At 43.6% G+C, this 1153433-nt stretch overlaps 2 protein-coding genes across 9 annotated transcripts in view; both read right to left on the bottom strand.

Annotated features, from left to right (window-relative positions):
• LOC122937794 (growth factor receptor-bound protein 10-like) overlaps window positions 1–56902 on the bottom strand; it is a 341748-nt gene extending 284846 nt beyond the window's left edge. For 2 of the 3 annotated variants that reach the window (XM_044292839.1, XM_044292838.1), the window contains exons 1-2: window positions 56652–56902; window positions 5059–5136 (exon numbers count right to left, since the gene is read on the bottom strand). Coding sequence is in view for 2 of the 3 variants with exons in the window: in XM_044292838.1 (XP_044148773.1) it covers window positions 5059–5077 (19 nt within the window). In the remaining variant the exon portion in view is untranslated. The remainder of the gene's footprint in view (window positions 1–5058; window positions 5137–56651) is intronic. The other variant, XM_044292837.1, reaches the window with a different exon arrangement.
• A 353940-nt stretch (window positions 56903–410842) lies between these two features.
• Window positions 410843–914637, bottom strand: LOC122938416 (protein cordon-bleu-like). Of its 6 annotated transcripts, none has more exons than XM_044293907.1 (16): window positions 914439–914637; window positions 910098–910241; window positions 720151–720351; window positions 674627–674837; window positions 661168–661396; window positions 620639–620721; window positions 608342–608428; window positions 565069–565263; window positions 535383–535500; window positions 518865–519038; window positions 474911–475178; window positions 457980–458089; window positions 451316–453426; window positions 447345–447452; window positions 442980–443225; window positions 410843–411343 (listed from the first exon to the last, which is right to left on the bottom strand). In XM_044293907.1, the coding sequence occupies exons 2-16, from the start codon at window positions 910118–910120 to the stop codon at window positions 411317–411319; spliced, it is 4191 nt and encodes a 1396-aa protein (XP_044149842.1). In that variant the 5' UTR covers window positions 910121–910241; window positions 914439–914637; the 3' UTR covers window positions 410843–411316. The 6 variants fall into 6 exon arrangements, with proteins under 6 accessions (XP_044149842.1, XP_044149841.1, XP_044149840.1 ...); XM_044293906.1 differs by lacking the exon at window positions 914439–914637 and adding an exon at window positions 877013–877082 and having other exon boundaries at window positions 910098–910215; XM_044293905.1 differs by lacking the exon at window positions 914439–914637 and adding an exon at window positions 784160–784390 and having other exon boundaries at window positions 910098–910209.
• Window positions 914638–1153433: the final 238796 nt, after the last annotated feature.

Raw genomic sequence — 1153433 nt, 5'->3', positions numbered from 1 at the left:
CTGTGGCTAATTACCGCGACTGGCAATAATGCCGATCTCTAATTAAAGGCTTTAGATGCTGTAATCAAGCGAGATCATGGCATCTAAATGCACAAAAACCCGGAAGCTCTTGATTTCGGGCTTCCTACCGACACCCCCTGCAGCCAATGAGGGCAGCTGTAGTTGCGCTAAACACTGAGCCTCGCTGACGAGGCTGTGTTCATGCTGCAATTCCTTTTTTGGCCACCAGATGGCAGGCCAGGATAAGAAATGAGCATTTTTCAGTCCAAACCCCCATTTTAAAAATTCCCGATATTTAAAAGGAAAACAATTCTATAAAATGTTTTTTGTTTACATCACCCCCCTTTCTATATAATTAAAAAAGAAATTCCTAAAACAATATAATGGGCATCAACATGACCAAAAATGCACATGCTATTAAAATATTAAAAACATTTCCAATATGGCAAATGGTGTAATTGCTTCTCTTACCCCCAAAAAATAAAAAAAACTTAAATAAAATTCAGGGACCAGAAGATTCCCTACACAGTTATGGGGGTCTGAATATGGTGATTTTTTTTATTTATTTTTTCACACCATTTAGACATAAAAACCTATACATATGGGGTATCGTTGTAATCGTACTGACCTACAGAGAATGAAGGACATGGGTCAGTTTGGCCGCAAACAAAACACTTTGGGAACAAAACACGTAAAACTGGAGGAATTGCTTTTTTTCCCCCCAATTTCACCCCATTTGGAATTTTACTGTTCCCCACTATATTTTATGCCATAATTAATGGTGGCATTAAAAAGTACAACTTGTCCCTCAAAAAATAAAAGGTATTACTACCGTTAATCCGGTTTCCACTAATCCTTCATAACAGCACCACAATGGAGGTTGCTCCCCTTGTCACTCTAGGGACAGGAAACGGAGGGCTAAAAAGGGCCACTCCCCTTACAAACCCTAGTACTTTTTCAAATTACTACCAGGATGTGAGATAACAAAACAAACACCAAAACTATAGGGTGGGAGTTATGGTGATGCAGTCATGAAGGATTAGTGGAAACCGAATTAGGAGGAATAATTCCTTTTTCCACGGCATCTCCCTTCATAACGGCACCAAAATGGAGCCATACCAGGCAAGTAGCTCTAGGGAGGGACCACGGCCTGAAGGACCTTGCATCCAAAAGGAACAGTCTTTGTTGGCCAACACGTCAAGTCTGTATTGACAGGTGAATGTGTGACCATGTAGCCGCCCTGCAGATTCGATGTGGAGATGCCTCTGCTCTCGGCCCAGGAAGAAGAGACTGCTCTTGTGGAGTGTCCTTTTATTGCAAGAGGACAATCCTTCCCTTCTGCCTTGAAAGCCTTTATGATTGCTGACTTAATCCACCTACCAACCGTGTCCTTTGAGGCCTTCTTGCCTCTATTCCTACCCCCATACTGAACAAAAAGGTTCTCATCTAACCTCCACTCAGCCGTAGCTTCTAGGTACCCGAGAACTGTTTTAAGTGTGTGAAACGCCTGTTCTCTCATTTTTGGGGTTCAACTTCGACAAAAAGGTGGTAATGGCACTTTCCATGAAAGAAATTTGCTTTCTGCCACCGGAAGAGGCTCAAAAGGGACTTCTTGTTAGTCCTGACAGCACTAAGTTGAGATCCCAACTGTGCACAGAGGGCCTAGACCTAGGTTTAATAACACTGACACCTTTGACAAACCTCTTCACTAGCTTATCCTCTGCTAGACACCCCAAGGAAGCTTGACGGAGCCGACACCTGTACATTGATGGTGTTCTAACTAAGGCCCTTCCACAGACCTTCTGCAAGAAGTCCAAGATAAGGGGGATACAAGGGTTGTCTGTCAAAGGGTCTATCCAGCAGCCAGGAATTAAACTTACGCCAGGTCCTAGCAGAGGGAAACTGTAGCAGGTCTTCTCCCTGATCGTAACTGCGTCTGACAGACTCCTCCGCTTTAGGATCCACCACTCATGATCCATGCTGCGAGATGGCATCTCCCTACCTCAGGAAACCAAAGGGGACCAAGCTAGGAGCTGCCAGAATAACTTTCCCTTTCCTTATCTTCTTGAGAACTTCTGGGATAATGGGAGAGGGGGGAAAGGCATAAGCCAGGTTCCAATGCCAGTTCTGCCCGAGGGCGTCCAGACCTGTGGGGAAATCTCCCTGCTCAGGGAAAAGAACAAGGGGACCTTTCTGTTTTCCCTGGTAGCAAACAGGTCCACCCGAGGATGACCCCAGTTCTGGGCTATCATCTCGAACGCAGCCTTGTGGAGCTCCCACTCTCCTGGATCTACTCCTTCTGCTCAATAAATCTGCCTGGACATTGTTCACTCCTCAGGTGTACAGCTTTGATGGAAAGGACTGTCTTTTCTGCTCAGCAAAATATCTCCTTGGAGAGATTCTGAAGATGAGGGTGAGACGTCCCACCCTGATGCCTTAATACAACAGCAGTCTCCTTTATGTCAGAGTAAATCCTGAGATGTTTCCTGACTAGCTTAGCACTTGCCAAACAGCCCTGAGTTCCCTGTAATTGGAGGACCTCCAACCTATCCCTGATGTTTAGACACCCTGAACTGAGCCCCATTGGGACACTGCTCCCCAACCTGTCCCGCTTTCATCTGTAGTTACTGTCACTACAGAAAAAATGGGACCAGAAGATTCCTACAGAGATTGCTCTTGTCCTACCACCAATTCAGGGATCTTTTGGTGACTGAGGAAATGGGAATCTTTTTGTCTATGGATGACTGACTTCAGTCACAGTGGGAGAGAATATTGGGCTGGAGGGGTCTGGGGTGGGCCTGACTACAGACTACTGCTTGTATGCAGGAGGTCATGAGGCCCAGAACCCGCATGAAATCCCAAATAGAAGCCAGAGACTTCTTCTGTAGGGATGACACCTTGAGGACAAGATTCTTTTTTTGTGTCTGGAAGAAAGGACATCTCCCAAATTCTTGTCACTCTGGCCCGAACACCAGGGACCCCCCCCCCCCGAGGAGGTGTCCCCTCGACCAAGGCTTAGGCCAGAGTGCATGGCGGATAGAGTTAGACAAGGATGAGGATCTGGCGGTAAACCTCACAGATTCTGCGGGCGCATCAGCCAGAAAACCTATGGCCATTTTAAGGAGGGGAAAGGACTCTAAGATCTTATCCCTAGGAGTACCCTTCCCAAGATGTTCCTCAACTCTGTTAAGCCAAACAATGACCTTGCAAAAGTGGCTACCACATTAGTTTTAATGGAAATGCCCCCGTTCTCCCATAGTATCTTAAGTAACCCCTCCGATCTATGGTCCATGGGGTCCTTAAGTTGGAGGCATGCTCAAAGGGAATGGATACAAGTTTGCCTACTTTAGCAACCTGTACACCTATTTTAGGGATTTCATTGCAGATCTTTGCATCTTAAGGACTGGAAGTCTATTCCTGAATTCTCTAAGGACCAAGAACCTTCCATTAACGTCCACCCACTCATCCATGATTAGTTCCTTCAGATTTGGATTAACAGGAAAAACTTTACGCTTCCTGGCTCTCAAACAACCAAACATCTGGTCCTGAATTGTGAGGTTGTACCTCTTCAAAGTCTATGGTATTACAGACAGCGGATAAAAGGTAGTCTATATTAACAGAATCAAAATAGTATTTCACTACCGATTCTGAGTCCGTCCTCCCTTCCCCCTTCCTCACATACTATGTCCTCACATACTATGTCATCAGCATCAGAGGAGGATTCAGCGGAGATTCTAGGGCGCTTAGAGGGAGCAGCGCTAGGGCACGGTTCAGCAAGGGAATTTTTTTCAGCCATAGAAGAGCAAATCTCTTCCCTAATCATGGACCTAATGTCCTGCATCATAGCTGACCGTTCCCAACTAGTCCCTATACAGGTGTTACAGATAGGGCACCTATATGAGTTAGGTAAGGGAATACAGCACATAGAACAAAACCTGGGCTGCCTCCTATATCATTCCTCCCCCAAAGGCTCCTTAAACCCCCCCCCCAAAATCAGGCTACAAGGGAGCAGCCACTGGCACTCTGGAGAGTGAACATTCCTGCTGTGACACTGCGTTACAGTGGCTGACCAGGGACAGAATGTAGAGAACAGTGGCAACTAAAGGAGCATCACAATGGTAGCAGTTGGAAATTTGTGAGGTGTGAGTAGCCATTCCTTTGTTTTTAAGGAATGAGTGCACGGTAACCAATTTTTCACTTAGAAAAGTTCAAGTTTTATATAGTGTCATATTAGCAACAATAAGAAAGAAATGCAAAAAAGGCAACAGTTTCCCCCTCGTTTTATTTAGAAGAGGAATACTTGTTTGACAGAACTGCACAGCACAATGTACAGTGGTTGCAGCATTTTTTTAAATATAGACACTTCATTTTATCAAAAAGGCATTGTCCAGAGACTAACAATAAGCTGGTCACATGATGATCCCCTGCAGGATCCCCCAACAATTAGCTGTAATTGTGTGGGAACCTGGCCCTGGCAGCGAGGGTTAAATTCTCTGCAGCACTACTTCCTCCACTGCAGACATGGTAGGCTTCTAGATAAGGGTCCAGAATGAGGTAACTAGAAAATGGGTTCTAACCAATGAAATATTACCTTCTCGGTAGGCAAGAAAGGATAGTCTCTGAAGTGTAAGAGTAAGGGCTCATGCACACAACAATTACCCGGCCGTTGCCGTATTGCAGCCTGCGTGCAGTGGGTCCGCAATACACAGGCACCGGCCCATGTGCACCCCGCATCACGGATGCTGACCTATTCACTTGAAAGGGTCCGCAAGCCGGTAGATGCGGAACAGTGTTTCTGTCCATGCCTCCGCACCGCAAAAATAATAATAATAATAATAATAATTTGAACATCAAGTTGAATGGGTCTCGATCCGTCCCCACCCGCCGCACGGATGATGCCCATGCATTGGGGACCGCAAATTTCAGTCCCCAATGCACGGAACGGCAGCACAACGGCCGTGTACATGAGCCCTAAGAATAGGGTTTATTCAAAATTAAAATCATTCCTTCCATTCAACATATGAAAAACCAGAAACAAGTGATTGGGATAAGACTCACTATGTGGCTTGCAGTTCATTAATACCTAGTTGCTTCAGTATCCAACACTGACCCATCAGAACAGGAAACAGCGAGTACCTGCAAAACAACAGTGTTAATTATTATACCAGAAGAAATGATTATACAAACATACATAGCACATACACATTTTACAGCACATGAAGGGCCCTGGTAAATAAGACTAAGACCTCATACAGATGACCAGATGTGTTTTGTGGTCCGCAAAACACAGATACCAGCCATGTGCTTTCTGCATGTGGCAGGCAAGAATAGGACACGTTCTATCTTTTTACGGCACTGTGGAACGGAAGTACAGATGCAGCCCACACACAGTGCTTTTGCTGCCCCATTGATCCGAATGGATCTGCATCCGTTCCGTACACAGTTGTCTGAACGACCCCTTTGTGTGTAATACTGAAATTCAAACCCTGAACATAAACGTCTAATAAGGCTACTTTCACACTAGCGTTCGGGCGGATCCGTTCTGAACGGATCCGCTCATAATAATGCAGACGGAGGCTCCGTTCAGAACGGATCCGTCTGCATTATATTAGCAAAAAAAAGCTAAGTGTGAAAATAGCCTGGGACGGATCCGTCCAGACTTTCAATGTAAAGTCAATGGGGGACGGATCCGCTTGAAGATTGAGCCACATTGTGGCATCTTCAAACGGATCCGTCCCCATTGACTTACATTGAAAGTCTGGACGGATCCGCACGGATCCGCACGCCTCCGAACGGCCAGGCGGACACCCGAACGCTGCAAGCAGCGTTCAGCTGTCCGCCTGTCCGTGCGGAGGCGAGCGGAGCGGAGGCTGAACGCCGCAGACTGATGCAGTCTGAGCGGATCCGCCTCCATTCAGACTGCATCAGGGCTGGACGGCTGCGTTCGGGTCCGCTCGTGAGCTCCTTCAAACGGAGCTCACGAACGGAAACCCGAACGCTAGTGTGAAAGTAGCCTTAGGCTGCTGTAGCAGGTGTTGTGATTTAATCTGATTTCTCACTGCAACGTACAGAATATTTAAACTATTCCCCAATATAATGCCCTTTAACAGAAGTACTAAGATGGTAGACCTGGGACCATTTTTAGCACCCCCCCCCCCCCCCCGCATATGCCCATATGACCACCCATTCTAAGGGGTTAAACTTCTGGCATCAGCAGACCAGTACCCTCGTGGGTCCAGCGACAGTAGCCACAAGTTCACTTTGATTTATATAAATCATCAGAGGATTATGTAGTATCAAGGGGTTAATAACCATCAGATGGTGAATAATCCCTTACTCCTTATATACATATACAAGTCATGTAGAGTGATGGCTTTAATACAAGACCAACACCTCTGGACAGTTGTGGCACTTATTTTGGGGGGGGGGGGGGGGGAGGGTTAAAAATCCTGTACCACCTCTAAGCCCTTGGCATCACTGGTGATAGCACTGGGTAACTAGGCACATGATCAGTGTCCGCATCATCTGCAGCTGATAGCTCTAATCCCAGCCTCTTAACCCCTTAGATGCCACAATCCAGTGACCTCAGCATAGAGCAAAGTAGACCGAAGAGGGAGGTGGTCAATTTTGCTGAGAATTTCATGTACCTTGTTCACAAAGCTCTGCTAATGAAAAAAAAAAAAAAAAAGGCATGGATCTCAATACGAGGACACAAGGGTTCAAGGCCTAGAACTGCTGCATCTTTAAGTGATTAAGCAGGTTTTCCAAGTCTATTGGCACTGGAGAAAACCTCAAATAAATACTCCTATTACAAATGTAAATGTGTACACAGTACCATTATGTAAAGAACCATAAATGTAGTCATTTTCTAATACATCATTGAAGACTCCTATTGTTCGATGAAATGGGTGTGTATAGCGCACAGCTGCCGTGTCCCGGCCAGTACGTGGAAACTGCAGCAGGTACGTCCATATCTTGCCCATTTATTAGGGCCAAGACGCAGTTTGCAGAGCTCCTGTTTAATATATACTCCAGGAAAACTTCCCAGTGCGTACATTAAATCTATTCAGTGTGCACAATCTAAGGTAAGAGGCCACAATCTGCGAGAGGGAGGAACACACAAGGAGGAACCCAAGAAGGTCACAAATTTACGGGACATGGCAAAAAAGCGGTCATATTTACTGACCAACAATGAGCCATTACCTCAGATGCAAAGATCTGAAAATGGCACAGATGATAGTGGACCATCCACTGGTAATGTCTACAGTTCTTAGTCATGTACATTACATACAGAATTTTCATTATGTAGTAAGGGACTTTAGAAAGACTTGAAAGAACCCCCTTCCCCTCCAGTGCCCGCCTTCCCCCATTAGAACTTCACTATGAATACCACACGGATTCTTGCTACACTGTCAGTAGCACACTGCATTGTACTAATTTTGAGCTAAAAAGCCTTTTTTCAAAAAAAAATTTTTTATTAAAACTGCCAAGAGATGCTCTAGTAGCAGGATCTGAATTTTCTTAGCCCAGTCAGCCAGCTCACCTGAACCCTCCAGTGAAACACTGCCCCCAACTGCTGGTGTGATAACTAGGGGAGCCAAACAAGACAGTCTGTCACCCCTAGTAGTGGATGTGAACGGCATCCTGTGAAAAAAAAGCTGTTGCTTCTTATGGCATGGATTCACACTGGCATTTTTCAGCAAAAAAATAAAATGCTTGTCTAAACACCAAGGGCCAGATTTATCATTACTCCGACAGCTCACTCCACTTTCACATATGGCTAAAGTCAGTTTTAGCCAAGTCAGATTTATGAACGGCCCTTTAAGACTGTAATAAATGTGGTTTGATGGTAGCAGTTTATCCATCAGTAAGCAGCTTTACAAAAGTCGCACATCTTTACGAAAGTCGCACGTTTTTATGAAAAAGTCACATGTTCTATTAAGAAGTCTCATAAGATAAGCATGGTCCTCACTGGATTAAAATTGTGACTTTTTAAATAGTCCCAATAGTAAATCTGTCTAGAGATTCATTTACATAAGAAAACACGCCCACTTTAAAAAAAACTGGCGAGCAAAGTGCAGAGCAGAAAAAAGTCGCAAATTTGTGCGCAGTTTTAGCGTTTGGGACTTTTTCACTCCATTATTCTGACCTGAGCCAATGATAAATCTGGCCCCAAGTGTTTCCTAGTAATGCCTCCGCCAGATTGTGACACTTCCTTGGACTACCCGATCGTCTGATTTATTGCCAGTCAAGAATTTATGGGACCCACTGTATAAAGCTGTATAAAATCTTGTATTCAGCATTTGATGCCATCTTCCTGGAAAACCAAACCACTTCCTGGACCATGGGAAACCAAAAAGTCACAGACAAAAGGCCAAACTGTGCCGCTTTCCAGGTAACGTAGGCGGTGCTAATGGAATTAATACATGCCACAGACTGTACCTCTCCACTACCCAATCTTGGTGATTAGACCTGTATATAGCCATAGACCAGAAGACAAACTTTAAAAGCAGCTTTGTCATAATCATAATGTAGTAATAAAATTCTTATGATCAGGGAACTTGGGGCCTCCTTTCAGTTGTAAACTTATCCTTTCACTTTAGTATTGCAATTACATATTATATTCCCATATACAAGTTCCAGCCAATTCAGACAACTTTTTGCTGCATTATTTTTTGTCAATGACTGTAGTATAAAGAGAAGCGGTCACCAAGAAATGCGCTGTAATCTGAAACCCGGAGTACAAGGAGCTGAGCAGACTGTTCTGGTTTAAAGGGAACCTGTCACCAGTTTTATGGTGTCCTAAGGGCAACATAAATAAGTGACTGATTCGCTTAGCAAAATGCTGGGTCACTTTAATTGACCCAGTCAATCTGCCAACATCTTGTATTGAAAGCTCCAGCTGATAATGACGAGTCCTGAATATTCATGAGCTCCTGACTCTCCCTGCCCACCTGCTGCTGAATGACAGTTATTTTCCATATGAATCAGCAGCAGGTGGGCAGGGGAGTGGCTATAGCTCTGAATTAAATATACGCTGGACTTACCGACATCATGCTGGACTCAAATCAGCCCATTAGCATGCAGCATCTTTGTGTGTATATTATGAGGTAACCATCTGTCACACCAGTAAGTGAATACATCTAAGGCACTTTTTAGTAGTTAATGATTGTATATAATTAGATTATAGATCAAATATCCACATGACCGGTTCCCTTTAAAAGGGTTCTCCAGGAATTAAAGGGATTCTGTCATCAGATTTAACCCCTCTAACCTAAACATATGCTCATGTCCAGACTAAGAAGAATCCTAAGCTGGCCTTATTAAACCTCACTGTGGCTCTATTTGCCCAAAAAACAGGTTTTTATAGCCTGTCAATCACTAACTTAAGGTGCCCAAGGGGAGGTCCGTTAATACAGGGTGCCCGGCGCCGTCTCCTACAGCTCAACGCCACCTCCACAATCCTCCCCATCCCTCTGCCAGATGCAGCGTCTGCGCACTAGGCAAACCCTGATGCTCCCTTGGGGACTCTTGGCAGCTGCTTCGTTGAGCGAAGTGCGCATGTGCCGGCCTGATGTGCACTTTGCTCAACCCCGATATGACTGAGCCTAGTGCGCAGGCGCGGGATCTGGCAGAGGGACGGGAAGGATTGCGGAGGCGGCGCTGAAGACAGCGCTGGGCACAGGACAGCGAAGGGTATTAACGGACCACCCCTTGGGCACCTTAAGTTAGTGATTGACAGGTTATAAAAACCTGTTTTTTGGGCAAATCGAGCAACAGTGAGGTTTAATAAGGCCAGCTTAGGATTCTTCTTATTAGTCTGGACATGAGCATATGTTTAGATTAGAAGGGTTAAATCTGATGACAGAATCCCTTTAATAAAAAAAGTTACTGAAAATAAAATGGCCACTGCTCTATTAGCACACACAAAACCTGTCCTAATGACACAGCAGGACATGTTTCTTCTAAGGAGTTAGCCGTCTCAGCTCACTTCACTCTTGCCGTCATGGATTACGATCTTATATGCAGTTGATCTCATATGTGTGTATTAATGGAGTAAAGGGAACGTACAGAGAAGACGGTTCGGATGTAGTAATGTAGCAGACAAGTGCTGCTGCCCATTAGCAGAATCCCTCACCCATCCCCCTCTGTACCTTCAGTTTGCTCCGTTACTACACACCGTTGATATCTTAGCTGTATGAAAGATTGCAATTCATGACAAGAGTAGCGAGTAGAGCAGAGACAGCTCTTTAGGCCTCATGTACACATCCATATTTTTTGCACATCAAATGTGTATCCGTTCATTTCTATGGTGCGGCAAGAGAGACAGCTTTGTTATAGTCTAGATTTTTGTCTAGAAATCTGCATAAGGGTTCCTTTTTTACATTGCCTTCCCAAAAATAGAATACAAAATGATCAAAGTGACCAAAAAAAAAAAAAGCCAATTTGCATTTTTTTCCCCCCTGTTATGTCATTAACCATATGGGATAAATACTTATACCAGTTTATTTTTATTCATCTATAAAATTACATGCCATGCAACGGCTGTAAAATGACACCACACGTGGATACAACAAATATTTATAATGCACCTTTCTCACAAAACGGACTCAACGCAGAGTCCAGGAGTAAACTGATCAATTTGTTACCATGTCAAAAATTCAGGTTAACGCACAAGGTACAAAGTAAAAATTATTTTTTTTTTATATATATATTTGTGGTCGTGGCCACCAGGTACGTACCTGACCCTACCTGGTATACCTTACCCTAAGCGGTCAGAGTTGTGCCGCAACCGCGTCGTGGAGGGACGCCTGAAAGAGGGCAAAAAGACATACTGATAGGTAGAAGTAATTTATTGCGACGTTATTACAAAGCTAGGTTCTGAAAAGCTGCTGACATTTCAGTATCGGGGTGAGGTATATAACGGGTGAAACATGCCGAGTGCCAACGCCCCAATTTCTGAATAACGTGTGCTGGTACTTGATTTTTGGACGCTGTGGACGCAGCGCCTATGCGGAATGAATGTCCTGAAATAGTGGAGGGGTCACAGACCAGGCTGGCCACCAGTGACCTGACGTGGGATACGAACTGGTGGGTGGTGAGTGGAACCACCCCGAAGGGTAACAGTGGACTGTTAGGCCCAGACCCGGGCAAGGCGGACCGTAGCTGACGGAGCACCGTGACGGGGCACCATTGGTGTGACGTGGGAAAGAAGGACACCGGGACAGGGGGGCCCACCTGGGAGGTCTTGGACGTCTTGAGCAGTAGTGTGAACCCTTCGGTGTTCTGGACCAGCTGGCTGACCGTGAGGAACTTGCTACTGCCGGAAGAGCAAGTGAACTCCCCGGGCCTCAGAAAGCCGTAAAAGGCTAAATAGATGGCGGATTTGAGTACCAAGCTGGGCAAAACCCCGAAAGGATTACTGTCCAGGACGTCGGATAGACTGCGGAAAAGGGGGCTGGTGACCGCTTGCCTACGCACTAGGCCTTGAGGTCCGCATTTGCTCAAACCCTTGAGTGCGGCTTTAACAGCATGCATGGCGAACACTGATGGTCGTTCGGGATGACTAACAGAGAGGAAATGTTGCACACCCGCTAGGTATGACTTCACCGTACTGTAGGAGAGCTTGTGCACTGAGTGGCAGTAGCCAATGAACGCCAGGATATGCTCTGGAAAACTGGATTCCCCCTGAGGACATTCCCCTTGGAACCTGCAGAACATCTTCCACCCGGTGTGGTATGCTCTGGTTGTGTTGGGCGAGAGAGAATTGCGAATCAAAGCGTGGGCCGTCTCAAGGTGGTCGGTTACGCTAACATTAAGGACTCGTGAGGAGGAACGGTGGCGCCTGTCGGATCTGCCTCTGGCATGATCTGTAAGAAACGGGAAAAGTTAGCCCTCGATAAGGCGTCGGCAGCCAAGTTCCGCTCACCTGGCACATGCGCGCTATGAACATGGAAATGATGGTGTAGGGAGAGCTGTACTAACCGTCTGAGGAAACACATGACGTGGCTTGATTTCGACAACCCACTGTTTATGATGTCTACCACGGCTGCATTGTCCGTCAAACAGGACAGACTGATTCGCCCAAAGACTGCCCCATATGTGAGCGGCTACCACAATGGGGTACAGCTCGAACAGTGCCGAGGTTTGGAGGAACCGAGGAACCCCGGGATTAGTTCCGCCTCGGCAGGCCATCCATCTGCAACCCAGTGGGTGCCAAATATTGTGGCAAACCCTGTGCCGGCCACCGCGTCTGAAAAGACTAAGGGGGACTGACACGACAGCTCGGGAACGAATAGGGACACCCCGTTCCACCGGTCCAGAAAAAAGGTCCCACATACGGAGATCCGCTAAGGCCTGACTGTCCAGACGCACTGGGCTGTCCTGCTCTGGGGCGGTGCTTAAGAGCGCCAGCAGGCGGGATATGAACGTTCTGCCTTGCGGAATGATGCACATGGCAAAATTTAACATGCCCAGTAGCGACTGAAGATCAGTCTTAGTGACCACTGACGTGACTGAAAACCTGTGGATCACTTCTCTGATTCTCGTTAGCTTGTCCGCAGGTAACCTAGCTAACATGTGCTGGGAGTCTAACTCGATGCCCAGAAAGGTGATCACGGTGGACGGGCCCTCTACTTTCTTGGGGGAAACTGGTACCCCCAACTGGGAAAAACACCTTAGCAGCTTCCCCAACCCCAGGGGAGTTGCCCCTGGCTTCTCAATCAGTAGGAAGTCATCTAAGTAATGGATGACGAATTCACAGCAAACCTTGTGTACTAGAACCCAGTGAAGGGCCTGAGCCAACTGATCGAAGAGCCACGGGCTGCTCTTGGAACCGAAGGTGAGTTTTGTGGCGAAATACAGGCCTCTCCATCTGATACCGTGCCATTGCCACAGTGCTGGCATGATGGGGAGCAATTTGAAGGCATCTGATATATCGGCTTTGGACAACACGGACCCGGGACCTGTTTTCATAATGATGGCGATAGCCTGGTCTATAGAAAAATACCTCATGCCAACTTCTTCCGAAGGAATGAGGGAGTTGAGGCTGGGGACCTGGGAGCCATGTGGGGCAGACAAGTCAATGATGAGTCTCTCCTTACTGAACTTGCCTGTGACAACCCCCACGGGACTGACTCTCCACCGTTGAAAGGGGGGCACTTCGAAAGGACCGATTAAGAACCCTTTGTCTAACTCGGACTCTATGAGTGTGTCTATTGAGCCAGGATTCCTTTTGGCTGACTGAAGGTTCCTACACTCGTATGTGACCTCTGGAGTCGTGATTAACCCCGTATGGAAACCCTCATGGAACCCTGATACCAGGAACTGCACAAACCCTGGATTGTGATGACCTCGCAATTGTTCCTGTAGACAACTAGTATTGACCACGCTCATGTAATTCTTCACCGATTTTATTGAGCAAGCTACTCGGGGGTGGGCCCTGAAACAGTTGGTACAGATACGTAACAAACGGCATTGCCCGAAATTACAAGACGCTTAATTAAAATTGTTACATATCTGTGCCCTACCTAACTGGACAATGGGTCGTCCTAGTTTATCTACCGAACTGGGGGGTCTGAAGATGTCGAGTGGTCCCGCTGAAGAGCCGGAGGGGTATGATGCCGTGCTGACAGCTGACTTATGGCACCACTCTACGGAGTGGAAGATAGACTGACAGGCAGAACAGGAGGGAGCTTTCAGGCCTGCAAAGTGTCTGCAGAATAACTCGGTGTCCAAGACGGACCAATCTGTGACATGTTGGAATTGGGACAGGGCCGCAGCTGCTTTGGCTGAAAACTAACAGTGGTAATCATAGAATGCGTTGCCACCATACCTATGACCCAATTCTGTGACCCGAAAGAGGTACAGGTCTAGTTCCTCCCTCCTGTCCGGCCTGGCAGTACAAATGACGTCCCTGAAAAGGCTGAAAGCCATGACAAACTCCGGAATGTTCAACTTGCGATTGAGCCGGTGGTCGCGGCTTCTCAGCACCACCGAGACTTCCCCGCAAGCTATGATCTTGTTGTTGGACAGGTCCCTAGAGGCTATTAGTAGTGAAGCGAGATTGACATCCCTACCCTCTAGGATGTCTTTTCTGATGCTGATGGGAACAAAATGAGACGGAGTCACGTTAGGGACTGGCTGGGCAGTGCGAATGTCTGCTGCGGCAGAGGTGGAGGCGACCGGAAGCTCGGGGGAAGAAATCAATACTACTGAGTTGTGAGCCTCGACTGACTCCAGTCTAGCCTGCATGGACGTGACGGCCGACGTCAGATTGTTCAGCATGAGGTGTAATTGGGCCAGCGATGTTTGTATCGTGGTTGCGGGGGGGGGGGGGATCCGGTATAACTCCGCTTTTCTGGCAGATGCCGGGAAAGGAACGCCCCGCCTTGTTAGCTCCGCCATCAGCTTGGGAATAGTCCAAGCACGCAGGGATAGTGTACTGCCCCCTTCGGACGTCCCTGCAGTGTTTTCATCCACTGACGCTTCAACAATGTCAGACGCGTGCGACATCACAGCTGTGGAAACAGTAACGTAAGGTGACCGACTACCCTAGGCGACCACCAGTATCCGTGAAACTGTTTGACAATGTGGTAGAAAAAAGGTGCACTGTCCCTATGAAGCCCGCACACTAACCAGAAAAGCCGTGAAAGAGTGGCCAGGAACCGCCACCCGGAAGTACACGCAAGGAGACCTGACTTACTTACCAACTGAAGAACTCTGCACTCTGAACCCCGCGGATGTATTAAATTGGAAAAAGGAACAACCTGGGAGGTAAAACAGTGCATGAGACAACCCCCTTGCTAACGATCAATACCTCCCGTCCACTGATGTGAACCCCCACTACCTTGTTCGAAGGTAAACTCGAGTGAGATCCTAGACTGACTTCTCTTTTATTTATTTTTATTTTTTTCCTTTCCTTTCAGACCTGGGAAACAAACAACACAAAGAACCAGTCAATGCACGAGGTTCAACTGATGGAGCATGAGCTGTGAGCTGTGGGTTTGATCAATGGATGGGAGCGGCATTGATAGACGTTGTCCACCCCCTGTCTCCGTCTGTTGTTTGTGATGAACCCCTACCTGTCTAGGCGGCACGTGCCAGACTTTAGGTGTGTGCGAGGAGCGGGCCATTGCGTCCCCCACCGTGCTCCACTGCAACCGCGTGGGGAGCGCGGAGCTCCCTGGCACCGAGGACCAAGTGGGGGGGATACCTTTGAGCAACGGCTCGCGCCTCACGCAACACGATTAGGGTGCCACGTGGAGAGCTAACGCGTGTCCCTGCTAGGGTGCGCAGTGCGGGGGGGCCCCTTCCGTCCGAGGGCTGGCCCGTCCGCCGGCTGAGCACTCCTGCCGCGTGGGGAGCTGCGCAGCCCTCAGGCATAAACCGGCACGGGGAGGGCCCCCAGAGGTGAGGGCCTATCCCTGCCGATAACGAAATGCCGCGTGGGGGGCCTCATTGGTCCCTGGTGGAGTGCTCAGTGCAAGGGTGCCCTCCTGCCGTCTGAGGGCCGACCCTCCGCCGGCTGAGCGCCTCCACCGCGTGGGGAAACGGCGCTGCCCCCTGGCATAATTTGGGATAGGGGGAAGCTTCATATAACACAGCCTTCCCCCTTACCAATTGACGACGTGCCGCGTGGGAGGCCCACCGCTCCCTGGTGGAGTGCCCAGTGCGGTGGTGCCCCCCTTTGTTAGAGGGGCCGACCCACCGCCGGCTGGGCATCTCCACCGCGTGGGGACACGGTGGTGCCCCCTGGCATGGACAGAGACGGGGGGGGGGGGGGAGCCTGTGTGGCCCTGCCCAATCCCAATTGTGGCAAGGAGGGGCCACATGGTGCCGCCCCCGCTCCCCGACCAAGCATTCGTGGCAGGGGCGCCTCCCCTCAACTGGGGGCCGGCCCGCCGCTGAAGGGCACGCCCACCACGTGAGGGAGCGGGGCCGTACTGGCTGGACATGGGGCGTAGGAGACGGTCTGAAGAGGTGGGCGGGGGGCCTCTCCCGGCCGTGGACCCCGCCCCCCGCCGGCGAGCAAGCACCATGCCTGACCTAGGCGGTGGAGGAGGGGAGCGCAGTCCCCGTCGGCTCCACCACCTCCGCCGGACAACGAAGTGCCGCCGCCCACTGCCGGGAGGGAACCGACCTCCGTCGAGGCCCCGCCTCCCGTTGCCAACTCATGCAAAGTGGTCCGGAGCATGGGGCCCGCTTACCAACGGGGCCGACCGCACCACCGGACGTCGACTCACCTCGCCCGTTAGGCAGGAATGCCAGGTACAACGCACACACCCGGAACTCTGTACGTCGTACACGTGTGGGAGGGCGCAGGCCGCTGATGTAGGCAGCCAAGCCCCTCCCACAAATACAGGCCAATGAATCGGCCTTACACTTATACAGATATGCCACTTCAGTGCCAGGGCAAAATTATCATTGGTACAGTTAGCACTATACCTTTCTGGGGGTAGGGCCCCTGCACTCAGTTGTGTCTGTGCCCATACACAAGAGGAGCTATACACTGTCTCTTGATTTACTTGGACCAGACTAAGCTAATTTGCTAGTGACCAGTCTGAGAGCCCACAACCCAACACAAGACGGATTTTCTAGGGATTTGTGTCCAGCTGCCTATTAGACAAGCACTTTCATGCACAGAGGGGTATGCAGTGCGAGGTCATGGAGGACTTTGAAGAAACCAGACATAACCCATTTCCTTATTGGTTGATGACATCCCAAGCCCAAACATTAAGAGCTAGGGTTGGACTACAACTTGGATAAGTTTTAGCTCAAACACCAAATAATTTGTAACCCCTTAGTGACCAAGCTATTTATTTTCCCCATCGTCACCTTCCAAGAGCTACAACTTTATTTTTCTGTCCATGTAGCTGTATGAGAACTTGTTTTTTGGAGGGGAAAAATGCAAGACACCCGTGTGACATCCATTTTTCTGCAGATCCATTGTAACGATGCCTGTCCTTGTCTGAAAAACAGATGAAAAAAAACACAGACAAGAATACAGGACTAAAAATATGTTCATGTGCATGAGCCCTGAGAACTGTGTGTGTGTGTGGGGGGGGGGGGGGGGGGGGAGTCATCTGTAATCCATGGATGTTGTTCATCTGAAAATTAGTTTCCAGATTATCTCCCAACAGTCTTCAGTGAAAAACTGACGCACCACAGATGCCATCTGTGTTGTGACTGATTTTCACCAACCCATCCACTTAAATGTTTGATCCGCATCATGGACCAAAGCAGTGCACGCCTTTGTGACTTTTGTTCTGACCCATGGTCAGTGAAAAAACTAAGATTTAGTTTTACCGGTAAATGGTTTTCCAGGAGTCCGACATGACAGCACCCACTGGAGGATGTTCTATTGGATCTCTGTAGGGACAGGAAGAGTAAGGTTAAAAAGGCCCCACCCGTGTTTTTTTTTTTAAATTACTACACCAGATAGGATCCAAACTTTTTATTTTAACTTCCATGTTAACATCACATTGGAATTTTATATATGGATCCAAAGCAATAACCGCAAAGGAAGGGGGGGGTATTACCGGGTGCTGTCATGTCAGACTCCTGGAAAACCATTTACCGGTAAAGACTAGATCTTAGTTTCCAGGACGTCCCTCCATGACAGAATCCACTGGAGAACTACCAGCTTAATGCTTTGGGGGGGGGGGGGGGGGGGGACCACTGCCTGGAGGACCTTACGACCAAACCCTAGGGTCCTGGTTGGCAAGAGAATCTAGTCTATAATGTCTAACAAAGGTAGAAAAACTGGACCACGTAGCGGCCCTGCATATTTGTTCAATTGAAGCCTCCGCTTTTTCTGCCCATGAAGTCACCCTGGTGGAGTGGGCTTTTATGGATAAAGGGCAAGGAAGCCCTTTCAGCACTTAAGACTCCCGAAGCGTGTCTCTGATCCAAACAGGCTAAAGTCTGTTTTGAGGCCTTGTTGCCTCTGTTCTTTCCTCCAAAGATAAAGAGGTTTGACGATCTTCTCCAAGAATCGTTAATTTCTAACGATAATTTGTTTTCCCTTAGTCCTAACAGCAGCACAGATGGGGGGTTAACTGCCCCTGTGGACTGGTAGGACCGGCGGAATTTTAATGAGCCCAAGAACCAATAAACGATCTTCAGCTCCCTGAAAGGGAGGAGATCACCCCCCAGCCCACCGTGTTTTTAACAAGCATAATGTATTTAGGGTGGGATATTTGTGTGCTGCTGTTAGGACTAAGGGAAAACAAATTATCGTTAGAAATTAACGATTCCCTTACGTCCTCAACAGCAGCACAGATGGGGAGATAGCAAGAAGAATCCCCTAGGGAGGGTCCTCATGCCTGGCAGAACTAAGAACAGTCTGCCCAAAAGCCGAAAACTCTGCCATCCTAGCATCTATCCTATAATGGGAGATGAAGGTTGACTCAGAGCTCCAGGAGGCCGCCTTACAGATCAACTCTAAGGGGAGGAGTCTTCTCTCCGCAACCGAGGTGGAGACCGCCCTAGTAGAATGGGCCCTCACAAACTCGGGAGGATCTAAGGATTGGGAGACGAAAGCTTCCAAAATGGCCTCCTTGATCCAGCGACTAATGGTGGCTTTAGACGCTTTACGGCCTTTAGACTTACCGGCAAACAGGATAAGAAGATTCTCATCTTTCCTGAACTCACTAGATCTATCCACATAGATCTGGAGGCATCTTGAAATATCCAGCGGGTCTCTAGCTGGAGTATCAGAGGAGGAGGCTGTAAACAAAACTGGTAAAGATATTACCTGATTGATGTTCTGGAAAGTAGGCACCTTAGGCCTGAAGTAAGGTAAAAACTTCAGGAGTACTCTATCCTGTAGAAAAATAATGTACGGGTGATTTGCGGAAAAAGCCTGCAATTCAGAAACTCTTTTGGCTGAAGCTATAGCCAGAAGAAAGACCATCTTTAAAGTCAGAAATTTAAAATTTACCTCCTCCAAGGGCTCGAAGGGGGGAGATGCTAGCCCCCTGAGCACTACTGAAAGATCCCACTGGGGGATAGGTTTCAGTATAGTAGGCTTTAGTCTTTCAGCTCCCTTCAGGAAGCGTTTGATGAGTGGGTCCCGAGAATGTGGCCTGTTGAGACAGGCCGAGATGGCATAAACCTGTACCTTCAAGGTAGCTGGAGATAGGCCTCTATCTAATCCATCCTGAAGAAATTGAAGTATCGCAGGAAGGGGCGGATCTGCAGACGCCACCTGTCTGGAATCACACCATGCCTCGAAGATTCTCATGATCCTGGAGTAGGCCTTCTTTGTAGACTCTGCTCGGGAATGCGACAAAGTTCTCAGGACCGACTCGGAAAGCCCTTCTATGTTGGGAAGGGACTGATCAACCTCCAGGCTGTCAGGTTGAACCTGTGCAGATCTGGGCAGAGGTGAGTGTCCCACGACACCAGGGTCTGCTCCGGGGGGAGTCTCCAGTATTGTCCCCGACTCATCTGAATGAGCTGGGTAAACCAGGATCTTCTGGGCCAAAACGGTATGATGGCTATTACCGAGGCCTGATCCTGACGGATTTTCATCAATACCCTCGGTATCATGGAAAAGGGAGGGAAGATGTAAGCCAGCCTGAACCTCCACGGTATTGACAGAGCATCTATCGCCAGGGGGTTGTCTTCCCTGTAGAGGGAACAGAACCTCATCACCTTGGCGTTGAACCTGGTTGCCATGAGATCCACTTCTGGCATACCCCATCTGTGAACTAGCTGCCTGAAGATCTCCGGATGCAGAGACCACTCCATGGTCGGTAATCCTCGACTTAAGCGGTCCGCTATCATATTGAGGGAGCCTCGAATATGAACGGCAGATAGATGGGAAAGGTTCAGCTCTGCCCACCGAAGAATTACCCCGATCTCTGACAGAAGGGGCAATGATCTTGTGCCTCCCTGTTTGTTTATATAGAGGACAGCAGTCATATTGTCTGACTGGACTTTCACTGCTTTGCCCCGGATCTGAGGCGCAAAGTGAAGGAGGGCTAGCCGGATAGCTCGCATCTCGCGAAGATTGGAGGAAAGATGCCGCTCCAGAGGAGACCAAGATCCCTGAATTGGGGATCCGTCCAGGTGAGCGCCCCAGCCTACAAGGGACGCGTCTGTAGTCAATATGACCCAAGCTGGTTGGGTCATAGACTTCCCTGCTGGTAGCTGAAACCACCATCTGAGGGAATTTCGGGTTTGACCGGACAGGGAGCACAGGGAATCTAGCCCCGCAGGGCTGCCGTTCCATAGGTGTAAGACCTCCGACTGAAGAGGACGGAGGTGCCATAACGCCCAAGGGACCGCATCCGCAGCCGCTGACATGAGCCCCAGCATCTTCATGAGAGTCCGGATAGAGACTCGACGAGGGACATAAAGGACCTTTGCCAGGTCCTGAATCCGCGCTCTCCTTTCTGGAGTCAACCGGAGGGACATCTCCACAGAGTCGACCACGAATCCTAAGTAATGGATTGAAGTCGATGGGCTCACATTCGACTTCTGCCAGTTGATAATCCAGCCTAGGCGGAAGAGAAAGGAGACTGCGACCTGAAGATGGTGGGTAAGGATCGGAACTGAAGAGGCTATGAAAAGCCAATCGTCCAGATAAGGAATAATAGTCAGTCCTTGGAGTCTCAAAGCTGCCACCACCGAAACCACCACCTTGGTGAAGATGAGGGGGGCAGAAGAGATTCCGAAGGGAAGCACGGCGAACTGAAAGTGCCTGCAAACCCCTGAGATCTGGACCGCGATCCTGAGGAGTTTCCGGGAAGCGGAATGGATCGGAATGTGAAGGTACGCATCCTTGAGGTCCAGAGTAGCCATGACGTCCCCAGAATTGAGGATATGGCTGACTGACCTTATGGTTTCCATGCGAAACCTTGTTTTCCTTATAAATCGATTGAGGAATCTCAAATCGATGATCATCCGGAGATCTCCTGTCTTCTTGGGAACCAGGAACACTGGTGAATAAATCCCTAGGCCCCTCTCCCCTGCCGGTACCTCCTCCAGGGCTCCGTTGGAAATATAGTCCTGAATGTAAGATTCTAGGACCACCTGTTTGGCAGACCCGAAGCTTCGTGTGGCGATGAATCTCTCTGGGGGGAGAGAGATAAGATCTACCCGGTACCCGGCGGAAACTATGTCCTGGACCCAGGGGTCTGCAATCAACCGGCTCCAAGAGTCCTTGAAATGGGTAAGACGGCCCCCCACGGGAATCTGGGGGAGGGGTACGGGAAAATCTAGAGGAGACACTGCAGGGGCAGCAGGGCTTATCCAAGAGCCTCGAGGAGGCCCATAGTCAGGAGGGTTTTGCCTCCCTGGTGGGTTTGCGGGGGCGTCTCGGATATTTACGAGATGGCCCCCCCCAATCTCTGCGCCTAGACTGCTGCCCAGAACGACCTCCACCCTTCTTTTCCTGTCTGGGGCGTCCCCGAAAGGGCTGCTGGGGGAGGCTCTTCCCTTTTTTATCGGAGAGCCCCTCCATTATTTTGTCCAATTCGGACCCGAATAACCTATCTGGTTCGAAGGGGAGCCCACAAAGGTTAAACTTGGATGCGTTATCCGCAATCCACGGTTTCAGCCAGAGTGGTCTGCGGGCAGCTGAAACTAGGGCCATAGTTTTGGCGGCCAGCTTTAGCTGCATCTGGGAGGAATCAACTAAAAAGTCCATAGCCAGGTTGGCTGACTTGAAGGCTGCCAGGATGTCGTCTCTTGATACGCTCTGGTCCACATCCGTCTGGATTTGATTAAGCCTAGAGCGTAGATAGGTGGCTACCTCAGTGGCCGCAATGGAAGTAGATGCGGAGGCGGCGGCCGCCGCGTAACCCCTCCTAAGGGTGCACTCTGCCCTCCGGTCTAGGGGGTCCTGCAGGCTAGACCCATCGTCTGCAGGGACTAGAGTGCGCCGGGACAACTTGGCTATAGCCATGTCCACCTTGGGAACGGAACCCCACGATTCCACCAAGGGTTTAGCCATCGGGTACATGAGTCTGAATTTTCTGGTAAGCACTGGACCCTTCTCAGGCTTCTTCCACTCTGTGCGCATCACAGAGAGGAGGGTCTCATCCGCTCTAAAGACACGCTGTGTCCGACCGGCGGGATCGGAGGACTCCCCCATGTCAACATCCTGGTCCCCCGACCTGATGGACTTGAGTAACTTCTGCGTCTTTTCTGGAGGAAAAAAGCAAGAAGTAGATTCTTCTTCCTCAGAAGAAGAAGACCCCACTGAACAGGGGGTAGGTCTTTCGACCGGTGCGACCACCTCCATGGGAGTCTGAGAGGGACCTGGTAGCCTCTCATTAAGTAGCTGAACTACTCCCTTGATGGAATCATCCACGTATGTCTTGGTCCATTGGAACATCTCCTGCATCGTGGGTTCCGTGGATGCCGTGCGACAACTCTTACATCTGGAGTAAGGACAGCTGTCAACTAGGGGTGTGTTACATTCGTAACATGCCAAATGCTTCCTCTTGGCCCCAGCCTTCCGCTGATCCTCCTTAGGGGAAGCCATAGTCTGTAATGGAAGAAACAAAACAGGTCATAACACCTACAACATCAGGAGGTGGAGAAAACCAGACCTTAAGGGGGCCCACCAGCACTAGAAGAAATAGAGCTGAAAGAAGAGGAAGTACAAAACCCAAGCAAAGCAATACTGCAGGAATATCACAAAGCACAGGAGAGCTCTGGAGCTAACTTGTGAAAGCAACGCAACCAGAGCACTGACTGATGGGCTCTGGGCGCTTAAAAGGAGGAAACCCCGCCCAATGGGCGGGTTCCTGAAACGAGATCAGCACCACTCCCTTTTTTTTTTTTTTTTTTGTATATGTGCTGCCAAAGCAAGCACTCAGAAAAACCAGAGCCTATACTGGCTCTACCTAAACGAAAAATTGTCTCCCCAGACTAATCCTAAGTCCAGGATGTCATTCTAGGGAGCCAGTTTAAGAAAAGGTGAGTTTTATACATCACCGCATCGCTTCGGAAAACCGGAAGTGACGTAGCGCACCTAAGGCGCGTCACTTCCGGGAAATGGCAGCGCCCATAGCGCCGCACACATGCGGTAACAGAGGAACGGAGCACCGTCTACAGATGATGAAAGAAGAGGGGAGGGGACGCCCCCCTCCCCAACGGTACCCCAGACCGAAATCGCCATGATCAGGCCTAAAATAAAGGCACTGAGATGCATAGAAAGCGAGCTAAGCTTTAAGGAGGGAAAAAAGAACCCCTAAGCAATCTTCAGCTCCCAAAGAGGGAGCGACACGCCAGTCCACCTGTCCAGAGGACAGAAAAAAACACGGTGGGCTGGGGGGTGATCTCCTCCCTTTCAGGGAGCTGAAGATCGTTTATTGGTTCTTGGGCTCATTAAAATTCCGCCGGTCCTACCAGTCCACAGGGGCAGTTAACCCCCCATCTGTGCTGCTGTTGAGGACGTAAGGGAACCTGTTCTTTGTAAGTAGGCCAGCATTGATCTTGCATCCAAACAGTGAAATTTTTCTTCCTGCACATTTTTGGGGAGGCACAAAAAGGAAGGAAGAATTATTTCTTGATTTTTATGGAACGGAGAGACCACTTTTGGTAAAAAGGATGGGTCCAACTTTATTATGACCCGATCATCCAAAATCTTTAAAGTATGGTTCCCTGATGGAGAGGGCCTGAATTTCTCCTATTCTGCGTGCTGTGGTTATCGCTAGAAGAAAGATTGTTTTATGAGAAGAGAAAGCAACTTATCTGATAACTGCTCATTTGGTTCAAACGGGGAATTACATAGACCTTCTAAAACTATATTTAGGTCCCAAGGTGGTACTGTCTGCCTAATAGTGGGTCTCATTCTGGAAATAGATTTAAAAAAAACTCTTAAATCCATCTGTGGTCTGCTAAAGAGGTGTCTAAAAAACTCAAAAGCTGAAATTTGGACCTTAAGAGTACTGGGTTTTAGGCCCAAGTCAAACTCAGTCTGTAAAAAGTCCAGAATGCAGCCTATAGATGGGACTGGGACCTCTGGATGTGAATCTGACAGCCATGCAGTAAATTTCTTCCATATTTTTAAATATATGGCCGAGGTTACGGGCTTGCGGCTTTGTTGTAAGGTTGAAATTACTTTATCCGACAGACCCTTTCTTTTTAGGATCTGCCTTTCAGAATCCAAGCTGGTAACCTCAGCTTCGAGGTTCAGATGTTCCAGGGGTCCCTGCAAGAGAAGGTCCTTCCTTCCTTCCCTCCTGGAAGGGTTATTGGATCCCTTATAAGAAATGCCTTCAGAGGGAACCAGGCTCCCTTTGGCCAGACAGGAGCTATAAGAATAAGGGTCATTGAGCATGTTCTTAGCTTCTTCAGGACCAATGGGATCAGGGGAAATAGAGGAAAAGTGTACGCCAAGTCCATGTCCCAGTCCTGGGACAAGGAGTCTACTCCTAGCAGGTTGTCTCAGATTTAGAGAGAAAAAACAATTCAACTGGGTGTTCTCTCTTGACCCAAATAGGTCTACTTACGGGAACCCCCACTGGTGGAAGATCTGTAGAAAGACTTCCCGGTTTGAGTCGAGACTGTCTGCGCTTAGGAAGTCTGCAGTGGAGTTTTCTGCTCCTCTCTGCCCAGCAAAATCTCTGGTTTGTCAAAGCCTGTAGATGAGGGTAACAAACCGTTTTCACATTGTCCGACCGGATTCTGATATGGTGGTTGGAGAGAATCTGCTCTGCCTTCTTCAGAGTCTCCCATACCGCCTTCAGTTCTCTGAAGTTTGAGGATCTGCGATTGTCCAGGTTGGACCATCTGCCCTGAAAGTAATTATCTTTCAGATGGGCTCCCCAACCCCACTGGCTTGCGTCCGTGGTATGGACGGTGGTATGGACGGTGAAGGATTCCAGACGACTCCTTTCCTTAAATTTCCTGGGTTGGTCCACCAGGATAGAGAAACTAGACTCTGCCTTGATAGGATTATCTTTGAATTCAAGGAATGATGATCCCTGTCCCATATCGCCAGGACTGCGTTCTGTAAGATCCTGGAATGGAACTGAGCCCAAAGAACGACCGAGATACAGGATGTCGTCATTAGGCCCAGAACCTGCATAGCCTCCCTCAGTGTATGGACCCTTCTTTTTTGAAAGGTTTCTATCTTTTTCTGCTTTATCTCTGGAAGAAAAGGAATATTGTTTCTTTACATCTTTCCTGGTACTTGGTACTAGGTCCGATTTGGCATAGTTATATTGTTTCTTTACATCTTTCCTGGTACTTGGTACTAGGTCCGATTTGGCATAGTTTATTATCCAGCCCAGATCTTTGAAAAGGGCGATGGTCTGTTGGACATTGCTTTCTAGACTCTGCTTTGTCTCTGCAATAAGGAAATCGTCTAGGGACGGGACAATTCATATTTGCTGCTGCCTTAGGTAAGCCACCACTTCTGTGATTACCTTAGTGAAAAATGTGAGGTGCCGAGGATATCCCAAAGGGAAGACACTGGAACTGGTAGTGAAGAATTGTTCCCTCCTGGATGATCGCAAACCTGAGATATTGTTGGTATAGTGGATGAATTGGGATGTGATAGTAGGCATCCTTTAAGTCCATGGTACACAAGAGATCCCCTACCGAAATTAGTGGGATTGATGACTTTATGGATTCCATCTTGAACCTGTGGTATACCAACGACCTGTTCAGGGATTTCAAGTTGATAGTCGTCCTGAAGGTTCTATCTGGTTTCTTTATTAGGAAAAGCCTTGAATAATGGCCCAAGCATTTCTGATACTCTGGGACCTGAACTATAGCATTTAGTTTTATTAGCTTCTGTAAGTCCAGACACTTGGATTTTGTTGACCCGCTGATTGAAATTTTGTAATCAGGAATCTTTGCGGGGGGCACCGCAAAATTCTATTTTCACTCCTTCCCGGATGGTGTTGAGGAGTCACCAATTCTGGGTGACCCGGGTCCAGGATTCCCAGAATAAGCGGAGCCTGCCCCCGACCGGTCTGATGTCATTGTTTGCTTGTGCTAGAATTTGGGTTGAAGAGGAAACCCCTACCTCTTCCTCCTTTGGGGTAACTCCATCTTCCTGTCTTACCTTTTCCCCTCTCTGAGGTTGTGAACTGTTTTGAGGGCTTACGAAAGGGCTGCAATTTTGTTTTACTTTTTACTCTGGGAAGCCTTTCTTTTTATCAGCCGCACTTTCTAGAAAGGAGTCAAGGACTTGACCAAAAAGATACGCTCCAGTAAAGGGGATTGCACAGAGTTTATTCTTAGAAGCAATGTCCCCTGTCCAAGATTTGAGCCAGAGGGCTCGTCTTGCCGTGTTTGTGAGTGCATCATTCTTTGCTGCAAACCAAATTGATTCTGCAGAGGCATCTGCCATAAATGACGCCACCATCTTCAATAGAGGTAAGGATTCCAAAATTTGTCAGTAGCAAATCCAAATGTTCTGCTGAAAACAGATCTCTTCTTGGTTCTACCGCCAAGGAAGGGGGATGGTCTTCCTCCAACTCGTCCAAAAGGTATGCCGGTTCTTCCTTGGAATCTGAGTCTAACTGTACTCTGGATCGTTTGGAAGGTGGGGAAAAGGGGACCGGAAGGGAAGGGGGCTGGCTCATTCCTGCCGCCTGTACTTCTTCCCTCACTATAGCCCTTAGTTCCACCAGAAAGAAAAGTTGTTCCTCTTTAGGATTTTCGCTAAACAATCTGTGCATAAGGATTTCTTATATGACTCTGCAAGCTTTCTAGTGCAGGTTCCGCACTTTAGTTTTTTTCTTGGAGTCACCATGCGGTCTGTGTCCAGTCTCCTTCTCCACCTTAAAGACAAGGGGGAGATGGAGATATATAAACGGGCAAGCGGGAGCTAATCCTACAAAAGAGGACACTACTTACAATACCCTGGACGAGGGGGTCTGCAGAAGCAGCCAACACCTGGGCCTCCATGCAGCTTAAACATCATTTTTTTTTTAAAGAGGACTTACCACCTTGGCCCTGCCCTCGTCGCCGCCTCCTCTTTCTGGGGACTCAGGAGTCGACCCCTCATGCGAGGCCTCAGAAACCCGAGGCCTCCAGCATGGATGCGCGCCGCCATCTTCTCCGTGTCACTTCTGGTCGCATGGGAAGTGACGCGGTCCGCATCAGAGGAGCGCCGGAGCAGTCACTGTGCCCAGAGCTCCCAACACCGGAGACGCGGCGACAGCGTCCCGATACCGCAGCTTGGATTCCCAGGAAGGAAAGGTACCGGGACTGCTAGGGGACCCCTTCCCAGAGGGGTGCTAGCTTTAGGCCGTGTCTGAGGCTGAAGAGGAGAGGCATAAGCCCCCCAACCAGCCTCGGCCTAGTGTTCCTCCCTACTTACTACAGCAGGGATCCTCCTCACTGCTCCCATCTCTGTAGGGACAGGAAGAACACTGGTAGGAGGGGTGGGGAGGGGCCTTTTAACCTCTCACGCTTCCTGTCCCTACAGAGATCCAATAGGACATCCTGCAGTGGGTGCTGTCATGGAGGGACGTCCTGGAAATACTGATGTGTAAACAGACAATCGGTTACGGGTGCTGTCCGCACAAATTTGGTAGATACATTTTGGCAAAATTATATCCACATGATGAAAGCAGACCCAACCTGATGGGAACTGACATTTCACATATTCTTCTAGCCAAACTGACACCAGAAACTGGGGCTATGGGTTCACATAGGGCTACAGAGTGAGTAGCAAAGCACAATTTGGCTTTAAAAAAGGAGAATTCCAACTCAAGAAAGGACCAAATGCATTTTGCGGTCCGCAAAACAGATACACAAAAAAAAAAACACGGATGATACCTGGATCTTTTCATTGGCGTCAATGGGTCTGTAGTCACATTTATGACCAAGAATAGGACATGTTCTAGGTTTCACAGAATGGAAATACACAAATGCAGACCATGGTCCCACTGAAGCCAAATTTAATTAAAAAAATAAATAAAGCAACACCGTAAAATATATATGGTCATGAGAATGTACACAAAACCATTTTGACTGAATCTTGAATTCATTAACAGGGGAGTTGCAAATACTTTCAAGGCTTTGTTTCAGTTCCTTCTCTAGGCCATCCTGCAAAAATAAAATTCTGTGCCTTAGGAATGTTAGCAATGGCAACTCTGAGAACATTTACACAGTAAAAGGTTTTCTACAAGTTTAAGGCCAAAAAGGGGAATTCAGTTTAATGTACAGTTTAGCATCACTGACTAGTTTCTTCAGGGCCATCTGAATTCGTTTTATTGTAGCATAATTTATTATTAACAGGTTTACTGGATAGGTCATCAGCATCGGATCAGTGGGGGGGGGGGGGGTTTCAACACCTGGGACCCCTGCCGATCAGCTGTTTGAGATGAGAAGGCACCGGCACTCGCAGTAGCACCACGGCGTTCCCTCAGCTTATCAAGCACAGTGCTGTACATTGTACTGCAGCTGTGCTTGGTATAGCAGCTCAGTCCTATTAATTTCAATGCGCATAGGCGATTTGACAGTTGAACGCTACATTGCCTAGACAAAGCTGTGAGAAGTCCGCGGCACTACTGCGAGCAACGGTGCCTTCTCAAACAGCTGATCAGACCACCATCGATCAGACCCCGATGACCTATCCAGAGAATAAGTCAATTAAAATATCTTGAAAAGCTCCTATCATCATCATCATCATCATCTCCAAAATAAAATAAAAATTTACGAGTAATACCTGGAACACACTGTTATACACTTAAATTTAAGAAATTATGAATTTGTCCTAGAAAAGCTTCATATGCAAGTCCTGAAATGCAAGGGATGAAGTGCAAGTCTAAGGGTCCATTCACACGTCCGTAAGTGTTTTGCGGATCTGCAAAACACAGACACCAGCAACGTGCATTCTGCAATTTGCGGAACGCACATAGTCGGCACTATAATAGAAAATGCCTAATCTTGTCCGCAATAGGACATGTTCTATTTTTTTTTTTGGAAACTGAAGCACGGTTGTGGATAGCACATTCCAGCCCCATTGAAAATGAAGGGTCTGCACCTGTTCCGCAAAATTGCGGAACGGATGAGGACCCATTTTGCGGACATGTGAATGGACCCTTAATGAGAATAAAAGAAAACAGACCCGTGGCAGCTGCACTTTTTAAACTATAGGCATGGCACTTGCTATTGGGCCCAGAGGCTGGGGCCCCCAATCCAATGCAAAAACATTGTACCTTTTTGTGGGGAGCAACAACGTAGTGGCTTTTCTGATACGCGGTGCTATTACACATACCTTTAAATACTTACACTGCAGTTTTAGTTTTCTAACACTAGGTGGTGGGAGCCCCATCTTATTTTACAACGGGGCCCTATGAATTATGCACTAGTATCGGCTATATTCGGCGCTTGCCTCAAAGGGTTGTCTGGGAATAAACATTTCACAGGAGCCCGCTTCTGCTATGGGAAGATTCATACTTACCTGCAGCTTTGGTCCTGCGCACTCCCATGTGTATCTTCTGGTCCTTAGTGTGTTTACTTCCCCTCTGGCACAGGCATGATAGTCTGCTCTGGTGCAGTCAATGACTGGATTCAATGGTGACCTGTCCACAAGAGACATCACACATGCTGAGGATGAATTAAACAAGCCGAAGACCGGAAGATGGCAAGCAGGGAGTCCATAAGTTTGTCATAGAAGAGGCAGGCTGCAGGCACCTGTGAAAAGTAACTTGTTACCAGACAACACCTTTAACCCCTTAAGGACTCTGCTCTATTTCACCTTAGACATTTTTTGCAAATCTGACCAGTGTCACTAAGTGCTGATAACATTAAAACGCTTTGACTTATCCAGGCCATTCTGAGATTTTTATTTATAAAGAAAAAAATGTTGTTGTTTTTTTACTTCGTTTTACCAGTGTCATGAAGTACAATATGTGACGAAAAAACCACCAGATTTACCAAAAATTTGTAAAACAAAATTGCAAATTTCCAAGTTTCAATTTCTCTACTTCTATAATACATAGTAATACCTCCAAAAAAAAAAAATAGTTATTACTTTACATTCCCCATATGACTACTTCATGTCTGGATCATTTTGGGAATGATTTTATTTTTGGGGGCTGTTACAAGGCTTAGAAGCAAATCTTGAAATTAAGACATTCAAAAACCCAATTTTTAGGGACCAGTTCAGGTCTGAAGTCACTTTGCGAGGCTTACATAATAGAAACCACCCATAAAATGACCCCATTCTATAAAACTACCCCCCTCAAGGTATTCAAAACTGATTTTACAAACTTTGTTAACCCTTTAGGTGTTCCACAAGAATTAATGGAATATCGAGATAGAATTTCAAAATTTCACTTTTTTGGCAGATTTTCCACTTTAATAATTTTTTTTCCAGTTACAAAGCAAGGGTTAACAGCCAAACCAAACTCAATATTTATGGCCCCGGTTCTGTAGTTTACAGAAACACCCCATATGTGGTCGTAAACAGCTGTACCGGCACACGGCAGGGTGCAGAAGGAAAGGAATGCCATACGGTTTTTGGAAGGCAGATTATGCTGTACTGTTTTTTTTTTTGTTTTTTTTTTACACCAAGTCCCATTTGAAGCCCCCCTGATGCACCCCTAGAGTAGAAACTCCCAAAAAGTGGCCCCATTTTAAAGTCATTTTTTGGGGGGGCTAAATTCCTTATACTGCGATATATGAATATATAATGCTCTTACTTTCTTTCAGCAGTTTCCTCAAAAAACGGACTTTTGTAATATGTAAATGAGCTATCTATCAGCAAGTAGGGAGTCTACTTGCTGGTAGCTGCCGCAAAAAAAAAAAAAAAAACCCTCTTGTTGATTGACAGTGCCAGCAGCAATCTCCTCCGGCTGGCCCAGTCTGCATTTCAAAAATCGCGCACCTATCTTGATTCGGCGCAGGCGCTCTGAGATAAGGAGGCTCGTCTCCTCAGCACTCCCTCAGTGCGCCTGCGCCAATGACGTCACCACAAGAGAAGACGTCATCGGCCCGGGCGCACTGAGGGAGTGCTGAGGAGGCGAGTCTCCTTATCTCAGACACCGAATCAAGACAGACACGTGATTTTTGAAATGCAGACAGGGCCAGCCGGAGGAGGAGATCGCTGCTGGCCCTGTCAATCAACAAGAAGAGGGGGCGTTTTTTTGCGGCGGCTACGTGGGGAGTAGTCACCCAACTAGCACTTTGCCTACTCCCAGTAAGAGCCGTCCTGGATCAGCTATTACAGTCATGCTAAGTACCAAGGTGTCAACAGCAACTGCTGCTGACACAAAAACCAGCTCTTACTCCACCGACGCGAGGAACCTCGGTGACATGTACCCATCATCCACGATGATTCCTTGTACCTTCTTCCATACCTCCCCCTTTGTTCAACCCCAAGAGGGTACACATGTCAAAGTATACTCGGGACAGGACATCTGCGTTTCCCTGCAACCGGCCTGCCCTGTGTTCTACAGAGAACCGAAAGTTAAGGACAGAAACCACCTAGTGACTCAGGCATTTCCCTCTTTTGACTGGCTCATCCACTTGAGGGGAGTGGTCAGTCCCCAGGCGGACAGTTCTCCCCAACAAATAGTGAAAATACTTGAGTGCCCACTTGATAGCCAGGCACTCTCCCCCCTATACTATACCGGGTCTCAGCTGGAGTGAGCTCAAGCCTGTGGAAGACAATGGGATGCTTCTCCCCATTGACTTCCTGAGACAGTACAGCAGAGAGGCCTACTTTGGAGGCATTGGTGTGCACTATAAACTCCCTTTTATAGCCGGGCGTCACCAAAACCGGGGACTCGCACAGGGCCGACTTCAAAGTGGAGAAAGCCTCTTCAGCCCAATCATCCCAGCGAACCATCACCTACTAGTGTCCCTTCAAGAGGCCCATCAATGGCGCAGCCACCATAGCAAAGTGGGGGGACAAACCTCATGTAATAGCCCACCATTCCCAGAAATAACTTTACTTGCCTAGTGGTGACAAGTCGGGCCAATTTCGATTTTGCCTCTATTTTGGTCACTTCAGGTTAGAGGAGACCAAGTATCTGGGGTATGTTATGGGGTGCGGAGTCAAACCCCACACTTTTTGGGTTAGCGGTTAGTCCCCCCTTCCAAAGGGAGTCCACTACAGCCTGCACTTTGGGTACTTTCCTAGTCGGTACTGTGTATGACAATATCGTTCAGGTAAGCTGAAACTTACAGATGTGGACTCAGCACAATGTTCATAAGCTGTTGAAAAGTGGCGGGGGCACCATGCATACCAAAGGGTAGCACCTTGTACTGATACAGCCCTTCAGGTGTGAAGGCAGTTTTCCCTTTGTCAGTCTGTTAAGCGCATCTGCCAGTACCCTTTCATCATCAGGTGTAAAAAAAAAAAAAGCTGAATACCGGGCTTGTCCTAACCTCTCGATAAGCTCATCCACCCAGGGCATGGGATACGCAGCGAATTTGGACATTTTGTTCAGTTTTTATGAAAATCGTTACAGAACTGTAACATCCGTTCTGGCTTGGGTATTAAGACTATAGGACTACTGGCCCACTCACTTTTAGACTCCTCAATGACATCTAGTTGCAGCATTGACTGCACTTCCTCCGAGATGGCTTGTCGCCGAGCCTCGGGTACCCAGTATGGTTTTAACCGGACTTTGGCCTGAGGTTCTGAGACAATGTCATGCTGGATTGTGGAAGTGCACCCAGGAAGGTCCGAGAACACATTTGTGTACCGACTAACGAACTCCCTGGCCTCCTGAGCCTGTTCAGAGGAGAGGCTGTCAACTTTTATGGCAGCAACTGCTTCCCTTGCGTCAGGCAAAGGGGCCGGAACCTCTTTCCCTAAAAAACCCGGAGGCGGGCTCTCTTCCGCAGAGGTCTCCCTATCCTTCCACGGCTTGAGTAAATTAACATGGTAGATCTGCTCCAGCTTTTGCCAGCCTGGCTGGTGTACCTTGTAGTTCACATCTCCAACTTTCTCGAATACCTCGTAGGGCCCCTGCCACCTAGCCAGGAACTTAATGTCCATGGTCAGTACCAGAACTAAAACCCGATCACCTGAGTTAAAGATCCAGACCCGAGCCTGCTGATTATAGACCCAACTCTGGGCTCGATGAGCTGCCTCCATATGCTCCCTAACAAGAGGCAACACTGTCTAACCGTTCATGCATCTGGGTAATGTACTCAATAACACTTTTATACGGAGTGGACTGTTCCCATGACTGGCTACATCCAAGAGACCACGAGGGTGTCTGCCATATAGCAGTTTGAAGGGCAAGAAACTAGTACCCTGGGGTACCCCTTGCACTGCAAATATGAGATGGACAGAAAAAGGCCCATTCCTTCCCATCTTTAGCCACCACCCTTTTCAACATGTGTTTGGTTAAACCTTTCTACTTTACTTGCGGATGGTAAAAGGACATCTGTAGCTGTTATGTGCAGCAACTTAGAGTTCCCTCATCACCTTGGACATAAAAAGGGGTCCCCTGATCAGTCAGAACCTCTTTAGGTAGCCCCACTCTGGAGAAAATTTCCATTAGCTCCTTAGCTATTAGTATAGCCGATGTATGTCGCAGTGGCACCGCCTCCGGGTACCGAGCGGCTTAGTCTAGGATGACCAAGATGTGTTAGTGTCCTCTTGCGGACTTCGGTACTGGGCCTATGAGGTCCATAGCGATACACTCAAATGGTACCATTATGATCAGGAGAGGTACCAAGGGAATATGGAAAAAGGTGCTGAGGGCTAGTTGCCTGGCAGGTCGGGCAAGACTTAAAGAATCCGCACCTCCCTAAACACACTGGGCCAGTAAACCAGTTGTAGAATCCAGTCCTGCGTTCTCTGCATTCCCAGATGACCCCCGAGAACATGTTGGTGGGCTAACTCACACGAGTTTGCAATAAGCCTGGGGTACGACCAACTGTTCAATGGGTTTCACCCCACAGCTGGCTTACTCGATACAACATATCCTGCTGAACCACAAAACGTGGGAACACCGACTCTGCCCCAGCTTGTTGTGGTTCACCATCTACTATTAATACATTTTCCCAGGATCGGAATAGGGTGGGGTCGGAGTGTTGTGCAGTACCAAAATTATCTCCACAGACCTTGGTCTGCCAGCTCAGGCCCCGGCGGCAAGTTCTCTACGTCTCCCACTATTACACTCAGTGGGGTTGTCTCCCCCTCTTCCACCAAAGTGGCGGTCACCCCGACAGCTGGACATTTGGCCTCAGGTTCCCAGGGTTCTGGCCTCCCCCCGGAGCAAGGCCACTCTGCTGGGGTTATACCTGTATCATGGGTATCAGTCACTTTCGTAGCAGGCCACAGTGGTGGGAAACCAGGCAAGTCTCTCCCTATTTTAAGTTCATAGTGTAAGTTCGTGGCAACTGCCACTTTGCTAGTCCACCTGCCGACCCCCGTGGTTAGAGACACCAGGGAGGTGGGAAAGTCTTTTAAGTCCCCATGAATGCACATAACCCCGACTTGCCGGTCAGTATGCTCAGCGGACCGTACCAGGGAAGCCCTTACTAGGGACACCAGACTCCTAGAGTCCAGCAGGGGCTCCGCTGGAGTGTCTCTAAATCACTTGTGCCAGGTGAAGTGGGAGTTTCTGGGGTTCCGGCAGCACACAGCTTCCTGGCATATAACGAATGGCAAAGGCCATAGTTCGTGTCCATGGGTTCCACCTGATGTGGACATTTACAGGAGTTGAAGTGAAAAGATAGATAAAGGATGGGCCGTGAACGCCTGAAACGTTAAAGAGGACGTCTCAAGGCGGCCCTTCCATCATCTAAAAACAAATAGACAAACAAACAGCGCCACTCATCAATAAATAGGCAAATAGTGGCCCATGAACGAGCTTTAGGGTAAATAATTAACACCCAAGTGAATATCAATAAAACTAGCGTAGTCTTTATGCTATGTATTAACGGTATTTTAGGAGAAGAGATAGCGCGAGAAAGTCAAATTTACCCTGAATAACGTGTTGAAATAAAATATACACTAAATAAGTGTTAAATTAAAAATCAAGGCAGGGAGACACCCTGATGCACTTACTTCACGGGGGGGGGGGGTTGCCACGAGGATAAAGCTCAAGATACCTGGAGAAGAACTCCCCAACCCCCCTCCCAAAAGAACCCCCTGTAGATTCTGCGTTCCACCAGGTCAACCATCTAAAGGGCATTACCTGGAGAGACCTGGCCGATCCATTGCTGGAGAGGGGGTGGCAAAGCCCTCCAGAACATATCAGCCAATAGTCTATCCAGCATAGCCATGGGACTCAGCAGCTCCGGCTGTAGCCACTTTTGCAAACGGTGGAGCAAGTCATAATACTGGGGTCTCCCAGGCTCAGCCATCTTAAACCCCCACTGATGTACCCGCTGGGCCCAGACCAACTCATTCACACCCAGTCTTGCCAAAATCTCACCCTTCACTTTTTGGTAGTAAGCTGCTTGATCGTGCAGTAAATCGAAATACAATATGATCCAAGAAAGAAAAAATGAATACCGAGATAAGAGCCACACATCTAAAAGTATTAAATTTATTCAAGAGACACAAAAACAGCTTAAAATCATTGTATACAATAAATCATGGCTATGTGGACCAGATATGTACCACGCGCCACCCTGACTACCACAAAACCATGAACATCCTCCCACATGAATAAGTAAAATTCAATTAAAGTGCATAAAATCCATCAACATGAATGATATAGGTGGAATACTTATCATTGAAGTAACATGGTGGGAGTATGCGTGGTGGTCAGGGAGAGAAAAGCCCAACACGCATCGCCAGGCTCTGCTGGCTTCCTCAGGGGTAAGTCGAAATACACTCGCTGGGAATTGGATGCCAGGAACGAAGCGACAACCTCAGACCACTGGTTTTGGGGTAGCTTGTCCCTTGTGGCCACTTTCTCGTACATCGCCAGGTAGGTTTCAATGTAGTCTGCGGGTGTTCTCTTGAATCACCGCACTGTCTGCCTTCCGGGTATAGTGGATGATCGGGGTTGCTCCTGCTGTCTGCAAAGCAATTACGTGTTGTAGCAACAACTGGCTAGTCTCTTGCTGCTGCTTGTTAGCCTCTCGTTGTTGCAGGTCTGTCTCTTGCTCCTGCAGATTAGCCTCCATGAGGGCCTTCACAACAGCCTCCATTTTGTTGTGGGACACGGGTTGCAATACCGCTGGTTTGATGTATGACATACAACCGTGCCCCAAAAAAATATTTCGGCGTTCACACCAGCCTCACTGCTCATGCCCGCGTTCGCCACCATTTGTGGGGATTCACTTGTGGTAGTTAGGATAAGCATGCGCAGTACAGAGGCAAAATACAAGTTTGTAATTCAAACTTTAGTGTTTATTCACATATGATGCCAAAAACAAAACGTCACTTTTGCAGCGTTGGTGTTACTTCACACCTAATGGCAAGTTTATATAACAAAAGTCACCTTGATGGCAGTTCTGCCTCAGAAAGTTCAAATACAGGCTTTAGACAGCCTGTTCCCCTGACACACGGGTCTCCACTCTCCAGCCCAGCACAGGCCTCAGATCCCAGCACACAGACCTCCTGAGCTCCATTGTCAGATGGAGGTAATCCTCTCCACCTGGCTGGTTTTATGCCTGAAAAAACCTGGCCTGGAACGTGGGGAGTAGTCACCCACCCAGCACTGACTACTCCCAGTAAGAGCCATCCCGGATCAGCTATTACAGCCATGCCAAGTACCAATTTGTCAAACAGCAACTGCTGCCGACACAAAAACAGTCTTACTCCACCGAGGCCAGGAACCTCGGTGACACGTACCCATCATCCACGATGATCCCTTATACCTTCTTACAACACACAGAGAATGCCATCACTGATTACACCTCCCCTGTATCCAGTGACTGACAGATATGTATACACACACTCACAAAGAATACCAGTCACTGATAACTACTTCCTGTGTACAACTGAAGTCACAAAAAGGAGAGATAAATATACAAAATTGCAAGTAACAATCTTTTCCCATAAGACTAAAGTACATATGAATCCACTCAGCTCATCCTGCGCTATACCATACTATGTGCAGCTTGTACTGCATTTTACAGTGACCTCTCCTCTTTAAGGAAATCCCAGAAAACCCCTTTAAGACAATATTTTAAGGTTATCTGCAATTTGCAACAGTTGTAATAAAATTAGGCCGTTTATATCATGTTTTTGCCCTACACGTCGCATACCTTGAGTCCAGGAAAAACACATTTATTTTATGGTGACTCTGTATGGCATCGGTCAGAGGCATCTGTTTAACATCAAAATTTTTGTATATGTTAAATGTAAGGAGGAAAAAAAAAAAAAAAAAGTGACGTGAACCTAGCTTTATTTAACTCTGAAAATAGTTGCGAATGAAAACCTACACAGCTTTGTCCTTTCCGTTACACTATATGGCCAAAACTAGGTGGACATTGGACCATTACACCAACAAACCATGAAAGTTAAGGAGTTGGGCTAACTTCTACAGCCACAACTTCTCTCTTCTGGGAAGGCTTCTGGAGTGTGTCTATTTGCATACATTAAGCCAAAAGAGCACTTTTGACATCAAGGATTGATGTCAAAGTTTTTTCATTTTTTACAATTCATTCCAAAAAGGTGTTTAAAGGGCTTCTGTCACCCCACTAAAGTGATTTTTTTTTTTTTGGCTAGTTACATTCGTTATAGTGCGATATATGAGAATATAATGTTGTTACTTTCATGCGGCCGTTTCTTGAGAAACAAAGTTTTATAATATGCAAATCCGGTCTCTACCAGCAAGTAGGGCGTCTACTTGCTGGTAGCCGCCGCAAAAAACCGCCCCCTCGTCATGTTGATTGACAGGGCCAGCCGTGATCTCCTCCTCCAGCCGGCCCTGTCAGTATTTCAAAAATCACGCGCCTCTGTTCATTCGGCGCAGGCACTCTGAGATGAGGAGGCTCGTCTCCTCAGAACTCCCTCAGTGCGCCTGCGCCGATGACGTCTTCTCTTTCGGTGATGTCATCGGCGCAGGCGCACTGAGGGAGTTCTGAGGAGACAAGCCTCCTCATCTCAGAGCGCCTGTGCCGAATGAACAGAGGCGCGAGATTTTTAAAATGCTGACAGGGCCGGCCGGAGGAGATCACGGCTGACCCTGTCAATCAACACGACGAGGGGGAGGTTTTTTGTGGCGGCTACCAGCAAGTAGACGTCCTACTTGCTGGTAGAGACCTGATTTGCATATAATAAAACTTAGTTTTCTTAAGAAACGGCCGCATGAAAGCAAGTAACATTATATTCTCATATATCGCACTATAACGAATGTAACTAGCAAAAAAAATAAAAATAATCACTTTAGTGGGGTGACAGAAGCCCTTTAACTCAACCCAATCCAATGAGTTGTCAACTTAAGATCTTCTTATAGCAAAGTGCTGCAGGACTGTTAAAAAAATAAAAAAATTGAACTCATTCTTCAGCTACTTCCAACATAGCACCACCACTGCTTTCTCTCCTCTGGGTTGCAGCAGTGACATCCCAAATATAGCTACAGCCTATCAATCACCTTAGTGTGCAGCAATAGAACATCAATACATTACAGCTTCAGTCCAGAGGAGAGGAAGTGGCGGTGCTGGATCGGAGGAGGATGTTTGTGAGCTTTATTAGATTTTACCAGACACATAGCAGTTTGCCTTCAGAAACAAACAAAAAAAATAAATAAATAAAAAGTTCCAGAACATCAAGTTTTACACATCCAGGAACCGTTTTTGATATGTTGGTGTGTATATGAATGGTTAACCCTACACAGTGGCTGCTCATTTCTATTGAATCACTGGGCAGAACACTACCTACGTACTATCCATCACAGGGACATGTACATGTCTGTACAGTTATTTTTATGCCTGTTTTCATTGCATCTCATCTTTTAATTTGCTTACTTGAGAGATATGTAGCATGCTAGTGTTTATCAATTTGAAGGAAGAGTGTCTAACAAGTCCAGCAAGATGTGGCAAATCTATCAAAGTGTCTGCCAATGTAATACATTTGGCACAGGTTATGTTGGTCTACTTTCACATAGGATTGATGAATCCCTTCTCTTCCTGTATACTCATGATCTGGGATACTCTGCGGCAGTGAGAAGCGATGTCTATCTGCAGGCATGTTCTAGAGCTGGAGGAGCCACACATACTGAGATAGTTTGAGAAGCGTAGGACACGCAACGGGACTCTTAAACCTAGGTACACGGAAAGCAGGTCAAGTGGAGTCCACAGATGAATCCTTTTACCCATTAAACTTAACCATCTCCCATCCGCACATTGACTATAAACGTCCGGGGAGGTGGTTCCCCCTCTGAATGGTTGTTTCTAAACGTCCATTCAGAGATCGCAGCTGCACACTAATCGCGCAGCTGCAGATCAGGTTGCCTGCTGTCAGTGACAGCAGGGCAACCCTTAGAGAAGGCAGGGACAGTTCCCAGGTGTCTCTGCCTTCTAGATCGCTGTATACACAGCACTCCCTATGCACTTCCTGTTCCGGCCTGGCGGTCATGCGACTGCCGGGTCGGGAGAATGCAGGAGCTGTTGGGTCTTTCAGACCTCGAAGTGAAGAGAGCGAGAGCGAACAATTAAAAAAATATTCCCCAAGTAAGGAATTTAAAAAGTTAATGGGAAAAAAAAATAAAAAAAATTGGTATTGCCGCGTCTGACAGTCGGCTCTATAAATATATCACATGATCCTCCCAGTCCGATAAACACCATAAAAATAATAAATTAAAATATATAAAAACTGACAAAAATGTATACTCTTATTTAAGTTTTACACAATAATAGCATTTTTGAATCTGTCCATGTCCTGAGATACAGTATAGTTTATATTATTTGAGCGATTTTCTTAATTAGGGGCTCATTTTGAGGAATGAGTTTGAGTGATTTTCTTAACCAGCTCAGCCCCCCTAGCCTAAACACCCTTAAAGGGGTTGTCCCACTTCATAAAATAGGTTTTATCTAATCTATTTACCCCCACACAACATATCTTCCTATCCATGTTATTATCCAAAAGCTACCTTTCATTCAAAAAATCATGTAAAGCGATTCCTTTGTTGTTTTCTGTATCCCATGGATACGGCCTCTTTCGTCCGGCCGCATCGCTGTGCCGCGCCTGCGCACAACAGCTGAACCAGTACTCGGGCCGCCTCTCCATTCTTACAAGTACGCGCACGCCCGCGCATGCGCAAATACAGCAGGCGGGTGCCGGAATCAAATAGCCGGCACCCGACCTCTATGACAGGGAGCGGGACCTTAGGGGTTAACTGCCGCTGATCGCAGCCCCCTATCATAGAGGTCGGGTGCCGGCTATTTCACTCCGGCACCCACCTCCTGCATTTGTATTAACATTGGTGGCGCAGTGCGCCCCCCCCCCCCCCCAGTATAATATACATTCAGTGCTGCGGCCACCCCCCCCCAGTATAATATACATTCAGTGCGGCCACCCCCCCCCAGTATAATATACATTCAGTGCGGCCACCCCCCCCCAGTATAATATACATTCAGTGCGGCCACCCCCCCCCAGTATAATATACATTCAGTGCGGCCACCCCCCCCCAGTATAATATACATTCAGTGCGGCCACCCCCCCCCAGTATAATATACATTCAGTGCGGCCACCCCCCCCCAGTATAATATACATTCAGTGCGGCCACCCCCCCCCAGTATAATATACATTGGTGGCGCAGTGGGAAGTGCCAATGAGGGTTAAAAAAATAAATAAAAAATTAACTCACCTCCACCAATTGATCGCACAGCTGCCGGTCTCCTGTTCTATCTTCAGGACCTGTGGTGACGTCACTGAGCTAATCACATGGTCCATTACCATGGTGATGGATCATATGATGTACCATGTGATGACCACAGTGATGTCACCAAAGGTCCTTTCACAGGTCCTAAAGATAGAACAGGAGACCGGCAGCTGCGCAATCAATTGGAGGAGGTGAGTTAATTTTGTATTTATTTTTTTAACCCTCATTGGCACTTCCCACTGCGCCACCAATGTTTATTATACTGGGGGGGTCCGCACTGAATGTATATTATACTGGGGGGGGGGGGGGTGGCCGCACTGAATGTATATTATACTGGGGGGGGGGGTGGCCGCACTGAATGTATATTATACTGGGGGGGGGGGGGTGGCCGCACTGAATGTATATTATACTGGGGGGGCGCACTAAATGTATATTATACTGGGGGGGGCCGCACTCAATGTTTATTATACTGGGGGGGCGGGACCTCACATACGGCTCCATGTGGATGACTCATACACATGAACGAGCACGCAGGGTGAGTCATGAGGAGGCGTGGCCTTCACTCAACTGCCTGAGAACCAGGAAGTTATCAGGACATCTACTGCTGATAAGATTAAAAAAGCAAAGTGGGACAACCCCTTTAATGACCAGACGACTTTTTACAATTCTGCACTACACTACTTTCACCGTTTATTGCTCGGTCATACAACTTACCACCCAAATGAATTTTACCTCCTTTTCTTCTCACTAATAGAGCTTTCATTTGGTGGTATTTCATTGCTGCTGACATTTTTACTTTATTAATCAAATTTTTTTTTATTTTTTTTTACAACAGAAAAATACATTTCTATATACATTTCTCTAAATTTATTGTTCTACATGTCTTTGATTAAAAAAAATATAAAAAAAATAAGTGTATATTTATTGGTTTGGATAAAAGTTATAGCGTTTACAAACTATGGTACAAAAATGTGAATTTCCGCATTTTGAAGCAGCTCTGACTTTCTGAGCACCTGTCATGTTTCCTGAGGTTCTACAATGCCAGGACAGTATAGAAAAACCCACCAATGACCCCATTTCTGAAAGTTGACACCCTAAAGGTATTCACTGATGGGCATAGTGAGTTCATAGAACTTTTTATTTTTTGTCACAAGTTAGTGGAAAATAGATTTTTTTTTCTTACAAAGTCTCATATTCCACTAACTTGTGACAAAAAATAAAAAAACTTCCATGAACTTACTATGCCCATCACAAAATACCTTGGGGTGTCTTTCCAAGACAGGGTCACTTGTGGGGTAGTTATACTGCCCTAGCATTTTAGGGGCCCTAATGCGTGAGAAGTAGTTTGAAATTCAAATGTGTAAAAAATGTCCTGTGAAATCCTAAAGGTGCTCTTATAGAATTTGGGCCCCTTTGCCCACCTAGGCTGCAAAAAAGTGTCAGACATGTGGTATCGCCGTACTCAGGAGAAGTTGGGCAATGCGTTTTGGGGTGTCTTTACATTTCGAGATAAAGAGATATATTAGTGCGGCACGATATGGGAATTTTGGAAAGAAGACACCAAGGTATTCCTTGAGGGGCATGGCGAGTTCCTAGAATATTTTTTTTGCACAAGTTAGCGGAAATTGTTTTTTTTTTTTTTTCTCACAAAGTCTCCATTTCCGCTAACTTGTGACAAAAAGTTCAATCTTTCAATATGCCCCTCAGCGAATACCTTCTTTCCGAAATGGAGTCGCATGTGGGGTATTTATACTGCCCTGGCATTTTAGGGGCCCTAAAGCGTGAGAAGAAGTCTAGAATACAAATGTCTAAAAGATTTTACGCATTTGGATTCCGTGAGGGGTATGGTGCGTTCATGTGAGAGATTTTATTTTCTGTCACAAGTTAGTGGGGAAAAAAAAAAAATATTAAAAATTTTCTTGCCATGCCCCTCAAAAGTGATCTTTTTATAGCGCCACAGCGATTTTACTGTGTTTTTGGAGTGATCAGAAAAAAAGATATTTCTGTCACTGTGGTGGGGCGGACTGAACGCAAGTGTGCGCACAAGGGCAAACACTGCGTTTTTTGTAGAGTCTATAGAACATGTCCTATTCTTGTCTGCAATTGCTGACAAGAAAGGCATTTTCTATATAGTTATGGCAAAATGCGGAAAGCACATTGCCGGTGTCAGCGTTTTGCGGATCCGCAGTGTCAGTGTTTTGCAGATCCACAAAACACATCCGGACCTCTGAATGGAGCCTTACAGGGGGGTGATCAATGACAGGGGGGTAATCACCCATATACACTCCCTGATCACCCCCTGTCAGGCTCCATTCAGACGTTCGTATGATTTTTACGGATCCATGGATCGGATCCGCAAAACACATGCGGACGCCTGAATGGAGCCTTACAGGGGGGTGATCAATGACAGGGGGGTGATCAGGAAGTCTATATGGGGTGATCACCCCCCTGTAAGGCTCCATTCAGACGTCCGTAGGCATTTTGCGGATCCACAAAACACAGACACCGCGGATCTGCAAGACACATACGGACATCTGAATGGAGCCTTCCAGGGGGGGTAATCAATGACAGGGGGTGATCAGGGAGTCTATATGGGGTGATCAGGGGGTTAATAAGCAACGGGGGGGGGGTGTAGTGTTGTTTGGTGCTACTTTACAGAGCTGCCTGTGTCAATCCAAGCAAAAGGGACCACCAGAGGACCAGGTAGCAGGTATATTTGACGCTGTTATCAAAACAGCGTCTAATATACCTTTTAGGGGTATATATTAAAAAGCGCATCTACAGACTGCCAGCGTAGCCTGCAATGTGTCACAACGTTCCGGCGTGTCCAGGAGGAATAACAGGGCCGTCGCAAAGATGCAATCCTGCGTTTGGCAGTCCTGTACTGGTTAATTAGGGGCTCATTTTTTGCAGAATGAGGCGATTGTTTTATTGGTACCATTTTGTGAGACAAGCCTTTTTGATCACTTGGTGTTGCACTTTTTGTGATGTAAGGTGACAAAAATGGCTTGATTAGGCATCACCATGTCCGTAACCATCTGCTCTATAAAAATGTCACATGACCTAACCCCTCAGGTGAACACTGTAAAAATAAATAAAAACTGTGCTAAAACCACCATTTTTTGGTCACCTTGTTCATAAAGTGTTATAATGAATGATCAAAAAAGTACCCAAAAATAGCACCAATAAAACTGGCACCTTATCCCATAGTTTCCAAAATGGCACCACTTTTTGGGAGTTTCTACTCTATGGGTGCATTGGGGGGCTTCAAATGGGACATGGCATCTAAAAACCAGTTCAGCAAAATCTGCCTTCCAAAAACCATGTGGCGCTCCTTTTCTTCTGCACCCTGCCATGGGCGCATACAGCAGTTTATAACCACGTGTGGGGTGATTCTGTAAACCACAGAATCTGGGTAATAAATATAACATTTTGTTTGGCCGTTAACCCTCGATGTGTTAAAGAAAAGAATTGGATTAAAATGTAAAATCTACCATCAGAATGAAATTTAAAAATTTGATTTACATTTTTCTTTAATTCTTGTGGAACACCTAAAGGGTTAACAAAGTTTGTAAAACCCAATGGGGTCATTTATGGGGGTATCCACTATGTAAGCCCCACAAAGTGACTTCAGACCTGAACTGGTCCCTAAAAAGTGGGTTTTGGCAATTTTCTTAAATGTTAGGAATTGCTTCTAAATTTCTAAGCCTTCTAACGTCCTAAAAATTAAAATGACATTTCCAAAATGACGACAACATAAAGTAGACATATGGGGAATGTTAAGTAATAAATATTTTATGAGGCATCACTTTCAAATTTTTTCATAAATAAAAGTGACATATATTGACTCAAATTTATGACTATCATTAAGTACAATGTGTCACGAGAAAACAATCTTTGAATGGCTTGGATAAGTAAAAGTTTTCCAAAGTTATTACCACAAAGTGAGATGTCAGATTTGCAAAATTAGTCCTGGTCAGGAATGGGGCAAATAGCCCAGATGTGAAGTGGTTAAAGGGGTTCTACCATCTCAGGCATTGGGGGCATATCGTAGGATATGCCCCCAATGTCAAATAGGTGTGGGTCCCAGAGATTGCAAAGCCCCGCAGGGCGCACCACACATGCGCTGCCCCCCCTCCATTCATTCCTATGAGAGCGCCGAAAATGATGATTACACTTACCGGTAATCGGATTTTCCTGACCCCACGACAGCACCTTAGAGAAATGGCTCCGCACCAGGACAGGAAACCTGCAGTATAAAAAGGTGGAGCCGCTCTCCCACCTCAGCGAGTTTCCAGAGCACGAGAGGGACTCCCCTTACGTTAGTTTAGTTTTTACACTTTTTTTGCAACACCCGTGAACACACAGCCTTACACCAACAGGGAGGGAATAAAGAGGTGCTGTCATGGGGTCAGGAAAATCCGATTACCGGCAAGTGTAATCATCATTTTTCCCCTCCCCTCCCCCATGACAGCACCTTAGAGAGAGATTTCAGAGATCATCCTCAGGGTGGGTGACAGTACTCAAGACCTTTGTGCCAAAGAGAAGGTCAGAAATAGAGTCAAGCTGAAGCCTATAGTGCTTATAGAAAGTGGACGGAGAAGACCATATTTATTACTTAACATTCCCCATATGTCTACTTTATGTTGGCATCATTTTGGAAATGTCATTTTAATTTTTAGGACGTTAGAAGGCTGACTGAGGGAAGAGCGAGCATCGGACGTCACTGGGCTCGGCGCATGCCCAGTGACGAGGATGAAGCTCCTGCCCTCAGTCTCCTGCAGATCGCACTGGCGCAGCCCTCAGTGGGTACTGCGTCTGTGCGAGAGTTCGTTCGGCCGTGAGGGAGGGGGAGGAGAGGAATGAGAGGCTGTGGGAGGTTAGTCGGAAGGAAGGTGGGCTGGGCACTGTAAGAGGGGCGTTACTGGGCACACTAAGGGGAACAAAACGCCCCTCTGGGCACCTTCAGGGCTAATTTGCATAATCATAAAAGTTGATTTTCTTATAAACTACTGGACGGATTACAAGATAGAAGAGCACAGCCTATTCAAGGTAAGCTGTGCTGCATGACTGCTTTAAAATCCGATTTTGGGTTAGGGGAGGTGACCGAATAAGTTAAAGGTCCCAGGGAGGAAATCTAGGGCCTGTTACTGGCGTAATCCTATCTACTGCCTTAAAAAAACCTAACGACCCAAGGGTCCATGGCTAAACTCCTTCTCCCTAATACCGACAAAGCTGACACCTGCACTTTTAGTGTACTTTTTGCCAACCCTAGGGACAATCCCCTCTGAAAAATCCAACACCTGAACCACTGAAAATTCTAACGGACAGGAACTTTCTCCATACCCGCACATAAATAAAATTAGTCACCTCCTTCCTACTTTTCATCAGAGTGGAAATGACCTCCTTAGAGAATCCCTGACTAGCTAAAAATGACCTCTCAAATTCCATGCCGAAAGATGTAGAGACTCTACTTCCGGGTGGAACACTGGACCCTGTGACAATAGGTCCAGAATTCCTGGCAGGATCCAAGGATCCGAAACCGACATGGCTCTCAACAGGGAAAACCATGCCCTCTTCAGCCAAAAGGGAGCTATCAGAATTACTCTTGCCCCTTCGTATCTGATCTTCCTTATCACTAGCGGAATCAACTGTAGCGGAGGAAAGGCATAACCTAGAGGAAAGTCCCATCTCTGGAGGAAGGCATCCACCCCAGATGGGCACTCCTTTGGACTGAGGTAGGGTTGGGCGATATACCGGTATCACGATATACCGCGGTATTAAAAAAACGGCGATATGGCGATATCGCCGTTTCCTAAATATCGCTGTATTTCGTGACATCATAGAAGCGGTCATGTTCGCTGACCGCTTCTAAATCCGCGGCCGCACGCCCCAGCGTGAAGTACCGTACGGCACATTTACAGAGTACTTGTACGCTTGCGGCGGCGCTCTTATCCAGTCGGCCGGCGTGAGGGAGGGAAGGAATACTGTGACTCGCATTCCCGGCACCCGACCTCTGAGAGGACTCTGATCCGCGCAATTAATCCCAGCGCGGTGATCACAGCGTCCTCTCAGAGGTCGGGTGCCGGGAATGTTCTTAAGTCCCTGCATTGGTGGCAGCAGTGGGCAGTTCCGATCGGAGCCCCAGCAGTGTAATGCTGGGGCTCCGATCGGTTACCATGACAGCCAGGAAGCTACTGAAGCCCTGGCTGCTATGGTATGTTAGTGAGCGTCATTATACTCACGTGCGCAGTGGCCGCCGGGCGCTCCTTTTTCTCATAGGTCTGTGCGACGCATTGCTAATGCTATAAGCATTAGCAATGCGCCGCACAGACAGAAGAAGGAGCGCCCGGCGGCCACGGCGCACGTGAGTATAATGCTGCTTACTAACATACCATAGCAGCCAGGGCTTCAGTAGCTTCCTGGCTGCCATGGTAACCGATCGGAGCCCCAGCATTACACTGCTGGGACTCCGATCAGAACTACCCACTGCCACCAATGATGGGGGGACGACCCTGTGGCCTCCAATGATTAATACTGGGGAGGGAGGGGGGCCCACTGCCACCAATGATGGGAGGGGGACCCTGTGGCCACTGCCACCAATGATTAATACAATTAACGTCTCCTTGTGGCTGCCTGGCTGCCCCCATACAGTGTAACGTCTCCTTGTGGCCCCAAGTGTTTTTTTCTTCTAAATGGGCATTTATCGCGATATATATCGTTATCGCGATAAATTTCTTAATATCGTTATCGTGGGTATATTTTTGATATCGTCCAACCCTAGACTGAGGGAGAAGAATTTCTGTACCTTTCTGTTCTCCCTTGTGGCGAACATGTCTACTGAAGGCAGACCCCATAAATCTACCATCTGGGAGAAAATCTCTGGATTCAGTGACCACTCCCCCTGACGTAACCTGTGGCGACTCAGGAAGTCCGCTTGAGAATTCTCGACCTCTCTGATATGAATGGCGGAGAGATGAAGCACTCTCCCCTCTATCTCCTCGAAAATCCATTTAGTCTCTTTTTGTAAGGAATCTGACCTGGTGCCTCCCTGATGATTGAGATACGAGACCACTGTCCGATTGTTGGACATCACTCTCACGTGTCTGTTCTGGATCATAGGAAGAACTGCTCTCAAGGCCAGCAAAACAGCTCTCAGCTCCTTTCGATTTGACGAGAACAGTCTGACCTTGGGACCACTCTCCCTGAAAGATCTGATCCTCCACATGAGCCCCCCATCCCCAGGGGCTGGCGTCCGTAGTCACAACTACTGGTTCCGGAAAGGACCAGGGAAGTCCCCGAGTCAGATTCTCTACTTCCACCAATTTAGGGATGAAAGAGTTACGTCTGATAATTTTATAACTGACTCCAGGGACGTCCCTGCCCGTCTCGTGGCAGCAAAGATCTCTCCCTGTAACTGGCGAGAGTGTCGCTGCGCCCACTGGACCGCTTGCATGCAGGATGTTAAAACTCCTAACAGGGACATAGCTTTTCTTATAGATAGGGCTTCTCCTGACTGAACCCTCTGAACTACTCCCTGAACCCCGGCTACCTTCTCCTCTGTGAGGAACGTTTTTTCCAGCCTGGAATTTAAAACTAGACCCAAGAAAACCTGGCTTGTTGACGGCTCCATCCTGGACTTCTGGATATTCAACAGCCACCCCAGGGACTGAAGTACCTCCATCACCCGATTCAGAGCCCTTACACACTCCTCTTGAGATTGGGCCACCACCAGAAAGTCGTCCAGGTAAGGCAAAAACGTGATGTTCTCCCTTCTGATGAAGGAAGCCATCTCCGCCACTACCTTGGTAAAGATCCAAGGCGCCATGGAAAGGCCAAAAAGGGAAGTGCCTGGAACTGATAGTGAAGAAGACCCACCTCGGTTCTTACAGCCACCCAGAGGAATCTCTGGTGATCTGGATGAATCGGAATATGATGGTAAGCATCTTTTAAATCCAGAACTGCTATATGACAGCCTGGAGATAAAAGATATATCGCTGACCTGATGGTTTCCATTTTGAATTTTCTGGCTTTCAGGAACTTGTTCAGGTATCTGAGGTTTATTATAGTCCGGTATGACCCATCTGGTTTCTTCACTAGAAACAGGGTGGAATAGAAACCTTTCCCTAGCTCCGACTCTGGGACAGGAATTAACACTTTTTTGCTTATCAGTTTTATTTTATTTCTTGCAACATAATGAGAAAATCTTGAAATCACAAATCTTTCCGCAGGGGTATCTCAAGAACTCAAATCTTAGACCCTCCCGCAGAAGACTCAACCATTTCCCTGCCATCTTTTCCCAAGCAGGAAGAAAGAATTTTAATCTTCCTCCTAATGGGATCATGGCGTCATTGCTTTCCTTGTTTTCCCGCACGAGCTGTGGCTGATCTAAACAAAAAACCTTTACTTCCTGATCTAGGCCTTGCTCCCTGCTCTCTGTCCCCCGTCTGCTTCTTATTCTGAAATCTTGACGGGTTCCGAAAGGGCCATTTATACTGCTTGAACTGAGTAAAAGAATCCTGGGGAAACTTTCTATCTGCCGCTTTTTCAAGTAAAGAGTCAAGTTCAGACGCGAAAAGAAACTGGCCATCACAGGGGATGCTACATAACCTCAGCTTGGACGGCATATCTCCCCCTTTCCAATTTTTAAGCCACAAAGCACGTTGCGTAGACTTGGAAAGGGATGCGGCTCTTGCTTCCAGCCTCACCACGTCATCCGCAATAAAGTCCGCGGCCTTCTGGAAAGTGGGTATAGATGCTAACAACTGCTCTCTAGGGCATTTATCCCTAATCTGCCCCTCTAGCCTAACCACAGTGACAGACCTCGCAACAGTGGCAGCTATACTAGGCCTGAAAGCAGCCGCAGAAGATTCCCACAAATTTTTAAGGGAAGAATCTATTCTCTCATCTAAGGGGTCCCTTAAAAATCCCATGTCCTCAAAGGGCAGTGAGGATCTTTTAGACATCTTAGAAATGGCTACATCCAGTTTCGGGGCCTTGTCCCAAGATGTAGAAGCCTCTTCCTCAAAGGGGTACTTCCGTTTAAAGGACTTAGAAATAAATTGTTTCAGTTTTTTTTCCCCACTCTATCACTGCTGAAATAGATCTATTGACAGGGAAACACCTACGCTTCCTTTCCCCAAGCCCCTCAAACATGACATCCTCTACAGATCTATCCTCTCTGGTATCTTCCAACTCCAGGGTAGATCGGATAACTTTACAATTTGTCCGTATCTTCTGCTGGAAATAGGAACTTCCCTTCTCTTGCGTTATCTTCAGAAGAGTAGGAATCATTAGAGTCCTCATCCCCGGAGAGAGATTCACTATCTTCAGATTCCACGTCAGACTCCTGCCTCACCGCTCTTCTCTTCCTACCGGCTTTCAGGGAATTTTTAATTTCTGAAAGACCTAAAGTCTATTATGTCCGAAGACTCGGAGTCTCCTCAGCCACCGTCTTCTCAATGCACTGCTGACAGAGCTTTTTAGTGTAAGAAGAAGACAGCGAGCACTTGCAGATATGGCATTCCTTGTTCTTTTTCTTGGCCACCACCTTCTTAGGCACCGTCTAAGAAATAAGGAACATACCCAAATCTAAGGAACAGCCTAAACCCTCTAAGGACCGAGAATAGGACTCAATACCGGCGGCAGGATTTCAATATCTGCACTGTCATCCATAATGAAACATTGCACTGATGAAACATTGTCAAAGTTACCTTCTGCCACCAAGTATTCCTCTCACCTGAGAGATGCACAGCTTCTTGCAGACCCACCACGCCACAGATAGCACTGGAACAGAACCTGGTCCACTTTCTGGCACTCTGAATTCAGACACCGGCGTCCAATAACCCAAGCACACTCATACCTGTATGGAGCTTGTTTAAAACTGACAGGATGCCGAACTTCCGGTCACCTGACCGGAAGCGCACGGCCGTCGAACGCTTGGCACTTCCTGCCCGGACGCCACCAACCAGCGTCTACATCCGGTGGCGTCCTGGCTGATCTGCAGCAACCTGGGGCCTTCTGGCCACCCTCAATCCGTTGGTGCGGGCCTCCTCGTCTGAGGGACCGGCACCTTCTGCCCCTGCGGCCCGGGCTCTCCGTTACCGGCATCCTGCCCCCCCCCCCCCCCCCCGACGCCTGTGGGTAAGGAATGATCGGGCAGGTACAATGCGCCGCCGCTGACCCTGCGGCATCTACCGGGACTTCCAGGTCAGGACGACAACTGCAGGCTCCCGTACCAGGACAGGAAACCTCACTGAGGTGGGAGAGCGGCTCCACCTTTTTATGCTGCAGGTTTCCTGTCCTGGGGTGGAGCCATCTCTCCAAGGTGCTGTCGTGGGGGGAGGGGAAAAATAGCCACGCAGCACGTCCCATTGAAATTAATGGGAGGCACACCACTATTCATTTCAATGGAGCAGACAGAAACGGCTGAGCCAGTGCTCCCATAAGAATGAATTGAGGGAACCCCCACCTCTGGGACTTTGACGGCTCCATTCTAAGTATAGGTGCAGGTCCCAGAGGTGGGACCTGCACCTATAAGACATTGGGGGCATATCCTACAGCCCCTTTAATGTACCCATTACAGTATATGTTTGAATACTGTTTTTGGGTATTCAGACTTACCAACTGAAAGCCCTGCAGAGAGCTAAAACAATCTAAACCCATCCACACACAGATTTTAATTCTATGTTTATACCTATATAACAACAAACATGGGTATCACCACGACCGAAAACACCCGTACTATTAAATATAAAACAAATATTTCCAATACGGCAAATGGAGGAATGGAAAAAAGGTTCAAAATGGTCGATTTGCCATTTTTTCATTGCTCTCTTACCCCAAAAAATGTAATAAAAGGTGATTAAAAAAGTCACACTCCAAAATGGTATCAATAAAATTGATTGTCCCGCAAAAAAAGTTAGCTCCTATATAGCTCAGTAAACAAGTATAATTTTTTTTTTTTTAAGTTATGGGGGGGGGGGGGGGTGGTTGGAAAGAAAAATGAACACAAAACAAAATAATGTAAAACTGTAGAAAAGGTATATCAGTGGCACTACACCAGCCTATGTGCTATATGAAATGGATACCGAGGAGTGATGCCTTGCGGTGGTGCTGCAACCCACTTCAATGGTGGAAAGCCAGAAGAAGCGCACATACGCGCGAAACGGATTGTCCATTTTTCGATATTGTCAACCCATCCTTAGGATAGGTCATGAATATGCGCAACTTCCCAGCACCCAGCAGACAAGCAGGTGTAATTACAACTTTGTAGTATTCACTTGAACAGGAAGAAGCTGTCCCAATAAAGTACATGGGGAAGTCAAACTTTTAATTACACTGCTCACTGCTGCGGTTGCGATGGCGAGCAGGTAAACAATGAAGGGAAAACGGCGCACTAATACAAATGCTGCTCTTTAAACAGTTCAACGGTGAGGGTGCCAGGAGTCAGCCCCCCCCCCCCCCCCCCCCCTTCCCAAGCTGATATTGATGACCCATCCTGATGATAGGTCATCAATATAAGCAGACAACCCCTTTAATTTTATTTTTTTCAGACCATTTTATTTATTGCACCCATCATGCCATACACATCTATCTGGCCAACCACAACAAATTTTCCAGCTGGATGGATGGATGGATGGATGGATCTCATTTTTGGCAGACAAGGCCACAGTCACTTGATTTAAAATTTCATATAATGATCAGCCAAGATTTCCAAAATCAGTTAACTTCTCAAGTACAAGGCCACCGGGCAAAATATTAGGAATCCCCTAGACAAAAAATAAACAAAACACACTGCATCATTTGGCTATGGTTGCAGCTTTATAAAGGCACTTTCAAAAGAAGCTTGTTTTGTTGCCGTGATCTGGGGAAGCGCTGATCAGCACTTAAAGGGAACCTGTCACATTGAACATGGTAGATACACTGCAGGCAGTATGTTATAGAGCAGGAGGAGCGGAGCAGATCGATATATAGTTTTATGAGAAAAGAGTCAGTATAAATTACAAGTTCTACATTTATATTCTTGCTTATTCTGGGCTCTGAAGTCAGGGAGGCGGTCCTATCAGTGATTGACAGCCATCTCTATATACACAGAGATAGAGGGAAGGCTGTCAATCACTGATAGGACCGCCTCCCTGACTTCAGAGCCCAGAATGAGCAGGAATATAAATGTATAAACTACAGGTTATACGGAATCTTTCCTCAAACCATATATATCAATCTGTTCAGCTCCTCCTGTTCTCCTTTAAAGGGAACCTGTCACCGGGATTTTGTGTATAGAGCTGAGGACATGGGTTGCTAGATGGCCGCTAGCACAACCGCAATACCCAGTCCCCATAGCTCTGTGTGCTTTTATTGTGTAAAAAAAAAACGATTTCATACATATTCAAATTAACCTGAGATGAGTCCTGTCCATGACTCATCTCAGGAACAGGACTCATCTCAGGTTAATTTGCATATGTATCAAATCAGATTTTATACACAATAAAAGCACACAGAGCTATGGGGACTGGATATTGCGGATGTGCTAGCGGCCATCTAGCAGCTCATGTCCTCAGCTCTATACACAAAATCCTGGTGACAGGTTCCCTTTAAAGGGGCTGTTCAGGTTTTGGGCAATGTTTGACCTGTAGGGAACACACACACCTGGTCCCAGTCACTCTCCAGCGGTCTTCCACTCCCAGAGACTGGGGTCGAGCAGGAGTGTATGTTTTTTTATTAGCAGGAGCACACAAGAAAGGCCAAAAGCTGGACAATCCCATAAGAACCCCAGGGGTACTGAGAAGCCTGGTTGTGAAGCACTGAGCTAAGGTTTAGCTCATGGTCTCATTTATCAAGGGAGGATTTTGTGATCATCCACTTCTACAGCAGTCTTGGCCTCTGGGGGCCACAGAGCTCACCAGTACAATCCTCATTCACACAAACGTGGGTATGTGCCTGCACTGCAGACTGCAAACAGCGGGCACCGGCTGTGTGCACTCCATATCACACTTCCATGGGATTTCGGGGTAGAACGTATCTTGTGGATCGCGGACCCGTTCAAGTGGATGGGTCCACAGCACAGGGCACACGAACCCTAAGGCCTCTTTCACACGGGCGTCATGTTTTTTGCCCGGATAAGAGGCGGGTGCGTTGCGGGAAAATGCGCGATTTTTCCGCGCGAGTGCAAAACATTGTCATGCGTTTTGCACTCGCGTGAGAAAAATCACGCATGTTTGGTACCCAGACCCGAACTTCTTCACAGAAGTTCGGGCTTGGGATTGATGTTCTGAAGATTGTATTATTTTCCCTTATAACATGGTTATAAGGGAAAATAATAGCATTCTGAATACAGAATGCTTAGTATAATAGTGCTGGAAGGGTTAAAAATAATAAAAAAAGTTAACTCACCTTCTCCTCTTGTTAGCGTAGATCCCGGTCTGTTCTTTAGCTGTGGACTGAATGACCTGAGGTGACGTCAGATCACATGCTCCAATCACATGGTCCATCACCATGGTGATGGAGCATGTGATCTGACGTCATCAAAGGTCCTTCAGCCACAGCTAAAGAACAGACCGGCCTCTACGCGAACAGGAGGAGAAGGTGAGTTAACTTTTTTATTATTTTTAACCCTTCCAGCACTATTATACTAAGCATTCTGTATTCAGAATGCTATTATTTTCCCTTATAACCATGTTATAAGGGAAAATAATACAGTGAATAGACTGTCACCTAGAACCCATGCGTGAAAATCGCACCGCATCCGCACTTGCTTGCGGATGCATGCGATTTTCACGCAACCCCATTGATTTCTATAGGGCCTGCATTACGTGAAAAACGCACAAAGAGGAGCATGCTGCGATTTTCACGCAACGCATAAGTGATGCGTGAAAATCACCGCTCGTGTGCACAGCCCCATAGAAATGAATGGGTCAGGATTCAGTGCGGGTGCAATGCGTTCACCGCACGCATCGCACCCGCACGGAAAACTCGCCCGTGTGAAAGGGGCCTAAGAGTATCAGGCTATTACTTGTGTTTTACTATGGCTTCCTTCACTTCCATTGACCTCTCTCCGGACAGCATATTGAGTGTTCCCAGCTACTGAATGCAAACTCAGCACTTAGAACCCATTCCAGACCTGTTATCTCCTCAATTTGTCAGGGCAGGACAAGGGAACAGGGCACACCTGGCCAGAAACATCTGTTTATGCAACCAGTCTGCCAAGAAGTTGCCAGCTGCCTTTAATCTGGTGTAAAAGTGTCAGTTCTTTCCAAAAACCTCATTCACTGCTCGGTTTTCAAGTGGTCTATGTTCTGGCCAAAACCTTGGCCACCGCTTAACCCCAGTGAAATATAGAAATTGGCTGCAGAGTACAATGCAAGTTAATGATCGGTTGAGGGCTCAGCAATAAGACCCCCACTAATCAAAACTTTTGCCTCTGTCATAGAAAAAAATTCTACCAAAACTCAGCAACACTTTAATCTAAAACATGAAGGTGCTCTGTTTTCCATCTGTCAGAGCCCACACGTTGTCCCTATCCTGACTGACTGCTCCTTCGATAAGCTGGATCTGAGAAAGTACACTGCAAAACTGCACTGTGTGAACACGCGTTAGAACTGCAATAGCAGGCTGTGGACCCAATCCAATGAGGTAACCGAGGACACACCAGATGCTCCGCTTGTGGAGTTTCCTTATGGACACTACTCTCCGATTCTCTCATTTGTGGTACTTCCAGACATTCCCATCTGTGTTCACTACATAGTTATTTCTGCCAGCTGCCCTCGCCTTTTGTGGTACTGCCACACATGCCTATATTTCTCTGTCAGCTGCCCCATACAGCCACTGCCATCACCATTTGTGGAACTGCCACAAATGCCTATATTTCTCTGTACGCAGCCCCATACAGCCACTGCCATCACCATTTGTGGTACTGCCACACATGCCTATATTTCTCTGTACGCAGCCCCATACAGCCACTGCCATCACCATTTGTGGTACTGCCACACATGCCTATATTTCTCCGTCAGCCCTCCTATACAGCCACTGCCGTCACCATTTGTAGTACTGCCACACATGCCTATATTTCTGTCAGCTACCCTATACAGCCACTGCCGTCACCATTTGTGGTACTGCCACACATGCCTATATTTGTCTGTAAGCAGCCCCATACAGCCACTGCCGTCACCATTTGTGGTACTGCCACACATGCCTATATTTCTGTCAGCTGCCCTATACAGCCACTGCCATCACCATTTGTTGAACTGCCACACATTCCCATATTACTCTGCCACCGGTCACCCTCACCAAGCATTTGTTTTGAGCCTCACCTCACGTGCTTCTTGTGTATTTCATAGCACCAGGTCCTGCAGCCAGTGCCCTCCCCTCACCCCTCCCCTGTACTGAAGACTTGGCGGCTGGGACAACCATTGAATTTACTTCTACCATTCCAGCTGAGGAGACTCCCACTAATCTGCCTTTCCTCTATAAAAGTAATGACAAAATCCTACTACCTCAGCCCACTGGTGAGTCAGGAGGGGAGGAGAGAGGGGCTGCGGGGTCAGACTCAACCAAAGGAAAAAGTGTAAACAAGTGAAGTTCATTCTCCCCTCCACCCCAAACTCCAGTGACACAGCCAGCGCTCCCGCCTCCCCATTCCTCAGCTCACATTGCAGGGGGGCAGTGCGGCTCCCAGGAAGCTCCCCCAGCCCTGCTGCCACTGCAGCTATTCCAACTGGCACCGACGCCACACGGTACCGCACACGTGGACAGGGCAGCGCCGCTAGCAGCTGCTACACGGACCTTTTCTAAGGAGCTGACTGCATCCGCCTTACCACCGCAGGAAGAAATGCCACCAAGGACAGCACCCGTCCTAAGCATGAGGCGCTGTGTGAACGGGGCCAGAGCTGCTGTGAGGAGAGCAGCACGTCCACACTGACCGGCCTACAGCCCGGTGCCCTCAGCAGCCCACACAAACTTCAGCACGTACAGTACCTGCTGCGGGGCTGGTGTCCCCGGTGTCTTGGGGGAGTCCTCACCCCCCAAGCTCTTCCAGCACTTTACACTCCTTGTGCCCAACTCCAGCTAGTGCAATAGTCCCTGCAGTGCCTCCCTGCCAGTGCCCACAATCCGTCCGGCGGGAGCTCGTGTGTATATATTATCCCATGGAATCCGCGCTGCGGAATGCTCTCCTCTGGCGCTGCGCTCAGCTGACTCCCGTACTCAGGATACGAGCTGCCACCTCCCTCGCTCAGCCCCGGGCCTTATAAACCCTCCCCTCCTGGCTCACTACTAAATCGGGAGCGAGCAAGGGGTGGGAAGTTCCGTGCACAAGACAGGGCAAGGAGGGCAGAGCGGCTGCCAGCTCCGAGGACAGGACGCCTTGTGAAGCCGGGGGATGTTGTGTACGGGAGGGACAGAAAGTTCAGCAGACTTCCAGAAACCAGGGCAGAACAAGAACACAATGAGGCCACATCCATATACCTTCCATGTGTGGACCCCGGACATGCTTGTGGGGCCTCCTGTACACCACCCTATCCATTTTGTGGTCTGGGGACGCTGGCTGGGTGCATTTGTCTACTGTCTATTCTTGTCCACAAAACGGACAATATTATTTGTAGTGCGGACGTCCCGTGTGCTGTCAGCATTGTTTGCGGACCCATAGAAATGAATGGGTCCACGTGCAAGCTGAGAAAAAAAGGCGGCCCAAAACTACAGTTGTGTGCGTGATGCTTAATGTGTGTTTTATCATATGTAATATGTAGCCATAACCTATTATAATATTTAAAGGGAACTTGTGGTCATGGCTACGGCCAAGAGATATCCGAAGAACCCTAAGGAGAGAAACAACCTAACCCAGTTAGGCGTGTCTTAGCTAACCTGACTAAATGGCTTGTTGTGTGCCCTAAGCCATGATCGTGGGTAGGCCTGTTAGTGGGCATACCCTGTGGAAATGAGAAGATAAGGGAGGGAAGGTGGGGCACCTGAGAACACCCGCCTGTGAGTGAGGCTGTGGCTCGTATTTGAAGAGCCTCCGCCCCTCCCACAAATGCAGGCTGACTAATCAGCCTTACCAACTTGTGGTCATGGCTACGGCCAAGAGATATCCGAAGAACCCTAAGGAGAGAAACAACGGGAACAACCTAACCCAGCTAGGCGTGTCTTAGCTAACCTGACTAAATGGCTTGTTGTGTGCCCTAAGCCATGATCGTGGGTAGGCCTGTAAGTGGGCATACCCTGTGGAAATGAGAAGATAAGGGAGGGAAGGTGGGGCACCTGAGAACACCCGCCTGTGAGTGAGGCTGTGGCTCGTATTTGAAGAGCCTCCACCCCTCCCACAAATGCAGGCTGACTAATCAGCCTTACCAACTTGTGGTCATGGCTACGGCCAAGAGATATCCGAAGAACCCTAAGGAGAGAAACAACCTAACCCAGTTAGGCGTGTCTTAGCTAACCTGACTAAATGGCTTGTTGTGTGCCCTAAGCCATGATCGTGGGTAGGCCTGTAAGTGGGCAAAAACCAAGCCAAGTAGGGTAGAAAAGGAACTCTAATGGCATGTGCAAACTAATCCCCAAGCCAACTGCAAGGTGTCAGGGATCTCGAACGAAAAATTCGGGGTGTATGAGGCAAGGCCAGAAGGAGACCTACAACCCATCTTGTGGATGACAAGGCCAGAGACATGATGCTCAATATTGCGGATACTGCCCCAAAGCGGAATGGAGGACCGGGAATACGTTGTGAAATGGATCATGAAAACCAACTGAACCTTGTAAAGTTTTGGTTCTAGGGAGTACTGGCAATACCCTAGCCTCAGGAGATCGTGGGACTGAAACCTAACTGCCTAGACTATGCAGGAATGAGGGCCAAAAAGAACTATGTAGATAGGAAGAGAATCCTTGAATAGTTCCCCAGACAACAGCTATCTGCTAGCCGTGGTCCGTGCGTTGTTCTACTGTGTGCCCCTGAGAATTGTTTTAACGCTTGAGACGTGAAGACCGACTTACTATCTGAATCTTCTACCGTGAGTAATTGCTGAACCTTGTCCAAAACCCGATTTAACGTGGTTGTAGGGAGTCTGAGGTTAGTGCGACAAAAAGCTATGAGGCCATAATATACAAGATTCTGTCTATGCCCCCCCATGAGTGAGGGAATGCAATTGCAATGAAGCTACTGGCGAAAATGAATTCCTGGTCGTGGTAAAAAGGCACAGACAACCATTGGTCGGACCCCTGAAGCCATGGGGCCGAAGCAACCACCAGGGGCCCATGGGGCCGGGCAGCCGCCGGGGTGCGAACCTTAGAATTGAGGACGGCAATTGTGAAATCCTCTAAGCCAAGAGCCACTCCAGCGAGTCCCTTATGGCGGGAGCCATGCGTGCGAGACCCTTATGGCGGGAGCCATGCGTGCGAGTCCCTTATGGCGGGAGCCATGCGTGCGCGTCCCTTATGGCGGGAGCCATGCGTGCGTGTCCCTTACGGCGGGAGCCATGCGTGCGAGACTCTTATGGCGGAAAAAAGTATCAGGTGGCCGTGCAAACTACAAGTGTCAGTGCCAATCGTGAGGTCCTATAAGCGAACAGCCACTCGGGCGAGCCTCTTATGTTTTTTTTAAACCACTTATGCAGCACCAGAATGCCTTGGGGACTCTCTTTTTTTTTTTTTTCGAAACAGATGGGAGAAAAACAAGAGCCTGAGGCATTGCAAGTTCGCCAAGAGAAGTCTCTTATTGTGACAAACAAATGAACAGCTTGTGAAAACATAGCAGGAAACTTACTCCTATTGGCCCACTGACCTCCGCTGAGGAGCCGTTTGGTGAACTGGGGCAGGAGACCAATCTGAGTGAATACGAACCAGAAGTAAAAGGAGACCCGTCTGAGTGAATATGAACCAGGATTAAAGAACCAGAGCGGTGGGTGCAGACTTCCCCGGTGAGACTATTGAGTAAAACCATGACGTAGCAATGAACAGGAGAATGCAGCTTTGAGTGGACGCAGAGTACAACACATGATGTAACAACAAATGGGTGAATGGAGCTTTGGATGTGAGTGGTACCTAAAACATGGTATAGGCGCAGCTCTGAGTATGGGTAGCGCATGAAAAGCATGGTATAAAGCAGATGTATGAATGCAATTTGACAGTGAGCAGAGTATTGACGTGATGCGAAAGCAGACACGTGAACGCAGCTCTAGTAGTGAATGGAGTATAGGACAAGATGTAACAGCAGACATGCGGACGCAGCTTTGGATGTGAACGGAATATTAACTTGATGTGACAGCAGACATGGAAAGCGGCTTTGGGGAGTGGGGTATACGAACTGGTGTAGCAGGAGAAGTGTGAACACAACTCTGGGTATAAGCAGAGCATGAAATTTGGTATAACAACAGCTCTGGTTGTGAACGGAGCATAACATAGATGTAACAGCTACATGAATGCAGTTCTTGAAATGGGCCTGGAAAGAACCTGTAGTAGTAAAGGACGTGTGAACGCAGCTCTGGGTGCGAGTAGAGTAAACCCGATATACCGATAGAATAAGTCTCTGCCATACCCCACTCTAACAACAAAACATGACATCTAGCGTAGTATCAGCAGCGGCTGAACCTGACGGTCCAGTTGTCACCCAACATTTAGCTTATCCTGGGCGATCCAGGTAACAAGACAAATGACATAGCCGGTATCTGCAGTAGCTGAACCTGGGCGATCCAGGTGACATACAACATTTAACGTGGCCTGGGCGATCCAGGTGACATACAACATTTAATGTGGCCTGGGCGATCCAGGTGACATACAACATTTAATGTGGCCTGGGCGATCCAGGTGACATACAACATTTAACGTGGCCTGGGCGATCCAGGTGACATACAACATTTAATGTGGCCTGGGCGATCCAGGTGACATACAACATTTAATGTGGCCTGGGCGATCCAGGTGACATACAACATTTAATGTGGCCTGGGCGATCCAGGTGACATACAACATTTAACGTGGCCTGGGCGATCCAGGTGACATACAACATTTAATGTGGCCTGGGCGATCCAGGTGACATACAACATTTAATGTGGCCTGGGCGATCCAGGTGACATACAATATTTAACGTGGCCTGGGCGATCCAGGTGACATACAACATGTAACTCGGCCTGGGCGATCCAGGTGACATACAACATTTAATGTGGCCTGGGCGATCCAGGTGACATACAACATTTAACGTGGCCTGGGCGATCCATGTGACATACAACATGTAACTCGGCCTGGGCGATCCAGGTGACATACAATATTTAACGTGGCCTGCGCGATCCAGGTAACACACAACATTTAACGTGGCCTGGGCGATGCAGGTGACATACAACATTTAACGTGGCCTGGGCGATCCAAGTATCACACAACATTTAACGTGGCCTGGGCGATCCAGGTGACACACAACATTTAACGTGGCCTGGGCGATCCAGGTGACATACATGTAACTCGGCCTGGACAATCCAGGTAACACACAACATGTAACTCAGCCTGGATGATCCAGGTAACACACAACATTTAACGTGGCCTGGGCGATCCAGGTGACACACAACATTTAACGTGGCCTGGGCGATCCAGGTAACACACAACATGTAATTCGGCCTGGACGATCCAGGTGACATACAACATGTAACTCGGCCCGGACGATCCAGGTAACACACAACATGTAACTCGGCCCGGACGATCCAGGTAACACACAACATGTAACTCGGCCCGGACGATCCAGGTAACACACAACATTTAACGTGGCCTGGGCGATCCAGGTGACATACAACATGTAACTCGGCCTGGGCGATCCAGGTGACACACAACATTTAACGTGGCCTGGGCGATCCAGGTGACATACAACATGTAACTCAGCCTGGACGATCCAGGTAACACACAACATGTAACTCAGCCTGGACGATCCAGGTAACACACAACATGTAACTCAGCCTGGACGATCCAGGTAACACACAACATTTAACGTGGCCTGGGCGATCCAGGTAACACACAACATGTAATTCGGCCTGGACGATCCAGGTGACATACAACATGTAACTTGGCCTGGACGATCCAGGTAACACACAACATGTAACTCGGCCCGGACGATCCAGGTAACACACAACATGTAACTCGGCCTGGACGATCCAGGTAACACACAACATGTAACTCGGCCTGGGCGATCCAGGTGACACACAACATGTAACTCGGCCTGGGCGATCCAGGTGACACACAACATGTAACTCGGCCTGGGCGATCCAGGTAACATACAACATTTAACGTGGCCTGGGCGATCCAGGTGACATACAACATGTAATTCGGCCTGGACGATCCAGGTGACATACAACATGTAACTCGGCCTGGACGATCCAGGTAACACACAACATGTAACTCGGCCTGGACGATCCAGGTAACACACAACATGTAACTCGGCCTGGACGATCCAGGTGACACACAACATGTAACTCGGCCTGGACGATCCAGGTAACACACAACATGTAATTCGGCCCGGACGATCCAGGTAACACACAACATGTAACTCGGCCTGGACGATCCAGGTGACACACAACATGTAATTCGGCCTGGACGATCCAGGTAACACACAACATGTAACTCGGCCTGGACGATCCAGGTAACACACATCATGTAACTCGGCCTGGACGATCCAGGTAACACACAACATGTAACTCGGCCTGGACAATCCAGGTAACACACAACATGTAACTCGGCCCAGGCGATCCAGGTAGCAAGACAAAAAACATACAGTATAGTATCAGCCGTGGCTGAACCTGGACAGACAAGGTAACATGCGGGGCTGTGAGTGAGAACCTGAGAACACACGCCTGTGAGTGAGGGTGTGGCTTGTATTTGAAGAGCCTCCGCCCCTCCCACAAATGCAGGCTGACTAATCAGCCTTACCAACTTGTCATCAACTTTGTGCTGCCCATACGGACGGCAGAATAAAGTAGAGACCGGTGAGTTGGTTTCAGCGTTCTGTCACTTAAAAGTTAAAAGAGGTTGCTGAGAACCAACATCACAATCATTGCAGACTGGGCCTGGAAAAGAGTCCCGGCCACCTGAGAAGAGTCCTGGTTATTCATGGATTCCTGCTCTCCTGCTCTCCTGCTGATGACTGACCGTCTTCTACCTAGTTTTCTCCCTTTCTCTCTAGGAGAGAACTGCCAATCATCAGCAGGGATAGCAGGAGATTATGAATAACCAGGACTCTTCTCAGGTAGATTTGACTCTATTCCAGGCCTGGGCTGCAATGATTATGATGCTGGTTATCAGCAACCACTTAGGTTACTTTCACATCTGCGTTCAGTGCGGAACGGTCTTGTATCTGCACAGACGGAGCTGCACTGATAATGCAAACGCTTGTATCCGTTCACAATGGATCCGTTTGCATAATTTTTAAAAAAATATGAAGTCCAAGTCAAAACGGATCCGTCCTGACTTACATTGAAAGTCAATGGGAGGCGGATCCGTTTTCAATGGCACCATATTGTGTCAGTGAAAACGTATCCATCCCGATTGGCTTACATTGTAAGTCAGGAGCGATCCGTTTGGCTCCGCATCATCAGGCTGAAAGCAGCGTTTTGGTGTCCGCCTCCAGAGCGGAATAGAGGCGCAACAGAGCCAAACTGATGCATTCTGAACGGATCCTCATCCATTCAGAATGCATTGGGGCTGAACTGAAGCGGACCCAGAAATGTCAGTGTGAAAGTAGCCTTACTTTTAGCCCATGATTGACACACTGCTGAAATTAGCATTTCTGTCACTATTTTATACTGCTGTCAGTGAGGTCAGCATAAAGTTGATGACAGGTTCCCTTTAAAGGGGTTTTCTGAGAATTTTATATTGACAAACTATCCTCTGGATAGGTCATCAATATCTGATCAGTGGGGGTCAAAAACCCGGGACCCCCACCAATCAGCTGTTTTGAGAAGGAAGCTGTGCGCCTGTGAGCGCCGCAGACTTCTCACAGAGCACAGTGCTGTACGTTGTGTAGCGGCTATGCTTAAAGGGGTATTCTCATCACACAGTTTTATACTTACCTGCTCCCGGCGCGCTGTCCACTTCCTGGTTTCGGCAGGGGGTGGGCTCCATCTTGATTAAAGTCTTCTCCCCGGCCGGGCCGCGTGCTGGACTGAACACGCATGCCGCCGCGCATGCGTCCTGGTGACTTCTTCCTGGCAAGTATACTATACTGGCCAGGAAGAAATCACCATAGCGCATGCGCGGCCAGCCGGGAGAAGAGAAGAAGTCGTCTGCGCAAGCGTGGCCAACGCGATTCCTGATAAGACAACAGTCAGGTAAGTATATGTTCATTTTCTTCTAAGGGGTGGGAATTAGTTAATTAAATATATTTAGAAAAATGATCACTGTTAAATCATTAACAGATTTAACAGTGATCATTAAGATGGGAATGCCCCTTTAATATTGCGCTCCAACCCATTGAAGTTCATTGTGCTGAGCACGATACCAAGCATAGCCGCTATACAACATACGGCACTATGCTTGGTAAGCTGAAATGCTGTGGGTCACCCTCGTCACAAGGCAGGGTCGATATGGGTGTGATGTGTCTGAATGAGCCTTGTGTGCCCATAAGCTAGTCACTTGTTCACCGACTGGCCTTCCGACAGATATTAGAGATCTTGCGCTCCTCCACCTTCTGTTTGAGGATGATCAATAGAGTTTAGATCTGGAGACATGCTTGGCGAGTCCAGTACCTTTACCCTCAGTTTCTTTAGCAAGGCAGTGGTGGTCTTGGAGGTGTTTGGGGTCATTATCATGTTGGAATACTGCCCTGCGGCCCGGTTTCTGAAAGTATGGGATCATGCTCTGTTTCAGTATGCCAATGAATTGTAGCTCCTCACAGCCGATGTTCTAACAAAAATGCATACTTCGTGAAAATACCAACTGAAACATCGGGCACTGGCTGGAAATATTTACCCCCAACCAGGCCCGAGTTCAGCTATTCAAGGGCAAAGTCAGGCAGGTTTTTCCCAGCCTTTAAGTCAAGAAAGGCCTTATGGGCGTCTAGTTGTTTTGGGGCACCGTCCTTCTTTTGGCCCACAAGGGGAAATGGGTGCGCCTCCAAGGCATGGACAAAGCCCTTTTGCAAGGGAGCTGTTTGATTCATAATTTTATTTCATTTGTGTTTTACACTGCCTGTCCAAAAAAAGTCGCCACCTGGATTTAACTAAGCAAATGGTTATGAGCCTCCTATTGGCTAATTACTGCATGGGCGATTCTCTTTCAGCTGGCAATAAGTTATTTAACCCCAACTGGTGCATTGAGTGGCTTCCCATTTCTTAAACAAACATGTCGAAAGACACATCTCGTGGTCGTGGAAAAGATGTTAGTCTGTTTGAGAAGGGTCAAATCATTGGCAGGCATCAAGCAGAGAACACATCTAAGGAGATTGCAGAAACTACTAAAATTGTGTTAAGAATTGTCCAATGGATTATTAAAAACTGGAAGGATATTGAGGACCCATCGTATTCGAGGAAAAAATGTGGCGGGAAAAAAATCCTGAATGATCGTGATCGGCGATCACTTAAACGTTTGGTGAAATCAAATCGAAGAAAATCAACAGTAGAACTCAGGGCTATGTTTAATAGTGAAAGTAAGAGCATTTCCACACACACAATGCGAAGGGAACTCAGTGAATTGGAACTGAACAGCTGTGTAGCCATAAGAAAACTGCTAATCAGTGAGGCAAACCAGAAAAAAAGGCTTTAATTTGCTAGGGAGCATAAAGATTGGACTCTGGAGCAATGGAAGAAGGTCATGTGGTCTAATGAGTCCAGATTTGCCCTGTCCCAGAGTGATGGGCGCATCAGGGTAAGAAGAGAGGCAGATGAAGTGATGCACCCATCATGCCTAGTGCCTACTGTACAAGCCTGTGGGGGCAGTGCTATGATCTGGGGTTGCTGCAGTTGGTCAGGTCTAGGTTCAGCAACAGTATGTGCTCCAAGAATGAGGTCAGCTGACTACCTGAACATACTGAATGACCAGGTTATTCCATCAATGGATTTTTTCTTCCCTAATGGCACGGGCATATTCCAAGATGACAATGCCAGGATTCATCAGGCTCAAATTGTGAAAGGATGGTTCAGGAGCATGAGACATCATTTTCACACATGGATTGGCCACCACAGAGTCCAGACCTTAACCCCATTGAGAATCTTTGGGATGTGCTGGAGAAGGCTTTGTGCAGCAGTCAGACTCTACCATCATCAATGCAAGATCTTGGTGAAAAATTAATGCAACACTGGATGGGAATATATCTTGTGAGATTGCAGAAGCTGATCGAAACAATGCCACAGCGAATGCGTGCCGTAATCAAAGCTAAAGGCGGTCCAACAAAATATTTTTGGTGGCGACTTTTCTTTTTTGATGGGCAGTGTATATTGTAATATATTTGTCTGTTGAAAAGGTTGGAGTAAAAGCCATAATTATTTCATTTTTATTATATTATAAACTCTGTTCTTTAGGGTACTTTCACACTTGCAGCAGAGAATTCCAGCAGGCAGTTCCATCGCCGGAACTGCCTGCTGGATCTGGCATTTGTCAGAAGGATCAGGACTGATCTGTATGACAAATGCATTGAAATGCTGGATCCGTCTCTCCCTTGTCATCCGGAAAAACAGATCCGGCATTTATTAATTTTTTCAAATTTTTTGCGGTCTGAGCATGTGCATCCATTTTGCCAAAACACTCCTCGGGGCCGGATCCAGCATTAATGCATTTCACTGGGAAAAAAATGCTGGATCTGGCAATTTTGGACATAGATAAAATTGCAGCGTGCTGCGGTATTATCTCCGTCCTGAAAAGTCTAAAAGACTGAACTGAAGACATCCTGATGCATCCTGAACGGATTGCTCTCCATTCAGAATGCATTAGGATAAAACTGATCAGTTATTTTCCTGTATTGAGCCCCTAGGACGGAACTCAATGCCAGAAAAGAATAATGCTAGTGTGAAAGTACCCTTAGACTAAGGCCTCTTTCACACTTGCGTTGTCCGGATCCGGCGTGTACTCCACTTGCTGGAATTACACGCCGGATCCGGAAAAACGCAAGTGAACTGAAAGCATTTGAAGACGGATCCATCTTCAAAATGCTTTCAGTGTTACTATGGCACCCAGGACACTATTAAAGTCCTGGTTGCCATAGTAGGAGCGGGGAGCGGGGGACCGGGCGCTCCAGAGTGACGTCAGAGCGCCCCATGCGCATGGATGAGGTGCCATGCGATCACGTCATCCATGCACCTGGGGCGCCCTGACGTCACTCTGGAGCGCCCCGGGAGCCGCACGGATGGTAAGTATGCTGCTCCCCGCTACACTTTACCATGGCTGCCAGGACTTTAGCGTCCCGGCAGCCATGGTAACCACTCTAAAAATGCTAAACGTCGGATCCGGCAATGCGCCGAAACGACATTTAGCTTAAGGCCGGATCCGGATCAATGCCTTTCAATGGGCATTCATTCCGGATCCGGCCTTGCGGCAAGTCTTCAGTTTTTTGGGCTGGAGCAAAAAGCGCAGCATGCTGCGGTATTTTCTCCGGCCAAAAAACGTTCAGTTCCGGAACTGAAGACATCCTGATGCATCCTGAACGGATTTCACTCCATTCAGAATGCATTAGGATAAAACTGATCAGGATTCTTCCGGCATAGAGCCCCGACGACGGAACTCTATGCCGGAAGACAATAACGCAGGTGTGAAAGAGCCCTAAATCCTTTATTGCCTACTGTATTTATTTAAAATAGTTGTGTCATAACAGAACATAAACACATCATTTGTATTAGCACATACACTTGTACATTTTAAACATTATAATATTTTGAGCCATTTCCAGGATTTCAAGGACATCCATGGTTTGCTACGTACACTTCTCATCCTGACAATAGGACCTGAAAAAGAACAAAAATGAGAAATTAGTAATACATAAGCACACTTTTCTAAATAAAGGGGCTGGATAACCTATACAATTTAAAATTCCTACATGATAAAGTTAATACAAGCAGATTACTAAGAGACTGTTAGTAGCTCTATTGCTTCCTATGCTGTTTGGTTATTATAAACCATTATACATTGCTCATTTCCAAGGTATAAGCAACACTCTGCTATCCATCAGTGCTGGTAGTGACTTAACACTAGATGCTAAAGCGCAGGCGTCTTTAGTGGCTGGGACCATGGGAGCGCACATGAGCCATCGTTCTTTCATCTAGTGTTCAAGCACTACCACTACTGATGGATTGGTGACTGGTCGTTAGCAATGGAAACAAGCATATAATATGTAGAAAATAAGACTGCCATCAAAGGAAACAATATGGTTAATAACATATTATTATTACCAGTTAGTAACGGGCTTATGTGTTATTTGCAGAAGTCAAACAACCCTTTTAATTTAAACATGTAATGTGGTGTTAGAGGGTATATATATTCAAATATATGGTCATTTTACTGTCAAATGTTCTTATGGCCAATATACTGGCACGCGAGATGAAATGATTACATTGACCATGTTATTTGCCTACTATATACCCCAGCCCGCAAGCCCACCTCAAGGGTCCTCATTGTCTTGCGAGTCCCTACACTATCTAGCAAAAAAAAAAAGAAAAGGAGCTGACTAAAAATTAAACAATACTAAGATGCCCAGAGTCCAGCATTCATTAATGTCTGCCACAAACTGCATCCATTTGCCATTGCAATGCCCAGAGGCGTACATAGGAATCACTGGGCCCCATAGCAAAAATCTGAATTGGGCCCCTTAACCCCGCCCACTACCCACCATGGCCCCTCCCACTTCCCGACTTTGCTCCTCCCATGCCACACCCCCATTAAATAAATTTATACATGACCTACAGAAACTGTTAGGGGTTTCCTGGGGGTGACCTGTCACATGGGATATCTGCTGCAGCCTGCAGGTCTCCTTATTTGGGGTGCCATGTTAGGCTACTTTCACACTTGCGTTCGGGTCTCCGCTTGTGAGTTCTGTTTGAAGGCTCTCACAAGCGGCACCGAACGGATCCGTCCAGCCCTAATGCATTCTGAGTGGATGCGGATCCGCTCAGAATGCATCAGTATGGCTCCGTCTGTCCTCCGCTCAGCAGGCGGACACTTGAACGCTGCTTGCAGCCTGGCCGTGCGGAGGCAAACGGATCCGTCCAGACTTACAATCTAAGTCAATGGGGACGGATCCGTTTGAAGTTGACACAGTGTGGCTCAATTTTCAAACGGATCCGTCCCCCATTGACTTTCAATGTAAAGTCAAAACGGATCCGTTTGCACTATCATGAACAAAAAAAAAAATGTTGTTTTTTTTTTTGTTCATGTTAATGCAAACGGATCCGTTCTGAACGGATCTAAGCGTTTGCATTATAGGTGCGGATCCGTCTGTGCAGACACCAGACGGATCCGCTCTGAACGCAAGTGTGAAAGTAGCCTTAAAGGGAATCTGTCACTAGCAATTTACCCCCAATTTTTTTTTCATGAATCCATGTTTAACAGAGTACCTGTTTTCCATCTGTCTTGTTCTTTTGATTGTGAGTCTTGTCATGTCTTCAAAAAATCGATTCTTATGATATGTAAATGACGCTGTTATTCTTTCTCCACGGTGCCCAGGAACGCCCCTCTGAAGTGCCGTGCCCGGCTAAGTTTGAAAACTAATAACGCCTCCAAGTTCATCTAAATCGCCTCCCAGAGGCACGGCTAAGTGCTCAACACCCCCCTCCTCAGTGCCGCGCTCTGCGGCAAACACCCCGATCCTCCTCTCGCCGGCATCCCAAATCCCGCGCAGGCGCAGTGCCGTCAGTCATCTTATCATAGCGCAGGCAATCGCCGGCACTGCGCCTGCGCGGGATTTGGGATGCCAGCGAGAGGAGGATCGGATTTGGGAGGCGATTTAGATGAACTTGGAGGCGTTATTAGTTTTCAAATTTAGCCGGGCACGGCACTTCAGAGGGGCGTTCCTGGGCACAGTGGAGAAAGAATAACGCCCCTCTGGGCTCCTTACAGCGTCATTTACATATCATAAGAATCGATTTTTTGAAGAAATGACAAGACTCACAATCCAAAGAACAAGACAGATGGAAAAAAGGTACTCATGGATCCATGTTTAATAAAGTACCTTTTTTCCATCTGTGTTCTTCTTTTCCATGTCAGTCTTGTCCTTTCTTCTAAAAATCGATTCTTGCTGTAAGGACTGGAGCCCAGAGGGGCGTTTTTCTTTCTCCACGGTGCCCCTCTGATTAGTGCCGTGCCCGCCTAAATATGAAAACTCTAACGCCTCCATCATTTAGCTGAATCGCCTCCCAGAGGCGCGGCTAAGTCCTAGACACCCGCCCCCCTCCTCAGCGCTGCGCTCTGAAACACCCGATCCTCCTCTCGTCGGCGTCCCAAATCCCGCGCAGGCGCAGTGCCGGCGATTGCCTGCGCCTGCGCTCTGATAATACGGCTGAGGGCAACAGCTTCAACATCGTCACTGGGCATCGGCGCATGCCCAGTGACGATGTTGAAGCTGTTGCCCTCAGCCGTATTATCAGAGCGCAGGCGCAGGCAATCGCCGGCACTGCGCCTGCGCGGGATTTGGGACGCCGACGAGAGGAGGATCGGGTGTTTCAGAGCGCAGCGCTGAGGAGGGGGGCGGGTGTCTAGGACTTAGCCGCGCCTCTGGGAGGCGATTCAGCTAAACATGGGGGGGGCCCTGGGGAGAAAAGCAGCCGCATAGCCGGCTGCTGGTCATCAGTGGGCGGGGCCTTATCTGCGCTACGGGCCCCCCAGTGCCGCGGGCCCCATAGCAGTGGCGTGGTCTGCCTCTATGGGCGGTACGCCACTGGCAATGCCCCCTAAGGGCTGGAGAAATAGTTGGCATACATTTCCTGATTAGCCATTCTAGCTGTTCCAGGTCATCTATGTCGGCTAAGATCATATCCAACAGATGTAGCTGTCAGTGGTCCACTCCAGGATCTGAAGGAGCATCATGAAGCCTGACGAAGTTGTGCAGGATCACACATGCTTAAATAACCAGGGTGGCATTGTCCGGTGACATCTGTAAGGATGACAGGAATACTCTCCATTTATTGGTAGGTATTCCAAACGCATACTCAACATACTGACGGGCTCTTGTCAGCCGTTAGTTGAATATATGTCTGCTGTCATCCATGTCACGTCTGGGGAAGAGTCGAATGACATGCGGTGTCAAAGCAAACCCTTCATCAGCCACTATTACAAACGGAGCCGGTGGTCCTGCAGATCCTGGCAGCCATCTCTGCTGTCGGAGGGCAAGTTGGTTGGCTTGAAGCCGATCACCCATTCTAGAAGCCCTGAAAATGCGGGCATCTACTGTGCATCCATAGGCCCTGATATCTACAAAGCTAAAAGCACTACAGAAAAATATTGTTTATAATTGTAGAACCACGATCCTGAGTGAGACATCTTCTTCACGCGAATGTGTTTGCCATCCATTGCCCCAATGAAGTTTGGGAACTGCGCATCACTTTCAAAGCCTTCAGCGATTCTCAGCCAATCATCTACCTTGGGCTCTGGCATCACTCTGTCCTGGAGTTGCTGCCAAATGACTTGACACAATTGACAAACAATCCGAGAAATGGTTGAGACGCCCAGCAGGAACTCAAAATGTAGTGAAACTAATGAATTGCCGGTTGCCAGGAATCTAAAAGTGTAAAAATAAAAATTATATTACAATAACATTTCACTATTTATGTTATGATTAAGGACTGAAATTTTAATGTCCGGAACGCGTAGACTATTGGTGTCTTGAATATGTTTTTACTACTGAAGAAATAAAGAAATCATTTTGTATGGGAAGCTGGATTTCTTCTCTTTTTTTCACAATAACATTTGACTATATCATTGCCATCAGGAAATATATTGAAAATGACCCTATAAAAGTTAATAGAAATGTAATACATAAACTAATGTAGGAAACCTACCTCAACGTCACAAAGAGCCGTTCCTCTGGTGAAATGCAGTGCCTCATATTTGTGTCCTGGTATGTGAGGCCAGGACGCAGAACCCTAACAAAATGTCAAAGCTGCTCACAGACATATGATAAAACCCATTAAATGTCTCAGGATGCTGTCACAGATCCATGTACAGCGTGTGGAAGTGGCCCTTCCTGCGCCGCTGAGAGACAATTGAGTGAAACCTTCTCTTTGGTTCCTCATTCCGCATAGATGGCGGCCAGCACAGGAGAACCTCTTCCTCCAAATCGTCAGACATGATCCAACAGATAGCAGTATCCAGAAAACTATGCCAGCCAAGCACGGTATTCCAACAAAGCTCTCAATGCTGAAACAAGCTGAAGATCTGCTCTCAAGGCAATAGCATGACCATCTTATATAGAAGGTGTGAAAAACGGGAAGTGGCTAAAATTTGTAACTCTTTATTGGCTCATTCTTTTGTTCGTATACGATCCGCTAAAAACTGAACACACAGAAACCATACGGATATGTTTGGTGGCATAACTAAATGGATGTGGGAACAAAAGGGGGAAAAAAACTCAGATACGGAACAACAGATCGCAAAACAACAACGGTCGTGTGCATGAACCCTTATTCGGATCCTCAGAGAGTTCTTTGCCATGAGGTGCCATGTTGAACTTCCAGTGAACAGTACAAGAGAGATAAAACAGCAAATTTAACACACATGCTCGCCATTCACACCTGAGACCTTGTAACACTAATGAGTCACATGACACCGGGGAGGCAAAATGGCTAACTGGGCAAAATTTGGCCATTTTCACTTAAGGGTGTGCTCACGTTTGTTACCAGCGGTTTAGACATTAAAGGGGTTATCCAGCTCCTATAATGCCCCCTCTAATGCCTGGGCCTCTCACATAGGTTGTACTTACAGTACCTAGCTCCCTAGCACCCACGTCGCTTCTGATGCCTGCACGGCTGCCGCTACATCTCCCCATTGTGGGTGATGCTAGGATGGCACATCCTCGTTGCGGCCTGCTATTGGCTGCCCCCCCTGTCGCTGGTTGTTTACTGCATGAGTATTGTTGATTGATGGGGATCTGACTCCCAGAACCCCCGCCGATTAGCTGTTTGAAGAGGCTGCAGCTCTCTAGTTGGCATTGCAGCCTCTTCCTAGGCCAGTGATGTCATGTTCATCAGTCACATGGCCTATGTGCTACTCAGTCCCATTCAAGTGAATGGGCCTGAACTGCAATACCAAGCACAGCCATTATACAATATATGGCGCTGTGTCTAGCATGCTGTGAGGAGGCTACATCACTACAGCTGATTGGTGCCAGGTGTCAGACCCCCACCTATCTCTAATATTTGTTTCTGAAGAATACAGTCACAGATTAAGGTCTCATTCACACGACCGTATTATGTGTCCGCATCCGTTCCAAAATTTTGTGGAATGGATACAGACCCATTCATTTCAATGAGGCTGCAAAAGATGTGGACAGCTTTCCGTGGCACCGCAAAAAAGATAGAGCAATTGCAGACAAGAATAGGCATGTCTATCATAGGGCTGGCCGTGTGCGTTCTGCAGAAAGCATATGGATTGCGGACCGTGGAAACGAATGGGTCTGCACCATGATGCTGGGTGTACACGGCCAGTGTCTGTGGTTTGCGGACCGTAAAATGGACACAGCAGTGTGAATGCATCCTAATGTTGTAAGTTCTCCTTCATGCTATTGTCTGTAAGCTAAGAGCATTGCTTAGTCTGGATGCAATCATATCCTCTTCTGAGCCCAGAGCAGGACCAGCAACCTCTCCATGTAAAGAACACTCTTCTCATTTGCTGACAGCAAAAAAGTATGTAGCTTGAAATGGGGACTAATTGATACACCAAGCTTATTAGAAAGTTGTAGAATGTTTACACCAATAAATACTTTTGAAACATAGAACTACTGCTCACCCCACAAAAACAAGCCCTCACACAAGTCTGTAGATGAAAATATAAAAATACGTTATGGGTGTCAGCATTATAGGTCTTGGATGACCCATCCAAGACCTATAATGCCCCCCCAAATGCCCAGGCTCCTCGCTCCCTGGAACCAACGTCACTTCTGATGCAGCACGGCCGCCGTGGCATCTCCCTGTCACGCGTATGAAACCGTTCGTCGTCATCGGGATTGGGGGGGCTTCTTTGCCAATAGCAGGGAAATGCAGTGGTGGTCATGCCTGCATCAGGAGTGACTCGGGTGCTGGAGAGCGAGGTAAGTACAATCTGTGTGAGGATCCCGGGCATATGGGGGGGGGGGGGCATTATAAGTCTTGGATAACCCCTTTAATGATTATGCTGTTTAAGCCTTATATGAAAACAGAAACCCCTTAAGGACCAAACCATTATTTGGTTTTACATATTTTCTTTTTGACATGACAACCTTATTCTGTGGGTCAGTATGATTCTGGCGATTCTGTATCTATGTAGTTTTACTACTTAAAAAAAAAAAACTTTGAATAAATGCATTTTCTTTGCATTGCAAAGTTCTGACACCCATAACGTATTTTTATATTTTCATCTACAGACTTGTGTGAGGGCTTGTTTTTGTGGGAGCGAGCAGTAGTTCTATGTTTCAAAAGTATTTATTGGTGTAATTGTAAGAAATTACAAAGTACTGGTAAGCATAAAAGGACTTTTTTCTTTTTTAAACAAAATAGAAGAGAAAAAGATCACAAGCAAAAAAAGAAGTGTTCTGCAATGCTAAATTATAAGCCAATTATAGTTCAATATAACAAGAGAACTATTACGCAACAGATGTAACAGAGAACAAGGAAAGTCATTGGCAGCAAGGGGGCTCTCCCACAGATCTCCCAGCCAAGTATATACAGTACAGATCAAAAGTTTGGACACACCTTCTCATTCAAAGAGTTTTCTTTATTTTCATGACTATGAAAATTGTAGAACCACACTGAAGGCATCAAAACTATGAATTAACACACGTGGAATTCTATACATAACAAAAAAGTGTGAAACAACTGAAAATATGTCATATTCTAGGTTCTTCAAAGTAGCCACCTTTTGCTTTGATTACTGCTTTGCACACTCTTGGCAGTCTCTTGATGAGCTTCAAGAGGTAGTCACCTGAAATGGTCTTCCAACAGTCTTGAAGGAGTTCCCAGAGATGCTTAGCACTTGTTGGCCCTTTTACCTTCACTCTGCGGTGCAGCTCACCCCAAACCATCTCGATTGGGTTCAGGTCCGGTGACTGTGGAGGCCAGGTCATCTGGCGCAGCACCCAATCATTCTCCTTCATGGTCAAATAGCCCTTACACAGCCTGGAGGTGTGTTTGGGGTCATTGTCCTGTTGAGAAATAAATGATGGTCCAACTAAACGCAAACCGGATGGAATAGCTTGCCGCTGCAAGATGCTGTGGTAGCCATGCTGGTTCAGTATCCCTTCAATTTTGAATAAATCCCCAACAGTGTCACCAGCAAAGCACCCCCCACACCATCACACCTCCTCCTCCATGCTTCACGGTGGGAACCAGGCATGTAGAGTCCATCCGTTCACCTTTTCTGCCTCGCACAAAGACATGGTGGTTGGAACCAAAGATCTCAAATTTGGACTCATCAGACCAAAGCACAGATTTCCACTGGTCTAATGTCCATTCCTTGTGTTCTTTAGCCCAAACAAGTCTCTTCTGCTTGTTGCCTGTCCTTAGCAGTGGTTTCCTAGCAGATATTCTACCATGAAGGCCTGATTCACACAGTCTCCTCTTAAAAGTTGTTCTAGAGATGTGTCTGCTGCTAGAACTCTGTGTGGCATTGACCTGGTCTCTAATCTGAGCTGCTGTTAACCTGCGATTTCTGAGGCTGGTGACTCGGAAGAACTTATCCTCCGCAGCAGAGGCGACTCTTGGTCTTCCTTTCCTGGGGCGGTCCGCATGTGAGCCAGTTTCGTTGTAGCGCTTGATGGTTTTTGTGACTGCACTTGGGGACACTTTCAAAGTTTTCCCAATTTTTCGGACTGACTGACCTTCATTTCTTAAAGTAATGATGGCCACTAGTTCTTCTTAGCTGCTTTTTTCTTGCCATAGTACAAATTCTAACAGTCTATTCAGTAGGACTATCAGCTGTGTATCCACCTGACTTCTCCACAATGCAACTGATGGTCCCAACCACATTTATAAGGCAAGAAATTGCACTTATTAAACCTGACAGGGCACACCTGTGAAGTGAAAACCATTTCAGGTGACTACCTCTTGAAGCTCATCAAGAGACTGCCAAGAGTGTGCAAAGCAGTAATCAAAGCAAAAGGTGGCTACTTTGAAGAACCTAGAATATGACATATTTTCAGTTGTTTCACACTTTTTTGTTATGTATATAATTCCACATGTGTTAATTCATAGTTTTGATGCCTTCACTGTGAATCTACAATTTTCATAGCCATGAAAATAAAGAAAACTCTTTGAATGAGAAGGTGCGTCCAAACTTATGGTCTGTACTGTATATAGGAAAAAATGGGATAGAAAGAAGTAGAGCCCAGTCTTCATATAATGTCCTTACATGATCACAAAGACAAGAAATACGTCAGGTTAGGGGAAGTAGCACAGTTCATTCATGGATTCCATATCTTAGAGAAAATATATATTCTACAGTCTTATCCTTTGGCATTAGGGTTAGTGAGCTGTAGTTCTAATTGGTACGATTTTGGCCGAGATAATCCATTGCACCTCACAGGTGTGGCATATCAAGGTGCTGATTAGACAGCATGAATATTACACAGGTGTGCCTTAGACTGTCCACAATAAAAGGCCACTCTGAAATGTGCAGTTTGATCACACAGCACAATGCCACAGATGTCGCAATGTTTGAGGGAGCGTGCAATTGACATGCTGACTGCAGGAATGTCTACCAGAGCTGGGCAATGAATGTTCATTTTTCTACCATAAGCCACTCCAAAGGTATTTCAGAGAATTTGGCAGTACATCCAACCGGCCTCGCAACCCCAGTCCAGGACCTCCACATCCAGCATGTTCAACTCCATGATCGTCTGAGACCAGCCACCCGGACAGCTGCAGCAACAATCGGTTTGCATAACCAAAGAATTTCTGCACAAACTGTCAGAAACCATCTCAGGGAAGCTCATCTGCATGCTCGTCGTCCTCATCGGGGTCTGGACCTGAGTACAGTTCGTCCTCGTAACCGACTTGTGTGCACAAATGCTCACATTCTATGGCATCAGTTCAAGGATGAGTCCTCATTTTCACTGTTCAGGGCAGATGGCAGACAGCGTGTGTGGCGTTGTGTGGGTGAGCGGTTTGCTGACGTCGACGTTGTGTATCGAGTGGCCCATGGTGGTGGTGGGGTTATGGTATAGGCATGCATTTGTTATGGACAACGAACACAGGTGCATTTTATTGATGGCATTTTGAATGCACAGAGATACCGTGACGAGATCCTGAGGCCCATTGTTGTGCCATTCATCCACAACCATCACCTCATGTTGTAGCATGATAATGCACGGCCCCGTATTGCAAGGATCTGTACACAATTACTGGAAGCTGAAAATATCCCAGTTCTTGCATAGCCAGCATACTCACCGGACATGTCACCCATTGAGCATGTTTGGGATGTTCTGGATCGGCGTATACGACAGCGTGTTCCAGTTCCTGCCAATATTCTGCAACTTCACACAGCTATTAAAGAGGAGTGGACAAACATTCCACAGGCCACAATCAACAACCTGATCAACTCTATGCGATGTGTTGCACTGCATGAGGCAAATAGTGGCCACACCAGATACTGGCTGATTTTCTGACCCTCTTCCCTAAGTAAGGCAAAACTGCACATTTCAGAGTGGTCTTTTATTGTGGGCAGTCTAAGGCACACCTGTACACTGTCATCACTCTTATTTAGGTGTAGGTTTAGTTTTCTTTACAAGCATCAAGCAATGTATTTAGATATAAACTACCCAACACTGCCTAGAACAACATTGTGTGAGTGTTTTTAACTATAGGAATATACAAATGGAGAAACAAAGAATGACATATTATGTTTTGTTTATGCTTGTCTGTAGTTATTCAGTCTGCCACCAGGGGGAGTAAAATTAGGAACAGAGAATCCAATACTTTTGTGCCATCTAGTCAAATCAAAATCTGTCTATCTGCGCTAGCAGCAAGAAGCATGAAATCACTAAAATGGCTTTGTTTCTGTTTCTATTCAAATAGATTTCAATTTTGTAAACCAGAAATTATTGCCAATCTATTGAAAATGTCATAATGTATTATTTTAATTTCATATAATTGTGCTATTCATGTGATAACTTTTCTTTATTAAGCACAAATGCAGCATTATACTATTAAATATCTGCTATTATCCTTGACACAAACCTGTATTTGATTATGAATACTCTGAGCAGTCATAACATTATAACCACTGACAAGTGACGTGAATAACATTACACTGTCACTGACAGCTATCAAGGGGTTGGATATATTAGGTAGCCAAAATGTACAGACAGAAAAACTGGGCAAGCATCTTTAGTTCCAAGTGACTTTGACAAGGGCTGGAAAATTGTAATAACTAGATGAGTGGGTCAGAGTAATTCTAGAATGGAAGTGTCACGAGGGTGTCAAGAGCCACGTCTGACTCCGTTATACCCGGGGTCAGGAAGTCGCAGCGGGTGGCTGCGCGCTCTATGTCTAAAGATCACGGTGTTTCTTAGTGTTTGTTTTCTGTGTTTGCCTTGCTATCCTTTTTGTCTCACTCAGGGATCCGTAGCTTCTCCTCCTCAGCTGTTTCTTGTCTACCACTCCCAAACTCCTTATATTCTCCTCTCACACTTCTCTTGTTGCCAGTTATAGAGCTTCCTGCCTGGACATCTATGCTGACCCACTGGAGCTGAGAATCTGGTTGTTGTTCCAGAGTGCTACCCTCCGGATCCCTGTTGGGCTTTTGTTGTCTCCTGTTGTTGCCCTCCTGGGATTATATGTTTAGTTTGTATTGTCTGTCCTCCCCTTGGTGTTTTCCTTTAGAGCTAATGGTGCGGACTAGTGTTCCCACCGCCCTGTTCACTATCTAGGGCTCATCCTAGGGAAAGCCAGGGTTTTAGGCACGTGATCGGCGTACGGGTGAGGAACCCGTCTAGGGACGACAGGGCAGCCAGGCGCCAGTCGCAAGGTGAGTCAGGGGTCACCACCTTCCCTCTCACTAGGGCAGGGCCTCCCTCTTTTCCTCCCTCCGTGTCACGTATGTGACAGTTACGCCGATCGTGATATTATAACTGGCCCTTATTTTTTTTGAGAAAAAAAAAAAAATATATATATATATATATTTTTTTTTTTTTCTCTACTTAGAATCCAATATGGATCCTATTGCTGCTTTGGCAAAACAGCTTCAAGGCCTGTCTTTGGAGGTGGCAGGATTGAAGGCGTCTGTCCTCCAACAGCAGCAGCAAATGCAGCAGACCGTAAGCCCAGCGGTTGCTATGGGTAACCAGGTTGTTACAGAACCCAAGGTTGTTCTTCCTGACAGATTCTCTGGGGGAAGGGACAAATTTGTGTTGTTCCGTGAGGCCTGCAAATTATATTTTAAGCTGCGCCCTTACTCCTCAGGTAATGAAGAACAGCGGGTGGGGATTGTTATTTCCCTGCTTCAGGGGGACCCGCAATCCTGGGCGTTCTCGTTACCCCCTGGTTCCCAGGCTCTCCGGTCAGTGGAGGGATTTTTTGGGGCTTTGGGTCTCATATATGATGACCCTGACCGTGTCGCCCTGGCTGAGTCGAAGTTACGGAGACTCCTACAGGGAGATCGGCCAGCAGAGGAATATTGCTCAGAGTTCCGCAGGTGGGCTACGGATACTCAGTGGAACGACCCGGCTCTCAGGAGTCAGTTCTGCTCTGGGTTATCTGAAAGGGTTAAGGATGCGCTGGCGCTGTATGAGACCCCCCTTTCCCTTGATGCTGTTATGTCCCTCTCTATCAGGATAGATAGACGTCTTAGGGAGAGATCGAAAATTCCTGAGCAATCGGTAACCTCTCCCAAGCAGCAGTTAGTCTGTACTGACTTGGATGAGCCTATGCAGCTAGGAGGAACTTCTCGTCAGGTCCGTCCTCCTGAGGTTCGCCGTAGGTGGGGGGCTTGTTTTTTCTGTGGGGGGAAGGGTCATTTCATTAATGTCTGTCCCTCCTTTTCCCAAAAACAAAAGACCGTCGGAAAACTACTAACCCCAGGCTGTGCGGAGGATGTCAGCCGGGGGGTATACGTTTCCTCCATACGAACATCTCAATTTGTGTTGCCAGCGGTTATTGTTTTTGGTGTTAAGACGGAGTCTATTTCTTTTTTTCTAGACAGTGGTGCAGGGGTAAATTTGATAGATGCCCATTTTGCCCGCACTATGGGTTTGTCTCTCTGTACGCTGCAGAGACCCATTCCCATATTCGCTATTGACTCTGCTCCTCTGTCTCAGAGAAACCTCACTCACGTTGTCCATAACTTACATCTTCGGGTAGGGGACCACCATAAGGAGCGTCTTTCATGTTACGTTCTGGAGGGCCTTCCCTCTCATGTGGTATTGGGTCTTCCCTGGTTGGTAGCGCACAATCCAGTGGTGGATTGGCAGGCCAGGGAGATATTGGAGTGGAGTGAGCATTGCAGAGAGAATTGCTTAAATAACAATTGCTTAATCGCCTCCATAGCTTCCCTACCTACATTTATTTCGGACTTTGAGGACGTTTTTTCTGAAAAGGGTTGTCAGAAGCTACCACCTCATCGTCCTTATGATTGCCCGGTTAACCTGATTCCCGGTGCAAAATTACCCAAGTCCAGGTTGTATAATCTTTCGGGTCCCGAGAGACAAGCCATGAAAGATTATATCTCCGAGAGTCTGGCCAAGGGACACATCAGACCCTCTTCTTCACCCGTGGCTGCAGGGTTTTTCTTTGTTAAAAAGAAAGATGGGGGCCTGCGTCCTTGCCTAGATTTCCGTGAGCTAAACCGGATAACCGTCCGAGACCCATACCCTCTTCCTCTCATTCCTGACCTTTTTAATCAGATTGCGGGTGCTAGGTGGTTCTCCAAACTTGATCTTAGGGGGGCCTACAATCTGATTCGTATCAAGGAAGGGGATGAGTGGAAGACAGCTTTTAACACCCCTGAGGGGCATTACGAAAATTTAGTCATGCCTTTCGGTCTGACCAATGCCCCTGCTGTCTTCCAACATTTCGTTAATGATATTTTTAGTCATCTCATCGGCAGGTTTGTAGTCATATACCTAGATGATATCTTAATTTATTCGGCTGATCTGAAAACACATGAAGTACATGTCAGGCAAGTACTGCAGGTCCTACGGACGAATAAATTATATGCGAAAATGGAAAAATGTGTCTTCGCCGTTCAGGAAATATAATTCCTGGGATATCTATTATCTGCTTCAGGTTTCCGTATGGATCCTGGGAAGGTCCAGGCAATTTTAGATTGGGATCTTCCTGAGAACCTTAAAGCTCTACAACGGTTTTTGGGTTTCGCAAATTTCTACAGAAAGTTTATTAAAAATTATTCAGTGATCGTTAAACCCCTTACTGACATGACTAGGAAGGGGACTGATTTTTCTAAATGGTCTGACGCCGCTAAAATTGCATTTTCCTCTTTTAGAGATTTACCTCGGCACCTGTCCTAATTCAACCTGATGTCTCCCAGCCTTTTATTGTTGAAGTTGATGCGTCGGAGGTGGGAGTGGGGGCTGTATTGTCTCAGGGTCCGTCTCCTGGCAAATGGCGTCCTTGCGCTTTCTTTTCCAAAAAATTATCTGCAGCAGAAAAGAACTATGATATTGGAAATAGGGAACTGTTGGCGATTAAACTGGCGTTTGAAGAGTGGCGTCACTTCTTAGAGGGAGCAATCCACCCCGTCACGGTAATTACGGATCACAAAAACCTTCTGTACCTAGAATCGGCTAAGCGTCTCACCCCTAGACAAGCTAGGTGGTCGCTATTCTTTACCAGATTTAACTTTGTAATCACCTATCGTCCTGGGGCAAAAAATACCAAGGCAGACGCATTGTCTCGTAGTTTCCCTGGAGGGGGTAATGTTAGTGATCCGGTACCTATTTTACAAAGAGGAGTGGTTGTCTCTGCTGTACACTCTGTTCTAGAGGGAAAGGTGTTAGAGGCCCAGGGGGACGCCCCGGCCTCTTGCCCCTCAGAGAAATTGTTTGTACCGTTAAACCTGCGTCTTGAGTTATTGAAGGAACATCATAATTCGGCACTTGCTGGGCACCCGGGTAGTAAAGCAACCTTGGAGCTATTGTCTCGTCGTTTTTGGTGGCCAAGGTTGCGTCAGGATGTAATAGATTTCGTGTCTACTTGTTCTACTTGTGCACGCGCGAAAGTCTCTCATACACGTCCAGCAGGGTCTTTATTGCCACTTTTCATCCCCAATAGACCATGGACACATCTATCAATGGATTTCATCACTGACTTACCTTTGTCTGCGGGTAAAACAGTTATCTTGGTAGTAGTAGACAGGTTTAGCAAAATGGTACACTTTATTGCGCTACCCGCACTTCCTAATGCTAAGACTCTTGCTCAGGTGTTTATCAGTGAAATCGTGAAGCTTCACGGGGTCCCTTCCGATGTGGTTTCGGATCGGGGAACCCAGTTTATTTCTAAGTTTTGGAAAGCTTTTTGTACCCGTTTAGGGGTACACTTATCCTTTTCCTCAGCTTTCCATCCTCAGTCGAATGGACAGACTGAGCGTACCAACCAAAACCTAGAAACATATTTAAGGTGTTTTGCGTCTTAAAACCAAGAGGTGTGGTCATCATATTTACCGTTAGCCGAGTTTGCCATAAATAATCGCCGTCAGGAATCCACTGGCAAGTCACCATTTCTTGGTGCATACGGTTTTCATCCCCAATTTTGTACTTTCAAAGAGGGGGGGTCTTCTGGGGTTCCCGAAGAGGAACGGTTTTCTTCATCTCTTTCATCGGTATGGCAGAAGGTGCAAGCTAACTTGAAAAATATGAGTGGTAAATACAAATGCATGGCCGATAAGAAACGGTCGCCAGGTCCGGACCTAGGAGTGAATGACTATGTGTGGTTGTCTACTAGGAATATTAAGTTGAAGGTTCCCTCTTGGAAACTGGGTCCTAGGTTCATTGGTCCTTATAAAATTGTAGCCGTCATTAACCCTGTGGCTTTTCGCCTGGAGCTACCTCAGACTTTTAAGATCCATAACGTCTTCCATAAGTCGCTGCTCAAGAAGTATGTTCCACCTCTAGAACCATCACCGCTGCCACCTCCTCCTGTTGTTGTGGATGGTAATCTGGAGTTTCAAATATCCAGAATTGTTGATTCTCGTCGGGTCCGCCGCTCTCTTCAGTATCTGGTGCATTGGAGGGGTTACGGTCCCGAGGAAAGAATGTGGGTTCCAGCGTCAGAGGTAAACGCCAACAGGTTGATTCAGGCTTTCCATGTCTCTCATCCGGAGAGACCTGGTCCTGAGTGTCCGGAGGCCCCTCGTGAAAGGGGGGGTACTGTCACGAGGGTGTCAAGAGCCACGTCTGACTCCGTTATACCCGGGGTCAGGAAGTCGCAGCGGGTGGCTGCGCGCTCTATGTCTAAAGATCACAGTGTTTCTTAGTGTTTGTTTTCTGTGTTTGCCTTGCTATCCTTTTTGTCTCACTCAGGGATCCGTAGCTTCTCCTCCTCAGCTGTTTCTTGTCTGCCACTCCCAAACTCCTTATATTCTCCTCTCACACTTCTCTTGTTGCCAGTTATAGAGCTTCCTGCCTGGACATCTATGCTGACCCACTGGAGCTGAGAATCTGGTTGTTGTTCCAGAGTGCTATCCTCCGGATCCCTGTTGGGCTTTTGTTGTCTCCTGTTGTTGCCCTCCTGGGATTATATGTTTAGTTTGTATTGTCTGTCCTCCCCTTGGTGTTTTCCTTTAGAGCTAATGGTGCGGACTAGTGTTCCCACCGCCCTGTTCACTATCTAGGGCTCATCCTAGGGAAAGCCAGGGTTTTAGGCACGTGATCGGCGTACGGGTGAGGAACCCGTCTAGGGACGACAGGGCAGCCAGGCGCCAGTCGCAAGGTTAGTCAGGGGTCACCACCTTCCCTCTCACTAGGGCAGGGCCTCCCTCTTTTCCTCCCTCCGTGTCACGTATGTGACAGTTACGCCGATCGTGATAGGAAGGTCTTGTGGGTTGTTCCCAGTATGCCGTGGTTAGTATCTTCCCATGGTTCATGGAAGGAAAAAGGTGAAACGATTACAGGATCAAGGGTGCACAAGGCTCATTGATACTCGTGGGGAGTAAAAACTAGCTCTTCTGGTCTAATCCAACAGAAGAGCAATTATAACATAAATTGCTCAAATATTTAATGCTAGATATTATAGAAACAGACACACAGTGCATAACAGCTTGCTGCATGTAGCAGCACCCAGTGCCCAACTGACGTCTATTCTCCACCAAAATGGACACACAAGCATCAGAACTGGACCATGAAAGAGCTGGTCTGATGAATCACCATGTGAACAGCCATGTGGGTATGCATAGCTTAGGAAGGAGACTGCACAAGGATACACTTTCAATATTATCCTGTAACACAGAATTGAAAAAAAAAAAAGCAGTGATGTGAACATAGCCGTAAGTCTTTGTGTCAGATACCACAGGATAACTTCAGAGACACCTATGAGGGAGGTGATTTGTTGCTGCTGATCAGTGTATAATGGCTGGCACTCAGCCTGGTTAGTGGTACACAACAGAACAGTTTGTAATACACTCCTCAATATGAAGATTACAACACCAATAAGGAAATCACTGGATCAATAGACATGTAAATGATAAAAAAAGGGAAACACAGGCCTGGCTGGCAAGATTTCAGTCTTCTATGCCAGAAAATTGGTATTAAGAAGATAAATGTGGCAGTGCTCCCTGCCCTCGCCATGCCCCTTTTCTGGAAAGTGTTGAATGTGGTGGATAAATGCCACTTGTGCAAAAATCTTTATGCATATGGTGTTTAGAAAGTCACAAAAGAAACACTGTTGATTACTTTTTCATGCCAGAAAACTGGTGAAAAATAATGATAAATCAGGCCCAAAATATTGAAAACATTTATTCAGCATGAGGTATGAGTGCCACTTGCAGAAATACGCATGCTTAACACACCTTGTCATGTTATTATTGAGGTTAATAATATTCTGCAACACTGAATGCAATTGGGTACGCAACTCCTCAAGATCCACTGCTGGCAGCTCCCTATGCAATTGCTGAACAATAACATCCCATGTGCACGATGGAAGACAAGTCCGGAGACTCTGCAGGCCATGGTATCATGTTTAGACCACTTTGACTGCTCACAGTAGCACGAGCAACATGTGGCTTGGCATTGTCCTATTAAAAGGCGGCTCCTGGGACACTTTGGAAAAATGGCTGTACCACTGGTTTCACTACCAAGCCAAGTTGTTAGTGTATCTAAAATGAAAACTAGAGGGGCCTGGCTACTGTACATTATGCTACCAACTACCATAATCCCAGGAGTAGGACGGGTGTGACGTTCCCTTATGAAAGTCTCTTCATACCATTGCCCACGTGGTTTCCGGACCAATGTCTTGGTATTATTGTATCGGAGACAAAAGCAGGACTCCACATTACTGTGTATAAGTATATACTTAATGTGTATGTGTGTGTGTATATATATACACATATATATATATACAGGTCCTTCTCAAAAAATTAGCATATTGTGATAAAGTTCATTATTTTCTGCAATGTACTGATAAACATTAGACTTTCATATATTTTAGATTCATTACACACCAACTGAAGTAGTTCAAGCCTTTTACTGTTTTAATATTGATGATTTTGGCATACAGCTCATGAAAACCCAAAATTCCTATCTCAAAAAATTAGCATATCATGAAAAGGTTCTCTAAACGAGCTATTAACCTAATCATCTGAATCAACTAATTAACTCTAAACACCTGCAAAAGATTCCTGAGGCTTTTAAAAACTCCCAGCCTGGTTCATTACTCAAAACGGCAATCATGGGTAAGACTGCCGACCTGACTGCTGTCCAGAAGGCCATCATTGACACCCTCAAGCAAGAGGGTAAGACACAGAAAGAAATTTCTGAACGAATAGGCTGTTCCCAGAGTGCTGTATCAAGGCACCTCAGTGGGAAGTCTGTGGGAAGGAAAAAGTGTGGCAGAAAGCGCTGCACAACGAGAAGAGGTGACCGGACCCTGAGGAAGATTGTGGAGAAGGACCGATTCCAGACCTTGGGGGACCTGCGGAAGCAGTGGACTGAGTCTGGAGTAGAAACATCCAGAGCCACCGTGTACAGGCGTGTGCAGGAAATGGGCTACAGGTGCCGCATTCCCCAGGTCAAGCCACTTTTGAACCAGAAACAGCGGCAGAAGCGCCTGACCTGGGCTACAGAGAAGCAGCACTGGACTGTTGCATGTCATTCGGAAATCAAGGTGCCAGAGTCTGGAGGAAGACTAGGGAGAGGGAAATGCCAAAATGCCTGAAGTCCAGTGTCAAGTACCCACAGTCAGTGATGGTCTGGGGTGCCATGTCAGCTGCTGGTGTTGGTCCACTGTGTTTTATCAAGGGCAGGGTCAATGCAGCTAGCTATCAGGAGATTTTGGAGCACTTCATGCTTCCATCTGATGAAAAGCTTTATGGAGATAAAGATTTCATTTTTCAGCACGACCTGGCACCTGCTCACAGTGCCAAAACCACTGGTAAATGGTTTACTGACCATGGTATTACTGTGCTCAATTGGCCTGCCAACTCTCCTGACCTGAACCCCATAGAGAATCTGTGGGATATTGGGAAGAGAAAGTTGAGAGACGCAAGACCCAACACTCTGGATGAGCTTAAGGCCGCTATCGAAGCATCCTGGGCCTCCATAACACCTCAGCAGTGCCACAGGCTGATTGCCTCCATGCCACGCCGCATTGAAGCAGTGATTTCTGCAAAAGGATTCCCGACCAAGTATTGAGTGCATAACTGAACATAATTATTTGAAGGTTGACTTTTTTTGTATTAAAAACACTTTTCTTTTATTGGTCGGATGAAATATGCTAATTTTTTGAGATAGGAAATTTGGGTTTTCATGAGCTGTATGCCAAAATCATCAATATTAAAACAATAAAAGGCTTGAACTACTTCAGTTGGTGTGTAATGAATCTAAAATATATGAAAGTCTAATGTTTATCAGTACATTACAGAAAATAATGAACTTTATCACAATATGCTAATTTTTTGAGAAGGACCTGTATATATATAGTGACACAGTAAAGGGAATTGTATGTGGAGGCAGGTGTTTTCCTCCCAGTGTGTGCTGCTGGACTAATTAGCAGTCAGGTAAGGTCAAAAACCGGACTGGATCGCAGGTGGCGGTCCGGGTTTTTGTTAACACCTAGCTGCCTTTAAAAGACAGGTGGGTTCATGCAGAGGGGATCTCTGTATTGGGATCTGAGGCTTGTGCCGGAGTGGAGGGCTGAGACCCATGTGAGGGGAAACAGGCCGACTAAAGCCTGCTCATATACTCTTGTTGGCAGAACAGGCCACATGGTGTGAACTGACACACCAATACTGCAAGGTCACTTTTTTGCTTGAAAGTGTTTTTTTGTTCTGTTAACTTTCTAACGTGTGAATAAACACTGAACCTTTGGTTTACAAACTGGTTGGTGCCTCTATACTGCGTCCACTTATCCTGTTCACCCAAGCGAATTTCCACAATTGGTGGAGGATGAGTGCAATCGCAGTGAGGCTGGCTTAAAGACGAAATATTTTTGTTACATTTTTTTCGGGCTCTGTTGTATGTCCTGTATTAAGCCTGCTAAGTTGCAAACAGCATCATAGGACAAGATGGAGGAGATGATGAAGCAGCTGATGCAGGCCAACCTAAGGCAACAACAGGCAATGGAGCAGCAGCAGGAGACTAACAGACAACTGCTAGAGGCTAATCAGCGACAGCAAGAAACGAACCAGCAGCTGCTGCAACACGTGATGGCCTTAAAGAAGACAGGAGCATCTCAGGGAGTCCACGATGACAAAAGAAGGTCCGCACGGTGATCCCCAAGATGGCATCGATGGATGACGTTGAAACCTACCTGGTGGTGTTCAAGAAGGTGGCCGTGAGACCAGTGGGCTGAGGTCATCACTCCGTTCCTGGCATCAGGAAACAGGTTTACTTTGATTTACCGGACGAGCAAACGGCAGACTACTATAACGTCAAGGGTGAGATCCTGGCGAGACTGGGGGTGAATGTGTTAGTCCGGGCCCAGCGTGTGCATCAGTGGGAATTTAACCTGGCTGAGCCAGCGAGACCCCAGTATTATAATTTGCTGCATTTCTTGTAAAAATGGCTACCGCCTGATGTACTGAGTCCCACTGCTATGCTGGACCGTATTGTAGCTGACAAATTCTGGAGGGCATTGCCACCACCCCTCCAGCGCTGGGTTGGCCAGACGTCTCCTACTAGTGCCCTGTAGATGGTGGACCTGGTGGAACGGCTACTGAGGAACTCCAGGGGGGAACTCTGGGGAAGGATGTAACAAAATCCAGAAAATCACAGCCCCATACCTGGTGGCCTGAGCTGAGAAAGACCGCACGGGATGTGCTCTTTGGGGATCGGAACCTGATAATCTGCTGGCGGTGTCATGAGCCCGGCCATGTACGGGCCAACTGTCCCCACCTGGTCGAGCCCATGAACTTAAACTTTGGGTATCGACAGTCATGGTATGCCAGAAGGGTCGGTCGGTGCATCAAACACTCCAGAAACTCTCAATAACAAACCTTTGTGTCAGGTGGAGGTGGGAGTCACTCCCATGGTGGCTCTGCTGGACTCAGGAAGTCGGGTGACCCTTGTGAAGACTTCCCTGGTGCAACCCACCGAGTTTACGGGCTGGAAAGTCGGGGTGCTCAGCATACATGGAGATTTAAAAGAGTACCACACTGCTCTGGTGTCCCGAAGCACGTGTGCTGGCAGGTGAATTCATGAGGTGGCCGTAACCACCAGCATGCACTATAAAGTGATACTAGGAAGAGACTTTCTGTTCCCAGCCCTGTGGCCGGCCGTTGTACATACTGATCCCCGGGAGAAAGGGAAAGCTCCAGTAGGGAGGCCTGGCCCAGTTGAGGTATTAGAACACCAGAGACCCAAGGCGGAGGGGCCTGAGGTAGGTCCGGTGGGTGAGGGAGAGACAATTCCACTGAATAGGATAGGTAGGGAGCATAGGAAGATAGCTCAGACAGCCCAGAATAAGGCCTATAATCGAGTATCTGGGGTCCGTAACTGTAGCCGGGGAGATCTTGTTTTGTTTTTTGGCCCTCCTGTTGACAGTAAGTTCCTCGCTAGGTGGAAGGGGCCCTACAAAACATGAAGCTGGAGACACAAATTACAAGGTACAGGTATATATATTGTAAGAAGGTACAAGGAATCATCGTGGATGATAGGTACGTGTCACTGAGGTTCCTGGCCTTGGTGGACTAAGATCCGGTTTTTATGTGTCAGCAGCAGTTGCTGTTTGACACCTTGGTACTTAGCATGGCTGTATAGCTGATCCTCGATGGTTCTTACTGGGAGTAGTCAAAGTGCTGGGTGGATTACTACTCCCCACGTTCCAGCCCAGGTTTTGCCAGGCATAAAACTAGCCAGCGCTGCCAGGTGGAGAGGATTACCTCCATCTGACAATGGAGCTCAGGAGGTCTGTGTGCTGGGATCTGAGGCCTGTGCTGGGCTGGAGAGCGGAGACCCGTGTGTCAGGGGAACAGGCAGTATAAAGCTTGTGTTTGAACTTTCTGAGGCAGAACTGCCACCAAGGTGACTTTTGTTATGTTAACTTGCCATTGGGTGTGAAGTAACACCAACACTGCAAAAGTAATGTATTTTCTTTTTGCATCAGGTGTAAATAAACACTGAAGTTTGAATAACGAACTTGTATTTTGCCTCTGTACTGCTTATCCGAACTACCAGAGTGAATCTCCACAATATATATACACTCTACTCACAAAAAGTTAGGGCTATTTGGGTTTCAGGTGAAATTTTATGGAAAATGTAAAAAGTTAACGCTGATATTATATCATGAAAGTAGGGCATTTGAGTAGAAGTATGCAGTGTTTATTTCCTCATCTCAAACAATTTATTGAAACAAAAGCCGTGATGAGTATACCCCCACAAAAAATGTCAATGTCTCTGGTAGAGATGAGCGAATTTCATGTTCTGAAATTTGTTCACCCTTCCTTTGTTGGCAAAAGCAGAATTGCGTTATGGATTCCGTTACCACAGACCATAACGCAATTCTATGACGGAATGTATAACGGAATGCCTTTAGAGGCATTCCATTATTCATTTCTTCATAATAGAAGTCTATGGCCTGCATAACGCAAACGGGACGGATCCGTTTTGCAGCCCATAGACTTCTATTATGACGGAATGAATAACGTAATGCCTCTATAGGTATTCCGTTATACATTCCGTCATAGAATTGCGTTATAGTCCGTGGTAACGGAATCAATAACGCAATTCTGTTTTTACCACCAAACGAAGCGTGAACGAATTTCTAAATATGAAATTCGCTCATCTCTAGTCTCTGGAGCATTGTCGTCCAAGAAGATGAAATTCGGCCTGTGTTGTTCATGCAGACGCACAATGACTGGATGATTGATGTTATTCAAGTAGTATGGGCTTGTCACTGTACTATTCACAAAGTGTGGGGAAGTTCTGTATTGACTAGACACACCTGCCCACACTGTAACACCACTACCACCAAAGGCTTGTCTGGTGTCAGCAATGGCTGATGTGTGGTGCTCTCCTTGACTTCTCCAACATCGTTGGCGGCCATTATTTCTGTTCAACGTAAATCAACTTTCATTAGTGAACAGCACTGAGGCCCACTGGTCCCTTGTCCAGCGTAGATGCTCCCTGGCCCATGCAAGACAATGACGCCTGTGGTCAGGTACTCCTGCAGGTCATCTAGCACGCAGACCACGCTGATGTAAACGGTTTTGAATGGTTAGATATGACACTTGAGTGCCTCTGACCTCCCTTAAATGTTCCTGGAGTTGTATGGCATTCATCATCTGGTTCCGCGGGGCATTGTTCACAATGAAACGGTCATCAGTGTGGGATGTGGCCAAAAGACGTCCACTTCTATGCCTTTCTGTGACTGTTCCAGTCTCTCTGTATCTGTGTGCAACCTGCTGATGACACTCTGTGACACTCTAAGCTCAGTGGCCACTTCCGTCTAAGAACATCCTGCTTGAAGCCACGCAATGGTGAGGTACTGTTGATCAATTGATAGGTGTCATCTTGGTCTTATGATGTCAAAATGTGAACAGCATGATGAGAAGGACAGTTTAAATACAAATTCTAATTGAACCCAGAAATTTATTGGGCGATTTATGGATGAGCTCAGGGAAATTTGGGCTATTCGCTTTCAACAGGGCTCCCATTCTGAGGAAGAAGCAGCCTGCACCAATGCCCTCTGATCACATGTGTGATTTCCACTTTTGTTTTGTTTTGGGGAACTTGGTGGTAGCCCCAGGTCCTGCTAGTGAGGATAGCTACTGTGTAGTTAGTGGCCAGACGGCTGAGGATTTTGTTTGTTATTCTGTTATTGACAGTACACTGACTTCTGAGAAAGAGATAATAAAGCTTTGCACCCAAATCTATGGTGTTGGGGTGGCTTCTTGAAGTGTTCCAACGTCTAAGCTGAGAAGCCAGTGATCCCAGAGAACTAAGTGGCCCTGAGTTGTTACAGTATATAATAGCTGAAGAGGACAGACCTCTATTCCAGCCTCCAATTCTGTCATTGTGTATATACCATATTTTTTAGCCCTTAGCACACATTTTAGCAAGAAAAATATTGCTAAAAAGTCCCTGTATCTTATAGTCCAAAGTCGTGGAAGCCCAGCAGTGTCAGACCTCCTTGACCGCTCCTTTAATGATCCAGCAGAGCAGTTAATATAACCCTGTTTCTGATAGTTGAATTTGCTTCTCATTTGCTTCTCTTTCTTGGCTATGACGATTGCTCAGCTCAACCTCCTAAAGCCGGGCAACCGAGTTGCTCTCTCCATGTATGCTTTTACTTATAGCCATTTGTCCTCTCGATCTGACAGACAGGAGCACTTTCACTTGAATTCTGCCGACAACCATGATATATTGTAGCTGTACGCAGTATATTCAGATGCACATCACCAAGATCACTCAGCCCTAACTCAAGCTGTTGAGGTCAGGGGGATGGGGCCCATCTCTGTTTTGCTTTTAACTCTTTTGAGGGCAATTACTGGTGTGGGAGGAAGGTGCAGCTGGTGAATGACCTGAGGTCAAGAGAACTTGCTCACTGCTAGCTGAAAACATCCTGTTACCACACTGTACAGTAGGTACATGTGGTTTATATCCAGAAACATAGTGACATCCATTTTACTTGATGGTCTCTTTTACTAAGAGAGAAACCTCCCGTTACACTTCAGGGTGACAGTCAGTGCTAGTTTCAGCTCTCTAAAGAATTGTACAGTGCTTGTATATAACTAATTAAAGGTCCTGCTGATTTTTAAGTGGTACAGACTGCAGTTGTAGGTTACATTTTATAGCCGCACACTGAAAAAAATACATTATGTGATTGAGGAAAAAGGATGGAAGCATAGAAAAGAGCACTCATGCATTGTAGCTGCTGTGTTTTATTCCCCTGCTCTCTGATCTGCAGTCTGCATTTATTTTTTACATTTAAAAAGTTCTGATGCAAGTGACTATTCACTTCTATTTTAACATTCAGGTCAATTTTGATGGATATACAGTTTAAATCTAACATAAGGGAAACTGTTATTTCTAGGGATGAGCGAATCAACTTCGATGAAACATCTGAAGTTGATTTGCATAAAACTTTGTTTCAATACTGTACGGAGCAAGAGCTCCGTACAGTATTAGAATGTATTGGCTCCAATGAGCTGAAGTTATTACTTTGCAAGTCTTTTGAGACTTCGCATAACTTCAGAAATTGATTTATACTGTAAAAAAAACATTTCCCGAACTCGGGTTCAGTTCCAAAGTACCACTTGGAACTGAACCTGAGTTCGGGAAATGTTTTTCTTACAGTAGAAATTAATTTATGAAGTTATTGTGCGAAGTCTTTCAAGACTTCGCAAAGCAATAACTTCTGCTCATCGGAGGCAATACATTCTAATACTGTATGGAGCTTCTGCTCCGTACAGTATTAGAACGATGTTTTATGCGAATCGACTTCAGATGTTTCATCCGAAGGCAATTCGCTAATCCCTAATTTTGATATGTAGACACCTTTCTTTCTCCTCCCTATTAATTTTTTGTTACTAGAAGATAAGACAATATAAGTTACATCAATATATGCCTGTGTTTCATCTGTATCAACACATTAATATCACCCAGTACATAAACTAGAACAGGGCAAACCTCAGTTTACCATATCCATGGTCACTCTAAAATCAATATTAAAGCCATGTGCATTCAGGGAATCTCCACCATTTCTGGGGAGAGTTACATGATCAAAAATCATGAAACATAAGTCATGTACAGTGTGACTAATTGTTTTGAAATGGTTGGACACAGGTAAGTCTGCTGTTGGCAAACAAAAACTACGCAAAGAGGAGTTCAAGCAAGTTCCATGCAAAAAGCAAAATCACCTACCACAACTACCACTATTTTAAGAATACAGTCACACCCATCAACCGGAGAAGTCTCACTAAGAGGGGAGGCCATCAATATCGCCGAACACGCAAGAACCAGGTTGCAGAGGGTGACCAAATCACAGACAGTGAAACCTTGACAAACAAGAAGCAATAAATATGGACCACAGTGTCGGACTGGTATGCACTATACAGATACATTTAAATATTACCTGCTCACACAGCAGCAAGATGCTACCAGATGATTGAATATGGGGATTCCTGCAGCAACTTTAAGAAGGTAGGTCCTGGGGAAAAGAGGATACTGCCTAGTTTTCCTCTATGCCTAGAAGTCATCTCAGGTATCTGATTGTGTCTATAATAATAAACTGAGGAGTTTCTTTAATAATCTCTCAAGTTTTTATATGAACATAGGCTGGTTCAGGTGCTGTACTCTGAATATATGTATGTAGTGCAGTAAGTCTACTGCCACTTGTGCAGGGGGTGGGGGACTAGGGCCCACCGGGGCATTCACCTGTACTCCTGTGGGCCAGTCTAAGTTTGACTATGATCAGTGATTGCTGCTTAGCTGCATTGTGTATAGGAGGTCCTGTCTCCATACAAACATGGTCTGCTGTTCTGTATCTCCCTCATGCTTTGAAGCACTGCCTGTCCAAGTGGTACCTTGGAACCGAACCAGAGTTCGGGAAATGTTTTTTTATAGTAACAATTAATTTATGAGTAGAGTTGAGCGAACACCTGGATGTTCGGGTTCGAGAAGTTCGGCCGAACATCCCGGAAATGTTCGGGTTCGGGATCCGAACCCGATCCGAACTTCGTCCCGAACCCGAACCCCATTGAAGTCAATGGGGACCCGAACTTTTCGGCACTAAAACGGCTGTAAAACAGCCCAGGAAAGGGCTAGAGGGCTGCAAAAGGCAGCAACATGTAGGTAAATCCCCTGCAAACAAATGTGGATAGGGAAATTAATTAAAATAAAAATTAAATAAATAAAAATTAACCAAAATCAATTGGAGAGAGGTTCCATAGCAGAGAATCTGGCTTCCCGTCACCCACCACTGGAACAGTCCATTCTCAGATATTTAGGCCCCGGCACCCAGGCAGAGGAGAGAGGTCCCGTAACAGACAATCTGGCTTCATGTCAGCAGAGAATCAGTCTTCATGTCATAGCAGAGAATCAGGCTTCACGTCACCCACCACTGTAAGAGTCCATTTTCATAAATTTAGGCCCAGCACCCAGGCAGAGGAGAGAGGTCCCGTAACAGACAATCTGGCTTCATGTCAGCAGAGAATCAGTCTTCATATCATAGCAGAGAATCTGGCTTCCCGTTACCCACCACTGGAACAGTCCATTCTCAGATATTTAGGCCCCGGCACCCAGGCAGAGGAGAGAGGTCCCGTAACAGACAATCTGGCTTCATGTCAGCAGAGAATCAGTCTTCATATCATAGCAGAGAATCAGGCTTCACGTCAGCCACCACTGCAACAGTCCATTGTCATAAATTCAGGCCCAGCACCCAGGCAGAGGAGAGAGGTCCCGTAACAGACAATCTGGCTTCATGTCAGCAGAGAATCAGTCTGCATGTCATAGCAGAGAATGAGGCTTCACGTCACCCACCACTGCAACAGTCCATTTTCATAAATTTAGGCCCAGCACCCAGGCAGAGGAGAGAGGTCCCGTAACAGAGGATCTGGCTTCATGTCACCAGAGAATCAGTCTGCATGTCATAGCAGAGAATCAGGCTTCACGTCACCCACCACTGCAACAGTCCATTTTCATAAATTTAGGCCCAGCACCCAGGCAGAGGAGAGAGGTCCCGTAACAGAGGATCTGGCTTCATGTCACCAGAGAATCAGTCTGCATGTCATAGCAGAGAATCAGGCTTCACGTCAGCCACCACTGCAACAATCCATTGGCATATATTTAGGCCTAGCACACAGGCAGAGGAGAGAGGTCCCGTAACAGACAATCTGGCTTCATGTCAGCAGAGAATCAGTCTTCATATCATAGCAGAGAATCAGGCTTCACGTCAGCCACCAATGCAACAGTCCATTGTCAGATATTTAGGCCCAGCACCCAGGCAGAGGAGAGAGGTCCCGTAACAGAGGATCTGGCTTCATGTCAGCAGAGAATCAGTCTTCATGTCATAGCAGAGAATCAGGCTTCACGTCACCCACCACTGTAAGAGTCCATTTTCATAAATTTAGGCCCAGCACCCAGGCAGAGGAGAGAGGTCCCGTAACAGACGATCTGGCTTCATGTCAGCAGAGAATCAGTCTGCATGTCATAGCAGAGAATGAGGCTTCACGTCACCCACCACTGCAACAGTCCATTTTCATAAATTTAGGCCCAGCACCCAGGCAGAGGAGAGAGGTCCCGTAACAGAGGATCTGGCTTCATGTCACCAGAGAATCAGTCTGCATGTCATAGCAGAGAATCAGGCTTCACGTCACCCACCACTGCAACAGTCCATTTTCATAAATTTAGGCCCAGCACCCAGGCAGAGGAGAGAGGTCCCGTAACAGAGGATCTGGCTTCATGTCACCAGAGAATCAGTCTGCATGTCATAGCAGAGAATCAGGCTTCACGTCAGCCACCACTGCAACAATCCATTGGCATATATTTAGGCCTAGCACACAGGCAGAGGAGAGAGGTCCCGTAACAGACAATCTGGCTTCATGTCAGCAGAGAATCAGTCTTCATATCATAGCAGAGAATCAGGCTTCACGTCAGCCACCAATGCAACAGTCCATTGTCAGATATTTAGGCCCAGCACCCAGGCAGAGGAGAGAGGTCCCGTAACAGACAATCTGGCTTCATGTCAGCAGAGAATCAGTCTGCATGTCATAGCAGAGAATGAGGCTTCACGTCACCCACCACTGCAACAGTCCATTTTCATAAATTTAGGCCCAGCACCCAGGCAGAGGAGAGAGGTCCCGTAACAGAGGATCTGGCTTCATGTCAGCAGAGAATCAGTCTGCATGTCATAGCAGAGAATCAGGCTTCACGTCAGCCACCACTGCAACAGTCCATTGTCATAAATTCAGGCCCAGCACCCAGGCAGAGGAGAGAGGTCCCGTAACAGACAATCTGGCTTCATGTCACCAGAGAATCAGTCTGCATGTCATAGCAGAGAATGAGGCTTCACGTCAGCCACCACTGCAACAATCCATTGGCATATATTTAGGCCTAGCACACAGGCAGAGGAGAGGTTCATTCAACTTTGGGTAGCCTTGCAATATAATGGTAAAATGAAAATAAAAATAGGATTGAATGAGGAAGTGCCCTGGAGTCCAATAATATATGGTTATGGGGAGGTAGTTAATGTCTAATCTGGACAAGGGACGGACAGGTCCTGTGGGATCCATGCCTGGTTCATTTTTATGAACGTCAGCTTGTCCACATTGGCTGTAGACAGGCGGCTGCGTTTGTCTGTAATGACGCCCCCTGCCGTGCTGAATACACGTTCAGACAAAACGCTGGCTGCCGGGCAGGCCAGCACCTCCAAGGCATAAAAGGCTAGCTCTGGCCACGTGGACAATTTAGAGACCCAGAAGTTGAATGGGGCCGAACCATCAGTCAGTACGTGGAGGGGTGTGCACACGTACTGTTCCACCATGTTAGTGAAATGTTGCCTCCTGCTAACACGTTGCGTATCAGGTGGTGGTGCAGTTAGCTGTGGCGTGTTGACAAAAGTTTTCCACATCTCTGCCATGCTAACCCTGCCCTCAGAGGAGCTGGCCGTGACACAGCTGCCTTGGCGACCTCTTGCTCCTCCTCTGCCTTGGCCTTGGGCTTCCACTTGTTCCCCTGTGACATTTGGGAATGCTCTCAGTAGCGCGTCTACCAACGTGCGCTTGTACTCGCGCATCTTCCTATCACGCTCCAGTGCAGGAAGTAAGGTGGGCACATTGTCTTTGTAGCGTGGATCCAGCAGGGTGGCAACCCAGTAGTCCGCACAGGTTAAAATGTGGGCAACTCTGCTGTCGTTGCGCAGGCACTGCAGCATGTAGTCGCTCATGTGTGCCAGGCTGCCCAGGGGTAAGGACAAGCTGTCCTCTGTGGGAGGCGTATCGTCATCGTCCTGCCTTTCCCCCCAGCCACGCACCAGTGATGGACCCGAGCTGCGTTGGGTGCCACCCCGCTGTGACCATGCTTCATCCTCATCCTCCTCCACCTCCTCCTCATCCTCGTCCTCCTCGTCCTCCAGTAGTGGGCCCTGGCTGGCCACATTTGTACCTGGCCTCTGCTGTTGCCAAAAACCTCCCTCTGAGTCACTTCGAAGAGACTGGCCTGAAAGTGCTAAAAATGACCCCTCTTCCTCCTCCTCCTCCTCCTCCTCCTGGGCCACCTCCTCTTCCATCATCGCCCTAAGTGTTTTCTCAAGGAGACATAGAAGTGGTATTGTAACGCTGATAACGGTGTCATCGCCACTGGCCATGTTGGTGGAGTACTCGAAACAGCGCAACAGGGCACACAGGTCTCGCATGGAGGCCCAGTCATTGGTGGTGAAGTGGTGCTGTTCTGTAGTGCGACTGACCCGTGCGTGCTGCAGCTGAAACTCCACTATGGCCTGCTGCTGCTCGCACAGTCTGTCCAGCATGTGCAAGGTGGAGTTCCACCTGGTGGGCACGTCGCATATGAGGCGGTGAGCGGGAAGGCCGAAGTTACGCTGTAGCGCAGACAGGCGAGCAGCGGCAGGATGTGAACGCCGGAAGCGCGAACAGACGGCCCGCACTTTATGCAGCAGCTCTGACATGTCGGGGTAGTTGTGAATGAACTTCTGCACCACCAAATTCAGCACATGCGCCAAGCAAGGGATGTGCGTCAAATTGGCTAGTCCCAGAGCTGCAACGAGATTTCGCCCATTATCACACACCACCAGGCCGGGCTTGAGGCTCACCGGCAGCAACCACTCGTCGGTCTGTTGTTCAATACCCCGCCACAACTCCTGTGCGGTGTGGGGCCTGTCCCCCAAACATATGAGTTTCAGAATGGCCTGCTGACGTTTACCCCGGGCTGTGCTGAAGTTGGTGGTGAAGGTGTGTGGCTGACTGGATGAGCAGGTGGAAGAAGAGGAGGAGGAAGCCGAGAAGGAGGAGGTGGCAACAGGAGGCAAAGAATGTTGCCCTGCGATCCTTGGCGGCGGAAGGACGTGCGCCAAACAGCTCTCCGCCTGGGGCCCAGCTGCCACTACATTTACCCAGTGTGCAGTTAGGGAGATATAGCGTCCCTGGCCGTGCTTACTGGTCCACGTATCTGTGGTTAGGTGGACCTTGCTACAGATGGCGTTGCGCAGTGCACACTTGATTTTATCGGATACTTGGTTGTGCAGGGAAGGCACGGCTCTCTTGGAGAAGTAGTGCCGGCTGGGAACAACATACTGTGGGACAGCAAGCGACATGAGCTGTTTGAAGCTGTCTGTGTCCACCAGCCTAAATGACAGCATTTCATAGGCCAGTAGTTTAGAAATGCTGGCATTCAGGGCCAGGGATCGAGGGTGGCTAGGTGGGAATTTACGCTTTCTATCAAATGTTTGTGAGATGGAGAGCTGAACGCTGGCGTGTGACATGGTTGAGACGCTTGGTGACGGAGGTGGTGGTGGTGGTGTTGGTGGTACATCCCCTGTTTGCTGGGCGGCAGGTGCCAACGTTCCTCCAGAGGCGGAGGAAGAGGCCGAGGCGGCAGCAGCAGAATAGGCCGAGGCGGCAGCAGCAGAAGAGGTAGCAGGGGGAGCCTGAGTGACTTCCTTGGTTTTAAGGTGTTTACTCCACTGCAGTTCATGCTTTGCATGCAGGTGCCTGGTCATGCAGGTTGTGCTCAGGTTCAGAACGTTAATGCCTCGCTTCAGGCTCTGATGGCACAGCGTGCAAACCACTCGGGTCTTGTCGTCAGCACATTGTTTGAAGAAGTGCCATGCCAGGGAACTCCTTGAAGCTGCCTTTGGGGTGCTCGGTCCCAGATGGCGGCGGTCAGTAGCAGGCGGAGTCTCTTGGCGGCGGGTGTTCTGCCTTTGCCCACTGCTCCCTCTTTTGCTACGCTGTTGGCTCGGTCTCACCACTGCCTCTTCCTCCGAACTGTGAAAGTCAGTGGCACGACCTTCATTCCATGTGGGGTCTAGGACCTCATCGTCCCCTGCATCGTCTTCCACCCAGTCTTGATCCCTGACCTCCTGTTCAGTCTGCACACTGCAGAAAGACGCAGCAGTTGGCACCTGTGTTTCGTCATCATCAGAGACATGCTGAGGTGGTATTCCCATGTCCTCATCATCAGGAAACATAAGTGGTTGTGCGTCAGTGCATTCTATGTCTTTCACCGCTGGGGAAGGGCTAGGTGGATGCCCTTGGGAAACCCTGCCAGCGGAGTCTTCAAACAGCATAAGAGACTGCTGCATAACTTGAGGCTGAGACAGTTTCCCTGGTATGCATGGGGGTGATGTGACAGACTGATGGGGTTGGTTTTCAGGCGCCATCTGTGCGCTTTCTGCAGAAGACTGGGTGGGAGATAATGTGAACGTGCTGGATCCACTGTCGGCCACCCAATTGACTAATGCCTGTACCTGCTCAGGCCTTACCATCCTTAGAACGGCATTGGGCCCCACCATATATCGCTGTAAATTCTGGCGGCTACTGGGACCTGAGGTAGTTGGTACACTAGGACGTGTGGATGTGGCAGAACGGCCACGTCCTCTCCCAGCACCAGAGGGTCCACTAACACCACCACGACCATGTCCACGTCCGCGTCCCTTACTAGATGTTTTTCTCATTGTTATGGTTCACCACAACAACAAATATATTATTTGGCCCAATGTATTGTATTCAAATTCAGCGGGATATAAATTTGAGGCCTAGTATTTAGGCGCTGGGTGACCGGTATGGATTTAGTGACAGAATTAGACTTGGAAATGCACAGAAGCGTGTGTGTGAAGTTATTCTGAATGACCCTATGTGCACCTTGAATATTATATACCCTTTTTGGGATAGATTTCAAATAGCTCTGATATAGCAGGAACCACTAAATTATGAAATTGCTAAATTGGGAATTGTATTTCAACCCAGAACAAAAAATGTGCTTTGACGGACACTAAATATCTTGCCCAGCAACAACAGTACAGCGGTAACGAGAGATTTAGCAGGATATAAATTTGAGGCCTAGTATTTAGGCGCTGGGTGACAGGTATGGGTTTAGTGACAGAATTAGACTTGGAAATACACAGTAGCGGGTGTGTGTGAAGTTATTCTGAATGACCCAATGTGCACCTTGAATATTATATACCCTTTTAGGGATAGATTTCAAATAGCTCTGATATAGCAGAAACCACTAAATTATGAAATTGCTAAATTGGGAATTGTATTTCAACCCAGAACAAAAAATGTGCTTTGACGGACACTAAATATCTTGCCCAGCAACAACAGTACAGCGGTAACGAGAGATTTAGCAGGATATAAATTTGAGGCCTAGTATTTAGGCGCTGGGTGACAGGTATGGGTTTAGTGACAGAATTAGACTTGGAAATACACAGTAGCGGGTGTGTGTGAAGTTATTCTGAATGACCCAATGTGCACCTTGAATATTATATACCCTTTTAGGGATAGATTTCAAATAGCTCTGATATAGCAGAAACCACTAAATTATGAAATTGCTAAATTGGGAATTGTATTTCAACCCAGAACAAAAAATGTGCTTTGACGGACACTAAATATCTTGCCCAGCAACAACAGTACAGCGGTAACGAGAGATTTAGCAGGATATAAATTTGAGGCCTAGTATTTAGGCGCTGGGTGACAGGTATGGGTTTAGTGACAGAATTAGACTTGGAAATACACAGTAGCGGGTGTGTGTGAAGTTATTCTGAATGACCCAATGTGCACCTTGAATATTATATACCCTTTTAGGGATAGATTTCAAATAGCTCTGATATAGCAGAAACCACTAAATTATGAAATTGCTAAATTGGGAATTGTATTTCAACCCAGAACAAAAAATGTGCTTTGACGGACACTAAATATCTTGCCCAGCAACAACAGTACAGCGGTAACGAGAGATTTAGCAGGATATAAATTTGAGGCCTAGTATTTAGGCGCTGGGTGACAGGTATGGGTTTAGTGACAGAATTAGACTTGGAAATACACAGTAGCGGGTGTGTGTGAAGTTATTCTGAATGACCCAATGTGCACCTTGAATATTATATACCCTTTTAGGGATAGATTTCAAATAGCTCTGATATAGCAGAAACCACTAAATTATGAAATTGCTAAATTGGGAATTGTACTTCAACCCAGAACAAAAAATGTGCTTTGACGGACACTAAATAACTTTCCCAGCTACAACAGGACAGCGGTAACGAGAGATTTAGCGGGATATAAATTTGAGGCCTAGTATTTAGGCGCTGGGTGACAGGTATGGGTTTAGTGACAGAATTAGACTTGGAAATACACAGTAGCGGGTGTGTGTGAAGTTATTCTGAATGACCCTATGTGCACCTTCAATATGATCTACCCTTTTAGGGATAGATTTCAAATAGCTCTGATATAGCAGAAACCACTAAATTATGAAATTGCTAAATTGGGAATTGTATTTCAACCCAGAAGAAAAAATGTGCTTTGACGGACACTAAATAACTTTCCCAGCTACAACAGGACAGCGGTAACGAGAGATTTAGCAGGATATAAATTTGAGGCCTAGTATTTAGGCGCTGGGTGACAGGTATGGGTTTAGTGACAGAATTAGACTTGAAAATACACAGTAGCGGGTGTGTGTGAAGTTATTCTGAATGACCCAATGTGCACCTTGAATATTATATACCCTTTTAGGGATAGATTTCAAATAGCTCTGATATAGCAGAAACCACTAAATTATGAAATTGCTAAATTGGGAATTGTACTTCAACCCAGAACAAAAAATGTGCTTTGACGGACACTAAATAACTTTCCCAGCTACAACAGGACAGCGGTAACGAGAGATTTAGCGGGATATAAATTTGAGGCCTAGTATTTAGGCGCTGGGTGACCGGTATGGATTTAGTGACAGAATTAGACTGGGATATGGCCAAAAAATAACCACACTATTGCTGGTTAAATGCACTTGGTGACGGGCGCAGCTTGCCCCTGATGTAGTATATGGCCAAAAAATGAACAGACTATTGCTGGTTAAATGCACTTGGTGTCACAGCTTGACCAACCACACTACTGAGGGTTAAATGCACTTGGTGACGGGCGCAGCTTGCCCCTGATGTAGTATATGGCCAAAAAATAAACAGACTATTGCTGGTTAAATGCACTTGGTGTGACAGCTTCACCCTGATGTAGGCTTTAGCCAGAAAACAACCACACCATTGAGGGTTAAATGCACTTGGTGACAGGCGCAGCTTGCCCCTGATTTTGTATATGGCCAAAAAATGAACAGACTATTGCTGGTTAAATGCACTTGGTGTGACAGCTTCACCCTGATGTAGGCTTTAGCCAAAAAACAACCACACCATTGAGGGTTAAATGCACTTGGTGACAGGCGCAGCTTGCCCCTGATTTTGTATATGGCCAAAAAATGAACAGACTATTGCTGGTTAAATGCACTTGGTGTGACAGCTTCACCCTGATGTAGGCTTTAGCCAAAAAACAACCACACCATTGAGGGTTAAATGCACTTGGTGACAGGCGCAGCTTGCCCCTGATTTTGTATATGGCCAAAAAATGAACAGACTATTGCTGGTTAAATGCACTTGGTGTGACAGCTTCACCCTGATGTAGGCTTTAGCCAAAAAACAACCACACCATTGAGGGTTAAATGCACTTGGTGACAGGCGCAGCTTGCCCCTGATTTTGTATATGGCCAAAAAATGAACAGACTATTGCTGGTTAAATGCACTTGGTGTGACAGCTTCACCCTGATGTAGGCTTTAGCCAAAAAACAACCACACCATTGAGGGTTAAATGCACTTGGTCGCAGCTTGTGCTGGCGCACCACAAGACACAAAATGGCCGCCGATCACCCCAGAAAAATGTGACTGACAAACGGTCTGGGCAGCCTAAAAACAGTGAGCAATTGAGGATCAGCAGCTCAATGATCCACAGCTGCAGATCGATCAGTTAATCAAGTCCTTTGGAGGAGTTAATCTGCCTAATCTCGCCCTACTGTCGCAGCCGCAACCTCTCCCTACGCTAATCAGAGCAGAGTGACGGGCGGCGCTATGTGACTCCAGCTTAAATAGAGGCTGGGTCACATGGTGCTCTGGCCAATCACAGCCATGCCAATAGTAGGCATGGCTGTGATGGCCTCTTGGGGCAAGTAGTATGACGCTTGTTGATTGGCTGCTTTGCAGCCTTTCAAAAAGCGCCAAGAAAGCGTCACAAAAGCGCCAAGAAAGCGACGAACACCGAACCCGAACCCGGACTTTTACGAAAATGTCCGGGTTCGGGTCCGTGTCACGGACACCCCAAAATTCGGTACGAACCCGAACTATACAGTTCGAGTTCGCTCATCCCTATTTATGAGTTATTGCGCAAAGTCTCGTGAGACTTCACAAAGCAATAACTTTGGCTCATCGGAGCCAATACATTCTAATACTGTATGGAGCTCCTGCTCCATACAGTATTAGAACAAAGTTGTATGCGAATCGACTTTGAATGTTTCATCTGAAGTTGAGTCGCTCATCCCTACTTAAGACGTAAAAACCATGTCATTCTCCATGACACAGCTGAGAAGACACCAATTGTATTGCTGATCCAAAAGTTGCACATGAGGGGCCCCTAATACCACAAGACATGTCCTTGTGAGAAAAAACAGAAAGTGGGGAACCCCCACAATTAAAAGACCCTGGGACACTGATGCTGTGGAGCCATTACTTATCCACAAGGCACCACCTGCTAAAAAAAACACCAAAGAGCTGTAAGCGAGGGTGTAATACAGGCATCCTCAAACTGCGGCCCTCCAGCTGTTGCAAAACTACAACTCCCAGCATGCCTGAACAGCCTACAGCAGGGCATTGTGGGAGTTGTAGTTTTACAACAGCTGTAGGGCCGCAGTTTGAGGATGCCTGGTGTAATAGAAAGACTCGTCATAAACAAGACACCGCAGTAAAAGATGTCTTTTTCGATTTTGAGATCCTTAAAAAATTGGACTAGAAAATGGGAGAGTCTCTTGAAGACCTTTTGAAGGCATCTCGTGAAGCCAGTCTTTAAAGGAAAGCACCAACCTCCAATGACAGTCAGTCCAGGACATTTCCACCATCCAAAAGAGTTGTGGCAAAAATCACATCCAATCCATCTACCAAAGATGTAGGAAGCCCGGAGCTGGGAACACCACAAGTGGAGATGGCCTATACCTGGAGAGCACAGAACAAATTGTCTCCAGAGCACTTAGCCATCCTGAAGAGCAGCGGCAAGGAATTCATGCTGGGTGATGACATCATTAACAAGGCCCAGGATCTCCTGCAGAATCAGTTTGGGGACTTTGATGGCCTGCAGCCCACTGCTTCTATTCTCTTTCCAGGGTACAGTGTGCCAAAGAAGGCTGCAAAAATCCACTACAATGAGGACAGGGTGCACTGGCTGACCACCTGCTTAAAAAATGGCGACATCCTAGTGATCGACAGCATCAAGACCAGCAATTTGCCTCTATCTGTTTATGAGCAGATTAATAACATCTACAGTGCAGTGGTCCATGAGCCCCTGAAACATCTAACATTTCTCAACGTGGATCAGCAGAGAAACACCTATGACTGTGAGGTGTTCGGCATAGCATTTGCCTTTAAGTTTCTGGCAGATGATGGTGAACTCATGGCAATCTTCCAGCACAACATGATGAAAGACCATCTAATATCCTGCCTGCAGAATGGCAGGATCACAGGCTTTCCCAAAAAGGTCAATTAGCGACTCCATGTCTTTCAGGACATGTCGAGTAAAGAATGGCCAAGAGATCGCCCTGACCAGAAGCCTGCTATTGCCGAAACAGACCTGGATCCTCTATGTCAGTGGCCAACCAACCTTTTTGCATCAAGGACCAGTTTCATGCAAGACAATTTTCCCAGGGACCGGGTTGGGAAAGAGGCTTATGGGGTGGGAGGGGCTTATGGGTGCTAGTCGGCGCTGACTGATTCATGCGCATAACAAAACACAAGGTGCATATTAAAATATATAACACTATATAACGACTATATAAACTGACTAGGGTCTCTGCTGCACTGGTCTCTGCTGTACTGTACCACATTTTTCGCCCTATAAGATGCACCTAGGTTTAAGAGTAGAACAATAAGAAAAAAATATTTTTCATTACCTCATTACACCTCAGGTCAGACCAACAATCAGACCCCCAATGTTAATCAGACCTCAGATCAGACCCCCAATGCCTCAGATCAACCCCCCAACCTTCAGCCATCTATCAACCCCCATGTCAGCCATAATAATAATAATCTTTATTTATATAGCACCAACATATTCCGCAGCACCTTACAATTCAGGGGTTCATGTACAAACAGTCATAAATAACATAGCAACAGACAAGTCGATTATTACAAGAGGAATGAGGGCCCTGCTCGCAAGAGCTTACAATCTATGAGCCATCAGCCCTCATCAGTCCTCATGTCAGCCATCAGCTCCCCATGTCAGTCACCAGCCCTTATATCAGCCATCAGCCCTTATATCAGCCATCAGCCCCCAAGTCAGCCATCAGCCCCCAAGTCAGCCATCAGCCCCATATGTCAGCCCCTAGCCCTTATGTCAGCCATAACCCCCCCATGTCAGCCCCCAGCCCTTATGTCAGTCATGAGCCCCCATGTCAGCCATAAGCCCCTTATGTCAGCTATCAGCCATATGTTAGCCCCCAGCCCTTATGTCAGCCATAAGCCCCTATGTCAGCCCCCAGAGCCCTCTTCATCCTGCTGTCGGCTGTGTATTGCGGCGCACAGTGTAAGGTCACAGAGTGACCTCACGCTGTGCGCAGCCCTGCACAGCCGATAGCCGAGCCAAGTACAGATCCTTCACCGCTTCCTGGTCCTTCTGTACTAATGAAGCGCTTCCATAATGGAAGACGGCCCGATCGCCACGGCCCAGCAAACAATCTTTCAGGGCCCGGCCCTGGGCCGCAGCCCGGCGGTTGGTGACCGCTGCTCTATGTCACCAAAGCTGCAGTCTCTACCCAACCCCAGATTACAAACGCTGACCCATGGTACAGGTCTAGAACCCACAGACTTGTTGGCGTCAGTAAGTAACCAGTGACTTTTCGTACTGATTGTAATAATGTCTTCTCGTGATAATATATTTATGTGAAGTAAGTACTTCTACAACCACCAAAGGTTCGAGATATCACACCCCATAAACACTGGCCTTTTAGTCTATGGGCCACATAACTTTGCTTTGTCTATAGTCATACCTATTAATGAGGGAGTTATCCTAATTTTTTTTTTGTACTGAGTCCTAGAGACCTGATTATCAGGCAGGGACCACATCCATGGCAAGACCTTGTATCTTCATTGGGTATATTGATGATTTGTGATTTTTCTGCTTCTTCATATTTATGGTGTTTTCTGTATAACTGTTTATGTTGGATATAGCAGTGGGTCCCAGAACAAGAATAACAGCTATAACAGTCAATGACATTGCTAAGCGTTGGGATCCCTGTTTGACACATGGGCCCAAGTTTAATACAACTCCTACAATAAACAGATGTATACCCAGACCATTTGGAGTCCAAACAATCATAAATTATCAAATCCTTTATTAAATACCAGAGTTAAAACATACATAAGAGTCCACATTACAAGGCGAAGATACATAAGAGTCCACATTACAAGGTGAAGTTACATAAATAAGGGAACACTGGAAAAGGCTAGCTATAGGGCTCTATCAATCAAGGCAATTTAGTGCCATAGTAACGCATTAGTACATCATAGTTCACAAAAAACAGATGCTTTGTTAGTAAATGAATATAGACCTAAATCTACTAATAAAAATAAATTATAAACCATGTACTCCCCAAAAATATCCCTGTCATACCAGTGTCCCTCACTTCCCTTCACGAAGCCATCTGGCAAAACGCATTTGTGAGGGATACTGGTATGGCAGGGATATTTTAGGGCGGTACATGGTTCATAATTTATTTGTAGGGACTTCTGTGGAAATTATGATTTTAGGTGAGAAGTGACTGTGCTTTCAGTAATATGTGTTTTGGGTGTGAAGTGAACCTCCAGTTCTGATGCAGAGTTTTACTCTCTCAGCTCTGCAGATGAACCTGAATCTTCACCCTCTCATTCACTGACACAGTGTAACGCCACCATGCCCTGCTCTGTGCACTCAGGTACAGTAATTGTCTCTGTGTGAGCTTCATGCACTGATGTAGAGACACATTCTTTGTCCTGCTTTGCACTGCAGCTTAGCTCTGTAATGCCATTACTATGGTGGTAAATACACTACTCACAAAAAGTTTGGGATATTTGGCTTATGGGTGAAATTTCAGGATGAACCTAAAATGAACTCTAACCTTTACAGGTGAACTTAATGTGACCTTCTCTAAACTTTTGTATGCACATGTCCAACTGTTCAATGTTTCAGTACTTTTTGCACAACTTGCTGTTCTCTAACAAGGAGCTTAACATCAAAATTCGCAACAGCTGTTTGATCCATAAATTGCCCAATAAATTTCTGGTCCAATTAGAATTGGTATTTGGTGTTGGTATATAGTTCACATTTTGATATCCTGAGACCAAGATGACACCTAACAATTGACCAACAGTACCTCGCTATTGGGAGGCTTCAAGCAGGATGTTCTCAGACGGAAGTGGCCACAAAACCTAAAGTGCCACAGAGTGTTATCAGTAGGTTGCAACAGAGGTACAGAGAGCCTGCAAGAGTCACAGAAAGGCATAGAAGTGGACAACTTTTGGCCACATCCCACACTGATTACTGTTTTATTGTGAATAATGCCCTGTGGAACTGGATGATGAAAGCCACACAACTCCAGGCACATTTAAGGGAGGTGAGAGGCACCCAAGTGTTACACCAGACCATTGAAAACCATTTATATCAGCGTGGTCTGGGTGTTAGATGATCTTCAATGATACTTGGGCCTCAGTGCTGTTTACTGATGAAAGTCGATTCATGCTGAGCAGAAATGATGGCCGCCAACGATGTTGGAGATGTCAAAGAGAGTGCTATGCATCAGCCACTGTTGACACCTGACGAGCCTTTGGTGGTGGTGGTGTTACAGTGTGGGCAGGTGTGTCTAGTCAATACAGAACTGCCCTACACTTTGTGAACGTACTTTGGCAAGCCCATACTACTTGAATAACATCATTAATCCAGTCATTGTGTCTCTGCATGAACAACACAGGCCTAATTTCATCTTCATGGACGACAATGCGCAAGCTCATAAAGGTTGCATCATTAGGAAACTGCTGCTGGATACTGGGGTACCTCAAATGGAGTGGCCTGCACTTTCTCCAGAAAAGAACCCCATTGAAAATCTTTGGGATTAGCTGAGTCACTGTATAGAGACTCGTAACTCTGTACCCCAGAACCTTAATGACCTGAGTGGGATGCCATGCCTCAGCAGACAATAAGTCGATTTGTCAACAGCATGAGACGGAGTTGTCAAGCTGTAATTGATGCTCAATGCCACATGACTGATTGGCTTTTGTTTCAATACATTGTTTGGGATGAGAAAATCATGCATGCTTCTACTTAAATTGCATGCTTCTACTTAAATGCTCTACTTTAATGATATAATATCACTTTAGCATGAACTTCTTATGTTTCCCATAAATTTCACCCGAAAGCCAAATATCCCTAACTCTTTGTGAGTAGTGTATATCTTCTTACACTCTTACTAGTACTGAAATACAGTACAAGTCCTTTTGTTTAGAATCTTGGATGGTCTGGTTTCAGCTTGAGTTGGAGTTTAACTGCCTCTTCAGTATGGTTGAGCGAACCTGAACTGTAAAGTTTGGGTTCGTACCGAACTTTAGGATTTTAGGACCCCGGACCCGAACATTTCCGTAAAAGTTCGGGTTCTGTATTCGCCGCTTTCTTGGTGCTTTTTGAAAGGCTGCACAGCAGCCAATCAACAAGCGTCATACTACTTGCCCCAAGACGCCATCACAGCCATGCCTACTAATGGCATGGCTGTGATTGGCCAGTGCAGCATGTGACCCAGCCTCTATATAAGCTGGAGTCACATAGCGCTGCACGTCACTCTGCTGTTACTAGTGTAGGGAGAGGATGCTGCTGGACTTGTGATTTCAGGGAGATAATAGGAGAGAATCTAACTCAGCGATCTACAGACAAATAGTTGTGTGGGTGCAGGGCACTATCGTTTTACCCTGCCCTGAGCTCATTGACCAAAAAATACAAACTTTTAGAATTCTGTTAGTTAGGTGGGTGGTGGCGGCAACCATTTTATGCATGCTCAGTGCACCAGCACTGCATCTAAGCTTTTGGGACATTGCAAATCATCATTTTTTTTTATTTTTTTTTGGCAAACTACAACATCTGGATTAGTCAGTGTGCAATTTAAGGTAGACATACACCCATCATTTTCTGGGGTTTGAAAAACACACAATTTTTTTTCTCCAAAAAACGGTATTTTCCAGATCTGCAAGTGTTAAATTCAAGTTTAATATATACAGCTTTCATATTCTGTTAGCAAAAAAAGACTTTTTTGGCAATCTACAACATCTGGATTAGTAAGTGTGCAATTTAAGCTATAAATACACCCATCATTTTCTGGGTTTTGAAAAACACACTTTTTTCCCCAAAAAACTGTATTTTCCAGATCTGCAAGTGTTAAATTCAAGTTTAATATATACAGCTTTCATATTCTGTTACCAAAAAAAGACTTTTTGGGCAATCTACAACATCTGAATTAGTCAGTGTGCAATTTAAGCTAGAAATATACCCATCATTTTCTGGGTTTTGAAAAACACACTTTTTCCCCCAAAACAGTATTTTCCAGATCTGCAAATGTTAAATTCAAGTTTAATATATACAGCCTTCATATTCTGTTACCAAAAAATAGTCTTTGGGCAATCTACAACATCTGGATTAGTCAGTGTGCAATTTAAGCTAGAAATACACCCATTATTTTCTGGGGTTTGAAAAACACACTCTTTTGACAAAAAACACTATTTTCAGGCCTTGCAGCATCAGCATGTGTGAAATTACAGGCTTATATACTGCTGTCAAATTCAGTTTTTAAACAAACACTCATATGGGCACAAAAAAGTTAGTTGGCAGCCTTTGATGCAGATGCCATTGTGAGATACACCCTTAATACATTTGGGTTACATTCAGAGATTTTAAATACTGCCATTTGGTGCACCAATATTGAATTCAGGCCTACAGAGGTTCAGGCCCTCTGAGATACTACTTCTACATACAGGGGTTTGAATTAGGCATTTGAAATACAGCCGGTTGAAATACAACCATTTTGTGCAAAGATATATTTACTGCAGGCCTACACTGGTTCAGGGCCTGTGAGGTACTACCTCTACATACAGGGGTTTGAATTAGGCATTTGAAATACAGCCATTTTGGGCAAATTTTTTTTTATTGAGGCCTAGTCTGGTTCAGGCCATGTGAGATACACCCTTTACATACTGTTGTTCTATTATACTATTAATTAAACACCCATTTAGGGCAAGATCCTAAATTAAAAAAATATGAGGAGAGTGTCAAATAAGGGACGTGGACCAGGTCTTGGTGCTGCTGGTGGAGCTCCTGTTGCAGGGAGAGGACGTGTTCGATCTGTGCCAGCTACATGCACAAGTGAAACCCCTTCCTAAGGTGCGAGTAGGCGACAAAAACTACAGCTGTATTTGGTCGGGCCTAATGCTGCTTTACGAAAGGTGAGGCCAGAACAAGTACAGGCGATAGTAGATTGGGTTGCTGACCGTGGATTCAGTTCCCTAACATTGTCTCCCACCCAGTCTCCTGCTGAAAGACCACAGTTGGCACCTGCAGCCCATGTCCATCAGTCTTTCACCTTACCCCCTTGCAAATCAGCCAAGCAGTCTGAGCCCCAAGTCATGCAGCAGTCTCTTCTGCTTTTTGATGACTCTGTTAGCAGGGTTTCCCAGGGACATCCACCTAGCCCTGCCCCAGAAGTGGAAGAGATTGAGTGCACCGATGCCCAACCACTTATCTTTCAAGATGAGTACATGGGAGGACCATCACAGCACGTCTTGGATGATGATGAAACACAGGTGCCAACTGCTGGGGCTTTCGAAAGTGTGTAGACCGACAAGGAAGGCAGGGGTGAAGACTGGGTGGAAGATGATGCGGTCCTCGACCCCACATGGAATCAAGGTCATGCGAGTGACCTATGTAGTTTGGAGAAAGAGGCGGTGGTCGCACCGAGCCACCAGCACAGCAGAAGCGGGGTGGGGAGAGGAAGAGGGAGCAGGGTGCAAAAGCGGAGCGGCCATCCTCTAGACAGTACGCCTCCTACTGCCCACTGCAGCAAGACACCGAGCACACCAAAGCCAGCTCCAAGGAGTTCCCTGGCGTGGCAGTTCTACAGACAATGTGCTGATGACAAGACACGAGTGGTTTGCATGCTGTGCAATCAGAGCCTGAAGCGAGGCATTAACGTTCTCAACCTGAGCACAACCTGCATGACCAGGCATTTAAGTGCAAAGCGCGAGCTGCAGTGGAGTAGACACCTCAAAAACCAAGAAAGCTCTGCTGCAGTCACAGCCTCTTCATCCACCTCTGGAGTGACAGTGCCACCTGGCACCCCACAAACAGAGGATCTGCCAGCAACACCAACACCTGGGTCAACAAGCATCTCCACAATGTCCCATGCAAGCGTTCAGCTCTCCATATCCCAAACGCTGGAGAGGAAGTACCCCCCTACCCACCCGCGATCCCTTGCTCTGAATGCCAGCATTTCTAAATTACTGGCATTTGAAATGCTGTCATTCCGCCACTACTTTTCAAGGCGAGCCATCCATTCCCTGCACAACCAAGTAGGGGACAAAATCAGGTGTGCACTGCGCAACACCATCTGTGGCAAGGTGCACCTGACTACGGATATGTGGACCAGTAAGCACGGTCAGGGCCCTTATATCTCCATAACAGCACACTGGGTAAATGCAGTAGCGGCTGGGCCTGAGGCGGATAGCAGTTTGGCGCATGTCCTTCCACCACAGAGGATTGCAGGGCGCTTCAGTTTGCCTCCTGTTGCTTCCTCCTCCTACTCTGCTTCCTCATCCTCTACCAGCTCCTCATCCGGTCAGCGTAACACCTTCACGACCAACTTCAGCACAGCCAGGGGTAAGTGCGGGCCGTCTGTGCAAGCTTTTGGCGTTCTCACCCTGCTGCTGCTCGCCTGTCAGCACTGCAGCGTAACTTCGACCTTCCCGCTCACTGCCTCATATGCAACGTACCCACAAGGTTGAAATCCACCTTGCACATGCTGGCCACACTGTGCGAGCAGCAGCAGGCGATAGTGGAGTTTCAGCTGTAGCACACACGGGTGAGTCGCTCGGCGGAACAGCACCACTTCACCACCAATGACTGGGCCTCCATGCGAGATCTGTGTTCCTTGTTGCGCTGTTTCGAGTACTCCACCAACATGGCCAGTGCCGCTAACGCCGTTCTCAGTGTTACTATCCCACTTCTATGCCTCCTTGAAAAAACGCTCCTGGCGATGATGGAAGAGGATGTGGCACAGGAGGAGGAGGAAGAGGGATAATTTCGTAGGGTTTCCAGCCAGTCATTCCCAAGTGGCTCCGAGGGTGGGTTCTTGCACCCACAAACCCAAGGTACACAGTTGTCCAGCCAGGGCACAGTTCTGGAGGATGAGGAGGTGGAGGAGGAGGAGATGGAGGAGGAGGAGGAACCATGTTTACAGCAGGGTGGCACCCAGACCAGCTCATGGCCATCACTGGTGCGTGGATGGGGGGATACAGAGGACACAGACGATACACCTCCCACAGAGGACAGCTCTTCGTTGCCTCTGGGCAGCCTGGCACACATGAGCGATTACATGCTGCAGTGTCTCCGCAACGACCGCCAAGTTGCCCACATTCTAACTTGTGCTGATTACTGGGTGACCACGCTGCTGGATCCCCGTTACAAGGACAACGTACCGCCCTTAATTCCGTCACTGGAGCGTGATGGTAAGATGCGCGAGTACAAGAGCACGCCGGTAGACGCACTGCAGGTGGCATTCCCACCTGACAGCAGGGGCACAGTGGAAGCACAAGGCGAAGGCAGAGGAAGAGGTCGCCAACGCAGCTGGGGCACCTCCAGCACCTCAAAAGGCAGGGTTAGCATAGCCGACATGTGGAAAAGCTTTGTCAACACACCACAACAACCAGCACCACCAGCTGATATGGAATGTCTTAGCAGGAGGCAGCATTTCACCAACATGGTGGAGCAGTATGTGTGCACACGCCTACACATACTGAATGACGGGTCTGCCCCCTTCAACTTCTGGGTCTCCAAATTGGGCACATGGCCTGAGCTTGCCCTTTGCGCCTTGGAGGTGCTGGCCTGCCCTGCAGCCAGTGTATTATCTGAACGTGTGTTTAGCATAGCAGGGGGCGTCATCACAGACAAGCGCAGCCGCCTGTCCACAGCCAATGTGGACAACCTCACATTCATTAAAATGAACCAGGCATGGATTCCTCAGGACTTGTCCGTACCTTGTGCAGAATAGACATGTATACCGGCACTAAGCAGCCATTGTTATACTGCAGCACAATTGCTCATGTTTGTATTTTGGACATTTCACACTCTTTTGCAGTGTACCTTAATTTTACAAAATTAAATTAAAACCAAAAACCTGTGTTGACTATCTCGTCCTCCTCCACTGCCACTTCCACCTACTCCGCTACGTCCACCGCCTCCTCAAACTCCTACTCCATATGGAACTCCACCTCATAAATCCATATTTTTTTTTTTTACGTGTTTTATTTTATATTATTTCACTACTTTGTCATTTACATTTTCTGGTAAAATTAACCAATTTTTGGGTGTATAGTACCACTGCTATACCTAGTAGGCCGGTTAACAAAAAAAATATATTTGTCAGTTACATTTGCAGTTGAAATTCAACAATTTTTGGGTGTGAAGTGCCAAAAATTAGTAGACAGGTTAAACAATAAAAAAATTGGTCTCTTACATTTTTATGGTGAAATTCATAAATTTTATGGTGTGATGTACTGCTCTACCTTGTAGGCCGGTTAAAAAATAAAAATAAAATTATCATTAACATTTTCTGGTGAAATTCACCAATTTTTGGGTGCATAGTACCACTGCTATACCTAGTATGACGGTTAAAAAATAAAATTGTCATTAACATTTTCTGGTAAAATTCACCAATTTTTGGGTGTATAGTACCACAGCTATACCTTGTATGACGGTAAAAAAAAAAATTGTCATTAACATTTTTGGGTGAAATTAAAGGGCTTCTGTCACCCCACTAAACGCATTTTTTTTTTGTCTACTTATAGTCCCTATCCTGCCATATTGCCATACATTATGTTATTAATAATTTTCGTTCAGTAGATTTAGCCAAAAACGTACTTTTATGATATGCTAATTACCGAAAGAGAAGACGTCATCGGCGCAGGCGCACTGAGGGAGTGCTGAGGAGGCGAGCCTACTTATCTCAGAGCGCCTGCGCTGAATCAACACAGGCACACGATTTTTTAAATGCTGACAGGGCTGGCCGGAGGAGGAGATCGCGGCTGGCCCTGTCAATCAACACAAGGAGGGGGCTGTTTTCTGCGGCTGCTACCAGCAAGTAGACGCCCTACTTGCTGGTAGAAAGGTAATTAGCATATCATAAAAGTACGTTTTTGGCTAACTCTACTGAACGAAAATTATTAATAACATAATGTATGGCAATATGGCAGGATAGGGATTATAAGTAGACAAAAAAATAATAATGCGTTTAGTGGAGTGACAGAAGCCCTTTAACAAATTTTGGGGTGTATAGTACCACTGCTATACTAGTAGGCCGGTTAAAAAATAAAAATAAATTTTCATTAAAATTTTCGGGTGAAATTCACCAATTTTGGGGTGTATAGTACCACTGCTATACCAAGTAGGCCGGTTGACAAAAAAAATATATTTGTCAGTTACATTTTCAGTTGAAATTCAACTATTTTGGGGTGTGAAGTACCACTGCTATACCTAGTAGATGGGTTAAACAATAAAAAATTGTCCCTTACGTTTTATGGTGAAATTCACTAATTTATGGGTGTGATGTACCACTGCTATACCTAGTAGGCCAGTTAACAAAAAAAAAAAATTGTCAGTTAAATTTTCTGCTGAAACTCAGCATTTTTTTTGGTGTGAAGTACCACTGCTATATCTAGTAGACCGGTAAAAAAATAACATTTTAGGGTCAAATTCACAATTTTTTGGGTGTAATATATCCCTCCTCTACCTAGTTGACAGCTTCATAAATTTCAATAATTTTTATTTTACTTTTTCGGGTGACAATAAACAATTGCTTTCTGTCATAAACCCCTGCTCTACCAAGTAGACAGGTTAATTAATTTCTGTAATTTTTCTGTTACATTCTTGGGTTGACATTATACAATTTTAGAGGTGAATAAACCCCTGCTCTGCATAGGTGACAGGGAATAAAATTTCTGAAATGTTTCTTTAATTGATGCGCGATTCAATGCTTAAACTTAAGCAAGTTGTACCACATTTAAGCTTCAATACTTTGTCCCACATTTCCACTATACTCTTTTGGCCAACATTTGCGCCTCAAAAGCTTTTTCCACAATTCCTCTTGACTCTTTTGGCCCACATTTTGGCTTCTGTAATTTGTCCCACATTTGCACCTCAATAACTTTTCCCACATTTCTTCTTGATCCCAAATTTTTAAAATAAATTTATCTCCCTTAAATTTGGTATCTTTTTCTCACGCTCCCTCTCCGGCCTGGAACCCTGATTCCCCACCACCCATAATCACCATGGTAGGCGCATAAAAGAACATCGAAAGTTGATAGAGCAGATATCAAATTGGATAGTGAACATCACTGGGATGTGCGACATGGTGGGTGGGGCAGTAAGTATGCACACGCCTACATGAACTAACTGACAGGGGTCAGCCCCTGCAACTTCTGGGTTTCCAAATTGGGCACATGGCCTAAGCTTGCCCTTTACACCTTGGAGGTGCTGGCCTGCCCTGCAGCCGGTGTATTGTCTGAACGTGTGTTTAGCACGACTGGAGGGTTATATTTCCCAATGTTTTGGGGTGTACCCTAATTTAAAAAAATAGAAATAAATTTAATACCAAAAAGTAGTGTAGGCTACCTCCTCCTCCACCGCCAATTCCACCTACACCGCCACATCCACCGCCTCCTCAACCTCCTTCTCCATATGAACCTGGACCTCCTATTTTTTATTTTTACGTATTTGATGTTATTTAAGTCATTTCCCTATCCACATTTGTTTGCAGAGCACTTGCCATGCTCTTAACCACATTTTGACGCTATTTGCAACCCTCTAGCCCTTTCCATGACATTTTTTTAGCCATTTTAGTGCTCAAAAGTTCGGGTCCCCATTCACTCCAATGGGGTTCGGGTTCAGGGTCAAGTTCGGGTCAAACCCGAACATCCAGGTGTCCGCTCAACTCTACTCTTCAGGAATATTAAACTAAAGATTTGGTTTGACTCCGGGTTGGGCGGGACCAGTCAGGCTGTAGTACCAGAGGTGCCAAGGACTGATTTAAGTTTGAAACAGTTTGATCTATATAACAGAAGTAATTTTTTCCCCCCCATTGTGTGTTTGAAGTAAACATGGTTGCAGTAAAGAGGGATGTGTCAAATTTAAGGTTACAATCGATCAACACTGATTTTAAACATCCCAACATAACCACTGACGAGATTAAGGCATTGGATCAGTTATCACATAACCATGACCTCACCATCAAACCCGCTGATGGGGTGGGGTCGTGGTTATGGACACTGATAAATATATTGCTGAGGTACAGACAATTAAATGATATATACACAAAAAGTAGGAGGAGGCCCCAGATTTGATATCTCCAACAAAATCTCTACCCTGTTAATCTGGGCACACAAGGATGGCATTATCGACATATATTTAAAGGAGTACCTGACTGTGCACTCCATAGTGACTCCTTTATTGTCTTGCCAAAGATACACAAAAACTTGATAAAGTTCGATAAAGGGGTTTTATCTTAAGCAATATTGCTACATTTTTGGACAAAGTGCTGAAGGAGTTTGCAGTAGGTGCCTCCTCATATATGAGAGATACATCTGACTTTTGGGTGAAATTACAAACTATTAAATTACTCAGGGGAGCCATATTGGCCTCCTTTGACATTGTAAGTGTATATGTCCATACAGCATCAAAATGAAATACTATCAGTTAAGAGGGCCTATCAAAATCAAGGCATTCTAGGAGAACACACGATTTTTTTGATTTGTTTGGGTCAGTTAACATTGGACAATAATTATTTTTCTTTTTTGATGGATCATTTTATTTACATTATTTATTTTTCTGAAATGTTGCACTAACCTATGCTAACATTTTTGTCCGTGACCTTGAGGAGCACCTTGTCTTTTTATCTCCCCACTTTCAGCATGTTTTGAAGTAGCGGAGATACATAAATGACGTGTTCTTAGTATGAACAGACTCGACTGATGCGTTGATAAGGTTCCATGCTTTCCTCAACACAATTGATGAGGGAATCAAATTTACCTTAGTGTATTCTGACACATCGTTATAATTTTTGGATACACATGTTTACATTGACAACGATAGGTTGCATACAAATGTGCATGTTAAACCAAAGGACAAATACACCACTCCAATATCATAGTTGCCATCCAAGAAGGATGGTCAACTCGTTGCCTTATAGTCAATTATTACGGGTTCGATGCATAGTGGACACTGACACGGAATCGGAAGTAGCTTTGAATAACATGTAAATCAGAGGAGGCTATCCAAAAAGTTTGGTATACAAACACAAAAGTCGGGTACAGCAGTGTAGGAGAGATGCTCTCCTTGATTCCGATACCTCTAAATCTAATAACTCAGAGAGGATTCCTTTTGTTACTATGTTTAATGAGTCAGGACTAGGTATTGGGGGTACTTAAGAGTGAGCATCCTCTGATTTCACGCTTTGAGAGACCACCATAATGTCCTACAGAAAAGGGCACAAGTATCAAAGATAGTGTAGTCAGTACTGACGTAACCAGAACAAAGTCAAATAAGCAGACTTTCCTGGGTTCCAGGTCACATGGCTCTTTTCCATGCCTTGGATGTGTTAATTGGAAACTAATGAGAAAGGGGTCTGTTTTCACTCATCCCACCATGGGGAAGACATTCCACATCAGATATTATCTCACTTGTGATTCATCATGGGTGGTATATGTCCTCTGGTGCCGTTGTGGATGTCTCTATGTAGGGGAAACCACCACTTATCTGAAATTAAGATTGAATAATCATTGTTCGCCCATCCGAAGTAAACGTACAAACCTGTGTCCAATCATTTCAATACAATGGGTCACACTGAACATGACTTATGTTTCTTGATTTTAGATCATGTAACTCTCTCCAAAAGGGGTGCAGATAGGTTACCAATGCCTAAAAAAAGAGAGCTATTTTGGATATTTAATTCCCTGAAACCACATGGCCTTAATGTTGATTTTAGAGTGACCATGGATATGGTAAACTGAAGTTTGCCCTGTCCAACCTAAATTCCTGTAGACACTGTACAGCTAGTTTATGTACTGGGTGATATGAACGTATTGATACAGATGAAAAACAGGCGTATATTGATGCAACTTATATATGGAGTCTTCTTATCATCCACAGTAACAGTGTATACAAAGCAGCAGTACAAAGTAGTTTGAACAAAAAACCCTAGTCTTGTCCAGGCGCTAGCTAGCTGAACATTATTATGTCCCTCGCTATCAATCTCTGAGCATATTACCGAAAACCTCTAAACTCTGACACAGTTCATGGTCATTTATAACATACATTTACTTTTAAAGAGGACCTTTCATCAGTTTTACCAAAGGCTAATAATGTTGCTACCTTAAAGGGCGGCCTCCACTGATGCCATGTTTTTTTATATTTCAAAATACCACCACGTTCGTCCGCTGTGGCCCCCCATTAATTTGGCGCCTTCCATTCTAATGGGTAGTATTTGAGCAATGGGGCAGAGACGGAGTCTTTCTGACTGGGTGTCACCTTTCTCCCTGGCAGTGAGCGCGATCCAATCAGAGCGGACTGCTCACAGCTAGGGAGAAAGAGCTCAAGTTCTCGCGAAAACAGCAGCAGCGTGTAGGTAATTATAAATCTCACCCGTAGAAAACGAGCAAGTAGGGCAATGTGCAGGAATACTCCCCCTAGACAACGAGCATGCTGGGGGTTATAATACCTGGCACCACAACCCCCTAGTACAACGAGCATGCTGAGGGTTATAATACTTGGCACCACAACCCCCTAGTACAACGAGCATGCTGAGGGTTATAATACCTGGCACCACAACCCCCTAGTACAACGAGCATGCTGAGGGTTATAATACTTGCCACCACAACCCCCTAGTACAACAAGCATGCTGGGGGTTATTATTCTTGGCACCACAACTCTCTAATATAACAAGCATGCTGGGGGTTATGATACTTGGCATCACAACCCCCTAGTACAAAGAGCATGCTAGGGGGTTATAATACTTGGCACCACAGACAACGAGCGTGCTGGGGGTTATGATACTTGGCACCACAACCCCCTAGTACAACGAACATGCTGGGGGTTGTGATACTTGCCTCCACAACCCCCTATTACAACGAGCATACTGCGGGTTATAATACTTGGCACCACAGTCCACTAGTACAAAGAGCATGATGGGGGTTATAATACTTGCCACCACAACCCCCTAGTACAACAAGCATGCCGGGGGTAATGATACTTGGCACCACAACCCCCATAGACAACGAGCATACTGGGGGTTATAATTCTTGGCAGCACAACATCCTAGTACGAGCATGCTGGGGGTTATGATACTTGGCACCACAACCCCCACAGACAATGAGCATGCTTGGGGTTATAATAGTTGGCACTAAAACCCCCAAATAGAACAATGAATGCGGAGGGTTATAATACTGGTCACCACAACCCCCTAGGACAACAAGCATGATATGGGTTATGATACCTGGCACCACAACCCCCAGTACAACAAGCATGCTGGAGGTTATAATACTTGGCACCACAACCCCCTAGTGCAACGAGCATGCTGGGGGTTATAATACTTGGTACCACAACCCCCTAGTACAACGAGCATGCTGGGGGTTATAATACTTAGCACCACAACCCCCTAGTATAACGAGCATGCTGGGGGTTATAATATTTGGAACCACAACACCCTAGTACAATGAGCATGCTGGGGGTTATAATACTTGGCACCACAAAACCCCTGGTACAGCGAACATGCTGGGGGTTGTAACACTTGGCACCACAACCCCCTAGTACAACGAGCATGCTTGGGTTTATAATACTTGGCACCACAGCACCCACAAACAATGAGCATGCTGAGGGTTATGATACTTTGCCCCATAACCCCCTAGTACAACCAGCATGATGGGGGTTATACTTTGTAATTTTTGTATAGTAATGGAATATATCGAATGTTCAATGTTCCTTTTTTCTTAGGTCGTATCTTGGACTACATGAGAATCGCGGAAGAACATAAAAGAGTAAAGTTGAATTTAATTATTAAAATGGTTAACGAGGGCAGTAGTTGGGGAGAAATTTCCAACATGGCTTTTTATTTTGTGGACTTCATTTCTTGCAGTGGTAGTAATGGGTGAATCTTTACAGACGCTCCCATAACTATGACTGGGTCTTATTGTCAGCCAGCGGTTGTTTATTTTTTACCACAGTGTTGACAGTAAACCCCCCACTATTATCCTGGTACCCAAAACCCCAGGGGTGCCAGGAAGAGCCGGGTTGCCCTCAAGTGTGAAACCATTTTATTTAATGGTTCTGCTCTTGGGGCGGCTGTGGGCTGTTATTACTAGGCTGAAAATGCAGGCCACAGCTGTTGGTTAAACCTTGGCTTATTATGGAAAAAGGGGGGAGGGGACCCCACGTTGTTTTTTTTCTTCACATTTTGGTGGAAATGAAGGACTGGGGCCCCCGTTTTATCATAACCTGCCATGGATTATCCAAGTGATGCAAACCCAGCTTTTTAAGTGCAAACCCGGATGGTTTGGTCACCGGGGTAACGGAGGTTGGGTTTATTTCTGCACTTGTTTGGATCTACCCCGGCCTGCTGACTATTACAACTTTTATACTTCATGGTTGCGTCTGTTACATCTAGATGCCTCCATTGCTACCACTGCAAGAAATTGTACCAAACAAGTCATTTTTGGGGAAAAAACATTATTGAAATCAACACTTCACAACAACAGCCCTTTCTTTTACTAATGTGTTTAATCCACCCCTACGCAACTGTAGAGGGAAGTCAGGTGGGCGTATGTATATAAATATATATATATATATATGTATCTGCCCCTTCATTGATATGTGTAGGTATGTATGTATATGGGCCCCCTTATATGGCCAATAGGGATATATATTCCCTATATGGCCGTGTATGTATTCCCTCTTATGTATATATACACTCACCTAAAGAATTATTAGGAACACCTGTTCTATTTCTCATTAATGCGATTATCTAGTCAACCAATCACATGGCAGTTGCTTCAATGCATGTAGGGTTGTGGTCCTGGTCAAGAAAATCTCCTGAACTCCAAACTGAATGTCAGAATGGGAAAGAAAGGTGATTTAAGCAATTTTGAGCGTGGCATGGTTGTTGGTGCCAGACGGGCCGGTCTGAGTATTTCACAATCTGCTCAGTTACTTGGATTTTCACACACAACCATTTCTAGGGTTTACAAAGAATGGTTTGAAAAGGGAAAAACATCCAGTATGCGGCAGTCCTGTGGGCGAAAATGCCTTGTTGATGCTAGAGGTCAGAGGAGAATGGGCCGACTGATTCAAGCTGATAGAAGAGCAACATTGACTGAAATAACCACTCGTTACAACCGAGGTATGCAGCAAAGCATTTGTAAAGCCACAACACGCACAACCTTGAGACGGGTGGGCTACAACAGCAGAAGACCCCACCGGGTACCACTCATCTCCACTACAAATAGGAAAAAGAGGCTACAATTTGCACGAGCTCACAAAATTGGACTGTTAAAGACTGGAAAAATGTTGCCTGGTCTGATGAGTCTTGATTTCTGTTGAGACATTCAAATGGTAGAGTCCAAATTTGGCGTAAACAGAATGAGAATATGTATCCATCATGCCTTGCTACCACTGTGCAGGCTGGTAGTGGTGGTGTAATGGTGTGGGGGATGTTTTCTGGGCACACTTTAGGCCCCTTAGTGCCAATTGGCCAACGTTTAAATGCCACGGGCTATCTGAGCATTGTTTCTGACCATGTCCATCCCTTCATGACCACCATGTACCCATCCTCTGATGGCTACTTCCAGCAGGATAATGCACCATGTCACAAAGCTCGAATCATTTCAAATTGGTTTCTTGAACATGACAATGAGTTCACTGTACTAAAATGGCCCCCACAGTAACCAGATCTCAACCCAATAGAGCATCTTTGGGATGTGGTGGAACGGGAGCTTCGTGCCCTGGATGTGCATCCCTCAAATCTCCATCAACTGCAAGATGCTATCCTATCAATATGGATCAACATTTCTAAAGAATGCTATCAGCACCTTGTTGAATCAATGCCACATAGAATTAAGGCAGTTCTGAAGGCAAAAGGGGGTCCAACACCGTATTAGTATGGTGTTCCTAATAATTCTTTAGGTGAGTGTATATATGAGGATGTGTGTATGCAGTGCATACATCTGTATATGTGTATCTGACATGGCTCTCCCCCAGGTATATACAGTACAGACCAAAAGTTTGGACACACCGTCTCATTCAAAGAGTTTTCTTTATTTTCATGACTATGAAAATTGTAGATTCACATTGAAGGCATCAAAACTATGAATTAACACATGTGGAATTATATACATAACAAAAAAGTGTGAAACAACTGAAAATATGTCATATTCTAGGTTCTTCAAAGTAGCCACCTTTTGCTTTGATTACTGCTTTGCACACTCTTGGCATTCTCTTGATGAGCTTCAAGAGGTAGTCACCTGAAATGGTCTTCCAACAGTCTTGAAGGAGTTCCCAGAGATGCTTAGCACTTTTTGGCCCTTTTGCCTTCACTCTGCGGTCCAGCTCACCCCAAACCATCTCGATTGGGTTCAGGTCCGGTGACTGTGGAGGCCAGGTCATCTGGTGCAGCACCCCATCACTCTCCTTCATGGTCAAATAGCCCTTACAGAGCCTGGAGGTGTGTTTGGGGTCATTGTCCTGTTGAAAAATAAATGATGGTCCAACTAAACGCAAACCGGATGGAATAGCATGCCGCTGCAAGATGCTGTGGTAGCCATGCTGGTTCAGTATGCCTTCAATTTTGAATAAATCCCCAACAGTGTCACCAGCAAAGCACCCCCACACCATCACACCTCCTCCTCCATGCTTCACGGTGGGAACCAGGCATGTAGAGTCCATCCGTTCACCTTTTCTGCGTCGCACAAAGACTGTGGTTGGAACCAAAGATCTCAATTTTGGACTCATCAGACCAAAGCACAGATTTCCACTGGTCTAATGTCCATTCCTTGTGTTCTTTAGCCCAAACAAGTTTCTTCTGCTTGTTGCCTGTCCTTAGTAGTGGTTTCCTAGCAGATATTCTACCATGAAGGCCTGATTCACACAGTCATCTCTTAACAGTTGTTCTAGAGATGTGTCTGCTACTAGAACTCTGTGTGCCATTGACCTGGTCTCTAATCTGAGCTGCTGTTAACCTGAGGCTGGTGACTTGGATTAAAGGGGTTGTCCCACTTCATTAAATAGGGTTACATTAAATCATTGCCCCCCACTGAACATTTCTTCTAATACATGTCATTAAAATAAAACATAGCATTCAGCCTAAAAACGCTCCTTTCACTCCCCTTTGTTTGTGCTGGTATCCCATGGATACGGCCGCATCCATGCCGCACCTGCGCACTGGTAACTATTGCGATCCTACAGCCGGCCTCTCACTCACACTGTGAGCGCGCACGTCGCATAGTTCTGCGCATGCGTGGGCGCCCGATCATATCAATGTATTACTGTTTTCTTGTAGCAGGAGGGAGCGCACGGCGTCATAGCAACCGAGGACGCCGTGCGCTCCCTCCTGCCGCCAGAATACAGTGATACTCTCTTATAGATCATAGCAGTGTATTACTGTTTTCCGGCAGCAGGAGGGAGCGCACGTCGTCATAGCAACCGAGGACGCCGTGCGCTCCCTCCTGCCGCCGGAATACAGTGATACACTACTATGATCTATAAGAGACGATGACATGATGTGCTGCTAATAAACATTGAGTGAGGCCCCCCAGTATAATAAACATTGAGTGAGCCCCCCCCAGTATAATAAACATTGAGTGCGCCCCCCCAGTATAATAAACATTGAGTGCGGCCCCCCCCCAGTATAATATACATTGAGTGCGGCCCCCCCAGTATAATAAACATTGAGTGCGGCCCCCCCCAGTATAATAAACATTGAGTGCGGCCCCCCCAGTATAATAAACATTGAGTGCGGCCCCCCCAGTATAATAAACATTGAGTGCGCCCCCCCCCCAGTATAATAAACATTGGTGGCGCAGTGGGAAGTGCCAATGAGGGTTAAAAAAATAAATAAAAAATGAACTAAAAAATAAAAAATGGATCATATGATGTACCATGTGATGACCACAGTGATGTCACCACAGGTCCTTTGACAGGTCCTAAAGAAAGAACAGGAGACCGGCTGCTGCGCGATCAATTCGTGGAGGTGAGTTAATTTTTTATTTATTTTTTTAACCCTCATTGGCACTGCCCACTGTGCCACCAATGTTTATTATACTGGGGGGCGCACTCAATGTTTATTATACTGGGGGGGGGCCGCACTTTTTGGCTGCTCAACATTGGCAATGTTGGGTGGAAGATCAGGTGTTCAGCTCTTCCACTATGCTGTGATCTCTCCTAAGGCAATTTTCAGACAGTCAACAATTTTTTTTTCCACATGTTCAACGCTCATTGGTTTGTAAACATTCTTCACCATCCACCGTTTTTCCCCTTTGGAAGTATTAATTTGGTTCTTCTGGTACCAATGGGTGCTGACACAGTGGTTGGTACTTGAACAACTGCGTACTGTTTTCCAATATTAGAATTATGAGCTAAAATTGCAAGTTTAGTTCTAGCTTCCATGCCATCTATTCCAAAGTGCATCCTTTTGGTACGAAACTTCAAGACCAAGACAATTACGGATCAAGTATGGAACATCGCTGATGATCTGTGGATTTTTGATGATCTCCTCCAATCTACGAAAAAGCTGTGCTGTCCTTTTTTAGCCATAAAACAGATGTATTTTCATTTCTCAATTCTTCATTGGAACATTTTTTGTAGTGTTCTCTATCTTCCCACTGATGCATGTCGACTATGTAATAGAGGACAGAATTCTAATGTTCCATGAAGAAAAGGTCATTGTGGTCGCATATTTTCACACTCCACCCGAAATGGTTCACTATCTTGTCAATCCAGGGTCTCAGTTCCTGTCCAGCTCTTCTGTTACTTGCCTTTATCAATATTTTTTTTATTGACTTAGCGTAATGTCAAATGTCGAACTGATGGTCAATGTCAGTTAACAACTCGCGCATCAACTTTTGTATACTGACATGACGATCAGAGACAAAGACACATACATCAAAGCCGTTGTTAATTACTCTTTCCATTACAGTTTTTAAACCAAACTTCTCCATTTCAACCAAAGAACTGCACTGGCTTCGATGAACGACTTAAAAATCAATAATTTTTTTTGTGTACAGATCTATAACGGTGCATGTACAATATTTAGCAGAGTGGCCAGGGCTATCACATTGACCATCTCCAGCTAAACAAATCGGAACTTCAGGCATTTCTCCTTGAAGTTTTCTCTTTTCTTGCTGCCAGGCAATATCTATTGCAAGGAAAATGAAGCTAGTCTGGTAGCGGTAAAAAGTTGTCTCTGAAAATATATTCAAACCAAAAATGGACAACTCGTGCACCTTTTGAAAGTTGAGTCCACTGCATAAGATAGATGCTGCCAAAATGACATTTCCACTCCAAATCGTCCTATTTGGGCTGGGTAATCCATACTAAAAAAAGTTCCCTTTGTTTTGTAATGGAAAATATGGTTAGGTAGCAATCATCGCCATCCTCACACTTCACCTGACGTAGAAGTACATCCAGGCAACTTTCGTTAACTATGAATTTTTGATCATTGGCCATGTCTTCAACATTTAGCTCTGTAAAAGAATAATCACGGTTAGTTTCCGAAATTGACTGTAATTCAATCTGATCAGATAAGCAGTGGCTTACCATCAACGGCTTGTATGAGTTGTCTCTAGAATCCAGAATTTCCCCGTCGTCAACATCAGCATGAGTGACTGCCAATATTGCCAAAATCCTCCATTTCACCTTCATACAGTAGTGTAATATGTGAGGTACAAGGTATAATGGATGCAGTTTGTACAGATATATTGTATATACAGCCTGTACTGACATGTGAGGCACAAGGTACTGTATAATGGATGCAATGTGCACAGGTATATAGTAAATACAGCAGTGTATTGACAGCTCGTACCTCACATATCGTTAATTTCTAACGATAATTTGTTTTCCCTTAGTCCTAACAGCAGCACACAAATTTCCCGCCCTAAAGTACTTTTTTTTTCTTGTAACATACACGGTGGGCTGGGGGATGAACCCCTCCCTTTAAGGGAGCTGGAGTTCTTTTATTGGTTTAATCTTTAGGCTCATTAAAATTCCGCCGGTCCTACCAGTCCACGGGGGGCAGTTAACCCCATCTGTGCTGCTGTTAGGACTAAGGGAAAACAAATTATCGTTAGAAATTAACGATTCCCTTACGTCCTACCAGCAGCACAGATGGGGAGATAGCAAGAAGAATCCCCTAGGGAGGGTCCTCATGCTCGGCAGAAGTAAGGACTGTCTGCCCAAAGGCCGAGAACTCCGATATCCTAGCATCGATCCTATAATGGGAGATGAAGGTAGACTCAGAGCTCCAGGAGGCTGCCTTACAGATCAACTCTAGGGGGAGAAGATTTCTTTCCGCAACAGAGGTAGCTACGGCCCTTGTAGAATGGGCCCTCACAAACTCCGGAGGATCTAAGGCTTGGGAAATAAAGGCTTCCCTAATGGCCTCCTTAACCCAGCGACTAATAGTCGTTTTAGACGCTTTACGGCCTTTTGACTTACCGGCAAACAGGATAAAGAGATTTTCATCCATCCTGAACTCTTTAGATCTATCCACATAGATCTGAAGGCATCTAGCTATGTCCAGTGGATGTCGAACTGGAGCATCAGAGGAGGAGGCAGAGAGCAATACAGGTAGAGAGACTACCTGATTAATATTTTGGAAGGTAGAAACCTTAGGTCTAAAGTAAGGTAGAAATTTCAGAAGGACCCTGTCTTGTAGAAACATGGTATAAGGGTAAGATGCGGAGAAAGCTTGAAGCTCCGAAACTCTTTTGGCCGAAGTTATGGCCAGAAGAAAAACCATCTTAAGAGTTAAAAGTTTAAAACTTGCCTCCTCCAAGGGTTCAAAGGGGGGAGATGCTAGCCCCTTAAGAACAACTGACAAATCCCATTGAGGAACGGGTCTCAGTATTGTAGGCTTCAATCTTTCTGCTCCTTTAAGGAAGCGCTTGATGAGCGGGTCCCGAGAATATGGTCTGTTAAGACAGGCCGAGATGGCAAAAACTTGGACCTTCAGGGTAGAAGGGGAGAGACCTCTGTCTATCCCATCCTGGAGGAACTGTAAGATCGCTGCGAGGGGCTGATCTGCAGACGCCACCTGGTTGGAGCTACACCAAGAGGCGAAGATCCTCATAATCCGAGAGTAGGCCTTTCTGGTAGACTCTGCTCTGGAATGCGATAAAGTTCTCAGGACCGACTCAGAGAGCCCTTCAACTCTGGGAAGGGACTGGTCAACCTCCAGGCTGTCAGGTTGAATCTGTGCAGATCTGGGCAGAGATGCGTGTCCCACGACACCAGGGTCTGCTCCGGGGGGAGTCTCCAATATTGTCCCCGACTCATCTGAATGAGCTGGGTAAACCAGGATCTCCTGGGCCAGAACGGTATGATGGCTATTACCGAGGCCTGATCCTGACGGATTTTCATCAATACCCTCGGGATCATGGAAAAAGGAGGGAAGATGTACGCCAGCCTGAACCTCCACGGTATTGTCAGAGCATCTATCGCCAGGGGGTTGTCCTCCCTGTAAAGGGAACAGAACCTCTGTACCTTGGCGTTGAACTTGGTTGCCATGAGATCCACCTCTGGCATCCCCCACCTGAGGACTAATTGTTTGAAGATCTCCGGATGTAATGACCATTCCATGGTCGGTAGGCCGCGACTTAGGCGGTCCGCGATGACATTGAGGGAGCCTTTGATGTGAGTGGCGGATAGATGGGATAGGTTCAGCTCTGCCCACCGAAGAATTACCCCAATCTCTAAAAGAAGGGGTACGGATCTTGTGCCCCCCTGCTTGTTTATATAAAGCACGGCAGTCATGTTGTCTGACTGGACTTTCACTGCTTTGCCCCGAATCTGAGGGGCGAAGTGAAGGAGGGCTAGCCGGATAGCACGCATCTCGCGGAGATTTGAGGAAAGATGCCGCTCCTGAGGAGACCAGGACCCCCGAACTGGGGACCCGTCTAGATGAGCGCCCCAGCCTACAAGGGACGCGTCCGTGGTCAATATGAGCCAAGCTGGTTGGGTCATAGACCTCCCTTCTGGTAGATGAAACCACCATCTGAGGGAATTCCGGGATTGATTGGATAGGGAGCACAGGGAATCTAGCCCCCTGGGGCTGCCGTTCCACTTGCTTAAGACCTCCGATTGAAGAGGTCGGAGGTGCCATAAAGCCCAAGGGACTGCATCCGCAGCCGCTGACATGAGCCCCACCATCTTCATGAGGGTCCGTATGGAGACTCGTCGTGGTACGTAAAGGAACCTTGCTAGGTCCTGAATCCGCATTCTTCTTTCTGGTGTCAACCGGAGGGACATCTGTAAAGAGTCGACTATGAATCCTAGATAGTGGATAGAAGTCGAAGGGCTCACGTTCGACTTCGACCAGTTGACCATCCAGCCTAGGCGGAGCAGAAAGGATATTGCGACATGAAGTTGGTGGGAAAGTAGAGGGACTGAAGAGGCTAGAAGAAGCCAGTCGTCCAGGTAAGGGACAATGGTCAGACCTTGGAGTCTCAATGCTGCCACTACCGATACTACCACCTTGGTGAAGATCAGGGGGGCAGACGAGATTCCGAAGGGAAGGGCGGCAAACTGGAAATGTTTGCACACACCTGATATCTGGACCGCGATCCTGAGAAACTTCCGGGAGGAAGGATGGATCGGGATGTGGAGGTAAGCGTCTTTGAGGTCCAGAGTAGCCATCACATCCCCAGGGTTGAGGAGGTGGCTGACTGACCTTATGGTTTCCATGCGGAACCTGTTCCTCTTTATGAAACGATTGAGAAATCTCAGATCTATAATCATCCGAAGATCTCCCGTCTTTTTGGGTACCAGAAATACCGGGGAATAAATCCCTAAACCCCTCTCCCCTGCCGGTACCTCCTCCAGGGCTCCCTTGGAAAGGTAGTCTTGGATATAGGCTTCCAAGACCCTCTGCCTGGTTGGCAAAAAACTGCGTGTAGCAATGAATCTTCCTGGGGGGGGGAGAAATAAGGTCTATTAGATAGCCGGCGGTTACTATATTTTGGACCCAGGGGTCTCGAATTTCCTGGGCCCACACGTGACTGAAAAAGAAAAGACGCCCCCCCACAGGGAGGTGGGGGAGGGGTACGGGATAATCGAGAGGCGTAACGGTAGGGACAGCAGGGTTTATCCAAGAGCCTCTGAGAGGCCCATAGTCAGGAGGGCTTTGCATCCCTGGGTTTGCGGGAACGCCTGGAAAATTTTCTAGGCGGTCCCCCCCAATCCTTACGTCCCTGCTGTCCTGGTCGACCTCCGCGGGCTTGTCTTCCCCTGCCTCGAAAGGGCTGCTGGGGAAGGCTCTTCCCCTTTTTGTCTGATAGACCCTCCATAATAGTGTCTAGCTCAGAACCGAAAAGACGGCTTGGTTCAAAGGGGAGCCCACAGAGGTTATATTTGGATGCGTTATCCGCATTCCAAGGCTTGAGCCACAGAGGTCTCCTGGCGGCAGACACCAAAGCCATAGTCTTGGCCGCCAATTTTAATTGGAGTTGGGCTGTGTCACAGAGGAAATCCACCGCTAAGTTGACGGACTTGAAGGCAGCAAGAATATCGTCCCGAGAGACACTCTGGTCAACATCAGTCTGAATTTGGTTCAGCTTGGTTCTGAGGAAGGAGGAGACCTCTGTGGCAGCAATAGAAGTCGAGGCCGAGGCTGCGGCCGCTGAGTAACCTCTCCTGAGGGTGCACTCTGCCCTCCTATCTAGAGGGTCCTGCAGGCTAGACCCATCGTCTGCAGGAACCAGAGTGCGCCTGGACAACTTGGCAATCGCCATGTCCACCTTAGGAATGGAACCCCATGATTCCACTAAGGGTATAGCCATAGGAAACATAAGCTTAAACTTCCTAGTAAGGACTGGGCCTTTCTCAGGCTTTTTCCACTCCGTGCGCATCACGGAGAGAAGGGTCTCATCTGCCTTAAAGACCCGCTGGGTCCGGCAGGCGGGATCGGAAGACTCCCCTACGTCAACATCATGGTCCCCCGACCTGATGGACCTTAGAAGCTTCTGGGTCTTTTCCGGTGGAAAGAAACCAGAAGACGTCTCTTCCTCATCCGAGGAAGATGACCCCACAGAAAGGGGCATAGGCCTATCGGTGGGGGCGGGCACCTCCATTGGTGTTTGGGAGGGAACAGGTAGTCTCTCATTAAGGAGACTTACGACCCCTTTAATGGAGTCGTCGACATAAGTCTTAGCCCACTGGTACATATCCTGCATGGAAGGCTCGGTAGCAGTGGCGGAACGACAGCTGTTGCATCTAGAAAATGGGCAGCTGTCCTCAAGAGGCGTATTGCAGTCATAGCAAGCCAGGTGTCTCCTCTTGGTGGCTGATTTCCGAAGCTGATCGGGCTCTCTGGGAGAGGCCATAGCTAAAAAAAGGGAACAAAAAGGAGAGGAATTTAAAGCATCATTAAATGGAAATAAGAAAAACCCCTCCAGTGTTTTAAGCACGAACCAGAGGAGAGAACAAGATAGCTGAGCAAAAGAGAAAGAGCAGTCTGAAGGCAATGTCTCACAAATCAGGAGACTCTGGAGCTAGCTTGTTAAAGCAGCGCAACCAGAGACCGACTGAGGGAATCAGGGAGCTTAAATAGGATAGCTCCGCCCAGGGGAGTGGCAAAGTCCAAGCTAAAAACCTCCCCCTAAGCACAGCTACAAAACAAACTCCCTTTGGAAAAAAAGGGGGAAGAAAAGGCCTAAGCCTATAAGGAAATGTCCCCACATATCACTCATCCCTGCTGCGCAAGAAAAAGAAAAAGAACGGCCGGAATAACCCCGGCCGGCCGACGCCGAGGAAACCGGAAGTGACGCCGAGGCAAGGGCCGCGTCACTTCCGGTCATGGCGGCGCCCAGCAACAGGAGCGCTGCCGGCTATCGCAGGGGAGTGGGAGGACCTGCGAGCACGGAAAAAACATGCTACAAGAGCGCAATATAAGCGCACGCAGATAAGTAAAAGAGGGACTGAGAAAACTAAGTCAGCATGATAGCGTCCCAAAACCCCTGTCTAAAAAATAAACCAGGGGAAAAAAACTCGCCAGTCCACCTGTCCGGAGGACAGAAAAAAACACGGTGGGCTGGGGGATGAACCCCTCCCTTTAAGGGAGCTGGAGTTCTTTTATTGGTTTAATCTTTGGGCTCATTAAAATTCCGCCGGTCCTACCAGTCCACGGGGGGCAGTTAACCCCATCTGTGCTGCTGGTAGGACGTAAGGGAATCAGTACACTGCTGTATATACAATATATCTGTACACACTTCATCTATTATACCTCATACGTAACATATCAGTACACTGCTGTTTATACTATATATCTGTACACGCTGCATATATTATACCTCGTACCTCACATATCAGTACACTGCTGTATATACTATATATCTGTACATATTGCATCTATAATACTGTGCAATATTTGCAGTTTGTGTGTGTGTGTGTATATACAGTACCACTCCATTCCAGTCCAGTCTGTATGGATCAATGCAGAGCTGATTGTTAACTTCTAATACTTGCTGTTAGTGGTTGAAGGACCTGTGATGATGTCATCACAGGTCTTGGCAGATGTACCTTTTAAACCTATCAACTACACAATTTTTGGTGTAGTTCCTTTGCTATATTCTGCAGGACCTGTGATGTTGAAGAGGATGTCATCACAAGTCCTGGCAGATGCACTGTTCTAACCTGGGAACTACACTTTACACTATGCAGTTCCCTTACAGGACCTGTGATTACATCATCAAAGGTCCTTTATCTTTAGAAAGATAGATAGGAGCAATTAGGGGGCGGGGCCTCTCCTCCACTTCGGGCCCCTCTTCCTCACGGGCCCCATAGCAGCCTGCCTATATGGTAGGTACGCCACTGGTGCCAACCCCCGAATCTCAAGAGGTGGATCCTAATGGTCAGTTATTTCATTTCCATCAGTTATTGTGAGCCAAAACCAGGTGCTTGTCAAAAACACAGAACAGAAAGAAATCTTTACATTATACCCTATCTCTGAGTAGGCTTTGCTACTGATGGAAATAACTGACCAAATAACTCGTGTGAACTCGGCCTTAGAAAACTACTCTTCTCTCCCCCAAAACTGCCCCAATCATGCCATTTTCTTGGTTTTGTACTAAACAGTAGAGAAAAGCTTATTTCTGTACTTCAGGGAACTCCATGGTTGCCTGCAATGTCACTATGACTATGTCATTTTAATGGCATAAGAAGCCCATTCCAGCAGCCCCAATCCATTAAGCATTAATGTAGATTTTGCATTTATTTTATGTCACTAACACTCTGTCCCACCTTCTTAGGGTATAACCATATTGTGCTGAGTTCAAGTACTGGACTGCCGCAGCAGGCTCTAATTATGTGATTGAAGGCTTCACTATTTAGGCTACTTTCACACTAGCGTTATTGTCTTCTGGCACTGAGTTCCGTCCTAGGGGCTCAATATTGTAAAAGAACTGATCAGTTTTATCCTAATGCATTCTCAACGCAGAGCAATCCGCTCAGGATTCATCAGGATGTCTTTAGTTCAGTCTTTTTGACTTTTCAGGACGGAGATAAGACCGCTCGCTTCATGCTATGGTTTTATCTCCGTCCAAAATTCCAGAACACTTGCCGGAATGCCGGATGCATTAAGGCATTTTCCCCATTGAAATGCATTAATGCCGAGGGTTCCGGCAAAACGGATCCGGCCTTGCGGTCTGCGCATGCTCAGAACGAAAAAAAAAGTAAAAAAAATAAAGGCCGGATCCGTTTTTCCAGATGACACCGGAGAGACGGATCCGACATTTCAATGCATTTGTCATACAGATCAGATCCTGATCCGTCTGACAAATGCCATTAGTTTACGTCTGTATTGCCGTATCCAGCGGGCAGTTCCGGCGATGGAACTGCCTGCCAGAATCCTCTGCCACAAGTGTAAAAGTACACTTTCAATATTGCGCGGATATTAACAATGCAGACTGACTAAACAGTTTCATCAAACAGTTTAATTAATAATAGCCCACTGCAATCCATTTGTCTGCGTGGTATTTGACTGCACACAGCCACTCAACAACAGCAACACGAATGCACCATGTGGTTGTGCAATGAGCCTGACCATGTGTGCAGTTACACGGACACCAATTATGCAGTGGGTCAGGATATGGGTATGATAGTCTATGGTTTTTGTTCGTGACGCCAATTGCAGCGTGCGCAGGGTACTAACACAGGGCCCTTTAAGATGTTGTAACTCACGTACCAGGTTAGGAATGCCAGAGTGGTGTAATCTCTCTGTGTGGTAATATCAATGGTGTTAACGGTGTCTCCTACCTTGGTACGGCTGGACTCCTGGATCCTGTTTCACTTGCAATAAAATGAGTGTTGCTAGTAGGAGTAATTGAGGAACTTGGTAGCAGTGAATGAGATCCAGACTTGGGATATAATTCAAACTGGTCTTTACTTGATGCAGCAGTAATCCATGTGAGATACAGCAATAGTCTTGGGTCCCAGCAGGCATTGGCAATATGTGGCAGGGATTACTATTAGAGTTGAGCGAACACCTGGATGTTCGGGTTCGAGAAGTTCGGCCGAACATCCCGGAAATGTTCGGGTTCGGGATCCGAACCCGATCCGAACTTCGTCCCGAACCCGAACCCCATTGAAGTCAATGGGGACCCGAACTTTTCGGCACTAAAAAGGCTGTAAAACAGCCCAGGAAAGAGCTAGAGGGCTGCAAAAGGCAGCAACATGTAGGTAAATCCCCTGCAAACAAATGTGGATAGGGAAATTAATTAAAATAAAAATTAAATAAATAAAAATTAACCAAAATCAATTGGAGAGAGGTTCCATAGCAGAGAATCTGGCTTCCCGTCACCCACCACTGGAACAGTCCATTCTCAGATATTTAGGCCCCGGCACCCAGGCAGAGGAGAGAGGTCCCGTAACAGACAATCTGGCTTCATGTCAGCAGAGAATCAGTCTTCATGTCATAGCAGAGAATCAGGCTTCACGTCACCCACCACTGTAAGAGTCCATTTTCATAAATTTAGGCCCAGCACCCAGGCAGAGGAGAGAGGTCCCGTAACAGAGGATCTGGCTTCATGTCAGCAGAGAATCAGTCTGCATGTCATAGCAGAGAATCAGGCTTCACGTCAGCCACCACTGCAACAGTCCATTGTCATAAATTTAGGCCCAGCACCCAGGCAGAGGAGAGAGGTCCCGTAACAGACGATCTGGCTTCATGTCAGCAGAGAATCAGTCTGCATGTCATAGCAGAGAATGAGGCTTCACGTCACCCACCACTGCAACAGTCCATTGGCATATATTTAGGCCTAGCACACAGGCAGAGCAGAGAGGTCCCGTAACAGACAATCTGGCTTCATGACAGCAGAGAATCAGTCTGCATGTCATAGCAGAGAATGAGGCTTCACGTCACCCACCACTGCAACAGTCCATTGGCATATATTTAGGCCCAGCACACAGGCAGAGCAGAGAGGTCCCGTAACAGACGATCTGGCTTCATGTCAGCAGAGAATCAGTCTGCATGTCATAGCAGAGAATGAGGCTTCACGTCACCCACCACTGCAACAGTCCATTGGCATATATTTAGGCCTAGCACACAGGCAGAGCAGAGGGGTCCCGTAACAGACAATCTGGCTTCATGACAGCAGAGAATCAGTCTGCATGTCATAGCAGAGAATGAGGCTTCACGTCACCCACCACTGCAACAGTCCATTGGCATATATTTAGGCCTAGCACACAGGCAGAGCAGAGAGGTCCCGTAACAGACAATCTGGCTTCATGACAGCAGAGAATCAGTCTGCATGTCATAGCAGAGAATGAGGCTTCACGTCACCCACCACTGCAACAGTCCATTGGCATATATTTAGGCCTAGCACACAGGCAGAGCAGAGAGGTCCCGTAACAGACGATCTGGCTTCATGTCAGCAGAGAATCAGTCTGCATGTCATAGCAGAGAATGAGGCTTCACGTCACCCACCACTGCAACAGTCCATTGGCATATATTTAGGCCTAGCACACAGGCAGAGCAGAGAGGTCCCGTAACAGACAATCTGGCTTCATGACAGCAGAGAATCAGTCTGCATGTCATAGCAGAGAATGAGGCTTCACGTCACCCACCATGTCCGACCATGTCCACGACCATGTCCACGTCCGCGTCCCTTACTAGATGTTTTTCTCATTGTTATGGTTCACCACAACAACAAATATATTATTTGGCCCAATGTATTGTATTCAAATTCAGCGGGATATAAATTTGAGGCCTAGTATTTAGGCGCTGGGTGACCGGTATGGATTTAGTGACAGAATTAGACTTGGAAATGCACAGAAGCGTGTGTGTGTGAAGTTATTCTGAATGACCCAATGTGCACCTTGAATATTATATACCCTTTTAGGGATATATTTCAAATAGCTCTGATATAGCAGAAACCACTAAATTATGAAATTGCTAAATTGGGAATTGTATTTCAACCCAGAACAAAAAATGTGCTTTGACGGACACTAAATAACTTTCCCAGCCACAACAGGACAGCGTTAACGAGAGATTTAGCAGGATATAAATTTGAGGCCTAGTATTTAGGCGCTGGGTGACAGGTATGGGTTTAGTGACAGAATTAGACTTAGAAATACACAGTAGCGGGTGTGTGTGAAGTTATTCTGAATGACCCAATGTGCACCTTGAATATTATATACCCTTTTAGGGATAGATTTCAAATAGCTCTGATATAGCAGAAACCACTAAATTATGAAATTGCTAAATTGGGAATTGTACTTCAACCCAGAACAAAAAATGTGCTTTGACGGACACTAAATAACTTTCCCAGCCACAACAGGACAGCGTTAACGAGAGATTTAGCAGGATATAAATTTGAGGCCTAGTATTTAGGCGCTGGGTGACAGGTATGGGTTTAGTGACAGAATTAGACTTAGAAATACACAGTAGCGGGTGTGTGTGAAGTTATTCTGAATGACCCAATGTGCACCTTGAATATTATATACCCTTTTAGGGATAGATTTCAAATAGCTCTGATATAGCAGAAACCACTAAATTATGAAATTGCTAAATTGGGAATTGTATTTCAACCCAGAACAAAAAATGTGCTTTGACGGACACTAAATAACTTTCCCAGCCACAACAGGACAGCGTTAACGAGAGATTTAGCAGGATATAAATTTGAGGCCTAGTATTTAGGCGCTGGGTGACAGGTATGGGTTTAGTGACAGAATTAGACTTGGAAATACACAGTAGCGGGTGTGTGTGAAGTTATTCTGAATGACCCAATGTGCACCTTGAATATTATATACCCTTTTAGGGATAGATTTCAAATAGCTCTGATATAGCAGAAACCACTAAATTATGAAATTGCTAAATTGGGAATTGTATTTCAACCCAGAACAAGAAATGTGCTTGAACGGACACTAAATAACTCGCCCAGCTACAGCACTAAGGACAGATTTAGCTGGATATAAATTTGAGGCCTAGTATTTAGGCGCTGGGTGACAGGTATGGGTTTAGTGACAGAATTAGACTTGGAAATGCACAGTAGCGGGTGTGTGAAGTTATTCTGAATGTCCCTATGTGCACCTTCAATATGATCTACCCTTTTAGGGATAGATTTCAAATAGCTCTGATATAGCAGAAACCACTAAATTATGAAATTGCTAAATTGGGAATTGTATTTCAACCCAGAACAAGAAATGTGCTTGAACGGACACTAAATAACTCGCCCAGCTACAGCACTAAGGACAGATTTAGCTGGATATAAATTTGAGGCCTAGTATTTAGGCGCTGGGTGACAGGTATGGGTTTAGTGACAGAATTAGACTTGGAAATGCACAGTAGCGGGTGTGTGAAGTTATTCTGAATGTCCCTATGTGCACCTTCAATATGATCTACCCTTTTAGGGATAGATTTCAAATAGCTCTGATATAGCAGAAACCACTAAATTATGAAATTGCTAAATTGGGAATTGTATTTCAACCCAGAACAAGAAATGTGCTTGAACGGACACTAAATAACTCGCCCAGCTACAGCACTAACGACAGATTTAGCTGGATATGAATTTGAGGCCTAGTATTTAGGCGCTGGGTGACAGGTATGGGTTTAGTGACAGAATTAGACTTGGAAATGCACAGTAGCGGGTGTGTGAAGTTATTCTGAATGACCCTATGTGCACCTTGAATATTATATACCCTTTTAGGGATAGATTTCAAATAGCTCTGATACAGCAGAAACCACTAAATTTTTAAATTGCTAAATTGGGAATTGTATTTCAACCCAGAACAAAAAATGTGCTTTGACGGACACTAAATAACTTTCCCAGCCACAACAGGACAGCGGTAACGAGAGATTTAGCGGGATATAAATTTGAGGCCTAGTATTTAGGCGCTGGGTGACCGGTATGGATTTAGTGACAGAATTAGACTGGGATATGGCCAAAAAATAACCACACTATTGCTGGTTAAATGCACTTGGTGATGGGCGCAGCTTGCCCCTGATGTAGTATATGGCCAAAAAATGAACAGACTATTGCTGGTTAAATGCACTTGGTGTCACAGCTTGACCAACCACACTACTGAGGGTTAAATGCACTTGGTGACGGGCGCAGCTTGCCCCTGATGTAGTATATGGCCAAAAAATGAACAGACTATTGCTGGTTAAATGCACTTGGTGACGGGCGCAGCTTGCCCCTGATTTAGTATATGGCCAAAAAATGAACAGACTATTGCTGGTTAAATGCACTTGGTGTGATAGCTTGACCAACCACACTACTGAGGGTTAAATGCACTTGGTGACGGGCGCAGCTTGCCCCTGATGTAGTATATGGCCAAAAAATAAACAGACTATTGCTGGTTAAATGCACTTGGTGTGACAGCTTCACCCTGATGTAGGCTTTAGCCAAAAAACAAACGCACCATTGAGGGTTAAATGCACTTGGTGACAGGCGCAGCTTGCCCCTGATGTAGTATATGGCCAAAAAATAAACAGACTATTGCTGGTTAAATGCACTTGGTGTGACAGCTTCACCCTGATGTAGGCTTTAGCCAAAAAACAACCACACCATTGAGGGTTAAATGCACTTGGTCGCAGCTTGTGCTGGCGCACCACAAGACACAAAATGGCCGCCGATCACCCCAGAAAAATGTGACTGACAAACGGTCTGGGCAGCCTAAAAACAGTGAGCAATTGAGGATCAGCAGCTCAATGATCCACAGCTGCAGATCGATCAGTTAATCAAGTCCTTTGGAGGAGTTAATCTGCCTAATCTCGCCCTACTGTCGCAGCCGCAACCTCTCCCTACGCTAATCAGAGCAGAGTGACGGGCGGCGCTATGTGACTCCAGCTTAAATAGAGGCTGGGTCACATGGTGCTCTGGCCAATCACAGCCATGCCAATAGTAGGCATGGCTGTGATGGCCTCTTGGGGCAAGTAGTATGACGCTTGTTGATTGGCTGCTTTGCAGCCTTTCAAAAAGCGCCAAGAAAGCGTCACAAAAGCGCGAAGAAAGCGACGAACACCGAACCCGAACCCGGACTTTTACGAAAATGTCCGGGTTCGGGTCCGTGTCACGGACACCCCAAAATTCGGTACGAACCCGAACTATACAGTTCGAGTTCGCTCATCCCTAATTACTATCTCTTCTGCTTCTATCATATGCCTGGAGAAGATGGCAGGAATCTATATCTTATGCTCTGTCTATCTTCTGCTGTGTATGGGACTGACTAGCTGAGGATGAATTTGGCTTCTCCTGGTCTCTGGATGGTACTCACAGTTATGCTCACAGGGTATGGTTCTTCCTGGAGTTCTGGAGGTGGCTGCTTGCTTTACACCAGCTGAGGCTTAACGGCTCAGACTGGGAATGGCGATCTTTTGTCTCGACCGAGACAAGATCCGCGCTTGGATCCCTATTTCTGGGAGCTCCTACTTGCACAGCCTTCTCCTTGCAGGGAGAGCTGGAACACACTGGATCTAACAGTTTTTTCCCTCCCTTGCTGCAGGGTGTGGGAAACTCCACTTCCCTTAAGCAGGGGGGCAGAACAGAACTGGAACGTTCCATTCTGAATGGCCATAATATTAACTATTCCTACCAACGATGTCGCCACCTGCTGGTAGACCTAAAACATTACAAAGAAAATATCACATTTAAAATGGTTTTATCTGCATAGTTGTGAATGACATGAGGAAAATCACATCAAATGACCGTGTTGATGCCCTTAGCGGAGAGTAGCGGGGTAAAAGCGTTAGTAACCCCACTCACGGATTTGCACGAACTCTGCCTTTCATGACCTCGGCCAGTGTCTGACTATGAGTTTTGCCTGATCTCTTGGTTCCTTGCACTGATGTCTATAACCCCTATGGGTCAGCTGTCAACCACGCTGGGAAGAGAAGTTCAGATCACTGTACAGTGGTGTTACACAGTGAAAGGTCTGGTGTGGAAAGGAAGGTATTTTCCTCCCAGCATGTGCTGCTGCACTGATTGACACCCAGGTGAGGTCAAGCACCGGACCAGATCTCATATGCCAGTCTGGGCTTTGCTAATTGCTGTCTTAACCGCCTCTGGACCGCCTAACGCAGGATCGCAGTCCGGAGACGCGAGATGACGTGCTTAGCCGGCCCGCACATGCGAATCGCGGGCCGGCAATAGTTTGAGGGGGGTCACGTCATCAGCTTGCCAGCCAATGATCGTGGCTGGCAAGCTGATGATTTAAAAAAAAAAACAATCACAAGCCATCTAACACATTATATTTGTAAATATAATGTGTTAAATGGCTGCCCTGCTCCTCTGCTGGTCCTTTTGGTCGGTTGGTTCCAGCAGAGGAGCAGGCATCACAGTGAGTAGCACCAAACACCACACACTTAGCCCCAGATCACCCCCCTGCACACCAATTAACCCCTTGATCACCCCTGTCAATCATTAGTGAAAGGAAAAAAGTGATCAGTGTAAACTGTCACATTTTTTTTCCACTGGTATTGACTGTTAGGTTTTAGGATAGTTTAGGCCCCTTGGTTAGGTAGTTTAGCGATCGTTTAGCGCCCAGCCCACCGCTCCGCAGTCACTGATTCGCTGATCAGCTTTTGTACTTTTATAGTATCTGTAAGTGATCAAAACTGATCACAGTCAGATCTATAATAGTATCAACTTAGCTCGCCCTCCACCCAAAACGCAGTGTTTGCCCGATCAGGCCTGATTGGTTGCCACACGTGCGTTCACCCACACCCGCCCCGCCGCAGTGACAAAAAAAATATATTTTTTGATCACTGCACAATCACTTTACAAGCGCTGCAGTGATAAAAAAAATCAGTTTTGATATTTTTTATCAACCGCAGCGGCCTCCGGTACTTCGCTAGCCTCCCATTTGTAAGACAGGCTTGCTTTTTTTCTTGGGTAGTCTCAGGGAATACTCCTAAATTTAGTAGTCCAAATGTCAAACAGGGGGTATTCTTCTGAAGAGGCCTACAGGCTTCTGACCCAGTCGGATGAGGAATGGGAACCCTCATCTGATGAATCTAGCGGGTCAGAATATGAACCTGTAGAAAGCAGTGGCAGTCTGACACAAAGTTCGGACGAGGAGGTTGAGGTCCCTGATACCACCAGGCGTACACGACCCCATGTCGCTAGACCACAGGTTGCGCAGGATCCGCTTCAAGGGCAGCAGAGTGGGACTGGTGCTGTCGGATTACGTGGTGAGGCATACACCAGCAGCGCAGCCCTCCCTGGACCTAGTACCAGCACTGCCGTACAACATGGTGAAGTGGCGAGCACCAGAAGGGCCGTTGAAGCTAATACGGTGGCACGTGCAGTAATTACCCCATCGCAGCCACCGCACTGGCAGTCCCCAACTTCAGCCGCACCATTAGTTCCCCCTTTCACCGCCCAGTCTGGAGTTCGGGTTGAGACAGCTCAGATCTGGGATTTTTTGAGCTGTTCTTGACTGATAGTCGTGGCAGAAACAAACCGGTATGCCACACAATTTATATCCACCAACCCGGGAAGCTATTATGCCCAGCCTTTCCGGTGGAAACCAGTCCAAGTTTCCGAAATTAAAACTTTTCTAGGCCTTCTCCTCAACATGGGTCTAACCAAAAAGCATGAATTGCCGTCATATTGGTCCACAAACCCAATTCATCACATGCCCATGTTCTCTGCTGCCATGTCCAGGGCACGATTTTAGGCCATCCTGCGTTTCCTGCACTTTAGCGACAGTATAGACCACTTCAACCAGAAATTTGCAGATTTGTATACCCCTGAGCAAAACATCTGCGTAGACGAGTCCCTAATACATTTTACCGGACGCCTTGGCTTCAAACAATACATCCCAAGCAAGCGCGCCCGGTATGGGGTCAAATTGTATAAGCTGAGGGAAAAGATCAGACCCTGGAGCCGGTCGGTTGCCCTGAATACCTGGGGAGCAGTGGGAAGACAGTCTGGGACTTGGTGTCACCCTTATTTGGCAAGGAGTACCATCTTTATGTGGACCATTTCTACACAAGTGTGGCCCCCTAGGGCATTTGTTCCTAGAACAGATTGGCTGCTGTGGCACCGCGCAAACTAGTCGCGCAGGCTTTTCCCAACAGCTCGTTACCACCCGTCTTGCAAGGGGGCAGAGGGCTGCCTTGTGTAATCAAGAACTGCTCGCGGTGAAATGGAGAGACAAGCGTGACGTTTACATGCTCTCCTCCATTCACGCAGACACAACAATCCAAATTGAGCGTGCAACCAGTGTCATTAAAAAGCCCCTCTCAGTCCACGACTATAACCTTCACATGGGAGGGGTGGACTTCAATGACCAGATGTTGGCTCCGTATTTAGTTTCCCGATGCACCAGACGCTGGTATAAGAAGGTGTCTGTATATTTAATTCAATTGGCTCTGTATAATAGTTTTCTTCTCTACAGTAAGGCTGGGAGAACAGGATCCTTCCTCAAATTTCAGGAAGAGATCATCGAGAACCTCCTGTATCTAGGAGGTTCCGTGGCCCCATCCGCCAGTGTAGTTAGCCGTCTACACGATCGACATTTCCCCAATGTCGTTGCTGGTACCTCAACCCAACCGTCACCCCGAAAAAGATGTCGTGTCTGTAGCAGGAGTGGAATAAGGCGTGACACTCGCTATTTCTGTCCTGACTGCCTTGACCACCCTGCCCTATGCTTCGGGGAGTGTTTCTGGAAGTACCACACACAGGTACACTTAGCATAGGGATCACATCTCACCAGGACAGGCACACAGGGCTATTAGGGCCCATTCACACACAGCTGCTGCAAACCTCTCCTTTCACCTGGGACAAAGTGCATAATGCACTTCGCCACATCTTTGGGCGATTTGCGCTTTGCACAAGGTAAAAAAAAAACAACAAAAAAAAAAAACCAGTATGCAAAAAAGTTAACGTTCAGTTCCAAAAGTTAAATAAAGTTTATATGTTCTGTTCAAAGGTTACTATAAAGTTAATAAAATGTATTGCGTTGCGGCCTGTTTTTTTCTTTTTTGTTTAGTTTTTTTTACCTTCCAGGTGGACCAACCGATCGACTAGCTGCAGCACTGATGTGCATTCTGACAGAAGCATTGCGCTTCTGTCAGATTACACACAAGTCAGTGTATGCGGCGCTGCAAGACGAGATTTCTCCTCTGCAGTAAAAGATACGTTTGCCAAGGCATATGAGCTGAGGAGGCGGCGGTGTTCATATGCTTTGGCAAACACTTTGTATATAAAAAAAATAAATAAATCCCGGCAATGATTTATTCATCCACATCGATTGATGTGAATGGAGAAATCGGGTTTGCCAGGGCATACAAGCTAAGTGGGTATGGATGTTGGGCGGAGCTCCTATGTCCTGGCAGACGCCTTTCCCCTCCATTTTTTTTTTGGCAGAGATTTTTTCATCCACATTGATCAATGTGAATGAAGAAATCTGTGCCGTTCATTTTTTTCTTTCAGCCTAGAGGCTGAATGGAAAATAAAAATCTCATTACCTGTATGCTCAATATAAGGAGAATAGCAGAAACTCCTAATGCTGGCCATACATGTAATGATTGCGGAGACCCTCAAATGCCAGGGCAGTACAAACACCCCACAAATGACCACATTTTGGAAAGAAGACACCCCAAGGTATTCGCTGAGGGGCATATTGAGTCCATGAAAGATTGACATTTTTGTCCCAAGTTAGCGGAAAGTGAGACTTTGTGAAAAAAAATATATATAATTTCCGCTAACTTATGCAAAAAAATAAAAATTTTCTATGAACTCGCCAGGCCCCTCATTGAATACCTTGGGGTGTCTTCTTTCCAAAATGGGGTCACATGTGGGGTATTTATACTGCCCTGGCTTTTTAGGGGCCCTAAAGCGTGAGAAGAAGTCTGGGATCCAAATGTCTAAAAATGCCCTCCTAAAAGGAATTTGGGCACCTTTGCGCATCTAGGCTGCAAATAAGTGTCACACATGTGGTATTGCCGTACTCAGGAGAAGTTGGGGAATGTGTTTTGGGGTGTCATTTTACATATACCCATGCTGGGTGAGATAAATATCTTGGTCAAATGCCACCTTTGTATACAAAATGGGAAAAGTTGTCTTTTGCTGAGATATTTCTCTCACCCAGCATGGGTATATGTAAAATGACATGTCAAAACACATTCCCCAACTTCTCCTGAGTACGGCGATACCACATGTGTGACACTTTTTTGCAGCATAGGTCGTCAAATGGGCCCACATTCCAAAGAGCACCTTTCGGATTTCACAGGGCATTTTTTACAGATTTTGATTTCAAACTACTTCTCACGCATATGGGCCCCTAAAATGCCAGGGCAGTATAACTACCCCATAAGTGACCCCATTTTTGAAAGAAGACACCCCAAGGTATTTCATGATGGGCATAGTGAGTTCATGGAAGTTTTTATTTTTTGTCACAAGTTAGTGGAATATGAGACTTTGTAAGGAAAAAAAAAACGCTAACTTGTGACAAAAAAATAAAAGGTTCTATGAACTCACTATGCCCATCAGAGAATACCTTAGGGTGTCTACTTTCCGAAATGGGGTCATTTGTGGGGTTTTTCTACTGTCTGGGCATTGTAGAACCTCAGGAAACATGACAGGTGCTCAGAAAGTCAGAGCTGCTTCAAAAAGCGGAAATTCACATTTTTGTATCATAGTTTGTAAATGCTATAACTTTTACCCAAACCATTTTTTTTTTACCAAAACATTTTTTTTTATCAAAGACATGTAGAACAATAAATTTAGCGAAAAATTTATATATGGATGTCGTTTTTTTAAAACATTTTACAACTGAAAGTGAAAAATGTCATTTTTTTGCAAAAATTTCGTTAAATTTCGATTAATAACAAAAAAGTCAAAAATGTCAGCAACAATGAGAAGAAAAGGAGTTAAAATTAATTTGGGTGGTAAGTTGCATGACCGAGCAATAAACGGTGAAAGTAGTGTAGTGCAGAAGTGTAAAAAGTGGCCTGGTCATTAAGGGTGTTTCAGCTAGGGGGGCTGAAGTGGTTAAAAGGCCAGCTGGATGGCAATTGGTGTGTCAAGCCTGTATGTCAGCTTGCAGCCTGTCTTGGTTGACAGGTCGGCGAACACCTGGTCTTGTCCCTTTTCTGTGGTACCCTGGGCACGGTGAATTAAACACCAGTACTGGACCTTCTCAAGCATTTCCCGCGGCACCGTGTGAATTGAGCACCAGGACTTAAAATGTAACGTCAGTTTTGTTTTTGTTAACCTGCTTGTGTGAATAAGGTCCTGGCCTCAGTCAAACCAGTTGTTTTACATAGTGGTTCCGCACCCACTAATCGTTACAATTCTTATGAGGCTGGCAGCTCAGGGGGAATATTCTTTCTCAGGGGGTTGTGTCTTTTTTGCTGCGGCTCTATCCCTGTACTTGTCACAACTTCTTACAGTAGATATGGATGGTGGCAGTTGAAGCATGGAACTGAGTATGTGCGTCCATCGCAATGAGGTGGACAAAGAAATAAAGAAAATAACCAACTGCCGGTTCTGCTATATAGATATATATTTTCTGAATAACTCAAGGCTATACTACATTTTTAATTACATGCAATGACAAACTTATTCAGATCCAGGTGCTACTTGTAAAAATTTAGAAGATTTTTCACGGGACAACCACTTTAAGCATGATAGTCCTTATTTTTCAATAATTTCAGCCAAAGCAGGTTCTTAAAGAAACAAGATTCACAAAAAGAACAAATGCTGGATTTTCTCTTGGGAGATGTGCTCATATTACAGATAACTGCAAATCAATATTGTGTCTAGGAATACATAATAAAACATTTTAGCTCATCATCATGTCATGAATGGTTTTAAAAGTAGATTGTATAATTTATGAGACTTCTGCTTGAAGGACATTATGCAAATTAAGTACTGAAAGGCATATTAGTACTTGACAGCGGTTGTTATAAGGTGAATTTTTTTTATATATATTATATTGTTTAACATAGTAATATAGTTTTTAAGGCTGAAAATAGACATCCGTCCATCCAGTTCAGCCTGTTATCCTGCAATTTGATCCAGAGAAAGGCAAAAAAAAAAACTGTGAGGTAGAAGTGTAAAGCCCCAGAGTGGCATTACCACCTTTTTGTGGCCCCCACTATCTTAATTGGTGCATCATGTGTCATCATATGTATTTATATTTCCTTGCAATTGATTATTCAAGTGTAATGTGCCTGGTTCACCAGCAGATGATAGCAATCTTGGCAGAGCTAGTTTCCCTTCTAGTCCATTCCAGCCCTCTCTAGAGAGGGAGGAGTTCTGGTTAGTTAGTGTGAGGGGAAGGCTGTGTATCGGCCAGCAGAGCACTGTCTGCTCTGCTTGGCCGAGAGGCCTAAGATGAAAGCTTTAAAAATCCAGGAGGAAAGGTTCCCTGGACAAGATACAGACAAAGCCAAAGATAGAGACAGACTACAGGCAGCTAAGTTACAGTTACATCAGAAGAGGAAAAGTTCCCATTTAAAGGGTTTCTACCACCAGAAATACTGTTATGTAGCTGACTGACATTAGCGATGCGCCCATGTCAGCACTACATAACAGTATGTTTCTAACGTTAGTCCCCGCAGCTGTTTTTGTTAAAAAAGCACTTTTATTATATGCTAATGAGCCTCTAGGTGCTATGTGGGCGTAAATTCAGCACCTAGAGGCTCCGTCTACTCACCCTGTATTCCGCCAAGGTCCAGTGTTGTGCCCACCCAGCTCCTTTTGATTGATGCCACTGTTCGCTGCATCGTTGGTGAAATCCCGCGCCTGCGCTGTTCACTTCTGTCTTTGGCGCAGGCGCAGTGAGTGAATGATGCGATCCTGGTGCTGGCTTCCTCACTGCGCCTGCGCCGACTACGTCACAGTGAGGAAGCCGGCATCAGGAAAGCGGCCTTCACTCATTGCGCCTGCGCCGAAGACCGAAGTGAACGGCGCAGGCGCGGGATTTCGCCATCGATGCAGGGAACAGTGGCAGCAATCAAGAGGAGCTGGGCGGGCACAACACTGGACCTGGGCGGAATACAGGGTGACTAGTCGGAGCCTCTAGGTGATGATTTTACGCCCCCATAGCACCTAGAGGCTCATTAGCATATAATAAAAGTGCTTTTTTAACAAAAGCGGCTGCAGGGACTAACGTTAGAAACATACTGTTATGTAGTGCTGACATTGGCGCATCGCCCAGAGCTGAGAAAGCTACAGTATAGAAAAGCTGAGATTGTTGCAGAAGTGTTTGCCTGCCAGAAGTTAAGCCAAAACCTGCTGATGACCAAGATAAAGTTTGGAAGATTGTTCCCTGACACAAGTTTATGCCAAGTAAAGCTATGTTCAATGTTAACCCAAGTCTGGACTCAATTTGCTCTACAAATCCTTCAACTGTTAACCATTTTTGCACTGCTTCATCAAACCACGTCTGTGATCCAAGGATATCCAGGTAGGAGCACCTTGACATGTGCATTCAACACCTTCAGGGAGATTGTATGTCACTCTACACCACTCTGGCAATACTACACCTGAGTTGTTCTGTCTTTATACACATTCACACAGTGTGCAGTCTGACATTCAGTATAAACCATTCCTGTCTTCCAAATAAGAGGACTGTTCTCTGTAGTCTAACTTGTTTATTGGTCAAGAGGATTGTGAATTGGTAAAACTATAAGAATACAAAAGGCTTATATAAGTATAAGGCATATAGAATAACATGTACTATGACATTACATTAACACTGGGCATATGTCCAAAATGGCTGCCTATACCTGGATTGCATGTCTAGCATCTAACAGTTACAACCTCTTTCCCTAAGTAACACTTATACCTAGCTAAACAGCACTGCATACATGATGTCCCTAAAACAAAGGTAGAATTCTTACCAGATATACTTGCAAAAGGGGTGGAGACGTTTAGCAAAAAAGATAGTAGGCAGAGGGAGGGAGGGGGGATAGGGTAGAGGGACATAGGATGATAAACAGGCACTTGTAGGCATCAAAACGTTTAATAACATGAATAAGTGCAAAGTGAACCAACAATACAATAGAATACCATGCACCAGGTTCCCAAATAACATCAGAGCAGGGGCATAGTTCAATGTCCTTATCAAGAGTGTGTTAAGGTAGCTAAAACACAGAAATCATCAGTTAGTGTCATCATTTCACCTGATGAGGTGGGAAGAGGGGGGGGGGGGGGGGCAAGAGAGAAGAGGAATGGGTGGGCCATAAGCCATTAGGCGTTTGGATGTAATCTCACAGTTTATATCAGTTAGTTGCCTTCCAACGGATCTATGGCTGGAAAGCTCTTCCAGTTGGAAAATTTGGTGTACCTTTGCGAACCATTCCTGTATGGGCGGTGCATTTGGGTCCAGCCAATGTAGCGGGATTAAGAGCTTTGCTGCTGTAATTAGAAAAGCCAGAAGTGAGGTTCTAGACAGTTTTCACATCTTGTCCGGCATGTTCAGAAGGACTGTTTGCGGAGTAAGTGTAATTTGGGAAGAGCAAATAGTATTAATGTTTGCTTCTACTGTTTTCCAATATGTCTGGATGGCCGGACACGTCCACCATATATGGTAGAGGGACCCCAGGGTTTCTCCACATCTTCAGCAACCCCTTAGGTTTAGCTGGAGCTCTTGCATTCACAATCCGTTGGTATAAAAAGGACAGAAGATGCCCCAGGGTCTGGGTTAGGGATAGTAAAGTTTCAAACCAATCTAGATCCCTAGGGGTACTGTATATTTGGACATGGAAAGCCGACATATCTTATAAAAATTTCGGTAATGTAGGTCTGTCCAGCCATCCAGAGTCGCGACCTCATAGCGTCATAGGAAGGGATTGTGTTGCCTGCCAGCAAGTCCCCAACCGGGACATTGTGTAGGTGCAACCAGAGGCCAGTAAATTCAGAGGCATCTTGTTGGACATTCAAAGGTATTGCCGGCATCAATGGTGAGTACAAATTTGCCTGTACCTACAATTGACCTAGACTTTTCCTGGTTGTCATAAGGGCGGCGATCAGTGGATAGTATCTGGACCTTGGTGCCAAATCTGCTGGTGGCCTCCACAAGTCATGTAGAGTAGTGGGGTATAACAAAGACTGAAAGATCTGAATTCCCAGCAGAGCAATCCTAGGAGATAATGTCTCCAGCACTATTCGAAGTTGAGAGGCGATATAATAAGATTTGATATCCGGTAGTCTAAAGTCACCTCTCTGTTTGGGCAAAGGCCAGATGTGGTTTAGTCCTTTTCCACAAGAAGTCTGAGAATAGGCCACGGACCTTAGCAAAGAACACGGGGGGGGGGGGGGGGAGGGGGATTGTTAGGGGCTGCCTGTAATAAATATAGGAATTTTGGGAAAATATAGGTCGTCAAGAGATTCTTCATGCCAATCCATGACATCATGGGAATTTCAAGGGCTTTTAACTGGGCAGACACCTTCTGCAAAATTGGGATATAGTTCAGAGAGTATAATTGTGACAGGTCACTAGATATCTTAACTCCAAGATAAGTAATGTAGAGGGCAGCCAGGAGAATGGAAAGGTGCGAGTTCGGGACTGTTGGGTGATGGGTGGGACACATACACCAAGGGCTTCACATTTAAAATTGATTTTAAAGTTGGAGAGCTCTACAAATCTATCAAAAACTTTAACTATAGCAGGAAAGGCATGTATGGGGTCCGTAAGGAAAAGGAATAGATCATCAAAGGTCGCTACGTGATGCACAGTGCCTGCTACTCGAAGGCCCAAAATATCCTGATCTTGTCTGATAGCTTGTAGTAGGGGTTCGAGGGCTAGGACAAAGAGAGTGGGGGAGAGAGGGCAGCCCTGACGCACCCCATTGGCGATGGCAAAGGAGTTAGATAGAACTCCATTCGCCTTCACCTTTGCCGTGGGAGCTTCGTAAAGTGAGAAGATAGCTTGGATAAAGGCCGGCGGGAAGCCATAATGGGCCAGTAATGCCTTCATATAAGTCCAGTCAACTGTCAAACGCCTTTTCTGCGTCAGTACTGAGCAGGTTTAGCCGGTCAGTGTCCTACTAGCATAGGGTATGGCCTGCAAGACCCTGAAGGAGTTGTCTCTGCCCTCTCTTCCCCACACAAATCCCACCTGCTCTCGATTGACTAGAAGAGGAACAATGTTCGCCATCCTAGCTGCTAACATCTTGGCGAATAATTTAACATTGGAGTTCAGTAAAGCGATGGTCCTGTAACTGGAACACAGAGTCGAGTCCTTCCCATCTTTTGGTATAATGCTAATGTGGGCTTCTAAGGCCTGTGCTGTGATCCTAGAGCCTGCAAAGAGGCTATTAAGATATATGGCAAGCTGAGGGCCTAGTTGAGGGTGAAACAGCTTGAAATAGGTAATAGGTAGGCCATCCGGCCTTAGTGTTTTGCCTGAGGGGCTAAAAGCATCACCTTCCTAATCTCCTCCTCCATTATAGGCGATAGGGGCTCCTTTTGTACCTCTAGAGAGATATTGCGAAGTGCCTATTCTTTTAAGAAATTGTATATGCACTCAGATCGAGCATGAAGTGCCTCCACAGTCTCCCTGGGTGCTGTAGTAAGCTGAGAAAGCTTCAGCTATGGCTTCTGCAGAAGATTCCAAGGGACTGTCTGGGTGTTTTACCTTAATATGTGGGATCTATCCTTAGTTTGCTTGATGAGAGTCGACATAACCCTGCCTCCCCTGTCTCCATGGGCATATTGCTTGTACCAAGCTTTTAAGTAGTGTTTAGCTGCTCTGTTCTGCAACACGTCTTTCAATACTTGACGCACAGAGGTCAGGGCTGTCATCTCTCCGAAAGTCAGGGTCTGTTTGTGGATATGTTCCTTTTTAGCTATCTGTGAGAGGAGATAAGAGATACATTTAGCACTTAAAGTTTTCTTTTACATAAGAACCATATGAGATGAATTCCCCCCTCATGTAGGCCTTAGGGGCCTCTCAGATAGCAACCTGATTGGTCGTAGAGTTAGAATTTATGTCAAAGTATGTTTTGCAAGTACCTGTACCTGCCTAATAACAATTCTGGATCTTAACCAAACCATTGGGTGGTTTTTGCGCTGCGGGGCCTTCTCCATTGCTGATTCTCCAGCTTTATGAGGGACTCCAGGCATCCCTGACCAGAAGCACCTGCATCCCTGGCCGGACACCATCCGCTGCAAGGGGACATAAGCAGTAAGCACACCCTGACGTGTCTACACTAGAGTTGTGCCTACATTTAGCACAACCTTCTAAGGTGAGCCTCCATCTTTGGAGACATATTATTCTTTCATTTAAACATTATCACCCTTTTTATGTTCCACAGTTGAACACAGCCTGCACAAAACTCCCATGTGAAATCTGTAACTGCAAATGTATTGGGGCATGGTCAGAAATTGTAATGTTGCCAATAGTTGTTTTCTGCACCATAAAGATCACACGGTGAGAGACTAGGAAATAGTCAAGTCTATGATAGGACTTGAGGGGTGTGGAATAGAATGAATAGTCCCTCTCAGTAGGTTGTAGCAATCTCCAGATGTGAACCACCCCTAGGTCCTTCTAAGCTCCAGATGTAACCACCCCTAGGTCCTTCTACTTTGGAGACATATTAATCTTTCATTTAAACATTATCAACCTATGGTGCACCTTTTTATGTTCCACAGTTGAACACAGCCTGCACAAACAAAGTATGTTTTCAGCTTAGATGGAAAAGTATCCCTACTCTCTGCCGAGTCAAGTAGTTGAGGGTTAAGCTTCCATGTCCACTCAGGAGAACTCCCATGTGAAAGCTGTAACTGCAAATGTATTGGGGCATGGTCAGAAATTGTAATGTTGCCAATAGATGTTTTCAGCACCATAGACATCACACAGTGAGAGACTAGGAAATAGTCAAGTCTATGATAGGACCTATGGGATGTGGAATAGAATGAATAGTCCCCCTCAGTAGGTTGTAGCAATCTCCAAATGTCAACCACCCCTAGGTCCTTCTAAGCTCTGTGGAAACCACTTAATGCCCTAAAGGAGAATGGACTCCTAGAGAAGGAGGTGTTGACTACAGGGTTTAGGGTGACATTCAAGTCTCCTCCTATCAGCAGAAGTCTATCTCGAAATAAAGATATGCTTTGGAGAGTCTGCTTAAGCAATTTAATTGTCTGAGTGTTGGGGGCATAAATTTTACAAATGGTATACAGTATATTTGGGATCCTATAGAGCCTTTTAGCAGCAGGTATCTGCCCTGGGGGTCTGCAATCATGTCCCTCATCTTAAAGGGCACTTTGCTATAGAAGCCTATACACACTCCTATGGATGCTCCGCTGGGGCTAATGGCATGGAACCATAACTTGTAGCAGCCACGCGACAGGGATGGCACGTGGCCCTTCCAGAAATGTGTCGCCTGAAGTAATATAATTTCCGCCTTCTCTTTCTTCAGTAGGGAAAATATCTGGCCCCTTTCAGCAGGCGAGTTTCCCCCCCTTATATTAAATGACGTGAGGTGCAGCTCATGTAAGGCCATAACGACACCATAGAATATGCAGCACAAGCAATATGACAGCTCTACACAGAAATGGGGAACCCAGTGATGGAACAAATCAAAAAGGCGTATGAACAGTAAGTAAAGTAATAACATGAAGAGTAAAGCTGGTATCCACCAGCGGTGCGGTCTCGCGCGAGATTGAGGGGGAGGAGACAATCATGATGGTACTCTAGCCCTGATCGGAGGATGCCATGAGGTAGAAATAAGGTCACATTGCTATAGGACCCCATAAACCGTTGATGGAGAATGAGGTGTTAAACACATAGGAATTAAAATTGATACATGAAGTCGTGAAATGCAGACAGCGGGCACCCCCTGGGCTGCATGCCCTTTAACGCAAGCGACCTAACCCTGAAAGGTCATGTCATGCTGTCGGCCATACCCGCCATCCGCATCCCACATAAGTTTGCAAAAGGGAGATCAAGAGGTAAAAGCAAATGTCATAAAGAAAAAAGTCACTTAAGTGAATCTGCTGCTAGGTGGCTTTTGGGTTTGGTCGCTTGGTGCTTCTTCACAGGGGACCAGGCCTCTGGTTGTGGTAGGTCAGGCAGCTCAGGGCCATCTGGGACGGGCATCTAGGAATTCACGGCCATCGGGTCCACCTGCAGTAATGGCCACACCGGTCCAAGTCCACTGGCTGTCGGATGGTGAGCCTCGTCCCATTGATGGAAAATTGGAGGCCAAATGGAAAGAGCCAGCGATACGGTGTTTTCCTGGAGCGCAGTACGTCTGTGAGTGGTTTAAGTAGGTGCCTCTTCTGGAGGGTCGACGGGGCCAGATCTTGTTACAGCTGAATTCTAGCCCCTTGGAATTGTAAATCCGAGTGGGCACAGGCTGCAGTAAGAATAGCATTGGTGTCAACATAGCTTAAGAGTCCACCTACAATATCTCTGGGTGGCTCAGCAGTCAGGGGTTTAGGTTTCAGTGCCCTATGTGCCCTCTCTATGACAACGTTAGCTGCTAGTTAACGGCCCAGTAAGTTCTCAAATAAGCATCTCACCATCTCCAGGATGGTGTCAGGTTTCTCCGTTTTAGGGATCCCCCGAATGCGAGTATCCTTCCTCCTACTCCGGTTTTCTTGATCCTCTAGGGATAAAAAAGCCTGGTTTAAGTGTCCTTTATGTAGAGCTAGCTTTTCCCCCCCGCCGCCATGTTGTAGGTGAGTAGGGCCTACTGCACATGTTCCAAGTTCTCTACCCAGCCGCCGATATGGCGTACATCCGCCCTCATGTTGGATATTTCTGCGACCAGGGGTGCCATAGCCCTTTCAAATTTTCTCAAAATGATTTGGGCGTCCGGGCGCTCAGGCAAGTCTTGTACGCTCCCTACCTCTGACTCCTAAGTTCCAGATCTGGCAGGCGCCATCTTGGGCAGGCGGGCCTGTGCACTTGGAGGGTGCTTCTTGAAGAATTTCTCCATAATCTTGCTGGGACTGAGGTTGTCTGTTCGTCCCTTGGCCTTCTCTCTGCTTCTCTCTCCCAGAATTCTTCACCATAATTGCCTTGGGGTCACTTTTTTAGCACAACCCCTTTAACATCAACACTCCTAGTCAACTGCAGATTCACTGAACTATCCAGGGATTAGACCAATAACTTATTTATCAATGCTTTATGTGGAGCTGTATCAAAAGCTTTGCTGAAACCGAGATAGGTCATAAAGAAACATAGAAACATAGAATGTGTCGGCAGATAAGAACCATTTGGCCCAGCTAGTCTGCCCAATATACTGAATACTATGTATAGCCCCTGGCCCTATCTTATATGAAGGGTGGCCTTATGCCTATCCCATGCATGCTTAAACTCCACTGTATTTGCAGCTACCACTTCTGCAGGAAGGCTATTCCATGCATCCACTACTCTCTCAGTAAAGTAATACTTTCTGACATTACTTTTAAACCTTAGCCCCTCTAATTTAAAACTATGTCCTCTTGTAGCAGTTTTACTTCTTTTAAATATTCTCTCCGCTTTTACCTTGTTGATTCCCTTTATGTATTTAAAAGTTTCTATCATATCCCCTCTGTCTCGTTTTTCTTCCAAGCTATACATGTTAAGGTAATTTAATCTTTCCTGGTAAGTTTTATCCTGCAATCCATGTGCTAGTTTAGTAGCTCTTTTCTGAACTCTCGCCAAAGTATCAATATCCTTCTGGAGATATGGTCTCCAGTACTGCGCACAATACTCCAAATGAAGTCTCACTAGTGCTCTGTAGAGTGACCTCCCTCTTTCTACTGGTAATGCCTCTCCCTATACACCCAAGCATTCTGCTAGCATTTCCTGCTGCTCTATGACATTGTCTGCCTACCTTTAAGTCTTCTGAAATAATGACCTCTAAATCCTTTTCCTCAGATACTGAGGTTAGGACTGTATCACTGATTTTATATTCTGCTCTTGGGTTTTTACTCCCCAGGTGCATTATCTTGCACTTATCAACATTACATTTTAGTTGCCAGATTTTTGACCATTCCTCTAGTTTTCCTAAATCCATTTGGTGTATTCCTCCAGGAACATCAACCCTGTTACAAATCTTTGTGTCATCAGCAAAAAGACACACCTCACCATCGAGGCCTTCTGCAATTTTGCTGATAAAGATATTAAAGAATATGGGTCTTAGAACAGATCCCTGAGGTACCCCACTGGTAGCAAGATTATGGTCTGAATAGACTCCATTGACTACAACCCTCTGTTGTCTGCCACTGCCTAATCCATTCAACAATATGGGAGTCCAACCACAAAGACTGCAATTTATTGATAAGCCTTCTATGTGGGACAGTATCAAAAGCCTTACTAAAGTCTAGATAAGCGATGTCTATTGCACCTCCGCCATCTATTATTTTAGTCACAATCAAAAAAATCAATGATTAGTTTGACATGATCTCCCTGAAGTAAACCCATGCTGTTTTTCATCTTTCAATCCATGGGATTTTAGATGTTCCACAATCCTCTCCTTAAGTATGGTTTCCATAAATTTCCCCACTATTGATGTCAGGCTAACTGGCCTGTAGTTGCCCAATTTCTCCCTACTACTTTTCTTGTGAATGGGCGCAACATTTGCTAATTTCCAATCTTTTGGGGCGACTCCTTTTACCAGTGATTGGTTAAAAAATCTGTTAATGGTTTTTATAGTTCACCGCTAAGCTCTTTTAATAGCTTTGGGTGTATCCCATCAGGCCCCTGTGACTTATTTGTATTAATTTTAGACAGCTGACTTAGAATCTCTTCCTCTGTAAAGACACATGCATCGAAAGATTCATTAGTCTTCCTTCCTAACTGACTTCCTTCCTAACCTAACTCCTTTTCCTTCATTTTACTTTGTAAAAACTGAACAGAAGTATTCATTGAGGCAGTCAGCTAGTTCTTTATCTTCTTCCATATACCTTCCTTCTTTTGTTTTTAATTTGGTAATTCCTTGTTTTAGTTTCCTTTTTTTCATTTATGTATCTGAAGAATGTCTTATCGCCTTTTTTCACTGACTGGGCTAATTTCTCTTCTGCCTGTGCTTTAAAAGCTCTTATAACTTGCTTGGCTTCTCTCTGCCTAATCTTATAAATTTGCCTGTCATCCTCGTTTTGTTTAGCATTACTAAATGCTATCTTTTAGTTTTTAATAATTTTGGCCACTTCTGCTGAGTACCACAGTGGTCTCTTCCTTTTTTTTTTTGCTTTTACTGACAAGCCTAATGCAATTATCTGTTGCCTTCAATAGTGCCACTTTTAAGTAGTCCCATTTCTCCTGGACTCCATTGAAACTGTTCCAATCTGACAGGGACTCGTATACCACTAATCTAATTTTAGAAAACTGAGTTTTTCTAAAATCTAAAACTTTTGTTCTTGTGTGGTGTGACTCATTCACTGTACTTATAGTAAACCACATTGACTGGTGATCTCTAGATCCCAAGCTTTCCCCTACAGTAATATCAGATACCAAATTCCCATTTGTGAATACTAAATCTAAAATGGCTCCTCAACTACTTCTTGTAGAGATAATCCCAGTAGGGAATTTAGAATATCTGTACTCCTGGCAGAACTAGCTATTTGGGTTTTCCAGTTTACATCAGGAAGATTAAAGTCTCCCATAATGATAACTTCCCCTTTCAATGACATTTTAGCTATTTCCTCAACTAGTAGATCATCTAATTCTTTGACTTGGCTAGGTGGTCTATATATCACACCTACACAAGTTAACTTATGATTATCAAGCTGCAACGTAACCCAAACTGACTCTAAATTGGTCTTGCTAACTTGTATTAAATTCGATTTTTTGCTATCTTTCACATACAGGGACACCCCTACCCCTTTCTTGCCTTCTCTGTCTTTTCTATATAGAGAGAACCCTGGTATTGTTATATCCCGGTCATTACTCCCATTGAACCATGTCTCAGTAACAGCCACTAAATCTATATTCTCAGATGCCATTATAGACTCAAGTTCATTGATCTTATTCCCTAAACTGTGAGTATTTGTTGACAAGACTTTTAGCTCGTCATTTCTTAACCTATGTGCTACTGGCATCTTCTGGAATTGTTCCGGGGGCAGTAGGACTGCTGGATTATCACCCTTTTGCCCTTTCCTAGTTTAAATGCTCCTTAGCAAATACTTTGAACTGTTCACTGAGGACATTCGTTCCCTTGAGAGAAAGATGCAAACCATCTTTCTTGTACAGTTCTTTTCCATTCCAATGAGAGCTAACATGAGACACAAAGCCAAACCCTTGGTTCAGACACCAGTCACCAAGCCATACATTGAATTCCTTAATGCGCATCTTCCTGTCATGTTGAAGGTTATGCACAGGCAAAACTGCAGAGAATGAAACAGTCAATGCAACCTCCCGTAAATCATTACCAAGTGTGTGAAAAGCTTCCTTCACCTTTGAAACCTCATTGCAAGCCAGATCATTTGTCCCAAGATGGACAATAACATCCACCTCCTTTTCCTGCTTTGCTTGCCTAACAATATTAAGGATACATTGTCTGTCCCTGCTAGCGGTAGCACCAGGGAGACATCTCACAAAACCATTTTCCTCAAACTTCACACCTCTTATGATAGAATCACCCACCAACAGCTGCTTGCTATCAGTTCTAACCTTATCCTTGGCTGCAGTCTTGCATACTTTAGGCATAGGAGATGATTGTTCCTCACCCACTGTGCCTAAGCCAACCACGGCATTACCTTCATCCAACACTTTTGTTACATGTAATGTAATGTATAGACGAGCACTCCTCATCGGGTCTTATGCAGAAATTTATATTTATTGGTTAAAAAATGTGTAAAAATGTTTTAAAACGTATATGTATATAAAAAGGTATGTTATACAAATAAAATGACGTATACGGTTGCTTGTTAGAATTCCCACACAGACATACATTCAATACAAACTTAATTGCATTGGTGCAAAAAAGTGCATGTGCAGTAGAAAAATAAATAGTTAAAAGTTGTGAAGTAAATCATAGAGATAAAGATAAAAAAATAAAAAATAAATTTAAATAAAAATGAGTGTCCAATCTATTTAGTTGGCAAGTTGATCCTGGTGCTGGTGGATTAATTAGTGTTGATATTCTTGATTGATGATCAAAACATAGATAAAAAATGTGTGTAAAGTATAGAAAAATATATAGCTTTGATACAAAGAGTCCAATGTCTTCTCCTATAGACTTGTATTCTCCTTTCCTCTGTAGGATAATTGTGTTCTTCTATAGTGGCTATTGCTGCCAATAGTGATAAGTAGCTGGCATTTATATTGCACAGTGTCCCAATAGGTTAATCTTGGTTAAAGGGGTTGTCCAGGTTCAGAGCTGAACCTGGACATCCCTCCATTTTCACCCCGGCAGGCCCCCTGACATGAGCATCGGAGCAGTTCATGCTCCGATGCTCTCCTTTGCCCTGCGCTAAATCGCGCAGGGCAAAGGCATTTTTCTGAGTTCCGGTGACATACCGGGCTCTCTATGGGGCTGACAGGCAGCCCGGTGAACGTCACCGGCACTGATGGGCGGGATTTGGCTCTGCCCTAGCCAGTAAAACGGCTAGGGCAGAGCTAAAGCCCGCCCCTCAGAGCCGGTGACGTCACCGAACACACTGCTGGGCGGAAGTTACCGCCCGGCAGTGTGTTATTGAAAACACAAGAGCCTGTGCCCTGCGCGATCTAGCGCAGGGCACGGGAGCGCATCGGAGCATGAGATGCTCCGATGCCAGGCTCAGGAGGGCTGCCGGGGTGAAAATAAGGGTATGTTCGGGTTCAGCTCTGAACCCGGACAACCCCTTTAATAGGGTTCTGCTGGATACTGTTGCAGTATTTCAATACAATGCTATTCACATTTATTAAATAGGTAAGTGTAACTTTCAGGCAAAGGGTTGCCAGGTTCTGCTGGATACTGTTATGGTATTTCGATACAATGGTGTTCACGCTTATTAAGTAGGTAAATGTAACTTTCAGGCAGAGGGTTGCCAGGTCTGCTGTGGCTTCCCTTGTCGCTGCTGATAACAACCTCAACTGCCGTTACCTGTATGATGTCTTCACGGCTATACTGCTTGTAGTCGCCCTTGTAAAATCGGCTCTCCTTCTCTAGTCTTGCGGACGGATAGGTGTGTGGATAAGACCTCAGTCTTTCAGAGTCCCACGACCCATGTGTGTAGTGACGATCCTGTACTGGCCAATCCGCCGGCAGGTTTTGCCGTGGTGATTGGAAGCACTTCCAAGAAGAAACAGATGAAATTATGCGGGAATATTCATGTGTAGAATGCAGACAAAAGTCCTTATTTACACCATACGCGTTTCGGAGTCTAAAACTGACTCCTTCTTCAGTGGTTGACCCCTGAAGAAGGAGTCCGTTTTAGACTCCGAAACGTGTATGGTTAGGCAGGCTAGACTGCACTAACTAGCCTCCTGGACTATACTGCACTGACTCTTTTCTGTCTGGGCCTAACTATATATACTAGGGGGTTCCCTAGCTCCCTCTACTGTCTAGGAGGAAGAACTACCCCTAACAGGCCTGGTACATGAGATAACAGGAAAATTTCTCCTTTTCCATTAGCAAATTTTTTCTGAGCACACTGATAGTCTTTTGAATGACTCTTTTAGAGGCAGGTGAAGCTGAAGATATGGATTGGTTCAGTGCCTCAAGCACCTCGGAGTAACAATTTTTAAAGACATTAGTCCCTAAGTTCACAGGGTGTCCCCCTTTATCTCCGGCTTGCACCATAATCACACCTTGCTGTGGTAAGGTGGCTTCTCCCACCTGAAGGGTAGGTTCCCAGTAACCATGGACTTTCACCGGCTTGCCATTGCTAGCAATGATATCCAACCAGGATTCTGGTTGCTGGGTGAAGAGACTTGGATCCCAGAATTTGTCAAAGGTGGGTCGTTGGATGGTGGTTACCTGAGACCCAGTATCCAGCAGGGCTTCAAAAGGGTTGATGCATATGTTAATTTTTGGACGAGATCCTACGTATCTAGACATCCAATTTGGATCCTTTGGACCTACTGTTCTACCTCTAGAGGGGCGGTCCTCGGCCTCGGGGGTGGCCCGTTTAACTGCCAACACATTGACTCAGTATGGCCATATTTTTTACAATAGGTGCAGACAGGCTGCTTGTGATTCTTAGACCGGTAACTTGGTCGTCCATCAGGTTCTTTGGGGTATACCTCTTTATATGCAGGTGGGAGGAGCCTTTGAGGTAAGGGGTTTTCGTCTTCCAATAACAATGGTCTTTCCCATTCCTCTATTTTCCTGAACACCTTTTCCAGGCTCTTAGTGAGATGGTTAACTTGCCCCACTAACGCCGCCACCACATCTGTCACTGGAGCCTGGGTGGCTTGACTGGCTCCGGACGGTCTCACATTAATAGTTTTTGGCTGGCAGACCTGAGGTTCAAGGGAGGCCGCCGGACCTGTGTGCGGATTTTGACCCATGATACTGATGGCCAGCTCTTTAAAGTCCAAAAACGCACAATTGGGGTGTTGGGCCGACAGCATCCTCAGCTGGCCCTTTAAGTGCTCAGTGTTTACACCCGCAATGAACTGCTCTATCAGAGTCCGGCCCTGGTCCTCAGCCTCCCGGGGGTCCACCTGGACCACAGCCCTCAAGGTCTCTCGCAGGGACAAAGCAAAATCATGGAGTGACTCACCAGGCTGTTGCTTCCTGCTGAAAAATCTCATCTTAACTTCTGACACCGTCCTGGCCTCAAATGTGGTGCGGAGGCGATCAAAGATCTGTTCCAGACTACTCTTTTCGGAACTGGGCCATGACATGACTTCCCTGCGGGCGGCCCCTTCTAACTGTGCTAAGAGGATCTCCATTTGTAGCTCAGTGGAGACGGGATAGAGCCGGAATAAGGCCAGGATCTGGTCTCTAAAGTCTTTCAATTTGTGGGCTTCCCCGGAATATCGCGGGAACCAGGGGGCCCCGAAATAATATGGCATGGTCAGTGGCTTCAGGCTAGATGCTGCCGCAGCGGTGGGCGCCCTGTTATCAGCTGCGTGCATTTCAGAAGGTTCACCGTGGGCCACCTGCTCCACTTCTTCAGGTGCGGACATGGCGTGGTCTCTGGAGGCAAGTTCTGTAGGCAGACACACGCTGGACTTCGCTCGCTCAAGCGTTGCTAAGGGTGACTACGGAGTAGGCATGGCCCTTTAAGGAGTGGCGGAGCAGGCCAAATCTGAATTGGATGTACTTCTCCCCGGATTAAGTCCTTTGTTACTAAAGAGGGACCTCCCCCAGTCTCCCAGCAAGGAACGGAATCTTCCTGGTACTTGTATACGAAGGGGCCGGGGAATACAAAAAAAATGTTTTACTCACTCCAGTGATGCGCAGTCCAAGTCTCGCGAGGTACATGGTTACGTCGTGCAGAGATGGGCGCGGCTTCTCAGAGCTTCCAGATTCGTGGTAGGCGGTATCTTTTTCAGTTTGCAGGCTGGGCGGTACCTTCTCTTCTTCTTTTTTGCGCCAAACAGACACAACGAGGCGCACCGATAATCCAGTCAGCTTAGGCGGCCATCTTTAAGCATAAGGCTGTCCATTCACTGACAGCAAGCGGTGACTTAGGACGCAGCAAACAGTCCACAAAATACAGTTTTCACACCGCAGTTGTTCACAGTTCTTTGGCCCAACAATTTTCTAAGAAACAGATAGGGCATTTATCACTTTATAGGCAATAATGGCACACAGTTCAGATTCCACAATGGCGTAGGAATATTCGTATCCTGTTCATGATGCCAAAATATGCAGTACGCAGGCCTGCAGGGTGAGCGATGGTGAGGTCACAGGGGTAGTTAATAACCGAGGGTGTTTTTGGTACTCACAGTTTTTTATATACCCTGGGTACGCGTACAGCAGTGATGGCACATGGATCCTCTGGGGCACTCTCTATGTATAGGGACCAGGCCGGGTGGTAGGTGTGGTGCCCTGGGTGTTGCAGGTTTAATGTGCCGGTGGCAAGATCCCTTTAAGTTCGTGACGCCAGTGCCGGTAATGGTGGCACACCAATTTATTGTAATAATAATTGAGGAACACAAGTTGCAGTGAACCAGAACTTCTTTTTACTGAACAGTTCAACTATTTACAGTCTTTAGTCATTTCCACATGTAAAAGGTGGTAACAGGCAGGCTTTATATACGCGGCAGGCAAGGTCCTTGCAAGCTACTCAGAGGGAATAACACTTACAGATCAGGCTGTATTTTCCTCAGTTCCTGTCTGGCTTTCTCCAAGGCCCGTATGCCCTATTGCTGGCTTTATCCTTGGGTAGGGAAACCTTTCTCTGGTATATGTCTCCTTGCTGTAGAATATCCTTCTGCCCTTCAGCTCTCTGTTTGGCTGGAATAAACTTAGCTCTGCACTGTACTTTTATAGGAACTTCAGGAGGCAAACTCTTCCCCTGGATGCAACTTCTGAGCTTCTTTTGCTCAGGAAACTCAGGCAGGCTAGACTGCACTAACTAGCCTCCTGGACTATACTGCACTGCACTGACTCTTTCCTTTCTGGGCCTAACTATATGTACTAGGGGGTTCCCTAGCTCCCTCTACTGTCTAGGAGGAGGAACTACCCCTAAACAGGCCTGGTACATGAGATAACAGGAAAATACACACTATTATGCAATACAAAATACTGTATAAAATACAATGACCATGTTCCACAGGAGGTGGAGAATAACGTGGCCATACTGACCCCTAGTGGGACACTACATCATGGGTCGCCATTCTTATGATTCTTATGAACAGCACAGTGGCCCAGTCACAGAGTGGGGAGGTGGGGGGCAACAGCAGTGGTAGTAACAGCACAAGAGGGTGGGTGGCAGTAGGAGAAGTTGATATGCAAATGAGCCAGTAAAGTGCCCAGAGGGGCATCAATCTTGGGAATTAGCCCAGGCCCGCCTCCTGCCACAATGTGTCCACCTACCCCTCCTACATCACATTTAAGCCATAACTTTGCCCCCCTTTTCCCTGCCCCTAGCATGAGGGTAGGCTTGGGCACCAGCAGGAGGTGTGCCTGGGCTCCTTCCTGCAAGAGTGACACCCCTCCGGGCACCTTACTGGCTCATTTGCATACCAAATAAACTAAATTCAGAGGATAAAAAATATCTATTGCTGGAGACAAAGCCACATCTGGAAATAAGGTACTAAGTGCTATTAGGCCATGGATTTACGTCAATAGCGATTATCCTGGTGACAGATTTCCTGTAAGCCCAACAATTGTTGATTTTTAGGCAGTCAATTATCCTGTTTATTCATGAAAATGTCCATTATTTTTACTATTACAGATGTCAGAATAAGGCTACTTTTACACTCGCGTTTTGTGCGGATCCGTCATGGATGGCAGCAGCGTTTTGGTATTCGTCTCCAAAGCGGAATGGAGACTGAACTGATGCAAGCTGATGCATTCGGAGTGGATCCATTTCCATTCAGAATGCATTACAACGCAAACTGATCCGTTTTGGACCGCTTGTGAGAGCCCTGAACATAGTAACATAGTAGTACATAAAGCCGAAAAAAGACATCTGTCTATCCAGTTCGGCCTGTCCTGAAAGGATCTCACAAACAGAATGGATCTCACAAACGGAAAGCCAAAACGCGAGTGTGAATGTAGACTAACTGGCTTGTGGATTTCTTTTCTTCTACCTTTCTTAAAGATAGGCAAGGCCATATTTACAACTCATGCTGCCCTAGGCACTACTTGGACTTATCACCAATCCCCCCCCCCCCCCCCCCCACAGTAAAGACATATTTACTTTTGCCAATAATCATCATGATTCCCTCATTTCTAAGCAATTGTGGTAATAATTGGTTAGTGCATGGCAAGCGGTGCACATTGTAGATGCATTGTATTATTTTTTTTGTGCCATAGTGCATTTTCTGCTGTGGTTTTCTGCAGTTGCAAAAACTACAATGTTTTGCCACAATTTAAGGGGTTCTCAGGATGGATAGTAGGTTCCTGAGTAGCAGATGGTCTACCCCGGGCACGTTTGGCTTCAGAGCCCACACTGCTGCCACTCTGCTGGCTTAATCACTGCCTCATGTGCAAGCTTCCACCCTCATCCTCTGATGATGATGATGAAGCCCCCTCTTCACCCAACTCCCACGTGTGATCAGCTACATTATCATCCATTACTGTCTGCACTTTACTGATGTCACTCTCACCAGTCTTATGGGAGCGTCCCTTACTGCTTGCAACACCTGCTCCCACGCGACTCTCATCTTTGCGACTTGCCTGTCTGCTGGAGGAAGCAGTGGATCTCTCCTGCACATCTTTGCTGGGCAGTAAACTGTCCTCTAGAAGCTTGTCCTCGCTGAAGAGCAGAGCCGATGCCATACAATACTTCCTGAGCAGAAGTAACAGAAAATGAAAGAGACAGGTTCAGGACAGGTTGGGGTACAGAGCTTGTTTCTGGGCCATGCCAACTAAGCGTGGTGTCAGAAAAACCCACCGACTCCTGACTGGGGGTGTCTGATGTTAGTTAAGATGATGTTGAAGACTGAGTGAACTATTCAAGGACAGCTGTGTTGCTGGTCAAAACACAACCGCTGGATGACACTGGCAGCTCTGGCCTGTCACTGCGACTGCTGCTGCCACCCCTCCTTCTTCTGATGCTACTTCTGACAATTCCAGAAACATTTCTGCCACTGCCCATTCCCTTAGAAGGTCCTACTCTTATGTAACAGTAACTAAAAATAGCAGTATTGTCAAGCCGCAATTTCACCCCAGAATATGAACACCCCAAAATGTGTAGTATCAGGCCACAATTTTACCACAATTACACTATTAAGGATTTACTTATGTAAAAAAGAATGTGAACACCCTGAAATCTGTAGTAGGCTGCAATTTCATCCCAGAATCAAGGATGAATGGATTTACTTATGTAAAAAAGAATGTGAACATTCCAAATCTGTAGTACAGGCTGTAATTTCAACCCAATTACACAATTAAGTATTAATGCATTTACTTATGTGAAAAAGAATGTGAACACCCTAAAATCTGTAGTATCCGGCAGCATTTTCACCCCAGAATCAAGGAAGAATGGATGTATTTATGTATAAAAGAATGTGAACACCTTAAAATTTGTAGTATTAGGCAGCAATTTCACCCAATTAAACAATTAAGGAGGATTGAATTATGTATAAAAGAACGTGAACATCCTAAAATCTGTAGTATCAAGCCACAAGTTCACCCCAATTACACAATCAAGGATTAACAGATTTACTTTTGTATAAAAGAACGTGAATACCCCAAAATCTGTAGTATCAGACCACAATTTTTTCCCCAATAATACAATAAAGGATTAATGGAACTACTTATATATAAAAGAATGCGAACAACCTAAAATCAGTAGTATTAAAATGCTTTTCAACCCCAATTAGTGAAGCAAGATGTAATATAATAGCGTCTCTATTAGCCAAGCTTTACACTGTTCTATTGGCCCCTGTTCTCTTCCCTATAGTGTGGATAAAGCCTCCCTATTATATCCCTACACTATCAAAAGTAATATTTTGTAAATAAAGTATTTCCTTATCACTGTCCCTAGTGCCTGTAACATCTCTCTCTGTACTAAGTCCACAGGAAAATGGCGGAGACCGGGCAGAATGATGGTTTTTATAGAGCTGTGACATCACAGGGGCTGGCTATCTGCTGATTGGCTGGCTGAACAGCATCATGGGTGATCCCTCGTTCCCGGGCTTCTTACTTCCTGTTTCAACATGTGCACCAGCCATTTTAGTCTACTTTCACACTCGCATTTTGGCTTTCCGTTTGTGAGATCCATTCAGGGCTCTCACAAGCGGTCCAAAATGGATCAGTTTGCATTCTAATGCATTCTGTATGGAAAAGGATCCGCTCAGAATGCATCAGTTTGCATCAGTTCAGTCTCCATTCCGCTTTGGAGACGGACACCAAAACGCTGCTTGCAGCGTTTTGGTGTCCGTCTGATGAAACTGAGCCAAACGGATCCGTCCTGGCACACAATGTAAGCCAATGGGGATGGATCCGTTTTCACTGACACAATCTGGCACAATAGAAAACGGATCCGTCCTCTATTGACTTTCAATGGTGTTCAAGATGGATCCGTCATGGCTATTATAAAGATAATACAAACAGATCCGTTCTGAACGGATGCAGACGGTTGCATTATCTGAATGGATCTGTCCATGACGGATCCGCACAAAACGCGAGTGTGAAAGTAGCCTAAGGAAATAATCTGATTTGTTACCGCAAAGCGTGAGAAAATTCAACTTCACAACTAATCGAATTTGTCCTGAAATTTGGATCGAATTCCACTTTGTCAACTTTGATTAGCTCAACACTAATTATAAATGTATTCCCAAATACCTTTCATTAGTTATAATGGCTTGTTTTTTCTAGGGAGCAATCATAAGGGGAAATAAAATGGTCGCTGTCCTATTAGTACACACAAAACCTGTTCTAATCACACAGGAGGACAAGTTACTTCAGAACACTAAGGTAAAGAACTGCCTCATTCTCTGCTCTGTTTTTCAGAATACAGCTGATAAGATCTTCAGCTGAATCTCTGTAGGAATGGAGTTCATGAAGAGACATGAAGTACAGAGAGGAGGTGGGGGTGTGACTTATGAGTAGCAGCACTTGTATGCAGCCTCTATTACCTCAGAAACACATTACCATAGTCTGTCCTGTCCGTCCTCTCTGTACTTCATGTCTCCTCATGAACTCCATTCGTATATATGTATAATATAGCAATCTTTAAGTATTTTCCTTTTCTTCATTCCTGAAGAACCTATTTGAGAAAATATTCCATGGCAGTGATGCAATATTAATGTGTAACATCCACCCTAAGGCAGCGATGAAATATTAATGTGTAACATCCACCCTAAGGCCTTTTTCAGACGTGCGTCCCGGATTTGCTCTAGATGCGTCCCGGGTGCATTGCGGGAAACCCAAATGAGTGCACACGTAATAATGCATTTTGCATGCGCCTGATAAAAAAACTGAATGTAGTACCCAGACCCGAAGTTCTTAACTGAAGTTCGGGTTTGGTTTCAGTGTTGTGTAGTAATAGCATTCTTAATACAGAATGCTTACTAAAATGTTGCTTGAGGGGTTAAAATAAATAAATAAATTAAGTCATCTCATCTACTTGATCGCACAGCCGTCGTCGTCTTCTTTCTTCTTTGATGACCTTCAAAAGGACCTTTGATGACGTAATCGCGCTCACCACGTGGTGAGCGCGGTGACATCAGCACAGGTCCTGCTGAATAAAGATAGAAGGATCTTCTATCTTCATTCAGCAGGACCTGCGCTGACGTGTGGATGTTACATCACGTGGTGAGCGCGATTACGTCATCAAAGGTCCTTTTGCAGGTCCTCAAAGAAGAAGAAAGAAGATGATGCCGGCTGCGCGATCAAGTGCATGAGGTGACTTAATTTATTTTATTTTTTAACCCCTCAAACAACATTTTATTAAGCATTCTTTATTAAGAATGCTATTATTTTCCTTTATAAACATGTTATAAGGGGAAATAATACAGTAAATTGACTTTAATCAATTTACTAACATCATCTCTTAGCAACCATGCGTGAAAATCGCATTGCATTCGCACTTGCTTGTGAATGCTATGCGATTTTCATGCAGCCCCTTTCATTTCTATGGGGCCTGCTTTGCGTGAAAAATGCAGAATATAGAACATGCTGTGATTTTCATGCAACGCACATTTGATGTGCGAAAATCACTACTTATCTGCACAGCCCCATTAAAGTGAATGAGTTTGGATTCAGTGCGGGTGCAATGCGTTCACCTGACGCATTGCACCCGTGCGGAATTCTCTCCCGTGTGAAAGGGGCCTAAGGCTTTTGGAAGAGTAAAGCTAGTTAGTTCAAATATTTAGATGCGCGCTGTCAATGTCAGGTACATACAAAACCAAAGAAGCAAGGTGAACTCAGTTTCTCCTCCTTTCTGCGCAACACCATCGCACAGCTAATTCGCTGTAGTTGGACTTCTATGCTTTCCACACTCCTGATTTCCTCCTATGTTGCTTCCCAGAAACACAACACACAACTAGAAAAAGTGAGTGAGTAATTCAAGTAAGTAAAGTGATTGTCATGCACACCCAAGAAGCTTAAAAAACACATTAAAGTGGTTTTTTGAGATTCTGATGTTGATGATATATCCTCAGGATTGGTTATCAATATCAAGTCAGCAGGAGGTCTAACCCCTGCAGATCAGCTATCTGAGGAGGCCGCAGTACTCCAGTGAGTGGCATCCTCACAGCTTACCAAGAATGAGCCTGACCTATGCCTATACGACCAATACATGTGAAGTCACTGGCCTAGGAAGAGGTCACAAGGGCTTCAAGCAGCCAGTTGTCGGACCCCCCCTTCCCCCCAATCTGATATTGATTACCTAACCTGAGGATAGGTCATCAATATCAAAGTCTCAGAGAACTCCTTTAACAAACAATGCACTGCTACCCATGATATTTTGAAATAAATCCATGCAGTTAATGATAAACTAAGGTGTTTATGATTATACATCATATCATTAGAAAACATTTCTTGTAATCTGAACATAATCTGTATAATCTCATCTGTAGTGATACCCTGCAACTTGCATCTAAGGGTGACATGACACACTGCAGACCTCTTGGGACACATGGCACATTAGTCCTCCCCAGGGAGACTTAAAACAGACCTGGATGAGACTTGGAAAGAGGCCTCTTCAACTTTCTTTCTTTGCCTTGTGGGAGGGGGGCTTCAATTCTAGGCTAGCAACAGCCCAGGGGCAAGAAGTGGCAGCACCTCTCTCACAGGTGCGCCAGCTTCCGGCTGTGTGGGTGGCCAGTACTCACAGCCATGGCGGGCTTCCATCTTAACTCACAAGTCTGGCGATGCACAGGTAAGTCCTTACCTGTGCCTGTGTCGTAGCCGGTCTGAAACAAATGCGGTCACCGGGAGCAGGCAGTTCCGAGAACAGCCCGATGAAGGCCCCCGGCGGCTGTTCTCGGAACTCCCTGCTCCGGGTGACCGCATTTGTTTCAGACCGGCATTCGCACAGGCACAGGTAAGGACTTACCTGTGCATCGCCAGACTTGTAAGTTAAGATGGCAGACCACATGTGTTCGCAGGCGAACACGGTGAACTGGCCATCACTGCTCACAGCGCTCCTGCTTCCTCCTTGGCACTGCTGTAGTGTGTGTGACTGCACAGATTGGTGAAGTAGCAGTTCCCGCACATTGATGCTCCACCAATCAGATTAACACTTAGCAAAAGTGTTACCACTTCCATAACTCCCAAAATGAGGACACCATACCTGGGCCAGTGGGGCATGATAATACACAGAATAGAAACCATAATCTATATGCCAGCATCAGAGGACATTACAGGGTGGAGGTATAACAGGAAAGAACAACAACTCCCAGAATGTCCATTCCATTATGGGATATCAGAGGACACAGGGCAGATAAGAGGAAAGGACTACAACTCCCAGCACATCCATACTGTTATGTGATATTGGAGGACATTACCAGGAGAAGGCATAAGAGGAGAGAACTACAACCCCTCGCATGTCCAAGTCCTTATTATGGGATATCAGAGGAAATTTCAGAGAGGGGGTATAAGAGGAGAGAACTACAACTCCCAACATATCATTTTGGTGGTCCGATAGTAACTCTGAACAACAAATTGATGATTCAATTCATTTAATAGTTGTCCAGACCAGTTAATTTCACTTTTACGCTAGATCCCATAGATAGAACCCTATAGATAGATAGATCAGAAATGGACACATTTTAGGTATTGTATTATATATGGGATTAGTCAAGAAGCCCAAAATTCAGGACTATTGGTGCACTGACATCCAATATTACACTCCAATGTTCCATACGACCTTAACGATGGCACAATTTAAAACCATATTAAAATGTTTACATTATATTCAATGCCCACCACAAGATCATCCCAACTTTGATCGCTTGTATAAGTTAAGGCCCCTTATTAATCATTTTAATCAAAAATTTGCCCAGCTATATACCCCTTCTAAATTTATTCCGTGGATAAATATCCTTCACTTCAAAGGGAGGCTGCATTTCCATCAGTACCTGCCTAGCATTGTGTGAAAATGAACAAACTCCTTATCAGGATAGGTTCATAAATTTAGAATTTATGAAAGGAGATACTGCAGAATAGAGCCCCCACAATGCCCCCCCACCACCACCCATGAGTACTGCCTCAAAAATTGTGTGGGAGTTAGTGCCCCCACTTCTGGCTAAAGGTTTTCATTTGTATTTAATTTTACATGTGTGCTTTTATTAAAATATCTTGCTACCATCAAAACTGTGGTCTCAACACTGCTGAAGCCAGTCAATGTGACCATGCCCAAGCTGCAGCAGATGTAAACACAGCAGGGCAGTGGCGTACCGCCCATAGAGGCAGACCACGCCACTGCTATGGGGCCCGCGGCACTGGGGGGCCCGTAGCGCAGATAAGGCCCCGCCCACACTATTTGGCCCCGCCCACTCATGACCTGCAGCCGGCTATCCGGCTGCTTTTCTCCCCAGGGCCCAGCCCCAACATCAACTCATCTCTGCAATCGCCGCGCCGCGCCGCCCCCCCCCCCCCGCCTCCATGTTTAGCTGAATCGCCTCCCAGAGGCGCGGCTAAGTCCTCAACACCCGCCCCCCTCCTCAGCGCCGCGCTCTGCAAACACCCGATCCTCCTCTCGTCGGCGTCCCAAATCCCGCGCAGGAGCAGTGCCGGCGATTGCCTGCGCTCTGATAATACGGCTGAGGGCAACAGCTTCAACATCGTCACTGGGCATGCGCCGAGCCCAGTGACGATGTTGAAGCTGTTGCCCTCAGCCGTATTATCAGAGCGCAGGCGCAGGCAATCGCCGGCACTGCGCCTGCGCGGGATTTAGGACGCCGACGAGAGGAGGATCGGGTGTTTGCAGAGCGCGGCGCTGAGGAGGGGGGCGGGTGTTGAGGACTTAGCCGCGCCTCTGGGAGGCGATTCAGCTAAACATGGAGGCATTAGTAGTTTTCATATTTAGGCGGGCACGGCACTTCAGAGGGGCACCGTGGAGAAAGAAAAACGCCCCTCTGGGCTCCAGTCCTTACAGCGTCATTTGCATATCCTAAGAATCGATTTTTAGAAGAAAGGACAAGACTGACATGGAAAAGAAGAACACAGATGGAAAAAAGGTACTTTATTAAACATGGATCCATGAGTACCTTTTTTCCATCTGTCTTGTTCTTTTGATTGTGAGTCTTGTCATTTCTTCAAAAAATCGATTCTTATGATATGTAAATGACGCTGTAAGGAGCCCAGAGGGGCGTTATTCTTTCTCCACTGTGCCCAGGAACGCCCCTCTGAAGTGCCGTGCCCGGCTAAATTTGAAAACTAATAACGCCTCCAAGTTCATCTAAATCGCCTCCCAAATCCGATCCTCCTCTCGCCGGCATCCCAAATCCCGCGCAGGCGCAGTGCCGGCGATTGCCTGCGCTATGATAAGATGACTGACGGCACTGCGCCTGCGCGGGATTTGGGATGCCGGCGAGAGGAGGATCGGGGTGTTTGCCGCAGAGCGCGGCACTGAGGAGGGGGGGTGTTGAGCACTTAGCCGCGCCTCTGGGAGGCGATTTAGATGAACTTGGAGGCGTTATTCGTTTTCAAACTTAGGCGGGCACGGCACTTCAGAGGGGCGTTCCTGGGCACCGTGGAGAAAGAATAACGCCCCTCTGGGCTCCTTACAGCTTCATTTACATATCATAAGAATCGATTTTTTTGAAGAAATGACAAGACTCACAATCAAAAGAACAAGACAGATGGAAAACAGGTACTCTGTTAAACATGGATTCACGAAAAAAAAATTGGGGGTAAATTGCTAGTGACAGATTCCCTTTAAGGCTACTTTCACACTTGCGTTCAGAGCGGATCCGTCTGGTGTCTGCACAGACGGATCCGCACCTATAATGCAAACGCTTAGATCCGTTCAGAACGGATCCGTTTGCATTAACATGAACAAAAAAAAATGATAGTGCAAACGGATCCGTTTTGACTTTACATTGAAAGTCAATGGGGGACGGATCCGTTTGAAAATTGAGCCATACTGTGTCAACTTCAAACGGATCCGTCCCCATTGACTTACATTGTAAGTCTGGACGGATCCGTTTGCCTCCGCACGGCCAGGCGGACACCCGAACGCTGCAAGCAGCGTTCAGGTGTCCGCCTGCTGAGTGGAGCGGAGGACAGACGGAGCCATACTGATGCATTCGGTGCCGCTTGTGAGAGCCTTCAAACGGAACTCACAAGCAGAGACCCGAACGCAAGTGTGAAAGTAGCCTAACATGGCACCCCAAATAAGGAGACCTGCAGGCTGCAGCAGATATCCCATGTGACAGGTCACCCCCAGGAAACCCCTAACAGTTTCTGTAGGTCATGTATAAATTCATTTAATGGGGGTGTGGCATGGGAGGAGCAAGGTCAGGAAGTGGGAGGGGCCATGGTGGGGGTGGGCGGGGTTAAGGGGCCCAATTCAGATTTTTGCTATGGGGCCCAGTGATTCCTATGTACGCCTCTGCAGCAGGGGGATCATAATATTGAGATGTGGGAGGACACGGGAAGCAGGTAAGTATGTTTGTGGAGGCAGGTTGTGGGCACTTGCAAAAAAACATTATTCCCAAAGAACTAATTTAAAGCCACAATAGGCATCTATTATAGTGTAACAAGGATTGCAAAGAACAAAGTCCAGGAAATCCTACATAAAAAAACGTAATGAATCAAATTAGATCCAATTATAAATCCTACTACATTCAACTGGAAATTGATAAGTATCAGACTCCTGTGTCCCTATGATACCTTCATAATAAATTCAGACCCCATTCTAAACCCAAGACCAGACTTCAGTATTTTATCCAGGTTTCAGGACTGACCCCAAATAAATTCATACTGTATTCCAGCCCACAAAATAAACTCCTATCTCCCTGTTTCTTTACACCTCTGGGTGCTGCCAAACAGAGGGTCCTGATGCCAGGTATGATCAGGACATTGTGAGAGTTGTTTGCAGAAGAAGAAGACCGAGGAGAGATAAATGATACTATGCCATTGCTGCTATGTCACATCCTGAGAGACAGGGCAGGATGTGGATTTGATGGGTTGTATTATTTTTCTGCAATCTACATGAATGGGGTTAGCCACTTTCTATCAATCTATGGAAACCAAAATCATCAACCAGTTGATTCCAAATCTCTTCAAAAATCTAATTTAAAAATTAAAATCACAGGCGGATCCAATATGCATGAATTTCATGTCAACTGTGATGTGACTCTGTAACGTTTATAACCCCCACAAGCATGCACCCACTCCCAACACTTCTAATGAGACAGCAGTTAGTGTCCTGGAGGATCTAGTGTCCTGGAGCATTAATAAGCTCCTGAACAGTCTGTGGCACTAATTGGTGCCATTGGATGCACTGATACAGAATGCTACAGAGGTTCTCAATTGGATCCTGGTTTAGGGAACGTGAGGCGAGTTAATGGTATTAATGCCTTTGTCATCCAGGAACTGCCTACTCTAGCCACATGAGGTCAGGTTCTGCTCAAGGAGGAACCCAGGGCCCACTGCACATGGGTAAGGTCTGACAATGGCCCTGAGGATTTCATCCCAGTACCGCACCTAACAGCAGAGTACCATTGAACATTACCACTGCTTTTTGTTTTATTTTAAAGGAATTCCATCACCTCTTTTTACCTTATAGAGATGTGGACATGCGCGGCTAGATCACCGCTAGCATGTCCGCAATATACCTGTCCCATATCTCTCAGGTTTTATTGAGTGTAAAAAATTATTTTATATATATATGTAAATCAGCCTGGTAAGGAGCCCAAGGGGCTGTACTAACCGTTCTGGAGCCCAGCCACACCCCTCTGTGAAGGAGCCCAGCACCGTTGTAGTCGGTGAAGTCAGATCGCCGTAATCTCGTGGTGCGAGAGCTTGCATATGCGCAGTTCCTTCCCTGAGGCTGATTCCAGCACAGGGAAGGAACACTATGCCAGCACTGAGCATGCGCGAGCTCGCACATCCTGAGATTACGACGATCTGACTTTGTGAGCAAGGAGGAGATTCGTGGATACAGGCGGTGCTGGGCTCCTTCATAGGGGGGCGTGGATGGGCTCCAGAACGGTTAGTACAGCCCCTTGGGCTCCTTACCAGGCTGATTTACATATATATCAAATAATTTTTTACACTCAATAAAACCACTCAGAGATATGGGACAGGTATATTGCGGACATGCTAGCGGTGATATAGCTGTGCATGTCTGCATCTCTATAGGGTAAAAAGAGGTGACAGAATCTCTTTAACAAGACCAACAAAATCGACCCTGCTGTCATTGACTGTATCTTCCATACCAACAACCAAGCTGGTATTACTTGTACAATGTGTCTAAGATGTCCAAAAAATATACAAGTTGACATGGACACTGTGAGTAATTGGGTACCCGCTTAGCAAATTAGATTGCATCTGTGTATTTATAATCAAGATGCAACATATGTCCTATAAGTGAGAGAGTCACTTATACAGAAGAATTTCAGTGTACTTGTAGTAGATCAGTAGTAGATCATAGACCATGTGTTATTGGGGCATAGACTCGCAGGACAGGGACATAGTATTGCCATGATACAAAGCTTTGGTGTGACCCTATCTGGAATATGCAGGTTCTAAGCACCAGTTCATAGAAAGGATGCCCTGGAGTTCAAATAGGTGCAAGAAAGAGCCACAAAATTAATAAAAGAAATGGAGAAGTGTGATTACAGAGAATGCAGAGAAAGATTAAAAAAGGGCTCGTTCACATCACCGTTATGGATTCCGTCATTGTTTTCCATTATAACATGGTTATAACAGAAAATAACAGAATCCATAAGACGGAAGTCAAAACCTTCAAAAGGCATTCCGTTTTGATCCGTCATAATAGAAGTCTATGTGCAATCATAACGGATCTGTCTGGTTTCCGTTATGCAAGACGGAAAACAAAGTGCTGTCGACAGGACATTTTGTCCATTCTGCATAACAGAAACCAGACGGATCCGTTATGCTTGCCTCTAGACTTCTATTATTAAGGAAAACAAAACGGAAGCCTTTTAAAGGGCTTCCATTTTGCATTCCGTCATAATACATATAAACTTCTATTATAATGGATCAAAACGGAATGCCTCTTAAAGGCTGGATTCTGTTATTTTCTGATATAACCATGCTATAACGGAAAACAATGACGGAATCCATAATGGCGATGTGAACGAGCCCTTATTTAAATCTTTCTCTGTATTCTCTTTAATGACAATTCTCCATTTCCTTTATTAGTTTTAGAGCTTTCACTTTTTTTTTACATTTTGTTATGTTGTGGACTTGTGCTAAAATAAACAAAAGTTCATGATTTTTTCACAATTCTTCACTCAGTACTCATAATTAGAGCTGGCCTTGCAGTTCGCCCGGTGGTCGTTCGCGATTCGCCAAACATGCGAACATATGGAGATATTCGCGCCCGCCATATTTTTTTACATTGTGAAGAACTTTGACCCATGTGGTACAGGACAGTTTCCGCCCAAAAAATAGAACATGTCCTATTCTTGTCCGCAATTGTAGACAAGATTAGGCATTTTCTATTATAGTGCCGGTGATGTGCGGTCCGCAAATTGCGGAATGCACATTGCCATTGTCTGTGTTTTGCGGATCCGGAAAACACTTACAGACTTGTGAATGGACCCTCATAGTAACATTATTAAAGGATAGGAAAATCCCGCTCAAGGATGGTGGAAAAAATTGTAGCTTTATTGCGGCATAAAATCTTTGACAAAAACAGGAATAGTTTGGTTACGCGTTTCAGACCACAAACAAATATCTGTCCTTACTCATGACACATCGAACTTCTAATGAAACCGCACCATATGAGCAGCTCACACAGCTGACCATGCAATCAATCAATCAATCAATCAATCACATGATCGTGAGGAACAACACACATGGTGCAATCACATATGTCTGACCATCTTGAACATATACAAAGAGAATTAAAATCACAAATGCTGACAGACAAACCTGTACAGGTATACAGTCAATGCAAATATAAAAGAACAATGGCAAAACTATAAGTGCACTGTATAAAGGTATATAAAAATAAAACATCTAGGCACAAAAAAGAAAAAAAACTCCCCTAATAGTGTAGGATTAAATCATGCCTTTTGTTAAGACCTTGAGGTTGTCTTGAACCTAGCTGGAAAATCCAGTATGCCTCTCGATACAGTAATTTCCTCCTGTGGTCGCCCCCTCTGGTGGGAAGGAAAACTCTCTTGATTCCTTGAGCCACTAAATTGGAGGTATCGCCTCCATGCAAAATCGCAAAGTGTGTACTGACTGCAGACACGTTGTGGTTTGTGTAGTGTGGAACATCTGAGATATGCTTCCAAATTTGAGTTTTTATTTCGATTGTGGTGCACCCCACATATTGCAACTGACAAAGTTTGCACGTTATCATGTAAACTGCGAACTTTGTGATAAGACTGTATGGTGAATTCCTTGTTACTAACAGTAGATTTTAACTTCTTAGTGGGTCTGGTATGATTGATACATCATGTCCACATTTGTAGCTGCCCTTATTATTAAGCCAGGTTGGTCTCTGCAAAGTTTTTTCAGAGAACAGGCTGGGACTCAAAAAATTGCCCAGGGTTGGAGCCCTTTTTGCTACACATTTTACTCCCTCTGCGACAATATCCATCCATTGATTATCGCATGAGAATAAAGGAAGATATTTCTTAATGATTTTACATATGCGATCACATTCCAGGCTATATTGTGTCACAAAGGAGGTAAAACCGTGTCTGCGTTTTGATGTGGCATTCACCTGGGGCAATTTTACCGGAAAAACAAGGGAGACCCTATCCATGGCTTAAACTTCAGTGACAGAGGAGGCAACTGTTTTTGTGAGAATAAGCCCTAGTAGTCAACCTATCCGTAATATTTTTATCTTCTCGTGCGAATAAATGGGCATTCGAACAATTGCGGCGGGCTTGAATTAATTTGCCCTTGGGAATATTGCGTATTGTATGGGGTGGATGACACGAAGAGGCATGCAATATCGTGTTGCCTGCTAGTTCCATTCTATATGTGGTAGTGGTAACTTCGGAAGTGGTGCAATCCCCCTCCAAGCACAAATCTTAGAAGCATATGCGTATGCTGTGATGTAGGAGACTAAAAGAAATAGACTCCACACATGAATTAATGTAGTCGAGGAACAGTGGTATGGCCGCCACATCGCCAGACCATACAAGGAGCAGGTCATCAATGTAGCGACCATACCACTGCACCAGACCACTGAACGGGTGGGTGTCAATGAGGAGAAAACACCCCTCCCACCATGCCATAAATATGTTAGCTATGGAGGGAGAGAATTTGGCCCCCATCGACACCCCCCCCGACACTTGTAGATAGAAAATAGAATCGCACATAAAAAAATTGTGCAGGAGGAGAACCTCCACCACTATAACCATATATTCTTGGAGCCCGTCTGAATACTCACTGTATTTATTAAGGAACCAGCGAAGGGATATCAAAGCTAGATCGTGTGGAATGCTAGTATATAAAGCAGTAACATCTGCTGTGATCCAGGTAAATTCAGACCTCCATTTGAAGTCCGAGAATGCCTGCAACACAAACCCAGTGTCCCTAAGAAAACCTGGAATTTGCTAAATAAGTGGTTGTAGCAGAGAATCGATCTACTCCGAAAGTCTCTCGGAGAAAGAACCGATTCCTGCCACAATAGAGCGTAAAGGAGGAGGAAAAAATTCCCTTGTTCACTTTCGGAAGTGCGTGGAAAATCAATACAATAGGATGTTGTACATAAATGTAGTCATACTCTTTTTTGGTGAGAAGACCTTTTTCTAATCCCAAAGTCAGAATACTAACCGTTTTGGACTGAAAAGGGAGGAGGGGGTTGCCAGATAGAGGTTTATAGGTGTCAAGATCATTTAACATGGATAATACCTGAGATTTATATACACCAATATCTAAAATGACAACCGCTCCTCCCTTGTCAGCCTCTTTGATTATTATATTGTGCATCTCTTTGAGACTTTTGAGAACCCCCCCTTTCACTATGAGATAAATTCTCATGTTTACGGTGAGAAGTACCATGCATCACACATTTGGTGGAATCATATAGTGAACAGAGGTAATTTTCTACCAGTTCCTGATATCGCAGGTAGTCTTACACTTAAAAGACACTTTTACGATTCTGTGTCCGATTCCACTGTTGAAATTGATGGTTATGCTCTTTGTACTAATGTTGATTCCCAGGGTCATGTCCAGAAGCAATCTGGCATGAGTTTCCAGGAATTGATTCATGTGAATTTTTTACAGGAATCTCGAACTAGGCAAGTTGACCCCAATAGTACCAAAATATCATCACTTAAGGTCTCCAACAAAGACTCTTATCCAGTATAGTCGAGGTCCTTTGCCTTAGATCTGTTGTGGAAATGTTATTATGCGGACATTTTATCTTAGGATGTGTGTGTGTGTTTTTATAGATTGTCATCTGTCTCCCTGTGTCGGATTTAACCGAAGAACGCTCTAGCAGAGGGTACTTGGGTTGAATCTGGACCAGTGGTAAAACCGTCAGTATGAAAACCTTCTCATGGGCTTGGAGACGTGTTCTTAGTGTGTAGGGCGGCGTTTTCCGGTTTGTGAGCACTAAGTGCAATGCACTGGCTTCTTCCCTTCAAATGTCTATACACATTAGAGAAGTGAAGTCTGCATAACGAGAGATACATATTATACCTCTGCTGCGACTTCGCTATCCCATTCTGGATATATATCTGCTTTTAAGACATGCATATCTGCCTTGTCGGTATACTCGTACCGTATAATGACAATAGCCGTAGCAATGTCTCGCAGATTATCTCAAACCTATAAGAACCAGTAGACTGATCTTCACTAGATACTGGTCACTTTGAGCAGTATTGAATGGGGCCCATGCTGACAATGATGGGGGATGGGCAGCCATCTGGCTGATCAGACAATGGACATGACTCATCCTTCCTTATACAGGGATGGGGTGTGTGCATTGCACTGTTCAGCCTTGTTGATGCCCTCCCCTGTCCTTTGACATGTACCTGAACTTTCTCATCTTCCTGTGTCATCACTTCCTGTGTCCTTGTTACATGAAGTAAGTGGTCGGGTGACTGGCCAGCCCCTTTTCTATTGTTACTGTAACTAAATAAAAGGTGAGCAGACTGTGGAGGAGGGGGAGTGCTCAGCAAGAATTCAAGATGGTAACACCTTTGTCTGACTGCGGGTGAGAGATTTACCTTTCCTTACAAAGCCTGATGCGAGCGGATTTCTACTATTAATATTTCTATAGCAGATCGATATCAGGAACTGGTAGAAAATTACCTCTGTTCACTATATGATTCCACCAAATGTGTGATGCATGTTACTTCTCACCGTAAACATGAGAATTTATCTCAGTGAAAGGGGGGCTCTCAAAAGTCTCAAAGAGATGCACAATATAATAATCAAAGAGGCTGACAAGGGAGGAGCGGTTGTCATTTTAGATATTGGTGTCTATAAATCTCAGGTATTATCCATGTTAAATGATCTTGACACCTATAAACCTCTATCTGGCAACCCTCTCCTCCCTTTTCAGTCCAAACGGTTAGTATTCTGACTTTGGGATTAGAAAAAGGTCTTCTCACCAAAAAAGAGTATGATTACATTTATGTACAACATCCTATTGTATTGATTTTCCACGCACTTCCGAAAGTGCACAAGGGAATTTTTCCTCCTCCTTTACGCTCTATTGTGGCAGGAATCGGTTCTTTCTCCGAGAGACTTTCGGAGTAGATCGATTCTCTGCTACAACCACTTATTTAGCAAATTCCAGGTTTTCTTAGGGACACTGGGTTTGTGTTGCAGGCATTCTCGGACTTCAAATGGAGGTCTGAATTTACCTGGATCACAGCAGATGTTACTGCTTTATATACTAGCATTCCACACGATCTAGCTTTGATATCCCTTCGCTGGTTCCTTAATAAATACAGTGACTATTCAGACAGGCTCCAAGAATATATGAGTTCCTCCTCCTGCACAATTTTTTATGTTCGATTCTATTTTCTACCTACAAGTGTCGGGGGAAGGGGGGTTGTCGATGGGGGCCAAATTCTCTCCCTCCATAGCCAACATATTTATGGCATGGTGGGAGGGGTGTTTTCTCCTCATCGACACCCACCCGTTCAGTGGTCTGGTGCAGTGGTATGGTCGCTACATCGATGACCTGCTCCTTGTATGGTCTGGTGATGTGGCGGCCATACCACTGTTCCTCGACTACATTGATTCATGAGTGGAGTCTATTTCTTTTAGTCTCCAACATCACAGCATACGCATATGCTTCTTAGATTTGTGCTTGGAGGAGGATTGCACCACTTCCGAAGTTACCACTACCACATATAGAAAGGAACTAGCAGGCAGCATGATATTGCATGCCTCTTCATGTCATCCACCCCATACAATACGCAATATTCCCAAGGGCGAATTAATTCGAGCCCGACACAATTGTTTGAATACCCATTTGTTCACACGAGAAGCAAATAATATTACGGATAGGTCGACCGGTAGGGCTTATTCTCAAAAATCTGTTGCCTCCTCTGTCACTAAAATGGCCATCGATAGGGTCTCCCTTGTTTTTCCAGAAGTAAAATTATTGCCCCAGGTGAATGCCACATCAAAATGCAGACGCGGTTTTACCTCCTTTGTGACACAATATAGCCTGGAATATGATCGCATATGTAAAATCATTAAGAAATATCTTCCTTTATTCTCATGCGATAATCAATGGATGGATAATGTCACAGAGGGAGTAAAATGTGTAGCAAAAAGGGCTCCAACCCTGGGCAATTTTTTGAGTCCCAGCCTGTTCTCTGAAAAAACTTTGCAGAGACCAACCTGGCTTAATAATAAGGGCAGCTACAAATGTGGACATGCTAAATGTATTGCGATCATACCAGACCCACTAAGAAGTTTAAATCTACTGTTAATAACAAGGTATTCACCATACAGTCTTATCTTAATTGCAACACAAAGTTCGCAGTTTACATGATAACGTGCAAACTTTGTCAGTTGCAATATGTGGGGTGCACCACAAACTAAATAAAAATTCGAATTCGCAAGCATATCTCAGATGTTCCACACTACACAAACCACAACGTGTCTGCAGTCAGTACACACTTTGCGATTTTGCATGGAGGCGATACCTCCAATTTAGTGGCTCAAGGAATCAAGAGAGTTTTCCTTCCCACCAGAGGGGGCGACCACAGGAGGAAATTACTGTATCGAGAGGCATACTGGATTTTCCAGCTGGGTTCAAGACAACCTCAAGGTCTTAACAAGGCATGATTTAATCCTACACTATTAGGGGAGTCTTTTTTCTTTTTTGTGCCTAGATGTTTTATTTTTATATACCTTTATACAGTGCACTTATAGTTTTGCCATTGTTCTTTTATATTTGCATTGACTGTATACCTGTTCAGGTTTGTCTGTCAACATTTGTGATTTTAATTCTCTTTGTATATGTTCAAGATGATCAGACATATGTGATTGCACCATGTATGTGTTTCCTCACGATCATGTGATCGATTGATTGCATGGCCAGCTGTGTGAGCTGTTCATATGGTGCGGTTTCATTAGAAGTTCGATTTGTCATGAGGAAGGACTGATATTTGTTTGTGGTCTGAAACCGAACTATTCCTGTTTTTGTCGAAGATTTTATGCCACAATAAAGCTACAATTTTTTCCACCATCCCTGAGCTGGATTTTCCTATTTTCCTTGAATCTACTATTACGCGTCCGGGTGCGTCATCCGGATGCTGTGTGCTTAATGTAACATTATTAAAGGTCACGCTTTATCTTTGTGTATATTCTAATGGATTGCCTTCCTTGTACAATGTTATAATATATTTTCTATGTTAAAAAGTATATTATAGTGCATTTGTATTGTGCGGCAGTTGTATGCGGTTCTCCAGGTATATAGAGGGACAAGCGTTATTGGAACAAATAATTTCTACTGGTGTGATGGAGAAAGTATATTATAGTGCATTTATATTGTGCGGCAGTTGTGTGCGGTTCTGCTGCGATACTGCAGGTATATAGAGGGACAAGCGTTATTGGAACAAATAATTTCTACTGGTGTGATATACCAGTCCCCCCCCCCCCCAAAAAAAAATGATTGAAACGGGGTGTTATATACCAATATACTTTCTTTATAGTGCATTTGGGTACTGTATAGTGCATTTGTGCATGCGCGTACGCGAGAATTATATTGCCGACATTTCGCATTGAAAAAAATAATGAATGGAGATCGTAAATTCGAATACTACATCTGGCATGTCACTGTCCATGTTGTGGGACTATTTGTGCATTTCTAGTAATTATTTCTTGGCTGCAAATATGAGCTGAAAGTTTTTCAGGCTCACCTGCCATTAAAATTAATGGGACCTGCCGCAAACTTGCGGTTCGCGAACATTTGATCGCGTTCGTGAACCGTCCCGGCAGTGTTCGTCCATCACTACTCATAATGAGAAAGTGAAATCAGAATTTTAGAAATGTTTGCAAATTTATTAAAAAAAGAAAAACTAAAATGTTGCATTGAGGTAAGTATTCAGACCTTTTGCTATTACTCTTGAAATTTAGCTCTATGGGCATCCCATTTCTCTTTTTCATTTTGTGATGTTTCTACTGTGATAGGAGTCCACCTATGGTAAATTCTGTTGGCTGGACATGATTTGGAAAGACACACTCCTGTCAATATAAGGTTTCAAAGCTGACAATGGATATCGGAGCAAAAACCAAGCCATGTGTCACAGGGCGCCGGCTTCGCGCTCCGTTCCTTCAGTGCCGCCAGCGCCCTGCGATAAGTTTGGATCGAGGACGTGTGCTGCGTCCTCGTCTCCAGAGCCACAGGGGGTAGAGAGGACCCGGCCGAGCACGCCGCCTTAGCGTGGCCGGCGTCCTCCGCTTCCATAGTTACTGTGAAGAGTCTGAGCACCGAACTAGGCACTCGGCGCTCAGCTGCATGCAGGGGGATGAATTATGTGACACTGGCCCCTTTACATGACTCCTTCTCTCCCCTATTTAAACAGGCAGCCTGCTGGCCACAGGTTGCCTGTGATTAAGGTCCTATAACTTGTGCATACTCCGTTGGCATTTTACTCGGTTTAGGTATTTCGGTTTGTTACTTGATTTCGTCTCTTGCTTGCTCCTTTTGTACTTTTGCATCACCTGGTATTTGACTTCGGCTTGACTTTGACCTGTCCTTGCTTGCTCCCTGTGTTATACTTGCTCCTCCTGGTTTTGACATTGCTAGTTCGACCTCTCTTTGTCTGTTTGTCTCCACACTCACGCAGGCTAGGGATCACCTCCCAGTTGCGCTCCGTTGCCTAGGACAGGTACAGTAAGTGCAAGTAGTCAGGGACAAAGGAGTGGGTGGAGTCAGTTTGCACCTTCCCTGTTCCCCTCCTCGTGACAGAATCACAGGCCGTACTACCATATCATGGATCCATTGCAAATTCTCACGGATCATGTCCAAAACCTTGCTCAGGCTTGTCCAGGAGTTAGTGGAGACGTTTCAAGCAAACCGCTGAAACCGCTCTGTTTCTTTGTTAACAGCACTACAGCCTCATGTTAAGCTTCCTGATCGGTTCTTGGGGGATTGCAATTGTTTTTTGGCCTTTAGGGAGAGCTGCAAACTGTATTTCCATTTGCGCCCTCACTCTTCGGGTTCTGCTCAACAAAGAGTGGGAATTATTATATCCTTATTACAAGGCGACCCCCAAGACTGGGCATTTTGGTTACCCCCCGACTCTTAGTGTCTTAGGTCTGATGACGCATTTTTTTCAAGCCCTCTGGGTTTTGTATGATGAACCTGACAGAGCATCAGTCGCGGGAAGTCAGTTAAAATCTTTTGAGCAGGGTGACCGACCGGTAGAAACCTACTGCACTCAATTCCATAAATGGTGAGTTCACTCTGGTTGGAATGAACCTGCTCTTAAAAGTCAGTTTTGATCTGGCCTATCTGAGACTCTCAAAGACATGCTTGTGTGTTATCCCTCTCCTGGGACCTTGGAGCAAACCATGACTCTTGCTGTGAGACTGGACAGACACATTAGGGAGAGACAACGGGAGCATTTGCTTTTTCCACAGGTTATGTCCAAACCAGAGACAAATCCTGTGGGGATCAAGTCTGAGCCTTGTACTAACGAACCTATGCAGCTCAGTTTGACCAGAAGGGATCAATGGCGTTGCCATGGTACATGTTTCTATTGTGGCGACTCCTATCATTAGATCCAGCAATGTCCCAAGGTCCCTCCTTCCGGAAGATCACCCAAACCAGAGGGATCTAAGGATAAGGTACTCCCTGGGGTGGTAAAGCAGAAGTTATTGGTACCTATTACTATTTAATTTGGTTTAAATAAGGGGTCAGGTAGTGCCTTTGTTGATTCTGGGTCGGCCTCTAACTTTATTGATCTTAAGTTTGCTCTTCAGGTGTGAATACCTATGTTAACCCTTCCCAATCCTATTTTTATTGTAGCTATTGACTCTACCCCCTTGCTGGGGGGCACTGTTAAGTATTGTACACCTGAAATAACCCTGACTGTAGGGGTCACCCACACTGAGAATTGCTCCTTGTTGATCTTAGAAAATTTGCCCGCTGAAATGGTTTTAGGCATGCCCTGGCTCCAATTACACAATCCTGTCATTAGTTGGACCAGAGGTAAGGTTCAAAAGTGGGGTCCCAAATGTAACTCTTGTTTACCCATTATACAGGTGGGTATCTCTGCTGAATCTAAGACGTTACCTTCCTATATAAAGGAATTTGCTGATGTGTGACCCATAGACCTTATGACTGTGCTATTGATTTAGTGTTGGATTCCAAGTTCCCTAAGGGTCGGATATATAATTTATCTGGACCAGAGCGCTATTCTATGAAGGGAGTATATTAAGGAAAGTCTAAATAATGGACACATGAGACCTTCTGTGTCTCCTGTGGGAGCGGGGCTCTTTATTGTAAAAGAAAAAGTATAGGTACCTCAGACCGTGTATTGATTATTGTGAATTGAACAAAATCATTAAAAATCAATACTCTCTCCCACTGATCCCCGATCTGTTCAATCAGGTTCTGGGGGCATCATGGTTCTCCAAACTTGATTTGAAAGGGGCATACCTTTTGGGCTCAGTAATGCTCCTGCAGTCTTTTAAAATTTTATGAATGACATATTCAGATTATTTATCTGTAAATTTATGATTGTATATCTTGATGATATTCTGATTTTTTTCCCCCCAACTTGGCATTCCCATGTTATTCATATCAAACAAGTGCTTGAAATTCTAAGAAAAAATCAATTATCTGTAAAATTAGCAAAATGTGTTTTTGGGGTACAATAAATTTTATATCTAGGTTATATCCTTACTCCACACTCGTTTAAGATGGATCCTGGTAAGGTACAGGCTATTCAAGGGTAAGGCCATCTTCCCTTAAAGCATTACAGCATTTTCAGTAATCGCTAGACCCTTAATGAACTTAACCAAGAAGGGGACTGATCTCGTTAACTGGGCTGTAGAGGCCATAGAAGCCTTTGACACTCTCAAGAAATCTTTTGGGAACGCCCCAGTCTTGATTCAGCCAGATCTTTTGTGGTGGAGGTCTATGCTTCTGAGGATGGGGTGGGGGCTATTCTTTCTCAGGGACCCTCTAATCTCACTAATCTAAGACCTTGTGCTTTTTTTTCATTAAAATTCTCTCCTACTGAGAGGAATTACGATATTGGCAATCGTGAATTGTTAGCCATTAAATGGGCATTTGCGGAGTGGAGACATTTTTGGAGGGGGCCAAACACTGCATAACTGTTCTTATTGATCATAAAAATATATTATTTCTCGAATCCGCGAAACGCCTGAATCCTTGTCAGGCCAGATGGGCATTGATCTTCATGCGTTTTAACTTCTCTATTACTTTCAGGCCAGGAAGTAAGAATGTGAAAGCTGATGCTTTGTCTTGAAGCTTTTGTGCGTTTCAACCCCCTGACACTCCTCCTGAACCTATCTTGACTGCTAACATCATTGTAGCATCTTTATCCGCAGATCTTGCTTCTGATATTGAGGTAGTGCAACACCTAGCTCTGGAGCAGACACCCACAGATAACTTATTTGTTCCTGGTCATTTCTGTCTCCGGCTGCTGTATGAGTGCCATGATTCTGTTTTATGTGGTCATCCTGGTATTGAGGCCACCAAGGAACTGGTGTCCAGGTCTTATTCGTGGCCCACGTTATCTAGGGATGTCAGTTCTTTTGTCTCTGCTTGCGAGGTATGTGCCAGATCCAAGACTTTCACAACACGCCCTGCTGGTGAATTACGACCATTACCCATTCCTAGTAAACCCTGGTCGCATATTTCTATGGATTTCATTACTGACTTGCCACCCTCTGAGGGTAAATCTGTGGTTTGAGTAGTAGTTGATAGGTTTAGTAAGATGGTACATTTTGTTCCTCTGGCCAAGCTCCCAAATGCCAAGACTCTGGCTTTTGTTTTTATTGAACAAGGGGTTCGATTGCATGGAGTTCTGGAGAACATTGTATCTGAAAGGGGTGTTCAGTTTGTTTCCAAGTTTTGGAGAGTTTTTTGTCAGAGGTGTGAGATATCATTGTCTTTTTCATCAGCTTTTTATCCTGAGACTAATGGACAAACTGAACGATTGAATCAGGCTGTGGAACAATTTTTAAGATCTTACATCTCTGATAATCAGCAATTATGGGTGAAATATCTTCGTTTGGCAGAGTTCGCCATCAATAACCGCGTGAACTCTTCCACTGGAGTCTTGTCGTTCTTCTGTATTTTTATTTTCCATCCTCGTTTAATTCTTGTTTATCTACACTGAGCAAAAATATAAACGCAACACTTTCGGTTTTGCTCCTATTTTGCATGAGGTGAACTCAAAGATCTGAAACATTTTATACATACACAAATGACCCATTACTCTCAAATATTGTTCACAAATCTGTCTTAATCTGTGTTAGTGAGCATTTCTCCTTTGCCGAGATAATCTATCCCACCTCACAGGTGTGACATATCAAGGTGCTGATTAAAGAGCATGAATATTGCACAGGTGTGCCTTAGACTGCCCACAATAAAAGGCCACTCTGAAATGTGCAGTTTGATCACACAGCACAATGCCACCGATGTCGCAACTTTTGAGGGAGCATGCAATTGGCATGCTGACTGCAGGAACGTCTACCAGAGCTGTTCCCCTTGCAATGAATGTTCATTTCTCTACCATAAGCCATCTTCAAAGGCGTTTCTGAGAATTTGGCAGTACATCCAACCAACCTCACAACCGCAGACCACGTGTAACCACTCCAACGCAGGACCTCCACATCCAGCATGTTCACATCGATGATCGTCTGAGTCCAGCCACCCGGACAGCTGCAGCAACAATCGGTTTGCAAACCAAAGAATTTCTGCACAAACTGTCAGAAACCGTCTCAGGGAAGCTCTTATGCATGCGTGTCATTCTCATCTGGGTCTGGACCTGACTGCAGTTCGTCGTCGTAATCGATTTGAGTGGGCACATTCGATGGCGTCTGGCACGTTAGCGTTCTGTTCATGGATGAGTCCCAGTTTTCACTGTTCAGGGCAGATGGCAGACAGCCTGTGTGGCATTGTGTGGGTGAGCGGTTTGCTGACATCAACGTTGTAGATCGAGTAGCCCATGGTGGCGGTGGGGTTATGGTATGGGCAGGTGTATGTGATGGACAACGAACACAGGTGCATTTTATTGATGGCATTTTGAAAGCACAGAGATACCGTGATGAGATCCTGAGGCCCATTGTTGTGCCATTCATCCACGATCATCACCTCATGTTGCAGCATGATAATGCACTGCCCCATATTGCAAGGATCTGTACACAATTCCTGGATGCTGAAAACATCCTAGTTCTTGCATGGCCAGCATACTCACCGGATATGTCACCCATTGAGTATGTTTGGGATGCTCTGGATCGGCGTATACGACAGCGTGTTCCAGTTCCTGCCAATATTCTGCAACTTTGCACAGCTATTGAAGAGGAGTGAACCAACATTCCACAGGCCACAATCAACAACCCCTCCCCCCCCCCCCTCCTGCCAGTAAGGCAACACTGTGCACATTTCAGAGCGTCCTTTTACTGTGGGAAGTCTAAGGCACACCTGTGAGGTGGGAAGTCTAAGGCACACCTGTGAGGTGGTATAGATTATATCGGCAAAGAAGAAGTGCTTACTAACACAGATTTAGACAGATTTGTGAACAATATTTGAGAGTAATGGGTCTTTTGTGTATCTCGCGAGATGACGCGCACATGCGACCCGCACATGCGCAGTGCGGGTCGGTAAAAGGCGCACAGGGAGTTGATCACCAGCCTGCCAACCAATGATCAGCGCTAGCAGGTTGATGACTTTAAAAAAATCGAACCACCAGCCATATAACACATTATATTTATAAATATAATGTGTTAAATGGCTTCTGTGCTCTCTGCTGGGTCCTTTTCGTCGGTTGGTCCCAGCAGAGAGCACAGATCACAGTGAGTACACCCAGCACTACATATTTAGCCCCAGATCACCCCCCATCACCCCAATTAACTCCTTGATCACCCCATGTCAATCACTAGTGAAAGGGAAAAAAGTGATCAGTGTAAACTGTCACTTTTTTTCCCCACCAGTATTGACTGTTAGGTTTAGGATAGTTTAGGTCCCTTTGGTGGGTAGTTAGCTTCAGTTAGCGCCCAGCCCACTGCACCGCAGTCACGGATTCGCTGATTAGCGTATCGCTAATCAGCATTGGTACTTTATAGTATCTGTAAGTGATCAGAATTGATCACAGTCAGATCTATAATAGTATTAGTGTCACCTTAGCTCGCCCCCTACACCCAAAACGCAGTGGGTAGTCTCAGGGACTACCCCCTAAATTTAGCTGACCAAATGGCAAGGAAGGGGTATTCTTCTGAAGAAGCCTACAGGCTTCTGACCCAGTCGGATGAGGAATGGGAACCCTCATCTGACAAATCCTGGGGAGCAGTGGGAAGACAGTCTGGGACTTGGTGTCACCCTTATTTGGCAAGGGGTACCACCTTTATGTGGACAATTTCTACACAAGTGTGCCCGTCTTCAGGCATTTGTTTCTAGAACAGCTGTGGCACCGCGCGACCTATTCGCCGGGGCTTCCCCCAACGGCTCGTTACCACCCGTCTTGCAAGGGGGGAGAGGGCTGCCTTGTGTAATGAAGAACTGCTTGCGGTGAAATGGAGAGACAAGCGTGACGTTTACATGCTCTCCTCCATTCACGCAGACACGACAATCCAAATTGAACGGGCAACCATTGTCATTGAAAAGCCCCTCTCGGTCCACGACTATAATTTGCTCATGGGAGGGGTGGACTTCAATGACCAGAGGTTGGCTCCTTATTTACTCTCTCGCAGGACTAGACTCTGGTATAAGAAGTTGTCTGTATACCTAATTCAATTGGCTATGTACAATAGTCTTGTTCTCTACAGTAAGGCTGGGAGGAACAGGATCCTTTCTCAAATTTCAGGAAGAGATCATCAAGAAACTCCTGTATCCAGGAGGTTCCGTGGCCCCAACCACCAGTGTAGTGAGCCGTCTACACGAGCGACATTTCCCAATGTCGTTGGTGGTACCTCAAACCAAGCGTCACCCCGAAAAAGATGTTGTGTCTGTAGCAGGAGTGGAATAAGGCGTGACACCCGCTATTTCTGTCCTGACTGCCCTGACCACCCTGCCCTATGCTTAGGGGAGTGTTTCTGGAAGTACCACACACAGGGACACTTAGTATAGGGATTGCGTGACACAGGACAGGCACACAGGCGTCTTAGGGCAGGGCCCTTTCAGACATAGCTGCTGCAAACCTCTCCTTTCACCTGGGACAAAGTGCATCATGTACTTCACCACATCTCTGGGAGATTTGCGCTTTGCACATTGTCCCAGGGGGAAGGAGAGGTTTGTCCTCTAAAGGTAAAAAAAAATCAAAAAAAAAAATCACAGGTAAGCAAGAAAGTTAATGTTCCAAAAGTTCAAGAAAGTTTATAAAAGTTAATGTTCTGTTTCAAATGTTATATAAAGTTAATGTTAAAAATGTATTGCATTGCTGCCTGTTTTTTTTTATTTTAAATTTTTTTTACTTTCTAGTTGGACCAAGCGATCAACCAGTTGCAGCACTGATGTGTATTCTGACACAAGCATTGTGCTGCTTTCAGATTACACAAAAGTCGGTGTATGCGACGCTGCAAGACGAGATTTCTCCTCTGCAGTAAAAAAGATACGTTTGCCGAGGCTTATGAGCTGAGAGGTGGTGTTCATATGCTTTGGCAAACACTTTGTATATAAAAAAAACTAAAATAAATTCCGGCTATGATTTATTCATCCACATCGATTGATGTGAATGGAGAAATCAGGTTTGCCAGGACATATGGGCTGAGTGGGTTTGGATGTTGGGCTGACGCCTTTCCCCTCTTTTTTTTTTGCACATTTTTTGGCAGAGATTTTTTCATCCACATTGATCGATGTGAATGAAGAAATCTGTGCTGTTCAATTTTTTCTTTCAGCCCAGAGGCTGAACGAAAAAAAAATATCTCATTACCCGTATGCCCAATATAAGGAGAATAGCAGAAACTCCTAATGCTGGCCATACATGTAATGATTGCGGAGACCCTCAAATGCCAGGGCAGTACAAACACCCCACAAATGACCCCATTTTGGAAAGAAGACACCCCAAGGTATTCGCTGAGGGGCATATTGAGTCCATGAAAGATTGAACTTTTTGTCACAAGTTAGCGGAAAGGGAAACTTTGTGAGAAAAAAAAATCAATTTCCGCTAACTTGTGCCAAAAAAAAAATCTTCGATGAACTCGCCATGCCCTTCACGGAATACCTTGGGGTGTCTTCTTTCCAAAATGGGGTCACATATGGGGTATTTATACTGCCTTGGCATTTTAGGGGCCCTAAAGCGTGAGAAGAAGTCTGGAATCCAAATGCCTAAAAATGCCCTCCTAAAAGGTACTCATTGGAATCTGGGCCCCTTTGCGCACCTAGGCTGCAAAAAAGTGTCACACATGTGGTATCGCCATACTCAGGAGAAGTAGGGAAATGTGGTTTGTGGTGTATTTTTACATATACCCATGCTGGGTGAGAGAAATATCTCTGTAAATTGACAACTTTGTATAAAAAAAATGTAAAAAGCTGTCATTTACAGAGATATTTCTTACACACAGTATGGGTATATGTAAAAATACACCCCAAAACACTACTTCTCCTGAGTACGGCGATACCACATGAGTGACACTTTTTTGCAGCCAAGATGCGCAAAGGGGCCCAAATTCCAATGAGTACCTTTTGGATTTCACAGGGCATTTTAACGCATTTGGATTCCAAACTACTTCTCACGCTTTAGGGCCCCTAAAATGCCAGGGCAGTATAAATACCCCACAAGTGACCCCATTTTAGAAAGAAGACACCCCAAGGTATTCCGTGAGGGGTATGGCGAGTTCATAGAAGATTTTTTTTGTCACAAGTTAGTGGAATATGTGACTTTGTAAGAAAAAAATAATAATTCCATTTCCGCTAATTTGTGACAAAAAAATAAAAACTTCCATGAACTCACTATGCCCATCAGCGAATACCTTAGGGTGTCTACTTTCCGAAATGGGGTCATTTGTGGGGTGTTTCTACTGTCTGGGCATTGTAGAACCTCAGGAAACGTGACAGGTGCTCAGAAAGTCAAAGTGCGTAAATAACATTTTTTTGCACCATAGTTTTTAAACGCTATAACTTTTACCCAAACCAATAAATATACAATTATTGCATTTTTTTTTATCAAAGACATGTAGAACAATAAATTTAGAGAAAATTTTATATAGAAATGTAGTTTTCAGAGAATGTATTCAGAGAATATAAAGTGTGGACTCCAACTATATTGCGATAACATTGCTTGTAGCTACATGACCACTAGTAGCAAGCAGTCAGGATTCCATTGTTCATCCATTTCTATGGACTGGTCACTATTTTAGTCCTATTGTGGAAATATACAATGTATTTTTATCTCTATTGTTGTACTTTTAGGTAGTATTTTTAGTATTTTATTAATTCTATACAAGTCCATTTGATGGTTTTATTATGATTATGCGTTTACTTACTAACCAATTATATGTATAATAAAGTGTTTGATTCACCATAAAGTGAGAGTGCCCAGTATTTCTATTTCTAGAAATGTAGTTTTATTTGAAAAATTGTACAACAGAAAGTGAAAAATGTCATTTTTTTGCAAAAAATGTGGTCATTTTTGATTAATATCATAAAAAGTAAAAATGTCAGCAGCAATGAAATACCACCAAATGAAAGCTCTATTAGTGAGAAGAAAAGTAGGTAAAATTAATTTGGGTGGTCAGTTGTATGGCCGAGCAATAAACCGTGAAAGTAGTGTAGTGCAGAATTGTAAAAAGTGGTCTGGTCATTAAGGGGGTTTAAGCTAGGGGGGCTGAGGTGGTTAAGGTTGGGGAGAAAGTCTGGTTTTCCAGAAATAATTTGTCCTTAAAAGTGTCTTCTAGGAAAGTTGCGCCATGATTTGTTGGACCATATGAAATTCTTGACATCATTAATCCTGTATCTTTTAGGTTGAAGCTGCCAGACTCATTTCGTATCCAGAATATATTTCATAACTCTTTGCTTAAAAAATATATTTCACCCATAGTTCCGTCTCAGGCAGTCCCTTTCCCGGTATTGGTGAATGGTCAAAATGAATCTATTATTTAAAAAATTATTGATGTTAGAAAAGTTTGTAATTCGTTTCAGTACCTTGTCCATTGGAAGGGTTATGGACCTGAGGAAAGGTCCTTGGTGCGTGTGAATAAGATTCATGCTTCCAGGTTGATTAGAACATTTCATCTCTCTCACCCCTTCAGTGCCGCTGGCACCCTGCGATAAGTTCGGAGCAAGGACCTGTGCTGCGTCCTCGTCTCCAGAGCAAAGGGGAGCGGAGAGGACCCGGCCGAGCATGCCTCCTTAGTGTGGCCGGCGTCCTCCGCTCCCATAGTTACTGCGAAGAGTCTGAGCACCGAACTGGGCACTCGGCACTCAGCTGCATGCAGGGGGATGAGTCATGTGACTCTGGCCACTTCACATGACTCCTTCTCTCCACTATTTAAATAGGCAGCCTGCTGGCCACAGGTTGCTGTGATTAAGGTCCTATACCTTGTGTATACTCTGTTGGCATTTTACTCAGTTTTGGTATTTCGGTTTGTTACTTGATTTCGTCTCTTGCTTGCTTTTTTTTGTACTTTTGCATCTCCTGGTATTTGACTTTGGCTTGACTTTGACCTGTCCTCGCTTGCTCCCTGTGTTATGCTTGCTCCTCCTGGTTTTGACCTTGCTAGCTGTTTGTCTGTTTTTCTCTCCACACTTACGCAGGCCAGGGATCACCTAGGACGGGTAAGTGCAAGTAGGCAGGGACAGAGGAGTGGGTGGAGTCAGTTTGCACCTTCCCTATTCCCCTCCCCGTGACACCATGAGGTAGAAGAACTGCCTGTAGAGCTCAGAGACAGAATCGTGTGGAAGGATAGATCTGGAGAGGGGTACAACAAAAATTTCTCCAGCACTGAATGTTCCCAAGGGCATAATGGCCTTCATAATTTTTAAATGGAAGAAGTTTCGAATAACTAAGACTTTTCCTAGAGCCTGCCTCCCCAGCAAACTAAGTAATTGGGAGGAAAGGGGCCATGGTAAGAGAGGTGACCAAAATCGAAATGGTCACTCTGGCTGAGTTCTAAAGATCCTGTCTGCAGATGAGATGTTCGGCCAAACTTCACGAAAAAGTTCAAGTTCGGGACCCGAACTTGACCTTGAACCTAAACCCCATTGAAGTCAATGGGGATGTGAACTTTTGAGCACTAAAATGACTGTAAAAAAGTAATGGAAAGGGCTAGAGGGCTGCAAATGGCAGCAAAATGTAGTTAAGAGCATGGCAAGTGCTCTGCAAACAAAGATAGGGAAATTACATCAAATAACATAAAATACGTAAAAATAAAAAATAATAATCTTGATCTTGGAGGTTGAGGTCCATATGGAGTAGGAGGTTGAGGAGGCGGTGGATGTGGCGGTGTGGGTGGAAGCGGCAGTGAGGAGGAGGAGATAGCCAACACTGTTTTTTGGTTTACATTATTTATTTTATTTTTTATTAGCGTACACCCCAAAACATTGGGAACTATAACCTGTTATAACCCCCTCCAGCCGTGCTAAACAAATGTTCAGACAATACACTGGCTACATGGAAGGCCAGCACCTCCAAGGCGTAAAGGGCAAGCTCAGGCCATATGCCTAATTTGTAGACCCATCAGTCAGTACGTGTAGGCGTGTGCACACATACTGCTCCACCATGTCGCATGTCCCCATGATGTCCACAATCCAATTAGATATGTGCTCTATCAACTTTCGATGTTCTTTTCTGCGCCTACCATGTTGATCACGGTTAGCGGCGAATCAGGGTTCCACGCCTGAGAGGGAGAGTGAGAAAGGGATACCACATCCAAGGGAGGTCAATGGCTGCAATGTGATCAAGCTGAAATGTGGGACAAATTATTAAAGCAGAAGGATCGAATGAAAAGGCAAATTAAAGATGAATTTTAGAAATTTAAGTCCCTGTCACATATGCAGAGCAGAGGTTTTTTATCGCCAGAAATAGGTTAATGTCACCAACCAATAGAACAGATGATTTTTAAAAAATTTGGTTCCTGTCACCTATGCAGAGCAGGGGTTTATTCACGGCAAAAATTGTAAAATGTCACCCAAGAATGTAACAGAAAAATTTGTGAAATGTATGAACCTGTCTACTAGGTAGAGCAGGGGTATATCACAGCCAAAAATTGGTGAATGTCACCCAACTATGTAACAGACAAATTAGTGAAATTTATTAACCTGTCAACTAGGTAGAGCAGGGGTATATCATAGCCAAAAATTGGTGAATTTCACCTGAAAATTTTGTTAACCTGTCTACTAGGTAGAGCAGGGGTATATCACAGCCAAAAATTGGTGAATGTCACCCGAAAATGTAACAGACAAATTAGTAACATAGTACATAAGGCCGAAAAAAGGAAGAGAAAAAAAAAAACCTGTGAAGCCAATTTTCCCCACTTTAGGGGAATAAAAAATTCCTCCCCGACTCCAATCAAGCAATCAGAATAACTCCCTGGATCAACGACCCTTCTCTAGTAGCTATAGCCTGTAATATTATTACACTCCAGAAATACATCCAGGCCCCTCTTGAATTCCTTTATTGTACTCACCATCACCACCTCCTCAGGCAGAGAGTTCCATAGTCTCACTGCTCCTCTTCTATGTTTGTGTACAAACCTTCTTTCCTCCAGACGCAGAGAATGTCCCCTCGTCACAGTCACTGTCCTGGGGATAAATAGATGATGGGATAGATCTCTGTACTGACCCCTGATATATTTATACATATTAATTAGATCTCCCCTCAGTCGTCTTTTTTCTAAAGTGAATAACCCTAATTTTGATAATCTTTCAGGGTACTGTAGTTTCCCCATTCCAGTTATTACTTTAGTTTCCCTCCTCTGGACCCTCTCCAGCTCTGCTATGTCTGCCTTGTTTACAGGAGCCCAGAACTGTACACAGTACTCCATGTGTGGTCTGACTAGCGATTTGTAAAGTGGTAGGACTATGTTCTTATCACGGCATCTATGCCCCTTTTGATGCAACCCATTATCTTATTTACCTTGGCAGCAGCTGTCTGACACCGTTTTTTGCTGCTTAGTTTGCTGTTTATTAAAATTCCTAGATCCTTTTCCATGTCAGTGTTTACCATTTAGTATGTACGGGTGACTTGCATTATTCCTTCCCATGTGCATAACTTTACATTTGTCAGTGTTAAGCCTCATCTACCACTTATCTGCCCAAGCCTCCAATCTAGTAAAATTTGTTTACCTGTCTACTAGGTAGTGCAGGGGTATATCACAGCCAAAAATTGGTGAATGTCACCTGAAAATGTAACAGACAAATTAGTGAAATTTGTTTACCTGTCTACTAGGTAGAGCAGGGGTATATCACAGCCAAAAATTGGTGAATGTCACCCAAAAATGTAACAGACAAATTAGTGAAATTTGTTAACCTGCCTATTAGGTAGAGCAGGGGTATATCACAGCCAAAAATTGGTGAATTTCACCCGAAAATTTTGCAGACAAATTTGTGAAATGACAAAAAAAAAATACTTACAAATGTAAGAATATAATCTTGATGTATGAGTTGGAGGTGCATATGGAGTAGGAGGTTGAGGAGGTGGTGGACATAGCGGTGTAGGTGGAAGCGGCGGTGGAGGAGGACGAGGTAGCCTACACTGGTTTTTGTTTTTAATATTTTTATTTTTTTATTAGGGCACACCCCAAAAGAGTGGGAAATATCAAAAATACAACAATGAGCAATTGCGCTGTAGTATAACAATGGCTGGGTAAGGCCGGTATACATGTCTATTCTGCACAAGGTACGGACAAGTCCTGTGGGATCCATGCCTGGTTCATTCTAATGAACGTGAGCTTGTCCACATTGGCTGCGCTTGTCTGTGATAACGCGCCCTGCTATGCTAAACACATATTCAGATAATACACTGGCTGCAGGGCAGGCCAGCACCTCCAAGGTGCAAAGGGCAAGCTCAGGCCATGTGCCCAATTTGGAGACCCAGAAGTGGAAGGGGGCAGACCCGTCATTTAGTACATGTAGGAGTGTGCACACATACTGCTCCACCATGTTGGTGAAATGCTGCCTTCTGCTAAGACATTCCATATCAGCTGGTGGTGCTGGTTGTTGTGGCGTGCTGACAAAGCTTTTCCACATTTTGGCCTGGCTAACACTGCCTTTTGAGGTGCTGGTGGTGCCCCAGCTGTGTTGGCAACCTCTTCCTCCTCCTCTGCCTTCGCCTTGTGCTTCCACTGTGCACCCGCTGTCAGGTGGGAATGCTACCAGCAGCGCTTCTACCAGCGTGCGCTTGTACTCGCGCATCTTACGATCATGCTCCAGTGACGGAATTAAGGACAGTACATTGTCCTTGTAACGGGGATCCAGCAGCGGGGCCATCCAGTAATTAGCACAAGTTAGAATGTGGGCAACTCTGCAGTCATTGCGGAGACACTGCAGCATGTAATCACTCATGTGTGCCAGGCTGCCCAGAGGCAACGAAAAGCTGTCCTCTGTGGGAAGTGTATCGTCTGTGTCCTCTGTATCCCCCCAGCCATGCACCAGTGATGGCCATGAGCTGGTCTGGGTGCCACCCTGCTGTGAACACGGTTCCTCTTCCTCCTCATCCTCCACCTCGTCATCCTCCAGAACTGTGCCCTGGCTGGACAATTGTGTACCTGGTGTTTGTGGGTGCAGGAACCCACCCTCAGAGCCACTTGTGAATGACTTGCCGGAAACCCTATGAAATGATCCCTCTTCCTCCTCCTGTGCCACATCCTTTTCCATCATCGCCAGAAGCGTTTTTTCAAGGAGGCATAAAAGTGGGATAGTAACGTTGGGAACAACGTTATCGGCATTGGCCATGTTTGTGGAGTACTCGAAACAGCGCACCAAGGAACACAGGTCTCGCATGAAGGCCCAGTCATTGGTAGTGAAGTGGTGCTGTTCCGCAGAGCAACTCATCCGTGCATGCTGCAGTTGAAACTCCACAATTGCCTGCTGCTGCTCGCACAGTCTGACCAGCATGTGCAAGGTGGAGTTCCACCTTGTGGGCATGTCGCATATGGGGCGGTGAGCGGGAAGGCCGAAGTTAAGCTTCAGCGCTGACAGGCGAGCAGCAGCAGGGTGAGAATGCCGAAAGCGCGCACAGCCAGACGGCCCGCACTTTATGCAGCAGCGCTGACATATCGGGGTAATTTTTAAGGGACCTCTGCACCACCAAATTTAGCACATGTGCCAGGCAAGGGGTGTGCATCAAACCGGCTAGTCCCAGAGCTGCTACGAGATTTCACCCATTATCGCACAGCACCAGGCCGGGCTTGAGACTGACTGGCACCAACCACTTATCGGTCTGTTGTTCCATGCCCGTCCACAGCTCCTGCGCGGTGTGGGGTTTGACCCCCAAATAGATACGTTTTAAAACTGCCTGCTGTCGTTTACCCCTGACTGTGCTGAAGTTGGTGGGGAAGGTGTTACGCTGACCAGACGAGGAGGCGGTAGAGGATGAGGAAGCTGAGTAGGAGGAGTAAGCAACAGCAGGCAAAAAGAAGCGCCCTGCAATCCTCGGTGGTGAAGGGACATGCGCCAAACTGCTATCCGCCTCAGGCCCAGCCGCCACTGCATTTGCCCAGTGTGCTGTTAGGGAGATTTAACGTCCCTGACCGTGCTTACTGGTCCACGTATCCGTTGTTACCAGTAGTTACTTGCCACAGATGGCGTTGTGCAGTGCACACCTGATTTTGTCCCCCACTTGGTAGTGCAGGGAAGGGGTGGCTCACCTGGAAAAGTAGTGGCGGCTGGGCACGACATACTGTTTAATGCTCCATTAAATTAAGGGGACTGATTATTTCATACGAGGAAGAGACCCTGGTTAATCTCCGGGAAGAAATAAGAGTCACCCAAAATCTCATTGCAACTATGGTAAACTCGTCCATGTTCATCGATCTAGATGAGAAACTCCAGCTTAATTTAAATAAAATGGAGGATAGTCTAATTGCTATCAAGCAGGACAAGTTCGGCAGAGACATGCAAGACTATAAAACCAACAATGTCTATAATTGGTCTGACGCTAAAACTAGCACTCCTCGCTCTATCATGAGGAAAAAAAACAATATCTGCTAAAGTCAGCTTCAGCTCCACAGACCTCGACTCTTCTGATTCAGCGGCAGATACCACATGTCCCAGTGCACCGTTCACATCTCACGCTACCGCAGAGGGAATCACCTGCTCTGGGAAGTGTCACGGCTGAGGATGGGGAAAACCCTCAGCCGTGAGATGACAGAAGATGGTAAGTAACCAGGAGGCTGTCTCCAGCAAGCATGGCTGAAGAACCCCCAGCTATTCACTGAGGCTTTATAGGGCCAAGTAGCCACACCCACAGTGAGACACACCCAGTGCACACACACACTAGGAAGGAAGTTAACCCTTCCAACACCAGGGAAGGGAAGACATCAACTTAGAGGGGAAGTGCACACAACACATATAACACCCCGTGCACACCGATAAAAGGCACACCTATAAAGAGAGGTTGCCAGGTGCAACCGCATGCCTATTGCAGCAAGCTACCTAGCACCACTCAGGCTGCTCTGCTGCCACATACACAATGTTACCAGCGGCAACCACAGGTGAGGCAACATACTATAGCCCTCACCTGTGATTGACAACAACACCAAGACCGCAGGCAACTGCATGCGGTTACAGGAGTCACGACCATGACCATGGTCGTGACAGGAAGTCAGCAAAAAACGCAGAGCAGGGTGTAGACACCAGAAAAGTTGGGCGCTATCCGTCGCGTCAGAGAAAAACAATCTATTCTCAAGTGATCAACATTTTTTGATCACCTACATGCCATTTTGATATCTACAGGACCATATTGGACGTTAATAAACTAGCCTGGGACCTCACCTTGAAGAAACATTTTGCTCATACCGATGCAGAAAAACCCTCTCCTGTCAGTTCCGTTCCTGTTCTTACTTCTCCCGTGATGACATCCTCTAGTGAGACGACATTGTCCTTCCAGGAACTTGTTCACATTTCTCATCTTCAGCAATGTCGTGCCTGTTCATGATTTTTCGTATAATTTTGTCACTCACAATTGATTCAATTTCAGGAATCAGTTGAGCGATATCTGTTTGAATTAAGGGATACATGTCAGACAGTGGTCAAATTTAATACTAATTGCAATTTATCCATTGCTGAAAAAGCGGCTTTAAAAGAGCTTGAGAATATGAAGGATGTCATCATTAAACAGGGGGACAAAGGGGGGGTCAGTGGTGGTCATGGACCGCTCCATATATGCGTCCCAAAATCTTCTCATGTTAGGAGATTCGGACACATATCTGGAGATGTCTCATGACCCCACCCCCCAGTTTCAAAGTGGTCTGCTTTCCTTGTTGTCCTTGGGAGTTAAGAGTGGTTTTATGGAACAGAAACAAGCTGATTTTATATGTTTCACATCCTATTATTCCCATATTCCACTCTTTGCCCAAGATCCGCAAGTCGGGTTTCCCACCATCCATGCGGCCTATTGTGGCCGGTATAGGATTGTTTACAGAACGGTTGTCCGCGTAGGTTCTGGGGCAGGGCTATGTGGATAGCCCTGGAAAACCCTGCTAGCAGAGTCATCAAAAAGCAGAAGAGACTGCTGCATGACTTGGGGCTCAGACTGCTTGGCTGATTTGCAAGGGGGTGAGGTGAAAGACTGATGGACATCGGCTGCAGGTGCCAACTCTGATCTTTCAGCAGGGGACTGGGTGGGAAACAATGTGAAAGAACTGGAGGCACTGTCAGCAACCCAATCTACTATCACCTGTACTTGATCTTGCTTCACCATTCGTAGAGCTGCATTAGGCCTGACCAAATAACGCTGAAGGTTCTACTCGCACCAGAGGAAGGTGTTTCACTTGTGCGTGTAGCTGGCACAGATCGACCACTTCCTCTCCCTGCAACAGGAGCTCCACCAGCAGCACCACGACCAGGGCCACCTCCCTTATTCAACGCTCTCCTCATTCTCCGCAAATTTCGTATTTTGCCCAAAAAGGGTGTTTTTTAAAACCCAGAAAATTATTGCTGTATTTCAAGCTTGTATTTAACAATGACAGATGCAGCCAAGGACGCAAATTTAGTATTTTGCCCTAAATGGGTGTTTTTTTAATAACAGAATATGACAGTAGTATCTAACGCTTGTATTTCACACTGACCGATGCAACAAGGGCTGTTAAATGTATTATTTTGCCCAAAAAGGGTGTGTTCTTTAATAATAGAATAGAACAACAGTATATAACACGTGTATTTAACACTGACAGATTCAGCCAAGGCCGCAAATTTAGTATTTTTCTCAAAATGGGTGTTTTTTTAATTATAGAATATTACAGCAGTATCTAATGCTTGAATTTCACACAGAAAGATGCAACAAGGGCTGTAAATGTTTTTATTTTGCACAAAAAGGGTGTTTTTTAAAACCCAGAAAATTATTGCTGTATTTCACTATTAAATTGCACATTGACTAATGCGGCATAGGCCCCAGATGGAGGGTATTGCCAAAAATGGGTGATTTTTAAAACCCAGAAAATTATTGAAGTATTTCAAGTTTGTATTTTACAATGACAGATACAGCAAACGCTGCAAAATTAGGATTTTGCCCTAAATCAGTGTTTTTTTTAATAACAGAATATGATAGCAGTATCTAACGCTTGTATTTCACACTGACAGATGTAACAAGGGCTGCAAAACCCAGAAAATGATTGCTGTATTTCAAGCTTCTATTTGACTGTCACAATGCGGCATAGGCCCCAGATGTAGAGTCTTGCCATAAATGGGTGATTTTTTTAAACCCAGAATATAATTGCAGTAATTCAAGCTTCTATTTGACTGTCACAAATGCACATATGCTGTGCTGGTGCACAAAACTTGCATGAAATAGCCACCGCCGCCCACCTAACTAACAGACGGATAAAAGTTATTTTTCTGTGTCACTGGGCTCAGGGCAGGGCAAAAAGATTGTGCACTGCACCCACAAAACAAAATCTAGGTAGCTCACTGAGTTAACTAAGCACTCCAGATTAAAGATTCTTTCCTATTCTCTCCCTCACAGCAGCAGCATCCTATCCCTACACTAATTAGAGCAGAGTGACGTGCAACGCTATGTGACTCCAGCTTATATAGAGGCTGGGTCACATGCTGCACTGGCCAATCACAGCCATGCCATTAGTAGGCATGGTTTTGATGGCTTTTAAGCGACACAAGTTAAACGCTTGTAGATCAGCTGCAGCCTTTCAAAAAGCGCCATTAAATCGCCGAACACCGAACCCAAACTTTCACTGAAAAGTTCGGGTCCGGGGTCCAAAAATCCTAAAGTTCCGTACGAACCTGAACTTTACAGTTCGGGTTTGCTCAACCCTACTTCTGACATCCAACCCTAAAAGAATGGAAACTTCAATCACTGCCAAAAGTGCTTCAATTAAGTTCATAAAGGGTCTGAATACTTATGTCAATGCAAAACTTTAGTTTTTGCTTTTCAATAAATTAGCAAAGATTTCAAACATTTTTTTTTCACTTTGTCATTATGGGGTATTGAGTGCACAATGATGGGGGAAAATGTGAACTTTTTTATTTTAGCACAAAATCATAATATAACAAAATGTGAAAAAAGTTTAATGGTCTGAATACTTTATGAATTCACTGTAAACTTTAATATCCTTAGAACAGTCTTTGTTTTTCACTTTCACAGTTTTTCTTCAGATTCAAAGTCTGACCAATGGTACTTGAATTACCTGGTCTTCTATATAGGTAACTGACCTGCGGTTTAACAGCTATAGGCCAATTGTAAGCAACTTGTTATGGCAATATCATCTGTGTGAACACAAACTGCACTCAGCTTTTAATATTTATTTAAGCAGCACTTTTAAAAGTTTGATTCGAAACTGCTGACTAGAAGTGAGCAAATTGATTTGTAAAAATCTATTTGTCTTATCAAGCATTGTTCCAAACCTGTGACTAGAGATATCAGGCCCTGTCAGTCAAGCAGCAGGGGGAGTGTTCTAAGCTTCGGAGACACCTTGTTGCAGGTGTACTGTAGAACCCTGCTAGGTGAGATGAACCAATGCTTACAAATCTCTTAGCTCATCTCTAAACTGATAATTTTTTATAAAATGTAAAAAGTGCTGCTTGCATAAATATTAAACCCCAGTGCACATGAGTATAAAAATTTACTTGAAGAGCGTACTGGTTTGCAATAATATTACTGGTTGGAACTATGTGTGCGTCATTTGCAATCCAGTCAAGTCTTTTGTCATTTGAAGGCATTTTTTTTTTTTTTTCCTTTTACTTTTTTTTCTTAAGTCTATGGTTTCCGACATATCATAGTAGCCTTCTTATGTAGTGTACAAATATGTTAAATTATTTTAACATCTATTAATATTACCATGTACAGAAAAGGCAGCAGGTGACATTGTAGTAGAAAAAGAGGTACCAGTAATACAGTACTCTTTAAAAGTTGTCAATTCTATTTTCTCTTAATTGCAAAACATACAGATGTATTAAAACAACAGTTCTCATGGGGTTAACAGTACAGACTTCCAATGCTTTTAATGAGTGGTGGCGCAGAGCCATAAAGTGCATTTGTCTGTGAGCAGTGCTTGTAAAATGAAGATCTACAGCCACAAGTTCAGTCAGCACAGAGGATTGCAGGGAAAGAAATGGAAGTTTCAGAGAAATTTCCAGAAATTACAGCATGATCATGTAACACCAGCATCCACTTGCACAATTCCATACTAAGATTGATATCATAAATCACGTGGTTTGCTGGGAAGTGTTCCTTGTGTTGTTTAGTCATACTGTTAGACTTATGTTATTGGTTTTTACTGGCTTATGTTTTGACACATCAGTTGTTAGTCACTCTTTGTGGAATTCAGCATTACAACTTTAACCTTTTCATGACTACATGTTTTAAACAAATTTTTACCCCAAGTCCCACTGGTCTTGCATTTACTTTCCAAGAAATAATAAACAAAACAAACATTAAGGCCAGTCTGTACCTCCCAACTATTTAAAAGCCCAAGGAGGGATAACACCAGTGGCGTGCATAGGGAGTCGCAGGATTTTTATTTTACACTAAACCATCCCTCCAACTCCGCTCAAAGCCTATCTATACATGCCCACTCTAGTTCAGTCCCCTTTGTCAGCCCACAGAGTAGTTATGCTTCCTTAGTGCCCTCACACAGTAGATATGCCCCATTAGTGCCCCCACACAATTTAATGCTCCTTTAGAGCTCCCACACAGCAGTTATACTCCCCTAGTGCCCCCACAGAGTAGAATGCACCCTTAATGCGTCTACACAGTAGTTATGCCCCCTTAGTGCCCCCACATGGTAGGTATGCCACCGTAGTGCCCCAACACAGAAGAATGTTCCCTTATAATAGTGTAGCCCCCTTGGCTGCCACTATACTGTTAGTAAAATAGAAAAATAATACTCATCTAGCCCCATTCTCCCAATGAGCAGAGCATGTAATGCTTTACCCCGCAGCAGGCACAATGCAGCAATGTAATCACGTCTGCTGGGCTGAGCAAGAGAGCACAGAGGCAGGGAACGATCCCCAGCCTGTATGCTCTCTAGTCTCCAGTTCAGCTCAGCAGGCATGAAAAGGATACTTCATTGCACCTGCCAGAGATTGGTGGAGCAGAGTAGAGAATACAGTGGAAATCAGGACATGCCTCAAGCCAAGGTTGGACAAGCCATATATGCTACAGGGAACGTTTTCTGGTGGGCCAATGCCCAGTTGGCCGCCCCAAGCCCTCCTCATGGCCGCTGGCCAGGTACATAACGATCTGATGCTCTCCGTATTTATTAATCCATCAGGAACTGTATTTTTGGTCCTGCCTATTTCTGTTGTCCCTGTCTTCTGTTAATATAAACTCACCTATATCTTGGGACACTTAGTTTTTTTCCAGGGCACCTTTTAAGTTCACAGTTTCCCCCTTGTCTTAGGCCTCCCAGGACTACAGGATGGTTGAGAGGTATGCAGTTAGAGTTAAAAGGTTGTTATAACTAAACTCCCCCAGTGCCCCTAAATGTTATAAGATATAAAAAAAAACACATGTTCACCACATGGTTCACTGTCATTTCCAGTGCTCCTGGTTCTCACCCCTCACCTCTGGTTTCTGTTCACAGCTTTCAGTGGTGGCATAGCTGTGTATGACACAAGACCGCCTAGGCAAGTGCTTGCCACTATAACAACCCCATTTTAATGAATGAAACAGATTTTCAGTTGCTGCTGTGATCAAATCTTACACCCTGGGTTTTAGTTGTGCTTATTTTATTTTTTAAACTCTATGTACATGTTTGGGGGTATTTTATTTATTTATTATGGCATTGTACTTAGAATCATTTTTCTGTGTGTATTCTCTAGTAGCAGGCTCTGAATTTTTACTTTGTTCTGTCCGGCAGCTCAGCTAATGGCTCCTTATCTCTGATCTCTGACCTCCTAAACACTCATTGTAGCTCAATTTTTATCTTACTGTTAACAATGTGAAAGTACCAGTCACACAGCTAGACAATTAACCCTTTGTGACAGAACAGTTCAATATTTTATAATGAAGACCAATTGAAGAAAAGATTTTTAGCCCACAATGAGTAAAATGCAATCATAAACAAATTGCCCCCAAAGGTATACATAGCCTTTAATACCAAAGTTGAAGTATGGCATTGTTTATTGCATTTTGGTTAGCACGCTAGCCTCTAAATTCTGGAGTTTGCAATAAGTCTACTTTCACATTCGCGTTTTGGCTTTCCGTTTGTGAGATCCGTTCAGGGCTCTCACAAGCGGTCCAAAATGGATCAGTTTGCATTCTAATGCATTCTGAATGGAAATGGTTCCTCTCAGAATGCATCAGTTTGCATTAGTTCAGTCTTCATTCCGCTTTGGAGACAGACACCAAAACGCTGCTTGCCCGTCTGATGAAAATCAGCCAAACTGATCCGTCCTGGCACACAATGTAAGTCAATGGGGACGGATCAGTTTTCACTGACACAATCTGGCACAATAGAAAACAGATCCATCCTTCATTGACTTTCAATGGTGTTCAAGATGGATCTGTCTTGGCTATGTTAAAGATAATACAAATGGATTTGTTCTGAACGGATGCAGACGGTTGTATTATCTGCACAAAACGCAAGTGTGAAAGTAGCCTTAATTGTCACTCAAACAAAATGTTCAGGTGTTGTTGATTGGTGTTGTCCAATTATTTGTAATATAGTGGGGCAAAAAAGTATTTAGTCAGCCACCAATTGTGCAAGTTCTCCCCCTAAGGCCTCATGCACACGACAGTATTTTTTCTTGGTCCGCAAAACGTGGTTCCGTTGTTCCGTGATCCATGGCCGTTTTTGCTTCCGTTGTGCTTCCGTGTGTCCGTGTTCCCGTTTTTTTTTGCGGCCCGTCAGAAATCTTGGAATGGTTAAAAAAATGTCATTTTAATATCTCCACCCAGGATACTGCTATAAATCAAGGGCACCTGAGTATGCATTTGTGGCCATTTTCTGTAGTCTTTCCAGAGTACAGAGGTTATTTTGGCTGCTCTCTTTGCTGTATCACCATGTCTGATTCTGAGGACGAGGTCGTGCTGCATTGGCTGGTTTCTCGGCGTTGGGGACAGCGCACTCCTTTGATGAATGAGGAACCGAGTAGAAGGCGACGATTTTGGGTCCATCCGATTGTTTCACAACGGTACCGGAAAGGACACTTCCATACGCTATACCAAGATCTTCGCCGCCATCCGGAGAAGTTCTTTTCCTTCTGTCGGATGTCAGTGGGTACATTTGATCGATTGCTGTCGTCTCTACGTACTGTCCTTACCTTTATGGACACCAATATGAGGCGCAGCATTTCTCCTGAGGAAAGGCTCATCGTCACGTTGAGGTAAGCAGTATAGTACTTGTTAAGTTTTAACAGAAATGTGCACTGCTTGTGTTAGGAGTAACATGTGCTCCAAAATGGCTGCTGTGAGACATGTGCTACTGTTTGCTGAAGTAGCATTTCTTTGCCCTTTTTTTTATTTGGGGGGAGTTTAATGGTTTGTTTCTTAACACATTAATCCCTGTCACATGACCTATCATTTTTTGATTAATTTTTACAATTTGGAGAAAGTTCCAAACTTGTGTTCAGCTATCGTCCTCCAGACACTCCAAAAATACACTGCACTCGCCAGGCGTTTGATAAAAATGGTGTTTAATACACTCAGTCCGCCGTGATTCAGCAGCTGTAACCTTCCTTTCTGAGTTATTAATCTGTCAACAATTTTTATCCAATACTGGCGAGTGCCGTGGTTTTTGGTAGTGTCTGAATGAAATTGGTCCCTCTGTCAGGATCTCTCTCTGCGTGCACCACCTTGGTCAAAGTCGATGTACCGGTCTGGACCCTATTTGGGATGATTGTGCTGCTGGCAACCCACGAGATTTCCAGCTAACGTCCTCATCATGCATAATGTTCACATAATTGTGCACTTGCACAGCATTTACTGCATTAAAAAGGGGCTAAACATAGTTGTTGTCACTTAGTTGTGGTAGTACTGCCCACACACAGGGCCTTGAGTGCCGACTATGGCACCCGTCCCATAGGTTTCCCACCACTAGACATATGGTGTTTTCAATCGTGTAGTGTATACAGCATTATACTAGAATCCTGAATCTGTTCTTACATGCGATTTGTTGATGACAGTTTTTTTTTTTATATCCTTTTTCCTACAGATTCCTTGCCACTGGGAACTCTTTTGCATCCCTGCATTTTGAGTTTCTTTTAGGGACCTCAACGATCTTGAGAATTGTACGACACACTTGCCATGTCACCTGGCAGCAACTCCGAGAGACGGTGATGCCACAGCCCAAGGTGGACGATTGGCTTCGGATCGCTGAGGGCTTCCAAAATTCTGCGCAGTTACCAAACTGCATCGGGGCAATGGATGGCAAGCACATCCGTGTGAAGAAGCCGCCACACTCAGGGAGCCGTTTCTTCAATTATAAACAGTTTTTCTCAGTAGTGCTGATGGCTGTTGCTGACAGTCATTACCGGTTTATAATGGTAGATATCGGGTCCTATGGAAGCACTGCGGATGCTCGCATCTTTAGTGCTTCTAGAATGGGTGAGCGGCTTCGTGCCAACCAGCTTGCCCTGCCCGAGTCCAGAAGACTGCCCGGATATCCAGGTCCGCCGGCTCCGTTTGTCATCGTGGCGGATGAAGGGTTTGCATTGACTCCACATGTTATGCGGCCCTTCCCAAATCGTGGTTTGGATGTCAGGAGGCGTATCTTCAACTACCGGTTGACTCGTGCCCGTCGGTATGTGGAGTGCGCTTTCGGGATACTCTCTAGCAAGTGGAGGGTGTTTCTGTCATCCATACAGATGGATCCGGAGAATGCTACCCTGGTGATTCAAGCTTGTGTTGTTCTACACAACTTCACCAGGATTCACGAGGCTTCCTCTTCTCTTGACATGGAAGATCTTCCTACGTCATCAGATTTGGGTTTGGAAAGGACCCTGCATAGACGACCTGGGACTGCAGGCATTGCAGTTCGGGAACTCTTTGCAGACTACTTTATCAGCCCAGAGGGGTCTTTGCCGTGGCAGAGGGACGCTATTCGTGGCAGTTTTTGAAGTCTTCTGGGCTCTTTAGTTTTTTTTATTTTCTAGCTAAATTGCTATAAATGATTGTGTTAGTTGAGTGTAGGGACTCGCAAGATAATGAGGACCCTTGACATGGGCTTGCGGGCTGAGATTTTTTGGACATCACATATTTAAACATACATATAACTAAATATTAATGATGTTTCTGTCTAAATGGAATTTTTCAGAAACATCTTGATATTTTGCTCATATGGTCCAAAAAGTTTTCTAATACCTCATCTGCACAGGAACCCTAAATAAAGATATTGATCGTCCAAATAAAGTGTGGCTTTGTGAGATACAGTGTGTGTAGCTTTTGTTTTAGAATGCATTTTTAAATGTACATGTTGTGTGTAGTGTGTAAATAAAACAATAGTCAATTTTTTGGGACCCAAACCATACTTTACTCCAAATTAGGGGTCACCCAAAACACTGGCAAGGCTAATTATCTAACAACACACAAATAACATAAAAATAAAGTGCTTGATAAAAAACAACCATCCCAAATTATAAATCAAGAAGGTCCCGAGTGAATGAGCCAGGTGCAAACGTGGACCGTGGCCTAACCTGGGCCTGTGGTGGGGCCCTAGTTGGTAAACGGGGCTGGCCCCCAGAATGAATAGGCCCCTGAGGTGGAAGGTACTGTGGGGGGGGGGGGGGGCATAAGAAGGGCCTTGGGTGGGTTGGGGAGGGAATGGATATGGCGCAGGATTTGGCTGCTGGCCTGCATTTTCGATGTTGATTTTCATTGCATTTAATTGCCCAATGAGGTCCCCATGGTTGGGGCAAATGAACATTTTTATCACCATGTTCAAGCAAGCCATGCAGTCAGGCTGCTCATTCTGAGGGACCTGCTGCAGTAGCGGCCCGAGTCCTCTCAACATTTTCTCCTCCTTGCCATCACTCCTCCTCTGGGCCAGAAAATCGATGACTCGGGCATCAATTGCTTCCCGACTCTCTGGCACAGAGGAAGAGGGAGGGACGTGGCGGCGATGTCTGGGCTGGGGTTGAACAATCCGCGGTGGACTGGATAGTGGTTGGGGGGCTTGGCTCTGGGTGGAGTCCTCGGGGTCCTCGGCCGGCGTGGGAGCAGGACTTGTGGCGGGGGAGAAAACCGCAGGGGTCTCACTCCCAGACGTCTTCGAATCAGCCGAGGGATCCAGACTGTCCACAGTTCTGAAATGGAATTACCAAAAAAAAGTACATTACATTTTGGCCTGGATTACATTTATAAATACACAGACTATATTAGTTACAATCTGGCGTGTGTCTCCAAATTAGATACAGAGTGGTAGCATAGATCAGACGTTTGATTTTAATTACTCACTACTAGCTTAGAGGTGAACAGTGCAAAATCGAAAATAATAGCATTTTACATGTAACGCTAGCAGAAGTCTTGTAAAGGCATAATGTTACTGAAAAAGGAAAACATTGTTTGCCGTTTGGAGCTGTCCAACAACAGAAGAGGATTCAACATTCAAGTGCCAAAACCAGTGCCAACGGCATCTCGTCAGGATGTGACCCGCTACCATACCACCTTCCAAAGTATGAAGCGGAAAATAGATTCGAGTATACGATCATTTACTAAGAATGAACATGTACCAGCCCTCAATTGACCATGGTGACAGTATTACTTTTAATCCTGCTGGTCAACCGTAGTTGGAACATCATTATAATCCATTTTCTATGGATCCGTTTTTTTTACATTTTCTATGTTTTAGGAAAGGAATCAATGTTGGCTTTGGTTCAGTACCATTTAAGCAATATAAATGACAATACCAATACCTAAGGAGTTCCATTTTCAAATACATACCAAAGTAAGGGAATCGGTCTGTATTAAACCAAAGTCGCATTGTCCCAAAACCAAAATATGAAATACATATTCTGCCCTCCTATTCCAAGAGGAGGCTTTTTGCAAGCTAGGGTAAATAGTAAACCAATCCTTGAAATAGGTTCAAACCAATCGATTGGTGTGTGACTTATAGCCGGCAAACTAGATGATCTACTGTATGAGGAAATAATGCGTGCAGTGTGCACGTGTCATCTGCCTTCTCCTATTTCTTGGTCATATTGCAAACCTCTATGTCCCTGGACGGACATTAAATGTATTGGACACAAACAAAACAGAGAGGGGAGGCGCAATCTGCACACTACACGTGTCGTTTCATCAAACAGATCATAAGCGGTGGGCCCTGGTTTAACCACACCCCAAAAATATTGAAGACAAAGAACACCAGGCATGTACAAACTGTTGCCCACCAGCTGATGCACAACTACAACTCCCAACCGGACTGGTAAGTTTACAGCTAGTCTGCCATGCTGCGAGTTTGCGTTGTTATAGAGCTGGATGTAGTCAGTTATGACATGGCTGCACTAGAGAAAGTATAGATCAACAATACAAGAACACAACTGGATCCTTTAATTTCAGGGTCAGTTTTACCCGTCTACATACTACAGAAAGTGTGCCCTTTAAATACATTCATAGTAAAAACAGAAAACTACTTACGGCCTTAAATCCATTACTGGCCTTAGGAACTGCAGCTGGGCAGTGTAAATATAGGCCCGTTTCTTGGAGCTTCCCTCCCCACTCCGGCCTTTGCTGGTAACCTCCCGCCGGAATTGGTCCCGGCAACTAGCCCAGCGGGTTTTGGTTTGCTTGACTGTTTAAAAATGAAATGAAAGACAATTGTGAGATCTTCATTTTTTTCAAAAAACGAAATTTTGTTGGAAAAAAAAAAACATTAAAAAGGGAAAAGGAAAATGCGCAAAATAAGCAATGATGGAAAAAGCACATGATACAGTCCAGCAGGTGTGTGGATGCAAGACATTAGGACTAATAAACTTTACAATATGTGAAGGTGACAACTGTAAGATGCACAATTTCAAGGAAAAAAGTAGCCAGACGTTATTTTACATGAGTACTGTATGCTGTCGCAAAGGGCAGGACAGCCATTTAAATATGGAAATGGAATTTAATACACGTCTCTATGATAAGCCAGGTACAGGGCTTTAGGATAAATGAGGCTGTACAACTTCGAAAACACTATGGTGCCCTCTGGAAATTACAAACTACATATTTGGGCCACACAGAGGGAAATGACAGCACAACTACATTGCTATCACTTACCTAATTCAGCACGACCTCGGCTATCCGCTTTGGCCCATTCATGCTTTCGTAGGCTCCGGGCCACTTGTTCCCATGAGGCACCCTTTTTAACCCGGTCGCAATACGAGTTGGCACGGATGTCCCAAAGTTCGGGCCTCTCCTGGTCCAGGGTAATCAATTTTTCAACGTTTCACCTTGGCATGGTGGCTGGTAAAAACTTGAAAAATGGCTGCCTCACCACACACCAGCTTGTCTGCACAGGAGGCTTGAAATTACCATATCCTGTGACCATATACTTCCTGTATCTATTTTTTTAAGAATTTATTGGCACAAGTTTTGGCAGACAATTTGACCATGTCAGAAGTATGAAATAAAACGGGCGCGGACACGGGCGCGGCCGCGGATGACAAACGGGTGTGCAAACGCGTTTTTCACGGCGCCATTGACTTGAATGGGGCCGCGAACCGTCAGCCGTGAAAAAAATAGGACAGGTTATATTTTTTCACGGGCACGAAACACGGGTCACGGGCGCGGGTGAAAAAACGGTGCAGTAGCCGAGTTTTCAACGGACCCATTGAAAGTCAATGGGACCGCAGAAAAAAACGTTCGACGGAACAACGGCCACGGGTGCACACAACGGTCGTGTGCATGAGGCCTTAAAAAGATGAGAGAGGCCTGTAATTTTCATGATAGGTACACTTCAACTATGAGAGACAGAATGGGTGGAAAGAATACAGGAAATCACATTGTCGGATTTCTAATGAATTCATTGGTAAATTCCTCGGTAAAATAAGTATTTGGTAACCTACAAACAAGCAAGATTTCTGTCTCTCACAGACCTGTAACTTCTTATTTAAGAGGCTCCTCTGTCCTCCACTCGTTACCTGTATTAATGGCACCTGTTTGAACTTGTTATCAGTATAAAAGACACCTGTCTACAACCTCAAACAGTTACACTCCAAACTCCACTATGGCCAAGACCAAAGAGCTGTCAAAGGACACCAGAAACAAAATTGTAGACCTGCACCAGGCTGGGAAGATTGAATCTGCAATAGGCATACAGCTTGGTGTGAAGAAATCAACTGTGGGTGCAATTATTACAAAATGCAAGACATACAAGACCACTGATAATCTCCCTTAATCTGGGGCTCCACTCAAGATCTCACCCCGTGGAGTCAAAATGATCACAAGAACGGTGAGCAGAAATCCCATAACCACACTGGGGGACCTAGTGAATGACCTGCAGAGAGCTGTGACTAAAGTAACAAAGGCTACCATCATTAACACAGGGACTCAAATCCTGCAGTGCCAGACGTGTCCTCCTGCTTAAGCCAGTACATGTCCGGGCCCGTCTGAAGTTTGCTAGAGAGCATTTGAATGATTCAGAAGAGGATTGGGAAAATGTCATATGGTCAGATGAAACCAAAGTAGAACGTTTTGGTAAAAACTCAACTCGTCGTGTTTGGAGGAGAAAGAATGGTGAGTTGCATCCAAAGAACACCATACCTACTGTGAAGCATGGGGGTGGAAACATCATGCTATGGACGACTGATCCATGTGAAGGAAAGAATAAATGGGGTCATGTATCGGGAGATTTTGAGTGAAAACCTCCTTCCATCAGCAAGGGCATTGAAGATAAAATGTGGCTGGGTCTTTCAGCATGACAATGATCCCAAACACACCGCCCAGGCAACGAAGGAGTGCCTTCGTAAGAAGCATTTCAAGGTCCTGGAGTGGGCTAGCCAGTTTCCAGATCTCAACCTCATAGAAAACCTTTGGAGGGAGTTAAAAGTCTGTGTTGCCCAGTGACAGCCCCAAAACATCACTGCTCTAGAGGAGCCTGCATGGAGGAATGGGCCAAAATACCAGCAACAGTATGTGAAAACCTTGTGAAGACTTACAGAAAACGTTTGACCTCTGTTATTGCCAACAAAGGGTATATAACAAAGTATTGGGATGAACTTTTGTTGTTGACCAAATACTTATTTTCCACCATAATTTGCAAATACATTCTTAAAAAATCAGACAATGTGATTTTCTGTATTTTGTTTTCTCATTATATCTTTCATAGTTGAGGTATACCTATGATGAAAATTACAGACCTCTCTCATCTTTTTAAGTAGGAGAACTTGCACAATTAGTGGCTGACTAAATACTTTTTTGCCCTACTGTATGTCTTGGCTGATCTTGTGCTATATTTTTTTGTATACATTTTTTGTGGATTCTCTCATATAGATGTATTTAGTTGTTTGGTATCAGTGTTAGCCCAGAGGAACACATTTACGGTACTTTCACACTAGCGCTTTTGCTGGATCCGGCAGGGTCCAGCAAAATCACTTCTGTTACTGATAATTCAACCATCTGCATCCGTTATGAATGGATCCGGTTGTATTATCTGTAAAATAGTGAAGACGGATCTGTCATGAACTCCATTGAAAGTCAATGGGGGATGGATCCATTTTCTATTATGGCAGATTGTGGCAGAGAAAACGTATCCGTCCCCATTGACTTGCATTTTTGCGGGTCATGACGGATCCGTCTTGATCATTTTTTTTGTGTGAAAGTACCCTTAATGACAGAACCAGTTTGGTGTGGGCTAAAAGTTTTGTTCAAAGTGTTGTTAATTTATCATTGTGGGTAACATACTGAATATAAAGGCTTATTTAGAAGAGTAGATAATCGACTGATGAAAAAAGTTACCTACTGACACAACGCCAATGATAACGACAAGAATTTACATGCACAAAGTATAGTGTGCAAATGTATTCATGTTCGATTGTATACTGTCCTTAAACAATGATTGTTGACTGTATTCAGACAAGTCTAATCATTGTGCCTATCTGTGAAAGGTCACACAATGCACATTCACATTGCCACAATATATTAATGCAATTCAGGGTCCGCACTTGAACTTCATCAGTAAGGAACAGTTCACACACCGCAACACTTCCACAAGACAATTTTATTTTGATTCCAAACAATTCCACCTCCTCGGTCTCAATATCCACCAGCAATCACAGCTCTTTTATCCTTTAAAAGGAACACGAACCATGGGTTATTGAACCACTACGTATTTTATTTTACTTACAAAATTGACACTTGTTCACATCACATACACGGTGTAAGTCTCTGTGTTACTTCCGTTAGATCGACTTCCAATTTTTTTTTTTTTTTTTAAATACTATGCATATGGCAATAGAAATAGGCACTATGGTGCATTTCTGAACACCACCATTTCTTTTGCCATATACATAGTATTTATAAAGACTAAATTAAAAAATGTGGAAGTCGATCTAACGGAAGTAGACTTAGCACATGAGAGACTTACCACGTGTGACCAGAGATTAGAGTTTTTTTTAGTTTTGTCAATTGGAGAGGAGAGGAACACCCCAGAAGAAGTGGACAGCGAAACCTGGGTCAGGCAAATTGATTTTATATGTGATGTGAACAAGTGTCGATTTTGTAAGTAAAGTAAAATACATAGTGGTTTAATAACCGGGTTCCTTTTAAATGATAAAAGAGCTGTGATTGCTGGTGGATATTGAGACCGAGGAGCTGGAATTGTTTGGAATCGAGATAAAATCGTCTTATGGAAGTGTTGCTGTGTGTGAACTGTTCCTTACTGAAGTTCAAGTGCAGACCCTGAATTGCATTAATAAATTGTGGTAATGTGCATTGTGTGACCTTTCACAGATAGGCACGATGATTAGACTGGTCTGAACACAGTCAACCATTAATTGTTTAATGAGGACAAAAGAACTGAACAGAACAGAATGCTCCAAAATGCATTACGTTCTTTTTAGTTGCATTCCCAGACCGGAGAACAAACCTCAACATGTTGTATTTTGCTTTCCGTCCTGGGAAACTGATCAAGATGGATCCGTCATGACCTGCAATTCAAGTCAATGGGGACGGATCCGTTGTCGTGTTCCTTTTAAAGGATAAAAGAGTTGGAATTGTTTGGAATCGAGATAACATCGTCTTGTGGAAGTGTTGCTGTGTGTGAACTGTTCCTTACTGATGAAGTTCAAGTGCGGACCCTGAATTGCAGTTTATTTTGGTTAAGAAAGGAGAAGAGACCTACTCCTGTTGTTTGGGACTGCTGCTGATTGTGCCGCTTGGAAGACCACACAAAATATCTTTTGTTTCTTTCACAATTTATTAATGACAAAAAACAATTACTTGTTCGCATCAACAATTGAATGAGCGTTTGTAGTAAAATCATTCAGTCACTACATACATTCACATTAGGGCTCATGCACATGAATGTATTTTCTTTCCGTGTCTGTTCCAGGGTTTTTCCTGTTTCCGTGTGCTTTCTGTTTCCGTATGTCTGTTCCGCAAAGAAATAGAACATGTCCGAATTATGGACAAGTATAGGATTGTTCTATTATGGGCCAGCTGTTCTGTTCTGCAAAATACAGAACTCACACGGACGTCATCCTTTTTGTTTGATGATCCGTGTTTTGCAGACCGCAAAATACATATGGTCGTGTGCATGAGCCCTTACATGATTATTGTCCACCCTCACAGGTAATATACTTACCCCGCTCCCCACGACTCTCCTGGTCCCCGTATCGCTGCTGCTGCTTCCCCCTGTACACAGATGAAAACATCTGGTGTCGGGAGGGAGCATCCAATGGCAGGTGGGGACGGGGACGAACCTCCCTTTTATAAGGGAACAAAAAAAATACACTACAATTGGTGTAGCCAGTTTGTGTAGCCATTCAATACAAGTCACCAACCAGCACATACCCTGTATAGAGTATCTATCCAGGGCCATCTTTAACGCGGGGCAAAAGGGGCAGCTGCCCAGGCCCAGTTGCTCCTGGGGGGCCCAAGGCAGCTGCCTCTTTTGTCCCGCGTTAAAGACAGCCCTGCATGTGCTCCTTGTGTACTGTCCACACACAGAGGATTTTCGTCCATTGACATCGATAGTCCTACAGTACCACCTAGAGGGCGACATAGAGTGCATTCTGTGCTGAGCCGCCCTCCTCAGTGCGCACTCCCTTGAGAAGCACTTTGCCGCCACCGCCGTTTTCTAGCAACCACACACACGGAGAGCAGCACCGAAGCAGCGTGCACAGGCAGGTAAGTATCGGGAATACAGGATACACAGCGACAGGAAATTTTGACACCATGTCCCATTTGAAGCCCCCCTGATGCACCCCTAGAGTATAAACTGCATAAAAGTGACCCCACCTAAGAAACTACACCCCTCAAGATATTCAAAACTGATTTTACAAATGTTGTTAACCCTTTAGGTGTTCCACAAGAGTTATTGGTAAATAGAGATGACATTTCAGAATTTAAATTTTTGGACAAATTTTCAATTTTAATCCTTTTTTACAAAGCAAGGGTTAACAGCCAAACAAAACTCAATATTTATGGCCCTTTTTCTGTAGTTTACAGAAACACCCCATATGTGGTCGTAAACTGCTGTACGGGCACACGGCAGGGCACAGAAGGAAAGGAATGCCACACGGATTTTGGAAGGCAGATTTTGCTGGACTGTTTTTTTGATACCATGTCCCATTTGAAGCCCCCCTGATGCACCCCTAGAGTAGAAACTAGGGATAGGGTGGACGTTTTGTTGGTACTAGTTTAAGGTACATATGATTTTTTGTTGCTCTTTATTACGCTTTTTGTGAGGCAAGGTAACAAGAATTAGCTGTTTTGGCTCCGTTTTTTTGTTTTGTTATTTACAACATTCATCTGACAGGTTAGATCATGTGGTATTTTTATAGAGCAGGTTGTCACGGACGTGGCGATGCCTAATATGTATACTATTTTTTTTATTTATGTAAGTTTTACACAATGATTTCATTTTTTAAACTAAAAGAATCATGTTTTAGTGTCTCCATAGTCTGAGAATCATAGTTTTTTCAGTTTTTAGGCGATTATCTTAGGTAGGGTCTCATTTTTTGCGGGATGAGATGACAATTCTATTGGCACTATTTTGGGGTACATATGACTTTTTGATCGCTTGCTATTACACTTTTTGTGATGTAAGATGACAAAAAATTGCTTTTTTTACACCATTTTTTTAAATTTATTTTTACGGCGTTCACCTGAGGGGTTAGGTAATGTGATATTATTATATAGCAACTGATTATGGACGCGGCGATACCTAATATGCATACTTTTATTTATTTATGCAAGTTTTACACAATGATTTCATTTTTGAAACAAAAAAAAATCATGTTTTAGTGTCTCCATTGTCTGAGAGCCATAGTTTTTTCAGTTTTTGGGACGATTATCTTAGTTAGGGACTCATTTTTTGGGGGATGAGACGACGGTTCGATTGTCACTATTTTGGGGTGCATATGACTTTTTGATCGCTTGCTATTACACTTTTTGTGATGTAATATCACAAAAAATAGCTTTTTTACACCATTTTTATTTTTTACGGTGTTCATCTGAGGGGTTAGGTAATGTGATATTTTTATAGAGCTGGTCGATACGGCTGCGGCGATACCTAATATGTATACTTTTTTTAATTTACTTAAGTTTTACACAATAACAGCTTTTTTAAAACAAAAAAAAATATGTTTTAGTGTCTCCATATTCTGAGCCATAGTTTTTTTACTTTTCGGCGATTGTCTTAGGTAGGGGCTCAATTTTTTTGCGGTATGAGGTGACGGTTAGATTGGTACTATTTTGGTGGGCATACGCCTTTTTGATCGCTTACTGTTGTACTTTTTGTGAAGTAAGGTGACAAAAAAATTGTTGATTTAGGACAGTTTATTTTTTTATTTTTTACGGTGTTCATCTGAGGGGTTAGGTCATGTGATATGTTTATCGAGCCGGTCGATACAGATGCGGCGATACCAATTTTTTTAACTTTATTTGGGGAAAATTACGTTTTTGTTTATTTTTTCTTGAAACTTTTCATTTTTGGGGGGGGGAAACTTTATTTTTCAACTTTACTTTATTTTTTGTCCCACTTAGGGACTTCAACTTTTGGGGGTCTAATCCCTTTTACAATGCATTCCAAAACTTCTGTATTGGAATGCATTGGCTGTATCAGTAATACAGTGTGTATTAGGGCTCTTTCACACCTGCGTTCTTTTCTTCCGGCATAGAGTTCCGTCGTCGGGGACCGGAACGTTTTTTTGGCCAGAGAAAATACCGCAGCATGCTGCGCTTTTTGCTCCGGCCAAAAATCCTGAAGACTTGCCGCAAGGCCGGATCCGGAATTAATGCCCATTGAAAGGCATTGATCCGGATCCGGCCTTAAGCTAAACGTCGTTTTGGCGCATTGCCGGATCCGACGTTTAGCTTTTTCTGAATGGTTACCATGGCTGCCGGGACGCTAAAGGCCAGATTATGCCCAGATATGTGCACCCTCACAGTAGTTATGGCCAGATATGTGCCCTCCTCACAGTAGTTATACCCTATGTGCCCCCTCACAGTAGTTATGCCCAGATATGTGCCCCCTCACAGTAGTTATGCCCAGATATGTGCCCCCTCACAGTAGTTATGCCCAGATATGTGCCCCCTCACAGTAGTTATGCCAGATATGTGCCCTCTTCACAATAGTTATGCTCACTCGTGCCTCACAGTAGTTATGCCCGGATATGTGCCCTCCTCACAGCTCACTGTAGATATACCCTGATATGTGCCCTCCTCACAGTAGTTATACCCTGATATGTGCCCCCTCACAGTAGTTATGCCAGATATGTGCCCTCTTCACAGTAGTAATGCTCACATGTGCCCCTCACAGCGTTTGCATTTCTTCCTGGCAAAGCTACCTGGTTCCGGGACGCAAAATTTATACCAAGTCTAGTGCGGCCCTCAGACAAAAAATGGTTGGGCACCACTGCTCTAAAACATTAGGGGCGAGGGCCTGCTGGTGAGCTGATGCTCTAAACATTATATGCGAGGGCCTGCAGATGAGCTGACCCTGTAAAACATTATATGCGAGGGTCTGTAGTTGAGCTGACCCTGTAAAACATTATATGCGAGGGCCTGCTGCTGAGCTGACCCTCTAAAACATTATATGCGAATGCCTGCTGGTGAGCTGATGCTCTAAAACATTAGGGGCGAGGGCCTGCTGGTGAGCTGACGCTCTAAAACATTATATGCGAATGCCTGCTGGTGAGCTGACGCTCTAAAACATTAGGGGCGAGGGCCTGCAGTTGAGCTGACCCTGTAAAACATTATATGCGACGGCCTTCTGCTGAGATTACTCTCTAAAACATTAGGGACAAGGGCCTGCTGGTGAACTGGTGCTCTAAAACATTATATACGAGTGCCTGCTGGTAAGCTAACACTCAAAAACATTAGGGGCGAGGGCCTGCTGGTGAGCTGATGCTCTAAATCATTATATGCAAGTGCCTGCTGGTGAGCTGATGCTCTAAAACATTAGGGGTGAGGGCCTGCAGGTGAGCTGACCCTGTAAAACATTATATGCGAGGGCCTGTAGTTGAGCTGACCCTGTAAAACATTATATGTGAGGGCCTACTGCTGAGCTGACCCTCTAAAACATTAGGGGCGAGGGCCTGCTGGTGAGCTGATGCTCTAAAACATTAGGGGTGAGGGCCTGCTGGTGAGCTGACGCTCTAAAACATTATATGTGAGTGCCTGCTGGTGAGCTGATGCTCTAAAACATTAGGGGCGAGGGCCTGCTGGTGAGCTGACACTTTAAAACATTATATGCGAGTGCCTGCTGGTGAGCTTACGCTCTAAAACATTATATGCTAGTGCCTGCAGGTGAACAGATGCGCTAAAACATTATATGTGAATGCCTGCAGGTGAGCTGACACTCTAAAACATTATATGCGAGTCCATGCTGTTCAGCTGACCTTATAAAAAAAATTGAGTTGAGGGCCTGTAGTTGAGCTGACCCTAGAAAAAATTTTAGTTCAGGGCCTGCAGTTGAGCTGACCTTATTAAAAAAAATTGAATGGAGGGAATATATACAATATGGATGAGGAGGAGGAAAAAATAAGATTCAACCATACACTCTTTTTGTGGTGGAAAAGGTGCATGGGAATACACTACAGTATATTATGTAAATTATAAATGATAGATTGAAATTGCCTTTATGTTCATCATCAGCTCAGCTCTCCTCTGGTGGAGTTGAGAAGTCAGGGGCCACATAGGCCTTGTTCATTTTTATCTGAATCAACCTGTCAGCATTGCCAGTGGACAAGCGGATACGCTTATCTGTTATAATGCCACCAGCAGCACTAAATACTCGTTCAGACAAAATGCTGGCGGCAGGGCAGGCCAGCACTTCCAAGGTGTAGAGCGCAAGTTCGTGCCACGTGTCCAGCTTGGACACCCAGTAGTTGTAAGGCACTGAGAGATCATTTAGGACGCTAACACAGTCTGCTATATATTCCTTCACCATCTTCCAAAATTTTTCCCTCCTTGTACAACTAGGCCGTGCTTCAGGGTGAGGTTGCTGGCGGGATGTCATGAAAGTGTCCCATGCCTTGGAGAGTGTTGCCCTGCCTTTGTTGGAACTGCTGTGTGTTCTCCTTGTCTCCCTTCCTCGGTTGCCTAAGGAAGTATGGACTCTGCCACCAGTGTTGTCAGATGGAAAATTTTGGAACAATCTCTCAACAAATACCTTCTGGTATTGCGCCATTTTACTCGTCCTCTCCACCACAGGAATAAGAGATGAGAAGTTCTCTTTGTAGCGGGGGTCGAGAAGGGTGAACACCCAGTAATTTGTGTTATCTAAAATGTGTATAACGCGAGGGTTGCTGTAAAGGCAGCCTAACATGAAGTCAGCCATGTGTGCCAGAGTACCAACAGGCAAGACGTCGATGTCGACATCAGGATGACTCTCCATCTCCTCAGATGGAATTAAAGTTCCATGGGTACTACCCTCTGTAGCAGAGGCAACTGTCTCCAGCTCCTCCTCCTCCTCTTCATGGTCCAATTTGCGCTGAGAAGACAAACTAAGGGTGGGCTGGCTATCACCCTGTGTAATGTCCTCCCCCATTTCCTCATCTGCCACATTCAGAGAGTTGTCCTTAATTGTGAGCAGCGATCGGTTGAGTAGACACAGCAGTGGGATGGTTACGCTGATAATAGCATTATCGCCACTAACCATCTGGCCAACATGTGGAACATAGAGTTCCAGCGCATGCTCACTTCGCACAACAGTCGGTGAGCTGGAAGCCGCAAGAGCTCCTGCAGTGTTGACAGACTAGCTGATGCTGTGGACGACTTGCGGAAATGGCCACACGCGCGGCGCGCCTTCACTAGTAGCTCTGGCAAATTGGGGTAGGTTTTGATAAACCGCTGAACCACTAAGTTTAAGACGTGGGCTAGGCATGGGATATGTGTCAGGTTGCCCAGCTCCAAAGCCGTCACCAAGTTACGGCCATTGTCAGACACAACCATGCCTGGTTGTAGATTGAGTGGCGAGAGCCACAGCTCGGTCTGGTCCCTTATACTTTGCCACAGCTCTGCGGCGGTGTGCTGTTGCAACACGCCAGACCTGCAGGGTATAGCGACAGTGAGGTCACGGTATGGGCAGTCGAGGGTTACTCACTTTTTGGAGGACCCTGGGCAGGCATGTAGCAGTGAATGAGAGGCAGACACTAATTCCTCTGGGGCACACTCTGGGTGTAGAGACCTGGCCTGATGTTGGGTGAGGTGCCCTGGTTGTTGCAGGTGTTTAGAGTGCCTGAGGCAAGGTCCCTTTAAGGTTCGTGACGCCAGTGCCTGTAACGGTGGCACACCGGTTTTCAGTAGCAATAAGTGAGGTACACAGATGATATGGTGAACCAAACGTTGCTTTACTTATAACAGTCCAATTTTGTACATCAAGATGGTAATACAGTACTTTACAGTCCCAAATGCACAGCAGGTTTATATCACAGCAGGTTTCAATCTTGCAAGATACTTGGAGGGTATATAGTTAATGCTTGGCAGTGCTATGCTGCGCTATCCCCACAGCTATTCTAGCTGGCTGGATCCCAAGGCCCGGATGCCTATTCGCTGGCTTAAATCCTTAGAATGAATTCCTTCCTCCAGTATTGGCACTTGCTTATGGTTACATTACCTTTGTTTCCTAGCTGTCTCTCTCTGCTTCAGGTGACAGGTGACTGCAGGTTGCTCCCAGGAGGTGCTGTCCTACTACTGGGGTATCTCAACTGAGCTATCCTTAGCCTCAGGAGCTTCAAGCTGACGAGGTAACTCCTCTAGTCCCCTGGAATACACTACGGTCTCCAAGCAGGCTGTACTCCATCTAGCCTCCTGGTGCATCTAGAAACCCGGACTATCCAGCTGCATGTCAGGAGGAGGCCCTCAGCATATCCTGGGCTGGTGCCTTCTGTCTCCACAGACTCCTGACTATGACCTAACCACTCCCTGTCTGGGCCTGGACATTTATACTAGGGGCTCCCTATCTCCCTCTAGTGTCTGGGAGGCTAAATTACACCCTACTAGGCCTGATAAACATGAACAGGGAAAACATTGCATGTAAGAACACATAGAAAATGCATTAAAGTGCACAGTCAAATGTAACATCACTGTCCCTTGTGAGTAGAAGTACACGCTACCCAATTGACCCTTGTGTAGTGCCCACTCCTACCTAGTGGGACACTACATACCCCACGCTATGACGTTGCCCGTCCTCGGCGCAACCTGAAAGGGGCCCTGCCCAGCTGGATACTGCACCTGTAATAGAAAAATAATGCAAAGCAGGAAAATACATCTACATTTGCGACATACATTATATGTATATACCAGGCAGTTCCGCTGGCTAAGGAGCAAGTTCGGTGAAAAGGGGCGTCGTTCTCTTCTCTCAGGATCATGTAAGGGAACAGGGGCGCTAACCTGGCACAGCGTATCAATAAATACCAGGATAGTCCATAATAATACTTTAAGTGCAAAATGTCCATAATAGAACAGTAGAAAAAATGTAGAACAATTTAAAAGTTCTTGGAGGCTCAAAGAACAAACATGAGTCCGTACCCAGGTTCCTTTCTTATCTGCAGCCAGTATTTCATATCAAGCAGTGACAAAGGTACAAGATCACAGAGGCTCGCATACAGTGAAGTCCATCTCTGGGCACATTTCTTTAAAATAGTAGCAAAATCTCAGAGGCTCTGATGCATTAGAATCTATCCCTGGGCGCATTCTTTTCAATTCAAGTTGCATAATAAAAGTGACAGCACATAAAATAGTCCACATTATTTAAATGGCATATACAAAAATAAGTGCTGCAATACCCTTAATCAACCTGAAAAGGGGGTTAAAAGGGTTAAAGGTGAAACATTTACAAAATAGGCACAACTGGGATTTTTCTTCACTCTGAGAAAGTAGGCAGGAGGTCCTGTAAACAATATGGCCTTGCTGCAATTGGTATTTCAGTGGCCGACCATTACCACTGAGCCGTGGGTAACTGGCAGCAGCAACAGAGGGCCAAAACAACAAAGGACTCCTGTCCTGAAAGGGTTAATCCACTTTATTTAGGGTCCCTTGGTAAAATAAATTAAATGATGGCCTAGCAGGCCAATTCACAGGGGCAAGTCAAATCCACTAGGTATCTCAGTGGTGCTCCCTGGCTCCATTTGTAGACTGGGCCTGTATTGAGGATCAACAGGCGGATGTGCCCACAACACAGTATTGGGGGGCAACTACAGCATGAATGGACCCCTAATAGGTATTGGCCCCATAGGCCTAGGGGTAATCAGGGTTGCTGACCGCACCGGTGCAGGCATGGCAATTGGAGGTTGCTGCACTGGCCTGGGTACCGCTGCTGCAAGCGGTCCGGTGGGTTCCTGGACTACTGGCTCTGTGCGCCGGTGCACAGCGTAGGAAGACCTCACCGCAGGTGCGGACACTAAAGAGGGCCGGCTGGAAGGGACAGGTACTCTCACCTCAGACCCGGAGACGTCCGAGTCCTTAAGTCCTTTTTCTTTCAGGTCAGGTGGAGTCTGGATCCTGGCGGAGGCAATCTGGCGCAGCTCACGCAGTTTCTTCTCCAGCCGCACGATCTGGTCGTCCAGGCTTTCGGAGTCGGGATTGCTGTCCTCCGCTGTCGCCGCCGGCACTTGTACAGGAGTTGGCGCATCCTGCGCAGCCGCTGCAGGTTCAGGTGAGGCGTCCATTTTTCTTCCTCTTCTGATGTTGTCCAGGGCAGCACGGAATCTTACGGCATCTTCCAGTTCACAGACAGTCTTCTCCCTGCGAGGCAGCTCAGGTGAGGGCCATGGGCTTACCCTCTTCTCCACCACTGTAGGTTGCCAAAAGACGTTCGGGCCAATGAAGGAGCCCCGTTCTTGGAAGGCATGATGGGCCGGTTCTAGAGAGCGCACAGGTTCGCGCTCGCAGCTAGGGTGGTCCTCATCAAGGTCCCAGTCCTCCGTTTTCTTTTTAGGACAGGACACGGCAGTGGCGTAGGGGCCTCGCAGGCCCTCGGCAGGGGTGAACTCCACTTCCTCTCCCTCGCGGAGGTTATGCAGATGCTCTGGGAGGTAACTCCGCTTGACGGACCTCCGATTCACGTATAAGTCTCTGCCGGTAATATAGTCTTTGATGAAACCGAAGCCTCGGTCCTTGTCAAAGGCCACAACCAATCCCATTCTCCTTTCCAGGTGGGGTTGGGTGTCAGTGTGGCACTCATGAACGGTCTTTCCCAGTTCTTAATAGTACAGTCATGTGAAAAAATTAGGACACCCTTTGAAAGCATGTGGTTTTTTGTAACATTTTTAATAAAAGGTTATTTCATCTCCGTTTCAACAATACAGAGAGATTAAAGTAATCCAACTAAACAAAGAAAACTGAAGAAAAGTCTTTTCAAGATCTTCTGTAAATGTCATTCTACAAAAATGCCTATTCTAACTGAGGAAAAAGATAGGACACCCTTGCCCCTAATAGCGAGTGTTACCTCCTTTGGCTGAAATAACTGCAGTGAGACGGTTCTTGTAGCCATCTACCAGTCTTCGACATCGGTCTGAGGAAATTTTACCCCACTCCTCAATGCAGAACTTTTTCAGCTGTGAGATGTTTGAGGGGTTTCTTGCACGTACAGCCCTTTTCAAGTCACCCCACAGCATCTCAATGGGATTCAAATCTGGACTTTGACTTGGCCATTCCAGGACTCTCCATTTCTTCTTTTTCAGCCAATCTTTGGTTGATTTACTAGTATGTTTTGGGTCATTGTCATGTTGCATGGTCCAGTTCCGCTTCAGCTTTAATTTTCTAACTGATGGTCTCACATGTTCTTCAAGCACCTTCTGATACACAGTAGAATTCATCGTGGATTCTATGATGGTGAGCTGACCAGGTCCTGCTGCAGCAAAGCAGCCCCAAACCATGACACTTCCACCTCCATGCTTCACAGTTGGTATGAGGTTCTTTTCTTGGAATGCTGTGTTTGGTTTACGCCAAACATGTCCTCTGCTGTTGTGTCCAAATAATTCAATTTTGGACTCATCTGTCCAAAGAACATTATTCCAGAAGTCCTGGTCTTTGTCAACTTTATCTCTGGCAAATGTCAGTCTGGCCTCGATGTTTCTCTTGGAAAGCAAAGGTTTCCTCCTTGCACACCTCCCATGCAAGTTAAACTTGTACAGTCTCTTTCTGATTGTAGAGGCATGTACTTCTACATCAACAGTAGCCAGAGCCTGCTGTAGTTCTCGAGATGACACTTTAGGGTTTTTGGAGACCTCTTTTAGCATCTTGCGGTCTGCTCTTGGGGTGAACTTGCTGGGGCGACCAGTCCTGGGCATGTTGGCAGTTGTTTTGAAAGCCCTCCACTTGTAGACTATCTTCCGGACAGTGGAATGGCTGATTTCAAAATCTTTTGAGATCTTTTTAAATCCCTTCCCAGACTCATAGGCTGCTACAATCTTTTTTCTGAAGTCCTCTGTCAGCTCTTTTGCTCTCACCATGGTGCTCACTCTCACTTCAACAGTCAGGAGCACACCAAACTAAATTTCTGAGGTTTAAATAGGGCAAGCCTCATTCAACATGCAGAGTAACGATCTACTAATTATGTGCACCTGGTGTGATATACCTGTGTGAGATCTGAGCCAATTTAAGAGGGAATACATGTGAGGGTGTCCTATCTTTTTCCTCAGTTAGAATAGGCATTTTTGTAGAATGACATTTACAGAAGATCTTGAAAAGACTTTTCTTCAGTTTTCTTTGTTTAGTTGGATTACTTTAATCTCTCTGTATTGTTGAAACGGAGATGAAATAACCTTTTATTAAAAATGTTACAAAAAAACCACATGCTTTCAAAGGGTGTCCTAATTTTTTCACATGACTGTAGATCTTGGTCTTGGTAGTTTTCTTTATTGCGGCCTCCCGGATCTCTGCCATCAATGCAGACCACTTAAACGAGGGCTGGAAGAAGTCTCTCCAGGAGCCATAGTAGGTCTCCGGTTGCGTCCTAGGTGGCGGGCAGGTGGGTCTCTCCGGTCCCGGAGAGTAGGCCGGTGGAGCGTCCTCTTGCTCTACACCAGTACAGTTCATTTGTAAAAGGTCAGGAGCAGACATCCCAGCAGAGCAGTCTTCAATCTTCAACATGCTCGATCCTTCTCTGGAGAGCGACAGGGTGGCGCCAACAATCGCAGACAGACCCTCCCATTGCACTGGGAGGCCGCCCCCCAGGTACTCCAGTATAGGGGAGGCGGAGTCCATTTCTGCAGACATGTAAATTTCCAGACAGTGCGGTAGCGCGGACATATAGCCATTCTTGCACTTTTCAGCAGAAGGCGCCAATTTTTACCGCCAATTCAGTATGAAGATGACGCAGCAAACAAATCCAGACAAGCTAAGCGGCCATCTTTGAGCAAAATCGCTGTCTATTCCCTGACAGCAAGCGGTGGCTTAAATAAGCAGAAAACAGTCCATACAATACAATCGTCACACCGCAATTATCACAGTTCACTTTGGCCCAGCAATTTTCAATAAAGCAATTAGGGCTTGTCACTTTAAGACAATAAACAGCACACAGTTTTTGTATCCGCAATGGAGCAGGAATGTTCGTATCCTGTTCGTGACGCCAATTTATGCAACACGCCAGACCTGCAGGGTATAGCGACAGTGAGGTCACGGTATGGGCAGTCGAGGGTTACTCACTTTTTGGAGGACCCTGGGCAGGCATGTAGCAGTGAATGAGAGGCAGACACTAATTCCTCTGGGGCACACTCTGGGTGTAGAGACCTGGCCTGATGTTGGGTGAGGTACCCTGGTTGTTGCAGGTGTTTAGAGTGCCTGAGGCAAGGTCCCTTTAAGGTTCGTGACGCCAGTGCCTGTAACGGTGGCACACCGGTTTTCAGTAGCAATAAGTGAGGTACACGGATGATATGGTGAACCAAACGTTGCTTTACTTAAAACAGTCCAACTTTGTACATCAAGATGGTAATACAGTCCTTTACAGTCCCAAATGCACAGCAGGTTTATATCACAGAAGGTTTCAATCTTGCAAGATACTTGGAGGGTATATAGTTAATGCTTGGCAGTGCTTTGCTGCTCTATCCCCACAGCTATTCTAGCTGGCTGGATCCCAAGGCCCAGATGCCTATTCGCTGGCTTAAATCCTTAGAATGAATTCCTTCCTCCAGTATTGGCATTTGCTTAAGGTTACAATACCTTTGTTTCCTAGCTGTCTCTCTCTGCTTCAGGTGACAGGTGACTGCAGGTTGCTCCCAGGAGGTGCTGTCCTACTACTGGGGTATCTCAACTGAGCTATCCTTAGCCTCAGGAGCTTCAGGCTGACGAGGTAACTCCTCTAGTCCCCTGGAATACACTACGGTCTCCAAGCAGGCTGTACTCCATCTAGCCTCTTGACGCATCTAGAAACCCGGACTATCCAGCTGCATGTCAGGAGGAGGCCCTCAGCATATCCTGGGCTGGTGCCTTCTCACTTCTGTCTCCACAGACTCCTGACTATGACCTAACCACTCCCTGTCTGGGCCTGGACATTTATACTAGGGGCTCCCTATCTCCCTCTAGTGTCTGGGAGGCTAAATTACACCCTACTAGGCCTGATAAACATGAACAGGGAAAACATTGCATGTAAGAACACATAGAAAATGCATTAAAGTGCACAGTCAAATGTAACATCACTGTCCCTTGTGAGTAGAAGTACACGCTACCCAATTGACCCTTGTGTAGTGCCCACTCCTGCCTAGTGGGACACTACACTGTTTGGCCCCTAAGCAGATTAACTTCAGCACGGCCTGTTGACGATTACCCACAGCAGTGCTACACTACTTACGACTGATGGCTGACTGCTGCTGGAGGTGGAAGTGGAGGAGGCGGCGGCGGAGGAGAAGTGGGGGTTAGAGCCAGTAACATAGCTGCTGGCGAAGACCATGATGGACGTAGGGCCCGCAATCCTGGGCGTGGGTAGCACCTGTGCCATCCCATGGGACGACTCACTCCCAGTCGACACATGCTGGTGTAAGGCGGACACAGCATACCGTGAAAAATAGTGGTGGCTGGGGACTGCGTACCGAGGGACGCCTGCCAACATCAGGCTGTGGAAGGCCTCAGTGTCCACAAGCCTAAATGGCAACATTTCAAGGGCCAGTAATTTCAAAAGTTGCGCATTTAGTGCTATAGGCCATATAGCCATGTGGGTCGGTGGGTTGGTGGGTATTTGCGTTTGCGTTTAAATGACTGTGTTATGGACATTTGCACGCTGCACTGGGACAGGGGAGCCAGCAGTGCATAACACAGGGGAAGACCTGCAGACCCAGATTGTGGACCCAGGGGTTTGGCCCACTTGTTAGGGTGCTTGGATGCCATGTGGTGGATCATGCTGGTGGTGGTAAGGTTGCTAGTGTTCACGCCCGAGCTCATTTTGATACGGCACAGGGGAGATTACACCGTTGACAGCAAAAATGTGGATAGATTATGGGGAAAAAAATAGTGTTTTCTGCATTATAATTTTTTCCCTATATCTGGGCCTGACAACCACACAAGGTATTGAAGTGCAGATCACACAATTGACGGATTACACCGATGACAGCAAAAATGTGGACAGATTATGGGAGAAAAATAGTTTTCTGTATTTTAATTTTTTGCTTATATATGGGCCTGACAACCACACAAGGTGTTAAAGCACAGATCACGCAATTCACGGATTACACAGTTGACAGCAAAAATGTGGATAGATAATGGGAAAAAAATAGTGTTTTCTGCATTATAATTTTTTCCCTATATCTGGGCCTGACAACCACAAAAGGTATTGAAGTACAGATCACGCAGTTCAAGGATTACACACCGTTGACAGCAAAAATGTGGATAGATTATAGGAAAAAATATATTGTTTTCACTAATATTCTTCCTATCTCTGCCCCTGACACAGTAGGTACTGCTGCACAGATGTCACAAGTCCCTGCAGACACCTTCTATATAGCAAAAGAATCGCTATTTAGGAAAAAAAAAATTGAGTGCAACTTTGCACAATTATATTGCTGCCACCACACACAATAGTCCTTAAAAGGACTTTTGGGTCTCTAAAATGTTATTCACTGGAATATATTGCGATCACAATATCCCTACACTATCTGTCCCTTCCTAAGCGCAGCTCTCCCTGACTCGCAATGAGCCGAACCCGCGTCATCAGGTGCTATATAAGCACCCAATGATGCATTCCGGCCAGCCAATCACTGTAATGCCAGTAGCCAACATGGCTACTGGCATTACAGTGATGGCAGTACTTACCTGCATATTTAGTGGCAAAACGTGCAGGGAGGAGACACGAGCATGGCGATGCTCGAGCCGAACAAGTATTCGGCCGAGCATGCTCGCCCATCACTAATTATCCCTCATACCATATGACCATCGGAAACATGTGAACTGATGTTACACCTTATTTTACCCACTTCATTCTACCTTCTACCAGAAAGCTCTCTCCCTCCAACTCCAACCTCACTGCTCCTTGGAGAGTTATTTCAGGATGCATGCTGGTGCCCCGAGGTCTTTTTGGGTGCATGGTGGTATCAGACGCTGCTGCAAAGGTAGTTTGATCATTATATTATGATGGTATGTGTTGCTGTTGGGGATGGTAATGTATGTCCCTGACCATCTGATTAGGCATTTTTGTATTCCACTTTTATTTCCTTTCTTGTATTGATGGTTTACATAGGAGCATGACCAAGTAAAGAAAGAAATCACCTCCACAGTGTGAATTGTGGACCATTTTCTTAATGCAATATTATATGTGGGCTGGTGGGGCTTGTGTGTCGGGGCTACTTTGTAATCCCAGGCTTGCCCTGATGGCACACTATATAACACTCAGCAGCAAGCACATTTAATGGAGCAATGGTGAGGGGCTAGAAATGGGTAGTGGAAGGGGCTAAGGATGGGGAATAGGGGCCCAATTAAAATACTATGGGGCCCAATGATTTCCATTTACGTGGCAGTTGTACAGAGAACTGAGCCTCTAGGAGTAACAGCAATGCCCCAGTTGATTCTAGAGGCTCATTTGCATATATTAAAACAACATTTTTCTCAGCAATGCAGGTTCATATGAACATGGGACCAGCACAGATGCCTTCAGCTGCCAAGTACACATGTAACAGGTCAGCCAGTTTCATACAGTTGTATTCAAAATAATAGCAGTGTGTTTAAAAAAGTGAATAAAGCTCAAAATCCTTCTAGTAGCTTTTATTTCCATATACACAAATGCATTGGGAACACTACACATTCTATTCCAAATCAAAACATGAAGAAAAATATATCAAATTTGTGTTGTTCCTCTTAAAAAAAAATAGAAAAAAGTGAGTATTAGACTGTTCAAAAAAATAGCAGTATTTATATTGTTCTTTACAAACTCAAACATTCACTATGTAAACTGAAAAATGTTTGAAGATTTTGCTTTCCTTTGAATCACTTAACTAATATTTAGTTGTATAAACCACTGTTTCTGAGAACTGCTGAACATGGAGCCAACCAACTTCTGGCACCTGTGAACAGGTATTCCAGGCCAGGATGATTGGACTACATTCCACAGTTCTTCTCTGGGGATTGGGGATTTGGGTGACCACTCTATAACGTCAATTTTGTTGGTCTGGAAAAAATATGTTGCACGTTTACTGGTGTGTTTGGGGTCGTTGTCTTGTTGGAACACCCATTTCTAGTGCATTTCCTCTTCAGCATAAGGCAGCATGACCTCAAGTATTCTGATGTATTCAAACTGATCCATGATCCCTGGTATATGATAAATTGGCCGAACACCATAGTATAAGAAGCATCCTCATATCATGATGCTTGCACCACCATGCTTCACTGTCTTCACAGCGTACTGTGGCTTAAATTCAGTGTTTGGGGGTCATCTGACAAACTGTCTCCGGCCACTAGACCCAAAAAGAACAATCTTACTTTCATCAGTCCACAAAATGTCCCTTTAGGCCAGTCAATGTGCTCTTTGGAAAATTGTAATCTCTTCAGCACATGTCTTTTTTTCAACAGTGGGACTTTGCCGGGGGCTTCTTGCAGATAGCTTGGCTTCACATAGGCGTCTAATTGTAACAGTACTCACAGGTAACTTTAGACCTTCTTTGATCTTCCTGGAGCTGATTGTTGGCTGAGTCCTTTCCATTTTGGCTATTCTTCTATCCATTCGAATGGTAGTTTTTCGCTTTCTTCCACGTCGTTTTGGTTGCCATTTTAAAGCATTTGCGATCATTTTAGCTGAGCAACCTATCATTTTCTGCACTTCTTTATATGTTTTCCCCTCCCAATCAACTTTTTAATCAAGGTACACTGTTCTTCTGAACAATGTTTGGAACGACCCATTTTCCTCAGAATTTCAGAGAGAAATGCACTGTAACCAGCATGTACAACATTTGCTGCCTTCCTTCCTTAAATCATTTGCTGCCTTCCTTCCTTAAATAAGGGAAATAATTGCTACCTGTTTTTCAAAGAATGAATGACCTCACTCATTAAACTCCACACTACTATTATTTTGAACATGTCCCTTTTTTAATTAGTGATTCAATTACAGAGAATCAGCAGCATGCATGCATTTCATGACTGCTGGATCTGTTGGATTTATATTACTTTACTACACCTGCTAGTAAATTATTTTTCATGTATAAATATCATTTCTACCAAAAACTGTGATTGATCAGGTTAGTGATGTCTGACTGCTATTATTTTGAGCACAACTTTAGGTACAAATCTTCTGAAAGATACCCTTTAAAGAGAGTCTGTCAGCTAATTTTCTTTACTCAAACTGCTTGAATTGCATAATAAAAAATAAAAAGTTTTGACTCACAGATGGCAATTTTCATGATTGAAGACATTCTCATTTCCTTTTTTTTCCCCTCTGTTGAGCCCAGACCAGTATGGCGATTGTTTTCAGTCATGACTTATGTGACCGACCACTTTATTTTCCAGCACCTCCACACCTATTCTCCACCTGTACCGCAAACAATACATACCATTGCTACCCTTAATGTTGTCTCTTGCTACCACATTGCTGTCCCTGCTGTGCTGCAAATTCCTCCCATATATTGTACTTCAGAAATAAATAATAGTGTTACACATAGTGACAACAAAATTACAGTGCTACATAGTGTTCCCAATAATAGACTGCACTGTGTCTCAATGGTGCTCCACAAAGAAAAGGTGCATGTCTTTGTGCTTTACACCGTGATATTGCTCCAACTGGTCCCCACTTTAGAAGGCTACTTTCACACTGGCATTTTGGCTTTCTGTTTGTGAGATCCATTCTGGGCTCTCACAAGCAGTCCAAAACTGATCAGTTTGGCACTAATGCATTCTGAATGGAAAAGGATCCGCTCAGAATGCATTAGTTTGCCTCCGTTCCATCTCTATTCCGCTTTGGAGGCGGACACCAAAATGCTGCTTGCAGCATTTTGGTGCGTCTGACGAAACTGAGCCAAACAATGAAAGTCAATGGGAATAGATCCGTTTTCACTGACACAATAAGGCACAATAGGAAACAGATCCGTCCTCCATTGACTTTCAATGGTATTCAAGACAGATCCGTCTTGGCTATGTTAAAGATGATACAAACGGATCCGTTCTGAACGGATGCAGATGTTTGTATTATCTGAACGGATCCGTCTGTGCAGATCCATGCCGGATCCGCACCAAACGAGAAACGTGAAACTAGCCTAATAGTCCTCCCGACAAAGTTAGTATTTCTTCCTTTGTGCTTTACATGCGGTAGCAATAATTCCCTTCACAGAGTTAGGCTATGTTCACTGGAATAACTATAGATCCAGACCTCTAAACAAAAATGTATTCCGAAAATAAATACAGACCACCTAAATAAATACAAACCTGACACTAGACCACACAAGAAGGGACCCCTGAATGAATACAGACCCCAGAGCAGAATCTAAACAAATACAGGTCCTTCTAAAAAAAATTGCATATTGTGATAAAGTTCATTATTTTCTGTAATGTACTGATAAACATTAGACTTTCATATATTTTAGATTCATTACACACAACTGAAGTAGTTCAAGCCTTTTATTGTTTTAATATTGATGATTTTGGCATACAGCTCATGAAAACCCCAAATTCCTATCTAAAAAAATTAGCATATCATGAAAAGGTTCTCTAAACGAGCTATTAACCTAATCATCTGAATCAACTAATTAACTCTAAACACCTGCAAAAGATTCCTGAGGCTTTTAAAAACTCCCAGCCTGGTTCATTACTCAAAACCGCAATCATGGGTAAGACTGCCGACCTGACTGCTGTCCAGAAGGCCATCATTGACACCCTCAAGCAAGAGGGTAAGACACAGAAAGAAATTTCTGAACGAATAGGCTGTTCCCAGAGTGCTGTATCAAGGCACCTCAGTGGGAAGGAAAAAGTGTGGCAGAAAACGCTGCACAACGAGAAGAGGTGACCGGACCCTGAGGAAGATTGTGGAGAAGGACCGATTCCAGACCTTGGGGGACCTGCGGAAGCAGTGGACTGAGTCTGGAGTAGAAACATCCAGAGCCACCGTGTACAGGCGTGTGCAGGAAATGGGCTACAGGTGCCGCATTCCCCAGGTCAAGCCACTTTTGAACCAGAAACAGCGGCAGAAGCGCCTGACCTGGGCTACAGAGAAGCAGCACTGGACTGTTGCTCAGTGGTCCAAAGTACTTTTTTCGGATGAAAGCAAATTTTGCATGTCATTCGGAAATCAAGGTGCCAGAGTCTGGAGGAAGACTGTGGAGAGGGAAATGCCAAAATGCCTGAAGTCCAGTGTCAAGTACCCACAGTCAGTGATGGTTTGGGGTGCCATGTCAGCTGCTGGTGTTGGTCCACTGTGTTTTATCAAGGGCAGGGTCAATGCAGCTAGCTATCAGGAGACTTTGGAGCACTTCATACTTCCATCTGCTGAAAAGCTTTATGGAGATGAAGATTTCATTTTTCAGCACGACCTGGCACCTGCTCACAGTGCCAAAACCACTGGTAAATGGTTTACTGACCATGGCATTACTGTGCTCAATTGGCCTGCCAACTGTCCTGACCTGAACCCCATAGAGAATCTGTGGGATATTGGGAAGAGAAAGTTGAGAGACACAAGACCCAACACTCTGGGTGAGCTTAAGGCCGCTATCGAAGCATCCTGGGCCTCCATAACACCTCAGCAGTGCCACAGGCTGATTGCCTCCATGCCACGCCGCATTGAAGCAGTCATTTCTGCAAAAGGATTCCCGACCAAGTATCGAGTGCAGAACTGAACATAATTATATAAAGGGTGACTTTTTTTGTATTAAAAACACTTTTCTTTTATTGGTCGGATGAAATATGCTAATTGTTTTAGATAGGAATTTTGGGTTTTCATGAGCTGTATGCCAAAATCATCAATATTAAAACAATAAAAGGCTTGAACTACTTCAGTTGTGTGTAATGAATCTAAAATATATGAAAGTCTAATGTTTATCAGTACATTACAGAAAATAATGAACTTTATCACAATATGCTAATTTTTTTAGAAGGACCTGTATATACCCCAGAGCAGTTGTCCTAAATAAACACAGACCCAGACCACACCCTCTGAACACATACAGACTCCATACCCGCTAAATATGGAGACAACAGAGGTAGCACGGAGGACCAGAGTGACAGGGATCAGGTAAGTAGGAATCTTCTGTTTCAGGAGGCATGCTACAGGCATTAGATAAAATGTAATTATTATCGTAAAACCTCTTTAACCATCTAGCCCCGGAGGTTTGTTTTTATTTTGCCTTTTCGTTTTTCACTCCCTTCTTTACTGGGTCATAATTTTTTTTATTTTTCAGCTGTATGGGGGCTTGATTTTTGTCGGACGAGTTTCACTTTCTAATTCCACCATTTAATATTAAATATGATGTAGTGGGGAGCTGGAAAAAAAAAGCCAAATGTTGTGAAGTTGGGAAAAAAATGCAATTCTGCAACAGTTTCATGGGTTTTGTTTTACAGTATTCCCTATAAGGTAAAGCTGACCTGTAACTTTCATTTTCCAGGGCAGTACGATTATGGCAATACCACATATGTATCGTTTTTCTTGTAAAGTTTTAGAACTGAAAAAAAAAAAATGGTGATGGCCATGTGTATTTTTTATTTATTGTTTGTATCTTTATTTTCAATATCAGGAAAAAAGGGTGATTTGAATTTTTATATTTTTCTTTCTTTTTTTAAACTTTTTTCCCCCCTTTTTTTTATATAGTTCCCATAGGGTACTATAAGAAGCAATCATCAGATTGCTTCTCTCATTGACTCCAATACATTAGCATTGGACTGTATGAGAAATACACTGTATTCCTATTGAGCCCTGCCAAATGCAGGGGCTCCATAGAAACTAATGTGCGGAAGTCCCTTGTCACTCAGGAGGACAGAGGCTGCCGCACACTGCATCCGACTCCCCTGATCGTTGACAGGGAGATCCAGAGCATACCGTAAGCCCATGCTTCCGTTTTTTTGCAAGTTTAGATGCCATGGTCACGTTTGACCACGGCTTTAGAAGGGTTAAAAAGTCCATGATCAGTATTACCACTTGTCGCGGACTTTAGGCCCAGGTGTCTGCTGTTTAAAACTATGGTGCCCATCGCGTTGGTGAGCAGGTACCATCTTTAACCACTTCAACCCCGCTAGCTGAAACCCCCTTAATGACCAGGCCCCTTTTTACACTTCTGCACTACACTACTTTCACCGTTTATGGCTCGGTCATGCAACTTACCACCCAAATGAATTTTACCTCCTTTTCTTCTCACTAATAGAGCTTTCATTTGGTGGTATTTCATTGCTGCTGACATTTTTACTTTTTTTGTTATTAATCAAAATTTAAAGATTTTTTTGCAAAAAAATGACATTTTTCACTTTCAGCTGTAAAATTTTGTAAAAAAAAACGACATCCATATATACATTTTTCGCTAAATTTATTGTTCTACATGTCTTTGATAAAAAAAAATGTTTGGGCAAAAAATAAATGGTTTGGGTTAAAGTCATAGCGTTTAAAAACTATGGTACAAAAATGTGAATTTCCGCTTTTTTAAGGAGCTCTGACTTTCTGAGCACCTGTCATGTTTCCTGAGGTTCTACAATGCCCAGACAGTAGAAAACCCCCACAAATGACCCCATTTCGGAAAGTAGACACCCTGAGGTATTCGCTGATGGGCATAGTGAGTTCATAGAACTTTTTATTTTTTTGTCACAAGTTAGCGGAAAATGATGATTTTTTTATTTATTTTTTCTTATAAAGTCTCATATTCCACTAACTTGCGACAAAAAATAAAAAATTCTAGGAACTCGCCATGCCCTTCACAGAATACCTTGGGGTGTCTTCTTTCCAAAATGGGGTCACTTGTGGAGTAGTTATACTGCCCTGGCATTCTAGGGGCCCAAATGCGTGAGAAGAAGTTTGCAATCAAAATCTGTAAAAAATGACCGGTGAAATCCGAAAGGTGCACTTTGGAATGTGGGTCCCTTTGCCCACCTAGACTGCAAAAAAGTGTCACACATCTGGTATCGCCGTACTCAGGAGAAGTTGGGGAATGTGTTTTGGGGTGTCATTTTACATATACCCATGCTGGGTGAGAGAAATATCTTGGCAAAAGACAACTTTTCCAATTTTTTTATACAAGGTTGGCATTTGACCAAGATATTTATCTCACCCAGCATGGGTATATGTAAAATGAAACCCCAAAACACATTTCCCAACTTCTCCTGAGTACGGCGATACCAGATGTGTGACACTTTTTTGCAGCCAAGGTGGGCAAAGGGGCACATATTCCAAAGTGCACCTTTCGGATTTCGCAGGCCATTTTTTACACATTTTGATTGCAAAGTACTTCTCACACATTTGGGCCCCTAAATTGCCAGGGCAGTATAACTACGCCACAAGTGACCCCATTTTGGAAAGAAGACACCCCAAGGTATTCCGTGAGGGGCATGGCGAGTTCCTAGAATTTTTTATTTTTTGTCACAAGTTAGTGGAATATGAGACTTTGTAAGAAAAAATTTATAAATAAAAAAATCATCATTTTCCGCTAACTTGTGACAGAAAATAAAAAATTCTAGGAACTCGCCATGCCCCTCATGGAATACCTTGGGGTGTCTTCTTTCCAAAATGGGGTCACTTGTGGGGTAGTTATACTGCCCTGGCCCTGGCCCTAGGGGGGGTGATCAATGACAGGGGGGGGTGATCAATGACAGGGGGGTGATCAGGGAGTCTATATGGGGTGATCACCCCCCTGTCATTGATCACCCCCCCTGTCATTGATCACCCCCCTGTAAGGCTCCATTCAGACGTCTGTATGATTTTTACGGATCCACGGACACATGGATCGGATCCGCAAAACACATACGGACGTCTGAATGGAGCCTTACAGGGGGGTGATCAATGACAGGGGGTGATCAGGGAGTGTATATGAGGTGATCACCCCCCAGTCATTGATCACCCCCCTGTAAGGCTCCATTCAGACGTCTGTATGATTTTTACGGATCCACGGATACATGGATCGGATCCGCAAAACGCATACGGACGTCTGAATGGAGCCTTACAGGGGGGTGATCAATGACAGGGGGGTGATCAATGACAGGGGGTGATCAGGGAATCTATATGGGTGATCACCCGCCTGTCATTGATCACCCCCCTGTAAGGCTGCATTCAGACGTCCATATGCGTTTTGCGGATCCGATCCATGTATCCGTGGATCCGTAAAAATCATACAGACGTCTGAATGGAGCCTTACAGGGGGGTGATCAATGACAGGGGGGTGATTAATGACAGGGGGTGATCAGGGAGTGTGTATGAGGTGATCACCCCCCTGTCATTGATCATCCCCCTGTAAGGCTGCATTCAGGCATCCGTATGCGTTTTGCGGATCTGATCCATGTATCCGTGGATCCGTAAAAATCATACGGACGTCTGAATGGAGCCTTACAGGGGGGTGATCAATGACAGGGGGGTGATCAATGACAGGGGGTGATCAGGGAGTGTATATGAGGTGATCACCCCCCTGTCATTGATCACCCCCCTGTAAGGCTGCATTCAGATGTCTGTATGCGTTTTGCGGATCCGATCCATGTATCCGTGGATCCGTAAAAATCATACAGACGTCTGAATGGAGCCTTACAGGGGGGTTATCAATGACAGGGGGTGATCAGGGAGTTTATATGAGGTGATCACCCCCCTGTCATTGATCACCCCCCTGTAAGGCTGCATTCAGACGTCCGTATGCGTTTTGCGGATCCGATCCATGTATCCGTTGATCCGTAAAAATCATATGGACGTCTGAATGGAGCCTTACAGGGGGGTTATCAATGACAGGGGGGTGATCAATGACAGGGGGTGATCAGGGAGTGTATATGAGGTGATCACCCCCCTGTCATTGATCACCCCCCTGTAAGGCTGCATTCAGAAGTCCGTATGCGTTTTGAGGATCCGATCCATGTATCCGTGGATCCGTAAAAATCATACGGACGTCTGAACGGAGCCTGACAGGGGGGTGATCAATGACAGGGGGGTGATCAATGACAGGGGGTGATCAGGGAGTCTATATGGGGTGATCATGGGTGATCAGGGGTTCATAAGGGGTTAATAAGTGACAGGGGGGTGTAGTGTAGTGTTTTGTGGTACTTTACACATCTACCTGTGTCCTCTCGTGGTCGATCCAAACAAAAGGGACCACCAGAGGACCAGGTAGCAGGTATATTAGACAAAACAGCGTCTAATATACCTGTTAGGGGTTAAAAAAATCACATCTCCAGCCTGCCAGCGAACGATTGCCGCTGGCAGGCTGGAGATCCGCTCTCTTACCTTCCGTTCCTGTGAGCGCGCGCGCCTGCGTGCGCGCGTTCACAGGAAATCTTGGGTATCGCGGGAGGACGCGTATATGCGACCACCCAGAAGAGCAGGGCCGCCGGCAGGACGCAATCCTGCGTACGGCGGTCCTGTAGCGGTTAAAATCTCAGCCAACGCTGTACATGTATGACACTGGTTGGGAAGGGGTTAAGGCTGTGTTTTTTTTTTTTTTTTGCAGGCAAAAATGGCAAGCTAACAGCATTGGAAAAGCGGTGGAGGACATTTATTAAAGCTGGTGCTGAAAAAAAAAATAAGTTGCTTGCAGCAACCGATCATATACTACCTTTGATTTTTCAGACCTCCTTTGGAAAATAAAAGAATCAATTTGATTGGTTGCTATGGACAACTACATCAGTTTTCATTAGCACCAGTTTTAATAAAAGTTCTCAATTTGTTTAAATCTGCTTTTTGATGCAGTAAGCGACCTTGTGGTTTTTACATTCATTTTACATGTTTCTCTATCTCATCTATAGAAACTGCATATCCATTTACTACGGATGGAGTAGAGTTAGCACTCCTGTTTTCTGAGATTTCTGAGTTGTGTTAGCTAATCTAAGCAAACACCTTCAATTTCTTTTCAATGGCTTTTGTCTCAAGATAATGTGATGAGTTAAGAAATTTCAGTTAAGAGCTTCATCTGTACTTGGCAAAAGCACCTAGCCATCCTCAAGTGCACAGAGTTGCTATGATGACCAGCCCAGCCCTGGGTGGTGAGTTTATCTGCAAAACCCAGGACAGGGCAGGGGAATTATGACAGACATTTGTCGTTTATCTTTGCCTGTGATTTTGTTCTTTGCTCCTGTTAGTGAACTGTGCTGCATTTCTGTTGGACCTCCCTGTGTCCTGACTTCACGTGTCTCTGGATTAACACCTTATCTACAATTATCTCTCCTGGTGAACTGACTTTGACTTGTTTCAGGATTAACTGTCTACTGATTTGATTCCCACTGGCTTTCCTGGCTTAGACTCTGGCTTGTACTTCTCTCCTGCTACCCCTTGGCATCTGGTAGGTCTGCTACCTGTGAGCTTGTATCTGTTTTCTGCTGCCTTACTCCACAGACATAACCTGGGTCCCTTGCAGCCGCTTTACATGCTTTTATTTTTATGAGTTTTGCAACTGAAGTCTGGCTTTTCTAATGTCTTTTTCAGCCTAATTTCTCTTCAGCTGCACAGCTAGATGCATTTCTCTCTGAAGCAGGAGGCATCTCCTTTCTGTGGAAACTGTCACTTACTTCCCACTATGTTTGTTTTCAGCTCCGCAGATCAAGGAACAGGTAAGGCTACTTTCAAACTTGCGTTCGGAGCAGATCTGTCTGGTATCTGCACAGACGGATCCGCACCTATAATGCAAACTATGGTATCCGTTCAGAACGGATCCGTCTGCATTATATTTCTGAAAAAAATCTAAGTCTAATTGTTAGTCAGACGAATCCGTCCTGACTTTGCATTGAAAGTCAATGGGGGATGGATCAGTTTGAAATTGCACCATATTGTGTCAACGTCAAACAGATCCGTCCCCATTGACTTACATTGCAAGTCTGGACGGATCCGTTTGGCTCCGCACGGCCTGAGCGGAAGGGAGGCGAAACTGAGCCATACTGATGCATTCTGAGCGGATCCTTATCCACTCAGAATGCATTGGGGATGTACGGATCCGTTCGGGGCCACTTGTGAGAGTCTTCAAACGGAACTCACAAGCGGAACCCCGAACGTAAGTGTGAAAGTAGCCTAAGGAGGGGGATATCACACTTACAGATGTGATCTTTAGAAGCAATGTCAAAGCATTTCTTTTATCAGGCTCAGGATCTCAGCTCGCTCTGACATGCCCTGATTTTCTGTGAGCCATCTTTTGCGTCTTTGTTACTGGGGACAGATCCTGCATGACAACAAGCAGTAGACTGCAAATTAGATGGAATTGAGATCGCTAGTGGACATTACTTTTTTCAGGTGGATGCAGACAGATTTTTAAATTAAGTGATTTAGAAATGTGCTATTTACACCATTCTCTATTTAATGAGATGAAATTATGTGAAAGTACAGTGACTCTTTAAATCCAGCCAGGTCTCCCACTCATGGTGATTAAGGTACACTATGTGGACAAAAGTATTGGGACACTCTTTTTAATCACTGAATTGAGGTGTTCATTCAGTCCTATTGCTACAGGAGTATAAAATCCATCACCTAGCCTTTGCTTTTAGTGTTGAGCGCGAATATTTGAATTACGAATATTTATCTTGAATATCTCAACTTCGAGAATTCGTGAATATTTTGAATATAGTTCTATATATTTGCCATATCGAATATTCGTAATTTTTTTACATCTGAAAACATGATTCCTCCCTGCTTCTTCCTTGTGGGCCAATGAGTCATTGGCCCACAGGCAACTTAAGCAGGGAGGATTCATGACTTTACATGGTAAAAATTACAAATATAAAAAAAAAAACGAATATATAGCACTATATCGAATATATTAATTTTTTAGAATATTCGTCCTTTTTTTTTAAATCTGTACAGTTGTTCCACTTCGGCATACTCCTCCTCAACAAGCATCTCCGTCACCATAGGAATGCCTGGGGGTTAGAATATACCATCGGATCTGAGTTTTCACAATCTCAGTGGGATCGTGAAAACTCAGATCCGATGGTATATTCTAACCCCCAGACATTCCCATGGTGACCGGGACGCTTGTTGGGGAGGAGTAGGCTGAAGTGGAACAACTGTACATATTGAAAAAAAAGACGAATATTCTACTAAAACAAGAATATATAGCAATATAGCGAATATTCGAAAAAATTAATGTAGAGCAATTTAGCTAATATAGTGCTATAATCTTCTTTGTCTAATAGTTTATCTAATTCTCATCTGAAGTCCAACTATTAAAAAAAAAGATTATAGCACTATATTAGCTAAATTGTTCTATATTATTTTTTTTCCGAATATTCGCTATATTGCTATTTATTCTTGTTTTAGAATATTAAGAATATTCGAAAAAACAAATATATAGCACTATATCGTATATATATGCTTTTTATAATATTCGTCTTTTTTTTCCATCTAAAGTCATGATTTAGAGGAATCATGACTTCAGATGGAAAAAAAGACGAATATTCTAAAAAACAAATATATAGCACTAAATTCTATAGTTATATATATTGTTTTTGACCCACGCCTGTATTGATCGCGTAATATTCGCATATTGCGCGATCATTACCTTGCCAATTTTTCGAGTAAAAAAATGTAGAATATAACGAATATTCAAATTCGTGAATATTCTACAAAATATTCGCGAAATATTGCGAGATCGAATATGACCCCTGTCGCTCATCACTATTTGCTTTTACAAGCATTTGTGAAAGAAGGGGCTATTCTGAAGAGCTCACAGAATTTGAGTGTGGTACTGTACTAGGATCCCACCATTGTCAAGTTAAAGGTATTCTGTCATCAGGATTTTAGCAACAGAGATTTTCACATTAAGGCCACATGCACACGACAGTTGTTTGGGTCCGCATCCGAGCCGCAGTTTTGGCGGCTCTGATGTGGACCCATTCACTTCAATGGGGCCCCAAAAGATGCGGACAGCACTCCGTGCGCTGTCCGCATCCGTGGCTCTGTTCAGTGGCCCCGCGAAAAAAATATAACAAGCCCTATTCTTGTCCGCGCTTTGCGGACAAGAATAGGAATTTATATTGCCGGCACCCGTTCCGTTCCGCAAATTGCGAAAGGCAACACGGGCGACTTACGTTTTTTGTGTATCCGTGGTTTGCGGACCGCAAAAAAAGGCACGGCCGTGTGCATGATGCCTTAACATATCAGTCTCCCCGATTTAGTTGAAAATATACTAGTCTTACAGCCATATGTCTTGTCATTTCTGTAACAAAATTGCTTTTATTCATATGAAAATTACCTCTCTAAGGAGCCCAAGGAGCTGTCCCTCTGGCCGTTCGAGCCCAGCCACGCCCATTCTCTTGGAGCCCAGCACTGCCCCACTGCAAATTAATCACTCCTTTCATCGCTGACGTCATTGTTCTGTGCGCCGTAATCTCGTGCATGCACCTTGGATCCACTCGTCAGCACCCGTGCAGTGTCCTGGCAGCAGCCTCAGTGAATGAAGCTCACATGCACCAGCTGTCTGCGCACTTTGCTCGACCCGGAAAGAAAGAGCGGATCTGCGTGAAATCCCTGACAGACGGAGGACCGAGGTGCAGTTGAGGAGGCACGCTGGCAGCTGGAGCATGTGCACTTCGTTCGCTGAGGCTGCTGCCAGGACACCGCAAAGGGCGCTGACGAGTGGATCTTGAGCGCATGCGTGAGATTAACAATGACGCTCCAGAACAATGACGTCAGCGATGAAAGGAGTGAATAATTTGCAGTGGGGCTCCAATAGAATGGGAGCAGCTGGGCTCCAATGGCTAGAGGGTTAGCCCCTTGGGCTCTTTAGAAAGGTAATTTGCATATGAATGAAAGCGATTTTTTATAGAAATGACAAGACATACCGCAGTAAGACTAGTATATTTTAAACTAAATCGAGGAGACTGATGTGTTAATGTGAAAAGCTCCGTTGCTTAAATCCTGATGACAGGATCCCTTTAATTCATGAAATATCTTCCCTTCTAGATATTCAACAATCAACTGTGAGCTGTATGATTACAAAGTAGTAGAGTTTAGGAATGACAGCAACTCAGCCACAAAGTGTCAGACCATGTTAAAATTACAGAGTGGGGTTGCTTTGTACTGAGTGCATAAAGTTCACCAATACTTTGCTGACTTAATAACTGTAGAATTCCAAGCCTTCTCTGCCGCTAACAGCACACAGTATGGGTTTTCATGTCCCAATACTTTTGTTCATATAGTGTACAATCCTTTTCTGGCTCCTGCCTTTTTGGTGCTATAGTATTGAATATTCTCTCTGATATTGATCCTGACCTGGTCCCTATTCCTGGCCACATTTCAGTCATGCCCTCATGCATTTTCTACTTCTGCTGGCACTTCTAAAGTACTTTAACTCCCATATTCTAACCTAAGCCTTGTTCCTTACTTTACTCTAGCTTAACACTTTGGATACCTAGCATGGCACTTTTAGTGATTCTTCTGATCTTGACCTCTGGCTTGTTCTTGACTATGTTTCAGCCCTCTGCCTAATGCTTTCTGTCTGGTTTCCTGGTCCAAGGCCATGCCAATGTACCTGCAGAGCTAAATGACTATTTTGGGGCCCAATAAATGGTAGCTCTCTGCAGTGAAGTCCATAACTACTTGTGGAAGTTAAGGATTGAAAACCAGGGGATCCGTTAGGCTTCACACCCTAGTCTAGACTTCACCAATCAGATGGCAGCTTCAAGAGTTCATGATTGCCACTACTGAGTACATGATTACATGATATGTAATGCTGCAGAAGAGCCCTATGAAGCTATTGGTAACCTACAGCTTATAATAATTATAAAATACTTATTATATGATTGATGCAGACATTTTGGTGACATGCTCTTTAAACGGGTTTTCCAAGCAATTTTTATTTATGATCTATCCCCTGGATAGCTCACCAGTATCTAGTTGGGGCTTAACACCTGGAAACCCCGCAGATCAGCTGCTTGAGAAGTCACTGGCGCTCACAGCAGCGTGGTGGCCTTCTTGGAGCTTTCTGTAAGCCATGTGACGTCATGTTAATTGGTCACATGGTCCAAGCGCAACTCAACCCCAATGAAGTGAAGGGGGCTGAGCTGTGATACCAAGAACAGCCACTGTACAATGTAAGGCTATGTGCTTGGTGAGCAGAGAGAAGGCTGCGGTGTCTTCTCAAGCAGCTGCTCGGTGGGGGTCCTGGATGACCCCCCTCTGATCAGATTCTTATTAGTGTGGAGTCCGACACTGATCAGATTCTAATGACCTCCCCAGAAGATAGATCATCGGTACAAATATCTTGGAAATCTCATTAGTTATACATCTTACAAATAAAATATATATAAATTGTATTCTACTGGATAACTTGAACAGAAAGTGCAGTATCTCTGCATAATATAAGCCAAACCCACAAGAATCTTTGGCATACCATAGCTGATTCATCATTAATGACTTGTATCCTGCACAGCGGTTACTAGGCATTTCATAAGAATATGAGCATGCACCAGAATCAGCTCTAATTATCGTTTCATGTTTTTTAAAGTGCTCCAAGTATAACTATAGTTAGAAATCTTGTTCATTCTTGAGATTCATATTATATTTGTGCAAACAACGAGAGAATAATAGTTTCCCATATTTATGCTTGAAAATTTACATTAACCATATTTAATCCAGCTAGCAGAGAAGAAGTCTGTAAATTATTGTGGTAATGAGTAGAGTTGAGCGGACACCTGGATGTTCGGGTTCGAGAAGTTCGGCCGAACTTCCCGGAAATGTTCGGGTTCGGGATCCGAACCCGATCCGAACTTTGTCCCGAACCCGAACCCCATTGAAGTCAATGGGGACCCGAACTTTTCGGCACTAAAAAGGCTGTAAAACAGCCCAGGAAAGGGCTAGAGGGCTGCAAAAGGCAGCAACATGTAGGTAAATCCCCTGCAAACAAATGTGGATAGGGAAATGAATTAAAATAAAAATAAAATAAATAAAAATTAACCAATATCAATTGGAGAGAGGTCCCATAGCAGAGAATCTGGCTTCACGTCAGCCACCACTGCAACAGTCCATTGTCAGATATTTAGGCCCAGCACCCAGGCAGAGGAGAGAGGTCCCGTAACAGAGAATCTGTCTTCATGTCAGCAGAGAATTAGTCTGCATGTCATAGCAGAGAATCAGGCTTCACGTCAGCCACCACTGCAACAGTCCATTGTCAGATATTTAGGCCCAGCACACAGGCAGAGGAGAGAGGTCCCGTAACAGAGAATCTGTCTTCATGTCAGCAGAGAATTAGTCTGCATGTCATAGCAGAGAATCAGGCTTCACGTCAGCCACCAGTGCAACAGTCCATTGTCATATATTTAGGCCCAGCACCCAGGCAGAGGAGAGAGGTCCCGTAACAGAGGATCTGGCTTCATGTCAGCAGAGAATCAGTCTGCATGTCATAGCAGAGAATCAGGCTTCACGTCAGCCACCACTGCAACAGTCCATTGTCAGATATTTAGGCCCAGGCAGAGGAGAGAGGTCCCGTAACAGAGGATCTGGCTTCATGTCAGCAGAGAATCAGTCTGCATGTCATAGCAGAGAATCAGGCTTCACGTCACCCAACATTGGAACAGTCCATTGGCATATATTTAGGCCCCGGCACCCAGACAGAAGAGAGGTTCATTCAACTTTGGGTAGCCTCGCAATATAATGGTAAAATGAAAATAAAAATAGGATTGAATGAGGAAGTGCCCTGGAGTACAATAATATATGGTTAAGGGGAGGTAGTTAATGTCTAATCTGCACAAGGGACGGACAGGTCCTGTGGGATCCATGCCTGGTTCATTTTTATGAACGTCAGCTTGTCCACATTGGCTGTAGACAGGCGGCTGCGTTTGTCTGTAATGACGCCCCCTGCCGTGCTGAATACACGTTCAGACAAAACGCTGGCTGCCGGGCAGGCCAGCACCTCCAAGGCATAAAAGGCTAGCTCTGGCCACGTGGACAATTTAGAGACCCAGAAGTTGAATGGGGCCGAACCATCTGTCAGTACGTGGAGGGGTGTGCACACGTACTGTTCCACCATGTTAGTGAAATGTTGCCTCCTGCTAACACGTTGCGTATCAGGTGGTGGTGCAGTTAGCTGTGGCGTGTTGACAAAACTTTTCCACATCTCTGCCATGCTAACCCTGCCCTCAGAGGAGCTGGCCGTTACACAGCTGCCTTGGCGACCTCTTGCTCCTCCTCTGCCTTGGGCTTCCACTTGTTCCCCTGTGACATTTGGGAATGCTCTCAGTAGCGCGTCTACCAACGTGCGCTTGTACTCGCGCATCTTCCTATCACGCTCCAGTGCAGGAAGTAAGGTGGGCACATTGTCTTTGTACCGTGGATCCAGCATGGTGGCAACCCAGTAGTCCGCACACGTTAAAATGTGGGCAACTCTGCTGTCGTTGCGCAGGCACTGCAGCATGTAGTCGCTCATGTGTGCCAGGCTGCCCAGGGGTAAGGACAAGCTGTCCTCTGTGGGAGGCGTATCGTCATCGTCCTGCCTTTCCCCCCAGCCACGCACCAATGATGGGCCTGAGCTGCGTTGGGTGCCACCCCGCTGTGACCATGCTTCATCCTCATCCTCCTCCACCTCCTCCTCATCCTCGTCCTCCTCGTCCTCCAGTAGTGGGCCCTGGCTGGCCACATTTGTACCTGGCCTCTGCTGTTGCAAAAAAACCTCCCTCTGAGTCACTTCGAAGAGACTGGCCTGAAAGTGCTAAAAATGACCCCTCTTCCTCCTCCTCCTCCTCCTCCTGGGCCACCTCCTCTTCCATCATCGCCCTAAGTGTTTTCTCAAGGAGACATAGAAGTGGTATTGTAACGCTGATAACGGCGTCATCGCCACTGGCCATGTTGGTGGAGTACTCGAAACAGTGCAACAGGGCACACAGGTCTCGCATGGAGGCCCAGTCATTGGTGGTGAAGTGGTGCTGTTCGGCAGTGCGACTGACCCGTGCGTGCTGCAGCTGAAACTCCACTATGGCCTGCTGCTGCTCGCACAGTCTGTCCAGCATGTGCAAGGTGGAGTTCCACCTGGTGGGCACGTCGCATATGAGGCGGTGAGCGGGAAGGTCGAAGTTACGCTGTAGCGCAGACAGGCGAGCAGCGGCAGGATGTGAACGCCGGAAGCGCGAACAGACGGCCCGCACTTTATGCAGCAGCTCTGACATGTCGGGGTAGTTGTGAATGAACTTCTGCACCACCAAATTCAGCACATGCGCCAAGCAAGGGATGTGCGTCAAATTGGCTAGTCCCAGAGCTGCAACGAGATTTCGCCCATTATCACACACCACCAGGCCGGGCTTGAGGCTCACCGGCAGCAACCACTCGTCGGTCTGTTGTTCTATACCCCGCCACAACTCCTGTGCGGTGTGGGGCCTGTCCCCCAAACATATGAGTTTCAGAATGGCCTGCTGACGTTTACCCCGGGCTGTGCTGAAGTTGGTGGTGAAGGTGTGTGGCTGACTGGATGAGCAGGTGGAAGAAGAGGAGGAGGAAGCCGAGAAGGAGGAGGTGGCAACAGGAGGCAAAGAATGTTGCCCTGCGATCCTTGGCGGCGGAAGGACGTGCGCCAAACAGCTCTCCGCCTGGGGCCCAGCTGCCACTACATTTACCCAGTGTGCAGTTAGGGAGATATAGCGTCCCTGGCCCTGCTTACTGGTCCACGTATCTGTGGTTAGGTGGACCTTGCTACAGATGGCGTTGCGCAGTGCACACTTGATTTTATCGGATACTTGGTTGTGCAGGGAAGGCACGGCTCTCTTGGAGAAGTAGTGCCGGCTGGGAACAACATACTGTGGGACAGCAAGCGACATGAGCTGTTTGAAGCTGTCTGTGTCCACCAGCCTAAATGACAGCATTTCATAGGCCAGTAGTTTAGAAATGCTGGCATTCAGGGCCAGGGATCGAGGGTGGCTAGGTGGGAATTTACGCTTTCTCTCAAATGTTTGTGAGATGGAGAGCTGAACGCTGCCGTGTGACATGGTTGAGATGCTTGGTGACGGAGGTGGTGGTGGTGTTGGTGGTACATCCCCTGTTTGCTGGGCGGCAGGTGCCAACGTTCCTCCAGAGGCGGAGGAAGAGGCCGAGGCGGCAGCAGCAGAAGAGGCCGAGGCGGCAGCAGCAGAAGAGGCCAAGGCGGCAGCAGCAGAAGAGGTAGCAGGGGGAGCCTGAGTGACTTCCTTGTTTTTAAGGTGTTTACTCCACTGCAGTTCATGCTTTGCATGCAGGTGCCTGGTCATGCAGGTTGTGCTAAGGTTCAGGTTGTGCAGGCTCTGATGGCACAGCGTGCAAACCACTCGGGTCTTGTCGTCAGCACATTGTTTGAAGAAGTGCCATGCCAGGGAACTCCTTGAAGCTGCCTTTGGGGTGCTCGGTCCTAGATGGCGGCGGTCAGTAGCAGGCGGAGTCTCTTGGCGGCGGGTGTTCTGCTTTTGCCCACTGCTCCCTCTTTTGCTACGCTGTTGGCTCGGTCTCACCACTGCCTCTTCCTCCGAACTGTGAAAGTCAGTGGCACGATCTTCATTCCATGTGGGGTCTAGGACCTCATCGTCCCCTGCATCGTCTTCCACCCAGTCTTGATCCCTGACCTCCTGTTCAGTCTGCACACTGCAAAAAGACGCAGCAGTTGGCACCTGTGTTTCGTCATCATCAGAGACTTGCTGAGGTGGTATTCCCATGTCCTCATCATCAGGAAACATAAGTGGTTGTGCGTCAGTGCATTCTATGTCTTCCACCGCTGGGGAAGGGCTAGGTGGATGCCCTTGGGAAACCCTGCCAGCAGAGTCTTCAAACAGCATAAGAGACTGCTGCATAGCATAACTTGAGGCTCAGACAGTTTCCCTGATATGCATGGGGGTGATGTGACAGACTGATGGGGTTGGTTTTCAGGCGCCATCTGTGCGCTTTCTGCAAAAGACTGGGTGGGAGATAATGTGAACGTGCTAGATCCACTGTCGGCCACCCAATTGACTAATGCCTGTACCTGCTCAGGCCTTACCATCCTTAGAACGGCATTGGGCCCCACCATATATCGCTGTAAATTCTGGCGGCTACTGGGACCTGAGGTAGTTGGTACACTAGGACGTGTGGATGTGGCAGAACGGCCACGTCCTCTCCCAGCACCAGAGGGTCCACTAACACCACCACGACCATGTCCACGTCCACGTCCCTTACTAGATGTTTTCCTCATTGTTATCGTTCACCACAACAACAAAAATATTATTTGGCCCAATGTATTGAATTCAAATTCAGCTGAATATAAATTTGAGGCCTAGTATTTAGGCGCTGGGTGACAGGTTACTGACAGAATTAGACTTGGAAATGCACAGTAGCGGGTGTGTGAAGTTATTCAGAATGACCCTATGTGCACCTTGAATATTATATACCCTTTTAGGGATAGATTTCAAATAGCTCTGATATAGCAGAAACCACTAAATTATGAAATTGCTAAATTGGGAATTGTATTTCAACCCAGAACAAAAACTGTGCTTGGAAGGACACTAAATAACTTGCCCAGCCACAACAGTACAGCAGTAACGACAGATTTAGCAGGATATAAATTTGAGGCCTAGTATTTAGGCGCTGGGTGACAGGTATACGTTTACTGACAGAATTAGACTTGGAAATGCACTGTAGCGTGTGTATGAAGTTATTCAGAATGACCCTATGTGCACCTTGAATATTATATACCCTTTTAGGGATAGATTTCAAATAGCTCTGATACAGCAGAAACAACTAAATTAGGAAATTGCTAAATTGGGAATTGTATTTCAACCCAGAACAAAAACTGTGCTTTGACAGACACTAAATAACTTCCCCAGCCACAACAGTACAGCAGTAATGACAGATTTAGCAGGATATAAATTTGAGGCCTAGTATTTAGGCGCTGGGTGACAGGTATAGGTTTACTGACAGAATTAGACTGGGATATGCACAGTAGCGTGTGTGTGAAGTTATTCAGAATGACCCTATCAGCACCTTGATTCTGATATACCCTTTTAGGGATGTATTTAAAGTAGGCCTGATACAGCAGAAACCACTAAATTGGGAATTGTATTTCAACCCAGAACAAAAACTGTGCTTGGACGGACACTAAATAACTTCCCCAGCCACAACAGTACAGCAGTAATGACAGATTTAGCAGGATATAAATTTGAGGCTTAGTATTTAGGCGCTGGGTGACAGGTATAGGTTTACTGACAGAATTAGACTGGGATATGCACAGTAGCGTGTGTGTGAAGTTATTCAGAATGACCCTATCAGCACCTTGATTCTGATATACCCTTTTAGGGATGTATTTAAAGTAGGCCTGATACAGCAGAAACCGCTAAATTAGGAAATTGCTAAATTGGGAATTGTATTTCAACCCAGAACAAAAACTGTGCTTGGACGGACACTAAATAACTTGCCCAGCCACAACAGTACAGCAGTAACGACAGATTTAGCAGGATATAAATTTGAGGCCTAGTATTTAGGCGCTGGGTGACAGGTATAGGTTTACTGACAGAATTAGACTTGGAAATGCACAGTAGCGGGTGTGTGAAGTTATTCTGAATGACCCTATGTGCACCTTGAATATTATATACCCTTTTAGGGATAGATTTCAAATAGCTCTGATACAGCAGAAACCACTAAATTAGGAAATTGCTAAATTGGGAATTGTATTTCAACCCAGAACAAAAACTGTGCTTTGACGGACACTAAATAACTTGCCCAGCTACAGCAGTAATGACAGATTTAGCTGGATATAAATTTGAGGCCTAGTATTTAGGCGCTGGGTGACAGGTATAGGTTTACTGACAGAATTAGACTTGGAAATGCACAGTAGCGGGTGTGTGAAGTTATTCTGAATGACCCTATGTACACCTTGAATATGATATACCCTTTTAGGGATAGATTTCAAATAGCTCTGATACAGCAGAAACCACTAAATTATGAAATTGCTAAATTGGGAATTGTATATCAACCCAGAACAAAAAATGTGCTTTGACGGACACTAAATAACTTGACCAGCCACACCAGTAACGACAGATTTAGCTGGATATAAACTTGAGGCCTAGTATTTAGGCGCTGGGTGACAGGTATACGTTTACTGACAGAATTAGACTGGGATATGGCCAAAAAATAACCACACTATTGATGGTTAAATGCACTTGGTGTGACAGCTTGACCAACCACACTACTGAGGGTTAAATGCACTTGGTGACAGGCGCAGCTTGCCCCTGATGTAGTATATGGCCAAAAAATAAACAGACTATTGCTGGTTAAATGCACTTGGTGTGACAGCTTGACCAACCACACTACTGAGGGTTAAATGCACTTAGTGACAGGCGCAGCTTGCCCCTGATGTAGTATATGGCCAAAAAATAAACAGACTATCGCAGGTTAAATGCACTTGGTGTGACAGCTTCACCCTGATGTAGGCTTTAGCCAAAAAACAACCACACCATTGAGGGTTAAATGCACTTGGTGACAGGCACAGCTTGCCCCTGATGTAGTATATGGCCAAAAAATAACCAGACTATTGCTGGTTAAATGCACTTGTTGTGACAGCTTCACCCTGATGTAGGCTTTAGCCAAAAAACAACCACACCATTGAGGGTTAAATGCACTTGGTCGCAGCTTGTGCTGGCGCACCACAAGACACAAAATGGCCGCCGATCACCCCAGAAAAAAGTGACTGACAAATGGTCTGGGCAGCCTAAAAACAGTGAGCAATTGAGTATCAGCAGCTCAATGATCCACAGCTGCAGATCGATCAATTAATCAAGTCCTTTGGAGGAGTTAATCTGCCTAATCTCGCCCTACTGTCGCAGCCGCAACCTCTCCCTATGCTGATCAGAGCAGAGTGACGGGCGGCGCTATGTGACTCCAGCTTAAATAGAGGCTGGATCACATGGTGCTCTGGCCAATCACAGCCATGCCAATAGTAGGCATGGCTGTGATGGCCTCTTGGGGCAAGTAGTATGACGCTTGTTGATTGGCTGCTTTGCAGCCTTTCAAAAAGCGCCAAGAAAGCGACGAACACCGAACCCGAACCCGGACTTTTACGAAAATGTCCGGGTTCGGGTCCGTGTCACGGACACCCCAAAATTCGGTACGAACCCGAACTATACAGTTTGGGTTCGCTCATCCCTAGTCTGATGATGTAAATTGTAGTGACGCTAATCTTTTTTTACTAATGGCTTTGATCTTCAACTGTGTCATGTGACCAACACTCCAACTCTCCAACTGACAGACTGCCTTATCTATTGGCAGGGAGTCAGTTTTTCCAATAATTCCTAATGGAGCCTTGATGTTAGGGTCTATTCACACTACCGTATGTATTTTGTGGTCTGCGAAACGCAGAGCTGCAAAAAATACAGATGACGTCCATGTGATGTCTATGTTACGACAAGAAAAGGACATGTTTTATCTTTTTTTGCAGGGATACCAAATTTTTTGCTGACCCATTGAAATAAATGGATCCGCATCTGATCCGCAAAAATTGCGGATTGGATGCGGGCCAAAAGTGCAATGGGCTGAATGGGGCGCTTTAATCCGACAGGACTGAATAGAGGAACTGACTTCCGGTCCACACATAACACATTTTTTTTAAATAAAAAAACCCCAAAACCCTAAAATAGGTGAGTAGTGTTTTTATTTTTTTCTGCTTTTCTAAATTTTTCACGAAACTGGATAACCCATTTTTTACATTTCATGCAGGACCAGAACTATAATGCTGGGTCCCTCAGGTTTGCAATGGTATTTGGTAAAATATTTCAACTTATATTGCCAATGGCAGCATGCACTTTGCTGTGAAGATCCACCTCATCAACATAGGCATTTCAGTCTGTTAGTGCTGTATTACTGAAATGTATGCCCTGTACATTACTGGTGTTTACCTGTACCAGGATGAGTTGTTACTATGGATAAGCTCTTCTCTTTTTGATCATTTTGACTTGTGTTTACCTTATATGTAACAGTATTTCGAAATAGTAAATCTGACAGCACTAAACCAGTGCACTAATGCCACTCAGGTCTATATAGGAAAGTTCACAGGAATGAATAAAAATATTTCCTGAAAACTAATACTTAAACTTCACATGTTAATAAGATGTGCCTTTGGGGGTACTGTATGTTGCAGTTTTGTTGCTGATTATTTTCTGCAAATTACTGCAAAACCCCCCACATAAAACAATGTATGATAATCTCTAGACATACATTTATGCAGGAGAGGCTGAAGGACCATTATTATATAGTCACTTCAGCCTATCCCATGACATTCTGATAGGTTCCTGCTCTAACAGCCCAGATCAGCAGAAGCAATGATCTGGTCCAATTAACACATTTGATGCCTCTTTGGAGCAGGGTTCACATCACCGTTATGGATTCCATTTTTGATTTCCATCATAACATGGTTATAACGGAAAAAAAAAAACTGAATCCATAAGGCGGAAGTTAAAACAGAAGCCTTTAAGAGGCATTCCGTTTTGATCCTTCATAGTATAAGTCTATGGGCAGCATAATGGATTCGTCCTGGTTTCCATTATGCAGGAGTCCAGTCCTGCATAACGGAAAGCAGGACATATCCGTTATGCTGTCCATAGACTTGTATTATTACGGAATGCAAAGGTGAAGCCTATAAAGGGCATTCAGTTTTGCGTTTCGTCATAAATGAAGTCTATTGGAATCATAACGGCTCCCTCTGTTTTCCGTTATGCAGAATGGAAAAAAAAGTCCTGTCGACAGGACAGTACTGAAAAAGGAGCCATAGTTAAATATAACAAAATCCTTTTTACTAAGTGCACCGTAAAACTTGAAATACATACTGTACATTAGCAGCAGATTTTATTGCAATTCTTCTCTGACACCAGCAAGGATATTGAGGCAGGTTGGTTGGTGTCAATTTAGCACTTAAAGGGCTTCTGTCACCCCACTAAAGTGATTTTTTTTTTTTGGGCTGGTGAAATTAGTTATATTGCGATATATGACAATATAATTGTGTTACTTACTTTGATCCAGCAGTTTCTGCAAAAAACGAAGTTTTAATATATGTAAATTCGGTCTCTACCAGCAAGTAGGGCGGCTACTTGCTGGTAGCTGCTGCAGAAATCCGCCCCCTCGTCGTGTTGATTGACAGGGCCAGCCGGGATCTCCTCCTCCGGCCAGCCCTGTCGGAATTTCAAAAATCGCGTGCCTGTGTGGATTCGGCGCAGGCGCTTTGAGATGAGGAGGCTCGTCTCCGATCAATGAGGAGGCTCGTCTCCGATCAAGTCTTCTATTTCGGTGATGTCATCGGCGCAGGCGCACTGAGGGAGTTCTGAGGAGACGAGCCTCCTCATCTCAGAGCGCCTGCGCCGAATCCACACAGGCGCGCGATTTTTGAAATGCCGACAGGGCTGGCCGGAGGAGGAGATCCCGGCTGGCCCTGTCAATCAACACGACGAGGGGGCGGATTTCTGCAGCAGCTACCAGCAAGTAGCCGCCCTACTTGCTGGTAGAGACCGAATTTACATATATTAAAACTTCGTTTTTTGCAGAAACTGCTGCATCAAAGTAAGTAACACAATTATATTGTGATATATCGCAATATAACTAATTTCACTAGCCCAAAAAAAAAAAAACACTTTAGTGGGGTGACAGAAGCCCTTTAAAGAGGACCTTTCACCAGAATAAAACTGGCTGGCGCCCATGGACCCCCCTGCACTTACTGTTATACCTGGGCGCCGCTCCATTCTCCTGGTATAGCCTCCGGTATCTTCCTATGTTAGGCTCCACCCAGTGGAACCTGCCGGCCTCTCCTTCTCCCATGCTGTAGCGCTGGCCAATCACAGCGCTCAGCTCATAACCTGAGAGTCTTTTTTCTCTCTCAGGCTATGAGCTGAGCGCTGCAATTGGCCAGTGCTACAGCATGGGAGAATGAGCCGGCGGCAGGTTCCCCTGGGTGGAGCCTAACTATGAAGATACCGGAAGCTATACAGAGAGAATGGAGCGGCGCCCAGGTATAACAGTAAGTGCAGGGGGGTCCCTGGGCACTGCTCTACATGGCTGTATAGTTAGTTTAGAAGTTTTATTCTGGTGACAGGTCCTCTTTAAGTGATACTGGCCAAGTGGTTGTTTGGTAAAGAGTGGCTTAGCCGTATTCCCTCACTTCTCAGCACTGTCTTTAGAAGCCGAATATAACAGTTCACTCTGCTGTCTCTATCTTCTCAAGACTTTACTTTTAGTAATAGTTCTGTCTGGAGACTGCAGTCTGCGTCCTCTCCATTCTATCCCTAGATAGGAACTCACCAAGAGGGTACCCCCCCCCCCCAAAAAAAAAAGTCTAGGGTACTTCACATGTGTATTCCAAAATAGTGCCATTAAAAAATACACCCCCCCCCCACAAAAAAAAATAACATACTCTCATGCAGCTACATCAATGAAAAAAAAAAAATTATAGCTTGTGAAATGCGACAATAAAAAAAAAAACACTTGGTCACTAAAGCCCAAAACAGGCTGGTCACTAATGGTTCAGGTCTTCGAGCCTCCACAAGACTCCCCCTAGTATAAGAAGCCTGAGAGAAAGAGATGGGTGTAATTCTCAGTATATTCTTTGTTCTGTGTGTAGTGTACTGTACGTATAATCCTAAATATCTGCTCCTACACTACAGGTGAAACTAAAAAAATTTGAATATTGTGCAAAGTTCATTTATTTCAGTAATGCAACTTAAAATGTTAGACTAACATATGAGATAGACTCATTACATGCAAAGTGAGATATTTCAAGCCTTTATTTGTTATAATTTGGATGATTATGGCTTATAGTTTATGAAACCCCAAATTCACAATTTTGAGGTACCCTTTGCTCAGGGGATATGGATTAATTAGCTGACTAGAGTGTGACACTTTGAGCCTAGAATATTGAACCTTTTCACAAAATTCTAATTTTAAGCTGCATTAATGCAATTCCTTATAATTTGCATTACTGAAATAAATGGACTTTTGCACGATATTCAAATTCTTTGAGTTTTACCTGTATATATATGGATTCTGCACAACAGAGGTCACAAGAGACAAAAAATATCCCCCTCAGCATTTTTGAGGAGTATTTTTTACCCAAGAGGAGTATGAAGGTTGCAGTAATTCAAATCCATAATACGTAGGCCTACACTTGTTCACATATGCACTGGAGGCTACACTTGGAGCCTCTATTGCAGAGTCTGTCAAAAAGACCAGACAAAAAAGCCTCCTATGTCTGGTAAAAAGACAGGATCCCAAACAAAAACTGAATGGACTCCATCATAGTCAGTGGAGTCTGTTCAGGTTCTTACCTGTCAGTTAGGCAGGGTTCACATCACATTTTTGTCATACATTTAGCATACACAAAAAAATGTTTATATGTTAACGGGCTCATCAAACATATTGCTGGTATCCGTCACCATAGAGTTCCATTGATGTTTTTCTCATCCTGCAGAGTCCTGGGGAAAAAAAGCATACTGTAATGGACTGAACCATCACTGGGGCTGCTGGAGAAGCCTGAGGGCCAGCCTCCTTCCTATAGACTATAGATTCAGAACTATGGAGACCCCCTCAGACCGTTTTGGGTTACAAGGCACTATGGACCCTGATTTATGTGTGGGGTTTATATGCCACATATTTCCTATTGACCACTAAAGGTGCAGGGTGTGAATCCAGCAACACAAAAAGGGTTAACTCTGCATGGAGACTCCCACTGATTGTGTTAGGGGGATGGGATTAAGATAGCTACCGGTAACTCTAGGAGTAGCCGACTCCAGTGTAGATGAGTAGATCACCCTATGATGCACTCAGGAGATAATCCTATCACATGTGTCTCCTCTCTCCCTATTCATTCATTAGGGAGGGGGTGAAGATGTCTGTTTGCATGTTGTTCATGGTTGATGGATTTATGTTGTTAGACTTCTTGAACTGTATATATACTGAGTTGGTCTTCAATAAAGTGAGGTCCTGTTTTACCTTCCACATAGAGCCTCGTCTCATGTGTGTGGGGATTGCTATACGCTGCATACTCCCCTGGCTATAATCCCTAGCTCTTGTAAGAGCTGTTCCTGTTCCTTGTTCCTGCATTGGTCTCTGAAGGAAGAGAGGTTCACCCACTGGAAGCTTAAGCCCGGTCTTGGATCCAGGGTGGGTGGAGGACGGCAAGACCCCAACCAAGCTGCAGCGGTTGGTGGGGTCTGTGGTGGTTATGGTGTCAAGTGGAGTTCTTGGAGTCCTCGGGAAGCACTAGGAGCATCCATCAACAGATGTACCCAGTCAGGATGCCAGACGTTCCGTTACAGTGGTGGCAGCAGTGGGATAGCGTCCTAGTGCGAGGAGAAGCAGCTCAGAGACACCGGTAATGTGTGGAGTATATTGAGGGCAACGCTAGTATCCATACAGCGCCCCTGTCTTCAGACAGTGTTCCATGACGAAGAGGTGGAGGCAGCCGCGGACTAGAGGGATGCAGACAGAAAGAAAGTCTGGTAAGATGCCCTGTAAAATGCCCAGCGGCTGCAAGGTGAGAGTCTCCCCAATTATCAGCAGTGGCTACAGAAGCATGTGGGATGCGGATGGGTCTCTTGGGAGAGCAGCTCCTGGACGAGTGGGTAACAGAGCTCCAGAGCCTGTTATGTAAGGAGCTTTGGCTGGAAGACGCTTACCGGGCCCTAAGGTGGCATGTTATTCAACATACCCCCTGGACGGCCGAGCACGACATATCCGAAGGGAAGGATTATGATGGACCTGGGTTACTATGGGAGTCCTTGGAGGAGGACATTGATCTCGGCAGCACGGAGGAGTCTAGGTTTTGGGACATCTACAACTACAGGATGGGCATGCATGTTTATGCTGACGGATAGAAGGTGAGCAAAGACATGACCCACCTGGTAAAAAGGGAGTGGGAGCTGGAGTAGACCTACCAACACCTGCTCAGCTCCGTTCAGCCCCAACCTACCCGACAAGCAGAGCCAGATCTGCCATCCTACAACTGGGAAGACTGGGCGGCGATACCCCATGCTTCCCTACCAGCTCCCAAAGTAGGGAATTTCATCGACTGGTTCTGGGAAGACCTCCCGACGGTAAGTAGAAATGGGACTGAAGACTCTCCACCGGCCCTACAGGGATGCTGGGCAGCCGGCCCAGATCCCCAACTACATCCAGCGCTACCCGGAGTCCAGACAGTCAGTCTGACTCCCCAGCAGCAGCCAGCCTTACAGGGAAAGATGTCAACCGGTGTCTCTTCCCAGTGGCAGACAGGATTTCAGGGAGAGGAGATTGTCAGTCCCTCATCCCAACAGCAGCAGGCAGTTAATCCTCAAGCAGCGTTACCGGGAGTCGAGACAGTCGGTCTTACTCCCCAGTGGCAGTGTTTTGTAAAGGAAGAAGAGACAACCAGTCTCTCTCTCCAGCAGCAATGTGTCCTACAGGGAGTGGAGACTCCTGGTCCCATGCCCCAGCGGCCATGTACATTACAGAGAGAGGGGACAACCAGTCCCCCTCTCCAGTAGCAGCTGCTCAACCGAGTCCTGGGGGTAGTGGAGGAGACGTTAATACCCACTGACCCCCTTCCAGCAGAAGAGCTGGCATCCGGGCAGAACGCTGCTAGCCTCTGCCCCACCCTTTCCCTTGATCCAGAGCCTGACTGTTTACAGGTTGTCCTAGCAGAAGCGCTGGCACCAGGGAAGAGCGCAGTCAGCCTCTGCCCTCACCTATTCTCTTGTCCAGAGGTTGACTCCCCACAGCCTACCCCAGCAGAAGAGCTGCCATCCGGGCAGTTATGGTGTCAAGTGGAGTGCTTGGAGTCCTCGGGAAGCACTAGGAGCATCCATCAACGGAGGTACCCAGTCAGGATGCAAGGCATTCCGTTACACATACTTTTTTTTTTTACAATGCCACAGTATGGCATCTGTCTGAGGTATCCTTTAATGTATACAGTTTTTGTGTACATTAAACCCTTACGTGCCAGATCCAGCACTTCAGTTATTTTCGTTGTTCTGCTCATTTAATGGAGCAGAACAACAGGAATAAGTAGAGGTGATGTGAACATAGCTGTGAACAGGTGGGTATTTATGCAGGGGAACCATTACTAGTCTAAATAACATCAGGCTATTATAGACTAGATAAAGTACAGTCCAATATAATGTATCTTCCCTGTACTTTATAACTTGGCTATAATAGCCTGCCTGCATTCACTACACACTGCACTACATACACTACTCACAAATAGTTAGGGATATTTGGAAGGTGTTCTTCATATAAGGAAAGTAATTCTGCCTGTCCCAAGGAGCGCAGTTCCGTGTTGTACTTTGACTTATGAACATGGGACCAACTCAGATTGCTTCAGTTGCCAAGTGCACATCCAACAGGTCAGTCAGCTTCATAAGTACAAATCTGTTGACAGATGCTCTTAAAGGTGATTCACCATAACACCAGATAAACCAATCCATTATAGGCAGAGTTACTTAAATGGTATGCAATGTTTGGTACAGAACACAATACGTCCAGAATACAAAATAATGATATATAGTTTTCCCAAGTGCACAGAGATAAATTGTAATTGCATAGACCATATCTCAGGAACCGTAGCCAATGTGACATTGTGTTGCTGCCACCCAGGACTTTCACACTCTGTAAATCATAACAGGGCCATGGCAAGGTCCACTTTCCCTAATATGCCCTGTCAAGGCGATTGTGCCCTGTCAAGGCGATTGTGTCATAATATAGAGTCATCGCCATAACAAGGGCAGTCCCATCTGGAACCTTTCCCTGTTGTCCAGGCCTTAGATGTCCTTAACCCAGGGAAGTTGATACATGTGCCCCAGTGTATGAATGCCAACCAATCATAGTCCCATAAAGGAAAAATAACAGTTTTTACTCCCAACGCGTATCATATGAAGTTCCCCCCGGACTCATCAGTAGAAAGGGGACCTAGGGCTGAGAGGGAAATGAAATATACAGCAGAGGAAGTGGGTAAAATTGTGTACAAACCTTCGAGTAAAGAAGGTTTGTACATAAACATAGAAGAGGATTCTTTACGGTAAGAGCAGTGAGACTATGGAACTCTCTGCCTGAGGAGGTGGTGATGATGAGTTCACTAAAAGAGTTCAAGCTGGGCCTGGAAGTATTTCTGGAGTGAAATAATATTACAGGCTATAGCTACTAGAGAAGGGGTCGTTTGATCCAGGGAGTTATCTGATTGCCTGAATGGAGTCGGGGAGGAATTTGGGGGAAAGTGGGGAAAATTGGCTTCTACCTCGCAGTTTTTTTTTTTTGCCTTCCTCTGGATCAACTTGCAGGATAACAGGATATACTATGGTACTATGCTATTATAGGAAACATGCAAAATTTTGCTATTCATTGGGGCCATTTGGAATGGAAATACAAAAGTAAAAATTCCAATATTTTTCTCTTTGGAGGATCTTTTTGTTCCAATTGCCACCTCTGGGGGACAGTCACACTAATTCAGTTTCCAGAGATTGAATCATATTTATAGCCATCTGAAAAAAAGACATGGAATGCACATGCACATATTACTTCTCAACATAATTTAGAAGCATCTCCATTGAGGCTCTTTAGAATATGTTTTAACGGGGCATATTAGGGAAAGTGGACCCTGCCCTGGACCTGTTTTGACTTACAAAGTGTGGAAGTCTTGGATGGCAGCAGCCCAACATCACATTGGCTACTGTCCCTGAGATATGGTCTATGCAAGTACAAAAATAGGACCACCATTTGATCGCTCTGCACTGGTAAGACTATATATTACTATTTTATATTTTGGTGGACTTTTTGTATTAGTAACCTATTCAAATATATTAACCTATACAAATATATAAATGGGCCATAAAAATACAGTGAAAAACTGTTTATGTGAAAATGCCCTCAAAAGACAAATAGTTTTTTTATTCACGTTTTGTCATGTGAACAATTATATTATTTTAATCTAAAGCTAGTTTTACACTAGCGGCAGGGGACTCCGGCAGGCTGTTCCAGCCGGTGCATGCAGTACTTTTAGTCCGGCTGCTTCTCAGCGTGCGCTGCCACCGGAACTCCGCCCCTACCCTATCATAGTCAATGGGGACGTAGCGGCAGTCCGGGGGCACATGTGAACTAGCAGCAGGACGGCTCCAACAGGCTGTTCACCCACCGGAACAGCCTTCCGGAGTCTCCTGCCGCTAGTGTGAAAGTACCCTTGTTTTATTCAGTGTTATGTTTTCACCTATTTCCTTTCTTAGAGCATTTTTTTTTTTTTTTAAGAGGTGGTCAGTGAGGGCAGCAATATTATACATTCTTTGATCTGTGCTTGTGGCTAGTGAAATTTAATTTTCCTAAAATGTACATGCAGGCTAGCTGGATAATAGTAGAGCACTTAATCTACAAACAATACTGGTGCCCCAGCTTGACAAAATGATACATAATAAATATTTGAAAAATCACCTAAGAATGCTAGTAATGTAGTATTCAAAAAGACAATAATATCTTACGTGCATGTTATACTGTATAGGATATAGAAGGATGACCTCCCTTGTATTCACTTGAATATGAGCAATGCTACAGTGACCAGGCACAGCCACTTCGTAGTATATGGAGCTGTGTAGCTCTGTTGTCTGGTTCTGAAAACAGCAGATCGGTTGCGGCGCCAGGAGTCGGACCTCCACCAATCTGATAATTATGACCTGTTCTAAGAATAGGTCATCAATAGTTAAGTCACAGAAAACCCCTTTAAGTTTTAAGAATGTGAGAAAATATATTTTATATTGCTGAAATTGTTAAATATTTCTTTCTCATACTCAAAGCAAACAGTTTAGACTTCTTCAGAACAAGTCATTTAAATGACAATATTGTTTGTTATGCAGATAAAAAAGAATTGCAGCTTATGTATTAATGAAACTATTCTACATAATTTTTTTTTAAGAAGTATGAAACGACATCTCATTTTTGGCAATTTTGAACTATGTTTGAACTACTAGGCATGTGCACATGTGCATTTGTGCATTTATTTAGCTTTTTCCCACTGTCTATATTTTAAGCATGTGACTTCAACCCTTCCAGATTACTGTTAATGTCATCACATGTGCCAGGGTGCTATAATTCCAATAGTCATTTTATACTATTTGAATAAAGCTGTCATGTAATATTACATCACAAATATAAAGAAAATCATCCTGTATTCACTATTATCATCATTTGCACACTTTTTTGGTCACTTGTCATTGTGTCTGTAGAAATAACATTAATCAGTAGTAAGTTACACATTGTATTCTAAAATGCTTATCGTGTTATGCAGTACTATTTCTCCAAACTCCCTATTTTGCATTCTTTTTCTCGGCTGACACTAAAACCCTATTTATTCATGGATGACCTCATCTACCGTATGGGTAAATTTCCCATGAGAGCTCACAACACGATCAATTCTTTCAATTGCTTATTCTTTAACCATTTCAGAACTGGTTTTCTTGAGATTTTGTAACAGAATTTAAACGTTTGAACGTATATGTTGTATAGGTTTACACAAGTACTGTGTTTTTTTTTTACTTTATAAGACGCACTGGACTATAAGAGGCACACCAGGTTTAGACAAAAGAAAATTAGAAAAAATATTTTCTAGGTCCTCTTTGAAGTGAATGTGGCTACTGAAGTGGAGGGGTCAAGGTCAGTAATTTTAGGGTGTAGCGTAGGGGGTGGGGGATAGTTTTGGTCAGCTCCTGTTACCCTTAGGCCCCTTGCAGACGAGCATGCCCGGTTTAGATCCGGATGTGTTGCGGATGCGTTCAGTGAAAACTGCTCGATTTCGCAAGCAACTCCATTCAGTTTTGTTTGCGATCGCGTTCAGTTGTTCAGTTTTTATTGCGCATGTGCAATGCGATGTAATGCATTTTGCATGCGCGTGATAAAATCAGAATGTTTACAAACAACATCTCTTAGCAACCATCAGTGAAAAATGCATCACACCAGCACTTGCTTGCGGATTGCGATATTCACGCAGCACCATTTACTTCTATGGGGCCAGCGTTGTGTGAAAAGCACAGAATATAGAACATGCTGTGATTTTCACGCAACGCACAAGTGATGCGTGAAAACCAACGTTCATATACACAGACCCATTGAAATGAATGCGTTCGCATCACGCATTGCACCCACGCAGAATACTCACTCTTGTGAAAGGGGCCTTACTGTGTCATCTGCTGACCACTGTAATAAGCAGCAATGGCGTTTGTGGCCACCTTAATAAATGTACCTATCTAAATAAATGTGTCTCCTGTCATTGCTCTGTGTCCCACCATGCTTCTTGTTCTTCTAGATTACACATAAAGCTCCTCTACACACATACAGTTCTGTTACACCCATACATTTCTAGTGTACCCATACAGTTCTGTTACACCCATAAATTTCTAGTATACCCATACAGTTCTGTTACACCCATAAATTTCTAGTATACCCATACAGTTCTGTTACACCCATAAATTTCTAGTATACCCATACAGTTCTGTTACACCCATAAATTTCTAGTATACCCATACAGTTCTGTTACACCCATAAAGTTCTAGTATACCCATACAGTTCTGTTACACACATACCGCTGTTTCACACATACAGCTATTCTACATACATACAGCTCTGCTACACACATACAGTTCCATTACATATATAGAGCCCTGCTACGCAGATATGGCTCTGCTACACACATATAGTTCTGTTACACACATACAGCTTTGCTACACCCATATGGCTCTGCTACACACATATACACACACACATCTTTAATAAAAACTCACATTTCCCTGCACTACTGCCGGCTGTACAGTTCTTCTATTCTGGCTCCTCTTGTTGACGACATCAAAAGTCTTTAAGCTGTACTTGGAGTTTTAATTTCCTTGATAAATTAGGTGCACCTCTGCCCTGCCATGTGCCAGATACTGAAGTCTGTGCCAGTAACAGCCTGGCGTAGACTTCTGCTGTAACCTATACCATTTTCTGGTGAAAGTTATATAACATGCAGTGGGTGGGGAATCCAGGTGGAATGAGCACAAGTTCCTTTTAACATTGGGCTAAATACAGAAGATGGAAGCAAAACAGGACCTTACTTGACTAGCAGGGGCATAGCTAAAGGCTTATGGGTCCTGATGCAAGAGTTCAGCTTGGGCACTGCTCCCCTCAGTGCTTTGTGGCCAAGACAGGGAAGCAGATTGCCTTCATGCTACCTAAAGCAAAAAATTGAATGGCACCCCCGTGCCAAATTCTTAACCTAACCCCTTCCCTCCAGCCAGAGGTGTAACTGCATGTACTTTTTATAATACTGGTGTCTTCTTATATGGCACAAGGGTCTTTGGGTCCCCTCAGGCAGGTATCAACTGCTACTCCGGCACCCCCTATAGCTACACCCCTGTTGACTAGGGCTATGGGCTGAAAGGTTTCATAGGAACTAAATTAGGATTTCTATATTAATCCCTTCTTGTATCAAAGTGGCAAGTGTATGTTAAAGGGATTCTCTGGGCTTTTAACATTGATAATGTAGCCTCAGGATAGGTCATCAATATCACATCGGCAGAAGTCCGAAATTCGGCACACCCGCTGATCAGCTGTATGGGGAGATGGCGTGAGCTGTGTGCTTGTGCCGTCTCTCTTCCTGTTCGCTGCTGCTTTTCCGTAGACACAGCAGCAGCAGCGGGAAGAGCGACAGGAGATGGCACATACAGACTGAGCACACAGTCTCCTCATACAGCCATCTAGATGTCCTTTTGGCCGCTCTTGGGTTAATTGTGTCAGTACATTTTTTTTTCTTTTCAGCAATACAGGGAAGAGAAGCAGTGTTTGAAAGCTTTCAATTGCTGCTAGCAATCCCTTGGCTGCAACTTGGAATTACTGTACCTAATGAATTTTCCACAGAGATAAGCTATTAGCACTCAAAGGGTAATATAAGAAAAAATTTACAAAAAGTGGCAGCTATAATTAAATTCTGGGTAATATTGTCTCTGATGTTCCAGAATATGAGGAGAGTGGTGGACTCATTCAATAAAGAGATCAAAAGACTAATAAAAAATGAAAGGTTTCAATGTCTATACCTTATTATGTTTAAGGTATTTATCCTTTTGATTGTGTATAAATTAAATAAATCTTCATATTTAGTAGAGGACAAAGCATACTCATATCCTTCCCCATTAAGGGAATAGGCTAGATCAAACTTAATAAATGTCTCTCTTTAATGTGTGCACAATGGGAGTTGTAATACATCCAGCAGTTATCTGTTGTGGCAGTGGAGCTGCCAGAGTGCCATATGACGGCCATTGAAATGTTATATCTCACCCAGAGGATTGGGTGAGAAAAGGAAAGGCTGGGAAAATAGGTTTTTCCCACTGTCTGCAGCATCTAGGCTGGTAATGAAGGTAATTGGCAGCCAGGTGAGGAGCTCAGGTAAAGGTCTGCTGAGCTCCTCAATCAGGGCTCCCTGTCTGGGGAAGGAGCAGGCTGCGCCAAGGCCTGTGGGAGCCAGGACCCTCTAACCTTGTGTGGGGCAAGTACTGCGGTGTTTTGGGGAGCTGGGTGGTAGACCCAGATCCCGATAGAGAGGGAGAACTACTGTATAGTCAGAGGCCAGATGGCCAAGGTTTTATGTTTATGCTTTTTGTTTTGGTCTGCTGTAATAGTGATAATAAAGCTGGCCGTGGACAGTTTGCACTCAAATCTGCAGTGTTGGAGTGGCTTATTGAGGTGTGCCAACCATCTAAGCAGAGAAGACGGCGATCCTGGAGAGCTAAGTGACCCCGGGTTGTCACACTATGCACAGTATGAATGCTCGTTAGCGATCATCTTGCAGTGTAATACTGCCACCGAGGAAACGCTTGTTCATCAGGCAATTGTGATTTTTAAGCACATTTAAAAATCATTGTTTTGCAGGAGGCAGATTGTGCTGTCTAAATACGATCTGCTGCCGGCAAACCACTAGACAGCTGAGGACGAATGATAGCATAACGATAGCTTCTCCCCATGGTGTGGAGGAGATCATTACATGTAATAGCAGCGGTCTCCTCTGCTAGCTAACAGGCGATCGCTGGGAGGGAACGCTTCCCTCCCGACAATATCTTGCTCAATCGGCCTTTGTAATACAGGTTTTAGATCTACTCCCCTATTGTGTTCTAAGTTAGCCAGACCATTGTACAACTCAAGCACTTGTTACCGCCTGTGTCACCCCCATCTCCTCATAGATTGTAAACTCTTGTGAGCAGAGCTCTTATTTATGTCTCTGTTTGTACATGAACCCCCTGATTGTAAAGTGCTGTAAAATATGTTGGCGCTATATAAATAAAGATAATAATAATAATAATTATTAGCATTACAAACAATCATAACAAACAAAACTTTGCAGATACCCCTAGGTCTCGGATACTGCAATAGTTTTTACTAAAATTTGATAGCTGTTACTCCAGGGCTAAGATGGCAGACATGTAGGCTTTTGTTAGGCCCCCAGTTGCCATGGAAGGATTCATCCTAACTCCCTTATCCAAGCTATTACTGTGAAAGCCCTGCTGGCAATCACAACAAGGATCCTGTGGTAATCACATGGTTACAGCTTCTGATCCAATGCCATCACTGCCAGGGGTTTTTCGGGACCTATCCTCAATATTAGATTGGTGGAGGTCCTACTCCCAGAACCCCACTAATAAGCTACTTGAAGAGGCCAGATCATTCACACCGTGAATCTACACAGTGTACCGAGCACAGCGATGCACATTGCTTAGCTTAGTACTGCAGCTCACTTGGAACTGACCTGCAGAAAAGCCATACGACAGAGAGATGTCACTACGCATGCCAAGCAAGAGCATCAGTGCTCACCCAAGTGCGTGGTCCCTTCAAACATCTGATTGGTGTGAATACCTGGAGATATTGATGTAAGAGTGCAGAACTCCCTTCTCCCAAATTCCTGGGGGTTCTCTGGGAATAATTTAAAAGCCAGAAACCTGTCCTAGAATGTGAGCAGGAATGGTTGCCTCCATTTGCAGAACTGCCTAGGTAGGTGAGGGGGTGGGGCCTGTCAGGCTGCTCAGCGATGATGCCATATCATAGACAGGATTGCATCATTACTATATATTGTAGATCATTGCAGTATGTAGTGAGGCCCAGCCCTCTCACCCTTCCCACAGGTAGCTCTACAAGTGATGGCAACCAGTCTTGCTCATATTCCAAGACAGGTTGCTGGCTGCCATTTTAAATCATTCCCCGAGGACGCCTTTAATAGACTGCTATAAAAACATTATAAAATTAATCAGTGCAGAAATTTGGAGCAAAACATAAATACTGATCATATTTAGTTAGTAAACATTACAACATTGCTGTCATGTATGACTTCTACTACATTAGTACAACCAACACAAATGACATTAAAAAGCTCTGTTTTTCACATATTCTGCTGTAAATTCCTGATTAATTGAGCAATAGTAATGTAAGTATTTTGAATACTTTGCATGTGTGGTTTATTTGTCACTATTCATACTAAGGCAAAAATTCATCTTTCCCATGAAAACTATATACTGTATGTATCCCAAAGCAATAACAGCTTAGGGCCAAAGGTCATGTGAAAACTCAGTCAAGAAAGGGCATGCAAGGGTTCAAGTGGTCAACATAATTACGGTATGTGATTGGTTTTTATATTGAAGAAACATCTTGGTTCTTTGTTATTCCCATAGCCTAAACATGTGAATCACTGTTCCATAATGGAATCATTCACATTGTAGATGTTTGACCAGTCAACCCAAATTGCATGTTATTTTCAAAATTGTAGATATCTGATTTTCTGGAAGGATGTTTCTTTTTTGTTTGCAGTAAATATGAAGTGAAAGAGTTTCATATCCATGTTTTTTTGTTTTAAAGTAGCACTCCCACAAAAAGGGAGGGGGTAGCTCACGAATAGACACTTGTAAGAAGATTACCTTCACTACAGTTTACATCATGTACTTTTTTTTAACAGGTCAGAGAATACATTTTTTTGTTGGAATGCTTCATCAAGGTTTGTATATTTTAACATTATAAAGTTTTGATGACTACATTTATATGTTTCGAATTTTGTATGTTTACCATATTAAACTAGCACATGGGATAATATCAGCTGATTCCGATTCACCCAATTTTGTTTGATAGCTCTCGTATTTGCTAAGCTGTACTGACAACTCTCTTAATTCTAAGAAACCAATGTCCCTCAGATCATTATGAATGCAATCCAGCGTCATGGTACCAAAGCCTATCTCTCCAAATTTCACAGTAAAAAATCTCCAGCATCTTCAGCCTTCCAATCTTTATTGAATTCCCATCATTTTTACAAAAAAGCTATGTTTAGCCTGTTATAAGCCATCAAAACATATACAACTTAGGCTACTTTCACACTGGCGTTTTGACTTTCCGTTTGTAAGATCCATTCAGGGCTCTCATACGCGGTCCAAAACGGATCAGTTTTGCCCTAATGCATTCTGAATGGAAAATGATCCGCTCAGAATACATCAGTTTGCATCAGTTTGCCTCCGATCAGTCTCCATTCCTCTTTGGAGGCGGACACCAAAATGCTGCTTGCAGCCAAATAAATGCGGCCAAACTAGAGACCGAGAGATTAATTGCCAAAGAGAGTAAAACTAACCCTAAAATGTTCTTCAATTATATAAATGTTAAAAAGTATAAATCTGCAGGTGTCAGCCCTTTAAAGAGTAATGAGGGGGAAGTCGCAGAGAGCAATGAGGAGAAAGCAAAGCTGTTAAATATTTTTTTCTCCAATGTATTCACTGAGGAAAATAAACTGTCAGATGACATGCAGAATGTAAAAATAAATTCCCCATTAAAAGTGTCCAGGACCCAGGAAGAAGTACATCAGCGACTTAAAAAGATTAAAATAGACAAATCGCCAGGACCGGATGGCATACACCCCTGTATCCTAAGGGAATTAAGTAATGTCATAGCCAGACCCTTATTTTTATTTTATTTTTTAACCCTTTATTATTTTCAACCAGTTAAAATTTACAAATATACTTTATACAAGTTAATACACTTGTTCCTTTTAACCCACCCCATCCCTTTTGCTTCCCTGCTGCGGGATCCGTCCGCATTTTAATATCTACCTTGATTTCTGTTTCCAAAAATTCCAGTATAAGGGATCTTGGGAGCCTGAAGCAAGTAAGGGAGCCTGCCCCCACAGGAAGCCATCACTCCAATTTCCTTGCCACTCTTCTATAGGCCTCAATAGTGTCTAGCCGAGCCCTTCATTCATAAAAACTAGGGCTATTCTTCGTACCCCAATATTTGATTATCAAGGCCTTTGCCACCATAAAACCTTCCATGCTAACTCGTAATTGGTAGGGGGTCAGCTCAGAGCGGGGGAAAAGACCCAATATTGCCTGCGTAAAACTTCGCTTCAATTTGATCTTATATCTTTTATATAATTCCTCATAAATACTAGTCCAAAACCCACGCACTTCTGGACAATTCCATAGTAGGTGACCTAACTCCGCATTTTCTGATGAACATTTCCAACACAAGTCCTTCCTTTCCTTATATATCTTGGCGAGGAAGGCGGGGGAGTAGTATAGGCGGTGAACAATTTTGAACTGTATCAATCTGTATTTCTGAGAGATCAATACTTTTTTTATGTTTTGATATACCATATCCCATTCCAAGCTGTTCCCCTCGCCCAATTCAGCTTCCCAGCCTCCCTCACTTTAAAATATAGTTATTTCCCCCAAACAGTCCCGGAGTTTATGATATATTTAAGAGAGTGTAAGTTGAGTATCCTTAAATCTGAAACAATAATCCCTAATGGCCAATAAACTTTTATCCTGAGTACTCATATATGCGTGACTAATTTGTGCATACCTATATCTATCTAAGAAAGACGGTGTACCTTTTATTAATTAATCTAAAGGAATAATATTACCGTGTGATATTATATGAGTTAAGCGGTTAATTCCGCGTGAATTCCAGTATTTATAATCTACAATTGACTTAAATTCTTTTAAATTATAATTGTGCCAAAGTGGGGTAAAATAAGTAGGGAATGTCTCACCCAGTAATTTTTTTTATCTTATTCCAAACCTTATTTAGTGTATCGCTAATCAAACATTGTTTTTTCCTCATGTCCAAATGACCAGTCTCCAGGACAGAAAAAATATCCCCATATGGCCCCTGGAAATCCCTTGAGAGGATACCCAACAACAAAGTGGCCTGGCTTTCTGCCCTCCCCCCTCCAAAACACCATTTTATCTGTGCTGCAATATAGTATCCCTGGAGGAATGGAAGGGAAAGGCCACCCCTTCTCTCCGATAAACAGAGATAATTTTGCTTAATCCTAACCCTTCCCCTCCCCCAGATTAAGTCGTTCATCAATTTGTCCACTAACCCAAAGATGGAATCATCAATCCATATCGGGCATGCTGTCAGAGGGTATAATGCAATAGGGAGGACCACCATCTTGATCAGTGCAATCCTTTCCTCCTGTGACAGAGGCAGCTGCTGCCAAGACCGGATCTTCTCCCTGATCTTATTAACCATAGGAGTTATATTTAAGGAATTATATGGAGACAGGTCCGCACTTATACTGATACCCAGATATCGGATGGAATCAGTTAGTCCGAGTAACTTAATGCCTAAGGGCCTGTCAGGGGGCACTCAGACCAGAGGGAGAAGTTCAGATTTATCCCAGTTTACTTTATACCCCGATATCGCCCCATAGTCTTTCAAGATATTCATAACAGGTGTAACGGCTTTCCATCCCTGCCTCAGGAACACAAGAATGTCGTCCGCGTATAGACTAATCTTATCTTCCTCTCCTCTCCCTCCAAATCCTATGATCTGATTAGACTGCCGGATTTTACAAGCGAGAGGTTCCAGAGCTAGGGCAAATATCAGAGGTGAAAGGGGACAACCCTGCCGTGTACCTCGCTGTAGGGGAAGCTGTTCCGAGTCAATCCCATTTATCTTAACCCTGGCCCTAGAATCCGAATAAAGTAACTGTATCCATTTAATGAAATGTTCGCCCAAATTCATTTTATCCAAAGTCGCCAACAGGAAGGACCACTCCACCCTGTCAAAGGCCTTCTCGGCGTCCAAAGACAGGATGGAGCGATCCTCCCCCTCCCCAACATATATGTTAAGAAAGGCCCTGCAAATATTAGATTGTATATCTCATTTTGGGATGAAACCCGTCTGATCCGAATGGATCAGACGGTGAACAACCCCCCTTAACCTGTTTGCAAGTACTTTCGCTAGTATCTTGTAATCAGTATTGAGTAGCGAAATAGGGCGATACGCCCCCACCTCTGTCTTATCTTTATCTTTCTTCAGGATTAAGGAAATGGAGGCTTCCCTCAAGGAGGGGGGGAGTGAACCACTCCTCCAAGATTCATTAAACATTTGTAGAAGAAGAGGCAGTACGGTTTTGCGATATGCTCTGTAAAATTCAAAAGGTATGCCCTCCCTGCCCGGAGCCGTATTGCCCTTTATACTGTCAACAGCTTTCTCCACCTCTTCAAGAGAATTTGGCAAATTGAGTTTGGCACTATCTTGCCCAGAAAGGCAAGGGAGTGCCATACCTTCAAAAAAAAGAGCCTGGGCTCCGTCATCCACCCCGAGGTCCGACCGATACACTTTAGTAAAGTGTTCTACGATGGCAGTTTGGATTTTAAAGCTGTCATTAGTTAGTTCACCCGTTGGCAGTTTTATTTGCTTTATTGGGATTTGGGTCTTTTGACTAGCAATCACCGATGCCAGCATTCTACCTGTCTTGCCTTTCTCAAAGAAATCCTGCTGTCCAGCAAAAAAGCGTCTATGTTGTGCCTTTTCATAAAGAAAAGTCTGGTATTCCCTCTTTGCCTCCATTAGTAATGATCGAGTGCCACTCTCATTTTGTTTGGCCAAGGCCGCCTCAAGCGCCCCGACCCTCTCTACCAATTCCTTTTTAGTGTTAGCATATTCCGCCCTTTTCCGCATAATCCTCATACTATATGCCCCTCTTATCATGGCCTTCAAGGAATCCCACACATAATGTATGTGTGTGGATCCATAATTTAGTGCCCAGAATTCTGAAATGTCTTTCCCAATTTTTTCTTGGTCACCGACCACCTGTATCCAATGTGGGTTTAGCCTAAAGGATTTTTTCCTCACGGGGGGTAGAGAGTCAGCCCTTGAAATTAACATTGGAGTATGATCGGATATACCATGTGGTTCGTACTTCATTTTTTGAATCAGTTCCAAAAATTCTGCACTTGCTAGAAATAGATCTATCCTAGACATGGCCCTGCAAGATCTACTAAAACAGGAGAAGGCAATTGTTTTTCCCGTACAAGAACTGCCACACATCTATAAGACCCATCTCCTGGCAAATCCCGCTAAGGATCGTGGGTTGATCATTAATACTCCCCCTTCCACTATACTCGGATACCCTGTCCTTATTAGCCATAATAGAGTTAAAGTCTCCCGACACTAATATAGGACACAGATCCCACTTACATAAATACTCTGCAAGTTTCCTAAGTACTTCCGAGGAGAAAGGGGGAGGAATATATACAAACGCAAGTACGCATATCAGTCCCTTCCACCGGCCATATAGGAATACAAATCTTCCCTCTTTATCAATCCATTGATCATATGGCTCATAATCCACATTCCTATGTATGTAAACACTAACACCTCATGAATAGGCCGAGTAGTGGGAGTGGTATTCGTACTGCCTCCAAGGTTTTTGCATATATTTCAATTTTTCAACAGTAAAATGTGTCTCAATCAGCCCCAGAATGGCAGGTAAATGTCTGGAGATGACATCATATACCACCCTCCGTTTAAGTTTGTCCGCCAATCCGCGGACATTCCATGTTAGTATACGTGACATTTACAGAACTGCAACGAGTGGCCAGGCCCTCCCGCCCCCCTCCCAAATTCTAGGTCGGATCCCGCAGCAGTGAAACAAACCCCCCCCCCCTTCCCCATGGTGCACAGGACAATAAAATCCCATGCGCCTCTTACACATCGCTTAGGCCTCCTCCCCCCCACACCCCCCAGCCCCCCACCTCCACCCCCACCGCGCTCTAAACAATTTCTTCCATGTTATATATATAGTACAGAGAATCATCGATACATAAATAACAAACACTACACTGAACCAGATGACTTTTAATTGAACAGAAAGGGAGAGAGAGAGAGAAAAAAAAAACAGAAGAAAAGAAAAACGAGAAAAAGAAAAAAAGGAGAAGAAACCCTCCAGTTAGGATTCTCATAGCCCTCCCTCCCCCCCCCCCCCCCCCCCCCGGCCTCCAGCCGGGCGATGGAGCACAGAGAATCATCGATACATGAAAAAAAAAAGAGACCAAGAAAAAAGAGAGACAGGGAAAAAAATATATATACAAGGGACCGTCCGGTTAGAATTCTCATAGCCCCTTAGCCTCCAGCCAAGCGGAGGCTTCCTCTGTACTAGAAAAAAAGAGGACAGTATCTTTATATACTATTCTTAATTTTGTGGGGAACAGAATTGAGTATTTGATATTGGCATTAATAAGGTGTTTCTTAATCTCCCCAAATTGCTTCCTCTTAAGCTGAGTAGAGAAAGAATAATCTGGGTAGATCGAGATTTTGTTCCCGTTATAAATTAGATCGCCAAGTTCTCTCTTTCCCTTCAATACTTTATCGCGATCACTGGTGCAGAGAATTTTGGCCAACAGGCTACGCGGGGGGCTTTCGACAGGCAGTTTTTTATTAGGGACCCTGTGTGCCTGTTCAACCATAAATAATGATGAAAAAGATTCTCGGCCCAGAGAGTCCATCGACCATTTCTGGATGAACCCCCCTGGGTCGTCCCCTTCCGATCCTTCCGGAAAACCTATCAGTCGGATATTTCCTCTCCGTGACCTGTCCTCCAAGTCTGTTAGTTTCTCCTTAAGGGCCTTATGTTCTCCATCAATCTTTTGACTTTTTTTTTCCATTAAGGAGACTTCATGTTTAGTGGTGATTAGAGATAGCTCTGTTTCTTTAACTCTAGAACGTATTTTGTCCATATCATCCCTAATAAGAGAAATATCAGATTGCATTGAGGACACTGTAGTTGTCAATGTGCCTAAGGTTTGGTTAGTTATTTTTAAGGCCTCCAGAATGTCCCCCAATTTTTGCTCTATTTTTTCCATTCGCTTATATGTCTGATTATCCATAGCCTCTTTTTCACTATTTTTGGGAAGCGTTACAACATTTCTAGCTTCTTCTCTCTCCTCTGAGCGGGAGAGGGGTTTCATAGTACCTTATTGCCACTGAGGAAGGGGAAGCGTCTCCCCGAAACGCGTCTGGCTTCAAACATCTTGGACGAATACCCCGTTTTCCACCGAGTGCACTACAAAGAAAAGGATTCCCTGGACTTAACAAAAAGAAGACTGCAACACGTCATTCAGCAGTGCCAACAGAGAAAGGTTCGTGATCCTCACATTGAATCAACATCATCTGTGGGAGACACGTGGGACGCGAGCAGCTCCATAGCCGGGACGCCGGCAGATCTCACGGAGCAAGGGCTCGAAACAAAGTCTCGACCTACCGGATGGCGCAGGTAAAGGTAAGCCCACAACAGTGGGTACAACAATAAGAGATACCTTGCCAAGCATTAATCGGAGGAACTGTTTCAGCTAATCAAGCAGGCAGTCCGTACTGCAGTTACATGCGAATCTATTATAACAACTAACAGTCGGATGCAACATAGTATCAGCTTTTGGCGGCTGAAGCTTTTGATACAGACGTTTGATACAAACAAATTACACTGGCTACTTAAGTGAAGGATCCCTGTTGTAATCCAGCTGTTTGCTAGTATATCGGGACAACTAGTAGCTGGAAAGCTGATAATCTTTATCATCTGTTTGCTAAAGAGTTGGAATCCTTTTTTCTTTGACACAGACGCCTGGACAGATCTGGGTAGATATAAGAAAAGACTCAGTATCCAGAGCCTGGTTCACCCAATGGTGCAATATATCTTTTTTTTTAAATGGAATATTGGATGTAATTCTTATGAATTTGGTACTATTTGTTATATAACCAGACAGTTACTGCCTGTGCCAAATTGTCTTTCCAATCAAAACAGTCAATTCATCATACCTAGGACTGTACAAGTCCAGGAGGGTATACAGAGAGAGAGAGGCCTCTGGCACTACCAGTACCTATTTTTACATTGCTATTCCCCATGCAATGAATTTATCTTTGAAAGAATCTATGATATCTTGATAGAGATCAAGCATATGATACTGTGCTGAATAGTTCATAGAAGATCTTTTACTGTATTCTTTTTTAAATTGTTTCTTTTATAATGTGTTTCTTTTATCTAATTTTTGAATATGCATGTCAAATAAAACATCCTGTATTACCATATAAGAGTGACCAATCCACTTTTTACTTATATATACCTCTTGTTTTAGTTGGGGAGGATCTTAAGTACCTCTCAATGTTGGTTTTAGGGCTTTTACCTTCTACGCCTTCAGAGGCCGAGGTACCCAAGGATTTCCTATTTTGTGCTTTAGGGGCCATGTTCAAAAAACAATGGAGTACTGTGAGGTCACTGTCGAAGAAGCGGCAGAGCACTACAAGGCCTCTGCCGAGAGGACGGGACACTGTGAGGTTACTGCCTAGGCAGCGGAGCACTGTGGGGTCAGCACAAAAACAATAGGGCACTGTAAGGTCACTTTCAAAACAGCAGAATACTATAAAGTCACTATTAAGGCAACAGAGCACCACGAAATCACCACCAGGGCAGCAGAATACTATAAAATCACTGCCAGCGCAATGAGGCACTGTAGAGATCAAGGCAGCAGGATAGCAGGATACCGTGGAGTCACCGTTAAAGCAGCAGAGTACTACCAGATCACTGCCTAAGCAGTACGGCACTGTAGAGATACTGCTAAAACGGCAGGGTACTGCTAAATCCCTGCCAAAACAGCAGGGTACTATAAAGTCACTACTCAGGCATCAGGCACCGTGGGGTCGCTGCCTACACGGCAAGGCGCTGTGAAATCACTGTTACGGCAGCACAGCACTGCCAGGCCCCCCCCCCCCCCCCCCCCCGTATCCTAAGGGAATTAAGTAATGTCATAGCCAGACCCTTATTTCTGATATTTGCAGACTCTATACGGACAGGGACTGTACCACAGGATTGGCGCATGGCAAATGTGGTGCTAATATTCAAAAAGGGTCCAAAAACAGAGCCTGGAAACTATAGGCCGGTAAGTTTAACATCTGTTGTGGGTAAACTGTTTAAAGGTTTTCTGAGAGATGCTATATTAGAGCATCTCAATGGAAATAAGCAAATAACGCCATATCAGCATGGCTTCGTGAGGGATCGGTCATGCCAAACTAATTTAATCAGTTTCTATGAGGAGGTAAGTTCTAGACTTGACACTGCGAATTAATGGATGTCGTATATCTGGACTTCTCCAAAGCATTAGACACTGTACCACATAAAAGGTTAGTATATAAAATGAGAATGCTCGGACTGGGAGAAAACGTCTGTATGTGGGTAAGTAACTGGCTCAGTGATAGAAAACAGAGGGTGGTTATTAACAGTACACATTCAGATTGGGTCACTGTCACTAGTGGGGTACCTCAGGGGTCAGTATTGGGCCCTATTCTCTTCAATATATTTATTAATGATCTTGTAGAAGGCTTGCATAGTAAAGTATCAATTTTCGCAGATGACACTAAACTGTGTAAAGTAATTTACACTGATGAGGACAGTATACTACTACAGAGGGATCTGGATAGATTGGAGGCTTGGACAGATAAGTGGCAGATGAGATTTAACACTGATAAATGTAAAGTTATGCACATGGGAAGGAATAATGCAAGTCACCCGTACATACTAAATGGTAAAACACTTGGTAACACTGACATGGAAAAGGATCTAGGACTTTTAATAAACAGCAAACTAAGCTGCAAAAACCATTGTAGATCGCTACCCATAATGGGTTGCATCAGAAGGGGCATAGATGCCATGATAAGAACATAGTCCTACCACTTTACAAATCGCTAGTCAGACCACACATGGAGTACTGTGTACAGTTCTAGGCTCCTGTAAACAAGGCAGACATAGTAGAGCTGGAGAAGGTCCAGAGGAGGGCAACTAAAGTAATAACTGGAATGGGGAAACTACAGTACCCTGAAAGATTATTAAAATTAGGCCTATTCACTTTAGAAAGACGACTGAGGGGAGATCTAATTAATATGTATAAATATATCAGGGGTCAGTACAGAGATCTATCTCATCATCTATTTATCCCCAGGACTGTGACTGTGACGAGGGGACATCCTCTGCGTCTGGAGGAAAGAAGGTTTGTACACAAACATAGAAAAGGATTCTTTATGGTAAGAGCAGTGAGACTATGGAACTCTCTGCCTGAGGAGGTGGTGATGGTGAGTACAATAAAGGAATTCAAGAGGGGCCTGGATGTATTTCTGGAGCGTAATAATATTACAGGCTCTAGCTTCTAGAGAGGGGTCGTTGATCCAGGGAGTTATTCTGATTGCCTGATTGGAGTTGGGAAGGAATTTTTTTATTCCCCTAAAGTGGGGAAAATTGGCTTCTACCTCACAGGGTTTTTTTTGTTTTTTTTGCCTTCCTCTGGATCAACTTGCAGGATAACAGGCCGAACTGGATGGACAAATGTCTTTTTTCGGCCTTATGTACTATGTTACTATGTTACTATGATGAAACTGAGCCAACAGATCCGTTCTGACACATAATGTAAGTCAATGGGGACAGATCCGTCTTCTATGACACAATTTGGCACAATAGAAAACGGATCCATCCTCCATTGACTTTCAATGGTGTTCAAGACGGATTTGTGTTGGCTATGTTAACGATAATACATACAAGGATTATCTGAACTGATCCGTCTGTGCAGATCCATGATGAATCCGAACCAAACGTGAGTGTAAAAGTAGCCTTAGGACCAATTCAAATTTCAGTTATTTTCATCAGTAATTGTGAGCCCTGCACCTAGTTTTGGCTCGTACCAACTGATGGCAATAACTGATCAAATAACGTTTACAAAATCAAATCAAATAAGTTTACAAAAGCACTCGCAACCAAAAATGTATTCTCTGGCCTGATGTAAATTGTAGTGAAGGTAATCGTCATACCAGAGACTGTATTTATATGAGTTATAACATCCCTTCTGATCCTCAGCTGTGTCAAGTGACCAGCACTCTCTAACTGACACAGGATAGGAAGTCAGTTACTTCTCTAATTATTCCTTCTCTATTAATAAGAGACTTCCATTGAGGTTGCCATATGAATACATAGAAAAACTGACTTCCTGCCCACACATAAGATGCTGTGTTATTTGAAAAGTGTTGGTCACGTGACACAACTAAGGATCAGAACGGAGGTTATAGCTCACAAATACAGTCACCGGTAAGAAGACTACCTTCATTACATTTTACATCATATACCTTTCTAACAGGTCAGAGAATAATACACAATTGGGGAGTGCTTCTTTATAGTCCATATCTAGTCTATACCAGTAGCCAAGCACAATGAAAAATAATCACATTCATAAAATAGATCTGTGAAATAAACAAGCTAACCTTGGAAAAATAAGTAGTTTGCGTGGGTATGTGACTTAATTTCCATTCCCATAGGTGATGGGGACCCAATGGCTCAGAAGGCAGCCAGATGCCTTACACAGGCATTGGGGCTTGCCTTCTACGGAAGCCTAACAGATCCAGCACCTTAGTAACACACTGGTAATGCACTGACAGGCAATGCATTACAATAAAGATGTATTGTAATGCATTGTAGAGGGGATCACTTCAAAAGTTGAAGTCCCAGAGTGGGACAAAAATAAAAAGTAAAAAAAATAAAAAGCTTCAAGTAAAAAAATAAAAAACACTCCCCTTATCGCATAATAAACACATATAAAGTTGTAAAAAAAAGAAAATAAAATTGTCACCTAACATCACAAAAAGTGTACTACCAAGCGATCAAATAGTTGTTTGTACTGCAAAAAAGTACCAATCAAACTGTCACCTCATCTCGCAAAAAAAGAGCCCATACATAAGACAATCACCCAAAAAATAAAAAAATATGGCTTTCAGAAAATGGAGACACAAAAACATAATATATTTTTTTTAAATGCATTTATTGTTTTTTACAATAGAGGTGTAATGCATGCAGAGAGGATCAGACCCCCAAAAGTTGAAGTGCCACAGTGGAACAAAAAGAAAAAGAAAATAATTTAAAAAATAATTCGCATAAAAAAACTAAAATGCCACTTTCTCATAATGAAATATTAGGTATCGTTGAACCCTTATAGACCTGCTCTATAAAAATATCACATGATCTACCCCCTAAAGTGAATGCAATAAAAAAATAAAAACTACCATAACAGCCAATTTTTTGGTAACCTTGCCCCATAAAGTGTAATGATAAAATAAATAAAAAATCATATGTACCCAAAAATGTCAACTCTTCCTGCAACGAGCCCCTACAAAAGATGATCAGCAGAAAAATAAAAAAAATATGGCTTTCAGAAAATGGAGGAAAAAAGCACATGATTTTCATGAAAAACGCTTTATTCTGTAAAATTGAAGCAAAAAATAAATAAAAGTAGACGTCCATAACAACTTTTTTTTATTTTTATTAATCTTTATTAATGTTTCAAAAATGCATTTCAATTATCAACAATATTAATAATTAATAGTTTTTACATTATAAAAACAGATACAGATAGATACAGTTTATAAGTTACTGTAACGCACCTAGTTGATCAGTTAGGATCTCAACTGCGGAAGCAATGGACATCCACTATTATCCCACCACCCTTGTGTTTGGCTGTGGGATTCGCGGTTACTCAGTATGTACCCCAGGCGTCACTCTCAGTCTTAGGCGGAGAGTTTGGGGTAACAAAATCATTTACCGCTATCCATCTAATTAGTTTTACTGATGGTAAGGAGGGACTCTCAGAATTACAGGAGTCACGAGTTAGTATAAGCTTGTGCAACGTTCAGAGTTAGCATCTAGTATGCAATAGCTTCAGAGTTAGTATATAGCATGTCCTCAGTTTAGTATATAGTATGCCATAGGTTCAAGGTTAGTATATAGCATGTCCTCAGTTTAGTATATAGTATGCCATAGGTTCAGAGTTAGTATAGCATGTCCATAGTTTAGTATACACTATGCAGTAGGTTCAGAGTTTGTATAGCATGTCCACAGTTTGATATATACTATGCAGTAGGTTCAGGGTTAGTATAGCATGTCCACAGTTTGATATATACTATGCAGTAGGTTCAGAGTTAGTATAGCATGTCCACAGTTTGATATATACTATGCAGTAGGTTCAGAGTTAGTATAGCATGTCCACAGTTTGATATATACTATGCAGTAGGTTCAGAGTTAGTATAGCATGTCCACAGTTTGATATATACTATGCAGTAGGTTCAGAGTTAGTATAGCATGTCCACAGTTTGATATATACTATGCAGTAGGTTCAGAGTTTGTATAGCATGTCCACAGTTTGGTATATACTATGCAGTAGGTTCAGAGTTTGTATAGCATGTCCACAGTTTGGTATATACTATGCAGTAGGTTCAGAGTTAGTATAGCATGTCCACAGTTTGGTATACACTATGCAGTAGGTTCAGAGTTAGTATAGCATGTCCACAGTTTAGTATACACTATGCAGTAGGTTCACTCTGAGTTCCAGGACATTAATCAGAGCAGGTAACAGGCATATACTTGCGGTTAGTTGGTCCTGGCTAGAAAGTCAGTGGCAAGAAGGTAGACAGTCCTTCACGATGTAGTTAGCCATCCAGGTATGGATATGTGGACAGAGTCTTCAGATACCATGGAGCTAGCAGGGTGCGCACTCCATTAGTGGAACACCCTGCTTAGCACCTGTCTTCAATTTAAGGGCTGAATGGTAAGTGGGCGGAGTCACAGAAGGCCCGGCGGCCACTGCGTTCCACGCTGGAGCGCAAGCCAGCGTAACAACACAGGCGGTCGCTGCGTTCCACGCTGGAACGCAAGCCAGCGTATCATCGCAGACGGCCGGTGCGTTCCACGCTGGAGCGCAAGCCAGCGTATCGTCACAGGGAGCCGCTGCGGTCCAGGCTGTATTGTTACAGTACCCCCCCTTTAAGGGACCCCTCCGGGGTACCCCGCTAGGAGAGGGTCGGTTGGGAAATCTTCTATGGAACAATCTTTGGACTCTGGGAGCATGAACGTTTTGCACATCTTCCCAAGAGTCATCCTGGGGACCATACCCCTTCCATCTAACGAGATACTGGATCTTCCCCCGTCTTCTTCTGGAATCAATGAGCTGCTCAACTTCAAACTCTTCTTCTCCTTGGACCTCTATCGGAGGCAAGGGTCGAGGGTCATTTGATGGGAACGGTCTAGGTCTAAACGGCTTCAGTAGTGACACGTGAAATGTGGGATGTACCTGTAATCGAGGAGGAAGGGTGAGTCTCACCGTGTTGGGGTTAATAATCCTTTCTATCGGAAAAGGACCCAGGAATTGTCTTCCCAATTTCTTGGAAGGTACCCCCAACCGAAAGTTTTTTGTTGATAACCAAACCGAGTCCCCGACCTGGTAGGGAGGACTTTCTCTCCTATGACGGTCGTAGTAACGCTTCTGTCTTTCTTTTGCCCGTTGAAGGTTGTCTTTTAGCGTCTTAAGGGTAGTTTGCAAAGTGGTCAGATAATCGTCTGTGGCTGGAACGTTTGTGGGAAGGCTGGTTTGAGGAAGAGACCTAGGGTGAAATCCGTAATTAGCAAAGAATGGAGTATGTAATGTGGAGGAATTCGTAGAATTATTATAGGCGAATTCAGCGAGAAGAAGTAGGCCCTCCCAGTCATCCTGGAGAAATGAGCAGTGACATCTGAGAAACTGTTCCAGACACTGATTCACTCTTTCAGTCTGCTCATTAGTTTGGGGGTGATAGGCGGTAGACATTCTGTGGTCGATTTGAAGTCTGGAACAAAGTGCTCTCCAGAATTTGGATACGAATTGCGAACCCCTGTCTGATATGACCTGGCTAGGAATTCCATGTAACTTAATAATATTAGACAGGAATACCACGGCCATGTCCTTGGAGGAGGGTAACTTCTTGAGGGGCACGAAGTGTGCCATTTTAGTCAGCAAATCCACTACCACCATGATGGTGTTGTTTCCTCTGGAAAGGGGAAGTTCAACTATGAAATCCATCGAGACCCATTCCCAGGGTCTGTTGGCGATGGGAAGACTCATTAGGAGACCATAAGGTCGGTTCCTGTCAGTTTTACATGAGGCACAGGTCTCGCACGTGGAAACGTATTCCTCAATTTGTTTGGTCATCTTTGGCCACCAGAAGTTCCTGCGTATCAGGGTTGTGGTTTTCGCAATGCCGGGATGTCCCGCGAGGGGTAAATCATGGCAAAGTTTGATCACCTGATTGGTGAGGGAGGGTGGTATATACAGTTGGCTGTCCTTGTAAAGGAGACCCTGTTGATTCTGCGAAAGACCAGGGGGGGTATTAGCATGGTCATTAATTAGAGCATCCTTGAGCTGGGTTTCCAATGTTATGGTGGCAAGGACGAGTTTCTTCGGTGGAATGATCCATGTGGGGGCCATATCTGAGGTGCGAATTTCAGCCAGTCGTGACAAGGCGTCGGCCTTCCCATTTTTTGAGCCTGGTCGGTATGTAATTTGGAAGTTAAACCTGTCAAAAAAAAAACTCCACCGTACTTGACGGCCTGATAATGTTTTATTGGTTTTCAGGTATTGTAGATTACGGTGATCCGTATAAATTGTGATGGGGTGTATTGATCCTTCTAGTAAATGCCTCCAATTTTCCAGGGAGCATTTTATGGCGAGGAGTTCCTTTTCGCCTATGGGGTAATTGAATTCAGCGGTATTTAGCGTCCGGGAGTAGAAGCCGATAGGATGTAATGGAGTTGAAAAAGAGCTTCGCTGGGACAGAACAGCTCCTATGGCTGCCTGGGATGCGTCTACTTCTAGCACGTAGTGATGGTTCGGATTTGGGAGAGTCAGTATCGGTGCCGTAGTGAACCTGTTCTTTAATAACTCAAACGCTGATTGGGCGTCCTTGGACCAAACGAACTTCGTGTTGACACTAGTTAAACGGGTTAGTGGCTTAGTGGTAGCGGAGAAATCCTTAATAAATTTCCTATAGAAGTTTGAGAACCCCAGGAACCGTTGAAGAGCTTTCCTGGAATCCGGAATCGGCCAATTTTGGATGCAAGTGATTTTTGAGGGATCCATCTGGATACCTTTGGGTGAAATTATGTATCCGAGAAAGGGAAGAGAGGTAGTCTCGAATACACATTTTTCCTGTTTGATGTATAAACGATGAACACTTAGCCGTGCGAGAACCCAACGGACATGTTTCCTGTGATCGTGTAAGTTATCAGAATACACTAGTATATCATCAAGATAGATGATTACACATACGTCCAGTAGATCCCTAAAGATGTCGTTAATAAAATTTTGGAATGTGGCAGGGGCATTGCACAACCCGAAGGGCATCACTGTATACTCGAAGAGTCCATACCGAGTGCGGAAAGCTGTCTTCCATTCATCCCCTTTTCTGATCCTAATTAAGTTGTATGCGCCTCTCAAATCCAGCTTGGTGTAGATTGTTGCTGTTTGTAATCTTTCTATGAGTTCGGATATTAGCGGCAAGGGGTAGCGATTTTTGATTGTTACTTTGTTCAAGGCTCTGTAATCTATAATGGGCCTTAAGCTTGAATCTTTGTTTCTCACGAAGAACATCCCTGCTGCTGCCGGGGAGGTTGAAGGCTGAATAAAACCTTTTCGTAAGTTCTCTTCTAGGTACTGTTTGAGGTGAACAAGTTCTGGTTGTGCCAATGGATAAATTCTACCCGTGGGTATCTCACTACCCGGCAGCAAGTCTATGGGGCAATCGCAAGATCTATGGGGCGGAAGAGATTCCACCTTCTTTGCGCTGAATACCTCAGCAAAGTCTGCGTATTGGCTGGGGACCTGGTTTACTCCCACGTGCATGAGAGATTTAAGGGGAAAACAGGTCTCCATACAATAAGGTGACGTGAACTGAACTCTCCCCTGTTTCCATAGGAGGGTTGGCTGGTGTATTTGCAACCATGGCAACCCAAGAATCACGGGAAACAATGGAGAGTGTATGATATCAAGGGATAAGAATTCTGTGTGGTTATTTTCACATGTCACCATGAGGGGTTGAGTCTGACTGTGGATAGAACTAGAAGTGGTACCGTCAATGAAACTCACGGATATAGGAACGTTTTTTCTCATGTGGGGAATTTTATTTCGCTCGACCAGATGCATGTCGATAAAATTCCCCGAAGCTCCCGTGTCCACCATGGCTTCAACGGTAATCCGGTTTTGGTCCCACTGTAAGGTGAGAGACGTGTAAATGTAACCACCAGTACTATTTTTTGTACTGCCTATGGTACAAGACGTGCCGCTCTTACCTTCGCACTTCTTACGTATCGCGGGACATCCGTTAACGGTATGGTCAGCAGACGCACAGTATAGACAGAGCTTGAGGTTACGTCTCCGGGCTTTCTCTCTCTCGGTCAGAGGTCCTCGGATCGCCCAAATCTCCATCATCTCTACAGCAGGACCCTGGCAGAACGGTCTTGGGTTGGGTGTGAAGCCTGAGACTCTCTCGGCTCTGCGTTCCCTCAGCCGCCTGTCAATGGTGGTGGCCTTCTGCATCAAGGCATTAAGTGTAAGTGGTAATTCTCCTCGGGCTAATTCGTCCTTCAGGGCCTCAGAAAGACCTAGACGGAACTGATTCCTGAGAGTGATATCATTCCATTCAGTCTCCCGGGCCCAGCGAGTGTATTCCGCAATAAAGTCCTCTACAGGTCGTTTCCCTTGTTTAAGGCTGCGTATAGCGGTCTCAGCGGTCAGCTGTTTACTATGGTCCTCGTAGAGAAGGGCCATTTTTTCAAGGAACAGAGGAAAGGATTCCAGGACTGGGTCTTCTTTTTCTAAATAAGTATTGGCCCATGCTCTGGGCTCCCCCCTGAGGTATGAGATCATGGTAAGTACTTTTGATCTGTCAGTTGGGTATGTCCGGGGCTGCATCTCAAACATTAATTTGCATGCGTTCAGGAAATCCCTGAACTGTCTTCGGTCACCCGAGAATAACTCAGGTGGGCTTACTTTGGGTTCAGGTCCATCACGGTGGTGTCCTGGCCCCTGAGTGACAAGTTGCCGTAGTGCCTGGTTTTCTAGCTGGAGATGTTGTACAGTCACATTGAGGGTCCCCACCCTCTTAGTGAGGGTGACGAGGTGACCTGCAACCTCCGCTGGATCCATCTGGGTTCCACTAATATGTAACGCACCTAGTTGATCAGTTAGGATCTCAACTGCGGAAGCAATGGACATCCACTATTATCCCACCACCCTTGTGTTTGGCTGTGGGATTCGCGGTTACTCAGTATGTACCCCAGGCGTCACTCTCAGTCTTAGGCGGAGAGTTTGGGGTAACAAAATCATTTACCGCTATCCATCTAATTAGTTTTACTGATGGTAAGGAGGGACTCTCAGAATTACAGGAGTCACGAGTTAGTATAAGCTTGTGCAACGTTCAGAGTTAGCATCTAGTATGCAATAGCTTCAGAGTTAGTATATAGCATGTCCTCAGTTTAGTATATAGTATGCCATAGGTTCAAGGTTAGTATATAGCATGTCCTCAGTTTAGTATATAGTATGCCATAGGTTCAGAGTTAGTATAGCATGTCCATAGTTTAGTATACACTATGCAGTAGGTTCAGAGTTTGTATAGCATGTCCACAGTTTGATATATACTATGCAGTAGGTTCAGAGTTAGTATAGCATGTCCACAGTTTGATATATACTATGCAGTAGGTTCAGAGTTAGTATAGCATGTCCACAGTTTGATATATACTATGCAGTAGGTTCAGAGTTAGTATAGCATGTCCACAGTTTGATATATACTATGCAGTAGGTTCAGAGTTAGTATAGCATGTCCACAGTTTGATATATACTATGCAGTAGGTTCAGAGTTAGTATAGCATGTCCACAGTTTGATATATACTATGCAGTAGGTTCAGAGTTTGTATAGCATGTCCACAGTTTGATATATACTATGCAGTAGGTTCAGAGTTTGTATAGCATGTCCACAGTTTGGTATATTCTATGCAGTAGGTTCAGAGTTTGTATAGCATGTCCACAGTTTGGTATATACTATGCAGTAGGTTCAGAGTTAGTATAGCATGTCCACAGTTTGGTATACACTATGCAGTAGGTTCAGAGTTAGTATAGCATGTCCACAGTTTAGTATACACTATGCAGTAGGTTCACTCTGAGTTCCAGGACATTAATCAGAGCAGGTAACAGGCATATACTTGCGGTTAGTTGGTCCTGGCTAGAAAGTCAGTGGCCAGAAGGTAGACAGTCCTTCACGATGTAGTTAGCCATCCAGGTATGGATATGTGGACAGAGTCTTCAGATACCATGGAGCTAGCAGGGTCCGCACTCGATTAGTGGAACACCCTGCTTAGCACCTGTCTTCAATTTAAGGGCTGAATGGTAAGTGGGCGGAGTCACAGAAGGCCCGGCGGCCACTGCGTTCCACGCTGGAGCGCAAGCCAGCGTAACAACACAGGCGGTCGCTGCGTTCCACGCTGGAACGCAAGCCAGCGTATCATCGCAGACGGCCGGTGCGTTCCACGCTGGAGCGCAAGCCAGCGTATCGTCACAGGGAGCCGCTGCGGTCCAGGCTGTATTGTTACAGTTACCCGCCCATTTACCACAATGCCTGTTGCTCCCCAAGGGGGGAAAAAACAAAAAACCCACTGCCTTCTTTCTCTCGGATATACAGTATTTGCGCTCTGATTCTAGTTTTTTTGCTGCGCCATATCAGATCCGTCAAAAGGGAAACTATCCTTTTAATAATTCTCTTGGGGATTATTACCAGCGCGTTCCACATAATATAGTTCAAGGAAGGTAAGATAGACATTTTCACCAATGAGATGCAGCCTGCCATTGATACCTGTAGTTTTTTACACACTTCTACTTTTTTCTTTATTTCATGTATTTTAGGAAGCACATTTAGACGTAAGTAATCCTTGGGGTTAGGGGTAATCTGAATGCCTAGATATTTTACCAGCTCATCTATTTTCTTAATCTCCAGTTGGCCCGGTATTAAATTTTTTAAAGAAGCAATCGGGATACAGGCTGATTTAGCCCAATTTATTTTAAGACCAGCATATTTGCTATAGTCATCAACTATCTGGAAAATCTTAGGAAGTGAACCATGTGAACCCACAAATAGAATAATGTCATCCGCGTATAGGGCAATTTTTTCTTCATGGGAAACAATACCTAAAACCCACAATCTCCCTATCTTGCCTGATTATGTCCGCTAAAGGTTCCATAGCTATGGCGAATAAGAGAGGGGAGAGGGGGCACCCCTGCCTAACACCTCTGCCAATGGGTATATTGTCAGAATGTTCTCCATTCAATACCACTCTTGCAGATATTTCAGTGTATAGTAGTTTGCCCAAGAAACAAATATATCACCGACTCCCATTTTTTTAAATATTGCCATCAAAATGGGCCATTCTATGGTATCAAAAGCTTTTGAAGCATCTAAGGTTAAAATCATCCTCTCACCACTGTTTGTGGGTTCCACTTGGGTATTTAAAAATCCCGTCTGATCCTCATTTATAAGTACCAGCAACTCCTCCCTGAGCCTGGCCGCTAATAATTTTGCTAATATCTTGTTATCAGTATTAATCAGTGAAATGGGGTGGTATGAATCTGGCAAAGTTGCTCTATAAAAATAGCACATGATCTAATCTGTCAGGTGAACATGGTAAAAAATCTAAAAATAAAAACTCTGCCAGAACAGGCATTTTTTTTGTTACCTTGCCTCACGAAAAGCGTAATATAGAGCGATCAAAACAATATGTACCGCATAATAGTACCAACAAAACTGTCACCTTATCCTGTAGTTTCCAAAATGGGGTAACTTTTTGGAGTTTCTACTGTAGGGGTGGAACAGGGGGTCTTCAAATGTGACATGGTGTCTACAAACCAGTCCAGCAAAATCTGTCCTCCAAAATCTGAATGGAACTCCTTTCCTTATGAGCCCTGCTGTGTGCCCATACAGCTGTTTATGACCACATGTGGGGTGTTTTGGAAACTGCAGAAACAGGTTGATAGATATTGAGTTTTGTTTGGCTGTTAACCCTTGATGTGTTAAAGGAAAAATTGATTCAAATGGAAAATCTGCCAAAAAAAGGGAAATTTCATCTACATTTTCCTTTTAATTCTTGTGGAACACCTAAAGGGTTAACAAAGTTTGTAACGTTTTGAATAACTTGAGGGTGTAGTTTCTAAAATGGAGCCATTTATGGGTGATTCCACAAAGTGACTTCATAACTGAACTGGTCCTTAAAGGGGTTCTCTGAGAATTAAGAAAATGAAAGTACTTAAATATATTCCCAAATACATTTAATTATTTATAATGGTTCATTTTGTCTGGGGAGCAATCATTAGGAGAAATAAAATGGCTGCTGTCCTATTAGCATACACAAAACCTGTCCTAATCATCCAGGAAGACAAGTTACTTTACAACACTGAGGTAAAGACCTGCCTAATCCTCCTCTCTGCTTATCAGGAATTATGATCCTGAATACAGATGATAAGATCTTCAGCTGAATCTCTGTAGGATTGGAGTTCATGAGGAGACATGAAGTACAGAGAGGATGGACAGGACAGACTGTGGTAATGTGAGGCTGTGGTAATGGAGACTGCATACAAGTGCTGCTGGTCATTATCTACACCCCTACTATCCTCTCTGTACTTCCTGTCTCCTAATGAACTCCATTGCTACAGAGATTTAGCTGAAGAATAGATCATATTAAACTGTATTCAGGATCATAATAATCCCTGACAAGTAAGAGAGGAAGATGGTGCAGCTCTTTAACTTGTCCTCCTGTGTAATTAGGACAGGTTTTGTGTGGACTAGTAGGATGGTGACCATTTTATTTTTCCTAATGATTGCTCCCCGGACACAACAAGCCATTATAACTAATGAAAGGTATTTGGGAATATATTTATAACAAAGTAATATTTAAGTATTTTCATTTTCTTAATTCCCGGAGAACCCCTTTAAAAAGTGGGTTTTGGAAATTTTATTAACAATTTTAAGAATTGCTTCTAAAATTCTAAGGGTTCTATCACCCCCCCCCCCCAAAAAAAATGTCATTTACAAAATGACTCCAACATAATGTAGACATATGGGAAATGTAATAATAACTATTTTTGAGCTATCACTATCTGCCTTAAAGGGGTATTCCCATCACAGACTATGGGGGTATATTGCTGGGATATGCCCCCATTGTCTGACATATGTGGGTCGCACATCTGGGACCCCGCCGCTACAATGAGAACGGAGCTGGGAAATAAAAGAGGGCGCACTGTGCATGCACAGCCGCCCTCCATTCATTCCTATGGGGCCGATGAAAATAGCCAAGCGCTGGCTTGGCTATTTCCATCTGCCCCATAGAAATGAATGGGAGCAGGGGCTGCGTATGTGCGGTGTGCTACCATTCACTTCTATGGGAGCAGCAGGAGCAGTGCTTGGTGGTAGATGTGTAGTGTCCCACTAGGTAGGGGTGGGCACTACACAAGGGTTAATTGGGTCACATGTTACTTCTGCTCACAAGGGACAGTGATATTATATTTAACTATGCATTTAATGTATTTTTCTATGTGTTATTACATGTGTTGGTTCTCCTGTTATATGCTCAGCAGGCCTATTTGGGTGTAGTTAGACATCCTAGACACTAGAGGGAGATAGGGAGCCCCTAGTATAAATGTTCAGGCCCAGACAGGGAGGGGTCAGGTCATAGTCAGGAGTCTGTGGAGACAGAAGTGAGAAGGCACCAGCCAGAGATATGCTGAGGGCCTCCTCCTGACATGCAGCTAGATAGTCCAGGCTTCTAGTTGCCACCAGGAGGCTAGTGAAGGAGTACAGCTTGCCTGGAGACCATTAATCCAACAAGCACAGAAGAAGTAACCCCAATAGTAGGGATGAACCTCCTGGGAGAAACCTGCAGCTTCCCTCACAACAGGAACAGTACGACCAGCTCAGATAAGTAAGCTGATGGGCAGAGGTACTACAAAATAGAAGCAAGGGTCAATACGGGAGGAGGATTTATTACCAAGGATTAAAGCCAGCATTTAGGCATCTGGGCTTGGGATCCAGCCAGCTAGAATAGCTGAGGGGATAGAGCAGCCTTGACTGTGAAGCATTAACTGTTTACCCTCCAAGTATCTTGCAAGATTAATACCTGCCATATAGAGAAGTAAACCTGATTGTGAATGATATGATTCAAGGGACTGCATAACCAACTGTCTGTATAAAGTTTGGACTGTTACCAAGTAAAGCAACGTTTGGTTCACCATACCAGCTGTGTACCTCAATTACTACTGCTATCAATCGGTGTGCCATCGTTACAAGCACCGGCATCACGATCCTTAAAGGGACCTTGCCCCAGGCACTCAAAATACCTGCAACATCCAGGGCACCTCATCCACCATCAGGCCTGGTCCCTACATACAGAGTGTGCCCCAGAGGAACTTGTATCTACTTCTCCTTCACTGCCGCTTGCCTGGCCAGGGTTCCCCTCTAAAAAGTGAGTAACCCTCGATTGCCCATAACCGTGACCTCACTATTGCAATACCCTGCAGGTCTGGCGTGCTGCATAAATTGGCGTCACGAACAGGATACAATCATTCCTGCGCCATTGCGAACTAAAAACTGTGTGCCATTATTTGCTCTTAAAGTGACAAGCCCTATTGTTTTATTGAAAAATTGCTGGGCCAAAGAGAACTGTTATAATTTGCGGCGTGAAGATTATATTGCATGGACTGTTTGCCGTTTGCTTAAGCCACCGCTTGCTCTCAGTGAATAGACAGCGATTTGCTCAAAAAGATGGCCGCTTAAACTGACTGGATTTGATTGCTGCGTCATCTTCATACTTTATTGGCGGTAAAAATTGGCGCCTTCTGCTGAAAAGTGCGGGAAAGGCTATATGTCCGCACCACTGCCCTGTCTGGACATTTGCATGTCTGCCTAAATGGACTCCGCCTCCCCTATACTGGAGTACCTGAGGGGCGGCCTCCCAGAGCAATGGGAGGATCTGTCTGCAATTATTGGCGCCGCTCTGTCGCTCTCCGCAGAAGGATCGAGCATGTTGACCAGCATGTTGACCAGTGAAGACTGTTCTGCTGGGATGTCGGCGCCTGACATTTTGAAAATGGACTTTACTGGTGTAGAGCAAGAGGGCGCTCCACCGGCCTACTCTCCGGGACCGGAGAGACCCACCTGCCCGCCACTGAGGACGCAACCGGAGACCTATTATGGATCCTGGAGAGACTTTTTCCAACCCTCATTTAAATGGTCAGCGCTGATGTCGGAGATACGGGAGGCCACAATAAAGAAAACAACCAAGACTAAAATCTACTACGAGGAACTGGCAAAGACCGTTCATGAGCGCCACACTGACACCCAACCCCACCTGGAAAGGAGAATGGGGTTGGTTGTGGCATTCGACAAGGACAAGGCTTCGGTTTTATAAAAGACTATACCACCGGCAGAGACCTGTATGTTAACCGGAGGTCCGTCAAGCAGAGCTACCTCCCGGAGCACATGCACAACCTCTGCGAGGGAGAGGAAGTGGAGTTCACCCCTGCTGAGGGCCTGCGAGGCCCCTACGCCACTGCTCTGACCCGTCCAAGAAATAAATCGGAGGACTGGGAAACTGATGAGGACTACACTGGCTGCGAGCGCGAGTCAGCGCGCTCTCCAGAACCGGCCCATCATGCCTTTCAAGAGCGGGGCTCCTTTATCGGCCCGAATGTCTTTTGGCAACCCACAGTGGTGGAAAAGAGAGTGAGCCCGTGGCCCTCACCTGAGCTGCCTCGCAGAGAGAAGACTATCAGAGAATTGGAAGACGTGGAGTGATTCCATGCTGCCTTGGACAACATCCGAAAAGGATAAAGAGCGGACACCTCACCTGAACCTGCAGCGGCTGCGCAGGATGCGCCAACTTCTACACCTGAGCCGGCGGCGACATCGGAGGACAGCAATCCCGAATTCGAAAGCCTGGACGACCAGATCGTGCGTCTGGAGCAACAGTTACGGGAGCTGCGCCAGATTGCCTCCGCCAGGATCCAGACTCCACCTAAGCAGAAAAAGAGTGGACTTAAGGACTCAGACGTTTCCGGGTCTGAGGTCAGAGTACCTGTCCCTGCCAGCCGGCCACCTTTAGTGTCAGCACCTGCGGTGAGGCCTTCCTATGCTGTGCACCAACGCGCAGAGCCAGTTGTCCAGGAACCCACCGGACCGCTTGCAGCAGCGGTACCCAGGCCAGTGCAGCAGCCCACATTTGTTATGCCTGCATCGGTGCGGTCAGCAACCGTGATTACCCCTAGGCCTATGGGGCCAATACCAATTAGGGGTCATTTCATGCTGCAGTTGCCCCCCAATACTGTGTTGTGGGCACATCCGCCTGTTGATGCTCACTACAGGCCCAATCTACAAATGGAGTCAGGGAGCACCACTGTGATGCCAAGTGAATTTGACATGCCCCTGTGAATTGGCCTGCTAGGCCATTGTTTTGATTACCTTTTTTTTTGCTAAGGGACCCTATCGAAGTGGCTTAACCCTTTTCAGGACAGGAGTCCTTTTTGTTTTGGCCCTCTGTTGCTGCTGCCATTTACCCACGGCTCAGTGGTAGTGGTTGGCCACTGAAATGCCAAATGTAGCAAGGCCATATTGTTTACAGGACCTCCTGCCTGCGCTCTCAGAGCTAAAAAACCCAGTTGTGCCTATTTTTGTTGTTTGCACTATTACCCTTTAACCCCCTTTTCAGGTTGATTAAAGGATCTTGCAGCACTTGATTTTATATGCCATTTTAAATAATGTGGACTACTTTTATGTGCTGTGACTTTTATTATGCAACTTAAATTTAAAGGGAATGTGCCCAGAGATGACTCTAACGTATGTGGGCCTCTGAGATTTTGCTACTTTAAAAGAAATGTGTCCAGAAATGACTCTAACGTATATGGGCCTCTGTGATCCTGCCCTATTGGCACTGCTGTGGGTGAATGGTTACACTTAACACTTGCACTGAACAAATTACAAGAAGGAAACCTGGGTACGGACTCAATTTCTATTCTTTGAGCCTCCAAGAACTTATAATTGTTTTATATTTTCCTATGGACTACTACTGTTTTATTATGGACAATTTGCACTTAAAGTTTTATAATGGACTAATCCTGGTATCCTTGATACGCTGCACCAGGTCAGCGCCCCTGTTCCCTTACATTATCCTGAAAGAAGATAACAACACCCCTTTTCACCGAACTTGCTCCTTAGCCAGTGGAACTGCCTGATGTATACATATAATGTATTTGCAAATGTAGATGTTTTGCATTATTTTTCTCTTTCAGATGCAGTATCCAGCTGGGCAGGGCCCCTTTATGTTGTGCATGGGGGTATGTAGTGTCCCACTAGGTAGGGGTGGGCACTACACAAGGGTTAATTGGGTCACGTGTTACTTCTGCTCACAAGGGACAGTGATATTATATTTAACTATGCATTTAATGTATTTTTCTATGTGTTATTACATGTGTTGGTTCCCCTGTTATATGCTCAGCAGGCCTATTTGAGTGTAGTTAGACATCCTAGACACTAGAGGGAGATAGGGAGCCCCTAGTATAAATGTCCAGGCCCAGACAGGGAGGGGTTATGTCATAGTCAGGAGTCTGTGGAGACAGAAGCGAGAAGGCACCAGCCAGAGATATGCTGAGGGCCTCCTCCAGACATGCAGCTAGATAGTCCAGGCTTCTAGTTGCCACCAGCAGGCTAGTGAAGGAGTACAGCCTGCCTGGAGACCATTAATCCAACAAGCACAGAAGAAGTAACCCCAGTAGTAGGGATGAACCTCCTGGGAGAAACCTGCAGCTTCCCTCACAACAGGAACAGTACAACCAGCTCAGATAAGTAAGCTGATGGGCAGAAGTACTACAAAATAGAAGCAAGGGTCATTACGGGAGGAGGATTTATTACCAAGGATTAAAGCCAGCATTTAGGCATCCGGGCTTGGGATCCAGCCAGCTAGAATAGCTGAGGGGATAGAGCAGCCTTGACTGTGAAACATTAACTGTTTACCCTCCAAGTATCTTGCAAGATTAATACCTGCCATATAGAGAAGTAAACCTGATTGTGAATGATATGATTCAAGGGATTGCATAACCAACTGTCTGTATAAAGTTTGGACTGTTACCAAGTAAAGCAATGTTTGGTTCACCATACCAGCTGTGTACCTCAATTACTACTGCTATCAATCGGTGTGCCACCGTTACAGGCACTGGCATCACGATCCCTAAAGGGACCTTGCCCCAGGCACTCAAAATACCTGCAACATCCAGGGCACCTCATCCACCATCAGGCCTGGTCCCTACATACAGAGTGTGCCCCAGAGGAACTTGTGTCTACCTCTCCCTCACTGCCGCATGCCTGCCCAGGGTTCCCCTCTAAAAAGTGAGTAACCCTCGATTGCCCATAACCGTGACCTTACTATCGCAATACCCTGCAGGTCTGGCGTGCTGCAGATGGACCCTTGAAAATACAGGGTCCTCCAGCCACAGCTCTCCCCACTCCGTTCTCCTTGTAGGTGCGGGTCCCAGAGGTGGGACCCACACCTATCAGACAATGTGGTCATATCCTAGCAATATGCCCCCATTGTCTGTGATAAGAATACCCCTTTAAAAGCAGAGAAATTAAAATTTAGAAAATTGAGAATTTTTCCCAATTTTTAGTAAATTTAGGATCGTTTTATACATAAAGGTGAAATATATCTACTGAAATTTATCAATGTCATGAAGTACAATGTGTCACAAGAAAATGTCAGAATCACTTTGATAAGTAAGAGCTTTCCAAAATTATTACCACATAAAGTAACATGTCTGATTTGTAAAAAATGGCCTGGTCTTTAAAGAGGACCTTTCACTAGAATAAAAAATCTAAACTAAGTATACAGACATGGAGAGCCGCGCCCAGGGATCTCCCTGCACTTACTATTATCCCTGAGCACCGCTCCGTTCTCCCGGTATAGGCTCCGGTATCTTCATATTTTCGGCTCAACTGGGTGGAGCCTGCCGGCGTCTCCTTCTCCCAGGATGTAGCGCTGGCCAATCGCAGCGCTCAGCTCATAGCCTGAGAGTTTTTTTAAAATATGATATGAAGATACCGGAGCCTATATCGGGAGAACGGAGCGGCGCCCAGGTCTAACAGTAAGTGCAGGGAGATCCCTGGGCGCCGCTCTCCATGTCTGTATGCTTAGTTTAGATTTTTTATTGTAGTGAAAGGTCCTCTTTAAAAAGGGGTTTTGTCACTTCAGCAAATAGCATTTATTATGTACTTACTAACCACTTACTAATCTATTTTTGTTATCCATATTGCTTCCTTTGCTGGTTTAATTCATTTTTCCATCACATTATACACTGCTTGTTTTCATGGTTACGACCACCCTGGAGGTTGTGCTTGCACACTTTAGGGAAAAACGGTGGAAAGTGTGTGCTGCCGTGGTCCCGGCCACCAAAAAGGCCGGTACTTTTTCCTATAGTGTACAAGCACTACCACACTGCTGGATTGCAGGGTGATTGTAACCATGGAAACGAGCAATGTATAATGTCATGGAAAACAAAGCAATATGGATACCAGCCAACAAACAAAGCAATATGGATAATAACAATACATTAGTAAGTGCCTTTTATTAACTTCTTCTAATGAAGAAATGCTATTTGCTGAAGTGACACAGCCCCTTTAAGGGGAAAAATGTCCTTGTCCTCAAGGGGTTAAGTGACTTCTACATACACCAATCCCAATAGCAACCTCTTGGACATCAAAAGATGGGTGGCTGCAAGATGGATCTCGTAGCACATCATACTCATGCGCATGACCAGAATTATAGTTGATTCCATTATGCTATTCCATCGAGCTTTCCAATGTGCAGGTTTGGAACTACACACACTAATATGACAAGTGCATATGTCGCACCAATTTCCTTACTGTGCATGACATAATCTTCCACTATCGTGGCATCAGTGCTAGTCCTCTTGCTCCATCCCTGTACTGACAAGTTAGTTTACAACCATGATGTCACCATGGCAACTTCCAACTCTCCAGTTGGCACCACAAGGCAATGCCACCCCCATCCGTTGCATACTCTTGTGTGAGCTTGAGTCCATGGACCCTCTGTATATGCACATAGGGTCACATTTATTATGAGCGGGATTTTAGATGCCGGTGTTAATAAACCCCTAAGCTGGGGTTGTTTCCGTTGGACTTCTGTGCATGTTATCAATACTCCTTCACTTACTTGCTCTCTGATTGTCACATATTGAGCTTTTTTTCTGAAAAGGTATGAGAAACAGTGATTGCCAGTTTGCAGTGTTCGCCCGCGAACACATGCGAGCTGCCATCTTAACTCACAAGTCCGGCGATGCACAGGTAAGCCCTTACCTAAGCCTGTTCGCGAGCCGGTCTAAAATCAAATGCAGTCACCAGCATTTGATTTCAGACCGGCTCGCGCACAGGCACAGGTAAGGACTTACCTGTGCATCGCCGGACTTGTGAGTTAAGATGGCAGCTCGGATGTGTTCGCTGGCGAACGATGTGAACTGGCCATCACTGGTGAGAAGATGAGTGCATGATCATCTAATCACCCCTGTGCACCTATTTAGGTCATTTATTGATGCCATGACCCACATGTTTAACAGCATCTGGGTCATAGAGCCAAATAAATGAACAAACACCTTTCCCTCATCTATAGAGAAAATTATACATACTGCTTCTTTAGTGATACCCGTTACATGCTTCAGCCGCTTTTCAGATGGGGTAACTGCAAGAGGTTCAGGTGTTGTGTCCATAATATCAAAGTAATAAAGTTCTTGTATTACACCAGTTTGAAAGCGGACTTAGTTAATGCATTATATTAGGTTTAGAGATTTATAATTTTTAATTAGGATTACAGTTTGTATGGGGGGGGGGAGGGGGGATTATATACTACACAAATTTCCAATGCTTGCATGCAAATGTTGGTTGGTGCATTCCTGCATTGTTTGTCTTTCTTTAACCCATGCAGCATTTAGTGTAGATGTGTGGTATGTGTGAACTCAAATCTTATAGTTCTTTTTGCAAACTATATTTTTTTTTTACCATAAGGACTCAGCTAGAATATGCATTTTAGTTGCAAATCTGAATTTTCATCAAATTTTATAACTACTATTTGCTACAAAGTTGTATGAAGGTGGTTGTGTGTATCAATTGTTAGGTTATAGTTTTATACATGGTATGCTGTACACACATGACAGCTGTTTGCCGTGTATAGCATACATTTTTCATGCATTTGTAGATGACTTACAAATGGCCTCTGTTCCAATGATTTTAAGAGCACAAGCTTTTGTTGAGGAATTTTGGTGAATATGATCTTTGCACACCTCAATATATTATTTTTAGATTGTTTTGTGTGTAAACCTCTTTTTCAGTGTGCATTTTAGGTGCAAATGTTTATTTTTGCTCTTCAAGATTTCAATGTGCAATTATATGTGAGGCAGGAGTTTCGTTAAGTCAAAACATCCAGAACCTGTGCCCCGGATGTAGTGGCTGCCAACTATACAACTGTATCATCGTCTTTAAGATGGCAATACAGATTCATTGCTGCAGGAGGACAGGCAGTCACAAAATGATGACATCATTGCGACCACCTCACCAACATGCAAGCTGCACATAGTTGCATAGTCTAGTAGTCAGGTGAGTATTTTTTTTCTTCTTAACTTTGAGGCGAAAGACAGTACCGGGAGCTCTATGCAGGCATTATAACTAGCAGGGACACTAGAGAGGGCATTAAACCTACTGGAGACACTAGAAATGGGAATTATATCTACTGGGCACTACAGCGGGGCATTATACCTACTGGGGCACTACAGAGGGGGCGTAATACCTTCTGGGACACTATAGAGGGGCAGCATCATACCTATTGGCACCACTGCATGGGGCCACTTTAACTACTAGGGTACTATAGGGAATGATACTTACTGGGGGTACTGTATGTAACATTATACTTAATGGGGGCATTTTACTTACTGGGAGTACTACAGGGGCATTATAACTACTAGGGCACTACAGAAGCATTATAACCACTAGGGCATTACAGGCAGCCATTATATTTACTGCTGAGACTATACAGGAATTATAACTACTGGGGGCACTATGGGTGGAATTCAGGGGTGCACCTAGTCTTTCTGCTACCTAAGGCGATAATTGAAAAGGCACTCAACCCCTCCAGCCCTAGTGTTTAAGGCATATTGTGATACAGTTGAATATAGAGAGATATTCCCACAGCCCTGCCACTGCCTTCACTTGTCTCTAGGTCTTGCCGCCTCAGGCAACCGCCTCACCTAGCCTCATTGGCAGTGCTCCCCTGGTGGCATTATAACTACTGGGGCAGAACAGGATTCTACTATAATCATTTGGAGCATTTTGGGGACATTATACAGTCCTGATCAAAAGTTTAAGACCACTTGAAAAATGGCAATAAATCATATTTAACATTGTTGGATCTTAACAATGTTCCAAGTAGAGCTTCAACATGCAACAGGAAGAAATGAGAGTGAGACAAAACATTTTGAGCATTCAATTAATTGAAAATAACAATTAAACTGAAACAGGCTGTTTTTCAGCTGATCCAAATTTTAGGACCACATGTCTTTAACCCCTTAAGGACTCAGCCCTATTTCACCTTAAGGACTTGGCCATTTTTTGCAAATCTGACCAGTTTCACTTTAAGGGTCCATTCACACCTCCGTTGTTTCTTTCCTGATCGGTTCCGTTTTTTGCGGAACAGATCTGGACCATATCTGGACTGATTCATTATGGATCCTGAAAAAAATCGGACAGCACAATGTCTGATTTTTTTTCAGGACCTATTGAAAATGAATGGGTACAGATCTGGTCCAGATCTGTTCCGCAAAAAACGGAACAGATCAGGAAAGAAACAACGGACGTGTGAATGGACCCTTAGTGCACATAACTTTAAAACACTTTGACTTATCCAGGCCATTCTGAGATAGTTTTTTCGTCACATATTGTACTTTATGACACTGGTAAAATGAAGTAAAAAGAAAAAAAATTTGCATACAAAAATCAAAAATACCTAATTTACCAAAAATTTGGAAAAATTAGCAAATTTCAAAGTTTCAGTTTCTCTATTTCTGTAATACATAGTAATACCCCCCAAAATTGTGATGAATTTACAGTTCCCATATGTCTTCTTTATGTTTGAATTATTTTGGGAATGATATTTTATTTTTTGGGGATGTTACAAGGCTTAGAAGTTTAGAAGCAAATCTTAAAATTTTTCAGAAATTTTCAAAAACTCAATTTTTAGGGACCAGTTCAGGTCTGAAGTCACTTTGCGAGGCTTACATAATAGAAACCACCCAAAAATTACCCCATTCTATAAACTACACCCCTCAAGGTATTCAAAACTGATTTTACAAACTTCGTTAACCCTTTAGGTGTTGCACAAGAGTTATTGGCAAATGGGGATGAAATTTGAGAATTTAATTTTTTTGCCAAATTTTTCATTTTAACCCATTTTTTCCACTAACAAAGCAAGGGTTAACAGCCAAACAAGACTGTATCTTTATTGCCCTGACTCTGTAGTTTACAGAAACACCCCATATGTGGTCGCAAACTGCTGTCCGGGCACACGGCAGGGTGCAGAAGGAAAGGAATGCCATACGGTTTTTGGAAGGCAGATTTTGCTGGACTGTTTTTTTTGACACCATGTCCCATTTGAAGCCCCCCTGATGCACCCCTAGAGAATAAACTCCAAAAAAGTGACCCCATTTTAGAAACTATGGGATAGGGTGGCAGTTTTGTTGTTACTAGTTTAGGGTATATATGATTTTTGGTTGTTCTATATTACCCTTTTTGTGCGGCAAGGTAACAAGAAATAGATTTTTGGGCATGTTTTTTTTTGTTATTTACAACATTCATCTGACAGGTTAGATAATGTGGTAATTTTATAGAGCAGGCTGTCACGGACGCGGTGATACCTAATATGTATACAATTTTTTTTATTTATGTAAGTTTTATACAATGATTTCATTTTTAAAACCAGTCTCCATAGTCTAAGTGCCATATTTTTTTCAGTTTTTGGGCTATTATCTTAACTAGGGTCTCATTGACGGTTTGATTGGCACTATTTTGGGGTGCATATGACTTTTTGATCACTTGCTATTATACTTTTTGTGACTTAAGATGACAAAAAATGGCTTTTTTACACAGTTTTTATTTTTATTTTTTTGCGGTGGTCACCTGAGGGGTGAGTTCATGTGCTATTTTTATAGAGCCGGTCGATACGGACGCGACTATATGTAATATGTATACTTTATTTTTATATATGTAAGTTTTACACAATGATTTCTATTTTGAAACAAAAAAAATCATGTTTTAGTGTTTCCATAGTCTAAGAGCCATAGTTTTTTCAGTTTTTGGGCGATTATCTTGGGTAGGGTATAATTTTTTCGGGATGAGATGACGGTTTGAGTGGTACTATTTTGGCGTACATGCGACTTTGTTTTATCACTTTTATTACCTTTTTGGGGAAGTAAGGTGGGCAAAATTTAAATTTTCTCATAGTTTTTATTTTTTTTATTTTTATGGCGTTCATCGTGCGAGGAAAGTAACATGACCGTTTTATAGATCAGGTCGTTAAGGACGCGGCGATACCTAATATGTGTAGTGTATTTTATTTTTGTTAATTTTTATTCAGTGATAAATGTGTGTTTTTTTATCTTAACTTTTTCACTTTTTTTTTTTTTTGACCCAGACCCACTTGGTTCTTGAAGATCCAGTGGGTCTGATGTCTGTATAATACAGTACAGTACCCTATATAGTGTATTGTACTGTATTTTACTTACACTTTGTCTGAACAGATCTATGCCTTTAGCACAGATCTGTTCAGCACCATGGACAGCAGGATGCCTGTGAAGTTTTGGCAGACGGGGAAGGGTAAGGACGGGGCTGTCTGGGGGCTCTCTCCCTCTCCATCGGGGGGCTGCAAAGGCACAGCAGCCCCCCGATGGGAGAGGGAGGGTGCCCCCTCTTACTGTTAACCTTTTCCATACCGCGGTCCGTACGGACCGCGGTATGGAAAGGGTTAAATGGCTGACATCTGCACAGATGTCAGCCGTTTATACCAGAATGTCAGCAATGCGCCCCCCACCGCCCACAACCGCCCATAAAATCATGCAGGGGTGCGGGGGGGGGGGGGCAAAATCAATATTTTAGGCACACTAAAGTTTCTGATCAGAAACTGCAAAAAGCGCAGCAAACCGCAGGTCTGAATTGACGGGGTCACATGACCACCCCTGGCGTTGTGACAGGATGCCGGCTGAATGCTGTTCGGATTAACCCCTGGGGCGCCGCAATCGCAATTTAAACTTAGGACGTACCGGTACGCCCTGAGCCCTTAAGGATTCGGGAAATAGGGCGTATCGGTACGCCCTAAGTCTTTAAGGGGTTAAAATGCCAAATCTGTGCAAAGATGTGGATTCATTGTCATTTTCTGTCAGGTAGTCACACGTTTTGATGGCAAAGGCACGCAGTAAGACAGTCATTTGGAATTTCTTAAATGATCCTGAGGGTTATGGAACAAAAAAGTGGAAGACCCTAAAAAAATTTATCAGCATTGAGACAGAGGATCCAATTGACTGTCCATCAAGACACTGGACGATCCTCAAACCAAATTTAGGCCCTTACTGGTGCTGACTGCAGCCCCATAACCATCAAACGGCATCTGAGACTGAAGGTCTTCAAAGACAAAAAAAGTCTTCAAAGACCTTGTCTCCTTGAACGCCACAGAACTGCTCGTTTGGACTTTGCAAGAGAACACAAACATGGGACATTCAAAGGTGGAAGAAAGTTTTATTCTCTGATGAGAAAAAATGTAACCTTGATGGTCCTGATGGTTTCCAACGTTACTGGCATGACAAGCAGATCCCACCTGAGATGTTTTCTACGCGCCACAGTGGAGGGGGCGCCATAATGGTTTGGGATGCTTTTTCCTTCAGTGGAACAATGGAGCTTCAGGAAGTGCAGGGGTGTCAAACGGCCGCTGGCTATGTCCAGATGTTGCAGAGAGCATTCCTCATGACTGAGGGCCCTCGTCTGTGTGGTAACGACTGGGTTTTTTAACTGGACAACGCTACAGTACACAATGTCCGCAGGACAAGGGACTTCTTCCAGGAGAATAACATCACTCTTTTGGCCCATCCTGCGTGTTCCCTTGATCTAAATCCAATTGAGAACCTTTGGGGATGGATGACAAGGGAAGTTTACAAAAATGGACAACAGTTCCAGACAGTAGATGGCCTTTGTGCGGCCCTCTTCACCACTTGGAGAAATGTTCCCACTCACCTCATGGAAACGTTTGCATCAAGCATGCCGAAACGAATTTTGGAAGTGATAAACAATAATGGCGGAGCTACTCATTACTGAGTTCATGTTTGGAAGTTGGATTTCTGTTTTGGGGGGTTTAGTTTTTTTGGGAGGTGTGGTCCTAAACTTTTTATCAGCTGAAAAGCAGCCTGTTTCAGTTTATTCGTTGCTCTCATTAAATGCTCAAATTTTTTTTTGTCTCACTCCCATTTCTTCTTGTTGCATGTTGAAGCTCTACATGGAACCTTGTTAAGATCCAGCCATGCTAAATATGATTTTTTGGTCTTAAACTTTTGATCAGGACTGTATCTACTGGGGATATTAAAGGGGGCATTATAATTACTGGGAGCATATAGGAGGCATTATAACTACTGTGGTCACTATAGGAGGAGTTCTACTCCTGTGAGCCATTGGGAACTCTACATGGGTGCTTATGGAGGGGTCTTATTACTACAGGGGAAATTTAGGTAGCCTTATTACTACTGGGGCACATTGGGGAGCTTTGTCACTACTGGGGCTTCTGTGGGGACATTATTATTATTATTGGGCCCAGTATGGAGGGCACTTCTACAAACTGGGTCATTCTTGGAGAGCATTGTCACTGTAGAGGGCACTATTACTAATGAGGGCGCACTTGGAGAGATCTTTTTTTAATTTTTGGTGGGATAATTGGAAGCACTTTGGGGAATATCTGTATGGAACTATTATTTCCCTTAGTCGTCTCCATGATGGCACCCTTTTAGTTGGCTCTGCCTCTTTCAGGAACTCCACTACTGGACTGGAGCTTTACTGGACCATAAGAGTCAAGTGAGCATGTGGACATAATGCGCAGGATCACAACCAGATGTAGAATGTCATGAAGTTTATTGGGAGACAACGCGTTTTGGGGTTCTATGGACCTCTTTATCAAGTCTAAAGAAAGCAAAGAATAGAGTAGTGTGCAAAAAAAAAAATGATGTTAGTAAAATAGATGCAATAATCTAATTATTAGAAAAAGTACTCACATATAATTGAGATGAGAAAAAGGCGGTGCATAATAATTATGAGAAAAATTAGAGAGTAAAAATAATAATATATATATATATTAATATATAATAATATATATATATTAGAATTACTTGCAGTCCAAATATATGAATATAGGTAGACAGTACTTAAATAAATAAATGAATAAATAAATTGCACAATTAAAAAAACTTGAAGTTCAGAATATAAATAGATAATAAAATAGATGCTTGATTCAAAAAAGGCTTGAGGATAAAATATTAATAAATAAATACAAGCGATGGATGTGCACTTCATATGAATATGTGTGCTAGTTTCAATATGAGTACAGAATAGATAGCGGACTAGCTTGATTCATGAATGGTATATGTGTATATCCCTATATCTAACTGACAAGTGAATGTTGATGTTCTGAACTATTTGGACTTACTAAAAAGGAGAGGGTAATTAGGAGGATTAAAAATTACCCAAACACTGATGACGTTGAAGTGAAATGAATGATAAAAGGCTCATGATGTAGAAAGAAACAAGAAAGAAGGAAGGTAACCTGTGAGGTTGCAGAGGGACCAGAAGCACGGCCGTTCACTGCCTGCACCGTGCACGTGGGGCATCTGCTTCGCTATGCTCTCACAGCGCACGCTAGCAGCAGAGATTTAAAGGTGTGGGATGGGCACGAACCAAGAGCGCTGGATGGACGAAGTCTCTGGCAGGGTGGAACTAGTACGAAACTAACTGCAGCGCTCACTGAATGGAGCGATGCAGATGATAGCTAGACGGGGATAAGACAGTAATGGGGGGGAACTGAAATGGGTGCATGTATGAATGAACAAAGGATGATTAAGGGTTGTACTATGTATCCCTCACAGGAGGGGGGGAAATGAATGTGTGAAGATAAGATGAAAAAAAAAAAAAAATATATATATATATATATATATATATATATATATGAAAAAGTAAGGAAAGATTAAAAAAAAGGAAAGAGTGGGGAAGAAAAGATGATAAGGAGAAAAATAAATATATGTATAAAGATGAAAATAAAAATGAATAAATAAATATAAAAAAGAAAAGAATAATAATTATGAATAAATAAATAAAATAAATTAATAAATAAAAATGAAAAAATTAATAACAATAAAAATAACTCGATAGCGTAAAGGGATCTATTCGGTGCACCGGTCAAAAACACTTGCTCTCAAGGTTCTCATTGAGACTATATGGTTCGAGCGTCTGTAATTTAAACATCCTGGACATTTCTCTCCATTGGAGTGTTCTAAATCTATCTGACCAACTGTCTATATATATTGATATATTCAATAGGTGTAATGGACATTCTAGTGGGATCTTTATCATGGGTTGCGGAAAAATGTCGCGATACGTTGTGCTTCGGATATCCCCGTATAATATTCCATTGATGCTTGTTAAGGCATTACCTCAGAGCCTGAATCGTGCAGCCAACGTATTGTTGGGACAGGAAAAACATGTAGAGAGATTACATTCCTCTCTACCTCTCTCCTCAGTGTTTTTCCTGTCCCTGTCTGGGAAGGAGCATGTGGAGAGTTCACAGGTTGCTGTCTGTGCTTGTATTAGGGGACTGCAGATGAAGAAGGCAAGGCCGTAGCTCCCTATCTTCTTCGGCCAGATTGTCTGCTGCCAGGGGCGATACACACTAGTGTATAAGTAGGAAAAAAGGGAGAGTCAGTGGAGCACTCAAAGTTGTACAAATAGAGGATATAACTGTAATAGAATTACAGTATTATACTGATTTAGAAATAGTGAATATAGTATTATTATGACAAAATCCAAATCTAAAAGACCGAACAGTCACCTTCTTCCTTGACTCTTCCGGGGTCACGGGGTGTACCTGTTTCCCCCAGGGAAGAATGGAAAGGGAGAAGGGCCGTGTGTGTCAGAACCTGTGATCTGATGGCCACTGTGAGGAAGGGGTTGTTGTTAATACCCCGAAACGCATTGAGCTCAAATTAAAGTCAATTCGTATGACTTGAGAAGTCCACTGGGTCATCTTTTACCAGGACAACGAAGGGACTACCATACTACAGGCTACCTTGGCGAGGGGGGTCTTTTGGTGTCAAGTGTCTTGAGGTTATCTTGTACCAACTCCCCCTAGTGACATGAGTAATACACAAGATTGTGGGAAAAATATTTCCCCATTGTGGTAAAACTCTCCTCCCACTTTCTGTTGGCTGAACTTCCTCACAGTGGCCATCAGATCTCAGATTCTGACACACACGGCCCTTCTCCCTTTCCATTCTTCCTTGGGGGAAACGGGTACAACCCGTGACCCCGGGAGAGTCAAGGAGGAAGGTGACTGTTCGGGCTTTTAGATTAGGATTTTGTCATAATAATACTATATTCACTATTTCTGAATCAGTATAATACTGCAATTCTAATTCAGTTCTATCCTCTATTTGTATGACTTTGGGCACTCCACTGATTCTCCCTTTTTTCCTACGTATTCATTTGCACGCTGAAGTCTTCCCAGTCTGGCATCACTAATTCAACCCCCCCCCCCCTTCTTTTCCTATTTTTGCCTATAGCTGTTTCCTTACCTCTTCTGTCTTTCTTCCTTATCTATTCCCTCTCCACATTCCTGCTCTCTCCCTTCTCTTTCCTACTTTTCCCCTAACCTTTCTAACATACGCTCCATTTTTTCTTCTTTTTATACACCCCAGTGTAAACGCCTTTCCACCTTGTCCCCTGTTGGAATCGTGCTCGGAGGAGTTCGGAGGTGATCCCCGCCATATTTGGTGCAGGCACTTACAGGCCATTGGGTATGCATGCAATCTTCTGGCGTTCCCCTTCCTGTGTGTTCGGGATGATGTCACTTGACTTCCACCACTCTATGGTATTGAGTACAATTGCCCTTTCTTACCTGCCTTTGGGGTGCGCCATGTGGTTATGTGTCACTTCCGGGTTTTGGCATTTCTAGTCGCGTCACCTACCACCAGCGCTGATAAATGAGGCAGTTCTTTTTAAATTTATGAAGTGGGAAGAAGGTCTCCATTAGATTAAGTGGCATTATAATTTCAATATGGACTGCAGTCCTGCATCTACAGGTCCAGTTACCCTACCTTCAGAAAGTGGTTCGGGACCTATATGTTTGTCTCTTTCTTAGAATACACCTCTTGTGTTTGTGGCTTTGCTTCTATGCTGTTACTGAATACAGAATTATCTTTCTCTTGTCTTGACAGGGAGAGAAAGATGATGTTTCAAAATAGAAAGGCAGTACTGTCAAATGTGTGGTCTGCAATAAGTAGCAGCTCTCGGCATATAAGAGGTCTGTTTGTCCATCTTGTACGTCTAAAATTGTGCAAGAAAAGTCTCCTGTTCTAATGAATGATATTAGATCCATGGTGAAAGAAGAAATACAATCCGCTATGTCTGGGCTATCTGCTTTTCTGTCTAAGAAAAGATTTATTAAGAAAGCCAGCGAACCACCATATTCTGATTCTGAAGATCCCGCTGATGCAAATTTTTCACATCATGAGGATGGGGAATATTGTAATAGAATCCCAGAATCACAACTTTCAATCACAGGTCAGCCTGGTTTTGACAACTATATAAAACTTGGGTTGGATAATAAACACAAAGAAATTAGACCTCCTTTGGTGGCTAAACAAAAAACAACTTCTATCGGGTGTAAATTGGATACAGGAACCTTTCTGTCTAATGACAACGGATGCAAGTGCCAAGAGTTGGGGTGCCCATGTGGACCAAGTATCGTGTCAGGGATCCTGGAACAGTTAGTTAACAAACACATCTTGAAACCATTTAGAAATGAAAGGGGTATGGGGAGCAATGAAAGTGTCCGCAGACATAATATCAAGTACCCATTTAAAGGTTTATTCAGACAAAATAACAACAGTAACTTTTCTCCATCACCAGGGGTGTACACGAGGACACCATCTGAAAAAACTAATGAACAAGATATTCCCATGGGCAGAAGAAAATCTTTTATCTCTGACACCAGTATATCTGAGCGGTCAAGAGAATGCCTGGGAAGATTTCTTGAGCAGAAATTGGATTGTTGAGAAGAATAGAGTCTTGCGGATTAACCCTTCGATTTAATTGTGAAAACCTGGGGGTGTCCAACCATGGATCTCTTCAGCAGGAGCAAGAACAAAAAACTACACAGATTCTGCTCTCTTCACCCGGAAGACGTTCTGACATTTGTAGATGCGTTTTTCATAAAATGGATCCCAAATCTATTCTGTGCCTTTCCTCCTATCATTATTTTTCTGAAGGTTCTACACAAGATAAAGAAGGAGAAAGCCAGGATAATTCTAGTAGCCCCCTTCTGCCCCAGAACACAGTGTTTTTCACTCTTAAAATAAATGAGTTACATTCCTCCTCTCCAATTATCACACATTCCCAACTTGGTAATGCAGGGCACAGTTGCTCATCCGAACTTGAAAAATGTGGCTCTAAGATCCAGGATGGACGGGTTTTCACGGACCATGGTCTGTGAAAATTCACGTATGTGTGAATGCGGCCTAACATTGTGGAATTCATCCTTGTAATCAGAGGGCCCTCTCTCCTGTACCAGTTTGTAACCCGTCTTGTTTATGATAAGTGCAATTGTCTGTATTATGTATGTATACCTCTTCTCATATGTACAGCGCTAATGAATGAATGGCGCTTTAATGATAAATAATAATAATAAGAAGATATTTCATCTAGGAGTCGTGAGTATAATATAATGACTCAGTGAACATCAGTATCAATTTTATTTTTGAAGTCTGCATAATTGAATTGCACGCTATTACTTGCCAGTAAAGTGGGAGGGAGATAGCCAGGGAGGAGTGCAGTTAGCAAACAGAGAAGAAGTTAGAATGTGTAATGCCCTGTATTTCAGGGAGGCAGAGAGAGGGAGATAACCATTTGGGGCATTCATTAATATATTGTGCTACTATTGTGGCATTAAAAAGTTGTTAATTATGGCACACGCAATATTTACGTAATAATTAGTGAGTTTTTGAGCTTCTTAACACGTTTCTAAAATTACAAGAAAATGGATAGTACTTAGCGGGAGGGCGAAGCCTATGAAAGCCCAACAGATTTACTATAACTTACAGTGGGATGCGAAAGTTTGGGCAACCTTGTTAATAGTCATGATTTTCCTGTATAAATCATTGGTTGTTATGATAAAAAATGTCAGTTAAATATATCATATAGGAGACACACACAGTGATATTTGAGAAGTGAAATGAAGTTTATTGGATTTACAGAAAGTGTGCTATAATTGTTTAAACAAAATTAGGCAGGTGCATAAATTTGGGCACTGTTGTCATTTTATTTATTCCAAAACCTTTAGAACTAATTATTGGAACTCAAATTGGCTTGGTAAGCTCAGTGACCCCTGACCTACATACACAGGTGAATCCAATTATGAGATTATAAGTATTTAAGGGGGTCAATTGTAAGTTTCCCTCCTCTTTTAATTTTCTCTGAAGAGTAGCAACATGGGGGTCTCAAAACAACTCTCAAATGACCTAAAGACAAAGATTGTTCACCATCATGGTTTAGGAGAAGGATACAGAAAGCTGTCTCAGAGATTTCCGCTGTCTGTTTCCACAGTTAGGAACATATTGAGGAAATGTAAGACCGCAGGCTAAGTTCAAGTTAAGGCTCGAAGTGGCAGACCAATAAAAATCTCGGATAGACAGAAGCGACGAATGGTGAGAACAGTCAGAGTCAACCCACAGACCAGCACCAAAGACCTACAACATCATCTTGCTGCAGATGGAGTCACTGTGCATCGTTCAACCATTCGGCGCACTTTACACAAGGAGATGCTGTATGCGAGAGTAATGCAGAGGAAGCCTTTTCTCCGCCCACAGCACAAAAAGTGCCGCTTGGGGTGGGCTAAAGCACATTTGGACAAGCCAGCTTCATTTTGGAATAAGGTGCTGTGGACTGATGAAACTAAAATTGAGTTATTTGGCCATAACAAGGGGCGTTATGCATGGAGGAAAAAGAACACAACATTCCAAGAAAAACACCTGCTACCTACAGTAAAATATGGTGTTGGTTCCATCATGCTGTGGGGCTGTGTGGCCAGTGCAGGGACTGTGAATCTTGTCAAAGTTGAGGGACGCATGGATTCCACACAGTATCAGCAGATTCTGGAGACCAATGTCCAGGAATCAGTGACAAAGCTGAAGCTGCGCCGGGGCTGGATATTTCAACAAGACAACGACCCTAAACACTGCTCAAAATCCACTAAGGCATTTATGCAGAGGAACAAGTACAACGTTCTGGAATGGCCATCTCAGTCCCCTGACCTGAATATAATTGAAAATTTGTGGTGTGACTTAAAGAGAGCTGTCCATGCTCGGAAGCCATCAAACCTGAATGAACTAAAGATGTTTTGTAAAGAGGAATGGTCCAAAATACATTCAACCAGAAGCCAGACTCTCATTGGAACCTACAGGAAGCGTTTAGAGGCTGTAATTTCTGCAAAAGGAGGATGTACTAAATATTGATTTCATTTCTTTTTTGTGGTGCCCAAATTTATGCACCTGCCTAATTTTGTTTAAACAATTATAGCACACTTTCTGTAAATCCAATAAACTTCATTTCACTTCTCAAATATCACGGTGTGTGTCTCCTATATGATATATTTAACTGACATTTTTTATCGTAACAGCCAACGATTTATACAGGAAAATCATGACGATTAACAAGGTTGCCCAAACTTTCGCATCCCACTGTATGTCAAAAACTGGTGTAAGCTGTAGCTTAGGTCTACGCCAGTGCAAAATTAGACGCATCTTATTCCAGTGCTAGGGGATCAAGACTGGCATATGGGAATGCCATTCTTGTTAAATGTCCCCCCAGGTGTTCAGAGTATAGGACTTCACACAAGCAAGAGAAAAACTTCAGGACCGTGGTCATATCACAACAAGTACAAAGCCTTTATAACTACAGTTTCACTGTTGAGGCCAGCGATCTGCAGCTGCAGCAATCACATGTTAGCATGACATCATCACTGCAGCACAGAAAACAAAGAGCAATGCAGCTGCAGAAGTAATGGTTCTTTTATGATTTTATGATACACAATGCTCTAAACTCCCATGTACCATTTTTGGTTTAATAATACCCTTACACTGTCTCTTATGAATTATGCCAAAATCCAATGAACACAAGTCAAATTGAAATATGAGGGAAAGGACCTAATTTGCCTCAGTAAAAATATCTGTCAGCATCAACAAAAATATAAAATGTAACTAAGGTGGCATGTGTGATAACAGAAAATGAATAACCTTATCGTTCTATTGAACGTACACCAATGTAATAAATTACATTCTAAAAGGAGCAATTAGGCAGTTTCCATGAAAGCAACAAATTTATAAAGGTAAAGAAGAGTGCTGTGAAACTGATACCACAAAGTTCCTTGGATACAAAATGAACTATTGAATTGGTGTAGGAAATATAAACATGCTAGCTATCACCATGATAAGTAGTTCTTTATCCGACGTATTGCCGTAGTAATTAATAACTTGCCTTACAACACTAACTATGTTAGTTTTTAAATTTCATTTACCGTGTCTGAATGTCACTAGAAATGTGAAATAAAAAACACTTAAAATGCATTTGAAATAATACTAAGAAAATATTATAAATAGAATTCAATTCAATTAGTAGGTAATAATGTAATTTTAGCAATTGCCGGCAGCCTGCCTTACTAAGCTGAAGATTCATACTTCCCTGCTCCCTGCTGCTCCAATTCTCCACCCTGCCTCTAGTGTGCCCATGTTCCAGTCCCCACAGTGTTTACATCTGACGCAGTATAGGCTTAGTCACATGCACTGCTGAAGCCAATGATTGGCTTCAGTGGTGAAGTGCTGCTTATGGCCAATTCTGCCAAGTAAAATTGACCAGTTGCCTTCATTCTACAGATCAGTACGATTACAATGATACCACACCTGTATAGTTTTTCTTGCCTTTTAATACTAAACAAATGAAAAACCTTGAAATAAAATATTTTTTTTTCATTATCATATTCTGACCTTTAACTTTTTTGCAGTTATGCATACAGAGCTGTGCTACCTGGTTACATAGTTAAAATGTTTTTTTTTTTTCTATTATTTTTAAAGTCACGCTTGGTGACTATAACTGGCAATGATTAGGTTGCCTTTTGTGTTCATTGGAGGCTATATAGCCTCATTGAACACTTAATTTTCTATATAACGATACAGTGCCATCACCTAGGTTCCTGTATTGGCATATTCCACTAATAGCTGCCAAAGACTTTGTGAGGCTTCAGGCTATTAGTATAGAGTAACAGGTTCACCAAACTCAGCCGGAGAATGTTGTTAAGGGAGCGGGGGCGCAGATGACATGGTTACATTTGACAACTGAAAGGTGAAATGTATGCAATCAACCTTATGGATATTACATACGTGTACCGTGGGTCTCTGATGTCTAAAACGGCAGAAACCCGGCGGCTATGGAGCCTGCTGCACGTGCAAGTGGGTGCCATGTTTAATAATGCGTCTTCATGCCGTACACGGCGGGGGTCGCATAGGGGTTAAAATATAAAAAAAGACATGTCTGGGATGGCTGTAATTATATCTACCCAGGACAGTAAAGTGAATGTTGTGAAACTTACAATATAAAAAGACAATGGCCGTACTGCATTTTTCCATTTTTCCCCAGAAAGAGTTAATAAAAGTTAATCTACTGTATGACTATGTGTACCCCAAAATGTTGCCATATAAGGGCTTTTGCTGGGCAAGTTCTAGTTTTGAATGGAAACATTCAAAACTACAACTCGTCTCACAAAAAGCACTCATAGGTTGTTCAATAAGTTATCTGCCCCAGCGTGTCTGGACATGCAACCCACACAGTAGCAGTTCCGTCTGATGAAAGCACTGGAAGTGACAGGCGGGCAAGAGCAGTACAGTGTGGGTCTAGTAAGAAATTGAGGGATTTGGAGCTTTGTTCCATAATTACACTTCTTAGGCCTCTTTCACACTTGCGTTGTCCGGATCCGGCGTGTACTCCACTTGCCGGAATTACACGCCGGATCCGGAAAAACGCAAGTGTACTGAAAGCATTTGAAGACGGATCCGTCTTCAAAATGCTTTCAGTGTTACTATGGCACCCAGGACGCTATTAAAGTCCTGGTTGCCATAGTAGGAGCGGGGAGCGGGGGAGCGGTATACTTACAGTCCGCGCGGCTCCCGGGGCGCTCCAGAGTGACGTCAGAGCGCCCCATACAATGGATGACGTGCCATGCGATCACGTCATCCATGCGTGTGGGGCGCCCTGACGTCACTCTGGAGCGCCCCGGGAGCCGCACGGACGGTAAGTATGCTGCTCCCCCGCTACATTTTGCCATGGCTGCCAGGACTTTAGCGTCCCGGCAGCCATGGTAACCACTCTAAAAAAGCTAAACGTCGGATCCGGCAATGCGCCGAAACGACGTTTAGCTTAAGGCCGGATCCGGATCAATGCCTTTCAATGGGCATTAATTCCGGATCCGGCCTTGCGGCAAGTCTTCAGGATTTTTGGCCGGAGCAAAAAGCGCAGCATGCTGCAATATTTTCTCCGGCCAAAAAACGTTCCGTTCCGGAACTGAAAACATCCTGATGCATCCTGAACGGAATTTACTCCATTCAGAATGCATTAGGATAATCCTGATCAGGATTCTTCCGGCATAGAGCCCCGACGACGGAACTCTATGCCGGAAGACAAATTATTATGGATGATGAAACATGAGTCCACCACTATGATTCTGAGACCAAACAAGAAATCGTGTAATGGAGACACAAGGGGTCACCTACTCCAAAGTAATTTATTTTGTGTGCAGTAATCAGCTGGAAAGATCATGGCAACAGTTGTTTGGGATACAGTAGGCGTTTTATTATTATAATTTATGCCACACGAGACTACAATTAAAGGAGACACCTAGGCTTCAACAATGAAGGAATTACGTGAGGCAAAGCGAAACGCCGTTGGAAGCTGTTGGAATTTTTTTTGCTGCTTCACGACAATACGCCAGCTCGTAAAGTCTCGCAAATTACCAGCTGCTATCAGGGAATACGGCTTCATGGACTTTAACCATCCACCTTACAGTCCAGACCTGGCTCCCAGGGATTACTTTCTGTTTTGGAACATGAAGACATTTGCGTGTGGAAAACTATTTCCTGATGATAATTCAGTCAAAGTAGAAAAAGTGTGGCAAAGTCAAGGGGGGTTACATTGATAAGTAGCAAGAACAATTTTTTCTGAAAATGTTTTCTTATTCAGGTAGATAACTTATTGAGCACCTCCCCTATGGCTACATTAATGGAAAAATAAAAAGGTACAGCTCTTGGAATGTGACGATCAAAAAATAAAAAGGTACAGCTCTTGGAATGTGACGATCAAAAAATAAAAAACCTGCTTGCTCACTTAGGTCCAAAATGATACAGGGGGAATGAACACCATGGCAATGGAGTCATTGTCCTGGGTGTGGATTCCAGGCAAACTGCAGATTATGCCAGACACTTTATCCTTCCAATGGCCATTGCAGGGGAAATGTACAGTTACATCAGCCCTGACATCCTTTATAGGAAACAAAGATTCTTTTATTTTGTGAATAAAAACATTAATTGAAGGTGAGGCTTTGACAGAGATTGTGTTCTAGGTGCTGTGTGCTAAGGCTACTTTCACACTCCCGTTTGGTGCGGATCAGTCATGGATCTGCACAGACGGATCCGTTCAGATAATACAACCGTCTGCATCCGTTCAGAATGGATCCTTGTATTATCTTTAACATAGAAAACGTTTTCTATTGTGCCAGATTGTGCCATAGAAAATGGATCCGTCCCCATTGACTTGCATTGTGTGTGAGAATGGATACGTTTGGCTCAGTTTCGTCAGACGGACAACAAAACACTGCAAGCAGCGTTTTGGTGTCCGCCTCCAAAGTGGAAGGGAGACGGAACGGAGGCAAACTGATGCATTCTGAGCTGATCCTTTTCCATTCAGAATGCATTAGGGCAAAACTGATCCGTTTTGGACCGATTGTGAGAGCCCTGAACAGAGCTCACAAACAGAAAGCCAAAATGTCAGTGTGAAAGTAGCCTAAGGCTGCGTTCACACGGGCGAGATTTCCGCGCGGGTGCAATGCAGTAGGTGAACGTATTGCACCCGCACTGAATCCTGACCCATTCATTTCAATGGGGCTGTGTACATGAGCGTTTTTTTTCATGCATCGCTTCTGCAATGCTTTAAAATCGCAGCATGTTCTATATTCTGCGTTTTTCACGCAGCCCTGGCTCCATAGAAGTGAATGGGGCTGCGTGAATAACGCATTGCATCTGCAAGCAAGTGCGGGTGCGATGCGTTTTTCACTGATGGTTGCTAGGAGATGTTGTTTGTAAACCTTCAGTTTTTTATCACGCGCGTGAAAAACGCATCAAAACGCATTGCACCCGCGCGGAAAAAACTGAACAACTAAACGCAATTGCAGACAAAACTGACTGAACTTGCTTGCAAAATGGTGCGAGTTTAACTGAACGCACCCTGAACGCATCCGGACCTAATCTGTCACGCTCGTGTGAACTCAGCCTAAGGCCCCTTTCACACGGGCGAGTTTTCCGTGCGGGTGCGATGCGTGCGGTGAACGCATTGCACCCGCACTGAATCCTGACCCATTCATTTCTATGGGGCTGTGCACACGAGCGGTGATTTTCACGCATCACTTATGCGTTGCGTGAAAATCGCAGCATGCTCCTCTTTGTGCGTTTTTCACGTAACGCAGGCCCTATAGAAATGAATGGGGTTGCGTGAAAATCGCAAGCATCCGCAAGCAAGTGCGGATGCGGTGCGATTTTCACGCATGGGTTCTAGGTGACAGTCTATTCACTGTATTATTTTCCCTTATAACATGGTTATAAGGGAAAATAATAGCATTCTGAATACAGAATGCTTAGTATAATAGGGCTGGAAGGGTTAAAAATAATAAAAAAGTTAACTCACCTTCTCCTCTTGTTAGCGTAGATCCCGGTCTGTTCTTTAGCTGTGGCTGAAGGACCTTTGATGACGTCAGATCACATGCTCCATCACCATGGTGATGGACCATGTGATTGGAGCATGTGATCTGACATCACCTCAGGTCATTCAGTCCACAGCTAAAGAACAGACCGGGATCTACGCTAACAAGAGGAGAAGGCGAGTTAACTTTTTTTAATTATTTTTAACCCCTCCAGCACTATTATACTAAGCATTCTGTATTCAGAATGCTATTATTTTCCCTTATAACCATGTTATAAGGGAAAATAATACAATCTTCAGAACATCAATCCCAAGCCCGAACTTCTGTGAAGAAGTTCGGGTTTGGGTACCAAACATGCGTGATTTTTCTCACGCGAGTGCAAAACGCATGACAATGTTTTGCACTCGCGCGGAAAAATCGCGCATTTTCCCGCAACGCACCCGCCTCTTATCCGGGCAAAAAACATGACGCCCGTGTGAAAGAGGCCTAAGAATGGATACCAAGGCTGTTCTGCCTTGGCCTGTACATTTGGATAAAATACATAAAATTAGTGGAAAGGGGAATAAAAGGAGTAAAGAGCACATACTGGAAATTATGTATATGCAGTTCAAGGTTTTATGCAATAGCAGTGTTCTTTGTTGCAGTCTATATATTTCAGCACTGTGCTAGTGCCTTTCCAAGACTGTAAAGATAATCATTATTGCCTGAGAAGGCCACTAGCCTCCAAGTTTCCACTGCGTTACAACATAGAGGTACTTACCATCACCCCTCCTTCCCAGTTTAGCAGACAGCTGCAGCTGGTCCAGCATTATGCCCTTACCAGTGTTGTGCCTGCCTATAGCACAAACTGTTCTAATGCTGCTTTCACTTAGGGTTCACACTTGCGTTATAGGATTCCGACAGGCAGTTCCATTGCCAGAACTGCCTGCCAGATCCGGAAATCCGTATGCAAACCGATAGCTTTTATTTCCGGATCCGGATGAGGATCCCTCTCACAAATGCATTGAAATACCGTATCCGTCTCTCTGGTGTCATCCAGAAAAACAGATCCGGTATTTATTTATTTTTGCATTTTTAAAGGTCTGCGCATGCAGAACACTTGGTACTAGATCCAGCATTAATACATTTCAACGGAAATTAACGGCAAGTGTTCAACATTTCAACGGCAAGTGTTCAAGGAACTTTGGCTGGAGAAAGTACTGCAGCATGCAACGGAATGCTCTCCATTCAGAATGCATTAGGATAAAACTGAAGAGTTTTTTTCAGTATCGAGCCCCTGTGACTGAACTCATTACCGGAAAAGAAAAACGCTAGTGTTAAAGTACCCTTACCATCTGATTTGCTGTATTTTGCCCAAGTAAGGGCTCTTTCACACGAGCGGATGCCGCGCGGGTAATCTGCTGCGTGAAAGAGCCAAGCCCCGCTCCGGACAGCAGAGACACGGAGCAGTAACATGATGATAATGCTCTGTGCCTCTCTGTGATCTTTTTACTACAAAATCACAGTGAGACCGGATGGGAATAAGGGGAGGCTTTCGTGCCTTTGTTCAAGCAATATACACTTCACCCCAGGCTAGAATCTGCCTCCCTGGGTTCTTGTCTGCTCTGATCCAGGTTCAGAAAGGGACAAGACAGGGGTGTCCACTCTCAGCGCTCCTATTTGATATAACATTGGAACCATTAGTCCTACATCTATTGAGGTCTGATATTTATGAAGGTATAAAAGTAGGGAAAAAAGAGGTAAAAATAACCTGCTTTGCGGAAGATATGTTAATATTTATGAATGATCTGATCAAAGATTTGGTTAAGGTACTAGAGACCCTGAATGGGGTGAATGATTTCATGGGGTACAAAAGAAATGTTACCAAATGCCAATTGTTACAGATTGGGGGAGTAACATCACGGAAGTAGATTTGATCTCAGTGGAGAGAGAATGTATAAAGTATCTGGGGATAAAAATTGGGAGAAACCCTGCTATGATGTATAAACTAAATGATACCCCTTTGATAAACAAAATAGTTCAGGAATTGCAGAGATGGAAAGACCTCCCATTGTCCTTCTGGGCAGGGCACAATTAGTGAAAATGACCAGTTTTGCTAGGTTGTTGTACCCAATGCAAACTATTCATTTAGTGCTGAAACATGTCAATGTCTGTAGGCTACAAACAGCTTTTGTTGAATTCTTGTGGCAGAAAAAAAGGCCTCGGATAGCATATAAAAAATCTTCTAAAGTGGGAGGGAGGTCTACAACTCCCTAATTTCAGAGGACACAATTTTGCAGCAATATTTAGGCACATTAGGGATTGGGTCTGGGGAACATCTAACTACTCAAGTAGGGATCTGGAACAGGAACTATAGTGGCACCTTATGATTTGCAGGCCTTCTTACATACCAAAAGGGCATTGCACTTTATAGCGTGTTTATAATTGGGGAAGCAATTCCTCTGCAAGTGATCCGTTGCTAACGGCAATCCCCAGCAAAAATGTATACAATGGAGGATGCTGGCAGCGGACCACATGCACCACAAAAACATCCTATACAAGATGAAATAATGTGTGTATTGAATGTGCTAATGCTTGTCATTGGTAACCAGGGCCAGCCTTTGGGGTGTGCGAGCTGTGCGGCTGCACAGGGCGCCATGGCAACAGGGGCACCCGGCGGCCATCACAGCTCGCAGTCGGTCTCTTACAGCAGGCCGGCCCGAGATTGTGTGATGCGGGCCTGGCGAGCTGAGCCGCTGGCGCTGGCATTTCAGGTTCCAGAGCGTGGAGGAGGAGCTTAGGGGCGCAGGCGCAGCATCCAAGTGCTGCGCCTTCTCAGAGAGCCACGGAAGGATCCACTCAATGTGTGAGGGCAGCGGCCGGTGCTCTGCAGACAGGGAGGGAGCAGAAGACTTCAAATAGTGAGTACCTGTTCTTATTGTTTTTTTTTTGTTTTTTTTTACCAAATATCTTTCATTAAATGGGGGCAGGGTCTAATTAAGGGGGCAGGGGACTGGATAAGGGAAACAGACACTGGATTTGATTAAGGGGGCAGGGGACTGGATAAGGGTGACACTAGGAATGATTAAGGGGCAGTGGACTGGCCTTGGTTGACACTGGGTATGATTAAGGCGGGCAGGGTCTAATTGAGGGGGCAGGGGATTGGGTAAGGGTGACACTGGGTATGATTAAGAAGGGCAGGGGACTGGGTAAAGGTGACAGGGTATGATTAAGTGGGGCAGGGGACTGGCTCTGGGTGACACTAGGTATGATTAAGGGGGGCAGGGTCTAATTGAGGGGGCAGGGGATTGGGTAAGGGTGACAGTGGGTATGATTAAGAAGGGCAGGGGACTGGGCAAAGTTTACAGGGTATGATTAAGGGGGGCAAATCTTTGTGTATGTTTAGGTGAACGGGAGGGGGGGCACAAGATTAGCTCGCAGAGGGCGTCTGAACACCTAAGGCCAGCCCTGTTGGTAACATTCTGGTGCACCTGGTAGCCTGTGTCACATGGCCTGTTATAGGTGGGGCTTACAGTCTCCTCCTTCCTCCCATTGTATTAGTGATCTTACTAAGGAGGTATGTAGGAGTTTGGCTGTGAGTCGGTCCTTAGCACCTATTAGACTATTTTCACACACAATAGGTAGGACCCACGCCACACTGACACACCTTGACGGGGTGCACAGGGCTCCAATATGTTCCTTACTGCAATATATTGGCTAAAGTCTCAGCTTTTAACATCAGCGTGAGGGTCTAGCCAGTATGGTCAGTCGCATATTATTGTGGTGCACCTTTTTTCAGTGATTTATGTATTCTTATATTTTCAACCACATACAGTTGCAAGAAAAAGTATGTGAACCCTTTGGACTGATATGGATTTCTGCACAAATTGGTCATAAAATGTGATCTGATCTTCATCTAAGTCACAACAATAGACAATCACAGTCTGCTTAACCTAATAACACACAAAGATTTAAATGTTACCATGGTTTTATGTAAACATTCACAGTGCAGGTGGAAAAAGTATGTGAACCCTTGTATTTAATAACTGGTTGAACCTACTTTGGCAGCAATAACTTCAACCAAACTTTTCCTGTAGTTGCAGATCAGACGTGCACAACGGTCAGGAGTAATTCTTGACCATTCCTCTTTACAGAACTGTTTCAGTTCCGCAATATTCTTGGGATGTCTGGTGTGAATCACTTTCTTGAAGTCATGCCACAACATCTCAATCGGGTTGAGGTCAGGACTCTGACTGGGCCACTCCAGAAGGCGTATTTTCTTCTGTTTAAGCCATTCTGTTGTTGATTTACTTCTATGCTTTGGGTCGTTGTCTTGTTGCAACATCCATCTTCTTTTGAGCTTCAGCTGGTGGACAGATGGCCTTAAGTTCTCCTGCAAAATGTCTTGATAAACTTGGGAATTCATTTTTCCCTCGATGATAGCAATCCGTCCAGGCCCTGACGCAGCAAAGCAGCCCCAAACCATGATGCCCCCACCACCATACTTCACAGTTGGGATGAGGTTTTGAGGTTGGTGTGCTGTGCCTCTTTTTCTCCACACATAGTTGTCATGGAACCATGAACCAGACGTACAACAAGAGATAAGTGGAAATAAGAAGGCTTTATTGAAAATCAAGCTGTAAGGCAAAAGTCCAAACGGATGGCTAAACCGAAGCAGGGTCTTGCGAAGCCAGAGGTCAGGAACCAGAAGGGTAGTCAGACGAAGCCTGGATCAGGAACCAGCAGGGTAGTCAGACGAAGCCTGGATCAGGAACCAGCAGGGTAGTCAGACGAAGCCTGGATCAGGAACCAGCAGGGTAGTCAGACGAAGCCAGGATCAGGAACCAGAAGCAGCAGCAGTCTTAGAAGCATGTGAACACAGGAGGACCAAGCAAGGAACTGAAGTCACAGACCTCCTATATATATGAGCTAGGCATCCAGCTCCTCCCAGTGGGAAGGAGAAGCCGCAGGGTGGGAGGCTACAAGAAACCCAGAAACCAAGATGGCCGCCAGCACATGTCAAACGAAGGAGAACAGCAAGAAGGTAAGACCATGACAATAGTGTTGTGTGTTTCTTCCAAACAACTCAACTTTGGTTTCATCTGTCCACAGAATATTTTGCCAGTACTGCTGTGGAACAGCCAGGTGCTCTTGTGCAAACTGTAAACGTGCAGCAATGTTTTTTTGGACAGCAGTGGCTTCCTCTGTGGTGTCCTCCCATGAAATCCATTCTTGTTTAGTGTTTTATGTATCGTAGATTCGCTAACAGAGATGTTAGCATATGCCAGAGACTTTTGTAAGTCTTTAGCTGACACTCTAGGATTCTTCTTCACCTCCTTGAGCAGTCTGCGCTGTGCTCTTGCAGTCATCTTTACAGGACGGCCTCTCCTAGGGAGAGTAGCAGCAGTGCTGAACGTTCTCCATTTATAGACAATTTGTCTTACCGTGGACTGATGAACAGCAAGGCTTTTGGAGATACTTTTATAACCCTTTCCAGCTTTATGCAAGTCAACAATTCTTAATCGTAGGTCTTCTGAGAGCTCTTTTGTGCGAGGCATCATTCACATCAGGCAATGCTTCTTGTGAGAAGCAAACCCAGAACTGGTGTGTGTTTTTTATAGGGCAGGGCAGCTGTAACCAACACGTCCAATCTCATCTCATTGATTGGACTCCAGTTGGCTGACACCTCACTCCAATTAGCTCTTGGAGATGTCATTAGTCTAGGGGTTCACATACTTTTTCCACCTGCACTGTGACTGTTTACATGGTGTGTTCAATAAAAACATTGTAACATGTAACTCTTTGTGTGTTATTAGTTTAAGCAGACTGTGATTGTCTATTGTTGTGACTTAGATGAAGATCAGATCACATTTTATGACCAATTTGTGCAGAAATCCATATCATTCCAAAGGGTTCACATACTTTTTCTTGCAACTGTATTATCCCATCTTGTGTAGGATGCCATTGTGGTGCATGTGGTCCGCTGCCAACATCCTCCATTGTATGGATTTTTGTTGGGGATTGCCGTTAGCAACGGATCACTTGCGGAGGAATTGCTCCCCCGGTTATATACACGCCACAGTGTTTGGGATTGAGCATTTCCTCCCATTTTGGAATTACAGAATAGGTTCCAGCTTTCGTCAAAACATTTTTTACAGTTTCTACAGATAAGGGCCATTTTGTGCAGCCCAATCCAGTTCCCTGGGGACGGAAAACAATCTTGTTCGTTTTGATGGCTTGATGGGCACTGAAACTGGAACTGATTTGCTTGCTTTCGTTTACAGAAGACTCTGTGATACCCAACTTAGAGGGGTGGTGCAAACTGTCTTTAAAGGGTGGGAGGCCACATTAGAGGGTAATACTATAACCTTTAAAATCAGAGAGGGGATGGATAAGATTCGTTCAGCTATTAACAATGAACAGTGGAGGGAAACCCAATTCAGAATAATTCATAAAGCAACATATGCCTTTGACCTGTTATATAGCAATGCTCCAGCTCACTATTTGAGAAATTGCCCTAAATGTGGGTTACAGAAAGCAGACGTATTGCATGGGTTGTGGGGATATGACCTTTTAAGATCATTTTGGGGGCAAATATGTGATTATGTTAGGACAACTTGGGAAGTTGAAGTTCGTGATGTGCCTCAACAATGTATCTTCCAGTTCATTCCCAGAGATCAGGATACAGACTCAACAAACATAGTGAGCATTAAGGGACCCCATATGTTGTTATTAGCAGCCAAAAAGTGTATTTTGAGAAAGTGGTTACAACCCCAATTACCCTCTCTAGATGAAGTGATTGGAACAATAAAAAAGCTTAGGTATATGGATAGACTAGATACTGAAAGCAACGAAGAAAAAGCCACAAATAATTTCTTTCAAAAATGGAGAAAGTTTATTGAAAAGACGCTTGCAGTACAGAGAGGTGATGAAACCATTTCTTGGAACTACTTGGTTTATGAAGGAACAAATAGCCAATAGGTTAGGTAAATTGGCAGTTTAGTCTCTGGGTCCAGTCTCCTCACAGTGCTGTGGGATTATGTTTTTGGGGGAGGGGGGAAAGGAAGGGTTTTACATATAAAAAAAATGGATCAGGATGTGATTTATTTTATTTCATTTTATCTCACGCCATTTTGAAAATGTCTTGATCTTGATAAGATGGTTATCTGCTCTGTATATGATAGATCTTTCTTTTCTTATGTCATCAGATGTGAACCTGTTTCTGATCCTAATAAAGGTTTATTATAAAAAAATATATCATACTGAGATAATGAGATAAAGTTGTCACCGTGATTTTGTAGTGAAAATATCACAGAGAGGCACAGAGCATTATCATCATGTTACTGCTCCGGCTTGGCAGTCTTTCACGTAGTGGATTAGGCTACTTTCACACTGGCATTTTGGCTTTCCGTTTGTGAGATCCGTCATGGGTAGTGATGAGCGGCAGGGGTCATATTCGAATTCGCGATATTTCGCGAATATTTTTCTGAATATTCGTTGAATATTCGAAAATTCGCGAATTTTTTTCTTGAAAAAAATCAGCAAGGTAATTATTGTGTAATATGCGAATTTTCGGATTCGAATTTTTATTGCGAATTTTTCAACTTAACAACTATTAGAAAAAGAAGATTATAGCACTATATTAGCTAAATTGCTCTATATTCGATTTTTTGAATATTTGCTATATTGCTATAACAGTTTTTTCGAATATTCGTAATATATAGCAATATAGCGAATATTCGAAAAAAACGAATATAGAGCAATTTAGCTAATATAGTGCTATAATCTTTTTTTTATAGTCGTAATTTTTTCCAATCTGAACTTCAGATGAGAAAAAAATTACAACTATTAGACTATATTCGCTATATTGCTATAACTTAGTTTTTTCGAATATTTGTAATATTCTAAAACAAGAATATATAGCAATATAGCGAATATTCGAAAAAACAAATATAGAGCAATTTAGCTAATATAGTGCTATAATCTTCTTTGTCTAAAAGTTGAAAAATTCGCAATAAAAATTTGAATCCGAAAATTACCTTGCCGATTTTTTCAAGAAAAAAAAATCGTGCATTTTCGAATATGACCCCTGCCGCTCATCACTACTCCTAAAGTCAAGTATATTGCAGCCTTCTTATTGGCCCACAAGCTAGAAGCAGGAAGGGATCATGTGTACTGATTTAAAAAAATAAAAATAAATCGGAAAAAAATCGAATATTCGAAATTGCGAATATATATAACTATATTCGAAATATTCGCGAATTTTCGAAGTACCTATATTCCCAATAAAAATTCGAAATTCGAATATTCGTGATCAACACTAGTCATGGGCTCTCACAAGCGGTCCACAACAGATCAGTTTTGCCCTAATGTATTCTGAATGGAAAAGGATCCGCTCAGAATGCATTAGTTAGCCTCAGTTTGCCTCCGTTCCATCTCCATTCCGCTTACAGCGTTTTGGTGTCCGCCTGACGAAACGTAGTCAAACGGATCCGTTCTGACACACAATGTAAGTCAATGGGGACGGATCCATTTTCTATGACACAATCTGGCACAACAGAAAATGGATCCGTCCTCCATTGACTTTCAATGGTGTTCAAGACGGATCCGTCATGGCTATGTTACAGATAATACAAACAAATCAGTTCTAAACGGATGCAGATGGTTGTATTATCTGAACGGATCCGTCTGTGCAGATCCATGACGGATCCACACCAAACGCGAGAGTGAAAGTAGCCTTACTCGCACGGCATCCGCTCGTGTGAAAGAGCCCTAATTCTGTGATATGGAGCACCGTTGTTTTTTCGTCTCTAGATGCTGGAAATTGAAAAATAAGGAAGCCAACTGAATTTAGATGCAAACCTTCCTGTCCTAATATTTCTTACAGCAATAAAATGCTACAATTGCTTTCAGTTTAGGGAATGGTTTGGGAGCTAAATACTTCAGCAGAACAAATCTCTTCTGTCCTGACAGTTTTCTACATTATATCAGTGTGGATAAAGTGAGAATTAAGATTTCTAAGCCCACAGATCTGTGTCTACACTCAGTGGCATGCCTAGGGTATTTGGCACCAGTGGCGGGTCCTTCCTCTTGCACCCCCCAATACTTAAAAAAAATGTACCCCCCTTACAGTAGTATTGCCCTCACTGTTCAACTTTCACAGTAGTTTTTTCCAGATATGTACCCCTCGATGCCCATATTGTGCCCCCTCACAGTAGTTATGCCTACACTGTGCCCTATCACAGTAATTATGCCTCACTGTACACCTTTTACAGTAGTTATGCCCACATTGTTCTCCCTTGAAGCACAATGTGCCCCCTCCACAATAGTAATGCCCATTGTGCCTCCTCCACAGTAGTAATGCACATTGTGCCCCATCCACAGTAGTAATGCACATTGTGCCCCCTCCATAGTAGTAATGGCCATTATGCCCCATTAATAGTAGTAATGCCTTCTGTGCCCCTTAGTAGTAGTAATACCCTCTATGCTCCTTTGTATTAGTATTGCCCTCTGTGCCCCCTTTGTAGTAGTAATGTCCTCTATTGCCTATGCCTACTCTGCCCCATCTCAGTAGTAAAGCTCTATGTGCCCACTCTGTGTTAAAAGAAAACAAACACAGTAACTACTCACCTTGTCCCGTTCCTGAAGCTCAGATGCAGCTCTACCCTGCAGACACAGATGGCACTGTGTGGGAGGAACACAGGCAGATTCCCAGGTTTCAGGCTCTTCCCACATGTCCAACAGCGCAGGCTGAATGGTGGAGCAGGGAGAAGTCTGACTGCTTCACCATTTAGTGCGGGAGAGACGTAGAACCGGGAACTGAATGACAAGACTGCAGCTCCAGGCGCTCCAGCAATGAGAGCTTCTATCTGTATTGATGGAAGCGCTCATTGCTTCTGGGTTCTGTGAGCGGGCACCCGGTGTGGAACGCCTCCCTCCCCCCTTCCCCCTTAGCACGCTACTGTCTAAACTAGATCCAAAAAAAACAAACATTTTTATGGAGTATTAGGCCTGTATGGGTTTTCAGCATACAGGAAATAGATTATTCAAGTATGTATAGATCATTTTCACAATTATGTCATCATAGAGAGTGGGCTGTTTATGCGCTATTTATGTGTTTACATAATGACACCCTGAAATGATATTACACCCCCATTCACTCTTCAGTCAGCGCACATAAATGGCTTCTTCAAACACCATCAAATAGCAATATAAAGAAATCCGCAGCACTCGTCAGATAATCGTGAATAAAATGGATTTATTCCATAAAGCAGCAAGGAAATGCGACGTTTCGACCGTTCCCGGTCTTTTTGCTTGAAAAAGACCGGGAACGGTCGAAACGTCGCATTTCCTTGCTGCTTTATGGAATAAATCCATTTTATTCACGATTATCTGACGAGTGCTGCGGATTTCTTTATATTGCTATTTGACGGTGGATCATCGGCCAGGATCCCGATCTGCGGGCACCAACATTTCCGTGACTAAGGTATCATATATGGACTTTCCAAATTGGTTGTTTTTTTGGACATAGGAGTGCTGCCGGACCTATCTATATTTCTTCAAACACCAGGCACTGAGATCATAGCATTCTATATACTTTTCTCCCCACAGCAAGGCAATCAGGAAAGCTTTATTATAGAGTTTTATTCACCCCCTTCTTTACCTGATTTTACGGCAGTTTTTTATTTCTATACAAATGATGCTGCTTAATGGTTGTTTGACAAAAATGTGCTGTAGATCTATTCTTCTTTCAATAAATATACAAGAATAAATGTAATATTGTTTACATATGATTGATTTGATATGTTTCTGAATATATTCTTATTAAAGGGACTCACCAAAATATGACATTATACACCACTTACATGGCTCTCTAGCATAACTATCCATTACTCAAATGGTACCTTTGTTATTTTCTTCTGACTTTCACCAGCAGGAAAAACGACGTTTAATCCATATATAAATGAGGGCTCGCAAGTGCCCAGGGGCGGTGTTGTGTGTGTAGGAGCGCAGGCTTCTCTGCCTTCTTGTTACATTACTCCTCCCCAGCCTCTTCCTTGGCCCGCCCTGCAAGTCTCTTGTTTCATCCACAGGACTGGCCGATATCCTGTGCGCACGCAGTGCACCGCTGGTCTGGGCATGCAACAAACGCAGTGAAACCAGTGACAAGGGGGCGGACCAGAAGTAAACAGGAGGACTGCAAGCCCTCATTTACATATGGATTAAACGTCGTTTTTCCTGCTGGTGAAAGTCAGAAGAAAATTACAAAGGTAATATTTGAATCAGGGATAGGTATGCTAGAGAGCCATGTAAGTGGTGTATAACGTCATATTTTGGTGACAGACTCCCTTTAAGGATGAGTGAACCAATTCAGTGTGAACCAGTTTAGGTTTAAATTTTTTTTTTTTTAACAACAGACGAATCCGAATATTTTCAGGTTTGTTTCAGACATTTGTTTTCGCCATTTTAGTTCATATGTCAGTGGTAAAAAAGCACTAGGGAGGAATAAGATGGGGTCTCACATGACCCTCAGAGGAAGTGGTAGGGTTGCCCTGATTGGCTCCCAGGCTGATAGACAGCCTGGTTGAGCCAATCAGTGCTGCAGTAGGCAGGGAGGTGCCCTACAAGAAAAAGCAGAATACCATTCTGTGCTGGGCTGTTAATGAGGGTGGTTGGGTCTTACAGTGTCTGCCAGGAAAATGATCTTAGGGAGTCAAGGGGAGTAAAAATAAAATCAATCAGGGGACAGTCAGAAATCAATCACGCGTATTGCCAGGGAGAATGAAGGGAAAGGCTAGGATTCCAAAGAAGAATTATGTGTGTTGTGTACCATAGAGAGATGTACTGTAGAGCAGCTGACAGACAGGGAGAGAGAAGACAGGACCAGTAGCTCTGTGCCTGCTACCAGAATTGCAGGTGCATCACAAAAGGGGTCAGGGGTCCTTGAAAGTGAAAATCATTGTGTGAAAGGTGTGAGTCATTGGCTTTCACACCTTGCACACAATGATTTTCACCTTTCACACAATGAGTCACACCTTTCACACAATGACTTTCACTTTCAAGGACCCTAAAGGGGCCTACCATTGTGTGAAAGGTGTGAGTCATTGGCTGCTATGGGCATAAAAGAAAAGAAATTCATGGTATGGCCACAATCCTCCCCTGACCTCAGCTGTATTGAGAACCTTTGGAATATCCGCAAGCAAAGTTCACATCAAAACAACTGCTCTGGGAGGCTATTCTGACATCCTGCAAAAAAATTCACGCATAAACTCTCCAAAATATCACAAGTTGAATGGATGCAACAACTGTGAATGTGATAACAAAAAAGGGGTCCTATGTTAACATGTAATTTGGCCTGTTAAGATGTTTTTGATCAAAATAGCTTTTGATTTTAGTAAACGTGACCTTAATGCTGCAGATTCAACAAATGTACATTTTTATTTCTTTACAACCTATAAAATGTTTTAAAACTCTGTTGTGCATAATAATTTAGAACAGTGCATTTTAAGTTTTTTTTATTTGTGTAAAACATACTGTTATCATTGGGAGGTTTGTGCAATAAAATTTGAGTTATGCTCTAATGGTTGAATTGAAAATTATACTGACTGTCATTTGCATCAACCATTTAGGAAAATCAGAGAAAAATATAATTTAGCTTGGAATATAGGTGTATATGTGATTACTACAGCAATACCCATGGTGTGGCAACAATCTACCAGTGTGTATTAAGATAAAATTTAGCATCAAGCCTCAATCATCTGTTTATGTATTCAGTTTCCAAATGGTTGGAATTCAAGTTTTTGGGGGGATTGTTAAATTTAATTAAGCCAGTAAATATATGTGATTTCTACAAGGTATAGCAGCAATATACCGTATTTTTCACCCTTTTTCGCCCTATAAGATGCAGCCTAGGTTTTTGAGGGGGGAAATAAGAAAAAAAAAATATTTTAACCAAAAGGTGTGCTTTTGGTGGGTTTTGAACTAATCGTGGTCTGTGGATGACACTATTATGGGGGATCTGTGGATGGCACTGTTATGGGGGATCTGTGGATGACACATATATTGCATGTTATGCTATATATGTGTCATCCACAGATCCCCCTATTACAGTGTCATCCACAGATCCCCATAGCAGTGCCATCCACAGATCCCCCATAAAGTGTAAATAGTGTAAATAGTGAATGACCCCCAATACAGGGGTGGGGGCTGGCAACTGGTGTTGGAATGGCAGCAGGGCCCAGTGCACTCACTGAATTCTATTACACCGGCCCGCTCTCTGTAGTACTCATATGTAACATGTAGGCATGGTAGCTTTGTTAAACTATAGAAATCCTCTGTAGCAGTAGCGAAATCCACGTAGTACTCACTAGAAACTCCCGTAGCAGGCAGGCCGGGGGCAGCGTAACATCACTCACTACGTCACGTGACTGCTCCTCCTACTTTATGAATGAAGCAGGCCGAGCAGGCGCATGACCTAGTGAGTGACATTACGCTGCTGTCACGAGGATGTCAAGAGCCACGTCTGACTCCGTTATACCCGGGGTCAGGAAGTCGCAGCGGGTGGCTGCGCGCTCTATGTCTAAAGATCACAGTGTTTCTTAGTGTTTGTTTTCCGTGTTTGCCTTGCTATCCTTTTGGTCTCACTCAGGGATCCGTAGCTTCTCCTCCTCAGCTGTTTCTTGTCTGCCACTCCCAAACTCCTTATATTCTCCTCTCACACTTCTCTTGTTGCCAGTTATAGAGCTTCCTGCCTGGACATCTATGCTGACCCACTAGAGCTACCTCAGACTTTTAAGATCCATAACGTCTTCCATAAGTCGTTGCTCAAGAAGTATGTTCCACCTCTAGAACCATCACCGCTGCCACCTCCTCCTGTTGTTGTGGATGGTAATCTGGAGTTTCAAATATCCAGAATTGTTGATTCTCGTCGGGTCCGCCGCTCTCTTCAGTATCTGGTGCATTGGAGGGGTTACGGTCCCGAGGAAAGAATGTGGGTTCCAGCGTCAGAGGTAAACGCCAACAGGTTGATTCAGGCTTTCCATGTCTCTCATCCGGAGAGACCTGGTCCTGAGTGTCCGGAGGCCCCTCGTGAAAGGGGGGGTACTGTCACGAGGGTGTCAAGAGCCACGTCTGACTCCGTTATACCCGGGGTCAGGAAGTTGCAGCGGGTGGCTGCGCGCTCTATGTCTAAAGATCACGGTGTTTCTTAGTGTTTGTTTTCTGTGTTTGCCTTGCTATCCTTTTTGTCTCACTCAGGGATCCGTAGCTTCTCCTCCTCAGCTGTTTCTTGTCTGCCACTCCCAAACTCCTTATATTCTCCTCTCACACTTCTCTTGTTGCCAGTTATAGAGCTTCCTGCCTGGACATCTATGCTGACCCACTGGAGCTGAGAATCTGGTTGTTGTTCCAGAGTGCTACCCTCCGGATCCCTGTTGGGCTTTTGTTGTCTCCTGTTGTTGCCCTCCTGGGATTATATGTTTAGTTTGTATTGTCTGTCCTCCCCTTGGTGTTTTCCTTTAGAGCTAGTGGTGCGGACTAGTGTTCCCACCGCCCTGTTCACTATCTAGGGCTCATCCTAGGGAAAGCCAGGGTTTTAGGCACGTGATCGGCGTACGGGTGAGGAACCCGTCTAGGGACGACAGGGCAGCCAGGCGCCAGCCGCAAGGTGAGTCAGGGGTCACCACCTTCCCTCTCACTAGGGCAGGGCCTCCCTCTTTTCCTCCCTCCGTGTCACGTATGTGACAGTTACGCCGATCGTGATAGCTGCCACCTGGCCTGCCTGCTATGGGAGTTTCAAGTGAGTACTATGTGGATTTCGCTACTGTTACAGAGGATTTCTATAGTTTAACAAAGCTCCTACGTTACATATAAATACTACAGTGAGCGGGGCCTGGTGTAATAGAATACAGTGACTGCACTGGGGCCCGCTACCATTCCAATATAAGTTGCCGGCCCCCAGCCCCTCCTCCTTCCCCGCTGATACATCGCCGGCCGCGCTGTGCAGCATCGCGGCCAGCCAGTGGCATAACTCGAAATTACTTGGCCCCACAGCATTTTTTTGAATGGGGCCCCCCTCCCCCAGTAATTTTTTCACAACCCCTTCCTTTCATGCCGCCCCCATTCCTGTGGCTAGTAAAGATCGCTCTCTCAGACCAGGCCCTGCACCTTTTCCATCTATTTTGTACACTGTCTATACTGTCACTGTATATAATTTTATTGTGTAATACTGTTGAGGGGGCCCTGACAAAATCTTTTAGTCCTCCTCCTCCTCCTGGATGGGCCCCTTCGGGGTCAGGGCCCCAAAGCAGCAGCTTCCCCTATAGTTACGCCCCTGCGGCCAGCGATGTATCAGTGTTAAATGGCAGCATTCGCCCCATAAGATGCATTGCCATTTCCCATCCACTTTTGGGGGGGACAAAAGTGCGTCTAATAGGGCAAAAAATATAATACCTATGTGTATTAATGAGAAATTGAGCGTCAAACTTCAATCGTCCTTTTACGTATATTCAGTTTCCCGTGGTCACAATTAAATTTTTGGGGGGGATTGGTAAATTTAAAGGGGTTGTTTCACTTCAGCAAGCAGCATTTATCATGTACAGAAAATTAATACTAATGTATTGGTGTTCATTTGCTGGCTTGATTAATTTCCATGGTTATGACCACCTTGTAAGTGTTCAAGCACAGTCACCGGTGATGGACTGCAGGGTGGTCATAACCATGGAAACAATCAATGTATAATGTAATGGGAAAATGAATCCAGCCAGCAAATGAAGCAATGTGGATAATAACAATACATTAGTAAGTGCTTGTATTCATTCTCTCTACATAATAAATTCTATTTGCTGATGTGACACAACCGTTTTAAATAAACCAGCATATATATGTGATTACTACAAGACAAGCCTCAATCGCCCTTTTATGTATATTCAGTTTCCACATGGTTGGAATTTACATTTTTGGGAGATTATTAAATTTAACTAAATATATATATATATATATATATATATATATATATATATATACAGTACAGACCAAAAGTTTGGACACACCTTCTCATTCAAAAAGTTTTCTTTATTTTCATGACTATGTGTTTAGTTGGACCATCATTTAATTTTCAACAGGACAATGACCCCAAACACACCTCCAGGCTGTGTACGGGCTATTTGACCATGAAGGAGAGTGATGGGGTGCTGCGCCAGATGACCTGGCCTCCACAGTCACCGGACCTGAACCCAATCGAGATGGTTTGGGGTGAGCTGGACCGCAGAGTGAAGGCAAAAGGGAACTCCTTCAAGACTGTTGGAAGACCATTTCAGGTGACTACCTCTTGAAGCTCATCAAGAGAATGCCAAGAGTGTACAAAGCAGTAATCAAAGCAAAAGGTGGCTACTTTGAAGAACCTAGAATATGATATATTTTCAGTTGTTTCACACTTTTTTGTTATGTATATAATTCCACATGTGTTAATTCATAGTTTTGCTGCCTTCCGTGTGAATCTACAATTTTCATAGTCATGAAAATAAAGAAAACTCTTTGAATGAGAAGGTGTGTCCAAACTTTTGGTCTGTAATGTGTATATATATATATATATATATATATATATATATTACTATAAGACACAAGCTAGGGCAGCAATCTACCTGTGAGTGATAATGAGCTCTCAAATGTCTCTTTTCAGGAATTTTATTTCCACACGCTCGTTTTTTTATATTTTTTGGGGGACTTGTTCAATTTAATTAAGGCAGCATACAGGTGATCAACACCAATACATAGTGTTAACAAAGTTAGACCTAAATCAGTTTCTATATATTTTCACATTTTTAACCCCTTAAGGACCCATGACGTACATGTATGTCATATCTGGCCATGACTTAAGGACCACTGACGCCCAATCAGTGACTTCGGGGTCCCCGCTGCATACACCGGCATTAACCCTCGCACAGGGCTGACCGCGGTATGTGCGGTATCCTGCCAGGTGCGCTGCTGTGACGGGGATCCGATGGCAGGGAAGGCAGCCCGATGTTTCTGTGACGGGGACCCGATGGCATAGGCATCGTGGCTGCCTTCCATGACAGCCTGTGAGGTCCAGGCCCCTGGATCTCACAGGCAGTAAGCTGTGTAATACACTTACAGCCAATGCATTACAATACAGAAGTATTGTAATGCATTGTAAAGGGGATAAAATCCCCAAAAGTTGAACAAAAAATAAAGTGAAAAAGAAGTTAAAAAAAAGAAAGTTTTACATCAAAATATAAAGTTTCAAGTATCGACCGGCTCTAAAAAAAAATCACATGACCTAACCCCTCAAGTGAATACTTTCAAAAAAATTTTCATAAAAACTGTGCTAAAAAAACTTTTAGTTGTCACCTTACATCACTAAAAGTGTAACACCAAGCGATCAAAAAGGCGCATGCCTCCCAAAATAATACCAATCTAACCGCCACCTCGTCTCACAAAAAATTTGCCACTACCTAAGACAATCGCCCAAAAAATAAAAAAACTACGGCTCTCAAGCTCTCAGACTATGGAGACACTAAAACATGATTTTTTTTTGGGTTTCAAAAATGATATTGTGTAAAACTTAAATAAATAAAAGAAAGTATACATATTAGGTATTTCCATGTCCATAATGACCTGCTCTATAAAAATATCACATGACCTAACCCACCCCTCAGGTGAACACCGTTAAATTTTTTTAATAAAAACTGTATCAAAAAGCAATTTTTTGTCACCTTATAGCACAAAAAAGTGTAATACCAAGCTTTCAAAAAGTCATATTCTTTATTATGTAAAACTGAAACAAATATCCAAAAAATGTAGTTATATTTGGTATTGTCGCATCCGTAACATCCTGCTCTATAAAAATACATGATCTAACCTGTCAGGTGAACATTGTATATAACAAAAAATAAAAACGGTGCCAAAACAACTATTTTTTGTTTCCTTGCCTCACAAACAGTGTAATATAGAGCAACCAAAAATCATATGTACCCTAAAATAGTACCAGCAAAACTGTCAGCTTATCCCGTAGTTTCCAAAATTGGGTAATTTTTTGGGAGTTTCTACTCTAGGAGTGCATCAGGGGGTCTTCAAATGTGACAGGGCAACTTAAAATTATCCCAGTGAAATCTGCCTTTCAAAAACCACATGGCGTTCCTTTCCTTCTGCGCCCTGCCGTGTGCCTGTACAGCAGTTTACGACCACATATGGGGTGTAAACTACAGAATCAGGGTAATAAATATTGAGTTTTGTTTGGCTGTTAACCCTTGCTTTGTTACTGGCAAAAATGGATTAAAATCTGCCAAAAAAGTGAAATTCTGAAATTTCATCTACATTTTCCTTTAATTCTTGCGGAACATCTAAAGGGTTACCAAAGTTTGTAAAATCAGTTTTGGATACCTTGAGGGGTGTATTTTTCAAAATGGGTCTATTTATGGGTGGTTTTTATTATGTAAGCCTGACAAAGTGACTTCAGACCTGAACTGTTCCTTAAAAAGTGGGTTTTGGAAATTTTCTGAAACATTTCAAAATTTGCTTATAAACTTAAGCCTTCTAACGTCTCAAAAATAGAAAATGTAATTTACAAAATGATCCAAACATGAAGTAGACATGTTGTAAATGTAAAGTAATAACTATTTTAGGAGGTATCACTATCTGTTTTAAAAAGAAGAAAAATAGTATATATGTATATATATATATATATATATATATATATATAATGACGGGGAAGAAGAACGGGGAAGTGAGACGCCTCTCGCTCCCCTGCCCCGCCACAGCACAGCCATCTGTATTGCTGTACTGAGGACGGCGATAGAAACCTAATGGGTTAAACGTGGACTTTAGGGTGGATTAGTGTAGTTTGGCCCTGGCACTGCCCATATCCTATGCCTTCTCTACTCTGCTGGATCCGTATCCCTTGCTGTAGGTCAAATGCACATGTGTGTATCTGCATTTGAATCATTTTCTTGAATCAAGTATTTATTCTTATGAGAATCGCTAAAGTTTTCTCTCTTTGTTTTTAGATTCATTTTTACCTCACTGCCCTGGTGGAGGCGCTGCATGATGTGACGTTCACCCTGGTTCCGGTTGGCTCCCCAATATCTATTCACTTTATCCAATCAATATATGTCTGGTTCATTGCTTTACCACTTGTGCGGAATTTGTTGTACATTGTGCTGGATGCCCCCTTATACAGTTCATACAGTAATTTTTTTTTTATCTATTTGACCGTGGTACCTGCATTATCTTGGTTATCCCCCCTTTTTCCCTTGAATTGAATGCTTATATTCATTTATAGGTATCAATGTCGTTACTTTTTGAGAGATTAGTGTCGTTCCGTGGGGATCCCCCTGCGACGTAGGTTTGTTCTCCCATTGTTTACGCTGATATCTCATTATTATGAATTGTCAACCAATATGTGACATTCTAATATAAATAAAGTAAAACATTTTTTATAGTTTAGATTTATATATAGGCTATCATACGTGTTTTGACATGTGGGTGGCCGTGCGACATTGCCCTAGGACCCAATTCTCTAATAATATTGGGTTCCATGGACTAGTAGCCCTATTGAGATCATTTTGATCATGTGATATGTGTTGGGCGGCACCCAGTACTGTTCTGACATGCGCACAGTGCATTTGATCCAGTTTCGCCCCCATCTTAGTTGTGGGTGTTAGTCAGCCGCTCGAGGACGGAGATATCGCGAGATTTGATATTTTCGCGCATGCGCTAATTACGTATAGTATTTTCGCGCATGCGCAAATCGTGTATGGGGACGCCAAGGAGCACGATCAACGCCAACCATGCAGCTGCCCACCTGACAGTGAGTTTTTTAATTCACCTCATTAGGGTAATCACTGACACTCATTATGATATATTTCATATAAATCACGATATGTGGAATTAATGTTGTTTTAGTCCGATGCACTATTTTTGCCAAATGAGGCTAATTTGATATATGTATTTCTCATGATCACATGTATTGTTCGTTCACTGTACATTCACTGTATTATGTTCAATTGATGTTAATCTATTTTTGATTGATGCTCTTATTTAAAGTGTGTCTGTAACACATGTGCACTGTGCTTGATAAAGACAGCAACAAGCTGTTGAAACGTCGCCTGATTTTGGGTCCAATAAATCTTCAACATTTGAATTGATTTGGAGTGCTGCTGGCTATTGTTCACTTCTCCTATATATATATATATATATATATATATATATAAATGATTCTGGGGGGGGGGGGTCTAGACCTGTTGGACCCCCCGTGTTGGTGTGCCCCTGATTGCTACTACTACCCCTAGACAGCACATTCCATGCTATACTGCTCCTGCTGCCACTATTGTGTCTGCATGCCACCATGTCTGAACTGTACCCTTTCCGCATCCAAACTGCACTGATGCTGCTCCCAATTAAAAAGGAGAATTTTTTCAGCCTCGTTCACAACCAGCCACATTTTCTTCTGACAATTAGCACTTGTGCGGGTTGTACGGGCAGGCATTCTGACCCTGTCAAGGCATAATTTTTGAATGCTTGATCCCCCACTGTGTGTTTAAACATTACCTTTCCCCGATAAGGGACAATTTTTGGAAGCTTTGAAATATGTGCAGGCGCGGGGTGTCTTTTGAAACACACTATATGTTAATGTCGTCAAATGCACATTTACCCATGGCTATGTATGTCAGTGTCACATAATTTACTATTGCTGTCATTGGGTTCCAGACCTTGGGGAGGGGGAAAAATTCCTTGGGGCAAATGGTTTACATGTAAATTTCGCTTTCGGTACTCCTGGGCCAGCACTGCACTGTCCTGACCGTGTACAGCGTGGGCTGGAGAAGACAGGGGAGCGCGGGTTCTGCAGATGCAGCATCCCACTACGTGTGTGTGGGCACTGCTTAAAAGCACTTTTTGATTTATTATAAGCACTAGGTTGTCATGTATAATTTTGAATTTGTGTAACTGCAACATCCCTGTTAACAGGCCTATTAGGTGCAATTTATGCATCCCACCACCAGATGGGGATAGAGCGCAGGTCATATATATATTCAGGTCAGGCCTAGTTAGTCAGTTGAAAGTGGATGAGATGAGAGGAGTTGAAGGGAAAATGTAATTCAGAAGAGAGCAGATCTGAGGTAGTCAGATCAAGTTAGTGGGAGGAAAGATAGGGTGAAGACTTCGCAACACAGATTAGTGAGTGGAGCCAATTTCGCTAGGAGGTGTTACTCAGATGTAAGGCGCAGAAGAGCGTTTTTCTTCTGTAGCTGGACGATAGACTTGCATCCCTGACTAGTAGGAGAAGAGTTTGCCTCCCTGGAAAATAAACAAGCATTCCTAGGAATTAATCGGTGATAAGAGCCATTATTGAGGGCCACAAACACCTTTGCATGGTGGAGGTTTTATAGCTTCAGGCAGCCACACCAACCTTCTAAGGGACAGTTGAGTTTTTCTGTCTAAAATTATTCAGCTTGTAGGGCAAGGAATAGGATCCAAAGCATCTAAAGGAACCAGGTACACCTAACCCACTGCTTCAAAACCACAAAATCTGACAAGCTTACAACAGTGGATTTGCAGAATTAACTCTGTACCATCTAAAGACTGCATAATTGTACTACTGCAACTGAAAAACATCCAAAGTAAAAGTTGTGAGTGGCATCTTACCACTGTCTACCTCATTATTACTAGCTATGGTTGTACCACCATTAACGGTACTGGTGTCACGACAAATACCATCAAAGGACTCATCAAGGGCACCTCAACCACCATCTTGGCTGATGCTTCCTACCACAGAGTGTGCCCCGTAGGTTTTTGTGCTGTCCACCTCAACACTGTGCTGCTAGCCCAGGGAGGCTATCTGCTTACCGTGAGTAAACTTATGAACTGTGTGTTATACCATTTGACCCCTCAATGGTCCACCGTGAACCTCACGTGTTCCCCCTGCGACTGGCTGGCTGCACAGAGACCGCCGTGGACAGGAGCCGCAGTGCAGGAGAGGTAAGAGGAGTTTTTTATTTTAATCTGATCTAAGGTCTGATGGTGGTCTAGCAAGGAACTCTGATTGTGGGGTCTGACACTGAGGCTGATATAAGGTCTAATGAGGGTCTGACATTGAAGGCTGATCTGAGGTCTGACAGGAGTCTGACATTGAGGGCTGATAAGGTTCTGACATTGAGGGCTGATCTAAGGTATGATATGGGGGTCTGATCTGATGTCCTGATATAGGGGTCTGATCAGGTCCTGATATTAATGGGGGTCTGATATGAGGTTCTGATATGAGGACTGATGAAATCTTTTTTTTTTTCCTACTCTAAAACCTGGGTTTTGTCTAATCATCAGGTGCATCTTAGAAAAATGAAAAATATGGTGTGTTTGTAATGTTTTTCTTCTGGTTTATAAAATCACAAAGATTATGGGAAACTATTATTATTATTATCCTATTGTATCCAGTCTGTAAGCACACCTACTGTATAATGAAGATCTCAAACAATAAAGGTATAAATATAATCAGTTTGCTTTTAATAGAGATTTGGATTCACAGCCAATTTACAGTTTCAGGATACAGCATGATCCCTAATTAACAATCCTGCTTCATTTCCATGTACGTTGGAATTTCAATTTGTTGAGAATGGCCAGACAGTCTCTGCTTAAATTTGTATAGCTGTTTATTCATGTCCTTCTTTTCTTTTCTCTCAGAAACTCCACAAAGAATTTAAGAAGACTTTCTTAGATATTTAATTAAACATTGAACTCTATTCACCAACTTATGTTCAATGCCCCAATACTTTTCTACTTATCCATTTATTTAGTGAAATAGCTGACCAGGCTGGCGGACCTGTGAATAAAAGCTTTGTGTATGTTTCAGGAGGAGCTCTCAACATAGTAACCTGTCCACTTAGTACAGTACATTTCAATCTATTGTTTTCTGATTACTTAGGCGCTTTGCCAACTAATGCTGACAAAATGGACTGATTTGACCTAAATCACGCAGAGCTTAAGAGGGTCAAACCAGGCAAAGAGGTCATAATTCTTCACAAAAAGATAAATTCTCTCATGTCTTTCTCTCGTTCTATATAATTGTAAGAAGGAAAGATAAAGGGAATACTTCATTGCTGCTTTCCATATACCGTATATTGTGTTTTTAAGTATGCTATAAAAAGGCAAATTAAGGCCTTGTTCACATGCACCATTTTTGAAATTGTATTGGCTTGTAAAAAACATCATTGTGTTTTTTTTTTTAGAATTCACATATTTTTGTGCATCTGTTTGAAAAAAAACCTACTGACCAAAATAAGGCCTAAAGAGTGAGGAAAAAACACACAAATGCACTTTTGCTGGAAAAGAAAAAGTTATGACTTTCATGCTTCCATAAAACATAAGAAAAAATATAATTATTTGCTGTTGCCGTATTCATACCCCAATGAAAGGAGCTGTGGTCATGCATGCTGCTGCTCCATTCACTTATATTGCCGTTTTAAGGATCAAAACAGGCCAGTGTGTAAAGGGTGTAAATATAGCAATGTTTTACACAATATCCCTGAAATAAATGTTGTATTTGAATCTTTAAAGACGTTGACTCATAAAATCAAAACCTTGTGAAAATCTTGCTTCTATTACCCCTATCATCAGTAGAGGGAAGTCATGCCTGGCCACTGTAGCATGACATGTAGGCCATTCAAATAACGTCCTGTCGCACAAAGGGAAGTCATGAATGATGACAATATACTCATATAGACAGAGACTTTAAGAGCTATTTATAACAAAAAAAATAACATTTCTTTTTGTAATAACACTTTATTTCTATTCCCACCCCTTTTTAAAGGTTAAACTATTTCTGTCCGGGTAAATCATCCTGGTAAATCTGGATTCTCTTGATGCATTTCTAGCACACATTTGATCAAATGTACTGTTTTATTCCCAGAGCATAAATTGCCATACTGCAGATTTCAAATCCGCACTGGAGGTCACTTAACACTGTGGATTTGCCAAGTAAAGATCCATGACAACAAATTCCCTACGTATCCACCACATATGAACACCAAACTAATTCTTCTTTTAGGTCCATGCAGTAATGGTGCTTTTCCTAAACTAATAATTTTGTGCTTCTTGCACATTAATATGTCCACATATGAACACAGTCCAATAGTGAGGGCAGCCTGAGTACTTGTGTATTCCAAATAGCAGTTCCAAGGTCAGGGCAGGCAGCAAGGAGTGGAATCAGAAGACAAAAAAGGTTTGGTACACGGATATCCAGACGAGATCACTACCGCTGGTTACTTTCAAGGAATAACCTCAAAGCTCAGGCGAGGAAGTGAATACACAGCCCAGCTAAATAGGGAGACTGATCAGCAACTTAACCAGCACCTGGACAGGTTGAGCAGATAGATGTCTTCCCGGGACACAATACTGCAGTGGACCGCCAACGTGACAGTACCATCTCCCTTACGCCCCCTCTTCTTAAGGTCTTTTTGTGCTAGGAATTTCTACAGCATGACTGTAGCACTGATGTTCTCATCAGGCTCCAAAGAATTCTGCTCAGGACCAAAACCTTTCCAATCCACAAGATAAAAGGTCTTGCCCTTGACCTTCTTCATATCTAAAATATTGCTGACTTCATATTCAGCACCAACAGGAGCAGCAACAGAAGACTTAGGGGTCTGAGAAGAGATACATGAAAATGCGGTGGCCCACCGTAAGCATCTGTGGAATCCCTTGGCCCTTAGGAGGTTTCTACGAAGTATGTCCCTCTTATAGAGCAAGTAAACGTGACGCCAGTTGCAGTTAAGCAACAAGGACATGGAGTCCCCTTTGTAGATGGTAATGTTGGTACCCAGAGTAGGATTGCCAGAGTGGCTTACAATCTCTGTAGATGTTGTATACACATGTCATGGTGTTCCTACCTGGATATCCATGGATCTCAGACGTGGTGTAGCCGGAAGCAAGTGCAGAGAGGGTAGTTGAACTAGGATGGAATAAATGGAGTCCAGACTTGTAGTAACATTGAACACAGCTTTACTTGGCATAAACGGCAATCCAAACAGTATCTTGGTCATCAGCAGGTATTGGCATAATTTTGACAGCAAACACTTCTGCAACAATCTCAGCTCTGCTATAGCTTCCTTAGCTCTGCTATGCTAGCTGGAGTAAATAGGAACTTTTCCTCTTCTGCTGGAACTTAGTTTAGCAGTAGTCTGTCTCTTACTTTAGATCTAGGGACTTTTTGTCCTGGCATCAAGCTCTGTTAGCTTGGGAGGCAATGTAAGCCCAGACAGGGACAAGCCATAAAGGACTTTGGCAGGCAGGGCCTGCGAGCCCTGCAAAGCAGACAGTGCTCTACTGGCCGAAGCATGACCTTTCCTCAGGAGGGGGTAGGCTAGACTGACCTACTCACTAACTAAACTCCTCCCTCTCTAGAGAGGGCTGGAATGGAACTGGGAGGTTCCTCTCCAGGGAAACTAACTTTGCCAATGTTGCTGCCATCTGCTGGTAGACCAGGCAATTACATGAACATAACTAGTTTCATAAATATAAATATGCATATTATTCCGGGGTGATACAAAATACATTCTGGTGACATAAGTAAGCATGCTAGAGACAGTAGAAAGGTGCCAGAGAATGGTAATGGCACTCTGGGACATTACAAAAGGAATTGGGAATGCAGAGAAAAGGCAGACGGAGCTTGTAACAGACAGGGTTGACTTGAGGTTTAATCTCAAAGTCCCAAAAATCAAGCAAAATTACTGGCTTAGATTTAGAACATTTTAGAAAATGATAAATAAAGTGGGTCTACTGGCCCACCCCCTTCCCCACCTACACCACACTCCTTATTTAGCCCTTGCATGAGCGGGGAAAAGTTGCAGATTGTGGTGCAAATAACCTTTGCGCAGCAATCTGCAACAGATATGCGCTAGAACAGTAATGCCCAAATCCGTCCCTCTAAGCTGCGTCATGCGGCCCGTCCAACTCCCTAGAAAAAGTCTAAGGTGTACCAATAACAATACGCCTTAGACTTTTTCCCCACATTCATCAGAGCAGTGAGAGCTGTGAACGGCACAGGCAGCGCAGCCTGAAATGACCAATAGCAAAGCTCCTTAATAGCAAGGAGCTTTGTTATTGGTTGGTAGGAACGTGCCAGGGCAATACAAGTCGGGTGAGGCAGGGGACACCGGCGGGAGCTGGAAGGAGAAGGGGCCGGCTCCCGTGGTGGCTGTAGTAAGGAGAGCGGAGCACGCTGCCCAAGGACCTTAAGCAACATGACAGGGCCGCAGGGTGTGCTGGTCAGGAGTGCATGTAATGCAGGGGGAGCTGGTTAGGGGTACATGTAATGCAGGGGGCGCTGGTCAGGGGTGCATCGCAGATAGAAAAGGTACTTATAGTTCTGATGTGCTCTGTCCTCGTGCCTTCTTCCTCTAGGCGTAGTGGCAGGGGGAAGGGCGCGCAACGATGTTTCCTGATGTTAAATCCCTAAGCCGCATAATTTTCTGCCTCTGCAGGCCCTGCTAAGCTGAAATACACAGGCAGCCAATGGCAGTGCTCCCCTTTTCCTCCCAGCCAATAGCAGCTGAGGTGGGCAGGGGAAGATGCACTTGGCTGCCAACTGCCGAGGAGCCCGTAGTGAAGCCGGTGGGCAGCATGAGCAGTACTTTCAGTTTGGCAAAACTGACAGATCGCTGCTGTACTCAGGGCCATCTTTAATATTGATTTTACCCTGGGCAAGAATTTACTTGGGCCCCCTGCATCCTACCTTCCCACACCGTAGCATAACACACACACACACACAAAAAAAAAAATCCACACACCTCGTAGAGTAGTAAACTTTAATAATGATGAGTGGCCACTATGCTTTTTTCTGAAAAGGCAATGTTTACATTAAAAAGCTTGCAGAGACATGCTATAGACACCAGAACTACTATGTTTAGCTGTTGTGGTTCGGGGGATTATAGTGTCCCTTAATATAGAGAAAAAAAAGAATCAGCACAAAAGTATCAAATAAAATGGCAGTATCATTAGTCCAAAAATTAAAAAAGCACAACTTCTGACACAAATATATAGTATTTTACAGATTACTTTTACAATGTGTAGATCGTACTGTACTACTAACCCCTCCATCCACCCCTACATACAGGGTAATACAGCGCCACATACCTCTTACATCTAGTGACGTCTCTTTGATGTATGGCAGATGTTCTCTTTCCTCATCTTCTCCTTTCAGACCTTCAGACCAGACCACCATTTTTCAGCCATTTCTCACCTCTGCAGTTTGACAAACAAAATCTTAGTTTACTACTTTTCCATCATCCTCCCACCTTCTGGACAAATCATCCTACCACCTCCAATACTGTGCCACTGTGCTCCCCAATACTACACTGCAGAAACAGATAAACCCCCTGATAATAGTAGTACCATGCAGATCGTGCCCTTCAATAATTATTGGCAAACTGCCCCCAGCAAATAATGCCCCTGACACTAATAGTGTAAACATAACGTCCCCCAAAATTAATTGTGGTAAGCTGATACTGTGCCATGGTGCCCCTACAGTAATAGAGATGTCGCGAACACAAAATTTCTACAAATGTTCGCGAACGTGCGAACGGGCGAACCGCCATTGACTTCTATAGGCGAGAGAATTTTAAAACCCACAGGGACTCTTTATGGCCACAATAGTGATGGAAAAGTTGTTTCAAGGGGACTAACACCTGGACTGTGGCATGCCGGAGGGGGATCCATGGCAAAACTCCCATGGAAAATTACATAGTTGACGCAGAGTTGGATTTTAATCCATAAAGGGCATAAATTACCTAACAATCCATTTTTTTTTTTTAACAACGTGGTTTAAAACATCCAGTGTGTGTATATGATCAGGTATGATGTTGTATCGATCAGGTAGTGTAAGGGTTACGCCCGCTTCACATACATTGACAGACCAAACTCCCCTTTTAATTCACCGCAAACAACCGCAAACAGTCCATTTGCCCAACCGCAAAGTTCCCATTTGCACAAGGTTGGATACCAAGCTAGCCATGTCCCGTTGATGTCATTGAAGGTTTCTTCCTCCACCCAGCCACATACAACACCAAGGGTTCCGGAAAGGTGAATTGAATTGATTTTTCGAATGGGGAGATGGTTAAAAAAAACGCTGGCTCCCTCCCCTTTGTTTGAATCCACGGTCACTGCGTCTGCGCCGTGCAATTTACTGTCACACCCGATATGAGTGCTATTTTCTATAGTTCTCTCTTCTCATCAGTTTAATCCCTGTTATGTCCCCAATCTGGGGTCCATTTATTAAATAGATTTTTCGAACGGGGAGATGGTTAAAAAATTGCTGGCTCCCTCCCCTTTGTTTGAATCCACGCCGCGGTCACTGCGTCTGCACCGTGCAATTTACTGTCACACCCGATATGAGTGCTATTTTCTGTAGTACTATTCTCATCAGTTTAATCCCTGTTACGTGACATCCCCAATCTGGGGTCCATTTATTAAATTGATTTTTCGAACGGGGAGATGGTTAAAAAAACGCTGGCTCCCTCCCCTTTGTTTGAATCCACGCCATGGTCACTGCTTCTGCGCTGTGTAAATTTACTGTCACACCCGATATGAGTGCTATTTTCTGTAGTACTATTCTCATCAGTTTAATCCCTGTTACGTCCCATGTTGCCTTTTGTGAAAAAACATTTAGGCCGGGTACCTTCGACTGCCTTCACAGTGACAGACCAAACTCTGATACACCAAACTGAATTGATTTTAGGAACCGGGAGATGGAAAAAGCAGCTTGGTCGGTCCTCTTACTCCCAAGTTGGGGCACTGCTTGTGCACGGAGCAATGTGCTGTGACACCCTATATGAGTGGTGTCTTAACTAGTACTATTCCTATCAGTTTAATCCCTGTTACGTCCCCTATCCGGGGACGTGTGTCGAATTGATTAACCATTGTCGAATTAACAAACCATTACGACATCCTGCAATAATTTAGTTCTGAGCTTTGTATTGGAATTGTTGGGGATTTTTTTAATTGTCTGCATTATTTCTAATAAACTATTAAGAGACTTTATTATGATTTTTTTTATTTTATGTATTAAAAAACCCACCCATACAACATAAAAAATAAAAATTAAAAAATTAATTTTTTTTCTATGAAAAAACATCCAGCCGTCCAGATCGCTTTTGGTCTGATCATAATGAAGCAACGGCCTTATCATCTGGGGTGTGGCAACATTGCCAACACACTAATAGAGGTGATGATCGCTTCATTGTGATACGCAAGCCCCTTCACCACAACAAGGTAACGATCACGAAAGCTGAATTGACAATTGTATGTGCCTTTTTTTTTTGTTTTGTTTTTGCAGCCAAAGTGCAGCACCAGAGGTGCACATGCCTGAAAAATTTTTTATTGTTGCAGCCGCTGTTGTAGCAGCGGCCGGAAAAATTGATGTTTTCAAGGCAGAAAGGTGACTAAAACATTGCGGCTTGAACCCTAGTTGGTAGCGGAGAATTCACCAAAGTCATCCGGTATGCAGACATTAAATACAGCAGCGTGGGGACCATTTTGAGGCCAAGGCATGTCATCAGGCCTTTTGTTAGTTAAACGTATCCCCTACTGTCAGTCCCTTCGGGATCCATGCCTGATTCATCTTAATGAAGGTGAGGTAATCAACACTTTTTTGACCGAGGCGACTTCTTTTGTCAGTGACAATGCCTCCTGCTGCACTGAAGGTCCTTTCTGACAGGACACTTGAAGCGGGGCAGGCCAGAAGTTCTATCGCAAACTGGGATAGTTCAGGCCACAGGTCAAGCCTGCACACCCAGTAGTCAAGGGGTTCATCGCTCCTCAGAGTGTCGATATCTGCAGTTAAGGCGAGGTAGCCTGCCACCTGTCGGTCGAGTCGTTCTCTAAGGCTGGATCCCGAAGGGCTGTGGCGATGTGTAGGACTGAAAAAGCTCTGCATGTCCTCCATCAACAACACATCTGTAAAGCGTCCTGTCCTTGCCGCCATGGTCGTGGTAGGAGGAGGATTACTTTGACCTCTTCCCCAGTTAGATTCCCGTTGTGCTGTGACATCCCCCTTATAAGCTGTGTAAAGTATAATTTTTAGTTTGGTTTTGAACTGCTGCATCCTTTCTGACTTCCGGTAATTTGGTAACATTTCCGCCACTTTCTGCTTATACCGGGGGTCTAGTAGCGTGGCCACCCAGTACAGGTTGTTCTCCTTCATCCTTTTTATACGAGGGTCCCTCAACAGACATGACAGCATGAAAGACCCCATTTGCACAAGGTTGGATGCCGAGCTACTCATTTCCCGTTCCTCCTCCTCACTGATGTCATTGACGGTCTGTTATTCCCCCCAGCCACGTACAAGACCATGGGTCCCAGATAGGTGACAACAACGAGCACCCTGGGATGCCTGCTGTGGTTGGTCTTCCTCCTCCTCAAAGCCACATTCCTCCTCTGACTCCTCTTCCTCATACTCCTCTTGCAGCCTTGCCGCAGGTCCGGCGATGATGATGATGACAAGGCTGTTTCTGGTGGTGATGGTGACCACAACTCTTCCTCTTCACGCTCATCTACAGCCTGATCCAGCACTCTTCGCAGGGCACGCTCCAGGAAGAAAACAAATGGGATGAGGTCACTGATGGTGCCTTCGGTGCGACTGAATAGGTTTGTCACCTCCTCAAAAGGACGCATGAGCCTACAGGAAGTAACATCCAGTAACGTGGCAAAAAATTCCCAGCTCCGCAGAGGCTGTCCTAGCACCCCGGTCATACAAATGCTCGTTGACGGCTTTTTCTTGTTGGAGCACGCGGTCAAACATTAGGAGTGTTGAATTCCAACGTGTCAGGCTGTTGCAAATCAAGTGCCTCACTGGCATGTTGTTTCGGCACTGAATGTCTGAAAAGTGCGCCATGGCCGTGTAGGAACGCCTGAAATAGCCACACACCTTCCTGGCGTGCTTGAGGACGTCCTGTAAGCCTGGGTACTTAGACACAAAGCGTTGTACGATGAGATTCAACACATGTGCCATGCACGGAACATGTGACAACTTGCCCAAATTCAATGCCACCAACAAATTGCTTCCATTGTCACACACCACTTTGCCAATCTCCAGTTGGTGCGGGGTCAGCCACTGATCCACCTGTGCGTTCAGGGCGGACAGGAGTGCTGGTCCGGTGTGGCTCTCTGCTTTCAGGCAAGTCAACCCCAAGACAGCGTGACACTGTCGTATCCGGATGTAGAATAGCCCCTGGGGAGCTGGGGGGATTCAGTTGATGTGCAGCCAGATGCCGCGGCAGAAGAGGACTCAGCCGAGGAGGTTATGGAAGAGGATGGAGTAAGAGGAGTAGAGGAGGTGGCAGTAGGCCTGCCTGCAAGTTGTGGCGGTGTCACCAACTCTGCTGCAGAGCCACGCATTCCATGCTTGGCAGCCGTCAGCAGGTTGACCCAATGCGCAGTGTAGGTGATATACCTGCCCTGACCGTGCTTTGCAGACCAGGTATCAGTGGTCAGATGGACCCTTGCCCCAACACCAGTGGCGTCGCTAGGTCAAAACATCCGGGGCTTGAGCCCCGGATGTTTTGCTCAGTGCCCCGAATGTTATGCTGCCTGCCTGGTAGCATTCCAGGGCTGCAGCTGGCACAGCAGGGCTTTTAATTTATTGGTCCCGACTGCTCCCTAGCCTGGAGTGGGCAGCCAGTGGAGGCGAATCCGGCTGCAAAGTTTGCAAACAACCGCCCCCCCCAGTACCGCGGCGCTCCCGCACTTACCTGCGGGCTACTGGCGCCGGGTGGAGGTTAACTCCTTCAGGACTGGAGTGGACTGTGCAGCGCAGCGCAGCGCACTGCATAGCCACTGACTGCAGAGGGGGAGGGGGAGGGGCTGACCCGGCGGAGGCAGAGCGTGCAGGCTGGTGGCAGAGTTGAAGACTCACGTCACGCTGCGTGCCTGCCTGCGCGCCTGCTGGTAGCAAGGTGAGGGCGCCAAAAGAGTGTCAGTCAGACAGAGCCTGGTCAACTAGTTAGAACTGTCTGTGCCATCTCCCTGGCCCCAGTGCCCCGCTGAGCATGTTACTGGAATAAAAAAGTATGTACCTTACCCAGCCCTACCTACGTCTGTCCCTGCAGTGCTAACAGGGGGTAATAATAACTAGGGGTATCTGGGTACATGAGGGGTAATATAACTGAGGAGGGGTATCAGACATTATACAGGGGTAATATAACATATATCACCCCTGTATTATGTCCCTGATACTGATAGCCCTCCTCAGTTATATTACCCCTGTTACCCTGTATAATGTACCCTGATACCCCTTAGTTATATTACCCCCTGTATAATATACTCTGATACCCCTGTACAACTGATAGATACCCCTCAGTTATATGATATAACTGAGGGGTATCAGGGTACATTATCATACAGAGGGGTAATATAACTGAGGAGTGCTATCAGGGGACATTATACAGGGGTTAATATAAGTTATATTACCTCTGTATTATGTTCCGGGTATTGATAGCCCCCCTCAGTTATATTACCCCTGTATAATAATGTACCCTGATACCCCTCAGTTATATTACCCCGCCCTATACAATTAAGGGCTCTTTCACACTTGCGTTGTCCGGATCCGGCGTGTACTTCACTTGCCGGAATTACACGCCGGATCCGGAAAAACGCAAGTGAACTGAAAGCATTTGAAGACGGATCCGTCTTCAAAATGCTTTCAGTGTTACTATGGCACCCAGGACGGTATTAAAGTCCTGGTTGCTATAGTAGGAGCGGGGGAGCGGTATACTTACCGTCCGTGCGGCTCCCGGGGCGCTCCAGAATGACGTCAGAGCGCCCCCATGCGCATGGATGACGTGCCATGCGATCACGTCATCCATGCGCGTGGGGCGCCCTGACGTCACTCTGGAGTGCCCCGGGAGCCGCACGGACGTAAGTATACTGCTCCCCCGCTCCCCACTACACTTTACCATGGCTGCCAGGACTTTAGCGTCCCGGCAGCCATGGTAACCATTCAGAAAAGCTAAACGTCGGATCCGGCAATGCGCCGAAACAACGTTTAGCTTAAGGCCGGATCCGGATCAATGCCTTTCAATGGGCATTAATTCCGGATCCGACCTTGCGGCAAGTGTTCAGGATTTTTGGCCGGAGCAAAAAGTGCAGCATGCTGCGGTATTTTCTCCGGCCAAAAAACGTTCCGGTCCGGAACTGAAGACATCCTGATGCATCCTGAACGGATTTCTCTCCATTCAGAATGCATTAGGATAATCCTGATCAGGATTCTTCCGGCATAGAGCCCCGACGACGGAACTCTATGCCGGAAGAAAAGAACGCAGGTGTGAAAGAGCCCTAAGGCTACTTTCACACCTGCGTTTGTGCGGGCTCGTACTGTACATGTAGAGGGCGGGTCCGGACCGATAATTCAAACGAATCCATCCGTTCAGGACGGATCCGTCTGTATTAGACTTGGAGAAAAAATCTATACCAGTGTATTACTGTACTGTGGCGGCAGCAGGGAGCGCACGGCGTCATAGCAACCCATGACGCCGTGCGCTCCTGCTCTCAGGAGGAATCCAGGCCGAGGTTCCACGGACCGCTCACGGCCATGAACAGCGGCCGTGTGCATTCGGCCTAAGGCTGTATATGTTTAATTTTTTGGTAAATAAATTCCATTAAAGGAGTATTACCATCTTACACAATGGGGGCATATCGCTAGGACCCGCACCTACAAGGAGAATGAAGCAGAGAAAGTTGAGGAGGGAGCACTGTGCATGCGCAGCCGCCCTCAATTCATTTCTATGGAGTTGGCCCCATAGAAATGAATGGGAGCTATGGCCGTGCATGCACAGTGCGCTCCCATTCACCTCAATGGGAGAGACGGGGAGCTGTGCCTGGTGGTGGACGGACCCTGGTAAACCTGGGGTCCTCCAGCCACAGCTCCGTTCTCCTTGTAGATGCGGGTCCCAGAGGTGGGACCTGCACCTATCAGACAATGGGGGCATATCCTAGCGATATGCCCCCATTGTTTAAGATGGGATAACCCCTTTAATCCATTCACAATGTTATGCTCTTCCTGAGGATTTTGTAAGATTATTGGGCAGTTTCTCTGCCTACAAGATATTATCACAGATACAGATACTTGGTTTACTTTTGCAGTTCTCAAAACTGAATTTGACTCAGCAGAGATCACATGCCTCTTCTTCACAGCAAAAATGTTATAACATGAACATAGTTGAGAAAAATACCTTAATCTTAACTTCTACAAACCTATGGATACAGAATCAACCCCTAAAACTAATATGAAAAGTTGTTATTCTAAAAATCTTCATCTACTTGCATAAGTTATACCAGCAAGAATTAGTCTTTATGTATAAGTGACTAGTGATTTAAATTGTGATTTAAATCAGTTCTATTTAAATCAAATCCACCCGGATCCGCATCTATTCAGAATGCATTGCGGTCAAACTGATCCGTTTGGGGCCGCTTGTGAGATCCTTGAAATGGATCTCACAAGCGTATCCCCAAACGCCAGTGTGAAAGTAGCGTTACCCTGATACCCCTCAGTTATATTATATAACTAAGGGGTATCGGGGTAAATAATGCAGGGGGTAATATATATAAGGGGTATCAGGGTACATTATTATACAGGGGTAATATAACTGAGGGGGGCTATCAGGGGACATTATGGTGGTGAATTACCCCCTGTATAATGTCCCCTGATAGCCCCCCTCAGCTATATTACCCCCTGTATAATGTCCCCTGATAGCCCCCCTCAGTTATATTAACCCCTGTATAATGTACCCTGATACCCCTCAGTTATATTACCCCTGTATAACTGATACCCCTCAGTTATATTATATAACTGAGGGGTATCTGAGTAAATTATACAGGGGGTTAATATAACTAAGGTGTATCAGGGGACATTATACAGGGGGTAATATGAGTTATATTATACCCTGTATAATGTCCCCTGATGGCCCTTCTCAGTTATATTACCCCTGTATAATGTAACCTGATACCACTCAGTTATATTACCCCATTACCTCTTGTACAGAGTCCAAAGAAAAGAACCAAAAAACCATAGTGGTGTCCGAGATCCCCAAAGTCCAAGCCAAGTAATTGTAAGTTTTCATGTGGAGTATGTTTATGTTATACACATATAGCAAACACTGTGCCACACAATATACAGTATACCTCTACACTGTGCCACACAATATACAGTATACCGCTACACTGTGCCATACAATGTACAGTATACCTCTACACTGTGCCACACAATATACAGTATACCGCTACACTGTGTAGGGGGTTATACTGTTTATTGTACAGCATGGCACAGAGGTTATATTGTCCGGCATGGTGTAACCGCCATACATTTATGTACAGTATACAGTGTAATCATTGCACCATGCCATACAATATACAGAATAATCCCTACACCATGCTATACAATGTACATATAATCCATACACCATGCTGTACAATATATAGTATAGTTCATACACCAGGCTGTACAGCATGTATTATATACTGTACAGCATTGTGTATTAATAAAAAGGTATCTCTGCATACCGCAATGCTCTCGTATTATATCTTATTTATAGATACTTATTAAAAAATTTTCAATAGTATGATTAACTGCCGAAAATTATTAGTGCCCCCCCATTTTTGACTGTGTATCTCCCCCCTCCCCCCCCCCCCCATTATTGATCCTACAATTGCCACTGGTCCTGTGTAAAAGATCATACCCCCAGCCCCCATGTATTTGTGCTCCTCTGATGATCGGATGATTCGCTACTGGCAGGCCGTTGCCGGCATGAGTACTTCAGTCAGTTCCATGCGCAATCTGGTCCTGCGGCGTATGATCCCGCAAGACCCATGACCTCCCGTGTCACGTCTTGCGGCATCACGTGCCGCAAGATGGGATTGCGCATGGAAGTGACTGAACTCGTGCCCGCGCAGCCCACAAGTAGCGGATCATCTGATCAGCGGAGCAAGAGTACAAGGGGGTGGGGGGTGGGGGGGGAATGATCTGTGGGATTGCCCAGGGTCTACTCCACTCCCATTAATATTAAAGGGACCAAACTTTGGGCGCCCAAAGATTTCTGCAGAAGTGCCAGTGACAATGGTGAGGAAATCAAATATATATATATATCTATACATATTGGAAACAATGGAAAGTTACCAAATGTTGTATTATATATGACAGCACTTCATTTCCGTAACCAGAACACCCCTTTAAGCATGTCTTTAATGTGCATGACTGTGCACACATCTTCCATGATAGCATGACAGCCTGTAAGTGTAAATGACGTAGTTCTTCACCTCCACTAACAAGCAGCAGACAGTTATCAGGATGGAACTGTTCCTTCCTGATAACTGTATGCAAAGTTTGCAAGGGACACAAAACGCACCTTAACATTTATGTTTTTACAAATTTTATTTCAGCATTGATTAAAGGATTATTCCAATTTCCAGCCACAGCATGGCAAACAAGCCGAGCGACGGCCGGTCAAATACCGCAGCATGCTGTAGATTTGTCCAGCCGCCTCTCGGCATGTCCATCCTCTCCATATAATATAGAGACATAGTGGAACAGGGTGTAGTTAACTTAAATAGTCTTTTCATAACATTTTTCAGAATATCATCCATAACCATTTCATACTTTTATTACAGAACATCATCTGCAGTACTTTCTATTCATATATTGAAAGTCAAATCTTCTCATCTTGTCCTATTTCCATGAATGTGAGTAATTAACTTAGTTTTGCTTTTTTGTATCTTTTACTTCATATATAAATATGTTTCAACAAACCATATATAGATTATATAAGTGTCTGCGCAGGTTCTCATTTATCCAGGTCACGGTATATCATTAGCAATTAGTCAGAGCAACTGGACTTGTTAAATTTTCTATTGAAGACATTTTACCAGTCTTCCGACTGGCTCTCAAATATAAATTGGGAAAGCCAGTTGGATGAGTAGCAAAACATGTTTAAGAGAAAATATAACAAGACCAGTTGTTCTATTATAGTATAGTGTGACACAGTGAGGGGTTGGTTGGTAGGTGGGAGGTATGTTTCTCCCAGCATGTGCTGCTGACACTGATTGACACGCAGGTGACGTCAAGCACCGGACAGGATCTCAAATGCCGTTCCGGGCTTTGCAGACATCTAATGGTCTTAAAATCAAGCTGGAGTGCAGTAGGTCTGTCTGTGCTAAGTTGCTTGTGCCTGTATACATGTTTGCGACCTGTCTAGAGGACAGGTCAAAGATATTGAGGACTTGAACTCTTTAAGCAGATCTGTTGCAAGGTGGGAACATACACCAAGATTTGACCTCTATATGCGGTAGGGTGTGAACCGAACATCAGGACTTAAAACTAAGGTGTTTCTGTTCTGTTAAACCTGCAAAGTGTGAATAAAACTCTGAGTTCTGGTTAAGAATTGTTTTGTGCCTCTGTACTACTCTACATCCCTCACCCTGCCTATCAGAAGAAATCCCAATAGGTATTACGTCCCAGCCACCCATTGCATTCAGGGGTTTCATTCAGGGCTTTTGATACAGGTGTATAAAATCCAGTCCCTAACCATACAGTCACCTTTACAAATATCTGCAAATGAAAGGCTCATTCTAAAGAGCTCATTAAATTCCAGTGTGGTCCTGTAATAGGAGCCACTGCTATTACAAGTCACTTCCAGCAATATCTTCCCTACTAGATCTTCCACCATTACCTGTGAGTAGTATTATTGTAAAATGGATTGAACCATAGCAAATCAGTCCCAACCTCATTTTCCATAGACATCTGCAACTGTGTACCGTGAAATTCCATTGCCAAGAAGCTGCATGCCAGCCTTATATCACCAAGCACAACGCCAGGCATCAGATGGGGTGGTGTAAAGCTGCCACCACTGGACTCTGGAGCAGTAAAAACATCCTTTGTGGAATGATGAATCACTCTTCTCTTTCTGGCTGATGGATGACTTTGGTGATACCAGGAGGAGGATATTACCTATCTGACTATATTGTGCCAGGTGTAAAGCTTGGTGGAGATGGGACAATGGTTTTCTTCATCTGAATGAAGGAAAATTGTAATGCTTCAGCACACACCAGACATTTTGGACAATTATATCCTTTAAACTTTGTGGGAACAGTTTGGTGAAGGCCCTTTTCTGTTTCTGCATTATTGTGTTCCAGGGCACAAAGCAAGGTCCATGGAAGTATGGTTGGGGCAGTTTAACTGGCAGCATAGAGCCCTGATCTCCACCCACTAAACACCTTTGAGATGAACTACAACAGAGAAACAGCCCTTCTCATCCATCATCAGTATCTGAATGTATGATGTCAAAAATGCTTACTCCAAAATCTTGTATAAAGCCTTCCCAGAAGAGTGAAGTTGCAACAACTCCGTATTAATATATATGGATTTAGGATGGGATGATAAAAGCTCATGTACGTGTAATCAGACATTTATTTATATACGATAGAAATCACTTCATAATTTCATTAGAGGATGGCTTTCTCAATAAGAGAAATTAGTTCTTCTTCTCTTTCCATTTATACCAGATAGTGGAAACATCTTGATGTAACAATGAACATCAGAAGATTTTTTCATGGAAAAAAATGCACAACAGCATGGTAGCTCTACTTCTGTGACTGAGACAGAAGAAACAGAGGAAAATGTTTCCTCAAGCTCTGGAAAAGAACAACCAAGCAGTTCCAAAGCAGTGCAAAGCACAATCATACCTTCTGATCTAGGGCAACATGAAAATGGTCCTGTACAGCCAAAACTGGCACAGTTTCCATATGAACGTTATGGCCTAAGTAAGAGAGCTTTCAACTACAGTTGGTTTGAAAAGCATAACTGGCTTAAATATTCTGTGCAAGAAAATGCTGCATTTTGTTTTCCATGTAGACATTTTGGACACCACCAAAAGCGGAGTAATAAGGATGCCTTAATTAGTTCTGGTGGCTTCAAAAACTGGAAACGAGCATTGGATTCCTTTAAAGAACACGAGACGTCATCAGCTCATATATCAAGCACACAGGGATGGCTTGCCTTCAAAGATTTCCAAAAACATGGAACTATTATGGATCAGCTATATATTGCCACAGAGAGTCAAATAAGAGAGAGACGTGACTATATGGCAAGACTTGTCAGCATTATAAAATTTTTGGCACGTAATGCAATACCTATTCGTGGACATGATGAGACAGAAAGCAGCCTTAATAGAGGAAACTTTATGGCATGCTTGAATTTATTACAAAAATTTGATCCATTTCTACAACAATACACCCCCCCCCTGGCAATGCTACATATATATCTCCATCTTCCCAGAATGAAATCATTGATTGTTGTGCCGAAGAAGTAATTGCCAGAATAATTACAGATATAAAAAAATCTGGGATGTATTCTGTTATGGCAGATGAGGCCAGGGATGGTGGTAGAAAACTATTAGCTCTTTGTATATGGTGTGTCAGCCCTGAAAGTTGTACAGTTTCAGAATATTTTCTGGGATTCAAAGAGCTAAGGGAATTTGATGCAAAGACTATCACAGATTCCATGGAGACCAGCCTTAGAAAGCATGGACTGGACAGAATTCTCTGTGTTGCTCAAACTTACGATGAAGCTGCTGTTATGAGTGGGGCGAGTGGTGGTGTACAAGCGCTATTTCAAGACAATCACCCGGAAGCCATATATGTGCATTGTTATGCTCATGAGCTAAATCTTGTCCTATGTTACACTTGTAAGGCAGTACATGAGGCAAGTGATTTCTTTGACACCTTAGAGACACTGTATACATTTTTTACTACATCTCTGGTGAACCACAATAAATTCATGGATGCTCAGAGCTCTTTAGGTTTAAGAGAAAGCCAACTTGTACAGCTTTCAGACACGCGCTGGGCTTGTCAAATCCGGTCTGTCAATGCAGTGATTTCCAATTTCTCTCCAATAATTCAGTGTCTTTCAGAAATTAGATCACCGGTTGCAACTGGTTTACTAAACACCTTGAAGAAGCTGTCTACAGTTTTCAGCCTTTTTATGTTTCAATCTCTACTTTCAACAACTGAAGGTTTCCACCGATTGTTGCAAAAAGAAGATCTGGAATTTGCAACAGCAGTCGATTGTAAAGAGGCTGTGTATAATACGTTAAAAGATATGAGAACTGCTGAAAAGGGAAAGGAAATATATGATAAATCAGTTGCTTTACTTAACGTCAACAATATTCCAATTCCAGAGGCTGGGGCACCAAGGAGAAAACAGAAAAAAATGGATGACTTTGTGGTTCAGACACCCTGTGTCATGAGGGAAGAGCTTAATATGCCAGATACACTAACAAAAAAGATGCTTTACCCATGTTTAGATAGGATGTTATCTGAACTGGACAACAGATTTTCCAGCATAAAACCAGAACTTTTGAATGGGATTCAAGCATGTAATCCAAAGTCAAATAATTTTCTTTCATCTGACCTACAAGCATTAGCTGAACATTATAAAATTAATTTGAAAAATGAAGAAGTACTTGTGGCCAAGAGTTACCTGGCAAGAAAGCACAAAGGTGCAGAAAAGTACAGCTTGAACACTCTCTATGAAGACCTGGATCCACTAATGTTTCCATCTTTAAAAAGAGTCATTCAAGTTGTCCTAACCATTCCAGTAAGCAGCTGCAGCTGTGAAAGATCATTTTCTGTATTACGACGACTCCATACCTGGCTAAGACAGACAATGGGCCAAACAAGACTGAATCATCTTGCTATCCTAGCAGTTGAGAAAAGAATTCTGCTTTCAGTTTCAGAAGAAGCAGTTATTGACCGTTTTGCTGATAAGCACAAAAGACGCCACTTACTGGTGCATAAGAAATAGAAATGTTTTCATTAGTTTAATAGTTTTATCTAACTTTCGGAGGTTTGTTGTAAACTCATTGTTCTCAACATTTCAAACAGTTAATATTCTGAATGGAAGAATAAAATCTGTTATTTAAGTACGTTGCCTTGTATGTTAATTCTTATTATGCAAATTTCAACACATTGGGCTTGTGCCCCGGATGTTTTCAGACCCTAGCAACGCCCCTGCCCAACACTGTATACCAGAGATGCCATGACTTCCTTTTCAATCAATGAGTAGAGGTTTGGGATTGCCTTATTGGAAAAAAAAATTCATCCGGGTACCTTCCACTGTGGTGTCCCAATAGCGACAAATTTTTGGAAGGCCTCAGACTCCACCAGCTGGTATGGTAAAAGCTGGCAGGCTAAGAGTTCCGTCAAGCCAGCTGTCAGACGCCGGGCAAGGGGGTGACTCTGTGACATTGGCTTCTTACACTCAAACATTTCCTTTACAGACACCTGACTGTGGGCAGATGAGATGGAACTGCTCAAGGTGAGAGGCGGAGTGGCGGATGGTTGAGAGGGGGCAAGGAGGACAGCAGTGGTTGACGTGGCTGAAGATGCTGGACCAGGAGGAGGATTGTGGCATTGAGCTTGTGTGCTGCTTCTACTTGTCATCATGTGTTGATCCCATAGGCGTTTGTGATGTGCGATCATGTGCCTTCGCAAAGCAGTTGTACCTAGATGGGTGTTGGATTTCCTACGACTCCGTTTCTTTTGGCACAGGTTGCAAATGGCATCGCTGTTGTCAGAGGCAGACACACACAAAAATTGCCGCACTGCTGAGCTTTGCAATGACGGCATTCTGGTGGTGGCAACAGCATGCGTTGATTGGCGTGCTGTCTGGCTGACCCCGGGTGCCGTTACATTCTGTCTGACTGTGCCACTAGCTCCTTGCGATGACCTCCCCCTGCTTCCAACTCGTTTCCTCCTTCTCTCTGTCTACACTTCTGAACTTTCCCCCTCTTGTTCTTCTCTTCGAGCAGGCACCCACGTGGCATCCACGGACACATATTCATCATCAACCACTTCACTTGTATCTGACACCTCAGCAAAGGAAGCAGCATCGGATACAACATCATCATCATCACACTGTACGTCCATGTGTGTAATGCTGCCTGACTGAGACATATCCCTGTTATCTACATCCCCTGGCAATAATGGTTGCCCATCACTAATTTCATCCAACTGATGTGTAAATAACTCATCTGAGGGATCAAGTGAAGCGGCTGTGGTGGCTGTGGTAGCTGTGGTGGCTGTGGTGGTGGCGGTGGGTGGGAGAGTGGTAACTTGAAAGCAGGTGACCAAAGCTGAGCTGGAGGAGGCTGGTGCGTCAAGGTTCTTAGCGGAAGCTGTTAAAGATTGGGTGTCCTGTGTAAGCCAGTCAACTATTTTCTCCGAATTTTTGGGTTCAGGGTACGTGGCCTCTGAACCCTGGGCATTATTCCAGGGCCAGTGGAAATCACAGCACCACGAACACGATGGCCCCTGTGACGTGGCCTGCCTCTGCCTGTTCTTTATTAGATAAGTGATAACATGCATGCAAGGTACTGTGCCACCCTATATAAGTGGTGGGCTGTGGGCACAGTACAGTCTGTGTGGGCATGACACACACGGGCTTGCAAATGTGATTATATCACAGAAAAATTTTCAATTGAATTTTTTTTATCTGCAAGGTATTTGAGTGAATTACACCCTGTAACGGTATGAGTGCAGGCCTAGCCACTAGCCAGTGGGCACAATACAGTATGTGTGGGCCTGATGCACACAGGCTTGCAAATGTGATTATATCACAGAAAAATGTTCAATAGAATTTTTTTTATCTGCAAGGTATTTGAGTGAATTACACCCTGTAATGGTATGAGTGCAGGCCTAGCCACTAGCCAGTGGGCACAATACAGTATGTGTGGGGCTGACGCACACGGGCTTGCAAATGTGATTAGATCACAGAAAAATTTTAAAACAATTTTTTTTCTGCAAGGTATTTGAGTGAATGACACCCTGTAACGGTATGAGTGCAGGCCTAGCCACTAGTCAGTGGGCACAATACAGTATGTGTGGGCCTGACGCACATGGGCTAGCAAATGTGATTAGATCACAGAAAAATTTTAAAACAATTTTTTTTCCTGCAAGGTATTTGGGTGAATGACACCCTGTAACGGTATGAGTGCAGGCCTAGACACTAGCCAGTGGGCACAATACAGAATGTGTGGGCCTGACACACACGGGCTAGCAAATGTGATTAGATCACAGAACATTTTTAAAACAATTTTTTTTTCTGCAAGGTATTTGGGTGAATACACCCTGTAACGGTATGAGTGCAGGCCTAGCCACTAGCCAGTGGGCACAATACAGTATGTGTTGGCCTGACACACGGGCTTGCAAATGTGATTAGATCACAGGAAAATTTTAAAACATTTTTTTTCTGCAAGGTATTTGGGTGAATGACACCCTGTAACGGTATGAGTGCAGGCCTAGCCACTAGCCAGTGGACACAATATGTTGGCCTGACACACACGGGCTTGCAAATGTGATTAGATCACAGAAAAATTTTAAAACGTTTTTTTTCCTGCAAGGTATTTGGGTGAATGACACCCTGTAACGGTATGAGTGCAGGCCTAGACACTAGCCAGTGGGCACGATACAATATGTGTTGGCCTGACACACACGGGCTTGCAAATGTGATTAGATCACAGAAAAATTTTACATTGAATATGTTTTTCTGCAAGGTATTTGGGTAAATGACACCCTGTAACGGTATGAGTGCAGGCCTAGACACTAGCCAGTGGGCACAATACAGTATGTGTAGGCCTGAAGCACACGGGCTTGCAAATGTGATTAGATCACAGAAAAATTTTAAATCGAATATTTTTTTTCTGCAAGGTATTTGGGTAAATGACACCTGTAACAGTAAGAGTGCAGGCCTAGCCACTAGCCAGTGGGCACGATACAGTATGTGTGGGCCTGACGCACACGGGCTTGCAAATGTGATTAGATCACAGAAATTTTTTAAATAGAATTTTTTTCTCTGCAAGTTATTTAGGTGAATGACACCCTGTAACAGTATGAGTTGAGACCTAGCCACTAGCCAGTGGGCACGATACAGTATGTGTTGGCCTGACACACACGGGCTTGCAAATGTGATTATATCACAGAAGAATTTTCAATATAATTTTTTTTATCTGCAAGGTATTTGAGTGAATTACACCCTGTAACGGTATCAGTGCTGGCCTAGCCAGTAGCCAGTGGGCACAATACAGTATGTGTAGGCCTGACGCACACGGGCTTGCAAATGTGATTAGATCACAGAAAAATTTTAAATCAAATATTTTTTTTCTGCAAGGTATTTGGGTAAATGACACCCTGTAACGGTATGAGTGCAGGCCTAGACACTAGCCAGTGGGCACAATACAGAATATGTGGGCCTGACGACACGGGCTTGGAAATGGGATTAGATCACAGAAAAATTTTAAAACATTTTTTTTTTCTGTAAGGTATTTGGGTGAATGACACCCTGCAACGGTAAGAGTGCAGGCCTAGCCACTAGCCAGTGGGCACAATACAGTATGTGTGGGCCTGACGCACACGGGCTTGCAAATGTGATTAGATCACAGAAAAATTTTAAATTGATTTTTTTTTTCCTGCAAGGTATTTGGGTGAATGACACCCTGTAACGGTATGAGTGCAGGCCTAGCCACTAGCCAGTGGGCACAATACAGTATGTGTTGGCCTGACACACACGGGCTTGCAAACGTGATTAGATCACAGAAAAATAAAAAAATAAATATTTTTCTGCAAGGTATTTGGGTGAATGACACCCTGTAACGGTATGAGTGCAGGTCTAGACACTAGCCAGTGGGCACAATACAGAATGTGTGGGCCTGACGCACACGGGCTTGCAAATGTGATTAGATCACAGAAAAAAAATAAAAAAAAATTCTGCAAGGTATTTGGGTGAATGACACCCTGTAACGGTATCAGTGCAGGCCTAGCCACTAGCCAGTGGGCACAATACAGTATGTGTGGGCCTGACGCACACGGGCTTGCAAATGTGATTATATCACAGAAGAATTTTCAATCAAATTTTTTTTATCTGCAAGGTATTTGAGTGAATGACACCCTGTAACGGTATGAGTGCAGGCCTAGCCACTAGCCAGTGGGCACAATACAGTATATGTAGGCCTGACGCACACGGGCTTGCAAATGTGATTAGATCACACAAAAAAATTAAATTGTTTTTTTTTTTCCTGCAAGGTATTTGGGTGAATGACACCCTGTATCGGTATGAGTGCAGGCCTAGCCACTAGCCAGTGGGCACAATACAGTATGTGTTGGCCTGACACACACGGGCTTGCAAATGTGATTAGATCACAGAAAAAAGTTAAATAAATAAAAAAATTCTGCAAGGTATTTGAGTAAATGACACCCTGTAACGGTATGAGTGCAGGCCTAGACACTAGCAGTATATAGTATGTGTGGGCCTGACACACACAGGCTTGCAAATGTGATTATGTCACAGAAAAATATTAAGTTGAATTTTTATCTGCAAGGTATTTTCTGTCACACCCTGTATGAATGGTGTGCACTGTGCACACAGTGCTGTCTATGATTGAGCCTGCAGCCTCTCACACACGGGCAGCCAGGCAACTGCAATATATATATATATAAAATAAAAAAAGCACACTGATGTACCATCCCTGAAAAGGGCTTTTTGGGTGCTGTCAGGACACTGTCCTTACAGCAGATGAGTCTGTGGACACAGAACAATGCCCTAGCTAACGCTTTCCCTATTGAATCAGCAGCAGCACTCTCCCTCCTCTCACTGTGAATGCAGTTTCCGAATGAATCTAAAATGGATGCTGTCCAGGAGGTGGGAGGGTCTGGGAGGGAGGGTCTGCTGCTGATTGGCTGGAATGTGTCTGCTGAATGTGAGGTACAGGGTCAAAGTTTACTCAATTATGATGTATAGGGGGCGGACCGAACATCGCATATGTTCGCCCGCAGCGGCGAACGAGAACAAGCTATGTTCGCTGGGAACTATTCGCCGGCGAATAGTTCGGGACATCACTATACAGTAATAGTGCTCCCAAAAGTCCCACCAATAGGAATAATTCTCTGCTAGAGCACACATGGTAGTAATAGTGCTCCTACAGTGCCCCCAACATGTCCCCACTGTGCCCCACAAGTAATAATGCTTCCATAGTACCCATAATAGTAATCATGTTACCCATAGACCTCTAGTAGTAATAAAGCCCATCATAATGCCCCTCAATAGTAATAATGCCCCCTTTTAATGCCCCCAGTTGAGCTAATGTCCCCATAGTTCTTCCATAATGTGCCAGTATAAAATGCCACTATATAGTGCCCCCAGTAAATGCCTCCATAGTGCTCCTCTCCCCCGTCTTCCTAGTGCCCCCAATAATGTACCAGTATAAAATGCCCCATATATAGTGCCCCCCATAGATGAGCCCATAGTACTCCTCTCTCCACTTCCCTATAGTACCCACCATATAAAATGCCTCATTATAAAATGCCCCTATACAGAGCCCCTATTATAAAATACCCCTTCTTTGTGGCCTCAGTAGAAGCCCCCATAGTGTTCCTCTCCCCCATTTTCCCATATATAATACCCCTTCTTTGTGCCCTCAGTAGATGCCCCCATAGTGCCGCCAATAATGTGCCAGTAAGAAGTGCCCCCATAGATGCCCCCCAATAATGTGCCAGTAAAAAGTGCCTCCAATAATGTGCCAGTAAGAAGTGCCCCTTAGATGTCCCCACAGTGCCCCCAAATAATGTGCCAGTAAGATGTGCCCCCATAGATGTCCCCCAATAATGTGCCAGTAACAAGTGCCTCCATAAATGTCTCCCACTCTTGTGCCAGTAACAACTGCCCCATAGATACCCCCAATCATATGCCAGTAACAAGTTCCCCATAGATGCCCCCCAATCATGTGCCAGTAACAAGTGCCCCATAGATGCCCCCCAATCATTTGCCAGTAACAAGTTCCCCATAGATGCCCCCCAATCATGTGCCAGTAACAAGTGCCCCATATATGCCCCCCAATCATTTGCCAGTAACAAGTGCCCCCATAGATGCCCCAATCATGTGCCAGTAACAGGTGCCCCCATAGATGCCTCCAATCATGTGCCAGTAACAGGTGCCCCCATAGATGCCCCCAATCATGTGCCAGTAACAGGTGCCCCCATAGATGCCTCCAATCATGTGCCAGTAACAGGTGCCCCCATAGATGCCCCCCAATCATGTGCCAGTAACAAGTGCCCCATAGATGCCCCCCAATCATTTGCCAGTAACAAGTGCCCCATAGATGCCCCCCAATCATTTGCCAGTAACAAGTGCCCCTATAGATGCTCCCAATCATGTGCCAGTAACAAGTGCCCCCATAGATGCCCCCAATCATGTGCCAGTAACAGGTGTCCCCATAGATGCCCCCCAATCATGTGCCAGTAACAGGTGCCCCCATAGATGCCCCCCAATCATGTGCCAGTAGTAGTACCATATAAAAAAAAAACACTCGTACTTACCTCCATTAGGCTGGCAGCAATACGATGCAGTACTCTTCCGGCTTGTGTCCCATGCTGTACGGCTCAGGCGGCGTGATTACATCATCGTGTCGCCTGCACTGGCCTCTAATAGGCTGCAGGCCCGCTGTCCCAAAGTAAAAGACTATTTGTTGGCGTCTTTTTTCTGAACAAATTTGTGACTATTTTTCTTTCTGCCCCCATGCAGATGGTAAGATCAAACAGGAAGACGTTGTGTGTTAGAACAAATTTCAGAAGATCCATCGCAAATGTGTTATGCCGATTACAATGTTCACCTCTTTGCTGGAGGAAAGTTGTTATGGCCTGGCATCCAGTGTGGTGGGAAATGGAGCTATATAAGGCTTCCACATCTAGGCTGGCCAGCCATGTGTCCCCATCACACTGGATGCCATCCAGTCTCTGCAGGACGTCTATCGTGTCCCTGGCATATGACGGGAGGTCTACCACAAACGGCCTCAGCACTATGTCTATATAGGTGCTAATGTTTGCTGTAAGGCCGCCTACACCCGACACTATGGTACTACCCTTAATAGGCGTGCCTAATTTATGAAATTTTGGCAGGCTGTAAAAGGTGGCACATACGGGGAATTTAGGTAGAAGGTAGTCTAATTCTGCCCTGCTGATAAGATTGTCTTCATAGGCCTCATTTAGGAATGAGGACAACTGAGCCTTGAAAGTTACCATAGGATTAGCAGAGAGGCGTCCGTATGTAGCAACCAGTATCTGAAGACACATGTCTCGGTATTGGTTATAACTTATGATCCATTATGACTAAGTTACCCCCCTTATCTGCGGGCTTGATAACAATAGTCATATGGTCTTCAAGATCCCTCAGAGCGTCTCTTTCCTCCCTGCTCATATTATCTGGGCCAAGCCGCCTGCCCTCCAGCTTTATAAGATCTTCAGTGACCACTGATACGAAAGTATCAATCCGTGTTGTATCACTGATGGGGGGATATTGTTTAGAAGGTGTTCTCAGCTCAGTAAAGAACCGTCCCCAATGTCTCTTTGTCCCACTTCATACAGACAAGCTAAGATTTGGACATCTTTAAGGTCCTCCATTTCTATTCTTATATTTGGACATCAGCACCTATATAGACATAGTGCTGAGACCATTTGTGGTAGGCCTACCATCATATGCCAGGGGCACGATGGACGTCTTGCAGAGACTGGACGGCATCCAATGTGATAGGGACACATGGCTGGCCGGACTAGTGCGGTCTTACTGCAGCAACCTGCGCAACTCACTTGCCCATATCACTCCTGAGGAAGCAAGGTGATAGACTCCAACGCAGAAATGCGTCAAGAGATCGCTATCTATTATCAGTAGTCATAGAGAAGGCAGGGCATAAGGCAGTTTGAATTTTTAGCTGCAACATACTGGTTGATTTGTGCCATATAGGGCTCCCTCCCAGGTGCACCGCATAGGTGCTTAGTATTTATATACTGGGGTGTGAGAATTGGGGAGTGTATGGGCTGGTTCAGTCCAAAACATCTGCACTGGTGGTTATAACATAATGCCTGGGTGTGATATGGACTTACTAGTTGAAATAATAGTAAGCCAATCATAAAACCTACACACCACAGGTGTTTCACTTCAGGTATCCATGTGTGTAGATGGCACATAGATAAAGTCCCTCTTTACACACTTGGTTTCCTGTTTGCCTGTTGAATACCAAAAAGGGTGTATAAGCCCATTTTAATATTGGTTCTTGTTGTACCTTTTCATAAGTAAATGCATTGCTATCCAATTAATTCTAGTCAAGATGGATGTTCATTGCCTTTAAGAGCCATGCTTGACTATATTTATAATTTTGTATGTCTTGAGTAGGCCAAAGTAAGGTCATACAAAGGTTTCTGCTTTTTAGTGTTATTCTTCTCATGAATGTACCAGTCTGAGAAGAATACTCCTTGTCTACTTATAAATTTATGACAGGAGATAATGATAAGCTCTATGCAGCTGGTAATAATTACCTATACAATTAGGCAATTATTAATGAAGCAAAATATAAAATAAAATATATAATATTCATGTATTCATTTAATGAGCCTTAGTCCTTAGCATAAAACAATCAGTAGGATACATATATATATATATATATATATATATATATATAACTTTATATTATATTGTTATATGTTATGAAGACATGTATCTAGTATATTATATATATTTCTCATTAGGAGAATATTCGTCTCAAAAAGAGTTTCTGTAAAGATGTGTGTTTTGTAATAATTCATTACATCTTTAGAATAGAATACGTTTTATTCAGACTTACATAAGTTAACCCTTTATACTATGATGCAAATAGCTTACACAGCAGTGCCACCTAGGTATGAATAGGTGAAATTACAACAGTAGCAAAAGTGCATTCTGGGTAAGGTTATGATGTCACATTTTTTATCAATGGTCATGCCCATCCAACAATGATTGGAAAGTTCCAAACTAGGAAGGTGTATCTAACTGATAAGTTTGTGATCATAAACCATACACAGAAGGTAGAAGAAAAGTAGAAAAAAAAAGAGGAGAGTGGGAAAACAAGTTGAGCTCTCTAGAGGGGTCTATAAAGATGAAAGCCATGGTGAGATGCGCTATGATGGACCACCCAGCTTTCCTAGGAGCAGAAGTGAGATTCCTACTAGGACTTGGTAAGAGACACAGAAAATGATATTTTATTTTATTAAGACTAATTTGATAGTGTGGGTAAAATTATACCATCTAGATTGGCGAATAAATAAATAAATAATTGATTGATCATCTCCATATTGAGATGTAGTATTAGGATATTGTGAGGCTTCATTCTACCTGCAGAAGAATCAAGACTCATAATCTAGCAAAGCATTAAATAATTCCTAAGACCTTTTGCTTTGATTACTGCTTTGCACACTCTTGACATTCTCTTGATGAGCTTCAAGAGGTAGTCACCTGAAATGGTCTTCCAACAGTCTTGAAGGAGTTCCCAGAGATGCTTAGCACTTGTTGGCCCTTTTGCCTTCACTCTGCGGTCCAGCTCACCCCAAACCATCTCGATTGGGTTCAGGTCCGGTGACTGTGGAGGCCAGGTCATCTGGCGCAGCACCCCATCACTCTCCTTCGTGGTCAAATAGCCCTTACACAGCCTGGAGGTGTGTTTGGGGTCATTGTCCTGTTGAAAAATAAATAATGGTCCAACTAAACGCAAACCGGATGGAATAGCATGCCGCTGCAAGATGCTGTGGTAGCCATGCTGGTTCAGTATGCCTTCAATTTTGAATAAATCCTCAACAGTGTCACCAGCAAAGCACCCCCACACCATCACACCTCCTCCTCTATGCTTCACGGTGGGAACCAGGCATGTAGAGTCCATCCGTTCACCTTTTCTGCGTCGCACAAAGACACGGTGGTTGGAACCAAAGATCTCAAATTTGGACTCATCAGACCAAAGCACAGATTTCCACTGGTCTAATGTCCATTCCTTGTGTTCTTTAGCCCAAGCAAGTCTCTTCTGCTTGTTGCCTGTCCTTAGCAGTGGTTTCCTAGCAGATATTCTACCATGAAGGCCTGATTCACACAGTCTCCTCTTAACAGTTGTTCTAGAGATGTGTCCGCTGCTAGAACTCTGTGTGGCATTGACCTGGATTTCTGAGGCTAGTGACTCGGATGAATTTAACCTCCGCAGCAGAGGTGACTCTTGGTCTTCCTTTCCTGGGGCAGTCCGCATGTGAGCCAGTTTCTTTGTAGTGCTTAATGGTTTTTGTGACTGCACTTGGGGTCACTTTCAAAGTTTTCCCAATTTTTTGGACTGACTGACCTTCATTTCTTAAAGTAATGATGGCCACTCGTTTTTCTTTACTTAGCTGCTTTTTTCTCGCCATAATACAAATTCTAACAGTCTATTCAGTAGGACTATCAGCTGTGTATCCATCTGACTTCTCCACAAAGCAACTGATGGTCTCAACCCCATTTATAAGGCAAGAAATCCCACTTATTAAACCTGACAGGGCACACCTGTGAAGTGAAAACCATTTCTGGTGACTACCTCTTGAAGATCATCAAGAGAATGCCAAGAGTGTGCAAAGCAGTAATCAAAGCAAAAGGTGGCTACTTTGAAGAACCTAGAATATGACATATTTTCAGTTGTTTCACACTTTTTTGTTATGTATATAATTCCACATGTGTTAATTCATAGTTTTGATGCCTTCAGTGTGAATCTACAATTTTCATAGTCATGAAAATAAAGAAAACTCTTTGAATGAGGCAAGGTGTGTCCAAACTTTTGGTCTGTAATATATAAATATATATATATATATATATATATATATATATATTGATAGAACATTCTTCACCAAGCTAAGTGATGGATTCCCACAGGAAAGACTTGTTTCAAGTCTTTCCATTTAAGATATGGTCTAGCAAAGATCCTAGATTTGTCTTAATAGTCTTACCAAAGTCATATATGTGAAAATAGTCCAGGATGGGATGGAAGGATACAGTTATCTCTTCTAAGTTATATCCTTGGATGGATTTGCCCATCTTGAAGTCATGTGATGTATAGTTGGTTAGAGGGGGGCAGAATGTATTTAGCATTCTATATTGATGTCTAGGATTAGACAGGTTTTCTCTGAACAGAAGTAATGTATATAACTTATGTTCATATTTTGATACCCTAATCTAATAATAGCTTGGTTATAATGTGACAAGTTATACAACATGTATTGTTAAGTTTGTAATGCTTTATATTTACTATATATATTCATTTGCATGTATCATTGTGTTTATTTACTTATATATGTTTATAAACTTTTAACCAATAAATCTGCATATTTTTATACCTGTGTATTATTGTATAATGCAGAACAACATGTTTATCATTAACGTCATCTCACGTCAAAATAACTAATTTATCTGAGGAAATAGTCGGACTCAGATGTGAATTGTGTCAATTAGTTTGTCTACAATTCACCAGGTCATAATTTTAAGAATTTATGACAAATTGTATACATTTTATTTTTTTATGGTTAATTATTTTTATGACCATAATTAATAAAATATTTTTGTTTTCTTTTTAACATTGGTTGGGGTCAGGGCAGAGATAGGCGCAGTCAGAGTCAAGAAATGAGTAATGAACTGCCAGTAAAAGTTTGCAAACCCAAAAAAGTGCTGTATGGCCCACAGGCCGGTGAGTTGGGGCCATCTTCAAGATAGCAGATAGTTTCCTTGGGTCCATCTGTACACCCTGGTCAGATATGATGTAGCCTAAAACAAAAGGGAGGTCTTTTCAAAGAGACATTTCTCAAATTTGGCATATAACTGGTCCTCTCTTAATCGCTGGAGCACCATACGTATGAGCCTGCGATGGCTAGATAAGTTTAGAGAATAAATCAGAGACTTCCTGTACATCTGTGTAATTCTTTATCTGGATGTCATTCACACATTCCTGGAAGACTCCTGGGGCATTGCTGAGCCCAAAGGGCATGACCAAGTACTCATAATGTCCATCCCTTTTATTAAAGGTGGTCTTCCACTTGTCATCCTCCTGGATCCGTATAAAATTATAGGCACCAAGCAAATCCAGCTTTGAGAAAACTCTGGCTCCCTGCAGCCAATCAAATAGTTCAGAGATTATAGGTAACAGATCTTGCTTAATCCCCAATAATCAATGCAGGGTCTGAGGGATCCATCTTTTTTTTCCATGAAGAAAAACCTGGGGATCAGGACTTTCAGATGAAACCTCTTTCAAAGTTCTTTATAATATATTCAGACATGGCTTGAAGATACCGACAATGGATAGACACATCCTCTAGGGGGAATAGTTCCTGGAACGAAATCAATAGGGCAATCATATGGATGTTGAGATGGCAAGCCCTCTTTCTTGTCAAATACATCAGCAAACTGATGGTAGGCAGCTACTCAGCCTTCCAAATTCAGAGTTATAGATGGAGGACAGGAAGGCTGAACTGAAGTAAGGCATTTGTCATGGCAGGCTGATCCCCAACAAAGCACTTGACCTGAAATCCAGGCCAGGACTGGTTAATGCATACGGAGCCATGGCAGCCCCAACAGAAGAGAAGTACCATAAGAGATATCTTCTCAGAATGAAGTACTCCAACTTGCAGATCCAAGGGTTTGACATATTGCACAGACTCGGACAAAGTCCTTCCATTAACGGATGTCAGCACCAAGGGCCTTTTGATGGGTCACATTGGTATTCCAGTACTGATTCACTGATTCATCCACGATCTGATGCAGGAAGTTAACTGCCAAACCAGAATCGAGGAAGGCCGTCATGGTGAACGGGGAACCACCAGAGGACAAGGTCACAGGCAATAACAGTTGTAAACAGTTTAGATCAGATCTTCACCTAAACCCACCTCAGCAACGGATCCAAGGCTCAGTAAGTTATCAGGCTTCTTGGGACAAGAGTGAGCAAAATGACCATTGTCTCCACAATACAGACACAAAACATTAATAAATCTGTGGTTATGTTCCTTTTCAGACAGCCTCCCTTTAATCACAAGCATGGGTTCAGACATGGAGAAAAGAAGGAGGCATTATTTGTCTTCTGTCCTCTGTCGTGGAAGCCAGGGTTACCAGAGCGTCCAAGCAGATAGGTATGTCCTGGCCAGCTAACTTATTTCATTTTATTTTATCATTAATTCTACCAGACAGCCCCTCCCAGAAGGCTACAACCAATGCTTCATTATTCCATCCCAGCTCTGGATAGCGTATTGGTCCACGGATAAACTGCCCTGGCAAAGGCGTAACAGAGAGGAATCCGCAGAAGTGACACATCCAGGCTCATCAAATACCCTCCGGAAGGTCTGGAGGAAGTCCTTTAAGTTGTTAGTAAGGGCATCATTCACCTCCCACAGTGGGTTAACCCAGAGAGGTGGGACATCATTAAGGCAACCTTGGCACAATCGGTGGCAAACTGGTGGGACAGCAGTTCAAAGTGCAGAGTATACTGGTTTATAAAACCACAACATTACTTAGGATCTCCATCCTACCGAGGAGTAGCAGATAACTGGGCACCAAATTTCCCCATCAGTGCAGCATGCGTAGTAGGAGCAGCTGCCAGTGGTTGTAGTACTTCTCTGGCAGTAGTCAGAGACATAGGACAATATCTGTCTTTGACTTGTGCTTTATCAGTGGATTTCTTGGAAAAGTTCAGACAAGCCCACTGGGGATGGGTCAGTGAGATCCGTGGCCTGAGCTTACTGTTACAGACAGTGGGATTGGATCCACTGTGCCAACTAACCAGTTTGGCTTTGGGCATGAACCTAAGGGCGCTGTCCTGACAGTTCCCTAGTATTCATCCTTTAACCCTTGTACAGGTATCTGGACTTCACTGCAAGGAACCAACCAGGCCGCTACCTCCTGAAGTAGTCTTGGTGTAGTTGGCTGCTTATGGGGGTCAGAGACACCGGTGAAAAGCACCAAGGACACAGGCAAAAGCATAGTCTGAACACAGTCCAATAGTCAGGACAGTCTGAGTACAAGCATGATCCAGGTCACAGTTCCAAGGTCGGGGCAGCCGGCAAGGAGCAGAATCAGAAGACAAACAAGGTTCAGTACACGGATATATCCAGACAAGATCACCTTTATTGGTTACTAGCAAGAAATAACCTCAAAGCTCAGGCGAGGAGGTGGAAACACAGCCGAGCTCAATAGGGAGACTGAGCAACAACCTAACCAGCACCTGGACAGGTGTAGGGGGAAAGCATTAACTCTCTTAGTGCCGAAGGAAAGTTCATAGAGCTCTAATCCCAATTCACACAGGGAGAGCAGAGTGACGTACGTGCTTGCCCAGGACAGCAATACTGTGGCGGGCACAGCGTGACACATATGTATAGGATCCTCAGTATGCCCAGATTTTTTTAGCCATATTCTTACTTTAAATATAATAAGCCAGACACCTATTAATTTTCATCTTTATGCAATAGCAGCACAAAATGGAACAAATCCTTGCTCTGTTGCTATAAAAAAGCTTGGTCATAATGACAGTATAGTTGTAATAATCCCATATTTCTACTACAGTATCGGGTTTAGGGTCAAATTCAGGCAGCAAGTTTGGTGTCATTCTTAAGGTGTGTTGCTTTAGCCCATAACCAGTAGTGGATATAGTAAAGGTTGGAAAAGTAACTCCAAATAAGTTGTGCATCTCTAAGCATGACTTACTTGAAATCACAGTTACAAACTGTTGATTATTTTAGGAAGAGTGCATTTCAGAAGTCTCTAATATTAGGAGATTTATCACAAGAAAATACTAAAGAAGCCAACGGTTAAACCAGGTCACCAAATAACAACATGCCAAAATAAGAAATGACTATTGAATTGAAGTAGAACAAAGCAACTGACGAAAACAACCATGAACTATTTTAGTTCTGGCAGGAGCATTGATTGATTGTAGGTTTATAAATTAAGCCAGGGAATGTACCAGGATCTGTACCAAATTTTCAGTAGTACACATCAGAGCAAAAGTCAAAATCTCGATTTCAGCGTGAATACTACCATGAAGCAAGTGCATTTTATTATTTCTGGCGATTTGTATTTGAAGGTTTATAGGCAAATCTGTTTATCTAGGCTACTATACAGCAAAAAATTTTTTATAGATGTGTTTAAAGGCAACCTGTCCCCATGAAAATGCAGTACAATATGCAGGCAGCAGGTTACAGAGCAGGAGTAGCTGAGCAAATTGACATATAGTTTTGTGGAAAAAGAATCAGTAAAACTTGTGATTTATTCATTTAAATCTCTGCTCTTTCTATGCTTAGGAGTCAAGTGGGCGGTCCTACTCAGTGCTGGCTGCAAATTGTGCTGCAAATTCATGGTGACAGGTTTCCTTTAATTGCCAACTAAGATATTAAAATACCAGAGTTTATTTGTACAGAAAAAAGGGAAGTTACGCAATTAATTATTTAAAGGGTTAACACTTTCCAAGGGCAACTGGAGGGCCAAAGTTGGCCATACTCCTTAGGGATTGTGCTGTGGTAGAGTACTGCACGACCATACGAGCCACAGTGGGCTCTAATTAAACTGTGGTCCTTATTAAAGTAATAAGGACTGCACTGTTCACTCGTACTGCATTTTTAACAGCTGCACGGTATTGCGGGTACCGCACAACCATTAACTATGCAGACTGACTGAACTTTGCAGTCCTTTTATTAGGGTCCACCATGGCTTGTACAGCTGCACTGTATCAGACCAAATTACCGCCACATCACAACAGCGACACAAATGTACTGTGTGGTTGTACCCTTAAGGTTTCTGCAGAGAAAAAAACTGAATGGCCTACAGAATGTGCTTTAATGGTCCCCTCATAGGCGGTCTGTCATTTCCATCAGGCACAATATTTTCCTCCAGAAGCAATTTTTCAAGGGGCACTACCTGTGTAATATTTCATGCTTTAGAACTTGTTACAAATTTGGTTTTAGTATAACTCAAAATTGAAATATTGCTGTGTTGAGACTCTTAAATGAGGCTACACACTATTTTTTGTAGCTATTATTTTGTTAAAAATGACTCTCTCAGCCCAACCGTTGCTTTTCTTCTAGCTTTCTTTTTACAGCTGAAATTTGCATTTTTATGCTCAATAAGCATTTTACTACACTTTCTAAATAGTGGGGAGGGCTGCAGGAAACCAGCGTTTTCCCTACCAAACATATGCCAAGAGTAGAGTAAGTTTGTGTAGTAGTGAATACGTTTGAATACTAAAGTCCAGGGCTTTATTGAGGTCTTTGACTACCTGCATTTATCTCCTTGCCATGACTAATGTAAAAAATGACAATTTCTTTCTAACAAAACTAGAAGTAGCCCAGTACCCCACATGGATCAAGTCTCCCCATTCATTGCTCCAATTGTTCTGCTACATTTATTTTAGGTTGGCAGCTTAAGTGTGTCCTTTATCAGGAGGCATGTCTTTCTGCTGTAGCTCTTTCAATGTTTCCCTGTAACTGTCACACCTTGTAACAGAAAATATGGCTGGTGACTGTTGATGATTAAACTGAGGGTGTGCGACCACCTCAGTGAAGTAGACAACAAAGAAGGAAAAGAACAAACAACAGGTGGCACTGTACAGACATTTTACTGAATAGTTCAGTTGCCATACGAAAATTTAAAATGCATGCAATGCAGACCATACATCATCAGTGTTTAAAGAGTAACTAAACTTTTGAATAGCATTTTAATAAGATGTTCCTAATGCCATAGTAACACTTTTTCTAATTTACTGAATTAATGTTTTTTGTATTTTTATTACACTTTTACCTCCCCTAAGTGCACCATTCCATTTTATGAATGGGGCTGCAGCAACCTCCTGTGCTCCTGACATAGCAGATGGGTACCCTGTAACCCTGTACTAGGCCAGGATTAGCTGAGTGGAGCTGGCTCCTGCTTCTGCCTACTCTGCTAAGCTAAAGTGTCCTGCATGTTAGCTCTTAGCTTAGTAGAGCAAGAAGAAGCAGAAACCCGGTCCGCTCAACTAAGCCTGACATAGCATATGGGTACAGGGTACCCATGTGCTATGCCTGAAGTTAGTAAACCTCCGGGGGGCATAGGCAGGAGCAGCAATATACCCTTACTGCGCTGCGGCCCCATTCATAAAATGTCAACTCCGTACTACGTACACTGCTGAGCAGTTAGCGGTGTACAGAGAAGTGAATTTTAAGCGCACAGAGAATGGTGCACTTTAGGGGGGTAAAAGTGTAATAAAAATACATTTGTTCTTTCTTCATACACGTTCACACACTGTGCATTCTGACATCCAGCATAAACCACTCCTGTCTTCCAAATAAGAGGACTGTTCTTTGTAGTCTAACTTGTTTATTGGTCAACACATTACACATTATAGGTTCCACACATGGCAGATATAGCAAGCTGTTTAGACCAGTTTAATGGTTTAAAAATGCAGTAAGTTATGGAGTAAACCATATATGCACCATAATTTGCGACTTGGGTTGAGCGAACCCGAACTGTAAAAGTTTAGGTTCAAGTTAGGTGTTCGCGAGTTAATGGCGCCTTTTGAAAGGCTGCAGAGCAGCCAATCAACAAGCGTTTGACTTGTTCTGCCCTTAGAAGCCATCACAGCCATGCCTACTAATGGCATGGCTGTGATTGGCCAGTGCAGCATGTGACCCAGCCTCTATATAAGCTGGAGTCATGTAGCGCTGTACGTCACTCTGCTCTGATTAGTGTAGGGGTAGAGGGAGTGAGGGAGAGAATAGGAAAGAATGTTTTATCAGAAGTGCTTGTTTAACTCAGCCATCTACAGTGATTTTGTTTTGTGGGTGCAGTGCACAATATTTTTACCCTGCCCTGAGCCCAGTGATACTGAAAAATAACTTTTATCCATCTGTTAGTTAGGTGGGCGTCGGGGGCCATTCTATGCAAGTTCAGTGCACCAGCACAGCATATGTGCTTTTGTGACAGTCAAATACAAGCTTGAAATACTGCAATTATATATGCCATAATATTCTGGGATTAAAAAAACACCTCTTTTTGGCAATACCCTACATCTGGGGCCTTTGCTGCATTTGTCACAGTGAAATACAAGCTTGAAATACTTCAGTAATATTCTGGGTTTAAAAAAGCACCAATTTTTGGCAATGCCCTACATCTGGGGCCTTTGCTGCATCTGTTACAGTGAAATACAAGCTTGAAATACTGCCATAATATTCAGTGTTTAAAAAAACACCCCTTTTTTGGCAATACCCTACTTCTGTGGCCTTTGCTGCATCTGTCAGTGTGAAATACAAGCTTGAAATACTGCAATAATATTCTGTTATTAAAAAAAACACCCATTTTGGGCAAAATACTAAATTAGAGGCCTTTGCTGCATCTGTCAGTGTGAAATACAAGCTTGAAATACTGCAATAATATTTTGTTATTAAAACCCCCCCCCCACCCATTTTGGGCAAAATACTGAATTGGCGGCCGTTGCTGCATCTGTCAGTGTGAAATACAAGCTTGAAATGCTGCAATAATATTCTGGGTTTAAAAAAACTAAATTTTTTGGCAATACCCTACATCTGCAGCCTTTGCTGCATCTGTCAGTGTGAAATACAAGCTTGAAATACTGCAATAATATTCTGTTATTAAAAAGAACACCCATTTTGGGCAAAATACTGAATTGGTGGCCTTTGCTGCATCTATTAGTGTGAAATAGAAGCTTGAAATACTGCAATAATATTCTATGTTTAAAAAAAACACCCATTTTTGGCAATACCCTACATCTGCAGCCTTTTCTGCATCTGTCAGTGTGAAATACAAGCTTGAAATACTGCAATAATATTCAGTTTTAAAAAAACACCCATTTTGGGCAAAATACTAAATTAGCAGAATTTTCTGCATTTGTCAGTGTAAAATATAAGCGTTAGATACTGCTGTTATATTCTGTTCTTAAAAAAAAACACCCTTTTTGGGCAAAATCCTAAATTTGGGGAGAATGAGGAGAGCGTCAAATAAGGGACATGCCCCAGTCGTGGTGCTGCTGGTGTAACTCCTGTTGCAGCGATAGGATGTGGATGATCTGTGCCAGCTACACACACAAGTGAAACACCTTCCTCAGGTGCGAGTAGGCGACAGACACTTCAGCGTTATTTGGTCGGGCCTAATGCGGCTCTACGAATGGTGAGGCCAGAACAAGTACAGGCAATAGTAGATTGGGTTGCTGACAGTGCCTCCAGTTCCTTCACATTGTCTCCCACCCAGTCTCCTGCTGAAAGCTCAGAGTTGGCACCTGCAGCCGATGTCCATCAGTCTTTCACCTCACCCACTTGCAAATCAGCCAAGCAGTCTGAGCCCCAAATCATGCAGAAGTCTCTTCTGCTTTTTGATGACTCTGCTAGCAGGTTTTCCCAGGGCCAAGCACATAGCCCTGCCCCAGAAGTGGAAGAGATTGAGTACACCGATGCCCAACCACTTATGTTTCAAGAGTACATGGGAGGACCACCGCAGCAGGTCTCGGATGATGACGAAACACAGGTGCCAACTAATGTGGCTTTCGAAAGTGTGCAGACCGACAAGGAGGACAGGGGTGAAGACTGGGTGGAAGATGATGTGAAGGACGATGAGGTCCTTAACCCCACATGGAATCAAGGTCATGCGAGTGACCTGTGTAGTTCGGAGGAAGAGCCGGTGGTCGCACAGAGCCACCAGCACAGCAGAAGAGGGAGCAGGGTGCAAAAGCGGAGCGGCCGTCCCCTATACAGTACACCTGCTACTGCCCAATGCAGCAAGGGACCGAGCACACCAAAGCCAGCTCTAAGGAGTTCCCTGACATGGCAGTTCTTCAGATAATATGATGACGACAAGACACAAGTGGTTTGCACGCTGTGCAATCAGAGCCTGAAGCGTGGCATTAACGTTCTCAACCTGAGCACAACCTGCATGACCAGGCATCTAAGTGCAAAGCAACCAAGAAAGGTCTCTGGCTCCTCCTGCTTCCCACCTCTGGAGTGACAGTGGCACCTGGCACCCTGCAAACAGAGGATCTGCCAGCAACACCACCACCGGGGTCACCAAGCATTTCCACAATGTCCCATGGAAGCGTTCAGCTCTCTATCTCCTAAACACTGGAGCGGAAGAGGAAGTACCCCCTCCTACCCACCCTTGATCCCTGGCCCTGAATGCCAGCATTCAAAATTACTGGCCTTTGAAATGCTATCATTCCGTGTGGTGGAGAGTTTTAAAAGCCTTATGGCAGTGGCTGTCCCACAGTACGTCGTGCCCAGCCGCCACTACTTTTCCAGGCGAGCCATCCCTTCCCTGCACAACCAAGTGGGGGGACAAAATCAGGTGTGCACTGCGCAACGCCATCTGTGGCAGTGTCCACCTAACTACGGATATGTTGACCAGTAAGCACGGTCAGGGACGTTATATCTCCTGTGAGACAGTGACAGGTCTCACGCAGCTTAGAGGAAAGGAAGGGGTGGATAGTGCGGTCCACACCCCTATTCCACCACAGGTGAGGCAAGCTGGAGATAATAAGGGCTGGCATAAAGCACCTCCCAGGGTGTCAGCAAGGGGGAAGTGTTGTCTTGGGACAGAGACTGTGACAGAGGCCTGGAGGCTCTGTGAGTGTGGTCTCGGCCCGGCAAGGCTGAGGGGCCACGAGGCTGGGTGGTAGCCTGGAGTTGGGGGACGTAGCGACGCCTGGGAGGGTCGCATGGCCATAGTCAGGCAGACTACGGAGCCCAAATCCCCCACAAGAAACAGTTAACTGGAGTTTGTCAGGATGGCCGAGTGTTCTAAGGCGCCAGACTCAAGTGGGACATTGGCTGACAAAGCCGCATGAGTTCACAAGGTGTGAACTCTGACCTAGGTGAGTCAGGAAACTTTGTGTTTAGGTAGAGCCTGGACGGGCGAGTGTTTATTATTTTGTCATTTTGTTGTTGCTGATGTTGCACAATAAATGCAATGTTTGGACATTTATATACGTGTCTGGTGAAGTAACCTGTGAGAATGACCCCCGGAGAAGAGCTAAATCCCCACAATTGGTGTCGGATGCGGGCAGGTGTCCCTGCTGATAAGTTAAAGTGCTGAAAGCCTGCTAGTTTGCAGGAGCAGCGGCTGCTGGAGAACGGCTGGTGTTAATCTGGACATTTTTTTTTCTGTGGTGCGAAGTTTGCAGGATTTAAAGGGCCAGAAGCCAGTGAGAGAGACTGACCTGTGGAAGTTTTTTTTTTTGGTCAAGATGGCGACCTGGGTGAAAGATGGTCCGGTGTGGTGGAAAGTTCGCATACCGGAGGTGATGTCCTCTGGGGTAAGTGGCCCGGTTTGGCGGAAGACCGAGGCCACAGAAAAAATTTGCAGGAAACAAATGCCTTGTTGAGGAAGCCAAGTGCTGCACTTGGAGAGGCTGCTCTGAACTTTCTGGAGAATGGAGTGCGGAAAAAAAATAAGTATGCCGTTGCCAAGGGCAACCGACGGGAAGAAAGTGAGATGGAGAGCGGTGCGACTCTCAGGCGTTCCGGTATTCCCTGGCAGTGGGTACAGAGTCCTAAAGTGTGTGGCTGGAGTGACTGTCCGGAAGGAGACTGGAGTCAAGGTGTTTCCGATGGCAACGACTGCACTGAGGAGCCTGTGTGTGTTCAGGTGACCAGGAACCAAGGGTTGGAGGTTCCCAACGTCCTGGATAAGGAAGATGACTGCTGTGGAGACGTGCGTACTGCAGTTGGGATCGCCAAACCCGTGACTGCTGTGGGTAAGAGCGTTCCAGTTGTTTCTTATGCAGCAATTAAAGTGACAGGCAGCAGGGATCTGGAGGTTGGGCATGTTGCTGACCAGTGCCCTAACACCTCAGAAGCCCTGTGCTGTGGTATGAGCTGGCAGCAGTTGCTATCTGCCGAGCCAGTGGGTGTAAAAACACCAGGACTAGAGACTGCTACACAAATGTGTGACCTTGTGGAGTAGGGCAGTCCAGTCCAGGCGTTGTTGGATGCAGAGAGCCAGGTGATCCTGGTACCTGCCAGCCAGGTGGCTGAGAACTATGTGCGGGACTTTCATGGAGTTAGCATGAACTGTCCGATGGTTCTCCCTGAGTGTGAGACTATGGTGACAGAAGGGACTAAAGTGACACCTAGAACCAATGGTGCCAAGTTATCTGCATTGCCTAATGAAAATGTGAAGTTATGCAAATTAAGTGATAATGATAACACCCTTTTTCCCTTGCAGGCTGTGATCCGGAAAAGAGGTAACACTGCTGGCTTAATTGTATATGTGGCAGGGATGTTGATTGAAAGTGAGGCAATGCTAGAAGGTGTTCCACATGTACTAGGTGCAGATAAGCCGTCTCCACAGTGTTCTATGGTTAGTGAGCCTGAGCAAGTGCAGGTGGTTCTCACTGAGGGGGAGTCTCCAGTAAGAACTAGGTTTTGTGGACCAGATGTTACAAATATGTTCATATATGATGCGATGTTGGGCTGGGACATTGTGTCGTTGTTATGGGGTAAGGTAGACACTTCTGCAGATAGTGAGGAAACTCCTGCAGAACCTGTACCTGTCCCTTTAAGTGAGAATCTAAGAGAGCTGCACTTTGACCTGCATGGGGAAAGAATATTGACCATTGGAAACAATGGTGCTGGTCAAGTGAAAAGTGATGGTGACAAAAGTGCGGAAATGCATAAGGAAAATATGTCATATGAAATATGTGGTGACAGTGATATACCTTTTCCGTTGCAGGTTTAACTTTATTTTCTTTAACTTTATTTTCTGCATCTGCTATGTTTCATGAAGCGCTATATGACTTAATCAAAAGGTTTGAAGACATGCATATAAGTAGTGTGGAGCAAAGCCCATCTCCAGCCCAGTGTTTGAAAGTGCAGGAAAATGTGATGGGGTTGGAGGGTGTACCGCATGTACCAGAGGTGGAAGTGCAGTCTCCACAATGTTGGTTGGTTACTAGGGAAGTGTCCCAGGTGGGGATTAGCTCATCGGTGCCCCTAGAGTTCAGAATTAATAATGACACGAGCGGTATAGGTGACGTATGTGCTGTGACCGATAGCAACCCAGAGAGTGAAGCTACCATGTCAAGATCCTGCGAAACAAAGGTGGTTACTAGTAGCAACCAGACAGTTATATCTGACGAGATGGGAATTAAGTCGGGTGACGTCAGCCTAGTGTCTGAGGCCCATGTCCAGGCAGTTATAGATGACCTGACACGACAGTACAGCTGCAAACAGGAGAAGTTTGACTGGCTCCTAGCTGAAGTGAAATACATCTCGGCTCGATATGGTGAAAAACGTGACCAAACAGAGACTGATGCTTGGAAAAAGGAGACCAAGGCCCTCTCCTTGGCTAGAGCCCTGGAAGAAGCGCTTGATGAGCGTGCTGAATTGGAGAGGCTGAACAAGCAACTCAGAGCAGAGACGGAAAATCTCATGAGCTTAAAAGATGAGTTGGAGAAATCGAAGGGTGCTCTCGAGCAGCAGGTGGAAGGTGGGAAACCTGAAGAGGAGAGTTCTCTGCAAGACGTCATGAAGCCAGATCCTGTTAAAAATGGGACTGGAGATGGTGGCACTGTGGTGCTGGCTGTGGCAGAGAAGATGGAAGATGCTTCTGCTGAACCAGTTGATGGGGCTGATGTGGATGCCGAAGACCACAGACCCGTGGTAGCGTGTAGCCCAGGCCTGGAAGACGTCCCCTCTGCCTACAAAGCCTTCCAAATAGCCAGCAGCCTGCTGGGGAAGAAGTACGAGGAGGTGAACAATCAGTTTTTGGATCCGGGCTATTACGATGGGCTGTATCTCCTGACTCCTCCCCAAAAGGAGAACAGTATCCTGGGTGAGCCTCTGGAGAAAATGACAGAAGACGAGGAGTCTGCTGAAGACCCTGGTGCCTCCTGCCTCGGTGAGAAAGAAGGGGAGGAATTAACAGGGCAAGTGTATGGTGCCATGTCCGAGAAGGGTGAGAAGGCGGTCAAAGAGACTGGAGACTTTGAGAAGACAAAGGCTGAAAAAGTTAAGGCCAATGTGTTGGTTGACGTGAAGTCCCCAGGTGCTGCAGAGACCAAAGTTAAACCAAAGGGAGCCGCTGCCAAAGTGGAAAAAGCCACTAAAGGAGCAGAGGTCTCTGAAACTGCCATCGTAGCTGGGGTAACTACTGCTGGAAAGAAGGAAGAAGTGACCCAGATGCACGTAAAAGAAGCGAGTAGGTGCAAGCATGCTCTGCTGAAGGAGCCCTGCAAAGCAAAGGAGAAAGTGTCGGGACATGACCATGACTGGGAACAGTTCAGTCAAGAGGTGCAGCAGTCCAAGAAAAGACATGAGGCGCATGTGCAGGAGCCAGAGGATCAAAAAAGAGAGAGTGATCAAAGAGTGCATGATTATCACCCGGGAAAGAGGAAAAAAGAGTATCTGGCCATGAGACGGGCACTTGAGGCCGTTAGGCAGATTAGATTGGGCAAGAGGCTAGTTTGGGTGATAAACCAAGCTCTGCTGGCGTGGGTCTGGCAGAACAAGGGGAAGGTACGTGTCACCGAGGTTCCTGGCCTCTGTGAAATAAGAACCGGTAATTTTCTGTGTCAGCAGCAGCTAGTGCTCGCTGACACTGTGTTACTTAGTGTGGCTGTAAAGCCAATCTGGGCCGGTTCTTATTGGGAGCAGCCAAAGAGCAGGGTGGGTGGCTGTTCCCCACGTCCAGGCCAGGTGGATGCCCTCTCACCAGCCTCCCTTGGTTATGCAGGTGTTCACCCTCACGGGCTTGAACAAAGGGAGGGGGTATGTGAGACAGTGACAGGTCTCACGCAGCTTAGAGGAAAGGAAGGGGTGGATAGTGCGGTCCACACCCCTATTCCAAGCTGGAGATAATAAGGGCTGGCATAAAGCACCTCCCAGGGTGTCAGCAAGGGGGAAGTGTTGTCTTGGGACAGAGACTGTGACAGAGGCCTGGAGGCTCTGTGAGTGTGGTCTCAGCCCGGCAAGGCTGAGAGGCCACGAGGCTGGGTGGTAGCCTGGAGTTGGGGGACATAGCGACGCCTGGGAGGGTCGCACGGCCATAGTCAGGCAGACTACGGAGCCCAAATCCCCCACAAGAAACAGTTAACTGGAGTTTGTCAGGATGGCCGAGTGTTCTAAGGCGCCAGACTCAAGTGGGACATTGGCTGACAAAGCCGCATGAGTTCACAAGGTGTGAACTCTGACCTAGGTGAGTCAGGAAACTTTGTGTTTAGGTAGAGCCTGGACGGGCGAGTGTTTATTATTTTGTCATTTTGTTGTTGCTGATGTTGCACAATAAATGCAATGTTTGGACATTATATACGTGTCTGGTGAAGTAACCTGTGAGAATGACCCCCGGAGAAGAGCTAAATCCCCACACTCCCTAACAGCACACTGGGTAAATGCAGTGGCGGCTGGGCCTGAGGCGGATAGCAATTTGGTGCATGTCCTTCCACCACAGAGGATTGCAGGGAGCCTCCTGTTGCTTACTCCTCCTACTCCGCTCCCTTATCCTCTACCGCCTCCTCATCCGGTCAGCGTAACACCTTCACCACCATTTTTAGCACAGCCCGGGGTAAATGACAGCAGGCAGTTTTAAAACATATCTGTTTGGGGGACAAACCCCACACCGCGCAGGAGCTGTGGACAGGTATGGAACAACAGACCGATGAGTGGTTGGTGCCAGTGAGCCTCAAGCCCGGCCTGCTTGTGTGCGATAATGTGTGAAATCTCGTAGCAGCTCTGGGACTAGCCGGTTTGACGCACATCCCTTGCCTGGCGCATGTGCTGAATTTGGTGGTGCAGAGGCTCCTTAAAAATTACCCCGATATGTTAGCGCTGCTGCAGAAAGTGCGGGCCGTATGTGCACGCTTTCGGTGTTCTCACCCTGCTGCTGCTCGCCTGTCAGCGCTGCAGCGTAACTTCGGCCTTGCCGCTCACCGCCTCGTATGCGGCGTGCCCACAAGGTGGAACTCCGCTTTGCACATGCTGGCCAGATGGTGATAGCAGCAGCAGGCGATAGTGAAGTTTCAGCTGCAGCACGCACGGGTGAGTCGCTCTGCGGAACAGCACCACTTCACCACCAATGACTGGTCCTCCATGCGAGACCTGTGTGCCTTGTTGCGCTGTTTCGAGTACTCCACCAACATGGCCAGTGCCGATGACGCGGTTCTCAGCGTTACTATCCCACTTCTATGCCTCCTTGAAAAAAACGCTTTGGACACTGATGGAAGAGGATGTGGCACAGGAAAAGGAGGAGGAATAGGATCATTTAATAGTGTTTCAGGCCAGTCATTCACAAGTGGCTCCAAGGATGGGTTCCCGCACCCACGAACGCCAGGTACACAATTGTCCAGCCAGGGCACAGTTCTGGAAGATGACGAGGTGGAGGAGATGGAGGAGGAGGAACAGTTTTCACAGCAGGGTGGCACCCAAACCAGCTCATGGCCATCACTGGTGCGTGGATAGGGGGATACAAAGGACACAGACGATACACCTCCCACAAAGGACAGCTTTTTGTTGCCTCTGGCCAGCCTGGCACACATGAGCGATTACATGCTGCAGTGTCTCCGCAACGACCGACGAGTTGCCCACATTCTAACTTGTGCTGATTACTGGGTTGCCACGCTGCTGGATCCCCGTTACAAGGACAACGTACCGTTCTTAATTCCATCACTGGAGTGTGATCGTAAGAAGCGCGAGTACAAGCACACGCTGGTAGACGCACTGCTGGTGGCATTCCCACCTGACAGCGGGGGCACAGTGGAAACACAAGGCGAAGGCAGAGGAGGAGCTAGAGGTCGCCAATGCAGCTGGGGCACGACCAGCACCTCAGAAGGCAGGGTTAGCAGGGCCGAAATGTGGAAAAGCTTTGTCAGCACGCCACAACAACCAGCACCACCAGCTGATATGGAACGTCTTAGCAGGAGGCAGCATTTCAGCAACATGGTGGAGCAGTATGTGTGCATACGCCTACACGTACTGAATGATGGGTCTGCCCCCTTCAACTTCTGGGTCTCCAAATTGGGCACATGGCCTGAGCTTGCCCTTTACGCCTTGGAGGTACTGGCCTGCCCTGCAGCCAGTGTATTGTCTGAACGTGTATTTAGCACGGCAGGGGGCATTATCACAGACACGCCAATGGGCAAGCCAATGTGGACATTAAAATGAACCAGGCATGGATCCACAGGACTTGTCCGCACCTTGTGCAGAATAGACATGTATACCGGCCTTACCCAGCCATTGTTATACTACAGCGCAATGGCTCATTGGTGTATTTTTGATAAACTCCACTCTTTTGGGGTGTAACTTAATAAAAAATAATAATAAAAATAAATTTTAACCAAAAACAATGTTGGCTACCTTGTCCTCTTCCACCGCCGCTTCCACCTACACTGCTACGTCCACCGCCTCCTCAACATCCTACACCATATGGACCTCCACCTTATACATCAAGATAATTTTTTGTATTTTTACGTATTTATTTTAAATCATTTCACTCATTTGTTTGATACATTGTTGGGTTACATATCCCACATTTTGGGCTTTGATATACCCCTGCTCTACCTATTGGACAGGTTAATAAATTTCACTGATTTTTCTGTTACAGTGTTGGGTGACATTTACCAATTTCTGGCTGTGAAGATATACCCCTGCTCTACCTACTGGACAGGTTAATAAATTTCACTGATTTTTCTGTTACAGTGTTGGGTGACATTTACCAATTTCTGGCTGTGATATACCCCTGCTCTACCTAGTGGACAGGTTAATACATTTCACTAATTTTTATGTTACATTGTTGGGTGACATTCACTAATTTTTGGCTGTGATATACCCCTGCTCCACCTAGTAGACAGGTTAATACATAAAAAAAAAAAATTCTGTTACATAGTTGGATGACATTCACCAATTTTTGGTTGTGATATACCCCTGTTCTACCTAGTGGACAGGTTAATACATTTCGCAGATTTGTCTGTTACATTGTCGGGTGACGTTCATCCATTTTTGGCTTTGATATACCCCTGCTCTAACTAGTAGACAGGTTAATACATTTCACTAATTTTTCTGTTACATAGTTGGGTGACATTCCCTCAATTTTTGGCTGTGGTATACCACTGCTCTACCTACTGGACAGGTTAATAAATTTCACTAATTTGTCTGTTACATTGTCGGGTGACATTTTACCATTTTTGCTGTGAATAAACCCCTACTCTACATAGGTGACAGGGATATAAATGTAAAAAAATCGTCAGTTACATTGTCAGGTGACATTTTACCAATTTTGCCGTATACAAATCCCTGCTCTGCATAGGTGACAGGGACCTAATATTTGTAAAATCATCTGTTCAATTGGTGGGTGACATGTACCCAGTTTTGCCGTGAATAAACCCCTGCTGTGCATAGTTGACAGGGACCGAAATTTTTAAAAATCGTCTGTTCCATTGGTGGGTGACATTAACCCATTTTTTTGCGATGAAAAACCCTTGCTCTGCATAGGTGACAGGGAATAAAATTTCAAAAATTTGTCTTTAATTGATGTGCGCCCCCTCCTTTCATTCGATGCTTCAACTTTAACAACTTGTCCCACATTTCTGCTCGATCACATTGCAGCCATTGACCTCCCTTGGATGTGGTATCCCTTTATCACGCTCCCTCTCCGGCGTGGAACCCTGATTCGCCGTTAACCGTGATCAACATGGTAGACGCAGACAAGAACATCGAAAGTTGATAGAGAAGATATCCAAATGGATCGTGGACATCACGGGGACGTGCGATCAGGCAGAAGTTATCTAGAGTCAACAAAGCGGCAGCAGGGCCTCTCCTGTCTAATGTTTCCAAATCCAAAATACCCCAGTGACATTCCCTATAATTTTGTATTAATCATTCCAATAACAGGGCATCTTAAGAGTCCTGTATTGTTATTTATAGTCACTACCTCTCCGAGTGGGTAATTGATAGAGCAGATATCCAATTGGATAGTGGACATCACGGGGACGTGCGACACGTACTGACTGATGGGTCTGCCCCCTTCAACTTCTGGGTCTCCAAATTGGGCACATGGCCTGAGCTTGCCCTTTACATCTTGGAGGTGCTGGCGTGCCCTGCAGCCAGTGTATTGTCTGAACGTTTGTTTTAGCATGGCTGGAGGGGGTTATTGTATTGTAATGCATTGCAGTGGGGATTAGACCCCCAGAAGTTGAAGTCCCAAATGTGTTTTTCATAATAAAAATAATAAAGTTTCAAGTAAAAAAGAAAAAAAGCCCCCTTCCCATAATAAAACAGACATATTGGGTATTTTCGTGTCCGTAACAACCGGCTCTATAAAAATATCACATGATCTGCCCCGTCACCTGAACGCCGTAAAACAAACTGTGCTTAAATTTAAAAAAATTTACCTTACATAAAAAAGTGTAATATCAAGTGATCAAATAATCACATATACCCCAAAATAGTACCAATAAAACCGTCAACTCATCCCGCAAAAAATTACGTAAGACAATCGTCCGAAAAATTAAAAAATATGGCTTGCAGAATACGGAGATACTAAAACATGATTTTTCTTTTTTCAAAAATGCTTTTATTGTGTAAAAGTAAAATAAAGACATATAGACATATTAGGTATCCCTGCATCCATAACAACCTACTTTATAAAAATATCACCTGCTCTACCCCCTAAGGTGAATAGCGTAAAAAAAGGCAGTAGGACTGGTTCCACAACGTCCTGCACATATCGAAGGCTGGTCAATGTTGCCCACAAGAATAACAGGAATAATCAATAATGGCAGTAGGCACTTTCCAGCCCTCCTGTAAACTCTGATACAGCCTTCATTAGTGCCAAGGCAGAACCTGATTTCATCCCTGAACTATATAGCTTGCTATTCATACCTCTCTTGAGCGTACAAGCTCTTGGTGATGAGGAGAGATCAATGGCAAACAAACTACGGTAGTGTATGAATGCAATCCTGCTTGAAGTAGATGGCTTCTTATGGTCCGGGCGATCACTGCAGAGCCAATTTGTGATTTCATGGTTGTCCTTCATATACAATATACAGTGATCTTGGCATGCATCTGTCTTGACCATTCAGGACCCTCTCTATGTATGTGAGGGCTTTTTTATGACCACTGTTGACACCACCAATGCACTACAGAAACTTTTCTCCAACTCTTTCCGATTTGACAGAAGGCCAGCTTCTACCATGAGCGAGACGAGAATCTCGTCTTAGAAAGTTCCGTCCAGTGGCTTTGAATAAGCGCATCCACACAGCAGTTAAAAGAAACGGGCCGATGCAAAGCAAAATAACAGTTTGCAGTATTGGTGTATGTTCACACCATGGAAAGTCCACAGAACACAAACGTTAACCTGGTTAGCAGTTTTTCATCAGCCATCCACAGCAGGCTTTAGGGGGCCTGTTTTCCAGCATTGCGGCTCTCAACCCTTTAGCACGGCACACCTCATGCAGATCCCAAAACCACAGCGGCTCCACAGCTTCACTGTGAAATAGAGGATTATCCACACAGCTGAGGCTGAAACCTGGCCTGAAACGTGGGGAGCAGCCACCCACCCTGCACTTTGGCTGCTCCCAGTAAGAGCCGGATTGGATCGGCTCTACAGTCATACTAAATAACAAATAGTGTCAGTCAGCACTAACTGCTGCTGACACTTAAAATGACTGGCTCTTACCGCACTGTGGCCAGGAATCTCGGTAATACATAACATCCGTCAATGACGGACCCTTGCGCCTTCCTACAGTATATATGTGTAATAATTGTGCTATGTTTGCATATATATATATATATATATATATATATATATATATATATATATATATATTAGAGGTTGCAATAACACCTATATCACCTCTATATGTGCAATGTGTGTTTATAATTTATATACAACGTGCATATATCCACACTGTGTGTGTGTGTGTGTGTGTGTGTGTGTGTATATATATATATATATATATATATATATATATACAGTACAGACCAAAAGTTTGGACACACCTTCTCATTCAAAGAGTTTTCTTTATTTCCATGACTATTAAAATTGTAGATTCACACTTACATCCCATCCTGGACTATTTTCACATATATGACTTTGGTAAGACTATTAAGACAAATAACAGGGATCTAGGATCTTTGCTAGACCATATCTTAAATGGGAAGGACTTGAAACAAGTCTTTCCTGTGGGAATCAATCACTTAGCTTGGCGAAGATGGTTCTATCAATATATATATATATATATATATATATATATATATATATATATACAGTACAGACCAAAAGTTTGGACACACCTTCTTATTCAAAGAGTTTTCTTTATTTTCATGACTATGAAATTTGTAGATTCACACTGAAGGCATAAAAACTATGAATTAACACATGTGGAATTATATACATAACAAAAAACTGTGAAACAACTGAAAATATGTCATATTCTAGGTTCTTCAAAGTAGCCACCGTTTGCTTTGATTACTGCTTTGCACACTTTTGGCATTCTCTTGATGAGCTTCAAGAGGTAGTCACCTGAAATGGTCTTCCAACAGTCTTGAAGGAGTTCCCAGAGATGCTTAGCACTTGTTGGCCCTTTTGCCTTCACTCTGCAGTCCAGCTCACCCCAAACCATCTCTATTGGGTTCAGGTCCGATGACTGTGGAGGCCAGGTCATCTGGCGCAGCACCCCATCACTCTCCTTCATGGTCAAATAGCCCTTACACAGCCTGGAGGTGTGTTTGGGGTCATTGTCCTGTTGAAAAATAAATGATGGTCCAACTAAACGCAAACCGGATGGAATAGCATGCCGCTGCAAGATGCTATGGTAGCCATGCTGGTTCAGTATGCCTTCAATTTTGAATAAATCCCCAACAGTGTCACCAGCAAAGCACCCCCACACCATCACACCTCCTCCTCCATGCTTCACGGTGGGAACCAGGCATGTAGAGTCCATCCGTTCACCTTTTCTGCGTCGCACAAAGACACAGTGGTTGGAACCAAAGATCTCAAATTTGGACTCATCAGACCAAAGCACAGATTTCCACTTGTCTAATGTCCATTCCTTGTGTTCTTTCGCCCAAGCAAGTCTCTTCTGCTTGTTGCCTGTCCTTAGCAGTGGTTTCCTAGCAGATATTCTACCATAAAGGCCTGATTCACACAGTCTCCTCTTAACAGTTGTTCTAGAGATGTGTCTGCTGCTAGAACTCTGTGCGGCATTGACCTGGTCTCTAATCTGAGCTGCTGTTAACCTGCGATTTCTGAGGCTGGTGACTCAGATGAATTTATCCTCCGCAGCAGAGGTGACTCTTGGTCTTCCTTTCCTGGGGCGGTCTGCATGTGAGCCAGGTTCTTTGTAGCGCTTGATGTTTTTTGTGACTGCACTTGGGGACACTTTCAAAGTTTTCCCAATTTTTCGGACTGACTGACCTTCATTTCTTAAAGTAATGATGGCCACTCGTTTTTCTTTACTTAGCTGCTTTTTTCTTGCCATAATACAAATTCTAACAGTCTATTCAGTAGGACTATCAGCTGTGTATCCACCTGACTTCTCCACAACGCAACTGATGGTCCCAACCCCATTTATAAGGCAAGAAATCCCACTTATTAAACCTGACAGGGCACACCTGTGAAGTGAAAACCATTTCAGATGACTACCTCTTGAAGCGCATCAAGAGAATGCCAAGAGTGTGCAAAGCAGTAATCAAAGCAAAAGGTGGCTACTTTGAAGAACCTAGAATATGACATATTTTCAGTTGCTTCACACTTTTTTTGTTATGTATATAATTCCACATGTGTTAATTCATATTTTTGATGCCTTCAGTGTGAATCTACAGTTTTCATAGTCATGAAAATAAAGAAAACTCTTTGAATGAGAAGGTGTGTCCAAACTTTTCGTCTGTACTGTGTATATGTATATATATATATATATATATATATATATATATATATATATATATTACCAAGCCCAGTGCCGTAAGGGTGTAGCTACAGTATATGGCTACATTTAATGTAATCTATTTCAATGGTGTCAAAATAAGACATGTTACATACTGTGACATGACAGTCACAAAATATCAATCCAAACCACAGTCACAATATGTCACATTGCAACACTATTGAAATAAATTGCATGAAATATCACATGTAGTCGTACCCTTATTGTGTCGCACGAACACATAGACAATTGCAAGATGAGACAGTATATCAGAAATTACATACTGATCCTAGATGGGATATAGAAAGAAAGATTCAGAACATTCTTCAAGAAGCAGTGACAGCTGGATTCATTGATATCAAATTAAAGGAGTTTTTTACGGTTACATACCCAATGACACCTATCCTTTATTTGTTACCAAAGATCCATAAGGATTTAAAGAACCTGCCAGGGAGACCGTAGGGGTTCACTACTATGTAACATCTCTATCTTTTTAGACAAGGTTCTGCGGAAATATGCTGTTTCATCTCAGTCATATATTCAAGACACTACAGATTTTCTTAATAGATTGATGGACATTTAACAGTGATGCCCAACCTACATCCCGCGGGCCAAATGCGGCCCGCAAAGCCGTGTCATGCAGCCCGCAAAGCCGTGTCATGCGGCCTGCGCAGTGACCAGACTTATCAGCGCAAGGCATGCTGCGAACTGCACAGGCAGCAAAGCTATGCTGCCTGTGCCTGCAATCTCCCCGCCCAGCGCCGCCTCCTAACTAATTTATTCATTGCATTTGCCTCTGTGAAATTGAAGACAAGCGCCGCAATCTCGCACAGGCGCACTGGCAGAGGCATCGAAGTGCGCATGCACCGTCTTCCTGGCCTCTGCCAGTGCGCCTGTGCGAGATTACGGCACTTCTCTTCAATTTCACAGAGGCAAGTGCAGTGAATAAATTAGCTAGGAAGCGGCTCTGGGTGGGGGGGATATCTGTGGACGACACTGAAGGGGGGATATCTGTGGACGACACTGAAGGGGGGATATCTGTGGACAACACTTAGGGGGATCTAGGGAGGGGTGTGGGGATGTTGGGATGGAAGGTCCTGGAGGGGTGTTTGGGTGGGAGCTCTGGAAGGGGTGGGAGGTCCGATAGGTATGTAGGGGTGGGAGATCTGGGAGGGTGGGGCCATAAATTATTTTGCTATGGGGCCCAGTCATTTCTAGCTATGCCCCTGATTGTTAAGATTGGGCAGGCACTGGAGCGATAGAGCGCCCTGCTGTAAAAGAAGCCGGCAGGAGATGTAAGGAGGGGCCAGCTCCTGGTGGTGTCGGGCACACGACGCAAGCATGGCGGTGGAGGATCTGATTTAAGCCTGAAGACCAGACATCAAGGTAGACCTGCAGAGGAAGGTGACAGCACAGTATGTGATGTATACATGTGTGTAATGTATGTAGTGCAGTGTGTGATCATCACATACTGCACTACATACATTACACACATGTATACATCACATGCCCCCTCACAGTAATAATGCCAAGATATGTGCCCTCTTCACAGATGTAATGCTCACACATGCCCCCTCACAGTAGTTATGCCCAGATATGTGCCCTCCTCACAGTAGTTATACCCTAATATGTGCCCCCTCACAGTAGTTATGCCCAGATATGTGCCCCCCTCACAGTAGTTATGCCAGATATGTGCCCTCTTCACAGTAGTAATGCTCACTTGTGCCTCCTCACAGTAGTTATGCCCTGATATGTGTCCTCCTCACAGCTCACAGTAGTTATACCCTGATATGTTCTCTCCTCACAGTAGTTATACCCTGATATGTGCCCTCCTCACAGTAGTTATGCTAGGATATGTGCCCCCTCACAGTAGTTATGCCAGATATGTGCCCTCTTCACAGTAGTAATGCTCACACGTTCCGGCCCGCAAAATTTATACCAAGTCTAGTGCGGTCCTCAGAAGAAAAATGGTTGTGCACCACTGGTCTATGTGCTTCTTTTATATATTGCTGGGTGTCCATGTTGACAATCGCACCACTCCTGTCAGCTGACTTGATGGTGAGACTGTGGTCACGGACTAATTCATTAAACGCAAGCCACTTCCCTTGTGTCATATTGGGGTGTTGAAAGCGACTGTTCACCCTAGACTTCAGAGCACACACCTCCTTCATTATAACATCTATAAACAATTCAATTGCCGGTGACTATATAGGTGGAATAAAATTGCTCTTATTAAACAGATCAAAATCACTCAATCTCAATTCAGTAGTAATACATTCCTTGTGTTGTGCTGTATGTGTAGCAAACCAGGTTTTGAGCTTGAGTCTGTGAAAGAATTGATGTAAATCAACTTCTAATTGCAGCCAATCAGTGCTGGTATTAGGACAAAAGCTCAATCCCTTTGCTAAGACCTTCATTTGTGTATCAGATAAAACATGTGAAAATATATTTACCACAATGTTTAAATCTGTCCATTCTTTTTCTTCATTAATGGTTTCTTGCTCCTGGTTTTTATGTTGATGTCTGTGTCGCTTTCTTCCCCCACGGCGAGTCGATTCTTTAGCAGGATTTTTCTTTCCCATTTTCCCATTTCGCCCCTGGGGCTGCTGGTTGTCTATCAAATTATATATGTAGTGTCCCATTAGGTAAATGTGGGCACTACACAAGGGTGAATTGGGCCACGTTGTCCTCCTACTCCTGAGGGACAGTGGCAGTGCATTTAACAGTCTGTTTTAATGTATTTCCATATGTATTTTATGTGTATTCTCCCCTGTTAGCTGTGCAGCAGGCCTATTAGGGTGCAGTTATTCATCCTAGACACTAGAGGGAGATAGGGAGCCCCTAGTATATATATTGAGGCCCAGACAGGGAGGGTTCAGTCTGTGTAGTCAGGAGTCTGTGGAGAGACAGAAGTGAGAGGGCACCAGCCAGAGACAAGCTGAGGGCCTCCTCCTGACATTCAGCTAGACAGCCCAGGCTTCTAGTTGCCACCAGGAGGCTAGTGGGAGGATCCTAGCCTGCCTGAAGTTCCTGAGCCTCAGTTAGCTCAGAAGATTCACCCCAAGAGAAGAGTTTGCCTCCTGGGAGAAACCTACAGTTCCCACAAGCAGAGCAGAGCCAGTGTTCCAGCTAGTCAAGTAGGCTGAAGGGCAGAAGGATTATTTATGTAAAGCAAGGATGTATACCTGAGGAAGATTGTTACCAAGGATAAAAGCCAGCATTAGGGCATCCGGGCCTTGGGATAGGACCAGACAGGAGTTCTAAGGAACAGTGTACAGTATTTCTGAGGAGAAGGTACAACCTGATCTGCGTGTGTTGTTGTTACCCTCTGAGTATCTTGCAAGGAACAGTATACCTGCCAATTGATGTAAGAGCCTGCTTGTGAAGTGAACCTGCTATATGGAACTGTATTGACAACCAACTGTACAAAGTTGAACTGTTACTAGTATAGAAAAGTTTGGTTCACCGCAATCTGTGTTCCTCACTTATTACTGCTAGAAATCGGTGTGCCACCATTACAGGCACTGGCGTCACAAATTTTAAAGGGACCTTGCCCCAGGCACATTAAACATCTGCAACATCCAGGGCACCTCACCCAACATCAGGCCTGGTCCCTACATCCAAAGAGTGCCCCAGAGGACTTCTGTGCCCTCCTTAACCCTTGTTTGCCCATTAACCGTGACCTCACATCGCAATACCCTGCAGGGCAGCGTACTGCATATTCATTCCCTTGTAATCCATAGCATCTCTCTGCCACTTACTCCTCTTGGTATCTTGTATTTCATTCTTTAACTTGTCTGTAAAGGGTTTAAACTTATACACATAATCCTGATAATCATCAGTAGGTAATAATAAGTTAAGGGTAGCTTGAAGTGCATCTCCTTTTTCTATAGTGTCCATTAAATCCTTTTGCAAAAATTCTATATTCAGCAGGATTAAATCCAAGGATAACTTATTAGCAATAGCTTCATATTTTTGCCAAAATTCGTTATCGTGCATGTACATGGTAGGTTGTGAGTGAGTCCTCAACCCTCTAGGTATTCTATTAATCCTGTAGTATTCGCTAAGTGTGGTGAGATGTAATTCCAATCCCACAATTTTTCTAGTGATACGTTCAAAATTCCTCTTAGTGTCCATAAGAGTGGGGGTAGACAAAAACTCAGCTTCCCCTTTGTAGCCCTTAAGGATTCTCTCGGCTTCCTCATGAGAATATGAAAAAACGCCTTGTGTAGATAAATCCCCAGTGGGAAAACTGTTACCTTAAGTCATCATGGTTTCAAAGTGTGCTTTGCTCCACCAATCCACATAAAAAATGAGAGTTGGGCAGCACTGCAGTATCTTGCGTATGAATGGAGTTCGAGTGGCCGAGGAGACGATCCTGCTCCAAACGAATAAATATATTTGTGGTCAGGACCTGACGAGTGGAAGATGCCCAACCACCACCCCCCTACCTGATTGGCCTGAGGTGTGCCTTGGCCTCACTAGGTCGGTATGCCTGAAAAAGGGGGGCATACCCTGAATGTGATGGTTGAATGACTGAATGAAGAATGGGAATGGGTGGGCAGGGGACGTCCGAATGCAGACGTGCTGCCTGGGAGAGCCGGACTGCTTAAGACAGGTACTGGCCCCTCCCACAAATCCAGGCTAGCCTGCGGCCAGCCTTAACACATATACAGTACAGACCAAAAGTTTGGACACACTTTCTCATTCAAAGAGTTTTCTTTATTTTCATGACTATGACATTTGTAGACTCACACTGAAGGCATCAAAACTATGAATTAACATGCGTTGAATTATATACACAACAAAAAAGTGTGAAACAACTGAAAATATGTCATATTCTAGGTTCTTCAAAGTAACCACCTTTTGCTTTGATAACAGCGTTGCACACTTTTGGCATTCTCTTTATGAGCTTCAAGAGGTAGTCACCTGAAATGGTCTTCCAACAGTCTTGAAAGAGTTCCCAGAGATGCTTAGCACTTGTTGGCCCTTTTGCCTTCACTCTGCGGTCCAGCTCACCCCAAACCATCTCGATTGGGTTCAGGTCCGGTGACTGGAGGCCAGGTCATCTGGTGCAGCACCCCATCACTCTCCTTCATGGTCAAATAGCCCTTACACAGCCTGGAGGTGTTTTTGGGGCCATTGTCCTGTTGAAAAATAAATGATGGTCCAACTAAACGCAAACCGGATGGAATAACATGCCGCTGCAAGATGCTGTGGTAGCCATGCTGGTTCAGTATGCCTTCAATTTTGAATAAATCCCCAACAGTGTCACCAGCAAAGCACCCCCACACCCCATCACACCTCCTCCTCCATGCTTCACAGTGGGAACCAGGCATGTAGAGTCCATCCGTTCACCTTTTCTGCGTTGCACAAAGACACGGTGGTTGGAACCAAAGATCTCAAATTTGGACTCATCAGACTAAAGCACAGATTTCCACTGGTCTAATGTCCATTCCTTGTGTTCTTTAGCCCAAGCAAGTCTCTTCTGCTTGTTGCCTGTCCTTAGCAGTGGTTTCCTAGCAGATATTCTACCATGAAGGCCTGATTCACACAGTCTCCTCTTAACAGTTGTTCTAGAGATGTGTCTGCTGCTAGAACTCTGTGTGGCATTGACCTGGTCTCTAATCTGAGCTGCTGTTAACCTGCAATTTCTGAGGCTGGTGACTTGGATGAACTTATCCTCCGCAGCAGAGGTGACTCTTGGCCTTCTTTTCCTGGGGCGGTCCGCATGTGAGACAGTTTCTTTGTAGCGCTTGATGGTTTTTGTGACTGCACTTGGGGACACTTTCAAAGTTTTCCCAATTTTTCGGACTGACTGACCTTCATTTCTTAAATTAATGATGGCCACTCGTTTTTCTTTACTTAGCTGCTTTTTTCTTGCCATAATACAAATTCTAACAGTCTATTCAGTAGGGCTATCAGCTGTGTATCCACCTGACTTCTCCACAACGCAACTGATGGTCCCAACCCCATTTATAAGGCAAGAAATCCCACTTATTAAACCTGACAGGGCACACCTGTGAAGTGAAAACCATTTCAGGTGACTACCTCTTGAAGCTCATCAAGAGAATGCCAAGAGCGTGCAAAGCAGTAATCAAAGCAAAAGTGGGCTACTTTGAAGAACCTAGAATATGACATATTTTCATTTGTTTCATACTTTTTTGATAATTATATAATTCCACATGTGTTAATTCATAGTTTTGATGCCTTCAGTGTGAATCTACAATTTTCATAGTCATGAAAATAAAGAAAACTCTTTGAATGAGAAGGTGTGTCCAAACTTTTGGTCTGTACTGTGTATGTATATATATATATATATATATATATACACACACACAATTCAAGATATAATTGCGATATATAATCAATATGGACTTAAAGCGCAGACTCTCGGTTACAGGAATATACTTTCTGCTCAGATTCAACCAAATGCAGCTAGGTTGATTGGACAGTACACAGATGAACAATGACTCAAAACATACTGTGATAGTGAACCAGGAGTTTCCATTTAGTCCTCATGCATTCTGCACGGAAAGAGAGCCATTCAGGATGGATCAGCATGTTTTCCGAGAGCATTCCGCTTTGTGACTGGACACAAAATCGCTGCAAGTTGCGGTTTTCTGCCCTGTCATAAAAATTTAAAAAAGGGATCCGGCACTGAAAAAAATGTAAGTCAATTGTGACAAATCCGTTTTCTATGGAACCTAAAAGGTTAGTACAGGGAGTGCAGAATTATTAGGCAAGTTGTATTTTTGAGGATTAATTTTATTATTGAACAACAACCATGTTCTCAATGAACCCAAAAAACTCATTAATATCAAAGCTGAATATTTTTGGAAGTAGTTTTTAGTTTGTTTTTAGTTTTAGCTATTTTAGGGGGATATCTGTGTGTGCAGGTGACTATTACTGTGCATAATTATTAGGCAACTAAACAAAAAACAAATATATACCCATTTCAATTATTTATTTTTACCAGTGAAACCAATATAACATCTCAACATTCACAAATATACATTTCTGACATTCAAAAACAAAACAAAAACAAATCAGTGACCAATATAGCCACCTTTCTTTGCAAGGACACTCAAAAGCCTGCCATCCATGGATTCTGTCAGTGTTTTGATCTGTTCACCATCAACATTGCGTGCAGCAGCAACCACAGCCTCCCAGACACTGTTCAGAGAGGTGTACTGTTTTCCCTCCTTGTAAATCTCACATTTGATGATGGACCACAGGTTCTCAATGGGGTTCAGATCAGGTGAACAAGGAGGCCATGTCATTAGATTTTCTTCTTTTATACCCTTTCTTGCCAGCCACGCTGTGGAGTACTTGGACGCGTGTGATGGAACATTGTCCTGCATGAAAATTATGTTTTTCTTGAAGGAAGCAGACTTCTTCCTGTACCACTGCTTGAAGAAGGTGTCTTCCAGAAACTGGCAGTAGGACTGGGAGTTGAGCTTGACTCCATCCTCAACCCGAAAAGGCCCCACAAGCTCATCTTTGATGATACCAGCCCAAACCAGTACTCCACCGCCACCTTGCTGGCATCTGAGTCGGACTGGAGCTCTCTGCCCTTTACCAATCCAGCCACGGGCCCATCCATCTGGCCCATCAAGACTCACTCTCATTTCATCAGTCCATAAAACCTTAGAAAAATCAGTCTTGAGATATTTCTTGGCCCATTCTTGACGTTTCAGCTTGTGTGTCTTGTTCAGTGGTGGTCGTCTTTCAGCCTTTCTTACCTTGGCCATGTCTCTGAGTATTGCACACCTTGTGCTTTTGGGCACTCCAGTGATGTTGCAGCTCTGAAATATGGCCAAACTGGTGGCAAGTGGCATCTTGGCAGCTGCACGCTTGACTTTTCTCAGTTCATAGGCAGTTATTTTGCGCCTTGGTTTTTCCACACGCTTCTTGCGACCCTGTTGACTATTTTGAATGAAACGCTTGATTGTTCGATGATCACGCTTCAGAAGCTTTGCAATTTTAAGAGTGCTGCATCCCTCTGCAAGATATCTCTTTTTTTTTTTTTACTTTTCTGAGCCTGTCAAGTCCTTCTTTTGACCCATTTTGCCAAAGGAAAGAAAGTTGCCTAATAATTATGCACACCTGATATAGGGTGTTGATGTCATTAGACCACACCCCTTCTCATTACAGAGATGCACATCACCTAATATGCTTAATTGGTAGTAGGCTTTCGAGCCTATACAGCTTGGAGTAAGACAACATGCATAAAGAGGATGATGTGGTCAAAATACTCATTTGCCTAATAATTCTGCACTCCCTGTATATAAAATTTTTAATACTTAGACTGGGAGAAAATGTCTGTATGTGGGTAAGTAACTGGCTCAGTGATAGAAAACAGAGGGTGGTTATAAATGGTACACACTCAGATTGGGTCACTGTCACCAGTGGGGTACCTCAGGGGTCAGGATTGGACCCTATGATCTTGTAGAAGGCTTGCAAAGTAAAATATCCAATTTTGCAGATGACACTAAACTGTGTAAAGTAATTAACACAGAAGAGGACAGTATACTGCTACAGAGGGATCTGGATAGATTGAAGGCTTGGGCAAAGAAGTGGCAGATGAGGTTTAACACTGACGAATGTAAGATTATTCACATGGGAAGGAATAATGCAAGTCACCAATACATACTACACTCACCTAAAGAATTATTAGGAACACCTGTTCTAGTTCTCATTAATGCGATTATCTAGTCAACCAATCACATGGCAGTTGCTTCAATGCATGTAGAGTTGTGGTCCTGGTCAAGACAATCTTCTGAACTCCAAACTGAATGTCAGAATTGGAAAGAAAGGTGGGCTACAACAGCAGAAGACCCCACCGGGTACCACTCATCTCCACTACATGAGCTCACCAAAATTGGACAGTTGAAGACTGGAAAAATGTTGCCTGGTCTGACGAGTCTCAATTTCTGTTGAGACATTCAAATGGTAGAGTCCGAATTTGGCATAAACAGAATGAGAACATGTATTCATCATGCCTTGTTACCACTGTGCAGGCTGGTGGTGGTGGTGTAATGGTGTGGGGATGTTTTCTGGGCACACTTTAGGCCCCTTAGTGCCAATTGGCCATCATTTAAATGCCACGGGCTACCTGAGCATTGTTTCTGACCATGTCCATCCCTTCATGACCACCATGTACCCATCCTCTGATGGCTACTTCCAGCAGGATAATGCACCATGTCACAAAGCTCGAATTATTTCAAATTGGTTTCTTGAACATGACAATGAGTTCACTGTACTAAAATGGCCCCTACAGTCACCAGATCTCAACCCAATAGAGCATCTTTGGGATGTGGTGGAACGGGAGCTTCGTGCCCTGAATGTGCATCCCTCAAATCTCTATCAACTGCAAGATGCTATCCTATCAATATGGGCCAAAATTTCTAAAGAATGCTATCAGCACCTTGTTGAATCAATGCCACGTAGAATTAAGGCAGTTCTGAAGGCAAAAGGGGGTACAACACCGTATTAGTATGGTGTTCCTAATAATTCTTTAGGTGAGTGTATATGGTAAAACAGTGGGTAACACTGACATGGAAAAGGACTTAGGAATTTCAGTTAACAGCAAACTAAGCTGTAGAAACCAATGTCAGGCAGCTGCTGATAATGCCAATAAGATTATGGATTGCATCAAAAGGGGCATAGATGCCCGTGATAGTCCTGCCACTTTACAAATCACTGGTCAGAACACACATGGCGTACTGTGTACAGTTCTGGGCTCCTGTGAACAAGGCCGACATAGCAGAGCTGGAGAGGGTTCAGAGAAGGGTGACTAAAGTAATAACTAAAATGGGTGGACTACAATACCCTGAAAGATTATCAAAATGAGGGTTATTCACTTTAGAAAAAATATGTCTGAGGGGGGCTCTAATAACTATGTATTAATATATCAGGGGTCAGTACAGAGATCTCTACAATCATCTATTTATCCCAGGACAGTGACTGTGACGAGAGGACATCCTCTGGGTCTGGAGGAAAGGTTTGTACATAAACATAGAAGAGGATTCTTTATGGTAAGAACAGGGAAACTATGGAACTCTCTGCCTGAGGAGGTGGTGATGGTGAGTTCACTAAAAGAGTTCAAGACGGGCCTGGATGTATTTCTGGAGTATAATAATATTACAGTTTATAGCTACTAGAGATGGGTGGTTGATCCAGGGAGTTATTCTGATTGCCTGATTGGTGTCGGGAAGGAATTTTTTTCCCCTAAAGTAGAGGAAATTTAGATGGACAGATGTGTTTTTTTGGCCTTATAAACTATGTTACTAATTAGGTTAGGTAAAAGAGCCCAAGGAGCTGTACTTATCCATGCTAGAGCCCAGACGTACCTATCAGCAGTGAGCCCCGCTCCTTCCCTCCTTTTCTTCTCTCCATCTCCTAGCTGTAGAGATGTCATCATGCTGTCGCTCCAAATCTTGCAAAGGCACACATCTCCTTTCTGTGTGTGCCTATGCAGTCTGTAATCATCTGCTGGCAGAGGCTTTATTGAAGGATAACTGTCATTTTTTTTATTTGCTAGTTTATTGGAGCTAGGCATGTATACCTGAGTTAGTCTGTCAATGATTGCCAAAAGATCTGTAATTATCTTATAATAACAGCTTTCATTAATGTCTCCTGTCCCTTTCCACTGCTCCCTTAAAAGACCATTGCTATGGCTCATTTGTCTCTAGCTAGGAAGACAGAGGGGCGGTCCTTCACACTGCATGCCTGCACTGCATGCTTCAGAGTAAGGAGGCGTGTCTCTTAGTAATCCAATCTGATTGGCTGGCAGGAAGCTGCTGGCTACAGCAAGTTTGTATGTGACTTTTGGCCTCAGAGAATTGGCAGAGGAGCCATCTTGAGAAGATCCTCATAATGTAGAATTCAAAACAGCCGTAATTAAGGGGAAAACTCAAGGAAAACAGTGGTAAGTGAAGAATCTAAAGATAGCTTTTTGCATAATGCAGCTGCAGCAGTAACATATGCTAAAATTGATTTTTTGATGAAAATATGACAGTTATCATTTAACTAAACTGTGCATGCGCCAACAAGATTTGCGCAAGATTTGTAGTGGCAGCACAATGATGGTGACAGATTCCCTTTAATACTCTGCAGCTTACAACTTTTCATTAAACAAAAGCCAGATAGCATTATCAATCGTATGTACAAAATTCATTTGCAAAATACAATAATTGAATTTCAATCCCAATTACTATGCTTAGAATAAAAAAGAGTTAAAAGAAGCTTTAACACTTGTTTTCATTTTCTAATGTAATTAGTTCAACAATTGCAATGTTCATGTTGTAAAATGCTATGGATGTCAGCCAACTTGGCAGATTTCCATGCCTGAGGTGTGTGTGCAACGGGCACCTCCCTGTCCCTGTAGGGCCCTCTATAAAACGACCCAGGTGTAGGAATGCTGTGTGGTATAGTGTGGCCTAAAATGTCTCTTTATGTGTGTGTCATGGTGCTCCTACCTGGATATGGCTGGACCCCAGGATTTGGCTCCGAAGCAATAAATAGGGGGAATAATTGAGGGATGAAAGAATAACTGGAGTCCAGACCTTGAGATGAAGTTCAATGGCAGCTTTACTTTGCATAAACATTCTCCAAAACGGTTTACAGGCTTTGTCTTGGTTCCAGCAGGCTTTATCATGAAACTGGCAGGCAAATTCCACTCTGCTATACCTGTTTCTCTCTGACTCTGCTGTACTAACAGGCTGGCTGTATAACTCAGCTTCTTCTGTGTGCTGCACTCCTGTGTAGTCTGACTCTAGGTTATGCCAGGGAACTTTCCTCCTGGCTCCTGAGGCTTCAAGCTTTGGGCTCCATGGCCAGCAGAGCTTAGGGTGCTCTGGCTGGCGTGGGCACGTCCAGCAGAGACATGCCTTGCACACCCTTTCCCTATCTGGGGCAAGCTAGACTGACTAGAACTTCTGCCCCACCCTTCCTGCAGAAGTAAGGCTGGCCCACTCCCCTACAGAGGGGGGTTAGAATGGAATAGTAAGTTTCACTATAGCTCTGCCATATTTTCTGTCACCTGCTGGTGAACCAGGCACATTACATGAACAGTTACATAACATTAGAAATGCACAGCGTCAATGACCCTGGGCTGTAATTACCCCACCACACTCTCACACTGTTTATTAGGCGACAAACCTTCATGGTTAACGTTCCCCAGATCTAAATTGTCGCAATTTATTTTATTGGCAGCGAGAATTCATGTAGCCTTCAAGTGGAGATCATCATCACTCAGCTTTAAAGCTGTCCTAGATAGGGTTAATAAATTACTCTTATGTGAACGATTGACGGCAATAAGAACTGACTAACTAGTCAATTTTGATAAGGTATCGGAGCTTTGGTTGTCTTCAGCAAATTCTGTGGACCTAAGATACACCTTCAAATTGTAATTTGATAAATGTGCACTATACAGGGCTATTTACTCTTTGTTACTGGAATGATCTCAGTTGTATTTGTATTTTTAATAATTATTAGCATTGTCTATATTTCCATTATTGATACAGAATTTAATAATGCATTGAAGTATTTCTATTACTATGATCTCAAATAAATGATCTTTGAAATCAGAAATGCACAGCGTGGAGGACCTGGAATAAATACATAAGATGACATGAGGTTAGACCAATAAAGACAGTAGCAAGGTGCAGAAGTGGTTACACTACTTTGGGTTGTTACATGTGCTTTACAACAAGTGTGCTATTTCCTGTGATTTCCTATACATGTGTGTCTGTCTGTGGAGATGATTCACTTGGCAGCATAGTCTAGTACCATAACAGTATTCATGTACAGGACGATAACATGTTCTGATAATACAACAGTCCAAATCACATGTTCATTTCTGATTCCTTTATTTGTGGTACAACACAGAAGAAATTATTTATTTCCAATATTTGGCTCATACATTGTTTTTCTAGTCCACAACCTTTGCAGTACAGATTTTACATCTAAAAATAATCTGTAAGAAATAATTGCATAAAAATATATATAATATATTTATAGATATATCTTCAGACCTCTTTTTGTAGTGTTTTAGTTTAACAAAAATAAGTCATATTAACATTTTAAGTTATACATTTAATTTAATGCACTTAAATATACACATCACTGTGAACAGCTTAGTACAACTAACAGTAAATACTGTTAAACATTTCCTCGTATAAGATACTGTCTACATTAGGAATCATTGAATAGACATTCAGTACATGGACAGCTACCCTGTAAATACACTGACTGCATTAATACATCCTCAGGTCAAATCTACTAAGTAAATGGTATATCCAATTTCTAAGTTGGTATATTAGACGATTCAATTATTGTGGATTAGTACAGGCATTTTGAAACGTGTTATCATATACAAAATACATGTTCCTGCTTTCAGCCACTTTTGGTTTGTTGGACAAAAGGAGCAAATGTCTAGTGAACAGCTGGATAGCACTACAGCGCTTGCTGACAGCTCCAACCATCAGCAGAAACTATTGGTTTCATGTTCACACCATCTACCATCTCCACTCCCTTCACTTGCAGGCTATGGTGGGCATTTCTTGTTAAGGCTTGCCTTTCACACTGGCAAAACACAGTATAGACAATGGGGATCCTAATGTACTAAGGCTTTACCTCAAGTTTTTGGTGTAAAAGTTGCAAAATTTGGCACACATGTTGCAACTTTTTGTGTTTTCCATTGCTCATAACACTTAAAAAAAAAAGTGGTCAGAGTCTAGCAGAAGGGGCCGGGGCCACAGCTGTCGAACACATTTACGGACCTAAGTCATAACTGAAATCTATTCCAGCTCATATCTGGAGTGGATTTCAGTTTTCTGGAGCACAGACAAAAGAAGACGCAACAATTTTTTTAAGATGTGTGCATCACTTAATAAACTGGTCAGATCTTCCTCCAATAGGGTTTTTACTAAGACTGGCTTGTTAAACCCCAGTCTTTGGTAAATGACCCCCAACATATATACATTTGGGGCATTTTTTTATTTTTAAATAATGCATACTAAGGCCTCATGTTTATGACCATAGCCACCATGCAGCCTGCAAATTGCAGATCTGCAAAACACGGATACCGGCCATGTGCGTTCCACAATTTCCTGTTCATCACATCCTGCATACAGTATGTTAAAAATGACTATTCTAGTCCGCAAAACGGATACGAATAGGACATGTGTTTTTTTTTTTTGTGTATGGGATGAATATTCAGATACGGACAGCACACAGTGAAATGGACCGGTCCACACCTGATCCACAAAAAATGTGGATTGGGTGCCGACCAAAAATATGCTCATGTGCATGGGGCCTTAACTGAGTGATCTGTGCTGAAGATTAGTGGATATGGCTTAGGGCTCATGCACACAAGTATACTTGACAGTTAAAAACTTGTGGCATGTTTTGTTGGATACTATAGTAGAAGATTGTGCATTCACAGTATTCCTAATTTCTAAATGTATACAATGCCATTGTCTTCCCGCAGTCTAAAAGGACAAACTATTACATAGTCATCAATATACAGTTTTAAATAAACACAGTAGTCAGTATACAGATGTAGCATTGCCTAATTCATCAGTGAACTGTTTTGTACCTTGGAATCAGATGCTACACTGTATACTCGGCACTGCTACATCTATACGATTATAACAAGAAAATCATTGACAGTCATATAGTTATTAGATATAGTTATTCCCTTATCATTCATTAAAAAGATCATTAAAAAAAAGAACAAGTGAGGATTCAGCAATCATATTCTGAGATATGAGATACTTCATTTTCCTTCACTAATACGCACAACATGTACCTGAATATCACATAAGATGTTTCAGCATGTTTTAATACTAGGATTATTTATGTGATAGATCTATAAATCAGATGACTGTAATTTTGTTTGTTAGTTTTCTTCCATGAGTTTACTTAAAGGGGTTCTACAGTTTAAAAAAAAAACCTGCCACACTGGTAGCAACTGGGGTAGGGATGTAACTTTCTTATATGAGCCCCTTCACAATTCTGCCTTTGGGTAACTATTGCAAAGCTTGCAGAGGAAGTAGCAGTGTAGATGTAGTAGCAGAGTTTACCTTGTTTAACAAGGACAGATAATCACCAAATATACAGCAAGTTGATCTGTTCTCATTTAGTACATTTCAATTTATTGAGATGTCCAGGTTTTTGCTGTCTTGCCCTCTTCTATGGCAAGTGTTGATGAGACTAATTGGGGATGGGCACATATTAAAATGTTGCCTCCTATCCTAATCGCTCCCTATGGATTTTTATTAACCTATTAACCTGAATCCCTTTTAAAATAGCATATATGATCTTTATATAAAGGAGGCAGTGATCAAGAGGTACAGTATAACCCTACATGATGAAAATCAATTCATCCAGTAGAAAATGAAGAATAAAAGGTAAGAATCCTAGCCTTACATGTAAGAGAAATTGAAGCCTATGGCTACAAAACTAAAATAAAGGTACAGTATACAGTCAGGGGTGTAACTACCATAGTGGCAGACCATGCAACTGCTCTGGGGCCCAGGGAAAAAGGGGGCCCATTTGGGATCATCCCCTCTTCTACTAGACTCTACCCTCTAAAGTAGGGATCAGCAACCTCCGGTACTCCAGCTGTTCTAAAACTAGAACTCCCAGAATCCTCCTTTCACTTCCATGGGAGTTACAAGAACAGCCAAGAAAGTTTGCATGCTGGGAGTGCTAGTTTCACAGCAGCTGGAGTGCCAAAGGTTACTGATCCCTGTTCTAAAGAAACAACTTTTAGCAAATGAGGCAGTGGGAAAAAAAGACTTCTGTCCTGTGTGGGGGGCCTGGTTTGATCCTTGCTATGAGGCCATTACTTCTCTATGTACGCCACTGGATACAGCGAAACGTCTTTAAAAAGTAAGTGCAACGGAAAATGGTCTTCTAGAGACATGATCATCTCAAAGAGGAGTGCCAATATAATATATGGTACCTGAAGTCTCCCTATTTTTCCTTATTATTGTGTCAAAACCGGGAGACAATCCAGGGTCCAGTGAATACAAGTTTTACACAATATTTTATTGGTCCCAAAATGCTACTTAATGATACACAGAAGACCTATTGTTTATGTCACATTATCTGAATAATGTGTAGTATGTGTGGCTATTATTCTTATCAGATCAATCTACACAGGTTGAAATAGCCACTGAGGAACTTGCTGTTGGAAATTATATTGTGAACATAAGTTACTTCTACTGCAAGAAATTATTTTTCTGTTAAAGGGATTGAGTCACTTCAGTAAGTTGCATTTATCATGTAGAGAAAGCTAATACAAGCCAATTACTAATGTATTGTGATTGTCCATATTGCTTCCTTGGCTGGCTGGATTAATTTTTCCATCACATTATACACTGCTCGTTTCCATAGTTACAGACCACCCTGCAATCCATCAGTGGTGGTTGTGCTTGCACAATATAGGAAAAATCATCAGCCTCTCTGGTGGCTGGGACCATGGGAGCGCTCATAGGCTAGTGCTTTTTCCTATATTGTGCAAGCACAACCACCACTGATGAAGTGCAGGGTGGTCTGTAACCAAGGAAACGAGCAGTCTATAATGTGATGGAAAAATTAATCCAGCCAGCAAAGGAAGCGATATGGATAATAACAATATATTAGTAAGTGCCTTGCATTAACTTTCTCTACATGATAAATGCCACTTACTGAAGTGAGATAACCCCTATAACCTTCAAAAAGGAGGTAATTTTCTCGCAGATAATTCTATGTCTAGAGACAATATACCTCTATACCATAGAATATGAAGGTTAAATGAAATACCATGAAGAACAAGTTCTGCAAACTAATAAACGGTTATGCCTCCTTCCATATCCAATGTTGAAGAACGCCACAGACTTGCAAATATATTGGGTCTTATAGTTTCCTGAAGTATTTCCACAAAAAGCAGAATTGTGGTATAATGTACAACCATGATATACGTCTGCAAATAATGGAAACATTAGATGCCTCTGTTGGCCTGTATTGTCTGTTTTCAAGATCTGAGACAATATTTCTTGGCTAAAGGGCAATTATTGGCAAGTAATGCTCCTTACTAATAACTGCTCTGTGTATAAGTGGGGATGGATCCGTTTGACGTTGACACAATATGGTGCAATTTCAAACTGATCCGTCCCCCATTGACTTTCAATGTAAAGTCTGGACAGATCCGTCTGACTAACAATTAGACTTAGACTCCGTTCTGAACGGATACCATCGTTTGCATTATAGGAGCGGATCCGTCTGTGCAGATACCAGACAGATCCGCTCCGAACGCAAGTGTGAAAGTATTGTTCCCATAAGTGTAACCAAGCCTCGTTGAACACACATTGTAAAATAATCAACACTAGAAATCATAACCATTTACCAAAAGCAATGAATTAAGTAAGTAAATATTCACTCTCAAAATATCCCATGCAATGTGATTTCTACTAACTGGCTGCCCTTAGTTATGTCCTCTGTAGTTCTGTTTTTAGCTAGCTAAGCATGTGTGGTACAGTACTGATATTACTACAGCAGAGCTCCCTGTCACTCGCCCTATGTAGTAAAAGTGGGCAAGCACAGTACCAGCAAGGATGGACAGGGGAGTAGGGGTTATGGGAATTGTGATTTACAACTTTTAAATGGCAGCCACTTGGGAAGCTCTGAAGGAACGCCCAGCGAAATCTAGTAGTAGTGAGTCCAGCAAACAGAATGGAGGAACCAAGGTCAAACAGCAAAGTAAAAAAATGTAACTGTTTAAGGGCATGATGCAGTATGTACTCGGTAATTAAGTGGGTATCGTACTCCCAAGAACAAATGGCTGATTGTGGAATATCAAACAGGTTTTACAGTTTTGTTGCTTTTTCTACTTAAAGATGGATCTGCACAGGCAGCTAGAACAACTGCAATGTCACAGCTATGCAGGATGGCATTGCTAAGAGTCATGCTGGTGCTTCTTGTAACTAAGTTTTATCAGTGTAATGTTAATATTGTAAGGCTGCTGTAACCATAGACAACTTCATTACAAATTACATTATACATAATGGTATTTTGCCACAACAACATTGCAGCTGCATGAGCATGGTACCTAGGCTGAGTTCACATCAGTGTTCAGCCTTTCCGTTCTCTTGCTCCGTTATAGGAACAGGAGAATGGAAAGGACGGATTTGGCCCATAAATGAGTCAAAAGATGCCTGCTGGCCCCATAGACTATAATAGAGGAAGATTTATAATAGAGGAAGTGGAGACAAAAGTCCTGCATGCACGACTTTTGTCTCTGCTTCAAATATCTTTCTCTGAGTGGGAACCTAATAGACCCCATTATAGTCGATGTGGTCCCTAGGTTCCGTTTGGCTCAGTTATGTGCCCAGTCCTATAACGGAGCAGTGGGAATGCATCTCACATCATGTTCTTAGCATACTACATAATTTGTCTTGTTATTTTTATTATTTTCAGCTATTTCTCCAAGCTTTGTTGGTGGGGGCAGTATGTACTAAACCAAGAGACTCCAAGTTGGAATTGTGTGAAGAGGGTATAATATATCTAAATAACGTTGCGGTCATCCTGAATCATAACTAAGACTGATGTGCAAAGGAAAATGCCTTCTTTATGAGGCACTTTCAATTCTCTACAGATAATAAAAGGGGTTTTCTGAGATTTTAATACTGTTGACCTATCTTCAGGATAGGACATCACTATCTGATCATGGGGATCCGACACCCAGACCCCCGCCGATTAGCAGTTTGAGAAAGTGGTGGCCATCTCGCAGTTTTTCCTATGCCAGTGACGACACGTTCATTGTCACATGGCCTAGGAGCAGCTCAGCTCCACAGAAGTGAATAGGCCTGAGCTGCGATACCAAGCACAGCTGCTCTACAATGTACAGCACTGTGCTTGGTAGGCTGCAGTGTTCACAGGAGGGCCAGACGGAGCCTTCTCAAAACAGCTGATCGGCAGGGGCCCCGAATGTCGGACCCCCACCGATCAGATACTGGCGACCGGTTCTAGGGATAGGTCATCAGTATTAAAGTCTCAGAAAACAATTTTAAAGTTTTATATCCATATCTGTGAATTTATTGTTCTGCTTGTTTACAAGTATGTATATTTGACCTGTAAAATTTCGCAGTGTACTAAAATAGGCAATTGAACAATTGATTTAGTACACTGCAATAATTCAAATTTACTAAGATATACAGTATATAATAAATATACAGCTAAATCTCATGCTTGATTATTTAGGAACTGCCTGATTTACAGGTGAAACTCGAAAAATTAGAATATCGTGCAAAGTTCCTTTATTTCAGTAATGCAACATAAAAGGTGAAACTAACATATGAGACAGACTCATTACATGCAAAGTGAGATATTTCAAGCCTTTTTTTTGTTATAATCTGGATGATTATGGCTTACAGCTTATGAAAACCCCAAAGTCACAATTTTGAGGTACCCTTTGTTCAGGGGATATGGACTAATTAGCTGACTAGAGTGCGACACTTTGAGCCTAGAATATTTAACCTTTTCACAAAAATCAAATTTTAAGCTGCATTAATGCAATTCCTTTTAAGTTGCATTACTGAAATAAATGGACTTTTGCACGATATTCAAATTTTTCGAGTTTCACCTGTGTATGTTTCTCGTTTGTTTCAATAGTTTGCTAACAACATCAAGACATTTGCCAATCGTGATAAAATCATTTTAACAGCATTGCTTTCGGCAAAAGTTGTATTGTTTAATTTTGAAGATTCATCTTGCCAACAAGAGTATTTTATTGGCAATCTCTGAATGCATTTCAAGGCAAAGCACATTTTTCTTGGCACATATATTGCAGAGCATAGCAATACATTTTCTTTTTCATACATTATTTTGGACAGCAAACCAAGTAAAAAATTTGGCCAGTTGACAACATTATCAAGACAGACTTTGCTGTTCTGGACTTCTCAAGTGTGCCATTGTCTGGGCATCGCAAAAGGGTACAGATGCTTTCTTCAATTATTTTGTCCTACAACGTACGCACTGAAGCAGAGACCTGGAACAAGGGAAATGCACAATTAAATCAGCATGTTAAATCTAAGATATAAAACAGGATATGGATCTAATGTAGATTATCATTAGGCAAGGCAATTTACCGCACAAATTAGACATCTGTTACATCATGAAATAATTTAACCCCACCCTCTTCCCAACATTCCCCCCCATCCCCAAATATTACACATTTCACTTATAAGAAGTTGAAGGGAATGTGTCATCAGAAAATGAGCTGCTGTTTAAATCACTTTTTTAATGTTTGACACATATATTGCTGCTCCTGCCTGTGCCCCCCCCGTACATGGGAACTCTTTACCCACATGCTATGCCAGGAATAGCTGAGCGGAGCGGGCTCCTGCTTCTGCCTGCTTCGCTAAGCTGACATGCAGGACTCTTAGCTTAGTGGAGCAGGCAGAAGCAGGAGCACGCGGATCAGCTATTCCTGGAATAGCACATGGGTACAGGGTACCCATGTGTTATGCCAAGAGTTAGTAAACCTCCGGTGGGCATGGGCAGGAGCTCTGCCCGTACTCACTGCTGCTGCGGCCCCATTCTTAAATGTCATGTCTGTACTCCATACAATGCCGAGCACTCAGTGGTGTACAGAGAAGAGAATTTTAAGAGCACAGTGTATGTGAAGTGTAATAAAAATACAAAAAGCATTAATAAAGTAGAATAGAAATTTTTCATCTCACTTTATATATTCAAACTAAAGCCAAAAATCCTGCAGTTTTTGCACTGGCCATTATGTCAAATAATTGGCGCCACTTCTTGGTTTGTACAGATCACTTTACTGCACTTAACTCATTCTAATCCTGCCTGTAATGATAGCACCTCAGTGTACAGATAAGACAGGATTCACCATTCACAATAGGTGATTGTCAAAGCTTTTCTATTCTTTCCTTGTACAATGACCTCTGCACAGGTCATGGAGCATGCCTAGAAAACTGTCCCATAGAAGTCAATAAGGTCTCCTCCTGACCATTGTGTCTATGGCCCATAAAGCCATTTTTTTATGCTGTATAAATGCTGTTAAGAACAACTCAGGCAACATGGCAGTCCCCATAATAATGTTCCGGAAATAAAATATAAATAAAATAAAAAAATCTACAAAATGAAAACAGATTAGAAAATAAGGATGTGTTACTATCTGGTTTTAACTGGCAAATAACATTTTTGGTGACACATTTCCTTTAAATAAGGCTGCCAGTTTGGTTTCTCTAACCCTAAGTGATCTGCTGGGGAAGTTCCATGTAGGCAGGGTGTCCTGATGCAGGCATTTGTGACCATGTCATTATGCCACCTGAGAACAAACACAGAAAGTTGTGGTGATGTCATTGGGACTGCTTGCGCCAGGATGCAGCAACTCAGGCCACAGACCAGAAGAGGTGTGTGGCTTGCAGATGCATTGCAGACGGCAACACAAAGTGGGACACAGGTATTTTTATTTATTTATTTATTTATACATTAGCACTACTGGGGGCACTATGGACTAATGAAGGTGGGGATGAAGGCACTATATATACTACCACTACAGGGATTCATTATACTACAGGGAGGAGAGCATTATATATGTTACCTTTACAGGAGGGGTATTATAATACAGGGAGGAGAGCATTATACATGCTACCACTACAGTGTGGCATTATATACTACCATTATGGCATTATACTACAGGGAAGGAGATCATTTATATACTACCACTACAGGAGATGGGGGGGGGGGGGTTAGAGCATTATAATTCTAGCCCCACAGGGGAGCATTATAATACAGGGGCACAACAAGAAACATTATAATACAAGGGGTACTACAGGGGTCATTACACATATGGACACTACAGGGGGAATTTTAATACAAGGGGCACTACAAGTGGTCATTATAACTACAGGGGGCACTGCAATGGGGCTTTATAAATATGGGGATTACTACAGGGGGCATTATAAATACAGGGGCCACTATGGGGGCATTATAACTACTATTGGCTCTATAGGGGTACCTTATAGATCAGTGATGGCTAACCTTGGCACTCCAGCTGTTGTGAAACTACGACTCCCAGCATGCTCCATTTATTTCTATAGAGTTCTGAGAGCAGCCAAGCAAGCGGGGCATCTTGGGAGTTGTAGTTTTACCACAGCTGGAGTGCCAAGGTTAGCCATCATTGTTATAGATCAACCTTATTAATAATGGGGCTATAAATGGGTGCCTTATAGAGGGGCCTTGTTACTGATGTGGACACTATATAGGGGCCTTACTTCTACTAGAGACACTATAGGGGCATTATTAATACTTGGGGTACTGTGGGGCATTATTATTGGGCACAATATGGAGGGCATGACTACTAATGGGGGCACTCTTGGTGAGTATTCTTGCTATTGGGGGTACTGTAGGGAGGCACTATTTCCATTGAAGGCAGCCTGGAGAACTATTACTAAGAGGGGGCTATCTGTATGGTACTGTTATTTCTGCAGCATATAATTTGGGGGGGGGGGGGCACTGCATGCACAGTATTGGGGGTACAGCAGGACATCAATGTTGGGTCACCAGGAGGGGGGGGGGGTGTTGGAAAAGGGAGGAACATAAAATGTCTGTGTGGCAAACTCTGCACAGATGAGACACAGCTGAAAGAAGTCATCAAGGTGGTCTGGTCTGAAGATGAGTAAAGAGAACGTCTACATTCAAGAAGACATCACTGGATGTAACAAGTATGTAGTTCTGTATTAGCCTGTATGTTTCATAGTGCTGTATATAATGTCCATCCAGCAAAGGAGGCAATATGGACCTTTGTATTAACGTTCTCTACATGATAAATGCTATTTGCTGAAGTGAGACAACCCCTTGACAGTTTTGCCTGAGCTCTTCTCAGGGTTTCAGAAGGATTTAACAATTCAGCCCAAGCAGGGTAAGGTGCGGTGTATTCAGGGGTCGAGTGGAGGGGGAACGCATGGGAACGGCGTTCCTGCACTATTTTCATGGCAGGAACGCCGTTCCCTTTCAGCCTCAAGTCAGGAGAACACGGCTGAATCAGATTCACAGGGGGAGACGGAGCGCACTGTGCAGGGCAGGCTAAGGGAGGAGGGGCGGCTTCAGTTGAGAGGAAGCTGTCTGTGCCGCTGCCTGCGACTCCATGAGCCCCGCCCCCTAATGACATCATCTCCTTCTCTACGAGATCATTCATTTAGAGTGATCTTTTAGAAAAGTTTGTCCTAGGATTCGAACTCACGACCTCTACACATCAGAGAAAGGCATTTAACCTCACAGCCATGAAAGCTGTCTAGGTAGTTGCTTAAAAAAAAAATATAAGACTTCTACTTATACCTAGTGTACTGATACCTAGTGTACAACCATACACATGACAGCTGCCCACTGTGTATGGATGTAGCAGAGCTGGGTGTGTTGGGGCAGCTGTCATGTGTATGGTTGTACACTAGGTATCAGTACACTAGGCATAAGTAGAAGTCTTATTTTTTTTTTTTAAACAGCTACCTAGATAGCTTTTATGGCTGTGAGGGTAAATGCCTTGCCTCTGATGTGTAGAGGTCATGAGTTCGAATCCCAAGACAAACTTTTCTAAAAGTGTTTTTTTTTTTTTTATAAGACTTCTACTGATACCTAGTTTACTGATACCTAGTGTACAACCATACACATGACAGCTGCCCACTGTGTATGGATGTAGCAGAGCTGGGTGTGTTGGGGCAGCTGTCATGTGTATGGTTGTACACTAGGTATCAGTACACTAGGTATAAGTAGAAGTCTTAGTTTTATTTTTTTAAGCAGCTACCTAGACAGCTTTTATGGCTGTGAGGGTAAATGCCTTGCCTCTGATGTGTAGAGGTCATGAGTTCGAATCCCAAGACAAACTTTTCTAAAAGTGTTTTTTTTTTATAAGACTTCTACTGATACCTAGTTTACTGATACCTAGTGTACAACCATACACATGACAGCTGCCCACTGTGTATGGATGTAGCAGAGCTGGGTGTGTTGGGGCAGCTGTCATGTGTATGGTTGTACACTAGGTATCAGTACACTAGGTATAAGTAGAAGTCTTAGTTTTTTTTTTTTAAGCAGCTACCTAGACAGCTTTTATGGCTGTGAGGGTAAATGCCTTGCCTCTGATGTGTAGAGGTCATGAGTTCGAATCCCAAGACAAACTTTTCTAAAAGTGTTTTTTTTTTTATAAGACTTCTACTGATACCTAGTTTACTGATACCTAGTGTACAACCATACACATGACAGCTGCCCACTGTGTATGGATGTAGCAGAGCTGGGTGTGTTGGGGCAGCTGTCATGTGTATGGTTGTACACTAGGTATCAGTACACTAGGTATAAGTAGAAGTCTTAGTTTTTTTTTTTTTAAGCAACTACCTCAACAGCTTTTATGGCTGTGAGGGTAAATGCCTTGCCTGTAATGTGTAGAGGTCATGAGTTCGAATCCCAGGACAAACTTTTCTAAAAGTGTTTTTTTTTTCTTTTTCTGATACTTCTACTGATACCTAGTGTACTGATACCTAGTGTACAACCATACACATGACAGCTGCCCCAACACACCCAGCTCTGCTACATCCATACACAGTGGGCAAAGTTACCTACAGTAGAAGTCTTATATTTTTTTTTTTTTAAAGTAACAAGCTAGACAGCTTTCATAGCTGTGAGGGCATATGCCTGGCTTCTCCTGTGTAGAGGTCATGAGATCGAATCCCAGGACAAACTTTTCTAAAAGTGTTATTTTTTTTTTTTTTTTTTTAGTCCGCAGCGGCACAAATTACAGCATGCTAGATTTTCTGTGCTTTTTTATTTTTTGGAGGGGGGGGGGAGGGGTTGCAGTGGATCTTGGGTGAGTTCCCACACTTTTTTTCCCAGGACTTGACCCCTGGGTGTATTGGTTTAACCCCTCATATCTAGTAATAGACATGGATATAGATATGGGCCTGGTTTTGAAAGCTGTCAGTCTGTGCTTTAAAATGTGGGCAGAATCACATCATCAACTTCGGGAGATATAGCTGTTAGAAATTGGGTCAGGTGTGACAGCAGCTAAAAGTGAAAGGTTTCAGCAGCTTTCACTCCTGACGTGATGTAGTGAACATAATGCTGTGATTCTTTCAAACAAGACTGATCATAGCTGCTACCCAGCCCAAGATATGAAGAGTTAAAGAAACGCTCCCCCTCTGAGACAGCCTGGAGGAGGAAGGGGTCAGTGGCGGAGCTGACTGTCACGACCATGGTCATGGTCGTGACTCCTGTAACCGCAAGCAGTTGCCTGCGGTCTGGTCTGGTTGTTCAACCACAGGTGAGGGCCTCTAGTAAGTTGCCTCACTTGTGGTTGCCGCTGGCAACATGTTATTTTGTATGTCGCAGTATAGCAGCCTGAGCTGGCAGCTTGCTGTAAGTGCATGCGGTTGCACCTGGCAACCTGTCTATGTAGGTGTGCCTTGTTTCTGTTTTTGTGCACGAGGTTTATTTATGGGTGCACGTCCCCTTTAAGTGGCTGTCTTCCCTTCTCTGGTGTGAGAAGGGTTAATTCCCTTCCTAGTGTGTGTGCACTGGGTGTGTCTGTGTGGGTGCGGCTACATGGGCTATTTAGCCTCAGTTGAGACCTGATGTCTGAGGGGGTACTCAAGGCATGTTGCTGGAGTCATCCTCCTGGTATCCTATTTCATCTGCCTGTGAGGGCTGCTCTTGTGGTCATACTGTCACGGCTGAAGATGGGGGAAACCCTCAGCCGTGCGGTGCCAGAAGATGTTAGTCGCTGCTCGGCCAGGACGACAGAATTAGGGAGCATGTCACCTCCTATCACATCCCTAATCTGACCCTGACTCCTTGCTGTATGAGCCGACCTTGATGGTAGGAGGGCTCATACTCAGGAACCTCAGATCCTTACTGACCCTCCGCAGATCCCTGAGCTAGGAGCTGGGTAGACAACCTGTTCCTCCTAGACGGGGAGAAACAGGAGTCTAAACTGGCCAAGCTGCAAGGGGATATAAACATAATGCACCTATGGATCTGGGTTCCTGTGTGTTTGTGTGTGTGCTGTGTCCATTTGTGTTTGGGAGTGGACACTAGCTTTTTGAGCACAGGATCCAGTCAGTGTGTCTTTGGCAGGTAGGTGTGGAAGTGCTTTTCATCTTCCTGCCATATCCATAGGCTGTTCATGTTTATATCCCCATGCAGCTTGGCCAGTTTAGACTCCTGTTTCTCCGCGTTTAGGAGGAACAGGTTGTCTACCCAGCTCCTAGCTCAGGGATCTGCGGAGGGTCAGTAGAGATCCGAGGTTCCTGAGTATGAGCCCTCCTACCATCAAGGTCGGCTCATACAGCAAGGAGTCAGGGTCAGATTAGGGATGCGATAGGAGATGACCTGCTCCCTAATTCTGTCATCCTGGCCGAGAAGCCACTAACATCTTCTGGCATCGCACGGCTGAGGGTTTCCCCCATATTTAGATGACCAAATAATAGTATCTTATTAATCTGTTTATAGCAAGAAGTATTACTCTAGTGATACAAGATTTATTTTCAATAATACACACTAGTCCTTTTGCTAAGACATTTATTTTACTGTATTTTAAATGCGTATCCTCAGGATAGGTCATCATTATTGCATCAACAAGGCGTCTGATCCCCGACACCCCACTAATAAGCTGTTTCAAGGAGCCGTCGTGCTCACCAGAGCTCTTGTGAGCACAGCTGGCTCCCAGCAGCTTTCCAAGCACAGTGCCATACGATGTGGCTGTGCTTGAAATTGCAGCTCAGCCCCATTGACACTAATGGGGCTAAGCTGCAACTAGGCCATGTTACTGATGTATGGTGACATGGCCTAGGAAGAGACATCTAACAGCTGATCGGTGGGGTTCCCTGGTGTCGTACCCCCACTGATCTATCGAAAGATAGGTCATCAATATAAATTCTAGAACAACCTATTTAAAAACATTTTTAAAGAATATTTTGTGATGTTATATTTAATATTTTATGTCACGATCTATTGTTCTATATCAAATAATCATGTTAAGGAAACAGAATAAAAAAATCTACAATCAGAAAATAAAAACAGATTAGAAAAAAAGTATGGGTGTCACTATCTGAAAAAATTATAGGTGACAAATTCCTTTTAAATGTTATGTACAATATATAAAAAGTCTATTTATTAAGGTATTTCTTCCTGCGGAACAAGAAACTTTATGACATCTGGGCTAGATGACTTTTCTAGTCTCCTAGCACCCCCGCCAATCAGCTGATTGCACAGCATACAGCATTACAGAACCAGGCACAACTCTGTACAATGTTTATGGATTATGGAGTAAATGATAGATTATGCTTTCAAGGGCCAACACTTTCAGTTTATCTTTACATTTTATATCACTGAAAACAATATATATTTTTTTTTACTTTTCTTACCATCTCGGCCACTGTTCTGCACAACCTGAGCCTGCTATACTAATCTTACTGTAGTAGAAGGTATTGATACCCCTTTAAATATAGCATATTTTTTTTATAGAATATACGTAAATAGTTAATAAGAATTGATTTTACACTTAATCATTTTTACTCTACCAATTCGCTCCACACTTCTTCAATGGTCATTGTACTTTTTAAGTAACTATCTGAATAAAAACATTAATGGCAGATACTGACTTGAAATGCTGGTAAATGGCACTGCATATTATTTTCTGTGGAAATCTAAGGTACATAAGACTCCACATTTGTCTGATAAATCAAAAAGACGTGCAAAAGACCAAGGCTAATTGATATTTTGTTCAAGGTTTTAGAGGTGGGAGAAGGACCATCTGTTGCTGAAAATAAACCTGAAAATTACCTGAATGAAACATAACATTCTATCACAGCAAACTTAGGTTTTGCTACATGTAAGTACTCAACACAGTACGTGACAAGAAAAATGAACCTAGGGTATTGCAAAATGTACAGATATAACAAGAACATATTTTAACAGACATAAATACTACATGAACATACACAGCAAAGGCTCTTTCGGTTCACAGTTTATTTGCAATGGACTTTGTTATGGAGATTCATGATATACTTTGCAATAGTAATTCCCAAGAAATTTTGTGTTAAACATTTGTAAATTAAAATACAAGCAATATATCTTTACAATAAACTTTCATTGGGTAAAATTTTGAACTTTGAACTAAGTGTTTTAAATGAGCTTCTGAAAGCAGATGATCTGGCGGTGTAAATGCACCACCAATTACCCAATGAACGAGCAAAATGCTCATTCTATGGGTAATTGTATATTTTGAACAGCACAAATGATCACCGCTTCCCAGTGGTAGATTGTGCTGTGTAAACACAATCTGCTGCTGGGAAACAACAAGACAGTATGGGGAAGAGCGATGGCATTATACTCTGGAGGAGATTTCTGCATGTAAATGAATCGGTTTCCTCCGCTATTGATCAGCAGATTGTTGAGAAGGAAGGTTTCCTTCCCGACAATCTGCTAGATCGTCTTCCAGTGTAAAGGGACCATAAACTTAAAGATCCAGCAGTGATTGAAGTAGATCATCTGATGTTTATTGTACTTAAAACATGATGAAATACATTGTTCAGGGGCGTAGTTACCATAGAAGCAATGGAAGCGGCTGCTATGGGGCCCGATGTCAGGAAGGGGCCCAGGAGGAGGACAAATGGATTTATTTTCAGGGCCCAGGAAGCAGTGAGTATGGTGCTTCTAGCCCTACCACTGGTATTACTCAACACTTCCGGGTTTTCTTCTGCATTAAGTCCTGGCTGCGCACAGCTTCAGGATGGGACATAGAGTGTGTAGGAGCGCATTATTACCTGATGTCAAGTCACAGTGCAGTGCATGTCTACACACAGTGCTGCATGAAGAGTGGAGGCATCCGTAGTAAGAGAAGAGAGTTTTTTTGGAGTGGGTCTGGTGTGAGGTCTGCATTAAGGGGATAGAGAGTGACCCAATTCCAATCGTTCATAAATGGTTTAAAGAAGTTGTCTCACTTCAGCAAATGGCATGTATCATGTAGAGAAAGTTAATACAAGCTACTTTCTAATGTATTTTTATTATCCATATCGCTTCCTTTGCTGGCTGGATTCATCTTTCCATCACATTGTCCACTGCTCATTTCCAGCAGCTGTGGTTGTGCTTGCATACTACAGGAAAAAGCGCTGGCCTCTCTGGTAGCTGTGGCTGCAGGACTGCGCATAGGATGATGCTTTTTCCTATAGTGTGCAAGCACAGCCACCATTGCTGGATTACAGGATGGTCATAACCATGGAAAAGAGAAGTGTATAACGTGATGGAAAAATGAATCAAGCCAGCAAAGGAAGCAATAAGGATAACAATAATACATTAGTAACTGCCTTGTATTAACTTTGTCTACATGATAAACGCCATTTTCTGAAGTGAGACAACCCCTTTAGGATTTAATTAGTATGCCTTAGTCATAGCCCACTAGAAAAATTCTGACAGTAAATTAAACAGCAATAGTTTTTTGCATTACCTGAAATCAATAGTACCACTAAAATGCAATACATTTAGTGCCCTTTTACAAGTTGTAAAAACTTAAGTCTTAAAGTTCATGTTTACTAGTAGAAGAATGTTCTCAAAGTAAAAAAAAGGAAATCATTAATCTATTTCCATCTAGAGCAGGTTAGAATGTGAATAATGACAAGTTAATATATCACGGGAATAACTTACCATATCATGAGAGATACAGCAAACATGTGAGTGCATTGTAAAATGTGCGCTTTTCTAAATATCGGTATAAAATGTAAGTCTTGATTATTTTTTCCACTCTACATTGTCCTAAATATTTGGTGCTACATTGCTTTAGTTATGAATCAAGACATTTAAAGAGGTTCTCCAGGAATTGAGAAAATAAAATAATTGAAAATACTTAAATTATTATTATACCACACTGTGGAACAGAAATCTCACTCAGCAAAGGCAGCAGGACCCGATGCTTCACGTAATGACATGAAGCTGGGAGCACCAGGTGTGATCATCTGGCTGGGAGCACCAGGAGTGCAGACTGCCAGTGCGGAGCAAAGCCCTGTAATAGGCTTTTGCTCCACCTCTCTCATACCAGGGCATCCAGGAGCCCTGCAGCATCAGGAAGAATCCCATGTTCATCAGTGCTGAGCTCCTCTGCCAGGTGGGTGTTAATTGTATTTCTTACTGGGCCCAATCTGACTGAATGTACATAGATTCAGAGCGTCTGCATGTAATGGTTATTGATGTGTGGAATGTATATAGTAAAGGTATACACTATAGAAACAGCATAACTTGTGCTACATTATTTACTTAGCTCCCATTTACTACAATAGGAATTATGCAAACAGCAGGTGCCTGCGCACTCAGCTGTTGCCACGATAGGTACGTAAGCAGGGAAATAACCATACACAGGAAAACAAACAGAACAAACGACTAGATCCAAAAGCTAGGGAGAAAAGGGTCACCTCCTAGCAATCCCTAAAAGCTTTCCCAAAACTGCTATGCCCATGTGCATACCCTTATGGTGGATATGCACATGCCCTCGTGCATAGACCTAAACACCCTGGGCAAACCCTAAGCAGCAGGGAAAGGGGAAGAGGCAACCTGCTTCTTCAAACCAGGAGGAAGCAAGCGTCTCCCTAGAGGCCTAGATAAAACACACAAAGGGAAATAACAAAGAGGACTTATCTTGAGCAGAGCTGGAGCAGACAATCCACCACACATCAAGAGCTCCCAGGAAATAACTATAACCAGCACAGGCCACTGGGGGAAGGAGGGATAAATAGCCTCACTAACAATGAAACCCAGTACACCTGAGGGAAGGTGGATCCAGCTCACACCCAAATCAAAACAAACAGAGAAGTCAGACATGTGCAGCCAGTCTGACAGACCTCCGTGCATTCACAGGACAAGGCGTGACAGCTGTTTACATAACCCCAACCACCTAGGGCCAGCGTTACTATCACACTAGCGTTAGTTTGTCCAGCAGTGGAACAGCCTGCTGGATCCTTACTAACACTTGAAAAGGCGGACGGACAGATACCAATGTGCGCGGCATCCTGCGGTATTTGTCCGGGCCACTCTCGGCATGTTTGCCGTGCTGCGACCAGATCTCCTGCCCATCCCCAATATTGTGAATGGGACCAGGCCAGACTTCCGGAAGCACACGAGTGCAAGCATTAGTAAAGATCCAGCAGGCTGTTCCCCTGCCAGATCAGCCTGCTAGACAAACTAACGCTAGTGTGAAAGTAGCCTTTGTCCCATCTCGTTGAGAAAAAAGGTAAGAAGGGACAACCCCTTTAAAGCAGATATATCTGCTTAATATGCTTCTCTATGGAAAGGCAGCATATCACAGCTAGAGGTCTGAACGACTAGTAACCATTTGGCTACTAGAAGAGAATACATCAGTCTCATAGTATGACCCTGGGTATATACCTGGGTGTATGAGGTATATTATGAGAAGATCACTCAGGCTGGGGATTTACAGGCTGCTCAGTATCCACATATCCACAGCAATGATGCTGAATCTTTGCAATCTGTGGAAGAAGTGATTGGACAAATCGCATGGTAAAGTCCCCTAGGGGGACTTAAGTGTAAAAAAAGTTTCAAAATGTTTTAAAAAAATGTCCTTGTGGATGGTAGATTAAAGTACAGCATACAATGACAATCAGCTGCTTCTAAGACCACCAGGATATTGTCATGCATTAAACGAGGCATGGACTCGCGGGCAGGGATGTAATATTACTTTACAAAGCGTTTGTGCGGCCTCATCTGGAATATGCAGTTCAGTTCTGGGCACCAGTACAAAGAAAGGATGCACTGCAGTTGGAAAAAGTACAGATGAAAGCGACTAAACTGATAAGGGGAATGGAGGGTCTTAGTTATGAAGAAAGATTGAAAGAATTGAATTTATTTAGTCTTGAGAAGAGATGTCTAAGGGGGGACATGATTAACCTATACAAGTAATGGGCCATACAAAAAATTACAATGAAAAGCTGTTCCAAGTAAAATGCGCTCAAAAGACAAGGGGGCACTGTCTCCGACTGGAGAAGAAAAAGTTCGGTCTCCGGAAGCGTCAAAGCTTCTTTACTGTAAGAACTGCGAAGCTGTGGAATATACTTCCTCAGGATGTGGTCACAGCAGGAACAGTAGACAGTTTCAAAAAGGGTTTAGACGATTTCTTAAAAATAAAAAACATTAATGCTTATGAAAACGTGTAGTGATCGGACAATGGCATGTTAAAGTCCCCTAAGAGGATTTAAGTGTACATTTTTTTTCTTTATGTTTAAAAAAAATGTAAAAATCATATGATGAATAAAAAAAAAGATCATTGTATTGGCCATGACCCAAAATGTGCAAACTATTTTGGAGGGTATTTCTACTAATGGAGGTGGCGTTGAGGAGCATTATCGCTAACGTATCTCAAGTATGTCTTTAACAGTAGGGCTGGGGGGGAAGGGGTTAGGTTGAGAATTTGGTATGAGGGGTTATTGGGGGAATTACAACAGTTTGCATTTGTGCCTCCCACTTGTTAAGAGACCAAAGGTAATGGGACAATTGGCTTCTCAGCTGTTCCATGGCCAGGTGTGTGCTATTCCCTCATTATCCCAATTACAATGAGCAGATAAAAGGTCCAGAGTTCATTTCAAGTGTGCTATTTGCATTTGGAATCTGTTGCTGTCAACTCTCAAGATAAGATCCAAAGAGCTGTCAAAGAGCTGTGAAGCAAGCCATCATTAGGCTGAAAAAAACAAAACAAACCCATCAGAGAGATAGAAAAAACATTAGGCGTGGCGAAAACAACTGTTTGGAACATTCTTAAAAAGAAGGAACGCACCAAAGGACCAAAGGACCAAAGGTGAGCTCAGCAACACCAAAGGACCCGGAAGACCATGGAAAACAAATGTGGTGGATGACCGAAGAATTATTTACCTGGTGAAGAAAACACCCTTCACAACAGTTTGCCAGATCAAGAACACTCTCCAGGAGGTAGGTGTATGTGTATCACAATCAAGAGAAGACTTCACCAGAGTGAATACAGAGGGTTCACCACAAGATGTAAACCATTGGTGAGCCTCAAAAACAGGAAGGCCAGATTAGAGTTTTCCAAACGACATCTAAAAATTCCTTCACAGTTCTGGAACAACATCCTATGGACAGATGAGACCAAGATCAACTTGTACCAGAGTGATGGGAAGAGAAGAGTATGGAGAAGGAAAGGAACTGCTCATGATCCTAAGCATACCACCTCATCAGTGAAGCATGGTGGTGGTAGTGTCATGGCGTGGGCATGTATGGCTGCCAGTGGAACTGGTTCTCTTGTATTTATTGATGATGTGACTGCTGACAAAAGCAGCAGGATGAATTCTGAAGTTTTTCGGGCAATATTATCTGCTCATATTCAGCCAAATGCTTCAGAACTCCTTGGACGCTGCTTCACAGTGCAGATGGACAATGACCCAAAGCATACTGCAAACAACCAAAGAGTTTTTTAAGGGAAAGACATGGAATGTTATGCAATGAGCATGCATTTCACTTGCTGAAGACAAAACTGAAGGGAAAATCCCCCAAGAACAAGCAGGAACTGAAGACAGTTGCAGTAGAGGCCTGGCAGAGCATCACCAGGGATAAACCCAGTGTCTGGTGATGTCTATGGGTTCCAGACTTCAGGCTGTAATTGACTGCAAAGGATTTGCAACCAAGTATTAAAAAGTGAAAGTTTGATTTATGATTATTATTCTGTCCCATTACATTTGGACCCTTAACAAGTGGGAGGCACATATGCAAACTGTTGTAATTCCTACACCGTTCACCTGATTTGGATGTAAATACCTTCAAATTAAACATGACAGTCTGCAGTTAAAGCACATCTTGTTTGTTTCATTTCAAATCCATTGTAGTGGGACATAGAGCCAAAAATATATAGAATTGTGCCGGTGTCCCAATATTTATGGACCTGCCCGTATGACTTTATTCCTTTTGTTGAATGCACTTCTGGTTTTGGCCTCAAAAACTGCATCAAGAAACCTGAACATGTGTCACTACCCTTATTGTCCATGTCATCCAAAACATGCAGCAAAAGGTAAGGTGTGACTATTCTTAAAAATATCCAAACATGCCAGTCAACAGCAAAATAACAATACTCGAAAAGAGACTGGCAAAAAGCCCCTTACGTATTCATGTATTTTGGACCTTTGAAGGGGTTGTGTCAGCTCAAGCACTGGTGGCATATCGCTAGGATATGCCACCAATGTCTGATAGCTGCGGGTTCCAACTCTGGGACCCACAGCTATCACTAAAACAAAGCCTGCAAAGTGAAGAAGAGTGCACTGCGCAATCGATGCAGTCTTCCATTCGTTTCTATGGCAGTGCTGAAAACACCCAAGCATATAGTCTTTTAGAATTTAATTGTAAGCGCACCGTGCAAGTACGGACACTGCTCCATTTAGCTTTATGGGTCTCATGGAAATAGCCAAGCTGCTTTGCTATTTTCGGCAGTCCCAAAGAAATGAAAGGAGGGCAGCTACACAAGCGCAATCTGCTCTCCTTTACTTTGAGGGCTTTGTTCTAGAGATAGACATCAGACATAGATAGATATTGTGGCATACCCTAGCAATGTTCCACCAATGTATGAGGTGAAACAACTCCTTTAAAGGCTATGTATACCTTTGGAGGATATTTTTTTTTTTTATGACTGCATTTTAGGCTACTTTCACACTGGCGTTTCTGGGTCCACTTGTGAGATCCGTTTAGCTCCGCCTTGACTTACAATGTAAGTCAATGGGGACAGATCAGTTTTCTCTGACACAATATGGTGCAATTGAAAACGGATCCGCCTCCCATTGGCTTTCAGTGTAAGTCAAAATGGATCAGTTTGCATTATCATGAACAAAATCATGGTAATGCAAACGGATCCGTTCTGAACGGATACAATCGTTTGCATTATAGGTGCTGATCCGTCTGTGCAGATACCAGACGGATCCGCACCTAACGCAGGTGTGAAAGTAGCCTTACTCACTTTGGGCAAAATTTATTTTCAATTGGTCTTTATTAAAATATTGAGCCTTTCTGGCACAAACTGTCTAGCTGTGTGAATCAAACTTCTTACTTTCCATTTGTGCCAGTCATCTAATAATTCCTATCTCTAATTTACTAAGAGGTCATAAACATTTATTTAAACGGGATAATGTACCAGCAGATTGTCGGGAAGGAAGCATTCTTTCCCGACAATCTGCTGTTCGCTAGCGGAGGAGACCAGTGCCATCACTCTTCCCCATACAGACCTGTGTAAAGGGCCCTTAATGGCTATGTACACCTTTTGGGGCAATTTTTTAAAATTATTTTTTCAATTGGTCTTTATTAAAAATATGGAATCCTTTTTTGTGTACATAGCTGAGATGCTGTAGTAGAAGCCTGTGGATTTTCTGTCTTTTCTGTCAATTGGGGAGCTAACGGGAACCTTATCTCTGCTCTCTGATATTATAAACACTCATTATTCTGTAGCTCAGTTCTTATCTTACTGATAAGAATGTGGCTTAAATAAGTGTTTATGACCTCTTATTAGTTTAGAGATAAGGGTTATTAGATGACCAGGACAAAGTGAAAATAAAACTACCAGTCACACAGTTAGAAAAACAGAATGACTCAATATTTTTAATAAAGGCCAAATGAAAATATGATTTTAAGCAAAAAAAATATTAAAATGCAATCATAAACAAAAATTGCCTCTGAAGGTGAACATAGCCTTTAATCCAAAGTCTTATCGTAAGGTAAGTATCTCAGCCCTGAACAGAATATAGTTATGACTTTTAAAATGTTTATAATTAACATAACAATATGCTGCTTTAGCAGAACATGTTGTATTTTTAATGGCAAGATTATGGTGCACATTTTGTGTGATAAAAAAACGTATTTCACATACAACAGATTAAGGGCTCTTTCACATGAGCGGATGCTGTATGGGTAATCTGCTGCGTGAAAGAGAGCCAAGCCCCACTCTGGGAAGCATAGACACAGAGCAGTAACATGATTGATAATGCTCTGTGCCTCTCTGTGATCTTTTTACTACAAAATCACAGTGAGATAAAGTTGTCACCTTGATTTTGTAGCAAAAAGGGGTTCAAGTATATAGGTAGAAACTTAGTAAGTTGGGACACTAAACAAATTGTGAATAAAAACTGAATGCAATGATGTGGAGATGGCAAATGTCAATATTTTATTTGTAATAGAACGTAGATGACAGATCAAACGTTTAATCCGAGTAAATGTATCATTTTAAAGGAAAAATACGTTGATTCAAATTTTCAGTGTCAACAAATCCCAAAAAAGTTGGGACAAGTAGCAATAAGAGGCTGGAAAAAGTATATTTGAGCATAACGAAGAGCTGGAAGACCAATTAACACTAATTAGGTCAATTGGCAACATGATTGGGTATAAAAAGAGCTTCTCAGAGTGGCAGTGTCTCTCAGAAGCCAAGATGGGTAGAGGATCACCAATTCCCACAATGTTGCGCAGAAAGATAGTGGAGCAATATAAGAAAGGTGTTACCCAGCGAAAAATTGCAAAGACTTTGCATCTATCATCATCAACTGTGCATAACATCATCCGAAGATTCAGAGAATCTGGAACAATCTCTGTGCGTAAGGGTCAAGGCCGTAAAACCATACTGGATGCCCGTGATCTCCGGGCCCTTAAACGACACTGCACCACAAACAGGAATGCTGTAAAGGAAATCACAGAATGGGCTCAGGAATACTTCCAGAAACCATTGTCAGTGAACACAATCCACCGTGCCATCCGCCGTTGCCAGCTGAAACTCTACAGTGCAAAGAAGAAGCCATTTCTAAGCAAGATCCACAAGCTCAGGCGTTTTCACTGGGCCAGGGATCATTTAAAATGGAGTGTGGCAAAATGGAAGACTGTTCTGTGGTCAGACGAGTCACGATTCAAAGTTCTTTTTGGAAATCTGGGACGCCATGTCATCCGGACCAAAGAGGACAAGGACAACCCAAGTTGTTATCAACGCTCAGTTCAGAAGCCTGCATCTCTGATGGTATGGGGTTGCATGAGTGCGTGTGGCATGGGCAGCTTGCATGTCTGGAAAGGCACCATCAATGCAGAAAAATATATTCAGGTTCTAGAACAACATATGCTCCCATCCAGACGTCATCTCTTTCAGGGAAGACCCTGCATTTTTCAACAAGATAATGCCAGACCACATTCTGCATCAATCACAACATCATGGCTGCGTAGGAGAAGGATCCGAGTACTGAAATGGCCAGTCTGCAGTCCAGATCTTTCACCTATAGAGACCATTTGGCGCATCATAAAGAGGAAGGTGCAACAAAGAAGGCCCAAGACGATTGAACAGTTAGAGGCCTGTATTAGCAAGAATGGGAGAGCATTCCTATTTCTAAACTTGAGAAACTGGTCTCCTCGGTCCCCAGACGTCTGTTGAGTGTTGTAAAAAGAAGGGGAGATGCCACACAGTGGTGAAAATGGCCTTGTCAGAACTTTTTGGGGATTTGTTGACACCATGAAATTCTGATTCAACATATTTTTCCCTTAAAATGGTACATTTTCTCAGTTAAAACTTTTGTTCCGTGATTTATGTTCTATTCTGAATAAAATATTAGAAGTTGGCACCTCCACATCATTGCATTCAGTTTTTATTCACGATTTGTATAGTGTCCCAACTTTTTGGGAATCCGGTTTGTATAACTAACTTCAAAGGGACTAATAGTTTGATTGCTCATGCAAGCTAAATGGCAATTCTAATCAAGCAGGTGAGTCCAGAGTAGAGATCAATGCCAAAACAAAAGATAAGGAATATGCTCCTACTACAGTCCTACATCAAAGCAATGCCATACCATTCCTCATATCTAACTATATGCAGGTTATATGATGATTTTATGCTACAAAAAAACTCTTTAATTTTTAATAAAAATAGCATAACATTTACCATGTATGAGAGCTCTTTACTAAAACATATCTGTAAAGAAAGTATATTCTTTACAGATATATACCATGACCTGGATAAATGAGAACCTTCACAGACATCTTTACTAAAACACTTGTTATTGGAATTTTCCTCAGCAGTGATGTAAAATAACATTAAGTGACCACCCATACACCTTTTTACAGTGGTGACTAAGGGGTCTTAGACTAGATGCCTATCTAAGGGCCGATCTGGCCGATTTAAGTTCAATAGTAACTGCAGAATTTAAGCGGTATACAGAGGGAGCGGACTCAGCATCCCGCAAATAATATCACCTAATGAAGGCCCCAGCTCTGCCTGCCGTATATCCTAGCAGGCAGTGCCTCTTTTTCACAGCCTAGTGGCGATCAATATAGCACTGACAGTATAGTTCTTTTGTACTGCATGTGCAGTACAAAAAATATATAGAAGCAATAATGTATACTAATGTCAGAAGCCAGACTAATACAACTGGAGAACTGGAAGTTGTAATATCTGAGAAGGACTATGACATAGTGGGAATAACTGAGACATGGCTGGATGATAGCTATGATAGGATCGTTAAAACAGGAGAGGGGTAGGGGGTCGTATCTTAAGCCCATACTCCGGGAAGATATAAGTGAGGGAAATGAACATGTGGAGTCACTGTGGGTAGAAATACATGGAGGCAAAAACAATAATAAAATACTAATAGGAGTTGTAAGCCATGTAATATACCAGAAAATCTACTAAGGAAAATAGATGAGCCGGCAAATCATAATGAGGCTGTTATTGGGGACTTCAACTTCCCAGATATAGAAAGCTGCAGATCTAACAATGGAAACAGGTTCTTGGCAATAACCAAAGACAACTACCTTTCCCAACTGGTTCAGGACCTGACTAGAGGGACGGCCATACTGGATTTAGTACTAACCGATAGACCTAACAGAACAACAGATGTGCAGGGACACCTGGGAAATAGTGACTATACAATAACAACCTTCCAATTGTCATTCAAAACAGTGTTTCTTCAGAAAACACAAAAATACCAAACTTCAAAAAAGTTCAATTTGACCAGCTAAGAGAGTCCTCAAAAATAAAAATACAGCCACAAAATGTGATATTTTAAAAACATCCTAAAATCTAATTGTGAGAGGTACATACATTATGGGAAAAATGCTCTTCTATTATATAAATGGTAAGAAGTGTAAATCTAAAGGTATCAGCCCTTTACAAAGTGATGAGGGGGGAGTGGCAGAGAGAAATGAGAAAGCAAAGCTATTATTTTTTTCTCCGGTGTATTCACTGAGGAAAATAAACTGTCAGACGAAATGCAGAATGTAAAAGTAAATTCCCCATTAAAAGTGGCCTGTCTGACCCAGAAATAAGTGGAGATGCGTATTAAAAAGATTAAAATAGACAGACCGGATGGCATACACCCCTGTATCATAAGAGAATTAAGTAATGTCACAGACAGACCCTTATTTCTGATATTTAAGGACTCTAAATTGACAGGGAGTGTTCCTGTAAAGGAATGACGCTTAGCAAATGTAGTGCCAACAGGGGCGGATTGGCCATAGACCTTACAGGGAAGTTTCCCGGTGGGCTGATGGCCAAGGGGCCTCCAGAGCCCTCCTCACGGCCGGCCAGTGGAAGTTTTTGGGAATGTATTTTGTGCTGCTGGCAGCAGTATTTTGTGATGAAATGTGGTATTTGGATCTATTGGAGTGGTATAGAGTGCCACAATATGTATTGCTGGCCCTGCCTTCCATCAATATGGACCCGGCTACAAAACAGGGCCACTTTTAGTATTTTTGTCCAGGGCCACTTTAATTTCCCAGTCTGCCCCTGGGTGCCTATATTCAAAAATAGTTTAAAACAGAGCCCAGAAACTATAGGCCAATAAGGTTAACATCTGTAGTGGGTAAACTATCTTTGAGTACCTCAATGAAAATAAGCAAATAACGCCGTATAAGCATGGCTTGATAAAGGGATCAGTCATGTCAAACTAATTTAATCAGTTCCTATGAGGAGGTACGTTTTAGACTTAACCGGGGTTAGTCAATGGATGTCATATACCGTATCTTGATTTCTCCAAAGCATTTAATAGTGTACCACATAAAAGGTTAGTATATAAAATGATAATGCTTGGACTGGGAGAAAATGTCTCTATGTGGGTAAGTAACTGGCTCAGTGATATAAAACAGGGGTGGTTATTAATGGTACACACTCAGATTTGGTCACTGTCCCCAGTGGGGTACCTCAGGGGTCAGTATTGGGCCCTATTCTCTTTAAAAGGGTTGTCTGGGTTCAGAGCTGAACCCGGACATACCCTTACCCTTATTTTTACCCTGGCAGCCCCCCTGAGGATAGCATTGGAGCATGCTCCGATGCGCTCCCTTGCCCTGCGCTAGATCACGCAGGGCACGGGTTCTTTTGTTTTCAATAACACACTGCTGGGCGGAAACTTCCGCCCGACAGTGTGTTCGGTGACGTCACCGGCTCTGATGGGTGGGCTTTCCGCTGCCCTAGCAGTTTGACTGGCTAGAGCAGTGCTGAATCCCGCCCATCAGTGCCGGTGACGTCACCGGGGTCCCTGTCAGCCCCATGGAGAGCCCCGGTACGTCACCGGATCTCCCAAAAATGCCTTCGCCCTGCGCGATTTAGCGCAGGGCAAAGGAGAGCATTGGAGCATGAACTGCTCCGATGCTCAAGGCAGGGGGGCTGCCGGGGGAAAAATGGAGTGATGTCCGGGTTCAGCTCTGAACCCGGACAACTCTTTTAATATACTTATTAATGATCTTGTAGAAGGCTTGCAGAGAAAAAAAAATTTTGGGGTAGATTACACTAAACTGCATAAAGTAATTAACACGGAAGAGGATAGTATACAGATGGATCTGGATAGATTGGAGGCTTGGGCAGAGAAGTGGCAGATGAAGTTTAACACTGACAAATGTAAGGTCATGCACATGGGAAGGAATAATGCAAGTCACCCGTACATACTAAATGGTAAAACACTGGGTAACACTTACATGGAAAAGGACTTAGGAATTTCAGTGAACAGCAAAGTAATCTGTAGAAACCAGTGTCAGGCAGCTGCTGCCAAGGCCAATAAGATAATGAGTTGCATCAAAAGGGGCATAAATGCCTGTGATGAGAACACAGTCCTGCCAATTTACAAATCACTAGTCAGACCACACATGGAGCACTGTGTTACACTTCTGGGCTCCTCTGAACAAGACAGACACAGCAGAGCTGGAGAGTGTTCAGAGGAGGGCAACTAAAGTAATAACTGGAATGGATGGACTACAGAACCCTGAAAGATTATAAAAATTAAGGTTATTCAGTTTAGAAAAAAAATGACTGAGGGGAGATCTAATAACCATGTATAAATATATCAGGGTCAGTACAGAAATCTCTTTCATCATCTATTCATCTCCAGGACTGTGACTGTGACGAGGGGACATCCTCTGTGTCTAGAGGAAAGAAGGTTTGTACACAAGCATAGAAGAGGATTCTTTACAGTAAGAGCAGTGAGACTATGGAACTCTCTGCCTGAGGAAGTGGTGATGGTGAATTCACTAAAAGAGTTCAAATATTACATCTTATAGTTATTAGATTTCTGGAGAGGTCCTTGACCCAGACGCCTGATTGGAAGGAATATGTTTCCCCTAAAATTAGTAAAATTGACTTCTACCTCTGGATTAACTTGCAGGATAACAGGCTGAACTGGATGAACAGATATCTTTTTTCAGCCTTACAAACTATTTTACTATGATCAAAAGATTGCCTAGAAGTCCTGTTGTGGGACTGTTAAATGGTAAAAAAAAAAGTAAAAAAAGAAAAGGTATTGTAAATAAAAAATGTTGATGATTAAATTTCCAAGTTAGAAAATAAACTTTTTATTCCATTGAAAAGCTTTTTTTTAATAGAATAAAATGCAAAAATAAAATAAAGTGTTAATAAAAGTTAATCAGTAAGTTATTTGCAGTCCAAAATTGTGCCATTGAAAACTACAGCCCTCATATGGCTAAATCAACATAAAAAAAAAAAAAGTTACAGCTCTTGGTATGTGATCATGAAAAAAATAGTTTAGGTCATTAAGGCCCAAAACAGGCTGGTCAGTGTCACTAAGGGCTTAAAACCTGACTGCACTAACTTAAATTTTTAGGTAGTAGGAGAGTAGGAAAAGACTGAAATGGTAACAATGTAATAGAAATGGAGAAATGGAGGTAATCTGTGAAGCTGTGAATCACATAGTGTGTAGCCCACTGGGGTTGTGAAGATTTACCCTTGTGAGCTATAGGCCTGTAGAGACCTGTGAATTCTACCTACAGACCTCTAGAGCTGAAGCCATCACTAGAACTTAAAGGACATCTGTCAGACTTGTACCTACAGTCAGGTCCATAAATATTGGGACATAGACACAATTCTAATATTTCTGGCTCTATACACCTGTAACGGTCAGCAGAGGAAGAGACCGTAGAGCAGGACTCAAGTACAGTGCAGCAGACAAGGAGGCTGAAGTAGAAACCGGATTTATTAAAGGAGAACTCTAACTGCCGGAGAAGCAGATTTACAATATGAACAGCTTGAGAATTCACAACAAAGATAATGGAAATTTGCATAAAGAACACAAATGAATCACAAACACAAGTACAGACAATAGCAGGCTACTCTCTTCTAGGTAGTCCTATCTGTCCCCGCTACCCGGGGTGCACCTCTGCGGTGCACTAAACTAAATCCTATTCCACTATGTCCTAGCTCCGGTTAACATCAGTGCACTCACAGTTCGGTGTCCGGCACATGCAGGCAGATACAGTCTGGGTCCCGATCTGGTTGCTTGCTTGCTTGCTTCAGCGTGGCTCAGCTCTGGCCTCTCTTTGTAGTCTCTGTAACTCTGGTTAGAGATAATCAGCAGCTCTGGACGTGTAATCAGGCAGGGCCTGGAATTCACTCACGGTTCCTCTGGTAAGTGCCTCACACTACAGCAGTCTCTCTTCTGCACCAGGAAACATCAGCTCAGTCAGAGAGCAAACACACTCTAATGTCCCAGATACCATGTCACAGCAGGTTGGCAGGGAGAAATCACTCTAATCTTCCCTGTGGATCTACCTCTCAGTGCACAGCGTCCTTCTTCCTGTGTACTCAGACACCTTCAGCCCAGGCTCTCTGCTCAGCCCGGGAAAAACACTTAACTCCTTGTCCTCTGGAAACAACTCCTCTCACTGTCCTACTCAGCCACAGTGGCCTCTGGTGGCTGGAGGGAAACATGACAGTCTGCTATATATATATATGTGTTGGAAATGTTGCTGGATGATCAGGGCTGCCTCTTACATGCCTCCCCACTTAAAGGTGGCCGTCCTCGGCCTTGCTATATAGTCCATAGAAATAATGGTTAATGTAACTTTTTATACAGCAGTACAACATTGTCCACAATACATACAGGTGGACCAAATTAACTCATCAGCAGCGTACCTGTTTGGTGGAACCCCTGCAGTAAGCCTACTGGATCTCCGGAGGTCCTGGCTATCTGTTACGACCTGACTCTCTCCACTAGGAACTGCCAGTCTGGATTCATCCACCACAATAGGAGGTTGGGGTGTCCGAGGGCCCCTCTCCATTACGGGCTGGCAATGGTTCTGTGGCAGTGCCTTCATCACCTGTAACCTGGGAGGCTCCTTCAGTGTTGGGAGCAGTCCACCAGTCTTCACCATAATCTCCATCAGAGATAACAAGTTCTGAGTATGGGGCAGGAGGAGGTGTCCTCTGAACAGGTGCGGGATCTTTGGACCGGCATGGCCGTAACATATTCCTATGTAGAGTCCGTGAAGCAAATTCCTCATTCTCAACCTGCACTTTGTAGACCGGACCATTAGGGTACACTCTCTTGATCACTTTATACGGCTGTACTTCCCAACGCTCACTCAACTTGCCTCTGGGACGTTTCTCTCGTACCAGTACCCGATCCCCAGGCTGCAATGGAACCTCCTGAACTGGAGGACGGTCTGTATGAGCTCTCTCCTGTATCCGCTGACCTGCCAACCGGCGAATGGTCTGGAGACGCCGACGGTGTTCTTTCACCCATGAGGTGGTTGATCGCTCTATTAGGTCTTCTGGCTGTTCTAGGTTTAATTCCACGATCTCTCGACCAGCCCTACCGAACAGTAACATGTATGGGGTGTAACCGGTGGTGGTGTGGACACGATTATTGTAAGCCCAGACTAATTCTGGCAGGTAGTCAGGCCAGTGTGCCCTCTTGTCTTCCTCTAGCGTCCTCAGCATTTGCAGCAATGTGCGGTTAAAGCGCTCACAGGCTCCGTTTCCTTGGGGATGATAAGGAGTTGTCCTGGATTTTTCAATGCCGTACAGTCGATGTAGCTCTTCCATCACTTTTCCTTGAAAGCACGCCCCTTGATCTGAATGGATCCGCTTTGGACACCCATAGACCCGAATGAAGTCTTGACAAATGGCTCGTGCCGCGGACTCGGCCGTCTGGTCCCGAGTTGGGGTGACTACTGCAAACTTGGAGAAGTGGTCGATCATGACCAGGCAATACTGTGGACCTCTTGACGATTGTCCCACAAGAAGATAGTCTATCATCAACACTTCCAGCGGTTCTGTGGTCTGGATGGACTGTAGGGGTGCTCTCTGTTCTGTACTCTTCGTGAGTTCACACACTCGACACTGTCGGCAAACTTCTTCAACTGTGGCCTCCAGTCGCGGACAATACACATAACGCTGCAGCCACTGGTATGTCTTGACTGGCCCGAAGTGAGCTCCAAACTCATGAGCCTCTTTGGCTATCTCCCGTGCCATTCTTCTGGGTATCACTACCTGCCACCTCGCCTGTAGGTCGGCAGGCTGTTGCCACTTGCGGAACAAAACAGCTCCATGCACTTCCAGTCTGTCCCATTGATGTAGAACGGACTTCATCTCGGCATCCAGATCAGTCCTTTCTTCTTTGTTGGGTTTCCTGCACTGGGTTACCCAGCTTTTCATTTGCTGCAGTCCAATGTCTTCATCTTGCAATCTGCCCCATTCTTCATTAGTTCTCCCCAATGCTTTGGGTAGCTTACGGGCCTCCCCACTTGTCTGGGCCGCGACTGTTGGGGGAGCGAACTTGCGGAAGTCAGGAGTTTCATCTTCTTCCTTTTGTTCATCCATATCCCCTACTGGAGTTTCAAAAGTAACCCTCGAGAGACCATCAGCATTAGTGTTCTCTGTAGCGGAGCGGTAGCGAATTGAGAAGTCATACTTTGCGAGGCGAGCCGCCCAGCGTTGCTCCAGGGCTCCCAACTTGGCAGTACCCAGATGGGCCAGGGGATTGTTATCCGTCCGTACGAAGATCTTAGCTCCTGACAGATATCCTGCAAATTTCTCTGTCATAGCCCACACCAGGGCAAGGAGTTCCAGCCGGAAGGAACTGTAGTTATGGGGGTTTCGCTCCGTATCTCGCAAGGATCTACTGGCATAAGCGATCACTCTCTCATGTCCATCTTGTACCTGCGACAGGACTGCCCCAAGTCCGTAGAGGCTGCCATCAGTAGCTAAGATGAATGGTTTATCAAAATCGGCATAAGCCAAGATGGGGGCCGATGTCAGGGCTTCTTTCAGTGTCTGGAAGGCCTCTTCCTGTTTCTGTCCCCAGGGGATACTTTGGCCCTTGGGTTGCCCAGCCGTTCCTCTCAACAACTCATTCAGAGGGCCCGCTATTTTTGCGTAGTCTTTGATGAACCGCCGGTAGTACCCAGTCAGTCCGAGGAAGGCCTTCAACTCACGCAGTGTTCTCGGCACTTTCCATTGTCGTATTGCAGCCACTTTGTCTTGGGACGGTAGCACTCCGTCTTGGGACACCCTATGGCCCAGGTACTCGATCTCCCTCTTGAAGAGATGACACTTCTTTGGCTTTACCTTCAGGCCATGGGATCGCAGTCGCTCGAGTACCTGCCCTAGCCGATTCAAGTGTTCTTGAAAAGTAGCAGAGTATATGATGATATCGTCTAGGTATATCAGAGTGGCTTCAAAATTCAGGTCTCCCAGGCATCTCTCCATCAGCCGCTGGAAGGTTCCAGGGGCATTAGTCAGTCCGAATGGCATCCTGTTGAATTCAAATAACCCCATGGGGAGTATGAATGCTGTCTTTGCCTTGTCCTGCTCAGCCACTGGTACTTGCCAGTACCCACTTGCTAGATCCAGGGTGGAGAAGTATTTGGCTCGTCCTAGAGCCGTCAGAGACTCCTCGATGCGTGGCAGAGGATATGAGTCTCGCGCGGTGCAAGCATTCAACCGCCGGTAATCCACACAAAATCGAATAGTGCCGTCCTTCTTCTTGACAAGCACCACTGGGGCTGCCCAAGGGCTCTGGCTTCCCCGCACCACTCCGGAATCTATCATCTGTTTCAATAGCGTCTTCACTTCCTGGTACAACTTGGGCGGAATCTGTCGATATCTCTCCCGAATTGGTGGAGTGTCCCCCGTCGGTATATCATGTGTGATAGCATTCGTGCAGCCAAAGTCATCGGCGTGGCGGGCAAACGCAGCCTGATTCTCCCACAGCATGGTTTCAACTGCTCGCTGTTGGTCTAAACTGAGAGCCTTAACATCTATCTCCATTTAATCCAAGATGGTTCCCCCATTCCATTCTGGGGTCGGCGCCTCTTCTGCACTGGCAGTAACTGCCAGGGTCCAACCAGCATCCCCTACCGGAGCTAGAGTCACTTCTCTCTGACTCAGGATTTCTCCCTGATGTAGGTACACACGAGCCAGTTCCACCCCTGGCGTCAAGGGAACTTCTAGATATCCCACATTCACAGCTCTTATGGGTACTCGTCCATTCTGGACCACTCCCAGTGTCCGGGCCACCAGGACGTCCTGACCCAGCTCTCCTAGGCCTGTTGGTTCAACGAACACCTCCATGCCTTCAAGATTACGGAAAGTTCCCACGGGTAACGTCAGCACGGTCTCCCGACCAGGGGGAAGGGTGAAGGTAGCCTTTCCTGGCGCTCGGATAGTTCCCACCGCCTGGTGTGCTGGTACACTTTTCTGTGTTCCACAAAAACGGATTAGCCGTTGAAATGCTTTCTGGGTAGGTTTGTGCGGGGTGGCTTGTTTCCAGTAACCCGGCCCCCGTTTGGTGAACATGATCTGATCCAATTCTCGCAGGATATTCATGCCCATTATCACCGGCACATCTTCTTTGAACGTTTCGGGGACCAACAAGATACCTTTCCGCCCCACTTCCTGTCCACATAGCCGTACATTCATCCACACGACCCCTGTGACAGGAATCTGTTGTTGGTTAGCCGCTGTAACCCGGACCAGTGTCTCTCGTTCTGGCTTGGCCAGCGCTTGAAAGTAACGGTAGAAGAATGACTCGGGCATAGTTGTCACTTGAGACCCAGTATCCACTAAGCAGTCGACAGGAACACCTTCGAACTCAGCTCGTATAGTGGGGCACCCTGCGACCAGGTGTTCGGAGCTTTGCTGGGTAATTTGGCTCTCCACCTCCCCTGCAGTACGCCCCACTACTGCAGGGGTCGGTAGTTTAACGGCGGCTCTTGGCGTCCAGCTGGATTATTCCGACACTCTCTGGCGAAATGTCCTAGATCTCCACACCGCCAACACTGTGCCCCTTGACGGCCCACTTTTTGCCTGCGAGTGGGAGGTGCCCTCTAGAGCTTGGCTGGATGGCCCCACTGAAGGGTAATGAGGGGCTTGATGGTATGGTAAACTAGCATAAGGGCATTCGGGTGTAGGAACCCACGGAGTCGCCTGATAGGTTTGTTGTCGGGCTGGATAGGCAGCCTCAGTAGTATGGCGCGACTCTATCCGTTTCTCCAGGTGTGTCAACTTTTCGTGCATGGCACTCAGGGAGCTCTGCAAGTCTTGTACCACTCTGACCAGGGCTTCCTCATTTCTTGTAACCCCGGGGGGTGTAACGGTCTGGGTCCGTATTACTCCAGAAGCATAGCCGTCTTCTTTGTTTCGCGTCACGGCCTCTGCCAAAATTTGTCGAAAGGTTAGGGTAGGGTCTACTCTGACTCGTTCCCGCAGAGCCTGTTTCAGGGGATTGCTGTAGAGCCCCAGAATAAATTGTTCCCGCAGTATCCGGTCTATGGGTCCCATGCCAGTAACCCCATCTGCCTCTTTTTTTTGTACCTCGGCCAACACTTCCTGTAGGGCTGTAGCGTACTGAGAGACACCTTCGTCTTCCCGTTGAATCCGGTAAAAAAACTTCGCCCGGAGGTGCCCTGCGCTGGCTGTTTCCCCATATATTTCTTCCAGGAATCTCACCATCTCTTGCAATGTATTGCGCGTGGCTTCTGGTTGTAGGAGAACATTTCTTCGGGCCTCACCCTCGAGAGCGGCCAAAGCAATTTCTACTTGTAGTTCTGGGCTGACATTGTAAATCCTAAAAGCACTCTGTAACCTTGTCACCCAGTCTGACAGTGTCATGTTCTGGCCATCAAATTTGGGTAGCAAGTTGAACAACGTGCCAATAGGAAGGGCCCTTGCAAGGGTTCCACCATTGCCTGAGGTACTCACATTAACATCATGCACATTGCCTTCAGCCGCCTCCATCTCTGTGACTGTACCCTGCTCGCAGCGCCACTTGTAACGGTCAGCAGAGGAAGAGACCGTAGAGCAGGACTCAAGTACAGTGCAGCAGACAAGGAGGCTGAAGTAGAAACCGGATTTATTAAAGGAGAACTCTAACTGCCGGAGAAGCAGATTTACAATATGAACAGCTTGAGAATTCACAACAAAGATAATGGAAATTTGCATAAAGAACACAAATGAATCACAAACACAAGTACAGACAATAGCAGGCTACTCTCTTCTAGGTAGTCCTATCTGTCCCCGCTACCCGGGGTGCACCTCTGCGGTGCACTAAACTAAATCCTATTCCACTATGTCCTAGCTCCGGTTAACATCAGTGCACTCACAGTTCGGTGTCCGGCACATGCAGGCAGATACAGTCTGGGTCCCGATCTGGTTGCTTGCTTGCTTGCTTCAGCGTGGCTCAGCTCTGGCCTCTCTTTGTAGTCTCTGTAACTCTGGTTAGAGATAATCAGCAGCTCTGGACGTGTAATCAGGCAGGGCCTGGAATTCACTCACGGTTCCTCTGGTAAGTGCCTCACACTACAGCAGTCTCTCTTCTGCACCAGGAAACATCAGCTCAGTCAGAGAGCAAACACACTCTAATGTCCCAGATACCATGTCACAGCAGGTTGGCAGGGAGAAATCACTCTAATCTTCCCTGTGGATCTCCCTCTCAGTGCACAGCGTCCTTCTTCCTGTGTACTCAGACACCTTCAGCCCAGGCTCTCTGCTCAGCCCGGGAAAAACACTTAACTCCTTGTCCTCTGGAAACAACTCCTCTCACTGTCCTACTCAGCCACAGTGGCCTCTGGTGGCTGGAGGGAAACATGACAGTCTGCTATATATATATGTGTTGGAAATGTTGCTGGATGATCAGGGCTGCCTCTTACACACCAACACAATGGATTTGAAATTAAACGAACAAGATGTGCTGTAACTGCAGACTGTAAGGTTTAATTTGAGGGTATTTACATCCAAATCAGGTGAACGGTGTATGGAATTACAACAGTTTGCATATGGACAGAATAATAATCATAAATCAAACTTTCAATTTTTAATACTTAGTTGCAAATCCTTTGCAGTCAATTACAGCCTGAAGTCTGGAATGCATAGACATCACCAGACGCTGGGTTTCATCCCTGGTGATGCTCTGCCAGGCTTCTACTGCAACTATCTTCAGTTCCTGCTTGTTCTTGGGGCATTTTCCCTTCAGTTTTGTCTTCAGCCAGTGAAATGCATGCTTAATCGAATTCAGGTCAGGTGATTGACTTGGCCATTGCATAACATTCCACTTCTTTCCCTTAAAAAACGCTTTGGTTGCTTTTGCAGTATGCTTTGGGTCATTGTCCATCTGCACTGTGAAGCGCCGTCCAATGAGTTCTGAAGCATTTGGCTGAATATGAGCAGATAATATTGCCTGAAACACTTCAGAATTCATCCTGCTGCTTTTGTCAGCAGTCACATTATCAATAAATACAAGAGAACCAGTTCCATTGGCAGCCATACATGCCCACGCCATGACACTACCACCACCATGCTTCAATGATTTGGTGGTATGCTTAGGTGGCATGAGCAGTTCCTTTCCTTCTCCATACTCTTCTCTTCCCATCACTCTGGTACAAGTTGATCTTGGTCTCATCTGTCCATAGGATGTTGTTCCAGAACTGTGAAGGCTTTTTTAGATGTCGTTTGGCAAACTCTAATTTGGCCTTCCTGATTTTGAGGCTCACCAATGATTAACATCTTGTGGTGAACCCTCTGTATTCACTCTGGTGAAGTCTTCTCTTGATTATTGACTTTGACACACATACACCTACCTTCTGGAGAGTGTTCTTGATCTGGCGAACTGTTGTGAAGGGTGTTTTCTTCACCAGGGAAAGAATTCTTCGGTCATCCACCACAGTTGTTTTCCGTGGTCTTCTGGGTCTTTTGGTGTTGCTGAGCTCACCGGTGCGTCCCTTCTTTTTAAGAATGTTCCAAACAGTTGTTTTGGCCACACCTAATGTTTTTGCTATCTCTCTGATGGGTTTGTTTTGTTTTTTCAGCCTAATAATAGATTGCTTCACTGATAGTGACAGCTCTTTGGATCTCATCTTGAGAGTTGACAGCAACAGATTCCAAATGCAAATAGCACACTTCAAATGAGCTCTGGACCTTTAATCTGTTCATTGTAATTGGGATAATGAGGGAATAACACACACCTGGTCATGAAAAAGCTGAGAAGCCAATTGTCCCATTACTTTTACTTTTGGTTCCTTAAAAAGAGGGAGGCACATATGCAAACTGTTGTAATTCCTACACCGTTCACCTGATTTGGATGTAAATACCCTCAAATTAAAGCTGACAGTCTGCAGTTAAAGCACATCTTGTTTGTTTCATTTCAATTACATTGTGGTGTTGTATAGAGCCAAAAATCTTGGAATTGTGTCTATGTGCCAATATTTATGGACCTGGCTGTATGTAACTGGCTGACCTGTTCCATGTGCACTTTGTAGCTGAAGGCATCTGTGTTGGTCCCATGTTCATATGTGCCCGCATTGCTGAGAAAAATGTCAATGTAAATGTCATCACGCCTGCTTGGCCATGTCGATAAAGTGCAGGTTAGCTGAGTCACTAGAAGTAACAGTGATGCCCCTGTAGTTCCTAGAGGCTCATTTGCATATATTTAAACTTCCGTCTCATGAATGCGGCCACATAGAACATGGGACCAACACAGATGCCTTCAGCTGCTAAGCGCACATGTAACAGGTCAGCCAGTTTCATAGGTACAAATCTGCTGACAGATGCCCTTTAAGAGCTTACTGATAACTGTTTCATTGTTGAGGTCAGTGTATTTACAGCATTCAGCATTGCTCCTACAATCCCTGGCGGCTACAGATAGCCGACAAGTCTTTGCTGATGATTTGCTACAACAACCAGTACAAATAATAAATAATACAAATAATAATAAATATTATAAACGTAAACAGCGCTTTATTTGGAACCTATTTAAAGTAAAAATACAAAATGGTATTTAATAGTGGTCATTCATTATTCTACTGTCACAAAGCTCATTACTGAACCAGATTATGAGATGCCTTCTGTAAAGTTAATTCTAATTTATATATAGTATATGTACCTTTTTCAATCTGGAAGCACCTGCGCCTGAACGAATGGCTTCCAATAAAGCACCTCTTGTATCCACTGAACTGTTTAATGAGACTGGTGGTGATTTTGGTGCTGCATTTAGTACTGGTGGTGGTGGAGGAGGTGGAGAATATAGTGGGGAAGGATTTAATGTTTTCGCTGTTACAAATTCATTATCGATCTGCAAAATTTCTTTACTTCTTAATGTCTGGAGTTCATCGGATGCAGCAGAAGATACCTAGCCAAAGAAAACATACTCATTAAAGTTCAGAGCACTGAGGGAATGGAGTAAACTTTGACATGCTTGTATATCATGAAACCATGAAATCATGCATCATGAAACCATGGTTTTATTATGATGGGCCAATAAAATGATTTTGGACTGGTGACCATATGAATTGTGTTTCTTCAATTATTGCCCTTTCAGCTATTTGGGTGTTCATATTTCTGAAATGGCAGGTTAAGGCTACATAGGATGCAGACCCATTCATTTCAACGGGTCCGCATCCGTATGTCCGTTCCGTAGCCATGCAAAACAATATAACATGTCCTATTCTTGTCCGTTTTATGGACAAGGATAGGCATTGTTACAATGGACCCGCAAAAAAAACGGATGCCATACGGACGTCATCCATTTTTTTGGGGGGGAGACGCAATTTGAGGGCTGCAAAACTCATACGGTGTGAATGTAGTCTAATACTTTCTAGGACTGTATCCATCCAACTTCCACACCTTTGTATGTATTTGTCACTTACTTTATTTTTCCGTTCAACTCTTCCAACTCTTACTGATTACTCGTGAATTACAAGGAAGGATATATTTATTTTCCTTGTATGCATGATAAATTCAAAAGTATCAATATATTTTACAGAATATGATGAAAATCGATAAAAAGGGTGATTCAAGAAGGAAGGTGCAGCAGTAAAGACCTGTAGTTAAAGTAAACCTATTTAAAGGAACAAACATCAGAGTGGAATTATTCCTAAAAGGAACATGAAAATTAACTTTCGTCAGGTGTTCAGTAAAATTCAGATGGGAACACCAGCGAGTTGTTCTATTTTATCCCTTTTGACAGGGGGATTGTTAGTGCCTATGGAAAAGATGGGATGGGAGTTTGTTTTATTAAATGGGTTGTTATTTTATTGTCCTCTTAAGGCAAGAATCAATGCAAATTTAGAATTAATAGAAAGCTTAAGTTTGTCCTGAGGTACAATGCAAGGGTGCCCCCTCTCTCCAATGTTATTTGCAATATTTATGGAACCTTTGGCTTGCTTGACTAGGGAAGATATAAGTATGTGTGGATTTGGAGGTGAGGGGGTGAGAGATAAAGTCTGCTTGTATGCAGACGATATTTTGTTATTCATTAGTGAAACTTCCTCCTTACTACCCAAGGCAATTGAGGTAATTGGATAATTTGGTGACCTATTTGGCCTCGAGACCGATAAGCCTTATTTTGGATGACAATCAACATTTTGGAATTAAAATTTCTACAGATATAAGGGAATTTGTTGTTCTAAATGTAACAACTATTGTTCATAACATCAGAAACAAAAGTCGTAATAGGGGATAGACTCCACCTCTCAAGGCCTGACGGGATTTCTCTAGACAAGATGGTGGGTCTTCCCCAGTTGCTATATGTACTAACAGGCCCTGTGTGGATAGATAATTCCATTTTCAAGTTTATTGAAAATATCATAAATGCTTTGATATGGGGGAGACAAAGGGTGCATATTAAGCAGCGACATTTGTCTTGACTTTTCTTTTTGTCAGAGGCATTATAAATGATAGGGATATGGTTTGTTTCTAAACTTCTTGCTAAAACTGATAGGAAGTTTGACTTTTTGAGTTACTGGTTACTTGGTCACAAACCTTATTAAAATATGTCCTATATCTAGAATGCTACATTTAGTTGAGACTGCATTTAAAAAGCTATTGGATATCAAGTACTTCTGTTGTCTCACTGATATCTGAAATAATGTATATCTGAAAGAGTTTCTTACTCTTTCAGAGAGTTCTTTCTGGGTAAATAGGGGAGTTAGGTTTCTTTCACAGATTTTTTTAAGGAAAGGGATATTCTATTTATAGAGTTATAAAAAAAATATGGCACATGTACAATGCCCATTAAATATTATTATTAGATATGTCAAGCATTTACATCAACTAAGGATAAGTCGGTTTTTATGTTCAAAATCATGATAGTACCACATTTTGTAGGAAAGCACGGGTGGAATCAGTGTCACTGTCATTAGTATAGAAAAAAAAACATTATTAAAGGGATTCTGTCACCAGGTTTCACCCCCTCCAGATAAAAATATGGTTATGTTCAGGGAGCTTTAACCATTCCTAATGTGGTCTTATAAATGTAATCTGTAGGCTCATTTTGCTAAAAATACGCTATTACTAACCTGTCAGTCATAAAAATAAGGTGCCCAAGGGGATGTAAATGGCTCCAAGCTGCCGCCCTCACCTGCTGCCGTTCGTGCCCAGCGCCGCCTCATAATCTTCTGTGACGCCTCCAGCTCTCCTGCTGTAACATCGCTGTGAAAGCCTCCCTCCTCCCTCTGTAACTTCGCTGTGAAAGCCTCCTGCTCTCTCTCCCTCCCCCCTCTGTAACATTGCAATGTTACAGCAGCAGGAGGAGGGGGGAGGGAGGGAGAGCAGGAGGCTTTCACAGCGATGTTACGGAGGGAGGAGGGGGGAGGGGGGAGTTAGAGAGAGCAGGAGGCTTTCACAGCGATGTTACGGAGGGAGGAGGGGGGAGGGAGAGAGAGCAGGAGGCTTTCACAGCGATGTTACAGAGGGAGGCTTTCACAGCGATGTTACAGAGGGAGGAGGGAGGCTTTCACAGCGATGTTACAGAGGGAGGCTTTCACAGCGATGTTACAGAGGGAGGAGGGAGGCTTTCACAGCAATGTTACAGAGGGAGGAGGGAGGCTTTCACAGCGATGTTACAGCAGGAGAGCTGGAGGCATCACAGAAGATTATGAGGCGGTGCTGGGCACGAACGGCAGCAGGTGAGGGCGGCAGCTTGGAGCCATTTACACCCCCTTGGGCACCTTATTTTTATGACTGACAGGTTAGTAATAGCGTATTTTTAGCAAAATGAGTCTACAGATTACATTTATAAGACCACATTAGGATTGGTTAAAGCTCCCTGAACATAACCATATTTTTATCTTAAAGGGGTGAAACCTGGTGACAGAATCCCTTTAAAGCTATGGCAGACAACATGAACATTAAAAGATATTGGGGAATCAATCAGTGGGGGGCAACTTACCGGTGTATTAAAGCCTCATCGCTTTGTAGCAGTCAGAGAATAGATCAATTTAACAAGGTACACCTTTTATATTATACTCCGGCATTAAAGGAAATGTGTCATCGTAAAATACGGTTATCTGCTGTTTAAATCACTTTTTGATGTTGTTTTCAATTTTCCATGTATTTATATATTTAAACAAAAAAAGATGAAATCCAGCCGTTTTCGCATTGGCCACTGTGTCTAATAATGGGCTACTTTTTGGTCTATACGGATCACTTTACTGCAGTTATATATTATTCTAATCCTGCCAACCACTGAACCACTTTGGTTCTGATTGGTGTACTGGCTCATAAAAGGATACTTATCCCTCTACTCCAAAATTCTGGCTTCAAAAAGTTGCAAGTGGGGCACACATTTTACAACTTTTGAGTTTTTACACCATTCACTCAAGTTTGGAAAAATGGGTAGAAGGGGTGGGTATAGTTAGCTACATTAATTAGTTTTCCTCGAGATTTATCACTGCACCTTTTTTTTTCAGTCACAAACAGTTATAAACTCCCTCCACTAGGGCAGTGGCTTAAAAAACTGGAGTAGCATTTCTAGACAAAAGTGTGAGGTTTAAAGATGTGCCAAATTTAACAATGTGTACCATTTGATAAATCTGGCACAACGCATGCCAACACAGACTCAAGCAAAACTGATTTCACATATTACCCTCATGATAAATTCCCCTATAGGCTTTCTATAAGCCAGTACAGCACCTGCTTCACTCTCCGACAGCTCCTCAGGACTAAATGGGCATAGCTCTTCTGCCACTTCAGCTGCATTACTTTATCCAGTGAAATTTAATTTGTTCCTTAGCCTTTCCTGAATTAAACAAGAACATCTGATGAGCTCTAGTTTGAAATGAACGATCTTAAAGGGAACCTGTCACCTGCACATGGAGGCAGTATTTTTGTTACAAACCGACACAGGACAATACTAGGGCATTTATATATTAGATATGAAATGTTCTGCAGTTCTACAGATGTAAAAAAAATTACAGAAATGAATATTGTTGGTTACTGAGGCAGTCAGATTTAACAAGTTTCCACTTGCCTTTTTCAGCCTTGAGTTGCCATTATGAGCTCGAATTGCTGAAAGTAATGCAGATCTTTCATTCTCTGGCTCAGCAAACTTCTTCTCATTTCCATCATTTGATGAGCTCTAATGTAAACATGCAACAATTCTGTTATAGATTTATATTAAAAGCCCCGGTAATTAATATACATTGGTTAAAATATTCTATTTACTGATATTCACACTGCAATACACAAATAAAACTAACATACATACGTTTGTTCACAAAATTGGTTCAAAAATAAAAATTATTTGACCAACCAGTGGACCTTTTGTTGCAATACTTGTTTCCCAAAGCAACCAGTCATATTTCCACATTAAGGCTCCCTGCACATGATCAAATCCGCAAAGTTAATATGTGGTCAGTGGAAGATGCACATTCTTTGCGGACCCATTGACTTCAATGGATTCACAGTCTGCATTTTGCAGTATAGGACATGCTCTAGGCTCTTAAGGAACAGACAACTCATCTGCAAAATGTGGACCATGAACCCAATGAAAACAATGGGTCTGCAAATAAAACACTGACGGCACATGGACTGCATCTGTATTTTGCAGATCTGCGATTTAAGGACTGCAAAATGGATTTGTTCATGTGCATGGGGCCTTAACTTTCTAATTTCTCAGAATATATGACTGCAGTGGCGTAACTGGTGGCCACTTTGTATCTAAGACCATATAAAACAAGTAGAAGTACTGTACAATCATTGATTCACTCAACATCATCTAAATAATCACAATCTGACAATACTGAAGAAATTCTTCTGTATTCTCTACTGTCACATGTACTAATATCAGTAACAGCAAATGGATGAACAGTGTCACAAGGTTTTAGTTAAAACTTAGTGCATGGCCTGATGAAGGGGATAGCTCGCCAACCCTTGTCACTGAGACTGCACAACTGTTTCTGGTAAGCACAAAAAGATTTTTGTTAACATTTAGCAGTGCTTTTTTCTTTGTATATTAATGTTTTATTTAAGGTACATCTGAAATTTCAATGATATCTAGATACCACTAGATATATATATATATAAAAATATATATACCGTATTTTTCACCCCATAAGACGCAAGTGGGGAAAAAATGCCCCTACATGAAAAGGGGTGAATACTGATGAAGCGCTTCCATTTTGCAAGCGCTCATTAGTGCCGGAGGACTGGGAAGCGGTGAAGACTCTGTACTTCCCGCTTCCTGGTCCTTGGCTGTGAAGGCTGCACACAGTGTGAGCGCTGTAACCTCATGCTGTGTGCACCGGGTCACAGCACAGTCAACAGCAGGAAGAAGACAGAGCGTGCTGGAGGTGAGGAGCAGCGGCGTCCAGGAGCAGGAGAGGTAAGTGTTTTTTTTATTTTATTTGCTCTGTGGCACTGGGGCTCATACTGGGGGCATAATAAATGACACTGGGGGCATAATAAATGGCACTGGAGGCATAATAAATGGCACTGGAGGCATAGCAAATGGCACTGGGGGCATAATAAATGGTATGGGGGGCTGATCTGAGGCATGGGGGTCTGATCTGAGGTCTTACTGGGGTCTTATTAACATTGGGTGTCTTATCTGAGGTCTGATTAAGGAGTTTATTAACATTGGGGCTGTCAGATGAGGTCTGATTAACATTGGGAGTCTGATTGCTGGCTGATCTGAGATCTGATGGAAAAAAAAAAAATATTATTGTCCTCCTCTAAAACCGTCTGATGGGCCAGTGAAAAATAAGGTATGTGTGTGTGTGTGTGTGTGTGTGTGTGTATATATATATATATATATCATATATGTAAGTATTGGTGCCAGCGTTCTAGAGCCTGATCAGGTATCCAAAATAATATCAAAGGAATACCGCAGCACTCCAATAGCTCAGTTGAAAGTTTAAAAGTGCAAAAAACTTTCATGTTCCAGCAAAGTTTGAGTCCTATCACAGGACCTTTCTCAAGCATTGTGATACTGCTTACTTGTGAATTTTATACATACAGGAAGTGATGGCATATTCAAATTAATGAAATATACATGTGCAAAATGTAGAGCATGAAGTGCATAGTGCTGATATATATGCAACATTAGTTCATTCCTAATTCAATAAGAATGGTGAAAACATTAAAAACATGCGCATTTAGTATTAAGGAACACCAAGCCAACACTGCTAATTGAAAGGGGTTGTCTCATCTCAGACATTGGAGGCATATCGCTAGGATATGTGTCCAATGTCTGATAGCTGCTGGTCCCACCTCTAGGACCTGCACCTATCTTTAGAACGGAGCCCGCAAAATGAAGGGGACACACGATGCCTGTGGGCCAAACTCCATTCATTCCTGTGGGAGCACTGAAAATAGCCGAGTGCCGCACTCCGCTATTTTCTGCAGTCCCATTGAAATGAATGGGAAGCACACCGCCTAAGCGTGACCAATGCTCCATTCACTTCTATGGGGCTGATGGATATAGCCAAGCCATTGCTCGGCTATTTTGTGTGCTCTCATAGAAATGAATGGAGGGCAGCCGCACATGCGCCCTCCTTAAATATGCGGCTCCATTCTAAAGATAAGTGCAGGATCCAAAGGTGGGACCAGCACCTATCAGACATTGGGGGCATATCCTAGCGATGATTGGTGAGTTGCTCCATATCTCTTCCCATGGACATTTGCATAAAACAAATTGTTTTTTATGGTTACATAAATTTTTCACCATTCTTAACTTGTATATGTAATAAGGTGTTATAAAGGAATGAACTAATGTTGCATATATATAAGCACTATATCCGCACTATGTCATCACATCCTGTATGTTTAAAATCACAAATATGCAGTATCACAATGCTTGAAAAAGGTACTGTGATAGGACTGAAACGTTGCTGGGTAGGCAAATAAACCGTCAAACTAAGTCATTGGAGTGCTGCAATCTTCCTTTGAGATAAAAGTTGCCTATTTTTGTGTCACATGTGTGAATAAAGAAGCTGCGTTTTTTTACAAGAAGAGTGCTGCGTTGATTTTTCCTTGAATATACAAGCCTATGGTCAAAGGTGAGACGCTTGCACCTGATAACCTCTAAAGTGAGTGCTGCCGGATTTCATATACTATATATATTTATATATATATACAGTGAGGAACAAGTATTTAAACAACCTGGGATTTTGCAAATTCTCCCTCTAGAGAACTAATGCATGGGTCTGAAATTCACATTTTAGGTGCATTCCCACTCTGAGAGACAGAATAAATAAAAATAAAAAATCTGGAAATCACATTGTATGATTTTTGAAGAATGTATTTGTCTTGCACTGCTGAACATAAGTATTTGAACACCTGAGAAACAGCACTAATTCTGTCTCTCAAAGACCTGTTTCTGTGCCTTTAAAAAGTCCACCTCTACGCCACTCATTAATCTAACATAGTAGCAGCTGTCTGAGCTCTTTAAAGACACCTGTCCACCCCACAGTCAGTCAGACGCCAACTACTATCATGGGCAAGACCAAAGACACCAGAGACAAAATTGTGGAACTTCAGAAGGCTGGAAAGGGCTACAGGGCAATTGCCTAGCCAGTCTCCAGATCTAAATCCAACATCACATCTATGGAGGGAGCTGAAACTCTGTGCTCAGCGGCAGCCCCGAAACCTGACAGATCTAGAGGAGATCTGTGTGGAGGAGTGGGCCAAAATCCCTGTTGCAATGTGTGCAAACCTGGTCAAAAACTACAGGAAACGTTTGACCTCCGTAATTGCAAACAAAGGCTTCTGTACCAAATATTAACACTGATTTTCTCAGGTATTCAAATACTTATGTTCAGCATTGCAAGACAAATAAATTCTTTAAAAATCATACAATGTGATTACCTGAAAAAATGTATTTCTAAGTGGGAGAACTTGCAAAATCACAAGGTCTTCAAATACTTCTGTTCCTCACTGTATACACATACATTTATTTATGTTTTTTGTAGAGAAATCCATATAATACGTGTAACGGATTACCTGAATTTTCCGAAGCTTCTCTTTACCTTCCCCAGACTGAATAGCTCCCATGAGGGCACTATGGATTGAGGTGTCCTCTAGCACAGGTTTCTGCACAACTGGTCGGAATCTTGTCTTAGATCCAAAGATATTACTGCTGCTAGGACTATCTGGTTCATCTATTACTGTTGAAGGTATAATATCAATATCATGTTTTTCTTCATTCTTAGGGGTTACTACAGTAGCAGGAGTTTTTATGGGGACAACTGAATTGGCTTGTTCTATTTTAACAGACTTTTCTCTAACAGCTTTCAAGAAGGCATTTGACGGCAGGCCAGAGGCTGGTCGAGAAACACGGAAAGACTCAGCTGGAGCAGAAGAATATATGTTTGCACTTTTAGTTGCAGTTGTGTTCTCCAAAACACTCTGTGATCTATTGAAGCCATTCTGTTCAGACAACGACTTTTCTTTTTTAACAGCCATAAGTTGCTCATAACCAGAAATTATTTTAGCTGCGGGTTCCATTTGGAGATTTCTATTTATAAATTCCCCATTACTACTGCTAGAATTTTTCTTTAGATGTACAGTTGCTTCTTTCATAGCTTTAATTTCTAATTTTGGCTCCTCTACAATGTTTTCATTGCTTTTTGACTTCCCATTATCATAGATTGAATCCAGTTTGGTCTCTGAAGTTTTTTTATTTACAGGCTCTGTATACTTAGATATAGCAGATGCAACATATTGGCTAGATGTCCTCTTGGAAGATTTTAGAAATGGCAAATCTTTTCTTTCCTTGTTTGGTTGCTCAATAATGATTACTTTTCCTTGCGAAGTTGTTGATGACTGAACTGGTTTGGTCTGTGGTAATACATAAGGCCTTTCATTAGTTGTAGTTTGTAGGCCTGTTTTTTCCTTCATTATGCTTTCAATAATTGTCATGTTTTCATTTAGACCTTTTGTAGGTTTTGTTTGCTGTATTCCATTAAATTTGCTATCAACTGTAGGTTTTACAAACGATGCTTCTGTTCTTCCCTTAATTGTATTTTCAATTATAATCATCTTTTCCTGAGGAGTTGATGATTTTGGTGCTGATTTTGTCAGCAGCATGTGATTATTAGTATCCTTTAACTTATTATCAGGTAGCTCGTGGCTTAAACCCATAAATGGTGTTGAATTTAGTTTATTTTCTGGTACTTGATTTGGCTTATAACTTTTCACGGAAACTAATTTTTTGACAGTTTGTTCTTTTGACTCCACAGCTTGAGATTCCAAAGAACTTGATCTCCAAAACTCTTTAGCTCTTTCCAAAAGAGGCTTCTCAACGAGAGTCTCATCTGTTTCATTAATGAAAGAATCTTTCAAATGTTTTTTATCAAAAGAAGACTGTGGGCTTATTAGATTCCCCTGATCATCTATCTTAATGGCGCTGGCTGAAAGGGAAACCTCTCTATCATATTTTTTTATATCTGGTTTGGGTGGGACAACTGTAAAAGTAGTCATGCCTACTTTTGGTTCATATGTTTGTTGTCGCCATAGTACTGGTCTAGTGGAATTTGTTGTCTTATGGACATTATTTAAAGAACGGTTCTCTTTCATTTCAATTTCCTCTTTATGTTCTGGAACTATGTTAGTTCCGTAGATGGCTGGTCTGGTTTCTGGTAATACCTTGGTGGAAGGAGCAGGTATTATTGGATTAGATGATAGATTTTCTTCAATAATATATTGCTTTTCAAATGTACTGATACTGGAATTATTTCTAGATATATCTGATGTATTGTGATTTTCCAAATGTTTGAAATATTCAACTTTAGATTTTCCTTCTTGTGAAAAAGACCGATTAGTTTTATATGTTATACTATTTATTTTCTGTGTTTTGTCTACTTCTGGAGGCACACCAATGTTCTGGCTGCTAGCATTGGCCAAAGATTGCTGTATTTCACGGTATTCCTTTACTGGAACAATGTTGTGTGGATTGTACTTCAAAGCATTTATTTCTGGAACTTCATCTATTATTGTCACAGGAACAGCAGCACTGTGTTCACTGGATTCAGTATAATGACTTGACTCTTCCCCTACCGGACTTGTTCTAGTACCAGTATGGTTGCTCTCTTCAATGTCTCCATCATCCATATCTGGAAAGTATATAACATTATTGTACTAGTCAATAAACCTAGATCAAAGGATAAATTATTAATGATCTGTTGCTTCATTCTGCATTTAACTGCAAATAAGCAGTTAAAGGGATTCTCTGGCCCCTGCTTGAAAAAATTGGCCCATTAAATTAACCCATGGAGGCAAGAATATTAAATTAGTCTGATTGCTATGCTGTGGATGTCACTGGGGGGCACTTTGGATGTTACTGGGGGCACTGTGGATGTCACAGGGGACACTGTGGATTGCACTAGGGGCACTGTGGATTTCACTGCATGGCACTTGGTGACACTGTTGATGTCACTAGGGGCACTGTGGATGGCACTGGGGACACTGTGGATGGCACTAAGGGCTCCGGATGGCACTAAGGGCACTGTGAATGGCACTGGGGATGTCACTTGGTGGCACTGTGGATGCCACTGGGGACACTGAGGATGTCACAGGGGGCACTGTGGATTTCACAGCATGGCACTTGGTGACACTGTTGATGTCACTAGGGGCTCTGTGGAGTGCACTGGGGGCACTGTGGATGGCACTAAGGGCACCAGATGGAACTGTGGATATCACTGGGGGCACTGTGGATGTCACTTGGTGGTACTGTGGATGTCACAGGGAGCGGATGGCACCGGGGGAACTGTGGATAGCACTGAGGATGGCACTGGGGCGGCACTGTGGATGTCACTTCGAACCCATAGAAGTAAATGGCTCTGTAAAAAAAGCGGCTCACACACAGACCGTATACTTGTTTAGCGGATCTGCAGACTGCAAATCGGATATGGTCGTGTGCATGAGGCTTTAGATACACATATGAGTAGGCAGTATTGCACATGAGAATCTTTGATACATTTTCTCCAGAATGAAGCAATGGATCGCTAAATAAAAAAGCATTCAGCTGAACTTGACCTAGAATGCATTGTAACTGATTAACAGTGAATTTTCCTGGTGACTGATTCCCTTTAAATCCACATTTATTGCTGGAGAGAATTATGATTTTATGAAGGTGTATATTTCATGCACAACAGTTTTAGTACAGTGCTGAGGTTCTGTTGTGTCCTCATGCAAAAATCACAACATTTTAGACAAATATGTTTTGATATATTTATCCTATATAATCCTTTCTTTATAATTAGCTAAAGATAGATACATAATTACTAATTGATATTTATGTTTATCTCAGCCATATTTAAATTAGCTTATTGTTGATTTTCCAAGAACAGATGCTGTACGTTTTTTCCAAGCACTACTACTCTTTCAGTAAATGAATAGTTTAATACATTGTTTCAGATTCTGCCTCTTGTTCTTGTGCTTACATTCTATTAAAAACACTTCCCTACTGAACCATATTTATCCCTATCTTTCAAAATATTTAAAACTTTCAATCATTTTGCCCCTTTGTCTTTTTTACACCAGGCTACGCAAATTAACACTGCATACAGTATAAGGCTACTTTCACGCCTGCGTTCGGTGGGGATCAGTCTTGTATCTGCACAGACGGATCCGCACCGATAATGCAAACGCTTGTATCCGTTCAGAACGGATCCGTTTGCATTTTTCTTTAAAAAAAAAAAGTCTAAGTCAAAACGATCCGTCCTGACTTACATTGAAAGTCAATGGGGGACGGATCAGTTTTCAATTGCACCATATTGTGTCAGCGAAAACGGATCTGTCCCCATTGTCTGACAGTGTAAGTGAGGAGGGATCCGTTTGGCTCCACATCGTCAGGCGGACACCAAAACGCTGCTGTGTCCGCCTCCAGAGCGTAATTGAGGCGCAACGGAGCCAAACTGATGCATTCTGAACAGATCCTTATCCATTCAGAATGCATTAGGGCTGAACTGATTCATTTTGGGCCGCTTGTGAGAGCCCTGAAACAGATCTCACAAGCGGACCCAGAAACGCCAGTGTGAAAGTAGCCTAAGTGTATCTTTGACACCTTCTATAATTTTGTGTATCCTATCTTTGGATCCATTCTATTCTATCAATGACTTGTCATGAACATGGCACTCCAGAGGTGGTCTATCTAGAGCTCTATAGAAAGGGATCACAATCCCTCTTACAACTGTTTATATCTCTAGCTACGCAATCTAGCATCCTACTTTTTTATCCCTACTTTTAACTAATTTTAAAGAGATCAGTAAAAAAAGATTTTGTCTCAATACTCCACATGGTTATGTGTTCCAGTTCTTGTAATCTACAACCTGGCTGCAATGCTCAAGCACTGTAACTAGGTTGAAGTTTACAAGGAACGAGACATATAACTATGTGTAGTGGTGAGACAAAATAACTGTTTTAATACTAGTTTGATGTGTTTAACTGAGTGAACTGTGCATCATTTACTTCATAGCTCCGAGTCCACCCAATATATTTACTTGCATATTTTTCTAAAATACAGGAAAGAGAAGAGTCTGGTGTGACATTATTATGTATACATGAGCAATGGAAGCAATGCATGGCACTATTATTCAGATATTTTATATATTATTATGTAAGCAATGCATGGCACTATTATTCAGATATTTTATATACAGACGTGGACAAAATTGTTGGTACCCTTTGGTCAATGAAAGAAAAAGTCACAATGGTCACAGAAATAACTTTAATCTGACAAAAGTAATAATAAATTAAAATTCTATAAATGTTAACCAATGAAAGTCAGACATTGTTTTTCAACCATGCTTCAACAGAATTATGTAAAAAAATAAACTCATGAAACAGGCATGGACAAAAATGATGGTACCCCTAACTTAATATTTTGTTGCGCAACCTTTTGAGGCAATCACTGCAATCAAACGCTTCCTGTAACTGTCAATGAGACATCTGCACCTCTCAGCAGGTATTTTGGCCCACTCCTCATGAGCAAACTGCTCCAGTTGTGTCCGGTTTGAAGGGTGCCTTTTCCAGACTGCATGTTTCAGCTCCTTCCAAAGATGCTCAATAGGATTGAGGTCAGGGCTCATAGAAGGCCACTTTAGAATAGTCCAATTTTTTCCTCTTAGCCATTCTTGGGTGTTTTTAGCGGTGTGTTTTGGGTCATTGTCCTGTTGCAAGACCCATGACCTGCGACTGAGACCAAGCTTTCTGACACTGGCTAGTACATTTCTCTCTAGAATTCCTTGATAGTCTTGAGATTTCATTGTACCCTGCACAGATTCAAGACACCCTGTGCCAGACGCAGCAAAGCAGCCCCAGAACATAACAGAGCCTCCTCCATGTTTCACAGTAGGGACAGTGTTCTTTTCTTGATATGCTTCATTTTTTCGTCTGTGAACATACAGCTGATGTGCCTTGGCAAAAACTTCGATTTTTGTCTCATCTGTCCACAGGACATTCTCCCAGAAGCTTTGTGGCTTGTCAACATGTAGTTTGGCATATTCCAGTCTTGCTTTTTTATGATTCGTTTTCAACAATGGTGTCCTCCTTGGTCGTCTCCCATGTAGTCCACTTTGGCTCAAACAACGACGGATGGTGCGATCTGACACTGATGTTCCTTGAGCATGAAGTTCACCTTGAATCTCTTTAGAAGTCTTTCTAGGCTCTTTTGTTACCATTCGGATTATCCGTCTCTTAGATTTGTCATCAATTTTCCTCCTGCGGCCACGTCCAGGGAGGTTGGCTACAGTCCCATGGATCTTAAACTTATGAATAATATGTGCAACTGTACTCACAGGAACATCTAGTTGCTTGGAGATGGTCTTATAGCCTTTACCTTTAACATGCTTGTCTATAATTTTCTTTCTGATCTCTTGAGACAGCTCTTTCCTTTGCTTCCTCTGGTCCATGTCGAGTGTGGTACACACCATATCACCAAACAACACAGTGATTACCTGGAGCCATATATATAGGCCCAATGGCTGATTACAAGGTTGTAGACACCTGTGATGCTAATTAGTGGACACACCTTGAATTAACATGTCCCTTTGGTCACATTATGTTCTGTGTTTTCTAGGGGTACCATCATTTTTGTCCATGCCTGTTTCATGAGTTTATTTTTTTACATAATTCTGTTGAAGCATGGTTGAAAAACAATGTCTGACTTTCATTGGTTAACATTTATAGAATTTTAATTTATTATTACTTTTGTCAGATTAAAGTTATTTCTGTGACCATTGTGACTTTTTCTTTCATTGACCAAAGGGTACCAACAATTTTGTCCACGTCTGTATTATTATGTAAGCAATGCAGGCACTATTTTTGGGCACAGTGGGTTCTTATTAAAAGGAAATATTTGGAATTATTTGGGAACTGAATTGGATCACAAAATTGTATCTACTGGCTCAAATTTTTATTCAGTCAAATTAAATATTCATGTCAAGAGCAGGAAAAGTGTAATCTATGGTCACTATACAGAATGATAAAGGATATTGTGCTTTGTTAAGTTCTGTCCCTGTGCAGCTATAGTAAGTCATGAGTAAAGACCTGAAAAGTTGTTTTTATACTTTTCAGGTCAGAAAATTCCTGCGAGTCTAAATAGCCTGTTATAAATTATACCATGACCATTGTATCACTAGTGAGAACATTTAACATAGGCAAGTACCTTCTGAGTCTTCATCAAGCTCTGCCAGTGTCTGCTGGAATTGTGCAGCTATAAAATGTTCTTCATCCCCACTTTTAACTAGAGACACTTCATCTTCTGCTCTGATAGAACTGCAAAACATTTGTGTTCATGTTCATTTAGTTTATAGTAAAACGCATGCTCAACATTATCCAATGCACAGTACAATACAGCCACAATAATGCCTAAGGTTTTATAGCTTACACATAGCAGTTATCTTCTTATGTACTATTAAGGCCTGTTTACACAGGTTGATGATAGAAGCAATTATCGGGAAGGAACGTTATGAGGAACACTTATTCCAGATAAGTACCCTATGTAAATGTGCCAATTGCACTATGATGGATCACATCATACCTCACAGACTGGACGTTTAGCGTCTCCCACTCCCGCACCACCTCCTCATCTCATTCCCTCTCTGTTGGTGTCCCGCAAGGCTCTGTCCTAAGACCCCTGCTCTTCTCTATCTACACTTTTGGCCTGGGACAGTTCATAGAGTCCCATGGCTTTCAGTATCACTCCTACGCTGACGACACACAAATCTACCTCTCTGGTCCAGACGTCACCACCTTACTATCAAGAATCCCACAATGTCTATCTTCTATATCATCCTTTTTCTCCTCTCGCTTTCTAAAACTTAACATGGATAAAACAGAATTCATTCTCTTTCCCCCAACTTGCTCAACCGCCCCAACAGACCTTTCTATCATGATCAATGGCTGCACACTCTCCTTCTGACTTGGAGTGACCTTGGATTCTGCCCTCTCCTTCAGACTGCACATCCAAGCCCTTTCCACCACCTGCCGCCTCCAACTCAAAAACATCTCCCGCATCCGTGCTTTTTTTTTACTTTGAATCTGCGAAAATGCTTGTACATGCCCTCATCATATCCCGCCTAAACTACTGTAACACTCTCCTCTGTGGCCTTCCATCTAGCACTCTCGCACCCCTCCAATCTATCCTCAACTCTGCTGCCCGACTAATCCACCTCTCGCCCTATTACTCCTCTGCCTCTCCCCTCTGCCAATGCCTTCACTCGCTCCCCATTGCTCAGCGAATTCACTTCAAAGTACTAACAAATACATACAGGGCCGTCCATATCCTGTCCCCTCCCTACATCTCTGAGCTACTTTCCCAATACACTCCCACACGCACTCTCCGATCCTCACAAGACCTCCTTCTCTCCTCTCCTCTTATCGCCGCTTCCCACAATCGACTTCAAGATTTCTCCCGTGCATCCTCCATACTCTGGAACTCGCTACCCCTTCATATCAGACTCTCACCTACAGTGGAATCCTTCAAAAGAAACCTGAAAACATACCTCTTCAGACAAGCCTACAACCAGTGACCCTGCTGCCTCCATACCACCATGACCAACTTCACTCGCACCTACTGTGTCCTTCTCCCATGCCATGTAGATTGTAAGCCCTCATGGGCAGGGCCCTCTCTCCTTCTGTACCAGTTTGTAACTCATCTTGTTTATGATTAGTGCAATTGTCTGTATTATGTATGTATACCTCTTCTCATATGTACAGCGCTATGGAATGAATGGCGCTTTAATAATAAATAATAATGATCACCTGATGAACAAGCTCAAGTGAACACAAACTTCTTAATTTTGAAGCAGCAGTTTGCTCTTTCTAAATAACTATCTGTTGCCTAGAGAGGACAAATCGGTACGGGAGCAAACGATCGCAGGTGCAATTGCTGCACCATAAAGCAGAGGTGATTGCTGCATGTAATTGCAGCTCTCACTTATGTTCCAGATTCGTTCCTGTAACTCACCTGCACAGTCAGCCCCTGTGTAAAGGAACTTTAAGAATTGACAAGGCAAGGTATGCTGTAAAGCATATCTTTAATTGGAAACAGACAACATGTCTCCCTCCATCTGTCTAACTGTTTAGATCCTGCAATTAATATTGACGACTGCATTTCATGGGTTAAACTGCTGTAACGTACTATTACGACACAGAGCACTAATTAGCAACCTTGTGTGATGTAATGATATCTCAGTGAGCGAGAAAGTATTAAAATGCCTCCCAATGGTGTAAAATAATAGAATAATTTAATACTCACCTTTACCGATCCTTTGCTGTTCTAGTTCCAATGCTTTGCTCTTCCTGCCATTCTCTGTTTCCTGCATCCTTTAAACAAGCAGGAAATTCCAGTTCAGCCAATCAGTGGTAGAGGTGAGTCATGGCACTGGTGAACGACTGACTAAGAGCATGTTCACATCACTGTTATGCATTCAGTTATGGCTTTCCATTATAATATGGCTATAACGGAAAATAACGGACTCTGTTTTCCATCCAGCATAACGGAAACCAGATGGATCTGTTAGGCTTTCTCACAGGCTTCTATTATAATGGATCAAAACGTAATGCCTCTTTAAGGCTTCCATTTTGATTTCCGTCTTATGGATTACGTTATAACCATGTTATAATGGGAAGCCATAACGGAATGCATAACAGTGATGTGAACAAGCCCTAAGTGGGTATTTCAAGGGCGTCTAGCAAGCAGTAAGGAGAGTGAGTACTGACTTAAAAAAAAAATATTACACCATGGGAAGACTTTTTTAGTTGTTGCGAATGATCATGGAGATCCCCTCTATGTCTCTACAATAAGGATCTACCACTGGTTGATTTACCATTCTTTGAATATCCTAGATATCTTATAATTGTACTAACTGCTAAGGACAAACATGAATATTGCACTAAGGCCTCATGCACACGACCGTTTTTTTTTAAGGTCCGCAAAAACGGGGTCCGTAGGGCCGTGATCCGTGACAGTTTTTTCTTCCGTGGGTCTTCCTTGTTTTTTGGAGGATCCACGGACATGAAAAATGAAAAAAAAAATCTAAGTCAAGTTTGCCATTGAAATGATAGGAAAAAACGGACACGGATCACGGACACGGATCATGGACACGGATGACAATCTTGTGTGCATCCGTGATTTTTCACAGACCCATTGACTTGAATGGGTCCGTGAACCGTTGGCCGTGAAAAAAATAGGACAGGTCCTATTTTTTTCACGGCCAGGAAACACGGATCACGGATGCGGCTGCCAAACGGTGCATTTTCCGATTTTTCCACGGACCCATTGAAAGTCAATGGGTCCGTGAAAAAAAAAGGAAAACGGCACAACGGCCACGGATGCACACAACGGTCGTGTGCATGAGGCCTAACTGTTAAGCTCAAACATGAATATGTTTGCACTTAGGTTTTTCTGTTGCCTAATTAAACAAACTTGTTCATGTTCTAGTTTTGTTGGTAGAGCTTGAGAATATGAGAACTCAAAATGTAAAAATGTACAAACCATTTCTGAAATCCCTGGAACGCTTAAAATAGAAGTAAGATAAATCATAGGAATGGATTTCCCATCAGACTGTGCATAAACATTTTCTCATGTGTCAGGCACACAAGGAAGGATAAGGAAGTATTTCTTTCCGATAATGAATTCCTGACATGCTGGGCATTTCTCCGAGCAAGATGTTTAACACTGGAGTTAATTGTATTGTTGCCAACATCTGCACTTTCACTGCAGGACACACACTAGAGATCTTGGGTAAAGTGGTTTGTTGAGGAAGTAGTGGCTACAGTGTGAAAGCATGATGGCTGGCATTACAGAGCAACTTCTTTATTTATACTGCCAGTGTGCCATTTAATACTTTGGCTAAATTAACTTCATACCTAATTCGTACAACTTTCTCCTTATTCATGCACAATACATTTCTAATGTTTCCTATAACCCTCATACAAAATACATTTATGAAATAACTGCTAAAGTAAGAAATTAATTTTCTCTTTTTTTTTTTATGTTTCAATGGTGTTTATTATGTTTTCAAAATAATAAGGTACACAATACAATGTGCGTAAAATAAAGGACAAGGAGTCCAATCAGTTGGACCTTCCAAACAAATAAAATAATGAACAGAAAGACATACAGAAAATTAAGCTTAAATAATAAAATGAAAAAAAAAAAAAAAAAAATGAAAAAAAAAAAGACCATCAGAAAATCAGGGGTAATAGACATACCGCTTCAGGGGACATAAGTTAGGTAACAGGAGGCAACCAGTAAGTTGAGGGTTAAACCTCACATCCATCTCTCAGGGCACAACATATCTAGGACGACACTATCAGAGTTCATGATAGAGGGAAAGATCAGTAGAGTGGGGAGAGGACGCCCAGGGCTCCCAGACTCCTTCAAACAAAGCAAATGTATCTAAGCGGATAGCCGACAGCCTTTCAGATTGGTAAATCTTATTGATTCTATCAATCACAGCTTGATAGCTCAATGATAAGGATCGCCACTGAGAGGCAATGTGGATCCTTGCCGCCAGCAGGATAAACTGGGCCAGTTTAAATTTAGTATTTGTTAATTTAGACGGTTTGTCGCCAAGAAAAAAGACAGAGGGTGTGGGGAGGAGGGCGCGCCCCAGTAAGGCTGATAGTAAGTCACAGATGCGACCCTACAACCTGGAAGCTATGGGACATGTCCACCATCCTTTTTTTTTTAAACAAAGACAGTAAAGGATTCTTAAACCTTTACTGAAAGCACAAAAGGTGCAGGCTAAAAATCTTCTTTTTTTTTTTCAAATTGTATTTATTAAAAAATAATGAGCCGTTCTCTCACAGAAGGTTAACTGTTTGTCTAGCTGTGTGACTGGTACTTTCAGTTTGTGCCGTTATCTAATAAACCTTATCTTTAAAGTACTAAACGTCATAAACACTTATTTAAAGGGGTTCTCCAGACTTTTAATATTCCTCAGGATAGGTCATCAATATCAGATCAGCGGGATCCAATCAGCTGTATGAGGGGAAGGCACGTGCCATCTCCCTTCTTCTCATCCTGCTTGCCATCGACATAGCAGCAGTGAGCTGATATTGACCTATTGTGAGGATCGGTCATCAATTTTAAAAGCCCGTAAAACCCCTTTAAGCCACATTCTTATCAGTAAGACAATGAATTGAGCTATAATTAGTGTTTAGGAGGTCAGAAGTCAGAAATAAGGAGCCGTCAGCTGAGCTGCCTGTGGAACAGAGTGAAAAAATTATTGAGACTAGAGAAACTCAAGACAGCACAGAGACAAGGGTTCAACATTTTTAATAAAGACCAATTGAAAAAATAATTTTGTTTAAAAAAGAGTATAGTGCAATAATTAAAAAAAATGCACATAGCCTGAAACATTTTTGTCCCTATACATTATTAAAAATAAACTGAAAAAGCTGTTACACTTTAAGTATATTTAAATGTTATCATGTAACTTTTTGCCATGCCATGGTTTAGCTTGTAAACTGAGTTTTCTAGGAAATTATTTAAAAAATAGGACTGGAATGAGTTAAAAATAACCAATGCTCACCCCTATCGATCTTCCATTACTGCTTCAGTCCCTGCTGTCCTGGACTCTACCATAGAGAATTGCTTGGACTGCCTGCCATCCAATCACTAGCTGCAGCAGTGACCTACTTTAGCCAGTGATTGAATGGGCAGTCCCAGCTATTTCCTATGTGTCAAGTCCAGGACCAGGAAGTCAAGAGCAGAAGATGGAATGGCAGTGGCGGGGGATCAGTGACAGTGTTATTTATTTATTTTTAACTCATCCCACAACTATTACAGCTGTATTCTAATGGCCAATGGGATGCTGAAGCTGGTTTTTTAACATTGATTATATTTGAAATATTCCAGAATAGTCTCAGAATATGGACCCCAATAAGTGATACATTTTTTGAATTTTTTTTGTATTTAATTTAGCATTGGATTTCAAAGTACATGACTAGTCTTTAACGTGAATCCTGACAGACTACACTACAGCAAAACATTGTTTTGGCTTCAAATTTCCACACATTTCATCAACACAATTTAACATTCCTTTTCATGCAAGTCTGGGCATAGATGGAAACCACAGAAAAGTATGTTTCCCTTCTAAGCAGAACACTTTGCAGTGGTTATCTTTGTTGACGGTTCATCTTTGGTTTGCTCTCAGGAATAATATGTCCTTGACTCCTACCACATTTAACATATGAAATAGCAGAGGAGATTATTATATATTAAATATATAAAAAATTAACTCCACTATGATCACATTTTCTCAAGTTACATTTGCCAAGTTCCTGGGAACTTGCTTTTTCACAGCTTAGTGGCAGTTTAGGGATGAGATACTCTATGAGGGGGGTTCCATCTTCCTGGAGCATGCAGTACTTCCACATAGATGTGAATATATGCCCATTACCCCTCCCTTCCTCCCTGAGAAAGCAAACAATGTAGCATTAGGATTTGGTTCCCACTACAATGTGGCCAAATTGATGTTCTACTACTGCAGGTGTTTAATAGGATTTATGGAAGAGGGATTGGCACATTAGACCGGTGTATGGATTGTACTATGGAATGGACAAACAACTTATAGATATGTTATAGTTGGTGACTGCTGGGACTATACCATTAACAGGCCGAACTGGATGGACAAATGTCTTTTTTTTGGCCTTATATACTATGTTACTATATGAACACAACTGTATGGCAATGACTACAAATGAAATGATTATGTAAGTAGTACTAAATTGGATGTAAAACTAACACGTAGTTAATTTTTAGAGTCACTAACAGAACTAACAAAATTCTCATGCATTACATACTAAGTTTTGCTGTAGTTCTGACCATATGAATTGAAAACAGAGAAATCTGTGGTGGAAATCCCCACTGCAGTTCAATTTCTGAATTCATGTGGCTTTTTTTTTCAGCGTGCATTATCTATAATATACAGATCGAAAAATCTGAACTCTAGATTTTCTTTATCTTTATATGCATACTCTATTTTTGAAGATAATAGCTAGATAACATCTACTTGAATCCTGAGAGAACCTTATCTCTCATCCCTTGTGCACATGAAGCCCCCAGACCAATTATCTGCGGCCTGTGACCAGTGAACTCTGCAGCTTCTATAATCCCTCCAGTCAGACTCTAGGCAAGAGGTGCAAATGCATGGGGCGCCACCTCACTACCTCAAAGGGGGCCGCTACTAACTAATTAGTGCTTCTATTGTGGATGCGCTCATAAGTACAGGACAAGAAGTCCAGGGAGTGGTGAGTTTGGCACCAATTCTACCGGTACTGTAGAAATCATTACATTGTGCATGCGAATACATTATACGTGCATATAATATGCGCGTAAAATACTTTTTAGTCAAATGCTTTTTTAATAACAGTGAGCTCTGTAGCCTAATGGTTAGAGCATTTGCCTCAAATACAAAAGCTCTTGGCTTTAAAACCCAGGTGACTCCACATATTGAGCCAGCCACATGGCAGGGATTGCTATGCTAAGCCATATCCATATATGGAGTCAGCCAGAGAGCACAGCAGAGACTCCTATACTATATATGGAGTCAGAGCAGATTCTTAAAGCATTTCAGTGTGTTGGAGGCTGCCTCTCTGTCGAACCTCCTGTTCAGTGTATATGTGTGTTAGAGGCTTAAAGGGGTTGGCCAATCATAGACAATGGGGGCATATCTCTAGGCTATGCCCCCATTGTCTGATAGGTGCAGATTCCAACTCTAGGACCCACACCTACACCGAGAATGAAGCGGGAAGCGCAGTGGCTGGAGGACCCCAGGTTTCCCGGATTCCAGCCACCACCAAGGGCTCTTCCTATACAAGTGAATGGGAGCGCACAGAGCTTGCGCGGCCACCGCTCCCATTCATTTCAATGTGGCTGCCGGAAATAGTCATCGCTCAATGCCACTTTTCCCCACTCCATTCTCAGTGTAGGGACCTGCACATATCAGACAATGGGGTCATATCCTAGTGATGCTCCCATTGTGTATGATGGGCCAACCCCTTTAAGTTCTGCCTCTCTCCATAACTTCCTGATGAGTGTGTATATGAGTGTGTACATGAGAGGCATGTGTAGCTAGCTGTTCTGTAGCGGAAGATGGAAAGGACTGGGAGAAGGAGAACATTTGTACAGGGGTTCTCTGCCCCTACCTAAAAAATAGTTCCCAAACTAACCTGTGGAGAGAAGATTAGGAAAGCCATACTTACCCCCAGCAACATTTCCATGATCCTCTTCACGTTCACATGACTGCTCCTGCAGCGTTTCCAGGGGCACTGTGGATAGCACTAGGGGCACTGTGGATGGCACTGGGGATGCACTGTTTATGGCATTGGTGGGCACTGTGGATGGCATTGGTGGGCACTGTGGATGGCATTGGTGGGCACTGTGGATGGCATTTTAGGGGCACTGTGGATGGCATTTGGGGTGGGCACTGAAGATGACAGACTTATGAGGGCACTGTGGAGGTCACTGTTATGGAGGCACTGTGGAGGTCACTATTATGTGGGGAGTGTGGAGGTCACTGTTATGGGGGCACTGTGGATGTCACTGTTATAGAGGAACTGTGGATATCACTGTTGTGGGGGCGCTGTGCAGGTCACTGTAATTGTAGCGCAGTGGAGGTCACTGTCATTGGGGCGCTGTGGATGTCACTGTAATGGGGCTCTGTGGATGTCACTGTAATGGGGCTCTGTGGATGTCACTGTTGTGAGGACACTGTGGATGTCACTGTTATGGGGGAACTTTGGATGTCCCTGCTATGAGGGTGCTGTAGAGATCACTGTTATAGGGGGCACTGCGGAGGTCACTGTTATGGGGCGCTGTGGGTGTCACTGTTATCGGGGCTCTGTGAAAGTCACTGCTATGAGGGCGCTGTGGAGGTCACTGTTACAGGGGCGCTGTGAATGTCACTGTTATGCGGGCGCTGTGGAGGTCACTTATGGGGGAGCTGTGGAGGTCACTGTTGGGACTGGACATATATATATATATATATATATTAGCAGAAGGACCCGACATTGCACGGGTATATTTCATCTATTTCATTTAATGTTTGTGTATGTCAGGGACATCTACAGTACCCCGCCCCCTTAAAGCTGACCTACAGCAGTGAAGAAAAATGGCTGGGTTATGGAAACCTGGTGTAAAACTGTGTGCATGTGGGCCTGCGAACTTCATTTGGCCGATAAGGGTCATCTGACCAGGCTTCTATTGGCTAATGCATTTTTTTGCGAATATCTCTTGCAAGGGATGTCCTTTTGAACAGCTCACTCTCAGATAGCAGCACTGTGCTGTCTGAGCGTGAGTTGCAGGGAGAAAGTCACCATCACTCCCATGCCTAAAGCTGACAGAAGTTGATTCTTACCTTCATTTTTTCAATCCCTGCCGGCTGTGAAGTGGGAGGGGACGTGGCCTAACCGAATTGGGCAAGTGGCTTATCTCGTCCTGGGGGCGGGGTTTTTAAGTCCGGCTTTTAAGGGTGGCCTGAATGGCTACCCTACCTGCCTCCTGAACTGTCCACAGCACTCTGCTCCCTTTAACAGTGTCATCCACAGCGCCCTGCCCCTTTAAAGCTGACGTGCAGCAGTGAAGAAAAATAGCTGGGTTGTTATGGAAACCTGGTGTAAAACTGTGTGCATGTGGAGACTAAGGATCTGTGAGCTTCTATTGGCTGATAAGGGACATGTGACAATGTGTATGGAAGTTGGGATATGAAGAGAAAGACTGGCAGGCTTCTATTGGCTAATGTGGCTCATGTGATAAGCCATATTTGCATTTTTTGGGGAATATCTCAGGAACAGTACTTGCTAGAGAACTGTGACCCCCACAAGATTTCTTTCCAGGTAGCAAGGAATGTGTATACCAAGTTTCGTTGAAATCGATGGTTGTGATTTTGAGTGATAGCGGAACATACACACATACATATACGGTATACTTCCTTTTTATATATACAGTACAGACCAAAATTGTAGATTCACACTGAAGGCATCAAAACTATGATTTAACACATGTGGAATTATATACAAAACAAAAAAGTGTAAAACAACTGAAAATATGTCATATTCTAGGTTCTTCAAAGTAGCAACCTTTTGCTTTGATTACTGCTTTGCACACTCTTGGCATTCTCTTGATGAGCTTCAAGAGGTAGTCACCTGAAATGGTCTTCCAACAGTCTTGAAGGAGTTCCCAGAGATGCTTAGCACTTGTTGGCCCTTTTGCCTTCACTCTGCAGTCCAGCTCACCCCAAACCATCTCGATTGGGTTCAGGTCCGGTGACTGTGGAGGCCAGGCCATCTGGCGCAGCACCCCATCACTCTCCTTCATGGTCAAATAGCCCTTACACAGCCTGGAGGTGTGTTTGGGGTCATTGTCCTGTTGAAAAATAAATGATGGTCCAACTAAACGCAAACCGGATGGAATAGCATGCCGCTGCAAGATGCTGTGGTAGCCATGCTGGTTCAGTATGCCTTCAATTTTGAATTAATCCGCAACAGTGTCACCAGCAACACCCCCCCCCCCACACCATCACACCTCTTCCTCCATGCTTCACGGTGTCAACCAGGCATGTAGAGTCCATCCGTTCACCTTTTCTGCGTCGCACAAAGACACGGTGGTTGGAACCAAAGATCTCAAATTTGGACTCATCAGACCAAAGCACAGATTCCCACTGGTCTAATGTCCATTCCTTGTGTTCTTTAGCCCAAACAAGTCTCTTCTGCTTGTTGCCTGTCCTTAGCAGTGGTTTCCTAGCAGATATTCTACCATGAAGGCCTGATTCACACAGTCTCCTCTTAACAGTTGTTCTAGAGATGTGTCTGCTACTAGAACTCTGTGTGGCATTGACCTGGTCTCTAATCTGAGCTGCTGTTAACCTGCGATTTCTGAGGCTGGTGACTTGAATGAACGTATCCTCCGCAGCAGAGGTGACTCTTGGTCTTCCTTTCCTGGGGCGGTCCGCATGTGAGCCAGTTTCTTTGTAGTGCTTGATGGTTTTTGTGACTTTCCCAATTTTGCGGACTGACTGACCTTCATTTCTTAAAGTAATGATGGCCACTCGTTTTTCTTTACTTAGCTGCTTTTTTCTTGCCATAATACAAATTCTAACAGTCTATTCAGTAGGACTATCAGCTGTGTATCCACCTGACTTCTCCACAACTCAACTGATGGTCCCAACCCCATTTATAAGGCAAGAAATCCCACTTATTAAACCTGACAGGGCACACCTGTGAAGTGAAAACCATTTCAGATGACTACCTCTTGAAGCTCATCAAGAGAATGCCAAGAGTGTGCAAAGCAGTAATCAAAGTGGCTACTTTGAAGAACCTAGAATATGACATATTTTCAGTTGTTTCACACTTTTTTGTTATATATATAATTCCACATGTGTTAATTCATAGTTTTGATGCCTTCAGTGTGAATCTACAATTTTCATAGTCATGAAAATAAAAAAAACTCTTTGAATGAGAAGGTGTGTCCAAACTTTTGGTCTGTACTGTATATATATATATATATATATATATATATACACTCACCTAAAGAATTATTAGGAACACCATACTAATACGGTGTTGTACCCCCTTTTGCCTTCAGAACTGCCTTAATTCTACGTGGCATTGATTCAACAAGGTGCTGATAGCATTCTTTAGAAATGTTGGCCCATATTGATGGGATAGCATCTTGCAGTTTATGGAGATTTGAGGGATGCACATCCAGGGCACGAAGCTCCCGTTCCACCACATCCCAAAGATGCTCTATTGGGTTGAGATCTGGTGACTGTGGGGGCCATTTTAATACAGTGAACTCATTGTCATGCTCAAGAAACCAATTTGAAATGATTGGAGCTTTGTGACATAGTGCATTATCCTGCTGGAAGTAGCCATCAGAGGGTGGGTACATGGTGGTCATGAAGGGATGGACATGGTCAGAAACAATGCTCAGGTAGCCCGTGGCATTTAAACGATGGCCAATTGGCACTAAGGGGCCTAAAGTGTGCCCAGAAAACATCCCCCATACCATTACACCACCAGCCTGCACAGTGGTAACAAGGCATGATGGATACATGTTCTCATTCTGTTTACGCCAAATTCGGACTCTACCATTTGAATGTCTCAACAGAAATCGAGACTCATCAGACCAGGCAACATTTTTCCAATCTTCAACAGTCCAAGTTTAGTGAGCTCGTGCAAATTGTAGCCTCTTTTTCCTATTCGTAGTGGAGATGAGTGGTACCCGGTGGGGTCTTCTGGTGTTGTAGCCCATCCGCCTCAAGGATGTGCGTGTTGTGGCTTTACAAATGCTTTGCTGCATACCTCGGTTGTAACGCGTGGTTATTTCAGTCAACGTTGCTCTTCTATCAGCTTGAATCAGTCGGCCCATTCTCCTCTGACCTCTAGCATCAACAAGGCATTTTCGCCCAAAGGACTGCCTCATACTGGATGTTTTTCCCTTTTCACACCATTCTTTGTAAACCCTAGAAATGGTTGTGCATGAAAATCCCAGTAACTGAGCAGAATATGAAATACTGAGACCAGCCCGTCGGTCACCAACAACTATGCCACGCTCAAAATTGCTTAAATCACCTTTCTTTCCCATTCTGACATTCAGTTTTGAGTTCAGGAGATTGTCTTGACTAGGACCACAACCCTACATGCATTGAAGCAACTGCCATGTGATTGGTTGACTAGATAATCGCATTAATGAGAAATAGAACAGGTGTTCCTAATAATTCTTTAGGTGAGTGTATACAGGACTAGAGAATGATACTGGGCTTATTAGAAATTTTTGTAATTAGATAACATCTATGGGACATGTACTATAAGTCTACAACTTTTCACCTCCCCAAATGTGTAGGTTACAAAGATCTCATGCATATCAATACAATTTCCCCATCGCAGGTACCCACTGCATCAGAGTACCCCCGAAACCATCATACTCTGTGCACTTAAAAGCATAGCATGAGGACACTACGTATCACACTGATTCATGGTGTCATCCCCTGAGCTCTGTGGACCCTCCGTGCTTCCTTAAAGATAAAAATTTGGTTTCCACTCTCACCAGAAGGAGAACATATATATTTTCAAAAGCCTGTTAATGCACAAATCCTATGTACTTTTTACTGAGCCTGAATGCCCATACATCACAGAATGCAGATAATTTACAGGTGCTCTTTTGAAATTATTTTGCTAAAAGAAATAAAAACGTAATGTTCTGCTCAGTAACAAGAATAAGACATTTCTTACAGCTAGAACCCAGTTTAGTCAGCTTGCAGGGCCAGATAATAAGCTCAGTTTAGTGGTGCATAGCTAGGGTCAGAGCCAGGCCTGGCACCCAGCCATTGATTATGGTCTGCTATACTGTTTGATAAACTTTCCCCTAGAATAGCTACTTCACAAGTACATGTGCATGTGCATAAAGATTCTGGTATCTAGTATTCTACATCCACTAATATTTCTTTGCAGCAGGGTACAGCAGTATGCAGTGTAATGATTCTAGTGCTCCACTTAAACTGTTTAGCAGAGTATTATATGGTATTGGCAAATATGCCACAGCACAGATATTAACTAATTTGTGCATATCCGTTAATTATAAAAAATACAGGTTAAAAATATCTCTTAAAACCCCATCAGAGTAAAATAAATTACAATCAGAGAAGATGCAATCCACGAATATGACAGTACAAACTTCTGCTTGGCTGACTACCAGTTTGGATGTGGGCACAAAACAGATGAACATCCGAATAATTAGCAGTATTAGCATTGCTTTCACCATAATGGGATCTTCTATCTCCATGAACTTTACTGGTTGACCCTGTTGTTAAAGTTTAGTTGAAGAGTTGAGATGAGCCTATTAGTCATTTCCACCTGTTTGATCCCCCCAAAAAGGACACCCCTGCTAGGAACCTCTCGCTGTCTCTAAGAGGCCGTAATGGGGGGAGATACATGTACTCCAAGAAGGGTTAAATGGTTGGTACGTGTTTTCTTTGGCAATTAGTACTGAACTCCTCAATATAGGTCTAGTATGATGGCCTACAGCACCTAGGAGTACTGCATATGTCACTTTATGTACTGTCCAGGGAGACCAGTCTCCTCTCTGAACAGGCATAAAAGTGCTCTATTGCTGTCATACTACATGATATAGATTTTAATACTGTAATGTGATTTTATTCCAATCTATACCGGTAATATTTAATTGGAGTGCCCCTAATTGTATCTTCTGTTTTATTTTTGTAACTTTTTGTGTATTTTATGCACACATAAAATACACAAAAAAGTTACAAAAATAAAACTAATAGGCTCATCTCAAGGCTTTTTAATAGAATAATGGTGGGTTTACACGGCCAGAGGAGCAGACGATTATCATGAAGGAAGAGTTCCTTCCCTACGACTGGCTGCTCGTTCAGTGGGAGTGAAGCCCTGCATTTAGATGCTCACACAGAGTGCTTCCCAGAAACAATAATTTTCTTGCCTACACAAATAACAGTTTCACCTAATGAATGAGCGTTCTAATCATTCATCAGGAGTTTGGCTCTACCTTTAGACAGGCAGATTGCTGGGAATGAGCACACATAGGAATGTTCATTCCTGATAATCTGCCCAACAATCGGGTTCTTTAAACCCCCCATAAGTAAATTTTAGGTTTTAATTATTGTTTGCATACAAACCACTGTATATAGTTTGTCTCTTTTTTCTCTTAAAAAGGCTTCTGATAGTTTATTATTGATGTTAGGAGAGACTAATGGTAAGGTGACTGATAAAGAAAAAGACAAAGGAAGTCATATGACGGGTTCTGTCAGAGGTTGTATATGTATATAAGCCATTTTGTGTAGAATACACATTGAAACATTAAAGCAATTTGAAAAGGTTACGTTTTAATAATTTTTTCATACCAGTCATCCTGATATATTGTTTGTCTTGCATTCTGGTGGTTTGGCATGACTAATGCTGCTAATCAACCCTCATTTGTGAATAATATCATTCAAAAATATGGTATAAAGAAAACAAATGAACAGCCTTTACAGAATCACCTGATTTATAGAGCTGCAGGTCAGGCTAAAGAGCATGTTGTTCAGGTTCTGAAGATATTTTCTCTTCTGTGCTGCAGTTTGCACTTACAATTATGTTATTGACTTCCAAAACTGGACAAAGTCAGAGTGATGTGTGTGCCAGACAAAGACCTTCGCTAGGACAAGGAGAGTATGTACAGTGCTCAATTTCTTCAGTGTACTAGTACAGTAAATGTGTTGCTTTGTTAGGAGAACATTCTCTATCTGGTCAAAGCACAATTTTTCAGTCAGTTGTGCTCTTCAGACTGCATCATGATTCCACTTTTGTTTGAGAAGAACGGGACATTGAAGTACAGTAAAAACTTTTAATATGCCATAGTGATATACTGTATCAAAGGTTTGTAGCTGTGCGGGTCTGACTGCTGAAATCCCTGCTAATCACAAAAATAAGGAGTTAAAAATGCTGAAATAGAGTGCTGTCACTCCTGAAGATGGACTGAAGGAGGGCTCATAGACTTTCTATTTAGCCCATCTTCAACAGTAAAAAGAGACAGCACTCTGTCAGTGTCCGTCTATGTCCTAATTTTAGAGATCAGTGAGGGTCCTCTTAGAGAGGAAGCAATGGCATTGATACAGGATGATTTCTCTCTGAAAGCTGTGACAGTTATAGGGACGGAGCTGCTGAAAAAATAGACACCCTTCGAGCTGCTAGTCTAATGAACATCTAGCATAGCAATTGGAGCAATGAATGGGGAGTTCCCTGGATCCACGTGAGATACAGAGCTGGTTGTAGTTTTGTTCAAAAGCGTTTTGGCATGTTCTATATGATTTTCATTTTTTACATAAATCATGGAATAACCCCTCCATTCTCAGTATTGCGGAGGCTCCAAAGGTCAGACTTGTACCAATCATAATGTAATGACATATCGTAATGATGAACCAGCATTCATAAAAATAGATTATATGAATATGTTTTCTACAGGATAAATAGGAAAAAAGATGCAACATTATTATGTGTGTGTCCCTCTGAACACCTGAAAAATCTATATGGATGCCCATCCTTTCGCAATTTCATTTAAAGTGGTTTTCACACATTGATGAGAAATAAATGTCTGATTGGCACTAACTGTCCAAAAAGCCAAGTTAACACTGTCAACAAAAAAATGGCATGTTTCTTTACAAGCACTGTTATCACTGTGCTCTTGCACCCAGAAAAAGAAACAGTAGTTGAACCCCACTGTTTGATGTCATATCCGAAAGATCTCTCGCAGGCTGTTCTGGCAGGGAGCAGCCTACCGGAGAGATGTCTTCACCCTGCTCTGCCAGACGCTACCTAACATCTGCTGGTTCTATTAACTACCATGGAGATCGATGGAGAACCGGCTGCAACCCGGCAAACATGCAGTTGCTTCTTGGAAAGCAGGAATGCAGAGAAATCCAGCAGGCTGGTTCCTGCCAGAACAGACTGTCGGAAAACTAGTCTTACGTGTGAACAACTCCTCAAGGTGCTTGCTGGGTTAGCTATATTTTTATAATGAATATAAAAACATTAGATTTTATATAATGTACATAAACATAAATATATAGTGGGTCATTAGTACCAACAGACTTTTTAAGAAAAGATGCACTAAAGTGAACCTGTCATCATGAAAATGTTGTTTGTTGTAGTATGTTATAGAGGAGGAGCAGCTGGTATACTAATATATACTTTTATAGGAAAAGATTTAGTTTAACTGGTATTTTATTCATGCAATTTTGGAGTCCAGTGCCCAGTCCTATCAGTAAATGACATATTTCCCTATCTACGTAAGTTTGCAGAGAGAGATAGCTGTCAATCGCTGAAAGGACTGCCCCTAGGTGCCTAAGCCAAGGATAAGCATGGCATTTACATGAATAGATTAGAGGTTTTACTGGATCCTTTCCCATAAAACTATATATCAATCTGTTCAATTCCTTCTGCTGCATAACAGATTTGAACTTCTTTCAGATTGAACTTCAACTTCATGGAGACATTTTGTTTAACACCCCCCCCCCCCCCCCCCAAAAAAAAAAAAAAAAAAGTGTAATAAGTGTTTATATTTATATATACCTTGTATTTAGCCTCCATGAGTCCTCGCTGTTAAAGGATTCTGCTCTGGCAGGCTGCACATTGTCTGTAGACGACTTGCATTCATCCAATTGATTGTCAGTTTTAGCTCTTCTTTTGCTGCTATAATTTAGCAAATCTAGAGAGGTGCTGTCTGATGGAGAGCTCACAATGCCCAAATCCTCTGTGTAACTATTTACAGATCCAGCATCATCAGTTGTCAAAACTTCCTCCGATGAAACACTGCTGCATCGAATTAATCGCTTCTCACCTGCATTTAATTATAAACATTTTTTTAGCAATACTGTTTAACATCAAATCTGCAAAGTATATAGTGTATTTGGTAAATGACATACTGTATATGGAGAAGGTGGCAAATGGTAGCATTATATGTAGAAATGTGTAACCTCCTTACCGCTTCTAAAAAGGGTTCACACAACTGCTGAAGGCTAGCCAACTCATCAAATACCCTATTAGTGAATTTTATGTTAATGGAGCTCCTCCTGTCAGAACTCTCCTCTAGTACTAGAGTGAAGGTAGGGTACAAAGAGCACTCCTAGTTCTGGAGGAATGGGCACATCTGTTCATTGAACCATGAGCCACTGATTTGCCACAAGCAATTTCACTATGGATTTGTTTTTTAATCCATGATTGAATGGAATGGACTGCCCACACATAATTCAAGCCCCATTCACACGTCCGCAATTTAGTTCCGCATTTTGCGGAATGGAATTGCGGACCCATTAATTTCTATGGGGCCGCACGATGTGCGGCCCGGCTCCGGAAATGTGGACCCGCACTTCCGGGTCCGCATTTCCGTTCCCGAAAAAAATAGAACATGTCCTATTATTGCGGACAAGAATAGGCATATTCTATTAGTGCCGGCGATGTGCGGTCCGCAAAATGCAGAATGCACATTGCTGTGTCCGTGTTTTGCGGATCCGCAGAACACGTTACGGACGTGTGAATGGGGCCTAGCAGGATTGTAATTTAATATGTAAACAGGAACTCAGTCTGTCCCATGTGGATGACTTCCTGTAAATTACAGAATCATCACCACCAATAACATCCCTCCAGGCACACCTCAGGCCCCTCCGCACATTCCTCTGTATATCTTTGTATTCAGTTGAAGATGATTACAGTCATTTACTAATCAGAAACACACCTATATTAGGCATATTTCTGGCGCAGATTGCAGTGCAAAGGAACTTTGCTCCGCAATCTGTGACTTTTCTCCGCCCACACCAGGTCTAAAAAAGTGGGTGTGGCGTGGGCAGGGAAGGAGATGGGTCGGCAGGCCCGTCTCATTTACCATTTCCTATGTCTGGTTTAGGCAAAGAAAATGGTCTAAATGTAGGACAGCTGGGAAGCTGTCTTACATTTAGAATATAATATATAGAACCGCGGCACTCGAGTTTGAAGTAAATAATTGTTTATTTATCCATCCAGAAAAGTGAAATTAAGTTAGGGCCAACGTTTCGATCTCATCCCGAGACCTTGTTCACAGCCTAAAGTAAGACAATAATTATAATATATATATTATATATAGGGTTGTACATGATCCTGGATTATATAGAAATATACATCAGGGATATATTGCTGTCGGATTCCATAAAGCATATAGTGATGTAGCAGAAATAGAGATAAAGGTAATGGAGTAGGGATGCAAGGTACACAGATGTGTCATAATATTTGAGCATCATATACCCGAGGAGACCATTAAAAATAGGGGTCAGTAGCAGAGTAACACAAAAGTCAGCAGACTCCTAATATACAGATGGAATCTGTAAAAATAATATATAACTCTATGTTAATATGGGTTAGTCTAAAGGAGACACTACATCTATGTGTAAATGCCTAAATATATCCATATTCACATGCTAGTTATTGATCACTATAGTATATAGATATTATACTAATAGAACATTGTCCAAGAGGCATTGTCCAAGAAGTGCAAAGTCCAAATATCGATTGTCAAAGTATCTGTGGTCGGTCCGAGCCTTATATAGAGACTAAGAGGAGGAAAAAACAAGGCCCATCTATAGTAGCAAACCTGAGTGAAGAGGACGTCTGGTAAGAAGGATGGCTTGTATCAACTGAGTTGCAACCTGTAGAATCAAATAGCCGCACCCGGCGGGGATCGCCGTACGTCTGACGTCATCGCGCCGACGTGTTGTGTCATCGCGCATGTGCAGTAGCGCAGATGAAGCGATTCTGGGCATGGGCACTCGGTATTGTTACTTAGTATAGCGGCATCAGCAAAAGAGAGAGGATGAAGAAGGATGGCTTGTATCAAATGAGTCGCAACCTGTAGAATCAAATAGCCGCACTCGGCCGGGATCGCCGTACGTCTGACGTCATCGCGCGCCGATACGTGTGGCGTGTTGCATCATCACGCATGCGCAGTAGCGCAGATGAAGCGATTCTGGGCATGGGCACTCGATATTGTTACTTAGTATAGCGGCATCAGCAAAAGAGAGAATCAGACATGTAAAGACCGATTCCCCCTAATGGTAATAAGCTAAAGAGGAACTAGTATAAGGAATTTTTGGCACTATTAGAGCAAAAAATTTATATGGCAACAGGACAATATAAAGAATAGGGAAGTGAATATGGATATATCTACGCAAAACTAGTAAGAGGGCATATAGACACTTGCAGATTACATAAAATACTATACTATGTGGGAACACATACCACCTGTGGATGTGCTGTAGGGATTCATTTTGTCTGAAAAAAGTGAAGGAAAAAAAGAATGTTATTATCATTGAATGTCACATCACAATATTATTTATAACGTTACTTCAATAGTGGTTCCACATCAGTCAAGGTAACCTATTCAAGGTCTATTCCTATAGAATATATAGAAAGTCATTGATCAAGCAGGAATAATTGAAAAGAAAATTAAACAGAAAAGCTGAGGTTATATAACACAAAACTCAAAGTCTCTGTTCAGTCCGTGCAGTGACAAAGTATTCAATTCAAAAAATCCAAAAGGATTGTTGTTGTTTTAAACATGCAATCCGATTGCCTCCTCTCCTTGCCAACGGTGCATGTTCCAGCACTTGATATTGAAGTTGGTTGATATGATGTTTCGCGGAAGTGAAATGATACGGAATAGGAAGTTCAATTTTATGGCATCGAATGTCAGATTTATGTTTTGAAATACGGTCCCGAACATTCTGAGTGGTCTCACCTACATAGGCTAGTCCGCAAGGACACTTGATGAGATAAACCACATAGGAAGTGCTACAGGTGAAAAAATATCTAGCATGGTACACCTTTCCTGAATGTGGGTGTATGATTCTGTTGCCTCTAATTACATTAGTGCATTGAGCACAGCTAAGGCAGGGATATGTACCAGTTTTTTTGGGTGCTAAGGTGGTTTGTCTCAGTCTCGGTGTAAGAGGACCTATGTCGGCACGTACCAGTTTATCTTTTAAGTTAGCCGGTCTCTTGTAGCACATGCGGACGGGTTGTTGAAATTCGGTAACAGTTGGATATGATTGATGTAAAATGGGCCAGTGTTTTTTAACTATTAACTGAATTTTAGGTGCGATCGGATGATAGGTCAGTACCAAAGGTACACGTGGCAATGGTGGTAATTTGGGTGCAACGAGGGAACTGGATTAGGCCAGGGAGAGTTCATGTTGAAGAAGTGTGGTGGGGTATCCTCTCTCATTAAATTTTTGGGCCATCTCGGTCAAACGCTGATTTTTGAGTATAGGATTTTCGACAATTCTTGCTACAAGTTTGAACTGGGAGCGTGGAAGTGAATGTTTAGTATTTTTAGGATGACAGCTGGAGTAATGAAGAAGTGTGTTACGATCCATTGGTTTCCTATGTAAATCAGTTGTGAGTTTTCCCTTCTGTGTTTTAATGACTACAGTGTCCAGGAAGCTAATAGACTGTGAATCAATATGGGAAGTGAAAGTCAAGTCTGGGTCTTGTCTCTTAATCATTGTCAAGAAAATCGGAAAATGATGTTGCGTCCCCTTGCCAAATGCAGAAAATATCGTCTATATATCGATACCATGTGTTGACATGTGTTTGAAAAAGTGGATGGGGATAGACAAAATCCTCTTCAAAATTAGCCATGAACGTATTCGCATAGGGCGACGCCACATTTGCCCCCATAGCGGTACCCCGTTTCTGGAGGTAGTAGTCGTCCCCAAACATAAAGTAATTGTTTTGTAATATATACTTTAGTAATGTGACACTTTTTCTGTTTAATTTACTTTTCAATTATTCCTGCTTGATCAATGACTTTCTATATATTCTATAGGAATAGACCTTGAATAGGTTACCTTGACTGATTTGGAACCACTGTTGAAGTAACGTTATAAATAATATTGTGATGTGACATTCAATGATAACAACATTCTTTTTTTCCTTCACTTTTTTCAGACAAAATGATCCCTACAGTACATCTGCAGGTGGTATATGTTCCCACATAGTATAGTATTTTATGTAATCTGCAAGTGTCTATATGCCCTTTTACTAGTTTTGCGTAGATATATCCATATTCACTTCCCTATTCTTTATATTGTCCTGTTGCCATATACATTTTTTGCTCTAATAGTGCCAGAAATTCCTTATACTAGTTCCTCTTTAGCTTATTACCATTAGGGGGAATCGGTCTTTACATGTCTGATTCTCTCTTTTGCTGATGCCGCTATACTAAGTAACAATACAGAGTGCCCATGCCCAGAATCGCTTCATCTGCGCTACTGCACATGCGCGATGACACAACATGTCGGCGCGATGACGTCAGACGTACGGCGATCCCCGCCGGGTGCGGCTATTTGATTCTACAGGTTGCGACTCAGTTGATACAAGCCATCCTTCTTACCAGACGTCCTCTTCACTCAGGTTTGCTACTATAGATGTGCCTTGTTTTTTCCTCCTCTTAGTCTCTATATCAGGCTCGCACCGACCACAGATACTTTGACAATCGATATTTTGGCACTTCTTGGACAATGCCTCTTGGACAATGTTCTATTAGTATAATATCTATATACTATAGTGATCAATAACTAGCATGTGAATATGGATATATCTAGGCATTTACACATAGATGTAGTGTCTCCTTTAGACTAACCTATATTAACAGAGTTATATATTCTTTTTACAGGTTCCAACTGTACAGGTCCTTCTAAAAAAATAAGCATATTGTGATAAAGTTCATTATTTTCTGTAATGTACTGATAAACATTAGACTTTCATATTTTTTAGATTCATTACACACAACTGAAGTAGTTCAAGCCTTTTATTGTTTTAATATTGATGATTTTGGCATACAGCTCATGAAAACCCAAAATTCCTATCTAAAAAAAATAGCATATTTCATCCGACCAATGAAAGAATAGTGTTTTTAATACAAAAAAAGTCAACCTTCAAATAATTATGTTCAGTTATGCACTCAATACTTGGTGGGGAATCCTTTTGCAGAAATGACTGCTTCAATGCGGCGTGGCATGGAGGCAATCAGCCTGTGGCACTGCTGAGGTGTTATGGAGGCCCAGGATGCTTCGATAGTGGCCTTAAGCTCATCCAGAGTGTTGGGTCTTGCGTCTCTCAACTTTCTCTTCCCAATATCCCACAGATTCTCTATGGGGTTCAGGTCAGGAGAGTTGGCAGGCCAATTGAGCACAGTAATACCATGGTCAGTAAACCATTTACCAGTGGTTTTGGCACTGTGAGCAGGTGCCAGGTCGTGCTGAAAAATGAAATCTTCATCTCCATAAAGCTTTTCAGCAGATGGAAGCATGAAGTGCTGCATTGACCCTGCCCTTGATAAAACACAGTGGACCAACACCAGCAGCTGACATGGCACCCCAGACCATCACTGACTGTGAGTACTTGACACTGGACTTCAGGCATTTTGGCATTTCCCTCTCCCCAGTCTTCCTCCAGACTCTGGCACCTTGATTTCCGAATGACATGCAACAGTCCAGTGCTGCTTCTCTGTAGCCCAGGTCAGGCGCTTCTGCCGCTGTTTCTGGTTCAAAAGTGGCTTGACCTGGGGAATGCGGCACCTGTAGCCCATTTCCTGCACACGCCTGTACACGGTGGCTCTGGATGTTTCTACTCCAGACTCAGTCCACTGCTTCCGCAGGTCCCCCAAGGTCTGGAATCGGTCCTTCTCCATAATCTTCCTCAGGGTCCGGTCACCTCTTCTCGTTGGGCGGCGTTTTCTGCCACACTTTTTCCTTCCCACAGACTTCCCACTGAGGTGCCTTGATACAGCACTCTGGGAACAGCCTATTCGTTCAGAAATTTATTTCTGTGTCTTACCCTCTTGCTTGAGGGTGTCAATGATGGCCTTCTGGACAGCAGTCAGGTCGGCAGTCTTACCCATGATTGTGGTTTTGAGTAATGAACCAGGCTGGGAGTTTTTAAAAGCCTCAGGAATCTTTTGCAGGTGTTTAGAGTTAATTAGTTGATTCAGATGATTAGGTTAATAGCTCGTTTAGAGAACCTTTTCATGATATGCTAATTTTTTTAGATAGGAATTTTGGGTTTTCATGAGCTGTATGCCAAAATCATCAATATTAAAACAGTAAAAGGCTTGAACTACTTCAGTTGGTGTGTAATGAATCTAAAATATATGAAAGTCTAATGTTTATCAGTACATTACAGAAAATAATAAACTTTATCACAATATGCTAATTTTTTTAGAAGGACCTGTATATTAGGAGTCTTCTGACTTTTGTGTTACTCTGCTACTGACCCCTATTTTTAATGGTCTCCTCGGGTATATGATGCTCAAATATTATGACACATCTGTGTACCTTGCATCCCTACTACATTACCTTTATCTCTATTTCTGCTACATCACTATATGCTTTATGGAATCTGACAGCAATATATCCCTGATGTATATTTATATATAATCCAGGATCATGTACAACCCTATATATATATATATATATATATATATATATATATACACTGCTCAAAAAAATAAAGGGAACACTTAAACAACACAATGTAACTCCAAGTCAATCACACTTCTCTGAAATAAAACTGTCCACTTAGGAAGCAACACTGAGTGATAATCAATTTCACATGCTGTTGTGCAAATGGGATAGACAACAGGTGGAAATTATAGGCAATTAGCAAGACACCCCCAATAAAGGAGTGGTTCTGCAGGTGGTGACCACAGACCACTTCTCAGTTCCTATGCTTCCTGGCTGATGTTTTGGTCACTTTTGAATGCTGGCGGTGCTTTCACTCTAGTGGTAGCATGAGACGGAGTCTAGAACCCACACAAGCGGCTCAGGTAGTGCAGCTTATCTAGGATGGCACATCAATGCGAGCTGTGGCAAGAAGGTTTGCTGTGTCTGTCAGCGTAGTGTCCAGAACGCTACCAGGAGACAGGCCAGTACATCAGGAGACGTGGAGGAGGCCGTAGGAGGGCAACAACCCAGCATCAGGACCGCTACCTCCGCCTTTGTGCAAGGAGGAACAGGAGGAGCACTGCCAGAGCCCTGCAAAATGACCTCCAGCAGGCCACAAATGTGCATGTGTCTGCTGAAACGGCCAGAAACAGACTCCGTGAGGGTGATATGAGGGCCCGACGTCCACAGGTGGGGGTTGTGCTTACAGCCCAACACCGTGCAGGACGTTTGGCATTTGCCAGAGAACACCAAGATTGGCAAATTCGCCACTGGCGCCCTGTGCTCTTCACAGATGAAAGCAGGTTCACACTGAGCACATGACAGACGTGACAGAGTCTGGAGACGCCGTGGAGAACGTTCTGCTGCCTGCAACATCCTCCAGCATGACCGGTTTGACATTGGGTCAGTAATGGTGTGGGGTGGCATTTCTTTGGAGGGCCGCACAGCCCTCCATGTGCTCGCCAGAGGTAGCCTGACTGCCATTAGGTACCGAGATGAGATCCTCAGACCCCTTGTGAGACCATATGCTGGTGCAGTTGGCCCTGGGTTCCTCCTAATGCAAGACAATGCTAGACCTCATGTGGCTGGAGTGTGTCAGCAGTTCCTGCAAGACAAAGGCATTGACGCTATGGACTGGCCCGTCCGTTCCCCAGACCTGAATCCAATTGAGCACATCTGAGACATCATGTCTCGCTCTATCCACCAAAGTCACGTTGCACCACAGACTGTCCAGGAGTTGGCAGATGCTTTAGTCCAGGTCTGGGAGGAGATCAGGGGTCGAGTGGAGGGGGAACGCATGGGAACGGCGTTCCTGCACTTTTTTCATGGCAGGAACGCCGTTCCCTTTCAGCCTCAAGCCAGGAGAACGCGGCTGAATCAGAATCAGATGGAGACGGAACGCACTGTGCAGGGCAGGCTAAGGGAGGAGGGGCAGCTTCAGTTGAGAGGAAGCTGTCTGTGCGGTGCTGCTGCCTGCGACTGCCTCACTGTGACTCCTCTCATGATGTGTAGAGGTCATGAGTTCGAATCCCAGGATAAACTTTTGTAAAAGTTTTTTTTTTTTTTTATAAGACTTCTACTGATACCTAGTTTACTGATACCTAGTGCACAACCATACACATGACAGCTGCCCACTGTGTATGGATGTAGCAGAGCTGGGTGTGTTGGGGCAGCTGTCATGTGTATGGTTGTACACTAGGTATCAGTACACTAGGTATAAGTAGAAGTCTTATATTTTTTTTTTTTAAGCAACTATCTAGATAGCTTTTATGGCTGTGAGGGTAAATGCCTTGCCTCTGATGTGTAGAGGTCATGAGTTCGAATCCCAGGATAAACTTTTCTAAAAGTGTTTTTTTTTTTTTATAAGACTTCTACTGATACCTAGTTTACTGATACCTAGTGTACAACCATACACATGACAGCTGCCCACTATGTATGGATGTAGCAGAGCTGGGTGTGTTGGGGCAGCTGTCATGTGTATGGTTGTACACTAGGTATCAGTACACTAGGTATTAGTAGAAGTCTTATTTATTTATTTTTTAAGCAACTACCTTGATAGCTTTTATGGCTGTGAGGGTAAATGCCTTGCCTCTAATGTGTAGAGGTCATGAGTTCGAATCCTAGAACAAACTTTTCTAAAAGTGTATTTTTTTCTGATACTTCTACTGATACCTAGTTTACTGATACCTAGTGCACAACCATACACATGACAGCTGCCCCAACACACCCAGCTCTGCTACATCCATACACAGTGGGCAAAGTTACCTACAGTAGAAGTCTTATATATATTTTTTTTAAGTAACTAGCTAGACAGCTTTCATAGCTGTGAGGGCATATTCCTTGCCTCTGATGTGTAGAGGTCATGAGATTGAATCCCAGGACAAACTTTTCTAAAAGTGTTTTTTTTTTTCCGCAGCTACACAAATTACAGCATGCTAGATTTTCTGTGCTTTTTTATTTTTTGGAGGGGGGGGGGGGGGGGGTTGCAGTGGATCTTGGGTGAGTTCCCACACTTTTTTTCCCAGGACTTGACCCCTGGAGGAGATCCCTGAGGAGACCGTCCGCCACCTCATCAGGAGCATGCACAGGAGTTGTAGGGAGGTCATACAGGCACGTGGAGGCCACACACACTACTGAGCCTCATTTTGACTTGTTTTAAGGACATTACATCAAAGTTGGATCAGCCTGTAGTGTGTTTTTCCACTTTACTTTTGAGTGTGACTCCAAATCCAGACCTCCATAGGTTGAAAAATTTAATTTCTATTTTTTAATTTTTGTGTGATTTTGTTGTCAGCACATTCAACTATGTAAAGAACAAAGTATTTCAGAAGAATATTTAATTAATTCAGATCTAGGACGTGTTATTTTTGTGTTCCCTTTATTTTTTTGAGCAGTGTATTATAATTATAGTCTTACTTTAGGCCATGAACAAGGTCTCGGGATGAGATCGAAACGTTGTCCATAACTTAATTTCACTTTTCTGGATGGATAAATAAACAATTATTTACTTCAAACTCGAGTGCCGCAGTTCTATGTATTATATACTGACTAACTTACTGCTGAGCACCGGAATTTATTCACGGAGTGCCGTCCAAACCACTTCTAAATGTCTTACATTTAGAAGCAGCAGTGGATCCGCCGAAATTACCCCCAGAACTTCTCCCCTATTTAAAGGACCAGTAGATCAGATAATTAGTAGTAATATAAACCTCCTGACTCACACTGCCTGTCTATACTATCTGAGTAGTCTCCAGTGTAGTTCTATGACATGTAGCTTCACACTGGTTTCCCTGGCTCCTACATGTAAGAGCTCACAGGAGAGAGATGACAGAGCAGAGTGGGCAAACAGCCTCAGGCCGCATTACATAGGAGAACATGCAAACCCTGTAGTGTGAGCGAACAGCAGTTCTGATTCACTGATCTGTCTCTGCAAAGCCAGGCATGATGGGAAATGTAGAATTCATTAGGGAAAACATATACACTACTCACAAAAAGTGGGGATATTTGGCTTGTAGGTGAAATTTCAGCATTAACCTAAAATGCACTCTAATCTTTACAGGTGAACTTAGTGTAACCTTCTTTAAACGTTTGAATGCACATGTCCAACGGTTCAATGTTTCAGTACTTTTTGCACAACTTGCTGTTCTCTAACAAGGAGCTTAACGACAAAATTCACAACAGGTGCTTGCTCCATGAATTGCCCAATAAATTTCCTGGTTCAATTAGAATTGGTATTTAACAGTCCTCCTCATCATGCTGTTCATATTTTGACATCATGAGACCAAGATGACACCTGATAACTGATCAACAGTACCTTGCCATTGCGAGGCTTCAAGCAGGATGTTCTCAGTCAGAAGAGGCCCCTGAGCTTAGAGTGTCACAGAGTGTCATCAGCAGGTTGAAACTGAGATACGGGAAGACTGGAAGAGTCACAGAAATGCATAGAAGTGGATGACAATTGTACACTAGGTGGCAGGGCTGAATCGTGTGAGCACTGCTATGTAACACCCCTCGTGCTCTGCACACTCCCCCACCCCCTTTATTGACAGGGCTAGAAATGCTGAGGGCAGAGCTGTGTGCTAGAATCTATCATATACTGTAGTATAGCTTCACCACACTGAGATCTGCTCAGAAAGCTAATCTACTTATCACTGCTTTATTCACAGGCATAATACAGGTCCTTCTCAAAAAATTAGCATATTGTGATAAAGTTCATTATTTTCTGTAATGTACTGATAAACATTAGACTTTCATATATTTTAGATTCATTACACACCAACTGAAGTAGTTCAAGCCTTTTATTGTTTTAATATTGATGATTTTGGCATACAGCTCATGAAAACCCAAAATTCCTATCTCAAAAAATTAGCATATCATGAAAAGGTTCTCTAAACGAGCTATTAACCTAAACATCTGAATCAACTAATTAACTCTAAACACCTGCAAAAGATTCCTGAGGCATTTAAAAACTCCCAGCCTGGTTCATTACTCAAAACCGCAATCATGGGTAAGACTGCCGACCTGACTGCTGTCCAGAAGGCCATCATTGACACCCTCAAGCAAGAGGGTAAGACACAGAAAGACATTTCTGAACGAATAGGCTGTTCCTAGAGTGCTGTATCAAGGCACCTCAGTGGGAAGTCTGTGGGAAGGAAAAAGTGTGGCAGAAAACGCTGCACAACGAGAAGAGGTGACCGGATCCTGAGGAAGATTGTGGAGAAGGACCGATTCCAGACCTTGGGGTACCTGCGGAAGCAGTGGACTGAGTCTGGAGTAGAAACATCCAGAGCCACCGTGTACAGGCATGTGCAGGAAATGGGCTACAGGTGCCGCATTCCCCAGGTCAAGCCACTTTTGAACCAGAAACAGCGGCAGAAGCGCCTGACCTGGGCTACAGAGAAGCAGCACTGGACTGTTGCATGTCATTCGGAAATCAAGGTGCCAGAGTCTGGAGGAAGACTGGGGAGAGGGAAATGCCAAAATGCCTGAAGTCCAGTGTCAAGTCCCCACAGTCAGTGATGGTCTGGGGTGCCATGTCAGCTGCTGGTGTTGGTCCACTGTGTTTTATCAAGGACAGGGTCAATGCAGCTCGCTATCAGGAGATTTTGGAGCACTTCATGCTTCCATCTGCTGAAAAGCTTTATGGAGATGAAGATTTCATTTTTCAGCACGACCTGGCACCTGCTCACAATGCCAAAACCACTGGTAAATGGTTTACTGACCATTTTACTGGCACCTGCAGGCTCCTGAATTATTGTTCCTGGGCAGCAGATCATGCTGTCTAAACAGCAATCTGCCGCCAAGAAACAATGCAGGTGTATGAGGACGAGTGATAGCAATAATAATTGGCTGCTCCTTGCCCCATGTAAAACCCCCATAACCTTGCAGCTCTTCCTTCTTGATGCTGCAATTTCAATGTTGAATGAGGAGCGTCTTTGGTTATATTGCAATATTTGGTTACAGTGCAACAATGGTAAAACTGCAGCAATACAGTTGCATGCAAAAGTTTTGGCACCCCTGGTCAAAATTACTGTTACTATGAACAGTTAAGTTGAAAATGACATGATCTCCAAAAGGCATAAGGTTAAGGATAAAACACACTTTTCAAAATATCAGTATCAATATCAATGTATTGTTTTGGTTTTGTACAATTTTACTGTGAAAAAGGGAAAGGAGTACCTTGCAAAAGTATAGGAACCCAAGGAGATATTAGTGCTCAGATAACTTTGACCAAAGTCTCAGACCTTAAATAACATGTTAGGCTTGTTCACAATCGTCGTTAGGAAGGTTCCGGTAATGCACATTTCAAAGCTAATACGCAGAATCCTCTAACCTTTCCCCCCAAAAACAAGGGTTCTTCTAAGCAGCTGCCTAACACGCTGAAAATTAAAATGGTTGAGGCTCACAAAGCAAGAGAAGGCTATAAGAAGATAGCAAAGCATTTTCAGGTTGCCATTTCCTTAGTTCAAAATGTAATTAAGAAATTACAGTTAACAGGAAAAGTGGAGGTCAAGAGAAGTTCTGGAAGACCAAGAAGAATTTCAGAGACAGCTGCTCGTAAGATTACTTGAAATGGAAATCAAAACCACCAGCTTGACTGCAAAAGACCTTCCGGAAGATTTAGCAGACTCTGGAGTTGTGGTACATTGTTCTACTCTTCGATGACACCCGCACAAATATGGCCTTCATGGAAGAGTCATCAGAAGAAAACCTCTCCTGCATCCTCACCACAACATTCAGCGTCAGAAGTTTGCAAAAGAACATGTAAATAAGCATGATGCATTCTGGAAGCAAGTCCTGTGGATTGATGAGGTTAAAATAGAACTCTTTGGCCACAACGAGCAAAGGTATGTTTGGAGACAAAAAGGCACAGAACTACAACACCTATCCAATCATTAATGTGGCTGGATAAATTCAAATCATGTGGGTGGATAAATTATTCTTTAGGGTTGTGTTGCAGCCAATGGCACAGGGAAAATGTCATGGGTAGATGGAAGAATGAATTGAAAGACATTCCAGCAAATTCTGAAAGCAAACTTAACACCAACTGTAAAAAAGTTGGGGTTGCAAAGAGGATTAATTCTAAAAATGAATATTGATCTTCCTGGCGCTAGAGTTCGACACATCGTGGATCAGGTTGACAGATTACTGGGAGGGGCTGGAGAAGATCGAGCGGTCATGGTCCATATCGGAACCAATTACAAAGTTAGAGATAGGTGGAGGGTCCTTAAAAATGATTTTTAAGGACTCTTTTTCAATCCAGAGGGGAAAAAAAAAAACAGGCTGGTGTAGTGAGCTTAATTTATATTTATATAATCAGATATATAACGCGAGTTTGACCGCCGACACGTGGTTGATTAAGTGTGTGGTTGTGTAAGTGTGTGATTTAAGATTAAGTGACTTTAGATTCAGGGACTTCAGTGGGGGACTGCAATTAGCCAGTTTCTTATTACTACATTATATTGTATTTTTTGCTTTTGTGGTGTAATCCCATTTAGTATGTGTTGCACAATTGACAATGCAGTCCAGTGCACATCTTGCATGATGTATGCAGTCCTGGAACAGCCGTTCTAGGGTGTATATCTTTGTTCAAGATGTGAGCAAATTACTCCTTTGGAATCGCAAATCAAGTCTCTAAATGGGCAAGTTGCAACACTGAGAGGCATTGACAATTTGCTAAATAGTTTGCTTCTCACCGAGCAAGCACTCTTTGGGGTAGATGAGGGGGAGGGTGACAGAGAGGAGGGTGAGGAAAGTGAGGTAGCTAGCTGAGTAACAGTTAGAAAGCGGGGTAGAGGGAAGAGTGCCAGGGAGGTTAGCCCTGATCTGACAAACCCCAACAAGTTTGCACGTTTGGCAGATGAAGGGGATGTCAGTTCAGGGACGGCACTGCTGCAGCCGGACACTTCCTCTGCCAGTCAGGGGAATGTCAGCTCCAGTAAGCAGAGAACCAGGAGAGCAGGGCAGGCCAGACAGGTGCTGGTAGTGGGAGACTCCATTATTAGGGTAACAGATTGGGCAATCTGTCACAAAGAACGTGATCACTGAACAGTGTGCTGTCTTCCTGGTGCTAGGGTTCGACACATCGCAGATTGGGTTGACAGATTACTGGGAGGGGCTGGAGAAGATCCAGCGGTCATGGTCCATATCAGAACCAATGACAAAATTAGAGGTAGGTGGAGAGTTCTTAAAAATGATTTCATGGATTTGGGTCAAAAGCTTAGGGCAAGGAAGATTAACAAGTGGCTCAAGAAATGGTGTAGGAAGGAGGGGTTTGGGTTCCAGGAGTACTGGGCCGACTTCTCTATCGGCTACAGGCTCTATCGTAAAGAAGGGCTGCACCTCAATGGGGAAGGGGCAGCTGTGGTGGGGAGAAAGGTGGCTAGAAGGTTGGAGAAGTGTTTAAACTAGGGACGGGGGGGGAGGGAAATTACATTATAGGAGGGGAAGGTAGTGCAGATAGAGAAGGGGCCAAGGTAGTGGGACTGGGGGAGGAATGCAAGGAGGGAACTAGAACAGTTCAGAAGGAAAGATGTAGGGTAGAAAATATACATAAACCTCTCAAATGTATGTTTACTAATGCCAGAAGCCTGACTAATAAAACTGGGGAACTGGAATTAGTGATGTGTGAGGAGGAATATGACATAGTGGGATTAACGGAAACATGGCTGGATGATAGCTATGACTGGGCAGTTAATGTACAAGGTTACAGTCTGTTTAGAAAGGATCGTCAAAACCAGAGGAGGGGGGGGTATGTCTTTATATAAAGTCCTGTCTAAAGCCCACACTCCGGTAATAAATAAGTGAGGGTCATGAACATGTGAAGTCACTGTGGAGTACTATGTTACTATGTAAACACACCTCAAAATCCACACTAGACTACCTTAAAAGGTGGAAGCTGGAGGTTTTACCATGGCCCTCACAGTCCCCTGATCTGAACATCATTGCAAATCTGTGAATAGACCTCAAAAGAGTAGTGCATGCAAGACGGCCCAGGAATCTCAGAGACTTTTGCAAGGAAGAATGGATGAAAATCCATCAAACAAGAATTGAAAGACTCTTGGCTAGGTATAAAAAGTGTTAACAAGCTGTGATACTTGCCAAAGGGAATGCTACTAGGTACAAACCACGCAGGTTGCACAACATTTTTTTGCTTAAAATACAAAGGGAATGTGTCATCTTTAAAGGCTATATACACCTTCAGGTGCAATTTTTTTATGATTGCATTTTACTCATTTAGGTCTAAAAATCTTTTTTTCAATGGTCTTTATTAAAAATATTGAGCCATTCTGTCACAAAGGGTTAACAGTTTTTTTAGCTGTGGGACTGGCACTTTAACTTTGTGCCTTTCATCTAATAACCCTTATCGCTAAATTACTAAGAGGTCATAAACACTTATTTAGGCCCCTTGCAGATGAGCGTGTATCGCAGCTCCTGGCCTGACCTCCCAGCACTGATGGGGTCATATAGCATTATATTGCTTTATGATGCTATGTAACCCTTACAGTTCTGGAATGTATTAGATGACACTGACATAATGCTGTTCGTGTCATCTAATACATTCCAGAACTTTAAGGGTTACATATCATAAATCAATAGTCCAGCACAAAAGAACATTGTTTCCCAGTGGCAGATAGTACTGTGTAAACGTGATCTGCTGCCAGGAAACAACGAGACAGTATGGGGAAGAGCAACGGCATTAGTGAGAGAAGATCGTTGCATGTAAATGCTTACCTCCTGACAATCTACTAGATCGTCGTCCCATGTAAAGGGACTATTAAGCCACATTCTTAACAGTAAGATAAGAATTGTGCTTAGATGAATGTTTATAAGGTCTGAGAGCATAGATAAGGAGTCAGTCGGCTCCTTGTTTAACAATAGAGAGATAAAATTCAGATTCTGCTAGTAGAGCATCTCAGCTCTGTAGAGAGAAAAGGACTCCTTAATTTTAATAAAGACCATGTTGACTGTAACAATAATTTTGACCAGAGGTATCCAAACTTCTGCATGCCACTGTATATGTTTTTGTTATGATGTAGCTTCTGCTCCACCACTATCTTTAGTTTTGCCCTTGAGAGCAGTGAATTGTCAGGTGGGTGGTTTCCAGCGCTCAGGTGCTCAGACTAAGGTGCTGTTGCATTGACACTGAGCACTTGGGACTGTCCACCTCACAATTCAATGCTACTGGGCTCTAAATACATAGGGCATGACTCCTGCAGAGGGCACTTCAAGGGAAATGTAGTACACATGATAGTAAGTCAGATGACAGTGGTTATTTTTTCTAAGACAACCTCTTTAAAAATAGATTTGCAGGCATAAGTACACAATAAATACACATATATAAAGACTCAAGTACTCAATAATTCACAAATGCACATGTATACATATACAAATGTATATGTAAGGTAATATTTTTGGGGTAGGGTCATATTCATGAGGAAAATGTAGGAGTAAGAAGACAATCTTCTGCTCTGTTGGCAACCACCACTGATCATCTTTGTTTACTCTCATAGGCAAAGTGAGGTCATCACTCACTGGCCTACAAGCAATGAAGACTGCATGGAAAAGATATGATCTGTACCACTGCTTTGCACTTACATTTTTTTAGTGGCTATGACTGAAAACCCGAGGTTGGTCAGCATAGCCTGTATCAGTGGGACCTCTGGCCCTTTGTTACCGAAATGTAGTCTATTAACATGCTAGGCGGTGACCGGGAGCCCCTTAGGAGATTCAGGCCCTGGGAGGCCGCCAAACCTAACATAATAATCTGCAATGGAATTTCTTGAATCCATAAGCCCTTAGAACGTATAGTATTCACAGAAATTTGTGTTGTACTATCTGTAATAATTTCTATGAAAAAAAGATGTAATCTCTGGCTTAACTTTGTAAAAAATACAAATATGAAAAATGACATGCTCATCCACTGTTATTCTGGCCAACTAAGGACAAATTACAGCAGGGAATTTAAAATGACATCTGTATTTTGTAGCATAGTTACCTTTCCTAATCCCTCATGAAATACTTTGTAAAACATGTGGTCACAAAGTGCAAGCTATGTAAAGAAAATATTATAATTGATGTAAATAATATGAGAAGTTTTAAATGGAGTTTGAAATTTCACTAAGAAAATCTGAAGATTCAGTTGAGGTTGCTTGCATAATGCTTTTGGCAGTAAATTATTTTGCTAACATTGAAAGCAATAAAATGTATTGAGTTACAAATCACTCCTACAGATGTAAAGGCTGACAAGCATTGATATTAATGAATGAGGACATAAAGCAATTTCCATTGTGATTCTGGTTGTAAGAAGAGGTCATTATACAGGGGTCGTTTCAGACCCTTTGAGAGTCACTGTGCCAAGTGAGAACAGTGTGTAGTGCAATTCAAAAGTGTGCATACACAAAAAGCTTTAGTGAGCGTAGTGGTCATCATATTTTTCTAGTGAACATAAATCACCAAGTACTTACACTCTATAAGGCCATAGTGTTGGTGTCTTGGTGGGGTTTTGGTTACCACTGATAAAATTCCTAAGTAAAAAGGTTTTAGTATAAGGTACATCTTGAAATGAGGTAAAGTTAGCTGTGTATCCTGCTGTGGTGTCTGTATGATGGTGCTTTTTTCCAGAAACAGTGCAACTCATGCCCATATACTGTTTCTGGCATCGCAGTTCAGTTCCTAAGTTCATATGTTGAGTGGTGTTGTATTTAATTAATTCAGTATTACGCTGACATAATTGGAAAAAGGGTGAAAGGTCCAACCTATGATCCTACCATGTTGATCTAGAGGAAGGAAAAAAAAACTATGGTGTAGATACTAATTTCACCATATTAGAGGAAAATTCCTTGCTGGCACCACAAATTAGAATAAATTCCTGTATCAATGATCTATCTCCATCACTAATGCTCATTACTTGTAATATATTTTTCAAGAAAGGCATCCAGGCCCATGTTGAACTTGTCTAATGAATCAATCATTACAATGTCTTGTGGAAGAGAATTCCATAGTCTCACTGCTCTTAAAGTAAAGAATCCTCTTCTATGATAATGGTGAAAAATTATTTCTCCTAGATAATGTCCTTTGTGTCCTAGGTATGAAATGAAATATCTCTGTACTGTGCATTTATATATTTGCACATTGTAGTTAAATATATTTAGGCAGGATGACGGACCGGAGGAAGCGTAGCGGCATGACGTAGGACGTGCTGCGCCCCGCCTCCTTACCTCGCTTCTTTGCTCTGTAGCTGCACTGCGAGCCCTCTGTAGAATGGCCGGATGACGCCTTGCAACTCCACTGCCCGTGAGATCTTCGAAGAATGGCTGAATGGCTGGATGACCGGGTGATGTTGACCTGCGGCTGTGTGGTCCCTTTCCGGCGTGTTCATCTTCTCCTCATCATCCGCTGCAGCTCGCTGCCGTAAGCACTTTCTGGAGTTTGGGTTTCGGCATTGGTGGTGTTTGATGTCCCTGATGAGAGGATCTTTCCTGGAGGCACATGGGGCCGGCTTATTGGATCAGTGTGTTGGTGTGGTCTGATTACCTGCGGTGGTCCGGATACAGATGCAGGCATATATTTGCACGTAGACGTTGCTCTCGTATGTCTGGGCTCCCGGTGGCTTGTTTTAATCGGCGGTGGTTTGAGGACGCAGCCACCGTGCAGACTTGGCCTGTCTCTATCAGTGCAGGAGTGTGGTGCAGGCGTGTGGAGCAGGGGCCCTTTTGGCGGTGAGTCTGTTGGTATCCTGTCGGTGTCCTGGGCTGATGGGCGCACTTGGTGAGAGTGAGAGTGCCCCCAGCACTGTTTCTTATCTGCCCCCGGTACCGGCTTGGCCGTGTAATTGATACGCTGACCTGTTTTCTGCACTACCCTTGATGGTGAGGGGGATGAAGATTGGATCCCTGTGAGAGAGGGAGAGACTTTCATGCTTATTTGCCCTTGCCTGTGTCCTCTTGCACTGCACTGAACTGCACTGAATTATACTGTTGGAACTTTGCAGGTATTCTTGGCAGTCTCCTTGCTGTCCCCTCGCTGAAAACCGAGAGAAAGGGGCTGAAGATTGGTGAGATCCGCAGGGGTCACCCTACTTTAGTGTTGGATTTATGACTCCTACTTTAACCTTAAATACAACATACGCACTAACAGAGACTAATGTTGATTAACTCGGACTGAGCAGTGTGTTTGCATATCTGAATAACATTTAACATCTAACCCAGTTCTTCCTCCATTTTCTCTGTAACATGTGGTTTTCCATTATGTTTTGAAAATGTGGCTGTAGTTGTACCCTTTTGACCTATGCTGTTTGAATCAAACCTTTTTCCTTGTAGGTTTTGTGTCTCTGATATTAATCCCTGGACACTGTGTAGTAACGTAGTTAGCTAGAATGCCCCCTACGTTTCAGAAATCGGGGGAGATAAGCCCCCCGAAAGGAGGCCCTGGGGGTAGTCCGCAAGCGCGATTGGATACATTTTTGAGGTCGTCAACGCCCAAAAACCAGGGGGGATCCCAAAAAGCAGGAAGTCATCCTGAATTAGGAAGAATAAGTCTACCTTTACAGAACTGGTCTCCATGGAGGCGAAGGAAATTGATAGGGAAGGCCTGGACACTGTTAACAAAAAATTTGCTGAAATTTTGGGGGCTGTGAATATGACTAATAGCACCGTATCTCAATTAACAGCCACACTGGCGGCGTTACAGGGGGATGTTACTATAATTAGGGATGAAATTCCAAAATTAAGAGTAAAACTGAAAGATTTGGAGTCGGAGACCTTGGCTGTAAAAAAGGAGTTGGGTCTAACAAAAAAACGTTTAGATGATGTTGATCAAGAGTGTCTAGGGTTGAAAAACAAATTGATAGATCTGGAGGATAGATCTCGGAGGAACAATATAAGACTAGTGGGGTGGAACAAGAGAACCCAGCGGACTTTGTGCAAAAGTGGCTGATGCAATCATTGGAATCGGATTATGATCTTCTACGTTCTGTGTAGAGCGAGCTCACAGAATCCCTTTGAGGAACGCCCCCCCCCCCCCCAGGTGCACCTCCCAGAGCTTTATTAGCTAGATTGGTTTGCTCCAAGGACCGTGATTGGGTACTTAGACGCAAAAGAGAACTCCTTAAAACTGTTTTTGATGGTAACGACATCCAAATATACCCTGATTTTTGTCATGAAACACAAAATAAAAGATGCTTTTTTTATGATGTTAAAAAAAGATTAATTTCTGCACACATAAAGTATGCGATGTTGTATCCGGCTAACTCAGGGTTGTCTATAATGGTTCTGTGCACTTTTTTGCTACATCTACAGAGGCTGCACAGTGGCTTGATTCGGCTGGTATGTAGCCTCTGTCGTGGTCTCTTATTCCCGATGGTGCCTATATTTCTATGCCTTGGCTATATGGGCTTAGGTGGGATCAAATGTATTAGACTAGAGTCTATGGAGCTGGATTTAATGTTATTGTTTGTGATGAACTAAGAATTATATTAATATCCTGTTTATATGCTTGTAAACTTGTTGTTTCTTTTTCCCGCTCTGTCTAAAAGTTTTGTAATTATTTTTGAAGAAAATTAAAAAAAAATAAAAAATAAAAAAAATATATATTTAGCCAGTTTTACTAACCCATATATGGTGTACATGTAGAGTCTGTCTGGACATGCACTAAATTTATCACAGTGGCTCATGCTGGATGATAAATTTGGTGCATGGCAATGTATTTTGAGGGGAATTTTTCAAGCTCTGCATTAGGGCTGCAGCTAACGATTATTTGAATAATCGATTAGTTGTCGATAATTTAATCGATTTATGGGGAAAAAAACACCAAAATTACAAAACAAAGAGGTTTATATAATTTTACTAGAAAAATTATGTTCAAAGGCAATTTTAAAATAAATTGTGGATGGCACTGTTATGGGGGATCTGTAGATGACACTATTATGGGGAGATCTGAGGATGGCGCTGTTATGGGGGGATCTGTGGATGGTGCTGTTATGGGGAGATCTGTGGATGGCGCTGTTATGGGGGGGATCTGTGGATGACGCTGTTATGGGGGGATCTGTGGATGGCACTGTTATGGGGGTGTCTGTGGATGGCGCTGTTATGGGGGGATCTGTGGGTGGCACTGTTATGGAGGGGATCTGTGGATGGCACTGTTATGGGGGGATCTGTGGATGGCGTTGTTATGGAGGGGTCCTGTGGGTGGCACTGTTATGGAGGGGTCCTGTGGGTGGCACTGTTATGGAGGGGTCCTGTGGGTGGCACTGTTATGGAGGGGTCCTGTGGGTGGCACTGTTATGGAGAGGGGGATCTGTGGATGGCACTGTTATGGAGAGGGGGATCTGTGGGTGGCACTGTTATGGAGGGGTCCTGTTATGGAGGGGTCCTGTGGGTGGCACTGTTATGGAGGGGTCTTGTGGGTGGCACTGTTATGGAGGGGTCCTGTGGGTGGCACTGTTATGGAGAGGGGGATCTATGGGTGGCACTGTTATGGAGAGGGGGATCTGTGCACTGTTATGGAGAGGGGGATCTGTGCACTGTTATGGAGAGGGGGATCTGTGCACTGTTATGGAGAGGGGGATCTGTGCCCTGTTATGGGGAGGGGGATCTGTGCACTGTTATGGGGAAGGGGATATGTGCACTGTTATGGGGAAGGGGATCCGTGCACTGTTATGGGGAAGGGGATCTGTGCACTGTTATGGGCATAAAGAAAGTCCCAAGAAGTGACCCCATTTTGGAAACTAGGGGATAAGATGCCAGTTTTATTGGTACTATTTTTGGGTACATATGATTTTTTGATCATTCATTATAACACTTTATGGGGAAAGGTGACAAAAAAATTGGTTGTTTTAGCACAGTTTATATTTATTTATTTTTACAGCGTTCACTTGAGGGGTTCGGTCAAGTGCCATTTTTATAGCATTTTTGAAACAAAAAAAATATGTTTTAATGTGTCCTCATGTTCTGAGAGCTATAGTTTTTTTTATTTTTTTAGCGATTTTCTTAGGTAGGGGCTCATCTTTTGCAGGATGAGGTGACGGTTTTATTGGTACCATTTTGTGGGACATACGCCTTTTTGATAACTTGGTGTTGCACTTTTTGTGATGTAAAGTGAAAAAAATTGCCTTTTTCAACAGTTTTTTATTTTTATTTACGGTGTTCACCCGAGGGGTTAGGACATGTGATATTTTTATAGAGCTAGTTGTTACTGACGTGCGATACCTAATATGTCTATTTTCTTTTCTTTTTTCTATTTTTAACATTATTTTTTTACATGTGAAACCTTTTTTTTTTTTTAACACTTTATTTTTTATTTTTTACACTTTGAGTCCCCCATAAGGTTATACAAGACACTTTTTTTTCACTTTTTGTTACAGGAGAAATGCACCCCCCAGAGAGGCTGTACAGTGCAATACAGCACTGTACAGCCTCAGTGCAGGGCTGATCGAGGTCTCTGAAAGGCCTCACACAGCTCCTGCACTCTCTGGTCCCGGTGATTACATGATCGCCGGGCCAGAACAGGATCCTGCACTGTATACACAGCGCTCGGTGAGCGCTGTGTATACAGCGATCTAGAAGGCAGGGACACCTGGGCACTGTCCCTGCCTTCTCTAAGGGTTGCCCTGCTGTCACTGAAACCTGATCAACAGCTGCACGATTAGCGTGCAGCTGCGATCTCTGAAAGCAATTTTTAATAAGTCCATTAGGAGATAGACAACCACCTCCCGGACGTTTATATTCAATGGGCAGATGGGAGGTGGTTAAAAGTAATAAAAATACATCCATAACAGCATAAAAAAAGACCTCCATAACAAAATATTTACACTGTGAAAAAACAACTCTATAATAATGATAGCTGTATAACATTGCCGACAATAGAGTCCCACATCAGTAACTGCCACTATGCCCCATAACAAGGACAGGCTCTTCTGCAAAGAGATCAATGCTGCATAAGATTATACAGGCAGTGACTGAACACTCTTGCATAACAGACCTCCAACTGTACAACACAACAGATAAAGAAAGTGTGGCACAAAATGAGGTACATAAGTAGGTTAGAATGTCTCTATGTTAAATGGTAGGAAAAGATCAATTTGGAAGGTCAAAAAGTTCATTCCACTTGATATTCCGAGATATTTGTATCCCCACATACTTTCGGCAAACCTTACTATCTGAGTAACAAAGCTATGGAGCACACTGTTTTCTTTAGAGTGCATCTCTCTGTTTTGTCATACTCTGGACTTCTTGTATTATTCCATCCTTAAAATTAAACATATCCATTTTTTTTTTTTTTTATGTAAAAGCAGACAAGAATTTACAGTAGCTCACAAAATTGAGTACCTGTGAAGCTCTACTGAACTTCATGCCCAAGAGAGTTAAGGCAGTGCTGGAAAATAATGGTGGCCACACAAAATATTCACAATTAAAACAAAATACTGACAGAGTTTATTTTTTTTTTTTTTACACCGCTCACTATGTGGTAAAATTTACCTGTTACCTTCATTCTCCAGGTCAGTATGATTACGATACCATATGCGTTTTAATACTAAAAAAAAAGCCTTGAGAAAAAACTAAAAACATTTTCGTCACCATATTTTGACCCCTATAACTTTTTTGTAGTTATGTGTACGGAGCTATGTGACGGCTAATTTTTTGCAGGGCAATCTGTACTTTTAAGTGATACCATTTTGAAGTGTTTGTGACTAGAGTTGAGTGGACACCTGGATGTTCGGGTTCGGATGAACTTGAAAAAAAATATCGGGTTCGGGACCCAAACTTGACCCCGAACCCCATTGAAGTAAATGGGGACCCGAACTTTTGAGCACTAAAATGGCTGTAAAAATGTCATGGAAAGAGCTAGAGGGCTGCAAAAGGCAGCAAAATGTGCTTAAGAACATGACAAATGCTCTGCAAACAAATGTGGATAGGGAAATAAATAAAAAAAACATAAAAGACCTTAAAAAAATAAAATATAGGAATTATATAGGAGGAAGAGGTTGAGGAGGCGGTGAATGGGTGGATGTGGCCGTGTAGGCTCACGTGGCGGTCTAGGTGGAAGCGGCGGCGAAGGAGGAATAGGTAGCCAACACAGATGTGTGTTATTTTGCATTTTTACATAGGGGTATCCACCAAAATATTGGGACATATAAGAAAAAAAAAAAGGAATAAGTGCACTTGAGTACAAGGATGGATGGTTGAGGCTGTTAGAACTGTCTATTCTGCACAAGGTACAGACAAGTCCTAAGGGATCCAAGCCTGGTTCATTTTAATGAACGTGAGCTTGTCCACGTTAGCTGCGGTTTGTGAGACCGAGAGCTGAACGCTTCCGTGTGACACGGTGGAGATGCTTGGTGACGAAGGTGGTGTTGGTGGCACATCCTTTGTTTGCTGGGCGGCAGGTGCCAACGTTCCCCCAGAGGTGGAGGAAGAGGCTGAGGCAGCAGCAAAAGAGGGAGCAGGAGGGGCCTGAGCCCTTTCTTGGTTTTGAAGGTGCTTACTCCACTGCAGCCGGTGTCTCGCATGTAGATGCCTGGTCATGCAGGTTGTGCAAAGGTTCAGAATGTTCATGCCTCGCTTCAGGCTCTGATGGCACAGCGTGCAAACCACTCGGGTCTTGTCGTCAGCACACTGTGTGAAGAAGTGCCATGCCAGGGAACTCCTTGAAGCTGCCTTTAGTGTGCTCAGGTCCCTGGTGACGGTGGCCAGTAGCAGATGAACTGTTTTGGTGATGGCTGCTTTGCTTTTGCACCCTGCTCCCGCTTTTGCTATGCTGTTGGCTCAGTCTCACCACTGCCTCTTCCTCCGAACCCTGAAAGTCAGTGGCACAACCTTCATTCCATGTGCGGTCTAGGACCTCATCGTCTCCTGCATCGTCTTCCACCCAGTCTTCATCCCTGACCTCCTTTTCGGTCTGCACACTGCAGAAAGACGCAGCAGTTGGCACCTGTGTTTCGTCATCATCAGAGACATGTTGAGGTGGTATTCCCATGTCCTGATCAGGAAACATAAGTGGTTGTGCCTCAGTGCATTCTATGTCTTCCACCCTTGGGGAAGGGCTAGGTGGATGCCCTTGGGAAACCCTGCCAGCAGAGTCTTCAAACAGCATAAGAGACTGCTGCATGACTTGAAGCTCAGACAGGTTCCCCGATATGCACGGAGGTGATGTGACAGACTGATGGGCATGGGTTTCAGGCGCCACCTGTGAGCTTTCTGCAGAAGACTGGGTGGGAGATAATGTGAACGTACTGGATCCACTGTCGGCCACCCAATTGACTAGCGCCTGTACTTGCTCAGGCCTTACCATCCTTAGAACGGCATTAGGCCCGACCAAATATCGCTGTAGATTCTGGCGGCTACTGGGACCTGAGGTAGTAGTTTCAGTAGGACGTGTAGCTGTGGTAGAACGGCCACGTCCTCTCCCTGCACCAGAGGCTCCAATAACACCACCACCACAACCGTGTCCCTAATTAGACGTTTGCCTCATAGTTAGCGTTCACAAAGCAAAGTAAAAAGTGGTTAAGTCTGTTAAAAAAAATTAAACGTCAATAAAAACCCTGATGTAGGGTATTGCACTCAAATATTTTTTTTTAACTCTATATGACAGCGGTATTTGTGGCCTAAATTTCACAGTAACTTATGCACGTCTAATCCCAGATATGCAGTATATCAGAGGGTTTTTTGACTCCAGTAAGCACTAAGCAGTATTTCTGGCCTAAATGTGACAGTCATTTATGCACGTCTAATCCCAGATGTGCAGTATATATCAGAGGGTTTTTTCACCCCAGTAACCAAAAAGCCGCATTTCTGGCCTAAATGTGACAGTCAATTATGCACGTCTAATCCCAGATGTGCAGTATATCAGAGGTTTTTTTTCACCCCAGTAACCAAAAAGCCGTATTTCTGGCCTAAATGTGAAAGTCACTTATGCACGTCTAATCCCAGATATGCAGTATAATAGAGGGTTTTTTCACCCCAATAACCAAAAAGGCATATTACTGGCCTAAATGTAACAGTCACTTATGCACGTCTAATGCCAGATGTGCAGTATATTAGAGGGTTTTTTCACTCCAGTAAGCAAAAAGATGTATTTCTGGCCTAAATGTGACAGTCACTTATGCACTTCTAATCCCAGATATGCAGTATACTAGAGGGTTTTCTCACACCAGTAAGCAATAATATGTATTTCTGACCTAAATGTGACAGTCACTTATGCACGTCTAATCAAAGATGTGCAGTATATTAGAGGGTTTTTTCACCCCAGTAAGCAAAAATATGTATTTCTGGTCTAAATGTGACACTCACTTATGCAATTTTAATCCCAGATGTGCAGTATATTAGAGGGTTTTTTCACCCCAGTAAGCAAAAATATGTATTTCTGGCCTAAATGTGACACTCACTTATGCACGTCTAATACCAGATGTGCAGTATATTAGAGGGTTTTTTCACCCCAGTAACAAAAAAGCCGTATTTCTGGCCTAAATGTGACACTCATTTATGCACGTCTAATCCCAGAAGTGCAGTATATTAGAGGGTTTTTTCACCCCAGTAAGTAAAAAGATGTATTTCTGGCCTAAATATGACAGTCACTTATGCACTTCTAATCCCAGATGTGCAGTATATTAGAGGGTTTTTTCACCCCAGTAAGCACAAAGCCATATTTCTGGCCTAAATGTGAGTCACTTATGCACGTCTAATCCCAGATGTGCAGTATATTAGAGGGTTTTTTCACCCCAGTAAGCAAAAATATGTATTTCTGGCCTAAATGTGACAGTCACTTATGCACGTCTAATCCCAGATTTGCAGTATATTAGAGGTTTTTTTCACCCCAGTAAGCAAAAAGATGTATTTCTGGCCTAAATGTGACACTCACTTATGCATGACTAATCCTAGATGTGCACTATATGAAAAAAAGTTTGTTTTTTTAACCCCAGTAAGCAAAAAGCTGTATTTCTGGAATTGCAGACATGCAGATAGCCTGTGCTGGTGCACTTTCGTTGCATAAAATGGCTGCCGATTATGTATTGATATTGACAAACTGAAGTAAAAAAAGTTCGTTTTCAGCAGTAGTTGGCTCAGGGCAGGCTTAAAAAAATTGTGCACTGCACCCACAAAACACATTTGCTGTAGATTGCTGAGTAAAAAAAGCCGTTCTTGATAAGATTTCTCCCTGATCTCTCCCTCACAGCAGCTGCAGCCTCTCCCTACACTAATCCGAGCAGAGTGACGGGCGGCGCTACGTGACTCCAGCTTAAATAGAGGCTGGGTCACATGCTGCAGTTGGCCAATCACAGCCATGCCAATAGTAGGCATGGCTGTGATGGCCTTTTGGGGAAAGTAGTATGACGCTTGTTGATTGGCTGCTGTGCAGCTTTACAAAAAGCGCCAAGAAAGCGCCAAACACCGAACTATTATGCAAATGTTCGGGTACGGGTGCCGAAGAACCTAAAGTTCGGTACAAACCCGAACTTTACAGTGGGTTCGCTCAACTCTATTTGTGACTTTTTGATCACTTTTTATAAAAAATTCTTAAGTAAATTGAAGTGAGAAAAATTGGCATGTTTTTTTTTTTTTTTTCCCATGATGAAATTTGCTGTATGGCAATAATATACAGGTCCTTCTCAAAAAATTAGCATATTGTGATAAAGTTCATTATTTTCTGTAATGTACTGATAAACATTAGACTTTCATATATTTTAGATTCATTACACACCAACTGAAGTAGTTCAAGCCTTTTATTGTTTTAATATTGATGATTTTGGCATACAGCTCATGAAAACCCAAATTTCCTATCTCAAAAAATTAGCATATTTCATCCGACCAATAAAATAAAAGTGTTTTTAATACAAAAAAAGTCAACCTTCAAATAAATATGTTCAGTTATGCACTCAATACTTGGTCGGGAATCCTTTTGCAGAAATGACTGCTTCAATGCGGTGTGGCATGGAGGCAATCAGCCTGTGGCACTGCTGAGATGTTATGGAGGCCCAGGATGCTTTGATAGCGGCCTTAAGCTCATCCAGAGTGTTGGGTCTCGCGTCTCTCAACTTTCTCTTCCCAATATTCCACAGATTCTCTATGCGGTTCAGGTCAGGAGAGTTGGCAGGCCAAATGAGCACAGTAATACCATGGTCAGTAAACCATTTACCAGTGGTTTTGACACTGTGAGCAGGTGCCAGGTCGTGCTGAAAAATGAAATCTTCATCTCCATAAAGCTTTTCAGCAGATGGAAGCATGAAGTGCTCCAAAATCTCCTGATAGCTAGCTGCATTGACCCTGCCCTTGATAAAACACAGTGGACCAACACCAGCAGCTGACATGGCACCCCAGATCATCACTGACTGTGGGTACTTGACACTGGACTTCAGGCATTTGGGCATTTCCCTCTCCCCAGTCTTCCTCCAGACTCTGGCACCTTGATTTCCGAATGACATGCAACAGTCCAGTGCTCCTTCTCTGTAGCCCGGGTCAGGCGCTTCTGCCGCTGTTTCTGGTTCAAAAGTGGCTTGACCTGGGGAATGCGGCACCTGTAGCCCATTTCCTGCACACGCCTGTACACGGTGGCTCTGGATGTTTCCACTCCAGACTCAGTCCACTGCTTCCGCAGGTCCCCCAAGGTCTGGAATCGGTCCTTCTCCACAATCTTCCTCAGGGCCCGGTCACCTCTTCCTGTTGTGCAGCGTTTTCTGCCACACTTTTTCCTTTACACAGACTTCCCACTGAGGTGCCTTGATACAGCACTCTGGGAACAGCCTATTCGTTCAGAAATTTCTTTCTGTGTCTTACCCTCTTGCTTGAGGGTATCAATGATGGCCTTCTGCACAGCAGTCAGGTCGGCAGTCTTACCCATGATTGCGGTTTTGAGTAATGAACCAGGCTGGGAGTTTTTAAAAGCCTCAGGAATCTTTTGCAGGTGTTTAGAGTTAACTAGTTGATTCAGATGATTAGGTTAATAGCTCGTTTAGAGAACCTTTTCATGATATGCTAATTTTTTGAGATAGGAATTTTGGGTTTTCATGAGCTGTATGCCAAAATCATCAATATTAAAACAATAAAAGGCTTGAACTACTTCAGTTGGTGTGTAATGAATCTAAAATATATGAAAGTCTAATGTTTATCAGTACATTACAGAAAATAATGAACTTTATCACAATATGCTAATTTTTTGAGAAGGACCTGTACACTGAGCAAAAATATAAACGCAACACTTTTGGTTTTGCTCCCATTTTCCATTAGCTGAACTTAAAGATCTGAAACATTTTCTACATACACAAAAGACCCATACACAAATCTACATACATAAAAGACCCATCTCAAATATTGTTCACAAATCTACAAATCTGTCTAAAGCTGTGTTAGTGACCACTTCTCCTTTGCCTTAGACTGCCCAAAATAAAAGATCACTCTGAAATGTGTAGTTTGATCACAAAGCACAAGTCCACAGATGTTGCATCGTTTGAGGGAGCGTGCAATCGGCCCATGCAATGAATGTTCATTTCTCTACCATAAGCCATCTCCAAAGGCGTTTCAGAGAACTTGGTAGTACATCCAACCGGCCTCACAACTGCAGACCACGTGTAACCACACCAGCCCAGGACCTCCACATCCAGCATGTTCACCTCCACGATCGTCTGAGACCAGCCATCCAGACACCTGCAGCAGACAATCGGTTTGCATAACCAAAGAATTTCGGAACAAACTGTCAGAAACCGTCTCAGGGAAGCTCATCTGTATGCTCGTTGTCCTCATCGGGGTCTGGACCTGACTGCAGTTCATCGTCGTAACTGACTTGAGTGGGCACATGCTCACATTCAATGGCGCCTGGCATGTTAGAGAGGCATTCTGTTCATAGATGAGTCCCGGTTTTCACTGTTCAGGGCAGATGGAGGACAGCGTGTGTGGCATTGTGTGGGTGAGCGGTTTGATGACGTCAACATTGTGGATCGAGTGGCCCATGGTGGCGGTGGGGTTATGGTATGGGCAGGTGTATGTTATGAACAACGAACACAGGTGCATTTTATTGATGGCTTTTTGAATGCACAGAGATACCGTGACAAGATCCTGAGGCCCATTGTTGTGCCATTCATACACGAACAATCACCTCATGTTGCAGCATGATAATGCACGGCCCCACAATGCAAGGATCTGTACACAATTCCTAGAAGCTGAAAACATTGCAGTTCTTGCATGGCCAGCATACTCACTGGACATGTCACTCATTGAGCATGTTTGGGATGTTCTGGATCGGTGTTTACGACAGCGTGCTCCAGTTCCTGGCAAATGGCAAATGGTCGCCCCACCAGATACTGACTGGTTTTCTGACTCCCCCCCCCCCCCGTAAGGAGGCAAAACTGTGAACATTTTAGAGTGGCCTTTTATTGTGGGAAGTCACACCTGTGCAATATTCATGCTGTCTAATCGGCACCTTGATGGTGGGATAAATTATCTCGGCAAAGGAGAAGTGCTCACTAACACAGATTTAGACAGATTTGTGAACAATATTTGTGAACAATATTTGAGAGTAATGGGTACTTTTGTGTATGTAGAAAATGTTTTAGATCTTTGAGTTTAGCTCATGCAAAATGGGGCGAAACCGAAAATGTTGCGTTTATATTTTTGTTCAGTGTATTAAATGTTTTTAAAAACTTTTTAAACTTTTTATTTACTAAGTCACCCTGGGTCACAATAACTATTGCCCATTGTGTTCATTGATGGCTATATAGCCATCATTGAACACTAGATTTTAAATTTAACAATACAGTACTGCCACCTAGTGGCACATTCCTCTAATAGCCGCCGAAGCCTGCTTTAGGCTTCGAGCTATTAGTATAGAGTAACAGGTTCCCCAATCTCACCCGGGAACACTGTTACCAAAGCGGGATTGCACGGCTTCCGCTTCTGGACTGCTCAGATGCAGTGGTCACATTTGTCCACGGCATCTGAGGGGGGAAATGTATGCGATCAGCCTTATGGTGGGTCTCTGCTGTTTTATGTTTCATGAAACTAGGTCATAATGGGGTTAATGGCTGTGGGTTGAGTTATTTTGAGGGCACACCAAATTTACACTGTTATACAAGCTGCACACTGACTACTTATCATTGTATCAAAGTGTTATATCCTTAGTCTTCAGATATAATACAATATTTACAATAACAAGAGGGGTGTACTCACGTTTGTGAGATATTGTATAATGGAACCCTTTTATTTAATGTGGCCATTACCAATAGCCTCTTTACCAGAAATAAAAAGATTTGGGTTTTTCCTAGGTTGCTTTCTCCATATCAATAACAGAGAGCCATGTGTCATGTTAGCCCAACTCTAAACATTATGGATCTCCAACATGTTGGGGTAAGGGACTAACAAACATTGCACTTCACAGAGCACATAATGTAAGTTCCTAAGGCTGCTAATCACTATTATATACATATGATTTCTCCTTGTATATGGCAGGTTATTTTTTTTATCACAGAAAGACAATGATGCCAGTGTTTTATATTTATTGGTAAACATGTCCTTTTGTTTCAGTTAGGAAAGTACTATAGAACTCTCACCAGTACTATTCATTTCTTACCTGTCTAGCCAAAGGAAGAAATGTAATTTGTTGTGGCCTTAGATGAATCGTGGAACTTGAATCAGAGACACAACAACATTGGTCACCATCTCTGAGTTGCTTAGCATCAACTAACAAATGTTAATTTGGTACTACTAAAGTATTACATTTCCTCTTTGTTTCTTTTTGGGAATACATTCTAATAAAAAATGTTAACACAGTTAAGCTTCACTAATTATTAACGCTTGCTCTTATTTTTACAATAGAGAAAAATATTAATTTCAACCTGTTTTATTGTCCTGCAAAGGTGACTGTTTCTATTTGCTTCCCATAACAGTTTGCCTTTGCTTGACTTTTATACACAGTGATATTGTAAATGTTACAGGAATGAGAAATCATTTGGTGGCATTTATCCACTTTATCTTCTGTTTACAGTCTATTTACCAAACCCTTCTATTTAAGTATACTAAATACGTTTTGTTCATTACAACAGCTGTAAAGTGAAGCCACTATATTTAGTAAAAAGTTTGCATAATGTCCATTCTTGCACCTTAACACCTTTCTGAGCAGCGCTTTACAGGCAGGCCTAATGTCTGTGACCGGAGTTAATTATGATAGCAGACTTTAATCCTTCATATGTCATAGTAAAATGTGACCATGGCATCCAAACTCCCAAAAACCTGGAAGCGTGTGCTCTAGCTCCCCGCGGCAAGGATCAGGGGAGCCAGATGCAGTTTGTGGCAGCCTCAGTTGCAGGGCTCCATAGGAATACAGTGTATTTCTTATATTCTATGAGAGAAGCAATCTAATGATTGCTTGTTATAGTTCCCCATAGTTTCCAATGGAAACTATAAAAAATGAATAAAAAAATATATAAAAAAAAAAATCTCCCCTTTTTTCCAAAATGAAAATAATAATACAATAAAAAGAAATACATATCATGGGCATCACTGTGTGCGAAAACGCAAACGGCAAAATGGTAGAAAATGTCCAGTTTGTTGTTTTTTTGGGGTCGCTTCACCTCCCACATAAAAATTATCAAAAAGTCATACACACCCCAAAATGGTATCAATGAAAAGTACAGATCACCCAGCAAAAAATGAGCCCTTTACACATAACTACAAAACAAGTTATAGGGGGCGGAATATGGTGACAAAAATAAAACAATTTTTCAAGTTTTTTATTTGTTTCAATATTAAAACACAAGAAAAACTATACATATGTGGTATCGTCATCATTGTATTGCCTTGGAGAATGAAAGTAACAGGCCAGTTTTACCATGTAGGGAACACCGTAAAAACAAAGCCCATAAAACTTGTGGAATTTCATTTTTTCCCAATTTTACCCCATTTAGATTTTTTTTTTACAGCTCCTCATTATATTATATGCAATATTAAATGGCGAAATTAGAAAGTGCAACTTGCTCCACGAAAAACAATCCCCCATACAGCTATGCCAGGAAAGGCAGAAAGTGAAAAACTAAATAGCAAAAACCTCTGGGGCTGAAAGGGTTGGGGGGAGGGGTTTACATGTGACCACTGCAACCACCAATCTGCATTACAAATTCAACCTTTAGTGAGGCCTCCTGCTGTGCAGCCCGCTTTGTGGCAATCCCACTCAGAAACTAGTTCACCATAAGAGGTTCCTGCTGGTGGTATGGAAGTTATGGAATCCTAGGCTGCATTCACAGGGTAGCCTATAACAGGTGGAGTGAACAGGAAGAGTGGCCCTGCTAGGAAGAGTGGCCCCTGTAGTCATAACAAGAGGAGGAAATGTCAAAGCCAAATCGGTGACCAGTATCCACAACAGAAACAAGCTGGGTCAAACCAGGAGAAACAAACAACACGGTAACGAAAGGCAAAAGATTAGTTCATACACAGTAGCAAATACTAGGGAGAAGGCCGGGTGAAAAAATACAAGAATACTCAAAAATACACAGATAATAAATACTGGCATCAAGCAAAAGGACAGAAAGATTTAAATAGAGCACAGGTCTGATCTCTCAAGCCAAGCCCCTTCATGCCTCTCTGCTCTATCTCAGAAGCTAGAACAAGTGAGCTACATAGTCACAGCCCTCAGTCTAAATCACCTCCTGCCTCTTTGCCTGGCTTCTGGAGCAAAAACAGGCACAGCTATTATATATCATTAGTTGGTTTTCATTTTAGATTTGAATTATTATTCGAATATCATGTTTCTACCTTGTATCAGCTCTGTTTGCTGCCTATATGTCCCTGAAGCTGAAGGATACTCCCTCCCCTACAAGTCATCACCTCTCTAAATGAGCACCAGCGAAAGTATGTAGCTGGTATACTATTCACTGATATAAAGGGCAGTAGTGGTTTTGACCAACAGTGGAGTCAATTGCAATAATACATATAAATAAAATATTTACCCTGCACAAGTCAATATCATCTTATTGCAAATTTTTACTAATTTTAATTGTATCGCATTATGAGGTGTTGACTTATTTTATGTGTTAGATTTGACCACTATTTATTAGTTCTTTTAATATTTCAGGGCTTATTTTAAGTTTCCTCAAGTGATATATTTAGTAGAAACATTAGATTAATACTTTGCAAGAGAACATTATTTCAGATCCAACAAATGTTCAATATCTTCAGTTCATTGAACCTGACTACAAAAATGGTATGACACTGAAAAGAATGCCAGTGTAGCAACAGACTTTAACAAGCTGTTAGCTGATAAGAAGTAGCTGTCTAGTAAAAGCTTATAGAAACATAAACAGTTTGCGACTTTTATCTTAAGGAAATGTTCTTGCTATGGTGTGTAACAGTTGGAAAGACTGTTTCTTTTCTAATAAAATGACAAACTAAGGACATATGACTAGCTATATATGGTATGGCTATGCTGTCCATACTAAAACATGACATTTAGTCACACCCGTCTTGATGCTCTCAAAAAGATAAACAATATAAAATATTGTAATTTTATACCTTTTAATGGCTCGCTAAAATAAACTATATTATAGGGCAAGCTTTTGAGACTCTGAGGTCCCTTCTTCAGGCCAGATATAAAAAAAATCTCAAGAAAAATGTGTACATCCATGTTTCTTTAGAAATGTTTTCATTTCTGGCCTGAAGGGACCTCAGAGTCTCAAAAGCTTGCCTTATAACATCATTTATTTTAGTTAGCCATTAAACGGTATCAAATTACAATACAGTTACTCTTTTTGAGAGCATCAAGACTTCTTACTACTGGCTAGCACAGTACCAAACCTTTTTCTTTTGATTTTATCACACCATTTTGGCAGGTTTGAATGCTGCAGCAGAGATGGATTCCGTGAGGTTCCGCAAATACAAAACTGTGGCATACTCCACTGCATATGTGTCACAACGGGCGTGCCGATCACATACGTGACGCAAAGGGAGGGAAAAGGAAGGCCTTGAGGCTGGCACCTGACTGCCCTGACGTCCCTAGATGGGTTTCTCACCCATACGCTGATCACGTGCCTAAACCCTGGCTTTCCCTAAGATGAGCCCTACGTTGTGAATAGGGCGGTGGGAACACTAGTCCGCACCACTAACACTAAAGGGAAACACTAGGGAGAGGACAGACAATACTGACAAAACAAATAGTCCCAGGTGGGCGACAACAAACAACCAACAGGGATCCGGAGGGTAATGCTCTGGTACGACAACCAGGGATAACAGCAACTCAGCTCCAGTGGGTCAGTATAGAAGTCCAGGCAGGAAGCTCTTTATCTGGCAACCAGAGAAGTGGGAGAGGGGAATATAAGGAGGTTGGGAGTGCCAGACAAGAAACAGCTGAGGAGAAGAAGCTACGGATACCTGAGTGAGACAAAAAGGATTGCCTGCCGGATCCTCACAACGCAAGTGTGAAAGTACACTCAGGCAGACAATAATTGTACAATGCTATTTGACGCAGGTAAACTAATTGTTTGCTTTATGTTTATATTTTCTGTATTTTTCACCATATCAGACACACCTGCCCATAAGACGCACATATGTTTTAGAGGAGGAGAATAAGAAAAAAAAATTTTTTCATTAAGCCTCAGGTCAGACCGCCAATCTGACCCCCGGTATTAATCAGACCTCAGCTCAGAACCCCAATCAAACCCCTAATGTTTATAAGACCCTCAATTAGACCTCAGCTCACACCCCAATGTTAATAAGACCTCCACTCAGACCTCAGATCAGTCCTCCAATGTTAATAAGACCCCAATAAGACCTCAGATCATACCTCCAATCAGACCTCAGCTCAGACCCCAATGTAAATGACCCTCAATCTGACCTCAGATCAAAGCCCCAATGTAAATAAGACTCTTTATTCAGACCTCAGATCAGACCCCAGATGTGAATGACCCCCAGACCTCAGATCAGAGCTTTGATATGAATAAGACCCCCCTCATTTAAACATCAGATCAGGGTCCCAATGTGAATAATCACCAGAACTTAGATCAGACCCCCAATGTGAATAATCACCAGACCTCGGATAAGAACTCCATGCTCAGAGCAAATAAAATGAAAAAAATCAACTTACATTTTCTGCTCCATACGCTGCCAATCCTAGGATCCAACTCTCTATTTCTTCTTCTTCCTGCCGTGCACTGTGCCGTGACCCAATGCGCACAGCGTGAAGTCACAGAGCACCGACATGCTCACTCTATGGGCAGTCACAGCACAGCGAGCGGCCGAGGACCAGGAAGCACTTGAGGGGATGCGTCTTATAGGGCAAAAATATGGTACTTGCTCTACTACAGTATACTAGTCAATTACTCATTAAAATTCAACTTCAACTTTACTTTTTGACTTATTCTTACATGTAAAGGGATTCTAAAAAGTAGCTTGTTGGTCTATCTTATATATTCTTGAAGCCCATCCAAACAGTATAACTGTGCCTTCAGATTATGTGCTGTCTCCTAAACTTGAAAGAGAATATGTTTGAATGGACCACCTAATGGCATGATGTATTGTGATTTCATATATCTTTTCTGGCATAAAAAAAATATATACACAGTGCAGAGAATTATGAGTGTGGAAGCAAACAAAACTTTGTATTTCTAATCTAGAATTAAAAAATAAGCACTCAAAGCTGTCAATTCGCATCATTCACTTGCAAGCTGCACACACACACACACTACAGTATGGGGCAGAGTATGAGGGGACTACAGTCTCTTACTTTCTTCCTGCTGAGAGGTAAATGAATAGGTAGATGGACAGATAGTGTGGCAGAAAGATATGAGTGAAATAAAATATATATCGTACCCCAACAGTACATTGTAAGTTGCCTTTGTGTCTACAAATGGAATGCTAAGTGTAAAAGTCTTGCAGGGACTGTGAGCAGGTTAAAGCTCTACTGTATATGCAACATGCTAGATAATTATCTACAACTTCATGTAGTGAATCATAAAAGAGAATTCTAGAGTTTCTAGTGAATTCTAAAAGTTTCATCTAAGTACTATACATGAGGACCAAGTAGCATATACAAAAAACTAAACTAAAAGAAAGCAGTTTTTTTAGTGCAAAACAAATTTGGATGAATATATTCCTAATTTTAGACACAAATCTGAAGCATGTACATGGGGTTGTCCTGCCATATATACTGAAGACCTATGATCAGGATAGGTCATTAATATCAGATCGGAGAAGGTCTGACACCTGGCATAACTGCCGATCAGCTGTTTTAAGAGGAGCACCACTTCCTGTTAATTACACTGCACTTTGTCTCGGAAGTGCAGTGTAATGACAAGTACTCACTCCATTCACTTGAAAGCAGTGAGTACTTCTAATAAAACAGCTCCACAGGAGATGACACATAGTGTAATGACCAGGAAGCTGTGCTCGCATACAACCCCACCTCCACTCCAAACAGCTGATAGGTGGGGTGTCGGGAATTTGAACCTCGCCGATCTGACATTGATGACCTATCCTGATGACTGCTTATTAATATATATGGTAGGACAACCCCTTTAATGTATCTACAAAACTATTTTAAATTGTTGTCTCCCTTTCTAGCATGTATGAGATTTTACCTTTTGTATTTGTATACATTTACACACATACATATGTGTCAGTGTTTGTAAACACTCAAATAGCAGACATCAATCAAGAATTGGTACTTGTGTATGATATAGCATGTGTCGTTAACTCTGGAGAAAGCATTGCATAGAAAAAAAACACAGAATTGTAAAACAGCTCTGATTAACTCCACTGACTATATTTATTGTTTTTAGAACAAAATCCTGAAAATCCTGGTAGATAAATAATACAAGCACTTTACAGTGAGGAAAATAGTTAGCACCCTTAGATGCAGACCAAATAACTTTAGTCACTGAATCCTTTAGTAGGTTCTACAATGTGGACACGGCAACAAGAAAATCATCAAAACCACATAATGTGTAATTAGAAAAAAACTTGGTATATGAACTTGCAAACACATTTCAAACCTTTTACAGTACAAGAGAATTTGTGTCATGAAGTGAGAGAGGAAAAGTGTGATAAAAGAAAGGACACATTCATTCCAACAGATGCTTTGACGTCCACCAATCTGAAAGACAAGGACAGGAACAGTGGAGATCAGATGAGAAATGAGAAGTGTATAGACAGAGCCTGTTCAACAGTGCTTGGTATGTGAAGGGAATGATGCACAACAGTAAACTGTGGAGAAGAGAAACAAAAAAAGAATGCAGAATGAGTAAGTGTAGCTTTAAAGGTCACATCAGGCCATCCTTGCCACTCTGCCCACAGGAAAACATGCAAAGGCAATACAATCAAAAACATAAAATTCTCAGCAAACCACTGATGGTTAGTTGGGGTTTAGAGGTAAAATGAGATCATTCCAAAAACACACAATGAGTGACTGACTGAAATGCATGTATCAACTTTACAAAAGAAGATATGAAAGAAAGTTTCAGATTGAAAACATGGAGAAGCTGGATGCGGTTTAACGCTGGAGAGCAGTGTCCAAGAACCTTTAAAGACAGATCACAAATCAGGAATGGCTATGACCTGTGGATTTATATTTACCGTATGCTTTGATCAACATCTAAGTGTTTTGGTAAAGTTAGCCAGAAAAATAAAAGTGATGATAATGCAAAAAAGCAAGTGCTTCTACTGCACTGAAGCTTCCACTTCACTCTAGGAAATTCTTAAAATATACTAGCGTGACTTTTTTATTCATCACAGAATCTGACTTATTTTTGTTTTTGCTTTGTTTTAGCATTACCAGGGTTCCAGTTTAAAGAAGTATTCAAAACTGGACCTTTATGGCATATCCACAGGATATACCATAAATGTCCAACAGATGTGGGTTCCAACCTGCATTTATCTCATGGCTGTTGCGAGTGGAGAGGTGGTTGTGCATGCTCCGTTCTCTCCTTTCCCTTCTATGGAGGTTTAAGATGGGTATATCAATTATAATAATGTTAGAAACATAGAATGTGTCGGCAGATAAGAACCATTTGGCCCATCTAGACTGCCCGATGTTAATTTTCATAAAATTATAATGAAATACTAAAAATAATTTTAACATTATTCTTTATATTTTTGTAAGGGCAGGGCCACAACCGGCAGCAATGATGCGGCTGCAACCAAAAACTACATTGGAGTATGGCTAACGTCATGTGTATATGTTCAATTTGTGACCAGATTATTAAAGTGGACGAGAGACAATGTGCAGTCATCAACATTGTATGAAATCTATACTTTTAATGGTTTACTAATTCCTTTTTTGAGTTCCAGAAAATGCAGCTTTTAAAATAAATAATATATTAGAGGTGCTATTTAACTAAGGAATATGTTCTCACGGCCACAGAGGCTCTTCACATCAAGCTTTTGTCCTATGTTTAACATACACAATTAGTATACAACTCTTTCCATCCTGCCGAGTCCAGCAAAAAGGCATACATACCAAGCATATACATTTTTCACAGTGGAATCCTATGGTGACAAATGCCACTGTATGGCATTCTTCATAGGCATCTGTTTAACCCTTTCAGGACACAGTCATTTTTCACCTTCCTGACAGAGTCTATTTTTGAAAATCTGACATGTGTCACTTTGTGTTAATAACTTTGGAATGCTTTTATTTATACACGTGATTCGAAGATTGTTTCCTCATGACACAATGGGGGTCATTTATCAAACTGGTGTAAAGTGTAACATAGCAACCAATCAGATTCCAGTTTTCATTTTTGACAGCTCCTTTGGAAAATGAAAGGTTGAATCTGATTAGTTGCTATGGGCAACTAATCCATTTCTACTATACACCGGTTTGATAAATCTCCCCCAATGTACTTTATGTTAAAGGTATATTTGAGTTGATATGTTTTAACTTTATTTATAAAAAAAATCCCAAATTTTCTGAAAATTTGCAAAAATATTTTCTAAATTTACCCTACATCTAGTTTATGTTTGAATCATTTTGTGAATGTCATATTATTTTTTTTAGGATTTTAGAAGACTTAGATTTTTAGAAGCAAATTTTCTAAATCCACTTTTCAAGGACCAATTGAGTTTTGAAGTCCCTCTGTGTAGTAGAAACCACTGTGAGACAGTGACAGGCAGAGTGATTGATAGCAGGTATTTTTCCCCCAGAATCCTGTCATATGCAGCTTAAGCTCCAGGGAATGCCCAGTATGTAGTGGAAAGCCCAAGCTTTCCTGAGGTGGCTTTGTAGAAAAGCTGGTATAGGGCCTGGAGTTTGGATTGGGGAAGAGTTGGGCGGGTTTCCCAATCCGCAGTGCTCTTCTGGTAAGTGTGCTAGCCTGCTGTCTCTGATTAGCTGCAACTGCAGCAATTGCATAAAGAGAACCCAGGCAGAGAGTCTTGGCCTGAGAGCTGGATTATATTGGAACTGATATGCTGGTGCATGTGAGTAGCTTGCTGTGGTGAACTTCAGTGCTGAAAGTACCGTATTTAGAACAGTTAGTAAAACACTGTCTAGGTAGTGCTCAGATGAGCAGGATTTGTTTTGTGTTTTTGCCTGAATTATAAAGGACCTTTGTTTTGCCGTTGAGACCACAATAAAGTGGAACTTTTGTTTGGACTTACTGTGTGTCACTGTCTCTGACTGTCCGCCAGCCAGCCAATCCTGCCTCTATCAGAGCTAATTCCCACACCACCCATAAATGACCCTATTTTAGAAACAACACCCCTCAAGTTATTCAACACTGATTTTGCAAACATCGTTAACCCTTTAAATGTTTCACAAGGATTAAAGCAAAATGGAGGTGTGTTTTTGCCTGATCCGGCAAAGCTCAGCAACTGATAATACAACCATCTGCTTCGTTATGAATGGATCCAGTTGCATTATCTTTAACATAGCAAGGACGGATCCATTAAAAGTCAATGGGGGCGGATCAGTTTTCTATTGTGTTGGATTGGGTCAGAGAACGTTTCGGATCCTTTTTGCTCCACATCCCATGACGGAAAGAAAACCGCAGCTTGCTGTGGTTTGCACTCCTGTAGGGGAACGCAACCAAACGCAATGCTACATTTTGGAGCATTCCGTTACGTTTTGTCCCCAATGACAATGAATGGGGACAAAACAGAAGCGTTTTTCTCCAGTATTAAGATCCTATGACGGATCTTAATATCGGAAAATAGAAATGCTAGTGTGAAAGTAGCCTTAATCAATTTTTTCCTGTAAGACAGCAAGAGCTAACAACCAAACAAACCCCTATATTTATTATCCTGATTCTGCAGTTTGCAGAAACATCCCATAATTGGTTGTAAACTGCTGTATAGGCACACAGCTGGGCTGAGAAGGAAAGGAGAGCCATATCATTTTTGGAGGGCAGATTTTTCTGAAATGGTTTTTGGGCGTCATGTTACATTTGAAGGCACACTAAGGTACCCCTACAGTAGATTCCCTCAAAAAGTGACCCCATTTTGGAAACTATTCCCCTCACAGAATTTAGTGAGAAGTCTACTGATCACTTTGATCCCACAGGCTTTTAATAGAATTTAGAAACACTTGACTGTGAAAATGAAAATTTTCATTTCCTCCAATAAAATTTTGTATAAGCTCCACATTTTTCATTTTCACAAGGGGTAACAGGAGAAAAAGAACCACAAATTGTATGAAGTATTTTCTCATGAACACGGCAACACCCCATATGTAGTTGTAGGTTGTTGCTTGGGCACAGTAGGGAACAGAAGAGAAGGAGCGCCATATGGTTTTTGGAAGGCAGATTTTGGTGGAATGGTTTACGGGGGCCATATTGGCATTGATGAGCCTCTGGAGACTAGTACAGCCATTTTCTGACAACCACCCATTTTATTTGTCTCTCAACAGAGCTTTATCATTGGTTCTATTATGAGGTACATACAACTTTTTGATCACTTTTTTTATTTATTTGTTCTGCAATGACTTGACAATTAATGGGGTTGTGGATACATTGGGGAACATTTATCAATAATGGAGTAATTCGCCTCAAAAAAATATTAATATTAGAAATCAAAAGTGGTGATTTGTTTCAACTCATATATCAGAAGGCGCATGGCCCTTTTAAAATGTGACTTTTTTAAATATAAACTTGATTATCCACCTATTTTTCTCGATTTGCGACATTTTAACGCCAATAGATCTAAAATGCTACTTTTTAAGACTGAAATGCGCCATTTCAGCCAACCCCTGCCAGACCACACTGGCTTTTGAAACATATTTGCAACTTTTGAAGCATATTTGCGACATTTCTAGCGGTAAAATGTTACTTTTGTCTCAGACCCGGGAAGTTATTGTTTTGTTTTTGTTGAATGTCAATTTACTTACAAACTCTGTTGCTTAGCTCATTTATATTAGATAAAAATAAATGCAGACTATTTTAATACTTACCTAACACCTCTTCCCACAATGAGTTGGTTTTTCTTTTTATAAATGCGACTTTGTGACAAAAAAGTTACTTCTTTATGTCATAAATGCAACTTTTTACACAAAACACTGCCACATAAGCTGGCTTAATTGTCAGCAACAATTTGAGCCATTTCTGCCAATAAGAGGATCATAAATGAGGCATAATATGCTTCAATTTCAATGCCCCACCTACTTTGTAACTCATTTCTGACGTGATGCATTCTTTATGGTGAAAATTCTGGAGAAAACAGTTGATACATTTGGCAGAAATCAAAACGCCATTCTTTTTGGCTCATTTCACGCCATAATTCTGGTGCAACATACTTAGTAAATGCCCCCATTGAGAACTTACATACTGTACAAGAGAAAAAAACTGTAACTCAGACAGCCACAAGTGACCAATTCTCTAGCTGCAAACACTGTCAACATTATGTACCCAATGAAACCAATAAGCAAACCAATATTTATACCATAAACTGTCCTACTTTGCAAATATTACCAAAACTCCAGTATGTTGCAAATTTTTGTTTCAATATGATTAATAAACTTTAAGTTATATATTTGATATTAACCACTGAAGGGGAATGTTTTCTGCCATATACTGTACACTTCATGATTAATATTTGTTGACAGGATTATTATATAGCAATATATGTTATTACTCATTTTGTGTCTTGTTAGCGTTCAAGACCTTATATTTCTTTATAAATTTAATATATCCACATACAGCTTCAGTGTTCTAGAAATCCCTTGAGAAATCTGTTCAATCTTAAATTTTTCAGTACCTCATATATTAATTTGTTGGTTAAACTTGTTCGAAGTGGACATAATACCCCAAATATATTTGGCTTTCCAAATAATAATGTACAAACACATAAAATATATTTAAAGAAAAAATATATAGGAAAGGGAATACTGTATATAAGGAAAGTGATACCAAGGAATAGAATGTAGACCCATTAAAGATCACTGTTAGGGCTATTGACATTTTCCATGAAAAATGGCACAGCAATTACATATCTGTTTATCTTTTTCTATAAGAAATTTCAGTGATCTGTTAAGACCCCAGATTAAAAGAAAGTGAGGGAAAAGAAAAGAACTCAGAGACTTAAAGGAAAAATAGGTCATACAGAAGTAAAAGTGGAGCTGACAGGAGCATATAAAATATAGACTTCTTTGGAACCTACGTTTAGCAGGTATAGGTCTAGTTGGTCCTGTTACAGCAGCTCCATTTTCAAAGATTGGTGGGTCCACAATGTCATTATCAGGAGGAGGGTAAGGAGGGGGTGGGGGAATCATTAACTGGGGTGGGCTTCGGGAGTTTCCTCTTGGGGGCTTTTGTGGTACCTGCCGTCCATTACCTATATGAAGATACACAAGTTATTTCATGTGGACTTTACTATGATATGATGTTTTATTACTATATGTAGATTATAAAACTTATGTCCTTAACAATTTGGATCTAATACTGCATTACAGTGAGGTAAATATCATACTGCAGCACTTGTGAACATTTATGCTGGTAGGATATTTTCCTAAAGTTTTACAAGTGTAATTACACTTTTTTCCATGAATGTTTCCACCATAATTGTAATGTTAGTAGTTTCGGCAATAAGTGCGTAAATAGGAAGCTGGCAGTAACGCGAGTTTGACTTCCTACCACGTCTCATGAGCCAAAACATGACGTCAAGATAACTGTAGCACAGAGACTTCAGCTTGTAGATTCCAGTAAACAATGGTGTTTTGATAAAAAGTCTAAGTAATATAAATGGAGAAAGAGTATAATAAAACTGGAAGAAAATCTACAAAACTGAATATTTCAATGCCGAAGTGAAAAAATTGGCTAATTACTTAAATGACACATATGATTTTCAATTGTTTTTATTCATTTTTTTTAATATCTATCTTCTCTAATGGCAATGTTATGATTTACTGCTTTGGATTGTAAATCGAAGGCTCTGTCCAGACTACTGCATCCATCCATCAAGTTGCAGCAATGATATTATACAGCTTGCTTTAGAGATGATTAAAGTCTCTTCTTCAGGTATTATCCCAGAGGAAGAGGACTAAGTTGTCTTAAAATCTTCCTATGTAACATTATTGCCTTTCATTTTGTTGGACAATAAAAGGTATCATACCTGCAAGACTCTTATTTGGTTTCTCTTCATGAGAGCAATAAACCAGTTGTCTACTGGCTGACACATTACTAGACATTTTTCTTTCCAGCTATCAGGGTAACACTGGGGTTCTGGTATTTTTGACTGCAAGAATTGGGCTAAAACCTGAATTATCCTTGTAATGAAAAGTTAGTGTGAATAGGGCCTTCTTTTTAAAAGTCTAGGAGTAGCAATGGCTAAACAAGTTGCCAAATAATCACACCGCTCACACTATCTTTGCAGCTTTGCCTTTTACAAACTTGATGATTAAAATGTATAAAAATATTGTAAAAAGTATATGTAAAGGTGACAAAACCATTATAATCAAATGTAACATTTAGCAATACAACACCAAGTTGTTCAACAATGAGTGGCTATCACCATGTTTTCTAATGAATATATTTAGTTTGTGGAAAGAAGTTCAATTAAGGATAGCATGGGTCATTTAATATCCAGATAATAATTATCTGAATCTACAGTGCAAATTCATGCTTCTATTTGTGGCCACTCCATTTATCTAAATAGGTCAGGGCTTTTTAGCGGGCTACGTATTCTTCAAATGCAGGGATATTTGTTACAGATCCCTTTTTTCAAAGTAATGCCACATCTTAGAAGAGATGATTTACTAGTGCAAGCTATTTTCTTCTAGGAATTGTCAAGCAATATCTATAATGAGAGGAAAGCAGCCTGCTTACTGTCACAAAGGGGGCTGAAACACCATTTATCGCCTACCAACCAAATTAACATCGGGGGTTCGACCACTTGGACTCCCACCAATCACAAGAACAGGGGTTCCTGAATCCCCTGTGGTAATAGATCAGTAGTGCTCAAATCTGGATCAGCCCCATTATCTGTTTAACGGTTCGGTATTTGTGAAGATGTTAAATTCACTAAATATCACAAAACAACTTCTAGAGAGAAGTCCTCCAAGTAAGACTCTTAAAGAGGTTGTCCATTATTTCAAAAACATGGCTGCTGTTTTCTAACAGACCACAGCTGTCCATGGGTAGTGAGCATTGTAGATCAACCTAATTCACTACAGTGGAGCTGAGCTGCTATACCACACACAACTCATTGACAGGTGTGGTGTTTTTGAAAGAAAACAGCAAACATTTTCTAATCATGGACAAACCTTAGATGGCATCAGGATGCACTATGAAAAGAAGGCAAGCTAGGGGAGGCAGAGTGATACTTTAGCAAATGTTCTGATGGGAAACCTTGACCAAGTAAACACGTTTATGTTCAGAGATGATTTGAGGAACATGACAAGGTGGTTACTTGGCCTCAAAATTCATAGATCTCAATCTGATCTAGCAAATGTGGGATGTGCCAAAAAACAAGTCCAATCCATGGAGGTCCCACCTTGCAGCTTACAGAATTTAAATTGTAGCTGTCACTTTAACATTTTTTAAAATGTGTAACATAACATAACTTTTTCTGGTCTAAGAGCCAAATTATCAGATTGAACCAATCAGAAGGGGGCAGTGGAAAAACTTAAAGGGGTATTACCATCCGAGATATTCATGGCATAGCAAAAGTATATGCCATAAATATCTAATAGAGAATGGTTCCACTCCCAGGACTCCCACCTCTCTGGAGAATGAGCGTTCTCTTTCACCCATTTACACTTTGGAAAGGAAGAGACCCACTTTTTTTTATTTTTTATATTTGATCAAAATCAGTTAATAACGTACATTATAAAAACATTTTTATAATGTACATTAAGTGATTTTGATCAAATATTTTAAAAAAATGGCTCTGAAGTTGTCCATTAGAAATGCTCTAAATGAGCATTGCTAAGGAAATTCTGTCATGCTCCTCAGCCTGCTTCTAGTCTCTCTGCTGCTACTTAAATACATATATGTATATAACTGTCTCTATGTCATCTAAAACGCTTTCTCCTTGTCTTTCTATTATACATCTTCTGAGCGCTAATTGCTGACAGCCTGTCTCTCCTCTATCTCCCTGGCATGTCTCAATGGCTAATTAGTTAGTGAGTATGCCTGGGAGTTGACAGTCAATATAATAACAAGGGAGACAGTGGGAAAGGACATAAGTACAGTTATATACACATATGTATATCAGCAGCAGCAGTGAGACAAGAGACAGGCTCACCTGAAACTCTTCCCACAAATACATGCATGAATCCGCTTAGCTTCTCCTGCTATATAACAGCTTTTAGATCGCAATGCATTTTTTGGTGACAGGTCCTCTTTAATATCCGAGTCATGCCTCAAGGCCTATCTAAAGGGTTGAATACTGACTTATAGGATAGCATGCCTTACATCTGGTGGCATTAGAGGCAGATCTTGTTAAGAGCTCATTTGCATCCCTTTCTTCTCAGAATTCCAGAGGAGCATGTATGGCCTTATAAGTCTCCTCATGCCGATTAAGGCGCTCTCTCCTGAAGGAGTGATAGTACCTCCCAAATCCTTTCCATTATCGTGTTCAGCACATGCAATTAAAGCGAAACTGCTGTTTAGTTATTTATTTTTAGGCAATGTGTATGAATAGTGACAGGGAACATTTTTGTAATATACTTTATTTAGGGAAAACATTTATTTTTAGTAGAAAAACTTGGGCTGAAATTAGGGGTGGGCGGTATAGGCGATATGCAATATAAATTTGTGCCACGATATGGATTTTGTGCATATCGCCTATATCGCAGGACTGCGATATGACCACGGAGCGACCATGGTATGTCAGTGAGCGGCATTATACTCACGTGCGCGGTGGCCGCTCCTTCTTCTGTCTGTGCGGCGCATTGCTAATACTTATAGCTCACGTGCGCCATGCGCTTCTTCTTCTCATAGGTCTGTGTGGCGCATTGCTAATGCTATAAGCATTAGCAATGCGCCGCACAGACAGAAGAAGGAGCGCCCAGTGGCCAAAGCGCACGTGAGCTATAAGCATTAGCAATGCGCCGCACAGACAGAAGAAGGAGCGCCCGACACAGGAGCCTTATGTGTTAAAATTAAATATACATTCCCACTTTTTATTAAATATAAATGCACTTGTACACTATGTAAGCTCACTGACCAGTGTGGCCAGAGCTGTCAGGGAGCTGCTTTCCCCCTGCACCTCCGACTGGCTAATGAAGCGGTAAGTGCTTCACTACAGACAGTGCAGGGAAGCAGGGGGGAGCTCCTATACAGTATATAAGGACCTAACTGTCCTCTGCACTGCCTATAGTGAGTGCTTACCGCTCACACAGGCATCGCTCCCGGCGGCTGCTTCATTAGTCAGCTGGGAGAGCAGGGGGAAAGCAACTCACTGACAACGCTGGCTACGCTGGTCAGTGAGCTTACAGTGTGTAGAAGTGCATTATATTTAATAAGTGGAATGTATATTTAATTTTAACACATAGGCTTCTGTGCCCACAAGGCTGTGAGGGAGAAGGGCAGGCAGAAGCCCATAGCTCCCGCATAGCCCGTCTCTCCTATGCTAAAAGAAGATGGATGGACCTTAGCATTGCTCATTTGAGAGAGCTAAGGGACATTTCAGACACAGATTTTTAACTAAAATAAACGATTTCCCTAAATAAAGTATATTAATGTCTCTACACATTAGCAAAAAAATAAATAAACGGCAGTTCCGCTTTAATATTTCTGTTTCTTAATAGATCAGACATTTTTAGATGCAGCAATACCAATAATGTTTATTTTTCTATTGCTTTTTATTTTTATATGTAAAATTGTGAAAGAGGGATTTGATGTTTTAATATTTTAGTTTTTTGATATTTTAAACTTAAAAAAAAAAAAAATTATTTGTAGTACCCTGGGACTTGAATATATGATCTTGTGATCTCTTGTTCCAAAAATGCAATAGAATAAAATTGCAGTCTTTGTTATTTTGACAGGCTTTCTGTGGCATGGCTTAACAGGCAGTCTGCCATGACAGGCGTGTGAACCTTAACAAAGCTCCAGGCTGCCATAACAGCCAATCAGCGCCCTGCAATTCAGGGTTCAGAGGACATAGCGAGCCCCTGCTATTAACAACAGCATTGGAGGGGTTAAATGACCAGGATCAGAGTCATCTCCAATCCTTTTCAATGCCAGTGGGTGTCTGCTGTATCATACAGCCAGCACTTGCAGTGTATGGAGTGGGCTTAGCTCACGGGCCCACCCATACATTCCTTTTACGCAAATTATGTACATGTAGGTGATTTTGCCTTAAAGGGAAACTGTCATCAACTTTATGCTGCCCATACTAATGACAGAATAAAGTAGTGACAGATGAGTTGATTTCAGAGGTCTGTTATTTATAAGTTAAAAGTAAGTGGTTGCCGAGAACCAACATCACAATCATTGCAGACTGGGCCTGGAAAAGAGTCATGGCCACCTGAGAAGAGTCATGGTCATTCATGAATTCCTGCTCTCCCTGCCCACCTGCTGATGACTGACCGTCTTCTACCTAGTTTTCTCCCTTTCTCTCTAGGAGAAAGGGACAAAACTAGGTAATAGATTGTCAATCATCAGCAGGTGGGAAGGGAGAGCAGGAATTCATGAATAACCATGACTCTTCTCAGGTGGCCGTGACTCTTTTCCTGGAGAAGAACTGGAGAGAACTGCCAATCGTCAGCATGGGTGAGAGTGTAGGAGATTATGAATAAACTTGACTCTTCTCAAGTAGATTTGACTCTTTTCAAGGCCTGGGCTGCAATGATTATGATGCTGGTTCTCGGCAACCACTTACTTTTAGCCCATGATTGACACACTGCTGAAATCAGCATTTCTCTCAGTGAGGTCAGCATACAGTTGATGACAGGTTCCCTTCAAGGGGTTAAAGTTGTTCACAAAAAATATAACAGAGATTGTATACCCTGCATAGAACAGGGAAACCAACTCACAGAATTTTATGTAACAAAGCTAGCTGCCAAAACAGCTCTGACCCGTTGAGGCATGTACTCCACAAGACCTCTAAAGGTATCCTGTGGTATGCAGCACCAAGATGTTAGCAGCAGATCCTTTAAACTGTAACTGACAGCTTTTTTAATGTGTAGAGGAAGTGATTACAGGGATATTTGTAATATTCTTTTTGATCTGATTTGGTTCACTTTTGTTAAGAAAATGTCTCTGCAGATTTCCATGAGCAATGCTCTAACTGAACATTGCTACAGAAAATCTGACTTCAGTATGCACTGAATACATCTCACTATTACATACAGAGAATAGGCTCCTAAATTTAAATGAACAAGTATGGTCGAGAAAAAGAAAAGAGGAGGGAGATTTCTCAAACTTGGTTTAAAGTAGAACTTGCTTAGTTGCCCATAGCAACCAATCAGATACCACCTATTATTTTTCAGAGCACTTTTGGAAAATAAAAGCTGGAATCTGATTGGTTGCTAGGGGCAACTAAGCCAGTTTTCCTTTACACCAGTTTTGATAAATCTTCCCCAATGACTTCAGTTCCGGTAGATATCACCTGAAAATAAGTGGATTTAGCTGCATTGTACATGCTAGAACACCTTTGATCTGTTAACCGGATTGCATAAATTTGTTTTCATTTTCAACTTTTGCTATATATATTATTTTTTTCCAAACTACTTGCAGTAGTTTAATTGAAATCACTTGTATATGGTAGCTATATAACCCAATTTACAAACATCAGTTTGAGGGTGCCCGTACGTGATGCAGTCCAGTTGCAAGGTTACTGCTAATTGCTGTGCTTCATCAGTACTTGCAGGGCTGTATCTACATTGGCTCAAATTATAAACATTATTATTATAACAACAATACAAAATTACTTTTAGAAGAAAACGTGAACATAGGCACAACTGTATGCTTTTTATGCTAATTGTCTTTTTTTAAAGGGGAAGCAGAGGGATTTACCTCCTGAAGCACATCAAAAGCTATACTGTGAAACTGTATGCAAACGTATGCATAACTCATACCTACCTGTCTACTGTAGACAACGCAAATAGAATGCCATACAGAGAAATACATTTCTATACTGCAATGTGGAGGTGTGTAAAAAAAGACAGAGCTTTAAGGTGTATGCTGGATCTTCAGCAATATGACACCAGCTTTTTGTAGATATCACTACAGACAGATATCACTGATCCAGAAAGAGTATATGGACATCAAGAGCATAGCATCATGTACAGACCACTGATTCTCTGGGCTCCCTTGGACAATAAAATAATATTTACTTAACCCTTTCATGACCAAGGGTCATTGATGCCCCAGTGTCCAGGTCAAAATTTACAAATCTGACATGCGTCACTTTATGTGGTAATTGCTTTGGTACACTTTTATTTATCAAAGCCATTCTGAGATTGTTTTCTCGTGACACATTGTACTTCATGATAGTCATAAATTTGAGTCAATATATTTCACCTTTATTTATGAAAAATCCCAAATTTACCAAAGATTTTGAAAAATTCTAAATTTTCTAAATTTCAATTTCTCTTCTTCTAAAACAGAAAGTCATACCTAATAAAATATTTATTACTCAACATTTCCCATTTGTCTACTTTATGTTGGCATCATTTTTGAAATGTCATTTTATTTTTTTAGGACGTTAGAAGGCTTAGAAATTTAGAAGCAATTCTTAAAATGTTTAAGAAAATTTCCAAAACCCACTTTTTAAGGACTAGTTAAGGTCTGAAGTCACTTTGTGGGGCTTACAAGTTGAAAAACCCCCATAAATGACCCCATTGTAGAAACTACACCCCTCAAGTTACTCAAAACTGATTTTACAAACTTTGTTAACCCTTTAGGTGTTCCACAAGAATTAAAGGAAAATGGAAATGAAATTTCTAAATTTCACTTTTTTGCCAGATTTTCCATTTTATTACATTTTTTTCTTTAACACATTGAGGGTTAACAGCCAAACAAAACTCAATATTTATTACCCTGATTCTGCGGTTTACAGAAACACCCCACATGTGGTCGTAAACTGATGTAAGGGCGCACGGCAGGGCGCAGAAGGAAAGGAACGCCATATGGTTTTTGGAAGGCAGATTTTGCGCTACTGGTTTTAGATGCCATGTCCCATTTGCACAGTTGTTATTTTTATTTTTTTACAAGTTTCATCTGACAGAGTAGATCATGTGCTATTTTTATAGAGCAGATTGTTACGGAAGCAATTATATCAAATATGTCTATTTGTTTGTTTCTGTCACGACCCTTGGCCATGGTCGTCATTCCTGTAACCGCAAGCAGTTGCCTGCGGTCTTGTTTTTCTTTTAGACCCTGACTCCTAGCTGCATGAGCCGCCCTTAAAGGTAGGAGGGCCCATGCTCAGGAACCTCGGATCCCTACTGGCCCTCCGTCGTTCCCTGAACTAGGAGCTGGGTAGACAGCCTGTTCCTCCTGGACACGGAGAAACAGGAGTCTAAAGTGGCCAAGCTACAAGGGGAACAGAAACAACTTATGGCAGTGACAGGCAAATGCAACCAACACAACACTCACCTGCCACAGACAACAAAGCCTGGAACCCAGGTGCAAGTGCTGCTGTTCAGAACACAAACAAACACAGCACACACCAGACATCACACAGGAACCCAGGCCCATAAGCTGCAATAATAAGGAAACCCCACACACACACCTTCATAACACCGTGTAACATAATTTTATGGCCAGAAGGGTGGCCCCCACTGGCAGATGGTAAAGTAACCAGGAGGATGTCTCCAGCAAGCGTGGCTGAAGCACCCTCTCTGACTACTGCCTTCCACTGAGGCTATATAGGGCAAAGTAGCCACACCCTTACTCAGACACCCAGTGTTCACACAGAAAGAAGGGAGTTAGCCCTTCCTACACCAGGCAGGGTAGTGAAGCCACACAAAGGGAAAAGCACACCAACACACTCACCTGTTACCACCAGCAACGGCATGCGTGGCAACCATGTCCTGAAGAACAGCCAGCAGGCCAAGACACTGCCACCACATGCACACAACACCAGACGTTGCCGCGGACAACCACAAGTGAAGGGAGGTGTCTAAGTGCATACAAACATAACCTCGTGCACAACAAACAGACAAAGTGCATACATTCACACACACACACAACAGGTGAAACCGCATGCACTTGACAGTAAGCTGCCTAGCAACAGCTAAGGCTGCTATGCTGCCACAAAAATACTGTTGCCAGCGGCAACCACAGGTGAGGCAAATACTACAGCCCTCACCTGTGATTGACAACCAGACCAAACCGACTCACAAGAGTCACGACCAAACCATGGGTCGTGACAGTTTCAGTTTTACATAATAAAGCATTTTTGAAAAATAAATTGTTTTTGTGTGTCCATTTTCTGAACGCCATATGTTTTTTTTATTTTTCTGCTGATCGTCTTGTGCAGGGGCTCGTTTTTTGCAGAAAGAGTTGAGGTTTTTATTGGTACCATTTTTGTGTACATAGGATTTTTTGATCATTCATTATTACACTTTATAGGGTAAGGTGACCAAAAAATTGGCTGTTTTGGAACAGTTTTTATTTATTTATTTTTACAGCATTTATCTGAGGGGTTAGGTCATGTGACAGTTTTATAGAGCGGATTTTACGGTCGTGGCAATACCTAATATGTATTATTATGTTTTCTTAATTATTTAAGTTTTACACAATAATAGCATTTCTGACACCCAAAAAATGATGTTTTAGTGTCTCCATAGTGTGAGAGCCATAGCTTATTTTTTTTTGGGGGCGATTGTCTTAAATAGGGTATAATTTTTTGCGGGATGAGGTGACGGTTTAATTGGTACTATTTTGGGGGTCATAAGCCTTTTTGATCGCTTGCTGTTGCACTTTTTGTGATGTAAGGTGACAAAAATTGCTTTTTTGGCACTGTATATTTTTTTTACGGTGTTCATCTGAGAGGTTAAGTCAGGTCATATTTTTATCGAGCAGGTTATTACGGATGCGGCGATACCTAATATGTACACTTATTTTATTTCACTTTAACACAATAATAGCATATTTTAAATAAAAAAATTATGTTTTAGTGTCTCAATGTTCTAAGAACTATAGTTTTTTATATTTTTTTAGCGATTTTTGAGCTTGGATTAAAGAGTGCTTGGATTAAAGAGCTGACTTGACGTTTATACACGTGGTAGCTGCACGGGGCATGTGCAAATATCACATATATAAACAGATTGCATTTGGGAAGGGGTTAAAGAGGACCTTTCACCTGTTTTAACAGTACAGTATCAATATTTGGCACGACTAGTTGTCATATTGCTAATTTTTGTTCAGATACGCTTCTCCGTTGCGGCGCAGTGCCCCCCGTTCTGTTTTGCTGTCCTGTATGCTATTCAATAGCATCAGTACAGGGAGAAGGAGACAGCCGCATTTCTCAGAAGGTGTCTCTTTCTCCCTGGCTGTGAGCAGACCATGTCACAGCCAGGGAGAAGGTGAGCCTTTTTCTCAATGGCTGTAATGTGGTCCACTGTGATTGGACAGCTCACAGCCAAGGAGAAGGAGACGCCCACTGAGAAATGTGGCGGACTCCTGCATAACGGATACCAGGCGGATCCGTTATGTGGCCCATAGACTTCTATTATGATGGAATGCAAAACTTAATGCCTCTCAAAGGCATTCCGTCATAGAATTCCGTTATGGCCTGTGGTATCGGAATCCATAACGGAATTGTAATCAAACCCGACCCAAACTTGTAAAACACAAGATCGTTCACTACTTTAACCACTTCAACTCCGCTAGCTGAAACCCCCTTAATGACCAGGCCACTTTTTACACTTCTGCACTACACTACTTTCACCGTTTATCGCTCGGTCATGCAACTTACCACCCAAATGAATTTTACCTCCTTTTCTTCTCACTAATAGAGCTTTCATTTGGTGATATTTCATTGCTGCTGACATTTTTTCTTTTTTTGTTATTAATCGAAATGTAACGATTTTTTTGCAAAAAAATGACATTTTTCACTTTCAGCTGTAAAATTTAGCAAAAAAAACGACATCCATATATAAATTTTTCGCTTAATTTTTTGTTCTACATGTCTTTGATAAAAAAAAAAATGTTTGGGCAAAAAAAAAAAGGGTTTGGGTAAAGGTTATAGCGTTTACAAACTATGGTACAAAAATGTGAATTTCTGCTTTTTGAAGCAGCTCTGACTTTCTGAGCACCTGTCATGTTTCCTGAGGTTCTACAATGCCCAGACAGTAGAAAAACCCCACAAATAACCCCATTTTGGAAAGTAGACACCCTAAGGTATTCGCTGATGGGCATAGTGAGTTCATAGAACTTTTAATTTTTTGTCACAAGTTAGCGGAAAATTATGATTTTTTATTTTTTTTTACAAAGTCTCATATTCCACTAACTTGTGGCAAAAAATAAAAAATTCTAGGAACTCGCCATGCCCCTCACGGAATACCTTGGGGTGTCTTCTTTCCAAAATGGGGTCACTTGTGGCGTAGTTATAGTGCCCTGGCAATTTAGGGGCCCAAATGTGTGAGAAGTACTTTGCAATCAAAATGTGTAAAAAATGGCCTCCGAAAGGTGCACTTTGGAATATGTGCCCCTTTGCCCACCTTGGCATCAAAAAAGTGTCACACATCTGGTATCACCGTACTCAGGAGAAGTTGGGGAATGTGTTTTGGGGTGCCATTTTACATATACCCATGCTGGGTGAGAGAAATATCTTGGCAAAAGACAACTTTTCCAATTTTTTTATACAAAGTTGGCATTTGACCAAGATATTTTTCTCACCCAGCATGGGTATATGTAAAATGACAAACACATTCCCCAACTTCTCCTGAGTATAGCGATACCAGATGTGTGACACTTTTTTGCAGCCAAGGTGGGCAAAGGGGCCCAAATTCCTTTTAGGAGGGCATTTTTAGACATTTGGATCCCAGACTTCTTCTCACGCTTTCAGGCCCCTAAAAAGCCAGGGCAGTATAAATACCCCACATGTGACCTCATTTTGGAAAGAAGACACCCCAAGGTATTCAATGAGGGGCATGGCGAGTTCATAGAAATTTTTTTTTTTTGGCACAAGTTAGCGGAAATTGATTTTATTTATTTTTTCTCACAAAGTCTCCCTTTCCGCTAACTTGGGACAAAAATTTCAATCTTTCATGGACTCAATATGCCCCTCACGGAATACCTTGGGGTGTCTTCTTTCCGAAATGGGGTCACATGTGCCCTGGCATTTTAGGGGCCCTAAAGCGTGAGAAGAAGTCTGGAATATAAATGTCTAAAAAATTTTACGCATTTGGATTCCATGAGGGGTATGGTGAGTTCATGTGAGATTTTATTTTTTGACACAAGTTAGTGGAATATGAGACTTAGTAAGAAATAACAAAAAAATAAATAAAAAATGTCCGCTAACTTGGGCCAAAAAAAAAGCCTGAATGGAGCCTTACAGGGGGGTGATCAATGACAGGGGGGCTCCATTCAGACGTCCGTATGTGTTTTGCGGATACGATCCATGTATCCGTGGATCTGTAAAAATCATACGGACGTCTGAACGGAGCCTTACAGGGGGGTGATCAATGACAGGGGGTGATCAGGGAATCTATATGGGTGATCACCCGCCTGTCATTGATCACCCCCCTGTAAGGCTCCATTCAGACGTCCGTATGCGTTTTGCGGATCCGATCCATGTATCCGTGGATCCGTAAAAATCATACTGACGTCTGAACGGAGCCTGACAAGGGGGTGATCAATGACAGGGGGGTGATCAATGACGGGGGGTGATCAGGGAGTCTATATGGGGTGATCATGGGTGATCAGGGGTTCATAAGGGGTTAATAAGTGACCGGGGGGGGTGTAGTGTAGTGTAGTGTTTTGTGGTACTTTACACAGCTACCTGTGTCCTCTGGTGGTCGATCCAAACAAAAGGGACCACCAGAGGACCAGGTAGCAGGTATATTAGACGCTGTTATCAAAACAGCGTCTAATATACCTGTTAGGAGTTAAAAAAATCACATCTCCAGCCTGCCAGCGAGCGATCGCCGCTGGCAGGCTGGAGATCCACTCGCTTACCTTCTGTTCCTGTGAGCGCGCGTTCACAGGAAATCTCAGCCCTCGCGAGATGACGCGTATATGCGTCACTCTGCGCAGGGCTGCCGCCTCCGGACCGCACATCTGCGTTAGGCGGTCCGGAGGCGGTTAAAGAGGACCTGCCACCATGAAATGCAGTGCAATCTGAAGGCAGCAGGCTATACAACAGAAGGAGCTGAGCAAATTGACATATAGCTTAGTAGAAAAACATGCTGCTGTTTCTGTGTTCAAAATGGCCTATTTGGCTATTATCAGTGAATGATAGCATTCACTATGTGCCTCCATGTACAAATGAACTCAGAAAGTGCAGGGATTTAAATGTATAAATTATAAAGTTTACTAAGTCTTTTCCCATAAAAACTATATATCAATCCATTTAGCTTCTTCTACCGTATAAAATGAATCCTGTCAATGGCACTGCATTTTGTGATGACTGGTTCTCTTTACCCCTTTAAAATCAGGTCATTTTCAGTTTTTTTTGGTGTCGGTTTTTATTTCCAGCCCTCTCAAAGTCATAACTTTTTTATTTTTTTCATTCTCATAGCAGTATGAGGGCTTGTCAGCATGCTTGGCACCATTTACGGCTGCATACAATGGGATGGGAAGCAGGAACAAAAATTCCAAAAGAGGTGGAATTATAAAAAAAAAAAATACATTCTACAACAGTTTTATGGTTTATTTTTACACAATTTCCAATGTGGTAAAACTGAGCTGTTACTTTTATTTTCCAGGTCAGTACGATTACGATACCACATATGGGAAAAAAATATATTTTTTCTTTGCATTGCCTTATTCTGACTCCCATAACTTTTATATTTTTATGTGTATGAAGCTGTGTGAGGGTTAATTTTTTGCGGGCGATTGGCACTTTTCATTGATACCATTCTCAAGTGTGTATAAGTTTTTGATAATTTTTTATTCATTTTTTTGTGGGAGGCGAAGTAAACAAAAAAAACTGTGAATTGGCCATTTTGACTATTTTATGTTTTGCGATTTGCCATATGGGATAAAGGTTTTTATATTTTTATAGTACAGGCATGTTTGCATGGGCATGCCCATGATGTTAATAGAAAAATAAAAAAATTAAGTATTTGTATTTTAAATTTGGGGAAAGGGGGTGACTTGAATTTTTATATATTTTTTATTTTTAAAAACTTTGAGTTATCCTCATACCACTCCTGAATACAGAGGCACTACCTCTGGTTCCTTGATCCTCACCTCTGGCTCCCTGTCCCAGGTGCCTGCTCATCAGTGGGTGCTATTCTTAAATGCCAGATCACCGACGTAAATTTTCCTTGGGTGGTCAGGAAGGGGTAAATCCATATTTATTAGTAAAAAAAAGTTGAGGACACTTACCCTGCTGTATTATAAAAAAAAACTGCCTGAACACAGAAAGAAAGAACCACAAATTACATCTCAAAATACATTTACAGTATGTCACTTATTGGACTTATATTATAGTTACATAGTTAATACGGTTGAAAAAATACATACGTCCATCAAGTTCAACCAAGGGATAGGTGGTTCCTGCTGTGACCACATTCTGAGGAAGTCTATTCCACAGCTTCTTCCACAGCTTCACAGTTCTTACAGTAAAGAAGCTTTGACGCTTCCAGAGACTGAACTTTTTCCTCTCCAATCGGAGGCAATGCCCCCTTGTCTTTTGAGCGCATTTTACATCAGCTTTTCACCGTATTTTTTGTATGGCCCATTTATATATTTGTAAGGTTAATCATGTCCCCCCTTAGACGTCTCTTCTCAAGACTAAATAAATTACATTATTTTAATCTTTTTTCATAACTAAGACCCTCCATGCCCCTTATCAATTTAGTTGCTCTCCTCTGTACTTTTTCCAGCTGCAGTGCGTCCTTTCTATGTACTGGTGCCCTGAACTGAACTACACATTCTAGATGAGGCCGCACCAACGCTTTGTAAAGTGGTAATATTACATCCCTGCCCCGCGAGTCCATGCCTCATTTAATACATGACAATATCCTGGTGGCCTTAGAAGCAGCTGATTGACATTGTATGCTGTAATTTAATCTACCATCCACAAGGTTACCCAAATCCTTCTCTATAAGTGACTCTTCCAGTGCTACATCACCTAGGACATATAAGGCACAGAGATTATTACTACCAAGATGCAGAACTTTACATTTGTCCACATTGCACCTCATTTGCCAAGTTGATGCCCAATCACTCAGAGTGTTCAAGTCAGCTTGTAGTTTATGGACATCTTCCATAGACTGTACAGTTCTACATAGCTTAGTGTCATCTGCAAAAATAGATATGGTGCTATTAATCCCCTCCTCATTATCATTAATAAATAAATTAAATAACAAAGGGTCCAGTACTGAAACTTGGGTTACACCACTGATAACCTGGGACCATTCTGAATAGGAATCATTGACCACAACTCTCTGGACACGGTCCTTCAACCAGTTTTCAATCCAATTACAAACTATACTTTCCAAGCCTATAGGTCTATAATTACCTGTGGAGGACCTTGATCCTTTTTTTGTATATGGGCATCACGTTTGCCTTGCGCCAATTACTTGGCATATTTCCAGTACCTAGAGAATCTTTAAAAATTATAAACAGGGACACAGCAATGACTGAACTGAGCCCTTTAAGCATGCTTGGGTGAAATTGATCTGGATCTGGAGCCTTCTTCACATTTACCCTATTTAATTTGTCTTGGATCTACAATTAGCCAATTGAGTATATCACTGGATGTACTAACAGCCCCGGCAACACAGATATCAGCTCCTTTCTCTTCTTTTGTATATACAGAGCTAAAAAAACATTTTGTAACTCTGGCTTTTCCTTATCTTCAGTGACTACACCCCCCTTACCATTATTTTGTGGACCTACCTGGTCAGACCTAGGTTCTTTTGCATTTATATATTTAAATATTTTTTGGGGATTTGCTTTGCTCTCTTTTGCTACCTGCTGTTCATTTTGTATTTTTGCTAATTTTATCTCCTTTTTACAGATTTTATTAAGCCCTTCGTAAACTTCAAACGCTACAGCTGACCACTCAGATTTGTATTTTTAAAATGCTCTCTTTTTGTCTCTTATTGCCCTTTGTACAGTAACTGTAAGCCATGGGGGGGGGGGGGGGGGGGGGTAATTTTAGCCGCTTATACTTGTTACCTAAAGGGATACATTTTTTAGTGCAATTACTCAATGTTTATTTGAAGCTCTCCCATTTATCCTCAGTATTATTTTGTGACAGTAGCTGCTGCCAGTCTATGCCCTGAAATTATATATTATATTATATGTTTAGAGATGGGCACACTCTAGCAAGTTACATGTTATTTCTCTGCATGCTCTGTAAGTTGAGGGCACACCACACTGCAATTCATCATTCCAGCCAGTTGTTAAAACATGATGGGGTAAATTTATCAATTCCTGTGCCAGAAATTAGCCACCAAAAAGTGACGAATTTTTGCACAAAACAATCAACATGCGACATTTAGTATATCTGGCACAGATGCGCCGATACAGACTCAAGAAATGTTGAATTAAAAAATTCCCCTCAGGATAAAATTATCCCAGTATCTTTACAACTGTTGCTTCTTACCAGTGGAGCTTCTCCTGTTCTCCAAATCTTCATGCTTCTCATTTGGCGTCTGAGAGGTTGGCGGTGGTGGGGCTCTGCGTTTCTTTTTCTGCTGCTCTTTTTGAACTGCAGCATATAACTGAAAAAAAAGCAATACTAAATTAAATCTAATTTCTAATGCAAGTAATTCTATATTGAAAATTTAAAATTAATATTTAAAATAATATTAAAAACATAAGGGATCATTAATTAATCTGGAATACACCTAAATTAGTCGTATTTCAGGCGCAGATGGCGGCGCAACAGTTAGCCTGGTTTAGGTGTAAGAAATGGTCCAAATGTAAGACAGCTAGCAAGTAGTCACCTGAAATAGTTTTCGCTTCACAGGTGTGCCCTGTCAGGTTTAATAAGTGGGATTCCTTGCCTTATAAATGGGGTTGGGACCATCAGGTGGATACACAGCTGATAGTCCTACTGAATAGACTGTTAGAATTTATATTATGGCAAGAAAAAAGCAGCTAAGTAAAGAAAAACAAGTGGCCATCATTACTTTAAGAAATGAAGGTCAGTCGGTCCGAAAAATTGGGAAAACGTTGAAAGTGTCCCCAAGTGCAGTCACAAAAACCATCAATCGCTACAAAGAAACTGGCTCATATGCAGACCGCCCCAGGAAAGGAAGACCAAGAGTCACCTCTGCTGCGGAGGATAAGTTCATCCGAGTCACCAGCCTCAGAAATCGCAGGTTAACAGCAGCTCAGATTAGAGACCAGGTCAATGCCACACAGAGTTCTAGCAGCAGACACATCTCTAGAACAACTGTTAAGAGGAGACTGTGTGAATCAGGCCTACGTGGTAGAATATCTGCTAGGAAACCACTGCTAAGGACAGGCAACAAGCAGAAGAGACTTGTTTGGGCTAAAGAACACAAGGAATGGACATTAGACCAGTGGAAATCTGTGCTTTGGTCTGATGAGTCCAAATTTGAGATCTTTGGTTCCAACCACCGTGTCTTTGTGCGATGCAGAAAAGGTGAACGGATGCACTCTACATGCCTGGTTCCCACCGTGAAGCATGGAGGAGGAGGTGTGATGGTGTGGGGGTGCTTTGCTGGTGACACTCTTGGGGATTCATTCAAAATTGAAGCCATACTGAACCAGCATGGCTACCACAGCATCTTGCAGCGGCATGCTATTCCATCTGGTTTGCGTTTAGTTGGACCATCATTGTCATCAACAGGAAAATGACTCCAAACATACCTCCAGGCTGTGTAAGGGCTATTTGACCATGAAGGAGAGTGATGGGGTGCTGCGCCAGATGACCTGGCCTCCACAGTCACCGGACCTGAACCCAATCGAGATGGTTTGGGGTGAGCTGGACCGCAGTGTGAAGGCAAAAGTCCAGCAAGTGCTAAGCATCTCTGGGAACTCCTTCAAGACTGTTGGAAGACCATTTCAGGTGACTACCTCTTGAAGCTCATCAAGAGAATGCCAAGAGTGTGCAAAGCAGTAATCAAAGCAAAAGGTGGCTACTTTGAAGAACCTAGAATATGACATATTTTCTGTTGTTTCACACTTTTTTGTTATGTATATAATTCCACATGTGTTAATTCATAGTTTTGATGCCTTCAGTGTGAATCTACAATTTTCATAGTCATGAAAATAAAGAAAACTCTTTGAATGAGAAGGTGTGTCCAAACCTTTGGTCTGTACTGTATATATATATATATTTTTTTTTTGCATACAACTTGCTTAGCTTAGTTATATATTGCTGCCCATCAGATTTTCAGTGCTATATATATATTTTTTCATAACTCGGACAACCCCTTTAATTAATCTGAAATACACCTAAATTAGAAATACAGTAAGGAACAGAAGTATTTGAACACCTTGCGATTTTGCAAGTTCTCCCACTTAGAAATCATGGAGGGGTCTGAAATTCACATTATAGGTGCATTCCCACTGTGAGAGACAGAATAAATAAATAAAAAATCTGGAAATCACATTGTATGATTTTTAAAGAATGTATTTGTCTTGCACTGCTGAACATAAGTATTTGAACACCTGAGAAAATTAGTGTTAATATTTGGTACAGAAGCCTTTGTTTGCAATTACAGAGGTCAAACGTTTCCTGTAGTTCTTCACCAGGTTTGCACACACTGCAACAGGGATTTTGGCCCACTCCTCCACACAGATCTCCTCTAGATCTGTCAGGTTTCGGGGCTGTCGCTAAGCACAGAGTTTCAGCTCCCTCCAAAGATGTTCTATCAATGGATTTAGGTCTGGAGACTGGCTAGGCCACTCCAGAACCTTGATATGCTTCTTATGGAACCACTTGGTCGTTGTCATGTTGGAAGACCCAGCCACGAGCCATTTTCAATGCTCTGACTGAGAGAAGGAGGTTGTTGCTCAAAATCTCACAATAAATGGCCCCATTCATCCTCTCCTTAATACAGTGCAGTCTTTCTGTCCCCTTCACAGAAAAGCAGCCCCAAAGCATGATGTTACCACCCCCATGCTTCACAGTAGGGATGGTGTTCTTGGGATGCAACTCATCCTTCTTTTCCTCCAAACATGAAAAGTAAAGTTTAGAACTAAAAGTTTTACTTTGGCCTCATCTGACCACATGACTTTCTCCCATGCCTCCTTTGCATCATCCAGATGGTCATTGGCAAACTTCAGATGGGCCTGGATATGATGACTTGAGCAGGGGAACCTTCTGTGCAATGCATGATTTTAAAACCATGACAGCGTAGTGTTCTACCTACAGTGACCTTTGAAACTGTGGTCCCAGCTCTCTTCATGTCATTGACCAGCTCCTCCCTTGTAGTTCTGGGATGATTCCTCACCTGTCTTATCACAAGGTGAAATCTTGCATGGAGCCCCAGTCTGAGGGAGACTGACAGTCGTTTTTAGCCTCTTCCATTTTCTAACAATTGCTCCAACAGTTGATCTATTTTCACCAAGATGCTTGGCAATTGCCCCGTAGCCCTTTCCAGCCTTGTGGAGGTCCACAATTTTGTCTCTGGTGTCTTTTGACAGCTCTTTGGTCTTGCCCATGGTAGTAGTTGGTGTCTGACTGACTGTGGGGTGGACAGGTGTCTTTAAAGAGCTAAGACAGGTGCTACTAAGTTAGATTAATGAGCGGAGTAGAGGTGGACTTTTTAAAGGCACAGTAACAGGTCTTTGAGAGCCAGAATTATTGCTGTTTCTCAGATGTTCAAATACTTATGTTCAGCAGTGCAAGACAAATAAATTATTTTATTTTTTCAGACCCCTTCCATGATTTCTAAATGGGAGAACTTTCAAAATCACAGGGTGTTCAAATACTTCTGTTCCTCACTGTACGTACACCCAGTTCAGCCTCTTATCCTGCAAAGTTGATTAAAAGGAAGGCAATATGCTGATCACCACAGGTCTGTCTTCAGTTGATTTTCAGTGAAAGCTCTAGCTTTAAATACAGGTAAAAAAATGTTTTTATTGTGCTGTGGATGGATACAATACAGCATAGCTTCTGAAACTTCTAATGGGTCCATCAAGAGTAACCTGAAAACCCACCTTTTCAGGAAAGCCTATCATCTGCCACCACACACCCACAAGAGCAGTCTATACCTTCACCTACTGTGTTCTCCCGTTCCCTTATAGATTGTAAGCTCTCGCGGGCAGGGTCCTCTAGCCCCCTGTACCAGTCTGTTAATATTTTCTGTTTACTGTGTTTTTTATATCTGTATAAACCCAGCTGGATGTACAGCGCAGTGGAATTGATGGGGCTTTAAAATAAGTAAATAATAATAATACTAAAAAACAGGGTGAAGCCTGGGTATGATTAATGCAAATGAGGGCTTCAGTTCACAGAGAGGCAGGGTCTCATTCATCTTGGCTACTTATCCTTCCAGTGCTGGCCACAGGTATAATTAATCAGTAGGATCAACCCTACTATGTATCATGTCTAGTTTTATAGGGTTGATCCTGGTAACAGGTGCTTATTAACTAAACCAAGCAGGGCCCAGTTGTTTCCCCTACATCTATTTATACCACATATGCACTATATATGACTATATGCAGCCATGAGTAAGACAATGTTTGGTGGAAACATGTTTGGTTGATGTTTCGTGCATCTCAGGAGGATGTTTTAACTATGTGCAACATTAACTTTACATCCTGGTAAGCTGGCTATTTCTCTATATAGTTTCATTGACTATAAGCGGTGTCAAAATTATACATATTGTTGGTTGGAGTTGTTTTTCATTGGTTTACTATTTTCGGTGTACCAGTTGTAGTACAAAAATGATAAAAATAAAACATAAAATAATTTATTATGCATTGCTTCTCTCCTAGAAGCAATGTATTGGCCATCCCATTATTAGGAATTAATAAAAATGAATGGCATACTTTGAGTATCAGTAACATATACACTAAAAAATGAAAAAAGAAAACATAATTTTTTTTGTTAACCCACTTTCTTATCACTGCATTAGCCTTTGACACGCCATATGTTCATTTAGTCACAAATGTTTTCAGATCAAAAGTAATTGCTATCAGAATTTCTAGACACTATACAAAACATTTTGTCTGCTTTCAAGTGACTGTAAAAACATTGTAATAATAAATTATTAAACAGTTTTTCAACTTGGCTTGCATGCACAATACCAACAATTGCGTTGCACTAGCCAAACCAAGAAGCCAAACCCCAGTACACTTTGTAAAAGTTAAAGTCTATTCAGACTATCATAATTTATTTCAGAAATACCACCACACTTGGCAGTACAAATTAATAATATAACACCCCCGTAGTTGTGACATGTAGACATTAACATTTAGGACAACACAGAACCACAAAAATATTTTGGCTTAAAAAACGGCAATAATAGCATGTACTCTATTTTACTTACAAAAATAATCTTTAGCTCATTCACAAAATATATCTACCCTATAATGAAAAAATCCTTTGAATCCTTTAACGTAAAAAAACTTTTATACAAAATACTACATGAAATAATAAAAGAAACCTATTTATCTGATAGTTTCCACAAATTAACTCAAACAAAAAGATCAGGTTTCTTGACTTCAATTTAAACTAATTTATGTGCCCAGATTGTTGCAAAACTCGGCATGCAGTTATCAGGCACAGATGTAAATGCTTACAGCACTGACCTGATTAGACACTGGATATTGCAAAAGTGGGTGTAAAAGTTATTCCCCGATGCCCAATAAAAATGTTCTCACAGGTTACTTTTAGGTAGTGTACCTTAGGCCTCATGCACACGAATGTTGTTTGGGTCCGCATCCAAGCTGCATTCATTGTGCCCACAAAAGATGAGGACAGCACTCCGCGTGCTGTCTACATCCGTTGCTCCTTTCCGTGGCCCCGCAAAAAAAAAGAAAATAGAACATATCCTATTCTTGTCGGTTTTGTGGACAAGAGTAGGCATTTCTAACATGGGCCGCTGGTTCCGCAAACTGCCACACACAGCCGTCATGTTTTATGATGAGAGATCGTTGACTGCTAAACATGCCTCTCTCTATGATGCACTCAAAGACAATGGGGGAGATTTATCAAACTGGTGAAAAGTAAAACTGACTTAGTTGCCCATAGCAACCAATCAGATATCACCTTTCATTTTTCATAGCTCCTTTGGAAAATGAAAGGTAGAATCTAATTGGTTGCTATGGGGCAACTAAGCCAGGTCTGCTTTACACCAGTTTGATAAATCTCTCCCAATGTGCCCAGTTAACAGATTTTGAGAGGGTGCATCATTGGACTGAGAGAAGAGAGATGTTCATTTTTACAAAGTACCCACCATCTAGGCTTACCTGACCTAGCTGCCAAGAGGTTTTGGGAGCATTGGATATGTGAGGACATGCATACACAATGAAGAGGCTCTAGATGGCCTGGACAGACCACCAGTAGAGAGGATTGCTTGATCTGCCAACTAGCATGAGCAACTCCCACAGTATCATTGTCCACCATTCAGACACAGGTTGCACCTTCAATACACTGCCCTGTTATTGTCTAAGCCATTTCCAGGCACTTAGCAGAACGACATTTGGTATCAGGGCAGCCACTACTGTCCTGCCATTGACAGTCTGCCAGTGTCGCCTTTGCTGTATCAATCCTGCCTTTGCTGTGAAACAACATACTGCCCAACTGCTGGTGTGATTATCTGGGCAGCCATCTCATATGACAAGGCTGTTCTGTCTCTGCCAAAATACAACACTTCCTTGGCCGGCCCAGTCACCATATTTATCGCCAATCAAATATTTATGGGACCTGCTGGGCTGCCAGCTTTGTCAACCTACGAGTGTGCAGAATCTACAGGCCTAGCTGCAATATCTGCAGGCAAATGTGCCACAGGATACCATGCAGAACCTGAATGCCTCAATACACAACCATATCTTATCTTGTATTCAAGCTAGAAGTCGCCCAACAGGGGACTAGAGGCTCCTTTCAACTGTAGTTTACCCCCAATAAATGTATCCTTTCGCTCTAATATTGTAATCACCTACATATATCATTATTACATTCACACATAAAAAGTTTCATTTCATTCTAACAACTCATACTTGGTCTGCATTTTTTTTCTCAATTAGTGTATATACACTACTCATAAAAAGTTTGAGATATTTGGCTTGTGGGTGAAATTTCAGGATAAATCTAAAATGCACTCTAACCTTTACAGGTGAACTTAAAGCGAACCTGCTGACCGTACTGAGGACAGCATAACGTAGTACTGCAGGTGGGCATAGAGAGCAGGAATTCATGAATAACCATGACTCTTCTCAGGTAGATTTGACTCTTTTCAAGGCCTGGACTGTAATGATTACGATGCTGTTTCTTGGCAACCACTTACTTTTAGCTGATGTGTGACACACTGCTGAAATCAGCATTTATGTCACTACTTTATCGTTCCCTTTAATTGTGACTTTTTCTAAACTCTTGAATGCACATGTCCAGCTGTTCAGTGTTTCAGTACTTTTTGCACAACTTGCTGTTCTCTAAGGCCTCTTTCACACTTGCGTTGTCCGGATCCGGCGTGTACTCCACTTGCCGGAATTACACGCCGGATCCGGAAAAACGCAAGTGTACTGAAAGCATTTGAAGACGGATCCGTCTTCAAAATGCTTTCAGTGTTACTATGGCACCCAGGACGCTATTAAAGTCCTGGTTGCCATAGTAGGAGCGGGGAGCGGTATACTTACCATCCGTGCGGCTCCCGGGGCGCTCCAGAATGACGTCAGAGCGCCCCATGCGCATGGATGACGTGCCATGCGATCACGTCACCCATGCACCTGGGGCGCCCTGACGTCACTCTGGAGCGCCCCGGGAGCCGCACGGATGTTAAGTATGCTGCTCCCCCGCTCCCCACTACACCTTACCATGGCTGCCAGGACTTTAGCGTCCCGGCAGCCATGGTAACCACTCTAAAAAAGCTAAACGTCGTATCCGGCAATGCGCCGAAACGACGTTTAGCTTAAGGCCGGATCCGGATCAATGCCTTTTAATGGGCATTCATTCCGGATCCGGCCGTGCGGCAAGTCTTCAGTTTTTTTGGCCGGAGCAAAAAGCGCAGCATGCTGCGCTATTTTCTCCGGCCAAAAAACGTTCCGTTCCGGAACTGAAGACATCCTGATGCATCCTGAACGGATTTCACTCCATTCAGAATGCATTAGGATAATCCTGATCAGGATTCTTCCGGCATAGAGCCCCGACGACGGAACTCTATGCCGGAAGACCATAACGCAGGTGTGAAAGAGCCCTAACAAGCAAGGAGTTTGTTCCATGAATCGCCCAATAAATTTACTGGTTCAATTAGAATTGGTATTTAAACAGTCCTGCTCATCATGCTGTTCACATTCTGACATAATGAGACCAAGACGACATCTAACAATTGATCAACAGTACCTCGCCATTGCAAAGCTTTAAACAGGATGTTCTCAGACAGAAGTGGCCACTGAGCTTAGAATGCCACAGAATGTCATCAGCAGGTTGAATCAGAAATACAGAGAGACTGAAAGAGTCATAGAAAGGCAAAGAAGTGGACATCCTTTGGACACATCCCACACTTCATTGTGAACAATGCCCTGCAGAACGGGATGATGAATGCCACACAACTACAGGCACATTTAAGGGAGGTGAGAAGCACCCAAGTGTCAAGTCAGAACATTTTAAACCTTTTACATCTGTGTGGTCTTCGTGCTAGATGACCTGCAAGGGTACCTGACCACAGGCATCATCATCTTGCATGGGCCAGGGATTATCTATGCTTGAAGAGGGACCAGCGCTGTTCACTGATGAAAGTCGATTCACACTGAGAAGAAATGAAGGCCCCAATGATTTTGAAGAAGTCAACGAGAGGACTATGCATCAGCCAATGTTTGCCTTTGGTGGTGGTGGTTTGTCTAGGCAGGTGTGTCTAGTCAAGATCTGCCCTACACTTTGTGAATGGTACAGTAACAACCCATACTACTTGAATAACATCATTAATCCAGTCATTGTGCCTATGCAAGAACAACACAGGACAAAATTAATCTTCATGGAAAAAAATTGACAGCTCATCGAGGTTGCATCATTAGGGAACGGCTGCTGGAGACTGGGGTACCTTAAATGGAGTGGCCTGCACTTTCTCCAGACCTGAATATCATTGAGAACCTATGGGATCAGCTGAGTTGTCGTGTAGAGGCCCGTAATTCTGTACCCCAGAACCTCAATGACCTGAGGGCCGCCCTTCAAGAAGAGTGGGATACCATGTCTCAACAGACAATAAGTTGACTTGTGGACAGCATGAGACATCGTTGTCAAGCTGTAACTGATGCTCATGGCCATATGACAAGTTTTTGAGACATATATATTTTTTATGGGGGTATACCCTCCACTTTTTTTGGCTTTTGTTTCAATAAATTGTTTGAGATTAGGAAATTATCATTGCATGCTTCTACATAAATGCCCTATTTTTATTATATAATATCACTGTAGCATGAAATTTTTATTTTTTCCATAGATTTCAGCCAATAGCCAAATATCCCTAGCTTTTTGTGAGTAGTGTACATATCGAATTTTAAAAATGCATTACACACTTCACTTTCATAAAAAATCAATATCATGCTTAGGCTACTTTCACACTAGCGTTCGGGTGTCCGCTTGTGAGCTCCGTTTGAAGGGGCTCACAAGCGGCCCCGAACGCATCCGTCCAGCCCTAATGCATTCTGAGTGGATGTGGATCCGCTCAGAATGCATCAGTCTGGCAGCGTTCAGCCTCCGCTCCGCTCAGCAGGCGGACACCTGAACGCTGCTTGCAGCGTTCGGGTGTCCGCCTGGCCGTGCGGAGGCAAGCGGATCCGTCCAGACTTACAATGTAAGTCAATGGGGATGGATCCGTTTGAATATGACACACTATGGCTCAATTTTCAAATGGATCCGTCCCCCATTGACATTCAATGTAAAGTCTGGACGGATCTCTGAACGCAAGTGTGAAAGTAGCCTTATACTTGCAATGGGATTGTGAAGCACCATGTCCCTACAAACTGATACATGAATACATGGCAGAGAAGTGTAATTAATCACTGACAAAATAAAAAATACAGGTTTTTCTGTAACTTAGGCCTAGTTCACACGAACGTTTTTTTTGCGGGTGTACGGGCCGTTTTTTTGTGTTCCGTATACGGTCCGTATACGGAACCATTCATTTCAATGGTTCCGCAAAAAAAACGGAATGTGTTCCGTATGCCTTCCGTTTCCGTTTTTCCGTTTTTCCGTTCCGTTGAAAGATAGAGCTTGTCCTATATTTGGCCGTAAATCACGGGTCGTGGCTCCATTCAAGTCAATGGATCCGCAAAAAAAACGGAACACATACGGAAATGCATCCGTATGTCTTCCGTTTCCGTTCCGTTTTTTCTGAACCATCTATTGAAAATGTTATGGCCAGCCCAATTTTTCCTATGTAATTACTGTAAACTGTACATGGCATACGGAAAAACGGAACGGAACAACGGAACGGAAACGGAAACACAACGGAACTCAAAAACGGAACAACGGATCCGTGAAAAACGGACCGCAAAAAACTATAAAAGCCATACGTTCGTGTGAACTAGGCCTTAGTACCACAATTATCTATATATTATCTATATATATCTATAACAAATCCTGGGGCAAATTTTCTGTTCATAATGAGCCACAATTCTGGCACAGTTTACTAAAAATTGTCTTGTACCAGGTTTATTAAGCGTTTTAGTGACTTTTACGCATAGTCTGACAAAGGTGGATGACTTATTAAAAAGGGGCTATATTTCACATGGGGGGGGCGTAATTAAAAAGGAACATTGAAGACATTTCTCAATAATGCTGTAATTTGCGCCCAAAAATACTAAAGTTAGACTATTTTCACACTAGTGTTTTAGTTTTCCGGAACTGAGATTCATCATAGGGGCTAAATACCGGAAAAAACGCCTCAGTTTTGTCCCCATTCATTGTCAATGGGGACAAAACTGAAATGAACAGAACGGAATGCTCCAAAATGCCTTCTTTTCCGTTTAGTTGCATTCCCAAACCGGAGAGCAAACCGCAACATATTGTAGCTTGCTTTCCGTCCTGGGATGCGAAGCAAGACGGATCTGGCATGACCCACAATGCAAGTCAATGGGGACAGATCTGTTTTCTCTGCCACGATAGAAAACGGATCTGTCCCCCATTGACTTTCAATAGTGTTCAAGACAGATCCGTCATGGCTATAGAAGACATAATACAACCGGATCCATTCATGACGGATGCATGCGGTTGTATTATTGTAACGGAAGCGTCCATGACAGATCTGCAAAAAACGCTAGTGTGAAAGTAGCCTTACAAATCAAAACTGGTGATTTGTTTCACCTCATATATCAAAAGGTGCACACAACTTGTAAAATGTGACTTTTTAAAATGTGAACTTGATTATCCGCCTATTTCTCTTGATTTGCGACATTTTAACACCAACAGCACTAAACTTTAGACTTTTGAAACATAATTGCGTCTTTTGAAGCATATTTTTGAAATTTCCAAATGCGACTTTTATTTCACACTTGGGATGTTTTTGTTATTGTTTTGTTTTTGTTGGATGTCAGTTTACTGCCAAAACCCTGTTTAGCTCATATTATAAAAAAATAATTGCATCCTGTGTTAATACTTACCTCTCACTTTTTCCCACCACAAGTTGGTTTCACTTTTTATAAATGCAACTTTTTGACAAAAAGCCACATCTTTATTCCATAAATGTGACTTTTTACACAAACCACCACCACATGAGCAGGCTAAGGCTACTTTCACACTAGCGTTCGGGTTTCCGTTCGTGAGCTCCGTTTGAAGGAGCTCACGAGCGGACCCGAACGCAGCCGTCCAGCCCTGATGCAGTCTGAATGGAGGCGGATCCGCTCAGACTGCATCAGTCTGGCGGCGTTCAGCCTCCGCTCCGCTCGCCTCCGCACGGACAGGCGGACAGCTGAACGCTGCTTGCAGCGTTCGGGTGTCCGCCTGGCCGTGCGGAGGCGTGCGGATCCGTGCGGATCCGTCCAGACTTTCAATGTAAGTCAATGGGGACGGATCCGTTTGAAGATGCCACAATGTGGCTCAATCTTCAAGCGGATCCGTCCCCCATTGACTTTACATTGAAAGTCTGAACGGATCCGCGCAGGCTACTTTCGCACTTGCGCACTTGCGAATTTTTTTAAAGTTATTAATGCAGACGGATCCGTACTGAACGGAGCCTCCGTCTGCATTAATATGAGCGGATCCGTTCAGAACGGATCCGCCCGAACGCTAGTGTGAAAGTAGCCTAAATTGTCTGCAACAATTTGAGCCATTTCTGCCCATAAGAGGATTATAAATGAGGTGTAATATGCACCAGTTTCATAGCCCCGCCCACTTTGACATTTACAACTCATTTCTGGCGTGATGCATTCTTTATGGTGAAAATTATGGCGAAAACTGTTGATATATTTGGTGCAAATCAAAACGCCATTCTTTTTGGTGCATTTTACACCATAATTCTGGTGCAACATAATTAGTAAATTTCCCCCATTGTGTCCCAAAAAAATCAGTGCAATTTTTTGGGTACATTCACTAAACCAACAAATAGGTAGTGTAAACTTATTATCCAGTATCAGACACTGTGATAAATATGGCACAGTTTAAAACTAGCTGACTAAGTTTACACTCAGTGTCGGATATCATTAATAAATCTGCACACAGTGGAAGTTCTCCTATTTGTGAAGCCCTCTTCAGATGTTTTGTCATTGATTTATAGTTAATAAATCTGTAGATAATATTAATGACAAAATAACATTATTTTGTCTTATTTTATATTTTTTTATTTCCTTTCATACAAACTCACTACTGTGTTGTAGCTATATACTGCCAACAATAATAGCACAAATCACCATTTCTATGTAATACACTATTTTCATATACAAGTAATTCTGCATATGTTATAATACATCTTTTCCAGGTTTCCGGATACCTAAATAATTAATGTTAGCAATCAGATGCAGAGTTGACTCGTAGACTTATCTTTTGATTTGTACATGAACCCTCTGAATTGTAAAGTGCTTTGAAATATAAATAAAGATTATTATTCTAACAGAGACGCACAACCTGTGTCCTGCGGCCACATGTGGCCTGTGATGCCATTGTGTGTGGTCCCCAAACCATCTGGTCACATGTTTGTCTGTGTCTAGTGGCTGCTAATTTCTATGTATAAGGCCTCTTTCACACGTTTTTCCGTCTTGCGGTCCGTATACGGAACCATTCATTTCAATGGTTCCGCAAAAAAAAATGAATGTGTTCCGTATGCATTCCATTTCCGTATTTCCGTTTTTCCGTTCCGTTGAAAGATAGAACATGTCCTATATTTGGCCGCAAATCACGGTCCGTGGCTCCATTCAAGTCAATGGGTCCGCAAAAAAAACGGAGCACATACGGAAATGCATCCGTATGTCTTCCGTATCCGTTCAGTTTTTTGCGGAACCATCAATTGCAAATGTTATGCCAGCCCGATTTTTTCAATGTAATTAGGCCCCTTTCACACGGGCGAGATTTCCGTGCGGGTGCGATGCGTGAGTTGAACGCATTGCACCCGCACTGAATCCTGACCCATTCATTTCTATGGGGCTGTGCACATGAGCGGTGATTTTCACGCAACACTTATGCGTTGCGTGAAAATCGCAGCATGTTCTATATTCTGCGTTTTTCACGTAACGCAGGTCCCATAGAAATGAATGGGGTTGCGTGAAAATCGCAAGCATCCGCAAGCAAGTGCGGATGCGGTGCGATTTCCACGCATGGGTTCTAGGTGACAGTCTATTCACTGTATTATTTTCCCTTATAACATGGTTATAAGGGAAAATAATAGCATTCTGACTACAGAATGCTTAGTATAATAGTGCTGGAAGGGTTAAAAATAATAAAAAAGTTAACTCACCTTATCCCCATGATCGCCTAGTTCCCGGTCGGTCTCTTCTTTAGCTGTGACTAAAGGACCTGTGGTGATGTCAGATCACATGCTCCATCACCATGGTGATGGACCATGTGATTGGAGCATGTGATCTGACATCACCAAAGGTCATTCAGCCCAAGCCCACAGCTAAAGAACAGACCGACCGGGAACTACACGATCATGGGGATAAGGTGAGTTAACGTTTTTATTATTTTTTTAACCCTTCCAGCGCTATTATACTAAGCATTCTGTATTCAGAATGCTATTATTTTCCCTTATAACCATGTTATAAGGGAAAATAATAGAATCTACAGAACATCAATCCCAAGCCCGAACTTCTTTGAAGAAGTTCGGGTTTGGGTACCAAACATGCGCGATTTTTCTCACGCGAGTGCAAAACGCATGACAATGTTTTGCACTCGCGCGGAAAAATCGCGGGTGTTTCCGCAACGCACCCGCACATTTTTCCGCAACGCCCGTGTGAAACCAGCCTTACTGTATACTGTATATGCCATACGGAAAAACGGAACGGAAACGGAACCACAACGGAAAAAAAAAAAATGGAACAACGGATCCGTGAAAAACGGACCGCAAAACACTGAAATGGACATACTGTAGTGTGAAAGAGGCCAAAGAAGAATGGCCCATAAGACAAGAACAGGGACAGGCAAGTACTAATGATGCACTGGTCATCTCTAAGACCCACATATACTTGCATAATGGAGGTCTTCTGATCCATGTGTAGCACTCCAGTAAGGGGTAGATGAAGTGGAGAGATGGTAATTTTTAGAAATAGTGAAACCCTCAACTATTTCAAAGACTTACTTAAATTAAAATGGAGAGAGTCTCCTACTGGAGTGTGAACAGGGGAGAAGGGGACCCCCAACCTCCCAATAACTGGGTGTCCTGGAGATGGATCCAGTGTCTATTGCATCTGGCATTTATATCATATAGGTTCAGATGGTAATTACATTTTCAGTTTTATTGCTGCCCTTGGGATTAGTTAAACCTGTCAATGTGGCCCTCGGACCAGAAAGAGTTGTGCAGCCTTAAGAATATTTAGCAGAATCTGGAGTTGTACATTGTTCTACTGTTCAATGACACCTGCACAAATATGGTCTTCATGAAAGAGTCATCAGAAGAAAACCATTACTGCATCCTCGCCACAAAATTCTGCATCTGGAGTTTGCAAAAGAACATCTAAACAAGCCTGATGCATTATGCAAACAAGTTCTGTGGACTGATGAGGTTAAAATAGAACTCGATGGCCACAATGAGCAATGATATGTTCTCAGGATTTAATAAAAAGAACAACTCTCCAACCATTAAGCATAGGGGTGGATCAATGATTCTTTGGGGTTGTGTTGCAGCCAATGGCACAGGGAACATTTAATGGGTAGAGGAAGGAATAGATTCAATGAAATTCTAGCAAATTCTAGAAGCAAACACAACACCAACTGTAAAAAAGCTGAAGTTGAAAAAAGAATGGTTCCTACAATTGGATAATGATCCTAAACGCTCTTCAAAATTCACAATAGACTACCTCAAAAGGCACAAACTGAATGTTTCACCATATCCCTAAAAGTCCCCTGAGCTATAAATATGTGGATAGACCTCAAAAGAGCAGTGCACGCAAGACAGCCCAGGATTCTCACAGATTTGAAAGATTTGGATGAAAATCTCTCAAACAAGAATTGAAAGACTACTGGTTGGCTACAAAATGTGTTTACATGCTGTGATACTTCCCAAAGGGGTGCTACTAGGTACTAACCATGCAGTGGCCAAACAACTTTTATGGGGGGCCCTTTTCCTCATTTTTTTTTTGATAATGTAAAAGATGAAAATAAAAAAAATTGTTTTTGCTTAACCTGTTCACTATAAACATCCTGGGGGTCAGGACTTCTCTATGAATGGACATTCTAAAATGTGTGTTCAGCTATTGCAGCTACATGCTAATCGTGCAGCTGCTGAGCTGGGGGCCCAGTGTCAGTGACAGCAAGGCACCCCATAGAGAAGGCAGGGACCATTCCTCTGTGTCCCTGCCTTCTGAATCCCTATATACACAGCGCTGAATGGGCGTTGTATACAGCTAAGAAAGCACTATGCTGCTTCCTGTAACGGCCCGTAGACTGGACTGGGAGACTGCAGGAGTTGCCAGGTCTTCCTTAGACCTTGATCAGCCCTGCAGTGAGGCTATAGAGCACATTATACTGTTTTACAGCTTCTCTGGTTGTGGTATTCCCCCTGTAACTGGGGCTACTATGTCAGCCCCAGTTACAGGAGAAATCAATAGTAAAAAAAAAAAAAAGTAATGTTAAGTGTCCCCCAGAGGTCTTATATGACCTTATGGGGGACAAAAAATTTAAAATGAAAAATAAAAACAAAAGTGTTTTATCAAAATAAAAAAATAAGTTTCACATGTAAAAAAGCACCCTTTGTCCCAATTCAGTCACTTAAAAATTAGAAAAAAATATAAAAAACAGATTTGGTATCATAGCATTACATAATGACCAGCTCTCTAAAAATATCACATGACCTACCCAATTAGGTGAACACCGTAAAAAAATAATTACGCTAAAAGAACCTTTTTTTGTTACCTCGCCTCCCAAAAAAGTTCTTAAAAAATCTTACATTCTTCTACGTTGGCAGAAAATAAAAATGTTATGGATGTCAGTATGTGGCGATGCAAAATTTAACAGATTTTTTATAAAAAGTTATGCAAAAGTTGTAAAACATGAAAATAACTATAAATTTGGTATCGCCATAAGTGAATCAACCTGCAGAATAAGTTATATTATATATACCACAGGGTGAACCTCATAATAACTAAAAGCACTAACAAAATTTCAATTTTTGCCCACCTCACCTTCCAAAAAATCAGCCAAATCAGCCAAAAAAGACCATTTGTCCAGAGAAAAAGCAAGCCCTCATATGGCCACGTGGCAAACAAAAACTATTTTCTTTACATGTGACACTATTATTAAGCAAAATATGTAGAAATTAAAGAAAGTCTATATGTATTTGGTATCGTTGTAATTGCACTGCCAGTCCAACCCTGGATTTATGTGACTAGATATAAGATTTATTATGACTATGAGGGATCTTCTGCATTATCAGTATACATAAGTTTCTGCAGATTAAACTTTTTTGCAGTAATGTACATTACTTCTTCACAGTGATATCTACTGTGGCGGTCTTCTTGCTCTGTAGAAATAAAGTACTGGGAATGCAGGAATTGACTGCCTTCACATACCCATGTCTATCCATATGAAAACTATGATTCACAGACTGTGGAAAGCAGGCATAGGTTCTTTCGGGAGCTGCTGCAACCTGATAACATCTTATGTATGCAGTCAAAACAAAACCTGAAATAAATATGTTTTCACCCTGGCCTCAAAAACCCCCACATTTTATAGAGCAGTGGAGTCATCAAAAGAAACTTAACTGTACATTAGAATAGTGGAAAATAGAAAAAGGATAATTCCCTCCGTTCTTAGCTTAGCAAACTTCTTTCACATGTATTTAATGCATTAATGTTTAAATATGTAATATTATACATATCAGAGAACACAGTGATATCTATATAACTGCCAATTATCCCCCTTCTGGAGGGATAGCCCCTGCTTTTGGACTGTGTAGCTATTTTCTCCTTATACGCTCATGTACGTCCCTTTTTTGTATTGATTAGTAGATTGGCAATAATAAAAACACTATATTGTTCCAAAATGTGTCTTTCTGGTTCTTATCGGCCTTTTAGACCATAAATTATACATACAAGTATATATATATATATATATATATATATTATGACATAGCAAGGGGTTTTGTTTGGGAAGGCAGGTATTTTCCTCCCAACATGGGCGGCTGGGCTGATTTCCAGCCAGGTGAGATCAAATACCGGACCGGAGATTAAGTGCCAGTCCGGGTTTTGGCAGCACCTGGCTGTCCTTTAAATAGGCAGCTGGGCTCTGCAGCTGAGTCTCTGTTTTGGGATCTGAAGGATGGTGCTGTTCTGGAAGATTGAGAGCCGCATGAGGGCTGCACATTGGAAAACAGGCCCCCTAAATCCTGCTGTGGACTGCCGGGGATAAAATGGCTACCAAGGTGACGTGTCTGTTCTATGGACTTTTTTTATTGTGTGAATTAACACCAAGACTGTAATGTGTTGTTTTTATTTTGCCTTTTGTGTGAATAAACACTGACATTTTGATTTACGAACTTGCTTTGCCTCTGTACTGCGTCCGCTTACCCTGCCTACCAGAGCAAAGCCTCACAATTGGTGGCTTGGAGCAGGCACATACAGTGAGGCTGGCGTAAACGCCTAAATATTTTTGTTTTCGGGTAAGGCTGGATGTCCTGGATTAAATCAGCTAAATTCAAACCTGTATCATGTGACAAAATGGAGGCTGTAATGAAAGCTCTCGTCAACACCAGCAAGAAACAAACCAGCTGCTGTTACAACACGTGATGGCTTTACAAACGGCAGGAGCGTCACAGAGAGCCCATGATGTCCGAGAAGCGGTCCCTGCGGCGATCCCCAAGATTACACCATCAGATGACGTCGAAACCTACCTGGCGAGGAATGAGAAGGTGGCTACAAGGGAGAATCTACCCCGAGATCAGGGCTGAAGTCGTCGCTCCGTTCCTGACATCCGATTCCCAGCTGGTGTATTTCGACTTGCCAGATGATCAAGCGGCCGACTACCAGAAAGTCAAGGGTGAGATTCTGGCAAGACTGGGGGTGAATGTGTTGGCCCAGGCCTAGCGGGTGCATCAGTGGGGGTTCAAGCCAGCTGAGCCTGTGAGACCCCAATACTATAACTTACTTAACCTCTTGCAAAAGTGGCTACAGCCTGAGCCCCACAGCTGTGCAAGACCATTTGTTGGCTGATATGTTCTGGAGGGATTTGCCACCCCCTATCCAGCAATGGATCAGCAAGGTCTCTCCAGGTAATGCTTTCAAGATGGTCGATCTGGTGGATCCAGGGGGGTAGTCAAATCCCGTAACGACCCAGCGATTTGTGCCCACCAAACCCTCCCGAGATGTAGCCCCTATGGACCCAGCTCCGATAATCTGCTGGCGGTGTCGGGAGCCTGGCCATGTACGAGCTTACTGTCCACATCAGGTGGAACCCATGGACACATACTATTAATTCCGTCAGTCGTTATATGCTAGGAACGTGTGTGCAGCGGGTGCCCCGGAGACTCTGAAACACCTGTGCCACGTGGAGGTGGGAGACACTCCAGCAGAGGCTCTGTTGGACTCAGGGAGTCTGGTGACCCTGGTAACGGCTCCCCTGGTACGGTCCGCTGAGTATAGTGGCCTGAAAGTCGGGGTCATGTGTATTCATGGAGACTTAAAAGACTACCCCACTGCTATGGTGTCTCTATCCACTGTTGTCGGCAGGTGGACCCACGAGGTGGCTGTCACCATTAATCTACACAACAAACTTATAATAGGGAGAGACTTCCCGGCACTGTGGCCTGCTACAGGAGTGACTGATACCCTATGAGACAGTGGTAACTCTAGCAGAGTGGCCCGGCTTAGGGGGGAGACCAGAACCCTGGGAACTTGAGTCCGAAGGGCCAGCGGTAGGAGCCAGTGGCAGACATCATCGTAGTCTGTTGGTCGTGGCCAAAGAGGCATGGGAACAGCAACCCACTCCAGATAGAAGTGTCCTGGAATATGTAATCAAGATCATCAAATGATGAAATATATATATATATATATATATATATATATTTCATCATTTGATGCTATTCATAGATCATTTATTGATTTAACTGTATTCTAAAGCTGGCCATGAGCAGTTGTTCAGCGAACAGCTATCTCTCCCCATCCTCCCATACATTTGCATGCTCAGTTTGGTGTATCAATTGGGAAGAGGGAAAAACCTCCCTAAGAGAAAAATGATTGGACAACTGAAATCTAATATGCTTGATTCATATCTCCCCCAATATCAGCTGTTGGGGAGAGTCAGATGACATACACATTAGATGCTCATCCAAACTTTCTCAAATAGACATGTTCAGCTGACACAGATCAAATGTGTATGGCCACCTTTAAGAATACTTTAACATTTTGTTGTATTCATTCTCTTAATGGCACTTATCATTGAATTGTTTGGCGTTGTTCGTCTTTTGTCACCATCATGTTGTCAGTTGGAATCTCTGGCTGGATCATATTTACAGCTGCCACTACCCTAGGCAGTAAAGTTGAATACACCCCCATTAGGTTGGGTTTCCAGAGGGAGGCTCCAACTTTGCCTTTCCTACTGAGGATAATGGGTATACATATTTGCAGGTTTAGGGTGCACTCACACAACCATATGTATTTTGTGGTCCGCAAAATCCAGATCCGCAAAAAATACAGATGATGTCCATGTCCATGTGCATCAGTTTTTTGGCACTGCCGTTTCTGGGTCCTCTTGTGAGATCCGTTTCAGGGCCCTCACAAGTGGCCCAAAACGGATCAAGTCAGCCCCAATGCATTCTGAATGGATAAGGATCCGTTCAGAATGCATCAATTTGGCTGCGTTTGGTCTCCGTTGTGTTTTTTAGACAATCACTAAAACGCAGCTTGCAGCGTTTTGGTGACCGTCTGACTATGCGGAGCCAAACGGATCCATCTAGACTTACAATGTAAGTCAATGGGGACGGATCAGTTTTTCACTGACACAATATGGTGCAATTGAAAACGGATCCGTCCCCCATTGACTTTCAAAGTAAGTCAAGACGGATCCGTTTTGACTTAGACTTTTTTTTTATGAATAAGGCAAACGGATCCGTTATTAATGAATGCAAGCGTTTGCATTATTGGTGCGGATCCGTCTTTGCAGATACAAGACGGATCTGCACAAAATGTGAGTGTAAAAGTAGCCTTATTTCTGAGCAATCGTGATAATAGTTGATCACTGTTAACAAAGGAGAAGACCTCCAGTGTCATATCTACATTTACTATGATCAGTTTCAGAGGAGATGTAGGTGAGTCATAAGAACAGGGATGAGTATGTTATCAGTTACACTGCAACGCTACAGAAACAATTTTGGCTAAAGAGATGTGTCACCTAGAGTGTTTACTTTTTGTACCAAGGACATGAGCAAACTTTATAATTAAAGCACTTTAGAAGATTCTTTGTAATTTTGTAGTGATTGCTGTTAAAGAACCACACAAAAACCCTTTAAATCCCTAATGTTTAAATACTATTATAGGACACATCTGGGACCTCGGCTGATAACTATAACATAGGTCTCCAATGAAGAGTAGTTTGATTGGAACAGTCATGTGTCTCTTACCGCTCAAGCTAATGTCTATGCTGCTTGTGAAACAGCTGATTACAGCCCAGTGGTTGCTTGACAAACTTCAGGACCTAGTGCAGTGATGGCAAACCTATGGCACAGGTGCCAGAGGTGGCACTCAGAGCCCTCTCTGTGGGCATCCGCACTCTGGAAAAAGTCTATGGTCTACCAATATGCCTTAGACTTTTCCTGCCATTCATCAGCGCAGGCGCACTATGAACAGCACAGGCAGCACACTGAATGTAGGCAGGCTATTATAGCTAAATGATAAAGTACATACAGGGTATACTATACTGGACTGTAGTATTCAGGGTAAATTGCCGTGCTGGCACTTTGCTATAAATAAGTAGGTTTTGGGTTGCAGTTTGGGCACTTGGCCTCTAAAAGGTTCACCATCACTGACCTAGTGTGATGCTCAAAGCCTCTATACATGTTACTGTGGTAGAAGACACAGCTTGACTGGAGCCATAAATGTCATGAATAAGAAAAAACAACCACACACTTTTAACAGCAGATATCTAAATCAAATGTCAGTTAATGCTGAACGTCCACCATCAACAGAGACACAGTGGACCACATTTATTTACAATGGCATACTACGGAGTGTATAAATTTAGGGTAGTATACCCTGAATTTATCCAACATGCTGCATGAATGTTGTATCTGGCAACCTATTCTAAATCTAAAAGTGGTAGAAACTTTAAATTAGTGGTACATGCCTCATTGGTGTCAAGTAAGAAGAGGGGTCCGATAAATGTATGTGCAGTAAGGGAAAAAAAATATAGCACAGGGTACCTTAGAACACAAGCCCACTATCGCATGTTTTTAGACCGACCTTATGAACATTTGAACTGTTCTAGCCTTGGCCACTACCATGTTAGTCTCCTCACCGCACAATCACACTAGAATTACGTTCATTTCCTTTAAGTCACAAATGTTCTCATTACACGCACTCTTGCTGAAATGTCAAGGTCAGTGGCTGTTAAACATTAATAAAGGCGTAATCTTTATCAAACAATTCACCAAGTTCAAGTGGATGTGTCAGGTAGGAAGTTACCCATAAACAAGACAAGGCTATTAAATGACTAAAATAGCTGAGATTTCCCCTGCTTCATGCGTCCCACTATTTCCTCGCTGTCTCCATCTAGTTGAGGAAGTCAGTCTGTGCTTTCACATCCTTGTCGACAAGAAGTCATGAATGTTTGCTTTGACAACGATGCTGGCTTTCTTTTATGCTTCAATACAATTCATTTAGCTTATTTTTCACCTGTCTGATAACCTTTCACACACATTCATGATGTCTACAAGAAATGACATTCTTTGTGGGAATGGTTACAAATATATGTGCATCGTATTCATTACCATATGTTGTTTAATATACAAAATAATGTAATATCATTTTGATTTTTACTTTGGATGTCTAGATGTGTTTTTTTTTTCATTATTGCAATGAGTATGTCCAGAAATGCGCCATTTGCCCTTTGCTTATACCACACCAATCTAATAACATTAAAACCTCAGGAAAAAGAAAGCCATATAGCATTAGCCTTCCAGAAGAAAACCTTATTTTCTTTCTATGAAACTATTTCATAGTCTCTCGTAAAGATGGTCTGCCTCATTGCTGAAGACAAGTGCGATTAACTGCCTGTCCATTTCAGTTTGCTTTTACACATTTCTTAGGTCAGATAATAATATATAAAGAGGGTAAATGGTTCTCCCGTAGACTTAAATGTGCTACAGAAAATGATCAATATAGTTTAAATACACATATTACGAGGATTTATGCATGATTACTTTTTAAAAAATTGGCAATGCTTCCTTTATCTTTCTATATCTGGAGGTTATTAATAGAGAATGAGATTACATCATGGTGCCCAACGGCACTGATCTCATCATAGAGTTTATATCTGTATGCTGGGAATTACTCGTCCTGCACTGGGAATTCAGGAGAAGAGTCTAGAAATTTAACACTCAGGACAAAGAAATTTGACCTTTCAATGCTATGGTCTTGTTGGTCTTGAAAGTCCCTGAAAGCACAAGATATCATAAGAGAAATCATTATTCTAATTTGCTTCACTAATCAGTAAATTATCATGACTCCAGGGCATTCCATTGCAGATTCTGAAAAAATACTGGAAAGAAACTGCAGAGTAGGGGTGCAGTCAATACTTTTGTATCTCAGCGAGAGCCATGTTCCCTCAGCAGTACAGGACAGAAGGAAGCAGTCTCTCCCTCCCCTCTGTGCTACTACCACCAATGAGGGGAGAGAGGGGCAGAGGAGGGGAGGAGTTGTGGCCACTGTGCCACCAATGAATATAAGTAATCCATTAATACAGATACAGAAGGCGGGTGTCGGCTGCAGAATCACATAGCCGGCACCTGGCCTCTATGACAGGGAGCTGCGATCAGCAGCAGTTAACCCATTAGGTGCAGCACTCCCTCCCCCCCAGTATTAAAGTCATTGACGGCGCAGTGCACCGCCCCTCAACCCCCCCAGTATTATAATCATTGGGGGCAGTGGCCACAGGGTCCTCTCTGCCCTCTTCTTTGGTGGTGCAGTGGCAGTTCTGATTGGAGCCCCAGCAGTGAAGTCGTAGGGCTCTGATCAGTTACCATGGCAGCCAGGATGCTACTGAAGCCCTGGCTGCCATGGTAAGCTCCCTGCTGCCGTGTGCACAAAGCACAAAGCAGCAGGGAGAGTGTAAAATCCTATTCATCCTAATAGATCTTTATTAGGGTGAATAGGACAAGGGATTAAAAGATCCCAGGTTCTAGCCCCAAAGGAGGAAATAGTTATTAAATTAAATAAATAAAAAACGCAAAATATTAAGTATAAATCACCCCCTTTCCAAATTTTACATATAAAATAAACAATAAATAAATAAACATATTACATATTTCCATGTCCGAAAAGTCTCCTATGCAGTGAACGTTGTAACAGAAAAAAACAAAAAAAAACTGCTTGATCCGCCATTTTTTTTAGCCACCTTGTGGCTACTGAGTTATTCAATAAAATGTATCAGTATACAGATACTTAATTTCTTATTTCTTTGACCTGCTCACTGAGAAGGCTGCACATGCTCAGTTTCATCTCTCAACCTCCTCCTGAGCTGTGATAGGGAGAGCCGAGAAATGCTCCCTTAGCTGCAACAGGAAAGACACTCCCCTTGAGCTGTCAGCTTGATATAAATCTAGCAGAGCAATAAATGGGGAGATCTCTGGATCCATGTGAGGTACAGGGCTGGTTCTAGCTTTGTTAGAAAGAGATTGTCATGTACTATATGATATCTGATTTTCATTTTTCACATTATTTGTGGTATAACCCCTTTAAGGCTACTTTCACACTAGCGTTCGTCGGTCCGCTCGTGAGCTCCGTTTGAAGGAGCTCACGAGCGGACCCGAACGCCTCCGTCCAGCCCTGATGCAGTCTGAATGGAGCGGATCCGCTCAGACTGCATCAGTCTGGCGGCGTTCAGCCTCCGCTCCGCTCGCCTCCGCACGGCCAGGCGGACAGCTAAACGCTGCTTGCAGCGTTCAGCTGTCCGCCTGGCCGTGCGGAGGCGAGAGGATCCGTTCAGACTTACAATGTAAGTCAATGGGAACGGATCCGCTTAAAGATGACACCATATGGCTCAATCTTCAAGCGGATCCGTCCCCCATTGACTTTACATTGAAAGTCTGAACGGATCCGCTCAGGCATCTTGCGCACTTAGAAATTTTTCTAAGTTATTAATGCAGACGGATCCATACTGAACGGAGCCTCCGTCTGCATTAATATGATCGGATCCGTTCAGAACGGATCCGATCAAGCGCTAGTGTGAAAGTAGCCTAAGTGAAATATAATCAAAAATATCAAGACAGCACTACTTGAGCTTGATAAAGACCTATGTGGTCGAAACGTCGCTACATTCGGTGTGAATAAAATTTGAAGAATTTCTGTATCATTGGAGTGCTGCAGTTTTCTACAACATTCCCTTTAAGTGAAATCTATGGTAAAAGGGTGTCTTACAAATGAACAGCAAATTCACTAGCTTTGGTCCCAGTATTCTTAATCAAGTCCAGAGTCATTATAAATATCCATTAGTATTACAGAATAAAGATTGGTTTCCTAACATGTCATTGTTCCAATGTGTTTACAACAGTTATGCAATGCCTTCTTGAAATGTCTTTATTCATTGGGGTCTACATACAAGCTTTTCATTCAGAATGTTATATCTAGATGACACTGACTGTACCCAACAATGCAAGATACTTTTTGTTGCATTGCTTAAAGGGGTATTCCAGGATATCAAATGGTTATAAGAAAACTAGCTGAACATCAAATATTTTTAATAAATTAACTAGATTGTAGTCACCTCACCATCCCCTTGCCACTGACATTCTGATTGTTCCTGCTGCTTTCCACTTCCTGATCCTTTATTGGCACAGCAGGAAATAGATGGGAATGCCAATCAGCCAATCACTGGCTGTAGCTAAGTCCTGCCTTACCCAGTAATTGGCTGAGCAATACTCCCAGACATTTCCTGCTGTGTCAATATTCCAGCTGGAAGTGGAGCACAATGGTGACCTGGGCACTATCATAACAGCAGCAGCAGGGGATTGTCAAGGTGTGCAAGCTACTTTATTTTTTATAACCCTTTAATTGGCCATAACACATTTTATTTGTAATGCAATACCCTTTTGAGCCCACATAAGTGTTTAAAATGTTTTTCCGGTCATCTTGGAGTACAGGTTGGCAGAAGTGAATGATAAGATAATTCCATTGATGCACCTTAAAATTGTGCATTGTTTATATGTGAACCAGGCCTTATATTCTATCTGTAAGGTATAATATACTGCATCACCTTTCTGATTCTGGCAACAGGTTGCTATCAACTCCTCTAGCAGTACATGCACACCAGCGTATGCCAACTTTTGTATAGTACATTCACAAAACGAGAACAGCAACCTGGGAACATTTAGCATGTTTTTATATTTTGTTTGAAAGACAAAAAAAGGGTCTCCTGCCCTTGAAAAAGCTGGATTTTCTCATGCGTCACTACAAATATAAACTTGTTGCTCTCTTTCAGGATCTTCCTGTTAGCAACAGAAGCAGTAAAATATCCTAAACAAACATGTTATCTTTTTAAGGAAGCCCCACTAATGAGGAATTGACGTTCTTCCCTACTGATAAAAAAAGCATTTGACTTCCTATAAATGAAAAATTGAATTTGGAATCAAAAAAACATATTTTATTAGTCAAAAAATTCATAAAAAAAAGTTTTTAGGACAATGACTATAATTCCACTCACCAAGATTAAATAATGGATTATAGAATAATTGGCACTAATAGTCTTCTATGAGGTAGGAAACATTCACATTTGTACGAGTGATAGCACTTGTTTTCAAAAAAATTGTTTGCAGGGCTGACCATACTCAACTTTTAGCATATGACCGTAAGTACACTGTACTTGCACTGCACATACACTGCTTGGACTTCTGGGGCACAGATAGTGCAGGACTGCACTCACACAGCAACAAGTGTAGACAATTTCCAGCCACCGGTATTTCATCCATTCCGTTTTATTTCATCTCCATGGAAAAGCAGTTAAAAAATACTGGATACAAACCAGTTCTTACATCTCTCTAGCAAATGTGTATCTATGAAACTGGCTGACTTGTTACATGTGCACTTGGCAGCTGAAAACATCTGTGTTGGTGCCATGTTTATACGTGCCAGTTTTGCTAAGAAAAATTAAGTTTTAATATATGCATATGAGCCTCTAGGAGCAACGGGCATACAGCCATTACACCTAGAGGCTCAGCTCTCATTGCAACTGCCACACCGTCTCCACTTTGATTGACAGGGCTAGGCAGTGAAAACATCATCACACCTGGTCCCATCAATCAAAGTGAAGAGGGCGCAGCGGTTGCAAAGAGGGCTGAGTCTCCAGGTGTAATGGCAACATCCCAGTTGCTCCTAGAATCTAATATTCATATATTAAAACATAATTTTTCTCAGGATAGCAGTCACATATGAACATAGAACCAATACAGATGTCTCCAGCTGCCAAGTGCACATGTAACAGGTCAGCCAGTTTCATAGGTACAAATCTGCTGACAAATGTCCTTTAACCCTTTCGCTACCAGCGCTGTACATGTACAGCGGAGGAGCTAAGTGCAAACATGACGCCCACTCCCGCATGCAGCAGGCATTATGACCAGCAGGTCTCCGCTGTTTCAAACAGCAGAGACCTTTGGCTAATGACCACGACTGGCAATAATGCTGATCACGGTCATTAAAGCCTTTAGAGTCCAATATCAAATGAGATCATGGCATCTAATAGGGTGACCCAGGGTATTGAAGCTGCAATTCTTATTTTGGCCAACAGGTGATAGTCCAACATAAGAAATGAGCAATTCTCTTCAAACCATTGGTCTAAAAGACCCGTTAGGGTTCAGAATTTAAAACAATGGGTTTTGTAGGCTTAAATATGAGCTTCAAAATCATAAAAAAGTTTAAAAAAACTTACAAAATATATAAAAACATCATGGGCATCACTGCATCAGAAAACACCTGTACTATTAAAATATAAAAATATTTTTTCAATACGGCGAATGGCGTAACGGAAATAGGATTGCAATGGACCCATTTTATTTTTACAGGATCCAGTAAAAAATGGATCCTGTTGCATCAGTTGTCATCCGTTTGAGCCATTTCCATCTGAGATCCGTTTTTTTAGACGGAAACAAAAGTACTGCATGCAGGACTTTTTTCCCATCTAAAAAACAGATCTCAGACAGAAATGACTCAAACGGATGACATCTGATACAACAGGATCCATTTTTTTACAGATCCATTAGTTTTTTCCTCTTTCTCTTCTTCTGATGGATCAGAAGAATGGAAAGCTAAACGGTGATGTGAACTCAGCCATAATGGGGGTCAGAATATGGTGATGTAAAACATATTTAGACATAAAAACCTATACATATGTGGTATCATTGTAATCGTTCTGACCTAGAGAATGAAGGGCAAAGGTCAGTTTGTGCTACAAAGGGAACACCGTGCAAACAAAACATATAAAACGGTGGAGGAATTGTGTTTTTTTTTTCCAATTCCACCCCATTTGGAAATTTTTTCCCGGTTCCCACTGCATTGTATGTATGGAATTAGAAAGTACAAATTGTCCCTCAAAAAAGAATCCCTCATACAGCTATATGAATGGAAAAATAAAAAAGTTATGGCTCAAGGAAAATAGGGAAGAAAAATGAAAAGCAAAATCGAAAAAAACTCTTGTATCCTAAAGCCTCTTTCACACGGGCGAGAATTCCGCGCGGGTGCAATGCGTGAGGTAAACGCATTGCACCTGTACTGAATCCGGACCCATTCACTCCAATGGGGCTGTGCACATGAGTGGTGATTTTCACGCCTCACTTGTGCGTTGTGTGAAAATCGTAGCAAGCTCTATATTGTGCATTTTTCACGCAACGCAGGCCCCATAAAAGTGAATGGGGCTGAGTGAAAATCGCAAGCATCCGCAAGCAAGTGCAGATGCGGTGCGATTTTCACGCATGCTTGCTAGGTGACTATCGGGATGGGGACCCGATCTTTATTATTTTCCCTTATAACATGGTTATAATGGAAAATAATAGCATTCTTAATACAGAATGCTAAGTAAATTAGGGATGGAGGGGTTAAAAAATAATTAAACTCACCTCATCCACTTGTTCGCCCAGCCCGGCTTGTCTTCTTTCTTCTTCTTTGAGGACCTGGGAGGAAAAGGACCTTTGGTGACGTCACTGCGCTCATGACATGGCCCATCATGGTGATGGACCATGTGACAGACCATGTGATGAGCGCGGTGACGTCACCAAAGGTCCTTTTCCTCCCAGGTCCTCAAAGAAGAAGAAAGAAGACAAGCCACGCTGCGCGAACAAGTGGATGAGGTGAGTTTAATTTTTATTTTTAACGCCTCCATCCTTAATTTACTTAGCATTCTGTATTAAGAATGCTATTATTTTCCCTTATAACCATGTTATAAGGGAAAATAATAAAATCTACACAACACCTAACCCAAACCCAAACTTTTCTCACGTGCGTGTAAAACGCATTAAACCGTTTTGCACTCGCGGTGAAAAATCGCACATGTTCCTGCAACGCACCCGCATCTTTTCTTGCAACGACTGTGTGAAAGAGGCCTAAGGGTTAAAGGAGTTTCCTAGCCAAAAGGAACTGTATAGAGAAAATTGGCAATTGTTATGGCAAACATGGAATTTTACTTTTTAGCATTCCATCTTTAAAGGAGGTTGTCTCACTTCAGCAAATGGCAATTATCATGCAGAGTAAGTTAATAGAAGGCACTTACTAATGTATTGTGATGGTCCACATATTGATTCCTTTGCTGGCTTCATTCATTTTTCCATCACATTATACACTGCTCATTTCCAGGGGTTTCGGACACAATACATTAGGAACTGCCTTGCATTAACTTTCACCACATAATAAATGCAATTTCCTGAAGTGAGACAACCACTTTAATATCTGTTAGTTTTCTAATAATGCAGACGTAGCAGGCACGTTAAGTGGTATTCCTATTAGAGAAAGTTATCCCCTATCCACAGGTTAGGGAAAAACCATTAGATTGGTTTTATGTGAATCGACTTCAGATGTTTCATCCGAGGTTGATTCGATCATTCCTATTGGCAACCCTTCCAGTCAAGGGAACAAACCCCATTGAGCCCCCTTGAAATGGACGGAGTGGCTGGCCGGAAATGCATTAGAAAGTACAAATTGCCCCGCAAAATATAAGCCCTCATACAGCTATGTGAATGGAAAAATAAAAAAGTTATGGGTTAAGGAAGATTGTAAAGAAAAATGAAATGATGAACCACCTTTCTCATCTTTCCTTTACATGTTAATACATTAAATGGTGTAATATTTAGAAATAACCAGCTCCATAGTAAATAACATACCGGCTCAGTTGACATGTCTTCAGGAGTTCTCTCTACAGCAACTATAGGGGCAGCTGGTTTTGGAGGTGGCGGTGCTCTACGCTTCTTTATTTCACTTCTAGCACCAATCCCAGAAATATTGCTTAGTGACAATGAGGCACCAAGTGCAATAGGTCGTGAATTCACAGATGGGGAGCTTGGAGCAGTTGAAAAGCCCTGTAAAGGCAAATGAAAACATAAGTACAACATGAACTATTTCTTCCTTTATAAAACAAATATTTCATTATAAAATAATCTGAGAAGTCACATACAAATACAAAGCTCCAAAACATAAAAAAAACATTAGCAAACTTTCTTAACCAAAATTAAAATGAGACCAATATCTGTTATGCTAGCAGCCCATGCCTTCCACTCTCCAGCTCCCCCGACAGGGCATGAATGCAGCGTCACTTACCTTGCCCCATCTACTGCTTCACTGGTCGCCAATCACCAACATCCTGTGTTGCTTGTCCTGCTGCAGGCTACAATTTTCTACTAGGCTCTCCTGCACTGCCCGTAGGGCATATGGGTGCTTCCCAGCTCTTAAAAGGCCAGTGTGCATATTCTAGTTTGCCCCAGCCAATGGCTGGACACTTCAGGTTATTTTAGGCACCTTTCCCTAGGGCAGTGTGCCTGATCTTTGGGCTTTCTAGAGTGCTAGTACCAATTGAAGGTGTGCTGTTCTGTTTGTCTGCTGTGTACTGGCCTCTGCCTGTTTACCAACACTGACCCTCTGCTGCCTGACCTAAGCCTTTTCACCATATTGACCGTTTGCTGCCTGCCCTGACCTCAGACTAGTTTCACTATTCGCACGTACTCTGCCTGCTGTGACCTCAGCCTGTTTCCTGACTACACATATTGCTTGATCACTTGGTTCTTCATATTGGTGTCTCAGAGCCCAGTGGGTCAACTGCCAACCACACCATGACTATTCCAAGAGGTAGAAGCTGGTGAATTTCCTGAAGCAAAGACAAGATCCCTGTGTAGGGGGTTAAAGGGTTAAAACCAGGGGGCTGCAAGGATAACACCTTTTTTTTTTTTTTTTAATTATTCTTTATTTAAATTTCACACAGAAACAAATCCATAAAAGTCAAATACGCACCGATCAACAGTTCACAATTAATAGCTACAACAATTGCTACAAAAAAAAAAAAAAAAAAAAAAATAGAATTCCTAGAACACTAAAGTAGCCAGTTTTTCCACACCTGGTCGAGATTTATTGAGCTTTTTTTGTAGTTCTCCATCGCACGTTCTTCTTTAATTGCATTGTCTATCATTTTTCTCCACTGTCCCACCGTCGGTACATCTACTTTTATCCATTTCCTGAGTATAAGCAATCTGGCCTGAAATAGTACTTTATTCAAAACCAGTCGTATTTTTTTATTTAACTTCAGATGTTCAGTTGCCCCTAGGATACAGATTATTGGATCGTTGGGCAGCTGAACTTTGAGGAGCACGAATACAGTTTCCATTATTTCTGTCCAATATCTATGGAGCTTGGGACATCTCCAGAAACAGTGTATTAAATCTGCTCTCTCCTCCCAACATTTTGGGCACTTATCTGTTGCTTTTACTCCCATTCTTTTCAACCTCCAAGGAGATCGATGTAATCTGTGCACTATAAAAAATTGTGAGATCTTGTGTGAGCCCCTATCCGAGATTGTAGCGTAGTTTCTAAGGGCATCTCTCCAATTTTCTTCTGTAAGGGAGCCTAAATCTTTCTCCCATTTTCCCACCGCAAGCATTGTGATTTTTTTTCTCTTTCTTTCCATCAAAAGCCTATATCTCCTTGCTGTTGTTCCTGCTCCTTCCCCTACTATAGTAAACTTATCCAGCCTGTCTGATTTTTCCCTTCTATACCTGTCCTCCTGTACCGTTGTCCGCAGTGCGTTCCTGAGTTGGAGGTATTTATAGGTATCAATATAGGGGATCCCAAATTCCAATATCATTGTATTAAAATCTTTCAGCTTATCTTCCTCGAAGATCTGGTCTAGATATTTCATTCCTCTTTTTTCCCAATCTATATAGTCCCTTATTGTTTCTAATTCTTTTAAATTTAGATTTTTCCACATTGGTGTATATTTCAAAAACCCTTTGATCTCCAGTGTCTTCTTAATTTCCCCCCATACATATTCTATTAAATTTAATATTCTATTATCAGAATTTTTCTTCCCCAAAAAACCTGACTCCAACACCTCTAAGTGGTTACCTCCCTCTTTCCAACCCCATCTATTTAGTTCTTGCCTACCCACTTGACTATCTAAACTACCCTTTATATTCCCATATTGAATTATTAAATAGTAAAGAAACAAATTAGGAACCGCTAAACCTCCCTCCTGTACTGGGAGCTGGAGGACTTCCTTCTTTATCCGAGGAATCGCGCCTTTCCAAATGAGGTCCCCCATTAGTCTGTCTAGTAATTTAAAAGTAGTCTGCGATATTATCACTGGAGCATTTTGCAATATATAAAGTATTTTTGGGAGAAAGACCATTTTTATTAGGTTTACCCTACCTTGGATTGACATTGGCAGTTTTTTCCATATATGTATTTTAGTTCTTAATTCTTTTATTAGGGGGAGGACATTTAATTTTTCATATTCTTCTATATTTCCGGAGATTTGTATGCCGAGATATTTAAAGTTTTCATGTTTTTTAAGAACATGCACCCGTGTGTCTCCTTGTAATTGTCTATCTCCTAATGCTAACATATGTGACTTCCCCCAATTTATCTTTAGACCCGAAAAAAACCCGAAATTATCTATTATCTCTATCACTCTATTAAACTGGTCTCCAGTGTTTTGCAAAAAAAGTAAAATATCATCCGCATACATTATCAGTTTTTCTTCTCCACCCGCATATTGGAATCCTTTAATCTCCCTATCATTTCTTATTATATTTGCCAGAGGTTCAATTGCCATAGCAAATAGCAGTGGGGAGAGAGGGCATCCCTGCCTTGTGCCGCGGAATAGGGCAAAAGGCAGGGACAAGCTCCCATCCACCGCCACTCTAGCCCTAGGGTTTTGATATATTAACTGGATCCACCCTAAGAATCCCTCCCCTATACCAAATCTCCTTAACACTGCCCATAAATAGTCCCATTCGATACAGTCAAATGCCTTTTGGGCATCCAGTGAAAGTATCGCTTTCTCCCCTGTGTCCAATCTATTGGCTTCGATATTAAGGAATGTCCTTCTTATATTAGAGTATATTGTTCTGCCCGGTATAAATCCTGTCTGATCTTTATTTATTATTACTTTGATAACCCTTGAGAGCCTATCCGCTAAAACTTTTGCCAGAATTTTAACATCTGTGTTCAACAGGGATATTGGCCTGTATGAGCTGGGATCCGTTTGTTCTTTTCCTTTTTTTGGGATTAGCGTAATAATTGCTTCCTTCATAGAGTTCGGTAGGTCGCCTAACTTTCGAGCCTCGTCCAGTGTTGTCTTTAATTCTGGTGTTAGAACCTGGGAGAAGGTTTTATATATTTCAAAAGGAAGCCCATCCCCACCTGGTGCTTTCTCGGGTTTGACCTTCCCCAGAGCTAGATTTATTTCTGCTACCGTTATTTCTTTTTCCAAATATTCTTTTTGGGACTTAGATATCCTATTAAAGGCGATCTTATCTAGGTATAAATCTAGCTCTTGTTTTGAATATTGTACCCTAGACTTATATAGCTCTATAAAGTATTCCCTGAACACTTTTTTAATACCCTCGGGTGTGGTGGTTAATTTACCCGTTTTTTCTTTAATTGCACCTATCCATGATTTCCCTTTTTGATTTCTCACTATATTTGCTAGTATTTTACCGACCTTTTCACCCTCTGAGGCTAATTGGATGCCTTGAAAGAGCAGTTCTTTCCTGCTTTTCTCTAATTGATAAATCTTCATCTTTTCCTGTTCTTCCTCCCAAACTCTCTTATTTGGTACAGTAGGATATCTCATACATGCTGTACCTGCCTCTTGCAATTTTTTCTCCAATGCCTTCCCATTCTCTCTGTTTCTTTTTTTCCACTGGTTTACCTTTTTGAACAGTACTCCCCTCAAGAATGCCTTGAAGGTGTCCCAAACCACAAGTCTACTGGCAGACCCGTTATTTTCCATAATTTTTTTTTTAATTCCTCGGTTACGCTCTCTTTATCTGAAATCAATGATAGCCAATGGGAGTTGAACTTAAACAGCGATGGAGTATTGTCCTTATTCAGATCTAAATCGACTGTCATTGCATTATGGTCTGACAAGGCCATAGGTATATACTTTGTCGTGATCCTATTTAGGGACATTAGATTTTTATTTCCAAAAGTCATATCAATTCTCGACCAAGTTTGGTGTGTTTTTGAGTAGCAAGAATATCTAATTTCATCCGGGTGTTGAACCCTCCAAACATCTACCCAATTGAATTCATGGGCTACTTTACATAAATCTGCATTTTGTGCTCCTCCCCCTCTGCTAGGCGTCCTATCCCTGAGTGGATCCATAACCGCATTATAATCCCCTAACGCAATCAATATACATTCCTGTTTATTCAACATAAATCTATACAATTGATACAAAACATCTGATTTATATGGTGGTGGAATATATATATTTGCGATTACAGTTTTAATCCCTTCTACAGAACAATGTAAGAAGAGGTATCTACCATGATCGTCAATCTCACAAGCCAGAGATTCAAACTTAATCTTATTATGTATCAAAATTGAAACCCCTCTGGAGTAAGTGGTGTATACAGAGTGATATCCCGCCACCACCCATCCCCTCTCCAACCATCTTATTGACCCCTTATCCAAATGTGTCTCCTGGAGGCAGATGATAGCTGGCAGAAACCTCTTCATCCACTCAAGGATAGCATATCTTTTAACCCTCTCACGGAGCCCCCTCACATTCAGTGAAAGGATCCTAACCATCTAACAGGGGGGGAGAAGAAAAAAAAAAAAAAAAAAACATAATTTTTTTCGCCACGTCCCCAACCCCCCCCTCGCCCCCCCCCCCCCCTCTATATAGTCCCCCCTTCTGCTGTACAGCAGTCCGGGCGACTCCATATCTTAGCGTGACTCCTATTGCCCCCCCCCCCCCCAGCCTCAAAGGCCCTCTCCATCCGCCCAGTCACTGACTTCCTCCGAAGTCTGAAAGAATGAGATCTTGCCGTTATGTTCCACCCTTAGTTTTGCCGGAAAAAGTAAACTATATTTTATACCAGCCTCTCTTAATCTTTTTTTGACAGATATAAATTCTCTTCTTTGTACGTTAGTGCTAAATGAATAGTCCGGAAAGAGTTTGATCTCTACCCCCTGTATATAATATTTTTCTGAGGTTCTTGCATCAGCTAGTATTCCATCTCGGTCCTTAGATAGTAAACATTTCACCAGTATAGATCTGGGATAGTCCCCTGGTGCCCTATTTTTTGTGGGGACCCTGTTTGCTCTTTCAACGGAGAATAGGGGAGAAAGAGTACCTACTTTACTATTTTCCCTCAACCATTTTTCCATAAATTCAGTGCAGTTTCCTCCCTCCGCTCTCTCTGGGACCCCCACACATCTTATATTAGCCCTTCTAGATCTATCCTCCTGATCTACCAGTTTTTGTTCCATCTTAACATTTGTTTGTTTTAAAAGGGCCACCTCCTTCTCTAATTTCTGCACAGATTTCTCTAGGGTGGGAATCTTTTTTTCCATCTCTTGTAGGCGATATCTGACTTTTTCCATCTCGGCTCTGATGACCATAACGTCCGTCTGAACTGCCCCAAGCTGGGTTACTAAATTACCCATTAAATTTTCCATCCTTGAGACAGTGCAGAGTATATCCTGCACCATTTTTACATCCGTTTCTGTGTATGTCACAGGTATTCCCCTATCCCCCTCTCCTCCCTCCGTTGGCTTCTCATGTGTCGAATCCTGTACTCTGGCATCCGCCATTTTTTCTTTTTGTGGGGATCTAAGCCCAGGTGAATTCGGGGCCAGGTACTTATTTAGGCTCGCTTGTTTAGGCCCACCTTCAAGCCCTCCTATAGATCGCCTAATAGTACTCCCCGCGGGGCCACGTTGTTCTTCCCTTTTTTTTGACGGCATTTTAAGATCTCTTTCCTCTTTTCTTAAGCCTATTTCACTTTTATTATATATTTTTATTTTTTTATATTTCTTCCTCACCTCCTTTCCTCCTCCCTTCCTTCCCCCTTTTTCTTTTTTCTTTCTTTTTTCCTTCTCCCCCCCCTCACCTCTTTTCTTTCTCTACACCTTAGCTGTAGCCCAAAGTCAAAACAAGTTGGTTGGTGCAGAGGTTCCACATCCACTTTCCATAACAATATCAATGACAAATTATTCTAATTATAATTTATGTTTTTTCCATGGGACTACTACTTTGCACAATTCATAGTAACTATTATACATTTTTTTAAAAACAATATTTTATTGACCTCAAGGCTATGAAAAGCTTTGGAGCCATTTTCTCATTGATTTAGATGTATCATGGTCTAAAAAAACATTTTTGCAATGCGTTTATATTAACAAATTTGTTCTGCCTTGCTTCTGCAGAATGTCATTCTGTGAGAAATCTATCATCCAAGATAAAACAGCACTCTGTGCACTGTGAATGGTTGCTATGTACACTTTACGAGCTACGCATACCATAAGTTACAGAAACAGCATAGCTCACTGTGCTACCCTGTTTGCATAACTTTCATTCACTTTGATAGTTACCGAAACAGTGTAGCACAGTGAGGTTGGTTGTTTCTGTAAGGCCTCATGCACACGACCGTTGTTGAGTCCCGTGTCTATTGTTCCGTTTTCCGTGATTTTCTGAGGACCCATTGACTTTCAATGGGTCTGTGGAAAACTCGGCTAATGCACCGTTTGTCATCCGCGTCCGTGAAAAAAATAGGACCTGTCCTATTTTTTTCACGGACAACGGTTCGCGGACCCATTCAAGTCAATGGGTCCGTGAAAAAACACGGAGGCACACAAGATTGTTATCCGTGTCCCCGTCCGTTTTTTTACTATGATTTGCATGGCAAACTTGACTTAGATTTTTTTTTTACTTTCCTTCATGTCTGGTGATCCTCCCAAAAATAAGGATGACACACGGAAACAAAAACTGACACGGATCACGGAACAACGGAACCCCTTTTTGCGGACCACAAAAAAATACTGTCGTGTTGATGAGGCCTAAAACTGTTCAGCTTTCACAGCCTGATTATGCTATTTACGGCCTATCCTATGTATAGGCCATAAAGGTCTATAGTGAGAATGCCTCTATAAATATATAGTATATTATGCAATGATTCACACATAATGCTGGAAAAAAAGACCTGCAGTTAAAAGACTAAGGCCTAATGCACACGACCGTTTTTCGGGTCCGCTTCCGAGCCACAGTTTTTGCGGCTCGGGTGCGGACCCATTCACTTTAATGGGGCCGCAAAAGATGCGGACAGAGCTATCCGCACCCTTTGCTTCGTTCCGTGGCCCCGCAAAAATAATACAGAATGTCCTATTCTTGTCCGTTTTGCGGACAAGAATAGGCATTTCTACAATGGGCCTTCCATTTTTTGAGGATCCATGTAGCCTAACATGCACTTTAAGGCTACTTTCACACTAGCGTTCGATTGGATCCGTTCTGAACGGATCCGATCATAATAATGCAGACGGAGGCTCCGTTCAGAACGGATCCGTCTGCATTATATTAGCATATAAAAGCTGTGTGAAAATAGCCTCGGACGGATCCGTCCAGACTTTCAATGTAAAGTCAATGGGGGACGGATCCGCTTGAAGACTGAGCCATATTGTGGCATCTTCAAACGGATCCGTCCCCATTGACTTACATTGTAAGTCTGGACGGATCCGCACGCCTCCGCACGGCCAGGCGGACACCCGAACGCTGCAAGCAGCGTTCAGCTGTCCGCCTGTCCGTGCGGAGGCGAGCGGAGCGGAGGCTGAACGCCGCCAGACTGATGCAGTCTGAGCGGATCCGCATCCATTCAGACTGCATCAGGGCTGGACGGAAGCGTTCAGGCCCGCTCGTGAGCCCCCATTCAGACTGCATCAGGGCTGGACGGAAGCGTTCGGGCCCGCTCGTGAGTCACTGTTACCCATTTGAATTGAAAGTAGTGTTACCCATTTGAATTGATGCTGTTTAGTTATATGACCTTTACATTTTTTTATAAAAAAGTATGATCCTGTACTGTTAAAGATTACCCATTTCAAGTGAGATGGTTAAGTGATATGGTTAATCATCAGCAATGCACTGATGCTTGTTCTGTTACTGAAGAACATAAGTATAGCTCACCGGATATGAAACATGACATATAACCTCATCACAATGTTTTGTACTCACATCAATATCCTACATGGACTTCAGTGGGTGGACAGTACAGACAATGTCCGATTGCATCACTAGCCAAGATCTGTTCCCAGCTCATTGTTTACTTAGGCAAAGACGGTATGTTACAGAGCCAAAAAATACTGTATTACAACACAAATGTTCTTCAGCTACCTCCAAAGGTAAACCTAAACTCTAGATACAGGACATTAACGTAATTTGTCTTTAGTTGTCTACTGGGCTGTGTAAGGACTCATTTCTTGCAGGGTGAATGGAATTTTTATTGATACAATTTTGGGGTATGCATGACTTTTTCATCACTTTTTATTTAACTGTTTTTGAGAGTAGAAGCTACCCAAAAATGTCGACAATTCCATTTTTTTTCCATTGTAGCATTCACCATATGGGATAAACACTTTAATATTTTAAACCCTTCCTGACAGAGATTTTCCATTGTTGTGATTGATTTTTCACTCCTTGCCTTCCCGGGGCCATAATTAATAATTTTCCTGTTTTTTGCAGGACAAATTGTACTTTCTAAGGCCCCTTTCATATGAGCGAGTATTGCGCCCGCACGGAATCCGGACCCATTAATTTCAATGGGTCTGTGTACATGTGCGTTGGTTTTCACACATCACTTGTACATTGCATGAAAATACCAGCATGTTCTATATTCTGCGATTTTCACACAACTGCCCTGACCTTTTGCCCGTCTGACCACTGCCTCTGACCACCGCCTCCTTCGGTTCTGCACCTTTGGTACCTTTCTCAGCTACCTCCTAGTCCGCCTAGAACAGCTGCCTCGTGTGCCTATCCTCTTCAAGAGGTAATGACCTGGTGTTCCCCTCGTAAAAGTCTTTTCCCACCATTAGGGGTATTGTGAAGAGCCAGGGGTTCACTTAGACAACCCGCTTAGAGGAGGTAGGACACGTGGCACAGTGGGTTTACACCCGCTGGTTCGTGACATTCCTTAGTCATAAGTCAGCTCCATTCAAAGGATTATTTTGTTCCAGACATAGACTGCCAATTGTATGGGAAAACACAGTGTCATCTGAGCATACATATTTCATAACTTTACAGCTATTACACAAGCATTTAAGACTCTGTTCACACTACTGTTCTGTTAAGTTTTTACAAAATGTGCAAACACACTGATTTGATAAATTTTCACATTGCAGCATAAAAATGCATGTATAAATTAAAAATAATTTACAATTTTTGAAAATTAAATAACTCTAATGTGAACCCGGCACAAAGATCATGAACTTTTAACCATCGTTATTGACTACTAGATGAAGTTTCTATATATCACAATTAAAAAGTGAAATGCTGTTTAGAGAACTTTATTTGCTTATAGACAAGTAGTTCTGCCTATGGCAGCCAAAAATAAGCTCTGAAGAGAATTAGAAGTAAAGGAACTCTTGTTGAGATTAAAACAGTGACATTCTTGACTGACTGAACAACTCCTGAGAGTACTTGAGACTGAATGTAGGTAAACAGCTGCTGAATAAACTAATCTCTGGCTTAAGGCAATGTGCTCCGCACCCCTATTTAACCTGTGTCTGTCTCCTTTGCAGTTCCAAAGCAAAGCAACTTTGTCTGCACCCTCAAGTAGAGCTGCTTACACAGTGGGGCAGATTTACTAATAGTGTTGCACTTTGTCTAGGAATACAAATCACAACCTATATATTAGAAAACGTTTCTATTTTGGTGCATGCACATTTATAAATTTGAAGTATCATAGTATTTCAACTAGAATTTTGTCTGTCCGCCAAAAATTTGTTTCACTGCTAAAATGTGGCAAAATTGTGGCACCGTTTCCAAGAAGCCACATCACTTTCCTGCAAAGCCATGCCTTCTTGTCGGGCAAGAGGTAAAATTTTTGTCTCAGAGAAGCTCATCTGCATGCTCGTTGTCCTCATCGGGGTCTGGACCAGAATGCAGTTCGTCGTTGTAACCGACTTGAGTGGGCAAATGCTCACATTCGATGGCATCTGGCACGTTGGAGAGGCGTTCTGTTCATGGATGAGTCCTAGTTTTCACTGTTCAGGGCAGATGGCAGATAGCATGTGTGGCATCGTGTGAGTGAGCGGTTTGCTGACGTCAACGTTGTGGATCGAGTGGCCCATGGTGGCGGTGGGGTTATGGTATGGGCAGGCGTATGTTATGGACAGCGAACACAGGTGCATTTTATTGATGGCATTTTGAATGCACAGAGATACCGTGACGAGATCCTGAGGCCCATTGTTGTGCCATTCATCCACAACCATCACCTCATGTTGCAGCATGATAATGCATGGCCCCATATTGCAAGGATCTCTACACAATTCCTGGAAGCTGAAAACATCCCAGTTCTTGCATGGCCAGCATACTCACCAGACAAGTCACCCATTGAGCATGTTTGGGATGCTCTGGATCAGCGTATACGCCAGCGTGTTCCAGTTCCTATCAATATTCTGCAACGTCACACAGCTATTGAAGAGGAGTGGACCAACATTCCACAGGCCACAATCAACAACCTGATCAACTCTATGCGACAGAGATGTGTTGCACTCCATGAGGCAAATGGTGGCCACAACAGATACTGACTGGTTTTCTGACCCCCCAGTAAGGCAAAACTGTGCACATTTCAGAGTGGTCTTTTACTGTGGGCAGTCTAAGGCACACCTGTGCAATATTCATGTTGTCTAATCAGCACCGTGATATGCCACACCTGTGAGGTGGGATGGATTATCTTGGCTAAGGAGAAGTGCTCACTAACACAGATTTAGACAGATTTGTGAACAATATTTGAGAGTAATGGGTCTATGGGTAAACAGAATGACAACATATATCCATCATGCCTTGTTACCACTGTGCAGGCTGGTGGTATAATGGTATGGGGGATGTTTTCTGGGCACACTTTAGGCCCCTTAGTGCCAATTGGCCATCGTTTAAATACCACGGGCTACCTGAGCATTGTTTCTGACCATGTCCATCCCTTCATGACCACCATGTACTCATCCTCTGATGGCTACTTCAAGCAGGATAATGCACCATGTCACAAAGCTCGAATCATTTCAAATTGGTTTCTTGAATATGACAATGAGTTCACTGTACTAAAATGGCCCCCACAGTCACCAGATCTCAACCCAATAGAGCATCTTTGGGATGTGGTTGAACGGGAGCTTCGTGCCCTGGATGTGCATCCCTCAAATCTCCATCAACTGCAAGATGCTATCCTATCAATATGGGCCAACATTTCTAAAGAATGCTATCAGTACCTTGTTGAATCAATGCCACATAGAATAAGGCAGTTCTGAAGGCAAAAGGGGGTCCAACACCGTATTAGTATGGTGTTCCTAATAATTCTTTAGATAAGTGTATATATATATATATATATATATATATATATAGTTGAAACCAGAAGTTTGCATACACTATACGGTATACAAAATACACATTTGCATGTTTTTTAAATATCTGACATGCAATCAGAATAAACCTATCCTGTTTCTGGTCAATTAGGATTACCATAATTATTATTATTTGCCAAATGCCAGAATAATGAGAGAGAGAGTGTTTCAAGGCATTTTTATTATTTTCTGCAATGTCAAAAGTTTACATACACTAAGATTACTATGTCTTTAAACAATTCTCAACTGCCCATATGATGATGTCATGTGTTTGGAAGCTTCTGTTAGGTTTGTTAGCAACATCTGAGTTAGAGACACACCTGTGGATGTATTTAAATGCACACTTGAAACACACTGCTTCTTTGTGTAGCATCATGGGAAAGTGTAAAGAAATCAGCCAAGGTATCAGGAAGAGAACTGTGGACTTGCACAAGTCTAGCTCAACCTTGGGTGCAATTTCAAGATACTTGAAGGTGCATCGTTCATCTCTACAAACAATTATACGCAAGTACAAATAAGATGGGAATGTCCAGCCATCATACCGCTCAGGAAGGATACGAGTTCTGTGTCCCAGAGATGAACATGCTTTGGTCCAACTTGTGCATATCAACCCGAGAACAAAAGCAAAAGACATTGTGAAGATGATGAAGGAAGCTGGTAAGATTGTGTCAATATCCACAGTGAAACAAGTACTGTAGCTCAGGGATTATAGCCAGGGGAGTATACAACGTATAGCATTCAGCAGTGTAGATGCAACCTTTCCCCCCACACATGAGACGAGGCTCTATGTTGAGGGTAAAACATGAACTCTTTATTGGGGCTGCTTTTATGCAGGTCTTCCAGCAAGGGACACTCCACCTGGGGACCTTGTAGAAGACTGAGACAGTTTTACATTAGCACACATACATTTACAGTATTGAAACACTCCCAGCAATTGTACACAACCCCCCCTCTGTCTGTGATACAATTAACAAAATACAATGGGCATTGTCTGTGACGCAATCAACAAATACAATGGGAATTGCCTGTGACACAATTAACAAAATACAATGGGCTCTGCCTGTGATACAATTACCAAACACAATTAACTTAATCACTCACAGGCAGAAAACACAAATGTTTCCCAAAACACAGAAAATACCTCAAAACCCCACATATCCAAAAATCACTCAGATCCGAGCAGGGGTTTCCGGATTCCATGGAAGTCACATTTGACCGACTGCAAGCATGGCTTTCCTTCCCAAAACAGTTCCACAGATTTAGGCGGTGCGGACGTTCTATCTTCTCCTTAAAAGTTAGTATAAAGGCCATAATCCTGAGGCAAGAGGCTGGCAAACAGGGCCCTCCAAAAACCAGTGGCAAGGTTATTTTTGATATATATATATATATATATATATATATATATATACACACCTACCAAACTTGTTATGCAAATCTGTTCTGGTAAGTCACAAATAATTGATTCAAGCTGCTGCTATCTAATCATAAAATATGCAAGAACGGTATAAAGAAATGAAGAGCAGCAGTTACACATAAAATATTTATCAGTTTGCAGATAAGTTTTAGCATTGCTGACATCTGAAAACAGCCAGTATCATTATACCTTCATGCTAAACCTATCATAAAATGACAGAATGGTTTAGATTGGAAACAGTTAGTCTAAAACTATATGCAACATTTTATATCTTCTACTGAAATAAACCAAACATGACATAAAATAATGCATTTATATTAAAGTGAATAAAAGCTTCATTCCGATTGCAGCTAGGCCTTCTGTATGCTGGATAAAATTTGTTCAGACCATAAGATGTATTACTGAATTGTAGTGCGTCACAGCAGTAAAGGTCAGGGTTATAGCTATTGGCTTGATGTAAAAAATGGTGGTAACTGACATGAAAACAGTTTCTTCTGATGGTCATATAACAGTCAAATAGACATTTGGGTCAATTCTAAGAAGATTAATCTGAAAAGCTGAAATTCAAGCTCATTATGTTTCAGTTTTTTATTACATAATAAAGTACATTAGTGAATATTATCAAAGGGTTGTCCAGCCTTCAGGAGAGGCCATCACCAGCGAATTGGCCTGGGTCCAGCACCCTGCACCCCTGCTGATAAGCTGTTCTGTGTAACCCAATCGCCAGAAGTCAGCGCAAGTGCTACAGGGAATCATCAACATTGTAGTGGACAGCGCTCGTCATTGCAGTGCAGCTCCAATTAAGTTCTTACCCTAGCAACTCTTTGAAATGGACTCAGAGGAGTTTAGTTTTCACTACAGCGGGGTGTAAAGTGCTAAAGACCAAATGTTCAGTATTAGTAGTCTAATATATAAAGCTGAGTGTATGTGTGTGTGTGTATGTCCGCTAAAGGAATCCGCAATGTCGCATTTACAATCCTAGAATTTGGCACACAGGTACATCAGGTGTCCGGGAAGGTTTTAGACCAGGTCTCAGCTCTCTAGGACGTATCATTCCTAAGATATTCCCAAAAAATGCATTCGCCAATAGAAGTTTTGTCACATGACCCTTATCAGCCAATAGAAGCTTGCAGGTCCTGCGGCCTCCACATACACAGTTTTACTCCAGGTTTCCATAACAACCCAGCCATTTATCTTCACTGCTGTAGGAGAGCTTTAAAGGAAATATGTCACCAGGGTAACTGCTATTGAAGTAAAGCCATGGCCTAATAGCACTTAGTACCTTATTTCAAGATGTGCCTTTGTTCCAGCAATAGATGTTTTAGCTCCTCTAAAAATCCAGTTTACTTGGTATGCAAATGAGCCAGTAAGGTGCAGAGAGGGGCGTCACTCTTGCAGGAAGGAGCCCAGACACACCCCCTGCCACAATGTGTCCACCTTCAAAAGACTTAAAACCCCGCCCCCAGGCCCCCTAAGTCAAGCCCCTGATCTGGTTAGGCCACGCCCCTTCCACTCCTCAGCCAAATGAGATTGACAAAATGAAGTCAAAAATCAACTTCTAGGTCCCACTAAGCCACGCCCTGATCTGGTTAGTCCACGCCCTCTCCACACCTCAGCCGACAGGGATTGAAAAAATGAAGGTAAAAATCAACTTCTGTCAGCTGCAGAGGCGGGAGGGAGGGTGACTTTCTCCCTGCGGCTCACACTCAGACAGTACAGTGCTGCTGTCTTAGAGTGAGCTGTTCAAAAGGACACGCCCCCGGTCCAGTAAAGGCCACTGTTAAGGGGGCGGGACACCTGTGGAGGTCACTGTCAAGGGGGTGGTATGCTGTGAAAGTCACTGTTAAAGAGGAAGGCGGCTGTAAAGGTCAAAGTTAAGGTGGTGGGCTGTTGTGGAGGTCTAATTTTATAGGACGGCGCACTGTGGGGGGGGGTCAGTGTTAAGGGTTGGGGGTGTGGAGGTCACTGTTTTGGGGGCGGGGTGCTGTAGATGTCACTGTTATAGTGGATAGTGTTCATATCTTTTAACGACACACACAAACATTAAATTAACTAGTTATTCATATTTTAGATCTACTTTTACAGGACCATTACAGGAAAGGAAGGGTATATTACTCCAAAACCTCATTCAAAATCTTTATTAAATTCTAATAAGAATACAAATAAAATGTATCTATTTTTTGACTTGTGTATGAAAAAGTACATCGCAGCCAAAACGCTCCACAAGTAAGTGTATCAGCCAACAAACTCACAATCTTGTAAAATACACAATTTGGCCCAAGAACAGTACATGGACACCTGACTATTGTACCTACATAACTTTGGTGGACAACCTATGTTAAAACCATGTGCGCTAACATGGAGTTCCCTTTTGCAGCTATAGTATAACAACCACTCTTTTATGAAGGCTTTGCCTGATTTGTAATGCACTGCACTCCAGAATTTTGCCTTAGGAAAAAATTATATATCACAAATAGGGTCTCTGAGACTTTTTTGGGGTCACTTGCACAAAAATTTACCAACTTTTTGCATTTTACCCCACTCATTCCAGTTTTGAAAAGTGGGTGGGGAAGCCAGTGGTGGTCATACTTGCAGAGTGATGGATTGCAGCGGGGCCGTAACCATGGAAACAAGCAATGTATAATGTGATGAAAAAAATTAATCCAGCCAGCAAATGAGGCAATATGGACAATCCCAATGCATTAGTAAGTGCCTTGTATTAACTTTCTCTACATAATAAATGCTATTTGCTGAAGTGGCACAATCCCTTTAAGAAGTACCAGGTCAGCAACATGTATATGGTCAATAAAGGATCAGCTTTTTCAGTATAATGGCTAAGCCCATGTGCACTTAAGTTTTAAGTCAGCAACTAAATTTATCTTAGAGTCACTGCAAGAAGTATGACAGTCATGCTTCTGAACAAACAAAAAACCTGAGAGCATATGAGGTCTCTGAATGAGGAAGAGACCTTACATGACTCCGAAATAAGTTTACTCCAGTATCTTCTTGAGCACATTTCTAGTTGGTATAATACATTGAACCTTGAATATGGGTAGGAAAACAACCTGATTTTGACATGTCCCTAGTGTAACAATATGCCCAAAAGCAAGTAGTTCTTTTAAAGGGGTTGGCCACTTTCTGGCTACTGTTGATCAATGCGTTTTTGATGACTACAGATGTAACAGAGTTAACAGTCACACTTGGTGAGTTATCACATCTAATTAACGTGTTATCACTAAGTGACTGTTAACTCTGCTGCATATGTTCCTCTTATGCAAGTCTATGCAAATGCAGCAGAGTTAACAAACACACTTGAAGAATTATCACATCTAGTTAACACGTTATAACTGTGACTGTTAAGGTGGACTTATATGATCCAATATTTAGGCAGATTACCGGGAACGAACGTTCCTACAAAAGATTGTTCCCGACAACCTGCACGTCTAAATGTGCCGCTGATCACCCAATAAACAAGTAAGATGCTTGTTCATCGGGTGATGCTGTTATTCTTGCACTCACCTAAATTATCGATTCTGGGCAACAGATTATGCGGTCTAAACCATATGGGGATGAGCGATCACAATAGCGACTGCAGCTGTCGCCTTCAATGAACGAGCAGCTGACTTGGCAATTTTATGGGCCGAACATCTACACAGACAGCACAGAAAATATGACCAACAAGGGGACACGGTTTATGAAATATAGTAAATGTCACAGAATCAAAAGGCAACATTAGTAAGTGTCATATAATGATCTTACATTCACTATACCACAGTACTATAATAATGTGCATTGCTCTGGGGGTCATTATCAATTTACATAGTATCTCAGTTTAGTTTTTTGATAGAGTGCAGATATATTATATCTACTGGGGATCTATTCTCCCCCATTGTTTTGCTGTTAATAAATACAGGCATGTACTAGTTTAGACCTTTGAGGTAACCGTTCTTATAGCATAATTCTCATCTTTTTCCCATTTTGGGTGATGTGTTTTGGGGAATATAGAAAATATAAATAACTTGGCAAGTTATTATACTTGGGGGTAGTTTACCTCCATTTGTTTTTGTCTTGATGAACTTTGAAATAACAGCCACAGAAAAATGCACTGGCACACAGTTGTGTATCATATTTTAGGTGTGTTGGTTTGTCTTCGAGTGACTATGACTTATGTCACATAACACTTTGTGATTGTAGATACCTGCCATTTTCGTGACATCGATATACAGTACAGACCAAAAGTTTGGACACACCTCATTCAAAGAGTTTTCTTTATTTTCATGACTATGAAAATTGTAGATTCACACTGAAGGCATCAAAACTATGAATTAACACATGTGGAATTATATTTGATTACTGATTTGCACACTCTTGGCATTCTCTTGATGAGCTTCAAGAGGTAGTCACCTGAAATGGTATTCCAACAGTCTTGAAGGAGTTCCCAGAGATGCTTAGCACTTGTTGGCCATTTTGCCTTCACTCTGCGGTCCAGCTCACCCCAAACAATCTCGATTGGGTTCAGGTCCGGTGACTGTGGAGGCCAGGTCATCTGGCGCAGCACCCCATCACTCTCCTTCATGGTCAAATAGCCCTTACACAGCCTGGAGGTGTGTTTGGGGTCATTGTCCTGTTGAAAAATAAAGATGGTCCAACTAAACGCAAACCGGATGGAATAGCATGCCGCTGCAAGATGCTGTGGTAGCCATGCTGGTTCAGTATGCCTTTAATTTTGAATAAATCCCCAACAGTGTCACCAGCAAAGCACCCCCACACCATCACACCTCCTCCTCCATGCTTCACGTTGGGAACCAGGCATGTAGAGTCCATCCGTTCACCTTTTCTGCGTCGCACAAAGACACGGTGGTTGGAACCAAAGATCTCAAATTTGGACTCATCAGACCAAAGCACAGATTTCCACTGGTCTAATGTCCATTCCTTGTGTTCTTTAGCCCAAACAAGTCTCTTCTGCTTGTTGCCTGTCCTTAGCAGTGGTTTCCTAGCAGGTATTCTACCATGAAGGCCTGATTCACACAGTCTCCTCTTAACAGTTGTTCTAGAGATGTGTCTGCTGCTAGAACTCTGTGTGGCATTGACCTGGTCTCTAATCTGAGCTGCTGTTAACCTGCGATTTCTGAGGCTGGTGACTCTGATGAACTTATCCTCTGCAGCAGAGGTGACTCTTGGTCTTCCTTTCCTGGGGCGGTCCGCATGTGAGCCAGTTTCTTTGTAGCACTTGATGGTTTTTGTGACTGCACTTGGGGACACTTTCAAAGTTTTCCCAATTTTTCTGACTGACTGACCTTCATTTCTTAAAGTAATGATGGCCACTCGTTTTTCTTTACTTAGCTGCTTTTTTCTTGCCATAATACAAATTCTAACAGTCTTTTCAGTAGGACTATCAGCTGTGTATCCACCTGACTTCTCCACAACGCAACTGATGGTCCCAACCCCATTTATAAGGCAAGAAATCCCACTTATTAAACCTGACAGGACACACCTGTGAAGTGAAAACCATTTCAGGTGACTACCTCTTGAAGCTCGTCAAGAGAATGCCAAGAGTGTGCAAAGCAGTAATCAAAGCAAAAGGTGGCTACTTTGAAGAACCTAGAATATTACATATTTTCTGTTGTTTCACACTTTTTTGTTATGTATATAATTCCACATGTGTTAATTCATAGTTTTGATGCCTTCAGTGTGAACCTACAATTTTCATAGTCATGAAAATAAAGAAAACTCTTTGAATGAGAAGGTGTGTCCAAACTTTTGGTCTGTACTGTATAACATATGTACATGAACAGGGAGAAGCAGCAGCGGTCGTACGGGGACCAGGAGCGGCACCGGGAGCAGGGTAAATATATTGAGGGGCACATGGGGGGGCTGTTTATGACATTGGATATTCCCTTTAAGGTCCCTGCCCTGCCTCTTGATTTAACACAAACTGGGGGTAATATTTGTTGTTTTAAATTACCTAATAAAGGTTATGTTTTATTAGAGGTGGTCTGTGATACACTTACATACACATAGGTCAACAGTATCCAGAAAGTGGCCAACCTCTTTAACCCTTTCTGGACCCAGACATTTTTAACCTTAAGGAACCAGCTTCATTTTGCAAATCTAACATGTGTCACTTTATGTGGCAATAGCTTTGGAACACTTTTACTTATCCAAGTGAGTCTGAGACTTTTTTTCCTTGACAGATTGAACTTCATGTTAGTGGTAAATTTGCGTCGATATGTTTTACTTTTTTTTATTAAAAAAATCCAAAACTTACAGTGAATTTGGAAAAATTAAGTATTTTTAAATTTGAATGTCTCTGCTTTTAAAACAGACCACGATGCATCAAAAATAGTTAATAATTAAATTAATTTATAGTTATTAACCCCTTAAGGACCTTGCCATGTGTCACTTTAAGTGGCGATAGCTTTAAAACCCTTTTACTTATCCAAGCCATTCTGAGAATGTTTTCTCAGCACATGTACTTCATGACAGTGGTAAATTTGAGTCCAAATATTTCATTTTTATTTATAAAAAAATACCAAATTTATCAAAGTTTGGAAAAATTTGCAATTTTAAAAATTTCTATTTCTCTGCTTTTAAAACATATAGTGACACCTTCTAAAATAGTTATTACTTTACATTTCCCATATGTCTACTTCATGTTTGGATCATTTTGTAAATTACATTTTCTTTTTTTTGGGACGTAAGAAAATTTCCAAAACCCAATTTTTAAGTCACTTTGTGGGGGCTTACATAATAGAAACCATCCATAAATGGCCCCATTTTTGAATCGACACCCCTCAAAGTATTCAAAACTGATTTTACAAACTTTGTTAACCCTTTAGATGTACGACAAGAATTAAAGGGAAATGGAGATTAAATTTCAGAATTTCACTTTTTTGGCGTATTTTCCATTTTAATCAATTTTTCCAGTAACCAAGCAAGGGTTAACAGCCAAACAACACTCAATATTTATTACCTTGATTCTGTAGTTTACAGAAACATCCCATATATAGTCGTAAACTGCTGTACGGGCACACAGCAGGGCGCAGAAGGAAAGGAATGCCATTTGGTTTTTGGAAGGCAGACTTCAATGGGATAATTTTAACCACTTCCCGGCCGCACACTGACTATAAACGTCCTTGGCCGGTCAATAATTCTCTGAATAGACATTCTGGAACGTCCATTCAGAGACCGCAGCTGCACGCTAATCGCTTCCTGCGCTTCCTGTTCCGACCTGGCGGGTCAGGAGAGTGCAGGAGCTGTCGGGTCTTTCACAGACCTCGATCAGCCCTTCACTGAGGCTGTACAGCGCTGTATAGTGCTGAACAGCCTCTCTGAGGGGTGTATTTTCCCTGTAACTGGGGCTACTATGTCAGCCCCAGTTACAGGAGAAATCAATAGTGAAAAAAATAAGTTAAGTTAAATGTCCCCCAGAGGTCTTGCATGACCTTATGGGGAATGAAAAGTGCAAAATAAAAAAATAAAAAATAAAGTGTTAAAAAAACATGTTAAATATAATGTATTTTAAAAAAAATTTGATAAAATAGACATATTTGGTATTGTCGCGTCCGTGACTGTCAGCTCTAAAAATATATCACATAATCCACCCAGTCCGATAAACACCACAAAAAAAAAAAAACGGTGTAAAAAAAAGCAATTTTTGTCACCTTACATCACAAAAAGTGCAACACCAAGTGATCAAAAAGGCGTATTTCCCACAAAATGGTACTAATAAAACCGTCACCTCATTTTGAAAAAAATGAGCTCCTACATAAGAAAATCGCTAAAAAAATAAAAAAACTATAGCTCTCAGAACATGGACGCTTTTTTTATTGTTTCAAAAATGCTATTGTTGTGTTAAAGTGAAATAAATAAAAAAAGTATACATATTAGGTATCGCCGCATCCGTAACAACCAGCCCTCAGATGAACACTGTAAAATTAAATAAAAACTGTGCTAAAACAACCAATTATTTGGTCACCTTGCCCCATAAAGTGTTAAAATGAATGATCAAAAAATCATATGTACCCAAAAATAGTACCAATAAAACTGGCACCTTATCCCCTAGTTTCTAAAATGGGGTAACTTTTTGGGAGTTTCTACTGTAAGGGTGCATCAGGGGGGCTTCAGATGGGACATGGCATCTAAAAACCAGTTCAGCAAAATCTGCCTTACAAAAACCATGTGGCGCTCCTTTTCTTCTGCTCCCTGCAGTGCGCCCTTACATCAGCTTACGACCACATGTGGAGTGTTTCTGTAAACCGCAGAATCAGGGTAATAAATATTTAGTTTTGTTTGGCTGTTAACCCTCAATGTGTTAAAGAAAAAAATGGATTAAAATGGAAAATCTGCGAAAAAGGGAAATTTTAAAATTTGATCTCCATTTTCCTTTAATTCTTGTGGAATGCTAAAGAGTTAACAAAGTTTGTAAAATCAGTTTTAAGTAACTTGGGGAGTGTAGTTTTTACAATGGGGTCATTTATGGGGGTATTCACTATGTAAGCCCCACAAAGTGACTTCAGACCTGAACTGGTCCTTAAAAAGTGGGTTTTGGCAATTTTCTTAAACATTTTAAGAATTGCTTCTAAAATTCTAAGCCTTCTAACGTCCTAAAAAATTAAATATTATTGTGAAACACTTACATAAAAAAAATAAGTATACATATTAGGTATCGTCGCGTCCGTAATAACCTGCTCTATAACAATATCACATGACCTAACCCCTCAGTTGAAAACCGTAAAAAAATATAACGGTGTAAAACAAAGCCATTTTTTCTCAACTTACATCACAAAAACTGTAATACCAAGCGATCAAAAAGTCATACGCACCCCATAATAGTGCCAATCAAACCATCATCTCATCCCGCAAAAATCAAACCCTACCTAAGATAATCGCCTAAAAACTGAAAAAACTATGGCTCTTAGACAATGGAGACACTAAAACATGATTGTTTTTGTTTCAAAAATGAAATCATTGTGTAAAACTTACATAAATAAAAAAAGTATACATATCAGGTATCACCGCATCCGTAATAACCTGCTCTATAAAAGTATCACATGACCTAACCCCTCAGGTGAATACCATAAAAAATAAAAATAAAAACGGTGTAAAAAAAGCAATTTTTTGTCACCTTACATCACAAATTGTGTAATAGCAAGTGATCAAGAAGTCATACGCACCCTAAAATAGTGCCAATCAAACCGTCATTTCATCCCGAAAAAAGTGAGCCCCTACACAAGACAGTCACTCAAAAAATAAATAAAACTATGGTTTTCAGAATGTGGAGACACGAAAGAATCATTTAAAAAAATATATATATTTGGTATTGTCGCGTCCGTGACAACCTGCTCTATAAAAATACCACATGATCTAACCTGTCAGATGAATGTTGCAAATAACAAAAATAAAAGCGGTGCCAAAACAGCTATTTCTTGTTACCTTGCCTCACAAACAGTGTAATATAGAGCAACCAAAAATCATATGTACCCTATAATAGTACCAACAAAACTGTCACTCTATCCCGTAGATTCTAAAATGGGGTCACTTTTTTGGAGTTTCTACTCTACAGGTGCATCAGGGGGGCTTCAAATGGGACATGGTGCGAAAAAACCAGTCCAACAAAATCTGCCTTCCAAAAACCGTATGGCATTCCTTTCCTTCTGCGCCCTGCCATGTGCCTGTACAGCAGTTTACGACCACATATGGGGTGTTTCTGTAAACTACAGAATCAGAGACATAAATATTGAGTTTCGTTTGTCTGTTAACCCTTGCTTTCTAACTGGAAAAAATGGATTTAAATAGAAAATCTACCAAAAAAGTGAAATTTTATCTCTATTTTCCATTAGTTTTCGTGGAACACCTAAAGGGTTAACAAAGTTTATAAAATCAGTTTTGAATACCTTGAGGGGTGTAGTTTCTACGCTAGGGTGCATCAGGGGAGATTCAAATGGTACATGGTGTCAAAAAAACAGTCCAGCAAAATCTGCCTTCCAAAAACCGTATGGCATTCCTTTCCTTCTGCGCCCTGCCGTGTGCCCGTACAGTAGTTTACGACCACATATGGGGTTTTTCTGTAAACTACAGAATCAGAGACATAAATATTGAGTTTCGTTTGTCTGTTAACCCTTGCTTTGTAACTGGGAAAAGATTATTAAAATGGAAAATCTGCCCAAAAAAATGACATTTTGAAATGTTATCTCTATTTTCCATTAATTGTGGAACACCTAAAGGGTTAACAACGCTTGTAAAATCTGTTTTAAATACCTTGAGTGGTGTATTTTCTAGAATGGGGTCATTTTTGGGTGGTTTCTATTATCTAAGCCTCACAAAGTGACTTCAGACCTGAACTGGTCCATAAAGAGTGGGTTTTTGAAAATTTCTGAAAGATTTGCTTCTAAACTTCTAAGCCTTGTAACATCCCCAGAAAAATAAAATGTCATTCCCAAAATGATCCAAACATGACGTAGACATATGGGGAATGTAAAGTAATAACTATTTTTGTAGGTATAACTATGTATTATAGAAGTAGAGAAATTGAAACTTGGAAATTTGCTCATTTTTCCTAATTTTTGGTAAATTTTGTATTTTTATATACCAGTGTCATGAAGTACAATATGTGACGAAAAAACAATCTTAGAATGGCCTGGATAAGTCAAAGCGTTTTAAAGTTATCACCACATAAAGTGACACTGGTCAGATTTGCAAAAAATGGCCTGGTCCTTAAGGTGAAAATGAGCCCGGTCCTTAAGGAGTTAAAACTTACCGGTAATTTTGTCTTCAGCTTTTCCATTTTAATCAAAGGTTAACAGCAAAACAAACCTCAATATTAAATACCCTGATTCTGCTGTTTACAGAAACACCCCATATGTATTAGTTCACTACTGCATGACCACATCAAAGTACTCAGAAGGGAAGGAGCACCATATGGTTTTTGCAGAATAGATTTTGGTTAAATGGTTTTGGGTGCTATGTCGCATTTGAAGAGACCCTGAGATACCCCTACATTTGACCACCCCAAAAAAAAATTGAATAAAAATGTAACCCAATTTTGGAAACTGCACTCCCAAGAAATCTTTCAAGGGTTAATAGTTAGACAAAACAGGTGTTTCATGGAATTTAGAAAAACTTGATAGCAAAAATGATCAATTATATTTTTTTACAATAAATATTGCTTTAGGCCCACATTTTTCATTTTCACATAGGGCATATGCACACAGAAGGGACGGAGCTCCTTAAGACTTTTAAAAGGCAGATTTTGCTGGAATGATTTTTGGGCACCATGTCACATTTGAAGAGAACCTTAAGAATCCCTATAGTGGAAACCCACCAAAAGTAATCCCATTTTGAAAATGATACCCCTTTGAAGCAAAGATTTGGATGGATAGGTTTGCAGGAGCCATGTTGATTTTGGATAGCCTCTGCGGTACCAATACAGAACCATCCTTTTTTTTTGTTTTCTCTCAAAGGATATGTGTGAGTTGCCATTATTACTGGTAATTTTTGGGTACATATACCTTTTTTATTGCATTGTATTTCGCTTTTTGGCAAGCAGGATGAAGTAAATGCAACAATTCTGCCACTGCTTTTTTATTTTGTTTTATGGCATGCACTATGTGGGGAAAATGACATGTCAACTTTTATCTGCCGGTCAGCATCATTACAGAGATACTAATTTTATGGGGGCCATTTTTTAAGACCACATTTTTCATGCTGGTCTTAAGTCCGTCTGTACTACCAGAGGAAGCGCCATGTAGAGGCGCTGGCCTTTACATAAGTTTGATGCTTTGTCCAACAGGCTGTGCGACAGCCTTAACTTTAAGCCAGCTCCCTTGCTGGCATTGATTTAAGTCATTTTCCAAGCCATAAACCGGAGTGAAAAAAGTTAAATGACACTGTGACGAATACCGCACCTCTTGAGATACGGTATGGTCACTAGTTACCAAGACGTGACGTTACGCCGTCCTGGAGGAGCAGGTATGGTAAGCATTGTACAGTTTACACAGTTGACACCTGTCCACACAGGCACAGAGAGGCAGAGGGTTAGAGACACTCACAACCCTGACAAGCTGAGAAAGCCTTTTCACTACCCCAGTGAAACAATTCTTCCTCAGCCCGGGTATACTGCCACCAGTTTCTCGCTTGATATAAGCCCGGTCCGCTAACGGGATTATATAGGGTGAGAAACCAACCCGCGGTAGCGTATAACTATGCCGAAACATGGACGTGGGGATTCGTGATCGAGATACAGGACAGCACAAGATTAAATTATATACTTAATCACCTTAACCTCCTTGGCAATATTCCCGAGAGTGACTCTGGGTTAATTTTCACTGCCAGGAGCCGTAACCTTGAGTAACAGTCGGGGTAACATTGCAGAGCTGTCAACGGAATTCCTTCACCTTCTACCGGCGATCCAGTGATGTCCTCCGCTGTGATCGCCGGCGAGAGCGCATCTGACTTCCTGGTTCCGTTCCCTGCAAGCAGCAGCTGCGCATGGGAGCGGGAACTGGGCGGGAAATTCAAATAAATATAAACATAAAAATTGACACACACATAAAATAGGTTATACATTGTAATCCGAGAGGATTACACTGTATAACCTCAGATCTGACATTTGTACAGTGCCCCTTGCCTGCCATTTTACGGTCATCTGTGCCCATAAAATATCTATAACATGGTATCAAAAAAGCGCAACTTTACTACAAAAGTGCTTTTGGACCAGTTGAGTGACAGCAACATTGACACGGAGGTGCTCACAGAACTGAGCGATAGTGAGTTGTGGGGAGATTTGTCATCTGACACTGACACTCATCTGGCAAGTGACAACGGCGATGATCCTGCACCTGACCTCAGCCATGTGCGCACTTGGTGCCCTATTGACTGTGATACGGACCAGGTAGCACCCCCAAGATTCATGTTTACTGGATCACCTGGGATGAAGGTAGATTATTCCTCACTGAGGATGTAATTGAAAAAATTGTCATGGAGACAAATAGCTACCAAAAGCAGCAATCCACTACGCTGCATGCCATGTTTTCCAGAAGCAGAAAGTGGGAACCGGTGACCAAAGAGGACATGTGGCGGTTTCTGGGACTCATCATTTTTGAGGGGGTGATGGGGAAACCGCTCCAGAAATGGTACTGGACCGCCAAGAAGTTACTGGCCACTCCATTTTTGATGTCAGAATACCGGTTTTCCCTCATCATGAAGTATTTCCACTTCATGAACAATGAAGAATTTGACGAGGCCACGCACCCTGCGCCTAAACTAAAAAAAATCTTGGAGGTATGGCAAATTATTGTGACCAATTTCCAGCAGACCTATTTGCCAGAAAGGGACGTCAGCGTAGATGAAAGTTTGATGGCCTACAAGGGATGCTTAAGCTGGATACAGTACATTGCATCCAAAAGAGCACGGTTTGGCATCAAATCCTACATGCACTGCAAGTCATCCACTGGGTACATCTGTAATTCGTCATTTACACCAGTAAAGGCAAGAAGTTCAACCCCAGGTACAGCGGCTATGGGATGGCCACATCATCTGTTCTTATACTGCTGGAGCCATTGCTGAACCAGGGATATTGTGTGACCACGGACAATTTCTACACGTCTCCGGAACTGTATGAGGTTTTGCTACAAAACAAGACTGATGCATATGGTACATTAGGCCTAACCGACGTAACATGCCATCTATGTTTGCCAAGAAAAAACTCAAAACAAGGCAGAAGGGTAAGATGATGGCAATGCGATGGCGAGACAAGAAGGACATGTGTCTCATGAGTACTGTGCACAATACCTCTACTGCCATGGTCCACACAAAAGGTGGGAAAGATGTGCTGAAGCCGCAAGTCGTGATAGACTATAATAACACCATGGGAGGTGTCGACAGAGCCGATCAGGCAATGACATTTTATCCGGCTATGCGCAAACAGCAAAAAAAATATTATAAGAAGATCTTCAGGCATCTTCTGTAACAATGCCTTTGGAATGCATATATCCTGCATCAGAACAAAAAGTGACAAGCCTCTTGGTCATTCTGAATTTATATGGAAGGTGGTTGAGCGGATTTTTGTCAACCACCAGACGCCATCAGTAGCTGTGAACAGACCTGGATGTTGTGCTGTTGAAGTTGTCAACCCAGAACGCCTGACTGGTCGTCACTTTATGGACTTCATCCCGCCAACCGCAAAAAAGGCAGCACCTACCAGGATGTGCGTGGTTTGCTGCTCAAAGAGAGATGGCAATGGAAAGAAAGTCTGAAAAGAAACTAGGTTCCATTGTCCTGATTGTGACATCGGACTTTGTGCAGTCCCATGTTTCAAAATTTATCACACTCAGGATGTTTATTGAATTTTCTTTGTTTGACAAATTTCATTATTTTTTATTACATTATTAAATAAAATTATATTATTTATTAGATTATAATTCATGATTTTGTGTTTAAAACTTTATCACATCTGGGATGTCTACTAAAGTCTTGTTTGGTCAGGTTTAAGTAAGTAATTACTAAGAATTGCAAGCCTACAATACATAACACCAAATTTCATGCAAATTTTTTACCACTTTTGGTACAAAATTCCTGACATAATCTTACCGCCAGGGAGGTTAAGGGCTCACTAGACAATACACAATATAACAGAGAATATATAGAGTCGTCCGATGTGCAGAATACAGGTGGTATGGTACAAACAGGAATAAACAGAGAAAAAAGTCAGTTTACCAGATGGATGAGTCCTTTGGGTTGATAAATAATGGTTCCTGTAATCCTTGGCTGTCATCACATGGGAGGCAGTGATGTCAGCAGTTTTAAAGGTCCCTCCAAACACAATGCTCAGTGTGACCCCCCCTTCAGAGAAAAGACGCTGGACTCTGCCTGCATGGGTCATTTCACCTGTAGTCGGCCACGTCCCTCCCTGCCTCTTGGAGGGGTCCCCCTCCCTCCTGGTCCTGGCAGAAAAATTACCCACAAAACCCATTAGGGCCCATAGCTCCAGACCAGAAGGTCACAGGGAGATGGTTCTGGGACCAACGGGTCCACCTGGGTTCCGGCTACAGGTAGAGTCCACACATAGTACCGTTATTAGGTTTCTGAGGGGAGATCTCCATATATCTACCCTCCCTGGCATCCAACCACCCCAGAGCAGAAGCCTGTTCATCTTGGCCACAGGGTTGCAAATATATATATTTGGTTTATGCCTGTGATGGACGGACGATTCATAATTCCTTATGAATCGCTGGTTCCATGATGTCTGATAGTTGCTTTTGTTCTGAGGAATGACTTAGACCCCCTGCAGGGAGGTTTTCCTGCAGGATCCGTACTGTCTGAATGGAGTTGTGAAATGTAACCAAATGTGGCCTGTTAGGAGTTTTCTGCTATCTGGCTGCGCTTTGAAGCAGGGCCCCTTTGTGGAGTTTGATTTCCCCTGCCACTCCTGGAGCAAATGGAAAGAATGAAATAATACTCCATATTCCTCACAGACACAGGTCTGCCTGCCATCCTCCTCCCCACCCACGCCACCTTTTCTCAGCCATATTTTTTTATTTTTCTGGTGACGGTCTTGTGTGAGGACTAAATTTTTGCAGGATGATGTGATGCTTTCATTGGTACTATTTTGGGGTACATACAATTGCACAATATTATGCTTTTTGTCGGGTGACATGACCAAAAAATGGCTGTTATGGCATAATTTTATTTTTTCACGTTGTTCATCTGATGGGATAGATCATGTGATATTTTTTTTTACAGAGCAAGTCATTATGGATGCAGGAATACCAAATAAGGTACCGTATATACTCGGGTATAAAACTAGATTTTTGGCACATATTTTTGTGCTCAAAAAGCCCCCTCGTCTTATACTCGAGTCTAGGTCGGTCTTAGCTCCGGTAATAGCAGGCAGTGCGGGGGGCAGCGCTCACTCACTGACGTCACGCGCCTGCGCCGCATAGTGGGAGCAGGCGCGTGAAGTCAGTAAGTGAGCGCCGCCCCCCGCACTGCCTGCTATTACCGGAGCTAAGACAAAGTACTGGTAAGATATCCAAATAATCAGAGTAAAGAGCTCAGCAATGAGCGATGATTAAAGTTAAAGTAGTTACTGATTACGTTAGTTTATAAATATACTGCTGTGAGCGTCGGGGAGGGGGATCTGTGGATGGCACTGTAGGGGGATCTGTGGATGGCAGTGCCATCCACAGATCCCCCTACAGTGCCATCCACAGATCCCCCCTCCCCTAAACAGTGCCATCATGGCACTGTTTAGGGGAGGGGGGATCTGTGGATGGCACTGTTTAGGGGGATCTGTGGATGGCACTGTTTAGGGGGGGATCTGTGGATGGCACTGTTTAGGGGGGAGATCTGTGGATGGCACTGTTTAGGGGGGAGATCTGAGGATGGCTCCCTGTATTTAATGCAGGGTGTGTGTGTGTATATAATGCACACACTCTGCATTAAATACAGGGAGTCAGAGTCAGACTCCCATCAATCTGAGTCACCCTCTTGCAGATGTGTGTATATAATGTAGAGTGTGTGCATTATATACACATACACTCTGCATTATAGCTGCATTTCCCACCCTAGTCTTATATTCGAGTCAATAATTTTTCCAATTTTTGGGGGGTAAAATTAGGGGCCTCGGCTTATACTCGGGTCGGCTTATACTCGAGTATATACGGTAAGTCTATTTGCTTTTGTTTTCAGTTTTACACAATAAAATAATTTTAGAAAAATGTTTTTTGTCACACTAGAGGACTTCAACATTTGGGGGTCTGATTGCTTTTTACAATGTCAATTACACTGACAATTTTTATCAATAAAAAGTACAGAACATCCCCCCAAATAAATTAGCTCCCACACAACTTGGTAGACAAGTATAAAAAAGTTTTGGGGGTCAGAATATGGGGGATTTAAAAATTAAGTTTATTTCAAAGTTTTAATTTTTTTTCAGTATTAAAGGGAACCTGTCACCATGATTTTGCGCATAGAGCTGGGGACATGGGCTGCTAGATGGCCACTAGCACATCTGCAGTACCCAGGTCCCATAGCTCTCTGCGCTTTTATTGTGTTAAAAAAAACGTTTTTAGTGATATGCAAATTACCTGATATGAGTCCTGTAGCCGGAGATGAGTCAAGCAGAAAGGAGCCTATGAATCTCCTCCTCGCGCATCGCGAGATTTCGGCGTTCCAGCTCTGTGACGTCAGCCAGCAAGGAGGAGATTCGGAGGACGCGGGGCGGTGCTGGGCTCCTTTCCGCTTGACTCATCTCCAGCTACAGGACTCATATCAGGTAATTTGCATATCACTCAAAACGTTTTTTTAACACAATAAAAGCGCAGAGAGCTATGGGAACTGGGTATTGAGGATGTGCTAGTGGCCATCTAGCAGCCCATGTCCCCAGCTCTATGCGCAAAATCATGGTGACAGGTTCCCTTTAAAACACAAAACAACTATACATAAGTGGTATCGCTGTAATCATACTGATCCAGAGACTAAAGGGCTTAGGTCTGCATAGATTTGTCACACAGGTAACACCGTAGGGACAAAGCCTGTAAAACTGCAGCAGAATTGAGTTTTTTCCAATTCCACACCATTTGGATTTTTTTCCTACTTCCCACTACATTGTATGGCCGAATGCACACGGCCATACGAGTGAATTACTGTAGTGCAGCGGCGGCATGAAGCGCACGGCATCATAGCAATCAATGACGTTGTGCGCTCTTGCTGTCAGCAGGATGCCAGGCCGGGATACCACGGACCGCTCACGTCCGTGTTCCACAGCCGTGTGCATTCGGCCTATGCCATATTAAATGTTAGTATTAGAAAGTTCAACTTGTCTGGCAAAAAACAAGTCCTCAGATGGCTATGTAAAAGGAAAAATAAAAAATATATGGCTCTGTGAAGAAAAAGAAAAATGCAAAAACAAGAAAAAAAAACTCTTGTATCTTGCAACCTGAGGAAAGACAGTACTATGCGCCTCATTATAGTGATTGTGGAGGTCTCAACAAATTATTATTATTTTTTTTAATACAGCCAGATGCTAATTTAGTCTACAGTCAATTATGAAACGCATTAAAAAGCATTTGTTTCAGTTTTTTTTGCATTGCATGTGTTTTATTTTTAACACAGTATGATCTAGGTTTGCCTTTTTTTCTGGCCTTTTTTTTTTTACCATAGGTATTTCTGGGGGATTTGAAAAATGACAGAAAAAAACAAATGTTTAAAGTGTTACAATATAATTTTTTTTTTAATACTGCAAAATACACAAAAAATGCAGAAAAACTGTCATGTAAAAATGCTAAAATTTAAAAACTATCTGTGAAGAAAGCCTTAGGCCCCTTTCACACGGGCGAGTTTTCTGTGCGGGTGCGATGCGTGCGGTGAACGTATTGCACCCGCACTGAATCCTGACCCATTCATTTCTATGGGGCTGTGCACATGAGCGTTGATTTTCACGCATCATTTGTGCGTTGAGTGAAAATCGCAGCATGCTCTATATTGTGCGATTTTCACGTGACGCAGGCCCCATAGAAGTGAATGGGGTGCGTGAAAATCGCATAGCATCCGCAAGCAAGTGCGGATGCGGTGCGATTTTCACGCATGGTTGCTAGGTGACAGTCTATTCACTGTATTAGTTTCCCTTATAACATGTTTATAAGGGAAAATAATAGCATTCTGAATACAGAATGCATAGTATAATAGTGCTGGAGGGGTTAAAAAATAATAAAAAAAAGTTAACTCACTGTCTCCTCTTGATCGCGTAGTTCCCGGTCTCTTTACTTCTTGAATGATGAGCTAAAGGACCTGTGGTGACGTCAGATCACATGCTCCATCACCATGGTGATGTACCATGTGATTGGAGCATGTGATCTGACGTCACCACAGGTCATTTAGCCCACAGCTCATCATTCAAGAAGTAAAGAGACCAGGAACTACGTGATCAAGAGGAGAAGGTGAGTTTTTATTTTTTTTAACCCCTCCAGCATTATTATACTATGCCTTCTGTATTCAGAATGCTATTATTTTCCCTTATAACCATGTTATAAGGGAAAATAGTACAATCTTCAGAACATCAATCCCAAGTCTGAACTTCTGTGAAGAAGTTCAGGTTTGGGTACCAAACATGCGCGATTTTTCTCACGTGAGTGCAAAACGCATTACAATGTTTTGCACTCGCGCGGAAAAATCGTGCATTTTCGCGCAACGCACCCGCCTCTTATCCGGGCCAAAAATAAGACGCCCGTGTGAAAGAGGCCTTACCCTCACTTACACACTGAGGGAAAAGGATTAGAACAAAGGTTCCTATAACTCTTATTGCTGATCATTAACCATTTACAGTTCAGAAAATGGCAAAAATATATATCTCTGTGTATCCCTGATGCCAGGAGACAAGAATAAATAAAGGCAAGACAGGTTATTGAACAGATGATGGTGACATCATTCTTGACCCGAATAATAATGGCTCAATTTTCATAGCTGTAAAAATTTACTGTTCCTCATTACTATATTACAGGCATCAAGCAGTTCAATTTCAATCATGATGTGACTCATTACAGGCTACTTTATCTCACAGCCATTGACTCCCTGATGACATCAATCTATTATGCACAAACTGCACTGTGAATACTTTAGGCTTTTTAATCAAGGATCTCTAAGACTTATGTGGTGAATACCTCCTTTAGAGTGATCAGAATTTCACATAACATTGCCATGGAAAGCCTCTTTGCTTAATTACATTGTTTTCTCATTTGTGTTATAGCTGATTTGTTGTTTGCAGTAGTTATGTTATATTTATGTTTTATGCTCTACACTGTTTACGTTTGACAATTTGCAATGCAATATTAAGATAAACAAATGCATATGTACTGTATCATATGTTAAAATCCGCCCATCTAAATAGTAGTCTCTATTTGTAAAATATTTGTAAGGCAGTAACACCTGATAAAGATGTAGGGTATGGGTTCTACTCCTCTACCTTTGTGATGTTTTCTTTCCCGCCAGTGGTGTGCTAAGGGTGCCTGCTCTTAGGGGGTTGACAGAGCCTAGAACCAATGAGCGCTTCCATCAATACAGATGAAAGCGATCATTGCTGGAGCGCTGGGAGCTGCGGTCCTGTCACTCAGCCTCTGCACTCTTCCCCTCCTTCAGGCCGGCGGCGCATCAGAATGGTGAAGGAGGAAGACTTCTCCCTGCTCCACCATTCAGCCTGCAGGCACGTTTCGTACTGCCAGCCAGTGTGGGAGGAGCCTGCAGCCTGGGGAATCTGCAGAAGCTCTGCCCACACAGGGCTACAAAGCGATCTGTGTCTGCAGGGGATAGTGAACTGCGAGCTTCAGGAATGGGACAAGGTAAGTAGGTACTGTGTTTTATTTTTTATTTTTTTTAACAGAGGGCATTTCTACTATGGAGGGGGCACAGAGGGCATTACTACTACAAAGGGGGCACAGAGGGCATTATTACTACAAAGGGGGGCAGAGGGTAATACTACTACAAAGAGGGCACAGAGGGCAATACTACTACAAAGGGGGCAATACTACTACAAATGGGGCACAGAGGGCATTACTACTATGAGGATGGCACAATGGGTATTACTACTATGAAGGGCGCACAGATGGCATTACTACTGTGAAGGGGGCACAGAGAGCCTTACTCCTGTGAAGTGGGTGGGCATAACTGTTATGGGTCACTGAGTGGGCATTATTACTGTGAAAGGGTCACAATGGGCATTACTACTAGGAAGGTGCACAGAGGGCATTATTATTACTGTGAGGAAGGCACAAAGAGGGCATAACTACTGTGAAGGGAGCACAGATAAGGCCTTAATACTGTGATGGGGGCACAATGAGGGCATAACTTCTGTGAAGGGGGCACAGTGAAGCGATAAGTACTTTAAGGGGGCACAATGTGGGCATAACTACTGTGAAAGTTGTACAGTGAGGGCATAACTACCTTGAGGGGGCACAATATGGGCATAACTACCAGTGAGGGGCACATATCTGGACAAAACTACTGTGAAGGTGGTACAATGAGGGCAATACTACTGTGAGGGAGTACAATTTTTAAAGTATTGGGGGGTAGTGCCAGAGAAAGGACCCGCCCCGGGTGCCAAACACCCTAGGCACACCACTGTTTACTCCTTATGTGATAGAAGTTTATTAATTGCATTATTAGTTGCTGGTAGCAGTGGAGCACATCACAACCAAAGTTATCTGATATGACACCAGTCAAATTCTGCTCACTGTCCGTTTACAATACCTGGCTATCTTCTATCTGCACTCTGATGAATCCCCATGTTGAGTGAAACACATAGGTGAAATATATGATTCACTGTTGGACTTACATGTGGCTGTTCATATTTACTGCTAACTGCCTAGTTCATTGATGCTTCAATTTGGATGGCTGCAAAAATACCTCCCTATTTTACGGAAATGATTATCATCCCAGGAGCCTGCTTGAGTAGATCACTGAGTTCATATTATTAAATTGTTTCTGGTTACTGTTAATCAATGTATATGTAAGATGACTGACTATATGGCACCTACTAATTTAGCCTTAGTTGATACTCATGCTATTTATCAGAAGGCATGTTTCCTCATTGGGCTAGCTTTCTGTATTGTCTGCAGAGATCCTGCCCATAAGGTGGCCGCTGATGAAGGGTCCTGTGACCGGACACATCATCCAGCCTCATTCATTCAAACTGGACCCGCATTAAACTCCCAGCAATGAAAGTTCAGAAGGCAGGCACAGATTATTTGCGCATGCGCCCGCTACGATTTGTACCGCACAGCCGCAGTGGAAAGGGACAGGGGAGGGGAGTAAACGGGCGGGCAGAGGCGCACGGAGGGCGGAGTTATCAGCCGTTTAGGAGGTGCCTGCCTGGGGCTCCGAGGATTGAGAGACCGCCCTGGGCACTTGAGAGGGCTCAGAAGATAATCTTATAAGTTCGTTTTCTGCAAATTGAAAAGTCCGTTTTCTACCACAAAGGTACCGTTTTTATGTTCTGGCTGGATCACATAACCCTATTTTAACGGTCTAACATGCTAAAATGTGGTGACAGACTCCCTTTAACTGTTTTCAGACGCTACAATACAACTACTAAGGATAGGTCATCAATTGTTAAATCTCATAGAACCCCTTGTTGTGCTGCAGCCCTCTGAACAGTATACGGTATATAAGCTATTATGAAGAAAGTGTCGAGTGCCTGTTCATTTATTATTTTCATTGTTGATGCTACATCCTTATGCTAAGTTATCAAGTGGCAATATACCACTCGGAATATAAAATAATCCCTGATAAGGGTATGGTAGTAGTCGCATTTTCAGTTGCATTAAAAAATAAAAGACCCTTGGAAGTTACAACATTAGTCCATTGCAGGGCCACTTTTACACTGCAGTGTTTTAGTCAGTATCTTGCACCATATTTGTAATGTGAAATCAGGAACGGACAAAGAGAAAAAGTTTAATAGAAAGATTTGTGCTTCTTCTGTGCTTTGGACTAATCCTGGTTTTGTTAAATACTAATGAAAATAGTGACCAAATAATGACCATGTGGTGGCTTTACAGTGATGCAACATAGAGTTCTCTGGTCACAGGGCAAAGTCAATTCTCTCAATCAGCATGGTAGTATCTATTCGTGTCCATCTGTCCAACAATGGTTCTATTAAAAGATCATCCTTCACCCAACTAGTAGTCTTTATTCCTAAAATATGACAACCTAGCAGCCAATGTATACATTTTACACGTCACATAGCAATATCAATAATTTTAACTGAAAACTAAGTACAAACCGGATTCCCAAAAAGTTGGGACACTATACAAATCGTGAATAAAAACTGAATGCAATGATGTGGAGGTGCCAACTTCTAATATTTTATTCAGAATAGAACATAAATCACGGGACAAAAGTGTAAACTGAGAAAATTTACAATTTTAAGGGAAAAATATGTTGAATCAGAATTTCATGGTGTCAACAAATCCCAAAAAAGTTGGGACAAGGCCATTTTCACCACTGTGTGGCATCTCCCCTTCTTCTTACAACACTCAACAGACGTCTGGGGACCGAGGAGACCAGTTTCTCAAGTTTAGAAATAGGAATGCTCTCCCATTCTTGTCTAATACAGGCCTCTAACTGTTCAATCGTCTTGGGCCTTTTTTGTTGCACCTTCCTCTTTATGATGCGCCAAATGTTCTCTATAGGTGAAAGATCTGGACTGCAGACTGGCCATTTCAGTACCTGGATCCTTCTCCTACGCAACCATGATGCTGTGATTGATGCAGAATGTGGTTTTTCTTGTTGAAAAATGCAGGGTCTTCCCTGAAAGAGATGGCGTCTGGATGGGAACATATGTTGTTCTAGAACCTGAATATATTTTTCTGCATTGATAGTGCCTTTCCAGACATGCAAGCTGCCCATGGCACACGCACTCATGCAGCCCCATACCATCAGAGATGCAGGCTTCTGAACTGAGCGTTGATAACAACTTGGGTTGTCCTTGTCCTCTTTGGTCCGGATGACATGGCGTCCCAGATTTCCAAAAAGAACTTCGAATCGTGACTCGTCTGACCACAGAACACAGTCTTCCATTTTGCCACACTCCATTTTAAATGATCCCTGGCCCAGTGAAAACGCCTGAGCTTGTGGATCTTGCTTAGAAATTGCTTCTTCTTTGCACTGTACAGTTTCAGCTGGCAACAGCGGATGGCACGGTGGATTGTGTTCACTGACAATGGTTTCTGGAAGTATTCCTGAGCCCATTCTGTGATTTCCTTTACAGTAGCATTCCTGTTTGTGGTGCAGTGTCGTTTAAGGGCCCAGAGATCACGGGCATCCAGTATGGTTTTACGGCCTTGACCCTTACGCACAGAGATTGTTCCAGATTCTCTGAATCTTCGGATGATGTTATGCACAGTTGATGATGATAGATGCAAAGTCTTTGCAATTTTTCGCTGGGTAACACCTTTCTGATATTGCTCCACTATCTTTCTGTGCAACATTGTGGGAATTGGTGATCCTCTACCCATCTTGGCTTCTGAGAGACACTGCCACTCTGAGAAGCTCTTTTTATACCCAATCATGTTGCCAATTGACCTAATTAGTGTTAATTGGTCTTCCAGCTCTTCGTTATGCTCAAATTTACTTTTCCCAGCCTCTTATTGCTACTTGTCCCAACTTTTTTGGGATTTGTTGACACTGTGAAAATTTGAATCAACGTATTTTTCCATTAAAATGATACATTTACTCGGATTAAACGTTTGATCTGTCATCTACGTTCTATTACAAATAAAATATTGACATTTGCCATCTCCACATCATTGCATTCAGTTTTTATTCACAATTTGTTTAGTGTCCCAACTTTTTTGGAATCCGGTTTGTAATTAAACTGTGCTAAGTACTGATTTCTGTCCTTATGCCTATGATTTCCTATACATGGTTTATATGAAAACATAGAATTTGTGTCATTATTATATAAACAGTAACTGCTATCACAGATGGTAATTCTATGAAAGCCTAATTATTGAGTTAGCATGCCCATCTGATCTTCTATTATACATAATGTGACACATTACTGCCATCTGATGGTTGGATACTATACCATAAAAAAGAGAAGTAGTGCACAGGTAAGTATTTTTATGCTTTTATATGTAACTGTTTAAAAGTAACAATTATTATTTAATAAAATGTGTATTTTTCTGTATGTCCTCGATGATTTTACTTGAAGAATGAGCAAAACACGTGTTCATTGGGTGAAATTGTTTATGCCGACACCTAAATCATCTGAAGCACAGGCTGATTATCGGGAGACAAAGATAAATCATTTCAGAACTTTTTCCACCTATAAACTGTACAACTCAATTGAAAAATAAACTGAAATCATTTAGGTAGAGGGAAGAAAAAATATAAAAATAAAATAATTGCATACGTGTGCACACCCTTAACCCTAAGTTCAGACCTGAGCGGTTTACAGCGCGTTCCTACTCGCTGTAAAACGCTCAACAAGGAGAAACCAATGATTCCCTATGGGAATGGTTCTCATCTGGGCGTTTTACAGCGCGTACGATCGCGCTGTAAACGCCCGACGCTCAAACAAGTTCTTGAGCTTTTATGGGGCGTTTTGTCGCGCGTTCCCGTACACAGATATTCGGGAACGCGCGACAATGTGTGTTCGCTTATCTCTGTATGCGCGATTGTAAACGCCCTTACAATCGCGCATACAGAGCGCTCCTTTCAGAACGCTCAGGTCTGAACCCAGGGTAAACTAACACTTTTTTGAAGCACCTTTAGATTTTTTTACAGCACTCAGTCTTTTTGGGTATGAGTCTATCAGCGTGGCACATTTTGACTTGGCAAGATTTGCCCACTCTTCTTTGCAAAAACACTCACAGTCCGTCAGATTGCGAGGGCATTTCCTGTGCACAGCCCTCTTCAGATCACCCCACAGATTTTCCACAGATCCCCTCATAACACTGTCATCAACAGATCCCTCATAACAATATGTCATCCACGGATCCCCATATTTGTTATCCACAGATCCCTCATAACAGTGTGTCATCCACAGATCTTCCATAACAGTGTGTCATCCACAGATCCCCATAACAGTGTGTCATGCATAGATCCCCTATAACAGTATGTCATCCACAGATCCTCCATAACAGTGCCATCCACAGATCCCCTATAACAGTGCCATCCACAGATCCCCCATAACAGTGTCATCCACAGATCCCCCATAACAGTGTCATCCACAGATCCCCATAACAGTGTCATCCACAGATCCCCCATAATAGTGATATCCACAGATTCCCCATAACAGTGTGTCATAAACAGCTCCCCCATAACAGTGTCATCCAAAGATCCCCCATAAGAGTGACATCCACAAATTCTCCATAACAGTGACATCAACAGATCCTCCATAACAGTGTCATCCACAGATCCGCCATAACAGTGTGCATGCCGCACACTGGCCACTAATGTTGTTAATGCTATAGAGGGAGGGGGGGGGGCCGATGGGGGGTGCACACTGTGCCACCAACGAATTATTACAATAGAGGGAGGAAGGGGGGGGTGATGGGGGGCGCACACTGTGCCACCAACAAATTATTACAATAGAGGGAGGAAGGGGGGGGGGGCCGATGGGGGGCGCACACTGTGCCACCAACGAATTATTACAATAGAGGGAGGAAGGGGGGCGGCACTGGCCACCAATGAAATTTAAACTGGGGAGAGAGGGGGTCTGCCCCCTGCTGCCTGGCAGCCCCGGATCTCTTATAGGGGGCTATGATACGCACAATTAACCCTTTCAGGTGCAGCACCTGAGGGGTTAATTGTACGGATCACATGTCCCTGTAAGAGATCGGGTGCTGCCAGGCAGCAGGGGGCAGTCTTGTACACAGTTTGTAGTGCATTCTAACTAGAAGCGTCCCCATCACCATGGGAACGCCTCTGTGTTAGAATATACTGTCGGATATGAGTTTTCACGAAGTGAAAACTTAGATCTGAAAAAGCTTTTATGCAGACGGATCTTCGGATCCGTCTGTATGAAAGCAACCTACGGCCACAGATCACGGACACGGATGCCAATCTTGTGTGCATCCGTGTTTTTTCATGGTACCATTGACTTGAATGGGTCCGTGAACCGTTATCCGTCAAAAAAATAGGACAGGTCATATTTTTTTGACGGACAGGATACACGGATCACGGATGCGGCTGCAAAACTGGTGCATTTTCCGATTTTTCCACGGACCCATTGAAAGTCAATGAGTCTGCGAAAAAAAACGGAAAACGGCACAACGGCCACGGATGCACACAACGGTCGTGTGCATGAGGCCTAAATGAAAGCAAACACACAAAGAACATACAAAACTCCCTGCAGCTGCTCTTCTTATTCAATTTGGACCCAGAATTGTAGTGTTGCAATTCAACAGTGCTAACCATCCAGTCTGCAAAAATATGCATTCAACAAACTTCAAAATAATCTATGAATCAGGTCTTGATATATTAGATACAATATGGTAAGCAGATTTTGAGCACAGTATTATATTCCAGGAAGCAGACTACAGTTCTCAGTACTGCTACTGGTTCAGTAGCATAATAATAAACATCTGACACTGAGTATCCAGTCACAGTAGTTTTAACTTCTTCTATCAAAGGAGTACGAACCAAAATAACTGTCCGAATAAGTAGTGGTATTGATTTTCGGGTGCAAACTTCTATGTTAGAGATACAGGCAGTTCTGTTATGCATATTACTAATCTATTGCTTGCATGCACCTTCTTTTAGAAAACAGTACTACAGCTTACTGCACTCAACTAGGAGTCTGTTTATAATAGTAGATCGTCCTCTTGTGGCAAGATATAAGAATATAAAATAAATGGACGCATTGAAGGGAAAAGGTAGAATATCTTTTTAATTGGTGTGTATATCAATGAAAATGTAACATTTAATCAATATATAATAAAAATCCAAAGCAATGAAAAAAATAAAATAAAAATGAAACAACCAAAGTACTACTCATCCTAGATGCCTTGACAAACAGAGCTTTTGCCCTGACAAGGGTGACCTTAAACTGGAAGCTACTCCTGTTGCTGCCTACAAAATCCCTTAAAGGGACACTGACAGGGCCAATAAGCATATTGAGGTATATATTGGCAGTACAGGTCTTATAATGGGTATTACAATCATCTAAGTATCCCCCCTGTCCACATTATACATACAGTAAACTTAAGTTTTATAACCTGCTCCAACGGTCTTCAATCTGCCCAAGGGGCGGCGTTTCACCTCTCTTGCGCCCAGCCAGCCTCCCCCAACTGCCGCTTTGAAGCGCCGCCCAGCTCATGAATATTCAGTTTGCCGGGCGGCTTCTGCGGTCCCCGCTCTGAAGCGCTGCGCTTAACAGTGCCCGGCGCATGCGCCGGATCTTGTGAAGTCCGGTACAGTAAGCGCCGCCCAGCTCATCAATATTCACTTCGCTGGGCGGCGCTTACTGTCCCCGACTTCACAAGATCCGGTGCATGCGCAGGGCACTGTTCAGCGCAGCGCTTCATATGAATATTCATGAGCTGGGCGGCGCTTCAAAGCGGCAGTTGGGGGAGGCTGGCTGGGCGCAAGAGAGGTGAAACGTCGCCCCTTGGGCAGATTGAAGACCGTTGGAGCAGGTTATAAAACTTAAGTTTACTGTATGTATAATGTGGACAGGGGGGATACTTAGATGATTGTAATACCCATTATAAGACCTGTACTGCCATATATATACCGCAATATGCTTATTGGCCCTGTCAGTGTCCCTTTAAAGGGGTTTTCTGGTTTACATCAACCTCCCTGTGCACCCAAAATAACAGTGTACAACCTTTTGATTTCTAAGGGCCGCACTGCAGACCGAATCATTCCCAAGGTCCGCAAAAACTGTAAATAGGTATTACCATCTACGATATTTATGGCATATGAAAAGTCTGCCTGATAACTCCTATATCTAGACTCCCAACAATTAGGAGAATGGGGTCCCCATCTCTTTTGCAGTTTGCACTTCAGAAAGTGTGCATCTTTGCATCGTAGTTTATGTGACATGCTAAAACAGTCAAGTGTTTCACTACATCAATAAACTACAATAACGATTAAGTTAAATGCAAGCATGGCCACTTCATCTACTCCTTACTGGTGTGTCACACAGACATCAGAAGTCCCCCATTCTGTGAATATGTGGTCCCTGAGATTGATACACAATACAATATTCACAATATACAATACTAACTAGTCACTGCTCCCACACTGCGGCCACAAACAAGCATGCCTATGACCAAATGGCTATGGGACTACACAGAGTGGCATCCTGGGCTGCAAGTTGTATACACCCAGATATATTCAAAAGGTAGTAGTAGGTGGCTTACCTTTTCAAAAGGTTATGGAACATGTATGTTACGTTCACAGAAAAAACAATCATAAGTAAGTATATTGGGATGAACAATAATAATAAAGAAGTATGAAAATACATTTAAAAAAGTATACACATTACAGCATCAGGCAAAAGCCAAGACACACCGTTTTAACTGGTGTAATTTGTAGAAAATTGACTTCCAATGTGTGAAAGCATTAAATAGGATGGAGGCTGCAATAATTGGGGCAAGAAATGTTTTCAGCCGCCAGTTTGAATGAGTATGTGACTTTATGGCCCTTTGAATTCAGCTCAGGGTTTTTCAATGGGAAGAGGGTTGTGCATCTGTCTATATGAGTTAAAAGGAGTCTGTAACATTAAGTAGACATTTTAAGCTTTTCCTGGTGTGCTCCGGCTCACGTACACCCTATCTCAGGCATACGTTTAAGTTTCTTTTTAGTTCTTTATGCCTCTTAAAACTAGCTTTATATAAGTATGCAAATAAACATAAAAGAGCCCAAGGGTCAGTACCTATTCACACCAGAGCCCAGCCACGCAACCTTTTAGCGCATGTGCAGCACAGTTGATGAAGTTACTGCCCCTAAAAGGGCCCAGACAAAGGCACCTAGTCTTTGGTTTTGTTCTTTTTATTTATTTATTCAGAGACAATTAAAGGGAACCTGTCACCTGGATTATGGGTATAGAGGTGAGGACATGGGTTGCTACATGGCCGCTAGCACATCCGCAATACCCAGTCCCCATAGCTCTGTGTGCTTTTATTGTGGAAAAAAAACGATTTGATACATATGCAAATTAACCTGAGATGAGTCCTGTGCCTGACTCCTCTCATATACAGGACTCATTTCAGGTTAATTTGCATATGTATTAAATCATTTTTTTTACACAATAAAAGTACACAGAGCTATGGGGACTGGGTATTGCGGATGTGCTAGCGGCCATCTAACAACCCATGTCCTCAGCTCTATACACAAAATCCTGCTGACAGGTTCCCTTTAAGCTCTTATTTTGAATAAGTAAAATATGACTGACACAATACAATAAAATACCGTAATGCATGATGACAACATATGGAGCTTAAAAAGTGGCACTGTATTACATATGAGCATCACCATATTCTCAGCTACTAGCAATGGTTTTGGGGGAAAATACCTCTGCAACATGGCATCTGTTGGGAATTGCGGATGCGGACATATAAGAATACTCTGGTTGTCTGTTTAAGACATTTGGGGAATTTGTTAAGACTGGCATTTCTTTTCAGTTTTGTTGCACTTACCTCACATGTGTTACCACTGTTATCAGCAGTTCTGAAAATCTCCTCGCCATCATCACTATCGACATTTCCTATGCTTCCTTCATTCTGCTAAAACAAAAAGATAATAGATTTTTTTATGATTGTCCAACTACAAAAGTAATAATTTTGCAGAAAGGCTTTAAGATATACTTAGTTTATTTAACAGTTTCAGCATTATTATATTCCAATATTTTAACAGATTTTATTGAAGGTTAAATACAAAGATGTACAACAACCATGGTCAGGTATATGTACATATCTGGTTACATATTGGACTGCTGGTTGAAAATGAGAAGAACGAATGGGAAACATTTATGGTACTACTCTTGGAGTGCCTGAATTCTTGTACAAATCTGTGACAAAATGAGGCAAATCTTTCGTGTAATTTCGATCTCTCTTCTGGTATTTTCCCCTCTTCTTTCAAACATTCTGTCGGTGTACTCTCACCTCATCCACTATCTTTCCGCTAACTCTCTCCTTGATCTATTAGTGTGGTTTTCACACCGTACATTCTACAGAAACTGCCCTTACCTACGTGACCAATGACCTCCTGACTACGCTTTACTAATTCTCCTCAATCTCACTGCAACATTAGACACTGTAGACTACTCCTCACCATGATCCAATCTATCAGCCTATGATTGTGACCTCATTCCTGCTGTACTACAGAACACCACTTACTGTCTATTGGCTGTCTCTAACATCATGTCCTCTCTTTATCTGAAGCTGAATCTTTCAAAAACGGATCTACTGGTGTTTTCTCCATCTACTAACCAACCTAAACCTGATATCTCCATCTCAGTGTGTGGCACCATCTGCATTTCCATTGTCTCTGCGCTAAGTTTAAGAGCTCATGCACATGACTGTGCCACAATTTGCGGAACGGAACAGGAGGCCCATTATAGAAATTCCTATTCTTGGCCGCAAAACGGACAAGAATAGGACATACCTCATAATTTTTGTGGGGCCACGGAACAGAGCAACGGATACGGACAGCACACAGAGTGCTGTCCACATATTTTGGGGACCCATTGAAATGAATGGTTCCGTATATGGACCGTTTACAAAATCAAAATACGGCCCGTATATGGAACACATCGTTTGTGTGAATGAGCCCTTTATCCCCGATATTCAATCTCTTGGCAGCTCATGGTGCCTGCACTTCAAAAACATATCTAGAATCCGCCCGTTTCTAACTGTGGTAACAACAAAAACTCTCATTGTTGCCCTGATCCATTCCCATCTTGATTACTGCAACTCATTACTAATTGGCCTCCCCCTCACCAGACTCTCCCCTCTAGAATATATCCTGAAAGCAGCAGCAAGGCTCATCTATCTGTCTAATCACTACTCCGATGCCTCCACTCTGTGCCAGTCATAGGAATGGTTGCCCATACAGTACAAGATTCAATTTAAACTTTTATTTCCACTCACAAAGCCCTCTACAGTGCTGCACTCCTTACATCTCTTCCCTCCTTTCTGTCTACCATCCTACCCATGCCCTCCTTTCTGCCAATGACTTACGACTGACATACACTGTAATCCAAACTTCTCACTCCCGTTTCCAAGACTTCTCTTGAGCTGAACCAATTCTCTGTGTTCAATGTGTCCATTCTTCTTCATTTCGAAATCTAGATAGGAAAAATGCAAGTTCCAGAGGTACAGGCGCAGAGAGGTCATCTATTAATTTGGACTACTTCTCTCTAGAATGACTAAATGATGGAGCAGTCCCAGATCATGGTCCAGAAATTGAGGGTGGAATATCATTGATGTTCTAAAGCAGGGATTCTGCAACTTTAGCAAAGATGAATGGGGTCAGATAGCACTATTGAAATAATTTTTCTGCAGTAAAAAAAAGGATGCCTTATCCTCAGGATAGGCCATCAATATCAATATCTGATCAATGGGGGTCTGACTCACAGCACACTGTTGATCAGCTGTTTGAACAGGACAGATTTGAACAGGACAGAGTGTTCTTGTGAGCACTACAGCTTTTTTTTAGGCTAGAGAAGAGGCGCCTGCATTTACATAACTTTGGCGCATTCACCGCCAGTCCCTTGCTGACATGGATTTAGAACATTTTGTATGCCTAAAACAGTCATAGCAAGTGATAAATGAGGCGGGTCTGGTGGACTGCCCCCTTCCCCGCCCCCTTTTTTATACCTGGTGTAACCAGGAAAAAGTCACAGATTGCGGAGCAAATAACCTTTGTGTCTCAATCTGTCATAAAACTGCCATGTATCTTTTAGTAAATGACCCCCAGTGTTTTTGAAAGTATAACAGGAATGGTGAGTTACTCACCAGAAGGTCAATGGGTTTCACTGACTTAAAATACAGGGGAGATATATCAATTTCACTGCACCTTGTAATGTGCCTTGATTAGCACAAGAATTTGTGGTGCACGCTTGCTGCATCAAACATATGAAGTGTATGCCCCACATTTTTTATTTATTTTTGACATGCTAGGCAGGCATGAAGTAGGCTGCATTTACATGCAGCGATCTCCTCCACGGTATGGGGAAAAGCAACTGCTAATGCCATTCCTTGTCCCCAATCATTGTTTAAAAACAGCAGATCGTGATTAGACAGCATGATTTGCATTGGGATTGCCCGATGAACGAGCGTTTTCTCGTTCATCAGGTAATTGGTGGCAGTATTACACAGGCAGATTATTGCTAACAAGTGTTCCTATGAACGCTAGTCAGAGATTATCTACCCGACAATCGACTGGTGAAATACAGCCTGTAGACAGATTTCGGCGTATGTCTGGACAACAACTATAGGTGGTCTAAAAAAGTGGTGTACAATTCTTATAGAATAAACCTTATGGGTCATTGTGTCCAAAAAATGGATGCCTTCAGCTGCCAAGAGCACATACAACAGATGCCCTTAGGGCTCATTCACACAAAAAAAAAAATTGTGTTCCGTATACAGGCCGTTTTTTGAGTTCCGTATATGGAACCATTCATTTCAATGGTTCCGCAAAAAAAAATGACTGTACTCTGTATGCATTCTGTTTCCGTATTTCCGTTCCGTGGCTCCATTCACGTCAATGGGTCCGCAAAAAAAAAACCAGAACAGATACGGAATGTACTCCGTATCCATTCTTGCGGAACCATCTATTGAAAATGTTATGCCCAGACCAATTTTTTCAATATAATTACTGTATATGCCACATGGAAAAACGGACAGGAAAAACTGAATGGAACCCGGAAACATTACTGAAACAATAAACAGAAAAATTGATCCGTTAAAAACAGCCCGTAAAACACTGAAAAAAACATACGGTGGTGTGAACAAGCCATAAATTTGCCCCACAGTGTTTTCTACTACACATCTCCTATAGAATTAGTTATGTCTTTTGACATTTGTTTAACATGTAAAGGTAGTGATTGCAAAGAAATGCTTTTAGAGTGAGAAATAAAGAAGATAAACTGCCTAAAGTTCCTGGAAATAACATTTACACGACTACAGGTCCTTCTAAAAAAATTAGCATATTGTGATAAAGTTCATTATTTTCTGTAATGTACTGATAAACATTAGACTTTCATATATTTTAGATTCATTACACACCAACTGAAGTAGTTCAAGCCTTTTATTGTTTTAATATTGATGATTTTGGCATACAGCTCATGAAAACCCAAATTTCCTATCTAAAAAAATTAGCATATTTCATCCGACCAATAAAAGAAAAGTGTTTTTAATACAAAAAAAGTCAACCTTCAAATAATTATGTTCAGTTATGCACTCAATACTTGGTCGGGAATCCTTTTGCAGAAATGACTGCTTCAATGCAGCGTGGCATGGAGGCAATCAGCCTGTGGCACTGCTGAGGTGTTATGGAGGCCCAGGATGCTTCGATAGCGGCCTTAAGCTCATCCAGAGTGTTGGGTCTCTCAACTTTCTCTTCCCAATATCCCAAAGATTCTCTATGGGGTTCAGGTCAGGAGAGTTGGCAGGCCAATTGAACACAGTAATACCATGGTCAGTAAACCATTTACCAGTGGTTTTGGCACTGTGAGCAGGTGCCAGGTCGTGCTGAAAAATGAAATCTTCATCTCCATAAAGCTTTTCAGCAGATGGAAGCATGAAGTGCTCCAAAATCTCCTGATAGCTAGCTGCATTGACCCTGCCCTTGATAAAACACAGTGGACCAACACCAGCAGCTGACATGGCACCCCAGACCATCACTGACTGTGGGTACTTGACACTGGACTTCAGGCATTTTGGCATTTCCCTCTCCCCAGTCTTCCTCCAGACTCTGGCACCTTGATTTCCGAATGACATGCAACAGTCCAGTGCTGCTTCTCTGTAGCCCAGGTCAGGCGCTTCTGCCGCTGTTTCTGGTTCAAAAGTGGCTTGACCTGGGGAATGAGGCACCTGTAGCCCATTTCCTGCACACGCCTGTACACTGTGGCTCTGGATGTTTCTACTCCAGACTCAGTCCACTCCTTCCGCAGGTCCCCCAAGGTCTGGAATCGGTCCTTCTCCACAATCTTCCTCAGGGTCCGGTCACCTCTTCTCGTTGTGCAGCGTTTTCTGCCACACTTTTTCCTTCCCAGACTTCCCACTGAGGTGCCTTGATACAGCACCCTGGGAACAGCCTATTCGTTCAGAAATTTCTTTCTGTGTCTTACCTTCTTGCTTGAGGGTGTCAATGATGGCCTTCTGGACAGCAGTCAGGTCGGCAGTCTTACCCATGATTGCGGTTTTGAGTAATGAACCAGGCTGGGAGTTTTTAAAAGCCTCAGGAATCTTTTGCAGGTGTTTAGAGTTAATTAGTTGATTCAGATGATTAGGTTAATAGCTCGTTTAGAGAACCTTTTCATGATATGCTAATTTTTTTAGATAGGAATTTTGGGTTTTCATGAGCTGTATGCCAAAATCATCAATATTAAAACAATAAAAGGCTTGAACTACTTCAGTTGGTGTGTAATGAATCTAAAATATATGAAAGTCTAATGTCTCAGTACATTACAGAAAAGAATGAACTTTATCACAATATGCTAATTTTTTTAGAAGGACCTGTAGTTTCTTATCTTATTACTGACAAACATACTATTTCATTTCCTGTCATATCTTACATTCAGGAATCAAAATGTATCTTTCTTAATGTAAGGCTAAGTTCACATATGTGGCACAATTCTGGTATTTTGTTTCAGAATATGAACAGAATACTGAAATTGCTGTATCGGGCATATGCCAAATATCACAGGCACCCGACTGATCAAACTTATATTAAACATGATATACTTTAATGGGATCTGCTGGGTTTCCAACAAGGTTACACCCTTTGTTCTGCCACAATCTGCAAGGCTGGCTCCTGCCAGAACATCGACTCCTGGATTAAATGGTTGCGCCACTAATATAAATGTATCCCGCCCAACAGATATCACTCTTATATTACTTTCCCCAAATACTACCACTTGTCAGAACTATTGGGTATGAATAAAGTCCATAAGTATAAGGCCTATATAAGAGTATGGACATGAGCCTAAGGGACAACCATTTTGTCTTATTTTAAAAGGCAGGGTGAGAATTTTTTTTTACTCTGAAATTGCTAACCTAAGGTTTACTATATATACCAAAGTGTTTACCTAAGTCTGTTTTGTGAGGAGGAGATGTCCCAAGGTCTAATGAAATGTATTTGCCTAGATAAGACAATGTATTAGAAAGATGCTGAGTTCTGATGATTTTCAATGAATAGAAAGACTCTAATCTTTCTTTGTGGTTTACTGTATATAAATCAATGTATGAGTAGATTGATTTTACATTATCAATTTTAATAGGTGTGCTGAATATATAGTATATATATATATATATAAGAGTGTGGTCATTATAGCTATATTCAGTATTAAGAGTAGAAACGAGGTACAAATTCCTCTGTCATTTTTAGAATCTCTCTCAGTGTAACACACAAATTAATTATTTCTTTCCTTGAGATTTTCTTGAATGGAGAAATGTGGACACAGGTGATCATGAACAAACCCTGTCGCTTCCAAGAACAATGAATTGAGATAGCCCTGTTTATCTTGATTTAATTAGGTCTGGTCAAAAGATTTAAGGATATACAAGGTGGTTGACGAAGTATAAAAGCCATTGTCTATTCAAGATCTTCTCAAGGTTTTGTCTGAAACCTTAGATAACATTTATTGCTAGTATATTAGATAAGAGAAATAAGCGAGTGGTTCAATTTTTGTATGGAATACTAGTGCCATCTAGTGTTAGGGTAAAATACTAGAGGGAGGTTATATTGATTATAAAGTGAGGTCACTAGTTAATGATAAAACTTGGCCAAGCCCTTTCTAAGAGAGGATAAAAAGATGGTATGGGCTGACAGAAAGGATCGATCTCTAGAGCTATCTAGCTCTCCCTCTGAACAACATCAAAAGACCAGATCCAGCCCTGACCACCTTTTCAGTCATTGGAGGCAGCCATCTTTGAACCATTGAAACTGATTTCTGCTAGCTGACATTTTGGTATAGTATAACCTTACCTATATTTTATAGGATAATTAATTAAAAAAATACATATCTATATATATATTCAATTAACCATACTTTGTGTATAGTATCTGTTTTGGAATAAGATTGGGGTGTACCTGCAGCATCATCCTGAAAATTAATCCAATACAGGGAGATTGAAAATATACTAGTGAAAACACGGTATTATCTCCAAGGAACTGAATTCAGTTCTAGACCAGTATGGTTGATAATATATATATATATATATATATTTATATAGATAAAAGATAAACCAGATTTGGGTTTAATCGGACATTTGTCGGCTGAGAGAAATCAAGTATTAAATTGATTTTAAATATAATTGAGGGGTATTATTATAAGAAGGCATAATTGTGTATATATATGTTCTCAATTATTTGTGTCTTTATCACTATTTTGCATATCATTGATTGAATTTTATTATCGCCAATTTTATTACAGGGAGTGCAGAATTATTAGGCAAGTTGTATTTTTGAGGATTAATTTTATTATTGAACAACAACCATGTTCTCAATGAACCCAAAAAACTCATTAATATCAAAGCTGAATATTTTTGGAAGTAGTTTTTAGTTTTAGCTATTTTAGGGGGATATCTGTGTGTGCAGGTGACTATTACTGTACATAATTATTAGGCAACTTAACAAAAACAAATATATACCCATTTCAATTATTTATTTTTACCAGTGAAACCAATATAACATCTCAACATTCACAAATATACATTTCTGACATTCAAAAACAAAACAAAAACAAATCAGTGACCAATATAGCCACCTTTCTTTGCAAGGACACTCAAAAAGCCTGCCATCCATGGATTCTGTCAGTGTTTTGATCTGTTCACCATCAACATTGCGTGCAGCAGCAACCACAGCCTCCCAGACACTGTTCAGAGAGGTGTACTGTTTTCCCTCCTTGTAAATCTCACATTTGATGATGGACCACAGGTTCTCAATGGGGTTCAGATCAGGTGAACAAGGAGGCCATGTCATTAGATTTTCTTCTTTTATACCCTTTCTTGCCAGCCACGTTGTGGAGTATTTGGACGCGTGTGATGGAGCATTGTCCTGCATGAAAATCATGTTTTTCTTACCTTGCAGACTTCTTCCTGTACCACTGCTTGAAGAAGGTGTCTTCCAGAAACTGGCAGTAGGACTGGGAGTTGAGCTTGACTCCATCCTCAACCCAAAAAGGCCCCACAAGCTCATCTTTGATGATACCAGCCCAAACCAGTACTCCACCTCCACCTTGCTGGCGTCTGAGTCGGACTGGAGCTCTCTGCCCTTTACCAATTCAGCCATCTGGCCCATCAAGACTCACTCTCATTTCATCAGTCCATAAAACCTTAGAAAAATCAGTCTTGAGATATTTCTTGGCCCAGTCTTGACGTTTCAGCTTGTGTGTCTTGTTCAGTGGTGGTCGTCTTTCAGCCTTTCTTACCTTGGCCATGTCTCTGAGTATTGCACACCTTGTGCTTTTGGGCACTCCAGTGATGTTGCAGCTCTGAAATATGGCCAAACTGGTGGCAAGTGGCATCTTGGCAGCTGCACGCTTGACTTTTCTCAGTTCATGGGCAGTTATTTTGCGCCTTGGTTTTTCCACACGCTTCTTGCGACCCTGTTGACTATTTTGAATGAAACGCTTGATTGTTCGATGATCACGCTTCAGAAGCTTTGCCATTTTAAGAGTGCTGCATCCCTCTGCAAGATATCTCACTATTTTTGACTTTTCTGAGCCTGTCAAGTCCTTCTTTTGACCCATTTTGCCAAAGGAAAGGAAGTTGCCTAATAATTATGCACACCTGATATAGGGTGTTGATGTCATTAGACCACACCCCTTCTCATTACAGAGATGCACATCACCTAATATGCTTAATTGGTAGTAGGCTTTCGAGCCTATACAGCTTGGAGTAAGACAACATGCATAAAGAGGATGATGTGGTCAAAATACTCATTTGCCTAATAATTCTGCACGTAGTGTAATATTTGTGTCATTCTCAAAATGTTGGCCACGACTATAGGTTGTGTCCTGCATTGGAGCCTTGTAATGTAGGACGCACAAGCTTCATTGGTAAGAACAAGGGGCATGGGTAGTGTCACATGTCCTGCTGATGTAATCTCACTGCCCTAAGGCATGATGGGACAGCAGACACATGACAAACCAGGAAGTAGGATTCAACATCCAACTGCCTAACATCCAAGTAGTACACACAGTAGAAACCACTGCCCAGCCATTCCCATTTCCCGTAACTCAGAACCCGATGGAGTAGGACAACAAGAGAATTGAAATACTTCTATGCAAGCCTTTATTTAGCTGAAAAGCAATTTGAGCTAAGACACAAAGGGAGAAATGTATCAGGCAGGCAATATTTGAAGTCAGTTTTGCTTGAGCCTGCATTGGCATACCCTGCACTAAATTAACCAAATGTTGCACATTGTTTGTTAAATTTGGTGCAATCTTAAACCTAACACTTTTACTAGAAATCTTACTCTGATTTTCTACACTACCTCTCTACTGGAGTGAGCCTTCAACTTTTTTGTGACTAAAGGGCCCTCTACATAGGCCAAGAATCCTGAAGATAATCACTGAGCATTCATAGGAACTCTCATTAGCGACTATTAGTCAGTGTAAATGTACCACTCGTTCATCAGGTAATCCGATCGTTTGTGTGCGCAAACAAAACTTATAGTTTACTGGCAGCAGATTGTGCTGTGTAAACACGATCTGCTGCTGGCAAACGAGTCTGTATGGGGAAGGGTGATGGCATTAGCGATCACTCCACCCCACACTCTGGAGGAGATCGCTGCATGTAAATGCAGAGGTCTCCTCTACCAGCGATCAGCAGATTGTCGGGAAGGAACACTTTTTTTCTGACAATCTGCTGCAGTGTCGTCCCATATAAAAAAAACTTTAATCGATTGTCATAAAATTAACCTTTTCATGACCAAGGGTCATTGATACCCCCGTGACCACATATAATTTTGCAAATCTGATGTGTTAGTTTATGTGGTAATAACTTTGGAACCCTTTTACGTATCCAAGGCATTCTGAGTTTGTTTTCTCGTGACACATTGTACTTCACGATAGTCATAAATTTGAGTCAATATATCTCACCTTTATTTATGAAAAAAATGTACCCAAAATTTCCATTTCTCTGCTTTTAAAACAGAAAGTGATACCTCATAAAATATTTATTACTTAACATTCGCAATATGTCTACTTTATGTTGGCATCATTTTGTAAATGCAATTTAATTTTTTTAGGATAGAACCCACTTTTTAAGGACCAGTTCAGGTCTGAAGTCACTTTGTGGGGCTTACATAGTGGAAACGCCCCATAAATGACCCCATTTCAGAAACTACACCCCTCAAGTTATTCAAAACTGATTTTACTAACTTTGTTAACCCTTTAGGTGTTCCAAAAGAATTAAAGGAAACTGGAGATGAAATTTCTAAATTTCACTTTTTTGTCAGATTTTCCATTTTAATCCATTTTTTTCTTTAACACATTGAGGGCTAACAACCAAACAAAACTCAATATTTTTTACCCTGATTCTGCGGTTTACAGAAAAACCACACATGTGGTCGTAAACTTCTGTACGGGCACACGACAGGGTGCAGAAGAAAAGGAGCGCTATATGGTTTTTGGAAGGCAGATTTTGCTGTACTGGTTTTTAGATGTCATGTCCCATTTTAAGCCCCCCTGAAGCATCCCTACAGTAGAAACTCCCAAAAAGTGACCCCATTTTGGAAACTAGTGGATAAGGTGCCAGTTTTATTGGTACTATTTTGGTGTACATATGATTTTTAATTGCTCTATATTATGTTTTTTTGTGAGGCAAGGTAACCCAAACATTCATCAGACAAGGTAGATCATGTGCTATTTTTATAGAGCAGGTTGTTACGTACGCAATGATATAAAATATGTCTACTTATTTTATTTGTTTGTTTCAGTTTTACATAATAAAAAAATTTGAAAATATGTTTTTGTGTCTCCATTTTCGGAACGCCTTATTTTTATTTTTAATTTTCTGCCTATTGTCTTGTGCAGGGGCTCGTTTTTTGTAGAAAGTGTTGATGTATTTATTGGTACCATTTTTAGGTACATATGATTTTTTGATCATTCATTATTACACTTTATGCGGCAAGGTGACCAAAAAATTGGTTGTTTTGGAACAGTTTTTATTTATTTATTTTTTCAGAGTTCACATGAGCGGTTAGGTCATATAATATTTTTATAGAGCAGATAATTACGGATGTGGCAATACCTAATATGTATACTTTTTCTTATTTATTTAAGTTTGAGACAATAATAGCTTTTATTAATAAAAAAGAAATGATGTTTTAGTGTCTCCAGAGAGCCATAGCTTTTTAATTTTTTGACCAATTGTCTTAGGTAGGGTCTCATTTCTTGTGGCATGAGGTGATGGTTTGATTAGTACTATTTTGGGGGGCATACACCTTTTAGATCGTTTGGTGTTACAATTTTTGTGAAGTAAGGTGACAAAAAATTGCTTTTTTGGCACTGTTTTTATTTTATTTGTTTCTAAGAGTCTAGAGTTTTTCTAAGTTCTAAGAGCTATAGTTTTTTTTAGTTTTTTAGCAATTTTCTTATGTAGGGGCTACTTTTTTGTGGGATGAGGTGAGGGTTTTATTGGTACCATTTTGTAGTACATACACCTTTTTGATCGCTTGATGTTGCACTTTTTGTGATGTAGGGTGACAAAATTTTTCTTTTTATGATGTTATCGGACAGGGAGGATCATGTGACATATTTATAGAGCCGGTCATTACGGATGTAGTGATACCTAATATGTGTATTTATCTTGAAGATCCAGTGGGGCTGATGGCTGTACTGTACTTTGCAATGCTCTTGCATTGCAAAGTATAATACTATCAGTTTTACACTGATAGATGGCAACACTGGACGCCTTAGCCATCGCAGGGCGGCAGTCCGATGGTTGAGAGAGGGAGCCCCCTCCCTCTGTTAACCCCTTGGATGCCGCTGACAGCGGCATCTAAGAGGTTGCAGTTGAGTGTCAACATACAGCTGCCACTTGCTGTTGATGGCGGCGGCTTAGGAACGGAGCAGCCGCCATCACAAATAGCAAGGGCACGGAGCAGGGGGACCCAACCAGGGGGGAGTGTTGAAATGAGGGCAGAGCTGGCACAGATGGGGGCAGGGCATGGAGGAAACACAGCCACAACCTACGGACAACAGGGAAGACATCAAGGGGCAAACAAGCCACAGGAAGACATCAGGGGGCACAGATCAGGGGACACATATTGGGGGCACACAGCAGCCAGTGCCTGATTTCAGGCTCTGATCTGCAGCGTGCAGATCAGAGCCTGAAACCGGCATTTTAACACTGCAGCGATCCGATTAGTTAGTCTGCACAGACTAACCAATTGAAGTGATTTCCGGCAAGGGACCACTCTGATTGGTCCCTTGCCGGCATTACTGGACTGTATGCTGTCCATGACAGCAGCAGTCCAGGGGCAGAAGCTTTAATCCAAGCGTCTTTCAGCGTTTATACACATGCTAGCTGCACGGGGTATGTACAAATAGTACGTATATAGCTGTATAGCAGTCGGAAAGGGATTACATAGCTAACCACAGCCACTTTCCCACCCACTTTTCAAAACTGGAGTGAGTAGTGCAAAAAATGCAAAAGCAAGTAAGCCCAAAAAGTTGAACAGTCCCTATTTGTGACTTTTTGAAGCCATAATTCTTGAGTGAAGGTCTTTATGAATTTCCCCCAAAGAATTCATTTGTTTACCTTGTTTCCTTTCTTGTAGCTTCGAAAAAATCCAAAGATTCCCTTTCTCTCCTTCTCTGCTGTGTCACTGTTACGATTCCTTTCTGTAAAAAGAGTAACACAGTTAGCATTGAGGTATAACAATAGGTCCCAAAATTTTCTAAACATATTTTTTTAAATACGTGCAGTAAAGAGGCGACTATAACGCACTGTTGCAGCATACCTGTAGACCCCTGGTTTCTTCCCCGCTTCCTATCTGTGTCTGCACCTTAAACGTTTGTTACAGACCAAATGTAATAAGAGATCTCATCGGAAACTTGTACTTGCACTTTTAAAAGGTGGACTTTGCAAGGAAGATTAGCCATAACTGGTGCTTAGCCTAAGTGCAAGGTCCCTGAGCAATAATATGCAAGTTTACAGCTCCCATTTATTGCTGCAGCAGGACTGACATTCTATATATGGTAAAAATGAAAGCTAACAATTTCGAATTCAGTTCAAACACTGTACACATACCTGTGGGATTAATGGTACACACTAGGTCACACCTATAACGTCATACAGTTTAGCCGATTTATAGGGCAGTGAATAACAGAAGCCTGTCGTACCATGTTTACAAACTACATAGGCTAGGGGTGGAAAGAAGAGCAAGTATGCATGTTGGGAGTTGTAGTTACACAACAGCTGGAGTGCCACAGGTTGTCCACCCCTATATAGACCTTGTGGATTAGCCAAACTTTGAAAATTTACATAGTAGGCTATGTATGCGGGTGAGCTGAATATACTTGAGGCCTGCTCTCTTTCAAAGACAGTGGGTAGCTCTGTTGCTGTAAATGGTGATTTGGGGGGAAGGGGCTGTGTCACGACCCTTGGTCAGGGTCGTGACTCCTTGGGAGCCGCATGCAGTTGCCCGCGGTTTGGTGTTGTGTCAACCGCAGCTGGGGGCACTTAGTGGTTTGCCTCAAGTGCGGTTGCCGCGGACAACAGGTATGCGTGCGGTTGCCCTTGGCAACGTGTGTTTGTGTGCACTTCCCTTGTCTGGTGTGCACGGGGGTTATTGTGTGCACTTCCCCTTTGAGTTGGTGTTTTCCCTTCCCTGGTGTTGGAAGGGTTAACTTCCTTCCTAGTGTGTGTGTGCACTGGGTGTGTCTGACTGTTGGGTGTGGCTTCTTGGCCCTATAAAGCCTCACTGGAAGGCAGTAGTCAGAGAGGGTGCTTCAGCCATGCTTGCTGGAGACATCCTCCTGGTTATTTACCAACTGCCAGTGGGGGCCACCCTTCTGGTCATGAAATGTTACCTTGCCTGATGTGATGTTTATGTGTATGTGGTTGCTTGTTTATTGCACCTTATGGTTTCCTGGTTTCCCGTGTGATGTATGGTGTGTGCTGTTGTCATTTCTGTTGTTGTGGACAAACAGCACTTTTACATGGGTTCCAGGCTGTGTGTCTGTGGCAGGTAGGTGAGGTTGTAGTTTCCACGTACCTGCCACTGCCATAAGTTGTTTTGTTTCCCCCTTATTTACAGCTTGGCCATTCTAGGCTCCTGTTCCTCCATGTCCAGGAGGAACAGGTAGTCTACCCAGCTCCTAGCTTAGGGACCTGAGGTTCCAGAGCATGAGTCCTCCTACCTTTAAGGTCGGGTCATGCTGCTAGGAGTTAGGGTCAGATTAGGGAGGCTTTAGGAGGTGACCTGCTCCCTGATCCTGTGGTCCTGGCCAAACAGCGACCAAACATCTACGGGTACCGCACGGCTGAGGGTTTCCCCCATCCCCAGCCGTGACAGGCTGACTTTGAAGGGATTCTGTCAGCTAGTTTGAGCCTATAGAGCTGAGCACATGTGCTGCTACGTCAACAACATTTCCCATAGCTCTGAGTGCTTTTATTCTGTAAAAAAAAACATTTTTTTTATATATGCAAATTAGGCTAGTAAGTAGCTCAAGGGGCTGTTACCAACGTTTCAGGAGCCCAGCCACGCCCACTTTGAAGGAGCCCAGCACCGCCCGCATCCTCCGAATATCCTCCTTGCTCCCCCGACGTCACACAGTTAGAGCGCTATAATCTCGCCCATGCCAGCTAGCGCATGCACGGTTTGTTCCCTGAGGCTGATGCCAGCACAGGGAAGGAATACAATACCAGCACTGACATGCGGAGCATTCGCGCATGCACGAGATTATGGTGCTCTAACTGTGTGACTCGGGGGAGCAAGGAGGAGATTCGGAGGATACGGGGTGGTAGTGCAACGCTGTGGACACCTGCCCATGTAGAACTTATCTTACCAGCCCTTGATTTTGCTATAGTATAGTCTTTACAGTGGATTAGGCTTCGACCCGTATTTGACCCATTCAAACACAATGGAAAGACCAAAAAATATCAAATACATTTACAAATTACAGCCTAATATAATTAGTGGTAATGGCTTCTGAACCACTAGAACTTCTGAGATGTTATAAACACCACTGCACTGGCAATCAAATAACAGGAACTAATTTAAAGGGGAAGATACCCCCTTATAACAGTGCCAGTATTTGTGCCCCCACAACCGCGTATGCCAAAGTACAAGCCACAGTGCCCCTAGAAAACTGCTACTTTCAATACTTGAAAGTAAAATGTCAAGATGCCGCTTACAGTAACTTTTTTTAAAAACATATTTTTTATTATTCCACCTAAGAGCTTACGTCTGCAATACAAGTACTTTGGCAAAAGTAGAGGTATAACAGAATTCAAAAAATATATAAGAGAAGAAAACAGATTAAGAACAGTAATATAACAATAACATTAATCAAAATGATAAATTAACATTGACAATTAAAATGAACTGTAATATACAGAGGTTGTCCAAATAGACCAATTTATTTTGAAAAGGAATAATTGACCCAAGGAGGAGGCTTTCAAAGCCAGAATATTTCATTTATACCCCTTACCACATTAGAAATAGAAGAAACTTTATGTTTAGTTCATCAAAAGCTATCCCAGATCCTGCCACTCCTGGTTTTCTATAGAATGCAGGTTAAGTGATCTAGGATGCAAAAGGAAAGTGTTTGACCCCTGCCCCCAAACCCCAGGAAATCCAGTACCTAAAGAATGAAAAAACCTCTAAAAAAGCAGTATACACTAGCTATGGTATAGCACAAAGGCTAGTTCCACACTAACATTTCTCAGATCTGACAGGCTCAGAACAGTCTGTATTCCGTATTGACGGAAGCTACAGGGATGCCGCCTGAACGTATTAACTATAACGGGGACCAGCGGAGATACAGCCGCAACCCGGCAAATATGCCAAGAATCGGATGGACAAATATCACTGCACTGGAACAGCCTGCCGGATCTGAGGAAAGCTAGTGTAAAACTAGCCTTACAAATACCACATATAACATAATGTATATAACAGTTTAAAGATAAAGTATACTTATGTGGTTCATTACAGCTATTCTTTCTGTATCAATAGGCTCAGTACTTTTGTAATTGTAGAAAATAATCAGGATGTCCTTGTTCAAAGTCCACATTATTGTTAGGTGATTCATGAATGGTAACACGCTTTGGCTATATTTCAGGAAACAGCTTTAAAAGAATAAATTAAATCACTTCCATGCTTTAATGTGTCCATGTGATATCCTCTTTTGTGTTCATTTTAAATAACTCCTATCATCCATTTCTTATGTTAATGAATTTGAGGGTTACACAAAAAAACTATGCAAAATATATCAACACATGGAGTAACATTGCAAAACCACACACCGTAAAAGTAGGTAAATGATAATGACATTGTGAATCATAAATCTGTCCAAAAGAGTATACCTGAATCCTGAGTACAATCCATAGAGTTAGGGCTCATGCACACGACCCTGTGTTGGCCGGGCCCATGCTGCGGACAGCAATTTGCTGTCTGCAATGCACAGGCACTGACTGTGGGTCAGCCACATGCGGATCGCGGACCCAATCACTTGAATAGGGTCCGCGATCTGCACCACAAAAAAGTAGTACACGCACTCCGTAGTGCTTCTGTGGGCTTGCGATCCGGGGTGCACACGGCTGATGCTCGTGTATTGTGGACCCCCTGTATGCGGGCCACCATATGAGCCCTTAAAGGGGTGTTGTCATCTCAACCAGTCAGAGCGGATATTGGAATACCCCTCAAATAAGATGGCCAGAGAAGGTCACCATTATGGAAACAGCCAGTTGGCTGTGCTATGCTGCTTCTGTAACTCCCATAAAGGTGAGCGGAACTTATAGAAACAGAGTAGCACTGCGAGCTATGGAAACAGTGTAGCTTGCTTGCTACATGCTGCACTGTTCCTGTAGCTCCTACGGACTACTATGAGAGTTAGGGCTCATGTAAACGGCTGTAGCAATTTTTACGGTCTGCAAATTGTGGACCCGCAAAACACAGATACCGGCCGTATGTCTTTCGTATTTTGTGGAACGGAATGTCCAGCCCATAATAGAACAGTCCTATCCTTGTCTTTAATGCAGACAAGAATAGGACAAGTTCTACATTTTTGAGGTGCCACAGAACGGACATGCAGATGCTGACAGCATACTGGGTGCTGTCTGCATTTTTTGCAGCCCAATTGAAGTGAATAGGTGCACATCTGATCTGCAAAAAAAATGCTGGATCGGATGTGGACAAAAAATAAGTTAGTGTGCATGAGCTCTTAGTCAACCCCCTGTAGCATCCTGACCTCACTTGTCACAAAGCACAAGCCTTACATATAGAGTGGATAATTAGAGAGAGACGCGGCACTCACCAATGGTTTTGCTGGTTGCTTTTATTGCAATTCAAGCAGCAATAAAAGCAACCAGCAAAACCATTGGTGAGTGCCGCGTCTCTCTCTAATTATCCATTTGAATACTACTTATCACGCTGAGCACCGCCACTTTGGTCTTCAAAGACAACTGCACGTCTATGGATCCTTGACAGATGTAAGGCATATACAGGTGAATTTACGTAGTGCCGCAGATTTTCCTTTTTCCTCTCACCCTTGGCTTACATATAGAGTGTTTAACTACTTGCTGCTTTAGGGCACATGCACATGACCATATGTATTTTGCAGTCCGCAAAAACAGATCCTCAAAAAATACAGATGACGTCCGTGTGCTTTCCATGATTTGTGGAACGGAACAGCTCACCTCTAATAGAACAGTCCCATCCTTGTCCATAATACGGACAATAATAGGACATGTTCTATTTTGTAGCGGAACGGAAATACGGACATATAGAAATGGAATGCACACGGAATAACTTCCGTTTTTTTGCGGACCAATTGAAATGAATGGTTCCGAATACGGTCCGCAAAAAAAACCGGAGCGGACACGGAAAGAAAATACGTTCGTGTGCATGAGCCCTTAATTGTTGTTAATGTAGTAACTCAGTTTGCTCACATTTTTGTCATGCATGGATCATACACAATAAGGACAGCAGAGGGCAATAGCAGGCATATGCTTGTATAGTGTGTATTATGTACAGTCGTGGCCCAAAGTTTTGAGAATTACCTAAATATTGGAAATTGGAAAAGTTGCTGCTTACGCTTTTATAATAGCAATTTGCATATACTCCAGAATGTTATGAAGAGTGATCAGATGAATTGCATAGTCCTTCTTTGCCATGAAAATTAACTTAATCCCCAAAAAAATCCTTTCCACTGCATTTCATTGCTGTCATTAAAGGACCTGCTGAGATCATTTCAGTAATCATCTTGTTAACTCAGGTGAAAATGTTGACGAGCACAAGGCTGGAGATCATTATGTCAGGCTGATTGGGTTAAAATGGCAGACTTGACCTGTTAAAAGGAGGGTGATGCTTGAAATCATTGTTCTTCCATTGTTAACCATGGTGAACTGCAAAGAAACGCGTGCAGCCATCATTGCGTTGCATAAAAATGGCTTCACAGGCAAGGATTGTGGCTACTAAGATTGCACCTCAATCAACAATTTATAGGATTATCAAGAACTTCAAGGAAAGAGGTTCAATTCTTGTTAAGAAGGCTTCAGGGCGTCCAAGAAAGTTCAGCAAGCGCCAGGATCGTCTCCTAAAGAGTATTCAGCTGCGGGATCAGAGTGCCACCAGTGCAGAGCTTGCTCAGGAATGGCAGCAGACAGGTGTGAGCGCATCTGCACGCACAGTGAGGCGAAGACTTTTGGAAGATGGCCTGGTGTCAAGAAGGGCAGCAAAGAAGTCACTTCTCTCCAAAAAAAACATCATGGACAGATTGATCTTCTGAGGACTGGGGCAAAGTCATATTCTCCGACGAAGCCTCTCTCCGATTGTTTGGGGCATCAGGAAAAAGGCTTGTCCGGAGACAGGGCTGGTGCAAGGATTTTTGCCACCCTAGGCAAAAGCTAATTTTGCTGCCCCTTGAATCTGCCCATTGACTCTGCCCATTGGCCACACCCCTTTACCCGCCCCCTTTTTCGGCCACCTATTGCATGCAACATTTTACTTGAAAATTTCACTGGTATAACTGATATATGGTATACGTTCCACCTATCAAAATCAAATCACTGTCGTTTGGAACGCTACATTTCTGTTAAAACTGTTACTTTATTAATCAGAAAAACAAAAGGGAAGGGGGACTAACCTATATTAAAATTCTAGGACACCATCCATTCAGTATAGGGTCGATATGAGGACCTATAAGCCGCATACACGGTAAATGCAGCTGCGGATGGGGTCACTAGAAATGCCGCAGGCTAGTGCTATACTGCAAGTGAAAGCAGAGGGCCATGGGGCCGTGCTAATTGATTCCACAGAAGTAAGCACTAAGGTGCGGTCAGTGTGCTCTGAATCACTACCAGCTCATGGATCCCTCGACTAAAGTTATGGATAGACTAATCCAGTGATAAACATCTGCCTGCAGAAGCCGATCTCAATTGAATCCATCCGTTCATGTGAAACGGATGTCTAAGAATCGGCCCTGCAGACACGAATCACTGGATCTAAGCTAAGCTGGGTGAAACAGGCAGATCTGGATTGCTGTTGCTCATCTAACTGCAGAGGGCTGAGAACCGCAGACCTCAACTGCAGTGTGAGCGCAAAGCAGATACAAATGAACATTGATTCATCCCCACACCACACTCAACGCGTTTCGCCATAAGGCTCGTCAGGAGCGTGTATCTGTGGTTCGCAGGATAAATATTCAAAGCTGCTGAGCCTCCATTACAGAGGCTGCAGCTGCATTTACCGTGTATGCGGCTTATAGGTCCTCATATCGACCCTATACTGAATGGATGGTGTCCTAGAATTTTAATATAGGTTAGTCCCCCTTCCCTTGTGTTCAACATTTTACTTGACCAGCCAATTTTAGATATTCTACAGAAGTCCCATTACAATCCCCCCTCCCCCCCCAATTTGCCTTTTGAGCAAATAATAAAAATAGTAAAATAGAACATTTAAAACATTTTAATTGTAAACATTTCCTCATATGTAAAACATAAAATAGCAGCATTGCACGTATATCAAGTGCCAACAAGATTTTCCAACATAACATAAAAATTACAAAGTCCTTCAGCAATATTTCAAAATCAATATCTCGAGCAATGGCATTCTCAATAGACCGCAGATAATTTTTTGGGATTTTCAGTTTTGAGAAGCTTCTTTCACCTGAAGCCACTGTGATGGGGAGTGTCAGCAGTATTCTAAGTGCTATTGCTACATTTGGAGCAAAACCATTCCTGACGGCATAGGCAAGAACGTCAATTGGCTTCATGCTTGGTGATACAACAGGAGCCAAAATACTGAGCTGTTCAAACAGCTGCATTCCATCAATATCTTCATCCTTTGAATTTTTATCAGTTAATACTGTTTGTAGCTCCATACAGCTCTTTAAGAGTTGCTCCCTATCCATGTCTTTAAGCTTCCTAATGTCATACAAAAATTGAAAATTGTTGCTATGATCTTTAAACTGTTCAAATCTCTCTTGAACAGATTTGATTACAATATCCAAGATGGTATAGAAACACTCAACCTGTGTTTTGTAACTGTTTTTGGGGATCTTGGATTGGTTCATCTTGTCCCTCGTAGGAAAAAGGTCTCTTTTTTGTCTGTGCCTATGCAATGTAGAAGGGATCACAGGATCAATTTCCATTTCTGATGCCATTGTTTTTGCTTCTTGTAAGCAACTCCTCAAATCCAGTGTCAGATCGATAATTTTCTAAGTAGCTCTTGCTGGCTTCTAAAAGCTCCACCACATCTGGTAAGTAAATAGTTTGACTTTGAAGAAGTTTGCTTACTCTGTTTATGCAATGTAATATGCTATACCACATTGCTGTCAAACACACAAATGTAAAGTTGTTTATCTCTTGTGCCAATGATGCAGCCTCATTTCTTGCAAGAGAAGAAAATGCTGCATCTTCCTCAATTTCCATAAGTGTGTCATATATTTCTGACATTTGAAATCTAAAAGGAGAAATGGCATCAATTCTGCTAGACTATCTTGTGTCTGATAGTGGCTTCGCAGTCAGCCTACTGATGTGCTTCTTTAGAATGTCCCAACGATTTGTCGAGCCAGACAAAAACACATACAGACGTGGACAAAATTGTTGGTACCCTTTGGTCAATGAAAGAAAAAGTCACAATGGTTACAGAAATAACTTTAATCTGACAAAAGTAATAATAAATTAAAATTCTATAAATGTTAACCAATGAAAGTCAGACATTGTTTTTCAACCATGCTTCAACAGAATTATGTAAAAAAATAAACTCATGAAACAGGCATGGACAAAAATGATGGTACCCCTAGAAAACACAGAACATAATGTGACCAAAGGGACATGTTAATTCAAGGTGTGTCCACTAATTAGCATCACAGGTGTCTACAACCTTGTAATCAGCCATTGGGCCTATATATATGGCTCCAGGTAATCACTGTGTTGTTTGGTGATATGGTGTGTACCACACTCGACATGGACCAGAGGAAGCAAAGGAAAGAGCTGTCTCAAGAGATCAGAAAGAAAATTATAGACAAGCATGTTAAAGGTAAAGGCTATAAGACCATCTCCAAGCAACTAGATGTTCCTGTGAGTACAGTTGCACATATTATTCATAAGTTTAAGATCCATGGGACTGTAGCCAACCTCCCTGGACGTGGCCGCAGGAGGAAAATTGATGACAAATCTAAGAGACGGATAATCCGAATGGTAACAAAAGAGCCTAGAAAGACTTCTAAAGAGATTCAAGGTGAACTTCATGCTCAAGGAACATCAGTGTCAGATCGCACCATCCGTCGTTGTTTGAGCCAAAGTGGACTACATGGGAGACGACCAAGGAGGACACCATTGTTGAAAACGAATCATAAAAAAGCAAGACTGGAATATGCCAAACTACATGTTGACAAGCCACAAAGCTTCTGGGAGAATGTCCTGTGGACAGATGAGACAAAAATCGAAGTTTTTGCCAAGGCACATCAGCTGTATGTTCACAGACGAAAAAATGAAGCATATCAAGAAAAGAACACTGTCCCTACTGTGAAACATGGAGGAGGCTCTGTTATGTTCTGGGGCTGCTTTGCTGCGTCTGGCACAGGGTGTCTTGAATCTGTGCAGGGTACAATGAAATCTCAAGACTATCAAGGAATTCTAGAGAGAAATGTACTAGCCAGTGTCAGAAAGCTTGGTCTCAGTCGCAGGTCATGGGTCTTGCAACAGGACAATGACCCAAAACACACCGCTAAAAACACCCAAGAATGGCTAAGAGGAAAAAATTGGACTATTCTAAAGTGGCCTTCTATGAGCCCTGACCTCAATCCTATTGAGCATCTTTGGAAGGAGCTGAAACATGCAGTCTGGAAAAGGCACCCTTCAAACCGGACACAACTGGAGCAGTTTGCTCATGAGGAGTGGGCCAAAATACCTGCTGAGAGGTGCAGATGTCTCATTGACAGTTACAGGAAGCGTTTGATTGCAGTGATTGCCTCAAAAGGTTGCGCAACAAAATATTAAGTTAGGGGTACCATCATTTTTGTCCATGCCTGTTTCATGAGTTTATTTTTTTACATAATTCTGTTGAAGCATGGTTGAAAAACAATGTCTGACTTTCATTGGTTAACATTTATAGAATTTTAATTTATTATTACTTTTGTCAGATTAAAGTTATTTCTGTGACCATTGTGACTTTTTCTTTCATTGACCAAAGGGTACCAACAATTTTGTCCACGTCTGTATATTTTCTGCAAAATAGCAAAATATGAACTGGCTTGCCTACAACTTATAGCAGCGTCATTGACAACAAGGTTTAACTAATGAGCACTGCAAGGAACATAGAATGCATGTGAATTGTTTTCTGGACGCCAGAGTGCTTGCCTTTCATGTTAGACCCGTTGTCATAACCTTGACCTCTCATATCCTTTAATGATATGTTAAGTTTCTCAAGCTCTGCCAGAATTGATTCAAACTTTCTCCAGTTGAACTATATACTGGGATGAATCCTAGAAACCTTTCTTAAATTTTCACTTCAGGTCTTGCAGTTATTGAGTCCACTTGTGTGATCGGCACAAATCTAACAATGATGGTCATCTGTTCCACAAGAGCAACATCTGGGGTGCAGTCAAGGATAATAGAATACTATTTGGCATTTGTTAAAAGTAACACAATTCGTCTTGTTATTTCTTTGGAAATGATGCCAATCAATTCATTTTGGATATCCTTTCCCAGGTAATGGCAATTCATTTCTACATTAGTTATTTTTGTAAGGTGGTTCTGCATCACGGTATCAAAGGTAGCCAGCATCTCCACAAGTTGCAAGTAATTGCCATTGTTTTCACTGTAAAGTGTATCATTGCTTCCTCTGAAAGCCAAGCATTGCTTACCAAGATATTGGACGATGGCTACAAGGCGCTGGAGAACATTTTGCCAGTGCTGAGTTTCTGCTGTTAACAATCTCTGGTAAGACTGGTCAATAGTTCTTTCTGATCCAAGCCTTATCAATAACTCATTCCACCTTCCCACAGAAGCAAGATGAGATGCAGACTGTTCATGTGCGTTCAAAATATGAGATATATTTCTCCAGTCATCGACACCTCCAGCAGACAGACTTATTTGTTGCTTCGCAAACAGTTTGCAACAAAAACAAAACACTCTGTTTAGCGTGGTAGAGTAAATTAGCCAATGTCTGTTCTGCACTTCTCCATTTCCAAGGTGGCGTTTGTAATGGACTGCTGTAAAACGTCTCTTAGATGCATCTCTTGGAAATGCAAAGTCTTTACTTGGCTTTGCTGGGCCTTTCATTACGATGGTATCCCGAAACGAGGTAGTAATGACATCTGGCCATTTCGCTGGATCAGAGATATCCAGTGGTAATGCAGTGATCTCCTTTTCTTGTTCTATTGGTTCTTGTGATTTTAGAGAGGTCACTTCTTCAGTATCTGTGTAACTTTTCTCTATAACAGATTGATCAATAAGAGTTGTTGATGTTGAAGCAACCATTGTCATGCTTGTTGAAGGTCCTTCATCTGTGTCCATATGCACTGGATCGTCTTCAGCTACACAATATGATTCCTCATCAGCTTGTGTGGCTTGCTTTTGACCAACACTGAAGAATTTGCTTAACGATCCAGCCATTTTTTGGGCTTCTTCTTCTTGAAGTTTTCTTTTCCTTTTGAAACCTGCACCCGACAACTTCTTACGTGGTGGTCCAGACATTGCTCAGCATAAATCAGTCTACTGCAAAAGTGGCTTCAGCCCTAACCTAACCACAGGATAAAGGATAACAAGTTAATAGTTGGGGGTCGGACTGCAGGATCCTTCACTAATCACGGAAATTGTCTCCCATGGAGTGCCCAATTATGAGCTCATCTATGTTTGGAGCCCCCATAGAGAATGAACTGATTGCTGGCTGCGCATGTGCACTGCCGCTGCATTCATTCAGGAACAATTGTCTTCCATTCTAAGCATCTAAGGGGATCCCAGTGGTTATATATAAAAAAAAAATCTTTAATAGTTGCTGCTTGCCGCAGAGTGCACTTTGAAAAAGCTAGTAAGCGAAACGGACATCGGGCCGTTCCTCCAGCCAGGTTTGTCATCTGTCATTTTTTATGCTTGTAACCGCTGTTTATGTGTTTGTACCAGGATTTATAGCGATACTTTAATTCTATGCTGGCTGTTCTCTTGACTCTGTATAGGCTCTATTTTGTATATGCCTTTGGGCGCATCTATGTATTTGCAAATAAGACCTACACCCAGCACATTCATTTTTTAACCTTTTTTCCAAAATTGGTTATCCCTTGGTGTATCACACATGCAGCGGAGACTTTATGCAATCATCACTATTGTTATATTTACTGGGTTTGAGGCCTTTTTATCCACACTCCTCTGCATGGGTTTTATTTATTTATTATGTATGGTAGCATATTTGTTCAATAAAGATTTACATGGTCATCATCCGTGGGTTTGTTTTTGCTTTTTATAGGAGGTTTACGGTTGTTCACCATGCAGTGTATATTTGCTGGGTTCAGCTATTGTTGGTATATTGCCGCCGAGTAAGTCGCCCCAGATGCGGCGCATGTAGTCACACTTCCCCCGCTCTCCTCTTAGCCTCTCCTGCTTGATTGACACTCTGAGTGTGCACCCTGAAGCACAAACACACACGCCGCGCGTGTATGTATGTATGTATAATATACACACATGTATACACAAATACACTCTGCATACATACATACATACAGGTCTACACTCATAATTATCAATGTATAACTTATACCAGCTATACATATATAGTTATATATAGGAGATGCCCAGGTTATATCAGCATGGTCCATATCACTATATATAAGAGGATGATATACAGTATAACATCTTCTTGTATATAGTGATATAGTGGACCACGCTGATATAACCTGGGTATCTCTGGTATATTAGTATACGTACAGCTGGTATAAGTGATACATCTTAATATACCAGAAGATGTATAACTTATACCAGGCCAGCTCAAATATAATAATATACAGAACATACAAGGTTGTTAACTCTGCCAGATAGTAACTCTTACCTGAGCTTGCTCTGGCTGAAAGCTGCTGAACTGACCTGCTGAAAGTCTGAATGCTGGAGACTGGCTGGGCTCAGTGTGGGCTCTGGCTGCCTGAATAAGTGCTGCTCCTGGGCTTGGCTCAGACTGGCAGAAATGTCTGGCAGAGAGAGAACGAGGTGGGGTGAGTGACTGTAGTATAGAATCAGTCTACTGGGCAAGTGGGCAGTGGCAGACTAGCAGTGGCTCCCACGCTCCTCTGTTCCTAACTTCCTGCCGGACCTGCAGCTCTGATAACTTTGTGACGTCACGTAAGCGTGCAGTGTGATCCGGCGTCTAAAAACCGGACTGTCCGGCCTAAAACCGGACGTCTGGCCACCCTAAGAGCAGAAGTGGCAGAGATAGTGAGGCCAGCAGCAGCCATTTCATTCAGATTAGAGACAAAGCTGTAGTGGCTGTAATCTGAATAAAATGGATGCTCCTGGCCTCAGTGAGTCTCTCTGCCACTGCAGAGAGACCTCATATCAGCCAACTCAGCCCCCCATCAAACCTCATATTAGCCCGCCCCACAGAGCCCCCGATCAGACCTCAGATCAGCCCAGTCAGACCCCCCACACTGCCCTCCATTATGTATTTGCCCCCCAGTGCCCCCACTAAGTAATATTGCCCCCACATACAGTGCACAGTGCCCTCCATTATGTAATTTGCCCCCCAGTGCCCCTCTAAGTAATACTGCCTCCACAGACAGTGCACACTGCCCATTATGCAATTTGCCCCCCAGTGCCCCCACTAAGTAATACTGCCCCCACATACAGTGCCCACCATTATGTAATTTGCCCCCCAGTGCCCCCACTAAGTAATATTGCCCCCACATACAGTGCACAATGCCCTCCATTATGTAATTTGCCCCCCAGTGCCCCCACTAAGTAATATTGCCCCCACATACAGTAATATTGCCCCCACATTGCCCCCAATACTGAACTGCCCCCACAAACAGTGCACAGGCTCAATCACACTCCGGCCAGGCTCCATTACGCAATTGCCGCCAAACCCCCCCCCCCCCCCACTCCCGTACATACTTGTGTCGCTCGCTGACGCTGATGATCCTGTTCCTGTACTTGCCGCGCGTGTCTTTGTCTAGTGATCTTTCCTACCCCCGTAATATTTGAATACCTTCAGTCGTCACTTCCTGTTGTGACGTCCCCCGGATATGACGATAGGATCATGTGTATTGGTGCGAGATCCCGCTAGACCCGTGACCTCCGGTCTCGCAGGATCTCGCGCTGAAGTGACTGAACAGGGGCAGCACATCCACCATGATCCGGCCGGCGGCGGCAACTACGGAACAGCCGAACAGGAGGAGTCAAGAAGCCGGCGCAGACAGGGCCGGCGCCACCCATAGCAGATCATTAATGCAGAGCAGCAGATGATGTCAGACATGGATCACGGGTAGGGGGTGTGGCGCGGGCGGCGGCTAGGAATCGGAAGAAGATGTTAGTCACTTAGGGATGGATCTCACAAGTAGGGGGCGTGGCACGGGCGCAGGCTTATAGTACTCGGGATTCGATTCGGACTCCAGAGCACCGGCGCCCCCAGGCAGAGTGCGTTCTACGCGGTGGCCTACTCTGCTTATGGGTGGCGCCGGCCCTGTCCGGAGAAGAAAATCGCTTACCATCGCGCTACCATCAGTCCTGTGTCATGCCAACAGTAAAGCATCCTGAGACCATTCATGTGTGGGGTTGCTTCTCATCCAAGGGAGTGGGCTCACTCACAATTTTGCCCCAAAACACAGCCATGAATAAAGAATGGTACCAAAACACCCTCCAACAGCAACTTCTTCCAACAATCTAACAACAGTTTGGTGAAGAACAATGCATTTTCCAGCACGATGGAGCACCGTGCCATAAGGCAAAAGTGATAACTAAGTGTCTCGGGGACAAAAATGTTGACATTTTGGGTCCATGGCCTGGAAACTCCTCAGATCTTAATCCCAATGAGAACTTGTGGTCAATCCTCAAGAGGTGGGTGGACAAACAAAAACCCACTAATTCTGACAAACTCCAAGAAGTGATTATGAAAGAATGGGTTGCTATGAGTCAGGAATTGGCCCAGAAGTTGATTGAGAGCATGCCCAGTCGAATTGCAGAGGTCCTGAAAAAGAAGGGCAAACACTGCAAATACTGCCTCTTTGCATAAATGTCATGTAATTGTCCATAAAAGCCTTTGAAACGTATGAAGTGCAGTGTAATTATACTTCACTACATCACAGAAACAACTGAAACAAAGATCTAAAAGCAGTTAAGCAGCAAACTTTGTGAAAACTAATATTTGTGTCATTCTCAAAACTTTTGGCCACAACTGTAGATTTGCAGAGACTCAATATTTACCTAGTGGGTATGTCTGCTCAGTATAAGCAGAGTAAATGATGTGGTGATGTCATGTCGCTGAATATGCCCTGCAAACAATTTAAATATCCATTTGTATATTACAGAAAGAGGGAAATACTATATTATTACACTAAGTTAAATATGGTTGGTGGTTTATATTCAGATCAGCTAACACTCTATCTATACTCCATTACATTTAGGAATCACTGTAACTGAAGGCCATTTTACTGTATAATCTTAATAACACATTTTCAACTATTCAACATTTTCAACTATTTCAACAAGTTCAACTATTTTGTGAAATGGATATGTACATTTTTATGAAATGACAACAAGAGGAGCAGCCACTGAGTTTAATTTCTGAAGAAGCTTCACAAAAACAGTAAACCATCACATCAAAATACATCACAAATACAAACACAGAACGCATAATGCAGCGCCCCATATTTTTGATGAAGTTACGTTTTTTTTTTTCATTGAGTGGAAACAATTTTACTTGTTTGAAGTTGTCTTTTGTCTCATCCAGGTGCTTCACAAATACAGTATGGCACTTATTCTGAACAGCATATTTCTCAATGGATGTACACCAGACAACTGGCATCAATACATTGAAAAATCTCTCCAATACAGCTCTAAATCACTGCTACCCTTCACTTAATATATTATATAACTGGCTACCTGCAGCCACCACCAGGAGGAAATTGGTGCATAAGGATTTATACAGGTAAGGGTACTTTCACACTAGCGGCAGGACGGATCCTACAGGCTGTTCACCCTGTTGGATCCGTCCTGCCGCTATTTCGCCATGCCGCCGCTCCATCCTCATTGACTATAATGGGGACGGGGGTGTAGCTCCGGCACAGCACGGCAGTTTGCGGTGAGAGACCGCCGGACTAAAAAGTCGGACATGCAGTACGTTTAGTCCGGCGGCCTTTCGCCATGCACTGCCATGCTGTGCCGGAGCTCCGCCCCCATTATAGTCAATGGGGACGGAGCAGCGGTCTGGCGGCACAGCGAAATAGCGGCAGGATGGATCCGACAGGGTAAACCCATATCAAGTGAATCATATTACTAATTGGGCACTTCCTACCCTTTATTTTTAGAATACCGGTTTCCAGGACACTCATCATGTTATATTGGAGACCTTCAAACTCACCCGCCAGAAAATGACATAGTCTGTCATCCTCTGTCATTAACCACTGGAGCTGGGATGCATAATAGTAGCCTCTAAAGCAGGGAACGGACAAACCACCATCTTCTTCATCTAACCATAAATATTTTTGTTTCAACCTAACCCTTTTTCTCCCCCATATGAGATCATTTATCAATCCTTCCAATACCTTAAAAAAGTGATCCCCTATCCACACAAGGCAGGAGGATATAACATAGAGAATCTGTGGTAACAGAACCATCTTGATAATGGCAATTCGGTCTGCTTGTCGAATTAGTAATTTTTGCCAGGTATTTATTTTATTTTTAACCCTTTTAATCAAAGGGGAAATATTAAGTTCTAAATACTCCTGGATTCTTGAGCTAAGTTTTATTCCAAGATATTCAAATGATTCTGTAGGTTTTAATATTTTAACATTAACATCCGATCGCATAATTTCATTACCAACTTGGAGCAGCACCGATTTCGTACAATTCACCCTAAAGCCAGAAATTTGGCCAAACTGGTTTACTATCCCCATCAGGTAAGGCACTGTTGGCGCCCCCCTTTAAAAAAGAACAGGATATCGTCCGCGTACAAACATATTTTGTCAGATGCACCCCTTCCCCGAACCCCCTAATATTATCGTCTGCACGCACCTTACACGCCAATGGTTCCACAAATATGGCAAACAATAATGGGGAGAGTGGGCACCCCTGCCTGGTTCCCCTTTGCAATATCACTGACTCAGAGATCTCCCCGTTAATGTTTATCCTAACTTTCGAGTGATGATAAAGCAATTGCACCCATCCAATAAATTTTTCCCCCAAGTTCAGCTTATGCATTATTTCCCAGAGATATGCCCACTCCACCCTGTCAAACGCTTTGTCCGCGTCCAATGACAGGATGGAGTGGGCACCCTCCCCACTTATCTGGATGTTCAGCAGGGCCCTTCGAATATTCGTTTGGACCTGATGTTTTGGCGCAAACCCTGATTGGTCTGGGTGTATTACTTTTGCTATGACTTTTTTTAGACGGTTTGCTAGTAATTTAGCACATATTTTGAAATCGGTGTTGAGAAGAGAGATGGGGCGATACGAATCCACCCTTTTCTCATCCTTCCCCTTCTTTCCTATCAGAGTTATTACAGCCTCCAAGTGGGAAGCAGGGAGCTCATCCATGACCATAGATTCATTGAGGACCTGAAGGAGAACTGGGAGTATAACGTCTCCAAATCTTCTATATATCTCAAAAGGGAGGCCATCCAACCCAGAGCTAGTATTACCCTTTATAGATTTCAGAGTATCACAAAGTTCCTCCAGTTCTATAGGTCCATTCAGCAACTCCCTGTTCTCCTCGGAGAGCCTAGGGAGTGGTACACCCTCCAGGAAAAGTCTTAAATCCCCCCACCCCCCACTCCCTCCGAGGAGTAGAGGTCCTTGTAATATTTGACAAATTCCTGCTCAATTTCTCCCTGGTTGGATGTCATCCCCCCATCTCTCCTCTCAACACACTTAATTCTATTGTCCCCCCTTTGATTTTGTATAAGTGTGGACAGCAGTCTCCCTGGCTTCCCAGATTCCCTAAAATATTGTGCCCCCTCAAAAAACACTTTTTGTTGTGCTTTATCCGCCAGATATTTTTTTAATAGGGATTTTGCCTCTTCTAGATGGATCACTATTTCAGGGGAATTGTTTACCAGGAGATCCTCCTCTATTTTCTTTATTTTCTCCCCCAACTCTTTTTCCTTTTTGGCAAATTCATTTTTTAGGCCCTTAATTCTACCAACAAGAATCCCCTGTAAGTATGCTTTAAATGCGTCCCATACATACCCTATTTGTGTAGATCCCAAATTCATTCGCTAATACTCCTCTATATCTGTAATAATACCTTCATCTTTATTTATCAAGTTTTACCAATGCGGATTCAATCGAAACTCTCTTCTTTTTTGGTCTGACGTTTGTTTTAAATGTCAGGCTAATTGGGGAGTGATCTGAAATGCTATTAACCTCGTACCTCATTTTTTATATCTGATCTAACAGTTCTGGACTCACTAATGCCATATCTATCCCTGACATTATTTTACTGCCCCGGCTAAAACATGAATATGCGCGCTTGTCATCATAAAGGTACCTCCAGACATCTGTTAATAACAGTTCCTGAGAAGTTCTTTTAAGGAGTGTTGGTTGACTTGTGTCATATTTATCATTTGATATTGTTGAATATCTATCTAACTTACTGTTCATAACACTGTTAAAGTCTACCATTACCAATATGGGGCATTTACCTCTGGAATCTGCAAACTCCACCAAGCGGTGGATAACATATAAGGAGAATGGTGGTGGTTTATACACAAAAGCCAAAACGCAAACTACGCCATTCCACTGGCAGTGAAGGAATACATATCTACCCCTATCATCAATCCTCTGATCTAGTGGGAGGTAATCTACTTTATGGTGAATATACACACTGACTCCACATGAGTAGGTAGAAAAACATGAATGATACTGGTACTTTGCCCATTTCCGCATAGGTAAGTTTGTCTTGTCCTTTGTGTTATGTGTCTCCATTAATCCCACAATGGCCAGCAGATGTCTAGTGACAGTGTCAAAAACCATAACCCTCTTGACCTTATCTCCCAGACCACGTACATTCCATGTAATAATCCTACTCATGTGTACCTCCCACCTGCAATTTCATGCTCTTCATCACTACCAAGGCACCCAAGACAACCATCCCACCCCTTACCCATCCTCCCTCCCTCCCTTTCCCTCCCTCCCCCCCCTTGCCCCCCTGTTGGTCGGCGAAATGAAACATCTCCCCCACCTCTTACACTGCGCCCATTCCCGCCCCCCCCCCACCTCCCCCTCTCGTATTACGCTGCATACCTCAAAATCCTATTCCCTTGGCGTCCAGCCACTCCAATGTTTCCTCTGGGGAACCAAAAAAACGAACTCATTCAACTTTAAAGGGTCCATGATCCATCTGCCCCGCAAAAAAATAGAACATGTTCTATTTTTTTGCGGTGCAGAGGCACAGACAACACGGAAGCACTCTGGATTGCGGACCCACTCAAGTGAATGGGGCCGCATTTGTGATGCAGGGAGCACACGGCCGATGCCCGCATATTGCGGGCCGCAATACGGCTATGGCCAGGCAACGGCCGTGTGCATGTGGTCTAACTCAGAAAAAGCATAGCTTGCTGTGCAACATTGTTTCCGTAGCTCCTATGCACTACAATGCGCCAGAGTGCTCTGCTATTTCCTGGCTGGCTGGTGGTCGGGACTGTGTCTCACCTTGTCTTAGTTAAGTGCTTTCATTAAGAGAAACAAAATAAGAGCATTGCAGGTTTGATACCTTTTAATGGCTAACAAAAATAGAAGTAATGATGTTACATAGCGAGCTTTCGAGACATCACCAGTCTCTTCATCAGGCGTACTACAAGAATATATGAAGAAACAGCAATATATATACAATAAGAACAGAGGCATGGGGGAATGAATGGACATTAAAAAAAAAAACAAAAAAAAAAAACAGAACAACATATTAAAGATCTTGAGAATGAGTCCTTAATTATCTTACATATAAGAGGTGTGAAAGTTTTATGGTCTCTAAATTGATGTTATCTCAGAGACCTGGTGCCCCGACTATGTCTATAGAAGACTCTTTAGATTTTGTAGTGTGTCATAAATCCCAGGGACAAATTCAGTCCAGTATTCAAAGTGCCAAGCAGTGTTATAAATGTGCATTCCCAAATTCTTCTTGCTTTTTGGGATTTGAAGTTACCTTTTAATATGAGAACTTTCATGTGTTCTACATTGTGTCCTGGGCTACAGAAATGCTTAGCCACAGGAAAGTGTAGCTTCTTTTCTTTAATTGTGTAGCGGTGGGACCTCATCCTTGCATTGAGTCTCTGTCCTGTTTCTCCAATGTAGAGGCCTCCAACAGGACATTTAGTGTAGAGAATCAGATAAACAACATTAGATGTAGAACGTGTGAATGTCCCTGGGATCCTATAGTCCTGCTGTGTGTTGGGGATCCGGATCTTATCTGTTGTCATTATATAGGAACAGGTTTTGCATCTTCTTATATTACAGGGATGGGTGCCTTTTTCTGTGGTACATGGCATTGAACTTGATCTAATCAGAATGTTCCTTAGATTTGGAGATTGTCAGTAAGCTAGTAAGGGGGGATCTGGGAAGATTGTTTTTAGTTGTTCATCCTTTTAGTCGTTCTGTTTTTTTTTTCATTGTATTGGAGAAGTGTGATGGCTCTTGTGATCTGGAGGGGAATGTGATACTTGGAGGCAAATGGGATCATCTCAGAGTTTGTACTGCAACTGACCAAATTCATCCTCACCCACAACTATTTCTCTTTTGACAAGGAGATATATTTACAGTGCACTGGGACCGCCCATGGCAGTAAAATGGCACCGCAATATGCAAATCTCTTCATGGCAAAACTGGAAAATTAATTTTTGGTATCCTGCCTCAAGAAACCCTTGGCCTACTTCCATTTCATTGATGACATCCTAATAATCTGGACGGACTCTGAACATGAACTGATAAAATTTAATGAACAATTCAACAAATTCCATCCCACCATAAATCTGACCCTCAACTATTCACACACAGAAGTCAGCTTTCTGGACACCACCATAAAACTTCAAGACAGCTCAATACAGACATCCCTGTATCGGAAACCTATTGATGGGCCTACATACCTCAAATGGGACAGTTCCCACCCCAAACATATTCAAAAGTCCATCATCTATAGTCAAGCCGTTAGATATAACCGAATCTGCTCCAGCCCATCAGACAGGGATGAGCATTTACAATATCTGAAAAGGACATTTTTACACCAGGGTTATCATCCTGCTTCAATTGAAGATCAGATGACAAGAGCCACCAAGATCCCCAGAAGTCAACTTCTCCAATACAATGAAAAGAAACAGAACCAGCGCATACCTCTGGTTGTGACCTACAACCCCCAACTAGAGGTACTGAGGAAAATTGCCCAAAAATTACATCATGTCCTACGTAAGGATGAACGACTAAAAACAATGTTCCCAGATCCCCCCTTACTAGCTTACCGACAACCTCCAAATCTAAGGATCATTCTGATCAGATCAAGTTCAAGGCCATGTACCACAGAAAAAGGATCCCCTGTAATATAAGAAGATGCAAAACCTGTTCCCATATAATGACAACAGATAAGATCCAGATCCCCAACACACAGCAGGACTATAGGATCCCTTGGACATTCACATGTTCTACATCTAATGTTGTTTATCTGATTCTCTGCACTAAATGTCCTGTTGGAGGCCTCTACGTTGGAGAAACAGGACAGAGACTCAATGCAAGGATGAGGTCCCACCGCCACACAATTAACCACTTCAGCCCCGCTAGCTGAAACCCCCTTCATGACCAGAGCACTTTTTACACTTCGGCACTACACTCCTTTCACCGTTTATCGCTCGGTCATGCAACTTACCACCCAAATGAATTTTACCTCCTTTTCTTCTCACTAATGGAGCTTTCATTTGGTGGTATTTTATTGCTGCTGACATTTTTACTTTTTTTGTTATTAATCAAAATGTAACGATTTTTTTGCAAAAAAATGACATTTTTCACTTTCAGCTGTAAAATTTTGCAAAAAAAACGACATCCATATATAAATTTTTCGCCAAATTTATTGTTCTACATGTCTTTGATAAAAAAAAAATGTTTGGGAAAAAAAATGGTTTGGGTAAAAGTTATAGCGTTTACAAACTATGGTACAAAAATGTGAATTTCCGCTTTTTGAAACAGCTCTGATTTTCTGAGCACCTGTCATGATTCCTGAGGTTCTACAATGCCCAAACAGTAGAAAAAAACCACAAATGACCCCATTTCGGAAAGTAGACACCCTAAGGTATTCGCTGATGGGCATAGTGAGTTCATAGAATTTTTTATTTTTTGTCACAAGTTAGCGGAAAATGATGATGATTTTTTATTTTATTTTTTTCTTACAAAGTCTCATATTCCACTAACTTGCGACAAAAAATAAAAAATTCTAGGAACTCACCATGCCCCTCACAGAATACCTTGGGGTGTCTTCTATCCAAAATGGGGTCACTTGTGGCGTAGTTATACTGCCCTGGCAATTTAGGGGCCCATATGTGTGAGAAGTACTTTGCAATCAAAATCTGTAAAAAATGACCGGTGAAATCCGAAAGGTGCACTTTGGAATATGTGCCCCTTTGCCCACCTTGGCATCAAAAAAGTGTCACACATCTGGTATCGCCGTACTCAGGAGAAGTTGGGGAATGTGTTTTGGGGTGTCATTTTACATATACCCATGCTGGGTGAGAGAAATATCTTGGCAAAAGACAACTTTTCCCATTTTTTTATACAAAGTTGGCATTTGACCAAGATATTTTTCTCACCCAGCATGGGTATATGTAAAATGACACACCAAAACACATTCCCCAACTTCTCCTGAGTACGGCGATACCAGATGTGTCACACTTTTTTGCTGCCAAGGTGGGCAAAGGGGCACATATTCCAAAGTGCACCTTTCGGGTTTCGCCGGTCATTTTTTACACATTTTGATTGCAAGGTACTTCTCACACATTTGGGCCCCTAAATTGCCAGGGCAGTATAACTTCCCCACAAGTGACCCCATTTTGGAAAGAAGACACCCCAAGGTATTCCGTGAGGGGCACTGCGAGTTCCTAGAATTTATTTATTTTTGTCACAAGTTAGCGGAAAATGATGATTTTTTTTTTTTCTCTTTTTTCCTTACAAAGTCTCATATTCCACTAACTTGCGACAAAAAATAAAAAATTCTAGGAACTCGCCATGCCCCTCACGGTACACCTTGGGGTGTCTTCTTTCCAAAATGGGGTCACTTGTGGCGTAGTTATACTGCCCTGGCAATTTAGGGGCCCAAATGTGTGAGAAGTACCTTGCAATCAAAATGTGTAAAAAATGGCCTGCGAAATCCGAAAGGTGCACTTTGGAATGTGTGCCCCTTTGCCCACCTAGGGCTGCAAAAAAGTGTCACACATCTGGTATCGCCGTACTCAGGAGAAGTTGGGGAATGTGTTTTGGGGTGTCATTTTACATATACCCATGCTGGGTGAGAGAAATATCTTGGCAAAAGACAACTTTTCCCATTTTTTTATACAAAGTTGGCATTTGACCAAGATATTTCCCTCACCCAGCATGGGTATATGTAAAATGACACCCCAAAACACATTCCCCAACTTCTCCTGAGTATGGCGATACCAGATGTGTGACACTTTTTTGCAGCCTAGATGCGCAAAGGTGCCCAAATTCCTTTTAGGAGGGCATTTTTAGACATTTGGATCCCAGACTTCTTCTCACGCTTTAGGGCCCCTAAAAAGCCAGGGCAGTATAAATACCCCACATGTGACCCCACTTTGGAAAGAAGACACCCCAAGGTATTCAATGAGGGGCCTGGCGAGTTCATAGAATTTTTATTTTTTTGCATAAGTTAGCGGAAATTGATTATTTTTTTGTTTTTTTCTCACAAAGTCTCACTTTCCGCTAACTTAGGACAAAAATTTCAATCTTTCATGGACTCAATATGCCCCTCAGCGAATACCTTGGGGTGTCTTCTTTCCGAAATGGGGTCACATGTGGGGTATTTATACTGCCCTGGCTTTTTAGGGGCCCTAAAGCGTGAGAAGAAGTCTGGAATATAAATGTCTAAAAATGTTTACGCATTTGGATTCCGTGAGGGGTACGGTGAGTTCATGTGAGATTTTATTTTTTGACACAAGTTAGTGGAATATGAGACTTTGTAAGAAAAAACAAGCAAAAAAAATATATATTTCCGCTAACTTGAGCCAAAAAAATGTCTGAATGGAGCCTTACAGGGGGGGTGATCAATGACAGGGGGTGATCAATGACAGGGGGGTGATCAATGACAGGGGGGTGATCACCCATATAGACTCCCTGATCACCTCCATCATTGATCACCCCCCTGGTAAGGCTCCATTCAGACGTCCGTATGATTTTTACGGATCCATGGATACATGGATCGGATCCGCAAAACACATGCGGACGTCTGAATGGAGCCTTACAGGGGGGTGATCAATGACAGGGGGTGATCAGGGAGTGTATATGGGTGATCACCCCCTGTCATTGATCACCCCCTGTAAGGCTCCATTCAGACGTCCGCATGATTTTTACGGATCCATGGATACATGGATCGGATCCGCAAAACACATGCGGATGTCTGAATGGAGCCTTACAGGGGGGTGATCAATGACAGCGGGTGATCAGGGAGTGTATATGGGTGATCACCCCCTGTCATTGATCACCCCCCTGGTAAGGCTCCATTCAGACGTCCGTATGATTTTTAGGGATCCATGGATACATGGATCGGATCCGCAAAACACATGCGGACGTCTGAATGGAGCCTTACAGGGGGGTGATCAATGACAGGGGGTGATCAGGGAGTGTATATGGGTGATCACCCCCTGTCATTGATCACCCCCTGTAAGGCTCCATTCAGACGTCCGCATGATTTTTACGGATCCATGGATACATGGTGATCAATGACATGGTGATCAATGACAGGGGGTGATCAGGGAGTGTATATGGGATGATCACCCCCCTGTAAGGCTCCATTCAGACGTCCGCATGTGTTTTGCGGATCCAATCCATGTATCCATGGATCCGTAAAAATCATACGGACGTCTGAATGGAGCCTTGCAGGGGGGTGATCAATGACAGGGGGGTGATCAATGACAAGGGGTGATCAGGGAATCTATATGGGTGATCACCCGCCTGTCATTGATCACCCCCCTGTAAGGCTCCATTCAGACGTCCGCATGTGTTTTGCGGATCCGATCCATGTATCCATGAATCCGTAAAAATCATACGGACGTCTGAATGGAGCCTTGCAGGGGGGTGATCAATGACAGGGGGGTGATCAATGACAGGGGGTGATCAGGGAATCTATATGGGTGATCACCCGCCTGTCATTGATCACCCCCCTGTAAGGCTCCATTCAGACGTCCGCATGTGTTTTGCGGATCCGATCCATGTATCCATGGATCCGTAAAAATCATACGGACGTCTGAATGGAGCATTGCAGGGGGGTGATCAATGACAGGGGGGTGATCAATGACAAGGGGTGATCAGGGAATCTATATGGGTGATCACCCGCCTGTCATTGATCACCCCCCTGTAAGGCTCCATTCAGACGTCCGCATGTGTTTTGCGGATCCGATCCATGTATCCATGGATCCGTAAAAATCATACGGACGTCTGAATGGAGCCTTGCAGGGGGGTGATCAATGACAGGGGGTGATCAGGGAATCTATATGGGTGATCACCCGCCTGTCATTGATCACCCCCCTGTAAGGCTCCATTCAGACGTCCGCATGTGTTTTGCGGATCCGATCCATGTATCCATGGATCCGTAAAAATCATACGGACGTCTGAATGGAGCCTTGCAGGGGGGTGATCAATGACAGGGGGGTGATCAATGACAGGGGGTGATCAGAGAATCTATATGGGTGATCACCCGCCTGTCATTGATCACCCCCCTGTAAGGCTCCATTCAGACGTCCGTATGTGTTTTGCGGATCCGATCCATGTATCTGTGGATCCGTAAAAATCATACGGACGTCTGAACGGAGCCTGACAAGGGGGTGATCAATGACAGGGGGTGATCAATGACAGGGGGGGTGATCAGGGAGTTTATATGGGGTGATCAGGGGTTTATAAGGGGTTAATAAGTGACGGGGGGGGTGTAGTGTAGTGTTTGGTGCGACTTTACTGACCTACCTGTGTCCTCTGGTGGTCGATCCTAACAAAAGGGACCACCAGAGGACCAGGTAGTAGGTATAGTAGACGCTGTTATCAAAACAGCGTCTAATATACCTTTAGGGGTTTAAAAAAATCACATCTCCAGCCTGCCAGCGAGCGATCGCCGCTGGCAGGCTGGAGATCCACTCGCTTACCTTCTGTTCCTGTGAGCGCGCGCGCCTGCGTGCGCGCGTTCACAGGAAATCTCGGGTATCGCGAGATGACGCGCCGATGCGTCCAGGAGGAACAAATCAACCACCTCCCGGACGCATCGGCGCGTTAGGCGGTCGGGAGGTGGTTAAAGAGAAGAAGCTACACTTTCCTGTGGCTAAGCATTTCTGTAGCCCAGGACACAATGTAGAACACATAAAAGTTCACATATTAAAAAGTAATTTCAAATCCCCAAAAGCTAGAAGAATTTGGGAATACAAATGTATAATACTGGACTGAATTTGTCCCCAGGATTTATGACACACTACAAGATCTAAAGAGTCTTCTATAGACATAGTCGGAGCACCAGGTCTCTGAGATAACATCAATTTACAGACCATAAAACTTTCACACCCCTTATCTGTAAGATAATTAAGGACTCATTCTCAAGATCTTTAATATGTTGTTCTGTTTTTTTTTCCCCATGCCTCTGTTCTTATTGTATATATATTGCTGTTTCTTCATATATTCTTGTAGTACGCCTGATGAAGAGACTGGTGATGTCTCGAAAGCTCGCTATGTAACATCATTACTTCTATTTTTGTTAGCCATTAAAAGGTATCAAACCTGCAATACTCTTATTTTGTTTCTCTTAATGAGAGCACTAAACTAGTTTTCTACTGGCTAACACGGTACCAGACTTTTTTCTTTCACCTTGTCTTAGTAACGGCTTATGCAAACCCCTTACATGCCAGTGGCATGTAAGGGGTTAAATAGCCCTATTCAGGGATCCTGCTTTCCCTCATGTAGAGTCAAGCCCTACTCTCTGCTGCAAGGGAGATCCATGCAGCGCTTAAACTGGGCTGCAATAAAAAGGCGGCGGTTCGGCCTAAGGCCCATTGGAAGCCACTGTAAAAAGACGTATTTGTGGACACTAAGGGGTCATAAAGGGGTTTTTCCATCTCAGACAATGGGGGCATATCGCTAGGATATTCCCCCATTGTCTAATAGGTGCGGGTCCCACCTCTAGGACCCGCACCTACAATGAGAGCAGAGCGGGGAAATGAACAGAGGGCGCATTGCGCATGGTCAGCCGCCCTCACTTCATCTCTATGGTGCCGTCGAAAATAGCCGAACTCTGGCTTGGCTATTTCCGTATTCCGAATAGAAATTAATGGAAGCGCTCCCTTTCACTTCTATGGGATCAGCGCTTGGTGGTGGACAGACCTCGTGAAATCCGAGGTCCTCCAGCCACAGCTCATCCCGCTCTGTTCTCGTTGTAGGTGCAGGTCCCATATTCTAGTGATATGCACTCATTGTCTGAAATGGAAATACCCCTTTAATGTGATAATCTGTTAGCATTGTGCTCCCCCTAGTGTCAGCTGCAGGCAAATGCAGTGCTTTCATGTCATAAAGATAGAGGTTCAGCAACCAGACCCGTAGCAGTTGCATGGACTGTCTACATTGAAGGCCACTGGTATATGAACACTTTTAAGTTATGGGCTTATTTGTATTGTCATACAGTTGCGTACATTTTTTATGTGTACTGGAGCAGATTGGCAATTGCAAATGTGGCATAATTCTGAAGCTCATGCCTTACACCACATTTAGGGTTTAGACACTTTTTTTCCCATTGCAGTTGACAAGAGAGTGTGGCTTGAATAGAAATAAGTGTGGCTTAGTGGAAAGGGGTGTGGCTTAAAATATTACAATATGTGTCAAAATTGTTTAGAATTTTGTCAAAATATTCTGGAAAAAGTAAGCCGACTAATAGGTTGTATAAACTAAACTACAAACCGGATTCCAAAAAAGTTGGGACACTATACAAATCGTGAATAAAAACTGAATGCAATGATGTGGAGGTGCCAACTTCTAACATTTTGTTCAGAATAGAACATAAATCACGGAACAAAAGTTTAAACTGAGAAAATGTACCATTTTAAGGGAAAAATATGTTGAATCAGAATTTCATGGTGTCAACAAATCCCCAAAAAGTTGGGACAAGGCCATTTTCACCACTGTGTGGCATCTCCCCTTCTTCTTACAACACTCAACAGACGTCTGGGGACCGAGGAGACCAGTTTCTCAAGTTTAGAAATAGGAATGCTCTCCCATTCTTGTCTCATGCAGGCCTCTAACTGTTCAATCGTCTTGGGCCTTCTTTGTTGCACCTTCCTCTTTATGATGCGCCAAATGTTCTCTATAGGTGAAAGATTTGGACTGCAGACTGGTCATTTCAGTACCCGGATCCTTCTCCTACGCAGCCATGATGTTGTGATTGATGCAGAATGTGGTCTGGCATTATCTTGTTGAAAAATGCAGGGTCTTCCCTGAAAGAGATGACGTCTGGATGGGAGCATATGTTGTTCTAGAACCTGAATATATTTTTCTGCATTGATGGTGCCTTTCCAGACATGCAAGCTGCCCATGCGACATGCACTCATGCAACCCCATACCATCAGAGATGCAGGCTTCTGAAATGAGCGTTGATAACAACTTGGGTTGTCCTTGTCCTCTTTGGTCCGGATGACATGGCGTCCCAGATTTCCAAAAAGAACTTTGAATCGTGACTCGTCTGACCACAGAACACAGTCTTCCATTTTGCCACACTCCATTTTAAATGATCCCTGGCCCAGTGAAAATGCCTGAGCTTGTGGATCTTGCTTAGAAATGGCTTCTTCTTTGCACTGTAGAATTTCCACTGGCAACGACGGATGGCACGGTGGATTGTGTTCACTGACAATGGTTTCTGGAAGTATTCCTGAGCCCATTCTGTGATTTCCTTTACAGTAGCATAACTGTTTGTGGTGCAGTGTCGTCTAAGGGCCCGGAGATCACGGGCATCCAGTATGGTTTTCTGGCCTTGACCCTTACACACAGAGATTGTTCCAGATTCTCTGAATCTTCGGATGATGTTATGCACAGTTGATGATGATAGATGCAAAGTCTTTGCAATTTTTCGCTGGGTAACACCTTTCTGATATTGCTCCACTATCTTTCTGCGCAACATTGTGGGAATTGGTGATCCTCTACCCATCTTGGCTTCTGAGAGACACTGCCACTCTGAGAAGCTCTTTTTATACCCAATCATGTTGCTAATTGACCTAATTAGTGTTAATTGGTCTTCCGGCTCTTCGTTATGCTCGAATTTACTTTTTCCAGCCTCTTATTGCTACTTGTCCCAACTTTTTGGGGATTTGTTGACACCATGAAAATTTGAATCAACGTATTTTTCCTTTAAAATGATACATTTACTCGGATTAAACGTTTGATCTGTCATCTACGTTCTATTACAAATAAAATATTGACATTTGCCATCTCCACATCATTGAATTCAGTTTTTATTCACAATTTGTTTAGTGTCCCAACTTTTTGGGAATTCGGTTTGTAAAAGAGAACCACATTTATCATTCCACATCAGACACTTTGATAATTTTGGTGCATCTTTAATCTGTCTAGTCTACGTTTACACTGAATATATCTTAGATACTGCAGTAAAAAAAAAAACAATAATACGTTAACTCTATGGCCCCAAAATTGTGTGAATATGAAAGCCACCATCAAAACCACTGACATCGCACTATTACTAGAAAACATGACGCTGACATCACAAAATACATACATAAGAAAAGAAGTTAGATTAGTCATGTCACTTTATAATTGTAAATGTGTTCAAATGACTTCAACATCAGTTACTTTCAGTAGGCTTTGGTTTTCTGACATTCCACTGTCACAATGCTATTTCTGTCCTGTTCACATTTGCCATTTCACTGTCTGCTATGAAATCCCTACCTGAAATGTTTGCTGCTATGAATATTTTGCACAGTTTTCTTCTTTTATTGTTCTCAACCTTTTTATTAAAACCAGAAATACACCTTGGTCAAAAGCATCATCAATAAACTGTCTCTTAATAGTTATTATTACTTCTACCATGCCTAGGAATTCCAGAATTGTAGGAGTTAATTAAAAGGGAACCTCTCCTGCTATAAACAATTTGTTATATAAGTGTAGCACAAAATTCAGGATAACTTAAATTTTTTCATTCAAATCCCAGCTCATGTGGGATCATGAGTACAGTGGGCAGCGCTAGTGAGTGACAGCTACATTATCTTTACATACACACATACACAGGGAAGGAAATCACTGTGCTGGATGGAGTCATAAGCCCAGAATGGTCAATATGAATGAAATCACGCACTCTCAAAATAGTATGCAAAAGGTAGATTTAATTTTAATGCTCCTTTATACAATACAGGTATGTATCTCAGGAGTGTAATAAAAAAAGATTATTTCGAAATAAGAAAAAAGAAAAAGTAAAAAAAATATGACGACGAAGCATTTAACGTTGCGATTGCTTGAGGAGACGTTCCGGTCAAATAGACCTTTATCAAATCATCGCTGCAAAAATAGTACAAAAATAGAAATATATTAGTGCTAGGGTTTAGGAGTAACTAAAGTTATAGGGAGAAGAATAAAAGAAAACTCAATGGTAAACTAAATCTGAGAGATCATATAGTGAGCTATAATACCAGGGAAATAAGGAACGAGGTCCATAAGACAAACAGAGTATAGGTAGTATATAGCTAGACGGCTGCACATATACACTGCACATATAGTGAGCTATAGTTCCAGGGAAATAAGGAACGAGGTCCATAAGACAAATAGAGTATAGGTAGTATACAGCTGGATGGCTGAGTTCATGTCACAGGGCATGGGGTATACGAACAGGAGTAAAGGTAGAAAAGAGAGGTAATACAAGGCTGAGTACAGTGGTAAAATAAGATGCATGAGTAATGTATAGTCGCAGACCGATAGTATGTGGGGAAACCAGTGTGGCAAGGGGGAAAAGAGAGACAATGCATCCCACAGGTATAATGATAGTGCTGCTGGAATGCCGCAATTTTTATTTTATTTTAAAAATTCCAATAAAAATGAAACTTCTTTCTATTGAAAATATTCAGTTTAAGAAAAAAAATTGCAAAGATAAAATCTCTCCCACATGTGTGGTATCGCCGCATCCGTAACAACCCAGCGTATACAAATATCTTGTGAATTATCCCATATGGTGAACGCTGCAAAAAGATTTTCTTCCTTTATAAAAAGGGGGTTTACTGCACAAAAATAGTAAAACGTAAAAAAATTATACATATTTGCTGTTATTGTACTGACCCAGAAAATAAAGATACTATGTTTCTTATACCGAAAAATGAACACCATAAAATGTATAATTTAAAAACTCAGCAGCAGTATTGCAATTTTTTCTCCATCTCCCTCCCAGAAAAAGTTAATAAAAGCTAGTCAGAAAGTTATGTGTACCCCACAAAGACACAATTAAAAACTACAACTTGTCCCATAAAAAACAAGCCCTCATACAGCTATGTAAATGAAAAAAAATATATATATTAATTGCTCTTAGAAGGCAACGATGTAAAAAGGAAGAAAAACGCTTGGTCAGTAAGGCCTAAAACAGGCTGGTCACTAAGGGGATAAAAGTAAGTCATACAGCGCTAAAATCAGGTTATCTGTCACTACTTTATGCTGCCCTCAGATATTGCAGCTAGGGATGAGCGAATCGACTTCCGATGAAACATCCAAAGTCGATTCGCATAATACTTTGAATACTGTACGGAGAGCGCGCCATAAAGTGTTAGAATGTAATGGCTCCTATGAGCCAAAGTTATTACTTTGCGAAGTCTTGCAAGACTTCGCATAATAACTTCATAAATGTATTTTTACTGTAAAAAGTGGTACCTTGGAACCGAACCCGAGTTTGAGAAATGTTTTTTTACAGTAGAAATTAATTTATGACGTTATAATGCAAAGTCTCGCGAGACTTCGCAAAGTAATAACTTCGGCTCATAGGAGCTAATACATGCTAATCCTGTACGGAGCTCTGACTCCGTACAGTATTCAAACAAAGAGTCTCTTTGCTATATACAAATTTAGTAGTGCTATTCTATTGAGAAGTGATACATTTTACATAATGAATCCTAGAGCCACAACTAGTTGGTAACTGTTTTCTTGGAAAGCTATTTAATGTTTACAGAGCAGCCACATAATGACAGCTGATATGGTACGTGCTCAATAAGTGAACAATCATCAGAATTATAATGCCAGCCACTGTCAAAAAGGAATGCATAGAAAGTGCTCAGCAGCCACAAAGCAATTCTCATGCTGTCAGGATTGCATTTTCTGTATCACCAGACACATACTGTAAGAAGATGATCTGAAAGAGAAAATATTAGGGGTCACTTATTAAAGACCAGCCTTTTAGGCCTCTTTCAGATGGGCAAAATTTCCACGCGGGTGCAATGCGTGAGGTGAACGCATTGCACCCGCACTAAATCCGGACCTATTCATTTCTATGGGGCAAGAAAATCACAGCATGCGCCTATTTGTGCATTTTTGACGCAACGCAGGCCCCATAGAAGTGAATGGGGCTGCGTGAAAACCGCAAGCATCCGCAAGTAAGTGCAGATGCGGTGCGATTTTCACGCACGGTTGCTATGAGACGATCGGGATGGGGACTCGATCATTATTATTTTCCCTTATAACATGGTTATAAGGGAAAATAATAGCATTCTTAATACAGAATGCATAGTACCATAGGGCTGGAGGGGGTAAAAAAACTTGTTCGCGCAGCCCGGCTTCATTTTTTCTGTGCAGTAGGAAAAGGACCTGTGGTGACATCACAGCGCTCATCACCTGGTCCATCACATGACTCATCATCATGGTGATGAATCATGTGATGGACCGTGTGATGAGCGCAGTGACGTCATCAAATGTCCTTTACCCAGTTCCTGAAGAAATAAGACAGAAGAGAAGCCGAGCTGCGCAAACAATTGGATTAAGGTGAGTTAAATTATTTTTTATATTTTTTTAACCCCTCCAGCCCTAATTTACTAAGCATTCTGTATTCAGAATGCTATTATTTTCCCTTATAACCATGCTATAAGGGAAAATAATACAATCTACACAACACCGATCCCAAACCCGAACTTCTGTCAAGAAGTTCGGATTTGGGTACCAAACATGCCGATTTTTCTCAAACGCGTGCAAAACGCATTCAAATGTTTTGCACTTGGGCGGAAAAATCGTGCATTTTCCCGCGACGCACCCGCATCTTATCTGGCCCCAAATCATTACGCCAGTGTGAAAGAGGCCTTACAGAGCCAGAGGATGCGCCTAATTTATGATTAGGTGCACACTTCATCATAGATTAAGAGTATCCTCTGGCAGTCCTAGATTGAAATTTGCTCCCCCCTTTTCAGAAAGTGACAAAAGTGTGCGAAATAATTTAAAGAGTTGCAAAGAGGATCCCATAGCAAAACCTAGAATGGCCCAGCGCCCCATGAGATTTCTGTAAAATGTATACATTTTTATAAATTTTTTTGTAAATCAAAGAATTTTATAATAATAAAAAAAAATTATTCCACTCTATCTCACCCACGTTACTTGAATTCGCTATGCCATTAAATGTGGACCTGGTTCTTTATAAATATGGCGGTCATTCTGAGCACCATATTTCACATTGCGCATAGCAATGTATACAGTTACCATTGAATTCAATCAAAGTTGCAAAATATCTCTGCAGTTGAGGCTGCAGGAAAATGCTGTTTTAATGTTGGAATAATTAGTTCAGCACTGGGACCCCCTTTCACCACCGGTTTCACTGTTCGTTGCATGGCTGAACTTTCCAGAGCATGGAACATAAAAAGACTTGCCAGTCCTGTTATACTGACAAAGTAATTTAGTATGACATCAGTAGATACTAATAGTTATTTGTGTCCCATCTGTATTACTAAACTAATAATTATCCTGTTAACCCTATGCTGCATTCTAAAAATATGTCTGCTTATAATACAATTCTATTGATGCTCTCTTCCGTTGGACATCTTTATTTCATATAATTACCAGTTTATAACTTACCACAGTATGAATTAATTTACATTAATTTATTACAAGTACACCTTGAGACACAAAAATATATTTTATTTCTCTTCATCTCAAATCACACTTTTCCACTCTTAGGAGACGTCCACATGTAGAGCATATGCAGTTTTCACAGGGGAGATGCGTGTGGAAAGTCTGCCCAGTTTACATACAGTAGCAGTAAAGGGGATTTTAACAACACATTGTGGAAAATTTCTGCAACAAAATCCGTACATAATTTGACGTGAGGCACAGATTTTAATTCTGCAGACCCATACCATGGATTTCACCATTTGCAATGCAGAAAGCATTTCAGCGATGCTTTTGCACCCCTCAGAACCAGGACCAGTGTGTGACTACTACTTTTCCACCCCCTCTAACTATGGCCCTGCATGATGTAGCAGTAGTAGTATTGCTATATCAACTGCTTGTTGAGATTACTGTGTGTCCTGCACCAGGCTTTTGTGACAGGATCACATATGACCTATATAATAGAACAAGTCTCTTTTTCTTCATCTGTCTGAACCTGAATGGAAAAGTACCAGGATAACCCAACACTGTTTTCCTAGGCCTTATTGATATTTGCATAACCTTCTTAAACACTGTGTACTTTTCTGTCTGTGCCATATTAAAGGAGCATGAAAGGAGGACTTTCGCATATGGCAAGTGTATTTGCTAGTCACTTTTTACTATTGTTGTGGCATTTAACAGCACAGGAAATATGGCAGAATGTAAAAGATCATACAGTACATTTCAAGCAATGACAGTTAAACAAAGTTTTCTGGTCCGGAGATACCGATGCCCAATCCTCAGGATAGGTCATCAATATCAGATCGATGGGGGTCCGACACCCTGAACAATCAGATGTTAGCCCCTCCCCCACATAGAAGCCCCAAAGATACACATAAGATGCAATACCCCCACAATTCCCTTCTTCACTGCCTAGAGAGAGATATAGCTGCAAACTTGAACTATGACTTTTAGAAGAATAAATGAAGGACAGATGTCTGGCATGCTTACCCTGCTTCATTATAAGAGCACTACAGCAGCACTGAAGGGAGGGGAAGGGAGCAGAGAAGCTACTGAACCTGCAGGAGAAGGTGGACCAGAAGGATAAACAGTAGGGCTACCAGAAAGAAAAATGTAATATATATAAAAAAGCTTTAAAATATTTTTATTCCATGTATAATGCAATAATACTTCACTTGAAATGCCCTACTCATTGCCTAGTAATGCTTTTCATGTTAAATGGGTTAGCAGGACTACTATGCCTTTTAACAGACATGCTTATCTAGTTGAATTCCTCATGTAAATCTTCCCCATGCTCTTTATTTTTCAATTTGGTCTTTGCTAACCCGCTTGCACCGTGTAAGCAAATTGGTCTGGTATTGTCACATCCCATATGTAGAACTTTCTGTTTCTGTATCCAACCAATCCCATGATGCACGTCTCCTTTCTCTGCCACAGCTCCAGCACCGTCCCTAACAACGCCAAACCGGTTTATAGCTCCTCCCACCCAGGCAGTTATAAAGACGCCCTATCACTGTCCATGTTACTGCTTTGATACTACCTTGGACATAACATCACAAGAAATAAGAAAGAGCTACATGTGACCGAAGCCCAGAAGGTAAAAGAAATGCATTACCAAACTCCAGCTAGCTTCATAAATCATCACATTAAAGGATGTTGAAGCAAACTGTAAAACCCCTGAAAGTATTATGAAATATGCATTTAAAGAAAGTCAACAAAATGAATAAAACACAAAAGAAAATGTATAGGTCATTATCGCAGTACGGTCCCCTGCACACGAACACAGTCCGTGGTGCAGCCGCAGCGGATCGCAGCCGTTCCGCAAAAAGATAGGACATGTTCTATACTTTTGCCGAACGGTAGTACAGGGTGAAGCCCCATGGAAGTACTCCGTTGTGCTTCCGCAGGCTTCCGTTCCGTGCTTCCATTCCGCACCATTCCGCATCTCCGGATTTGTGGACCCATTCAAGTGAATGGGTCCGCATCCGTTATGCGGAATGCCCACGGAACAGCACCCGTGTATTGCGGATCCGCAAATGCGGTCCGCAATACAGCAACGGGAAGCACACATTTATGTGCAGGGGGCCTAAGAGATTGCTCATATACAGACAGACAATCCACTAGAGACAGAGAGACAGCTAGAGTAGATAGATGGATAGATAGATAATAGAAGTTTACATTATATTGGCATTGCTATTACTATAACCCCCACTCAATGATAAAAAATAAATAAAAGCAGCAGCAGGAATTTGCTGACATTCCAGAGGGAGACACCCAGGGTGGCTCAGACTGTTGGCTGCCTACAGTGACACGCCTCATATACAAAGTCCAGAGCACATTTCATTGACAGCTGTTCGCCTACACTTGCCGCATGCCTGGCAAGTCACATTTATCTGCAAACAAAAAGGAAGTACACCTGCTAGGACTCGGTATACACTGCAGCGACTCAATGCATTGCTGTCTTTGTAATGTGTGGGAAGTCAATGAAGAAATCTTCTAAACCACTTCCCATTATTAATGACTCCTTTTAGTATGCGCTATTCCAGTGCTGAGGCAAAGGGTACAATAAATGTTCATAGAGAGAAAATACTCAGAAAAATTAAAAGCTAGCCTTACATTTGGCATAATCTCCTCCCTCAAAACCCAGGAGAACAGTTCAATAACTATCAGGGATAAAAACACACAAGCCCACAACATTTGCTACACTGGTGTGGAGATCCTGCTCCACTGTCTCTCTGTAGCACACATTCAGAAACAGTGGCAGCATGGAGGGCATTATTCAGCAGGACTGAGCAGTGTAGCTGCAACTCTAGAAATGGGGTTAGATAGAAAACTTACTAGAAGTTGCAGCAGCAACTCTGTATGTCTCTCTGCCACTCCTGAAAGACTGAGATGGAAACAACCCTTTAATAATAATAATGATAATATTTATTTCTATAGCGCCACCATATTCCACAGCACTTTACAAATTCATAGGATTCATGTACAAAACAAAAGACATCACAACTGGCTAATATACATCTGAGACACTAGGAGTGGAAAAAATGTAAGTAAGACACCTCACACAGCAATGTCAGCTAAAATATTAGAAGTTATTGTTCTCGGAGAGCAAACTAGGCCTAAATGAGCGGAATCCTTGGGGAGATGAGAACATGTTTTGGCTTTGTTTTTCTACATTCCAGCCATAACTACTTATTTTTATGGTTATGTACCAATTATACTTTTGTTAGGTATAATTGTCATGTATAAATATACAGTAACATTTCATTAGTATTATATTTTGTAATAGTGGATTGCACAAAAAAAGAAATAATGCGGATGGTCAAGAGTTTTTTTTAATATTCACCTTAAAGGGGTGTGACCCTACACACATCCTGCCCAACAGATATTGCTGTTATATTACTGTTATACCATTTATCAAAACTGCCTAAGGCTACTTTCACACTTGCGTGTTATGCGGATCCGTCATGCATCCGTTCAGAACAAATCCGTTTGTATTATCTTTAACATAGCCAAGACGGATCCGTCTTGAACACCATTGAAAGTCAATGGAGGACGGATCCATTTTCTATTGTGCCAGATTGTGTCAGTGAAAACGGATCCGTCCCCATTGACTTACATTGTGTGCCAGGACGGATCAGTTTGGCTCAGTTTCATCAGACGGACCCAAAACACTGCAAGCAGCATTTAGGTGTCCTCCTCCAAAGTGGAATGGAGACTAAACACATGCAAATTGATGCATTCTGAGCGGAACCTTTTCCATTCAGAATGCATTAGAATGCAAAGTTATCCGTTTTAGACCGCTTGTTAGAGCCCTGAACGGATCTCACAAATGAAAAGCCAAAATGCGAATGTGAAAGTAGCCTTACTCTAAAGTTATTAGCCTACCATTGCACCATGTGGCAAATCTGTATTCAGTTGCTGTAGGTTAGGCCCTGCATTGGGGCTTTGCAATGTAGGACGCACAAGCATCATTGGAAAGAACAAGGGGATTGGTTAGTATCACATGTCCTGTTTATGTCAGGGACAGCAGTCACATGACAAACCAGGAAGTAGGATTCAAGCATGGGGGATAAGAAACAATTGCAAGAGAGGAAAATTTAAAATAAAAACCAAGGAGGAATGGGAGCTAGAGTAACTGATGAAAATGGACTTTAGAGTGAAAAGTAACCACTGTATGGGTAAGTAAAAATATATGTGTATAATTAAAGGGGTTGTGCAGGCCATACATATTGATGACCTATCGTCAGGATAGGTCATCAATATGTGATCGTTGTGGTTCCAACGCCTGGAGAGGAGGTAGCGCTCCATGTGAGCACTGCTTCCTGTTCGTTACACTACCTGTCTTTTCAGACGTTTTGGAAGTGAAGTGTAATTACAAGTTCTCGCTCCATTCACTTGAATGGAGTGAGTACTTGCAAGTACATACCACCACTCCAGATGAGATGATGAGAAGTGTAATAAACAGGAAGCAGCGCTCCCATGGAACTCAGCTTCCTCTTCGAATACTGTTTGGTGTGGGTTCTGGGTGTCGGACCCCTGCCAATCACATATCAATGACCTATCCTGACTCTTTAAGTGTTTATTATCTTCAATTTAAAGAGGACCTTTCACCGATTATGACACTGTAAACTAAGAATACAGACATGGAGAGCGGCGCCCGGGGATCTCACTGCACTTACTATTATCCCTGTGCGCCAGCTCCGTTCTCCTGCTATGCCCTCCGGTATCTCCGGTCACTAAGTTATGGTAGGCGGAGTCTGCCCTTGTTCTGCTCTAGCACTAGCCAATCGCAGCGCAAAGCTCACAGCCTAGGGAGGTTATCAGGCTGTGAGCTCTGCAATGCGATTGGCCAGCGCTACAAAAGAACAAAGGCAGACTCCACCTACCATAACTTTGTGACCGGAGATACCGGAGGGCATAGCAGGAGAATGGAGCGGCGCACAGGGATAATAGTAAGTGCAGTGAGATCCCCGGGCGCCACTCTCCATGTCTGTATTCTTAGTTCACAGTGTCATAATTGGTGAAAGGTCCTCTTTAATTTGAAAAAAAAAGTGTCTATTGAATTTTGTAATTTTGCACCATAATATTTTAAAATCATTAAATTCAGGTAATAATTGTAATATTATATTTTTTGTCCCATTATGGGACTTCTAAACTTTATTTTAAACAGTAACTAAACCTTTGAATAACATTTTAATAAGATGTTCCTTCTGCCATAGTAACACTTTTTCTAATATACGTTATTAAGGCATTTTGCATATTTCATACACTCCCTCCCCTAAACTGTATTATTCCCTGTGTGCTCAAAACTGACATTTCTGTACACCGCTGACTGCTCAGTGGTTTACAGAGTATGGATATGACACTTTATGAATGGAGCCGCAGTGCAGTGAGTACGGGCAGGAGCGCATATTGCTGATCCTGCCTGTGCCCCCCAGATGGGGCTATGCCAGGATTAGCTGAGCGGGATCCTGCTTCTGCCTGCTTCATTTAGCTGAGCTAACATGCAGGACTCTTAGCTTAGTGGAGCAGGCAGAAGCAGGAGTCCACTCCGCTCAGCTAATCCTGGTATAGTACATGGGTACAGAGTACCCACGTGCTATGCCAGGAGTTAGCAAACCTGTGGGGGGATCACTGCACTGCAGCCCTATTCATAAAGTGTTATGTCCGTACTCCATACACAGCTGAGCAGTCAGCGTACAGAAATGTCAATTTAAAGCGTACAATATATACAAAATGCCTCAATAACTTATATTAGAAAAAGTGTTACTATGGCATTAGGAACATCTTATTAAAATGTTATTCAAAAGTTTAGTTACTCTTTAACTATAATGCAATGTCATACTTGTTACATGACATTACATTATTACTGCGTACTACCAAAGGGAAAATATAGCTTTGGTGGTAGATGATAGTCAGTGACCATCTACAAGGTATACATTTTACTAGGAAATAAGGGAGGCAAAAACAGCCCTGTGAACTGTGTAATATACAGCTCTCTTCTGATTAGAAAGTACATAGCTGAAATCTGTTGATGAAAATAACATTAGACTATAAATTCACTTACAATGCATTTGAACAACTATATGATGATGAAAAGGATGAAAGCTTGGGATGGTTACCTTGCTTGCTGCTCCAGGCGTACAGCTCTCTAATACCTAGCTCATTCAGTGACCGAGACATGTCTAGCTCTTCTTTGTTGGTTACATCTCTTAAGAGAATCACATTGTCTTGGTTAAGTTCACATTTCTCGCATACAGCTGGAAAGATGTTCCTCAAGGGCACAGCAGGATTGACTCTGACAACCGCTTTCTGCGTACCAAGGAAGTTCACAACAAGCCGTATAGTTTTCTGCAGAAGACAAAACAAAAGGCCAAACCATTGGAATCTGTCCTCAGTGCCAAGCTACCATGCAGTATAATGGAACGCAGAATGGGTTTCCTAGTTTCACTTGATCTCTCTCATACAGATCCAGTGACTCATCAGCATTTTGCTTTGAAAAGGGGGCGGACAAGGTGACTTGTAAAAGGATCTGACTCAACACACCAAGCTAGGTGTTCAGCAAGCAGCTGAAAAGTACAATCACACCTGGATGTTTTTCATCTGCTATACATGTCAAGTTGACAAAGGGTTTAGAAAGAAGATTCACAAGAGTGGAAGTGAAGCTTGACAAGATAATGGTTTACTGATTGTGAAGAATATAATAAACCAGAAGGAAAGAGTGACAAAGCATGATCTGGAAGGCACCTCTTGATAGGCATGCAAAGAAGCACATTGGTGGCTTATGCTCATATAATACAAGGAATCTGGCACATAATGGAGAATTACCTCAGTGGCAGCCTGCCATGGAATATATGGGGCTCCCAAGGCAAGCTATGGAAATGGACAATGGTCACACATCACATTAATAGTAAAAAGAAAACATGCAGTATGGCAGACAGGTTATAAACTTCAGTCTACACCTAACACAGCTTACAATGGACTGACCTATCCAGGCAAATCCTGTCAGACTTCAGTTAACTGATGGTCTATGCTTCGTATAGGTCATGAATATCAGATCGGTGGGTGTCCAACCACCGGCATCCTCCACCGATCAGGTGTTTCAAATAGCTGCTGGTGCCAGGAACTATACAGTGGACGGAAAGCTCCATCCACTGTGTGGTCTCCAGAACCATCTTACTGCAGCTTAGCTCCCGTTCACATGAATGCAGTCTCCCTGACACAACTACTACACAATGGATGGAACCTTATGCTTCCGGCTTTCTTCACTATATAGTCCCTGACAAAGGTGGCTGCCCAGAAAAGCTAATCAGTGGTTTGCGGGTGTCAGACCCCAGTGATCTAACAATGATGACCTATCCCCTTTAATAGTGTTTTAATAGTGTATATGAAAAAAAAGAAGCAGCCATGTTGTTAACTTCTACATAAATAAAATTCTTGTAGCACCCGGTGCTTGGAGAAGAGTTCCCACCCCTGGACATTTACCATGAAGAAAATTCCAGCACTCTAATGGATAAGAATGCAAAATGAGATTTATTTGTCAAGTGGCCTCTTGTGCACAGGAAAGAAACCTGCCAGTCATCATCAAGAGATGCGGGTAGTGAGACTCTTCAGACTCCTCTCCCTTGCATCACTGGGCTCGCTGCAGAGTTTGGCATGTCAGTAATCCAAAAGTACTGACTGCCATCCAGGAAGAGACAGACCCGTGAAAGCAGCAGGTCTGTCACCTCCCTGTGGGCAGCACAGTAGAGATGGCAGGTTCCTTTAACTTTGCCTGTTGCACAGTCATGGAATCTGAAAGCTGCATGGCCAATTATTGCTAATGTCTGCTACTTCCTCCTATGCTGGTAAACATTACTAACACATTATTCATTCCTTTAATCAAAGATGCACATTACATTACCTTGTCATCTCTGAAAGAGAAAAATGCTAATAATTCCATGTTCATTACACAATTTAGGGATTTGGGAAGATGAAATGGCACAATATGCTTCAAGATAACTAATACATTAGAGCAGATGGGCAATGTAAGGCTTCAGGTCTTTTAAGAAGAAATTTATAGTGTTACATTACATTAGCAGAAAGTCAGTATCAAAAGATCTAATGTGAATAAATTGCATAAAGAAATGTTCTGCAACTTTCATTGTGTTTCAATACCTTAATTTTCTGAAGAAATAATGGAAACGCTCTTAGGCTACTTTCACACTTGCGTTCGGAGCGGATCCGTCTGAGACGGATCCGCTCATATAATGCAGACGGTGGCTCCGTTCAGAATGGATCCGTCTGCATTATATTTTTACAATATTTTACAAAATTCTAAGTGTGAAAGTAGCCTGAACGGATCCGTCCAGACTTTTACATTGAAAGTCAATGGGGGACGGATCCGTTTGAAGATTGAGCCATAGTGTGTCATCTTCAAACGGATCCGTCCCCATTGACTTACATTGTAAGTCTGAACGGATCCGCTTGCCTCCGCACGGCCAGGCGGACACCCGAACGCTGTAAGAAGCGTTCAGGTGTCCGCCTGCTGAGCGGAGCGGAGGCTGAACGCTGCCAGACTGATGCATTCTGAGCGGATCCGCGTCCACTCAGAATGCATTAGTGCTGGACGGATGCGTTCAGGGACACTTGTAAGCCCCTTCAAACGGAGCTCACAAGCGGACACCCGAACGCTAGTGTGAAAGTAGCCTTACGAGCATCCAGAGGTTGAAAACACAGGTATACAGCTCTAGAGTTTATTCACACAGCGTAAGAAACCGGAGAAGCACAATATGGATCTTTTTTTTTCTTTTTTACAATTTCCATTTCGGTTCCGCCATTGTGTTTTGGGTTGCTTGTCTTTCAACTATATTTGTTCCCTTTTAAAAAAAAAAAAAAAAAGGTTAATGATAGTTTTGCCATCTTTTTGTAAAAATCTGGAATCAAATGCAGTCACCGGGAACAGGCAGTTCTCGGAACTGCATTTGATTTCAAACCGGCTCCCGGCACAGGCACAGGTAAGGGCTGAGTCTACCTTACTAAAGATGGCAGCCCGCATGTGTTCGCTGGCGAACATTGCAAACTGACCATCACTGTCTGTAATACCTAGGTTTTTTCAGCAAAATTCCACAGAGTTTTAAATAGTATTTTTGCAGTCACGTGTTACTTTAAAGTGTAACTGGAAATATAACATGCACTACAAACAAAAAAAACTTATAGGTTTCCATAGGTCAGGTCTGAAGTCACTTTGTGAAGCTTACATGATAGAAACCACCCAAAAATGACCCCATTCTAGAAACTACAACACTCTAGGTATTCAAAACCGATTTTACAAATGTTGTTAACCCTTTCTTGCTACGCTATTCTGCCCTGCAATTTTTTTTTTACAGAAACATAAACAGTGACAAACGGAGTCAAAAGTATGCACTTCTGAGCTTTGCTTGCCCGGTTATAGTCTATGGGTACATCAAGCCATATATTTATATACACTATTTTCTGTTTACAGATGTATCCACTTGACGTACAGCAAAAACCATATGTGATCAGCCCCTAAAACTGTCTGAACTGCACCACATTTATCACAGTGGCTCAGGGTGGATGGTAAATGTGGTGCACGGCTAGATACTTTTGTCTACTTGTATAACAATTACTGGTTGGCTTAGTTTATGGCAGAATTTCACAACACAATTGTGGAGTACCGATGTAGTAGAGTTAAGGCTACTTTCACACTGGCGTTTTGGTTTCTGTTTGTGAGATCCGTTCAGGGCTCTCACAAGCAGTCCAAAACTGATCAGTTTTGCCCCAATGCATTCTGTATGGATAAGGATCCGCTCAGAATGCATTAGTTTGGCTCCGTTCCGCCTCCATTCCGCTTTGGAGGTGGACACCAGCGTTTTGGCGTCCGTCTGGCGAAACTGAGACAAACGGATCCGTCTTGACACACAATGTAAGTCAATGGGTACGGATCCGTTTTCACTGACACAATATAGCACAATAGAAAACGGATCCATCCCCCATTGACCTTCAATGCTGTTCAAAATGGAACCGTTTTGGCAATGTTAAAGATAATACAAACGGATCCGTTCTGAACGGATGCATGTGGTTGTATTATCGGTGCGGATCCGTCTGTGCAGATCCATGATGGATCTGCACCAAACGGCAGTCTGAAAGTAGCCTAACACTCATGCTTTCTGAGATTTCTGAGATGTGTTATCTAAACTAAGTAAACATCTTCAATTGCTTTTCAATTGCTTTTGTTTTAACCCCTTAGGGACCGGGCTCATTTTCACCTTAAGGACCAGGCAATTTTTTGCAAATCTGACCAGTGTCACTTTATGTGGTGATAACTTTAAAACGCTTTGACTTATCCAGGCAATTCTGAGATTGTTTTTTCGTCACATATGAAATGGAGTAAAAAAATAACATTTTTATTTATAAAAAAAATAGTTTCAATTTCTCTACTTCTATAATACATAGTAATACCTCCAAAATTAGTTATTACTTTACATTCCCCATATGTCTACTTCATGTTTGGATCATTTTGGGAATGATATTTTATTTTTTGCTGATGTTACAAGGCTGGCTTAGAAGTTTAGAAGTAAATCTTAAAATTTCTCAGAAATGTTCAAAAACCAACTTTTTAAGGACCAGTTAAGGTCTGAAGTCACTTTGTGAAGCTTACATGATAGAAACCACCCAAAAATGACCCCATTCTAGAAACTACACCACTCTAGGTATTCAAAACAGATTTTACAAACGTTGTTAACCCTTTAGGTGTTCCCACAAGAATTAATGGAATATAGAGATACAATTTCAAAATTTCACTTTTTGGGCAGATTTTCCATTTTAATATTTTTTTCCACTTAAAAAGCAAGGTTTAACAGCCAAACAAAACTCATTATTTATGTCCCTGATTCTGTAGTTTACAGAAACACCCCATATGTGGTCGTAAACTGCTGTACTGGCACACGGCAGGGCGCAGAAGGAAAGGAATGCCATACGATTTGTGGAAGGCAGATTTTGCTAGACTGGTTTTTGGGCACCATGTCCCATTTGAAGCCCCCCTGATGCACCCCTAGAGTAGAAACTCCATAAAAGTGACCCCATCTAAGAAACTACACCCCTCAAGGTATTTAAAACTGATTTTACAAACGTCGTTAACCATTTAGGTGTTCCACAAGAATCAATGGAATATAGAGATACAATTAAAAAATTTCACATTTTTGGCAGATTTTCCATTTTAATCCATTTTTTCCAGTAACAAAGCAAGGGTTAACAGTCAAACAAAACTCAATATTTATGGCACTGATCCTGTAGTTTACAGAAACACCCCATATGTGGTCGTAAACTGCTGTACGGGCACACGGCAGGGCGCAGAAGGAAAGGAATGCCATACGGTTTTTGGAAGGCAGATTTTGTTAGACAGCTTTTTTCAACACCATGTCCCATTTGAAGCCCCCCTGATGCACCCCTAGAGTAGAAACTCCAAAAAAGTGACCCCATTTTAGAAACTATGGGATAGGGTGGAAGTTTTGTTGGTACTAGTTTAGGGTACATATGATTTATGGTTGCTCTATATTACACTTTTTGTGAGGCAAGGTAACAAGAAATAGCTTTTTTGGCACTGTTTTCTTTTTTGTGTTATTTACAATATTCATCTGACAGGTTAGATTATATCGTATTTTTATAGAGCAGGGTGTCACGAACGCGGCAATACCTAATATGTATAATTTTTATTTATTTATGTAAGTTTTACACAATGATTTCATTTTTGAAACAAAAAAAATCATGTTTTAGAGCCATAGTTTTTTCAGTTTTTGGGTGATTATCTTGGGTAGGGTATGATTTTTGCGGGATGAGATGACGGTTTGATTGGCACTATTTTGGGGTGCATATGACTTTTTGATCGCTTGCTATTACACTTTTTTGATGTAAGGTGACAAAAAATGTTTTTATTTTTTTACGGTGTTCACCTGAGGCGGTCGATACGGACGTGGCGATACCTAATATGTATACTTTTATTTATTTATGTAAGTTTTACACAATAAGAGCTTTTTTAAAACCAAAAAAATAATGTTTTAGTGTCTCCATATTCTGAGACATAGTTTTTTTATTTTTGGGCGATTCTCTCAAGTAGGGGCTCATTTTTTGCGGGATGAGGTGACGGTTAGATTGGTACTATTTTGATGGGCGTACACCTTTTTGATCACTTGCTGTTGTACTTTTTGGAATGTAAGGTGACAAATTTTTATTTTTTACGATGTTCATCTGAGGGATTAGGTCAGTGATATGTTTATAGAGCTGGTCGATACGGACGCAACGATACCTAATATGTCTATATGTCTTTTCCCTATTTTTTTAACTATTTTTTTTACTTTCTTTTTGGAAAATGATGCATTTTTTTTTACTTGAAACTTTTAATTTTTTTGTAAAACTTTAATTTTATTAACTTTTTTCACTTTATTTTTTGTCCCACTATGGGACTTCAACATTAGAGGGTCTGATCCTTGTTTCAATACAGCACAATACATCTGTATTGTGCTGTATTGAACTGTTAGTGTCTTACACTGTACAACGCTAACAGTCTGCCTAGGAGACCCAGCCTGGGGACAGGGCCTCTTAGACTTCCGTAGTTAACAGGCCCCAAGCTTCGGAATGGCTTGGGGATGCCATGGCAGCGATCGAGTCCCCGCCACAGCACAGCGCAAACCTCCCATATGCAGCGGTCAGCGCTGACCGTGGCATATGAGGTGTTAATCTACCAGCATAGGCGTTATCGCCGATGCTGGTGGATGCAGCAGGAATCCCTCGGTCAGTAACCGGGGGGACCGCTGCTGCTGACAGGGGGGAACAACTCCAGGACGAGAGTGCTAAGTGCCGGCGTTTGAGGATGAGCCATCTCGTCCTGGGGCATTAAGGTGTTAAGATTACATCTGTAATTTGGCACATCTTAGACCACACCATTTTTCACTGAAGCCTTGACCCATTCCTACAAAGATATGCACCCTTTTTGGACTAGGTGCTTTTTTTTTTCTAAACCTAGATGTGCCAAATAACTTCAGATTTTGGTGCAATTTATGACATCATTTAGGTGCATTCATATTAGCAAAATTGCTTATGTTATAAGCTGTGAACTTCTTTGCTAAGGTTACTATAACCTCAAGGTCACTTCTAGCCCCCACCACCCTGGTCTGGTAAGGAATTTCTATAATTGCTAGGAAGACTGGTACGTGATTAACACCCACACTTAGGATTGGGGAGACGCTCCGGGCGTATAGCCAAGAGATGCTCATTTCAGATTGTGGTTTTAATGAGTTAATGATGTAAATGTTTAAGTACGTCTTCAGTTGGAAATGAATTTGCTTTATAACTCTGCTTCCTTTTTTCAACAAACTAGAGAAACTTGGTACATAGCATTGTGCGTGTGTATCAGTTATTCTCAGCGAGTGCACACACATTTTCTAATTGGGAATCCACCGCTCATCCAGCATTGGGGTCTTTGCCTTCACAGGGCCAGGGCTGCGTGAAAAACGCATAATATTGAACATGCTGCGATTTTCACTGAACGCACAAGTGATGCATGAAAAACAACACTCATGTACACAGACGCATTGAAATGAATGGGTCCGGATTAAGTGCAGGGGCGTCACGTATTGCACCCGCGCGGAAAACTTGCTCGTCTGAAAGGGGCCTTAAATAAAACAGGCAAGCAGTCCAAGCTAAATAGCCTTAAAATATATTACAAATTTGCAGAATTTTTCTAGCACACAAGTTTATTTGCATAAAATTCAAAATGCCTTTAATAATAGTCTAAGGGTCCTTTTACGTTGGCAAATGCTGTGACAGTAACAAGTGGCATTCGACAATATTTGTTCAAAAGTTGATCAGTGTTCCTTTGAAGTGCTTTTCACCCAATACAAGGTGGAAGGTGGCTCAGTGGTTAGCAGTGGTGCTTTGCAGTGCCAGGGTTCTAGATTCTCATAGAGTTTGTATGTTCTCCCTGTGCTTGTGTGGATTTCCTCCGGGTACTCCAGTTTCCCCCAACACTCCAAAGACATACTGATAGGGAACTTAGATTGTGAGCCCCATTGGGGACAGTGTGATGCAAATGTCTGGAAAGCGCTGCGGAATATAGTAGCGCTATAGAAGTGCATAAAATAAATAAGGGGAATAAACAATCATTATAACAACTGTTCATCCCCAATTCACTTTGCCTATTGTATTTGCAACACATGCCTTGGTTACTCAGGGTGATGTGCTCAGAATTATTTCAGGTGCCACAGGCTAGATGTTAACAACCAACAAGTGGTAGGCAATTAAAGAGTGCCGTGTTTGTGTGAGGGGAGGCGGGGCTTTAATTATTTAAACCTGGCTCTCCTGCCCCCACTTGTCGGTTCGAACGCTTTCGAATCGGCTCGTGGGTTGGTGCCAGAGAAGTGCTTGCGTCACTGGAGAATCGGGTGGTCGGCTGCGTCGGGCTCGTCGCTTCGGTGATTAGGTAGGCAGGGTGGCTGCACACCCGTCTCGCTATGTATAACATGGGGGGCTGCCGAGCGTGCCGCCGGCCCCCAGCCGCGCTGGCGACTGCCCCGCTCCAGGCACCCCGCTCCGCTCCAGGCCCCGCGCCAAGCACCCCCGCTCCCACGTGCAGCGTCCCCCAGGCGGGCACCCCTCATCTGTGGCTCAGCAGCGACGGGTCACACGTCCTCCGCATACCCAGGGCAGCGGTCACGCCGGCCGTCGGCTCCTCAGCACAGCTCACTGGCTTGCTGCACTCCAGCAGGCCCTGGCTTGATAGAGGGCGACACCTACAGGCCATACTGGTACTGCAGTCCAGGTGCAGGGCTCCTTGCTCAGGCACAGTGGCTAGGTACTAAGGCAGGACAGGAAAAAAAAAATATATATATAATATATTTGGGATATGTTTTAAGGATCAAATATAAAGAGGGCTCCAAAGAGGGGGGCTGGCCACGTCACTTGGCGCACGCAGCCGGGCCGCCCGCAAGCCCATACGGCGAGTCAGGGGGTTGGTTCGGGCGCAGTCGCAATAATCCGGCTGACAGCTAAGGAGCGGTGGCAGGAGTGAAGGGTCACCCAGCCACCAGTGCGCTCACTCACATGTCTGTCCTTGTTTATTCAGGTCCACAGGTAGTTGGCTAACTTACGATACTGTGGGGTTTGTGGCTGTCATGGCCGCCAGGTGAGTCAGGGGTGGTGCAGGCGTGGGCCAACCCCCTCCTTTTCTCCTGCATAGGCTTGGGGGACGGGGGATGGTGAACTATTATGTCCAGGCCTCTGGCGCATCTCTTACAGGGTGGCGCCTACAGTCGTGGCCTTTGGTGGGGGGGAAAGAAGTAAAAAAATAAAATAAAATAAAAAAATAAAAAAATAATGGTATAGATAGGAATGTTGCTTTGCCAGGTCTGTCACGACTACAGACTCCTTATAAGGCCCTGCCACGACTGCAGGCATCAGTCTGTCACGACTACAGACTCGTTATAAAGTCCTGCCACGACTGCAGGCATCAGTCTGTCACGAGTCACAGACCCGTTATAAAGCCCTGCCACGACTGCAGGCATCAGTCTGTCACGACTACAGACCCGCTCTAAAGCCCTGCCACGACTGCAGGCAACAGTCTGTCACGACTACAGACCCGCTCTAAAGCCCTGCCACGACTGCAGGCATCAGTCTGTCACGACTACAGACTCGTTATAAAGTCCTGCCACGACTGCAGGCATCAGTCTGTCACGACTACAGACCCGTTATAAAGCCCTGCCACGACTGCAGGCATCAGTCTGTCACGACTACAGACCCGCTCTAAAGCCCTGCCACGACTGCAGGCACAAATCCGTTACGACTACAGACTCGTTATAAAGCCCTGCCACGACTGCAGGCATTAGTCTGTCATGACCACAGATTCGTTATAAAGCCCTGCCACGACTGCAGGCATTAGTCTCATGTCAACAGACTCGTGAGGTAATACTACCACGTCTACAGACGATGGTCCGTTACCGCTACTCCCGATGTAGGGTCCCCTCACGACTACAGGGGCCAGTCGGTCACATCCACAGACTCGGTCGCACTCCCGTTGACTACAGGCACTGGGTGGGCATCTACAGGTAGTTGTGTCACGTCTACGCACACTGGTCATCCACGGCCTGGGGGTCAGCCTTCACGGTCACAGGTAGGTCCGGTCAGGCCTCAGTCTCCCAGCGGGTTCCAGTCACAATAAACAGCCCCTAGGTGGGGGCACTCCCGCACCGATGCATAATGCCAGGGAGCTGTGCGGCTCCCCACGCGGCACACGATTCAAACCGGCGGGAGCCGGGGCTCACGGTAAAGGAAGGGCTCCCTCTGATCCGGTGCACATTGCCACGGAGCGGCGCTGCTCCCCACGCGGTACGAGTGTCCAGCCGGCGGTGGGTCGGCTGAGGGGGGGGCTCCCCCGCACTGGTGCACTCTGCCAGGGAGCAGCGTGAGCTCCCCACGCGGCTGGGGCTAAAGGTGCAGGATACCGTTTCCCCGCTCCTCATCTTCAATAAAGTCTGGCACGGGCTGCCGTGCCGTTAGGTAGGCAGGGATCGGGGGAAGGAGTACTCGGCTCGGTCAGGGGGAGCAGATCATAGGCGGTGGCTGGCTTCCTGCTGCCGGCCGTACATAAGGTTCCAAGGGGGTTATTTAGGCACAGGATGTTAGTTAGTCCATGCAGGTGACCTGCGTTATACCATGCTCTTCGTGCTCGTACTCAGAGCTGTGCCCATACTGGAGCTGCGTAAGTGGTTTATAGTTTTATAAAAAAAATAAAAAATGTCAAACCAAAATTAGAGTCTCTCACGCATGCCTTCTCCGTTTTAGGTTTACACATATGACTCCGCCGTTAGAGGCTCTCACGCATGGCTTCTCCGTTTAGGTTACACATATGACTCCGCCATTAGAGTCTCTCATGCATGGCTTCTCCGTTTTAGGTGTACACATATGACTCCACCATTAGAGTCTCTCACGCATGGCTTCTCCGTGTTAGGTTTACACATATGACTCCGCCATTAGAGTCTCTCACGCATGGCTTCTCCGTTTTAGGTTTACACATACGACTCCTCCATTAGAGTCTCTCACGCATGGCTTCTCCGTTTTAGGTTTACACATATGACTCCGCCATCAGAGGCTCTCACGCATGGCTTCTCCGTTTTAGTTACACATATGACTCCGCCATCTGAGTCTCACGCATGGCTTCTCCGTTTTAGGTTACACATATGACTCCGCGATTAGAGTCTCTCACGCATGGCTTCTCCGTTTTAGGTTTACACGTATGACTCCGCCGTTAGAGGCTCTCACGCATGGCTTCTCCGTTTTAGTTACACATAGGACTCCGCCATCTGAGTCTCACGCATGGCTTCTCCGTTTTAGTTTTACACATATGACTCCGCCATTAGAGTCTCTCACGCATAGCTCCGCCATTAGTCTATCGCGTATGGCTTCTCCGGTTTAGGTTTACACAGATGACTCCGCCATTAGAGTCTCTCACGCACGACTTCTCCGTTTAGGTTTACACATATGACTCCGCCATTAGTCTCTCATGCATGGCTTGTCCGTTTTAGGTGTACACATATGACTCCACCATTAGAGTCTCTCACGCATGGCTTCTCCGTGTTAGGTTTACACATATGACTCCGCCATTAGAGTCTCTCACGCATGGCTTCTCCGTTTTAGGTTTACACATACGACTCCTCCATTAGAGTCTCTCACGCATGGCTTCTCCATTTTAGGCTTACACATATGACTCTGCCGTCAGAGGCTCTCACGCATGGCTTCTCCGTTTTAGTTACACATATGACTCCGCCATTGGAGTCTCTCACGCATAGCTCCGCCATTAGTCTATCGCGCATGGCTTCTCCGCTTTAGGTTTACACAGATGACTCCGCCATTAGAGTCTCTCACGCATGACTTCTCCGTTTAGGTTTACACATATGACTCCGCCATTAGTCTCTCATGCATTGCTTCTCCGTTAGGTTACACATATGACTCCGCCATTAGAGTCTCTCGCGCATGGCTTCTCAGTTTTAGGTTTACACATATGACTCTACCATTAGAGTCTCACGCATGGCTTCTCCGTTTAAAAAAAATAAAAAATAATAATAATAATAATAATTTTCCACTTTTTCTTTCAGGTTTGTCCAGGGGCAGATCGGTTGCCAATGCCAATTCCTCACCAGGCCCAGCTGTGCTGGGACTAGTCTCCTCATCTAACCATAGCTAACAGACTGATGGCCAATTCCTTGGCCAGTAATACTCTGAGGGCTTACAAGACAGCTTGGCGCCTGTTTCAGAAATATGAACACCTACCCGGCTTCTGGCCGGGGGCCTATCACTCACCTATTGGGCTTCGTCGGGTTTTTGCCACTCTCAATTAAACCTGTCCTATAGCACTGTTAACTATACCTGGCAGGTATTCAGCACATTCGGGTTTAGTTAACAGGTTCAGGGGTCGATCCTCTCTCGATCACAGGACATTCCTTCCACAGGGGCGCGGCCGCTGCGGCGTCCATGCATAAGGTACCAGTACATGTAATCAAACGGTTGGGTCGTTGGAGTTCCGCGTGTTCCATGCGTTATATCCCGGATCCTTAATACAAAATGTCACTGGCTTTCCGAGTTGTGGTTTTGTAGTTTCTGTTATCAAAGTCTTTCAAAACTCCTATGCATGGTTCTTTTGGCCCCTTTAGGCTACCCTTCGATAAGCAGTTCCGGCATAACTCTGCTGCTTCTAGGTAGGGGGGGGGGTTGCAGTATAGGCTTAGGTAGGGGACCCTCTCGTAATGAGCCGATCCGAGCACAAGTGGTAGGCAATTAAAGAGTGCCGTGTTTGTGTGAGGGGAGGCGGGGCTTTAATTATTTAAACCTGGCTCTCCTGCCCCCACTTGTCGGTTCGAACGCTTTCGACCCACCCAGAAGCCCTCCCTTCTTCTCAGGACTTATCATTGGTGTGGCCCCCTTTAGGCTACCCTTCGATAAGCAGTTCCGGCATAACTCTGCTGCTTCTAGGTAGGGGGGGGGGGGGGGGCAGTATAGGCTCAGGTAGGGGACCCTCTCGTAATGAGCCGATCCGAGCACAAATGAGAATGTTGATAGTTTGTTGGGTGTTTGGCAGCAGATTTAAATGGGCCTATTATGGGGAATGCTCATTCATGTTTGCAATACTTGGCCTGATCCTTGCCCCTTGTAAAATTACCCTTAGAATCTTTGAGGTTTAGGAGAAATATAGGTATATTGTAAGATGGAATATCACCTATAATTCTCATTACCAATCTTAGTAGCAGAAGAGTGAAATACTAAGCTTTTGAATTGAGATGTCTGAAAGGGGTTATGCAGGGGTTTTATATTGATAACCTATCCTCAAAATCAATATCTGATTGAAGGGGGTCCGACACTCGACACCCCCACAGATCAGCTGTTTGAAGAAGGCGGCGCTCCATGACGGGTGTCAGACCCCACCAATCAGATATTGATGACCTATCCTCAGGATAGGTCATCAATATAAAACCCCTGTACAAACCCCTTTAACATATACAGTTGTTGAAAAAAATTAAAATGTTTTCTTTAACTAACCTCAGGAATCTTCGGAGGTGGCTTTCGTACTTTTACCTCTGGAACTTTCTCCTTCAGAAAAATAGTTTCTACATCTAAAGTTCCAATGAGGGTATTTGGCCTTAAAGTGAAAGGTTGCTGTGACATTCCGGAGCGCACCTCAAGAGTATGTTGAGTAGGATTCAAGTGATGTTGGCTGCACAGGTCCACCAATAAGTCCATCACTGCTTTACTAGAAAAATATATAAAAGTTTTTTTTAGCTATTTTACAGTAAAAATATAATTACATTTTAATGGGGTTTTTCGAGAGATTGACATTGATGACCTATCCTCAAGATACTGTAAGTCTTCAATATCTGATCTGCAGGACCACCACTGATCAGCTGTTTGAAGAGGTCATGGTGCTCTAGTGAGCATACCAAGCATATCTACGTACATAGCATAGTGACTGTACTTAATATCGCAGCCCAAGTCCATATATGTGAATGGGATTGAACTGTGCCTAGGCAATGAGACCAATGAATGTGAAGTCAATGGCCTAAAAAGAGGCTGCAGCGCTCACATAGCACCCTAGTCTTTTCAAACAGCTGATTGGCGGGGGTGCCAGGCAGACTCCCACCGATGGGATATTGATCACCTATCCTTAGGACAAATCATTAATATTATACTCTGGGAAAACCCCTTGAAAAAACAGGTTTGTGTTTGAATCTCATTGACTCATAATGGATCCAACAATGTTCTGTTTTCATGGCAACATAGCACTGCACAGTATTGTTGCCATTAAAAGGAATGGAAAGTCACTGGAATGGAGAATGCCATTAGTGTGAACAAAGCCTTAGACTACTTTCACACTAATGTTTTTGCTGGATCCTTCAAGGTTCAGCAAAAACGCTTCTGTTACTGATAATACAACCATCTGCATCCGTTGAACGGATCCGGTTGTATTATCTTAAACATGATAGATCCGTTATGAACACGATTGAAATGGGGGACGGGTCCGTTTTCTATTGTGTCAGATCGTGTCAGAGAAAACGGATCCGTCCCAATTGACTTGCATTGTGGGTCATGACGTCTTTCTCCGCATCCCATGACAGAAAGCAAACCGCAGCATGCTGTGGTTTGATCTCCGGTATGAGAACGGAACGGAATACATTTTGGAGCATTCCGTTCTGTTCAGTTACGTTTTGTCCCCATTGACAATGAATGTGGATTAAACTGAAGCCTTTTTATTTCCAGTATTGAGCCCCTATGACGGATCACAATGCTGGAAATATTAACGCTAGTGTGAAATTACCCTTACTCAAACAGAAAAAAATAATCCAAATGTTCATCCACTGATACACACTCAGGGGGAGATTTATCAAACTGGTGTAAAGTAGAACTGTCTTAGTTGCCCATAGCAACCAATCAGATTCCGTCTTTCATTTTTCACAGCTCCTTGGTGGAATCGGATTGGTTGCTGTGCCAGTTTGATAAATCTCAGATTTCACCTTTGATTGGTTGCTATGGGCAACTAAGACAGTTCTACTTTACACCAGTTTGATAAATCTCCCCCTGAGTGTGTATCAGTGGACTTATGTATTACATTTGGATCATTTTTTTCTGCACACGGCCAATGTGGGTCCATGGCTGTATTGCTGTAATCACGGATGCGAACCCATTCACTTGAATGGGTCCGCAATCACAAAGATGCGGAACAGAAGCACGGATCGGAACATCACGGAATGCTTCCGTGTTGTTTTTGGCCGTGCCTCCGCACCGCAAAAAAATATTCAGTTCTATTTTTTTGTGGTGCGGACGGATCACTGACCCATTCAGGTTGAATGGGTCTGGATCCGTCCCAGCCGTCGCATGAATGTTGCCCGTGCATTGGGGACCACAAATTGCGGTACCCAATGCACGGAACGGCCCCACAACAACCGTGTGCAAGAGACCTTAGGGTCCAGATTGCTGTAGATCAGAAGTTTGAAGAGAGTGTTAGAAGGAGGTATATATTTATATTCACTGCCTCTTGTTTTATCTATAATACCATCTGAAATCTATATGCAGAAATCATATTGCACTGTACTGTTTCCCCACTTTGATCCCTAACAGATTAGATCAAAGTAAGAAGGTATTAAAGTACATAAAGTAGCCTCTTTAACATAATACAATTTTTTATAGAAAACCTAATCCAGCAAATGTGGTTCAGTATACAGAAGTTGTGCTCCTGCATTAATGCGGTATTATTATTGGAATTAGGCCTCATGCACACGGCTGTTGCCCGACCAATTGGTCTTGTCTGTCTCTGGTTAGCTGTATGTGAGAGGATGCACAGTGCTCTGAGGCAATGGGGGAAGTTATCTGCATTCTGGTCTTGCTTGCTAATTGGGTTGCTAAGGGCTGAATACAGACATCAGAAAGGTAAAATTAACTGACAAATAAAGCTTAATGAATATCTTCCCTTCAGCATCACATATGTTAGGAATTTAATTTATGGTAGTTAAATGGCAGTTACACTTTAATTATCGTATATTTTACATTCTTCAAAGTAGTCATACTTTGCATTGAGAAAGTTCATAGACCTTGCAGGGAAATTTCCCCAGGGGGCCACCCAAGCCCTCCTCTCTTCTGCTGACCAGGTATATAATGAGCTTTCAGCGGTAATTAATGTTGTGAGAATCGACCGCACCGCACATGTCCTGCTGAACTCAACAGCATCTCACCTCCTAAGCCCCTTGCTTCATATCTTAAACAGAGACAACTGGAGGAGGACAGACTATGACAGCTGTTGATTGCCACCACAGACGGACAGCTTTTGGGGCTGCGCTGTGTTATAAGGTTCTGATAGGACGGTATTTTGCGCCGTGGAATTGCTGACCCCGTCTACAAGTGTTGCCCCATCTTCTGTCAATTTTGACCCATCTACAACATGGGACCGCATTTATTTTTTATTTTTTTCGAGGGAACTTTAAGCCACCAGTCCACCCCTGAGAAAATTGGATATACTCATGGTATTCTCTTAACCAACTTTATGAGGTATGGCAGCTACAAGAGACATATTTGCATAGGATATAAACATCCAATGGGTGAATGTTTATCTTTGGCAGCTGTACGCTAATCATGCAGCTGTCGAGCAGGCTGCCCGCTGTCAGTGACAGAAGGGCAACCCAGAGAAAAGGCAGGGACAATTCCCAGGTGTCCCTGCCTTCTAGATCGCTTTATGCGCTTCCTGTCACGATACGGTGGTCATGTGAAAGCTGGGGAGAGTGCAGGAGCTGTTGGGTCTTTCACAGACCACGATCAGCTCTGCACTGAGGCTGTACAGCATTGTGTTCTGCTGTACAGCTTCTCTGGGGACTGTATTTCCACTGTAACTGGGGCTACTATGTCAGCCCCAGTTACAAGAGAAATCAAGAGTAAAAAAGAAAAAGAAGTTAAATGTCCCCCAGAGGTCTTGTAGGACCTTATGGGGGATGCAAAGTGTAAAATAAAAAATTAAGTGTTTTAAAAAATTAAAATAAAAAAAGGTTTCACATGTAAAAAAAAAAAAAGATTGGTATTGCCGCGTCCTTAATGACCGGCTCTATAAATATAATCGCATGGACCACCCCATCTGAAAAACACCATAAAAAAATATAAACTGTCAAAAAAAAAATCCATTTTTGTCACCTTACATCACAAAAAGTGCAACACCAAGTGATCAAAAAGGCGTACCAATGAAACCGTCACCTCATTCCGCAAAAAATGAGCCCCATCATAAGAAAAAAACTATTGCTCTCGGAACATGGATACATTAAAACATCAATTTTTTGTTTCAAAAATTCTATAATTGTGTTAAAGTGAAATAAATAAAAAAAAGTATACATATTAGGTATTGCCGTATCTGTAACAACCGGCTGTTTAAAACTATCACATGACCTAACCCCTCAGGTGAAAACTGCAAAAAAAGCTATTTTTTGTCACCTAACATCACATTAAGTGCAACACCAAGCGATCAAAAAGGCGTGTGCCCCCCAAAATAGTACCAATCAAACCGTCACCTCATCCTGCAAAAATGAGATCCTAACTAAGACAATCGATAAAAAAAATTAAAAAGCTATGGCTTACAGACTATGGAGACACTAAAACATCATTTTTTGTTTCAAAAATGCTATTATTGTTTAAAACTTAAATAAATAAGAAAACGTATACCGTACATATTAGGTATTGCCACGTCCTCCACAAAGTGTAATAATGAATGATCAAAAAAATCCTTCCAGAAAAAAACAAGCCCCTGCACAAGCTGATCGGCAGAAAAATAAAAATAAAGTAAGAAACTGGAGACACAAAAACATAATTTGTTTTTAAAAAATGCTTAATTAAGTAAAACTGAAATAAAGAAAGTAGAAATATTTGATATCATTGCATCCGTAACAACCGCCATTTTTTAGTTACCTTGCCTCACAAAAAACATAATATAGAGCAAATAAAAATCATATGTACCCCAAAATAGTACCAATAAAACTGGCCCCTTATCCCCTAGTTTCCAAAATGGGGTCCCTTTTTGGGAGTTTCTACTGTAAGGGTGTATCGGGGGGGGGGGGGGGATTTTAAATGGGACATGGCATCTAAAAAACTGTTCAGCAAAATCTGCCTTCCAAAAACCATACAAAGCTCCTTTTCTTCTCTTCTGCGCCCTGCCGTGTGCCCTTACATCAGTTTACGACCACGTGGGGTGTTTATGTAAACCGCAGAGTCAGGGTAATAAATATTGAGTTTTGTTTGGCTGTTAACCCTTGATGTGTTAAAGAAAAAAATTAATTAAAATGGAAAATCTGCCAAAAAAGTGAAATTTAGAAATGTAATTTCCATTTTCCTTTAATTTTTGTCGAACAACTAAAGCAGGCATCCTCAAACTGTGGCCCTCCAGCTGTTGCAAAACTACAACTCCCAGCATGCCCGAACAGCTTACAGGTATCAGCCTACAGCAGGGCATTGTAGGAGTTGTAGTTTTACAACAGCTGGAGGGCCGCAGTTTGAGGATGCCTGAACTAAAGGGTTAACAACATTTGTAAAATCAGTTTCTAAGAACTTGAGGGGTGTAGTTTCTACAATGGGTCATTTCCACTATGTAAGCCCCACAAAGTGACTTCAGACCTGAACTGGTCCTTAAAAAGTGGGTTTTGGCAATTTTCAAAAAAAAATGTAAGAACTGCTTCTAAAATTCTAAGCCTTCTAACGTCCTAAAAAAATAAAATGACAATTACAAAATGATGCAAACAAGTAGACATATGGGGAATGTTAAGTAATAAATATTTTATGAGGTATGACTTTCTGTTTCAAAGGCAGAGAAATTGAAATTTTTAAAATTGTGAATTTTTCTACATTTTTGGCATTTTGGATTATTTTATAAATAGAGATGAAATATATTGACTCAAATGTACCACTGTCTTGAAGAACAATTTGTCAAGAGAAAACAATCTCAGAATGGCTTGGATAAGTAAAAGCGTTACAAAGTTATTATCACATAAAATGACACGTGTAAGATTTGCTAAATTAAGCCTGGTCAGAAGGGAGTAAATGGCCCAGATGTGAAGTGGTTAAAGAAGCACTTGGCTGCATTTCCTTAAGGCCTCTTTCACATGAGCGAGACGGATTAGGTCCGAATGCGTTCAGGGTGCGTTCACCACTTTGCAAACAAGTTCAATCAGTTTTGTCTGCGATTGCGTTCAGTTCTTCAGTTTTTCCATGCGGGTGAAATGCGTTTTGATGCCTTTTTCATGCGTGTGATAAAAAACTGAAGGTTTACAAACAACATCTCTTAGCAACCATCAGTAAAAAACGCATTGCATATGCACTTGCTTGCATTCACCTCTATAGGGCCAGGGCTGTGTGAAAAACGCAGAACAGAGAACATGCAGCGTTTTTCACGCAATGCAGAACTGATACGTGAATTTTTTTTACACAGACTCGCATCGCACCCGTGTGGAAAACTCGCTTGTGTGAAAGGGGCCTAAGGGCTCATTCACACGACCGTGCCAGTTTTATGCGGTCCGCAAATTGTGCCCGTGTGCCTTCCATAATTTGAAGAACGGAACAGTAGGCCTATTATAGAAATGCCTATTCTTGTCCGCAAAACGGACAATAGGACAGGATTCATAACTTTTGCGGGGCCACAGAACGGAGCTGTCCGCATCTTTTGTGGACCCATTGAAATGAATGGTTCCATATACGGACCGTATGCGGAAAGCAAAATACGATTGTGTGAAAGAGCCCTAACTGTCCAGTCCAACTCATCCTACACAATCTCTAATAGGTTTATGTTAAGGAATTAGGGAGGCCAAATCATCTGACACAGCACTCCATCAACATGACAATGATTCCAAGCACAATGGTAAATTGACACATATGTAAGTCAACATACAAAAAGCAACACCATAGAGATGCTGTAAACAACAGTGGGTTAACATGTCTTTAAAATGGTAATAAGGTGATAAACACCTACCGAATACATTTACCTCAAGTTATTATTAGGCCTCATGCACATGACCGTATGTATTTTGCCGTCCAGCTGGCCCCTAATAGAACAGTACTATCCTTGTCCGTAATGAGACTTATAATGCGTAATGCGTAATAAGACTTGTTCTATTTTTTTCGGAAAGGAAATACGGACATACGGAAAAGGAATGCACATGGAGTAACCAGTTTTTTTTGGAGAACGCATTGAAATGAATGGTTCTGTAAACGGGCTGCAAAAAAACGGAAGGAACACACAAGGAAAATATGTTTATGTGCATAAGGCCTTACTAAAAGTGGTTCTACATGTTATTGAATTATAGCCTTGAACAAACTGCATAAGCATATAAACTATACAGTCTAAAGTACATGGACACTCCTCCTAATGATTAAGTTCAGGTATTTCAACCACACCCATTGCAAACAGATATATGAAATGAAACACATAGCCATGAAATCCCCACACACAAACATTGATAATAGTATGGGTTGTTCTGAAGAGCTCAGTGACTATATGTCCCCTTTCACACGAGCGAGTTTCCTGTGCGGGTGCAATGAGTGAAGTGAATCCGGACCCATTTATTCCAATGCATCTGTGTACATGAGCATTGTTTTTAACGCATGTCTTGTGCGTTGCGTGAAAATCGCAGCATGTTCTATATTCTGCGTTTTTCACGCAGCCCTGGCCCCATAGAAGTGAATGGGGCTGCGTGAAAAACACATTGCATCCGCAAGCAAGTGCGGATGCAGTGTGTTTTTCACTGATGGTTGCTAAGAGATGTTGTTTGTAAACCTTAATTTGTTTATCTCGAGCGTGAAAAACGCATCAAAACGCATTGCAACCGCACAGAAAAAACTGAACAACTGAACGCAATCGCAGACAAAACTGACTGAACTTGCTTGCAAAATGGTGCGAGTTTACCTGAACGCATCTGGACCTATACCGTCACGCTCGTGTGAAAGAGGCCTACAGGTCCTTCTAAAAAAATTAGCATATTGTGATAAAGTTAATTACTTACTTTTCTGTAATGTACTGATAAACATTAGACTTTCATATATTTTAGATTCATTACACACCAACTGAAGTAGTTCAAGCCTTTTATTGTTTTAATATTGATGATTTTGGCATACAGCTCATGAAAACCCAAAATTCCTATCTAAAAAATTAGCATATTTCATCCGACCAATAAAAGAATAGTGTTTTTAATACAAAAAAGGTCAACCTTCAAATAATTATGTTCAGTTATGCACTCAATACTTGGTCGGGAATCCTTTTGCAGAAATGACTGCTTCAATGCGGCGTGGCATGGAGGCAATCAGCCTGTGGCACTGCTGAGGTGTTATGGAGGCCCAGGATAGCGGCCTTAAGCTCATCCAGAGTGTTGGGTCTTGCGTCTCTCAACTTTCTCTTCCCAATATCCCACAGATTCTCTATGGGGTTCAGGTCAGGAGAGTTGGCAGGCCAATTGAGCACAGTAATACCATGGTCAGTAAACCATTTACCAGTGGTTTTGGCACTGTGAGCAGGTGCCAGGTCGTGCTGAAAAATGAAATCTTCATCTCCATAAAGCTTTTCAGCAGATGGAAGCATGAAGTGCTCCAAAATCTCCTGATAGCTAGCTGCATTGACCCTGCCCTTGATAAAACACAGTGGACCAACACCAGCAGCTGACATGGCACCCCAGACCATCACTGACTGTGGGTACTTGACACTGGACTTCAGGCATTTTGGCATTTCCCTCTCCCCAGTCTTCCTCCAGACTCTGGCACTTTGATTTCCGAATGACATGCAAAATTTGCTTTCATCCGAAAAAAGTACTTTGGACCACTGAGCAACAGTCCAGTGCTGCTTCTCTGTAGCCCAGGTCAGGCGCTTCTGCCGCTGTTTCTGGTTCAAAAGTGGCTTGACCTGGGGAATGCGGCACCTGTAGCCCATTTCCTGCACACGTCTGTACACAGTGGCTCTGGATGTTTCTACTCCAGACTCAGTCCACTGCTTCCGCAGGTCCCCCAAGGTCTGGAATCGGTCCTTCTCCACAATCTTCCTCAGGGTCCGGTCACCTCTTCTCGTTGTGCAGCGTTTTCTGCCACACTTTTTCCTTCCCACAGACTTCCCACTGAGGTGCCTTGATACAGCACTCTGGGAACAGCCTATTCGTTCAGAAATTTCTTTCTGTGTTTTACCCTTGCTTGAGGGTGTCAATGATGGCCTTCTGGACAGCAGTCAGGTCGGCAGTCTTACCCATGATTGCGGTTTTGAGTAATGAACCAGGCTGGGAGTTTTTAAAAGCCTCAGGAATCGTTTGCAGGTGTTTAGAGTTAATTAGTTGATTCAGATGATTAGGTTAATAGCTCGTTTAGAGAACCTTTTCATGATATGCTAATTTTTTTAGATAGGAATTTGGGGTTTTCATGAGCTGTATGCCAAAATCATCAATATTAAAACAATATTAAGGCTTGAACTACTTCAGTTGTGTGTAATGAATCTAAAATATATGAAAGTCTAATGTTTATCAGTACATTACAGAAAATAATGAACTTTATCACAATATGCTAATTTTTTGAGAAGGACCTGTATATGTGGCACTGTGGTCAGATATCACCTTTGCCACAGGACAGTTTGTGAAATTTCTGACTTGCTAGATCTGCCCAGGTCACAACTACATATAAGTGCTATTACTGTGAAGTAGGGGAATCCAAGAATATCAGAACAGCAGCTCATCTATGAGACAATGCAAAGGGTCACCTATTAATGAAGCATAGTGCAAACTGTAACATTTGGTGGAGGGGGTATAATGGTATGGGTTGTTTTTCAGGGTCGGGCTAGGCACCTTATTTCTGCTACATCATACAAAGGAACTTTAGACAACTGTATGCTTCCAACTTTATTACTACAGTTTGGGGAAGGTCCTTTTCTGTTCTAACATGAAACTTAGTGCACCTGAGCAGAAAGTGATGTCCATGCAGACCTTTTTTAATGAGTATGGTGTGGAAAAACTTTAGTGGCCTGCACAGAGCCCCGACCTCAACCCTCAGTCATCTTTGTGATGAACTTAAACAACCAATTTCTAGCCAGACCTTCTCATCCAACATCAGTGCCTGACCTCACAAGTTTTGGCTAAATGGGCACAAATTCCTAAACATACACTCCAAATATCTTGTGGAAAGCCTTCCCAGAAAAGTGGAGGATGTAATAGGAAAAAGTCTATATTAGTGCCAATAATTTTGGAATGAGAAGTCTAAAAAGCTCATACAGATGAGAGTCAGGGTGTTGAGGTAATTTTGTTCATATAGTGTGTTGTGGGGTTTCACTCAGGTAGACAGAATTAGCGGACGCAGTATAGAGGCAACAACAAGTTCTTTGGATCAAACAGTTCAGTGTTTTATTCACACTTTAGGCAAGTAACAAAACAAGCAGTCATAAACAAGCAAAAAGTCACCTTGCGGTGTAGGTGGTAAAATCACACCATGCAGCAATTCTGCCTCAAAGAGTCCTTGAGCATAGAAGAATCAACCTGTTTTCACTCCAAACAGGTAGCAAGGCTTCATCCAGACACAAGGCTCCCAGATCCCAACACAGAGACCTTGCTTTTGAGCCCAGCTGCCTATTTAAGGACAGTCAGGTGCTGCCAAAACCCGGACCGACACTTAAAATCCAGTCCGGTATTTGAGCTCATCTGGCTGTAAATCAGACCAGCAGGAGGAAAATACCTGTTTTCCCAGACCAAACCTCTCACTGTGTCACATACACCCCCCCCCTTTGTTCAACCCTGAGGGGGTGAACACATGCCCGACAGTGTACCCGGGACAGGGCATCCGCGTTTCCCTGTAACCGGCCTGCCCTGTGTTCCACCGAAAACTGAAAGTTTTGTAGGGAGAGAAACCATCGGGTGACTCGGGCATTTCTGTCCTTGGCCTGGCTCATCCACTTGAGAGGGGAGTAGTCAGTCACCAGGCGGAATTTTCTCCCGAATAAATAATAGCAGAGAGATTCTAGTGCCCACTTGATAGCCAGGCACTCTCTCTCCACTAAACTATATCAGGTCTCAGCTGGAGTGAGCTTATGGCTGAGGAAGACAACGGGATGCTCCTACCCGTTGACTTCCTGAGACAGCACAGCACTGAGGCCTACTTAGGAGGCATCGGTCTGTACTATAAATTCCCTTTTGAAGTCAGGCATCACCAAAACTGGGGACTCGCACAGGGCCGACTTCAAAGCAAAGAAAGCCTCTTCCGCCCGATCATCCCAGCGAACCATCGTTGACTTGTGTCCATTCAAGAGTCCTGTCAAGGGCGCGGCTACAGTAGTAAAGTGGGGAACAAACCTCATGTAATAGCCCACCATTCCCAGGAATGACTTTATTTGCCTAGTGGTGACAGGTCGGGGCCAATTCCGTATCTCCTCTATTTTGTTCACTTGGGGTTTGATGACTCAGCCCCCAATGACATACCCCAGTCTCTTCTAACCCTATCGCATATTTTTTTGGGTTAGTGGTTAGGCCAGCTTTCCGAAGGGAGTCCACTACAGCCTGCACTTTGAGTGGGCACCATTAACTGCCAGAAACTTATTAACAACCTACAACTAGCTCACAACTAGTGATTGCAGATGGCTGAGTGTGGATTGCAGCAGAGATCATTGAAAGTTAAGTGTTTGTATTCTAGTACTGCCATTATTCTAGTACTGCCATTTAAACCTTTTTTTTTTTTTTCTCTGCTTAATTAAGGGGAGTGCCCTGGGCAACCAGGTGCTATAAATTGACCCACTAAAACTCTCTAGAGCCTGCTCTTCCTTGGGCTTGCTCTACTAAGTGGGCTTCTTATTAAGTGGAGTTAAAAAAACAAGGAGTTCTAGTGCTGTGTGTGGTTTTGTGGGAGTGATTGCAGGTGGCTGAGTGTGGATTGCAGCAGAGATCATTGAAAGTTAAGTGTTTGTATTCTAGTACTGCCATTTAAACCTTTTTTTTTATTTATTTTTTTCTCTGCTTAATTAAGGGGAGTGCCCTGGGCAACCAGGTGCTATAAATTGACCCACTAAAACTCTCTAGAGCCTGCTCTTCCTGGGGCTTGCTCTACTAAATGGGCTTCTTATTAAGTGGAGTTAAAAAAACAAGGAGTTCTAGTGCTGTGTGTGGTTTTGTGGGAGTGATTGCAGGTGGCTGAGTGTGGATTGCAGCAGAGATCATTGAAAGTTAAGTGTTTGTATTCTAGTACTGCCATTTAAACCTTTTTTTTTTTTTTTTTTTTTTTCTCTGCTTAATTAAGGGGAGTGCCCTGGGCAACTAGGTGCTATAAATTGACCCACTAAAACTCTCTAGAGCCTGCTCTTCCTGGGGCTTGCTCTACTAAGTGGGCTTCTTATTAAGTGGAGTTAAAAAAACAAGGAGTTCTAGTGCTGTGTGTGGTTTTGTGGGAGTGATTGCAGGTGGCTGAGTGTGGATTGCAGCAGAGATCATTGAAAGTTAAGTGTTTGTATTCTAGTACTGCCATTTAAACCTTTTTAATTTTTTTTTTTTTTTTTTTCTCTGCTTAATTAAGGGGAGTGCCCTGGGCAACCAGGTGCTATAAATTGACCCACTAAAACTCTCTAGAGCCTGCTCTTCCTGGGGCTTGCTCTACTAAGTGGGCTTCTTATTAAGTGGAGTTAAAAAAACAAGGAGTTCTAGTGCTGTGTGTGGTTTTGTGGGAGTGATTGCAGGTGGCTGAGTGTGGATTGCAGCAGAGATCATTGAAAGTTAAGTGTTTGTATTCTAGTACTGCCATTTAAACCTTTTTAATTTTTTTTTATTTTTTTCTCTGCTTAATTAAGGGGAGTGCCCTGGGCAACCAGGTGCTATAAATTGACCCACTAAAACTCTCTAGAGCAGGGGTGCACAACCTATTTTGGTCTGAGGGCCGCATTGTCGCATTGTTCTGTCTCCTGGGGCCACAAAAAAAAATTGAGCTGCTTAAACTGTAAAAGTTTACTGCATGAAAACTATAACTTGTTTTGCATCATTAATATTTAGTATACATTGATGCATTCAAATAGCAATACCACACAGGAGCAGATGGAGCAGTTGATTATGAACGGTTCCTTCCCAATAACTGCCTGCTCATCAGTTGAGGTGAAAAGCTTCATTTACATTGCTACTACCATCTCTCATCCTCATACAGATTCATTGTTTCTGGACAGCAGAACTTTGTTCGCAGATTTAATGTGCTGCATGACAGATCAATTCACCCAATCGGCAGCACACTTACATAGGCCGATTATCAGGAACAAGCATTTTTAGTAACATTTGTACCTGATAACCTACAATCAGGCTGTGTAAACCCGCCATTGGATTGCCAATTAATTCATACTACAATTTTCATGCACACTGCAAGTTTTGAATGGCACAGAGGCCTACTAAAAAGCCATGAAAAATATGAGAAAATTCCTCATAACAGGATTGAAAGTACAAATATATGCTGTGTTATGCAGTTTATTTATGTATCCTGCTCACAATAAACAGAACAAGGTTTACCTACCAGTAACAGTTAAATAACACATACTGCACAGTACAGTACTACATAAATGATTAGTAAAATAAACTTTAGGACTGTAAATATAAAAGCAACTGGGTGTTGATTTCAGCAAATTTTTAGTTTGTGAAAGAGGAGTTAGTGTGATTTCTGGGGTTGCATATTTTTTGCAAGTTTTTGGATGTTGGGTCTCAGCTCAGATGTGGCTAGTTGCAGAATTGACTGAAGATTCTCATTAGTAAGTCTGCTCCTAAATTTTGATTTGCTAATGTTCATAATAGAAAATGCCTGCTCGCAAGAGTATGTTGACCCAAACAGGCAGGCATAAATAGCTGCTCTTTCACACAATTTGGGATATTCATCTCCTGGCACACATTTATAGAAGTTAAGTAAATCCCCTTCCTTAAACTTGTTTCGTAGACTGTCACATGACTGAAGATCAATGAGTTCCAGTTGGAATTCTGGGGGTGCTTCATCAGGAATAACTGAAAATGGGTCTGCAAACATTTCAAAACCCTTTTTCTCATTTTTAAAATCAGTGAAGCGGTGCTCAAATATAGACTGGAGATGTGCAAGTTTTGCGACATACTCAGACATGTTTGCGCCACTGACAAATTTTTGTCTGCATGCTGGGAAATGCACAAGATTGCCATTTTCAAGGTGAGATTGGAACAATTTTAGTTTGGATTGAAATGCAAAGATATAGTTACAAAGATTACTAACAAACTGATTTTTCCCTTGTAATTTTGCATTCAGTGCATTCAGATGTTGTGTGATATCTACCAAGAAAGCAAGGTCACACAGCCACTTGTCATCTTGTAGTTCTTCAACTATTTTATCCTTCCGAACAAGAAATAATTTTATTTCTTCCAACAATTCAAAAAAACGTTGCAAGGTTTTCCCCCGGCTCATCCACCTTACTTCTGTATAAAAAACTAGGTCCTGATATTCAGCATCAATCTCTTCTAGAAAAGATTTAAACTGCCGATGGTTAAGTCCTCGCGATTTTATGAAGTTGACAACACTGACAACAACTTTCATTACATTTTCAAATCCAAGCTCTTTTCCACACAGGGATTGTTGGTGGATGATGCAATGAAACTGAATCAGTTGGTGCTTGTGCTCGCCAAGGTGCTGCCTTAACAGAGAAACCATACCACTTTTGGAGCCTATCATGGCTGGAGCTCCATCAGTAACAATTCCAACTAGCTTACTTAAATCTAGATCCATCTTGGCACATAATTCCAATATACCGCTTAACAAATCACTTCCCTTTGTTTGCCCTTGAAATGAGATCATTCCAAGTAATCCCTCAAAAATATAAAAATCTGTGGTGATCCCCCGAATAAAAACCAGTAGTTGAGCAGTGGAACTGATATCTGTTGACTCATCTGCCGCCAGAGAAAAGAAAATACATTTTTTTTGCCTTTTCTTCTGTCTGTCCTGAAACATCTGCAGCCATATCAGCAATCCTGCGTTGAACAGTCATACGACTGAGGCTAATAGATTCAAATTTTTTAACAGACTCTGGGCATAGTTTCTGTGAAGAAACAATGAGGCACTTTTTTACAAAGTCACCATCTGTGAATGGTCTAGAAGACTTTGCAATCAATTCTGATATTTCATAACTAACTTCCATAGCCATTTCACTTTCTTTAGATATCTTGGTGAACATAGTCTGCTGTACAGTTAGGCTGCGCTGTAAAGATAAGATCTTTTGTTTGCGCAATTCTCCCTTACATTGCTCAAAATTGGAATGTTTGGTTTCGTAGTGCCGCTTAACATTGAATTCCTTCGGCACTGCAACTACACTTTTGCAAATTAAGCAAACTAGCTTTCCTCTTTCTTCAATAAAGAAGAATTTTTCTGTCCAGGTCTCAGTTAAATTTCCTGTTCTCATCTGCAATTTTTCTCTTCTTTGCACTGCCTGCAGCATCCATTTTAGGTATGTGCAGCAAAGACCCTTAGCTGTCTCAGATCTGTGAAAAACATATCACATAGGTTGAGGAACAGGAAAATTTATAATGTAACTCATTTTTATTTTTTTTTGTACTGTATCAGGGCAGTGATATTGACCATTTTTATAATATACTTTAATTACTGAAATTGTCTATTATAAAAATAGCTCTAAAGTGGCCCATTTTGAGCCTTAGCAGCGCTCCTCTGTCTTCTGTTTACATAACAGTGGAGACGCGCTCAACACTGACTGTGTGATGTAAGCAGAAGACAGAGGAGCGTTGCTAAGGCTGAGAAAGGGCCACTTTAGAGCTAATTTTCTAATAGAAATGTACAATTTAAAGTTTATAACAAAAATGGTTAGTATCACTGCCCCGATACATTACAAAAATAAAATGACAGTTACATTTTAAACTTTCAGATAAGGTTTAACTGTGCACTAATTAATGACATGATAACCTTAAACTAGGGAATCTGTCACCTAGTTTGAGCATATTAAACTGTTAACATAGCAATCTTCAATAAACTACCTTCATTCCAGCATGGGTCTTCTTTCTTTTATTCAAGTTGTCATTTTGATAAAAAAGCTATTTTTCAAATATGCTAATTAACCTTCAAGGTGCCCAGAGGGGCGTTATTCCTCTCCTCTAGTGCCCAGTAAGGCCCCCCTGCAGTGCCCAGCCGGCCTTTATTTCAAGCCCAGCACGCCTCCTCATAAATAAATGTACTCCCACAGCCGAGCCGAACGGCGCCGCCCCCTTCGCTACGTCATATAATTTATTCACCTCACGATCCTTGCATCCTCCTTCCATGCCCATGAAATCTCGCGCAGCCACAGTATCCCCGCCTGTCCGTGAGGGCAACAGCCTCAATAGTGTCACTGGGCATGCGCAGAGCCCAGTGACATAATCAGAGCGCTCTTGCCTCTGCGGCTGCGCGAGATTTCATGGGCATGGAAGGAGGATGCAATGATCGTGAGGTGAATAAATTATATGATGTAGCGGAGGGGGCGGCGCCGTTCGGCTCGGCTGTGGGAGTACATTTATTTATGAGGAGGCGTGCTGGGCTTGAAATAAAGGCCGGCTGGGCACTGCAGGGGGGCCTTACTGGGCACTAGAGGAGAGGAATAACGCCCCTCTGGGCACCTTGAAGGTTAATTAGCATATTTGAAAAATCGCTTTTTTATCAAAATGACAACTTGAATAAAAGAAAGAAGACCCATGCTGGAATGAAGGTAGTTTATTGAAGATTGCTATGTTAACAGTTTAATATGCTCAAACTAGGTGACAGATTCCCTTTAATAGCTTACTTTCGCACATCTCAATACCGGAGGAAAACACTTCAGTTTTGTCCCCATTCATTGTTAATGGGGACAAAACTGAATTGAAGGGATTTGAGTGCACCAGAATGCATTCCGTTCTGTTTCATTGCGTTCAGCGTCTTGGGATGCAAAGCAAGACGGATGTAAGTCAATGGGGATGGATCTGTTTTCTCAGAGACAATAGAAAATTGATCCATCCCCCATTGACTTTAAATGGAGTTCATGACGGAGCCGTCTTGGCTATGTTAAAGATAATACAACCGGATCCGTTCATAACAGATGCAGATGGTTGTATTATCATGACAAAAGTGTTTTTACTGATCCATGACGGATCCAGCAAAAATGCTTGTGTGAAAGTAGCCTTATTCGGGTCAGTACAATCTTGGCGATACCAAATTTATAGCATATTTTCTGCTTTATAAGATGCACTTTTTTCACCCAACTTGTCAGTGAAAATGGCATCTTATAAAGCGAATACTAGTGAGTGCTTCATTATAGAAGAGCTCACTAGTATGCAGGAGTCGCGGGGAGCAGTCAATGAAGTGCTGTACTCCCCCCTCCTCCTTGGTCTTTTCTGGGCTGCGCTGCTGTGTCCTGACTGCGTACATTGCCAGAAAGTAGTGTTCGTGCTATGACCTGAGGCTGCATGCGGCGTGAGCCCAGAGAAGATCAGGGAGTGTGACTGCAGGAGAGATCGCTGGACCTGGAGAGTAGCAGCGGAGAGATCGCTGGACCTGGAGAGTAGCAGCGGAGAGATCGCTGGACCTGGAGAGTAGCAGCGGAGAGATCGCTGGACCTGGAGAGTAGCAGCGGAGAGATCGCTGGAACTGGAGAGTAGCAGCGGAGAGATCGCTGGACCTGGAGAGTAGCAGCGGAGAGATCGCTGGACCTGGAGAGTAGCAGCGGAGAGATCGCTGGACCTGGAGAGTAGCAGCGGAGAGATCGCTGGACCTGGAGAGTAGCAGCGGAGAGATCGCTGGACCTGGAGAGTAGCAGCGGAGAGATCGCTGGACCTGGAGAGTAGCAGCGGAGAGATCGCTGGACCTGGAGAGTAGCAGCGGAGAGATCGCTGGACCTGGAGAGTAGCAGCGGAGAGATCGCTGGACCTGGAGAGTAGCAGCGGAGAGATCGCTGGACCTGGAGAGTAGCAGCGGAGAGATCGCTGGAACTGGAGAGTAGCAGCGGAGAGATCGCTGGAACTGGAGAGTAGCAGCGGAGAGATCGCTGGACCTGGAGAGTAGCAGCGGAGAGATCGCTGGACCTGGAGAGTAGCAGCGGAGAGATCGCTGGACCTGGAGAGTAGCAGCGGAGAGATCGCTGGACCTGGAGAGTAGCAGCGGAGAGATCGCTGGACCTGGAGAGTAGCAGCGGAGAGATCGCTGGACCTGGAGAGTAGCAGCGGAGAGATCGCTGGACCTGGAGAGTAGCAGCGGAGAGATCGCTGGACCTGGAGAGTAGCAGCGGAGAGATCGCTGGACCTGGAGAGTAGCAGCGGAGAGATCGCTGGACCTGGAGAGTAGCAGCGGAGAGATCGCTGGACCTGGAGAGTAGCAGCGGAGAGATCGCTGGACCTGGAGAGTAGCAGCGGAGAGATCGCTGGACCTGGAGAGTAGCAGCGGAGAGATTGCTGGACCTGGAGAGTAGCACCGGAGGAGGAGAGGTAAGTGAATGTATTTATTTTATTTCTGATGGGCCTCTGATATGGGGGTTCTGATCGGAGGTCTGATCTGGTATGGGGGTCTGAGCTGAGGTCTGACATGGGGGGGTCTTTGATATACGGGTCTGATCTGCAGTCTAATTAAAAATATATTTTATTTTATTTTTTTTCCCTTTTCTAAAACCTGTAAAATCTTATAGTGGCAGTACTTGGTATTGCAGCTCAGCCTTTATTGATTTGAATGGGGCTGAGACGCTACTAATCCATGCAACTGATGTACAGTGATGTCACATTACCTAGGAAGAGGCTGCGGCGCTTAAAAGGGGTATTCCCATTACATACAAATTGTATGTACCCCTTTTAAGCGCCGCAGCCTCTTCCTAGGTAATGTGACATCACTTGTATGATACAATGCCATTTTCTGATAGGTGTGGGTCCCACCATTGGGACCCGCACCTACAACGAGAACGGAGCGGGGAGAGCTATGGCTAGAGGACCCCAGATTTCCCGGGTCCATCCACCACCAAGTGCTGCTCTCCGCTGCTCCCATAGAAGTGAATGGGAGCGTACCGCGCACGCGCGGCCCCTGTTTCCATTCATTTCTATGGGGCAGAAGGAAATAGCTGAGCCAGTGCTCTGCTGTTTTTGGTGGCCCCATAGAAATGAATGGAGGGTGGCTGCACATGCGCAGTGCTCCCTCCGTTCATTTACCCCTCCGGTCTCATTGTAGATGCAGGTTTTAAAGGTGGGACCCTCACCTATCAGACAATGGGGCATATCCTAGCAATATGCCCCCATTGTCTGAGATGGCAAAACCACTTTAAATGCCTTTTCTAACAGCTGATAGGCGGGGGTCTGTGGTGTCGCACCCCTACAGATCTGATACTGATGACCCATCCTGAGGATAATTCATTAATATCTTTTCCTGGATAGCCCCATTAAGTACCAGCCCATTTTCATTTTTGATTTTTTTCTTCGCCACTTTACAATAGCCATAACCTTAATTTCCATTCATATGTACAGTGTACATATATTTCCATGACTTGTCTATTGGACAATAATTTGAATTTGGACTGTATTATGGAAGAAGTCAAGTGTCAGAGGTGCCAGACAGCTGGGGGGTCCATTCAAAAAAAATTATTACGCAAGTGCTAAGAGAGACTTATTAGTACAGAATTTTTTTTCATTAATGATACAGTGATCTATCAAAAAACCTTACGTTGTTAAAAAACCCTACCCAACGTGACTTCCGGGGGTTTGCGCCTCCATGCAAGCACTGTACCAGGGCATGGATAAGCTAAAATTACAGTGAGCGTTGACTTATGGATGCGCACATGGACACTGCACGTGCGCTCTCAGGGGTAAGGAGATCTGACGGTCTTTTGTCTTGTTAATTCTCCTTACCCTCACACTGCGCACGTGCGGATTGTAAAATCTCCTTACCCTCACTGCACATAGAGACCGACCTGACCCTGATCTAAACCAGCCAGCAATGAATCTGAAGCACGCTGTGTAGTAAGAATAAGAAGATTTTACAATCCGCGTGTGCGCAGTGTGAGGGTAAGGAGATAAAAATACCGTCAGATCTCCTTACCCCTGAGAGCGCATGCGCGGTGTCAGTGGGTGCATCCATGAGTCAATGTTCACTGTAATTTTAGCTTACCCATGCCCTGGTACTGCACTTGCGGAGGCGCACACCCCTGGAAGTCACGTGGGGTAAGGTTTTTTAATGACTTGGGGTATTCCCATCATAGACAATGGGGGCATATCGCTAGCAGCATATGCCCCCATTGTCTTATAGGTGCTGGTCCCACCGCTGGAACCCACACCTATATAGAGAATGGAGCCCTAAAAGTGAAGGAGGGCGCACTGCGCATGCGCAGCCTCCCTCCATTCATTTCTATGAGGTCGCCGAAAATAGCCGAGTGGTGGCTAAGCTATTTCCGTCGGCCTCATAGAAATGAATGGGAGCATGGGCCGCGCATGCGCGGTACGCTCCAATTCACTTCTATGGGAGAAGCGCTTGGTGGTGGATGGACCCCGGGAAATCTAGGGTCCTCCAGACACAGCGCTCCCCGCTCCTCAATATAGGTGCGGGTCCCAGTGGTAGGACCCGCACCTATCAGACAATGGGGGCATATGCTGCTAGCGATGTGCCCCCATTGTCCATGATGGGAATACTCCTTTAATTTTTTATTTTTTTTTATAGAATCCCTGTATGTAAAGATTGTGACTGGGACGGTGTCTTACTGTGTGGACGGGCTGGCAGTGGCAAAGGTCCGGACTGGCTGTGGTATTAATGTTTTGGGTGGCACTGGTGAGACGTGAGGCAGTACAACTCAATGACTTCTTCCAGCCTGGGATGCGCGCCTGCTGCGGTGCTGCCTGCCAGCAATACACTGGGCCAATCAGCAGCAGGATATTTGCACACTGCTAAAGCTGATTGGCCCAGTATGTGATGCGGTGCAGGCGCACGAGGGAGCGCCCAGTCAGTGAGACGTCGGGGGGAGGCGGGGGACCTGTGTGTTGGCTCCGGGAGGCGGTGAGTAGTGAGCGCAGCTGCAGGGGGCGGGGCATTCCGAGCGCTCCGAGCTGGAGCAGAATCTAGGTGAGGGCAGTTTCAGGGGGCGGGGCCTTCAGAGCCGGCTTTATTTTTCACAGAGACGCGCTGATCGCAGAGGCAGAAGATCAGCTGTGTCTCTGTGCAGGAGTACGGGGGCCGCAAAAACTGGCTGTGCGGGCCGCATGCGGCCCGCGGGCCGCGGGTTGTGCACCCCTGCTCTAGAGCCTGCTCTTCCTGGGGCTTGCTCTACTAAGTGGGCTTCTTATTAAGTGGAGTTAAAAAAACAAGGAGTTCTAGTGCTGTGTGTGGTTTTGTGGGAGTGATTGCAGGTGGCTGAGTGTGGATTGCAGCAGAGATCATTGAAAGTTAAGTGTTTGTATTCTAGTACTGCCATTTAAACCTTTTTTTTTTTTTCTCTGCTTAATTAAGGGGAGTGCCCTGGGCAACCAGGTGCTATAAATTGACCCACTAAAACTCTCTAGAGCCTGCTCTTCCTGGGGCTTGCTCTACTAAGTGGGCTTCTTATTAAGTGGAGTTAAAAAAACAAGGAGTTCTAGTGCTGTGTGTGGTTTTGTGGGAGTGATTGCAGGTGGCTGAGTGTGGATTGCAGCAGAGATCATTGAAAGTTAAGTGTTTGTATTCTAGTACTGCCATTTAAACCTTTTTTTTTTTTTTTTTTTTTCTCTGCTTAATTAAGGGGAGTGCCCTGGGCAACCAGGTGCTATAAATTGACCCACTAAAACTCTCTAGAGCCTGCTCTTCCTGGGGCTTGCTCTACTAAGTGGGCTTCTTATTAAGTGGAGTTAAAAAAACAAGGAGTTCTAGTGCTGTGTGTGGTTTTGTGGGAGTGATTGCAGGTGGCTGAGTGTGGATTGCAGCAGAGATCATTGAAAGTTAAGTGTTTGTATTCTAGTACTGCCATTTAAACCTTTTTTTTTTTTTTTTCTCTGCTTAATTAAGGGGAGTGCCCTGGGCAACCAGGTGCTATAAATTGACCCACTAAAACTCTCTAGAGCCTGCTCTTCCTGGGGCTTGCTCTACTAAGTGGGCTTCTTATTAAGTGGAGTTAAAAAAACAAGGAGTTCTAGTGCTGTGTGTGGTTTTGTGGGAGTGATTGCAGGTGGCTGAGTGTGGATTGCAGCAGAGATCATTGAAAGTTAAGTGTTTGTATTCTAGTACTGCCATTTAAACCTTTTTTTTTTTTTTTTTCTCTGCTTAATTAAGGGGAGTGCCCTGGGCAACCAGGTGCTATAAATTGACCCACTAAAACTCTCTAGAGCCTGCTCTTCCTGGGGCTTGCTCTACTAAGTGGGCTTCTTATTAAGTGGAGTTAAAAAACAAGGAGTTCTAGTGCTGTGTGTGGTTTTGTGGGAGTGATTGCAGGTGGCTGAGTGTGGATTGCAGCAGAGATCATTGAAAGTTAAGTGTTTGTATTCTAGTACTGCCATTTAAACTTTTTTTTTTTTTTTTTTTTCTGCTTAATTAAGGGGAGTGCCCTGGGCAACCAGGTGCTATAAATTGACCCACTAAAACTCTCTAGAGCCTGCTCTTCCTGGGGCTTGCTCTACTAAGTGGGCTTCTTATTAAGTGGAGTTAAAAAAACAAGGAGTTCTAGTGCTGTGTGTGGTTTTGTGGGAGTGATTGCAGGTGGCTGAGTGTGGATTGCAGCAGAGATCATTGAAAGTTAAGTGTTTGTATTCTAGTACTGCCATTTAAACCTTTTTTTTTTTTTTTTTTTTCTCTGCTTAATTAAGGGGAGTGCCCTGGGCAACCAGGTGCTATAAATTGACCCACTAAAACTCTCTAGAGCCTGCTCTTCCTGGGGCTTGCTCTACTAAGTGGGCTTCTTATTAAGTGGAGTTAAAAAAACAAGGAGTTTAAGAAAAGGAGTATGGAAACTAAGGTTGGATATAATTTCCTTGTGTGTTGTTGGCTTGGTTTTGCGTAGCCCTTCGGCTACAGCAGACAGGGTCTAGGTCTGAATCATATATACTGTTTTACTTTTTTACTGTTGTAATCCCCATTTAGTATGTGTTGCACAATTTACAACGCAGTCCAGTGCACATCTTGCATGATGTATGCAGTCCTGGAACAGGAGTTCAAGGGTGCATATCTTTGTTCTAGATGTGAGCAAATAACCCGTTTGGAATCGCAAATCGAGTCTCTAAACGGGCAAGTTGCAACACTGAGAGGCATTGATAATTTGCAAAAGAGTTTGCTTCTCACCGAGCAAGCACTCTTTGGGGTAGATGAGGGGGAGGGTGACAGAGAGGAGGCTGAGGAAAGTGAGGTAGCTAGCTGGGTAACAGTTAGAAAGCGGGGTAGAGGGAAGAGTGCCAGGGAGGCTAGCCCTGATCTGACACACCCCAACAAGTTTGCACGTTTGGCAGATGAGGGGGATGTCAGTCCGGGGACGGCACTGCTGCAGCCGGACACTTCCTCTGCCAGTCAGGGGAATGTCAGCTCCAGTAAGCAGGGAACCAGGAGAGCAGGGCAGGCCAGACAGGTGCTGGTAGTGGGCGACTCCATTATTAGGGGAACAGATAGGGAAATCTGTCACAAAGACCGTGATCGCCGAACAGTGTGCGGTCTTCCTGGCGCTAGAGTTCGACACATCGCGGATCGGGTTGACAGATTACTGGGAGGGGCTGGAGAAGATCCAGCGGTCATGGTCCATATCGGAACCAATGACAAAGTTAGAGGTAGGTGGAGAGTCCTTAAAAATGATTTCAGGGATTTAGGTCAAAAGCTGAGGGCAAGGACCTCAAAGGTAGTATTTTCCGAAATACTGCCTGTACCACGAGCCACACAAGAAAGGCAACGGGAGATTATGGAGATTAACAAGTGGCTCAAGAACTGGTGTAGGAAGGAGGGGTTTGGGTTCCTGGAGAACTGGGCCGATTTTTCTATCGGCTACAGGCTCTATCGTAGGGACGGGCTGCACCTCAATGGGGAAGGGGCAGCTGTGCTGGGGAGAAAGATGGCTAGAAGGTTGGAGGAATGTTTAAACTAGGGACTGGGGGGGAGGGTAATTACGTTATAGGACGGGAAGATAGCGCAGATAGAGACCGGGGGCAAGGTAATGGGACTGGGGGAGGAATGGAAGGAGGGACTAGAACAGTTCAGAAGGAAAGGTGTAGGGTAAAAAATATACATAAACCTCTCAAATGTATGTATACTAATGCCAGAAGTCTGACTAATAAAACTGGTGAACTGGAATTAGTGATGTGTGAGGAGAACTATGACATAGTGGGAATAACTGAGACATGGCTGGATGATAGCTATGACTGGGCGGTTAATGTACAAGGTTACAGTCTGTTTAGAAAGGATCATCAAAACCGGAGAGGGGGAGGGGTCTGCCTTTATGTAAAGTCCGGTCTAAAGCCCACACTCCGCGAAGATATAAGTGAGGGACATGAACATGTGGAGTCAGTGTGGGTAGAGATACATGGAGCTAAAAACAACAATAAATTACTAATAGGAGTTTACTATAAACCACCTAATATACCAGAGTCCACAGAAAATCTATTACTAAACGAGATAGACGAGGCGGCAAATCATAATGAGGTGGTTATTATGGGGGACTTCAACTACCCAGATATAGACTGGGAAACTGAAACTTGTATATCTCATAAAGGAAACAGGTTCTTGGCAATAACCAAAGACAATTACCTCTCCCAACTGGTTCAGGACCCGACTAGAGGGACGGCCATACTGGACTTAGTATTAACCAATAGGCCGGACAGAACAACAGACGTGCAGGTTGGGGGACACCTGGGAAATAGTGACCACAAAGTAATAACCTTCCAATTATCATTCAAAAGAGCGTTTCTACAGGGAGGAACAAAAATACCAAACTTCAAAAAGCTAAATTTAGCCAACTAAGAGAGGCCATAGGCCAAACTAACTGGGACAAAGTCCTCAAAAATAAAATACAGCCACAAAATGGGATATCTTTAAAAACATCCTAAAATCTCATTGTGAGAGGTACATACCGTATGGTAATAAAAGGTTAAGGAACAAAAAGAAACCAATGTGGATAAATAGAACTGTAAAGAAAGCAATAAATGACAAAAAGAAAGCATATCATTCACTGAAACAGGAGGGGAGCACGGAAGCACTGAAAAACTATAAGGAAAAAAATAGAACATGTAAAAAACAAATAAAAGCGGCCAAACTAGAGACCGAGAGATTAATTGCCAAAGAGAGTAAAACTAACCCTAAAATGTTCTTCAATTATATAAATGTTAAAAAGTATAAATCTGAAGGTGTCGGCCCTCTAAAGAGTAATGAGGGGGAAGTCGCAGAGAGCGATGAGGAGAAAGCAAAGCTGTTAAATATTTTTTTCTCCAATGTATTCACTGAGGAAAATAAATTGTCAGATGACATGCAGAATGCAAAAATAAATTCCCCATTAAAAGTGTCCTGTCTGACCCAGGAAGAAGTACATCAGCGACTTAAAAAGATTAAAATAGACAAATCGCCAGGACCGGATGACATACACCCCCGTATCCTAAAGGAATTAAGTAATGTCATAGCCAGACCCTTATTTCTGATATTTGCAGACTCTATACTGACAGGGAATGTCCCACAGGATTGGCGCATGGCATATGTGGTGCCAATATTCAAAAAGGGGCCAAAAACAGAGCCTGGAAACTATAGGCCGGTAAGTTTAACATCTGTTGTGGGTAAACTGTTTGAAGGTTTTCTGAGAGATGCTATATTAGAGCATCTCAACAGAAATAAGCAAATAACGCCATATCAGCATGGCTTCGTGAGGGATCGGTCATGTCAGACTAATTTAATCAGTTTCTATGAGGAGGTAAGTTCTAGACTTGACAGCGGCGAATCAATGGATGTCGTATATCTGGACTTCTCCAAAGCATTTGACACTGTACCACATAAAAGGTTAGTATATAAAATGAGAATGCTCGGACTGGGAGAAAACATCTGTATGTGGGTAAGTAACTGGCTCAGTGATAGAAAACAGAGGGTGGTTATTAACGGTACACACTCAGATTGGGTCACTGTCACTAGTGGGGTACCTCAGGGGTCAGTATTGGGCCCTATTCTCTTCAATATATTTATTAATGATCTTGTAGAAGGCTTGCATAGTAAAGTATCAATTTTCGCAGATGACACTAAACTGTGTAAAGTAATTTACACTGATGAGGACAGTATACTACTACAGAGGGATCTGGATAGACTGGAGGCTTGGGCAGATAAGTGGCAGATGGGGTGTAACACTGATAAATGTAAAGTTATGCACATGGGAAGGAAAAATGCAAGTCAACCGTACATACTAAATGGTAAAACACTCGGTAACACTGACATGGAAAAGGATCTAGGAATTTTAATAAACAGCAAACTAAGCTGCAAAAACCAGTGTCAGGCAGCTGCTGCCAAGGCCAACAAGATAATGGGTTGCATCAGAAGGGGCATAGATTCCCGTGATAAGAACATAGTCCTACCACTTTACAAATCGCTAGTCAGACCACACATGGAGTACTGTGTACAGTTCTGGGCTCCTGTAAACAAGGCAGACATAGCAGAGCTGGAGAAGGTCCAGAGGAGGGCATCTAAAGTAATAACTGGAATGGGGCAACTACAGTACCCTGAAAGATTATCAAAATTAGGGTTATTCGCTTTAGAAAAAAGACGACTGAGGGGAGATCTAATTAATATGTATAAATATATCAGGGGTCAGTACAGAGATCTATCCCATCAGCTATTTATCCCCAGGACTGTGACTGTGACGAGGGGACATCCTCTGCGTCTGGAGGAAAGAAGGTTTGTACACAAACATAGAAAAGGATTCTTTACGGTAAGAGCAGTGAGACTATGGAACTCTCTGCCTGAGGAGGTGGTGATGGTGAGTACAATAAAGGAATTCAAGAGGGCCCTGGACGTATTTCTGGAGCTTAATAATATTACAGGCTATAGCTACTAGAGAGGGGTCTTCCTCTGGATCAACTTGCGGTATAACAGGCCGAACTGGATGGACAGATGTCTTTTTTCGGCCTTATGTACTATGTTACTATGTTACTTCCCTCCCTGTCCAGACTTGGCTGCCAATCATTACAACCAGACCCTCAAAACCACCCTAGAAGAAGTTGCTCCAATATCAATCTGACCCTCTCGACACAGAACAAGGCAAGCCTGGCACACACCTGAAACACGTTTTCTACAGCGCTGCTCCAGATGTGCAGAACGCTTATGGAGAAAATCAGCAGACTTCCTCCATTATAAACTTATGCTACAAACTTACAATTCGGCTCTCAACATTGCCAAACAAAAGTACTTCGCCTCTCTCATCTTCTCACTCTCAAATAACCCAAAACGACTCTTTGAGACTTTTCATTCCCTTCTAAGCACTAACGTTCCAGAACCTGTCACTGACCTCTGCACTGATGGCATGGCCACTACTTCAGAGACAAGATTGGCAGTATCCAGCAGGAAATAATCTCCCAGTCCCCAAATAACTTCAATTCTCCTACCTCCAATTCCTCCAAATGCTCTCTCTCCTCTTTTGGCCCTATAAAAGAGGAAGCACTTTCCAGGCTTTTCTCTTCTTCTCGACCCACAACCTGTACCAGTGATCTTATTCCATCACACCTACTCTAGTCCCTCTCTCCGGCTGTCATCACTCACCTAACTACAATTTTTAACCTCTCTCTCTCGTCTGATATCTTTCCCTCCTCTTTACAAAAACTCTTGTAACCTCACTCCTAAAGAAACCCTCTCTTGAACCGACCTGTGCTGCTAACTACCGACCTGTTTCTAACCTCCCCTTCATCTCTAAACTCCTTGAACGTCTTGTCTACTCTCCCTTAATAAGCTATCTCTTTGCAAACTCTCTTCTTGACCCCTTACAATCAGCCTTTCGCCCTCTTCACTCTACAGAAACTGCCCTTACTAAAGTGTCTAACAATCTTCTAACAGCAAAAAGAAATGGTGACTATTCGCTACTGATTCTGCTGGATCTCTCTGCAGCGTTTGATACAGTAGACCATAAACTCCTCCTCACCATGCTCCACTCAATTGGCTTTAAGGACACTGTTCTCTCTTGGTTATCTTCCTATCTCGCTGGCCGCTCATTTAGTGTATCATTCGCTGGCTCTTCTTCTTCTCCTCTTCCTCTTGATGTCGGCGATCATCGGGACTCAGTACTAGGTCCTCTACTCTTCTCCCTCTATACAGCCCCCATCGGACAGACTATCAGTAGATTTGGCTTTCGATACCATCTCTATTCCGACGACACCCAACTATATACTTCCTCCCCTGACATCACCCCTTCTTTACTACAAAACACCAGCAATTGTCCTGCAGCTATCTCTAACATCATGTCCTCTCTGTATCTAAAACTGAACCTCTCAAAAACTGAACTACTTGTCTTTCCCCTATCTACTTACTCACCTAAATTTGATATTTACATTTCAGAACTATCATAACTCCTGTGCAACATGCCCGCTGTCTTGGGGCCACATTTGACTCTAAACTTTCCTTTGTTCCCCATATTCAATCACTTACACGCTCTTGTCGTCTGCACCTCATGAATATAGCCAGAATCCGCCCTTTTTTTACGGTGGAAACTGCAAAACTCTTGTTGTTTCCTTGATTCATTCTCGTCTTGACTACTGCAATGCATTACTAATCAGTTTCCCTCTCACTAAACTCTCCCCCCCATCAGTCTGTTCTAATGCTGTAGCCAGGCTCATCTATCCATCCAACTGCTACACTGATGCTACTAGTCTGTGCCAGCCACTTCACTGGTTGCCCATCCACCACAGAATACAGTTCAAACTTCTCACCCTCACCCACAAAGCTCTCCACAGTGCTGCACCTCCATATATCTCCTCCCTCATCTCCATTTACCTCCTTCCTGTTCTCTATTCTGTTAGTGACCTAAGATTAATCACCTCCATAATTTGTACCTCTCCCTTCCGTCTTCAATACTTTTCTCAAGCTTCACCTACTCTCTGGAATACTCTGGCCCGGAGCCAGTTACTTTTGTTTTGCAAATGAACCCTATGAATTTGTAAAGCGCTGTGGAATATGGTGGCACTATATAATTTTTTATTATTATTATTATTAGGTGACTTTCACAGTCGGTACTGTGGATGACAATATCGTCCAGGTAAGCCGAAGCGTACCGATGATGTGTACAAAGCACAATGTCCATTAGTCGCTGAAAAGTGGCGGGGGCACCAAGCAGACCAAAGGGTAAGACCTTATATTGATACAGCCCCTCAGCGTGATGAAGGCAGTTTTCTCTTTGGCATCCTCCATTAAGGGCACATGCCAGTAACCTTTCGTGAGGTCGAAAACAGAAAACTACTGGGCTTGTCCTAACCTCTCGATGAGCTCATCCACCCGGGGCATAGGATATTTTTTTTTGTCTATGTACTCTTCTCCTAGAAAACCCGGCCGCGGGCTGTCTTCTGTACAAGTTTCCCTATCTTTCCACGGTTTGAGTAAATTGACATGGTAAACCTGCTCTGGCTTTCGCCACCCTGGCTGGTGTACCTTAGTTTACATCTCCAATTTTTATCGAGTACCTCGTAAGGCCCCTGCCAGCTAGCCAGGAACTTACTGTCCATGGTCAGCACCAGAACCAAAACCCAATCACCCGGGTTAAACATCCGGACCTGAGCCTCCCAATTATAGATCTGACTCTGGGCTCGCTGAGCTGCTTCCATATGCTCCCTAACAAGATGCAACACTGTCTCTATCCGATCTTGCATCTGGGTAACGTACTCAATGACACTTTTATGTGGAGTCGGTTTTTGTTCCCACACCTCTTTGGCCACGTCTAAGAGACCACGAGAGTGTCTGCCATATAGCAGTTCGAAGGGAGAGAAAGCAATAGAGGCCTGGGGTACCTCTCACATTGCGAACATGAGATAGGGCAGAAGGAGGTCTCCAGTCCTTCCCATCTTTAGACACTACCTTTTTCAACATATTTTTTTATGTTTTGTTAAACCCTTCTACCAGACCGTCCATTTGCAGAAGTTTTATGTGAAGCAACTTACAGCGTTCCCTCATTAGCTTGGACATAAAAGGGGTCCCTTGGTCGGTCAGAACCTCTTTAGGTAGTCCCACTCGGGAAAACATCTCCATTAACTCCTTAGCTATGAGTTGGCCGAGGTATGTTGCAGTGGCACCGCCTCCGGGTACCAAGTGGCGTAGTCTAGAATGAAGAAGATGTGTTGATGCCCTCTGATGGACTTGAGTACTGGGCCTATGAGGTCCATTGCTATTTGGTTAAACGGTACTTCGATAATTGGGAGAGGTACTGGGGGACTACGGAAATGTGGCTGGGGGCTAGTTATCTGGAAGGTCGGGCAAGACTTACAAAACTCTTCCACTTCTTTGAATATGCTGGACCACTAAAACTGCTGTAGAATACGATCCTGAGTTTTCTGCAGCCCCCGGTGACACCCAAAACAAGAGTCGGGGTAGCGCCATCCTGGTTTGGGTACACTGAGCTTTGTAGGTGAGTCTCTCCTTTTTATTCGGTTCCTGGATACTATCTTTTTGCCTTCAGCAGTCTACATGTTTTTGTCCCTGTTTTGTGGCCAGTACATCTAGTCTTGATATTGTTTTTCTAGGGCTGCTGGGAAAATTTTGGAGAATTTTGTCCCTTATGCATATATTGCTGTAATATATGATTACAAATTGCTGTTTATTATAATACAAATATGTAGCCAGTGTCCCACTAGAATGGTGTTTTTCTTTGCTGCTACCTTCTTTTTTAGCTACGACGTCTTTTATATATGTACTATTGTAATTTCAATAAAGTATACTCTTGTATTGGTACTTTGTGAGCTCCAATCTTTGTAGGTTCCATGCCTGAAAAATGCAGAAACCAAAAATATTGACGTTCATGCCAGCATCACTGCTCTTGCCCACATCCTCCACCAATTGTGGGGTTTCGCTCAGGTAGACAGGATTAGCGGACGCAGTATACAGGCAACAACAAGTTCTTCGGATCAAACAGTTCGGTGTTTTATTCACACTTTAGGCAAGTGACAAAACAAGCAGTCATAATTAAAACAAAAAGTCACCTTGCGGTGTTGGTGGTAATTCACAACATGCAGTAATTCTGCCTCAAAGAGTCCTTGAGCATAGCAGCATCAACCTGTTTTCATGCCAAACAGGTAGCAAGACTTCATCCAGACATAAGGCTCCCAGATCCCAACACAGAGATCTCGCTTCTGAGCCCAGCTGCCTATTTAAGGACAGCCAGGTGCTACCCAAACCTGGCTGTAAATCAGACAAGCAGCACATGCTGGGAGGAAAATGCCTGTTTTCCCAGACCAAACCTCTCACTGTGTCACAGTGTGTATATACACACACAAACATTACACTTTTCACCAAGTATACGTAGTGTCCTACACTGAAAATGTAACCCATGTTTGAACTGGCTATTGCAGACAGATCAAATTCTTTGTACCAGTTTAACGCAATAGCATTGTTTAGCTTCCAGAATTTTTATGTGTGAAGAGGCAATAAAAATTCTTACATTTATTATGATTTTAAAAGGATAGCTGCACCTAACAATTAAAATTCAGTGATGAGTAGTTACAGTGTTACAGAGATCTACTGTGACATATTTTAGAACTAGTTATCTACATGATGATATGGAAGATGGAACAAAGACTGAGAACAAGCAACCAGATATCAATTATTACCTATGAAATGAAAGCTACAAAACAAAAGCCTCTGCTTTCATATAAGCCACAGAAGGAACGTGATTTCACCGATGCATGCAGCAGAGGTCCGGCAGCTGATCAGGCGGGCGCAGCACCTGCACCCGCCTGATCCCCATGAAGTACATGTACGTCATGGGTCTTTAAGTTCCACAAAGAAATGACGTACATGTACGTCATGGGTCCTTAAGGGGCTAAAGCACTTAAAGGGATTGTCCGAAGTGGCCAGCTGTTTGAAGAAACTGCGGCTTCTGCGAGCGCTACAGCCTCTTGCTAGGTCTGTTTCTGAGCTGTAACACCAAGCACAGTTGCTATCTAGTGGACAGCAATGTCCTTGGCAGCTGATCGGTGGGGGTGCCGGGAGTTACACCCTGCCGATCTGATATTGCTGAACTATCCTGAGAAAGAGCCATCAAAATTAAACACCCAGACAACTCCTTTAAGTTACTTCCAGCTGGAGAAGCTGGAGAACTTTAGGCACCACAGAGCATGCTAGTTTTTACAACATGCTGATACAGTGAAAACCTTCCAAAAGACCACCTCTTTGAGTAGACAATCCCTCATCTAGACCAGAATTTTCTTTGATGAATTTTTACTTTACTTTTGTGTATAACAACCTCTACTTTAGGAGCATAACCTGCACAGAAGTTAGTGTCAAGAGGTTCAACTATATTTTTACATTACTAAATGGCATATGGCACTTTGTCTAGTAAATGATGAAGGTAACAAACTGCAATGTGCCAGTCCACAGGGGTAGAACACGTGAGGTGCACGGTGGGCTGGAATGTACATACAGTTCATCGGTCACTCACGGTTTAGCAGTCGCCTCCCTGGGCCAGCAGTGCAGTGAAGGGGAGAACAGCATTAGATTATCCAGGGCACACTCGGTTACAGGGGACACCTGGCCAGGTGGTGGTTGAGGTGCCCTTGATGGTGAATGGTAGATGAGTGCTTGTGCGGCTGGACCCTTGAATAATGTTGTGATGCCAGCACCTTTATGGTGCAAAAGGTTGAGGGTAATAGTGGTGTGAAGTTGGAAGAATGAGGTAGGTTTAAATCCAATGGTAAACTTTACTTTAACCAGGTTCTTGATAACAGTGTACATCCAGCAATAAAACACATGCAAGTAAGACGTGATAAATCCTAGTAACAAGGCTGTGCTGATGATATTGTGTCAGGCTAGGGTGGTAAGTTAGGTACTCACTGGGAAAACAGCTCTTGACCTTGCTTCAGTCTTAGTTGAGGTAGTCCCAATCTTGAGCTTCCACACAAGTTAGGCTACTTTCACACTTGCATTCGGAGCGGATCCGTCTGGTGTCTGCACAGACGGATTCGCACCTATAATGCAAACGCTTAGATCCGTTCAGAACGGATCCGTTTGCATTACCATGAACAAAAAAAAAAAAAATTTTTTTTTTTTGTTCATGATAGTGCAAACGGATCCGTTTTGACTTTACATTGAAAGTCAATGGGGGACGGATCCGCTTGAAAATTGAGCCATACTGTGTCAACTTCAAACGGATCCGTCCCCATTGACTTACATTGTAAGTCTGGACGGATCCGTTTGCCTCCGCACGGACAGGCAAATATCACATGACCTAACCCCTCAGATGAACACCGTAAAAAATTTTAAATAAAAACTGTGCTAAATAAACCATTTTTTGTCACCTTACATCACAAAAAGTGTAATAGCAAGCGATCAAAAAGTCACACGCACCCCAAAATAGTGCCAATCAAACCGTCATCTCATCCCGCAAATCATATCCTACCCAAGGTAATTGCCCAAAAACTGAAAACATTATGGCTCTCAGACTATGGAAACACGAAAACATGATTTCTTTTTGCTTCAAAAAAGAAATCAATGTGCAAAGCTTACATAAATAAAAAAAAGTATACATATTAGGTATCGCCGCATCCGTGACAACCTGGTCAATAAAAATATCACATGATCTAACCTGTAAGATAAATGTTGTAAATAACAAAAAATAAAAACGGTGCCAAAACAGCTATTTCTTGTTACCTTGACGCACAAAAAGTGTAATATAGAGCAACCAAAAATCATATCTACCCTAAACTAGTACCAACAATACTGCCACCCTATCCCGTAGTTTCTAAAATGGGGCCACTTTTTGGAGTTTCTACTCTAGGGGTGCATCAGGGGGGCTTCAAATAGGACATGGTGTCAAAAAAAACAGTCCAGCAAAATCTGCCTTCCAAAAACAGTATGGCATTCCTTTCCCTCTGCTCCCTGCCGTGTGCCGGTACAGCTGTTTACGACCACATATGGGGTGTTTCTGTAAACTACAGAATCAGTGCCATAAATATCGAGTTTTGTTTGGCTGTTAACCCTTCCTTTGTAACTGGAAAAAAATTATTAAAATAAAAAATCTGCCAAAAAAGTGAAATTTTGAAATTGTATCTCTATTTTCCATTAATTCTTGTAGAACACCTGAAGGGTTAGCGACGTTTGCAAAATCAGTTTTGAATACCTTGAGGGGTGTAGTTTATAGAATGGGGTCATTTTTGGGTGGTTTCTATTATGTAAGCCTCGCAAAGTGACTTCAGACCTGAACTGGTCCCTAAAAATTGGGTTTTTGAAATTTTCGGAAAAATTTAAAGATTTGCTTCTAAACTTCTAAGGCTTGTAACATCCCCAAAAAATAAAATATCATTCCCAAAATGATCCAAACATGAAGTAGACATATGGGGAATGTAAAGTAATAACTATTTTTGGAGGTATCACTATGTATTATAGAAGTAGAGAAATTGAAACGTGGACATTTGCAATTTTTTAAAAAATTTGGGTACATTTTGTATTTTTTATAAATAAAAATGAATTTTCTTTTACTTCATTTTACCAGTGTCATGAAGTACAATATGTGACGAAAAAACTATCTCAGAATGGCCCGGATAAGTCAAAGCGTTTTAAAGTTATCAGCATTTAGGCCCTTTTCACACGGGTGAGTATTCCGCGCGGGTGCAATGCGTGAGTTGAACGCATTGCACCCACACTGAACCCTGACCCATTCATTTCTATGGGGCTGTGCACATGAGCTGAAGTGAATGGGGCCGCGTGAAAATCGCAAGCATCTGCAAGCAAGTGCGGATGCGGTGCGATTTTCACGCATGGTTGCTAGGTGACGATCGGGCTGGGGACCCGATCTGTATTATTTTCCCTTGTATCATGGTTATAAGGGAAAATAATAGCATTCTGAATACAGAATGCAAAGTAAAATAGTGATGGAGGGGTTAAAAATAAAATAAAATGTACTCACCGAGTCCACTTGATCGCGTAGTTGCGGATCTCTGTCTTCTTCTGTAATGTTGAGTTGCCGGCTAAGGACCTGTGGTGATGTCACATCACATGATCCAATCACATGGTCCCTCACCATGGTGATGAACCATGTGATTGGACCATATTGACGTCACCACAGGTCTTCTGCCAGGTCCTGAAGATAGAACAGAGACCGGCAGCTATAGAGCAGGTAAGTTAACTTTTATTTTTATTTTTGCCCCCTTCTGTATTAGGAATGCTATTATTTTCCCTTATAACCATGTTATAAGGAAAAATAATAAATCTACACAACACCTAACCCGAACCTAAACTTCAGTGATGAAGTCCGGTTTGGGTCTGGGTACCAAACATGGCGATTTTTCTCACGCGCGTGCAAAACGCATTAAAATGCTTTGCACTTGCGCGGAAAAATCGTGCATTTTACCGCAACGCACCCGTATCTTATCGGGCCCTCACACGCCACGCTCGTGTGAAAGAGGCCTTAAAGTGACACTGGTCAAAAATAGAGTCCTTAAGGTGAAATAGGGCTGAGTCCTTAAGGGGTTAAGGCCCCCCAAAAAAACTTATATTTACAGTGCTGTTCAGGTTTTTGTCAATTAGAAACAGTATTAATATTAAAAATTGAAGCACATGCAAATTATAGACAACCGACAGCCTCTGGGTGATACCTGCTACTTTTCCAACAACAACTGATGGTATATATTAGTCATTAGTGATTATTAGTGATTACATACTTATTTTGGCTTTTACTGGACAAAGTCTACAGACTAGAAGAGAAACCACATAATGATTAAAATCTTGATACGTCTGCCAGCTATTCTTAGCAACATTCTGTAATCAGTCTCCGAGACCTGCTTCCATTATTTACAGAATGATACTTAAACCTAAGACTGGAAATGAAAGAGTTGGCTGCGAAAATCAAACTGAAAGACCAATGAACTACCACGTGAAGTATGGTATTATTTTTTATTTTATCATTTCATAAAAAAATGTGTATTTTCACAAAAGTTAGGGTACTTTCACACTAGCATTTTTCTTTTCGGGTATTGAGTTACGTCACAGGGCTCAATACCGGAAAAAATGATCAGTTTTATCCTAATGCATTCTGAATGGATAACAATCATCAAAAATATGTTTTTGGGCTGGAGAAAAAAACACAGCATGCTGCATTTTTCTCTCCGGCCAAAAATCCTGAACACTTGCCGGCTTTCCATTGAAATGTATTAGTGCCGGCAAAAAAAAAAATTGCCACATTGACAGATCCGTTCTTCCGGTCCACGCATGCGCAGACCTTTAAATCTGTGGGAAAAAAATATACTGGATCCGTTTTTCTGGATGACACCAGAGAGACAGATCCGGTATTTCAATGCATTTGTCAGACGGTTCCGCATCCGGATCTGTCTGACAAATGCCATCCGTTTGCGTCTGGATTTCCGGATCCGGCAGGCAGTTCCGGCGATGGAACTGCCTGTCGGAATCCTCTGATACAAGTGTGAAAGTACCCTAAGCTGAAGACTTGAATTGTTAAAATTAGATCAGAACGGAAAGAGTCACCGAAGAAACCTCCTATATTCAAGGGTAAAAAAGAGAGAAAGAAGCCAGAAGTATTGAAGCCAAGTTGAATATAAAGCAGGGCAGGGACGAGGTATTTTGGTGTCATAGGCGAAGCAAGCAAATTGCCTTTCCCCCTACTCCCCCCCCCCCCTCCAAAAACAAGTGACCTTACTTACCAAGCGTACTAATAAAGATAAGCACATTTAAAAGAAACAGTCCTGTTCAGTGACTTACAGCTGACGTCTACACGGATTTAATTTGTTAATTTCCCTTTTCTTCTCCATTTGGTCCAGACCATCACATGCAGATGTCTTTGGTTAGGGGTGTGCAGCCCTCTCTGCCACATAAGAAGACACCAATATTACCACATGGGACATGGTAGATGGGCGACTGTTACAGATTTTGCAAATCAGCCCCCAATTCCATACAGACCCCAGATGAGCCCCCAAATTTACACAAGCCACTGTCATCCTGCTGCTACTCCCAATACTGTGCCCGCTGTGCCCCCCCATGCCGCAAACACTATACTGTCAGAAATAACAGTGCCAAACAAATAGTCCCCCATACTAATAGTGCTCCCAGACTGCCATCATTAGCAATAGTGCCGTCAATAGTGATAATATTCCCGAAGAGTGTCCCCATTAATGGCAATAATAATAATGTGCCCAATAATTATGCCCCTAAAGTATCCTCAGTAGTAATAATCTAACCATGGTGCTCCAGTATTTTATAAAGCCCCTCCTGCAGTGCCTCTTGTAGTTCTAATGCCCCCATGAAGTTATAACTCACCTGTAGTGCCCCCTGTATTATAATGATGCCCATAGTGCCCAGTATATATACAGTCCCTGACAAAAGTCTTGTCGCTTCTCTATTTTGTAGAAACTCCTGCTATTAACCTGACATTTAATTAATCAATTGGTGTTAGAAATAGCTCATATGAAAAGCTTAAGCCCTCCCAAATGATGTTTAATGCATTGAAATAAATTAGTTTCACTGAAAAAAGATTTATCATTTAATCAAGACAGAAAGGTCAAATTTTGTCAAGACAAAGGTTTTGTCGCCTATACAGAAATTGAACAACTTTACTGCAAATCCAAAAACATGTCAGCAAATTAAGTAGTGGTGCTGTGAGATCCAAATTTAAGGATAGCATCCATGCGGTTTGGCAAGGATTCATACAAGTTATTGATGAAGTCATCAGGAATAGCAAAGAAAACAGTTTTGCATGCCTCCCAGAGTTCATCAATATTCTTTGGTTTTGTCTTCCATGCTTCCTCTTTCATCCTACACCACATATGCTCAATGATGTTCATGTCTGGTGACTGGGCTGGCCAATCCTGGAGCATCTTGATCTTCTTCGCCTTAAGGAACTTTGATGTGGAGATGGAAGTATGCGATAGAGCACCATCCTGCTGCAGAATTTGGCCTTTTTTATGGTTGGGAATATAAGTAGGTCAAAAGATTTCTTGGTATTTTAGACTATTGATGTTGCCTTCCACCCTGCAGATCCCTCGCACACCCCATACTGGATGTAACCCCAGACAATGATTTTGCCTCCACCAAACTTCACTGTTTTCTGGGTAAATCTTGGCTCCATGCGGGTTCCAGTAGGTCTCCTGCAATATTTGCAGCGACTGTGGTGTAATTCAACAGAAGATTCATCTGAAAAATCCACCTTCTGCCACTTTTCCAGCATCCATCCTTTTAGCAGGCTGTGGGCCTTGGCAAATGCCACACAGTTTTTAAATTGTCTTTTGTTCAGTGCTGGCTTATGGGCACTGATTCGACCATGGAAGCCATTTCGAGACAGAATCCGACAAACTGTTCTGGTTGACAGAGGGACTTCAGGTGACCAGGTCTCGTGGAGCTCTGCTGCAGTGGAAAATAGGCTGGCCTTGGATTTTCGAGCCAACAAACGGTCCTCTCGAGCAGTTGTCTTGCGGGGTCCGCCTGACCTGGCCTTGTCCAAAACGTCTCCAGTCTCTTCAAATGTTTTTTGTATCCTCTGAACTTGACACTGATACACATTGAAGGTGTCTGCCACATCAGCAGTGGATCTGGTCTTCAGCCTCTTGATAATCAACACTTTAGTCCCCGGGTGAATCTTAGGCATGTTTGCAGAGGTCTAGTTGCAGTTGAAGTGAAGGTCTAGTGTACTGGGGTTCTTTTTATACACACCTGAGACCTAATTGATCCATTATTAGTCACAGGTGAAGCTCATATGACAAGGCGACAAGACTTTTGGCAAAAATTGACTCAATGGGCTTTACCAAGCTGTGAATATTAGAATACTTTTTGTCAGTTTCATTTTGCACTGAAACATTATTACAAAAGCTGTTGGGATTAAAATGCTGTTGGATTAAAATGACCAATTTCTTGTAACAAAATCTTGATTAGAAATATATTTTAGTGGCACTTCAGGTCAATTTGTACACAAGCAACAAGACTTTTGTCAGGGACTGTATATATATATATATATATATATATATATATCTCCACCTGTAATACCAGTAGATGAGCCCCCAGTAGTGCTAGTATATAATGCCCCTCCATGCTCCCTGTAGTGCCAGTTATATATAATACTTCTCCCTCTTGGTGCCCCCAGTAGATTATGACCCCCCTCAGTGCCAGTTATATATTATGCTGCCCTCTCTTGGTGCCCCTTAGTGGAAAAAACAAAAAACAAACACTTACCTCACTAGTGTTCCCCTGCCGCGGTCTGCGATGCGTGGCCTCTGTTGCCACTTCCCGGGGAAGGCGGTCCCAATGACATCACTGTAACGTCCTGTGACAGGTCTCGTGCAATGACATGATCACGCAAGACCCGATGCAGTAGGTCACAGTGATGTCATCACGACCTTTTATGCCCATCTACTGGCTCATAGGCTTCAGGCATAGCGGCCTATGAGACTGAGAGGCCGCAAGTGTAGCCGTGATTGCGCCCACCCCATTATGGGTAGGGAGTTGGTGCCCAAGGTGGCGCCTACCCTCGCCTACCTGTTGTCCCAGCCATGAGAGAAAGTATTCCTCCTGTTTCATTTAATGATGTCCACTGCAGTAAAAGAAGCAAATGTGCTTTTATATTAACTGAAATTTATCAATCCATACACAGAAAGCTTCTCTTGTGCAAGCCGGCTCATTTACTAACGAGTCAAAGAGGTTTTCCGAGATTTTTATACTGATGACTTGAATGCGGCTGAGCTGCTTCTACGTCATGTGATACAAGAACGTGTTGTCACTCGACCTAGAAAAGGATGTGAGAAGACAATGGTGCTACTATGCCGGTGCCTTCTGAAATAGCTGATCAGCAGGGGTCCCTGGTGTTAGTCCTCCACCGTTTGGATACTGATGACCTATCCAGAGAATGGTATAAACTGGTATAAAAAATCTAAGAACACCCCTTTAACTCTTTTTATTGCTAGAAAATGCTCTTCACTGTTTTTTCAGCGCAGGTGTATGCCATACCTCTTATAAATACATGTATTTTTATTTTACTATTTATTGGTACCTCTTTTGAACTGATAGTCTCATCATGTCAATTAATAATGTCATAAATTAAATTTCATAATGTAATACACAATCATAACGCTATAAGCAGTCATTTTAATACTGTCGTATTACAGATCCATGACACATGAATCTGTATGATGGCGGCCATAACCATTTATTGGTTCATACTGTAACTTTGAGTAGCTTTGGATCTCCACTGCGTGCTGTATTACATAAGTATTCTCTAGTGGAGAATATGGGACCTCACAGCGACACTGTACAGTGCACACAGTGGACACCTTGTAAGGCCACCATGCAGAATCCATAGACGGAGTGATGCCGTGTGCATGGACCCATACTCTGATACCACATAATGTATGCGCATTTTCCTCACAACTGCCCCCAATCTGTAAAATTTTTACTTCAAATGTTATTTTTTATAAAAAAAGAATACAAATTAGAGTTTGTAGCTAAATGATCATGTGAATAGTGTATAAAAGCTACAACTCCACCAAACAAAAATATAAAAAATGATTAACAATGTTTAGCCATCTACTGACAGACTTGGCAATCTTAGGGGACATTTAGAGAAGGCAAAGGAGGGGGGGGGGTAAGTGGCTCAAGCGGTAAGAATATATTCACAAGTAATCGCAGTGGGTCAGTAGGAAGCCACATTATCACCACATTCAAAAACAAGTTAAAACCTGCATGTTCATACGTACACAGACCAAGCAGGCTCGGCACCGGCGTCACATTCTTCCTGAGGGCGGGCTATTTAAAGAGACAGCTGTTGGCCACAGTTGCCTGTGATTGGCAATCCTGCCTCACTGGCTAGTTTTGTATTTGTTCCTCTGAATTGCTGACCTTTTTCCTGTTTCTCTGACTTTGCCATTGTATACTGAGATTGCCTCTTTGACTCTGAACTTGACTCTGCTAGTTATTTGACCTTGTTTGATCTTGGACACTGGTTGGTATTAGACTCTGCTAGTTTGTGACCTCACCGAGACGTTATCTCCTGGTTTCACTCTGATATTTATTGGACCAGCTTTTGGATTCTGATTCAGTCCTGCCTTTGCCTGTGTGGTTTTGACCTCTTTCTGTCTGACTACTCACATTTCCCTATTAGGTTTAGGCCCCTGCAATTAGTTAAGTCAGGGACCATTGCCAAGTTGTGGGCCATCTGTTTGTCTGTCTGTCTATCTATCTATCTAATCTCTTGGATGCACTTAAAAAGGCAACATCCCAACGTTTCTCTACCTTATTTTTCCTAGCTCTAACTATATCCTGGGTCTGGTACAACTTGCCATACTTGTGGGGTGCCATGGCAATATACAGCTAATTAACATATTCATAGACCTTTTTGCCATATACACTGTACAGGAGTGACAATTGTCCAATGTGCCGGGACATGCCATGTAGATTAGTGCCTTAGCTACTAAATTAGAAATCCTTGGAACATTGCAACCTGAATGTACATTGTGTTTGCATTTAACTGGAACACATTATATACAATTATGATATTAAGAAACAAGGTGTGGTTTTGTAGCACCCATGCTCTAGATTACATAAACTTCTAATAAAGAAACTCTTTTTCCAGATTACCATGTATTTACATGTCACTGAATGGAATCAGGTGGAAAAGTTAGAACTGCCACAAATTAGATTTTCTCTTGCACTCCTAAATAGTGCAGCAAAATTGTTAGTTACATAATATTTTACATAATCCGATTATTGAACATATAAGACTTTAAAAGGGTATTTCCATTAGAGAACTTTATGGCATATCCACAGTCTGACAAGTATGGGTTCACCTCATCTGTTTCTGGAACATCACAGAAATCAATGGGAGGTGTATTATGTGCAGATTTTGGTGCAGAATATTGGCAGAAAATTCCATCTAAAAAATCCCGTACGAACATTGCTTAAAGAGGTTATCCAAGTTATTTTTTTGTTCTTTCTATGTTCCTTAGGCCTATATGTGCTTCCTGTTCCGGCCCGGCGGTCATGTGACTGCCTGGACCGGAGAGTGCAGGAGCTGTGTGAGGTCTTTCAGCATTACGCTGTACAGCCTCTCTGGGGGGGGGGGGGTGCATTTCTCCTGTAACTGGGGCTACTATGTCAGCCCCAGTTACAGGAGAAATCAACAGTGAAAAAAAAAATGAAAAAGTGAAGTAAATGTCCCCAGAGGTCTTGTATGACCTTATGGGGGACGAAAAGTGTAAAATAAAAAAATAAAGTGTTGAAAAAATAAAATAAAAAAAGGTTTCACATGTAAAAAAAAAAATTCCCCAAGTAAGGAAAAAAAAAATGTTAAAAATAGAAAAAATAAAATAAAATAGTCATATTTGGTATTGCCGCGTCCGTAAACACTAGCTCGATAAAACTAGCTCGATAAAAATATCACATGACCTAACCCCTCAGGTGAACAACTGTCAAAACAAGCAATTTTTGTCACCTTACATCACAAAAAGTGTAACACCAAGTGATCAAAAATGCGTATGTCCCACTAAATGGTACCAATAAAACCGTCACCTCATTCCGCAAAAAATGAGCCCCTACATAAGAAAATCTCTCAAAAAATTAAAAAACTATAGCTCTTAGAACATGGAGACACTAAAATATCATTTTTATGGTTTTAAAAATGCTATTATTGTGTTAAAGTGAAACAAATAAAATAAAATAGACATATCTGGTATTGCCGCGTCCGTAAAAACCAGCTCTATAAAAATATCACATGACCTAACCCCTCGGGTGTACACCGTAAAAAATAAAAACTGTGTCAAAACAAGCAATTTTTGTCACTTTACATCACAAAAAGTGCAACACCAAGTGATCAAAAATGCGTATGTCCTACTAAATAGTACCAATAAAACCGTCACCTCATCCCGCAAAAAATGAGCCCCTACATAAGAAAATCTCTCAAAAAATAAAAAAAATATAGCTCTCGGAACATGGACACATTAAAACATAATTTTTTTGTTTCAAAAATGCTATTATTGTGTAAAACTTTAAAAAATAAGAAAAAGTATACATATTAGGTTTCGCCACGTCCGTAACAATCTGCTCTATAGCGGTAAACGCTATATAGGTGAATGCTGTAAAAATAAATAAATAGAAACTGTGCTAAAACAACCCATTTTTTGGTCACCTTACCCCATAAAGTGTTATAATGAATGACCAAAAAATCATATGTACCCAAAAATAGTAGCAATTAAACTGGCACCTTATCACCTAGTTTCATAAATGGGATCACTTCTTGGGAGTTTCTACTGTAAGGGTGCATCAGGGGGCTTCAAATGGGACATGGCATCTAAAAACAACGTGGAGTTCCTTTTCTTCTGCGCCCTGCCGTGTGCCCATACAGCAGTTTATGACCACATGTGGGGTGTTTCTGTAAACAACAGAATCTGGGTAATAAATATTGAGTTTTGTTTGGCTGTTAACCATCGATGTGTTAAAGAAAAAATTGGATTAAAATGGAAAATCTGCCCAAAAAGTGAAATTAAAAAATTTGATCTCCATTTTCCTTTAATTCTTATGGAACGCCTAAAGGCTTAACAAAGTTTGTAAAATCGGTTTTAAGTAACTTGAGGGGTGTAGTTTCTACAATGGGGTCATTTATGGGGGTAACTACTATGTAAGCCCCACAAAGTGACTTCAGACCTTAAAAAGTGGGTTTTGGCAATTTTCTTAAAAATTGTAAGAATTGCTTCTAAACGTCTAAGCCTTCTTACGTCCTAAAAAAATAAAATGACATTTCCAAAATGATGCCAACATAAAGTAGACATATGGGGTATGTTAAGTAATAAATATTTTATGAGGTATCACTTTCTGTTTTAAAAGCAGAGAAATTGAAATTTAGAAAATTGCGAATTTTCCAAAATTTTTGGTAAATTTGGGATTTTTTCTTAAATAAAGGTGAAATATATTGACTCAAATTTATGACTATCATGAAGTACAATGTGTCACAAGAAAACAATTTCTGAATGACTTGGATAAGTAAAGGCGTTCCAAAGTTATTACCACATAAAGTGAGATATGTCAGTTTTGCAAAATTAGGCCTGGTTAGGAAGGGGGCAAATGGCCCAGATGGCAAGTGGTTAAGGCCGGATTCCGGATTAATGCCTTTCAATGGACATTAATTTGATCCGGCCTTGCGGCAAGTGTTCAGGATTTTTGGCCGGAGCAAAAAGCGCAGAATGCTGCGGTATTTTCTTCGGCCAAAAAACGTTCCGGTCCTGAACTGAAGACACCCTGATGCATCCTGAACGGATTTCTCTCCATTGGGATAATCCTGATCAGGATTTTTCCGGCATAGAGCCCCGATGACAGAACTCTATGCCGGAAAAGGAATACGCAAGTGTGAAAGAGCCCTAACTAAGCAAATTTAACAGCTTTCCAATTAACTCACTTTATTTCCAGTGGCTGGTTTCTCAGATTTCACTGAGGGTCACATGACCTGTGATGTCAGCTTCTCTCCCTGCTCTGATAAAGGTCGTTTACAAGCCTGTAAACGAGATGTCATTGTGCTGGCCACGCCCCCCACCTTCACTGTCATCTACTCTCCCCTAGGATTCTTAACCCCTTCAGCTGCACAGACTGGGTAGCTCTGCAGGCAGTGAGGAGACAATGATGGGCACTGGAGTTGACATACTAGAGAGAGCATTGCACAAGAAGGTAGGGGGAAGATCCTGTGTGTATTAGCAGTGTCATTATACAAGTAGGACTTGTAGTTCTACACTTACAAGTTGCTGTTGATTCTCCCAGCACTCAGGGCAGCTCTTGTATCCACTCCCTTAGCAGTGTCATTATACAGCTTGGACTTGTAGTCCTACACATACAACATTCTGCAGAGTCTCCCAGCAGGCAGACATGTCACTCAGGGCAGCTCTTGTATCCACTCCCTTAGCAGTGTCATTATACAGCTTGGACTTGTAGTCCTACACATACATCATTCTGCAGAGTCTCCCAGCAGGCAGACATGTCACTCAGGGCAGCTCTTGTATTCACTCCCTTAGCAGAACAGGGGGAGGGGCAGAGATTGTTTTTATTGCATGCAAACAAAGGGCCAGAAAAGAACCAGGGAAATGTGGAAATATATATATATATATATATATATTTTTTTTTTTTTTTTTTGCATAAAACTTGCTTAGCTCAGTTATACTGTACATCAGATTTTCAGTGCTACCTTATTTTTTTTTTCATAACTCAGACAACCCCTTTAAGAGTGGTTTCACACATAGTTTTTTTGGCAGTTTTTCATGCAGTTTTTTAACCAAAGCCAGGAGTGGATTGCAAAAAAGGACCGTGAAATATAAAGCAAGGACTTATACACTGCCTTCCTGTTGGAGCCACTCTGGATCAAAAATTGAAGTAGCAAAATTGTATGTGTGAAACCATCTGAACCCGGACATACCTCCATTTTCACCCCGCCAGCCCCCCTGACTTAAGCATCGGAGCAGTTTATGCTCCGATTCTCTCTTTTGCTCTGCGCTAAATCGCGCAGTGCAAAGGCATTTTTTGGAGATCCGTTGACGTACCAGGATTCTCCATGGGGCTGCCAGGAAGCCCGGTGACGTCACCGGCACTGATGGGCGGGATTTAGTGCTGCTCTAGCCAGTAAAACGTCTAGGGCAGGACTAAACCCCGCCCATGAGAGTCGGTGACTTCACCGAACACCCTGTCTGGCGCTATTTCAGGAATTGCCATTAATACTTATGGTGTAAAAGCATCTTTACTTCGGGCCTTTTTTTTTTTCACTGAGCATCTTATCGGAGAAAGTAACCTTTGTGGATTTGCAAATTGTGCTATTCTAAACAGTAACACTGTGTAGGAGTAGAACTCAAACACAATAACATAAGATTTCCGTCGTACTGTCCGTTGCTTTAATGGAATGAAACACACACTAAATGCATGTGACTTGACCACATTTTCAAATGTAGGCTCTGACCCAGATTTGAACAGATCATTATACTGATATTCAGCAATTTGCTAAAATACAATAAACACATTTGTACCTGCCATCAACAGTGACATGTTTTTCCTGCACATCTGGTAAACATATTGTGAGTTCCACTTTTCTATGGAGAAGATTTTCTTTAGACTCGTCCGAGTTTTGGTTTCCCGTTCCCTCGGACTCTGAAGATGACATGTGCTCCATTCGTGGTTTGGTAATAGACTGTATTGGCGGAAGAGGAGCTTGTGCTTTTGTTTTCTTACTGGAAGAAAATGTAATACAATGTAAATATTTTGTTCCACAATGAATATAAGCCTCGTTAACTTTTCATACAACTTTTGATGTCATAGAGACAATTTTGATCAGTGTGGGTCTAAGTGCTGAGACCCCCACAATCTCTAGAACAAGGGGAGGGAAGCGCACATATTCTGCACTTTGAAATCGATATGTGCCCATAGACTTCTATGGAGCCCATCTCATGCAGTGCACATGTTTCTCTCCTTTCGTTCTAGAGATCGGTGGGGGTCTCAGTACTCAGAACCCCACTGATCAAAATTTTTGATATGTCCCTATGACATACCAAAAGTTTTTTGAAAACTTCAAGACTTTAAAGGGGTTACCCAACATTAACATAGACCTCCCAGTGTGGTGATCATACTTAACGTACTTTGTCCCCGTTGCTGGGTTCCGTCTCTGTTGCTCCTACGCTTTTCCTCTCCCTATCACACTCAAGTCAACATCCATTGAAAGGGGGGGGGCACAACTACTGCAGCCAATAACAGGCCACAGTAGTGAACTGCTCCCCTTGCATCATGACAAACAATCACTTGATGAAAGAGAAGCAGGTCATCACTGCAGCATCTGATTGGCTGCTACGATCACATATGCCCCCGTCAACGGATATTGACTTCTGAGCTACAGGGGCACCCAGGAGCAAAAGAAACCAAACCCAGTGGTGGTGACCAGGTAAGTATGATCTCCACCAAGGTTCAGCCACTCTGGGAGGTAAGTGTTAGTATTCAATAACCCCTTTAGGATAAAGTTACTTTAGTACACTCAGCAGCTGTATTGGCACTAGATGAAGTACAGTATACACAATTGCAGTAGTGAGCAAGCGTAATTACAAGTATGGCTTCCCCATTCACTTCTATGGGATGGCTCTGTAGTATTCACTTGAACAGATGAAGCAGTTCAATAGAAGTGAATAGGGACACCATACTTACAACTGCTCACCACTGCAATTGCTGTGGCGAGCAAGTAAACAGAGCTGCCATATTTTGTTTGCATGTTAGCTTTATGGTTGTGCACCTGTGACTTTAGATGCGCTAGTCTAAATTTTCTTGCAGTATGTTTGGAGGGTAGCTGCCTCCTTTTAGATTAAACACTCCCAGCCTATCTGCCCAGGGCTTCTAAGCAGAGCACAAATATAGCTGGTTCCTACACCGCCCTGAACATTGTAGGCTTAAATTAGCCCCAGAAGAAGCAGTTCTTTTAGTGTTAGGTAACCAACTGCAGAAGCCGCCTTAAAGTTGGTAGATGGGCCAAACACACGTTTGATCAAAAATGTGCATGAAGAACTTCCAGTTTTCATGAATAGTAGGTATAGTACCATTGTAATATTTTGTTTCCTGTTTGAATTTTAGCTTTATGGATGTGCACCTGTTACTTTAGATGTGCTGGTCTAAAATTTCTGGCATTATCCTGGGCTGTGCCTACTCCCATACAAGTGAACAGGAGTTAAGGCAGGTTTAGACGCTCCAATGTACAGCTGATTGCTGTGAAGGAAGCGTTCCTTCCTGACAGTCGACTGCTTGTTCAGTGAAGGAGACCGCTGCATTTACATGTAGCAAATCACCTCCACAATATGAGAACGAGGGATCACCAATACGATCACTCGTCCTCATAGAGCTGCATTGTTTCTGGGCAGAAGATCGCTGTTTAGAAAGCACAATCTGCTGGCCAGAAATGATAATTAGTGTGCTTGCATGAAAAGCAGGATCACCCGATGCAGGAGGGCTTTGTTCATTCATTGGGTCATCCGTGGCATTCAGAGGAACGTTCGTTCTGGATAATATGCCCGATTATCAGACAGTGTAAGTCTACATTTACAGACAGTCACATCTATCTATCTACCTACCTACCTATCTACCATTTGGATAATGCACTAAAAATAGACTACACTGCGATTTTTTATGCAACACTACATATTGCAGTGTAACAGGTTTGCCATAAGAATGACGGTGACATGTGAATCTCAAAAAATACAACACTGCTGGATTTTTGCTATTCGCGTGTTGCATTCGCAGCAAACGTGCGAGTTGCACTTCGTCCCCATTCATTCTTATCGCAGCCCTGCTACACTGTGATACTTGGGTGTGCGACATGTGTCGTGCCCAAAATCAACTTGCAGCCCTTCCCTTAACTCTCATTCTGGGATAGTTAGGAGAGATACACAAATTGTTCCTCACTGCCCTTAATGGCAATTATGCATCCAAAAGGTAACTAAGGCTGAAAGTCATTACAGCAGCTTTAGAGATTGTTAAATCTGACTTTTTACTATAGTTGTGAGATATATTTTTATAGGCACAGGAGTTTGGTACCATTGATGACAAACTGAATGTGGGATTCATCTTTTAAAGAAACAAGAACTAAGACATGAACAGAAATTTTAATAATCTGATAGATGGCAAATAAAAAATAAAAAAAACATATTTAGGGGGCATTCACATGACCATTAGGCCCCTTTCACATGGGCGAGAATTCCGCAATGTGTTCGAGAGGTGAACGCATTGTACCCGCACTGAATCCGGACCCATTCACTTCAATGGGGCTGTTCAGAAGAGCGGTGATTTTCACACATCACTTGTGCGCTGCGTGAAAATCGCGGCATGTTCTATATTCAGCGTTTTTCACGCAACGCAGGCCCATAGAAGTGAATAGGTCTGCGTGAAAATCGCAAGCATCCGCAAGCAAGTGCGGAAATGGTGCGATTTTAACACATGGTTTCTAGGAGATGATGTAAGTAAATTGATAAAAGTCAATTTACTGTATTATTTTCCCCTAAAGCCACATTTTAGTATTTAGAATGATTCTGTATTTAGAATGATATTATTTTCCCTTATAACCATGTTATAAGGGAAAATAATAAAATATACAGAACACCTAACCCAAACCCGAACTTCAGTGAAAAAGTCTGGGTTCGGGTACCACAGTCAGTTTTTTATCACGCGCGTGCAAAACGCATTGCACCCTGTGCGATAAAAACTGAACACCGGGACGCAATTGCAGTCAAAACTGACTGCAGTTGCATACCTACTCGCACGATTTTCCCTGATCACAGACGCAACGCATCAGGACCTAATCCGGACATGCTCGTCTGCAAGGGGCCTAAGTGTTTGTGATTCGCAAACAGCAGATCAGAAAACACAGATACCGGCCGGGTGCGTGCTGCAACATGGTGTGAACCCATTGACTTCAACGGGTCTGTGGTCTGCATGTTGCAGCGAAGTATAGCACGTCCTATATTTTGCGGCACAGCCAAACATATGTGGTAATGCTTTTGCATGTGAATTTAGGAGGAAACAGACTTTAATTCTGGACTACCAATAACAGCAACTGAAAAAAGTTTGGCTAGTTTCACACTAGCGTTAAACTATACAGCAGACTATTCCAGCAGAGGAACAGCCCATCCTATCCTACATAGCTGGATACTGCTTCTCCCCGCTGACCATAATGGACCCCACTACGGATCCGGCATGAGTGCCAGAAATCGTCTGGAAGCATAGTTTTTCATCCAGCCGAATCCCGGCTCTAATGCCATTAACATTATAGTCAATGGGGTCTGGCGGTGCTCTGGACCTTTCCAGCTATGCCAGATATGAACTCTGGAGGAACAGCCTGCCGTATAGTTTAACGTTAGTTTGAAATTAGCCTTACTAGCAGACAGATTCATGTGGCATGTTTTGTTAATTATAGTATATCTAAACTAGAAAAAAAAAAAGAATAATAACCTAAAATTTGAGGAGCTTGGCTTAAGTGGCACCTAATTTAAAATTGAGGCAAATGTTTGATTTGTTGGACTCACTTCCCTTCTTTACACCACCCCTTTGGTGGTATAATTTAAATCAGTATATAACACATAGAATGATCACGGATGGCACTGCTGTACACAGAGATAACCTGCATGTGGCTTGGAGATGTATGCATTACGGATGCGGGCTTACCGAGACCAAAAGTGGTACTCTATCCCAGATAATCCAAACAAAATTGCTCCATAAAGAATGAAGGACAGCACTCACCGAAGTAGTCAAACTCTTCATGTTTGTGTATATCCCCCAAATTTAGGAACATGTCTTATTCTTGTCCATTTTGAGGACAAAATTTCCAATTTCTACTGGGATCAATAAAAATGCGGCATGAGGCCTCAACAACATGATAAATGCTTTTGAGATACTTACTGATATTTTCCTAAAGTACTGGACTAGACTATGACTGGCATAAACTCTAGTATGGAAGTAATCCAATTGTACAAAGCATCTATACTATAACTCTTAGCCAGAAAATGAACAGTTAATAAATGGATCTCAGATGAATCCTCGATAGTTACAGCTTGAATAAATCTAGACAATGATATTTTACAATTAGAAAAATATACTTATTCCAAGGGAGTCCTTTAAGACATGTTCATAGATGATTAATATTTTCAAGGCAAGGATTAGGATAAGATTACACAATAAGGTTTAGTCATCAGCGAGTTGCACTGAAATTGCTGTTGGTAATATGCCCACTACAGGAGGAATACTACAGTTTTTAACAGATAGGCTCATGTAGTTGATTACCTCATGTACATCTTCCCTATTCTTTTTTTTCAGTTTGGACTCTTTTGAACCATTTTCACCATGTAAACAAATCACTGTGGTTTGTTCATAACCTGTTGCTATATCCAACCAAACCCTTTCTCTGGCACAGCTCCAGCACCATCCCTAACCACGCCCAGCTAGTTTATAGCTCCTCCCTCCCAGCTAATTATATAGACACTCCCCTATCACTGTCCCGGTTTGGGCTTTACTACAATAAATTTTAGACTAGCTCATTCATATACATAGTCACAGGTGCATATCCATCAAGCAAATATGGTTGATAAAAAAAAAATGGCTGCACAACTTTATACATACAAGCAATAGAGCTGAGAAATGGGGATCATTCTAAATTAAAGTGGTATTATACCTACTATAAATGGAAAAATGGAAGCTCTTAGCGCACATATTTGATCAAACGTGTGTCGGGCCCATCTACCAGGCGTCAAGGTGGCTTCCATTTATAGTAGGTATAATACCACATTAATTTAGAATGATCCCCATTTCTCTGCTCTATTGTTTGTATGTGAAATGTTGTGCAGCCATTTTTTTTATCAATCATGTTTGCTTGATGGATATGCACCTGTGACTATGAATATGAATGTGCTAGTCTAAATTTTCTTGTAGTATATATTGAGGGTAGCGCATCTTTTAGACAGAGCAATGCCCATCTATCTGGGACTTCTGAGCAGAGTATAAATGTAGCTAGTCCCTACACTGCCCTGGAAATTGTAGGCTTGGGAAAGTCCAAGAGAGGCGGTATATGAGTGTTAGGTACCCATCTGCGGAAGTCACCTTGATGCCTGGTAGATGGGCCAGACACACGTTTGAACATCAAGCTTTCTTCAGGATTATGGCAAGAATAGCACTGCAGGCTGTGTTCGTTCTCCCATCAAACATATCAATAACCCTGACAAAAACTACGTAATACAGATTTGTCTAAGTGCAAAACTACACTGCTTGAAAGTCAGTCCTAATATAGTCAGCTATCCTTTATTTGATGATGGACTATAGACCTATAGCCACTGATATCTGAAACACAATTCTGCAAAAAAGTATCAATCGCTGAAATACATAATTGATATTACTTACTCAATACAAGGTATGTAAGTCCCATGGGTGATTATACACATCATGAACAGACTATGTCATTGGTCATAAGCAGCTGTTAGAAATTATCCTTGATGATGAAGCTCATGTTAGGCTACTTTCACACTTGCGGCAGTGTGATCCGGCGGGCAGTTCCGTCAGTCGGAACTGGCCGCCAGATCCGCCGATCTGCCGCTGACTGAAAGCATTTGTGAGACGGATCCGGATGCGGATCCGTCTCACAAATGCATTGCAAGGACGGATCCGTCTCTCTGCTTGTCATGCGGACAGACGGATCCGTCTTGTACATTTTTTCAAATTTTTACCGATCTGCGCATGTGCATGCCGGAACGACGGATCCGGCATTCCGGTATTCTGAATGCCGGATCCGGCGCTAATACATTCCTATGGGAAAAAATGCTGGATCCGGCGTTCAGGCATGTCTTCAGTTTTTTTCGCTGGAGAGAAAACCGTAGCATGCTGCGGTTTTCTCTTTTGCCTGATCAGTCAAAACAACTGAACTGAAGACATCCTGATGCAAACTGAACGGATTACTCTCCATTCAGAATGCATGGGGATAAAACTGATCAGTTATTTTCCGGTATAGAGCCCCTGTGACGGAACTCTATGCCGGAAAAGAAAAACGCAATTGTGAAAGTACCCTTAGCAAACCATAAGACAGTACAGTGCTTTATTATATAATTTACTTATACTGAATTGTATATATTAATGATCAAATGGGGCTGTACAGATATTAATTGTAGTAGGAGGACTGCAGAATTATGATTTGTCATATTATCATATTAACTGCACACAATTTCAATAGATTTTCATAATAGCTTCCTCTTGTAGCAAACTGCCCAGTTCAACCCTCAGCCACACATTTCACACACATACTCTAGTACACTACTGTGCAAAAATATTCTTGTATGTCACGGGTTATGACTAGAGTTGAGCGAACACCTGGATGTTCGGGTTCGAGAAGTTCGGCCGAACTTCCCGGAAATGTTCGGGTTCGGGATCCGAACCCGATCCGAACTTCGTCCCGAACCCGAACACCATTGAAGTCAATGGGGACCCGAACTTTTCGGCACTAAAACGGCTGTAAAACAGCCCAGGAAAGGGCTAGAGGGCTGCAAAAGGCAGCAACATGTAGGTAAATCCCCTGCAAACAAATGTGGATAGGGAAATGAATTAAAATAAAAATTAAATAAATAAAAATTAACCAAAATCAATTGGAGAGAGGTCCCATAGCAGAGAATCTGGCTTCCCGTCACCCACCACTGGAACAGTCCATTCTCAGATATTTAGGCCCCGGAACCCAGGCAGAGGAGAGAGGTCCCGTAACAGAGAATCTGGCTTCATGTCAGCAGAGAATTAGTCTGCATGTCATAGCAGAGAATGAGGCTTCACGTCAGCCACCACTGCAACAGTCCATTGGCATATATTTAGGCCCAGCACCCAGGCAGAGGAGAGAGGTCCCGTAACAGACAATCTGGCTTCATGTCAGCAGAGAATCAGTCTGCATGTCATAGCAGAGAATCAGGCTTCACGTCACCCACCACTGCAACAGTCCATTGTCATAAATTTAGGCCCAGCACACAGGCAGAGGAGAGAGGTCCCGTAACAGACAATCTGGCTTCATGTCAGCAGAGAATCAGTCTGCATGTCATAGCAGAGAATCAGGCTTCACGTCACCCACCACTGCAACAGTCCATTGTCATAATTTAGGCCCAGCACCCAGGCAGAGGAGAGAGGTCCCGTAACAGACAATCTGGCTTCATGTCAGCAGAGAATTAGTCTGCATGTCATAGCAGAGAATGAGGCTTCACGTCACCCACCACTGTAAGAGTCCATTTTCATAAGTTTAGGCCCAGTACCCAGGCAGAGGAGAGAGGTCCCGTAACAGAGGATCTGACTTCATGTCAGCAGAGAATTAGTCTGCATGTCATAGCAGAGAATGAGGCTTCACGTCAGCCACCACTGCAACAGTCCATTGGCATATATTTAGGCCCAGCACCCAGGCAGAGGAGAGAGGTCCCGTAACAGACAATCTGGCTTCATGTCAGCAGAGAATCAGTCTTCATATCATAGCAGAGAATCAGGCTTCACGTCACCCACCACTGTAAGAGTCCATTTTCATAAATTTAGGCCCAGCACCCAGGCAGAGGAGAGAGGTCCCGTAACAGAGGATCTGGCTTCATGTCAGCAGAGAATCATTCTGCATGTCATAGCAGAGAATCAGGCTTCACGTCACCCAACATTGGAACAGTCCATTGGCATATATTTAGGCCCCGGCACCCAGACAGAGGAGAGGTTCATTCAACTTTGGGTAGCCTCGCAATATAATGGTAAAATGAAAATAAAAATAGGATTGAATGAGGAAGTGCCCTGGAGTCCAATAATATATGGTTAAGGGGAGGTAGTTAATGTCTAATCTGGACAAGGGACGGACAGATCCTGTGGGATCCATGCCTGGTTCATTTTTATGAACGTCAGCTTGTCCACATTGGCTGTAGACAGGCGGCTGCGTTTGTCTGTAATGACGCCCCCTGCCGTGCTGAATACACGTTCAGACAAAACGCTGGCCGCCGGGCAGGCCAGCACCTCCAAGGCATAAGGCTAAGGCTAGCTCTGGCCACGTGGACAATTTAGAGACCCAGAAGTGAATGGGGCCGAACCATCAGTCAGTACGTGGAGGGGTGTGCACATGTACTGTTCCACCATGTTAGTGAAATGTTGCCTCCTGCTAACACGTTGCGTATCAGGTGGTGGTGCAGTTAGCTGTGGCGTGTTGACAAAAGTTTTCCACATCTCTGCCATGCTAACCCTGCCCTCAAAGGAGCTGGCATTGACACAGCTGCCTTGGCGACCTCTTGCTCCTCCTCTGCCTTGGCCTTGGGCTTCCACTTGTTCCCCTGTGACATTTGGGAATGCTCTCAGTAGCGCGTCTACCAACGTGCGCTTGTACTCGCGCATCTTCCTATCACGCTCCAGTGCAGGAAGTAAGGTGGGCACATTGTCTTTGTAGCGTGGATCCAGCAGGGTGGCAACCCAGTAGTCCGCACAGGTTAAAATGTGGGCAACTCTGCTGTCGTTGCGCAGGCACTGCAGCATGTAGTCGCTCATGTGTGCCAGGCTGCCCAGGGGTAAGGACAAGCTGTCCTCTGTGGGAGGCGTATCGTCATCGTCCTGCCTTTCCCCCCAGCCACGCACCAGTGATGGACCCGAGCTGCGTTGGGTGCCACCCCGCTGTGACCATGCTTCATCCTCATCCTCCTCCACCTCCTCCTCATCCTCGTCCTCCTCGTCCTCCAGTAGTGGGCCCTGGCTGGCCACATTTGTACCTGGCCTCTGCTGTTGCCAAAAACCTCCCTCTGAGTCACTTCGAAGAGACTGGCCTGAAAGTGCTAAAAATGACCCCTCTTCCTCCTCCTCCTCCTCCTCCTCCTCCTCCTGGGCCACCTCCTCTTCCATCATCGCCCTAAGTGTTTTCTCAAGGAGACATAGAAGTGGTATTGTAACGCTGATAACGGCGTCATCGCCACTGGCCATGTTGGTGGAGTACTCGAAACAGCGCAACAGGGCACACAGGTCTCGCATGGAGGCCCAGTCATTGGTGGTGAAGTGGTGCTGTTCTGTAGTGCGACTGACCCGTGCGTGCTGCAGCTGAAACTCCACTATGGCCTGCTGCTGCTCGCACAATCTGTCCAGCATGTGCAAGGTGGAGTTCCACCTGGTGGGCACGTCGCATATGAGGCGGTGAGCGGGAAGGCCGAAGTTACGCTGTAGCGCAGACAGGCGAGCAGCAGCAGGATGTGAACGCCGGAAGCGCGAACAGACGGCCCGCACTTTATGCAGCAGCTCTGACATGTCGGGGTAGTTGTGTATGAACTTCTGCACCACCAAATTCAGCACATGCGCCAAGCAAGGGATGTGCGTCAAATTGGCTAGTCCCAGAGCTGCAACGAGATTTCGCCCATTATCACACACCACCAGGCCGGGCTTGAGGCTCACCGGCAGCAACCACTCATCGGTCTGTTGTTCTATACCCCGCCACAACTCCTGTGCGGTGTGGGGCCTGTCCCCCAAACATATGAGTTTCAGAATGGCCTGCTGACGTTTACCCCGGGCTGTGCTGAAGTTGGTGGTGAAGGTGTGTGGCTGACTGGATGAGCAGGTGGAAGAAGAGGAGGAGGAAGCTGAGTAGGAGGAGGTGGCAACAGGAGGCAAAGAATGTTGCCCTGCGATCCTTGGCGGCGGAAGGACGTGCGCCAAACAGCTCTCCGCCTGGGGCCCAGCTGCCACTACATTTACCCAGTGTGCAGTTAGGGAGATATAGCGTCCCTGGCCGTGCTTACTGGTCCACGTATCTGTGGTTAGGTGGACCTTGCTACAGATGGCGTTGCGCAGTGCACACTTGATTTTATCGGATACTTGGTTGTGCAGGGAAGGCACGGCTCTCTTGGAGAAGTAGTGGCGGCTGGGAACAACATACTGTGGGACAGCAAGCGACATGAGCTGTTTGAAGCTGTCTGTGTCCACCAGCCTAAATGACAGCATTTCATAGGCCAGTAGTTTAGAAATGCTGGCATTCAGGGCCAGGGATCGAGGGTGGCTAGGTGGGAATTTACGCTTTCTATCAAATGTTTGTGAGATGGAGAGCTGAACGCTGGCGTGTGACATGGTTGAGACGCTTGGTGACGGAGGTGGTGGTGGTGGTGTTGGTGGTACATCCCCTGTTTGCTGGGCGGCAGGTGCCAACGTTCCTCCAGAGGCGGAGGAAGAGGCCGAGGCGGCAGCAGCAGAAGAGGCCGAGGCGGCAGCAGCAGAAGAGGTAGCAGGGGGAGCCTGAGTGAATTCCTTGGTTTTAAGGTGTTTACTCCACTGCAGTTCATGCTTTGCATGCAGGTGCCTGGTCATGCAGGTTGTGCTCAGGTTCAGAACGTTAATGCCTCGCTTCAGGCTCTGATGGCACAGCGTGCAAACCACTCGGGTCTTGTCGTCAGCACATTGTTTGAAGAAGTGCCATGCCAGGGAACTCCTTGAAGCTGCCTTTGGGGTGCTCGGTCCCAGATGGCGGCGGTCAGTAGCAGGCGGAGTCTCTTGGCGGCGGGTGTTCTGCTTTTGCCCACTGCTCCCTCTTTTGCTACGCTGTTGGCTCGGTCTCACCACTGCCTCTTCCTCCGAACTGTGAAAGTCAGTGGCACGACCTTCATTCCATGTGGGGTCTAGGACCTCATCGTCCCCTGCATCGTCTTCCACCCAGTCTTGATCCCTGACCTCCTGTTCAGTCTGCACACTGCAGAAAGACGCAGCAGTTGGCACCTGTGTTTCGTCATCATCAGAGACATGCTGAGGTGGTATTCCCATGTCCTCATCATCAGGAAACATAAGTGGTTGTGCGTCAGTGCATTCTATGTCTTTCACCGCTGGGGAAGGGCTAGGTGGATGCCCTTGGGAAACCCTGCCAGCGGAGTCTTCAAACAGCATAAGAGACTGCTGCATAACTTGAGGCTGAGACAGTTTCCCTGGTATGCATGGGGGTGATGTGACAGACTGATGGGGTTGGTTTTCAGGCGCCATCTGTGCGCTTTCTGCAGAAGACTGGGTGGGAGATAATGTGAACGTGCTGGATCCACTGTCGGCCACCCAATTGACTAATGCCTGTACCTGCTCAGGCCTTACCATCCTTAGAACGGCATTGGGCCCCACCATATATCGCTGTAAATTCTGGCGGCTACTGGGACCTGAGGTAGTTGGTACACTAGGACGTGTGGATGTGGCAGAACGGCCACGTCCTCTCCCAGCACCAGAGGGTCCACTAACACCACCACGACCATGTCCACGTCCGCGTCCCTTACTAGATGTTTTCCTCATTGTTATGGTTCACCACAACAACAAAAATATTATTTGGCCCAATGTATTGTATTCAAATTCAGCGGGATATATATTTGAGGCCTAGTATTTAGGCGCTGGGTGACCGGTATGGATTTACTGACAGAATTAGACTTGGAAATGCACAGTAGCGTGTGTGTGAAGTTATTCTGAATGACCCTATGTGCACCTTGAATATTATATACCCTTTTAGGGATAGATTTCAAATAGCTCTGATATAGCAGAAACCACTAAATTATGAAATTGCTAAATTGGGAATTGTATTTCAACCCAGAACAAAAAATGTGCTTTGACGGACACTAAATAACTTTCCCAGCCACAACAGGACAGCGGTAACGAGAGATTTAGCGGGATATAAATTTGAGGCCTAGTATTTAGGCGCTGGGTGACCGGTATGGATTTAGTGACAGAATTAGACTGGGATATGGCCAAAAAATAACCACACTATTGCTGGTTAAATGCACTTGGTGTGACAGCTTGACCAACCACACTACTGAGGGTTAAATGCACTTGGTGACGGGCGCAGCTTGCCCCTGATGTAGTATATGGCCAAAAAATGAACAGACTATTGCTGGTTAAATGCACTTGGTGACGGGCGCAGCTTGCCCCTGATTTAGTATATGGCCAAAAAATGAACAGACTATTGCTGGTTAAATGCACTTGGTGTGATAGCTTGACCAACCACACTACTGAGGGTTAAATGCACTTGGTGACGGGCGCAGCTTGCCCCTGATGTAGTATATGGCCAAAAAATGAACAGACTATTGCTGGTTAAATGCACTTGGTGTCACAGCTTGACCAACCACACTACTGAGGGTTAAATGCACTTGGTGACGGGCGCAGCTTGCCCCTGATGTAGTATATGGCCAAAAAATGAACAGACTATTGCTAGTTAAATGCACTTGGTGACGGGCGCAGCTTGCCCCTGATTTAGTATATGGCCAAAAAATGAACAGACTATTGCTGGTTAAATGCACTTGGTGTGATAGCTTGACCAACCACACTACTGAGGGTTAAATGCACTTGGTGACGGGCGCAGCTTGCCCCTGATGTAGTATATGGCCAAAAAATGAACAGACTATTGCTGGTTAAATGCACTTGGTGTCACAGCTTGACCAACCACACTACTGAGGGTTAAATGCACTTGGTGACGGGCGCAGCTTGCCCCTGATGTAGTATATGGCCAAAAAATGAACAGACTATTGCTGGTTAAATGCACTTGGTGACGGGCGCAGCTTGCCCCTGATTTAGTATATGGCCAAAAAATGAACAGACTATTGCTGGTTAAATGCACTTGGTGTGATAGCTTGACCAACCACACTACTGAGGGTTAAATGCACTTGGTGACGGGCGCAGCTTGCCCCTGATGTAGTATATGGCCAAAAAATGAACAGACTATTGCTGGTTAAATGCACTTGGTGTGACAGCTTCACCCTGATGTAGGCTTTAGCCAAAAAACAACCACACCATTGAGGGTTAAATGCACTTGGTGACAGGCGCAGCTTGCCCCTGATGTAGTATATGGCCAAAAAATAAACAGACTATTGCTGGTTAAATGCACTTGGTGTGACAGCTTCACCCTGATGTAGGCTTTAGCCAAAAAACAACCACACCATTGAGGGTTAAATGCACTTGGTCGCAGCTTGTGCTGGCGCACCACAAGACACAAAATGGCCGCTGATCACCCCAGAAAAATGTGACTGACAAACGGTCTGGGCAGCCTAAAAACAGTGAGCAATTGAGGATCAGCAGCTCAATGATCCACAGCTGCAGATCGATCAGTTAATCAAGTCCTTTGGAGGAGTTAATCTGCCTAATCTCGCCCTACTGTCGCAGCCGCAACCTCTCCCTACGCTAATCAGAGCAGAGTGACGGGCGGCGCTATGTGACTCCAGCTTAAATAGAGGCTGGGTCACATGGTGCTCTGGCCAATCACAGCCATGCCAATAGTAGGCATGGCTGTGATGGCCTCTTGGGGCAAGTAGTATGACGCTTGTTGATTGGCTGCTTTGCAGCCTTTCAAAAAGCGCCAAGAAAGCGTCACAAAAGCGCCAAGAAAGCGACGAACACCGAAAATGTCCGGGTTCGGGTCCGTGTCACGGACACCCCAAAATTCGGTACGAACCCGAACTATACAGTTCGAGTTCGCTCATCCCTAGTTATGACATGTTTTTTTGTTTTTTTTTCATAAACAGCGTCGCTCTTGTCCATGGATAAGCTAAGCCCTATTTAATCTAGGGCATGAAATATTACATTATTTAACCCAAAAGGGCAGATATACTGACTCGAGTTACACGCTCCAGTCAGTATAAAGTCCGTTGGCGCAGAATGCAATCCATTTATTTAGAGGCACTAGCATCTTACATTTCAAGAAATGCCGCTAAAATGTTGTTGATTGGCTTGTGTGGTTGCAAGGGAATCTTTCACTGAGCTTGCTATAGTACTGGGGTCAGCAACCTCCTGGCACTACAGCCTTTGGGAAACTACAACTGCCAACATCCATACTTGCTCTGTTTTTCTCAGAACTCCCATGGGAATGAATGGTGCATGCTGGGAATTGTAGTTTCACAACAGCTGGCGTGCTGAAGGTTGCTGACCCCTGCTATAGTAGATAAAAGTGCTTTAAGGGCACAACTGCACCTGCGAGTGGTGATCATGGTGCCAGAAGGAGACACGAGCTCTGTTCCAATGACTTTTGCCTCCAGTGACTGTTGCAGATGATTCTTAAAGAAGCACTCTCACAAAAAAATGTATTCTCTGACCTGTTAGAAAGGTTTATGATGTAATCTGTAGTGCTGGTAATTTTCTCACCAATGACTGTATTTGTACGTTATAACCTCCCTTCTGTTACTCAGCTGTGTCATGTGACCAATACTCCGACTCTCCAAATAACACAGCATCTTATGTGTGAACAGGAAGCCAGTTTCTCTATGTATTCTTATGGGAGCCTCAATGTCAGTCTCATATGAAGGAATAGAGAAGCAACTGACTTCCTGTGTCAATTGGAGAGGCAGAGTGTTACTGGTCACAAATACAGTCACTAGTAAGATTACCTTCACTACAGTTTACATCGTGCACCTTTCCAGTGGGCTAGAGAATAAAGATTTCTTAGGTTTTCACATATTCCGACCCTCTTAAAGAAGAACTCCCTATCAAGATTTCTTTTTACATGCTATCCCACCCTGTGGACAGTTTGGTGACATACCTACTGCTTAGTTATCAGAGCATCTTAAATCTGAATTTAAAGTAAGGCTTATGATAAGTTCTCTTTAAAAACCTCTTTGTAAAAACAGGAAAACCTTAAAGGGAGTCTGTCACCACCATATGGCCATATACAGTGCTTACATTTTCTTATAGTAGACCTATACATGAATGTAATGGTACCTTTTTATCTTTTTCTTTACACTTGCAGAAGCTGGAAAAACAAAGTGTAAATTCATATGCAAATGATCACTCGCAAGCGGGGGGGCGTTCACTGTGTTGGAGCCCAGGCTGCTCTGCATTTTTTCATTGATTCAACCCAACCTCTGCCTATGCTCGCCCTCCTATTCCCTTGCTTCATCCTTCGGTCCGGGCGAGATCCCGCACCTGCACACTTGCCTCGCCGTGCTGGGGCATGCGCACTGTGATGCCCATTGTGGGCACGGCTTCTCTTTAACTACTGCGCGTGCGCCGGCAAATGACACATTGCTGCTGGTTTTATGTTGATCGCCGTTTCAACTGCTAATAAGAAGGATCATGTTTACACCTAGCATTTGGAAAACTGATCTGATTTTCACTGCTAATAATTAGAGCCATGTTCATGCCTGGTATTTGAATAATCAATTCACTTCACAATGCTAGTAACAAGAACCATGTTCACACTCAGTATTTGAACAATCAATTTTCACTGTTAATAAGACTGAAGTTCACACTTGGTATTTGAACAACTTAGTTTCCACTGCTAATAACAAGAACTATGGGGGACATTTATGAAGACCGGCGATTTAGACTGCGCTGGCGGTTCATCCGCCTACATTATGCAGAGGCATCGGCCTCTACATAACTTAGGCACATCTACCACCTAAGGCCCCATTCACACATCCACAATTGCGGACCCATTCACTTCTATGGGGCCGCACGACGTGCGGCCCGGCTCCGGAAATCCGGACCCGCACTTCCGTTCCCACAAAAAAATAGAACATGTCCTATTCCATGTCTGGACAAGAATAGGCATATTCTATTAGTGCCGGCGATGTGCGGTCCTCAAAATGCGGAACGCACATTGCCGGTGTCCGTGATTTGCAGATTCGTGGATCCGCAAACACGTTACAGACGTGTGAATGGGGCCTAACAGCCTGAAATCTACGGCAGCTCCCTTGCTGGTGTACATTTAGACCATTTTGTCACCAAACTAAGACAGGCGTAGAAAATGATAAATAAGACGGGCCTGCCCACGCCATGCCCCCTTTTTTACGTTCATACTTGGCATTTGAGACTCATGAACTTATTTTTCAGATATTGTTTGGGGAAAAAATGTGTTATCTTTTCCATCTAATTAGATCCGTGCAATAATAGATCTTTTAGAGCTTGTTTCTAAATTATTATTTTAATTGACTATGTTACAGACTTAGGGTACTTTCACACTAGCGGCAGGACGGATCCTACAGGCTGTTCACCCTGTCGGATCCGTCCTGCTGCTATTTCACCGTGCCGCTGCTCCGTCCCCATTGACTATAATGGGTACGGGGGCTGAGCTATGGCAGTTCACGGTGAGAGGCGCCGGACTAAAAAGTCGGACATGCAGCACTTTTGGTCCGGCGGCCTTTCGCCGTGCACTGCCGTGCTGCGCCGGAGCTCCGCCCCATTATAGTCAATGGGGACGGAGCAGCGTCACGGTGAAATAGCAGCAGGACGGATCCGAGAGGGTGAACAGCCTGTCGGATCCGTCCTGCCGCTAGTGTGAAAGTAGCCTTAGGGGGTCATTTATTAAGACTGGCGTTTTAGACGCCGGTCTTAATAACCACTATAAATGGCAGTGGATCCACTTATGTTATGAAGAGGTGCAGGCCTCTACATAATGTTGGCACATCCAGTGGCAGTCTAAATGTAAGCCAGCTTCATAGCTGGCTTACATTTAGACAATTTTCTACGCCTAAAACAGGCATAGAAAATGATCAATGAGACGGGACGCTTCCCTGCCCATGCCACCTTTTTTAGACCTGGTGTGAGTTGGAAAAACTAACCGCAATCCACCTGAAATACACCTAATATATGTGTATTTCAGGATAGTAAATGACCCCCATAATTTGTATGTTTTATCACATACAGTACAGACCAAAAGTTTGGACACACCTTCTCATTCAAAGAGTTTTCTTTATTTTCAATGAAAATTGTAGATTGACACTGAAGGCATCAAAACTATGAATTAACACATTTGGAATTATATACATAACAATAAAGTGAAACAACTGAAAATATGTCATATTCTGGGTTCTTCAAAGTAGCCACCTTTTGCTTTGATTACTGCTTTGCACACTCTTGGCATTCTCTTAATGAGCTTCAAGAGGTAGTCACCTGAAATGGTTTTCACTTCACAGGTGTGCCCTGTCAGGTTTAATAAGTGGGATTTCTTGCATTATAAATGGGGTTGGGACCATAAGTTGCGTTGTGGTGAAGTCAGGTGGATACACAGCTGATAGTCCTACTGAATAGACTGTTAGAATTTGTATTATGGCAAGAAAAAAGCAGCTAAGTAAAGAAAAACGAGTGGCCATCATTACTTTAAGAAATGAAGGTCAGTCAGTCCGAAAAATTGGGAAAACTTTGAAAGTGTCCCCAAGTGCAGTCACAAAAACCATCAAGCGCTACAAAGAAACTGGCTCACATGCAGACCACCCCAGGAAAGGAAGACCAAGAGTCACCTCTGCTGCGGAGGATAAGTTCTTCCGAGTCACCAGCCACAGAAATCGCAGGTTAACAGCAGCTCAGATTAGAGACCAGGTCAATGCCACACAGAGTTCTAGCAGCAGACACATCTCTAGAACAACTGTTAAGAGGAGACTGTGTGAATCAGGCCTTCATGGTAGAATATCTGCTAGGAAACCACTACTAAGGACAGGCAACAAGCAGAAGAGACTTGTTTGGGCTAAAGAACACAAGGAATGGACATTAGACCAGTGCCGATGAGTCCAAATTTGAGATCTTTGGTTCCAACCACCATGTCTTTGTGCGACGCAGAAAAGGTGAACGGATGGACGGACTCTACATGCCTCGTTCCCACCGTGAAGCATGGAGGAGGAGGTGTGATGGTGTGGGGGTGCTTTTCTGGTGACACTGTTGGGGATTTATTCAAAATTGAAGGCATACTGAACCAACATGGCTACCACAGCATCTTGCAGCGGCATGCTAGTCCATCCGGTTTGCGTTTAGTTGGACCATCATTTATTTTTCAACAGGACAATGACCCCAAACACACCTCCAGGCTGTGTAAGGGCTATTTGACCATGAATGAGAGTGATGGGGTGCTATGCCAGATGACCTGGCCTCCACGGTCACCGTACCTGAACCCAATCGAGATGCTTTGGTGTGAGCTTGACCGCAGAGTGAAGGCAAAAGGTCCAACACGTGCTAAGCATCTCTGGGAACTCCTTCAAGACTGTTGGAAGACCATTTCAGGTGACTACCTCCTTGAGAATGCCAAGAGTGTGCAAAGCAGTAATCAAAGCAAAAGGTGGCTACTTTGAAGACCCTAGAATATGACATATTTTCAATTGTTTCACACTGAAGGCATCAAAACTATGAATTAACACATGTGGAATTATATACATAACAAAAAAGTGTGAATCTACAATTTTCATAGTCATGAAAATAAAGAAAACTCTTTGAATGAGAAGGTGTGTCCAAACTTTTGGTCTGTACTGTATATATTTCACACAGGGCACATGTACACAACTTAGATCGACCCAGGTAACATGTTCCATGTTGGCTGCACCTCCCCTGCCGACTGAGGCTCCCATGACCTGAACTGACTGTATCATGGTAATTTATGAGACAGTCAGATCTTATCTGATAGTGGGTCTATTACAGTACTGATTACTGACTGTCTTAGAAATTACTATGATACAGTCAGTTCGGGTGAGGGGAGCTGTGGTCAGCCTGAGAGATGAGGCAAACACGCAGACTGTGTTTACCGGGCCAATCACAGTTGTGTGCGAGAGCCCTTAAAGGGGTTCTTCGGGGTTTTAATATTGATGACCTATCCTCAGGATAGGTCATCAATATTAGATCGGCGGGGGTCCGACAGCCGGCAACCCTGCCGATCAGCTGTTTGAAGAGAAGGCACGCGTCGCCTCTTCTTCACAGTTTACCTTCTCGCTGTTGCATCTGTAATTACACCCAAGCCGTCCCATTCATTTCAATGGTACAGATCGCTCCTATACAAGTGTATGGGAACGATCCGTCCCATTGAAATGAATGGGATGGTTAGGTGTAATTACACCTGTTCACCGCTGCAGAGGCGATGTCGAGAAGGTAAACAGTGAAGAGGAGGCAGCGCTGGCACGGCGCGCCTCCTCTATAAACAGCTGATCGGCGGGGGTGGCGGGTATCGGACCCCCGCCGATCTAATATTGAGAGAATGATGCAGGTGAATTACAATTAACTACTCCTGGGAGTATGGGGAGGAACGTCTGTCAAGTATTTTAAGATATAAAACACTGTACCAAAGATACTGCCAGAAAGGATACTGAGAAATGACACAGAAGTTGTCCAAAATCCGTAGGTTGGTTGGCTTTATACATTCACAAGCGGAGTCTGGGCTACACAGAAGGGTGCACAAAGAAGGGTGACCTGGCTATATTTCTACTTTTAGCTGGTGCACCCCTTTAATAGTACCATTTGAAAATAGAAAGTGTCAAACATACATCAAGTTTATTGTAGTCAAAACTATTCAATAAGCTTGTGTACGGTAGCTGAGAGGCTTCTGCTGTACAAAGTTTAAAATCACCCATGACACAACCTAAAGCTCGATGAACTCTTACTTTCCCTGAATTGTGCACCCAGGCCAACGAAGATAGATACTGAGCAAATTATATCATCCCTACATCCATATTCCAAAGCAGGGTCTGCATTAGTACAAGTAGGACTCAGCCAGAAAAAAATGTATATGGAATACTTTGCTTGGACTGATATAGAATTTACAAACTCCTGGAATATACATTGATGATGGCGTGCAGAAGCTCGCTGTTAACAGGTCCAAGGTAACTGATCTAAACCTTATCACACAACATGTCATGTATACTTATTGCAGTCTGTCTGCCACTAATCCCTGCTGTCTGTCCTTAGCATTATCAAGCAGTTACATCATTTATAGCCAGTACTATACACATGCTTTGGAGACATCATGTTCGATTGATAATGTTAATAGGAGATAGACTATATGTGACACCTATCTAGACATCACCATAATATAAGAAATAATAAAAAAATAATCCACACATTTTCATCACATTAAATTTACCTATTCGATACACTCCATTCATCGTGGAATAACAGCAAAAACAAAGAACAAATAAGGAATAATAACACCACATTAATAATAGCAATAATATAAAAACATAGTAATAAGTGATACAAAGCAATAATATAGAGGGTTGGACATATAGAACATTGTTCGCTATTCATTAAAACGCATTACTACAAATATCCATCACTGTTCTAACAAAATATACAGTATATAAAAATACCTGGGAGTGACAATATAGGTTCCTAGAGTAACTCCTATGTCCCGTGTCTTCTTTGTTTCCTTAGTCAAATCTCCCAGTGATAAAGAAAGTTTTTTGGCTCCAGATAATCCAGGCACGGCAGGAACTACATAGACATAGTCCTGTGCAGGCTGCCAAAGTACCACACATGACATTTCAGCGGTGTGTTACCTTAGGAAAGTCAAAGTCCTCGGAGTGGTTGTGTCAGATAGTTACTCATTAATGCCAGCCTGTAAATGATGTTACTGCAGTCCTCCTCATGGCAATAGCAGAACTCTTATGTAACACTAGATGAGTAATTTGTTTAATTCTAATTATTATTATTACCTTGCAGTACAGAAACTTTTCCCAACCCACAGTTTCTCAAGAACTAGTAAAAGATATTGTGGCAATGAAAACCATAGAGTGCCACTAATCCACCGGTATTAAGAATGGGCATAAGAGTATGGTGACCCTCAGTGTGCTAAGCATGAGTATAGGTGTTTTTATAGACAACATTTTTAAAGTCATAAAACTCACACTGGTGAGGGAGGGGTGTCTATCAGCTGAAGAACGTGTGTCCACAACCAAACTCTACATATAGAAAATATAAAAATGCAGACGTGCTGAAATACTGTAAATGATATGTAACCAGATACATAGGTCACATGACAGAGAAATTAAGGAGATTAGGGAAAGTTAAAAGCAAAAAAGATGTACAAAAAAAAGTTAAAATTCATTATTTTCTATTACAAATCTGCGTTTTTTTTTTTTTTTCAAAGTTCAATCCTTTGATAAAACACTACAATTATAAGACTGTATAAGTGGTACTTTCTTCCTGATTTCAGTCCTAACGCTGCAGATATAATCACATCCTGGACTCCACATTTCTAGTTTCAAAAAGTCAAGGGTTTTGTGACTCTGTGCCCTTATTAGCACAAAAATTGTGTGACATTTTGCATTTATACCATTCACTCCAGTTTAGAAAAAAGTGGGTGAGAAAGTGAACGTGGTTAGCCTATCAAACTGATTAAAGCCAGATTTGTATCAACAGCAATTATTTCAAAGTCCCGAAATTGCCACAATCTTATTCCAGTAAAGGGATGGCACAGAAAATGGAGTAAGTAGAATAAGTGCTGCTAGACTGTCAGCAGATTTGTACCTATGAAACTGATGGACCTGTTGTATGTGCGCTTGGCAGCTGAAGGCCTCTGTATTGGTCCCATGTTCATATGTGCCCACATTGCTTAGAAAAAATGGTTTTATGTATGCAAATTAGACTCTTGGAGCAACGGGGGCGTTGCCATTACTCCTAGAGGCTCAGCTCTGTGTGCAACTGCAATTCTACACTTTTATTGACAGGGCCAAGTGTGATCATTTTTACACTGCTAGGCCCTATCAATCAAAGCGCAGTGGATACGGCAGTTGCAGAAAGTGCAAAGCCTCTAGGTGTAATGGCAACACCCCCATTGTTCCTAGAGACTCATTATCATATATTAAAACTTCATTTTTCTCAGCAATGCGGGCACATATGAATATGGGACCAACCTTCAGCTGCCAAGCGCACATGTAAAGGGTCAGTCAGTTTCATAGGAACAAATCTGCTGACAGATGTACTTTACCCCCACCAAATTTATGAAACATCACACGACATTTGATTAATTTGGTGCAACTTGCAGCAACGCAGAGTCCTATAAAACTGACTTTAAAAATTCCCCCTCTAAGTATCTTGCTTTGTCATCAGAGCAACCTTTTTTCAAAATGCACTCTGGGCGTTACGGGGAAAATGTAATGCAAAAGTAATATATGATCACAACCAATCCTTAAGTACTTAAGACACTATTTGTAGCCACTCCCTGCTATTATTAGGGGTTCCTGGGCAAGACCATCCCTTAAAAACTGATAACTTTATTGTAATGAAATGTACCCTAACATTTATTGAATAAGAGTGTAAGCCATAAGCAATGCATAATAAGTACTTATCACTGACTATTTACCTCAATAGCCCAATAAACACATATATCATATGTCCAGGTTTGTTGAGATGAAAACTATTAAAAAAAACATTAAATCCCAAATATCTTTTTAGTATGTGCTGTAATTACAACTAAAAACCTATTGAAGGCACCCTATTAGTATATATTTTGCGCACAAAACAATGTATAAAGTTAGATAAGGACATAAGCAATAAAATGTTATATAACCTAACATTTTATAAAGAAGTTTCCCACTGACTTACGGCATTTGTTTCTTAAATTTTATTTATAAGCCAAGCCACATCTAAACAGATTCAACGCCTTTCATTAGGTTTGTGTCACACAAAAAAGTTGTCAAGCAGGTTTCCAACACGTGTGCAAGTATCCAAGACATTACAAAAGTATATAACAGGAGAAAACAAGTATATTTACTATAACAGGATGTGAAGTAATTCCTGCCAATACAAAATATGATGGAACTATAAAACTGCACAAAAACAAAAATGCCATCACGAAGAGTTAACAAAACAGTATTGTGCAGCCAGTTATAAATGACCAATTATACACAAACTGAATATAAAAGTTGGTTTTATACATATGGATAGATTAACTATTGCAATACATTTATTATCACATACAATATTTACCTCTGCCAACAAGAGGATGGAAATGAGGAGCGGTTTTAGATGTTCTAAATTGCACCAAAATTCTGGCATAAAGTAAACTACCCAATAAACTGTCTAGAGGTGCTCCAGATTATCATCCAGCATCAGCTACTTACGGTAGATAAAATTGGCACATTTTTAGACTTTCTACTCTAGGGTAGGACAGATGTGGCCATTTACTAATCCAAAAGATGGTGTAAAATTAAACATCCTGTCTAGACTGGCACCGGATTCATCACAGTGGTTCAGGCTGGAAGGGTACAGCCACATGGTCAGTTTTCTGCATGCAGTTTTGGAAGGCAAAACCAGGAGTGAATTATAAAAAGAGAAGTGATATTTGTCCTGTTTATTTTCTCTCCTATTATGATCCACTCCTGATTTTGGCTTCCAAAACTGCATGCAGAAACTTGAACATGTGGCCGTACCTTAAGGGAATGACCAAACGGCAACACTAATTAAACTAATAAGTACGGACTGTTTTCCAGTATGCTTTGCTGAGGTATTGCAGGGGCCGCACAGCCAGTAATAATGAAAACTGGCTTAAAGGAGTTGTCCAGCTATATATATTGATGACCTATCCTCAGGACATGTCATTTCTTGGAATAGTCATAGTAATTTACTGTAGCCAAATGTACCACAGTGAAAAAAAATTGGCTGCACAGCTGCCCATCAGACTCCACCTCACAGTCAGCCTGCATAAAACTCTGCATGGACAGACCCTGAGAAAGTGACTGACAATCAGCTTTTATCATTCTACCGAAACAAATAGCAGCCACATTATAGACACACCTCAAATGCCGGTCAACACCTTTATCTGATCAGTAGCCGGCCAGCTGAGGCACAGTACACTCGTCCACTGCTGTTTTGTTGCAAGCAAAATTTACAGAACCACACATTGATAATAAGCAAGCAACAATCAATTTAGAAAAATCTAACAGAAAACATCTGCATCTTGCAAGGGCCCACAATTTAGTGTTTGGTCACATCAGTGCTGTGTCTCAGTTGTTTATCAATTCTCTAGTCCTTTGCTTAGAGTCCAGAGTTGTTCCTTTTATCAGAAGTAGCAGGTTATTATTTACAGTAAAGAACTTGTCTTTTTAGCCCTCTTCAGTGGCATACCGTCTGGACCTTGAGGGAAGGAGGCCCATCTGGATACCTGGGCAAGTACCGCTTTCAAATGGATTCACATATTTAGGAGAAGAATCAGATGAAAACTTTGATGGGACAGCTAGGAAACTATTGGTTCAGTTGGAGAAAGAACTTTCCCCACTGGATTAACTGGTGGCCCCATGGGTGTCACAAGATATCAGACCTCCAATGGAGGAATGGCCCTTCTTAGTGCGTCACACTCTTACCCAATGGGACAGATGGGTCTCATGGTTCCTGATATCGCATAGACCGGGCCCCATGACCCCTCTTATGGGCAACCCTGCATCTGTACCTGGGTACCGGGTAGATAAGTTCTTGACTTGGCATAGCAAAGAGAATCCTAGAATCCGAGAAGTAATGGGAAATACAAGGGTGACACCATATGACTCTCTTGTCCTGGAAGAAAGGCAACAGGGCTCAATGTGGTTCGCATATGCTCAGCTGAGATCATACTTAGGTAGCCTGTTTGAGCGGAAGAAATGCCCTGACATGACGGACTTTGACACCCTCTTTTTAAAACCTGACACACACTACAGAGTGTTTTCACAGCTATATGGAATCTTATTAGATCAATGCATTTCAGATATGGCTCTCTATTTTCGGAAATAGGAAATAGAAATACAACTCATCTTCTTACCGGAGGATGTCCTGAAGATGTGTACGTTCTCTCATGGACTATCTATTAAAGCACATGCAAAAGAAAAGAACTTTAAGATCCTATTCAGATAGTATTACTGCCCATCGACCCTCCATTGAATGTTTCCTAATGTTTCTAATATGTGTTGGAGTTGTGGAGAAGAGGAGGGCACTATGTTACACATCTGGTGGTCCTGCCAGCCCATAAAAAGATTTTGGGATCAGGTGATTCAGGCATATGGCAAAATCTTAGGGAAAACAATAGTCAACTAACCCAAAGTGACCATTCTGTCACTAACAACAGGAACTTTGACCCAGATGAAGAAAAATGCATTGAGGTTCTTGAAAGTCTAATGTTTATCAGTACATTACAGAAAATAATGAACTTTATCACAATATGCTAATTTTTTTAGAAGGACCTGTATAGCCTTTGCTGATATTCTGCATATTTTTTTTTATAATTCATGAGATATGCCCCTTATTTGCCAAGACTTTTGTGCTGCTCACATGCGACCAGGCAAATCACCTCCATGTGATGACTCCTCCTTTCAAATACACTGCATCTACCATGTTGGGCGTTTAGTAGAGTGCAGTGTGTCTGAATGGAGGAGACTGGTGTTGTGTCTGGTCACATGACCTTTTATAGAGGCCATATTTTAGACAGGAACTTTATGCAGACGGCACACAATATTTGCCTAACAAGGGAACATGAAATAGAGCAAATGGCACAGAATATGAAAGAAAGGTTATACAGTATAATAGTGCTATTTAGTCATCTTACATACACATTGGTCACAAGCAGAAAGGTTGCTTTAGGTCAGGAACACGCAGAGGACACTAGGTGGTGCCATGACATCACTGCGTTGTGCTGCCTCTGCCAGGCCAAAGACAACAGGGTCGTGGCAGTGGACTGCTTGTCCAGTCAGTTGTCAAAGGAGCGAGGTTAGGTAAGTTTAGGTTTTTATATTTTTATTTTTACAAAAGAAGCATGAAGTGGAACAAGCTAGTATTGTGGCTTTATTCAGTCACTATGTGGTAGTAAATTGTGTTAATGTCTGTCGGTATTATTTAGCCCTTATATAGTGTTAGTAATAATAATATTGGCCTTAGCACACTTTTTTTCTTTAGTAACACTATTGTGATATTTTTTGTACCACATGTATAGTGGTGTTATATGTTAACTGTGCAACTGTACTAGTCAGAGGTCTATTTCCAAATGTAGAAAATTGTTTTATAGCTAAATATGAATATGAAATCTTGTGTGTGGGGGGCATATATAATTTTTTTTGTAGGGGGCATATATATAAGCAAGTTTCTTTGTGGGTGGACATATAACTTTTTGGACTGTAGCAACACCACTGGGTCCTGTGTATTTGAGCAACACGTTGGTGGTGGTACGGGGGAGGGGCCTAGGGGGTTCTGGGTCCAATAAAACTCTAGTTACAACAATGGCAGTGCTATTTATGAAAATTTAGAGAGATTTTCTATTGCATTACTTCCACCTGAAAACTATATTAAAAAGGAACTTTACCAGTTTTGACCCCACCCTCCCCAAACCACTAGAACTGCTGTATAGGGCCTAGAAAGACATTTCAGAACGCATTAATGTGTTTCTGCAGTAATATCACTTGTCTCAAAAAAGAAAGTGTTAGTAACTTCTGTACCATATGCAAATTACTTTCACAGTGTCCACTGGACACCGCTTCAGCAGGCAAGTGTCCTTTGATCTTGGAAGAAAACCCGTCCTTCTAAGCTTCATTGATGTCTTTGCAAGAAAGTCTAGAAAGTAGTGTGTGCCTTACAGATTGCCACCCAGTGGACACTTCTAAAGTAATTTCTGTATAGTGCAGGAGCTGCTAAAACCTATTTTTTTTCCAAGTATTCTTTATCACTGCTAACATACGGGGACATTATCACGGACATTCCTAGACATACGGTCTTCCCAGGGACAGTGAGTGGCAGGAGATCTTTGAGACTGAAAACACGTGGTTTGATTTGACATGTTTACCTTGTGGGTTAATAAGCGTCTGTGTTGTTTCTGGTACTGGACACACCCTTAACCTCCAGGTGTTGCTATTGTGGTCATTTAGCTTTCCCTATTTATAGTTGTTTTTTCACACAATGCTGTGCGGTTTATAGCTTCAGTTGGACCTGTGAATAGCTGGTGTTTGGATCTCGGCTGAGTTCCTGGTGCTGCCATAGCTTCTTGGAAGTTAAGTGTTACCTTTCCCTTTGTATTTTGGCTTTTCTGTGTGTTGCGTTTCCTTGTTGTTTCGTATTAGGCTTTAGGGAGACTCCCATTCATCCTTCCTTTTGGAGGAACAGGATGTCTCATTCCTGTCATTAGTACCAGGGTCCTTTAGGGTTAGACAGGACTTTAGGTATTCCTTTGTATGAACTCCCCTACCTCTGGAATCTGTTCATACTGGTAGTCAGTCAGGGCTTTGATTAGCGTTTTCACTAGGAGGTGTCCATCTTCCTTCCCTAGTTTTCAGGCCTTAGTTACTTTCCCCCTTTCCCTCCTATGTTCGGCATGGGGTTTCCTTCCCACACTAGAGCGTGACATTATAAACCGCCCAAACTGTAATTTTATTTTTGGTTGTTCGAGTGCTGCCATGGATCCAATTGCTGCACAGTTGCAAGGTCTGTCTTTGGAAGTTGCCGATATCTGCACGACCGTCTGACAGATTCACAGACCACAGGCTTTGGTCCTGGTGGTGGTGGCGGAAACCAGGCCTATCTGGAGCCTAAAGTTGCCCTCCCGGACAGATTTTCTGGGGGACGTGATAATTATATTTTGTTTAGGGAGGCGTGCAAACTGTATTTTAGGCTACGTCCACACTCATCTGGGGATGAGAAACAGCCAGTCGGTGTCACGACTGTGACTGATCCAGACAGGTCTGGGAGGAGAAGGTCGCAGCGACTTGCTACTCGCGATAGCTTGTGAGTTTGCTCCGTGGTTCAGGGTATGTCATCCGGGTTTTGCCTTGTGAACCTTTTTGTCCTGACTGGGAGTTTGTAGGCATCCTTCTCAGGTGAGTCCTGTCTGCCACTCCCAGCTACTATATTAGTTTCAGTTTCACTTGCAGTCATTGCCAGATATAGTCCTTACTTCCAGTGTTATTCTGACCTTTGAAGGAGATCGTTTGCTGGTATTGCTGTGGAGCTCTTGTCTGGCGTGGACTGTCGTTACTGGGATCACCTTCTCTGCTCGTGACTGGATAAGTCTATTCTCTGTTATAGATTGTTTGTTTGTTGCTGTCTTCCCCTGTTGTTCGCCTAGACTTGAGTGATGGTGACTAGTGCTCCCATCTGCCTTTCCCCAGTCTAGTCTTACTAGGGTGACTGAGGGTTTAGGCATCCTGCTCGCCGCACGGGTTCACACCCCGTCTAGGGTATCAGGGCAGACAGGTGCCAGCTTAGGGTAAGTCAGGGGTGGCCGTTCTATCTCCCATCCATAGATAAGGGTCCCCCTTTCCCTCCGTCTGGTACGACACGACTGCTGCTGGGATAGCGGTCGTGACAGTATATCTGGCCATTTAAAAAAAAATAAAAAAAAGAGTGACATTTCTTTTTTTTTTTCTTTTTGGTTTTGCTTGCTGTTTTGCTTTGTATTTTTCTGTTCCACTATGGATCCGGTTACGGTTTTGGCAAAAGAATTAAAGGTGAATTTGAAGTGGCAGGATTAAAAGCAATAGTGCAGCAGCAGCAGCAATCCTTGGGTCCCACCGTTGCTACGGGAAACCAAGGTACTCCTGAGCCAAAAGTGGTTTTACCTGATAGGTTCTCAGGAGGGAGAGACCAATTTGTAACCTTCAGAGAAGCTTGTAAATTGTTCTTCAGGTTACGCCCTAGATCCTCTGGCGGCGAGGAACAACGGGTGGGCATTGTAATTTCTCTCCTGCAAGGAGATCCGCAGGCTTGGGCTTTCTCCCTACCATCAGACTCTCCAGCCTTACGATCAGTGGAGGAGTTTTTTGAAGCCCTGGGTCTCGTATATGATGACCCGGACAGGGTCTCACTGGCTGAGTCTAAGCTACGTGGACTTCGGCAAGAGAACCGGTCTGCTGAACTATATTGTTCTGAATTCCGTAGGTGGGCTACTGATACATTATGGAACTGACTCGGCCCTTAGGAGTCAGTTCTGCCAGGGGTTGTCTGAAAAATTAAAAGACGCGCTGGCGGTATACGAGGTCCCTGGGTCTCTTGAGGCTGCTATGTCTCTGTCTATTAGAGTCGACAGACGACTCAAGGAGAGACTATTAAACTCTATAGAGGCCTCTATAGGGCAGGGATCGGTTTGTTATGATCCAGTCGAACCAATGCAAATAGGGGGCGTCACTAGACGGGTGAATCCTCCGAAGGTCCGCCATAGGTCAGAGGTTTGTTTTCGTTGTGGGGGGAGGGGTCATTTTGTAAAGGTATGTCCCTCAGAACCCAAGAGAACAAACAAAGGAGCCGCGGGAAATCTAGAGTCCCCAGATTGTGCGGAGGATAACAGTCTGGGCGTATTCGTTTCCTCCATACGCATGTCTCCGTTTTTGTTGTCCGCTACCGTTAAGGCTGGCAATAAGACTGAGATCTGTTCTGTCTTTTTGGACAGTGGGGCGGGGGTCAACTTGGTGGATTCACAGTTTGCTCAGGCTCTGGGTTTTACTCCAGAACCGGTACGCAGAACTATTCCTGTTTTTACCATCGACTCCTCCCCTCTTACTCAGAGAGAGTTAACTCAGATCATCCATAACATCCATCTGCAGGTAGGGGACCTCCATAAAGAGCATATCTCTTGTTATGTCCTGGATGGTCTTCCGGCTCCTATGGTATTGGGGCTTCCCTGGCTGGTGACTCACAATCCAGTGGTGGATTGGCAGGCCGGGGAGATTGTGGAGTGGAGTGATCATTGTAAGGACAACTGCTTGAGTAGTAGGTGCTCTACACTCTCTGTAACATCTCTGCCTGCCTTTCTGTCAGATTTTATGGATGTGTTCTCTGAGAAGGGTTGTCAGGGGTTACCACCTCATCGTCCATATGATTGCCCAATTAACCTAGTACCTGGGGCAAAACTACCTAAAACCCGGTTATATAATCTTTCCGGCCCGGAGAGGAAGGCTATGCAAGATTATATCTCGGAGAGTTTGGCTAAGGGACACATCAGACCCTCTTCTTCACCTGTGGCTGCAGGGTTCTTTTTCATTAAAAAGAAAGATGGGGGCCTGCGTCCATGCCTGGATTTCCGGGAGTTAAACCGGATAACTATCCGAGATCCCTATCCTCTTCCTCTCATTCCCGACCTCTTTAATCAGGTTGCTGGTGCTAAATGGTTCTCCAAGATGGATCTCAGAGGAGCCTATAACCTGGTTCGCATCAAAGAGGGGGATGAGTGGAAGACGGCTTTTAATACTCCAGAAGGGCATTATGAAAATCTGGTCATGCCATTTGGTCTTACTAATGCGCCTGCGGTGTTCCAACATTTTGTCAACGATATTTTTAGTCACCTTATCGGGAGATTTGTTGTGATATATCTTGATGACATCCTGGTCTATTCTCCGGATTTGGAGACACATAAGATCCATGTGAGACAAGTGCTGCAGATATTAAGGGCCAACAAATTGTTTGCTAAATTAGAGAAATGTGTGTTCGCCGTAAAAGAACTGCAATTTCTGGGGTATGTGTTGTCAGATTTAGGTTTCCGCATGGATCCAGAGAAAGTCCGGGCGATTATGGACTGGGATCTGCCTGAGAACCTGAAGGCATTGCAACGTTTCCTGGGGTTTGCCAATTTTTATAGAAAGTTTATAAAAAACTATTCCTTGGTGGTCAAACCACTGACTGACATGACCCGAAAGGGATCCGATTTTTCCAAATGGTCACATGCAGCCAAGACTGCCTTTACATCTCTGAAGGAGAGATTCACCTCAGGCCCCTATTCTCGTACAGCCAGATGTCTCGCTTCCTTTTATTGTAGAGGTTGATGCATCAGAGGTGGGGGTGGGAGCGGTACTTTCTCAGGGCCCGTCCCCTGGTGAATGGCGTCCGTGTGCTTTCTTTTCGAAGAAATTGTCTACTGCAGAAAGGAACTATGATATTGGCAACAGGGAACTTTTGGCTATTAAGTTGGCCTTTGAGGAGTGGCGTCATTTTTTGGAGGGGGCGGTTCATCCCGTCACAGTGATTACTGATCACAAAAACTTATTATATCTGGAGTCTGCTAAACGTCTCAACCCTAGACAGGCTCGGTGGTCGTTATTTTTTACTAGGTTTAATTTTGTAATAACCTATCGCCCGGGGGCAAAAAATACTAAGGCGGATAATGCATCTCTAAGTTTTCCTGGAGGGGGTGATGTTGAGGTACCAGAGCCTATTTTGCAAAAGGGGGTGGTGGTCTCTGCATTACACTCAGGTTTAGAGGGGAGGGTGTTGGAAGCTCAGGGGGACGCCCCGGCCTCCTGACCCTCGGGTAAACTGTGCCAGAAAATTTACGCCTGGAGATCCTAAAAGAACACCATAACTCCACACTGGCAGGACACCCAGGTAGTAAGGCAACCTCTGAATTAGTGTCTCGTCGGTTCTGGTGGCCTAAGTGGCGCCAGGAGGTGTTTAATTTTATGTCTGCATGTGCTACCTGTGCTCGTTCTAAGGTAGATCATACTCGTCCAGCAGGGCGTCTTTTACCTCTGGCCATCCCCAACAGGCCTTGGACGCACCTATCAATGGATTTCATTACGGATCTACCAGTATCAGCTGGGAAGACTGTTATTCTTGTAGTTGTTGACAGATTCAGTAAAATGGTGCACTTTATTGCTCTTACCGCATTGCCTAATGCTAATACACTGGCTCAGGTTTTTATTGACCACATCGTGAAGCTTCACGGGGTCCCTTCCGATATTGTTTCGGATCGTGGTACCCAATTTGTTTCTAAATTTTGGAAAGCTTTTTGTTCTCGATTAGGGGTTCATCTGTCGTTTTCTTCATCTTTCCATCCACAGTCCAACGGTCAGACTGAACGTACCAATCAAAACCTAGAGACATATTTGAGATGCTTTGTTTCCGAAAATCAGGAGGAATGGTCATCTTATTTACCGTTAGCCGAGTTTGCCATTAATAATCGTCGTCAAGAATCCACAGATAAGTCACCATTTTTTGGTGCATATGGTTTCCATCCTCAGTTTTGTACGTTTAGTGAGGGGGGGCCGTCTGGGATTCCCGAGGAGGAACGATTTGCGTCTTCACTTTCATCAGTGTGGCAGAGTGTGCAAGAAAGTTTGAAGAGAATTGGTGGTAGATACAAACGTGCGGCTGATAAGAAGCGCTCTGAAGGTCCGGACCTTGGGGTGAATGACTTGGTGTGGTTGTCTACCAGAAATATCAAGTTGAAGGTTCCCTCGTGGAAATTAGGTCCGAGATTTATTGGTCCTTATAGGGTAATTAAGGTCATTAACCCGGTGGCTTTTCGTCTGGAGCTACCTCAGACTCTAAGGATCCATAATGTCTTCCACAGATCTCTGCTTAAGAGATATGTAGAACCTCCTGAACCATTGCCACTACCGCCTCCACCGGTGGTTGTTGATGGCAGTCTTGAGTTTCAGGTAGAAAAGATTGTTGATTCACGATATGTTCGCCGCTCTCTTCAGTACCTGGTGCACTGGAGAGGTTATGGTCCCGAAGAGAGAATGTGGGTGCCAGCATCAGAGATAAAGGCGGACAGACTTATTCGGGCTTTTCATAGGTCCCATCCGGAGAGGCCGGGTCTTGAGCGTCCGGTGGCCCCTCGTAGAAAGGGGGGCACTGTCACGACTGTGACTGATCCAGACAGGTCTGGGAGGAGAAGGTCGCAGCGACTTGCTACTCGCAATAGCTTGTGAGTTTGCTCCGTGGTTCAGGGTATGTCATCCGGGTTTTGCCTTGTGAACCTTTTTGTCCTGACTGGGAGTTTGTAGGCATCCTTCTCAGGTGAGTCCTGTCTGCCACTCCCAGCTACTATATTAGTTTCAGTTTCACTTGCAGTCATTGCCAGATATAGTCCTTACTTCCAGTGTTATTCTGACCTTTGAAGGAGATCGTTTGCTGGTATTGCTGTGGAGCTCTTGTCTGGCGTGGACTGTCGTTACTGGGATCACCTTCTCTGCTCGTGACTGGATAAGTCTATTCTCTGTTATAGATTGTTTGTTTGTTGCTGTCTTCCCCTGTTGTTCTCCTAGACTTGAGTGATGGTGACTAGTGCTCCCATCTGCCTTTCCCCAGTCTAGTCTTGCTAGGGTGACTGAGGGTTTAGGCATCCTGCTCGCCGCACGGGTTCACACCCCGTCTAGGGTATCAGGGCAGACAGGTGCCAGCTTAGGGTAAGTCAGGAGTGGCCGTTCTATCTCCCATCCATAGATAAGGGTCCCCCTTCCCCTCCGTCTGGTACGACACGACTGCTGCTGGGATAGCGGTCGTGACAGTCGGTGTGGTTATTTCATTGCTTAAGGCGGATGCTGCCAACCAGATCACAGTCTCTCCGGTTGGTTGATGAATTTTTCGAAGCCTTGGGTCTTATCTATGACGATAACGGATCGGACATCCCAGGCTGAAACCAAGCTGCGTTGCCTTCGTCAGGGAGATCGCTCTGTTGAGATTTATTGCTCTGAGTTTAGGAGGTGGGCTACGGATACTGAGTGGAATAATCCAGCTCTTCATAGGCAGTTTTGTCAGGGTTTATCAGGGAGTCTGAAGGACGCTTTGGTTTTTCATGAAACTCCTGTGTCTCTGGAGGCTGCTAAGTCTCTTGCCATACGCATTGATAGACGCTGAGAGAAAGATCTAGGGGCCCCCACTCTCAGGACGTACTATCACATGATGTATCGTCCTCCTATCACACTCTGGGTGAAGATACTCCTGAGTTTAGGTCTGGGGACAAACCCATGCAGTTAGGGGGCACTACTCCTGGATCCACTTTAAAGCATACTGGTCGTAAGAAGGGAGTGTGTTTTTTCTGCGGACAGGACGGACAATTTGTCGGAGTGTGTCCATACAATCAGCATAAAAATAAAAAAAGGCCGTTTAATTCCCATCTGACTCTTGGAGAGGAAAGTGTGCATTTGTCTTTGACTGGTAGAACCCGATTTCTTCAGACTCCAGAGGTGGCGCGAAAGTCAAAAACTGTGGGGATTGAGGTGTTTATCGACAGCGGGGCAGGGGTGAACCTGATTGATGAGCAGTTCGTCCATATGTACGGGTTGTCAAATGGGTTTTCCACTTTTGCTATTGATTCTGGACATCTAGCTCAGAAGTGTTTGTTGCAAATGGTGCATGATATCAGATTAAGAATGGGTGACTTTCATCAGGAATTTATCTTGTGTTTTGTGTTGGAGGGTCTCCCTGCTCCGGTCTGGGTTTGCCGTGGTTGAGCAAGCACAATCCAACCATTGATTGGCAAGCTAGACAGATTCTGGATTGGGGTGATTATCGCATTGACAATTGTCTTAATACATATTTTTCTGTTTTAACTACTAAGACATTGCCTTTATTTATATCTGATTTTGCTGACGTATTTTCTGAGCGTGGATGCCAGGATTTACCGTCACATCGGGAATATGATTGTCCTATCAACCTTATTCCCAGAGCTGTTGCCCAAATCTAGGTTGAATAACCATTCTGGACTTGAAAGACTGGCCATGAGGTCTTTGGTCATGGCTGGATTTTTGTAAACTCACTCAGATTACTCTCCATGATCCTTACCCCATTCCTTTGATTCCTTATTTAACCAGATTGTTGGTGCCAAGGTGTTCTCCAAGTTGGACTTAAGGGCGGCATATAATCTGGTCATAATTAAGGAAGGGGATGAATGAAATACTCCTGAGGGTCACTTTGAGTATCTGGTCATGCCTTTTGGGTTGACCAATGCTCCTGCGGTTTTCCAGCATTTTGTGAATGACATTTTTCCTCACCTGGTGGGTAGGTTTGTAGTCGTATATTTGGATGACATACTTATTTATTCTCCAGACGTTGAGATACATCAGGATCACTTTAGACAGGCGTTGCAGATACTAAGGGATAATAAATTGTACGCAAAATTTGAGAAGTGTGTTTTTGCTGTACACGTGGTGCAATTTTTGGTATACCTGTTGTCGTCTTCGGGCTTTCGAATGGATCTGGAGAAAGTCTGTGCTGTATTGGACTGGGATCGGCACGAAAATCTGAAGGCTCTTATGCAGTTTTTGTGGAAGTGGACGCGTCCGAGGTCGGAGCAGTTTTATCGCAGGGCCCGTCACCTGGTAAATGGCATCCATGTGCCTTTTTCTCTAAAAACTCACATTTGGAAGGGGCGATTCATCCGATCATGGTGTTCACAGATCACAAAAACCTGGCTTACCTGGAGTTGGCTAAACGACTGAACCCGAGGCAGGACAGATGGTCTTTTTTTCACTATATTCAATTTCACTGTCACTTATCGCCCTGGGGTTAAGAATGTCAAGGCAGATGTCTTGTCACATAGTTTTCCTGGAGGTGGTGATTTTGAAAATCCAAGTCCTATTCTATCGGAAGGGGTGATGATATCTGCCCAATACCCTGACCTAGAGGTGAAGGTGTTAGAGGCCCATGGAGACACACCAGATTCTTGCCCCTCTGGGAAATTGTTTGTGCCATCAGAATTGCGTTACAAGGTGTTTGATGAACATCACTGTACGGTTCTTACGGGACACCCTGGGAGCAGATCCACTGCCGACCTCATATCTCGTAGATTTTGGGGGCCGGGGTTGTGTAAGTGTGTTGAGGACTTTGTGTTGGCCTGTAGTGCATGCGCTAAGGTGACACATACTCGGCCTTCCAGTTCCCAACTTCCGTTGCCTGTCCCATCCAGACCATGGACTCATTTATCTATGGATTTTATCACTGATCTGCCTAATTCCATAGGAAAGACAGTTATTTTGGTGGTGGTTGATCGTTTTAGTAAAATGGTACACTTTATAGTGTTGTCTGGCCTACCTAATGCTAAAACAACTCCATGGCCTTCTCTCTGATGTGGTTTCAGATCGTGGGGCTCAGTTTGTGTCCAGATTCTGCAAGGCGTTCTGTACTCGGCTGGGGGTACAACTATCTTTTTCTTTGGCTTTTCATTCCCAGTCGAGCGGACAGACGGAGCGCATTAATGAGAGCCTGGAAACTTACTTAAGATGTTTTGTCTCTGAGAACAAGGAGGAGTGGTCCTCGTTTTTGTCTTTGGCAGAGTTTACCATAAATAATCGTAGACAGTCCACTGGTAAGTCGCCATTTTCTGGTGCATATAGGTTTCCCCCGCAATTTGCACGTTTTCTGGTTCAAATACTTCTGGTATATCTCAGGAGGAACGTTTTCATCATCATTATCGTCTATTTGGCGGAAAATTCAAAATAACTTGATGAATATGGGCAACAAGTATAAACGTGTAGCTGACAGGAAACATATGAAGGGTCTAGGTCTAGTGGGTGATTTGGTGTAGCTGTCCACAAGAAACCTAAATTGAAGGTACATTCTTGGAAGTTGGGTCCAAGGTTTATTGGTCCATATAAGATCACGGCCATTATTAATCCTGTAGCTTTTCGTCTTGAACTTCCTCTGGTTCTGAAAATACATAATGTTTCATAAATCTTTTTTGAAGAGATATGTTGAACTTTTGGAGCCGTCTTCCTTGCCAGCCGCTCCTGTCATGGTGGACGGTAGTTTGGAATTCCAGATTGCAAAGATAATTGACTCTCGAGCTCTCAGTAGATCTCTTCAGTATCTTGTTCACTGGAAGGGTTATGGACCTGAGGAGAGGATGTGGGTACCGGCATGTTCTTAAATGTCTCTTTGGCACTTATTGCGGCTTAGGAAGGTCAACACTGATGACAGGCTCCATTTATGGTGTATCTGAAATTCAGGCTCAACTGGACTTGCTTTTGATCAATGATATATCCAATGGAATGCCATGAATGCCAATGAAGCACAGTTTTAGCTTTTGGAGCTCTGTGCAGATCTAAATGGCATTCTTTTTTGAGAAACAGATAAACAATGTTGATATCCTGGTTTACTATGAGTGCAAGTATGTGCAGGTAAGCTTAAATGTACATTGCACAAATGTTTATTTTTACAAAGCAGCTTCTGTATGAAGATCAGTACTTAAGGCTTTGTTTGCACATGCGGTTATTGCACTTGGGTTCAACACACTTCCCATCCAATATTAATATCTTGATTTAGCTATTTAGCTAATACCATTACATAGTAATTTTTATTTATTTTTTATTTATTTATTTAATTTGGTTTAACATATTTTATTAAGGGAAAAGCAGTGGTATACAAGTTGAAAGAGCAATGAATTAACATGGTCATTGAGATTACAATGGTATCAGCATCTTTCTTATCACAGTATTCGGTAAAAATCATCTGCAATAATTCAATATAAGTGACAATTACCCTCTGCTCCCTTTTTATCCCATAAAATTCCACAATATCCAACCAAACCCAAAATAAAGTCTGCTCCATAGGTGAACCCAGATCCTCTAGCCCTCCATACATTCTCTATCTTCTATAATTAGCTCCTTTCCCCGCTCGGGATTAGTCTTCCCAAGGTGCCCCTAGCCTGTTCCTCAAGATACCACGTGGTGTCTCGAAACGATACCATCAATTCCTTTAGTGGAATTGAATATGTATTTTAGATTTTCCGGTAAAGGTCCGATAAGGAGCCCAAGGCCCCGAACAACACCAGTTTTTCACGGTCTTGTGTTTGTCTGTGCTTTAAAATATGATACTATCTGTCTGAAGGCCGAAAAGGGAGACGTTGGGAGCTGGTACTTATTCTGTAACTCCTGCCATGAGAGCAGTTCCAGAGTTCGACAGCAGCTGTCTTACTGTGTTAATACCTTTTTCTCTCACCCTCCTAAACATCTTAGATTGTCTCCCAGACAGGAAGGCTGGGAAGCACCACAGTGGCATATATGGCGTGAGGTACATGGGTAACCTGTAAAGTTTCCTAACCGCCCTCCATGTCGCAGTTGTATCTTTTGCCAGGGTATAATTCTTGCCCAAGGGTGGTGTATCCTTGATTTTTGTATGTAAAAGAGCCGTTAGGTCCCAAGGGGCTACCAAGTCTCTCTCAAAAGGTGTATTAAAGGAAATGACGTAAACCAAACCCAATCTCTTGCATGTCTGATAAGAGCTGCTAAGTTGTATCTCCTAATGTTGGGTAACTGTATCCCTCCCACCTCAGTAGACAAAGTTTTTTATAAGCTATTCTAGGTCTCTTCTTCTTCCATAGGAAGGAGGTAAAGGCCATTTGTAATATATTAAGATCTGTGTGTCTTATTAGTAGGGGTATTTTTTTTGCATGGGATAAAGTAAATTTGATCTCTTTAGCTCCTGTTCTATTTTCCTAAATAATGGTAGATAGTTTAACGTGTACAGGGAGAAGGGTCGTATACCTATCCTGATGCCCATATATGTCAGGTGGTGTGACATCACCTCTACCTAGTGGAAGAGTGGTGGACCAGTTGCTGGGCCTTGGAGATATAAGAGTTGGCTCTTATTTACATTGATTATATATCCCGTGACTTCCCCGAAATAAAGGAAGTTCTCCAGGACTTTTCCTAGGTGTGTGTCTGGGGAGTTCAAAAACAGCAGAAGGTCATCTGCAAAACAAGTAAGTTTTACTTCACTCTGTCCTACTTGGACTGCTTGAAAAATATCCGATTGGAAAAGCGCCAGGGGTTCTAGAGCAATGTTGAAAAGAAGGGGAGAAAGGGGAACCTGTCTGGTTCCTTTTTGGAGAAGAAAGGGTTCCGACAGAAAGCCTGGGGCACATACTCTCGCCTGGGGTCCTCTATACATGCTATTCAGAAAGGACCTGAACGGGCCCTGGACGCCAAATGCATCAAGCCACTCCCAGTTTACATTATCGAAAGCTTTTTCCGTGTCTACTGACAGGAAAGCTGGGTGGCATCTTCTATTTTGATTGTGAACATTATAGTCCTTGTCCTTATATTTGTCACCACTACTCTCTCCCCTTCATGAATCCTACCTGGTGTGGTCCTATAAGCTCTGACATAAAATCTGTGAGCCTATTCGCCATCAGTTTAGACAGGATCTTTAAGTCCTGGTCAATAAGTGAGATTGGCCTATAAGAGCTAGCTAAGGTTAAGTCTTTGCCTGGCTTTGGGATGACCTTTATGTGGGCCATATTTCCAGAGGGCATTATTTCCCCACATTCTAGGCAGGAATTGAATATGGACACTAGGGTCAGAGTCACTACTCCACATAGTGCTTTGAAGAATTCAGCCCGGTAACCATCCGGTCCCGACGCCTTCCCATTATGTAGCGATTTGATGGTTTTCCCCACCTCCTCCCCTAATCTGGGCATTAAGATGACTCAACATTTCCTCCGAGGCCTGCGGCAAACATACCCCATACAGGAGTTTCCCTGCTCTAGTAATATCATACCGATCCTGTTGGTACAACCTAGCATTAGTACCGCCCAAGGCAGTCTGTAATGCTTTTTGGGTAATTTAATTTTTCCCCTGACTCATTTAGTATGCCATTAATCTCGGAAAACAACCTTTGAGCTTTTGTTAGATTAGCTAACATTTTGCCTGAATTGTTGCCAAATTTAAATAGAAATGCTGACTTCTGATCCAAAAACATTCCTGTTTTCTGTTCCAAATAATAATCATAATTGTGCTTTGCAGTCACCCATTTAGTTTTGTTTGAGTCCGTTGGATCTGCCGAGAAGGTTGTGTACGCAGCTCGTACTATGTCAGTGACCTGATTAGAGTGAGTCTGTATCTTTTTTTTCTTGGCCTGCGTGTATGAGATGATGTTCCCTCTTAATACTGCCTTCGCTGTCTACCAAAATAATACAGTTGTGTTCAAAATAATAGCAGTCAGACATCACTAACCTGATCAATCACTGTTTTTGGTAGAAATGATATTTCTACATGGCAAATAATTTACTAGCAGGTGTAGTATAATAATAGAAATCCAACAGACCCAACAGTCATGGCATGCATGCTGCTGATTATGTGTAATTGAATCACTAATTGAAAGGGGCATGTTCAAAATAATAACAGCGTGGAGTTCAATTAGTCAGGTCATTCATTCTTTGAAAAAGAGGTGGCAATTATTGCCCTTATTTAAGGAAGCAAGGAAGGCAGCAAATGTTGTACATGCTGGTTACATTGCATTTCTCTCTGAAATTCTGAGTAAAATGGGTCGTTCCATACATTGTTCAGAAGAACAGCGTACCTTGATTAATAAGTTGATTGGAGAGGGGAAAACATATAAAGAAGTGCAGAAAATTATAGGCTGCTCAGCTAAAATGATCGCAAATGCTTTAAAATGGCAACCAAAACCTGGAAGAAAATGAAAAACTACCATTCAAATGGATAGAAGAATAGTCAAAATGGCAAGGACTCAGCCAACAATCAGCTCCAGGAAGATCAAAAAGTTACCGGTGAGTATTGTTACAATCGGAAGATGCCTATGTGAAGCCAAGCTATCTGCAGGAAGCCCCCGCAAAGTCCCACTGTTGAAAAAAATACATGTGCTGAAGAGGTTACAATTTGCCAAAGAGCACATTGACTGGCCTAAAGAAAAATGGTGCAACATTTTGTGGACTGATGAAAGTAAGATTGTTCTTTTTGGGTCTAGTGGCCGTAGACAGTTTGTCAGACAACCCCCCAACACTGAATTCAAGCTACAGTACACTGTGAAGACAGTGAAGCATGGTGGTGCAAGCATCATGATATGGGGATATTTCTCATACTACGGTGTTGGGCCTATTTATCCATACCAGGGATCATGGATCAGTTTGAATACATCAAAATACTTGAAGAGGTCATGCTTCCTTATGCTGAAGAGGAAATGCCCTTGAAATGGGTGTTCCAACAAGACAACGACCCCAAACACACTAGTAGACGTGCAACATCTTGGTTTCAGACCAACAAGATTGACGTTATGGAGTGGCCAGCCCAATCCCCGGGTCTTAATCCAATAGAAAACTTGTGGAGTGACATAAAAAAATTCTGTTTCTGAGGCAAAACCAAGAAATAGAGAAGAACTGTGGAACGTAGTCCAAACATCCTGGGCTGGAATACCTGTTTACAGGTGCCAGAAGTTGGTTGACTCCATGCAATACAGATGTTCAGCAGTTCTCAGAAACCGTGGTTATACAACTAAATATTAAATAAGTGATTCAAAGGAAATCAAAATCTTCAAACATTTTTCAGTTTATATAGTGAATGTTTGAGTTTGTAAAGAAGAATACAAACACTGCTATATTTTTTTTGAACAGTCTAAATATTCACTTTTAGAGGAACAACACAAATTTGATAAATTTTTATTTTCACCACCACCCCTTCAGTCTGGCTATGAACTCCTTATCGGCTGCCAAATAACTTGGAAGACGCTATATATAATCAGTTCCCCTAGGTGTATTCTCGGCTATGTATATGACCACAGGAGAATGGTCTGATATGACCAAATCCATTATCTCCACCAAGTCTGTTCTCTGCATGAGTTGTGGTGAGGCCAAGACATAGTCCAGCCTCAACCATGACTGCTGAGCATGGGAATAATGTGTGTATTCCTTTTCAGTTGGGTTATAGAACCTCCAGACATCTGTTAAGCCTGTAGAGCCCAAAAAGGTTTTGAGGGTATATAGTCCTGAGGGCCTAGTGTGGGAATCTTGTCTGTGGTGGCAGCGATCCTCCTGTGCATCATGCCTTAGATTAAGATCCCCTGCTACTAATACTTGTCCTGTTCCCTCCTGTAGGATTGTTATCTCCAAGTCTCTGAAGAAGGTCGCCTGAGAAGAATTAGGCCCATATACATTAAATATAGTGAGCAGATCAGCATCGGTTTCTAACTTCACCTTTAACAGACAAACTTTTCAGTCTTGGTCTACTGAAATTATCTAAAGGCGAAGCCGTTTACAAATAAGCATCAGAACTCCTGCCTTTCTACCCTCTGGTAGTAAAAATCTTCAACCTTGCAGGATATTCTTTAACCTCAGCCCAAACATCCATACTTCAGAAGGGTCTATTGTTTTGTCCAGCAATAAAATTCAAACGATTTTGAACTATTTGTGGATTTCAATTCCTTTATCCGTAAACTTACCCTACAGAGGCATTTTACCATCTCAAAAAAGCACCAACCCGCCGAGGCCAAATGAGCCCCCTCGTAAGACCAGAGAGCCACCCCACCTGAAGTCTCTGGAGCCACCTCACTGGCCCACACCAATCTGAAGCCAAGATCTACATTTTATCCCACTCATCACAAAGGGAACCACATAAACACATTTTTTTCCCTAGTGTCAAAAGAAATAAGAAGCATCAATAAGAACCTGAAGAACAAGGATAACCTCACCCGGAAGGAGAAAGAAGCCCTTTCGGAACTCACTAAGAATGACACATTAGTAATCAGAAATGTCGACAAAGGAGGAGGAATCGTCCACCAAAAGAGGGTCGACTATATTACGGAGGCTAAGAGGATTCTTGACGATCCTGCTTACTACGAGCCCCTCCACGCCAATCCACTGAATGAGGATAGGAGAAACCTCCTGATACTCCTAAATGAAGAGGTCGACAAGATTCTGACCAAAAAAGAAAAATAATATATCGCCATCGACCACCCGAACACAGGTACATAAAAATGAAAAAAATCCACCAGGCAGGCCCATCATCTCCGGAATCAACTCACTAACTAGCAACCTCTCACATTATGTAGACATGTCACCGGCCTTAGCTCCCATTTAAGAGATTCAACACAGCTGATCTCACTTCTGAAGGAAATAGACTGGGACCCATCATATAGGTGGCTCACTCTGGATGTGGTGGCACTTTATTCAAATATTCCACACGAAGTGGGCATCAGTGCAACGGACCACTTTCTGAAAACGTATGACCAACTGACCCCAAGACACAAACAATTCATCCTTGATGCAATCTGTTTTATCCTGACACACAATGTCTTTGAGTGTGAGGGTAAAATCTACAAACAACGCAAAGGGACAGCAATGGGGACGCGATTCGCACCAAGTTTTGCGAATCTCTACATGGGTCGATTTGAAGAGGCATTTATCAGTGACAATCACAACTGGACAGAATCGATTGTGCTCTACAAAAGGTACATCGATGACCTGATTTTTATTTGGAAGGGGAGCGAAGAAGAAGCCCAGACATTTGTGTCATATCTAAATAATAATACTTGGAACTTTAGTTTTACTTTCACCAGTTCAAGGACCTCAATCGAATACCTGGACCTGGTTTTGTATTCTGAATGCAATAGAATACTGACAAAAACTTTTTTCAAGAAAGTGGACGGTAACAGTTACCTAGACTACAAAAGCGCGCACTACAAAAAATGGAAAGAGAATATTCCTTTTAGTCAGTTTAAACAGGATTAGGAGGAATTGCTCATCTACGAATGATTTTATCACACAAAGCCAGACTGTACGCTCTAGATTCCAGAACAAAAACTACCCAAGAGGCATAATCGAAGGGGCCTTCAAGGGAGCATACAAGCAAAGCCAAGAGGAGTGCCTCACAACAAAAAAGAAGGCAAATACAATGATAGACTGGACAAAATTCTAATCTTCTTTTATCACCACCTTCAATCCCAACCATGAAACACTGAGGAAAATTATAACCAAACACTGGCATATCCTGAGGGCTGACCCGTATCTTAAAGAAGCCATTCCCTCCAAGCCCCACTTCACATTCAGGAGGGCCCGCACACTAAAGAGTGCACTAGCCCCGAGCAAATTAAAAAGAATAAAACGCACTACCTTGACCACATCCGAATGGTTCCCTGACCGTAAAAGGGAGCTACAAATACAGCCATAAATTATGTAAGTGTTGCGATAACATCAATAATTGTTTGATGACCTTCAAGAGCAATACCACAGGAGAAGAATTCACTATCAAAAGCCTCATGAATTGTGCCTCAAGTTTTGTGATCTACCTCTTAGAATGCGCCTGCGGACAGCAATACGTAGGTCGCACCACCCAGACCCTCAGAGAACGCCTAAACAATCATAGATGGAAGATCAAGCAAGGCTATCTTCAACACAGTGTGTCCAGACATTTCCTGGCCACTCATGACAAGGACCCCACTAAGCTAACCATCACGCCCATCGAACACATCTCTGATGGTTGTTCCGACAGGTTCAGAACTTTACAACGGAGAGAAATGTTCTGGATATACAAACTCCAAACATTGGAACCTTACGGCTTAATGAAAGCCTCGAAAACAAATGCTTCTAACTCCACATACTACTGGACTACTTTCCCATTACGCTCTCCATCCTCAGATCCACATCCACTATAGCCCCTCATCCAATCACATCATGCCCAGCAAAGCTGCATTCCCATTCCTCCCTTTTTGCCTCCACCCCTATTTAGCAACCTCAATCCCAGCAACCGATAGCCCCAGCCCCCCCTCCACATCTCATTCCCAACTTCCATCTTAGCATCGGAAAGCCTCAGCCCCCCCCCCCCGATATCCCCAGCATCATCTCATCTCCATCCCATCCACAGACCCTTTACACCGTCCACGCCCACCTCCACTGCCTCTCTTCCCTCATCACTCCCCCTCCTCCCATCCACATCTTTCCCTTCATCATGTTGTCTCCCAACCATCGTTTATTCCCCAAACTTCCCCCTCATATCCACCACTTTCCACAGTCACCTACATCCCCAGCCCCACTGCATTCTCCCTTGGCCCCTCCTCCCAACCCGGGACACTGGCCACACCCCTTTCCAACACCGCCCCCTCATTCTGTCACTCCCAGCCATCCCTTTCCCTCTGTCCTTTCAATCATACACGGTCCGAAACTCCCCACCATCCCCTAGCACTGCCGCGATATTACTGCCCCCATATAGCACAGTCCCCGCCATGTCTCCATCCTCTATTACTCAGCACTCTCGCCCCCCGCCCCCATTGCATGACCTAAGACCGCCCACCCCCTCCCCTCTATCCACATGCCGGAATCCCATTCAAGTCGTCCCATCACGGCGTCAGGCTCCGCCCACATACACACCCACTCCCCCATCAATGGGCTAGTAACCAGCTCCGCCCCTTTAGGGCGGTCCCACCATCACTGCCCGCCCAGACTGGCCTTGTCCCCGCCCACTCCTCCCCCTTATAGCTGGCCCATCGAGCGCTCAATAACATACAGCCTCTGGATGCCACACGTGCCAGGAGCTGGAAGCAGCGCTCTCTCCACCAGCGGTTACATCCACCGGTAAGACCACCAGCACCTGTGTTTCCCTTCCGCTCGCATCCCTCTGCACTTTAACCTCTTCATGACATTTGCCTTCAGCTCTCACTATAACCACCACACCTCAATTCATGCTTGTGTTCTCATACCATGATTAGTACTACCAGTCTATTTTAATTCACCCCACCCTTACAACCATATATATATATAAAAAAAATGGTACCATTGACGCTGCAGTTATATTTCACCCTGATCTTATATTTAATCAAATGTTTGCACACTTTAACCCTTAATCAACCATGATATTACCTATCAATTGGCATTAGACATTACCAACAGGATTCACATCCAGACCCGCCATCAAATAACAGTCATCTACCTTCTAATATATAGTACCCGCCATTGCGCAGTTTAATCCTAATTTTCTGCCTTAATTCCAACCGGCGCCCATTTTATACTTATATATATGTGTGCATATGTCTAGATATTTATACTTATATGCTTATATATTTTTTATTTTATATTATATATATATATTTTATTTATGTTTTGTTTTTACAATTCATACGTAGCTCTCAATCTTTATTTATTGACTTCTTATAGCATTAACTGTATAGCATTTACGTATTTATGTACCCTTTTATCCAGTCACGACTTCATGTCTCATGACGGTCATGTTATCACTTTTTATTACTATCATTACTCGTCATGTTACCACTACTTTTTATCCAGTATTATCTCTTTTTATCGGACATCTCTGTAACCTGAGGCACACCAGTTTGCTTCTAATTTGCGTGATTTTGTATATATGTTGTTTTAGACTTGAAAAAGGGGTCCGCAGAACCCTGAAACGCGTTGTCACTATAACAATAAAAAAAACTATTGGTTTATAAAAATACTCTGGTTGCGTCTTTGCGCCTACGGTCCACCCCTCCATTCGACCCCCGGTCCAGTGGAAATATACCCTATTCATCGACCCAGACGGTGGCTTGGCCCCCACCAAAGGGGAATGCAGACAGAATCGGCAGCACCAACCCGTGAGACGTAATCACTTCCATTTATCTCCAGCTCAGTTGCACCGAAAAATAGGTGCAACAACAACAGGTGAGCAGTACCACTCTTCCTGTTACTTTGGAGGCTCGGCTTTTAACTTATTTACCCTATGAGCGCCTTTTTCTTTCCTTGGCCATTTTTTACTTTCTACCCTCTGAGGGAGAACCCTGCACTAATCCCACCCAAAGGCGTCTCATGTGCCAGAAATCAGTCTCCTCCAGGTGTGTCTCTTGCAATAATGCTATATCAGCATTTAACCTTCTGAGGTGATGGAGAACCATTATCCTTTTTTGCGGGGCCCTCAGGCCTTTCACATTCACTTCACTACTTTCATGTTTTAATATTTGTATGTGATGTTTTTAGATATACACCTGGAGGACACTTCCCCCCCCCCCCCCTCGTACTAACTCTCATTTGACAATAGTACACCCATGGAGCATAGCAAAACATATAACTTCCCCACACACACAACGAGTCGTTGTCTTCTCCTGCTCCAAAATTTCTAATTATTCTCACAATATCTCTCTATCTAGCATTGATCACTTGACTTCAGGTTGCTCTTAATTATATGCTCGACTAACCCCCTCCTCTCTCACTTGATATCTGCCCCATACTGCCAGAGGGAGGAGAGGAAAGGGCAAAAAGAGAGAAGGAAAAAGATTTAAAAATATATATATATTTTAACCTGCATCAAACCCCCCCCCCCCCAAAAAAAAAAAAAAAACACGTTAGCCAAAGGCATTTAGGTACACATAACTCTTATGCATCTTAGTTTCCAAACTAAATGTTGTCTCATCAACCCATATCATTTAATGCATCAAAAGACTTCCGTCCACTCCAATAGAGTCCAGTTGAGGCTATGTCCCTCCAATCAAGTTCACAAATGTAATCCCCTCAGTCCCACTCCGGACTCGAATCCTGGTTCGATTTGAGGTTGAGGTAGAATCCATAGGACCGTTTGCGGGATAGTCCTTGATGGTGGCTTCCTCTCAGCGATAAGTTCCCTCTGGATGTTGAATCCCTTCTATTGACTCTGTAGACAGAATAACCCTCCATGGCTGCCATGGCCTACCCAGGAGATAGTTACTTGTCTATGACACCTCCCGGTCTAAAGACTCGCAGGACAGCAGGGTATATCAATGCAAACTTAAAGTGGTTCTCCGGGCTTTTAAAAAAAACTCCCTGGCTCTGAGCTGCGATTGGACACTGGTGTCTCCTCCTCCTTGCTCTGAATGTTGAAAATGCCGGGGGCCACAGCGGGTGAACGGAGCGGCACCCAAGAATAATAGTAAGTTCCATTGGATCCCTGGGCGCCACTCTATGTAGCCTGCTACTTAGTTCATATTCTTTGGACCCATGAAAGGTCCTCTAACTCATTTATACAAGTGTCGGCAGCGGTATCACGGACCCGGCACCTGGCCTCAATTACAGGGCATGCGATCCGCGGCAATTACCCTTCAGATGTCGAACCTGAGGGGTTAATTGCCACGTATCGCATGTCCTGTTATTGAGGCCGGGTCTGTAATACCGATGCCTGTACTTGTATTAATATGTTTTACATTCATTGGTGACGCAGTGGCCACAGCTCCTCCCCTCCTCCTCCCCCCTGGCAGTGGCGGCCGCGTCACAGTGGGGAGAGAGGGACTTCCTCCTTCTCCACTGTGCTAGTGAAGAGAACATGGCGCGTGCAATGTTCTGTAACTGATACTAGGCTGCGCATCAGCACGGCGGTCCTGTCACAAATGGCGACAAGACTTAAAAGTGCACATTTTAAGGCGCATTGGCAACCTTTTTGGTCACCATCTGGAGCCCTGATAGGGCCCACCCAGTGTGCTCTTTCAACTGTAAGAGGGCCTTGAATTCCTTTTATTGAATAGCTCACTGGCTGTACAACATTTTTACTACATGAAAATACAAAAGTATTCAGATCCAGATGCTTGTTTCAAAAATATGGAATATGATTCATGACACAACTCTTTTAACGCATCATCACTTGGCCTATTGTCGACCCAAAAAAAAAAAGACTCAACAGAAAGGGCTATTCTCATCCACAGAAATGGTTAAGAATAGGACCTGCGATGAGATTCTCGGGCGTGAAAAAAATATGTGTTAATAGCTTAACTGACTTGTATGGGTCAGTGTGCTATCCATTTTTATAAGCAGACAGCACACTGAAGAAAAATACAGTTGTGTGTATAAGGCTTTAGCCTTGAAGATGAGAACTTTCTTCAGTTTTGCGGTAGTGTCTTTATTGTTATAACATGGTTACTACTCTTTTACATAATAGTATATATTAAAGTAGTCAGTATATATTAAAAATGTGTTATTATTGTCATATAGGCTTATAAAAAAACACTTTATGTCATTCTAAAAAAAAAAAAATATGTATTTATTTTGTAACTGTAAAACATTTTACTTGTGTGGTAACTAGAGATGAGTGAATTTCCCAAAAATTATTTTCAGCCGGCTCGCCAATTTCCCCGAAAAAATTTGCTTCGATCCAAATATATTTCCGGTCAATCGCAATAAAAACGGCTATTTCTGGGCTGCATAGAGCCTTTATATGGACATAGAACACTGTGCCTTGCAGTAACACGTATAGGGAGTGTGCTGGGGTAGTGAAATAATACTGTCAGTCAGTATGACATGCAGATGACAGGCGTCACTAATAGAATGACAGCACACTTCACTTATTTGGGCAGTCACGGGGCCAAAACTGACCAAATAACTCAAGTATTAACTCAGCCTTAGAGGTCCATGTTAGCGTCAAGAAGAAGTGTACTCGTTTTACACCCTAGTCAGCTGATTCCACATAGACAGTGATGGCCTGTTCGCATTGTTCGCCCGCGAACATATGCGGGCTGCCATCTTTTTTCACAAGTCCGGCGAGGCACAGGTAAGCCCTTACCTGTGACTGTGGCACGAGACGGTCTGAAAACAAATGCGGTCAGCGGGAGCAGGAAGTTCCGAGAACAGCCCGATGAAGGCCCCCCGGTGGCTGTTCTCGGAACTGCCTGCTCCCGCTGACCGCACTTGTTTTCAGACCAGCTTGCGCACAAGCACAGGTAAGAGGTTACCTGTGCCTCGCCGGACTTGTGAAAATAGATGGCAGCCTGCATATGTTTGTGGGCGAACTATGCGAACTGGCCATCACTGCACATAGATGTCTACAGAACCTGTTCTATTAAATGCTTACACAAGTAGAGCCCCCCCCTTCCCGAAAGAGTGGAGAGGGTGTCAGCAGTAAGTTTGTGTTGAAGCCACTGATTATTTTGCCCTTCCTCTGATCCATCAGAACAATAACCCACAAAAAACAGATCCTGTCTGGGGAGCATACGCCTTCACTCAGTCAGCATTTGCTCAGTAATCCATGAGTATTGGTAATGCCAAAAAAACAGGAGTGGATCTAAAACAGAGATGACACATGACGGTAATATTTGCATGTCTTCTGTGTTTTGTACCCACTCCTGCTTCTGACCGATCAGAAGAAAGGTAAACTAAATGGAGATTTCAAGAAGGCCAAACAAGGACAATAGCAACCCCGTCATAGAGTGGGGAGGGTGGCAACACATGAGAAGTCCACAGAGTGGCCCTATGACATAGTGGTGAGATGGAAGCAGCATGAGGAGACCACCAAGTGGCACAATGACAGGGTCTAGAGGTGTAGGCAGCATCAAGAGGCCACAGAGTAGCACAATGACAAAGTGTGGAGGTGACAGCAGCAGTATGATTAGGCTACAGAGTGGCACAGTGACAGTGTGGAGATGGCAGCATCAGGAGGCCACAAAGTGGCAAGGTGACATAGTGTGGAGATGGCAGCAACAGCAGCAGCATGATACCACAGAGTGGCATGGCGACATAGTGTGGATATTGCTGCATCAGGAGGCCACAGAGTGGCAAGGTGACATAGTGTGGAGATGGCAGCAACAGCAGCATGATACCACAGAGTAGTAAGGTGACATATTGAGAACATGGCAGCATCAGGAGGCCACAAAGTGGCAAGGTGACATAGTGTGGAGATGGCAGCAACAGCAGCAGCATGATACCACAGAGTGGCATGGCGACATAGTGTGGATATTGCTGCATCAGGAGGCCACAGAGTGGCAAGGTGACATAGTGTGGAGATGGCAGCAACAGCAGCATGATACCACAGAGTGGTAAGGTGACATATTGAGAACATGGCAGCATCAGGAGGCCACAAAGTGGCGAGGTGACATAGTTTGGAGATGGAAGCAACAGCAGCAGCAGCATGATACCACAGAGTGCCCCCCCCCCCCCGGACCCTGGAAATCTGTAAACTGAGTTCTGCCTCTGCTCTGCAGCTGCTGCACTGCGCAGCGCCGCAGAGTGAGGAGCAGTATATATCAGGAGCATGCACGCGCCCTGATAAATCACCAGGGCCGGGCGCACACGGCAGTACGAAGCTCCGCCCACCTTCCTGGCGCGAAAGACATTGCAGAGGCGGAGCAAGAAGAAGAGCCGCCTGCACTGTGACGGCCGCTTCAGGACTCCACAACCACAGGCAGCCTGAATAAATGAGCGAGAGCGACACTAACACAGTGAGTGACTGACAGTCAGTGTCACAGACCAGTCATTGTGACAGTACTCCCTGAGTGTTAGGTGTGGGGTGACCAGGCGGTATATGAAGGTTCAATACTGTCTGGTATTATATGAACAGCAGATATGGCATCCTTTGGGCAGTACTGTCCATGGTCAATTCATCCTTCACAAGCACCCTGACTGCCACCTGCTTGGCTATCAGTGAGTGACAGTCAGTCAGTGTCATAGTGTGACTACTGAGTCACTCCCTGACCCTGAGTGTTAGGTGTGGGGTGAGTCACTGATAGCCAAGCAGCAGGCAGTAAAGTGCCATGAGAGCCAGGCCAAGCAGGGGGCAGTCAGGGTGCTGGTGAAGGATGACCAGTAGACAGTACTGCCCAAAGGATGCCATCTCTGCTGTCCATATACCAGGCAGTATTGCCCCTTCAATCATATACTGCCTGCCCGCCTGGTCAGGGTGACCAGACAGGCAGGCGGTATATGAAGGGGTAATACTGGTGGTCGGCCTGGCATTCTGCAGACCATCTGCTTGTAAGTTACATATGACAAAAGCCTGGAAGCGTTCAGGTACAAAACACAACATTTCAAATGCTAATTAACATATTGCTGAATGCTGAGACTATAACAAAGGGGTGCAAAAATAATATCAAATTAATAGACATTCAAGTGAAATAAGAAGAATAGTTTTTTTTCCTTTTGTGGTGGCTTCCTATTTTAAAGTTTAGTCCCTGAACACAAACGGGGTTCCGTTCCACCCTCTTATTGTCACGACCCTTGGTAATAGTCGTGACTCCTTGGGTGCCGCATGCTGTTGCCCGCGGTTTTCCGTTGTCAACCGCAGCTGGGAGCACTTCGTTGTTGCCTCAGGTGCGGTTGCCGCGGACAATAGGCATGCGTGCGGTTGCCCTTGGCAACGTGTTTTATGTGCACTCCCGTTATCTGTTTGTGGTGCACTAGGTCATGTGTTGTGTGCACGGTGTATTATGATTTGTGTGCACTTCCCTTTTTATGTGTGTTTTCCCTTCTGTGGTGTAGGAAGGGTTAACTCCCTTCCCAGTGTGTCTGTGAGTCACTGGGTGTGTCAGACCATGGGTGTGGCCACCTGGCCTATAAAGCCTCAGTCCCTGGCTTGGTTCAGTAGATTGCTCTCAGCCATGCTGGCTGGAGCAGCCTCCTGTCTCCTCCATCTGCTTGGTGGGGACCATCCTTCTGTTCATAAATCTTCGTTAGTTATATTCATGTTTGGTGTTCAGAAGATGTTTGTGTGGTCTCTTTGTTGGTGCAGCATATGGTTTCCTGGGTTCCCGTGTTATGTCTGGTGTGTCCTTTATGTTGCTGTGGACATCAGCACTTGTTCATGGGTTCCAGGTTTGTGTGTCTGTGGCAGGTAAGTGCAGGACTAGTCTCACTTACCTGTCATTTCCATATGTCTGTTGATGTTCCCCCTGTGTTGCTTGGCCGTTGAGACTCCTGCTCCTCCGTGCCTAGGAGGAGTAGGGCGTCTGACTCTGTCCCCTAGTTCAGGGCCGACTTGAGGGCTCGTAGGGACTTTTAGGTTCCGGCGTATGAGCCCTCCTACCACCAAGGTCGGCTCATACTGACAGGAGACAGGGTCAGCGTTAGGGACGCAATAGGAGGTGACCTGCTCCCTAACTCTGTGGTCCCGGCCAAGGGGTAACCCTATCATCTCTTGGCACCGCACGGCTGGGGGTTTCCCCCACCGCCAGCCGTGACACTTATATCTGCAGTTAGGCTTCAAACACGTGGCCGTTTCAATGTCAATAAAATTATGCCCCCCCCTGGAAAATTTTCAGCGGATGCCCATGGTGGCAAGGTGACATAGTGTGGACATGGCAGCATCAGGAGGCCACAAAATGGCACAGTTACATAGGTTGGAGATGGCAGCAAAAGCAGCAGCATGATATAGTGTGGACATGGCAGCATCAGGAGGCCACAAAGTGGCAAAAGTGACATAGTGTGGAGATGGCAGCAACAGCAGCAGCATGATACCACAGAGTGGCATGGTGACATAGAGTGGAAATAGCAGCATCACAAGGCCACAAAGTAGCATAGTGACATAGTGTGGATATGGCAGCAACAGCAGTAGCATGATACCACAGAGTGGAACAGTGAGATAGTGTGGAGATGGATCATCTAATCTGATGCATCAGGCATTGGTGGGTGGAAATCCTGGCTGATCCACGCTTGATTCATCTTGACAAAAGTAAGTCTCTACACATTTTGGGGTAACTATGGCCCCCGCCGCACTAAACACCCGCTCTGATGCCACACTACTGGCCTGGGCAGGACAGCTTTTCCAGGGCAAACTCAGCCAGTTGCAGACACAAATCCAGTTTGGCTGCCCAGTAGTCCAGAAGATCTATGATGGCTGGCAGTGTGCTGTCAAAGTATGCCACCACCTGCTGGTTCAGGTCCTGCTCCAGGTCTACCTGCGGCTGCTGGTGAGTAGTTTCTTCACTATGCGGGTGAAGAAAGCTGCTCATCAGCGACTCTAGACTAAAGCTGTTGGTGCTGCTGTCACTTGGGACGAAATCGAAGATCCAGTCAACTGATCAAGAACAGCTGGGTTGCTGGTCAAGACACGACCACTAGCTGACATGTGGACCTCAGGCCTCGGGAATGTTGTTCATTTTCATATTTATACAATATTATCTAATGACATTATAACCAAAATGAATGCTCATCTGATTGCCTTTAAGAATAAAATCAGCCTGAACCAAAGTTCTATTATGTGGCTGAGGAAGCCAAGATGAGTTCATGGCAAGTTCAGTTTATATAAAAAAAATAATTGTGAACATAAACGGACATTGTATTTAAAAGTTATTGCTAAGGATATAGGTTTATCTATGGGGAGTATACCAACTTCCTAAGACATTTCTATCTGGAGGGAACAAGGTTGTTTCATGGATAAGCCATGACGTGATAAGGATTCATATCCTTGAGGCACACATGCTGTATGAGGTTCAATTTATATATTCATAATAATATTATATATATATATATATATATATATGTATATATATGTATGGTATATTTAGTTTACACATATGTTAATCAATAATTCATATAATGTGTTATCTATGTGTATGTTGATTTATATAGCTATTATACCATGTATTTATCATTTAGAAGGTATTGTAGAAGGTACAGAAACATTGAGGTACGTTTATGTTAATTGGATTTCTGAGAAGAGTAAATGTTATTTCAAAACAATAGTTATTCATGGATGTAGATAAGTGAAATGTACAAGTTCCAATGCCAAGCATCAAAGACGTTATATAAAATTTTCATCAAGTCAACCTATATTTCAAAAAGATAGGAGAAGACAGCCAACTCCAACAAGTCCAGGATATAGGTAATTAAGTGTCAGGAAAAGACCTTCCTCAATGATGTATATTAAGAAGGTCAAGGAGGTCATGAGAATGTATTATTAGATATTTAGTGCCTAAAAGTTGTGATGTTCATCTGCAGTACCGCAGTGCCATATGGAGGTAGATGGACAATATTACATTATTTCATTATTTGTTCTATGCCATATTAGGAGTTAATATAACATCATGGTGTTATTAGCATGAAAATACACCCACCTTACCTGATTGGGAATCCCTAATCTAAAGGGGATGATTCTTAGATAAGGGGGGGAATAATTACTCATGTGCAGGGCAGCAAGGGAGATCCATATAGATCCATATTAAGCCATAGATCCATCCATCCATTCAATCAAAAAGAAAACTTTACCAGAAGAAACTTGGATTATTTTTTGGATTACTAGGAAAGTTCTTCAGAACTGGTCCCATCTGAACTCTGTCTACTTTTGACCCGGTAATGTATATTTTGTTTACTACCAGTGATATTAATAAGATATTTCTCTCTGTATATAGCCAAGAGTTCCCATACTGTGGGAATATATAGTGTTAGGCGCCTCCATAATGCTGATTATTCCCTTAGCAAAGATGCATATTGATAATGGAAGATCTGACATTATTTGCAAAGAGGACTAAACCCATGGAAAGTTATTTTCCATAGTCTGATTGCCAAGCTGAATATTTTATCATATTAATATCATATATTTTTGATTGGTCATAGGAAAACAGAGTCAAGGGATAACAGTTATTTTTCTGTATAATCCGTGTTTTATTGCTATAGCCTGTTTGATAAACAGAAGATCCTAAGTTTCTTTTGGTATATGAGTCTGTTTGTTAAAAGTATGACACTGGTTGTCATAAATCACTAAATCACACTGTGCTGGTGAGATAGGGGTGTGTTAACACCACCGTGTGGTACATTTTGGGTATTATTTTGTAACTTTATAATTTGTTTTGCAATTGTATTGATTTGTATATTCTTTGTTTTTATAATAAACGATTATATATTTTTGCATATACAGTTGTCCCTTTGTTTCACTGCTTGCACAAATCAAATTAAGATACTTGATAAAAAGAACTTAGAGGCGTGTTTATGTTCGCCCGAAGGATAATATAATTTTTATGTTTTATTTTGATCCTCTCTTTTATCTGAAGATTTTTTTTATATAGAAGATATATGACATAAATGGAGGTCCGCACCGAGATCGAGTAATTCTTTAATTGATTGCGCAAATAGTGAAAGGTTCCACATTTCTTCTTGGCTAGCCAGTGTGGTGTTACATCTGTGTATTGATTATTGATCAAAAAGATGAGTGCTACAGGCAGTGACCCGGGTAGTGGTTATGCTACAGCAGGCAGTCCACCTAGCCCAACGCAGCTGATCCATAATGTTGTTGAATATATACACTCACGGAACAAAATTTATAAAGATATAAATGAATGGATTAATGAGCTGCAGGAAAAAGCCAAGAAAGAACGTGGGGAGATATGGCAGTTAGGTGGCATGGTTGAAAGATACCTGACATATATTGATGTGTTACAAGATAAAAACAAAAAGGACCAACATCTTTTATGCACATTGCCACCTGTTTTGTATGCATTACTGGCGGTCAGTACTCTTTCACAAAAGAGACATGAATCTGTGCAGGGAATGGAGATCTATATAGTCCAGCTAGAAGCAGATCTCAGAGTCGCACTGGCCGAGATTAAGGACTTAAAATACAACCCTGATCACAGCCATGATGCATATCAAAAGGGCAGAAAGTTACTTAGAGGAGTTACATCTCCGGCTTACCAAAATTCAGCAGACAAGCAAATCAAGCCATACTATAATTGATATTGATCAAGATCCACCTGATACTGAGGGATTTCCAACCCCCCCAAATCTTACACCCCAGTATCTAGACATGTCATCACATGCTCTTAAAGCAAACTCCATTCCAAACCACAAACCACCCAGAAGTGATGGCATGATTACACAGGAGGCATTAACCCGATTAAATCGGGCATTCCAAACTGTAACCACCTTACTAGGTGCCAGCAACACAGAAGTACCTAGAAGTGTCTCTCCACACATTCCCCTGGAGAGAGATGCAAGGGTTAAATCCCCTGCGCCATATGTTTCTCATGGAAGTGATCAAAGTGCATGTGATTCTGACAGTGATGCGGGAAAACATGTGTCTTATTCCCTACCACGCAGGCATGAGTTTGCCCATAAGAAAGATCAGGGTCCCAGGCTACCGACATGTGCTGAAGTGGTCTCTAGGAAGAAAAATCCTCAGTATTCAGAAAAGGATCAGAGTTCCTCAAGCATCATTAAGTTTGTGAATGCCATTGTGCCCAAGTTTCTCCTCAAATAGCAAACCACTTAGAACTGTATGAGTCCACTATGGATTCTTTAAAGTTGTACTCTGATGTTGCCAGGATCAGATTCCTACCATGGACATTTGATGATAGGTACCGTCATTATTTTATTTCATTTAGGGATAGAGGAATTCAAAATTGGCTGGGTGTTTTGCATGAAATTAAACTAGAATTCAGACCTTACCAAACCATTACTGCTGCAAAACGTGAGATATATAAGCTTACATGTAGGCCCAATTAAAGTCCCCGTGATCTCCTCTCTGTCCTTAAAAATGCATATGGGTTAGCATATAGGTCCCCAAATTGGGAATCTGAAGAGTTTAAGCAGCTGTTCTATGATGCAATGCCAACCCAAATCAAACTTAGCCTAGCTAGAGATCTTGATATTGAAGCTCCCTTGGATAGGTTGGTGACGGCTGCCACCACACTGTATAATATCAGTGAGTGCCATGCTACAGGTGAGAGGAGGTTCAAAAAGTCCCCAGAGCAAAACGTAGCTGAAGCTAAGGTAAACCCTAGCTTGGGATTTGAAATGCAGCCATGTAAATACCCTCAATCTACAGGACCTGTCCAACAAACCCAGCGACAACAGGTAGGACCCAAACAGATAAAAACCCAAAACCTCAATGGGTCAGATGGAGATAATTCTGGTGCTGAAAGGTCTAACTACCGTCCCTATTATAATAGGGGTCCCCAGGGATATAGACCCTTTAACAATAGGGGTTCCCAGGGATACAGGAACTGGAACAACAGGCCCAGACAACAAAGGGAAGATAGGCAGGAACCCTTAAATTCACCTAGGAGTAGGTCACCCACCAATAACCAGGCCGCCTCACAAAATCAAAATGTACGCAAACCAAACAGGTTTGATCAACTGGCTGAACAAATGACCCAGCTGTATGACATTGTAAGTAAGTTGTCCCAGGGGTCCCAAGGAAAACAGCCTGAACCTTTTTTAGGGGCAACTTCAGGTCCCAGCTCATCCCCAGAAAGCAAATAGGGCAGGGTCAGAGCCCAGGCCAAAGCAAGGTTATGAAGGTGGTTGAGAAAGAATCTAAATTGATTTCTAATCATATTTTGCTTGCAGTGCTCCTGACCCTAAAGTTGGGGCCAGGAAGGAGGTGTCTAATATGTTATCTATTTTGCAGACTAATCTTGTCGATCCATACAATCCTGTGTCTTCTCCAACAAGTGATCCTATCGTATCAGCGTCAGGCTGTGAACAGTCTATAAACTGTGACGTAGCCCAGCTTTCCCCAAAGGTGGGGGCTTCTACTCCTGTTCCCTGCAGCAGGAATGTGAAGGATTCACCAGAGGTCGCAAAGCTGCAGAGAGGTCACGCTCTCAGAAAACAGGAAAAGAACACTAACCCTAACTTCCTATGTGATTTGTTTCAGGTCAAAGGTCGATATTACGTGGATTCTTATCTTCAAGATGAGCATATCGGGCCGATCAGGGGTTTAAATGATACAGGATCACAGGCCACTATCTTATCAAATAGTTATTTCGAACAGGTTCTGGATTTAACAACAGCATGGTTGACATTCAAAATTGGCAAGAAGACAATTAAACACCCCACACTGATTGTGGACCTTCTATATGATCGGCTGATCATAGGAATTGACTTTCTAAAAAGGTTGAGTTCCATAATAGACTTCATTAATGAAGCAGTTTGGACACAGGTAAAGGCACCCATTGCCTATGATTATTCTTGCAATGCACAAACCCAACGCAGTTGACATGTGATTGAAGAGAGGCCTAACTCTGTTGAAGTTCATTTTAGGAACAGTCAAACGCTGGATGTCACGATCCTGAAAAATGGTAAGCCAGAGGAAGCTTGCTAACTCTGGATGAGGATGTTTTGACTATTTCCCTTGAAGGGGGAAGTCAGGAAGTCGTGGACCTGACCAAGTATACTCAATCCATGGTACGGATTGAAAAGGTCAATGACAATTTATTGATTCCCATACAGGTGAACAATATAGCCCAGGTGAAATATGCCAAGTTGGATCTGAAATCCGAAGCCAGCTACATAAGCTTAGGACTCTTAAAACAGGTCACCAATCCTAAAATGATAAACATTTCCTCTCCACGGGAACAATGGGTGCATGATCTGGATGGAGATTCCCAGAGTCATAATGTGGTTGCAAAATGTCTTTTGTCTATCTCCATAGGAAGTAAGACTACAGAACACTATTTCATTGTGTTGAATGAACCACGGCATCAGATGTATATGGGTAATGACCTTCTGCACCGATTTGCAGTGCAGATTGATCTGATAAATAATACTCTCTGGTCCAGATTACCGGGAGACCGAGAGGGATTCCAGGATGTGAAGCAAGCATGGAGATGGGGACAACAGATGCCCTATGCCGTGAGTATCATGGTTGCCGAGGAGGTTAAAATCCCTGAAGGATGTAAATAATTTCTTCTTCCCATTCAAGTGAAGAAGGGACAAACTCTGAATAACACAGATGCTTCGACCTGTTTCTACAACAGGATGCAGCAATTCTACCTAAAGGTAAAACCCACTCCTATAATTAACATCCATCAGGATCCATTGCAGATGATAATCCATAACATGGCTCCCTATAGCATATCCCTGCAGAAGAACACAGTAATTGGTCTAGCTATAGATTCAGAATATTATACTTTTGGATTCCAGAATGAGGTAATTGGACTTATTCCTGATGAATACCTAACAGAAGAACAGGTAGTGGAACAACATTTTTCCTCAACACCTGAGGGGTTATTCAATATACACTCTGTTTACCCTTTCAGTTCTGAAGAAGGTACTTGCCACATCGAAGAGTCATCATTGGTTTTCAACCAGGAGATCGATGAAAAGGAGTATGAGTCATGCCAACAAGAAAAGGATAAGGTACGCTACACCCAAAATGATTCCAGTGAGCTTGAAGAAACTTACGAGTTAAGTCAGCCTGAAATCTTTCCAGAATTTCAGGAACGGGTGGAAGAGCAAATATCTATAGCTAACGCGTGCTCCAATGAGTCAGAGCGTCAACAGCTTAAGGGAGCTCTTCACAGAATTCCAGGACGTTTGCCAAGGATTCTTATGATTGTGGGGAAACAGACCTGCATGTCGCAAGAATATATACAGATCCTGATGCACCCCCTGTCTTTGTCAAACAATACCGACTTCCGCTGGCGGCTTACGAGTCCCTATCGGAAATTATCAAAAACCTGGAGAGGAGGGGCATTATCCGTCCAATACATAGCTCGTTCAACTATCCTATACTTGGAGACCTCAAACCCAACGGTCATTTTTATCTCTGCTCGGACCTAAGACAATTAAACAAACGTGTTTACATGTCCGGAAGGCCCGTGCCATACATTGACCAGTGTTTGGCGCAAATTCAAGGATCCAAAATTTTCACCGAGCTTGACTGTGCACAAGGATATTGGATGATTAAAGTGGACGAAAGGGATCAGTACAAACTGGCCTTTACATTTGGAAATACACAATATGCATGGACCCGACTGCCCTTTGGGTACATAAATGCGGGCCATGAATTTGCTGTGTTCATGCATAAGGCAATGCCTGATGCCACTGAACGAGGTACCTTATCCTATGTGGATGACATTCTAATCAAAAGCATGACTTTTGAGGAACACATTGTAGAACTGAGATATGTACTAACCCAACTGAGAAAAGCTGGTGTGAAACTTTCTTTGCAGAAGGCTCAATGGTGTCATGCCAAGGTAAATTTCTTAGGTCACGAGATCACTGCTGATGGAATCAACCCACAGAAGAAGAAGGTAGAAGCAGTGATCAACACCAAGTCACCTACAAATCTCAAGGAGTTGAGATCCCTCTTGGGCATGATGAACTATTCCCGTAAGTTTATAGATAATTATGCCGAAATTACAAAACCTCTTTTGCAGTTGTTGAAGAAAGGAGTGAAATGGGAATGGAGTGAGCGTCATGAGCAAGCTGTGAATGAACTCAAGGACAAGCTTATCCAGGCCCCATGCCTTGCATATACAGAGGGTGGAAAACCTTTCAACTGCACATTAACCACTGCAATATTTGCAAAGTGACAGGATCAAGGATGGAAATCTGTCAAACAGCAGGATAACTGCCTGGACGATGTCCTTAATTGGATGGAAGGCACATGTAATCCTTATATGTGTGGGCCTGACTGGTTTTAAATGGACATCAAATAAGTATGGAATCCACTGATTGTTGTCTATCGGGCCTGTTGCCTATTGAATCTGTTATTTAAATACCCTAGGTAGCGCCTTCTGTGACTGTATGGAAGTGACGCACCTTATCTGGCTATTTTCGCTTTTTAGATGGTGGTTTGTGGGAGCTGGAGACAGCCCATCTCTATGTCTCCACAATTTCACCTCGGATCCGCCCCCCTATAGCGCTGGACCTACCTTGTACTGCGGAGGGTTAGCCTCAGCAAAGGGGCGGCACTAACGGTGCCGATCCCGATCATGTGACTCTAGACTGTGACGTGGGTCTCCCGTGACTAGCTACGTCATGACCCACGTGAATGACCATGTGATCTTAGGGACGGTCTCAATTAGATGTGCGTGGCTTTAAAAAGAACACCAGCGCGAGTAATCGCTCCCCACTGCCATACGCAGGAGATGAGCGGACCCAGGAATCTCACATATGTGGTGAGCTAAGTACTCTCTGCTTTACCAATAAGACTGTTATTTACTTGCTGGTGCCGGCATACTTGGTAGTACCTGATGTTGGAATAAGCGCTCATTATGTGTTTGGATTGAATTCTGGGTATCTATTGGTCCCCTGATGATCTGGCCTACAGCCAGGCAAACGCGTTGGGACAGCTTTGCTTTTTATTTGTTTGTCTGTCTGCCCCAGTGTGTGACTGGTCCTTTTGTTTCTGATGAAGCTGGGCAGTCACCATCTAGCCTACAAGGGACACCTAGGGACAGACAGAGAGGGGTGTTGATTTATATGTGAGGATTAAGGGATGTTTTAGGGGAAGAGACCCAGTACCTGTCTCCCTCTTTTATTGTATCCCTATTACTCCTAACACACTCTCTGAGTAAGCCAGTGAACACACCTCCTGGCTGCTTCTCTCCACCATATCACTCTAGTTGCTAGCAGAACACTACCTCCTAGATAGGTTTTTTGTGATTAACTTTTGGGCCTATTATTTTAATTTAATATAATTAATAAAAGAATGTTTTAAGGTCTTCACATTATTCAATTTATTGCTATCCATTGGAGATCAGGTATAAACAAAATAATAAGAACCCAGTTGTTCAAGGATTAGCTGAAGTGCATGATTGTTCTAATGCGGAACAAATATCATCCCCATATAAATCTTATGAAGAAGAGTACTAGGAAATGAGCGTACACTGGTTGCAGGTGTCAGAATTGCATGGAATAATATATTTCCAGACATATCCGTCGGATACAAAATTGGTCCCAAAAGTAGCCAAGTCGCAGAACTCACCGCTGTGTACAAAGCCGTACAAATGGCTATCGAATATGATATTAAAGAGTTTTCCATAATCACAGATTCTAATTATATTCGAAAAAACTTTGTGGAGTATTTCCCCGGATGGAAAAGATCCAACATGATGAGAAGCAATAACAAGCCAGTCAAGCATGGTAAAATGTTTTGTAAAATCGATGAAATGGTTATTACCCAAAGTCTTACCATTTACTGGAAAAAGGTAAAGGGTCATTCAAAATATACAGGTATGGATAAGGAAGGAAATGATCTAGCAGACTCCCTCGCTAAACAAGCAGCCATTAATGGAGATGTTTTGGATGTGGATGATCTCATGGGAACTGTCCAAGTGGATGCAACAACAAGAAGTCAGGCACAAAAGGGAACTGAAGCCAATGTGTTGCAATGGAGCCAAGAGTCCCCTAGTGAGGATCTCATCGCGAGCCAATAGGGGGATCCAATTATTGGTATTTTTTATAAACACATTGAAGATCCACAGAATTGTCCCATAAATACAGAAGATTGCGATGGCAAAGAGGAGTTACGGATTTTGATGAAGGGTAAGTCCCAATTCTCATTACAGGATGGATTGTTGATTAGGACCTTGAAGAATGGTATCACGCAATGGGTAGTGCCCGCAACATACCAAGGTTTGATGCTACAACACGCCCATGATGCCCCGACAGCTGGTCACCGAGGTGAGAAGTTGACGTACGAGTTGTTACGTGACTACGCTTATTGGCCACATATGTTGCAAGATGTTCGCACGTATTGTCAAGGATGTCTAATCTGCCCTCAATTCCAGCCACAGACACCCACTCATCGAGCGCCGCTGATGAAAAGGGGGATGTGCATGCCATGGTCAGACATCCAAATTGACTTAATCGGACCAGCAACAACCTCATCAAAAGGAAACAGATATATGTTAACCGTCACTTGCTTGTTCACAAAATGGGTGGAATGTTTGCCTTGTATAACATGTAGTTCAAGCATATGTGCATCTCTTCTCATTAACCACATATTTTCCAGGTTTGGTCTTCCACAACGTATCGAATCCGATTGCGGAAGTAATTTCACTAGTGAGGTGATGACAAAGATGTGGGAGATACTGGGGGTAAAAAGGAAGCTACATATAGCTTATCGGCCAGCCTCTAGTGGTGGAGTGGAACACTACAACCAAACCATTGTGAACATTCTAAGAAAGTTTGTCAATTAATCCGGTAAGGACTAGGATGTCAAATTGCCTTTGGTTCTTATGGCCATTAGAGCCACCAAAAGCGCAGCAACCAAACTTTCTCCCTTCGAAATGATCACAGGCAGGAGGATGGTGTTACCCCAACATTTGCTATACCGGACGAAAGACCACAATTTAATAAATGCTACAAAATCTCATCAATATGTGAAAAATCTACGCAAGCACCTTCAGCATGCTTTTGCATTCGCTCAGAAGAATATAGAGAAAGCCGCGATAAGTGCTAAGACATACTACGATCTGAAGACCACACAGAAGGAATATCAAATTTCCGATCAGGTTTATCTCTATAACTTCGGGATCAAGGATCAAGTGAAGGAGAGAAAGTTCTTACCTTCCTGGAAAGGACCTTATGTCATCACTGACAAGTTGTCACCTGTGGTCTACAAGATAAAAATCCCTAAGGGGGATGAATTTGTAGAAAAATGGGTGCACATTAACCAGTTACGTGTTTGTCTTCCTAGCTCACGACTTTGCGAGACAGAAGGAGTTGGATGAAGAGAGGTGGAGAGATTTTATGGTTCCAGCTAAAGACGGAAACCAGGATTGGTATTGTATGAACAAACATGTATACTAACCATCCTCATGTGTGTTTCCTTCGTAACTAAACATCTCTTAAATTACCTCTAAAAATGGAGAACTTACTCTGTTCAAGAAAAGAACCTATGCCAATCAAAGATACGATAGCATTAACTCTTTTCTTGAAGGATAAAAAGTGAAAGATGCATGTATTCATATATGTCATACAATTTTATAGGTACAAGATGCCGACTAAGATGATCACCATCGTTTATATCATACCACGCCGAGCCGATTGCTGTGCTAGGTCCTTCATCCGGGATCATGCTGCAAGACACCGCAGAATTCATACTGACGAACAAGAGGATTCTATCCCAGAAGATCTACATCAGCCTGGATCCACGCATCTTCGTTGAAAGACAATTCAACGTGTCTGAGATCATGTCGCCGGAAATCCTCCAAGCCTGGTACCAGACGGACATCGGATATTCCCAAGCGCGGATTACGCAAATCCTGGAGCAAGCGAGAAAGACCTTAACCAGAGAGCAGTTTTCTACAAACCAAACACCAAAGCGATTCATTTCTGCAATCGTAGCTGCTATAATTTTTAGCGTAGTGGGCACTGTCATTGCCGCAGGTGTAACAGTTGCCAAATCAATCTTTATCAAGACATTGGAACTCGAAGTTAGTTCATTGAAAAGGAACCTAATAAACATTCATGCGAAGATGGTGAATCAAAACAAACATTTATCGAACTTATATACTGTTTTGCAGGATCCTGGGATGGTTACGTTTATTGACCATCCAAGTGGTGCGTTGGATAAGATTCTTCAAAAAGACTTTGGTCAAGTTATGGTACAAGCAAGGTTCACGCACCCAATCTTTAGAAGAAGACTTATGAAAAGCCCTTTTAGACATTCCAAATACTTTCACACGTTATGGAACATTTTGGAATGAAGGGGTATTTGTTGTGCATTTTCATAAGTATACAATATTATCTAATGACATTATAACCAAAATGAATGCTCATCTCATTGCCTTTAAGAATAAAATCAGCCTGAACCAAAGTTCTATTATGTGGCTGAGGAAGCCAAGATGAGTTCATGGCAAGTTCAGTTTATATAAAAATAATTGTGAACATAAACGGACATTGCAATTAAAAGTTATTGCTAAGGATATGGGTTTATCTATGAGGAGTATACCAACTTCCTAAGACATGTCTGTCTGGAGGGAACAAGGTTGTTTCATGGATAAGCCATGACGTGATAAGGATTCATATCCTTGAGGCACACCTGCTGTATGAGGTTCAATTTATATATTCATGATTATATTATAAATATTATATTATAAATATCTGTATGGTATATTATTTAGTTTACAACATATAATGTGTTATCTATGTGTAACAATGTATTGATTTATATAGATATTATACCATCTATTTATCATTTAGAAGGTATTGTATAAGGTACAGAAACATTGAAGTAAATTTATGTTAATTGGATTTCTGAGAAGAGTAAATGTTATTTCAAAACAATAGTTATTCATGGATGTAGATAAGTGAAATGTACAAGTTCCGATGCCAAGCATCAAAGCTGTTATATATGGCAGAAATAAACCCCTGATGCCACGTCCCCTTACTCTGCTACGACCTGTGCCTGTGCCAGAATCATTTATACCTCTAAATTAAAAGCAAATTAAAACACCCCTAAAAGCACCAAATATATTTTTCTTTTTTTACTGAGATAGGCAACTAAAGGATTTGAAATTGGCAAAGAAATTATTTCAGCATATTTCTCGTATTGTAAAAGGCAATAAATTATATCAGCACAGTTAACAGCAAAAGTGACCTGCGTATATATTTATCTTTTTCCACAGATAAAAGCCACTAAAGGCTTTTCAACATAGCACTTGCACCCCAATAACTTATTGCTGGAAGGACAGAGCTGTATTATGAGACTATCTGGATCCCCAAGTTTCCCTGCACTTGTAAATCGCTTTTTTTCACAATGAGGATTTTCGTATGACTCTCCCTAGCATCTGCACACGTCTCTCCCTGCCTGTGAAATGATTCCTCTCACTATCCTTTCCCTACACTGGTAAATCGCTTCTTTCCTTTTTTTTTTTTTTATTAGCTTTTGTTTCACTCTCCCCAGCGCCTGCATACACGTCTATCACTGAACAAAGTACGATAGTGAATGGCAGACTCTAAGATTACTGCCGTATTTATAGGGCTGGGACATCACCGGGCTGGCTGGCTGCTGAATGGCTGCATGCATGGCATTATGGGTCATCCCGCCTTCCCAGAGTTCCTTGCTCCATGTCCTTACACATGTAGCCGCCATTGTAGCCTGCCAGCCGCCATGTTAGGAAAAATTGTGATTCGTTACCACTAAGCGCGAGAAAATTTGCATTAGTTCAGAATTACATTTTTCCTGAAATTCGGAACAAATTCAACTTTGTCAGCTTCGATTCCCTCATCTCTAGTGGTAAGAAGAAAACAAGATTATGGCCCTGATTTCTCACCTTCACTCCAGAATTCTGGCATCAAAAAGCCACAAAAATAATGCCTTTGCAACTTTTTGCACGCACTTGCTCAAAATGATTGCGGCTGTGCAACATTTAGCGACTTTTTGAGTTTTTACACCACTCACTCAGTTTTGTAATTTGGGTGGGAAAGTGGGTGTGGTTAGCTATGTTAATGAGTTTTACTCCACATTTATCATTTAGACTTTTTTTTTTTTTAAAGACACAAAAAAGTCGCAATCTCACTCCAGGTCAAGGATGAGGGTAGAGTAGGAAACCTGAAGTAGTTCTCTAGACAAAAGTGTTAGGTCTAAGGAAAAGGCTACTTGTACACTACCGTTTTTGCTGGATCCGGCAGGGTTCAGCAAAAACGCTTCAATTACTGATAATACAACCATCAGCATCTGTTCTATGCTGAACAGATCCAGTTTTATTATCTTTAAAATATTTTTAACACTGCCAAAACGGATCCGTCATGAACTTCACTGAAAGTCAATGGGGGACGGATCCATTTTCTATTGTGTCAGATTGTGGATCCGTCGGATCCGTCATGAACTCCATTGAAAGTCAATGGGGGACGGATCCGTTTTCTATTGTGTCAGATAGTGTCAGAGTTAAATGGATCCGTCCCCATTGACTTGCATTGTGGGTAATGACGGATCCATGATGGAAAGAAAACCGCAGCATGCTGCGGTTTGCTCTCTGGTATGAGAACGCAACCAAACGGAACGGAATGCAGTTTGGAGCTTTTGGTTCTGTTCAGTTATGTTTTGTTCCTATTGACAATGAATGGGGACAAAACTGAAGCCTTTTTTTCTGGTATGACAGATATTAATACCGGAAAAAAGTAACGCTAGTGTGAAAGCAGCCTAAGGCCCCTTTCACACGGGCGAGTTTTCCGCGCGGGTGCAATGCGTGAGTTGAACGCATTGCACCCGCACTGAATCCGGACCCATTCATTTCTATGAGGCTGTGCACATGAGCGGTGATTTTCACGCATCACTTGTGCGTTGTGTGAAAATCGCAGCATGCTCTATTTTGTGCGTTTTTCACGCAACGAAGGCCCCATAGAAGTGAATGGGGCCGCGTGAAAATCGCAAGCATCCGCAAGCAAATTCGCATGTGGTGCGATTTTCACACATGGTTGCTAGGTGACGATCGGGCTGGGGACCCGATCTGTATTATTTTCCCTTATAACATGGTTATAAGGGAAAATAATAGCATTCTGAATACAAAATGCAAAGTAAAATAGTGATGGAGGGGTTAAAAATAAAAATAAATTTACTCACCGAGTCCACTTGATCGTGTAGTTGTGGATCTCTGTCGTCTTCTGTAATGTTGAGCTGCCGACTAAGGACCTGTGGTGATGTCACATCACATGATCCAATCACATGGTCCCTCACCATGGTGACGAACCATGTGATTGGACCATGTGATGAGCACAGTGACGTCATCAAAGCCCCTATTCCTGTGCACAGCAAAGAAGAAGACAGAAGAGAAGCTGGGCTGCGCGATCAAGTGGATTAAGGTGAGTTAAATATATATTTTTTTAACCCCTCCAGCCTTATTGTACTATGCATTCTGTATTAAGAATGCTATTATTTTCCCTTATAACCATGTTATAAGGGAAAATAATACAATCTACAGAACACCTAGAAGTTCGGGTTTGGGTTCCAAACATGCCGATTTTTCTCACGCGCGTGCAAAACGCATTATAATGTTTTGCACTCGCACGGAAAAATCGTGCATTTTCCCTCAACGCATCCGCATCTTATCCGGGCAAAAAAACATGACGCCCGTGTGAAAGAGGCCTAAGCCATCCAGACTTCATCAAACTCTAAAAAGTTATGTCCCTGAATAACTCCTTTAATTGCTCTGTGTATATTGACATCTTAAAGGCAAGTGGTCATGAAATGTGCCACTGATTCAGCAGCAAACAATGGCATTTTATGCTGCTAAATCCGCCAACAGTTTCCCTCTTGACTTTAATGTTAGAAACTCCACCTTTTGCACATAGTGTAAACATTCTAGTTTTTTTCAGTAGTTGGTCTGAAAAATGCTTCAGAAGTGACATGTTACTTCTTTGAAGCAGATTTGATTGTGGATTTCAGGAAGACCTCAACCAAAAATTCTTATAAAGTGCTTCTAAAAGCACCACTAGGGGCATACATAGAAATCATTGGGCCCCATAGCAAGAATCTAAATTGGGCCCCCATACCCCACCCATAGCCCATCCTACTACCCATTCCTGGCCCCTCCCCTTGCTCCATGAACTATGCTTGCTGCTACGTATTACATAGTGTGCCATCAGGGCTGGACTGGGATTACAAAAAGACCATGAAACAAAAACCGCAGCAGCAAGGTATGATATTACATAAAAATAATGGTGCGCAATGAACACCGTGGAGGTGAATTTTTCTCTACTTGGTCATGCCCCTATGTAAACCATCAATACAAGAAAGAAAATAAAAGTGGAGCAAAAAAATATATCTAGTCACATAAAATACCTCTGAGCAGCATACCAGTGTGCATTGCCAAATTACCTCCCCAACTTCACCTGGTAGAAGGAAGAATAAAGTCGAAAAAAGGATGTGTGACATCAGAGGTCACATGTTGCCAATGGTCAGAAAGTAAGAGATATAATAGATTTGTTGAGATATATAGTATATACAGCAGTGTACTGATATGTGAGGTACAAGGTAAAATACATGCAGTGTGTACAGATATATGTGGTTAGTTATACATTATGGTCGCTGTGTGAGGTACATGAAGTATTAGGGGTTGTATATGTCTGCAGTACTATATATGAGTTAGATACAAAGTACTTCACAGTTATAATGTACAATGAGGCACTTTTGAAGTATGAGAATAAATGAGGCATGAATTCATATTTCTGAGTAAAAACAGCAAATAGGGATTACGTGGAAAGTAAAGAGTGGACCTCCTTTTAACAGTCCATACTAGTCTCAAAGGAGAGCTTATCTTGCAGTTCTTCTCCATGCTATTGGAGATTGAAGGCCCTGTCATCATGTCATCACAGGTCCAGGCAGATGCACCTTTCTAACCTTGGAACTACACCATTCTCTAAGCCAGGGATGCTCAACCTGCAGCCCTCCAGCTGTTGTAAAACTACAACTCCCACGATGCCCTTCTGTAGGGTGATAGCTTTAGGCTGTCAGGGAATGATGGGAGCTGTAGTTTTGCAACAGCTGGAGGGCCGCAAGTTGAGCATCATCAGAATTCAAACACTGCTGCACACTCTGCTTCCATTGGAGGTACACCACTGACCACCACTAAATTACAAATCTGCCACTAAAAGCAACCTGGTTTCAGCTACTGATTTGATACTTATTTTTCTGCAGTGGCTATTAGCCATTTGAACATAACCTGACAAACCCAGCTATATTAATAGTCATACTGGAAATTGGGTTTATCCTAAATATAAACAGTATAAAAATACATCACACGCCCAAGTTTAAATATAATCTGTGATCATGGAGGAATATGATCCTAGTATATGCCACATATAAATCGTTCATTGGATTGCTGGTATCAGTTTCCGCAGAAATAAAACATGCTCTGAATTTTATTAGATGCTGCACATAGTAGTGTGATGAGAGATGTGAGATGGTTGAACCATGAATCAGAACGTTCCCTGGCATATAAATTTATAGCTGTGGGTGTGACTACTGCAGCAGTTCTACAATAGTGCTGCAGTGTTTGAATTCTGATGATATTATAACAGGCCCTAGTCTCTGGTTCCACATAATATGTATTTTTTTTTTTGTATGTGGAATTTGGAAATATAGAGGCAGCTTGGTCCGGGTGTTTGATGAGACTTCTGTGCCACATAAGAGGAGAGACTACTGTAGGGTCTGACTCAGACTAGCACACTAAAAATCTTCCATGTTATGGCCACTATGCATGAACAATTTTTAATACTGAATAAGATCCGCATGTCCACATAAGACACAGATCTGGTGACCACGGAGACAACTGTCTGAAATAGTCTCAAGGTCTGAGTTCCATGATAAACAGACCAAAGAAGTGCATGTCCTCCTCAGTCCATGTGGAAAAATGGAGAAGTGAAAAGAATTTGCCTCTATGGGTCAATGTGCTGTCCAATTGCAGTCCATTGCATACACGAATAGCGCATGGACGACAACTAGTGTACAGTCAACTGATGATTTAAAATTTTGCATCTGATGATCATATTAGCTAAGGGTACTCTTACACTAGCGGCAGAGGACTCCGGTAGACTGTTACGATGGGTGAACAGCCTGTCGGATCCGTCCTCCCGCTAGTTCACGTGTGCCCCCGGACGGCAGCACACGCCAAGAGGCAGCCGGACTAAATGTACTGCATGCACCTTGAGCTGTAGTTTTTCGCTTTTTAAGGGGAAATTTACTTTTACCACAACATAATAAAATGCAGAAATATGTTCCTATATGGCTTAAAGGGGTAGTCCCATAAAAAATATTTTACAGTTTTCAAACCAGCAACTGGATCTGAATACTATTGAGATTGCTTGTTATAAAAAATTGTGTATCGCCACTGAGGTATTCAATAAAATGTATCTGTATAGCGCCACCTGCTGTTTCTTCTTTTTCTTAGTTCTTTGTCCTGCTCACTGAGATGCCACACATGTTCAGTTCCATCTGTCAACTGCCTCCTGAGCTATGATAGGGAGAGAGCTGCAACAGAATAGACACGCCTCCTGAGCTGTGATAGGGAGAACAAGGACACATCCCCTTAGTTGCAGCAGAAAAGACACTCCCCTTGGGTTGCCAGATTGATATGAGGTACAAGGCTGGTTCTAGCTTTGTTAGAAAGAGATTAATTGATGAAACTGGATACAGGGAAAACCGTCATTGTTGCCCATAGCAACCAATCACAGTGCAGCTTTAGGGTCCATTCACACAACCGTATGTGTTTTGTGGTCTGCAAATTGCCCAGCCCTCAGATAGAAATGTTAATTCTTGTCCACAATTGTGGACAAGATTAGGGCATGCTCTATCTTTTTTGGGGCTGTGGAATTGAAGTAGGGATGCGGACAGAACACAGTGTGCTGTCTTTTGCAGCCCCATTTAAATTAATAGATCGGCATCCAATCCGCAAAATTGCGGATTGGATACAGACCCATAAATACAGTCGTGTGAATGTACCCATGTTCTGAAAAATTTAAGTCATCTCACTTTCCCCATAATAAAAAAAAAAATGAATTAAAAACATCATTTGTACCACCATGTCTCAAAAGGTCTATACTATAAAAATATGTATTTACGGTATCTTGTATGGTAAACGCTTTAACTGATTTTTTTTTTTAAATGTCTGATTGACCTTTCGTTTGTCACTTCACCTTCCCCAAAAATATGTAATCAAAAGTGCTCAAAGAGGCATACACACTCCAAAATGGTAGCATTGGAAACTACAGATCACCCTGCAAAAGATGAGCCCTCACACAGGTCCATAGAAGTAACTGTAAAATAGTCTTTCCAGTTTTTATTTTATGTGCATTGTTAATAAGAAATTATATGATTTCTTATTAAGTTAAACTTATTAAGCTAAATAAAAATAACTTAAAGGGCTTCTGTCACACCCAAAACCCTTTTTTTTGGGGGGGGGGGGGGGCTTGTTAAAATCGTTATGTAATGGCTATTCCCTGTATAGGGATCTTACCTTTGTCTGTGGCTTCTTTTCATTAAAAAACAATCTTTTAAAATATGCAAATCACTTCACTACCAGCAAGTAGGGCGTCTACTTGCTGGTAGCCGCCGCAAAAAAACACCCCCTCCTCCTGTTGATTGACAGGTGCCAGCAGCGATCTCCTCCTCTGGCTCGCCCTGTCAGAATTTCAAAAATCCTGTGCCTGTCTTCATTCTGTGCAGGCGCTCTGACAGAAGGAGGCCCGCCTCCTCAGCACTGTGCCAATGAAGTCACCGAAAGAGAAGACGTCATCGGCGCAGGCGCACTGAGGGAGTGCTGAGGAGGCGAGCCTCCTTCTCTCAGAGCGCCTGCGCAGAATGAAGACAGGCGCAGGATTTTTAAAATGCTGACAGGGCCAGCCGGAGGAGGAGATCGCTGCTGGCCCTGTCAATCAACAAGAGGAGGGGGCAGTTTTTTGCGGCGGCTACCAGCAAGTAGACGCCCTACTTGCTGGTAGTGAAGCGATTTGCATATTTTAAAAGATCGTTTTTTAATGAAAAGAAGCCACAGACAAAGGTAAGATCCCTATATAGGGAATAGCCGTTAAATAACGATTTTAACAAGCCCCCCCCAAAAAAGGGTTTTGGGGGGGACAGAAGCCCTTTAATAAATGTGGTACTGCTATAATCATACTGACCTGGAGAATGAGGGTAACAATTCATGTTTACCATCCTGGGAACACCGTAAAAACAAAACTATGACATAATTGCATATTTTTTTTCCAATTCCACCCCATTTGAATTTTTTCCAGCTTCCTATTACATCGTATGCAATATTAAATGGTGCCATTTGAAAGGATAACTTATTCCGCAGCAAACAAGTAAATGGAAAAATAAAAAAGTTATGGCTTCGGGAAGGCACAAAGACACAAAACTGCGAATAATTGCTCTGTCCGGAAGTGGTAATAGTAGCCTCCACATATGACTACACATTTTTATTGCAGCTTACATGTGAGGCTGATGCACCAAATAAGGCTTCATGCACACGACTGTATTTTCTGTCCGCATCTGATCCACATTTTTTTAATGGGATCACAAAAGATGTGGGCAGCACAGTTTATGCTGTCCGCATCCGTATGTCCAGCTGGCCACCAAAAAGATAGAATATATTCTATTCTTGTCCGTTATGCAGATACCATCAGTTTGTCACAGGGCTAAACAGCATTTACAGGCATTGTCTGTGTCACATAGCACAACAGCTGACACATTTAATGATCTCAAACACTACTGTCAAAAACATTTACACTTGCAGATTGTTATGGAGAGTGTTCTTCTAACGTGTATCACAAGGTCATTCTCGCACCATTGTCACACCTTACCTTAAATGGTCGGAACCGGAGGTTTTTCCAATTGTGGCAGTGAAAGTAGGGTGCTAGGAGTATAATACAGCTGGCACTTGTGGGTGCTGGTGCAAGCACAGCTGCTGAGCTGGGCCATCACTTCGCTGTAACAGTATAACGGCACCTTAAGTCACGTCATATGTGTTTGAGGTCACATGGTAAACTGCTGCGGTATGTACAAATTGTCAGATTTTTACACTGCCAGCAGTGGATAGACACAGTACGATGTAGAGCCAAGTCTGGAGGCAGTAAGAAAAGTGACAAATACAGGCGAAACTTGAAAAATTTGAATATCGTGCAAAAGTCCATTTATTTCAGTATTACAAATGAAAAGGAATTGCATTAATGCAGCTTAAAATTAGAATTTTGTGAAAAGGTTCAATATTCTAGGCTCAAAGTGTCGCACTCTAGTCAGCTAATTAATCCATATCCCCTGAGCAAAGGGTACCTCAAAATTGTGACTTTGGGGGTTCATAAGCTGTAAGCCATAATCATCCAAATTATAACAAATAAAGGCTTGAAATATCTCACTTTGCATGTAATGAGTCTGTCTCATATGTTAGTTTCACCTTTTAAGTTGCATTACTGAAATAAAGGAACTTTGCAAGATATTAACATTTTTCACATTTCACCTGTACATGCTCTGCTAAAATCTCTGACTAACATTTCTATCACAAACTTCAATATCTCAGAGATGAACAGACGTGACAAAAATGACCATCAGTTTACAAAGCCAGAATTGTTTGTTTTGGCTCAAAACAATCTTACCCCGTAAAGGGCATCTGTCAGCAGATTTGTACCTATGAGACTGGCTGACCTGTTACATGGGCACTTGGTAGGTAAAGGCGTCTGTGTTGGTCCCATGTTCATATGTGCCCACATTGCTGAGAAACATGAGGTTTTAACTTATGCAAATGAGCCTCTAGGAGCAATGGGGGCGTTGCTATTACTCCTAGAAGCTCTGCTCTCTCTGCAACTGCCACGCCCTCTACACTTTGATTGACAGGTCCAGTCATTATGATGTATTCACTGCCTGGCCCTTTCAAAGTGCAAAGAGCACAGCAGTTGCAGAGAGAGCTGAGCATCGGCAATGCCCCTCATTGCTCCTAGAGTATAATGGCAATGCCCCGTGTTGCTCCTAGAGCATAACGGCGATGCACCGCGTTGCTCCTAGAGGCTCATTTGCGTACATGAAAACTTCATTTTTCTCAGCAATACTGGCACATATGAACATGGGACCAACACAGATGCTTTCAGCTGCCAAGTGCACATGTAACAGGTCATCCTGTTTCAGGGCTCATACACACATATAACGTATTTTTTGTCCATGTCCGTTTGTTTGTTTTTTGCAGCCCACATGCGGAACCATTCATTTTTTTTTCTCTTCCTGCAAAGTGGGGTTGGGTGGGGGGTTGGTGAAGTGAAATTAATGTCACTCAATAGAACTGACGGGTTTATGAATTTTATAATATTGCAAAGTAATAAAAAAAAAAAAAAAAAAAAAAAATGGGGCAGCAAAAAAAATGAAATATCTCAGTTTGCATTCCGTGTCCGTGTATCCACATATCCACAATGTCCGTTTTTGAGGACAAGGATAGGCATTCCATACAATGGATCTGCAAAAAAACTGATGCAACATGGACATTACATTTTTGAGGATCCATGTTTTGTGGACCACAAAATACATACAGTTGTGTGCATCAGCACGTATAGGTGCAAATCTGCTGAGATATGCCTTTTAAAGCAGTTCTCCAGTCCCATAATGATTTTTTATGTGCATTCAGTACCCCAAGCATTGCGGATTTCTGCCCAATATACTTGTTTTCTTCAGCTTTCCGCTGGGTCTGCTAACCAAACCAACCCAGCATGCTTTGCATTGTAATGCTTGGCAGGGCAGAGCAAGTCCTGAGATACATTACAGAGCAAACCATTCACAATACAGTACAAGTGACGCAATAACATTATTTTGCGGGTCAGAATACGTATGGCAATTCCAAATTTATATATCCTGTATATATTTTACATTTTTTGCTTTTCTACTTTAAAGGGGTTATCCGGGTTCAGAGTTGAACCCGGACATAACCCCTTCTTCACCCAGACAGCCCCTCTGAGAAAAGCATCATGCAAAAGATGACCTATAGCTTAAATCACATATTCATGTTAAACATATTTAGAAAGATTTTGGTGATGTTATTTTATTTTATTTTTTTAGGTCAATATCTACATAAACACCATAAAATCCTGCAGGTTTCACTCTGGCCACTAAACCAAATAGGCACAAACTTCTTGGTCTGTACAGATCACTTTACTGCAGTTACCTGCTTATCCGTCATTATAATCCTGACTGCAATGATATCACCTCTGTGTATAGATAAGACAGGATCCACCATTCACAATACGTGATTGTTAAAGCTTATCTATTCTTTCCTTGTACAATGACCTCTGCACATGTCATAGAGCATGCCTAGAAAACGGTCCCATAGAAGTTAATGAGGGCCCTTCCTAACCATTGTGTCTACAGACCAGGTGACTGCCGTAAAGCAATTTTCTTAATGCTTTGTAAATGCTGTTAAGAACAGCTCAGGCAAGATGGCCGCCCCCATAATGATGTTCAGAAAATAGAATAAATAAATCTACATTCAGAAAATAAAAACTGATTAGAAAAAAAGGATATGTGCTACTATCTGATGTTAACTAGCAGAAAACATTTGGGTGACATACCCTTTAATAGCCAATTGCATTGAGGGTTATAATAAATCGGACAATTTGTAATGTATAGTTGATCGATGAAGGTTGAATTTGATGGATCTGTTTATTTTAAACCTATGTAACTAAATGTATGGCTGCTTATAGTGGGCGGAAGAAAGAAATGTAAACAGAAAATTCTAAATTCTCCAGATTTATTAAAGGGGGGTGTCTCATCACAGACAATGGAGGCATATTGCTAGGCTATGCCCCCATTGTCTTATAGGTGCGGGTCCCACCACTGGGACCTGCACCTATATTGAGAACAGAGCCCTGAATGGTGGTGGCTGGAGGACTCTGGTCCGGCCACCAACAAGCACACTCCCCATAGAGGTGACTAGCATGACCGGCCACCACTCCCATTCATTTCCATGGGCTCAACGGAAATAGCCGGCCAGATAGAAAGTGAATGGAGGGCGGCTGTGCATGCTCAGTGTGCCCTCCAACACTTTTGGGACTCCGTTCTAGATATAGGTGCAGGTCTCAGACAATGGGGACATATTCTAGCAATATGCCCCCAATGTCTGTGATGAGACAAACCCTTTAAGAGGTTTGCATCTTTGAGTAAATGAAGCACTATTCTCCCCAACTACTCTCATCAATATCACTGGTAAAAAATATGCTACTATTATAGCAAATATGTCTTAAGGCCATTTTGCCCCGTTAAGAGTATTCTGTATTTCTGAGGGGAGATCTATTCCTGCCCCTCTTAAAAGTGGCAGATGGCATGTACTAATATATTACTGCTGACTGGAGTGGGGGAGACCTTTCCTTATTAAGGGTTCATGCGTATAAACTTATTTTTTGTCCGCGTCTGTTCTGTTTTGTTTGTTTGTTTTTTTTGTTGCCCGGCATTCATAAAAAAAAACGGAACTGTCTGTGTGCATTCCATATCCGTATGTCCGCAACTCGATTTTGTAAAAAAATAGAACATGTCCTATTCAGACATTGTTACAATGGATCAGCAAAAAAATGATATAACGGGTTGTGTGCATGAGCAGACTCACCACTGGTTTGGGTATTTTTATTAGCCAAAATGCACAGATTTTTGGCTGTTTGGGCTAAAAGTTCACCAGACCTGTCTCTACTCTAACCTGCTCTTAAGCAGGACAGTATAACATTGTGACAGCTCCTCTTTAATGGATGTTGGCCAGTGGGTCTGGATTAGTTACCACAGCTTTACTGAAGGTACGTATCAATAACTTCCCAGAAAGTGCTGTTTCTACCCACTGTCACCATAAGACAATGTAACTATGAGTGCTTAATATTGGAAATACGGTCATGAGATCCACTGTGTATCAGTACAGTTGTGTCCCTGATTCACTTGCACTAGTTTGTTAAAGGGATTTTCTCACATTAATCAAGGATATGCCCCCAGTTTCTAATAGGTGCAGGTCCCAGCGGTAAGACCCGCACCTATCTTTAGAACAGAGCCCACAAAGTGAAGGAGAGTGCACCACGCATGCACAGCTGCCCTCCATTCATTCTTATCGGAAGTGCCGAAAATAGCTGAGCACTGGCTCGGCTATTTCCGTCAGCTGCATAGAAGTGAATGGGACCAGTGACCATGCTTGCCATTCATTTCAATGGGACTGCCAGAAATAGCCGAGAGCGCCACTCGGCTATTTATAGCACTCCCATAGGAATGAATGGAGGGCAGCTGCGCATGCGAGAGGGACTGCACCTATCATACATTAGGAGCATATCCTAGCGATATGTCCCCCATGTCTGAGGTGAGACAACCGCTTTAAAGGGGCTGTACGATTTATATAGATATAGGCCAATCAGCATTATAACATATTACCTTTGTAAATCCCTCTCTTTATCTATAATGTCTTGTTTCTTCAGTGCTGATGCAGGTCACGTGACCTGCAACGTCATCCAGCAAGCAAGCCTTGTGAAAAGATTCACTGGACTGGTGTGCCCGCTCCCTCCTTGTAATCCACCGGTGTGCCCGTTCCCCTGCCTCTGCGGCTGCGTGATTCTTACCAGTGCCGGCAGACTTATCAAATTAGGATTGCCCTATTCCACTGGCCATCAGAACCAAAAGTCACCCCCAGAAACAAAACAAAGTATAGCTTAAATATACTTATATATTAGATATAGAGCTATATCTAAGCTATACCTAAGCTATATCTAAGCTATAGATTATGTATAGCTTAGATAGAGCTTACATTAGAGATAGAGATAGATAGATCTATCTATATCATAAAAAAAATATATATATATATATATATATATATATATATATATGTGGGAATATATATATATATACACACACACATATATACTGATCTATATCTCTATATAAATATAAATTATATACTTTATCTATATATGTTTCTAGATATAGATTAGTATATATATATATATATATATATATATATATATACACATATACATACACACACACAATTTATATATAAGTATATGGAGATATATATTTTCTAATCGACATCTCTATACACATATATATCTATATATACCAGCTATAGATATATATCTATATATATATATATCAGGAAAAAATTCCACGGCACCTCCAAGGCGTAAAATAAATTCTCGCTTTATTCACCAGACACGCAACGTTTCGATCCGCTCCCTGGGATCTTTCTCAAGCAGGGAGTGGATCGAAACTTTGCGTGTCTGGTGAATAAAGCCTGAATTTATTTTACGCCTTGGAGGTGCCGTGGAATTTTTTCCTGCTTATTATCTGAATGGGGATCACCTTCTCAGCCGCTGGCACTCCGTCTACACTTGATATACAGCGGTGCTGCCCAAATCTTTTTATTTTTGATATATATATATATATATATATATAGAGAGAGAGAGAGAGAGAGAGAGAAGGAGAGAGAGAGAGAGAAGGAGAGAGAGAGAGAGAAAGATGTAGATATATCATATATGTACAAAGAGAGATAGATCAGTAACTATATACATACTAGCTGAAGGACCCGGCTTTGCTCGGGTATATTTAATCAACACTGTGGCGAAAGTAACCTCGGTTTTGGAGGGGCCTGGTTGCCAGCCTCTTGCCCCAGGATTATGGCCCATACTAACTTTGAAGGAGAAGACAGACCGGCAGGAAAGCCATGCTTGCGGCCAGCCAAATGTGACTTCCTTGGAATTCGGGAACTCCAGCTCAGATCTGGGTGATTTTTGGATATGTTGTTCACCCAGATCAGAGCTATCCATGGATGTATACATTATGGGGATGTGTGGGGTTTTAAAGGGAACCTGTCACCAGGGTTTTGTGTATAGAGCTGAGGACATGGGTTGCTAGATGGCCACTAGCACATCCGCAATATCCAGTCCTCTTAGCTCTGTGTGCTTTTATTGTGTAAAAAAAATAAAATTTAATACATATCCAAATAACCTGAGATGAGTCCTGTATGTGAGATGAGTGAGGGACAGGACTCATCTCAGGTTAATTTGCATATGTATCAAATCGGTTTTTTTACACAATAAACGCACACAGAGCTATGGGGACTGGGTATTGCGGATATGCTAGCGGCCATCTAGCAACCCATGTCCTCAGCTCTATACACCAAATCCTGGTGACAGGTTCCCTTTAAGGTGTTTTCTGTGTGTTGGAAAAAATGTGTGTGTTCTGTCTGTGAGTGATTAAGTTAGCCCATTATGCGCGGTAATTGTATTTTGTTGATTGCATCTCAGACAATGCAAGTGGGTTAGTTAATTGTGTCTCAGACAATGCCAGTGTGTTAGTTAATTGCGTCAAAGACAATGCTCATTGTATTTTGTTGATTGCGTTACAGACAGAGGGAAGGGGGTTTTGTGTACAATTGCTGGGAAGGTTTCAATACTGTAAATGCATGTGATTGGCTAAAATATAAACTGTCACAGTCTTCTACAAGGGCCCCAGGGGGAGTGTCCCTTGCCAGGAGACCTGCAATAATCCATTAAAAAGTTGCTGTTTTACATTCAACATAGAGCCTCGTCTCATGTGTGTGGGGATTGCTATACGTGTATACTCCCTTGGCTATTAATTCTAGCTCTTGTAAGAGCTGTTCCTGGCTCCTGTGGTGGTTTTGGTGTAGAGAGGAGTGCTTGGAGTCCTCGGGAAGCACTGGGAGCATCCATCAACGGAGGTACCCGGTCGGGGTGCTAGGAGATCCGTTATAAACACTATCCACTATAACAGTGACAGCTACAGCACCCCACTCCCAAAACAGTGACCCCCCCACAGTGCCCCTCCATTAAAAATGGACCTCCACAGCAGCCCAACTTTGACCTTTATAGCAGCCTTCCCCTTTAACAGTGACTTTCACAGGCTACCACCCCCTTGACAGTGACCTCCACAGGGGACTGCCCCTTAACAGTGGCCTTTACTGGATCGGGGGGGTGTCCTTTTGAACAGCTCACTCTAAGACAGCGGGACTGTATTGTCTGAGTGTGAGCTGCAGGGAGAAAGTCACTCTCCCTCCCACCCCTGCAGCTTACAGAAGTTTTATTTTACCTTCATTTTTTCAATCCCTGTCAGCTGAGGAGTGGAGGCCTAGCCAGATCAGGGGCGTGTCTTAGCGGGACCTTGAAGTTGATTTTTAACTTCATTTTTTCAATCTCAGTCGGCTGAGGAGTGGGAGGGGGCATGGCCTAACTAATTCAGGGGCGTGTCCTTTTGAACAGCTCACTCTAAGACAGCAGCACAGTGCTGTCTGAGTGTAAGCTGCAGGGAGAAAGTCACCCTCCCTCCCACCCCTGCAGCTGATAGACGTTGATTTTTACCTTCATTTTTTCATTCCCTGTTGGCTCATTGGCTCAGGAGTGGGAGGTGGCGTGGCCTAACCAGATCAGGTACGTGGCTTAGCTGGACCGGGGGGCGGGGTTTTAAGCCTCTTGAGGGTGGACACATTGTGGCAGCGGGCGTGCCTGGGCTCCTTCCTGCAAGAGTGACGCCCCTCGGGGCACATTACTGGCTCATTTGCATACCAAATAAACTGGATTTTCAGAGGATAAAAACATCTATTTCTGGAACAAAGGCATATCTTTTAATAAGGTACTAAGTGCTATTAGGCCATGGCTTTACTGCAATAGCGATTATCCTGGTGACAGATTTCCTTAAAGCTCTCCTACAGCAGTAAAGATAAATGGCTGGGTTGTTATGGAAACCTGGAGTAAAACTGTGTATGTGCCAGCTTCTACTGGCTGATAAGGGTCATGTGACCAAGCTTTTATTGGCTAATGCATTTTTTGGGGAATATGTCAGGAACGGTACATCCTAGAGAGCTGATACCTGGTCTAAAACCTTCCTGGACACCTTATTTACCTGTATGCCAAATTTCGTGATTCTAATGCGACGGTACAGATTCCTTTAGCGGACATACACACACACACACATATATAGATGATATTTACTGATCTATATATCTACATCTTTCTCTATCGCTCTCTCTCTCTCTCTCTATATATATATATATATATATATATAGTATATATACACTCACCTAAAGAATTATTAAGAACACCACCACACTAATACGGTGTTGGACCCCGTTTTGCCTTCAGAACTGCCTTAATTCTACGTGGCATTGATTCAACAAGGTGCTGATAGCATTCTTTAGAAATGTTGGCCCATATTGATAGGATAGCATCTTGCAGTTGATGGAGATTTGAGGGATGCACATCCAGGGCACGAAGCTCCTGTTCCACCAGATCCCAAAGATGCTCTATTGGGTTGAGATCTGGTGACTGTGGGGGCCATTTTAGTACAGTGAACTCATTGTCATGTTCAAGAAACCAATTTGAAATGATTTGAGCTTTGTGACATGGTGCATTTTCCTGCTGGAAGTAGCCATCAGAGGATGGGTACATGGTGGTCATGAAGGGATGGACATGGTCAGAAACAATGCTCAGGTAGCCTGTGGCATTTAAACGATGGCCAATTGGCACTAAGCGGCCTAAAGTGTGCCCAGAAAACATCCCCCACACCATTACCACCAGCCTGCACAGTGGTAACAAGGCATGATGGATAAATGTTCTCATTCTGTTTACAACCAAATTCGGACTCTACCATTTGAATGTCTCAACAGAAATTGAGACTCATCAGACCAGGCAACATTTTTCCAGTCTTCAACAGTCCAATTTTGGTGAGCTCGTGCAAATTGTAGCCTCTTTTTCCTATTTGTAGTGGAGATGAGTGGTACCTGGTGGGGTCTTCTGCTGTTGTAGCCCATCCGCCTCAAGGTTATGCGTGTTGTGGCTTCACAAATGCTTTGCTGCATACCTCGGTTGTAACGAGTGGTTATTTCAGTCAACGTTGCTCTTCTATCAGCTTGAATCAGTCGGCCCATTCTCCTCTGACCTCTAGCATCAACAAGGCATTTTTGCCCACAAGACTGCCGCATACTGGATGTTTTTTTTTCCTTTTCACACCATTCTTTGTAAACCCTAGAAATGGCTGTGCGTGAAAATTCCAGTAACTGAGCAGATTGTGAAATACTCAGACCGGCCCGTCTGGCACCAACAACCATGCCACGCTCAAAATTGCTTAAATCACCTTTCTTTCACATTCTGACATTCAGTTTGGAGTTCAGGAGATTGTCTTGACCAGGACCACAACCCTGCATGCATTGAAGCAACTGCCATGTGATTGGTTGACTAGATAATCGCATTAATGAGAAATAGAACAGGTGTTCCTAATAATTCTTTAGGTCAGTCTATATAGAGATATAGATAGATCTGCAATGTGACAGGAAGATCTTCTGCCTTTGTAGCTAGGAGATGATCATGTGACTGTTTGTATGCAAGGTTAGGTTGTGCAGTGCAGGGGGCAGGGAAGGGCAGATTATTCACACCCACAAATATTCATGAGAGAGAACTTAGTCATTGTTGTTACACGCCCCCACAGCTTTGCTGCAGCATGTAAACAAAGCATGACTAACAGAACTATGCAAAGGTATAAGTATGTTTTTTATCTCAAGAAATCAAGCTTTACTAATGTATATGTATGTTCTGATGAGTTTTATAAGTTTTTTTTTCCATAACTCGGATAACCCCTTTAAGAATTCAGTCCATGGCAAGACTAGATATAAAGAATAGACTTTGAGGGATAGATGTGGTGGAGACTTAACCCATTGTGAATAAAAATTGTGCAAAAACAGCAATTTTTGGGTCACTTTGCCTCACAAAATGTAATACCAAGCAATCAAAAAGTCATATGTACCCTAAAATGGCACCAATTAAACCATCACCTCATCCTGAAAAAAATGAGACTCTACACAAGACGATCAGAAAAAAAAAAAATGGCTTTTGGAATTTGGCAACACAAAAATATTTATTCTTTTCAAAAATGCTTTTACTTTGTAAAACTGAAGAGCAAAAATATAAATCATCATTAGGTATCTCTGCATCCGTAACGACCTGCTCTATAAAAATACCACATAATCTACCCCCTCAGGTGAATGCCATAAAAATTGGAAACCATGTTTTGGTCACTTTGCCTCACAAAAAGTGTAATACCAAATGATCAAAAAGTCATATGTACCCCAAAAAACAAAGTCTACTCTTCCCGTAAACAACACAAGTCGATCGGTAGAAAAATAAAAAAAAATATTATGGCTTTCAGAAAATGGAGACACAAAAATATGATTTATTTTCAAAAATGCTTTATTATGTAAAACTGAAACAAAAAATAAATAAAAAAAAACATATATTTGGTATTGTCGCATCCATAATCACCTGCTCTGTCAGGTGAATCCTGTAAAAAACTAAAACTAAAACTGTGCGAGAACAACCATTTTTGGTCACCTTGTCTAACAAAAAGTATAATATTGACCGATCAAAAATCATATGTAAACCAAAATAGTACCAATAAAACTGTCATATTATTCTGTAGTTTCCAAAATGGGGTTATATTTTGGGAGTCTCTACTGTAGGGGTGCATTAGGGGGACTTCTAAAGCAAAATGGCAACTTAAAATTATCCCAGTGAAATCTGCCCTCCAAAACCATATGGTGCTCTTTGCCATCTGAGCCCTGTGTTGTGCCCATACAGCAGTTTATGATCACATATGGGGTGTTTCTGCAGAATGAGGGTAATAAATATTGAGTTTTGTTTGGCTGTCAACCCTTGCTGTGTTACATGAATCATAGATTGAAATGGAAAATCATTTTCTTTTCATTCTTGTGGAACACCTAAATGGTTTACAAAGTTTGTAAAATCAGTTTTGAATAACTTGAAGGGTGTAGTTTCTAAAATGGATGGTTCCTACTATGTAAGCCTGACAAAGTGACTTCATGACTGAACTGGTCATTAATATAATTAAGTTTTGGAAATTTTCTTACAAAGTTTAAGAATTGCTTCTAAAATTCTAAGCCTTCTAACATCCTAAAAAGTAAAATGACATTTACAAAATTACGCCAACATAAAGTACACATAAAACATAACGTACAAGATAAAACATATTGCTTCAAATTTATCACTAACATGAAGTACAATGTATTCTAAGAAAAGAATCTCAGAATGGCTTAGATAAGTAAAAGCATTCCAGAGTAATTACCACATACAGTGACAGCATGGGCAGCACACGTTCATGTGCAAGAGGCCTTAAACAGTTAAACTAATCTTGTCACATTCCAGGATTATCACATTACAGTTTAACATTCTCAATAAATTAGCTCTTTTAGTAATATTGATTTGCAACTATTTAACCCCCTCAGTACTGAGCTACTTTTCACCTTGAGTCCCAGGACAGTTTTTAGAAATCTGACACTGTGTCTAACACAGCAAGAGGCGTAAAGCAGAACATTGACAATATTTATTCACTATCAAGGTACTTAAAAAAAAGCCTTAGGACAACTTGATTGCTAGGTACAAGGAACTGTTTGTCACGGATATAGTAGGGGAGAACACCAAAAGACAATAAGAAGGAAGGGAAAAGACACTAGGCCTCACTGCTAGGGAAGGAAAAGGGTCACCACCTATAAAACCCTGTTCCTGGCCCTAACTCCTTTCGTATGGGCGCCTCTTGATGGTAGAGATGCCCATACACAGGAACTTAGAAAACCCTGGTGGCCCTCGGATGCCCTAATGGTAATGACAGGGCACAGACTACCCGCTCCTACCCTAGTGAAGGAACCAGCGTCTCGCTGAGGCCTAGTAGACAACAAAGGTGGGGGGAATACAAAATACAACAAACGGAAAACTTAACTTCTGAGGTTGATGGATGATGGATGAACAGGACTTCAACTAGAACTACACTCCAGCTCTTCCAAAAACCAAGCGAAGCTATCCAGAGCAAGGAGTGATGGGTAAAGTCAGACTAAATAGGGGGCGGTAAAGGTCACATGATCCACACCTGAACAGGAGGTGTGGACATACAAGCAACACACAAAGTGAAACCAAAACCAAAAGAGGCTGCCAGATCACTAATGTGCAGATAAACTTTCTGACCTTCTAAAACCTGTCACCGGTGTGACAGTAACCCCCTTCTATGGGTAACCTCCGGGCACCCAGGACTGACCTTATCAGGATGAGCTCTGTGGAATGCTTTCACCAGATGACTAGCATTAACATCGGTCGCTGGAACCCACATCCTCTCCTCTGGTCCGTACCCTCTCCAATGAACGAGATACTGGAGGGATCTCCAGAGTACTCAGGAGTCCACAATCCTGCTGATCTGAAATTCTAAATTGCCATCCACCATGACAGGAGCGGGAGGCAAGGAGGACGGCTCAACAGGTTCAACACATTTCTTTAACAACGATTTATGAAAAACGTTATGGATTTTCAATGCCTGAGGAAGTTCAAGACGGAAGGCTACAGGGTGAACAATGACAGTGATCTTATGTGGACCAATAAATCTTGATCCCAACTTCCAAGAAGGTACCTAAAGTTTAATGTTTCTTGTAGACAGCCACACAGAATCACCCACTCTCAGGTCCGGACCACTCATACGTTTCCTGTCAGCCGCACGCTTATATCTGTTGCCCATCTTTTACAGGTTATTTTGGATTTTCCGCCAAATAGAAGACAAAGAAGAAGAAAATCGTTCCTCCTCAGGAATGCCAGAATTATGAGCACCAGAAAATGTACCAAACTGTGGATGGAACCCATATGCCCCAAAAAAAACGCGACTTAGTGAATTTCCTGTCTACGGTTATTTATAGCAAACTCAGCTAACGACAAAAATGAAGACCACTCTTCCTGATTCTCTGAAACAAAATTCTCAAGTAAGTCTCCAGATTCTGATTAGTGCGCTCTGTCTGTCTGTTCGACTGCGGATGAAAAGCCGAAGAGAAGGACAATTGTACACCCAGACGAGTACAGAACACGCTCCAGAATCTGGAAACAAACTGAGTCCCTCTATCGGACACCACATCAGAGGGAATGCCATGTAGTCTCACGATGTTGTCGATAAACACCTGCGCAAGAGTTTTAGCATTGGGTAGACTAGGTAATGCAATAAAGTGTGCCATTTTACTAAAACGATCGACAACCACCAGAATTACGGTCTTTCCCGAAGAATTCGGTAAATCCGTGATAAAATCCATGGACAAATGGGTCCAAGGTCTGGACGGGATGGGTAATGGAAGCAGAGATCTGGAAGGCCGAGTATGTGTCACCTTAGCACGTGCACAGGTACCATAGGCTGACACATAGTCCTCAATACACTTATGCAACCCCGGCCACCAGAGTCTGCGAGAGATGAGATCGACAGTCGATCTACTCCCAGGGTGCCCAGCAAGCACTGTACAGTGATGCTCCTCGAACACCTTGTGACATAATTCGGAGGGAACAAACAACTTCCCCTGAGGACAAGAGTCCGGAGCATCCTCCTGTGCCTCCAACACCCTGGCCTCGAGATCATGGATAAAGAGCAGATATAACCACCCCTTCAGATAAAATGGGACTAGGGTCATTAGACTCCACCCCCCAGGAAAGCTACGTGATAAAGCATCCGCCTTGACGTTCTTAATCCCAGGGCTGTAAGTGACGATGAAGTTAAATCTGGTGAAAAACAATGACCATCTGGCCTGCCTTGGGTTCAGTAGGCCAGATTCTTGTCATCCGTAATTACTGTAATAGGATGAATTGCTCCTTCCAACCAATGCCGCCATTCCTCGAACGCCAACTTAATTCCCCACATCATAATTCTTTTCAGCAGTCGAGAGTTCTTTTTGAGAAAAATACACATGGGTGCCATTTACTGGGTGAAGGATCCTGCGACAATATTGCTCCTACCCCTACCTCAGACGCATCAACCTCAACAATAAATAGCTGAGATACGTCCGGTTGCACCAGAATAGGGGCCGAAGAAAAACATACTTTCACAGCAGAAAAGGCCTGTAATGCCGCATCAGACCAGATAGAAATATCAGCACCCTTCCTAGTCATGTCTGTTAAAGGTTTAACCACCAATGAATAGTTCAAGATAAATTTACAGTAGTAGTTGGTAAACACCCAAAACCGCATAAGCGCTTTCAGATTTTCGGGTCGATCCCAGTCCAACACGGCACGGACCTTCTCAGGATCCATACGAAAACCTGAGGATGAGAGCAGGTAACCCAGAAATTGCACTTCCTGTACAGTAAATACACACTTTTCCATCTTAGCATACAACTTATTCTCTCTTAAGATCTGTAACACCTGTCTCACATGATCCTGATGAGTCTCCATCTTAGGTAAATAAATTAGTATGTCATCAAGGTATACAACGACAAACCTCCCCACCAGATGATGAAAGATGTCATTGACAAAGTGTTGAAAAACCGCAGGAGCATTGGTTAACCCAAAGGGCATGACCAGGTTTTCAAAATGACCCTCAGGTGTATTAAATGCGGTCTTCCCCTCATCCCCCTCCTTGAGCCTTACCAGATTTTATGCCCCCCTCAGGTCCGATTTAGAGAACACCTTTGCACCGACAATCTGACTAAACAAATCCAGATCCAAAAGAAGGGGGTAAGGATCACGGACGGTAATACGATTGAGCTGACAGAAGTCCAGACATGGTCTTAGGGTACCATCCTTTTTCTTTACAACTTTCGGGTTCCGAAAGATTATACAACCGAGATTTGGGCAATTTAGCTCCGGGAATAAGATTGACGGGACAGTCATACTCCCGGTGTGGAGGCAACTCCTGATTACCACTCTCAGAAAACACACGAGAAAATTCAGAAATGAACGAGGGTACAGTTTTAGTGGTAATCATAGAGAATGATGCATTAAGACAGTTCTCCATGCTAAAATCACTCCAATCGAGAATCTGTCTCGTTTGCCAATCGATGTTAGGGTTATGTTTGCTTAACCATGGTAAGCCCAACACCAACGGAGCAGGCAGACCCTCCAACACATAACAGGAGATAGATTCCTGATGCAAATCACCCACTCTTAAATGAATTTCATTCACTACCTGCGGCAGGCATTTTTGGGCGAGAGGTGCTGAGTCAATTGCAAAGACAGAAATACTATTCTCTAATGCATTAGTAGTCAACCCGTAAATGCCCCACTGTCGATAAATGCTTCGATTTTCACAGTTTTGGACTCTAGCGCCACCTCGGCAGATAGGAGAAAACGGGTACTACCAGTAAAAGACAAAAGTTGGTTTTTTTGCTCCCCACCCACACTACCAATAGTAATTTGGGGATTAAACTTTTTTTCTTTTTGTTTACACCTTGATGCTGCAAGTACGGACAAATATTCACGAAATGTTCCTTCTTGCCACAACAAAAAGCAGACTCCTTTCACATGACCCAAGCTTTTGCCAGTAGTTCCAGGAGTAGCTCCTCCTAACTGCATAGGCTCATCACAAGGCAAAACCACTCATGTCTCTCCACCATAAGTGTCAAAGAAGCAGTAACCTTATTGGACAGTACGTCCTGAAGGTGAGGACCCCTAGATCTCTCCCTCAGGCGTCTATCAAGACATACAGCAAGGGACATAGCTGCTTCCAATGACTCAGGATTTTCATGAAAAGCCAATGCATCCTGCAGTCTCTCAGAGAGACCCTGGCAGAATTGTTCCACTCTGTATCCATGGCCCATCTCCTAAATTCAGAGCAATAGGTCTCTGCAGAACGTTCTCCCTGCCGCAAACCCTGTAACTTGGTCTCGGCCTAAAAGATCCGATCCGGGTCATCATAGATAAGACCCAAGGCTCTAAAGAATTCATCTACTGACCGGAGGGACAGTGATCCGGTCGGCAGAGAAAAAGCCAAAGATTGGGCGTCCTCTTTAAGCAATGAAATATTCATACCCACAAGTTGACACTCATCACCAGAAGAGTATGGACACAGCCGAAAGTATAATTTACATGACTCTCTGAACCGGATGAAATTGTCACTACCCCCGGAAAACCTGTCCGGGAGAGCTACCTTCGGTTCAGGGCAGGCCTGGAACCCACCACCGGAACCAGCAGCCTGTGGACTCTGAATCTGCAAAACCATCGCATGGAGGTCTGCTACCTCCAAAGTCAGATTCTGTAGCTGTTCGACCAGTGCAGTCATAGCATCCATAGCTGCACAGATCAGAACAAAAAAAGGCGGTATTGGCTATGAATAATGTCATGGATGTAGTAGAGAACTTCAAAAGACAACATGAAGGAAGGGAAAAGACACTAGGCCTCACCGCTAAGGAAGGAAAAGGGTCACCACCTATAAAACCCTGTTCCTGGCCCTAACTCCTTTCCGTATGGGCACCTCTCGATGGTAGAGATGTTCATACACAGGAACCTAGAAAACCCTGGTGGCCCTCAGATGCCCTAATGCAGGCATGTCCAAACTGCGGACCTCCAGCTGTTGCAAAACTACAACTCCCAGCATGCCCTAATAGCTGTAAGTGTCACGGCTGTTTAAGGGTAACAAGAGCATACACAGTAAAAAGAGCTACTCACCGGACCCAAACTAGGGAAGAGAAAGGGTGACCCCTGTCAGACCCTCAACACTCTCCCTATGCTGCTAAAGCACATGCCCGGATCCATGTGGTGGAACGAGGCATGCCCGCGTGCCTAAGACTGATGAGCCCTGTAACCCCTACAATAGTGGAAGGGGCACGGCCACTGATGCCCTGCTCAGAATATGGAGGGAACCGTGGCCACCTCAGATCCAGTCAGAAAATCACCAGGTACACAACAATGTCTGCACACTTAGCTGATGGAGCTGCAGCCGCAGAGAAGACGGATCCAAGGGCCGCTGGCAATATCCGGAGTGCTTGCAGCAACAGAACACAGGTCCAGAGAACTAATAGCTTAACAAGTGAAGATACTCAAGGCAGAGCTACAACTGAAAAGAGAAATATAATCCACGCCCTGCAATAGGAGGAGGGGTGTAAAGACCTCATCACAGGGGCGGAGAAACAGAACACTGAGAACACCTCCAAACTCTAAGTGACATCATCACAGGGGTGGAGACACAGAGCTGTGAGAACGTCTCAAAGCTCTGGTAGTGACAGTAAGCTATCCAGGCATGCTGGGAGTTGTAGTTTTGCAACAGGTGGAGGGCCGCACTTTGGACATGCCTGCCCTAATGGTAATGACAGGGCACAGACTACCCGCTCCTTCCCTGGTGAAGGAACCAGTATCTCGCTGAGGCCTAGTAAACAAAGGTGGGGGGGAATACAAAATACAACAAACGGAACACTTAACTTCTGAGGCTGATGGATGATGGATGAACAGGACTTCAACTAGAACTACACTCCAGCTCTTCCAAAAACCAAATGAAGCTATCCAGAGCAAGGAGTGATGGGTAAAGTCAGACTAAATAGGGGGAGTTAAAGGTCACATGATCCACACCTGAACAGGAGGTGTGGACATACAAGTAACACACAGACAAAGTGAAACCAAAACCTAAAGAGGCTGTCAGATCACTAATGTGCAGATAATCTTTCAGACCTTCTAAAACCTGTCACCGGTGTGACACTATCAAGTATTTAAATAGTACATTTGATTTATTTATTTTTTCAATTTATAGTACAGAAGAATATAAGAAACTTTGTAACATATTTGATCAAAGAAAGTTGTTACCTTCTCCTTCTCCCCCCCCCCCCCATTCACTAACTCAATTCACTGCTCAGATCAGTCTTAGGGTGCATTCACACGTCCGCAAATGAGAATGAATGGGTCCACAATCGTTCCCGATATTGCAGAATGGATGCAGACCCATTCATTCTCAATGAGGCAGAACGGGATGCGGAGAGCACACTATCTGCTCTCCGCATCCACATTTCAGGAGAGCAGCCCCGAACTTCCGGGCTTCAGCCCCAAACTTCTGGGACACGGCTCCACCAAAAAATTGAATATGTCCGATTCTTGTCCGCAATTGCGGGGTGCCCAGACGTGTAACTGGACCTTTAAACAGGCTTCCTGCTCACCGACGATCAGGTTACATAGAAGTCCATGAAAAGGGAAGGAAAGGAGAAGGGAGGGGTGAACATAAAACCAGCTAGTCTCCACCCACTAGTGCAGAAAATAACTAGAATTACAGACAGATTACAGAGACAAAAACTGCTAAAAATGCTACAAGTTATATAACTGCCAAAAATATTGTTATATCCTCCATCTTATGTGCAGCTTATTCTGAAAAATTACATGAAATAATAGCTGCACTTTAAAAGTATAATTTCCTGGTTGGTGGTTGATTCATAATTACAACATCATAATCACTAAAATAACATAAAACTATGACAATGTTGCAAAAGGATATTCTACATATTGTGGTAAGCAATCAGAGTTGAGACATACAATTGTGTCAAAAATAATAGCAGTGTGTTTAAAAAAGTAAATAAAGCTCAAAATCCTTCTCATAGCTTTTATTTCCATACACACAAATGTGTTGGGAACACTACACATTCTATTCCAAATCAAAACATAAGGAAAAATATATCAAATTTGTGTTGTTCCTCTAAAAAAAAATGAAGAAAAGTGAATATTAGACTGTTCAAAAAAGTTGCAGTATTTGTATTCTTCTTTACAAACTCAAACATTCACTATATAAACTGAAAAATGTTGAAGATTTTGCTTTCCTTTGAATTCACTTAACTAATATTTAGTTGTATAACCACTGCTGTAGAACTGCTGTACATCTGTGTTGCATGGAGTCAACCAACTTCTGGCAGTTCAGGTATTCCAGCCCAGGATGATTGGACTACATTCCACAGTTCTTCTCTATTTCTTGCTTTTGCTTCTGAAACTGCATTTTCGATGTCACCCCACAAGTTTTCTATTGGATTAAGATCCAGGGATTGGGCTGGCCACTCCATAACGTCAATCTTGTTGGTCTGAAACCAAGATTGGGTGTTTACTGGTGTATTTGGGGTCTTTGTCTTGTTGGAACACCCATTTCAAGGGCATTTCCTCTTCAGCATAAGGCAGCATGACCTCAAGTATTCTGATGTAGTCAAACTGATTCATGATCCCTGGTATGCGATAAATAGGCCCAACACCTTAGTACAGTGATGGCTAACCTCGGCACTCCAGCTGTGGTGAAACTACCACTCCCAGCACGCTCCATTTATTTCTATAGAGTTCTGAGAGCAGCCAAGCAAGGGGGGCATCTTGGGAGCTGTAGTTTTACCACAGCTGGAGTGCCGAGGTTAGCCATCACTGCCTTAGGCCTCATGCACACAACGTATTTCACGGTCCGCAAAAACGGGGTCCGTAGGTCCGTGATCCGTGGCCGTTTTTTCATCCCTGGGTCTTCCTTGATTTTTGGAGGATCCATGGACATGAAAAAAAAAGTCGTTTTGGTGTCCGCCTGGCCGTGCGGAGCCAAACGGATCCGTCCTGAATTACAATGCAAGTCAATGGGGACGGATCCGTTTGACGTTGACACAATATGGTGCAATTGCAAATGGATCCGTCCCCCATTGACTTTTAATGTAAAGTCAGGAGTCCCTTTTATACCATCGGATCAGAGTTTTCTCCAATCCGATGGTATATTTTACCTTGAAGCGTCCCCATCACCATGGGAACACCTCTATGTTAAAATATACTGTCGGATATGAGTTACATCGTGAAACTCAAATCCGACAGTATATTCTAGCACAGAGGCGTTCCCATGGTGATGGGGACGCTTCAGGTTAGAATATACTAAAAAACTGTGTACATGACTGCCCCCTGCTGCCTGGCAGGTGCTGCCAGGCAGCAGGGGGCATACCCCCCCCCCCCCCTGTTTTTAACTCATTGGTGGCCAGTGCGGCCGCCCCCCCCCCTCCCTCCCCTGTAGTTAACTCATTGGTAGCCAGTGGGCCCCCCCTCCCTCCCCTGTAGTTAACTCGTTGGTAGCCAGTGGGCCCCCCCCCTCCCTCCCCTGTAGTTAACTCGTTGGTGGCCAGTGGGCCCCCCTCCCTCCCCTGTAGTTAATTCATTGGTGGCCAGTGGGCCCTCTCCCCTCCCTCCCCCTCCTAATTAAAATCTCCCCCCCTATCATTGGTTTCAGTGGAGAGTACCGATCGGAGTCCCAGTTTAATCGCTGGGGCTCCGATCGGTAACCATGGCAACCGGGACGCTACTGCAGTCCCGGTTGCCATGGTTACTTAGCAATTTGTAGAAGCATCATACTTACCTGCGAGCTGCGATGTCTGTGTCCGGCCGGGAGCTCCTCCTACTGGTAAGTGACAGGTCTGTGCGGTGCATTGCCTAATGATCTGTCACTTACCAGTAGGAGGAGCTCCTGGCCGGACACAGACATGGCAGCTCGCAGGTAAGTATGATGCTTCTACAAATTGCTAAGTAACCATGGCAACCGGGACTGCAGTAGCGTCCCGGTTGCCATGGTTACCGATCGGAGCCCCAGCGATTAAACTGGGACTCCGATCGGTACTCTCCACTGCCACCAATGATAGGGGGGGGAAATTTTAATTAGGAGGGGGAGGGAGGGGGGGCTGGCTACCAACGAGTTAACTACAGGGGAGGGAGGGGGGCCCACTGGCTACCAATGAGTTAACTACAGGGGAGGGAGGGGGGGCGGCCGCACTGGCCACCAATGTGTTAACTACAGGGGGGAGGGGGGGGTCTGTCCCCTGCTGCCTGGCAGCACCTGCCAGGCAGCAGAGGGCAGTCATGTACACAGTTCTTTTAGTATATTCTAACCTGAAGCGTCCCCATCACTATGGGAACGCCTGAGTTAGAATATACTGTCGGATCTGAGTTTTCACAAAGTGAAAACTCAGCTCTGAAAAAGCTTTTATGCAGACGGATCTTCGGATCCGTCTGTATGAAAGTAACCTACGGACACGGATGCCAATCTTGTGTGCATCCGTGTTCTTTCACGGACCCATTGACTTGAATGGGTCCGTGAACCGTTGTCCGTCAAAAAAATAGGACAGGTCATATTTTTTTGACGGACAGGATACACGGATCACGGTCTCGGCTGCAAAACGGTGCATTTTCCGATTTTTCCACGGACCCATTGAAAGTCAATGGGTCCGCGAAAAAAAAACTGAAAACGACACAACGGCCACGGATGCACACAACGGTCATGTGCATGAGGCCTTAGTATGAGAAACAGCCCCATATCATGATGCTTGTGCCATCATGCTTCACTGTCTTCACAGTGTACTGTGGCTTGAATTCAGTGTTTGGGGGTCATCTGACAAACTGTCTCCAGCCACTAGACCCAAAAAGAACAATCTTACTTTCATCAGTCCACAAAATGTCCCTTTAGGCCAGTCAATGTGCTCTTTGGAAAATTGTAATCTCTTCAGCACATGTCTTTTTTTCAACAGTGGGACTTTGTGGGGGCTTCTTGCAGATAGCTTGGCTTCACATAGGCGTCTTCTAATTGTAACAGTACTCACAGGTAACTTTAGACTTTCTTTGATCTTCCTGGAGCTGATTGTTAGCTGAGTCCTTGCCATTTTGGCTATTCTTCTATCCATTCGAATGGTAGTTTTTTGCTTTCTTCAATGTCTTTCAGGCTTTGGTTGCCATTTTAAAGCATTTGCGATTATTTTAGGTGAGCAGCCTATCATTTTCTGCACTTCTTTATATGTTTGCCCCTCTCCAATCAACTTTTTAATCAAGGTACACTGTTCTTCTGAACAATGTCTGGAACGACCCATTTTCTCAGAATTTCAGAGAGAAATGCACTGTAACCAGCATGTACAACATTTGCTGCCTTCCTTCCTTAAAGAAGGACAATAATTGCCACCTGTTTTTCAAAGAATAAATGACCTCACTAATTGAACTCCACACTGCTATTATTTTGAACATGACCCTTTCAATAAGTGATTGAATTACACAGAATCAGCAGCATGAATGTCATGACTGCTGGGTTTCTATTACTCTACTACACCTGCTAGTAAATTATTTGCCATCTAGAAATATAATTTCTACCAAAAATAGTGATTGATCAGGTTAGTGCTGTCCGACTACAGTTGAACACAATTGTATTGAAATTTCTTGGCATACATGGTCTCTTGTGTATTATCGTAATAACTACTCCATAGGGATATACAAAGGTAAGCATTAAATGTCGCAGAGGTCTCTGAAGGAGGCGTAAAACTGGAAATTAATACCTTGCTCATTTGCTGTCCATGAGGAGAACATCTCCACAACAAGTGCATATTTCCTTTTCCAGATTATCTTGCTGTGTTTCTGCTTGAACTGAATACTGTGCTGTACATAATTAGATATAAGAAAGCAACTGCAGAGGATGGTTGTCTTTATGGACTTGTCTAAGTGTTGGTCGGGGTCTGAAGCCCAAATCCCCCGCCAATCAGCTGTTTGAAGAGGCTCTGGTGCTCTGGTCCATTGGATAGCAGCTCAGCCCCATTCACTTGAATAGGACTGAGTTATCTCTAGGACATGACTGGTCATGTGACCAATGAACATGTCATCACTGGTCTAGGAAGACTGGAGTGCTGTGATCTCGTCAAACATATGATCAGTGAGGGTGCTGGGAGTAGGATCCCACTGATCAGAGGATAGGACATTAATATTAAACACTTGTAAAACTCTTTTAATGTAGGACTTATAAAGTGGGCCTTTCAATTTCTTGACACAAGCATAAGTTCTACAACAATTTCCAATTTCCACTACAATAGTTCTGCTCTTCTGTTCTGCTGCACTAATACAATGCTTTTTTACCTAGTTAGAAAATACATTATAGTATTTTATTATGTATCTATGGAAGTGTTTTTCATAGAAAGTATATATACTGTATGTACTTATAAAAGTATGTCACATGGATGGACATGTGTGGGGGGTTAAAAGGGCACTATGTAGCTTTATCCCAAAAAGGCCCCGTTGAAGTGTTAGTGTACACCAAAACGGTCGTAGACTTATTCATATGTGTTTCAACCTACCTGAATTTTGAACCTGCTGTGTAGCCAATAAAGACAACGATTTGTTATACTGGCAAGTGCCCTGATTTTCTTTAATTGTGGAAAAAAAACATTTGCTGCAGTTGTAACAAATCACTTAAAAAAACATATTTATAGAACATGGAAAAAAACACTTGCTGCACTTGTAACAGTCCATATAATAAATGCTATTTGCACCACGTTAAACATGGTAAAATTTGTTTTACCGTAATCAAAAAAATCATATGTGCCCCACAATAGCATCAATGAAATAAAAAAAAATCTCAGAATATGGCAATTTTTCGTCAGCCTCATATGGCTGTGCTTAAGGAAATACAGTATGTAGAAATCATGACTCTTGAAATGCGATGATGAAAAAAGCTGAAAAAAACTTGCATCTCAAAGGCCAAAATCAGCCAGGTCTTTAAGGGCCTACATTAAAGGGGTTGTCTCACCTTGCTATTTCAGGATGAGGCTGCTGGTTAGCTGTGCACTTTCTGCTCTGTAGGTAGGTGACTGGGAGGTTGATTGATGGCACAGGCAAGGAGCTAGGATGATGTAATCCTGCTTCTTTCCTGTGCGTGCAAGCTCCTGAGGCTGCTAATAATTAATATTCACTAGCAGCTTCAGCCATGAGGGACCTTTTCCTGATCATGACAACCAGCTAGCTATAGTAAGCCTGGTTGCGACGATACTTCCCTTGCTTTACCATGCTCTCTCCCTACCCTTTATACCATGAAAACATTCTTCTCATGTCAGGCAGCAAAGTGGAGAAAGTTCTTATTGTGCTCCCTTCCTCTGGCTGCAAAAACACATTAATATTCTATCCCTTCCCCCCTGCTACCTATTCACCAGAAAAGATAATAACCAGTATAGCCAAACAGAACTTAAAGCAGTATTACACTGGCCGATATTTTGGCCGCTAATCGCTAATGATTGTTCGCATGAACGCTTGTTAGACATCATCTTGAGGTGGTAAAGCCTCATTAATACAACAGTGTTTTGGTCACTGATTTCCATCAGTGATTGTGAGCCAAAAACAGGTGCGGCTCTAAACACAGAACAGATGCAGATCTTTCCTTTATACCTTATGTGTGGCCTTATGGTCTGGCTGGTTTTGGTTCACAATCACTGATGGAAAACACTGACCAAAACACTCACATGTGAATAAGGCTTAATACTGCCACCGGTGCAAAAGCTCGTTCATTGGCAATTCTGATTTTTAAGCATGCTTCAAAATCAGCGTTTGTCGGCAGCAGATTAGACAGTATGGGGAAGAGCGATGTCACAGCAATCGCTCCTCCTCATGCTGTGGAGGAAATCGCTGCATGTAATAGCAAAGATTGCCGGGAGTGAACGCTTACTTCCCAACATTCGCTTGTTGATCTGCCTGTCTAACACAGGCTTAACATGGAGCTTTCTCCAGGAAGACTACTTCCACACTCGCGTTTGGTGCGGATCTGTCATGGAGATGCACAGACGGATCCGTTCAGTGCACTACAGGCTTAGTAAATATGTCCTAGTGTGTCTTACCACTAGTGTTTTCTTCCTAGCATTTTCCCCCTATATAGAAGGTGTAAAACGCTTAAAAAAAACTCCAAGAGCTACAGCATACTGTGTTTTTGAAGAGAAGCAAAAAAGTGTAACCCTTAGAGGACCTTGTGCTTTTCCATTTTTGTTTTTCACTCTCCGTATTCCCAGAGCCATAACTTTTATATTTTTCCGACACATAGCCTTTTGAGGGCTTATTTTGTGTGGGGCAAGTTGTACTTTCTAATGGCACTATTTGATGTTGCATATTATGTAGTGTGGAGCTGAAAACATTTTTGGGAAAAAACCCACAATTCTGGCACAGTTTTATTTTTTATGGCATTCCATATGCAGTAAAATTGACCATCCTTCTACAGATCAGTACAATTACAACAATACCACACTTATATCGTTTTTCTTGTGTTTTGAAAAGAAAAACCTTGAAAAAATATATTTTTTTCTTTTCATCACCATATTCTAACCCTTATAACCATTTTGTATACATATGTAAAGAGATGTATGAGGGCTCCTTTTTTGCAGGATGATCTGTACTTTTCGGTGATACAATTTTGAAGTGTGTGCGATTTCTGATCACTTTTTAATACTTTTTTTGGGGAGGTAAAGTGACCAAAAACATCCAATTGGCCATTTTATTTTATTTTTTTCATTACACCATTTGCCATATAGGATAAATAGTCTTATATTTTAATAATACGGATGATATCGCATGTGGCAATGCCCATGATGTGTATTTGTTATTGGTTATGTATTTTGATTTTTTGGTGTAAGGGGGGTGATTTGAACTTTCATTTTTTTTATTTTTAAAAACTTTTTTTATTTTTATATTTTTTAAGTCACCCAGGGTGAATATAATTGGCAATCAATAGATTGCCCATTGTGTTCGGTGACGGCTAAATAGCTATCATAGAACACTCTATTTACAATATACCAATACAGTGCTGCCACCTGCTCGCCTGTATTGGTATATTCTAATAACAGCTACTGAAGCCTGCTTGAGGCTTCCGGCTATTACTATACGGTAACAGGTTCCCCAACATCTCAGCCTGGGAATACTGTACGGATGCAGGAGCATGCAGCTCCCGCTTTCGGACTGCTCAGATGCCATGGTCACATTTGACCACAGCCTCTGAGGGGTTAAAGGAGTTGTCCAGGTTCAGAGCTGAACCCGGACATACCTCTATTTTTACCCAGTCAGCCCCCCTGACTTGAGCATCGGAGCAGTTTATGCTTTGATGCTCTCCTTTGCCCTGAGCTAAATCGCGCAGAGAAAGTGTCGGTGATGAACCGGGCTCTCCATGGGGCTGCCAGGAAGCTGGTAACATCACTGGCACTCACGGGTGGGCAGGGCAAGTGCCAGAACGCAGTGTGTAGTGAGCCCTTACCCCTTATCCCCCTCCCCCTTCCATGCTGTTCTGCAAGTTATAGCAACCAGTCTTTCTCACATTCTGCCTTAAAGGGTAACTGTCATATTTTTTTTTTTTACTAGTTTATTAGAGCTAGTTAGTCTGTCAATGATCGTCAAAAGATAATGTAATTACCTTATAATAACAGCTTTCATTAATGTCCTCTGTCCCTTTCCACTGCTCCCTTAAAAGACCGTTGCTGGGGCTTGTCTGTCTTCCTTTTAGTATAAACTGTGAAAGGGCTGTGTACTGGCTTGTACACACTATGATACCTTTTGGCGCAAAACCACAATAGCAAATGTCGTCTTTTAAGAGATATTTATTTGTTCAGATGACAACGCGTTTCGGAGTGACAATACTCCTTTATCAAGTCTTTAGGACCGGGTATACACGGTTGGCAGGGCCGCGCTATACACAGACAGGACCCGGCACCAGTAACTGGACCAGCCCTGCCAACCGTGTATACCCAGTCAGTGCTGCTATTGTCAGACTGTGCAGGAACACACCCCTCTGTACCCTTACTGCAGACTGCAGTAATAATAAAGAAAGGGCAACAGAGTCATGTACGGCGGGATGATCGAGCGGGCACCGGAGTGGTGTGCACCCGATCACTGCAGGGGTCCGGCAGTCCCTGGTAGCCGGACCCCTCCTGTATCCGCCGGCATCGCTGTTTACAGCGATGCCGGCGGATTAACCCCTTCTATGCCACGGTCTGCGTTGACCGCGACATAGAAGTTGTTTGCGGCAGGTGAGTGATCGCATCGAGTCCCCGCGCTGCTGTGGCGGGGACCCGATGCGTGACAAGGCAGCCCGATGCCGTGCAGAGGCTGCCCAATGCCCTGCACGGAATCAGGAACTGCCTTCTACGGGAGCCGAGGAGATCCAGCCTCAGGCTGGGTCTCCTAGGCAACCAGTTAGTGTATGACTCAGTGTCACTAATAGACAATGCATTACAATACAGATGTATTGTAATGCATTCCAGAGGGGATCAGACCCCTAAAAGAGTGGGACAGAAATAAAGTTAAAAAAAAAAAAGTTACAAAAAAGTGTTTGGAATAAAAAAATAAAGTTTCAAGTAAAAAAACAAAAAACGCCCCATTCCCCTGATTTTCTAATAAAAAAGTAAAAAAAAAAAGAAAAACACACATATTAGGTATCGCCGCGTCCATAACGAACGGCTCTATAAATATATCACATGATCCACCCCATCCGATAGGCACCATAAAAAATAAAAACTGTGTATAAAAAAGCCATTTTTGTCAACTTACATCACTAAAAGTGCAACACCAAGCGATCAAAACGGCATATGCCCCCAAAAATAGTACCAATCTAACCGTCACCTCATCCCACAAAAAATGAGCCCCTACATAGTACAATCGCCCAAAAACTGAAAAAACTATGGCTCTCAGACTATGAAGACACTAAAACATTATATTTTTTGTTTCAAAAATGAAATCATTGTGTAAAACTTAAATAAATAAAAAAAATATTTATATATTGGGTATTGACGCGTCCGTATTAACCTTCTCTATAAAAATATCACATGACCTAATCCCTCAGGTGAATACCGTAAAAATAAAAAATAAAAAACGGTGTACAAAAAGCCATTTTTTGTCATCTTACATCACAAAAAGCGTACTAGCAAGCGATCAAAAAGTCATACGCACCCCAAAATAGTGCCAATTAGGTATATATTAGGTATCACTGCGTCCGTAATAACCTTCTCTATAAAAATATCACATGATCTAACCCCTCAGGTGAATACCGTAAAAAATTAATTAAAAAAACGGTGTAAAAAAAGCAATTTTTTGTCATCTTAGATCACAAAAAGTGTAATAGCAAGCGATCAAAAAGTCATACGCACCCCAATCAAACCGTCATCTCATCCCGCAAAAAATTAGACCCTACACAAGACAGTCACCCCAAAAATAAATAAAACTATGGCTTTCAGAATGTGGAGACACTAAAGAATCTTTTTTTTTTTTCAAATGCTTTGTTATGTAAAACTGAAACAAACAACCAAAAAAATCATATTTGGTATTGTCGCGTCCGTGACAACCTGCTCTATAAAAATACCACATGATCTAACCTGTCAGATGAATGTTGTAAATAACAAAAAATAAAAATGGTGCCAAAACAGCAATTTTTTGTTACTTTGCCTCAAAAAAAGTGTAATATAGAGCAACCAAAAATCATATGTACCCTAAAATAGTACCAACAAAACTGCCACCCTATCCCGTAGTTTCTAAAATGGGGTCACTTTTTGGGAGTTTCTACTCTAGGGGTGCATCAGGGGGGCTTCAAATGGGACATGGTGTAAATAAACCAGTCCAGCAAAATCTGCCTTCTAAAAGCCACACGCCGCACCTTTCCCTCTACGCCCTACCGTGTGCCCGTACAGTAGTTTACGGCCACATATGGGGTGTTTCTGCAAACTACAGAATCTGGGCAATAAAGTTAGACTTTTGTTTGGCTGTTAACCCTTGCTTTGTTACTGGAAAAAATGGAGTAAATAAAAAATTTGGCAAAAAATTTAAATTCTCGAATTTCATCTCCATTTGCCAATAACTCTTGTGGAACACCTAAAGGGTTAACAAAGTTTGTAAAACCAGTTTTGATTACCTTGAGGGGTGTAGTTTCTTAGATGGGGTCACTTTTATGGAGTTTCTACTCTAGGGGGGCTTCAAATGGGACATGGTGTAAATAAACCAGTCCAGCAAAATCTGCCTTCTAAAAGCCACACGCTGCACCTTTCCCTCTACGCCCTACCGTGTGCCTGTACAGTAGTTTATGGCCACATATGGGGTGTTTCTGCAAACTACAGAATCTGGGCAATAAATTTAGAGTTTTGTTTGGCTGTTAACCCTTGTTTTGTTACTGGAAAAAATGGAGCAAATAAAAAATTGGGCAAAAAATGTAAATTCTCAAATTTCATCTCCATTTGCCAATAACTCTTGTGGAACACCTAAAGGGTTAACAAAGTTTGTAAAACCAGTTTTGAATGCCTTGAGGGGTGTAGTTTCTTAGATGGGGTCACTTTTATGGAGTTTCTACTTTAGGGGTGCATCAGGGGGGCTTCAAATGGGACATGGTATAAATTAATTAGTCCAGCAAAATCTGCTTTCCAAAAACCACACGGCACACCTTTCCTTCTACGCCCTACCGTGTGTCCGTACAGTAGTTTACAGCCACATATGGGGTGTTTCTGCAAACTACAGAATCAGGGCAACCCATATTGAGTTTTGTTTGGCTGTTAACCCTTACTTTATTGCTGGAAAAAATGGGTTAAAATGGAAAATTTTCCTAAAAATAGACATTTCTAAATTGTTTCTCCATCTGCCATTAACTCTTGTGGAACACCTAAAGGGTTAAAAACGTTTGTAAACCCAGTTTTGAATACCTTGAGGGGTGTACTTTCTTAGATGGAGTCACTTTTTGGCAATTTCTATTCTAGGGGTGCAAGGGGGGGCTTGAAATGGGACATGGTATAAACAAAACCAGTCCTGCAAAATCTGCCTTGCAAAACCCATATGGTGTTCCCCTCCTTCTATGTCCTCCCGTTTGGCCAGACAGTAGTTTACGACCACATATGGGGTGTTTCTGCAAACTACAGAACCAGGGCAACCCATTTTGAGTTTTGTTTGGCAGTTAACCCTTGTTTTGTTCCAGGAAAAAATGAATTATATTGGAAAATTTTCAAAAAAATCAAAATTCTTAAAATTTATGTCTTTTGCCATGAAGTCTTGTGGAAGACCTAAAGTTTGTAAAAACAGTTTTGAATACCTTGAGGGGTGTAGTTTCTAGAATGGGGTCATTTTTGGGAGGTTTCTATTATCTAAGCCTCACAAAGTGACTTCAAACCTGAACTGGTCCATAAAAAGTGGGATTTTGAAGATTTCTGAAAAATTTCAAAATTTGCTTCTAAACTTCTAAGCCTTGTAACATCCCCAAAAATAAAATATCATTTCCAAAATGCTACAAACATGAAGTAGACATATGGGGAATGTAAAGTCATCACAATTTTTGGGGGTATTACTATGTATTACAGAAGTAGAGAAACTGAAACTTTGAAATTTGCTAATTTTTCAAAATTTTTGCTAAATATGGTATTTTTTTATGCAAAACTTTTTTGACCCAATTTTAGCAGTGACATGAAGTACAATATGTGACGAAAAAAACTATCTCAGAACGGCCTGGGTAAGTCAAAGCGTTTTAAAGTTATCAGCACTTAAAGTGACACTGGTCAGATTTGCAAAAAATGGCCTGGTCCTTAAGGTGAAATAGGGCTGTGAACTTAAGGGGTTAAAGTTTTTTTTGCAGATTCTAACCACCCGCTCCGTTCATTTCAGCAGGCTCCACAGGGTTTGGGGCCCCTATTCTCATTTAACAGTTATTCTCCATCCTGTGCATATAACTGGAATACACCTTTAAGTAACCCAACATAGCGCTATGACACTGACAGTCATCCAAAATTATCATTATCACTGAGACCAAACACTAAAAATACTCAATGAATGTCATGTAATACTGCAAAGCAGTACACACTTTGGATGCTAAATCTACACTGGACAGATCATATTTACTGCCTGTGGTCTGTCAGTGAATGACCTTAGTTTATGCTTTGATGAATGTTACAACCAGATACCAAATTCACATTCCAAAACTGTATGTACAGTATGACCTGGAGTCTGAGTAGGTGAAGCATTAGAACCAGGCATAGTAGTAGAAGAACTAGAATGTGGTGCTTTTTCTTGTTTTTAAGGCTACATTCACACTAGCGTTTTTGCTGGATCCGGATGGGATAGCAAGGATGGGTCTGTCATGAACACCATTGAAAGTCAAATGGCAAAAATAGAGACAGAAAAAAAGGCGCTGGCTGCACCGCTTGGTAGGTATTCCAACCCAAATCAATCTGAAGACCCTTGTATCATGCAGTGTACGTGGTGCTCAGCCCGTAGAAACACATTACTAGAGACAACTTGATTGTAGAAAACAGAATAAACAGGCGGCACTCACCAATGGACGATTCAAACTTCTTTATTCTTTGATAAACTTTTCATACAAAGGTGGGGCTGGGGCGGACAAACATCTCCCGAAAAGTAAAGTATTACTTTACTTTTCGGGAGATGTTAGTCCGCCCCAGCCCCACCTTTGTATGACAAGTTTGTCAAAGAATTTTCACGGCTGAGGATGGGGAAAACCCTCAGCTGTGCGATGCCAGAAGATGGGTGGTCGATGCAAGGCCAGGACAGGAATCAGGGAGCACGTCACCTCCTATCCATCCCTAATTCTGACCCTGTCTCCTAGCCGTATGAGCCAACCGTGATGGTAGGAGGGCTCATACTCTGGAACCTAATATTCCTACTCGCCCTCAGGGTGGCCCTGGACTAGGAGCAGGGTAAGACTACCTGTTTCTCCTGGATACGGATGAACAGGAGTCTCACTGGCCAAGCTATAAAGAAAGGGGAAACATAAACAGACATATGGCAATGGCAGGTAAGTGAAACTAGAACCACACCTATCTGCTACAGACACACAGCCTGGAACCCATGTACAAGTGCTGCTGTCCACAACAACACAAGGGACACAGCACACACCACACATCACACGGGAACCCAGGAAACCATACGCTGCAATAAATAACGAGACCAAAGCAACATCTTCACAACACCATACATGAACCTATGACCACAAGCTTGGCCCCCACTGGCAGATGGTATAACACAGGAGGATGAATCCAGCTAACCATGGCTGAAGTACCCCTCAGACTACTGATCTAAACTGAGGCTTTAGAGCCCATGTAGCCACACCCACAAACAGACACACCCAGTGCACACACACTAGGAAGGAAGTTAACCCTTCCAACACAAGGCAAGGGAAGACGGACACTTAAAGGGGAAGTACACACATAAACAAACACTTCACCTATTGCCGCGGGCAACGGCATGCGTGGCAACCATGTTCTGGGGATCAGCCAGAAGGCCGAGACACTGCCATGACATGCAAACAACACCAAAAGTAGTCACAGGCAACCAAGTAAAGGAAAATGTGACTACGCACACCATAGGCCGTGACAAGAATAAAGAAGTCTGAATCGTTCATTGGTGAGTGCCGCCTGTTTCTTCTGTTTTCTACCATTGAAAGTCAATTGGGGACGGTTTTCTATTGGGTCAAATAGTGTCAGAGTAAACGGATCTGTCCCCATTGACTTTAGCTCCGCATACCATGACGGAAAGAAAACAGCAGCTTGTTGAGGTTTGCTCTCCAGTATGGGAACGCAACCAAACAGAACGGAATGCATTTTGGAGCATTCCATTCTGTTCAGTTACATTTTGCCCCAATTGACAATGAATGGGGACAAAACGGAAGAGTTTTTCTCTGATATTGAGATACTTTGCCAGATCTCAATACCGGAAAATAGAAAGGCTACAGGGAGTGCAGAATTATTAGGCAAATTAGTATTTTGACCACATCATCCTCTTTATGCATGTTGTCTTACTCCAAGCTGTATAGGCTCGAAAGCCTACTACCAATTAAGCATATTAGGTGATGTGCATCTCTGTAAAGAGAAGGGGTGTGGTCTAATGACATCAACACCCTATATCAGGTGTGCATAATTATTAGGCAACTTCCTTTCCTTTGGCAAAATGGGTCAAAAGGAGGACTTGACAGGCTCAGAAAAGTCAAAAATAGTGAGATATCTTGCAGAGGGATGTAGCACTCTTAAAATTGCAAAGCTTCTGAAGCGTGATCATAGAACAATCAAGCGTTTCATTCAAAATAGTCAACAGGGTCGCAAGAAGCGTGTGGAAAAACCAAGGCGCAAAATAACTGCCCATGAACTGAGAAAAGTCAAGCGTGCAGCTGCCAAGATGCAACTTGCCACCAGTTTGGCCATATTTCAGAGCTGCAACATCACTGGAGTGCCCAAAAGCACAAGGCGTGCAATACTCAGAGACATGGCCAAGGTAAGAAATGCTGAAAGACGACCACCACTGAACAAGACACACAAGCTGAAACGTCAAGACTGGGCCAAGAAATATCTCAAGACTGATTTTCTAAGGTTTTATGGACTGATGAAATGAGAGTGAGTCTTGATGGGCCAGATGGATGGGCCCGTGGCTGGATTGGTAAAGGGCAGAGAGCTCCAGTCCGACTCAGACGCCAGCAAGGTGGAGGTGGAGTACTGGTTTGGGCTGGTATCATCAAAGATGAGCTTGTGGGGCCTTTTCGGGTTGAGGATGGAGTTAAGCTCAACTCCCAGTCCTACTGCCAGTTTCTGGAAGACACCTTCTTTAAGCAGTGGTACAGGAAGAAGTCTGCATCCTTCAAGAAAAACATGATTTTTATGCAGGACAATGCTCCCTCACACGCGTCCAAGTACTCCACAGCGTGGCTGGCAAGAAAGGGTATAAAAGAAGAAAATCTAATGACATGGCCTCCTTGTTTACCTGATCTGAACCCCATTGAGAACCTGTGGTCCATCATCAAATGTGAGATTTACAAGGAGGGAAAACAGTACACCTCTCTGAACAGTGTCTGGGAGGCTGTGGTTGCTGCTGCACGCAATGTTGATGGTGAACAGATCAAAACACTGACAGAATCCATGGATGGCAGGCTTTTGAGTGTCCTTGCAAAGAAAGGTGGCTATATTGGTCACTGATTTGTTTTTGTTTTGTTTTTGAATGTCAGAAATGTATATTTGTGAATGTTGAGATGTTATATTGGTTTCACTGGTAAAAATAAATAATTGAAATGGGTATATATTTGTTTTTTGTTAAGTTGCCTAATAATTATGCACAGTAATAGTCACCTGCACACACAGATATCCCCCTAAAATAGCTAAAACTAAAAACAAACTAAAAACTACTTCCAAAAATATTCAGCTTTGATATTAATGAGTTTTTTGGGTTCATTGAGAACATGGTTGTTGTTCAATAATAAAATTAATCCTAAAAATACAACTTGCCTAATAATTCTGCACTCCCTGTAGTGTGAAAGTAGCCTGAATTAACCTTTGGGCCAGTTTCACACAGTCATAATTTTGCCACAAAACAGGATTCTTATTACAGCCACAACAGCCAAACTCAAAGAATCGCAGAAATCAATAGTATAGCTGAATATAAAAACACTCTTTAACCTCTTAATGACACAGGGAGTACCTGTACGCCTTGATGTCCGAGTCCTTAAGGACACAGGGTGTACAGGTACGCCCTGTCTATTTCCAATCACCGCCGCGCAACGGGCGGTGATCGGAACAGAGTGCAGAGCAGGCACTATGTGACAACGCCGAATGCCCCCCCCCCCCCCCGTATCGGCGATCGTAGCAAACCGCAGGTCAATTCAGACCTGCGGTTTGCTACGTTTCTGGGTCATTCGGGTCTCCGGTGACCCGATAACCCAGAATAGGATGGTGATCGGTGGTGTGATAATACACCACCAATCACCATCCTTAGAGCCTAAGAGGTGACATCACCTTTCAGGATCGCATCCTATTGGCTTCCCCCACATCTGCTCTCCTCCTCCACACTGCTTTCACTGAGCCTGTGGCTGGCACTCTTAGCGTCCGGCCACTGTTAGCACATCGCCCACCCCACCGCTGATCAGCGAGTTTGAATAGTTTTCTTTTTTTTTCTCACATTTTTGAGGCTTTCATTTTTTTTATTTTTTTTTATTAGGTTTAGGGTGGTTTAGGGTAGTAAACGTGAACACCCGTCCCCACGCACACACATACACACACACACTTCCCTATGGCCCGCCAGACATTCTCAGCCGAGGAGGCATACGCCCTGCTTGCCTCCGACTCCGAGAGCCCCAGTGAGGAAGAGGATGACCCCAATTTCTTCTTGTCATCCGCATCCTCCTCATCATCTAGTGATGATGATGATGAGCCCCCAAGGCGGCGGAGACGCCGCAAGGCGGAGCAAGGGGATCCCCAAGCCAGGGACCCTGTGGCCCACACTAGTATGGGGCGCCCTGGGGCTTGTACTAGTTTTCCGGCCCACCAGATAAGTCCACCTGAGCCCCCTACCGGTAAACTTGTCTGGTGTACCCCAGAGTATTTTGAGCCTGTGATTCCTGACTTTGTTGGCCAACCAGGAATCCAGATTCCCACAGTGGCTTCACTGAATATTACTTTTTTAGTTTTTTTTTCAGTGACCACTGTGAATCTGATGGTGGAGCAAACAAACTTATTCGCCCAACAGTTCATTGCTCAACACCCGGGCTCCTTTTTGGCTAGGTCCGGTGGCTGGACTCCGGTCAGCTGCAGCCGAGATGAGGACATTTTGGGGCCTCGTGCTGCACATGGGCCTAGTCAACAAAAACAGTGTCAGGCAGTACTGGAGTGGGGACGTCCTTTACCAGACCCCACTCTACTGTATGGCCATGACACGTTCCCGTTTTGAGGGCATTCGGAAATGCCTGCATTATGCAGATAATGCAGCATGTCCCCTCCCCTTCCCGAGGTGATCCTGACTATGACCGCCTGTACAAAATCAGGCCGGTCATCGATCACTTCAGGGCCACTTTTTGGTGGCCTATGTACCTGGAAGGAAGGTCGCTGTTGATGAGTCTCTCATTGCTTTCAAGGGGAGACTCATTTTCCGCCAGTATGTTCCTTCTAAGAGGGCGCGGTATGGCGTGAAGCTGTACAAACTTTGTGAGAGTACCTCAGGGTACACTTACATGTTTTGTGTGTTCGAGTGGCGAGATTCTCGTATTGAACCCCCAGAATGTCCCCCCACTCTGGGTGTAAGCGGGAAACTTGTGTGGGACCTTATGCACCCACTGCTAGATAAGGGTTACCACCTGTACGTGGATAACTTTTATACGAGTATCCCCTTGTTCAAGTCCCTCGCCACCAGATCCATGTCTGCTTGTGGGACCGTGCAGAAAAATCAACGCTGCCTCCCTACCCACCCCCTCCAGGTACCTATCCCCAGGGGTGAGACCCGTGCCCTTACCAGTGTAAACCTGTTGCTGGTCAGATATAAGGACAAGAGGGATGTCCTTGTACTGTCCACAATTCACGGTAACGGCATCATCCCTGTCCCTGTGCGAGGCACCGCGGTAATGATCCTCAAACCCGATTGTATAGTCGACTACAATAGGTATATGGGAGGAGTTGATCTCCCAAAAAAGTGCAGAGTGTGTCACAGGAGGGGGATACGGAAGGACACCACCACTCAGTGTAACACGTGCACCAATCATCTGGGCCTCTGCTTTGACGGTTGCTTCAGGGAGTATCACACTACCATGGAGTACTAAATTTATAATCCCCTTCCCCAATTTTAATTCTATTTGGCCAGAATTTTTTTTATAATTATAATTCAAATTATAAAAATTAAATTATTATATTATTTTATAAAACTAAAATAAATAAAAAAGTATACATATTAGGTATCGGCGTGTCCGTAAGAACCTGAACTATAAATATCACATGACCTAACCCTCAGATGAACACAGTCAATAAAATAAAACCGGTGTAAAAAATGGCTTTTTTTACAGTTTTTATTTATTTTTTTGACTAAAATGTTTTTTGTTTTGTTTCGAAAAGGATATTATAGTGTAAAACCTAAATACATTTTAAAAAGTAGACATATTAGGTATTGCCCCGTCCGTAAGAATACACTCTATAAAAATAATGCATGACCTAACCTCTTAAATGAACACAGTCAATTAAAAAAACGGTGCCAAAACAGCTAGTTTTTGCCAAATGTTCTATTTTAATCATTTTTTTCCGTTAACAAAGCAAGGGTTAACAGTCAAACAAAACTCTATATTTATTTCCCTGATTCTGTAGTTTTCAGAAACACCCCCAATGTGGTCATAAAATGCTGTATGGCTAAACGTCAGGGAGCACAAAAAAAGGAGCGCCATATGGTTTTTGGAAGGCAGATTTTGCTGGACTGTTTTTTTGACACCATGTCCCATTTGAAGCCCCCTGATGCACCCCTAGAGTAGAAACTCCATAAAAGTTACCCCATCTAAGAAACTACAACCCTCAAGGTATTCAAAACTGATTTTAAAAACTTTGTTAACCCTTTAGGTGTTCCACAAGTTATTGGCAAATGGAAATGAAATTTCAGAATTAAAATTTTTTGTAACCTTGCCTCACAAAAATTTAATATAGAACAACCAAAAATCATATGTACCCTAAAAATAGTCTCAACAAAACTGCCACCTTATCCCGTAGTTTCCAAAATGGGGTCACGTTTGGGGAGTTTCTACTCTAGGGATGCATCAAGGGGGCTTCAAATAATGATAACTATTTTTGTAGGTATTACTATGTATTATAGAAGTAGAGAAATAGAAACTAGGACATTTTCTAATTTTTTCAAATTTTTGGTAAATTTGGCATTTTTTTTACAAATAAAAATGAACTTTTTGACTCCATTTTACCAGTGTCATGAAGTACAATATGTGACGAAAAAAACAATCTCAGAATGGCGAGGATAAGTAAAAGCGTTTTAAAGTTATTCACACATAAAGTGACATTGGTCAGATTTGCAAAAAATGGCCTGGTCCTTAAGGTGAAAATGAGCCCGGTCCTTAAGGGGTTTAATTTGTCTTATGAAACAAAAATGCATCATTCTTTAATTATCAAGTGCTCCCCCCTGCACACACACACACACCTAAACTGTCCACTTACTTTATATCCTCTGCTAAATGTGTCTTGGTCTCCCAAGACAAACTGTCGGTTCACTGAATAAAATTACATGTTGTCCATAAATGTCTATGGAGAAGATACAGTAAACGGAGAGAGGAGCTGCAGCTGGATACACATAGACACACTGCTCAGAAAAACATATGGAGATGGGAGTAGGTATGAGGAAGAGGAGCTGGCTGAGACATAAGTAGAGAGAGGTTGCTGCTGCTAATATTGAGTTTTCTCATCACAAGTTTTTTATTCACATCAACACTGCTCAGGACTTCTCTAAAGTGTCCTACATGGTGCCTTTGCTGCTTCTGAGTGAGAAAGAGGATCAGGGAGCAGAATCACCTGTTTTCAGCAAGTTTATGGAAGGCATGGACATGTGTTGAACATGTATTGTAGAGATGTTAAAAAAGAGAAAAATAATTCACTTTCCCTTTACCCACCTAAGGACATGCACATTTTGAGATCAATGGGGGTTCCCTGAGGTGGGATACCCACCGCTCAACAAGTGATTGCATAAATCAGTTATATGCCATCACTTTCAAAAATAGGAACACTCATTTAATACTGTTTTTATCAAAGCACCTGAATGATTTTAAAGAAATGTTTTTTGTGTATAATACAGTATTTTATAATTATAACATTCTCTTCTGTCTGCCTTCACCTTTTGACACATTCTATACAAAGAAAAAACAAAAAAACATTGAGCATAAACCAAAAGGGACATCAAATGTGCTGAATCTTCCCTATCTGGGCGGTTTTAGTCCTGTTGGTTCAAATGAGAGAGCCATTGCAGAATACAGCAATGATTTGTATTACATGATCTAAAGCAGATTCTTGCATTGCTCACATAATCCTATGTATCTGAATATTGCAATTCTTGTTACATAAAACTCCCCATGGAATTTCTGTTTCAAGCAAGATCGGTTTATTCTCAGCGGACAGCAGGATCAGTAAGGATGTCTAAAAATACACCTCAAACTGTAGTTACATTGTATCTCGGAAAGCTATTTGTGATGCTTTTATTTGGTCCCTACGGCTGGGTTCACGTCAAGTTTTTGCTAAATGTTTAACATGTAGGTTGGGAAAAAAAGGATGCAACAGTGTAGTATACTACACTTTCCTATCCTGCAGAGTCTGGCAAAAAACATACACTTTTTTTTTACAATAGAATTCTATGGTTACGGATACCACTCTATGGCATCAGTCTGAGAAATTCATTTAACGTATATGTTTTTTTATGCATTAAATGTTAGAGAAAAACATTATTTTAACCCAGCCTAAGTTGTAAGAGAATAACTATTTAACGGATATTGTCTACAGGAGATGCCTACCTGGTGATTGTAGAGATACCAAATATGTGCAGTTTTTTTTACGTGTTACTACATTTGTATGATAGAAAATCTAATGGAAACACGGCCAGGATAGGGACAGTGTAAAATGTAAAGTTTTCTTCCAGAGTGTGGTACAAGTGCTTGGTGGTCTGTGATAGAGACCCTAGCAAACAGTTTGTGATGCAAATATATTTCTATATAGATAGAAAGGGTAATTAGATTGGCAGTTGGTCATTAGTGATGGACAAACATCAGCAACGATAAAATGTTTGCGAACCAAGCGTTCGCGACGGGCCCCAATGACTTTAATGACAGGCGAACCTGAAAAACCTTCAGGTCATATTTGCAGCCACCAAATACTTACTAGAAGTGCACAAAAAGTCCCACAACATGGACAGTGACATACCAGAGGAGGATCATTGGCAAACATTCCCACAAAAAATATGTATTTTAATCAGGGGCCATTTTTATGCGTCTTAAAGGGAAACTCTCAAAAATGTGCCATGCTGGAGCCTAGAAAATTTTTATTTTAGGCCACTGGAGTACAGGCCCCAAAAATTAGGCATTCACCTGACAGAAAAGAACTTGTGATTATGTGGCTGGAGGTACATTAGGCGCTCACTGGATACAAATTTGACTGAAGGACAGTACAGACCCCAAAAATTAGGCATTAACCTGACAGAAAAGAAATTGTGATTATGTGGCTGGAGGTACATTAGGCGGTGTAAGAAGGTACAAGGAATCATCGTAGCTGATAGGTACCGAGTCACTGAGGTTCCTGGCCTTGGTGGAGTAAGAGCTGGCTTTTATGTGTCAGCAGCAGTTGCTGTTTGACACTTTGATACTTAGTATGGCTGTAATAGTGGATCAGTGATGGCTCTTACTACGAGTAGTCAAAGTGCTGGGTGGGTGACTACTCCTCGCCAGGCATAAAAACCAGCCAGCACTGCTAGGTGATGAGGATTACCTCCGTCTGACAGTGAAGCTCAGGAGGTCTGTGTGCTGTGATCTGAGGGCTGTGATCTGAGGGCTGGAAGGCTCAGACCCCTGTGAGGGCGAACAGGTTGCCTAATGCCGGCCTGTGGACTTGACAAGGCAGAACTTACAACAGGGTGTGAAGTAACACCCAGGAGAAAAGGTGACTGTTTTGTATATAAACGATTCATGTGTGTCAGGTTGTTTTGCTTTCATGTGTGAATAAAAACTGATGTTTTAAACCAAGAACTTGTACTTTGCCTCTGTGCTGCACCCGCTAATCCTAACTACCAGAGCGAATCCCCACATTTGGTGGAGGATGCGGGTAAGCGCAGTGAGGCTGGCATAAACGCCAGTATATTTTTTGGTTTCCATTTTTGGGCACGGTTGTACGTCGTACATCAAAACAGCGGTAGTACAACCCATACCCCACAAAAAAATGGAGACTGTTGTGAAGGACCTCGTGGAAGCTAATCTATAGGAGCGAGGGACCAACCTGCACCAACGGGAGGCTAATAAGCAGCAGCAAGAGACCAACCAGTTTCTGCTACAACACGTGATGGCTTTGCAGACAGCAGGAGCAACCCCAAGCGTCCATGATGTCTGGAAAGCAGTCTGTGGAGCGATCCCTAAGATGACACCTGCAGACATCGAAACCTACCTACCGATGTACGAGAAGGTGGCCACCAGGGAAAAGCAGCCCTGAGACCAGTGGGCTGAGGTCAGCGATCCTTTCCTAGAATCAGAGTCCCAGCGCGTATATCTTGACTTGCCGGACGACCAAGCGACCGACTACCCGTAAAGGGTGAGATTTTGGCAAGACTGGGGGTAAATGTGTTGGTCTGGGCCCAGCAGAGCTGGTTCAGGCCACAACCTGTCACACGATCAGATGGGTGTAGCCTCAGAGCAGACTGTGCACATCACACCACCTTGACATCCCACATCCTCATCATACATATACACTAATGGGGTCATTTATCAAACTGGTGTAAAGTAGAAGATAAAAAGATTCCACCTTTTATTTTTGACAGCTCCTTTGGAAAATGAAAGGTGGAATCTGATTGGTTGCTATGGGCAACTAAGCCACTTCTACTTTACACCAGTTTGATAAATGGCCCCATAGGGTTTTTTTTTTTTTTTTTTAATATAACTCTATAAGGAATCTTTAAATAGATTGTCAGGACAACCATCAATATCAGGTTGGTAGGGGCCCAACACCCCTCACTCCCACAAAACAGATCTTTTCTGGTAGCTCAAGCGCTGACTGTCAGCACCAGAACTATACACCTCCATTGTGTAGTGAATGGAGCTGGTAACTGCAGCACTGCTCCCGTTCACTTCAATAGTTAAAGGAGAATATCAATACGACAAGTTCTGATTCCTGGCATCTCTGCCGATCTGCTACTTTGCAGTTGCTCCAGTGGAAGACACAGACACTGGAATTACACAGCTCCTTCCACTGGGCTGAAGCTGGTCATTGTAGGGCTGCAATAGCCAGCTCCAGCCACTATACTGTAGCTGGATCTGTGTAGTTCAGGGCCTGTTTCCACCATCGGAGCTACTGCAAAATAGCCGATAAGCAGGGTGCCAGGAGTTGACCTGATCCTGCTCTAATGATAGGTCATCAATATTTCAGTGCCAGAGAACCCCTTTTGCAATGCACAAATATGGATGTTACTGCTACAGAGAGAGATAGGGTGTGCGCTGCTCTCCAGACATCTCAATGTATCACAATAGATAAGCAGGCATAAAGATTCAGCTTGGCTGATCCTCCTTTTTCAGTTATTAAGGTCTGCTTGAGCTTATTATACACATTTTATTATCAATACATCCTGCAGAAAGTGATCTGGAAGAACAGATTTAAAGGGACCAACATTTTAAAGGGAGTTCCATACCCTTATTGGTTGCCATGGGCAACAAACCCTTTTTTTTTTTTTTAGACTTTCTTTTGATATGTCAGGACAAAAGGCCCCAATGTATGACACTGTGTAGGAATATGGCAGTATGTGTAGCCAACAGGACCACATTGTAAAAATACATTTACTACGCTATTCCATACAAGAAAAATATATCTTAATGCATACTTGCCTGAGGTTTGCCAAGAAGATACACTTTTGGTGGTATATGCCAGGAAAGCGAGGCCCTATATACTTGGGAAATGCACCAGGATTTTCCTGGCACCAACCACTAATGCAGTTCAAAAACTATGTGTGAACAGCCCTAGACTGCTGTAACTAATAAGCCCTATGTAATCTAATAAAATCATCTTTAGAAAAAAGTACACTCCAGAGTGTTTAGTAGAAGGTAATCATGGCTACTTGTCTCAGGTTTAAATTGGTTTCTCCATGGCACCCAAAAAGTTGGCAGGGCAGAAGCTCTGGCATTTACATGTACAGATGCAAATACTGCTGTGTACTGCAATAAACCGGAGAATAAAATATGGGAATCCGCAGCAAAAATGCTGATACAGTAGAAAAACAGGTGTTACACTGAAATAAGATCTAAAGCTGATGTGGCCATATTATGTCACCGACTGTAATATAAGAATGCCTTCACACATGGCAGATTTTGATTTAGAAATTTACTGAAACTGAAAATCTGTTCCATTCATCTGAATTGTTGTTTTGCTTGCAAACACATGGTTTTCTGCAAGCATCATTTGCAAACCGGATTCCAAAAAAGTTGGGACACTAAACAAATTGTGAATAAAAACTGAATGCAAGGATGTGGAGATGGCAAATGTCAATATTTTATTTGTAATAGAACGTAGATGACAGATCAAACGTTTAATCCGAGTAAATGTATCATTTTAAAGGAAAAATTGGGACAAGTAGCAATAAGAGGCTGGAAAAAGTAAATTTGAGCATAACGAAGAGCTGGAAGACCAATTAACACTAATTAGGTCAATTGGCAACATGATTGGGTATAAAAAGAGCTTCTCAGAGTGGCAGTGTCTCTCAGAAGCCAAGATGGGTAGAGGATCACCAATTCCCACAATGTTGCACAGAAAGATAGTGGAGCAATATCAGAAAGGTGTTACCCAGCGAAAAATTGCAAAGACTTTGCATCTATCATCATCAACTGTGCATAACATCATCCGAAGATTCAGAGAATCTGGAACAATCTCTGTGCGTAAGGGTCAAGGCCGTAAAACCATACTGGATGCCCGTGATCTCTGGGTCCTTAAACGACACTGCACCACAAACAGTTATGCTACTGTAAAGGAAATCACAGAATGGGCTCAGGAATACTTCCAGAAACCATTGTCAGTGAACACAATCCACCGTGCCATCCGCCGTTGCCAGCTGAAACTCTACAGTGCAAAGAAGAAGCCATTTCTAAGCAAGATCCACAAGCTCATGCGTTTTCACTGGGCCAGGGATCATTTAACATGGAGTGTGGCAAAATGGAAGACTGTTCTGTGGTCAGACGAGTCACGATTCAAAGTTATTTTTGGAAATCTGGGACGCCATGTCATCCGGACCAAAGAGGACAAGGACAACCCAAGTTGTTATCAACGCTCAGTTCAGAAGCCTGCATCTCTGATGGTATGGGGTTGCATGAGTGCGTGTGGCATGGGCAGCTTGCATGTTTGGAAAGGCACCATCAATGCAGAAAAATATATTCAGGTTCTAGAACAACATATGCTCCCATCCAGACGTCATCTCTTTCAGGGAAGACCCTGCATTTTTCAACAAGATAATGCCAGACCACATTCTGCATCAATCACAACATCATGGCTGCGTAGGAGAAGGATCCGGGTACTGAAATGGCCAGTCTGCAGTCCAGATCTTTCACCTATAGAGAACATTTGGCGCATCATAAAGAGGAAGGTGCAACAAAGAAGGCCCAAGACGATTGAACAGTTAGAGGCCTGTATTAGACAAGAATGGGAGAGCATTCCTATTTCTAAACTTGAGAAACTGGTCTCCTCGGTCCCCAGACGTCTGTTGAGTGTTGTAAGAAGAAGGGGAGATGCCACACAGTGGTGAAAATGGCCTTGTCCCAACTTTTTGGGGATTTGTTGACAACATGAAATTCTGATTCAACATATTTTTCCCTTAAAATGGTACATTTTCTCAGTTTAAACTTTTGTTCCGTGATTTATGTTCTATTCTGAATAAAATATTAGAAGTTGGCACCTCCACATCATTGCATTCAGTTTTTATTCATGATTTGTATAGTGTCCCAACTTTTTTGGAATCCGGTTTGTAGATGAATGGAACAGATTTTCATCGGCAGAGAATGTCTTCAACAAAATCTAACCTACGTGAAGGCGCCTTAAGAAGTCATAGAGCATTTATTAGTACTAAGGAAGGAAATAAAGACGATTATATTTGGCATTAGGGACACTTAGTAATACTGCATGCTTTGTCTAGGTAGAGGTCCCTATTATAACAATTTCTGCATGTATTTAGGATATATGTATATATGATGAGCCATTTATTTATATATCCAAAACAATTATAGAAATGGCTGCAGCTCTCACCTCTGACTTTAATCCACGAAGCACGGAAAAAAGGCCAGAACTGGGCCTAATAGAATATCCAATAGAGAGAATCCAGCTTCTTGTGGAGTAAAAAATAGTCCTTTATTGGCTCATCATATAAAATCCACCAAAATCACAGGAAAAAGGTGTAGTAACATGTTTCGGGCTACAGAATCCATCCCTTCATCAAGACATTCTGTAGCCCGAAACATGTTACTACACCTTTTTCCTTTGATTTTGGTGGATTTTATATGATGAGCCAATAAAGAACTATTTTTTACTCCACAAGAAGCTAGATTCTCTCTTTCTACTTATTTATATATGATTTACAGTGTAACATTAATCTAAATAGGCAGAACAGTAGTGTAAAGCATGAAGGAAGGAATGAGCAGCATTCTGAGACCTTGATGATACAGGAGGTAAGATATCAGACTCCCTTTGTCTAGGTAGGCAACCTGTAAAACCTGTAGAACTTGAACCCCAGGTCTGCCATCAGTCTCCCCCTGTTGGTCATTCCAAAGAAATCAAAGGGACTGGAAGCAGTGCTGTAGTACCATTCATGGCTACTACTCAGTGTATGTAGCTGTGCTGCTCCAGAGTGTAGTGGCCCGTTCAAATAGCTAATCGGTGGGAATGTCGCGAGTAAAACCCCCACCAATCTAACACTGACAACCTATCCTTAAGACTGTTCATCAATATTACAGATCCAAAAAAACCTTTAAGCCTCAGACTCCACGTCTCTACATGCTCATATAGCAGTACAGCAGACACATTTCTAATGCACACTAAAGGGCGACATAAATGTCTCTTGAACTGGCAGCTCCTAACTCAATTACTGAGGTCCACTAATCTTGTAGACCAGTGGTCCTCACCTCCGGTCCTCAGTTCCCACCTGCTGGTCATGTTTTTGGGATTTACTTAGTATTGAGTAGGTGATATAATTGGTGTCAATGCATGAGGACTTACCACAGGTGTACATTCTGTGGGATATTCTCAAATCATGACCAGTAGGTGGGTCCTGAGGACTGGAGTTGAGGAGCACTGTTGTAGATGGTGTAACCTTCACCTGGCTGTCTACACCCCCACCACATTTATCACGCTGGCTCAGGTTGGATAAAAAAAGGTGCAGGGCTAGACGATGTTGTCTACCTTAACACCAATTATTGGTTGGTTTAGTTTCAGTGGAATTCTAAGCCAGAACTGTGGTACAAAATGTTGCATCTTAGGTCACACCCCTTTGGGTTAAGACATGCCCCGTGTCTGGCAAGCCATACACCTGTGTAAACTAGACGCAGAGTACTTCTCTAAGGTTAATTTCAGATGAGCGTTACCACTGAGGTGGGAGCGTGATGGACACTGCTCCTGGGACAATGATTTATAATGCTGTGCCTCTGTCTGACCTCCACTGCAATGATTTGTACATAATGCCATCAGTTCAAATCATTACAGAAGAGGTCAGACAAAGACACACAGCATTATAATGCCGTGTGCTCAAGTCACAGAAGCAGTGTCCACACAGAGCAATGGACGCACTCATCTGAAATTAGCTTGAAACTGGATGCACAATGTGTTTATGCCACATTTTTGGTGCAGTTTAGCACATCGCTAATGTCAGCTAGCTTAATAGGGTTAAATCTGGTGACAGAATCCCTTTAAGGACATATGAACATCACTTCATCTATAAAGAGAACTGGATCTCTTTAACCGTTTATGGAGAAGCCATCAGCCAGCGTCCAGAGGTATTCTCCTCCCCATAGCCACTGCCCAAATTCAAAAACACTCTTACAGCATATCAGGACTATACAAAACCCCAACATCACAGCAACTCGAAAATCGGTCTCAGGAAGTGAATGTTGCTTCCTGCACTTCATTCATTCAGCACTGGACACTTCTTAGAAAGGCGGTGGGCTGTTGGGACAATCCTGTTATGGCCACTGAGAGGTTAAAAGACCAACTGTGACAGTCAACTGAGGAAGGGGGTGTCCTGCTGTAGTAAGCAGCAGCAGGGCTAACTTGCTGTTACTAGTGGGTATAATGAGAGGATGTTTTGTGGTGCAGAGCATTGGCTGACTTTTTTTTTCATTTGCATCAGTCACAATGGGATTTCACAACTTGGCCATACAGCGTGTGCTTGCTGGCTCCGAGCTTTAGCTATTTGTCTGCACCTGGACGGGTTGTTATTGTGTAAAACCAGAAAGCATAGTCTGACAGATATGCAAGAAAAGTATATGTGTGGAGGGAAAAACATTGTAATCACATGAAGAGGGAATTGGCTACTCGTTCGGTTCTTTTAATTCTTACTACCTGCTTCTTTTCTCCCCTCCCATAAATAACCACACAACGCTACTGCTTGGATTTAATCGGCCACAGCAGCCGTTTATTAAATAAATACATAACATAATTAACATAAATTAACATAACTTAACCCATGACGAGGGAGGTCCTAGAAGCCCCAATAGCCTCCTAAACACCGGGAAAAAACCCTGCGACTCCATCTTGCCCCCAGCCGTTGAACCCAGCTCGGAGGCAGCAACTGATGGACGCCTAGTTCGTTAATCCCAGCTCCTCCATGAGAGTCCAGCCCCTCCCGCGGGGCCCTCCCATCCTCAGATACCACCATCTTTTTCCACTTCCAGGACCTCCCCCGCCTCCTCGACTGCCGCGACAACCACATTTCTCTTTTCCTTCTTTTTTTTTTTTTTTATTTTTTATTAATAAACCTCCCAACTAGGGTCGGGCGGGTGGGCGTTCGTCTCGCCTGGCCGAATGCCACTAACACCGCCTCCCCCTCGCTCTGCCGCATAACCCCTCCCCCGTTCGCATGGCGACACGCGCCAACACCTAACCCCTCCTCCGGCCCTTAACCCTTTACCTGTCTGTCCCCTCACGCCAATCCTCTTCATGAGCGGCCTCCCCCTAACGCTCTGCTCCATGTCCGGCCTGACTTGAAGAGGGAATTGGCTACTCGTTCGGTTCTTTTAATTCTTACTACCTGCTTCTTTTCTCCCCTCCCATAAATAACCACACAACGCTACTGCTTGGATTTAATCGGCCACAGCAGCCGTTTATTAAATAAATACATAACATAATTAACATAAATTAACATAACTTAACCCATGACGAGGGAGGTCCTAGAAGCCCCAATAGCCTCCTAAACACCGGGAAAAAACCCTGCGACTCCATCTTGCCCCCAGCCGTTGAACCCAGCTCGGAGGCAGCAACTGATGGACGCCTAGTTCGTTAATCCCAGCTCCTCCATGAGAGTCCAGCCCCTCCCGCGGGGCCCTCCCATCCTCAGATACCACCATCTTTTTCCACTTCCAGGACCTCCCCCGCCTCCAAGAACGCGCAGATTGACTTCCTCAAACCTGCGCGTCCCTCCACATTTGTAACGCTATCTCCACTCCATTCTGAATCCCCAATGACCACAAATCCGTCCCTACCGCGTTCAAATGCACCCCATCCATCCTCCAAAATGCACCAACACCCTTCTCCAACTCCTCATGCCGCACCGCCACAGCCCCATTCCTTGCCATAAATCGGCCCACCGCCCTATTCACCTTAATCCGAGCCTTATTAATGCTCTCCACGGACCGCGCCTCCCTCCACGACTTACGTGGCACGATGTCCGACCAAACCGTAACCACCCCAGGGAACAACGCCCAGATCCTCAACAAGTCAAATTTAACATCCCGTATCAATTCCCGAAAAGGGCGCCTACCCAAGTCATTACCCCCAACATGAAGCACCAACACATCCGGGGCCCTATCCAACCGAGCAAACCTCTGTACCTCCCGCAACACCCCCCCCCAAAGCATCCCTCTAACCCCCAACCACCTCACCGTAGCCACCTCAGCACTCAACCCCAGCTGCCGACCATGCGGCCGCACATCCGCCCGGAGCGCCCCCCAAAAGACGTAGGAATGACCTAGAATCCACACCAAAGCCGCCGGCAAACCTGCAAACAAACAAAAACACAATTAACACCAACCCCTAGCACTGTGCCCCTACTCCAAAAAACCCAGCCTAACATAAGACCGAAACCGCACCGACTCCCAGCGCCCAATCCTCATAATGACCTCATCACTGACCCCCAACCTGGCCGCCTCAGTCGCAGCGCCGATCCGAAATGAGTGCCCGGAATACTCCGTCTCCCGAACCCCCAATGCCCTCAAACATTTCCGGAAAACCGCAACAAACTGGAACCTGGACAAAAAGGAACCATCCGCATGCCGGAAAAACGGCAGTGAATCCCGCACAACACCCACCCGATACTCCCCCACGCACCTAACCGGGCACATGCCACACCCTGGAACCGGAAACAACGCAAACCGCTGCCCTCTGCCTTCCTGATCAGTCTTCGACCTACGAATCCGAACCACAACCTGGTCCCCACCCCACTCCACATCCTCGCTCGCCAACCCCCCCGCCCGGTTGACACTACCACACACCAATTCCCCCAACCGGAACGCCCCAAAAAACGCTAACGCAAACGCCGCCCTAAACAACCTCAACTCCCACCCAGAACTACAGACCGCGCTCAACTCCTCGCCCAACCGCATCAGCAACTCAAAAGACACCGGCCTCCGCCAATCAGCCACTTTTCCCGCCCCCCTACGCCACCCTCTCAACACCTGTCGCACTAAGAACCCCTTCGTCAAATCCACCATGCCCCGCATCTTGAAACCGAACGCCACCCCTGCCACAAAACGACTCACCTTAGACACCGACCAACCCTCACCTTTCAAATGCCCCAGCAACATCACCATCTTAACACCCCCATCCTCCTCCCCGACTCCCCAGCCCCCAATCCACTCCTCCCAGATGCCCCACGCCTTACCATACTCCCTCCACGTACCCGGGCTCAGCGAATCCCTAAGCAACCCCATCACCTCTCCTCCAAGATCCCCCACAGCCATGCCGGACACTCCAGACCCTCCAACTCCGCTTCTGGCGCTAGAAGCCGGAACCGCTCCCACTGTGAACGAGAAAGAGAATCCGCCACAGCATTAGACACACCCGCGACATGCTCCGCCACCAACCACACATTCAATGACAAGCACCGCAATACCAAAAACTGTAAAAGCCGCACCACTGGAGGAGAAGACGCCGACAAACTGTTGATAGCCTGAACTACCCCCAAGTTATCGCAATGAAAACGCACCTTCCTATTCTCAAACTGTCCCCCCCACAACACCACCGCCACCACAATGGGAAACAACTCCAACAAAGCAACATTCCTCACCCAACCCCGCACCACCCAAGACTCCGGCCACCCGCCCGCACACCATTGCCCCTGACAATACGCGCCAAAGCCAGCACCGCCGGCCGCGTCCGTATATAACTCAAAATCCGCAGAATCGCAAACTTCCCCCATCACCAACGTCCGCCCATTATACTGTCCCAAAAACTCCGCCCAAACCCTCAAATCCCCTTTCAACTCCTTCCGCAACCGAACGAAATGATAAGGCGCAGACACCCCAGCAGTAGCCGCAGCCAACCTCCGACAAAAAATCCTACCCATCGGCATAATTTGACATGCAAAATTAAGCTTCCCCAACAACGACTGTAAATCCCTCAACCTAATCTTATCCCTCCCAATGGCCCTAGCAATCTCCTGCCGTAAATCACGCAACTTGTCCTCCGGGAGCCGACACTCCATCCCCACCGTGTCTATCACAATCCCCAGGAAGCATAATTCCGTCACCGGACCCACTGTCTTCTCCCCCGCCAACGGCACCCCAAAACGCGCAAACACAGACTGCACCGTGTGCAACAACAACGAACACACCCGAGAACCCGCCGGCCCCAGGCACAAAAAATCATCTAAGTAATGAATAACCGAGGAACAACCCGAAACCTCCCGCACAACCCACTCCAAAAAAGAGCTAAACGTCTCGAAGTACGCACACGAGAGAGAACACCCCATCGGCAAACACCGATCCACAAAATACTCCCCCTCCCAACAACAACCCAACAAACCCATGCTCTCCACATGAACCGGAAGCAGCCGAAACGCCGCCTCAACATCAACCTTCGCCAACAACGTACCCCGCCCACACCGTCGCACCCAGCGCACAGCCGCATCAAATGAGGTATACACCACCGAACAAAGTTCGGGATCTATACCATCATTGACCGACGCCCCCTTCGGGTAAGACAAATGATGGATGAGCCGAAACTTGTTCGGCTCTTTTTTTGGCACCACCCCGAGCGGAGACACCATAAGGTCCGGAATCGGCGGCGCCCTAAAAGGACCCGCCATTCGCCCCAACTCCACCTCCTTCCTCAACTTATCCGTCACCACCTCAGCATGATCAAGCGCAGACCTAAGATTTTTATGAACCCTAGGCCCCGCCGTTACCACCGAAGGAATGCGGAAACCAAACCTAAAACCATCCCCCAACAACCTGGCCGCCGCCCGATCCGGGTACCTATCTAGGAACCCCTGCATCTCTTCCACCCGCACCGGCGTCCGCCCCTTTTCCAGCGCCATCACCGCCCCTCTGTCTACCCCCCTTAAAGCACCGACTAACTCCATGGGCCCCCCCACACCCCGTGCATTCGTGCTTAAACTTGCACTTAGCACCGAATCTGCAGCTCCCCTCATTAAAGAGGAAACACAACCCTTTAGCTGAAGCCGCCGCCAAGGCACCCGAAGACGACCCTCCGGGCTCCCCCCGAAAGGACTGCCCCACCCTAGGTGGTGCCGTCACCTTCAACCACAATCCAATGTCCTTGTGGTCCCACCGAATATCCGACCTCACCGCCTTCCGCTGCCGAAACTGCTCGTCATAGCGAAGCCACCCCACCCCGCCATACACCCGATACGCCTCGCCTATAGCATCCTGGTAGCAAAACAACGCCGAACAACATTCCGGGGACCGCTCGCCAATCACACTTGCCAATATGGCAAACGCCTGCAGCCAATTAGCAAATGTGCGGGGAATCAACCTATGCCGCCGCTTCTCCTCCTCCTCCTTTTTCCCCTCATCCTTCTTACCCCTATCCAAATTAAACCTTTCCAACGGGAGCAGTGAAAATATCTCCACATACTCCCCTTTCCAGATTTTTTCCTTAACCTCCTGCTTCAAATGGGCCCCCAACGGCCCTTCAAAGCACACATACACTTCCCCACGCGCCCGATCATCCAACCTCTGCACCTCCTCCTCCCCCCCAGCCTGAGTCTCCACAGACACCGCACCCCCGCACGACCCCGCCACCGGTCCCGCCGGCACCCCCCACGCCGGCAACGGAGACACCCCACCCGCCCCCAACCCTGCCAACCAACCCGCCAACCCCCCCAACAACTGCCCCAATCCTTTTCCTAAATCCCCCATGGCCACCCCCCCCCCAGCACCCCCTGCCGGGAAGCCCTGCGCTAACAAGGGACCCAAAGCAAGCTCACCAGGCACCACGGGCGCTGTGACTCCCGCTGCCGCCAATCCTGACTCCCGCCGCATGGACTCTCCCTCTGCGCTGCTCCTGGACGTCGACGGTAACTCCTCCTGGACGACTGGCACGGCCCTCTGGACAACGCTGGCAGGCCTCCGGCATGCTGACACGGCTCCCCCGTCGCCTGGAACTTCGCTGGGCCTGCACGGCTCTTCATCCACACACCGCGCAGCCCGCACCACCTGGAAGTCCTCACACAGCCGAGTAGACCGCCCGCTGGGACCTGGGCTGGGCCGGTCCACCGTTCCTGGTCCTGCATCCCCAGAACTGGCAGCAGAGAGCGGGGGGAGGGACGTCCCGCTCTGCTCCGGGTCCCGCCGTGTGGTGGGATTCCTCCCGCGACGAGAGGGCCTCGCTGCAGACCGGGCGGACCCTCTCCGCCGCGGAGGGTCCCTTGAGGGGCTCCCGACTCGGCGCCGGACCCTGGGAGTACTTTCCGGACTAAGGCGCGCCGGTGGGACGCCCCGCCGCGGCCGGACCGCCCGTACATTGGGGGTAGCTGCAGGAGCAGGCCCTAAGACACCAGCACCAACCTGCTCCAGCAACCAGCCAGGCCCCCGCACCTCCGCCTCCCTGCGCAGCCGTTCCAGCATCTCCTCTACAGACCACGCTTGTGCCGCCATGCTGCTCCGTTCGTCTCGCCTGGCCGAATGCCACTAACACCGCCTCCCCCTCGCTCTGCCGCATAACCCCTCCCCCGTTCGCATGGCGACACGCGCCAACACCTAACCCCTCCTCCGGCCCTTAACCCTTTACCTGTCTGTCCCCTCACGCCAATCCTCTTCATGAGCGGCCTCCCCCTAACGCTCTGCTCCATGTCCGGCCTGACTGCACTGTATCTTAGACAATTTAGTAAGTGAATTATGCTAACCTTTCTACTCTAGAGTACAGGAGAACCAAAAATGCACAATAGTTACCAGCAGTAAAACTAGAACAATTATACAGCACAAGTTACATAGGGGATATGTGATAGCAAAATCAGAAAGCAAGATCACTAATCACATTGTCTTGCATAGTAACTAACAGAAACTTCAGCTCTATGGGGGGAATTTATCCTTTTGCTTGAGTCTGTGTTGGAGTAATTTATACCACATTTATCAAATGTCACATGTTGTTTGAGAAAATTGTCTTATGCTTAGACCTAATACTTTTGTCTATAAAAGCTTCTCCAGTTTTCATACTCTACCCTCCTCCTGGAGTGAGATTGTGACTTTTTTAAAAGTCTCAATGGTAAATCTGGAGTGAAACTCATTAACAAAGCTAACCACTTTTCCACCCACATTACAAAACTGGAGACGAGTGCAAAAAAGTCCTAAAAGCCTATTTTGTGACTTTTTAAAGCCAGAATTTTGGAGTGAAGGCCTGATAAATCAGAGCCTATGGGCCAGATTTAGCATGACTCTGACAGCTCACTCAACTTTAACATATGGCTAAAGTCAGATTTATGATCGGCCCTTTAAGACTGTAATAAATGTGGTTTGACGGTAGCAGTTTATCCGTCAGTAAGCAGCTTTACAAAAGTCGCACGTCTTTACGAAAAAGTCGCACGTTTTTATGAAAAAGTCGCATGTTCTATTAAAAAGTCTCATAAGATAAGCATGGTCCTCACTGGAGTGAAATTGCGACTTTTTTGCGACTTTTTAAATAGTCCCAATAGTAAATCTGTCTAAAGATTCATTTACATAAGAAAACAAGCCCACTTTCAGAAAACTGGCGAGCATAGTGCAGAGCAAATTTGTGCGCAGTTTTAGCGTTTGGGACTTTTTCACTCCATTATTCTGACCTGAGCTAATGATAAATCTGGCCCTATATGTTCACTGACCCTTGAGGGCTAATCAGCAGAGTACAGATTATTAATGTGAATCGTTTTGCTCCTGGACACATTGATGTGCTGAGTTACCGTATTTTTCGCTTTATAAGACACACTTGATGATAAGACGCACCGAGGAAAATAAGAAAAAAAAAATTTGGAACCAAAAGGTATGCTTTTGAACTAGTGGTGGTCTGTGGATGACACTATTATGGGGAATCTGTGGATGACACTGTTATGGAGCGGATCTGTGGATGATGCATTGTTATGGGGGATCTGTGAATGACACTGTTATGGGGGATCTCTGGATCACACACTGATATGGGGGGATCTGTGGATGACACTTATGGGGGGATGTGTGGATCACACACTGATATGGGGGGATCTGTGGATGACGCTGTTATGGAGGATCTGTGGATCACACACTGATATGGGGGATTTGTAAATTACACTGTTATGAAGGTTCTATGGATGACACACTTATGGGGGATCTGTTGATGTCACTATTATGGGGATCTGTGGATGACACTGTCATGAGGGATCTGTTAATGACACTGTTATAGGGGATCTGTGGATGACACTGTCATGGGGGATCTGTTAATGACACTGTTATAGGGGATCTGTGGATGACACTGTCATGGGGGATCTGTTAATGACACTAGTGATGGGAAGTTCGGATCTTTCACATGAATCGGTTCATTTGAATCAGCTCATTCAAATGAACCGATTCATGAATCGGATCTTCGGTTCACTTCATGAGCCGGCAGAGGCAAGTGAACTGAAGATCAATGCGCATGCTCAGCTCATCGAATCTTCGGTTCACTTGCTGAGTCGGCTCTCAAGTGAACCGAAGGTCAGGAGGGACTGGCTCCTGGCAAACACAGCTCTGCTGCAGTGAAGCAGACTGTGATGTAGTGGCTATAGTTATTACAGGGACTCAGATAATTGTCTGAGAGTTTTAGTTAAAAGAATCGTGTCACGAGTCCCTACCAGACTTCCTGCTCTGCTACAGCATGTACCAGAGCTGTGTGTGTACAGGGTGCATGTAGCAGTGCAGCACCCTGTGCATGCAGCAGTGTAGCACACACAGCTCTGCTACATGCTAGATTAATGCCCCCTCTTCCCCCCGGACGGACTTACAGGGAGCCGCAGAGCAGGGAGCCTGGCAGGGACTCGGTGACTCACGGTTCTTTTAACTCAAAAGAATCAAATGAGTCTCTGACTCATTCGATTCTTTTAACTAATAGACTCAGACGATTCTCTGAGTCCCTGCGACTCCCCCTGTGCTGGTAGGCAGTGCTGGCTGCCTCTGATTGGTTGGAGGGCGGGGAGGGGCGGGGCTAGAGTCCACTGGAGGCTCCTATTACACTGCCTGCTGCTGATCTGACTGAGCCGTTTCATTCGGATCAGCTCAGTCAGAGGAACCGACTCTTCCGGATCAGTGAACTGAATCGGTTCAAAAGAACGATTCGTTCATGATCCGGACATCACTAGATGACACTGTCATGGGGGATCTGTTGATGACACGCTGTTATGGGGATCTGTGGATGACACTGTTATGGGGGGATCTGTGGGTGACACTGTCATGGGGAATCTGTGGATGATGCACTGTTATGAGGGATCTGTGGATGACACTTATGTGATTATAACCCTCATCATCCTAAAGAATACACTGATGTACTGTAGGTACTGTACATTGGTGTATTCTCAAGGATGAGGGGAGTTATAGTCAGATTAAATATAAACACTGTCCAGGGACTGTTCTGTAATTGGCATGTGTTTATATTAAATATGACTATAACCCCCTCATCCATAGGAATCCACTCATATACTGCAGTACATGGGTGGATTCCTATGGACGAGGGGGGGTTATAGTCATATTTAATATAAACACATGCCAATTACAGAATAGTCCCTGGACTGTGTTTATATTAAATATGACTATAACCCCCTGCTGAATAGAGAATCCTTTTGGATTTTTACACTGAACACGAGAAATCCGAAGGGTATGAATAATCTATATGATTTGGTTTATGAGTACTGACTCGCTCCCGTTTTGTTTTTTGTTGTGTTATGATTGAGTAGCTTTTTGCATGCATTTTAAGAAAGCCATTGGAGGCAGCTCTAGCTTGGAGCTGATTATTATTCGGCACCTGGCTGGGGGCATGCCTCATGGAGGCATTGTGATAACACAATGTGGTCATGATTAAGACGTACAGTCGAAATGCATAGACCTTACCTGTCTGGTCAGCCTATACATTTTATAATGAAGAAATAAAGAAATTGGATTTTATCCTGAGCCTGCTGCTGAATTTTTTCTACTGTTTTGATTGATTCCTGGTCCGGGAACCGTACACAGCGAAGGAGGGTGGTGGGTGAGCTGAAATCCCTTTTTTCTTATAACAGGTGGGCTTCATGACTTGGATCTCCTTAAGTCAACATGTGCTTATTTGTTCTTCATTGCATCTTTTATGTGTTCTTATTATGGAGACTCTGCTATGTCTATGTTTATACAGACAGCTTAGATTTCATTGGGAAGTGATATAATCGTTAATTTCTAATGATAATTTGTTTTCCCTTAGTCCTAACAGCAGCACAGATGGGGTTAACCACCCCTATAAAGGAGGGAATTACCTCCAGCCCATTGTGTTATAGCAAGAAAAAAACTAGTCTTACTAGGGTGGGAAATTTGTGTGCTGCTGTTAGGACTAAGGGAAAACAAATTATCGTTTGTAAATTAACGATTCCCTTACGTCCTACCAGCAGCACAGATGGGGAGATGGCAAGAAGAACCCCTAGGGAGGGCCATCATGCCTGGCAGAACTAAGTTTAGTCTGCCAAAAGGCTGAGTACTCAGCTAATCTGGCATCTAGTCTATAATGGGAGATGAATGTTGAATTAGAGCTCCAGGAGGCAGATTTGCAAATCATGTCGAGCGGAAGAAGACTCCTCTTGGCAAAAGAAGTAGCTACAACCCTCGTAGAATGGGCTTTTACAAACCCCGGAGGGTCTACAGATTAGGAAACAAAGGATTACCTAATAGCCTCCTTAATCCATCAACTGATGGATGGTTTAGATGCCTTACGGCCTTTAAATTTACCGGCAAACAGGATTAGAAGATTTTCATTTTTCCTGAACTCCTTTGATCTATCCACATAGATCCGGAGGCATCTCGAGACATCCAAAGGATGTATAGCAGATTCCTCGGAGGAGGTAGAAGGTCTAGAAAGAACCGGGAGGGATATCACCTGGTTGATATTCTGGAAAGAAGGAACCTTAGGCCGAAAGTAAGGGAGAAATCTTAAAAGGAACCGGTCTTGCAAAAAAATGGTATAGGGCTCGTGCGTTCATAGAGCTTGAAGCTCAGAGACCCTCTTGGCCGAAGTCACAACAAGGAGTAAGACAAGTTTCCATGTGACAAACTTGAAATCTACCTCCACCAAAGGCTTAAAGGGGGGAGATGCTAACCCCTTGAGAACTACTGATAAATCCCATTGAGGAATAGGTTTCAGTACTGTACGCTTTAATCTTTAGCTCCTTTAAGGAACCGTTTGATGAGCGGGTGCTGAGAAAAAGACTTGTTGAGACAAGCTGAAATGGCTGAAACTTGAACCCTCAAGGTAGATGGAGCAAGGCCATCTTGTAGAAACTGAAGGATGATGGGGAGGGGCGGATCTGCAGACGCCACCTCCTTTGAGGAACACTAAGAAGAGAATATCCTCATAATTTGTGAGTAGGCTCTCTTAGTAGAGTCTGCTCTTGAATGAGACAGCGTTCTCAGGACCGACTCTGAAAGCCCTTCTATTCTGGGAAGGGACTTATCAACCTCCAGGCTGTCAGGTTGAACCTATGCAGATCTGAGCAGAGGTGAGTGTCCCACGACACCAGGATCTGCTGAGGGGGGAGTCTCCAAAATTGCCCTCAACTCATTTGGGTGAGCTGGGTAAACCAGGATCTCTTCGGCCAAAACGGTTTGATGGCTATCACAAAGGCCTGATCCTGACGGATTTTCATCAATACCCTCGAAATCATGGAAAATGAAGGGAAGATGTAAGCCAGCCTGAACCTCCAAGATATTGACAGAGCATCTATCGCTATGAGGTTGTCCTCCCTGTAAAGGGAGCAAAACCTCCCCACTTTGGCGTTGAACCTTGTTGCCATAAGATCCACCTCTGGCATTCCCTACTTGAGGACTATCTGCTTGAATATCTCCAGATGTAAAGACCCCTCCACTGTTGGAAGACCATGGCTCAACCGATCCGCTATCATATTGAGGGAGCCTCAAATGTGGATCGCACATAAGTTGGAAAGGTTCAACTCTGCCCAATCCAGAATCACCCCGATCTCTGATAAGAGGGGAAGTGATCTTGTGCCTCCCTGCTTGTTGATGTAAAGTACCGCAGTCATATTGTCTGACTGGACTTTCACCGCTTTGCCCCGGATCTAAGGGGTGAAGTGAAGGAGGGCTAGCCGGATAGCTCGAATCTCACGGAGATTGGATGAGAGGAGCCGCTCCTGAGGAGACCAGGATCCGTGAACTGGAGAATTGTCTAGAGGAGAGCCCCAGCTACTTGGGACGCATCTGTTGTCAATATGACCCAGGTTGGCTGGGTCATAGACTTCCCGTCTAAAAGATGGCTCCACCATCTGAGGGAATGCTGAGTTTGCCAAGACAGGGAACACAGGGAGTTCAGCCCGGCAGGGCTGCCATTCCATTTGGAGAGGACCTCCGACTGTAGTGGCTGGAGATGCCATAAAGCCCAAGGGACTGCTTCCGCAGACGCTGACATGAGCCCCAACATCTTCATCCGAATTGGAACTCGCCGATGCACGGATAGGAATTCTGCCGTGTTCTGTATTTGGGATCTTCTTTCTGGAGTCAACCAGAGAGACATCCCAACGGAGTCTATTAAGAAGCCTAAATATCAACTGCCAGTTGATGATCGACCCTAGGCGGAACAGAAAGGAAATCGAACTGAAGGTGTCTGGTGACACCCGACACCTGGACCGCGATCCTGAGATATTTCCTGGAAGCAGCATGAATCTGGATTTGCAAATATGCATCCTTGAGGTCCAGGGTTGCCATCACATCTTCAGGATGGAGAACATGAACCACTGACCTGATGGTTTCCATACGGAACCTTACTTTACTTACGTATCGATTGAAGAATCTCCAAACGATAATCATCCGGAGATCCCCTGATGCCTTGGGAACCAGAAACAAATCCCTAAGCCCCGTTCCCCTGCCATAACCTCCTCCCGAGTCCCCTTGTGGATGTAATCCTGAATGTAAGCCTCCAGAACCGACTGCCTTGTGGCCTGTAGAAGTTTGGTTCTGATGAACCTGTCCGGAGGCAGAGAAAAAAGATTAATTGAGTACCCCTCTGAGATGACATTCAGGACCCAGGGATCCAAAATCTCTCGGATCCAGATGTCCTTGAAGTGGGAGTCGACCTCCGACGGGAAGATGAGGCAGGGGAGTGGGGAAGTCTTCTGGCAGGACGGCAGGAGTAACGGGAGTCATCCAAGAGCCTCGACGAGGCGCGTAGTCAGGAGGTGGATTTTTTTATCCTTGGCTCCTTCACAAGAGCGCCTCGAACCTCTTTGCTGCGCTCCCCAGTCCCTCAGGGCTCTTGACTGCTGGTCAGACCTACCACCATGGTTTTGTCTGCCCCGCCCCCGAAAGGACTGTTCGGGAAGACTCTTCCCCTTTTTATCTGACAGGCCTTCCATAATCTTATCCAACTCTGAGCCGAACAAACAGTTGGGCTCAAAAGGAAAGGCTACATAAATTATATTTAGAGGAGTTGTCAGCAAGGTTTAAGCCACAAAGTCCTGCTGGGACACTGACACCAGGGCCATGGTTTTGGTCGCCAACTTCAGCTGTTGTTGTGCTGTATCAGACAGGAAATCCATTGTCAGGTTGACAGTCTTAAAAGCTGCCAGAATGTCACCCCGAGACACCTTCTGATCCACATCCATCTGGATCTGGTTTAATCAAGACGAGAGGAAGGTAGAAACTTTTGTAGCATCGATGGCCGTAGACGAGGAAGCTGCAGCTGCCATATAACCTCTCCTGAGTGTGCACTCTGCTCTCCTGTCAAGGGGATTCTGCAGACTCGACCCATCGTCCGCAGGAACCAGAGTGGGCTTGGACAGTTTGGCAATAGCCATGTCCACCTTGGGAATGGAACCCCACGATTCAACCAAGGGTTTAGCCATCGGAAACATGGTTCGGAATCTTTTAGTTAGAATCTGACCTTTTTCGGGTTTCTTCCACTCTGTGCGCATGACAGAGAGGAGGGTCTCATCCGCTCTAAAGACACAAAGTGCCGACTAGTGGGATCAGAAGACTCCCCCAGGTCAACATCATGGACTTAAGTAACGTTTGCGTCTTATCAGCAGGAAAGAAGAATGAAGTAAGCTCATCCGAGGAGGAGGAACCCAAGGAGACTATGGAAGGTCTCTCTACTGGAGCCGAAGACTCCATAGGAGTCTGAGTAGGAAGCCTCTCATCCAGAAGGCTTATAACCCCTTTGAGGGATCCATCAACATAGGTCTTCACCCACTGAAACATATCCTGCATCATAGGTTCAGTGGAAGGCTGGACCCTCGGACGACAGCTGTCACACCTGGAGTAGGGACAGCTATGCAAAAGCACGCTACATCATAGCACGATAAATGTTTACGCTTGGAAGCCGCCTTTTTGCCATTCGAATCCCGTGGAGACGACATCACTGCGGGGAAAAAAAAGAGGAGAAAACACATATCAGTAAATAAAAAGTTTCCCCCCCAGGAAGGAATACAATAAATCCTCCAACCGGAGGAAAAATCGCGAATTATATATTTAAAAAATCGCAAAAGGACGCGAAATCGTGTCGCAATAAAAAATTCCGGAAGTGACGTCAGAGATTCCAACATTAAAGGGGTTATCCGATTAAAGGGGTTATCCGATTTCAGAAACATCACCCCCATGTGCCGGGCCCCTCACGGGTTATATACTGTACTTACCCCGCTCCACTCCTGGTCCCTGCACCGCAACTGCTGCTTCTCCCTGCACACCGATAAAAACATCTGGTGTCGGGAGGGAGCAGCCAATGGCAGACGGGGACGAGCCTCCCTGACGTCACCCGCGATGCACATGAAAGGGGTTGTGTCACTTCAGGAAGTAGCATTTATTATGTAGACAAAGTTAATACAAGGCAATTCCTAATGTACAGTCGTGTGAATGAGGCCTTATGAATGGCAAAATAAATGCAGTGATGATGAAAAATAGCCCAATATAGCTAGTGACAAGGTAAAAATATCTAACTAAAGAACAATTGAGAACATTTATCAATGGCACAGTAGAATGTGTTGGGAGAGGTGAGTGGGACATTTGAGTGTTCCTGAGCCTAACTTATTTATCAAAGAGACATTTGTACTGAGACAAGTAACGGAAAACAATAGCGGATCCAACCAGGCATTGTTATGAGACTGGCAGATTCATCAACAGGGTGTGTAACAGAGGTCGCAATAATGCATGCCTCTGTAGGCACCACTGAATCATGTAAAGTCTACACAAATCAGTCTGCCCTCAGTGTTTGCCCTGTACTGTTGACTGGCTGCAGTATTTGCAGCATAATGTTTATACGTATACACACACATACAGAGCTCACAAGAGGGGGAAATTTATCATTGGCTTTACGCCAGAAAACTGGCTTTAAAAAGTTGCACATTTTGTTGCACGCCTCATTTGCGTCACACAATTCTTGCTCATTTTCCACTACTCATGCCACTTTTCCAAAATGGGGAGAGGCTTAGTGAGAGGGGAATCTGGTGTAAATTACAGCTTAAAATGTTTGTCCCATGAAAAATATTCTACAGTTTTCAAACCAGCAGATGGATCTGAATACTTTCGTAATTGCATATAATAAAAAATTTTGTGTAATCACTGAGCTATTCAATTAAATGTATCTGTACAGCGCCACCTGTTCTTTGACCTTTTTCTTATTTCTTTGTCCTGCTCACTGAGATGGCTGCACATGCTCAGTTTCATCCTTCAACTGCTTCCTGAGTTGTGATAGGGAGAACATGGATATGCCTCCTTAGCTGCAGAAGAAAAGACACTCCCCTTGAGCTGCCAGCTTGATATACATCTAGCAGCTCAATGAATGGTGGGATTACTGGATCTACTTGACGTACAGGGCTGGTTCTAGCTTTGTTAGAAAGCTCTCTATATGATCTCTGTTTTTCATTATTTACATTAATTGTTGGACAACCCCTTTAAGTCTACTCCAGCAGCTAGCTGGTATAGACTTGACTTTCTGGAACAAGACATGACGAACATGTGCCCAATGTGTTAAGAGGAATGCCTCTTAATAAATCAGATGCATCTCACTCCAGCAAAAAGGGGATAAAGGATGGTATAGGAAGCACCAGTCTTGATAACTCTCCCCCTAAATATTTTTAAGCCTAGTTACTTTTAAAATACAGTGCATTCAGAAAGCCTTCAGACCCTTTTGCTTTTCATATTTTGTTGTGTTAAATTATAAAAAACATTCAAGTTTTTCCCCTTCATTCTGCTCTCAATGCCCCATAATGAAAAGTGAGTAAATGTGAAAACAGAATGTAGAAATCTTTGCTAATTTACTGAAAAGAAAATATATATACAGTACAGACCAAAAGTTTGGAAACACCTTCTCATTCAAAGAGTTTTCTTTATTTTATGACTATGAAAATTGTAGATTCACACTGAAGGCATCAAAACTATGAATTAACACATGTGGAATTATATACATAACAAAAAAGTGTGAAACAACTGAAAATATGTCATATTCTAGGTTCTTCAAAGTAGCCACCTTTTGCTTTGATTACTGCTTTGCACACTCTTGGCATTCTCTTGATGAGCTTCAAGAGGTAGTCACCTGAAATGGTTTTCACTTCACAGGTGTGCCCTGTCAGGTTTAATAAGTGGGATTTCTTGCCTTATAAATGGGGTTGGGACCATCAGTTGCGTTGTGGAGAAGTCAGGTGGATACACAGCTGATAGTCCTACTGAATAGACTGTTAGAATTTGTATTATGGCAAGAAAAAAGCAGCTAAGTAAAGAAAAACGAGTGGCCATCATTACTTTAAGAAATTAAGGTCAGTCAGTCCGAAAAATTGGGAAAACTTTGAAGGTGTCCCCAAGTGCAGTCACAAAAACCATCAAGCGCTACAAAGAAACTGCCTCACATGCGGACCGCCCCAGGAAAAGAAAGACCAAGAGTCACCTCTGCTGCGGAGGATCATCCTGCTGACACTCTGCTGTAACCCCACAGATGAAAAATAAAAAAATAAATAAAACTGTAAATTAAAAAAAGAAATTGCCTGCTTGATCTCAGGACATGAGGCTGAATACATGGTTTTAAATGCCCACTTGAATTTATCTGTGTTTTTCTCTCTGTTGGAATAAAAACAGCCAGAGAGAAAAACAGATAAATTCAAGTGGGCATTTAAAACCATGTATTCAGCCTGAGATCAAGCAGGTAATTAGGACGAACTGGAGAATAATGAAGAATGACGAGGTCATTGGTCCTTTGATCCCAAATAAACCACCTTTTATTTTCAAAAGGGCACCCACGATAAGGAACAAAATAGTACGAGGATGTCTAAAAGAAAATACCAAAAAGTCCACTAAAAACAACTTTGTGTGGTGCAGCTTCTGTTCGGGCTGTAAAAATAGACCCATGATGGATAAAAAATGCAGAACTCAAAACACCATATCCTCCTGCTTTAATCAAAAAGAATTACGTATGAGAAGGACAACTATCTTGTGAGTCCGCAGGGGTAATCTATGTTTTAGGGTGCCCTTGCAGGCTACAATATGTGGGCAGAACCTTAAGAAAATTAAAAACTAGGATCAGCAAACATATAGGCAATATAAAAAGAGGCCTGGAGACACATAGTGTATCTGCACACTTTAACCCCTTAAGGACCGGGCTCATTTTCACCTTAAAGACCGGGCCATTTTTTGCAAATCTGACCAGTGTCACTTTAAGTGCTCATAACTTTAAAACGCTTTGACTTACCCAGGCCGTTCTGAGATTGTTTTTTCGTCACATATTGTACTTCATGACACTGCTAAAATTGGGTCAAAAAAGTTATTTTTTTTGCATAAAAAAAAATACATTTTTTACCAAAAATTTAGAAAAATTAGCAAATTTCAAAGTTTCAGTTTCTCTACTTCTGTAATACATAGTAATACCCCAAAAATTGTGATGACTTTACATTCCCCATATGTCTACTTCATGTTTGTAGCATTTTGGGAATGATATTTTATTTTTTGGGGATGTTACAAGGCTTAGAAGTTTAGAAGCAAATTTTGAAATTTTTGAGAAATCTTCAAAATCCCACTTTTTATGGACCAGTTCAGGTTTGAAGTCATATTGTGAGGCTTAGATAATAGAAACCTCCCAAAAATGACCCCATTCTAGAAACTACACCCCTCAAGGTATTCAAAACTGTTTTTTCAAATTTTATTAACCCTTTAGGTCTTCCACAAGAGTTAATGGCAGATAGAGAAACAATTTTGAAATTTCTATTTTTTGGAAAATTTTCCAATATAATCAATTTTTTCCAGGAGTAAAACAAGGGTTAACTGCCAAACAACACTCAAAATGGGTTGCCCTGATTCTGTAGTTTGCAGAAACACCCCATATGTGGTCGTAAACTACTGTTTGGCCGAACGGTAGCACATAGAAGGAGGGGAACACCATATGGGTTTTGGAAGGCAGATTTTGCAGGACTGGTTTTGTTTATACCATGTCCCATTTGAAGCCCTCTGTTGCACCCCAAGAATAGAAATTTCAGAAAAGTGACTCCATCTAAGAATGTACACCCCTCAAGGTATTCAAAACTGGGTTTACAAACTTTGTTAACCCTTTAGGTGTTCCACAAGAGTTAATGGCAGATGGAGAAACAATTTTGAAATTTCTATTTTTTGGAAAATTTTCCAATATAATCAATTTTTTCCAGGAGTAAAACAAGGGTTAACTGCCAAACACCACTCAAAATGGGTTGCCCTGATTCTGTAGTTTGCAGAAACACCCCATATGTGGTCGTAAACTACTGTTTGGCCGAACGGTAGCACATAGAAGGAGGGGAACACCATATGGGTTTTGGAAGGCAGATTTTGCAGGACTGGTTTTGTTTATACCATGTCCCATTTGAAGCCCCCTGTTGCACCCCTAGAATAGAAATTTCAGAAAAGTGACTCCATCTAAGAAAGTACACCCCTCAAGGTATTCAAAACTGGGTTTACAAACTTTGTTAACCCTTTAGGTGTTCCACAAGAGTTAATGGCAGATGGAGAAACAATTTAGAAATTTCTATTTTTGGGAAAATTTTACAATATAATCAATTTTTTCCAGGAGTAAAACAAGGGTTAACTGCCAAACAACACTCAAAATGGGTTGCCCTGATTCTGTAGTTTGCAGAAACACCCCATATGTGGTGGTAAACTACTGTTTGGCCGAACGGTAGCACATAGAAGGAGGGGAACACCATATGGGTTTTGGAAGGCAGATTTTGCAGGACTGGTTTTGTTTATACCATGTCCCATTTGAAGCCCCCTGTTGCACCCCTAGAATAGAAATTTCAGAAAAGTGACTCCATCTAAGAAAGTACACCCCTCAAGGTATTCAAAACTGGGTTTACAAACTTTGTTAACCCTTTAGGTGTTCCACAAGAGTTAATGGCAGATGGAGAAACAATTTAGAAATTTCTATTTTTTGGAAAATTTTCCAATATAATCAATTTTTTCCAGGAGTAAAACAAGGGTTAACTGCCAAACAACACTCAAAATGGGTTGCCCTGATTCTGTAGTTTGCAGAAACACCCCATATGTGGTCGTAAACTACTGTTTGGCCGAACGGTAGCACATAGAAGGAGGGGAACACCATATGGGTTTTGGAAGGCAGATTTTGCAGGACTGGTTTTGTTTATACCATGTCCCATTTGAAGCCCCCTGTTGCACCCCTAGAATAGAAATTTCAGAAAAGTGACTCCATCTAAGAAAGTACACCCCTCAAGGTATTCAAAACTGGGTTTACAAACTTTGTTAACCCTTTAGGTGTTCCACAAGAGTTAATGGCAGATGGAGAAACAATTTTGAAATTTCTATTTTTTGGAAAATTTTCCAATATAATCAATTTTTTCCAGGAGTAAAAGAAGGGTTAACTGCCAAACAACACTCAAAATGGGTTGCCCTGATTCTGTAGTTTGCAGAAACACCCCATATGTGGTGGTAAACTACTATTTGGCTAAACGGCAGGACATAGAAGAAGGGGAACGCCATATGGTTTTTGGAAGGCAGATTTTGCTGGACTGGTTTATTTACACCATGTACCCTTTCAAGCCCCCTGATGCACCCCTAGAGTAGAAACTCCATAAAAGTGACCCCATCTAGGAAACTACGGGATAAGGTGGTTGTTGTTTTGGGACTATTTTAGGGGTAAATATGATTTTTGGTTGCTCTATATTACTCTTTTTTGAGGCAATGTAACAAAAAAATTAAATTCTAAAATTGTTTCTACATTCGCTATTTAGTTTTGTGGAACACCTAAAGGGTTAACATAGTTTGTAAAGTAACTTTTGAATACCTTGAGGGGTGTAGTTTCTTAGATGGGGTCACTTTTTTGGAGTTTCTAGTCTAGGCTACATCAGGGGGGGCTTCTAATGGGACATGGTGTCAAAAAAAAAACTGTCCATCAAAATCTGCCTTCCAGAAACCGTATGGCGTTCCCTTCGTTCTATGCCCTGCCGTGCGGCTATATAGCCATTTACGACCACATATGGGGTGTTTCTGCAAACTACAGAATCAGGGCCATAAATATTGAGTTTTGTTTGGCTGTTAACCCTTGCTTTATTACCGGCAAAATGGATTTAAATTGAAATTTTGCCCAAAAATAGGTGTTTTGGCACAGTTTTTATTTTATATTTTTAACACCGTTCATCCGAGGCGTTTGGTCAAAAGTTATTTTTATAGCGACGACTTTTACGCACGCGACGATGCCCAATATGTATGGCTCTCAGACTTTGGACACACTAAGCAGGCATCCTAAAACTGCGGCCCTCCAGATGTTGTAAAACTACAATTCCCACTATGCCCTGATGATGGCTGTAGGTTGTCTGGGCATGCTGGGAGTTATAGTTTTACAACATCTGGAGGGCCGCAGTTTGAGGATGCCTGCACTAAAACTAATATTTTTTGGGGAAAGAAAAATAGTTTTCGTGTCTCCAAAGTCTGAGAGCCATAGTGTTTTATGTTCTCTAGTGAACTGTTGGGGATTATAAAAATTTAGTACTCCATGGAAGTGTGATACTCCCTGAAGCAATTGATAATGCAGAGGCCCGGATGATCGGGGCACGTGTCACACTGAGTTGTGGTGTCCTTCCGTATCCCCCTCTTGTGACACACTCTGCACTTTTTTTGGGTTCGTCCCTTCTTTCCAGTATGGGGGACCACACCTGGAAAGTGTTGGCCAGGGACGATCCGGGCGCCTCCAGTTCCCGAGGTACTCCGGCCTGCTCTTTCCCGGTCCGAAAAGATCAGGTCCTTGAGGACTGCCTCATAGAATTGGAGGAATGTCCCTGTGCTGCCAGCGCTTCGGGATAGTACAAAAGAGTTGTACATGGCAACCTGCACCAAGTAGACCGCAACTTTTTTGTACCATGCCCGGGTTTTGCGCATGGCGTTATATGGCGTGAGGACTTGATCAGAGAGATCAACTCCTCCCATATACCGATTGTAGTCGACGATACAATCGGGCTTGAGGACCGTTGCCGCGGTACCTCGCACAGGGACTGGGGTGGTGCCGTTACCGTGGATTGTGGACAGCATAAGGACATCCCTCTTGTCCTTATACCTGACCAGCAACAGGTTTCCACTGGTAAGTGCACGGGTCTCACCCCTGGGGATAGGTACCTGGAGGGGGTAGGCAGGGAGGCCGCGCTGATTTTTCCGCACGGTCCCACAAGCGAACGTGGATCTGGCGGCAAGGGACCTGAACAAGGGAATGCTGGTATAAAAGTTATCCACGTACAAGTGGTAACCACTATCCAGCAGTGGGTACATAAGGTCCCACACGAGTTTCCCGCTAACACCCAGAGTGGGGGGACATTCTGGGGGTTGAATACGGGAATCTCGCCCCTCGTACACACGAAATTTGTAAGTGTACCCTGAGGTACTCTCACAAATTTTGTATAGCTTCACGCCATACCTCGCCCGCTTTGTGGGAATATATTGGCGGAAACTGAGTCTCCCCTTGAACGCAATGAGCGACTCATCAACCGCGACCTCCCTTCCAGGTACGTAGGCCTGCTGAAATGTGGCCCCAAAGTGATCGATGACCGGCCGTATCTTATACAGCCGGTCATAGGCAGGATCACCTCGGGGTGGACATGCTGCATTATCGGAATAATGCAGACATTTCCGGATGGCCTCAAACCGGTGACGTGTCATGACCATACTGTACAGTGGGGTCTGGTACAAGACGTCCCCACTCCAGTATTGTCTGACACTGGGTTTTTGGACTAGACCCATATGCAGCACGAGGCCCCAAAATGTCCTCATTTCGGCTGCACTGACCGGCGTCCAGCCACCGGGTCTAGCCAAAACTGAGCCTGGGTTTTGAGCGACGAACTGTTGGGCGTACAGATTCGTCTGCTCCACCATCAAATTCACCAGTGGGTTACTGAAAAAAAAACTAAAATAGTCTATTTCAGTAAACCCCACTGTGGGAATCTGGATTCCAGGATTGCCAGCGAAATCCGGAATCTCAGGCTCAAAGTCCACTGGGGGACACCAGCTAAGTTCATCGGCAGGGGTCTCCGGTGGACTTATTTGGTGGGCCGGGAAACCAGTACGAACCCCAGGGCGGCTCGTACTAGGGTGGGCCACAGGATCCCTAGCATGTGGGGCCCCTGGCTCCGCCTGGCGGCGTCTCCGCCGCCTTGGTGGCTCATCGTCATCCGATGATGATGAGGAGGATGCGGATGATAAGAGGAACGTGGGGTCATCCTCATCCTCACTGGGGCTCTCAGAGTCGGAGGCAATCTGGGCATATGCCTCCTCGGCCGAGAACACCCGGCGGGCCATGGGTGTGTGTGCGTGTAGGTGTGCGTGTGTGTAAAACTTTATTATATGTGCGTGTGTGTGTGGGCAACGGGTGTTCGCGTACTAAAAAAGGCAAAAAAAAAAGGGCAAGTGTTAGGAAAAAAAAAAGTTAAAACTTGCTGATCAGCGGTACAACGCTGATCAGCGGTCGGTGGGGTGTGGGGCGGGCGATGCGCTAACAGTGGACGGACGCTAAAAAGTGCCGGCCAGTCAGCGCACGCAGAAAAAAAAAAGTGGTGGTGAGGAGGGGGGCTGGTGGGGGGTGGGGGGGCTGGTGGGGGGTGGGTGGGGTGGGGGGGCTGGTGTGGGGTGGGGGGGCTGGTGGGGGGGGGCAAGTGGCAGGGGGGGTCTGGGTTAGGGTTAGATGGATAGATGGAAGTTTGGATAAGTTTTTTTTTTTTTTTTTTTTCCTAACTTACTTTTCCCTTCTTTCCCTGCCTAACGGTGCCTCTCCCTCACTGACCCTAACCTACCTGGGTGGCGATGGGTGCAGGAGGGTGATGGATGCCGATTAGGGGGACACAGGAGCTGGTGCTGGACGATGCTGCCGGGTGCTCGTGCAGAACAGGAAGAGGAGGGGAGAGAGGAGCGCAGGAAGTTTGAATCTCGCGCCTCTCTCCCCTGCACCAATCAGCACCCTGGACAGCAGTGTTCAGCACCAGGGCCAGCACCGCCTCCTCAAATCCTCGGACTGCGATTGGTGGTGTATAATTACGCCACCGATCGCAGTCTTTTTCCGGTTCATCGGGTCACAGGACACCCGAATGGACCGGAAACGCAGAAAACCGCAGGTCTGAATTGACATGCGGTTTTCTGCGATCGCCGATACGGGGGGGTCAAATGACCCCCCCCTGCGTTGTTACGGGATGCCGGCTGAATGATTTCAGCCGAAATCCCGTTCCGATTAACCCCCGCGGCGCCGGAGTTACGGTTTTAAGTCAGGACGTACCGGTACGTCCTCGGTCCTTAAGGACTCGGGAAATAGGGCGTACCGGTACGTCCTCGGTCCTTAAGGGGTTAAAAGAGTCCACCAAAAGAACCCTGCAGGATAAAGATTTGTTGGACTCTAATATGTGCAAAAAAATTGGAGAGGTGGGGATGTGGCACAACAGATTAATAAAATCGAAGCAAAGTGGATATATCAACTGAACACCTTACAACCCAATGGTTGTCAATATAGAATGGGACATGAAGGCAGTTAGTATGCACTGAACATCATCTTTAGTGCCCATTAACCGTCTCTTCATTGGTATGTGTAGGAAAACAGGTGGTTTAGGTATATAGTGGGTTAATATAGGATTCAGTGTAATGGAGATTATGTAGTTCTCAGTATATTATTAGTTTCCATGCCATAGGTGTATATGTAGGCATTTGGGTTACAAATATAATTCTTTCGATTGTATGAAATGTGTATAAGAGATAAGGAAGTGCAATTCCTAGACCACATGTGTGGCTCATGCTCAACTCAAAGCACGCACATTGGCACTGGCTTTGAAGTTAGTCATTAATTCACTAATGTATCAGTATGTCGGCGATTTTATGTGTGTAATTTTCATATACGATTTTAGAATCTGTGTTATTTTCGCATACGATTTTAGAGTCTGTGTTATTTTTCGCATACGATTTTAGAGTCTGTGTTTTAAAAGTCGTTGATTTTAGAATGCGATTATAAATAATCGAATGTTTTATCGATATGTATGTATACGATTATATTCGAATCCTGATTCAGGAAACAGCATATGACAGGATATGAGCTTTTACTGATTAGTTTGTAACGCCCCAGATGAAGCAAAGGCGAAACCCGGGTCGGGCATCTATACACGCTAGTTACCAATCGATGTTTGTAAGTACAATAAATCTTACAGAATATTAAACACCCTGGGTATTGCACTATGTTCTGTTTCTCCTGAAGGAGAAAAACCTTGCTGGTCGGTATCGCGATTACAACTGGAGATGCACTGGTGACATCGTGGAATCTCTATTTGAATCTTCCTGTGAGTGAAACACCAGCCTGTGGAAGCCTAGCGCGGACCCATACATATGTACTATAGTTTATAAGGCTAAAAAATGACATACTGTATGTTCATCGAGTTCAGCCTTTTAACCAGCAAGTTGTACTTCTTGGATAAAAATATTCCTTAACAGGGTTGTCCATTCCTTTACAAGGATAGGATAGGCCTCAGACCTCAGCATAGGCCATCACTTTTTGACTGGCAGGGATCCGACACCTCACACCTCCTTTGATCAGTTGTTTCAGGGTAGCTTTATCGCTAGAAGTCCACAACGAAACTACACAGCTCCATCCCTTATGCAGTGGATGAAGCTGGTTACCTCAGCACTGTTCCCACTGAAGTGAATGGAAGTAGCGTGGTAACCAGCTCCTTCCACTGCACAACAGACAGGGCTGTGTAGTTCTGTTGCTGGAGGTACTGCCAAACAGGCGATCGGCAGGGGTGGACAACTCCTTTAAAATGGTAAAAGGAAGCATACATTTCAAGCATTCTGCAATAGACAATTCTTTGGCCTTAGAATGAGGTGTGATAGTGTCTGCTAATGAAATACTTGTTATACCTTTTATCTTGTACTAATGGCATTTATTGTGTGCTGCACTAGAATGATATGGTAAGCACACTGCTGATAAAAGCAGACTGCCACAAGCACAATGCATGAAATCTTTCATCTTGGCTAGAAGCTTTGCTTTACATGACCTTGCCTACTAAATAAGTTAGGGTGTAAACACTAACTGTAATTATGATATTGTACATGATGTATATCAATGCCTGGGCATGTGTGTACAAACATAAAAGCACCTCAGCATCCAGGAAGCTCTTGATTACTCATTGTCACAGGGCCTGGCGGAGGCCTGAGGGAAGCATATTAAGGAACTATTGCCCTCATCTGTGCTTATGGAGGAGTATAAGAAAAAAAATAATCTGAAAACAATCTTGATCTTTAAGTAACAATGACAGTCATATTGAATGTTGCATTATGAAGTTCTAATACCAGACCTTTAACCCCTTAAGGACTCAGCCCTATTTCACTATAAGGAGTTGGCCATTTTTTGCAAATCTGACCAGTGTCACTTTAAGTGGTGATAACTTTAAAACGCTTTGACTTATCCAGGCCATTCTGAGAATGTTTTTTCGTCACATATTGTACTTCATGACATTGGTAAAATGAAGTCAAAAAAATTAATTTTTTTGCATAAAAAATTACCAAATTGACAAAAGAAATTGAAAAATTTGCAAATTTCAAAGTTTCAGTTTCTCTACTTCTGTAATACATAGTAATACCCCCAAAAATTGTGATGACTTTACATTCCCCATATGTCTACTTCATGTTTGAATTATTTTGGGAATGATATTTTATTTTTTGGGGATGTTACAAGGTTTAGAACTTTAGAAGCAAATATTGAAATTTTTCAGAAATTTACAAAAACCCAATTTTTAGGGACCACTACAGCTCTGAAGTCACTTTGCGAGGCTTACATAATAGAAACCACCCAAAAACTACACCCCACTCTATAAACTACACCCCTCAAGGTATTCAAAACTGATTTTACAAACTTCGTTAACCCTTTAGGTGTTGCACAAGAGTTATTGGCAAATGGGGATGAAATTTGAGAATTTAATTTTTTTGTCTAATTTTCCATTTTAACCCATTTTTCCACTAACAAAGCAAGGGTTAACAGCCAAACAAGACTGTATCTTTATTGCCCTGACTCTGCCGTTTACAGAAACACCCCATATGTGGCCGTTAACTACTGTATGGCCACACAGCAGGGTGTAGAGTGAAAGGTGCGCCGTTTGGTTTTTGGAAGGCAGATTTTGCTGGACTGGTTTATTTACACCATGTCCCATTTGAAGCCCCCCTGATGCACCCCTAGAGTAGAAACTCCCTAAAAGTGACCCCATCTAAGAAACTACACCCCTCAAGGTATTCAAAACTGATTTTACAAACTTTGTTAACCCTTTAGGTGTTGCACAAGATTTAATGGAAAATAGAGATACAATTTCAAAATTGCACTTTTTTGGCAGATTTACCATTTTAATATTTTTTTTCAAGTAACAAAGCAAGGGTTAACAGCCAAACAAAACTCTAGATTTATGGCCCTGATTCTGTAGTTTACAGAAACACCTCATATGTGGTTGTAAACCGCTGTACGGGCACACGGCAGGGCACAGAAGGAAAGGAATGCCATACGGTTTTTGGAAGGCAGATTTTGCTGGACTGGTTTTTTTGACACCATGCCCCATTTGAAGCCCCCCTGTTGCACCCCTAGAGTAGAAACTCCATAAAAGTGACCCCATTTTAGAAACTACGGGATTGTGTGGCAGTTTAGTTGGTACTAGTTTAGGGTACATATGATTTTTGGTTGCTCTATATTACACTTTTTGTGCGGCAAGGTAACAAGAAATAGCTTTTTTTTGTTGTTATTTACAACATTCATCTGAAAGGTTAGATCATGCGGTATGTTTATAGAGCAGGTTGTCACGGACGCGGCAATACCTAATATGTATACAATTTTTTTTTATTTATGTAAGTTTTACACAATGATTTCATTTTTAAAACAAAAAAGTTTTAGTGTCTCCATAGCCTAAGAGCCATTGTTTTTTCAGTTTTTGGGCGATTATACCGTTTTTATTTTTATTTTTTTACGGTGGTCACCTGAGGGGTTAACTCATGTGATATTTTTATAGAGCCGGTCGATACGGACACGGCGATACCTAATATGTATACTTTTTTATATTTATGTAAGTTTTACACAATGATTTCTTTTTTTAAACAAAAAAAAAACATGTTTTAGTGTTTCCATAGTCTAAGAGTCATAGTTTTTTCAGTTTTTGGGCGATTATCTTGGGTAGGGTCTCATTTTTTGCGGGATGAGATGACGGTTTGATTGGCCTTATTTTGGCGTACATGCGACTTTTTTGATCACTTTTATTACCTTTTTTGTGACGTAAGGTGGGCAAAATTTCAATTTTCTCATAGTTTTTATTTTTTTATTTTTATGGCGTGCGGACCGCTGTATGGAAAGGGTTAAATGGCTGACATCCATTCACAGATGTCAGCCGTTCATACCAGGGTGTCAGCAATGTGCTGACACCCTGGTATAACCACTGTACACCAACGATTATTCGGCGGGAAGCGGGCGGGGGATCGCGATCCCGCCTGCCGCACCGCCCGCCTCCCGCACCGCCCGCAACACCCCCCCTGCACCTCCCACCGGGCTAAAATCATTTAGAGGTGCAGGGGGGGTGATAAATATATATTTTCGGCACACTAAAGTTTCTGATCGCCGCAGTCAGGGACCGCGGCGATCAGAAACTGCAGAAATCGCAAAAAAACGCAGGTCTGAATTGACCTGCGGTTTGCTGCGATCGCCGATACGGGGGGGTCATACCCCCCCCCCCCCCCCCAGCATTTTGACAGGATGCCAGCTGAATGATTTCAGCCGGCATCCTGTGCGGATTAACCCCTGGGGCGCCGCAATCTCACTTTAAACTCATGACGTACCGGTACGTCATGGGTCCTTAAGGACTCGGGATCCATGCCGTACTGGTACGTCATGGGTCCCTAAAGGGGTTAACAGACACTTGGGGTCATTTATTAGTATATTGTTTTGCTCCTGTTTTAGTCAAATCTTTCCTATTTTATACGATTTTTTTAGGCTTTCCAGTTATGAGATATGGCAGAGGATCTCAAAACCAGGCCAAAACAGATCAGTTTTGTCCCCATTCATTACCAATAGGGACAAAACTGATCAGGATGCATTCCATTCTATACTGTTGCCTTTTTTGACCGGACACAAAACCGCTGCAAGCTGCATTTTGTGTCTGGTCTCCAAAACAGAACAAACTTACAATGATTTTCATGTCGGATCTGGTTTGTTCCGTTTGGATTTAATACAACCGGATCCGTCCGAAAAAAGATGCATCCAGATGTATGAAATTGCACGGATCATTTTAATTCAGGTTTTAAGATTATCTGCTGGATCTCAAAACTGGAAAGCCACAAGGCAAGTGTGAAACAGGCCTAAGGCTACATGCACACGACAGTGAAAATGGACATATCCGTTTTAAGAACAATGGTAGTCTATAGGGTTATTCTCAAGGCATTTTTTTAACAGCCAGTAATGGACATCAAAAAGTAGACAATGTTCTATTTTGTCCTTATTCACTGACCAACACCCTCCAACGCCGTTTTTAGCGTCTGTTTCTCAGGTATCAGTGAAAAAATTTGAAAACTGAAAGTTTATAAATTTTTAACTGACTTTTTGCTACATGCACACGACAGTGAAGACAACGGCCGTTAAAAACTAACACACTGTCAAACACACTGTCACTGGCACGCTCTGGGACGCTCCGACAGCCAGGACATTTACACCTGATAAAGAAGGTAACAGTCAGGGCGCAGCCTTTTTCCAATGTGTGGGACGCCACACTAAGTGCAGCGCCCGACTGACACACCACTTTTATATATATATATATATATATATATATATATATATATACTTTTTATCCTTTTATCCCTTCGCTACTATATATATCATATATTTTTCCTATGTGACCATCAGCGACACAGAAGATAAAAAATCCTTCCTTCTCTTTATGAACTATATACAAATGGACATAATGACTTATTGATCTCACTACAGGTGATATCATCGGACAACCACTGCATTGTCCTATCACCTCATTGTATGCACACATTTTTAGTGTACATCCTCATTTCTGCAAACTGTGATTTTCATTTTTATTTTTATCTTGATATATTTTTTCATTTTTACAAGTCCATCTTTTAGAACTCCTACCTCTTATCACCCATTTTTATTGTACTCCCATACAAATAAACACGTATATATTTTTTACTAACATATCTGTGTATACTGCTTTCTTAGCATAACTGATAGATGTAGAGTGCCGGTTTTTCAATATACATTTTCATTATTATAAACCTCCCTTCTGATTGGGTGAATCAGTCCAAAACCAGAGCACCTATACATTGTATTGATCAAGTGAGCCACCAATAACCTACTTCTCCTCCTCATGTCCTTTTCTTGTCTGTTATTGCAGACAAGATTAGGCAGTTCTATGGGGCTGCCGGCCGGGTGTATTGTGGTCTTCCATAACACCTCAGCAGTGCCACAGGATGATAGCATCCATGCCACACCGCATTGAGGCAGTAATTGATGCCAAAGGGACCCAAACCAAGTAATGAGTACATATGCATCATTATACTTTTCAGAGGTCCTACATTTTTCTATTTAACATCCTTTTTTTATTGATTTAATGTAATATTCCAATTTTCTGAGATTGTGAATTTGGGATTTTCATAAACTGTAAGCCATAATCATCCAAATTATAACAAATAAAGGCTTGAAATATCTTGCTTTGCATGCAATGAGTCTATCTCATATATTAGTTTCACCTTTTAAGTTGCATTACTGAACTAAATGAACTTTTGCACGATAGTCTAATCTATCTGGACGTCTGTCTGTCTCTCTGTCTGTTCTTTATGCGCGACCAAGCGACTGAACCGATCTTCACCAAATTTGGCACACAGGTACAGTACAGACCAAAAGTTTGGACACACCTTCTCATTCAAAGAGTTTCTTTATTTTCATGACTATGAAAATTGTAGATTCACACTGAAGGCATCAAAACTATGAATTAACACATGTGGAATTATATACATAACAAGAAAGTGTGAAACAACTGAAAATATGTCATATTCTAGGTTCTTCAAAGTAGCCACATTTTGCTTTGATTACTGCTTTGCACACTCTTGGCATTCTCTTGATGAGCTTCAACAGGTAGTCACCTGGTAGTCATCTTGAAGGAGTTCCCAGAGATGCTTAGCACTTGTTGGCCCTTTTGCCTTCACTCTGCGGTCCAGCTCACCCCAAACCATCTCGATTGGGTTCAGGTCCAGTGACTGTGGAGGCCAGGTCATCTGGCGCAGCACCCCATCACTCTCCTTTATGGGCAAATAGCCCTTACACAGCCTAGAGTTGTGTTTGGGGTCATTGTCCTGCTGAAAAATAAATGATGGTCCAACTAAACGCAAACCGGATGGAATAGCATGCCGCTGCAAGATGCTGTGGTAGCCATGCTGGTTCAGTATGCCTTCAATTTTGAATAAATCCCCAACAGTAGCACCAGCAAAGCACCCCCACACTATCACACCGCCTCCTCCATGCTTCACGGTGGGAACCAGGCATATAGAGTCCATCCGTTCACCTTTTCTGCATCGCACAAAGACACCGTGGTTGGAACCAAAGATCTCAAATTTGGACTCATCAGACCAAAGCACAGATTTCCACTGGCCTAATGTCCATTCCTTGTGTTCTTTAGCCCAAACAAGTCTCTTCTGCTTGTTGCCTGTCCTTAGCAGTGGTTTCCTAGCAGATATTCTACCATAAAGGCCTGATTCACACAGTCTCCTCTTAACAGTTGTTCTAAAGATGTGTCTGCTGCTAGAGCTCTGTGTGGCATTGACCTGGTCTCTAATCTGAGCTGCTGTTAACCTGCGATTTCTGAGGCTGGTGACTCGGAAGAACTTATCCTCCGCAGCAGAGATGACTCTTGGTCTTCCTTTCCTGGGGCGGTCCGCATGTGAGCCAGTTTCTTTGTAGCGCTTGATGGTTTTTGTAACTGCACTTGGGGACACTTTCAAAGTTTTCCCAATTTTTCGGACTGACTGACCTTCATTTCTTTACTTAGCTGCTTTTTTCTTGCCATAATACAAATTCTAACAGTCTATTCAGTAGGACTATCAGCTGTGCATCCACCTGACTTCTCCACAATGCAACTGATAGTCCCAACCCCATTTATAAGGCAAGAAATCCCACTTATTAAACCTGACAGGGCACACCTGTGAAGTGAAAACCATTTCAGGTGACTACCTCTTGAAGTTCATCAAGAGAATGCCAAGAGTGTGCAAAGCAGTAATCAAAGCAAAAGGTGGCTACTTTGAAGAACCTAGAATATGACATATTTTCAGTTGTTTCACACTTTTTTGTTATGTATATAATTCCACATGTGTTAATTCATAGTTTTGATGCCTTCAGTGTGAATCTACAATTTTCATAGTCATGAAAATAAAGAAAACTCTTTGAATGAGAAGGTGTGTCCAAACCTTTGGTCTGTACTGTACATCAGGTGTCCAGGAAGGTTTTAGACCAGGTCTTCTTTCAGCTCTCTATGACGTACCTGAGATAGTCCCAAAAAATTACCTGCAAGTCTTTCTCTTCAAATGACAACTGCCATACACACAGTTTTACTCCAGGTTTCCATAACAACCCCAGCCATTTTTCTTCACTGCTGTACGTCAGCTTTAGGCTAGGGTTACAGGACGACAATAAGTTGCACGACACATAGGGCATAACTATGCTGCTACATGCATCCATCTAGGATGAATTTTTTACGACTGTTGTGTCGCAGTCGCAGCATGTCACGTGTCGAAGTGCAACACCATAGCCTATTATAAAAATTGTTGAGACAAAATGTTGCGCAACACATATTGTCGTGTAGCCCTAGCATTAAATGGGCAGGGTGCTGTGGAGGGCACTGTGGAGGTCACTGTTAAAGGGACGGGCACTGTGGAGGTCACTGTTAAAGGGGCGGGCACTGTGGAGGTCAATGATAAAGAGGTGGGCACTGTGGATGTTACTGTTAAAGGGGCAGGGCGCTGTGGAGGTCACTGTTAAGGGAGTAGGCTGCTGAGGAGGTCACTGTCAATGGAGTAGGGTGCTGTGAAACTCGCTGTTAAAGGGGCGAGGTGCTGTGAAGGTCAAAGTTAAGGGGATGGGCTGCTGTGGAGGTCCTATTTTAAAGTGGTTGGGAACTGTGGGGGGAGTCAGTGTTAAGGGGTAGGGAACTGTGGAGTTCACTGTTAAAGGGGCGGGGTGCTGTAGAGGTCACTGTTATGGGGTATACTGTCGATATCTTTTAATGACACACACTCGTGCAAAGGTGTCCGGGAAGGTTTTAGACCGGGTCTCAGCTCTCTAGGACATACCGTTCCCAAGATATTCCCAAAAAATTACCTGCATTAGCCAAAACAAGCCTGCAAGTCTTTCTCTTCATATTCCAACTGCCATACACATGGTCACATGTCCCTTATCAGCCAATAGAACCTTGAAGGCCCTTATTCTCCACATTTACACACAGTTTTACTCCAGGTTTCCATAACAACCCAGCCATTTCTCTTCACTGCTGTAGGTCAGCTTAAGGCTAGGGCTGCACAACACATAGGGCATAGGGATTTTGTGTGACTTTAGTGTCGCAGTCGCAGCATATCGCAGTGTGACACCATAGCCTATCATTTATAAAAATTGTTGTGCTAGCCTTAAAGGGGCAGGGCACTGTAGAGGTCACTGTTAAGGGGGCAGGGGCCAATATTAAAGGAGCAGCTGCTGTGGAGGTCACTGTTGAGGGGGCAGGGGCCACTATTAAAAGGGCAGCTGCTGTGCAGCTGACTGTTAAAGGGGCGGCCACTGTGGAAGTCACTGTTAAAGGGGTGTTCAATGTGGATGTTACTGTTAAGGGGGCAGGCCGCTGTGGAGGTCACTGTTAAAGGGGCATGAACTGTGGAGGTCACTGTTTAGGGGGCACGGTACTGTGAGGTCAGTGTTAAGGGAGCAGGGTACTGTGGAGGTCACTGTTAAGAGAACGGGGTACTGTGGCAGTCACTGTTAAAGGGACGGGTGCTGTGGAGGTCTTTGTTAAAGGGGTAGCAAACTGTGGAGGTTACAGATAAGGGGACGGTCCCCTATGGAGGTCACTGTCAAGGGAGTGGAGTGCTGTGAAACTCACTGTTATGCTACTTTCACACTTGCGTTTTGTGCGGATTCGTCATAGAGGATCCGTTCAGATAATACAACCGTCTGCATCCGTTCAGAACGGATCCGTTTATATTATCTTTAACATAGCCAAGACGGATCCATCTTAAACACCATTGAAAGTCAATGGAGGATGGATCAATATTCTATTGTGCCAGATTGTGTCAGTGAAAACGGATCTGTCCCTATTAACTTACATTGTGTGCCAGGATGGATCCGTTTGGCTTAGTCTCATCAGACGGACATCAAAACGCTGTCCGTCTCCAAAGTGGAATGGAAACTGAACTGATGCAAACTGATGCATTCTGAGTGGATCCTTTTCCATTCAGAATGCATTAGGGCAAAACTGATCCGTTTTGGACCGATTGTGAGAGCCCTGAACGGATCTCACAAATGGAAAGCCAAAACCCGAGTGTGTAGGGAGAATTAAAGGGGCGCGCTGATATGAAGGTCAAAGTTAAGGGGATGGGCTACTGTGGGGGTTTAAGTGTTAAGGGGTGGGAGACTGTGGAGTTCACTGCTAAGGGGGCGGGGTGCTGTAGAGGTCACTGTTATGGGGGATACTGTCGATATCTTTTAACGACACACAGAAACATTAAATGAAATAGATGAAAGCCGGGTCTTTCTGCTAGTATATACAGTTGCAAGAAAAAGTATGTGAACCCTTTGGAATGATATGGATTTCTGCACAAATTGGTCATAAAATGTGATCTGATCTTCATCTAAGTCACAACAATAAACATTCACAATCTGCTTAAACTAATAACACACAAAGAATTAAATGTTACCATGTTTTTATTGAACACACCATGTAAACATTCACAGTGCAGGTGGAAAAAGTATGTGAACCCCTAGACTAATGACATCTCAAAGAGCTAATTGGAGTGAGGTATCAGCCAACTGTAGTCCAATCAATGAGATGAGATTGGAGGTATTGGTTACAGCTGCCCTGCCCTATACAAAACACACACCAGTTCTGGGTTTTCTTTTCACAAGAAGCATTGCCTGATGTGAATGATGCCTCGCACAAAAGAGCTCTCAGAAGACCTACGATTAAGAATTGTTGACTTGCATAAAGCTGGAAAAGGTTATAAAAGTATCTCCAAAAGCCTTGCTGTTCATCAGTCCACGGTAAGATAAATCGGAGCACTGCTGCTACTCTCCCTAGGAGTGGACGTCCTGTAAAGATGACTGCAAGAGCACAGCGCAGACTGCTCAATGAGGTGAAGAAGAATCCTAGAGTGTCAGCTAAAGACTTACAAAAGTCTCTGGCATATGCTAAAAAAACATTGCTGCACGTTTACAGTTTGCACAAGAGCACCTGGGTGTTCCACAGCAGTACTGGCAAATATTCTGTGGACAGATAAAAACAAAGTTGAGTTGTTTGGAAGAAACACAAAACACTATGTGTGGAGAAAAAGAGGCAGAGCACACCAACATCAAAACCTCATCCCAACTGTGAAGTATGGTGGTGGGGGCATCATGGTTTGGGGCTGCTTTGCTGCGTCAGGGCCTGGACGGATTGCTATCATAGAAGGAAAAATGAATTCCCAAGTTTATCAAGACATTTTGCAGGAGAACTTAAGGCCATCTGTCCACCAATTTGTGCAGAAATCCAAATCATTCCAAAAGGTTCACATACTTTTTCTTGCAACTGTATATATACAGGTCCTTCTAAAATTAGCATATTGTGATAAAGTTCATTATTTTCTGTAATGTACTGATAAACATTAGACTTTCATATATTTTAGATTCATTACACATCAACTGAAGTAGTTCAAGCCTTTTATTGTTTTAATATTGATGATTTTGGCATACAGCTCATGAAAACCCAAAATTCCTATCTCAAAGAATTAGCATATCATGAAATGGTTCTTTAAACGAGCTATTAACCTAATCATCTGAATCAACTAATTAACTCTAAACACCTGCAAAAGATTCCTGAAGCTTTTAAAAACTCCCAGCCTGGTTCATTACTCAAAACCGCAATCATGGGTAAGACTGCCGACCTGACTGCTGTCCAGAAGGCCATCATTGACACCCTCAAGCAAGAGGGTAAGACACAGAAAGAAATTTCTGAACGAATAGGCTGCTCCCAGAGTGCTGTATCAAGGCACCTCAGTGGGAAGTCTGTGGGAAGAAAAAAGTGTGGCAGAAAACGCTGCACAACGAGAAGAGGTGACCGGAGCCTAAGGAAGATTGTGGAGAAGGGCCGATTCCAGACCTTGGGGGACCTGCGGAAGCAGTGGACTGAGTCTGGAGTAGAAACATCCAGAGCCACCGTGTACAGACGTGTGCAGGAAATGGGCTACAGGTGCCGCATTCCCCAGGTCAAGCCACTTTTGAACCAGAAACAGCGGCAGAAGCGCCTGACCTGGGCTACAGAGAAGCAGCACTGGACTGTTGCTCAGTGGTCCAAAGTACTTTTTTCGGATGAAAGCAAATTTTGCATGTCATTCGGAAATCAAGGTGCCAGAGTCTGGAGGAAGACTGGGAAGAGGGAAATGCCAAAATGCCTGAAGTCCAGTGTCAAGTACCCACAGTCAGTGATGGTCTTGGGTGCCATGTCAGCTGCTGGTGTTGGTCCACTGTGTTTTATCATTGGCAGGGTCAATTCAGCTAGCTATCAGGAGATTTTGGAGCACTTCATGCTTCCATCTGCTGAAAAGCTTTATGGAGATGAAGATTTCATTTTTCAGCACAACCTGGCACCCGCTCACAGTGCCAAAACAACTGGTAAATGGTTTACTGACCATGGTATTACTGTGCTCAATTGGCCTGCCAACTCCCCTGACCTGAACCCCATAGAGAATCTGTGGGATATTGGGAAGAGAAAGTTGACAGACGCAAGACCCAACACTCTGGATGAGCTTAAGGCCGCTATCGAAGCATCCTGGGCCTCCATAACACCTCAGCAGTGCCACAGGCTGATTGCCTCCATGCCACGCCGCATTGAAGCAGTCATTTCTGCAAAAGGATTCCCGACCAAGTATTGAGTGCATAACTGAACATAATTATTTGAAGGTTGACTTTTTTTGTATTAAAAACACTTTTCTTTTATTGGTCGGATGAAATATGCTAATTTTTTTAGATAGGAAATGTGGGTTTTCATGAGCTGTATGCCAAAATCATCAATATTAAAACAATAAAAGGCTTGAACTACTTCAGTTGGTGTGTAATGAATCTAAAATATATGAAAGTCTAATGTTTATCAGTACATTACAGAAAATAATGAACTTTATCACAATATGCTAATGTTTTTAGAAGATATATAGTAAAGGAGACCACGGCACTCGTTTTTCGTATATAAGAAAAAATATTTTTATATTTTCATTATTTTCATTTCATGATATTTATATCTTATTTCATCATTTCATCATTCATAATTTCATTGTTTGTTAGCATCCAGGAATGCAAAGACTTGGCCAACGTTTAACGTTTCGGTCCTTGTATGGGACCTTGATCACGGCCTTTGTCCGGGCTGCATGTTGCCTGCTTGAGGATGCGCATCCTCAAGCAGGCAACATGCAGCCCGGACAAAGGCCGTGATCAAGGTCCCATACAAGGACCGAAACGTTAAACGTTGGCCAAGTCTTTGCATTCCTGGATGCTAACAAACAATGAAATTATGAATGATGAAGTGATGAAATAAGATATAAATATCATGAAATGAAAATAATGAAAATATAAAAATATTTTTTCTTATATACGAAAAACGAGTGCCGTGGTCTCCTTTACTATATATCATCTTACATTACCACTGAGCACCGTACAAAAAGGACTCTAGAGGAGTGCCGTCCAACCCAAGTGCTTCAATTTTTTTAGAAGGACCTGTATATAGGCAAATCTGAAAGCCATTATATGGCACAACTATATATACATAAAAACACTTTAGTGAATGTGTACCTGTGTGTAACACGACCCAAATGGTGTTTTTGCATGGCATTTTTTGCACCAATGGCCGGTACATACTTCCCTATAAAAAAATAAAAATATATATAATTACATAGTTAATACGGTTGAAATAAGACACAAGTCCATCAAGTTCAACCAAGGATAGGTGGGGATGCGAATCCCAGAAGGAATTCCTATGTGTTTTTATAAGCATTAATGTTGTTTACTTTTAAGAATTCATCTAAACCTTTTATGAAACTGTCCACTGTTCCTTCTGTGACAACATCCTGACGAAGTCTATTCCACAGATTCACAGTTCTTACAGTAAAGAAGCTTTGACGCTTCTGGAGACTGAACTTTTTATTCTCCAGTCGGAGGCAGTGCCCCCTTGTGTTTTGAGGGCATTTTACATTGAACAGTTTTTCACCGTATTTTTTGTATGGCCCATTTTTATATGTGTATAGGTTAATCATGTCCCCCCCTTAGACGTCTCTTCTCAAGACTAAATACATTATTTTAATCTTTTTTCATAACTAAGACCCTCCATTCACCTTATCCGTTTAGTTTCTCTCCTCTGTACTTTTTCTAGCTGCAGTGCATCCTTTCTATGTACTGGTGCCCAGAACTGAACTGCATATTCCAGATGAGGCCGTACCAGCGCTTTGTAAAGTGGTACTATTACATCCCTGCCCCCCTGAGTCCATACCTCGTTTAATGCATGATAATATCCTGGTGGCCTTAAAAGCAGCTGATTGACATTGTATGCTGTAATTTAATCTACCATCCACAAGGACACCCAAATCCTTCTCTATATGTGACTCTTTTAGTGTTACATCACCTAGGACATATGAAGCACATAGATTATTACTACCAAGATGCATAACTTTACATTTATCCACATTGAACCTAATTTGCCAAGTTGATGCCCAATCGCTCAGAGTGTTCAAGTCAGCTTGTAGTATATGGACATCTTCCATAGACCGTAAAGTTCTACATAGCTTAGTATCATCTGCAAAAATAGAAATGGTGCTATTAATCCTGTCCTCGATATCATTAATAAATAAATTAAATAATAAAGGACCCAGCACTGAACCATTGGGGTACATGACTTAACCCGGGACAATTCTGAATAGGAATCATTGACCACAACTCTCTGGACACGGTCCTTCAGCCAGTTTTCAATCCAATTACAAACTACACTTTCCAAGCCTAAAGAACTTACTTTACCTATTAAACATCTAGGAGGGGCAGTATCAAAAACCTTTGCAAAATCCAGAAACACTACATCCACAGCTGCCCCTCTGTCCAGGCTTCTACTCACCTCCTCATAAACACAAATCAGGTTAGTCTGACAACTTCTGTCCTTGGTAAACCCATGTTGGTTATCACTTATAATATTATTTACAGTCACATACCCCTGTATATAGTCCCTTAAGAGTCCTTTAAACATTTTTCCCACAACAGAAGTTAAACTAACTGGTCTATAATTACCTGTGAAGGACTTAGATCCTTTTTTGAATCTGGGCACCACGTTTGCCTTGCGCCAATCACTTGGCATTGTACCAGTACCTAGCGAATCTTAAAAAATTATAAACAGGGTCACAGCAATGACTGAACTGAGCTCTTTAAGCACTCTTGGGTGTATTCCATCTGGACCCGGAGCCTTGTTCACATTTACCCTATTTAACTTATCTAGACTAGGCATGCTCAATCTGCGGCCCTCCAGCTGTTGTAAAACTACAACTCCCACAATGCCCTGCTGTAGGTTGGCCGATAGCTATAGGCTGTTCGGGCATGCTGGGAGTTGTAGTTTTGCAACAGCTGGAGGGCCAAAGGTTGAGCATGCCTGATCTAGACCATATATACAGTTAGCCAATTGAGTATATTACAGGATGCCCTTTGTAATATTCAAATGCTACAGCTGACCCCTCAGATTTGTATTTTGCCCTTTTTTGTCTTTTATTGCCCTTTTTACAGTAGCTGTAAGGCATGGGGGTTTTAATTTTAGCTGTTTATACTTGTTAACTAAAGGAATACATTTTTTTGTGCAATTACTCAATGTGGATTTAAAGCTCTCCCATTTATCCTCAGTATTATTATGTGACAGTAGCTGTTCCCAGTCTATGCCCTGAAATGCTGTCCTCAACCCAGGGAAATTAGCCTTTTAGAAATTTAGTGGTCTTTGCTCTGCCTGACAGAGTTTGCTTCTTATAGTGTAGGGGGAATATAATTATATTGTGGTCACTATTACCTAGTGTTTCTCGAACAGTAACATTTCCAACAAGCTCTGCATCATTAGAAATTACCAGATCCAACAGTGCATTGCCCCTTAGAGGAAGCTTCTACAAACTGGCCCCTCAAGTGGTCCTGCAGGAAGTTGAGGAATCTTCTCCACTTTGCGGATGAGGCTGAATAATGTCCCCAGTCAATGTCTGGGAAGTTAAAATCTCCCATTATGACCACTGTACCAGCTAGTGCAGCCTGCTCTATATCCGGGATTTTGGGGTTACCTTGGTTGATGTTTGTATGTAACAGTTCTTGTTACCAGCAGTTCTATTTTTCATAAGTGTATTGTTATGCCCAATCTTCTCCCTCCTTTCCTCACTGACCCCAGCCCCCACTAAATCCCCACTGTCCCCTTCTATATCCCACTATCTATCTACACTATCTACTATATAAAAAAAAATTATCTACTATATAGATGCTAAAAAAAAACTGGGGATCAGTTCTGAACATTTTTATGCCAGCTTTTGGCATAAAAATTTCCACAACTCTCTACATTCGAGGAGTCATAGGAGTGGATGGGGTGGCGGTGGTGTGCCTGGGGCAGGGACTTCGACCTAGGGCTTCAGTAAATTATTTTAGAAATCGAGCATTCTATCGATTATTTTTATGATTAATTGAGTATTCTAATAAGAATAAATAAATTAATGGACTGTTTACCTTTATAAAAACTCATCAGACCCCCTTCCATCAGTCCCCAACACCTCGTTCCCCACTGTGTGATCAGCCCAAGTGTTCCCCCCTGTGTGATCAGCCCAAGTGTTTCAGTTTCCCCCAGTGCCATCGGCTCCACTATCCCCCAGTGCCATTATCTCCGTTCCCTCAGTGCCTTCAGCTCTCCCCCACCCCAGTGCCATCAGCTCCACTCCCCCAGTGCCTTTAGCTCTCCCCCGCCCCAATGCCTTCAGCTCTCCCCCACCCCAGAGCCATCAGCTCTCCCCCACCCCAGAGCCATCAGCTCTCCTCCACCCCAGAGCCATCAGCTCTCCCCCACCCCAGAGCCATCAGCTCTCCCCCACCCCAGAGCCATCAGCTCTCCCCCACCCCAGAGCTATCAGCTCTTCCCCACGCCAGAGCCATCAGCTCCCCCCCCCTTTGTGCCAGCAGCTCTCCCCCCTTGTGCTAGCAGCTCTTCCCCCCTGTGCCAGCAGCTCTTCCCCCCTTGTGCCAGCAGCTATCCCCCCCTTGTGCCAAGAGCTCTCCCCACCTTGTGCCAGCAGCTCTCCGCCCCTACCCTTGTGCCAGCAGCTCTCCCTCCTTGTTCCAGCAGCTTTCCCCTCTTGTGCCATCATCTCACCCCCTTGTGCATTGAGGATTTTTTTTGTGTTGAATTACTCGATTCAATCGAGTAATCGTTTCAGCCCTACTTTGGCCCTGAAAAATTTGGCCTGGAAGCAGGCATAAATGTTGGCAAAAAAATACTCCAGCCAGGGGCCCGATCTAGTTTTTCCACCAGACTGCTGAGGGTGTGCCTAATTTATGAGGAGGCAACAGCCTCATCATGAATTAGGCGCATCTTCCACCAGCAAAGCCAGCTCAAAAGGGGAGTAAAAGAGTGGCGTAAAAAGCCAGTCTTTGTAAGTGACCCATACTATTTGGCAAAAAATGGCACAAACCATCTATAAAACCGTAACAAAAATGCTGCAGATGTTTTTGTATGTGTTATTTGTGCATAAAAAAACACCATGACAGAAATACAGTGTAGCAGCACCCTAAGACATTGTGTTCAGGATTGACCTTGTTCCTGTATGGAAAGCTTGGTAGGCGACCCCCCTCCCATTGGCTGCCAACCTTCTGAGATATAAAGTTGCTACACTGGCTGAGGAATAAAGGAGCCTTGTTTAGTACAACAGGTGGAGAGGTGTGTTGCCATCATCCATTCTGCAATGGAGAAAACCTTTTTAAATTTATTTTTGTTTTTATAGACAGAAAGCCAGGATTTTCCTGGAGTCCCTTTCATAAAATTATTAAACGCCTTTTGAGTTTCATGGCACAGGACCAGATGCCTTTAATGTGCACAGCGGAAAATGGCATAGTAACTGATCGTACTGATGTTAAAGAGGAACTGCCCTCAAATTGTAACAGCTTATTTACTAACAACACTATGCTAGTTTTTGGCATAAAAAAGTCTGTGACTTTTTAAATGCCTGTGCAACAATATTTTTATGCCATTGTCGCCACTTGGGAGTGGTGGGGGCTGGGCCTGGATATTGGCCCCAGCAAATTACTAATATTTCCATCTGAAAACAGGCGTCCCCCGTACCACCCTTCAACATCATTCTTCTAAACCTGATCCATCAGTATCCACCACACCCCTTGCACTCAGAAGCACTACAGGTATCAGCTGATGATGATGGCTAGACCATTGTACAAATCAAACACTTTGAGAGGTATAAGAGAGAATTACAACATCTAGTTCAGAAGGCATGTAGAGAAGGGATTTTAAACAAGCAGGAAAATTCATTTATTAACATCAAATACCCAAAATTGCCTATATTTTATCAGAACCCAAAAATACATAAGGATATAAATAAACCACCCGGGAGCCTATAGTTTTCGGGGTAGAATGTCTAACTAGTGCTCTATCCAAGTATGTTGACCAGTATCTGCAACCATGTGCTCAAAACTTATACGCATATTTGAAGGATACTAAACACATATTGCAGATTCTGGACGGCATTACGTGGATTGAAGGGGACATTATAGGGACTCTTGATGTGAAGTCCCTATATACAGTTATAGAAAACGAAAAAGTCTGCGCAGCAGTCAAACACATTCTACACCAGCAGGGAAATTTATCTAAAACCCAGATAGATTTTATAGGGGAGTGTATCTTATTTATTTTACCAAAAACTTTTTTAGATTTAAAGATACATTTTACCTCCAGACGTGGGGGACCGCGATGGGGACGAGGTTCGCACTGGGGTTCGCTAATCTATACGTTGGAAGGTGGGAAGAAGAGTACATCCTCCCCAACGGTGAGCTCCGGGTGGGCCTCGTCCTCTGGTGGCGTTTTATTGACGATCTGGTGTTTATTTGGAGGGGTGGTGAACAAACTTTAAATATGTTTTTAGAGGATATTAATAAAAATGTGTTTTATCTGGAGTTCACCCCGAATTACAGTTTTAAAGAAGTCAACTTCCTGGACCTTATAATATATGTTGAAAAAATTAAATGTATACAAAAAAAACTTCCTACGAAAAAACCCATGGATTCCAATACCTATATATCAAGAACCAGTTGCCACCTCCCCCGGTGGTTGGATAACATCCCCAGAAGCCAATTCATGCGCTTAAGGAGAAATTGTACAGATGTCATAAAATATAACAGGGAGGCTGAAAAATTGCAGAATAAATTTGAGGGTAAAGGCTATGAAACAAATATACTAACAGTGCAGAAGGGGGAAGTTAGGGTGATAGAAAGAGAACAGCTATTGGGGGATAGTAATAAGGACAAAAAGGGAGCAGAAGGATATAAGTATGGGAATAAAGAAATACCACCGATTATAATTCCATTTAATTCTCAAACACACATGTTTAGGAAAATAGTGCGTAGGCACTGGAATATACTGAGGGAAGATAAATGGATTTGGGAATTGATACCAGCAGCACCAGCATTTGTATATAGGAAAGCAGCTAATATTGGAAACATAATTACACCTACAAAAAAATGTGCAGCAATAATAAATAAGAAACAACTAAAGAATCCACTGACAGGCTTTTATCCTTGCAAAAAATGTGCTGGATGTAGGCAGACACAAAATAAAAAGCGGATACATATAGAAAATAAAAGTGGCACATACAAATTCCAAATAAAAGACCATATATCTTGTAACACAAAAGGGGTCATTTATGCTATTGAATGCCCATGTCAAAAGATCTATATAGGCCGTACCAAGAGACCATTGAAGAAGAGAATAAGTGAGCATTTATATAACATAAAAAAGAAAGTAGATGACCACCCGCTATCCAGGCATAATAGAGAACAGCATAGAGGTAGGTTTGAAGGCTCTTCATTTTGTGGGGTTGAAACAGTTAAGGTGGACATACGTGGAGGAGATTACATCAAATATATGTCAAAAAAGGAGACACAGTGGATCTTTAATATGGACACAATGGAACCGAGGGGGTTAAACAAAGAAACTGAATTATTTGGGCTTGATTAAACATACTACAGCAGGGTAAGGGTTAAACAGACAAGGACCGCAGCTGATAAAAGATAGACAAAGAAGGCACCTAAGTGAATCCCTGACGAAGACCACCGTAGTGCTAGAAACGCGTTGGTTAATCCCTTTTGGTGTCTGAGAGGAACCATAGCTCTGGTGACGTCACCCTCTCCATTCTGTGACCGTGAGCGAAATACAAAAGTAAAAGCTGCGCCACCAGCCGGGGCGAGCTTTGAAAAGATCCTAAAAAGAACTTTGCCTATCATCAGCGGAGATCCCTGAAACCCTCTGAAGAAGAATAATAAAATTTAAACTACTCCACAAGTGGACTCACTAGCAGTCGCGAGGAGGACATACTAAGAGAAGAAGGTAAATCCTTCTCCCAGATCTGATATTAAGTAGTATCCCGCTACCTCAGCATATAGTTCAGTGGAGGTGTGTGGTGCTCCTATATTCATTTAGAAGTTGTTTCCTGTCTTGTAATTACAGCAGAGGTACGGAGCTGTTTTGGAACACTGCTGCAGAATTGTAACTAAGTAGCGCCGATGGATTGTGGTGTTGCCACACAGTAAATACAAATCAAACACTTGTTACCTTTTGTGTCATCCCTATCGCCTCATAGATTGTAATCTCTTGTGAACAGGGTCCTCGTTCCTCTTGTTTAAGTTGTTGACCTGTTTGCTGCTATGTTATTTATGTCTCTGTTTGTACATGAACCCCCTGATTGTAAAGCACTGTGGAATATGTTGGCGCTATATAAATAAAGATAATTATCATTATTAATGTAACTCTATCTTTCAATTAATGTGATTCGGTTTTGCTGTGTGTTTTCCTTTTCCTGGAAGTAAACACACCATAAACACATGTACTGTATGTTGTTGCATAAACCGTATATGTTTTTTGGTGCACCGAAAACGCAGTTTTTTTATGACATGTGGCAGCGCCCTTAAAAGAGGAATGGTAACACCTAATTGTCAATTTATTCATACATTTACTGATGGCCTACCCCTGGGATTTGTTCAGCACGCCCACTACACACATTCACATAACCACTAGTAATTTCACTAAAGTTCTGAGAGTGGAGGCACCATTTTGTGCATTTTTAAGCCAAAAAGTGGATTCTAAATCTAAACTTATAATGAAATACTTAAAAATAAAACGTATGGGAAACAGCTATAGAACTGTTTTAACCCTCCATGGTATGCTATGGTCATAATTTTTACTTGCGCCTGCCTGTCAGACCACAAACCACAGAACATCATTCTCTGCTTGTCAAAACAGAATAGTAGCAGAAAATGGAAAGCAGTTGCTTGCAGCTCGAAAGCATCATCTTCTTTTACCAATGCAGTGGAGGTCATTCATCATGCTCGTCAGTGCGAGCGATGAGAGTGCGATAAGACAGGCGTACTCAATTAGCCTTTCGTTATTTAGCATAGTATTTATGAAGCAGCACAGAAGGTAATGGATCGGCCATTTTTAGAACCATTGCAGTCTATTGGGCCATTCACAAGGTCATGTTTTAATGTAAATAGAGGCCGTCAAAAAATAAGACAGGTCGCATTTTTGGCCATTTTCACGACCAGATGGACCCTATTGAAATCAATGGGACTGTTTTTAAAGGCCGCTTAGACAGGAGAGCACCCATCTAATGGCTATTCATAACTGGTACACTAGTAGAAAATGGTCATTCAGGGGTTAAAAATATATATAATACCTCATTACAGGAGCCGAGACACTAGCTCCTCACAGGACCTGATGCTTCAGGCGTCTTGATGTCATCACAGGTCCTTTCAAACACCATCATGTGTGTAAATATCTCTTTCTCTGGATGCAGCAGGACATCACGCTGGGAGCGCGTCCTGTCCTGCCCATCCAGTGAGGAACCAGTGTCACCACTCCTTCAAGTAAATGAGGTGAATATATTTTTTTTTTTTTTTTATTAATGTCGACACTGGCGGTGATGTGAGGGAAGGTGGGGGCACAATTGGGGCCATTATATATGTAAGAAGGCACAACGATATATGCATGTGCTCACAAAAGCTTACAATCTATGAGTAAATAGGGGTGACACAAAAGGTAGTGCTTCTGAGTGCATGGGGTGTGGTAGATACTGATGGATCAGAAGAATGATGCTTAAGGGTGGTACGGGAGACACCTGTTTTCAGACGTAAATGTTAGTAAATTTGCTGGGGCTAATATTCAATAGGGGACTCCAGGAAAATTCTGGCTTCCTGTCTATAAAAACAAAATTTTATTTAAAAAGGTTTTCTCCATTGAAAAATGGATGATGGCAGCACACCTCTCTTACAGGCTCCTTTATTCCTCAGCCAGTGTGAATTCACGCAGCAACTTTATATCTCAATCTGTTGGCAGCCAATGGGAGGGGGGGGGGGGTGCCTACCAAGCTTTCCATACAGGAACAAGGTCAATCCTGAACATAATGTCTTAGGGTGCTGCTACACTGTGTTTCTGTCATGGTGGGGTTTTTATGCCCAAATAACACATACACAACATCTATCTTCTGCAGAATTTTTGTTACTGTTTTATAGATGGTTTGTGCCATTTTTTGGCAAATAGTATGGGTCACTTACAAAGACTGTCTTTTTACGCCACTCTTTTACTCCCCTTTTGAGCTGGCTTTGCTGGTGGGAAATGCACCTAATTCATGCTGAGGCTTGTGCCTCCTCATAAATTAGGCACACCTTTAGCAGTCCGTGCGTCTTGTGGAAAAACTAGATCTGCCACTGGCTGGAGTATTTTTTCGCCAACATTTATGCCTGGAAATTTTTCAGGGCAGAAGTCCCTGCCCCAGGCACACCACCGCCACTCCATCCACTCCTATGACTCCTCCTATGAGTCAAATGCAGCGCAAAGTACAGAGTTGTGGAACATTTTTATGCCAAAAGCTGGAATGAAAATGTTCAGAACTGACCCCCAGGGTGTTTTAGCATCTGCTGTTTTCAGCTGAATTTTTTAAATATTTTATTGTTTTTATAGGAAAGTATGTACCGGCCACTGTGTGGGAAAAATACATTGGTGCAAAAAATGCCATGCAATGCCAAACACCATTTAAAGTGTCACGGCTTGTTTTCATGGCTAAAAAGCCTGTTTACAACTGTCTTATTTACCAACTGTTTTTGTGCCTGTTTTGGAGGCATTTGCATCTGTTGCACCTATTTAAAGTTTTAAGACAAAATCACTAGTCAGCCCACACAGTTTTGGGCTCCTGTGAACAAGGCAGACATAGCAGAGTTGGAGAGGGTTCAGAGGAGGGCAACTAAAGTAATAACAGGAATGGGGGGATTACAGTACCCTGAAAGATTATCAAAATTAGGGTTATTTCATTTAGAAAAAGACGACTGAGGGAAGATCTAATAACTACCATATTTTACACCCCATAAGACGCAAAAGTGGGAGAAAAATCTCAGATTTTTCTGCGCAAGTGCAAAGCGTTTTAATGCATTTTGCACATGCTTGAGAAAAATCGGCATGTTTGGTACCCAGACCCGAACCCGGACTTCTTCACAGAAGTTCGGGTTTGGGATCAATGTTGAGTAAATTTTATTATTTTCCCTTATAACACGGTTATAAGTAGAGGTGGGACGAATCCAAATGCAAAAAGGTTCTCGAATATATTGAATCTTTCGAATCTCAAATCCTACGAATCCTGTACATAAGAATTGTGTGAACGGTGTAAGTGACAAAGTGATCCAAACAGTAATGGGGGATCTGTGGATGGCACTGTTATGGGGGATCTCTGGATGGCACTGTTATGATGATCTCTGGATGGCACTGTGATGGGGAGGATCTGTGGATGACACATATATAGCATCTTATGCTATGTGCCATCCACAGATCCCCCCATAACAGTGTCCCTGCAGTGTGAATGACCCCCAATACAGGGGCTGGGGGCCGGCATCAGGATTAGGAATGGTAGCGGGGACTGGTGCAGTCCCTGTATTCTAATGCACCGGCCCTGCTCACTGCAGTATAATCTTATCTAACCTGCATTGTTATGATATAATAATCATGTGTAATCCATCTGTATTACTTACAACATTAAGTTCTGTAGCAGAGAGGAGGGAGGAAGGAGGAGGCAGGCCGGGAGGACGGCACGTCACTCACTATGCCATGCGCCCGTGCCGCCTGCTTCATTCATAAATTATATCTTAACAATGCAGGTTAGATAACATCATACTACAGTGAGCGGGACCGATGCATTAGAATACAGGGACTGCACCGGTCCCCGCTGTCATTCCTAATCCAGATGCCAGGCCCCAGCCCCTCCTCCCTCTGTTGATACACCCGCCCACCGCGCTGTGTGGCACGGCGGCGGATATCGGGATTCGTCAGATTCAAATTTGACTAAATTACGTTGGGATTCGAGTCCACAAATCCAACAAGATTCGAGGGATTTGTCGTCCCACCTCTAGTTATAAGGGAAAATAATAGCATTCTTAATACAGAATGCTTAGTCAAATGTCCATTGAAGGGTTAAAAATAATAAACAAATTTACCTCACCCTATCCACTTGGCCGCATAGTGGATCTCCTCTTCTTTCTTCTTTCTTCAGGACCTGGCTAAAGGACCTTTGATGACATCACTGCACTCATCACATTGTCTATCCCCTTGGTGATGGACCATGTGATGGACCATGTGATGAGTGCAGTGACATCAACACAGGTTCTTTTACCCAGGTCCTGAAGAAAGAAGAAAGAAGAGGGGATCTGCTACGCGACCAAGTGGATAGGGTGAGTTAAATTTGTTTATTATTTTTTAACCCCTCCATCCCTAATTTACTTAGCATTCTGTATTAATAATGCTATTATTTTCCCTTATAACCATGTTATAAGGGAAAATAATAAAGATCGGGTCCCCATCTCGATCGTCTCCTTAGCAACCATGCATGAAAATCGCACTGCATCCGCACTTGCTTGCGGATGATTGCGATTTTCACGCAGCCCCATTTACTTCTATGGGGCCTACGTTGCGTGAAAAACGCACAATATAGAGCATGCTGCGATTTTCATGCAACGCACAAGTGATGCGTGAAAATCATCGCTCATGTGCACAGCCCCATAGAAATGAATGGGTCCAGGCTCAGTGCGGGTGCAATGCGTTCACCTCACGCATTGCACACGCGCTGAAAACTCGCCCATATGAAAGAGGCCTAACTTTTGTGCCTAATTTCTGTCCTATTTATGTAGGTGCGCCTTATTTTGTGCCCGATTTTGTCGTAAAAACTGTCTTACTTCTACACCACCCCAGGGCTGGTGTACGTTTCTGTCTCCCTTTTGAGTGGTGAGTTGTGCCACAATTTTCCCACTTTCATTGAGATGATGCCAAAATTCTACTCATTTGCGCAACATTTCCATGTGTATACTATTTAGACCAATTAGTGAATTTGAATCTGTCTTACAAGAAAACGACCATTAGATGTTAGACTTAAGGAAGGACTGGATCCACTTCTGACTCTGGATTTAAAAAAACTACATCAAAAACTAACTTGTGCAGTATTTTTGTTGCCTTTTTTTTTGATGGTTTGTGGCATTTTTAACAAATAGTGGGGCACAATTATTAAAGGACTTGCCACTATTTTAGTTGAGAAATAGTCACAAGAAGTCCCATTTTTAACTGGCCCCGCAACAATGTGTAGTCTTATAGACAGTTTTACGTGTTCGCCATTTGGGGAGGACAGAGACGGGAGTGCGTTAGGGGTCGTGCTGGGACTCCAACCCTGGCGAATTTACTAAAATTTATGGTGGGAAACAGCTTTATTGCCAAGCAGAAGGACTGCCACAGAGGCACCTAATTTATGAAGAGGTGATTGTCTCGTCATAAATTAGACGAATATTAGGGCAGGGGGAAACTAAGACCGGCGTATGTAAATGTGCCTCAGTGCGTTTTAACACCTGTTGTTTTTAAACCCCTTAGGCCACATTCACATCTCCGGTGAAAGTCTCCAGCAGACTGTTCCAGCAGACAACAGCTTACCGGAGTTCACTGGATCTGGCATCACCGCCGGATCGCTATTGACTATAACTTGATCCGGCAACTTTCCAGCATCTCGGGTCTTGGCCTCACAAAAGCCATTGCATGCAACGGTTTTTGGTGCAGCCGACAGTTGGCATTTGTTCCAGATCAGACAGTTGGATCCTCATGCTGCTGCTGATGTGAACACGGACTTAGTGACCAAGCTATTTTTTTTTGTTTGGTGCATCTTTCAATATGTATATAGATGTTACACCACTTTTTAAGCCACCCCCTGGTGGTGTGAACTTGTGACATTGTGCAACTTTTGTTGTAATTTCCTAAATCTGACATACATTACCCTAGCTAATCACTATGCTTCTCTTCAGTTCATGATAAACTGGCTACACAAGGGGGAGCTCAGAGCATAGGAATTTATACAGTTACCTTTGAATTCAATGGCAGCTGTAAAAATATCTTTACATTGAGCTATCTCTAGTGGCAGCTGCAGGAAAAAAAATCAAGGATCTATGTTGGAAGGCAGAGAGAGTCCATTGCCAGGCCTCCTCTCGCCACAGGCACCATGGCAGTCACATGGTCTGCCTCCATAGGAAGTATGCTACTGCTGATAGGTTAATTGGGGTTCCATGAAATTAGCCTAGTGAGTTTGCATCCAAGAAAGCGAAGGTAGAGAGACAGTAGATTGTGAGTCCTAATAAGGACTAATGTGAATACAGCCAGGTTCATAAACATTGGGACATCGACACAATGCTAATTTTTTTGGCTCTATACACCACCACAATGGATTTGAAATGAAACAAACAAGATGTGCTTTAACTGCTAACTGTCAGCTTTAATTTGAGGGTATTTACATCCAAATCAGGTGAACGGTGCAGGAATTACAACAGTTTGCATATGTGCCTCCCACTTGTTAAGGGACCAAAAGTAATGGGACAGAATAATAATCATACATCAAACTTTCACTTTTTAATACTTTGTTGAAAATACATCACCAGACGCTGGGTTTCATCCCTGGTGATGCTCTGCCAGGCCTCTACTGCAACTGTCTTCAGTTCCTGCTTGTTCTTGGGGCATTTTCTCTTCAGTTTTGTCTTCAGCAAGTGAAATGCATGCTCAATCGGATTCAGGTCAGGTGATTGACTTGGCAATTGCATAACATTCCACTTCTTTCCCTTAAAAAACTCTTTGGTTGCTTTTGCAGTATGCTTTGGGTAATTGTCTATCTGCACTGTGAAGCGCCGTCCAATAAGTTCTGAAGCATTTGGCTGAATATGAGCAGATAATATTGCCCGAAACACTTCAGAATTCATCCTGCTGCTTTTGTCAGTCACATTATCAATAAATACAAGAGAACCAGTTCCATTGGCAGCCATACATGCCCATGCCATGACACTAACACCACTATGCTTCACTGATGAGGTGGTATGCTTAGGATCATGAGCAGTTTCTTTCCTTCTCTATACTCTTCTCTTCTCATCACTCTGGTACAAGTAGATCTTGGTCTCATCTTCCCATAAGATGTTGTTCCAGAACTGTGAAGGCTTTTTTAGATGTCGTTTGGCAAACTCTAATCTGGCCTTACTGTTTTTGAGGCTCACCAATGGTTTACATCTTGTGGTGAAACCTCTGTATTCACTCTCTTGAAGTCTTCTCTTGATTGTTGACCTTGACACACATACACCTACCTCCTGGAGAGTGTTCTTGATCTGGTCAATTGTTGTGAAGGGTGTTTTTTTTCACCAGGGAAAGAATTCTTAAGTCATCCAACACAGTTGTTTTCCGTGGTCTTCCGGGTCTTTTGGTGTTGCTAAGCTAACCGATGCGTTCCTTCTTTTTAAGAATGTTCCAAACTGTTGTTTTGGCCATGCCTAATGTTTTTGCTATCTCTCTGATGGGTTCGTTTTGTTTTTTCAGCCTAGTGATGGCTTGCTTCACTGATAGTGACAGCTCTTTGGATCTCATCTTGAGAGTTGACAGCAACAGATTCCAAATGCAAATAGCACACTTAACTTGAACTCTGGACCTTTTATCTGCTCATTGTAATTGGAATAATGAGGGAATAACACACACCTGGCCATGGAACAGCTGAGAAGCCAATTGCCCCATTACTTTTGATCCTTTAACAAGTGGGAGGCACATATGCAAACTGTTGTAATTCCTACACCGTTCACTTGATTTGGATGTAAATAGCCTCAAATTAAAGCTGACAGGCTACACTCTCTCCCCTACTCTATTTGTGCTAGTAATGGAAACTTTGCTGCAAAGAGTAAGGCAACACCTCATGCATTAAGGGCTTTCCTACTCCTGAAGGGGAACTGAAAGTGCTGGCCTTTGCAGATGATCTACTGTTCCTACTACCTGATCCAGAGGTTGGGCTGCCCTGTCTGGTTGATCTGTTTGCGGCTTATGGGGCGGTGTCAAACTTCAAAGTGAATATCACAAAATCGGAGTTACTAAATATATCCCTTACTAAACAAAGTTTACAGAGAGTCAAGGGTGTCTCACCGTTTGTGTGGTCCCCTTCTTCCCTCAAGTACCTAGGAGTACATATCCCCTCATCCATATATAAAGTATATGACATGAACTTTCGTCCACTCCTTGCGGAAATCCAGAAAATCCTATCAGATTATGATATCCCTCTAATCTCATGGTTTGGTAGGAAGAATGTCATACAAACATATATTCTTCCCAAAGTCTTATATAAAGTGCAAATGCTGCCGACTGCTTTACCACAAGTCTTCTTTACCAAAATAAGATCACTCTTCTCGAGGTATTTATGGAAACAGAAGCGTCCTCGTTTATCACATGATCTCCTAGCTAGACCTTCCGCAAAAGGAGGCATAAATTTGCCAGATGTACAAACATTATATAAGGCGATTCAATTGAGAAGATGGATCAATTTGACTGGATTTGCTGATCCGCAAAATTTATCCCGTTGGTCTGCAAGGGCTTATAAAGGAGACTTATTATGAGATATGTGGATCCCCTCTAAAGTGCGCAATAAGTATAACCCACTTGATTCTAACCTGCTTTTTAAAGGTGCTTCAAATACCTGGGCCTCACTCTCGTCTTATCTAGCTCCTAAAATCTCGCCATTATTGCCCTCCAGCCTGGTCGTTGGTAGAGAATCTCTAACCTTTAAACCCATGTGGGACCAACTTGCACATGTGACAGTTTCAAATTTATTCCCGAGCGGAGGGATTCCTGGCTGTATGGAATTGCAAGAATTGCTTCCAAACTTTAATCTCACCTTTTTGCATCTCTCACACTTTAACAGGTGCTGTGCTGATTTCCTACTAGTCAGTTATCCCTTCAGAGAGCTTACTGATTTTGAATCAGATCTATCATCTATTGTCCCCAGGTTTGAGAGACTCTCTAAAGTGTTATCGGTGCTGAGAGAAGTGAAACACTTGAGTAGCCCTGGGTATATCTTGTCCTGGGAAAAGGAGCTGGGTCTTTCCTTTACTGAGATGGAAAAAACAAAAATCCTTCAGAACTCCCACGGCTACTCAAGATGTGTTCGACTGCAAGAAACACATTACAAAATCCTTGCTCGCTGGTATAAAACTCCTGAGTTTCTTTATGCACATGGCCTCTCCCCCACTAATCAGTGTTGGAGATGTAACTCTATGGTTGGTACACATACTCATATATGGTGGGACTGCCCAATTATACGACCCTTTTGGTCTGAAATTGAACGTATAGCAAGTGAGATTCTGGGTTCACAACTAACGTTGACTCCGGCCCTGGTCTTACTTGGATCTCCTTCGTCGGGGATGAGCCAACACTCTTTGTCATTGATTACCCAATTTTTGGCAGCAGCCAAATCTCTAATTCCCCTGAAATGGCTAAATACTGTTCCCCCCACTGCTAGCGAATGGATTGAGACGTTACATCAAATTTGTAGGTTTGAAGAGATGTCCAGTAGATCATGTCGCACCCATCATAAGTTTCTCAAATGTTGGAAAGTTTGGCTGAATTCTTCGTATTGCAAAGAAATTCGTGCTAATTTCTCCTCCTGTACACTTAGTGAAATAGTTTCCTGAAATAACCACCCTCCCCCCCTTCTTCCTTTCCTCCCCCCCTCCCCCCCTCTCCTTTTCCACATTAGCCTACATATATATCCTCTCTTATGGGTATACTAAACCTCTAGGCTAGTCTAAGGTTATAGTTATAAATCAAGTTTGTTACCCATTAGGATCAACAGGATATGTAACTTAGTATGAGGTAATACTAGTCATATGCTGTATTGTTAATGTGTCATGTTACTCACTGCTGTTCATGACCCCATATGGGGTATGTTTGTATTTTGTCATGACCATATTGGATATCTTCTTTTAGCTATCCAAAACAATAAAAACACAGATGACAAAAAAATTAAAGCTGACAGTCTGCAGTTAAAGCACATATTTTTAGTTTCATTTCAAATCCATTGTGGTGGTGTATCGAGCCAAAAATGTTAGAATTGTGTCAATGTCCCAATATTTATGAACCTGACTGTATGTGTACTGACAAAAAGTAATGACAAATGTCTGCCAGCATACAGGGATGAATGTAGACCAGAGAAAGGCCCTTAGGTAGGTGATTGGTTAATCCAACCAGTTGACAACAGGTGTAAATGTGCAGTCTGAACTGGCCTCCATCTCATAACAGCTGCAAGGGAATCCCTTTCCGATATGTATACAGTTCTCAGATATCTACATTGCTGAGAACCTCTGTAAATATAGAGTATATAACATTATATCAACTGTCACTTTAAATCATTTACTTTTATTGGGTATTATTTTCTGACACATTTCAATATTTTCCACCACTACATATGGAGAAACATAACTGCTGTGAATGTTACAGAACCTACACCCTGCATTCTTACGTGGCGTCTCTGACATATCAGTTCTAAATTTAGGGCAGGCGAGGAACTGACGAAGTGTGGAGATCAGGTGCAACTGTTGTACTCCTTACAATGTACTCTTTGTTTCCTAAAGAGCTTCAAGTTATTTTTGTATCTTAGTCAATGTGCAATTCAAGCACTGGCAATAGTCTCAAAAAAGCTAAAAAAAACAATCTATTGTGCTAAAACACAGCACTGTAACGCACTAGTAGTAAAAGACTGAGCAGGAAATGTTGAATAGAACCTACAAAATGACTGCAGGGAATGGCTAGTAAGGAAGTAAGGTTTGGTCAGGGGCGTACAGAACATAGACCTGCCAAATTCTGTTTCATAAAGGTTCATTCATACTTGTGTATCAAAATACAAATCAAATACAGACTCACAGGTTGTTTTTTATGATTTGTTCTGGGTTTTCTGTGGCTTAAAGGATTACTTATTTTCTATGCTGCTGAAATCCATGTGATAAAAACTGAACTAATATGCATATGCATGCAATCTATGCAAAAGCAGAAGACACTTTTTTAATTTCTACCCATTGGCCCCATTTACTAATGTAAGAGCATTTATATTCTGGCATAAATTGATTTAAAAAAAATGAGGTGTAATTTGGCACATCTATGTTTACAGAACTTATCTGTGCCTAGCACAACAAAAGAGCCTGACTGAGGCCTCATGCACACAAATGTTGTTTGGGTCCGCATCCAAGACGCATTTTTTGCAGAACGCACACGGATGTAATCCGAGTTTTGTGGATCTGCAATTTGCGGACCACAAAACACTGCGCTGTCGTGTGCAGGATCCCTTACTGGAAAAAAGCTTGGCTTCAGCAGAAAGAGAGTGTGGCCTAACATGTGGCGTTTACAGCAAAAATACGTCATCAATATTCAACTCCTCCAGACCTCTACTGTACATGTACAGCAGAATTCTGGTCTTCAAAAATGGTATATCACAGAAATATCAGCTATTCAATTTAAAATTTAACTTTTACTGGATATTATTTAAGAGAAGTTTTGATTCCAAGTATTTCATGATATTATCAAATGCCAGACTGAAGATAGAATCAAAACCCACCGTAGACATCAAGGCAGTAGGTCACTTGGTATTGAAGGTAAGAGATATAGCACTTACAGTTAGATGATTCTCATATATAGCTGGATCAGATCTGGTGAGGTCAGGAGGAATAATTATCCCTAATGATACCCTATGGTGTCTACCCCTGCCTACAGGCAGAGCACCCGCCCCTCTCGGTGGCTAAACCCTTTCCTTACCCTCACGTGACCCTAAGATGTTACCTCACGGTGGGCTAAAGGATGACAGTCCTAGATGGTATAAAATTTGTTGTCCCGACGCTTTTCCCCAAGTCACAATCCTTGGTTCCTCAGGGGACTTTGTTGGTTACATTTACCATAGCCGAAGGATGGTGGCTATATACTGGCGATGATAGTGGCTGATGATACGCAACCTCTATGTATTGAAGCAGAGTTTAAATAGCAGAGTTTTGGCGCCAGATAGATAGTACCGCCCCCTCTGACTCATAAGTGAATGATATCTAGAGTGGCCAATCATTACTAGTGCCCCACAATGCCGGTCATATCATTGGTTTTAGGTCTAGATAGCGTGGTGATGATGTACCTGTCATCCAGCCCCGCTGTTGGTTCCTTCAGAGCGCGGCAATAATGCTAGGCGTCACATCCGGTCATGTGTTTGGGACTTCAAACCTCACATGATCACTACTTCCTCTCTGTGGAACGCAGGCTTATCCGGCTGTGGAATGCATCGTGTATTACATATGTATTCACTACGATCGGTCTAGTTTTAAATATATATTTACTAATATTAGCATGGTCCAATACTCTGCGACTAGGTAAAAACTGAAGAAATTAGATTGGAATATATATTATATTAAATCGATGTCTCAATTCGATAAGTCATGTAAGGACATGTATAAGACTTGTGAACCTATTACGGTTCAGATATACTCTAGAATCCTGGTCTTATTAATGAGTTAACGGATCCCATGTCTGTGGTTAGTTGGCTGGAGACATAGTTGGAAATGAGGGAGGAGTTACATCAGATGAAGCATGTATAGGAGATTTGTTCATTGAGACCCTGGGGGTAAACTGTTTTCAATCTATGGATCCACTGGGCTTCCTTTCTCAATATTTTGTTATCCCAGTCACCACCCCTAGGTGATTGTCTAACTACCTCAACCACCTGGAACTTAAGTGTTTTAGCATCCCCACCATGATATTCATTAATGTGGCGTGCTATTGGTCTATCCCTTTTGTTCCTAATATCGCCTAGGTGTTCGCATACCCTCCGCCTAAATTCACGTTTGGTCTTTCCAATATAGTTTAGTGGACAGCCACATGAACACATATATATTACTCCTTGAGTACGGCAGTTGGCAAAGTCATAGTTTTGATATGTAGTACCCGTGCTACTGCTAGTGAAGGAGTTGGATTTTAATATGTGTGTGCAACATACACAGTTGTTTCCACGTTTATACATTCCTGGAGGTCTATTCCCAAGCCAGGTGGGGTCACTCCGTGGTCTCTGGTAATGACTGTGTATCAGTCTATCCCGTAGTGATCTACCACGTCTGTAAGTGATGGCGGGGGTAGTTGGTAAAAAATTCGGCTATATCAGGATCGGAGAGTAAGATACCCCAGTTGTTATTCAGGATGTCCCTCACTTTCCGACTTTGTTTGTCAAAAGTACCAATGATTCTTGTAATCGTATCAGTTTGGCAGCAAAGGGCATTTGTCGCAAGAAGAGAATGACGATCTCTCTGATTGGCATGTTGAAATGCCTCCCTTAGTACCTGATCCAGGTACCCCCGCTGTAGAAACCTATCCCGTAAGTCTGCAGACTGTTTATAGAATGCAGCGTGGGAAGAACAATTTCTCTTCATGCGCAAATATTGGCCCCTAGGAATGCCTCGTTTGAGGCTTACTGGATGGTGGCTGTCCCACTGAAGCAAACTATTGGTGGAGGTGGGTTTCCTATAGGTTTCGGTATGTAATTGACCCAGATGTTTGGATATACGAACATCAAGAAATGCCAGTGTTTCGTGGTTAATTTCGGATGTAAACTTCAGGCCTATCTCATTGATATTGAGATGTTTCACAAAGTTTGAGAATTCCTCTCTCTCACCATCCCATAGAATGAACACGTCATCGATGTAGCGGCCCCAGTATAAAATATTGGGGGCCCATCGATGACATGACTCATTGAATACCAGCATATCCTCCCACCAGCCCAGGAACAAATTAGCGTAACTGGGCGCACAAGGGCTACCCATCGCTGTGCCCCTGAGCTGGTGGTGGAAACGTGTTTCCAAAAAAATAATAATTGTGCGATAGTGTGAATTCCAAGATCTTGATGACAAAATCTGAATGTCGCTGGTATTGTGTACCACGAGTGCTTATGTACCATGTACCTAATCGCAGTGATCCCCCAGGAGTGGGGTATGCTGGTATATAGTGCCTCGACATCTATAGAGGCTAAATGGATGGTATCTGCGACTTCAATATTTTCACTTTTAAGCAGTAAATCTCTGGTGTCTCTAATATGGGATGGTAGAGAGAGAACAAAAGGTCTCAAAACCTTGTCAATATACGAGCTGACGCCATATGTATGTGGTGGATTTACCTTGTGGATCTTGGGGAGCGCATAGAAAGTCGGGATTTGTGGATGACTGAACAGCATAAAACACATTTCCTCCTTAGATATTAATCTGTCGTCAAGTGCCTGGATCAGTATGGTCTCTAACTCCTTATTAAATTTAACCGTGGGATTTGAGGGTAAGATGGTATAGCACGTAGTCTCATTTAACAAGCACAGACACATATCCCTATACGTATCATGATTTATAATAACGACATTGCCCCCTTTATCAGATGGTTTAAATATGATTGTGGGATCTTTTTCAAGCTTAATAAGGGCCTGCATTTCATCCTTGCTCAGGTTACTATTCTGTATCTTTTGTGATTTCTCTAGTTTGGTCAATTGGTCTGTTACCAATTTAACAAATAGATCTATAACTAGAGTATCCTGAGGGGGTGGAGTTTTCCTACTTTTCATTTTTAGGTCGGTGAAGGGACCTAGACCTCGTGTTTGTTCATTCTCATCTACCCCCAGGGACTCAACGAACAAATCTCCTATACATGCTTCATCTGATGAAACTCCTCCCTCATTTCCAACTATGTCTCCAGCCAACTAACCACAGACATGGGATCCGTTAACTCATTAATAAGACCAGGATTCTAGAGTATATCTGAACCGTAATAGGTTTACAAGTCTTATACATCTCCTTACATGACTTATCGAATTGAGACATCGATTTAATATAATATATATTCCAATCTAATTTCTTCAGTTTTTACCTAGTCGCAGAGTATTGGACCATGCTAATATTAGTAAATATATATTTAAAACTAGACCGATCGTAGTGAATACATATGTAATACACGATGCGTTCCACAGCCGGATAAGCCTGCGTTCCACAAAGAGGAAGTAGTGATCATGTGAGGTTTGAACTCCCAAACACATGACCGGATGTGACGCCTAGCATTATCGCCGCGCTCTGAAGGAACCAACAGCGGGGCTGGATGACAGGTACATCATCACCACGCTATCTAGACCTAAAACCAATGATATGACCGGCATTGTGGGGCACTAGTAATGATTGGCCACTCTAGATATCATTCACTTATGAGTCAGAGGGGGCGTACTATCTATCTAGCGCCAAAACTCTGCTATTTAAACTCTGCTTCAATACATAGAGGTTGCGTATCATCAGCCACTATCATCGCCAGTATATAGTCACCATCCTTCGGCTATGGTGAATGTAACCAACAAAGTCCCCTGAGGAACCAAGGATTGTGACTTGGGGAAACGCGTCGGGACAACAAATTTTATACCATCTAGGCCTGTCATCCTTGTCCTTCAAACAGAGGGAGAACCAATTAGCCCACCGTGAGGTAACATCTTAGGGTCACGTGAGGGTAAGGAAAGGGTTTAGCCACCGAGAGGTGGGGTCGCCCCTTTCGGGGCGGGTGCTCTGCCTGTAGGCAGGGGTAGACACCATAGGGTATCATTAGGGATAATTATTCCTCCTGACCTCACCAGATCTGATCCAGCTATATATGAGAATCATCTAACTGTAAGTGCTATATCTCTTACCTTCAATACCAAGTGACCTACTGCCTTGATGTCTACGGTGGGTTTTGATTCTACCTTCAGTCTGGCATTTGATAATATCATGAAATACTTGGAATCAAAACTTCTCTTAAATAATATCCAGTAAAAGTTAAATTTTAAATTGAATAGCTGATATTTCTGTGATATATTTGATGATAGCTTTCACACTACTACAGGGAGTGCAGAATTATTAGGCAAGTTGTATTTTTGAGGATTAATTTTATTATTGAACAACAATCATGTTCTCAATGAACCCAAAAAACTCATTAATATCAAAGCTGAATATTTTTGGAAGTAGTTTTTAGTTTGTTTTTAGTTTTAGCTATTTTAGGGGGATATCTGTGTGTGCAGGTGACTATTACTGTACATAATTATTAGGCAACTTAACAAAAAACTAATATATACCCATTTCAATTATTTATTTTTACCAGTGAAACCAATATAACATCTCAACATTCACAAATATACATTTCTGACATTCAAAAACAAAACAAAAACAAATCAGTGACCAATATAGCCATCTTTCTTTGCAAGGACACTCAAAAGCCTGCCATCCATGGATTCTGTCAGTGTTTTGATCTGTTCACCATCAACATTGCGTGCAGCAGCAACCACAGCCTCCCAGACACTGTTCAGAGAGGTGTACTGTTTTCCCTCCTTGTAAATCTCACATTTGATGTTGGACCACAGGTTCTCAATGGGGTTCAGATCAGGTGAACAAGGAGGCCATGTCATTAGATTTTCTTCTTTTATACCCTTTCTTGCCAGCCACGTTGTGGAGTACTTGGACGCGTGTGATGGAGCATTGTCCTGCATGAAAATCATGTTTTTCTTACCTTGCAGACTTCTTCCTGTACCACTGCTTGAAGAAGGTGTCTTCCAGAAACTGGCAGTAGGACTGGGAGTTGAGCTTGACTCCATCCTCAACCCCAAAAGGCCCCACAAGCTCATCTTTGATTATACCAGCCCAAACTAGTACTCCACCTCCACCTTGCTGGCGTCTGAGTCGGACTGGAGCTCTCTGCCCTTTACCAATCCAGCGATCTGGCCCATCAAGACTCACTCTCATTTCATCAGTCCATAAAACCTTAGAAAAATCAGTCTTGAGATATTTCTTGGCCCAGTATTGACTTTTTAGCTTGTGTGTCTTGTTCAGTGGTGGTCGTCTTTCAGCCTTTCTTACCTTGGCCATGTCTCTGAGTATTGCACACCTTGTGCTTTTGGGCACTCCACTGATGTTGCAGCTCTGAAATATGGCCAAACTGGTGGCAAGTGGCATCTTGGTTTTTCCACACGCTTCTTGCGACCCTGTTGACTATTTTGAATGAAACGCTTGATTGTTCGATGATCACGCTTCAGAGGCTTTGCAATTTTAAGAGTGCTGCATCCCTCTGCAAGATATCTCACTATTTTTGACTTTTCTGAGCCTGTCAAGTCCTTCTTTTGACCCATTTTGCCAAAGGAAAGGAGTTGCCTAATAATTATGCACACCTGATATAGGGTGTTGATGTCATTAGACCACACCCCTTCTCATTACAGAGATGCACATCACCTAATATGCTTAGTTGGTAGTAGGCTTTCGAGCCTATACAGCTTGGAGTAAGACAACATGCATAAAGAGGATGATGTGGTCAAAATACTCATTTGCCTAATAATTCTGCACGTAGTGTATATGACACTCTGTGATTGTCTTCAAAAATGGTGCCTGCTTAAAAGAGGGTGCCAAAGACGATGGGTTTCAGCTGTTTTAAACAGCAGACTCCTGGGACTCATTTCTGTAATTGGTGATAAAGCCACTTGTAGACATTTAACCCTTCTGAAGTGGCTTTCCCTGGGAGCAGTAAAACACAAGAAAAACTACATAAGGCCACGTTCACATTTCCATGTCAATATTACGTACGTGAAAAAAAGTGCCCTTACTTAATCAGGGAAGATGTCTGTGAAGGGTCCGTGGATGGTCCATGTCTCTTTTTATCCTCCATGTGTCATCCGTAATCCAAAGACCCTGCTCAGCTGAAAATAATTTCAAGAGCATTTCCAATCTGTCTTCCGTGAAAAATGGAGGCACCATAGATGCCATGATTTTCACTGACCCATAGACTTCAATGCACATGGTTGGTTCCGCATCACGGACCAAAGTAGTACATGTCTCCGTGATTTTTTTTTATTGATCTATTGTCAGTAAGAAAGTACTGATGTGTGAACAGACACATTTAAATCAATGGGTCAGTGAAAAACTGAAATGTGAATGAGGACAAAATATGGTATTCTACTGTCCAGTGATTGAAGGTAATAAGTATTTTTTTTTCTGCACAAGAACTCAAACTCAAAACTCATAAAATTGTGGCAGAATTGCATTATTTTTCCAATTCTACAACATATGGAATTTTTTTCTTTCAGCTTCCCACTACACTGTATGCAATACATGGTGCCATTTTAAAGTACAACTTGGCAAAATCACTGATGGAAATCACTGACCGAACACTGACTGTGTGAATAAGGCCTAAGGCCCCTTTCACACGGGCGAGAATTCTGTGCGGGTGCAATACGTGAGGTGAAAGCATTGCACCCGCACTGAATCCGGACCCATTCACTTCAATGGGGCTGTGTACATGAGCGGTGATTTTCACGCATCACTGGTGCGTTGCGTGAAAATCGCAGAAAGCTCTATATTGTGCGTTTTACACGCAACGCAGGCCCCATAGAAGTGAATAGGGCTGCGTGAAAATCGCAAGCATCTGCAAGCAAGTGGTTGCTAGGAGACGATCGGGACCCGATCTTTATTATTTTCCCTTATAACATGGTTATAAGGGAAAATAATAGCATTCTTAATACAGAAAGCTTAGTAAAATAGTGATGGAGGGGTTAAAAAAAATATTAATAAACTCACCTTAATCCACTTGAATGCTCAGCCTGGCATGTCTTCTTTCTTTTTTACAGAAAAGGACCTGCGTTGACGTCACTGCGCTCATCACATGGTTCATCACCATGGTGATGGACCATGTGATGAGCGCAGTGACGTCATGAAAGGTCCTTTAGCCAGATCCTGAAGAAGAGGAGATCCGCTACGCGACCAAGTGGATGTGGTGAGTTAATTTGTTTATTATTTTTAACCCCTCAATGGACATTTTACTAAGCATTCTGCATTAAGAATGCTATTATTTCCCTTATAACCATGTTATAATGGAAAATCATAAAATCTACAGAACACCTAACCCAAACCCAAACTTCTGTGAAGAAGTCTGGGTTCGGGTCTGGGTACCAAACATGCCGATTAAAAACGCTTTGCACTCACGTGGAAAAAAATCGCACATTTTCCCGCAACACACCCACATCTTGTCCAGCCCTCACATGCAATGCCCATGTGAAAGAGGCCTAAAGGTATAGGCCTGCATGTTTGCACAGTATACCCAAAATCTGAAAATTAAGACAGATCCTTAAAAAAAATACAGCTCGAAAGAGTTACATTCTTTCTTTTGGAATATATTGTTTTTATTTTATGTATTTTTATTTTAGAAGCAAATCTTGAAATTTTCAGAAAAATTCCAAAACCCACTTTGTAAGGACCAGTTCAGGTCAGAAGTCACTTTGTGAGGCTTAACATAATAGAAACCACCCAAAAAGTGACCCCATTTTAGAAACTACACATCTCAAGGTATTTAAAACTGATTTTACAAACTTTTTTAACCCTTTAGGTCAGGAATGGCCAACCTGTGGCTTTCCTGCTGTTGTTAAACTACAACTCCCACCATGCCTTGCTGTAAGCAGATATCTGTAGGCAGTCTGCGCATCCTGGGAGTCGTAGTTTTGCAACAGCTGGAGAGCCTCAGGTTGGCCATCCCTGCTTTAGGTGATCCACAAGAATTAATGGAAAATGGAGATGACATTTCAGAATTTCACATTTTTGGCAGATTTTCCATTTTAATCCACTTTTTCCAGTATTAAAGCAAGGGTTAACAGCCAAACACAACTCGGCCACACGGCAGGGTGCAGAAGGAAAAGACCCCATTTTGGAAACTACAGGATAAGGGCTCGTTCACACGACCATTGGTGTCCCGTGCCCGTGCTGTGAACCGCAAATTGCAGTCCACAATGCACGGGCACCTTCCGTGGGGCAGGCGCATGGGGATCGCAGACTCATTCACTTGAGTGGGTCCACGATCCCTCCGTTCCACAAAAAGATAGAGAATGTTCTATATTTTTGCGGTGCGGAGGCATGGAACGGAACTCCAGAAAGCACTCCGTAGTGCTTCCGTAGTGTATTGCGGATCCGCAAATGCAGTCCGCAATACGGGAACGGGACACCAACGGTCGTGTGAACGAGCCCTAAGGTGGCAGTTTTGTTGGTACTATTTTATGGTACATATGATTTTTGGTTGCACTATATTACACTTTTTGTGAGGCAAGGTAACAAAAAATTGCTGTTCTGGCACCATTTAAATTTTTTGTTATTTACAGTGTTCATCTAATAGGTTAGATCATGTGGTATTTTTATAAAGCAGGTTGTTACGGACGGGACAATACCAAATATGACCTTTTTTTGTTTTTGTTTCAGTTTTACATAATAAAGCATTTTTGAAAAATTATATATATTTTTTAGTGTCTCCATATTCTAAAAGCCATTGTTTTCTTAAATTTTAGGCAATTGTCTTATGTAGGGGCAAATTTTTTCAGTATGAGTTAATGGTTTGATTGGTACTATTTTAGGGTGCATATGACTTTTTGATCGCTTGGTATTACACTTTTTGTGATGTAGGGTAACAAAAAATGGCTTTTTTGACACACTTAAAAAAACATTTTTTACAGTGTCCACCTGAGGGGTTAGGTCATGTGATATTTTTATACAGCAGGTTCTTATGGACGCGGCAATACCTCATATACATACTTTTCTATTTATTTCAGTTTTGCACAATAACAGCAACAAAAAAATCATGTTTTAGTGTCTCCATATTCTGAAAACCATAGTTTTTTTATTTTTTGGGTGACTGTCTTAGGTAGGGTATCATTTTTTGCGGGATGAGATGATGGTTTGATTGGCACTATTTTGGGGTGTACATGACTTTTTTATCGCTTGCTATTACACTTCTTGTGATGTAAGGTAACTAAAAATGGCTTTTGACACCATTTTTATATATATTTTTTTTACAGTTATCACCTGAGGGGTTAGGTCATGTGGTATTTTTATAGAGCAGGTTGTTACGGATGCGGGGATACCTAATATGTCTAACTTTTTTTTTTTTTTTTACATTTAACACAATAAAAGCATTTTTGCAACAAAAACATCATGTTTTAATGTCTCCATAGCCTGAGAGCTATAGTTTTTAATTTTTCAGGCGATTGTCTTAGGTAGGGGCTCATTTTTTGTGGGATGAAGTTATGGTTAGATTGGTTAACCTAGCCTCTCACTGATAACTGATTAAGTAAATATGTTTTTTGCAGGACTAGACACTTGTATAAGTGAAGGGAATGGATAGTCAATAGTTCAAGACTGAAGATGTAAACCATTTGAAAAACGCTATAAAAGGCTATAAAAACTTGTAAACTCAGATTGTTAGCTTAAACTTTAAACATGACTATGGGATTCTACTAGGGAAATCATGTTTTAAAATAAATGCCCCTTCCCCTTCCTGGATCCTCCCACTGCCCTATCTTCAACAGATGATCAGCACACAAAGGAGAAGGCAGCAGCTTCCTAGCCAGTAGTTCTGTGGTACTGACATGTATGTTGCCTTTCTTTCCTTCAAGGAATGTATAAAACACATTTGCATATTAAATACAGAGGAGTCGGAGTCGGAAGTACCAAAAACTGAGATGTCAGAGTTGGAGTCGGAGCATTTATCTACCGACTCCACAGCCCTGGCACTAAGTACCGGCCTTTTAGGACGAGCATTCTCGTCCTGGGTCCTTAAAGGGGTTTTCCCATCTCAGACAATGGGGGCATATCGCTAGGATATGTCCCCATTGTCTGATAGGTGCGTGTCCAACACTGGGACAGCTGTCCTCCATTCATTTCTATGGGGCCACCGAAAATAGCCAAGTGATGGCTTGGCTATTGCCGTCTTCCCTATAGAAATGAATGGGAGCATGGACTGCTCACTTCTATGGGAGCAGCGCTTGGTGGTGGACGGACCACTCGGAAATCCAGGGTCCTCCAGCCACAGCGCTCCCCGCTTCGTTCCCATTGTAGGTGCAGGTCCAGCGGTGTGACCCGCACCTATCAGACAAAGGGGGCATATCCTAGCGATATTCCCCCATTGTCTGAGATGGGAATACACCTTTAACGCGTTAACCACCATAATTCATAAAGCAGCCAGTATACATTAGCGCTCATTCAGACGGCCGTATGCTGTCCTCAAAAATGCAGATCCATTGTTTGCGGACAGTTCAGCATGTCCACCAAAAAACGGATAGCTTTCATTTTTTTTGCTGATCCATATACTTCAATAGGGCCATGTCCTGATTTTCACTGACAAGTATAGGACATGTTTAATTTTTTTTGCTGAGCCATGCAATGGAAGAAAAGGGCCCCTTAGAAGTGAATGGGACAGCATCTAATCCGCTAAAAAAAGCATCCGCATTTTTGTGGACAGCATACGGCAATCTGAATGAGCCCTCATTTCATAGTTTAGGTGCCTCATTTCACACCTGAAATTAAGATACTGATATAGCGATACTGTAGCATAATCACCCTGATATTAGTTTTCTGAATCCATTGCCAACACCTTTTACAGCGGATGTGAGAATCAACATCACTAAGGGCTCATGCACACAAACATATTTTCTTTCCGCTTCCGTTACGGTTTTTTACGTTCCGGTCCGCAAAAACAGAGGAAGGTACTCCGTGTGTATTCTGTTTCCATATTTTCGTTACACAAAAAAGTAGTGCATGTCCTATTATTGCCCGCAAATCACGGTCCAAGGCCCCATTCAAGTCAATGGGTCTGCAAAAAAATACAGAACGCACACGGAACACATCCGTATGTCATCTGTATTTCATCCGTATTTTGCGGATCCATACTATATAAATGCTATGCCCAGCCCATATTGTTCATGTGTTTGGTGATTAAGTTACTGTTTCCGTTTCCGGTCCGCAAAAAACGGATCACATACGGATATGTTTTGTGGAATAACAGATCGGAAGATGACGTAAATCTGTGAAAAACGGACCGCAAAGCAACAACGGTCGTGTGCATGAGCCCTAAGAAGAATAAAAATAAGATTCCTTAGTAAATGATAATAGTTAACTGAAAAGATAAAACTGATAAAACTGCAAGCTTTCAATCCAGCATAAGGCCTCTTTCACACGGGTGTGTGCGCCCCGTGGTCATGCTGCGGCCCGCATTGCACGAGCACAGTCCGTGGGGCAGCTACATCGGATCACGAACCCATTCACTTTAATGGCTCCGTAATCCGGCCATTCCGCAAAAAGATAGAACATGTCCCTATCTTTTTGCGGAACGGAAGTAATGGATAAAACCCCACGGAGGCACCCCGTAGTGCTTCCGTAGGGTTCCGTTCCGTGCTTCCGTTCCGCACCATTCCGCATCTCTGGATTTGTGGACCCATTCAAGTGAATAGGTCCGCATCCGTGATGAGAGATGCCCACGGAACGGCACCTGTGTATTGCGGATCCGCAATTGCGGTCCGCAATAAGGCAACGAGGCGCACACGCCCGTGTGAAAGAGGCCTAACACAGTATCTTAAGATTCACACATTTATACACAACAGTGCATAGAATTAGTGAGGTGGATGAGACAAGTGATGTAAAGCAGATCAATGTGAGTTGAGGAAGAAACAAACAGTTGTAGTAGTAAATTGTTGTAGCAGTTATAGATAAGGAGGAGCCCTGAGAGGCAAATTCCTTAAAGGGAACCTGTCACCTGGATTTTGGGTATAGAGCTGAGGACATGGGTTGCTAGTTGGCAGTTAGCACATCCGCAATACCCAGTCCCCAAAGCTCTGTGTGCTTATATTGTGTAAAAAAAAACGATTTGATACATATGCAAATTAACCCGAGTCCTGTCCTTGAGATAAGTCCAGCGTGAAGGAGCCCAGCACCGGCCGCATCCTCAGAATCTCCTCCTTGCTCCCCGACGTCAGAAAGCTAGAGCGCCGTAATCGTCATAATGTTCCTTCCCTGCGCTGGCATCAGCCTCAGGGAACAAACTGTGCATCGGGAGATTTTGGCGCTCTAGTTTTCTGATGTCGGGGAGCAAGGAGGAGATTCTGAAGATGCGGGGCGGTGCTGGGCTCCTTCACGCTGGACTCATCTCAGGGAAAGTACTCCTCTCAGGTTAATTTGCATATGTATCAAATCAGTTCTGACTTTGAGAAGAGGTTTTAGAAAATGTTGTGCCCATTTAAAAGATGAAGAGGGGCATAAATCCCTACAACACATTAATTCCTGATCTCAGTGTGTCAAAGGTTGTCATGAGCTTATACTCCCCAGCCTCTCCTGTCCTCTGAGATTTGAAATTCCCTTTTAACCCCTTCCTGACTTCCATCAGACATATACGGTAGAAGTCGAGACTTTAAACATGGCGCCTGCTAAGAAGATGAGCTGGCGCCATAGTAGCCAAGTTTTGCAGACACCGGGGGCTAATGTCTGTGATCTGCGTTATGTAACCCCTAAGATGCCGTCAGAGCCGGCGCTACCATAGAGGCAAGGGGGGCAATTGCCCCCCAGCCCCCGATTCCTTAAGGGCCCCCGGCGCCGGCCCGGCCGAAACTACTATATTATCTATAATTCCATTGTGTGCCTGTGTGGTCTGGAGACGGGTCGGCGCCGCAGTAATGTAATTAAAACTAACTGGGCTGGAGTAGTCTGGAGTGGAGGGGCCCTCCGCTGACTGTGCCTGCGCTGCGCTGCGGCCGCTTGTCTCTTTAAGAGTTTTGAGACTGGAGCAGCGGAATGCATGGCACAGGTAGGCACGTTTAGCGTCTGGCTGACGTACGTTGCCACAGGCTCCGCCCCCCATGCCCAGAGCAGAGAACTTGGATTGAACTTAACAAGCAAGCAAAGCAAGCAAGTGCCATTGGCAGCCAGCCACAGCCCAGAGCCCAGTCTGACTCTGCCAGCAGCGCCAGGGAAGGCCCGCCGCCCACAGTCAGAAGGCAGCAAGCCCCCAGCCAAGTTCCAAACTTCCACTGACTGTCTGGTAGGTTCATTGGTTATATTGTTTTGTTGTTAATTAAACTGGATTGAATCCATGATGACCCATCCATCCATTCCCAGTTTCCCACTCACTGACTTACTTAGTCCCAGGCACCATCTCACCCGTCCGGGCCGTCACAGTGTACTACTAGCCCACCCTGCGGCCCTGGTTCTGTGTGTTTGGAGTCAGTTGGACTGGAGAAATGTGCATTGGGGGGGGGGGGGGCAGTTACTGGTACTACCAGTAACTGCCCCCCCTCCCCCCCAAATGCACATTTCTCCAGTCCAACTGTCCAAACAGAACCAGGGCGGGCTAGTATACTGGCACGGGGATGGGTGAGATGGTGCCTGGGATGGATCCGATCCAGTTTAATCAACCAACCTACCAGTACAGTAACTGGTTGGTTGATTAAACTGGATCGGGGTCCATCCCAGTCTGGTAGGTTGGTTGATTAAACTGAATTGGATCCATCCCAGGCACCATCTCACCCGGGCCAGTGTACTAGCCCGCCCTGGTTCTGTTTGGAGTCAGTTGGACTGGAGAAATGTGCATTTGGAGGTGGGGGGGCCCCTTATTGTTTTTCGCCCCAGGGCCCCATTTCACCTAGAACCGGCCCTGGATGCCTGTGGTTAATTGTGACCATGGTGTCTGAGTGCTTTTCTCCCAAAGCCTGATTAACCTCTCATACTATTTAAATATAAATGTAGTTATCCCATACTGTGAATGCCATAACGGAAAAAAAATCTAAATGGCCTATTCACTGCTTTTTTGATGCTTCACCTTCCAAAATACTGAATATAAAGTGATCAAAAGTTCTACACACTGCAAAATGGTAACAAGAAAAACATATTGCCCGGCATTCAGCTCTGTATACGCAACTGTATAAAAGTTATGGGGGTCAAAATATGACATTTTCTCAAAGTTTTACATTTTTTTATATTAAAACACAAGAAAAACTATATACTGTATTTCCATACCATACTATATATCCCCCAGGATTAGACAACATAAAATTGAAAATAAAAAATTAAACTAAAGCTTCCCTGTTGGTTTAATGAAGTGGGAGGCTAAGGTCACATCGCTGGGATTTGCTGTTGGACGTACTGCCAAGCTTCTGCCAGTCACCCGTGCACCAAGGAAAACCAATTTTATGTGGAGGTGAGCTGGACTTTTCATTGCATTCCTCTATTAGTGTTGAATCCCACTGTATTCCTTTGTCGTAGAATAGGTCATAGCCTTCCATTAGAAATATATGTTGGGTCAGCCTCCTGACATATGCCTCCAACAACGGCTGAACGTGTGATGTGAACACAGCTTATAAATAATAGTGCTATAGGGCGGTACAGTTACAACTCATCACAGTCCACACGCAGCATTGAGTGCAGTGACAACAGACGTGCTACTCACCTAATGGGCTGTGACATTTCCATGGCGACCTCTTGTCAAATTTTCTTATAAAATCCTTTATTCAAATCGAGGAGCACACAACCACCATAGTATTCCTTCTCAGCGCCTGTGTTTTGTTACCTGATACCAGAGGACATCCCTCAGCTGAAAAAGATGGAGTATACAGAACGCTGTAAGTGTTTCATCTTTCAGCACACAGAAGACAAAGCCAAATTCAGTTATATAATCTTTGCGCAAGTTGAAATAGTCAATTTGGCACGCTACATTACCCTTGCTCCAAACTCACAAGGCCATGACCAGTATCACACATCACATACTTTACCCAAAATACAGAAACACATGCCAATAATTCAAGGGCAGCACGTGATTCCTGATCTGGACAGATCCCATCACCCAGCGGCATTCCCCCAAATACCCCATGAACAGATTATGATTTTAATATGGGGAGGGGGCCTCAATTAGCTGGAAGGGAGAATGTGTCTCTGGAGGGTCAGCACGTTCCTGCATTACATGGATGGCCTACTGATCTGCACAGGCTTCGTGTAATGCTTCATTTCCCCTGTGATGGCGCTGCAAGGGATTTAAACAGAGATTACAGATGGTCTCTGGGGTCACAGAAGCAAGACAACGCGTAGATTAGGTTGTCCCTTCTAACAAAAAGGAATAGTCCAAAGTTAAAGGGGTTTTCCAGGAATTTATATTAATGACCGATCCCCTGGATAACTGTTCCCAGGTATTGGACCCACACCAATCAGCTGTTAGAAAAGGCCAGTGCTCCATGAGCAATGCGGCCTCTTCCTAAGCCATGTGATGTCGCCGAACACCGGTCACATGGCCTAGTTGCAGCTCAAGCCCATTGAAATACCAAGCACTGCCACTATACAATGTAGGGCACTGTGTTTCGAAAGCTGCCAGTATCCGGCTGCGCTCCCCAGAGCATGGGTGAGCACGGTGGCTCCCTGAAACAGGATAGTTCATCATTACCAATGCCTGGATAACACATTTAAAGGGGTTGTCTCGCTTCAGCAAATTGTATTTATTATGTAGAGAAAGTTAATACAAGACACTTTTTAATATATTGTTATTATCCATATTGCCTCCTTTTCTGGTTTTATTCATTTCCATAGTTACGACCACCCTGCAATCCATCAGCAGTGGCCATGCTTGCACACTGTAGTAAAAAGTACCAGCCTATGTGCACTCCTACGGTCCCGGCCACCAAAGAGGCAGGCTCTTTTTCCTATAGTGTGCAAGCACGGCCACCACTCATGGATTGCATGGTGGTCTGTAACCATGGAAACGAGCAGTGTATAAGGTGATGGAAAAATGAATGAAGCCAGCAGGAGGCAATATGGACAATCACAATACATTAGTAAGTGCCTTGTATTAACTTTCTCTACATGATAAATGTCATTTGCCCCGTTCCCCCAGCCGACCATCGTTCCAATCCCTATATATTTTATTTATATTTTCACTCCCTTCCCCCTATATCTTATGATTACTCATTATAATTAGTTTTTAATGTGTTTTGTTTCTTGTATATTAAAGTCACATGTGGGCACTGTTGGCACCTCCCCCTGCACTCCATTTTGTGTGTTTTGGCGGTCTTTTTGTACATTTGAACATGTGTATAGTGTTCTTTTAACTATAAGCAGTCTGTACCTTATAAAGGGGTTCCTTTTACCACAAAACGCGTGGTACCACCTGCTATAACAATAAAAAAAAAGCTCCTGTTTGACAACAAAGGCTGGTCTTTTGCGCCTTGGGATCATCTCTTTATCCTTTGAAATTATTTACCTCCCTGGGGACTCCAGGCATCCCAACGTGGAAGCATTCATACTCCTGGCTGCATGACCATCTGACCTTTGGGTCTCACCACCCGACTAAGCCTACATTAGCGTTGTGCCTATTATTTGCACAACCTGACAAGGTAAGCCTCCATTTCGGAGTCATCAACATATTACCTGCCTGACGCTATTACCCTATGGTGCGCCTGTTTCGTTTTTCTTAGAAAAACACTGCCTGTTACACTGATTTGCTGAAGGGAGACAACCCCTTTAAGTGAAATTCTATTTTTGGAACCTCTTCCTAGAGAGAGGAGATAACAGAGATGAAAATGTTGAAGACTGGAGCAGTTGCCCATAGCAACCAATCAGAGTGCTGCTTTTATTTCCAATATGCTTTAGAAATATGCAAGCTGACTTCTGATTGGTTACTATTCACCATACACCATTCACTATTGCTCCAGTCTTTTGTCTGTACTTAGGGGGAAATTTTCACGCCCTGAATTTCAAAAAGTCGCAAAACAGTGCTTTTATGACTTTTTGGGGTGACTTGACCAAAGAAAAAAAAGAAAAGTTTTTTTATTCTATTTATTTTTTGCATTTTTACAACTCACTTTCTACAAATGTCGCAAAAAAAAAAAAAACTCGCAAACTCGCTTCTCTGGGGTATAGCATTTGGTAGGCGTTTGGTTTAAAGATGAGCCTAATTTCGCAAACTGTGTCTTTTGATAAATTTGTTGCAAAGTACACAATGCAGACATAATACTGACAAATATATTACCTTCATGATAAAATATACCCCGTGTCTGCATACACCTTTCTCACGGTTTACAGCAGCCTGTAGTCTGTAAATAGGCATTTCATGGGGTTTGTGGCGATGCCAACTGGCACAGTGACAGATTCCATTCACTTATAATAATCTACAGCCTGATATATAGACTACAACTCCCAGCAGGCAGGTGTAAACAATGTAGAGGCTGTCCCCAAGATTCAGGTGGCCTTTTTTGTATGAATAAGTTGGCGGTCAGTGAAAGTCCTGAGAGGAGATTAAAGCCTCTTTCACTCGATCCTATGGCTTTTTCAGTATTTTGCGGTCCGCTAAAAACGGATCCGCAAAAAATAAGGATGACGTCCGTGTGCATTCTGTTTTTTGCAGAACGGAACAGCTGGCCCCTGATAGAACAGTACTATCCTTATTCATTATGAGGACAATAATAGGACATATTCTATCTTTGAACGGAACGGAAAAACGGAAATACGGAAACGGAAGGCATACGGAGTACCTTCCATTTTTTTTGCGGATCCATTAAAATGAGTGGTTCTGTATACGGACCATATACGGAACGCAAAAAACTGAACGTAAACGGAACGCGTGCATGAGGCCTAAAGCTTAGGACGCATTCAGATTCTGTTAAAAAGACCGGACCAATCTGACCCAATTTATGTACCAACTGATATCTTATTTCCGTTGTATAAAATTAATAAAAACATATTGAAAAAATAAAAACGAACCAAAAAGTGCTGCATTTGGGACTTTTCATCTGGTCAAAAACAGGATTCTGATTGTAGTCAATGGAGTTGTTCAGCTCCTCTAACGTAGTAGAATAACAGAAAGAACAGCAGTGATGTGAACACGGCTCTAGTTCTGATTTTCACGCTAGAATTACCCACGGGTGTGCGATGAAAATGGACAGCACGCCAGCGCCATCCATGTGCAGTCCATTTACAACTCATCCATGTTTTCCATCTACAGTCCTTCAAAACTGCCTATAATACAGAAACCTATTGCGATCATTTTCAAAGTAGAAGCCGTTTGTGAACACGTGTTAGAAAATAATGTGTTTTAAATAAGTGTTTTACACACATTTCTATTTTGCCCACTCAAACGTTAATGCGTGACATGTAAAAAACTGTACATGGTACATTGCCCACCAAATGCACTCATTCAGATGACCGTATATCAGTGTCCGCATCCGTTCCGCAATTCTGCAGAACTGATGCAGACCTATTCATTTCAATGGGGACGCAAAAGATGCAGACAGCACACGTAAGTACGTTCTGCAGCCACACAAAAACGATAGAAAATGTCCTATTCTTGTCCGTTTTTGCGGATAAGAATAAGCATTTATATCATTGGGCTGGCCGTTCCACAGCCAGCATCCGAATGAGCCCTTACTTTGGTGGATTTTTTTTGGAATATGAAGAACACATGCAAAATACTTGAAAATTTTAAATGTACCCACAAAAAATGCCATGTAACCGGTAACCAGAGCCAATGTATAGCTTCAATGGAAAACTATCATAAATCAGTCACACTTGGCTTTACGGTATCACTCAATAGAATTGAAATTAGTCAGTATCTGACTATCCCCCCCGGTTACTGTATATAGGGTGCCCTAAATCACCCAGAAACATATGAAGTACCTGCCCCCAGCAACCCTGCCAGAGACAACACAAGCACATGGTAACAGGACACCCAGCACAAACACACACGGCCGGGGGCACTGCCAGCAACAGGTGGCTGCGCCCTATACAGGGTGCCGTGTGAGGAACCTACCTGCCAGCAGCACAAAGGGTTACGCGCTGCTTCCCGGTAACTCGAGTTCCCCTCAGCTGTCAGTCGGCCGGTGACTGCTCGGGTGTTGTTATCTACCGGGCTCGCACTGTTGTGTCCCTGTAATCTCCAGAGACTGCGTCCCTTCCCCGCCCCCTGGCAGCAGCTGCCAGCCCTGTGTGAGAGCTGCTTACTCTCCCAAGCCCTCCCCTCCGTGTTGCCCTCCAGCAGGGTGTCAGCCAGGGGAGGGCTCAGGCGGCCAGTGCTGGCTCTCTACTGAGGTCCTCTATTCCCCTGGCATCACTGGAGCTGGCAGTTTTCCATAGTTGCCAACTTTTTAGAAGGCACATTAGGGAGATATCTGAAGAGGGTGGCGACTATATAGGACAAGCCAGCAACCTATCCTCCTAAATACCTATAGACTCCAGCCACACTATATACAGACCCCCTAAACTAAGGCAAAGGTCTTCAGACCCCATAAATACACCCAGGTTTGCAAATAAATACAGATTTTCCCACAGCCTCTAAATAGATACATATTACCCATTAACCCTAAACTAATAAAGACCCTCAGACCACAATACAGACCTCAACCCCCTTTAAGAAAGACCCCAGACCAGACTCCACCATATCCTCCCAAGGATCAGGCCAATTGTTTTTGAGCTTTCTTTTATTTCCAACCCGCCTTCCAACACCCATCCCTTTTTACATTTTCTGTTCACATAACCATATGAGCACCCATTTTTTGCAGGACCATTTAATTTACCATATTCTATTGTGTGATAAAATTGAAAAAAAATATATGCAATTCCATCATGGTTTCCCCAGGAACACTGCTAGGCGGAAGCCTCCTCCTAGCAGAGACCTGGTATGTCACCAGGGGCCTACATAGTGATCTCCACAGCCCCCCACCCCTTAACACTGCCCCCCACAGTGCCCCATCCCTTAAAATTGGACCTACTGAGGTCCTCTATTCCCCTGGCATCACTCCCTTAACTTTGACCTTTACAGCGGCCTACCCCTTTAACAGTGAGCTTCCCAGCACACCAACCCCTTGACAGTGACCTCCACAGGAGCTCGCCCCCTTAACAGTGGCCTTTACAGCAATCTGCCTCTTAATACTGACCTCCCTTGCAGACCATCCCCTTAACTTTGACCTCCACAGCAGCCTGCCCCTAGGGTGGCCATAGGTCCAGTTTTAGACCAGACAGTCCGGCTTCCAGACTCCCTGTCCTCCATCTGGCACAGAGCCTGGACGGACACAAGGATATCCTTTGGAACAGCTCACTCTCAGACAGTAGCACCTGTCTGAGTGTGAGCTGCAGGGAGAAAGACACCCTCCTTCCCACCCCTGCAGTTGACAGAAGTAGATTTTTAACTTCATTTTTTCAATCCCTGTTGACTGAGGAATGGTAGGGGGCATGGCCTAATCGAATTGGAGGCGTGTCCTTTTAAACAGCTCACTCTAAGGTCTTTTTCACACGAACGTCGCGTGTGAGGACGGGACAAGATGCGGGTGCTTTGTGGGAAAATGCGTGATTTTTGAGAAAAATCAGCATGTTTGGTACCCAGACCCGAACCCGGACTTCTTCACAGAAGTTCGGGTTTGGTTTAGGTGTTCTGTAGATTTTGTTTTATTGGTTATTAGGGAAAATATTAGCATTCTTAATACAGAATGCTTAGTAAAATGTCCATTGATGGGTTAAAAATAATAAACTAATTTAACTCACCCCTTCCACTTGATCGCGTAGCGGATCTCCTCTTCTTTCTACTTTCTTCAGGACCTGGCTAAAGGACCTTTGATGACATCACTGCGCTCATCACATGCTCCATCCCCATGGTGATAGACCATGTGATGGACCATGCAGTGAGCACTTTGACATCACCACAGGTCCTTTTCATCAAAAAAGAGACATGCCAGGCTGAGCGTTCAAGTGTATTAAGGTGAGTTTATTAATAGTTTTTTTTTTTTAACCCCTCCATCACTATTTTACTAACCATTCTGTATTAAGAATGATATTATTTTCCCTTATAACCATGTTATAAGGGAAAATAATAATGATCGGGTCCCCATCCCGATCATCTCCTAGCAACTGTGCGTGAAAATCGCATCGCATCCGCACTTGCTTGCGGATGCTTGCGATTTTCACGCAGCCCAATTCACTGCTATGGGGCCTGCATGAAAAACGCACAATATAGAGCTTGCTGCGATTTTCACGCAACGCACCAGTGATGCGTGAAAATCACCGCTCATATACACAGCCCCATTGAAGTGAATGGGTCTGGATTCAGTGTGGGTGCAATGCTTTCACCTGAGGACCTGGGGGCAGGGTTTTAAGTTTGTCTTTTGATGGTGGACACATTGTGGCAGGGGGCATGTCTGGGCTCCTTCCTGTAAGAGTGACGCCCCTCTGGGGACCTTACTGTCTCATTTGCATTTCAATTAACCCCTTAAGGACTCAGCCCTATTTCACCTTAAGGACTTGGCCATTTTTTGCAAATCTGACCAGTGTCACTTTAAGTGCTCATAACTTTGAAATGCTTTGACTTACCCAGGCCGTTCTGAGATTGTTTTTTCGTCACATATTGTACTTCATGACACTGCTTAAATTGGGTCAAAAAAGTTAAGTTTTTTGCATAAAAAAAATAAAATTTTTACCAAAAATTTAGAAAAATTTGCAAATCTCAAAGTTTCAGTTTCTCTACTTCTGTAATACATAGTAATACCCCCAAAAATTGTGATGACTTTACATTCCCCATATGTCTACTTCATGTTTGTAGCATTTTGGGAATGATATTTTATTTTTTGGGGATGTTACAAGGCTTAGAAGTTTAGAAGCAGGGGGCGGAGCCTGGACTGAGAGCATGGTGGACGTGTGTTAGCTCGCTCCACCACACTAGGCCCGTGCACAGCTTATACCTTCGCTGTACTAGCTACAAGAATGGTCAAAACTGGCAAAGACAAAGCTAGAAACTCGAGAGACCTCACGAAGCCTGATTTGAAGAGTGCCGATATGGAGAAATATCTTAGTAAAGCAGCCGCCACGGCGGGGGACCGCACGTGCAAGATGGCGCCTGAACGACAGAGAGACCAGTCAATTGAATCTGATGCAGGCAGCTTCTCTGACTCTACTGTGGCCAGCGGTAATGGGACACAGGACCGAATCACTAAGCGGTTCCTCAAGCAAGCGCTATCCCACGCTATAACCCCGGTGATGAAAGAGCTGGCTGATATTAAAGGTGACCTGAAACAAATAGGGCACAGGGTCGAGACCTTGGAACACAATCAAGCAGAAATGGTTGCTTTCAGCTCCCACCAGGAGAAGCGATCTGCCCTGCAAAGTGGAATCCATTAATACCGCATTTACCCTCTTGGAAGACCAGGAGAATCGCAGTCGGAGGAGGAATGTCTGGATCCGAGGAGTTTCTGAAGCTGTCCTCCCTGACCAGATCCTGGAAGTGGTCTCATCTATCTTCTCTGATCTCCTGGGGGAAGACAGAGCGGCTACGATAGTAGTTGAAAGAGCCCACAGGGCGCTGAGACCTGTGCCTAAACAGAACGAACCCCCCCAGGGACATTGTATGTGGCCTACTGAATTACCTGGACACTGCGGCCCTGCTTAAAGGGTTTCTACCACTTGAATATCACATATTTGGTGTTCAGACACTAGCGATCCGCTAGTGTCTTTTCTTGCCTACAAGCTAATTATCACATTAATCCGGCCTGCCGATACCTCAAAAAAAGCACTTTTATCTTTATGCAAATGAGCCTCTAGGTGCTATGCAGGCGTTTTTCATAGCACCTAGAGGCTCCGTCTACCTTGCAGTTTGCCGCCCTGCGCCTCGCTCCAGCACGCCCATCTCTGCCTGTAATCGATCCTCCCCCTGCTTCAGCCTTCCGAAATCTCGCGCCTGCGCCGTCCGTCGCGGCATTCGGAGGCATTCGGCGCAGGCGCAGTCCATGTCTGACCGCTCCGTGCTCAGACATTTCCACTGCGCCTGCGCCGATGACATCGGCGCAGGCGCAGTGGAAATGTCTGAGCACGGAGCGATCAGACATGGACTGCGCCTGCGCCGAATGCCTCCGAATGCCGCGACGGACGGCGCAGGCGCGAGATTTCGGAAGGCTGAAGCAGGGGGAGGATCGATTACAGGCAGAGATGGGCGTGCTGGAGCGAGGCGCAGGGCGGCAAACTGCAAGGTAGACGGAGCCTCTAGGTGCTATGAAAAACGCCTGCATAGCACCTAGAGGCTCATTTGCATAAAGATAAAAGTGCTTTTTTTGAGATATCGGCAGGCCGGATTAATGTGATAATTAGCTTGTAGGCAAGAACAGACACTAGCGGATCGCTAGTGTCTGAACACCAAATATGTGATATTCAAGTGGTAGAAACCCTTTAAGGAGGCCAGGAGCCGCACTGACCTGCAACATGGTGGAGAACGGATCCAACTGTTCCAGGACATTACTCCAGCTACCCTCAACAAGAGGAGATTGCTACGACCTCTGACAGATCATTTGAAAGCCAACAACATCATGTACCGGTGTCTTTTCCCGTTTGGTCTGGCGTTTTCCAGCAATGGCCAGAGGTGTATAGTTAGGAACCCGACTGACTTACCAGCTGCTTGGCTCATCCTCCAGATCGCGCCCATAGAGATACCATCTTGGCTCCAGATCGATACTTCGGAGGACTCGCTGCCGAACTTGCCGGAATTGGATCCTGGTCGCAGCCGAAGAAAAATAAATCCACCAGCCGGGACACTGCCAGCACGTGAGAGGTCTCAATCTATGGCAGCATTATGTGTGCTAGTTTGGCATGTTACATGACCTCAAGTTCGTAGTCGCATGTTTCTGCGATCCGATTTTTCTTTTGAGGCATGTCCTGCTTGTTCGAATGGTGGAGGCGAGGGAGCATGGTGGTTCCGCTTCATCACAAGAGTTGCCTTATCTGAGAGTGGAATCGCATGGCGGGTAGTAGTAGTGCGAGCAGGGGTTTCGCCACACCACCCTGCATTCCCATCTCTGGCGCAATGTGTTTTACACTGCTTATGCATGTTATTTGTCTGACTGCAGTTATGTTGTTTGATTTAAGGTTTTTTACTGTGCTTGAGAGGCACGGGCCTGATGGACCTCTTCCAGACCCATATGTTGTTCTCATATTTGCTTCGTCTGGTAACCCCCATCCCCCAGACAAGGCCATGGTGAAGGAGTGGATTTCAACTTCTGGGCTTACTTTTATTGCCTTTTGTCATTCTACTTTCACTCCATATTACCGTTTAGTTTAGGTAGTAGTTCACTAATGTGGATCTTATGTTTGTTTGTGACTCTGTCCTCTCCCCCCCCCCGTCTTCCCTGGCCTTTCCAACCCCCTCTCTCCTCCCCCCCCTTCCCTCTTCCATCTTCATTGCAGTATAAGGGTTGTGTGATGCCGTTTTCTGCTCTTCTGCTCTAGAAATTTAGCACTATGACTCAAGTAATCTGCACTACTTTTAATGTTAGAGGCATGAATACGCCGCAGAAACGCTCCCAAATTTGTAGGTTGCTACGTCAGTCCAAAACGGACATATGTTTTTTGCAGGAAACACATTTTAAAATGGGTCGCATTCCATGCATGACAAGACTTCATTTCAAAACGTGGTTCCACAGCACTTATGAGAAGTCGTCAAGGGGAGTGAGCATTGCTATTGCAAAAACTGTACCCTTTTCACATATTATGACGCAAGCTGACCCAGAGGGGCGGTTCTTGTTTGTTAAAGGAAAGCTAGGGTCAGATATAGTTACGCTTGTGAACTTATATGCTCCCAACAAAGGTCAAGGGCTCTGGCTCAAGAGGACACTATCCAAATTGGATAGCTTTGCTGAGGGTGTCAGAATTGTAGGAGGGGACGTCAATTTAGCCCTGTCGCCAGTTCTAGACACTTCATCTGGTTTGTCCAGCCATTCTCAACGCTCTCTGGGAGGTGTCTATGGTACGCTGAAGAGAATGGGTCTGGCTGATGTTTGGAGGCTATTACACCCCACGACTAAGGATTTTACGTTCTTCTCAGCTGTGCATGGCACCTTCCAGAGACTTGATTATATGTTTATTTCTGAGCAGCATCTAGAGCTAGTACGTTCTGCTACCATAGGCCCGGTGACTATTTCGGATCACACGCCAGTATCGGTCTCTATATGTTTTACTAATCTATCTGCAAGGGCGAAAACCTGGCGCTTAAACGAAACCCTCCTGGATAGGGAAGTAGATTGTAAGTCCTTACATCAAAAGCTCTCACAGTTTTTTCAGGAGAACCCCCCGGAGGACACCTCCATGATGACAGTCTGGGAGACACACAAAGCTGTAATTCGAGGTGAAGTCATTTCCCTAGGATGTAAGCTTAAACGAGATAGGCAAAAGCAATTGCAGTCCGTATTATCCCAGATCACTAGTTTAGAATCCCTCTGCAAACGGGCACAGGTTCTCCGGGTCCAGAAGGATATCACACTCTTGAGGGGTCAGTTAAAAGACCTACTTAATGTGCAGTCAGCAAAAGCTTACCAGTACGCTATGGTGAAAATGTATGCTCACGGTGACAGGGGCTCGAAATATATGGCCCGCCTTATTAAACAACGTAAGGACGCTATGTATATTCAAGGGATCTTGAACTTGGCTGGGGATAGGGTGACCAAAACAGCGGAGATAGCGGCGGCCTTTAAAGACTTCTATGCTCAGCTTTACAATCTGGGGGGCAGTGAGATGGTGAAGGGGGGTGAGAGGGTTAAAATGATGGACGAGTTTCTGGACTCACTACGTCTCCCATCTATTAAAGCCACTGATCGTGATTCGCTTCTTCAGCCCATCTCGGAGAAGGAACTCAGAGTAATCATAAATTCCATGCCATCAGGGAAAAGTCCGGGACCAGACGGATTTCCTATAGGCTACTATAAGAAGTTCCTCCCTGTGCTCCTTCCTCATATGACTAAATGGTGTGGCTCACTACTAGCAGGGGGCTCCCTACATGCCCAATCCCTTAAAGCTATTATAACCATATTGCCAAAAGAAGGTAAGGACTTGGAGCAATGTGGAAGCTATAGACCGATATCCTTGCTGAATGTCGATGTAAAGATTTGTGCAAAAGTTCTAGCTTCCAGATTGAGCCGACTCCTACCTGAATTAATACACCCTGAGCAGGCTGGCTTCGTTCCGGGGCGGGAAGGCAATCACAACTCGTGTAGAATCTTGTCAGCCATGGCATATGCCAAAAAATGTTCTCAGCCCCTAGTATTTCTCAGTGTCGATGCTGAAAAAGCATTTGACCAGGTTGACTGGGTATTTATGCAGAAGGCACTTGGTCGTTTTGGCATACCCGCAACATTTATTAAGGCGATCATGTCATTATATTCCTCGCCCGGTGCTAGAGTGAGGGTGAACGGCTGTCAGGACTCAAACCCGTGGCCAGTCATGTCCCAGGCAGTAGCTCTACCCACTAGGCTACCATCTCTCCTTGGACTATTCTCTAGCTAACTTCTAACTACCTCTCTTATCCTTGCCTTGACCTGATGATTATTCCAGTCTCTTGCACCTGCTACTTCGCTATAAAACCCAGCCCTTGAACCCAGCCATTTGCTGGTTATTGTGCCTCCAAGCCTGTAGCAAGCTTCCTCTCTGCTCCTCCACCACTATTGCTGATTTACCATTGTTGCCAACCCGGACCGTTTGACCTTGCTGATTTGCCGCCTGCATTGACTCACTGCTTACCACCGACCACACCTCCATCTGCTCCTGCTGTTACCTCGCTGCCATCTCTGCTGCCGATCCGGACTGATCGACCACGCTACCTGCCTCCTGCCTCTGTGGGCCTCTGCCACTGGACTTCATACTTCCAGCTCGGGTGTCCTCTGACTCAGGTGAGCCTCGATTGACACTACCACCCGTAACAGAATAACCAGCCCAAAAAAAAATGGAGTCCGCAGTGGCCACCCTGCGCAAGCAGGTGTCTGAGCTGCAAAATCTCGGCACCACCTACCAGGAGAAGTTTTCGCAACTCCAAGGCCTGGTACAGAGTCAACAGGGGGAGATCATTGAGCTCCAACGGCAACTCCTGGACGTACGCGGCGCGGCTGCAGACACCCCCATGCCACTACCCTCGAAATTCTATTCAGATCGTCGCCAGTACCGGGGCTTTCTCAATCAGTGCCGTATCTACTTCCGGATGCATCCGGCCCCCTTTTCCACTGCCGAGAAGAAAGTATTGTTCATTGTTAACCTCCTGACGGACGAGGCCCTGGCATGGGCGTCTCCATACGTGGAAATCAATAGCCATCTGCTGCACGATCTGGATGATTTCATCATAGCTATGAGCCAGGTCTTTGATGACCCCAATCGCTGTGCGACAGCTGAGGCAAGACTACACAGTCTTCGACAAGGAAGACGCTCTGTCGCCGAGTACGCCGCCGAGTTCCGCCGCTGGGTCTCAGACACCAACTGGAACCCAGCTGCTCAAAGGAGCCAATTTCGGCGAGGTCTGTCTGAGGCGATCAAAGATGAACTTGCCAGACTTGAAGCCCTGGATGATTTAGACGACTTCATTCAGGTGTGTGTCCGTATTGATCAGAGGCTCACCGAGAGAAGGAAAGAAAGGCTCTGGTTCCAAGGCGACAGACCCACTTTCTCTACTACCCAGTAGGTCGCCCAACCTCCCATCGAGCCGATGCTGGTTGACGCAGTGCGCAAGACTCTGTCCGCAGCAGAAAAAGAACGAACGACTGGCCTCTGCCTCTGCCTCTACTGTGGGGAGCCAGGGCACATTGCCATCAAATGCCCCAACAAATCCAGCAGAACCATTGCTGTCACTAAACTGCGAGAGCAGCGGCAGGCAGCAACCCCACCGGTGACGGCAGAGAAAACTGAGTTAGCAGCCACCGGGTCCCACTTCACCGTTCCAATTGTCATTACCATCGGGGATCGACAACTTCTCTGTTCTGCAATGCTCGACTCCGGGGCTGGCGACAATTTTATGGATCTAACTTTTGCTCACAAGAACAACATTCCGCTTGTACCAAGACAGCCCCCATCGATCTGGAAACGGTGGATGGGTCTCCACTCTCCTCGGGACCAGTTACACATCAGACTGCAGATTTACAGCTCCACATTAAAACCGACCACCACGAGAAGATTCACTTCTCTTTGATTGCCTCCCCCAAGTTTCCAGTAATCTTGGGCATCCCGTGGTTAGCCACTCACAACCCTTCGGTGGACTGGGAAACCCGCTGTCTACAGTTCACATCCGAGTTCTGCTCTTCGAACTGTCTGCATGAACCTGCTTCCCCAACGCCCAAAGAATCTATCATCTCGGAACCAACTGTCAAGGACCTGTTGCCTCCACAATATAGCGAGTTTCAGGATGTCTGCGACAAAAAAAACGCAGACAAGCTGCCCCTGCATCGACCATACGACTGCCCAATTGAATTATTACCTGGGGCTGAAATACCCTTCGGCAGCATCTACTCCCTCTCGGAGCCTGAACTCAAGGCCCTGAAGGACTACTTGGACGAGGACCTAAAGAAGGGCTTCATTTGACCCTCCACCTCCCCTGCGGGAGCACCCTTCTTCTTCGTGGAGAAAAAAGACTCCTCTCTACGCCCTTGCATTGACTACCGCAAGCTGAATGATGTTACGGTAAAAAACCATTACCCTCTCCCCCTGATTTCGGAACTTCTCGAAAGACTCCGGGCAGCAAAGGTCTTTACGAAGCTCGATCTTCGAGGGGCCTATAATCTGGTTCGCATTCGCCCCGGGGATGAATGGAAGACCGCCTTTCGCACACGATACGGACATTTTGAATACTTAGTTATGCCCTTCGGACTTTGCAATGCCCCAGCCACTTTCCAACATTTCATTAATGACGTCCTTAGGGACATGCTGGATCTGTTCATAGTGGTATACCTGGACGATATTTTAATTTTCTTGGAAAATCTCGAATAACATTGCAAACATGTCTGCAGGGTGTTACAAAGACTCCGCAAGCAGTCTCTTTACATCAAGCTCGAGAAATGCGAGTTCGAACAGACCACCACCCAGTTTCTCGGTTAAATCATCTCCCCGGAAGGGCTGAGTATGGATCCTCGGAAAATTCAGGCTGTAATAGATTGGCCTCCCCCTAAGAATGAAAAGGAAATACAGAGGTTTGTCGGCTTCACCAACTTTTACCGAAAATTCATTCGGAACTTCTCAAAAATCATTACTCCAATTACCCAGTTAACCAAAAAGACTGTGCCCTTTTCCTGGACACCCGAAGCACAGGAAGCCTTCACCAAGCTTAAATCCCTCTTCACGTCTGCTCCAATTCTGATCCATCCTAATCCCGAACTGCCATTCACAGTCGAAGTGGACGCTTCCGACACCGCAGTAGGCGCTGTCCTATCACAACGTATGGGAGAAAAGATGCTTTTACACCCTTGCGCCTTCTTCTCTCGCCAAATGTCCCCCGCAGAGAGGAACTATGACATCGGGAATAAGGAATTGCTGGCAATCAAAGATGCCTTCTCGGAGTGGAGACATCTATTGGAGGGGGCCATCAATCCCATAATTGTGTTTACTGACCACCGAAACCTCGAATTCATCCGTTCTGCCAAGAGGCTTTCCGCCAGACAATCAGTCTAATGGGCAGACAGAGAGAACGAACCAGACCCTCGAGCAGTACCTACGTTGTTTCATCACTCATTTGCAGGATGACTGGTTGGACCACCTTCCTACGGCCGAGTTTTCCTACAATAATGCGGAACACAGTTCCACCCATTACAGTCCTTTCTACGCCAACACTGGCCTGCATCCAGCTTTCATCCCACGCCTGCCCATCACCTCCACGCTTCCAACTGTGGCCGAACGCCTGGCAAATTTACAAGAGGCAAAAGAGAACATTTCCAATAATCTCCTTGAGGCTCAGAGACGCTTTAAGCGGGCGACAGACAAACGTCGTAGACCCGCTCCGGACTTTCAGATAGGAGATCAAGTGTGGCTCTCCACAAGAAACCTAAGACTGAAGGTACCTGCTCAGAAATTGGGCCAAAAATACTTGGGGCCTTTTCTGATCTCTGGCAGGATTAATGAAGTCACCTACCGGCTGGACCTCCCACATTCCATCAGGGTGCACCCAGTCTTCCATTGCTCCCTTCTCAAACCGTTTGTAGAGAACACCTTCCCTGGCCACCATCCCCCCCCACCAGTAAGGGTTCAAGGCGAAGAGGAGTACATTGTCTCAAAGATCCTTGACTCCAGACTCCACCGAGGAAAAATCCAATACTTGATTTCCTGGAAAGGCTATCCTCCAGAAGACAACTCCTGGGAACCAGAGGAGAACATTCATGCTCCCAGACTTGTCAGGGAGTTCCATCTGAGTCACCCAGATAAGCCTTCCCCTGCGGTGCCCAGAGGTCACCTTGGAAGGGGGGGGGAGTACTGTCAGGACTCGAACCCGTGGCCAGTCATGTCCCAGGCTCTACCCACTAGGCTACCATCTCTCCTTGGACTATTCTCTAGCTAACTTCTAACTACCTCTCTTGTCCTTGCCTTGACCTGCTGATTATTCCAATCTCTTGCACCTGCTACTTCCCTATAAAACCCAGCCCTTGAACCCAGCCCTTTGCTGGTTATTGTGCCTCCAAGCCTGTAGCAAGCTTCCTCTCTGCTCCTCCACCACTATTGCTGATTTACCATTGTTGCCAACCCGGACTGTTTGACCTTGCTGATTTGCTGCCTGCATTGACTCACTGCTTACCACCGACCACACCTCCGTCTACTCCTTCTGTTACATTGCTGCCATCTCTGCTGCCGACCCGGACTGATCAACCATGCTACCTGCCTCCTGCCTCTGTGGGCCTCTGCCACTGGACTCCATACTTCCAGCTCGGGTGTCCTCTGACTCAGGTGAGCCTCGATTGACACTACCATCTGTAACAACGGCACTCTTTCAGCGGCAATCTCCATAACCAATGGAACCCTTCAGGGGTGTCCGCTGTTATGGAAACATTAATCCAAGCAATTCGGGAGCATCCTAGTATACATGGGTTGAAACTACCAGACCCATTGCCTCAACAACATGCGGCTGCCTTTGCGGACGATTTGTTGATCTTCATCACTAATCCCTTGGAAGCATTCCCACATTTGTTAGACGTAGTTGACAAGTTTGGTGTGCTTTCTAATTTTAAAGTAAATTGCACTAAATCTGAAGCTATGAATGTTTCGGCCCACCCCTCAGTGGTTACCTGTCACGGAAGGTGTACAGGAAACAAGACAAATGCAAAATGAATATATGACTCACTGGATCCAAAACTAAGGGACAAAAGGGAGACCCCTGCATAAGACCTGGCACTCTCTCTGACTGCTCAGCCTATGCGAACACCCCAATGGTGGATGATCGCATATCCTCTTACCTAGACTATATAACACCTGAACACCCTACAATAGTGAGGGGACACGACCACCGGCTCCCTACTCTAGACACGGAGGGAGTCAGGGTCACCTGGGATCCAGTAAACAGAAAAACAGAAAAAACAGAAAAATCACAAATGAATGTACAACACTTATCTTGTAGAAGACTGGGAAATAGGATCAGCATGCACACACACTCCAGGAAGTTGTATAAACCGCACACTAATGCATTATGGGGAGGAATTTAAAGGGATGCAATCAGTCCAACCACATGACAGCTGAGAGAGGCTAACGAGGTAAGGAACTGAAAACCCAAACAAAGAAAGCTCAAGGAGGAGGTTCTGAAAGGCATCTGTCAGAGCTTCTCAGATGTCTGGTTGTGACAGTACCCCTCCCTCTACGAGTGGACTCCGGACACTCAGAGCCCACCTTCTCAGGATGGGACCTATGGAAAGCCCTGATGAGACGAGTGGCCTTAATGTCCGTCACTGGGACCCACATCCTCTCCTCAGGACCTTAACCCTCCCAATGAACGAGGTACTGGAGAGAACCGTGGACAACACGAGAATCCACAATCCTAGAGACCTGAAATTCAAGATTCCCATCAACCATAATCGGAGGAGGAGGCAAAGGCGAGGGTACAATGGGTTGAACATAAGGTTTTAATAAGGACTTATGAAAAACATTATGGATCTTCCAAGTCTGAGGAAGATCAAGACGGTAGGCAATAGGATTGATGACAGACAGGATTTTGTAAGGCCCAATAAACTTAGGACCCAACTTCCAGGAGTGAACCCTTAATTTGATATTCTTGGTAGACAACCACACCAGATCACCAACATTCAGGTCCGGACCAGGCATACGTCTCTTATCTGCCACACGCTTATATCTCTCACTCATCTCTCACTTATGCTCTTTAGATTAACCTGAATCCTTTGCCAAATAGATGACAAAGACGAGGAGAATCTGTCCTCATCAGGTAAACCAGAAGACCCCTCTCCCGAGAAAGTCCCAAACTGCGGATGAAACCCATATGCACCAAAAAATGGTGACTTATCAGAGGACTCCTGACGACGGTTATTTAAAGCAAACTCAGCAAGGGACAAAAAAGAACACCAATCCTCCTGATTGTCCGCCACAAAACAGCGCAGATATGTCTCCAGATTCTGATTGACGCGTTCTGTCTGGCCATTCGACTGCGGGTGGAAAGCAGAAGAGAATAAAAACCGAACCCCCAAGCGAGAACAGAAAGCCTTCCAGAATCTGGAAACAAACTGCGTGCCCCTATCAGAGACTATGTCTGAAGGAATACCATGCAATTTGACAATGTGATCAATAAATGCCTGCGCCAGCGTCATAGCATTGGGCAAATCAGGAAAAGGGATGAAATGCACCATTTTGCTAAAACGGTCCACCACCACCAGAATCAGAGTCTTCTCCAAGCAACGAGGCAGGTCCGTAATGAAGTCCATGGACAGATGTATCCAAATACGGGAAGGAATGGGTAAGGGAAGGAGAGGACCTGATGACCGTGAATGAGGGACTTTGGCACGAGCGCAAGTCTCGCAGGCTGCCACAAAACCTTCAACCGACTTACGAAGCGCAGGCCACCAGAATCTCCGATCGATGAGATCCACTGTGGCTCTTGCCCCCGGGTGCCCAGCAAGGACCGTATCGTGGTGTTCCTTAAAAATCTTGTGTCTTAAAGTGAGAGGCACAAACAACCTCCCAGGAGGACAAAGATCAGGAGCCTCTGACTGGGCTGCCTGCACCTCTGCCTCCAATTCAGGAAAAAGAGCAGAGACCACCACACCTTCAGCCAAAATGGGACCCGGGTCTTCAAAATTCCCACCTCCAGGAAAACAACGTGACAGGGCATCTGCCTTCACGTTCTTAAACCCTGGGCGGAACGTGACAACAAAATTAAACCTTGAAAAGAACAAAGACCATCTGGCCTGTCTCGGGTTCAGACGCTTGGCTGACTCCAAGTAGGCCAGATTTTTATGGTCAGTAAACACGGTAATAGGGTGTCTGGCTCCCTCTAGCCAATGGCGCCATTCCTCAAAAGCCAACCTGATGGCCAACAATTCCCTATCTCCCACATCGTAATTTCTCTCTGCGGAGGAATGTTTTTTCGAGAAAAAGGCACACGGTCGCCATTTGGCAAGAGAGGAACCCTGAGACAAGACCGCACCCACACCCACCTCAGAAGCATCAACCTCAACTATGAAGGGTAGAGAAATATCAGGTTGTACCAAGATGGGAGCAGAAGCAAAACTCTCCTTGATATTAGAAAAGGCCTTACGCGCCTCTACCGACCAGGAAGAAAAATCTACCCCCTTTCTGGTCATATCAGTGAGTGGTTTAACAATAGAGGAATAATTCAAAATAAACTTCCTGTAATAATTGGCAAAGCCCAAAAAACGCATCAGCGCCTTCTGATTCTCAGGAAGCTCCCACTCAAGCACAGCGCGGACCTTCTCGGGGTCCATGCGAAAACCAGAAGCGGAGAGAAGAAACCCCAGAAATTGAATTTCTGGAACCGCAAACACACATTTTTCCAGTTTCGCGTATAATGTATTCTCCCGCAGGATGAGCAAGACCTGACGTAAGTGTTCCTTATGAGTTTTGAAATCAGGAGAAAAAATCAAAATGTCATCCAAATACACTAATACAAATTTTCCCATTAAATGATAAAAAATGCTGTTCACGAAATGCTGAAAAACGTCTGGGGCATTCATCAAACCAAAAGGCATAACCAAATTCTCAAAATGGCCCTCAGGGGTATTGAAGGCCGTCTTCCATTCATCTCCTTCTCTGACCCTGACCAGGTTGTATGCCCCTCTTAGATCTAATTTGGAAAAGACTTTAGCCCCAACAATCTGGTTAAACAGGTCCGGGATCAGAGGAAGTGGATAAGGGTCACGAATAGTGATACTGTTCAGCTCCCTGAAATCCAGACAAGGTCTTAAAGAACCATCTTTTTTCTTAACAAAGAAAAAACCAGCGGCAACAGGTGACTTTGAGGGTCTCAGAGATATAAGCACACATAGCGACCCTTTCAGGTTGGGAAAGATTGTATAAACGAGATTTAGGCAGCTTGGCGCATGGGATGAGATTAATAGGGCAATCGTACTCCCTGTGCGGGGGCAAATCCTGAACTCCACTCTCAGAGAAGACATCCGAAAATTCAGAGAGAAAAGGTGGTACAGTCTTAGTAGAAACTTCAGAAACAGATGTCGTGAGGCAATTCTCTCTGCAAAAGTCACTCCAACCATTTATTATGTTTAGTGAGCCAGGGTAGCCCCAACACAAGAGGAGTAGGTAATCCGCTAAGGACGAAACATGACACATCCTCAACATGAACATCACTCACAATTAAACGAATATTGCGAACTATGCCCTTTAATGATTTCTGAGAAAGTGGAGCGGAATCAATAGCAAAAACAGGAATATCCTTTCCCAAAGTGCATACCTGGAAACCATGAGTTATCGCAAAATGATTATCAATGAGATTGACAGCTGCTCCACTATCTACAAAAATCTCACAAAAAATGTTCTTGCTCTCTAGCGCCACCCTGGCAGGTAGGAAAAAACGGGAACTACAAGCAAACGGAAAACCTTCAATTTCTGCCTCAACCCTGCCAATAGTAACAGATGGAACATTTTTTTAAGATTTTTTCCTTTTTGTTTCTTTATTACTCCCAGAAAACTGCCTGAATCTCCTAGAGGGACAAACATTTGCCAAATGATTTATACCTCCACAACAAAAACAAACCTTCCCATGCGGGCTGAATCTTCTATTGTCAGAGGCAATCAACCCCAGCTGCATGGGCTCCTGCTCAGAAGGGGCTGACAGCGACTGAGACCCCTGCGCACAGAATGAGACCGCTGCACTGTCCTGGGACTTAGTATAACAGGAAGGAGAGATCTCTCCTCTCTCTCTAAGACGAATGTCAATACGAACGGCCTGAGACATAGCAGAGTCCAAGGAGATAGGCCTCTCATGAAATGGCAAATGCATCTTTCAATCCCTCTGAAAGACCATGGCAAAATTGACTTCGGAGTGCAGCATCATTCCAACCAGTATCAGCTGCCCATCTCCGAAATTCTGAGCAGTATATCTCTGCGGATTGTTTACCCTGGCATAACAGACGTAGTCTAGACTCAGCCAAAGCAACACGATCCGGATCATCATATATCTGACCCAGGGCTAAAAAGAATTCATCCACTGAACGGAGGGGCCATGCCCCCACTGGCAGTGAAAAGGCCCATGACTGAGCGTTACCCCTGAGCAGCGATATAATGATCCCCACCCTCCATTCCTCATCACCAGAGGAATGGGGAAGAAGGCGAAAATTGAGTTTGCAAGCCTCTCTGAAACGCACAAAATTCTCACTACTCCCGGAGAACGTATCCGGTAGCAAGATCTTAGGCTCAGAGCAAACTCCATGAACGTAAGCTGAACCGGTCACTAGAAACTGAGAAAGAGTCTTACGGAGATCAGCTACCTCCAATGAAAGACCCTGGAAGCGTTCAGTCAAAAGTGAAACCGGATCCATGCTTGAGACGGTTTTGGCGGTTTATAATGTCACGGAAGGTGTACAGGAAACAAGACAAATGCAAAATGAATATATGACTCACTGGATCCAAAACTAAGGAACAAAAGGGAGACCCCTGCATAAGACCTGGCACTCTCCCTTACTGCTCAGCCTATGCGAACACCCCAATGGTGGATGATCGCATATCCTCTTACCTCGACTATATAACACCTGAACACCCTACAATAGTGAGGGGACACGACCACCGGCTCCCTACTCTAGACACGGAGGGAGTCAGGGTCACCTGGGATCCAGTAAACAGAAAATCACAAATGAATGTACAACACTTATCTTCTAGAAGACTGGGAAATAGGATCAGCATGCACACACACTCCAGGAAGTTGTATAAACCGCACACTAATGCATTATGGGGAGGAATTTAAAGGGATGCAATCAATCCAACCACATGACAGCTGAGAGAGGCTAACGAGATGAGGAAGAGTTTCTTTCAGCAAATTAAATCCTCCTTTTCGAAGTTCCTATTGAATAAGAAAAGAGCAAGATTACCCTATGCTAGATTATCTATGAGGAAGGAGCACGGCGGGTTTGGGCTTCCAGACCCATATGTGTACTATAAGGCAATACTTATGAAAAGGTGGCTCCACCTCAACTCCAGAAAGTAGCAAATTTATGGAGTGGATATGGAACTCATCTCTGTTACTCCTCCTCAATTAGCGGGTCTATGGGGTTTGAAAAAGAATATCCCTCCCTTCACTAACACGATACTTCAGGGCATAGTAGTGATGCGCTCAGTAACAAATGATAGGGACATCCTGGGTTCGCCTTCGCCTTTAATGCCGGCTTCACTGATTCCTTTCTTGTTGAGGCGGCTATCCCTTAATGCGCCTCAGATTTGGAATAAGTTCAAGGATCAGACTTAGGCTAGCTTTAATGCTGGTATGGTTTGCAGGGACGGACTACCTCAACCACCAGACGTGGGCGCGATCTTGTCCAATTTTCTTGATAGGGCGGAGCTATTGTCAGCGTGTAAGATCCTGTATTCCAATAAACCGTGGATAGGTGAATTGACTTGGTTTGAAAAACTTTTGGCCAAGCCAGATCTACCCAAGAAACTAGTCTCAATCCTCTACAATTCCCTTTTAACTGGGCAAAGCAAAAGTACACCTGCATATATAGCCCACTGGTCAAAGGAGTTAGGTAGAACATTCACAGAAAGAGATATAGTAAGGATGCATTCATGTTCACATGGGTTCTCGCGATGCGTTAGAGTCCAGGAACATTCCTATAAGGTCCTAACACGCTGGTACAAAACCCTGCAGGATTTATTTACAATAGGTCTTGCTGAATCAGGGAACTGTTGGCGATGTGGGGAGGACTCAGGCACATTGAGTCATATTTTCTGGTTCTATCCTAGAATTATTGAGTTCTGGCGTAGAGTAGCTACGGAAATTGAGAGTATCATAGGCAAACGATTGCTGTTGACTCCTGAATCCATTTTGCTCTGGCTCCCCAATGAATCTTGGTGCCCGGGCAAGAAGGATCTCGCAACGCAGTTAATACAAGCGGCTAGATTACTTATTCCTCTTAAATGGATGGATACCAATCCCCCGATACTGGATATGTGGATTGATAAAGTAGACCAAATCTACAGATTAGAGGAACTTGTGAGTTGGGATCTGCGGAAACACCAGGGGTTTCTGAAGTTCTGGGCTCCTTGGAAAAAATATAAGACCCAAGCCCTTCCGGTTTGATTCTATGCTCTTTACTTTCTTTTGCCAATACTCTCAGTTTTTGGTTGCTGCAGCTTATTCAAGTAAATTGGAGTCAGTAGTTATATTGTGTGCTATTGATGAGCTCTAGTAGTGTAAACAGCCACAACCTTCACCCTTTTAGCACCAGCATTACCTTACCTTCCCCCCTTCCTTCCCTCCCCCTTTTTTCCTGTGTGTTCCCCTTCTCACCTACCTTCCCCTTATTTTTGACAGCACATGTCTCGGCATAGTTTTCACGCTAGGGATGATGTGCGTGCCCTTATTGATATGTACTGTACAGTTACTGTATGTTGTAATGTTTTGATGCACGTGTGAACCGATATGTATACCTCATTTATGTATACCGTCTGTGTCGGCGGTTATTCAGGGATGTTCATACAAATGGAACTTTCATTCCGATGCTGTATTATCTGTTTTCGCTTTCAATAAAAAGAAATTTGAAAGAAGTTTAGAAGCAAATTTTGAAATTTTTCAGAAATCTTCAAAATCCCACTTTTTATGGACCAGTTCAGGTTTGAAGTCATATTGTGAGGCTTAGATAATAGAAACCTCCCAAAAATGACCCCATTTTAGAAACTACACCCCTCAAGGTATTCAAAACATTTTTTTTCAAACTTTTTTAACCCTTTAGGTGCTCCACAAGAGTTAATGGCAGATGGAGAAACAATTTTGACATTTCTATTTTTGGGAAAATTTTCCAATATAATCAATTTTTCCAGGAGTAAAACAAGGGTTAACTGCCAAACAAAACTCAATATGGGTTGCCCTGATTCTGTAGTTTGCAAAAACACCCCATATGTGGTCGTAAACTACTATTTGGCTAAACGGCAGGACATAGAAGAAGGGGAACGTCATATGGTTTTTGGAAGGCAGATTTTCCTGGTCTGGTTTATTTACACCATGTACCCTTTCAAGCCCCCTGATGCACCCCTAGAGTAGAAACTCCATAAAAGTGACCCCATCTAGGAAACTACGGGATAAGGTGGTTGTTGTTTTGGGACTATTTTAAGGGTAAATATGATTTTTGGTTGCTCTATATTACTCTTTTTTGAGGCAATGTAACAAAAAAATTAAATTCTAAAATTGTTTCTACATTCGCTATTTAGTTTTGTGGAACACCTAAAGGGTTAACATAGTTTGTAAAGTAACTTTTGAATACCTTGAGGGGTGTAGTTTCTTAGATGGGGTCACTTTTTTGGAGTTTCTAGTCTAGGCTACATCAGGGACATGGTGTAAAAAAAAAACCTGTCCATTAAAATCTGCCTTCCAGAAACCATATGGAGTTCCCTTCGTTCTATGCCCTACCGTGTCGCTATATAGCCATTTACGACCACATATGGGGTGTTTCTACAAACTACAGAATCAGGGCCATAAATATTGAGTTTTGTTTGGCTGTTAACCCTTGCTTTATTACCGGCAAAAAGGATTCAAATGGAAATTTTGCCCACATATGGGTGTTTTGGCACCGTTTTTATTTTATATTTTTAACACCATTCATCCGAGGCGTTTGGTCAAAAGTTATTTTTATAGCGACGATGCCCAATATGTATGGCTCCAAGACTTTGGAGACACTAAGCAGGCATCCTAAAAACTGCGGCCCTCCAGATGTTGTAAAACTACAATTCCCACCATGCCCTGCTGATGGCTGTAGGTTGTCTGGGCATGCTGTGAGTTATAGTTTTACAACATCTGGAGGGCTGCAGTTTGAGGATACCTGCTCTAAAACTAATATTTTTTTGGGGGAAAAAAATTGTTTCCGTGTCTCCAAATCTGAGAGCCATAGTTTTTTATGTTCTCTAGTGGATTGTTGGGGATTATAAAAATTTAGTACTCCATGGAAGTGTGATACTCCCTGAAGCAATCGATAACGCAGAGGCCCGGGGCACATGTCACACTAAGTGGTGGTGTCCTTCCGTATCCCCCTCTTGTGACACACTCTGCATCTTTTTTGGGTTCGTCCCTTCTTTCCAGTATGGGGGACCACACCTGGAAAGTGTTGGCCAGGGACAATCCAGGCGCCTCCAGTTCCCGAGGTACTCCGGCCTGCTCTTTCCCAGTCAGAAAAGATCAGGTCTTTGAGGACTGCCTCATAGAACTGGAGGAATGTCCCTGTGCTGCCAGCGCTTCGGGATAGTACAAAAGAGTTGTACATGGCAACCTGTACCAAGTAGACCGCAACTTTTTTTGTACCATGCCCGGGTTTTGCGCATGGCATTATATGGCTTGAGGACTTGATCAGAGAGATCAACTCCTCCCATATACCGATTGTAGTCGACGATACAATCGGGCTTGAGGACCGTTGCCACGGTACCTCGCACAGGGACAGGGGTGGTGCTGTTACCGTGGATTGTGGACAGCATAAGGACATCCCTCTTGTCCTTATACCTGACCAGCAACAGTTTTCCACTGGTAAGTGCACGGGTCTCACCCCTGGGGATAGGTACCTGGAGGGGGTGGGCAGGAAGGCCGCGTTGATTTTTCCGCACAGTCCCACAAGCAGGACAGGAAGAGGAGGGGAGAGAGGAGTGCAGAAAGTTTGAATCTCGTGCCTCTCTCCCCTGCACCAATCAGCACCCTGGACAGCAGTGTTCAGCACCAGGGCCAGCACCGCCTCTTCAAATCTTCACACTGCGATTGGTGGTGTGTAATCACGCCACCGATCGCAGTCTTTTTCCGGTTCATCGGGTCACAGGACACCCGAATGGACCGGAAACGCAGAAAACCGTAGGTCTGAATTGACGGTTTTCTGCGATCGTCGATACGGGGGGGTCAAATGAGACCCCCCCCTGCGTTGTTACGGGATGCCGGCTCAATGATTTCAGCCGGCATCCCGTTCCGTTTAATCCCCGCGGCACCGGAATTGCGAATTAAAGCCATGACGTACCGGTACGTCAAGGGTCCTTAAGGATTCGGGATCCATGCCGTACTGGTACGTCATGGGTCCCTAAGGAGTTAAACTGGATTTTCAGAGGACAAAAACATCTATTGCTGGAACAAAGGCACATCTGGAAATAAGGTACTAACTGCTATTAGGACACGGCTTTACTTCAATAGCAGTTATCCTGGTGACAGATTTCCTTTAAAGCTCTCCTAAAGCAGTGAAGAAAAATGGCTGGGTTGTTATGGAAACCTGGGAGACTGGAGGACCTGCGAGCTTCTATTGGCTGATAAGGGTCATGTGACCAAGCTTCTATTAGCTAATGTATTTTTGGGGAATATCTCAGGAATGGTACGTCCTAGAGAGCTGGTCTAAAACCTTCCCTGACACCTGATTTACCTGTGCGCCAAATTTCATGATTGTAAATGCGACGGTGCGGATTCCTTAAGCGGACATACACACACACATACACTCAGCTTTGTATATTAGATATATAGAGAGAGAGAGAGAAAGAGAGAGAGATCTGATTCTTTCTCTCTATATATATATATCTATAAAAAAATATATAGAGGGTTCAGTCTCTGTCTCTTATTAGAAATACGCTATTCGCAATAGGGCAATGAGGGGCAAAGACTGAATTCCCTGAATTTCAATCATGTGTCTTGAATGGTAGGAAGCATATGGAGGGAGTAAGCAGTGTGTGTGTGTGTATAATATATATATATAAACACACACAAAGTATATATACACACATAGTATATATATATATATATATATACACACACAGTACACACATATATATATATATATATATATATATACACACACACACAATATATATACACACAGTATATATATATATATATATATATATATACAGTACAGACTAAAAGTTTGGACACACCTTCTCATTCAAAGAGTTTTCTTTATTTTCATGACTATGAAAATTGTAGATTCACACTGAAGGCATCAAAACTATGAATTAACACACATGGAATTATATACATAACAAAAAAGTGTGAAACAACTGAAAATATGTCATATTCTAGGTTCTTCAAAGTAGCCACCTTTTGCTTTGATTACTGCTTTGCACACTCTTGGCATTCTCTTGATGAGCTTCAAGAGGTAGTCACCTGAAATGGTTTTCACGTCACAGGAGTGCCCTGTCAGGTTTAATAAGTGGGATTTCTTGCCTTATAAATGGGGTTGGGACCATCAGTTGCGTTGTGGAGAAGTCAGGTGGATACACAGCTGATAGTCCTGCTGAATAGACTGTTAGAATTTGTATTATGGCAAGAAAAAAGCAGCTAAGTAAAAGAAAAACAAGTGGCCATCATTACTTTAAGAAATGAAGGTCAGTCAGTCCGGAAAATTGGGAAAACTTTGAAAGTGTCCCCAAGTGCAGTCACAAAAACCATCAAGCGCTACAAAGAAACTGGCTCACATGCGGACCGCCCCAGGAAAGGAAGACCAAGAGTCACCTCTGCTGCGAAGGATTAGTTCATCCGAGTCACCAGCCTCAGGAATCGCAGGTTAACAGCAGCTCAGATTATAGACCAGGTCAATGAAACACACAGAGTTCTAGCAGCAGACACATCTCTAGAACAACTGTTAAGAGGAGACTGTGTGAATCAGGCCTTCATGGTAGAATATCTGCTAGGAAACCACTGCTAAGGACAGGCTAAAGAACACAAGGAATGGACATTAGACCAGTGGAAATCTGTGCTTTGGTCTGAGTCCAAATTTGAAATCTTTGGTTCCAACCACCGCGTCTTTGTGCGACGCAGAAAAGGTGAACGGATAGACTCTACATGCCTGGTTCCCACCGTGAAGCATGGAGGAGGAGGTGTGATGGTGTGGGGGTGCTCTGCTGGTGACACTGTTGGGGATTTATTAAAAAATGTAAGGCATACTGGACCAGCATGGCTACCACAGCATCTTACAGCGGCATGCTATTCCATCCGGTTTGTGTTTAGTTGGACCATCATTTATTTTTCAACAGGCCAATGACCCCAAACACACCTCCAGGCTGTGTAAGGCCTATTTGACCATGAAGGAGAGTGATGGGGTGCTGTGCCAGATGACCTGGCCTCCACAGTCACCGGACCTGAACCCAATCGAGATGGTTTGGGGTGAGCTGGACCGCAGAGTGAAGGCAAAAGGGCCAACAAGTGCTAAGCATCTCTTGGAACTCCTTCAAGACTGTTGGAAGACCATTTCAGGTGACTACCTCTTGAAGCTCATCAAGAGAATGCCAAGAGTGTGCAAAGCAGTAATCAAAGCAAAAGTGGCTACTTTGAAGAACCTAGAATATGACATATTTCCAGTTGTTTCACACTTTTTTTGTTATGTATATAATTCCACATGTGTTAATTCATAGTTTTGATGACTTCAGTGTGAATCTACAATTTTCATAGTCATGAAAATAAAGAAAACTCTTTGAATGAGAAGGTGTGTCCAAACTTTTGGTCTGTACTGTATATATATATATATATATACAAACACAATATATATACAGACACAGTAAATATACACACACAATATATATACACACACAGCATATATACACACACAATATATATATATATATATATATATATATATACGCACACAGTATATAAACAAGTACAGCAGGCTGGTTTTCCAGCCTGCATTTGTGGGAGGGGCATAGGGTACTTAACCTTCCCTCGCCGCATCCGTCAGACGTCGGCATCGCGTGGTGCGCATTCTCGTGTTTCGGTGACGTCATTCGGGTGCGACTTCCGGTTCCGGCCTTCCCTGTGCAGACGAGCAGCGGCGGCGTCCTTCATCTCCTCTGGTAAGCTACTCGGGCCCAGTTTCGTACTGCCGCCCGTCGGTACGTCCGGCCGGCCGGCCCCAGTCTCATGACCCCCTCCCCCTCCGGTTCACCTCGCTCACCGGAGGGCCCGCTCTTTCAAACATTTCTTCATCTCTGCTCGGCATACCTATCCTGCCAGCCCCTGCTGTTTTCCGCCCGGTCCCTCCCACGCCCGGCACCCTCGTCAGGCTCGAGTGCGCCATCCTCGGTTCAAATGGCCACCGCAGCTGGGCGCCGGGGGGGCCGCGGGCAGCAGCGGGGGGGTTTTTCGCCGTCCCCGCAGCAGGGCCTGCCCTAGCATCCAGCAGAAACTGGTGTCATGTTGCATTTTCCCATCTGGACTGTTTGTTGCACATGACGCAATCTGACCTAGCGGCAGCGTGCTGCGGGGACGCGCACCGGCAACACCAGCTCCTCCTCCTGGCCCGGGGCGGCCTACAGGGGGCGCTGTGCGGTCCAATACTGCACAGGGACTGTGAAAACGGGCGCCTATTGCTTCCACCCTGCACGCTTTTCAATTTACACACCTTTTTGCCAGGAACTACTCCCCTGACGGGCCAGGCAGTCTCCGGCAGGGTCAGTGACCACCGGAGCACGCCATCACTCCTCAGAGGTGCACCCCGGTTTCCGGTGTCGGAGCTGTGGTAGGGGGAGCTTGCCCAGGACGGATCAGCAGGGCAAGTCAGGCCCCCCTTCCTGGCTCCTGGCACGCCGCACGGCACAGGCGTGTTTTCCACCCCTACCAGCGCTCCCCCCCCACCCGTCCATTACTCCTGGCAAAAAAAAAAAAAAAGTTTTTTTCTTCGTTTTCTGTCACCCTGTTCCGTCAAGGTTCTCTTCGTGTCCTGTCACCTGATCCGTTCAGGTTCTCTTCATGTCCTGTCACCTGATCCGTTCAGGTTCTCTTCGTGTCCTGTCACCTGATTCGTTCAGGTTCTCTTCATGTCCTGTCACCTGATCCGTTCAGGTTCTCTTCGTGTCCTGTCACCTGATTCGTTCAGGTTCTCTTCGTGTCCTGTCACCTGATTCGTTCAGGTTCTCTTCGTGTCCTGTCACCTGATCCGTTCAGGTTCTCTTCGTGTCCTGTCACCTGATTCGTTCAGGTTCTCTTCGTGTTCTGTCACCTGATCCGGTCGGTTTCTCTTCATGTCCTGTCACCTGAGCCATTCAGGTTCACCTCGTTGTCCCGCCTCCAGATACGTTCCTGTTCTCTCTCGTGTCCTGTCTCCATGTTTCTCAGGTTCTGTTCGGGTCCTGTCACTTGATACGTTCAGGTTCGTTTCATGTCCTGCCACCTGATGCGTTTCAGGTTAGTTTTTCGTGTCCTGCCACCTGATACGTTCAGGTTCGTTTCGTGTCCTGCCACCTGATACGTTCAGGTTCGTTTCGTGTCCTGCCACCTGATACGTTCAGGTTCGTTTCGTGTCCTGCCACCTGATACGTTCAGGTTCGTTTCGTGTCCTGCCACCTGACACGTTCAGGTTCGTTTCATGTCCTGCCGCCTGTTACGTTCAGGTTCGTTCGTGCCTTCTCACCTGACACTTCAGGTTCATTTCATGTCCTGTCACCTTTGAGGTTCAGTTTTTTTCTCATGTCCTGTCACCTGTTTTTCCAGCTTCCTCTTCATGTTCTGTTACCCTTCATGTCCGGGCGCCCGATACGGTCAGGTTTCGTCATGTCCCCTTGTTTGTTAGGCTCAGTTTTGTCTCCTTCACGATCCGCACGGATGTTCAGGGCCGGTCGCCTGACTCTCCCACTATCACTTAATGTTTTTCAGTCGTCCCGTCAGGTCCTTCACCTGTCCTTGTCCACCCATGTCAACTCCCTCCCCACTGTCCTGTCACGCTTTTTCGGCTTCAAACCTGCCATCACGGTCAGTTCAGGCTCTTCACCTCTCTCATTCGGGTCCCGTTGGCTCTCCGTCGCCGTCATGCGCGGGTCATGTCGCCTCGCTGGCGGCCACCATGGTAAATTCCACGTTGACACCCAGCCGAGGCCTCGTCACCAGGGGCATCTCGGCTTTCGGTCTCGTTTACGGGACCCAGCAACCAGCTCCCGGGACACCCCGGGGTCTTCAGTCCGATTTTTCGGCACAATCCATCACTCTCGTTAACTCCTGGCCCGCTCAGGTTGTCATTTTTCTTCCCTTATGCAGGTCTCGTTTCTTCCTGATCATCATCTGCGTAAGTTCCGTTTTCAGAAATGTTGTTCGGCGTACCTCTTCACGCAGGTACCTGTTAAATTCTGCCTCACTTACACGTCCCAGGTTGCGGTTGCGAGGTCTCACCCTCTTCGTGAATTTTCCCGGGCTTTTGATTGCTCCCAGGTCCCCCTTTTTTCCACCCCAATTCCTCTTGACTCCAGGTAAGAAAAAAAAAAAAAAAAAAAATTTTCCGTGGGGTTATTTGCATGGGTTTTGTCATTTCAATTGAGATCCTCCCAACAGGGTCCAGCTCTAACGAGGGCCATCCTTCCCGATACCATGTCCCACGTGTCTGACATTGAAGACTCGATGTCTATCCCGGAGTCGGCAATCTCCGAGGCAGCCAGCCGTGCTTCATACAGGCACTGGACCATCCCCAGGTTGATCACCGAACTCAAAAAGAAGGGGATCCGTTACTCTGCATCAGCTCGAAAGGCAGAGCTATACCGTCTGCTCTTTCCTGAAACGCCCAGGGCCCTTGAACCACCCAGAGCTTCCGAAGACCTGGTCTCCATGTCGACCATCCAGCTATCATTGACCCAGCTCCACGCAACCATAAACAATCTGGCATCCTCGATTTCGGACATCGACTCACGACTCCAGGTCATCGAGAACAAGGATTCTGCATCTCCTCCCCCGGCGGAGCCCGAAGCCATTCCTTCTACTTCCCGGACCAACCCACCAGGTACAAGTCTTGGCACTCCCGACATCGCCCCCGCTTTCTTTGTACCAGAGAATATCAGGCGGGATATCCTAGCAGGAAAGGACATCAACTTGGCCGCTATCCTGATCTCGACCCACGACACAGTCGAAAATCGGACAATTGCCTGCGGAGACGTATCGGTGGTGCTGAGATCTAAAGACGTCCGACTTAACAGGAAACTCACCATTCCCGAGTTCATGCTGACTTTCAGTCTGTACCGTGACATCGTGTGCTCCGTTCATCCCCATCGCGGGGAAGAATTAGATACCTACCTATACCGGATCACCGAGCTAGGTTACAAGTACGGCGGCTCTGCTTTCTACGAGTATCACCGGTCGTTTTCCGCAAAAGCTGCAGCAGCGTTCCTCCAGTACCAGCATGTCACCAACTGGGCCGTCCTGGATATGGAACTCTTTTGCAGGCATTTTGCCGGCCAGAAAGCCCCGGCTTGTGCCAGCTGCCAGTCTGTCCTCCATGCTTCCGACTGGTGCCCCCACATCTCCAATCCAACTTCTGCCAGACCAACGACCAGCTCCAGTGCGCCAAGGTCCAACCCCCTTACGGACAAACTCGGGCGACCTATCACCTTTTTAGGGAAGAACCAAGTTTGCAACAACTTTAATCTGGGGTTCTGCAGTTATGACAAATGTAAAGCATTACACATCTGCTCCATTTGCTTTAGGGCCCATCCGCAGTCCTCCTGTTCCCAGCGCACGGCCAAGCGCTCATGACTAGGCGGGGTCAACATTGACCTATTACTCTCCCTCCTCCAACGGCACCATGATCCCAGTTTCGTCCTGTTCCTCAAGCAGGGTTTCTCCGAAGGTTTCCACACAGGGTTAGTCACCCTCCCACAGGTCACCCATGAATGCCCCAACCTTCTGTCTTCTCTCACGGACCCCGTGGCAGTGGACGAGTTGTTGGAGGCCGAATTGCAGAAGGGCTTCATGATCGGGCCGTTCGCTCAGTCTCCCTTCCTGGTGTATCGGGTCAGCCCCATAGGTCTGGTCACCAAAAAAACCTCAAATAAAAAGAGATTAATATACGACCTGTCTGCTCCTCATGCATCCAGCACCCCCAGCCTAAATTCCCTGGTCCCTTCAGACGAATTTTCAATGCAATACTCCTCTTTGGATGAGGCCATAGAGCTCATCTTACAGGTCGGGGCAGGAGCCTGGTTGTCAAAAGCTGACATTTCTGATGCCTTCAAGCTGCTGCCAATCCTGCCTCACCTGTGGAGGTTCTATGGCATCAAATGGAGGGGTAAGTATTATTTCGCCACCCGCTTGACGTTCGGGTCAAAGAGCAGCCCCTGGCTCTTTGACCAGTTCGCCCAAGCTCTCCACTGGATCCTGGTGAATCACGTCCACTGTCCAAGGGTGATCCATTACTTGGATGATTTTCTGCTCATCGAGCAGGCGGTGCACGCCCCAGACAGGCTGGACAGCCTACTCAACCTGTTCAGCCGCCTGAACGTTCCCGTGGCTTCGGCAAAGGTCGAGGGACCGTCCAGGGTGATCACCTTCCTAGGAATCACCCTGGACACCGTCAAGATGGAGGCCAGCCTTCCCCTGGACAAATTAGTCAGACTCAGGGACTCTGTGGCCAGGCTCGTGGGTACCCGCACGGTGTCAAAGTTGGAGCTCCAATCTTTATTGGGGTCCTTCAATTTTGCCGCCAGGATCATGCCCCAGGGCAGATCCTTCACCTCTGGCCTGCTCAGACTCCTCCCAACAGCCTCGGATCAGCATGCCCTCGTCCACCTCGGACGCGATGCATTGGCGGACCTGGCCATGTGGTCAGTCTTTTTGTCCAGCTGGAATGGCATCTCCCTCTTTGTTCCTCAGTGGAACGATGCCTCCCCCTTGGTGTTTTCTGACGCTGCTGCTTCCCTCGGTTTCGGGGCCATCTGCGGGGACCAATGGTTTGCGGGTCCTTGGCCCACGCAGGTCTCTTCTGACCAGGAGGCTGCCAAGTCCTCCCCCTTACTCGAGGTATACCCCATCGTAGCGGCTGCTCACGTCTGGGGGCAGTCATGGAGGGACAAGCCAGTGTGCTGCATGACAGACAACCAAGCAGTGGTCGACATCCTCGCCAGGGGCAGATCCAGCTCCCCCAAGGTCATGCGTCTAGTTCGCAAGCTCACCTGGCTGTCCTTACAACACAACTTCCGTATCATCTGCAGGCACATCGAAGGCAAGAAAAACACCGCAGCCGATGCCCTGTCCCGCCTAAACTTTAGTTTGTTTTTTCAGATCATGCCGGGAGCACGGAAAGTCGGGATCACCCCCCCCGGGGTTCGAAGACTTGATAATGGACTAGATAAGTACGTCTCCGCAGCCCATGGTCTCATCCGCAAGTCACTCTCAGCCAACACTGCCCGGAACTATTTAACGGGGTGGAACACCTTCAGACGGTTCTCACTTCTTCACCCCAGGGGGGACAGGGACAAAGTCTCCTTCGTCCTGGCCTTCCTGGCTTACTGCCACAAGGAGCTACGACTATCCCACAATACCATCAGACTCTACCTGGCAGGGATCCAGCATCACCACATGGTCAGTCACCCCAGTCACTCCTCCTTTTTTTCCTCGCAGGCGGTCAAGGCGGTCCTGAGGGGCATCCAGAAGCTCTCTCCTCCATCCGCTCCCACCAGGCAACCGGTCACAGGGGACATTTTCCAAAAAATTTCGGCCGCCCTAGATGGTAGTCCCTTTGGCCCTTTCAAAAGCCTGGTCCTCAAAGCTGCCCTCTATCTCAGCTTCTACGGGTTCCTCAGGCCTGGGGAGTTCTGCTGCACCTCGGCACGGAACTTAGGGCCAGCAATCGGTCAGCTCCACCGCAGTCTCGACCATTTCATTTCCAGTGCAGATCGAGTATTTTAATTCATTCAACCCTTGGTGTCCCGTGACAGTTTTCAACCAGCTGCTCTCCGCTCTACGTGACAGAACTCCTGACAGCCCCTTACTGCCTTTTCCCGTGCTCTCACTGACTTCTGCGCAGTTCATCAAACACATCCGCTCCTTAGCCTCGGGGCTAGGTTTTCACGCGGCCTCAATATCCGGGCACTCTTTCCGAATCGGAGCCGCATCCGCTGCTTCCAAACACGGCGTGCCCGCTCACGTCATACGGAAGATGGGACGGTGGCAGTCTTCGTGCTTTTCCCGTTACGTCCCCCATCCACGGGCCGAGATCGCCAGGGCCTTCTCCAGTCTGGTTCTGTAAATTCTCCTCCAATAAACTGCCTAAATTCTTGTTTTGCCCCCTTTTTCTGGCTCACCCGCGTTACATGGCTAAAGGCACACCACTAGCCAAGTTAGGTTCCATCTCCAGTTCTCCACCTTCGGCCAGCGCTCCCCCGGAGCCTTGACCACAAGTACAGAAGGCTGGTTTTCCAGCCTGCATTTGTGGGAGGGGCATAGGGTACTTAACCTTCCCTCGCTGCATCCGTCAGACGTCGGCATCGCGTGGTGCCCCACCCTACCCTCCCTCATCTCCAGTCTTGCTCCAAGCTCAGACTCCCTGGGTTAGCCCCCTTTTTCTGGCTCACCCGCGTTACATGGCTAAAGGCACACCACTAGCCAAGTTAGGTTCCATCTCCAGTTCTCCACCTTCGGCCAGCGCTCCCCCGGAGCCTTGACCACAAACAGTATATGCACATACATTATATACACACACAGTGTGTGTATATATATATATATATATATATATATATACATATTTTTATGCTGTGTTATGAGGAAGATGTCGTCTATCTGTCCCACCACTTCAGACATGTTCTGAGGTGGTGGAGATATATCGATGACATCTTCCTCATATGGACAGGTAGTGAGACTGAGTTTTTTGAATAACCATGATAAATATCTGCAATTCACTCTTGTATATTCCAACACTGAGATCCAGTTTTTGGACACTAAGGTTGGGTTGAATGGAGGTATGTTGCACACGGAACTGTATACTAAACCTACTGACACCAATACCTTTTTATGCTATAATAGTTGCCACCCTAGGAGAATGATTCAGTCGCTTCCCTTTTCTCAATTTCTCAGGGTTAAACGTGTTGTGTCTGATTAGAATAAACTCAATGTGGCCCTAGATTCCATGGCCACCAAATTCTTAGATAGGGGTTAACCCCATCGGCTGTTGGTGGAACACATGGACAGGGTCCGCAGCCTGGATAGGGGTGATTTGTTGTCCAAACAGGAAAACTGTTAAAAAATCTGACAGGATTCTGTTTGTCTCGGTATACAATGAACTCAGTCCCTCCATTAACAGAATCATCAGGAAACACAGTTTTTTTATTGTGGTCTTGTTTTAAGGACATTCCTGAGTTAAAAAACCCACCGTTGTTCTCATTTCGACGTTCCAGGAACCTGCGAGATCAGCTGGTTAAGGCTGATATTGGTCACCTTTATTAAGGGCAGTTTTCCATTAGCTAAGATGGCGCATCTGTGCCTGACCCCTACTGGGCATGCAAGGAATATTTATTTTAATACACCGAGGCAGCTTAGTGGTGCCGCAGCTGGAGAACATGTATGCGTTGGCAAGTGCCTGTGACGCATTACGTCCACGGCTGCAGGAGCTTCCCTATTGGCGCTGCTTGGAGCAGGCGCAGAGTGATGTATACAATGCCGTTTACATAGTATTTTCTACATTGTATTTTCTTCACTGCATTTTTTTCATTGTTTTACTTTGTAACACACCCACAGGGTGGATTGTGGTCACATGATTTGTACCTTAATTGTTTCACCTATATATTTGCCACTGTTTGTATGAGTTCTCTGCTTGAAAAAAGGCTCTAGCACTGAGCTGAAACGTTGCACCGCACGGGTGATTAAAGGAGTCATTTGTTCTTAATATACTGGAGTGCCGTTCATTTTCTGGATTATTCATTGGGGTAAGAAGTCTATTCCCTTGGAGCGTGCACCCGATTTATTTCAATATTTGCCAGTGCCACCATTTTTCTGTTTATACATATACAGTTGTGTTCAAAATTATTCAACCCCCACTGAAATTGAGAGTTTTGGCCAGTTTGACATTGATTAAATCAAAGAGGCACTTGTAAGTCAGACAAATATAACATAACATTTATAATGAAATAACCACAAATGTATTTTCTGTGCTCACATCATTATCAGTTTTATTCAACCCCCAAGTGACATTCAATCTTAGTACTTAGTACAACATCCTTTTCCAGTTATAACAGCTATTAAACATGAAGCATAGCTTGACACAAGTGTCTTTGCAGCGATCTACGGGTATCTTCGCCCATTTTTCATGGGCAAAAGCCTCCAGTTCAGTCACATTCTAAGGCTTGCGTGCTGCAACTGCTTTCTTTAAGTCCCACCAGAGGTTCTCAATCGGATTTAAGCCTGGTGACTGCAATGGCTACTTCAAAATGTTCCAGCCTTTAATCTGCAACCATGCTCTAGTGGACTTGGAGGTATGCTTGGGATCATTGTCCTGTTGAAAGGTCCAACGTCTCCCAAGCCTCAGGTTTGTGACGGACTGCATCACATTTTCATCCAATATCTCCTGGTACTGAAGAGAATTCATGGTACCTTGCAAACGCTGAAGCTTCCCTGTACCTGTAGAAGCAAAACAGCCCCAAAGCATGATTGACCCCCCGCCATGCTTCACAGTAGGCAAGGTGTTCTTTTCTTCATAGGCATTGTTCTTCCTCATCCAAACAGAGCGTTGAGCCATGGGCTTAAAACAGTTCTAATTTTGTTTCATCAGTCCACAGAACACTATCCCAAAACTTTTGTGGTTTGTCCACATGACTTTTGACATACTGCAGTTGACTCTTCTTATTCTTTGGAGACAGCAAGGGGGTGCGCCTGGGAGTTCTGACATGGAGGCCTTCATTACGCAGTGTGCACCTTATTGTCTGAGCTGAATCTTCAGTACCCACATCTGACAAATCTTTTTTCAGTTCCTCAGCAGTCACACGGGGACTTTTCTCCACTTTGCGCTTCAGGTAGCGCACAGCAGTCGAAGTCAACATTTTCTTTCTGCCACTGACCAGGTAGCGTTTCAACAGTGCCCTTTGCCTTGAATTTGCGAATGATGCTTCCTATGGTGTCTCTTGGTATGTTTAACATCTTTGCCCTCTTCTTATAGCCATTGCCCTTCCTGTGAAGAGAAATCACCTTTTCTCTTGTCTTCCTGGACCGTTGAAAATTTTGAACACAACTGTATATACACACACAGTATACATATATACACACATAGTGTGTATATATATATATATATATATATATATACACACACACACACACCCAGTGTGTGTATATATATATATATATATATATACACACAGTATATATATACACACACACTATAAATATATATATATACACACAGTATATTTATATATATATACAGTAGAAAAAGAAAAGTCCAGCGGGAGCACCGACCAAGGTGTGGGTGCAGAGTCAAAGGTGGGGTAACGGCAATCCCCAATAGGATAAGCAGGAAAAGTAGGACAAAGTAGGACTGCACTCCGAAATAGTGGTGAAAGCAAAAAAGTTTTATTCACCCATGTGGCAAACTTTTTTGCTTTCACCACTATTCCTGCTTATATATACAGTATATACAAACACAGTACATATACACACACAGTATATAAACACACACATGCAGTATATATATATATATATATATATATATATACACCTTGAGTGTGAAGGGCCCCATAGCAACTGCCTAGTCTGCCTATATGGGCGGTACACCAGTGTATGTCACCAGATCTGAGATTCAGTACAGGGCAAGGGGCTGTCTGGATGAAGAAGGGGATATGTCCGGGTTCAGCTCTGAACCCGGAAAACCCCTTTAAAACAGACCCCACTTTATATATACCCCAGACTGCCTCCTTATAAGAACACAGACCAGACATGCAGATACTTATCGCTATCGTTCCTGCAGTTCCCTATACTTCTGGGAGCCACCATAGACAACTCTCTAAGGGCTCATGCACACGACGGAACAGTAGAACAGTACTATCCTAATAGAACAGTACTATCCTTGTCCGTAATGCAGACAATAATATGTAATATGTAAAAAAAAATTGCAGAACGTAAATCCGAAAATACGGAAACGGAATGCACACGGAGTAGCTTCTGTTTTTTGGGCAAAAAAATCAGAACGGACACGGAAAGAAAATACATTCGTGTGCATGAGCCCTAACAATGAGATTTACTAATGTATCTGCACCAAAAATCTGGATAAAAGTGGCTCAAAATAGACTCCCGCCAGATGGTGGTTGAGGTGCCCTTGGTGGAATTGTTTAAGGTGCCGGGGAGGCAGAGTCCCTGGTGTTCGTGATGCCAGAACCGTTAGGTGCAAAGGAGGGTGGTAGAAAGGATGAGGAGTCAATGGTTGTAAACAACAGAACTTTTACTTCACCCCACTAAACAGTTTTTAGTTTTTGTTTACTTATAATCCCTATACTGCGATTTATGCATACATCAGCTAATTAATAATTTTGGTTCAGTAGATTGTGTTAAAACGTGCTTTTAAAATATGCAAATTACCTTGCTACCAGCAAGTAGGGCGGCTACTTGCTGGTAGCAGCCTCATCCTCCGATCCTAAAGACGCCCCCTCCTCATGCTGATTGACAGGGCCAGGGAACGGGATCGTCCTCTGGCTTGGCCTGTCTGCTATCAAGATCTCACGCCTGCACTGTAACGGTATTCAGTCGGCGCCGGCGCACTGAGAGGCGGCCGATCGCTCGGCCGCTCCATCCTCAATCGGCGCAGCCGACTGAATACCGTTACGGCGCGGGCACGAGATCTTGATAGCAGACAGGCCAAGCCAGAGGACGATCCCGTTCACTGGCCCTGTCAATCAGGAGGAGGGGGCGTCTTTAGGATCGGAGGATGTGGCTGCTACCAGCAAGTAGCCGCCCTACTTGCTGGTAGCAAGGTAATTTGCATATTTTAAAAGCACGTTTTTAACACAATCTACTGAACCAAAATTATTAATTAGATTATGTATGCATAAATCGCAGTATAGGGATTATAAGTAAACAAAACAAAAAAACTGTTTAGTGGGGTGACAGAAGCCCTTTAATCAATTGCCTTGAGGTAGTTAGTGCAGTACATTTACATGGCAAGGGTAACAACCCATATGATGCATACACAACTGGCTTAGCTGCAATCCTAGTAACAGGCTTGACAATAGGTGCATTGAGATGTTCCTTTGGGTGGTATGAGAGAGTTCCTTTCTAACTGTCCTCACTTTGTCCACACTCTAGCTGCCAGATACTGGATATAATATTGACTCTTACTTGTGTTTGGCAACCCACAGGGCAGTCTCCCCAACAGCAGGCATGAATCCTCTGCTCCATTGTTTGCACTGGTTGCTTTCAGAAACACAGGTCTACAATATCCATAGAGGTATATGGTAATGGACAACCTTGCGCCTAGTCGTCCAACTGTGTCCAGATGCTTTTAGGCTTCTCCCGGTCACTGGTGCTGTGGAGTCCATAAACTAATGCTGCTTCTATCTCCACTAAACTTTCTCTATATCCACAGGTTACTCTGGTCTGTGCTAGGTAGCTGTAAGGATGTTCTCCCTACTCTCTCAGGTTTGCCAGGGCCAAGGGGCTAAAATAACAGCTACATATTGGACTAAGCTTCTCCTGCTCCTCACACATCACTACCTCTCTCCTTACTCCTCAGCTACTGACACACCCTAAGGTATATATATATATATATATATATATATATAGCGCCAGCAACACCTAGGGGTGAATGGATGTAATGCAACTAACATCCTGTTGTAGGGAATTTGCAGCCTAATACATAGAAAATACAATGGCATAAAATGACATACATGAGATTAAGGGGCCCACTTCCAACACGGAGTGCATTCCCCCCTACTTTAAGATAAGCTGGTCTTGCTTGTGGATCTCTACGCCGTCACCTAAAAAGTGTAAAACATGCGCCGCAAACACAAATATGCATAAAATCATCATTGCAAAGTACTATTATGTCACTTCGATAACCTCATATAAGCAAATGGTTATGCATAACAATACACTTTATGGAATATCACTTATATATCTCTTTCCTGGTTCTCATGGTGCAAAAGGACATTGAGCGTTGTAACTTCTGTGCTTGACGGTGGCAAAAATGGGTGCAGTTCACATAATGGGGTATACAGTCCATGGCAAAGTCCTCTAAAAGGCACATTAGGCTCTGTTCATATAGCGTCTGGTGTATATAGGCCCAGCAAATATGCTGGAAAAAACTCCCAATGTACAGTACAGACCAAAAGTTTGGACACACCTTCTCATTCAAAGAGTTTTCTTTATTTTCATGACTATGAAAATTGTAGATTCACACTGAAGGCATCAAAACTATGAATTAACACATGTGGAATTATATACATAACAAAAAAGTGTGAAACAATTGAAAATATGTCATATTCTAGATTCTTCAAAGTAGCCATCTTTTGCTTTGATTACTGCTTTGCACACTCTTGGCATTCTCTTGATGAGCTTCAAGAGGTAGTCACCTGAAATGGTCTTCCAACAGTCTTGAAGGAGTTCCCAGAGATGCTTAGCACTTGTTGGCCCTTTTGCCGTCACTCTGCGGTCCAGCTCACCCCAAACCATCTCGATTGGGTTCAGGTCCGGTGACTTGGAGGCCAGGTCATCTGGCGCAGCACCCCATCACTCTCCTTCATGGTCAAATAGCCCTTAAACAGCCTGGAGGTGTGTTTGGGGTCATTGTCCTGTTGAAAAATAAATGATGGTCCAACTAAACGCAAACCGGATGGCATAGCATGCGGCTGCAAGATGCTGTGGTAGCCATGCTGGTTCAGTATGCCTTCAATTTTGAATAAATCCCCAACACTGTCACCAGCAAAGCACCCCCACACCATCACACCTCCTCCTCCATGCTTTACGGTGGGAACCAGGCATGTAGAGTCCATCCGTTCACCTTTTCTGCGTCGCACAAAGACACAGTGGTTGGAACCAAAGATCTCAAATTTGGACTCATCAGACCAAAGCACAGATTTCCACTGGCCTAATGTCCATTCCTTGTGTTCTTTGGCCCAAACAAGTCTCTTCTGCTTGTTGCCTGTCCTTAGCAGTGGCTTCCTAGCAGATATTCTACCATGAAGGCCTGATTCACACAGTCTCCTCTTAACAGTTGTTCTAGAGATGTGTCTGCTGCTAGAACTCTGTGTGGCATTGACCTGGTCTCTAATCTGAGCTGCTGTTAACCTGCAATTTCTGAGGCTGGTGACTCGGATGAACTTATCCTCCGCAGCAGAGGTGACTCTTGGTCTTCCTTTCCTGGGGCGGTCCGCATGTGAGCCAGTTTCTTTGTAGCGCTTGATGGTTTTTGTGACTGCACTTGGAGACACTTTCAAAGTTTTCCCAATTTTTCGGACTGACTGACCTTCATTTCTTAAAGTAATGATGGCCACTCGTTTTTCTTTACTTAGCTGCCTTTTTCTTGCCATAATACAAATTCTAACAGTCTATTCAGTAGGACTATCAGCTGTGTATCCACCTGACTTCTCCACAACGCAACTGATGGTCCCAACCCCATTTATAAGGCAAGAAATCCCACTTATTAAACCTGACAGGGCACACCTGTGAAGTGAAAACCATTTCAGGTGACTACCTTTTGAAGCTCATCAAGAGAATGCCAAGAGTGTGCAAAGCAGTAATCAAAGCAAAAGGTGGCTACTTTGAAGAACCTAGAATATTACATATTTTCAGTTGTTTCACACTTTTTTGTTATGTATATAATTCCACATGTGTTAATTCATAGTTTTGATTCCTTCAGTGTGAATCTACAATTTTCATAGTCATGAAAATAAAGAAAACTCTTTGAATGAGGTGTGTCCAAACTTTTGGTCTGTACTGTATATACTGAACATACAGTACTGTGAAAAAGTTGTGAGCAGATGCTACAAAGTAAGGGCTCATGCACACAAACATATTTTCTTTCCATGTCTGTTCAGATTTTTTTGCGGACCGTATACGTAACAATTCATTTCAATGGGTCTGCAAATAAAACGGAACGTACCCCGTGGGCATTTCGTTTCCGTATTTCCGTTCCTCAAAAAAATGTCCCATATTGTCCGCATTACAGACAAGGATAGTACTGTTCTATTAGGGGCCAGCTGTTCCGTTCTGCAAAATACAGACTGCACACAGACGTCATCCGTATTTTTTTGCAGATACGTTTTTTGCAGACCACAAAATACATACAGTCATGTGCATGAGGACTAAGAATGATTTTTGGCAGAATTTTAATGAGCCCAAGAACCAATAACAAAGCTTTACACCCCTACAAAAGGAGGGGAGAACCCCCCAGCCCACTGTTTTCTTTTCTGTCCTCCGGACAGGTAGAATGGCGGTTCCTCCCCTTTTGGGGAAGTGTTTTTTTGTGTTTGCCGGTTTCTTTCCGCCTACTTTTGATAGTTTGCATTTTTTTCTCTTAGCCGCTCCCCCACTAAGTTTCAGGGCTTCTCCTTTTCTTACCTCCCCTCTTCTCCGTCCGGTGGGCGCCGCCATCACCGGAAGTGACGTCTGCTCCTTCCCGCCGTCACTTCTGGTTCTCGGCTTTGGCCGAGTATATTCCTTTTTCGGCCAAATTTTTTGAGGCGATAGATGCTCTGTCTGTAATCTGGCTGCGCAAGGGGAGGGGGAGTATTTTAGCCTATGTTTCTAATTTTAATAGGCTTATTCTGTCTGGGAGTTAGGATCAAGATTAGATCCTCCTGGTGGCAGGAGTTCCGCCCTTGGGGGCGGAGCTCCACCTATTTAAAGCTCCTTTTGTCTTTATTACTTTTTTAAAACAAGACAAATAAAACTTTTATTAACAGTGCACAAGGTTCAATTCATCATTACAATCAAAGTAATATAATAGCATAATTAAAGGGGTTGTCCAGGTTCAGAGCTGAACCTGGACAGCCCTCCATTTTCACCCAGGCAGCCCCCCTGACATGAGCATCGGAGCAGTTCATGCTCCGATGCTCTCCTTTGCCCTGCGCTAAATTGCACAGGGCAAAGGCATTTTTCTGAGTTCCGGTGACGTACCGGGGCTCTCTGGGGCTGACAGGAACCCCGGTGACGTCACCGGCACTGATGGGCGGGATTTGGCTCTGCCCTAGCCAGTAAAACGGCTAGGGCAGAGCTAAAGCCCGCCCCTCAGAGCTGGTGACGTCACCGAACACACTGCTGGGCGGAAGTTACCGCCCGGCAGTGTGTTATTGAAAACAAAAGAGCCCGTGCCCTGCGTGATCTAGCGCAGGGCACTGGAGCGCATCGGAGCATGAGATGCTCCGATGCTAGGCTCAGGGGGGCTGCCGGGGTGAAAATAACGGTATGTCCGGGTTCAGCTCTGAACCCGGACAACCCCTTTAAATCAAAAATAAAGAATTATTGATATGGAAGTAATAAATATTACTAATATAGAGATTAATAAAAATAAAATGCACTGGGGTAATAATTCTAATGAGTATTCTATTAATGAGCACATATAATCAATCTAAAAGTAAGGTGTATTACGACTGATAAATGTAATGTTATTTCTATAATTCAGTCAAAAATGATGGCATTATACAAAAGTGGTGAAAAGGGGAAAAAAGCGAAAAAGGAGGGGGGAAGGGGAAGTGGGGAAAGAGAAGGGAAACAGAAGATTAAAGGGGGAGAACAAAACAATGTCACATGGTATATGGCATATTCAATAAAAGAGTATTACAATAAAACCTTTATTTAATCAAAATATTTTGAAACTTTGTCTGTGGAGATGTAGTAGTTCCATTTGGTCCAGATCCTGAGATACAATTTAAGATTTCCTGCAATCATCCACCTGAGCTTTTCAAATCTATTAATTATTGTGACTTCTGCTATCCATTCCTGAATAGGAGGAGTATCAGTGCACATCAAATGTTTCGAAATTATGGTCTTCAGTGCCTTAATAAGAAAAGGGAAAAGCCTATCCCTAAAGTGTGAGTGTTTTTGGTTGTATAGAACTAATAATACTAGTTCATTGTCTACTTCTACCTTAGTTTTGTATATTTCAGAGATTATCTGATTGAATTTGTGCCATAGGAGAATTATCTTATCGCATGTGATCCACATATGTGTGAAAGATCCAATCCCCCCACCAAACCTCCAACAGTGTACAGGAATCTTTGAATTAATCCTGTAAAGGAGAGCAGGGGTTCTGTACCATCTTGTAACAAGTTTGTAATGTGCTTCTTGAAGTCTGGTCGAGGTCACTATTGAAAAACAATTCAGAGGTAATAGAATACGTGTGTTGTAGGTATATATCAACTGTATATAACTGAATAGCTAACCTACTTAAAACTTTACTTTTATATTGATTATTTTCTAAAATAAGTCCCACAAAATTATTGTAGATGACTGCAATTGATTTATCTGGCATATGAGCAGATATTTAAAGGTACAAGGCACCACATTTGACATATAATAATGCTGTTTAAAAAAAAACTGAATTTTTATCACCACTCACGGTTTGATGTATACTTCATTCAGGCTATTGTAGAGGCTTTAGGTCCCAGGCAGGTGGGCATGTTCACTGAAGAGTAATCCTTTTGGATCCATGCATCTTGTTTGCTGCTTTCTCCGCTGTAAATATGGTCCAAAGAGGTTTATTAATATTCCTGCCCCTCTTTATAAAAGTAGGACAAGGTATTGCTAGATATATCCCTGACAGTCTATTAGACCCTGCCTGAAAGCGGAGAGGTCTCCCGCCTATATGCGGAAGAATCACCCCCTAAGGAGTGACCTCACTTATTGATAGCTGCCCCTGATAATCTCACCCTACATTGGCGCCTCCCAACACCTACATAGACAGATATTTCGTATTATTCCCGACGTGTTTCCTCTGTCAAGATGTGCTGTCAGATTCATCAGGGGATGAAAGAAGATATAGGTACGGCTCAATAGCCTTTAGCTGAATCGCTATATTTTGATGCTCCAACTGTTTAGATGCAGTCCAGAGCAATGTCTGAAGCTGTCTCCCTAATATACCCAATAAGATTAAGCTAATTTGATGCACATGGATCACTTACATTTCCACGGCGTGCGTTCCACCTTGTCAGGAGCGGACCCAGAAGCTTATCACTCGGTGCATGCGCCGGAACGTGTCGATTTCCTTCATGGAAGTTCTGTATATGTCTAGAAATAGTTGTATCTCTTTTGTGTCTGATATCTCCTAAATGATCCCCAATCCTTCTCCTAAATTCCCTTTTAGTCTTGCCCACATATTGAAGTTTGCATGCACATGTACACAGACACACGACTCCTGTTGTTTTGTAGTTTGCAAAATCTCTGATGGTATACGTTTTATTAGTCGTGTTGCTGGTAAAGGTTTTGGTTTGACATATATGTGGACAAGCTATACAGGATCCACATCTGAAGGTGCCAAGAGGTTTTCTGTCTAGCCAAGTTCCAGGTTTCTTGATAGGTGTATAATGGCTATGGACAAACCTGTCCCCCAAAGACCTACCTCTTCTATACGTTATAGCCGGATATGGGGGAGGAATATCTTGAACGTCAGGATCCATAAGCAACATTTCCCAATATTTTTGTAAGATATCTCTGACCTCTCTGTTACAATAATCAAATGTTCCCACTATTCGAAAGATTGAATCCATTTCTGGTTTCCTCACTTTTTTGGAGACAGTAGATCTGTCCTTTCCGCATTTAGGGCTGATCTAAAAGCTTTTTGCAATGGGTGGTCCGGATACCCTCTTTGATTTAATCTGATCTTTAAATCTCTGGCTTGATTATAAAAATCTTTTTGGGTGGTACAATTTCTGCTGATTCAAAGGTACTGTCCCTTCAGAATGCCGCATTTAAGGTTAACGGGGTGATGACTTTCCCATCTTAATAAATTATTGGTTGCTGTAGGTTTTCTATAGGTCTTAGTGTTAATAATGCCATTGTTCAGAGTAATATACAAATCTAAAAAGGCCAGACCTTGGTCATTTATCTCAGATGTGAAATGCATACCTATCTGATTGTTGTTTAGATCAGCCAAAAAGTCAGAGAATAGTTTTCTGGAGCCGCTCCAGAATATTAGTATGTCATCGATATAGCGGCCCCAGAAAACTACTCTCGACGTCCAGACGGTCTCCTCAGTGAATACCACTGTGTCCTTCCACCAGCCCAGGAACAAATTAGCATAAGTGGGGGCACAGGCGCTCCCCATTGCTGTGCCCCTGAGCTGGTGGAAGAATTTAGAGTAAAAAAGGAAGAAATTATGTCTCAGGACAAAATCCATAAGCTTCAGAACAAATCGATTGTGAGCTATAAATTGAATTCCCCTGCTTTTCCGGAAATGGTTCACCGCACATAAAACCCAAATCATGGGGGATATTACAATAGAGTGCCTCTACGTTTATAGAGGCAAGTAGGATACCCTCTTCAAGATGTAAACCATCAATTTTAGTTAATAAATCAGAGGTGTCTCTAATGTATGATGGAAGTGCCGTAACAAATGTTCTAAACATCTTGTCAATATACACACCTACATTCTGTGTTATGGAATTAATCCCTGTCACTATTGGGCAACCCCTTCAGTGGGGTAAACCCCTTGTGGATTTTAGGTATAGTATAGAATGTTGCAATCTGTGGATGGGGCCTTAACATACATCTAATTTCATCACTGGAAACTAGTTTATCATCAAAGGCTTCCATGAGTAAGACCTCTAGGTCACTATAAAAATTAGGTGTAGGGTCTATCCTGAGTATATTATAGCATTTTTTATCATTAAGGATAGCATTACACATTTGTTTGCAGTCATGGTGATCCATGACCACTAAATTTCCTCCTTTGTCTGAAGGTTTTAGTATAATATCATGATCCGCCTCTATCTTTATCATGGCTTCTATTTCACTTTTTTCCAAATTAGATTTCTTTCTGCCCTTTATTTGTTTTTGTTCCAATCTTTCCAATTCCTTAGTGACTATTTAAAAAGAGATCTATAGTGTTTGTTTCCATTTGAGGCGGTGAGTTGATACTTTTGGGTTTTAAATTAGTAAAAGGACCCTCCCCAATTTTCCTTTCTCCCTCTGAAAGGAGGTCTGCCATTGTTCTAACCAAGGGAAGTTCATCCAAAGGAATTCCTAATTTAATAGTTTCCACTAGGTCATTATGCCTAAAAAACTTAAGCCATTGTAACTTGCGGCAAAAAAGATGGACATCTTTGATCCAGAGGAAGGAGCTGTATTTTGTAGTCGGTATAAAAGATGTTCCCTTGGCAAGAATTGCAATCTCTGCCTCTGAGAAGACCTTTTCTGTTAGATTTGTGATCTGCCCTTTCTGGTTAGGGTCTACTTTTCTTGTCTGGGGCGGTCCCTCAAGTGGTATGGGATTCCCCCCGATTCTAAAAAACTCGAGGGTAATCCATATCCCTCTGGATATGTGGTTCTCTGATCGTTCCTGGGCTAATTTCCCCATCTTTGGTTTCTACTTCTAGGTCCTCTTTGTCCTCTATTGAAGTGTATAATCTATTGATCTTTCTGTGTTCGATATTTCTATCTCTGATGAAGAGGCTTCTTTTACAGTCAATTTAGTTTTATCACTTAAATGTTTATATGCTCTTTTTTCTTTAAACTCTGAAAGGTCCTTTTTGTATTGGTTATGTTTTCTCTCCTTTATGGAGGTATGATATTTTTCCACGGAAGTTTGTAGATTATTTTCTTTTTTGGAGAAATCAGGATCGTCTTTAAACTTAAGTGTCTGTTCAATTAGTGCTTTTAATCTAGTGGATGTTTTCTCTAGCGTTATTGGCTCCTCTGTGAGCAATAATCTCATTAAATTGAGAGAGCTCTCTGTAAGTGTGTGTTCCCACTTGTTTACTAGATCAGGTGTTTGGGATCTTATTGCTGGCGTAATAGATATACGCAGACCTTTAGGGACAATTTCTGCCTTTATATAATTTTCTAGGGATTGGGTTTCCCACCAGGACTTTATGTTGTCTCTATAGCATACGTATAGTTCCTTAAATAGTGATTTTAAATTACTATGTGTATCTTTTATCTCAATATTTCTGTCAGAGAAGACCTGTGAGGCTTCAACAAACCATTGATCTGTGTTTATAGGACCCGTCAGAAAATCAGCCATTATTGAAAAACAATTCACAGATTTATCTGGCATATGAGCAGATATTTAAAAGTACAAGGCACCACATTTGACATATAATAATGGTGTTTGAAAAAATCCTGAATTTTTATCACCACTCACGGTTTGATGTATACTTCATTCAGGCTATTGTAGAGGCTTTAGGTCCCAGGCAGGTGGGCATGTTCACTGAAGAGTAATCCTTTTGGATCCATGCATCTTGTTTGCTGCTTTCTCTGCTATAAATATGGTCCAAAGAGGTTTATTAATATTCCTGCCCCTCTTTAAAAAAGTAGGACATGGTATTGGGAGATATATCCCTGATAGTCTATTAGACCCTGCCTGAAAGCGGAGAGGTCTCCCGCCTATATGCGGAAGAATCACCCCCTAAGGAGCGACCCCACTTATCGATGGCTGACCCTGATAATCTCACCCTACATTGGTGCCTCCCAATGCCTACATAGCCAGATATTCCGTATTATTCCCAACGCGTTTCCTCTGTCAAGATGTGCTGTCAGATTCATCAGGGGATGAAATAGCTGATTCGCTATATTTTGATGCTCCAACTGTTTAGATGCAGTCCAGAGCAATGTCTGAAGCTGTCTCCCTAATATACCCAATAAGATTAAGCTAATTTGATGCACATGGATTACTTACATTTCCACGGCGTGCGTTCCACCTTGTCAGGAGCTTATCACTCGGTGCATGCGCCAGAATGTGCCGATATCCACTGTGGAACGCATTGATGTAAGAATCATGTGTCCAAACAGGTGCCGACAGGAAATGCGGCGCATGCGCCGGATATGACGATATCCATTGTGGAACGCATTGACGTCACTATCGTGCGTCTGAGAGAGCTCCACAGGAAAACTTATCCAGGGTGGAACACATACTGGTGCGCATGCGCTTGGCGATCATGTCCACAATATAGATAAGAACATATTCGCCGATTATGTGTACAATATAAATGAATATATATTTAGTTTCCCTGCGCTTACACCTAGAGTATAATTTACTCTGCCACTAGTTATGATTTAATGCAAGTGAGACAAGAATATTACATGTCTCCTTGCATATCTATATTACTGGTATATAGTCTATAGATGTTTTGGAGTAACCTACTAAATATATATTTTCCCCACAGTATAGAAAGCACACATTACATCTGTAAATAATGCCAGGGTCAATTATATAGAATGTGGGTATATTATATTAGGGCTTCAGTAGTTAGATTAATAGGGACCAGGTGAAAAAAGAGAGAGAAGAAGAATAGGGCTATTGTATTATATAAAAAAATCATGATATGCCCTATCAAAAATTGTGATTTCCACTTACCGGTACTTACTGATACATAATTATGTGACCTTTCACGGTCTGATACATTTGTCTTCTGACTAGTCCATATATTTCCTATATATTATCAATTGGTCAGGAGTAATTAGATACAACAGGGTTTATATAAAACATCCAAAAGACAATAACTCATTAAGGCCTAATGGGCTCACCGTTTTTAGTCTGTGAGTCCACTCTGCTTCTTTTTGTAATATTTTTCTATTTAGATCACCTCCTCTTGGTGACGGGCATACAACTTCAATTACACAGAACCTTAATGATTTTGCTTTTCCTTCATGGAAGTTCTGTATATGTCTAGAAATAGTTGTATCTCTTTTGTGTCTGATATCTCCTAAATCAGTGGTGCCCAACCATTTTTCGTCTGAGGGCCGCACTAGACTTGGTATAAATTTCGCGGGCCGGAACCAGGTAGCTTTGCCAGAAAGAAATGCAAACGCTGTGAGGGGGCACATGTGAGCATTACTACTGTGAAGAGGGCACATATCTGGCATAACTACTGTGAGGGGGCACATATCAGGGTATAACTACTTTGAAGAGGGCACATATCAGGGTATAACTACTGTGAGCTGTGAGGAGGGTACATATCAGGGCATAACTACTGTGAGCAGTGGTGTATCTTGGTTTTGTGCTGCCCTAGGCGAGACTAAACTTGGGCACCCCCTAATATAAATTTAACCCACCCCTTCCTGTCACGGCCAAACCCCTTCCTCTGTAAACCCCGCCCCTTCCTCTTTAGGCCCCACCCTTTCCCGTCGGAGCTTCACATCTTCCTTTCTGTATTTAAAAGTGAATAACGAAGGACAATATTTTGTGTTCTCTGCACCATCTATTATTTTAAGAGAATCTTTACATATAATAATATAAAGTGTAAATTCAACCACTTTACAAAGATCAGTCATCCAGGTCAACTATACTATATTGATCACGTCTTCAAATTGTTTGAATTAGCACAAGGTCAGTCCAGAGTCCACATGAGCAGTAACAGCACCAAGGCTTCAACAGCTGTTACTGGACATGCATACACAATTTGTGTCATTCATACAAGACAATGCCACTGTACATATCAACACATCCAGTCCATTACATTACTTTAGCCATAGCACAGACTTTCACACACCATTTACTTACATCAATTAATTTATCCTGAAACGGACACGATGAGGTTTTTAATAACTTAGATGACTTTAATTAAATATATTAATATATTAAACTGAAATGCAACTTGTTGAATACAACAAATGAAACTGTAAACATTTCTGACTTAAGTGCAAACTGTTGAATATTAGACTATTAGATCTAAATTATACTTGGAAACTAAAATGCCTTTCGCCGAACTCTCTGTGTGGCAAAGCTGTTGATGAGCTCTTCATAGTCCAAAGATTTTGTGAGTTCAGACTCTATTGCCAACACTGCCAGGGAGTTCAATCTTTCCTCTCCCATTCTGGATCGCAAGTAGTTCTTCACTCGCTTCAAAGTCGAGAAAGAACGCTCAGCTGAGCAATTTGTTGCTGCAGTACACAAAAACATTCTGAGAGCAATGTCCACATTTAAATAAATACTTTGCAATCCTCTCTCTCTTATCATTCGGGACATCACCAGAACAGAGGTATCTTCTGCAGAAGAACTTATTAAGTATGAACGAAAGTGGAGGCACTCATCAACAAAACACTCCTGTTCCAAGTCTTTGCTGTAAGAAGAACAAAGGTTATTTGCATGCTGTGAAATTGCTGATGGCTCAGTTTTTGATAGTTCAGTAATGAATTTAAACTTTCCAACAAAAGAGTCATATGCCGATTTTCTTCTCATAAGTTCAGCAACTAAGTTGTCACAAATAACATAAAAGGTGTTAATGCGAAAGTTTTCTTGGGCTACCTCTGCCTGTGTCTTGCTGGAAGTTTCTGAAACTTTCCGTGCTTGTACACCTTTCCTCTTAGTCTCATAATCCTTCACAACTGATTTTTCCATTGCAGCAGCTTCAAAAGTCGGGAATAGGCCTCTGGTCTCTCGAACAAACTGGATCAGTGACTCATACAGCTCCCCTACAATTCCAACATCAATACCAATGCTTTGGAGTTTTTTGCTAACTGCACCAAATCTATCCAGGATAGTACCCCACAAACCACTCATAAGTGCAGTCTTGTTAAGGCTTCGATTACTTGAGTCCAATTTCGATTTAAGCTTCGACAGGCATCTTCCCTGGCTGACCATCGTGTGTCAGATAATCTCTTTACCGCTACAGTGTTTGGCACAGATGATAAGTGTTCTTGTAAAATCTCCCATCTGTGAGTGGAAGCAGTAAAAAAAAAATGTAAAGGTATTGTAGGAGACCAAAGAATGAGCAGGCTTCAGGACAACTTTCAGCAGCATGCTTCCCTACTAGATTTAAAGAGTGTGCAGCGCATGGAATATACACAGCAAGTGGGTTTCTTTCCAGAATTCTGGCTTGCAATCCTCTATAATGGCCAGACATATTGCTTGCATTGTCATATGATTGACCACGACAGTTGGCAATATCAAGATCATATGACTTAAGAGTGGTGAGGACCACTTCAGCCAGTTGTTCCGATTTATGTCCAGGATTTGGAATAAAATGTAGAAAGCGCTCAATCGGTAAGCCATCTTCCTTGACATACCTTAAGATGAAGGCCAGCTGATCCGTGTGGGAGCTATCCGGTGTTGAATCAACACTGATAGAGTAATATTTAGCAGCCTTTGCCTCCTTAACTATCTGCTTTGTAACAGAATCTGCCATAAGCTGAATAAACTGCTCACAGGTAGTGAATGAGAGGTAAGATGTGACTCCTTTTCCTGCATTGCCGTAACGGGCAATGTGTTCTGCTATAAATGGGTCAAATTCTGACAGAAATTCAAACATCATCATGTAGTTTCCGTTATGTGTGGAACCAAAACGGTCATCTTTCCCTCTGAAAGCAAGTCCTCGAGTGCCAAGTGCCTTAACTGCAGCAACAACTCTTTTTAAAACATTTCTCCAATATTGAATTTCATCAGAACGCTGCTTTGTAAGACTTTCATCAATTCTCCCCAGTGTACATGCTCTCGATTTTAAAGATAGCACACAGGATTTGTGTTCAGCTGAACGCTCGTGTTCATTTAATCGAGCCGTGCCATTTTTCCAGTCATTGAAGCCACTTTCTGCCAACTGGGATTTGCCACCAAACAAACGACATGGAGCACAAAACACTACTCCTTTGCTTTTGGAGTAAACCAAATAGCTCCTTTTTTGTTTCTCTCCATTAAAGTTTTCTTTTTCAAAAAGGTGTTTAGTTAGCAGCCTAGAATGGTCCGCATACAGCCTTCTCGACTGTGTAAAGTCCAGATTCTCATTTTGAATTATTCCATGTTTAGCCACATGGTCTCTGGTGCAATCATTTAAAACCCATTCAGCAGGGTCAGAGCTCACTCCTATTTGTACAACAGGATCATCAAATTCTACTGAACTCGAAGGACCTGATTCAGAAGTCTCTGTTTCTCTGGCAATACTAGTACTACTGGTAGCTATGGAAGTATCATAACTGCATGATGTAGCAACATCAGTTTCACAGATGTCAGCAGTTAAATCTTCAACTACCTCCTCACCCTGCTCAGTATTAGAAGAAGCCACAGGTTTCGTGAAAAATTGCTCAATTTTTCCTGTCTGTTCAAGCTCCCTGGCTTGTTTTTCACGCCTAATTTTTGCATTTTTTCGGTAACCTGCTCCACTTAGCCTTTTTCGCCCGTCACTCATGGCTGCTAAGAATAGTACCAATGCTGTGAAAATCAACCGACAGAGCATCAGTGAAAATCAACAGGCATAGCGTCAGTGAAAATCAACAGACATAACGTCACTGAAAATTAACAGACGTAGCACGTGCTGCTCGGCTATAATGGAAGGAGGCTCTGAAGGAGCATGCTGCTTCTCATGGGAGGTCGGCTTGCTGTCTGCTCTATATGGCAACAGTCAGACTTTAATCAGGGACAGAGCAGAGAGAGATGCAAGTGCGAGGGCCCTATTAAACCCTCCCTAATTCTCCCCCCTATAACCACCCAACCCCTTACCCCATAAAACATCTAAGTAATTGATTTTTTGTGAATTACTCTAATTTAAGTACTTACAGTTTTTGAAGACAGCAGACTCAGTGTTCACGGTGACCGTGTGCAGGATCTGTTCTGCACTTGGAGGAGATAAGGCTCACCCTAGCGTTGCCGGCCCGTGACTCCACCTAGGGTTGGGCGATATCAAAAATATTCAGTCGATAACGATAGTAAGAAATTTATCGCGATAACGATATATATCGCGATAAATCCCCGTTTAAAAGAAAAAACACAAGGAGACGTTATACTGTATGGGGGGCGGGGGCAGCCACAAGGAGACATTATACATACTGTATGGGGGCAGACATAAGGAGATGTTATACTGCATGGGGCAGCCTCAAGGAGACCTTATACCGTATGGGGGCAGCCTCAAGGAGACCTTATACCGTATGGGGGCAGCCTCAAGGAGACCTTATACCGTATGGGGGCAGCCTCAAGGAGACCTTATACCGTATGGGGGCAGCCTCAAGGAGATGTTATACTGTATAGGGCAGCCTCAAGGAGACCTTATACTGTATGGGGAAGCCTCAGGGAGACATTATAATGTATAGCGCAGCCTCAAGGAGACGTTATACCGTATGGGGCAGCCTCAAGGAGACGTTGTACTGCATGGGGCAGCCTCAAGGAGATGTTGTACTGCATGGGGCATCCTCAAGGAGACGTTGTACTGCATGGGGCAGCCTCAAGGAGACGTTGTACTGCATGGGGCAGCCTCAAGGAGACGTTGTACTGCATGGGGCAGCCTCAAGGAGACGTTGTACTGCATGGGGCAGCCTCAAGGAGACCTTATACCGTATGGGGGCAGCCTCAAGGAGATGTTATACTGTATAGGGCAGCCTCAAGGAGACCTTATACTGTATGGGGAAGCCTCAGGGAGACATTATAATGTATAGGGCAGCCTCAAGGAGACGTTATACCGTATGGGGCAGCCTCAAGGAGACGTTATACCGTATGGGGGCAGCCTCAACGAGACGTTATACTGTATGGGGGCACTGGGGCAGCCACAAGGAGACGTTATACCGTATGGGGCAGCCTCAAGGAGACGTTATACCGTATGGGGCAGCCTCAAGGAGACGTTATACCGTATGGGGGCAGCCTCAACGAGACGTTATACTGTATGGGGCACTGGGGCAGCCACAAGGAGACGTTATACTGTATGGGGGGCGGGGGCAGCCACAAGGAGACATTATACATACTGTATGGGGGCAGACATAAGGAGATGTTATACTGCATGGGGCAGCCTCAAGGAGACCTTATACCGTATGGGGGCAGCCTCAAGGAGACCTTATACCGTATGGGGGCAGCCTCAAGGAGACCTTATACCGTATGGGGGCAGCCTCAAGGAGACCTTATACCGTATGGGGGCAGCCTCAAGGAGATGTTATACTGTATTGGGCAGCCTCAAGGAGACCTTATACTGTATGGGGAAGCCTCAGGGAGACATTATAATGTATAGCGCAGCCTCAAGGAGACGTTATACCGTATGGGGCAGCCTCAAGGAGACGTTGTACTGCATGGGGCAGCCTCAAGGAGATGTTGTACTGCATGGGGCATCCTCAAGGAGACGTTGTACTGCATGGGGCAGCCTCAAGGAGACGTTGTACTGCATGGGGCAGCCTCAAGGAGACGTTGTACTGCATGGGGCAGCCTCAAGGAGACGTTGTACTGCATGGGGCAGCCTCAAGGAGACCTTATACCGTATGGGGGCAGCCTCAAGGAGATGTTATACTGTATAGGGCAGCCTCAAGGAGACCTTATACTGTATGGGGAAGCCTCAGGGAGACATTATAATGTATAGGGCAGCCTCAAGGAGACGTTATACCGTATGGGGCAGCCTCAAGGAGACGTTATACCGTATGGGGGCAGCCTCAACGAGACGTTATACTGTATGGGGGCACTGGGGCAGCCACAAGGAGACGTTATACCGTATGGGGCAGCCTCAAGGAGACGTTATACCGTATGGGGCAGCCTCAAGGAGACGTTATACCGTATGGGGGCAGCCTCAACGAGACGTTATACTGTATGGGGCACTGGGGCAGCCACAAGGAGACGTTATACTGTATGGGGGGCGGGGGCAGCCACAAGGAGACATTATACATACTGTATGGCATATTTGGGGGCAAACATAAGGAGACATTATACTGTATGGGGGGCCGGGGGCAGCCACAAGCAAATAGTGCACTGTGTCTGTGTCATAAATAAAGGTGGTATGATGTCAGACTGTCTATGGTGACCCTGGCCTCTCCTCGAGGCTGCCCCAGGCCATACAGTCTGTATGGGGCAGCCTCAAGGAGAGGCCAGGGCCACTATAGACAGTCTGACATCATACCACCTTTATTTATAAGTCTCACTCTCACTGTGAACGGTGCTTTTTAACTCTGAGGAACTAGTGAGGACTACAATTAACCCGGACGTTTGGAACTGAAAATTACTCGGACGAAGAATATCAACCGTCACGATAATCTTTTCAAAGCTTCCCGCAGTGGAAAGGATTGGCCAATCAAAAACGAACACCAGTGACGTCACACCGCATCATAGTCACGTGCGTACATCACATGGTAAGGCTAGTGATCACGTGGGACGCCACGCAGGTCCTTGCCTAAAGGAGAAACAGCATCGGAACAGATGAAGAAGGGTAACGTACAACATCAGCAATACTGTTCCCTTACATTGTGATAATATGCACTACCGGCAATAATAACATATTACTGTTAAAGCCTACTAAGTATACCAGCAAAAGCGCTATATTATTTTCCTATATAAGGCAAATATCCAAACATTGGGAAACCAGGAGTACACCCGGGAACATTACTGTGACACTTATATGTACTCACCAGCCTGGAGGCATCACATGGACTTTAATTAACCTTTGTTGTGCACAACATTTATTTCAAATGAGCACCCCTTTTTCTCAAGATATATATCTTAACCAACCACATATGTTTTATTAACATTCTTTTGCACCGCTTTTTTCATATATTTTGAATTTTTCCACCAGTCACATTGTATAACCTTGAAAAAACAACGTTAACTCATAAAAGTGAACTGTTCTCATTTTTTGCCTACATGATATAACCATCCAATATTTACTGAAGAGACCCGTTAAAAATCCATCATAAGACTTTGAACTTTCATTATTTTTAATCATTTTTATTTTTATTTTTTATCTTTATTATTTTTTATCTCATTTTTTCATTTTTTATCTTAATACAGAAAGAAAGTTTTACCATAGACTAAACATTATTTAACTTGATTTAACTAAAAACATTAAATAATAATTTATATCCAAATGAGAGTGTGCCATCGCAATTTCCTTCTTTAGTCTGACATCATACCACCTTTATTTATAAGTCTCACTCTCACTGTGAACGGTGCTTTTTAACTCTCTTGTCTCACTCTCACTCACTCCTGTTTGTTCCTCTGCCTGGACATCAGGACCTGGTCCTGGTCTGGACACTCCTCGCAGGGTACGTAGGCCAGGAGTCAGTCAGGCAAAGTGGCCAACTGTCTGTGTGAGGAGGGACCCGGTCTGGGCAGACTTTTCCCGGCTGGCTGTGGCTGCCGCTTGTATTTTGAATATTTTGACCCACTGCGCATGCGCAAATAAGGCGACTCGGCGCAGGCGCAGTAGGAGCCGGAATTTTCTGCTACTACGCCTCCTACTGCGCTTCGGGCATGCGCACTGGGCCGGAATATTCTGCTACGGGGCCTGCGCCAACAAACCCAGTCAGGAGCGGAGGGAAGAGACGCACCTCCCACGTCACTACTGGAAGTGACGTGGGTATCAAGGCCGGGTAGAAAAACAGCTGGGGTCGGGAGGAGGAGGAGGGAGGAGATAAGTGATCGATCCGATCCTTCACTATGCGGCGCCGGCGATGCTGCCGCTCGCAGCGGCATAGTGAAGGATCGGATCGATCGGCAAGTATTTGTGTAGGCAAACAAGGCATTTTGCCGCCCCATTGGCAAGTGCCGCCCCAGGCAAATGCCTTGTTTGCCTCGCGATAGATACGCCTCTGACTGTGAGGGGGCACCAGTGAGCATTACTACTGTGAAGAGGGCACATATCTGGCATAACTACTGTGAGGGGGCACATATCTGGGCATAACTACTGTGAGGGGACACATATCTGGGCATAACTACTGTGAGGGGGCACATATCTGGGCATAACTACTGTGAGAAGGGCATATATCAGGGCATAACTACTGTGAGGAGGGCACATATCAGGGCATAACTACTGTGAAGAGTGCACATATCTGGGCATAAGTACTGTGAGGGGGCACATATCTGGGTATAAGTACTGTGAGGGGGCATGTGTGAGCATTAAGTCTGTGAAGAGGGCACATATCTTGGCATTATTACTGTGAGAGGGCACATATCTGGGCATAACTACTGTGAGGGGGCATGTGTGAGCATTACGTCTATGAAGAGGGCACATATCTTGGCATTATTACTGTGAGGGGGCACATATCTGGGCATAACTACTGTGAGGGAGCATGTGTGAGCATTACTACTGTGAGGGGCATGTGATGATCACACACTGCACTACATACATTACACACATATATACATCACATACTGCAGTGTCAACCTTCTTCTGCAGGTCGACTTTGATGTCTGGTCTTTAGGCTTCAGTCAGATCCTCCACCGCCATGCTTGCGCCGTGTGCCCGACACCACCAGGAGCTGGTCCCTCCTCCTTTCATCTCTCGCCGGCTTCTCCTACAGCAGGGAGCTCTATCGCTCGAGTGCCCGCCCAATCTTAACAATCAGGGGCGTAGCTAGAAATGACTGGGCCCCATAGCAAAAAAAATGATGGGCCCCCCTCTCCCGGATCTCCCACCCCCACATACCTATCGGACCTCCCACCCCTTCCAGAGCTCCCACCCAAACACCCCTCCAGGACCTCCCACCCCAACATCCCCCTAAGTGTCATCCACAGATCCCCTCCTTCAGTGTCCTCCACAGATCCCCCCTTCAGTGTCCTCCACAGATCACCCCCTTCAGTATCCTCCACAGATCCCCCCTTCAGTGTTCTCCACAGATCCCCCCTTCAGTGTCCTCCACAAATCCCCCCTTCAGTGTCCTCCACAGATCCCCCCTTCAGTGTCTTCCACAGATCCCCCCTTCAGTGTCCTCCACAGATCCCCCCATTCAGTGTCCTCCACAGATCCCCCCTTCAGTGTCCTCCACAGATCCCCCCTTCAGTGTCCTCCACAGATCCCCCCTTCAGTGTCCTCCACAGATCCCCCCCTTCAGTGTCCTCCACAGATCCTCCCCTTCAGTGCCGCTTCCTAGCTAATTTATTCACTGCACTTGCCTCTGTGAAATTGAAGAGAAGCGCCGTAATCTCGCACAGGCGCACTAGCAGTGGCCAGGAAGACGATGCATGCGCACTTCGATGCCTCTTCCAGTGCGCCTGTGTGAGATTATGGCGCTTCTCTTCAATTTCACAGAGGCAATTGCAGTGAATAAATTAGCTAGGAGGCGGGTCTGGGCGGCGAGATTGCAGGCACAGGCAGCATCGCTTTGCTGCCTGTGCGGTTCGCAGCGTGCCCTGCGCTGATAAAGTCCGGTCACTGCATGGGCCGCATGACACGGCTATGTGGGCCACATTTGGCCCGCGGGCCTTAGGTTGGGCATCACTGTCCTAAATCCATTAGGTTATTAGCTATTAATATGTCTTTCAGAGTGACCTCAGAGCCCTGAGGGTGAGAATTAACTCTGTTTCCAAGTAATTTAAACTTTTTGGGGATTAGGGTGTATAGAGGTAGTTCCCTAAAATCAGCTATTTGTATTTTATAAGTTTTAAGTACATGTTGCCAAATTTTAAGTGTGTACTTAGTGTATGGGTTATCTATTTTTTTATAGAGGTGTTTGTTATATTTGGTTTTCCAGATTAGATAATTCAATGGATAGGTAATTCATTCTTCTTCTAAGTCAACCCAGTATTTTCTTTTTGGTAGAGAATTCCATTCTGCGACTCTTGTCAGGGCAGCTGCCCGCTCCTTTTGCCTCTCAATCGTCCTCTGGCAGCACACGCTTTGTAAGCTAGCTCCCAGAGCCCATTAGTACCTGGTACTTCTACTGTTGTTCTCATTGCGTTTTTTTCTGCTGCGTTACTTTGTTTGGCCTCTGCTTATGCCCTTCTCCTGATGGTTGTCAAATTGTCAAAATTATTAATTCTCTTTTCTTGAGAATGGCTTCACCTAAGGACCCGGAGACCTGTAAATCGGTCTCAAAGAGGAAGCATCTGGCCTGCTTTGCTTTGACTGCAGTACGCTGCTGGATGACAATTGTCCCTTTTCGAGGTGCAAGGCTTGCCGTAGATCCCAGTCAGCCACGGAACCCACCATGCAAGTAATGTACCAGTGGGTCAAGGTATATGTGGATGAATCCATCAAAGGCGTGGTTAACCTGCTGGACGAGAGGCTTCCTGCCGCTACTCAAGCTCCCATGGATACCTCCGCGCCCATGGAGAGGCCTGCCACAATTTCATTGGTCTCCTCCTCTTTGGATGAAGAGGAGTTAACATCATGCTTTTTTCCACCAGAGAAAACTCCAAAATTGCTAAAGTCCATCAGGTCGGGGGACCATGATGTTGACACCGGGAAGTCCTCCGATCCCGCTGGTCAGGAACAGCGTGTCTTCAAGGCAGATGAGACCCTTTTTTCCGTTATGCGGATGGAATGGAAATAGCCTGTGAAAGGTCCAGTCCTGACTAATAAATTACGGAACATGTTTCCCATGGCAAATGGAATTGTGGGGTTCCATTCCCAAGGTGGACATGGCTATCGCCAAACTGTCCAGACGCACTCTGGTGCCAGCAGACGATGGGTCTAGTCTGCAAGACCCCCTTGATAGGAGAGAAGAGTGCACGTTAAGAAGAGGCTACTCGGCTGCTGCAGCCTCTGCTTCGACCGCTATCGTGGCTACGGAAGTTTCATCCTTCCTCCGTTCCCGCCTAAATCAAATCCAGACGGATATGGACCAGAGGGTGTCCTGGGATGACATCTTGGCCGCATTTAAGACCGTCAACCTGGCGACGGACTTTCTGTGCGACATGGCACAGTTAAAGCTAAAATTGGCATCCAAGTCCATGGCCCTGGTCTCTGCAGCCCACAGGCCCTTATGATTTAAACCATGGGTCGCGGATAACGCATCAAAGTATAATTTGTGCAGTCTCCCTTTTGAGCCTGACCACTTGTTCGGCTCACAATTGGACAAGATCATGGAGGATTTCTCCGATAAGAAGGGGAAAAGCCTTCCCCAGCAGCCCTTTCGGGGACGGGGCAGACAAGGGTGTGGTGGTACAAGGCCAACAAGCACAAAATAGATTGCATAGAGACTGGGGGGCGCAGCGAAAATTTTTGAAGTGCCCTCGCAGAGGAGCTACGGAGGCTAACCCCTCCTGACTATGGGCCTCTCGCAGGCTCTTGGTTAACCCCCGCTACTCCTGCCATCCTTCCGGAAGATATTCCTATTCCTTGTCCCCTTATGCCCGTCGGGGGGCGTCTCTCCCAGTTAAAAGATGTCTGGGCTCAGGAGATTCCGGATCCTTGGGTCCTAAAGGTCATTTCTGAGGGCTACTTAATAAACCTCAAGTCGCCTCCCCCGGACAGATTTGTTGTGAAACATCACCTACTGCCTGCCAGGCAGGTGATTCTGGAGGCCTATATCCAGGACTATATCCTCAAGGAGGTTCCAGCAGGTGAGCGGGGCTTAGGGATCTATTCTCCAGTTTTTCTAGTTCCCAAGAAATCTGAAGACCTCCGGATGATTATCAATTTGAGATTTTTCAATCGTTTTATAAGGAAGGCAAAGTTTCATATGGAAACTATCAGGTCAATGATCCACGTTCTCAACCCCGGAGACTTGATGGCTATCCTGGACCTCAAGGATGCGTATCTTCACATCCCCATCCATCCTGCCTCCCAGAGGCATCTCAGGATTGCGGTCCAGGTCTTGGGGGTCCTCAGGCACTTCAATTTGTTGCCTTACCCTTCAGGATTTCCTCTGCTCCTATCACCTTCACCTTTACCAAGGTGGTGGTTTCGGTGGTGGCAGCTTTGAAGCTTCAAGGGCTGACCATAATTCCTTATCTGGATGATTGGCTCCTAAAAGCCTCCTCGGTTCCAGTTCTTACCCACCATCTTCATGTAGCTATCTCTTTTCTGCTCCGCCTAGGGTGAATCATCAACTGGCAGAAGTCGAACATGAGCCTGTCGACTTCAGTAACCTATCTAGGCTTCATAGTAGACTCCGTTGGGATCTCCCTCCAGTTGACTCCAGAAAGAAGAACTCAGATTCTGGACTTGGAAAGGTTCCTATCTGTTCCTCGTCAAGTTTCCATCAGGAGTCTCATGAAGATGTTGGGGCTTATGTCAGCAGCTGCAGAGGCAGTCTCTTGGGCTTTGTGGCACCTCCGCTCTCTACAATCGGAGGTCCTTGCCAAATGGGATGGCAGCCCCGCCGGGCTAAATTCCCTGTGTTTCATGTATTTTCAGACTCGAACCTCCCTGAGATGGTGGCTTCATCTCCCGGGGGGGAAGTCTATAACCCAGCCATCATGTGTCATATTGACTACGGATGCATCCCAAGTAGGCTGGGGCGCTCACCTAGACTATTCCCCTGTCCAAGGGACTTGGTCTCCTCAGGAGCGGCTACTTTCCTCCAATCTCCGTGAGATTCGAGCCATCCGGCTAGCCCTCCTTCAGTTTGCCCCCCGAATCCGGGCCTTGGCAGTGAGAGTACAGTCAGACAACATGACTGCGGTCCTGTACATCAACAAGCAGAGAGGCACAAGATCTCTACCCCTCCTTTCAGAGATCGGGGTAATTCTTCGGTGGGCAGAGTTGAACCTTTCTCACTTGTCTGCGATCCACATCCATGGTTCTTGCAATATAATCGCGGATCATCTGAGCCGCGGTCTGCCGACAATGGAATGGTCCCTGCATCCAGAGATATTCAGGCAGATAATCCTCAGGTGGGGTTTGCCAAAGGTAGATCTCATGGCAACGAGGTTCAATGCCAAGGTAGAGAGGTTCTGCTCCCTTTACAGGGAGGATAACCTCCTGGCGATAGATGCTCTGTCGATACCGTAGAGGTTCAGGCTGGATTACATCTTCCCTCCCTTTTCCATGATACCGATGGTATTGATAAAAATTTGTCAGAATCAGGCCTCGGTGTTAGCCATCATACCATTTTGGCCCAAGAGAACCTGGTTTACCCAGCTCATTCAGATGAGTCGGGGACATTATTGGAGGCTCCCCCCACGGCAGACCCTGGTGTCATGGGACACTCACCTCTGCCCAGATCTGCACAGGTTCAGCCTGACAGCCTGGAGGTTGATCAGTCCCTTCCCAGAATAGAAGGGCTTTCGAAGTCAGTCCTGAGAACGTTGTCACATTCATATGCAGAATCTACTAAGAAAGCCTACTCCAGAATCATGAGAATCTTCTTGTCATGGTGTGCTTCAAGCCAGGTGGCGTATTCAGATCCTCCCCTCTCTATGATACTTCAATTCCTACAGGACGGCCTAGACAGAGGCCTTGCTCCATCTACTCTGAGGATCCAGATTTCTGCCATCTCGGCCTGTCTCAACAGACCCTATTCTCGGGACCCGCTCATCAAATGCTTCCTTAAAGGAGCCTAAAGATTGAATCCTACAGTACTGAGGCCCATCCCTCAGTGGGACTTATCTGTCGTGCTCAGGGGTCTAGCATCTCCCCCCTTTGAGCATTTGGAGGAGGTGGATTTAAAGTTCGTGACTCTGAAGTTAGTCTTCTTACTGGCGGTAACCTTGGCCAAGAGAATCTCAGAGCTTCAAGCCTTCTCAGCCTCAGAACCCTATACCATTTTCTTCAAGACCGGGTTCTCCTGAGATTCCTTCCATATTTAAGGCCTAAGGTCCCTTTATTTCAGAACATTAATCAGGTGATTTCTTTGCCTGTTTTAATTTCTCCTTCTACCTCCTCCAGGGATCCTGTCAAGCATCCGTTGGATATCTCAAGATGCCTCCAGATCTATGTGGATAGATCTAAGGAGTTTAGGATAGATGAGAATCTCTTCATCCTGTTTGCTAGTAAGTCTAAAGGCCGCAAGGCGTTCAAGGTGTTGATTAGTCGCTGGATTAAGGAGGCCATCAGATAATCTTTTGTTTCTCAGGCTTTGGATCCTCCAGAGTTTGTGAAGGCCCATTCCACAAGGGCCATCTCTACTTCCTTTGCAGAAAGAAGTCTCCTTTGTCTGGAGATGATTTGTAAAGCTGCCTCCTGGAGCTCTGAATTCACTTTCATCTTCCACTACAGACTAGATGCCAGGGTAGCGGTGTTTTCGGCCTTTGGGCAAGCTATCCTTAGCTCCGCCAGGCATGAGGGCCCTCCCTAGGGGTTCTTCTTGCTATCTCCCCATCTGTGCTGCTGGTAGGACCTAAGGGAATTGTTAATTTCTAACGTTAATTTTTTTTCCCTTAGTCCTAACAGCAGCACACAAATTTCCCACCCTAGTGAGTTATTCTTGCGATAGACACAGTGGGCTGGGGGGTGTCCCCTCCTTTTGTAGGGCTGTAAAGCTTTGTTATTTGTTCTTGGCTCATTAAAATTCCGCCGATCCTACCAGTCCACGGGGGGTAGTTAACCCCATCTGTGCTGCTGTTAGGACTAAGGGAAAACAAATTATCGTTAGAAATTAACGATTCTGCATCAGCAAGGTCTCTTACAGGCAAATCAACCTGGTGTTTCAACATGTTCTTTTCAAGCTCTTTTGAAGAGGCACAAATAAACAAGCAATGTTGGGGACTGTAGGCACAGTGATTAGCAAAGGAAACTTAGTTCAGCAGTACTTGGAAGGTGTCAAGCAGTGCCATCAGCTTAGAACTAGCAGAACCCAGTGGGACCCAGGAACACCCATTTACTGTTTAGATCTGGCCAGAGGTGGTCTTCCTAGAAGAATTACGGCCAAAAAAACATAACTACTATGTGGGAACAAGGCCACGCAACTCAACTATGTGCAAAAACATAAGAACTGGGTGCAGAAAAATGGCAGCAGGTGCTCAGGATTGATGAATCAAAAATTAAAATATTTGACTTTAACAAAAGGCATTTTATTCTCTAAAGGGCTGGAGAGCAGTACAATAGTGAGTGTCTGTAGGCAACAGTAAAGGATTATGGAGGTTCTTTGCAAGTCTGGGGCTGCATTTCACTAAATGGAGCTGAGGATTTGGTCAGTATTAATGCTTTCCTCAAGAATACAGGCAGATACATATCCATCGTGCAATAACATCAGGGAGGCTTCTGGCTCCAAATTTATTCTGAAACAGGGCAATGACCCCAAACATACAACCAATGTCATTAAGAACTACATCATCATGATCATCATCAATAACATCATTGAGTCTGTCTGAGGCCTCGTGCACACAGCCGTTCCGTGCATTGGGGACTGCAATTTACGGTCCCCAATGCACGGGCAACATCTGTGCGGCAGTCGGGACGGACAGAAACACCATGGAAGCACTCCTTAGTGCTTCCGTGGGGTTCCGTGCCTCCGTTCCGCACCGCAGCTCTGGATTGTGGACCCGTTCAAGTGAATGGGTCCGCATCCATGATGTGGGGAGCACACGGCCGGATTCGTTGTTTGCGGGCCGCAATACGGCAATGGCCGTGTGCATGAGGCCTAAGAAAGAAGATCTGTGGTTAGTTCTCCAAGATAAATACACTAGTGGTCGGCTCACAAGTAATCAATTAGTATTTATTATTAGCACTAAATTTGCATAAATAAAAACACAATTATAATAAAAATGAAAATAATAATGGTAAAACATGTGCACATAAAATTAGTCACGGTCCGTCATATATTATAGGTTGCGGACCTCACGCAACTTACGGTTCATATGGTACAGTTCATACAGTACAGCTGCAATTTTCTATATCATATTCCTAATTTATCGGATAGGTATTAGATATTCAATCTTGGTTTAGATCTTTATGTTATAGAGCGTATTTGTAGTATGTTCATAAAAAATGTCCTGTGCTATTTGTGCTTTTTTTTATATCAAACTTAAGTGCAATTGTATATAGTATAGTGCACTCAAAACCCTATGAGTGGGCTTAGCTGAAATGTCCTGCATTATTGCACTTTATAGCAAAGTTCCGGTGATTATATTGTGTTTATAGAAGATGTCCTGTGCTATTTTTGCTTTTTACCAGAATCCAATGCAGCTATATATGAAGTGAAGCATACAACTCCCTATAAGTGAATTTGGCTACAATAGTTTAAGATAGTTTGTGCTATTATACTTTTATGCTGGGCTCCGGTACTGGCTTGTGTGAAACAGCACATGTATAGCCCCTGTATATAGGCTTAATCTCTTTGTTGCACATTCACATACAATGTTGTGCGCTGTTGTGCTTCTTACCGGTCATCGGTGTAGCCGTCTGTGGGATAATACATACATAGGTTATATTGTGTGCTGTTTGTCCGGTGACGGTCTCACAAGCAGTCTCTGCGTTTGTACCAGCACTTAGCACATGCGTGGTAGAGACTTCCGAAAGCCAAATAGTAACTTTTGTTTCTTTTATGTCGCTCTGTAATCAGAATAGGATTCTCAAGAAAATGCAGCTCCTGTATTCGATGTGGTATCGCCAGATGTGTTTCAAAACCGCAATGGTTTCTTCCTCAATGGCAATAAAATTGGCAATTCCTCAATGAATAAAAAAATAATTAAAATCAGGAAAGGCGCACTGATCTTTTTTTTTTTTTTTACCAGCGCATAGACATGACCTGCATCCTCCCAATGGTCCCATGTCATCACTAATAATAGAGCAGTGCGCCTTTCCTGATTTTTATAATTTTTTATTTACATTTTATTTGTATTTCTATTAGCTAGCTATTCTTATGATATATGTGATATCTGGTATGACTAAGCATGTTATTGTTCAAATGTAAATGTTTTAGTAGAAGCTATTGCAAGAATCGCAAGATTGAACAAAGTGAACAAGCACCTAACAATACTTGCAATGAGATAGTCACTGTCCAGTCCAGGTTTTAACAAAGTTACTAGCCCTATATAAGGTGCGATATGTCCCTCATTCCCAATATATCTTTTGCCATTGAGGAAGAAACTATTGCAGTTATGAAACGTGTCTAGTGATACCACATCGAATACAGGAGCTGCATTTTCTTGAGAATCCTATTCTGATTACAGAGCGACATAAAAGAAATAAAAGTTACTATTTGGCGTTCGGAAATCTCTACCACGCATGCGCTAAGTGACAGCATGAACGCAGAGACCGCTTGTGAGACCGCCAGTAGACAAACAGCACACAACATAAACTCTGGACCTACGTATTGTGACATAGCAAGGGGTTTTGTTTGGGAAGGCAGGTATTTTCCTCTCAACATGGGTGGCTAGGCTGATTTCCAGCCGGGTGAGATCAAATACCGGACCAGATTTTAAGTGCCCCCCCAAAGCCTGTTGTCGACACTGGAAAAAACTGCTAATAAGGTGACTGTTTTGTGCTTTGGACTTGTGTGAACAAACACTAAGACTGAAAATTGTTGCTTTGTTTTACAAACAGTTTCTTTTGCTTCTGCTCTGCATCCGCTTACCCTGCCTACCAGACCGAATCCTCACAATTGGTGGCTTGGATCATGCACACGCAGTGAGGCTGGCGTAAACGCCGAAATATTCGGGTAAGGCTGGATGTCCTGGATTAAACCAGCTAAATTTAAACCTGTGTCACGTGACAAAATGGAGGCTGTAATGAAAGCTCTCATGGAGGCTAATCAACACCAGCAAGAAACAAACCAGCTGCTGTTACAACACTTGATGGCTTTACAGGCGACAGGAGCGTCCCAGAGTGTCCATGATGTCCGGAAAGCGGTCCGTGCGGTGATCCCCAAGATGACACCAACAGATGACGTCAAAACCTACCTGCCAATGTATGAGAAGGTGGCCACAAGGGAGAATCTACCCCGAGATAAGTGGGCTGAGGTCGTCGCTCCGTTCCTGACATCCGACTCCCAGCGGGTGTATTTCGACTTGCCGGACAATCAAGCGGCCGACTACCGGAAAGTCAAGGGTGAGATTCTGGCAAGACTGGGGGTGCATGTGTTGGTCGAGGCCCAGCGGGTGCATCAGTGAGGGTTTAAGCCGGCTGAGCCCGTGAGACCCCAGTATTATAACCTGCTTAAGCTCTTTCAAAAGTAGCCACAGCATGACATGCTGAGCCCCACTGCTATGCTGGACCATCTGCTGGCTGATATGTTCTGGAGGGCTTTGCCACCCCCTCTCCGGCAATGGATCGGCCAGGTCTCTCTAGGTAATGCTCTCGATATAGTCGACCTGGTGGAAGACATGGAGGATTTGCCGCCGGATCCTGAGCTGGAAGACCTTAATGTCTCCGGTGGTACCGCCCAACACCGGGAACCAACCTATCCTGAGCCTGGGAAATTGTATTAATAGTAGATGGTGAACCACAACAACCAGGGGCAGAGTCGGTGTTCCCCTGTTTTGTGGTTCAGCAGGGTATGTTGTACCGGGTAAACCAGCTGCAAGGTGAATCCATTGAACAGTTGGTGGTGCCCCAGGCTTATGGCAAACTCGTGTTAGAGTTAGCCCACCAACATGTTCTCGGGAGTCATCTGGGAATGCAGAAGACACAGGACCGGATACGACAACGGTTTTACTGGCCCAGTGTGTTTAGGGAGGTGGAAGAATTTTGTAAATCTTGCCCAACCTGCCAGGCAACTAGCCCCCAACACCTTTTTGGCAGTCCCTTGGTACCTCTCCTGATCATCGAGGTGCCGTTTGAGCAAATCGCTATAGACCTCGTAGGCCCAGTACCGAAGTCCGCTAGAGGACACCAACACATCTTGGCTGTCCTGGACTATGCCACTTGGTATCTGGAAGCGATGCCACTGCGACATACTTCGGCAAAGCTTATAGCTAAGGAGCTACTGGAGATGTTCTCCCGAGTGGGGCTACCTAAAGAGGTTCTGACTGACCAGGGGACCCCTTTTATGTCCAAGGTCAGGAGGGAACTTTGTAAGTTGCTGCATATCAGACTGGGGGTGGTATGTGACATAGCAAGGTAAGATCAAATACCAGACCGGAGTTTAAGTGCTGGTCCGGGTTTTGGAAAAACCTGGCTGTCCTTTAAATAGGCAGCTGGGCTCAGAATCAAGTTCTCTGTCTTGGGATCTGAGGCATGGTGCCGTACTAGAGGGCAGACAGCCGCATGTGGGGAAACAGGCCACCTATAGCCTGGTGTGGACGTTGGAAAAAACGTAACCACGCCCCCTTCCCTGCCCCTTTGCTGTGATTGACAGAGCTTATGCGCGACAGTTCGGCTGGCTTTGCCAAACTGCTGGCTGTCAGTCACAGCGAAGGGGCAGGAATGGGGAGTGGTTACGTGACTTGGAGTAGAGAGGCCGCTGCCTCCGTGACTTCATGCCTGACTAGAGAAGCGCGCCGGCAGGGGATTAAAGAACGTTTTTACAGCTTTTGCTTCATCTGCCTGCAGGAAGAAAATTATCCTTACAAACTCGCTGCTGGCAACTCTCAGGTACTGCTGCCAGCTTGGGATGTTTTTTTGGAGGTGACAGGTTCCCTTTAACCGCCTCCGGACCACCTAACGCAGATGTGCGGTCCGGAGGCGGCAGCGCTGCGCAGACTGACGCATATACGCGTCATCTCGCGAGACGCGAGATGACGTGCTTTGCCGGCCCGCGCATGCGCAGTTCGGGCCGGCATTTCGTCAAGGGGGGTCTCGTCATCAGCTTGCCAGCCAATGATCGCGGCTGGCAAGCTGATAATTTTTTAAAAAAACAATCAGAGTGCCAGATAACAGATCATATTAGTAAATATGATCTGTTATATGGCTGGCCTGCTCCTCTGCTGGTTCTTTTCGTCGGATGGATCCAGCAGAGGAGCAGGCTACACAGTGAGTACACCAACACTACATACAAGCCCAAGATCACCCCCCTGAACCCCAATTAACCCTTTGATCACCCCTTTGATCGCCCCTGTTAATCACTAGTGAAAGGAAAAAAGTGATCAGTGCAAACTGTCACTTTTTTTTTCCACTGGTATTGACCGTTAGGTTTTAGGTATAGTTTAGGCCCCTTGGTTAGGTAGTTTAGGGATCGGTTAGCGCCCAGCCCACCGCACCGCAGTCACTGATTATAGCGTATCGCTAATCAGCATTTGTACTTTTATAGTATCTGGAAGTGATCAAAACTGATCACGGTCAGATCTATAATTGTATTAGTGTCACTTTAGTTCTCCCTCCACCCAAAACGCTGTGTTTGCCCGATCAGGCCTGATCGGTCGCCCACACGTGCGTTCGCCCACACCCGCCCCACCGCAGTGACAAAAAAAATTTTTTTTTTGATCACTGCACATTCACTTTACACGCGCTGCGGCGATAAAAAAAATCAGTTTTGATATTTTTTATCAACCGCAGCGGCCTCCAGTACTTCGCTAGCCTCCCCTTTGTAAGACAGGCTTGCTTTTTTTTCTTGGGTAGTCTCAGGGAATACCCCTAAATTTAGTTGCCCAAATGTCAAACAGGGGGTATTCTTCTGAAGAGGCCTACAGGCTTCTGACCCAGTCGGATGAGGAATGGGAACCCTCATCTGATGAATCTAGCGGGTCAGAATACGAACCTGTAGAAAGCAGTGGCTCTCTGACCCAAAGTTCGGACGAGGAGGCTGAGGTCCCTAATAGCACCAGGCGTACCCGGCCCCGTGTCGCTAGACCACAGGTTGCGCAGGATCCGCTTCAAGAGCAGCAGAGTGGGGCTGGTGCTGTCGGATTACGTGGTGAGGCATACACCAGCAGCGCAGCCCTCCCTGGACCTAGTACCAGCACTGCCGTACAACCTGGTGAAGTGGCGAGCACCAGAAGGGCAGTTGAAGCTGGTACGGTGGCACGAGCAGTAGTGACCCCGTCGCAGCCACCGCAAAGACGTGCCCGTAGAGCCCCTAGAATCCCTGAGGTGCTGGCAAACCCTGATTGGCAGTCCCCAACTTCAGCCGCACCTGTAGTTTTCCCTTTCACTGCCCAGTCTGGAGTTCTGGTTGAGACAGCTCAGATCGGTTCGGCCCTGGGATTTTTTGAGCTGTTCTTGACTGCGGAGCTCTTAGACATAGTTGTGGCCGAAACAAACAGGTATGCCACACAATTTATAACCGCCAACCCGGGAAGCTATTATGCCCAGCCTTTCCGGTGGAAACCAGTCCAAGTTTCCGAAATTAAAACTTTTCTGGGCCTCCTCCTCAACATGGGTCTAACTAAAAAGCATGAATTGCGGTCATATTGGTCCACGAACCCAATTCATCACATGCCCATGTTCTCTGCTGCTATGTCCAGGGCACGTTTTGAGGCCATCCTGCGTTTCCTGCACTTTAGCGACAACACCGCCTCCCGTCCCAGAGGCCACCCTGCTTTTGACCGGCTCCATAAAATTCGGCCCCTCATAGACCATTTCAACCTGAAATTTGCAGATTTGTATACCCCAGAGCAAAACATCTGCGTAGACGAGTCCCTGATACATTTTACCGGGCGCCTTGGCTTCAAACAATACATCCCAAGCAAGCGCTCCCGGTATGGGGTCAAATTGTATAAGCTCTGTGAAAGGGCCACAGGCTATACCCACAAATTTCGGATCTATGAGGGAAAAGATCAGACCCTGGAGCCGGTCGGTTGCCCTGACTACCTGGGGAGCAGTGGGAAGACAGTCTGGGACTTGGTGTCACCCTTATTCGGCAAGGGGTACCATCTTTATGTGGACAATTTTTACACAAGTGTGGCCCTCTTTAGGCATTTGTTTCTAGAACGGATTGGCGCCTGTGGCACCGCACGAACTAGTCGCGTGGGCTTCCCCCAACGGCTCGTTACCACCCGTCTTGCAAGGGGGCAGAGGGCCGCACTGTGTAACGAAGAACTGCTCACGGTGAAATGGAGAGACAAGCGTGACGTTTACATGCTCTCCTCCATTCACGCAGACACGACAATACAAATTGAGCGAGCAACCCGTGTCATTGAGAAGCCCCTCTCAGTCCACGACTATAACCTTCACATGGGAGGGGTGGACTTCAATGACCAGATGTTGTCTCCGTATTTAGTTTCCCGCAGAACCAGACGCTGGTATAAGAAGGTGTCTGTATATTTAATTCAATTGGCTCTGTATAATAGTTTTGTTCTCTACAGTAAGGCTGGGAGAACTGGATCCTTCCTCAAATTTCAGGAAGAGATCATCGAGAACCTCCTGTACCCAAGAGGTTCCGTGGCCCCATCCACCAGTGTAGCTAGCTGTCTACACGAGCGACATTTCCCCAATGTCGTTCCTGGTACCTCAACCCAACCGTCACCCCGAAAAAGATGTCGTGTCTTTAGCAGGAGTGGAATAAGGTGTGACACCCGCTATTTCTGTCCTGACTGTCCTGACCACCCTGCCCTATACTTTGGAGAGTGTTTCCGGAAGTACCACTCACAGGTACACTATTAGCATAGGGATCATCTCACCAGGACAGGCACACAGGGCTATCTGGTTTTTTCTTTTTTTTTTTTTTTACCTTCCAGGTGGACCAACCGATCGACTAGCTGCAGCACTGATGTGCATTCTGACAGAAGCATTGCGCTGCTGTCAGATTACACGCAAGTCGTGTATGCGGCGCTGCAAGACGAGATTTCTCCTCTGCAGTAACAGATACGTTTGCCAAGGCATTACGAGCTGAGGAGGAGGCGGCGTTCCTATGCTTTGGCAAACACTTTGTATATAAAAAAATAAATAAAAAATCCCGGCAATGATTTATTCATCCACATCGATTGATGTGAATGGAGAAATCTGGTGTGCCAGGGCATCTGGTGTGCTAAGTGGGTATGGATGTTGGGCCTAGCTCCTATGTCCTGGCAGACGCCTTTCCCCTCCTTTTTTTTTTTTGCCAGAGATTTTTTCATCCACATTGATCGATGCGAATGAAGAAATCTGTGCCGTTCATTTTTTTCTTTCAGCCCAGAGGCTGAACGGAAAAAAAAATCTCATTACCTGTATGCTCAATATAAGGAGAATAGCAGAAACTCCTAATGCTGGCCATACATGTAATGATTGCGGAGACCCTCAAATGTCAGGGCAGTACAAACACCCCACAACTGACCCCATTTTGGAAAGAAGACACCCCAAGGTATTTGCTGAGGGGCATATTGAGTCCATGAAAGATTAAAATTTTTGTCCTAAGTTAGCGGAAAGTGAGACTTTGTGAGAAAAAACAAAAAAAATAAAATTTCTGCTAACTTATGCCCAAAAAAAAATAATTCTATGAACTTGCCAGGCCCCTCATTGAATACCTTGGGGTGTCTTCTTTCCAAAGTGGGGTCACATGTGGGGTATTTATACTGCCCTGGCTTTTTAGGGGCCCTAAAGCGTGAGAAGAAGTCTGGGATCCAAATGTCTAAAAATGCCCTCCTAAAAGGAATTTGGGCACCTTTGCGCATCTAGGCTGCAAAATAGTGTCACACATGTGGTATCGCCGTACTCAGGAGAAGTTGGGGAATGTGTTTTGGGGTGTCATTTTACATATACCCATGCTGGGTGAGATAAATATCTTGGTCAAATGCCAACTTTGTATAAAAAAATTGGAAAAGTTGTCTTTTGCCAAGATATTTCTCTCACCCAGCATGGGTATATGTAACATGACACCCAAAAACACATTCCCCAACTTCACCTGAGTACGGCGATACCAGATGTGTCACACTTTTTTGCAGCCTAGGTGGGCAAAGGGGCACACATTCCAAAGTGCACCTTTCGGATTTCACCGGTCATTTTTTACAGATTTTGATTGCAAACTACTTCTCACACATATGGCCCCCTAAATTGCCAGGGCAGTATAACTACGCCACAAGTGACCCCATTTTGGAAAGAAGACACCCCAAGGTATTCCGTGAGGGGCATGGCGAGTTCCTAGAATTTTTTATTTTTTGTCGCAAGTTAGTGGAATATGAGACTTTGTAAGGAAAAAAATAAAATAAAAAAAAATCATCATTTTCCGCTAACTTGTGACAAAAAATAAAAAATTCTAGGAACTCGCCGTGCCCCTCACGGAATACCTTGGGGTGTCTTCTTTCCAAAATGGGGTCACTTGTGGGGTAGTTATACTGCCCTGGCAATTTAGGGGCCCAAATGTGTGAGAAGTACTTTGCAATGAAAATGTGTAAAAAATGGCCTGCGAAATCCGAAAGGTGCACTTTGGAATATGTGCCCCTTTGCCCACCTTGGCTGCAAAAAAGTGTCACACATCTGGTATCGCCGTACTCAGGAGAAGTTGGGGAATGTGTTTTGGGGTGTCATTTTACATATACCCATGCTGGGTGAGAAAAATATCTCGGTCAAATGCCAACTTTGTTTAAAAAAATGGGAAAAGTTGTCTTTTGCCAAGATATTTCTCTCACCCAGCATGGGTATATGTAAAATGACACCCCAAAACACATTCCCCAACTTCTCCTGAGTACGGCGATACCAGATGTGTGACACTTTTTTGCAGCCTAGGTGGGCAAAGGGACCCACATTCCAAAGTGCACCTTTCGGACTTCACCGGTCATTTTTTACAGATTTTGATTGCAAACTACTTCTCACACATATGGGCCCCTAAATTGCCAGGGCAGTATAACTACGCCACAAGTGACCCCATTTTGGAAAGAAGACACCCCAAGGTATTCCGTGAGGGGCATGGCGAGTTCCTAGAATTTTTTATTTTGTGTGAGAAGTACTTTGCAATCAAAATATGTAAAAATGGCCTGCGAAATCCGAAAGGTGCACTTTGGAATATGTGCCCCTTTGCCCACCTTGGCAGCAAAAAAGTGTCACACATCTGGTATCGCCGTACTCAGGAGAAGTTGGGGAATGTGTTTTGGGCTGTCATTTTACATATACCCATGCTGGGTGAGAAAAATATCTTGGTCAAATGCCAACTTTGTATAAAAAAATGGGAAAAGTTTTGGAAAGAAGACACCCCAAGGTATTCTGTGAGGGGCATGGCGAGTTCCTAGAATTTTTAATTTTTTGTCGCAAGTTAGTGGAATATTTTTGTGACAAAAAATAAAAAGTTCTATGAACTCACTATGCCCATCAGCGAATACCTTAGGGTGTCTACTTTCCGAAATGGGGTCATTTGTGGGGGTTTTCTACTGTTTGGGCATTGTAGAACCTCAGGAAACATGACAGGTGCTCAGAAAGTCAGAGCTGCTTCAAAAAGCGGAAATTCACATTTTTGTACCATAGTTTGTAAACGCTATAACTTTTACCCAAACCATTTTATTTTTTGCCCAAACATTTTTTTTTTATCAAAGACATGTAGAACTATAAATTTAGCGAAAAATTTATATATGGATGTCGTTTTTTTTGCAAAATTTTACAGCCGAAAGTGAAAAATGTCATTTAAAAAAAAAAAAAAAATCGTTACATTTTGATTAATAACAAAAAAAGTAAAAATGTCAGCAGCAATGAAATACCACCAAATGAAAGCTCTATTAGTGAGAAAAAAAGGAGGTAAAATTCATTTGGGTGGTAATTTGAATGACCGAGCGATAAACGGTGAAAGTAGTGTAGTGCAGAAGTGTAAAAAGTGGCCTGGTCATTAAAGGGGTTTCAGCTAGCGGGGTTGAAGTGGTTAAAGAGTAATAATAAATGATCCAAAAGTTATATGTACACAAAAATGGTACCAATAAAAACATCAACTGTTCCTGCAAAGAACAAGCCCCTGCACAAGAGGATCAGCAGAAAAATAAAAAAAAATGTGGCGCTCAGAAAATGGAGGCACAAAAACATACAGTAATTTTTTTTCTAAACTATTTTATTATGTAAAACTAAAGCAAACATGTATCCCAAAATAATACCAATAAAACTGTCAGTGTTTCCCCTGAATAAGACTTCATCAGGGAACTTACCTATAGTATGTACTACGTGCCTGCCACATCAACATGGGAGGCTGAGTTTGCCCTACTTGGTGCATGTATATCTGGCCAATGTCTTATTTATTTTTTGTGTATTGCTGTCGTGTGCATAAACCTTTGGTCAGTCCTCTGATGAACAGTTATCTGGTGGGAAACACATTGGAACGTTTGATTAAAGAGGTTGTCTCACCTCAGACATTGGGGGCATATTGATAGGATATGCCCCCATTGTGTTATAGGTACAGGTCCACCCTCTGGGACTCGTGCCCGCAAAGTGAAAGCAGGTGTACCGAGCTCACTGGGCCAGCCTCCATTCATTCCTATGAGAGCACTGAAAGTAGCCGAGCGGTGCACTTGGCTATTTTCAGCAGTCCCATTGAAATGAAGTGGGAAGCGTACTGCGCAAGCGAGGTCACTTCTCCATGCACTTCTATGAGGCTGACAGAAATAGCCGAGCCAGTGCAGGTTCATTTCTAAAGATAGATGGAGGTCCCAGAGATGGTATCTGCACCTATCAGACATTGGGGGGGATATCCTAACAATATATTCCCAATGTCTGAGGTGAGACAACCCCTTTAAGTGAATAGTAGGGTGAAAAATGGCTAGTTTCTAGGATTGTAGTAAGGAAAAGAAGTTCTGCGTCGGCGCAAAATACCTAGTAGAAGCGGTCTTAATGGAGGATTCTTCTTGTTTTAATAAGAAACAACGCGTTTCAGGGGGTCAGAGTCTCCCCTTCATCAGGTTTCACAAACATCTAACAAATACTACAAATGGATGATACTTAAAGATAAATTCTTTTTTTTTAAAAACGCCAAAAGGATGCACCTGGGTGACGCCCCTTGTGGGAGGAGCCATCACCAGGTGTCATCCAAAAGTGCAAACTTTCATAACATTCATGACATTAGGTAGAGATAACTATGTGTTGACAATCCTATACTTTGCAGATAAAATCGCATCTTTATTTTGTTAAAATTCACAGCTGATCGTTTTATCAGGGATGGTATGTAACTTCCGGTCAGGTGATCGCTAGTACTCGGGAGCCTGGAAGTGCTGTTTGCCTAGGCGCCGCTCTCATCTAACCAAAGGGAGAGAGGGTGGAAGTAGCGATACTTAGATCACTCGGGCGGCGCATGCTCACATGAAGATTCTAAGCCGGCGGCTGGGGTCAATAGCAGAGGGTGTCACATGATCGCAGATGTGCGAACAGAGAGGACTATATAAAAGAAGCTCTAAATATACTCTCAGATACAAACTATTATAAACCGTTATACAGTGACCCTTCCAACCAATATAGAGATGAATTTGAAAAACTAATAAAATCAGCAGAAACAGTTCTGGATAAAAAGGAGAAGGAATATATTCTAGTGAAAGAAGCAACTTTAGCGACTTTCCACCATCAGCCCAAAATACACAAGGCCCTAAACACCCCCCACCCCCCCTTCCCAGGTAGACCAATAATCTCTGGGGTGTCCTCTCTGACCAAGAACCTTTTCCATTACATTGATGTACATCTCCAAAAATATGTTCAAAATCTGAAATCACATCTCAAAGACTCTGCATCATTAATAACATCCCTAAAAGATATCAAGTGGAAAGGAAACTACCACTGGTTGACTTTAGATATATCAGCCCTATATACGAATATACCCCACAATTTGGGATTGGAATGTGTGTCTGCCTTTTTAAACAATGATCTAGAAATGCCTTTAGAGCAAAAAACCTTTATCAGTAAAGGCATAGAATTTATCCTCACCGACAATATATTCACTTTTCAGGACCAGACCTATAAACAGATACGGGGCACCGCAATGGGGACGCGTTTCGCGCCAAGCTTCGCGAATCTGTTTCTGGGTAGGTTTGAAGAAGTTTTTATACCAAACCAAGTTCTGGCACAAAAATATAATTTATTTCAAAAGATACATCGACGACCTGATCTTCATTTGGGATGGTGAACAATCCACAATAGAGGAATTTATATCTCATCTAAATACCAACAACTGGGGTATTAAATTTATAGGAACATATGATAAAACAAAAACGGAATTCCTAGATCTAGAGATCTTCATCCTGAATAATGAAATCAAAACACGAACCGTTTTCAAAAAGGTAGATAGCAACAGCTATCTTGACTTTGGCAGTACACACTACAGGAAGTGGAAGTCAAATGCCCTTTTAGCCAGTTTAAACGTATCTGCAGAAATTGCACATTAGATTCAGACTTTAGTTCACAATGCAATATTCTGACATCCTGGTTCAATCAAAAGGGGTATCCTAGTAACATCATTGTGGGCGCCAGAGAAAAAGCTAATAAGCTAACCCAACTAGAAAGCTTAGCCCCACCCCAAAAAATAGAGGACAAAAATGATATCAGCTCCTACTGTTATAACTTTATAACAACTTATAACCAAAACCATAATGCCATTAAGGCGAAACTGGGGAAACATTGGCACATCCTAAAAACAGATCCTATACTTAGCCAAATCATTCTGGAGAACCCTAAGTTTACGTATAGAAGAGCCAAAACTCTGAAAAACATCCTAATTCCTGAGCAAAATAAGATCAGCAATACATCCCTCTAATGAGGATAAGGATACTGAGGCCCCTAAAGGAAGTTTCAAATGCGGTCATTCAAGATGTCTCTGTTGTACTAGCATTAACCAACGATCATCTTTTCATAGCAAGTAGCAACAGATGAAGAAGCCGCGGCACTCAAAAGGATAAATTCCAATTTCTTTTATTTCACCTCTTGTATCATCCATTTGTAGTATTTGTTATATGTTTGTGAAACCTGATGAAGGGGAGACTCTGATACCCGAAACGTGTTGTTTCTTATTAAAACAAGAAGAATCCATCCATTAAGACCGCTTCTACTAGTGATTTCGCGCCGACGCAGAACTTCTTTTCCTTACTACAAATTTATTTTGGGGGACTGGACATCCCATCCGAGAGACTACAAAATCTGCGGCTGCAGTCCTGGTCTAAAGGTCTTATTTCTACTAAGTCTACAGTAGAGTTGTGCCTGCCGGAGCACAACCCTCTAAGGTGAGTTTGGATATTTCTCACTTTGATATTTTCATCCGGTTGAACATACTACCCTATTGTGCGCTCTGTTTTTTCTGTTTCCCTGTTCTTGAGGGGAATTTAGATTTGTCCTTGACCTACGAGTTAGTTTCCAGGATTGGGCCACCTTCATCAGGACAGGTGGTCTGTGACTTCAGGGTATTTCGTCCTTCTCTCTTCTCCCTCTACTGGTCCTGATATTTGTGTCAGCCCTGCTGCATCGTTTGCTATCTGATCTGGCTGACCTGTTTGTATTCAGCATCTTACTCCTTTTTATGGTTTTATTGTGTATTTAAAGTTATGTTTAAAGGGGACTTGCCCCATGGAGCATTGCCAATAAGTCTCCATACCATGGAGCAGTGCTAAAAAGTCTCCATACACAGCCCATTCTTCTTTGCAAAATAGCTTAAGCTCAGTCAGATTGGATGGATGGAGAGTGTCTGTGATCAGCAACTTTCAAGTCTTGCCACAGATTCTCAATGGGATTTAGGTCTGGACTTTGGGCCATTCTAACACATGAATAATCTTTGTCCTAAACCAGGGATACCCAACCTGTGGCCCTCCAGCTGCTGCAAAACTACAACTCTCAGCATGCCTGGAACGCCTACAGCTACTAGGGCATGCTAGAAGTTGTAGTTTTGCAACAGCTGGAGGGTCGCAGGTTGAGCATCCCTGGTCTAAACCATTCAATTGTAGCTCTGGCCGTATGTTTGAGAGGTTGTTGCCCTGCTGAAAGTTAAAGTAGACCTCAGTCTGGAGTGTTTTGTAGCCTCTAACAGGTTTTCCTCCAGGATCACCCTGTGTGTAGCTCCATCAATCTTACCACCAACTCTGACTAGCTTCACTGTCCCTGCTAACAAAAAAAAACATTCCCACAGCATCAGGGGAGGACATACCGCCTGTGGGAAGCCTCTTCAACTGCACAGGGGCCCAGCTTGGGAGGGGGCCATTTCTAAACCATGAACTACAAAGATATACTTGGCCACTGCCACAATTCAGTGGCATAGCTATAAGGGTCCCACATCAGTGCCAGTAGCGCACTGATAATTACCGTATATGCACTGCATATTATAAAGTGAATACTAGTGCGCATGGAAGCTCTCATTAGTTTGTAGGAAGCAGGGAGCGAAGCAATGTGAGCGCTATACTCACAGCTCCTCCCTCTCCTCTCCTATAGGCCACACTGCACTGACCTGACTACGTACAGTGGCAGAACTTACAGAACACACTGTGACCTGACAACACACGCAGTCAGGTGACATTGCAGCGAGAGTCGGAAGAGACCAGTGAGCGGGGAATGCAGGAGAAGACACCGGACATGGAGAGCAACGGCGGAGCAGGAGTGATACATCTATTTATTTTGAGTTTGATCTGAGGTCTGATCGGGGTCTGAGCATCTGCTATAGGCTTCTGAGCTTTGATATGGGAGCCTGAGCATCTGATATGGGGGCCTGAGCATCTAATATGGGGATCTGAGTATATGATATGGTGGTCTGAAGATCCAATATGGTGGTTTGATTTGAGGATCTGATATGGCGGTTTGATTTGAGGTCTGATCTTAATGGAAGGCAGTATTTTTGTATTGTTACACATTATAAGGGGTATTTTTGTACTGGTGCTCATTATAAGGGGGCATTTTTCTACTGGCACACATTGTAAGGAGAATTATTACTACTGGACTATGGGGAACATTATTACTAGTATGGGCATTATGGGGGCATTATTACTTTTGGGGCACAATAGGGACATTATTACTATTAGGGGCACTGTTAACACGGAGTGCACTCTGGTAGATAATTATTTCTATTGGTGGAACTGTGGGGAATACCCTGGCACCGTATCAGCTTAATGCAATTATTTTTATGGATACACTATTACTGTCAGAAATACTGTTTCCTGGGCTCTGTTTTTATTTTGTTAGTTATTTTGTTATTGTTATTGTATTCATTTATTGTCATCATGATGGTTTGGTCTGATTGGGGAAGATGTAGAAAGAGAATGTCTACATCAGAGAAGAAGTCACTGGATGTAAGAGTTATATGCGCTGTATTCTCCTGTATGTTTGTAGCACTGTATGTAATGGTTTCCAAGTATGTCTTTAAAGCGTCGTGTCACCAGGATCAACCCTATTAAACCAGACATACTGGCTGGTAGAGATCATCATACTGATGAAAACTCTACCTTTCTTTTGTCTGTACGTTAAACAGCTGCAGTGAAATCTGTGTTTTTATCCATATGCAAATTAGCAATTCGAGCACTCAGAGGCGGGGCTGAATATTCTGAGCACTGCTATGTAACACCCCCTGTGCTCTGCACACGCCCCCCCTCCCATTGATTGACAGGGCTAGCCATCAGGCTGAGGGCAGAGCTGTGTCCTGGCTTATACATATCTACTGTATATATGTGTATTATACACACTCTGTACTATAGCCTCACCACACTGCAAATCTACATATCACTGCTTTATTCACAGGCACAATATATAATTATAAAAAAAAACGTAATGTATTTAGTTTATAAGCATAGAAAACTATGTTGTAATGCTATAGCTTACTGATGTAGTGATCTTCCTTGAATATAGATGTCCCAGGAGAGATGTACCGTATTTGTAACAGGGAACCAGCGGTTCGCTCCCTCTCCCAACGGATTCCCCTTGTCTGACTACTGTCGAGGCTTTTTTTCAGGCACTAGGTATACTTTACAACGAACCCGATAAGTCAGCAGTGGCAGAGTGTCAATTAAAGTCTCTTAGTCAAGGAAACAGGCCGGTGGAGGAATATTGCATCGCATTCCAAAAATGGTGTGTTTCTTATGGCTGAAACGATCCAGCACTTAAGTGCCAGTTCTGGTTAGGGCTCTCTGAGGACCTGAAGGATATGTTGGTCAGTTACCCCTCGCCGGACACCTTAGAACAGACGATTACTTTAGCCATTAGACTGGACCGACGTATCAGGGAGAGATAAAGAACGTTTTAATTTTCCACAGGAGGTAGTTAAACCCCCACCCTTGAGAACCAAATTGGAGGATCACCTAGGGGAACCCATGCAGCTCAGAATTACCATGAGAGACCAAAGACGTCAGAGGGGTGCCTGCTTCTATTGTGGTGAAACAGATCATTGGTTGCGGCAATGTCCTAAACTTCCACCTTCCAGGAAATTCCCGCGTTCTGGAACCCAGAAGGATAAGGTACTCCCTAAGGTGGTAAGTGTACTTTCACACTAGCGTTTTTGTTTTCCGGTATTGAGTTCCGTCACAGGAGCTCAATACCGGAAAAAACTGATCAGTTTTATCCTAATGCATTCTGAATGGAGAGCATTCCGTTCAGGATGCATCAGTTCAGTCCCTCTTACGTTTTTTGGATGGAGAAAATACCGCAGCAAGCAGACCTTTCAAAATGCAAAATAAATTAAAACCAGATCTGTTTTACCGGATGACATTGGAGAGACGGATCTGGTATTTCAATGCATTTGTCAGACGGATCTGCATCCAGATCTGTCTGACAAATGCAATCAGTTTGCGTCCGGATTGCCAGATCCGACAGGCAGTTCCGGCGACAGAACTGCCTGCCGTAATCCTCTGCCGCAAGTGTGAAAGTACCCTAAAAAGAACAGTATTGTTACCTGTGGTTATTTCTTTTGGCACAAATTTTGAGACAATTTATTGAGAAATCCGTGATCATCTATTTGGATAATATTCTAATTTATTCACCTGACTGGGATTCGCATATTATACACAATAGACAGGCACTGGAGGTTCTTCGGGAGAACCGATTATTCGTTGAGGGTGAGAAGTGTATATTTGGAGTTCAGGAAATATCTTTTTTATATATTCTCACAGGTGCAGGTGCAGGCTATTTTGGAATGGGTGCGACCCTCCTCTCGCAATGCTTTTTAGGTTTTTTGAACTATTACCGGAAGTTCATTAAAAAAAATTCTGTTATTGCTAAGTCTCTCACTGTTTTAACCAAGAAGGGGGTGGATTTAGTCAATTGGTTGCTAGAGGCTATAAAGGCTTTTGAAACACAAAAGAGGTGCTTCGTTGACACTCCACTATTGGTTCAACTAGACCAAGAGAAACCTTTTGTGGTTAAGGTGGACGCTTCTGAGGATGGGGTGGAGGCAGTACTCTCCCAAGGGTCACCAACCCTCACTAACTTAAGACCTTGTGCTTTATTTTCTCGTAAGTTCTTTCCTACCGAGAGAAATTATGACATCGGAAATCGGGAGTTACTCTCGATTAAATGGGCCTTTGGGGAATGGCGTCACTTGGAGGGGGCTCAATATCGTGTCACTGTACTTACGGATCATAAGAATTTAACGTTTTTGGAGTCTGCTAAGCGTTTGAATCCCAGACAGGCTAGGTGGGCATTGTTCTTTACTTGTTTTAACTTCTGCATTACTTTCAGGCCAGGAAGTAAAAATGCCAAGGTAGAAGCCCTATCCCGAAGTTTTCGTGCCTTTCTATCTCCTGATGCTCCACCAGAACCTATATTGCCGGCAGGTATTATTGTGGCTTCAGTCTCTTCTGATTTGACAACCGAGATTACGGCGGGACAACACTTGGCTCCGGTACTGTCTCCTAAAGATAAGTTGTTTGTCCCTGGTCATTTGCGACTTCGGCTAATAGGTTAGTGTCTTAATGCTGTTCTTAGTGGTCATCCGGGCATTAATGCCACCAAGGAACTAGTTTCCAGGTTTTATTGGTGGCCCACTTTGTCCAGAGATGTTGTCACGGTAGGTAAGATAAGGGAAGGGAGCAGAACACGACAAGGCAAACAAAACAACTGACTAGGCCCCAAATACTAGGGAACAAAGGGGTCACCACCTAGCAATCCCTAAAACACTTTCCCTAAGTTGCTATGCCCATGTGCATATCTCGATGGTAGATATGCACATGCCCTCGTACCTAAGACTTATACCAAAATTCCATAATGGACCCTATCAGGGTATGGGCAAATGTATACTCTTAACACTGAAAGCCAAACAAGGCTAATTACCCAAACTTGACCCTGATATAAAGTGTATATAAAATGTAACTTTTATTCGTGCTGATTTAAAAGATCTCTTGTGAGCCAACAAAAGTTTAAATTAGCTGCATCCAGTGCGTATGCTATTAGAAATCATGCACTATACAGATGGTAGCCTGCAGGGGACGTGCACTATCTCCCCAATGCTGCACAAACAACCATGTCTGTGAAATGCTAATGTGAAACTGTGCAAGGATACCCAGTTAATTCACTGGCAATTGGACTCCATTAAGGATAATGCAATACCATACACTAGTTACATATCCACTGAGGCTTTTAGCTACGCTATACTGGATGCAGACGCCTAAAAACTTCTAACTGCCCCCCAACATGTTTCACCAACAAAATGGCTTCATCAGGGGCACGGGCAGCAATGAGGCTGGGTGTTGCCATGAGGGTATAAAAAGGACATCCAGTCAGAATGACAGCTTTGTCATCCAATAGAAAATGCAATTGCCAGACCTGTGTATTGAAAGACAGGTGTCTGGACCTATAGTACAAACCTAGGGGAAAGATTACCCATTTATTTGCAACCAATACTGATTCATTATGGGAGTGTCTGAACTGAAAAAAGATAAAATAAAGTTAAATACCCAGACACAATCAAAAGCATTAGCAAGTATGCGGCAAGGATGTATTATTAGGTCGCTATGGGAAATCACCAGCCTGGAGACCTATATTCAGCAGGGTATTGTATATAGGGGCATGAGAATAAATATAGCGCCCAATTCTCATCAGGATGATGCTGAATTTATAAAGGGCTGGCAACAGTTACTTACCAATAATTTATTACGGATGTTACAATATTTATTTAAATATGAAAAAGGTGCTTTTGAGTCATGTCACAATTAGAGAAAGGGATCTCTCAGATACAGCTTTTTTGCTCACAAACAGAGTTTACACAACTTGAACAAAAGTTACAAAAAACATTGTATCCTTTCAGACTGACATTAAGGAACGTAAACATATGAAATACATCCGGGACAGACGTGATTTTGACACAGGACAAATTTACATTTATAAGAATAACACGGTCCCTTTTGATAGGAGAAGAGGGGGGGGGGGGGTAGAGCTCTGTTAAATTCTAACACAGACGTTTCGGAATCGGACTGGTCAGGAACAGAAGATAAACCAAGGAATAAGCCTAATATTCGTATGGGAACTAAACAGAAGAGCAGAGGCCGTGGGCCATATTCACAAAGAAAAGCATCAGTACTGCAACCTCCCTCCACCCTCCCATATAATATTCAAACATGGGACTTAATTGGTACAAACACATCTGCAGGGATGAAATCAGTACATGGATCAGTTACTCCCATTCAGCATCAGTTCACATCTCATTTGTCATTGGCCTCCTCTGTATCAGTGCCCCAAAATGTCATCACTACTACGGCATTAATAGCACCACCTATGGGGGGGTGCCCAGCCTTTCTCAACCTCTTTTATAGCACAAGGTTTTCAGCTTCGGGACAGGGACAAGTGGGCGTACAATGCCAAAACGTAGTGGATCCTATTGGTGCCAATTCACAAATCATTAATTTGTCCAATTTTCAGTTAGAACATAAACATTACAAATTACTCAGTAAAGGTTTATCTATTATTTGCCCGGAAATTAGCGTTACACAAAACTCACAAACAGCAACAAAGAGATCCCAAGTTCTTATCACAAACAGAACAAACAGCTTTACATACATTGCAATCGTTGCAGTTAGAAAGTGAGGGAGAGACCAACCATAAGGAGCCCCCGTTGTCCTCATTCAAACCTAGATCCAAGTTTACTCCTCCTTTCTCTCAATATGCTATTATTGAGACATTTGTCCAATTGGTTACAGAGGATTTAAAATCAATTAAAGATAAACATCTATCAGGAATCTAGATATTGATGAGGAGGAGAGGAGGCCTTGTCTGAACTGAATAACAAGGATGTGGTTATTATTAAACCGTCGGACAAGGGGGCAATATTCTGTTTGACAAATCCTCCTATCAGGAAATGGTGATGGCTCTGTTAAAAGATACCAATACTTACCAGAAATTGGAGAGTAATCCTACAGAGGCCTACCTTATAGAGCTCAAGAAAATTCTCATGCAAGCAATGCATGAAAAGCTCATCTCAAAAGATGAGTTTAAATTTATTTTCAATCCACATTCCGCAATTGCGGTTTTGTATGCTATTCCTAAGGTACATAAACAAAGATGCCCTATTTCGGGCAGACCGATTGTGTCAGGCATTAATAGCCTTACGGAAAATTGTAGCCAATATGTGGATTGTTTTCTGTCCCCAGTCTGCCGTCCCACATTAAAGACACCAAGGACGCGGTCACCAGACTCCAGGAGATCCGGGTCACAGGCAATACAAAATTAGCAAGTCTTGATATTGAGGCATTGTACACCAATATCAAACACGAATTGGGTACAATGGCAGTTTCAACTTTTTTATACACGAAGGGCATGCAATTTCACGCACACAATGAGTTCATTCTCACTCTGCTACTATTTCTTCTCACTCACAATTATTTTCTATTTAACGGGAAGTATTATTTACAAAAAAATGTGACCACTATGGGTAGTAAATGCGCACCGAATTACACAAATGTATTTTTGGGGTGGTGGGAGAACACTATAGTTTTCACAGAACGGTTCCAACAATACACCAATCACATTTCTTTTTGGGGTAGGTATATTGATGATGTTTAAATGTTTTAGGGATGGCACCATAGATTTGTTTAATGAGCTTGTCACTCTTCTGAACCACAATGATGTTGGTATGAAATATACTTCCGAGATCAATATGCACACTTTGACCTTTTTTGACCTGAGGATCTCTGTGGACTCTGGTGGCCGCGTCTCAACTGAGGTCTATCGCAAACCTACGTCTACAAACAGTTTGTTATACTGGCAAAGTTTTCATCCTTTGACCTTGAGAAGGGGCATTCCCATTGGCCAATATTTAAGGGACCATAGAAATTGCACAAATTACTCAAATTTCATCAAAGAGAGTAACAACTTATATCAACGGTTTATACAGAGGGGGTAACCAAAAAAAGTATTACATAGAGCCTTTGCTCATGCTAAGGCTACAAAACGAGCGGATTTACTTGTTGATAAGGGGCAGACTGGGACGTCACATGTAATAAGGTGTATTGGTACTTATGAGTTCTAAGGTTTACCAAGTTTTTAATAAACATTGGCATGTCCTCCAGGCAGACAATGATTTAGGAGACGTAATCACCACACGACCAAGCATCACATATCGTAGCGCAAAAAACTGAGATCCAAAATGGAGGGAACCTACCCCTATGGCAAATGTTCCTTTTGTCCTCTTATAAGAAAAACTAAATCTTTCATTAATCCCATGGACAATAAAGTTTATCATGTCAAAGACTTTATTAATTGTCAAACAAGTGACATTGTTTACATCATTCAGCGTTCCTGTCCAAAAATGTATGTGGGCAAAACAACACAAGAGTTTTGGAGCCGTATGTGTCAGCATATTAGTAGCATCAATACAAAAGCAGACACAGCTATTTCCAGACATGTGAGACATTTCGATGAGGGCTATCCCAATTTTCTGAAATTATGGGGCGTGTGTAAAAAATTTCTTGGGGTAAGAAAAGGAAACCTGGATAAACTTTTGTTGCAAGAAGAGACCAGGTGGATTTATAGGCTGGATAGCCTAAGCCCAAAAGGCCTCAATGAGGGCTTTGCATATACATCATTTTTATAAACACTGCAGTGGAGTTTTCTCCATTAATTATGGTACATTATTGTATACGATAAGTGAGGGTTGATGTGGGTTGCCAGCCATGAGATTTGCATCTTTCTGTTTTGGCTAATGGATATCAATATTTCTCTTCGTTTTGTAGGACATCCTCTTTTTTATTAGAAGTTAGAAGTTAGAAGTTTTTAGGTGTCTGCATCCAGTATAGCGTAGCTAAAAGCCTCAGTTAATATGCAACCAGAGTATGGTGTTGCATTATCCTTAAGGGAGTCCAATTGCCAGTGAAGTAACTGGTGATCCTTGCACAGTTTTGCATTATCATTTCACAGACATGGTCATTTGTGTAGCATTGGGGAGATAGTGCACGTCCCCTGCGTACCTATGACTGTAACACACTGAACCAAACCCTCAGCTGTGGGGAAGAGGGAAAGAGACACCCAGCTTCTTCAACAATCGAAGGAGCTAGCGTCACCCTAGAGGCCTAGTAAAAACAGACAGAAGGAAAAAGGGAAAAGGACTTTTCTAGAGATGAGTTGGAGAAGACGACACAAGGCAGAACTATAACCTGCAAAGGCTATACGGAGATGGAGGAATAAATAGCCTCACCAATTACCTAAAGAACAACACCTGGGTGGAGGTGGGATTCAGTTCAAACCCACAACAAAACAAACTGTCAGATCGAGTCACGTGCAGCAACTCTGACAGATCTCCTCAGAACACCCACAGAGCAGGGCGTGACAGATGTCCATTCATATGTATCCTCTTGTGAGGTTTGTGTCAGGTCCAAGACTCCTAGGTCTCGTCCGGTGGCTGAGTTACGACTTCTACCCATCCCTAGTAAGCCTTGGTCTCATGTATCCATGTATTTTATTACCGATCTTCCGATGTGTGAGGGTAAGACAGTTGTGTGGGTGGTAGGTGATAGGTTTAGCAAAATGTGTCATTTTATCCCCCTGCCAATGTTACCCAAGCCTCTCTTTTTGTTGACCACATAGTTTGTTTACATGGTATTCTGGAGAATATTGTTTCTGATAGAGGCGTTCAGTTTGTTTCAAAATTTGGGAGGGCCTTTTGTCATAATTTAATGTTTCTCTGTCTTTCTCTTCAGCCTTCCATCCCGAAACCAACGGTCAAACTAAACGTCTAAATCAGTTCCTGGAACAATATTTAAGGTGTTATGTCTCTGACAACCAACATAGTTGGGCGACATACTTTTCCGTGACAGAATTCGCCATTAACAATCAGATGAACTTGTCTACCGGTATGTCTCCTTTATTTTGTAATGTGGGTTTTTTTCCGCGATTTTGTTCATTCTCGCCGTCTTCTTCCCAGGTTCCGGAGGAGGATTTTTTTGTTAAAGAACTGTGCACAGTCTGGGCCCAGGTTCAGTCGAACCTGAAGAAAGCCCAGGAGGTTCCGAAGTTTAATGCGGACAAAAGGTGTTCTCGAGGTGTAAACTTTGGGTTGGGAGACAAGGTGTGGTTGCCCACCATGAATTTGCATCTTAAAGTACTTTCGGGTAATTTTGCACCTTGATTTATTGATTCGTATGAGATTATCGAGGTCATTAACCCTGTGTGTTTTAAGTTACTATTAGGCTACTTTCACACAAGCGGCACGGACCTTCGACAAGCTGTTCCCCCGTGTGCCCTATGTGCCCCCGGACTGCCGCTCCATCCCCATTGACTATAATGGGGTGGGGTGGAGTTCCGGTGGAGGCACGGCAGCGCACTGCCAGAGGCTGATATGAGTCGGCACTCAGGGTTTTGTCTTGGGCTGACGCAGGGTCACGTGATGCTGGCCACATCACCTGATCATTTAGTCTGGTCTATTTAACAGGCGACTGTCACGGTCCCTTCTGTGACAGATGTCAAGAGATCAAGGAGACTGCTGGAGCGTGGAGGAATCTAACAGCCTCTTTTATTACTCTTTATTCAGTGTTTGTTTGTGACCTCATCTCCTGTTTCAGGTGTAGCTTAGTACTCATTTCTCTACCCTATTTAGTGTTGCTCCACTCTTCTGACTGTGTGGTAGATAGCTTCATTTGGGTTTGGCTGAGCTGGTGTAAGGTCATCTCTGGAGTCCCTTGCTTGTTGTCACTAGGCCTTAGTGAGACGCCTGTTCCTTTATCGGGGAAGGAACGGATTGCCTCAGCCCTGACAATATTCTTAGGGATCTCTACGGACTCCAGGGTCCCAGGTCCAGGGTAGGGGCATTTCTACCTTCAAGTGGTGCCCATACGGTTAGGAGTCAGCGCCAAGAGTAGGGTTACTATGAGGTGACCTTTTCCTGTCCCTAGCGTTGAGGCCTATTGGCTTTCCCTTTCCCTCCTGGTTGTCAGATTAGTGTTTCCTCCTATACCTCATCCGTGACATTATCTACAGGTCAGTGCAGCTATGGATCCTATATCTGCACTGGTCGAACAGCCGCAGGGACTGACATTGGAGGTAGCTGACCTCCGTGCGACAGTCTTACGGATTCAGAGACCACAGGTGGCTGGTTCCAATGGTGGGTACCAGGCCTGCCCTGAACCAAAGGTGGCTCTCCCGGACAGATTTTCTGGTGGTAGTGACAATTCGGTTCAGGGAATCGTGTAAGTTTCACTTTAAGCTGCGTCCATACTCTTCTGGGGATGAGTGTCAACGTGTGGGTATGATAATTTCTTTGCTTAAAGATGATGCACAGTCTTGGGCTTTTTCTCTGCCGACCGTATCACCATCCCGCCAGTCAGTAGATGAATTTTTTAGAGCCTTGGGTCTTATTTTTGATGACCCTGGATCTCTCAGGCTGAGACCAAGATACGTGGTTTACGGCACTCTGCTGAAATCTATTGCTCTGAAATTAGGAGTTGGACTACTGATAAGGAGTGGAATGATCCTGCTCTCCGTAGCCAGTTCTGTCAGGGTCTATCTGAGAGGATGCAGGACATGTTGGCCTTTCATGAATAACCTGAGTCATGGATAGACGCTTGAGGGGGAGATCTAAGGGTCCTCACCCTCAGGATGTACTGTCAAATAAGGTGGCGGCTTCCTTTGACACTTATAGTAAAGAAACACCTGTGGTTATGCCTTGTGATGAGCCTATGTAGGACCAGGACTGCTGGTAAGAGCTCTGGTCATATGAAGGGAGTCTGTTTTTGTTGTGGAAAAAAGGGACATTTCGTGAATATTTGTCAAGGTGTAAAAATAAAAATAAAAATCCATTTCATGTTTTGTGCTCGAGGGTCTGCCTGCTCCGTTGGTTTTGGGCTTACCATGGTTAAGCAAACAACCCTCAAAACAACAATTTAATTTTGCATAGACAACTGTCTTAATACATCATTCTCTGTGGTTACCACTAAAACTGTACCCACGTTTATTTCCAAATTTTCTGATGTATTTTCTGAGAGTGGTAACCCGATGTTACTTCCGCATCGCGAATATGATTGTCCTGTCAGTCTTATTCCTGGAGCTAAAATGCCCAAATTTCGGTTGTATAATCTTTTGGAACCCGAAAGAAAGGAAAAGCGAGAGTATATCACCAAGAGTTTGTCAAAGGGACATATCAGACCATCCAAATCCCCAGTGGCTGCTGGGTTTTCTTTTTTGTAAAAAAAATAAATAAAATGGGATGGTACTGTCAGGCCATGTCTGGACTTCCATGAGCTCAACCATATTACCATCTGTGATGCTTACCCCTTTCCTTTAATTCCAGATTCAGATTGTCAGATTGTCGGTGCCAAGGTGTTCTCTAAATTGGATCTGAGAGGGGGCATATAATTTTGGTAAGTGTCAAGGAGGGGGACGAATGGAAGACGGCTTTTAATACCCCTGAGGGTTATTTTGAGAATCTGGTCTTGCCCTTTGGGTTAACCAATGCTCCAGCAGTTTTTCAACACTTTGTCAATGACATCTTTTATCATCTGGTGGGGAGGTTTGTTGTTGTATATCTGGGTGACATACTAATTTATTCTCCAGACATTGAGACTCATCAGGATCATATGAGACAGGTGTTACAGATTCTAAGGGATAATAAGTTGTATGCTAAGATGGAAAAGTGTGTATTTGCAGTTCAGGAAGTGCAATTCCTGGGTTACCTGCTTTCATCCTCAGGTTTTCGTATGGATACCGAGAAAGTCTGTGCCGTGTTGGACTGGGATTGACCCAAAAATCTAAAAGCGCTTATGTGGTTTTTGGGGTTCACAAACTACTAACGTAAAGTTATCTTGAACTATTCGACTGTGGTTAAACCATTAACAGACATGACTAGGAAAGGTGCCGATGTCGCTGTTTGATCTAATGCGGCATTACAAGCCTTTTCTGCAGTGAAGGAATGTTTCGCTTTAGCCCCTATTCTGGTGCAACTGGACGTGTCAGTCATTCATTGTAGAGGTTGGTGTGTCTGAGGTAGGGGTGGGAGCAGTTTTGTCGCAGGGTTCTTCACCTAGTAAATGGCGCCCATGTGCTTTTTTTCTCCAAAAAAACCTTGATTGCTGAAAGAAATTATAATGTGGGTAATAGAGAATTGCTGGATATTAAGTTGGCTTTCGAGGAATGGTGTCATTGGTTAGAAGGAGCAATTCATCCTATTACGGTGATTACTGATCATAAGAACCTGGCTTACCTGGGGTCGGCTAAATGACTGAACCAAAGGCAGGCCAGATGGTCGATGTTTTTCACCAGATTTAACTTCTGTCACGGATGGTGTTGCAGAAAGCTGGAACTTATAAATAAACATCCGACTGGCTTGATCCCAAACTAAGGAGCATATGGGTGAGCCCTATAAAAACCCTAGAGCTCTCCCTGACTGCTATGCCCATGCAAAGGTCTTTATGGTAGACGATTGCATGTCCACGTACCTCATACTATGTGACACCTGAAAACCCTATAATAGTGAGGGGACACGACCACCGGCTCCCTGCACTTAATACGGACGGAGTCAGGGTCACCTAGAATCAAGCCAGCAAGGAAACACAAATAAAGGAAACAGACTTATCTGAGGAATCAGCAGAAGCAGCATCCAGCAGTGAACACAATCCAAGAAGAAGTATAAACCGCAAGGTGAGGCAGTATGGGAGGGAATATAAAGGGAGACAATTAGTGTAAATAGGTGACAGCTGGGAGAAGGAAAGGAGATGACAAAGTGAAACCAAAACAAAGAACTTCATGCAGGTAGAGAAGAACATCTAATAGACCTTCTCACAGAAGTGGCGGTGACAACTTCATTGTCACTTACCGCCGTGGGTTTAAGAACGTCAATGCGGATGCTTTGTCACGCAGCTTTTCTGGGGGAAAGGGGTGATCATAGTCCTATTTTGTCTGAAGGGGTAGTCATTTCCACCCTATATCCTGATCTTGAGGCAAAGGTGTTAGAGCCCCAGGAGGATGCACCGGACTCTTGTCCCCCGGGGAAATTGTTTGTTCCCTTCAAATTATGTCACAAGGTGTTCGAGGAACATCACTGTACGGTGCTTGCTGGACACCCTGGGAGCAGATCCTCTGTCGATCTCATCTCTCTTAGATTTTGGTGGCCGAGGCTGCATAAGTGTATTAAGGACTATGTGTCAGCCTGTTATATCTATGCTCATGCTAAGGTAACACATACTTAGCCTTCCAGATCCAGTCTTCTGTTGCCCATGGAAGCACTCACTAGTATTCGCTTTATACAGTATGTTTTCTTTTTTATTGAAAACCATATTAAAAGACTATACTATAATAAATAACATATAATTATATAACTAGCTGAAGGACCCGGCTTCGCTCAGGTTATTTCATTTAATGTTTGTGTGTGTCTTTAAAAGATATCAACACTATCCACTATAACAGTGACCCCACAGCCCCCCACCCCTTAACACTGACCCCCCCACAGTGCCCTGTCCCTTAAAATTGGACCTCCACAGCAGCCCACCCCCTTAACTTTGACCTTTACTCCAGCCTTCCCCTTTTACTCCAGCCTTCCCCTTGACAGTGACCTCCAAAGGGGCCCGCCCCCTTAAAAGTGTCCTTTAATGGATTTGGGGCGTGTCCTTTTGAACAGCTCACTCTACGACAGCAGCATTGTGCTGTCTGAGTGTGAGCTGCAGGGAAAAAGTCACCCTCCCTCCCACCTCTGCAGCTGACATAAGTTGATTTTTACCTTCATTTTTTTCAATCTTTGCTGACTGAGGAGATGAGGGGGCGTGGCCTAACCAGATCAGGGGTGTGGCTTAGTGGGACCTGGGGGCAGGGGTTTAAGTCTTTTGATGATGGACCCATTGTGGCAGGGGACGTGTCTGGGCTCCTTCCTGCAAGAGTGACACCCCTCTGGGCACCTTACTGGCTCATTTGCATGCCAAATAAACTGGATTTTCAGAGGATAAAAACATCTATTGCTGGAACAAAGGCACGTCTTGAAATAAGGTACTAAGTGCTATTAGGCCACGGCTTTACTGCAATAGCCATCCTGGTGACAGATTTCCTTTAAAGCTCATCTACAGCTGTGAAAATAAATGGCTGGGTTTTTATGGAAACCTGAAGTAAAACTGTGTATGTGGAGGCTGAAGGACCTGCATGCTTCTATTGACTGATAAGGGTCATGTGACCAAGCTATTATTAGCTAATGCATTTTTTGGGAATATCTCAGGAACGGTACGTCCTAGAGAGCTGAGACCTGTTCTAAAACCTTCCCGGACACCTGATGTACCTGTGTGCCAAATTTTGTGATTGTAAATGCGACGGTGCAGATTCCTTTAGCGGACATACACACACACACATACACTTAGCTTTATATATTAGATAATAAGAACTTACTATATTGAGAATAGTGTTTTTTCCCCTAAAACCTGTTAATGCTTTATTCATAGACACAATACATAATTATGAGGAAAATGTATTAGCTTTCTAAAAAACTTTATTCTCAATATGATGAGGACATATATTTTTCTTATGGGATAAATGTGGAAGAAAACCCCCCTGAAAGTCTCTACTTAGATTCAAATCAGGGATCTCTACATACAAAACGAATTGCTTAACCTCTAAGCTATAGCATTACCACATAAGAATGCATTTTTTTTATATACTTATAAGCTAACACATTTTACCAGTGTCTTCACAATCATACATTGTGTTTGTGAATAAAGCAGTAATATATAGGTTAGCTTTCTGAGCAGATCCCAGTGTGGTAAATTTATAGTACAGAGTGTATAATACACATATACAGTAGATATGTATAAGCCAGGACACAGCTCTGCCCTCAGCCTGATGTCTAGCCCTGTCAATCAAGGGGAGGGGGGCTTGTGCAGAGCACAGGGGGTGTTACAAAATAGTGCTCAGAATATTCAGCCCCACCTCTGAGTGCTCAAAATCTCATTTGCATATGATCTCCAGCCATTTAACACACAGCCAAAAGAAAGGTACAGTTTTAATCAGCATGAACAGCCCTACCAGCCAGTATGCCAAATTTAATAGGGTTGATCCTGGTGACAGCGCCCCTTTAACAGTAGGGCGAGAGGGAAGGGGTTAGATTGAGAATTTGCCATATGGGGGGTGCTACATTAAAATTTTTGCCTCTGGCAGCAGAAATGCTAGGTGCACCCCTTCCCCTTCCCACAAAGCACTGAGGGAAGGGGGGGCCAGGCACATTATTTGCACAGGGTCCCTCTGCTGTTTGTGTCCGCCCCTGCACAGCATATTACTGCCACCACCATGTTTCAAGGAGAGGATGGTATGTTCAGGGTGATGCGAAGTGTTATTTTTTTCCGCCAGATATAGCATTTTGCATTTAGGCCAAAAATTCTACTTTCGTCTCATCCGACCAGAGCACCTTCATCCACATGTTTGCTGTGTCCCCTACATGGCTTGTTGCAGTTTTTCTGCGGACAGATTCTTCCACCTGAGGTAGGTTTGTGGTTATGCCATTCTCTTAGTATTTTGGATTGAACAGTGCTCCACAAGATGTTCAGAGCTTGGGACATTTTTTATAACCTAAACCTGCTTTACATTTCTCCACAACTTTATCCCTGACCTGTCTGGTGTGTTCCTATTTGGTACTGTGTGGCATAATATGGACATTAATGGCATATCCTAACAATTATGAAATGTGTCTGGCCAGCTTTAGGCCATATAGGCTTGATAGAGCATGTGCTGTAGAAACAGACTCCATACTATGGAGCTATACGCACTCTATATATGGTGCCTCTGTACACCACCTTATTATGGAAGTGATTTACAATGGAAGCAATGCTTAGATAATCTGCCATCTCAGGGAGAGGGATACTGGTTTTCGTTGAAGAGATCAAGCAAGTGTATGGAGACTTATTGTCAAGGCAATGCTCTACAGGAAACAGTATGCAAATTAGCTTATGTCCAGCCATCCATAGACTCCTCCAAAAGTCTGATCGATCCACCTGTAAACAGCTGCTCAAAGGGGTTATCCCATGAATAATGTAAAAAATATACAAACCGGATTCCAAAAAAGTTTGGACACTAAACAAATTGTGAATAAAAACTGAATGCAATGATGTGGAGATGGCAAATGTCAATATTTTATTTGTAATAGAACGTAGGTGACCGATCAAACGTTTAATCCGAGTAAATGTATCATTTCAAAGGAAAAATACGTTGATTAAAATTTTCATGGTGTCAACAAATCCCCAAAAAGTTGGGACAAGTAGCAATAAGAGGCTGGAAAAAGTAAATTTGAGCATAACGAAATGCTGGAAGACCAATTAACACTAATTAGGTCAATTGGCAACATGAATGGGTATAAAAAGAGCTTCTCAGAGTGGCAGTGTCTCTCAGAAGCCAAGATGGGTAGAGGATCACCAATTCCCGCAGAAAGATAGTGGAGCAATATCAGAAAGGTGTTACCCAGTGAAAAATTGCAAAGACTTTGCATCTATCATCATCAACTGTGCATAACATCATCCGAAGATTCAGAGAATCTGGAACAATCTTTGTGCGTAAGGGTCAAGGCTGTAAAACCATACTGGATGCCCGTGATCTCCGGGCCCTTAAACGACACTGCAGCACAAACAGGAATGCGACTGTAAAGGAAATCACAGAATGGGCTCAGGAATACTTCCAGAAACCATTGTCAGTGAACACAATCCACCGTGCCATCCGCCGTTGCCAGCTGAAACTCTACAGTGCAAAGAAGAAGACATTTCTAAGCAAGATCCACAAGCTCAGGCGTTTTCACTGGGCCAGGGATCATTTAAAATGGAGTGTGGCAAAATGGAAGACTGTTCTGTGGTCAGACGAGTCACGATTCAAAGTTCTTTTTGGAAATCTGGGACGCCATGTCATCCGGACCAAAGAGGACAAGGACAACCCAAGTTTTTATCAACACTTAGTTCAGAAGCCTGCATCTCTGATGGTATGGGGTTGCATGAGTGCGTGTGGCATGGGCAGCTTGCATGTCTGGAAAGGCACCTTCAATGCAGAGAAATATATTCAGGTTCTAGAACAACATATGCTCCCATCCAGACGTCATCTCTTTCAGGGAAGACCCTGCATTTTTCAACAAGATAATGTCAGACCACATTCTGCATCAATCACAACATCATGGCTGCGTAGGAGAAGGATCCGAGTACTGAAATGGCCAGTCTGCAGTCCAGATCTTTCACCTATAGAGAACATTTGGCGCATCATAAAGAGGAAGGTGCAACAAAGAAGGCCCAAGACGATTGAACCGTTAGAGGCCTGTATTAGACAAGAATGGGAGCGCATTCCTATTTCTAAACTTGAGAAACTGGTCTCCTCGGTCCCCAGACGTCTGTTGAGTGTTGTAAGAAGAAGGGGAGATGCCACACAGTGGTGAAAATGGCCTTGTCCCAACTTTTTGGGGATTTGTTGACACCATGAAATTCTGATTCAACATATTTTTCCCTTAAAATGGTACATTTTCTCAGTTTAAACTTTTGTTCCGTGATTTATGTTCTATTCTGAATAAAATATTATAAGTTGGCACCTCCACATCATTGCATTCAGTTTTTATTCACGATTTGTATAGTGTCCCAACTTTTCTGGAATCCGGTTTGTAAATCAGACATCATATAAGATATGTCAAGCTCTTTCTAACAAAGCTAGAATCAGACTTGTACCTCACATGGATCCAGAGATCTTCCCATTCATTGCAGCTCAGGGGCATGTCCTTTCTGCTGCAGCTCTCTCCCTGTCACAACTCCGGAGGCAGTTGAAGGATAAAACTATGAATGTCCGGCCATCTCAGTGAGCCGGACAAAGAAATAAGAAAAAAACATGGCGCTATATAGACATATGTTGTTGAATAACTCACTGGCTGTACTAGACTTTTAATTACATGCAATTACAAAAGTATTTATCTGTAGAATATTTTTTTTGTTGTTCAATTACTTTTATTGACATGAATACAATCAATTGGACAGAGTCCAAGCGAAATCAAATAGTATTGTCAATCGTATACTATCTTCAAGATATCTCAAATAACACATATTTTATGTGAAATACAGGCAATATTAGCGAACATGAAAGGATTACATATAGATGACAAATCTACAATCTTAAGGGGAAGGGAAGGAAGGGTGAAAATTTAGGTATATTATTTTCTTTTATTAAGACACATTCTAGCCAATTTTGAAATGCTTGAGATCCTTTAAATAAGATCCAAGGGGTCCAGGTTTTGATATATTTCTCATCTGTTCCTTCATTATCTGCTGACAACTCCTCCATTCTGCAGATCTGTTCAAAAGTGTTTAACCAATCCCTAATGTGTGGGGTGACTTGGGACTTCCAGTATCTAGGGATGACCAAGCATGCGGCCTGCAAAAAATCTTAAAAGTCCACCTTTTAGAACGAAAATGGATCCTGGGAGCATAAAAAATATTGCCCCTTCAAGGGTCCTCTGTACCGAGCTACTGTATACCTGGTCATACAGATCATTTAAGGTCTTCCAAAAGGAAGTTAAACTGGTACACTGCCACCATATATGGGACATTGAGCCCACCTCCTTGTTGCAATGCCAACATAAATCTGAACAAGTGGGCATGACCTTGAAATTCTTCTCCTGTATATTGCAGCTAATGGACGCCTTATGCGATAAGGTAAATGCTTTCATCCACTGCTCCGAAGAAAAAGATCTTCCCAGCTCTCTCTCCCAAGCCGACACAAATGGTAGGGAAGATAGGGAGCTTCCTCTCTCCTGGAGTAGCCCAAAGACAAAAGATGTGTAGGTGGAGTACATTGAAGACACAAAGATTCAAAGGGGGTAAGATCTCTGGAAATATTCGATATAGGACCCAGGGACAGCAAGAAAGTTTTAATACTAGCATATTGATACCAAGCCCCTCTATTACTACCTCCAGGGAATGAGTCTAGAGGTCGTATTGCCTCTTTCTTCAGGAACTGATATGCCCGCGGGCAATCTTCTCTCCGTAGGCCCAGCAACGCTTGTTGTCCCACCCCCGGGGGAAAATCCGGATTATCAAACATAGGAGTCATGGGCCCTGGGAAGGTTGTGAGACTCAGAGGTGCCGCAAATTTATCCCAGAATTGTAATATTCCCGATGTTAAAAGGGGAAGGCTTTTGGGTCTATGTGGTTTTGTAATCCATAACAAGTCCTGGGCCGGGCGTCCGATCTCCGCCCTCTCAAACTGGATCCACCGTTTAGTTAAGCCACTGTGGAACCAGTCTAGGATGCATGAAAGCATTGATGCTTTATGATACAATTGCAGGTCAGGGAGCCCCACTCCCCCCCTCAACTTGGAATGAGTCAGGAAACTTATACCCAGCCTAGGAGATGAACCTGCCCATATAAAATCTAAGAACATTGATCTAAAGGCCTTAAAGTATTTATATGGTAAGGTGATGGGGATAGTTCTAAAAACATACAATATCCTTGGCAGAACATTCATTTTGATTGTATGAATCCTTCTAAACCATGATAATGGTGCTTTCTTCCAAGCCTGTAAATCCTTCCTGATTTCCTCCAGGAGGGGGGTGAAATCGGTGGGGTAGAGGTCATTTAATTTCTGGCGGATAGCAATGCCCAGATATTTGATGTCCCTGCGCCCAATGAAAGGGAAATGACGACTGTAACATAAGTACAGTGGAAGAGGGTAAAGTTACATTAAGTATCTCAGATTTGTGGAGGTTCGCCTTAAAATTGCTTAGGTTCCCAAAGACCAAGAGCTACTTCAGAATATTGGGAAGGCCGACACACGGGTCTGAGCAATATATGAGCAGGTCGTCTGCATAGATAGCTATTTTAGATTCCACTTCTCCAAGTCCGATTCCTCTAATGGATTTATTAGCCCTCAGAGCCCTAGCCAGGAATTCTATAATCATAATATACAATAAGGGGGAGAGTGGGCAACCCTGTCTGGTACAATTGTGAATCCTAAAACGAGATGACAACGGATTCTTATAAAGAGCAAGGATATGAGTGACCATGTGTGAGGACTCAATCCAAAGGCCTCCAGGGTCCCTCCCAGTAAGACCCAGTCTACCTGATCGAATGCTTTTTCAGCGTCAACCGAGACCAGACAAAGGGGGGGAAGCTGTTGCATGGGCTCGGGCTATAAGAGCCAAAGACCATATTGTATTGTCTCTGGCTTCCCGACCCGGGACAAAACCCACCTGGTCTTCATGTATTAAGGAAGGCATATCGATCTTCAGTCTATCGGCCAAAATTTTAGAATATATCTTTACATCTATGTTGATCAGTGAGATCGGCCGATAGTTACTACAGACCAGGGGGCCTTTGCCCGGCTTAGGGATTACACACATGTGTGCAGTCAGAGCCTGAGGAGAGAAAGAGGCACCCCCCGAAAGAGAGTTACACATTATAGTGAGAGGTTTAGAGACATCCTCCAGGAATCTGTTATAAAAACGAGGAGTGAAACCATCAGGACCAGGGCATTTCCCAACCTCCAACCTTTTAATAACCCCTTGAACTTCCTGTAAAGTTATTTCCCTCTCCAGATTGTCCCTATCAGCTACTGAGAGCTTAGGGCCCAGTAAGTTGGAGATATATTTTTTGATCTTCTGAGTTTTAAGGTCTATATGAAGATCTGCATACTTTCCTTTTAAATTATAGAGGTCCTCATAATACGATTGAAATTACTGCAAAATGTCTCCTGTAGAATGAATGCGACCGCCCTCTCTTCTATTAAGGGTGGGAATGTAAGAGGAAGTCTGTCTGGGCCTCAACATTCTTGCCAATAATCTGCCATTTCTATTTCCCTATCCATAAAAGAGATTCTTGAGCTTATCCCATGCATTTAAGTATTTTTGGTCTATCAGTTTCCCAAGGGCCGACCTCGTATCACATAGCTCTTGATAAACTCCAGAAGAGAGAGAGCCTTTATGTCTCCTCTCTAGGACTGCCAGTTTCTGAAGGAGTGCCTGTATCTCTGCAGACCGCATTTTCTTAAGCCTAAAAGCGTTCGAAATAAGTCTACCTCATGCTACGCATTTTAATGCTTCCCATTGAATCGTCCCCGGTGTGCACCTGCACAAATTCTAAGATAGCAGATTTAATATCTGCCACGCAGACTGGATCCCTGAGAATTTTATCATTTAGCTTCCACGAACTTCTAGAACGGGTAGGCTCTCCTAACCTCAATGAAACCCATGTAATAGAATGATCAGAGAAGAGGATAGGTTCAATGCCTGCTGTAGGGTGCAGGTCCAGAAACGAGTGGGAAAGAAAAAGGTAATCAAGGCGGTGATATGAGTTATGGGTGGAAGAGAAGAAAGTGAAGTCTTTAGTAGTGGGATTCAGGATACGCCACATGTGCACCAATCTAAGGGACTGAAGGTGTCTCCTAAATCCCCGGGCCACTCCAGCAGATACGGAAGACCTACCTGTAGATGTGTCCAGAGCTGCATCCAGAGGAAAATTAAGGTCCCCACCTAGAATGACCGGAAGGCCATCTGCAAAGTCATCCAAAGCTGCAAACACCGTAGAGGCGAATAAGGTCTGCCCTGAATTAGGAAAGTATACATTGGCAACTATAAGTGTCTTTGAAGAGATAGACATTTTAAGAAAGCTGTAACGACCTAAGTCATCAACTATTGTATCCAATATGGTACAAGGGAGTGACTTATGAACCGCTATGGATACACCCCTAGGTTTGGAAACATCAAATGTGCTATAAGGCCAAACCGAGAAGTGCCGATTCTTGCAAGACGGGACATGTCCCGATTTTAAAGTGAGTCTCCTGTAGAAGGGCTATAGCAACCTTCTCTTTATGAAGGCTATACAGAATCTGGTTCCTCTTGGCTGGGTCATTTTAGCCATTAACATTGTATGAACATATTTTAATAGAAGACATAGTGCTAACTGTGATATCTTATTTACTAAGTTTGTATACCAAGGAATGGGAGGGGGTGGAAAGAACAAGAGACAAGACAAACAAGGGGAAAACAGCATGCATGTGGCACACCCTCTATCTACCCTCTAGGGTAAGATGACAATTATAAACAGCAGCTAGGGAAGGGACCCACTGCTACCACTAACTACACAAGGTGGAAATGAAAGCCTCAACGCAGCAAACGTTCCCGTTCCACCTCTGTTTCTGATGTATTTCTTATAGAAAATAAAGAAATATAACATAAGACTATAGAACAATCCAACAGTTGACTGCCTTGTCCGATGAGGACCTCCCCCGACGAACACCCAATATAATGAAGAGAGGCATTTCTCCCCCCCCCTCGCCACCATCATAACGGCAGGGGGAGAAAAAAAAACAAGGTCCCCCACACAGGAAGTCCCCATGAAGAACTACTCTGAACAAAGGACCTAACCCAGGCCCTCTCTCAACAGACTAGGCAGCAGAACAAATAAAACAATGTATAGTACAAGACTTGTTTCACTGTGTCTTCCTTTGCTTAGAAGAACGAGGGAACACCTGAGACCACTGCTCCTTCATGGGCAACGGCCTCGGCAATGACACTGTCGGCCAATTGGGAACAGAAATCGCCGGTGATTCAAAAGTCTCCAGGAACTTTAGAGAGGTCATCAGGGTCCTTGAATGTAGCTGACCTGTCATCTTTCTTAGCATGTAATTGGAATGGGAAGCCCCATCTGTATGTGATATCTTTCTCTTTCAGGAGAGTAAGAAGAGGCCTCACTGCCCTACGCAGCTGGAGTGTCCTCCTGGATATATACGGCATGATCTGAATAGTAGAACCCCCGATCTCCAACTTCTCTGCTTGGCAGGCAGCTCTCAGAATGTCCTCCTTTATTTTGAAGAAATGGACCTGGCACACAATATCTCTGGGTCGTGAGATGTCATTGGAGCAAGACCCTAAGGCCCTATGGAATGCGGTCTAGCTCAATAGGGAATTGCACCTTGCCTTGCAGCAGAGATTCAAACAGGTTCTGGATCATGGCCTCCAACTCCCCCGACTGAACTGTTTCAGCGACCCCTCTTATCCGGAAGTAATTTCTGCTGTGACGGTTATCAATATCGTCCAGGTGGGTCAGCAATTGAGAAATATGTTGGGAGTGGGCTGTCAGTACCTTGTGCTGGTCCTCCAGGTGCATGTGCATAGCCTCTTGCGTCTTTTCCGATGCCTCGACACTGTGGCCTAAGTGCTTGATCTCCCCCTTTAGTGTCTCCATCTCTGTGTGGTATATCCACTCTAGCATGGAAACAGAGTTCTCCAGCTCATCCTTTGTGGGAAGAGATTGTAGTTGTGCTCGAAGGTCCCATCCCGCGGCAGACAAAGCCGATGCTGGGCTGCCTGAGTATCTGTCAGAAAGAGAAGAGCGCATGCTCTGGCTTGCAGTCAGGAGAGACGCTCCGGTGACCATCTTGGGTATATCCGGACGCCCCGGCGTTTAAGACTAGCATCCGAAAAACTTTTAGATGCCCGCTTTGTCGAACTGTTGATCAGTCTCAGATGATCTATTAGTTGTTCTGCGACCCATCTGGCTGGTGAGCTAGTGAGATCTGCTGGCTGGATGGCTATTATAGCAGAAGTGGAAGGAGAGCTGCAGTCCTACTCTGCCATTAGCAAGCCACGCTCCCCTAGAATATTTTTTGTGGGACAACCCCTGTAAGTGTGCTTGCTCTGTAGAGAGCACTGGTTGGCTGGAAGAGAAGATGCCTTGGATGCAGCTTGAAGGTATAACTAGTTCTCTTTGAAGAAACCCAGCAGGAATAAGCATGAAAAACCTCTGACTGACATTGAAAGCAGGTACAGTAGTGCTTCACTCAGTTTTTATGGAGCAGTAACAATTGCTACCATGAGTTCCCCTAGTATGTTGATGCTGATAATGTAAGCACAGAGTCAGTCTTAAAAATCTTAAAAAATGTAGTCAATAAGTAGGGGCAATTAGTAAGTGCCATCATTTACAAGTTAGATTCTATTGGATTTAACTTACAGATCCCCTTCAAAGATCTGTCAACATGATCAACCCTATTAAACCAGGCATAACGCCTGGTAGGGTTGATTATGCTGATTAAATACCATAGTTATCTTTGTACATTCCTAAGATATTTGCTTTTCATTACTATGCAAATTCCCTGTAGCTCTTTCGAGTACCAAGGGGCCTGCCAGAAACCATGAAGCACCACTACTGAAACACCAATCCCTTCTGTGAACTCCCTGTTACTCCCATTCGATTGACAGAGCTAAACATCTCATTGAGCCCTGTATTCCTTCTCCTGGCTCCCTTTCTAGCTGGCCTGACATGTACTTGCTGTGCTACTCAGGAAGCAGCAGCAGATCAACTGCACAAGAGGCAAGTCACTGAACCACACCACAGGAATACAGAATTAGCTTAGATATCTAGTGCTATCAAGAGGAGATGTGCTCACTAGTGGTGATCCAGGTACACCCTGTGTATTTAAGTCCTATTTAGCTTTTATTTCTGAAATGTTTCTGGCAGAGTTTGAACTCAAAACCATCTACATTAAAGGCAAGAACATTAAGCACTGAGCTATAGAGCTCAATGTTAAATTGATCCCTCTGATATATATGAATGCATAATACATGGGAAACTGCTAATGAGGTTTTTAGTCATAATATTTTCATGAATATGAAGCTCTGTAGCTCACTGGTTAGGGTTTCTTTCCTTTAATGTAGATAACGGTAGTTGTGAGTTCAAACCCGGCAGAAACATGTCAAAAATAGAGGCTAAATAAAACACAGGCTGTCCCCCAACAGTGCAAAGTTTGATTTTATTGAAAGAAAAATTTAGCCAAATAATATGATCAAATAACACCTGTGTTAATCCACGCCAACCTTTTTAACTTGTGTAAACTTGGTCAGGTGGCAACCCTAACAGAATCTCAGGATCTCTATAGTCAGTAAGTGCTCGAAATGATAGGACTCACTTTGGAAAAAAATGTTTTTCTTTTCATCGCTATATTCTGACCCCCATAGCTTTTTTATAGTCATGTCAACGGAGATGTCTGGGGGCAAATATTTTGCGGGCTGATCTGTAGTTTTTGACAATACCATTTGGGGGGGGGGTGACTTAATCACTGTTTATTCAATTTTCTTGGGAGATAAAGTGAAAAATTTTGAAACAGACTTTTTTATTTTTTTCTGTTACATAATTTACCATATGTACTAACTGTATTATATTGTCATAGTAAGGGCATTTTTGCATGTGGTGATGCCTATGATGTTATTTTTTTGTTTATTTTTATTTGGGGGAAAGGGGATGATTAGAATTTTTATATATTTTTTTTAATATATTTTCAAAACTTTTTTTTTTATTTATTTTTTTTTTACTTTTTGACTGGCCCCCAAGTGGACCACAACTTACAATAATCAGATTGCAACTTATACAGTGCCTTGCTAAAGTATTCACCCCCTTGACTTTTTTCGTGTTTTGGTGCCTCACAACCTGGAACTAACATGGATTGTTTAAGGATTTGCATAATTTAATTTACAGAACATGCCCACAACTTTGAAGATTTTTTAATTTTAATTTTTTAATTGAGAAGCAAACAACAAATAGGACAAAATAACAGAAAAAGTCAATGTGCATAACTATTCACCCCCCTAAAGTCAATACTTTGTAGAGCCAATCACAGCTCCAAGTCGCTTTGGATAAGTCTCTATAAGCTTGCCATATCTTACCACTGGGAGTTTTGCCCATTCCTCCTTGTAAAACTACTCCAGCTCCTTCAAGTTGGATGGTTTGCGCCTGTGAACAGCAATCTTTAAGTCTGGCCACAGATTTTATATTGGATTTTGATCTGGGCTTTGACTAGGCAATTCCAACACATTTACATGTTTCCGCTTAAACCACTCTAGTGTTGCTTTAGCAGTGTGTTTGGGATTATTGTCCTGCTAGAAGGTGAACCTCCGTCCTAGCCTCAAATCACACACAGAGTGGTACAGGTTTTGCTCAATAATATCCCTGTATTTAGCACCATCCATCTTTCCCTCAACTCTGACCAGTTTCCCAGTCCCGGCTGCTGAAAAACATCCCCACTGCATGATGCTGCCACCACCATGTTTCACTGTGGGGGTGGTGTTCTTTGGGTGATGTGATGTGTTGGGTTTGACATAGCATTTTCTTTGATAGCCGAAAAGTTAAATTTTAGTCTCATCAGACCAGAGCACCTTCCTCCATACATTTTGGGAGGGTCCCACATGCCTTTTCCCGCTCACAACGTGCCTTTTTTTTTTTTGCTGAAAGTGATGGCTTTCTTCTGGCCACTCTGCCATAAAGCCCAACTCTATGGAGAGTATGGCTTATTGTCGTCCTATGTACAGATACTCCAGTCTCTGCTGTGGAACTCTGCAGCTTCTCCAGGGTTACCTTAGGTCTCTGTGCTGTGCTGCCTCTCTGATTAATGCCCTCCATGAGTTTTGGTGGGTGGCCGTCTCTTGGCAGGTTTGCTGTTGTGCCATGTTCTTTCCATTTGGTTATGATAAATTTAAAGGGGGTCCTGGGGATCATCAAAAATTTAGATATTTTTATATAACCTAACTCTGACTTGTACTTCTCAAAAACATTGTCTCTTACTTGTTTGGAGATTTCCTTGGTCTTCATGGTAGTGTTTGGTTAGTGATGCCTCTTGCTTAGGTGTTGGAGCCTCTGGGGCCTTTCCAAAAAGGTGTGTATATGTAATGACAGATCATGTGACACTTAGATTGCACACAGGCAGACATCATTTCACTAATTTTGTGATTTCTGAAGGTAATTGGCTGCAAAAGGGGGGTGAATACATACTGTGGTAAGGTGAACAGCAAAATGTATGAGACAAGTCCCGGAAGGGGTGTATATCTCATCCAGGCTCTTCAACTGGGTGAGATAAGTAAGATCAGGATGGTGCTGGTTTCAGCAAACATAGTTGCTGAAGCTAATTTTCTTTAGTAAATCAAGGGCTGGATTTTAATTGGATTGGGAAGGTAAGGTTTGGTAGTGAGACCTTCCCAACCCACCCTATTCCAGGGCATGGTTTTCCTTAACCTGAGGATATCGCAGGTGCAGCCTGCTGTAATCAGTCTGGCATAAATCCACCCTCAGTGTGTCAGTCAAGAGGAAGAGAGGATTGTGACACAGAGACCTGTGGATGCTCTGTGTGGTCTCAGTCACGAGGGCTGATGGGCCACAAGGCTATGTAAGCCTGATACCTTCCCTGTGTGTGGACTGTTTGGCAGTGCAAAGCCGGACCTACTTGGATGTGTGAACAGGGCTCTGCAAGTGAAGTAGGGACATTATTTGTTTAGGTAGTGCCTAGACAGGCAGGTGTTTATTTTTGTTATGTTTGGAGTGCTGTGTTTTGTGTTGATGTGCCTCAATAAAGCACAAGTTTGAACCTTAACCCTTAGGATACCAGCACCGCACATGTACAGTGCAGAAATGCAGGACAGAAATCCCAGCCGTACAGCAAAAGCTGCAAACACTGATTCCGGTGCATTAAACCTTGCATGACCGCGGTCAGCACTGACCAAGCACGTGTGGTATCTGCACGGGTGCCGGTGTCCATGGGGTCCCCATGCTGCTGTGACGGGGACAGACTTTAGAAAGGTCACGGCACTCTCAAACTTCTTGTAGCTTGAGAAAGACTTGTATGTCGAAACGTTGCTGATTTTTTGGGTGTAATAAAAAACCGAATTTTCGTTTGAAGTTTGAGAGTGCCGTGACCTTTCTAAAGTCTATCTACGTTTTTGGGGGGTCCCTGAGGCCGGGACCTGACGCCACAAGCACCGCCGCCAGTATTGAATTGTCTTCAAGTAAGTGGTGCTGTCCTATTAAATTTTTTAGTTCGCTGTGACGGGGACCCCATGTCAGGGAAAGCAGCCCGATGCCTTCCTTAGGCATTGTGGCTGCCTTCCGGGATAGCCTGTGAGATCCAGCTCCCTGGATCTGACAGGCAAGCAGCCTATAAGCGTATTACAGTGTTAATACACTTACAGCCAATGCATTACAATACAGAATTATTGTAATGCATTGTAAAGGGGATCAGACCCCCAAAAGTTGAAGTCCCAGAGTGGGACAAAAATCTTTTAAAAAAAATAACGGAAAAATAAATCTATTTAAAGTTTCAAGTAGAAAAAAACATCCTTTTCTCAAAATAAAGTAAAAAAAAGAACTCTGAAAGATAGGGAAATAAGGAAAAGTAGACATATTAGGTATCAACTGGCTCTATAAAAATATCACATGACCTAACTCCTCAGGTGAAAACCATCAAAAAAATAAAATATAAACTGTTCTAAAAGTGCAACACCAAGGTATCAAAAAGGCGTATGCTCCCCAAAATAATGCCAATCTAACCGTCACCTCATCCCGCAAAAAAATCATCCCCTACCTAAGACAATCGCCCCCAAAAATAAAAAATAAATATGGCTCTCAGACACTAAAACATGATTTTTTTGTTTGTTTCAAAAATGCTTTTATTGTGTTAAATGTAATAAACATAAAAAAGTAGACATATTAGGTATCACCTCATCCGTAACAACCTGCTCTATAAAAATACCACATGACCTAACCCCTCGGGTGAACACCGTAAAAAAAAAAAAATGTAAACGGTGCCATAAAAGCCATTTTTTTTATCACCTTACATCACAAAAAGTGTAATACCAAGCGATCAAAAAGTCATATGCACCCCAAAATAGTGTTAATGAAACCATAATCTTATCCTGCAAAAATGATACCCTACCTAAGACAATCGCCCCAAAACAGAAAAAACTATGGCTCTCAGAATTTGGAGACACTAAAACATGATTTTGTTTCAAAAATTATATCATTGTGTAAAACTTACATAAATAAAAAAATGTATACATATTAGGTAGTGCCTCGTCTGTAAAGACCTGCTCTATAAAAATATCACATGACCTAACCCCTCATGTGAACACCATAAAACAAAATTAAATAAAAATGGTGTCAAAAAAGCCATTTTTTTGGTCACCTTACATCACAAAAAGTGTAATAGCAAGCTATCAAAAAGTCATAGGCACCCCAAAATAGTACCAATCAAACCGTCATTTCATTCCGCAAAAAATTAGACCCTATCTAAGACAATCACCCAAAAAAAATAAAAAAATATGGCTCTCAGAATATGGAGACACTGAAACATGATTTTTTTTTGTTATTCAAGAATGTTGTTATTGTGTAAAACATAAATACATAAAAAAAAGTATACATATTAGATATCTCCGCATCTGTAAGAAACTGCTGTATATCACATGAACTAACTATTTTTTGTCACCATAAATCAAAAAGTCATATGCACCCTAAAATAGTACTAATGAAACCTTCATCTCATCCCGCAAAAAATGAGCTCCTACATAAGACAGTTTCCCAAAAAATAAAAAATAAACTATGACTTTCAGAATATGGAGACACTAAAAAATATTTTTTTTCAAAAATGCTTTATTATGTAAAACTGAAACAAACAACCAAAAAAGTCATATTTGGTATTGTCGCGTCTGTAACAACCTGCTATATAAAAATAGCACATGATCTAACCTGTCAGATGAATACTGTAAATAACAAAAAATAAAAACGGTGCCAAAACAGCTATTTTTTGTTACCTTGCCTCACAAAAAGTGTAATATAGAGCAACCTAAAATAGTACCAACAAAACTTATCCCTTATCCCCACCTTATCCTGTAGTTTCCAAAATGGTGTAATTTTTGGGGAGTTTCTACTCTAGGTGTGCATCAGGGGGTCTTCAAATGTGACATGGCAGCTTAAAATTATCCCAGTGAAATCTGCTTTCCAAAAACCATATGGCGTTCTTTTTGTTCTGCGCAATGCCGTCTGCCTGTTCAGCAGTTTACGAACAAATATTGGGTGTTTCTGTAAACTACAGAATCAGGGCAATAAATATTAAGTTTTGTTTGGCTGTTAACCCTTGCTTTCTTAGTAGAATAAAAATGATTAAAATTGAAAATCTGCCAAAAAAGTGAAATTCTGAAATTTCATCTCCATTTTCTATTAATTCTTGTGGAACACCTAAAGGGTTAACAAAGTTTGTGAAATCAGTTTTGAATACTTTGAGGGGTGTAGTTTCTAAAATGGGGTCATTTTTGGGTAGTTTCTATTATTTAAGCCTCACAAAGTGACTTCAGACCTGAACTGGTCCTTAAGTAGGTTTTGGAAATTCTCTGAAAAATTTAAAGATTTGCTTCTAACGTCCCCAAAAAATAAAATGGCATTCACAAAATTATCCAAACATGAAGTAGACATATGGGGAATGTAAAGTAGTAACTATTTTCGGAGTTATTACTATATATAATAAAAGTAGAGAAATAGAAATTTGGCAATTTGCTAATTTTTCCATATTTTTAGTAAATTTGGTATTATTTTATATCAATTTTACCACTGTCATGAAGTACAATATGTGATGAGAAAACAATCTGAGAATGGCCTGGATAAGTAAAAGTGTTTTAAAGTTATTACCACATAAAGTGACACATTTAAAGGGAACCTGTCACCTGGATTTTGGATATAGAGCTGAGGACATGGGCTACTAGATTGCCGCTAGCACATCTGCAATACCCAGTCCCCATAGCTCTCTGTGCTTTTATAGTGTCAAAAAAACGATTTTATAGATATGTAAATTTAATTTAGATGAGTCCAGCATTCTCTGACTCTGAGCCCAGCCACGCCCACTGTGAAGGAGCTCAGCACCGCTCGCATACTTCGAATCTCCTCCTTGCTCCCCGACCGCTATGCGAGGCGGTGCTGGGCTCGTTTACAGTGGGCGTGGGCTCAGAGTCAGAGAATGCTGGACTCATCTCTTACAGGACTTATCAAAATAAAATTTACATATCTGTAAAAGTGTATTTTTGACACAATAAAAGCACAGAGAGCTGTGGGGACTGGATATTGCGGATGTACTAGCAGCCATCTAGCAGCCCATGCCCTCAGCTATATACCCAAAATCCAGGTGACAGGTTCCCTTTAAAATGAAAAGTGGTTTGGTAGTGAAGGGGTTAAACCTGGTGTCCGTGAAGACGGCTGTGAGTGTGACCCCCTGAGAGACAGTAATCCCTCACAATACGCACATGTCAATTTTCTGTTTTCTATTTCTAAGCAATAGTTTTATTTATATTTTTCTCATTTTACTTCAGCAACTTAGACTATTGTGTTCTGATCCATCACATAAAATTCTGATTATCAAAACATTGAACTTAAGACTGTTGTGTAACAAAACACGAAAAAAGTCAAGGGGGTGAATACTTTTGCAAGGCAATGTACACCTATTTAGACATCACTATATCACAGTTCAGTGCTGCCACCTAGTGGCTTGAACTGGTATATACTAATAATGAGCCTAGAAGCCTAATACTGGCTGCAGCTCATTATTCAAACAGGGTGCTTTCCCTGATCCCTGCCGGAGGAAAGCGCCCCTGAACAAGAAGCATTTTTAACACTCTCAGATGTCATGGTGACATTTGACCATGGCATCTGAGTGGTTAAATGTCCAGCTCAGCATTACCACAGATCGTGGACATTGGCCTCCGGTGCCTGCTATATAAAACAGCAGGAACCCGGTTGCTATGACACCCGCTCTGCTCCAGAGCGGGCACCATCTTTAAAGACCCGACATGCGCCGTAAATTTATGGGGGATGATGGAAAGGGGTTAATGGTGACATGACCAAGCGTGTCTAGGACAGAACTTTCCATCTGTATGGACTCTGGAGCTCGTGCAGTTACTTTGGGACAGAGGGCTTGTGTATTCCTGTAAGCAGTTGGGTGAGGGAGGGTCTAGTGGTGTGCAGTGCAGTTCTGGGATACATGCTGCATGATGACTCCCTCCATTGCTGTAGCTTTTTGTGAGGGAGGGGAACTCATTCCTGCAAGGGGAGGGAGCATGTGGCGTATTCTGGGGTCATGAGTAGAGATAAGCAAATCGACTTTGGATGAAGCATCCGAAGTCGAGTCGCATAAATCTTCATTTGAATACTGTACGGAGCGAGCACGCCAAAGTTATTACTTTGCAAAGTCTCATGAGACTTCAAGGTAATAACTTCAAAAATTCATTTCTACTATTAAAAATCTTTTCCTGGACTCGGGTTTGGTTCCAAGGTACCACTCCACGGGGAGAAACAAAACAAAGGAAGGGGTTAAACTATTGGGCACTAATATAGAACTACAGGGATGTAATCCATGAAGGATTTCATCCTCACAGATGTATCTGGTGAGATTCAAATCAATTTCATGTGTGTTTATCCAGCCATGCAAACTATGCAGGCAAAACAACTCATAATAAAATGACATATGCAACTTAATTTCTCTTGCCTTGGTGAATGATATTCACATGAAATGCAGATTTTACTACAGACTTTCCATGGGTTTCACTCTGCATTATATCCGCAACGTAACAGGCAAGCAGTGGTTCTAAAAATCGGCAGCATGCCCTCAAATCTATAGCAGAATACTCAGCTTTGTATCAATGCGGTTTTATAAAATACCATTCTCTAGAATGGTATTGTAAATGAGTTAACGATTACGCACCAAAAATCCACAGCAAATAAACCACATCTGGATCAGGATCTGTGTCCCTATTAAAGGGTTTGTCCAATGTAATGAAAAACTTAGCCAAAGGGAGGTAATGTGATAAAAGAGCCAGTGCTTAAAGCCTCTTTCACATGTTAGCAAATTGTGTATGTGTGTTGTCTGTGGTCTCCATAGACAGCTCACATATCCATGAGTGGTTTTTCCACAGACTTTTGGATCTGTGGTGACACCATGGAAGCATGATTTATTTTTTGTCTGAAAGTACAGATCCCTCACGCACATTGTAATTTATGGGGCCATCCATGTTTGGTCCATGGTTTTCGTGGATTGTTGCTAGGAGATGCTCTGGAAACCAATCAGACTAGCAGTGACAGGGAATACAGATACAGAGGACAAAAAACAGACACACAGACCAAACACAGATTTTTCATGGGCGTCTCCACAGATAACCACTTACCATCTTGTCTTGGATAGCATCATGAACAAAGACGTATGAATGGATCGCAACTGTTAGATCCCCCTGCTGGTCCAGCACCACCTCTGCAATACTACCCATTAGGCTTTGTTTACTTGGCCATAATGTTGAGGTGTCCATACAACTAACAGCATAGTTCGCTGTGCTACACTGTGTACTGTAGCTCCCATTAACTGCTATGGAAGTTACAGAAACTGCAGAACGCAGCCCATTCAGCCTTTTTCCATAACACCGTCCACTCACTGCTGACACTAAGGTTATTCCACTCTCATATGAAAGGTTGGAAATACCCTTTAAACCCCTTCCTGACCTATGACGTACTACTACGTTTGACGTAATAGTACGTCATAGTGATCGCGCGGGCAACGGAGCGGAAGCGCGCGCGATCACTGCAGGGACTCGGCAGTCCATGGTAGCCGGGCCCCTGCTGTATCCGCCAGCATCGCTGTAAAAGCCAATGCCGGCGGATTAACCCCTTCTATGACGTGGTCCGCGATGACCGCGACATAGAAGGGGTTTGTGTCGGGTGAGTGATCACTGCTGTGGTGGGGACTCGATGCATCACAAGGCAGCCCGATGCCATGCAGAGGCTGCCCAATGCCTTGCACGGCATCGAGAAGTGCCTTCCACGGGTACCGAGGAGATCCAGCCTCGGGCGGAAATGTGGGATAAGTTATTGAAGCAGAAGCATCCAAGTAACGGAGGGGGTACGCAGCAATGACCCACTCCCAGCTCGGGGAGGTAGTGACGATAAATAACAATACAGGACTCTTAAGATGCCTTGTTATTGTAATGATTAATAAAAAAATGACAGGGAATGTCATTGGGGTATTTGGGATTTGGAAACGTTAGACAGGAGAGGCCCTGCTGCCGCTTTGCTGACTCTAGATAACTTCTGCCTGATCGCACGTCCCCGTCCACGATCCAATTGGATATCTTCTCTATCAACTTTCCATGTTCTTTTATGCACCTACCATGGTGATCACGGGTAATGGGGAATCAGGGTTCCATGTTGGAAATGGAGCGTGAGAAAGGGATACCACATCCAAGGGAGGTTAATGGCTGAAACGTGATTGAGCGGAAATGTGGGACAAGTTGTTAAAGTGGAAGGATCGAATAAAAGGAGGGGGCGTGCATCAATTAAAGACGAATCTTAGAAATTTAAGTCCCTGTCACCTATGCAGAGAAGGAGTTTTTCATCTGCAAAAATGGGTTATTGTCACCCACAAATGGAACAGATGATTTTTAAAAATGTCGGCCCCTGTCAACTATGCCGAGCATGGGTTTATTCACGGCAAAACTGGGTTCATGTCACCCACCAATTGAACAGACGATTTTTCAAAAATTAGTTCCCTGTCACCTATGCAGAGCAGGGGTTTGTATACGGCAAGAATTGTAAAATGTCACCTGAGAATGCAACAGACAAATTTTTTTGAAATTTAGGTTCCTGTCACCTATGCAGAGCAGGCGTTTATTCATGGCAAAATTTTTAAAATGTCACCCAAGAATGTAACAGACGCTTTTGCACCCTGCTCCCTCTTTTGCTGTGCTGGTGCCTCTGTGCGACCACCGCCTCTTCCTCCGAACTGCACATGTTACTCGCATGACCCTGACTCCATGTGGGGTCTAGTACCTCATCATCCTCCACATCATCTTCCACCCACTCTTTATCCCTGCCTTGTATGTCTGCAGACTGCAGAAAACCGCAGCAGTTGGCACCTGTGTTTCGTCATCATCAGAGACATGCTGCAGTGGTCTTCCCATGTCCTCATCCTGAAACATAAGTGGTTGGACATCAGTGCACTCAATCTCTTCCACTTCTGGTGCAGGGCTATGTGGATGGCACACGGAAACCCTGCCAGCAGAGTCATCAAAAACCATAAGAGACTACTGCATGAGTTGGGGCTCAGACTGATTGCCTGATTTTCAAGGGGGTGAGTTGAAAGACAGATGGCCATGGGCTGCAGGTGCCAACTCTGATCTTTAAGCAAGGAACTGGGTGGGAGACAATGTGAAGGAACTGTCAGCCACCCAATCTACTATCGCCTGTACTTGTTCTGGCCTCACCATTCGTAAAGCCACATTCGGCCCTACCAAATAACGTTGAAGGTCCTGTTGCCTACTTTCTGCAACAGGAGCTCCACCAACACCAGCAGCACCACGACTGGGGCCACGTCCCTTATTTGACGCTCTCCTCATTCTTTGCATTCACCCACCAAACTAACAGATGGTTTATGTCAGGCAACAATGTATCCGCCAATAGTGAACAAGTAAGTTCACTGACAGTAAGGCAGTGCCGGTGTCATAAAGAGGAAAAATTTATTGAGGTCACACAACAGCGTGACAGGCGAATTTTATACAATTACTTCACGGTCACAATTTTTTTTAATTTGTCAACCAACAATATACAAGCAGTATTGACTGGTTGTATTGGACTTTCACAAATGCAGTAAAGGTCCCAAATGTAGTATCTAGCACAAAATGTGTGTTTTTTTAAAAACCAGAATATAACTGCAGTATTTAACGCTTGTATTGGACTGTCACAAATGCAGCAAAGGCCCAAAATGTAGTATCTAGGACAAAATGGGTATTTTTTTAAAACCAGAATATAACTGCAGCATTTAAAACTTGTATTGGACTGTCACAAATGCAGCAAAGGCCGCAAATGTAGTGTCTTACACAAAATGGGTGTTTTTTTAAAACCAGAATATTAGACCAGCATTTAACGCTTGTATTGGACTGTCACAAATGCAGCAAAGGCCGCAAAGGTACTTTATGGAAAAAAAATATATGATTTATTTCACCCGCAATTAAACAGATGGATTTAACTGATTTTTTTTCACTATCACAAATGCAGTGCAGGGTGCAAATGTAATTTTTAGCAAAAATAAATAAAATAATTTGTCCCCAAAGAATCTAGCAGATGGATTTACTTGGATTGTACTTTACAGAAAAAAAAAAATATATGTCACCCCCTGGGTTCCTGAACTCACAGACGGATTCCCTATATTATTTTCCCTTCCCCTGGCACAAATGCAGTGCAGGTGCACTTAAAAAATGGGTGTATGTTGCCTACTGAACTTAAAGAACAGGGTTAAATTATTGTCCCTGGCACATATGCAGTGCTGGTGCACTGAACTTGCACTAAATGGCCGCCGACGCCCACCTAACTAACAGACAGATAGAACTTTTTTTTCTGTGTCACTGGGCTCAGGGCAGGTTGCAAAAATGTTGCACTGCACCCACAAAACAAAATCACAGTAGATCGCAGAGTTAATAACAATAAGTTGTGATGTGATATCAGATAGATTCTTTCCTATTCTGTCCCTCCACAGCAGCATCCTATCCCTACACTAGTAAGAGCAGAGTGACATGTGGCGCTACATAACTCCAGCTTATATAGAGGCTGGGTCACATGCTGCACTGGCCAATCACAGCGATTAGTAGGCATGGCTGTGATGGCTTCTAAGGGCACACGAGTGAAACGCTTGTTGATTGGCTTCCCTGTAGCCTTTAAAAGAGCACCATTAAATAACCAAACACCAAACTCGAACCCGAACTTTTACTGAAATGTTCGGGTTCGGGGTCCAAAAATCCTAAAGTTCGGTTCGCTCAACCCTAATATTGACCCATATTAACAAGATGTTTTTTATTTGAACGTGTAGTTTTGTATGTGTAGTTTTGGGGGTGAGGGGAGGCCAGGTACATTCCTTGCACAGGGTCCCTCTGCTGTCTGTGTCCACCCCTGGTTTCTATTATATCAGCTCCTCAATAGTAATAGACGAACATCGGTCGGGACGGTTCGCGAACGCGCGAACGTGATTAAATGTTTGCGAATAGCAAGTTCGCGAGTGGCCCTATTCACTTTAATGGCAGACGAACCTGAAAAATTTTCAGCTCATATTTGCAGCCACCAAATACTTACAAGAAGTGCACAAATAGGGCACAGTGACAGTGACATACCAGAGGGGGATCAATGGCAAAATTCCCACAAAAAATATGTATTTTAATCAGGGGCCATTTTTATGAGTCTTAACTTGAAACTCTCAAAAATGTGCCCTGCTGGAGCCTAGAAATTTTTTATTTTAGGCCATGGGAGTACAGGCACCAAACATTAGGCATTCACCGGACAGAAAACATCAAGTGATTATGTGGCTGGAGGTATATTAGACGGTCATTAGATACCAATTTTACTGCAGGCCAGTGGAGTACAGGCCCCAAAAATTATTCATTCAATGTACAGAAAAGAACAAGCTTTGTCTTATTCTCATTGTCTGTTGCTAGTAGAGGGCTAAGCATGGCAGGCAGGTTCCCCCAGAAGTATCTTGCTTGATGAGCAGCCAATACAGCACTTGCATCAATCTTGACAGGATTCGGCTCCAGGTGTAGAGCAATTGTTTTTTTGGAATGCTTTCTCCATCGCAACAGCCTCCACGTCGTTGAATAAACTGAATACTGGACGATTCTCTCCTAAGAAAAAAATTTAAAGTTATTTTTAAATTTATTAAACATTTTATTATGAAATTTATTCCATATATATTATAAAATTCGGTGTCTCCATGATCAATCTGCAGCGTGGGGGTCTCACACTGGTTCTACACACTTCCAAAATAAAGTGGGGTGAATAGATGACTGATGAACCTTGCTCTTTCCAGGAGCTGCTTTTGGGATCCGCAGTTCATTGCTGAGACGTCTGTGTGGGAATCTGAAGACCATCTCCATCTCCGTGCACTAGTGGCGTCGCTAGAGGGGGGCGAGGGGGGGCAATTGCCCCCCCTATGTTGTCCCTTGCCCCCCCGGGTGCCCCCCCGCTGATTCCCCAGAGTGAATACTAATGAGCGCTTCCATTATGGAAGCGCTCATTAGTACCGAAGGACCAGGAAGTGGTGAACGCTCTGTACTCACCACTTCCTGGTCCTCGGCTGTCGGCTGTGCAGGGCTGCGCACAGCGTAAGGTCGCTCTGTGACCTCACGCTGTGCGCGCCAGTTTAGAGCACAGTCGACTGAGGAGAAAATGGCAGGCGGCGTCCGTCCAGGAGCAGGAGAGGTAAGTGTTTTTATTTTTTATTTTATAGAAAATGTGGCTGCTGGGGGCATTATGGGGGTTAATTGGAGGCATATGGGGCATTTGGAGGCATATGGGGGCTAATTGGAGGCATATTTGGGGGCTAATTGGAGGCATATTTGGGGCTAATAGGAGGCATATGGGGCTAATAGGAGGCATATGGGGCTAATTGGAGGCATATGGGGCTAATATGAGGCATATGGGGGCTAATATGAGGCATAATGGGGCTAATAGGAGGCATATGGGGGCTAATAGGAGGCATATGGGGGCTAATAGGAGGCATATGGGGGCTAATTGGAGGCATATGGGGGCTAATTGGAGGCATATGGGGCTAATTGGAGGCATATGGGGGCTAATAGGAGGCATATGGGGCTAATAGGAGGCATATGGGGCTAATATGAGGCATATGGGGGCTAATATGAGGCATATGGGGGCTAATAGGAGGCATATGGGGCTAATAGGAGGCATATGGGGGCTAATAGGAGGCATATGGGGGCTAATAGGAGGCATATGGGGGTTAATAGGAGGCATATGGGGCTAATAGGAGGCATATGGGGCTAATATGAGGCATATGGGGGCTAATAGGAGGCATATGGGGCTAATAGGAGGCATATGGGGCTAATATGAGGCATATGGGGGCTAATAGGAGGCATATGGGGGCTAATAGGAGGCATATGGGGGTTAATTGGAGGCATATGGGGCTAATTGGAGGCATATGGGGCTAATTGGAGGCATATGGGGGCTAATTGGAGGCATATGGGGGCTAATAGGAGGCATATGGGGCTAATAGGAGGCATATGGGGCTAATAGGAGGTATATGGGGCTAATAGGAGGCATATGGGGGCTAATAGGAGGCATATGGGGCTAATAGGAGGCATATGGGGGCTAATTGGAGGCATATGGGGGCTAATTGGAGGCATATGGGGCTAATAGGAGGCATATGGGGCTAATAGGAGGCATATGGGGCTAATAGGAGGCATATGGGGCTAATAGGAGGCATATGGGGCTAATAGGAGGCATATGGGGGCTAATAGGAGGCATATGGGGCTAATAGGAGGCATATGGGGGCTAATAGGAGGCATATGGGGGCTAATTGGAGGCATATGGGGGCTAATTGGAGGCATATGGGGTCTAATTGGAGGCATATGGGGCTAATAGGAGGCATATGGGGCTAATAGGAGGCATATGGGGCTAATTGGAGGCATATGGGGGCTAATTGGAGGCATATGGGGGCTAATTGGAGGCATATGGGGGCTAATTGGAGGCATATGGGGGCTAATTGGAGGCATATGGGGCTAATAGGAGGCATATGGGGGCTAATAGGAGGCATATGGGGCTAATAAGAGGCATAATGGGGCTAATAAGAGGCATAATGGGGGCTAATGAGGCATAAGGGCTGATATGGGGGCTAATGAGGCATAAGGGCTGATATGGGGGCTAATGAGGCATAAGGGCTGATATGGGGGCTAATGAGGCATAAGGGCTGATATGGGGGCTGATATGAGAGGCATAATGAGGGCTAATGAGAGGCATAATGTGTCATCCACAGATGCCCCCATAACAGTGTGTCTTCCACAGATCCACCATAACAGTGCGCCTGTGCACTGACGAGAGACAGAAAGAAGGGGAAAGAATCCGTGGAAGCAAGCAGAGGACGGCACTGCAGACGACTGAATAGCTTCTTTTGTAAGTAAATTGCTTTATTATAACTGTATCCCTGCATATCGCAATTCTCTCGTATTTTGTAATCTTATTGATATATACTTATTTTGTTTGTGCCCCCCCATTTTTGACTGTGGTATCTTTGTGCCCCCCCTATATATTGTTCCTAGAGTCGCCACTGCCGTGCACCATAGGATGTCCTCCTCCTGTGTTAGGAAAAATGTAATTTTTATTATAAAATGTATTAAATATAATAAGGATGCCCTCCTTTACATTCCATGATGACTGGGGACCCCTGACGAAGAGACTGGGCCCTGGTTGGTTTGAATCGTGATTAAATTTGCAACTCTTCCGGGCTTCAAGCAATCTTGAAGCTTTATCTTCTTCTCATTGTCTGTCGCTAGTAGAGGCCTAAGCATGCCAGGCAGGTTTCCCCAGAAGTATTTAGCTGGATACATCAATCTTTACAGGATTCGGCTCCAGGTGGAAAGTAATTATTATTATTTTTTTATGCTTTCTCTATCGGAACACCACGTTGTTGAATAAACAGAAGACTGTCCTATTCTCTCCTGTCTTACATTTTATTTTTATTATTAAATGTATTAAATATTTTAACATAAAATTTATTAAACCAAAACTTATTAAATGATAAGAAAGCATACTTAAATTTGTCAAAACTGGCCTAATAACTCAAGTATGAACTCTGCCTGATAGGTCGATGTTAGTGTCAAGAAGAATTGCACTACTTTTACACCTTTGTCAGCTAATTCCACGTACAGTGCTGCCCATAATTATTCATACCACTGGCAAATTTTGACTTAAAGTTACTTTTAGTCAACCAGCAAGTAATTTTTTGACGGGAATGACATAGGTGTCTCCCAAAAGATGTACAAGAGGCATTATTGTGGGAAAAAAACCTTTCTCAGCTTTTATTTACATTTGAGAAAAAATACAAGATGTTCCGCACTGTGGAAAATCTCAGAGAACGTGATCGGAAGCCAAAAGTGACACCAGTGCTGGCCAGGAGGATAGTTAGAGAGGTGAAAAAGAATCCATTGATCACCACCAAGGCCATCCTGGTGAATCTGGGCTCTGCTGGTGGCAATGTCTCGAGGCAGACAATCCAACGGACACTGCACACTGCTGGGTTCCACGGATGCAGACCAAGGAGGACGCTACTGCTCCAGATAAGGCACACAAAAGCTTGCTTGGCCTTTGCAAAAGCTCATCTGGACAAAGAAGAAGACTTCTGGTCTTCTGTGTTATGGTCAGATGAAACAAAAATTTTATTGTTTGGTCACAATTATGTTTCCTTCATTTGGCGTAAAAAAAGGAGAAGCCTTCAACCCAAAGAACACTATCCCCACTGTCAAACTTGGCGGTGGGAACCTAATGCTTTGGGGGTGTTTTTCAGCCAATGGACCAGGAAACCTAATTACAGAAAACGGCACCATAAAAAAAGAGCAATACATGAGGATTCTCAACAAAAACATCAGGCAGTCTGCAGAGAAACTTGGCCTTGGGCACCAGTGGACATTTCATCATGACAATGACACACACACAGCAAAAGTGGTAAAGAAATGGTTAGCAGACAACAACATTAACGTTTTGTAGTGGCCCAGCAAGAGTCCAGGCTTGAATCCAACCTCTAAGATTTGGAGCTCATTGCTAAAGATGAATGGGCAAAAATACCTGTGGAAACATGCAAAAAGCTGGTCTGCAATTATAGGAAGTGTTTGATTGCTGTAATAGCCAATAAAGGCTTTTCTATTGATTATTGAGAAGGGTATGAATAATTTTTGACCGGACAATTTTTGCTCAAATGTAAATAAAAGCTGAGAAATGTTTTTTTTTCCCACAATAATGCCTCTTGTACATCATCTTATTTTTTTTGAGACACACATATGTAATTTCCCGTCAAAAAATTTGTTGCTGGTTGAATAAAAGTAACTTTAAGTAAAAATTTGCAAGGGGTATGAATAATTATGGGCAGCACTGTAGATGTCTACAGAACTTGTTCTATTACACGCTTATAGAAGTAGAGAGGATGTCAGCAGTAAGTTTGTGTTGACATCACTGATTAATTTGCCCTTTCTCTGATCCGTCAGAAATCAACCCCCAAAAAGTGGATCCTGTCTTTGGAGCATACGCCTTCATCCGGTCAGCATTTTCTCAGTATTGCTAATGCCAATAAAAACAGGAGTGGATCTAAAACAGAGATGACACTTGAATGGAATATTTGCATGTCTTCTGTGTTTTGTGCCCACTCCTGCTTTTGTCTACCAAATCATAAGACAATTCTGATGGTATAATACAGGCCTTACAGCTGCTACACAGACAGGATTTGTTGTGCGTCTCATTTTTCCTTCCTTCTGACAGATCAGAAGAAAAGTAAAAAAAAATGATATTGTCAACCAGGCCGAAAGCCAAAATAGTGGACCAGTCATGGAGTGGGGAGAGTGTGAACAGCATGAGGAGTCCACAGAGTGTCCCTATGACATAGTGGTGAGGTGGAAGCAGCATGATGAGACCACACAGTGGCCCAATGACAAAGTCTGGAGGTGGCGGTGACATCAGGAGGCTACAGAGTGGCACAATGACAGTGTGGAGGTGGCAGCAGTATGAGGAGGCCATCGAGTGGCCAGGTTGCATAGTGTGGAGATGGCAGCATCAGGAGGCCAGAGTGGCAAGGTGACATAGTGTGAACATGGCAGCAGCACGATACAACAGAGTGGCACTGTGACATAGTGTGGACATGGCAGCACGAGGAGGCCACAGAATGGCAAGGTGACATAGTGTGGACATGGCAGCATCAGTAGACCACAAAGTGCCAAGGTGACATAGTGTGGAGGTGGGTGTGCAATACTAGTACTCACTGAAGATGGTGCGTGAAAGAAAGAGCACTTGGCATCAGATGTTTGGCATCAGGCGGGTAACAGCGTCACAATAGTAGCGGAGGCAGGTAGCCAGAAGAAAACGGTCTCTTTTGTCAAAATGTTGGTGTGGCACCATGGATGATCTAGTCTGATGTATCAGGCATTGGTATGTTGAAATCCTGGCTGATCCATGCCTGATTCATCTTGATGCAGTGTCCCACTATGTGCTATATGTGGGCACTTTAAACTCTTGTTAAATGTCATATCAAATGTATTGTGGTATCATGCTGTATTTCCATTTAACAGGCTGGCAATATCATTTACCTTTATTCGCTCCTAGGTGGTGCAGGAACCACTTAGATATATAGCTTGGGGAGGGGGTGTAAAGTTAGTGTGTCCGATGTTAAAGAAGAGATGAGGAAGTTAATGAAGTAGTTGGAAATTTTTATTTCCACCGAAATAATTCCCAAAGGATTTTACCGCATATCAGTGCAGCGCTTCACGCCGAATACAAGATTTTTTGCCACCCAAATATTTCAAAAGAGTTTTTGGCGCATATCAGTGCAGCGTTTAATGCCAAATAAAAGTTTGTTTTTTTCCACCCAAATATTTCAAAAAAGATTTTAGCACATATCAGTGCAGCACTTAAGATTTATTTCCACCCAAATGTAGCTGGCAAGCTAGGACCTATCCTAGTTTGCTAGTATAGCTTATATGTGTATACAGCTAGACCTGCCAATAGCCTTAATACAGTTCCTATGTTTATGTGTTAAAGACAAAAGCAGAGTTATTTACTGTGACATCATGTTTTGGATGTCATATAACTGTTATATTTTGTGTTCACAGAAGCAGAATAGGATAATATGCCTTTAAGATTCATTTTGTAATGTAAGGTAAGCTCTGTGACACAGCAGAAACAACAGAATGCATAGTGTTAATCTGTTGTTGTTGGGCAGAAGTCTAGACCAATCACAGCCAGATTCTCACACAGCAAGAGTCTTCACCAACCACAGCCAGCCTCACACACAGCCTGTCTTTAAATTTCCCTAGCAGGAGTTGCTGGAATAATTATTCACCAGAGACAGGAGCTGAAAAGACATTCATTCCACTGAGAGCTGAGTTTTATGGGAACAAGAGGCCAACTGTTAAAACAGTTATATAATGTTCATATTGTTAGCATTGTGTTTAGAACTGTATACTGAACTAGATATATATGTGTTTACTTATAGTTCCACCAATTAAAATTCAATTGCAAATACAAATTGCAAGCTACAAATTGCAAGCATTCAGATTCCATATTGCAATACAAATTGCATACAACCATACCAAATCATAATCAACCAATCTGCAAATAGTCACTACTAACTGCATACTACAAGTGAATTATTTAGTTAGACCTCAGATTTACGTCTCAGAGAGATCATAAAGTGCTTAAATAACTTAAAGTGAGAGTACAGATACTCAAAAGAGAAATATATCCACCATTATATGTTGAATGACAAAATTGAACAGTTGAATCACCATCTTATGCATACCGGCATTTTATATCTTTTCAACACGTGTTATGTACATGGACTATCTGCTGCAGAGGCGGCAGTGTTATATGAAGAAAAGTTGAAGTTAATAAAGAAGTTATTTCAAGCATTTGGTGTGCTCTTTAAACCTACTGCTATCTATTGTACCCCATATTGCATACCTCTTATTGGAGCAACGATATATAGGAAGTATGCAGCACTAACCCCCTCTGACATACAGCACCTTATCTCACACAAGAATTTCTTTATTTATCTGTATATCCTGATTATTTGAAGTCCATTTGTTTACGGCATCACGGACTCACACAGACTCATATGTCCTAATCAAAACCTATAGAGCTCCAACGATCAGGCTCTCATCATCTATCACCGATAATTAGGAGCATCCAGTGACATTTTTGTTGTTTTTTGTTCTTATTTGTATTTCCATTTTTAACATTTTTGATTGCTTATTTTTACATTTTATCTCTCTGTGATGCATGGTTAAATTTATCTATCATTGTTCTCTAGGTTTTGTTCATTTCAGTGACCCACCACAGTATTATATATATACCAGTTTTATCTGAATAAAAATATACGCTAGTACATTTGTCCATTTGATACCAGATAGTTGAGTGCCCCCTACCATTCACTCACTTGCTATATCACACCCCTGCCTCAATCAGTTTTTTTTGGGGGGTGGCAACTGGTATATCACACAAGTAGAAATTATTTGTTTCAAATAGTAAGATTCGATACGGAGTAAGAACCGTTTCGGACCACTCACCCGTACTAATTGAGGTTCGCACTGGGGAGAATAAGGATAGAAGGGGGCTAGGATTCAAGTTGAACCCATATTGGCTTACCATTATGGAGAATCCTCAGTCTATTACACTACTGATATCCTCCTTTTGGGAGGTGAATTTTCCCTCTGCTAACATCAACACAGTATGGGATGCCTTGAAAGCATATGTAAGAGGGGTCTTTGTAAGCGAGATTGCTGCAGCAAGGAGAACATTTAGGGGAAGAGAGGAGGAACTGGTTAAGATCGCTGTCTCTACAACTGAGCGTTTTACCAGCCAACCCACGGAACACAACAGGGAAGAGATGCAGAAGGCTAGCTGTTGCTTGGGAAAGTATTTAGTAGAGAAAGCAAATCATAGAGTATTCTTTAAGGGGCTTAAATATTTTTCGGAGTCCGGACGGCCTGGTAAGCTCTTAGCAAGAATAATCACTCAACAAGATAGGAAAAATCAATCTATCACTTTAATTCGTAACTTAGAGGGGGAAACTATAACAAATCCAGAGGGGATTAGCGATACCTTTCTACAGTATTTTGCTCAGATATACAGACCCCCTCTCGGTACGACATCCGAACTGGCGATGCGGTTCTTGGAGAGGATTCCACTTTCTACTTTGAATGAAGCTCAAATAGAATTTTTGGAAGAGGAGTTGTCTCTTTCTGAAGGAGGCTCTGGGGTCTATCTCGGGGAGCTCATCGCCAGGACTGGATGGCCTTCCATATGAAGTTTATCGTAAGTATGGTGAGACGCTCCTCCCCCAGTTACTTGAGGTGTTTTCCCAAGCGATACAGGGAGGGGGTTTACCATGCTCCATGATGGAGGCTCTTATTGTTTTAATTCCGAAAAAGGATAAAGACCCGGCAGAATTGAGCTCCTATAGACCAATTTCCTTATTAAATACCGATGTTAAGCTATTATCAAAAATTTTGGCTAGGAGGCTCTCGCGGGTTATATCCACTATTATCCATTCAGATCAAAATGGTTTTGTGCCAAAAAGGGGCACCCACCATAATTTACATAGGCTATTTATGAATATTCAGTCCCCGGGGAGCGGCGCCCGCTCCATCCTGTCGTTGGATGCTACTAAAGCCTTCGACAGGGTGGAGTGGACCTTTCTCTGGGAGGTGATGAAAAAAATGGGCTTTGGCCCAAGATTCTTGGCGATGGTACAGCTCCTATATAACATCCTAAGTTGGTAGGATAAGGATCAATGATATGATAACAGAGAGCTTTATATTAGGAAGAGGTACCCGTCAGGGCTGTCCTCTCTCCCCCCTGTTATTTAATATTTACATTGAACCCTTAGCGGCTAGTATTAGGCAGGATCCGAGGGTGGCTGGTTTTGGCACAATGGGGAATTATGATCGAGTATCACTTTATGCAGACGACATTTTGATTTTTATGCATCAAACAGACACTACTCTTCCTCGCATAATGGACCTGGTTGGTCTCTTTTCCGGTCCCTCCGGTCTGGAGATCAACTGGGAGAAGACCGTTCTTCTCCCTATAGATGAACTGCGGGGCGAACGGTATAACCAGCTAACGATCTCAGATTCAATAAAGTACCTGGGGATAACAGTTTCTGCCAAACCACAGGAATATCTACAACTCAATCTGCTTCCTCTGTTGATAAAGCTGAGGGCTAAAATTAAGATATGGCAAAAAATCCTGTCAGCGAGAGCCGACAGAATTTCATTAATAAAAATGGTAGTGCTGCCCCAGGTTCTTTATATCTTGCGCAACTCGCCTGTATGGATTGTAGATAAGTACTTTAGATTGATAGAGCGGATGCTTAATGATCTAATATGGGGGAGGAAGCGTGTGAGATTGAAGGTACTCTATTTTTCTATGCCCTATTTTAGGGGTTATTTTGTGGCCTCTCAACTCTGTTTGTTTAATGAGTGGGAAAATAGCCAGTTCTGCAGTAAGGTGGTGAAAGATTCAGGCTTTGCAGATTTTTTTACAGTACTTGAGTCTGACTATTTATTAAATGCACTAAATGGGTATACACTCTTCTGCAGAATGGCTATAAAGTCTTGGCGAAATATAAGGAACTGGTGTGGAGCTGGGGCATCACTTATTTGTACTCCATTATGGCATAATCCAAAGATTTTGAACTTAAACGACCTGAGTTGCAGCCAGTATTGGAGGACCAAGAATGTTCAGTACCTGCATCAAGTGGTCATTGGTGGACACATTTTGCCCCTTGCGGAATTAAAGCAAATTTAGGTGAGGTGGCTTGGTATGCATATTTTCAATTAAGGTCAGCACTTTCTAGCACTGCGAATCGCTATCTTCTTACTATAGATACTCCTGAATTTTTACATGAGTTAATTTCCAAGAAAATTGTCACGAGAATTAAAGTATCTCACTGTTATAGACACTTAATGAAAAAGTTTTTTTCTGATGTTTTTTCACCAGGACAGAGAGCCTGGTCATCTTCGCTTTCAGCGACGGGCTCTCCAAACTGGGAGAATATAGGGGAAAGTTTAAAATTGGTTTCGCATAATTTTAACCACACTGTTGTACAATTTAATATTTTGCACAAGATATATGCGACACCTATATGGTTATATAGGAGAGGACTTAGAACCTCCTCTGACTGCCCACGCTGTGGTGAATCCGAGGCAGATCATTTACATCTGTTCTGGGACTGCCCAAAGGTGATCAGGTACTGGAGATCGGTTCAAACCAATCTGGCTCGCAAACTTAACATTGCTGTTCCTTTTACTCCCAGGATATGGGTCCTGGGAGACTTATCGGAGGTCAACTACCAACCTACAAACGGTCGATTGTTGATTAAGGTGATGTTTCTGGCTAGGCTTCTCATCTCTAGAGCATGGTTTTGCTCCTCCGCTCCAGATTGTAATAATTGACTGGGTTTGGTTGAGAAGGTGAAAAGCTACGAGAAGATCTTGCACAAACAACGAGGATCCTACTTAAAGTGGGATAAACTGTGGAAAGACTGGGATACGATCAACTAATTAGGAATTATTTATTTTTATTTATTTTTATTTTTTTGTCTGCAAGGTGGGGGGTGGGGGGGGATGGTGGGGGGGTTTTGGGGAAGATCCAATTAGTCCGGCTTCTTTTTGTACGCAATGTATTAGTGCAGAATGTGAAGTCATAATAGAGTATTGGAGTATCTCTAGAAATGTTGGGGGTTGGCAGGACTCACCGGCATCAGATATCGGTTAATTTTTGACCTATCTAAAATATTGAGTAATACTCGGGTGAGGGTTCAGGGCTCGGGATCTTGGGGGGTCCGGGCATCGGGTGCGACCCGGGATGCGGTTTTTCCTCTTGGACATGAGTTTCAACTACGGGCAGTGATCTGACACGGGTGTGGTTTGGGTCCCACCATTTGTCCTTTCTTAATGAACTGGAGTCGGTGTTGGGCTCTGCTCTCTTAATGAGACAGTGCTGGTTGGCTACGTTTTTCTCCTCAATTGCCGGAGATTGCTGAGTGACATTTTGACTCGTGTCCTCTTTCCACGAGACACCGTGGTAAACCCATGCGAGTTATGCTTAAACAGGGCATCAACATTTAATCTAACTATATGGGGATGAGGCAGGAAATCCCGTGAGTGGGCTTTATACCACTGTGATAGAAGACTGCTGGACCCCCCTCTGTTTTCCTTCGGTTCTACGGAAGTGTGCGATCAAAGATCGCTGTGAGCCTGCCCCGCACGGTGTATGTGAGCACCAGAGGATTCGCCACACGGGTGTTGATCCTGTCGGTGGTGCCTACTTATGTCTGAGGGAGGCCGTATGAGGTGTGTGTTCGCTGCTTGGTGGGCCGCCCGGGCCTCGGGCCTCTGTTCCCTCCCAGTACAGAGATAATAACATTAAATAAGATGTCTTTCTCTATCTGCATTGTTAAAGCTCTTGATGTCGGGTGGGCCCTGCTTTCTCCCCAGGTAGTGAGACCTCTATTTGATTTAGCTAATATACATATAATTATGGGTACCTGCATGAAATCATATTTAACTATGGTTAAAAAACTAGAACTGACGGACTTTTGGATTTTATAGTACTGTAAATGGAATATTGGTATGTATTTTTTTTGTATGATAATTAAAAAATAAAAGTTTATAATAAAAAAAAAAGAAATGATTTGTTTCAATGGTGTTTGTCACTCTGTGTAGCTGATGTAACACAGCTAAATCGCAAACAAATGCTGCACTACCCAAATGCACTATATAGAAAGTATATTATTTGTATATAACACCCCTGCCTCAATCAGTTTTTTTGGGGGACAACTGGTATATCACACCAGTAGAAATTATTTGTTCCAATAGTGTTTGTCACTCTGTGTAGCTGCTGTAAAGCAGCAAAACTGCAGATAAATGCTACCTAAATGCACTATAAAGTATATTATTGGTATATAACACCCCTGCTTCAATCAGTTTTTTTGGGGGGGGCAACTGGTAAATCACACCAGTACAAATTATTGGTTCCAATAGTGTTTGTTACTCAGAACTGCACACAACTGCTGCACAATACAATTGCACTATAATATACTTTCTATGTTAGAAAGTATATTATAAGTATATTACACCCCTCAGTAAGTCACACCTATTGATAGCACACCTATACCAGTCCTTAAAAGGACCTTTGTGGCCCTATTAGCTAGCGTTTTGTGTCCCTAACAGTCTGTCCCTGCTCCACATAGCAACCTCTCCCTACACTGACAAAAGACTGAATGTAAAATGGCAGCCAGATCAGGTTTATTTATAAGGTAGGGGGTATGTCCATGTGCTGAAATGTCTCAATTGGCTATCCTGTACCACCTTATGGATGTGTCATGGGTCAAAGTTCTTCACAATGTAAAAGAATGTTGCGGGAGTTAATATGGCCATGTGTTCGCCCATTTGGCGAACAGCAAACAAGCAAAGTTCGCAGCGAAACTACCACCGGGCGAACCGCAAGGCCATCTCTACTCCTCAAAGTGACTTCAGAACTGTACTTAAATTTTTTATTCTAAACTTTCTAACGTCCTAAAAATATAAAATAACCAAAGTGATGCTAGCATAAAGTATACATATGGTGAATGTTAATTTATAATTGTTTTATGAGGTATCGCTATCTGTCTTAAAAGTAATGAAATAAAAATTTACAAAATAGTTTTTTTTAGGAAATTTTTATAAATAGTTAAACATATTGACTCAAATTTACCATTAATATGATGTACAATGTGTTATAAAAAAAACAACCTTAAAACGGCTTGGATAAGTGAAAGCTCATTACCATATAAAGTCAATTATGCAAAATTGGGCTTGGTCAGGAAGGGGGAAAATAGCCTGGTCTGGAAGTGGTTAAAGTATTATATCAGTTACAGTATAATTGGCCTATGACAAACACATTTAATTAAGTGTATGTCAAGACCGAGGCAAATTTAGTTTTTTAAATTGTACCTGACAAAGCTATGTGTCAGCCTGACATGAAATCAATAGGACACCATGCATTTTCCTATTGATTTCACATAATTTTCCTGTGCGAAAACCCAACACCTTTGTCCACTGTATTGTAAACTTTCAGCTTTATTAAATGAAATATTTAATGAAATGTCCTGTAAGTAATATTTTTGTCTGTAGAACTGTACATTTATTAGTGTATTGAATATTGTATATAGTGGTGTTAATTCCATTGCCCTTAATTTTAATTCTAGATATTTACATTAGGGTTGAACATTTATTTTTCTTTTTTTTTTTTTTAAAGCATGTTGTACTTCATGCACATACTTCAAACACTTAAAAAAAAATAAAAAATACTTGATTTGGAGAAAGAACTGCATAGTTTGGATGCCTTTGTACTTGTGGTTAATCATTTCTAGGAGCAAAGAATATTGGTGGGAATATTTTGCCATTAACATGGCCCTTGTGTGAAATGTGTGATAACATGGCCCCTGTGTGATAATGAGAACAAGACAACTAAAAACCCTGTTAATTGTTAACAATTTTTCCTGTTTGAGGGTGAGAATTTTTCTCCACTGTATTCACTGAAGAAGATAAACTGCCAGATGAAATGCAGAATGTAAAAGTTAATTCCCCATTAACCCATTAAAAGTGCCTTGTCTGACCCAGGAAGAAGTACAGTGGCATCTTAATAGGATTAAAATAAACAAATCACCAGGACCAGATGGCATACACCCCCCGTATCCTAAGATAACTAAGTAATGTCATAGGCACACCCTTATTTATGATATTTAAGGACTCTATACTGACAGGGAGTGTTCCACAGGATTGGTGCATAGCAAATGTAGTGCCAATATTCAAAAAGGGTCCAAAACAGAGCCTGTCAAGGGTAAACTGTTTGAAGGTGTTCTAAGAGATGCTATCTTGGAGTACCTCAAGGAAAATAAGCAAATAACACCATATCACTATGGCTTTATGAGGGATCGGTCATGTCAAACAAATTTTATCAGTTTCTATGAGGAGGTAAGTTCTAGACTTCATCGGCGAATCAATGGATGTTGTATATCTGGACTTCTCCAAAGCATTTGACACTGTACTGCATAAAAGGTTAGTATATAAAATCAGAATGCTTGGGCTGGGAGAAAATATCTGTATGTGGGTAAGTAACTGGCTCAGTGATGGAAAACAGAGGGTGGTTATTAACGGTACATACTCAGATTGGGTCACTGTCACTAGTGGAGTACCTCAGGGGTCAGTATTGGACCCTATTCTCTTCAATATATTTATTAATGATCTTGTAGAAGGCTTGCACAGTAAAAAAAAAAATTGCTAGATGGTACTAAACTGTGTAAAGTAATTGACACAAAAGAGGACAGTATACTGCTACAGATGGATCTGGATAGATTAGAGGCTTGGGCAGATAAGTGGCAGATGAGGTTTAACACTGACAAATGTAAGGTTATGCACATAGGAAGGAATAATGCAAGTCACCCATACATGCAAAATGGTAAAACACTGGGTAACACTGACATGGAAAAAGACCTAGGAATTTGAGTGAACAGCAAACTAGGCTATAAAAACCAGTGTCAGGCAGCTGCTGCCAAGGCCAATAAGATAATTGGTAGCATCAAAAGAGGCATAGATGCCCGTGATGAGAACATAGTCCTAACCACTACAAATCACTAGTCAGACCACACATGGAGTACTGTGTACAGTTCTGGGCTCCTGTGAACAATGCAGACATAGCAGAGCTGGAGAGGGTCCAGAGGAGGGCAACTAAAGTAATAACAGGAATGGGGGGACTACAGTACCCTGAAAGATTATCAACATTAGGGTTATTCACTTTAGAAAAAAGACGATTGAGGGGAGATCTAATTACTATGTATAAATATATCAGGGGTCAGTACAGAGATCTCTTGCATCATCTATTTATCCCCAGGACTGTGAAGAGGGGACTTCCTCTGCGTCTGGAGGAAAGAAGGTTTGTACACAAACACAGAAGAGGATTCTTTAAGGTAAGAGCAGTGAGACTATGGAACTCCCTGCCTGAGGAGGCGGTGATGGTGAGTTCACTAGAAGAGTTCAAGAGGAGCCTGGATGTATTTCTGGAGTGTAATAATATTACAGGCTATAGCTACTAGAGATGGGTCATTGATCTGATTGCTAGTGATGTACTGAACTATTCGCCGGTGAACAGTTCCGGCGAACATAGCTTGTTCGCATTCGCCGCGGCGGGCGAACCCCCTATACATCATCATTGAGTAAACTTTGACCCTGTACCTCACAGTCAGCAGACACATTCCAGCCAATCAGCTGCAGACCCTCCCTCCCAGACCCTCCCACCTCCTGGACAGTATCCATTTTAGATTCATTCGGAAGCTGCATTCACAGTGAGAGAAGGGACAGTGCTGCTGCTGCTGATTCAATAGGGAAAGCGTTAGCTAGGGCATTGTTCTGTGTCCACAGACTCATCTACTATAAGGACAGCGTCCTGACAGCACCCCAAAAAGCCCTTTTCAGGGCTGGTACATCAGTATGCTTTATTTTATTTTATTTTATATATATATATATATATATATATATTTTGCAGTTTCCTGGCTGCCCGTGTGTGAGAGGCTGCAGGCTCAGTCACAGACAGCACGTGCACACCATTCATACAGTGTGTGACAGAAAATACCTTGCAGATAAAAAAAATAATTCTATTGAATATTTTTCTGTGACATAATCATATTTGCAAGCCCGTGTGTGTCAGGCCCACAAAGACTGCATTGTGGCCACTGGCTAGTGGCTAGGCCTCCACTCATACCATTACAGGGTGTCATTCACTCAAATACCTTGCAGCTAAAAAAAAATCTATTTAAAATTTTTCTGTGATATAATCACATTTGCAAGCCCGTGTGTTTCAGGCCCACACAGACTGTACTGTGCCCACTGCCCACCACTTATATAGGGTGGCACAGTACCTTGCACGCATAGTACCACTTATCTAAAAAAAAAATGACAGGCAGAGGCAGGCCACCCCGCAGGGGACGTCGTGGTCGTGGTGGTGTGATTTCCACTGGCCCTGGAATAATGCCCAGTGTTCAGAGGCCACGTACCCTGAACCCAAAAAATTCTGAGAAGATAGTTGACTAGCTTACACAGGACACCCAATCTTTAACAGCTTCCGCTAAGAACCTTGACGCACCATCCTCCTCCAGCTCAGCTTTGGTCACCTGCTCTCAAGTTACCACTCTCCCGCCCGCCGCCACCACCACCACTACCACCACAGCCACCACAGCCACTTCACTTGATCCCTCAGAGGAGTTATTTACACATCAGTTGGATGAAATTAGTGATGCGCAACCATTATTGCCAGGGGATGTAGATAACAGGGATATGTCTCAGTCAGGCACCATTACACACATGGACGTACAGTGTGATGATTATCATGATGTTGTACCCGCTGCTGCTTCCTTTGCTGAGGTGTCAGATACAAGTGAAGTGGTTGATGATAACGATGTGTCAGTGGATGCCACGTGGGTGCCTGCTCGAAGAGAAGAAGAAGAGGGGGAAAGTTCAGAAGGGGAGACAGAGTGAAGGAGGAGACGAGTTGGAAGCAGGGGGAGGTCGTCGCAAGGAGCTAGTGGCACAGTCAGACAGCATGTATCGGCACCCGGGGTCAGCCAGACAGCACGCCAATCAACGCATGCTGTTGCCACCACCAAAATGCCGTCATTGCAAAGCTCAGCAGTGTGGCATTTTTTCTGTGTGTCTGCCTCTGACAACAGCGATGCCATTTGCAACCTGTGCCAAAAGAAACTGAGTCGTGGGAAATCCAACACCCACCTAGGTACAACTGCTTTGCGAAGGCACATGATCGCACATCACAAACACCTATGGGATCAACACATGATGACGAGTAGAAGCAGCACACAAGCTCGAAGCGCCTGTCAAGGGTAAACTCTCAACCACCCACCACTCCGCCTCTCACCTTCAGCAGTTCCATCTCATCTGCCCACAGTCAGGTGTCTGTAAAGGAAATGTTTGAGCGTAAGAAGCCAATGTCACAGAGTCACCCCCTTGCCTGGCGTCTGACAGCTGGCTTGACGGAACTCTTAGCCCACCAGCTTTTACCATACCAGCTGGTGGAGTCTGAGGCCTTCAAAAAATTTGTCGCTATTGGGACACAGTGGAAGGTACCCGGACAATTTTTTTTTCAAATAAGGCAATCCCAAACCTCTACTCAGTGATTGAAAAGGAAGTCATGGCATCTCTAGCATACAGTATTGGGGCAAGGGTCCATCTGACCACTGATACCTGGTCTGCAAAGCACGGTCAGGGCAGGTATATCACCTACACTGCGCATTGGGTCGACCTGCTGACAGCTGCCAAGCATGGAATGCGTGGCTCTGCAGCGGAGTTGGTGACACCGCCACGACTTGCAGGCAGGCCTACTGCCACCTCCCCTACTCCTCCTACTCCATCCTCTTCCATAACCTCCTTGGCTAAGTCCTCTTCTGCTGCTGCGTCTGGCTGCACATCAACTGAATCCCCCCAGCTCCCCAGGGGCTTTTCCACATCCCGGATACGACAGTGTCACACCGTATTGGGGTTGACTTGCCTGAAAGCAGAGAGACACACCGGACCAGCACTCCTGTCCGCCCTGAACGCACAGGTGGATCAGTGGCTGACCCCGCACCAACTGGAGATCTGCAAAGTGGTGTATGACAATGGAAGCAATTTGTTGGCGGCATTGAATTTGGGCAAGTTGTCACATGTGCCGTGCATGGCACATGTGTTGAATCTCATCGTACAACGCTTTTTGTCTAAGTACCCAGGCTTACAGGACGTCCTCAAGCAGGCCAGGAAGGTGTGTGGCCATTTCAGGCGTTCCTACACGGCCATGGCGCACTTTTCAGACATTCAGCGCCGAAACAACATGCCAGTGAGGCGCTTGATTTGCGACAGCCGGACACGTTGGAATTCAACACTCCTAATGTTCGACCGCCTGCTCCTACAAGAAAAAGCCGTCAATGAGTATTTGTATGACCGGGGTGCTAGGACAGCCTCTGCGGAGCTGGGAATTTTTTTGCCACGTTACTGGACTCTCGTGCACAATGCCTGTAGGCTCAGTCGCACCGAAGGCACCATCAGCTACCTCATCCCATTTGTTTTCTTCCTGGAGCGTGCCCTGCGAAGAGTGCTGGATCAGGCTGTAGATGAGCGTGAAGAGGAAGAGTTGTTGTCACCATCACCACCAGAAACAGCCTTGTCATCATTGCTTGCCGGACCTGTGGCAACGCTGGAAGAGGAGTATGATGAAGAGGAGTCAGAGGAGGAATGTGGCTTTGAGGAGGAGGAAGACCAACCACAGCAGGCATCCCAGGGTGCTCGTTGTTGTCACCTATCTGGTACCCGTGGTGTTGTACGTGGCTGGGGGGAAGAACAGACCGTCAATGACATCAGTGAGGACAAGGAACGGGAAATGAGTAGCTCGGCATCCAACCTTGTGCAAATGGGGTCTTTCATGCTGTCATGTCTGTTGAGGGACCCTCGTATAAAAAGGATGAAGGAGAACGACCTGTACTGGGTGGCCACGCTACTAGACCCCCAGGTATAAGCAGAAAGTGGCTGAAATGTTACCAAATTACCGGAAGTCAGAAAGGATGCAGCAGTTCAAATCCAAACTAAAAATATGCTTTACACAGCTTATAAGGGGGATGTCACAGCACAACGGGAATCTAACAGGGGAAGAGGTGAAAGTAATCCTCCTCCTACCACGACCACGGCGGCAAGGACAGGACGCTTTACAGATGTGTTGTTAATGGAGGACATGCAGAGCTTTTTCAGTCCTACACATCACCACAGCCCTTTGGGATCCAGCCTTAGAGAACGACTCGACCGACAGGTAGCAGACTACCTCGCCTTAACTGCAGATATCGACACTCTGAGGAGCGATGAACCCCTTGACTACTGGGTGTGCAGGCTTGACCTGTGGCCTGAACTATCCAAGTTTGCGATAGAACTTCTGGCCTGCCCCGCTTCAAGTGTCCTGTCAGAAAGGACCTTCAGTGCAGCAGGAGGCATTGTCACTGACAAAAGAAGTCACCTCGGTCAAAAAAGTGTTGATTACCTCGCCTTTATTAAGATGAATGAGGCATGGATCCCGAAGGGACTGACCGTGGGGGATACGTTTGACTAACAAGAGGCCTGATCACATGCCTTGGCCTCAAAATGGTCCCCACGCTGCTGTATTTAATGTCTGCATACCGGATGACTTTCGTGAATTCTTCGCCACCAACTAGGGTTCAAGCCGCAATGTTTTAGTCACCTTTCTGCTTGGAAAACATCAATTATTCTAGCCTCTAGTGCTGCACTGTGGCTGCAAAAACAAAACAGCACATGTGTCAATTCCCCTTCGTGATTGGTACCTTGTTGTGGTGAGGGGGCTTGCGTATCACAATTAAGCGATCATCACCTCTATGAGTGTGTTGGCAATGTTGCCACACCCCAGATAAGGCTGTTGCTTCATTATGATCAGACTAAAAGCGATCGGCTGGATAATTTTTCATAGAAAAAACTTCTTTTTTTTTTAAAGTTGTATGGGTTTTTAATACATAAAATAAACTATTAAGAGACTTTATTATGATTTTTTTTAGTAGAAATAATGCAGACAATTTAAAAAATCCCCATCAATTCCAATACAAAGCAAGTACACAGCTCAGAACAAAATTATTTCAGGATGTCGTTAATTCGACAATGATTAATCAATTCGACACACGTCCCCGGATAGGGGACGTAACAGGGATTAAACTGATAGGAATAGTACTAGTTATGACACTACTCATATAGGGTGTCACAGCACATTGCTCCGTGCGCACGCAATGCCCCAACTTGGGAGTAAGAGGACCGACCAAGCTGCCTTTTCCATCTCCCGTTTCCTAAAATCAATTCAGTTTGGTGTATAAGAGTTTGGTCTGTCACTGTGAAGGCAGTCGAAGGTACCCGGCCAAATTTTTTTTTCACAAAAGGCAACCACTGATATGGGATGTAACAGGGAACTGATGCGAATAGTACTACAGAAAATACCACTCATATCGGGTGTGACAGTAAATTGCACGCCACAGACGCAGTGACCGTGGCGTGGATTCAAACAAAGGGGAGGGAGCCAGCATTTTTTTAACCATCTCCCCGTTCGAAAAATCAATTTAATAAATGGACCCCAGATCTGGGACGTCACGTAACAGGGATTAAACTGATGAGAATAGTACTACAGAAAATAGCACTCATATCGGGTGTGACAGTAAATTGCACGGTGCAGACGCAGTGACCGTGGCGTGGATTCAAACAAAGGGGAGGGAGCCAGCATTTTTTTAACCATCTCCCCGTTCGAAAAATCTAATAAATGGACCCCAGATCTGGGACGTCACGTAACAGGGATTAAACTTATGAGAATAGTACTACAGAAAATAGCACTCATATCGGGTGTGACAGTAAATTGCACGGTGCAGACGCAGTGACCGTGGCGTGGATTCAAACAAACGGGCGGGAGCCAGCGTTTTTCTAACCATCTCCCTGTTCGAAAAATCTATTCAATTCACCTTTCGGGGACCCTTGGTGTTGAACGCTGGGTAGAGGAAGAAACCTTCAATGACATCAACGGGCCATGGCTAACTTGGTATCCAACCTTGTGCAAATGGGAAGTTTGCTATTGGGCAAATGGACTGCTTGCGGTTGTTTGCGGTGCATTAAAAGGGGAGTTTGGTCTGTCAATGTCTGTGAAGCGGGCGTAACCCTTACACTACCTGATCGATACAACATCATACCTGATCATATACATACACTGGATGTTTTAAACCAGTCCCCTTGAAACAACTTTTCCATCACTACTGTGGCTAGAAAGAGTCCCTGTGGGTTTTAAAATTTGCCTGCCTATTGAAGTCAATGGCGGTTCGCCCGGTTCGCCCGTTTGCGAACATTTGCAGAAATTCGCGTTCGCCGTTCGGAAAATTTTATGTTCGCGACATCTCTACTGATTGCCTGAATGGAGGCTGGAAGGAACTTTTTTCCCCTTAAGTAGGGAAAATTGGCTTCTATCTCATATTTTTTTTTGCCTTCCTGTGGATCAACTTGCAGGATAACAAACCGAACTGGATTGTCAAATGTATTTTTTCAGCCTTATATACTATGTTGCTATGTAATTTATATGTCTCCTTTGATTTTAGTTGTAAAAATTGGATTAAGAAAAGGCACAAGCAGTTTTCATTTTCAGCAATAAAATACTATTTTGAATTAGAAAATGTTCTGTATTATTAAACTAGATAAATGCATAAGATACTAATATACACAAAATGAGATCCTTTGAGAATGTTCCAGGAGTTGATTCACCATGTAAATTTTACAAATAATATAAGGTGAGATGATGACAAGTTAAAGAGCAAAAAATTGTGTACTAAGTGTCATGATCTGTACAGCGGCACCCAGGATCTCACTGCACTTACTATTATCCAAGGGTGCAGCTCCGTTCTCCCACTATGCCCTCCGGTATGTTCGGTCACTGGGTTGTAGTAGGCGGAGACTTAGGGGACTTGGTTATAGTAGGAGGAGACTGCCCTTGTTCTCCTGGGCGTCTTCTTCTCACAGCCTGGGAGTTTTTTTGGTGTGCACATTTTTTTTATGTGCTGCGATTGGCTAGCGCTACAGCCTAGGAGAAGGAGACGCCCAGGAGAACAGGGGCAGTCTCCTCCTACTATAACATACCGGAGGGCATAGCGGGAGAAAGGAGCCGCGCCCAGGGATAATAGTAAGTGCAGTGAGATCCCTGGACGACGCTGTACATATCATGATACTTAGTTCACAATTTTTTGCCAGATGAAAGGTCCTCTTTAACAATCTGTCATGTTTATTTGTTTTAATACTAACCTACCAAGTCCTTCACTCCTCTTACATGCAGACAGCTCTCTGGCACTTCCAGGCAAAGGGGCAAGGGTACATCTCACCCCACGTCATATCTCACAGGTCCTGCAATCTTTCAGCACTATGGTATAGTGCATGTTCCTCGAGATTTAGAGATAGCCATGTAGCCATGCTCCTTCTAAGGGCTCATGTACACGACCGTATGTATTCTGCGCTGCAACAAAAACTGATCCGCAAACAATACGGATGACGTCCATGTGCATTCCATATGTTGCTGAATGGAACAGCTGGCCCCTAATAGAGCAGTACTATCCTAATCCGCAATGTGGACAATAATAGGACATGTGTATTTTTTTGTGGAACGGAAATATGGACATACGGAAACGTCATGCACATGGAGTAACTTGAAATTAATGGTTCCGCATAAAGTCCGCCAAAAATACGGAATGGACACGGAATGGAAATGTGGTCTTGTGCATGAGCCCTAAGGGGTAGGTTACATGATTGGCAGACAGGTTGTCTTGACAATCAAAGAAGTATTGCACTCTGCGCTTACTTCAAAGTAGATAAGCTATTAGTGCGGGATGTCTCATGATTGACAGACAGAATGCCTTGCTTCATCTTTGTTTGATAATTGTTGCCACTTATGACCATCTTATCCAGATGGTCAGAAAGCGGGGTGAAATTCAAGACTAAAACAACGTTATTATTAGTGTGGTGTTTTGTGACAACATTATGTTGATATACTTAACAAGAAATAGCTGTTTCGGCACAGTTTACATTTTTTGTTATTTACAACATTCATCTGACAGGTTAAATCATGTGGTATTTTTATAGAGCAGATTGTCACGGAAGCGACAATACCAAATATGACATGGTTGTTTGTTTCAGTTTTACATAACAAAGCATTTTTAATATGTCAACTTTTTATTTATTTATGTTAGTTTTACACAATTATTTCATTTTTGAAACAAAAAAAATTATGTTTTAGTGTCTCCATAGTTTGAGAGCCATATTTTTTTCAGTTTTTGGGCAATTATCTTAGGTAGGGTATGATTTTTGCGGGATGAGAGGACGGTTTGATTGGCACTATTTTGGGGTGCGTATGACTTTTTGATCGCTTGCTATTACACATTTTGTGATGTAAGGTAACACAAAATGGCTTTTTTTTTTACACAGTTTTTATTTTGCTTTTTTTTTACGGTGTTTACCTGAGGGGTTAGGTCATGTGGTATTTTTATAGAGCCGGTCGTTACGGACGTGGCAATACCTAATATGTATACAGTTTTTTAACATATTTAAGTTTTACACCAAAAATATTTTTTAAACAAATCAATGTTTTAGTGTCTCTATATTCTGAGAGCCATAGTTTTTTCAGTTTTTGGGCAATTATCTTAGATAGGGTACCATTTTTGCGGGATGAGATGACAGTGAGATGAGATGATTGGCACTATTTTGGGGTGCATGTGACTTATTTATCGCTTGCTATTACATCTTTTGTGATGTAAAAAAATGCACCATTTATTTTTATTTTTTTACAGTGTTCATCTGAGGGGTTAGGTCATGTGATATTTTTATAGAGCAGGTTTTTACGGATGCGGAAATACCTAATATGTTGACTTTTTTTATTTAATTAAGTTTTACACAATAACAGCATTTTTAAACACGACGAAAAAAACAACAATGTTTTAGTGTCTCCATAATCCGAGCCATAGTTTTTTTATTTTCTGGGAGATTTTCTTAGGTAGATAGGGGCTAGTTTTTTGCAGGATGAGATGACGGTTAGATTGGTACTATTTTGGGGCGTGGTTTCGGCATGGCGGCGTGAAGACGCATGTTGTGAGAGCTCCGTGACCTACTTCAGGAAAACTAGTGGAGACCACCTTCCTACTCTCTTCTTTCTGGCCATGACTAAAGGGAGGCGATCGAGAAGCCAATCCGCGGTCCCTCCTGAACATTCCATCGTCCGTTTTCTCCGCTCCACCCAGCAAGGAGGCCCGGAGTCGTCTACAATGGCTGCCGCTTCCTCCTCACTGCGGCCCGCGGCACAGCAGTTCTAACCAGCGCCGGCCTCGGGGATCCCTCTTTTACAAGAGGAGCACCTGGGTGAGCTTCGTCCACACCACTCAGCCCCGGCCTCCTTAAGTGAGATGAACACCCGACCGGATCCCCCACTACGCCACACAGCTCCATACCATCTGGATCTCAGATACCGCCACTCAGGCGAGATCGGGGCCTACTAAGTGTGACGGCCTACACGCCCGCGCCTCCTCGCCTCATCTGGCAGGTCGCCATGCAAGCTGGATTCAGCAAGTTCCCGGGAGGGATAATGCTCATAGCCCCACTTCTACTGCTAGCCCCTCAAGGCGTGCTATTGGGGGGATGCCTTAGGCCTTGTTAAACCCTGCTCCTACTCAGGGCCACCTATTGTCCACCCCTGACACCCAGTCTCTCAGTCAAAGCATGCCTGCCATTTTCTCCTCGCTAATACAGCAACCGTCTACCATCGATCGCACATTGGCAGAACTTTGGGAAATGGTGCGGGCACTGCCTACACGGTCTGATCTAGAGGCACAAGTGGCCCGTATTGAGACCAAACAGGCCCAGGCTCTTCAGGCAGTTCGTGATGATGTTCAACAGCTAGACGACCGTCTATCATCGCTAGAACGCCAATATGCAGCCACAGCCTCTACGGTTCGTTCTCACTCCACGTCCCTGTCTGCACATGCCTCTCAATTGCAGGACTTCTCTTTACACCTTGACAACGTGGAAAATAGAGGCCGCCGGAACAACCTTAAACTCTGTAACATTCCGGAGTCTATCCCCAGCGACCAGTTACACTCTACCGTGGTCGACATATTCAACTCGTTCCTAGATAATCCACCTCAGACCAAGATCGATCCAGACAGGGCCCAGAACTCGTGACATGGAAAGGCCACGAGACGTGATCTGCCGGGTCCATTTTTCCGCAGTGAAATAGAGTATTTTACGCAAAGCCTGGGAAAAGTAGGAACTTTTCTTTGAAGACCCTCCGATTACTATCCTGCCAGATGTGTCCCGCCTCACCCCATCTATGCGGAGAATGGTTAGACCCCTGCTATAAGCAATTAAAGAAGCAGGAGCGTCTTACCGCTGGGGTCATCCATTCCACATCATTGCCCGCTACTCCAACGGCCAATCTATGCTAGTCCGCTCTCCTGCTGATCTCCCGGAACTGTTCAAATTCCTTGACATTCATCCATTTGCAGTTCCTGATTGGACATTGCCTCCATTCCTGCAAGATTCGCCACAAAGACCGGATTTTTCATGAAGATCAGCATCACCTTCTTCAAGATGCACATCACCTGGCCGTTCCAGCTCCTTCCGCGGCCGTCCATCCAGGCTCTACTACCAGCCTCCAAGATGACTTCCATCATCTCCGAGTTGATCTACCATCCTGATTTCCATTGATGGGACCCTCCTCCTGCATTCCTGAAGGGGTCTTTGCTGAGATACTCTCCACGTCCCTTCAGTCTCCGAGGACACTCATGGTCTTATGGCTCTATCCTTATCTTAATCCCTGTGTTCTCTGTTCCTTACCTGCGCTGTCTTCATTCCCTCTGTCTTGTAGGTCTAAACCTCTACACCTATCCTCTCCTCTCCTCGCTGTAAATGTTACATCACATTTTGGGAAGGGGTATCCTGGATGCAAAATTGATCTTCTTCAACTCTGGGTCACTGGGTGTTCTCCCAGAGGTTAGGTTCTATCTTCTTTTCTAGACGCCATCTGTTCTACCTCCCCCACCAGGGCACTGTGAGTCCTTTCCTTAGTAACCGTTTCGGACAGGCTACTCACAGTTACTTATAGTTTTGAAGCTTTTTCCTGCTTATAACTAGAAACTCTCCCCCTTTTTTTTTCTTTTTTCCCTTCTTATCGCCCTTTCCTTCTCTCGTCCATATCCCCCCTCCCCTATTGGCGGCACACTTCTCTCTCACAAAGGTACTCTCTACGCACCTAGTTTTTGACTCTTACTATTACATTATGTCTGATGTTTTACTGGTCTCCCTTAATGTACAGGGTTTGAACTTGCCTGAAAAGAGATCATCCCTCCTGCGTCTCCTCTGGAAAAAACGAGCACAAGTGGCATTCATCCAAGACACACACTTCCGCTCCTCTTCCATCCCGAAGCTCTCTGACAGGCGTTTCCCTCATGCCTATCACAGCACTGCTCCTGATACCAAGACGAAAGGAGTCTCTATCCTGGTCTCCAATGCAATCTCTTGGGACCTGATTGATTCTCACACTGATGGGACAGGCAGGTACCTGTTTGTTAAAGGAAGGTTGGCAGGTACTCTAGTTACCTAGGCGTCCATTTATGCCCCTAACACTGGACAGGTTGGTTTCCTGACCAAGGCCCTTAAGGCCTTGGAGGACTTCACTGAGGGCCTCCTGATTCTTGGAGGTGACTTTAACATTGTCCTAGACCCTCGCTTGGATTCCTCCAAGGGCCAAGTTTCTTTTCCCCACTAAACCATATCCAAGCTCAAGGAGCTCCTTTTTTCCCAGCAACTCGCAGACACCTGGCGCATCTTGTACCCAACATCCCGAGACTATACATTCTTTTCTCACCCACACAACTCCTACTCCAGGTTAGATTATTTCCTCCTGCATCATGCTAGACTAGACATCCTTACCAGGGCGGAAATTGACCCAATAGCCTTCTCTGACCATGCCCTAATCTCTATATCTCTCTCTTTCTCGTCCCACCAGACCAGGGCCTGGCACTGGCAGTTGAATGACTCGCTCCTACAAGAACTACAGGTCACTTCTAAAATCCAGAAAAACCTGACTGACTATTTTGAGAATAATGTTACACCTGAGAGCAATCCCCTTACTATCTGGGAAGCCCATAAATGCTTTATCAGAGGCACCTTTATAAAGTTAGGGTCCCAGTTGAAAAAAGAAAGAGCAGCAAAGATTACTGCCCTTCTGTTGCGTATTCACGCTTTGGAACAGCAACACAAACAGACCCTGGACTCGCAGCTGGGAGCAGAACTCACCCAGCTTCGAGATCAGGTTTGTTCGCTTTGCCTCTCAAAAGCGAAGGCAACCTTAACCAAATGCCGTAGACACTACTATGAACATGGAAAAAAAACAGGCAGAACCCTCGCTCGTGCTTTGCGTAAGACTAGGCTATGCTCTTACGTTCCCCCTCGTGTCAACCCTCTCCGGTTCGAAAGCCTCCCTTCCGCGGGAAATAACAGAAGCATTCAGATCATACTATCACACACTGTATAATTTAGAGGACTCTCATCAATCCGCTTCCCATGAATCTATGCCCTCAATAAGTGCTTATCTTGAATCCGCGGGCCTACCGTCTCTCCCCCAGAGGCGGTATCGGTGACGCCCATATTATTATCTGAGTTACAGGCAGCTATTAAAGGCTCCCAAACAAGGAAGGCTCCTGGTCCAGATGGACTCACGCTACCCTACTATAAGCAATTTGGGGACATTTTATCTACTCATTTTCTAGCTGCCTTTAACTCATTTGATACGGCCCGTACCCTCCCCAATGATACCCTTAGAGCACACATCACGGTCATCCTTAAGGAAGGGAAAGACCTTTCGCAATGCCAAAGCTATTGTCCCATCTCACTGATTAACGTGGACTTGAAATTGTTCTCTAAAATACTTGCCACGCGTTTCCTACCACATCACGGGTCTTTAAAGGGCTTCTGTCACCCCACTAAACTCATTTATTTTTTTGTGTACTTATAATCCCTATCCTGCGATATTGCTATACATTATGTTATTAATAATTTTCGTTCAGTAGATTTGGCAAAATTTTTACTTTTATGATATGCTAATTACCTGTCTACCAGCAAGTAGGGCATCTACTTGCTGGTAGCAGCCGCAGAAAACCACCCCCTCCTCCTGTTTATTGACAGGGCCAGTCATCGGCGCAGGCGCACTGAGGGACTGCTGAGGAGGCGAGCCTCCTTATCTCAGAGTGCCTGCGCCGAATCAACACAGGTGTGCGATTTTTGAAATGCTGACAGGGCCAGCCAGAGGAGGAGAACGCGGCTGGCCCTGTCAATCAACAGGAGGGGGGGGGTTTCTGCGGCTGCTACCAGCAAGTAGACGCCCTACTTGCTGGTAGACAGGTAATTAGCATATCATAAAAGTACGTTTTTGCCAAATCTACTTAACGAAAATTATTAATAACATAATTTATAGCAATATCACAGGATAGGGATTATAAGTACACAAAAAAAAAAAATATGAGTTTAGTGGGGTGACAGAAGCCCTTTATGTCCCGCAAATAAATGACGTACATGTACGTCATGGGTCCTTAAGCGGTTAAACAAATAAAAACTAAAATTTTGCATAGGCATAAGACTCTTTGCTATGACACTTGGAATCTATCTCTGGGGGCCTCCCATTTGTACGTCATGGGTCCTTAAGCGGTTAAACAAATAAAAACTAAAATTTTGCATAGGCATAAGACTCTTTGCTATGACACTTGGAATCTATCTCTGGGGGCCTCCCATTTCTCCCGATCATCTTTGAGATATTTCTATACCTTGATTTAAATCCACCTGTGATAAATTCCATTGATTGGAAAAGATTTGGAAAGACATACCCATTTTTAAATAAGGTCTCACAGCTGGCAATGCATATCAGAGCAAAAACCAAGCCATGAAGATGAAAGAACTGCCTGCAGAGCTCAGAGACGGGATTATGTGGCAACAAATATCTGGGGAAGGGTGCAAAATCATTTCTGCTGCGCTGAAGGTTTGCTAAGAGCACAGTTCTTTATTGTAAGACATTTAGAACAACCAATATTTTTCCTTCAGCTACCCACCCCACCAAACTAAGTAATCGAGGTAGAAAGGACTTGTAAGAGAGTTGACCAACAACCCAATGGTCACTCTGACTGAACTCCAAAGATCCTGTGTGCAGATGTGAGAAACTTTCAGGTCAACCATCACTGCAGCACTCCACCAATCTGGGCTTTAGAGTGAAGTGTAATAAAAGATGAATTGATTAAACCTATTATATAGTTGTTATATAGTATGATAAAAAAATTAATCAGAACATGGTCAGACATTGTGATCAGACATCATTTGGACAATATAGGTAAGGTCCACAATGGACCAGCAAATATTTATCGCAAACACTTAGACACCATATATAGATTTTTGTACCCACTAATATACAAATATTTGTGTCTCCTACAGATGTAAGAAGTATATGGCTGCTGTGACATAGTGAGCAGAATGGTCTGGGAAAACAGGTATTTTCCTCCAAGCACGTGCTGCTGGGCTGATTTGCAGCCAGGTGGGGTCAAATACCGGACTTGAATTGAATTGCCAGTCCGGGTTTTTGGCAGCACCTGGTTATCCTTAAATAGGCAGTTGGGCTCAGCAGCCGGATCTCTGTGTTGGGATCTGAGGCTTGGTGCCAGGTTGGAGGGAGGAGACCCATGGGCCTAGGAAACCTGAAAACCTGCCATGGACTGCCGGAGGCAGAACTGACATCAAGGTGACTTGTCTTATATGAACGTTCTAATTTGTGTGAAGTAACACCAAGATGTACTTTCCATTGTGTGGGAAGTAAACACCAAGACTTCAAAGTAACGCATTGTTTTGTGCATTTGCCTTAAGAATTTGCTGTTTGCCTCTGTACTGCATCCGCTTACCTTATCCTAATAGAGCGAAACCTTACACTGCATAAAATATAATGGCTGCGAGATTTTCTTTAACTGATGCACTGTTGAGGAGAATCAAGAGATGGCAGCAGAGAAAAAGTAAAAAAACAGCGCCTCAGTGACATCAGGTGCATTAAACCTTATTACTCTGAGTGAAGCTACAGCATATTCATATAAAATCAGATAACAAAAATATTTTGTCAGCAGATATCTGGTGCCATTGGATCAGTGGATGTGTGCGCCTCAGTCGGCAGGTGGCATTAATGATAATGTCATTTATGGTAGGTGTCTGGTCCTAGTTGTGCCATGGTAGCTTCAGGTCAGGATGCAGAATGCTGCATTTATATCAAAGCTTTGTCACTTGGAAGGTAGGGAAGGAAAAACTAAATAGAAAAATGTAAATTTGGCTCTGTCCCAAAAGGGTTAATTTGTACTGGCAATATTAAAAGGGTTATACAAAGTCTAAAACTAAAGCTATTGGCTCCTCCCCCCTTCACCGGAGAGATTTAGCGGCGGCTGTGCAGGGAACAAGAGCGAACGTGGGTGCCATGGAGCGGGGTAATTATAATCTATATGAGGTGCATGGGCATTGGGGGCATGTTTTAGAGTTTGGATAACCCCTTTAACCACCTCCCGACCGCTGTACGCACCGATGCGTCCGGGAGGTGGTTGATTTGTTCCTCCTGGACGCATCGGCGCGTCTTCTCGCGAGACGCGAGATTACGTCACAGCCGGCCCGCGCATGCGCATCGCGGGCCGGCATTTCGCAGCACAGTATTTCGTCAACAGCCTGCCGGCCACGATCATTGGCTGGCAGGCTGCTGATTTTTTAAAAATCCAATCAGCAGCCATTTAACCCCACATATTAGTAAATATGATGGGGTTATATGGCTGCTGTGCTCCTCTGCTCCTTCTTTTGGTCGGTTGGTTCCAGCAGAGGAGCAGAGGAGCACACATCACTGTGAGTACCCACTACACCACACTTAGCCCCCAGATCACCCCAATTAACCCTTTGATCACCCCTTTGATCGCCCCTGTCAATCACTAGTGAAAGGAAAAAAGTGATCAGTGCAAACTGTCACATTTTTTTTCCACTGGTAAGGACCGTTAGGTTTCAGTATAGTTTAGGCCCCTTGGTTAGGTAGTTTAGGGATCGGTTAGCGCCCAGCCCACCGCACCGCAGTCCGTTATTCGCTGATTAGCGTATCGCTAATCAGCATTTGTACTTTTATAGTATCTGGAAGTGATCAAAACTGATCACGGTCAGATCTATAATAGTACTAGTGTCACTTTAGTTCTCCCTCCACCCAAAACGCAGTGTTTGCCCGATCAGGCCTGATCGGTCGCCCACACGTGCGTACACCCACGCCCGCCCCACCGCAGTGACAAAAAAAATTTTTTTTTTGATCGCTGCACATTCATTTTACACTCACTGCGGCGATAAAAAAATCAGTTTTTAAATATTTTTTATCAACCGCAGCGGCCTCCGGTACTTCGCTAGCCTCCCATTTGTAAGACAGGCTTGCTTTTTTTTTCTTGGGTAGTCTCAGGGAATACCCCTAAATTTAGTTGCCCACATATCTAACAGGGGGTATTCTTCTGAAGAGGCCTACAGGCTTCTGACCCAGTCGGATGAGGAGTGGGAACCCTCATCTGATGAATCCAGCGGGTCAGAATACGAACCTGTAGAAAGCAGTGGCTCTCTGACCCAAAGTTCGGACGAGGAGGCTGAGGTCCCTGATAGCAGCAGGCGTACCCGGCCCCGTGTCGCTAGACTGCAGGTTGCGCAGGATCCGCTTCAAGAGCAGCAGAGTGGGGCTGGTGCTGTCGGATTACGTGGTGAGGCATACACCAGCAGCCCAGCCCTTCCTGGACCTAGTACCAGCACTGCCGTACAACCTGGTGAAGTAGCGAGCACCAGAAGGGCAGTTGAAGCTGGTACAGTGGCACGTGCAGTAGTGACCCCGTCGCAGCCACCGCAAAGATGTGCCCGTAGAGCCCCTAGAGTCCCTGAGGTGCTGGCAAACCCTGATTGGCAGTCCCCAACTTCAGCCGCACCTGTAGTTTTCCCTTTCACTGCCCAGTCTGGAGTTCGGGTTGAGACAGCTCAGATCGATTCGGCCCTGGGATTTTTTGAGCTGTTCTTGACTGCGGAGCTTTTAGACTTAGTCGTGGCAGAGACAAACCGGTATGCCACACAATTTATCACCGCTAACCCGGGAAGCTTTTATGCCCAGCCTTTCCGGTGGAAACCAGTCCAAGTTTCCGAACTTAAAACTTTTCTGGGCCTCCTCCTCAACATGGGCCTGACAAAAAAGCATGAATTGCGGTCATATTGGTCCACGAACCCGATTCATCACATGCCCATGTTCTCTGCTGCTATGTCCAGGACACGATTTGAGACCATCCTGCGTTTCCTGCACTTTAGTGACAACACCGCCTCCCGTCCCAGAGGCCACCCTGCTTTTGACCGGCACCACAAAATTCGGCCCCTCATAGACCATTTCAACCTGAAATTTGCAGATTTGTATACCCCTGAGCAAAACATCTGCATAGACGAGTCCCTAATACATTTTACCGGGCGCCTTGGCTTCAAACAATACATCCCAAGCAAGCGCGCCCGGTATGGGGTCAAATTGTATAAGCTCTGTGAAAGGGCCACAGGCTATACCCACAAATTTCGGATCTATGAGGGAAAAGATCAGACCCTGGAGCCGGTCGGTTGCCCTGACTACCTGGGGAGCAGTGGGAAGACAGTTTGGGACTTGGTGTCACCCTTATTCGGCAAGGGGTACCATCTTTATGTGGACAATTTCTACACAAGTGTGGCCCTCTTTAGGCATTTGTTTCTAGAACGGATTGGCGCCTGTGGTACCGCGCGAACTAGTCGCGCGGGCTTCCCCCAACGGCTCGTTAGCACCCGTCTTGCAAGGGGGCAGAGGGCCGCACTGTGTAACGAAGAACTGCTCGCGGTGAAATGGAGAGACAAGCGTGACGTTTACATGCTCTCCTCCATTCACGCAGACACGACAATCCAAATTGAGCGAGCAACCCGTGTCATTGAAAAGCCCCTCTCAGTCCACGACTATAACCTCCACATGGGAGGGGTCGACTTCAATGACCAGATGTTGGCTCCGTATTTAGTTTCCCGACGCACCAGACGCTGGTATAAGAAGGTGTCTGTATATTTAATTCAATTGGCTCTGTACAATAGTTTTGTTCTCTACAGTAAGGCTGGGAGAACTGGATCCTTCCTCAAATTTCAGGAAGAGATCATCGCGAACCTCCTGTATCCAGGAGGTTCCGTGGCCCCATCCACCAGTGTAGTTAGCCGTCTACACGAGCGACACTTCCCCAGTGTCGTTGCTGGTACCTCAAACCGACCGCCACTCCGAAAAAAATGTCGTGTCTGTAGCAGGAGTGGAATAAGGCGTGACACCCGCTATTTCTGTCCTGACTGTCCCGACCACCCTGCCCTATGCTTAGGGGAGTGTTTCCGAAAGTACCACACACAGGTACACCTAGCATAGGGATCATCTCACCAGGATAGGCACACAGGGCTATTAGGGCCCATTCACTCACAGCTGCTGCAAACGTCTCCTTTCACATGGGACAAAGTGCATAACGCACTTCGCCACATCTTTGGGCGATTTGCGCTTTGCACATTGACCCATGGGGAAGGAGAGGTTTGTTCTATAAAGGTAAAAAAACAAAAAAAAACACCAGTAAGCAAACAGGTTAATGTTTAGTTCCAAAAGTTAAAGTTACATGTTCTGTTCCAAAGTTAATAAAATTATTGCGTTGTGGCCTGGTTTTTTCTTTTTTTACCTTCCAGGTGGACCAACCGATCTACTAGCTGCAGCACCGATGTGCATTCTGACAGAAGCATTGCGCTGCTGTCAGATTACACGCAAGTCGGTGTATGCGGCGCTGAAAGACGGGATTTTCTCCTCTGCAGTGACAGATACGCTTGCCAAGGCATACGAGCTGAGGAGGAGGCGGCGTTCCTATGCTTTGGCAAACACTTTGTATATATATATATAAAAAAAAAATCCCGGCAATGATTTATTCATCCACATCGATTGATGCGAATGGAGAAATCTGGTTTGCCAGGGCATACGAGCTAAGTGGGTATGGATGTAGGGCGGAGCTCCTATGTCCTGGCAGACGCCTTTCCCCTCCATTTTTTTTTTTGGGCAGAGATTTTTTCATCCACATTGATCGATGCGAATGAAGAAATCTGTGCCGTTCATTTTTTTCTTTCAGCCCAGAGGCTGAACGGAAAAAAAAATCTCATTACCTGTATGCTCAATATAAGGAGAATAGCAGAAACTCCTAATGCTGGCCATACATGTAATGATTGCGGAGACCCTCAAATGCCAGGGCAGTACAAACACCCCACAACTGACCCCATTTTGGAAAGAAGACACCCCAAGGTATTTGCTGAGGGGCATATTGAGTCCATGAAAGATTTAAATTTTTGTCCTAAGTTAGCGGAAAGTGAGACTTTGTGAGAAAAAACAAAAAAAAATCAATTTCCGCTAACTTATGCGAAAAAAAAAAAATTTCTATGAACTTGCCAGGCCCCTCATTGGATACCTTGGGGTGTCTTCTTTCCAAAGTGGGGTCACATGTGGGGTATTTATACTGCCCTGGCTTTTTAGGGGCCCTAAAGCGTGAGAAGAAGTCTGGGATCCAAATGTCTAAAAATGCCCTCCTAAAAGGAATTTGGGCACCTTTGCGCATCTAGGCTGCAAAAAAGTGTGACACATCTGGTATCGCCGTACTCAGGAGAAGTTGGGGAATGTGTTTTGGGGTGTCATTTTACATATACCCATGCTGGGTGAGAGAAATATCTTGGTCAAATGCCAACTTTGTATAAAAAAATGGGAAAAGTTGTCTTTTGCCAACATATTTATCTCACCCAGCATGGGTATATGTAAAATGGCACCCCAAAACACATTCCCCAACTTCTCCTGAGTACGGTGATACCAGATGTGTGACACTTTTTGATGCCAAGGTGGGCAAAGGGGCGCATATTCCAAAGTGCACCTTTCGGATTTCACCGGTCATTTTTTACAGATTTTGATTGCAAAGTACTTCTCACACATATGGGCCCCTAAATTGCCAGGGCAGTATAACTACGCCACAAGTGACCCCATTTTGGAAAGAAGACACCCCAAGGTATTCCGTGAGGGGCATGGCGAGTTCCTAGAATTTTTAATTTTTTGTCGCAAGTTAGTGGAATATGAGACTTTGTAAGGAAAAAAGAGAAAAAAAAAAAATCATCATTTTCCGCTAACTTGTGACAAAAAAAATAAAAAATCGAGGAACTCGCAGTGCCCCTCACGGAATACCTTGGGGTGTCTTCTTTCCAAAATGGGGTCACTTGTGGCGTAGTTATACTGCCCTGGCAATTTAGGGGCCCAAATGTGTGAGAAGTACCTTGCAATCAAAATGTGTAAAAAATGACCGGCGAAACCCGAAAGGTGCACTTTGGAATATGTGCCCCTTTGCCCACCTAGGCTGCAATAAAGTGTCACACATGTGGTATCGCCATACTCAGGAGAAGTTGGGGAATGTGTTTTGGGGTGTCATTTTACATATACCCATGCTGGGTGAGAAAAATATCTTGGTCAAATGCCAACTTTGTATAAAAAAATGGGAAAAGTTGTCTTTTGCCAAGATATTTCTCTCACCCAGCATGGGTATATGTAAAATGACCCCCCAAAACACATTCCCCAACTTCTCCTGAGTACGGTGATACCACATGTGTGACACTTTTTTGCTGCCAAGGTGGGCAAAGGGGCACATATTCCAAAGTGCACCTTTCGGATTTCACCGGTCATTTTTTACACATTTTGATTGCAAAGTTCTTCTCACACATTTGGGCCCCTAAATTGCCAGGGCAGTATAACTACCCCACAAGTGACCCCATTTTGGAAAGAAGACACCCCAAGGTATTCTGTGAGGGGCATGGTGAGTTCCTAGAATTTTTTATTTTTTGTCGCAAGTTAGTGCAATATGAGACTTTGTAAGAAAAAAAATAAAATAAAAATCATCATCATTTTCCGCTAACTTGTGACAAAAAATAAAAAGTTCTATGAACTCACTATGCCCATCAGCGAATACCTTAGGGTGTCTACTTTCTGAAATGGGGTCATTTGTGGGGGTTTTCTACTGTCTGGGCATTGTAGAACCTCAGGAAACATGACAGGTGCTCAGAAAATCAGAGCCGTTTCAAAAAGCGGAAATTCACATTTTTGTACCATAGTTTGTAAATGCTATAACTTTTACCCAAACCATTTTTTTTTTGCCCAAACATTTTTTTTTTATCAAAGACATGTAGAACTATAAATTTAGCGAAAAATTTATATATGGATGTCGTTTTTTTTGCAAAATTTCACAGCTGAAAGTGAAAAATGTCATTTTTTTGCAAAAAAATCGTTACATTTTGATTAATAACAAAAAAAGTAAAAATGTCAGCAGCAATAAAATACCACCAAATGAAAGCTCTATTAGTGAGAAGAAAAGGAGGTAAAATTCATTTGGGTGGTAAGTTGCATGACCGAGCGATAAACGGTGAAAGGAGTGTAGTGCCGAAGTGTAAAAAGTGGCCTGGTCATGAAGGGGGTTTCACCTAGCGGGGCTGAAGTGGTTAAAAGGGTCAGAAACTACCTTTTACTCTAAAGTGTATTTTCATCAGTTACTTATTGTTACAGTTGGCTTCTACCTCACAGTTTTTTTTTTGCCTTCCTCTGGATCAACTTGCAGGATGACAGGCCGAACTGGAAGGACAAATGTCTTTTTTCGGCCTTATGTACTATGTTACTATGTTACTATGTTGCTCTAGCTCCCATTCCTCCTTGGATTTTTTTTTCCTTTTAAAATTTACCTAATTTGCAGTTTTCTTTTAACCCCCGTACTTGACTCCTGCTTCCTGGTTTGTTATGTGACTGCTGTCCTATCATGCCTTAGGGCAGTGAGATGTGTCCTGACATCAGCAGGATATATGACATTAACTATACGTATAGAGATAGGGGGGCACTCGACTATCTGGAACCAGATGGATGATCAGTGCGGTATTGTATTTGTATTAAAATTATATTTAATCAATCAGCATAATAGATGCAATTTCAAACACCTTAAATCACATATAAAAAGGCGCCATGTAAAAATGGTATAAAATCATACACATTATAAGACACTAAATAAAATCATGCGCATTACAAAATACCGATTGTTGCAGATGTGAATCAGCTACCCGGCAAACTCTAGGTGATTGATATCACCTCAATATAGTATGGCAGAATAGGGGTCACTGAAACTCGCCTCACAATATAACAATAAAATAGATAAGTGGATATAAGTCCACAATATCACAATATCACAATAGATGAGCGGATAACAGTCCGCAATAATGGTCGACAAAGTCCAAAAAAGAAAAAGGCCAACAACCACTATGTGGCTACAGGATATTGTTAATTCACCACGTGCGTGGCTGTAGCCTGCATCCCAATGCCACTGCAGCATACTATTCAATGTATCTAAACTCCGTAATCTAAGTGTCTGGTTAGGGCATAAATAGATAAGTATGCATGGATGTTCAGTACATTACCCCTCCAAACGGCGTAACAATATCCTGTAGCCACATAGTGGTTGTTGGCCTCATCCCACATAAAAGGAGCCCCTACTTAAGACAATAAGCTAAAAAGAAAAAAAAAAGACTCTTCGACTATGGAGATACTGTGCAGGACACAGAAGGAAAGGAGCGCCATATGGATTTTGGAACGTAGATTTTGCTGGACTGTTTTTTTTTACACCATGTCCCATTTGCAGCCCCCCGGATGCACCTCTAGAGTAGATACTCCATAAAAGTGACCCCATCTAAGAAACTACACCCTACAAGCTTTTTAACCATTTACGTGTTCCGCAATAGTTATTGGCAAATGGAGCTTCAGAATTTCAATTTTTTGTAACCTTGCCTCACAAAAACGTAAAGAACAACCAAAAATCATATGTAACCTAAAAATAGTCCCAACTAAACTGCCACATTATCCTGAAGTTTCCAAAATGGGGTAAATTTTTGGGAGTTTCTACTCTAGGGGTGCAACAGGGGGGCTTCGAATGGGACATGGTGTAAATAAACCAGTCCAGCAAAATCTGCCTTCCAGAAACCATATGGTGTTCCTTTCCTTCTGCACCCTGCTGTGTGCCCGTACAGTAGTTTACAACCACATATGGGGTGTTTCTATAAACTACAGAATCAGGGCAATAAATATAGAGTTGTGTTTGGCTGTTAACGCTTGCTTTGTTACTGAAAAGATGGATTGAAATTTAAAATTTGCCCAAAAAATTACATCTCCATTTGCCAATAACTCTTGTGGAACACCTAAAGGGTTAACAAAGTTTATAAAATCAATTTTAAATACCTTGAGGGTTTAGTTTCCAAAATGGGGTCACTTTTGTGGAGTTTTTACTCTAGGGGTGCATCAGGGGGGCTTCAAATGGGACATGGTGCAAATAAACCAGTCCAGCAAAATCTGCCTTCCAGAAACCATATGGTGTTCCTTTCCTTCTGCGCCCTGCCGTGTACCCGTACAGTAGTTTACGACCACATATGGGGTGTTTCTATAAACGACAGATATAGGGGAAAAAATATTGAGTTTTGTTTGGCTGTTAACCCTTGCTGTGTTACTGGAAAAAATGTATTACATTGGAAAATTTGCCCAAAAATTGAAATTCTGAAATTTCATTTCCATTTGCCAACGACTCTTGTGGAACACCTAATGGGTTAACAAAGTTTGTAAAATCTGTTTTGAATACCTTGAGGGTTTAGTTTCCAAAATGGAGACATTTTTGGGTGGTTTCTATTATGTAAGCCTCACAAAGTGACTTCAGACCTGAACTTGTCCTTAAAAAGTGGGTTCTGAAAAATGTCAAGATTTGCTTCTAAACTTCTAAGGCTACTTTCACACTAGCGTTCGATCGGATCCGTTCTGAACGGATCCGATCATAATAATGCAGACGGAGGCTCCGTTCAGAACGGATCCGTCTGCATTATATTAGCAAAAAAAAGCTAAGTGTGAAATTAGCCTGAGCGGATCCGTCCAGACTTTTACATTGAAAGTCAATGGGGGACGGATCCGCTTGAAGATTGAGCCATATTGTGGCATCTTCAAACGGATCCGTCCCCATTGACTTACATTGTAAGTCTGGACGGATCCGCACGCCTCCGCACGGCCAGGCGGACACCGGAACGCTGCAAGCAGCATTCAGGTGTCCGCCTGCTGAGCGGAGCGGAGGCTGAACGCCGCCAGACTGATGCAGTCTGAGCGGATCCGCATTCATTCAGACTGCATCAGGGCTGGACGGAAGCGTTCGGGTCCGCTCGTGAGCCCCTTCAAACGGAGCTCACGAGCGGACAGCCGAACGCTAGTGTGAAACTAGCCTAAGCCTTATAACGTCCCCAAAAAAATAAAATGGCATTCCAAAAATGATCCAAACATGAAGTAAACATATGGGGAATGTAAATTAATAACTATTTTTGGAGGTATTACTATGTAAGTAGAGTAGTTACTATTACTATAGAAGTAGAGTAATTGAAACTTGGAAATTTGCTAATTTTTCTAAATCTTTGGTAAATTTGGTATTTTTTTATAAATAAAATAGAAGCCTGGACAGAGGGTGGCTGTGGATGTAGTGTTTCTGGATTTTGCAAAGGCTTTTGATACTGCCCCTCCTAGATGTTTAATAGGTAAAGTAAGGTCTATAGGCTTGGAAAGTATAGTTTGTAATTGGATTGAAAACTGGTTGAAGGACTGTGTCCAGAGAGTTGTGGTCAATGATTCCTATTCAGAATGGTCCCGGGTGTACCCCAAGGTTCAGTGCTGGGTCCTCTATTATTTAAATAATAAATATAAAGTTATGCATCTTGGTAGTAATAATCTCCATGCATCATATGTCCTAGGTGATGTAACACTGGGAGATTGACTTATAGAGAAGGATTTGGGTGTCCTTGTAGATGGTAGATTAAATAACAGCATACAATGTCAATCAGCTGCTTCTAAGGCCACCAGGATATTGTAATGCAATGAGGCATGGACTCGTGGGGCAGGGATGAAATATTGCCACTTTACATGGTGTTGGTGCAGCCTCATCTGGAATATGCAGTTAAGTTCTGGGCACCAGTCCATAGAAAGGATGCTCTGCAGCTGGAAAAAGTACAGAAGAGAGCGACTAAACTGATAAGGGGCATGGAGGGTCTTAGTTAAGAAGAAAGATTTAAATAATTAAATGTATTTAGTCTTGAGATGAGACGTCTAAGGGGGGGGGGGACATGATTAATTTATACAAATATACAAATGGACCATATAAAAAATACGGTGAAAAACTGTTCCATGTCAAATGCCCTCAAAAGACAAGGGGGGAGTGCCTACGACTGGAGAAGAAAAATTTCTCCAGATGCATCAAAGCTACTTTACTGTAAGAACTGTGAATCTGTGTAATAGACTTCCTCAGGACGTGGTCACAGAAGGAACAGTGGACAGTTTTAAAAAGGGTTTAGATGAATCCTTAAAAGTAAAGTCTCACTTCCTTCTGGGATTCGCATCCCCACTTATCCCTTGGTTTAACTTGATGGACTTATGTCTTTTTTCAACCGTACTATGTAACTATGTAACTGCCAAAGGGATAACATTACACATGTAGGTGTGTAAACATATTTATTTCTATGTGCGTAAAGTGCGTGCCTCTAGGTATTTAAGCGGGCTTCAGTTTGTGTGTGTATATACACGTGTATAACCGTACCCCTGTGAATGTATATACTGTATGTAAAAGAAAGCCTCTGTGTATTTAATAGTATGTTGCTGTGTTTAAAAATGGGCCACTGTTTCAGCAAAATTGTGCCTCATTTGTGTATGTGTACTGCTGTGTGTAAAGTGAGTGTTCTGGTTTGTGTATATGTAAACATGTACTACTAAGCATGTGAGTGTTTGCAAAAATGTACCTCTGTGTGTATCTGCAGGTACAAAAAGTGCCACAGTGTTTGTATCTAAAAGTGTACTACTGTGTGTTCATGTAGGAAAATGTGTGCTGCTTTGTTTGACTACACATGTAAAAGAGGACTGTTGTGTGTGTGCAGATAGGATGCAATTGTTGGCACGTAAAAGTGCACCGCTGTGTGTGTGTGTTGAAAAGTGTGCTATTGTATACAGATCTAGCAGTCACTAACATCAGTGGGTGAACACTTTAAGGCTACTTTCACACTAGCGTTCGGGCGGATCCGTTCTGAACGGATCCGCTCATAATAATGCAGACGGAGGCTCCGTTCAGAACGGATCCGTCTGCATTATTTTTAGCATAGAACAGCTAAGTGTGAAAATAGCCTAGTACGGATCCGTCCAGACTTTCAATGTAAAGTCAATGGGGGACGGATCCACTTGAAGATTGAGCCACATTGTGGCATCTTCAAACGGATCCGTCCCCATTGACTTACATTGAAAGTCTGGACGGATCCGCACGGATCCGCACGCCTCCGCACGGCCAGGCGAACACCCGAACGCTGCAAGCAGCGTTCAGCTGTCCGCCTGTCCGTGCGGAGGCGAGCGGAGCGGAGGCTGAACGCCGCCAGACTGATGCAGTCTGAGCGGATCCGCCTCCATTCAGACTGCATCAGGGCTGGACGGCTGCGTTCGGGTCCGCTCGTGAGCCCCTTCAAACGGAGCTCACGAGCGGACCAGCGAACGCTAGTGTGAAAGCAGCCTAACCTGACAGTGTAACTCAATACCAACTTTAGGTTGCATTCATACGACCGTATGTGTTTTGCTGTCCGCAAAACACGGATCCGCAAAAAATACGGACGATGTCCATTTGGCATCCGTTTTTTTTGCAGATCTATTATAACAATGCCTATCCTAGCTAGAATAGGACATATTCTATCTTTTTTGCAGGGCTACGAAACGGACATACGGATGTGGACAGCACACAGTGTGCTGTCCGCATTTTTTGCGGACCCATTGAAATGAATGGGTCCACATCCTATCTGCAAAAAAAGAAATGGGCACGGAAACAAAATACGTTAGTGTGCATGTAGCCTTAGGCCTTAGAAGATTTGCCCATTGTTAAACTAAGGCCACTAAGCCAGTGTGAAAAACTTGTGTGCTAACGTGCCAGGAATTACTTTAACACCTATATACATCTGAATATATGTAAAAGCACACTGGATTGTGTGTGTAAAACACACTATATTTTCAATTGTATTTTTTTTTTCCTTTTTTGTAGACTGAAAAACAGAGACACTACTGTATGTCAACTGTATGCTGTTGCAGTTGCAGTTTACTTTTTTTAATAATACACTGAACAAAAATCTAAACGCAACACTTTCGGTTTTGCTCCCATTTTACATGAGCTGAACTCAAAGATTTGAAACATTTTCTACATATACAAAAGACTCATTACTCTCAAATATTGTTCACAAATCTGTCTAAATCTGTGTTAGTGAGCACTTCTCCTTTGCCGAGATAATCCATCCTACCTCACAGGTGTGGCATATCAAGGTGCTGATTAGACAGCATAAATATTTCACAGGTGTGCCTTAGACTGCTCACAATAAAAGCCCACTCTGAAATGTGCAGTTTCATCACACAGCACAATGCCATAGATGTTGCATCGTTTGAGGGAGCTTGCAATTGGCATGCTGACTGCAGGAATGTCTACCAGAGCTGTTGCCCATGCAATGAATGTTCATTTCTCTACCATAAGCCGTCTCCAAAAGCGTTTCAGAGAAATTGGCAGTACATCCAACTAGCCTCACAACCGCAGACCACGTGTAATCACACCAGCCCAGGACCTCCACATCCAGCATGTTCACCTCCATGATCATCTGAGACCAGCCACCCGGACAGCTGCAGCAACAATTGGTTTGCATAACCAAAGAATTTCTGCACAAACTGTCATAAATCGTCTCAGGGAAGCTCATCTGTATGCTTGTCGTCCTCATCGGGGTCTGGACCTGACTGCAGTTCGTCGTCGTAACTGACTTGAGTGTCATGTGCTGTATGCCGCCCAGGTGACGGGAGGAAGGCGGGTTACTACATAGTTTTTTTTTTTTTAACTACTACTTATTAGGTTCATACCTGTCAGGCAGGTTAGTTAATACTATTGTTGGATAGTTTTGCTAAATTAGAATAATCCAGGTTCAGGGATGGTGGGTAGGCAACTCGCTTTGTCTTGGCCTTCACTTCTCCCTTTTCTTATACAGGGTAGTTGGGTTTCCCCCAATAGCTACTGAATTACTTGATTAGTGCACCATAAGTAGATGGCTCACAAGAGTTATATGATTTGTGTGTCTGTTTCCCCTGTTTCGTTCTGTCTACCCTCTCGTTTTTCCCTTCCCAATCCTTTTCCTCTGCTGTATATGGCTAATCACTCATATGTTGCTCTATGGCTTCTATTAAAATTAGTTCTTATAATGTAAACGGCCTGAATGACAGTGCTAAGAGAAACCAAATATTGTATAATCTTCATAAACAGAGCATTTCTATAGCCCTTCTGCAATATGGAGGCCATATTCTACCCATCAGCTAATTATACATGGTCTATGCGTCCATCTGTAGAACAAAAGCAGACAAGGTTTTCTCTACTGATAACAAGCAGTTCCAAGATGGACTGGATTTGAAAAATAAAATGTTGGAGCTGAAAAAAACTAATGTCTTTTTTTTTTGTAATTATCTTTTTATTTCCATTTCATAAAGACATATACATTCTAAACATATCAACTCAACAATAAAAATTTCAGTATCAACAGGAGATAGTTACATTTTCAATTTATTAAAACCTACTAATCCACCCACCTACCACCCTTATAAAAAAAGGAAAATTAAATTAAATTTTTTCTTTAATCTATCCAGCCCTAAAGTAACCATTTTTTCCATACTTCATCAACACTTTTAACTTTTTTACTATGGCCCTCCATCACTCGTTCTTCTTTAATCAGATTATCAACTGCTTTTCTCCACTGTCCCACTGTCGGAGGGTCCGCCCCTACCCATTTCTTAAGTATAAGGAGTCTAGCTTGGAATAGCACTTTACTCAGAACCGTTCGTGTATCTCTATTCAACTTCAGGTGTTCGGTTGCCCCCAAAATACAAGTCACGGGATCTTCTGATATTTGGACCTTCAGGATTAAATATACAATGTCTGTTATTTCTGTCCAAAATCTGAACAGTCTTGGAAATCTCCAAAAACAATGTATTAAGTTAGCATTCTCTCCCCCACATTTTGTGCAGTTATCTGAGGCTCTCACACCCATTCTTTTCAACATCCATGGGGATCGATGCAGCCTATGAACTACAAAAAATTGTGAGATCTTATGTGAACCCCTATTGGAGACCCCAGAATAACTTCTAAGAGCATCTTTCCATTTTTCTTCCGTAAAAGATTGGAGTTCATTTTCCCATTTTTTTCTTTTTTTTTTTTTTTTTTTTTTTTTTTTTTATTTCTTCAACAAAAATTTATTAGAAAAACACTACAAAACATTTTTTACAGACATTTTTACAATCTCTCAATTCTTAGTGTCCCAACTAATTATATATAATTATAATTTATTCAATTCATCTTTTCTTTCATTTAGAAAACCCTCCCCTCCCTCCCCCCTAATCCCTAATCCCTAATCTGTGGTGCGTCAAAGCAGGCCCCCCGTAAATAAACCAACTTGACCTCGACTAATCAATCAATCTTCCAGCCATCCCATATCTTATTCCACTGTTCCTCAACCTCCCTCCGTTTATATAAAATTTTCTCGTAGTTTTTAACCTTATCGGTTAGGTTTATCCATGTGTTGATGTCTGGAGTGGAACGGGCAAACCAGGTCCGGCTGATCAGTACTCTAGCCAGCATCAATATTCTACTCAGGAAGATCTTTTGATACTTATGATTTTTTAATTTGGAAAGATCATTAAGCACGAATACTTGTGGTTCAAAAGGAATTCGAATTTTTAATTTGTAGATAATACAGTTATTGATGTTATTCCAGTAGTTTGTGAGTTCTGGACAAGTCCATATCATATGGAGGAAGTCCGCTCCTACAGTGTCACATTTGGGGCAGTTGGACATATCTCTTAACCCACATTTATTCATCCATAAGGGAGTAATATATAGTCTGTGACAAATACAGAATTGTATTAAAACATGGTTGAAGTTCTGGGATACTGAAACCAAATTCCCAAAAATATTCTCCCAACCTTCTACTTGTAAATTCGGACAATCCGCCTCCCACGCTTTTTGTCCTGGTGAGTGTGTATCACTAAACCGTGCCTTAAGTAATAACTTATATATATTTGAAATCTTTATTTTAACAAGTGCACCCCCTACCCACTCATTCAAAAAAGATAAATTATCTATATCCAACAATCGCTTATCATCCAAACTGGATAATACAGATCGCAGTTGAAGGTACCTAAACCATGAAAGATTTCTTATATTATGTGTCATTTCTATAAAGGATTTAATTTCTCTATCTTTAACTACCTGTGAAATATATAAGATTTTATTCTTCTGCCAAAATATGTCAGCTGCAATATCATCTAAGCTTTGTAAATAGAAATTATGCCAAAGAGGCGTAAATGTGAATGAACCCTTAACCTTCAACCATGTCCTAGTTGTATTCCACATTTTCAAAAGTAGATTAATAGTTTCTCTATAGCCGTGCTCATAACTCTTCAATAAACCGGATTCCAACAAAGTAAAAATATTATTATGAGCATGGCTAGTTACCAGCTTCCTCAAGAGTGCGCTGTTCTCTGATTCATAACACCAAAATAGCTGAGCTGCAATAAAGTACCCTTTAAAGTAGGGGAGATTTAAACCCCCAGACTCCACGGATTTATACAAATATTCCAACTTAATTCGAACTCGCTTTCTTCCCCATATTAAATCATTAATTATTCTTTCAATAAGTTTAAAGTGTTTGTCATGTATCCAAATAGGTGTATTCCTGAGCACATAGAGAAATTGTGGTAATATCACCATTTTAACTAGTGAGATTCGATCAGCTCTGGATAGGGGAAGTTTCAGCCAGATTCCTATTTTAGCTCTGGTCTTTACTATTATGGGAATCAAATTAAGTTGTAGAAAATTTTCAACCCGAGGCGATATAGTCAGACCCAAATATTGGAAAGTATCAACAATATCCAACTGTATAACAGGAACCTCCTTCTGTGGCAGAGGGTCTATTGGGAGCAGACTGGTCTTGGCCCAATTTATACAAAGACCAGACACCTCACCAAATAATTTAACCATATGAATGATCCTAGGAAGAGTAGTTTCCGTATGATCTATAAAAAACAGAACATCATCTGCATATAATGAGATGCGGTCTTGTGTTCCTAACGTACCGAATCCTTTAACCTGATCATCTTGCCTGATGGCCATCGCAAGGGGTTCGATATAAATATCGAATAGCAGGGGAGATAGTGGACAGCCCTGGCGGGTGCCTCTCTTTAAATCAATACTGCCGCTCAGGATTCCATTAAGACTCAGTTTTGCCCTTGGAGATCTATACAGTAGCTTAAGAGTGCGTATAAATCTTTCTCCAAAGCCCATCCTTGCAAGAACCTTCCAGAGGAAACGCCACTCCACCCTGTCAAAGGCCTTAGAGGCGTCCAATGACAGGATGGAGCGGGCAGTCCCCCCCGGGGCCTGAATATTGGAGAAGAGCCGGTGTAAATTATGATGTGTACCCTTATTTTGGATAAAGCCGCACTGATCCGAATGGACAATGGAGAAGATGACCCTGGAAAGCCTTGTTGCCAGGACCCTCGCAAGGAGCTTTACATCTGCATTGAGCAGTGAAATTGGTCTGTATGATTCTAATTCTAAGGGGTCCTTGTTTTTTTTCGGTATTAGTATTATTATGGCCTCCATCATTGAATCTGGCAGCATCCCATCCTCCACTGATTCAGCAAAGACCTCCAACAGTCTGGGAAGAATGCAGTCCCCATATTTGCTATAAAATTCATATGGAAGCCCATCTGAACCAGGGGTGGAGTTAGCCGAGCATAGTTTAGTAGCTCCCTCAAGTTCCTGCATTGAGACCTCCATTTCTAGTGCTTTCTTTTCCGACTCAGTAATAGTTGGAAACTTGATCCTATCTAAGTAGAGATCTATCTTATCATCTGTGATGTTAGAATCAGCTTTATACAAATCAGTAAAATAATCAAGAAAGGCCTTCTCCACCGGGCCCTGTGTAGTGACTATCCTACCATCACTCAAACGAAGTTTATCTATATGTTTTTTGGGTTGTTGATTGGAGATTACCCTGGAAAGGAGTTTACCAGGTCGGCCTGATTCTGTAAAGTATTTTTGCCCTTTAAAAAAAAGGTTCTGTTGGGCCTTATCCAATAAAAAATTAGCATATATTTGTGTGGCTCTTTGCATATTTTGCCTATTCCTCTCGGTCTTGTTCCTATAGAAGGATTCTGTTGCTAACACTGCGTGTTCTTTTAGATTTTTCTGTTTCTTTCCATATTCCTGTCTAAGGTTCGCAATGTTACTAACCATCAATCCCCTCATGTACGCCTTGAAAGTATCCCATACTACTTGAGTTTTTGCTGAACCGTAGTTAATTTCCCAGAATCGACCTATTTCGTTTTGAATTGTTTCATGTGTCTTTATAACTGATAACCAATAGGGATTTAATCTAAAAGGAGATTTTGGTATATATCTTTCCTGAGATAAACATAATTCAAATAGTATCGGAGAGTGATCAGATACTGACCTTGTTTCGTATTTCATTCGCTTTATCTGATTCACATATTTACTATTTATCAATACAAGATCTATTCTGGACAACGATTTACCTGCTTTACTAAAGCATGAGAAAGCCCTTTTCCCCTGTCCCAGATGTTCCCAAGCGTCCTCAAATCCAGCCTCCAGGCAGAACCGTGCCAGGGGGGACCCCTGGACCGGACTGTCACTCCTAGCACTCGTAGAAATCCTATCACGAAGAGGGTCGATAACACAGTTAAAGTCGCCAATAATCAATGTTGGACATTCTGGCCATTTATCCATAAATAATAAAAGAGAATTAAGAACCGAGAAAGAAAATGGCGGTGGAATGTAGACAAAGGCCAAAATACATATCTTCCCTCCTATCTTACAGTATAAGAAAATAAATCTCCCCTGTTGGTCGACAGAGGATGCCTCACAGACGAAATCAATAAGTCTGTGTATCAACACCGTGACACCTCTCGAATAGTTGGAGAGGGTAGAATGGAACGTGTGCGCAGCCCATCCCCTGTCGAGCACTCTAGTGGTCTCCTCAGTAAGGTGGGTCTCTAGCAGGCATACTATTGCTGGTAAGTGGGCCTGTGTCAAGTCAAAAATCGCTTGTCTCTTGCCTCTATCCCCCAAGCCACGTATATTCCACGCAAAAATTCTAATCAGCGTCATCAGGAAAGGTCAAAATGGAGAAATAGAAGAAAGAAGAAGAAAGAACCAAAAACCAAAAAAAGGGAAACCACACCTACTTTGACGCACCACAGCCCAACCCCACCTCCCCCTCCCCCCACCCCCCGCCTACAAGCAATCCACCACATTTGTAGTAGATTTCTTTCCTATGACCATCCCTCCCACCTTCCCCCCCACTCAGCCATCCTCATTAAGAAGCAAAGGAAAAATACATTTTGGGGGTATAAGCCCCTTGTAATACTAATTATTCCCACCAAAACATAACCCAATTGAATTATCAATTATTTCGATCAAGCCAGTCCGCAGCTTCTTCTGGGGTGTCAAAAAAAAAGGTTTTATCATTAAAAACAATCCGCAATTTGGCTGGGAATATGAGAGAATATTTAATATCCCTTTCTCTTAGCCTCTTTTTAACGATCATAAATGTGCGTCTCTTTTCTTGTACATCTTTCGAGAAGTCGGGAAAAAAAGCCAGTCTAATCCCGTTATATATAACCGGTGGGGATTCCCTTGCCCTTCTCAGGAGGATATCTCTGTCCCCTGAAGTCAGTAGCTTGGCGAGGAATGTCCGAGGTTGTCTCCCTGGAATTGGTTTTCCCCCTGGGACCCGATGGGCTCGTTCAATCATAAAAAAGGAAGAAAATGACTCCTTCCCGAAATTCTCAAGGATTAACTTCTGTATAAATTGGGTTGGGTTTCTCTCCTCCACACCCTCTGGAATCCCAATTATTCTCACATTATATCTTCGTGACCTATCCTCAAGGTCCACTAGCTTTTTCTTCAAGAGATTATATTCTGATTTAAATGTAGATAGTTCCATATTTGTTTTTTTGGATTCCTTCTGTATAAGGGTGACGGAACTCTCAAGGAGTTTAACTCTATCTCGCATTTTGGACACATCATCTTTTATTAATCCGACGTCGACTTGAATAAACCCAAGTTGGGTTGTAACAGCTTGTATTAGATCCCCATTCTGTTTTACCGCTAACAGTATTTCTTCTAGCGGGGAGGAGTTATCATTAGGGATGACTTCCCCCATTATGCCGTCTTCCTCTTCGGGGTATCTAGAAGCTTTTTGTAATTCTGTTACAATCACCTCAGAATCATCATCATTTTTTTTTGTGGCAAGTTCCTTTTGTCCGCCCCTCGTATTAATCCTCGGAGATCTCAAGAACTGGTCTATTTTAGTTGTTTCATAAGTTTTAGACCCCGATTTCTGACTTGAGTGGTCAGCCGATCGCCTGGGAGCTTTTGGAGCCATGGTCGGTTCCTTGGTATTTTTTATTTTTTATTTTTTATTTTTTTTTTTTTTTTCTCCCCTTTTCCTCCTTCTCCCTTCCCGTCTCCCCTCCTTTTCTTTATTCTCTTTTTCTTCTCCTCCTTTTCTTTTCCTCCCCCTTTCCCTGTGTGTTTTTTTTTTTTTTTTTTACCTTTTTTTTTTTTCTTACTCTCCTTTTATATTTGTATCTCTTCTTCTCTCTTTCTTTGCTCCTTCTCCCTCTTTCGCCCCCTTCTCCTTTTTTTTTTTTTTTTTTCCTTTTTATACTCTTTTTATACTTTTTCCACTCTTCCACTTCCACTTTCCACCTGATACTGTATGGTTTACTACTTTTAATATTTGTAGGCACCAAGTGTGTTTTTAGGATGGTGAAGTAGATTTTAGTTAGTAAATATCATCCGCAGGAGAGGACGTATAGGAGACAAAAGGAAGGGGGGTAACAAAAGAAAGGAACAATCTCACCGGGTTTCAACCTTCCCCAGGATCAGAGACTCCTAAGAGACACCAGCAGCCAAAACGGAGAAGCCGAATATCCAGCAGCCTATCAAAAATAAAGTTTTATAGGGTTGATCCCAGTATTACAAAGACACAGTCACAGGGAGGTTAGTCACGGCAGTGACAGGGAAGCAAATCAGTGAGAACAAATGAGGGGAGAAGTCGGCTGTAAGTCGGACGATCAGGTAAGAGAGAGTCCCATAGATATTTCAACAGCCCGGCCTGATTCTTTTCAGCCAAAAACGACACAGCATAATTTAATCAGAACGGCACAGGGAGAGGGACGGGAGATCAGCAGAAATCAGCAGGTCTGAGGACCGATACATACAGTGATGCAGGCAACAGGAGTGAGGATCCAGACCCGTTCAGCGATCCAGCGATCCAGCGATCCAGGCAAATCCAGGCGGTACCGACTCCAAGTTTCCACAGCGGGATGGAGAGGAGGGGAGAGGATCGGCGAAGACCGGGGAAGTATAAGCTGAGATGAACTCCTCACAGGTAGAGCAGAGGGAGAAATCGTCGGAGCGGCAACATAGAGGAAACACGGCCGGGGAGCGTCACAGAGACGCCGAGAGATCCATGCGACGCCGGAAGCTCAGAGCAGCAGCAGGACAGCTGAGCCACGGGGGAGGCGGAGAGCGTGACGTACTCTGCCTACGTCATCGCGTCAACCCTGGAGCTGTGGAGTTATGTGCAGTTATCTGAGGCTCTCACACCCATTCTTTTCAACATCCATGGGGATCGATGCAGCCTATGAACTACAAAAAATTGTGAGATCTTATGTGAACCCCTATTGGAGACCCCAGAATAACTTCTAAGAGCATCTTTCCATTTTTCTTCCGTAAAAGATTGGAGTTCATTTTCCCATTTTTTTCTAGCGAGTATTGTGATTGGTTTCTTTTTTCCCTCCATCAATATCCTATATCTTTTTGCGGTTGTTCCTCCATTTTCACCCTCGTTGGTAAATTTGTACAGTATATCTGATTTTTCCATCCTATATTTGTCATCCTGCATAACTGTCCGCAACACGTTCCTAAGCTGAAAATATTTATACATATGCTTTTGAGGAATCCCAAACTCTCTAACCATTGTATTAAAATCTTTCAGTTTGCCCTGTTCGAATATCTGGCCTAGGTATTTCATCCCTTTTTTTTCCCCAGTCTATATACATCTTAATCCTTTGCAAATCCTTAAGATTGATATTTTTCCAAATAAAGTGCAAAAACCCTTTAATCTCTAATATTTTTTAAATTTCCACCCATATGTATTACAGTGAATTTAATATTCTATTTCCTGTATTATTTTTCCCCAGTGTACCTGATTCCAACACCTCTAGGTAGTTCCATTCCTCTTTCCACCCCAATCTATTTACTACCTGCCTACCCACTAAACCATTTAAACTACCTTTTATATGACCATATTGTGTGATTAAATAGTAAAAAAAACAATTCGGAACAGCTAATCCACCCTCTCTCACTGGAAGCTGAAGTACCTCTTTCTTTATCCTAGGGATAGCACCTTTCCAAAGAAAATCCCCCATTAGGCTATCAAATAACTTAAAAATATTCTGCGGTAGCCTGAATGGGGCATTTTGGAGGACGTAAAGTATTTTAGGGAGGAAAACCATTTTTATTAAATTTATCCAACCCTGTATTGACATTGGTAGTCTTTGCCAAATGTGTATTTTGGTCCTGAGTTCTTTTAGTAAGGGGAGTACATAAAATTTTTCATATTCTTCTACTGTATATTTCCAGAAATTTGTATACCTAAATATTTGAAATTCTCTTGTTTTCCAAGCACATGCACCCTTAAGTCACCCTGTGGTTGTACATCTCCTAACATCAACATATGTGATTTCCCCCAATTAATATTTAGACCAGAAAAAAAAAAACTTATCTATTATATCTATAACTCTATTAAACTGATCCCCAATATTGTGCATAAATAGTAAAATGTCATCCGCATACATTAACAACTTTTCTTCCCCTCCCTCATATTGAAAACCTTTAATCTCCCTATTGTTTCTTATTATGCATGCCAGGGGCTCAATCGCAATAGCGAAAAATAGTGGAGAGAGAGGGCATCCCTGCCTAGTGCCCCAGTAAAGGGCAAGGGGCAGGGACAAGCTCCCGTCCACCATCACTCTAGCCCTAGGATTATAATATATTAGCTGGATCCATTTTATAAATCCCTCCCCTATACCAACCCTTTTTAATACTGCCCACAAATACTCCCATTCAATACAGTCAAATGCCTTTTGGGCGTCCAATGAAAGTACCGCTTTCTCCCCTACTTCTAGTCTATTAGCTTCAATATTTAGAAACAACCTTCTTGAGAGAAAGTTTTATATATTTCAAAGGGAAGCCCATCACATCCTGGTGCTTTTTCAGGTCTTACCTTCCCCAAATCCTCATTTATTTCCACCATCGATATTTATTTTTTTAAATATTCTTTTTGGGCCTGAGATATCTCTCTAAGAGAAATCTGGTCTAGGTATAGGTCTAGATCTTGTTTTGAGTATTGCACCTTGGACTTGTATAGCTCCTGGAAATATTCCAGAAACACTTCTTTAATTCCTTCTGGTGTCCTAATTATTTCACCCGTTTTATCTTTAATCGGCCCTATCCAGGATTTCCCTCTTTGATTTCTTACTATATTTGCCAAAATTTGACCAACCTTTTCTCCCTCTGAGGCTAGCCGGATCCCTTGGAAAAGTAATTCTTTCCTACTTCTATCCATTTGATATACCTTTAACTTTTCCTGCTCTTCCTCCCAGATTTTCCTATTATAATCGGTAGGGTGCATTATACATGTTATTCTTGCTTCTTGTACTTTTAAAACAGCAATCCTCTTAAATATGCTTTAGCAGTATCCCAAACAATTAGCCTACTAGCGGAATCATTATTCTCCCCCCAAATTTTTTTAGTTCTTCCGTTATACTCTCTTTATCTGGGATCATCGATAGCCAGTGGGGGTTGAACTTAAACAGTAGTAAAACATTCTTTTTAAACAGATGTAATTCCATTACCACTGCATTGTGATCTGATAAGGCCATGGGCAGGTACTTTATCTTAATCCTATTTTGGGACATTAAGTTTTTATTTCCCAGGACCATATCTATTCTTGACCAAGTTTGATGTGTTTTAGAATAGCAGGAATACATGGTGTCATCCGGGTTCTGGAAGCGCCAAACATCAACCCAATTAAATTCCTGGGCAAGTTTATAAAAATTTACTTTTTGTGTTCTTACCCCTCTGCTAGACATTCTATCCCTGAGTGGATCCATTACCGCGCTATAATCTCCTATCGCAATCATTATAGATTCCTGTCTATTCAGCATAAATCTATACAATTGATACAAGACATCTGGCTTATATGGTGGAGGAATATATATATTTGCAATTACCATTTTAACCCCCTCTATATTACAATATAGAAAGAGGTACCTACCATCATCATCGGCCTCATATGCCAGACACTCAAATTTAATCTTATTGTGTATCAAAATTGAGACCCCTCTAGAATAGGTAGTATATACAGAATGGTAGCTTTCCACTATCCATCTCTTCTCCAACCACCTTAAAGATTCCTTATCCAGATGTGTCTCTTGGAGGCAGATGATGGCTGGCAAGAACCTCTTTATCCACTCAAGGATAGCATATCTCTTTACTCTCTCACGTAAACCTCTCCCATTCAACGAAAGGATCCTAACCATCTAGCAGAGGGGGAAAAGCAAAACATACACCAAAAAAATAAAACACGTCCCCCTCTCCCTTAACCCATACATACCCTGCCACCCTAAATAGCCCCCCCCCCTCTGCTGACCAGCAGTCGGGGCGACTCCATATCTTAGCATAATAACTCCTTTCCCCTCCACCACCCCCAACCTCAAAGGCCCTCCCCATCCGCCCACTCGCTAACCTCCTCCGGGGTCTGAAAAAAACAGTCCTGCCTTTATATTCCACCCTAAATTTTGCCGGGAAAAGTAAGCTATACTTTAGACCTGCCTCCCTCAGTCTCTTTTTAACAACAATATACTCTTTCCTATGGGCGTTAGTATAAGCAGAATAATCTGGAAATAGTCTTATCTTTTCGCCCTGTATCTGGTATTTTTCGGAGTTCCTCGCATCGGATATATTATGTCACGGTCCTTAGCAAGTAAACATTTAACCAGTATCTGTCTGGGGTATTCCCCTGGGACCCTCTTTTTTGTAGGGACCCTGTGTGCTCTTTCGATGGCAAACAGTGGGGAGAGAGTACCCTCCTTACAATTCTCCCTTATCCATCTCTCCATATATTCAGTACAGTTATCTCCCTCTAAGCACTCTGGGATCCCTACACATCTTATGTTGGATCTTCTTGATCTATCTTCTTGACTTATTAATTTTTGTTCCATCCTAGTATTCATTTCCTTTAAAAAAAAACACCTCCTTCTCTAAGTTCTGTACCGAGTGTTCCAGAACAGGGACCCTTTTCTCCATCTCATGTAAGCGCTTCCTTATTTTCTCCATCTCATCCCATATTACACTGACATCCGTTTGCACTGCCCCGATCTGCGTCACTAGGTTCCCCATTACATTCTCCATCCTCGAGTGCAAAATATGTCCTTCATCATCCTTGCATCTGTTTCTGCAAATGTCGCTAAAGTTCCCATCTCTCCCCCTCCCCCCGTAGACCCATTGTCATGCGTCAAACCATGGGGCCCTAGCTCTATAGTTTTTTCTTTTTGTGGGGATCTAAAACCTGGCGAGTTCGGAGCTAAAAATGTATTTAAACCCTGCTGTTTGGGCCCGCTCTCTAACCCTGTTGCTGATCTCCTACAGCTGCCACCCGTAGGGCCGCGCTGTTCCTCCTTTTTCTTGGCTGGCATTTTAAACTTAGAAACAGAAACATAGAATGTGTCGGCAGATAAGAACCATTTGGCCCATCTAGTCTGCCCAATATACTAAGTACTATGGATAGCCCCTGGCCCTATCTTATATGAAGGATGGCCTTATGCCTATCCCATGCATGCTTAAACTCCTTCACTGTATTTGCAGCTACCACTTCTGCAGGAAGGCTATTCCATGCATCCACTACTCTCTCAGTAAAGTAATACTTCCTGATATTACTTTTAAACCTTTGCCCCGCTAATTTAAAACTATGTCCTCTTGTAGCTGTTTTTCTTCTTTTAAATATTCTCTCCTCTTTAACCTTGTTGATTCCCTTTATGTATTTTAAAGTTTCCATCATATGCCCTCTGTCTCGACTTTCTTCCAAGCTATACATGTTAAGGTCCTTTAATCTTTCCTGGTAAGTTTTATCCTGCAATCCATGTACCCGTTTAGCAGCTCTTCTCTGAACTCTCTCCAAAGTATCAATATCCTTCTGGAGATATGGTCTCCAGTACTGAGCACAATACTCCAAATGAGGTCTCACTAGTGCTCTGTAGAGCGGCATGAGCACCTCCCTCTTTCTACTAGTAATGCCTCTCCCTATACACCCAAGCATTCTGTTAGCATTTCCTGCTGCTCTATGACATTGTCTGCCTACCTTTAAGTCTTCTGAAATAATGACCCCTAAATCCCTTTCCTCAGATACTGAGGTTAGGACTGTATCACTGATTATATATTTTGCACTTATCCACATTAAATTTTAGTTGCCAGATTTTTGACAATTCCTCTAGTTTTCCTAAATCCTTTTCCATTTGGTGTGTCCCTCCAGGAACATCAACCCTGTTACAAATCTTTGTGTCATCAGCAAAAAGACACACCTTACCATCGTGGCCTTCTGCAATTTCGCTGATAAAGATATTAAACAATATGGGTCCCAGAACAGATCCCTGAGGTATCCCACTGGTAACAAGACCTTGGTCTGAATATACTCCATTGACTACAACCCTCTGTTGCCTGTCCCTCAGCCACTGCCTAATCCATTCAACAATATGGGAGTCCAAGCCCAAAGACTGCAATTTATTGATAAGCCTTCTGTGTGGGACAGTATCGAAAGCCTTACTGAAGTCTAGATAAGCGATGTCTACTGCACCTCCGCCATCTATTGTTTTAGTCACCCAATCAAAAAAATCAATAAGATTAGTTTGACATGATCTCCCTGAAGTAAACCCATGCTGTTTTTCATCTTTCAATCCATGGGATTTTAGATGTTCCACAATCCTCTCCTTAAGTATGGTTTCCATTAATTTCCCCACTATTGATGTCAGGCTTACTGGCCTGATTCCTCCCTACTACCTTTCTTGTGAATCGGCACAACATTTGCTAATTTCCAATCTTCTGGGATGACTCCTGTTGCCAGTGATTGGTTAAATAAATCTGTTAATGGTTTTCCTAGTTCACCGCTGAGCTCTTTTAATAGCTTTGGGTGTATCCCATCAGGCCCCTGTGACTTATTTGTATTGATTTTAGACAGCTGACTTAGAACCTCTTCCTCTATAAAGACACATGCATCAAAAGATTCATTAGTCTTCTTTCCTAACTGAGGTCCCTTTCCTTCATTTTCCTTCGTAAAGACTGAACAGAAGTATTCATTGAGGCAGTCAGCTAGTTCTTTATCTTCTTCCATATACCTTCCTTCTTTTGTTTTTAATTTTGTAATTCCTTGTTTTAGTTTCCTTTTTTCATTTATGTATCTGAAGAATGCCTTATCGCCTTTTTTCCCTGACTGAGCTAATTTCTCTTCTGCCTGTGCTTTAGAAGCTCTTATAACTTGTTTGGCCTCTCTCTGCCTAATCTTGTAAATTAGCCTGTCATCCTAGTTTTTTTTATAATTCCTAAATGCTATCTTTTTGTTTTTAATGATTTTGGCCACTTCTGCTGAGTACCACAGTGGTCTTTTCCTTTTTTTGCTTTTACTGACAAGCCTAATGCAATTTTCTGTTGCCTTCAATAGTGCCTCTTTTAAGTAGTCCCATTTCTCCTGGACTCCAATGAAACTGTTCCAATCTGATAGGGACTCGTATACCACTAATCTAATTCTAGAAACTCCCTTTCTCTCTCTCACCTTCTTTCCCCCCTTCTACCCACCCACCACCACTACCGAGTTACCAAAATAAGGTAAAAAAAAAACAGTAAAGCAAAGACAATTTGTTAATAGCACAAAAACAATTAATGTTCACAAGGGGGGGGGGGGGGTAGAATATGAAAACAGAAAGTCCAGCAACTAGATTGTAGGTGTTTTCTTATTATCCAGCAAGGTCACTAGTTTGATCCCAAAAAAAAAAAGCGGTGTCCACTTTTACAAAAAATAACACAGAGTCATCTCAGATACTTGTCAAAGACTAATGTCCACTTATCTATTGAGTCTTGAACATAAGGTAAAGTTGAAGGTGAAAGCTGAAGGTGAAGATATTAATCATTAATCCCAATTTAGTCCAAGAGGGTTTGGGGGTGGAGGTGTTAGAAAGATTAGTACCATAGAGGGGATTCTTCATATGGTTAAACAAAATCGAGCTGGGAGTATCAATGTCTAAAACAGCTGCCATATACTGTGGTAGACAACCAACTAAATATTCCCCCAGCCCCTCTTTTTTTTTATCTTTCCTTTTTTCTCTCTTTTTTTTTTTTTTCCTTTTTCTTCCTCCCTTCACCCTCTTTTTCCTTTGGACCTTTTACTTTCTTTTTCTTTCCTTGCTCTTTTACTCTTTTTTTTCTCCCCTCTTTCTCTTCATTACTTTCTTCCAGCAATACTAGAGACGCACAACCCCATCAAATTTTCAGCACCGCCTCCGTCTTACGCACTCCACAGTCTAGTTTCCAGCCCCTCAATATTCACTCTTGCCTTATTTATTTCTTTCTTCACCCCTTTTAGATATCTCCGGTGCTGCTTATCAGATAGCGGGGGGCAACCATACTAACTGACGTGAGATAAACGCCAGACTCACTCCAAAGAGAGTGGGAGCAAACCTCCCCACAAGTCTTACACAAGCACTGGGGTCTCCTTCTTTTACCTCTGATTCACATGGATATCTTAGGTACACCAAGACCTTTAGCTCACCACCGCCTGTATTGCTCTCTCGGATCGTCACCGCTCCTCACCGCTCCTCCAATTCTGGCCATGTGGCTCACGAGCAGTGGCATCTACCTCAACATCGTTCCGAACAACGGCAGGCTGAGGAGCAGAGCAGAGGCAGTAGCAGGAAAAAATGCCCGGGCTTCGGCGTCTCGGACGGTGTTGCGGCTCACATGGCAGACTCAGTGAGCAGGCGATCTGGGACGGCCGGCGTGCACGGGGGCGGGGGGCGGAGCCTAGCGTCGCAAGTCTGACGCTCTCATGCTCACCGGAAAAACTAATGTCACCTGAAACCAGACTATGGTGGGACCACACCACCCTGACTAAAGATATGGAAAAAGCTATGATACGCAGGGGATTAAGATTGAAAAAAATTCCCACCACCGTTTCTTTTTACATATTTGTGGAACGTTAGAATGAGATTCTGTCAGCCAGTTCTATGAAACTGGTGTCTTTAATCGTTGAACAAGAGGGAGAGAAACTCATAACATTACAAATGCAAATTGAACAAGTCAAAGATAGTCTCAAACAACATGAATCCTCTGCAGAATTTGAAACCATGTACCAAAAAATTACGTCTTCGGTACAGACACTGTAAGAGAACATAACAGAATTGAAACATACCTAGTTTCAACGAGATCTCTTTGACTATAAACATAATCAAGTATATGAGTGGGGCAGGAGGGAGAAAGTACAGCATACTCTCAGGTCTATTTAAAAAAAAAAAAAAAGAAAGACCAAACTCAGGTACAATATCCCCACAATCCCCACAGTAGCTTTAACTCTTCAGAGTCTGATTTCCCTCAAATAAGAGCCGACTCCCAAGACTCTTTGGGACATAAATCTTCCATAGAATCGGATTATGATTCTCCTCCTGGAAAAGTGTCGTATTATAAAAAACAGAAGAATAAGACAAAAAAGGACAGACAGTCGAAAAAAGATTTAGTCGCCTTGGATGGCGCAAACACAAAAAAGGCCATATACCATGGCTACCTGACACCATAGAAAATAAATCTAGAGGACACATCATGTACTGTAGTTAATTCTGTACTAACTTGTGATCAAATTAATTTACTGAAGTTGGGTTCAAATTTTGCACCCACCAATGAGTTTGACCTGTTCTCTACCCTGATTGATACAAAAAAAATTGTCTGGGACCTAACGGTCTTGACATTTCCAGGGTGTGGAGGACAGTTCAGACCCAGCGGTTTCTTTCGCTGCTCCAATTAATGAATTTAGTAACCTGTCTTATGCCGAACAAATTTCATTGGTCAATTTATGTGAACTCCAGTCTGAACATAGAACTGCAGTTTCTGCAACACAACAATTCAAAATCCAGAATCCGCACTTCTATCCTCTAAAAGCGCGAATGTCAGCGGTGAATATCTTCCAGGAAGTCCTAGAGAAGCGTCTTCTCTCTATCCAAACACAGAAAATAGCATAACAAAAAACACACAATTTAACAAAAAAACTGAAAGTTGCCTGGGATGAGTTGAAAAAACAGAGAGGACATTATTATCAAAATGGCAGACAAGGGAGGTGCAGTGGTGGTATTGGATAAATTAGTCTATCAAAAGCAAATGTTGGATATAGTAATGGACACTTCCACTTACAAAAATCCAATTGATATATATATCGAACGCAACATTTTGATGTGATTAGTGGTGAGTGGTTAGATGTGATTCTGCAATCTTAGATGGTGTCCCCAACCAGATCATACACACTGCCACTTTCCATAAATGCACTGCAGGGAACACAATTCTCAGAGCGGATAGCCACCACCCGATCCTTATTATTAAAGCCATACCTGTAGTAGAATACATCAGAGCAATAAGAAACTGTAGTCATAATGTTTCATATACTGCTGAATGCAGCAATATTGCTGCACGCTTGTCAACCAGAGGATATCCATTATAAATGATTACTAGAGCAGAAACAATAGCTCGCAATAAAAACCGCAAGGACCTCCTCTTTAAAAATAGTATGCAGTACAGCAAAAAGGGTAACATTAATAATATTAATAATAGTAACATCAATAATAAAAGAATACCTACTCTTGTACTCACCTACAGCAAACAATTCAACCTTATCAAACAGGTCGTCTCTGACAGTATTTCAATCTTGTTTGAAGATGACGCCCTGTATGATTTATTAAAAGATGGATATAGGGTGGTTCCCAAATGTTCTCCTACACTAGCGTCCTCTCTTTCCCCTTCTCTATTTATGTCTATGCCCAAAAAAGCAAACACAGTACCTGGTTAAAATACATTGGATTTAGTCGATGTGGCAGCAATCCCTGTAGGACGTGTAACTGTACTGTATGTAGTGCCCACAAAAATCTTCAATGATTCGAATCATAGCACAAGCTTTGCCATCAAATCTTATATAAATTGTAACACGATGGGGGTCATATATGTAAGGAAATCAATGTGATTTATTATACGTGGGCAATACAACAAGAAAACTTAAAACAAGAATCGTAGAACATCTCAACTACATTACAAATGCTTCCAACATCTCCAGTGCAGCCAAACATTTTATCACTAAACATAATAGAAGTTTACAGTTTTTTCTGATTACGGTATAGAGAAGGTCTGCCCTTCCCTTCGCGGAGACAAACCTTCTGGATCTTCTGTTTGAAAACCAGAAGTCCTGTTGGTCTTAATTTAAAGAAAGAGCTCATGCATGTTTATTGAAAACAAACATGAAGCTTTTATTGCATTATATATATTTCAAACAGTAATCTTGGTGGACTAAATCAGCCTTGTATATCAAATGTTTTCCAGCATATGCCAGTATTCAGACCTAGCGGTTTGCTAGCAGACTCCAGCACTACAATATATGGTATATTTGGTGGTTCATTGATGGTCTCTTTCTTCAGACAAATTTGTGTGGTCTGAATTGCATACTATTCCTATTTTAATCGCATGATCACTATGGTTTTATCTGGTTTTGTATAATAGTTTTTATATAACAACTTTTGTATGCTTCAGAATATGCTGTCAACAGAACTCTTGGGATTTCTCCCCAACAGCTGGATTAGTGATCACACATGATCCCTTTTTCCAACCCCCATTCAGGGGAGTAGCCTAAACAGAAATTTTCTTTATAAGCCCAGCTGAGGAGAGATTTCCCACAAGTCATGAGTAAGAACAGTTTTGTTTGAAACGCATTGACTTTAAGATGAATGTTACTGGATGTTGTTGAATTGCTGCCTGAATTTTACCACTGCAATAAAGGAACACACAGCTTTATATATCTTTCTCAGTGCTGGATTAATTTTCATTAGCCATGTTTCTACAAACACTCATCCCTGATAATTGGCCTGACTATCAGTCAGTGTAAAAAGACCTTTAGAGCATTTTGCTAAGCATTTTCCCTGTGTTTATCTCTTTTTACTTTACTTCATTAACAGTTTATAATATACATGTTTACATTTCTTATTTCATTAGTAATCATATGTAAGTGTAGACAATGTACAATCTAGCAATCAGTCCATGTTCAAAACTTTCTTCGTAAAAGTCTTTCTGCCTTCAATTCAATTTGCTTTTATTTTTTGGACAATGAATTGAACTTGGGAACAAACCATTGTTCGCTCGCATTACAGTGTCAGGTTGACCTACTCACTCAGGTAAAGATCCATAACTAAACTTGAAAAGGTTGAGACAAAAGAAAATATGTCTTTATGACCAATAAAAAATTATGTGTCAAAGTTAGTAAATTAGGATGAGTCAACAGTGAAGAAAGCAAAGAGGCATCACCCAAATGGTCTTACCGTGCCAGATGCCTTCTTTATGTATCCTGGTGGCTAGATATGCAGACAAGTTCCACAGATGATGGAATATGCATTAGAACATTGAGCGCTATCTGTAGTCTCTTCCCACTGTTGGTACCTACAACTTTACTACCTTAGTAGTATATACCAGATTCAACCCCCTGAGTAGTCTTCAACATTTGGGACAGAAACGTTCCATGCCAAATTTAAGGGTGGTCAGTTTATTTTAGGGGCATCTTAGAGTTATTTAGCATCAGGTCAAGGTTGCAATTTTGATTGCCCTTATGAAAGGGTTGTCTCTTATAGGTTAGGGTTGCTGGAAGTGATAGCCCTCCACCAGAACATATTTAAGAGGTTATCCTGCACGGCTGCGATGTAGTGTATAAGTCGCTGTCACCACTGAGGGCTGTGATTGGCCTCAGTGGTCATGGGACCAAGACGCTTCCTGGTCATGAATCATAAACAGATGAAAAACGGAGCAGTGGAAAGTGTTTTTTTTAATACTCAGGGGCACAGTTTAGGAAAAGACTGGACAACCCCTTTAAAGACTGTAATCATCCCTCCTACTGTACCTGAATTTCTCCCTTTAAACTCACATGTGGCTGTTCTGGGTTTTGCAGGTTTCCCTCATCTGAGCACCACCACCTCTTCAAAAGGGTGGTAAAAGTCAAACCCCTGCTCATTTATATTGATGATCATAAGTTATAAAGGCCTGATCTTACTATACTGTATACACAATATCACTCTCAATACACCGACCAGCCATAACATTAAATCTGCTGACAAGTGAAGTGAATAACATTGATTATATTTTTACCTGTGAATGCTAGCTGACTGGATGAGAACAGCTCTTAATGGTAGGTCTTGTGGAATGTTCCCCATATACAGTGGTTCGTACTGTACCAAGTGCCCATAGAAACGTGAACCAGCAACAGTTGAGATGGGCTAAGGCTTATTAGTACACACAGGGAGTGAAAGCTAGCCTAGTCTAATTGCACAGAAGAGCTGCTCTAGCATATATTGCAGAAATTATTAATGCTGACTATGATAGAAAAGTGTCAGAATTCACAGTGTACTGCAGCTTGCTGCCAGTCATATTGCCCATGCTGACTCTGTCCGCTGTTGAAACACTTACAATGGGCAAGTCAGCATCAGAGCAGAACCATGAACCAATGTTGGCAAATGTGATGGTCTGATTAATTATGTTTTTTTTTTTGTTTTTTTTAACCCTTTCAGGACCAAGCCATTTTTCACTTTTCTGCCCAGGCCATTTTTAGCAAATCTGACATGTGTTACTTTATGTGGTAATAACTTTAAAACGCTTTTACTTATCCAGGCCATCCTGAGATTGTTTTCCTGTCACATATTGTACTTCATGACCGTGGAAAAATTTAGTAAAAAAGTGTCATTTTTGTTTATAAAAAAAATACCAAATTTACCAAGAATTTGGAAAAAGTAGCAAATTTCAATTTCTCTACCTTTATAATAGCAATAACTCCAAAAATTGTTACTACTATACATTCCCCATATGTCTAATTCATGTTTGGATAATTTAGTGAATGCTATTTTATTTTTGGGGGATGTTAGAAGGCTTAAAAGGTTAGAAGCAAATCTTGTTTTTTTTTGTTTATAATTATCAAAACCCACTTTTTAAGGACCAGTTCAGGTCTGAAGTCAATTTGTGAGGCTTACATAATAGAAACCACATTTTAGAAAATACTAATAATTCTTTAAGGTATTCAAATAGATTTTACAAACTTTGTTAACCCTTTAGGTGTTCCACAAGAATTAATGGAAAATGAAGATGAAATTTCAGAATTTTACTTTTTTGGCAGATTTTCCATTTCAATCAAGCAAGGGTTAACAGCCAAACAAAACTCAAAATGTATTCCCCTGATTCTGTAGTTTACAGAAACATCCCATATATAGTCGTAAACTGCTGTACGGGCACACGGCAGGGTGCAGAAGGAAAGGAATGTCATATGGTTTTTGGAAGGCAGATTTCACTGGGATAATTTTAAGCTGCCATGTCACATTTTAAGACTTTCTCATGGACCCCTAGAGTAGAAACTCCCAAAAAAATGACCCCATTTTGGAAACTACGGGATAAGGTGGCAGTTTTGTTGGTACTATTTTAGGGTACATATGATTTTTGGTTGCTCTGTATTACACTTTTTGTGAGCCAATATTAACAAAAAATTGCTGTTTTGGCACAGTTTTTATTTTTTGTTATTTACAATGTTTATCTGACAGGTTAGATCATGTGGTATTTTTATAGCGCAGGTTGTTACCAATGCGGCGATACCTAATATGTATGCTTTTTATTTATTTATATTTTACACAATAACAGCATTTTTTCAGTGTCGCCATATTCTGAGAGTCCTAGTCTTTTTTATATTTGGGCGATTGCCTTAGGTAGGGTCTCATTTTTTGCGGGGTGAGATGATGGTTTAATTGGTACAATTTTGGTGCGCTTGCTATTACACTTTTTGTGATGTAAGGTGACAAAAAATTGCTTTTTCCACACCGTTTTTTTATTATTATTTTTTTCGGTGTTCACCTGAAGGGTTAGGTCATGTGATATTTTTATAGAGCAGGCTGTTACAAATGTGGCGATACCCAATATGTATACTTTTTCATATTTTTTTTTTTTTACATTTAACACAATAAAAGCATTTTTTAAACAAAAAAATCATGTTTTAGTGTTTCCATGGTCTGAGAGCCATAGTTTTTTTGTTATTTTTTTTGGACGATTGTCTCAGGTAGGGGCTCATTTTTTGCACGATGAGGTGCCGGTTAGATTCGTACTATTTTGGCGGGCATATGCCTTTTTATCGCTTGGTGTTGCACTTTTAGTGATGTAAGGTGACAAAAAAATGGTTTCTTTAGCACAATTTTTATTTTAGTTTTTTGACAGTGTTCATCTGACGGGTTAGGTTATGTAATATTTTTATAGGGACGATCGATACGGACGCGGCGATACCTAATGTCTACTTTTATTATTTTCTCTATTTATTCATTCTTACATTTACTTTATTTTGGGAAAAGGGCGCTTTTTTTTTTTTATACTTGAAACTAAAAAAAAAATTTAACTTTTTTCCCCACTTTATTTTTTTGTCCCACTCTGGGACTTCAACTTTTGGGGGTCTGATCCCCTTTACAATGCATTACAATACTTGTGTATTCTAATGCATTGGCTGTAAGTGTATTACTCAATATAGTTCACTTACAGACTGCTTCCTGTGAGATCCAGGGGGCTGAATCTCACAAGCTCTTCCGGAAGGCAGCTACGATGCCTAAGGAATTAATCAGGCTGCCTTCCCTGCCATCGGGTCCCCGTCACAGCAGTGACTGCTGGACCCTTGCCCCGCATCAGCGTGCCGTACATGTAGTCATGTCTGGTTGTGAAGGGCGTGAAGGGGTTAAATGTTTTATTTAACAGATGCAATAAACAAAGTAATATCAATAAAGAGTGGGTATACAAACCCAAGCCAAATATATAGGCATGCACTGACATCAATGTACAAAATCATACAAAAACTGTGTTTATGCAATAGAAGCTAAGGCAGACTAGATGGGCCAAATGGTTCTTATCTGCCGACACATTCTATGTTTCTATGTTTTCTATGCAATGACTGAGCAGACTATAAAGTATGCGGAAAGGAGCACCATGATCCCCATATCCCCCAGAATTTGGTGGGACAGCCTCTATGTTTATATACTATGTTTTCATACGGAATTATTGTAGTCACAAGGGTTTTCCATTGGGACAAGGAAGGGCCTCTCTCACCCATTCATCTTAGAACGATAGCTTTGCATGCCAAAAATAGGGATTCAGAAATATCGGGACATAATGAGGATATGTAGTTTTATCTAAAACACCAAATAAACATGTGATAGGAAGAGAAAGGCTCAAAAGATCTGAGAGAAATTTAACAACATCTTCCCAATACTTGTGTATATATGGTCAGGCCAAAATGAGGTGCCAGAAGTCTGCATCCTCTCTAGTGCATCTGTGGCACCTTGTATACGCTAACCTTCCCATTTTATATACTGTAGTCGGGAGGGTGACAGATAGCTTTGATGGAGAATGCATACTTGAATGAACCTTTTTTTATTTTATTTTTTTATTCTTTATTTATCAAGTGCAGAAAATACAGATAAACAAGAAACAAGTTTTGTTTTTAGTAAGAGAAAGTAGATATTGCAGATATCTGTTTCATAGATGCATGTAGAATAGTACAAGATGCCACTTATAGTATGATAAATTAAATCAACATCGGTCTTATAGGATGTTTATCTAGATGAGTAGGTAGGTCCTAATCAGTTAAGCCACAATGCTTTAAACATCTCCTTCCAAGAAACATTGAAAGCTATATTTTAAGGTTAGAATGTATCCACAACTAACAGCATTAGAGGGGGGAGACAAAAGGTAGGGTGGGTGGGGGGGTAAGAGAGGTAGAGTAATATAGGACACAAAATCATGTCAGCAAGGTCTGGTATTCTGGAGTACTTTGGAACATGAACCATGGGGTCCAAGCAGTATTGAACCCAACAGGGGAGTTTTTCAGAGTGGCTGTCAGCTCCTCCATTCTCCGGATATCTTCAACTTTGTGTATCCAGAGGTCCAAAGACGGTGGAATGGGCGACTTCCATCTATCTGGTATACATGCTCTGGCCGCAGACACCAAATGGCAGACTATTGACTTATTAAGCAAGCGGTTAGGTAGGTCTGAGTGTAGCAACAAGAAGAATCCCAGATCATTTGGTATGGAAAATGAGAAGATATAAACCAAGGTCTTATGTACCAACTCCCAGAACTGTCTAAGTTTGTTATAGTGCCAGAAAATATGAATTAGAGATCCTTGTGCTGAGTCACAACACCAACATAGGTAGTGTTCTGGGCTTAGTGTAGTTTTACAACAGCTGGAGAGCCACAGGTTGGCCATCCCTGATCTAGACAATAATTTATAAGCTGCTTCCTGGAATTTGCTAGCAATCGATAACCTATGTGTGTAAAGGTATATTTTGGGACACTGGTCAGAGGGGATATCCACTCCTAAATCAGCTACCCAATTATTCACGAATGAGGGCAGAAACCGGAGTTTGGAACCACTAGCTCCTTATAAAATTCGGAAAGGGAGTGTTGGTATATACCCGTGCCTATGCATGCTTTTTCAAAAGATGTAAGGGATCTATCAAAGTCCGGTGTTGAAGGAATAAAGGAAAGAAAATGTAAGAGTTGTCTGACCCTACATGAACCCAAAGAGCACGGTTCTAATTGATTTAATAGTTCAGTTTGCGTAAAACATCTTCCTGCTGTTCTAAAAAATGAGGCTTGACACTTACCCCCCACTCTCTATTGTGTGAAAGGGCCAGATAACCAGCCTGCCGGAAAATCCGGATGACCCAGGATCGGGAATAGAGGGGAAGGGGATGGTGAGATCCCACTCTTAGTAGTGTTTATATGGTATTGGTGTAGAGTCGGCCCTATGGTAGGATGAGTCGAGTGTCTCTAGAGTCTTAGTCATCGGCCAAGGCAGTAGAGCAAGGGGGGATCGGGAGCATAACTGCTCAATGGTAACCCATTGTTTAAAGGGGGCATAATGGCACCAGTCCAGAACTTGCTGTAGCATGGTAGACGCATAGTATTTACGGAGGTCCGGTAATCCCAATCCCCCTTGCTCTTTTGGAACATGTAGTAAAGGGTGGGGTAGTCTCGACTTACGTTCCCCCCAGATAAACCTGAAGAGGTTGCGATTAGCAACAACAAAGAAGTTTGAGGGCAAGTGTATAGGGAGAGTATGAAAAAGATATAGCAGACGTGGTAGAACATTCATCTTATAGATGGCACACCATCCAAACCAAGTATATAGGCCTTTGGACCATCTATTCAGATCTTCTCGGAGAGGGGTAACGTTTCTGCTATAGACCTCTCTCAGGTCTCTTGGAATCCAAGATCCCAGGTATTTGATTGCTCCTGTTGACCATCTAAAAAGGGAAAGCAGGAGGAGGTCAGGCTTTAGTGAGCTCCACTCTGCGAGTTGAGCTAACCCTGATCTTTTACCGGGCTGTTCTTTTACCGGCCTCCACTAAGCTTTGAAACGAATGCAAGGGACCCCGATGATGACACACCAAGGGGAGACCTAAACTACCGGGTACTCCCGCTCCTTCACAGACTTTACAGGAGTTATCCCGACAGACCAGACAAACTGCCATGGCGGACACAACCACAGAACCCGCTAGCCCTGCCTCCTCCTGTGATGGCGGACCCTTGCCGGACATGGCTGATCTCTGCACAGGTCAGGATGACTTATATAAGAATATAGCAGCCCTGTTCCGAGCGGATCTATCCCAGGCGGTCTCAGAATTCTCCCGCCAGATACAAGATCTGGGGAACAGAGTCTTGGACTTGGAGACGAGGACCAATGAGCTTTCCGACGCCTTGGGCCGTGACAGGGAAGACATTAATACCCACGAGACCCAGCTGGCAGCCTTGGAACTTAGAATAGAGGACCTTGAGAACAGGCCCAGGAGACGAAACCTGCGGGTCAGAGGTCTCCCTGAGTCGTATCTTGATCTACAGTCCACCGTATCCACCCTGTTTGCAACTTTAATGCCACAAACTGAGTCGAATCGCCTGAAGATGGACCGTGTTCACAGAGCATCCAGAAACTAGGGATAAAATTTTAGCAGCAGCAAGAGGACTCCCCGACTTACCTGGACTCCCTGCTTCAGTCCACCTTTATGTGGACTTAGCTCCATCCACGCTCCGCAGGCGAAGAGAGATGAGGCCGGTCACTCAGGCCTTGCAGAAAGCGCAAATAAGGTACAGATGGGGATTTTCCTTCAACTTTCCAATTGAATTCCCACTTCCATACGGTCCACTCACCGTCAGAGGGACTTGAAACATTGCAGCGTGCAGGGATTCCCTGTGAACACCAAGCTTCGTCATCCACTTCACCGATGCAGTAACGACCGGCGAGAGTTTGGACCAAAGTTCCTCCAGCCTCTAACGGTCCGAACAAAACAAGGATCAACTGAACTACATGTACTTTTTGCACTGTATCCAGTGTGGAAATGGTGTAGTTCAGCTCTATTCTATTCCGTATTTAAAGGGTTTCTTGTAATATGACCTAGAAATGTTTATAGGCCCAGTTCTATTACTACAGGGAATTGACAACGCAGATTTTCATGTTGACCCCAACCCTGGGATTAAGTGGGAGTGTGTTGTCAGCTATTGTATGGCTGATTCTCCCCCCACCTATTTCACCTACAACTGTTATTTGTTCTGAGCAGAACAGCTCACTATACCATTTTATGTTTATTTCTGTCCTTTTAATGTTCATCTGTATTGTTGTTCTTTTCTTGGAGACTATACTTATGACAATTCGAGAGTACTGTGATGGACTGGAATGTTGGATTGGAGGCGGGCCTGAGAATGGATGACGTTTGGCGTTTTCCCAATAGTAAGAGTATGTTCTCACACCTTCACTATGTGTCAACTATTAACTCATAATGTGAGGGGTTTAAATTCCCCTTGAAAGAAAAAGACAGCTTTTTCTGTATATCTTGAACATACGCCCGACATCATCTGTTTGCAGGAAACGCATTTTACCCCTACCTCCCACCCAAGATACTTCCATCCACAGTATACAAGCTTTTATTCCTCTACTTTCACATCAAAATTCAGAGGGGCGATTACATTGTTGAAAAACTCTTTTCCTTTAACTGTCACTCAGTCCTATATTGATCCAAATGGGAGATATGCTATTATTGTGTGGACCTATAGGGAGGAGTCCCTATGTTTGGTTAATGCTTACGCCCCTACTGAGGATTCCATTGCCTTTTTTGAAAACATGAACCGTGTAATTGAACCACTCTCATTCCACAAATTAATTTGGTGCAGGGACTTCAACTTTGTTCTTCATCCTGTACTGGATCGCTTAGCTCCCCCCACAACCCCACGTCCTATAGCTCAGGTAAACAAGATTAAACACGTCCTACAATCCCTTTCCTTAGCTGATACCTGGAGGGAACACAATGGCCCACAAAGAAGTTATACATATTACTCGCCAGCTCATCAACTGTATTCCCGTATTGACATGATTCTAGCATCCACAACTCCCCTATTTGTCTTATTCCAGACATGTTGTGTCTTCATGGTCAGACCATGATATGGTCATCTCTGATTTTACAGCTTCCAATCAAAGTTGCACTCCGTTTTTTTGGAGGCTAAATGAGTCCCTCTTGACTCACCCTGCCCTGCTCACCCAGCTACAGGAGGACCTTTCAAACTTTTTCACGGATAATGCAACCTCTGAAATTGACCCTATGACATTATGGTTAATCCATAAAGCTAACATAAGGGGTAAATTGATAAGTGTAACTTCAAGACTAAAATGGGAACTAACCCAGGCCCATATTGGTCTAGAAACCAAATTGAGTAAATTAGTATGGGACCATCAACGAACCCCGTTGTTGTATCTCCTTAAAGCTATTGCAGTATGCAGCATTGCAGGGTGAGCGAATGATGAGGTCACTGGGGTAGTTATTAACCGAGGGTGTTTTTGGTACTCACAGTTTTTTATATACCCTGGGCAGGCGTACAGCAGTGATGGAGAGGCTGGCACATGGATCCTCTGGGGCACTCTCTGTATATAGGGACCAGGCCGAGTGGTAGGAGAGGTGCCCTGGGTGTTGCAGGTTTAGTGTTCCGGCGGCAAGATTCCTTATAGTTTGTGACGCCAGTGCCGGTAACGGTGGCACACCGATTTGTTGCAGTTATAATTGAGAAACACAAATTGCAGTGAACCAGAACTTCCTTTTACTGAACAGTTCAACTATTTACAGTCTTTAGTCACTTCCACATGTAAAAAGGTTGTAACAGGCAGGCTTTATATAAACGGCAGGCAAAGTCCTTGCAAGATACTCAGAGGGAATAACACTTACAGATCAGACTGTATTTTCCTTAGATCCTGTTTGGCTTTCTCCAAGGCCCATATGCCCTATTGCTGGCTTTATCCTTGGGTAGGGAAACCTTCCTCTGGTATATGTCTCCTTGCTATAGAATATCCTTCTGGCCTTCAGCTCTCTGTTCGGCTGGAATAAACTTGGCTCTGCACTTCACCTTTAAGGGAACTTGGTTTCTCAGGAGGCAAACCCTTCTCCTGGTGGCAAGCTAGGAGCCTGGGCTATCTAGCTGCATGTCAGAAGCTGATTCTCAGCTCTGCTCTGGCTAAAGTCCACACTGAATTCTGACTACACACCCTCTAGACTTCTCTTTCCTGTCCTGAACCTGACAATAGATACTAGGAGTTCCCTAGCTCCCTCTACTGTCTAGGAGGAGGAACTACCCCTAACAGGCCTGGTACAGGAGATAACAGGAAAATACACATAAAAACATCATATAAAAAACAATGACCCTGTTCCACAAAAGGTGGAGAACAATGTGGCCCAATTGACCCTCGTGTAGTGCCCACATTTACCTAGCGGGACACTACATACATCGCTGCTCTGAGGTTGCCCGTCCTCGGCGCAACACAGGTGGCCCTGCCAGCTGGAAACTGTGACCTGAAAGACAAAAAATGCAAAGCAGGCATATATGATAATCACTACATTTGCAATAAAATATCAGGCAGCTCGGCTGGCATAGGAACAAGTGCGGTGAAAAGGGGCGTCGTTCTCTTCATGCAGGATAGAACAGGGAACATGTGCGCTGACCTGGTGCAGCGTATCAGGGATAACCAGGATAGTCCATATTAATAAAATACAGTAGTCCCATAAACAGCATCTCAGAGATCCACAAGCACTGTGGTCATCTTTGGGCACATTTCTTTAAGTTTAATATTGCACATAAAAGTCACAGCACAAAAAAGTCCACATCTCAGGGATATTCTTCCCTGGCAAGTCCTGGTATAAAAGTAGTGCTGTAATATCCCCTACTCAACCTGAAAAGGGGGTTAAAAGGGTAGAGGTGCAAAAACAGCAGGCACAACTTGGCTTAAGTACTTAGAGCAGGCAGGGGGTCCTGTTAAACAGTATGGCAGCAGAGCAAGTGGAATTCTCAGTGGCCTTACAACCGCCACTGGGCCGTGGGAAAACTGGCAGCAGCTCATGGTGCCAAAACATAGGATTCCTGTCCTGAAACAGTTAAGTAACCTAAGGGTCCTTCAGCAAATTATTATGGCCTAGCAGGCCTACTCACAGCTACGTATTCAGTTCATACTGTTCGTCAGATGTAGTGCATCCTGGCTCCGCTCTGAGTCTTGGCCTGTGTAGATTAGTACTTGGCTGGGCCCACAAAATATTATTAGCCGGCAACTGAAGAATAAATGGGCCTGTCAATTGCACAGGCTCCGCAAGCCTGGGGGTTACCAGTGCAGGAGGCTCCACGGGTCTGGGTGTCGCCGGCCTTATGCGACGGACCCGACTCCTGGTATAGCACAGTTTCTCAGGTACAACAATGGTGGGCACAGCAATGGTAGTCGCTGAACTGGTGGTAACGGGAACTTTCACTGCAGGCCCAGGGGCCTCAGAGTTCTTGGACAAGTTGGCATTTTCAGGTGGTATCGGGGCCACTCCTGACGCTGCGATTTGGTGCAGGCCATCAAGATGGATTTCTAACCTGGCAATCTGGTCCTCTAGGGTCTCATGCGATGCTCCGCTGCAGGGTTCCGGTACAGTCGCCACAGGTGCGGGAGTTGAGTTGCAACTTTTTCCTCGTCGCAGGGCATCAGGGGCCTCGTGGAATTTCTGCAGATTTTCCATCTCCGCTTGTGTCTTCTCCCTGCGGGTCAACTCAGGTGAGGGATAGGGACTCGCCCATTTCTCGAGTACTGTAGGCTGCCAAAAGATATTAGGTCCAGTGAAGGAACCCCTCTCCTGGTACTTATTGTGAGCAGGTTCCACCAGGTTCTCTGGCTCGCATTCCAGACTGGTGAGCTCCTCAGGCTCTTCCCAATCCTCTGGTCCCGGCTTGGAACGGGCTACTGCCATGGCATTACAACCTCTCAGGCCCTCAGCGGGGGTAAACTCCACTCCCTCTCCTTCGCGGAGATTGTGTAAATGTTCGGGAATGTAGCTGCGTTTTACAGACCTCCAATTCACATAAAGGTTTCGGCCTGTGGAATAGTCCTTGATGAATCAGAATACCCGGCTTTTATTGAACGTCACCACCACTCCCATCCTTCTCTCCAGTTGCGCTCGTACATAGTTTTTGCAAGTTCCTCGAAATATATTTTTTTCTCAGTAGTTTTCCGTATAGCTGCGGCACGTATCTCGCCCATCAGCAGAGGCCATTGCACAGAAGGCCTGTTAAATCCACCTCGCGAGCAAGGCAGGGCTCGGGCTGCGACCGCGATGGGAAGCAGGGCAACCTCTCCGGTCCCGGAGTGTAGGCAGGTGGTGCTTCTCCTTCTTCAATCATCTCAGCAGGTTCTGGGGTCTTGCTTGCAGGTAAGGCCATTCCGGCTGGAGACTCTCCCTTCTGCAACATGCTCGATCCCTCTTCTGCACACAACTGGGCAGCACGCAGTACTTCAGACAAGACCTCCCATTGCTCTGGGAGGCCGCCCCCCAGGTACTTCAACATGGGGAGGCGGAGTCCATAAGGCTAGACATGGTAGATGATAAGGCGGTGGTGTGAAAATACAGTCCTTCCCGCTTTTTCAGCAGACGGCGCCAAATTCTTCCTGCCAATACAATACAGCGATGGCGCAGCAGTAAATTCAGTCAGCTTGTGAACCGAGAACAAGGCAGGTGATTTGACTCCCACCAGAAAAGAGTGCCTACGCTGAAGTCAAGATTAAGAAAATTGCATTTATTATAAATTAAGAAAAGCAGGTTAACAGTGAAGTTACAGAGGTAAAATATTCAAAACAGTATAAACAATACAAGTTAAACACTGCAACAATTTTCACCTTTGCTGTGTCCGTATTCGCAGTGCGGACACTAAGAAATAATAGTCCCAGAAACTGTCCCTAACTGACCCTAACTTTCAAGCGGGTGCGCACCCCCCTTATCCCAATGATCCAAGTGGACTGCTTACAGTTTGTGGAAGTGCACGGTGGGGCCCGATGTCGTCCTTTTCCTTTAACCAGCGCAGAATCCACAACAAAGAAGTCCTCCTCAGCAGGCCGGAAAACCAGTTGAATATAATCCAGGATTTTACAGTTACTATCCGGTACCTTGACAGCACTGTGAGTCTCTTTACTGTTTGGGGCAATCCACTCAGCCCAATGTCGGCTCCACAGGTTAGTTGCTGCACACAGTCCTTTTTAACTTGGTTTCACTAAATGCACGGTTTCTTTGTATTCCATCCGTCTCTAGACTGAAGTTCACACAGCTTGGCTGCACAGGGAAGTCCTTTAGTATCTCCACACACGTCTTACACAGCACAGAACTTGTTTGCTATCTTGCCAATATGGCGGCAGCTGCAGTTCAAGTCCCTCTTCCTCCTTCTTTCTGCTCACACTGAGGCAGGCTGACATCATAAGGGGCGTGTCACTTCAACACTTTACTGCTGCCTTAAAGAGCCAGTATCAAAGTAATACACTTTCTCTATGGTAAACTTCAATGCAAATTGGTCCTATGCTGCCATCTACTGACTAAACGAATACTGCAGGCATTTTACATTAAATTTTAACACAGTTTACCAGGGTAATGAAACTTAGAGACATTACATGACTGTTTCTTACATATCCCCCCCCCCCACCACTTTAAGATTGGCAGTCCCTGCCAATGACTGAATATCCAGAGGGCTGTACTCTTATACGTAGAGTGGTAATGTACCGTTGTATGGCAGGCCAAATAAACTCATCCTGCGCATACCGAACAGGGGGAGTGCCAGTATTTTGTCTAGGGGTGCGTCTGAGAACCACTGGTATACTCTGGGAGCTTGTTGACATTATCAGTTCCAGCACAATTTGCTTCTTCAGATTGACATAGGCGCAACATATTTCTGTGAAGTGCTCGGACACAATCAGTTCCTTCCTTCTGGACTTCGTACACTGGCACATTTGCATACTTGCGGGCAACTACATGATACGGTACAGCCTCGCACCTGCTTTGCAATTTTCCTTGAGGCTTCTTGACATGTACCAGCACCAGGCCATCTGGCTGCAATGGTGCCCTTTGCACCGGGGTCTTATCAGGATGAGAATTTTCTTGCAGACGCTGCCGCACCAATCAATGAACTGTCTCAAGTCTCTGCCGGTGTGCCCGCACCCAGGAGGCTGGATCTCTTGGAGGGAACCCATCCACATCATTTAACTGTAGCTCTCCGACACTTCACCCAGACCGTCCAAAGAGGAGAGTATAAGGAGAATACCCTGTTGTAGAATGGACCTGATTGTTATAGGCCCACACCATCTCAGATAAGAACTGAGGCCACTGTAACTTCTTGTCCACCTCCAAAGTCCGCACCATCTGTAACAGAGTTCTATTGAATCGTTCGCAGGCTCGTTTTCTTGGGGATGGTATGGAGTCGCGTGCGACTTCTTTATCCCGTAGATACGTTGAACCTCTTTCATGGCATTTCCCTCAAAGCAAGCCCCTTGGTCAGAGTGGATGCGTTGTGGACACCCGTACATTGAAATGATGAAATCTTGGCATAGGGCTCGAGCTGCCGACTCAGCGGTCTGGTCCTTGGTGGCGGTCACCACCACAAATTTGGTGAAGTGGTCCACCATTGCGAGGCAGTACTGCTGCCCACTGTTGGATGGGCCCACCATTAGGTAGTCTATCATGACAATCTCCAAAGGTTCCTGGGTCACTATGGTTTGCAGGGGAGCTCTTTGTTCTATCGCCTTATGGATCTCACAAGTTCGACATCTATGACATACTTCTTCAACCATTTGACGGAGGCCTGGGCAGTAAATCAATCGCTGTAGCCAACGAAAGGTCCTCTCATGACCAAAATGTCCATTCTTATTATGAGCCTCAAGAGCCAATGATTGAGCCAGTTCACTAGGCACTACGTTTTGGTAACGAATGTCGATTTCAGAAGGTAGATATACCTTTCGGCATAGCACTCCATTTTTCATCTCTAACTTTTCCCACTAACTCAGGACTGATAGCATTTCACGTGTCAGTCGTTCTCTTTCCTCTTTACAGGGCTTCTTGCCTTTCTCAACACACTTGATCATTTTCACCAGCCCCTCATGGGCCTGCTGTAGTTGCACCCATTCCTGTCATGAGGGGCCAAAGAAAGGAGCCGTTTCGGTCCCTTCCACTGCACACTGCATAGCAGTGACCAAGGCTTGTGGAAATCTACTTAAGTCAGGCACCTCCACATGCTCTAACTCATGATCCACGTCTCCGCCTCGGGCCTGGGTAGTTACCCTAGAAAGTTCATCGGCATTTTGGTTCTCTGTCTTGGACCGATACTTAATGTGGTAATTGAACTTAGACATTCGGGCTATCCACCTCTGCTCCAAAGCCCCGAGTTTGGCATTTTCCAGGTGAGCTAATGGGTTGTTGTCAGTCAGTACTAAGACTTCAGCTCCGGTCAAATACTCAGAGAATTTCTAAGTCATGGCCCAACAGTTCTAACTTAAATGAACTATAATTGTCAGGGTTTCTTTCAGAATCTCGCAAAGATCGGCTGACATATGCTATGACACGCTCTTGGCCATCCTGGAACTGAGAAAGCACCGCTCCGAGACCATACAGGCTTGCATCCGTATATAGCTGGAAGGGCAAGTAGAAATCAGCATACACCAAGATTGGGGCCGTTGTAAGAGCATCCTTCAATGCCTGGAAGGCGTGTTCCTATTCAGGGCCCCATTTCACGGACCGGTTCTTCGGACCCCCGGAGGTGCCTCGTAGGAGAGCATTAAGTGGTGCTGCTACTCTAGCAAAGTCCTTAATAAACCGTCGATAGTAGCCAGCTACTCCCAGGAACGCTCTCTCCTCTCGCAGGGTAGTCGGAGTCTGCCAATCTTGAACAGTCGCTATCTTGTTCCTCGACGGCCTTACCCTTTCTCCTGATACACAATGACCCAAGTAATCAATTTCAGATTGGAACAACCGACCTTTACTGGGTTTCAGTTTGAGCACATGTTCCTGCAATCGTTAAAATACTTGTCCCAGCTGGTGGAGATGTTCCTCAAAGGTTGCAGAATACACTATAATGTCGTCCAAGTAGATGAGAGTGAACTCAAAGTTGAAGTCACCAATACATTTCTCCATCAATTGCTGAAACATTCCAGGTGCATTTGTCAACCCAAAGGGCATCCGGTTAAATTTGTATAGTCCCATGGGCAAGATAAAGGCTGTCTTTTCCTTATCTTTCTTGGCCATTGATACCTGCCAATACCCACTAGCCAGGTCTAGCGAGGAGAAGTACCGGGCTCTTCCTAGTGCCGAAAGGGACTCCTCAATCTGAGGTAAGGGGTAGGAATCTCGTATGGTGCAGGTATTCAATTTTCGATAGTCTACGCAAAACCAAATGGACCCATCTTTCTTCCTTACTAGTACCACTGGAGCAGCCCAGGGACTTTGGCTTTCTTGAATGATCCCACTCTGCAGCATCTGGGTCAACAGTTCTTTTCACCTCCTGATACATCTGTGGAGGAATTTGTCGGTAGCGCTCTCTGATTAGAGGGGTGTCTCCTGTGGGAATCTCATGGTAGATACCTGTTGTACATCCAAAATCTTCAGCATGACGTGAAAAGGTTGTGCGGTTTTCCCATAACAGTTCATCTACCTTCCGGATCTGTTCTCGACTTGCACCGCCATTCCATTTAGGGGTGGGGTTCTCGCCTTCCCCCATAGACACAGTTACGGTCCATTCACCTTGTTCAGCCAGCCTCAACTGCATCGGGTCGCTTTCCTCACTTCCTCCGGAGTCACATAGAGGTTAGCCAGCAGCCTTCCTGGGGCTAGATCTACACTCTGATCCTGGGTGTTCACACATCGGAGGGGTACTCTCCCATTGCGGACTACTGCCAAGGAATGGGCTACTAGCGGATCAACACTTCTTCCGGCTGTTGGCAGTGGTTCTATCAACACAGCTATGCCCTCTAGTTTCCTACAGGTGCCTACAGGCATGGACACTATCATCTCCCGTCTGGGTGGCAACATAACTTTTGTATGCAGAGGGACCGAAATTCGAGCAAGAGGACACTGTGCATCTGAACATTTCTGTAAGCCACATGTTCGGACCAGCCGCTGGAAGACCGTTTGAGTAGGCCGATGGCTAGTGGTTTCTCTCCAATAACCGTAGATAGAAGTAGATCACTGTTATTCTGGTGTATGGAAAATTGTGATCAATAATATGTATACCTCCAAGAGATGTAATCGTTCTATGTAACATGTTATGTCAATCATCACTGTAAGTTTTTGCTTACTTATACCGATATACCAATAAATTTTCTTTGAAACAAAAAAGGGAAAGCAGTGGCCAAGGCAGATTCTTGTGTGCCTGTCAAAAATATGTTGAAAGCCTCTGATTTTTGGAAATTGATTTTTAGTTTGGTGAAGGTGTTATATGTATAAATGGGGGATGCATAGAGAGGGGATTCAAGCATGTCTGGGATGTCCTCCTCTGTAGGATCAGGGATCATGGCCCTCCACCTCCCAATAGCAGGTGTTTGTACAGAGTCCTGTAGAGACAGTAAATGGAGAAAGGCAGGGTTATCCCATAGAGGGGCTTCAGCCATATGTCCCTGGAGGCCATGTCTGCCCTTACTAGCCTGCCATACCCGTATGGCCACTCTGGTTATTGGTAGAAGCATCCGGGGGAGGAGATTAGGTTGTTTCAACACCAGCTGCAGAGACCTGACATTTAAGTACAGGGCCAGATGGGCCTCTGAATTTGGAAATTGTTCATATGGGGAAAGCCAGATCTTTAGATACCGTAGCTGTCCCCCCAAATAATAAAAATAAAAATCAGGTAGGGACACTCCCCCCCCCCCCCCCACGCCCTGGGATGACCTAAAGTAGAGATGGCTAATTTGGGTCTAGTAGAGCCCCATATAAACGGGGACAAGTGGGAGTTAAGCTGCTGGAAAAATTATTTGGGCACTATATATGGGCCATGTTCAAGAACATACAGACACTTAGGCAATACAATTATATTGATGAGATTTATTCGGCCAGAGACTGACAGAGGCAGGTCTTTGCAGATCTTAAACTTGTCTCTGCAATGAGATAATAAAGGCTGAATATTATGAGCGTGGAAAGTGGCAAAGTTTATAGTAATAACAATTCCAAGATATTTAAAGTGGGGAACTAGAGGGAGATTGATACGGATGATAAACCAATCAGAATTATATAATGGCAATAAGGAGGATTTGGACCAGTTGATCTGTAGTCCAGAGTACCAACCAAAGTCAGTTATGATAGTCATAGCACAAGGGAGAGTATCCTTCATTTTGGACATAAATAAAATAAGGTCGTCTGCATACAGCCCCACTCTTTCCTCCCTGTCCCCAGCCCGTTTACCACTGTACAGTTGGTCCTGACTGAGACAGATAGCCAGGGGCTCAATAACCAGTGCGAACAGGAGGGGAGAGAGAGGACAGCCTTGCTAGATACCCCTTCTCAATTCAAAAAAGGAAGAGTAGATCCCATTAACAAAGACATTAGATCTTGGATTCTAATAAAGTATCGATACCCACTTAATAAAAAAGGGGGAAAATCCAAAAGATCGAAGAGTAGTGAGTAGGTATGGCCATTCAACTGAGTCAAAAGCCTTGGCAGCATCAAGTGATAGCAAGGCCCACTGCTGCTGCCCAGTGAGCCATCCCCGGCCTGTACTCACAGAATTGCAGGTGAGGCTTGGTTCTGATGTACAACATGTGTCAGAAGCCTGCCAGATTGCGTTGAGCTTTCGCTTTCAACATAGTGTGATATTGGCGCCCCACTTATAACCACTGTTCCCTATTGGAGTCAGTTTGGTCCACAACATAGGCAGCCTCTAGGCGAGTGCAGCTCCTAGCCAAAGCTACCTCACGGCTGGCCATATCCCTTTTAATATATGTTATGGAGGACTTCAAACACCCCCATAAATTGGCCTTTAAAGTTTCCCAAACTAAAGTGGGGTCATTATGTGTGGCATGATCAGACAAACACAGAGAGCTGATCAGGAATGCGGTCATTAGGGGTAAGAAGGGTAAGCCAGAAGGGGTGTATTGTCATAGGAGTGTCTTACCGGGGGAGTAGGCACCATCAAAGTTAGAAGCAGTGGGGAGTGGTCAAAGACTCCACGGGCCCCATACTCAACAGTGTATTGTACATTGCATAGAGTAGAGTTTCCCAAAGCATAATCAATATGGGATAGAGTGATGACTGGCCGACTGGCAGTAAAATGAGGCGGTAAAAGGGTGTCGCCATAAGTCATACCATCCCACCTCTCCTAAAAGTGTGCCAAAGGGAGTGGGGGCAGGGTTTGAACCAGTAGACTTGGGAGTTGGGCATAGTCTGTCTAAGAATTAATCCAAGATCAAATTGTAATCTCCAATACACAAGACCCTGGCAGTCGAAAAGGAAGCAGCAACAAATATGGCATGATGGATTAAATGCAGTGAAGAGGGGGAGGTATATAAATGCCCAATAATACATACATGATGCAGGTAATATATGCTGCTACAAAGACATAGCGGCCCTCTGGGTCTATCAGCATCCTCACTACCTCCCATCGTAGGAATTTATGTACCATTATTGAAACTCCTCTAGAGTAAGAAGTGTGTCAGAAGTGTTGATCCAATTGCGCCCAGGGTTTCTGTCGTCTCCTGGAATGTTCTGTCACTAGGTGGGTTTCTTGCAGGCATAAGGTAAGAGAGTTAAACCTCCTGACCACAGAAAACGCCATTGTGCGTTTCCTGATGTTCCCCAGGCCACGAACATTCCAGGACATTATACACAGATCCGCCATAATACACAATCAGGGCAATGTGAAAGCATAGAAAGACATAGAAGGCCAGTGTACACCTGTAAAGGTGAAGGATGTGTATTCATCAACAACCCAACATTGGTAAAACTGTCAAGCAGAACAAAAAGAAAAGGTAGCATTGTCAGATGTTTTAGCAGTAATAAAAACAAAAGTATAACAGAGAAATAAATAAAACATAAAGCATGAAAACTAATGTTAATAATACTGCTGCCAATATGCAGTCCACCTAAAGGAGAGAAAGCGGTTTACTCAAAAAAGGCTGGATCCCAGGTAGATGGTAAACAACAGTGAGTGAGATACTCATCAGTAGGTGGTGATGATCCCAGCAGGTCCAGCAGGAGAGAACTCATACCCCTCCAGTGTGAGGGTAGACACTCGGCTGAGTATTCGCTCAGCAGTCAGACGAGGGCCGCAATGATCAGGGCCCATAGCGAGGATCAGTCAGGAGATCTAGCGGAGCAGTGTCTGCCATCCAACCACGCAGTAGCTACCACAGGTGATGTGAAGAACCTGTATGTTTCCCCATCCAGTACCCTGTAAGCGGGCAGGGTAAGCCATAGACACTGGCATACCGCCCATAGAGGCAGACTACACAGTTGCGATGGGGCCCGTGAGTTAAAGGGGCCTGGTCAGGCTGAATGGCCCCGTCCCCTTTCCAACCTGAGTACATTCCTCTTTGCCCCTGCAGCTACCCGCCAAATCTTTCACTCTGCTGCATTGCCTGATGTATCTGTCATTATTACAGTTTGAGGCTGCTTTCACACTAGCGTTCGGGTGTCCGCTCGTGAGCTCCGTTTGAAGGGGCTCACGAGCGGACCCGAACGCAGCCGTCCAGCCCTGATGCAGTCTGAATGGAGCGGATCCGCTCAGACTGCATCAGTCTGGCGGCGTTCAGCCTCCGCTCCGCTCGCCTCCGCACGGACAGGCGGACAGCTGAACGCTGCTTGCAGCGTTCGGGTGTCCGCCTGGCCGTGCGGAGGCGTACGGATCCGTCCAGACTTACAATGTAAGTCAATGGGGACGGATCCGTTTGAAGATGCCACAATATGGCTCAATCTTCAAGCGGATCCGTCCCCTATTGACTTTACATTGAAAGTCTGGACGGATCCGTCCGAGGCTATTTTCACACTTAGCTTTTTTTTGCCATTTTAATGCAGACGGATCCGTTCTGAACGGAGCCTCCGTCTGCATTAATATGATCGGATCCGTTCAGAACGGATCCGATCGAACGCTAGTGTGAAAGTAGCCTGAGAAGCAACAGAGCCCTGTGAGAGAGAGAGCTCCCAGCAAGGTTAGGAGCTCTTCACTGCTCTGTCCTCCTGACCACGGTGACCTGCAGAGCCCGGCCAGGAAGCTAGTGTTTAAATTCAATAGCTGTCAGGACCTTGTAGTTCCCTCTCAAGCATCCCACTACCAGTAGGCACATACACAGTAGACAGTCAGCTCATGCTGTGCTGCAGGGTGGAAGGGCAGGGGACACAGAGTGAGCTTACCTTGGTGTAAAGTAGTGTGCTGACTGGTTGGGGCAACGTGTGTGATATAGGAAAGCAGGGGAACAGGGGTCAGTGGTTGTGCTGGTTTATGTACATATATATACACCATATACAGTGGATATAAAAAGTCTACACACCCCTGTTAAAATGTCAGGTTTCTGTGCTTTTTCCACCTTTAATGTGACCTATAAACTGTACCACTCAATTGAAAAACAAACTGAAATCTTTTAGGTAGAGGGAAGAAAAAATATAAAAATAAAATAATATGGTTGCATAAGTGTGCACACCCTTAAACTAATACTTTGTTGAAGCACCTTTTGATTTTATTACAGCACTCGGTCTTTTGGGGTATGAGTCTATCAGCATGGCCAAATCTGTCAGATTGCGAGAGCGGGATTCAGATTCAGGTCTGGACTCTGGATGGGCCATTCCAAAACTTTAATCTTCTTCTGGTGAAGCCATTCCTTTGTTGATTTGAATGTATGCTTTGGGTCGTTGTCATTCTGAAGGATGATGTTCCTCTTCATGCTTGGTTTTCTAGCAGAAGCCTGAAGGTTTTGTGCCAATATTGACTAGTATTTGGAACTGTTCATAATTCCCTCTAGCTTAACTAAGACTCCAGTTATGGCTGAAGAAAAACAGCCCCAAAGCATGATGCTGCCACCACCTTGCTTCACTGTGGGTATGGTGTTCTGTTGGTGATGTGCAGTGTTGTTTTTGTACCAAACATGTCTTTTGGAATTATGGCCAAAAATTTCAACCTTGGTTTCATCAGACCATAACACCTTTTCCCACATGCTTTTGGAGACTTCAGATGTGTTTTTGCAAAATATAGCCTGGCTTGGATATTTTTCTTCGTAAGAAAAGGCTTTCATCTTGCCACTCTACCCCATAGCCCAGACATGAAGAATACGGGAGATTGTTGTCACGTGTACCACACAGCCAGTACTTGCCAGATATTCCTGCAGCTCCTTTAATTTTGCTGTAGGCCTCTTGGTAGCCTCCCAGACCAGTTTTCTTCTCATCTTTTCATCAATTTTGGAGGGACGTCCAGTTCTTGGTAATGTCACTGTTGTGCCATATTTTCTCCACTTGATGATGACTGTCTTCACTGTATTCCCTGGTATATCTAATGCCTGATACCTTTTAACAATTAGATCTCTCTGATGCTTTGAAAGCTCTCTGTGGACCATGGCTTTTGCTGTGGGATGCGACTAAGAAAATTTCAGGAAAGACGAACTAGAGCAGCTGAACTTTATTTGGGGTTAATCAGGGGCACTTTAAATGATGGCAGGTGTATGCTGACTCCTATTTAACATGATTTTGAATGTGTATTTTTTTGTTCTTTCTATGTTCCTAACTAGGCAAATGTAACAGCTTTCCAATTAACTCACTTTATCTGCAGGGGCTTGTTTCTCAGATTTCACTGAGGGTCACATGACCTGTGATGTCAGCTTCTCTCCCTGATCTGATAAAGGTCGTTTATAAACGAGATGTCACTGTGCTGCCCCCCCCCCCCCCCCTTCCCTGCTGTCTGCTCTCTCTCTCTTCTAAGATTCTTAACCCCTTCAGCTACACATACTGGCTAGCTGGAGCAGGCAGTGAGGTGACAATTCTTGGCACAGGATCTGACAGACTAGAGAGAGCATTGCACAAGAAGGTAGGGGGAAGATCCTGTGTGTATTAGCAGTGTCATTAGACAAGTGGGACTTGTAGTTCTACACATACAAGTTGCTGTTGATTCTCCCAGCACTCAGGGCAGCTATTGTATCCACTCCCTTAGCAGTGTCATTATACAGCTTGGACTTGTAATCCTACACATACAACATGCTGCTGAGCATCCCAGCAGGCAGACATGTCACTCAGGGCTGCTCTTGTATTCACTCCCTTAGCAGTGTCATTATACAGCTGGGACTTGTAGTCCTACACATACAACATGCTGCAGAGTCTCCCAGCAGGCAGACATGTCACTCGGGGAAGCTCTTGTATTCACTCCCTTAGCAGAGCAGGGGGAGGGGCAGAGATTGTTTTTATTGCATGTAAACAAAGGACCAGAAAAGAACCAGGGAAATGAGGAAATATATATTTTTTTGCATAAAACTTGCTTAGCTCAGTTATATATCAGATTTTCAGTGCTATATTATTTTTTTCATAACTCGGACAACCCCGTTAATTCTAAACACAGCTACATCCCCACTTATAAGAGGGTGTGCAACCACATTATTCTATTTTGTTTTTGTTTTCTTCCCTCCACCTAAAAGATTTCAGTTTGTTTTTTAATTGAGTGGTACAGTTTATAGGTCACTTTAAAGGTGGAAAAAGTTCTGAAATGATTTATCTTTGTCTCATTTTTTTTACAGCACAGAAACCTGACATTTTAACAGGGGTGTATAGACTTTTTATATCCAGTACATGTACTGTATATGTATATACAGTACAGACCAAAAGTTTCGACACGCCTTCTCATTCAAAGAGTTTTCTTTATTTTCATGACTATGAAAATTGTAGATTCACACTGAAGGCATCAAAACTATGAATGAGCACAGGTGGAATTATATACATAACAAAAAAGTGTGAAACAACTGAGAATATGTAATATTCTAGGTTCTTCAGTAGTCACCTTTTGCTTTGATTACTGCTTTGCACACTCTTGGCATTCTCTTGATGAGCTTCAAGAGGTAGTCACCTGAAATAGTTTTCACTTCACAGGTGTTCCCTGTCAGGTTTAATAAGTGGGATTTCTTGCCTTATAAATGGGGTTGGGACCATCAGTTGCGTTGTGGAAAAGTCAGGTGGATACACAGCTGATAGTGATACTGAATAGACTGTTAGAATTTGTATTATGGCAAGAAAAAAGCAGCTAAGTAAAGAAAAATGAGTGGCCATCATTGCTTTAAGAAATGAAGGTCAGTCAGTCCGAAAAATTGGGAAAACTTTGAAAGTGTCCCCAAGTGCAGTCACAAAAACCATCAATATCACGATCGGCGTGACTATCACATACGTGACACAGAGGGAGGGAAAGAGGAAGGCCCTGCCCAAGTGAGAGGGAAGGTGGTGACCCCTGACTCACCTTGCGGCTGGCACCTGGTTGCCCTGACGTCCCTAGACGGGTTCCTCACCCGTACGCCGATCACGTGCCTAAAACCCTGGCTTTCCCTAAGATGAGCCCTAGATAGTGAACAGGGCGGTGGGAACACTAGTCCGCACCACTAGCTCTAAAGGAAAACACCAAGGGGAGGACAGACAATACAGACTCAACATATAATCCCAGGTGGGCGACAACAGGAGACAACAAAAAGCCCAACAGGGATCCGGAGGGTAGCACTCTGGAACAACAACCAGGATTCACAGCTCCAGTGGGTCAGTATAGAAGTCCAGGCAGGAAGCTCTATAACTGGCAACTAGAGAAGTGTGAGAGGAGAATATAAGGAGGTTGGGAGTGGCAGACAAGAAACAGCTGAGGAGGAGAAGCTACGGATCCCTGAGTGAGACAAAAAGGATTGCAAGGCAAACACAGAAAACAATCACTAAGAAACAACGTGATCTTTAGACATAGAGCGCGCAGCCACCCGCTGCGACTTCCTGACCCCGGGTATAACGGAGTCAGACGTGGCTCTTGACACCCTCGTGACAATCAAGCGCTACAAAGAAACTGTCTCACATGCGGACCGCACCAGGAAAGGAAGACCAAGAGTCACCTCTGCTGCGGAGGATAAGTTCATCCGAGTCACCAGCCTCAGAAATCGCAGGTTAACAGCAGCTCAGATTAGAGACCAGGTCAATGCCACACAGAGTTCTAGCAGCAGACACATCTCTAGAACAACTGTTAAGGGGAGACTGTGTGAATCGGGCCTTCATGGTAGAATATCTGCTAGGAAACCACTGCTAAGGACAGGCAACAAGCAGAAGAGACTTGTTTGGGCTAAAGAACACAAGGAATGGACATTAGACCAGTGGAAATCTGTGCTTTGGTCTGATGAGTCCATATTTGAGATCTTTGGTTCCAACCACCGTGTCTTTGTGCGACACAGAAAAGGTGAATGAATGGACTCTACATGCCTGGTTCCCACCGTGAAGCATGGAGGGGGAGGTGTGATGGTGTGGGGGTGCTTTGTTGGTGACACTGTTGGGGATTTATTCAAAATTGAAAGCATACTGAACCAACATGGCTACTACAGCATCTTTCAGCGGCATGCTATTCCATCCGGTTTGCGTTTAGTTGGACCATCATTTATTTTTCAACAGGACAATGACCCCAAACACACCTCCAGGCTGTGTAAGGGCTATTTGACCATGAAGGAGTGTGATGGGGTGCTGCGCCAGATGACCTGGCTTCCACAGTCACCGGACCTGAAACCAATTGAGATGGTTTGGGGTGAGCTGGACCGCAGAGTGAAGGCAAAAGGGCCAACAAGTGCTAAGCATCTCTGGGAACTCCTTCAAGACTGTTGGAAGACCATTTCAGGTGACTACTTCTTGAAGCTCATGAAGAGAATGCCAAGGGTGTGCAAAGCAGTAATCAAAGCAAAAGGTGGCTACTTTGAAGAACCTAGAATATGACATATTTTCAGTTGTTTCACACTTTGTTATGTATATAATTCCACATGTGTTAATTCATAGTTTTAATGCCTTCAGTGTGAATCTACAATTTTCATAGTCATGAAAATAAAGAAAAATCTTTGAATGAGAAGGTGTGTCCAAGCTTTTGGTCTGTACTGTATAATAATATATATATTGTAGGAAGGCGCAAGGGACTATCGTTGACGGAAGGTATGTGTCACTGAGGTTCCTGGCCTCGGTGGAGTAAGAGCCAGTTTTCATGTGTCAGCAGCAGTTGCTGTTTGATGCCTTGCTATTTAGTATAGCTGCAATAGCTGATTCAGGATGGCTCTTACTGGGAGTAGTCAAAGTGCTGGGTGGGTGACTACTCCCCTTGTTCCAGGCCGGGTCTTGACAGGCCTATATAAAAAACACAGCCAGCAGTGTCAGCTGGTGGTAATTACCTCTTTCTCTGACAGAGGGGCTCTGGCAATCGCTGGATTGGGATCTGAGCCGTGTGCTAGGCTGGAGGCCTGAGTTTGGGAGGTCTGCTTTGTCCTTAGCCATTCCAATCGAGTGTGAACTAATACCTAGGATAACAGATGACTCTTTTGCTGTATGAACTGTCTAGGTGTGAGCGAACACCAGAGCTGCAAATGGACTGTCGCACTGTTTTGTTGCCATAAGTGTGAATAAAACACTGAAGTTTTTGAGTTACAAACTGGTCTTTGCTTCTATACTGTGTCCGCTTGTCCTGTCTACCGGAGAGAGTTCCCACAATTGGTGGAGGATGCATGCAAGAGCAGTGAGGCTGGAGTGAAAGCCAAAATATTTTTTGGTTTGCAGTTTTGGGCACGGTTGTATGTCATACATTAAACCAGCGGTATTACAACCCGTGTCCCACGACAAAATGGAGGCTGTTGTGAAGGTCCTCATGGAGGCTAATCTAACTAGCAGCAGCAAGAGATCAACCAGTTGCTGCCACAACACGTAATGGCTTTGCAGACAGCAGGAGCAACACGGAATTCAGTCCATGTGGCGATTCCTAAGTTGACACCCAACGAGACGACATCGAAACCACCCTGGCAATGTACGAGAAAGTGGCCACAAGGGAGAAGATACCCCGAGACCAGTGGGATGAGGTCGTCGCTCCATTTCTGGCATCTGATTCCCAGCTGGTATATTTCGACTTGTCGGATGATCAAGCGGCCGACTACCACAAAGTAAAGGGTGATATTTTGGAAGACTGGGGTGAATGTGTTGGTCTGGGCCCAGCCGGTACATCAGTGGATGTTTAAGCCGGCTGAGCCTGTGAGACCCCTGTATTATGACTTACTCCACCTTTTGCAAAAGTGGCTACAGCCTGATGTGCTGAGTCTTATGGCTATGCTGGACAGAATATTGGCTGATATGTTCTGGAGGGCTTTGCCACCCCCTCTCGAGCAATAGATTGGCCAGGTCTCTCCAGGTAATGTTTTTGAGATGGTCGACCTAGTGGAATGCTATGATACTACCCGGAATCTACAGGGAGGTTCTTTTGGGAGGGGGGCAGTCAAATCTCGTAAATCTCCACCTCTTGTGCCAACCAAACCCAACCGGGATGTACCACCTGTGGACCCGGCTCCGATAGTATGCTGACGGTGTCGGGAGCCTGGCCATGTTAGAACTGACTGTCCACATCAGGTGGAACCCATGGACACGAACTATGGCTTCCATCAGTCGTTATATGCCAGGAAACTCTAAATCACTTGTGCCAGGTGGAAGTGGGAGACACTCCAGCGAAGGAGCTGCTGGACTCAGGGAGACTGATGTCCCTAGTAAGGGCTCCCCTGGTATAGTCTGTTGAGTATACTGGCCGGAAAGTCGGGGTCATGTGCATTCATGGGGACTTAAAAGACTATCCCACAGCCCTGGTGTCTCTAACCGGTTTTGGCCCCTCTATCTGAAACAAGGGAAGCGGCTGCCACAGAAAGAATTGCTGACTAGAGATGGGTTTGCGGTTTCGCCTGGCGGTTGTTTTGCGGTGAACTTTGCTAGTTCGCGATTTGCCGAACATGCGAACATATGGCGATATTCGCACGTGCCATATTTCTTTGCATAGCGCCGAACGTTGACCCATGACACATCCATCAGGTGGAACAGGACAGCCAATCGAGACATTTCAGCACATGGACACACCCCCTACCCTATAAATAAACCCGATCTGGCAGCCATTTTACATTCTGTTTTTTGCCAGTGTAGGGAGAGGTTGCTGTGTGGAGCAGGGACAAACTGTTAGGGACACCAAATGCTAGCTAATAGGGCCACAAAAGTGCTTTTAAGGTCTGGTTTAGGTGTGCTATCGATAGGTGTGACATACTGAGGTGTGTGATATACTTACAGTATAATATACTTTCTAACATAGAAAGTATATTATAGTGCATTTGTATTATGCAGCAGTTGTGTGCAGCTAGATAGAGGGACAAACGCTATTGGAATAACTAATTGCAACTGGTGTGATACCTGTTGCCCCCCAAAAAATGAGTAAGGGGTGCGATATACCTTCTTCCACAAAATACTGATTAAGGGGTGTGATACACCTACTTCCACAAAATATTGAATGAGTGGTGTGATACACCAGCTACCACAAAATATTGATTGAGGCCTGCGATACACCGGCTTCCACCAACTATTGATCAAGGGGTCTAATATACTGGCTTCCAGCAAATACTCATTAAGGGGTTCTATACCTGTTTCCACAAAACACTGATAGAGGGGATTTATTTACCGGCTTCCACCAAATGTAGATTGAGGCCTACGATACACCGGCTTCGACCAACTATTGATTAAGTGGTTTGATATACCAGCTTCCACCAATTATTGATTGACACCTGCAATATACCTGCTTCCACAAATACTGCTCTTCTATAGGGACTTTGTCACAGGGTCATTTTGAAAATGACAGGCAGAGGAAAATGCAGGCCATTCCACAGGGGTGGTGGGGGTCGGGCAGGTGCACCAGGCCAGAGCCTAAGTGGGAAGTTGGAGAAGGTGCGTGCGATTACGTCAAAGGACGCACCAGAGTTGGTTGAGTGGCCCACTCAGCCTTCCGCTTCTGCACCCTCCTCATCCTCTGTATCTGCACCCTCCTCATTCTCTGCTGTGTTCACCCCAAAGACACCACCACCATAGCCCCTCCACTCGAGTCCATTTCCAGACCTTACCAATGCGCAGCCATTCTTGGCATCGGATCAGGAAGAGGAGGTAGCAACGGCCGCCACCCAGCAGTCTGACGACAGAACCTAAATCAGCCCAAGGACGGAGGTCCCCACTGTTGCTGCCTACTCCAAGATCTCTAATGTCAGTGGTGGTGAAGGTGACGATAATGACATGTTGATGGATGTCACAGGGGTGCCCACAAGAGAGGAAGAGGAGGAGAGTTCAGAGGGAGAGACAGAGCAGCAGATAGGGGGTAGAAGGAGGAGAAGCAGGCAGAACTCGTAGTGCAAAAGAGGCAAAAAGCAGACTGAGAAGGTATCTGGAGTCACATCTGATGCTCCCATGACGCCAGCACATGGCTCTGCAGACACAGTGTGGGCTTTTTTAATGTGTCAGCTGCTGACAATAGTGTTGCCATCTGCAGCCTGTGCTGTCAACGCATAAGTCGCGGTAAGCCCAACACTCACCTAGGGACGACTGCCTTAAGAAGGCACCTGGCCTCCCATCACCGAGCCCAGTGGTAGCAACATCATCAGAACCCACCAAGCCACACTCCCGGTGCTTCACGTCCTGCCTCTTCTCCTTCTCCTCCACTCCACCTTCCACTGTGCCATCATCGCGTTCATCTGGCAAAAGGCAGGCTTCCGTGGCCCAAATGTTTGAGCGTAAAAAGATAATGATGCCGGATAACCCTCTTGCCAAACGTCTGACCGCTGACTTGTTGTAACTGATAGCCCGCCAACTACTGCCATATAAACTGGTGGACTGGGAGGTCTTTAGAAAATTTGTTGCCATTGGCACACCACAATGGAAGCTCCCAGGAAGGAAATATTTCTCCCAGAAGGGCATTCCAGAGCTATATGGCCATTTTCAGCGGCAAGTGAATGTATCTCTGGCACACAGTGTCGGTGCCAAGATACATCTGACGACAGACACGTGGTCTAGCAAACACGGCAGCGAAGGTACATAACTTTTGCTGCCCACTGGGTGAACCTTCTGAAGGCTGTCAAGGATGCAACCCGTGGCACCATGTGGATTTGGTGTTGCCGCCACGGATTGCATGCAGGCCTGCCTCTTCTTCTCCTCCTCCTCCTACTACATCCTCCGTCTTCTACTCAGCTGACTCCTCCTTTTTGCACTGCTACTGCCTCTTCCGCTGCACCCCCCAAGCTTCCCATAACCTATTCGATGTGCCAGGTGAGACACTGCCATGCTGTGCTGCAGCTGTTTGGCCTGGAAGCCAAGAGCCACAGTGGTCCTACACTGCTTTCAGCTCAGCGTTCACAGGCCGCTCAGTGGCTAACCCTGCTGAATTTGACAGTTGGTAAAGTGGTGTGCGACAACGGTGCCAATCTGCTGATTGCGCTGAAACAGGGCAAAATGACACACGTGCCGTGCATGGCAGACTTCCTGAACTTAGTCATGCAGCGATTCATTGCCAAATACCCCGGGGTCCAGAACGTCTTACGGCAGGCCATGAAAATCTCTGGCCATTTTAGAAGATCTTACACAGCCATGGCTCGTCTGGCTGATGATCAGCGGTGACACCACCTGCCCGTAAGACGTCTGATTTGTGACAGCCCGACACGCTGGAACTCCACCTTGTATGTTTGATAGGCTGCTCAAGCAGCAACGTGCCATTAACGACTACCTGTACGAACTTTGTAGCAGAACAGGTTCTGGGGAGCTTGGTTTCTTTTCACCGCGCCAGTGGCACGACGCATGCAGACTTCTGCGGCCATTTGATGGGATCACCAAACTGGTCAGTCGCAGCCAGGGCACCATCAGCGACTTCGTACCTTATGCCTTCTTTCTGGAACGTGCATTGCGTTGTGTCATTGATCAAGCCATTGAGGAGCAGGAGCTGGAAGATGAGGAAGTTGCAATGCTGAATGAATTCCACGGGGGGCTACTCCATCTGAGACAAGTCAGCAGGAGTCTGAAGAGGAGGATGGTGGCTGGGGAAGGAGCAAGAAGAGCAGGCTTTAAACTTTTCAGGGATCCCTGGTGTTGTCTGTGGCTGGAGGGAGGAGACCGAGGACGACATTATCCTGGGCAATGAGCAGGAGCCAGGGTGCCCCACTGCTTCCAATTTAGTGCAAATGGTGGCCTTCATGCTCCAGTGTTTGAAGAGGGACCTCTGTATAAAAAGCATAAAGGCCAAGGACCAGGTGGTAATGTACTAAGGCCCCCTGTCATATATCTTCTATATAAAAAGAATCTTCATATAAAAGAGGATAAATATATATATATATATATATATATATATATATATATAAAATGATATGATCCTTCAGGCGGACATAAACGCCTCTAAGTTCTTTTATCGAGTATCTTAACTTGATTTGTGCAAGCAGTGAAACAAAGGGACAGTTGTATATGCAAAATATATATGTTGTTTATTATAAAACAGAGATTATAAAATCAATACAATTGCAACACACGGTGCCACACGGTGGTGCTAACACACCCCTATCTCACCAGCACAGTATAACTTAGTGATTTATGACAACCAGTGTCATACCTTTAACAAACAGACCAATAATTTATATACCAAGAGAAACTTAGGATCTTCTGTTCATCAAACAGGCTATAACAATAAAACACGGATTGTACAGGAAAATAAATGTTATCCCTTGACTCTGTTTTCCTATGACCAATCAAAAATATATGATATTAATATAATAAAAAATTAGCTCAGCAATCAGACTATGGAAAATAACTTTCCAAGGGTTTAGTCCTCTTTTCAAATAATGTCAGATCTTCCATTAACAATATGCATCTTTGCTAAGAGAATAATCAGCATTATGGAGGTGCCTAACACTATATATTCCCACAGTATGGAGACTCTTGGCTATATACCAAGAGAAATATCTTATTAATATCACGAGTAGTAAACACAATATACGTTACCGGGTAGACAGAGTTCAGATGGGACCAGTTCTCAAGAACTTTCCTAGTAGTCCAAAAAAATAATCCAAGTTTCTTCTGGTATAATATTCTTTTGAGATTTTCTTTTGATCTTGATTAAAAGGATGGCTGAATCTATATCTTGATGTTCTGCACAGAAATAATTATTCCCCACCTTATCTAAGAATCATCCCCTTAAGATTAGGGATTTCCAATCAGGTAAGCTGGATGTATTCACATGCTAATAACACAATGATGTCATATTAACCCTTGACATGGTATAAAACAAATGATAAAATAATATTGTCCATCTGCCTCCAGATGGCACTGTGGTACTGCAGATGAATATCACAACCTTAAACATTAATTCTAAACACCTAAAAAAATACATTCACATGACCTTCTTAACCTTTTTAATATACATCATTGAGGAAGGTCTTTTCCTTACACTTTTAATTACCTATAACCTAGACTTGGAGTCACTGTCTTCTCCTATCTTTTTGAATATACAATACAGACCAAAAGTTTGGACACACCTTCTCATTCAAATAGTTTTCTTTATTTTCATGACTATGAAAATTGTAGATTCACACTGAAGGCATTAAAACTATGAATGAACACATGTGTAATTATATACATAACAAAAAAGTGTTAAACAACCGAAAATATGTCATATTTTAGGTTCTTCAAAGTAGCCACCTTTTGCTTTGATTACTGCTTTGCACACTCTTGGCATTCTCTTGATGAGCTTCAAGAGGTAGTCACCTGAAATGGTTTTCACTTCACAGGTGTGCCCTGTCAGGTTTAATAAGTGGGATTTCTTGCCTTATAAATGGGGTTGGGACCATCAGTTGTGTTGTGGAAAAGTCAGGTACACAGCTGATAGCCCTATGGAATATAGAATTTAGAATTTGTATTATGGCAAGAAAAAAGCAGCTAAGTAAAGAAAAACGAGTGGCCATCATTACTTTAAGAAATGAAGATCAGTCAGTCCGAAAAATTGGGAAAACTTTGAAAGTGTCCCCAAGTGCAGTCACAAAAACCATCAAGTGCTACAAAGAAACTGGCTCACATGCAGACCGCCCCAGAAAAGGAAGACCAAGAGTCACCTCTGCTGCAGAGAATAAGTTCATCCGAGTCACCAGCCTCAGAAATCGCAGGTTAACAGCAGCTCAGATTAGAGACCAGGTCAAGGCCACACATTCTAGCAGCAGACACATCTCTAGAACAACTGTTAAGAGGAGACTGTGTGAATCGGACCTTCATGGTACAATATCTGCTAGGAAACCACTGCTAAGAACAGGCAACAAGCAGAAGAGACTTGTTTGGGCTAAAGAACACAAGGAATGGACATTAAACCAGTGGAAATCTGTGCTTTGGTCTGATGAGTCCAAATTTGAGATCTTTGGTTCCAACCACCGTGTCTTTGTGCGTCGCAGAAAAGGTGAAAGGATGGACTCTACATGCCTGGTTCCCACCGTGAAGCATGGAGGAGGAGGTGTGATAGTGTGGGGTGCTTTGCTGGTGACACTGTTGGGGATTTATTCAAAATTGAAGGGATACTGAACCAGCATGGCTACCACAGCATCTTGCAGTGGCATGCTATTCCATCCGGTTTGGGTTTAGTTGGATCATCATTTATTTTTCAACAGGACAATGACCCCAAACACACCTCTAGGCTGTGTAAGGGCTATTTGACCATGAAGGAGTGTGATGGGGTGCTGCGCCAGATGACCTGGCCTCCACAGTCACCGGACCTGAACCCAATCAAGATGATTTGGGGCGAGCTGGACCGCAGAGTGAAGGCAAAAGGGCCAACATGTGGTAAGCATCTCTGGGAACTCCTTCAAGACTGTTGGAAGACCATTTCAGGTGACTACCTCTTGAAGCTCATGAAGAGAATGCCAAAAGTGTGCAAAGCAGTAATCAAAGCAAAAGGTGGCTACTTTGAAGAACCTAGAATATGACATATTTTCAGTTGTTTCACACTTTTTTGTTATGTATATAATTCCACATGTGTTAATTCATAGTTTTGATGCCTTCAGTGTGATTCTACAATTTTCATAGTCATGAAAATAAAGAAAACTCTTTGAATGAGAAGGTGTGTCCAAACTTTTGGTCTGTACTGTATGTTAATTGATAACGATTTATATCGTTAACGGCCTTGATACTTGGCATTGGGACTTGTATATTTTACTTTTCTACATGAATGAATAACTATCATCTGAAATAACATTCTTCTCAGAAATCCAATTACCAGAAACTTACTTCAGTGTTTCTGTATCTTCTACAGGATACATTCTAATTGACACACACATATATACACACACACACACAAATCGATACATTGTTACACATAGACAATACTTTATATGAATTATTTGTTAAAATATGTTGTAAACTAAATATACCATACAGAAATATATATATAATATAATTATGAATATATGAATTGACCCTCATACAGCAGGTGTGCCTCAAGGATATGAATTCTTACCTCGTCATGGCTTCTCCATGAAACAACATTGTTCCCTTCTGACAGACATCTCTGAGGAAGCTAGTGTACTCCCCATAAATAAACCCATATCTTTAGCAATAACTTAAAATACATTGTCCATTCATGTTCACAATTATTTTTATATAAACTGAACTTGCCATGAACTCATCTTGGCTTCTTCAGGCACATAACAGAACTTTGGTTTAGGCTGATTTCACTTTTAAAGGCAATGAGCATTCATTTTGGCTATAATATCATTAGATAATATTGTATACTTATGTAAAATGCCTAACACCCCGGTACAAACACAAAAAGGCGGACATGTTACCAGCATCACAGAGGGCTGTCAGAATGCAGAATTTATGAAGAAATAGAAGTGGGGCACTCTCTAAAGTAAAGGGATCTTTAATTAGACATATCAAGCAATAAATTGACAATATATAATACAATAAAATTCAACAATATTAAAACAGCAGAGGATAAATGGTTAATAACAGTGGTGAGAGTTAATGGTATAATGAAAACTGAATAGATAAAATCAGGATAAATGTAGATCCCAATATACAAATTGTCAGGAATAATTTAAAAGCCAATAAAAATCTGAAAAATATTCGTAAGAACCAATTAAAATCGGAAGAATGTTCATAGGAATATATTATCCACTGGTGGTGAATGAATGCGATTTACACATACGGAATGTTCAATAATGTAAATAATCGCTTGCTGTCGATAAATTTGTGACCAGTCTGTTTGTGCACATAAACTTTCGTACTGTGGATGTTCGTTTTCTGCCGAATAGAATAGTCGGCTTGGCCAGTCTTTTAGAACATGAACATAGTGGTGGCCAAAGTTCGGAACATATATAAATTTCGATGATTTAGGCAGACAATATTACAGCTGCTTATAGGCACAGCGGCGTCCCGCTGTATTGGTTTGAAAAGCGATCGCTTACATAGAATGTGCGTAGTCTTACCAGAGGTCTTTACACTGGACAATGAGCCCTCGACTCGGCGTACTTTCCTTTACGGTTCCAGTCTTCAAGGGCTGTTTGTTCTGATTCAAATTTTCGCGCCAAAAGAATTATTTGCTGCATCCGATCTTTGTATCTTCCGTATAGTAGTGCTTTCTTAATTTGGCAATTCGTTATAATTATGATGAAGTCCTGTCCTCCTCAGTCTCGCAATATCCTTATTTCCTTAGTGGGGGAATTAACACCAGACGCGATTCGGGGATTTAAAACAATGACCCCTTCCTCAGTGGTCCACCACTTTATATGCTTTATATGTCTAATTAAAGATCCCTTTACTTTAGAGAGTGCCCCACTTCTATTTCTTCATATATTTATTTCTATCAGACTGGGTGTTGTCTGTTAGTGGGTGCACCTCTGCTGGACCTCCACCTCATCCTAGTGCGACATTACTTTATATTTACGAATGCAGAATTTACAGGCCTTGCCGCGAGAGATGCTGTATTCTGCTGTTGCGGGCACTGGCAGAGGAATTTCCACCCACAGCAAAACTGGTGCGGGTACCAATCCTACCGCGCCTGCAAGAAGAGGGTGGTTTGAAGATGTGTTGATCCCTTTGCATATAAGATCATTCTTGCAGCCAACCCATCAACAGCCCTCCCCTGATCCAGCCTCAAGGAACCCCTGCACTACTGGGTGTGCAGGCTTGACCTGTGGCCGGATCTGGCACAATTTGCCATGGAATTCTTGGCTTGCCCCTCGTCGAGTATCCTGTCCGAAAGGACGTTCAGCGCAGCAGGGAGGATCGTGAACAATAAGCGCACTCGCCTAGCTCACGACTACCTCACATTTGTAAAAATAAATGAGGCATGGATCTTGGAGGAATTCAACACCTGTGACGACCACGTTTAATTAAATTTCCTCATTCCAGCCCACACATATCCGCCACCACCCAGAACAAAGAATGGTCCCCGTCTTATATAAATACAGCAGCATAAAAAGCCCTTTTCTGTCCGGTAAATGCCTGATGTTTGGGGCCTGTACTCCACTGGCCTGCAGTAAAATTTATATCCAATGACCGTCTAATATACCTCCAGCCACATTATCACTTGATCTTTTCTTTACGGTGAATGCATAGTTTTTGGGGCTTGTAATCTAACTGGCCAACAGTAAAATTGTTATACGCTGACCGCCTAATGTACCTCCAGCCACATAATCACTTGATCTTTTCTGTACGGTGAATGCCTAATGTTTGGGGCCTGTATTCCACTGACCTGCAGTAGATTTGTTATCCAATGACCATCTAATATACCTCCAGCCACATACAGATGTAGCATCGCTAGCAGCGCGCTCGTCAGTCTCGCGTGAGCGCATAGTGATATCCAATTCCATTAGCAAACCCGAAGCGCGTAAATAGACTAGTGAGAAAATTCAGGCTACAATTTAGGTTTGTGAACACCAGATGGCGCATGGAACTACTGTCAGTGCTTAACCCTTCTCGCCACCCTGCTGCATTAAAACATAGTTAACTATATTTAATAATAAATGGGCATGAAAAAAGGAAAAAGAAAGGAAAAAGGAAAAAAGAAAGAGAAAATAGAAAAAAAAATTGCTATGTTAAAAATTAAGTATGTAAAATGTAGGGTATAAAATAGTTCATCGGTAGTACAGTTCCTGGTTACACCAGTGGAAGTCCATGGTTTACATTCACGAAGACTGAAATATATAGCGCACTCCTTAATTAGTTGCTGAGTTACATCGGACAATCTATGCTTTTATATTATTATATGGTCAGGACAATTATATATACTATACAGTACGTCGTTTCTCCAGCAAATTCAGCATTAGGGGCGACTACACCAGATGAAAGAGCGCTCCGCGATCTGATATCAAACACCAGTATGCCATATTCAGACAGGTGGAGATTCATCCCACATTGAGTGGGTTAATACAACAGCTCCAACAAATAAGGTACCGAAAAATTACCAACAACCAAGGTGGAGTACTGTAAGTGCAAATACTGTTCCCCGGCATCTTTGAGACTATTGTACTGAAAGGCATACAAATAATCATTCACCTGAATTCTATTTTGTTGTTATACATACGTGGACGCCCAAAAAAATATACAGCAAATACCTGTGGCACCTAACAAATACCTGCTGCATTCAACAAATATCTGCTATTTTGATTTTATTTATTTTTCTGACTTACATCGGGAAACAGGTTGCGCTGTCATTCACAGATAGCAAGCTTCCTGAAGGGGGGAGGGGGATGCAACCCTAATCAAGCCCCAGTAAAGTACATTTTTCAGAGGTAACATTGAATATATATGTGTATATATAAGTGAACCTAATAGATAAGTGAACTAAAGTGAACCTAAGGGACCGGCCTCCTTTCACACAAAAGACAGCGCAAACTATTCCAGCATTCACTGTTGGAGAGCTGCGATTCATCTCTGCAGTGCGGACCTGACAACCATTCTTTTATACTGCGGTTGATAAGGGAAGGGGGAGAGGAGGAGGAGGTGGGTTTTGTTTCCTAAGAACGGTTGGAGGGCGACAGGGAGTAGATCCCGTTAGGTGTAGCGTCGCTTCACACTGTCAGTCAGTCTATCACTCCCGCTATCTCCCTGGCTCTGTCTTTTCCGCTGCCGTTCTGTGCCTGCCCAATTCTAAACTATTATAGCACTTTCCCCTACATTTATTTTAAAGGAAAGGGGGTAAAATGGTTAATGTGCAGTCGGACTAGAGGTCAGGGGGACGCTCCAGAAGATCAAGAGTCAAGAAAAAAAAAAAAAAAAAGGACAGTATCTCGGCTTTAAACATAAAGGGGACTGGCATTTGCTTTTATGACTGGTCCTTATATTCCCCGGAGGTGTGTTTTCATTGGTTGCAGGAGTGACATGCCCTCCCCTGGCCAGTCACATTAATAAAACTAGGTTTCATTTAAAGAATACTGAATAGGTAGCCAATAGGATACATTTTCCTGTACTTCTGTGGCCTAAAATAAAAATTTTGAGAATTTCCCTTTAAGATGCATAAAAATGACCCCTGATTAAGTAAATATTTTTTGGGGGAATTTTTGTCATTGATCCCCCTCTAGTATGTCACTGTCCATGTTGTAGGACTATTTGTGCACTTCTAGTAAGTATTTGGTTGCTGCAAATATGACCTGAAGGTTTTCCTGGTTCACCTGCCAATAAAGTGAATGGGGCCTGCCGCGTACTTGCGGTTCGCTAACATTTGATCACGTTTGCGTAATCACGTTCGCGAACCGTCCCGGACGATGCTCGTCCATCACTATTGCTGACAGCATCTCCTCTTAGCAGGCTCAGGAGGCCATTGAGTTTATTAGCCAGAACACGGATGTTGGATCTGCCTGGACGCACTTCCACAATTCAGTATAACATTGTCACTGAGCCTCAGGCGAAAGTCTGGCTAAAACCATACCAGGTACCCGAGGCTCGGTGACAAGCCATCTCAGAGGAAGTGCAGATGATGCTGAAGCTAGACGTCATTGAGGAGTCTAAAAGTGGGTGGGCTTGTCCTATAGTGCTAATACCTAAGCCGGATGGGACACTCTGGTTTTGTAACGATTTCCGAAAACTAAATCGAGATCTCTAAGTTTGATGCATATGCCATGCCTCGGGTGGATGAGCTTATTGAGAGGTCAGGCCAAGCCCGATATTTTTCTGTTTTGGACCTCACCAAAGGGTACTGGCAGGTACCCTTGACGGAAGCTGCCAAAGAGAAAACTGCCTTCATCACATCAGAGGGGCTGTACCAATATATGGTGTTACCCTTTGGTCTGCATGTTGCCCCTGCCACTTTTCAGCGGTTCATGGACATTGTGCTGCGTCCATATCGTCGGTATGCTTCGGCTTACCTTGACAAAATTGCCATCCACAGTACCGACTGAGAAAGTCACCTACCCAAAGTGCAGGCTATAGTGGACTCCCTTGGGAAGGCTGGACTGACAACTAACCTAAAGAAATGTGTGATAGGGTTAGAGGAGACTAAGAGTTATCAAACCCCAAGTGAATAAAATAGAGGTGATTCGGCATTGGACCCGACCTGTCACCACGAGGCAAGTAAAGTCGTTCCTGGGAATGGTGGACTATTATATGAGGTTCGTTCCCCATTTTGCAACTTTAGCGGCTCCATTGACAGGGCTCTTGAAGGGACGGAAGTCCGTGATGGTCCGCTCGAATGACCAGGCGGAAGAGGCTTTTTCTGTGTTGAAGTCGGTATTGTGCGGGTCATCGGTTTTGATGACTCCCGACTTCAAGAGGGAGTTTGTGGTACAGACCGATGCCGATGTACTCTCTCAGGAAATCAATGGGGAGGAACATCCCATTGTTTTCTTGAGCCGCAAAGTCACCCCAGCTGAGACCAGGTACAGTATAGTGGGGAGATAGTGCCTGGCCATCAAGTGGGCACTCGAGTCTCTCTGCTATTATTTGTTGGGGAGAAAGTTCCGTCTAGTGACCGACCATTCCCCTCTCAAGTGGATGAGCCAGGCCAAAGAGAGCAATGCTTGGGTCAACAGATGGTTCACTGTCTGGCAAGTGTTCACCCACTCAGGGTTGAACAAAGGGGGGAGGTATATAGGAAGGCACAAGGGACCGTCGTTGATGGATGGTATATGTCATCGAGGTTCCTGGCCTCGGTGGAGTAAGAGCCAGTTTTCATGTGTCAGCACAGTTGCTGTTTGACACCTTGCCATTTAGTATAGCTGCAATAGCTGATCCGGGATGGCTCTTACTGGGAGTAGTCAGAGCTGGGTGGGTGGGCTACTTTCCATGTTCCAGGCGGGGTCTTAACTGGCCTATATTAAAAAATAAAATAAAAAAAAAGCTGTGTCAGCTGGTGGTAATTACCTCTCTCTCTCTAACGGAGGAGCTCTGGCAATCTCTGGATTGGGATCTGAGCTGTGTGCTAGGCTGGAGGCCTAAGTTTGGGAGGTCTGCTCTGTCCTGAGCAATGCTGATCAGGTGTGAACTAACACCTAGGATAACAGGTGACTCTTTTGCTGTATGAACTGTCCAGGTGTGAACGAACACCAAAACTGCAAATGGACTGTTGCACTGTTTTGTTGCCATAAGTTTGAATAAAACACTGAAGTTCTTGAGTTACAAACTGGTCTTTGCCTCTATACTGCATCCGCTTGTCCTTTCTACAAGAGCGAATCCCCACAATATAGATCTACACACAGGGCACTATTCACTGCTTACCACACAGCAGCACCCCATAGACATATGCTTCAAATTCTGAAGGGGAGGTTGAGTCCCTACCCTTCATTGCCCAATTACTAATAGCCTATTTCTTAGAAGCCAATGAGAGGTAGGAGGTACTGAACCCCCCTCAGAATCTGTCTATGTAATATTTTGTGTATATATACAGGTCCTTCTCAAAAAATTAGCATAGTGTGATAAAGTTCATTATTTTCTGTAATGTACTGATAAACATTAGACTTTCATATATTTTAGATTCATTACACACCAACTGAAGTAGTTCAAGCCTTTTATTGTTTTAATATTGATGATTTTGGCATACAGCTCATGAAAACCCAAAATTCCTATCTCAAAAAATTAGCATATCATGAAAAGGTTCTCTAAACGAGCTATTAACCTAATCATCTGAATCAACTAATTAACTCTAAACACCTGCAAAAGATTCCTGAGGCTTTTAAAAACTCCCAGCCTGGTTCATTACTCAAAACCGCAATCATGGGTAAGACTGCCGACCTGACTGCTGTCCAGAAGGCCATCATTGACACCCTCAAGCAAGAGTGTAAGACACAGAAATACATTTCTGAACGAATAGGCTGTTCCCAGAGTGCTGTATCAAGGCACCTCAGTGGGAAGTCTGTGGGAAGGAAAAAGTGTGGCAGAAAACGCTGCACAACGAGAAGAGGTGACCGGACCCTGAGGAAGATTGTGGAGAAGGACCGATTCCAGACCTTGGGGGACCTGCGGAAGCAGTGGACTGAGTCTGGAGTAGAAACATCCAGAGCCACCGTGTACAGGCGTGTGCAGGAAATGGGCTACAGGTGCCGCATTCCCCAGGTCAAGCCACTTTTGAACCAGAAACAGCGGCAGAAGCGCCTGACCTGGGCTACAGAGAAGCAGCACTGGACTGTTGCATGTCATTCGGAAATCAAGATGCCAGAGTCTGGAGGAAGACTGGGGAGAGGGAAATGCCAAAATGCCTGAAGTCCAGTGTCAAGTACCCACAGTCAGTGATGGTATGGGGTGCCATGTCAGCTGCTGGTGTTGGTCCACTGTGTTTTATCAAGGGCAGGGTAAATGCAGCTAGCTATCAGGAGATTTTGGAGCACTTCATGCTTCCATCTGCTGAAAAGCTTTATGGAGATGAAGATTTCATTTTTCAGCACGACCTGGCACCTGCTCACAGTGCCAAAACCACTGGTAAATGGTTTACTGACCATGGTATTACTGTGCTCAATTGGCCTGCCAACTCTCCTGACCTGAACCCCATAGAGAATCTGTGGGATATTGGGAAGAGAAAGTTGAGAGACGCAAGACCCAACACTCTGGATGAGCTTAAGGCCGCTATCGAAGCATCCTGGGCCTCCATAACACCTCAGCAGTGCCACAGGCTGATTGCCTCCATGCCACGCCGCATTGAAGCAGTCATTTCTGCAAAAGGATTCCTGACCAAGTATTGAGTGCATAACTGAACATAATTATTTGAAGGTTGACTTTTTTTGTATTAAAAACACTTTTCTTTTATTGGTCGGATGAAATATGCTAATTTTTTGAGATAGGAAATTTGAGTTTTCATGAGCTGTATGCCAAAATCATCAATATTAAAACAATAAAAGGCTTTAACTACTTCAGTTGGTGTGTAATGAATCTAAAATATATGAAAGTCTAATGTTTATCAGTACATTACAGAAAATAATGAACTTTATCACAATATGCTAATTTTTTGAGAAGGACCTGTATTGTAATATGGGGGGGGGGGGAGATCGCTCCAATAAACCATGTGCATGAGCCAGCCCAGGGTTAAAGAAAACAGATGTTTATTTTCCAAAACGAAAATACAGTGGGATGCGAAAGTTTGGGCAACCTTGTTAATCATCATGATTTTCCTGTATAAATCATTGGTTGTTACGATAAAAAATGTCAGTTAAATATATTATATAGGAGACACACACAGTGATATTTGAGAAGTGAAATGAAGTTTATTGGATTTACAGAAAGAGTGCTATAATTGTTTAAACAAAATTAGGCAGGTGTATAAATTTGGGCACCACAAAAAAGAAATGAAATCAATATTTAGTAGATCCTCCTTTTGCAGAAATTACAGCCTCTAAACGCTTCCTGTAGGTTCCAATGAGAGTCTGGCTTCTGGTTGAAGGTATTTTGGACCATTCCTCTTTACAAAACATCTTTAGTTCATTTAGGTTTGATGGCTTCCGAGCATGGACAGCTCTCTTTAAGTCACACCACAGATTTTCAACTATATTCAGGTCTGGGGACTGAGATGGCCATTCCAGAATGTTGTACTTGTTCCTCTGCATAAATGCCTTAGTGGATTTTGAGCAGTGTTTAGGGTCGTTGTCTTGTTGAAAGATCCAGCCCCGCACAGCTTCAGCTTTGTCACTGATTCCTGGACATTGGTCTCCAGAATCTGCTGATACTGAGTGGAATCCATGCGTCCCTCAACTTTGACAAGATTCCCAGTCCCTGCACTGGCCACACAGCCCCACAGCATGATGGAACCACCACCATATTTTACTGTAGGTAGCAGGTGTTTTTCTTGGAATGCTGTGTTCTTTTTCCTCCATGCATAACTCCCCTTGTTATGGCCAAACAACTCAATTTTAGTTTCATCAGTCCACAGCACCTTCTTCCAAAATGAAGCTGGCTTGTCCAAATGTGCTTTAGCCCACCTCAAGCGTCACTTTGGAGAAAAGGCTTCCTCTACATTACTCTCGCATACAGCATCTCCTTGTGTAAAGTGCGCCGAATGGTTGAACGATGCACAGTGACTCCATCTGCAGCAAGATGATGTTGTAGGTCTTTGGTGCTGGTCTGTGGGTTGACTCTGACTGTTCTCACCATTCGTCACTTCTGTCTATCCGAGATTTTTCTTGGTCTGTCACTTTGAGCCTTAACTTGAACTGAGTCTGTGGTCTTCCATTTCCTCAATATGTTCCTAACTGTGGAAACAGACAGCGGAAATCTCTGAGACAGCTTTCTGTATCCTTCCCCTAAACCATGATGGTGAACAATCTTTGTCTTCAGGTCATTTGAGAGTTGTTTTGAGACCCCCATGTTGCTACTCTTTTGAGAAAATTAAAAGAGGAGGGAAACTTACAATTGACCCCCTTAAATACTCTTTCTCATAATTGGATTCATCTGTGTATGTAGCTCAGGGGTCACTGAGCTTACCAAGCCAATTTGAGTTCCAATAATTAGTTCTAAAGGTTTTGGAATCAATAAAATGACAACAGTGCCCAAATGTATGCACCTGCCTAATTTTGTTTAAACAATTATAGCACACGTTCTGTAAATCCAATAAACTTCATTTCACTTCTCAAATATCACTGTGTGTGTCTCCTATATGATATATTTAACTGACATCGTAACATCGTAAATATATATATATATTTATCGTAACAACCAACGATTTATACAGGAAAATCATGACGATTAACAAGGTTGCCCAAACTTTCGCATTCCACTGTAGGTACAGCTTCCAGCAGCCAAGGTCCAAACAAACCCAACCTAAAGTCCCCTTAGTTCAGTACAACATAATCAATAGAACAGTCTGTTCAAAAATAAAGGTATTTTTACCCTGGGTTCTTTTCAGTCCGTGGTACATTCCAGTTTGCTTTCCTGCCAAACTTTCCACATGTCCTCAGTTTCCAGCTCTGTTCACAGCCAGCCACAGCAGTGTGTCCACCACACCACACACTCCCTCACTCACTTCCTTTTCTTCTTATCAGGAGAGTGAGTTAACCCTGTGGGTACCGGATCCTAGGTAGTCCTTTCTTAAAGGCACCACAACCCAAATAATGGTGATACATATCTGTCACTGAGGACCCAACCTTGGCGTCCTCTACAATATATATATATATATATATATATATATTAGTATAAGACCTCTTCTTGCTCTGTTATGCAGATGTGTAGCACAGTGATGGCACAGGTTCAAAAGTTGAGCCTGTGCCATCAGCTGTTGGTGTCAGCTATACATTTCTGAGGCTAGCAGCACTGGAGCTTGCTCCAGTTCTGCCATCTTAACCCTTTAGATGCTTCATGTGAACATAAACACAACGCACATAAAACGTACCCATACTGTTCTTCTAAAGGCTCATTAACACAGCCATAGCCATTTTTGCGGTCCGTGTGATGTCCACATCATCATTGGCAGGTACTTGGTGGTCCCGCTCCATAGCAAATGCTCCGGAGAAAATGGCATCTGGAAATGTGGTTTTCAACCAAGTGGCAACAAACTTGCAGGGATTGCTCCCTTCAGCCCTCTCTGAAAGTCTACTTTTCTCTCCAGAGAGGTGAGTTGTGCTGGAATAGGAGTTGTGCGGTCCTCTAGAGTAGTGACTCGATCTTCCGCCTCTTTTACTCTATCACGCAAGGTCTGCATGTCATAGCGCAGTAGGCCAAGGTATACCTTTACTTCCTCTAGTTTGCAAGAAAGAGTGGTTTGACAGACCTCCTTCAAGGTAGGTTCTGGTTCAGGGTATGAATCTCCTGAGGTGGCAGTCACGAGGCCCGAAGAACTGGCTGAGGTAGCATGGAGCTACGCTCCGGCACCATCTGGGATCTCAGAGCGGGCAAATTCTCAGAGCTTCTCTGCTACAGTAAGTTGTTTGTTGCGGGCCATCTTTGAGCCCTGGGAGAGTCCTGACTTTCCACCTGCTGGGTAGGGAATTTTGCCGGCTGTGAATAATCAGGATGATGAGGTATCAGGGTCTTCACACTGGAGCTCCGCTAACCACGCCCTCACATGACAGCTGCAGGCCACACCCCAGGCCAATTATGTTTTCTTTTTGATTATGTGGACAGCTGGATGTGTGCTGGATGGCACCACTATGCACTATAGGAAGAAGGGTAGCTGGTGGAGGCAGTTTGATGCTCTGGGAAATGTTCTGCTAGAAAATTTAGAGTTTAGGCATTTATGTGGATGTTACTTTATGTGGATGTACCACTTAACTAAACACTGTACAGAGTCAGATCAAGCACAATCCTTCATGGTAGTGGTATTCCTTAATGACAGTAGCGTCCTTTAGGAAAATAATGCGCCTTGCCACACTCCAAAAATTGTTTCCGAATGGTTCAAGGAAAAGAACACTGCCTTGAAACTTCCTGGTGGGCGGCCCAGCTTTCCTCATGGCCACCAGCCAGGTACAGAACTATTGGATGCTCCCACAGTTTATTAATACTCAGTAGCATCGGGTACTTATGAATCCTGAATTCAAATGTATTGCAGTCCTCACGATGGTGATTCAAGCTGAATACTCCAGCAGGGCACAGGAGCGATGGTTCCCTCTGCCACCGTTCACCTTCACAGGTCTCAGGCCTAGTAGTAGTCTTATGAAGCAGTAAATTGGCGCAGGTGGTTACGAATCAATGACATCATGGCAACTGCCTGTGCGAGGACACAATGATGTCAATGCAACCAGCTGCCTGTGCCAGGAGGAAGACATCTCAGACTGCAGTCCAGAGGAGGTGGCAGTGTGGAATGGGACTTGGGGAACACATAAGACATTACTGGGGGCACTATAGGGGGCATTATTATTACTGGGGCATTATAGGCTGTGTTATTGCTATGGTCACTTTGAGGGCATTATTACTGTTGGTGGCACTAGGAGGCATTATGAATACTAGGTGCATTATGGGGACATTATTATTACTAGGGAAATCATATTGGAGACTATCGGGGCATTGTTATTACTGGGGACACTATAGGGGCATAACTGTTTCATATGATTGAGCACCGGGGAAATGTGCTGGAAAAAGAAGTCTGATGCAAGTAGGCCCCAAATAAGGACATCTTCAGAGATCTTTTGGAGTATGTGCTTTGATGGTCACAGCTGTTTTGACCACATTAGAGTGACCTACCATACACAATATTAAGCAGGTGTTTTACTGTTATGGCTGATCTGTGTATAATATGTACAGAAAGACTACCAAAGGATTTATAGAAATGTGTATCTGCTGTGTTTTGCCAATGATCTGTTGCAAATGTGCTGTAGATCTAAAATCCCCATTTTCAGCAGCCTGTTAAAAGTGTATTCAAGGAGGCGAGCATGAGAGCGTCAGACTTGCGATGCTAGGCTCCGCCCACCGCCCCCCTGCACGCTGGCCGCCCGGACCATTTGGATCGCACATTCGCGGACCCTGCCATGTGAGTGCTACCGCTGTTTGAGACGCAGAGACGCTGAAGTTTGGGGATTCTCCTGCCGCATCCTCCGCCCTGCTTCCTAGCCTGCTGGCGCCCAGATCCGCCTGATGCCGAGGTCGTCGCTGCTGCCTATGAGCCACGGGGGTGGTGAGTTACTGAGTTGCTGAGGCTGACGGGGGCTGACGGGAGTGGAGTGGCGGTAAGGCGTGCTGATGATATGGGGGACCGTTGCAGGCGGTGTTGAACTGGAGGTCTTGGTACACCTGTAGTGCCTATATGAGTAGAGCTGGAAGAAAGAGGCTTCACTGTTTTTTTTATGGGACTTGTGGGGAGGTTGCTCCCACTGTTTGGCAATTACTTTATGCCGGTTAACACAGCTGCCCCCCCCCCCCCCCCCCTTGGTTTGATAAGCACTGCTGGAGATGCCTAAATGGGGGTGAAGAAAGATACGGATGGGGCTGAAAATTAGGCTGTGGATTGTGTAAGATGAAGGTGGTGCGGTGTCTCTAATATTGGTGGAACAAAGTAACGAAGAGAAAGAGGGGAGAGGGAAGGGAAGGGAAGGAAAGAAAGAGAAGAGAAGAAGAAAAAGGGGGGGGGGGAAGGGGTCCTGGGAGGAGGAAATATGGTGGTCTATCATATTATATGGTAGTTGCTCTAGCCATCGACTCCCCCAGCTTGACTGTGCTTAACCTCATGAAGAACTCCCCTTTATGGTACTAACTTTTAACCCTTCTAATATTTCCATCCCTAAACCCCTCCCAGACTAAACCAGGACTAAGGATCATCACCTTTACCTTCAGCGTTATTGAACTCTATCTTATGTTGAAGATTTAATAGATAAGTGGACATTAAGTCTCTGGCTTTTGGACTATATAGAAAGTATATTATTGGTATATAGCACCCCTGCTTCAATCAGTTTTTTGGGGGGGCAACTGGTAAATCCCACCAGTAGAAATTATTGGTTCCAATAGCGTTTGTCACTCTGTGTAGATGCGGTAACGCAGCAAAACCGCAAACAAATGCTGCACTACCTAAACGCACTATATAGAAAGTATATTATTGGTATATAACACCCCTGCCTCAATCAGTTTTTTTGGGGGGGCAACTGGTAAATCACACTAGTAGAAATTATTTGTTCCAATAGCGTTTGGCACTCTGTGCGGCTGCAGTATCAGCTGCAGAACCGCACACAACTGCTGCACAATACAATTGCACTATAATATACTTTCTATGTTAGAAAGTATATTATAAGTATATTACACCCCTCAGTATGTCACACCTATCGATAGCACACCTATAGCAGTCCTTAAAAGGACTTTTGTGCCCTATTAGCTGTCTGTCCCTGCTCCACACAGCAACCTCTCCCTACACTGGCAAAAGACTGAATGTAAAGTGGCGGCCAGATCAGGTTTATTTTTAAGGTGGGGGTATGTCCATGTGGGGAAACGTCTCAATTGGCTGTCCTGTACCACCTGATGGATGTGTCATGGGTCAAAGTTCTTCACAATGTAAAAGAATATGGCGGCGAACAGCAAACAAGCAAAGTTTGCAGCGAAACGACCGCCAGGAGAACCGCAAGGCCATCTCTACTTGGTGTGTTACAAGTGTTGTGATTCGTCAAATCATATGGCAAAAGACTGTAAAGCTATAATCAGGTGTGTAGAATGCAGCAGTGACAAGCATGTTACATCAATGCATCCTTCTTTGCCTCCAGACAACGCACCATCTCAAGCCGCAGCCAACGCTGTCGCACTTCATGGCGGGGAGCCACCAGCTCAAGAGCTAGCTACAACTGTCTCCTCTTTCTGTATGGAAATATGTGGCAAGGAGATTGGTTCCAAGTGCTGTGTAAAGGTGTGTTTGGTCAACGTCTACCCACAAGGGCAATCTGGAAAGGCCATCAGAATGTACGCCATTATAGATGGACAAAGCAATAGGTCTCTGGCAAAACCTAAATTATTTAAGATCTTTGGCATAACGGTTGAAGCAACACCATACACCATAAACACTTGTTGTGGTCGTGTAGAGACTTATAGTAGTGGATACTTTATCTCCTCCATTAAAGGGAATGTTCATATACTATTGCCTACTCCAGAAGCTGCATACCATCATTCCCACTTGAAACATCTAGCTAGTGAGATTCCTCTTATGGGCATGAATGCTGACATCCTACTCTTGCTAGGGAGAGACATTCTGGGAGTCCACAAGGTGCTGCAACAATGCAATGGTCCTAACAATGCCTCATATGCAGAGACTCGACTTAGGCTGGGCGATTGTGGGCGATTTATGTATAGATAGAGCCACAATCCATCTCAAGTGAACTCCTTCAAAACATTTGTGCTCAAAAATGGTCACACAACTCGCTTTAAGCCATGTGTTCATCATTATGAGGTAAAAGAAAAGCATTCTAACCTCCTTAAATCAATCCTACCCTTTATGACAACTTAGGAAGATAAGTGTTTGTACTACACCAGAGGACAACAGATTAGCCATAGATGACAGAGATTTTATTAAAATAATAGACAATGAAATCTTTAAAGATGCATCTAACCACTGAGTTGCGCCTTTACCTTTCCGTGCTGTAAGAGCCAGACTTCCAGACAAATGGGAACAGACACTATCTAGATTCATCAACTTGCAATGTACGTTTAAAAACAAGCCTGAAATGAAAAATCATTTTGTGGCCTTCATGGAAAAGATATTACACAATGACCATGCAGAGCCGTCTCCACCTTTGCAAGAGCATGAAGAATGCTGGTACCTTCCCTCCTTTGGAGTATATCACCCACGGAAACAAAACCAATAAAGGTGGCATTCGACTCAACTGCCAAACATAATGACGTATCTCTGAACCACGTCCTTCTTACCGGTCCAAACCTGATCAATAATCTGGTAGGAGTACTTATGAGATTCAGAAAGGAGTCAGTTGTCATTACTGCAGACATTGAACAAATGTTCCATTGCTTTATCGTATGCTAAGACCAAAGAAATTATCTCAGGTTTCTTTGGCACAGAAACAATGACACCAGCAAGGAAATGGTTGAATACCGCATGAAGGTGCATGTGTTCTGTAACAGTCCTTCGCCTGTTGTTGCTACATATGGCCTATGTAGTGCTGCCTCTGATGGTGAGTCAGAGTTTGGGAAAGATGTGTGAAACTTCGTTGAAAGAGACTGCTACATGGACGACGCACTCAAATCCTTGCCCACAGCGGAACAACTGGATATGATGTCATTTATCCTCCCCAAAATGCTTTACCTATTACAGACTTTGCCCATATTCGTACCAGAATCCTTCTTTCTGGCTACATGCAGAACCTTTTCAGCTTTCATTTGGAAGCAAGCGCGGCCAAGACTGGCTTATTCCTCACTGGTCCTACCCAAGCACAAAGGAGGATTTGGACTACCAGACATTACTGTATACTAATAGTCCATTCAACTAAGACTTCTTGTCGAGTTAGTTAATCCCCACATTGCCAAATTGGGTTGTCAGATAGCACACTCTCTGTTGTCCCCCTCTGAATACTCACGTTTGGAGGGTTCAGTCCAACCCGGTCATAGGTGCAGAATTCCAGCCAACCCTTAAGGGGGTCCTCAATACTTGGATTAAAGTTTTGACTACCTTTAACCTCCCTCCCAGCCCTTCGCCTTTCATGCCTCTGCATCTTCTGCCATACTATCTAAACTCATGCTATTCAGATGAAGCAGGTATTTGGTCTTCCTTTGGTGCCTCCTCTGTGGGTGACATACTGAAAAACCTTTAGATTCCTTCTCTGCTGGACCTCCAGGCATCACATCAGGCTACAAAATGGACGCCATTTCATTACTCTCACTTTCGTCTGATATGTCAAAAATATCTACTTATGGCCAATAAGAATTTTCTTCCCTCTTGGTATGAGGTTCTTGTTGACTCCCCCAGTCTGGTGAAAAAACCCATCTCACTTTTTTATAATAAAATACTAACACATAATTGTCCTATCAAACCACCATTTATTCAGCAATGGGAGAAGGAGCTGGGTCTATCGCTATCTGACAAAGAGATCTCCTTGATCCTTAGGAACTCACATGGTTTTTCGAGATGCATAAGGGTACAAGAGAATTCATTTAAATTGACCACAACGTGGTACCGCACTCCAGATTTACTCCACAAGATAGACTCATTGCTCTACCTAGTTTGTTGGAGATGCCATGAAGAGAGAGGCACGGCACTGCATATTTGGTGGTCCTGCAAGAAAATCTGGTGTATATGGTGTTACTTTCATCAAAATGACAAATAAAGATTTGATTTAAAATAAATTATACATGTACATTATATAGACGTATTAACATATACAGTATAGCACACTATCAATTATCTGTAAATTTTAAAGCTGTATTATTGGTGTGTGTATAGTGCATAGTGACTAGAAAATGTGTAATTCATGTGCACAATGTGCATGTGCCTGCTTCATATGTACATGTATGTATCATATACATGTGCATATTTTATATACAGTATTCAGAAGTGCATATACTGTGTGCATGTTTACAGATGTTTACATTATGTTTTTTAGCAGATTTTAAATTTTAATAAAAAAAATTCTGCAACACATCAAGGGTTAACAGCCAAACAAAACTCAAAATCTATTACCCTGATTCTGGAGTTTACAGAAACACCCCATATGTGCTCAAAAACTGATGTATGGGCACACAGCAGGCTTCAGAGTGGAAGGAGCACCATATGGCTTTTGGAGAGTGGATTTAGCTGGAATGGTACTTGGGAGTAATGTCGCATATGAAGTCACCATGGAAACAAACAAAAAAGTTGCTTAATACCCACATTTTTCACTTTCCCAAAGAGTAACAGGACAAAATGCACCCCACATTTTGATCGCCACCATCCCATATTTGCTCAAAAAATTATGTATGGGTGCACAGCAGGCTTCAGAGTGGAAGTAGAACCATATGGCTTTAGAAGAGCAGATTTAGCTGGAATGGTACTTGGGAGCTATGCTGCATATGAAGACATCATGAGTTGGCCCTACAGTGGAAACCCCCAAAAAGTGACCCCATTTTGAAATCTACACCCCTCAAGGAATCTTTCAAGGTGTGTAGTGAGCACTTTTATCTCAAAGGTCTTTCCTAGAATTAGGAAAAACTTTGCAGTTAAAATGGAAAATTGCTTTTTTTTTCACAAAAAAGTTGCTTTACACCCAGATTTTTCACTTTCCCAAAGGGTAACAGGACAAAATGCACACCACATTTTCATCCCCATTTCCCCTGAATACGCCAACACCCGATATGTGCTAAAAAATAATATATGGGTGCACAGCAGGGCTCAACAATCAAACAGCAAAATATGGATTTTGCTGACCTGAATTGGCAGACATTGATTTTAGGTGTAATGTTGCATTTAAAAAATTCCAGAGGTCCCCAGAAATTAAAAACCCCAAGAAATGAGCCCATTTTGTAAAGAGCACCCCCGTATGAACATTTTGAAGGGATTGAAAGGGCACTTTTGACCTAGGTGTTTTACAGAAAAAAATATGTAGTGGTTGGTGAAAAGTGGATCTGTAAGCTATGCGGACTAAATCAGAGTTGGTAAAACTACAGGGTACATCATGGATGAAATTAAATTAATACTCCATGGATTTTAAAATACTCCTCCATGCACAGGCCAGGTTTTTCAGGGAAGGTTTTTCAGTGGTAAATGGTGTCTTTTCTTATCCCCCTTTTGTAACAAACCCTGCATCTTTTTTGGGTCATACCCTTCCTTGTAGTCTGGCGGACTTGACCTGTAAAATGTTGTCCTGGTAAAAAATGGGCACCATGACTTCCAGAAGAACTGGGACCCTCCCTGGCCAGGCTTTGAAAAATTAGGGCCTTGATAACCACCTCTTGGAACTGAAGGAAAGTTCCTCTGTGGCCTGAAGATTGAAATAGCACGTACAATGTGTACGGCTAGCTTTTTATACCACAGTTTTTCGTGTGGCACTATAGGGCTTCAGAAGTTGATCTGAAAGATGCACCCCTCCCATGTGCCTGTTGTAGTCCAGGATAAAAAAAGGTTTGGGGGTAGTGGTTGTGGTATATCATACAGGAGCAGGGGAGCTGGTGTTAGTGTGAATGGTGGTCAGTACAAGGATATCCCTCTTGTCCTTGTACTTAACAACCAGCCTGTTCTCATGGAGGAGAGCCCTACTTTCACCCATTCACAGTGGTTTCCCTACCAGGGATCTAGGGAGGCCTCTCTGATTTTTGTGCACTGTGCTGCAAGCCACAGTACCTCTGGCAGTTAGGGACATGAATAGGGGTATACTGGTATAATAGTTATCCACATAGAGGTGGTAACCCTTATCCAGCAGTTGGTGCAGTAAGTCCCACACGATCTTCCCACTAACTCCTAGGATGGGGGGCATTCTGGGGGTTCTATCTGGGAATATTTCCCTTCGTAAATTCGGAACTTGTGGCTGTACCTGGAGCTAGGAGCTACTCTCACAAAGTTTGTATATCTTTATGCCATACCTTGCCCATTTGCTAGGCAGGTACTGCCGGAATCTAATTCTTCCTTTGAAAAGTAATAGGGAATCATCTACACTGACATTTCTATCTGGGTTATACACCTCAGAAAACTTGGTGTTAAAGTGGTCAATGACAGGCCTAACCTTGAACAGACAGTCAAATGGTGGGTCGTTTTGCGGTGGGCACTGTGCATTGTCGTTGTAGTGTAAGAATGTAATTGGAGTCTGGTAAAAAAATGTCCGAACTCCAATATTGTCTAACGTTTGGCTTCTTTACAACGCCCATATGCAGCACGAGTCCCTAAAACTTCATCATCTCTGCTGCACTTACTGGGTCCAACCAAAGTGTTTACCATATGCTGATGTAGGTGTCATGGCCAGTGGTATGTTTTGTGACACTTTCCTTCACTTGGTTGCCTGTGGCAACGTGTGGTGTGTGCATGTGGTGGCAGTGTCTCAGCCCTATGGCTAATCCCCAGGACATGATTGCCACGCATGCCGTTGCCCACGGCAACAGGTGAAGTGTGTTTGTTTATGTGTGTATTCCCCTTTAAGTGGCCGTCTTCCCTTGCCTTGTGTTGGAAGGGTTAATTCCCTTCTGTGTGTGTGAACACTGGGTGTGTCTATGTGGCTGTGGCTACTTGGGCCTATAAAGCCTCAGTAAATATCACTAGTCTGAGGGGTACTTCAGCCATGGTTAGCTGGAGCAGCCTCCTCTGTTATTCCATCTGCCAGTGGGGGCCACCCTTGTGGTCATAGGTTTATGTATGGTGTTTAGAAGATGTTTGTTTGGTCTATTTGTTATTGCAGCATATGGTTTCCTGGGTTCCCGTGTGATGTCTGTTGTGTGCTGTGTCCTTTGTGTTTGTTGTGGACAGCAGCACTTGCACGTGGGTTCCAGGTTGTGTGTCTGTGGCAGGTAAGTTTGGTACTAGTCTCACTTACTTGTCATTGCCATATGTCTGTTCATGTTCCCCTTTCTATGTAGCTTGGCCATTGAGACTCCTGTTCCTCCGTGTCTAGGAGGAACAGGTCGTCTTACCCTGCTCCTAGTCCAGGGCCACCCTGAGGGCTAGCAGGAATATCAGGTTCCGGAGTATGATCCCTCCTACCTTCAGGGTTGGCTCATACGGATAGGAGACAGGGTCAGAATTAAGGATGTGTAGGAGGTGACCTGCTCCCTGATTCCTGTCCTGGCCTGGCATTGACCATCCGCCTTCTGATACCGCATGGCTGAGGGTTTTCCCCATCCTCAGCTGTGACAGTAGGGTTCTGATCAATGAATTGTTGGGCATAAAAATTGGTTTGGGCCACAATCTAGTTCGGTGAAGCCTGCACAGTCTATCTGTATTCTGGATTTGCCCCCAAAATCCGAAATTTGGGTCTAATAATCGTCAGGGGGTGGGGTCCATAAGGGTTCACTCTGGGGAACTGCCTCCGTTGCTACCCTGGGGTGCCTTCTAGAGGGTACCTCATCAGCAGATGATGATGATGAGGAGGAGGTAGAGGAGTATAGGAAAGTGGCATCCTCTTCTCCCTCACTGGCAGACTCAGTATCGTATGCCTCTTCAGCTGAGTATACTCGCTGGGACGGACGGGCCATTTTTATTGGGGTGTGACGTGTGAAATGTGTAAACCTTTATTTCATGTGAGGGTGTATATATTGTGTTTTCACACATGAAGGGGCTTGTAATACATTTTAAGTAAAATTTAGAAGAAAAAAAGAAAAAAAAATTGTAAAATAAAAAGGCTTTTCTGTAAAAATAGGGACAGAGACCGAATGTGGTTCCAGATGTTCAGCAATTCCAGATGTTCTTCTTTTTTCTTTCAGTAGGAAAAGTTGAAATCGCAGTGGTGGTGCACCACAAGTTCCAGCAAGCCAACAAGCAGCACAGAAAAGCACATAACCTATCTGCATGCAGTCACCAGCTAGAATGGCTGCATGCAGGGAGGTTAAGCCCTTTCCTGTGCACCTATAGCGCTGCCATTGGCTGGAGGATTGTTCCAGCCAATCGCAGCGATGGCAGGGGATGCCAAACACTGGTGTCCTCTGCCTCACCTCAGGGGAGACTGGTGCTTACCGGTTCAGCACTGGTCACCTCCCCCTGTAGCTGTCCAGCTGGGACCTGTCCTAGGTTGCTAATATAGCTTATATGTGTATACAATTAAACCTGCTAATAACCTTAACGCCCCAGGACGAGAATGATCGTCCTCAAACGCCACTTAGCGCTCGAGGACGAGCGCTCTTGTCCTGGAGTCGTTCCTCCCCCCCGCGTGCGGTCCCCCGGTCAGCAGCAGAGCATCGGCAGTAACGCCGATGCCGGTGGGTTAACCCCTCATATGCCGCAGTTAGCGCTGACCTCACCTGATGGATCGGGTCCCAGCTGTGCTGTGGCGGGGACTCGATCATTGCCATCGCAGCCCCAACCCATTCCGAGACTTGGGGCCTCTTAACTAGGGAAGCCTAAGAGGCCCAGCCCCCAGGCTGGATCTCCTAGGCAACTGTTAGTGTCTTACAGTGTAAGACACTAACAGTTCAATACAGCACAATACAGATATAGGTTGAAGTCCCATAGTGAGACCAAAAATAAAGTGAAAAAAAGTTAATAAAATTAAAGTTTTACAAAAAAAATAAAGTTTCAAGTAAAAAAAAGCGTAATTTTCAAAAAATAAAGTAAAAATTAATTAAAAAAAAATAGGGAAAAGACATATAGATATAATAGGTATCGTTGCATCCGTATCGACTAGCTCTATAAACATATCACATTACCTAACCCCTTAGATGAACACCGTAAAAAATAAAAACTGTGCTAAATAAACAATTTTTGGGTCAACTTACATCACAAAAAGTACAACAGCAAGCGATCAAAAAGGCGTACGCCCACCAAAATAAGACCATCTAACTGTCACCTCATCCCAAAAAAATGAGCCCCTAATTGAGACAATCGCCCAAAAAAAAAAATATGGAGAATATGGAGACACTAAAACATTATTTTTTTTGTTTTAAAAAAGCTGTTATTGTGTAAAACTTACATAAATAAAATAATATACATAGTAGATATCGCCGCGTCCGTATCGACCGGCGATATAAAAATATCACATGACCTAACCCCTCAGATGAACACCGTAAAAAAAATATATAAACTGTGTAAAAAAAGCCATTTTTCGTCATCTTACATCACAAAAACTGTAATAGCAAGCGATCAAAAAGTCATATGCACCCCAAAATAGTGACACCGTCATCTCATCCCGCAGAAAATGAGACCCTACCTTAGATAATTGCCCAAAAACTGAAAAAACTATGGCTCTCAGACTATGGAGACACTAAAACATGATTTGTTTGTTTCAAAAATGAAATCATTTAGAAAACTTACATAAATAAAAAAATTGTATACATATTAGGTATCGCCGCGTCCGTGACAACCTGCTTCTATAAAAATACCACATGATCTAACCTGTCAGACGAATGTGGTAAATAACAACAAAAAAACGCGTGCCATAAAAGCTATTTCTTGAAACCTTGTCTCACAAAAAGTATAATATAGAGCAACCAAAAATCATATGTACCCTAAACTAGTACCAACCAAACTTCCACCCTATCCTGTAGTTTCTAAAATGGGGTAACTTTTTTGGAGTTTCTACTCTAGGGGTGCATCAGGGGGGCTTCAAATGGGACATGGTGTAAAAAAAAACAGTCTAGCAAAATCTGCCTTCCAAAAACCGTATGGCATTCCTTTCCTTCTGCGACCTGCCGTGTGCCCATACAGCAATTTACGACCACATATGGGGTGTTTCTGTAAACTACAGAATCAGGGCCATAAATATAAAGTTTTGTTTGGCTGTTAACCCTTGCTTTGTTACTGGAAGAAATGGATTAAAATGGAAAATTGAAAAAAAATTGAAATTCAGAAATGTCATCTCTATTTGTCAATAACTCTTGTGGAACAGCTAAAGCGTTAACGACGTTTGTAAAATCAGTTTTGAATACCTTGAGGGGTGTAGTTTCTTAGATGGGGTCACTTTTATGGAGTTTCTACTCTAGGGGTGCATCAAGGGGGCTTCAAATGGGACATTGTGTCAAAAAAAAACCAGTCTAGCAAAATCTGCCTTCCAAAAACCGTATGACATTCCTTTCCTTCTGCGCCCTGCCGTGTGCCCATACAGCAGTTTATGACCATATATGGGGTGCTTCTGTAAACTACAGAATCAGGGCCATAAATGTTGAGTTTTGTTTGGCTGTTAACCCTTGCTTTGTTACTGGAAAAAATTGATTAAAATTGAAAATTTGCCCAAAAATTGCAATTTTGAAATTTCATCTCTATTTGCCAATAACTTTTGTGGAACACCTAAAGAGTTAACGACGTTTGTAAAATCAGTTTTGAATACCTTGAGGGGTGTCGTTTCTTAGATGGGGTCACTATTATGGAGTTTCAACTCTAGGGGTGCATCAGGGGGGCTTCAAATGGAACATGGTGTCCAAAAAAAAGTCTAGCAAAATCTGCTTTCAAAAACCGTATGGCATTCCTTTCCTTCTGCGTCCTGCCATGTGCCAGTATAGCAGTTTACGACCATTTATGGGGTGTTTCTGTAAACTACAGAATCAGGGCCATAAATATAGAGTTTTGTTTGGCTGTTAACCCTTGCTTTTTAACTGGGAAAAAAAAAAGATTAAAATGGAAAATCTGCCAAAAAAGTGAAATTTTGAAATTGTATCTCTATTAATTCTTGTGGAACACCTAAAGGGTTAACAACGTTTGTAAAATCAGTTTTAAATACCTTGAGGGGTGTAGTTTCTAGAATGGGTGGTTTCTATCATGTAAGCTTCACAACGTGACTTCAGACCTGAACTGGTCCTTAAAAAGTTGTTTTTTTGAAAATTTCTGAGAAATTTCAAGATTTACTTCTAAACTTCTAAGCCTTGTAACATCTGCAAAAAATTAAATATTATTCCCAAAATGATCCAAACATGAAGTAGACATATGGGGAATGTAAAATAATAACTATTTTTGGAGATATTACTATGTATTATAGAAGTAGAGAAATTGAAACTTAAAAATGTTAAAATTTTTCCAAATTTTTGGTAAATTTGGTATTTTTTTATAAATAAAAATGAATTTTTTTAATCCATTTTACCAGTGTCATGAAGTGCAATATGTGACGAAAAAACAATCTGAGAATGGCCTTAATAAGTCAAAGAGTTTTAAAGTTATCACCACATAAAGTGACACTGGTCAGATAAAAATGGCTTGGTCCTTAAGGTGAAAATGAGCCCGGTCCTTAAGGGGTTAAAGGCATCCCAAACATAATGTTCGTGAGTAGTGCCAACATTAAAATTCCAGAATTCTTCCAACTCCCTCACTATGTCTCCCTGTTCCTGAAGTATATTGAACCAATGAGGGTTCAGTCTAAAAGTACGAGGCCTTCCAACACCCTCCCACCTTTTCATTACTAGGAGAATTGGAGAGTGATCTAATATCGAATGTGACTCATATTTCATACGAACAATCCTTTCAATAAAGTTAGCCGTTGTAAAGGCCAGGTCTATCCTGGACAGGGCAGTACAGGACCGGCTGAAGCAAGAGTATGTTCTTGCATCACCATGCAGGTGTCGCCAGATATCTATTAGCGCCATTTCCTGACATATATTGGCTAGTGGCGACACTCCTCCTGTTCCCGAACTCTTCCGAGATCCCGAGGAAACCCTGTCCAAACCGCGGTCCATAACCTTATTAAAATCATCTAACAATATAATTGGACAGATATCCCTTTGGCTTACAAAGTCAAAGAGTTGGGAGATAACATACAAAGAGAAGGGTGGAGGGATGTAAACAAACGCTGTGGCGAAACCAACCTCGCCATGGTGTTTTGGAGGGGGCTGTTTACCAGCCTCCTGCCCTGGGATTATGGTCCCTTAAGTTATTGGGTTTTAAGGCACTTGGGACGGAGCCCTCTGTCCCTGGATTGCATCCTTTGCCTTACTTGCTTGGATGAAGCACATGGTGAGAACAATAGATAGCGGCCATTTTAGCTCACGAACACTGTTTGACCCTCAACACGGAGCCTTGTCTCGTTATTGGGGGGATTCCCTGTATGCTGTTAGAGACTGATTGCCAGGAGTGTAAGCCGATTGGATGCTTTTCCTGTTCGTCTGCTGACAGCTATTTGTGAGGTTCCAGTTTGGAGTGCTATTTTGTATCCAGTTCGGGAGGTTGGTGTTCTGCAGTAGCTGTGCCTGTCTCTCGGAAAGGGGCATATCGCCTAAACGGATTTTAACCCCTTGTCTGCTGAAACGGTCCGTTTCAACCGCCAATATACATATTGTCTGGGACCATCTGCAGTGGAGAAACACAAACCTGCCCTCCTTATCTATTCTTTGTCCAATAGGCTCATACTGTACTTTATTATGTATATACACACTGACCCCACGGGAGAAAGAAGAGAGACAGGAGTGATACTCAGCCTGTGCCCACCTTTTTTTCATGCATGGCACTTTCTCAGGAGTCAGGTGCATTTCAACTAGGCACACAATCACTGGAAGATGTTTACTTATAATATCAGCCACAATCACTCTTTTAGTCCTGTCCGCTAAACCACGGACATTCCATACAAAAGTCTATGTCATTAGTTTGTGACTGTCCTGATTCTAGGTCAGTCCTTAATAGTACTGCCTCTCCAGCCTGTCCGCCATAGTTATGCCCCCAGACAACGAACCCCCTCCCAACCTCCCAGCATTGTCCTTGAGCGGGGGGCACCCGGTGGCGGTTTTCTAGCTGGAATCCTGTGCGCCCTCTCCATACAGAAAGAGGACGAAAAGGATTCCTTTCCAATATTATTTAATAGCCAGCCCTGCATAAACTCCTCCGCCGCATCACCCTCGACCCCCTCCGGGAATCCTATCAACCTTAAATTAGATCTCCTGGACGTGTCCTCCAGGGAGGCCAATTTATCCTTCAGTATTTTATTCTCAGATTCCAAGACATTGGCTTTCCCTGAGGTCACGTCCAGGTCATTTTTCATTTCCTTAGTAACATCCTGCAGCTCCTTAACTTTGTCTCTTATTTTATTCATGTCATCTTTTATGATGGAGATGTCAGATTGTACCGAGGCAACCTTTAGAGAAAGGTCCCTTAATGATTGATTAGACAATTGGACCGCAGCCAAAATGTCTGCCAATTTATTATCAATCACCTCCATCTTATTTTCTCCCCCCGTAATCCCTTCCATCTCAGTCCTCAGGTCTATTTTATCTGAGATACCAGGGGTTTCCTGGGATGGCTGTAATTTCTGAGCCTGCCTTGTCTTATGCGGGGAAGCTTTTTTTTTTTTGAAATCTATCTATTTTTGCTGAAGGGATACTCGGGCCTGAGCTTTTAGGTGATGAGTGCCCCGTAAATTTCCTATTGACCGACTTTGGAGGCATCTTCCCTTTATGATATCAGACCATCAGAATATAAAGCTTATGACAATCAAAGAAAATACAAAAGATGATCTTAGTCACGATATTCCACCTCCTCCTCTACAGGAGGGGGGTGGGAGGGGGGGGGGACAGAGGGAGACCAGTAATGTTCTAAGTACCTGCAAGAAAATGTATTGTTAAACAAGACACAGAGAGTGGTGCACTTTGATAAAATAATACTCTAATATCTGGACACAATAATATCAAATGTCCAACTCTCGTTACAACTCCTGTACAGAATTCCACGCATATAAATTCATGAATGCTAATAAAGTAAAAACTAATAAGGTAGATAAACAACCGGGGAAGAAGAGAATTAAATGGCAAAGTCACCGATCAATAAAATATTAGTTATCGGGGGTCCGGCGATGGAAGAGTTTGGCAAAGATAACGCTCTACTTTTCCGAATATAGTGATATTATCCAGCAATACTACGTGCATTAATGCTGGTAGATTTCTGTACCCCTTTCAGTTTATATAGCCATCCGTCCATCAATGTGGACTCCGCTTACAGTACAGCTCCAACACAAAAAATCCCAAGCAAATACACTCATAAAAAATATTTGAATGAGAGGTTAGGAGAGTTAGTGGATTAGTAGATGCCAGGAAAATTGAAGATTACAGAGTTAATACAGTTACGGAGTCAGCATTCCGGGTTCCCGATACTCCAAATATACGTTACTCACGATACTTCAGCTGAAAAGGGTGAGTCCATGTCTTTTTTTTTCTCCTTAAACTTCCATCCAGAGCTTGCACCGGTTCAAATAGTTCCCAATGGGAGCATCTGCTGGTAAATAGTAGATTGATTACAGCAAAATTTGTAACTGACTTTAGTTAATTATGGCCCCAGTCAGAACTCCAGCCGGTCTTCTAATCGAGAGCCACAAGGAGGCCTCCCGTCCAACTCGCATCTCATCCCACTGATCCTTCCCCCAAAACAAGCCCAAGACATGACGCTAAGGCTACTTTCACACTTGCGTTCAGAGCGGATCCGTCTGGTGTCTGCACAGACGGATCCGCTCCTATAATGCAGACGATGGGATCCGTTCTGAACGGATCCGTCTGCATTATAGTTTAGAAAAAATTCAAAGTGTGAAAGTTGCTCAGACGGATCCGTCCAGACTTTACATTGAAAGTCAATGGGGGACGGATCCGTTTGAAAATGTAGCCATATTGTGTCAAATTCAAACGGATCCGTCCCCATTGACTTACATTGTGAGTCTGGACGGATCAGTTTGCCTCCGCCTGCTGAGCGGAGCAGAGGACAAACGGTGCCAGACTGAGGCATTCTGAGTGGATCCGCATCCACTCAGAATGCATTAGAGCAATGGGGATGCATTCGGGGCCGCTTGTGAGAGCCTTCAAACGGAACTCACAAGCGGAGCCCTGAACGCTAGTGTGAAAGTAGCCTAATATGGCTAATAGGGCTGTCTGTTTAAATAAGAAGAGCAACACAGAGTTAATGGCAGATGGAGAAACAATTTAGGAATTTCTATTTTTTGAAAATTTTCCATTTTAACCCTTACTTTATTACTGGAAAAAATGGGTTAACAGCCAAACAACACTCAAAATGGGTTGCCCTGATTCTGTAGTTTGCAGAAACACCCCATATGTGGTCGTAAACTCCTATTTGGCTAAATGGCAGGACAGAAGAGGGGGAACGCCATATGGTTTTTGGAAGGCAGATTTTGCTGGACTGGTTTATTTACACCATGTACCCTTTCAAGCCCCCTGATGCACCCCTAGAGTAGAAACTCCATAAAAGGACCCCATCTAGCAAACTAAGGCTGCTTTCACACTAGCGTTCGGGTTTCCGTTCGTGAGCTCCGTTTGAAGGAGCTCACGAGCGGACCCGAACGCAGCCGTCCAGCCCTGATGCAGTCTGAATGGAGGCGGATCCGCTCAGACTGCATCAGTCTGGCGGCGTTCAGCCTCCGCTCCGCTCGCCTCCGCACGGACAGGCGGACAGCTGAACGCTGCTTGCAGCGTTCGGGTGTCCGCCTGGCCGTGCGGAGGCGTGCGGATCCGTCCAGACTTACAATGTAAGTCAATGGGGACGGATCCGTTTGAAGATGCCACAATGTGGCTCAATCTTCAAGCGGATCCGTCCCCCATTGACTTTACATTGAAAGTCTGGACGGATCCGTCCCAGGCTATTTTCACACTTAGCTTTTTTTAGCTAATATAATGCAGACGGATCCGTTCTGAACGGAGCCTCCGTCTGCATTATTATGGGCGGATCCGTTCAGAACGGATCCGCCCGAACGCTAGTGTGAAAGTAGCCTGACATGATAAGGTGGTTGTTGTTTTGGGACTATCTTAGGGTGTGGTGAAACCAACCTCACCACTGGGTTTTGGAGGGGCCTGTTTGCCAGCCTCTTGCCCCAGGATTATGGCCCATACTAACTTTGAAGGAGAAGACAGCCCGGCCGCACAGCTTATATCTGTGGAACTGTTTTGGGCAGGAAAGCCATGCTTGCGGCCGGTCAAATGTGACTTCCATGGAATTCGGGAACCCCTGCTCGGATCTGGGTGAATTTTGGATATGTTGTTCACCCAGATCAGAGCTATCCATGGATGTATAGATTATGGGGATATGTGGGGTTTTGAGGTGTTTTCTGTGTTTTGGGAAAAATGTGTGTGTTCTGTCTGTGATTGATTAAGTTAGCCCATTATGCTTGGTAATTGTATTTTGTTGATTGCGTCTCAGACAATGCCAGTGTGTTAGCTAATTGCGTATCAGACAATGCCAGTGTGTTAGCTAATTGCGTCTCAGACAATGCTCATTGTATTTTGTTGATTGCATCACAGGCAGAGGGGAGGATTTTGTGTGGGAGTGTCTGAGTGTATTGTACGTGGTTATTGGCTGTTTTTACAAAACCCTGTGGGTGGTAACCTTGTTGTAAGATGTGTATAAATCATTGCTTGAGTGTTCAAATAAAGAGTTCCTGTTTTACCCTTTACCAAGTTGAGGCTGGTGTTTGGGTAACTGATCGACACTGGGGGATTGCTATACGCTGAAGATTTGCTATACTCCCCTGGCATAACTACTAGCTCTAGTAAGAGCTGTACCTGCTCTCTGTATGTAGGAGAGGTTCACCCACTGGAGCCTGGAGCCTTGTTGTAGGTCCAGGGTGGGTAGGAGACGGTGAGACCTCAACCAAGCTTCGGTAGTTCGTGGGGTCTGCAGTGCGTACGGTGTCAAGTGGAGTGCTTGGAGTCCTCAGAAAGCACTAGGAGCATCTATCGACGGTGTTACCCGGTCGGGGTGCCAGGAGATCCGTTACATTGGTGGCAAGCAGTGGGATGGCATCCTAGTGTGAGGAGAAGCAGCTCGGAGACACTGTTCGTGGATTTACAAAATTGAGGGCAACGCTAGTATCCATACAGCACCTCTGATTACAGCAGGATGGAATCGGCTAGTCTTGAAACAGCGTTCCACTACGAGGAGGAGGATGAACCGGACTGGAGGGATGCAGTCCGGAAAGGCGTCTGGCACGAGGCCCTGGAAGATGTACAGTGTCAGCGGGGTGAGTGTCTCCCCAGTGAGGAGCAGCAGTTGCGGATGCGAGTGGCCCTGCGAATGCCCCTTCTGGGAGAGTAGCCCCTGGATGAGTGGGTGACAGAACTGGAGAGCCTGGTATGAAAGGAGCTTTGGCTAGACAATGCCTACCAGGCACTCTGGTGGTATGTGATTCGGCACTCCCTCTGGATGGCTGAGCACAAGAGACCCGAGGGTGGGGATTATGATGGCCCTGGCCTGTTGTTTGAGGCCTTCACAGAATCGATGTTCAGAGATGCTGGAGAGTCCCGATTCTGGGATATCTATGACTACAGGGAGGCTATGCATGATTGGGCTACAGCGAGAGAGGTGAGACAAGACCTGGCATCTCTAGTGTCAAAGGAGTGGGAGCTGGAGCAGGATTACCAATACCTCTTCAGCTCAATTCGGTCCCAATATACACTGCCAGAGAGCTGGGTGGCAGTCCCAGACCTACAACCCTACAGCTGGGAAGACCCGACTGAAGTATCCCCTGCTTCAATACCAGCTACAGAGATAGGGGACCTCATAGACTGGTCCTGGGGGAAAACCCATATGGCAGGTGGAGATGGGACCGAGATCTCTCCACCGGTCCTACAGGGATGCTGGGCAG

Source organism: Bufo gargarizans, chromosome 5 (assembly GCF_014858855.1).
Source record: "Bufo gargarizans isolate SCDJY-AF-19 chromosome 5, ASM1485885v1, whole genome shotgun sequence".
NCBI lineage: Eukaryota > Metazoa > Chordata > Amphibia > Anura > Bufonidae > Bufo > Bufo gargarizans.
This window is presented reverse-complemented; position numbering and strand designations above follow the sequence as displayed.

Bases quoted from the DNA above. Each gene is read 5' to 3' on its own strand.
- LOC122938416 (XM_044293903.1), bottom strand. From the start codon at position 740,831: ATGTCATGTGTGGTACTTTGGCAGCCTGCACAGGACTATGTCTATGTA. The intron at 620,722-661,167 runs GTAACCATCCCA...CTCTTTTTACAG, and splicing joins CGCCTGGAGCAGCAAGCAAG to AAAGGAATCGTAACAGTGAC. The intron at 411,344-442,979 runs GTACATATACTA...CCCTTGTTCCAG, and splicing joins GTGCTTCCAGATTGAAAAAG to GTCTCTGCTTCAGTGCGTAC.